The sequence below is a fragment of the Capra hircus genome, chromosome 14 (genome assembly GCF_001704415.2).
Source record: "Capra hircus breed San Clemente chromosome 14, ASM170441v1, whole genome shotgun sequence".
In the NCBI taxonomy this organism is placed as follows: Eukaryota; Metazoa; Chordata; class Mammalia; order Artiodactyla; family Bovidae; genus Capra; species Capra hircus.
Window position 1 is genome coordinate 16,802,912 of NC_030821.1, and position 1,153,433 is coordinate 17,956,344.

Below are 1,153,433 nucleotides of genomic sequence, written 5' to 3' on the forward strand. Positions count from 1 at the left end.
CAGATTCTTTACTGCTGAGCCAACAGGGAAACCCTATATAACCCATATCTTCACTACCCATGAAGATGTTTATGATTCATTTCTATATTCAATAAATTAAGTTTAAATAAAATAGGATCCATTTAAAATAATGATCCAATTTTTACACATTACATGACAACTATGCATGGCTCAATGGATGTTTGGTCTATATCTACATATTTGGCAGAAAAAAATAAGATTTAAAAGGCTTTACACTCAATACATGTGCTTGTGGACATGCCGCAGATCCTGTCCTCTTGTCCAGATTTAAAGAAGTCACTTCTGGGCCAGTCTTCCTCCAGGATCTGGAAATATCTAGTTCTTTTCCCCTCAGTAGCCCCAGAGCAGAGATCAAACATTCATAGGGGACGCTCATAGGTAGGAATGTTCTTCAATGAAATGGGCCCCACAGAAGGTCCCCAGGCATTTGGGGACAGTGGCAACGTGAGAAGAGTAAGCTTATGTCACCCAAGAGCCTCAATTCAGCTCCAGCTGATTGTTGTCACAATGGAGTCAGATTGAATGTTACCAAATCTTCTGATTTTTCAACACACATGAGAAATTCAGAATTTTTATATAAAATCTGTTTTAGAAAAACTGATCTTTAAAAATCCCTATTTTTAAAATGTGGGTTTCTAATTCAAATTCTCCTGAAACATTTTTTAGGCCAAATAAAACAGAAACTCAGGTCCCTAGGTTTCCATCTGTGATTCGGACCTTCATAAATAAAGGCCACCTGACTCTTCCCAGAGGGTAAAAGAAATCTAGGCCTCAGAACACAGCGCCTAGGTTCCTTCCTGGGAAGAGATACTGAAAAATTCCTCATTCTTTGCTGATCAGCCTACATCCTTGAATACAGATACAGTTAATACTGTAATCAAGTTGTTCCACCACATGAAATTTTTCATAAATTGCCCTGCTAAGTAAGCAGTGTGCCGGGCGTATGGTAAATGTACAATGAATAGTGCGTATATGCTAAGTTGCTTTAGTCGTGTCCAACTCTTTGCAATCCTATGGACTGTAGCCTGACAGGCTCCTCTGTCCATGGGATTCTCCAAGCAAGAATACCGGAGTGGATTGCCATGCCCTCCTCCAGGGGATCTTCCCGACCCAGGGATCGAACCTGTGTCTCTTGTGTCCTGCAGTGGCAGGCAGGTTCTTTACCACTAGCACCACCTGGGAAGCCCACAATGAATAGTAGCTATCATCTTTGATATGATGGGTACAAATATTGCCCTCCTCCCCTGGAGAACAATTTTCTTCACCTCCACCCAAGAATAGAGATGGTGTCAGATAAGTGGTACCCAGAAGATGGAAGCGCATCTATTCCTCAGGCCACCCCAGTTGCAGATACTTATGGCCCAGGCCTGCAGAATCTGTTCAAAGGCAAGTGGTCCTATTCATTCCATTACTCTCACTGCCAAGCAGCCATAAGAAATGTTCCTTGTGGCACAAAGGAAATAGCTTTTACTGGTGACTCTGGTCACTATTTTTGCTTCTCTCCATCCCCAGCAAAAGTCCTGCCCCTTCTGGAGCACAATTTGGGAGTAGCTGGCCCCCTTCATCCCTAGGGGCCCCTCTGTTTCTAGTACAACTCAGCTCTAATCCCTTTAGAAGCCTAAGGTTTGGAGGGTGGCAGGGGGGAGGAGGGTTGAATCCCCTCCAGGAACCAAAGCAGGCCCACTCCCCAGGCTGCTTGGAGGAGTGGGTCAAGGACCAAGGGAGAGAAATTCCTCTCTTTTTTTGGTTTTGCTTTGTTTTCTTTCTGCAGGAAACAACAGAAATTAACCTCAATGAATCAAGAAACCATTTTATCATACTAGGGAGAAATGCCCCTAAAATTCTTAGCAAAGCCAACAAGCCAAATGGTGCCTAGAAAGGGCCACAATAAACCAAAGACACAGACAAGAGAAATGGAGGCATTTAGGTTGGGAAGGACTACAGGAACACCCTCACCATGCTGCGCTGCTCAAAATTTTGGTCTCCAGGGTCTAGAGGAAACTCTCTTGGGCCAAAATATATAACTTCCAGATCTGGGATGATGACCTCCTCCTAGGGCTCAGCCAGGTTCGTTGCTCAACATCTCCAAGAAGTTGTGTGAATGAGAGAAACTCTCCACCTCTCTATTTCAGCTTCTTCTCTAACACAGGACTGACATCAGTAACCTTGTCTGCCACAGAGAATTTTTGTACAGACCAAAAGAAGAAAATACATGTTTTTTTTTTTTTTTAACACAGGCAATATGCTTGAAATCCTGCATTTTGAAAAGTTAGAAATGCCCTTGAGTCAACTGCCAAACTCCTCACAGAACAGATAAAGGAACTTTTATTCTGCCTGGAACGAAAAGATCCTGGCTATTCCATTAAAACTCTAACATAGCCTTGTAGTGTTATCTAAGAATTTGTTATGCATTTCGTAAACTTTGTTAGCTAGGATGACTCTGATTAGATAGATAACTGTGATTTAGGATTGTGGCATTTATTCCAAAAGATTTTTGAAACAATGTGCATTATCATGTATTATTACTAGAGGTTCAAAGCAAATGGTTCTTTTAAGGTTTATATAGGCTATGTAATGACCAGTCTGCCCATAATTAAATATAAAAGGGCATTTTGATAACAAAGCAGTATTAGGTCAGGGCTTCCAAGGTGGCACTAGAGGTAAAGAACTCACCTACCAATGCAGGAGACATAAGAGATGTGGGTTTGATCCCTGGGTCAGGAAGATCCCCTGGAGGAGGGCATGGCAACCCATTCCAGTATTCTTGTTTGGAGAATCCCATGGACAGAGGAGCCTGGCGGGCTACAGCCCATAGGGTCACAAAGAGTTGGACACAACTGAAGTGACTTACTTAGGATGTGTGCATGCATGTATGCACACACACACACCCGCACATACACACACACACACACACACACACACATTAGGTTAGCACTTACAGTGCAGTTATAATCTATCAACTATGGATCTGGAATTTAAAAATAATAGCCAGGCTGATATCCTCCATACTGTCTCTGTTCTAGCCCAGAAGATTGTACGGCCTGTTTTTCAAATTCTAGAGCTTAAGATGTTAAACTAATGCTCTCAACTGTTTTTTTAGACTTTTCATTCTTATGCTCACTTTTTAAGAATTTAGTGATGATACTATGTTGATAAATCTAGTCATTCCACATTTTACGAAAAAAATAACTTGAAAAGACTGTTTGGAATGACTACTACGTGCAATTTTTTAAATGTTTTCAACACACTTCTAAGACACAATAAAGAAAAGAATTATAGAGGCTGAGGAGACCTAAGCGAACTGATTGGTTCTCTGATTTTAGTGATAAAGAAACTGGGCTCAGAGATCTGGATGAACTGTCCTGTCCTTAATGGTGGTATTAATCATAGCCAAGCCTATTGCAAAATGTCTATTGATAGCGGATTCTTTTAAGAAGATGGGTGTTATAAGTTAGTATACTTGTGTAAATACACCCCTTCTCTACTGTCATAGAGTCTACATAATATAATTAAGGAACTTACAGATTCTGAGCCTATAATAGGTGAACTTGAAGGTCTGCTCCCTGAGTGTGTGAAGTAGAACAAATTAATTAGGGTGGGTCGATAGAGAAAATCAATTCCTAACAAATTTCCAGAAAGATCCTATTACAGCTGGTAATAGTTTGTTTTTAAGTTGAGGGACTAGACGTTCCAAGAGTTCACAGTGATCAAAGTTCATGAAAAAAGATAATGGAAACATCAAATTTCTGACTAAAGAAGATAGTAATGAAGTCGATGACAGAAGCTTGTGCAAAGAAGGCCAGCATTGGCTCAAAAAGGACATTGGTGGGAAGATCGAAAGGCCTTTAATCATATGTCGGTATCGTCACTGTAATAATGAATGACTATCCAAAATACAAATATGCTCTTTTGGCTGCAGTGGGTACACATGTGTTACTAAAACGTGAATCCTGAAATGAGAAGCAGTTCCTGGGACCAGAGTAAAATGAATTCTGTTGAAAAAGAATAAAACTAATATATTTGAAGTGCTCTACTTTATAGAAAGAAACAACGTGGAGATGCTTTTGTCTTGTCCAAATGAATACAAAAGTTTTCCCTTTGACCTATTTACTTATTCAATTATTTAGTTATATCAGTATAGAAGCATGAATTCTTATTTTATTCTATCCGCATAGAATAAATCCATTTCTATCATTATTTATTTGGATGTTCAAATTGTGCCAATTTGGCCACCAGTTGTTGTTCAGTCGCTAAGCCATGTCTGACTCTTTGCGACCCCATGGACTGCAGCATGCCAGGCTTCCCTGTCTTCCACCATCCCCCGGAGTTTGTTCAAACTCATGCCCATTGAGTCAATGATGCCATCCAACCTTCTTATCCTCTGTCACCCCTTTATCTGCCTGCCTTCAATCTTTCCCAGCATCAGGATCTTTTCCAATGAGTTGGCTCTTCGTAACAGGTGGTCAAAGTATTGGAGCTTCAGCGTCAGTATCAGTCCTTCCAATGAATATTCACTGAGAGTTCCTTCGAGTTCCTTCTGACATGTTCCTTTCATTTGCAAGGACTTCCTTTCCTTCTGGCACAAGAGATGTTCCAGCCTCAGCTTGTATTTTCCCTCTGTCAATCCTGAATGAAGGGATTCTTTGATTTTAGAAATTTATGTTCTTCAGTTCTGACAGGTTTTTTAAAATTACTTTTTGATAATTTCTTTTCTTTCTTCTGCTCTTACTCTCTTAAATTCCTATTAGTCAGATATTTGGCTTTCATCTGATCCTGCAATTTTCTTTCTCAGTAAAAAGTTTTATGATAGAAATTACAGAACTTAAAAAAAAAAAAAGCAGAGAGAACAGCCAAGCAAAATCTTATATGCTTATCACCCAGTATAATGATTAATATTTACCTTTTTGAAAAGGTATATTTTAGAGAATCCCCTGGTGTTTCAGTGGTTAGGACTCAGTGCTTTCACCACTAGAGCCCAAGTTCAATCCTTAGTGGGGAAATTAAGATCCTGCAAGCCACGTGATGTGACCAAAATATAAAGTTAAATTTTAAAATAAAGCAATGCCAGATATAATATCACTTTTCACCAATAAATATTTCAGAATATACCTCATTATCTTCACCAGTGGCTCAGTGGTAAAGAATCTGCTTGTAAAGCAGGAGGCTCAGGTTTGATCCCTGGGTTGGGAAGATCCCTTGGAGAAGGGAATGGCAACCCACTCTAGTATTCTTGCCTGGGAAGTCCCATGGACACAGGAGCCTGGCAGGCTACAGTCCATGGGGCTGCAAAAGATATAAACACAGCTGAGCAACAAAACAACAACAAATATATCTCAAATATATAGAAACTTTAAAAAAATAACTACCATATCATATTAACAATATTACTGTAATTTCTTAATATAATGTATTACTCAGTGCACATTCACATTTCTCTGATTATTTTTTAACGTGTCTTTTCACTATTGGCTTGAAGTTCAAGGCATGATTACATCAAGGCCCATGTTACATCTGGCTAACATATCCTCCACCACTCACCCCTTTCTATCTATATCATTTCTCTGTTGAAGAAAATGAGCCACGTGTGATCCATCAGTTTTCTTCTCTCTCTCCAATTTCTATCTCTATGTCTCTTTTTTTGATAAATTAATTTTTTCTTATTTTTATTGAGATATAAGTTTCAGGTGTGTGCTATGACTCAGTATCTATCTATATATTGTAAAATGATCATCACAATAAGTCTAGTTAACATCCATCATCATACATTGTTATAATTTTTTTTTCCTGTGATGAAAACTTTTAAGATCTACTCTCAGTCACTTTCAAATATACAATACAGTATTACTAGATATCATTCAGAGAAGGCAATGGCAACCCACTCCAGTACTCTTGCCTGGAAAATCCCATGGACCGAGGAGCCTGGTAGGCAGTCCATGGGGTCACCAAGAGTCGGACACAACTGAGCGACTTCACTTTCACTTTTCACTTTCATGCATTGGAGGAGGAGATGGCAACCCACTCCAGTGTTCTTGCCTGGAGAATGCCAGGGACGTGGGAGCCTGGTGGGCTGCCGTCTATGGGGTTGCACAGAGTCGGACACGACTGAAGCAACTTAGCAGCAGCAGCAGATATCATTCTTTCTCTCTTATTCTACTTGCTGGAGATTTCCTCAACTTATCTTCCAATCTTTCTATTGAATTTTTTTGGTAAAGAAATTTAAATCTTCAGTTCAGTTCAGTTCAGTCACTCAGTCGTGTCCAACTCTTTGTGACCCCATGAATCACAGCAGGCCAGGCCTCCCTGTCCGTCACCATCTCCCGGAGTTCACTCAGACTCACGTCCATCGAGTCCGTGATGCCATCCAGCCATCTCATCCTTAGTCGTCCCCTTCTTCTCCTGTCCCCAGTCCCTCCCAGCATCAGAGTCTTTTCCAATGAGTCAACTCTTCGCATGAGGTGGCCAAAGTACTGGAGTTTCAGCTTTAGTATCATTCCTTTCAAAGAAATCCCAGGGCTGATCTCCTTCAGAATGGACTGGTTGGATCTCCTTGCAGTCCAAGGGACTCTCAAGAGTCTTCTCCAACACCACAGTTCAAAAGCATCAATTCTTCAGTGCTCAGCCTTCTTCACAATCCAGCTCTCACATCCATACATGACCACTGGAAAAACCATAGCCTTGACTAGACGGACCTTAGTCGGCAAAGTAATGTCTCTGCTTTTGAATATGCTATCTAGGTTGGTCATAACTTTTCTTCCAAGGAGTAAGCATCTTTTAATTCCATGGCTGCAGTCACCATCTACAGTGATTTTGGAGCCCCAAAAAATAAAGTCTGACACTGTTTCCGCTGTTTCCCCATCTATTTCCCATGACGTGATGGGACCGGATGCCATGATCTTCGTTTTCTGAATGTCGAGCTTTAAGCCAAATTTTTCACTCTCCTCTTTCACTTTCATCAAGAGGCTTTTTAGTTCCTCTTCACTTTCTGCCATAAGGATGGTGTCATCTGCATATCTGAGGTGATTGATATTTCTCCCGGCAATCTTGATTCCAGCTTGTGTTTCTTCCAGTCCAGGGTTTCTCATGATGTACTCTGCATTGAAGTTAAATAAGCAGGTTGACAATATACAGCCTTGACGTACTCCTTTTCCTATTTGGAACCAGCCTGTTGTCCAGTTCTAACTGTTGCTTCCTGGCCTGCATACAGATTTCTCAAGAGGCAGGTTAGGTTTTCTCAATGTTTGTTTATTATAGGAAACTTTTCTTTTTTCATGATATGCTGTCATCTCTTATTTCTCCAAAGATACCTTTTTGTTAACTATTTTTCTGCCTTTCTGCATTATCCCTACTTCCTCTGTGGGTTTTTTTTTTACCCCTCATATATCTGCTTTCTTGTTAGCCTTTCTTGTTAAAGGCTTTCCTCAAATGTCTGTGATCCTTGACTATCTGTCCTTTATGTTTAGGAATGAGACTCTCAAAAGCATGGGCAGGGCATGTTGACTTGTGTGTTCACTGGAAAGTGAGTGGGCAGGAACCCAGCCTTTTTGGTTGAGGGACCCTCAAAGATCAGTTGCTCTAGGACTTTTCTATTGAGCCACTGAATTTCCCCAGAGAGAAAAACTCTCCGATCTCCTTTCTGTAATGTATAAGTTCAGCAGCAAGTGTTGCAAGCTATGTTACTGCCTGGTAGGCAGTTTGTACTACAGACTCTTTGTTTTCAGCATGCACCTCATCCCACCATATCTGTGTTTGGCCTCCATGGGACTAAAGCCTCTGCATTGACCCCTCCATCCGGTGACTATTCTACCTTCTGTTGGACACTGGGAGGAAGAGGCTGAGCACTGGCTTTGACAGTGAGGGAGGCCACGTGCACTTCTAAACTCTCTCCCACATATTTTCAATCCCACTGGTTTCAGGCCCTCCTTGACCCCTGCCTTTGGACGTCTGGTGTCTTCAATCTTTGAAATTTTCTGAAATTCAGTGGGATGAACCTACTTGCTCCTTATTGACTTTCTTCCCTGAAACCACTTAGGTTCTCTCTGGTCCATGTATTTTCCAGTTTCCAAATTGTTATAGTCATTTATTGCCTTTATGATCTCATACTACTATATGTACATGTGTGTGTGTACTTTTAGATTTTGTCTTTTTTATTTCTTTATTATCCATTTAGTGGGATTTCAGAAGGAAGTAAAGGCAAATAAGTATATTGAATGTGTGTTGTTTTAATAGAAATCCCTTGTATTGCTTTTTAAAAACTTTTAAGTTTTGAAGTAATTATAGATTCACAGGAAATTGCAGAAATAGTAAAGAGGTTTCATATGTATTTCTCCAGCTTCCCCTAAAGGTAAAATCTTACTTGACTTTAACACAGTATCAAAATCGGGAAATTGACATTGGTTCAGTCCACAAAACTTATTCAGATTTCACCAGTTTTATATGCAGTTACATGCATATATATGTATACAGTTCTATGCAATTTTATCACATGTGCAGATTCATGGAACTACCACAATCATGATATAAAAAAGTTCTATTATCACAAATCCTTCATGCTACCCCTTTATAATCATGCTCATCCCCCTTTCCTCATTGCCAAGCCCTGGAAATCACCAATCTGTTTTCCATGATTTTATCATTTAGGGAGTGTTGTATAAATAGAATCATACAATATGTAATATTTTTATATTGGCTTTCTTTCCCTCAGGATCATTCTCTTGCAATCCATCTAAGTTGCTGAATAGATCAACAAACCCATAATTTGTTCCTTTTATTGCTGGGTTATATTTCATGGTATGGATGTCAATTGGAGAAGGCAATGGCACCCCACTCCAGTACTCTTGCCTGGAAAATCCCATGGATGGAGGAGCCTGGTAGGCTGCAGTCCATGGGGTAGCCAAGAGTCAGACACGACTGAGTGACTTCACTTTCACTTTTCACCTTCATACATTGGAGAAGGAAATGGCAGCCCACTCCAGTGTTCTTGCTTGGAGAATCCCAGGGACGGGGGAGCCTGGTGGGCTGCCGTCTATAGGGTCGCACAGAGTCGGACATGACTGAAGTGACTTAGCAGCAGCAGTAGCATAGGTGTCAATAGTTTGTCTAACCTTTCACCCAATTGAAGAACATTTTAATTGTTTCCAATTTGGGGCATTACAAATAAATGCACTTCTTATCTAATAACTAAAAAAGCTAAATATAAAATTCAAGGAAGCACCACAAATGTTGAAGGCAACCCATCTTTACTCTTTTAAAAGAGGGAAAAGTTTGGCTTCACCATTACCTGTCACTGGTAAGTTCTTGTTCTAAAGTTCCTTTACTCACCAGTAAACATGAACCATGTCCATCTGTAATCAGAGCCCATCTGTGCTGGGGCAAAGAGGCAGGCCTAGTTTGGTTCAGTGAAATAGCTAGTGATTTTACACCCTTGGCAAGATCGGGCTCTTGTATATTATGAGAAGTTTATGAAAGTCCCTAAGGCCATTCTCCATAATGATGTGGTCAGTTACAACTGAGTTACAGGGATTTGTCCAACACGTTTCTCATTGTTAATAGGGCAGTTCAATTTCTGAGATTTATTTAAACCTCTTTTACAAAGCCATGCCCAACCACACAGGGAACTTGGTAGATGGTATTGCAGTATCCTCTGCAATTTTAGACAAAAATAATTTTTTTAAACAATGGTCCCCAGCATCACTAAAGTTTTCAAAAGAATTCATTCATTCGCTGAGCACATTATATGTGCTAGATACTATTTTAGATACCTAGAAAATAATGGTGAATGCCCCCAAAGGACATGGTTACTCATGAAGATTATATTCTAATGGCAGAGACAAGTTAATCAAATTATCACAGATTAAAGTGAAATTGTAACTGGGAGAAGTTCTACACAGGAGAGGTACACAGTGCTATGAAATTGTATAATGAGATTTTTGATCTAGTTGCTATAGGTTGTGGAAGCAGAAGGGGAGGTCAGGGAAGGCTTCCCCAAGTAAGTGAAAGTTGAGCTGAAATTGAAAGGCTAGATGAGTAATATATCAGTCAGGGCTCAGATAAGAAAACAGCCCATGGTCAGGGGGAGGGAAAAATTAGGAGCTTGGGATTAACATACACACACAGCTGTAACCAACAGGGATCTACTGTATAGCACTGGGAACTCCACTCAGTATTCTGTAATAACCTATATGGAAAAGGCATCTGAAAAATAATAAATATATATATGTGAACAATTGAATCACTTTGCTGCACACCTAAAACTAACATAACGTAACATGTAAATCAACTATACACCAGTAAAATGTTTTTGAAAAAAGAACTCATACCAGGCAGTTCACTAGAGGGGATTTAATTTAGGAGTTGAGTTATGAGTTACTGGGATGTGAAGAGCAAACAGGACAGGGATACTTTCAGAGATCATCAACAGCAGTAAGCTGCAGCCACCCCAGGGCTTGGGGTGATCTAGTATAGAGCCCAGGAACCAGAGCTAGAAGTGAGAGCTGAGAACACAGAGGAAGGGGCCACGTGCAGATGCTGAAGCCAGGAGGGTGATACAGGTACTGCTGGGAGAAGCGTTGCTAGTTGGGGGTGGTGGAGGCAGTTACCTGAGTTTCCACCTTCCCCTTGCCTTCTTAATTTCCTGCCAGGGCTTTCCATTGGCCAAACAGAACTAGAAGTCAAATGGAAAGGAAGTGTGGAAAATGGAGTTTGCATGGGTTGGTCCTTTACTATATCAAGCAGAAGACAGGTGGAAATGGATCTGAGCAAATGACTGGGGCAAGGTGGTGGGGGACACAGGTGAAGGGAGCAGACACGGGAAGGCACTCTAAGCAGAGGGGTGACATGTACAGAGGCCCAGGGGCTTGAGGGGACACTGCCCAGCTGAGAACGTGACAGAGGACAGAGAGCAAGCTGAAACTGAGAGGAGGCAGGATGGGACAGGGCAGGTACAACAAGCCACGTTAAATTTTGGACTTTAATGGAAAAGCAATGAGATGACCAAAAAAAAAGGGTTTTAAGGAAGTAGTTATTGAGGGGGACTTCCCTGGTGGGTCCAGGGGTTAAGTCTGCCTTCCAGTGCAGGGAGGTGGGTTCGTCTCTGGTCAGGGGAATAAGATCCCATATGTGTGCTGTGCTTAGTCACTCAGTCACTCTTTGCAACTCCATGAACTGCAGCCCACCAGGCTCCTCTGTTCATGGGGATTCTCCAGGCAAGAATCCCGGAGAGGGTTGCTATGCCCTTCTCCAGGGGATCTTCCCAACTCAGGGATCAAACCCAGGTCTCCTGCATTGCAGGGAGATTCCTTACCAGCTGAGCTACCAGGGAAGCCCATGCTCAGAAGCAAATAAGCCCATGCGCCACAACTACTGAGCCCGAGTGCTCTTGAGCCCATGTACCCACAACTGGAGAATCCACGCATCACAACAAAACAACCACACATTATGCTACGAAGATCCTGCATGATCCTTCATACCGCACCAAGACCCGACACAGCCAAACAAATAAGTAATTTTTTTTAAAAAAGAGAAAGTCGTTATCATAACTAGCAGCTGTACTTGAAATAAAAAATAATTATCAGCTGTTCTGTAGAGCTGAGGCTATCAAAAGGAAAATGCCGTGAACACTAAGACAAAGCAAAGCTCCAGTGAACCCGTGGATCACCGCGGTGGGAAATCCAACCCAACTGGCATATGGACAGAGAGTGGGAAACACAGAATACCATTCTCCAGACCTAACTGAAGGCCTCTACGACAGCGGTTCTAGCACTTTTGAGCACCTACTATGTTCTATGGAAGGCGCTGAGGGAAGACAGAAGAAAATATTTGTTTTAACGTTTGCAGATGCCTAAGTGATATTAGGAAATATGCATGCACAGATGTACACTCACATTGCCGTTTGAGTTTACAAGGATCCTATGAGATGGTATTATCACTTCTGGGTTACAGATGAGCAATCAGAGGCTCAGGAGTATGGATTCCCACCCCAAGGTTACAGGCGCAAGGCCCTGCATCAAGGTCATAGAAGTGGAGCCCAGAACCAAGGTCACCTTGGGAACTGACTGAGCCCCATTGTAACAGTTGCCAAAAACCCCCTGAGCCTTACCGGCCAGCTTCTGGACCTCAAATGAGGAAAACTACCCACCCTAACCAATCACCAAATGCCTCCCTTCCAGCAGGCATGTCCTTTGTCTTGAGGCTGTAAAAATTGGCTGCTAACCCACCAAAGGGGTTGGCTCTCCTTTGAGCAGCCTGCTTTTCTAACAGCTTCTGTCATCTCTCCCTGGTCTGTCAGGAGGTTGGCCCGCTGTGCTCACAGCGCCCACATTATCTCTGCTCTTTGTTCATAATAAACTCATTCCTTTTGGCAATACCCTGTACCTGGAAATTCTTGTGCAACCAGCACTCGGACTGCCACAACAAGGAGGAATGTTCTGGGCCATCAGCTAGGAAGCGAAGGAGACAGAATAAGAACTATAGTCCTCCTGATTTCAAAGCCTGACTTTTTGCTGTGAATGGTAAACTCACACCTCTAGTTTCTTCATCAATCGGTCAGTGGCACAGAGGAACCGTCCTAATGGCATCCAGGTGGAGGTGATGGAAGTGAGGTTTTCTTCATGGAAGCAGTGCTTCCTGATGTTCTGTTTCCCTGTACCGTCCGCGTGGTGGGCAATGACGAACGAGTGGCTGCCATTTCTTTATTTAAAATGGAACAATCACAAAAGTGATGGGAGTAAAACATTTGAAGGACTCAATGACTCAATTCTGGTAGAAGGCTGGCAATCAACCTACATTCTCTCAAAATGTAGTCACAGGGAATTCTCTGGCTGTCCAGTGGTTAGGACTTGGCACTTTCACTGCTGTGGGCCTAGGTTCCATTCCTAGTCAGGGAACTTAGGTTCCGCAAGCTGCACAGTATGGCAAAAAAATAAAAATGTAGTTCTAGAGATGAATTCAGGCAAGAAGCAGTGAGCTGGGGTGACTCCATTCTGGATAAAGGCACTAAGAAGAACACCATATTATGTAGGTCTGGACAAACCACAAAGCCAAGAAGTTATAGGGATGTTATGGCTCAAGAGCCCTCCCACCTAGATGCCAGACAGTAGGATACCAGAGGACGCGGGCAAGGTAGCCTCTAACAGGGCAAGAGACTCCACACGCTGGGGGAGGAGCAGAACAAGGGCTGCTGGAAGCAGAGGCGGGTTTGAAGTCTGAGCTTGTGGGCAAAGGCGAGTCGAGTGTACCAGGGATGGCAAAGGGTGGTCCCCAGGGCCTCCAGAGTTTGAGACTTGGTCTTCAGGCTAACAGGTGGACTGATTTGATTTAGAGGGCAAGGGTTGGGCTGGATACTGCTAGTCTAAACCAGTAGTTTTCAAACTTTTTAAAGCCGTGAAACATTTTCTCCAAAGGAAATCTTAACTGGAAGTGTAAACAACCAAAACAAATAAAGTGGATTTGCTCTAGTGGAAGCCAGTGGTGGGGATCCAAGGTCCTGCCAGGTTGGACCTGCTTTCCTCTTTTTAGGCCTCCTGATGGTCCTGAACCCAGATGCTGAAGCAAAGAGTTTTCACAAATGTAGTCATAATCATCTCTATTGAGAAGTCAGGTTGGAACTCCAACTTTCAAGTACGCAAATTAACTAGAAAGTCTCAGGTCTCCTTGAGATGGAACTCAGAAAGACAAACTTTGAATTAGTACACCAATAATCGTTTTCAGCCTGCTCTCCAAGCAGTCCCCTATGGCCCCTGTAATTTAGCTGGTTAAACCTTTTCCTCGGGGCCAAACAACTAAACTTGAGCCAGGTGGGCTTAAACGCATGAACCAATTCATAGTTTACTGTCCAAAGATGAAAGGGAAAAGTCTGCCAACATCTTCTGCTCGTCCACAGAAGATTCCCAAGAGCAGGACTCGGTCCTCACCCTCCCCTCCCCACACCCGCTGCAAATACACAGAGAGGCCAGCCCAATATAACTTCAAACAGAGCAGCCCTGCAGCCCCTCAGACAAATTACACTGAAACCAGCCAAAGTGAACGCAACTGTCTTTACCAGTTTCATAGAGGAATTGCCTGGGAACCATTCCTTTTCAGACCTAATTATAAAGTCAGTTTTGAATTACAGAACAAGATGGTATGAAAGCCAGTGTTTAACAAGCAGAACAAACAAACACGCAAAGATAAAATGCAGTGGGCTTTTACCCGAGGGCTGCTGCCAGCGACGGCAGAAATGGCCTCTTTCACCAAGTCTGGGGTGCCCTGGAAAACTTCATACCTTTCCAGGGAGACAGTCTCCAAACTTCCCCCAGCTCCTTTTACAAAGCAATCCGGTAATAAATAAATAAACTACATTTCCCAGAGTTCTCTTTGTGCATGCATGGGGCTATATTTTATATATATTTTTTGACTCTGTAATTGTCAAAAAAAAAAAAAACCACTTGAAATGTTTAAATGTGACAACGTTTTGACGTACAGAGTTGACTCAGTTCATTTCAGATCTCATCTTATCACTAGGGCCCTTGGGCATGTTTTCAAAGATAAAAATACCAAACTATTAGGCTATGCCAGGACCAGCAAAACATAACAGAAACAACAGTTGAGTGCTTTTTACCTCAGTGTATATATTACGCTTCATTCAAACATGAGCATGTGTCAGAATCACCTGAAGGCTTATTAAAACACGGGTTGCCAGACCCCACTCTCACAATCCCTGGGAGTTTGGCCAGAGGGGTAGGGGTCCCCAGAGCAGCCATTTCTAACAGGTTCCCAGGTTGCGTGTCCCAGACCTCATCTTAAAGAGCCCCTGACTTAGGTAATCTGCATCTGCCAAGTCTATGGGGAACGCAGACACACAGCTACTGATTTCTACTTACTCTCTGGGTCGGGAAGATCCCCTGGAGAAGGAAATGGCAATCTGTTCTTGCCTGGAGAATCCCATGGACAGAGGAGCCTGGTAGGCTACAGTCCACGGGGTCACAAAGAGTCAGACACGACTAAGCGACCTCACTTTCACTTTCTTTTCTTTCAGCCAGCAGTATGTGGCTGTGAGGAAGCCAGCCTTCCCTAGCAGGGTCAGGAAAGGTTAAGAGCAAAGCAATGAGTTCAGAAGGATCCAGAAACTGACACTACCTGGTCCAACACTTTCATCTTCCCAGTGAAGAAATTGAGGTTTAGAGAAAATCAGTTTGTGCAGAGTCTCCCAGCTAGTCTGTGGTTGTGCAAAGAACCCAGAGGTTGTGGCTCCCACTTCCCATTCTCCAAATGGGTCAAATGGACCTGACCAAAAAAAAAAAACAGGGAAGCCAACCTGATTGATTCCTACTGATTTGCCCCTAGGCTCTTTTTTCCCCTCATCATCGTCTCTGCACTGGCAGAGGCCAAGTTCCTCTGCTCACATCCCTAGCCCAGAACCTCCCTTCCTTTTTCATTTAGCTCCTCTGGGGCCCAAGACAGGCAGGCAGAATTGGGCAGGCAAATTGTCACAGCAGTCTTCAGTTACAATCTATAGGGGATACATGAATGAATATACAGCCATTTATTTGCTTTTCTATCTACTTTGTCTATGAGACAGCAAGTAATGATAGAATCTTCCCAAACAACCAACCAGAGCCTGTGTGTCAGTCAGCTTACTCTGTTATTCTAAAGCAATTAGCCTCTAAGAAAAATAGGTTAGGTGCCCCAATCACTCCCATCAGCCACCAGGGTCACATAAATAGAAGTTTTCACTAGACCTTTCTAAGTCACCAACCTACCCTCTTCCTCCAAAGGCCTTGGTGCAACACATAATTCAGCAACTAGAATCCCTTGAAGAAGAAAAAACAAACACCTATAAAACTAGTCTTTTTCTCATTTCAGAGACATGAAACCCTTTAGGAGTTTAGGCCAGAGTTCACAACGATCCATTATCTAAAAGCATAGATATACAGATAAACCATTACTTTGGTAAAGATACATCTTCTAAACACCACTCATCCAGGCATTGTGTTTGTCCTTGAATTGAAGAATGATCACATTTTATTGTCTTAGCCTTGAGCATGGTTATCAATGCCAGACACTGAGAGGCTTAATTTGAAAGATGGCCACACTGTCCAACTGGCAAATGCCTTTTATTCAGTTTACAGGGATGACTGAAAGCTTATACACTGTTGCACAAGCAAAAAATCTGACTTCCTAATAGTTCTTAAAGGTGCCAGCTAGGAGCCTCTGCGGGCTTCCCAGGTGGCACGGTGGTAAAGAGTCCGCCTGCCAATGCAGGAGACGTAAGAAATGTGGGTTCGATCCCTGGGTTGGGAAGATCCCCTGGAGGAGGAAACGGTAACCTGCTCTAGTATTCTTGCCTGGAAAATTCCATGGACAGAGGAGCCTGGCAGGCTGCAGTCCATGGGGTCACAAAGAGTAGTACACAACTGAGCGCAGACAGACAGACAGACAGACAGACAGACAGACAGACACACACACACACACACACACACACACACACACACACACACACAGGAGTCTCTACAGGCTAGTCTGCCAGGGCTGAAGCTGCAACCACAGCTCCGTGCTGAGCCTTTTCAGCTCAGCACCGCGCGGTGCAGCTGTTGTACTGGCCAAAAAATCCCTGGCAGCCCCAGGAGAAACAGAGACTTAATTCACTTACAGGAACTTTCCTGAAAGAGTCTTTTTTTAAATGCATTTAAGGCAGACCAGGTGCACTTATTTTCTTTTTAAACCTCATTGCTTTGTCAAATATTCTCATTTATGATCTTAATATTCTTTGTCTACCATATTAACCACGCTTTGTTGCATTACAAATCATAATAAGAATTTAGAATACATATTTAAGGATAATGATTTCTAGGTAGATTCCTTGAAATGCAGAACATCTGAATATCTGTACTACAGCCCTCACGATAGTTATACAGCCTGGGTTGCTATTTGGGTTGCCTGGAATTTTGTTAAAGATTTTGTAAATCATGCATATTTTTTAAAAATAAAGCCATTTGTGTGTGTGTGTGTGTGTGTGTGTGTGTACACAGTACTCAGATATAAACAGTAGTAAAAGCCAGTAGTAAAAGAAAGCTGATTCAATTCAATATGTCATGCTATTAAAAGACTTTCAGCTGTCAACTGCCTCCACTATAAACAGAAGATGGGAAGAATAGGCTCCAAAGGGGAAAGAGGTTGTATAAAGATGAAACTTCATAATGTGAGAGATGGGGTGGGGATTGGATTCAAGAGATCATTTAGGTGAAAACTGCCAATAACCTGACTAATTCTAAGAAATACCCTTTGTAGTCCTTCACTACACTTTGAAAGCACTCAGCCCACAGACACTCCCATCCTAGCACGACAAAAAGCCTCCCTATGCCAGTAAGTAAAAATGAGTGCCAGAGCCATCCTTAAAGGTAAATATTTGGGATAGGCAGCTGTTTGCATAATGTGATTTTAAGTGTGACAAGCATGCGCCCCACCCAAAAAATAACTATGCTTACAGACCCGGGTCACGGATGCCTTGCAATTCTGCCATTAAGGAGTATTTCCATCCCAGTCAGAAACTTAGGAATCATCCTCGGCTCCTCTTTCTCCTCTGACCCCATTCAATCAATCACAAGGTCCTCCTACAGAGCTCTTGGCTCTGTCCCTTCATCTTCATTCCTCTGACGGTGCCATAGTTCAGGTCTCTGCCAGTTCCTGCCAGGGCAACTGCAGTTCCCTCCCGACTTATCTCTGCGCCTTCAGTCTGTTCTCCACACCACAACTAATGGGATCTTTCTAAAATGCAAATCTGCTTAGGACAATCCTCAGCTTAAAACCATTAGCTGGTTCCTTAGGATGAAATCCGGGCTACTCGACAGTGTTCTCAAAGCCCTTGCGGTCTGGCTATTGCTGACTCCTCAGCCCTGACTCTCGCCACTGCCTCTCATCACCACACTCGCCTTTTCTTGGTCGCTCAGTCTTGCTTCCAGAGCTTGAACACATCATCCCCTTTGTTTAGAACACCCCCTCCCACTTTCTAACCTTCCCCCTCAAAGACTAAACTTAAATTTCAGTTCAGTTCAGTTCAGTTCATCTCAGTCGCTCAGTCGTGTCCGACTCTTTGCGACCCCATGGACTGCAGCATGCCAGGCTTCCCTGTCCATCACCAATGCCTGGAGCTTACTCAAACTCATGTCCATGGAGTCGGTGATGCCATCCAGCCATCTCATCCTCTGTCATCCCCTTCTCCTCCTGCCTTCAATCTATCCCAGCATCAGAGTCTTTTCCAATGAGCCAGTTCTTCGCATCAGGTGGCCACAGTATTGGAGTCCCAGGCAGAGGTGTGGGTCGGTGGTGGCCTGCTGCAGGGTCAGGGGCGCTGAGTGTAGCAGTGCAGGCATGGGACCTGTTGAAGGAGGCCTGAAGTCAAACAACAGGGAGGGAACACAGCCCCACCCGTCAGCAGAAAATTGGATTGAAGATTTACTGAGCATGGCCCTGCCCATCAGAACAAAACCCAGTTTCTCCCTCAGTCAGTCTCTCTCATCAGGAAGCTTCCATAAGCCTCTTATCCTTAACAGAACCAAAACCACAATCACAGAAAACTAACCAAACTGACCACATGGACCACAGCCTTGTCTAACTCAATGAAACTATGAGCCATGCCATGTAGGGCCACCCAAGATGGATGGGTCATGGTGGAGAGTTCTGACAAAACGTGGTTCACTGGAGAAGGGAATGGCAAACCGCTTCAGTATTCTTGCCTTGAGAACCCCATGAACAGCATGAAACTTAAATTTGTCCCTACTTTATTTATCATTATTATCATTATTTAATTTATGTATTTGTTATTATTTTTTGACTGCACCAGGTCTACAGTGCTGCGTGCAGGCTTTCTCTAGCTGTAGCAAGTGGGGGCTACTCTTTGTTGCACTGCTCTGGCTTCTCTTTGTGGGGGCTTCTCTTGTTGCAACGAGAGTCTGGGCTCTAGGGCACTCAGGTTCAGTAGGTGTGGCACACAGGCTTAGTTGTTCCAGGGCAAGTGGGATCTTACCAGACTAGGGATCCAACACATATCCCCTGCTTTGGCAGGTGGGTTCTTAACCACTGGACCCTAAGGAAGCCCAATTTATCCCTACCTTAGCACATTCTTTGGAGAAGGCGATGGCACCCCACTCTAGTACTCTTGCCTGGAAAATCCCATGGATGGAGGAGCCTGGTAGGCTGCAGTCCATGGGGTCGTGAAGAGTCGGACACGACTGAGCGACTTCACTTTCACTTTTCACTTTCATGCCTTGGAGAAGGAAATGGCAACCCACTCCAGTGTTCTTGCCTGGAGAATCCCAGGGACAGGGGAGCCTGGTGGGCTGCCATTTATGGGTGTGCACAGAGTCAGACACGACTGAAGTGACTTAGCAGCAGCAGCAATAGCACTTTCTTACTATGCCAGCTTTAACTATTTGACTCTCTTAATTGTTTCCCAACTGGGCTAGGTATTTCATGAACACCAGAAACTGTCACTTATCCACTGCTGTATTTCCAGGACCTAGTACAGTGCTTGTCACATAATACATATTTGTCCACTCAATGAACAAAGGAGTTCTAGTAAAGGCCATGTGCTGTGCGTATCCGACTCTTTACAACTCTATAGACTGTAGCCCACCAGGCTCCTCTGTCCAGGGGATTCCCCAGGCAAGAATATTGGAGTGGGTTGCCATTTCCTTCTCCAGGGGATCTTCCCACAGGGGTCTAACCCACGTCTCTTTTGTCTCCTGCATTGGCAGGTGGGTTCTTTTCCACTAGCTCCACCTGGGAAGCCCTAGCAATGGCTTACGGTCTACTAACTAGTAATATTGGGAATTCACACTTTAGTATGATTTTCTTACCACAGCTCTCTGAGAATATGTTTGAGAGTGTTAATGAAATTAAGGCAGAACTGGCTCTGGAGAACCAGAGTAGAGCAGAGAGGCAAAGCTCAGCCAAGAGAGGAAGGCGCTGGGAAGGAAGGAAAGAACGAGCACCCTTCATGGGTCCAAAGAAAATAATGACCAAGATTTGAGTTTCTTTCCTGTTCACCTCCCTGAGCTTACCACCAAGGAGAGGTCAGTTCCAAAACCTGGGCTGAACTTGAGGTACCTGGACTTGGCTCAGTGGCTTCAGTCAGACCTGGCCTGATGATTGCCTGCTAACCCTAGGCCTATGCTATGCAGAAGCTGAAAGGGCAAGGCAGAGGTTATAGGACAGACAGTTTCTTCCTGGCCAGTTGGACTGAACTTGTCTAGATACAGAAGGTTATGATTTTCTGCTTATCACAGCCTTTCAGAGACATATTAAAGCTCTACATCCCATACTCCCTATATTTCCCTTTCCATGTACATTCTTTTATCTATAATTAGGATAGAGGAAGAATAATATGGAAGACAAGTTTCTTTGTTTCACCACTGACCTCAGTGAAGGACTCAGTGATGTTTCAGGGCAAAGGAAAAATGTCTTCTTCCTTCAATCCTATGATTAGGGCCTTCACCAAGGTTTAGCCATGAGTTGCTCTTCCATATGGAGTCTGACCTGGGTGAACCAGTTGTAAAGTGTGGCTCTCACTTTTAGCTCTGGGCACGATACTAAGGTGAAGTCGCTCAATCGTGTCCGACTCTTTGTGACCCCATGTACTATAGCCTACCATGCTCTTCCGTCTATGAGATTTTCCTGGCAAGACTACTAGAGTGGGTTGCCATTTCCTTCTCCAGAGGATCTTCCTCACCCAGGGATCAAACCTGGGTCTCCCACATTGTAGGCAGATACTTTACCGTCTCAGCCACCATACTAATGATGGCTAAATCTAAAATATCCACCCTGATCTTACCAGCATACTCCAGGCCCACATTTTTCATTGTCAATAGGACATTTCCCTTTGAATATCTCACCAAGAGTTCTACCTCAACAAGTCCAAAATAACTCATAATCTTGCCTATCTTGCCTCCTCCCTTCAACAAGACCCACAGTTGCGATGTCCTTACTTCTCCCAGTGGTACCATCATTCCTTCAGTCACACTTCAGAATACTCCACTCTTCCCACTAGGACATAAACTGCCACCTCCTCAGTGAGGCCCATCTGGACTACTCCATTTAAAATTGCTACACCAAGGCCCCAGCAGTCTTGATTTACGCCCTCACTTGCTCCACATGTTTCACAGGACTTATCACTTTCTAATTGGTTGTTGTTGTTGTTCGGTCGCTAAGTCGTGTCCAACCCTTTGTGACCCCATGGACTGCAGCACGCCATCTATCCTCCTCTGTCCTTATCTCCTCTGTCCTTATCTCCCAGAGTTTACTCAAACTCATGTCCACTGAGTTGGTGATGCTATCTAACCATCTCCTCCTCTGCCACCCCCTTCTCCTTTTGCCTTCAATCTTTCCCAGCATCAGAATCTTTTCCAATGAATCAGCTCTTCACATCAGGTGGCCAAAATATTGGAGCTTGAGCTTCAGCATCAGTTCCTCCAGTGAATGAATATTCAGGGTTGGTTTCCTTTAGGATTGACTGGTTTGATCTCCTTGCAATCCAAGGAACTCTCAAGCATCTTCTCTAGCACCATAATTTGAAAGAATCAGTTCTTCAGCACTCGGCCTTCTTTATGGTCCAGCTCTCACATCTGTACATGATTACTGGAAAAACCATAGCTTTGTCTACATGGACCTTTGTGGGCAAAGTAATGTCTCTGCTTTTTAATACAACATCTAGGTTTGCCATAGCACTCCCCCCAAAGAGCAAGCATCTTTTAATTTCATGGCTGCAGTCAATATCAGCAGTGATTTTGAAGCCTAAGAAAATAAAGTCTGTCACTGTTTCCATTGTTTCCCTATCTATTTGCCATGATGGGTATGGGACTGGATGCCACGATCTTAGTTTTTTGAATGCTGAATTTTAAGCCAATTTTTCACGCTCTTCTATCACCCTCATCAAGAGACTCTTTATTTCCTCTTCACTTTCTGCCATTAGAGTGGTATCATCTGCTTTTCTGAGGTTGTTGGTATTTCTCCCAGAAATCTTGATTCCAGCTTGTGATTCATCCAGCCTGGCCTTTTGCATGATATATTCTGCATAGAATTTAAATAAGCCAGGTGACAATATACAACATTGTCATACTCCTTTTCCAATTTTGAACCAGTTATTTCATGTCTGGTTCTAACTGTTGCTTCTTGATCTGCATACAGTTTCTCCAGAGACAGGTAAGGTGGTCTGGTATTCCCATTTCTTTAAGAATTTTCCACATTTTTTTGTGATCCACACAAAGTCTTTAGCATAGTCAATGAAGCAGAGGTAGTTTTTTCTGGAATTTCCTTGCTTTTTCAATGATCCAATGGATGTTGGCAATTTGATCTCTGATTTCTCTGCCTTTCTTATATCCAGCTAGCACATCTAGAAGTTCTCAGTTCACATACTGCTGAAGCTAATTTGAAGGATTTTGAGCATAACCTTACTAACATGGGAAATGAACACAATTGTATGATAGTTTTCACATTCTTTGGCATTGCCCTTCTATGGGATTGGAGAAAACTGACCTTTTCCAGTCCTGTGGCCACTGCTGAGTCTTCCAAATTTGCTGACATATTGAGTGCAACACTTAAACAGCATTATCTTTTTTAAAAAATACTAATTAATTTATCTATTTACCATGGATCAGTCTCTCTGTGACTCCTACTAGAAGATAAAAAGCACTAAAGATAGGGATTTGTATCTGTTTTTATTCACTGATGTCCTACCAGTGCCTACAGCAGTGCCTAACACACAGTTCAGTTCAGTTCAGTTCAGTCGCTCAGTCGTGTCCAACTCTTTGAGACCCCGTGAATCGCAGCACACCAGGCCTCCCTGTCCATCACCACACACAGTAGTGTTCAATAAATATTTGTTGGATTAATTAATCCTTTCCACAAATATATATAACAAAGCATATATTTTAAAATACATCTCTCCTCTAGCTAGAACTTAAGCTTCATTAAGAAGGGAAATTTGTTCATTGTTGTGCCTCCAGGGATTACAGGAATTCAATAAAATCTGTTGAATAAATGAATGAATGGATGGAAACTCACTGAGTACCATTTATTTATGTATTTATTTATGACCATGATGTGCAGCTTGAAGGATTTTAGTTCTCCGACTAGGGATTGAACCCATGCCCTGTGCAATGGAAACACAGATTCTAAGATAATTTAAACAACTAACTACAAAACAATGAGATGAAGAGATATGATAGAGGTAGGAACAAAATGCCAGGAAGCTCAGGAGTGACAGCACCGAAGGTAATTCTTTACACCTGGTTTTGAAGAAGACGTAGTTGTTCATCTATTTTACAAGCCAGGCAAAGGTCCTAGAAAGAAAGTACACGGTGTAGGGCAATGCTTTCAAATGTTACTTATATGTATACGAATCACCTGGGGAATCTTGATAAAATGCAGACACCAGTTTAGGGACCTTTGCATGCTAAGTCGCTTCAGTCATGTCTGACTCTTTGCAATTCTATGGACTGTATGTAGCCCTGCAGGCTCCTCTGTCCATGGGATTCTCCAGACAAGAATCCTGGGCTGGGTTGCCATGCCCTCCACCAGGGGATCTTCCTGATCCAGGGATCAAACCCACGTCTCTTAGGTCTCCTGCAGGGCGCACGGGTTCTTTACCACCAGCGCCACCTGAAACCTGAGGTGAGCCCTAAGCTTTTATATTTTTAACAGGTCCCAGGTGATGTTGAGGCTGCTAGTCCTCAAACCACACATTGAATTTCAAGTGTACTCAACTCAGCACCCTTTCCCTCTTATGTTCTTTTAGCAAACTCCAACTTTGCTCACGTGTCAAATCTCCCTTCCCCAACACTCAGAGGAAATGATCCTCGCCCCAGCCTCAAGGTTAGACTGGGATGGAGCTCAAAGCCAATGAGTATAAGGCATTCTTCCAGCTGACGAGAATGGGGACAGGAACTGAGGATGTTTAGTCTATATTTAGGGGAGAGGTTTCTCTTTCCCTTCTACTGTCCTTCAACAGGAAGCCTGTGCCTTGATCACTGCAGGCAGCCATCCTGTAACTAGAGTAGCAGCACCTTAAGATGAAGCCAATGCCAGGGGTTTGAGTGAAAAGAGGGAGAGAACCTGGGTCATTAGTGACATCACTTAGCTGTTGATTGTGCTGAGCCTGGAACTTACTCTGTCTTTGATCTAATAAATATCCTTATTCTTTAAGCCAGTTTGAAATCAAAATTTCTCTTATTTGCAGCAGAAATCATCCTAATAGTTACATACCATCTTTTATTTTTTTTTTAGGGAATAAATATTTATTGAATATCTACTATGTCCCAGGTACTTTCCTGAGGAAACTAGACAGTCATAATCCCTACCCTCACAAAATTTATAGCCTCCAAGGTAAATTACTTTGAGTCCAAGTTAGTGAGATCAACAAAATTCAATTTGCTTTCTTTCTTGGATGGAGACTGCTTCCCCTTCCCTGACTCTGCCTCTGGAATGATTCTTATTACTTACATGCTGCCCTGGTTCAGCCTCCCTAATCCTAAATCAGAGCTCTGTCTCCTCACACTTGAAAATTGCAACAGTGCCCTGCTAGTCCTCTCAGATCCAGTCTACAAACTAGTACCCCATGAGTCTTTCTAAAGCATCAAATTCACGGAGAAAAACTTTAAACTTGTTTTTATTAAAATGAGGAACAGTTCTTCAAAGGTAAAAAAATTTTTACATGAAGTCCCAACACGTAAAATAGGTAAACCAGTGTTGTGCTATGGACACAGGGAAGGGTGAGGGGCAGACAGTCTCACTCACCCCACCCCAGCCCACTCCCCACCCCTACTTCACCCTCCCAACACACCTGAACCCTGAGGAGTTATGGAGCTTTCATTCACATTATGTCACACAATCAAACACTTCCACTTGTCATTCTTGTACTGCCCCCTTTCTTGATTCCCTTAATCAGTTTTCCCACAACCCTTCAAACACACGCACTCATTCTCAACTCTTTGCTCAGCCTGTTTCTTGCATCAGGAATGTTGTGTGTCCACCTTTACGTAAAACTGATCCACCTCCACAAGAAACATGACAACAACAAAATACAACACTCCCAGCATCCACAGAGCAGGCTTTACCAGGCAATCCCAACCCATCATGCATTCTTCTCTTTGAGTCTTTTCCTTTGAGTTCATGTCCTTTTCTATGCATCACATAGTCAAGCACTATCAACCTCCCAAAAGGCAAAAAAAAAGCAAAAACAATTCTAAGTCTTTTTTATCCCTTGTAATAACAGCTCATATTCTGTCATTCTACAGACTCACATTATTTTTACTTAATTATAAAATAGATTGATCTGTATGGTTCCTCGGACTCTAAATGACTGGAGGATACAGCCTGTATTTTCTTTTTCCCCTCAGTTTCTATAATAGCTCAGTTCTAGCCACTTAGCAGGTACACTGGAAAAAATATCCTCAAAAACAAATATTCTGAAACAAATATTATGAATGTATTCTGAAATATACTGAACAAATATTCAGGTAATATTAATTTGTGTGATGCTGGGAAAGATTGAAGGCAGGAGGAGAAGGGGACAACAGAGGATGAGATGGTTGGATGGCATCACCGACTCGATGGACATGCATGAGTCTGAGCAAGCTCTGGGTGTTGGTGATGGACAGGGAAGCCTGGCGTGCTGCAGTCCATGGGGTCCCAAAGAGTCAGACACGTCTGAGCAAGTGAACTGAACTGAAAGCACACTTATATGATCACCACGGACTATCAAAACATGAGGTAGCACCTCATGAGGCTTCATGAGGCAGCTGGAAGAACCATCTTAGAAATCAAGAAACCTAAGCTTCCCTCCCACGAGCACTGCTAATTGTTAATAACTATGTGGCTACTTTGTCTTCTAGGCCTTGGTATTTCTTACCTGTAAGAAGGGACTTAATTAAATTATTTCTGAGAGGGACTCTTCGAGTTCGCTTGGAGAAGCTGCACTCGGGTGACCAGATGGCCCTGTGGGAGTAGGGTCCCTTGGGAGAATATAGGGCAGCCTCCATTTCTGTCTCTGCATTCTGGGTTCCCAGACTTCTGTGGCCATGTGGGAAACTTGACGCAGAGTGTGACTGACCAGCTTTCTTTGTGTGAACTCCTCATCGGTTCATCCCTATCCAACCGACCCTGCTGGTCAGGCAGAGTTTCCCAGTCAACTCTGTCAAAGGCTGTTAACCTCCCACAAATACAGCTTACACTGATTGTCTCTGGGTCAGACAGAGCTGGTTCAATCAGCTGCGACCAAGACATCAGGGTTGGTTTCCCTCGAGGACCACTCTAGCAACTTTATTGTAGGAAGAACTAGTTTTCAGAAGAGGGGGTTGCGGGCACAGCGCAAACCTAGTGCTTCATGAACACTTCTCTCTCCTTTTCTAAAATGTTTTATGTTGTTGAACCAAATACATCCAATCTTCACAGAAAATATTAAGAAATGTGCATTATTATGTGTCATCTAATTCTGTTTTTCTAGAAAATAATTTTGTATGAAAACAGCCTATATGCTCTTTATCAGTTCAGTTCAGTCTCTCAGTTGTGTCCGACTCTTTGTGACCTGATGGACTGCAGCATGCCAGGCCTCCTTGTCCATCACCAACTCCTGGAGTTTACTCAATCTCATGTTCGTTGTGTCAGTGATGCCATCCAGCTATCTCATCCTCTGTCGTCCCCTTGTCCTCCCGCCCTCAATCTTTCCCAGCATCAGAGTCTTTTCCAATGAGTCAGTTCTTCACATCAAGTGGCCAAAGTATTGACGTTTCAGCTTCAGCATCAGTCCTTCCAATGAATATTCAGGATTGAATCCATATCATTGCTCTCCTTTATTGTGCTCATCTTTGCATGAGATGTTCCCTTGGTATCTTTAATTTTCTTGAAGAGATCTCCAGTCTTTCCCATCCTGTTGTTTTCCTCTATTTCTTTGCATTGATCATTAAGGAAGGCTTTCTTATCTCTCCTTGTTATTCTTTGGAACTCCGCATTCAAATGGTTATATCATTCCTTTTCTCCTTTGCCTTTAGCTTCTCTTCTTTTCTCAGCTATTTGTAAGGCCTCATCAGACAACCATTTTGCCTTTTTGCAGTTCTTTTTCTTGGAGATGGTCTTGACCACTGCCTCTAGTACAATGACGTGAACATCCATCTATCCACAGTTCTTTAGGCACTCTGTCTATCAGATCTAATCCCTTGAATCTATTTGTCACTTCCACTGTATAATCATAAGGGGTTTGATTTAGGTCATCAATGTTCTAGTGGTTTCCCCAACTTTCTTCAATTTAAGTCTGAATTTGGCAATAAGGACTTCATGATCTGAGCCACAGTCAACTCCCAGTCCTGTTTTTGCTGACTGTATAGATTTTCTCCATCTTTGGCTGCAAAGAATATAATCAATCTGATTTCTTTAACTGTATTCACCAATAAATTCCATCTCCTCAGCTATTTGTCTTATCAGTCCTCTCTGTCTCTATGTATCTCATTGTGTTAGCATTTTGAATTTTCCTAGTGATTATTAATGTCTATCATCTTTCCATGTGTTTACCAGCAATACACAGATCTTCTTTGCAAAGTGTTTGTTCAAATCTTTTATCCATCCTATATTGTGTTTTTCATTTTCTTATTATTGGGTTTTGAGATATCTTTAGATATTCCTGGCACAGAAGCTTTAACAGATATATGGTTTTCTCCAAGTCTGTTTCTTGTCTTTTCATCCTTATATCCCTGTCTTTGGAAGTGCACAATTTTAAAAATTCTAATGATATGTTGTATTTTAGGTATAATATCTTAGAAATCTTTGCCTAACTTCAGACATAAAAAATTTTTTTCCTATGTTTTCTTCTGAAAGTTTTACAAATAGTATAAATGAATGTATTTTTATTTTTTCATCATGAATTTGCTGCATATCTTGAAAAGATAAAGGCAATATGTATTTGTCTAATATATGATTCGAATAATAAAAAAAGAAATATGCTTTATAATGAAAGCTTATATAAATACCGTATTCACTCAGCAGTGACTTAATCTTTCTGCCCAATAGAAAAACACACAGGAAGCAGACCTAAAGAAGAGGGAAACTACCCAAATGCAAAAAATTCAATTCTTCTAAAGACATTCTGGGACACCAAAACCTTAAACATAATACAGTATTGCTTCAGTATTAAAAAAAAAATTTTTTTTTAAAGAGGACACCAAAGATGATAGGGTTTTATAAACTTCTAATGTGGAGCTAATTCAAGCACAGCATACCTAGTACAGGCTCAGTCACAGCCAATGACAAAATCTAACCCCTGTGGGCCCTTCCCCTCTCCCTTGTCCTGGGGTCTGCCGCCCTCCCCCACCCCACACACACAAAAGGGCTTTCCGTGAGGGATTGGAATGAGCTTACCCACACATCTCACTTACACAGAGGGACCAAAGGTTGACCCGTGAGCCCAAGGTCTTTGGCAATGGACACATTTCATGAAAAATAAACAAAAGCACCACACAATATGTGACTTTGTCGCTCAACTTATCATTTCAAAACAGGCTATAAAATCAGAGTGCCTTTTTTGTTGTAGTTCAAACAAGTTAAATTACTGGAATGCACAAATTTTTAAATACTTTAAATAAAAGTTTTAAAACCTGAAAAAAATAGTGCAGCTGAAAATGTTAGGATGTTAAACTGTCAGGCTTGGATGATGGGACAGAGGGTGCCGTAGGATGATCTCCGCAATAGCTTGTGAGGGGAGGAGCCTGGCTTTGCTCTCATACAGCCCTAGAAGTGACCATCTATTTTTCCTGTACTAGTTTGCTAAGCTTTTTGCAAGATGCTTAATATTAATAATAACTGTTCATCTAGTGCTTTATTTTGTGCCAAGGACATGATATGCATAATCACATTTACTCCTCCTAGGAACCCTGGAAGATGGAAATTATTGAGCCTCTGAGAGAGTAACTTTCCCAACCAGCCAGCTTCTAAGAGGGAGGCTGAGATACACAGCCAGACTGAAATCTCTCTACTGCCCTCCTGTCTACCTTCTCTGACTCTTCATTTCCTCAGCTGTAGAATCATCTCCCTTAGAGAATTATGAAGTGAAAATGCTACTCACTCAGTCGTGTCCGGCTCTTTGCGACCCCTTGGGCTGTGGCCCACCTGGCTCCTCTGTCCATGGGATTCTCCAGGCAAGAACACTAGAGTAGTAGCCATTCCCTTCTCCAGAAGATCATCCCAGCCCAGAAATCGAACTTGGGTCTACCGCATTGCAAGCAGATTCTTTACCGTCTGGGCCACCAGGAAAGCCCAGAGAATTATTTGTTGCATTTGTAAATGTGTGTGGACTATAGTAATCGTTCAATAAATGTGAACTAGTAATATCACAAGTCTACACATGAAACACTGGTGTCCAGAGAGCTAAGTCACAAGGAGACCAGGCTGGGCAAGCCTGGTTTCCTTGGTTTTTTTTCCAATCTGGAATGCTTTTCCTTTTTTTGTATTTTAAAGAAATGTCAATTTTAACATTCTCCACAGTGCAAAATACATACAGAACATAAAACCACCCAAAATTCCATTATATACACACATAGCTTTTTGTATATTTTCTGTTTGTTTTCCCATGTGTTGTTTTTACATTGTTAGAGTTGTATATTCTGCTTTTTTCACTTAACATTGTCATAAATACTATAAATAAGTCATAAGTAGTATGAATACTATGCTACTTACAATGTGTGCCATTTACAAACAGATGGAACATTTTTCTCTCACCCTCACTATCGTAAGGGCTTCCCAGGGGGCGCTAATGGTAAAGAACTTGCCTGTCAGTGCAGGAGACATAAGAGATGCAGGTTTACCTGGATCAGGAAGACCCCCTGGAGGAGGACACGGCACCCCACTCCAGTATTCTTGCCTGGAGAATCCCATGGACAGAGGAGCCTGGCGGGCTGCAGTCCACAGGGTCACACAGAGTCAGACACGAGTGAAGCGACTTAGCACGCCAGCTCGCACTGTCATGAGGGAGAGTAGCAAGGTGATGGAAAGTTTAGACTCCTTGTGAGCGAAACCTAGAATAGAATCCTCAGCTCCGCCATCTTATCACTGTGCAACTTTAGGGAAGTTTCTGAACGTTCAAAGCCTCTGTTTATTCATCTGTAAAATGGGGATAATAATTCCTACCTCAAAATATTATTGTGAGGACTAAGGGAGATCACATATATAAAACCCCCAGGCTTTTGTTATTCACTAAGTGTTGATTGTTAACTACAACTACCTGTAGTCCTTCCCAGGTGGAGCGAGTGGTAAAGAAGCCACCTGCCAGTGCAGGAGCATAAGAGACGTGAGTTTGATCCCTGGGTCGGGAAGATCTCCTGGAGGAGGGCATGGCAACGCACTCCAGTATTCCTGCCTGGAGAATCCCACGGACAGAGGAGCCTGGTGGGCTATAATCCATGGGGTCGCAGAGTCAGAATACGACTGAAGCGACCTAGCACTCCCAACTATGTGTTACTCTAAGCTTCCTCTCCTTCTCCATCCATGCGGCATTACTTCACATTTTTAGTTCCTCAGTGGCTTTACACAAATATGCTTAGAGATTACATAGGTTTAAGAGAGGAGGAGGAGAAAGGGAGAGAGAAGGAGAGGGGACGAGATGGTTGGTGGGAGGCCCTGCCCTGCCCTCCTCTGCTGCACATCACTCTCGGCTACCATCCGGCGGCTCAGCCGGAGCAGCGGGGGTCCCCAGGCTGAAATTCCATTCCCAGGTAGCTCACAGGGCAGATCTGGCCACGGCTGGGCCGTGTGGGCTGTGCCCACCTGCTCCCTCCCTGCAGCCTCATTCCACGCCGGTTCCCTTGGGATGCCCGAAGCCTCCGAGGCCGGGGATGGAGGCAGCTGGGGCGAGCAGGGCAGCTTTAGGCGTTCTCAGAGAGCTTCTCAGTTGTCTGAAATCCTCAGCTTTTCAAAGAAGGGCTGATCCCTACAGAGAAATGTGAAACTGCAGTGAGGCAAATAAATCATTAATAGGCAAGCTGGGAAAGAATGGGCAATAAAGAGGACAAGGGGTCAGCCTTAGGCCTTCTCAAAAGGACTGACTTCACATGTGGGCGCCACTTCCTGGTTCCAGTCACCCTCCTACTTGGACGATGAGTTCTGCTCCTCCACGGGAGCGCCTGGGGCTAGGCCAGGAAAACTCTGGTGCCCTCCCACCCAGCTGAGCCCTCGCTGCTTCTTAAAACTCTCCTCTCTTTCTCCTCCTGCTTCTCACCCTCCTCTGTCAGCAATATCTCTTCTACTTGACCTTTAGGCATCACTTGGGGGATGGCGCTAAGCCCTGGCCTCTTTTTGGGCTTTCCTTCTTCCTAGGTGACCTCACTCATTTGCATGATTTGAAACATCTACCTCCTAATGTGCTGTGCTGTACTTAATCACTCAGTGGTGTCCACTCTTTGTGACCCCATGGACTGTAGCCCGCCAGGCTCCTCAGTCCATCCGGATTCTCCAGGCCAGAATACTGGAGTTTGGGTTGCCATGCCCTTCTCCAAGGGATCTTCCCAACCCAGGGATTGAATCTAGTTCTCTGGCATTGCAGGTGGATTCTTTACTGTCTGAGCCACCAGGGAAGCCCACATCTTGGTGACTCCTACATTTTAATCTCCAGTTCAGATCTCTTTTCTGAGCTCTATACCAATACATCCAATACTCCGAACATACAAATCTTAAATTTGGATGACTCAGAAAGGTTCTGTAACTGAATAGGTCCAGAATGTGACTCCCTCAAATTGTCCCCTCATCCAGCATTCCTGTCTCAGTAACTCTCGGTCACTCCCATCTGCTCAGTAGTTCATCACCCCTGAAGACGTAAGAGTTATATCCCCTCCTCCTGCCTCTTCCCTCACCAGCCCCATTCCAGTTTAACACAAACCCCTCTCAATTCCTCCTCTGCAATATTTCTTGCATCCTCCCACTATCAACATCCTCGTCCAAGCCTTCTCTTCTGATAACCAGCTATCCAATCCCCGGAGCCGTCCATATAGCAACGGGGGGATCATTTAAAAACATGATAAATGGATTTTGTCACTATCCTACACAAAACACCTCAGTGACTTTCTGATGCACTTTAACTGCCAATGTATTAGAAATTGTGCAAAGAACCTTTCATTAAATTATCTCAACGAATCCTCACAACCTGGCGATTACCGTCCTGTTTAACAAATAAGGAAACTGAAGCTTGGAGAGATGAAGTAATTTGCCCAAAATAATAGAACTAGAATGAAGGAGAATTAGGATTTGAATTCAGTCAGTCTGAACCCCAAACCTAGGCTCTTCAATTATTGCTGTTCGGCCTTTCACCTAGTCTAAAATCTCTAATTCACCTAACAGGTTCTATGGGACCAAGACTCTATCCAGCTTTATGTCCATCATCTCCTTCATCCCCATTGCTCCTGTTTTCTAGTTAAAATATCCTTCTTTCAGTGACTCTAGAACCCTAAGCACTTTGCTGCCTCAGGGCATTTGCAGATACAGTTTACTCCATCAGTAACACTTTTCCCTATGTGTGGACTACTGTTCTAGATCCTTCAGGACTCAACTTTATTGGCATTTTCTCGCCAAGAGAACTTGTCCAAATTCCTTACCTAAATTATTCTCCTTCCACTTTCCAAACAGAAGACGCAAGTTCGATCTCTGGTCTGGGAGGATTCCTAACACCGTGGAGCAGCTAAGCCTGTGAGCTGCAACTACCGAGCCCACCTGCCTAGAGCCGGCACTCTGCATCTGAGAAGCCACCACCAGAATTCTGAGTGCCACAGCGAGAGACCCCAGCATGCGGCAAGAAGGTCCAGCGCAGCCAAAAATTAATAATAAATAAACTCTTAAATGAAAATAAGTTTCTTACATTATGCTTTCTCACGTCATCCATTCTTTCTTCTCTGTATCATTACAAAAATTAATTATATGTGTATACATAAAGTCGTTCAATGTTAACCTCTCCCATAAACATAAGCTCCATGACAGCAGAGATGATGACCACTTTTTTCACCACTGTCTCCCTGGAGACTAGACCGTAGTTGGATGCTAAATTAATATTGTTAAGTAAATAAATTTATCTTTATGGAATAAATAATACATGCACATTAATAAGAATACTACATTCCCCAGTAGATAGAAAGGTAAATGATACCAATAGACAATTAACAAAACTGGAATAAAATAAATAAAAAGGGGATATTTTATGTTATTAATAGCCAGGTAAATTGAAACAGAAATGAGATATACTTTTAAATTTATTTCAATAGCCACAATGAAAAAATAAATAAAACTTCTTAATGTTAATGATGAAACTGACCCTTTAATGTTTTGATGGTGAACATGTCAATGGGTTAAAAAAAAAATCTTATCAAAAATTTGACCTGTATGAAGAATATTAAAATATTTACATTCTTTATAATATAATTCTACTTCAGGAACTCTGTTGTAAGAAAATAAGATTAATGCAGAAATTGCTTTTGTATAATTATTTATAGTAGTGAAAAACAAGGTAGATCAAATGTCTTACAATAAATATTAGTATATCCACCACATTGTATGCAGCCTTTAAAATTATTTTTACTACAACTTCATAATAGCATGGAGAAATGGCTTGGCTATGACCTTGAAAACATTGAGTGAAAATGTATCAGTTCAGTTCAGTCACTCAGTCGTGTCCGACTCTTTGCAACCCCATGAATCACAGCATGCCAGGCCTCCCTGTCCATCACCAACTCCTGGAGTTCACTCAAACTCATGTCCATCGAGCTGGTGATGCCATCCAGCCATCTCATCCTCTGTTGTCCCCTTCTCCTCCTGCACCCAATCCCTCCCAGCATCAGAGTCTTTTCCAATGAGTCAACTCTTTGCATGAAAATGTGTAATCCCTTTATTATATATGCCTGGACATGTAAGCAACATTGAATATTACACAATCCCAAAACATCCTATTGAAAAATGTAAAACAATTGAGCTTTTAGGGGAAGGGGGCATGAAACTGGAATATGCAAGCTTTTTGTGATGAAGGTGAAATATTTATCTTCTTGCAATATATGATTTCTTCAGTTCAGTTCAGTAGGTCAGTCGTGTCCAACTCTTTGCAACCCCATGAACCATAGCACGTCAGGCCTCCCTGATCATCACCAACTTCCAGAGTCCACCCAAACCCATGTCCATCGAGTCAATGATGCCATCCAACCATCTCATCCTCTGTCGTCCCCTTCTCCTCCTGCCCTCAATCTTCCCCAGCAAAGAGTGAGTCAGTTCTTTGCATCAGGTGGCCAACGTATTGGAGTTTCAGCTTCAACATCAGTCCTTCCGATGAACACCCAGGACTGATCTCCTTTAGGATGGACTGGTTGGATCTCCTTGCAGTCCAAGGGACTCTCAAGAGTCTTCTCCAACACCACAGTTCAAAAGCATCAATTCTTTGGCACTCAGCTTTCTTTATAGTCCAACTCTCACATCCATACATGACCACTGGAAAAACCATAGCCTTGACTAGACGTACCTTTGTTGGCAAAGTAATGTCTCTGCCTTTTAATATGCTGTCTAGGTTGGTCATAGCTTTCCTTCTAAGGAGTAAGCGTCTTTAAATTTCATTGCTGCGATCACCATCTGTAGTGATTTTGGAGCCCCAAAAAATTAAGTCTGACACTGTTTCCACTGTTTCCCCATCTATCTGCCATGAAGTGATGGGACCAGATGCCATGATCTTAGTTTTCTGAATGTTGAGCTTTAAGCCAACTTTTTCACTCTCCTCTTTCACTTTCATCAAGAGGCTCTTAAGTTCTTCACTTTCTGCCATAAGGGTGGTGTCATCTGCGTATCTGAGGTGATTGATATTTCTCCCGGCAATCTTGATTCCAGCTTGTGCTTCCTCCAGCCCAGCGTTTCTCATGATGTACTCTGCATAGAAGTTAAATAAGCAGGGTGACAATATACAGCCTTGATGTACTCCTTTTCCTATTTGGAACCAGTCTGTTGTTCCATGTCCAATTCTAGCTGTTGCTTCCTGACCTGCATATAGGTTTCTCAAGAGGCAGGTCAGGTGGTCTGGTATGCCCATCTCTTTCAGAATTTTCCACAGTTTATTGTGAGCCACACAGTCAAAAGGCTTTGGCATAGTCAATAAAGCAGAAATAGATGTTTTTCTGGAACTCTCTTGCTTTTTCCATGATCCAGTAGATGTTGGCAATTTGATCTCTGGTTCCTCTGCCTTTTCTAAAACCAGCTTGAACATCTGGAAGTTCACGGTTCACGTATTGCTGAAGCCTGGCTTGGAGAATTTTAAACATTACTAGCCTGTGAGATGAGTGCAATTGTGCAGTAGTTTGAGCATTCTTTGGCATTGCCTTTCATTAATTTAGCTTAAAATACATATCCAGGGACTGCACTGGTGGTCCAGTGGCTATGACTCCACGTTCCCAACGTAGGGGACCCAGGTTTGATCCCTGGTCAAGGAAATAGATCCCACATGCCAAAACTAAGAGTTCATATGCCACACCTAAAGATCCCATGTGCCACAATTAAGACCTGGAGTAGCCAAAATAAAAAAATAAATAAAATACAGGGACTTCCCTGGTGCCAGTAGTTAAGAATTAGCTTTCCAATGCAGGGGACACGGGTTCGATTCCTGGTTGGGGAACTAAGATCCTACATGCTAAAGGGCAACTAAGCCCTTGTGAGGCAACTACAGAGCCACAGCTAGAGGGAAGCCCGTGTACCTAGAGAGGCCTGCACACTGCAGCGAAGATTCTGAGTGTTGCAACTAAGACCTGATGCAGCCATATAAATATCAATAATAAATAAGTTTAAAATAAAATACACATCCCAAATCACATGTATCAAAAGTATACTGTTAAAATTTTTTTCCATTCTCATATTTCATGGAAAAATTTTATTCACATTCTTCAGGGGCATGTTTGATATGTGTCTTCATCATCTCTAAAGAGATACCTACCAAATTTTCAGGGCTTCACGTCTTTCTAAACTGTTTGCAGCAGTGATACTTTCCTTAAAAAAGAAAAAAATTGCCATTACAGAAAGTTTTAAACATAAGCAGAAGTATATAGAAATCTCAGCAATTAACAACTCATGGCCAGTGTTTTGTTTCTATTCCCCCATCCCAGACATCACACCATTTTATCCAAAAATATTCCAATATGTATCCCTATGATAAACGCCTTTGAAAAATACAACTGCAACACCAATATAGCACATTGAAAAGTTGATTATTTCCTCACATTATGAAATATTTAGTAAGTATTTAAATTTCTCCATTGTCTCATAAAGTTGTTTAAATCCGGATGCAGACTAACTGCAGACATTTCATTTGGTCAATAGGCATTTTTATAGGCATATAATTTTATTTGCTTATTTAATTTTGGTTGTGCTGGGTCTTCTTCGCTGTGCGTATTTTCTCTAGTTGTAGCGAGCAGAGACTACCCTCTGGGCTTCTCATTGTGATGGCTTCTCTTGTTGCGGAGCAAGGGCTTTAGGATGCACAGGCCAGTAGTTGTGGCACTCGAGCTTAGTTGCTCTGCGGGATCGTCCGGGATCAGGGGTGGAACCGGTGTCTCCTGCATTGCAGGCGGATTCCTAACCACTGGACCACCAGCGAAGCCTGAGGCTTTTTAATTGTCATTAATCCATAGGTGTCATCCTTTCTCTTGCTCTTTCTTCCTTTTCATACAATGTATTCGTTGATGGGTCGTTTAGAGTTTCCCAAATCCGGAACTTTGCTCATTCCATCCCTGCAATATCACCTGACATGTTCCTCTGGTTCCTTCTATTTCTGGAAACTTGTAGTTAGCTCTAAAGACTTTATCACATTCGCATTCTATTTGTTCAGTGGCAAGAATATTTCATGGATGGTACTGAGTACTTTTTAAAAGATTTTTAAATATTTATTTTTATTTGGCTGTGCCAGGTCTAAGTTAGGGTTCAATCAAGTTAGAATTGAACCCTAACTTCCTGTATTGGGAGCATGCAGTCTTAGCCACTGGACCACCAGGGAAGTGTCCTGAGTACTTTCACTGAGAGACACGTAATGCTTTGTTGTCTTTCTTTTTGACATAATATAGCCATTGCATTGACCCACTATTGCATTAGGGGTGGAAAATGGTGATATTCTATCATTCCTTCCTCATTTATTAGCTGACATACTTCTATAAGGAAAAACTTTCTCTCATTAACTCTTGATTACCCTAAGATACAATATGCAGGAGAAGCAGGAGCAAACCAGTCAATCCTAAAGGAAACCAACCCTGAATATTCATTGAAAGGACTAATGCTGAAGCTGAAGCTCCAATACTTTGGCCTGATGTGAAGAGCCAACTCATTGGAAAAGACCCTGATGCTGGGAAAGGTTGAAGGCAAAAGGAGAAGGGGGTGACAGAGGACGAGATGGTTGGATAGCATCACTGACTCGATGGACATGAATTTGAGCAAACTCCAGGAGACAGTGAAAAACAAGGGAGCCTGGCGTGCTGCAGTCCACAGGGTTGCAAACAGTCGGACACGACTTGGTGAATGAACAACAACAGAGTGTATTTTATTGATAGATGATGTTGAATTATTCTTTGTTCACTTGATTTTCTTTTGATAGAGTCCTTGTAGCATGCAATTCGACACTATGCAATCCAGTGTTTTTCAGTATATTCACAGTTGTAGAACATTTTCATTAGCTCAAAGACAAATACCATAGTCTTTAATTGTCACCCCCCTCTATGTCCCTACCCTATCCCCCAACTTTAAGCAACCACTAATCTACTTTCTGTTCTATGGATATTTGTGTTCTGGACTTATACAAATGTAACCATGTAATATGTGGTCCTTTGTGACTGGCGTCTTTCACTTAGCATAATGGTTTCAAAACTCATCCATGCTATAGAATATATGAGTACTTTGTTTTTCTTTATGGTTGAATAATATTCTACTATGTGGTTATACAGCATCTCATTTATCCACTCACCAGTTGATAGACATTTGAGTTGTTTCCACCTTTAGGCTATTATGAATCATGCTTCCATAGACATTCATGTACAGCTTTCTGTGTGGACATATGTTTTCATTTTGCTTGGGTATATATCTAATTGTAGAATTGCTGGAATTCCAGGAATTGCTGGAAACTCAGTGTTTAATTGTTTGAGGAACTGTCAGACTGTTTTACAAAGCAGCCATACTGTAGTGTATGAAGATTCCAACTTCTCCATGTCCTCACTAACAGTTGCTGTCATCTGACTGTTTTATTCTAGCAAATCTGGTGAATGTGAAGTGATATCTCACTGTGTCTTTGATTTGCATTTCCCTGGTGACTGATCATACTGAGCACTTTTTCTTGTGTTTATCGGCCACTTGTATATCTTCCTCGGAAGATATCTTCGTTGGAAGAATGTTTATTTAGATCCTCTGCCAATTTTAATTGGGTTATTTGCTTTTTTTGGTTGAGTTTTAGGATAGTAGATTTGAGGGAAAAAAAATTTACTTGGCTGTGCCAGGCCTTAGTTGCAGCATGTGGGACCTAGTCCCCTGCCCAGGGATCCAACTCAGGCCCCCAGCATTGTGGATGTGGAGTTCCAGGATAGCTGATCTTTAAAATACACCATGTAGATGTATATTTGCAATAGTCTTTAATATAGCCACTTATACTTTTTAGAATTGACCTAGAAAAGGCTTACTTATAAACATAACCAGCACTTGCAATTGTGTAGTTATGACCTCAGTGTATTAGGGTTCTCCAGAGAAACAGAATCAATGGATATAAAAGGAGATTTATTATAAAGAATTAACTCACATGACTATGGAGACTGAAAAATCCTACCATCTGCAAGCTGGAGACCCAGAAAAGTCGGTGATGTAATTTAGTCAAAAGTCAGAAGGCCTGAGCACCAGGGGAGCTCGATCCTAATCTGAGGGCAGGAGAAGAGTTGTCCACAAGGGGATGAGTTGTCCCAATTCAGCAGAGTGGGTGGTGGGGGTGACAGGGCTGCGGTGGAAATTCTGTCTGCCTCCACTTTTTGTTCTGTTCAGGTCCTTACCTCAACGGAATCGATGGTGCCCACTACATGGGGGAGGGCAGTCTGCTTTTGAGTCCCCTGATTCCAACACAATCTCCTCCAGAAACATTCTCACAGACACACACAGAAACATTGCTTAATCCCAGCACCCCATGGCCAGTCAAATCACCATATAAAATCAACCATCACACTCAAGAAAGAATTAGTGACTTGGTATTAAGTTTCTTAATAAACTTGTAAAGATTCCAGCAAGTGGTCACAAGAAACATGGAAAAATGGAAAACTAGAACTGACTGAAGCTTCTTAAACTAAAATATCTTCCTGAATAACATATTGTTATTCAAAACAAATTAATCAACTTTCTATCATATGATAAACTTTATAAAGACTTGAACACATGGTGACTCTTTTCTGAGGAATTCTTTTCAGGAAACCTTGTCTTTCATTGAATTTTTGTAGCACAGGATTTACAACTGTTTTTAAATGATGTCCTATCCCCATGCAGCCAGCATTATTGCATGATTAATCATTAATCCCCCTCAGATGCTGCAGGGTTGTAGGAGATAGAGATATTAAATGATATTACACAGGAAGTGTTCCTGAAATCTGTGTTCTGCTTGTGAGGGTGTCCTTCTTTAACTCAGACTCCAGAGGAAATGAGTCTCTCCACGTCTTTAAGATGTCCTCCCCTTGGTTACAGTGGCCAAGAGAAAACTGACTGGACAGAGAGATCGCAGCCCCAGGGAGAGCACAGGTGCATAGCCTCCTGGGGAGAGCTTAGCAGCCAGCCACTGCACTCAGTAAGGGAAGCAGAGAGCTGAAGAGCTGCAGGAGAAGCAGAAGAGAATGGTCACATCCCAGGGCTCAGGAAAGCCCCTGGAATGGGCTGCTGAGTGAGGGTCTTTGGAAAGTGAGCCATAGTAAAGTGGTTTTTGTTGTTCAGTTGCTCAGTCGTATCTGACTCTGTGCGACCCCATGTACTGCAGCATAACAGGCTTCCCTGTCCTTCATCATCTTCTGGAATTTGCTCAAACTCATGTCCATTGAGTCAGTGATGCCACCCAACCATCTCATCCTCTGTCATCCCCTTCTTCTCCTGCCTTCAATCTTTCCCAGCATCAGGGTCTTTCCCAATGACTTGGCTTTTCCCATCAGGTGGACAAAGTATTGGAGCTTCAGCTTCAGCATCGTCCTTCCAATAAATATTCAGGACTGATTTCCTTTACGATGGACTGGTTGGATCTCCTTGCTGTTCAAGGGACTCTCAAGAGTCTTCCCCAACACCACTGTTCAAAAGCATCAAATTATTCAGCACTCAGCATTCTTTATTATTCAACTCTCACATCCATACATGACTACTGGAAAGACCACAGCTTTGACTATGGACCTTTGTCAGCAAAGTGATGTCTCCACTTTTTAATATGCTGTCTAGGTTTTTTACAGCTTTTCTTCCAAGAAGCAAGTGTCTTTCACTTTTTTTAGACAGAAATACATTCCATAGGATGAATGCAATGGCTCTCAGAAGGTGAGAGCAGAGTGTGGGGTTTGTAATTTTTATGGGCTGGATTCTTAACGAAATGGGAATACCAGACCACCTTACCTGCCTCCGGAGAAACCTGTATGCAAGTCAAGAAACAACAGTTAGAACTGGACATGGAACAATGGACTGGTTCAAACTTGGGAAAGGAGTATGTCAAGGCTGTATATTGTCACCCTGCTTATTTAATTTATATGCAGAGTATATCAAGCAAAATGCCAGGCTGGATGAAGCACAAGCTAAAATAAAGATTGTCAGGAGAAATATCAATAACCTCAGATTTGCAGATGACACTACACTTATAGAAGACAGTGAAGGGGAAATAAAGAGCTTCTTGATGAAGGTGGAAGAGGAGACTGAAAAAGCTGGCTTAAAACTCAACATTCAAAAAACTAAGATCATGGCATCCGGTCCCATCACTTCATGGAAAATAGATGGGGAAACAATGGAAACAGTGGCAAACTTTATCTTCTTGGGCTCCAAAATTACTGTAGATAGTGACCACAGCCATGAAATCAAAAGACCCTTGCTCCTTGGAAGGAAAATTATAACAAACCTAGACAGCATATTAAAAAGCAGAGATATCACTTTGCTGACAAAGGTCCATCTAGTCAAAGCCATAGTTTTCCAGTAATCATGTATGGATGTGAGAGTTGGACCATAAAGAAGGCTGAGCACTGGAGTACTGACACTTTCAAATTGTGGTGCTGGAGAAGCCTCTTGAGAGTCCCTTGGCCTGCAAGGAGATCAAACCAGTCAATATTAAAGGAAATCAATCCTGAATATTCATTGGAAGGACTGATGCTGAAGCTGAAGTTCCAGTACTTTGGCCACCTGATGGGAAGAGCCAAGTCATTGGGAAAGACCTTGATGCTGGGAAAGATTGAAGGCAGGAGGAGAAGGGTATGACCAAGGATAAGATGGTCGGATAGCATCACAGACTCAATGGACATGAGTCTGAGCAAACTCCAGAAGACAGTGAAGGACAGGGAAGCCTGCAGTCCATGGGGTTGCAAAGAGTCAGACACAACTGAGCGACTGAACAACAACAGCAGCAATTTCATACTTACCAGGAACACTGTAACTTTGTAAAGGAACACTATTTTAGAGGATGGGAGGGGCTTTCCAGGAATTGGGCCACTGCCCACTTCTGGCCTTTTATGGTCAGCCTCAGACTTATCATGGCACTGGTGGGTGTGTCCTTTAGCATATACTAATATATTATAATGAGTATATAGTGAGGCTCAGAGCCTGCTGGAAGGCGAATCTTCCACCATCTTGGGCCATGTTGGTTCTAACCAGTTTTTGTCCATATCCTGTTTTTCTCAACATCTGTGTCCCCCTCTTCTTTCTTTTGACATTTGTGCCTTTTCCTCTTCCTGTTTCAGAAATATGACCAGGCTCCTGAAAATGCCCACACACAGCAAGGTAGCAGGTCACCAGCAGTTTTGCAGACCGCAGAAGGAAGAACACACTGGAGAACGTTAGGACTTATTCTTTCTGAGGAAGAACTGGAGTTAGATGACACTGTTCAACTCTGTGTAGCTTATTGCATATAATCTTTAAGTAAACTCCAATTCTCTTTACCAAGAGTGGGTTTGCAGAAACAGAGTTACAGAAAACAAACTTCTGGTTACCAGGGGGTAAGGGGGGATGGATAAATTGAGAGACTGGTATTGATACATACACACTACTATACATAAACTAGATAAATAAGGACCTACTGTACAACACAAGGAACTTTACTCAATACTCTATAAAGACCAATATGGGAAAAGAATCTAAAAAAGAGTGCATATGTAGAACCGACTCACTTTGCTGTACATCTGAAACTAACACAACATTGTAAATCAATTATATTCTAATGAAATTTTTTTTTAAAAAGAGTGGGTTTAGGCCTTCTCAACAAATTATGTTGTTGTCATCCTGAAGTTCTAAGTTAAAGAAGCTCTCCCTAAGGACAGACACATTAGGTGGACTACATCTAATAGTTAGGTCAAAATTCTGCCCTTGGATATGATCAATAATATATATCAATAGCATATCACCTCCCTTACAAAATGACTAAGGCTGCTATAAGGATATATTAATTACTCATAGAAAATATTCTTAAAGTAAATATACTGAAACATTGGTTTCAGTATATTTTGAGTGTTGGTCTTATAAGAGTATTTATCCTACTTTCCCACCTTTTCCAAATTATGTTCAAAGGGAATGTATTTATTTTAAACATCATTTCTTTTTTTAATGCTTCATCCATCATTCATTTTTTAATGCTTATTTTTATTTATGTATTTATTTGGCTGCACAAGCCTTAGTTGTGGCACATGGGCTCTTCAGCTGTGGTATGTTAACACTTAGTTGCAGCATGTGGGATCTAGTTCTCTGACCAGGGATGGAACCTGGGCCCCCTGTACTGGGAGCATGGAATCTTAACTTCTTGACCACTAGGGAAGTCCCAAAGGGCATGCATTTTTAAATGAAAGAGAATAAAATAAAAAATGAAGATGAAGTTTAAACCTAAATGATTCATTCTTCTTATAGTTTATTGCTGTGCTATCCAACCTGGAAATATTGACCCAAAAATTACTCCTAGTCCAAAAAGATGAGTTAAGAATTTGTATATAGTTCAGAATTTGCCTACATAACATCATATCTGTTGATGCTTTAGATACAGTGAAAAGTGAAAGTGTTATTTGCTCAGTTGTGTCTAACTCTTTGGGACTGCATGGACTGTAGCCCACCAGTCTCCTCCCCTTGCCATGGGATTCCCCAGGCAAGAATACTGGAATGGGTAGCCATTCTCTTCTCCAGGGGATCTTCCCTACCCAGGGATCGAACCCAGATCTCCCACATTGAGGGCTGACTCTTTACCATCTGAGCCACCAGTGAATATTTTAGAGAATTGAGCCTTTTCCTCCCTTCTGAGTTTTAAAGGCAGAGACTGAGCGATAGACATGAGAGTTAGTTGATCAAAACTTTTGTCTTGTAAGGCTGGATTAGAGAATGTGGCTTTACATGTGTGACCACAGTGGACTTACAAAGAAAGAAAGTGAAAGTGAAGTCACTCAGTCATGTCTGACTCTTTGCGACCCCACGGACGGTAGCCTACCAGGCTCTGCCGTCCATGGGATTTTCCAGGCAAGAATACCAGAGTGGGCTGCCATTTCCTTCTCCAGCAGACCTTCCCAACCCAGGGATCGAGCCCAGGTCTCCTGCATTGCAGACAGACGCTTTACAGTCTGAGCCACCAGGGAAGCCCAACCCCATGGGCTGTAGCCTGCCAGTCTCCTCAGTCTATGGGGATTCTCTAGGCAAGAATACTGGAGTGGGTTGCCAGTTCCTTCTCCAGGGGATCTTCCCGACCCAGGAACCGAACCCAGGTCTCCTGCATTGCAGGCAGATTCTTTACCAACTGAGCTATGAGGGAAGCTGGACTTACATATTGCCCCCAAATTAAACTTACCTACCTGGTCACAGGAAGGGCTGGAAAACCAAAGGCTGTCCTGACAAGGATGGATGGGGCCCTGCAGCTATACTACATGGAGAGCAGACCAGAGGACGTGCTATCTGCAGATGGCTGGGCCCAAGAGGATATTGAAGTCCCAAAGGGCTGAGCCATGCAGGCCCAGTTCTTATTCCCAAACAAACCAAATGTAGAGGGCTAGAGAGAGCCCAGGAATGTTACTTTAAGGAAGCCTTCTATATGGAACTATGAGACTACGGGAAAAGAAGAATCCCAACACACCCGTGACTTGACAAATGGTAAAAACTCCATTCAGATGACTAAGGCTATGTGAGCCTAAGAAACAGTTTTGACTGTTTCCTAAACTAATAAAAATTTTGGTGTCAAGTCAATGCAAAAACACACAGAAACGGAAACAAAAAGTCATTGAACAGAAGCAGCTCTTGTGTTTTGAAAACAAATAAGAGCTTTCTTTTTCACACATGCAATAATAAGGATGTCTCTGGCAGTCCAGTTGGCACGAGTTCTATCCCTACTAGGGGAACTAAGATCCCACAAGGAAAAAAATAAAATACATAACAGTATGTGTAGTTGTCTTGTACTTCTTTCATATTCCACAAATGAAGTGTCTTGCCCATTAAAATTAGAAGAAGCATTGCCATGCCTAATAGAATTCTTGCTCTGTTCCCTAAAGACTACTCAGCCAGACACAAAGACATAAAAACGTCCTGAGAAGAGAGTAAAGAAACTGTTGTTTGTTTTTAAAAAGCTAATCCAGTGTTAAAACTAGTAAGGAAAGCCCAACCTCTTAGCTGGAGTTGCACAACCTTCAGTGAAGAGTCCCTGGAGAGTTATAACCAGGTATGTTGATTCAACACCCACACTTGCTGTGCAAGACTCCTGGCCTTCATCCAGGCTCCCTGGGACAAGGTGTCCACATGCATCTGAGTGCCGCGAAGGAAATACCGGGGAAGGAGCTTTTCACGTAGGGATTTCAGCATTCAAGCCCCTTGCACCACGTTTGCCCACTCAGGCATTAAACTAAATCCCTTTCCATACCACAGTGAGACTGAACCTGAGGAAAAGAGTCTTCCACATCAGCCACAAACAAATATCTCTACTTAGGAGCAAACAGAAGTCCAAGAATGAGAACAGAGTCCTCCACGGTCATCGCCATTGGCAGCCGCAGGCTGTTAGCTGGGGCCTCTCTTCACTGAAAGACCTTGAGTCTCTTTCAGGCTCTCCATCCTTAGCTCAGAAATACTGAGGCTGGATTCATCAGTCTGGAACTGTGTTGAAATTCTATGATTCTTGTTTCTTTCTATCCAAATATTCTAATGGAAATCCAGTAGATTAAGGTGAAAACTATGTCAGTGATAGATTGCTGTTAACACAAATTCAGAAAAGTATGCTTGTTCCTGGAGAAGGAAATCCACTGCAGTATTCTTGCCTGGAAAACCCCATGGATGGAGGAGCCTGGCGGGCTACAGTTAGGCTAAGAGTCGGACATGACTGAGCGACTAACACACACACAAGATAGGCTTGTGTGTATGAGTGTATACACACACACAGAGGAAGGAGCTTGAATTATTTCAACTGTTTGTTCACACAAGCCCAGATTACTCAACCTTGTACTTTGTGCTGCTGCCATTGACATGTTAATTGTACCAAGTTGTTTTTAGTTCTTTCAAACTGTCCTCATCTTTCTTTAACTGGAATAGATTTCTGAACACGGGTCCTCAAAACAGGATGTTTGAGCCAGCACTGCTCGCTCCGGGGCATGTAAGAGCTAAATGTACTGATACGCTGAGTATGTGCCTGAAAGACGGATGTGTGACACAGGACAATATAGTGGTTGACTGAAGGGAAAAGTGCTGAAAAATTAAAGACCCACATGTCTTTCATTAGATAGAATCACACTTTGTGTGTTATATGACAATTCCCTCATCAGGACTACATTTTTAAAAGAACGTTGGATTTAGGTCCCGATTTATTTCTGTCACTTACTGTGTAACTTTAGGCAAAGTCCTTAAGCCCTCTCTCTCAGTTTTAGCTTCTCCTTGGAATAGTGTAGATAAAACACCCATCTCAAAGGGGAGTTGTGAGCATTGAGTAAGAGACTGTATGCAAAAGTGCCTGACATATTATTTAATATACTCAAAAGTTTTCTGGATATTAAAATGATTATTTTATGATTGGAGAAATTTTTTGAAATGCAAATAATAATCATCACTGACTCTGTGTGTGTATATAATTTTAAAAACTGAATCTTATTTTAAAATGTCCCCAGGTAGGATATATTCATCATTCTGTCATACAGGGCAGAAAACATCCCCCCTCACACACACATACATATATACACTCAGTTCTTCTCCAATGAGCAGCACTCCCCCAATCCCAATGCCCCGATGATATCTCATACTGCCTTTTCCAGTGACAGAAATCAAGGATTATAGGGGCTATTTTACTCCTCCTATTTTAGGATAGTTTTTCCAGAAACCATTTAAAGTAGAAGACAATTCTTCCTGTTTCAAAGACCTACAACGGAGCAGCCAATTCAACATCTCCTGCTGGAAGTTCTACAGAGCTTTCATTCGCTGTTTCAAATATACTTTTTATTTCTCTGCTGTGGCACAAGCCTAAACAAGCTCCAGAGGGCAAGCTTCCCCCAGATAAACAGCTTCCGGCCTTGAGCTGGACATATAGGGAAAGATGCAAAGCAACTTCAAGAGGAAACAGGGAACACGCAGCAGGTGTAGAGTCAGTCTCCATAACTGAGGCTCAGCTTCTCACTTGTCATCATCAGTTCAGTCGCTCAGTCGTGTCCGACTCTTTGCAACCCCATGGACTGCAGCACGCCAGGCTTCTCTGTCCTTCACCAACTCCCGGAGCTTGCTTAAACTCATGTCCATCGAGTTGGTGATGCCATCCAACCATCTCATTCTGTACCGTAATTGCCTTCCCTGCCTACTCTGGTTGTTGGGAGGACCAGATGACTATGAGTGGCAGCTAAGCATTATCCAAATGGAATGACAATTATTAACTATCATGCATGCGACAAATATGAACTGAGATCACTGTCCTAGGCACAGAGGATTCAGCATTAAATCTGCCCCCAGGCCAGCTTCCTGTGTGCACGCTAAGTCGCTTTAGTCAGGTTTGACTCTTTGCGATCCTATGGACTATGGCCCCACCAGGCAAGAATACTGGAATGGGTTGGCATGCCCTCCCTCCAGGGGCTCTTCCTGACCCAGGGATGGAACGGTATCTCTTATATCTCCTGCATTAGCAGGGTGGGTTCTTTACCACTAATGCCACCTTCGAAGCCCAGCTTCCTCAGTAATTATAAAATAATTTCAGTTTGGGATTAGCACTAGGTGGGAAATAAACAGGGAAATGTAGTTAAAAAAAAAAGAAAAGAAAAAAGCAGAGGGGATATGGGAATGGCTCTCTGAGGATGGGGATTTTGGAGCTGAGTGAAAGGAAGGAGGCACCCACAAGAAGATCTAGGAGAGGAATTTTCCAGGCTGAGAAGAGCATCTGCAGGGGTCCTGAGATGGATGTGAGCTGCTGTGTCCGTGGGGTAGGAAGATGGCTAGTACCCGACATACTGCTGTAACTGGAACACAGGACGCAGGCCACAGATGAACAGAAGACAAAGTCAGAAAACAGATGGCAGCCAGGGCATGGAGGCCACGGTCAGGATTATTACAGAGGCCTGCTTAAACACACACGTTTTTGAGAACCTATTTCATTGCCTCAACACATAAAAGGCCCCTAGTAAATATTTATATTTATTGGATTTCCTGTGGGTATTGCCTTGACTACATCTGTGATTAACAGCCTAATTGACCAGGACTCTGAGCAACGGGCAGATGCGCAAGCAAAGCCTTTTTTAAGAGAACAGCATGAAGATATCTTTCCAGGGAGAAGAATCCAGAGGTGGTCTCTTCATCCATCTTAACAGAAGCCTCTCCTATCTCGCTGTAGATCCCAGATTCTACCAGCCCCTTGCCAAATACCAGGAACTGAGGTCAAGTTTAGCGCCATACCTTCTGGGTCCAAGGGCTCAGAAGCCATCCCTAGAGAGTAGGGTAGAGGAAAGATCACCTACTTCTTTACTCCTAACTAGCTAGGCAACCTTGAGTGAGTTAGTTACCTAAAAACAATATAAGAAACATTTATACAGTGCTTTCTGTGGGCCAGGCTCTGTTCTAAGGACCTTATTGTATTAACTCATTTAATTTTCTGTTCCACCATCTGTAAAGAAAGGATAATGATAGTACTTAGATCACAGTCTAAGATGTCAGCTACAACATTGAAATGCAATAAATGGTGTTCCCTTCTTTTCTTCTACAGACTAAAATGGATTACTTCAAAAGCACTAGTAGAAAGTATATAAAACAACAGGCCATAGTGAGAACTCAACGTGTTACAGCTATAATGATAGCAATGTCATCAATTCTCCCCAGTGAAGCGAGCCCTAGTTCGTTGGAACAGCCAAAGTCCTGCTGAACGATTTACAGAAGCCAGCTACTGGGGGTACCTTTTACTATAACTTATTCTAGAAGCTGATTGAGAGCCTGGCACATAACAGAAGCTCAGCACATTTTCCTTCCTCTCTGCTGAGGCATGGTTTCACCATCAGACCAGGAACTATGTTAAAAGATAGCTATTGTACCTCAGAGAAAACAACTTAATGTCAACTGTAGAAAAAAAAAATCCAAATCTTTGTTTTGGTGGCATTCTCCAATGTTCAAATCCATCCCTCAGAAGTTACAATTGGAGTGTAAGGAGGGCACCTGGGTGCCTTTCTGCCATGCCAGGATCCGCCTCGAGTAAAAGAGAGCAGCAGGGTTACAGCCAAATAGAAGAAAGGGTTAGGGGAGTTGGCTCTAACAGGTGGGCCCACAACAGTGAAACTAAACCCTAGTAATGACGGGAGGAACTAGAGAGTGTTCACAAGCAAAGATGTGCCTTGTATCAGTGTACAAACCCTGTATTCCTCCCTGGCTAGCACCACACACAATAGGCCCAAGGGAATAAGTGTTGTCTCTTCCAACCCAGCTGGCCACAAGACCTCACCTTAGAAGAAAGACCCTTTGGGTTTACCGTCTATATCACCAAAGACCTCTGTGAAAAGGCTAGACTTGACTTGAGAACATCAACAAATCCATCCATTGGCATGAACCAATGGATGGATGAAGGTCTATTGTCTCAGCAGATAAGCTAGCTCCTGTCTTAGGAAACAGAGAAGAGAGTTCAGCGATAGGACACAGATCAGAAAAATCTTTGTCAGTTCTAAAACAGGCCAAAAAAAACCCAAAAAAACCCACTAAGGTTTAAGAAAAAAAAATAGTTAATAGAACAATGGTTGCCTGGGGGGATTGAATGGGAAGGTACACCAGGGAACTTTCTGGGAACCTGGAAATTCTATACTGTGATGGGCTATAGCTTACATGGGTGGTGTATCCATTTGTCAAACTTGTACAGCTAAGAGCGGTGCATTTCAATACATATAAAGTTTACTTTAAAAGCTGTGAAAAAAACAATAATGGAGATGGGGGAGGAGAGGAGAGGTATACATAAGCTAAAAATGGCAGCATGTAACTGGTACAGGAGCGTTCTTTACACTATTTGATTTCCTTTGTATATGTTTAAAATTTTCCATAATAAAAAAAACAGAAGGGTTACAACCAGGGTCCAGGAAGGGGCTACATGGGATGAGAATCCACAGGGTCAAAGGGCAGCATGGGGAATGGACCAGAAGTGCCCGGGGAACGAGGGCCCTTTGTCACCTGCACATTTCTTGTCAAATTTAGTCCTCCATGTGGCATATTCTTTGTCTTATTGATCTGATCCTTTCCCTTGGTATTTTCTAACTGTAGAAGAGAAACTTAATACTATTTATGTATTTACAGATGCCCCTGTCTTAATAGTCACAAGCACTCTAAGGGGAGGGTAGAAGGTATAAATGCTGTTTAAATGAGTCCCAGGCCAGCCCTGCTCATACCCAGTAAGAGATGTTGGGGGAGAGGGGGCCACAAACCCAAATTGCTTGAGAAACCTCCATACGAAGATTGTATTCCCAGAAATGATTGTCATCAAACAAAACCTGGGGGGTGGGGACGGGTTAGTGAATAGCCTTCATGTGTAAATGGATTTCTCCACCAGAGATGGGGCTGACAGACCGAGGCCTGCAAACTCATGGAAATTAGCAGTAATGAGACATAAACAGTCAAACCTCAAAATAACATCTCTGGCCTTTAGAATCAACACAGCTCTCCTGTCAGCCTGCACCTGGCCCGTCCGGCTGGGTCCGGGAGCCAGTGGGGTTTTAGGCCCCTTTTAACAGCTGCCAAGAGCACATTACTCATGGCCGGGATGTCGGCCTTTTATGTTGCCACAAGTGGCCCAGCCGTTGTTCGGGCCTGGCGAGGTCCATTGACGATTTTTCCCAGGGCTGAGGCTTTGCTCTCTGATTTTTCCAGCAGCTCCAGTTTGTCCACATGTCACCAGCGTACACCAAGTAAGCCCCCCAGACTCCTGTGCTGGCCTGCAGCCACGCTCACTGCCGGCCCACACCCTCAGGTCACTGGAGAGACAGGCTGCAGTTAGCACAGCAAAGGGCAACGATTTCGCTCGACAAAACTTATCTGCCTTGTGAGTGCCTGGGTCTCTAAGACAGTGTCAACAACTGGGAGGTGCCAGTGGAATACAAACAGCCTGCAGAGAGCATGCCTGTGAAATTGCAGAGAGGCCTGATTGTAATTGTGTGGTAGTTTGAACATTCTTTGGCATTGCCTTTCTTTGGGATTGGAATGAAAATTGACCTTTCCGGTCCTGTGGCCACTGCTGAGTTTTCCAAATTTGCTGGCATATTGAGTGCAGCACTTTCATAGCATCATCTTTAGGATTTAAAATAGCTCAATTGGAATTCTATCACCTCCACTAGCTTTGTTCGTAGTGATGCTTCATAAGGCCCACTTAACTTCGCATTCCAGGATGTCTGGCTCTAGGTGAGCGATCACACCATCATGGTTATCTGAGTTACGAAGATCTTTTTTGCATAGTTCTTCTGTGTATCCTTGCCACCTCTTAATATTTCCTGCTTCTGTTAGGTCCATACCATTTCTGTCCTTTATTGTGCCCATGAAATGTTGCCTTCAGTTCAGTTCAGTTCAGTTCAGTCACTCAGTCGTGTCTGACTCTTTGAGACACCATGAACTGCAGCACACCAGGCCTCCCTGTCGATCAACAACTCCTGGAGTTTACTCAAACTCACGTCCATCGAGTCAGTGATGCCATCCAGCCATCTCATCCCCTGTCGTCCCCTTCTCCTCCTGCCCCCAATCCCTCCCAGCATCAGAGTCTTTTCCAATGAGTCAACTCTTCGCATGAGGTAGCCAAAGTACTGGAGTTTCAGCTTTAGCATCATTCCTTCCAAAGAACACCCAGGGCTGATCTCCTTTAGAATGAACTGGTTGGATCTCCTTGCAGTCCAAGGGACTCTCAAGAGTCTTCACCAACACCACAGTTCAAAAGCATCAATTCTTTAGCACTCAGCTTTCTTCACAGTCCAACTCTCACATCCATACATGACCACAGGAAAAACCATAGCCTTGACTAGACGGACCTTTGTATCTCTAATTTTCTTGAAGAGTTTTCTAGTCTTTCCCATTCTATTGTTTTCCTCTATTTCTTTGCACTGATCTTTGAGGAAAGCTTTCTTATCTCTCTTTGCTATTCTTTGGAACTCTGCATTCAAATGGGTATATCTTTCCTTTTCTCCTTTGCCTTTTGCTTTTCTTCTTTTCTCAGCTATTTTTAAGGCCTCGTCAGACAACCATTTTGCCTTTTTGCATTTCTTTTTCTTGGGGATGGTCTTGATCCCTGCTATCTGTACAATGTCACGAATGTCCGTCCATAGTTCTTCAGGAACTTTGTCTATCAGATCTAATCCCTTGAATCTATCTGTCACTTCCTGAATGGTATAATGGTTTTCCCTACTTTCTTCAATTTAAGTCTGAATTTGGCAATAAGGAGTTCATGATCTGAGCCACATTCAGCTCGAGTAAAGTAAAGCAGAGACATTACTTTGCCAACAAAGGTCTGTCTAGTCAAGGCTATGATTTTTCCAATAGTCATGTATGGATGTGAGAGTTGGACTATAAAGAAAGCTGAGCACTGAAGAGTTGATGCTTTTGAACTGTGGTGCTGGAGAAGACTCTTGAGAGTCCCTTGGACTGCAAGGAGATCCAACCGGTCCATCCTAAAGGAAATCAGTCCTGAATATTCATTGGAAGGACTGATGCTGAAGCTGAAACTCCAATACTTTGGCCACCTGATGAGAAGAACTGACTCATTGGAAAAGATCCTGATGCTGGGAAAGATTGAAGGCGAGAGGAGAAGGGGACAACAGAGGATGAGATGGTTGGATGACATCACCAACTCGATGGACATGAGTTTGAGTAAACTCCGGGAGTTGGTGATGAACAGGGAAGCCTGTTGTGCTGCAGTCCATGGGGTTGCAAAGAGTTAGACATGACTGAGCGACTGAACTGAACTGATTGTAATCCTTGTGTTTGAAACACACTCTTGAAATGGGTCAGTGGCTTGAGTGGATGGGTGTCTGTATCAGATGAAAAGAATCCCACCTATAGCAATTTGGTAAGGTCGTCTCTGGATCAGTGGGGCCTGGCAAGGTTGGATTTGGGGTTAAATCCTAATGGGGTCATTAGTAATTTTAAAAAATTATTTATTTGGCTGAGCTGGGCCTTAGTAGTGGCATGCAGGATCTTTCAGTTGTGATATATGGACTCTTAGCTACAGCATGTGGGATCCAGTTCCCTGAGCAGGGATTGAACCCAGGCCCCCTGCATTGGGAGTGAGGCATCCTAGCCACTGGAAAACTAGGGAAGTCCCGAGTCATTAGTGTCTGATGGTGATAAATTCATCATATCTATTCATCTATTCACAGATGACAAATTCGTCATCTATCTAGTTCATCATCTATTAATATTTTTCCTTCCATACTTTAAGTTCTCTAAGGAATTGTGTTTGTCTTCACAGCTCTATCATCATGATCCAGCCCAGAGAAAATCCTCAAAGTATTCTTTACTGAATGAAGGAATACATTGCATTTTGACTCTTGAAGTTGCCACAGTCCCTGGTAGAACTTCGTACGACCCCAGGTTCCTGCAGCAGTAGAAGTGTTAGCTGCGGATCTGGGAGCCCTTCTGGCGAACCAATACACTTCTCCTTTTCTCTCTCACTCTATGGAGGTTGGGAGGTCTTCTTTCCAGCTAGCGGTCTGACTAACGAAGGCTTAAGTGTGAGTCTGCTGGGGTACTTCTGGGACAAGATTTGATTCCTGATTTAAAAAAAAAAAAAAAAGACAAAAGAACTTGGAGAGCTTGCTGGTATTGCTCTTTCTCCCTTCTTTTTGCTCTGAAAAGCCAGATTCTATGACAGTCATCTTCACCGAGACACCGAATCACTGAATCATCCCTGGAACCACTGTTGTTGTTGTTATTCAGCCACTCAGTTGTGTCCAACTCTTTGCTACCCCATGGACTACAGCATGCCAGGCCTCCTTGTCCTTTGCCATTTCCCGGAGTTTGCTCACATTCATGTCCATTGAGTCGATGATGCCATCCAACCATCTCATCTTCTATTGCCTCTCTTCTCCTCCTGCCCTCAATGTTTCCCAGAGTCTTTTCCAACGAGTCGGCTCTTCACATTGGGTGGCCAAATGTGAAGGGTAGAGCTTCCTCTACCCTTCTTGTTAAGTGAGATGATATAAACATGTGTAATGTTTGCACTACAATTAGTCTATTTTCTATTCCCTACGAGCAAACACTTTGTAACTGGCATTTTCTAATTTTGACTTTAGATAGATGGCGAGAGACTGTTATTTATTCATCTTGTTATTTCCAAGCACATAGTTCTGAACCTGGTACATAGTAAGAGCTCAAAAATTACTGAATGAATGAAGAGTGAACAAGTCAAAAAATGAATAAGAAGGGATTCAGGAATTCATTTATTGACCTCCTGCTACATATAAGGCATTCCCTGTTGATGAGTGAGGGCTGTGGTTAGAATGTATTATTCAGCTGAATATTTTAGAAGAATAGTATTTATAAAATCTTGGTTGCAAACAATTGGGTTCGTGGTTCTCCCTCTTTGACTGATATAAATTATGGTTTAACAAAGTGCATGCTGTTTGCCTGTTTTCTTAATGCACACATACTCATTCGTTCTTAAAGTCTGAAGAAAAGTAACTGCTCCTCTATTATGGTTATTAGTAGAACTCTTTCTATGAAATATGGAAGCTATTTTTCATCTTTGAATTAGCGAAAATTGGTTCCGCTGAGGATTGACAAACTCTGGCTGTTTGCTGACATCATTTCATTTAGAGCACTAGGATCCGTACTATCCATGAGTTTTCAAAATGTTTGATGTTTGGAACTTTTAAATTAAAAAGAAATGTGGAGCCTTGATCAAATGGAAAGGTTTTAAATACATCTAATGCAAATTGTAATGAAGCAAAATTTATACTAGCTTACAATCAATGACCCATGTTAGAAGAAGGTCTAACATAACAAAAAGAACAGGAAAATGCAAATTTTATGTTAATAAGTCTGGGGATTAAGTTTGTGGGAATTATAATACATTTTCTCTTCCTTTTATGCTGATCTTCAGCAGAGCCCAAGTGAAACAAGTGTAATGAATTGTGCGTCAACAGCTGGCAACACTTGTATTGTTTGCTTTTTAGAGTGGGCCTTGATTACATTTCAGGACACTGAATGCACTGATAGCTAGACAATAGGATCGTTTTTAAAGCAACCACATCTAGAATTGACATCCTCAAACACAAAGTGAGAACTGTGACAGAAGAAATCATAGAAACAAACAAATAAGCTTAAAACCAAGCACACCCTACAAAAATGGCCCAGGAAACCGAGAGATATTTACTCAAACAAAGATTGATTCTCAACGGGCTGAAACTATCTAGAGTTCCATGATAGGCAAATGAATGGTCCTGTAGCCTAAGTCGGAACAAGATGGAATACCCTCCATTAAAAATTTTAAGTTTGGAGTATCAGCCAGGTCATGGAGATGTATATGTGGAATACAGTTAAGTGAAAAAAGCATAACATGAAATTGCGTGTATACACAGATCATAGCTTTGCAACAACACATGCGTGTGTTGACAGTGATGGAAGAGAATTTGGAGGCATGGTTAATGGTTTTATGTCACACTAACTAGTTCTTTTTCTTTACTTCCCTTTGGAAGTTGTTTAGATTCACGATATAAGAAAAAAGAAAAACCCTAGCACTAAAACCGTCCATGGTACCCTGTAAGATTTGTCAGACCTTCTTATGGGGCTCATGGAGATTGGAGAGCCCAAAGAGTTTGTGTCAAAAAAAAAAAAGGAAGCATGAAGACCAGGATGCTGGGTTTTTGTTGTTGTTGTTGTTGTTTTGTCTGTACTGGGTCTTCGTTGCTGGACGCAGGCTGTTTATCATTTCGGTGCTTCTCCCTGTGGAGGTTTCTCTTGTTGCAGAGCCTGGGCTCTAGAGCACAGGGGCTTCAGTAGTTGTGGCAAGCAGGCTTAGTTGCCCCAGATTGTGGAATCTTCCTGGGCCAGGGATCAAACCTGTGTCCCTCTGCATTGGCAGGTGAATTCTTAACCACTGGACCACCAGGGAAGTTCCAGAATGCTATTATTGCCCCTGAAAACTCCAGGGAGAGTGTTCCCCTCCCTCAGCAGGCCTCCCACCTCTTGCTTCCTCAGGCGGCAGTTTGGACATCAGGGAGAAGAACCCTTGTCTGTTTAATACATTAGGGAACAAAGGCTGATTGCTTCCCTTGTCAATAAACAAACATTATCTGCTTCTGTTTCTCTGCTAAATTGAATTTCTGCTTATGCTATCTGGTTATATAAAGACTTCATGTACACAGGAAAAAGAAATGACAAGGTTGTGTAAGCAGGCAGCCCTGGGTAGAGCTGTGAAGTTAGTACAGTTTATTTCTTGGGGATCCTTGCTTTTTTTATGCGTACTTTCTCCCCTTCCAAAAGCCCAGATGGCTCATGAAACCACTATTTTCATCTTTCAACAGTCTATTCAGGAACCAATGGGTTTCTTCACAAGATTCTTTAAAAAGAAAAAAGGGCTGGGTGGGGGTGGGGGCATGGTGGACAGACAAAGAACTGAATCACTACAGACTGAATCTGGGGCGTGGAGGGAGAGTTTATGTTGGGAGAAGAGAACTTTACTTCTTACTTTGTAGGCAGCAGTCCTTCTAAAAGTCAGAACTGAGGGGTAAAGAGTTTAAGTGACTGGCTCAGGGTCAAACGGTTGAAAAGAGGGAAGGTCAGGATTAGAAGTCAGGCCTGTAGAAAGCAGTAGGTGCAGTGAGAGGCTGTGAGAGTTCAAGAGAATGGGGGTGAACCCAGCTTTCTGTTCCCCCAGGGAAGTGGAAGCTGGGAGAGTTCCTTCCAAAAGATGGGCCTTGGGGCCATAACATGTCCCAGGATTGTTGCTAATGGGTGACATGATGTGACACCGCCTGGAAGGAAGAGGACAAAACCCTCTGGTCTTGACACAGTGGAGAGGGACAAAGAAGCGACCAGGAGACGCACTGCTCATAAAAGTCTTTCAAAGCTCGAGTCCGCTGGTAGGTAGTCCTGCAATGAGAACGGTGTTGCCAGGGTGTCCAAACATTCCAAACCTTCTCCAGGGTAGCCACCAGAAGGTCAGATTGGCCGGAGAGAGCAGGTAATCTTCAAAGACGTACCATCCATCAGATTCTTTTTTTTTTTTTAATATTTATTTAGTTGACTGAACCCGGTCCTAGGGGTGGCAACCCAGAATTTTTAGCTGAGGCATGAGAGCTCTTAGCTGTGGCATGTGGGATCTAATTCCTTGACCAGGGATGGAATCTGGGTCCCCTGCATTGGGAGCGTCAAGTCTTAGTCAGGGGACCACCTGGGAAGTCCCCACCCTTCAGATTCTGATTGCTATCTCTCCCTATGCACCAGACTGCCATGGCTTTTCTGACAATTCCCAAGACAAAGTTTTTATACATCTTTTGGCTCAATAATCCTAATTTTTCTGGCAGGCTTAAAGTTAGCAGTCATTTATCTTTCAGTTAAAAACAACAAAGTAAGGCGTCCAGACCTGCAGTATCACAAAACATAAGAAGACACATTGAAAATTTAAAGAGCAAAGTGTGAATATTCTGCAAAAAAATTCATAGCTCTCAAGATCAATAAGCAGATTAGTAGCAGAACAGCACTAAATGCTTCACACATTCATTTGTCTGAGAGACCCAAGTTTTGAAGAAATAGTGACATAAAATCCTTAGCATTTTATGCTGTAGAAGGCAGTCCCCATAGCATTCAATGTCAAAAATCTACACTCATTCCAATACCTCCTATTTTAAGGTTTTTTTTTTCAGTCCCCCTTTCCATCTGAAATTTGTATTGTTGTTGGCCCAAACACCATTTTTTGATTGCCCTTGGTGCTTGCTGAGAATGCAGTCTCTAAAGCACTCTGTTTAATCTTTGAATCAGCTCAGGAAGATGGAATTACCATCCCTGGAAAACTGCAGTTTCATTTCAAGGAAGGCACTGCAGCTGCAACAATAAGATGGAAATGCGACTGGTCCGGAGGAGGCGAGGATTAAAGGTGTGGGATTGAGAAAGCCTCGCTTGCCCCGGCGAACAGACCGATCACATAAATCACAGACTAACCTTGGCCCCACTCGGCTCGTGTTAGAGTGTGTAGTGTCACAGATTCCCCACAATTGGGGTTTGTCATCTTGAGCATCAGGATGGAGGCTGCAGATGCCAAAGAGGGGCCGGAGGGAGAACAGAGGAAGAGGAGGGAGTGAATTATTTTGGTGACTGTGACTACTATTTTGATAGGAACCAGAATGTCTGTAATATTTCAAGAATCATATATAAGGGTAAGAGCTGTTGGAAATGTGCCTTCCAACTTCAAAATGTGCCTGACCGTAAGAAAGCTGATAAGCGTTGGGGGGATAGCAGCTGGAACTCCGCAGGCTGCTTGTGTTTCCTTTCTTGATATTTATTCCAAGACCACATTTGCAGCTGCTTTTATCTGCTCTTTAGAAGTTCTTGTATTTGGGGAATCATTAATTGTAAAATAAATACCTACTCGCTGACAACGAAAATGTGATTTATTAGCGAGCTTCAGAACCAGTTGTCTGCTAATGCATGCATAGTGAATCTAGAACTTTCCACCCTACCCAAGAGGCCATTTATGGAGACTTAAGCTTATTGCACCTCCCATTTGCCTCCACATAACTGCCCTAGGCTAAGGCATTAAAAATGATGCTCTCTTCAAGAGAAAATATTTAAATTATGTTACCCAGTAAGATGGTTAGGGACATAAAAAGAGGTTTCTGAGCAACAGCCGGAGCCCTGAAAGAAGAGAAGAGACAGCATTGCAAGCATAGCCGTAGGAGCAAGGTCATTGAGAAACAAGGTGCAGCCTGATCTTGCCAAAATGGGGCCAACACATGTTGGGATTTGGGGCAACACAAGAAGAAATTCGGGGACAGAGGTGAAACCATGAGAAAACTGGCCCCAGGATATCCAAGACACAACATCTTAGGATGCAGCAAGCTGAGGTGTGCATACATGATAAGTTGCTTCAATCACGTCCGACTCTTCAAGACCCCGTGAACTGTAGTCCCCAGGCTCCTCTGTCAATGGGATTCTCCAGGCAAGAATACTGGAGTGGGTTGCCATGTTCTCCTCCAGGGGATCTTCCTGACCCAGGGGTCGAACCCATGTCTCTTACATTCCTGCATTGGCAAGTGGGTTCTTTACCACTGGCACCACTTGGAAAGCCCAAACTGAGGTGTGGTCAGTACCACTTCTCTAGCTGGCTAATAAATTACATGCCCATTCAGTGAGTACCGACCAAACCAGTAGGTAAGGCAAGGTGCCAAGGGGTTTCAGGCAGCAACAGTGGGTGGCAGTGTGGGTGATCCACAGGAGTCACTGGACCAGAATCCAGACCAGGCTGTGTAAGGGCCATGGCCAAGCAAAATGCTGTTCACAGCGTGTCCCAGGTGTATTCAGGACCAGGAGTTCAAGGCTGGGTAACCAAGCTGCTATCCAGCTGGAATCAAGACATCTAGATGGGTCCTGTTCTGAGACAGTGAGGGTGATGATGCTTCCACTCCGGGGCTACAGTAAGGCCCCAGGCTCCATTAAGATTGAATGTAAGTAATTCATGCTGGTAATTCAACTTCATTCCAAATCACACCGGAGATCAGGGCTGAGCCACCTGTCTCTTTCCTGTCCTAGTCAGGTCTGGACCAGGTGTTGGTCTGGCGTGGACACATGCCATTTGTCTGCCTACCAGTCCTTCCTTGGAAATGACTTCTCCATGACTCACTGTGATTTGGTTACTGCCCTCCCCAGGGCACAGGGGTGGAAACGTGACTCAGGTCTGGCCAATCAGACTGCTTCATTTGCTCTCCCGCACTGATTTCTCCAGAGATAGCAGATAAGATCAGCTTAGCCAACTCTTCTATTGAAGGTCCTCTCCAAATACTGGCATTTATTGAGTACATGCTCTGTGCCGGGAACTGCTCTAAATACTTCAGATGCATTTAATCCTCACATCAATTTAAAGATTAATACTATTATCTCCCCCCCCCCCCCCCCCCGCCACAGATAAAGGAGGGCTACCCTGATAGCTCAGCTGGTAAAGAATCCGCCTGCAATGTAGGAGACCTGGGTTTGATCCCTGGGTTGGGACAATCCCCTGAGAAGGGAAAGGCTACCCACTCCAATGTTCTGGCCTGGAGAATTCCATGGACTGTATAGTACATGGGGTCACAAAGAGTCAGACACGACTGAGCGACTTTCACTACAGATAAAGGAACTGAGATAGAGTAGTTTGTCTAAGACCATACAGCTAGGTGGTAGAGATAGACTATATAACTAGGCAGCTGAGTCCCAGAGTTTAGGCTACTGCTGTGCAAGGAAAGACGCACTTGCTTCCTCTGGGACTGTAAACTACAAGGATTATACAAACTGGAGATACAGGTAACCGTCTTCCCGGGCCTCATCATGGAAGTTTCCTGCTGTAGAGGAGAATGAGGCCTTACATTTTGAACAGGAGAGAGAAATAGAGAAAGAGGTTGAAAGAGACTTTCATCATATGGCTTGAATTCCTGGATCTAGGTGTGCCCAAAGCTGTTCAACCCATGAACTTTTCAGGGTCTAGGGACTAACTTTTCAGTTATAGGGACTAGGAAACACCCTTTATTGCTTAAGCTAGTTAGAGTTGTGCTTTTGTTATTTGCAAATGAGTCCTGATTAATACAGACTTGTCCTTGGGGTAACTTCATATGCACTGGTAGGGTTGGAGAAGATGAGTCAGGATGTTAAAACACACATGGCATCCTGTGTTTTGTACACATGACATGTGTACACTTGCTATGGCATTCCATAGCTCCAGTTGTCCTTACATCACCAGTGTGCCCTCCCTCAGGGATGCTCTGTAAACATACTGACTATTCCCCACCCCCACCGCCACCCTTAGATAGAGTCCACTGGCCCCTGGAGAGAGGTTTAAAGTTAAAGCAATACAAGGCTATCACCTCACGAGGAGGAAATGTTTGATCTGCCTTATCAATGCCTAGGTTTATAGCACACTGCAAATAACCTGTAGAAATCTGGTTGAATACAAAAAGGGCACACCTGTGAAACTGTGAAAAGCAAGATAATCACAATGGTTGTGCTTTGCAACACACTTACATGCCCCTTTTTAAAAAGTTAGAGGACTGGGGCTCGTTGATCCTTCAGGAAGAGGTAGTAGATTTTATACTTGTTTGGAGAAGGAAATGGCAATCCACTCCAGCACTCTTGCCTGGAAAATCCCATGGACGGAGGAGCCTGATAGGCTAGAGTCCATGGGGTTGCAAAGAGTCGGACACGACCGAGCGACTTCACTTCCACATTTGACTCATTAAACACGTCCTTCCTAGGCTCCTGGGCTCACAGAGAAGTGGGCCTTGGTGTGTCTGGCCTTGGGGCTAACACAAGTGAAACTCATACAACAGTGTCTGGCACATAGTAACTGCTCATTAATCTTTGGTTTTCCAACAACTTCAATATCTGGTATTACTTTTCTAATGAACAGATTCTGTGATGGAATAGTGGGAAAGCAATTAACAGCTGGATGAACGATTGAAAGAAAGTCTCTAATCAATACTCCCTCGATCCCCCACTGAGGACAAGTTTTAGAGCTGGAAAAGATTTTTAATTCGAAGATCAAAACTGGAGAAAGCGAGGTTAAGTGAAAGCCCAGGTCACACAGCTGATGAATAACAGCATGACAATTAAAAGTTTGGGTTCAGTTCAGTTCAGTCGCTCAGTCATGTCCGATTCTTTGCAACCCCATGAATCACAGCACGCCAGGCCTCCCTGTTCATCACCATCTCCCGGAGTTCACTCAGACTCACATCCATCGAGTCAGTGATGCCATCCAGCCATCTCATCCTTGGTTGTCCCCTTCTCCTCCTGCCCCCAGTCCCTCCCAGCATCAGGGTCTTTTCCAATGTCAACTCTTTGCATGAGGTGGCCAAAGTACTGGAGCTTCAGCTTTAGCATCATTCCTTCCAAAGAAATCCCAGGGTTGATGTCCTTCAGAATGGACTGGTTGGATCTCCTTGCAGTCCAAGAGACTCTCAAGAGTCTTCTCCAACACCACAGTTCAAAAGCATCAATTCTTCGGCACTGAGCCTTCTTCACAGTCCAACTCTCACATCCATACATGACCACAGGAAAAACCATAGCCTTGACTAGACGGACCTTTGTTGGCAAAGTAATGTCTCTGCTTTTGAATATACTATCTAGATTGGTCATAACTTTTCTTCCAAGGAGTAAGCGTCTTTTAATTTCATGGCTGCAGTCACCATCTGCAGTGATTTTGGAGCCCCCCAAAATAAAGTCTGACACTGTTTCCACTGTTTCCCCATCTATTTCCCATGAAGTGATGGGACCAGATGCCATGATCTTTGTTTTCTGAATGTTGAGCTTTAAGCCAACTTTTTCGCTCTCCTCTTTCACTTTCATCAAGAGGCTTTTCAGCTCCTCTTCACTTTCTGCCATAAGGGTGGTGTCATCTGCACATCTGAGGTGATTGATATTTCTCCCAGCAATCTTGATTCCAGCTTGTGTTTCTTCCAGTCCAGCGTTTCTCATGATGTGCTCTGCATATAAGTTAAATAAGCAGGGTGACAATATACAGCCTTGACGTACTCCTTTTCCTATTTGGAACCAGTCTGTTGTTCCATGTCCAGTTCTAACTGCTGCTTCCTGACCTGCATACAGATTTCTCAAGAGGCAGGTTAGGTGGTCTGGTATTCCCATCTCTTTCAGAATTTTCCACACTATACTGTGATCCACACAGTCAAAAGCTTTGGCATAGTCAATAAAGCAGAAATAGATGTTTTTCTGGAACTCTCTTGCTTTTTCCATGATCCAGCAGATGTTGGCAATTTGATCTCTGGTTCCTCTGCCTTTTCTAAAACCAGCTTGAACATCAGGGAGTTCACGGTTCACGTATTGCTGAAGCCTGGCTTGGAGAATTTTGAGCATTACTTCCCTAGCATGTGAGATGAGAGCAATTATGCGGTAGTTTGAGCATTCTTTTCCATTGCCTTTCTTTGGAATTGGAATGAAAACTGACCTTTTCCAGTCCTGTGGCCACTGCTGAGTTTTCCAGATTTGCTGGCATATTGAATGCAGCACTTTCACAGCATCATCTTTCAGGATTTGAAACAGCTCAACTGGAATTCCATCACCTCCACTAGCTTTGTGCGTAGTGATGCTTTCTAAGGCCCACTTGACTTCACATTCCAAGATGTCTGGCTCTAGATTAGTGATCACATCATCATGATTATCTGGGTCATGAGGATCTTTTTTGTACAGTTCTTCTGTGTATTCTTGCCATCTCTTCTTAATATCTTCTGCTTCTGTTAGGTCCATACCATTTCTGTCCTTTATTGTGCCCATCTTTGCATGAAATGTTCCCTTGGTATCTCTAATTTTCTTAAAGAGATCTCTAGTCTTTCCCATTCTGTTGTTTTTCTCTACTTCTTTGCATTGATCGCTGAAGAAGGCTTTCTTATCTCTTCTTGCTGTTCTTTGGAACTCTGCATTCAGATGCTTATATCTTTCCTTTTCTCCTTTGCTTTTCGCCTCTCTTCTTTTCACAGCTATTTGTAAGGCCTCCCCAGACAGCCATTTTGCTTTTTTGCATTTCTTTTCCATGGGGATGGTCTTGATCCCTGTCTCCTGTACAATGTCACGAACCTCATTCCATAGTTCATCAGACACTCTATCTATCAGATCTAGTCCCTTGAATCTATTTCTCACTTCCATGTATAATCATAAGGGATTTGATTTAGGTCATACCTGAATGGTCTAGCGGTTTTCCCTACTTTCTTCAATCTGAGTCTGAATTTGGTAATAAGGAGTTCATGATCTGAGCCATAGTCAGCTTCTGGTCTTGTTTTTGCTGACTGTATAGAGCTTCTCCATCTTTGGCTGCAAAGAATATAATCAATCTGATTTCGGTGTTGACCATCTGGTGATGTCCATGTGTAGAGTCTTCTCTTGTGTTGTTGGAAGAGGGTGTTTGCTATGAGCAGTGCATTTTCTTGGCAAAACTCTATTAGTCTTTGCCCTGCTTCATTCTGCATTCCAAGGGCAAATTTGCCTGTTACTCCAGGTATTTCTTGACTTCCTACTTTTGCATTCCAGTCCCCTATAATGAAAAGGACATCTTTTTTGGGGTGTTAGTTCTAAAAGGTCTTGTAGGTCTTCATAAAATCTTTCGACTTCAGTTTCTTCAGCATTACTGGTTGGGGCATAGACTTGGATAACTGTGATATTGAATGGTTTGCCTTGGAGACGAACAGTTCGGGTTACCACAATTAAATTATGACAGCCTGTCAGTTTACATGGACAATGGTTTAGTTGCTAAATCTTGTCTGACTCTAGCAACTCCATGGACTGTAGACTGCCAGGCTCCTCTGTCCATGGGATTCTCCAGGCAAGAATACCGGAACGGGTCACTATTTCCTTCTCCAATGAGAACAATTAAATCCCTCTAGTTTGAGTGTGGTATAATCCAATCTTTAAAATCTGAATTATCACAGTTTTCTCTGTCATTGAATGAAATAGTTTGGAAACCAGAAACTGCTTGGTCAGCAAGAACCTATAGAACTTCATAACTGAAAAATCGAAATAGAAATGGGAAGATGGGGTTAAACAGATGTCTGTCCTATAGGACCTCTCATAACCTTGGCTGCGCTAACATGACTTTTGATTGTCCAGCAGGGAATCTAGTATACATCTTTTTCAAGTTTATTTGACCATGAAATCGTTTTCCTCAGCAAAGTTATTGAAATTTTGAGGTGTCCTAAACACCACCTAGGAAAATGGGAGTGAATCTGTGGAGTCCCTGAGTAGGTGCACATTTTATTCTATAAATCCTCATTATTTTCCTGCTGGCTGGGGCCCAGACAGACAGAACCTTCATTTTCTGCTCTGTGCACCTCAATTCCCCTCACTACTGGGGTTTCTGCTGGGACCTCTAGATCCCTCCCATGCTTTCAGCATATGAGGGGAGAAGCCAGAAACTGCAGCTGCCACCCCAGGCCCCCAAACTCCGCTTCCCGCCGCAGCTTTGAATTCCCTCTGCGTGTAATTATAAAGTATGTGTTCAGTTATTTACTTTCCCTGTTCCATGCAGAGTGTGTTACTGAATAATACAGCTCACAAGTGAGCCCAGCTTTCCTGCTGCAAGGTCTGAATTAAAAAGATTACAACCCTGTATCATCCCAGTTTAAAAAGAAACCACTACTTATATAGTTTAAAAAAAAAAAAAAGAAACAAAGGTTCTCTGTCCTCTCAGAAATGCCAGCAAAATTGTAAAATTAAGACTTTTACATGGATTTTGTTGTTTCTGACAGCCCTAAATTGCCTCATTTAGAAAGGTAGAAAATAAAATGCCTATGTTTCTTGAATTTCCAGGAACCAAGTCTGGCAGCTGGTTCACTGTTGTCTTTTGGAGTTTGAAAGCAAGAAAAATTATAACCAAAGTGGTGTCAATTTGCTCTATTTATCTTGGGAATTAACTTTAAAGCTTAATTGTTGCAGACAGTGACCTCTATACTCAAGCAAATCCCCCGGGCATTACAAAAGCAGACTGAAGGGAATGTGAATGCCTTTGCGGTGAATGGCCTACATAGCGCCTGAAGGAAGACACTCACCTCACAAGGGAAGGAGTTGACCCCACAAGTTTGGTACTCACTTTCCAACACTCAGATCTGGTTCCTAACCCACTGCTTCTGTCTGACCTGTGTTTCTGTCCCTGAGCTGGTCACAGAATTGCCCGTGGATGCTCCTCATCACAGAGAGACACACACAGAGAGTCTTGACATGAGCTAAGCTGGGGTTCACCAAGGGACTCCATTCAGCTTCCAAAGGCCCTTGGGGAAACAGCGCAGTGGCTGGGGGCTGATTGGATGAAGCTCTGCTTACTTCAGAGGGTTCCTGGGAAGAGTTTTGGTCTGGAGACATGCCCTTTATCTGGCAGAATTTGGAACAAATGTTTGGCTGAAACCGTATACTATCAAATTGATAGAACAACTGAAGGATAGAGAACAATAAGTCAGAAAACAAAATGCAAGTGTACGACTCATAAAGTCTACTTTATGGAAGCAGCACAACACTGAAGAAGCTCACCATCCCCACCCTATCCTGCCCCAGCCTGATCGTCTTGCACACGAAAGTTGCTCAGTCGTATCTGACTCTTTGCAACCCCATGGACAGTCCATGGAATTCTCCAGACCAGAATACTGTGTGGGTAGCCGTTCCCTTCTCCAGGGGATCTTCCCAACTCAGGGACTGAACACAGGTCTCCCTGGTTGCAGGCAGACTCTACCAGCTGAACCACCAGGGAAGCCCAAGAATACTGGAGTGGGTAACCTATCCCTTTTCCAGTGAATCTTCCCGACCCAGGAATCGAAGCGGGGTCTCCTGCATTGCAGGTGGATTCTTTACCAGTTGAGCTATCAGGCACATATTTAACTTTAAAAAAAGAGAGACAGAGAGAGAAGGAGGAAGAGGAATAAATTATTTGAGCCAATAATACCCAGGCCTCTGCTGTGGTCAGTGTGAGCCCAAATACTCAGCAGATATTACTGGGGTAAAGGTGAACAGTCATGAGAGACAATGAGTTTTTGGCAAACAGTCTTTTATAAATATAAAATATGCTGCTGACTGGCCCTGCCCTAAACCGTTGCCTCTTAGGAGAGGAGCCCTTCAGAACAAAAACAATAACGGCAAACTAGATTATACTCTGGTATACACAACTGTCCCCTCTCCTGGAATCAGCTCAAATTCAGAGCTGGGAGCCATGGGTAAGCGCTTTCTTTCACTCTGAAAAATAGAGCTCATTAACTGGCATTTAACCTTGACTCGTTCTGGAAATGTTGTTCCCTCAGACCAAATCATAACCTCAGGAATGATGAGCTAGGGGGAGACTTGCATTTAGCGAACCAGATTAGTCAAATCAGTCCTGAGGATCCTTGGGAGAGCAGACAAGGCAGCCAGACCTTTCCGATGACTAGATCTCAGAATGGTCTAAATAGGCCTCTGGGATACTTAGTTCCCGATTAACCAGGGGGAAGTGGAAGAGGAAATTTAAGACTCCAGTTTATCTTCTCAAATCAGGATCAAGTGAGAAGCCGATGAAAGGGAAAGAAATAAGATAGAAAACAGACAGTAGAAAAACAGCTTTTGTAACCTGACTTCTGTGTTTCTCTGAGGAAAAAACACGGTAGCAGGGAGAAATGCTTGCTGCTTGCCCATGTTTCCCTGGGCTTCCCTTGTGGCTCAGCTGGAAAAGAATCCACCTGCAATGTGGGAGACCTGGGTTCAATCCTCTGGGAAGATCCCCTGGAGAAGGGAAAGGCTACCCATTTCAGTATTGTGGCCTGGAGAATTCCATGGACTGTATAGCCCATGGGGTCGCAAAGAGTCGGACACGACTGAGCGACTTTCACTCCCCAGGTTTCTAATCGTTGTTCAGTTGCGCAGTCGTGTCTGACTCTTTGTGACCCTGTAGACTGTAGCCTGCTGGGCTCCTCTGTCCATGGGATTTCCCAGGCAAGAATACTGGAGTGAATTGTCATGTCCTTCTTCAGGGGATCTTCCTGACTCAGGGATCGAATCAGCATCTCCTTCATGGGCAAGCAGATTCTTTACCACTGAGCCACAAGGAAAGCCTTCCCAGGTTTACCTATTCTAAATTATTCCAACACAACATCTTAGGTCAATTGTTCCCAAACTGCCAATTTAAGGACCCATGAAGGCTAGCCACAAGTGGACAGCTTGAAATATCTCAGTTTCCAGATCCACCTATGTAGTCTAACGTCAGATCAGGGTTCTTAACGCCTTAGAGGGAAGTGATTAAACAGGTCTTTTATGGAACAGTGTGGCAGTAGAGACACAAGCCTGGAGAGTTGCTGCTGAATTTAAATTACCCGGAGATCTAGTTAAAATGCAGATTCTCAATCAGTAGGTCTGGCTTCTAAGCAGCCCCCAAATCAGGCCAAAAGTGCTGGTCCTCCAACCACATTTTGAAAAGCTAAGTCCTGGAGGAGGGCTGAGGCTGGATTTCTGGTGCTCACAGGCTTGGTATGGCACAACAGGCTGCTGGGATCAGCTTTTTCCGGAGGAAAATTCCAGCTGCAGACTAGAGATTGTGAGGTATGATAGAAAGAGCCCCCTTTGAAATCAGGAGTCCTGGTTCTGGGCTGTGGAAAAGTCAGCAGCTTGAGAAAATTACTTTCCTCCTAAGCCTCTGTGATCACACAGGTAAAATGACAAGACTGAATTTTGTTGTTTCTGGAATACTTTCTCATTCCAGGGTCCTAAATCCTTTAACCCCAGAACACAGAATAGGCTCAAACCAACTTAGGTGGCCTTTTCTAACTTTGCAGGTTATTAGTTACTGTATTTTAAAAAAATCAACAAGAGTGTCATACATCCTTTTGGTATGTTTGCTGTAAAATGTGCATATCCTTCCTATACATTGATTGTATACATTACTATTTAGACATGTAGTTACACCCTAAAGGGGGGAAATACATTTGTATGTGGAGGGTTGATAAAAGAAAATGCTATTGTATACAGACTGAAAAACATTATACTTTATTTTTAAAATATTGTAAGGGCTGGTATAAACAAGTCATCGCTTACAGATGTGTATAAAAGCTGCACGAACTGTGCACATGTACTATTTGGAGGGGGAAAAAATCTGGTTTTTAAAAATTGTTTGGACTGTATGTTCTTTTCCTTTTTAGCAGGGTGGGGAGCCAAAGGAATTGAATTACAGGGTAGAATATAAAATACCTCCTTCAAGGAAATAAATGTGTACCAGGAATTATCTAGCCAGTTCTCAAGAATGGCAACCCCCTGGGCCTGTGTAAATGTGTGTAACTGTGTCCCCAGTGTCACGCCAGATGTTTCTGCAGGGGAGGGAGCCTCTTCCCCCTACATTGGCATTAACTCTGTGCGTGTCACCTCCATGCTCAGACTTGCCCCTGGCCAAGCAGCACCCTGACGGACCCCCCTAGATGAAACTGGGGATCCACAGGCCCTTCGCACCCACCTCTCTCTATACCTAGAAATTCACCTTTGTTGCAAGCATCCTCCTAGGCTAGGAGAAAGAATAAAGCCTGTATTAACCGAGGATAAGGCTCAGAAGCAAAGTTAACCAGGCAGAGAGGTCAGGCCAGGCCAACTTCACATGGTAATTAAGTCTCCCCACACTTATCTTTGGAGACTGTCCTTGGGCTCTAGCTGCGCAAGGCCTTCTCTGCTGTGTGGGGGGTCCGCTGGCAGCTTTGATTCTGCCCCTCAGGGCAACCTGAGCTGCACATTTTTTGCTGCAGCCTCAGGCTGCCAAGACTGTAGAAAGGCAGATCCTGGCTTCTGCAGTTGCCCCCCACACCTGCTTTACACAGTGACAGGGCTAGGAAGAATCCAGGACCTCCGCTTTTCCTCTAGTGTATTCTATCTCATTCCTCCTCTTACGTTTCAAGAGAAAAATGAAGTACTCCTGCAGAACGCCCATTTACATGGCCAGCCTATCACCCAGTGCCCATCCCACAAAGGGTGTTCTCCAGGATCGATGGATCCATCGTCCCCAGGCAGGCTCCCGACACCCCTCATTTCCCAGCCTCACCCACTTTAGTTCACACCTCCCCGCTCTAAGCAGAAAGTCATCACAAGTAGGAGTAAGCGGGCCAGGAGTCAAACCGGCATTCCTGTACGTTGCAAGGTGAATTATTAATCTTTAGACCACCAGGGAAATCCCGAAAGTCATTTCTTGAAGAGCTAGACACCACATTGACTCTGACTTGCCTATGTTTATGTGAGAGATAAAATAACTTCTTTGTGGCTTAAACTCTCATTATTTTGGATTTCCCGAAACTCACAGCTCAATTGTATTCTAACTGATACAATCTCTTGCCCCTTAAGACCACAGGAAATGTCAATGACATCTCAAAATTAATTGTATCATTGTTTCACTAATGAGTAGCATCCAAAATAATAGCTTTGAAGCCTAAAAAAAAATCTATTCTTCTTAGATCTACTCCACGAATTCTCCAATTGAATAAAATAGAATACCAAAAAATGTAATACACAGTACAGTATTCCTGTTTTTTAGTATCAACAGTAAAAATAACTCTTGATAAAAGTCTTACTGTCAAGGCAGATGACTTTTTCTCTAGAAATACTTGTTGCAATGACTTAATTCGTATACAATTGACCACTAGATACCAGATACCAGGTCAAATTTCTTCCCTTCAGTTTTCTTTCCAAATTCTTGGAGAGGTGACAAGAATAATTTTGTGTTGAAGAGGTCAGTTTATGTTAAGGGGTAAGAAAAAAATCATAACCTTTGCATTAATATGACTTCATATCATTTAACCCTCAGAATATTCTGAATTTGCAGATACAGAACTGAGACGCCAGTCAGTGGCATGACTTGCCCAAGATAATAAACTATTAACTGGTACCTTTGGATCCAGGCTTTCTAATTTATACTATATCATAGTTGTTTATTGACTTGTTTGTCTCTCCACGAGACCATAGCTCCTTATACACTGTTGTATCCCCAGCACTAGCACAGGGCCAGCCATGCTAAACATCCTCAATAAATACATGTTAAATGAATTAACAAGTATGAAATCTCACTTTGCCACTGCTGCCTTGTTCTGCAAGGGTTCTACAAGCCAACGCTTTTAATATATTCCAGGTCACTCCCAGGCCATATGGCCTGTCAAGTGAATGTGGTCAAGGATGAGACAGAGGGGAGCAGGCCTGGTGAACACACCCGTATGACACACTCGTGTTCTCCTCCACATTCTCCTGGGCCTGGGTGGGCCCACCACGTAGGGCATTTGGATGAGTGCCTCACAGCCTGGGAGACGACTTGCACTTTGTGTACTTTTCCAGGGAAAGGAAAAGGCAACCGTGGTCTAACATGTTAGAAACGCTGCTGCCTGCTGTCCTGACATCATAGCATCCACCCAGTCTGGTTCCTGGAGGCTGGCCCACTTGCCAGGCATGGGCCTGGGCAGGGGGAGGGGGGTTGGGGCTGGGGAGAGGTGTAGAGGAAAAGAATGTGGGAAAAGTGTTAAGCACCATAAAACGGAGTATGTGGCTAAGACATGCAGTGTGACCAGGTACTGCGACACAGTGCATGGAGTAAGGGTAGAATGATGTGTTTGTCTCCATATACATTGACACTAGCTGTGTCACTGCTCAGAGGCAAAGATAAAAGAGCTCACCATTTCTTGTAAGACCTGGATTCCCCGAAGCCAACTGGATCTGAGCTGCTTCTGCTCCAAGTTCTGCTGAGGAAGAGTGAGCATGGGGCCAACCTAACTGTCTGCCACTTCTTTTCCCCCTCCCTCCAGCAAGAGTGCCAAAGAAGGGTGTTTTTCTTTTCTGTGGCTCCTTACAGAGTCAGGAGGTGAAAACAGGCTTGAGTGAGCTATGGTCACCAGTCATAAGGAATCTACAGCTAAATTATCACCTGGCATGATGGAAATAACATTATTGTAAAATGCTGTCATGATATTAAGGCCTTCCAGTTGGAAAGCCAAAAGTTAAGCCTGTGCTGGCATTCGTTTTCCAATAAATGAGCTGGCTCAAACACTGACTTTCTCTCCTTGACTTGTAAAAGTGACCTAAAAATGTAAGAGAAAGTTCAATAAATGTTTTAAAGATTGCTATTAAGTACAAATACTTTAACAATTTAACAAAACCAGAGGAAAGCAACCTTAAAGTTCCACCTTCCTTTCCCTTGGTCCCACCCCAAGTCAGGATGAAAGCTCAGGGTCTCAAACAATAACACAATTGTCTTGTACCTGGTATGCAGTAGACACTCAAATATATTTGGTGACAAGGAATTCTATGCGCCTTATGAGTTGGCACCTCTCAGGCTTTTCAGAGAGTTTGATGACTTGGCATAGATTCAAGAATAGTGTATTAATCTTCTGGGGAATATTCACAGGCAAACAGCTACAGGGATATACATTTTCCTTTGTTAAAACTTGTATCTGCATTCAAATGCTGGCCTTGGCATTTCCTAAGTGCTGGCTGCTTTGAATGTTACTATGTCAGACCATCTGTACTGGAAAGCAAAATCCTGTTAAGAAATATGATCACAGGTTGTAAAAAGATTATCATGTTCCTGACCATTATATGTTTTATATTTTGAAAATCCCCATAAGAAAAGGTCATACTAAAATAGCAACTCTTTGTCAAAGTGAAGCTGAGTACTTTTAGACAATTTGTGACTAGGGCAATATGAAAATTCATTTTTGTTTGCGGGCATGATTTCAGTGGTTTTCCTGTACTGGCACACTCAAATCAAAACTTTTTTTCTGACTGAAAAGAGACAAGAGGTTTCCAGGTATTTAAGCAACTGGCCACTGACTAAGGGGCAAAGTGCCTTCCACTGTTCGTACTGCCTAACAATGAGAAAATCTCAGTGGGTAGCCAATGGTCCAGTGGAAGCGGCTCTTTGCCTGCCTGAGGACAGAAGTTCACGTCAAGGTCCTGGAGAGAAGGGACAAAGTGAAAGGTTAAGGGAGATTGATTTGGTATAAGAAAACCAGAAAGTGAGAGTTTCATCTGGAATTACAGAAACTCTGTGAGGGGGAACAACAAAATTTTGTACTATCAAGTGACAGATAAGGAGATTTGACGCAATCCTAAAGTGAGAAATCTGCAGGTTGAGGATCAGGATGTTAACATCTGGGTACTGCCCCCGCCCCCCTACCCCACCTCACCGCACCCCACCCCACCCCACCCCCACCCGCCCACCCGGTTTGGAAACTGGTCAGTTCAGGACAGCTGGATGCAAGATGGGAGCTAGTGCCCAAGGTCTGTGAGCCAGCATGTGTGTCAGTTTTAGTACTGAGATCTCCTTGAACAGCTTCAGGGAAATCCAAGGGCTCAGAGACTTTGAGCCCGGTCCAATCACGTTCCCACCCAGCGACTGTGACACTGCCACACCCCAGGTGCCAAGCACTCTGACCCAGTGCAGCAGGCAGGTAAGATGCGGGCAGTGTATGTCAAGGTGTATGTAGAAGTGTATGCAGCAGACACAGAATCCCTAGGATGTGATGAAAACCAGGAAAAAAATTAGCCTCAACCTGGATGAAGAAGGGAGTCAGAAACTTTAAAACGGGGTACATTGCTCCTATTCAGTCCCTAATAGGGCTATTTCCGGAAGTCACATCAAATCTAAAGAATCCGCCTGCCAATGCGGTTCCATTCCTGGGTGGAGAAGATTCCCTGGAGGAGGAGATGTCAACCCACTCCAGTATTCTTGCCTGGAGAATCCCATGGACAGAGGAGCCAGGCTGGCTACAGTCCACGAGGTGGGAAAGAGTCGGACACGACTGAGAGACTGAGTACACCCATTCTAATCCGTAGGGCTTTCCCTCCCTTGCTCTTCTGCAGGCGACCCGAGTCCTTGAAAGGAGGGGTCGCGCCTAGTTTACCTGGGGATCCTCTACAAGTCTCCAAGGACTTGGGAGGGGCCTCTGAAAAAGTCAGATGAATGAGTGAGGGGATGAATGAAGGAATGAACTAGCTGTCCTAAGCCAGACTAGGCGGGCATTCCCTGGAGAGAAAGGAAAGGAAGGGAAGGAGGGAGAAAATGAAGAAGGGAGGGAGAAAATTAGGGAGACAGCGCGAACCTGAAAGATTAATCGCGCCTAGGCGATGGCTCCCAAAAGTGAATTCCATCTAGGTCAGTGATTCTTAAACTTCAGCGTGTATCAGTATCACCTGGAGAGCTTGTTCAAACGCAGATCGCCCGCCCGCTCCCAGAGTGTCAGGTCCAGAGAATCTGCTTTTCTAACTAGTTCCGGAGGTGGCTGATGCTATTGGACCACACCTTACGACGGTAACTCTGGACCGATCCCAGAGTCCCAGAGAAAAGACCTCTGCAGCTAGAAACGGAAACTCCAAGGCAATCCCAGGCCCGGCATGTTAAAAACAGATCGCAGACCACAGCAGAACAGCTCGGCTCCGGCCAGCTCACTGCCGCGTTAAGGAGAGGGAGCGCGTTTGGAAATCAATATTTTCGTTAGAATGTTCCCACCGGATAAGGATTCGCAAGTAGTCGTTTGTGTGTGTGTGTAAGTGATAACCTAATAAAAATAGATTTGCAGACTGAGCCCTCGTCTTTTCTGAGGTGATCTTGCTCAGCTCGAGGGCTGGGCCTTGGCTCACAGGGGGCACATCTCCATCCCAGGGAGGCACCCGGGTCTTGTCCTCCCTCGGCTGCGGAAATCTCCTGTAAGCCCAGTCTTCAGAGTCACCGATGCCATCGGGCTCCGTTAGAAGAGCAGCTTGAACTGGAAGCTGCCCTTGGACACGGGAGCCTCCTAGGGAGTGACCTGGCTGTCTCCGGCGAGGCGAACTGCGGGAGACCCGCTTCCCTGCGGCGCTGAAGGCTAAAGCGCATGGTACCCCCGCACGTCCCGGGAGCCCGCCCCCAGCACGTGCCTGGGGACCGCGCTGGGACCTCCCGGAACGCCGGGCGGTGGGGGACGGCGCCGGGGCGCACTTGCGCTCGGGAGGGGCGGACAGATCGCCGGGCGGCCTCGAGTTGGCCTGGCTACGGCGGCGCCCGACCACCTCCCACCGGAGGAACCAAACTCGGACGGACCCCGGGCTCGCGGGAGGGTCTGCCCAACCGCGGCGTGGCCACGGAGCTAAGCCCTCCCACCCGGTCTTCCGCGTCTACAGGTAGCTCCGCTTTCCTGGCGACTCGGTGCGGCGCCAGCTGGTGGGCTGGAAGGGCGCCCCCCGAGGCCTCCCTCAGGTGGAGCGCAGCTGATCGAGGAGCGCGGGCACCAGCGCCCCCCGGCCCCCAGTCCCACCCCGGGAAGAGCCCTCGAGGTTCGGCCTTCCTCGGGTGCCTGAGGCTGTCCCGCCCGGCCGGACTCCCGAGGTGGCCGGAGTGGGGGTGGGGTGGGGTCGGGGCTGGGACGGCTGGAGGCGGCGGGTGGTCCTCAGGTCCCCAGGGCCCGGGAAGGCTCCCGCGCTCTTGGTGCACCTCGCTACGCGCATCGTTCAGTTCTCGGGCTTAAGGAGAGAGCACAGCCTGCCCAGGGATCCATTTCCGTTAGGGTTTCAAAAGCTGGGTGAGATGAGGCGTACGTCGCGGGGAGTGGGAGAGCCTTTCCAAATGCAGTCCTGCGCAATCTCTCTTGCCTCTCCCCGTGGACCACGTCCATGGCCTGGGACTCTGCTGGAATCTGAGCTGATCACCCGGCCGCAGCCAACTCCCCGAGAGACGGGAGGATGTCTTTCCCCTGCCCTGGGGAAGTCAGAGTCTCCCTGGGCAGCGACAAGAGTCTGTCTAGGTTCAACCGGCCAGGAGGGCAGTCTGTGCAATGCCACCGGGCGGAGATGCTCAGAAAGACCCCAGCGATGAGGGTAGAGCGGCTCCCTGGCTCTGACAACAGGCCAGGCCCTCTCCGCAGCGCCCGTGCCGCGCACGACTCTACACGCCCTCCCCCCCCTCCCCCACACACACACACCGGGCCAGGGGCCCAGGACGAGGTGAAAGGAGCCCAGCGGCGGGCAGGACCGCCGGCCGCCAGGCATTCACCCCCGGAGCCAGCCCGCCCGGGTGACCGCCCCCAGCGCCCGCGCCGCGTCGTGCTCGGCCCGCGCCTCCAGGGGGCGCTGCGGCTCTTCCCGCCGAGCTCCCGCCCGCGGCCGCGCTTTCCCAACCCTGTACCCTTTGTAGAGCGCAATAGCGAAAACTTTTTACAAGAGCAAACTCTCACGTCTTCCCGCCGTCACAACCCTCAGTTCCTGAGTCCAGAGCCCGCGACCGTCCTCTAGCTTTCCTCATGACTCTGGGGCTGGAGGGCACGCGCCCAGAGAAGAGCCGGGCTCGATGGAGACTCCAGACTCCTGGCGAAAAGTGACAAACAGTGCGGGAAGTTCAAATGCAAAAGGTGCCCCCCGCCCTCCCCAACACCACCACCCGGCCCTGGAGAGGCCAGGAAGGTGGGAGAGAAGGGGAGGCGAGTCCTCAGTCCTCAAAGGTCATGGCACCTGGGATCCCTGGGAAAACACGGGATGTCCATAATTTGTGACATCAAGGGCCAGAGTCTTTTTTTAGGATGTCCGCAGCGCGCGGGTCAGAGGGAGAGGCTCAGCGTCGACCTCAGGGAAGTGTGTCTGACACCTGTTCGTGGGGTTTAACTGGCGGAGCCTCCTGGGTGGGCCGGCGGGGCGGGTAGGGAGAGGTTGGGGGGAAGGGGCCTACCGCTGACGAACCCCCTCCTCCTCCCACTTGTACGCTGCCGTCCTCTCCCCTGCCTGCGCCCGGGGAGGTTCGGGTTTGGGCTGCAAGTGCTCGCGCTCCCCTTGTCAGTCTGTTAGCCCTTTCCCTGGAAGCGTCCTTGGTTGGTGTCGAAAGCCCAAGAGACGCGAGGACAGCAGACGATCAGTCGGCGGAAACTTCGGAGGGAACCGCAGCTCAGCTCGGGGAGGGAGCAGGCGGAGCTGGGACTCAGCCCCAGGGCGCGCACCCCCAGACCCCCAACCCCACCCGTCAACTCGCCGCGGGGCCCATCTTCCTTCCCAGGCGGGATCGCTCGGGGAGTCCCGCCGAGGAGGCTCCTCCTGGGTGGGCCTCCACGGACCGTGCGCTCTCGACGCCGGCGGGGTCAGGGTGCTTTGCCCTGGGGCAGAGCGTGGACCACCTCCAGGGCCCGGCCCTGGGTGGCCGCAGAGGTGGCCCCAGGGGACCCCCCCGAGCCGCCTCCAGTGGTTCTGCGCGTGGGGCGCACACCTGCGCGCGGCGATGGCCGGGCCTGCAGGCTGCCGACGCGCCATCCTGCCACGAGGCTTCTCCCCAAGGTCGCCGACGCTTCCCTACCTTTCCAACCGCCGCAGGGCTCTGGCCGGCTTGGCCCAGACGCCATTGTGGCACTTCGGAGCCTGGGGTGGGCGAGGTAAACACGGTTGTGGAAAAACCCGGGCTTAAGAGGTTTGCGGAAAAGAGGGAGCCGTTCTGGTTGGAAATTCTGTTTACCTCCCAGGAAGAGCAGGCGATGCGGCACACACACACACACACACACACACACACACGCACGCACGGTGGGAAGGTGTGAAGCCCACCCCTGGGGAGTTTACACACACACACACACACACACACACACACACACACACAGTGGGAAGGTGTGAAGCCCACCCCTGGGGAGTGGCCTCCACTTGCAGAAAAGGAAATATGAAGCGTAGGAACACTCTGCAGGTCACCACCCCGGGAGCTGTGTCCTGGGGGTCTGAAAGAAGAGAAAGTTCCCCTCCAAATCTTCCAAATTGAGAAAAGCTGCAGAAGGAATGAAGCGGTTAGAGAGAGGGGACCGCAGGCACCCCCGTGCCTGGGGCTCGGGACTGAGCGCTAAAATGAAAGCACCCCTATAGAATCCACTAGGGAAAACGTGTTTTTTGTTTTTTAAGTCCTAAACTCAGGCATTCCGTAATTCCACGCTGTTAGTTAAGTCTACTTTGAAGCAGTTAAATGTTGAAGGATATTAAACACTCTTCATTCCAAGCTCACTTTTTAACCTTTGCAAATTTGAAATTGGAAAGAAAAAAAAAATCTGTTATCTCTGAATTATGTTTTATCAAAGGAACGAAAAAATCTACGCACCTCTGCATAAATAAAATGGAAGAGATTATGTCCAAATAATAACCCGTAGTTTCTGCGTGGCTCCCCAATCACTGTTTGACCTTTTGACAGTTTTTAGTCTTCTGCTTATACGTGTCCACTTCCCCGCACAATTGAGATTATTTGGGGCGGCACATTCAAAACCATATTTTGGCGGAACACCTTTGAATTGTACTGCCTCTTGGTTTGAAGATCTGTGCCCCTCAAAGCGCCGACTTGCAGGGGGCTGATGTAAATCGCCTCTGGCGAACTCGTCTGGGACGAAGGGCGTTTTGTTCAGTGTTGCTCGGCAGATCTCATCTGCAAAGAGGCTGTTTAAAATGAGAGTATGTCATCCTCTTTCTGTCACTCGGTCACCCTACTTCCAGAGTAGCTGAAGTGCGTTCTGCAATTACACTCAGACACTACCAACTCTTTAGAAGAACCTGAAAAAATGTATCACTATACTTCAAATTCGATTAAGTTTCCTGGCGACTGAACAATGAACTTTTTTTTTTTTTTTTTGCTGGGAATGAAGATGTACAAGTTTGAGACGCTGGAATAGTATTTTCCTAAATATTTTAAATGATTGCTCTTCACCCATTCCAGATGGATTCTTTATTGTTTGCCAATGGGTTGCAGATGCCCACCCCTTTAACCAAGTTGGTTAACTGCTTATGAAATGTACACTGGCTGATTAAAGCTTAAATTTCGGGAGAAATTTCTCCTGGGATACTCCACATATGTCTTTAAGGTAATTACGAAATTAGTCAATTGTCACCTCTATAAACAAACTTCGTTTTGAAAACAGCAGGCGAAAACAGACTACCCATACAGTCATAATTGACCATAAGTATGTGCAAAACTGTATTTAAAATTGGGGGAAGGGTGATATATGCTGGAGAATACAATCTAAAAGTGACTGGTTTTACCTATGAAGAAGGTAGTTATGTTAAACGTGTTAAGATGTGGAAATTAACGCTGCGAGCGCGCCAAGTAAAGCTACAAAAATGCCCTTTGGGTTTCCCGGCGGGGGTCTTCGGAAGGCAGAAAGCCAATTGTGCAGCTTCTAACATTATAAGGAAAAGTGGCACCGAGAAGGAAGGGGCCGGGCGTTGTGTTTGTGTGTGAGTTTTGAACCGCGTCGCCTTGGCTCTGCCTCTGTAACAGGGAAACCTCGAGCAAACCTGTGCCTTTAAGACTCAGTTGCTATCCAAACACAAGTAAACAGAGGGGACCATTAGCGGGCGCCGGGCGCGGAGGCGGAGCCTGGGCGCAGGGGGCCCCGCGCGGCGGCGGGACGCCCGCCCGAAGGGGAGGCGGGGCCGCTACTAAAGCTGGAGTCTGCCGGCCGCGGGCAGCCTGGGGAGGGACGCGGGCGGGGACAGAGCTCGGCGCTCTCGCTGCTGCTGGAGGGTGATGGCCCTGCGAGGCTGCAGGCTCCGACCTTACCCGGAGTCGGCGGCGAGAGGTTCGCGGGGTCGCGAGGTTCCGGGCGAGCGCTGAGCGCGTTCTTCTACCATCCCCCGGTCCTTGCATATTCTACGTCCACAGACGAAGGCGAGGATCCGCTCTTGGTTTGGCTGCCCGTCATCCTCCAGATCATGTCCGCGGCTCCCAGGACTCCGCGCAGAAAAAGCAGTTTGGCCGGCGTGGAATCAATGACCTTTCCAAGCTGTGCGCCTCACTGCCTGGACCAGGTCTGAGTGGCGCTGCCCAGGCGGACCTTTCTGCTGGAGGTAAGTGTCCACTCTGGGAAGGGGGCTGCAGCCGCCCTAAGGAAGGCAGGCTGCAGCCGGGGCGCTCCGAGTCTCGGTCCGGCGTGCCACAAGTTCCGAACTCGGGTGAAATAAATCACATGGATGCATTCCCGGGGCATTGTATTTTTCACTTTATGAGATCCCAGGCTCGCCACTCCCAGATAACACGCAACAACACGCGCTTTCGCATACTGTTTTTAGTTTTGTTTTGCAACACTGAATCGAAGCCCTCAGCAAAGCTTCTTCTGAAAGCTGACCTACATACGTTGAGATAAAACCCCACAACACGCTCCCCCCACCCTCTTTTTCCCCCCCTCTTACACTGCCATAGTATTCCAGAGCAGGGGCAGCCGTCCCGGGGCAGCCGCGGCACCGCGGACGGGCCGGGACACACGGTGCCTGCCGAGCCAGCGCGTTTCAGGAGGAAACTAATAGTTCAGTCCTAGATAATTCTCCAACCTTGTGCCGGCCTTTTGATTTTCTTCCCACCCTCCAGTCCTGGCGGAGGCGGGCAGAAGGCAAATCCCCCTGGGGTTCAAACGCTGGGATTCTCCAGAAATAGCAACGGAGAATGGTATTGCATCTGTAGAATGAGGAGGGAGAAAAAGGTGTTTGTGGAGGGTGCGATGGCTCTGTCTGCCTACCTGTTAGCAGGGGAACAAAGAGGGCTGGAGTTTCCCGGAGCCAAACGGTGCAGACAGCTACTTTCTCTGCTAAACAAACTGCAGTCCCTAGCAGAACAAGAAAATTACTCATGCAGGGGGAGCGAGGGAGCAGAGAGAAACAGAACCCAGATTATGCGGAAGGCATCTTAATTTAATTAACTCCTTGGGAAGGCAGAGGCGCAGCGAAGGGGCAGGAACTTCGCGGTGGTTTCTCTCTGTTCACCTGACCCAGTCTGGCCATTTTTATTTTCTATTAAAAAAAAATGATTTCTTAAATCTACTTGGAGTATAGCTCTCTGATTAACGTAAAATTCTATTGTGGCTTGGGCTGAAATTCAGCGAGCCTATGGAGCCATCAGTCATTTCTCTCAGACACCAACCCACAGGTTTTAGCAGATGACCCCTGACTGTATATTTTTTTAGATAATTCAGTGTAATAACACATTACCAAAGAGCAGGACTCCTTATCGAATTACCATTTTTTCCCCTCCAATGTTTTGAAGGCTTCACTGCACTGAAATTAGTACCTACACCTCTCACTTGTTGACAGCCAGTGAGCTAAATTTTACAGAATTTCTGTACATGTCTGGAAATTCTTGTGAAGAAGACCGATGAAAGAAAACAAGCCTCAATTCCACCGTAATATTTATGTCTTTTCGTTGGTTTAAGTTTCTTTCCTTGCAAAATTAAAAGTAACCAATGTTCTGGAACGGGGTGGTGAAGAAGTGACAGCAGATGATGGCTGTTATTGCCTGAAGCTGAGTGTGAGAACTACATGCTCAGCTCTAGACAAAAACGAAAGTACTTTAGATCTCTGCATTGACTTAAAGTATCTTTTGACATATATTTCCAACTACTCAGCAGGAGAGTGAAAACCTAAACTCCTAATTACTTATGGATAAAATGTTTAATGAATATTTAGGATGGTTCTGTTTGTGAAGGACTTGCTTTTTGTCTTCTGTGAAGAAACTATTTGTCCTGCAAATCAAAACGAACACATACTATGAAACAGCACTTTTGTGCCACCATGAAGCTGAATTATAACAGAGGCAATAATTTGGGTTATAAACCATTCAGTGAAAAGGGAAGGAAGATGGCTCTCAAGTTTCTGTTGGCAAAATTAACATGTAACCTTTACGGCAGAGTTCACTTTATACATTTGGAATCATACTCACAAGTCATGCTATTCCTTCCGTCGACAACACACCCCACACACATGCACATACTTACCAGGAGAACGTGGTGGGAATTACACTTTGCCTCCTGTATTTATTTCTAAGAACTCCAGTCTGGGAATACACCCAAATAATAATTTGGGTTTCCTCTCTTATGTGGGGAGGCTACTTTTTAATACTAGGGGAAAAATAATATTTTGAATCTCTAGAAAATCCTCCTTATGCAAAAGGAAGGAAATAAAGGTATAACTTATTATTTTTAATGGAAGAGGAAAACAATCAGATTACCAGAGATGCTAGTAGAATCCTTTTTTTTCCCCCCTACCTCTCTAGGAGAGGGCTTGAGGGTTGCCACTGAAGAAAAATGAATTGTGATTTGTGGTGGGAAAGTTTATTACTAATGGAGGTTTACAGTTTCGGTTGAACGGTCTGACTGAGACCCCCTGACTGTTACACACCTCTCATTAACTCCCGACCTCAACTCCCAGACCGCATACCACCAGGCAGAAGCGGTTCGTTAATAAATCGCTGTCTCCCAGTCGTTTCAGAGGAGGGAGGGAAGGTGTGGGCCCTCGTGGAGGCCGCCAGCTTCTGCCTGGCCGGAGCGCTGTGTCATTAGCGCAGCCCCTTAAGCCTGCCCTCAGAAAGAGCCACAGGCAACTCTTCTCCAACACTAGAGAAGGACATTTAGGTGCAGAAAGGGCTAGTACGCAATGAAGTCTGAACAGACTCTCCCATCTTCCTGCTGGGTTCAAAAGCCGGGCGTAAAGCTTGATGGCTCAGATAGGCCTGCCTGCACTTCTCCAGGGAAAGCGCCTAGCTTGTGACGCCCGCACCTGGGGAGCCGCCTTCAGAGGCTGGTGCCGGGCCGCCGAGCTGGCATCCCGGGCTGCTAAAAAGGGGGCTGGCCGTGGGAGAAGGTGGGCCTGCCCTGAAAGCAGGTGAGGTGCCGCGGGAAACGGGGTCTGAAACCAGACCTCCGCGTTGCCGTTGGGGGCGCAGGGAAAGGCAAGCGCGTGCTCCTGGTATAGGCCCAAGGCCGACGACCCGGGCGGGCTTCCCAGGGGCAGAAGCAGCGTCGCCCTCTACTGCAGGCCGATAAACAAGCTTCCGTCGAACTGGCAGAACGGCTCCCCTGCTGCTCCTTCCCTTTTCCTCCCCAGGGAACCCCGTCTCCTCTTTTCCTGGGGCCTCCCGGGTGTAGGAGCCGCTCCGGGGGCCAGGTCGAGAGGCGCTCGGGTACTCCCGAGAGCTGGGCGCTGGGTCTGGGAGAACGGGCCCTGGCCTCAGCCACCCCCTTACCCCCCCTGTCTGAGCCCGAACCATCTGGAAGGGATCTTAGTGGGGGGTGGGAGGGGACGGCCCCTGGGAAGGAGGAGGGGGCGATTCCAGGCCTCACTGGCCCGAGGTGTCACTTTTCTTTCCTGTGGCCCGTCACCGCTGATAAATGGGACCAAGGCAGAGGAAGGAAAAAGAAAACCTCTGAGGTCAGCACCGGGCAAGGCGGCCCCTCCGAGGGCCAGGCAGCCCAGGAGCGCAAAGCGTCCCCGGGCTGCGCACCCACACCTCCGGCGCGGTCCTTGGCAAGCGCAGGAACTGCGGCCCGGCCGCGGTCTCGGGCTCGGCGGTAGGAGCCGTTCCGGCTGAGCCGGGCCCTCAAGCCCGGGTCCGACCCACGACGCACCGTCTCCTGGGACCTTGGAGGCTCGGTGCGACCGAGGCTCGGCCGGGCCCGGCGGGCGCTGGAACAGCGGGATGTCAGGGATGACCAAGCTTCGCCCCACTGGGTAGGGGGTGAGTGGGCCGGACTGGGTGCCGTCTGGAGCCCCCCGCCCGCCTTTCTTCCTCCCCGGCCCGAGTCTCCGGCTCCTGGAATCCGCGCGTGCCCGGAATCCGATCTTCCCACGGGCCACCCGCTCTCGCCGGCGACCACGCCTGACACCCTGGCCCTTGGGATTGAGCTTGAGCCTGGTGTCAACTCGCCCGGCAGGCGCGCCAAGGTCCCCTCACCGCTCCTTCTGGGGGAGCCTTGGGGTGGGTGGGGAGGGGGTCTTAGAAGGAAGGTGTGGAAGCCCACGCGGTGCTAAGGGACAGACCAAGCAGGCTTGGATAATAGTCACGACTTTCCCCTCTCTCCCCCAGCCATCTTTAGGATTCTCTCTGTGTGCCGTTGTCTGGGTTTTCGCCGGAGCCCCACGCCCATCCGCTTCTGAGTCCTGGAAAAAAGGGGTGGCTACCCCCGCCCTGCAACATCCCGGAAAATGGGGAGCAAGGCCCTGCCGGCGCCCATTCCGCTCCACCCGTCGCTGCAGCTCACCAATTACTCCTTCCTGCAGGCCGTGAACACCTTCCCCGCCGCGGTGGACCACCTGCAGGGCCTGTACGGTCTCAGCGCCGTGCAGACCATGCACATGAACCACTGGACTCTGGGGTACCCCAACGTGCACGAAATCACCCGCTCCACCATCACCGAGATGGCGGCGGCGCAGGGCCTTGTAGATGCCCGTTTCTCCTTCCCGGCTCTGCCCTTTACCACCCACCTCTTCCACCCCAAGCAGGGAGCCATTGCCCACGTCCTCCCGGCCCTGCACAAGGACCGGCCCCGTTTTGACTTTGCCAACTTGGCCGTGGCCGCCACGCAAGAGGATCCCCCTAAGATAGCAGACCTGAGCAAGCTGAGCCCGGGCTTGGGGAGCCCCATCTCTGGCCTCAGTAAATTGACTCCGGACAGAAAGCCCTCCCGAGGGAGGTTGCCCTCCAAAACGAAAAAAGAGTTTATCTGCAAGTTTTGCGGCAGACACTTTACCAAATCCTACAACCTGCTCATCCATGAGAGGACCCACACCGACGAGAGGCCATACACTTGTGACATCTGCCACAAGGCTTTCCGGAGGCAAGATCACTTGAGGGATCACAGGTAAGGTGCGGAGGAGGGTGGCCTGGGGATGGGAGGACAATTTATCCAGAATATTGAGTTGTGATAGACATTCCAAGTGTCACTAAAATCCTCTCGGAACTAGACTATATTCCCCACCAAATCCCTTCCCAACCAGCTGTAACCAACCCCCAACCTTTACCTTTTTCCTCAGCAGGGCCCCCTGCTGCAGTGTCTTGTTTGGGATGAGGGAGGGTCCTTCCATCCTTTGGTAATTAAAATCTGCCGGGTTGCTCTTGGTTTCGGAGCAGTTTTCCAGTTTCCACCAGGTGGACCTTAGGAGGTGGGACAGGTAGAGCCCTGGAGCCTGGAAAACCTTCTCTGGTGGTCCAGGTACCGCCTGCCCTAGGACCGTTTCTGTTAATCTATCGTGGCCACCTCCTCTTGGTTCCCTCCCTTTCCTTACTGGCCCCTAGGTGCACCCCAGAGCCTGCCATAGCAACCTTTCTTTTAAACTTATTTGTGGGGTTCTTGAGATTACAGAATTTAGGAACAGCTCCCCACATCCCCTCCATACTCTCAACTCCGCATTAATCAAAGGCAATTGAAGAAATACCATAATGTCAGTGTTTTCCTCGGGGAGGGGACATAGGGGGGAACTTCCCAGGAGTGGGGATGAAGGTATCTGTTCCCTGGACTCTACTTGCTGTTGTTACCCCAAAGTAGGACTTCTGTAGGGATCCTCTGCGGCTTCCAAGGGGTTCGCTAAAATCGGTCCCCCTTAAACTCATCCTTGCCTTACATCCTGATTTGACCAGTTTAAATCTCAGAGAGAGCCGCAGAGGCCAGAAAGAGCTCATTCCGCAGGGCTTCAAGCTCCAGGATACACCAGAGAGGGCGATCAAGTGTAGATAAAGCCGGCGACCGGGGAATGTTCTGAAGAGTCTGTTAGTTGAGATTAACCATAAACAGAATTACACAGGGGGGAAAAATGTAAAAACAAAAATAATGGAAATCCTTTTTCTGCCCCACCCCCACTCACAACTTCATTTAAAGCAATTGTCAAGAGAAACTCCTCACCGTGGTGGTAAAGCCATTTCAGTGAGACCTTATGTTGATTTTTCAGGTATATCCATTCCAAAGAGAAGCCCTTCAAATGTCAGGAGTGCGGGAAAGGATTTTGTCAGTCTAGAACTCTAGCTGTTCACAAAACTTTACATATGCAGGTGAGTTTGTTTTCTTGTTTTAAAGCAGTGACTGGTTCTGTTTTATCATTTTTGCTCTACAAAAGGTGTTCAATGGCAGGCTCTTTCTCATAAAAGGCTCTATTTAGATCAGTTTTCTAGGTGGAGAAAGCAACACTCTATTTTTTTATACATGAAATTAATTTTATTTAACATAAAACATGTATGTGTTTTTGTTAAAGAAGAGGCCACTCTCATTGTTCTAAATACTAATTTTAGAATTTTATTTCTTTTTTCACCTGATGTGCCCTGCATTTAAAGCTTTCGTGTTTAGGAGGAAATAAAGGTAATTTTGATAATGGAGGCATGGTGAAATCCCATACGCTCTCTCTCCCAGGAGCCTCATAATTCGTAGTTTTCAGAACATGGAGGAATAGTTTAATTTTGCACCAAAGAGGGGCATTATTACCCGGGAGAGTGTCGTTCCTTAAGAGAGGATTAGAGTTTTTCCTTCCCCCCTTTCCTGCCTATGACATGGTGATGAAATGTAAAGAGCTGGAAATCACAAAGCCCACAGCAGTGGCCACTGGCGGTTATCAGTGTGATCAGGCCCCTGTGTGTGCCCCTGCCTGTGTTTTCGCGATTGGAGGATTAGGAGCACAGCTTTGTTGCTGCAGGTCCCCTCTTTGTTGTACGCGTGTTCTGTTAACGCTTGTGATGCCGATAAGACAGAGACTGTTGAGAAGGGTGCCGTGTTGGTGTGAAGGATTAATCCTTTGCTTGCTTCACATCTGAACAGGAATCTCCACACAAATGTCCCACATGTGGAAGAACCTTTAATCAGAGAAGTAATCTGAAAACTCACCTTCTCACCCATACAGACATCAAGCCCTACAGCTGCGAGCAGTGCGGCAAAGTGTTCAGGCGAAACTGTGATCTGCGGCGGCACAGTCTGACTCACACCCCGCGGCAGGACTTCTAGAGAAGCCCCGGATCTGTCCGGGCAGCCGCCGCCCCCCTCCCCAGACACCTCTCCAGCCTCCCACCCGGGGGTGCCCGCCCCCAGCCCTTCACTGACCCCAGCTCTTCCCCGGCTGCAGCCACACCTGCAGCTTCAGGGGGTTAACTCTCCTTCCCCAGGACTGAGAACTGTAGAAAGCCACACAAGTACATCCTTTCACAAAGCGCATATGCTAGTTTCTTGTAGATATTCACAGCTCATTTTAGAGCTCTGTACATAATGTCGAGGGTCTCTGTTTCGTTTTGTTTTGTCTGTTTTTGTACCTTGTTGGATGCACCTAGGTATGGGAAATGGAAGCCAAATTTATCTTTAAAGACTGTATTTTCAAAATAAAAATGTTTTCTTGTTTGTTTCAACACTCCTGCAAAAGCGTCTTGCTATTTGACTTCTGTTTTTCCTCTGGATTCTGGAGGCGTGGTGTGTCTCTGAAATATTCCGTATTGAAGGGCTTTCTTTATCCTGAGGTTTTTTTTAAATAAGGCTTCTCACAACCCTTTTACGGAACCTTCATCTCTTCCCTTTTAGTGCTGTGGCATTTTGGAACTGGTCAACTGCGCTGTCATTCTGGCTTTCGAAGATATTAAAATTGATACCTCTGAGGTTTTTCTCCTTTTTTGTTTATTCTGATTCCTTGTGTATTATTCCTTTAGTAAAAGTATAATTATCACTGTTAATAACCAGCAACTTCAATAACTGAACCCACTTGAAAGCACAAGGTGGGAAGAAGCATAAGGAAAAAGAAGGGAGTTTCTCACCACTTCACTTTTAGAAGTCCTTGACCTATTGTCATAGTTTATGATGGGCAACTTCTCTTACCATTAGACTTTGAACACTATGATTTGGCTCTTAGAATTTACCCCGCCTTTGGGGGAGAAGTCTCAGATCCTCCTACAGAAGAATACAGGCAAGTACAAGCTTCAGAAGATGGGGGACAAGACGAGAAAAGAGAAACTACTTAGCTATATTTGCACAAACTATTTTTTCCGCAAGAGTGGAGATCTTTTCTTCTAGAAGGTTCAGATTTATCTGCAAAGCAAACTGACTGAGGTCACTAGCAAGGTTTCCATCACTAGTTGGCCTTTTGTCCCTGGGAAGATGCCAGAAGTACAGGTTGTTCTGTGTATAGCGCTCAGGGCAAATATGTAATCACCTTCTGAGGCACTTCAGTTCTTTTCCAAATGGTTCCTGGGGAATATGACACTAAGAATATGACAACCTCTTATAGGACCTGAGTGGAAGGCTTTGGATACAGACAAAATGCAGTACTACTGCAGAGACCAAAAGGGACATAATTGCACCTAAGAGGGAATATCAGAGGAACCTGGGCCCAGTGGCCGTATCCTCACAAACTTTAATACTGAGCAACAGGGTGAATTAAGTATCCTCAGATTTTTTTTTTCACTTGTGTATGTGTGTGGGCATGGCATATTTCATCTTCAGGGAGATGCCAGGCAAAATGCCCTAAGTTTCTACCTTAGAATCCTCCAGAAGATTAGGTAGGGATTTGACGACCAGACTCAAAATTTTTCACCTATGCCTTGTTCAAAACAACGTACAAGGAGGTCTCAAAAAGTTTTCCTGACTCACGGTTCACTTTGCACGGGTGCTGGTCAGAAGTCCCTTCTTATGGGAGATGAGTTCTCTCCCACAAAATGTCCACTGGCTAAGCCTGTGTGTCTAATGCTCACACAAATGCATTTCCCAACAAGGGATGGGCCCAAAGGGCGTTGTGGAGGAGAGGGGGCGGGGATGAGTGAGGGGGTGCATGTGTGTGTGGTATTCGGAGGAATGAAACTGTTTGTTTTCTTTTGTTTGTACAGAATTAACTCGGTGACCTCCCTACCCTTACTCCCTCAAGATCCTGCCCACCTTGGCACAGAAGATTTGAATACTTTAGGGCAGGGTTACACATTGACTGTCCCTGGAGCTCCCCTAATCCAGCAGGCTTTTTCCATGTAGTCAGTCTTGCTGCCCCACCCACCCCAACTGACTCCCAGCAGCACGATTCCATAGCACAGGGTTCAGTCGAATTATCAGAGGTTGACCCTTGCTCGTTACCAAGCTCAGGCATATCCTTGAAGTCCCTGTCACAAGGAAATACAGACAGGTGCAACCAGAATACTCTTCCTCTCCATTCATTTTTATTGAAAAAAAGGAGGGGGGAAGGTGGGAATCCATAGTGAATGAGGAAAAATAGAGAAGGTGGAGAAAGCAATTTCCGTTTCCATATACACACTATCAAAATTCAGGTAAATTCATTGAAAATGTACTTATGCAGTCATTTCCTTAACAAAAGTTTATTATGTGCTTTTCATGTGCCAAGCCCTGTGCTATTAACAGTTTCCAATGACTTTTATGATCAGTTTCTGCCCTTCTATATCTAGCAGCTCGTTTCTGGAATCCTTTGGGTTTTTTTTTTTTAAGATTTATTTATTTATTTATGTCTGTGGGTCTTGACTGCTGTGATCTTTTCTGTAGTTGGGGAGAGTAGGGGATGCCCTTCCACTGCGGTGCTCAGGCTGCTCATGCAGTAGCTTCATTTGTTGCCAAGCACAAGCTCCCAGGCGGCTGGGCTTCAGTGGTTTTGGTGTGTGGGCCCTAGAGCAGACTCAGTTGTCATGGTGTACGGGCTGAGTTGTCCCATGGCATGTGGGATCTTCCCAGATCAGGGATTGAACCTGCATCCCCTGCATTGGCAGGTGGATTCTCAGCCACTGGACCACCAGAGAGGTCCTCATTTTTGGAATCTGGACTACTTAGATAATTGTTAAAAATCTGTAATAGGGCTTAAATTAATGGTTCTCCTCAATCTGGACTCTTACATCCAGCATCCATCTAGATTTAGAAGGAAACAGCCTCAGTGTAGACTCTTTTCACATTCTGGTTGATGACAGGTGAACTTTTGAACAGTGTGTTCCTCCCTGCATTTGGAGTTTTGTTTTCTTCTTCTTTGCATGTTCCAGTATGCAGGAAATGATTCTTGCATGAGACAAACTTATGAGACCTCATAGGGGAAGTGATACCGTGTAGCTTATGAAATTGATTTGTTGGGTATTTTTTTTGGTTTGGGGAAAAAAAAGAGTCATTATTTGAGTTTTAGATTAGCCTGTGTTTTCCTTACACCCTCTACCATAGTCAACTCATGAATCAACACTCCTGGAGTGGGAAATGTCACGAGTCATAACCACAGTGCTGAAGAACTTTACGAACAACAGTGAAGTATTTAGTTGTGACTTTAGTCTCATTTTGTAATCTGTGTGTGGGATTTTAAATATAAGTTCTATAAATGAATTTCATGGTAATCAGTTGTTATATTCTGAATGTGTTATTGTTGCTAATATTGAAATGTAAGTCATTGTTTTTATTACTAGTGCTTGATAAATGCAGTGATTAAAATTGTTATTTTGCACAGGCATATCCTCTCTTACATGAGAAACCTTTCCAAAATTTCACTCTAAGACAACTAAATATTTAAGAAGTAAACAAATCTAAATTCTCAAGTTATAAATGGACCCAACCACTACTGGTGATGAAACCAGAGGCAGTTACTGGAGGTCTCTTCTACTGTTCATTTGTCAGATATTAGCATTGACATCTGAACTTCTTCACTTAAATCATTTCAGTTGGGGACTCTTGCGCCAGTTTTGATTCTGGAGGTACAGCCAACCCCTGGAAGGCCCAGCCAACCCCTGGAAGGCCCTTGGGAAACATTAGGTTTTGAATACTGTCAGTGAGAGAGACTAGATGCATTTAGATCAAACACTGTAGAATCTACGGCAAATTTTAACATGAGAATGGAATTACCACAGCAAAACAGGTTGCCTTTCTTATGACCAAGTAATTTTATTATGATAAAGAGAAAAAGTTCATACAGCCATGTAACATTACAAACAGGAATAGCTTTTCTATTTCAGAGGAGTATTTCTGTTCACCTTAATAGCGTGTTATGTTGAGATTGTACTTCCCAATTTTTCCTTCTGAAATGTAACTTGCCACTGATAACCACCTCTGCTGACAGCAATGAGCAATAAAGGGAGTGGAGATTCAGAGTGATTCAGCTTTGATGACCCGAGATATTTCAAGTTCATTCCTGTTTCTTTTCTTTACTGCCTGTTTTTTTTTTTTTTTTCCAACACAAATTACTATGTAAGCTATGTAACATTTTTTTCTTTGAAAAAACTGATAGTGAAAAATTGTAAGTAACACAAGTAGCCTAAAGAGGAAAATCGTTAGGAAATTATAATACTATACCTGTTAGGATGCTTTCTATTGCAAGAAACAGAAAACCCGACTTAAAGGGGTTTAAACTATAGGGGATTTATTTTCTGACCTAACAAGAAGTCTCAAGGTAGGGCCCAAGGCTGTGTGATTAATTGGAGTGACAAGATTTTCCAGAGCCCAGTTCTTTCTACTTCCCTCTTCTTCCACCTTCAGTGTGTAGCTGGCTCCCTTCCTGGCCACACGATGGCTGCAATAGCTCCAACTACCAGCTCCAGTGTTTCCTTCTCATACACATTCTATAGGCAGAAAAGGGGGTTACCTTTTCCTTGTTATCACTTTTTAAGAACTAAGAATCTCTCCCATAAACCCAACCTCTACACCTGCCCTCATACTTTATTGGCTGGAATTAGGTCACTTGTTCCTTCCCCAGGCAACCACTACCAAGGAGAATAGAATTACATCCTGGTTGATTTAGACCAAATAAAATTCACATTCTGCCCACCAAATGGAACCGGCCTTCTCTAAAGATCTTGACTGCCTGAAAAACCTAAGTTCTGTCAGTAAGGAAGAAAGAAGAGCTGACTATTGTGAATATTAAGCAGATGCTAAAAATGAAGTTTCCATTAATAACCTTATGTTAGGAGATGCTTATGTAATAAAAGCAGGATATTTAATGACATATACAGATATCCCCTGCTTTTACTTTACTCCGTTTTATTCTTCCCAAAGACATCACTATCTGTTTTCACTGACTAGAAAGAAATGCCAAGAGGATTTTCGCTTTTACATAAAAAGGTGAAAATAGCATTTAGCGTTTGTTTTGCAGGATCTATTATAGAGACGGTGCCACACGCTGAGCAGGGAGTATGGCACTGACAAGGTTCTTCTCTGAGAACTAGACTTGGCATCTCACCATCAAGCTTCCATAGCTTTGCACTGTGTCTCTGAGCATCTGTGCTTTATCTCACCTTATTCTGTGTATCCATTAGCAAGATGTGTGTTAAGGTAATCGCTTCTTTGGTTTACACCATTTCTTATGAAAGGTTTCTTGGGAGGCTCTACTTATGGATAGTGGGGTAAACTATAATAACCAAACAAAACCTTCCAGAAACTCAGCAGAAACAAAAGACTAACAGAAGATACACAGAAATGTTAACAGGAGCTATTTGCAACTAACAAACTAAGAGTCCATTTTTCTTCTTTTCTTATATTTCAACTCTTCCACAATAAGTATGTATTATTGCTATAAAGGAGAAAAATAATAAATGTTATTTTTAAAATGCAAGATAAAGCCTTCATTTCCTCAATATTTTTAGTTTTCATCTTGCTTTATTGCTTCCGATTAGTCACACCCACCTTCATGCTTCTTCTAAATCATTCCTTTAATTTAGTTACATCTTTTATTTCCTTTTCTTTCTTCCTTGATTTCTATTCAAATCTCTCTTTTCTATCTTTTCTCTTCTCTAGGTTTCTGTATCCTGATTCTTTGCTTTCTACCTTTTAAGAGTTCCAGTAATTCCAGTTCAGTGTTCCTCCAAGTGTGGTCATTCGAATTATCCAGGGTACTTATTTCTGGTGCTAGTCATTCAGTCATGTCCCACTCTTTGTGACCCCATGAAGTGTAGCCTGCCAAACTCCTCTATCCATGGAATTCTCCAGGGAAGAATACTGGAATGGGCAGCCATTCCCTTCTTCAGGGGGATCTTCCTGACCCAGGGATCTAACCCAGATCTCCTGCATTGCAGGCAGATTCTTTACAATCTTGAGTCACCAGGCCCTCCCTTATTCAATGGGTGAGTTGAATGGAATTCCTGGTGATAAAGACTCAGGACTCCACATTTTAAAGAAACACTTCAGGTAGTTCTTATGTGTATTAGAAACTAAGAACTGTTAGCCTTGACATCATCATCCCCTTTGTCTTATCCATCAGCCATTTACTATCTGCCTACAATAATAAATATAAAACAAATCTCAGATCATTAAACAACAACAACAACAACAACTCACTGTCCTTGAAGTTGTCATATTTTTCTCTGCCTTGATTCTTCCTACTCTACCATGGTCTCTTCATCTGCTTTTCTATTGCTTCTGTCCCCAAAACTTGATTTTTCCTTTTTTACATAAATAGGTATGTTTGGCTTCCATGTTTTATTTCTTTGCCCTTCTTTATTTGCTTAATCCAGCCACTAATTTAAAGAGGAAGGAGAAAAAAGAGAGTGTGATAATTAAGATGAGACAATCACAGAGAAGTAAAAATAATTCTTTTTTCAACTGGCATATTAAATATTGTAACCAGATGACCTGTTACTTCAGCTTCTGTATGAAGAACATTAATTTGCTATGAGTGATGCTTTAGGTATCGAGGTGTGGATGTATGCTGGTTGAAGATCAGACCTAAATTACATTGTTTTCCTTTTTTTGTTATTGTTGTTCTTTACATTATCACTACACTAATATTTCAGTGTAGGAAGCAGTTTTGTGATGGAAAGAGTCATGGATATGTAGTCAGAAGATTTAATTTTTTTTACGCTCTGGAACTGTTTACAGACAAGACATTTAACCTCTCTGAGACTCAGTTTCTCACCTATAAAATGAGAATTTACTCTGTATAATAAGGTCTTCTCTAGCTTGTGGGATGAATGGTTCTCATTGGGATAAGCATAAACACATTGTTAAGTAACTACTGTTGACTTCACAATAGCTAGAAAATATTAAGAAATTCCTTCACTTCACTCCCATAAAATATTTCATTAATTCAGTAAAAATAAATGTGGGTTTACAAATTAAGTTCTACTTGAAAATATTGTATCATTTGTTTTCCTAAAGCTCTTGAACTTTTAGAGACTCTTTAGAAGACTGTCCATTGAAAGTAATGTTTTTAAATTGAAAAATACATGTATCTTAAAATTATTTTTTAGACACAAAAGTCATGCTTATTATTAAAAAATAATTCAAATAATATGTGTGTGTGTGCACTTAGTCGCTCAGTCACATCTGATACTTTGCCACCCCATGGACTTTAGCCCGTCAGGCTCCTCTGTCCATGGGGATTCTCCAGGCAAGAATACTGGAGTGGACTGCTATGCCTTCCTCCAGGGGATCTTCCCAATTTAGGGATCTAACCCAGGTCTCCCGCATTGCAGGCAGATTCTTTACCATCTGAGCTACCAGGGAAGCAAAGTCTCTTATCTCTCCTTCCTTCAGCAATGACGCTGTTAATTCCATTCCCCAAAGGTAGCCATTATTAATATTTTTGGTATGTTTTTCTAGACATTTTGCTGTGGATATGCAAATGTAAGAACATACTTAAAAATATACAACACAAATATGATCACGTTATGTTGTTTTGCAACCTGTTCCCCCCAACCCCAACACATTTAACAATAAAAACAATCTATATTCCGTCTATTTTTCCATATTAGCACGAAATGGTATTCTTCTAAAATAGTGGGGGGAAAAAAACTCTAAGGATTTTTAAACCTGAGGATTAATTCTTTCATTATAATTTAATATGGAGAAATAGGAAAAAGCATTTTGTTACTGAAGTTATTTGTAAGATACCATCTTTAACTGACAACCTTTAGTCACATATCTTGATGACAGCAGCTGAGAGAGTGCCTGGGGGTTTTGAAGATTCTTCAAGGTGTGTCATATTATGGTTCACATCAATGCACACTGATATACCTCCCTGGCAAGAACTGAAAGATACAGTTCTTAAATCCCCTGGTGACCCATTATCCATGGATCATTGACAAGATAGAATGTAATAGCTCCTGTCTTTTTAGCAAGGTAAACTTCCCAGTGAAACTGTTCTGTTCATGCCCTACATCTTTTATCTAAACAAGAAAATTAATCTTTGAAAATGAAACTGCATTAAGTAGATAATACAAATGCTCTCAAATTCTTTAATATTTATTGAATGAGGGAATATCTACTGAAACATAGTAGCTGTTTAACTGTATAGACAGACTGAAAACTTTTCCTATATCCTATCTTTCCACATAGATCATCTGAAATTCAAGGCAAGATTAAAAATTTGGAATGTCAAGTTAACCTGAGATATTTTGCCTATTTAAGGACAAGGTTAAAACAGTGGTTTAATTGGTATTATGGCTCAGAGTTGAACACTTCCCATTATTTTGCTATTTGGTCTGAAAAGTTTCTGCTTCTCTGTCCTAAAAATTATTTCCTTATGAACTGGGTCATAGTCATATGCTTTCAGAGGGACTTTACTCATAGGCCTCTTCGATATTTACCATGTGGCACTGTTTTTACAACATTACATATTGACAGTGCTGTGTTGTAAATATCATTATGTGATGACAGGACATGGCCTTGTTTTTATGTGATTCTGATCTAGATACATCTGCATTTCCCTATTTTATGTTAATCTTGACTTTTCTAAGGTTTCTGCCCTATTTCTGTCTGGTTAGAGGTAGAAAGACTAGAAGTAAAAAGATGATGCTCTTGTCAACTTGATTAATATTTCCTTTCCTGCTCAGGTCAAAAGAAAAAATAAAAAGGAAATAACTTGATCAACTATCTTCATAAAAATATAGGCAAGTGAATCAGATATTGTAGTCTAGATTAGTGAATTTGAAGATTTTATCTATTCAGTTGATTCCACCACAGAAACTTAAGTGAGAATATTGTTCGAAATATTGTTTATAATCGAAAAAACTCAAAAGAACATAAATGTCTGCTAACAGGAAAATGGATAAATAAATAATGGAATAGAAGTTAAAATGGATTAGCATTACGTGTATCAGCATGGATTAATCTCAAGCACGTAGTATGTGAAAAAATAAGCAAGTTGTGGATTGACAAGCATATGTCATTCATGTAATGTTTGAAGACATGATATGTAGTTTATATATAGTAAAAGTGTAAAACATTCTTGGAAATAATAAACATAAAATTCTGGAAAATAGTTACCTCTGGGGAGAAAGAAGAAAGAAATTGGAAAATGGTATATGTGGAGGGGGATTCTAATTGTATTTATGATATTTGTTTCTTCAAAAAAAAAAAACCTGAAGCAAATGTAGATGTTAAGACTTGACAAAACTGAGTGATGCATGTAAGGGGTTTGTTGTATTAGTCTCTATACTTTTCTATATGCTTGGAAATATTCATAATAAACATTTTTTAATAAAATAATAAGATTTTAGAATTGAAGAGGACTTTAGGAATCATCTATTATGGGATATTTAATAAGCAGCTACTCTGTGAAACTAGAGATACGCTGATATACGAGAAAGATAAATTCTCTACACCCTTAAAGCTTATAGTTTACTGGAAAGAGGCCAAACTAAAAAAAAAAAAAAAAACACATGTAACTATACAAAAACAGGTATTATTAAGGACCACACAGAAGATTTTATTGATACTTCATTTGAGGATGAGGAAATTGAGGAAAAGAAAAGTGAAGTTATTTTCCTATGGTATAAGTCAGTTCTAGAACCTTGCCTTCCCATACACTTCTATTTTCTCCTCAGTCACCTACTAACTTATTCTAATTATTGATGGTGTTAGTCACAAACTCACTGACAATGGCTCATTTGTTTTGCAGCCATGTTCAACTGAAAATGTAAGGCAAAAGGGACAAATTTACCAGATGCTAAAACTTGGCTAAATAAGCTTTAAAACTATTGAAATATTTCTAACATGACATTAAATTTATACAACTTTCCTATTAGATCAGCTTTATCTTCATTTAATGGAATAAGAAAGAGATAAGCTTGGGAGTGGCAGTGGGGTGAAGTAAATTGCCTAAAGCTCTGCGGGAAATATTAATAGGAGTGACAGGTTCTGGATCAGAATTCAGAACTCTGACTAGTTCAAAATCATGAGTACCTTTCTCTCTGATCTTTCCTTTCAGGTTAATGTGTCTCACTTGACAAATTCCTATAAAGTCAACACTACTCTTGGGAATTTTAAGATGGACCAGAACACTAATATTTTCTCAGACAAATTGAGCATTTTTTCACCTCCAAAGTCTCAAATTTATTGATGAAAATGTTCCACGTAAATTTTTGTGTCCATCTAAGTGTGCAAATCCTTCTCTTCAGATGGCTCAAAGAATGTTCAGGAAAATGATTCCCCAGATTGCAACTATTCTGTTCAGAGCTCTGAAGACTGATTTTTATCCACCTTTAGCAAGTAAAGGGTGTGGAAGAACAGAATGATTATAGTGACCTATTCTACCTACGTGTGGTATTTAAACATCCATTCTACTTATAAAATTCCAGTCATATAATTTATATTATATTCCAGCAATATAGTTTCTATTATCTTTCATTATTGAAATAATTGTTTCAATATTATGACAGCCAAAGGGAACTGTTCCAGCTTCTTTTTCCTGTATTCATTTTTAAAAAACCTGTCACTTAGACAAATTAAGTCTTTCTGGGGAAAATTATTGAGCAGAATCAATATCCAACACCAGAAGGTAGTATAATCTAACTCTGTTGCTTCCCAGGAATCTACCAGCAGACTTTAGCCCTGTCACTTACACACTTCCCTACAAAGCTGATTATAGGTTGATGCTCTAAGTACTCAATATTGACTGATACAGGAACACTCCAGAATTACTTATTATCTTAATTTTCCAATGAATTCTTTCTTCCCTTGGCTGATGTGTGAAGCTAGGCTTCTAAGGATTTCTTCAGTGTCCTTATTAAGAACATCTGTAAAGAAAATGAGAATGAAGTGTTGAATTTCACCCATTTGGATTTCATTAAAGTGTCTATAGTTGTCAAGCATTTAGAAAGTCAAGACACTAGGAGTTTGGGGTTTGACCCAAAGGAAATTGGTCCTCATTTTAAGGCTAAACAGGAGGGATCACTGAGCCAAAGTTTTTTAGTGAGATTAAAAAAAAAAAATCCTTCCTTTCAGATACATGCCCCTAAAGAAGGAAAGCTTAAACAATCATACTTTCTAATGGTTAAGTTTTCTACTTTGCCAAAGCAAAGTGTGGGTTTATTGCAGAGGTTCTTAACCCAGAGTTCATGGACTTCTGGTGGGTCCATAGGCAGACCTCAGAGAGTCCATGAACTGTAAAATTTAAGCAAAACTTCATGCGCATATACACACATGTGCTTTTTTCTAGGAAGAGGAAGCTGCAGTTTTCATCAAATTTTCAGAGACATCTGTGATTCAGAAGCAGTTTTAAAATGTTGGTTTATTTTTTTACATATTAGGTATCTGAAAATTCTCAAAGTGTCTGAATGAGCAAAGTTTTCAATTTCTTTTTTACTAAGAGTACATAAATGTATGTAACTTTTAAAATGCTTCACAAGGTCAACTAATTTTTAAATTAACTAACGACCAGAATTTTGGTAATTTTGAAATCTCAATTATGACTAAATTCACCTACATATACACTCTGATTCAAACAGGTTTAACAAAAGTAACCTCACTGATTATTTGGAATATATAGCATAAAAAGAATAATTTGGTTGAAAAGCAAAAATATGTTGTATTGGTAGCACAAAGTGATTAAAATCTTAAAGAAGCTTGAAATTTTTTCATTATATTTAGTAATAATAATATTTGTTAGATTAATTAATTATGCTGTAATTAAAGTGGATGAATTAATTTATAATGTGACTGAAATCCACTTCGAGTAAAAACAGCAATTTCATTTCATAAGGAAGAGTAAGTACAATAAATTCTGATGTGAAAAATCCACTGAGTATAAGTTTGTAACATTTAAACAGAATACAAAATAATCTGATCACCATTACATTAATTATCACTACATATGTATTTGGAACAGTTGGTAAAATTTAAGAGGTCACTTTAAGCTCAAATACAATATATCATTTCTTCTCTCCATGTGATTCTTAAAAAGCATTAATTGGATCCTATAATTACATTTGGCTTTTAAAATAGATTAGTATATGGTAGACTAATGACTTTTTTTTTTAAGTGTGATTTTCCTGGTGAATCATCTACTTCAGATTGGACTCAAAACACAGAATGCAGAAACAGAATGAATCTTTAATTTATAGGCTATCTGCCACTCGTTCTCATTTTATATTGTAAAAATATATATACAAGTTATTTTTATCCCTTGAGTTAAACTTCAGACATCAGTCTATTTTGATTTATCTTTGCTCCTTGTGCAGCAAGCTTTCTTTGGCCACCTTCTTGAATTACCAATCGCTTATTATATGTGAAGCTGGCTTATTTCCAAATTAACTTGGTTAGTCTCTTAATCTTTCCCATCCTCTCTCAAAACCCCCTATCAGCTCACTAGATATTCACCAAACCAAACTTAGTTTCCAGACTCACTCCCTTGATATATATGCTTTATAATCAACTATTCCTTTCTTATGCTGTTTTTCAGATGCCTTTATTCTCTCCTCAAACTCATCTAATTTTGCCTCAAAATATTTTCTTCCTTTTAATCTGCCTTTAAAACATACTTAAATTTAAATATTAGTGAAACATGGAGTCTTAAAGAATTGCTCATTTTTTTTTTTAACAGTTAAGGCTTTTACTCTTTTATCTCTTACTGTTAAGGTTAATAATTAGTAAAGGTTATAGTATATGAATGCTACCTCAATAAAGTTACTAACAAAAAAACCCCAAAAACAGTAAAGCAGAGAAAAAAATCCCAACAAAGTAGTGTACAGTAAAGCACTTTAAAAGATAGAAACTGCAATGTGGACCCTAGATATTTATCATTATTGTAATTACTATTATATGCACTGAATTCCCTGAAGCTTTCCTATGAACTAATAATCTAAACTCCTCTGCTAACTCATTGCCCTACAACTATTTATCCAAATGCAAGCTATGTGAAAGTGTCTAGCACAATGGTTTGCATATGATGTGTCCAATATGTCTTGAAAAACAAACAAAAATTAAAGTACAATTGACAGAGTAAAATCATATATATTAGTATAAAGACTAGAAGAATTTAACCTATGCCTAAAATAGTTTGGAGCCAATTTAAAGTTATGTTTAAAATCTTATTCTTTGATATTAGAAATAATATATGCTGTAATATATATATATATATGGTTGGAAAACATCAGATTAAGAATCCATTTTTCAGGCCTTTCTTAGAAGACTGTTAGTAAATATTAGTTGAAAATTGATTTCATAGATGATTTCCAATATGATGATTAGGAATATGATTCCCAATCAACTTTCTTCTCATTATGGGGATCTCACAGTTCTGGTGAACAAAGAGTATTTATTCCAACAGGGTTCTTCCTTTTGGAAAGAGAGAGCAACTTTTAAATTTTCTATTAAAATATGTAACAAGTTGTTTTATTTGCTCAGCAGGTGTTTTGTTTTTTCAATCCCACCTCCCTTACCAGCGCTCAGCACCAGTGAAGAAGGAAACATTATTTATCACACAAGTTAAGGACCAGAGCTGATGGGCACTAATTTGCTCTTCAGGACAGCTAGCCTATGTTCAAGTGGTGGTCTTCATTCTGCTTCAAAAATTGAAATGTCTTTGAATTGGAAAGTACTTTAGAAATGTCTTTGTCCATCCCTCACATAGTATTACTAGTGGAAAGAGCACTCATTAGTTAAAGAAGTTGCAGATTCCATTGTTAAATAACACGGAATGAGAGAAAAGTCTTAGGCTCCATTCAAAATTCACCTCCTTGCACCTTCCAATGACTGGCCTCAATCCTGTCCTCTACTTTCCCTAATGGTTAGAGGAGGAAGGGGAAAGTGAGAGGGAGGAAAATTTCTCTTATATAAACAGATGAGATGTTTGAGTTGTGCTTTTTAAAATGTTTAGAATTGTTAGGGAATTGGGTCAGCACATCACTAGATCCTCAGAAAAATACATTGCTTATTCTTTTCTTTGCTTAGAGTCTGGATTAAGAAGTTTTCATCTCTTTCATCCAAATGTGTCTGAATTTAGCAAATTTTCAGTCTTCCTGGGAGATCTGTCAACAATTACCAATGATTCAATGTTAGCGCACCTTATAGGAGGAAGGAGAGGGAATTAGAAGCTTCATTGTTTTATTTCCTTCTCTGGTGGTATGGTAGGAAGGAGGATTAACTGGTTAGAGCTGAAACCTTACTGGTAAGAATCCTTTAAATCCTTGGCCCAGATTAACTGAATGATCCCAGCATTGAGCACACAGGCTATGGAGAGTACTTGTATCACACTCATTTGCCTAATAACGAAGCTGTTTGCAACCACCTACACCTTTAATGAGGAGATTCCATTGTCCTCCTCCTACAAGTTCTAACTTGCTATATTTGTATCTTTATTTAAAAGGGCCTGAATTGCATGATAGTAGCTCAAGCTGCCAAAGGCCACAATTTCTTCATTTAAAATAAGTAAAGAAAAAGAAAAAAAAAGATATTATTAGAGATCAGGCAGCAGGACTCTTAGAGTCTACACCTGGCTGGACCAGGTTTGGCTCTTCCTCATCTATTAATTCATCCAAATAATAACTTCCAAAAAAGAAAGAAAAAAAGAGTCACTCTGGTACCAACTTGAGATAATGTATATCAGCTTTGATCACATGCTCAGAGGTTTGGGGAAACGAATTATTATAAACTGGGTGTCATCCTCAGCTCTTCCCTGGAAACACTTTTCTTAAATGTTGCTTTTGATCATATTTTTAAGATGTAATTAAGGATTCCTTTTCACTAGTCATGTTTTTTTTCTTGAGTTAAAAGCCTTATGGAAACAATCCAATGGAATTATACAGCTATGGTTCCACTCACAGGAGCTCTTGGTAATGATTAAGTGTGCCTGGACAAAAGAATACGGAAGAGGTGTTTGCCTAGTGGGTGTACCATAGGGGGTGTCCTTTTTATTTTGATAAAAACCTGAGATACTATGAAATCCCTGAGATATATCTGTAACCAAGAAATTCCTTTGATTGAATTTATATTTTCTTCCAATAATTCCCATTCATTTGCTAGCCACTCAAAAAATATTTGCATATCTCCATGTGTCAGGTACCATATTAATCTAGAATGAGAGACAAATACAAGAAAAACATGAATAAATAAATAAATGTCATGATCCAAGTATATATTGGTGTCTGTGGCGGATATGTAGAAGTTTTCCTAGTCAGTGAGAGGGAAACGGAGGGGGGATAATGGATACTCCCTGGAGAAGGTAAATGTGATTTTAATAAAGAGAGAGCGTTCAAGTGACTTTCTCCAATGCAAGAAGCTATGCCAGTAAAGATCAAATAGTTATGGCAAATAACAGTTTCCTTAAAGCATAATCCATGACACAAAAGTCTCTTTAGACTCTCTGAGACAAAAGAATTTTGTAGTCAAATACATCTGAAACTTCACAATGTACATGAACAGTTCTAGGGATTGACACATATACACTGTTGATATTATGTATAGAATAGATAACCAATGAGAACAGACTGTACAGCCCAGGGAACTCTACTTAATGCACTGTGGTGACCTGAATGGGAAGCAAGTCCAAAAGCGAAAGGGATATACTGGGTTGGCCAAAAGGTTGGTTTGGTTTGAAAAACCTGAACGAACTTTTTGGCCAACTCAATATGTATACGTATAGCTGATTCATTTTGCTGTACAGTAGAAACTAACACTACATTGTAAGGCAAATATACTCGAATAAAAATTAATTAAAAAAAATAGTTAAGGTCTCAAAGAAGCCCAGTAGTAAAGAGATCTGACTAAGAGAGCATAACCCAGCATTTCCTGCACTGCCCTGACAATAACGCTCCTCTTTTTTTGTTGAGGGGAGATCTACTGTCATCATGACAGATTCCATTAAAAACTTTAACCTAAAGAGGATAATTTCCCATGAAAAATGGATGTTCTGGGTCAGTGAAATACATTTCAGCTTTTCTATGTTTCACAGGTAACTATTACCATAAAATGGTTAACGGAGATGACTTTTAGAATAGGCAAATTGGGCCACAACTTGGAGTCTTTTGCTGACTGAATTTCTGTGCTGACTACTCAAAAAGTCTGCATAGAATCCCTACCTTAGAGTAGAGGAAAACGGATTGGAGCCCTAGGGCAGACTATGTCTCCACATTCCTTGAAACAAGTGTGAAGAAACAAATAAAAGAACTGCCATTATGAATTGTACTAAAGCCATGATCAAAAGTCTCTATACTTTGAAATACCTAATCATATTATAGGATTAAAAGCACATGAGTGAACACTAACCAATAATTTATTCATTTCTATATCTACTTACATCTTTTAATTTTGAAAACATAAATTTATGGTTCTTTCTCAATTATACTGACAAAACCTTTTTTCTTACTCTCAATCTGGCAGGTCCCTTTTGCTATATGCTTGCAGTTGTACTTTGACTATAGTCAATTTCTGTATTCACGTTCAATTTTCATAGTGACTTTTGAGTAGAAAATGGGTTTTGAAAGAATAAGAAGAATTTGCAGAAGTCTCATCTTTTCTAGGAATTATGAAAAGGGTGTAACACTTGTATGAATGTTGCACTTATTTGATTATGTTCTAAGAAGGCTCTACTGTTGAGGCCATAGTATAAGGCCATACTCCTAGAGATAAAAATGATCCTCTTTGAGGAAAGTAAGCATCCCTATATCAATCATCTGGAAAGGGAATGTCCTCAGATCAGTATCAAGATCTTAGAAGGTAGGTCTTGGACTTGGGCAAGAACCCCTGACTCCCTGTGGGATCACACTCTTGCTGGACTTTTAGATATAATGACTATTTGATGATGCTCCCTAGAGGTACAGAAAAATGGCTTCTCCCATTTTTCTAGGGAGAGGGCAGCTAGGCAGGAAGGCAGCTAGGCTTCTAGTCAATGGCCTGAGACCTTTATATACATTATTTCCCTGAATTATTATGGCAACCCTAGAAGTTAGGTGTTATCAAACAGAAAAACTTAAGTTCTGAGTAGTTAAATGATTTGACTGGAGTATGTTCAACCTCTGGAGTCAGATGAAACCTCGATTGAAATCCTACTCCCTGGTAGCTATGGGATGTGGGGAAATTTGTAATCTCTCTGGGTCTCAATTTCCTCATCCATGTAGGATACAAATTGAACCTACTTCTGAGGATTGGGCTGGGCAGGAAGGCAACACCTTATAGGGGATATTAAGACGAAGTGATACACTTTCAGATTATCAAGCTCTATGTTGCTCTCTGTGTTCATTCTCATCTAGTTATGTGCAAGTCTTTAGCAAAGCCTTATGAGAGTTTAGCCTGGCTCAGGTCTCAGTTGTACACTAAGGACTTTAGGTGAGAATCTGGAGTACATTTTCAGCTCAAGGAGCTAAAAAGAAGAGACAGTAACCTGTTAACATAGTTCTGTGTGCTGTGTGTTAGTCACTCAGTTGTGTTGAACTCTATGCTACCCCAGGGACTGTGGCCCACCAGGATCCTCTGTCCGTGGGATTCTCCAGGCGAGAATCCTAGAGTGGGTTGCCATTTCCTTCTTCAGGGGATCTTCCAGACCCAGGGATTGAACTCTGCGTTACAGGCAGAGCCTTTGCCATCTGAGCCTCCAGGGAAGCCTGGTTATTATGCTTATTAATAAGAATAATAACTATCAGGTATCTAGTACCCACTTTGTGCCAAGCACTTTACATAGGCCTTCTCATCTAATCTTCACAACAGTTCTCAGAAGTAGGTTCTATTTGTGTCCTATGTGGATGAGGAAATCAAGACTCAGAGAGATTACAAATTTGTACACATCCCATAGGTACCAGGGGGTGGGATTTCAATCGAGGTTTCATCTGACTCCAGAGGTTGAACATATTCTAGTCAAATCACTTAACTTCTCAGAACTTAAGTTTTTCTGTTCCATACATCTAACTTCTAGGGTTGCCATAATAATTCAGGGAAATAATGTATATAAAGGTCTCAGGCCATTGACTAGAAGCCAATAGGTGTCCCCCAAAATGGGGTCGCACAGAGTCGAACACGACTGAAGTGACTTAGCAGCAGCAGCAGCAGCAGCAAAATGGTGCTTATCATTATGCTTTCCTTCTGTCTTTCTGGACAAACCTGCTTAATAGCTTTCAAGGCTTCCTCTTCTAACGGCCTGCTAAATTCATGTCCCCTAAATTTGTTTTCTATCTAAGCATTCTCCTTAACACAGGGCCTTCAGTTACCATTTTTATGCTGGTGACCTCTAAATCCTTACCTTTAGCCCTAATCCCTGCTGAACTCCAGACTCAGATATCCACTCATCTTTTCCACTTGCATGTCTTATAGACACACAAAATTCATTATGTCCCAAAGTGAACATGTCATCTTTCTATTCTCATTCTGACTTCTCTCTCAGTAAGTGGCATCATCAATTTTCCTGGTATCTAACCTAGCCTGGAACTCTTTCTCTACTCATCATTCTCACTCATCCCTCACACTCAATTAGTTATCAAGTTCTCCCAGTATCTTTTTTATTATCTCTTATGTCAGTCCCTCTGTCTCTCCCTGTCCTCCCTCAATTTCATTTCTACAGCCACCATCACTGCCTAAATTCAGACTCTCACCACCTCTATCAGGCAATACTGCAATCATCTTCTAACTGGTTTCCCTACACACTACTTAACCCCTCCTATGTGTACTCAACATTACTGACAAAATGATCTTTCTAAAAAGAAAATTGTGTCATCTGTTTCCCACTTGAAATCTTTTAAGAGCTTCCTGTAACTTTCAGGACAAAGTTCAAATTCAGCACATAAAGCCCTTCAAGATATAACTTCTTCCCACTTCTTAAGCTTTAGTTCCCACTATTCTTTTTTCATTTTACTCTTTGTATTTGCTTTAAAGAATTGCGTGAACCTCTCTTGTTTTGTTGCTGTTCAGTCCCTAAGTCATGTTCGCCTGTTTGAGACCCCATGGACTGCAGCACGCCAGGCTTCCCTATCCTTCATTATCTCCCAGAATTTGCTCAAATTCATGTCCATTGAGTCAGTGATGCCATCCAACCACCTCAGCCTCTGTCACCCCCTTCTCCTCCTGCCCTCCATCTTTCCCAGCATCAAGGTCTTTACTGATGAGTTGGCTCTTCACATCTGGTGGCCACAGTATTGGAGTTTCAGTTTCAGCATCAGTCCTTCCAATGAACCTCTCTAAAGGAAGCTATGTCTACCCTTGGGCCTTCAGGCATGTACTTTGGATGCTCATCCTTCCCTCCTTCCTCCCCCCTCTGCTGCCCCCTTGCCTAGCTGTCTCCTCTTCCAACTCTTTCCTTAATCTTGACTCTGGTATTTCTTCTTAATACACCCATGTATTGCTATGTCAGAGTGTGTTTCATACCACCCATCTTTTTCACTAGTTTGTAAACTGGATCCCCAGATTTGTCCAACATAGGGACCCTAGCACATAACCTGTAGCATCCAGTCCACAATGGATGCAGACAGACTCTTGGTTTATGAAGGAATGAGTTTAGGATGAGAGATTTCAACCTTTGGCTCTGTAAACCTAAGAAGCTAGAGAAAGTTTTTTGTTATTTTTTTTTTTTAAGACATTACATTGCTGGAGATTCCTTAAATCTCCTTTCTTCCCCACCCAGTCGTTTTTCCATTTTACTTATGGCCAGGTTCCACCACTCACCCTAGGAACATTAAGACAACAAACACCTTTTAGATACACTGGTGGCACTAGTGGAAAAGAATCTGCCTGCCAGTGGTGGAGACACAAGAGACATGTGTTTGATCCCTAGGTTGGGAAGACCCCCCTGGAGACGGGAATGGCAACCCACTCCAGTATTTTTGCCTAGAGAATCCCATGGACAGAGGAGCCTGGTGGGCTACAGTCCACAGAGTTCCAAAGAGTTGGACATGACTGAAGGGACTTATCGTGCAATGGAACAAGCAATTAAGATGCAAAGTATTCCATTTGATGGCCTAGAGAGATGAGATAGTGTGATTGGGACCCACCAAACCAACACACGCCCTGCCCTCTACAAACTTGACCTTCAGTGCCCCTTTGTAAACCTGAACCAGAGGGTTAGTCTTAAGCGGCTCTGTTTGGTTTTATTTTCACCCCCTAAATTAGGATACTTTAAAAATTATTGTTATTACATTAACCACTTTCTTTTTCTTTCTGCATTTTTTTGGTAACTTTTCTGAATGTTTTCCCTTTAAAAATTTTAAGCTATTTCTAACTTCTCTGAATGTAACAGAGATAAAAAGAAAATCAAAACCAACTAATTCAAAAGGTCATCAAATTCTTTAAAAACCTCTTAATGGGGGAGAGCCTCTGAGTTGAAAAAAGAGCATAGGAACCATATGGCTTACTCAACAACTTTATCTAGTAAACAGTGAAATGAAAGGAAAAAGGAGTTAGTGACTTGCCCAAAGACACTTAACCAGTTGAGCACAAGAGTTGTATTGGGTCCTAAGTCCCCCAAATGCCAGTCTTGGCAATCTCTTTTTCCTTGAAGATTCTCTACTTGTGCCCACAGCTAATACATTTCTGTTTATGGAGAAGGAAATGACAACCTACTTCAGTATTCTTGCCTGGGAAATCCCATGGACAGAGGAGCCTGGCTGGCTACTGTCCATGGGGTCACAAAAGAGTCAGACACCACTTAACCATTAAATAAAACCATGCTAAAAATAGTTTCAAGAATAAAGGGTATTTTCTTACCTCCATTGTTGGTTTAAAAAATAAAAATCATTAAAAAAGAGAAAGTTAGTATGCCCAAACATTGCTAATAAAAGACAAGCTAACTAAAAGTTATTTAATATTCAGGGCTTCTCTGGGAGAGAAACATCATGTACTGGTGTCTAATTTAGAATTGCTTTGAATTTTTAATTTTTCAAACTGTATATTAATTAAAAAATTTTAAGTTGTCTAATTTAAAATTGTTTTGATAAAATGATTTATCAAAAATCATTTGACTTTGGTTGGCCGTTTATAGTTCACGTCAAAGTTGATTTTCCTCAATTTTGTGATTTAGTTATTTCCCCACGGAGCAAGTAATAAATTTGAACTTTTAAAAAAGAATATATACATATATATGTCATATATACATAGTTAACTATAGTTAACACACTGGGCAGAAAGAAGCCACGTGGTCGACCACGCTCAGAACTCAGACATGGCTTCCGATGTGTTCCCCCGGGAAAGTAAGAAAGGTCGCCAAGGCACTCCAGGCTCGCGGATACCAGCAGCCCGGAGCTGGACAGAGCACTGTTCCTCTGGGGCTTTTCTTCAAAGAGTGAAATGATGCACAAAGGGAAAACCAGGGCCTTGCCTGCGCGGGGAGCAGGGCCTTCTACGAAACCCGGAGGCACGCCTGTCTCTGGCGCCTGGCGAGACAACTTCCAGGAACCGGTCCTTGGCAGGAGTCTTCGGAGAGTCGGCTTGGCCTGACCTTTGGGCGCCCGCTCTGAGCTTCGGGGCTGGGGCTGCGGCAGGGGGTCAGGGCGCTCCCACCGCCCGGATGCAGGCACCTGCCTGCGCGTCTGCCTCGAGGATGGGGCGTTTTAGGAGCCTGGACCCCCGGCCTCCAGTTTCTCACTGCCCCGCGCGACACCCGTAAGAGACAGCCCCGGTTCTGTCTGTCCTTGAGTCTCCGGAGTGTGGGCAGTGCCCTGGTCAGAGACGGATGGTCTTGAGTTACAACAAACATCAAACCCTCGGGTTTCACTGATGGAGAACACGGACCTTCGACTTTACCGAAGGAGGAAAACGGCGCATGGAGATCCATTTCCTTTTGAGAGTTATTTATAGATTATTGAGGCAGCTCCCCTTGTATACCAGAAACTCTATTATGTACTGTAGTTTAAAAAAGATGAAATTAGCCTCATATCCGGGGACAGTTTGCTTTTAGTAAACTTTTAGAAATATTAGCTTTTTAGATGTTGAGTGCCAAGTGAGGGGCGGACGCAGGCGAGAGGGGAAGTGGGGAAAAGAGGTGGGGAGAGGAGAGGGCTTCAGGGGGTTAGAAGGAGAGGGAAGAGAAAAGAGAGTGTTGGAGGGGAGGTGGGTGAGAGAGAGGGAGGGGAGATGGCGAAGGAGGAAGGAGAGGGAAAAGGGGGAGAAGGGTAAAAGCGCGGGGCGGGGGAAGGACCTAGAGAGCGCCTAGGAGCGGGTTCGAGGGGAGGTAGGTGGGGAGAGAGAGAGGCCTAACGTGTGGGCCTCTCCTCAGTGCCCTCTACCTCTAGGAAAAGTCTCTCAACTCCCCAGAGACGCTCCCGGGATGCCTCCCCGTCTTGCCAAGCGCCGTCCGGCCGTGTGACCGCGCTCACTCCGCGGCCAGCAGCGCGCCTGCCTCGCGCAGTCCAACCTACACGGAACAGGGGGCCCGACGCCTTCCGCCTGAACCAAGGGGTCGCTGCCTCGACGGCCGTCCTCCCGCGCGCAGGCCGGAAGCCAGGTGAGGGCGGCCCGAGCGAGGCCCCGAGCGAGGCCCCGCGCGCCCAGACCGTCGGTCCGGGAGGGAGGCTCCTGCGGTGCGGGCCCAGCTCCCGGAGAAAAGACGCGAAGCGGGAGGCTGGGGGCCCTCGAGGGACTCTCCTCGGTTGTCGCTCGTTTGTGCTACTCCTGCGCGTCTTACGCGCTGAGGAGCGCAGTGGGGGGCCGTGAGAAGGGAACGCGCCCGGCCGGACCCTCCAGGAGGTGGCTGGAAAGGAGAAGAACGGAGACTCGGGCGAGGATGGTGACTGCTCGCGGCAGCCAGGGCCCGCTCGCGCCTTACGCGGGGAGCCAGGGGCGGCCCGGAGCCGCCAGCCCAGATGGGAGGCTGGCGCGCGGCCCAGTCAGGATGGGAGCGCGGGGCCGGACGCGGACAGACTGACCCGGGTCCCGCGTCCGGGGCGTCCGGTGTGGCCCGCGTAGGGGCAAACCCTGGGCGGCGGCCTGACGTGGGCGCGCAGTCGAGGCCGCCGCATCCTGGAGACTCGCCCTAGACGGAGCCGAGGCCTGACGGGATCACTGGGACGCAGACCAGAGTTCGGGGCCCTGTTCCGTCTCCGGGTGGGCGCCCGCGTTTTCCTGCCTTCTGTGCGCAGCGGGGTCGGAGGGCTTGGGGCTGGCCGGCGGGAGGAGGGCGGCGGAGCCAGGGAGGCAGCCCGGCCCAGGGCCTCCACCCTCGCGGCCCTTCACGGCCGGCAGGAGGCGCTGTGCGGACGACGTAGAATTCAAAGATTTTCCGGATGGCGTTTTCGCATCTAGGACGGGAGTCCTGTAGTTGAGGGACCTGTCCAGACCAGTCCCGCCTTCATCCTCTTCCTCTCCTCTTTAAAGTGTGTGTGTGTGTGTGTGTGTGTGTGTGTGTGTGTGTGTGTGTGTGTGTGTGTGTTGGGAGGGACTTAGAAGAGTGAAATGTCAGCGAAAGAGATCTTAAGTAGAAAATCTTAATTCAGATTCGCTGACGGTTTTAAAGGAAGATGTAAGGCTGAAATTCTGATTCTTGACTATTTGCAAAGGGCTCGCCTATCACTGTCATTTGTTAAAGATCGACAAATGAATCAACACTTTTTTAAGACATACTCATTCGTAGGGTTTGGTTCAAATTTTTTTCTAGAAATAGGGGTTTGTTCAAAAACTATTTCTGCTTATTGCTATCTGTAAGCTCACAGTAACAGGAACAAGGAGAAGTAACTCTAATATATAATTAAAATTCCAATATGATTATAAAAATATTGTGTTTGGGATGGTCTTTATCAAACTGTAAGAATCCTATTATTTGCCAATGTGTCATGGTCTGTGAATCATTAGTGAATCCACTGGAACTGGAGCAGTTGTGCGAAAATGAAATGTGTTATTGAATTTATCATCATACTTACGTGTAGGACCAAATCATATCAGTGAGTAATCTTTGGAAAACTCCCATCAGAAATAAAAGGAAATTCCTGAACTCGTTGTGTTTATGGCCAATGTAAATTCTTGAGTTCTGTGTAGATGGTAGGGCTATGAAAAGATTGAATGGCACTACCTTAATCTGTGTATATTTTCAGTCTCATAGAGATCTGCCTGTTGGTAGATACTGGCACTCCTGAAATTTGGTTTTTGAAGTGATTTTATGCTGTTTGGGAAATTATTCAGCAGTGATTATAAATATAAAATGACTAAAATGTGCAGACTATAATGAGACATTTTATTCTGTTAATGACTAGTCTAATATATGGAATAACTAATTTCCAAACAACGCCTCTATTTTTAAAAAATTATCATTTATTTTACATAGTGTGATCTGAAAGTGAACCTGTTCTAGTAACTATTTCAGGACCTCGAGATATTAGATTTAAAACCTGCATGAATTTTTGGGAAAAGAAAGAGCTTATGGTTTAAACAGATGATAATTGAACTTGACCAGAAGGAACCCTTCTGGCTTCCCTGGTGGCTCAGTGATAATCCGACACTCCAGGAGACACCGGTTTGATCCCTGGGTTGGGAAGATCCCCTGAAGAAGGAAATGGCAACCCACTTCAGTATTCTTCTCTGGGAAAATCCCATGGTCAGAGAACCCTGGTGAGCTACAGTCCACGGGGTCACAAAAGAGTCAGACATGACTTAGCAACTAAACAACAACAAATCCTTCAAGCTTTTGCTTACAGTTTAGTTTCAACCTGATATGCAAGTTTCTGATAGTGTGATTCTATGTCTTCTTTGAATATGTATATAAAATAGTTGAATAGAATGGTTTATTTTTTATTTGATAAAGATTACCTTAGTTAAGTAGGTAGTAAAATTACATGGGAAGTTAAATATATATAATAACTACATTACCTTACCTTTGTGTAGTATTTTGTATCTTATAAAGTGCTTTACGTTATGTTTATCTCATTTGGTTTTCACAATAAGCCTTCTGAAGTAGATACCATTGTGTTGGTTCTGTCACTGGGGAATCAGGCAGACAGTGGTGACCTCAAGTTCACACAGCCAGTCTGTAGCAGAGGAAAGAGTCAAACTCCAGATATAGGTAGACATTTCTTTTTTATGTATATTTGCTTTTAAAATGGTAGATTTTAAACATATGTTTTTAGACTTTTAATCAAAGTTTCTTTCAAATTACTCAATCTAGATTACTGGATGATCTGTTTTACTCCAGTAAAGACAACATGGAGGTGCGAATGATTGAAATGTATCAAAAATTTTGCTTCCAACACTTAGGTTAACCAGCACCTAAATATGTTCTGTGTTAAATTGGCGCAATTATGCAATATGCCTCCTGCTATTTTTGTGTTTCATTGGTTTTATATGTCAGAATATTATTTTTGTTTATTATTTAGGATATATATCCCACTGGACTACAAATTTCATTCATGCAGAAAATGTATTTATCTATCTTGTTAATAGATGTATCCTTAGTACCTTACATGTGCTAGGAATATACTGGCTATAATAAATACACCATAAATAGTGTATTTATGTAATCCTCCACCTCATCTCTTTGGAAATTCAATCCATCCTTCAATTTCAGACAGGAAATTCAGCCTGTCAGATGCCTCTTCCTCTGTGAAGTTCTCTGATCACTCCCATCTGTAAATTCTCCTGGTGCTTTGTATTTCTCTCATTATTTACAGCTTTTATTTATTCCAGTTGCTTCCTGTTTGTGTACATTTTTTTAAATTTACCTCTTAGACTTTAAGCTTCTTGTGGGTAGAGACAACTTACCTAGCATGATGTCTTGTATTCCATTATTGTTAACTAAATGAATAAAACCAAAACTGTATACATGTGCTATTTAATATGAGCCTATGCAACTTGATTATAAATTTTTTGGTAAAATTTATAAGCAAATATATATTTGCCCTAACAAAATGAGTGGCATGCTCAGTATTGGTCATGATCATTTTTATTAGAGGTAGTTCCATCCTAAAGGAGATCAGTCCTGAGTGTTCATTGGAAGGACTGATGTTGAAGTTGAAACTCCAAAACTTTGGCCAGCTGATGTGAAGAGCTGACTCATTTGAAAAGACCCTGATGCTGGGAAAGATTGAGGGCAGGAGGAGAAGGGGATGACAGAGGATGAGATGGTTGGATGGCATCACTGACTCAATTTACATGAGTTTGGGTAGGCTCCAGGAGTTGGTGATAGACAGGGAGGCCTGGTGTGCTGCGGTTCATGGGGTCGCAAAGAGTCGGACACTACTGAGTGACTGAACTGAACAGTTTTTTTTAACCTTATGATATATTAATAGCATTATATTTACTGAAACTTTGAACATTAGCCTTATACTTAGAACAAAAGTTATAGGGATTTTCAGTATAGCTTTTTATGGCTAACAGAATTTATTTACCAAATTACATACTACTACTTCTCCAGACTGTAAGATATGTGATATAACAATACCCAATACCATTGCATATATTTTCCAGAGATGAAAGACTGATTAACATTCTGTGTTACTACAATTTTCTAGTTTTTTTTTAACACTAGGAAAAATTAGTACTTGAATGGCAAGTTTAAAAAAAAAACACCTGAATCATAAGCCACTATTCTTTATTCTTTTTACTCCTAGAACATGATTTGAGGCAAAAGGAGCTTCTTAAGTTTATTTATTTGGCTTCCAAAATTATAAATGATTTTGTCCCAATGGCAGAATAGGATTGGATCTCAGTGGAAAATTCTTGCTCCTCACTCCAGTAATTTCATATATGCAGTGCTACAAGAAGTGTGCTAGGGATAGATATACTTACTGACTGAAGTTTATGCCATACCCTTGCAGAATGAGCTGGCTCTTCTACACTTGATCTTAGCCAGAAGGCTGAGAAGCGATGCCATAGTATTCTATAGTAAATTTGTTGGGACATTTAATTCTTACATCTAATTCAATTAACTCCCCCATGCAACTTGAGTAATCAGCAACCAGTAATATCTTGATTTTCAAACTGTCCGTAACACTTGGTGTTCCTGAAGCAAATTAATGGATTTTGAGCAGAGAATGCAGAAGCAAAGTTGTGATATATATAGTTTTGAAGTGGAAGGTTGGTGGGGATGGGGAGGGGGGTTGATGGTTTTTCTAGTCTAAGTACAAATTGAGAATCCTTAAAAACTGTAATATGATATATTTAGCTTCCCAGGTGGCACTAATGGTAAAGAACCTACTGGCCAGTGCAGGAGACACAAGAGACACGGGTTCTATCCCTGGGTCAGAAAGATCCCCCTGGAGGATGGCATGGGAACCCACTCCAGTATTCTTGCCTGGAGAATTCTATGGACAGAGGAGCCTGGCAGGCTAGAGTCCACAGGGTTGCAAAGAGATGTACATGACTGAGATGACTTAGCACACATGTTTGTGGCTAAACTTGTACTGCTTTTTAAAAAACTGAAGTATGGTTGATTTGAATGTTGTGTTAGTTTCAGGTGTACAGCAAAGTGATTCAGTTATACATATATATCTATTTCAGGTTATTTTCCCTTATAGGTTATTACAAAATATTGAGTATAGTTCCCTGCCTTATTTGTTGGCACTTCTTTCTTTAAAAGAAAAAAAAAAAACAAACCCTATGCAGCTCAAAATTTAAAGTTGTAATCCTAAAATGTCTTTTATTTTGGTTAATTTAACTAAATGAAAGCAACTTTTAGAGGTTTTTACCTTAAACTTTGGAATGTAATATATTTTGGCCAGGTGATCTGAAATAGAAAACAGATAAAGATGACTTAGTGGTTAGTGAAACACCAGTCTGAAGCAGACAGCTTACTTCCCAGCCCCGCCCCCCCCCACCCGCCTCTTCATTTCCCCTGGACCAGCTGTTAATGTTTAACCTTCATTTACTACTTCAAGAGTCATATTTACACTTCTCCAGCAACTCTTTATCCATATGTTCCTTGGCCTTATACATTATATAAGGCCCTTTTAGGGCAACTTCCTAATCTTCTCATTAAGAAAATGTCACACTTACCCCAAATAACCCTATAGAAGATGTCAGATGGTATCACGACTAAAATGACCCCATGGAAGATGTCACCTGATATCAGTTACAGGATTCCTTTCATTTTTGCCAGTAACAGTCTGCTAGGTTGTTATCCCCAAATTTAGATAGCTTGAATATTTCCTTTTCTTTATTCAATTGATAGAAAAAAATCTTCTAAAAATACTTCACAATTCACCTGATACCAGATAATGAATTCAGCTTCTTTAAGAGGATCATGATACAAAGATAATTTTCCTTTGTCAAATCAATTGTCTTATTTGAAACAAGTGTTCATTATTTGGTTTGTAAATTTCAAACTGGAATGTTACTGCCTTAAGACTGTAGGGGATGTGACCAGAAAGAATGGAATGGACTTTACCTCTTATCTGATAACTTGCTTTTTCCTAGTTCTTCATTATGTGCCAGATATTGAAGAATTGACAAGTAAGGCTTGGGAAGTTGTTTTTTTTTTAATGAACAAATCATTTTTATTAGTTTGCCTTGGCCACTTAAGATGGTTATATATTGGAGAAGAAAATAGGTCAATAAATTTTCAAATGGTTCTGTCTAGATTTGGTTGTTGGTTATTAATAGTAATCAGCTCAGTGAAGTTGGACTAAGATTCTTATATTAAAAACTTTGCTGGGAGAAGTATCAATAACCTCAGATACACAGCTGACACCATTGTTATGGCAGAAAGCAAAGAAGAACTGAAGAGCCTCTTGATGAAAGTGAAAGAGGAGACTGAAAAAGTTGGTTTAAAACTCAGCATTTGGAAAACTAAGATCATGGCATCCAGTCCCATCACTTCATGGCAAATAGATGGAGGAACAATGGAAATAGTGAGAGACTTTATTTTTTTGGTCTCCAAAATCACTGCAGATGGTGATTGTAGCCATGAAATTAAAAGATCTTGCTCCTTGGAAGAAAAGTTATGACCAACCTAGACCGCATATTAAAAAGCAGAGACATTACTTTACCAACAAAGGTCCATCTAGTCAAAGCTATGGCTTTTCCAGTAGTCACGTATGGGTGTGAGAGTTGGACTGTAAAGAAAGCTGAGTGCCAAAGAACTGATGCTTTTGAACTGTTGGAGAAGACTCTTGAGAGTCCCTTGGAAAGCAAGATGATCAAACCAGTCAATCCTAAAGGAAGTCAACCCTGAATATTCATTGGAAGGACTGATGCTGAAGCTGAAACTCCAATACTTTGGCCACATGATGTGAAGACCTGACTCATTGGAAAAGACCCTGATGCTGGGAAAGATTGATAGTGGGAGGAGAAGGGGACAACAGAGGATGAGATGGTTGGATGGAATCACCGATGCGATGGACATGAGTTTGAGTAGGCTCTTGGAGTTGGTGATGGACAGGGAGGTCTGGTGTGCTGCAGTCCACGGGGTCACGGGGAGTCGGACATGACTGAGCGACTGAACTGAACTGAATAATGTACTGATTATCTAATTGAACTTTAGCCCTTCAGTATCACTAGGCTCAAGGGTTCATCTGTAAAATAGATACAATCATATTTGTCACCTTTGATGGTTCTTTAACATTTTGGTTTGAAAGATTCCAGATAAATTCTATCATAAAAATAAGTTTAATATATTACAACCAACATTAGATCACTGATATCTTTGGCATTGCTTACAGATTTACAAATGTGTGATCTGAGTGAATGTGTCTCATTCCTGTCTGATTTATTCTTGGCTCAAGAAACTACTGACTTTTACCAGAATCTACCACTCCTGCCTCTTGAGAAATCTGTATGCAGGTCAGGAAGCAGCAGTTAGAACTGGACATGGAACAACAGACTGGTTCCAAATAGGAAAAGGAGTACGTCAAGGCTGTATATTGTCACCCTGCTTATTTAACTTCTATGCAGGGTACATCATGAGAAATGCTGGACTGAAAGAAACACAAGCTGGAATCAACATTGCTGGGAGAAATATCAATAGCCTCAGATATGCAGATGACACCACCCTTATGGCAGAAAGTGAAGAGGAACTAAAATGCCTCTTGATGAAAGTGAAAGTGGAAAGTGAAAAAGTTGGCTTAAAGCTCAGCATTCAGAAAACGAGGATCATGGCATCTGGTCCCATCACTTCATGGGAAATAGATGGGGAAACAGTGGAAAGTGTCAGACTTTATTTTTGGGGGGCTCTAAAATCACTGCAGATGGTGACTGTAGCCATGAAATTAAAAGATGCTTACTCCTTGGAAGAAAAGTTGTGACCAACCTAGATAGCATATTCAAAAGCAGAGACATTACTTTGCCGACTAAGGTTCATCTAGTCAAGGCTATGGTTTTTCCAGTGGTCATGTATGGATGTGAGAGTTGGACTGTGAAGAAAGCTGAATGCCGAAGAATTGATGCTTTTGAACTGTGGTGTAGGAGAAGACTCTTGAGAGTCCCTTGGACTGCAAGGAGATCCAACCAATCCATTCTGAAGGAGATCAGCCCTGGGATTTCTTTGGAAGGACTGATGCTAAAGCTGAAACTCCAGTACTTTGGCCACCTCATGTGAAGAGTTGACTCACTGGAAAAGACTCTGATGGTGGGAGGGATTGGGGGAAGGAGGAGAAGGAGACGACCGAGGATGAGATGGCTGAATGGCATCACTGACTTGATGGACGTGAGTCTGAGTGAACTCCGGGAGTTGGTGATGGACAGGGAGGCCTGGCGTGCTGCGATTCATGGGGTCGCAAAGAGTCGGACACGGCTGAGCGACTGAACTGAACTGAACCACTCCTTTCGAAGTAGACCCAACTGACCAAGAAAAAGTTGAATTCAAACTTCATTTTGTCAAAAATAATTTCCTCTTTGCACAGGATTAGGCTGTCCCATCTAGGGGAGTTCTGTGTAGTGATATGGTGCTGATTCTCAGTTTTACTCATCTTCATTTTTAAGTCTGTAGAGTCATCCCTATGATTGTCTATTTCTGGCATCAGTGTGAATGAAACTTTGCCTGAAAATCCATATATCTGAAGCAAAAGTTACAGTGATTTTCTATCTAATCTTTTGTGACTAATAGAGTTCTCATACTAAATTACACGGTACTTCCTCTCCAGACTATAAATCATTTTGCCAACTTTGAAAGTTCAGAGATATTGACAGCTCTAGTTAAAATAAATTACAATCATCACATTTCAACTTACTGCTCTCAATTTTGACATCCTTATTGCCCGAATCAGTAATTTTGGCACCAATTCCAAGCTTGCATTTTAACATTTGTTTTATGCTTTGTTCTCACTGAGATTGTAATGCTTCTGAAGACGGGTTCTAGGTGTTATAAGATTTATTTTTTAATGCTTCACAACACTTGAGTATAGTTTCGGCATGTGGTATGCACTCGATGAAGATTTCTTCAAATAAACATGAACTGTTTTATTGAGCATTGTGTACTTTTCTAGAAGTACAAAGAATTAAAAGACACGATTTCTGCCTTTGTGATACCTACATTGATACTAAGGTTCACATAGTTTATTAGATTACAGTCTTTTATGTGTAATTCTGAAATCCCAGAAAACTTAAATTTTGTTATTTTCTGTATCATATTTGGCAGTAAAATCTAAGTCAAGATTAACTCATTTGGTTAATGGTTAATTCAAGTCAGAAAACCTGACTTGAACTGATGTGAAGCCTTTTTATATTCTTCATTTATTTCACTTGAGTAATATTCATAAAAAGAGGAATATTCTTATATTTAACTTCAGATATATTAATTATTTTAATTACATTGGGTATGTTTTACATAGTATATATGCTATATTTTTGAAATCTGAAAAATTCTGACTTCCAAAATGTATCTGACCTCAAGATTTTTGGGAATTGCAGATCTGTGTAACATACAAAAATTGGAACTTCCCTGGCAGTCCAGTAGTTAACTCTTTTCCTTCCAATGTCAGGGGCGTGGGTTCCATCCCTGATTGAGTATGCTAAGATCCCACATGCCTTGAGGTAAAAAAAAAAAAAAAAAAAGCATAAAATAAAAGCTCTATTGTAACAAACTTAATAGACTTTTAAAAAGTTTCACATCAAAAAAATTAAAAAAATACAAAAAGTTAAACGATAAAATATTTAAGTAACACTGATAATAGGAGAAATATCTCAAACTATTACTTGGAAAGATGCCTCAAACTTGGTGTCTTTCTTGGGTGTCCCTGCAAATGGGCAGGTACTCAGTCTTGGATCCTATGGGCCAGAGGCAGATGATGTGGGAGTGTTTTCCTGACATGTTCAGGCATAAGAAGAACCAGAGGATCTGTGCAAACCAAATTCTTTAGAAAGCAGTGATGATCGGAACCAGGAAAACAGAGTTCAGTCATCAAGCGAGTAAGAGATAGCCTGAAAAAAGGAGCCAGAAAGCCACTGGACTAGCAGGAGAAATAAAGGGTAAGGTCAGAGCCGTGGACAGTTGCAACAACCCAGGTGATAAAGCTGCACTTTTACACTGTGTAAGTGGATGGCTTTGATAGTTAGAGTTGGGATGGTCTGGTACAGACAATTGTTGCTTGGATCTGAAAGGGGCCTTCAAAGGTCGTTTACTCCTGTACCCTCTCCCTATTTGAAACACCAGTAACTGAAGCTGTACAATTATTTTTCAAACATCTAGTTAGTGGTTGAGCCACAACACAAAACCGGGCTTCATACTGCCTATCTTGTACTCTTACTACCAAAGAGAGATAATATTTCAATCTGAAGTGGTCACGAATGATTCTTTGGAGGATATGAGATTTAAATTGAATTACTATAGTAGTTTCAGTTCAGTTCAGTTCAGTTCAGTCGCTCAGTCGTGTCCAACTCTTTGCGACCCCATGAATCGCAGCATGCCAGGCCTCCCTGTCCATCACCAACTCCCGGAGTTCACTCAGACTCATGTCCATCGAGTCAGTGATGCCATCCAGACATCTCATCCTCTTGTCATCTCCTTCTCCTCCTTCCCCCAATCCCTCCCACCACCAGAGTCTTTTCCAGTGAGTCAACTCTTCGCATGAGGTGGCCAAAGTACTGGAGTTTCAGCTTTAGCATCATTCTTTCCAAAGAAATCCCAGGGTTGATCTCCTTCAGAATGGATTGGTTGGATCTCCTTGCAGTCCAAGGGACTCTCAAGAGTCTTCTCCAACACCACAGTTCAAAAGCATCAATTCTTCGGCGCTGAGCCTTCTTCACAGTCCAACTCTCACATCCATACATGATCACAGGAAAAACCATAGCCTTGACTAGATGAACCTTAGTCGGCAAAGTAATGTCTCTGCTTTTGAATATGCTATCTAGGTTGGTCATAACTTTTCTTCCAAGGAGTAAGCATCTTTTAATTTCATGGCTACAGTCACCATCTGCAGTGATTTTGGAGCCCCAAAAAATAAAGTCTGACACTGTTTCCACTGTTTCCCCATCTTTACTAAAACTTAATTCCGTGTAAATCTATGAATGTATTTTTGTGTATATTTTTATTTTTTAAAGTACCTTGATACCAGGGACTGTCTTAATTTTTTAAATCCTTAGATGACTTAGGAAGTATTTTCCACATAGAATAGAATTTTAAAAAAAAAGTGAAGTGGAGGCAGACTGAAAATAAGTGTGCATTACAGAGGAAAGAATACTGCTGGATACTGTAAGACCTGAGTCCTAGTCCAGCCCTGCACAGGTTATCTGCATAACCTCTCTGAGATCTTATTTTCCCCTTGAGAAAGGGTAAGATCAAGTGACCTTTACACACTCTTATTCTGTAATTTAAGTCTGTGTCTGTATTTGCTAAGACAAAATAATTGCTATAATGCATACTGGGTTTAATTGTTTAAGTATTCCAAAGGCATAGATCATATGGGTTTAGATTTTCTGGGAACTTTCAGTGGAGACAGATCTGTCAGTATATCTGGAACATCAGTTCAGTTGTTTTGGTAAAGTGAAAGTATAAAATAAATAACAACAATGCATTCAACAGTAGTCATTTAGCATTCACTATGTGTATGCAAAGCATTGAATAAGACGTGTTCTCTGACTTCAAGCTGTTTAGGATTTAGTCAGAGTTTACTTTAAATAAATTAAAAAAGTAAGTAAACGTAACAAGCTCAGTGAAGCTCAGATATGTTTAGCTGGAATGAATCAGCCTCTAAAAAGTGTGGTATGACTGGCCGGTCAACCTTTTGTTGGAACTGTTTAAATTACTTAGCATTTCATAATGTAAATATTTTGATACTGTGCACTCCTTGATTAATATGAAAGTGGTTTACCATGTTTGAGGAAACTTATAATTCTTAAAAATCAACTCAGAGTATAATGTTTCTGAGTATCATCAGGGATAATATAACTATATCCCCAACCCCCCTCTTCTTAGTCCCAAGCATGTTAGAGAAGTATCATATTCATTTCATTTTATGTTGTATTAACTAATGGTAAAAATATTTGGTTGGAACTGCATAGCATTGTGATTGACTGGGGAACATTTTAATAAAGGAGATCTAAATAAAGATAACATTTTTCAAAAGAAGGATATTGCTTGTGCTTGACTACCTCTTTGGTAAGACATTTATTCAGTCATGTCAGTTACTGTAGACTAGAACATTTGAAGTTACCAGCTCGCGAACATCTTTATGGGATGAACTATTTTGTGAAACTTTCTTGCAGATATTTTCCTAAACAAAGGTTTTTTTTTCCCACTCAAACTTTTGACAGTATGAAAAAATTTTACACTGTGGCTTAGTGCACACACATATGTAGGTAACTGAAACAAACCTTTCATGAAACAATACTTACCTTAGTATAGTGAGTTTTAAGATTCTGTTCTAATCATTGTATCCTTTTGAAATAGTTGGTCTGAAACCCACTAAATTGATTCAAAACTCCTGAAAGGTCATAATCTGCAGTTTGAAAGGCTTGAGCTAATCTCTGTTATGAGAGCAGTTGCTATGTTCTTTCTTTTTAACTTTGTTATTCCCCAGTGCCTAGATATGTGCTTAGCATATAGATGGTACACAAATAGTTTATTGAATGCTTTGTTCCCAATCTAGTTTCAGACATGTTACGGTATCAGTGAGGTTTGTCTGTAACAATTATATGGAATTGTTGAAAGAGAAGAAAATAATTAGTAATTAGAAGATGAAGGTAAAGCATATATGAGAAAAGGCAGAAGTCATCATTCACAAAAAAAAAAGATACTGCAATAACAATGTGTTAGTTCTCTTAGAAGTTATAGAATCAAGTCCTGACTTGTCTTTTTTTCATATGCCACTATTTTAAACTCAGTATTCATTCCGCACATAATTTTATCTTGAAATTATTCTCACAAGCATATAGTGACTTTCTCCTAACTGCTTTTATATGTCTGTGTGTGTGAAGTTTACCTTTGATTAGTTGTCTTATTTTTCTAAAAAATAAGATCTATATCTTATAAATTTGTTTAACTTATTTTTTATTGCTATTCTTCAAATAGTACTCTGAGCCAAATATTATTTGTGCGTACATCATGATTTTTTCTTTTTTTTGTCATCTAATAGTACAAAGTTTTTCTTCTCCAAGGTAATGTTTGCTTAAATTTATCTTGAGTATGGTCATTAATAATTTAAACTTTTCCATTCATACTCAATAACTTTTGAGAGGGGATTTTGACAAATATTTTGGTTTCTTATATATTCAACTGAAATTACATTCTATTATAACATATTGTTAGAACTAAAATTTCTGAAAAGATTGCCTGGTATATCATAGTTGTTAATTTTTTTTTCTTTGTAGCAATAATTTCTATATAGCATTTCTGTTTAGCAAAAGAGAATTAGTACAATAAAATTTTCTGAGATTTGATTAAACCAAATAAATAAAAAATATATAATTTGTTATCAGACTTGAGCAGGGTTAAATTACATCAGTAGATGAGGTATTTTCACAGTTATTTCGCACTGAATGATATATTATTTTATAATTATTCTAGAAATTAATGTGTCCTTCTCAGCCAAATATTAAGTTCTCCAATGGAATCTTCTCTTCCTCTCTTTTTTCAATTTTCCCTCTCTTTTTCTATTTCTTTTTATATCACACAAATACTTCTGTGTTTTATACAGTGTAGAAACTCAATGGACATTTGCTGATTATCTTTAAGCTATTTCCTAAATCATTTAGGAAGTCCTAAATCTAAGACTCTCTGATATTAATGTTATATAGTGAATAATGATTCAGGATTAGAAGGTAGACAACGAAATCCTTAATTCTGTTTTTTACTGACTCAGTGATTTTAATCTTTATGTCCTTTTATTTTCTTATCTGTAGTCTATTTAGAGCCAATAATTGCTTTTGCCTTTTGTCTAGTTCATAGCATAATGTGAAGATCATATGAGAAAATTATAGAATGTTTTTTGAAAATTTCAAAGTACTCTATATGTGTAGATGGTTCATGAGGTCCTTCATGCAAGGTTTTGATTAAATGAAATGATATAAAATGACCAGCACAATGCTTAACACAGAGTAAGCACTTAATAATAACAGCTGCAGTTGATATGATTTAACCTGTGTACTTTAAAATTTCAGTTATTTTATATTTCACAGTTTAAAATTTAATAAAGCCTAATAATAACTAATTTTTTGTAAATCTAATTTTCATGCTTTTCATTTTCTGTGGTTCTTTTAACTGGAATCTTCCTCCCTCCCCAAATCCAGTCTATTATTTTTCATACCTATTTGCCATTTTATAAATTTTACATATAAAATAATTAAAATTTATAACTGGATACTTGAAAATAAAAATTCAAAGTCATTGTTTAAATTGACAGCTAATTTATAAGACTGAATATTTTGAATTCTGTATTTTGTTTTAGACAATTTAAATTATTAATATGTAATCATGTAATAATGAGACATTTGAATAATGGCAGTTGCTTTGAATTATACAATTTTGGTTAATTATATTTTGACCTGTAGCAGATAAATAAAATTTCTATTGCATTATTTTTTGTAAGCTATAGATATTTTATCCAAAAGAGGAAGTTTTAGCTAGTTGAAGATAGGAAAGTACAAAAGCAATTTAAACTTAACAGTTTAGATCCCTTTCAGATGATTATATTTGACTTATTTTTATTTAAAATATCACCATAGATTCCTTCATTTTAAAAAAAATTATCATTTTTTAAAATTGTTTTCCTTACCAAAAAAAGTGATCCCTAATATGACTGGAGCCTTCTTTAAGCATTAAAGGTAATTCATGTTTTTTGAGATTCAGAGTTTTATAATTGTGAGTTATTCAAATGTTTAACTCTTCCTAAAAAGGGAAAAAAGTGGTTCCTGTGTGTGTGTGAGTGAGAGACTTAATTAAATTGAGTCTATTTTTTTTTTCCTTTCAGAAACCTTTCCCAAAATGTTAGAAGAGGCATAGGAAAACATTTACAGCTTTTGTTTCACTTGGTGAACGAGTCAGGAACTGTTTGCACACAATAATCCAACATCAGCTAAAGTTGGCTCTGTTTTTACAAGAGGGAGAAAAGATTTTGCTTCCAATTCATGCACACATTTCTTTGGGGAGGGGGTTGGTTGGATTTCCTATTCAGCACCACTTTACTTTCATTCTTTTGGTCACTAATCTGTTCATTTAGGAGGAATAAGTAATCAAAACAGTTTTGTAAAGTACTTGTGTGTGTGTGTGTGTATATGATATTTTGTTGGGGCATCTACAAAAGCAATAAAAGTACTTATTCAAACCCTCAAGATGCAGATGGTGTCATTAATGTTTTGAAGGCAGGAAACCATACAATCCTATTATAAGGAATTGTATTTATTTTAAAGTCAAATAAAAAGTTTTCCCTCCTCTTTAAAGTACCTGACTGGCAAGAGAATTTTATGGTATCCGTTTACAGAAATAAAAATTCTTCTAGTAGATTGAGGTTTGAATACCACATCTCTTGGCCATATAGAGATCTGGGGCTTACTTTGGAGTTAACTTTATGTTTTCATCTACTTACTTGCTGACTTCTTTAAAATGTGTTAATTTTCATCTGTTTTTCTATTTCTTCGGTATAATTACATCATCTCCTTAACCAGCAGAATTCCTGTCTACTCTTCAGCTCTGTATCGTTAATGAAGATCTTTACCTGTGTGTTGGGTTTTCTCAGTACAGGTTAGTACTTGACTTTTGATTTGCTCAGATTCATTATCAGGATTTTTCTGACTGTAACTATCAGTGCTTTATTTCTTTATTTTTCATGTGGTAGTTTATTTCTTAACATTTTTGTATTGTACTTTCTCCTTTCTATTCTCATTACTTTCTCTTTCATAGGAGTTCTAATAAAACCGACCAACCAAACAAAACAAAATACCCACAACGTTTCTGCTTCCTGAAAACCTTGACCCTCTCCCTTTTGAGTTTCCCTTTTATTCCTCCCTCAGTTATTACTGCTTTGCAAATTGCTTGGAACTTCTTTTAATTCCACCAGGCCATGCTCTCTTTATTCCTAACATTTCTCAAATCTGCACCTTCTATATTAGCGTCAATATAGTTTCCAGAGTCAAGAAAATGATCTCTCTAAATCACAAACATGAACAGATTACTTCTCCCTAGGAGAACATTTAATAACTCCCCATCACCTACAGAAGAAAATTAATCTTAGCATTCAATACAGTAATCTATCCCATGCCTATCTCTGTGACACTTATTTTGGAAATAAAAGACTACACATAATTCCTGGAATTCATTATGATGCTTTCTTGCCTCTGTGCTTAGCTCATGGTTTTCTTTTGTGTAAAATTTTTCTCACTCCTTGATTAGCTGGCTGGGAAGGAAGATTTTCATCTTTCAAGACTCTGCTTGGATAACGTGACTTTGAGGAACTCTTACTGGCAGGTCATGTGACACTTTCTTCTTTGATTTTCCATTGGAGTTCTTATGCATCTCTTGGATAGCACTTATCTGTTCATCTGTTGCTATCATTCATTATAAAATAAGCTTGTTGAAGGCAGGGGCCATACTGAAGTTGGTTTTTGTGACTGAAAGCATTGATAAAATATCTGTTGAACTTTTCTCCACTCTGTGTAAAAGAAGTTGAATGTGCTGTGAAAGGTGCTGGTAAAAGAGGAAACTGTCAAACACCAGATGTTCAAGCTGATTTTAGAAAATGCAGAGGAACCAGAGTTCAAATTGCCAACATCCGCTGGATCATCGAAAAAGCCAGAGAGTTCCAGAAAAACATCCATTTCTGCTTTATTGACTATGCCAAAGCCTTTGACTGTTATGGATCACAATAAACTGTGGAAAATTCTGAAAGAGAAGGAAATACCAGACCACCTGACCTGCCTCTTGAGAAACCTGTATGCAGGTCAGGAAGCAACAGTTAGAACTGGACATGGAACAACAGACTGGTTCCAAATAGGAAAAGGAGTACATCAAGGCTGTATATTGTCACCCTGCTTATTTAACTTCTATGCAGAGTACATCATGAGAAACGCTGGGCTGGAGGAAGCACAAGCTGGAATCAAGATTGCTGGGAGAAATATCAATCACCTCAGATATGCAGATGACACCACTCTTATGGCAGGAAGTGAAGAAGAACCAATAAGCCTCTTGAAACTGAAAGTAGATAGTGAAAAAGTTGGCTTAAAGCTCAACATTCAGAAAACGAAGATCATGGCATCCGGTCCCATCTCTTTATGGCAAATAGTTGGGGAAACAGTGGAAACAGTGTCAGACTTTTATTTTTCTGGGCTCCAAAATCACTGCAGATGGTGATTGCAGCCATGAAATTAAAAGACACTTTCTCCTTGGAAGGAAAGTTATGACCAACCTAGACAGCATATTAAAAAGCAGAGACATTACTTTGCCAACAAAGGTCCATCTAGTCAAGGCTGTGGTTTTTCCAGTAGTCATGTATGGATGTGAGAGTTGGACTATAAAGAAAGCTGAGCGCTGAAGAATTGATGCTTTTGAACTGTGATGTTGGAGAAGACTCTTGAGAGTCCCATGGACTGCAAGGAGATCCAACCAGATCAGTCCTGGGTGTTCAATGGTAGGACTGATGTTGAAGCTGAAACTCCAATACTTTGCCCACCTGATGTGAAGAGTTGACTCATTTGAAAAGACTCTGATGCTGGGAAAGATTGAGGGCAGGAGTAGAAGGGGACCACAGAGGATGAGATGGTTGGATGGCATCACCGACTCGATGGACATGGGTTTGGGTGAACTCTGGGAGTTGGTGATGGACAGGGAGGCCTGGTGTGCTGCAATTCATGGGGTCGCAAAGAGTTGGACATGACTGAGTGATTGAACTGAACTGAACTGATGCCAAACACAAAAGCACGTTATAGGTTTCTGATTGCTTTATTGAGAGAAGATAACTGATTCAATGGGGTTTTGCCAGTAATTCAGCTGGTAAAGAATCTGCCTGCAATGCAGGAGACCTGGGTTCGATCCCTGGGTTGTGAAGATCCGCTGGAGGAAGGCATGGCAACCCACTTTAGTATGCTTGCCTGGAGAATCCCAATGGACAGAGGAGCCTGACAGCTGCTGTTCATGGGGTCACAAAGAGTCTGACACAACTGAGTGACTAAGCACAGCACAACTGATTCAGTACCCTAGAATTCTAGGTTTTTCCTGTTCTGAATCCATGCATGGTGAGGCAGTGAGACACAGCATTACATCCTGAAAACTCTGGATCAAGGGAATTTTCTTTGTTTGCTTTGTGAAACTGTCTGACTTGGACAGTTTTTGGCAAGAGTAATAAGTTCTTAGATAATTTTAGAAATGATGAGCTCTGTGTAGCAAGGTGTCTTTCCCAGTGTAGGCTGACAACAGAAAGAAAAATACAGCTAACCAATTCCAGGTCCAAAACAGTCTCATCTGTAGCCATTCTCTGAAAGCCTTTGGCAGGAGATATATTGGAATGCTCTGTCCACATTCTTGCAAAGAGGGAAGTAGGGAAAAAGTTGCTTTCATCAGTATAGTTTTCTCCATGTCTGCAGTTCATGAAATTTAACCTCTCAAAGAACTTTAAAAGAAAATAGAATTAGGGACTTCCCTGGAGGTCCACTGGTTAAGACTCTGTGCTTCCCCAGCAGGGAGCACAGGTTCCATCCCCAGTTGGGGAGTGAAGATTCTGCGTGTTCCACAGTACAGCTGAAAAAAATAATAAAAATTAAATATAAATATAAAGGAAATAGAAGTTTAAAACATTTAAGAAAGCATGTGTATGCTAAGTTGCTTCAGTCGTGTCTGACTTATTGTGACCCCATGGACTATAGCCCACCAGACTCCTCTGTCCATGGGATTTCCCAGGCAAGAATACTGGAGTAGGTGGCCACGCCTACCTCTAGTGAATCTTTCCGACCCAGGGATCGAACCTGGGTCTCCATTGCAGGCGGATTCTTTTCTGACTGAGCCACTGGGAAAATCTCTGTTTCCACCCATTCTCATAGAACTTGATTCATTCTTCATTTATTTCTGGGAGAAGAATTGCCATAGAACTCATGGGAAATAAACTTTTAAAAACTGATCATATATATTTGAAAGGTACATGTGCACTTGTCAGTATATAACAGGAAGGATGAAAGTAAGAACTGTTTAATAGTTAATGTGAATTAAAACATTTCTCTTGCATTTGGTTAAATTGTTCAATTAACACATTTTTCAGCTACTTAATTAGGATTATATGATGTCATCTTATGACTGCTAAAAATAAGAGATAATCAGCTTTCTAGATATAATTAAAATTTGTTTATAACTGGCTGATAATTATACTGATTAGTGTCTGAGGCTATCTTTAATTTTTCTAGACCAGTGTTGTCCAATAAAGCTCCTTGCAATGATGTAGATGTTCTGTCTGTGCTGTCCAGGAGGGTAGCTAATAGCCACATGTGGCTACTGAGCATTTGAAATGTAGGTAGTGTGACTGAGGAACTGAATTTATAATTTAATTTTAATTAATTTTAATTCATGTGGTTAGTGGCTACCATGTTGGACAGATCTAGGCTATATACAGTATTATTAGTAAAATTCCGTTATTTACTGATCTGTAATCTATGAAAGTGTTAGTAACTCAGGCATATCCAACTCTTTGCGACCCCATGGACTGTCCATGGGATTCTCCAGGTAAGAATACTGGAGTGGGTTGCTATTTCCTTCTCCAGGGATCTTCCTAACCCAGGGATAGAACCCGGGTCTCCTGCATTGCAGGCAGATTTACCATATGAGGTACCAGGGAATGCTGATTTTATGTCTTATTACTAGAAAGATGCACATTCTTGTATCAAAAATGTTTTCATGGCCTGAAAAGCTTGTTGTATGTGGTATATTTAAGAGAACTAGGCATCTTATGTTAGGACTTACCTGTAGTTCAAATGGTAAAGAACCTGCCTGCGATGCAGGAGACCAGGGTTCGGTCCCTGGTTTGGGAAGTTCCTCTGGAGAAGGGAATGATAATCCACTCCAGTATTCTTGCCTGGAGAATTCCATGGACAGAGAAGTCTGGTGGGCTACAGTCCGTGGGGTTGCAAAGAATTGGACATGAGTGAGTGACAATATACACACACAGACATCTTAAAAGGATACTCTCTTGTTTCTCAAAGGATCTAGAATTTTGGTACAGAAAAGACAGTGGTGTTGACTCTGTGTTAAGAATTTTAGTATAGGAATTTCCCTGGTGGCAACTGCAGGAGGTAAGGGTTCTATCCCTAGTCAAAGAACTAAAGATTCCGCATGCTGTGATACATGGCCAAAAAAAAAAAAAGAAAAAGAATTTTAGCATAGACTAACAGGCACTTTTTATAAGGTTCTTTTCATTGTATTTTCTGAGAACCTTTAAAACCTTCCCTCGTGGCTCAAACAGTAAAGAATCTGCCTGCAATGCCTGAGACCTGGATTCAATCCCTGAGTTGGGAAGATCCTCCCAGAGAAGGGCGTGGCAACCGACTCTAGTATTCTTGCCTGGAGAATCCCATGGACTGAGAAGCCTGGCAGGCTACATACAATCCATGGGGTGGAAGAGTCGGACGTGACTAAGTGACTAACACTTTAAGACACTTAACATTTTTAGAAATCTAAAACCCAGAAATTTTACATACTAATCACTATCGAAGAGTTTCACCATTTTTATGAGGATGTAATCAAACACTTTGTTAATTGAAGTCTGTGCCTTGGAGTTCCTGGTAGAGGGAATTACCAAAGGGGGAAGTTGAAAAACAAGGACAAAGGAAGGAATGAGGCAGAGAAGCTAATTTGACCTAGGAACTCTGAACTGATCTAGAACATGTACACAGGTTTTTAACTCATCTCTGTTGAGATCCCCAATCATTTCAGAGTTCTGGGAAGATGGATATTATGAAAGTGAGAAGACAAGGGAAAATTGGCTGGAAGATATTCTTGCTGAGTGGAAGGAGATAAGATTAATGGTTAGCCAGAGCAGTCCAGAATACATCAGGCATGCAGTCTAACTCCTGTTATGCTTCTGTTACACTGGAATAAGATCATCTTTATTTCAACTGGTTGCTTTTTATCCTATTTTCTAAAGATGAGTGTCTTTAATTAAAGTATATGGTATATTTGCTATATAACATTTTAATGTTTCTTGGTTAGTGCCTAAAGAAATTTTGCTCTGTGAAAAGCCATTATTATTCCTTATCATTTTCCTCCACAAGGAGTCAAATACGGAAATCAATTACAGTGCATTTTCTACCACCTATTGAGGTGATGGGCTTCCCTGGTGGCTTGGGTGGTAAAGAATCTGCCCGCAGTGCTGGAAACCTGGGTTCGATTCCTGAGTTGGGAAGATCCCCTGGAGGAGGGCATGGCAACCCACTCCAGTATCCTTGCCTGGAGAATCTCCACGGACAGAGGAACCTGGCAAGCTGTAGTCCATGGGGTCGCAGAGTCAGACGTGACTGAGTGACTAAGCACATTGAGGTGATAGTTCCACCAATCTAAAACTAAGTTAGCCATTTAAAATAGTAAGAAAGCATTATTGCAGAGTAAATAAAAACCACTTCAGGTCTTTACTCTAAATTAAAATAAAATGAATCTAAGATTTGATTAAATTTCTCTTGGAATCATATTAAATCTTGGTGATATGCTTATACCTCTGAGCAGGCAGGTTCTTGAAAATTGAGATTTTCAAGCAGAAAATCCGAATAAAATGTCTCAAGACATTCTTGGCACACTTAAAAGCATGAAGTGCCAAAAACTTTCATGAGAAAAAGACAACTTGTTTTCTCAAGATTTCTAGTCCAGCTTGGGAAATGCAACAGAGAGGAGATTAACTCCTAGAACTATCTTTAGCTTGTGGAAGAGAAACCAAAGACCAGAAGTTAAGTAACAGAAAGCAGAATAATAAAAGGGTGTTGCCACCTGTGTCTACTTGATAGAAGGGAAAGATAAAGGGTGTGCATGTGTGTGAGCAAAGGTATAAAGTGCAGGCCTTCAGCGGCTCAAGGTCAGTGAAAATAATGAGTATTGAAGTTGATTTGCTTCCAGCTTTCAATTTGTTTCCGACTGTAAAAATACTTTAATGAATGTAATGTGCTTGGAATCATAACCTCCTTTTTTCTCATCAGCATCTTTCTCATTTATCTTTTTTAACAAACTACCAAGTCAAAAAAATCTGCAAATATTTTGAGTCCATATTTGATTTTTTAGCTTTAACATTCTTTTTTTTGGTTTTGTTTTCACATATTAGTCTACTTTTCTCATAAGCATTCCTTTCATTTTCATTCCTTTCAAGGCATATACTCATGAATGGCTTTGGTTTCTTTCATTTCTCTGTTTCATTGTTACATGTTATATCCGGACTTTTTACAAAAGTAACAATTTGTGAAGTGAAATTGGATCTTTCCTTCAGTTTTGTTTTTCTATTGTTGTTCAGTGGCTGAGTTGTGTCCTACTCTTTGTGACCCCTTGGACTGCAGCAGCCAGGCTTCCTTGTCCTTCACTCACTGTCTCCCGGAGTTTGCTCAAACTCATGTCCATTGAGTCAGTGATGCCATCCAGCCATCTCATCCTCTGTCTCCACCTTCTCCTCCTGCCCTCAGTCTTTCCCAGCATCAGAGTTTTCCAGTGAGTTGTCTCATCATATTAAGCAGCTGAAGTATTAGAGCTTCATTCAGCTTCAGAAACAATTCTTGTTTTTCTGTACATTCACTTTTTTTTTTCATTTCCATTTCCTTTCTCCCACCTTTGCCTCTCCCCACTTTTTATTCCATTTCTTCAGAAGGAAATACACATTTATTGTGTGCCAACTGTTTGTCAAGCTCTTTGCTTTTCACATTTACAGAGAACAAGTTGTGTACTTTGCCTAAGGTCACAGTGCTAAACAATGGATGAGTTGTTTTAAATCCATCATCTGCCTAACTCTAAAACCTTCTGTCTCCAGTATGCCCTGTTTATCCCTTTGAAGTCATTCTTCAACTGTGTTCATTCTTCCCACTCTTCTTCCCATCTCTTATTTCTTCTTTGGCAGAAATTTTTCTCTATGAGTTTCCCTCCCAACATATGCTTTTCCAGCTTTCTCTCATGGTCTCTCAAACTCTTTACCTCTTCTCCTCATCCGCAGAGTTGTTTTTCTTCTAGTGAGAAAGCAGAAGTGGCACCATTATTTATTTAGTTAGTTACGGCTTGCTGGTGTTGGTTGCCATGCCCGGGGCCTTCTCCGGTTGCGGTGAGTTGGAGCCACTCTCCAGCTGCGGTGCTCGGGTTTCTCCTGCAGTGGAGCACGGGCTCTGGAGCACTGGCTCTGTAGTTCTGGCGCGTGGGCTCAGCTGTCCCATGGCATGTGGGATCGTGCCAGACCAGAGATCGAACCCATGTCCCCTGCCTCGGCAGGTGGATTCCTTACCACTGAGCCACCAGGGAAGCCCCTGATTGTATTTTTTGGATTAAATATCTTAAAATTGTTTATATTTCCTGACCTTGTAATTCTACATTTAGTCTCAGGAAATCACAGAGATGTATGCAAAATGTGTATACAAGGAAGAAAACCCAAGCATTATTTGTAGTTTTAAAAAATTAAAATAATTTTAATGCTAACAGTGGGGTTAAATACAGGTTAAGTAAACCCTAGAAGACATATAATGTAATAATACTTAATGACATAGAAAAATGTTCATCATGTATTATTTTAAAAATTCATTGATTATGAAAACTCATTTATTATTGTTATCCTTCATACAAAAGAGAATTAAAATGTACCTATTTAATTTAAAGAAAAAATGAATACCTGTATCAACCACACACTTATTAAAATGAACATTACTAATTTGTTTAAATCCCCCATAAGACACTGTATGATAAGTATAAGAAGCAAAACAGCATCTTAGTATATAAAAGTGATAATAGTATGTTCAGTATAACTTAAGTTTAGTGAAAAAAATGTTAGCAGTTGTTACTAGGTTGATTTCTTTAGTAGGTGAATTTAATTTTTTTAATTTCTAATTTTTTATTTCTTTTTTTTTCAATGAGCACTTATCAGACTTATAAGTGTAATAAAATTTCACAACAAATACAATAAGATTTCACAAAAAATGTTTTATATATATATATATATAACTTTATTATCATTATCTTTTTTGGTGAAAAGGGTAGATTGAAAAGTCAAGAAAATACTTTCTTCTTTTGAGGCTGGGAAGACAATAATCAGAGACTGGAAAGTAAAATGATTATTTATGATTCATCATTAAACACAAATGTTTTTAAATATCATTCTTAGGATAACAATACTAATTTCTTTGAGGCGCAAGTTCTACTAGGTCACTTGAGTAACAGAAGCACAAGTGTGTAAGTGCTCCAGGTATTTGGTATAGATAGAGAAGGAGCTCCTCCCCACTTGCTGTGGTTAAAGAGCTTATCAAGAAGGAAGACTGTTTTTTGGACTTTAAAGGGTACAGAAGATTTAGATCAGCATGCCAAACTTTATAGTCTTGGGACTCCTTACTAATACTTTTCAAAATTATCGAAACATCACCCTGATACCAAAACCAAAGATATCACAAAAAAAGAAAATTACAGACCAGTATCACTGATAAACATAGACGCAAAAATCTTCAACAAAATACTAGCAAAGAGAATTCAACAACACATTATAAAGATCATACACCATGATAAAGTGGGATTTATTTATCCCAGGGAAGCAATAATTCTTCAACATATGCAAATTAGTATGATATGCCATATTAAAGTAAGGAATAAAAGCCAGATGACCATCTCAATAGACTCAGAAAAAGCTTTTGACAAAATTTGACACCCATTTATGAGAAAAACTCTCCAGAAAGTGGACATAAAAAGGAAACTTCCCTCCACATAATGAAGGCCATATACAACAAACCCACAGCAAGCATCATTCTCAGTGGTGAAAAATTGAAAGCATTTCCTCTAAGATCAGGAACAGGACAAGTATGTACACTCTTGCTACTATTATTCAACATAGTATTGAAAGTCCTAACCGCTGCAATCAGAGAAGAAAAAGTAATGAATACAAAGTAGAAAAGAAGAAGTAAAACTGTCATTATTTGCAAATGACATGATACGATACATAGAAAATCCTTCAAGATGCCACCAGAAAACTACTAGAACTAATCAGTGAATTTGGTAAGATTGCAGGATACAAAATTAATGCACAGAAATCTCTTGCACTGCTGTACATTATCAACAAAAATTGTTGAGGACCTCAAAGATATTTTGTTTATGTGAGTTATATCTATTCATATTTATCATGGTGGGGGTTTAGTCGCTAACCTCTTTCTGAATCTTGTGACCCCCATGGACTGTAGCCTGTCAGGCTCCTTTGTCCATGGGATTTTCCAGGCAAGAATACTGGAATAGGTTGCCATTCCCTTCTCCAGGGGATCTTCCTGACCCAGGGATTGAACCCTGGTCGTATGCATTGCAGGTGATTTCCTGCATTATAGGTGGATTCTTTACAGACTGATCCACCAGGACTATATATTTGTCATATTAGAAATTAAAATCAAGAAAATTTAAAATATTTGTCAATGTAATTTAAAATAAATTGCATGTTAAGGTAAATAATTTTATGAAAAATGTCTGTTTTCCAGAACAAAACCGTTTAGTCAGAAAAATGGTGTTGTTTTACATTTTGCATTTTTAAAATTTATTTACACTTGGTATTTTAATATTTGGCTTAAGAAAAGACAGCTGGATTCTGTCATCTGCTCTGTTGTGATATCACATGTCTTATGGCTTCTGGAAAACTCCCCTGTATACTTGTGAGAGAATGAGGTGAAAAAGTAAATGGTATCTTAGAGTACTATGAACATAGTGTTGATATCATGGCTTCCCCTGAGAACCATTTTGAGAATTACTAATTAAGATAGACTGAGGGCAAAATAGAGGAATGGCATAATCTCAGAGGTAGGAAAGCATAAAGCATTATCAGAGAGAGTGGACACCCCAATTTGGTTGTTCTGAAGGATTCATATCGGGGGGTGTGCAAGAGATACGGTTAGAAATGTAGTTGGGAAAATTATGTTATGTCAGTTAAAAAATACCAGTTTCCTTATTTAATACTGTAATTGCTAGCCTCTACTTTTGGCTTCAGAAAACTTCAGGAAAAGGGTGATAGAAGAGAAAAGTATAAGGTATGTGGCTGGCAGTATTCCTATTGATTCACTGATTGCTTTTTTCATTCAATTTGTTTAGGGTCTGCTACATTTGAAGCATCAAGACAAACACTAGTGATACAAAGATGATAATGACACAGTCCCTACCCTTTTAACAGCTCTTGATCAAGTGGGAGAGTCAGGATATTAAAAGGTAAGCGATTCATCTTTTAAACTGACTGACTTGGAAGTGTAATGAACATGTTGTGATATGGAAAGGAAGTCTTAAATATTGAAGCCCAAAATACCAACAGCCAGTCATATCGAACCTTGGTGAAAAATACTAGAAGTATGGGGTTGACAAATAAACAGAGCTAGAATTAATAGAGCACATCTGTGGGAGATGGTCAGATGGTGGTATAGGAGACTTTCCTGAATATATCTTCTCTTTTGGAAAGTACAAAATCTTTTGTACAAATGTACAAAATCCCTTTCTCCTAATCTCTACAGAATATTTCCACTGCCAGGCCTGGGAGACACCATCAGTTATCTTAAAACCCTGCTTCTCTTCATCTGCATCACCTCCTCTGTGACCCAGTAATTAGTGTGAAGAGGAGGAAGAAATTAAGATAATTACAACAGCTTTAAACCAGCACCGAGAACACCTTTGCTTGCCCATACAATTATGATTAAATAAGTAAATAAGTAAACTGTCTCCCAGCACCACCTGCAGGGGATGAAGAAGGCTGCAACAGGATTTAGTACTTCTCTGCCGGAGTATCTTCAAGCCAACATTCCTTTATTGAGCATCTATTAAGAGCCTGATTTTAGTAGCTGAGGAGAACACAAAAAGCTTAGTAAGAGATCGTCCACCCACATTCGAAGGAACTTCATTAGAACTTGCAGATTTTTGTGGTGGTTATCTTGGAAAGAACTAATTTCAAGAGAATCAGGTTTCTTTTGTGCAAATTCAGTAGTAAAGCAACTAGCGCATTGCCTTTTTTACACTCTCCACTGATGGAGAGCAAGAAAAAAAGGTGATTTCAAGTTTTAAGTAGTGAAGTAATGAAGTCTGTTTTTTGAATCCTCGTTGAGCTTGTAAATATGATGAGAAAGGCCTGTGTTGCACACTGTTTTATGCAGGCCAGTTAAGGTTGTTCATTTCTTAATTTAAGGCTATCCCCAGACAACTGTCTTATGGGATGGTTCTCTGCTGGTCATAGAGGAATCGGATGGAAGTAGATACATGGCTTAATAGAAATTCATAAGTACCCATCTGAAAGAAACTCAGAGTGTATACCAGTAAGAGCCTTTTACTTTCCTTATCAAGTCATGACCTAGAAGCTAGGAAGAATGAGGTTTCCCAAAGTCCCTAGCCTTTGAGAATCTTACAAACAAGTACAGAATGTCTTCCTGATTTCTGGCATTTAAAATAGAAGCAGAATACATCACATACAAAAGAGGCGATAGAGATGAAATGAGTGTTCATGACACATTTAGAGGAAAGAAAGACTTCTGCTGGGAGAGTGATGACTTCAGTCAGTCCAGTTGCTCAGTCGTGTCCAACTCTTTGCGACCCCATGGACTGCAGCATGCCAGCCTTCCCTGTCCATAACCAGCTCCCAGAGCTTACTCAAACTAATGTCCATTGAGTCGGTGATGTCTTCCAATCATCTCATCCTCTGTCATCCCCTTCTCCTCCTGCCTTCAATCTTTCCCAGCATCAGGGTCTTTTCTAATGTCAGCTCTTCACATCAGGTGGCCAAAGTACTGGTGCTTCATCATCAATGAATATTCAGGATTGATTTCCTTTAGGATTGACTGGTTTGTTCTCTTTGGGAGAACAAACCTTTATATATAGACAGGAGTTTTAGAGAAAGCAGCTGCAGCCAATCAGCTGTCACCTCTAAGACTCACCCCACAGCCCTAGAAAAATTACAGGATTTTGGGTAGTCATATTCTGGTGTTTTCAGCTTTTTTTTTTTTTTTTTTCTGACTAGGCATTTGAATGAGTGCAGATTAAGTCCTGAATCAACTCTCCCAATTATACCTCTTTCTAAAATCACACCACAGTTTATGAAAGCAATGACATGGGCTGGTAAGTGAAGTAACTGTCAGAGGTAAGGGGAATCTTGGTATCATGCAGTCCAGTATTTCTGAGTGTGGGTCCTTTATCTGCAGAAGAATTTCTTGCTCACTCCCAATGCAGATTTGGCCTCCACATCAGAACCTAATCAATTTCAGTCCTTAAGGGTGACATCCAAAAATCTGCATTTTTAACAAGCATCTTAAATTGATATGTGCATTAAGGTTTGGGAAGCACTCATCTAGTCAAACCACATTATATAACAGATGAGGAAATAATATCAGAGAAGTGAAGTGATTTAATGAAAGTGACACAGCCCGTCAAAGGCAGAAACTGTATTCAAACTCAAATCTTTTCATTCCCATGTTAGAAGTTTTTCAGCTATTGATACAAGCAGTTTGTATTTACTTGTAAATTCTCAATAGTCCTCAGTGAAAACAAAATTTATTTGAGTTCTTTGTTCTTTGACACCCCCAAGTTTAATACCAATAATTTACCATTAGTGAGTTCCCAGTACCTGCTAAGTAAGCTGTTGCCTTGAAATTTTCAGAACATCAATTATAGAAGCCTGTGGACAAAAGTATTTTGTTATTAATGTCTTGTTACCATTCCATTCTCCATCACTATAATCAAGCAAGATCATTTATCAGCAAGAACATATGCTCATTTTCCTGAAATCACCGGAGACAACAATAAAAAGTAAAGGGAAAAACCTGCTACTAGTGTTAAACAAGAATATCCCACCCTCTGTAACAACATACCATATGGTATTTCCCTACCTTGTTCAGTATTTAACCTAACAATTTATTGCTAGGTGTCTTGGCAGCAAGCTGTGCAAGTTGAAGTGGAATCTGATTGAGGTGAGTTAATTAATGTGGTGGCAGCTTGGAATGTTGTCCAGCTGCCAGTGAGAATTATGTTTGTTTGCCTTTGGCCCAAGTGTGAAATGGCTGGCTGTTGATTTCAGAAGTGTGAGTGTACATTTTTATATCTCACACGAATGAATACATTTTTTGTATCCTATACATTTGGGGAAATGCTGAAATTTATTGGGTAATGTTATTTACCACTTGTGTGGCAGAAAGAGAAAGGTGGGATTTTGCCCCAGAGGTTGACTTTGCATCTGTAAAAAAAGCAAAAGCAGGTGGCAAATAAATCTATAAGCAGGTAAATAAGCCATCTGAAATTAACTCATCTGGGCTAACGTTTTCAGAAATTACTTTAAAAAGGAGGTAAGCAAGATTTGAACCAGAAAAGAATAGCTCTTTGATGATGAAAGCAGAAAACACAATGTTAAACTTTCTTTGAAAGAAATGGTTTTTGGATTTACTATTGACTTACATTTAGACCTTTAATTTTCTCTTCACTGAACACAACCTCTGTTGAAGACATCTTCTCTCTGTGCAATCTTTCTTCCTATCAGTAACTGATGATAATGATTCCTGTGAAGTGTTTTTGATGTTAAAGGTACTGTGTAGCTTTGACTGGTTGTTGCTGATATGGGCAGGGGTTCTCCAGCTCAAGCAGTCAATAACTGACACTAAACTAACACAGTTCACGATGCATTCGAAGGGGTGTCAGATAGGATTGTTTCCCTACCGCTTTTTTATGTAAAAATACCATTAAGATAAAAGGCCTTGACAAAAGTTTACTTTAGTAGATTAAGGTAATGAATACTTAAAAATGTAATGTGTATACACATTTCTGTCTTTTATTCCACCATTTGAAGAAATTTAAAATACACTAAAACTAAAGGTGATGGCAGGCAGGAAATGTAAGAGCAAATAATATGAAGAAAAGTTTGCAAACCTAACAAAGCAAGTAATACCAGAACTCCTTTTGATGATTTCCTTAAATTTTGATGTTGTCATGAGAATATTAATAAAACTTAAAAGTGTTCACACTTTCGAAGATGCTAAATTAAACTGGTTTGCAGATAAAAATCTAGCAAAAATAGAATTTTAAAAATAGAAATAGAAAAAAATCCAATGCAGTTCTTACCTCCTAAAAGCTTTAAGAAAATATGATAGCTTTTGAAACTTTTATTCAGATAATTGAAATGTATTGGAGATTTGAACTTTACTTTATTGGAAGCTGAAGAAAGATAATTTTTTTGGTCACATGCTAAATAATAGAATATAATAATGTTTCCTCTTTCCCCAAGGGTATTTGATATCACATTATGATGATTTTTTTCTATACTGAACATTTTTAGTAATAGAAGAAGTTATAATTATGTATAAGCCTATAATTATCCCCTTGTTACTTAATTTTTTTCTTTATTGATATGGAAATTTCATATATGAGAAATACATTTTATGCCTATCTTTCACATAAAAAGTCAAAAAGAAAAGCTGATAAGTATTGCACTCTTCAGATTAGAGGGTTATCATATCCTTGACCTTTCAGGCTAAAGTAAGCCTCAGAGTCTTGTTTTAGATTATATTACTGTCAGAGTGAATAAGAAATCAAACATTTTAATCTAATGTACACCCTCTGGGCATCTCATAAGGTCAGACTTAATCACAGATAACTAGCCTGAGAATGAACTTTTATAAATTATTTAGTTATTGAAAAATTTTCAAAAAGTTTAGCTTGGCATAGATAAAATGTTTTTCCCTTAAAATTTTGTTATGTTTGTAGTATATTTACAAGTATGTAATGACTGTGAAAGATGCCCTTACACAAAATTTGATTATTTTTCTTACATAAACTTTACATTGACATAGTTAATGTGTTAAATACTTTTGGTGAAATGCTACATTTTTAAAATGTGGGGTGTTTAATATTTTAAAATTTTTATTTATTTATTTTTGTTATTTTTTAACATTACATTTTTATTTAGTTATTTTTTGGCCGTGCCATGCAGCATGCAAGATCTTAGTTTCCCGATGACCAGGGATTGAACTCATGCCCCCTTGCAGTGGAAGCGCAGAGTCTGAACCTCTATATGGCCAGGGAAGTCAATAAAATATAGGTTTAAAAAAAAAATCAGAATCATTTAATATTAATGAAAGATCCTCAAATAATTCTAACATCAGGAGATTAAAATAATACTACATTATGTATTCTCAAAATACTACAGAAAAAAAAATGCACCTTCTTTGTACAAAAGGATACATCAATGGAGGATGATATAAATTTAAACAAAATCTGTTCTGTAGCATGGTGAGGTAATTTATAAGAAGCTTTCACTGTCTCTAGGTAATGAGTCCTGCCTTTACTTCATACCACCTCGTAAGTTCTATGTGTTAACATTTGAGTTATTATAATGAAATAGATTTTAAAAATTATTTTAGTGAACTTGTTTTCTTAAGTTTTACAAAATCATTTGAATGTTTCTTCATTTTCCCAGGTGCTCTTTTCAGGTATAACTTAATTAGCACAGTAGTAGAATCAGGGTTTTTAGAACTTTAGACTTTAAAGAGACTAAAGGGCCCTCAGTCTGTAAAATATAAGGTGAGCAAACTCATGTCTAGAGATTTTAAGTGACTTCGCTGAAATCATGAAGCAAATCATGGGTAGAGGCTTGAGACTCAGACCTGTAAGTTCAATATGCTTCCATCTGCATTAATTATTGTCCAAAATAGGTATAAGACTATAACTATATATCTGTATACTTAAACATTCTTTATTGGAGTATAATTGCTTTACAACATTGTGTTATTTTCTGCTGTACAACAATGTGAATCAATTATACATATACATATATGTGTCAGTCACTCAGTTGTGTCCGACTCTTTGTGACTCTGCTGACTGTAGCTCTCCAGGCTCCTCTGTCTATGGACTTCTTCAGGCAAGAATACTGGAGTGGGTTGCCATTTCCATCTCCAGGGGATCTTCTTGACCCAGGTATCAAATCCAGACCTCCCTCACTGGGGGCAGATTCTTCACCGTCTGAGCCATGTGGGAATGTTCCCTCCCTTTGAACCTCAGTCCCACTGCCTGCCCCCCACCATCTTACACCTCTAGGTCATCACAGAGCACCAAGCTGAGCTCCCTGCGGTATACAGCTGCTTCCTACTTTTTAAGAACAATTTTAAATTTATAAGAAAATTCTGAATAGTGTTCAGAGAGTTCTCATACCTCATACTCAGAGTCTCCCTGTTATTAATATCATACAATAGTATGGTTACATTTGTTACAATCAATGAACCCTTATCAGTCAATTATCATTAATTAGAGTCCATACATTTTCAGATTGCCTTACTTTTTACCTGATGTCCTGTTTCTGTTTTAGGATCCTATCCAGGATTCCACATTACATTTGGTTGTCACATCTCCTAATGCTTTTCTTGGCAGTGAGTTTCTGAGATGTTCCGTGTTTCAATGACCTTAGACAGTTTTGAGGAGTATTGTCAGGTATTTCGGAGAAGGCAGTGGCACCCCACTCCAGTACTCTTGCCTGGAAAATCCCATGGACAGAGGAGCCTGGTAGGCTGCAGTCCATGGGGTCGCTACTAGTCGGACACGACTGAGCGACTTCACTTTCACGCATTGGAGAAGGAAATGGCAACCCACTCCAGTGTTCTTGCCTGGAGAATCCCAGGGATGGGGGAGCCTGGTGGGCCGCCGTCTATAGGGTCGCACAGAGTCGGACACGACTGAAGTGACTTAGCAGCAGCAGCAGTGAGATATTTAGTAGAATGCTCCTCAATTGCAGAGTCTTTACCAGCTAAGCTACCAGGGAAACCCTCCTCAGTTGAGATTTGTCTGATATTTTCTCATAATTAGATTGGTTATGGAGTTTTGGAAGAAAGACCACAGAGATAAAGTGCCATTTTCCTCAATCTTATCAAGGGTACGTACTATCAACATAACCTATCACTGTTGGTATTGACCTAAACCAGAGCTGGTAGTCTTGTCAGATTTTTCCTCCAGAGTTACTCTGCCCCTCCCTTTTTCACCTTTTCGTTCTGTACTCTTTGAAAGTATACACTATGTTCAGTCCCTGCTTAAAGACTGAGAAGTTATGCTCCATCTTCTTGGGTATATGCATAAATTGTTTGAAATTCTTCTGCAAATGAGATTTGTTTCCCTCATTAATTTACAAATTCATTCAATTATTTATTAAAATACCCTATGTTGAATAGGGTATTTATTTTATGCGTTATACAATTCTACTATTGTATTTAGATTTTTGCTCAAATTGTCCCAGATTCGGCCATTAGGAGCTCTTGCAGTCGGCTCCTGTGTTCTTTTGACATACCCCAGCACTCTGTATGGGCTTCCCAGGTGGCTCTAGTGGTAAAAGAATCTGCCTGTCAATGCAGCAGTTGCCAGAGATGCAGGTCCAATCCCTGGGTCAGGAAGATACCCTGGATAAGGAAAGGACAACCCACTCCAGTATTTGTGCCTGGAAAATTCCATGGACGCGCCTGGTATGCTACAGTCCACGGGGTCACAAAGAGTCAGACGCAACTGAGCGACTCAGCACACTTCACTCTGTATGTGTGTGTGTTGTGTGTGTATCACTTCCTTACTCTCTGGCACCACAGGATGCTCCCCGCTCATCTTAAATATTTCCTGCCAGAGTCCTAAAATTAGCCACATCTCCAAGGAGCTCTGGGTCCTTTTATTGGAGAATAGTTTTAGAGAATAGGAGGTAGGCACTGGGTATGAATGTTGCTACTGGTGTGTGCAGCTATAGCCTCTCAAGTGACAAAGCGTGGAAATAACTGTGCATGCACATACACATAGCTGTAAATATTTACATAACCAGCTGCATCTGTGTTAGGCCAAACATGGGTTCATGCTATATATTTTTAAAAGTTCTTTCTTTTGTTTTTTAAAATTAATTTTTTTAATTGAAGGATAATTGCTTTACAGAATTTTGCTGTTTTCTGTCAAACCTCAACATGAATTTTGTATTGTCAGTTCAGTTCAGTCATTCAGTCGTGTCTGACTCTTTGCGACACCATGAATCACAGCACGCCACACCTTCCTGTCCATCGCCAACTCCTGGAGCTTGCTCAAACTCACGTCCATTGAGTTGGTGATGCCATCCAACCATCACATCCTCTGTCATCCCCTTCTCCTCCTGCCTTCAGTCTTTCCCAGCATCAGGGTCTTTTCCAATGAGTCAGCTCTTCACATCAAGGTGGCCAAAGTATTGGAGCTTCAGCTTCAGCATCAGTTCTTCCAATGAATATTCAGGACTGATTTCCTTTAGGATTGACTGGTCTGATCTCCTTGCAGTCCAAGGGACTCTCAAGAGTCTTCAACACCACAGTTCAAAAGCATCGGTTCTTCGGTGTTCAGCCTTCTTTATGGTCCAACTCTTGCATCCATACATGACTACTGGAAAAACCATAGCTTAGATTGGACGGACTTTTGTTGGCAAAGTAACGTCTCTGCTTTTTAATATGCTAGGTTGGTCATAGCTTTTCTTCCAAGGAGCAAGCATCCTTTAATTTCACAGCTGCAGTCACCATCTGCAGTGATTTGGAGCCCAAGAAAATAAAGTCTGTCACTGTTTCCATTTATATTGTAAATATACAGTATATTCTTTTTTTGAGGTGAAGTTATTAATACCTAGCATAAAATTAATAATTTTATAGTGTACTATTTAGTGACAGTACCTTAACAGTCATGCAACCACCAACTCTATTCAGCAAGTTCTTCATTATCCTAAAAGAAAACCTCATACTCATTAAGCAGTCGCTTCTCATTCTTCTCTGTCTTAGCTCCTGACAAGATGTCTCTATGGTACCCATTCTTAATATTTCTTATAAACTAGACCATATAACATGTTATCTTTTGTGTTCTTTCACTTAGCATATTTCTGAGGTCCATTCATGTTGTAGCTTGTATCAGAACATCATTCTTTTTAATGACCGAATAATATTTCATTGTTTGTATATACCACATCTTATTTGTTCATATGTTGATGGGCATTTCGGTTGCTGCCATCTTTTAGCTATTGTGAGTAATACTTCTGTGAATGCGTGAGTGCCAAGTTACTTCCGTCATATCCAACTCTTTCTGGCCCTATGGACTGTAGCCTGCCAGGCTCCTTGAATGTATGTAGGTTACTAAAGTGTGATGATAGACTTTTAGTTTTAATTTTTTAGCTCTAAAAATCTATGTAAGCATTTTTTTTTGGTAATTTGCACTCTTAAGCAGCATTTTTAAAACAAGTAGTAGTTTAAAATCAGAAACTGTTGCTTTAGTTGATATCAAAATAAACCACTTTATTGACTATGCCAAAGCCTTTGACTGTGTGGACCACAATAAACTGTGGAAAATTCTGAAACAGATGGGAATACCAGACCACCTGACTTGCCTTTTGAGAAACCTATATGCCGGTCAGGAAGCAACAGTTAGAACTGGGCATGGAACACAAAACTGGTTCCAAATAGGAAAAGGAGTCCATCAAGGCTGTATATTGTCACCCTGCTTATTTAACTCCTATGCAGAGTACATCATGAGAAACACTGGACTGGGAGAAGCACAAGCTGGAATCAAGATTGCCGGGAGAAATATCAATAACCTCAGATATGCAGATGACACCACCCTAATGGCAGAAAGTGAAGAGGAGCTAAAAAGCCTCTTGATAAAAGTGAAAGAGGAGAGTGAAAAAGTTGGCTTAAAACTCAACATTCAGAAAACGAAGATCATAGCATCTGGTTCCATCACTTCATGGGAAATAGATGGGGAAATAGTGGAAACAGTGTCAGACTTTATGTTTTGGGGCTCCAAAATCACAGCAGATGGTGACTGCAGCCATGAAATTAAAAGACACTTACTCCTTGGGAGAAAAGTTATAACCAACCTAGATAGCATATTCAAAAGCAGAGACATTACTTTGCCAACAAAGGTCCATCTAGTCAAGGCTATGGTTTTTCCAGTGGTCATGTATGGATGTGAGAGTTGGACTGTGAAGAAAGCTGAACACAGAAGAATTGATGCTTTTGAACTGTGGTGTTGGAGAAGACTCTTGAGAGTCCCTTGCACTGCAAGGAGATCCAACCAGTCCATTCTAAAGGATATCAGCCCTGGGATTTCTTTGGAATGAATGATGCTAAAGCTGAAACTCCAGTACTTTGGCCACCTCATGCGAAGAGTTGACTCATTGGAAAAGACTCTGATGCTGGGAGGGATTGGGGGCAGGAGGAGAAGGAGACAACAAAGGATGAGAAGGCTGGATGGCATCACTGACTCTATGGACGTGGGTTTGAGTGAACTCCTGGAGATGGTGATGGACAGGGAGGCCTGGTGTGCTGCGATTCATGGGGTCGCAAAGAGTCGGACATGACTGAGCGACTGAACTGAACTGAATGTCAAAAAAATTCTTAAATACTGCTTTAGCAAAAGAAGACAATTCAGTTGAAGCTTTTAAACATTTTTCATTTGAAAATCTGAAATAAATGGAAAGGGTCTTGATTTTCCCGTATTTGTTTATATGTTAAGACCTTCACTATTTTGTGAGTTCAGAATCTAAGCTGTCTTCTTAATCACATTTTTAAAAAATTAGTAATTTTGTTTTAGTCTCTAAGCTTATCCAACTCTTATGACCCTATGGAATGTAGCCTGCCAGTCTCCACTGTCCATGGGATTTTCCAGGTAAGAATAGTAGAGTGGGTTGCAGTGCCCTCCTCCAGGGGATCTTCCTGACCCAGGGAGTGGTTCTTTACCACTTGTGCTACCTGAGAATACACATATATGTTTCTGTTTCAATCTCTGTTTTAAATACTTTGGAAGTATCTACTCAGGGGTGAAACTGATGAGTCTTGTGGTAATTCCATGTTCAATTTTTTGAAAAATTTACCATATTGTTTCCCACAGCAGCTGCACCAGTTTACAGTTCCAGTAGCGATGTACAAGGGTTTCGATTTTTCCATATCCTCGTCAATACTTGGAGAAGGCAATGGCACCCCACTCCAGTACTCTTGCCTGGAAAATCCCATGGACGGAGGGGTCTGGAAGGCTGCAGTCCATGGGGTTGCGACTGAGTGACTTCACTTTTACTTTTCACTTTCTTCCATTGGAGAAGGAAATGGCAACCCACTCCAGTGTTCTTGCCTAGAGAATCCCAGGGATGGGGGAGCCTGGGTAGGCTGCTGTCTATGGGGTCTCACAGAGTTGGACACGACTAATGTGACTTAGCAGCAGCAGCAGCAGCATCAATACTTGTTATTTTTTCTTTTTAAAATTATAGCTATACTAGTTGACGTTAAGTTGTATCTTGTTATGTTTTTGATTTACATTTCCCTAATGACTAATGATGCTGAGCATCTTTTCATGTGCTTATTGGCCTTTTGTATATTTTCTTTGGAGAAATGACTTTTCAAGTGCTTTATGCATTTAAAAATTGGGTTGTTGGTCTTTCTGTTGGGTTCTAAGAGTTCTTTGTATATTCTGGATTTTACATCCTATCAGATTTATTATTATTATTCTGTAGGTTTTCTTTTGACTCTTGATAGTGTTCTCTTACACACATTTTAAATTTTAATGAAGTTCCATTTCTGTACTTTTTTCTCTTTTTTTACCTGTGCCTGCCAAAAGTGTCCTTTAAGAAGCCAGTCAAATCCAAAGCTGTGTAGATTTGCCTCTGTACTTTCTTCTACGCGTTTTATAGTTTAGCTCTTAACTTTAAGTCTTTGATCCGTGATGTTGAGCATCTTTTCATGTGTTTGGTAGCCATCTGTATGTCTTCTTTGGAGAAATGTCTGTTTAGTTCTTTGGCCCATTTTTTGATTGGGTTGTTTATTTTTCTGGAATTGAGCTGCAGGAGGTGCTTGTATATTTTTGAGATTAGTTGTTTGTCAGTTGCTTCATTTGCTATTATTTTCTCCCATTCTGAAAGCTGTCTTTTCACCTTGCTTATAGTTTCCTTTGTTGTGCAGAAGTTTTAATTTTAATTAGATCCCATTTGTTTATTTTTGCTTTTATATGCAGTATTCTCGGAGGTGGGTCATAGAGGATCCTGCTGTGATTTATGTCGGAGAGTGTTTTGCCTATGTTCTCCTCTATGAGTTTTATAGTTTCTGGTCTTACATTTAGATCTTTAATCCATTTTGAGTTTATTTTTGTGTATGGTGTTAGATGCTCAACATCACTCATTATCAGAGAAATGCAAATCAAGACCACAATGAGGTACCATTTCACACCAGTCAGAATGGCTGCGATCCAAAAGTCTACAAGCAATAAATGCTGGAGAGGGTGTGGAGAAAAGGGAACCCTCTTACACTGTTGGTGGGAATGCAAACTAGTACAGCCACTATGGAGAACAATGTGGAGATTCCTTAAAAAACTGGAAATAGAACTGCCTTATGACCCAGCAATCCCACTGCTGGGCATACACACCGAGGAAACCAGAATGGAAAGAGGCACGTGTACCCCAATGTTCGTCACAGAACGGTTTGTAATAGCCAGGACATGGAAGCAACCTAGATGTCCGTCAGCAGATGAATGGATAAGAAAGCTGTGGTACATATACACAATGGAGTATTACTCAGCCATTAAAAAGAATACATTTGAATCAGTTCTAATGAGGTGGATGAAACTGGAGCCTATTATACAGAGTGAAGTAAGCCAGAAAGAAAAACACCAATAAAGTATACTAACACATATATATCGAATTAGAAAGATGATAACGATAACCCTGTATGCGAGACAGCAAAAGAGACACAGATGTATAGAACAGTCTTTTGGACTCTGTGGGAGAGGGAGAGGGTGGGATGATTTGGGAGAATGGCACTGAAACATGTATAATATCATGTAAGAAATGAATCGCCAGTCCAGGTTCGATGCAGGGTGCAGGATGCTTGGGGCTGGTGCACTGGAATGACCCAGAGGGATGGTGTCGGGAGGGAGGTGGGAGGGGGGTTCAGGACTGGGAACTCATGCACACCTGTGGTGAATTCACGTTGATGTATGGCAAAACCAATACAGTATTGTAAAGTAAAGTAAAAAATAAATAGAAGATATAATTTGATATTTCGGTCATTAAAAAAAAATAAATCTTTGATCCGTTTTGAGGTAATATTTGTATGTGGTATGAAATAAGGGTCTAAATCAAATCATTTGCACATGGATATTCAGTTTTCTCAGCATCATTTGCTGAAGGGATTATTCTTTCCTCGCTGAGTGGTCTTGGCTGGCTTGTCAAAAATCAGTTAGCCATAGAGTTTATTTCTGTGCTCTCCGGTCTATATGTCTGTCCTGATGCCAGTACCACATTGTTTTGATTACCTGTAGCTTTGTAATATATTTTGAAATCAGGAAGTGAGAGACCTACAACTTTATTTTTAAAGATTGTTTTGACCATTTGGGGTATCTTGAAGTTTCTTACTACCTTTAGAATGGGCTTTTCATTTCTGCAAAAATGCCGTTGTAATTTTGATAGGTATTACATTGAATCTGTATATTGTTTTCGGTGGTATTGTTTTCCTAACAGTATTAATAATATTAGGTCTTCCCATTTGTGAACACCTGCTTTTGCTTTTTTACAGGATGAAATTATTCTATCTTCTTAATCAATTGACCCTTGTAGCGATATATACTGTTCATCTTTGTCTTTTATCACAATCTTTAACTTAAAGTCTATCATGTCTGATGTTAGTATAGACATCTGAGATCTCTTTTAGTTACCATTTGCATGTAATATCTTTTTCCACTTTTTCATTTTTAGTCTATTTGTGTCTGTGGATCTAAATTGAGTTTCTTGTAGACAGCATATAGTTGGATCATGCTTTTCTTTTTAAAACTCATTCAGCCTATCTGTCTTTTAATCTGGGAATTTAATCTGTTTACATTTCAGGTAATAATGATAAGAATGGATTTATTTCTGTCATTTTGCTGTTCATTTCCTTTATGTTTTGTATATATTCTTTGCTCCTCAACACACAAATACTGCCTTAATTTATGCTTAATTGATATTGAGTTTTTCTATAATATCTTTTAATTCCTTTTTTCCATATATTTCTTGGTTATTTTCATACTAGTTATGTTGGAGCTTCCAGTTAACACCTAAATTTGTAACAATCTAGTTTCAATTTATACCAACTCAGGTTCAATAGGATAAAAAACTCTGCTACCATATAGCTTTGCCTCCCCATTTTATCTTGCTGTTGTCACAAATTGTATCATTATACTATTGCCTATTAACATATACTTGGAAATAGTATATAAACAAATGATTTTATGCATTTGTCTTTTAAATCATAAGAAACAAAAGAAGATTTACAAACCAAAAGTATTATAATTTTGGCTTTTCCCTTTACTTGTGTAGTTAACTCTGCTGGCATCTTTGCTTTGTTCATATGCCTTTCTGTGTTATTGTCTAAGGACATTTCATTTCCTTGATGTTAGACAATAACACAAAAAGCCATATGAACAAAGCATATGAATAAGCATGCTTTATTTATTAATATCATATGAATAAGTAAACACAATAACACAAGTAGCATTTCTTATAGTGCTTGTTTATTGGCAGTGAATTCCCTCAGCTTTTATCTACAATGTCTTAATTCTCCCTTATTTTTAGAAGAATAGATTTGCAGATATAAAATTTTAAGAGTCACAGTTTTTTTTTTTTTCCTTTGAGCATTTAAAATATGTTATCCCACTGACTTCTGGCTACCATGGTTTCTGATGAGAATAGGTTGTTAATCTTTTTAAGGAGCCTTTGTACATGTCACTTTTGGTGCTTGCTGGGTGTCTCAGCAATTTTTTGACAGTTTTATTATAATATGTCCTGGTGTAAATCTCTTTGACTTTATCCTCTTTCCTTTGTAGTTTGTTGAGCTTCTGTAACGTATGCTGCTGCTGCTAAGTCGCTTCAGTCGTGTCCAACTGTGTGCAACCCCATAGACAGCAGCCCACCAGGCTCCCGCATCCCTGGGATTCTCCAGGCAAGAACACTGGAGTGGGTTGCCATTTCTTTCTCTAGTGGAAGAAAATGAAAAGTGAAAGTGAAGTCGCTCAGTTGTGTCTGACTCTGCGACCCCATGGACCGCAGCCTACCAGGCTCCTCCGTCCATGGGATTTTCCAGGCAAAAGTATGTATAGATTCATGTTTTTCATTAAATTTGGGCAGTCCTTGGCCATTATTTCTTCAAATACTCTTTCTGTCCCTTTCTCTCCTGGGACTCCCACATAATGAGATAGTTAATGATGTCTCACAAGTTCCTTTGGTTCTTAAAATTTTTTTTTTCATTCTGCTCCACAGATGGGATAATTTCAGTTGTCATATCTTCAAGTTTGCTGATCTTTAGTCTGCCTGTTCCAGTCTGCTCTTAACCTTACCTCTAGTGAATTTCATTTTAGCTACTATACTTCTTAGCTCCAGAATTTCTATTTGGTTTCTTTTTATAATTTTTGATTATCATTGATAGTCTATATTCATATATTGCTCTCTTGCTTCTGTTTAGTTCTTTGCCCACGGTTTCTTTTAACTTTTGAGTATATTTAGGATAGCTGGCTTTAAGTCGCTGCCTAGTATGCCTAGGCTTCCTCAGTGAATGTTTCTGTTACTTTCTTTCCAAGGAATGGGCCATACTTTACTGTTCTGTATACCTTGTGGGTTTTTTTTTTTTTTTTTTTTGGTCAAAAACTGAACATTTTGATATTGTAACTCTGGAAAACAAATTTACCCTCCTCCCCAGAGTTCACTCTTGTGGCTTGTTGAAGGCTACAGTCATCCACTAGTTTAGTAACTTTCCCATACTCTTTTTGGAAAGATTGTATTTCTTATTTGTGTGTGGTTACTGAGTCTCTATTGCATTATCTTAGTGGTCAGTCAGTGACCTGAAAGAGATTTCCCTAAGTAGCTGGAGCCAAAAAGGGCATAAAAGCCATACACGCTCTCTCCTTATTTTTATAGACTAACTCTGAGCAGATTGACTGTAAGCAATCCTTCAGCCCTTACACAGTTCATCTAATTCTACCTTAGTTTTACTTTCTGCTCGTGTAGACCCAAAAGATCAGCCAGAGGTGCAAGCTTAGGGCTCACTCAGGTCTTCTCTGAGCAAGCATTGAGCTCTAGGCATGCATGGTGTTTATAGTAGTACTTCTTTTATTACTAAGTAGTATAACTTTTATTGCTAGATAATACTCAACTATATGGATATATCTTATTTTATTTATTTATCCATTTTTTGATAGACATCTGGATTGTTTCCACCATTCACGTGTTATGAAGAAGGCTGCTATGACGTGGACTTTTTCTAGGCTAGCTAGGTATGTCTAACTTATTTATATTTAAAAAACAGACTTGTTAGATATCACTGATGTACAATGCACCGCATATATTTAAAATTTATAATATGAATTCTAAAATATGTGTAAATCTATAAATTCATCACTGTAATTAAGAAAATAAACATTTTCATTTCAGAAGCTTCCACATGCTCTTCTGTTGTCCTATGCAACTCCACAACCCTGTCTGACTGCACCCACTGATCTAATTTCTGTCACTAAGCATTAGTTTACATTTTCTAGAATTTTATATTAGTGGAATAATACAGTGTTGCATTTTTTGTCTGGGTTATTTCACTCAGCATAATTACTTTGATTTTTTTTCCATGTTGTTGCATGCATTAATAGTTACTTAATTTAGTGTTGAATAGTATTCCATAGTATGTCTGTATCACAATTTGCTTCTCCATTACAATTAAAAATAATCATACAAATGATCTGAGATATTTCAGATGATCCTGTTTAAGCACTTTTGTACAAATCTTTTTGTAGACTAATTCTGTTATTTCTCTTTGGTAACTACTTAGAAGTAGAATGGCTGGGTTGTATCATTATTGTTCAGTTGCTCAGTCATGTCTGACTCTTTGCAACCCCATGGACTGTAGCATACTAGGCTTCCCTGTCTTTCATCATCACCCAGAGATTGCTGAAACTCACGTCCATTGAGTCAGTGATGCCATCCAACCATCTCGTCCTCTGTTGTCTGCTTCTCCTCCTGCCTTCAGTCTTTCCCAGCACCAGGGTCTTTTCCAATGAGTCAGTTCTTTGCATCAGGTGGCCAAAATATTGGAGCTTCAGCATCAGTCCTTCCAATGTATTCAGGGTTGGTTTCCTTTAGGAATGACTGGTTTGATCTCCTTGCTTTCCAAGGGACTCTCAAGAGTTTTCTCCAACAGCACAGTTCAAAAGCATCAATTCTTTGGCACTCAGCTTTCTTTATGGTTCAACTCTTACATCTGTACATGACTACTGGCAAAACCATAGCTTTGACTATTTGGACCTTTATGAGCAAAGTAACGTCTCTGCTTTTTAATACACTGTCTAGATATGTCATAGCTTTTCTTCCAAGCAGCAAGTGTCTTTTAATTTTATGACAGCAGTCACCATCTGCAATGATTTTGGAGACCAAGAAAATAAAGTCTGTCTCTGTTTTCATTGTTTCCCCATCTGTTTGCTATGAAGTGATGGGACTGGATGTCATGATCTTAGTCTTTTGGATGTTAAGTTTTAAGTCAGCTTTTTCACTATCCTCTTTCACCTTTATCAAGAGGCTCTTTAGTTCCTCTTCACTTTCTGCCGTAAGGGTGATGTCATCTGCATATCAGAGGTTATTGATATTTCTCCTGGCAGTCTTGATTCCAGCTTGTGCTTCATCCAACCTGGTATTTTGCATGATGTACTCTGCATGTAAGTTAAATAAGCATGGTGACAATATACAGCCTTGACGTATTTTATTCGGAAGGTGTGTCAATGTTTTAGTTGCCTGTTGTTGTGTAAGAAATTGCCCCCAAATCTAGCAGATTAAAATAATAAACATTTATTATCTCACAATTTCTGCTATGGTTTAGGAATTTAGGAGAGCCTAGCCTGGTCCTTCTCACTCAAGATCTCTCATGAAGTTGCAGTTAAGATGTCAGCAAGTGCTGTCATCTTAAGGCTGACTGTTGACAGAAAACCCCAATTTCACCCTTGCCTTTGGCAGAAGGCCTCAGTTTCTCACCATGTGAACGTCTCCCTAGTGAAGCTTGAGCATTCTCATGTCATGGTAGCTGGCTTCTCCCAGAGGAAGTAACGCAAAGGGCAAAAAGAGGAAGAAGTCACAATGCCTTTTTTGTTCTAATTTCAGAAATCACATATTGTTCCTTCTGCCTCCTCAAATGACTTAAAAGTGAGTCACTAAATACAACCCATACTCGAAGGGGAATTAGACTCCACCTTTAGAAGGGGGTACTATTAAAGAATTTGTGGACATTTTAAAAACCAGTGCAACCAACAAGGAAGTTAGTGCATAAAAAGATTTTAAGGATCTTTGATTTTGTTGATTTAGGAAAGGAAGTGTTAAGCCCATAATCAGGTTTCTGGATATAGCTTTCCTTTAAAATCACCACACCATATATATTTCCTCTCAAGTTTACTTCCTAACATATTGGAAGGAATGTTTCAATTATTTAATTATCATAAAATCCTGACATCATGGAGAGATAACCAGTCTTTCTCTGTAAAAGAGTCCCCATTGCCTTTCTGTCTTCAGTCTTTTGGCCTTTCAAGATAAGACTTTTAACTTATGTTCTGCTGGCTCAGGGTTAATCTTCCTGTTATATGAAGACTGTCTCCCTTGTCATTCTGACCTAGGGTATTAGTTTCCTGTCGTTGCTGTAACAAATTACTACAAACTAAGTGGTATAAAACAACACAATTTATTCTCTTGTAGTTCCAGAGGCAGAAGTCAAATGTCAAGGTGCCAGCAGGGTTGCAATCTCTCTGGAGGCTGTAGGGGAAGAATCTATTTCTACTTCTTTCATCTCTGGTGGTTCTTGGCATTCTTGACTCAGAGTTGCATCACTCCAGACTCTATAATCACATTGCCTTCTCCTTTTCTCTGTTATCTTCCTTTATCTTACTCTTATAAGGACACTTGTCACTGGATTTAAAACCCACTGTAAAATCTAGGAGAAAGCTCTTCTTCTCCAAATTCTTAATCACATATTTTGCTATATAAGGTAATATTCAATTTTTTAAATACTATACTATTAATATCAAGGTAATATTCACAGGTTCTGAGAATTAGGATGTGGTCATATCTTTTGTGGGGCCACCATGCAGCTCACTAGCCCTATTATCACTATTAATTAGCCTGGCAAAATAGGATATCCTTAAGATAGCCCCTAATATATGACTAAAACTTTTATTTCTTTAAAATTTAAATAAGATAATCAATGTCTGAAGATATATAATTTCTTAGAAAAAGTAAGCTTTATGATTTTTGAAGATACGATACAAAGTTGAGAAATATTGGTCTAATTGATTAATATTTTATTATAAAATATTTTGTGCATATATAAAAATACAAGTGCTGTACTCAATACGCAAGCAAATTTGGAAAACTCAGGAATGGCCACAGGGCTGGATAAGGTCAGTCCTTATCCAGTTCATTATAAGTCAGTCCTTATAAGTTCATTCCTGTCTCAAAGAAGGGCAATGCCAAAGAATGTTCAAACTACCATACCATTGCATTCATTTCATATGCTAGCAAGGTGATGCTTGAAATCTTTCAAGCTAGTCTTCAACAGTATGTGAACTGAGAACTTCCAGATGTAAAACTTGGGTTTAGAAAAGGCGGAAAAACCAGAGATCAAATTGCCAACATCCGCTGGATCATAGGAAAAGCAAGAGAATTCCAGAAAAACATCTATTTCTGCTTCACTGGCTACACTAAAGCCTTTGACTGTGTGGATCACAACAAACTGGAAAATTAAAGAGATGGGAATACCAGACCACCTCACCTACCTCCTGAGAAACCTTTATGCAGGTCAAGAAGCAACAGTTAAAACTGGACATGGAACAATGGACTGGTTCAAAATAGGGAAAGGAGTGTGACAAGGTTGTATACTGTTATCCTGCTTATTTAACTTATATGCAGAGTACACCATGTGAAATGCCATGTGAAATCAAGATTCCTGGGAGAAATAACAACCTCAGATATGCAGATGACACCACCCTAATGGCAGAAAGTGAAGAGAAACTAAAGAGCCTCTTGATGAAGGTGAAAGAGGAGATTGAAAAAGCTGGCTTAAAACTCAACATTTAAAAAACTAAGATGTAAGAATTAAAGATTTTAAAATTTAAAAAATAAAAAACTAAAAAAACAAAACAAAAAAAACCCAAAAAACTAAGATCATGGTATTAATCTGGCCCTATCACTTCATGGCAAATAGATGCAGAAAAATGGAAACAGTGGCAGATTTTATTTTCTTGGGCTCCAAAATCACTGTAGATGGTGACTGCAGCCACGAAATCAAAAGACACCTGCTCCTTAGAAGAAAAGGTACGACATACCTAGACAACGTACTAAAAAGCAGAGACATCACTTTGCCAACAAAGGTCCATATTGTCAAAGCTATGTTTTTTTTCAGTAGTCATGTACAGATGTAAGAGTTGGACCATAAAGAAGGCTGAGCATCAAAGAATTGGTGCTTTCGAACTGTGGTATTGGAGAAGACTCTAGAGATTCTTTTGGACTACAAGGAGATCAAACCAGTCAGTCCTAAAGGAAATCAACCCTGAATGTTCATTGGAAGGACTGATGCTAAAACTGAAGCTCCAATACTCTGGTCTCCTGATGTGATGAGCTGACTCATTGAAAAAAACCCTGATGTTGATTGAAGGCAGGAGAAGGGGGTGACAGAGGATGAGATGGTTGGATGGCATCACTGACTCAATGGACATGAGTTTAAGCAAACTCAGGGAGATAGTGAAGGACAGGGAAGCCTGTCATGCTGCAGTCCATGGGGTTGCAAAGAGTTGGACACAACTTAGCGACTGAACAGCAATAACAGAAAAATACAAAAATGTCTATGTACTTTCATCCTAACTCTCAAATATTAAATTTTGTATTATTAAAAAAATTACTGATACAGTTGAAATACTTTGTATTCCCTTCCTCTGCTTTATTCTTCCATCTCTTCTTCTTCAGAGATAATTACCATCCTTAATTTGGTATTTCTCTGTGTCATGAAAAGATTTAATACTATTTATAAATATTGGGTTGGTGAAAAGATTCATTCAGTTTTTCATAAGGTGACTCTAGTGGTGCTTAATTGTCTTTAACTTCATTCAAAACAATTTCGTTAGATTGTATTGTAAACAGCTATCATATCACCATGTGTTTAAAAAAAAAGTTATCAAAATTGGTAAATTTTTGTGTAGCCATTTTAATAATGATGATGGAGTAAAATAAACATTTTTGGGACTTTATGCTTTATTATTTCAAACAAATAATAAATGCAACAGAAGCACACTAAAAAAGATTTGTACAGTGTATTGAGAAGGTGCTGTGACTGACTGAATGTTTCAAAAGAGGTTTGTGGGCAGTGTAGTCAGTGGTCCCTCGGCTCTCTCTTGCTTCAACAGTGCTTGGATGGAACAGACCCAGGGATGCCCCTTGCTCCAGCCTCTGACCACCTTCCAACCTTTTCTCTGGTTGCAGTCTTTGGAATCAGCCACTGAGCTGTCTGCAAACATCAGGACCAGAAACACCATTTTTTGAGCTTAACTCCTTATGACCAACCATGAACTCCAAGATTCATCAGAATTGTTTCACTGAGGTGGAGGCAGCCATCAGCTGCCTGGTCAAAATGCATCTGTGGGCCTGCTATACATACTTGTCTCTGGGCTTGTATTTCAACCAGGACAATGTGGCTCTGGAGGGTGTGGGCCACTTTTTCCACGTATTGGCCAAGGAGACGCAGGAGGGTGCAGAATGTCTCTTGAAAATGCAAAACCAGCACAGTGGCCAATGTGCAGAAGCATTTCAAGAAGAGTAGGGTAAAAGTCAGGACTCTATGGAAGCTGCCCTTCTCAAGGAGAAGAACCTTAACCAGGCCCTTTTGGAACTTCATGGCCAGGGTCTACCCAAGCAGACCCCCACATCTGTGAATTTTTGGAGAGCCACTTCCTAAATGAGGAGGTGAAATTCATCAAGAAGATGGGTGACCGCCTGACCAACCTCTGCAGTCTGGCTGGTTCCCAGGTTGGGTTGGACAATATCTCTTTGAAAGGCTCACCATCAAGTATGACTCGGAACCTCTGGAGCCCAGTGACCTTTGAGGAGACCCCCTAATGTTAGGGCTTCTGCCTGAAGCCTCTCTTTGCTGACAGTAGGCAGCTTTATAACACTATGGAGCCCTCCTCCAAGCCTTGGACCAAATGGAAACCATAAAGCTTTCAGCAGCAAAACAAAACAAAACAATGTTTGTGAAGTTTTGTGCTGGAGATATCTGGCTGGACAATGCTCCACGGTCAGGTAGATGGTGTAGAATGTTTGAAGTTGATAGCGATCGAGTCCAGACATTAATTGTGAATAATCCATGTTACACCATGCAGCGACATACTCAAATATCCAGTGCAACAGCTTGGTTATGTTCATCACTTTGATTTTTGGGTTCCATATATGTTAAATGAAAAGAACCTTCTTGATTATATTTCTGCATGCAGTTCTATACTTAAGTGTAACAAAAATGTTCCATTTTTAAAACAAATTGTGACAGGTGATGATAAGTGGATACTGTACAATCGTGTGGAATGGAAGAGATTGTGGGGCAAGTGAAATGAATTAGCACCAACCACACCAAAACCTGACCTTCATTCAAAGAAGCTGATGTGTATATGGTGGGATTGGAAGGTTGTCCTCTATTAACAGTGTCTGGGAATCCAAACGATTAATTCCAACAAGTGCTACTCACAATTAGACCAACTGAAGGCAACACTTGACAAAAAGTGTCTGGAATTATTCAGCAGAAAACACATAATCTTCCATCAGAATACCCCAACAATGCATGTTTCTTTGATGACCAGGCAAAAAGTTGCCTGGGAAGTTCTGATTCATCCACTGTATTCACCAGAAATTGCAACTTTGGGTTTCCATTTTTTTCAGTTTTTACAAAATTCCTTTAATGGATAAAATTTCATTTCCTTGGAAGACTGCCAAAGGCATTGCCAAAAGAACAGTTTTTTTTATTCAAATGATAGAAAGTTTTGGGAAGATGGAATTATGAAGCTGCCTGAAAAATGGCAGAAGATAGTGAAGCAAAACGGAGTACATTGTTCAATAAAGTTCACGGTGAAAATGAAAAAAGTATCTTTTTTTTTCATTTTTTTATTGAAGGATAATTACTTTCTTTCATTTCTACTTAAAAACCAAAGGAACTTTTTGGCTAACTCAATATATATGTAGCTTTCATAATATATAGCCATATATTTCTTGGAATGCCACGTGTATGTATATGAATATATATATTATATATGTGATATGCTATATTTGTTATTTTCTCTATGTTTTATTTTTCAGATATTGGTAAATATTTAACTTTGTTCAGTTTTTTTTGGTAGACCAAGTTGCAAACCATTAGTTCAGTTCAGTTCAGTTCAGTTGCTCAGTCGTGTCTGACTCTTTGCGACCCCATGAACTGCAGCACGCCAGGCCTCCCTGTCCATCACTAACTCCCAGAGTTCACTCAGACTCACGTTCATCGAGTCTGTGAAGCCATCCAGCCATCTCATCCTCTGTCGTCCCCTTCTCATCCTGCCCCCAATCCCTCCCAGCATCAGTCTTTTCCAATGAGTCAGCTCTTCGCATGAGGTGGCCAAAGTACTGGAGTTTCAGCTTGAGCATCATTCCTTCCAAAGAAATCCCAGGGCTGATCTCCTTCAGAATGGACTGGCTGGATCTCCTTGCAGTCCAAGGGACTCTCAAGAGTCTTCTCCAACATCACAGTTCAAAAGCATCAATTCTTTGGCGCTCAGCTTTCTTCACAGTCCAACTCTCACATCCATATATGACCACAGGAAAAACCATAGCCTTGACTAGACGGACCTTAGTTGGCAAAGTAATGTCTCTGCTTTTGAATATGCTATCTAGGTTGGTCATAACTTTTCTTCCAAGGAGTAAGCATCTTTTAATTTCATGGCTGCAGTCACCATCTGTAGGTCATATTAATTTGGTAGGTCATGAACTATTTTAGAAAAAAGAAATAGAATAACAAAGAAAATAGAATACACCACATGTACTCAATTTTTAAGTATAGGTTTGTGAAAGTTCTCTTTATATATAAGCTGAGTCATGGTGTAAACTATATTTCTAACTGAATAAAACATTTGAAAGTCATAGCTCTATTTTCATCATTAATATTTCATTATATGAATATACCACATTTTTCATGTTGATACTTCAGTTGTTCGCACTGTTTTACTATTACAAATGTTGCTGCAAAATACTGTTAAGCTTGTCTCCTTGTTCACGTATGCAAGTCTTTCACTGTATTACTTACAAGTGAAAGTGCTAGACTAAATGAGTCTTCAACTCTGTGGGATATTGCAAAACTCCTCTTCGCTAAGGAATTTTTACTAGTATACAACATCCATAGGAAGTACAAGAGTGAACCCTAATGGAAACCATAGATGTTGAGTTATAATGGTATATCAATGTAGATTCATCAATGTCACTCTGGTGGGGGATGTCAATAATGGAGAAGGTTTTACGTGTGTGGGCGCAAAGATTATATGGGAACTTTCAGCTCAATTTTTTCATGAACCTGTAACTGCGCTAAAAAAATAAAGTTAATTAAAAAAAGCAAAAAATTTCACCTCACCCTGGAGAACTACTGCCTATATAGCCATCCTGCCTCAAAGGCTTATTAAGACTTAAAAATATTTTTTTAGGGAGGGAATATCTCTCAATTAAAAAAACATAACAGTAGGAGATCTGGGAAGTGCTGTTTATTTGACAAAAAAACAGCAATTATGGAAATATATTAGTGAAAAGGAATGAAATGTGTCTCGCCTGCTTATAAAACAGGGCACAGCAGAACAGGTTGAAAACCACTATTTTTTGATTCTTAAAACGAAAGGAAAAAAATCAGTGCCTAAATAATTTTTCCAAGGCAGGAATTTGGCAATTTTCTTTTGTTGGCTCCAAGAGAAAAATGGCATAATAAAACAAAAATGTTTAGTATTCCATAATTATTGTTTATACAGCACAGTAAAAATCTGTTAAAAATATCTGGCTAATTTATTTTAATACATTGGTCTGATTTGTTGGGGCTTCCCTGGTGGCTCAGAGGATAAAGCGTCTGCCTGCAATGCAAGAGACCCAGATTTGATCCCTGGGTTGGGAAGATCCCCTGGAGAAGGAAATGGCAACCCACTCCAGTATTCTTGCCTGGAGAATTCCATGGACAGAGGAGCCTGGTGGGCTACAGTCCACGGGGTCGCAAAGAGTCAGACACGACTGAGCTATTTTACTCACTGATGTGTTAAACTGCCACACAAATAAGACTAGGCCCTTTTTCTTTCCTTAGAAAAATAAGTAAGCTTGGAGCTCCTTCTCTAGACTTCCTAGGGGTTTCATACAATTAGTTGAACCATTTATATTAAAACTTCTGAGTCATGGCTTCAATCCCTTCACTTTTTTCAAGTGAAGCAGATAACTAAGATATTACTTGGATAATTTACTTGACTGGTTTAGTAGACTTTAATAAGATCCGAGTTACTTGGGTTTTTCGTGAAGGCTTTTTGTGAGGACAATTGCTCTGAGTTAGCATTAGCTGCTTCTTGTTCCCCCTTCTTCAACTCCCTCTCCCCGCCCCCCCGACCCCCCGACCCCCCCCCCCCCCCCCGCTCCTGTTCTTTCTTTTTGAAACTTAGTTCCTTATTTTCATTAACAAAACGGATCTAAACACCTTGGTATCCTCACTTGTGCCTCTCTCCTACTGCAGTTTCTGAAACTTTCAAGAAATCCTGACTTTCAGTAAAGAGTTTTTTAGGAACGTATTTACAAAGTCTTTTCAATGCAACGAGAACATGGGTGTATATTTTAATTACTTTATAAGGTTTAAATCTGTTTCCAATATGCAGTGGTGTCTTCAGAAGTTACTAAAAATAGTAAACGCTGGTCAAAAATTAGGCAGCGTGTCCTATGCTATCCCTTTAAGCCCAGTAATTTGGGTGTTTACCAGGTGTTAGGTGTTAGAGTTTGTTGCCTGTGTCAGCTTTCAAGGCACTAGAAGGAAAGGTAGTATTTTATACATTCATTTCAGCCTAATATAACCAGCACCGACTCTTTGAATTCATTCTCTTTCAGCTATTGCTTTTCGCTTTCTCTAAGTCTCATTTTCTTCCGTAGTCTCATTTCTGCCTTCTGCTATTCATACCCCTTTCTGCAGTTGCATGTATCAGCTGCAGTCCAATAGACCGCCACGATTTTCTTTATTTTCCCCCCGCACAAATGTAAGCATAACCACTTCTTCGCTCAAGTATTAAAAAGCACGCCAAAGCTGGTTTACACCTTTGGTCAAAACGCTCTCCCCTACACCATACCGTAATTCCTTCCATTTCTCCTTTCCTCCGGCAAAGCAGCTTTCGATCTAAATTGCTATTGCTCTGCCCACCGAACCCAAGTTCTCGCTAGCCCTTCCGTTTCCAGAGAGAAACGAAAACCACTTGGTTTTGAGGGCTTTCAAGACCACGACCCACTTTCTTCCTCCTCATCGGATCTCTGACCGTCTGCACTTCCTCATTCGGAATCCATCTCCACCTAAGCGGCTGTCTTCCCGCAGCGCCACTTCCGGATCTCCGGTGTCTCCATTTTACGGGTCCGCCCACCTCCCCCGTGCACTTCCTAGAGCTTGGTCCGACCACCAGTGGGGTCGGAGCGGAGGCGCGGGCTGGCCGAGCGAGCGCGAGGGGTCCTTTCCTAGAAGACGCAATGCACGGCGTCTAGGGTCTGAGAACCCCGGTCCTGCCTCGGAGTCGAGTGCAAGGACGGGGAGGAACAGTTCGTTCCGAGCACCGAGCGCCGCGCACCCGGAAGTGGCGCGGTACGGGCGCTGCGTCGCCTCCGGAGGCGGGTGCCAGGTACCGGGAGGTGGAGGAGACGCCACGGTACTCCTGGGCGTGAGTGTCAGCCGAGGGCGCAAGAGGCGGGAAGCCGGCCTGGTTCCGCGGCTGTACATGCGGCCGGGTTCCGGGGGCCGAGGGCCTCCGGGGCGGCTGGGCTGGCTAAAGGGCTGCCGTGGCCGAAGGCGAGCCCGCCTCCCTTCAGTTCCCACCGCCGGCACCGGCTTTCTTCAGGTCACCACCGCTTCCTCCTCCGGCTGCTCGCCGGGCGGGTTGAGGGGAGTTGTTCTAATGAGGAAGGCGTTGCTGTAGAGCCCACTTGAGTTTTCTCTGTTTCTGGGAGAAGGCGAGCGGCCGCTTTGGTGGTGGTGGTGGGGGGGTGGGGCTCTTGCTTTTTGGCCTCTACAACCCTTCCTGAGAAATGCTTTTTTTTCCTCAGGAATTGCACCACAGACTTAATTCCCTCTCCTGTTTCTCTCTTTACCTCCTTTCAGCTTCTGACTTTGTGACTCCTGTGTACCTTAAAAGATGCTGGAGTCGTATGTGACTCCCATTTTAATGAGCTATGTGAATCGCTACATCAAGAACTTAAAGCCTTCAGATCTACAGCTTTCGCTATGGGGTGGAGACGTGGTTCTCAGCAAGCTGGAGTTAAAATTGGATGTGCTGGAGCAGGTAAGCGGTGCAGCTGTCACGGATTGGAATCGTTTTCAGCCTGTTTAGAAGTAATCTGGTCTTTCCTGCACTTGGATTTTATGCTTTAAAACCTTCGTTTTTCTGCTATTGTATTTAGGGCTATCTTGAAATTAGAGACCCTCTTCTGAAGTTTTTTCTTTTACAGTTTGTTGCTAGTGATGGATTGTTAGAATCGTAATCCCCCAAGCTGCCGCAACCGAAAAACAATTTCATTGTTCTTGTCAGAATTCTTCCCCCATTTTACTCAGTTCTTAAACATTACCGAATATGCTAATTTACACTGCTAGGATTCTAAATGATGCTGGAAAATATTATATTCCTTTTTTCCCTTTTGGGTAATGAAGACAACAAGGTCAGATCTTGAGGAAAGTTCTCTTCGTAGGAAAGATGACATTACCCATGGAATTCTCAGAATATTGAGTAGACAGATAAAGATTGAAAATGCCAGCATAATTGAAAACTTCTTTCTTAATCACTTTTTAAATTTTCTTTTTAACGTTAGAATGGTCTGATGCAAATTAACTGTAACTTCAAAGTTTATATATTAGGTCACTTATTACATTTATTATTAACATATATCAGGTAATTCTATTAGGAGATTTAGATGCTATTTAGGAGATAAGGGAATTCACACCCATGGTGATGTTATTAATCATTTTTGGTTATATCCCACCGCTTTCTCTATTGTTGAATAATCTAGAGTTAACACTGAGAAATAATATTCTTGGTTTCTTCGTCCTCTCTCTAAGATTGATTATCTTAATATTTTCATTGTTTTTTAATGAGAAGAAATCCTAAGCATACAGCTTAATTTTTGCATACTGGTGACACCTTTGTAACCACTGTCCAGATCAAGAAATAAAATATTTCCGGCACTCAGAAAGGCTCTCCTTGCTTCCTTGTAATTAGCAGCCCCACCCCTAAGACAGGTGATTGCTGTTCTGACTTCTGTCAACAAACGTTTCTTAAACCTCTTCTTGAAACTTAAATAAATGGCAATCACTTGTGTTTGAATTCTTTTGTTAGCACTGAGGCTAAGATTGACTCAAGTTGTTGCATGAAAGATAGTTTATTCTTTGTATTGCCTTGTTGTATTCCATTGTATAAAGATTCATTTTGCCTATATTATGTATTTATTTTCCTTTTGATATACATTTGGATTTTTTTCTACTTTTGGCTATTATGAAGAAAGCTCTTATGAACATACTTGTATTGGACATAGGTGTTTATTTCCCTTAGAAGGCAGGCATATATTTAACTTTAATGGATACTGCCAAATAGTTTTCTGGTGTGTTGGTGGTTTACTTACGCTAAGTTGTATCCCACTCTTGCAACACCATGGACTGGAGCCTGCCAGGCTCCTCTTTCCATGGGATTCTCCAGACAAGAATACTGGAATGGGTTGTCATTTGCTTCTCCAGGGGATCTTCCCAACTTTACATTCTCACCAGTAATGTGTGGGAGTTTCAGTTACTTCTCATTTTTTGCTGTTAAACAATGAGTTTGTTATTTTTAGCCTTTCCATGTACTATGGACTGTTTGTATATCTTTTTTTGGCGAAATGTCTGTTCAAATCCTTTGCCCATTTAAAAATTTTTTGTACTTGTTACTGAGTTGTAGGAATTATTTATATATTTTGGGTATCAGTCCCATATCGGATACTATTTGCAAGTATTATCACCCACTGTGGGTTGACTTTTGACGCTATTGATAGTGTCCTTTGAAGAACTAAAGTTTTAAATTTTGACAAGTCCAGCTTACACATTTTTCTTTTGATGCCTGGGCTTTTGGTGTTATATCTAAGAAATCATTGCCAAATCCAGTATCATGAAGCTTTCCCCCTATATTTTCTTCTAAGAGTTTTATAGTTTTAGCTTTAACATTAGGTCTTTGATCACTTTGAGTTAATTTTTGCATATGATACAAGTATCCAAGTTCGTATGTTTTTGCATGTGGTTATTCAAGGGTTACTTAGAAGTGTGTTGCCTAATTTTCAGACATTTAGGGAATAGTTGGTTATCTTTCTGTTATTGATTTCTATTTTAATTCCAAATGTTCAGCATATTCTCTGTGATTTTGATCCATTATAATTTGACTCAGTATGTGGTCATGAATTTTTATTTTTGGAAATATTTCATTTGTAATTGATGAGAAATGTATCCTACAGTTTTTGCCTTTTTCTTCCATAAATGTCAGTTGCTTCAAATTGGTTACTTGAGTTCTTCAAATCTTATATATCCATATAGATTTTCATTGTCTGCTTGTTCTGTTAATTACAAAGAGAGATATCTTAATGGTAACATTTCCAACTATGATTGTGAATTTGTCTACTTCCTTTTTATAGTTTTGTCAACATTGACTTTATGTGTCTTGAAGTTACATTGCTAAGTACACACAGGTAATAGTATTTTGATATCTTATTTTTCAGTTCAGTTCATTTGCTCAGTCGTGTCTGACTCTTTGCGACACCGTGGACTGTATAGCACACCAGGCCTCCCTGTCTATCACCAACTCCCAGAGCTTACTCAAACTCATGTCCATTGAGTCAGTGATGCCATCCAGCCATCTCATCCTCTGTTGTCCCCTTTTCCTCCTGCCCCCAATCCCTCCCAGCATCAGGGTCTTTTCAAGTGAGTCAGTTCTTTGCATCAGGTGGCCAAAGTATAGGAGTTTCAGCTTCAACATCAGTCCTTCCAATGAACACCCAGGACTGATCTCCTTTAGAATGGGCTGGTTGGATCTCCTTGCAGTCCAAGGGACTCTCAAGAGTCTTCTCCAACACCACAGTTCAAAAGCATCAATTCTTCTGTGCTCAGCTTTCTTTACAGTCCAGCTCTCACATCCATACATGACTACTGGAAAACCCGTAGCTTTGATTAGACAGACTTTTGCTGACAAAGTAATGTCTCTGCTTTTGAATATGCTATCTAGGTTGGTCATAACTTTTCTTTCAAGGAGTAAGCATCTTTTAATTTCATGGCTGCATTCACCATCTGCAGTGATTTGGGAGCCCCCCCCAAATTAAGTCTGACACTGTTTCCACTGTTTCCCCATCTATTTCCCATGAAGTGATGGGACCGGATGCCATGATCTTCGTTTTCTGAATGTCAAGCTATAAGTCAACTTTTTCACTCTCCTCTTTCACTTTCATCAAGAGGCTTTTTAGTTCCTCTTCACTTCTGCCATAAGGGTGGTGTCATCTGCATATCTGAGGTTATTGATATTTCTCCCGGCAGTCTTGATTCCAGCTGGTGTTTCTCCCAGCCCAGCATTTCTCATGATGTACTCTGCCTAGAAGTTAAATAAGCAGGGTGACAATATACAGCCTTGATGTACTCCTTTTCCTATTTGGAACCAGTCTATTGTTCCATGTCCAGTTCTAACTGTTGCTTCCTGACCTGCATATAGGTTTCTCAAGAGGCAGGTCAGGTGGTCTGGTATTCCCATCTCTTTCAAGGTAGCATTCCCTCATTGCCCCTGAGATTTCTGTTGTTTTTTTTTAAATAACTTTGTCCAGTTTCTTCACTGCTTTTTGGGGAGAGAATTTGCCAGCCTTCTAACTTAGAATTCTAGAAGTCCTGTTTTAAATTTATGTTTATTTTGTGGTAAAAATGGATATAGCATAAAATTTACCATCTTAACCATTTTTAGGTGGGCAGTCGTGTTTACTATATATACATTACTATTCAACAGGTTTCTAGAACTTTCCATCTCCTGAAATGCCAGGGTCCAGCCCTGGTGGATCCAGGGTAATTCCAAGGGGAGATGGCATCGGTGAGGAGAGATTTATTTATTTAGAGATATAAAGAGAGATTAAGAAAGAATAGTGTAGTGAAAAAACAGAGGAGAAAAGAGGCTGTATTGCTTGGTTTACATAGAAAGCCTATAAAGCTCCGAGACAAGGGACTTGCACCATCTACATAGGCCGCAGGCACCCGCTTGAATAGTGGAGGGTGCCCCACCTTGGGCTCCTGCCGGGAGCCAGTGTGAGGAATCCCGCCCGTGACAAGGTCATGAGGAGGGAAGCTGACATCCACAAGGCATGCTCAGACTTCAGGGACCTCTCTGGAAATTCCTAAGCATGTACCCCAACAAAAATCTGCCGGTTTTTGTGCTCTGCTTTTCCACTCTTCTGACATTTTCTGGAAAAAGTCAATTCAGGGCTTTAGTCTTCTGCATTTGAAAGAGTGTTTCAATCCAAAAACCCCTCTGATGGCTTTCTAGCCTGCCTGCAGGACTCGTACAGCTGGGCATGTGATTGTTTGAGGCCTCCTGACCGCAGGAGGCACAGGAAGCTTAAAACATCCTAGGAATGTAGGAGCTTCCGAGGTGTCAAAATCTTCAGAATAGGACTGATTAAAAGTTTCATTTGTTGAGTCAATGCTTGCTGCCAAATTGTCATATCCTTTATTTTTAGATATAGTTGGTATATAGAAAAACAAGTAGTAGACCTGGTATTAGCAACATTAGATCTTTGAGTTAAGTACCTTCTTTGTTATAACCCATTGCGCCTTTGTTCTATAGAGATATAACTTTAGCGCTTTAAGGAGATGTAGATTAAAGAAAAACACTTCAGGGGAAACAAAAATAACATTCATTAAGGAAGAGAGCCAAAAAGTGTTAAGAAGCCTCTTGGCCAGAAGATAATGTAAATCACCTGAGACCTTTTGTATACAAAATGATATACGGAAAGAATCTGGGTTGCGAACGCTACATAATTTTGTGTTACCCATTGATCTCCATGTTTTATCAAAAGTATAAAAGGCCTTCTGAACAATAAAGGATGGAACCAGCTTCTCGGACCAGCGTCTCGGACCAGCTTCTGGGACCAGTTTCTTGAACTAGTCTCTCGGCCTGGTTTCTTGGGAATCTGGCTCCCCCTGTGTCTTTCTCTCTCTCTTCTTCTCTCCCTTTCCCTCTCTCTGCTCTTTACTTTAATTTCAGGCTGAATCTCCACCTGGGGCACGGAGGCTCGCCAGGTCTACTTACTTGCCCTGGCTGTTAAGACCCGCGCGAAAGGGAGCTTAAGGTGAGGCACCCTTAGATATTCAAGTGGGCGCCGGTGGCCCAACGTAGATGGTGCAAATTCCTTGTCTGGAATTTTATTGGTCTTCTGCGTAAACCAAGCTATTCAGCCCTCTTCCTCCACTTAATCTTCCTACTACACTATAGTTTCTTAATCTAATCTTATATAGATCAATAAACAAGTCTTTCCATTCCAACGCTGTCCACCCTTTGAATTCCCTGGATCCACTGGGGCTGGACCCCGGCAGGCTCCCTCTCACGTGGGTCTTAGAAGCCCAGGCAAATCAGTAGACACGGCGAGCCTCTATGCTCCAGGTGGGAATTCAGCCTGAAACGGGAGAATAAGAAAAGAACGACACGGGGGAGCCAAGCATCGGAGCAAGACCCACAACTTTATTTTCAAAGGCAGCTTATATACCCCAAGTTGTGCATAAAGAAGTAATGGAATATGCAGAGTTATGCAGGGGCAGCAGTCCTGACCCTTATTGAGACCAGGCTTATTTTGCATACCTTCCCATATATAAAAGGTCTCAGGTGATTTACATTATCTTCTGGCCAAGAGGCCTGTTAACATTTTTATGGCTCTTTTCCTAGATAAATGTCTATCAACCAGAAAACTCATTTTCCCTTGAAGTGTTTTTTCTTTAATCTGCATCACTCTCAAAGTACTAAATAAAGTTACATTCCTGTAGAACAAAGGTACAGGGGTTATAACAAAGTACTTAACTGAAAGATCTAATGTTGCTAATGTCAGGGTTCAGTTCAGTTCAGTCGCTCAGTCGTGTCCGACTCTTTGCGACCCCATGAATCGCAGCACGCCAGGCCTCCCTGTCCATCACCATCTCCCGGAGTTCACTCAGATTCACGTCCATCGAGTCCGTGATGCCATCCAGCCATCTCATCCTCGGTCGTTCCCTTCTCCTCCTGCCCCCAATCCCTCCCAGCATCAGAGTCTTTTCCAGTGAGTCAACTCTTCGCATGAGGTGGCCAAAGTACTGGAGTTTCAGCTTGAGCATCATTCCTTCCAAAGAAATCCCAGGGCTGATCTCCTTCAGAATGGACTGGTTGGATCTCCTTGCAGTCCAAGGGACTCTCAAGAGTCTTCTCCAACACCACATTTCAAAAGCATCAATTCTTCGGTGCTCAGCTTTCTTCACAGTCCAACTCTCACATCCATACATGACCACAGGAAAAACCATAGCCTTGACTAGATGGACCTTAGTCGGCAAAGTAATGTCTCTGCTTTTGAATATGCTGTCTAGGTTGGTCATAACTTGTCTCCCAAGGAGTAAGTGTCTTTTAATTTCATGGCTGCAGTCACCATCTGCAGTGATTTGGGAGCCCCCCAGAATTAAGTCTGACACTGTTTCCACTGTTTCCCCATCTATTTCCCATGAAGTGATGGGACCGGATGCCATGATCTTTGTTTTCTGAATGTTGAGCTTTAAGCCAACTTTTTCACTCTCCTCTTTCACTTTCATCAAGAGGCTTTTTAGCTCCTCTTCACTTTCTGCCATAAGGGTGGTGTCATCTGCATATCTGAGGTGATTGATATTTCTCCCGGCAATCTTGATTCCAGCTTGTGTTTCTTCCAGTCCAGTGTTTCTCATGATGTACTCTGCCTAGAAGTTAAATAAGCAGGGTGACAGTATACAGCCTTGATGCACTCCTTTTCCTATTTGGAACCAGTCTGTTGTTCCATGTCCAGTTCTAACTGTTGCTTCCTGAACTGCATACAGATTTCTCAAGAGGCAGGTTAGGTGGTCTGATATTCCCATTTCTTTCAGAATTTTCTGCAGTTTCTTGTGATCCACACAGTCAAAGGCTTTGGCATAGTCAGTAAAGCAGAAATAGATGTTCTTCTGGAACTCTCTTGCTTTTCCATGATCCAGTGGATGTTGGCAATTTGATCTCTGGTTCCTCTGCCTTTTCTAAAACCAGCTTGAACATCAGGGAGTTCACGGTTCACGTATTGCTGAAGCCTGGCTTGGAGAATTTTGAGCATTACTTCACTAGCATGTGAGATGAGAGCAATTATGCGGTAGTTTGAGCATTCTTTTCCATTGCCTTTCTTTGGAATTGGAATGAAAACTGACCTTTTCCAGTCCTGTGGCCACTGCTGAGTTTTCCAAATTTGCTGGCATATTGAGTGCAGCACTTTCACAGCATCATCTTTCAGGATTTGAAACAGCTCAACTGGAATTCTGTCACCTGCACTAGCTTTGTTTGTAGTGATGCTTTCTAAGGCCCACTTGACTTCACATTCCAAAATGTCTGGCTCTAGATTAGTGATCACGTCGTCATGATTATCTTGGTCATGAAGATCTTTTTTGTACAGTTCTTCTGTGTATTCTTGCCACTTCTTCTTAATATCTTCTGCTTCTGTTAGGTCCATACCATTTCTGTGCTTTATCGAGCCCATCTTTGCATGAAATGTTCCCTTGGTATCTCTAATTTTCTTGAAGAGATCTCTAGTCTTTCCCATTCTGTTCTTTTCCTCTATTTCTTTGCATTGATCGCTGAAGAAGGCTTTCTTATCTCTTCTTGCTGTTCTTTGGAACTCTGCATTCAGATGCTTATGTCTTTGCTTTTCTCCTTTGCTTTTCGCTTCTCTTCTTTTTACAGCTGTTTGTAAGGCCTCCTCAGACAGCCATTTTGCTTTTTTGCATTTCTTTTCCATGGTGATGGTCTTGATCCCTGTCTCCTGTAGAATGTCATGAACCTCATTCCATAGTTCATCAGGCATTCTATCTATCAGATCTAGGCCCTTAAACCTATTTCTCATTATGATTACTGTATAATCATAATGTCAGGGTTACTACCTGTTTTTTCTACATACCAACTATATCAACAAATAAAAGATATGAAAACTTGGCAGCATGTATTGGCTCAACAATGAAACCCTTAATTAGTTCTATTTTAATGATTTTGACTCCTCAGAAGGCCCTTCAGTTCAGTTCAGTTCAGTCGCTCAGTCGTGTCCGACTCTTTGCGACCCCATGAATCGCAGCACGCCAGGCCTCCCTGTCCATCACCATCTCCCGGAGTTCACTCAGATTCATGTCCATCGAGTCCGTGATGCCATCCAGCCATCTCTTACTCGGTTGTCCCTTTCTCCTCTGCCCCCAGTCCCTCCCAGCATCAGAGTCTTTTCCAATGAGTCAACTCTTCGCATGAGGTGGCCAAAGTACTGAAGCTTCAGCTTTGGCATCAATCCTTCCAAAGAAATCCCAGGGCTGATTTCCTTTAGAATGGACTGGTTGGATCTCCTTGCAGTCCAAGGGACTCTCGAGAGTCTTCTCCAACACCACAGTTCAAAACCATCAATTCTTCAGCGCTGAGCCTTCTTCACAGTCCAGCTCTCACATCCATACATGACCTCAGGAAAAACCATAGCCTTGACTAGATGGACCTTAGTCAGCAAAGTAATGTCTCTGCTTTTGAATATACTATCTAGGTTGGTCATAACTTTTCTCCCAAGCAATAAGTGTCCTTTAATTTCATGGCTGCAGTCACCGTCTGCAGTGATTTTGGAGCCCCCCAAAATAAAGTCTGATACTGTTTCCACTGTTTCCCCATCTATTTCCCATGAAGTGATGGGATCAGATGCCATGATCTTCATTTTCTGAATGTTGAGCTTTAAGCCAGCTTTTTCACTCTCCTCCTTCACTTTCCATTTCTAGAATTTTTTAAGCTTCCTGTGCCTGTCACGGTCGGGAGGCTGTAAACAATCACATGCGTAGCTGTAAGTGTCTGGATAAACCTGTCAGGCAGGCTAGAGAGTCATCAAAGTGGTTTTTGGATTGAAACACTCTTATTATGCCCATGAAACTTATTATCTAAAAGCTCTAAATTAACTTTTTCCAGAAAAAGGTGGTGGGTGGACAGCCTCCTGTTAATGTCAGAGGAGTTGGTGAAAGGCATAATATAGTAAGGCAGACAGATTCTGGTTTTGGGATAGATGCTTGAGTAGGTCCAGGGAGGTTCCCTCAAGATCTGACTGGCCTTTGCCTGTCGGGTCTCTTCCTCATGACCTTTGCCATGGGCGGGATTCCTCATACTGGCTCCGTGCACTGAAACTTATGCTCTGTACCCATGAAAGTACTGCTTCTCTTTTCTGTCTCCCCCTGGCCACCACTGTTCTTCTGTGTCTAGGAATTTGACTACTTTAGGTACGTTTTGTAAGTGAAGTTAGACAATATTTGTCTTTTTGTGACTGGCTTATTTAACTTACCACGATGACTTTGAGGTTCATTATATGTTATAGGCTATAACAGAATTTTCTTTTTAAAGACTAAGTCATATTTCATCGTATGTATATACCACATTTTCTTTATCCTTATCTTTCAGTGGACATCAGGTTTTAGTAACCTCTTGACTGTTGTGAATAATGCTGCAAAAAACATGGTTGTACAAGTATGTTTTCAAGATCCTGGTTTCGGTTTCTTTTTAGTGTGTGCTCAGAACTGAGATTGCTGGCTTAAATGGTAATTCTGTTTTTAATTGTTTGAATAACCTCCATACTGTTTTCTATAGTGCTTGCACTATTTTACCTTTTCAGCAACAGTGCACAAGGGTTATACATTCTTTATATACTTACCACACATTACTCTGTGGTGGTGGGGTTTTTTTGTTTGTTTTTGTTCTTGTTTAGTTTTTTTTTGATAGGGGCCCTGCTAACAGATGTGAGATGGTATGTCATTGTGGTTTTTAATTTAATTGATTTATGGCTGTGGTGGGTCTTCGTTGCTGAATGCTGCTTCCTCTAGTTGAGGCAAGAATAGTGGCGGCTGCTCTAGCTGCAGTGTGTGGGCTCTTCATTGGGGTGGCTTTTCTTTTTGCAGCACAGGAGCTCAGTAGTTGTGGTGCATGGGCTTAGTTTCACTGCAGCATGTGGAGTCTTCTTGAACCAGGCATGAAACTCCTGTCTCCTGCATTGGCAGGCAGATTTTTAACCATTGGACCACCAAGGAGATCTGCCATTGTGGGTTTAAAAAAAAATAATTTTATTTATTTGTTTTGTTTTTGCCTTTGCTGAGTCTGTGTTGCTACGCAGGCTTTTGTCTAGTTGGGGCGAGTGGAGGCTGCTCTTTAGTAGTGGTGTACAGCCTTCTCATTGCAGTGGCTTTTCTTGTTGCAGAGCACAAGGTTTACGGCACATGGGCTTCAGTAGTTGTGGCTCGTGGGTTTAGTTGCTTCTTGGTCTGTGACATCTTTCCGGACCAGGAATCAAACCCGTGTCTCCTGCATTGGCAGGCAGATTCTTTACCCCTGAATCACCAGGGAAGCCCTGTCATTCTGGTTTTGATTTGTATTTCTCTGATTAATGATGGTGAGCATTTTTTCCTTTTTGTTGGCCTTTTGTCTGTGTTCTTTTGAGAATTTCTATTCAAGTCAATTCTCCATTTTTAAAATTCAGTTATTGTTTTGTTGTTGTGTCTTGTTGTTGTTGTAGTTCTTTATGTCGTCTAGATTTTAAACCCTTATCAGATCCTTTCTGTTTCTCCCATGTGATTGCCTTTCTGTTTTGCTGAGTGTTTTCTTTGCTTTCTGGAGGTTTTTAGGTTTGATATAGTCCTATTCATCTATTTTTGCTTTTGTGCCCTGTTACATTCATTTTTAAAGTATCCCTTTTTTCCCTGTGAGGATATTTTGTAATAGCCTTTCTACAATGTGATTTATGAGAGCTATTCAGTTCCTTTGTGCAGCCATAGATATTCTGTTTTAGGGATGCATTGTTTTCCTGAGTAGTTCCAAGTAAATGAAATATTTTTAAGTTGTACAGTATATTTCAATAATGAAAAAGAATGAAAAGAAAATCATTTCTTTTGGTTACCTTAGGATGACCCACTTGTTTTAACAGTCAACATTTTCTTTTGCCTTTTATAAGGCGTAAATGTTTCTATTTGTTTATCACAGCAACTCTGAGATGAGGAAATGGAAATGATCTTGCTTACAGTGAGTTGATTTAAGTGAACTTCAGTTGGATTACCAGCAAGGGCCATGTGATTCAAAATTCCATGTTTTAATATAGAATATTGTCCCTTATGTTAATGTTCAATTAGTCATTCAGATAAGATTAGTAGTATTCTGGTGATAACAAGGTCTTGAGTTTGATTTAGGTGTCTTTTAACTTCTTCTAAGAAAATCCAATTTTGCCCATAGATTGCAAGTTTTGGTAGTCATTTCACAAACATATCATTGTTACACACTTCAGGGGTAGAGATGGAAATGTCATTGAAACATTATCCAGATAAATGTATAACCAGTGGAAATGTACTCGTTGCTCGTAAAGGAAGTTAGATGTAGTGTAGTTTTATTAAGAGCAAGGGCTCTGGTGTAATAATTTCCAGTTTCAGCTCTCTAAGATGAGTTATTTTGAAAGTTATTTGACCTTTCTGTGCCTCAGATTTTGGAAATGTCATTGAAACATTATCCAAATGAATGTATAACCAATGGAAGTGTACTCGCTGCTCATAAAGGAAGTTAGAAACAGTGTAGTTTTGTTAAGAGAAAGGGCTCTGGCATAATACTTTCTAGTTTTGAATCATGTCTCTCTCTAAGATGAGTTATTTTTGAAAGTTATTTGACCTTTCTGTGCCTCAGATTTTTTTTTTAAATCTATAAAGTGGGTATAATAGTATTTACTTTTTGGGGTTCCTACAAAGATTAAAGGTTGCATACACGTAAAGTACTTAAAACAGTGCCTGGTACACAGTAAGTGCTCATTAACATGGTATTCATTATAGACACTGACCAAAATATAATCTCTCCCATTGATCAATGCTTGGAGAAATTACTGCATCTTTAAAGTTAATGAAATATTGAGAACTGTTAAAATTGTGACATTGTTAGAATAGTAGAAATATCAATAGATTTTTAGTATTCTGCTCTTTGATAAGCTTGTTGAAGACATAAAAGAGGCTTTTACATTTGTAGTAATAAATAGTGTCTTTATATTGATGGCCTTTGAGGAAGACAGTGTCCTAAGCACTTTATATAAATTAATTGATTTAATCCCCAAACACACTATTATTATCCAGTTTTATGGATAAAGAAACTGAGATGCAGAGATGTGGTACAAGTTGCCTCTTGTCATTGTGCTAGTAGGTAGCAGGTGTAGGATTAAATCCCCTTGTGCTGGTTCCAGATTTATTGGTCTTAACCATTTTGCTGTACTGTCTATATATGTATGTTTAGCTACATTACTGCTGTGTTGCTAAACCGAGGTGGATACTTCTTGGATGAAGGAACAGCTTAATATTTATTTTAACTTTCACAAATAGAGTTACAATAATGTGACTGAAATACAGTCTAAATGCAATTTATTATTTTTTTGTTGTTGGTTTATGACATTTTATCTGAAGGTGAAATGATTTGGTATAAAGTGGTTGTGGTAACCTTTGTTTTCATTTCTAACCTTTTTAATCACGAAACAGTTATAAAACATTTAAAATTTATCATCATATAGTTTCTAGGTATGATCTTTAGGTAAAGTTCAGGACTTTTTTTTTTTCCAAAGTTGATCAGTGTTTATTTTGTCAGGTCATTCTCCTGTCTTTAATTCAGTTCCCCTCTTTCATCTTGCCTTAAAATCCTGTTCTGTTATCATTTCCATTTAGCAAAATAAGAAACAGAGACCTTGACAGGTTAAGTGCCTTATTAAATATAACTTGCACAATACGTTTTTGTAGCTCATCAGTAACTATAATTTAGCAAGTTATTTGATGCTGCTTTTTGATGAACAGTAATTCCCCGAATTTTGTTTTTGTTGTTGTTATATGATGAAATTTATTGCTTTTTATATTTTTTTAAATTGGAGGATAATTGCTTTATAATGTTGTGTTGGTTTCTGCTGTACAACAGTATAACCCAACTCTCAGTATATATCTGTATCCTCTCTGTCTGGAGTTGCTCTCCCACCCCATTGTATCCCCCAGCATCGTACCTCTCTAGGTCATCACAGCTCACCGAGCTGGGTTCCCAGCGCTGCTCAGTGGCCCCTGCCCCTGCCCCCCGCTTGCTAGCTGTTTTACAGATGGTAGTATATGTATGTCACTGCTACTCTCTCAATTCATACCACCCTCCCTAGAATATTTTTGTGTTGGAAATTTTGTTTCTCTTTTCAGAAAGTATTTTGGATATTAGAATGAAAAAAAAATATTAAGCTCTTACTAAATTTTATTTAATGTTTTGTGTTTTAAGGAATTGAAATTACCATTCACTTTTTTAAGTGGACATATTCATGAACTGAGGATCCACGTACCATGGACAAAACTGGGTTCAGAACCAGTGGTAATTACCATCAATACAATGGAATGCATTTTGAAACTTAAAGATGGAATACAGGTAAGAAATTATTGAACCTAGTTGTTTATGTTAACCAATTAAAATACTTTATTTTGGGGGGCCTGTTCTGGGTCTTCATTGCTGTGAGTCAGCTTTCTCTAGTTGTGGCGAGCTGCGGCTACTCTCTAGTTGTGGTGAACAGGCTTCTCATCGTGATGGACTTCTTTTGTTGTGGAGCCCAGGCCCTAGGGTGTGTGGCCTCCAGTAGTTGCAGCTCCTGGGCTCTAGAGCACAGGCTCAGTAGTTGTGGTGCGTGAACTTAGTTGCTCAGCTGCCTATGGGATCTTACTGGATCAGAGGTCGAAACTGTCTCCTGCATTGGCAGGCAGATTCCTTACCACTGAGCCACCAGAGAAGCCCCGACCAATTTAATAGTTATTAGTAATTGTTATTTCTTTAACTTTTGGAACAGGCCAGCTTTTACATAAACAAATCTTAGCTTATACACTTAACTTTTTTGTTTTTGTCTTCACTGGGTCTCTGTTGCAGGCTCAGTAGTTGTGCCATGTGGGCTTAGGTGTCCTGTGGCATGTGGATCTTAGTTCCCCTACCAGGGATTGAACATATGTCCCCCGTACTGGAAGGCAGACTCAATCACCAGGGAAGTTCCACACTTAATTTTTTTTTTTTAAACAGAACTATGAAAATAACAATTGCAAAAGAGTTTTCTTAAATTTGGATGAAACATCCTAACAGTTATTTTCATATTAATCTTACTTACTCTAGTCATAGCCTTAGTAGGGATTATGCTTATTGCTTATTACCTTTATCTATAAGAAATGGGGTCTGATTGTGTTCAGTTTTTAGGTGAAGGTTTTTGAATTTTCAGAGGATCTGTATGATTTTTATTTCCTTACATGACATTTCTAAATGAGATGAAATGTTTTAAAGTTATATTTTGAGAAGATGAAAATATATTGAATTTACCTTCATACCAAATTTCACTGTATCTTTGAAATTTTGTCATTAGAAACTGATGTTTTGGACTTAATTCCTCTTTGACCCATGTTATATTTCATTTCAGTGTTTTTTTTTTTTTTTTTTGTTAAGGTATAATACTGATTTTAAGGAGTTTGGTATAATACTGATTTTAAGGAGTTTGTATGAAAAATTTTCTAATTTAGGAAGCAAACAGGTTTGGACAGCAGCATGTTTTGATGGATTTTTCCACTTTTATCCTGTATAAAAGTAGTGTCTTAGTCTTTCATTTTAATGATTTATTCCTTAGCCCATTATTTAATTTTCAATTTTAAGGAAGCCTTTCTAGAACCAAGTGAATTGATGAGTATTGTTAAATTTTAATCTCTGTGAAATGAGTTAATGTAGGGAACAAGGTATAAAGAAGGTTGAGAAGTGCTTGCAAATGAGACTTTCAACCAGAGCTGAACATTCTTGCAAATGAGATGTTCAGCTAAGAAGCCTCTGTTTGTTCCCGTGGGAAAAGAACATTTCTTGCACACAAGGGTGTTTCTCTGATTCCTCAAAAGGAACAGACCCAGGGACAAAACGGATTCTAAGTTGATAAAGAAGTTCCCCCAAACAAAGTCTTAGCTGCAGTAACTAAGTTAAGGTAAAGGTTATCTCGCCCTGTACCTGCACACTGTATAGTCGCTGAATTATAGTGCTTGCCAACTTGCCCTGTAGATTGTTGTGCAAGGCATATAAAATAAAGCAGCTGTAAAAAACAAGGAGAAAAAGTAAAAAGATTCAAACCACTCTGCAGTGTTGGTGTTTCATTCCGTTGCTAACAAGTTAAGGCTATTTATAAATTGGTAAGATCATTTCCTTCTTGAAGTAGATAACTTTGAGTGTCATATGAAATCACTGGGCTCAAACTTTTTTTCTTTCTGTGAAATCCCTTAATTCTGAACCTTTATTTTCCATTTCAACTCAACTAGTGTAAATTCCTGGAAATGAGTGTATCAGTGCTGTACTCTCATTAAAATTTATTTTGTTAACTTTAAATATTTGAGATATTGATTTGGGAATCTGTAGATAGTTATGGGCAACAAAATTTTATTTTACATTTATATTTAGTAATACTTAAATGGTTCTTAATCATTATGTTTTTGAAATTTAATTTTTTTAAGAAGTCTGGACTTGGTTATACCACCCATGCAGTGTTCCATATTAAGTGGAAAAAAAAAAAATACAGACACTTAAGTATTTTTTCAGTGGGAAGGTGGAACTTTCAAGGCCAGATGTCCCATAAGAAACACATTTTAAAAGAGGCAAATTACAACTAATTATAGAGGTTTCAGTAAAAGATTTGTAACACATGACTCAGCGTAACCTAGAACTAATATTTGATATTGGACCATGCATATGGCTACTGCAGGAATGATCAGATTTCCTGCTTGTGTGGTATTTGAGACTTGAATTTTGTGGTGTGTACAGCAAAAGGTCAAGTGTCATGAGTGTAAACCACTCTCAAAACAAGTATTTTTTACAGATGTTTAAAATTTTGAGATTGAAAGGATTTTTGAAAATTGCAGTTGACATTTGGACAAATTATTCAGCAGTGTGCACCCCTGGAGAGTTATGCTTCAGTTTATACTGGTGATTAGAATTAAATTTTTTTTAACTGTGCCATGAAGTATGCAGGATCTTAGTTGCCCAACCAGGAATCGAACCCCGGTCATCTGCAGTGGAAACACAAGAGTCTTAACCACTGGACCACCAGGGAAGTCCCTGGTGTTAATTTTTTGGTGAAATTATTATAGAGGAAACATTTTAAAATAGTTTATTTTCCTACTTTAAGCTTTGATTAGTATAATAGGAAATTAAGTTAAAAAATCATATATGTACTAGTAAAATTGAGTAAGCCCATATTTGACTTATATTATTTCTAATTATTACAAATGCATAATGAAGAAAAGACTTACTTTCTAAATAAAATTAACATGGGATTGTAGGTAAAATGAAGGGGCCTTTAAGAGTTACAGATATGAATCTGCTGAAAATACTATTAATGTATGAGAAAGTAATAAAATTTGAAAGAAATCTGAGGTTTATTTAGAAATCATTATAAAAATATTGCTAAATTTCTTGATAAAAAGGCATGTGCAGTTTGTAAAGTTCAATTCTAACATTTGTTGATTTTATTTTAACGTGTCAGCGCACTGAAAAGCATTGCAAGATATGTAATTTCTGCAAACTACTTAGGAAAAAAGATTTATAATTGTGACTCCAATGATAATTATACTGCCTTAACATGTCTCTGATCATTTTTAATTATAGAGTTTTTTTTTATGTGAAGGTGACTAACTTGTGTGTTAGGTAAAGTCATCTTGATGTTCACTCTGAATTATTTTAATATATTGATATTCTAATTAGCATTGTATTCACACTGAGAGACAGGTCTGTGTTAGTTATACTCACCTTTAGATCCTGCAGATTTGTACTGTTTTTATTTTTATTTTTTGGACTCAAGACACAGAATTTGATTCATGACACATCATCACTAGTGATCCAGGTCTGATTTGTTTATTTATTTAGCTATTTTTGTCCACTCTAGTCTAGTCTAAAAAATACATGTGGAACCAGCATACAGCTCAAGGTTGAAAACCTTACCGGTAATTTACATTGAACTATAAGCTCCTCTTCTTTTGCATATTCTTGTTTATCTTCTATGGACCTCATCTGTAAAATAGGACAAGACTTTCTACATAGTTCTTTTATTTGATTGTGTATGCTTTCTCTGTTCATTGTGTTTATAATTAAAAAAAAACCTCCTTCAGTGTAAGGAGAGTAGTCAATTTTTATGTTTTTGTACAATATTTTTATTTTTCTTTTATTTTTAAATTTATTTATTTTAATTAGAGGCTAATTACAGTATTGTATTGATTTTGCCATACATCAGCATGAATCCACCACATGTGTACACGTGTTCCCAATCCTGAACCCCCCTCTCACCTCCCTCCCCATACCATCCCTCAGGGTCATCCCAGTGCACCAGGCACAAGCATCCTATATCCTGCATCAAACCTGGACTGGTGATTTGTTTCTTATATGATATTATCATGTTTGAATGCCATCCTCGCAAATCATCCCCCCCCCCGCCCCCCTGCCACAGAGTCCAAAAGACTGTTCTATACATCTGTGTCTCTTTTGCTGTCTCACATACAGGGTTATCGTTACCATCTTCCTAATTTGATATATATGTGTTAGTATACTGTATTGGTGTTTTTCTTTCTGGCTTACTCCACTCTGTATAATCAGCTCCATTTTCATCCACCTCATTAGAACTGATTCAAATGTATTCTTTTTAATGGCTGAGTAATACTCCATTGTGTATATGTACCACAGCTTTCTTATCCATTCATCTGCTGATGGACATCTAGGTTGCTTCCATGTCCTAAAACTATGTTGAATAGTAGTGGTGAACGTGGGCACCCTTGTCTTGTTTCTGATTTTAGGGGAAATGCTTTCAGTTTTTCACCATTGAGGATAATGTTTGCTGTGGGTTTGTCATATATAGCTTTTATTATGTTGAAGTATGTTCCTTCTATTCCTGCTTTCTGGAGAGTTTTTAATCATAAATGTATGTTGAATTTTGTCAAAGGCTTTCTCTGCATCTATTGAGATAATCATATGGCTTTTTCAATTTGTTAATGTGGTGTATTACATTGATTGATTTGTGGATATTAAAGAATCCTTGCATCCCTGGGATAAAGCCCACTTGGTCATGGTGTATGATCTTTTTAATGTGTTGTTGGATTCTGATTGCTAGAATTTTTGTTAAGGATTTTTGCATGTATGTTCATCAGTGATATTGGCCTGTAGTTTTCTTTTCTTGTGGCATCTTTGTCAGGATTTGGTATTAGGATGATGGTGGCCTCATAGAATGAGTTTGGAAGTTTCCCTTCCTCTGCAATTTTCTGGAAGAGTTTGAGTAGGATAGGTGTTAGCTCTTCTTGAAATTTTTGGTAGAATTCAGCTGTGAAGCCATCTGGACCTGGGCTTTTGTTTGCTGGAAGATTTCTGATTACAGTTTCAATTTCCGTGCTTGTGATGGGTCTGTTAAGATTTTCTATTTCTTCCTGGTTCAGTTTTGGAAAGTTGTACTTTTCTAAGAATTTGTCCATTTCTTCCACATTGTCCATTTTATTGGCATATAATTGCTGATAGTCTCTTATGATCCTTTGTATTTGTGTCTTGTCTGTTGTGATCTTTCCATTTTCATTTCTAATTTTGATTTGATTCTTCTCCTTTTGTTTCTTGATGAGTCTGGCTAATGGTTTGTCAGTTTTATTTATTCTTTCAAAGAACCAGCTTTTGGCTTTGTTGATTTTTGCTATGGTCTCCTTTGTTTCTTTTGCATTTATTCCTGCCCTAATTTTTAAGCTTTCTTTCTTTCCTTCTGCTAACCCTGGGGTTCTTCATTTCTTCCTTTTCTAGTTGCTTTAGGTGTAAAGTTAGGTTATTTATTTGGTTTTTTTCTTGTTTCTTGAGGTATGCCTTTATTGCTTTGAACTTTCCCCTTAGCACTGCTTTTACAGTGTCCCATAGGTTTCATTTTCATTCATTTCTATGCATATTTTGATTTCCTTTTTGATTTCTTCTGTGATTTTGTTGGTTATTCAGCAGTGTGTTTTTCAGCCTCCATATGTTGGAATTTTTAATAGTTTTTCCTCCTGTAATTGAGATCTAATCTTACTGCATTGTGGTCAGAAAAGAGGCTTGGGATGATTTCAGTTCTTTTGAATTTACCAAGGCTAGATTTGTGGCCCAGGATGTGATCTATCCTGGAGAAGTTTCCGTGTGCACTTGAGAAAAAGGTGAAGTTCATTGTTTTGGGGTGAAATGTCCTATAGCTATCAATTAGGTCTAACTGGTCTATTGTATCATTTAAAGTTTGTGTTTCTTTGTTAATTTTCTGTTTAGTTGATCTATCCATAAGTGTGAGTGGGGTATTAAGTCTCCCACTATTATGGTGTTATTGTTAATTTCCCCTTTCATACTTGTTAGCATTTGTCTTACATATTGCGGTGCTCCTATGTTGGGTGCATATATATTTATAATTGTTATATCTTCTTGGATTGATCCTTTGATCATTATGTAGTGTCCTTCTTTGTCTCTCTTCCCAGCCTTTGTTTTAAAGTCTGTTTTATCTGATATGAGTATTGCTACTCCTGCTTTCTTTTGATCTCTATTTGCATGGAATATCTTTTTCCACCCCTTCACTTCCAGTCTGTATGTGTCCCCTGTTTTGAGGTGGGTCTGTTGTAGACAACATATATAGGGGTCTTGTTTTTGTATCCATTCAGCCAGTCTTTGTCTTTTGTTTGGGGCATTCAAACCGTTTACGTTTAAGGTAATTATTGATAAGTATGATCCCATTGCCATTTACTTTATTGTTTTGGGTTCGAGTTTATGAACTGTTTTTGTGTTTCCTGTCTAGAGAATATCCTTTAGCATTTGTTGGAGAGCTGGTTTGGTGGTGCTGAATTCTCTCAGCTTTTGCTTGTCTGTAAAGCTTTTGATTTCTCCTTCATATTTGAATGAGATCCTTGCTGGGTACAGTAATCTGGGCTGTAGGTTAATTTCTTTCATCACTTTATGTCCTTGTTAAACCTTTTTTGCATTTTCTCAATCCTTGTCTCCAGGCTATTTATCTGTGATTCCATTTTTTTTCAAGATTTTGGATCATTTTCACTATCATCATTCAGAATTCTTTATCAGGTGGATTCCCTATCTCTTCCTCTGTTGTTTGGTTTGGTGGGCACTTATTCTGTTCCTTTACCTGCTGGGTATTCCTCTGTGTCTTCATCTTGTTTATATTGCTGAGTTTGGGGTAGCCTTTCTGTATTCTGGCAGTTTGTGGAGTTCTCTTTATTATGAAGTTTCCTTGCTGTGGGTGGGGTTGTATCCATGGCTTGTCAAGGTTTCTTGGTTAGGGAAGCTTGTGTTGGTGTTCTGGTGGGTGGAGCTGGATTTCTTCTCTCTGGAGTGCAATGAAGTGTCTATGAGAAGTCAATGGTTTTGGAGTAACTTTGGGCAGCCTGTATATTGAAGCTAAGGGCTGTGTTCCTGTGTTGCTGGAGAATTTGCATGGTATGTCTTGCTCTGGAACTTGTTGGTCTTTGGGTGGTGCTTGGTTTCAGTGTAGGTATGGAGGCGTTTGATGAGCTCCTATTGATTAATGTTCCCTGGAGTCAGGAGTTCTCTGATGTTCTCAGGATTTGGACTTAAGCTTCCTGCTTCTGGTTTTCAGTCTTATTTTTACAGTAGTCTCAAGACTTCTTCTTCTATGCAGCACTGTTGATAAAACATCTCGGTTAAAGACAAAAAGTTTCTCCACAGTGAGGGACACGTAGAGAGGTTCACAGAGTTACATGGAGAAGAGAAGAGGGTGGAGGGAGTTAGAGGTGACCCCAATGAGATGAGGTGGAATCAAAAGAGGTCAGAGCAAGCTAGCCAGTAATCACTTCCTTATGTGCGCTCCACAGTCTGGACTGCTCAGGGATGTTCATGGAGTTATACAGAGAAGAGAAGAGGGAGGAAGGAGACAGAGGTGGCCAGGAGGATAAAAGGGGGGAATGAAAAAGAGAGAGACAGATCTAGCCAGTAATCAGTTCCTTAAGTGTTCCTCACCATCTGGAACACACAGAGATTCATAGAGTTGGATAGAGAAGAGAATGGGGAGGGAGGAGACAGAGGTGACCTGTTGGAGAAAAAGGAGAGTCCAAAGTGGGAGAGAGCAGTCAAGCCAGTAATCTCGCTCCCAAGTAAAAATGGGTACTGAAGATTGGGTTCTTAAAGGTGCAAAATTGATAACAAATACCAAAAAGCAAAGATTAAAATTCTGGAGTAGAGGTTTGATTTTCAAAAATACAATATTAAGGAAAAGAAGAAAAAAAGTCACAAAAATTATTAAAAAAAATATATATGAAGTTTGCTTTAAAAAATAGTGTTTTTTTTGAAAAGTAATAGTAGCTTATAAAAATGAAAATTAAAGGAGTAATAGAGGACTTAAAAATTAAAGTTACAAAGAAAGGGATGATCGCAAAAATAGTAAAGATATATCTAGGACTCTCTCTGGTGGTGGTGTGGGCAGTGTGGGGTCAGTTCATTTTCGGATAGTTCCTTGGTCCGGCTCATATTTCTCAAGATCTATAGGCCCCTTCCTATGTAGTCGGTACTAACTACAGGGTTTTAATCTATTGCACCTGTCACTTCCAAGGTGGTTCCCTCTGTTTTAGCTTCTTCTGTTTGCTGGTCTCTTCAATGTCTGATTTCCGCCCTGACACAAGGAGGGCGGTGGTGGACACTTTTTTTTTAGGCTCACTTGTTCAGTCACGCTGTGGGGAGGGAGGGATGCTGCAAACAAATAACACTGGCGTGTGCTCACAGTGTCTCAGCCACACTGGGCCTACCCCCGCTCCCGGCAGGGGTGCGCTCCCTGCCCACACTGCTCAGGCTCTAGTTTGCTCCACTGGGAACCGTCCGAGGCCGGCCCTGGGCTGCATGCACCTCCCAGGTCTAAGCCTCTCAGGTTCAGGCACTCGGGTAGTCCTCAGAGGCGCAGACTTTATGCCTTTCCCAGGTCCAAGCAGCTTGGGTCATGAGCTGTTTGGCGAGCGCGGTCACTGCGACTTACCGCCTCTCCCGTCCCTGCTGCTTGGTTTTCTGGGTGTATAGCTGGCGCCCCTTCTCAGGCGGATGATGACTGTCCAGAACCCCAAGAAGTCTTGGTTAGCAAGAAGCCTGCTTGCAGTTTGGTAGATAATGTCTCTCTCGGGCTGCGATTGCCCCCTTCCGGCTCTGGCTGCCTGTCACCCGAGGTGGGTGGTCTGCAGCCGGCTGGTTCTGTTCAGCCCTTTGTTCTGTGAGCGGGCCTGGCGGTGTCTTAGGGCTTTTCGCGTGGTAGCTATCCCACAGTCTGGTTTGCTAGCCCAAGTTAGTTCGCTCTGATTACCCTCGGGGCATTCAGGCCCGGTCCTTACTCTAAGCAATGCAGCCCTCGCCTCCCTGCCCAGCCCCTGCTTGCTAGTGGTGGGTGCAGGGGTCTGCGCTGCTTCTCCGCTGGGGGAGTTACCGCTGGGCTTGTAATCTGTGGGTTTTAATTATTTACTTAATTTTTCTTCCCTATTATGTTGCCCTCTGTGATTCCAAGGCTCGCCACAGACTCGGCAGTGAGAGTGTTTCCTGGTGTTCAGAAACTTCTCTCTTTTTAAGACTCCCTGGGACAGAGCTCCGTCCCTACCTCTTTTGTCTCTTTTTTTATCTTTTATATTTTTCCTACCTCCTTTCAAAGACAATGGGCTGCTTTTCTGGGTGCCTGACGTCCTCTGCCAGTATTCAGAAGTTGTTTTGTGGAATTTACTCAGCGTTTAAATGTTCTTTTGATGAATTTGTAGGGGAGAAAGTGGTCTCCCCGTCCTATTCCTCCGCCATCTTAGGACCGCCCTATTTTTAAAGTACATCTTTATTCTGCTCTTTGTGCCACCTAGAAAGTAAAATCTCAAAGTCTTTTGACCTATTACATGTAACCATTTGTAAGGTGTTTATATAAGTCATACTTGCTATTCCTAAAATAAAAATATAAAAAAAAATCTTCTGAACCTAAATCAAAATTTTAAGATACCATTTAAAGCGAGATAAAGAACTAGGATTTTGGTTAATGTATATGCTTTTAAATCCTGGTTAGTGCTTGGAGTTACAGAGCAATCTTGCCTGTTCTCTTTCCTTGAATGTTTGATGCAGTGGAAATTGGTTATTGGCTTAGATAGTTGCTAAGAGAATAGAGGAGTATCATATCCTGTCCTTGAAGCCTGTGTACTATTAGGCTAGAGGAAGTTTTGGTAAGGCTGTTAACAATATTTATATGTCTTTTTTGTTTTTTAACACTGTAATTCTCTTATCTGAAGCTAGTTTAATCTGGTTGACTGCTGCCTTGGTTTGAATGTCCTCTCAAAATTCCTGTTCTGACATCCTAATCCCTAGAGATAGTGGTGTATTAAGAGGTAAGGCCTTTGAAAATCATGACAGTGGAGACCTCATTAATTCAGTTAGTGCTTTTTAAAAGAGAATTTAGAGAGATTGCTACCCCTTCTGCCTTATGAGGACACAGTGACAACCAGATAAAGGGCCCTCACCAGACCATGTTGGCACTTTGACCTTAGACTTCCTAGCCTATGAGAAGTATGAGGAATAAATTTCTGTTGTTTTTTAGCTACCCAGTCAGTGGTGTTCTGTTACAGTAGCCTAAATGGACTGAAACAGCTACCTTTTCAGAAATTAAGGAAAAACACAGAATTGCTGACTCAGGTTGTGGAATTTACCGTACTATTATGGATTCCCTCACTTGCGCTGCTATAGGATAGTGATGGTGGTGATGCTGATAGCAGATAGTGTAGTTTAGATTCTGTCTGTAGATTTCTTTCTATGAAAAATGAGGCAGAGTTCCCTATAAATGATGGGTAGCATCTTTACTTCCACTGGGGAATCCCTTTATGGTGGGTGTATAAATATTTACAAATGTTACATTTTCTTGTTGGATTGACCCCTTATCACTAGGTAATGCCCTTTTTTTCTAATTACTGCCTTTGTTTTAAAGTCTATTTTGTCTGATGAAAGCATAACTATCCCCGCTTTCTTTTTGTTTCCATTTACATGGAATAGCTTTTTCCACCCCTTCACTTTCAGTCTGTGTGTGTACATTTGAAGTGAATTTCTTGTAGGCAGCATATCATTCGGTCTTGTTTTTTTATCCTTTCAACACTATTTCTTGTGATTAGAGAATTTAGTCCATTTACATTTGAATGCCATTTTGTTAGTTTTTTTCTGGCTGTTTTGTAGTTTTTCCTTTTTTATTCCTCTTCTTTTGTGATTTGAAGACTTCCTTTATCTGCTATAGGTTTTTGCTTTGTGGTTGACTCATTGGAAAAGACTCTGATGCTGGGAGGGTTTGGGGGGTAGGTGGAGAAGGGGATGACAGAGGATGAGATGGCTGGATGGCATCACCGACTTGATGGATGTGAGTTTGAGTGAACTCCGGGAGTTGGTGATGGACAGGGAGGCCTGGCGTGCTACAGTTCATGGGGTTGCAAAGAGTCGGACACGACTGAGCGACTGAACTGAACTGAACTGAACTGAACTGAACCATGAGTCTTGTATATAACAGCATATAACAACCTGTTTTAAGTTGATGTGTTTGAATATGTTCTAAAGCACTACCTTTTACCCACCCTCATGTTAATGTTTTTGATGTCACATTTTACATCTTTTTATCTTGTGTATACCTCAACTTAATTATTGTAGTTATAGTTATCTTTTTACTACTTTAGTCTTTTGATCTTCACACATTATAGCTTTATAGGTAATTAATCCACTACATTTACTGCATTTATACTATAGTATATTTATACTGTACTATATTTACCTTTACCAGTGAGATTTATACTTTCATATGTATTTTTAATTTAATTATTTTTATTTGGACTATAACTTGCAGTATTAGTTTCAGATGAATAACATAGTGATTCACTATTTTTGTACATTACAAAAAGATCACAGGATGAGTCTCAACTATCTGTCACCATACAGAGTTGTTACAATATTGCTGGTTATATTCCTTATGCTGTTCATTATATCCCCTTGATTTATTTATTTTATAACTAGAAATCTATACTTCTTAGTCTATCTCACCTTCTTTCTTTCCCCCAAACCCCTCCCCTCTGGCAATCATTTGTTTGTTCTTTGTATTTATGCATCTGTTTCAGTTTTATTATATTTGTTAATTTGTTGTGTTTTTGGATTCCACATGTAAGTGAAATCGTATGGTGTTTATCTTTCTCTGATTTATTTCACTTAGCATAATGTCTTCTAGGTCTGTCCGTGTTGCATTTGGCAAGATTTCATTTTCTTTATGGCTGAATAATATTTCATTGTGTGTGTATGTATGTATATACTACATTTTCTATATCTGTTCATTTTTTTGATGGACACTTCAGTTTCTTCCATATCTTGGCTATTGGAAATAATGTTGCAGTGAACACAGGGGTGCATATATTGTTTCAAATTAGTGTTTTGTTTTCTTTGGAAAACTATTCTTCTTTGGAAGAGTGGACTTGCTGGATCATATGGTTAATTTTTTGAGGAACCCCCTTTTTGTTTTCTGTGATGGTTGTATCAGCTAACATTCACAACAGTCCATGAAGGTTCTCTTTTCTCCATATCCTCACTGACTCTTGTTACTTGTTGTCTTTTTGACCATAACCATTCTGACAGGTGTGAGGTGATATCTCATTGTGGATTTGCTAATTTTATTCCCCTGATAATTAGTGATGTGGAGCATTTGTTCGTGTCTGTTGGCAATCTTTATATCTTCTTTGAAAAATTTTCCAGGTCCTCTGCCTATTTTTTTTAAATTGGGTTGTTTGTTGTTTTTGATGTTGCTGCTGCTGCTGCTAAGTTGCTTCAGTCGTGTCTGACTCTGCGACCCCAGAGATGGCAGCCCACCAGGCTCTCCCGTCCCTGGGATTCTCCAGGCAAGAAGAATTTGTCTTCTTTGTCTGTGTCAGATATGTGATTTGCAAATAGTGTCTCTCAGTAATTTGTCTCTTCATGCTCTTATCAAGGTCTTTTGCAGAGTGAAAAGTTTTGGTTTTGATTAGGTCCAATTTATTAATTTTTCCTTTTATGCACTTTGGTTTCAGTGTCAGATCTAAGAATTCTTTCCCTAGCCCAATATCTTAAAGTTCTTATGTGGTTTTTCCTAGGAATTTTGTAGTTGTACTTTTAAATCTGTGATCCATTTTGAGTTAATTTTAATATAAAGTATGAAGTTTAGTTTGACATTCATCTTTTTGCCTGTGGATGTTCACTGGTTTCAGTACCATGTGTGAAAACATTGCACCTCCTCCGTTGAATTGTTTTTACCATTTTTGTCAAAAATCAGTTGGGTGTATTTGAGTCTATTTCTAGGTTTCCTACACTGTCCATATAATTAATATATCTATTCCTATGTCATTAACATACTCTCTTGATTACTGTAGGGTTAGTATTAGTAAGAGTGAGTCCTCCTACTTTTATTGTTCAGTTGCTAAGTTGTGTCTGACTCTTTGCGACCCTCTGGACTGAAGCATGCCAGGCTTCCCTGTCCTTCACTATCTCCCAGAGTTTGCTCAGATTCATGTCCCTTGAGTCACTGATGCTGTCTAACCTGTGCTGTCCCATTCTCCTTTTGCCTGCAATCTTTCCCAGGATCAGGGTCTTTTCCAGTGAGTGGGCTCTTCTCATCAGATGGCCAAAGTACTGAGGCTTCGGCTTTGGCGTCAGTCCTTCCAATGAATACTTAGGGTTCATTTCCTTTAGGATTGACTGGTTTGATCTTGCAGTCCAGTGGACTCTCAAGAGTCTTCTCCAGCACCAACAGTTCAAAAGCATCAGTTCTTTGGTGGTTAGCCTTCTTTATGGTCCACCTCTCACATCGGTACATGACTTCTGAAATACCATAAATTTGAGTAGACGGACCTTTGTTGGCAAACTGATGTCTCTGCTTTTTAATATGCTGTCTAGATTTGTCATAACTTTCCTTCCAAGCAGCAAGTGTCTTTTAATTTCGTGGCTGCAGTCATCATCCACAGTGATTTTGGAGCCCAAGAACATAAAATCTGTCACTGTTTCCACTTTTCCCCCATCTGTTTGCCATGAAGTGATGGGACCAGATGCCATGACCTTTGTTTTTGAATGTTGAGTTTTAAGCCAGTTTCTCACTCTCTTTCACCCTCATCAAGAGGCTTTTTAGTTCCTCTTCACTTTCTGCTATTAAAGTGGTATCATCTGCATATGTGAGGTTGTTGATATGTCTCCCAGCAATCTTGATTCCAGCTTGTGCTTCATCTAGCCTGGCATTTCACATGATATACTCTGCATATATTCTTTTTCAAAGTTGTTTCTGTCTATTAGAAAGAGTCTTTTCTTTCCAGATTTTAGAATAGGCTTGTAAGTTTGGCAGAAATTGCCTTAAATGTGCAGAACAGTTTGGGGAGAGTTGACATCTTTACCATGTTGTCTTCTAATCCATGAACACAGTATGTTTCTTCAGTTACTTAGGTTTTCTTTGATTTCTTTCATCAGCTTTGTTTTTCCAGCCTGCGGATCCTGTATATGTTTTCCTAGACTTATAGCTAAATATTTTATTTTCTTTGGAGTATTTATAAATCTTATTGTGGTTTTTATTTTCATTTCCAGTTATTTGTTGTTATGCAGTTGATTTTTCTTTGTTGATCTTGTGTTCTGCAACTTTGCTTCCTTTGTTAATTACAGGAGGGTTTTTTGTAGATTACTTGTAATTGTTTTCCAGATAATCATGTCAACTATTAATACAAATAGTTTTGTTTGTTTCCAATCTAGATGTTCTTCCATTCCTTTTTAACTTATGACTTAATATTTATACCTCTTCACTGAATCTGCCTCCATGATGCCATTATAAACATTTTGGCAGAGGTCATTAATAACATCATTGTTGCAAAATCTTTACTTTTTGGTCTCTTTTTGGAAACTTCACTTTTGTGGCTCTCTTGCTATCTCTCTCTACCCTTTCTCTGGCTCTTCTTGGGGCTTCATTTCTGCTACCCATCCCAGAGTTTTAATTGGAGTTTCTTAGGCTTTCATTATTTTAGTCCTTGCCTCTCCTTGGATTATTTTATTCCCTAGTAGATTTAATTATTATATGCTGTTTATTCATAAAATGCTATTTTAGGGTCTGGTCTCTTACCCCCCGACCCCTGAGCTCCAAGACCAAGAGCAAAATGGACCTTGACTTATATCTCCGTAGAATGTTTCAAACTGAATTTTATTTTAAACCTCAAATCCCTTCTTCCTTATATGTTTCCTATTTCAGTGAAAAATTCTACTTTTTACCTGTAATCCAGACTAGCACCCCTGAAGTCATGCTGAACTTTCTACATCCCTTATATCCAGTTATTTGTCCTACTCTGGACTCTACTGTTATCTCTTTTGCATATATCTATTTTAGTCCTCATTGATACTTCTCTCTGCGTATGATGTTTCCAAAATGTAAACTGAACTATATAACTACTGGGCTTAAAATTTCTTAATGGCTACCCTCCTTTTGTTTTCACAGTTCTCAATCTTTTCAGTCTTCCAGCCTCTGGGGTCACTTTGTTTTCTCTCAAATTTCAGCTTCCCTGAGTTATTTGTAGTTCCTCTGCTGCTGCTAAGTTGCTTCAGTCGTGTCCGACTCTGTGCAACCCCATAGACAGCAGCCCACTAGGCTCCTCTGTCCTTGGGATTCGCCAGGCAAGAACACTGGAGTGGTTTGCCGTTTCCTTCTCCACATTCATAATATCTTGATTACCATAGCATCTGAATAAATATGGTAAGCAGTTCATTCATGGACATGAGTAATAGGTGAGAATGATTTTTCTGAACACTGTTTTCATTATCTTACCGATAAAGTCTTGATGCTCAATTTTCATTAATATATTGGTTAACTGGAATATCCTTTACTTCAAACTTAGTGTAAGCAATATTTTATTTATATTTTAAATTAATGTTTTAATTGGAGGATCATTGCTTTACAATGTTCTGTTGGTTTCTGCCATACATCAACATGAATTAGCCATAGGTGTACACACATCCACCCTGCCTCCTGAACCTCCCTCCCTCCTACCCCACCCCAGGCAGTATTTTAAAATGTCTTTTGTCCTTATGAGAATACATACAACAATTCAATTTTGATATTTATATAGTTATCCACTGGTGGATGAATTGCACAAAATTTTATGTCTTATCTCTGGCTTTCTCATATTCTCTAGAGAACTTTGAATAAGCTTAATATTTGTATAAACAAATTTGTTGGTAGAGACACATCTACAAAAAATTTCAGATAAGGTAATCAGAAATTAAATGTAAATACTCTTAGTTTTCTATTGCATTTCAACACTGCTGTTCCTCTGCATTGATACATAGATGATCAAGAATTGTGTACAATAGATTAACATATTTTTTCCATGGTATTGGATTTTCCTTGTATTATATATGCAAAGATAAAAAGCGAATAATATATTTAACATTTACTTTATATGTAGAGTTGACATTTTTGCCAAACTGAAGTGTACTGACATTTTTGCATAGCTATATCTAATATAGTAAAAGGACATTTCATTTGTAAAGTAATAGCTATTTCTAAATGTTTATCCTGATTAGTTAAAAAGATTTGTGTCATTAAATACCACTGAAACTCTTGACATCTGTATAAATTATCTAGCTTGACATCATCATACTTTTTTGTTCTGCCTTCTAGCATACATAATTCCTATGATGCCAGGTACATCATAGGATTATAAAAAGGCAAATTAAATTTGCTGCTTCTTTCTTTCTGATGACAGTTAAATTTTCCTCTAATTGTTTTTTCTCAATAATCTCTCTGCCAAAACTGGAAAACTTTAAGGAAAATTTTTACTTTATTTCCACATATTGGACCTTGAATAAATATTGAAATGTGAATTGTTTTCATTTTTACTTGGGAGTAGAAAGAAGACCAGTAATTGGATTTGTAGAGCTGTAGTAAGGAAAAAGCAGAATAAATTACAAAGTCAGTGTTACTCTCAATAGATTATTTTTACATATTATTTATTTCAGATGATTTTTTTTTTTCAATTCAAAAAGTACCTCCAGGGGATCTTCCTCACCCGGGGATCTTCCTAACCCAGGGATCCAACCTGTGTTCTAGAGCACAGACTCAATAGTTGTGCTTGGGCTCAGCTGCTCTGAGGCATGTGAGATCTTCCTGGATCAGGAATTGAACCCATGTTTCCTGAATTGGCAGGTGGCTTCTTCACCACTGAGCCACCAGGGAAGCCCTCTTGAATGTTTTAAGGAAAAAATGTTATCTCATATGTAGCTTCTGATTTTAATTTTAGTATGGAAATACTGTCTGTAGTCTTAGAACAACCAGGTGGTAAAATACTTTGTTTTAAATTTAGATTTGTTTTTGAGGTGAAATAACTTGAATAATTTAAAAACATTATTGAAAAGGAAATAAAAAAACAAAAGCCATGAACATCCACAGATAACTTGTGGATGAATGAAAATGAAGATAAATATGTCTTAAACTCTATTCTGTGCCTTAAAAATTCAGAAATAGGAGAAATCATGTTTTCTTAAACTTCTACCTGTGTCTAAAGCTTCCTAATCAGAAGTGATAGAGAGAGGACTCCTTTTAGTTAGCTGTTTGGAAAAAACAACAGCTATGTGTTATAAAGATTTAGTTCTCTATATATATGTACATATATATGTGTGTATATATATATATATAAATAATAAAAGTGAAAGTTTTAGTTGTTCAGTTGTGTCTGACTTTTTGCAAAACCAGAGATTGTAGCCCAGGCTCCACTGTCCATGGAGTTCTCCAGGCAGAAATATTGGAGTGGGTAGCCATTCCCTTCTCCAGGGGATCTTCCCAACCCAGGGATTGAAGCTGGGTCTCCTGCATTGCAGGCAGATTCTTTACTGCCTGAGCCACGAGGGAAGACCATATTTTATATACATAGAGTAGAATTTTTTGTTACGTCATGTATAAGATTGAAATTTGTGCCGCATGAAAACCAGACTTGGTATAAGGTGGATTTTTGATTTGATAATTTTTTTAACATTAAGAAAGTTTTAATTTTTGCTTGCCACTTTAGGTGTTTTTTTTTTTTTTTGTGGGGGGGTTCTGTTGTATTTGTTTTATCCTTGGGAAGGCTTCTATTTACTTATTTTTTTCAGCTGTAGGAGCTGATCTCTTATAGCTCTTATATGTTAAGAAGAAAAATTGGGATTGAGATAAGAAAGGAAGGCTTTAGTTTTGTGAAGGACTTTCTAAGAATGTTATGAATGAAAATATGGGGTTGTAATAGAAGTGCCAGTACAACCCTAATTATAGTGTTCAATGCTGTGGACTCTATAATTTCTATGTCTGAATGTTGGGGGAAAAAAGAAGCTGGTATGAAACATTGCAGCTTGCTGGTGGTTGCAAGTTCTTTCTTCCCCTGTTGGCTTTAAGCCATCCCAGTGTGTTAGCTGGCAGTAAAGATAATGAAGAACACAGACTGCAGCTTCTAGTTTTTTATTTTGGTCTGGTTCACAAGGTCGTCTCTAGATTCCCTTTTTATTCGTAAAATGCAACAGTTGTCTGATTTTTGTTTTGTTAATTAGCTGCTGCTAATTTTCTTTTTTTTTTGGATTGGTTCATTTTTGCCTTGATTTTCTTTTTGAAACTTGTGGTATCATATCTTTAGAAACTGTACTGAGTCTATATATCTAAACTTAGCTTTCTCTAATTAGATTATAATTGGGTTTTACTAATCTGAATAAAAGTTCAGTGCAGTTTAGTTCAGTCACTCAGTCATGTCCGACTCTTTGCGACCCCATAAATCGCAGCACGCCAGGCCTCCCTGTCCATCACCAACTCCCGGAGTTCACCCAGACTCGCATCCATTGAGTCAGTGATGCCATCCAGCCATCTCATCCTCGGTCGTCCCCTTCTCCTCCTGCCCCCAATCCCTCCCAGCATCAGAGTCTTTTCCAATGAGTCAACTCTTCGCATGAGGTGGCCAAAGTACTGGAGTTTCAGCTTTAGCATCATTCCTTCCAAAGAAATCCCAGGGCTGATCTCCTTCAGAATGGACTGGTTGGATCTCCTTGCAGTCCAAGGGACTCTCAAGAATCTTCTCCAACACCACAGTTCAAAAGCATCAATTCTTCGGCGCTCAGCCTTCTTCATAGTCCACCTCTCACATCCATACATGACCACAGGAAAAACCATATCCTTGACTAGACGGACCTTAGTTGGCAAGTAATGTCTTTGCTTTTGAATATACTGTCTAGGTTGGTCATAACTTGTCTCCCAAGGAGTAAGTGTCTTTTAATTTCATGGCTGGAGTCACCATCTGCAGTGATTTTGGAATAACAGTTACTGTCTGTTAATTGTAGTGTGTTAGATTATTTATATTTTATATAATTTTCTGTATGTTTAGGTTTGTCTTTTTATTTATTTATAATTTGTCCCATCTAATTTTCCTTCCTTTTCTCCTGCTTCTTTTGAATTGAGTATATATTTTAGCATTCCATTTTATCTTCATTATTGTTTTATTTACTGTGTTCTTCATTTTCTTACTTACTGGTTGTTCAAGGGTTGACAAATAGGCATGCTTAACTTCTCATTGTCTGCTTTCGAATACTAATATACTGCCTAATGTATAATGTAAGTATTTTTTTTTAGTATTCTTTGCAATAGTGTGATTCTCTTTATTCCCTGTCATCATTTATACTAGTCTTGTTATAACTCTTATGTTTGTGTTACAGTCTCCAGGACTACATTGTCATCATCATTGTCTTTATCATCATCATAGTTATGATTGCTTTGAGCAGTTAATTAATTTTTAAGAAATTAAAAAGCATAAAGTGTCTGTTGTTTTTACCCACATAGTTACTTCTGACACTCTTCATTCCTTTATGTAGATCAAAGTTTTTAATCTAGCATCGTTTTTTTTTGTAGTGCACTTCATCCTGCTACAAATTCTTTGAGCTTTTGTTTGTTTGAAGAAGTCTTCTACTTTCTCTACTGAAAAATTCTTATTTCTGGATTTAACCTTTGGAATCATTTCTGTCTCATCTGCCTGTGGTTGGGCTTGTCTGGTAGCAGCTGTGTCTGTTTTGTTTTCAGAAGAGGATAATAGCAAGAGTTGGAATGAGAGAAAGGTGGTCAACAGAAGATGAAAAGATGTTAGTAGAAGCAATATAAATAGCTTCAAGTAATGGCTTCTTTTTATGAACTCTTTAAACACTTTGTTAACAAACTCTAATGTTATTTGTTGAAAAATTTTGAACTTTGTTTTTCTCATTTGTTAAATGGAAATAATATAGGATGTTTGTGATGATTATGAACAATGAATATAAAGCACTTGCATTGTTTATGACAGTAAATAATTAGTTACTTATTGTGTTATTTTGCAGTTTACGGATTATTTGATTTTAAAAATACTCCGTTATAAATAATATTCTGAAGATAAGGACTCTTTTCTTCCCCACTGTTAACAACTTTTGCCTCTGGCTTTGCACTGTGTATCCTGAATATAGCAGGTGCTTTTTTTTTTTTTTGTTTTTTTTTATCTTTTACCACCTTCATTCTACTTTATTATTTTCAGGCTCTAGACCTAATAGTCTTTTCCTGTCTCAAGTTACTCAGCATCCACTCATTTATTAACTCACGTAATATGGCTTCTTCCCTCACCACTATAAATGAATTATTCTTTCAAAGTTCTGTGGTCATTTATTAGTAATCGTAGTAAATCTTAAGTTTTGGTTTTCTAGTTTGTATGTACGTGCTCTCAGTTGTGTCCGACTCTTTGCGACCCCATGGACTGTAGCCCACCAGGCTTCTCTGTCCATGGAATTTTCCAGGCAAGAATACTGGAGTGGGTTGCCTTTTTTTCTCCAGGGTATCTTCCCAGGCTTTGAACCATGTCTCTTGTGTCTCTTTGATTGGTAGGCAGATTCTTTACCACTGTACCACCTGGGAAGCCAAAAGACTTACTAGTTTGAGATGATTGTTAATACTGTAGTAGTCAGATTTGCTATCTTATTGGTGAAGAATTAAATTTGCAACATTGTCCAGAAATGGAATAATTTTAGGGAGTGAATTTCATTTCCTGTTGATGGTTATTTTGTGTTGATGGTTATTTTGTACATTTGCCTACACAGAGGTCCTGATCTGCACTCCCTAGTTGTTGAACTTTTCCTGAAGGTTAGACTCTCACCTCCAACAGTATTGCAGTGTTTAGCTTAGGCATGCTTTACTGTTTGCCTCAGCTTGGCTGACTATACATCTCCTCATGTTAGATCTCATTCTCAAGTTTAGTTATCTTTTTTAGTAGAACCATTATTTATCTCTGATTTGTGTTTGTTTTATAGGAATATAGAAAGTATCATTGTTGACTGTAAGTAAAATGTTTCTAATATTTACCGTGTAAATGCAATGCCAAGAAAAAAGGGGAAAAATGTTATTTAGGATCCTATCACAGGCTAGCAAGGTTATGTTCAAAATCCTTCAAGCTAGGGTTCGGCAGTACATGAACTGAGAACTTACAGATGTAGAAGCTGAGTTTCAAAGAAGCAGAGGAACTAGAGATCAAATTGCCCATTGATTGGATTCATTGGATCATGGAGAAAGCAAAGGAGTTCCAGAAAAATACCTGCTTCATTGAGTACTTGAAAGCCTGTGGATCAGAAAAAACTGTGGAAAATTCTCAGTGAGATCGGAGTACCAGACCACCTTACTTGTCTTTTGAGAAACCTGTATGCAGGTCAAGAAGCAACAGTTAGAATTGGACATGAAACAATGGACTGGTTCAAAATCAGAAAGGAGTATGACATAAAGTGTCATCCTGCTTTTTTAACTTTTATGCAGAGTACATTATGCAAAATGCTGGGTTGGATGAATCCCAAGCTGGAATCAAGATTGCTGGGAGAAATCTCAACAACCACAGACATGCAGATGATATCATTCTAATGGCAGAAAGTGAAGACGAGCTAAAGAACCTCTTGATAGGGTGAAAGAGGAGAGTGAAAAGGCTGACTTGAAACCCAGCATTAAAAAAACCAAGATCATGGCATCTAGTCCCATTACTTCTTGGGAAACAAAAGGGGAAGAAATAGAAGCAGTGACAGATTTTCTTTTCTTGGGCTCCAAAATCATCGCTAGTCGAGACTACAGCCATGATATTAAAAGACGTTTCCTCCTTGAAAGTAAAACTCTGACACACCCAGACAGCATATTAAAAAGCAGAGACATCACTTTGCCAACAAAGGTCCATATAGTCAAAGCTGTGGTTTTTCCAGTAGTCATGTATGGATGTTAGAGTGCCAAAAAATTGATGCTTTTGAATTGTCGTGCTGCAGAAGACTCTTGGGCGTCTCTTGGAGTGTAAGGAGATCTAAGAAGTCAATCCTAAAGGAAATCAAACCTGAATATTCATTGAAGGACTTATGCTGAAGTTCCAATACTTTGGACACCTGATGGTAAAAGCCAACTCATGCTTCAGAAACACTGAAGGCAAAAGAAAAAGGTGGCAGAGGATGAGATGATTGAATGGCATCATCTACTCAATGGGCATGAGTTTGAACAAACTCCAGAAGGTAGTGAAGGACAGGAAAGCCTGGAGTGCTGCAGTTGATGGGGTCGCAGAGTCAGACAACTCACCGACTAACAGCAACAGTCTGATTAGCTGGATTTCCTTGTCCATCAAAGGAAAGTCAATAAGAGACTGGATATATGTTTAAGAAGCAAAATATTGTGATTCTTATTTTTCTAACCTGTTAAAGATTATATTATCTGAAAAATAAGATTATTTTATACATTAATTTTAAGTTCTTAATAGATAATATGTTGTTATTCTATAAGTTAAAGTATTAAGATCTAGTCTTAACCATTGTTGAAGGTATCTGTGAGTATGAATGGACACTCACGTATAGAATAATCTTATGGGATTTCAAATACAAAATAAACAGTTATCTCTTTAAACAGAGATATAGTAAACATTATGGCTCTTGAGGTTTTTTCCTTTTTATTTTTTTTAAAGCAGCAGCACACTCATACTATAGCTCTACCAGAATCCCCTTCATAGCAAAAATGAAATGAAGCATCATTGTCTGAGTACTTAGCTAATATAAAATTAAAAAATTTTTCTTATTATAGTGTATAATTTAAATCTTTTAACCTTTACTGCAGTTATGTAAAATCTTAATTGTCTTCATTAGTATTATTGAGATGTATTTATGGTATTATACTACTGAGAAAATTCTGTGTTTTACTGAAAATTTGTCTCAAAATGTATTCTTATGTACTCAGTGCTCCCTGGGTTGGAAATTGTATCCAGTTTTGTTTCCCTGCTCTTCTCTCTCTTTTTCTCCAAGTTAGTTTTACATTTTACTTTCTTTATCATGTTAGCCAAATTTTAACTTCTCCTTTTGCATATGTTTAGAATGCGCTTTTTTGATGTATTATTTTCTTCAGAAATGTTTTATTTTTCTTTTTCTTTGGGTCTGTAGAATTTTCTTCAGGCTATCTTCTTACTGAAAATTGCTTTTCTTTTTCTTAGTCAACATTTGTTGTTTTATTAGAAATTAGTTATAAAAGGGATAATGGTAGAAATGTCTTCTTAGCAGTACTGTAGCCAGGCAAAAAGTTTGTACTTTTCCCCCAGGATATTTTAAAGAGTCCCTCGTTAGTTAGACATATTGTATTAGTTAGATATATTGTAGTCTGTCTTTTTTTTTTTGTATTATATAATGAAAATACTGGATTCCAAAATAATTTCAGATTGAATTATTATTTATCCTATATTTTTTATTAAGGCAAGTGTTTTAAAGCAAGAGTAATTAAACTTTATGGCTCATGGGCCTACTGCCTGTTTTTATAAATAAGGATTTTTTGAAACACAGCAAGTATTGTCTATGGCTGCTTTCTTTTATTCATTTTTTAAATTGAAATATAATTGACATACATTATGTTAGTGTCAGGTGTACTACATAGTGATTTGACAGTTGTTTCCATTACAAAATGATCATCACTGTAAACTTAGTAATGATCTGTCTCCATATAAAGTTATTACATGACTCTTGGCCATAGTCTTTATGCTGTATGTTACATTCCCAAGGCTTATTTATTTTATGACTAGGGGTTGGTACCTCTTAATCCCCTTCACTTATTTTGCCCAACCCCTCACCTTCTTCCTCTTTGGCAACCAGTGATTTGTTCTCGGTACCTATGAGTCTGGTTTGGTTTTTTTTTTTGTTTCTAGATTCCACGTGTAAGTGAGATGATATGGTATTTGTTTTTCTTTATGTGAGTTATTTCAGTTAGCATTATACTGTCTGGATTCACCCATGTTATTGCAGATGACAAGATTTAATTTTTTATGGCTAATATTCCACAGTGTGTGTGTGTCCCACATCTGCTTTATCCATTCATCTATCAGTAGACACTTAGGTTGCTTCCGTATCTTGGCTGTTATTAATAGTGGTGTAGTGAATATTGGGGTGCATATATCTTTTCAAGTTAGTGTTTTTGTTTCCTTTAGGCAAATACCCTATATTGAAATTGCTAGATTATATGATAGTTTTGTTTTTAATTTTTTGAGCAACCTCCATACCGTTTTCTATTGTGACTGGACCAATTTACAATCCCATCAACAATGCAGGAGGACTCCCTTTTTACCCTGTCCTCACCAACACTTGTTATTTGTTGTCTTATTGATGATAGTCATTTTGACAGGTGTGAGATGCTGTCTCACTGTAGGTTTGATTTGTATTTCCCTGATGATTAGTGATGCTGAGCATCTTTTCATGTATCTGTTGGCCATTTGTATGTCTTTGGAAAAATATCTGCCCAGGTCCTTTACCTAATTTTTAATCTGATTATTTGTTTTTTTAATATTGAGTTTTGTGAATTCTTTGTATATTTTGGAAATTACCCCTTTCTTTATTACATGTATCTTTTGCAAGCATTTTCTCCCATGCAGTAGGTTGACTTTTCATTTTGTTGATAGTTTCCTTTGTTGTGTAAATGCTTTTTGGTTTGATGTCATACCATTTGTTTTTTGCTTTTGTTTCTCTTTCCTGAGGAGACAAATTGAAAACAAATATTGCCAAAACCTCTGTCAAAGAGTGTGTTGCCTATGTCGTCTTCTAGGAATTTTATGGTTTCAGATCTTACGTTTAAGTATTTAACTCATTTTGAGTTTATTTTTATATCTGGTGTGAGAAAGCCGTTCTGTTTGATTCTTTTGCATGAAGCTGTCCAGTTTTCCCAATACTATTTATTAAAGAGGCTGTTTTTCCTGATTTTATATTCTTGCCTCCTATGTCACAGATTGGTTGACCATATAAGAAGCATTGGTTTATTTTGTGTTCTCTATTCAATTGATGTATGTGTCTGTCTTTGGTCCAGCACCATACTGTTTTGATTACTGAAGCTTTGCAGTATAGCTTGCAAGCAGTGAGTGTGATACCTCCAGCTTTGTTCTGTCTCAAGGCCTTTTTGGCTATTTGTTTTTTTGTGTGCTTTTTTTTGTGTTTCCATACTAATTTTAGAGTTAGTTGTTCTGTGAGAAATGCAGTTGGTATTTTGATAGGGATTGCACTGAAAGACAGCACACACACAAAAATTTTGTCCCAGTATCACTGAATAACATGGTTGCAAAATCCCCAACAAATATCAGGCAGCCAAATTCAACAATACATTACATACACCATGACCAAGTGGGGTTTATATCAGGGGTGCAAGGATAGTTTGATATCCAGAAGTTCATCAGTGTGACATATCACATTAACAAATTGGAGAATAAAGACCATATGACCATGTCAGTGAAAGCAGAAAAAAGCTTTTGACAAAATTCAATGTTTGTTATTGATAAAAGCTCTCAACAAAGTGGCTATGGAAAGTGCATACCTCAATATAATAGAGGCATATGTGGCATACCCACAGCCAACACCAGTGGTGAAAACCAATACCCAGTGGTGAAAAGTTGAAAGCTTTTCCTTTAAGATCAAGAGAAGACAAAGATTCAGTCTAGTATTGGAAGTTCTCGTTACAGCAATTGGACAAGGAAAAGAAAAGGAATCCAAACTGGAAAGGAAGAAATATACCTGTCACTGTTTGCAGATGGCATGATATTATAGATAAAGAATTAAAGATGCCACCAGAGAATTAATAGAACTAATAAATAAATTCAGTAATGTTGCTGGTTACAAAATTGATAAACAAAAACCTGATTTGCTTCTATAGACTAATGATGAATTTTCATAGACATAAAGAAAACCCATTTACAGTCACAGCAAAAGGAATAAAATACCTAGGAGTAAATCTAACCAGGGATCTCTGTACTTGAAATTTTAAAAGCTCATTGTAGTCATTTTGCAAAATTATAACAGATACAACATCTTCCCAGGTGGTGCAATGGTATAGAGTCTGCCTGCCAGGGCAGGAAAAACAGACACGGCTTTGATCCTTGAATTGGGAAGATTCCCTGGAGTGGGAAATGGCAACCCACTTGCCTGGAAAATTCCATGGACAGAGGAGCCAGGGAGGCTACAGTCCTTAGGGTGTCAAAGAGTCAGACACTACTGAGTGACTGCACACAGAAGGAGTCTTAGGAGATTGAGAAAATAGTAGCTATGTTGACTCATTGACTGAATTGGAAAGGACTGTTTTTTTTTTTTTTTTTTTCCGAGGAATAGAGGTTAGGGGAAATAAGTCTGTTGCAGGATCCATGAGTTTTTAAAATGTTATTAGAATGATTGACATTTTAAAAGATAATTTTTGTTTATTTTTGGCTATGCTAGATCTTGTTGCTGCATGAGCTTTTCTCTAGTTGTGGCGAGTGCGGGGGCTGTTCTCTAGCTATGGTATGCGGGCTTCTCATTGCAGTGGCTTTTCCCACTGCAGAGTGAACTCTAGGGTTTGTGGGCTCAGTAGTTGTGGCTCCGGGGCTCTGGAGCATAGACACAAAAGTTGTGGTGCAGGGGCTTATTTGCTCCAAGACACCTGGGATCTTTCAGGACCAGGGATTGAATCCATGTCTCCAGCTTTGGCAGGTGGATTCTTTACCACTGAGCCACCAGGGAAGCTCCACAGATTTTGTTTTACCATTGAGTATGAGTTGCTAGCCTTTAAAAGAATTCTCATTGCTAATTTTCTGCATCATTTAATTTCTAAACTATTACAATGGCCTATTGTTGCTGTTGTTCAATTGTTCAGTTGTGTCCGAATCTATGGGACACCATGGACTGCAGCATGCCAGGCTTCCCTCCCCATCACCATTTCCTGGAGCTTGTTCAAAAACATGTCCATTGAGTCAGTGATGCCGTCCAACCATCTCATCCTGTTGCCCGCTTCTTCTCCTGCCTTCAGTCTTTCCCAGCATCAGGCTCTTTTTTAATGAGTCGACTCTTCACATCAGGTGACCAAAGTATTGGAGCTTCAGCTTCAGCATCAGTCCTTCCAGTGAATATTCAGGGTTGATTTCCTTTAGGATTGACTGGTTTGATTTCCTTGCAGTCCAAGGGACTCTCAAGAGTCTTCTCCAACACCACAGTTCAAAAGTATCAATTCTTCAGCGCTCAGCTTTCTTTATAGTCCAACTCACATTCATACACGACTACTGAAAAACCATAGCTTTGACTAGATGGACCTTTGTTGGCAAAGTAATGTCTCTGCTTTTTAATATGCTCTCTAGGTTTGTTGTAGCTTTTCTGCTTTTAATTTCATGGCTGCAGTCACCATATGCAGTACTTTTGGAGCTGAAGAAAATAAGGTCTGTCACTATTTCCATTGTTTCCGCATCTGTTTGCCATGAAATGATGGGACTGGATGCTATGATCTTTGTTTTTTGAATGTTGAGTTTTAAGCCAGCTTTTTCACTCTCCTCTTTCACTTTCATCAAGAGGCTCTTTAGTTCCTTGCTTTCTGCCATAAGGGTGGTGTTATCTGCATATCTGAGATTATTGATATTTCTCCTGGCTATCTTGATTCCAGCTTGTGGTTATCCAGCCTGGCATTTCGCATGATGTACTCTGCATAGAAGTGAAATAAGCAGGGTGACAGTATATAGCCTTTATGTACTCATTTCCCTGTTTGAAAACAGTTCATTGTTCTATATCCAGTTCTAACTGTTGCTTCTTGACCTGCAAACAGGCTTCGCAGGAGGCAGGTCAGGTGGTCTTCATCTCTTGAAGACTTTTCCATAGTTTGTTGTGATACACAGAGTCAGAGGCTTTGGTGTAATCAATAAAGCAGAAGCAGATGTTTTTTTTGGAATTCTCTTGCTTTTTCTATGATTCAACAGATATTGGCAATTTGATCTCTAGTTCCTCTTCATTTTCTACATACAGCTTGAACATCTGGAAATTCTCAGGTCATGTAGTACTGAAGCCTCATTTGGAGAATTTTGAGCATTAGGTTGCTAGCATGTGAAATGAGTGCAGTTGTGCTGTAGTTTGAACATTCTTTGGCATTGACTTTCTTTGGGGTTGGAATGAAAACTGACCTTTTCCAGTCCTGTGGCCATTGCTGAGTTTTCCAAATTTTCTGGCATATTTAGTGCAACACTTTCACAGCATCATCTTTTAGTATTTGAAGTAACTCAGCTGAAACTCCATGATCTCCACAAGCTTTGTTTGTAGTGATGCTTCCCAAGGCCCTCTTGAGTTCACATCCCAGAATGTTTGGCTCTAGGTGAGTGATCACACCATCGTGGTTATCTGGGTCATGAAGATCTTTTGTATAGTTCTTTTGTGTATTCCTGCCACCTCTTCTTAATATCTTCTGCTTTAGTTATGTCCTAGGTGTTTCTGTCCTTTATTGTGCCCATCTTTGCTTGAAGTGTTCCCTTGGTATCTCTTAATTTTCTTGAAGAGATCTCTAGTCTTTCCCATTCTGTTCTTTTCCTCTATTTCTTTGCATTGATCACTGAGGAAGGCTTTCTTACATCTCTTTGCTCTTCTTTGGAACTCTGCATTCACATGGGTATAGCTTTCCTTTTCTCCTTTGCCTTTTGCTTCTCTTCTTTTCTCAGCTATTTATCACGCCTCCTCAGACAACCGTTTTGCCTTTTTGCATTTCTTTTTCTTGGGGATGGGTTTGATTACCGCTTCCTGCATAATGTTACAAACTTCCATCCATAGGTCTTCAGGCACTCTTAATCCCTTTAATCTATTTGTCACTTCACCATATAATTTTAAGGCATTTAATTTAGGTCATGCTTGAATGGCCAAATGGTTTTCCCTACCTTTTTAGTCTTAATTTTGCAATAAGCAGTTCATGATCTAAGCCACAGTCAACTCCCCGTCTGACTAATAATAGCTTATTAATTTTTATTAATTGTTAGTATCTCTTCTTTTGTGCTTTGTCACGTTACCTGAAGATTCTTCTTCCTGAGTGAAGTACTTCATCTTGTTAGTCTCCTACTAATAAGTTTCATTGGCTCCTCAGTATGTAGAATAAAGCTTATATTTCTTGAACTGATATTCATATAGCCCGTTGCTGCTGCTGCTGCTGCTGTTGCTAAGTCGCTTCAGTTGTGTCCGACTCTGTGCAACTCCATAGATGGCAGCCCACCAAGCTCCTCTGTCCATGGAATTCTCTAGGCAAGAGTATGGGAGTGGGTTGCCATTTTCTTCTCCAGTAACCCACTGAAAACGCCATAAATAGACATTTTTTTCCTGTGTGTCTTTTTTCCTCTCTCTCTGCCATTCTTTTTTCTTCCCTTTCTCTTTGCTTTCCTGTCTTTTATCAGTAGCAATGGAAGGGGCTTTCTATCAGATGTATCTGGGTGTTCATCCTGGCTATTTTCCTTCATGTCTTTTTGACCTTAGAACCTCTTAAGCCCCAATTTCCTCATCCTTAAAATACTGGAGGTCTGGCACATATAAATGCTCAGTAAATTTTACTGTTATTTTTGCGTTTGTGTGTGAGACCTATGTAATAAATAGCTGATTAACTTGAATTGCTCTTAATCTTTTTATGCATATAAGTAAAGCTACCAGGATAAGTACCATCTATTTGTACTACCTGTTTTCTCTCAAAATGCCTAACAGAAAGAAAAAATCAAGTGGTTCTTGTTGAGGGAAGTTATACACGTAAGAAGACAAAGTGCAGTTTTATTAATCGGCTCACTCACTCAATCCCTACTGAATTTTGGTAAATATTAGACGGTGGAGTGTGGCTTAGGCTGGGATGTCTCTGTATGTACTTTTGTTCTCTCCTCCTTTAATTTCTGCCAATATCACATTCCAAATCTAAGGATGAGTCTAAGCACTTCAATTCAGTGATTTTTAAAAAGAGGGGAGAGGTTACCTATATGATATATACTGACTGATTCAAAGGAAAAAGGATGTCACAGGCAGTAATAAAGGACAGATTTTTTTCTAACATTATGCTGTTAACCAGTATAGTTTGATTGTTCTCTGGCAGGGGCAGTATCCTGGGAATGTGAAAAGAAGGCCAGAGGAGCTAGTTGTCGCGTCATGTGGGGAACGTGACTCTCAGGTAGAAGAGTGGCTCCACCACACAGGTGTTTATAGTTAGGACAGTGATCTCTTTCTCTGTTAAAATGTAGCCTAATATGTCTTAGTGTATGTTCAGTTTTGGCCTGTTAGGTTAGCTGTCCCTCCTTTTGGGAGGTTCCAGTAAAAGAATGCAGGGGAGCATCAGCTCTCTTTTCTTCTTTCCTAGCCTGTCACACCCTTGATTGCAGAGAAGAGGGAAGCAGCCTCTTGTGTGGGCCTAAGCTGATGTGTGAAGAGGCTGGGGTATACACACCTCCTTTACTGAGGTGGCTTGGCTTTTTTTTTTTTTTTAATGACTAAAGTTACATTTATTAATATTCTTGTCAGAGTAGAAGGGATCCAGAGATTCCCAATTTTAGCCCAGAAGGTAATATATATATATTTTTTCCTGGCTAGCTCTCATATTCTACAAGTGTCCCTCTGCATTGCTGACTTGCCTTGGCTCTCTGACTCTCCAAAGTACAGGCTTACCTTTTGAGATTCTTTCTGGCGACTCTTGTCTTTGCACTTGCTTCTGGAGGGGTTAGAGGTGAACTTAACCTACGGGCTTTGTAGCAGTTCATTTCCAAGACCCTCACACTCTCTTCAGGAGTGACTAGAGCTGCCAGGTGAGCCTTAGTCCTCTGCTTGCCAAGTCTGGTGCTGCAAGGCTGAAGAATGCAAGACACATCACTTCTTAATTGTGTCTTTTGGTCTCTCCTTCAACTCTTTCTTACTCTTAACCTTTTTCTAAAACAAGGACTTAGAATGATTCAGTCACTGGTTTTAAGTTTTGTCATCAATCTTACTCTACTGTTGTGAATCCGGGAGTTGATGGCTTTCCAGTTTTAATTGACCAGCCCTTCGAGGGCTAAGGTGAAAAGCATGCAACATGATCCCATGATCTGTCAGTGTGAAAGTAACAGATCTATTTAAATACAGGGTTTTGCCACATTTTCCCTCTGTTAGGAACTTTTGTAAGGAAATGACATTCTTGCTTGTTTCATGAGGAGCAAAGGGCAGTATTTTCAGAAATAGCTATGTGGTCCCCAAGAGACAACATTCTTTTGCCATGAAATATACTTAACTTGACATTTTGGAAAAATTGCAACCTAAATAAGAAAGATATAACTGTAATATGTTTGGGGTTAAAAATTATCTCAAAACATTTTAACTAGTATTTTTGAGAACAGAGTTTCTTTTATTAGAAGTTAGAGACTTTCAATGAATTAAAATGTGTAATAGCCCAAAGTGATACGTATTGGTTAAAAGCAGATGATGAATTCAAACTAATGATTCCAGTGTTAATAGTAAATATTATAATTGTTTTACTTTATTTTTATTTAAGTTAGTTGGTGCATGATTTGATTGGAAGCTCACTTATAATTGATGCAATTAAAATGTAATTGAAATGAAAACAAGTTGAAATTATCAAAAGGATTATTTTCTAATTATAATATATATGCACCCATGATTTCCTAAGCATAATTAAGAAAGAAGTGTTTACATATTTTGTAATGTTTGTTTCATTCCTATGGGTACCATGATTAATGCCCTTTTTTAAGGCACACTGAAATTTTAAGTTATTAAAATTTTTGTTTAAATAAAGTTAGTTTGTTTTTCTTTTAAATGATAAAAACGTGTAGTTTGTAGGGAAGCTTTATTCACTTTTTAAAAGACTTTTTGAAAACTTATACTTAATCTGTGCAGTTTACCCTTTTTTGCTGCTAATAACTTTAAAAATAAAATAACTTGTTCTTTCTTTTGCTTTAAGATATTTGTCATCTAGTGTATGCCAGATTTATTGGACTGCAGTAGTTTTAGTGCATTTTGGCTGGAATGTTTATTATGACATCACTGTAATCTATATACAGTATGTGATTTCAGATGGTTTCAGTGTTAAATATTTTCATAATTATGCTAGTTTTGGCAGTTCACTTGGAACTTTTTCACATCTCTTTAATGAATATGTTTTACTTCTGGGCTTTTGAGACAACCATATGTTTCAAAAATTAATAGTGTGCTTTTAATGTTAACATTGTGCAGAAGTGTATGACTACAGACATTTTTAAGGATCTAAGTTGAACTAAAAGTAATTACAGTGAGGTTTTATTCACAGTAGTAGTCTTTTAGTATTTAGAGACTATAACATTCCCCAAAATAACAGAAGATGTCATTATAAAGATTGAATAGTGAAGTTGTTTCGTGGAATGAAATGCTGTGAAGTTTGTTTTGCATTAATTTAAAATGAATATAAGTTCATGCAGAAATTTCCTTCATTGTTTATTATAGCAAATCTTTGAACTTTTTGCTTGGAACAAAGTTTCAGACAGAAATTTTTTCTTTTACTAATGTATGACTAGCATCTGAAGTCATGCCATATTGTAAAAGATTCATTTTTATTATTATATAATCCTGTTAGTGGTTGTAGTGAAGAACATTTTTTGTATCCTAAAGGAGGGCCTATCATTGTTCTTACTGCCTCTAGTATCCTATTAGAATGGTAAATTTATTAGTTAACCTTCTTTTAGTTCTTGAAATTTTCTCTTCAAATATATAAGAGAAAAACTAAATTCATGACCATTCTTTTAAGCATTATGAAATAGTTTTATTGTTGATTAATGAGTTAAATGATGCATAGTACACCCTCAGTTTCCCTTTGTGTTGGAGAGGTGTTTGATCTCTGTTTCCTCATATGCATCTCTCAAGCAGAATGTGCTAGTTTAACCTCCTGTGCTAGTTGAACCTCCCCAAAGGAATAAGGTGATGTCAGATGCTTTTATTTCATATTACTACCCCATCTATTTCCTCCTTGTAATACCTGTGTTTTTTGAAAGAGCAATCTATGCTTATTTTTTCCATCTTAACTTGTTATTCACCCTTTGATCTGCTCTTTTACCTCTCCCACTCCCTATACTGGATTACCAAACCTTTTTTTTTTTTTTTTTAATTGGCACCCTCCTCCTAGTTACCAAATCTTGAGTGTCAAATAGAATGAAGGTTGAGAACATCTCTATAGTTCTTTACATGACTGCGTTTTTATTGAACTAGACCTTTAGCTTTTGGTATTGTTCTCCCATCTTAAATGTTGTCTGTTGTGGCTTTTTTTTTCCTTTTGACCGATCACTATTCTTTATATGTGCTATTTATAGTTTTCCCCCCTATTTAACCTCTAGTGAAGTGAAGAGAAGTCGCTCAGTCGTGTCCGACTCTTTGTGACCACATGGACTGTAACCTATCAGGCTCCTCTGTCCATGGGATTTTCCAGGCAATAGCACTGGAGTGGATTGCCATTTCCCTCTCCAGCAGATCTTCCCGACCCAGGGATCGAACCCAGGTCTCCTGCATTGTAGACAGATGCTTTACCATCTGAGCCACCAGGGAAGTCCTCTAATGTTAACCTGAAACATTCACTCAGTTTTAATGACCTGATCTCTCTGGTTCTTCCAAATAGAATGACTCTTTGTGTTCCTAGTACTTAAATAAACAAAAAAGTACTCTTGTAGACTGGTTTTATATGTTTTAAATAGATTCTGAAATCTTTGAGGACAGTTGCTTTTGTAAATCTAGCAATTAACACATAAAAACATTTCATAGATGTTTGTTGAATCAAGTCAGGAAAAGAGTACTCATTCGTGTTGTGTAAATTTCAAAAATATGTGTATTTTGAAGTTTTTATGTTATCCATATTAGAAACTAGTTAAACCTCATATCTAATCTGAATAATAATAATTCAGTGAACATTGTTAAATGGGTGCCAAGAATTCTAAAGATGATTAATTTTAATCCTTAAAGGTGGGCTGGCTGATTCATATTGATGTTGGTAAAAACCAATGCAATACTGTAAAGGAATTATCCTTCAGTTAAAAAAAGAGCTTTAAGAAATAGACTTCAAAAAAACAAACAATAAATTATTACCAAGAAAAAAAGATGGGTTTCCCCTGTGGCTCAGTGGAAAAGAATCTGCCTGCAATGCAAGAGACTGGATTCTGTCCCTGGGTCCAGAAGATCTCCTGGAGAAGAGCAACCTGTTCAGGTATTCTTGCCTGGGAAATCCACAGTGGAGTCCTAAGAGTTGGATACAACTTAGAAACTAAAACAAACAAAATTACTAATTTTAAAAAAAATGTGATTAAGAAGACAGCTTGGATTCTCAACTCACAAAATAGTGAGGGTTTTTATATATACATGAAAATTAAAACCCGTTCCTTTTATTTCAGATTTTCAAATGGAAAATGTTTAAAGGCTTCAATTGAATTGTATTCTTTTGCTAAAGCCATATTTGACATTATCAAGTGGTTTGTTTTGATATCAACTAAAGAAACAGTTTCTAATTTTAAACTACTGCTTGTTTAAAAAATGCTGTTTAAGAGTGCAAAGTACAAAAATTTTGGTTACATAGGTTTTTATAGCTAAAAATATAAAGCTGGAAGAGTCTAACATCAATTTTAGTAACCTACATACATTCAAGAAAATTTTCTAAAATTTTTGAATGGTGATTGATACTTTGCTTTTCTTTCTTCCAAATAAAAATAGGATGACCACGAAAGCTGTGGTTCTAATTCTACCAACCGTAGTACTACTGAGAACACAAAAACATCAGCAAAACCCCGAAGAATTCAGCAGGCCGCTCCCACAGATCCTGATTTGCCACCAGGTAACTTCTAAGGGGATTGATAAAACCAAAATTTTGATTGTCATTGATCATTGTTGTAGCGCTTTGTAGGATATATATTTTCCATATTTTTTTACTGTCGTAAAGTATTTAAAGTATATGTACATTTGCTGCATAATGTCAGAACAGATTGAAAGACATTTGTGAGAGCTTTGGAATCATTCAAGGTTTGGTGCTCGTTTGCTCGAGATTATTCCTTAAGTTTCTTTCTTACATCCTCTCCAAGCAGTGATTTGCCTCTGAGTAATACTTATAGTCTCTTCATTCCTCTTGCTTCTTGATAAACAAAGGAATGACACTAAGTTGATCTCAGTTTCTGGAAACTGTAAAATTCACTAACAGAAATCACAGAGTTTTGTAACTGGGAGACCATCTCTCTTTTTAGTTCCTGAAATTTTTATTTATCTGGAAGAGTAGTGGCTTTCAAATAACAGTTTCTTGATAAATATTTAATGAAGGAAAAAAACCCCCAAAGCAGTGATTGTTCCATGATGGCTCTGTGGCCAAGGTGCATTGCTGCCTTTTTACAGTTAGCAGTTGTCAGTCACTTCTCTTTCATTTATCAGTTCCTTTTTTTTTTTTGAGGTATAGCTGACATTGGTATATACTTGTTTTCTGCCCCAAAGCTTTGTAAGCTCTCTGCTGGATTCAAACTAGTTATTTTTTGACCGTCTTCTGGCACCATCTACTTTACTTGTAAGAGGTTGACATTAGTTGCATCATTTCATAGCCCTCCTGTCTCAAATGTAGGTTCTAAATTACATTTGAATTGAGCGTATTTAACTAGTGTTATTGTGATGTTATTACTGATGCTTTGTGTTCTTAGGAACTTTACCTAACAGGTCTCACTATTCCCTCTGGCTTTAGAATAAATAGATTAATTGCTATGGCTGGAGAAAGTGCTAAAAGAAGTTATTTTAATTCTGAATGTTTCTAATTCTTCTTAGAGTAGTGTGATGTTTACAGCACTTGATAAATTTTTAACTTAATTATTAACTCCTTGGGAGAAATCCCTGTTGAATTTAATTAAACTGTAAATTAAATTAAGCTATAGCTTATTCTTATTTGTTAAATGAGCAACCCCTATGTCCCTCCAAATTTCTGACTACATATCCCTGTAAAACTTCTGAAGCCAACTCATTGTGTAGAACTCTCTCCATCAGTATCCTGGCAAAGAATCAGTTTTAGGTTTAACTGTTGAGTCTCATGACATTTTTTTTCTTTTAGGAAAGAACTTGTTGAAGAAAAATTTAAAGCTTTTGTCAGTTGTTGATTTCACTGATAAAAATCTTCTGTGGGCTAACTTACATGTACTTGAAACAGGTCCCATACTTTTAATGATTCTTAAGAGTCTGTGTTGGAATTTACACTGATACTTAGGATGAGAACTGATCTATTTTTAGAAGTATAAAACATAAAAACAGACGTAGCATAAAATGTCCTATTTTTAGTGTCAGAAAACAGAGCTGTTTTCTACTGAACTACTTGGGGTAGCTTTTGGGTTAATGTGCTTTTCTTCCTTACCTAATAGGAGGACTCAGCCCTTTTTCATGCTGACATAAATTACAGTTAAAGGAGTTGCTTTAGGAAGTAACTGAACTTGTTGGGCAGTTACTGGGAGGCAGAGCAACTAAACTTAATATTGCCAAAGGAAAGAAAGGGATAATTTGAGAATCCGGTTGGATAATGGTAAATCATTTTGCTTAAAGATTAACTCATGGTTATTTGTGGACTCATTTCTGTAATATTATCCTGCCTGGAAATTATATTAAAGTTCTTTCATGGTAGAAATGAATTCCTGTTCTCAAAATTTCTTGGGCAAAGTTATTCTTCCAGAATCTGTGGTTATAATTTTGGAATTCAAACATTTATATAGACTCAGAGTTGCTTTTTTGAGAAAAGTTTCGGTGTTGCCAATAATTGTTTTGTATCGTGAAGGCTGGGCACCTCTCCAATAGGAAAGGAACAGCAAGTCGATATCTCATTTTCTTTGCAATTTCTGATCTTGTTATCTGGAATAGTCTTTTTCAGATTATGCATCCTGACCAGTGAGTGTATTGTGAAAGCAGTTTAGTGGGTCATGGAAAGCATTTAAAAAATATATAGCATAGACGAGAAAACCTCAGTGTGTGTGGCATGTATTAAAGGTTAATCATATTTCAAGAGACTTACACATATGTGTGCTTATTCTGGGTTATGATGTAATATTTCTTGCTGGGAGAGAGGTCAAAAGAGTTTGAATCTGCCTGATTTGAACCATTCACATTTACTTTCAGTTAATATATAGGCCAGAAACTTGAATAACTGCTAATAATAACAAGTTGAGTTGTGGGCCTAAGACACTCAGTAAGATATATTGACAGTTCCTATTTAGAGGGAAGGTTTAAGGATGTTTCATTTCTTTCTTTCTTCATTCATGCTTTCCTCAGTAGTCTCTGCACTTTATCTAGCTTAGAAATGGGATCACTTCTAATTGATTCTGTAGTCCTATGCTTTCTAAAGTGTACAGCCTTTGGCTTTGTTGAAGGTCATTGTAAAAAGCCAGCCTTTCATGCACTGCCTCTACATTTTCTCTAAAACAGCTTTAAGGGTATTGTCCTTTAATTTATTCAGAGCTTCTTAATTAACTGATGTGTTTTTTCTGATTAAATATTTTTCCTGCTTATTTGGTCAAGAAGCTCAGATAAATTTTGTGTTCCAGTGCATAGTTCCTTTTTCTTTTGTCATATAATTGTCTCTTCTTTTCTCCTTACCTTTTTACTCAGAATATATATCTATATGTATGTATACATGTACAGGGTTTGATAGAAATATTTAGGGTATAGAGAAATTAAAAATCATACCCACTGGGTCTGAAGTGACCTAGATGTCTTTGATATTCATCATCTGTCATGGAGGTTAGCAGATATTTTCTGTGAAGACCCAGTTATTAAATATTTTAAGCTTTGCAAGCCACATATTTTCTGTTACAGCTATTCTACTTTTCTGTTGTACTGGTGAAATCAGTCATAAACTGTAAATAAACTAATGTTTGTGACTGTGTTCCAATAAAACTTTATAAAAACATGGCACGGCCTCATTTGGTCAGCCCCTGATCTAATACAATGTCTGATTCTTAATAGCCATTTGTGTATTTATTGCATTGCACAAAAACTCAACTGCACAAAATCAGAGAGTTTTCAGACTCTGATAATCAGGGTCATAGTGTCCTTGAAATGTAGAAGGAGAAGCTACTTCAGACATTTCTGGTTTAGCTAGCTATCTTTTTTGGGATGTGGACCTTTGAAAATCTTCTGAAATAGTTATAGACCCATGTATGCACATTTAAAATTTGCATGTCACTTTAGGATATTCACATACTCACTGAAATCTATTTATAAGCCCTAGCTAAGCCTCTGGTCTAGCTTTTGTTTTATGGATGGGAAAATGGCAACTTAGATATTTTGATGTAGATGACAAATACCTTATTATAGTTTGTAATACTTGTGGTATACGGCTTCCCAGGTGGCTCAGTGGTAAAGAATCTGCCTGCTAATTCAGGAGAAGTGGATTTGATCCCCGGATCAGGAAGATTCTTTAGAGGAGGAAATGGCAACTCACTCTAGTATTCTTGCCTGGAAGATCCCATGGACAGAGGAGCCTAGCGGGTTGCAGTCCATGGGGTCGCAGAGTCGGACATGATTTAGTGACTGAGCATGCACACACCTGTGGTATACGTGAGGTGTACCTTGTTAAATTAGTAGGTATTTAATCAAGGTTTTGTCTTTTGCAGAAAATACTGAATAGGAAATGGAAGCTGTGTTGTGTGTCTGTGTTTGCTTGCTTAATGCTTGTCACCTTAGGCTGGTTAGGGCTTGGTTTTCTGAAAAATAATCTCTTGTAGGGAGTTTAATAGTAGCTGGAGAATATATCAAATAATTTAAGAATATTTGTAATGTATCAACTGTTCAAGAGCTTGAACCCCAAACGGCAATGTATTATTCTAGAAGATAGCACAATCATTTCTTAACTACTTGCAGAAGCTCAGCAGTTTAAACTCTCATCACTGTGCCTTTCTGGAACATTTAAGAATATAGTACCTTGTTGTAAATGAAAAAGAAATGCATAGCTTATTTTACATTTTCTATTTTTATGCTTATATTATTGTAACATTTTTTAATTAACATTTTCAGGGAAAACTTAAAAGAAGTGACTAATTGTGTAAGTTAAGTTAATGTTAACCGGAGGACACATTAACATAAATTTCAGGGCATTAGCATGACAGAAATGTTATGTTTTCTTTATGTACCAGTTAAAGTCAGTGTATCAGAAGCCCAGACTCCCTTTATCCAGAGGCTCTGCTGTGCCCTACCTAGGTTTTGAATTGTACTGTTTTCAGCTTTTTCAAGAGGATGCTCTGGAGGAGACCTCTCCACTTTTTGCTACCCCCAGGTTGAAAGTGATGTATATTCTTCTCAAATTTCATTGAGGAAAATTATTTTTATTGATGTTACGTATGTCTTAGAGTCATATCTCAGTAACAGTTCTGTATTCTGAAAGGGGGAGCACAAATATTGATGGGTAGCTAGCCATTTCTGCCATACAGGTGTTCTTTCTCTTTAATATACTGAAAAGGACATTATGATTTTTGTCAATAACCTTTATGATATCTAACATTTATGTTTTGTTCATAACAGAAAAAAGTGATAACTGGAGAGTTTTTACTTCATTCTGACTACACTGAATTTCAAAATATTGTTTAGTGGAGGCAGGCTGTTCAGTTCCCTAAATCTGTATGCTGTATGCTGAAGCAACTAGTTGAAGGCTGTCTTTGCCCTCAGAATTAATGGCTCTATATAGGAGATATTGTAGACTACTAACTACAAGACTAGAGTAAAGAAGTAAGGAAACACAGTTAATGCTTTTGGGATATTAAAAGGAAGGAGCGATTTTGTCCAGGTGTGTGTGTCCTCTGACACACAAAGGTAAAATGGAGAGGTAAGAAAGACTGACAGTGAAAGGATGGGAAATGGCTTAGTAGACCAGTACTATCCAAAAATAAAATCAGCCAAAATAAAACTTAATGCAAAAACAGTGATGGCCAGATGCTGAGTTATATTAAAACGTACAGTTCTCCAGACAATATATGATGACTTTTCATGTCCTTAACAACCTACCTTTGAAATGTGGTAGATCAAGCAGACCCCCCTGCCCACCCCCCACCACCGCAAAAAAAAAAAAAAAAAAATCCCCAAACTGGATCTTTAAATACCAAAATTGACAGGATTATTTTATAGAAACATAAAACTCTGTTCCCCGCAGATAAGACAGTGTACGTTTTTTTGATATACACGTTTGGTATCTATAGACACTGAAAAAGACTTGGTTAAAAAGGTCCTGAAAAATTTCAGAGATTCGTTATCATAAAGACCATCCTCTCTGGCCACAATACAATTAAATTAGAATAACTACTGATATGTTTGAATTGATTGCTACAGTTTTATTATTTGTTTTTTCTTTGTAAGCTCTGATTTTCGTTTTTCTATTTCCCCTCTCATGCTAGTTGTTTACTTTTCAGTGTCTTGAAATAACTGCTCCATACTTTCTTTCTAGGTTTTGTGGCTATTTCAGTGAGAAAGAATGGAATATGCTTACTTGTATGTTACTTAGAACTGGAACCTGTTAACATTTTGATGTACAACCTTTTGAAGTCATTTTTTCTCTGTGTGTGTGCATGCATATACACATACACTTATACATTTTCTTTTGTAATTTGCATTTTTTAATGTTAGGAACATGTTTCAAGGACATTAATTTTTTCACAGTAAACAAAAAAATTTAACTGCACTGGGTCTTAGTTGTGACATGCAGGATCTAGTTCCCAGACCAGGGACTGAACCCTGTCTCCTGCATTGGGAACACAGAGTGCCAGCCACTGGATCACCTGGGAAGTTCCCTTTTTCTCATTGTTATTTTAATCATTAGCATGTATTTTACCGTGTTCCACAGTTTGTTTAATCAATCCCTTTTTGTTAGTTTTTTGGGTTATTTTATATTTTCAGTTTTGTAAAATTCTCTGACAAACATACTGGCATGTAAATCTTTGCACATACCTCTGTTTAGTCTATAGCATCAAAATTTGTGAATAATTTTAAGGTTTTGACCTGTATGACCAAATTATTCCCTGTGAAAAATGTAACAGTTTTTTCTTCCAAGCACAGTTTTGGTCCAATGCTGTTTTTTACTGTTGTATTTCTTTGAATCTTGTATAGATGGAAAATGCTGTTTATTTTTTATTACTAAGTGGAATTATCAATTTTTTTACCATGTTATTCTCCTGTCGTTTTGTGATGTAGGAAAGCTAACTTTTGCATTTTGTTAGCTGATTGATATTCAGTATTTTTCAGTTATATCTTTTGGATTTTCTGTATAAAAAACAGTCGTCTTCGTGTAATGATAATTTTGTGTTCTTCTTGTCAGTACTTACACTGATTTCTCTTTTGTACCCTAATTTAGTTGTTTATAACTTCTGTGACTATCTTAAATAATACTGATAAGTATCTTCAACTCATTGCTAGTTTCCTTAGCTCCTACAGTAGCTGCCCTAAGTTATCTTTTAGTTACCAAAGCTGATAGATTAAAAAAAATTATTGAACTTCTCTACTGTATTACCAATAGGAATTCTTATTCTTAACCTTCTAAAAAAAGTTTTATTTTGAAATAATTTCAGCCTTCCAAAAAAGGCAAGAACATTATAGAGAACTTACTTTTCCTTTTATTATTTGAGCATAAGTTGCTTATATGATGGCTACCCTGGTGGCTCAGAGGTTAAAGCGTCTGCCTGGAATGCGGGAGACCCAGGTTCGATCCCTAGGTCGGGAAGATCCCCTGGAGAAGGAAATGGCAACCCACTCCAGTACTCTTGCCTGGAGAATCCCATGGAGGGAGGAGCCTGGTAGGCTACAATCCATGGGGTCGCAAAGAGTTGAACACGACTGAGCGACTTCACTTTGCCTATATGATGCTTCAGTAACCCCAGCTAAATTTTACACCAAAAACTTGATCAGGAAGTTTTTAGGTACTGTAACCAAGTCATCAACCATGGAATTTCTGTTTCTGAGCAAGTTGGTTTCCTAGTGACCATGTTAGGGCAAATACTGTCTGTCTGTAAAGCGGGTTTGTAAAACAAGCTTTTTTGTTTATAGTCACTAAATTGTGTCTGACTCTATTGCGACCCCATAGACTGTAGCCCACCAGGCTCCTCTGTTCATGGAATTTTCCCGGCAAGAATACTGGAGTGAGTAGTAGCCATTCCCTTCAGTGGATCTTCCTGACCCAGAGATCGAACCTGGGTCTCCACCATTGCAGGCGGGTTTTATACTGTCTAAGAATCAGGGAAGCCCTCTTTTTAAATACTTGGTTATTTTACTGTGGTGAATTGGCCTATTCATCTCAGCTTGTATAATGGGAAACTGAGAGAAGGTATTGAAATGTAGGTGAAAAATCCATCAGTTTTTCTATCAGTTTCAATACATTTATAGTATTATGTTTCTGTTACTATTTTGCATTATATGTTTTCTGAGAGTCACTGCCCCCCGCTTCCTCCCCCCACAATAAAAACTCATGAACTCTTAAGTGGTTTTTAAGAGTTCTTTATTCATGACAGGTTTTCAGAAATAGGAAAATCAGTATTAGTCATGCTTCTTGACTTCTCAGAAGCTGTTTATTTTTAACATCTGTGTTGAATAGTGATAGCATGAGGGAAATATACTTTTTAAGGGTGAGCATTTTGAAAAAATTTAATTTTGAAGCTTAATTTATGTATCATTTTAGCATCTATCTTCCCTGGTACAATAATATCTGAAACCTTAATCTTACTGATATTTTGTGTGTTAATTTTATAGCATATGATAATTGGCACTTTAAAAGCTGCTAATATGAGAAAAACTTGAATTTAGTCATTGTACATTTCTTTTCTATTTGTATCCATTGGGAGTGAGTGAAGCAATTGGTTTTTGCAAGCATGTTATGGTTGAATAACTTTAAATAAGTTTTCTTGGAGCAGGCTTCAGTGTAGGTGTTAACAATGTCAGCTGCTGACAGAAGTTGATTCTGTTTTGTCCAGTAAACTTGTGGTTTAAAGAATATAAGCAGATAGTTATTTAATTATATAGCTAAATTTTAAATTAGTTTTTATATAGATTTTATAGTGGAAAATACATTTGAATAGTTTTTAATCTTTTTCTCCTATCTTTTTTTAATGCTATTTATGAAGGCAGTGGCACCCCACTCCACTACTCTTGCCTGCAAAATCCCATGGACAGAGGAGTCTGGTAGGCTCCAGTCCATGGGGTTGCTAAGAGTCGGACACGACTGAGCGACTTCACTTTCACTTTTCACTTTCATGCATTGGAGAAGGAAATGGCAACCCACTCCAGTGTTCTTGCCTGGAGAATCCCAGGGACGGGGGAGCCTGGTGAGCTGCCATCTAAGGGGTCACACAGAGTCGGACACGAGTGAAGCATGCTTAGTTTTATTTATATTTTCTATTAAATCCAGTAATATATCTGTATATGCTTATTGTGTGAAAAACTTTTGATATTATGAATTCCTGTTAGGCTTTTATCTGTTCTCTTTCTTCCCCTACTTTTCTCTTTTGTCTTCATCTTTGTGTTCTTTCCCTCTCTTTTAGTACTTTCTGTATTTCCTTCCTCAGTCATATTCTCCCTTTCCCGTTTCACTATTATACAATATAAGATTCATGAGAAGGCTGGATGGCATCACTGACTCGATCGACGTGAGTCTGAGTGAACTCTGGGAGGTGGTGATGGACAGAGAGGCCTGATGTGCTGCGATTCATGGGGTCGCAAAGAGTCAGACACGACTGAGCGACTGAACTGAACTGAGTCAAATTCCTTGTGATGGTCATGTTTCTTTTATCTTCCTTTCTCGAGCCCTAATTTTTGAGCATTTTAATAGCTATTTATAAGTAGGAAGAGAAGATGGTAGCTGAAAAAGTAACCTTAAAGAAGCTTTTCTTATATATTGTATAATCAGTATACAGTAACATTGTTTCATTTGAGAAAATGTTTATAAAATGGGCAGAAATCAAAGTACTTGTAGATTACATGGCCTTTGAATGAAATCTAGTATTATGTTGTTAAAAAGGTGTGGCTTCTATGATTTCTCTAGTACATGAAACTTCATGATACAGAACTTCTTTGCAGGGGTGTTTGTTGAGAAGGATCTGGTACTTATTAACTCTTTGGCAAGCCTATTTCCCTATCTGAATGTTGGTTTCATCTTTGCAAAAGATGCAGAATGATACTCATCGTTCATGTACATTAAGTTCAGTAACATTTTAAGAATAATTATTGATTTAACATCTAATTGAAATCTTTTTTCCCTTATTTTATAGGCTATGTACAGAGTCTGATCAGACGAGTTGTAAATAATGTAAATATTGTTATAAATAATCTGATACTGAAATATGTTGAAGATGATATTGTCCTTTCAGTAAACATCACATCCGCAGAATGCTATACAGTAGGTGAATTGTGGGATCGTGCATTCATGGATATTTCTGGTGAGTAAACGTCAAGATTATTAAAGCTTTTTCTTCTGTTGAAACATTTATCTTGGATTCTAAACCTTTTTTGGGCCACCAGGCTCTTTGCTAAGTCTACTGAAAGCTTTATATCTTTATCCGGAAAAAAATGCACATATATTAAATTTAGCATACAATTATAGGAGATTATTAGACCTTCAGATTAAGAAATCTGACTTGTTTTCTAATAGTCCTAATTTTTATTTTTATCTCATGCTTGTTTCAAATGTTAATGTCATATTTTACAGTAGTGTGGGTTGAAGGAATAAAAATTAAATAATAGTTAAAATTTTGAATGTTTTTGAAAGAGGAAAGGAAATGTGTTGTTTTTACATAGTTCAGTAATGGCAAAACTGTGTATCTGATGTATGTTTTAGATTTGTATACTGCAGAGCGTTTTTGGATAATCACAAAGCCTCCTTTATTATGTGCTGCATTTTCCTTCTGCTTATATTAAAAGAACTATTTAATAATGTATTTTTAATAACTACCAAATATACTTATATATTTTCAACATGGAAGGTAGGCATGCTGTGAAACCTTGAAAATACAGCTGTGAAAAAAGTGCTGCTGTTTTGCTAGAAGACATAATAGTTAAATAAGTCACAACACTTTTAGATACACGTTCTGATATTGTAGGGAGTGGATATTTTTGGAAAATATAGTAGGGAGACTATTGTGAAAGCCTTTTATCTGTGACTTGCCATTGTACATAATTGCTAAAGGTGCTGGCACTAAAGTTAGACTACCTGAGTTTGAATCTTGACTCTCCCAACTTCATAGAGATTGTATGATCTCGTGTGAGTTACTTTGTGGTTTCTTATTTTCCTCAAATACATACCATAGCATAAAAGTATTTGGTACATAGTAAGTGCTCAGAAGCTGCTGTTCTTATTTAAATTCATTTTCTCAGATTCTCATTACAATTCCGTAAAATGATATCCTTTCTCATTTGTTAGTTGTATATTCATTTATTTAAGTCCTAGTTACAAGAAAGCAAAGTGAAATTGAGTCTCAAGGTTTCCTAACTTGCCTTGTTAAGGCATACCAACAGGAAGTAGAAGAACTGAAATACAGTTGTTTTATGTGTTCTTTAAGGTTTGGCCTTCACATTTTAAAAATGAAAAATAATCCTGATATTGCAGCTCTCTTGTAAGGCATAAATAAGGGCATATGCAAAACCCCAAGCTTGTTTCTGAGATATTGTCAATGCCTCTAAAGGGGGAAGCAGTATCTACTTCAGAAGTTAAAGGATTAAAACAAAATAGTTAAGAAAGAATGGAGTCTTCATATATGGTAAAACATGAATGAATCTTGAAAACATTATACATGCATGTAAGCATTTCTTTAGGACATACATAGTACTTAGGAGTGGGTTTGTTAGGATATGCAAATGTTCACATTTTGAAACTAATGCAGAGTCTTTTTCTACAGTGCTTATTAGGTGAGCATAATTATTACCCTCATTTTATAGGTTGGATTGTAGCACATTATCTAAAAATACCAGAAGTAGAATTCATTTTGTATGTTTTTAAGATCGTTCTTAAGTGTTTAGGAAAGTATTTTTCAAAACTTAATCCTTTTCACTTTCACAGAAACGTTTTCTAGAATATCCTTGAAATATGATTACTTTAGCATAAAGTGATTTTTATAGTGTAATGGAGAAGAACATGTGCTCTGGAGTAAGGTTTTCAGAGTTTGAATTATAGCTCTGTTCTTTATAAACTGTCTGACAAGACAAATTATTTACCCTTATTGTGCCTTCATTCCACAGCTTTTAAACAGAGCCATATAAATATTATAAGAGAGAATGACTGCAAAAGATTTAGTGTAGTGTCTAATAGCAAATACTCAGTGAATTATGATTATTATAAAGAGAGGGAAGAAAGCATCTAGAGGGTTTCTTTCATTTCTTCTTATGATAATTTCCTATTTTGATAATTTCTTTAATTTGTGTACATGTATATAATAGTAACTAAATCATTTATATACTGTACAACATGAAATAATGTGGTTTGTATTTTTTTCAGGTAAAAAATTAAAAATTTATTTCCTTAATAAAACTTTACTATTTTCATACATGTACATATTCTTTATACATCTTAAAAACCTAAATCCAAAAGAAGAAAACAAAATTAAATGCTGAATTAATTAGAGGTTGCCAGGATGTTCTCAGAAATAGAATGGACTAAAATATAGTTTATTGTTTTGAAGATTGCCATGGCCATAGTGTATGGATAGTTGCCAACTTAAAATCACTGACTAGGTAGATTTGGGCCTGATATTTACCGAGGAATTATTGATAGTTAGGAATAAATTTTCTACAGGTTTTGTTCTCTAGTTTGATACTTTACCAGCAATTGTTTCCATTTTTATTCCATTGAAAACAAACTTTATAACTGGTAATTTGGTAATTTCTTCATTAGTCATTATTTAAAAACATGTTGGCCACTAGAATTTTCTGTGATGATGGAAATGTTTTACTTTTTACTGTCCAGTACCCTAGCCACTAACTGTATGTGGCTTTTGAGTACATGCAATGTGGCTAATGCAGTCAAGGACCTGAAATTTTATTTCCATAATTTTAATTAATTCATAGGTAAATTTAAATAACACTGTATTGATGGTGGCTACCATATTGAAGAGTGCAAGCTTTGAGAACAGCAGTAAGTTTTTCAGTGGAGAAATAAATGTTAAATAAGCGACTATTACTCAAATGTTTTTATAATGTAGTTTTTCAAGAATTTTATTGTTGTTTAATATTCCATTGCAGATAGTGAAATGTAGAAAAATTTTTATAAACTTTGTCTTAAATTTGTAGTTGAGAGTCAAGCAAATTGGGGACAGGCTGCTTCATTTCTTTGGCTTCTATTTGATTCTTCATACATTAAATGGGGATTATTGTGCCTATTTCATAATATTGTTGGAAGCTTTCAGTGATACGTTAAATGTGAAGTTCTGTTCATAGGTGCTGACAGTCCTATATTAAATGCTTTATTAATCTTATTTCTGCTATTATTTTTATTACTGTTGTACTAATAAAGAATTGCCTTTTTTTTCCTTCTAAGTTTACTTTTTACTTAAAATGTTTTTCTCTTCTTTTTTCTTTTAGCAACTGATCTGGTGTTGAGAAAGGTTATTAATTTTTCTGACTGTACAGTTTGTCTTGATAAACGAAATGCCAGTGGTAAAATAGAATTCTACCAGGATCCTTTATTGTACAAGTGTTCCTTCAGAACTCGCCTGCATTTTACATATGATAACCTAAATTCTAAGATGCCATCTGTTATAAAAGTAGGTGTTTCTTTTTCTAGTAATCAAGTTGCATGTTTCTGCTTTGTTTATTGATTGTTATACATACTAATCATTGTTAAAAAGCAATGAGGAAATTAACCTCAAATATGTAATGTAAAAAAGTTTTGTTTATAACTTTTATGTTATTTGTTATGTATTATAACTTTTTTTCATTTAGTGTTCTAACAGAGATATTTTGGGGACAACTTTTTTACCCTGTGACTTAGATTCCATTTTAGTTTTTCCAGCTGATTGTTAGTGTTTTTCTCTTCAATTAGATAGAGAAGATCATATCAAAAAGTGTATTTATACCCATGGTGGACTGAATATTAGTCTTTATTTCAATTCTTATAAATTTTTCATTTGATAATAATAGTTTCTGACCCTTGTTTTCCTTAGATAACTTCATGACTTAATTTGCATATCTATTAGTTTATTGGTTTAGGGAATTTTAGCTGTCTATGGTTTCAAAATGTGATTAAAATCTTAAGAATATGTGAATGTTTCAGTAATACTTTTTGATCCACGTGAAAATTTGTTCTCCAGGTATTGGCAAATATTTTTAGTGTATATAGTTATTCTGTAAGTGTAAATTTTGTGTTGTTTTATTGCATAAAAATGTTCTATATCTCTTATCTGTTTATCTGTCTTTGAGAAAGAAGTCACATAGTGACTTGTGATCTTGTTAACTAAGTTTTCACATGGAATAAATTTTTATTATTGAATTATAAGCTTTTATATTGTAATGAAAAAGCCAGTCCTAAGTCTGAACACTGGTATTGACCACTGTGCTTGTTTTGGCGTGGTTATTTAAATTATTTATTATTTTTACATTGTGCTTTTAAAACATAAGACATGTCATTTTATGTAGCTTTGTATTTATACATGAATTCCACCTACTTTTCTTTGGTAGTGCTCACTCTTGAGTATATTTTTTTCCTTACACTTTGTACAGGACATATTGTTTTCTTTAAATTCTGTTACTCTTTCCTTCTGTTTCTGAATTAGCTTCTTAGACAAATATAAGCATGGAATAGTGTTGATTGAATACTAATTGTATCCCTATCCCAGGAAAATGGACTTAAACATCCTTCTTTGACCTTGACTCTACCAGTGAAGTTGGGGAATGTTAAGAGTAAATTCAAGATATATTTTGAAAGCAAGTAATGGATATGGGGACACCTTACCATATAAAAAATTTTTTATTGATCTTTAATACAGATTTAATTGTACATTTTAGGATGTGGGTAAATTAGAGGAGAGTGGTACCATTTATGCTTACCTGAAATTAAATTTTTAGTTTTTTATTAATAGTACTATAAGATTTGGTGTTTTGAGTTAGAGCCATCATTGTTTCAGCGCTTAGTCCTAGGAAATAAGTATTAAATGGACATGGTTAAACTCATTGATCATATCAAAGACAGGGAATTCCCAAAAATGTTTGAGACGCTCATTATTTGTCTAAGGTTCTCATATATGTTTCATTAGGTGACTTTTGAATTTATTTGTATTTGGGTAAACTTTTTGTAATTTTCTACCTTTTGTGAGTAATAAATGTCTTAGAGATTATATATCTATGAGATACAGAGCATACAGATGTGTTATTGAATATTTCCCGTTAGTGAAAATTTACTTTTTCTTAACAGTTTTTCAGAGGAATGAAAGTCTACACATAAATCTTTGGCTACATCTCTGATTGATTCCTTAGGAATGATTTCTGTAATTGCAAATATCTTATTAATGGGTTTAAACTTTTCAGGCCTGTCATATGAACTACAAAATTGCTTCCAGAAATGTTTAACCAGTGTATATGCTCATGAACATTAAGGGAGATGCCTGTATTATACTCTACTATCCTTAAATATGATCATACTTATAAAAGCCAACTTGTTTAGCAAAAATAATGCAATTTAGTATTAATTTGATTATTAGCAAACTTAGATATTTGAAAATATGTTCAGTGGCCATAATTTTTTTTGAAAAATTCATTCAGGGTCTTTGTCAATTTTCCTATTGTTGGTTAGCTTTATTGATTTTAAAGATATTTATATGTATAATATATAAAATATCTTATATATTTTAAAGGTATGTATGTTTATAAGATTTTAAGTGCATACATATGTGCATACAGGATTGAGGTTGGTTTTGCTAAGACAGCTATCATTGGTGCTGTTGGTGCCATATGGTATTTAAAAGAATGTGGCAGATAAATGTCAGATTTCAGAAGAGCTTCGCAGGCCTGCATTGCACACCTGCACAACCCTTCCTCAATTTTCTTACCTCTTCATAGACTATTTGGTGTATGGTTTTTGTCAGTTTTTAAAACTTGTACTCATATTTGAGTATGGTATTTTATACCTCCCTGTATAACTTGCTTCCCTTCAAGTACAGTTTTTTTGTGCCTTTATCCCTAAAGATATGCTGATTGCCATTACTTTTTCAAGTTTCATAGACACTCAAATACCAGTTAGTTAAAATAAACCTTCCAAAAGACTTACTTTATGGCTTAATTGGTTTTATTCCATATTTATGTAGCAACAAGAAATTATTATATTGAGCTTGTCTTTATATTTTATTGATATATTGTTCTATAAGGAGAACTTTGATTGTTGACTTTGTGTCCTATTGATAGTAATTAGTCTTACTTCTTATAATTGATTCATGTTGTAAATTTTATACCATGTTTAATTCTCTTATTTAAAGTTTGTTTGAGAAATTTTCCTGGTCATGTTTTCACTTTGTTTTCTATATCTGAAAATTATTTTACCATATGCATACTTTCATAGTTATAGTGTTAGAAGTTTGCTCACTTAACGTATGTTTTTAGGATATGTTTGCATTCTTTTTGGTTAATAAAGCTGGAAAGGGTGGATTAACGACTTAAAAAATGACATTATGAAACTTTATTCTTATTTGTGACAGAGATCTTTATGGTTTTTGTTGGAGTACTGTTATACTCTTAATATTATAGGATGGGTATTTTGTTAAAAGATTTTTGGAAAAGTAATCTTGAAATCCATTGTGACTGTATCTTCTCATGTTTCTGTTTCCACTTAGTTGGGATTAACATTGCTTCTGTCTAAAGATAGTGATCATCATAGGAAAATTGGTTTAAATTTCTAAGATTTTAGAACTGTCATTTTGCCTTAAATATTAGAAACATTGAGACATTACACATTTTCCTATGGTACTCCATTTTAAGGCTTAACATTTCTGTACTTAACGTTTAAATGGTATTCTCTTTGAATATACTTTTGTTGATGCTTTTGTTTTTTCCAAAATACAGATTCATACCTTAGTAGAGAGTTTGAAACTTTCTATCACTGATCAACAGTTGCCTATGTTTATCCGTATAATGCAACTTGGGATTGCTCTTTACTATGGAGAAATAGGAAGTTTTAAAGATGGAGAAACAGAAGATTCTACTTGTCACAATAAAGATATGTTGGGAAATGTTACAGGTAAATACAACAAAGTTTTTATAATTGTTGTTCTTACAAGTGTTTTCACCATTGTGAAACTTGAAAAGCTACAACATTAGATTATGGTTTATATTATTCCAATATGATGGGATGATTTGCTTAACACTGATCTTTTTCTTTTCTACATTTTGCTTATTATTCTCACTTTCTTTTTTCTACATGCTAAAAATAACTTGACTATTTCTAGTAGGTATAAGTGTTCAGAATATACATTATATAAAAGGAGAGTCCAACCTTAAGATTTCCTAGTAAGTTATGGTACAGTTGACCCTTGAACACATGGGTTTGAACTGTGCAAGATCCAATTACACACAAATTTTTTTCAGTAAAACTGCATGATCCATGGTTGGTTGAATCCTCAGATATAGAACTGTAAATATGATGGTGAGTTGTCTATAAAGTTATACCTGGATTTTCATCTTGTACTCCTAACCACCTTGTTGTTCAGAAGCAGCTATATTGATAACTTTTATATAAAGTCTCACTGAGTTATTTTAACTAAGTTATTTATACTTAATTATCATATGTAATTATAATTAACTATGTGTGCTGTGCTTAGACGCTCAGTTGTGTCCGACTCTTTGTGACGCCATGGACTGCAGCCCTCTATGCTCCTCTGTCCATGGGGATTCTCCAGGCAACATTACTGGAGTGGGTTGCCATGCCCTCCCAGTGTTCTTCCTAATTCAGGGATCGAACCCAGCTCTCCTGCAGTGCAGGTGGATTCTTTACTGAGCGACCAGGATAGTCTATAATAAACTATAATTATACCTAATTAACTGTATGTTTTGGAGGATACCTAGTTCATTAATTGGAGCATTACTTCATTGAAAGATACTTAGTGGGTTAATTTCACTTATTCAGTTCATTATACTTTTACTAAAGCCTATTTGTGTGTAAGACATTATTGCTGGGAATGTAGGAGAATGCAGAGATAAAGAAATGTGGGAAAGTACAGAGACAGATTTAAAATCTTAATGTACTTTGGAGTGGACAGACGTGTGAACAGTTAGTTAAGCACTTAAACAGTTAAGTGGATGGCAGATGTTTGACTTACTAATATTAGAGGTATTAACGATTGGAAGTAGAAAAATGGTGAAAGGAGTGGTAGGCTTTGACTTGTGTTGGTCTGAGTCTCAGGAAAAATTTGGAAAAGGTGATTGACTTCCATAGTTAGAGCCTTTAGCTAAAGGGCATTTAAAACTTGGGAACAAATAACCCCGTTAAAAAGTGGGCAAAAGGCCTTTATAGAGCTGTTTCCAGAAAGAATATCGAGGTGGCCAACAAGCATGTGAAAATATGCTCAGTATCATTAGTCATGCAGGGTAATACAAGTCAAAACCACAGTGAGATAGTGCTTTATAGCTACTAACCAGTGTAGTTAAAATTAAAAACGACTCATAATAAGTGTTGGCAGGATGTAGGAAAATTGGAACCTTAAAGCATAGATGGTGGGAATGGTACACAATCTGGTTTGTCAAAAAGTTGTACATAGAGTTACAATATTATCCATCAGTTCTGTTCCTAGGGTTATATGACAGAACTGGTGGAACAAAAACTAGTTGAACAAAACCTAGCATATAGAAGCTGGTCAGTTCATTTTCTCCACCATGCTATTATGGTAAATTTCAAGTATTAATATATGGAAAATTGAAAGTATTATACAATCAACAGGCACTATGTGGTTGAGTAGATGTGTAGGATCTACTCATCTGGATTCTACAGTGAATATTTATCACATTTGCTTATCATGTATATGTTCATCTAACACCACTTTCCCTCCATCAATTCAACCAGTTTTTGCTGCATTTCATGGTTAAGTTATGGACATCAATGTACTTCACTAGATTTCAGCAGTATATCCCTATCTAGAGTTTATGTTTATTGACAGTTCTTTTTCTTTTTTTTTTAAAGGTTAAATTCATAAGGTGAAATGCATAAATGTTAATTTAAGTATGCTATTTAAGAAGTTTTGAGAAATTTGTATGCCTGTGTGATACGGGACACTTATCAAAATATGTGTCATTAATATCTCAAAAAGTTATCTCATGCCACTATTCAGTCACTTCCCTTGCTCCAACTGCCTGCCCACCCTCCCTTCCACTCAAGAAAACCCTGTTACGAATCTCTAAAAAGAAAGAAGCCATGCATTAGTTTTTGCTGATTCTGGAAAACATACAGTATAAATTCTTCTGTGAAAGGATTCTTTCCTTAAGCATAATATATATATATTTTTTACTTTTTATTTTTAAAAACTTTTTACGACTTAATTTTTTGAGCAATTTTAGATTGGCAACAAAATTGAAGGGTAGGTACAGAGATTTCCCATATACCCCTGCTCTCATACATGTATAACCTCCCCCATTATCAGCATCCCTCTACTTATCACAACTGATGAACCTACATCATTATCACCCAGAGTCAGTAGTTTAGTTAAAGTTCACTCTTGCTGATGTATATTCTGTGGGTTTGGACAAATGTATCCATCATTATGGTATCATTCATAGTATTTTCACTGCTCTAAAAGCATAGTATTTAGGGGTTCATCTGTATTGTTATATATATCAGCGTTTGTTTCCTTTTTATTGCTAAGTACATTGAATGACTGTGCCATATGAATGTAACATAGTTTATTTAGACATTACCCTGTTGATGAATGCTTGAGTTATTTCCAGTTTTGGTTATCATAAGTGAAGATGACCTGGACATTCTTCTGAAAGTCTCTTGAAGACATGTAGCTATTCTTTTTCTTGGTTTAATACCTAACAGAAGAATTATTACATACTTAAAAAAAAAATAAATTACCAGGCTTTTCCCCCAAAGTAATTGTGCCATTTTACATTCCCATCCCTGGTGGCTCAGAGGGTAAAGCGTCTGCCTGCAATGCAGGAGACCTGGGTTCGATCCCTGAGTCAGGAAGATCCCCGGAGAAGGAAATGGCAACCCACTCCAGTACTCTTGCCTGGAAAATATCATGGACAGAGGAGCCTGGTAGGCTACAGTCCATGGGGTCGCAAAGAGTCAGACACAACTGAGCGACTTCACTTCACATTCCCATCAACAATGTATGCCAGGTGCTCCACATCCTTGGCAACATTTGTTGTTGTCAGTCCTTTTTCACTTTTTGCCGTTCTGATGTATATGTTGTGGTTGCTCATTGTGGTTTTAATTTGCACTTCCCTGATCAATTATTTTGAACTTTTTTGGTGTGATTTTTGACAATTAATGTATCTGACTTTGTCCCATTTGTTAAATATTTGCCTATTTTTAAAACTTTTTTGTTTTTTGTTACTGATTGGTGACTTTTCCCTTAATCTTTTTTATTGAAGTATAGTTGATTTACAGTGTTAACGTTAGTTTCTGCTGTCCAGCAAAGTGAGTTGGCTATGTATAAAGATGGTTCTTTATATATTTTGAATTCAAGAATGACAATACATGTCAAATACCCCTAGGGAATATTTTTTTGCTGGTCTCTGACTTGCTTAATTCATTTTCTAATAGGTGTTTCTTGAGCAGTTTTAAATTTTGATTGAATGCAATTTTCAAAATTTTATGACTATTCCTTTATGTGTTCTAAGAAGATTAGGTTTGCTCTTTTTTTTTTAATAAAGAAAAAGGTTGCTTGCTTCCAAACACATCTGAATTGTTTTTTTCTTCCAGCTGTCTAAAGCAGAAATTCTTAACCTTCTATTGTGCATGTTACAGATTCTTTTGACACACTGGTAAAGCCAATGAACCTTTCCTTGGAAAGTTTTAAGCACCTTGATTTTAATGTCTTCGTGTCCTTTCTTCCTGTTATTTGTGCTTGGAGTACATTAAGGTTTTTGTATCTTTGAGTTTATAGTTTTCAGATATACTTAGAAAAATTGGGGGTATTATTTCAAATATCTGTTTCAATTCCCCTTTCTCCTCCTTTGGGGACTTGAATAACACATATATTGTGCTGCTTGAAGTTCCACAGAGCTCTCTGATGTTCTTTTCATAATGTTTTTCTTTTTCCTTTCATTTTTTTGGTTTCACTTTTGATAATTTGTATTTCTGTTCAAGATGACTAGTCTTGTGTAGCTATTCTGCTATTAATTCCATCTACTTTATGTTTCATCTCAGATACTGTATTTTTCATCTCTAGAGGTTCAGTTGGGATTATTAAAAATAATGTGCTTTTTTTAAATTTCATTTTATTTAGATAGCTGTTTTAATGTTTTCATTTATTAATGCTATGAAATATGTTACTACCAGGTCTTTTTCTGTGGACTAAATTTTATTTTTCCTCATTGTGATATCCTCCTGCTTTTTTGCACATCTGATAATTGGATGCTAGACATTGTGAATTTTATTTTGTTGTGTGTTGGATATTATTGTATTCTAGAAAACATTTTAAGTTATTTGGAAGCAATTTAATTCAGTTGTCTTGCCTTAAAGGTTTTTAGATGGAGTCTAAAACCTTTAGCAGCCATTAGCTTAAGCCCAATTTTATTCCATTATTGAGATAATTACCCCTTTGAGTACTGTACCTGGTCTTCTGTGAATTAGAGCTTTTCTCTTTCTTGGTGGTAGGAACACAGACTATTCACGGTTGTAAGCCTTGGGGAGTATTTTCTTTGCCCCTTTCTGGTTCTTTTAAAGGCCTTAGTTTCCTTACATGAAACTGATGAATACTCAGGTGAAGACTGGAGTGGGGCCCTCTGCAAGGCTCAGGAGCTCACTCTCTCTGAGCAGGTCCCCTTGTTTGGTGCTCTGTTCTGCAAACTCTAGACACCTTAGTCTGCCTACACTCAGTACTCTGTTTTCTTATCGATGAGACTCTGAGCTCTACTTGGATTCCCTCTTTCTTGTTGTAGCTTAGAAACTCATTCGACAGTAAGCTGGGCCAGTCAAACTCATTTCTCTTGTTTCTCTTCTCTCAGAACGTACTGTCCTTCGTTGCCTGAAGTCCAGTGTCTGAAAACTGTTATTTCATGTATTTTGTCTTTTTGTTGTTTTAAATATGTGCTTCAGTATTAACATGTTGAACAGTGAAGTATAGCAGAAAGTCTAATACCTATTATAGTTTCAAAGTACTGACATGTGTAAAGTGTTTTGAGATAGCTTCACCTGTGTTATTTGATATATTTATGATTTCTTTAGGTTTTAGAGTTGAAGGTACTAGTGGTGTAACTGTGATTTGTTACCTGCATTCATAATTAGAAGAATGCTTCATTTTAGTTAAGTACTGAATATATATTTTTTCATTGAAAGTTATGAAATTCCTGAATTCTGCCAATGGGTCCTATGTTAAGATGCACTGTTTCAAAGGCAAAGAATATTTTAAGAAATTCTGACCAGAGATCAAAGAGATGCTTTTTTCTTCTCCAGGTCCTAATTCATTCTTTTTTTCCCCCCTAGTTCATTCTTTTGACAAAGGAGTAAGCAAGGATTTGGAACTTCAAAAGCATCTTTCATAAAAAACCTCTCATTAATTAATAATAAGTGTGAATTATAGTGACTGATTTCTTAGAATTCTCTGAGTGATGTTTGTTTTGCTTCAGAAGAGCAAGCAGTGGGATACTCCTTCTGTTGAATGGTTTTGATAAGAGAGGTCCAGAGTTCAGCTCTGTGGACCCAGACTGGTCTTGGGTTGAGTTGGCCTGACTTTTTGTTTTATTACCAAGATGATATTCAGTGATGATGCCCTATTTGAGATCTTATTAGGGACAGTTAATAATAAGCTTTATTTATTCCTCAGTAGAAATTTATATGGTATTTATGGTTAAATAGCAAGATATGAAGATGGTATAAAACATTTTCTGGATTTGTAAGTTTTCTATTTTATGTTGAAGTAAAATGACTAACGTCTCTTGGTACTGTATTTTAGGTACTCTAGTTATTATTTATCAAGTTTTGTCCCAGCTGAAAGAGGTCTATAGGCATGTGTTGTGACTTAAAAGTCTATGATATTCCAAAAATCTCTTGTCATGAGGATTAAAAAAGTTGTTTTTCTTGCCAGAAAACCTAGAAGTGAGTCTGAATGAGGATGATGTTTAATTGAGTATGTGTATTTATAGATTTATCAGTGAAGAGTAGATATGAGTGAATCTGCTGGCGGCTGCTTATACCATGAATTTGTTTAAAAATAATTTCTCCCCTAAATTCCATGATGATCTGCCCCTTTTGTTTGTATGGTTAGAATAATGTTAAAGGACCTTGATGGATTTTATCTTTAAAAAGACAGAATAAGTTACAGTAGTTGGAATTTAAATCCTTAGTTTGCCAATTTATAACCAAATAAAAGTTCTTTGCTATGAATTTTCATCTGTAGAATAAGAAAGATGTTATTCACTAATTCAGTTCAGTTGCTCAGTGTGTCCAACTCTTTGTGACCCCCCTGGACTGCAGCAAAGCACCAGGTTTCCCTGTCCATCACCAACTCTTGGAGCTTGCTCAAACTCATATCCATTGAGTCAGTGATGCCATCCAACCATCTCATCCTTGTCACCCCCTTCTCCTGCCCTCAATCTTTCCCAGCATCAGAGTCTTTTCCAACGAGTGGGCCATCAGGTGGCCAAAGTATTGGAGCTTTAGCATCAGTCCTTCCAATGAATATTCAGGACTGATTTCCTTTCGGATGGACTGGTTTATCTCTTTGCAGTCCAAGGGACTCTAAAGGGTCTTGTTCGGTACCACAGTTCAAAAGCATCAATACTTTGGCTTTCGGCCTTCTTTATGGTCCAGCTCTCACATTCATACATCACTAGTGGAAAAACCATAGCTCTGAATACAGGAACCACTGTCAGCAAAGTAATGTCTCTGCTTTTTAATATGCTGTCTAGATTGGTCATAGCTTTTCTTACAAGGAGCAAGCATCTTTTAATTTCATGGCTGCAGTCACTATCTGCAGTGATTTTGAAGCCCCCCAAAATAAAATCTCTCACTGTTTCCACTGTTTCCCCATCTATTTGCCATGAATTGATGGGGCCAGATGCCATGATCTTAGTTTTTTGAATGTTGTGTTTTAAACCAACTTTTCCATTCTCCTCTTTCACTTTCATCCAGGGCCTCTTTAGTTCCTCTTCACTTTCTGCCATAATGGTGGTGTCATCTGCATATCTGAGGTTATTGATATTTTTCTTGACAATTTTGATTCCAGCTTGTGCTTCATCCAGCCCAGCATTTCTCATGATGTATTCTGCATATAAGTTGAATAAGTAGGGTGAAAATACACAGCCTTGATGACCTCCTTTCCCAATTTGGAACCAGTCTGTTGTTCCATGTCCAGTTCTAACCGCAGCTTCTTGACTTGCAGACAGGTTTCTCAGGAGGCAGGTCAGGTGATCTGGTGTTTGCATCTCTTGAAGAATTTTCCACAGTTTGTTGTGATCCACACAAAGGCTTTGGTATAGATAAAGCAGAAGTGGATGTTTTTCTGGGACTCTTTTTTTTTGATGATCCAGTGGATGTTAGCAGTTTTGTCTCTGGTTCCACTGCCTTTTCTGAATCCAGCTTGAACATCTGGAAGTTCACAGTTCACATCTGTTGAGTCTGGCTTGGAGAATTTTGAGCATGTGAGATGAGTGCAATTGTATGGCAATTTGAACATTCTTTGGCCTTGTCTTTCTTTGGTATTGGAATGAAAACTGATATTTTCTAGTCCTGTGGCCACTGCTGAGTTTTCCAAATTTGCTGACATATTGAATGCAACAGTTTCACAGCACCATCTTTTAGGACTTGAAATAGCTCAACTGGAATTCCATCATATCCACTAGCTTTGTTTGTAGTGATGCTTCCTAAGGCCCACTTGACTTTACATTCCAGGATGACTGGCTCTAGGTGTCTGTTATTCACTAATAAGAAAATCATTGATTTTTATTTTTCTTAATATCATATTAAGAATAATTTCATCATAATATTTACTTTCATCCTTGGGATAATCCTTTTTTTGGGAGAGGAGTACGTTCTGCCTAGGAACACTTGCCATTCTCTTTCTCTTTTGGGTGTATCAGGAAATCAAGAACTCTTCTTTGCTTTTTGTGATGTTTCTGAGAACAGTCATTTTTTCAGCACCTTAGCTTTATTTTTGGGAGGTAAGTATTATGTTGTTGTTGTTGTTGTTTAAATTAGTGAATGAAGTCCTAAAGAGTGAATTTATTCTTTGTATTTATCAAAATTTATCAAAAGTATATAATAAACTACTCACCGTGTAACACTGTATTAAAGGAGATTGATCCAGTATAATGCATAGAAACTTGAAAGTGGTAATGCTAAATTATTGGTTTCAAATAATAATAACCAGTATATAATTTGTTCATGCTTTATATGTAGAAAGAATCACGTGTGAGAAACGTTTTTATATTATTTAAATTCCTAATTGTTCTTTTGTTTTAATTCTCTTTGTTTACTACGACTTTACTTTGATAGGTGCTGAAGATGAAACACGAATAGATATGCAGTATTCTGCTCAGTACAAAGGCCAAGAGCTGTATTCACAGCAAGAGGACGACCAGCCACAGGGATGGGTATCATGGGCCTGGTCATTTGTCCCTGCCATTGTGAATTATGATGATGCCGAGGAAGACTACTTTGGGAATGATCCTACATCAACTACACATCAACAAAAAACACAGACTTTGAAGGATCCTATTGTTTCTATAGGATTTTATTGTACAAAGGCAACTGTGACTTTCAAAGTAGGTTTTCTTTTTCTTTTTTTTTAAATGTTTACTCTCAACTTTAATGCTTAAATTTTGGCTTCTAGTAAGAATCTAGCTTATTTTACATTTAGTAGATGTGAGATGGAGTCTAACTATCCTTGCTTCATAAAATTACATATCCCCTCATCTGAAATCCCATGGACAGAGGTGCTTAATGGGTTCCAGTCCATAGGGTCCCACAGAGTTGCAAACCACTGAGCATATGCACGTGAGAGGATTCGGCTTGTGATGAATTTCAGAAGTTTAGCTTTTGAGAAGTCAGTGAGGGATTCGGAAAATTAGTGACTACTGATCTAGATGGAAACCAATAGCGTGCCTGTCTGGAAACTAAGTGTCATAAATGTTCTATAATGGCCTGAGTAAGTCATCTGTGAGAATGAATTCATTAGATTTGTCAATGTGGAAATTATTGGTGATTTTGACCAGAATGGTGATTTGACACTGGTGGAATCTTAGTTGGAGTTATTTTAAAACAAATGGGAAGACTGCTGGAAATGTAACAGGGTGCAGTCACCATGGAAAATTGGCAGTTCCTCAAAAGTTTAAATAAAGAATTATCAGTGACCAAACAATTATACTCCTAGCTATATAGTAAAAAGAATTGAGTTCTTTTTAACTTTTGTCAAATTAGAAAATATGGAATAGTTTTAATAAGAAAAATCTTTGTTTGAACTCAAACAAGTAGTTGTACGTGAATCTTCATAAAAGCACTGTTTACAATGGCAAGAAAGTTGAAACAACTTAAATGTCCATTAGACAGATGAAGGAATACTAGTCTTTTCAGAAAATAGTGGCTATTCTCTTTTGATAGTACGCAAAACTTAGTAAGTAGTAACTTGAAAAAAGACTAGTTGTATCTCTAGCTCTCGGAAATTGTCTAGTTCATTGTCAGCATTGGTACATAGTCATCTTAGCAGCAGCAGCAGCAGCATCTATCCATCTACCCATCTGCTTATCTAACTTAGCATTTTTCTAAATTTTGGGATGCTCTTTTAGATTATTTTTCTTTGATTTTATTTGTCTTTGTGGATTTATTTTTTCTATGGATGCACTTTTCTGAAAAAGATAAACTCATGTGTCCAGCCTGTAGAAGTAGTAATACATGTACTGTTCCAGGCAACTGTTAGATACTGGAAATGTAGCAATGAAAAACCATTTCTGCTTTGATGTTTTAAATTTACTTTAGATTGTTTAACTGCTTGATATAAGCTTTTTCAATTAGTAGTAAAGCTGTATAATTTATAACTAGCAGATGGTAGATAAAAAATATTTTAAAATAAGTAGTGTTTGAAGATTTTTCTAATTAAAACTATTCCATATTTTCTCATTTGACAAAGGTCAAAAATGTAGAGAAATTTTCAACAGAAGTTTAGTCATGGCTTAATTAATTTAAAAGATTTTTTTTTGGAAGGGGGATAGTTTGGGAAAGAAATGATAAATAATGTAAACGTTACCTCTACTATTTTAACACTATTGTTTATTATTTCTGAATTTTATGAAACAAATTTTGCATCTGAAATTCACTGATTTAGCTTTGTTTAAATTAAAAGGATATGGGCCAATCTGAAAAAAATAAAAATGATAGAACAGACTCTTTAAAAATATAACAAAAAAAAACTGTTGCAAATTGTTGCTAGATGTCTTGCCAGTTTTAGATGATCCAAGTGCAGTTATTTTTATTTTAAGTTTATGAGTGAAGCCAAGGATTGGCTAGTAAAGTACTGTCTTTTCTGGTGACTTTTACATGTTTACTTTTAAATTTGAAATCATTCTGGTAATGTTTCTATTAACTTCACTGATGAGAAGAATTGTATTAAATCGAGTCAGTCAGAATAGACATTTTATATACAAAACTTCTATAGACTTTTCGGGTGTTATTTGTCATTAGTCAATATATCTTTAAAGCACTTTCGTTTCTCTAAGGGAAATATGTTGATATTTAGGAGGAAAACATTAGAATTCATTGTTCAGCTTGGGTTTGAAGAATGTATGGAATTAATCTGTGGTTCATAGTTTGGTCAGAAAATAAGGTCATGTTTCTGCATTAGCATTCTGAACAGTTGATATCAATCCAACAAAAATCATGCCAAATTAAACGTAGCATTTAAAAAATAATGTTGAAAATTGTTCTTGTAATGTTTGAGTTCTTTTAATCAATTAATTGCTTTTTTGCTACAATAACTGTAGACAGCTGAACGGCAATCAACTAAAATATTCAATTTTGCTTAAGCATTTTAGATTATAGAACTGTACTTTGAAACAGCAGCATCATGTATACCAGTTCTAGGAGCATCCAAGAAATAAAGTGTTATATAAAAACTTATTGTTGTGAAATTTGACAGTAATTTATTGATTCCTAAGGTTTTCAAGAGGTTATCATGCTTAGAATTGTAGCTTTTCAGTTCAATAAGTTCAATATGACATAAAGGTACTTTTAAAAAATGTTATCTTTGATTTTGTATTTAAGTTTGAAGAATATATCCATTTCATAAGAATAAAGGTGACTTTATTAGTCATTAGTAAGCATCAATTATTAGTAAACGTGAGCAGAATGTTCGTTTTTTTAAGTAATATCTTTATTTTGGAATAGTTTTAGATTTACAGGAAAATTCAGAGATGCTTAGTTCACATACATTCCTTGCCCAGTTTTCTGTATTATTAATATCTTACACTATCACAGTGCATTTGTCAAAACTAGGAAGCCAGTGTTGGTGTATTACCAGTAAGTTACAGACTTTAATTTCATGACTTTTTTTGTAACATGATCGAAAGCAGGGTACCACATGGTGTTTAGAAAAATTTCTTTTAACAATAATTTCAACTATGTAATTTTTTAGTATGTAGAAATAATATGCTGTGAGTTTCAGGGAAGTGAGCATGCATGCATATATATATATATATAGTTTTGTTAGCATTTAGATTAATCCTTGTTATGGAGCAGACACTCAGTAAATATTTGCATGCTTGAGTGAGTCCGTGGCACATACCATGAGATTACATACTTTGAAAGTAAAGCGCTTGGATCTGTTTCCCTCCTAGAACTAAAAAAGTTTTGTTGAATCTGTGTTTCTTCCCAGCTTTCTTTGAAAGTGCAGATTGGTAGAAATCTTAGAAATGATTGAACTAAAGCTGATTGAATAAATTAGTAAAGATAGAATGAGGTTAAAATATGCATAAATGTTTCACAGAATATATGAACCATTTTATGAGTATGGAACTATTATAGCTACGTAGCTTTTGCCTTTTTAAGCAATATTAACAAAAAGGAGTTAAATAAAAGTAAAGTATTTATATTCTCTGTATGATCTTAGTAGACTAGCGTATTCAACCTTTATACCATGGATAATCTGTTACAGCTGTTTTTGTTGCACCTGTTTTCCTGCTTAATAATTAAATTTCCCGAATCTTAAAATTGGCCTTATTTCCATCAATTCATCATAATAATGACAGTTTATTGCCATTTAATACTAATTTGACTTACTTAATCTTCTTATATTGTTTCATAGCTTACTGAAATGCAAGCCGAGAGTAGTTATTACAGCCCTCAAAAAGTAAAATCTAAAGAAGTATTATGTTGGGAACAAGAAGGAACTACCGTTGAGGTAATCCATCAACATTGAATGTACTTTCAGAAATCTTTGGAATGGTCTTTAAGGTTAATATTTAATAAATACAGGTTTTTAAAATCATAAATTGTATATTTAAAATTATATTTATAGCTTTGTATTTCTATTTTGGTGATCAGTACTATTGACTGAAAAAAATATTCTTTACTGAAGATTTTACTGGAATTTGCAACATTAGTTTATTCTTTCATTTTTTCATTTGACTTGTTTGTGCTCATAGCTATGTGTGGATTAATTTTCTTCAAGTGCCAGTCATTGAGGATACAAAGGTTTCAGGATACAGAGACAAATTAGATGCTTCTTTTTTTAATCAGGTTTGTAATCTGAGGAGAATAAATTTGGAAAGGTCATAATCCTAAAGATGTCTCAGCTGATTTAGAAATTCTACAAGGAAAGCCTGTAACATTTTTGTTGAAATTCAAGTTCATAATCCTTCTTTTCCTTCTATAGGCCCTTATGATGGGAGAGCCTTTCTTTGATTGCCAGATTGGTTTTGTAGGTTGCAGAGCCATGTGCCTTAAAGGAATTATGGGTGTTAAAGATTTTGAAGAGAATATGAATAGAAGTGAAACCGTAAGTCAAAATCTCCCCATTTCTCCATTTTTTTTTTTTTTTTTTTTTGGATAGAATGCAGGGATAATGAGGTGCTTATTGAAGTGTTTAAGTATACCAAAAAAATCTGTGAGGCTGCATATATCTGTGGCTTCAGAGGGGAACTTTACTGTTTTCCCCTGTAAGAAATTATAGCGCTCAGGGGAATTGAGAAAGTTGGTAGTACTTAACACCTGGACAGTAGTTCCAAATTCTTTCCAATTCATAAATGTTTCTTCTTTCTTGTTTATGGCAGCTACTTGGAGTTCCTCTTTGGTTTGTTAAAATGTTCTTTGCCAAAATAGGCAGTGAAGATGGAGACAGCATTCCTTGCCTTTTTACAGGACTTCAAGTTGTAATAATTTCTGTTGACTACTGAATTGGTGTTACAAAACCAACGTTTTATTTTCTTTAACAATTTTCCTCCTGTTCAAAAATTTTGCATTTTTTCAGGAAGCCTGTTTCTTCGTTTGTGGTGAAAATTTGAGTATAAAAGGTTTGACATACCTCACAAATTCACTGTTTGATTACCGAAGCCCAGAAAATAATGGTACTCGTGCAGAATTTATCTTGGATGCAGCTACTCATAAGGTCAGCGCATGTATTTTTGAGCTGAATTCTAGGTTGTGCTGGGGTGGAATCCTTGTGCTTGCCATGTTTCTTTCCCAGTAATCTGTTCTGAATGCTAGTTGTTTATTCAAACATCTAGAATATTTTTATACAGCTTCTGTATCTATTAGTTTATTTATCCATTCCTTACTGTTAAAATAGTCATGGCGGAAAGATGTATAATTATTTCTTTTCATTTCAGTTACTTTTGAAGTATGGGATTAATGAAAAGACGTGAATAATTTCACATTTTACTGTTTGTCTTAGTCTTATTTGAATTTTTCATAAAAGATTATATTAATGTACTTTTTATGAAATAAATTTAAAATTCAAAAAAGTACCAAGAACTAATGTAGTAATTACAGTTTCTACAGACTTAATTTTATAGTTGAAAGTAAAGTATTTAATTTTGACCTGCGTAATTAACATACATTTAAAGATATTTTAGTATTTTTTAGTGTTTGAACTGTTTCATATAAGTGTACTGAAATATTAACGATTGACTCTATTTGAGAGTATATATTAGACAGTTTTGTGATGGTGATAAAGGTTAAGACCATACTGCCCTGCTCCATTGTAGGTATTCATTAACCAGACATTGTTGACAAAGTGGTGAAATTGTCTAGTAGAATTATAGATGTCCTTTTGTGTGGTCTACAATAGAGGTAATACTGCCTTTTTTAGAAGTGAATTCTTTGGGTAACCGCTGTTCTTCTTTATGTTTTGGTAATCTTTTGAGTTGGTACATGTTCTCCATAAGGTGTATGTCTGATTCTTGACCTGTCAGGTTTTTAACCCAGTAGTCTGTTCTATACAATGTGTGTTCTGTTCGCTTTGCTTTGTTGGCAGGAGACATATACTGAGATAGCTGGAATGCAAAGGTTCGGGGCATTTTACATGGATTACCTGTATACAATGGAGAATACCACTGGCAAAGGTACTGGTTTCTTTCCTTTATGTTTGCCTTTGCTTGACCAACAGAAATAGGACTTCTTTAGCATCAATTGGTCCTGGACTAATTGCGCTCTGTAACATCAGAGTTATCTTTTGTTACTTTGGGGAATAATTTAATGTCATGTTAGAATTTTCATAGATTCTTAACATTTTTAGTCCTTTCTTTGTGCTGATTGAAAATACTATATTTTGTATTATTAACTAGAATTAGTTTTTAATATGTACCACATATTAAAAATTTCAATATATCAAATTTCATGTTGTCAAAGAGCATGAACATTTCCTTTTCTGTATTTAAGTACATTTTGGAGGTTAAATAGATCCTTTTATTAAAAAAAGAGCTTGTTGTTGCAAACAAAAGTAGAAATATCTTTTTCTAGAAATTATGGACACAGTCTTATTTTATTATGTTTCATTCATTATATTAACAATCAAATGATTTCAGAAATTTAACTGTACTATGTTGTGCTTATTATTCTGACTCTTTTTCATATTGAAAACTTAGTCGAAATAGGGTCACCATATTTTGTTAATTTTTCATATTTTAGTACATGATTTCTTTGTGTTAGATGATGAATTAGATATTATGAATGCAAAGAAGAGCAGTGCCTTTCTCAAGAAAGCAATAAGTAGTATTTATGCACTTAAATAAATGATTTGAATATAGCATGTTAGAGATAGTAATATAAACAGACAGCTAAAAGAGGTCCAGGTGAGAAGACTTTGTAGAGGAGTTGATCTTGAAGGATTGTTAAGTTTTGTTAGATAAAAACAGAAGGCAAGAGCAGTAATTTTCTGCTTCCTCTTTTCAAAATGGATTTCTAAATGTTGGTGTTCTCATTGGTCAGATCTTGGATTCACTTCTTTCCCTAAACTCTTCCTGAAGTAATCTGATTCTTTTTCATGGATTTGGGTACCTTCTATATGTTGTTGAAGCCCATATTTGTATTTTTGGTCCATACTTACTCTTTAAAATGTAGAATTAAATATATGCCATGCACAATTGACACTTTCACTTCTGTGTCTCATAAATATCTCAGCATTGAATGTCAAAATTGAATCCTTGATACCCTCATGTCCACAGTCAATGGGATTACGAGTTGGATGTGATTGAGTGACTAGCATACACACACACATCCACCTACTACTTTTCCCCTGTTTTCATGGTTCTGTTGCTCTTGCATGCTCAGTCGTGTCTGACTCTTTGTGACTGTATGGATTGTAGCCCTCCAGGCTCTGTCCGTGGAACTTTGCAGTCAAGAATACTGGAGTGGGTTGCCATTTCCTACACCAGGAGACCATCCCGACCCGGGGATTGAACCCACATCTCTTGTGTCCCCTGCATTGGCGGGCAGATTCTTTACCAGTGTGCCACCTGGGAAACCCATTTTCGTGGTTTTCTTATTAGAATATTTACCTGCTCTCTTTTAGTTGTGCAAGCCAGAAATCTGAGAATCATCCATCACACTTTCTCTCCTAACATCCAACCCTTCAGAACATTTCATCACATCTTATCTATAGAATCTCTCTTGAATCTATCTTTTCTTAAGTTCCACCATTAATGCTCTCTTCCATTCTTTTATCATCTCTAGATTCTAGCAGCTTTTTCACTGGCTTTCTCTTTCCACTCTTGCCCTCCTATGATCCATACTGCAGTCAGACTGGTTTAATTCTGTGCTTAAAATCCTCACTGCCTTCGCATTGGTTTATTTAAAAATAAAATTCAAATAGTTGACCCAGTTTGGTCTTGAGTTACTTGGTAGATAGTGATAATCATTACAGAAGATAGAGACAAAAAAGGAAGATATTTGGAGGAAAGGATGTGTTTTGAGGTACCCGTGGACATTGGTAGAGATGTTTCAGGTTTCTTCCACTACAGCATTGGTATGAAACCGCTGGTAGTCCGAAATGGTATAAAATGAAGAAGCAGTTACCTAACTGCAGACCTTGTTAATGGATGTACAGAATAAATGGAGATAAAGCTCAGATGCTCAGAGACACAGTTCACAGCTATGGTGGCTTGATACTGAGATTCTGAATGATGTAGTTCCTGGGGAAGGAGCTTGCTGGAGCCCCCTCTCCATGCTGGGGCTGCCTGTGAAATGCTTCACTGTGAGACAAATGGTGAATGCTATTTTCACCTTTTTATGTAGAAGTAAAAATTCTCTTCAGATTTCTTTTGATTAGGGGAACAGGTATTAATGTAGAACTTCTGTAAAAGAAAAATGGCCTAAAGCTAACTTTTGAAAAGCAAGGGATAATTGTATAAGAAAGTGCAATTCCAAAGTCTCTGTTCTAAGAGCTTGGCAAACTTTTATTGTATTGTAGTTGCCAAAAGTAAGCTGGTAGGTTTCTTCTTGTTTAGTGTGGTGTCTTCTGCAGGTGCTCTGTCTTTGGTATTATCTGAGGAGGCGAAGTTTGAGGTAGTCTGCCTTTCAAGTAAAGGAAACCTCACACTGAAAGTTTTATTTGTATATATTTGCTTCTAAAGTTTTTAAAAGATTGACACATGATTTTATATTTACTTAGGATGCACATTTATTTTCTGAGTGACATGCTGGTAGTTTGTTAACTTTTGAATTATTCATTTACTTCATTCCTGTGAATACTATGCATTGTTGTATATCTTTAACTTTTTAAACAAAATTTTAGATCATAACATACAAACAGAAAGGTTCTGTACGCTTGTGTACAGAATAGCAAAGAAATATAAGCACCTGTGTGTTTCCCGCATGAGCCGAGTAACAGGATGATGCCAGTGTTGCGAGCACCCTGTGTGTTCCTCTTCCACCAGGTCTTCTCCTTCCCTCACTGTAGGAAACCGCTGTTCTGAGATTTGTGGTCGTCGTTTTGGTTCACTGCTTACACACTTTCTTAGGTGTGTGAGCAGATAATATTTTTGAGAAAAAATAATAAAAATCCACTGTTAATTTAAATTGTGAATGTCACATGTACATTAAAAATATGTTCTTTCATTCACCCAACAATTTGTTCATTTATTTGTTGCCTGCTTTTTGGTAGCTGCTTTCATGTTTTTTTTTCTCATTGTGAATCTATATTCATTTATAATATAGTGATGGTGATAATAATAGCTAGTATTTGTTGAATGGTTTTAAATGGAAGGCACTCTTCTAGATGTTTTTACGTATATTAGTTTATTTAATCTTTGTAATAACCCTGTAAGGTAGATACCAATATCCCCATTTTCCAGATGAGGAAAAAGCCAGTCCTATACAGATTTCATAACTTGGCCAAGATCACACAGCATATATGTGGGATTTGAACCCAGCTAGTTTAACTCTACAGCTTGCATTTGTCCCTGCTCTGTTCAGATTTTCTTCTTTCTTGGATTACTTGAAACAGGAAATTTGTGGAATTTTTAGTATTTATAAACCTAAAGGAAAATATTTTGAATTCTCTAGAGGTTAATTTTGAATTCTTCAGAGAAATATTTTATCTAAATTCTTGATTTGTTGAGACTTGATATTAATTTGTTTCTGTAATTCAAATTTGGCTTCCCTTGTGGCTCAGATGGTAAAGAATCTGTCTGCAATGCAGGAGACCTGGGTTCAATCCTTGGGTTGGGAAGATCCCCTGGAGAAGGGAAAGGCTACCCATTCCAGCATTCTGGCCTGGAGAATTCCGTGAACTATAAGTCCACGGGGTCTCAGAGTCAGACACGACTAAGTGACTTTCACTTTCACACCTGAGATGAGAAGATGGAATAGAAGGACGTGTATTCATCTTCTCCTGCAAGAACTCCAAAATTACAACTCGCTGCTGAACAACCATTGACAGGAGAATGTTGTTGCTGCTGCTTAGTCGCTTCAGTCGTGTCCAACTCTGTGTGACCCCATAGACGGCAGCCCACCAGGCTCCCTCGTCCCTGGGATTTTCCAGGCAAGAACACTGGAGTGGGTTGCCATTTCCTTCTCCAGTGCATGAAAGTGAAAAATGAAAAGTTGCTCAGTCGTGTCCAACTCCTAGTGACCCCATAGACTGCAGCCTACCAGGCTCCTCTCTCCATGGGATTTTGCAGGCAAGAGTACTGGAGTAGGTTGCCATTGCCTTCTCTGAGGAGAATGTTGGATCCCACCAAAAAAATATACCCCACGTCCAAGGGCAAAGGAGAAGCCTCAACAAGGAGAGGTGAAATCGCATTTAGAATCAAACCCTATATCCACCAGAGATGATTGGAGGGCTCATACAAAATCTTATGTGCACTAGGAAACTGCACAGACACTGAGCCAGACCTGCCTTTGAGTGTTTGACTGTCTCCTGTGGAGGTATGGGTCAGCAGTGGCCTGCCCCAGGGGCAGGAGCCTGGGTGCAGCAGACCTGGGTATGGCATAAGCCCTCTTGGAGGAGGTCGCCATTAACCCCACCATAGAGCCACCAGAACTTATACAGGACTGGGGAAACAGACTCTTGGAGGACACAAACAAAACTTAGTGCACTCCAGGACCCAGGAGAAAGGAGCAGTGACCCCACAAGAGCCTGACCCAGACTTGCCCGTGAGGGTCCAGGAGTCTCTGGTGGAGGCGTGGCTTGGCCGTGGCCTGGTGCAGGGTCAGGGGCACTGAGTGCGCCAGTGCATGCATAGGACCTTTTGAAGGAGGTCTCATTATCTTCATTATTTCCATCATAGTTTGGCCAACACAGCCCCTGCCCATCAACAGAAACTTGGATTAAAGATTTACGCAGCATGGCCCTGCCCGTTGGAACAAGACCCAATTTTCTCCTCAGTCAGTGTCTCCCATCAGGAAGCTTCCATAAGCCTTTTAGCCTTAACAGAATGAAAATCACAATTGCAGAAAACTAATCAGATTGATCACATGGACCACAGCCTTGGCTAATTGAATGAAACCATGAGCCATGCTGTGTAGGGCCACCCAAGATGGAAGGGTCCTGATAGAGAGTTCTAATAAAATGTGGTCCACTGGAGAAGGGAATGGCAAACATTTTAGTATTCTTGCCTTGAGAACCCCATGAACAGTATGAAAAGACAAAAAGATCAGACACTGAAAGTGAACTCCCTAGGTCAGTAGGTGCCCAATATGCTATGGGAGATCAGTGGAGAAATAACTCCAGAGAAGAGACAGAGTCAAAGCAAAAACATCACCCAGCTGTGGATGTGACTGGTGATGGAAGTAAAGTTCAATGCTCTAAAGAACAATGTTGCATAGGAACCTGGAATGTTAGGTCCATGAATCAAGGCAAATTGGGAGTGGTCAAACAGGAGATGGCAAGAGTGAACCATCGACATTTTAGGAATGAAACTAAAATGGGCTGGAATGGGTGAATTTAACTCAGATGACCGTTATATCTACTACTGTAGCACAAATTTCTTCTCACTTTTGAAGAAATGAAGTAGCCCTTAGAGTCAACAAAAGAGTCTGAAATACAGTACTTGGGTGCAATCTCAAAAATGACAGAATGATCTCTGTTCACTTCCAAGGCAAACCATTCAATATCACAGTAACCCAGGTCTATGCCCCAACCAGTAATGCTGAAGAAGCTGAAGGTGAATGTTTCTATGAAAACCAACAAGACCGTCTAGAACTAACACCCCAAAAAGATGTCCTTTTCATTATAGGAGACTGGAATGCAAAAGTAGGAAGTCAAGAGATACCTGGAATAACAGGCAAATTTGGCCTTGGAGTACAGAATGCAGCAGGGCAAAGTCTAACAGAGTTTTGCTAAGAGAATCCACTGGTCATAGCAAACACCCTCTTCCAACAACACAAGAGAAGACTCTACACGTGGACATCACTAGATGGTCAATACCGAAATCTGATTATATTCTTTGCAGCCGAAGATGCAGAAGCTCTATACAGTCAGCAAAAACAAGACTGGGAGCTGACTGTGGCTCAGATCATGAACTCCTTATTGCCAAATTCAGACTTAAATTGAAGAAAGTAGGGAAAACCACTAGACCATTCAGGTATGACTTAAATCCCTTATGATTATACAGTGGAGGTGAGAAATAGATTCAAGGGATTAGATCTGATAGAGTACCTGAAGAACTATGGATGGAGGTTTGTGACATTGTACAGGAGGCAGTGATCAAGGCCATCCCTAAGAAAAAGAAATGGACAAAGGGAAAATTGTTGTCTGAGGAGGACTTACAAATAGCTGAGAAAAAGAAGCGAAAAACAAAGGAGAAAAGATAAGATTTACCCATCTGAATGCAGAGTTCCAAAGAAGAGCAAGGAGAGATAGGAAAGCCTTCCTCAGTGATTAGTGCAAAGAAATAGAGGAAAACAATAGAATGGGAAAGACTAGAGATCTCTTCAAGAAAATTTAGAGATACCAAAGGAATATTTCCTGCAAAGATGGGCACAATAAAGGACAGAAATGGTATGGACCTAGAACGGAAGCAGAAGATATTAAGAAGAGGTGGCAAGAATACACAGAAGAACTATGCAAAAAAGATCTACATGACCCAGATAACCACGATGGTGTGATAACTCACCTAGAGCCAGACATCCTGGGATGCGAAGTCAAGTGGGCCTTAGGAATCATCACTACATACAAAGCTAGTGGAGGTGATGAAATTCAGTTGAGCTATTTCAACCATAAAAGATGATGCTGTTAAAGTGCTGCACTCAATATGCCAGCCAATTTTTAAAACTCAGCAGTGGCTCCAGCACTGGAGAAGGTCAGTTTTCATTCCAATCTCAAAGAAAGGCAATGCCAAGGAATGTTCAAATTACCTCACAATTGGATTCATCTCATATGTTTGCAAAGTAATGCTCAAAATTCTCCATGGACAGACTGGCAAGTCCTCTATTATCCTTAGGCTAACTGGGTATTATCTTTACTCTTAACAAGAATACCAAACATTCAGGGGGCTGGAATTACCAAACATATCGAGGTGGGCATGAGTAAAATACCTTGCTGAAAAGATGCAGCTGAAAGTCAGTCACAGTTTTACCTTTTAGATAAGCGACTGGCATCTAAATTTAAACTGCATTGTAGTCAAGTTGCATTATCTGAAAAAAAAAAAAAAATCCTTTAGACTTCATTGTTTTAGAGACAATCTGATGTCTAAAAGAATGGTCTTCTTAAGAAGTGTCAGTTTTAAAAAGAAGCCTAGAAGCTCCTGCAGGACTCAAAAGCAGGATATTTGCCTTGTTTTAGATTATATTGATTTCCAACCAGAGTCCTTCTGATTATCTTCAAGTTGCCTCATCCTAACAGGTAACTCTGGAAATACCTGGTTTATCTATGGAAAGTGATTTCTTTTTTATGTTCATGATAATGTTATTTTCACCTAATATGTAATGTGATTCAATATTATTTATGTGTATCATAAAATATATTTTAAGATTAACTTCATTTGTTTATTTGTGACATTTCCATTTATATATAGTCATCTTGTTAAGAATGTATAAATAATAAATATTTTTTTTTTGTATTTGGTACTGAAACTAGAGACTGAGCTGGACTCCTTTTTTCTGAAATGAAGGAAATGTACTTTTTAAAAAGTTATTAAAAAGTATATGTGGATGGAGAATTTTTGTGTTTAACTAAAAGTAGTAAAATGCTAGAAAGTTTTGCTTTCCTATTTTTGTTTGAATAAACATAAGACTCAAGAATTGAAATTTACTGTATGTTATCACTTAAAATAGTGGATTTATATTTTATGTAAGTGTGGACATACTAGATAAAAGGAAATACCTATAGGTTGAGCCAAGATTTTCTTTAGAAAACAGCCTTGGTTCCTCTTTGATATATGGGCAGATAAGGGATTGAGGAAGTTGGCTTCCATCCTTGGAGCATGGCCATAGTGATTTTATTTTAGAAAAAGTTCAAAGTGGGTAATACCTGTTGTTTACTTCCATGGTCATTATAAAACTCTCAAGTCATCTTTGAACATGTAGTTTTAAACAATCAATTTTTCAGTGAAACTTCTAAGATAAAATAGTAGTAAAATGCAACTTCTTCCAGAATCTGACTTTCCAGTCAACATAATAGTTTTGTCTGCAGAATTACTGGGTATAGGCCAGTTAAATGTCTGAGAATAATTTTTCAAGAATTTTAGGCTCAGTCAGACGGGCGCGGAGACGCTTCTGGAAGTAACATCGCGATGGCTGCCCAAGGAGAACCCCAAGTTCAGTTCAAACTTGTTTTGGTTGGTGATGGTGGTACTGGAAAAACTACATTCGTGAAGCGTCATCTGACTGGTGAATTTGAGAAGAAGTATGTAGCTACCTTGGGTGTTGAGGTCCATCCTCTTGTGTTCCATACCAACAGAGGACCTATTAAGTTCAATGTATGGGATACAGCTGGTCAGGAGAAATTTGGTGGACTGAGAGATGGTTATTATATACAAGCTCAGTGTGCCATTATAATGTTTGACATAACATCAAGAGTTACTTACAAGAATGTGCCTAACTGGCATAGAGATCTGGTACGAGTGTGTGAGAACATCCCAATTGTGTTGTGTGGCAACAAAGTGGATATTAAGGACAGAAAGGTTAAGGCAAAGTCAATTGTCTTCCACCGAAAAAAGAATCTTCAGTACTATGACATTTCTGCCAAAAGTAACTACAACTTTGAAAAGCCCTTCCTCTGGCTTGCTAGAAAACTGATTGGAGACCCTAACTTGGAGTTTGTCGCCATGCCTGCTCTTGCCCCGCCAGAGGTGGTCATGGACCCAGCCTTGGCAGCACAGTACGAGCACGATTTAGAGGTTGCTCAGACAACTGCTCTCCCGGATGAAGATGATGACCTGTGAGAAAGTGAAGCTGGGGCCCAGCGTCAGAAGTCTAGTTTTATAGGCAACTGTCCTGTGATGTCAGTGGTACAGCGTGTTTGCCACTTTATTATATAGCTAAGCAGAACATGTGCTTAATCTTTGGATGCTGAAGGAGATGGATGGGCTTTGGAGTGAATGTGGCAGTTAAAAAAAAAAATACCTTCATTTTTTGGACCTGCATATTTAGGTGTTTTGGAACACAGTTGTTTCCTCCTTGAGTTTCAAATATAAGACTGCTATAGTCACATGACAATATTGAGAGGCGGAATCTTGTTTGTTACTGTCATTCCCATTCCTTTTCGTTTAGAATCAGAATAAAGTTGTATTTCAAATATCTAAAAAAAAAAAAGAATTTTAGTTTTATGGCAGATCTTATAACAGTAAATAGATAACAGGAATAATTGTTTTTTAAAGTAACTGGTTTCTTTGTTGATAACATCTCTTCTGCATAAAGAAAAATAGATCAGCAGGGTTCTATGTATCCACCTGATGTAGAATTTTCTTAAGGCAGGAAGCTCTAAGCTGAAAAGATAAGAGTAATGTTAAAATACATACTTGATATATCTGATTGATGCTTACAATATTAATATGAATTTTGGCTTCTTGTAGGTTCTGCAAATCAACAAGACTTTTCTTCAGGGAAGAGTGAAGATTTGGGAACAGTTCAGGAAAAGTCTACCAAAAGCCTTGTAATAGGTCCTCTTGATTTTCGCTTGGACAGCAGTGCAGTACACAGAATTTTAAAAATGGTTGTTTGTGCCTTGGAACATGAATATGAACCATATAGTAGACTAAAACCAGGTTTGTTTTGGCTTAATTTTGAATCTCTTGCAAGTTGATTTGAATGACACTTCCCTAGTAGCTAAGATGGTAAAGCATCTCACCTGCAATGTAGGAGACCTGGGTTTGATCCCTGGGTCCGGAAGATCCCCTGGAGAAGGAAATGGCAACCCACTCCAGTATTCCTGCCTGGGAAATTTCATGGACAGAGGAGGGTTGCAAAGACACGACTGAGCGACTAACACACACATGCAAATACAAATGATGTATTTAAAATAAGAGCTAATAGAACCTTCATCCAAAGATTTGTGATTTTACAAAATCACATAACACAGTGCCATAAATGCTTGGTATGTTCATGAATTCTTTTCTGGCAGCTTGTTTGAATGTGTGCTCCATGCCAATCATACTGATGAGTGCTAGGAATGATACCATTCAGTATCACAGTGATCGAAGTCTGACCCAACCACTCATCCTGAAGAAGCTGAAGTTGAACTGTTCTTTAAAGACCTATAAGACCTTTTAGAACTAACACCAAAAAAAGATGTCCTTTTCATCATAGGAAACTGTAATGCAAAAGTAGGAAGTCAAGAATTACCTGGAGTAAAGGCACGTTTGGTCTTGAAGTACAAAATGAAGCAGGGCAAAGACTAACAGTTTTGCCAAGAGAATGAACTAATCATAGGAAACACCCTTTTCCAATAACACAAGAGATGACTCTCCACATGGATATCACCAGATGGTCAGTACCGAAATCAGATTGATTATATTCTTTGCAGTGGAAGATGGAGATGCTGTATACAGTCAGCAAATGCAAGACCAGGAGCTGATTGTGGCTTAGATCATGAGCTCCTTATTGCCAAATTCAGACTTAAATTGAAGAAAGTAGGGAAAACCACTCGACCATTCAAGTATGACCTAAATCAAATCACGATTGTATTGTAATTTGTACAGTAGATTGTACAGTACGAAGTGACAAGGAGATTAAAGGGATTGGATCTGATAGAGTGCCTGAAGAACTGTGAATTGAGGTTCATAACATTGTACAGGAGGTGGTGATCAGAACCATCCCCAAGAAAAATGAATGCAAAAAGGCAAAATGGTTGTCTGAGGTGGCCTTACAGATAGCGGAGAAAAGTAGAAGAGCAAAAGGCAAAGGAGAAAAGGAAAGATATATCCATCTGAATGCAGAGTTCAAAGAATGGCAAGGAGTGATAAGAAAACCTTTCTAAGTGATCAGTGCAAAGAAACAGAGGAAAACAGTAGAATGGGAAAGACTAGAGATCTCTTCAAGAAAATTCGAGATACCAAGGGAACATTTCATGTAGAGATGGGCACAATAAAGGACAGAAATGGGATGAGCCTAACAGAAGCAGGAGATATTAAGAAAAGGTGTCAGGAATACACAGAACTATACGAAAGAAAGATCTTAATAACCCAGGTAACCATCATGGTGTGATCACTCATCTTGAGCCAGACACCTTTCAGTATGAAGTCAAGCGGGCCTTAGGAAGCATGACTATATACAAAGCTAGTGGAGGTGATAGCGTTCCAGCTGAGCTATTTAAAATCCTAAAATATGCTGTGAAAGTGCTGCACTCCATATGCCAGCAGATGTGGAAAACTCAGCAGTGGCCGCAGGACTGTAAAAGGTCAATTTTCATTCCAATTCCAGAAAAAGGCAGTGCCAAAGAATGTTCAAACTACTGCACAATTGCACTCATCTCACACTCAAAGTAATGCTCAAAATTCTCCAGACTGGGCTTCAATAGTACATACACAGAGAACTTCCAGATGTTCAAGCTGGAATTAGTAAAGGTAGAGGAACCAAAGATCAAATTGCCAGCATCCATTGGATGATAGAAAAGAAAATTCCAGGAAAGCATCTGCTTCATTGACTACACTGAAGGCTTTGACTGTTTGGATCACAACAAATTGTGGAAAATTCTTTAAGAGATGGGTATACCAGACCACCTTACTTGCCCCCTAAGAAATCACCAACTTGATGCACATGAGTTTGGGTGAACTCCGGGAGTTGGTGAACTCGGGAAGGGCTGGCGTGCTGCATTCATGGGGTTGCAAGGAGTTGGACACGACTGAGCGATTGAACTGAACTGAAATGAAGAAATCTGTATGCAGGTCAAGAAGCAACAGTTAGAATGGGACATGGAACAATGGACTGATTCCAAATTGCAAATGAGAATGTCTAAGCTGTGTATTTTCACCCTGTTTAAGTTCTTTGCAGAGTACATCATGTAAAATTCCAGGCTGGATGAAGCACAAGATGGAATCAAGATTGCTGGGAGAAATATCAATAACCTCAGATATGCAGATGACAGCATCCTTAGGGCAGAACGTGAAGAGGAGCTAAAGAGCCTCTTGATGAAAGTGAAAGAGGAGAGTGAAAAAGCTGGTTTAAAAGTCAACATTAAAAAAAACGAAGATCATGGCATCCGGTCCCATCACTTCATGGCAAGTTGGTGGGGAAACCATGGAAAGAATGACAGCCTTTATTTTCTTGGACTCCAAAATCAGATGCAGATGGTGATTGCAGCCATGAAATTAAAAGACACTTTCTCTTTTGAAGAAAAGCTATGACCAAACTAGACAGCATATTAAAAAGCAGAGACATTACTTTGCTGACAGTGTTCCCTGTGGTCAGAGCTATGGTTTTTCCACTAGTCATGTATGAATGTGAGAATTGGACCATAAAGAAGGCTGAATGCCAAAGTATTGATGCTTTTGGACTGTAGTGCTGGAGAAGACTCTTCAGAGTCCCTTGGACGGCAAAGAGATCAAACCAGTCTATCCTAAAAAAAAAAAAAACCCTAAATATTCATTGGAAGGACTGATGCTGAAGCTGAAGCTCCAATACTTTGGCCACCTGATGTGAAGAGCTGACTTATTAGAAAAGGCCCTAATGCTGGGAAAGATTGAAGGCAGGTGGAGAAGGGGATGACAGAGGATGAGATGGTTGGATGGCATCACTGCCTCGATGGACATGAGTTTGAGCAAGCTTCGGAAGCTGATTATGGACAGGGAAGCCTGGCGTACTGCAGTCCATGGGGTCTCAAAGAGCTGGACACTACTGAGCAACTGAACTGAGGATAGTATGTACAGAAAATGGTGTCAACACCAAATGTTGTGGAGGATGTGAAGAAGGCTAGATTACTGATTCATTACTGCTAAGAATGTAAAATGGTGCAGCCACTCCTAAGAACAGTTTGACAGATTTTTAAAAAACTTAACAAGCAGCTGCCATGTAGCCAGCAACTGCATTCCTGGGCATTTAACCTAGAGAAATGAAAACTAATGTTCACACAAAAAACAGTATATAATTAATTTTTATCATGTTAAAGCCAACACTGGTAGGTAATCCAGGAGACTAGGGTGACTGTTTGATGATGTTGTCTTAGACCCAGAATTCCTTCTATCTTGTTTTCCTGCCATCTGAGGTACACCTCTTCTGCATGCTCAATGTTGACCCAGCATTACAATGTCTGATTTTAATCTGTATCAAGTGGGGTAAGAGAAAATATTAGGTATGTAGTTTCATTTAATGACATGGCTCAGTCATCTCATTGACCCAGACTTAGTAGTTGTCCTTGTACCCTGCAGCCAGGGAGGTTGGAAAATATGTTCTCTAAAAGGAGTCCATCCACTTGATTTAAAACTCAGATTTTTTTTGTTGTTGTTAAAAAAAAGCCATTTGCAGTCTCTTCCACAGTTGGATTATGCTATTTACACACATACATACACATGTGCATATACGTGTTGATGTAAAATTAATTATTTGAAGGAGTTTATAATTTCAGAAATATGACCTATGTAAAGAAACTGCTGCTAATTGACTTTATACATGCAGTTCTCATTCTGAGTAAATTAGCAGTTCTCCTCCACTCTTTTTTTTAGTTATTTCATTTAAATGTAATATATGTACTGGAAAGCACACAAAATCTTAAGGGTAAAATTTTGTGGATGTTGTAAACTTAGGCACATCTATATGATTAACTGTTCAGGGTATGGAACCTTACCAGCACTGCAGAATACTCCTTGCCCTCTTTTGATTGTTACTCTGACCCCCAAGGGTAAATACTCTCCATACTTATCCTATATTTATTGTGGCATATTTTATTTAAAAAATAATTATTTTTTAATTAAAAAAATTTTTTTAAATTTATTTTTGACTTTACTGGGTCTGTATTGCTGCACGTTGGCTTTCTCTGCTTGCCGCAAGCAGGGCTACTCCTTGTTGTGGTGTGCGGGCATCTGACTGCAGTGGCCTCTCTGGTTGTGGAGCACAGGGTCTAGACATCCAGGCTTTAGTAGTTGTGGCACACTGGCTTAGTTGCTCTGTGTTGTGTGGGATTTTCCTGGACCAGAGATTCACCCCATGCTCCCTGCATTGGCAGGCAGATTCTTAACCCCTGGAGCATATCTTTTGGCACATTTTAGAACTCATGAATACCGTAGGCACACAGTGTGTACTCATTTGTCTGTGACTTTAGTTTACATTATGTTTGTGGTATTCATTCTCCTTTCCTTTCAGTATCCCCTTTTTTGAATATACCATGACTTACTTATCCATTTTACTGATGATGAATTTTTGGTTAGTTTTTAGTTTTTGGTTATTATGGTAGTGATGCTACCGAAATTCTAGTACATCCCTTCTGATAAACATATGTATTCATTTCTGTTGGGAATTTAAGAGTAGGATCACTTAGGTAAAGTGATTATGTATGTTACCTTTAGTATATATTTCCAGACCATTTTCCCAAGTGTATGTCTGTCAGTAGTGCCGGAGACGTTTAGTTGCTCTTGATCAGGGGTTTGGTCAGTTATGACTTACTGCCTCTTTTTGTACAGCTCATGAGTTGATAATGGGTTTTTCATTTCAAATATTGGAAAAAATACAAATAAGGTTGACATTTTGTGACACATGAAAACTATGAAATCTAATTTTCATTTTTTATAGATAAAATTTTATTGGAACATAGTCATACTCATTCAGTTAAGTCTGTGGCTGCTTTTGTAATTCTGTGGCAGAATTGAATAATTGTGACAAACTAACACACAAAACCTAAAGTATTTTCTTTGTGGCTCTTTATAGAAAAAGTTTGCTGGTCTTGATCTTCAACTTTGGAGAACTAATTAATTTTTTAGTTAACTGAGGAAATTATTTAAAAATAATTTTTCATTGAATTTTTATTATTTCATTTTAGATACTAAGGATGAAAGTGAAACAATGCTGAATCCTGAGGAAGTGGCCTGTTTAGAGGAATATATTCCTACTCGACATACAAGTGTTACTCTCCTCAAATGTACCTTCACAATTTTCATGGCTGAATTCAATTTGCTGGATCATTTGCTACCTGTTATTATGGGGGAAAAGGTATACTTTGTCATTCACTACTTGTTTTCTCATATATACGTATTGTTGGTCCTATGATACTGTAAGAGTAAGTTGTGTAAGAGAGTATCTTTTATATAGTTATCCATGATGATGTTAAGCAATGTAACTATGATTGTTAATTCTTAGTAAGATGAGATGGTTAGATAGCATCGGTGACCCAATGGACATGAATTTGAGCAAACGGTCAAGGACAGGGAACCCTGGTGTGCTGCATTCCATGACGTCACAAAGAGTTGGACATGACTTAGTGACTGAACAACAACATGTATAAATAATTAGATAGGTTAACGTCAAGCCAAAACTCTATGAAGAAATGGTGAAGCACATGGGTATAGATATCAGACCGTGTATAAGCTATGACACCTTTGAGACTTTGCTTTATATCTAATCTCTAACCCTTGTCTTCCTTTTCTGAGAAACAAAAGAAAATTATAAGTTTTCATTTAGGCTGATAGTCATCCAGTAAAGAAGCAAAAAGTCCCAGATAGATTCAGATAGTTAATTACTTAATGGACAGCAAAAGCAAGTCAGTAATTGTGTCAGCTCATCTTTTCCCTTTCGGGACAACCCTGAATCTAGGGTGCCACCTGAGCTCCAGCACACATGGTAGGGTACCTCGATGACAGGGATTTGGTTCCAATTACAGTGTACTCTGAAAGAGTAGATGGAAAACCCCCTGAATGAGGGATGCTAATGAGAAAATTTCCCATAGCAGCATTTCTCAAGATGAGAAATTGAGTGAGAAACGATCTTTTAGTAGTTCTATTTTCCCCTGTTTTGATAATATCACAGGATGCTCTGCCATTAGGTGTCTTGTGGTTTAAGCCTTACTTTGTGGTCTGCGTGGATTTTAAGATTGCCAGGGTACTGGCATTTAACATTTCCCCCAAAGTACCTAGCTCCTAGAATGATTTAGAATATTCAATGAGATAATGTGTCTAAACCATTTTGCACATATTAGGAACCCAGTGAATATGTTTGTTAACACTTATTAGATGATTAATATTTTAGGTCCATAACCAATGTATTGCTTTCTGAATCGGCTATATACATATAAGGTATTATGTGTTATTTTTAATTTATTACTTTGGGGGATATATTTCTTTTCATGGTGACACAATGATTATATAAATAAAAATTGTCCACACTTTAAATAAGAGCTTGTGGAGGTATGACAAAGAACTAAGATGCATTAATTTCATTTTGTGTATTTGTTCTCTGTCAGCCACTGGTAATTTATTCATTGTGTTGCTGGGTAAAGAGATCATCTGGTAAAATTTTAAAGGAGAAAAATTAAAATATGACAGTATAGACTTGGATTTTAAAGTAACCATGATTAATAAGTTGAAGAAAGAAACAAAAAAGTAGAAGCGTTCATAAGATTTCACTGCATTAAAAAAAGAACAAAATGAAATTCTGGAACTGAAAACAGTAACATAAGCTAGAAAAAAGAGGATAAAAAAAGATACACTATTTAATTGCCAATCAGAGGAAGGATAGAATGGCTATTTTAGAATCAGAAAATGTAGAGCTTAAGACAAGAGTTATGAGTAGAAATAAAAATAGTCATTCCATATGATATGTGTTGACTCAAAGAGTGAACATTAGATAATTATCAGATGATATGTTGAATGAAAGAAGCAGACATATGTATATACTTATGTGTGATTTTGTTCAAGTGAAGTTGACTAACAGACAGAACTAATCTGTGATGATCAAGGTGAGAACATTGGCTGCCCCTGGTGGGCCCTACCAGTGTGCTTGAAATGTGTGGTGATTACATACATGGAAATTTGTTGAGCTGTATGTTTAAGATTTGTATGCTTTACTGTATATTATATCTTCACTTCTGAAGGGAAGTAGCTCAGCCGTGTCCGCTTTTTTGTGACCCCATGGACTGTAGCCTGCCGGGCTCCTCCATCCATGGGATTCTCCAGGCAAGAATAGTGGAGTGGGCTGCCATTTCCTGCTCCAAGGGATCTTCCTGACCCAGGGATCAAACCCGGGTCTCTGACACTGCAGGCAGACTCCTTACTGTCTGAGCCACCAGGGGCTCCTGTATTTTAATAATCCAAAATAAAGTCCTTTAATATAGTAATTGCCCAATAAATGATGGTTTACAAATTATTTGTGAGTCAGAACAGAAGAATTGTATGTCCAGCTTAGTTTTAGGCACAGTGTTCCTCAATAATGGCACTATTGACCTTTTGGGCTAGAGAAGTGTCATGTAGCACTTACTTTCTTTAGCCAATGCCTGCTAAATGCCAGTATGGTTTCCCTGTTCTTGTGATGATGAAAGACGGACAAAATAATTAAATTGCCCTTCCCACATATTTTCACATACCTTTGGCTGGAGGGTCATACTGTTCCTCATTGAGAGTTACAGGTATGGAAATAAGTTCAAGGACCATAGTTGATGGCTTGCTAATGAATTTCATACCCTGGATGTGTGGAAATTTATCTGCATTTACTCTGAAGCTTAGAAAAATTCTGTTAACACTAAAAATACAAAGCCTATCTTGAGATTCTTAGGACTTTATGAGCCTTTTGCATGTTTGTTATTTGTTATTAGTAGATATAATATGGATCAGAAATTTTTCTATCCTACAAACTTTGCTTATTGTCAGTGTCTTTCAGATTGTCTAGAGTAGTCCACTTAGTCCTTTAGTCATCTAAATGTGAATAAAAGAAAGAAGATAAAGGCTTTGCAATATCTGGGATTTGGGGGGAAATTATCAAGTTAAGAAAATACTTTCAATGTACTGAGGCATGTCGTTAGAATATTCTAGTTGACTGAAAAAACAAAAAGCTCTAGCTAAAAGGGCATTGATAATTTTGCAGTAAATAGGCCTTCTTTGAAATCTTTTTTCTTTTTCTTAATTAAATATTGGCACAACTTGAGTACTTAAAAATAGAAGGTGTTTCTGTTTGGTTATGGTAAGAGAGTCTCATAGGAAAGCATCATTTCTAGGATAATTTGATGTCACTGCATTATTTGTCACTCTGAAGTGTCTCTAGAGGCCATGGCATACCAGTTATTTCTCCAGAAGTATAAAGTGATCATTATTATTTTCCAGAATTCAAGTAACTTCATGAATACTACAAACTTCCAGTCTCTCCGGCCTTTGCCTTCTGTTCAGATACTAGTGGATAAAATTAATCTGGAACATTCTGTGCCGATGTATGCTGAACAGTTGGTGCATGTGGTCAGCAGCCTTACTCAGCCTTCTGATAATCTGCTTCATTATTGCTATGCACATTGCTACCTTAAGGTATGAAAAGTGAATTTTCCTGTGTATTAGTATATGGTTGGCTTTGGGAGAATCAAATACATCTTTTTTTTTTCTGGAGTTGTAGTTTTACAGAATTAGTACCCCATTAGATGAGATTTAAATAAAATATATGTATATAGTCATTATTCAGTATAATTAACATAAAAATAAAGATGTCCCTATATTAAAGATTTCTTCAATTATTTGGTGTTAATAACTTGGTATTTATAAGATAACGGCAATTAAAACTTCTGAAGATTTTATGTATCATTGATTTTATTTTATTTTTTTGTATCATTGATTTTAAGCAATGAGAAATTTTAAAACTAAGGATGTTTTTAAAAATTCATAATTTCTTTCAAGGGAATATTTATGTGAGACAGTGTTTTGCAAAGTGGGCATAACATGTTTGTTTTTAGTCATTTTCCTCTTATTGAATCCATCTTAATTTCTTAATGCAAAGGAAAAGTTTATTACTTTAAGTCGTGAAAGTCGATCAGTCGTGTCTGCCTCTTTGTGACCCCATGGACTCTCCAGGCCAGAATACAGGAGTGGGCAGCCATTCCCTTCTCCAGGGGATCTTCCCAAGCCAGGGATTAAACCCAGGTCTCCCACATTTCAGGTGGATTGTTTACCGGCTAAGCCACCAGGGAAGCCCAAGAATACTTGAGTGGATAGCCTATCCTTTCTCCAGCGGATCTTCCTGACCCAGGAATTGAACTGGGGTCTCCTGCATTGCAGGTGGATTCTTTACCGGCTGAGCTACCAGAGAAGCCCCTTAGATCAAGTTTTGTAAAGTTAATTGTTGGAGACTTTGTTCAGCTCTTCCATCGCTCTCTCTCTTTTATTTTTAAATAAATAAGTAATACATTCCAGTATCAGTCAGTCAGTTCAGTTGCTCAGTCATGTCCAACTCTTTGCAACCCCATGAACTGCAGCATGCCAGGCCTCCCTGTCTATCACCAACTCCCAGAGTTTACCCAAACTCATGTCCATCGAGTTGGTGATGCCATTTAACCATCTCATCCTCTTTCGTGCCCTTCTCTTCCTGCCTTCAATCTTTCCCAACATTAGGGTCTTTTCAAATGAGTCAGCTCTTTGCATCAGGTGGCCAAAATATTGGAGTTTCAGCTTCAATATCAGTCCTTCCAATGAACACCCAGGGCTGACCTCCTTTAGGATGGACTGGTTAGATCTCCTTGCAGTCCAAGGGACTCTGAAGAGTCTTCTCCAACACCACAGTTCAAAAGCATCAATTCTTTGGCGCTCAGCATTCTTTATAGTCCAACTCTCACATCCATGCAGGACCACTGGAAAAACCATAGTCTTGACTAGACAGACCTTTGTTGGCAAAGTAATGTCTCTGCTTTTTAATATGCTGTTTAGGTTGGTCATAATTTTCCTTCCAAGGAGTACGCCTTTTAATTTCATGGTTGCAGTCACCATCTGCAGTGATTTTGGAGCCCAGAAAAATAAAGTCAGCCACTGTTTCCACTGTTTCCCCATCTATTTGCCATGAAGTGATGGGACTGGATGCCTTGATCTTAGTTTTCTGAATGTAGCGCTTTAAGCCAACTTTTTCACTCTCTTCTTTCTTTCATCAAGAGGCTTTTTAGTTCCTCTTCACTTTCTGCCATAAGGGTGGTGTCATCTGCATATCTGAGGTTATTGATTATTCTCCTGGGAATCTTGATTCCAGCTTGTGCTTCATCCAACCCAACGTTTCTCATGATGTACTCTGCATATAAGTTAAATAAGCAGGGTGACAATATACAGCTTTGACGTACTCCTTTTCCTATTTGGAACCAGTCAGTTCTAACTGTTGCTTCTTGACCTGCATGCAGATTTCTCAAGAGGCAGGACAGGTGGTCTGGTATTCCCATCTCTTTCAGAATTTTCCACAATTTTTTGTGATCCACATAGTCAAAGGCTTTGGCATAGTCAATACAGCAGAAATAGATGTTTTTCTGGAACTCTCTTGCTTTTTCGATGATCCAGCAGATGTTGACAATTTGATCTCTGGTTCCTCTGCTGTTTTTAAAACCAGCTTGAACATCTGGAAGTTCACAATTCATGTATTAGTGAAGCCTGGCTTTGAGAATTTTGAGCATTACTTTCATTGCTGTGGCCACTGCTGAGTTCCAAATTTGCTGACATATTGAGTGCAGCACTTTCACAGCATAGGTACTTACAAATAGGGAAACTCAGATTTTGAGTAATAAGTATTTTTACTAGGCAAACAGATATATGTAATGTAAGTAGAGAGTGTATATACCTAATTCTGTTTTATGGGCTAAAGGAAACTATGCCAAGCTGAATTCAAGAATAAGTACTAATGTAAAGTATGAAAATTAGAGGACTGCAGAAATGGACTTTTGACTTTATTGGTTCATGCTTGATAGTTTGATGTTTTAAAGTTCTTAAATATGTGTCTGTATAAAGAGAAACCAATTGAAAGATATTAGTTTTATATCACCTACAGGCATATTTAAATTTAAGACATCAAAATTTGACTGTTTTCAAACCATGCGTAATGGGAAAACACATTTTTTAGCTATCTATGCAAAGCTGATTTTTAAGATGATGGAGAAGGAAATTCTACTCCCTTGACGGAGGAGTTGACAATATTATGTTTCAAAGAGGTGTAGACACAGGATAGTATGATTCTTTAGGTGCCGTTGTTTTAATGATCTATTACAAGTGTTTTATGTCATATGGAGAGTGAAAGTTATATACATAGAGAATATATTACACTTGTACTTTTTAATTTATTCCCAAAATTAATACACTGAGGTGTATTGGCACAACTTGAATATCAGATTATATTTTTAAGAATATCTGCCCTGTTTTACCAAAGCAAGTCTAATTTTGGGCAGTTCTTTCCAAGGTATTATACTTACATGGGATCATTCATTTGGTAAATGCTGAGTTTTTTCTGTTTTGCAGATACTTTAGCATTAAAAATGAGTTAGGCATGCCCCATCCTTGAGGAAAATCATTACCAAAGCTATTGGTCACCAATATGATTGTCATTCATGCTGACATAAAAGTCATTGGTAATATATTAAATGCTCACTTGAACTTCCAGAGAACTGTAAAAGTTAAAGTGTAGTCCAGATAAAATTATGTTTTGGGAAAAGGTCTTCACTCCCTTTTTATCTAGTTGTTGTTTATATTTTAGTCAGACTCCAGCTGTAATGGAAAAGTTAAATGTCCCAGGAAGTTAGTGTTGGGCATAGTATATGTAGAAAAACTTTTCACTGATGTTAAGAATTTTGAATACTCTAAAAAATAAAGCCTTGAATCTTAATAATTTGATTGCATTTAAAAAAATTTAATTGCATTTCTAATGCTTCTTCAGTGAACTAGTACATTTTAAAACTTTAAGGATTTGGTAAAGGCTTTTAGTTTTGTGACTATTTGAAACTGGCTAAAAATACCAATTTGTTATAAAGTTTATAGCAGTTCATGTTACTTTGGGATGATTACTATAACCTTTGAAGACGTTTTCAAAGTTTAATTTCACTATTACAGTCTTAAAAAACTATAGTGAAGGATTTAAATGTCTATTTCATGTGTTTGGCATTTTAAACTCTAATTTTCAATTAAATACTCATGCTTAAGTTTTAATGTGTATATGTAAATGTGAATGTATTGACTATGTGACAGGATAGTAGATTCTTCCCCCTTCATGTAATGACATTTATTAATTGAGAGAGTTGGCATGGAAGGAAACATACAGATGGAACTTTCATATATCTTAACAAGTCCTCTTTATTTAACAAGTCCTCTTTATTTAAACGCTAAACCCATCTTTGAATATGTGTGGAATCAAGTAGCTAAGACATTGCAAGGCATCTGAGGTTTGAAGCATATAAAAAATACATTAGTGAAAGCATTCTGTAAATTATAGAAAAATAGATAAATTTAAGGCCTTGTCACATAGGGTGACAAAGAGTCGGACATAACTGAGTGACTAACACAGTGACTGATTTAAGGCCTTGTTACTCACAAGGATCAGCTATGGCAAATGCTTCAGAGAGATCAGGAAGGTTCTAGTAGGATTAAAACCCTGTGACTTTCTTGGACTTGTGAATATTTAACATCAATTAAAGAGCTCTCCCTGGAGAGTTCAAGGAATTGTGCTTTCATATATGGCTGGTGGATGTGGTATCATTTGGATTTTGAAGGATTTCATAAATTTGAAAACACAAACATTCCAGTTTTCAACATATATACTGTAGTAGAGGCCAGCTTTTCTTTGAAGGTTCAGATACTATTTTAGGCTTTGTGGGCGATGAGGCAAAATTTAGGATACCAAATAGGTACTTAAATAATAAGAGAACAAATTTCCATACATTTGAGTTGACAGAATTAAAAATGCAGGATAGGACACTATTTTTGTAATATAATTTTACTAATGAGGAGAATGAAATTCTTTTTTTGGGGATAGTTCAGTCACTGAGTCGTGTCCGATTCTTTGTGACGCCATGAACCACAGCATGCCAGGCCTCCCTGTCCATCACCAACTCCTGGAGTCCACCCAAACCCATAGCATTTACCCAACTGGAGTTTAAACTAACTTAGTGTTCCCAATCATCAAATCAGTTGTAAATGTACACGTATAAAACTTATTCTTAGCTTGTAGGTAGTACAAAAACAGTGCTTGGAATTTGACTTGTGTGCTGTAGTTAGTTGACCCATGTCTTAGAGAAATTTTTGCGTATACAGATATGTACAACTTGAGGTCTATAAATGCCCACATGAATAGTCCTCTGTAGCATAATTTTTGGTGGGAATATCAGGAAGCATAATAGTATGTATAATGTGATGCCATTTATGTAAATTAAGAAGATAAAATAGTGCTAAAGATTGTTCAGATATCAGTTCAGTTCAGTTGCTCAGTCGTGTCCGACTCTTTGCGACCCCATGAATCGCAGCATGCCAGGCCTCCCTGTCCATCACCAACTCCTGGAGTTCACTGAGATTCACGTCCATCGAGTCAGTGATGCCATCCAGCCATCTCATCCTCTGTCGTCCCCTTCTCCTCCTGCCCCCAATCCCTCCTAGCATCAGTCTTTTCCAATGAGTCAGCTCTTTGCATGACATGGCCAAAGTACTGGAGTTTCAGCTTTAGCATCATTCCTTCCAAAGATATCAAGGGTTTATAAATGTGTAATAAAAGAATGGAATGCATTCTGAACTCCTGAAAGATCGAGGCATGATGGGGGGTGGGGTTCATTGAGACTAGTGTGAGGGTTTACCTTTATTGAGGTAATATGAATACCATAAAGTCACTTTTTTTAAAGAATAGAAATTAGTGATTTTAGTCTTTTCACAGAGTTAAAGCAGCTGTCACCATTATCTAGTTCCAGAACATTTTCGTCACTCCCCAAAAAGAAAGCATTAGTATTTCCTCTCCATTTACTCCTCATACTTCTATAAACACTGATCTACTCTGTATGTATTTGCCTAGTCTGGATATTTTATGGGAATCATACCACGTACACTCTTTTGTGGTTGACTTCTTTTCACTTAGCATAAGGTTTTTCAGAGTTCATCCATGTTGTCTCATGTATCAGTACTTTATTCCATTTTTATGAGAGAATAATACATTGTGTGGATATGTGCTCTATTTTTTTATGCATTTATCTGATTGGTGGACACTGTTATTTCCAATATTTAGCTGATCTGAATAAGATAGCTATGAACATTTCTGTGTAGTTTTTGTGTAAACACAAGTTGCATTACTCTTGGGTATATACCTTGCTGTGCAGCTGTCTGTTCTTTAACATTTTTAGGAGCTGCCAAACTTTTTTTTCAAAGGGATTCTGCATTGTTTTACTGTCCCAGTAGTAGTGGCTCAGGGTTCTTCTCCACATCCTCACTGACACTTGTTACTGTCTTTTTGATTTTAATCATCTTAATGATTGTGAACTGGTGTCTTCATGTGGTTTTGATACATTTCCCTAGTGACTAATGATGTTGAGTTTTCTTTTTATGTGGTTCTTGGACATTTGTTTATATTCTTTGGAAAATATTAAAATCTTGCCCTTATGTATTCTGAAGGCTTTTATTTCATTAATGCTATAGGTGACAGCATGGCAATTAAGAAATCTGGGTGATGAAAAAATTTCTTATTACTTATTGTTTCCTAACTTAAATTTTGTTGGAAAAAAATTAGAAAATACTTGGTTTTTCTGTATAAGGTGTCAGTTTCAGTCCAAAGTTCATTTTTGTTTCAATGAATACCTGACTAGAAACTAGATTTAGAGGGCTTAAGGAATGAGTAGGCAATGAAAAAAATGTAGCATTTTACAGCCTACATTTTAAAGATTTTTGCTGATGCCAAATGAGAAATGGAATTTCACTAGTGGTTGGAGGGGAGAGGTAGTGGTAAGATTGTTTTTTTCCTTTAAGAGTAAGTGGAGAATCAACCATATATTTTTGGAAAGGGGAAGGAAGCGGTAGGGTGAGGAAGTAAGGCAGTGAAATTGTGAGCTAAAAGATGAGCTAAATCAAATGAACCATCGTATTGCTGTTCCAGCATTTTGGAGAAGCCCTTTGTGCTTTTTAGACTTCATTTTACCCTTATTTAAGAAGAGGTGATTTGGTTCAATTGTTCTCTAATAGAATTTTTTAAGAGATGGCAGTACATGTTTAACTTTTCATTTAACGTGATATATGTCATCTTTCTCAAGTTGGTATTTCCTTCAGCTGAGACTTCTGTTAGTAGTTGCACTTAATTGTTTCATACATCCTTTTTGCCTCAGACTATTGGTTTTCAGTGTTAAGTACTTTTATTGTATTTCTAAATTTATGAACAGTCCTGATGAAAACGACCTCAATTCATACAGTGCTGATTTCCCTTTTCTGGGTAAAGTATTTGTAATCTTGACCAAGTGTTGTTGAGAGGTTATTTGGTTATATAGGTATTGCAAATCTTCACGTCTTATTGCTGTTATTTGAAAGAGTTGAAAATTGGTTATTTTGAAATAATTATTTTTGATGTGGTAGATAGGCCCTTTTCCACTGTAGTTTATACTTGAATGTTACCTGGAGTCCTCTCTGGGTAGTTTGTAAATTTAGTAAAAGCTTAAAAAAATTACTGAATAATATGCAGGACTTTCTCCAAAGTCCTTTGCAGTTCTGAAAACAACCAGCAGGGGATCTCCTCAACACCCAGTTTCCATCTGAATACATTAATGATAGCATCTGTGATTATACTGTTGGGACATTTATAGACTATTAGAAAGTAGCTTGAGAGAGTTCTTAGTTGAACACAGATAATCTAGTTTGACAAAGTTTTACCCTGATTTGTACTTTAGAAATATTTGGAAGTTGGGCATTGTTTTAGTAATCATACTTTGTATCAAGTAGTATTGATAATTATAAGTTTCAGAAACCTTTAAATACTGGGTCTTTCAGAGGAAATGTGAGATTCTGAAACTGTACAGTTCCCAGAAGTTCTCTTTGCATATAGTGTTTTTTAGAGCAAGTCTTCAAAGAATGTGTGGAATGACTTAATTTTTAACGTTGACCAGTTAAATATTAGAAACATGCTTTTTTCTTCTCAGTACTTTCTTATATCTTGGTTAATAGTGGGATTTATAGGAATCAATAAGTATATCACTTTCATTTTTCTTGATAGCAATAAGTAGGTCTTTTGAAATTGTTTGAAAATGCGAAATTCTAATGCCTGTTTTCCAGAAAATTACTTTGTTTATTGCTAACTGACTTTACAGGAAAAGATTTGACATTGTCAACTTGATAAATGATAGCACAATAGCTTTTTGAGACTGTTTGAAAGTAGTTTAATACTGCTTTCTAAGAAATTGATTATTAGTTTTTATTGAAAATTGGTTATTGAGGTATTTTAAATATGTTTTTCTGTAGATTTTAGGAGCTAATATTAATCCTAGAGGTGAGAAAGTTAGTACTTTATAAACTGAAGGAATAAAAAATAATTATGAAAGATAAACTTTGGGCTTAAACTGCTTTTGCATGTTGTTCAAAATAGTAACTTCATTTTGTATCTCTCTGTGTTTCCAGTTTTAAACATTTACTTTATTGAAAATAGTGGAAGAAGAAATATCATATTCAGTTCTCTGCAGTGTTTCATGTAAAATGTGATATTACATGGATTCTTCCTATTAAGGCAATGTAGTGTTCAGGAATTTTAGGGAGTGTGATCTACTTGTTTTAAGTATAAACATATAAAAAGTAATTCATGCCATTTACCAAATTTCCTGAGGTGAAAAACTTCTTCCCTATCCTTTTCACAAAAGAAAGGGAAAAGATGTAACATTTTTTAGGATATATTTGGATATCCCTTTTGTGTGTGCATACTGTAAGTTGAAGGCAAAATACTTTTAAGATTGTTTTCGTTGTAGTTAATGTTCTTTGAGGCATAAAATGATATAACAGTAATTTATTAATGTTAATATCTGTGATGTGTACAATGTAATCAGTTGTCTTAACAGAATATGTACATTTTAGCAGACTGTAAAATGCTAAGTGAGAATTATGTATAGAGATAAAATATGAAACTTAAAATTGATCAAAAGAACAGTAATCTCTCAGGGGTATGAAAGAAATACTTTATATTTAAATTTCTTAATTCTGATTTAGTTAATGTCAAAGTGAATAAAAGAAAATGTTGATGTTTGGGAAGTGCAAAAAGACATTGGAACATATTTAGTGTGCAGCTGTTGTAGAGCAAATTGAAACTGACGTATTTCATCCTGTGCTTATTAAAACTTTGTCTCTGTGAACATTTGGGTCTTTTCTTTTTGTTGCAGATATTTGGTTTCCAGGCAGGACTGACATCTTTGGATTGTAGGGGATCTTACTGCTTACCTGTACCAATTGTTCCCTCTTTCAGCACTGCTCTTTATGGTAAACTTCTGAAACTACCCACATGCTGGTAAGTATTATGTTAAAGTGTGGTTTATGATAATTTTCAGTTACCTTAGAAGGGGAAAAAAACAATCATATCTGTCTTATGTCAATGTATTAGTTTTATATAAAACTTGAGAAAAATATGTGAAGTTAATACTTCATTTTTTTTTAAACTGTGATGTTAGGAATCTCTTTTAAATATCTGAAATCAATTAGTTTATAGTACTTGTGGTAGAGATAACTGTTGTTGGGGTAATAACTATCAATCCATGTTGCAGCTATAGTAAAATGTTGCTGTTTCACATTGTATAGGAACTGCAAGGGCAAGTTTTTTTTTTTAAATGAGAGAATACAAAAATTTTTTTTTAAGTTGCAAATTAATAATAAGACCAAGGTATTTCAACTAAATACCAATTTCATGTATATTCCTAACCACTGAGAAAAGTGGTTATGTCATTTATTCTTATGACATAAATCTAGTATTTTTGATGTGTCTGTGTACAGTCACTGCATTTGGGCAGAAACTGATTTTAGCCCTTACTTTCATTTAGTACTGGATTCCTTTATTTGGAGGTCGCTCTTCCTGAATTAAAAGAGATTTATAGAAAGAGAGTCAGTAGTTACTAATCATACCTTTTTTCCTTCATTCGGAAGCAGTGCTTTTAATGTTAAAGAAATGATTGTTTAACTGTATGAAATAAGATGAAAATATATGGAATTATATACTAGTGAAATATTTCTATATTTTAAAATTTGAATTACTTCAGTTATTTGAAATACATCTTTGCTTTTTTATCCTAATTAGCAAGCTTATTATTGTAGGATTTTATTTTCATTAGTTATTTATGAAAAGCAACATACCTTTCAAAAAATAGATTTAACTTCTTTAAAGTACTTGATTTGTTAAAGATATATTTCCTTGAATAATATATAACTTTTAAAATGAAATTTGTTAAGTAAATGATAACATTTTCAAAGGAATTTGCCTATTGATTCAGAAAATTGAAAAGATACAGAATGTAAAGTAAACTGAGTCTTGGAGCCAGTTTTTCTATAAATTAAATCAGTTAAATGATTTTATTCTTAATTTTTCTTGATAAGTTTAATTTTGTCCTTAGGCCTCATATGGCATATTATGTCTCATCCATATGCCTCATATGACACTTATTATATTGTGAGAGATTGCACTTTTCAACTTTGTATTGGTGTTTATATGTTGCATTTGAGCCAAGAATTATATATTCTGATCTATTACAAAATACCATGGGATATGTCCCAGTTGATATTAACTTTAATAGATTCTTGTATCTACTGATTTATTATTCATGACACTAAAATTTTATTAGATACAGTGCCGTATTTACTGTAGAAAATACTTGTTTTTAAAAATAAAGCAGCCAAAATTTCCAAAGTGAGTTATAGACTTTATATGAAAAAATGAATATTTAAATAGGTAAGGCTTATTTTAAGGATGTGTGCTGATTTTAAGGATTTTACTCTGAATATTGCCAAATTTGGTTTAAGATATATCTGCTGACATCTGAATGAAAATATTCCAATTAAATACTAAAAGCATGAGATCACAGAATGGTAATATTTATTTGGATGTGATTTGCTTTTGTGCAGTTAAGACCACTTCTCCGTTATTTCAGTGGTATTTTTTGCTATGCTTTACGAAAGTATGTTGTTTTGAAATAGTTTCTTTAAGTTGTTTTCCTTAGCAAATACAAAATAAACTATAATTTTTAGCAGCTCTAAATGTAAATTAATCAATACAAAAATCAGAGAGATATATCTTAGGTAAATAAAGCATATAAAGTACCAGATAAAATATATCATATAATACTTCTGTGGAATAGAAATCATAGGAGAACTGAGAATTTCGTTTAATGGTTGCAGGGAGTGAGGATTATGACAAGTCTGTCCCCATTCACAGTCTCTCCCTTCCTCAGATAATACAAGCTGTTTGGTTTTTTAAAATTCACATTCCAGAATTTCTTAAGGCATATTTATCATGCTCTATTTGTATTTCATGCAATAATGAGAAGAGCATATTCACTACAGACCATAGCTTTTGAAACAAAGGCATTTTATAGCACACTGAAAAATTTTTACTTGGTATGTTATTAATGTAAACCTAGATTTTATTTAAGTCAGCAAAATAGTTTATACTTTTAAAAATATTTCTAAATTGGGATGTTAATTTTATATGAATCTTGAAACTAATAATATTTAATCAGGTCTGATAATTTTAAAAATATGTGAATTAAGTAACATTGAAAAAAGGTTATCTTCCATTTAAATATTCATGGTAAAATATTTTAATCTCAGTGAGCAAGCTATTACAAAACTTTAGTTTGTTAGATTTTTTTTTCCAAGATATTTTGGTTATATTGTATCTTTCATTCTGTATTATGTAGTTTTCAAACATATAAAAATAAGCTTTTCAGAAAAGCTTTTTTATTATTTTGTATCAGGTAAACTTTAGTTGTTTTAGTTTCTTGGAACGGGATTGAAATGTGTAGGATGTAGTGACAAAAACAGTGACCAATAATATTTAATGGGATAAATTTTGAGCAGTTAATTTAAATTTTCACTTGATTCTTTTCAGTTATGAGTTTTTTAAAAAAGGGCAGTAAGCGATTGATTAAAGGGCAATAAAGTATGAGCATTGTTATTGCTAGCAGAATTAAGCATTGGTCTACTGTTCATACTTATTTTTAAAATTTCTACAGTGATGACGATTTTAGGCTTTTAGATGTATTCTTAGCACTGCCATTTTTCTCAAAACAGAGAAATGATATATATTTCAACTCTTTTAAATGTTTTGACTGAAATATTAATATCTTATAGAAAAGTACATATATTATGGTGTTTCATAACTGAAGTGAGTGCTTGGTAACCAGCTCAAGAAACAAAATATCAGCATCCCGAAAGCCTCTCTCTTCCATCTTCCTCCAGTATTAGCCATTATTCTGATTTCTAATAGCGTATATTCTTGGATTTAATGTAAATGGAATAATACTTAAAAATGTGAGGTTCATCTATCCTGTGTAATGTGACTTCAGACTATTGGCTTTTGTCAGTATACAGTGTTACATTACATGAACACTGACAATCTACACGTTCTTGATCTGCAGTTTTAATTTAAAAATAAGTACTTGAAGTTTGTGTCAATTTCTTTTTTATTCCTTTGCCATTTTTACCTTTCCTTAAGATGTTTCAGTTGTGTTAAGGGACATTTGATGACATTAAGTATTTTTCTGTGTTTTGATAGTCAGTATGCTAAGTGTTAGGATTGAGGAAATAGTAAATTATAATATAGTGAAGTTGAAAGATATCTCCTCACCATAAAAACTTAAAATCTAGTAGGGAAGGACACTAGACATATGTGCAAACAGTTGTCATTAAATTGCAAAATTGAGGCTTAAGCAGAATGTCTTGTTTAAAGAAATGAGAGAATTTCTCTAAGACCTCAGGAATAACTTCAGAGAAGAGACATTAGAATTGGGCTTTAATGGCTGAACCAGTCAGATATCCAATTCTTGAAAGGCTAGTTAGGGTGTAGAGGCTTTTAGGTGACAACATTGTCAAACAGTAAGGGTTATTAGTTCATTAAATCTGTGAATGAATACAGTGGGGGAAGAATTTGGAAAGTTACTTCAGGCTTGTACACAAGTGAGGATGTCTACGTTTTCCATATGAACATTTAAAAATAGTTATAGAGTTAATCAAATGTTTATTAGTCCTATTTCTTTATGATCCAGCTTATTAAACTGCAACCATAATACAGTTTTGAGTTCAGTTTCTCCTATAATTGTGGGTTCAAAAATGTGATCTTACTCATAAATAAATTTGTAAGTTCAGTGAAAAATTGGAATGGCTTAGAAAGTCATGGAGAAGGTAACTTTTAAGCAGGTTATTAAAGAATGGGTAGGAGTTGAAAGAGAATACTGTACTTTTTTATAGAGTGTTAGGTTATTAGTTTAATAACGCTTTCCTAACAACCCTGTGAGGTTGATGTTCCCTCGTATAAAACTAAAGCTCAGAGAGGTTACATAACTTGTCCAAAGTCACACAGTTCCTAGACAAGGATTCTCACGGAGGGTTATTTAATTCCAAAGTCCTTGATCCCTACCTTACCTGAAAGGAATGAAGGTTTACATTATCTTTTGTTAATTATCTTGCCTTATAGTTAATACAGATTTCCACATGTAGAGAGGCTAGTTATGATAGTATAGCTAATATGAATTTTCCTGGTAGCAATTAATGGTAAATAGATATTATTGTGCTGCTAATCTCAGAGAATTGGAGTTATTAGGGTTAGGTGACATATTAGGTATTACGTCAATTTCTGAGTCATATTTATGGCATAGCTTTGATTTATGGTCATCTATGATTGAACATTTTATGCACAGGGAGTTAGCTACTTTCTGAGGCAGCCATAGTCATTGTTGGGCAGCTCTAAAGCTCTTATATTGAATTGAAATCTGTTTTCTTGTTTCTTCTTTCTTCATAATTATTGCTTGCTGATTTATATCATGAGCCATTTTCATACTCATAGTAATGGGGGAAAACACATATTTCTTTACAAGTTTAGGGATTCCTCTAAGTATCCATTCTTAGTCCAATGCCAAAGGTATCATGGTTTTGGCTAGTGAAGTTGTTGAGCAGTTTATTTGTGGGAGGAAGATACTTCTGTGGAATCTGTGTTTAAGTTCAGTGTTAAATAGAAAATACAGGATTTGGTGCTAGCAGGTTCATGGTATCGATGAAGAGAGGTGGGGCAGATAACTGGTCATTTGCTTCCCTGAAATAGAAACTGCAGCAGCCATTTTTCTGCCGTATGAATTAGTGCTTTTAGCTCTAATGGAAGCTGGGCCCTTCAAGTATAACAAAAATGCCTGTTACACTTATTAGTAAACAGGGTAAGTAACCCATCCCACAGGGCTAAAAACAGTGTTTGCTCAACTACCCAGTTTGAGGCCACAGAAGACATTAGAGTTGGGTGTTTTTAATGTTACTCTAGATAGATCTTCTTTGTTCCTTTGTTTCCAAAGCTGTATTTATTATAATCTATCTGCTTTTGTGATTAACAATGTCTGTGACAGAATGTAAGATGTAACTGGTAAGATGTAACTGAGATGTTAACTCTCGTATTTCCATTTGAGTGGCAACAGCCTGATTTTCAGCTTTGGTTCTTCTGGTGTCTGGAATATTCTTTCATGAAACGTTTCTAACTGAAAAGAAATACCAATATCATCTACTACAGCCTTCTTATTTCAAAGATGAAAAACTGAATCTCAGCGAGGTCAAATTACTTAGTTATGAGCACACAGTTAATATCAGTACCTGAACTTGATTTTCATTTTCTTGATTCAGAGTTCTTTCAAGTGTATCACAACACCTTAAAAATTACTATTGTTTTAATTTCTATCATGGTGAAATATACCTAACATAGTTTATCATTTTATCCATTTGTAAGTGTGCAGTTCTGTGGCATTAAGTACATTCATATCATTGTGCTGCTGTTAACCACCATTCATATTACCACTCTCCACAAATGTTATATTCTGTACCCATTAAAACAGTAACTTCCAGTACTCCCTTCAGCTACTGGTAACTACTATTTTACTTTCTGTCCCTATGAATTTGACTATTTTAGATACCATATGTAAATGGGATTATTGAATATTTGTCCTTTTGTATTTGACCTACTTCATTTAGCATAAAGTTTTCAAGGTTCATCCATGCTGTAGCCTATATTTCTTCCCCTCCCCTCTTCCTCCCTCCTTTCGTTCCTTCTTTTCCTTCTTTTTCATTCCGTTTTTTCCCTCATAGTTCAGTTAAAGAATCTGCCTGCAATGCAGGAGACTGTGGTTCAATTCCTGGGTGGGGAAGATCCTCTGGAGAAGGAAATGGCTACTAACTCCAGTATTCTTGCCTGGAGAATCCTATGGATAGAGGAGCGTGGCAGGCCATAATCCATGGAGTCGCAAGAGTCGGACACGACTTAGCGACTAAAGAAAGAGAGAGAGAGGGCGCGGGAGAGAGAGAAGGCATTTCATTGTATGTAAATGTCAGATTTTGTTTATCTATTCATGCATCAATGGATATTTGGGTTATTTCTACCGTTTAGCTATTGTGAATAATGCTGCTATGAACATGAGTGTGCAAATTATCTGTTTGAGTCCATTCTTCCAGTTCTTTTGGGTATATACATAGGAGTAGAATTGTTGAATCATATGATAATTCTGTGTTTAATTTTTTGAGAAATTGGTATTCAGTGACTGCACCATCATATTCTCATTAGCAATGCACAAGGTTCCAGTTTCTCTATCATTACCGACTCTTATTATTTTCCATTTTTTTATAATCATCATATTGAATGTGCAATTTATCTCACTGTGGTTTTGATTAGCATTTCTCTAATGATTAGAGTTTTTTTTTGAAGTAATTTTGCATACAGTATTATATTACTTTCAGGTGTAAAACATAGTGATTCAACATTTAAATTATGAAAAGATCTTGATAAGTCTAGTAACCATCTGTTACCATATTAAGTTTTTACATTATTATTGATTGTATACCCTACACTGTATATACATCTCCATGACTTATTTATTTTATAACTGGAAGCTTGTACCTCTGAATCCCTTTTATCTGTTTCATGCAACCCCCTTACATGCCTCCATCTTTTCAAGTGTTTACTGGCCATTTATAATCATCTTTGGAGAAATATATGTTTAAGTCCTTTGCCCATGTTTAAATTGGACAGTTTTTATTGTTGAGTTGTAGGTGTTCCTTATATATTCTGTATATTAATCCCCTGTTATATAGATGTTCTTTTGTAAAGTTTTTCTCCAATTCTGTTGGACTCTTGCTTTTTAATGTTAAGTCGTCTCTACCTTAATCTAACTCCAAAGCCAGAAGCTGAGTTTATCTCTCTTTTATCATTTGCTTTTTGTTTGAAATTTTAACTTTCAGATTTGACACATATTTTCTTAAGAATTGGTATAGCTTAAGCAAGCAGAAGTGTTAATTTTGTTTCTTTAGAATAAGTCTACCTAATTTGGGGAAGAGAAGAAATAGCTGAATTTGTTAGGGTTGTTTACAAGTTTATCTTTTCAGTATTTTTTGCTTTTACTGTTTGTGAGATTATTACTTACAATTGTTTTTATGCAGAATGATTTTATACCTTTCTGTGATATAGGGAGATAGTTTTCTGTTTAATTTTCTCATTTTAAACATGTTTTAAAGATATATATTTGTTGAGTTCTTCAAAAGGTAGATATAGTGCTTGTCATAGAATTTACAAATCTTTAGATTATAGACAAGCTCAGTACTACAAAATAGAATCAAAATTAAAATAGATGAACAGTCAGTTAAATGACCATTCACCTGATTACTTTCTTTCATTTAGAATAGTCTTTAGGAGGACACAGAAGATTTTAAAAATAGTAAGAAGGTTGGGATCTTAGTACCTATTTTTAACATAAATTTATAAACACCTCATGGTTCCCATTCTGGGTTGACATATAAATATATGTCATATTTTGAAATCCATATACATATTTATATTGTCACCTTTTTGTTATTAGGAATAGGAGTTACTAATTATGGAAACTTTTTAAAAATAGGTAATGGTGCAGGAATCCAAATTATTTTGGGGAGTATTATTCATTAAAAAAATACTATCACAGGCCTACTGTTCATTGTTATTCAATTTGAAACTGAAGAGAATATTGAAATATAGCTCTTTCAGGCTTTATTAAATTGTAAGTTAGTTCAGCCAAGACACTTATTCTGATTACAAGATTATTTCTTTAGTGATAGAGATTAACACTGAGTTTAACGATCTGATGCTAGAGAATTTGTTTTAACAAATCCAAGCAGATACGAACACTGAGATGTGTGTGGTCACATAGCTAACTGTCTCAGGATAGACTGGGATTCATATGTTAGACTCTGAAAAGATCTAGCAGTGTTCGCTTTGTAGCTCTGTCCCATCCTCTTGAAATGGACATACATTGCTGATAACAGGTTTTTAATTCAAAGTGTACTTTCTTCATCAAAGTAAGATTCAAATTTATTGAAGTGTGTGAATGGCATCTGAAAGTGGTACTTTATTTCAAATAGCTATACAGTTCTTAAAAAATAATGGATCTTTTGAAGAAGCTTAGGGAGGTTTGAGAGTAAGACATACAGCAATCTTCATTTGTCTTGGCTCAATTCATAGATTGATTTTGAGTGTGAACTTTGAATTTCCTTAGAAAATTCTCTTTTTTGGGGGGGAGTCTACCTAAAATTTAGATTAGACACACAAGAATGTCGTATTTTGTGAGACCCTAAGCAAGGAGTAAGTCCACATTTTATAGATTTGAAGGAAACAAAATATGTGTGGTTTTTTAAAATCTCATTAGCCTACGCATTAGAGATCCTTAAGCATGATCACAATGAAAATAGTCCATCTGATCAATTTCTCCATTACATCATATGGTAAATTTGATTTGGAAAGTTCATAGTACAAACTGTTCTCATTATAGTTTTTTTTCTTTTGATTTGGGTAACTGGCTGAATTTTGTTCTTTTTTATTGTAATAACTTCCTTTGTAGCAAATGGTTAGGTCTTACTAATACTGTGTACTGAGGTGCTGTATTTTTATATGAACTGTAATCTCAGGTCAGGCGTACAGCAGTGGACTCATGCTGGATGCTCTGTGCATGATGTAACTTAATCTTCCATCTTATGGGAGTCTGTGTTGTGTGACTTGCCCTGTTTTGTTAATTCAGTCATCTTTTTATTATAAATCAAGCATTTCTTTGCATATTTCTTAGAATCTATTTTGTCTTGCTCATACTGTTTTTGTCTTCTACTAACTTAAAAAATGCTTAATTTTTCTTTTTTGTCTTTATTGAGTGATTAAAGCAGGGAAGGCTGACCAGATTAGACAGGATGTGTGTTTTACTCATTTTTTGAAGAGTATTCCCCAATTTGCTACAAGTTTTTAAAAACACCAATGAGGTTTTTCACTATGTTTATCTGCCTTTGTGCAAAGATTGTTTTTTATTTATTCATTCAGATCTATCCCGCAGATAAGGGATGGATGCCCATTGTGTGCCGTATGCATTGCAGGGCCCTGACTAGAGATGCACTAATAAACAAAATAGGCAAGATACTTACCTAATACAGCAGCAGAGAATACACAGTATGTCAAAGGAATCTTAAGGAGAGGAAAAACTGCTTTAAGAGGCAGTTACATTGTCTTATATATATATATATTATATAACTAAAATCTAGTTATAAAATTGTCCTTTTTTCTGTTTTGGGCCTTGGAAGGAGGTGCCTAATATTTTAACATTATTCAGTATTTTTCTGTATATGATTTATGTTTGAAATGAAAACCATCTAATTAGTAGTAAAGCAGATGGTGACTGGAACTGAAATATAGGTTCTCACAGATAAATGAGGACTAATTGAATTAATAAATTGAATCTATTGTTTTTCCATTTTCCAGCTTTTGAAAGCATTCTTCAGTTATTATTGAACGATTTGTAGAGTATATTTGATAATTATGGACTTAGTGTTAGCTTTTCTAAAAATTTGATTTCTCAGCAGTTGTTTTAACATGTATATAATCTCCAGTATTTATGGAGGTTAATTTATGTTAAGGCATTTAAGACCTATTTATAAGTATAGATACTTAATTACATTTTTACTTTATAGTCTTAATTCTACTTTTCTACATTATAATGTTTAGTGTAAATATATCTCAGCAATCTGTAAAGTCTTTCTGATTAAAATATTTTTTATTATAAAGTATTAAAATAAATGTGTTCATGTGAAGATACATTCTTTGATTACAAATTACTGAGGTTAATTTTTTGGGCAGGACTTTCAGAATATCATTACTTCATCACAGCTCATGCTAACAGTTGCTTTTTATATTCACTGGGAAGTACTTGTATTTCTAATTTGCATGTAAGGTGTATTTGAAAAACTCGTGTATGAAATTATTTTTCAACTTATGTGTCTGTGAGGAATTTGTGAGAGAACTTTAATAACACAGACTTAATAACAGCATATGTGTGCTAGGAGCAGTGCTGAGTCTTATATGCACTATCTCTTTAATCTTCATGTAACCTTCTGAGATAGATACTACTGTACACATTTTATACATATCTTTCTTTGCCTTAGCTTCTTAATGCTTATACAAATAAATAGTGAAGCTAGAATTCAGTTTTAGGTCTGTTTGAATCTAGTCCCCAAATTAGCAGTTCCTTCCACCAGTGATGAGTATATTGCAAGTTGGTGTTAAGATTGTGTCCTTAAACCTCCTTTTACGGAAATAACTTGGCAAACTTGTATTTAATTTATAAATAAAATAAAACAAAACTTTATTGAGGTATACTTCATATAGCATAAAATTCACGCTTTTTCAGTGTACAATCCAGTAATTTCTAGTAACTTTACCGAGTGGTGCAACTGTTAACATAAGTCAGTTTTAGAACACTTTCATCCCTCCAGTAAGATCCCTTATGTCCATTTGCATTTAATCCCCATCTCCAACCGTAGGTAATCACTAATCTACTTTCTTTTTCCATATATTTATCTTTACTGGCATGTAAATAGAATCATACAAAATGTGGTGTCCTATTTCTGGCTTCTTTTACTTACCATAATAGTTTTGAAGATCATCATTGACACACAGCATGTGTTAGCAACTAACTTATTTCTTATTCTACATCTCTGTGTGGCTTTCTTTACCTGAGTAAAATGTAGTCAGACTTACAAATAACTATCCTTACTATTATCCAGAGGTATTTAAATTCATAAGTTGGATGAGGAGTTTCACAACCTTGTTACAATTGCCGCTGTTAACTGTGATGTTCTAATGTTGTGTCATTAGCCTCTCTTCAATCTTATTAGACATAAACCTTTGCTGTAATTTTTGGGAAATTATAAAGGTGGGGATGGTGTTTGGACTCCTTCTTGCTCTGTGATTATCAGTATTAAAACTCACAAATATAGAATTTAATCTGTATCAGAGTTGTCGGTCTCAGGGAGATGAATAGCTGGTAGTGGGTAATTTTCTTTCTTTCTTTTTTTTTAATTGGGACTTCTCTGATAGCTCAGTTGGTAAAGAGACCCTGGTTTGATTCCTGGGTCAGGAAGATCTGCTGGAGAAGGGATAGGCTACCCACTCTAGTATTCTTGGGCTCCCCCCCCCACCTTTTTTTTTTAAAATTAGATATAGGTAAGTTAACTCACTTTGAAAATGCCTGGTCTTGTCATTATATATCATTTTTGCATCTTGACTGGTTTTACTTTTCACATCTGCATTTATATCCCAAGAGCATATAGCTGACTTTCAATAAATGCTCCTTAAAATGAGCCAAACTAGAATTTAATTAATTTTATAAATATTTTAAAATCAGTTGCCTTTTGAAGAGGATGGAAAAAAAACAGATGTGTTCAGTCTCACTAATGTTTAAGGAAGAGAAGGCAGGCAAACTACCTAAACTCAGTTTCCTTTTTTGTTCATCTTTAACTTTTTTAATAAGTGAAGCTGTGATATTCTAAAGCAATATTCTTTTAGAGTCTAGCATCTAAAGAGAAATATAAGTTAAATGTATCATTCTTTAATATCTTCAATTTTTATTCAGTCTGATAAATGCGAGCATTTAGATATGAGTACTCTTGGCGTTTCTCTCTTTAGATATTAGTCTTTTTTTTTTTTTTTTAGTTTCATGATGTTCTTTCTTTTAACTGATTTTGGGAAGAATAATGTTTGGTGAATGCTTAATTTTTAATACTTAATTTATTTCTCAAAGTATTGTTGTCTTATTCTCATAAACTTCCTGTAACTTAAAAAATTACAGAAATACTTAGGGGTCTGGTTACACCAAGAAATACTGTGTAACTATAGCAAGCTTTCATAGTACTTCAGAGCTACATGGAATGTGACTTATAAACTTCTCTTTAATGGTTTATAATATGAATTATACCAGTATTTTCAGCAACATTTTCATTTTAAAATTAGACTATAATTTAAATGCAACAAAGTTCAACAGTTTTATATGACAACAATTTAGTGATTTTCTACAGATACCTATAGTCATGTAGCCACCATCAAAATCAAGTTATGGAACCTTTCTGTCACCGCTCAAAAATCTCTCTTCTGTTCAGTCCCTCTTTCTTCCTCCTGGAGTTTGTCAGCTTTTGATGGGACAGTTAGCTCATGGTAAAGGTATGGCCTGTTTAGACTCTATTCTTGTAGGGGATGCCTGGCTGGCAGCTTGTTAGCTTGCAGCCCACTGTTTCTTGCTCTGCTGTTCCATCCTTCACTCAAACCTGTCAGGTGACTGGTTCTCTTCACTAGGGCTTCTGGGTTTCTCTAGCTCAAAAGGCTTCCAGAGACTGAGGCAAATAGCATTTTCAGTTACATAATAAAGGATTTTGAGGCTGGGTTTTATATACACACTTTCATGTATCTCCATTTGATTTCATTGAGCATTTTTTTATGTTTTAAAAAGATAATTTACAAAGAGTAATAAAAATAGGAAAAGAGAAATGTGATTTTAATGTGAGATATCATGAGACTCTAATGTATTTTGTGACAATAAGCATAGTAGTTTAACTCTGAAAAAAGATTAACCTAAAAAAAATTGTTTTACTGTTGTTCTGCATATTTGACTTAATTAGATGAATGTATTTACAACCTTATATTTCAAGTTAAAATTTTGACCAAAATTGCATTTGAAGTAACAGTTTGTTCATATCAGAAAGAATAGTGATACTATGTAAATCCATATGTTTATTTTTATTTATATTTCTTTTGGGGAGTTGAAAAATAATAGAAGTGAATCTAGGCTTTATTTTGATTAAAGATGTTTTCCTCCTAAATATGTCATTAATTCATCTATAATTTTGTTTTGACTGACTGATTTTTAAATAACATTTATGTTTTAAATTTTTAAATAATGTCTCAATTAGCTTTATATGGATATTAGTCCAGAATCTTAAATTTAACAGTTAATATAATTGATTCTGAACATGTTTTCATCTGATGTTTTATTTGTATCTTTCTTAGTACTGTTACTAGGGGCTTCCCTGGTGGCTCAGATGGTAAAGAATCTGCAGTGTGGGAGACTGGGGTTCAATCCTTGGGTCTGGAAGATCCCCTGGAGAAGGAAATGGCAACCTACTCCAGTATTCTTGCCTGGAAAATTCCATGGACAGAGGAGCCTGGAGGGCTACAGTCCATGGGGTCGCAAAGAGTCGGACATGACTGAGCGACTAACACTTCACCTTCTAGAACAATTGCTAACTTGTAAAATCTTTGTTTATTTTGATTTGCGATTTAGTTTGGTTACTTTCAACACTTTGCCAAATTTTAGGTATAAAAGATTCAATTATGAAATTATAAATATTGTCAATCATTGTATTACTAATGCTTTTATATTTAGCTTGTAGAATACATTTATTTAGAATATTAATGCATTATTGTTTAAAAAAACATTTCCTGGAAAGACCAATTTTTATGTGTTAATAGCCCTACCAGTTTTTTTGGATCATATTTTGATTCTGATTTTATAATATGTTTAAATAAATGACCAGTTGAAAAAGACTTACTTGTATAGTTTTTAAATGAGTGTGTATGAGTATGGAATTAAAAAGACATGAAAAACACAACTGTAGGTAAATATCATTTATCTTTGTACTAGTTAGGTTTTCCCCTTTGATCCTTTAAGCAGGGGCATGAAGAGCATGCAACATATCCCAGAAAGTATTGGTCCATTGAGAACAAAAAGTTTCTTTTAATTCTGCTTTTGGAAAATCTGGTGTTCAACAGGCAATTTTATGATTAGTTGGGTATGAAGTTGTATAGGTAATTATGATCTATCTCTTTCTCTTGTTAAACGTTTTAAACTTTGTAAAATTGTTTAGTGTTGCCAAGTGAACATTTATAATTTCTTCTTAGAGTATTGCCTTTAAATTTGATCTTTCAGCATTGGAGAATATTGCTTTAAGACTTACATCTCTTTCTATGAGAAGAATAATAATAAGCCTTTTCTCAGTGTTCAATTTTATCTAGGTACAGGAGTGGGAGACACTTTGTTCTGTCTCAACGTCAGTGTTTTCTGTGACAGCATCTTATTCTAGTGACAGTATCTTTTAAATACATCTGTGTTTCATTATTTCTTTGGAACTGAAACTTGAGTATATTGAAAATAATTCTAAGTTGTTATAGACAATGTCCTTATTAAAAGAGAAATATCTTGGTTAGAAAGCACTACATTTAGTTTAAAGGTTTTTCTTTTTTTTTTTTTTAGTAATTGCCTCTAAATTACTTTCTTGTGTTTGGTGATTTAATCTCTTTTAACACACTAACTTCAAATATAGGAACAAATAATCATTGGAGGTCCCTGTGTTCAAAAGATCATACAGTGCATAGTTTGTCATAGAAGAAAATCTCTTAAGAACAGCATCATAATACTCTTGTATAACATTTTGACTTAATTCCACTGCATACAGTGATTTCTTTGAGCCTCACAACCGACATTTGAAATAAACAAGTCAGTTATTTTTACCTCTTTTAATAACCACTTTTTCAGAAAACTAAGATCATGGCATCTGGTCCCATCACTTCATGGGAAATAGATGGGGAAACAGTGGAAACAGTGTCAGACTTTTATTTTTTTGGGCTCCAAAATCACTGCAGATGGTGACTGCAGCCATGAAATTAAAAGACGCTTACTCCTTGGAAGGAAAGTTATGACCAACCTAGATAGCATATTCAAAAGCAGAGACATTACTTTGCCAACAAAGGTCTGTCTAGTCAAGGCTTTGGTTTTTCCAGTAGACACGTAGGGATGTGAGATTTGGACTGTGAAGAAAGCTGAATGCCGAAGAATTGATGCTTTTGAACTGTGGTGTTGGCGAAGACTCTTGAGAGTCCCTTGGACTGCAAGGAGATCCAACCAGTCCATCCTAAAGGAGATCAGTCCTGGGTGTTCATTGGAAGGACTGATGATGAAGCTGAAACTCCAATACTTTGGCCACCTGATGCGAAGAGTTGACTCATTGGAAAAGACCTTGATGCTGGGAGGATTGGGGGCAGGAGGAGAAGGGGATGACTGAGGATGAGATGGCTGGATGGCATCACTGACTCGATGGACATGAGTTTGAGTGAACTCCAGGAGTTGGTGATGGACAGGGAGGCCTGGCGTGCTGCGATTTATGGGGTCGCAAAGAGTTGGACACTACTGAGCGACTGAACTGACTGACTGACTGAACTTTTATAGATATGGAAATGGATGATTAGGAGAGATGATGCAATGGATTTGAGAGAGATGAAATCTGCCGTATCTAGAAATCCACTTATTTTAGATGTTCTAGAGGTCTAGTTTAGTGTTGGTGATGGAGCCATTAATAGTAGTTGGTGATAACGAGTTTTTGATAATGACTTTGATTGTATTCTTCATTATAATTTATAACTTTAAAAATATTTCCATTTTCGTAGATGAATCTGTTAATTCTCAGCACTTTTTAAGTTTCAACTGTTTTTTTTTTTTTTTTTTTAAATTTTTTACTTGAGTCTTAGTTGCAGCACGTGTGGTCTAGTTCCTCAACCAGGGATCGAACCTAGGCCTGCTGCATTGAGTGTTCAGAGTCTTTGCCACTGGACCACCAGGGAAGTCCCATTCAGTTGCTTTAAAAATAATTTTTTGGTACCTGTCAAGTGCGAACTGTTGTGTTGTAGGCCTTTGAGTCCCAATATGAGTAAGATACGAATCTTTTCATTTTCTTTCTTGATTCTCTAAGTATTTAGAGAGGAGTTCTTAGTCCTTGGTGGCTCAGATGGTAAAGAATCTGCCTGCAGTGCAAGAGACCTGGGTTTGATCCTTGGGTTGGGAAGATCCCCGAGAGAAGGAAATGGCTGCCCACTCCAGTATTCTTGCCTGGAGAATTCCACAGACGGAGGAGCCCAGCCGGCTATAGTCCAAGAGGTCACAAAGAGTCAGACATGACTGCCTTCACTCACTCTCAGTTACCAGCTAATACATACATCTGAAGCCAAATATGTGTAATTTGTTTTTGGAAGAAAGTTCTCTTTATGTCGTTATCCTGCCTAAAAACACTTTGCTTCTCATAGCTTTTATTGTAAAGATTAGAACATTTAAAACTTTCAGTGATATCCTCTGTTGTCTGGCCCCTTCTTAACTGTCTGGATTCATCTGAGTATCTTCCTCTTTATCCCTTCCCAACTTCTTGCCTTTTTCAGTGTATTTTTTTTTTTAAGCCAAGTCTTTCACCATATTGTCTCAGTAGTCAGTAGCCTAAATAATTTTTACTCACTCCTCAGATACTGACTCAACTGGTATTTTCTCTGGATCATCCCCCTATTATATTTTTTAACAGATTATTTTTCCTGCTTTGCATTGTACTTTTCATAGGAGTGATTTTTACACTTTTTTTTGGGGGGGGTGATTATTTAATAGCTTTTTCCCTTTTTACATTAAGTTCAGTAAGGACCGTCTCTTTTTCTATGCAGGTCATTAATCTTCAAAATCTTGAAATTATGGTAAATATAAGTAAATACTTACTGACATGCAGTTGCTAATTTCTTCAGCCATTTTAGTGGTTTTTGATTTTTTGATCAAGATTTTAGTTTGTATGTTTTTTTTCTGATGATCAAATTTGTATCCTTTTTGCTTACATAATATATGTAAAATGTGCTCTGGCTGAACTAAAATTTTAGTGATTTTTTTCTTATCAGAATTCTCAAAATAATATTTGAATGTTTTTAATTACATATATAAGATATATTGCATGAACACACTTCTCTTTTTTCCCAAGTAAACATTTTTGCTAAAGTATGTGAACTGTCTATATTGAATTAACTTGTGTGAGAGATGATGAGATTATTGAAGAAACAGCATTTTGCTCTTTTGTATTTTGTTGGTTTGCTACCACCTGTAGTTCACTGTAAGATTTTGAACTTTATATGTTATAATAAAGCATTCATTAATTTTTAATTTTAGTGATAGACAACATTTACTTCTGATTTTCTCTGTCCATTTGTCATCTCATATTTAAGTTCCAAATATCATTTCAAAAATTTGGAAAATGATAAAATGTTCTCATATCTCAATAGAATATAATTTGTATTTTGAAGCTATGTGAAATTGCTCAAATGGTTGTAATTAAATAAATATAGCAGTTAATATTGTAGGGATATTGAGAAAGTGATACACTGGCTAATGAATGTAAATCTTGATTCAAACAACAGAATGTCAAGTATGCATTAAAAAGACCAATGTGGAAGAGTATGTAGTTATGTAAAAAGATCTTGATCACTGAGATATGTTGCTTAGTCATAAAAAGCAGGCTTATATAAATATATGTATATAAGACATATATATATGTATATCTTCATTAAAATTATAAATATGTCTATGAATCATAAAATAAAGAGACAGAGGCCTGTAGGTCTGTTTGCTGAATTCATAAAAAGTGATTATTGTGGGGAGTGGAGTGGGAAGGAGGAGGAAAGAGGAGCTTTATCCTTTCATTTTATCTACCATTTAGGTAAAAAAGTTTTCCTCATCCATGAGTGTTGATATATTGTGTAATTTAAAGAGTCATTTTGTGTTGAAATACAAATTTCTAGCTTTTTAAACTGCTTTCATTTCTCAGTTGAATTAGTGAGTTTTGTACTCATTTTATTTTGGAAAAAGTGATCTAATCTTATTTTACTGTACAGGATATGAGTAATAAAAAAAATACATTTTTGGAACCAATTTGTAGGTTCAGACCTTGCATTTGGGGACTCTGTATAAATCTTTAGATCCAGCTGTTGCTGAGGATATTCTTTCAGTTGCGTGAGGTGTGTTGATTTTAAAAGAATGGATGATTGTTCCTGAAGTGTACGTATGGCAAAAATTTTATAGTATTGCTATGAATGTGAGTGGATTGTTTAATTCCTTTGCATGAGTAGTTAAAGCCTTTCCATGTTTTTTATTTAAAATTTCGAAGAAAGAATTTTCTTTACAGAAATGTCAGATTGGTCCAAGAATTTTATCAGCTCTGTATTGTAATTTGTCAGGAAATGATACATACAAAATCTTTTAAAGTGTTTGTTAATTAGGGCATATTCATTTTCAGTCTTTGCTACTGCACAATCAAGACCTACTTGTTGCTGTTTCCTTAAATTTATCCTGGAGTTTGTCCAAGTTGAGTTTTAATGAGTTGTTTATCCCACTAGTTATATTAGGATTTATTTTTCCCTAGAGAGTAATGTTTGAATTGATAGTTTTAAACCCATTCTGTAAAATGAACATATGTTCTGACTTGGACTTCTGGATATGTGAAATAGGCATTTGTTAAATAAATTATTTTATTTTCACCAACTTAACTGTTAAAATGTAGGTTTAGTGATATTTCAAAAACATGAAGTAAATCCAGAAGTTGTTAGGTAATTCTAATGTAACTTTTATTGAGCTGTTTTATTTTAAGCAAAGTTTAAATAAATTTGCAGTGGTATAAATCACATGGAAGATTATACATTTATTGTTCATTTTCATTGACATTTTAATGAGCTCCCAAATTAGCCTGAAGTTATATAAAATCTGTTGATCTCTTTAAAAAAATAATTGAAGCAAATACAGTATGATGGTATGGTTTGATGAATTGTGTTTGATGACATGGATCCATGGATATTTCCTGTTTTCTATATTAACCTGTTAGAAATATCTCAAAGTTGAAAAAAACAAAAGAGAAAAAACCGTCTTCATTGATACTGTTACACCAACAGGTACATCCTATATTCTACCATCTGACAAATCACTTATAAATGATTTTAGTTCAGATGATACTGGAGTATTTAGCAGAAGTATAATAAAATGTACTTTTATTTGCAGTCAGTTACAGCTGGAAAATAAAACAAATCACAAAACATTCCCTATGTGTATGCTGTAATTTACTTGTTATTGAATTTTGGCTTTTGTACAAAGTAAAATTATTTACTTTGATGTTAAATTAAGTTGAACCTGAAGGAGAGCATTACCTTCTACCCTTGGGCAATATTAAAATGTAGAGTAAATTAATCTTTTTGAATTTGCATATGTTTAAGTTTTTATTCAAATCTATGTTATTCTTTGGGGAATCATTTTATGTGACATATGATGGCTTGCAAGTTACCATATACAGTAGCTGAATTTTTTATGAAATAGTAAAGGCCCACTTGTAAAAAGAATCCTGACTGTAATTTTGCCTTATAAATAATTATTGCTAGAGTTATAAGAACATGGCTCTGGCTACACCATAGGACTTCCTGAATACCACAGAATATCTGGCTAAAGATAGATATTATTAAGTTAATTATACATTTTTATATTGTAGGCTTCTAAATGTGTGTTCTGTTTACTTAGTATCATTACTGGTAAACTGTTGTATTTTTGTTTTTTTGTATAGAATTTTGAACAGAAATTTGAGAACATAGTAGAGAGAGAACCACCATTCAACTGTTAAACCCGTAATAACAGAAAAGAAAGTGACTTAAATAATGGGCACAATGTTAGAAAACCTAAAGAAACCAGCAAGAATAAATATAAATTTATGAATTAGATACTGTTTTTTTCTCCTCCTTCATTTGATCTCTATTATGTTGCCTGTGTGGTTTAAGGAATGTTTTATTTGGTACATTTTAAAATTTACTACATTTTTTGAAAACTTTTTGGCCCCATCACGTGGCATGTGGAATCTTAGTCCCTTGACCAGGGATTGAACCTCCACCCCTTGCAATGGAAGTGTGGAGCCTTAACCACTGGACTGCCAGACCTTTCAGAACATATCTATCTCCTTGTCTGTTTATTACAATCCTTTGATTTTTTTGGCAAAATGTGACCAGGTTTATTGAGTGAACAGCAAATGCAAATAGAGCCTTATATTATTATTATATATTTGAGAATTGTATGGACAGGGCTGTAGATGTCTTAATGTTTCGCTGTTTATTTAAATTATGTGACATTGGACTGGAAGAAACACAAGCTGAAATCAAGATTGCTGGGAGAAATATCAATAACCTCAGATATGCTGATGACACCACCCTTATGGCAGAAAGTGAAGAGGAGCTAAAAAGCCTCTTGATGAAAGTGAAAGAGGAGAGCGAAAAAGTTGGCTTAAAGCTGAACATTCAGAAAATGAAGATCATGGCATCTGGTCCCATCACTTCATGGGAAATAGATGGGGAAACAGTGTCAGACTTTATTTTTTTTGGGCTCCCAAATCACTGCAGATGGTGACTGCAGCCATGAAATTAAAAGACACTCCTTGGAAGAAAAGTTATGACCAACCTAGATAGCATATTCAAAAGCAGAGATATTACTTTGCCGACTAAGGTCCGTCTAGTCAAGGCTATGGTTTTTCCTGTGACCATGTATGTGAGAGTTGGACTGTGAAGAAGGCTGAGCGCCGAAGAATTGATGCTTTTGAACCGTGGTGTTGGAGAAGACTCTTGAGAGTCCCTTGGACTGCAAGGAGATCCAACCAGTCCATTCTGAAGGAGATCAGCCCTGGGATTTCTTTGGAAGGAATGATGCTGAAGCTGAAACTCCAGCACTTTGGCCACCTCATGCGAAGAGTTGACTCATTGGAAAAGACTCTGATGCTGGGAGGGATTGGGGGCAGGAGGAGAAGGGGACGACCGAGGATGAGATGGCTGGATGGCATAACGGACTCGAGGGACGTGAGTCTGAGTGAACTCCAGGAGATGGTGATGGACAGGGAGGCCTGGCGTGCTGTGATTCATGGGGTCGCAAAGAGTCAGACACGACTGAGCGATTGAACTGAACTGAACCCCTGGACCACTGGGAAGTCCCTCTGTGTGGTATTGATGTTGAATATTTTTTATTCATGTTGAATAATGTTGAACATTTTTTAAGTGCTTATTGGCCATTTTTGTAATTTCTTTAGAGAAATGACTGTCCATTTTTAATTGGGCTGTTTATCTTTTTTTGCTGTTGGGTTGTGGGAGTTCTTTGCACATTCCAGATACTAGACCTTCTTAGATATATGATTTGCAGATGTTTTCCCCCATTTTGTGTGTTGTGTTTTCAGGTTTTGGATATTTTACTTTGATACACAAAAGTTTTGAAATTTAATGAAGTCCTCATCTGTTTTTCCTTTTATTGCTTTCACTTTTGATATTGTATTTTAGAATTTGTTCTCTAATCCATGATTGTGATGAATTACACTTCTAGAAGTTTTATGGTTTTAGCTTTTTGATCAATTTTGAGTTAGTTTTCGTATATGGTGGGAAGTAGGGGTCCAAATTCATTCTCTGATATTTTGATATTTGATTGTTCTAAAACCGTTTGTTAAAAAGACTATTAATTCCCCACGGATTGGTCTTGACCTTTTATCAGAAGTCCATTGATCATAGATGTATGGGTTTATTTGTAGACTTTCAGTGCTAGTGCACTGATTTCTATGTATATGCATATTTGATAAGTGTACCTTGTAGTAAGTTTTGAAATGTGAGTCTTCCAACTTTCTTATTCTTTTTCAGGATTGTTTTGGTTATACATGGTTCCTTGTAAATCCATATGAATTTTAGGATTAGTTTAATCATTTATTCAAAATAGATAGGATTTTGATAGGGATCATATGGAATCTATTGAGTAATTTGGAGAGTACTGTCAGTTAACAGTATTAAATTTTCCAGTCCATAAATGTGAAATGTCTTTTCATTTATTTAGATTTCTGCTTGAATTTATTCAACAGTGCTTTGTAGTTTTCATTGTAAAAGTCTTACACTTCTTTGGTAAAATACTTATTCTTAAGTATTTATTCTTTTTGTTACTGTTATATATGGAATTATTTTAATTTCCTTTTCAGATTATTCATTTTAAATGTGTTATTGTTTAGTCACTTAGTTGTGTTCCGACTCTTCACGACCCCATGGACTATAGCCCACCAGGCTGCTCCATCCATGGAATTTCCCAGGCAAGAACACTGGAGTGGGTTGCCATTTTAAGTGTATATGGGTAGAATACTTGATTTCTGTATAGTTACCTCGTACCTTGCAATTTATTTTTATTTATTTATTTATTTTGTACCTTGCAATTTAGTTGAACTTGATTTTAGCTCCAGTAGTTGGTGTGTATGGGGATGGTTTTCATTGTATAAGATCATGTCATCTGTGATAGTTTTACTTTTATTTTTACAATCTGAATGTCTTCAAATTTTTTTCTTGCCTAGTTTGTGGCTGGAACCCTTACTGCAGTGTTGAATAGTTAGAATGACAGGTGAAAAATACTTGACTTCTTCCTCATCTTGGAGTGCAAGCTTTCAGACTTTCACCACTGTTAAGCTGTTAGTTGTGTGTTTTTCATAAATGTCCCATATCATGTAGAGGAATTTCTCTTTAGCATGTTGAATGTTTTGTATTATGAAAGAGTGTTGGATTTTGTCAGATACTTTTTTCCTCTGTCAGTTGTGATAGACGTGTTTTCGCCCCTCTTCTTTCTATAAGTATGTATTGCATTGAGTTCTTGAGCCATTCTTTTATTTCTGGGCTAAGGTTCAGTTGTTATGGCATATAATGTTTTTAATATTTTTCCAAATTTTATTTACTGGTATTTTACTGAAGTTTTTGCATTTATGGTCACAAGGGATATTAGTGTAGTTTTCTTGTCTTTGTCTGGCTGTGGTATCAGGGTATTACTGATGTTATAGAAAAAATTGGGAAGGATTCTCTCCTATTTTTTTCCCCCAAATTTGAAAAGGATAGATACTTTTTTCTTTGCATGTTGGTAGAATTCAGGAGTGAAGACTTTGGTCCTGGATTTTCCTTGGGCGATTTCTACTTCATTTTGAAGGATAGCTAAGTCAGAAATATAATTATTAACTAGCAGTTTTTTCTTTCAGCTCTGAGTATTTTGTGCCACTGCCCTCTAGCCTCCATGGTTTCTTGTGAGGAATGCCTTCGAAGCTCAACCAGGCAGTTTTCAACTCTGCCACTTTTTGTTGTGAAGACCCTGAAAGTCAACCAGAAGTGAGAGCTTAGGGCCTTTCTCTTGTCTTTCCTCTGCAGGTGCACAGCCTGAGCATGGTAGTGAAAGTCACTCAGTCGTGTCCGACTCTTTGTGACCCCGTGGACTATACAGTCCATGGAATTCTCCAGGCCAGGATACTGGAGTGGATAGCCGTTCTCTTCTCCAGGGGATCTTCCCAACCCAGGGATTGAACCCAGGTCTCCCACATTGCAGGCAGGTTCTTTACCAGCTGAGCCACCAGGGAAGCCCAAGAACATTGGAGTAGGTAGCCATTCCCTTCTCCAGCGGATTTTCCCAACCCAGGAATCGAACCGGGTTTCCTGCATTGTAGGTGGATTCTTTACCAATTGAGCTATCAAGGAAGCCAGAGCATGTGTATGGCCTTCCTTATTCCCAGAAAGGTGCCTGAGCTTTTCAATGTTTGTATTCCCAAAAGCATCATTTCCCTGGCTTGCTTTCTAAGATTTTGGCTAGTCTTTTTTTTTTTTTTTGGCCTTTTCTGTTATCAGTTATCCTAGGCAGCAAGGACTAGTGCAGTACAATTGCCTGTAAATGTTTTCTACAAATGCCCTTGGGTAGTTGCTTTAGTTTTGGGAGAGTTCTGAGTTAAGAGAGAGAAAGCAGGCTCTCTGCGTTAATCCTCTAGGTAAGCTACCAGACCGGTCAGAACAACCAACCACAGTTTCTTGTGTAAGATCTTTTTTTGCTTTGTTATCTGTTAACTGGGGATAAGAGCTATTTGGTATCACTGCAGAGCTGGGGACCAGAGGAGATAACATAGGTAAATAAAAATACCGCAGAACTTAACTGTTCCTACTGAAATTGAGTTGTTTAAAATTAAAGAAAAAATTTTTGATTATGTGATCTCCTGTTTGTTACAGGTTTTGTTAGTTTCTCGAGTTCTGAAAAAGTTGATTTTTGACAGTATTGCCAGCTTTTTTGTTGCTTCAGTTGGTAAATCATCTGCCTGCAATGCAGGAGACCTGGGTTCGATTCCTGGGTCAGGAAGATCCCCTGGAGAAGGAAATGGCTACCCACTCCAGTATCTTGCCTGGAGAATCCCATGGACAGAGGAGCTTGACAGGCTATAGTTCACGGGATTGCAGGAGTCAGACACAACTTAGCGACTAAACCACCACCACCAAACTTTTGGTGTACCTTACTCTACCATTTTTGTTTTTAATTGAGATACGGTTAATTTACAGTGGTTCAGGTGTATAGCACAATGATTCAGTTGCGTATGTATATCTATATATATTCTTTTTCAGATTTTTTTTCCATTATAGACTATTATAAGGTGTTGAATATTGTTCCCTGTGCTATGCAATAGTTCCTTGTTGTTTATCTGTCTTACATATAGAAGTATGTAACCTCAAATTCCCCATTTATCCCTCCTTCCCCTTTGGCAACCATGAATTTTTTGGTATGTCTGTGAGTTTGTTTCTATCTTGTAAATAAGTTTATTTGTATGACTTCTTTAGATTCCAGGTGTTAAGTGATATATCATATATTTGTCTTTCTCTATCTGACTTAAAAGTGAAGTTTGTGAGAAAGTAAGAAATTATCTGGTAATTCAGTGTTGAGTCACCGAGTGGAGATAGTTTGATACATTGGTAATGCTCATGTCTTACCCTGTCATTTTAAAAATGTTTAATGAAATTAATTCATTTTGATATAGTTTGTGATAGTCCATTCTTGAAGTATTGCAGTCAGAATTTTTTGAAAAAATAATGATATATGTTTCTCAAAGAACCAAGCAGAAGAATACAGATATTTACATAGGGAAAAGATCATGTAAAGTCATCCTCTGTTATCATCTCCCAAGAATGAACATTATCAATAGTTCTATGGAGAATTTTTTTCTTTCAACATATAAACAATGCAGACATATTTTTATGTGTGGGTAACCAACCACTTCCTGCTGTTACATGGAATCATAATGCAGCTATGTATGCTTTTGCGGTATTTCAGCATCTCCTTTCATTTCAGTAGTTTCATCTATCTCTCTCTCTCTTTTTTTTAACTATCTGAGAATTTTTGTAGCAATTAGTTTTGGCTGTACTGGGTCATCAGTTGCTGTGTGGGCTTTTCTCTGGCTGTGGCGAGCAGGGGCTCCTCTAGTTGCGGCGTGCAGACTTCTCATTGCAATGGCCTCTCTTGTTGAGGAGCATAGGCTCTAGGTGCACGGTCTTCAGTAGCTGCAGCACTGGGGCTCAGTAGTTGCAGTTCCTGGGCTCTGGAGCACAGGCTCAATATTTGTGGTGTGTGGGCTTAGTTGCTCCGAGGCAAATGGATCTACCCCGACCAACGATTGAACCCGTGTCTCCTCCATTGGCAGATGGATTCTTTATACCACTGAGCCACCAGCAAAACCCTATCTGAGTAGTTTTGCATCAAGTCATTGTATCAAAATTTGTTCAATGAGATTTTCTCAGGTTGAGGCTACGTAAATAAGCTGCTGACACTGTCATTATGTAAATATTATAGCAGACTCGTGAAAATTCTTTTCAGATAGATTCCTGAAAGGTGAATTAGAGGCTGGGAGGCTTGTTAGACCGATAGGTTAAAAGAATCATTTGTTGTTGGTTAGACGCTGAGTTGTATCTGAGTCTTTTGTGACCCATGGACTGTAGCCCACCAGGCTCTTCTGTCCATGGCATTTTCCAGGCACGAATACTGTGATGGATTGCCGTTTCCTTCTCCAGAGAATCTTCCCCTCCAGGGGTCATACCCATGTCTTCTGCATTGCAGGCAGATTGTTTACTGCTGAGCCACCAGGGAAGCCTGAAAGTCATACGTTGTCTTAATTTGAATTTCCCTTTTTACTGGTTAGGCTCAAGAATCTTTTCATGTTTATGGATCATTTCGGTTTTCACATTCTGTGAGTTTGTTGTTTATATCTTTGTACCATTTTTGAATTGAGGTATCTTTTTTTCTTTAATGAATTTATAATTTTTTCTCTTAAAATGATTCATATTTATTCTTCAGGATTCAAGTTAAATATAACTGCTGCACTTTTCCCTCAACCATTTTAGTGTATCTCACAGGAACTTGTTTTCAGCATTGTTATAGCATTTATTTTGTTAAATTCTAATTACTGGTTTATTGTCTCACACCTGGATTCTGAATTCTTTGTGTAAAGATAGTGCCTGTGTCTTCCATTACTAGCAGAGAACATTGTGTCTATTAAGCTTACAAAGTTGCTCATGACTGAGGGATAAAGCACATGATTGATTTTAACTATAGTTTCTGTGGTCGATTGGGCAGGGATGATTATGTTATTTTCATTGTGTAGTCACTAAGTCATGTCCAACTCTTTGTGACCCCATGGACTGTAGCCTGACAGGCTCCTCTGTCCATAGGATTCTACCTAAATCACTAATTCTGCCTAAATCACTCTCCAGAAATACCCACACAACTGTCACTTACCTTCTTCTAGTCTTGCTGAAGTTTTGCTTGGAATTAAACCTTTCCTTTTAATAAGATCTACACTGTGTGTGTGAAAGTCGCTCAGTCATGTCCGACTCTTTGTGACTGCATGGACTATACAGTCCATGGGATTCTCCAGGCCAGAATACTGGAGTGGTTAGCCTTTCCCTTCTCCAGGGGATCTTCCCAACCCAGAGATCAAACCCAGGTCTCCCGCATTGCAGGCAGATTCCTCACCAGCTGAACCACAACTACCCACTGTATATGAAATTGCTCCCTCTTCAGTAGTTCCTGTTCTGTGCTCTTCTTTTCCTATTTCTGAGGGCATTTGTCTTCTAACTTCCTTATATCATTTGTTTATGTTTATTGATTGATTTTTAAAATATATTTCCTATCCCCATTAAAATGAGGACCCTGGGATTTTATTTTATTGTTCTTTCTTTTGTTCATTGATGTTTTAAAATGGCTAGTACTAACTTGCCTCAGTCATGTCCTAGTCTTTGTGACTGCATGGACTGTAGTTCGACAGGCTCCTCTGTCAGTGTGATTCTCCAGGCAAGAATACTGGAGTGGGTTGCATTGCTCTTCTTCAGGGAATCTTCCCAACTGAGGGATCAAACCTGCGTCTCTTATGGCTCCTGCATTGTATGTGGGTTCTTTACCTCTAGCGCCACCTGGGATACTTCCTAAGTAGGTAGTGCCTGACTGCTATACATAGGCATTTAATAAATATATGTTGATTTTATAGATTTTTCTAGAGAACAGCTTTACCATGAAGCTTGAATACCAGCTAGGCTTAACATGAGACCTAAACAGTCAAAGTGATAGTAGCATTGTAGCTCTTTTTGTTTTTTTTTTTTTACAACGCTAGAACTGCAAAGTAAAAATCCAGTCTTAACTTTCAAGGATGTGAAGTTTATTATTAATAGCAAGATGGTTCTTAGCTGTAATACCAATGGCTAGAAAAGGAACCCATTGACTTTAAAGATGACTGAAATTAGAAGCATTTCTGGAAGTGTTCTTTGGTGGTCTTGTGGTTAAGAATCTGTGCTTTCAATGCAAGAGACATGGGTTTGATACCTGGTTGGGAAACCAAGGTGCCATATGCTGCACAGCGCAGCCAAAAAAACAAATAGAATAGTGTCTGCAGAGACTTCAAAAAAAAAGCCTGCCTGAAAAATGTAAAAGTAACCAATTAACATGAGACTGCCAGTGTCTCATCAGTATGGAGTATTGCTTAAAACCCCTTTATAGTCTTATGGTTAGGTAGCCCCCATACACTGATTGTTTTTACTAGTCTGTAGTGGACAGGTTAGGGAATTTTGTAGAAGGGAAGTTCTGGAGAAGTCCTGGTCCCTCCATGTTACTTTATTAAAATGAATGCCCATAGCGCTTTTTTCTCTATTCGTTGTTTTCTCTAAGAGTATCAGTTATGTATATTTTAGGTTATCCTTTTCAAACAGTCATATCAGTGTCCTTTTCTAAAATCATTTTATACTTTTGCAAAAGTTGTGTGTGACTTTCTCAATTTCATGTGCTCTATTCCTCAGTGTATTTTATGTTTTTAATATCTAAATATCTGAGGATTTAACAGATACTTTTATTAGTTTATAGTTTAATTCCAGTGTAATCTGCACATATGTTCTGTATGATTTCGTTCCTTTTAATTTTATTGAATTTGGTTTAGTAAATGTAAATTGGTGCAGCCGCTGTGGAAAACAGTATGGAGATTTCTCAAAAAGCTAAAAACAGAGCTATCATATGATCTAGCAGTTCAACTCCTGGGTAAATGTTAAAAAAAAATAGAAACACTAATTTGAAAAGATAATGTACTCTAGTGTTCATAAGCAGCATTATTTGCAGTTGCCAAGATATAGAAACAAGTGTCCATCTACAGAGGAATGGATAAAGAAGATGTGGTGTGTGTATATACACACAGTGGAATACTACTCAGCTGTGGAAAAGAATGAAATTTTGCCGTTTGCAACAATGTGGATAGACTTGAAAGATTTTATGCCAACTGAAATAAGTCAAAGACAAATGCTGTATGATATCATTTATATGTGGAATCTAAAAAAAATACAACAAACTAGTGAATGTAATAAGAAAGAAAAAGGAAAAAGAAGCAGACACACAGATACAGAGAACAAAGTAGTGGGTTTGAAGGGGAGAAGGGGAGACACAAACAGTGGGATGTAAAATAGGTTCAAGGATGTATTGTGCAACATGAGGAATGTAGCCAATATTTTGTAATAACTGTAAACGGAAAGTAAACTTTCCAAATTGTGCAGAAAGTAAATTTAAGAAAAGAGAATAAGGCAGATCTACTAGTAAATCCTATTTTAAGTATTAATTAGTATTATTTTCATTTTTGATGATTGACTTGATTAAAGTATAATGCTCGAGTAGTATATATGTGTGTGGACATTATTCTAGTTTGTATTTTTTATTATTGTTACAGGTTCTAAAATAAAGTTAGTAGAACTGCATTTCTCGTTGATGGAACTCTAATTAAAATAATGTCCCTGGATACCTTTTTTGTCTTGCATCTTTATTTTATATGTTGTTTTTTAATAAATATCACTTACTACATTGTTATGCTTTCTGTTTTCTTATGCAGGACCAAAAGATCTCAGATTGCTATAACTGAAGGCATTTTTGAGCTTCCAAATCTCACAATTCAAGCTACAAGAGCTCAGACACTTCTGCTTCAAGCGATATATCAAAGTTGGTCTCATAGTGGAAATGTCAGCTCTTTAGCAGTTAATGAAGCTTTGATGAATGAAGTTTTCCAGACTGTAGGTAAGAAAACCGTCTTCTTGACAAGTCTATGGAAAACACTTATTAGAAGTGACTAATATTTTATCGTTCAAATTCATTTGATAGCATGATCAACTTAAATTGAAGTGTATTTCTGTGAAAGCAGGTATTTATAGTTGTTGTGGAGAATCCAAGATATGAGTTAAGTCATTTGTTTTCTGCCATCAACTTGTAGATATACTTTGTAGTTGCAAGAGATTATTTTTTACCAAGTCCTTGTACAGATTCTTGGACAGCTTTTGAGGGGATCAGTGTGTATATTTGAAATGATTAAAGTCAATTATAAACATAATATATTTGATTATGCTGGTAGAGTGGAATAAAATTCCTTTTAAAATTTTATTTTAAATTTATTTTTTTTAACCGAAAGATAATTGCTTTACAGAACTGTGTTGGCTTCTGCCAGACATCAACGTGAATCAATCATAGGTATACATATGCCCCCTCCGTCTTGAACCTCCCTCTCACCTTCTTCCCCATCCCTCCCCACTAGGTTGTTATATTACAATATGTAATATTACAAATAGTGGCCATTTGCTGTATGATTCAGGGAACTGAAACAGAGGTGCTGGAAAAAAATTCTTAATTGTAGTTATTTTAGCATTTGGTAAACAAGTTATTTATTTTATTTATGTGAAAAACTTGAGTCTTACACCCTGAATGAATGAACTACTGAAAATTAAAAATTTACTTCGATGCCAGTGTATTATCTTCATTTTATCACTCACTTTGTATGTAAATAGGAAAACTTATAGAAGGCTTGCTTCTTTTACACTGTATCAGCTCAAATAATGTTACTTTTGTTGGTAACATAAAAGAAGGATGTATTTTTATTGTGTAGTTATGCTTAAAATGTTATTTTTATTTTATACATTATTTATTAAAATAAATTTGGTTTGTTGTTGTTATAGAATGCTTTTTAAGGTTTTAGGGTCAGACCTTACTATGGGAGTGTTTTAAATTCTTAAAAGATGCAGTTTAATTAGAGCCTTTTGAAAATTTGATATAGCCATTGCCTAATGCAAAGTTTTATGGTTGTTCTTTGTCAGGTTTTTAGTATTCTATAAAGAGATTATAGGACTGATGTTTCATTTGTTTAGAAGTTCTTAGCTTATGAAAGGGTTTTGAATTCTCTAAATCCCCTGAGATAGTGTACAGATCTTTTTATGTGCATGTACACCTATACACATATCCATATTTATGTTCTCTTTAATTTGATTCTTTTATTAAATGTAGTGACTCTGTTTCTTAGTCTTTTAAATTATATATTTTTATCATATTAAGATAGTTACAATTGTTTTATCTTTGGTTGGTTTTTGCTATACTTCTATTTTCATTATTTTACTTAAAACTTATATATATTTTTATGCTTTAGGTATATATTTGAAAATAGCATAAAACTAGATATTTATTTATTTATTTATTTTTTATTGGTTTTGCCATACATTGACATGAATCCACCACAGGTGGATCAAATTGTATAATCTGCCTTTTTGCTGGTAAATTCAATTCATTTATACTTGTGATTGTATTTTTTTGTCTTTGTTTCTATCATCTTACTGTTTCATTTCCTTTTATACTGTTTTAGTTACCCTACTGTTTTTTAAAAATGCTATTTTTCTCATTTGATTTTCCTCTGTATAATTGTTTGAAATTTGTATCCTCTTACTGAATTATTAACTTCCAAAATAACTGATACTGCTTTGAAAAACAATTTGTTCTTCAAAAAGTTAAATGTAGAGTTAATATGTGTGCATGCTAAGTTGCTTCAGTCGTGTCCGACTCAGTGCACCCCTATGGACTGTAATCCACCAGGCTCCTTTGTCCATGGAGATTCTCCAGGCAAGAATACTGAAGTGGGTTGCCATGCCCTCCTCCAGGGGATCTCCGGACTCAGGGATCAAACCCGGTCTCTTAGGTCTCCTGCATTGGCAGATGGGTTCTTTATCTCTAGCGCCATCTGGGATATAACCCAGCAGTTTTACTCCTAGCTGAGAATTGAAAACACATATTTACATAACATCTTATACATGAATTCATAGCATTATTCTCTTTTCCTTTTTTGCATGCAGAAGTGTTTATTGATTTGTTTTATTTTTATTAAAAATTAAAAAAATTATTTTTCTTTATGCTGCACAGTATGTGGAATCCTAGTTCCCCACCCAGGGATCGAACCCATGCCGATTGAAGTGAAAGCATAGAGTCTTAACCACTGGACCACCCAGGAAATCCCAAAAGTATTTATTTTTTAACTATTTTATATATTTAAGGTATGCAGCATGATTTTTTTACATATTTAGTGAAATGATTACCAGTCAAGCTAATTAACAAACCTTCTCACATAGATACCATTTTTTTTCCCTATGATGAGAGCACCTGAAATTTACTCTTAACAAATTTCCAGTATATGATATAGTATTATTAACTAAAATCATCATGCTGTACTTTAGATTTCTAGAATTTACTCATTGTATAGAACTGCATCTTTGTATTCTTTGATCAATATCTCTCATTTCCCCCACTTCCCTACTCCTGGTAAACAGTATTCTGCCCTCTGCTTCTATGAATTTGACCTTTTAAAATTCCACATGTAACGGAGATAACATAGCATTATTCTTAAGAGCCAAAAGGTGGAAACAGTACAAATGTCTCTTACTGATGAAAGGATAAGCAAAATATGTTATATCTTTACAATGAAATATTATTAGACATAAAAAGGAATGAGGTACTGATACTTCATTATCTTATGTGGATGAACCTTGAAAATATTAGCGCTAATTAGAAGAAGCCAGATGCAAAAAATCTCATTTTGATTCTAGTTTCATGAAATGCTTAGAATAGGTGGATCCACAGAAAGAAGTAGTAGATTAAAGGTTGCCAGAGCCTGGGGAAAGGAAGGATGGGGAATGACTTCATGAGTTTCTTCTGGATTGATGAAAATGTTCTTGAAGTAGATAGTGGTGAAGTTTTCACTTTGTGAATATGGTAAATTCCTCTTAATTGTACACTTTAAAAGGATGAATTTTATGTTACATGAATTTTATCTTGTTAAAAAATGTTTTAAATTGATGACTGTTTAACTGGCTTGAATTATGAGTTGTGGTCTGAATGTTTGTGTCCCACCAAAATTCATATGTTGAAATTCTAATGCCATTGTCATGGCCTTAGGAAGTGTGGAGCCTTTGGGGGTTGATTGGATCGTGAGAGTGTAGTTATGAGATCAGTGTCCATGTTAAAAGAGGCCAGAGAGTAGCTCCCTTAACCCTGCTGTCATCTGAGGACAGACGAAGAAGTAGGTGGTCTGGAGCAGGAGGTGGTTCTCACCAGACCCTGACCGTGCTGGCAGACTGATTTTGGACTTTCTGTCTCCAGAACTGAGAGAAATAAATTTCTGATAGCAGCCCTAAGGGACTAAAACATTTTGTCATTGCCATTCATATGACCATTATTTTATGTAGAGTTACTGTACAAGAGCTTTTCTTTCAGATTTGCACCTGAATCGTCTACAGTGAAGCCTTTCTTTGGCAGAAGCATTTATCAGTGTTTGAAATTAACTAATTCATTTTGTTGTTGTTGTTGTTTATCAAATTTCTATTTTCTGTGACATTCCTTCCAGAGTGTTTTGTTTGTTTTGGTTTTTGGTTGGGTATCTCATAGTGTTTGTTGTTTGATGTTCAGTTGCTAGGTCGTGTCTGACTCTTGGGACCTGTGGACGGCTACACCCCAGATTTCCCTGTCCTTCACTATCTCCTGGAGTTTGCTCAAATTCATGTTCATAGAGTTGGTGATACTGTCTAAATGGCTCATCCTCGGCCATAGTGTTTTCCTTTCGCCTTCAGTTTTTCCCAGAATCAGGGACTTTTCAGCATCAGTTCTTCCAGTGAATATTCAGAGTTGATTTCCTTTAGGATTGACTGGTTTGATCTCCTTGCAGTCCAAGAAACTATCAAGAGGCTTCTCCAGCACCAGGGTTTGAAAGCATCAATTCTTTGGTGTTCAGCTTTCTTTATGGTACAACTCTCACATCCGTACATCACTACATGAAAAAAACATGTTTGGACCTTTGTTGGCAAAGTGGAGTCTCTGCTTTTTAATATGCTCTTTAGGTTTGTCATAGCTTTTTAACAAGGAGTAAGCATCTTTTAATTTCATGACCATTGTCACCTTCTGCAGTGATTTTGGAATCCAAGAAAATAAAAGTCTGTCACTGTTTCCACTTTTTCCCCACCTATTTGCCATGAAGTGATGGGATCGTATTCCATGATCTTATTTTTCAGTGTTGAGTTTTAAGCCAGCTTTTTCACTCTCCTTTTTCACCCTCATCATAAGGCTCTTTAGTCATCTCATTGTATTAATCTACCTTTATTTAAAATTTTTGTTTTTGTTGCTTAGATAGCCTAAAACTTCTTACTAATTTTTGATCATACTTACTTTATAATATTCAGTCTGACAAATTAATTCCATATTTCCTTTTCTGAATTTACTGAATGGACTGTGCTATGTAAAAACATCTTATTTAAAATTTCTTACTCTAAAAACATTCCCTCCTGATAGGATTCTGCCATAGGTCTTAAAAAAATGGAATAGATAAGTAATCACAGGTTAAGTGGTTTATAACCTGATAATCTGGGACTAATTTTTTGGAGATTAAGGGAGTTGGGGAAAATGAAATGTGTTAGGAAATGTTTATCTCTTTTTTAAGATTTCTTATTTTTATCAAATGAAGCAGATTTAAAGTGTATCATTGAATTAATCAGCTAAAATATGTTTTAAAAGCCTGATTGCCACGTGTCTAGTTTTCTTTCTTTTTTTTGCTCCCATCCCCCCACCCCAAGTCTTACTCTGTTCATTTTATTCTTAGTACAGTGCTTCTGGTGTTTGCTCAGTCAGTTGTGTCTGACTCTTTGCGGCCCCATGGACTGTAGGACACCAGACCTCCCTGTCCTTCACTATCTCCTGGAGTTTGCTCAAACTCATGTCCATTGAGTCGATGATGCCATCCAACCATCTCATCCTCTGTCGTCCCCTTCTCCTCCTGCCCTCAATCTTCCCCAGCATCAGGGTCTTTTCAAATGAGTCAGTTCTTTGCATCAGGTGGCCAGAGTATTGGAGTGTCAGCTTCATCATCAGTCCTTCCCATGAATATTCAGGGTTGATTCACTTTAGGATTAACTGGTTTGATCTCCTTGCTGTCCAAGGGAGTCTCAGGAGTATTCTCCAGTACCATAATTCGACAGCATCAGTTCTATGGTGCTCAGCCTCCTTTATAAAGGTTCAACTCTCACATCCAGACATGACTCCTGGAAAAGCTGTAGTTTTGTCTGACCTTTGTTGATAAAGTAATGTCTCTGCTTTTTAATATGCTGTCTATGATTGCCATAGTTTTTCTTCCAAGGAGCAAGTATCTTGTTAATTTCATGACCATTGTCACCATCTGCAGTGATTTTGGAGCCCAAGAAAATAAAGTCTGTCACTGTTTCCACTTTCCCCCCAATCTGTTTGCAAAGAAATGATGGGACTGGATGCCATGGTGTTAGTTTTTTGAATGCTGAGTTTCAAGCCAGCTTTTTCACTCTCCTCTTTCACCTTCATCATCTTTAGTTCATCTTTGCTTTCTGCCATTAAAGTGGTGCCATCTGCATATCTTAGGTGTTGATATTTCTCTTGGCAATCTTGATTCCAGCTTGAGCTTTATCCAGCCCGACATTTCACATGATGTACTCTGCAGAGAATTTAAATAATTCGGGTGACAGTATACAGCCTTGATGTACTCCTTTCCCAATTTTGAACCAGTCCTTTGTTGCGTGCCAGGTTGTAACTGTTGTTTCTTGACTTGCATACAGGTTTCTCAGGAGGGAGAAAAGGTAGTTTTGTATTCTCATCTCTTTAAGAATTTTCCACAGTTGTTGAAATCCACACAGTCAAAGGTTTCAGCATAGTCAATGAAGCAGAAGTAGCTCTTTTTCTGGAATTCTCTTGCTTTTTCTTTTATTCAGTGGATGTTGGCAATTTGATCTCTGGTTCTTCTTCTTTTTCTAAATCCAGCTTCTACATCTGTAGGTTCTTGGTTCAGGTACTGCTGAATCCTACCTTGAAGGATTTTGAGGATTACCTTTTAGCAGTAGAGCAAGAATTGTAGTTCCTATGCAGCATTTTTATATAAAGAAAACTAAGCACAGAATAATAATCCTTTATTCTTGGTTTAAAGGTACAGAGTTATTTTACTATTTTATTCACCTCATTAGTGTCTTAAAAATACCTAATCTTAATTAATATTTTTTCTTTTAATAACTGAAGGTATTAAACATGTCTGTATATGTAAAATCAAGTAACTTTAGGTTGATAGATTTCATTGGGTCATAGAATATGCAACAGCTTTGTGCACTTGTCTTTAAATGCTAGATGATAATGGTGCTTCAGAAATGAAACATCAAATTTTGTTTCAAATCTCAAAACTGCAAATCCCTTTAAGGAAGAAAAGTCATTTTCTTTATAGCGTCTATATCACTTATTTATTATTTTAATAGACTCTGTGTTCTCTTTAAGTGAATATCTTTGTGAATATTGAATTATGCTACATGTTCTTAAAGCTACACTGGATTTTTCTTCTCAGCCTTTAAAAAAGAGAATAAAATGAACAATTATTAAAATAAATAGTAAAAACTTTCTGTGCTAATGCCTGTTAGAGATATAATTTTGTGCATTGTTCAGTTCAGTTCAGTTGCTCAGTCGTGTCCGACTCTTTGCGACCCCATGAATCACAGCACGCCAGGCCTCCCTGTCCATCACCATCTCCTGGAGTTCACTCAGACTCACGTCCATTGAGTCGGTGATGCCATCCAGCCATCTCATCGTCTGTCGTCCCCTTCTCCCCCTGCCCCCAATCCCTCCCAGCATCAGAGTCTTTTCCAATGAGTCAACTCTTCGCATGAGGTGGCCAAAGTACTGGAGTTTCAGCTTTACCATCATTCCCTCCAAAGAAATCCCAGGGCTGATCTCCTTCAGAATGGACTGGTTGGATGTCCTTGCAGTCCAAGGGACTCTCAAGAGTCTTCTCCAACACCATGATTCAAAAGCATCAGTTCTTCGGCGGTCAGCCTTCTTCATAGTCTAACTCTCACATCCATACATGACCACTGGAAAAACCATAGCCTTGACTAGACAGACCTTAGTCGGCAAAGTAATGTCTCTGCTTTTGAATATGCTATCTAGGTTGGTCATAACTTTTCTTCCAAGAAGTAAGCATCTTTTAATTTCATGGCTACAGTCACCATCTGCAGTGATTTTGGAGCCCCCCAAAATAAAGTCTGACACTGCTTCCCCATCTATTTCCCATGAAGTGATGGGACCGGATGCCATAATCGTATATTAATCTTTCTGTTACATATATATCCTGGTATAGTGACTGTCTTACTGTCTCTCTCAGATAATAAGAGTATTTTTACTTTTCAACTATTAAAATTTCCTGAATTATAGTATGGTCATCTATTTATGTCTAGACCAAGGGCAATTTGTTTCATTCTATTTCAGTTAACTTTTTTATTTAGAAAATGTGATAATATTTGTTGATCTACTCATAGAGTATTTGTGAAGTGCAATATGGTTTGTGAAGTGCATTTGTTGTCTTGTCCTGGCTGTAGGTTCCTGCTGGCATCATATACCTGGGGATATTGCTTATGAAAGTGGTTGTAAGGTGTGAGGTTCTTGGAGACCGAGATAATGACTGTCAGAATTGGAGTCTCATTGATCCAATATTTTAGCTGAGAAGATAATAGGGAAAAGGTAAATTCAAGAGTAAGGAAGACAGTAAATAGGATAACAAAGTAGTGAATTATATAAAAGAAGAACAAAATTCAAGATGTAGATAAGGTCTTGTTTGAGCTTATTGAAGAGACTGTACATTGTGCCTCTTTAATATAGTTGTTTACAAGAGGCTATACCAGGCTCTTGGTCACCTATGAAGAACCATATATTCTCTCTTCTGCTAGAGATTCCAAAGGAGAGTGGAGCAACAGAATATTGAAGTGCAGTGGGATGCTAGAATTATATGAAACCATGTCCTTTAATCTGCTTTTCACAGACTATACAGTTGTCTACCATGCATTTTTCCTTTATTGAGCTGCATTTTGCAGGGACTGGATGCCATAAGACTGACTTGAACAGTCTGAATTGACTCACCTTTTTTAGGCTGATGTTTCTCATGCATTAATTTGTTTATCTTACTTGTAATATTGATGTCAACAGGTTATGTATCCTCTGTTACATGGAGTGAAAATTTTTGCTTAGAACAATTCAGTGTATTTCTCATGTATCATCTCAGAGATATTCAGGAAGTAAGTTAGTTTTTGAAGCCAGGGCTTTGGATCTTTCTGTTATTATTTATTTTTGCTACATCAACCAAACTCTATGGTAAATAAGACCAGAAAAAAAGTAAGATAATCAAAGTTTTCTATTCCATAGAAATCATGTAATGAAAGAATAGAAAATATTGGGAATTTAGTTAAAATAATAAAAAATTATAAATAATGAAGCAGAGATATTAAGGTTGGAAGTAAGTATGTATTAGTAATTGAGATCTTGATTTACACATTTTTATTGTTTGCTTCTGATGGTACTCATATCATAGAGGTTATAAGCTTTGTCCTTTTGCTCAGGGTTAAAATACAAAGTCACACATGGCTTTTGTTTGGTCAGGGAAACGAAGACTTGTTACTTCTTTTTCTTTATTCAGATAGTTCATTGTTTTGTTGACAGTCTAGTTCTGGTCTTTGTTGGGAAATTACTTACAGACTTTAAAATCTATGTGCAAGGTGATCAAATGGACATTTGAATCTGTTATTTAAGTGATGTCTTAATGTTAAAATAAAAATCTACTTTCCAGAATGTAACTGTAAAAGTATTTTACGCAAGATTTCATGTGGGATACCTTAATGGTTGAATAATAAATTTTACCTCATAAAAATGAAATTCAATAATACAGTAGCTTTCTCAGCTCAGTAGCATCTGGTCTATTCTCATGAGAGCCAATATTTTCCAACTCATTAGGATCATGTCGTTCTGTATGTCGTCAACATTGACTTAGCCAAGCTACCTTTACTTACATAACCGCCAAACTATTAAATAGGTCTCTTGTGGAGTGAAGTCAAATATTCCTCTTACTTTACTTCTGCCTTAGAAGAGGGGAAGAAAATGTACATACTGTAACATTTAAACATCTGGCCTGAAACCACATCAGTGTAACTTTGAGGAAAGTTTCAGATTTGGTATTCTTCCCAGGTGTGCATATAAAAAGGGTTTTGGAGTTGCTGAACAGTTCTTTAACCATTTGGGAAAAAGATTGAGGTGCAGTGATACGCCTTTTCTATCCCTCACTACTTCCCTCAACGTGTATGTCCAGTGTGTTCTGAAATACGTATTTTGAACTGGGATAAAATTTTCTTTCTAGATAGAAGTACTGATTTTTAATTTATCCTTGGCTATAAATAAAAATACTTGAGTTAAATTTGCATTAAAATTACCAGTAAGACTTTTTGATGTTTAAATCAGAATAATAATTTAATAAGATAAATAGCAAAGACAGAAATGAAAAAGATACTCATGCTCATGGATTGGAGGAATCAGTGTTGTTAAAATATTCATGCAGCATAGTGACTTGCCTTTCACTTATTGGGAAATGATTGCCACAGTATTTAGTTACTATCCATTGCTTTGTATATTTAGAATAAAAAAAGAAAATATTTTTCCCCTTGCGATGAGAACTTACAGGATTTATTCTTTTAGCAACTTTCAAATATAATACACAGCGGTTAACTATAGTCATCATGTTGTACTTTACATTTCCAGTACTTATTTATTTTATATGTGTATGTGTTAGTCATTTAGTCATGTCTGGCTCTTTGTGACTCCATGGAATGTAGCCCACTAGGCTCCTGTTTATGGGATTCTCCAGGCAGGAATACTGGAGTGGACTGCCATTTCCTTCTCTAGGGGATCTTACTGACTCAGGGATTGAACCCAGGTCTCCTACTTTGCATGCAGATTCTTTATCATTTGAGCTATAGGGAAGTCCCTTATTTATTTTATAAGTGGAAGCATACACCCTTTGACTGTGCTGACTCATTCAGTGGTTTCCAACTCTGTGAGCCCATGGACTGTAACCTGTCAGGCTCCTGTGTCCATGGGGATTCTCCAGGCAAGAACACTGGAGCGGGTTGCCATGCCCTCCTCCAGAGAATCTTCCCAATCCAGGGACTGAGCCCAGGTCTCCTGCATTGTAGGTGGATTCTTTTCTGTCTGAGCCACCAGGGAAGCCCAGGAATACTGGAGTGGGTTGCCATGCCCTCCTTTAGGGAATCTTCCCAACCCAGGCCTCAAACTCAGGTCTCCCACATTGCAGTCAGATTCTTTACCAGCTGAACCACCAGGGAAGTCCAAGAATACTGGAGTGGGTAGCCTATCCCTTCTCCAGGGTAACTTCCTGATCCAGGAATTGAACCAGGGTCTCGTGCATTGTAGGTGGATTCTTTACCAGCTGAGCTACCTGGGGAGCCCACCTTTTGACTGCTTTTATCCAGTTTCTTTACCCACCTTTTGACTGCCTTTATCCAGTTTCTCTCTACCCTCTATACCTTGCCTGTTGTAATCACAAATCTGCTCTCTTTGTCTGTGAGGTCTCCTCTCCTCCTACTTTCAACATATATGTGAGATCAAACAGTATTTGTCTTTCTTGACTTACTTCACTTAAGATGGCCCTTAAGGACCGTCTTTTCGTGTGTGTGTGTGTGTGTGTGTGTGTGTGTGTTTGTGTGTGTGTGTGTGTAAGAAATGCCATAATTTCCTTTGTTTTTTTGACTGAATAATATTCCGTGGAATACTTTTGGAATACTCAGCAGTGGCCTCAGGACTGGAAAAGGTCTGTTTTCATTCCAGTCCCAAAGAAAGGCAATGCCAAAGAATGCTCAAACTACTGCACAATTGCGCTCATCTCACATGCTACCAAAGTAACTCTCAAAATTCTTCAAGTCAGGCTTCAACAGTACATGAACCGTGAAATTCCAGATGTTCAAGCTGGATTTAGAAAAAGAGGAACCAGAGATCAAACTGCCAACATCTGTTCAGTCATTGAAAAAGCAAGAGAGTTACAGAAAAACATCTACTTCTGCTTTATTGACTACACCAAAGCCTTTGACTGTGGATCACAACAATCTGTGGAAAATTCTGAAAGAGATGGGAATACCAGACCACCTGACCTGCCTCTTGAGAAATCTGTATGCAGTTCAAGAAGCAACAGTGAGAACTGAACATGGAACAACAGACTGGTTCCAAATAGGGAAATGAGTACATCAAGGCTGTATATTGTCACCCTGCTTATTTAACCTCTATACAGAGTACATCATGAGAAATGCTGGGCTGGATGAAGCAGAAGCTAGAATCAAGATTGCCAGGAGAAATATCTATAACCTCAAATACGCAGGTGACACCTCCCTCATGGCAGAAAGCAAAGAAGAACTAAAGAGCCTCTTAATGAAAGTGAAAGAGGAGAGTGAAAAAGTTGGCTTAAAACTTAACATTCAGAAAACTAAGATCATGGCATCTAGTCCCATCAATTCATGACAAATAGATGGGGAAACAGTGGAAGCAGTGAGAGACTTTATGTTTTTGGGCTCCAAAATCGCTGCAGATGGTGACTGCAGCCATGAAATTAAAAGACACTTGCTCCTTGGAAGAAAAGTTATGACCCACCTAGACAGCATATTAAAAAGCAGAGACAGTACTTTGCCAACAAAGGTCCATCTAGTCAAGGCTATGGTTTTTTCAGTAGTCACGTATGGATGTGAGACTTGGACTATAAAGAAAGCTGAAAGCTGAAGAATTGATGCTTTTGAACTGTGGTGTTGGAAAAGACTCTTGAGAGTCCCTTGGACTGCAAGGAGATAAAACCAGTCCATCCTAAAGGAAATCAGGCGGCCAAAGTATTGGCATTTCAGCTTCAGCATCAGTATTCAAGAGTCATTGGAAGGACTGATGCTGAAGCTGAAATGCCAGTACTTTGGCCGCCTGATGCGAAGAGCTGACTCATTTGAAAAGACCTTGATGCTGGGAAAGATTTAAGGCAGGAGGAGAAGGGGATGACAGAGAATGAGATGGTTGGATGGCATCACCAACTCAATGGACATGAGTTTGAGTAAACTCCGGGAGTTGGTGATGGACAGGGAGGTCTGGCGTGCTGCAGTCCATGGGGTTACAAAGAGTCGGGCACAACTGTGCAACTGAACTGGAGTACTCCATGTGTGTATGCAGCATATTTTCGTATTTTCTTTATCCATTCATCTGTTGATGACTTTGGTTGTTCTCATATCTTGGCTATATAAGTAATGCTGCAGTGATCATGAGAGTGCAGATGTGTCTTTCACATATGATTTTATTTCCTTTGGACATAGACCCAGAAGAAAATTTGCTGGATCATATGATAGTTCTATTTAAAAATTTTTTAGTAACTTGCATTCTGTTCTCCATTGTAGTCACGCCAGTTTACAATCCCAGCAGCACTGCTCAAAGGTTCTCTTTCGTCTACATCCTGGGCAGCATTTGTTATTTTTTCTCTCTCTTTTTTAATGATAGATAGTCTAACAAGTATGAGGTAATACCTCCTTGTGGTCTTGATTTGCATTTCCCTAATGATTAGTGATGCTGAGGACATTTTTGTGTACATGTTTGCTATTTGTATATTTTCTTTGGATAAATGTCTATTCAGGTCCTTTACCCATTTTTAAATTGTATTTTTTTTCCTGCTGTTGGTTTATATGAACTCTCTCTATATATTGAATATTAGCCTCTTAGCAGATAGATGATTTTGAATTTTTTTTTTCCCATTCCATAGATTTCATTTTCTTTTTGTGAATTTCTTTTGCTGTGTAGAAGTCTATTTTTTTGTTGTTAGTTTTGATGTACTCATTTATTTTTGGTTCTATTGCTTGTGTTCTTATTATATCCAGAATGGTGTGAGATAGGGATCTAATTTTATTCTTTTAACATGTGAATATCCAGTTTTCTCAGCCATCATTTATTGAAGATTTTGAGTGTTCTTTACTCTCTTATCAAATGTTAGTATGCTTGTGTTCATTTCTGCCTTCTTGATTCTGTTCCATTGTTCCATACAACTGGTTTTATGCCTTTTCCATAGTTTTTTGATTCCTGTTGCTTTTTAATATAGCCTGAAACTGGAAAGTGGATGCTTCCAGCTTTGCTTTTCTTTGTCAAGTTTGCTTTGACTGTTGAGGTTTCTGTCGTTTAATGTAAATTTTAGGGTTTTTTTTCCTATGTTTGGGAAAAAATACTGATATTGGAATCTTGATAGAAATTATGCTGAATTTGTAGTTGGCTTTGGGTAGCATAAACATTTTAACATGATTAATTCTTTAAGTCCATGAACATGGGCCATCTTTTCATTTATTTAGGTCTTCTGTCTTTTCATTATGAATGGGTTATAATTTTCACTGTTAAGATCTTTCACCTCCTTGATTAAATTTATTTGTAAAGGTTTCGTTGTTTTTGATGCTCTTGTAAATGGAACTATTTTCTTTATTTTTTCCACATAATTTGTCATTCTTATATAGGAAATGCCACTGATTTTTGTATGTCAGTTTTGTTTCCTGCCACTTCGGTGAATTTGTTCATGAGATTAATAGGTTTTTAGTGATGTCTTTAGTATTTTCTCTCTATAAAATAATGTTACCTGCAAATAGAGATGGTTTTAGTTCTTCCTTTCTAAGTATGGTTTTTGTGTCTTGACTGTTTGCTCTGGTTGGGCCTTCCCGTATTATGTTGAGTTGGATTGGTAAGAGTGGGTGCCCCTTTGTTGTTTCTGATCTTAGGGAAGTTTCCAACCTTTTGCCACTGAGGATGATGTTAGCTGTTTGCTTTTCTTTTATGGCCTTTATTTTGTTGTGTATGTTCCTTCTCCACCTAGTTTTTTTTGTGTATTTATTGTGAATGAAAGTTGAATTTTTCCAAATGCCTTTCCTGTGTCTTTCAAGATGATTGTATGATTTTTTTTTCTTCTTATTAGTGTGATTGTGTCACATTTATTGATTTGCATATTTTGAACCATCCTTTCATTCCAGGGATGTGTTTAGTAGCCTTATCTGGCTACCAAAGTACTGCTGGCCTCACTCTTCCCGAACAATGCATCAAAAAAGGAAGAGTAACCTCATCAGTCCATTTCTTAAGAATTATCAGTGACTCGCCATTGCTTTCAGGATAAACTTAAAACCCTTTAGGACCAGCATTCTATCGAGCCTCATACATCATCTCTGGTTGAATCAAATCCCGCATACCTTGCTCTTCAAATTCCTTGCCTTCATGCTCCACCACACCCCAAAAGAAGGGCTGATTTATTACCTCTTTTCTATTTTAAATATAACATTAATATTAATTTTCAGTATTAGTGTTACTGTTTCCTCTGCCAGTGCTTGGCAGAATTAATTATATTTTCTTTTGTGGTGGTCTTGTGGTTAATATATCAGCTCAGTTAAACAGTTGTTTATTATTACCCTAGTAACTGCTAGACTTGGACTCTGCTTCAAAGATGTATCAGTGTACCTGAGAAATATGTGATCTTTGATTGCACACATTATTCTTTATTGTTATTTTTGTCCTGAGGTTTTCTGATAAAACCTAATGTGCTGCAATAGATCATATTATTTAGATGATCATATAAATTATCTTTCAGTTATTACTTAATTTTAAGAACTAGATTATAAATATATTGAAAATATGCAAGTAATGTAAATTTAATAAGTCATTGGTTTTAAGTATCAAATATAATAACATTTACCCCAGATTTTATTGTCAGAAGTAAATAACAGATAGTCCTCTTACAAAAAATTTTATTGGTAAGTAACTAGATACAGCTTTCTTCTGTTTTATTGAAATTTAATTGATTATGAGTAGAAAGCATTAGAAAATCTCATGTGCTGTTAGATTAATATTATTTGTAAACTGGAAAGCAGAATTTATCAGTAAAAAAACTAATGATTTTTTCCATTGTCTGACTTGACCTGGTTTTGTTGATCTTTCCCCGTAAGTAGTAGTTACTATTTGTAATTCCTCATTTTTCTAAGAGCCTGCTTGATACTCTGCAACCACCTTACTTTTCTATATAGTCACATCCACTTGATCTCTGCTTGTTTTTTCATCTGTGCCTCACATCTGGGTTTGATTCTGTTGTTAATCTGGGAATGATTTAAGAAATACACATCCAGGTTGACTCAGGAGCATCTACTCAGCTGTGCAGTTAATCCTGCTCTGACTATGTGCCTTAGCTCTGTTGATTGAACTTCTCCTTGAGTTGTCCAAGCTTCCATGTTTAACTGCCATTTCAGTTCCTAGATGTCTGTTCTGCTGGGCCATTCCTTGTTTCATCAAAGACCAAGGTCATAAATTTCCCTTTACAGACTTCCATAGATTCTGGAGGCTTTTTCCTTTACTTCAGTCTTGTGTATGTGGTACTCTCCGCTAAATGTTACCAGACTGTTTTTGAAGGATATACCTGCAGACTGCCAATTTTACCTTTTTTCAAAGAAAGATAATTATTGATCATATTGCATATGCCTGCTGAAATGCTTACTGCCTTGCTTCTCATTGGCCAGGTATCTGATCTGACCACTTGGCTCAACTTTTGCATATTCTATGTGTTCTTTATCTAGATCGGGAGTTGGCAGCTCTAGCTCACTGCTTGTTTTTGTAAATAAAAATTTATTGGAAAATAACTCCCTTGTTCCTTTAAATATTGTCTTTGGTGTCTTATGTCCTACAGTGGCAGTGTTGAGTAATTGCAGCAGCGATCATATGGCTCAGAGTTCGAAAATTTTTACTTTCTGGTCCTGTACCAGAAACAATTTGCTGACCATTGGTATAGGTTGGTTTGCTTTTAAGTTTTATTTTATTATTTATTTGGCTGAGCTGGGTCTTTGTTGCTGGACATAGGTCTTCTCTAGTTATGGTGAGCAGGGGCTGTTCTTTGTTGTGGTGCATGAACTTCTCATTGTGGTGGCTTCTCTTGTTGTGGAGCACAGGCTCTAGGTGCGTGGGATTCAGTACTTGCAGTACTCAGGCTCAGTAGTTGTGGTGCATGGGCTTAGCTTCTCCTTGGCATGTGGAATCTTCCCTGACCATGACTGAAACCCAGGTCCCCTGCATTGGCAGGCAGATTCCTATTCACTGCACCCCCAGGGAAGTCCTGATATAGGTTTATAACCTTGTACTTTTTATTTGGTGCCTTTTTAAAACCTTGTATTTTTTTTTTTTGTAGGAATTTTGTGAGAAAATTAGTATATTTATTCATGAGACTTCCATGTAATTTTTAAAATCATTTATTCACATATTACACAGATGTCCTACACTTTAGATAATCCTTGTTGCTAACTTTTTCATTTCTAAAATTTTTATTATTATGATTTTTTAAATATAAATTTATTTATTTTAATTGGAGGCTAGTTACTTTACAATATTGTATTGGGTTTGCCATACATCAACATGAATCCGCCACAGGTGTACATGTGTTCCTCATCCTGACCCCCCACTCCCACCTCCTTCCCCGTACCATCCCTCTGGGTCATCCCAGTACACCAGCCCTGAGCATCCAGTATCATGCATCGAACCTGGACTTGCGATTCATTTCACATATGATATTATACATGTTTCAATGCCATTCTCCCAAATCATCCCAGCCTCTCCCTCTCACACAGAGTCCAAAGGACTGTTCTATACATCTGTGTCTCTTTGGCTGTCTCGCATACAGGGTTATTGTTACCATCTTTCTAAATTCCATATATATGCATTAGTACACTGTATTGGTGTTTTTCTTTCTGGTTTACTTCACTCTGTATAATCGGCTCCAGTTTAATCCACCTCATTAGAACTGATTCAAATGTATTCTTTTTAATGGCTGAGTGATACTCCATTGTGTATATGTACCACAGCTTTCTTATCCATTCATCTGCTGATGGACATCTAGGTTGCTTCCATGTCACGTTTTTCATTTTTAAACACCGTTTTGTTAAAGTGTTTCATGCTAAGTAGAATTATGCCGTTACAATAATTGATACTTTTTACCTTGTTTAATCATATACCCAGAGTAAATCAATCACCAAGGATTGTCAGATTTCTTTTCTAGGTACATTTATAATACATCTGTTTTGCTCCATTTTTACTTCTATTACTTTAGGGCAACTTCACCATTTCTTTTTCCTCTTCCAATCCATGGCTTACCATGTGCCTGAGTAAGCTTTGGAAAGTTCAGATTTGATTATAGCACTCAACCTTCAATGATTTCCTATTAATAGTATGAAAACTCAAATCTTGCTCTTAATATAGAGCAAGGTATATATAGAGGTTAATATACCTTTCAGTTTCTCAAAATAGCTCTGCTTCTTTTTGTCTTAGGGCTTTGCTCAAGCTTTTTCATCCTTCTGCAGTGTCCTTCTCCCTCTGTTTCACTTATTTATATCAACTTAACCTTCAGAGCCTGGCTCAGATGTCACTTGTTGAGAAGATTCTTTAAATAGAAAATAGGTTCCATGAGGCCAGATGCCATGTTTCAGTTTGTTCTGCTTTATCTCCAGAGGCTACTGATTTCTATTGAGAATGTCTAAAGATGTAAGTGTTCCTTTGAGTTTTTGAGTGAGTGTTCAGAATGTAAATAGTCTATAAATTATACCCATTTTTAAGGTCATCTCTCTTCCCTCCCCGCCCCCCCCCCAATTATCTATATAATGTTGTAGTGTAGATAGAGTAATGTGTGGTATAGTGTAGATAGGAGCTCGAGATCTCTCTTTGCTAGTGAATGAGAAAAGTCAACCACTTAAAGAATATGAAATTGAAAGTGTTAGTTACTCAGTCATGTCCAACTCTTTGTGACCGCATGGATTACAGCCCACCAGGAATTCTCTGTCCATGGAATTCTCCAGGCAAGAATACTGGAGTGGGTTGCTATTTACTTTTCCAATTGATCTTCCCAACGTAGGGATTGAACCCAGGTCTCCCACATTGCAGCAGACTCTACTGACTGAGCCACCAGGGAAGATACTTAAAGAATGTAATCATTGGTAAGTTATGGAAGATGATCGTTAGCAAGAGAATACTGCAGTTTAAATGAACTATGAATAATGATTAAAATAGAATTGAAATTCATACACAATCCTCCTTCTAAGCCCTCTGCCTACTGGGAAGGTACATTTGAACTGCTTTTCTCTACCAACAAAATATATACCAACATATGCACTGCTTCTCTCAGGGAAGCCTGTTAGTCATTCAGTGACCCAGATTTTTACTGGGTCTTTTCATACATGCAACCTCTTATCTAGCACATTACAAAATTCCAGACTCCCAGAAGGAAAGCAGGTGTTGAGATAAATTATTATTATTTTTTGTATAAAAGTCTTTTAAGTAGAGCAAACCATACTGATAACAGAGAATAAAGGTAATAAAGGTTCCCAGATGCTGTCAGTCAAGGACCAACATCCCAAGTAGGCCTTGCTAAAGTTAGCAGCCTTTAACTTGCTACTGTGAAAGTGTTTTATGCATAGTTCTTAAACAGTATTTATATTACCTGGCAACATCTGCTTTTTATTCTAGTTAGGGAGGAGAGTATTGAGTATTTTTAGCTAGATATGTTCCTACCCTGAGCAAAGTTGGGGAATGAGTTTTAAGTAGACAACTATTTATGACTTTATTCTAGTTTTTTTTTCATATTTCCTGTAGGGAAAGTTTGAATGCCTGATGGGGCAAATCATTTGCAACAGTTATCCTTGTACATTCTGTTTAAGTTGCATTGATCTTCATTCTGTTCTTCAGGTCTGTACTCTAAACCAGGGGACTGTCCCCAGCCCCTGGGCCACTGACCGGTATAGGTTGGTGGCCTGTTAGGAACCGGGCAGCACAGTAGGAGGTAAGTGGTGGGTGAACCAGAGAAGCTTCGTCTGTATTTACAGCTCCCCATCACTTGTACCACCTGAGCTCTGCCTTCTGTCAGATCAGTGGCGGCATTAGATTCTCACAGAAGCGTGAACTGCACATACAGGGGATCTAGGTTGAGAGCTCCTTATGGGGATCGTCCTGAAACCATCATCTCCCCAACCTGACCCCCACTTCCATGGAAAAATTGTCTTCCGTGATATTGGGCCCTGGTGCCAAAAAGGTTGGGACTGCTGCTCTAAACTCTTTTTGTTACAGGACTTTTTCCTTGTTGTTTTCTTTGCCTGTTGTGTCCTTCCCATTTTTGCTTAGCCTGACTTACCTTTGGTGTTTCAATTTAGACTTCATCTATCTGTATCTCTCTACCTTCTCCCTCAGATCTCTTAAAGGGAGCTTTCAGATCACTTTCCAATTGTATTAAGATTGTTTATTTGTCTTTTTCCATTTCCAGAGGAATATATTCTCAGCATATCACATGAATGAATGGATGAGTTTAAAATTTGGGTAAAGAGGGAAGAGGAGTGCTGGAGGAAGAGGAGGAGGGAGAAAGACTTAAATTTAACATTTTTGAGAATTATGTATTTAATAACTCAGAATTGTGATATCCAATATGATAGCTGTTACCCACATGGGACTAAGATGAACTGAGATGGCTGTAAGTGTAAAATACTTAATGGGTTCAACTTTTAGTAAAACAAAAGTATGTAAAAATAACAATTTTTTGCATTGATTATTAAATGATAATATTTTAGATAGTCTTAGACATATCTTAGATATATAATATATTAGATATATTAAATGATAATAACTTAGATATTTTAAAATGTTATTAAAATTAATTTCACCTACTTTTACTTTCTTAATGTAGTAAATACAAATTTTAAATTATATATTGATTGAGGAAAAGTAACCAACTGAAAAATAGCATATAAGTGCTTCTTGTATATTGTGTTGTAACTAATCTGTGGGCAAAAGTGACACAAAATTTGCTGTTTACTTCAAAAAATGTTGAGTAAATGGTCAGAACAAGTATAAGAGATTAGTTGGCAGGTTTATTAAAATGTAGTCTTTGTATACCCCTTCGAATAATAAATTAAAATAGTAATGATAATTGTTCATGTATAAGGGCTTATTGTATGTACCTTTCTAAGTGCTTTGTATGCATTAACCCATATATTACTTAGAAGCACTTTTCTTAGATAAACAGTTATTCTGTTTTTTCCACATGAGGAAATTGGAACATAAAGACATTACATAACATGTTTAGGGATACAGTATGTTTGAATTTTAATTCCCATGTCTAGTAATGATAGTATCTCAGAAGGTGATTTGGATGATTAAATGAGGTAATATAATTTCCAGTCTCTGGGTATGTGATTTGATTTACTACATACCAAGCATTTAATATTTTTAATTTGAATCAAATTAAGGCATAGTTTTTAGTTCAAACTGTTCAGATATGGTATATATGGTTGTTTTCGTGTCCTATAGTGTTGAATCTCAGAATACAAAACAGCATAAATATGAACCTTATAACCTTACTATTGTAAAAGGCATATGAGTTGACTCCTTTTTCTATGCAAGTCCTTCCAGGATAGAAATAGAGCTGGAAGAGTTATTACGCTTCCCCTTCCTTCTGTCATATAGAAAGAGAAAACCACCAGCAGCTTGACTTGCTCTGGGGCAAATCTGGTTGTACCCATTTGTTTTCTTACTGTTTGTGGCTGCTTTAGCACTCAAGTGCTGGATCTGAGTAATTGTAATAGAGAGCCTATGATTCACAGAAGTTAAAACACTGTTTGGTCCTTTTCATAAAATGTTTTTTGCTTAATAAACATATCAGTAAAATAAGAGAATCCAGGTCTCTGGGCCATAGTTAAATTTGAACCCTAGGTTTCCTTTGGCTGGGCTGCTACCTGGATGGTACACAAGTTAGGCTTGCTTGGGACTGCTGTCAGAGGAAAGTAAGGTACATCCTGCCTAGGAATGTTCAGAGTAGAATCCTGAAGTTTCCAATGTATATACCAGAGGTTGGTAAACTAAAGCCCCTGAATCAGATCTGGCTTGTGGCCTTCAATAAAAGAAGGTCTATAAACCGACAGTCATTGTTTTACAGTTTTTTAAAAGATTGGGGTTAAAAATAAAGACTAATGTGACAGAGATCGTATGTGGTTCACAAAGTCTGAATAATTACTTCTAGCCCTGGATTTGCTGAGCTCTGTTGTCTTTATAGTCCTCACTGCTTTTTTCCAGATTATTACCCTGGAGGTGGTCAAGAGGAGATGAACTTTGTGTTTGGACAGCTGCATTTGTTGACCATATTACTTTACTGAATTTTATGGACCTAAAGAAGGTGAAAGAGGTGGAGTCAGAAATCTTTCTTAGTTGAATTATCAGGAGGCCATTCCAGTGCTCAACAATATTAGATGCCTGGGGATTAGGTAGGGACATGGAATGTTCATCAAATATTCCAACTTTTGACCTGTTGTGTGGCCTTTATAATAGAAGTCACACCATTGTTAGCTGGTAAATGGTCTTGAACATAGAACAGCTTAGTTTTGATGGCGACATTGGTATGGCTGGTGTTAGCTGATCACACTGAGAATTAGGGTTAAAAAGTCTGATGTAGTGAATTTGCCAGGAGTAGGCTCGACAGGGAAGGGGTGGCCGCACCTTTGGCAGTGTTGACCTCCATCACGCCATTATAACCTTGTTGACTGTGCGGTCATGAGTTGATCATATTATGGTGACCTCTACATTAGGAACAGAATATTTTACTTTATGCCAAAAATCCATGATTATGAATATTTTGCCATCTCTTGCATAATGATGGATTCAGGCAGCAGTGGTGGCAGTCTGGATGGTGCACATTTATTCTAGTTGAGCTCATCAGTGAGAGAGTCTCTGCTGTAGGCATCAGTCTGAGTAACCCATATGATTTGATTATCTGTGATTTTTTTCCTATGGGTTTCCTTCCCATAGTGTCTTTTTTTCTATAATTTGTGGTCTCTAACCTTTAGTCTTTAATTCACCAGCCTCTAGTTTTCTGAGAGGCAGACAGATAGGTAGGCCATTGGCAAGAACCCAGGGGTCAGTAGTTGAATCCTGCTACTGAGCTAGTTTACACATTGCTGGAGCTGAGATTGAACAGCAGCAGAAGCATAGTGCACACCATTACATTTCAGTTTCATTGAACCATCAGTGAATCAGATTGAGGCATTTTGGGTAATCCCTGTGTATCAAATGTGTTAGTGTTAGTCGCTCAGTCGTGTCCAACTCTTTGTGACCCCATGGACTATAGCTCGCCAGGCTCCTCTGTCTGTGGAATTCTCCAGGGAAGAGTACTGGAGTGGGTTGTTCATGCCCTCCTCCAGGGGATCTTCCCTACTGAGAAATCAAACCTGGGTCTTCTGCATTGCGGGCAAATTCTTTACCCTCTAAGCCACCCCCCTACTGTAGCCTACAGCTTTCCTTCATTTGCAGGAGTGGAGGTTAAGGTTCCTAACAAGCGGTAATTGCCACTTTTTCATGTAAATCGAAATTGCTGGGAGGGCAAAGTCAGGTATGCTTTTTTTCTTTTTAAATTTTATTGGAGTATATTTGATTTACAGTGTTATGTTAGTTTCAGGTGCACAGCAAAGTGATTCAGTTATGCATTACATATGTTAATTTTTCTTTGATTTGTTTCCTATATAGGTTGTTACAGAATATTGTGTAGAGTTTCCTGTGATATACAGTAGGTCCTTGTTGGTTATCTATTTTTTATATAGTAGTGTGTGTTTATTAATCTCTTAATTTATTCCCTCCCCTGTGTTTTCTCTTTGGTAACTGTTTGTTTTTGAAATCTGTGAGTCTGTTTCTGTTTTGTGAATAAACTCAATATCATTTAAAAATGCTTTTGATTTGCTCTTTTGATGTAGGGATTGGCCATTTTACTGAGTCATTTAGGGTTCCTACTTGTTCAAAGTCCATAAGTTTCCAAGTCACACCAGTCAGAATCTTTTTTTCTGGGAGTTTGAGCTTGAAACCAGAGAAAATGAGATTAATTCTTTCCAGTAGTAGAAGACATAAAATGTAGGAGTTGGGAGTTATTATTTTTGTTAACTGCTTTGGTGCTGAAACATCACTGCAGAAAGGTAAAGTGATCTAAAGAGATCCAGGAGACAGACTTCTGGAGTCATTTGCGACTGTGGTACCAGTTGTTTCTGGGGCCTTGGCTTTTCTTATCACCACTGGGTTTCAGCCCTTCTCTATGTCCTGAAACCGATTAATCTCAGCTTTTGGGTTAAAGCTAGTTTAAGTTGGATTTCTGTTTCTGACCAATACGAATCCTAACAAATACCTATTGTTGTCTAATGCAGAATATAAATACTGATGGCTTGGCATCTTTATCAGAGATATATTAATTGGAATTTCACCTAGACCTATTTCTACTTACTTATATTGATGTTGTGGAAGAAGGAATAAAAAATACATGCACATTCAATAGGTATTATTTATAAATTGATCAGAATTACTTAAAGTGAATCTCTAAGACTGAGAAGAAATATAAAAGGTTAAAATGTACTTTGGATTAAAAGTAATAAAATTAATACTAATTTTGACATGTTTCATAATAATGTAAGATGTTAATAGGAGAAACTGGGTATAGGGTACGTGAGAACTCTTTGTACTGTCTTTGCAGTTTTTCTGTAAATCTAAAACTGTTCTAAAATGTAAATCTTGTTAAGATAATTTAAAAAATAAAAAATGTTATAAAATTAGATAGCAAAGATTTGACTGAAACAAGCAAGAAAAGTTATGGGCTATAATGGTTGCCTAAGGGAGTATAAAACCATAGCTTGAACATGAATTAGTACAGTGGTGAAAGAGCTAAAATGATTTTGGGTTGATTCCAAATAAAAATAATTCATGAGGAAGAACTGAGAAACTTCTTAATTTTATTCTTTAGTGATCAGAATTTTGAGTATTGCTCACTATACATTAGAAAATATTTTTTAAAAATACTGAACAGGTTTAAATGAACTATTTTGAAGAGGAAGAAAAATGAAAAAAGTCTAACAAAAGAATAATGTTACAGGTTTTTTTAAAAAAAATCACAGACTATTAATGACTATTCTGTAAAGAATAAATCTTTAAAACTTATTCTGTTATAGTGAAAACAAAACATATATCCAAATGGCTTGCTTTTCTAAGTGATTCTTTTGGTCTGTACTTTCCAATCCGTAGATACTGTTAGGTTCACAGATCTTGAAAACCTCTTTGAAATTGTTTTAGTAGCCAGTTTAGCAGACGTTTGAGGGAATTAATACCTTAGTTTTAAATACACACTTGCTTTTCTTTTAAAGACAGTGTCAGAGAAACAAAATATCATCTTGAATACATATCTAGTACCATGCCTGTGTTAGAAAATAAAGATTTGTTGAGATCCAGTGTCAACTTTACTCACTGTTCTTCACGCTGACCTGTATTTATTTCTTTCTTTCAGTATTCAGATTCATGCCTCAAATGAAAGGGTTTGTCATCACTGGGACAAGTCAGAAGGATGACTTGAAGGCCATAAATGTAGTTGTACCTAAGGAGTACCAGAAATGTTTTGATCATTGAAACGTTGGTGTAGTTAGATTCTTGGCTCTCTGCTAGTTCAGTATAGCATGGTCAGGACCTGCAGTTTAAATTCTCTCACCCAGCTCCTTCTTACCTAGTTCCGTTTACTAGTTGTGGAATCTTAGACATGTTGCTTTGATATTTAAAGTTTTAGTTTTTTCATTGTAAACTATGGATAATAGTACATTTTCATGGTTTTGTTGTGATAAATTGTACTCATCAATGTGTCTGGTGTAATAATTGGTAGCTACTATTATTAATTATTTGATAGTAATAATAAAATATGTCTTGGGTTGTTTTCTGAAAGTTTCAGGGTTTCCTAATTCGGTAAATGAAAGAAATAAGCAAAGAACTTGGAGGAATTTATCTTTATGGAAGGAAGAACCAGTGGGATTTTAAATCTCTAAAGTTGGAAGGGAACAGCAGGACAAGACTTCATGAAATGACATCACATTGCTTACTTGTTTTCTAATCCTTTCCTACAGAAATCATTGTGTGTTTCGCTTACAGCAGTTATCAGTGTGATAACAGTATGTCAGTTATTTAAATATCTCCATTTCCTTTAAATGGATTTTGTCCCTAAAAGCACAGTTTTTAATGTGTACTGCAAAAGATGGCCATTATTAGTTCAATATCACTGTTGGAATGAGAGATGGTTTCCAGTAGTGTTCAGTAGTATATTGGAAGCTTTTAATTTTTTTAAAGTCTTTTAAATTTAAATTTATTTATTTTTAATTGGAGGATAATTGCTTTACAATATTGTGTTGGTTTCTGCCATATGTCAACATGAATCAGCCATAGGTATGTGTATGTCCCCTCCCTCTTGAACCTCTCCCCTACCTCCCACCCCTTTAGTAGGTTGTCAGAGAGCACTGGGTTTGAGCTCCCGGCTTCATACAGCAAATTTCGACTGACTATCTAATTTTACATGTGGTAATGTATATGTTGGAATGGTAAAAATTATTTTTTTTGCTGCATATTAGGAAAAAATATATCCCCTATGTTAACTCATGATTTCAGATATTAAATGCTTAAGATAAAAGTGGAAAAAGAGTTTGCTCATGAAATAAATTTACCATGAAGTACACATAAAAAACTGTGGGTATTTTAAAAAGAAGATATTAACAACAGTATTAGTTAGTTACTTATTTTCTGTTTATTGTATGCCAGGTTCTCTTCTAAGAGCTTGTCATCTATTGACTCATTTAATTCTCAAAATAACCTTGAGAGGAAGGTACTGTGCAGATGAGACACTGAAGCTCAGAGAGATTGTCTTGCCCGTGGTTATAGATCACATGCGTGGCAAAGCTTGAGTATTAGTCCATGTGTTCTGACAGTTTTCAAGCTTTTAGCCACTGTGCAATACTGCTTCTTTGCTTTATTAAGTAACTAGTATTATAAATGACACATGGATAGGGTAGCAGTGGTATTGTTGGTATACAGATACATGAAATTCCAAGATAGTAGAATATGAAAACTCCAAATAGTAAAATATTTCTAATTTATAATGAATATATTTCCATATATACATATATGGGATCAAATAGAGATGTTTTCAACATATCTATTAAGGTTATTCTAAGTATTAAATGAAGCATTATCACTTTATCATTCCTTTAATAGAATGAAATAATGCTGTATTAAAAGGATCACAGTGTGGTGAGGTATAGTTTTTTTCACCTCTTCTGCACCTGTTTCTGTGAAAAGGAAATATTCATACTTTATAAGTGGGGAAAATGGGTTTTTTTTAGGTCATTCACAACTGTATTCCAGACTGTTTGATATTTTAGTTTTAGGATTTAACTTCCTAACAAAAGTCATGTGACATCAGCAGCGAGGTGCATTGAAAGCTCTCTCAGGAATACTTGTAATAGAAAGGAAGACTTTGGGTCTGTGAGGTTGTGTGGGCTTGAATGTGATTTTTATTTGATATATGAGCTGTGACATAACTATTGCATGACTGAGATGTACTTGTAAGTGCCGTACTATGCAGATGGGTTTTTTCTGAAACAAAGCCAGAAACGAAATCTTGAATGTGTTCATTTAGTGAGAGAAAGAATACTTCATAAAAACATATGGAAACATTTCGAAGTTTTTTTCATTAAATGAGGCTTTTACTTTCTAAGCATTTTTATGATTGTTTAAGTTAATATGTCATTTGCCTCATATTTTCCAAGTTTAGTGAGACACAGAAGTCTTATAGAACTGGGATGTTTTGAAACAACCAGATCACTTTTAGGAATGCACATTTTAGAATTAGATGATTATTAGAAAACTAGGATTGAATCATGGATATATTTTTCATTAAGTGATTAATCATAAAATATCCATCCCTCATTAATTATTTTAACATTATCATGGGATTTGGTGAGGAGATGTATAGAGTGTTATTCTCTTTTTTGCTCATTTTAAAATTGTAACAGCATAGGACAACATTAAAGGAAATCATAAAGAGAAAAATACCACAAGTAAAACATGACTGTTTTTAATTTTCCATTTTCCCTTCAAGCCCATGTCCCTCTATATAAAGTTTTACATGGTTCTGTTTATTATGTATATACCATTTTATGTTATGCTTTTCTTTTATAACATTATATTAAAAATTTTTTTTCTTTTTGGTGTTCACTTACTTTTGCTTTTTCCATTGTGAAAGCATAGAAAGAAAATTTCTTTAGATTGTGAACCCTCTCAACTTCTCATTTTATCTTCCTCTTCCTTTCACAGAGAAGTAGCTGAGAATGATACAGATGTTGCCATTCCACTCAGCTTTGATGCTGAATCCAGTGTATGTCTTGCAGTTTATATCTTCTTTTTACATATTTGACACACAGAACACTTTTTGATTTGTAGGTTTTTCTCTGTTGTCTTTCACCTTGACCTTGAGGAAGTGCTTGGAGTAATCTTTTTCTATATAACTTTGATTACTACCCATACACTGACGAGTGCTTTATTTAATTCTTTAGTCTAGAACTCTACCTTCTTTTATTCTTTTCCAATTCTTTCTATTGCAGTCTCAGTGATCTTTATAAATTAGAATTCTGACTGTGTACTTCGGTGGGTTTCCCATCTGTCTACATGATAAAATTGGAACTTGTTTGCATGTAACTCCAAGGTCATTTCATGATCTTTCAGACTCATCTCTGAAATCTTTCTTCAAGTCTCTTCCTTTAGCCATTTTGAACTACGAGGTGCCCAAATACACGTTCCCATACCTCTTTCGTTTAACAACTTTGTTACCCTCCTACCTATTTCTTCCTCTTCTCTGCTTAACCACTACTTTTCATTTAAGACTTAACTGAAGCTTCATAGCCTTCAGTTTGAGTTATGTATACTTCTTTTATATTCTCTGGGTAAGCTGTCTAACATGATGCCAGATATATAGTATATGCCTCAAAAATGTTTTTTAAATTGAATTATTGAATTTTATTCCCTTGAGTTAATGTTTTGGGAATTCATTAACACTTGAACACTCCAGTATTCTTGCTGGAGAATCCCATGGACAGAGGAGCCTGATGGGCTACAGTCCATGGGGTCACAAGAGTTGGACATGAGTTAGCAACGAAACCCCGCCCCCCCCAAAAAAACCAAAAAACTAAACACTTGAAATTTAAGTGATGAATTTACTAGATAAAGCATTTTGCATCTTTATACATATTAATATTTTTATAAGTTATTTTCCTGCAAAATATTCCAAGAAATATTGAATTAAAGGTTTAGGACACTTTGTGACTCTTGGAAATCATCCTTTGGATAATGATTCTTAATATCAATCTTGTCCAAAATATGTATTATAGAATGGGTATAGTGATTTTTAAAATCAAGAAATTGGTACTGGTAATATTTTCTTGATTTAAAGACTTTTTAAGAATCCTTACCAAAAAATAAAAAACTTTAGTATATTTATTAATTTTTGCATTTTGTAAACATTTGTGGGCGCCACTGTGTGTCACTCTTTGTGCCAGTCACTGGGAACACAAATATAGTAAGATTCATCTTCACCCTAATTCTTTTCTTAATCAAAGTGTATGCTCAGTCCTGTCTGACTCGTTTGCATGAGCATGGACTGTAGCCCACCAAATACCTCTGCCCATGGGATTTCCCAGGCAAGAACACTGGAGTGGGTTGCCATTTCCTCCTCCAGGGGATCTTCCTGAACCAGGGATTTAACCTGAGTCTCTTGCGTCTCCTGATTGGCAGGTGGTTTCTTTACCACTAGTGCCACCTGAGAAGCCCCAGTTATTTTCTTGGTTAGTTGCAAAATAGATTTCCTAAGAGCTTTGAACAGTAATTCATATGATATAATTCATGTACATTTATCCCACTAATTGGAACTGCCCGTTAAATAGGAAGACAAATCAATGTTAAACTATTAATGCCATAAAAATTTAACAATTTTTTTGTTATTTGTGTTTGAGGATGGATTCATACTTGTAAAACTGCCTTTTTTTAATATTAATGCGGTATTTTAATTTTTATCCATTATGATAGAGGAAGGTTGTTTAAGTTAGGATCAGATTTTAATGAGTAATAAAAATAAAGTAAATTTTTGTCAGAAAGTATAATTAGGAGATTGCTGAATGTTTTATATAACAGGTTGAACTAATAGTATTTATAATATAGTTTATCTGTGTTTATTTCTTTATTTAAAGTATTGTTCTGGTATGTTACATATTTCAATATTGAAAAATAAGCAGATGGTTATAGTATTTCTTTGTGCATGCTATCCATACAAGAACTCTTTGTACTGTTGGCAGTACTGTTACACAGTTCCTTACTATAGTAAGTAAATATATTACCTCAGCCTGTAATCAGCCTACCATTGCCACTGATGACCCAATGCTTAAGTTGTAACACTATGCTGCTGACCCAGACTCTGGGGGCTTATTTTATTTTATTTTTTTGATGCATTGCTGTAGGCAGTTTTAAGGGTGTGGAACGAAGCCATTTTCTCCCTTGGACTCATTTCCACTTTTATTTCCTATGGGAGGCTTAGCCTTCCTTTAAAATACTAGCATTTTTAAGTTGTTCACCTATTCTGTGATTACTGGGTAGATTAGTAATGCTGCTCGCTCATTTTAGCTCACTGAATTTAAAAAGAAAATTAGTGTGACTTAACCACTGGTGTTAAACAACTCTCAAAATTAAAATTTTCTCATTTATAAAGTGCTTTTCTATTAGACACTTTGTTCTTTTGTGTATATTTGTGTATTTCATGGTTTAGTATTTTTTTTATGTTTATATGCTAGGGATGTTTGGCCTGATTTTGTCTTGGGAGGGTGTAATTGAGAACTGATAGGTTATATGAAGTTGAAAAGAAATGAGTTATGAAAAATATCATTGCTTCATTTTTCCTTGGTAACTAATATGTTATTTGTAAGGAAGTGTCCTAAAAAGTGCAGAATGAATAGACCTCTAAATTGCATAATACCTTTCAATTTTTAACAATAACTGCCTGTTGAAAACACAGTGAAGTTTAGTCACTAAGAGGAATAAAGTTATTTTTAGAATGTATGGATGTTTGGGGCTTCAGTATGCTGACCACAATAACTTAAGCTTATAGATTAAATTTAAGTGAAAGTCATATGGTTTTAAAGGTTTATCTTTTAAAATTACTCTTATTTTAGTTCATTTAGTTCATTTCCTGTCTTCATCAAGAAATTTATAGAACACTGTACTTGAACCAGGTGCATTATATGGCACTGGGGTTACTTAGGTGAGGCAGGCACAGATTGAAAGCTTCATCTTTAATAGAGAAACATACATGAATAAGCAGATAATTATAATACAGTATAGTAGGTACTGCTGTATGTTGAAAAGAGAGACATAAAAAAAGGTCATTTAATTGGTTTTGAAGTCTTCATAGAAGAGGTAGCATTTAACTAAGACATGTAAGGTAAGAATCTGCTAAATGGCATGTGGCTATGAGTGTAAACATTAGTGTGGAATGAGGGTGGTGGGTAGTTATTTCATCAGGTGCTTGATACTAAATGAATGTTTTGTGCACCATTAAAAATGAACATTTTAATTTGTAGGCAGAAAGAAAGGTTTTTTGACATGGGAACTGTGCTTGTTGGATTCTCCAGGAAGCAGACATTGAGATGGAGTTAGGACTGCAATTTGTTTACTAGAGAGTGACACCTGTGAAAAGAAAAGAATGGGAGCAGGAGTGGTCAAACCAGCCTTCACGTTGTGAAGCTAACTTGACCAAGTCTCTACCAATCCAGTCAGGAACATTTGGAACAAAGTTAGAGGAGTCCTGCTGCACTGGGTGCAAAGTACTGCTTGATCTATGTGATGGTTGAGTCTGCAGATGTGGAAGTCATTGACAGGGAGGGTCGATTGTAAGGGCTTTGAACATCTGCGGATTTTGATATCTGTTGGGGCTGAGAGAGTGCAGGTTTTAGAACCAATGTTCCATTGATACCCGGGGAAGATTGTGCATCCTTCATTGGAGAGCTGAAGCAGACTCTAAAGAAGCCCAGCTGGAGGCTGTTGGCTAACCATACTCTGTACAGCTGGGCAGTGTGTCTTTGTTGGAGGGTCGCCTAAGGTGAGATACGTGTCTCCTACAAAGATGGCTTGGGTCTTGGAATGATATTAATCATTCATTCATTCAGTAACTACCCCTGGTGGCGATGGTGGTTTAGTCGCTAAGTCGTGTCCGACTCTTGCAACCACATGGACTGTAGCCTGCCAGCCTCTTCTGTCCGTGGGGATTCTCTAGGCAAGAATACTGGAGTGGGTTGCCAGTTCCTTCTCCAGGGGATCTTCCCGACCCAGGAATCAAACCTAGGTCTCCTGCATTGCAGGCAGGTTCTTTACCAACTCAGCTGTGAGGGAAGCCTCAACTACCACTGGACACATGTGCTAGGAGTAGTGCTAGACATGGGTCTGGTCAGTAAAGCAGTTATGTCACTGTTGTCATGTAGGGGAAAGATCTGGAAGAGCAGTATTCCAAACAAAAGGAACATTGGTTATAAAGCCCCTCTTAAGGGTAACACTTTGGCACAGAAGACAGAACGAAAGAAGGCCACTTTGGCTGCAAAGTTCTGAAAAAGAGAGGGAGACAGGGAGGGACAGGAAAGGAAGGGAAATGAGGTCAGAGTTGGAAGGCCTTGCAAGCCACAGTAAGGACTTTGGATTTTGTTCTAATTGCAATGGGAGGTCATTGGAGGGTTTTAAGCAGAGGAATGACACAATTTGACTTACGATTTGAAAGTTTATTTCTGCTTACCAGCTTCCACATTTAGTAGTAATGGTGCAAATACGTCTTGACTTTTGACTTTTGATACACCATGTAGTCAGTTGGAGGATTTTTTTACATTTACATTGGCAATGGTATAATATAATATCTGCTGAAAAGATACATACATACACACCCACATCCTTTAAAAACACATTATTTCCATGATCAGAGTCTGTTTTTACTGATTTCTTTTATTTCTATAGTAACCCATTAATCAATTCTTTTGTTTTTATGTGACTATTTGATACTCACTTACAAGTCATGTTAATTATAGTTTTTAGCTATGGATAGAACCTTTTTTTGTTGTTCCTTTTTGCCTATTCTTAGCTCCGGAAAAAACGCAAATAAACTTCTTTGTTGGAATTTTATTTAGGCATTTGAAACTCTGTGAGAATGTTCTGTGAGTCTTTAAAGTTTAACTAGTCCCTTACTGAATCCATACAGCTCTCTGGTGTAGTGCAGGACAGAAGTTAAAGATCCCAGGTTTCTTGCATATAGCAGAGACCTGCACATTGCTGGCTTCCAGAGCTGCTCTTATTTTTCTTGCTATCAGAAGTTTGCCCTCCTTCCACAGAAATTTTTAGGACTCTTATCTCCACTCAAATTATTGACTTGTCCAATATAGAATGATTTTAGTTATTTACGATTCTTATTTAAGGGTTTTTTTTTTTTTTTTTTTTTTGCTGAAAATCGTTTTAGTTCTTTCTGAAAAGTGTTTTCTCAGTACTAAAGTTTGAACCTTGGCCCCACCATTTGTTAACCACATGACCTAAATAAGTCTCTTTACCTCTTTAAGACTCAGTTTCCTTCTCTGTAGAATGGGGAAGACCAGTGTTACCTGTCTTTATAGGCCTATGGTGAAAAATAAGGGAAGTAATGCAAAATGTTTGGCATACCACCATCGTTCCATAAGTGTAAATTGTCACTCTTTTCACTCTTATTCTAAGCTCTAGGTTTTAGTTTATTAGGGTTGCATGGAAGTACAGATTCAGTTTGGTTTTCATCTAAAATCTGCTCTTCGGCTTTAGTTCTGGCCTCAGTCTTTGAAAGATTGAATAGCAGAATAGCCACTTCAGTGTCATTTTTGGCATTCTTGAAATTGTGTGTAAAAATTCTTGCAGCCTAACAGCATCAGTTTAATAAATGAGGCATGTCAGTTGGATTTATTATTAAGGTCTCAATTTTCACTTTCAATTACACGTAAAACATTCTCTGTATAACCGAGAATGAGCATTTCCTCGTTGGTTTTATGTGTCGAAACTCTGTCAGTGAGAAGTATAAATATTTATTATAAAAGAAAAATACTATAAGTACAAATGGTTTTAAACACTTAATTTTGTGTGTAACAGTAATTATTATTTTAAAAGTTCAATGATTAGGTGTAGAGATTCATAGGTAGCATAAATATTAATATACCTTATTTAGGTAACTTTATGAAGGTCTCTTCATTTTTCTAAGTTAAAAACTTTCTTAAAGATTTAATAAAAATAGAAGTTGGATTATACTGTCACTCTTTGTATAATCTATTTTTTTTTTAATGTGTTAGCATTAATAAAACTTAAAAATTTTCTTAATATTCTAGTTTTAGCAATAAGTCTCTCAAGATATGATCCTGTTTGGGAATTCACATCTTATAAGGTTGGATTAAACACAGAAATCAGAATATTTGAGGAGGGATAACTCAGAATGGTGCTAACTCATATCTAAGAAAATTATCTTTGATTATAATAGTGAAAAAATATAATGAGTGTGAAAAGAAGAAGGTATTAGAGAACAGTAAGATATCCAGAACACATTCTGTTTTCCCAATCAAAATTATAGACTTTTATAGGCATACTTTCTAGTCATTTCTGTGGAAGTTTAATTATTTTATGGATGTAAGAAAACTTAATGGCCCAGTGAAAAGATCAGCATCAACAGTGTTAGCCAAAGGAATCTTGTTCTCCCATCTGTAATTGAACATATATTTAGTACCGAGTGTGTGCAGACTAGAGACCACAGAAATAACCTAGCAGCTACAGCAAATGAGAAATTGTATACTATACTATCGATTAAAAGTCAGCTCTTAAAATGCTTAATAAAAATTATAGTGATAATCTTTACTGAAATAATTACTCATATTTCAGAAACTCATTCTGTTATGATGATATATGGCTTTGACTAGACCTGAGTAGTATGCATTTAAAAAAAAAAAAAAACAATATAGGAAAGTAGTAAACTTTTTCTTTTTCTCCTTCTACATACCTAAAGTATTAATCAGTTTACCAAGGGTATATAGAATATTGGATAATTTTAGAAGAAAGTTCTAACATCAAAATCTTGCATTTCCAATCTACAAATTTTCAGAGGCCAGTTTCTATTTTAATTAATAATTTAGTAGATTATATATTGCGCATGTTCAGTCATAACCATTGCCAGATGTTTTCCTTCTTACTACCTTACCTCCACATTTAAAAAAAAGTAATTGAAGTACCTTCTAACATAACTTCCATACAAAGAATAGTATCATGAAAACATTTTCTGTATATTATTTCATTTTCACCTTATATCAGTACTTATAATATCTGCTCTCAGGTCTTTGGTAAGATAGTCATTAAAGCACTAACGGAAATAGAGGAGGGTGATACATAAATAAATTTTGCTTTTTTGCTTTGGCTGCAGTGGAACATTCTGGTAACTGTTTATTGATTCCATTTCCAATAGATGCAACAGAGAAGGTGGGGATGGAGCTTTTATAGTTTAAAAGCAATTGTGTGGTATCCAAATAAGTAATACAAGGCATATTTTAACAATACAGGAACTGGTTTAATTTAATTAACTGAAGTCTAATATGGTGTGCCTCCCGCTTGTGCTAAGCCACAGTGGCATTTATATGCTGATGCTTCAAAAGCACTACTGTTTTATCAACCTTTATTGGCCAAGTGTACCATGGAGGCATTATCTAAGGCCCGGAAAACAGATCTCATGGATATTGCTTTAATGATAAGTCTAATATATTAATTATATTAATTAACATATTAATATAATTCATTTGTTGATGTCAATTTAGTGGAGTTTCTAAAATCTGTTTTTAATGACTTTTAAGTATGAAACTGATGGTTTTATCATGTTTCCTAAAGCAGAGAACAGATGAGTTACAAGAATTTGTTTCTAACTTGGTAAGCAATTATCATCATGACCTATTAAACATTCACCCTATAAAATAATGTATATTGCTAAAAAAAGGCAAGTAGAGAATGGAGAAGAAAGAATTGAAATTTTATGTGTAGAATATTTTGGAAACCCTTACCATTTCATGATGCTGTTTCAACTGTCTTATACATAAAGCACTTATATATATATATATAAAAATATAATAAATATAATAAATGCAAATATTTAGTGTTTGCTATTATAGATACTTTTTGGATTAGTTGATAAGAACTTGAAAATTTGCTATGAAATTAGAAGTAAATTCTAAAATTCTATCACAATTATTTTTCAATATGTTGCCAATGTAAGGGTAGTAATTAAAGTCTTATATAAAATGGTAGGAGCAAGTGACCAGAATAATAGGCTTATTTTAGTTAACAGATAACCAAGTCATAGAAATATATGGTCAGTAAGAAATGAATAAACATTAATAAAAAGTCATGATTAAAACAAAAACTGTAATGAATGTCTTTGGACAATAGGGACACCTTGTAGGTATATGGCATTAAAGGTTGTCAGTTAAGGATGGCATTGTGTAAGTAATTTCCGCAATAGAATGCTTTTTCCTATTTCTCCATATTAAATTCTAATGAAAGAATTAATCCTCGGATTTAAAAATCCTTAGAGGTTTTTTTTTTTCATTACCTTAGAAGAATACCTATTTGTGGTGATGTGTAAAAACAAACCCAATATAGATTGTTTTTATTGTTAAATGGGGGAAACAGTTTGCAAACGAATACTATAATGTGATCATATTTGTGTGTGTATATTTTAAAGTATATTCTTATATTTGCATATCCATAGCATAATGCCTAGAAAGATATACCAAAAACGTTAATAATGACTGCCTTTGGGGAATGGAATTAAGATTATTAGTGGAGGAGGGCAAAATAAGAGACTTTTACTTTATACCCTTCGATACTGTAGTGCCACCCAGGTGGCACTAGTGGTAAAGAACCTGCCTGCCAGTGCTAAAGATACAAGAGACACAGGTTTGATCCCTGGGTTGGAAAAATCCACGGGAGGAGGAAATAGCAACCCAGCCCAGTATTCTTGCCTAGAGAATCCCGTGGACATGTGAGTCTAGTGGGCTACAGTTCATAGGCTTGCAAAGAGCTGGGCATGACTGAAGTGACTTCGCACACTTGGACATAGGGATATGTGATTAATTTCTGTTACTTGATTACTACAGTAATGCAGTTTCAGTTCAGTTCATTTCAGTTGCTCAGTCGTGTCTGACTCTTGGCGACCCCATGAATCGCAGCATGCCAGGCCTCCCTGTCCATCACCAACTCCTGGAGTTTACCCAAACTCATGTCCATCGAGTCGGTGATGCCATCCAGCCATCTCATCCTCTGTCATACCCTTCTCTTCCTGCCCCCAATCCCTCCCAGCGTCAGAGTCGTTTCCAGTGAGTCAACTCTTCGCATGAGGTGGCCAAAGTACTGGAGTTTCAGCTTCAGCACCAGTCCTTCCAGTGAACACCCAGGACTGATCTACCTTAGAATGGACTGGTTGGATCTCCTTGCAGTCCAGGGGACTCTCAAGAGTCTTCTCCAACACCACAGTTCAAAAACATCAATTCTTCGGTGCTCTGTTTTCTTCACGGTCCAACTCTCACATCCAAACATGACCACTGGAAAAACCATAGCCTTGACTAGACGGACCTTTGTTGCCAAAGTAATGTTTCTGCTTTTGAATATGCTATCTAGGTTGGTCATAACTTTTCTTCCAAGGAGTAAGCGTCTTTTAATTTCATGGCTGCAGTCACCATCTGCAGTGATTTTGGAGCCCCCCAAAATAAGGTCTGACACTGTTTCCACTGTTTCCCCATCTATTTCCCATGATGTGATGGGACCGGCTGCCATGATCTTCATTTTCTGAATTTTGAGCTTTAAGCCAGCTTTTTCACTCTCCTCTTTCACTTCCCTCAAGAGGCTTTTTAGCTCCTCTTCACTTGCATATCTGAGGTTATTGATATTTCTCCCAGGAATCTTGATTCCAGCTTGTGCTTCTTTCAGCCCAGGGTTTCTCATGATGTACTCTGCATATAAGTTAAAGAAGCAGGGTGACAATATACAGCCTTGACATACTCCTTTTCCTATTTTAACTTTAGGCATAATCAAATATCTTACAAAACTCTTAATGGTTTTTCTTTATCCAGCTTTTATCTCATATCACTTTCAGCTCTACCCTCCAATGAGTTCCTCTCTAACTGAATGAACTTCAGTAGCTCTTGTGGACAGTAGCAGATCTTTCCTCAGGTTCCTGGCTAGTGCTTTTCCATTGCCTGCAGTACTCCAGTTCACTACCCTCATTCCTTTTTTCTGGTTTACTTGTCTTTATCTTTTAGTCATTTTTCTCTAGATCAGGTTAGGGGTCCCTTCCTATATAATTTAGCCTATATATTTCAAATTTGTGTTTTTATTTTTGTATAGATATATACACAGGGATGGAATTACTATTTCATATGGTAGTTCTTAGCTTTTTGCAAATCCTTTGGAATGTTTTCCACATTCCCATTAATAGTTTATGAGGGTTCTCTTGTCTTCAACATTCTCACCAGCATTTGCTATTTGAGTTCTTTCTGAAGTCCTTCTGACAGGTGTAAATGGTGATATTTCATTGTGGACTTCATTTGCATTTCCATGGTGATTATCTATGTTGAGCATTTTTTCATATGCCTCTTGACCATCTGCATTTCCTCCTTGGAAAAATATCTGTTCAAATCTTTCACCCATTTTTAAATTGAGTTGTTTGTTTTTATGTGATGTTGAGTGTATTAGCTATAAGTTTCGGATATGAACTTGTAGGTTATATCATTTGCGGATATTTTCTCCCATTTAGGTTGTCATTTCATTTTGTGAATGGTTTTCTTTGCTGTGCAGCAGCTTTAAAGTGTAATTAAACATTTATTGTTTGCTTTTATTTTTTGCTTTAGAGGATATATCCTAAAAGTTATTGCTGTGATTTATGTCAGTGTTCTGCCTGTTTTTTCCTCTAGAAGTTTTTTGATTTCTGGTCTTAATTCATTTTGAGTTCAAGTTCTGTATATGATGTTAGTGAACTGTCTTTATTCTTTTACATGTAGCTATCTAGTTTTCTCAGCTTTACTTATTGAAGGCTGTCCTTTCTCTCTCATATATTCTTGCCTCCTTCGTTATAAATTAATTGACCGAAAGTACTGGATTTATTTCTGGCTTTTCTGTTCTGTGCCATTGATGTGTGTGTGTTTTTGCCTCAGTACCATACTGTTTTGATTACCGTAGCTTTCTAGTATAGTATGAAAGAAGAATGATACCTCTAGCTCTGTTTTTCTTTTTCAAGATTGTTTGGCTATTTTGAGATCTTTGGTGTTTCCATGCTGATTTTAAAATTATTTGTTTTAGTTCCATGTAAAATTCCATTAGTTCCAAAAGTTCCATTTGAATGAATCCATCAGTTACCTTGGTTAGCATGGTCGTTTTAATAATAATAATTTTTCTAGTCCAAGAACATTGTATATCTTTCCATCTATTTGTGTTGTCTTTAGCTTTTTTCATCAGTTTTTTGTAGTTTTCTGAGTACTGGTCTTTGACCTCCTTGTATGTGTGTCTGTGTGCATGCGCGCGCGTGCTCAGTTTCTCAGTTGTCTCCAACTTTTTGCGACCCCATGGACTGTAGCCTGCCATGCTCCTCTGCCCATGGAGTTTTCCAGGCAAAAATACTGGTGTGGTGCCATTTCCTACTCCAGGGTATAAAGAGGTTCATTCCTAAGTATTTTCTTCTTTTTGATGCAGTGATAAATGGAATTTTTTTCCTTCATTTCTCTTTCTGATAGTTTGTTTTTTGTGTATAGAAATGCAACCAATTTCTGTATGTTAATTTTGTGTCCTGCAACTGTGTAGACTTTATTGATAAGCTCTAATAGTTTCCTAGTGATCTCCATAGAATTTTCTATGTATGGAAACATGCTATCTGCAGACAGTGACAGTTTCACTTCCTTTCCAACTTGAATTCCTTTTGTTTCTTTTTCTTGTCTGATTGCACTGGTAAGACTTGTAATACAAGTTGAATGAAAGTGGTGAGAAAGAGCACTAATTTGAAAAGATAGAAGCACCGCATGTTCACAGCAGTGTTATTTACAGTTACAAAGATATGGAAGCAACCAAAGTGTCCCACAGATAAATGATAAAGAATATGTGGTGTGTGTACACACACACACACACCCACACACACACACCCACCCGCCCCCCACCCACCCACCCACCCACATATATGGGTTTCCCTGATAGTTCAGATGGTAAAGAATCTGTTTACAATGCAGAGAGACCTGGATTCAATTCCTTGGTTGGTAAGACCCCGTGGGGAAGGGCATGGCAACCTACTCCAGTATTCTTGCCTGGAGAATCCCATGGACAGTGGAGCCTGGTGGGCTATAGCCCATGGGGTCGCAAAGAATCAGGCACAACTGAGTGACTAACATGACAAATACACACAAACACACAATAGAATAGTACTCAGTCATAAAAATAGAATAAAATTTTGCCATTTGCAGCAACATGGATTTGGAAGGTTCTATGTTAAATGAAATAAACCAGACAGAAAGAGACAAATACTTTATGGTATCACTTATTTGTGAAATCCAGAAAAAAGAGCCAATTAGTGAATATAACAAAAAAAGAAGCAGACTCAGATTTAGAGAATAAACTATGAGGAGAGATGGAAGGGGGCAGGGGATGTATAAAATATGTTACTAGGATATATTGTACAATACAAGAATATAGCCAGTATTTTAAAGTAACTGTTAATGTAGTGTAACATTTAAAAATTTTGAGTCAGTATATTATACACCTTTAATTTAGATATTACACTCCAATATATATCAATAAAAATTAAATATACCCTATATTTCTCCCATCATACTGTGTATCATATTTTACCATAATTCCTGGTCACTTCTGAGTTTTCGACAGTTTTTGTGGGAAAAGACAATGTCTGTGGCTAGCATGCATAAAATAAGTGTTTTAAATGAATGGATTCTGGTTCTAGTATTTATCAGCTTTTAAATTCAGGAAACACTTATTAAATACTTAAATATTACCTTACCTCTTTGTCCTGCTTGGTGAGAATGGGGGAGAACTAGTGGCCATGAGGCAATTAGGTGGAAAAATGATGCCTGTGTTGAGCTTTGTAAGATGGGTAAATCTGGATCTGGTAGCTAGTAAAACTAAATTTTATGATTAAAAAAATGTATTCTGAAACTATTTTAGTTGAGTAAAAAGGAAGTCAAGGGATACTTGCTTACAATAAGATTCGTATTCAAATCAGAAAAAATAAAACTTTTATAAGAAATTAATTTCACATGAAAAATCTAAAAGAACAGTTCAAAATGTGCAAATTCTTCATGTTAAGATTGACAGGTTTTGGCCAGCTTATCTTATTTCAGTTCATTTTAAAATGGACATAATTAAAAAAATAATTTTAAGCACTGAGATTAACTGCATGTTAAAGAATGAATAGCATTATGTTAAAAACACATAATATGCCTGACATGACTGAAGCGACTTAGCAGCAGCAGCAGTGAATGGTAAGAGTATGTTTTAGATATATCTTGGATTTCCAGAAACATCCAGTGGGTACATACCTTCCAGAATAAATTGTGTTATAAGCCTTTTTGTTTATTATTATAGTCTTTGGAAAAATAAGAATGAGCAATATTAATAGAAAAGTCTGAAATATTTAATAGTGTAAATAATTGTAATTTACATTTATTTACCTTGTACAGTTTACTTTGGTATTTCTGGCTTTCCACCAGTGACATATCCTGATAGTAAGAAAATCTTCATAATCTCTGGTAAACTGTCAATTTTTTTTTTGAAAAATAGTCAATTAAAAAAGTTGGAATATAGCACTATGTTTTTCTAACTGACTTTGTAAAAGAATAAGTTTGTTTTTAATCTTGGTTATTCTTTGATTCTATTTTATTCATAAGAGAAAGCTTAGGCATTTATATTTTTTTACTCTTAAGTTTTTTATTAAGTTAAAATTCATACTGGGCCAGTTCTTTGAATATAGATACAAAAGTCCTTAGCAAAATATGATTAAACCAAATCTAGCAATGTATAGAAAGGGTCATACACCATGATTATGTTGAATTCATTCCAGCGATGCAAGGATGGTTCAACATATGAAAGTCAGTCTTTGTGAGACACCACATTAACAAAGGGAAAGACAAAAACCACATGATTACCTCATGTGATGCAGAAAAACCATTTGACAAAATTAAGCATCCATTTATGATAAAATCTCATAAAATGGGTATGGAGGGAACATACCTCAACATAAATAAAGCCATTTATGGCAAAGTGAAAGTGAAAGTCACTCAGTTGTGTCCAACTCTTTGTAACCCCATGGACTATGCAGTCCGTGGAATTCTCCAGGCTAGAATACTGGAGTGGGGAGCATTTCCTTTTTCCAGGGGATTTTCCCAAGCCAGGTCTCCCGCACTGCAGGCTGATTCTTTACCAGCTGAGCCACAAGGAAGCCCATTTATGGCAAACCCACAACCAATATAATACTCAATTGTGAAGTCAGAAAGGCTTCCTGCTAAATTTAGGAACAATACAAGGATTGTTAGTCTCACTACTTCTGTTCAGCATAGTATTGGAAATCTTAGCCATAGCAGTCAAACAAACCAAAAAAAGTATCCAAATTGGAGAGGAAGAGGTACAGCTGTCACTGTTTGTAGATACCATGACTGTGTAGAGAACCCTAAAGTCTCTACCCCGAACCTATTAGAACTAACGAATGAATTCAGCAAGGTAGCAAGATGCAAGATTAATATTCAGAAATCTATTGCATTTCTTTACACTAATAGAAATATATCAGAAAGAGAAAATTTTAAAAATCCTGTTTAAAATCACATCCAAAAAATTAAATTCCTAGGAGTAAACTGAGCCAAGGAGATGAAAGACCTATATGCTGAAAACCATAAAACACAGGTAAAGGAAACAGAAGACGATTCAAAGCAATGGAAAGAGGTCCCCTGCTCTTGGATTGGAATAATTAATATGTTTAAATGACCATGGTATCCAAAGCATCTACAGATACAGTGCAATCCCACAAATACCCATATTTCTCACAGTGCTAGAAAAAAATAATTCTAAAATTTATATGGAATCACAGGAGATCTAGAATTGCCAAAGCAATCCTGAGGTAAAAGAACAAAGCTGACAGCATAACCCTTCCAAGCTTCACACTGTACTATAAAAACTATAGTAATTGAAAAAGCATGGTACAGCCACAAAAAGAAACAAATCAGTGGAACAGAACAGACAACCCATAGTAAATGGATGTACCTGTGGTCAGTTTATCCATGACAAAGGAGGCAGGAATATAAAATAGAGAAAAGGCAGTTTCTTGAACAAGTGGTGTTGGGAAAGCTGGACAGCTACATGTAAATCAGTGAAATTAGAACATTCCCTCACACCATATGCAAATAGAAACTCTTAATGGTTTAAAGACCTACATATACACCATAATGCATAACCATAAAACTTCTAGAGGTGAACAATGGTGAAATTATTTTTTCAAATTAATCGTAGCAATATTTTGTTAAATCGGTTTCCCAAGACAAATGAAATAAAAGCAAAAGTAAACAAATGGAACCTAATTAAGTTCACATGCTTTTACACAGCAAAAGAAACCATAAAACAAAACAAAAAGACAACATGTGGAATGAGAGAAAATATTTCCAAATGGTGATTCTGACAAGAGTTTATTATCCAAAATATATAGACAACTCATACAGCTCAGTATCAAGAGAAACCACAAACAACTCAATTAAATAATTAGCAGAAGACCTAAATAGATGTTTCTGCAAAGAAGACATGCAAATGGCCAACAGGCATATGAAAAGATGCTTAAAAACACTATTTGAGACATGTAAATAAAATCCACAATGAGATATCACCTCACACAGGTCAGAGTAGCCATCCATCATCAAAAGGTCTACAGATATTGGTCCACTGGAAAGGGTGTGGAAAAACAAAACTGTCCGACACTGTTGGTGCAGCTGTGGAAAACAGTATGGAATTTTCCTTAAAAACGAAAAATAGAGCTGCCTTATTATCCAGCAATCCCAGTTCTGGCTATATTTCCAGTAAAAATGAAAAACCCAATGTGAAAAGATACATGCACTCCCTTTTTCATAGCAGCACTATTTATTACATCCAAGATGTGAGAACACCCCAAATGCTTATGAACAGAAAATTTGCTTGTGTGATATACATACCTATATATAAATATGCACACACACAATGAAGTATTACTCAGCTATAAAAAAGAGTGTGATATTGTCATTTGCAGCAACATGGCTGGATGTAGAGAATATTATACTCAGTGAAGCAAGTGAGATAGAGAAAGACAGGTACTGTGTGATAACATTAATATGAAGAATCTGAAAAGTAATGCAGATGAATAAATATACAAAATAGAAATAGAGTCACAGAAAGCAAACTTACAATTACCAAAGTGGAGAAAGAGGGAGGGATAAATTAGGAGTATGAAGAGAGAAAAACACCACATTTGTAGGTTTGCAATGAGTATGTGTGTGTATTTCAGCAAAAGCGTATGCATATTCTGTAACCTGCACTTTACACTTAATACCATATTATGGTTTTTTTTCAGTATTATAGTAATATAACTTTTATTAAATATATTAATGCTGCTTTATAATATAGAACTACTATTATTTATTAAGTTGTTGCCCTCTTTATGAACATATATACTGTTTCCCCTTTTTTGCCACTAGTTGTATTGGTGCAGCATAACTTTGCATATATTGTGTGGATCACAGCAAACTGTGGAAAATTCTTACAGAGATGGGAATACTAGAGCACCTTACCTGCCTCCTGACAGATCTGTATGCAGGTCAAGAAGCAACAGTTAGAAATGGACATGAAACAACAGACTGATTCAAAAGTGGGAAAGGAGTACGTCAAGGCTTTATATTGCTTGTTTAACTTCTATGCAGAGTACATCATGAGAAATGCCCGGCTGGATGAAGCACAAGCTGGAATGAATCCAAATTTCAGGGAGAAATATCATAACCTCAGATATGCAGATGACACCACCCTCATGGCAGAAAGCAAAGAGGAGTAAAGAGCCTCTTGGTGAAAGTGAAAGAGGAGAGTGAAAAATTGGCTGAAAACTCAACATTCAGAAAACTAAAATCATGGCATCCGGTCCATCAATTAGTTCATGGCAAATAGATGGGGAAACAATGGGAACAGTGAGAGACTTTGTTTGGTTTTCAAAATCACTGCAGATGGTGACTGCAGCCATGAAATTAAAAGACGCTTGCTCCTTGGAAGAAAGTTATGACCAAGCCAGACAGCATATTAAAAAGCAGAGGCATTACTTTGCCAACAAAGGTCTATCTAGTCAAAGCTATGGTTTTTCCAGTAGTCATGTATGGATGTGAGAGTTGGACTATAAAGAAAACTGAACGCCAAAGAATTGATGCTTTTGAACTGTGGTGTTGGAGAAGACTCTTGAGAGTTCCTTGGTCTGCAAGGAAATCAAACCAGTCAGTCCTAAAGGAAATCAGTCCTGAATATTCATTGGAAGGACTGATGCTAAAGCTGAAACTCCAATACTTTGGCCATCTGATGCGAAGAACTGACACCTTGGAAAAGACCCTGATACTGGGAAAGACTGAAGGCAGGAGGAGAAGGGGATGTCAGAGGATCAGATGGTTGGATGGTATCACTGACTCGATGGCCATGAGTTTGAGCAAGCTCCGGGAGTTGGTGATGGACATGGAAGCCTGGCCTGCTGCAGTCCATGGGGTCTGAAAGAGTCAGACATGACTGTGTGATGGAATGGAATCTTGCATATAAAATCTCTACAGTTTTGATTTTCTTTCTATGAGATGAATTTAAAATATGAGATTGTAGGTCAAAGAGAATGTGAATTTCAGCTTAATGAATTTTCTTTTGAAGATATGTAACAGTTTACATTCCTTTTTTTAAAACAAAACTAGGTTATAGAACATAGGAATTACTATAAAATGTGAAATATGGAAATTACTATAAAACATAAAATGAAAAGTTACCCATAAATCTGTGACCAAAATGTCATCAATGTGATTGAATTGCAGCATAATTTTCCAATTATTTTGTCTTATTATCTGCTTTTTTCTAATTCATTGCATCAGTTGTGTTATAAGCAGCTAAAGTTTATTTTTACCTTTTGAGGGACATTTTGTAGTTATTTTAAGTTCATAATTTATAGTATTTTTTTTAAGCCCTTCAGTTTTAAAATGTAGGCTTGCCTTTGTTTTCCCTACTCCTTTTTTTGGAGAGAACAGCTGAAAACTTCCAATAAAATTCATAATACAATCTGGAAATTACACTTGTAAAATGCAAGGAAAAATAGCTGTGAATTAAGACGGAGAAAGCTTAAATTCTGAATGTGGTTTCTACTTGATTAGTCATGGAATTTTGGTGAAGTTACTTGACCTCTGAGAACCTCAGTTTCTTCCAGTGTTTCCAAGTGTTGAAAATGATGACTTAGTATTTTGAGAGTTATTTACTTGGAAGTGAAGAAAAAGAAGCGAAGATATCAAATGATTTGTTGATAAATGGTCTTGCTCTATGTTTTAGAACCAGAAATAATTTCAGAATTTTTCAGGCTCAGTAATAAGGAGTTTCTTTATGTTCCCTTGCAAATCATTCCTGATCACCTCTAGAGGCAGTTCTTGTTTAGATTTCTGTCACCATCGATTAGCTTTGCCTGTGTTTGAAGTTCATGTGAATGGAGTCATATAGCATACAGTCTTTCGTATCAGATTTCTTTCTCTCAATGGCATGTTTGTAATTCATCCATGTTATAGCAGAGTATTATAAAGGTAAGCTATGTAATATGTAGTGCTTTTTAACATTTAGTTCAGTTCAGTTCAGTCGCTCAGTCATGTCCGACTTTTTGCGACCCCATGAATTGCAGCACGCCAGGCCTCCCTGTCCATCACCAACTCCCGGAGTTCACCCAAACCCATGTCCATCGAGTCGGTGATGCCATCCAACCATCTCATCCTCTGTCGTCCCTTTCTCTTCCTGCCCTCAATCTTTCCCAGCATCAGGGTCTTTTCCAATGAGTCAGCTCTTCTCATCAGATGGCCAAAGTATTGGAGTTTCAGCTTCATCATCAGTTCTTCTAATGAACACCCAGGACTGATCTCCTTTAGGATGGACTGGTTGGATCTCCTTGCAGTCCAAGGGACTCTCAAGAGTCTTCTCCAACACCACAGTTCAAAAGCATCAATTCTTTGGTGCTCAGCTTTCTTTACAGTCTAACTCTCACATCCATACATGACCACTGGAAAAACCATAGCCTTGACTAGATGGACCTTTGTTGGCAAAGTAATGTCTCTGCTTTTGAATACGCTGTCTAGGTTGGTCATAACTTTCCTTCCACGGAGTAAGCGTCTTTTAATTTCATGGCTGCAGTCACTGTCTGCGGTGATTTTGGAGCCCAGAAAAATAGTCTTTGGATATTTGGATAGATTGGTTGATTGTAAGTAAAAAGTAATTTTCACACCAATATGTATAGCACCATGCCGTCTTTATTTTTAAGAAATTGGTGTGTGTACTTGCATGCATGGATGCATATGTGTGTATTACTGATGGATGGATAATAAGTACATATGTAGGTGGTTGATAGTTTTTTCTTCATATGAAACAAGTGCCAGTTGTTACTTCTTGGGCAAGTGGAGGATATGGGTGAGATGCAGGATGCAGTATTTTAGGCCTCCTTCTTTATAAACTTAAAAAAGCCATGTAATTATGGGAGAGTTTTGCCTTTTCATTGGTTTTTTTTTTTTTTAAGTATTTTTTAAATGGGGAGAGGGTAAAACATCACCGTACGGATTACATAAAAACTTGACCTATTCTCATTTCCCTTACTCTCCTCCTCATGTCATTCTGTTGTTTCCTGAAAATTCTAATTTTGGGGGTAACATTTCCTTTAATTTAGCTCTTAGCAGTTTAAGAATTGCTCTTAAACTCCCATAAACAGGACTACTATGCCCTTCGTGGTTTTTCTTGTGTGTTGTCTGTGTGTTTGTCTGTGTTCATTCTCGTGTAGATTCCTGGCTATTTGTCTGTTATGATTAACCCTCTTTCCGCAGACCCATATAAGGCCTCTCTTCAGTTCAGTTCAGTCGCACAGTCGTGTCTGACTCTTTGCGACCCCATGAATCGCAGCACGCCAGGCCTCCCTGTTCATCACCATCTCCCGGAGTTCACTCAGACTCACGTCCATCGAGTCCGTGATACCATCCTGACATCTCATCCTCTGTCATCCCTTTCTCCTCCTGCCCCAAATCCCTCCCAGCATCAGAGTCTTTTCCAGTGAGTCAGCTCTTCGCATGAGGTGGCCAAAGTACTGGAGTTTCAGCTTCAGCATCATTCCTTCCAAAGAAATCCCAGGGCTGATCTCCTTTACAATGGACTGGTTGGATCTCCTTGCAGTCCAAGGGACTCTCAAGAGTCTTCTCCAACACCACAGTTCAAAAGCATCAATTCTTCGGTGCTCAGCCTTCTTCACAGTCTAACTCTCACATCCATACATGACCACTGGAAAAACCATAGCCTTGACTAGACGGACCTTAGTCGCCAAAGTAATATTTCTGCGTTTGAATATGCTATCTAGGTTGGTCATAATTTTTCTTCCAAGGAGTAAGCGTCTTTTAATTTCATGGCTGCAATCACCATCTGCAGTGATTCTGGAGCCCCCAAAAATAAAGTCTGACACTGTTTCCACTGTTTTTCCCATCTATTTCCCATGAAGTGATGGGACCGGATGTCATGATCTTCGTTTTCTGAATGTTGAGCTTTAGGCCAACTTTTTCGCTCTCCTCTTTCACTTTCATCAAGAGGCTTTTTAGCTCCTCTTCACTTTCTGCCATAAGGGTTGTGTCATCGGCATATCTGAGGTTATTGACATTTCTCCCGGCAATCTTGATTCCAGCTTGTGTTTCTTCCAGTCCAGTGTTTCTCATGATGTACTCTGCATAGAAGTTAAATAAGCAGGGTGACAATATACAGCCTTGATGTACTCTTTTTCCTATTTGGAACCAGTCTGTTGTTCCATGTCCAGTTCTAACTGTTGCTTCCTGACCTGCATACAGATTTCTCAAGAGGCAGGTCAGGTGGTCCGGTATTCCCATCTCTTTCAGAATTTTCACAGTTTATTGTGATCCACACAGTCACAGGCTTTGGCATAGTCAATAAAGCAGAAATAGATGTTTTTCTGGAACTCTCTTGTTTTTTCCATGATCCAGCGGATGTCTTCAAAGTTCTAGTAATTAGTTACTAAGTATAGTACTTTTAAACAAGTGAGATATGATTTGTTTAGCTTAATGACCAACTTTTAAATAAAGATTGATCATTTTTTGTAACTGAGGAAAATTTCCAGTTTTTATATTTTGATTATTGAAAAATATAAACAGAAGTGGAATCAGTTTTGGGTATAGATTAAATCTCTGTGGAGTCAGGGAAAGCAACTTGAAATAAACATATATCATACCTTACTGTCTCTTAGTCACTCTATTTCATAATCAAGTCCATGCATATTGAAAGTGAAAGTGAAGTTGCTCAGTTGTGTCCGACTCTTTGCGACCCCATGGACTGTAGCCCACAGGCTCCTCTGTCCATGGGATTTTCCAGGCAAGAATACTGGAGTGGGTTGCCATTTCCTTCTCCAGGAGATCTTCCCGACCCACGGATTGAACCTGGGTCTCCCACGTTGTAGGCAGATGCTTTACCATCTGAGCCCCTGGGGAAGTCACTCTATTTTATAATCAAATCTGTACATATTAATATCATGTAATATCATTGTAAATAACAGAATAATTTAAAAATATTAACACTTTAGCAGATTGATAGCAAAAGAGGAATTAAATTTGTTAAATTTAATTTTTATTTTATATTGAAGTGTAGTTGATTAACAATGTTGTGTTAATTTCAGGTGTACAGTGTGATTCAGTTATACATATATTCATTGTTTTTCAGATTCTTTTAGAACAATTTTACTGCTATGATGTGTTTGCTGGTGTCCACATATGGCTATGAGCTATCATTCTAAGTTTCATTCTGTATGGTCATTCCTTTGAGTTCAGCCTAGCCCCATGATGCCTTTAACCAATAGATTGTGGCAAAAGTGGATACTGTAGACAGCTGAGACTAAGTAATAAGCTCTGCATTTTATGCCTGCATCACTTAGGGTGTTTGCTTTGAGCGAAGTCAGCTGTTACGTCAAAAGTCTGTTGTCCATGAGACTGTCATGTTGTGAAGAAGTCCAAGGTAGCCAACTGGATTCACTAATGTAGGGAAAGAGATGCCTGCCTGGTCCCCAGTTGTTTCAGTTGTTTTGACTGAGATGTCTGAGACATGAGTGATGAAACCATTTGCATCACTAGCTCAGTAGAGTCTTTAGATGATTCCAGTCCCAGCCACCATCTGACTTCAGCTGCATGAGAGCGAGACAGGCGAGATCCACCCAGATGAGTCCAGAAAATCCACAGAACTGTATGAGATAAAAATAGATTGTTGGTTTAAGCCACTGAGTTTTGGAATAGTTCCACAGCCATGAATAACTGGAATAGATACTGTTAACTAAAATTTGTTTTAAATGTATTTTATTGTGGACATTAAAGGCCAAGATACTTTATTCACTCTCATCATATGACACTTTTCTTGATGACAGTATTTTGAGCCAAGAGGTAGTGATGTAAATGTTTGAGATAGAATTGCTGAAAAAGAATTACGGTGTGGTTCAGAACCAAAATTCAGCTGGATCTAGCCTGGAGCATTTAAGGCTACTAGGAAGCTTTAAAGAGCTATGAATCACACCTCAGGGACCCATCAGTAATATTGGGATCCAGGTTGAATTTCAAGTATTTCCTATTTATAGTTTCAGAAAAGAATAAGATGTGAGATAATTTACTATAAAGCAATCTAATTAATTAATTAGAAACCTTTACATTTTTTCCACATTTACTGTCTCTTTTCATACTTTATTCATTTTTTAAAAAATATCACTTGTTAATAAAATATATTTGACACATTTATGTTTAAGGTATACAGCATATTGAATTAATGTGTTTATGTATTGCAGTATGACTGCCATTGTGACGTTATCTAGTACCTATGTCACCAGAGCTCATAGAAACAGTAAAATGGTGGTTAGTTGGGAAGTGAGAGGGATGCTGTTGAAGGGTACAAACTTGAAACTAGTCGATTAATACGTCCTGGAGAGCCAGTGTACAGTGTAGTGGTTCTAGACAACAATATTGTATTGTAAACATTGAACTTGCTAGGAGTGTAGATCTTATCAGGCACAGTGTTTTATATGTACATAGAAATACCCGTCAGCCTCAAGCCAGCCTGACTTATAAAACTGGGACAGTTTTCAAGTCTTTGCTGTTATTTTTCCTTCCAGTGTTATTGAGGTATAATTGACATACAGTATAGTATATTTAAGGTTTAGAGTATAATGATTTGACTTACATGCATCATGGTATGATTGCCACAGTAAGTTTACTGAACATTTCGTCATCTCAAATAGATGCAAGATAAAGGAAAACGGATTCCTTCATTGTGATGAGAACCCTTTACCTCTGTTCCTACATTCGATCCTGTTTTTGTGGCTCAGCTAAACTGTGATAGTACTTAATAACGTTAGGTTTCATGTTGAAGGGTTTAATTTGTATCAGACTAACGTAGTTTTTAATGTCCTGTTATACCTTCCAGATATAAGAAAATGTGAGTTCCTTCATGTCAGAGACTGCTAGTGTTCCTTGATTACTAACTCTCTGACCTCAAGTTCACTGAAGATTAGTATATTAGGCATAATGCATTCAAGCTCATTTTCTAAGTTATCTTTCATGTTTTGTCAACTGCCAGGTGGACTTGGAGCAGTTTGGGGGAAATGTGGTTAAAGTAGTCTTAATTATCAACTGCTTGAAGTGCTTACTTGGTATTTTAAAGAATATGAATAAGGTCACATTTAATTTTTGGGAGCTTTCTCCTGATTGCAAAATGATCATGTTTTATATTTTCATTTATTTCCCCTGCCATTTGTAGGTTCTTTCATATCATATTTGAGAAGTAAATATTTGTTTACAGTCTAATATTAAAACAGCATGTAACTTTTGACAGTTAAATGTCAAATGTAATTTTGGACACAGATAACTTGCATTGGCAATTTCATCTTAAATACATATGAATTGAAAAGTAGAATTATAAATATAAAAATATAGAACTGATAAGTGTTTTAAGATATAGTGATTATGATTTGTGAATAATTATTTCCAAGGCATTCAACTGCATTAACTGCCAAAAACTGAAACAAATTTGAAGATTTTTTTTCACGTTTTGCACTTAATAAGCTCATTTATAGATTATTGGTTAAGTTTAAAACTAAAAAACAAATTCCACTTTTTGCAGCCTTTCTAAGAAAAACCTAATAAGTAGACGTATCTTTAAAAATGACACAATCCACCAGTTATTTGGTAAGACTAGCATAATCATAAATTTCCTATCCATGCTTTTTCCAAAAATACTAACCCATATTGTTCTCCCTGGACCTGTTGTAGGGATGACTAATCCAACTGCTGAGGTTTCCCTTTATGTGTTTGATGGAACACTTGGCTTGCTGGACTACAGCTGTGTGTTTATGTGCAGTGCACACCTGCAGGGGCCTGACAAATAGCTGTAGTATGCAGAGGATACAAAATTACCCTGGCAGTGCTGCAAATAAGGAAGTTTCTGTTTTGAAGTCCATATGTGTGTGTGCTTGAGATGCCAGCTGGGGTATTTATGTTGCATGCACAGATGTAAAACTGCCAACTGATTTTATACCAAATAAAGTTTAATCTTTTTATATGTACTTTGTGTCAAAGTTATGAAGTGGTACATAAGAATGTTCTCATGACTTAAGTCTTTTAAAATAAAAAGTGCTCTTAAAATATGAACTCATGACACGATTAGGAAAGAGGATAGTAACATAGATTGCGTATCTTTGTGTAGAAGAATGTTACTGTTGCTATATCATTATATACATAAATAAGGCTTGATTTATTATAATCATTGGTATATATCTTTTGTAGCTAGAGTCAGTCAGGTCTGTGTTTAATTCAATTTATGAATACTGAAATGTGAAGGCCAAATTTATACAGTAACTTGAAGTCTTTGGTCTTTCTATTTCTTTATTATCCTCAAATCCTCAACAGTTGAAATGATTGTGTATTTTGGATGACATTTTTACCAATGTAATTAAATTTTTTTCTGCAGAAAACAAAAACAAAACAGTGTTTACAGGGATATTTTCCAACCCTATGGAAATTTAAACACCAATGTAAAAGTAGTTGAAAAGCCAGTTATTCCAAAGAATCTTTGAGAGAGTCTTTTTAAAAGAACATGTCCCCTCTAACAAAATGAAGAAATTCATTTTATTTAATATGTCCACCCTAAACAAGAATAATGATTTGATAGTTGGAAAATTGGTCTTTAATATTTGCAAATTAACATTCTTATATTTTTATTTAACTGCAGAATATTTTAGATTTGAAATTATTTTAGATTAGTGTTTGCTGGAGTCATTTTCTCTAAGAAATTTCATAGCTTACCAGCTAATAAATTTTTTCAAAGTTTGGTTTCTAGTATTAACGGACTCTTATTTTTCTCAAATGAACAATATTGAAATTATTGATTTTTACTAATTTCATTGTCTATAAATTAAGAATTTTAGATGTTGCACGAAAACTGGTCATCTGAATGGTTATATTTGTTTTTGCTTTGCCTATGATCTCTGAATAGGTTTATCTTGAATGTGACCTGTACTGGCTTATAACTGTTTGCAAATGGAGAAAAGGAGTTTAAATGCTTACCCAAAATCATATTAATTTTAATTAGACAAATGTGATGATGCTATACAAATGTTAGCCCATAATCTTCCATCTAACTTTGCATTTGAAACATACTAAATGTGTGTTTAACATTTGTACATTGAAGTATAGTGATACTAAGTGATTCTTCATTAATTGGTGTAGTTTATGTTTGTTCTGACTCTACAGAACTGCCTGTCAGACAGTGCCATATTTGATTATATTTGTGCTCATGTTTTGTATGTCTTTTTAATTATTCATTGTTATTGATGTCATCAAACTCATTAATATTTTAAATAATGCCTTTTTATTTAAGTAACACCTTAGTGGCATCATTTCTTTTTCTTCAGTAGTAGGCGTACGTTTATCACAAAAGGACATGCGTTTGCTATTTGTAGCATGATTTTACTTAAACTTTGGTTTTCAGGAAATATGACAAGGGTCTGAGCTTTTTGCATTATCCCTTACTGTTAAAAGCATGAATTTTGATTGAATCAGGCTTCTGAATTCATGAAGACAGCATGATTTGGAAAAAGTTTATATAATGAGACAGAAAGGTGAGAATAGAAATCACATCTACAAATAGCTAACCTGAGGGACAGAATGGTTCTGACAAAATGTACAATTGATCACACATCAGAAGTATATATCAGGAGACAGGAAGTCCACCTCCCCAGCCTTCCCACCCAGAAAAATAAAAAGGCAAAACAGGAAGGCAGCATAGTACAGTTGAATGAGCTGTTGATCAGGAGATAGACAATCCCTAGCTTTGTTACTCACAGTTTTGTGACATGAGGCTAGTTTCCTGGAACTTTACTTTTTCTACCAGAGAAAAGGAATAGTAATTCTGGTTTAATAGGGTTGGTGTGAGTGTTAATAAGGTAATAGATGTAAATCTCTTCCTAGGCTTAGGGTGTGGAGCCTGTAGTAGATATTCAATAAATGCTTGCCTTTTCTTTAGTAGCAATAGTAGTAGCAATTTGAAATAAGTAGGAAATTAGAGGTGTTTGTAAAATTAACTCAGAAAAGGATACAAATGGGAGGGATTCATTGTTGCCATATATTTTTTCTTAATATTTTAAAGAAAGGACCAGACCTCTAATTTGTATAGCTAAAAGACCAAATCTTTTATTACTCATTTGAGAGATTATGTTCCATACATCACTTGGTTATTTAGTGCCAGGGCCAACTTCTTTTTAGTAGGGTATCACTTCAAACACGGTTGCCGCCACCGCAGGTTGCAAGCACATGATTGAAGGCTTCTAGTTCTCAGCTCATGCCCAGATGTCTTTCAATAACTATAGCCAGTAATTTCTTCAAATTGCTCACTTTATCAGCAGCACATGTCATCAATCCTGAAGTGGTTGCTGAAGTCAAACTGCAGAATCTTTAGCCACAGACGCAGCTGCAAACAGGTGAACAGGCAGAAAGTAATTTGTGCAGCTTGGTGGCTGTCAGACGAAAGACAGACAATCTGTGTTTAAAACAGATTGCAGGCCCTGTTTGGGCCAGACAAAAGGGAATTCTCCAACTGCAAATAATTCCAAGGTTAACATATTTTCCTTTCTGCCATTAGGTGATTTGTTAAAATTGGAAACAATGAACATTATAAATCTACACAGAAACTGGAGACAAGATGAAAGGGAAAATCAGATCACTAAATAGGTTTACATTTGTCTTTCCAAAGAAATATAACTGGCATTCATATAAGCTATTTTCTCACAAATTAAGCCACGTAATAAAATAATTCTTTGAAACTTACAAGATTATAAATGTTTCAAGTTGCATTAAGAACTACTGATAGTAAACAGTGAAATATGAACCAGTATAGTTTTTATAATAAACTTTTTGACTTCTAGAGTTAATAGTTAATTCATGAATGTTAGAATTTGCTTTTCTAAAATATTAGTGTTTTCCTTGAAACTCTCTTAATGTAGATTTGTTACGTAGCATATTCCAGATGTATCATATTTTCAGCACATAAGAATCTATTTTAGAAACACAAGAATATTTCTTACAGAGAAAAAAATTCAAGGACTTAAACATTTAAAAATGTTATCCTCACATTGAAGCTGAAGCTCCAATACTTTGGCCACCTGATGGCAAAATGCTGATTCATTGGAAAAGACTCTGATGCTGGGAAATATTGAGGGCAAGAAGAGAAGGGGTTGACAGAGGATGAGGTGGTTGGCTGCCTTCACTGACTCAATGGACATGAGTTTGAGCAAACTCAGGAAGATAGTGATAGACAGAGAAGCCTGGCATGCTGCAGTTCATGGGGTTGCAAAGGCTGGAAGAAGCACAAACTGGAATCAAGATTGCTGGGAGAAATATCAGTAACCTCAGATATGCAGATGGCACCACGTTTATGGCAGAAAGTAAAGAGGAACTAAAAAGCCTCTTGATGAAAGTGAAAGAGGAGAGTGAAAAAGTTGGCGTACAGCTCAACGTTCAGAAAACGATCATGACATCTGGTCCCATCACTTCATGGGAAATAGATAGGGAAACAGTGGAAGCAGGGTCAGACTTTATTTTTGGGAGGCTCCAGAATCACTGCAGATGGTGATTGCAGCCATGAAATTAAAAGACACTTACTCCTTGGAAGAAAAGTTATGACCAACCTAGATAGCTTATTCAAAAGCAGAGACATTACTTTGTCAACAAAGGTCCGTCTAGTCAAGGCTGTGGTTTTTCCTGTGATCATGTATGGATGTGAGAGTTGGACTTTGAAGAAGGCTGAGCGCCGAAGAATTGATGCTTTTGAACTGTGGTCTTGGAGAAGACTCTTAAGAGTCCTTGGACTGCAAGGAGATCCAACCAGTTCATTCTGAAGGAGATCAGTCCTGGGTGTTCTTTGGAAGGACTGACGCTAAAGCTGAAACTCCAATACTCCGGTCACCTGATGCGAAGAGCTGACTCATTGGAAAAGACTGATGCTGGGAGGGATCGGGGGCAGGAGGAGAACGGGACGACAGAGGATGAGATGGCTGGATGGCATCACTGACTCGATGGATGTGAGTTTAAGTGAACTCCGGGAGTTGGTGGTGGACAGGGAGGCCTGGCATGCTGCAGTTCATGGGGTCGCAAAGAGTTGGACACAACTGAGCGAGTAAACTGATCTATTATTATTCTCCATGTTCTCTCATTTCATTGTGTTTTCTCTCATTTCACAATCCCTTTAGTGTTGTAAGTGTTTTTAATGGATAGTGAACATTTGTGAACATTTGTAACATAGTATTTAAGAACGTAATCTTCAATGTCAAACTGGATTCAAATCCCAGTTTGGTTATATTATGTGACCTTGGACTAGTTATTTAGCCTCTTAAATACTCAGTTTTTCTGCAACGACAGTACTTATTAGTCTAACTCATGTTCTTTTTGTATTATTTTAGAAAAATAATATAAAGCATTGTGCATTTTGTCTTGCACATATTTAAAGGTTCAATAAAACTTAGCTATTTTCACCTACAGTTTTAACATCTTGAGAAGAGGAAGAGTGTTTGTTTGTTTTGAGAGTGTTTGTCTTGCTCTTAGCTGCTTGCTAGGCATTTGCCACCTTTCCTTGAACTCTAAGTGCTCAATAGCTAATTAGAATGAATATATTATTGGTTCTGTAAGTTTCAATCTACTTTGCTGATTTTCTTTAGTGGTAACAGTCCTTCATTGCCAAGTACCTTGACTTAGGAATTAGAACAATTTTGATTTATTTTTTGAGTATGGACAAAATGAAGGGATATATGTATTTTAGTCTTTCTTATTTCTCTTTACCTAACACTAGTAACTTTTTATTTATTTCTGTTAAAGTATAATTGATGCACAATGTTACGTAAGTTACAGGTGTGCAATGTAGTAATTCATAATTTAAAAGATTATACTTCATATATACTGTATCTCTCATGTTGTCAATATTGCCTCATAGCTTATTTTATATATAACTTGATTGTGGTTATTTTTTGAATATGATTCATTTTTTTCAGCTTTATTGTGGTATAATTGACAAAATTGAAAGACTTGGTGTATTGCATATTTGAGAGTTATGATGATTTGATATACATATAGATTGTAAAAGGATGAACATATACATCATGTTTCACATGTTTACACACATGCACACATGTACGTATTTAATGTGGACATTTTCATTCTACTCTTAGCAAATTTCAGTTATTCAGTGTTATCAACTGTACTTACTGTATTGTACATTAGATCTGAGACTTTATTCATCTTGTAGCTGAAAGTTTGTATCCCTTTATAAACTTCTACATATTCCTCCTACTCTTCTGCCCCTGGCAGCCAATTTTTAGTCTATTAGTTTGGCTTTTTTTAAAAAAATAAGTTTCCACATATAATTGATAATATACAGTATTTCTCTTGGCCTGTCTGGCTTATTTCTCTAAATGTAATTCCTTCAAGGTCCATTCATGTTATTGCAAACATCAGTACTTCCTTTCTGATGGCAGAATGATAATTTCATTATCCACACATGCACACACATGTACACACACATGCATACACACATGCACCATACCTCTTTATCCATTCATCAGTTGATGGACACCTATTGTTTTAATGTCTTGATTATTGTGAATAATGCTTCAGTGGACATGGGAAAGCAGAGATTTCTTTGATAAAAATATACTTATTTTTAATGCCAGGTTATTTGTGAGTATAAGCCTCGTAATCTCTATAGGCTGTCACCTACCATTGTTCTTCTCTGTTCTTAGGTCAAAAATTGATGGGTGCAAGAACACAAATCTTTCAGTCTTGCATGATTCTCATATCAAAACTTTTAGTGGTAGCTGAAATTTCTAAAATATGCTGTTTAGTAGGCTGTACCAGACCTCTTATTATGGAGTTCTCTGAGGTTGGAGTTAGATCTTGATAATTAAAAAACACAAAAACTTTTTATGTCAATCCAATACAGATGGAAGGGTTGAGAACAACTGCTCAAAACAGCCCACAGGCCAAATCTAGCGCACTGCCTATTTTTCACTGGTACACACAGGGGTTGTTTAGTTCCTTGCTTACTTTTGGTCTGTGGCTCTATTCTGCTACAGTAACAAGTGTTGGATAAGTGCAACAGAGACCTTATTGCTCACAAAGGTTAAATATTTACTATTTGGACCTTTATAGAAAAAGTTTGCCAAATCTCGCTTCAGGTTTGAGCCTGATTATCACAGCTTTGCCAGTTTTCTAGACTTCATGTTAATACTTGAGGGAATTGGTGAATTGACCAAATTTTTTTTTTTAGCTTTTCATTTCTTGCCTAATGGATTGTGATCTATTGGAGATTAGATACCATATTTTATAGGCTTTGAATACCTCAACACTTACTATGGTTAAATTTTTGCATATGTGAGTCTAAGTAAATGTTCTTTAATTGATGCTGTTGACCTTAGGTTATTGCATGAGTGTACCAGCAAGGGGCAGTGAGGAGCTTTTGCCTTGGACACTTTCAATTCTTTATTTTTTACCTATTTATTTGTAATATTGCAACATGTAAAAACAGATTTGATAATAGTTTACAATATTGCCAAGCCATAATCTTACAGTTATTGCACATTTCTGGTACTTTTCCATTTCTGCAATTCCCTTCAGTCTTCATTATTCTTTTTATCCATTGTACTTGAGTTTTAAATCTATCTCAGATATAGAATGGCTTCACCAGTGACCAGGGGTAAAGAATCCTATTTCTGGGTCGGGAAGATCCGTTGGAGAAGGAAACAGCAACCCACCCCAGTATTCTTGCCTGGGAAGGCCCATGGACAGGAGCCTGGTGGGCTGCAGTTATTGGAGTTGCAAAAGAGTCAGACACAACTTAGTGAGTAAACAACAACAGCTACTAAATAGCATATGACATTTTTATTCTTGTTGCTCTTTTAAAAATATTCCTTCATTCATATTCAGCAAATTTTGACAATGATTGGGATATGTATGTCTTGAAAATGCTTTGGGGTCTGGCAGATATGCAAGTGATTCAGTTTTAATACCAGTTTAGCCCTATTTCCAGGCCTTTAATGGATCAAAATTAACTTAAGTTTTTAGTGTGGTTACAGTAATTTTAAAATTGTAGGTTGCTCAGGAAAAAAAGGAAAAAAAAAAAAAACCAAGAAGACATCCCATACAGGCTTCTGTTTTATTCCCCTGGATTGATGTATTCAACTAGTTTTCAGCTGTTACTTCACAAACTTTGTTCAAGTTTTGTGTCTCACCATTTGTATTCCAAATACAGTCAATTCACATACATGTGTTACGTATTTATTAAGAAAGTAAGATCACCATCTTAAAAAGATTTTTTCATTTGAGTTGTTGAATTAAGTGAGTATGTTATTTAGGGCAGGGGAAAAAAAAGCACTCAGGCAGGTTGCTGACTGCAGTCCAAATGGCTGATCAGAGAGTCTTTATATGCATTGGTAATGTGTTGTGCAATATAAGCTGAAATATATTCCACAAGGGAGGAAAACGGAATAGGTTACATACGCTGTTCCTAAGTGCAATGAATGTAAAACTCCATTACTCACTTTAGGCAGGTGCTTTTTATATGAGGCTTTAAAGAAATATAAAACTGCTGGTGAAATGATTGGTTTGTACTGACACCACTTAGCTTCTAGTGCTTTGACCAGATAAAGAGGCTCAAAGTATTCTTGCAAACATTTCTTGAATGAGTCAGGGAGTGAAGGTTAATATTCTCTTGGTGTAATAACCTGTCAGAAGTATTACATAGCATGTGAAATTTTTCTCTGACTTGCTTATGAAAAATTACTTTCAGGGACACATTGGAATAGTTCTGTAGTTTTTCTTTTTATCTAGTTAATGATAAAGAAACACCACTTAACAAACTTATTCTTAAAGGTAGGTGTATTTAAAAGTATTTTCAAAGAATTTCTTAAGTAATATTTCACTGCATTTTTAGTGTTCCTTCTTTAAGAACTGTAGAGTTTTATATGCATTAAAAATTTGATAAACCTTTGGAATGTAAAATAACTTTTTAGGATAGCTCTACAACAAACTGATGAACATCATGAGTGGTTAAAAAGTATATTGATTAGTCTGTAAAGATTTCTAGTGATTCCACCTACATACACAAATGCCTATGTTTCTCTTAACTTGTACTCTTAGAATAGGCACCTGTTAATAGTTTAAACAGTGAACATTCTTCCACAAATGAATTTTCATAAACATGAAGTAAAAGGGAGATGTAAAAGATCATAAATAGGTACTTTTCAAACTTCCTTTCAATTTTAAATATGTGAGCCAGTGGGTTTTCTTTTTCTTTTGATTGACTTTTCTCTTCTCTCTTTCTCTGTATTACCGAAGTGAAATTCATATAATACACAATTAACAATTTTAAGGTATATAGTTTAGTGATATTTAGTGTATCTACAATGTGGTGACCCTTTTCATCACTCTCTCAAAACATCTTTTCCCCTTTGAGTAATCACTTCACAGTCTCTCCTTTACCTCATTCCCTGATAATCTCTAATCTGCTTTCTGTTTCAGTGAATTTGCCTATTATGGACATACCATGAAAAAGGAATCATATAATATGTGATGTTTATCTACATTATTGTGTGTATAATTAGATAAGTCTTATTGCTGCATCATATTCCATGGTATGAGTTTATCACAGTTTGTTTTACCAGTTATCTATTGAAGGACATATGAGTCATTTTCAGTTTTTTCCTTTCTCATCTGTACCTCTTATTTTTCTTTCTTGTAATGCTCTAGATAGAACTTCTACCATTATGTTGAAAGACAGAGATGAGAGCTGACATCCTTGGCTTTGTACCAATCTTTGTGTGAAAACATTGAGTTTTGCGCTATTAAGTAATTTTAGTTGTTTTTGTGGATGTTCTTTCTAATGTTAAGAAAATTCTCTATTCTTGTTTCCTTGAAAATGTTTATCATGAGTGGGTGTTAAATTTTGTCAAATGTAATTTTATACATCAGTAGATATTATGATTTTTATTGTTTAGCCAGTTACTATGGGGGATAACATTAATATTTCCATATTGAACTAAAAACCCATTCCTGGAATAAATTCCACTTGGTCATGATTATTTATTTATATTTTTTATTTATAGTTATATACCCACAAACTTATCGCTGAATTCCTTTCGTAATGCTCTGTTGTGTATTTTCACATGTATATTAATGAGGAATAGTTGTATATAATATTCCTTTTCTTTTTTTTGCCATGTCTTTGTTTAGGAAGCAGGGTAATTCTAGCTTCGTTAAGTGTTTTCTCCTGTTCTTTATTTTAGAACAGATTGTTTTGAAGGGACATCAGTTCTTTGTCAAAGATTCGATAAACTTTCCATGTGTCCCGGATTTACCATTTGCTGTTTTTTGCATTTTTCTTGACTTACTGATCTGTATCATCAAAGCTGTCACATGCTGTATGCAGACTTGTTTGTAGCAGTTTTTCATTAACCTTTTGATGTTTGCAGTCTGTTGTGATAACCTTGTTTCATTTCTGATATTGGCAATTTATCATCCCTTTCTCTTTTTTTCCCCTTTTGCTAATTTTTTCAATTTCAATTATTTTTTAAAAAACAGTTATTTAAAAATCAACTTCATTGATTTCTGCTTCCTTTTTTTAAAAAAATTATAGCTTCCTCTGCTTTCAGCTTTTCATTCTCTCCTTTTTCTATGTTTTGAGTGAGAGCCTAGATTATTGACTTCAGACTTACTTACTTTTTCCAGTGTGTATATTTGCTGCTATAAAATTTCCTTTCTGCACTGCTTTAGTTGTGTTATATATATTTTGATATGTCATATTTTTACTCAGTTCTGTGTATATATTTAATTTTTCCTGAGTGTTCCTCTTTAAATTATGGAATATTTAGATCTGCTTAATTTCCAAGTAATTGGAGATTTCCCTATATTCTTTTCATATGATTTCTAATTTGAATCACTTGTGGTTAAAGAAGAAACTCTGACTTCACTTCTTTTAAATTTATTGAGCTTCTTTTATGGCTCAGGGTATTATGGTCTATTGAAGTGTATATTCTGTAGACACTTGAATATTTCTTCTTTTGTTTTGTGATATCACAGAGAGCTTATTGATTGGTAATACTTTTTTCCATCTTCTATATCTTTGTTGATATTGTAGTTTTTTCTTTCCATTGTTAAGGAACTGTTGAAGTGTTCAATTAGAAATGTGGATTTATTTTTCCTTTCATTAGCTGTGTGCAACAGTTTTTCAGCTATGTTAGTTTCATATGCATTTAGGTTTGCTGTGTATTTTGGGAGTATCTCCTATGTTATTGTTTTTTCAGCTCTTAAGTCTATTGTATCTGATGTTAAGCATTCTGCTTTTTAATTTTTTTTAATTGAGATTAAATTCACACACATTAATTCATACGCAGTATTTACCATTTACCCATTTTAAAATGCACAACTTAGAGGTATTTATTATATTCATAAAGTTGTGCAACCATCACCACTGTCTACTTTTAAGACATATTTTATCACGTGAAAAGAAACCCATATCTTTTTATTGATAACTCCCCATTCCACTTAACTCCAGCCCCCAGCAACCACTGATTTATGTGTCCTTATGGATTTATCTATTCTCAATATTTTCTATGAATGGAATCATGCAATATGTTACCTTTTCTATCTGACTTCTTTCACTTAGTGTGATGTTTTCAAGGGTCATCCGTATCTTGGCATTTATTTTTTGCTATTAAGAACAGTGCCATTATGGGAACATCCTTGGGTAAGCTTTTGCTTGAATGTGTGCTTTCAGTTCTCTTGCGTGCCACCTTGGAGTGGCATTGCTAGACCGTAAGTTACCTCTTTAACTTTCTGAGGAATTGCCAAATTGTTTTCCATAGCAGCTGCATCATTTTACATTCCCACTGGCAGTGTAAGTGTGTCAAAAATTTCTCTACTTCCTCACCAGTACTTTTGATTGTCTCTGTTTTTAGCCATCTAATTGTGTGAAATTATGTCTCACTGTGTTCTGTTCTGTTTAGATTAATATTTTGTGATCTACCCTTTTCTGTTCTTTTACTTTCAACACTCTTACCTCATCTTTGAAATGAGATTTCACAGATAGCATATGGTTGGATCGTGTTTAATCCAGTCGACCAATCTTGTCTTTTATTAGCTAGATTTCGACCATTTACATTTAAGGTAGCCTTTGGTTGATTAGGCCTTAAGTCTGCCGTTTTAGTTTTCAGGTTTGACTTTCTGTTTGATTACTGTTTCTAATGTCTTTGTTTTCTTGCCTTTTGTTACTTGAATGTTATTTAGAATGCCGTTTTGATTTATATGTAGTCATTTTGAGTGTACCCTGTGAAGCATTTTTGATAGTTGTTTTGGGTTTACATTTCAAATATCTAACTTATTGTAGTCTACTGGTATTGTCATTTTTCTAGTTCAACTGATGTGTAGAAAGCATACTTAACTTAGTTTCTTAACCCTCTCCTGGTTATAATACAGTTGTCTTGAATATTTCCTCTATGTATATTGAAAACCACATCAGATATGACTTTTGCTTCGACAGGAAACATTTTAGAAATCTCAAGAAATGAATAAAAGTCTGTTAATATATATCCTATTTTTATTTTATTCTTTTTTCCTAATATATCACAGCTTCTTATTTTAAATCCTTTTTGCTTGGAGAACTTAACTTTATTCTTTAGGAAAGGTCTACACGTTACAAGTTTTCCTACTTGCCCTTCATCTGAGAATGTCTGGTTTCTCCCTTCAATCCTGAAGTCTTTTTCAGCAGTTGAAAAATGTTGTGCCACTTCCCACTGTGGTTTCAAGTAAAAAAAAAAATTACTGTCATTTGAATTGTTTTTCCCCTGTAAGGTGTCACTTCTCCTTTACTCCTGTTAAGATTTTGTTTTCTTTGTCTTTAGTTTTTAGTAGTTTATCTTTGTGTTTTGATTTCTTTGATTACTCTGGGGTTAATGCAACTTCTTAATTTTCATCCTTATGTCTTTTGCTGAATTTGAGAAGTTTTTTTGCTGTTATTTCTTTATGTATTTTTTCAGCCCCACCTTTCTCCTTTACTTCTGGTACCCTGGTGACATGAATGTTAGATCTGTTATTATGATCCTGTAGGTACTTGAGATTCTGTTGTGTGGTGTTTTTTTTTTTTTTTTCCTCCTATTTTCTGTATGATTCAGAATGGATAATTGCTATTGTGTTGCTGCTAAGTCACTTCAGTTGTGTCCGACTCTGTGTGACCCCATAGACGGCAGCCCACCAGGCTCCCCCATCCCTGGGATTCTCCAGGCAAGAACACTGGAGTGGGTTGCCATTTCCTTTTCCAATGCATGAAAGTGAAAAGTGAAAGTGAAGTAGCTCATTCGTGTCCGACTCTTCACGACCCCATGGACTGCAGCCTACCAGGCTCCTCCGTCCATGGGATTTTCCAGGCAAGAGTACTGGAGTGGGGTGCCATTGCCTTTTCCGCTATCTTCTCCATTCTGATGTTGAACCCATTCATTGAGTTCCTTATTTCTGTTGCTGAATTTTCCAGTTCTAAAATTTCTTTTTGAATCTTTTTTCGTTACCATCCCTACCTGCTTTCCTTTGGTAAATTATCATTTTCATTTGTTCATGCATGCTTGTAATTGCTCATTGAAATACTTTTAGGATGCCTTTTAAAAAGCATTTGTCAGATCTAACATCTGTTGTCATCTCAGTGGCATATATTAATTGTCTTTTTCATTCACTTTGTGAACTTGTTTTTTGGTATGACAGTTGATTTTTGACTGAAACCTAAAAATTAGGAAATTGTTTTCTGAGACCCTGGATCTTATTTAAACTTTCTAGTTTCTACAGCTTCATCTGATAATGCTCCAACTGTGGAAGGGAACGTGCACCCTTGTTACTCACCAGTGGAGGTAGAAGTCCAGGTTTTCCATTTGACTTCCATTGGTATCTAAGGGTGGTGGAGTGGCCGGTAAGTTCTGGCCCAGGGTGGGAATTCTAGCTCTTATACAGAACTCCAGTTATAATTTTCTGGCTTGCAGTGGTTGGATCACAAGACCTCATTGCTGTTCTGCATGAGGTCTCTACTGATACCAAGGTGGTGGTAGTAGAGTAGCTCAGTATTGCTGGAGGTTGGTGAAAGTCCTAACTCTGCAAGGGCTTCTTTGATCTCACCCTGGAAAGCTGAGGGGTGCCTCCTTATTGCTGGGTTGGGTTGGAAGTCCATGTTCCCTATTAAGTCTCCTTCTGTACTACTCAAGTTGGGGCACTGGGTTTCCTTGTTAGGGCATGTTGAAAGTAGAAGTCTAGTAGACCTTTGCTAGTATGGTGGGAGTTGGGACAACAGTTTTTCTGTGGTGTTTACCTGGAGTAGAGCAGTTATTGTCTGTGAGATTTTTGTCTTGCTGCTGATGCTTTTTATTCAGTTCCTTTGGCTAGGGAGAGTGAAATTTTGTTAACATATTTTATGTCTGTACCTGTTGGCCCTCATGGGTTGCTGGCTTCTTCAGCTTCAAGTCTGGAATATGTGAGGCAAAAGCAAAGCTTATGCACCTCACCACTGTGATTGTCTTTGGATCCTGAGGTCCCTAACTGATGGGCCTCCTTCTTTCCATCTTTCAGAGTCTTATTTTTGTTTTATATATAATAATGGGATTTTAGTTGTCCTTTGCATGGGAAATAGGGGAAAATCTATTCTGTCTTCCTGTAAGTGGAACTAGTTTGTTTCTATAATGAACTGAGAACTATCTTTTAAAAAATCTTGATTATGTTTCTTTTTGGTTAGAATAAGGGTGAATGTGACTATGAGTCGATCCTATTATTTCTTAGCCTAAACATACCTAACTATCTGACAGAATATTTTACTCTGAATTTGGCAGTAGTAATGTTTGTTCTTTAGGGAAGTGGCCTGCACTGATTAATGAATAATTTAGAGCCCAATTTATGTATAGATTGGACTATCATTTCTGTTTCTCCTCTACTTGTATACTTTTTGTTTGTTTTTCATTAACAGTACAGTGTAAAGTAACTCATCTCACTCCTTTTCTTTTCTTTTTTATTACAGTTATATTAGTTTCAAGTATACAAAATAATGATTCAGTATTTCAGATTATACACCGTACTCGTGTATTTAAAAATGTTTTTCTTAGACTTTTGAGATCTTCATTTACTTAATTTTTATTGTATTTGGATTATTTATCGGAAAGCTTGGTGTTATTTGTAAATTTACATATTGACCTTTGTTTGTTGTCTTTCCTTTAATTTGTAATTTTGGATATAAATGCCAGAATTAGTAGAGGGATTTTTTTTGTCATCGTCTTCGGAGTCTATCTACAGTTGTTGTAGAGTATGATTTGTTTGTGATCTTTAATATGAACCCTTATTTATTATATGAAGGTATTAAAGCTTTGAAACTGATTAGTAGGTCAATTTTTAGATTATGTATGGAGTTTTATAAGATTTCCAATTTCTATTTTAATGCCAATTTCTATATAATTTCTAATATTTTTCCATGTGTGGTTTTCATTGTTGGAACCATGTTGCATGCACTGTATTATATTCTATTATTGTTTAACATTTCTTATAGATACATTTTGTATACTTTCACATAAACATCAAGTAACATAGGTTTTTTAAATTAATAATAAGATATTGTTGTTTCATAATACACTTAACTATTCCCCTCTTCTGAATTTAAAGTGTTTTCTGACTTTTGCTGCTGTAATTAATATTGCTATAAAGCATTTTCCCTTCTTTTTAATTATTTCTTTGAGATAAATTCCCAGGAGTGAATTACTTGGTTATAGATTATAAACCTTAGAAAATAATGTATTGCTCTCTCAAATTATTCCATGAATATGTAATGCCACTGGTAATGAAGGATAATGGTTGTTTTAATAAAACTCAACAACTTTAAATGCTGTTGCTTAAATTTTCAGTTTTCCTTTAACTCAGTTTTCTTTAGTTATAGCAAAATTGATCTTTTGTCATATTTCTTTTTATTGTTTGTATTTCCTATTAGGTGAATTTTCTTTTGTTTTCTTTATCATTCACTGATTCATGGATCTATTTACTCATTCAGCTAGATTGTAGATTTCATGAGAGATGAGCCTGAATTGGTCTTGTTTACCCCTGTAATCCTTGACTATGCATGGTGTATAGCAGTGTTTAGTAAAACATAGTGAATCAGTGAGTGAATGAGACATGAGAGTAGGTGCTAGTGTATGCCTGAAGAACCATTAGTAGATGATCTTCCTTAGGTGATGCAGACAAAAGCTTGCATCCTCAAGCCTGAGTGACTGTTTTTCACTGTGAGAAACGTCCAGAGGTCTACGTGGTAGGCGTTTGATTTTGCCCTTGGAGGTCAGTGATTGAAATAGCAAGAGTGACTCTTGGTTGTATGCAGTCAGAGTTCGTATAGTAAAAGAATGCTTGATAGAGTCAAGGTTTCATAGTGGTTGGATATTTGGCTGGGCACTTTTACTTGTGGTAGAATTGACAGTGCCTTCAGTTCAGTTCAGTCACTCAGTCGTGTCCGACTCTGTGACCCCATGAATCGTAGCACGCCAGGACTCCTTGTCCATCACCAGCTCCCGGAGTTCACTCAAACTCACGTCCATCGAGTTGGTGATGCCATCCAGCTGTCTCCCCTTTATGGAAGAATTAAACTAAGGAAAGAAGAATGATCTTGTCCTTAGGGACAAGAGGGAGTGAATGTTGTATTTATTTTCATATTGGTGTGCCCTTTACCACCTACCTCTATGTACACATACACATGCACAAACACACGTTTACTTAATTTAAAAGAGTGAAAAAATCCGCCTGAAATGCAGGAGGACCTGGGTTCGAGCCCCAGGGTCAGGAAGATCCCCTGGAGAAGAGAATGGCTTCCCACTCCAGTATCTTGCCTGGAGAATCCCATGGACAGAGGAGGCTGGCAGGCTACAGTCTATAGGGTTGCATCAAATTGGACATGACTGAGTGACTCACACTTTGCCCTTCACTGTGATGTCTTTTATTTTGCCAGATAGTAAGTTAGCATTCTTTTCCACAATTAAAATTTTTTTATTAAAAAATCTTTATGACTTTTACATAGTGGTCCTTCTTTAGATATTTCTACCAGTGGTTATTAATGAGAATTTATTTTCATGTATTTCCATCTCATATGTGTTATGAAATACCTAATTCAAGAAGCAGATATTTTTTTTTTAGGCATTTTACTCTATTATCCTAAGTGTTACTTTCTTTTTAAGTTTTTGTGTGGGTATTATTGGAGAAGGAAATGGCAACCCACGCCATTGTTATTGCCTGGAGAATCCCAGGGATGGGGGAGCCTGGTGGGCTGCTGTCTATGGGGTCGCACAGAGTCGGACATGACTGAAGCCACTTAGCAGCAGTAGCAGCAGCAGTGGGCATAATACTGAATGATCATAACAGTAATTATTACTTAATTATTCAAAGTAAGAACTTTTATGTATAGAATAACCAAATATAATAATGTACCACTTTATTATTTGTCTCATAAAGTAATAATTATTGTTCTTTATCTGACAGTATAGCTCTAGAGGCTGAGGGGAAATAGAAAATGTTTCAAAAGTTATTCTTGCAATATCAATGTGTAAATTGTATTTTTGAAAATTTTGTTTTTCTCGTTTTTCATTAAAGTTGCTGACATTACCTAGTTCATAGTTTTTCTATCATATATACTGAAACATACCAGTTCCATTTAGTGTAATTTTTCTTTGCCTTTAAAAAATGCTGATGGTATATGACAATATTGTTCCCATCTAAGGCCACTTTTCCTTTCCAGGTCCTGTTATACAGTCTTTAATTTCCTACACTGCAGCTAATCATTGGCTTTTAAAGCTTAAAGAAAGCTTAGTTATAATCAAATACAACCATTCTTTTTTTTTCAGATGAAGAAACTGAATCATAGAGACTTTAAACCCAAAATTATACAGCTATTTGATGGCAGAATTTGTACTAGAATAAAAGTGTAGTGATTAATGTATCATTTATTAAACTCACTCATTACTCCTTATGTATAAACTGAGCTTCCCCAATAAGATTTTATTGTTGGTAGTGATAGTAACAGTGAGAATATACAGGCTAATATTTATTGAATCCTAACATGCTGGATACTCTGCTATCATTTCTGCAAGGACTGTTCTATAAGGTAGCTAGTGAATTATACCCACTTTATAATTATGGAAACAAAATAGTTAAATTAGTACATTTTGGGATTTATAATGTGTTTTGTATCTCTGCATAACCTGTAGTGTTTAACCACAAAAACTACTTGTTGCTTCCTCATCTAGTGTGGGTGTAATCCTAGGAAGGAGAGCGTTCAATTATGATGTATATTTATTTAAGAAACATATGGCATAGTGTGATGTGACTTCTATGCCTGGTAGCATGGTATGATAATTACCTGAAATCCTTTCCTTTATGAACACCCATGCTGGAAAATGTATAACACATATAACTCTATTAGTAAGTAAACTGCTGAACCTGTGAGAAAGAAAGAAAAAAAATCCCCAAACAAGGAGGAAATGGAAAACTAGAGTGGGAAACAGGTATTCATGCTTTGACTATCCTAATGGGCTGTGGCAACTCAGTTACCAGTGGGCTTGGCCTTTAATCACCAGAAAAGGGTGGGGACCAGAAAGGAGGAATTGGGAAGTGATTTCCATTTCCCTGAGCTCATAACTTCTAAGAACTAGTAGAAAGATGGACTGTTTTAAAAATCTGTCCCACTCTCGTTTTAACAAAGAAACTTCTTTGTTTTGGCCTTGATGTGGAAGACAGTGGGTGTTTTCCCTGTGAATTTGTAACCACAGTCCTGTCAGTGCTCAGATCTTAATTTTTTCATGGTCTAGGAACCATCAAACCAACAAGTTTACTTAAAATGTGATCCTGGGTAGACTGGTTACATCTCTGGGTATTTAATAGTAAACACAAATATTAATATTTGCTTTGGCATATACCCTTAACTCTGGCAATGTTTTTTTAAAAAAAAAAGCCTTTAGAAATGTAAACCCAGAATCCCAAATTATTGGAGAAGGAAATGGCAACCCACTCCAGTGTTCTTGCCTGGAGAATCCCAGGGACGGCAGAGCTTGGTGGGCTGCTGTCTGTGGGGTCGCACAGAGTTGGACACGACTGAAGCGACTTAGCAGCAGCAGCAGCAGCTAGCTTTCTTGGTGACACCTATTTGTCCTTGCCTGCCCAGTCACTCTTGTTGAGACTTCTACTTTCCTCTCATGTAATAAATCTGCCTCTCATCTTGCTTTCTCCTTTTATTCTTCCCCTGAAATGTTAATGCTTAGTTTTTATTACACTATCAACCATTTAGAAGCTCTTCGCTATTGTAAAATGTTCTCTAATAACTTTGCTAAGATGACTATTCTTTCAATGTGCATTTTAAAAGAATTTGCCTTTTCCCTCTATAGAAACTTTTACTGTTGGTTCACTATCTTGTGATTGTTTTTCTTTTTGTGTGTCTGGAATGAGTCCTGCCTGCTTGAGTGACCTTTTGCTTTATTTTATTAAATTATCATTTTTTAAGGCCTGTAACAAAAAGGGCAGTTCTGTGGGTCCTTAAAATCTCCACTGTTTTTTTTAGAGGCAATCATTTGTGGCTTATTCTTAGTTCAGTTCAGTCGCTCAGTCATGTTCCACTCTTTGCGACTCCATGAATCACAGCACGCCAGGCTCCCTGTCCATCACCAACTCCTGGAGATGACCCAAATTCATGTCCATCGAGTCGGTGATGCCATCCAGCCATCTCATCGTCTGTCGTCCCCTTCTCCTCCTGCCCCCCAATCCCTCCCAGCATCAGAGTCTTTTCCACTGAGTCAACTCTTCGCATGAGGTGACCAAAGTACTGGAGTTTCAGCTTTAGCATCATTCCTCCCAAAGAAATCCCAGGGTTGATCTCCTTCAGAATGGACTGGTTGGATCTCCTTGCAGTCCAAGGGACTCTCAAGAGTCTTCTCCAACACCACAGTTCAAAAGCATCAATTCTTTGGCACTCAGCCTTCTTCACAGTCCAATTCTCACATCCATATATGACCACTGGAAAAACCATAGCCTTGACTAGATGGACCTTTGTTTGCAAAGTAATGTTTCTGCTTTTGAATATGCTATCTACGTTGGTCATAACTTTCCTTCCAAGGAGTAAGCGTCTTTTAATTTCATGGCTGCAGTCACCATCTGCAGTGATTTTGGAGCAGAAAAATAAAGTCTGACACTGTTTCCACTGTTTCCCCATCTATTTCCCATGAAGTGATGGGACCAGATGTCATGATCTTCATTTTCTGAATGTTGAGCTTTAAGCCAACTTTTTCACTCTCCTCTTTCACTTTCATCAAGAGGTTTTTTAGTTCCTCTTCACTTTCTGCCATAAACGTGGTGTCATCTGCATATCTGAGGTTACTGATATTTCTCCCAGCAATCTTGATTCCAGTTTGTGCTTCTTCCAGCCTTTGCAACCCCATGAACTGCAGCATGCCAGGCTTCTCTATCACTATCTTCCTGAGTTTGCTCAAACTCATGTCCACTGAGTCAGTGAAGGCAGCCAACCACCTCATCCTCTGTCCCTCATATTGTAGAATAAATTTTAAATAGCTAAAACTTGGAAAATAACTAAATTAGAAACCTGTTTGTGAGGTTGAAGCTTACTGAATGGCAGATGTCATTGTAGGAGAATTGGACACTTATTCATGTTTTCAGAGGTGAGGGGATAATGTGTTATCAGTATCTCTGGTTCACTTTTCTTGGACTGGCTAGTTTACTCAGAAATCCTTCCATTTCCTTGCTGCAGGTTTTAACTCTGGCATTCAGGGTTCTTAGAGAGTAAAAGAAAATATTTCATTATTCAGTACATCTATTTTATATTCATTTTTAGACAATCTCCCATTTTTAGTATGCACCCCTTTCCTTGGGGTGTCCCTTAGTTCATTTTCCTTCTGGTTCAACTTCTCCATTGTTGTTGGGATGAGAGTGGGATACTTGCATTGCTGCATGGATTAAGGCAAAGGATCTGTGCTCATTAGACAGACTTTCAGTCAGTGCTCATCTTTTTAGCCTCATCTTCATTCCTGCCCTCTGAACTACCTGGCTTCTTTAATTCTTACCTTTCCAGGGCTTATTGCTGATCAATGTACTTCTTCATATGGTAACTCACAGGCTCTTTTCTCTAAGTCATCCTGTTGCTACTTGTTCATCAATATCTATCTTCTGAAATTTTGATGACAGTGCTTGCCTCTTTGAGAGTTGTACTTTTAGCTCCTATCTTTCCATTTTCATTTCTTTGTTGGTATTTGGCCCTAAAAATTAAGTCAGAAACAGAAATAAACTTATGTATCACTTGATCCTTAATCTTTTACTTCCACTCAGATAAATCTTTTACTTCCACTCAGATATACAGGTTATTCTCATTAGTTTATCTTTTAATTTATAGGAATGATCATACTGAACACTGAGGGGCTAACATGTCTGTGAGGTTAGGAGAATTATGTTGGATAAAAAAGATATGGGCACTACTATTCAACATAATTTTGAAAGTTTTAGCCACTGCAATCAGAGAAGAAAAAGAAATAGAAGGAATCCAGATTGGAAAAGAAGAAACAAAACTCTCACTGTTTGCAGATGACATGATCCTCTACATAGAAAGCCCTAAAGACACCATGAGAAAATTACTGGAGCTAATTAATGAATATAGTCAAGTTACAGGATATAAAATTAACACACAGAAGTCCCTTGCATTCCTATACACTAACAATGAAAAACCAGAGAAATTAAGGAAACAATTCCGTTCATCATTGCAGTGAAAAGAATAAAATACTTAGGAATAAATCTACCTAAAGAAAGAAAAGACCTGTATATAGAAAACTATAACACATTGATGAAGGAAATCAAAGATGACACAAATAGATGGAGAAATATACCATGTTCATGAATCAGAAGAGTCAATATAGTGAAAATGAGTGTACTACCCAAGCTACCAATGGTATTTTTCATAGGACTAGAACAAATAAGTTCACAATTTGTATGGAAATACAAAAAACTTCAAATAGCCAAAAGCAATCTTGAGAAACAAGAAGATGGAACTGGAGGAGTCAACCTGTCTGACTTCAGACTATACTACAAAGCTACAAGACAGTATGGTTCTGGCACAAAGACAGAAATATAGATCAGTGGAACAAAATAGGAAGCTCAGATAAATCCATATACCTTATCTTTGACAAAGGAGAAAAGACTATCTCTTTAAAAAGTGGTGGTGGGAAAACTGGTCAGCCACTTGTAAAAGAATGAAACTAGAACACTTTCTAACACTATACAGAAAAATAAACTCAAAATTGATTAAAGATCTAAATGTAAGACCAGAAACTATAAAACTCCTAGAGGAAAATGTAGGCAGAACACTCTCTGACATAAATCACAGCAGGATCTTCTATGACCTACCTCCCATAGTAATGGGAATAAATGCAAAAATTAACAAATTGGACCTAATTCAACTTAAAAGCTTTTGCACAATGAAGGAAACTATAAGCAAGGTGAAAAGACAGTCTTCAGAATGGTAGAAAATAGCAAACGAAGCAACTGACAAAGAATTAATCTCAAAAATATGCAAGCAGCTCATGCAACTCAATACCAGAAAAATACATGACCTAATCAAAAAATGGGTGGAAAAACTAAACAGACATTTCTTCAAAGAAGACTTACAGTTGGCTAACAAAGACATGAAAAGATGCTCAGCATCACTCATTATCAGAGAAATGCAAATCAAAACTACAGTGAGGTACCATCTCACCCTGGTCAGAATGGCTGCTATCAAAAAGTCTTCAATAAATGCTGTATACGGTGTGGAGGAAAGGAACCCTGTTGGTGGGAATGCAAACTAGTACAGCCCTATGGAGAACAGTGTGGAGATTCGTTAAAAAAGTGGAAATAGAACTGCCTTATGACCCAGCAATCCCACTGCTGGGCACACACACTGAGGAAACCAGAATTGAAAGAGACATGTGTACCCGTGTTCATCGCAGCACTGTTTACAATGGCTAGGACACGGAAACAACCTAGATGCCCGTCGGCAGACGAATGGATAAAAAAGCTGTGGTACATATACACAATGGAATATTTCTCAGCTATTAAAAAGAACTCATTTGATTCAGTTCTGATGAGGTGGATGAAACTGGAGCCTATTACACTTAGTGAAGGAAGTCAGAAAGAAAAACACCAATACAGTATGTTAACGCATATATAGAGAATTTGGAAAGATGGTAATGATAACCCTATATGCAAGACAGCAGAAGAGACACAGAGATAAAGAACAGACTTTGGGACCCTGTAGAAGGTAAGGGTGGGATGATTTGAGAGAATAGCTTTGAAACATGTATGTTAGCATATGTGAAATAGATCGCCAGTTCAGGTTCGATGCATGAGACAGAGCACTCAGGGCCGGTGCACTGGGATTACCTTGAGGGATGGGATGGGGAGGAAGATGGGAGAGGGTTTCAGGATGGGGGTCACATGTACACCATGGCTGATTCATGTCAATGTATGGCAAAAAGCACTACAATATTGTAAAGTAATTAGCCTCCATTAAAATAATTAATTAAAAAAAGGAGAAAGATGGTGGGAAGAGAATCTGAATTAATGGTGTACCACAGGACTGAGAGTATGTGTTGAGTTAATATTCAGAAAAATACTAAAAGGACAAGAAATAACAGTGTATTATTTTATACTAAGTATTATGAAAATTCAGTATTTTTAGGTTATTCTATTGATAGTATATACCATGTGAAATCCCTAAGGAATAGGGATTCCTTCTTCCCTTCCTCTGGTAGATTTTGATAGCAATATTTGAGTAAATGCATATGACAGTGCTTTGTGAGGTCATTATTTCAACTATAAGATACTGTCACTGTCTATAATTGTTCTGTTGACTCATATCAGATGACTATACAACTGTCCAAAATTTTGCACCTCTTCCCTAAATTCAGATTTCTCAGAGTTAAATACCTTAAACAATAACTGCTGTCTTTGGCCTCCACGTGAAACAGTAATTAATAGTGGCTTGCCTTAAGCCATATAACTACTAAATACATAATACTGTAGCCTTGATTTTTCAGTTTCAGAGTTTTTAGTCTTTTTGTTTCAGCATTTCGTGTTCCTAAGAGGAAGATTTCCTTTCACAATTTTAGGAAACAGCATTCATGTAGCTTGACAACAGTGTGAGGGGTGCCATGAATTGTTCAGTGCCAAGACTTTGTTCCTTTATCTCTTCCTAGTACATGTATTTGGGGTATTTTACAAATTTTGGTTTGATGGTAGAGTGGAAAGAAGCCAAGTTTATTTTTAAATTAGTTTTATGAATACGATTTCTTGTTTAGAGTAATTTTAGGTTCACAGCAAAATTGAAGGGAAGGTCTGAAGTTTTCAATACAGCTTGTGCCTCCGTACCGGTTTACATAGCCTCCCTTGATATTGACATCCCTCACCAGAGTGGTCCAGTTTACATAGCCTCCCCCAGTATTGACATCCCTCACCAGGGTGGTATATTTGTTACAACTGATGAACCATATTGACACATCATATCACTTAAGGTTCATAATTTATATTACTAAGGTTATTTTTCTGTTAGCAGCTTTTCTCCATTGTTGAAGTGTATCAAGAGATGACTATAATTATCTGTTAAAAATTCTGAGGTTAAGCAATTAAAAAAAAATTACTTTAGGAAAAAAATTTTCTTAAGGAGAAACTATGCAGGATGTTTCAGTTTATAAAACATTTTAAAATACCTGAGAAATTTAATGATAATAAAAAAGTGAAGTAAATTCTTGATAGTTGTAATCTAAAATAAGATGCTTTATACATATATGTCATTCTTTTGTTTTCATGTATGTCATTCTTATCAGAAGAGATTTCAGGCAAGTTCTTTTCAAGTTATTTTTTATTGAAATATAGTTGATTTACAGTGTTATTTCAGGTATATAGCACAGTGATGCAGATATATATATTATTTTCTATTATTATAATATAGATTATTAGATTATTATAATATCAAGTATAATTCCCTGTGTTATACATTACAGCTCTTCTGATAAGACTTCAGAATCTTATCAATATATACAGCACACAATAGATATTAACAAAGACTTAGACCTTTCATTTGAGAGTCAAGGTAGAGCCCTAAACTTGGTGTAAACTTTGTGAAAGAAGCAGTTTATAAAGTAATTTTTTTAAAGCCATGTTTGTCTATCCATGTATTTTTAGTTTTGCAGCCAACTGAACTCTTTCAATTCTAACCCTTGAGAGAATCTTTCATTAGCTCTTGCCTCCTGATTATTATCTAGATTCTTCAAGTTTTTTTTTTCCCCCAAAAAACTGGTATAGAATGAGTCTGACTGTGGGTGCTTGAGTTAGAATAAGGTATTACTACATTTTGTATCTTTCTCATCACTGAACATAATGATTGGAGCGGGGTAAATTATCACTGACTATAACTTGTGCATCCACAGTAGATGTTAAATATGCTGAGATAGCTTAGCTTCCTTTCTTATGAGCAGAAATGTGATCCAAGCCTCCTCACTTTCTGACTTGAGCGTGGGCAAAATCCTTCCTTCTCTAAACTTTGGTTTTCCTGAATATGAGATAGAATAGTAATAGCTAGGTCTTTTTTTTTTTCTTTTGATATGAGTAAAAATAGCAAATTAAATGTAGTGCATGGCACTTTAAGTGCTCAGTGTGTTAGGTGCTATAATTAGCACTACTGCTGCTGCTGTTATTACTATTATTACTGTTACTACTATGTTTATGTCATATTGTAGGCATTGTTTAACTTTCTGAAATACAGCTTCTTAAGTTTGTTGGGTTATAGATTTGGAGACTTTGATAAAAGCTGATAAAATCATAGAAAAGATCTAAGTACACAGCATTTAGACTCCTGCTATGAGGATAATAGGTTCAAATGGTGAATACTGAGAAATAGCAACCAATTGTTACATGTTCTTGTAACAGTCAAATAGAAATGAGCAAATTTAGAGGTTCTTCTGAAGCAAAGATTAGTATATGAGAGATGTTTCTCAAGATGATGTCCTTTAACTAGTGGATAACCATGTAGTGTTTTAGTTAAATTGCAGGCTTCCTGGGCCACATCTCACAAAGACTGTATAGGGCTTCTTGAACACACGGGAGTTTGAAATCAAAGATTTTGGTATGTTTAATATATCTGTCATAAAAGTTCATAGTTTTCTTAATTCTTCATACTTAGTTCTGCTTCATGAAGTTTCACATGTGAAGGATGATACATATTCGATTGGAATGTGGAATGGGGAAAAGAAAGCCTCTTTTCATGAGTATTGGTGAAATGAGGGATGAAGTTTTCTGTGATAAGATCAAATTGTGTCAGCTCTTCCTCTGCTGCAGGACTGTGCAGAGAGAAAATTACTGACTGAACTCCTCTAATCCATTGTATCCCAATTTGTAAAAATGAGAGAATGACATTTTTATTACCACCCTGTTTTGAGGATAGAATAAAATGTGTGGATAACACACAGTAAGTCCTTTGGTATATGTTAATGGATTAGAGTTCTTCACATTATCATCATTTTTTTATGGTTTACAATAATGTTAGTGTAACGTTCTTAAGGTTTCTCTGCCTTTTGAATTCTTACCTAGGCTTCAGGGCCAAAATGAGTTTCTCCTCTTTGAATTACGTTTTCCCTACTAGTTATGTCATGGTAATTGTTTGCTTCTGTGCTTTATGTCCTTCAGCAAGTAGCATACAGTAGAAAAGATAATGCTCACTTTTTTTTGTTAATTGGTATAGAATCACTTTGGTTTCTTTTGGCTACAGCTGGCATATCGATTTTGCTTATAAGCTATTGTATTTTAACTTAGGAGCTGTTTTGAGCTATCTTGTTTCTCTCTTTGCATCCTACCTAACCAAGATATTTTGGAGTCTGTTTATATAGGTAATTTCATGCTTAAATTAATGCGTCTGCATAAGTGAAAGTCAGTTTATAAGTTAAATTTGTTTCAAAGTGAACATCTTAATCTGTATTCTAAAACCAAATGTGATTTTTTTTCAGTATCCATATTTTTAAACAACTGTTTGTTTAAAATTTGCATAAGTATAGTTTTAAGAGTTCAACCTGTTTGTTTTAAAGTTGCATCATTTTACCTCCGAAACACTAAACTGTGAAGCCTAACACAAATACTGTAAGAACATCTGAGGTAGATAATTAAAGTATAATTAAGTTTAAATGCCTCGGTGAAGGAGTATAAAAATTATTTAAATTCAATCGGCTAGTACATTTGCAGTTTTCTTTTATTAGGTGTGAAATCTAAGAATCCCCTGCCAACTCTTGAGGGCTCAATCCAGAATGTTGAATTGAAGTACTGCAGCACATCATTGGTCAAATGTGCCTCTGGGACCGTGGGATCAATAAAAATTTGTGCCAAAGCCCCAGGTATGTGCAGCTGGACCGTGTAAAACTTTATTGCCTGTATAGGAGAATTGGCCTTGCATTTTACAAGGAGCGTTACTGAAACAAGAATTTACTCATTGTTCCTGTGAATCAGAGGTTTTAAATATTTTTATTTTACTTGAAAAAAATTGTTAATTGTGCCAGGATAATACTTCTTGACATTAATAAATTAATTTTTACTTAAGAAAAAAATATTGCGTAGTTTTAAGAATGGTTATGAGGGAAGAAAAATTAAAGGAAAGTTTAGTCTTATACTTTTTGGGGTGGAATAGGAGATATAGATGTATATGACACTTAAAAATTAAATTAAAATGTTGCTAGTATAATGAAATTAAACAGAAACCCCAGCTGTTTTTCAACTTAAGGTTGTAATTGACTTTGCTTTCCTTCCAATACTTGATTTCATAGTATTTTCCTTAAACTATTTGTTATTTAATTTTTTCCAATGTGGATTAAATGTCTAGATAAGTTTAAAGAGGTACAGATTCCCTTTAATATTTACAATACAGTGTGTTCATGTTGTTTTATTTTACATGCTTTTCTGAATGTGTTCTACATTTATCAACTAAATACTAAAACATTTTAAGAGTTAAAAACGCATTTAATTTTTATCAGTCATACTTTTAGAATATAACTAAATGTACTGCTAAAATTACCAGGTGTAAATAGAAATTTTATATTGTTAGTATACTTTAAAATCAAGCATCTGCAGGCTACTCCTATATATTTTTTTTGATAACCTTCTTTTTCATACATCTGTCTATTCAGGTGACAGTGGAAAAGAGAAGTTGATTCCATTGCTTCAGGGTCCTTCTGACACTAAAGACCTTCATAGCAGCAAGTGGCTCAATGAGAGCAGAAAGCCAGAATCTCTTTTAGCTCCAGATTTGATAGCCTTCACAGTCCAGGTTCCACAGTGTATGGACTACTGCCACAGTTCTGGTAAGTACACCAGTATTCACTTGTTTTGAATTTTCTTTTCCAGCAAGACTTTTAAAAAGGCACTTTCTTTCTTTCCTTCTCTCCTTTCCTTACCTCCCCTTCCCTCACTCCTCATTTTCGTCCATTCTTCCTCTTTTTTTCATTTGTGTCCATTGGGATACACCCTGCAGTTATCCTCTTTGAAAATTCAAATGAAGTATTTTGTATCATTTTTGAAAAATGATGTGTTTACAAACAATAATGATTTTATCCTGTTTTATTAAGAGATAATTTCTTTTTATGTATAACAGTTAACCTTCAGGTTCAGCTACTGCCAGTACTAAATCCAACTGAGTTTTAAAATATATTATGTAATACATAGAAAGGAGTAAAAGAAATTTAAAACATTGCAAAGAGAAAATATTTTTCTTGGGATAGTAGTACTTTGTGACCCATAGTTTGCCATGTTGAAATAGTGGATTCAGCGTTCTGTGTATTTACAGGAGGGAAAAGATATTGATGGTATAACAAAGGAAAAAACGCAGGAGAAGCTCCTTGCCTCTGTTTCATTTTATTTCATGTCATATTATCTATTTCATTTTATTCACTACCGTAATAGCAGATCCACACCTCTCATGTTGAGAGGAGATATTAGAAGGATCAGTGAAGCCTGGGGATAAAGAGGTGTGGTAAGGAGAGCCTGACGTCAGCAGTGAGTTCAGTAAAGCCAAGACAATGATACTGGAAATAAGATAGCTAGATAGATGTTCTTAAAGATATTCTTCAGCCCCCATTCAGTGGGCTGAATTTTTTCTTTAGAATTAATTGGCCAGTGAGGTGATTTCAAATAGCTCCGTAAGAGTAGAGCTCAATTAACAATATGTAACAAATACTGTAGCTTATAGGAAATGCATTAAACATGAGTTCAAAGTAAGTTCACTTTGACTAAGTTCAAAGTAGAAACCATGAAAAGATTTGTAATTAGCTAGACAGAGATTGGGTGAACTCTGGGAGTTGGTGATGGACAGGGAGGCTTGGTGTGCTACGATTCCTGGGGTCGCGGAGAGTCGAACACGACTGAGTGACTGAACTGAACTGAAGACAGATTATATGGAGTGAATATTTGAAGCAATGTACATATGCAGTGATGCAAGACCATTTGAAAGCAGAATTTGATATGAGCAACATTTGTAGCTGAATGGCATTCACACTAGAAACTGGAAATTAGTATTTGAAAGGTGAGTCTGAGAACCCCTGAATCAACATTCTTTTGAAGAGATCTCCTCACAAAGACATTTTCATCTTGATGAGGCTGAGTGTGGAACCCTAAGGGAAAAAAATGTAAGGATGAGGCCACTACCTATCCCTTATGGGTAGAAGACTTTACCAGTAGTTTAAGGTAGGGCTTGGTAAACATTTTACTAACATTTTGGGCGTTATGGGCCATATGGGCTTTGTTTCCATTGTGCTGTTTTAGCACACAAAAAAAGCTGTGAAAAAGTGGAAGTGTTAGTTGCTTAGTCCTGTCTGACTCTTTGCAACCCCAAGGACTGCAGCATTAGGCTCCTTTGTCCATGGGCTTTTCTAGACTAGAATACTAGAGTGGGTAGCCATTCCCTTCTCCAGGGGATCTTCTCAACCTGGAGACTAAAGTTGGGTCTCCTATACTACAGGCAGATTCTTTTTACTGAGCCACCAAGGAAGACCAAAAATAGCCATAGGTAAATGAATGGGTGTGACTGTGTTCCAGTAAAACTTCATTCACAAAACAGGAGGTGGGCAAGATTTAGCCTTTGTGGATCACCTACCCCTGCATCGGGCAAAATGATTGGTGGTTAAATCATGCTTTTTTTAAATACCTATTTAATCATATTCTTTGAATATGCTTTTGGAGAATCTCCTTTTTATAATTGTCCAAATAGTAGTTTTTGGTAGGTTTTGTTTTCAAATCATTAAAATGTTATTAGAATGACCAGACCATCTGGTTAGAATTTTTATACCTAAGAAGGGACTAAGCTTACTAGAATCTATTGCATATGCTTTTTGTTTAACAGTTTATAAAAATAAAAATAAATTATTTATTTGCATGTGTGGATCTTAGTTGAGGCATGCAGGAGCTTTGTTGCGTCACGCGGGATCTTTCATTGTGGCTCATGGGCTTAGTGGCTCTGTAGCATGTGAGATCTTAGTTCCCCAACCAGTTTGAAGCTGTGTCTCCTGCATTGCAAGGTGGATTCTTAACTACCAGACCACCATGGAAGTCCTTACTGCATATTCCTACACAGGATAGGGGCTCTTCATTTTTTTTGTTTTGCCATGTGTACCACTAGAATGAACCGAGTCAAGCATATTTAGATAATACTCTGATCTTTCTCATAACTGTATTTGTATTATTCTTTGTAATCTAAATGCATATTCAGGATCTCAGTATATATATTTGCATTTTGAACCTTTATATAAAAGTAAAGTACTGTAAAAATTATACATATGATTGTTCTAAGATAAAATTTTATATTTTTCTACTGTTAAGGAGATTCATCTAATGTTCAACATTAGTGTTACATTTAGTGATATGTTTATGGATTTGCATGTAAAATTTTAATATGACCATGCATTTGGTTCTTTGAAGATATTCCTTGGGTGTGTTTTAATCCTAAAATGTAATGTGTTTTTAGTTAAACTACATTCATATACTTTATTTAGGGTATTTTTAAATTTAAATTTTCCATCCATCTTGGGAACTGCCACCCACATTCATGGCTTAGGTATTTATGATATGGTAATGAGAGAGCTCATAAGTATTTTTTTTAAAAGCTATTTCTAAAACAATATTAATCTTATGTTCCGGTAATAAAAGTTTAGAGGGTGTGTGTTTATCAGTGTGTGTGTGTGTGTGTGTGTGTGTGTGTATGTGTGTGTGTGTGTGTATGACTGATGGTATAAACAAGTTGTAAATAAATTTTAAATGAAGAAATAATTTATTAATAATCCTTTACAAGTTTATTGAAATATAACCCTTTTAGCAAGTTCTTTCCTAGCCACTGTATATAAAAACATTTTTCTCTCTTGTTTGCATATATGTGCATACTCAGTGGTAAAAATCTGCCTGCCAATGCAGGGGACAAGGGTTCGATCCCTGGGTCAGAAAGATCCCCTGGAGAAGGAAATGGCAACCTACTCCAGTATTCTTGCCTGAAAAATTCCATGGACAGAGGAACATGGCAGACTGTAGTCCATCAGGTTGCAAAAGAGTCTCACAGGACTTAGCAACTAAACACACATTGACACTAACACATTTTGTTTTCTTACTATTCTAAAGTTTCTCGTATCATACTCTGTGATAGTATATATATTACTGATTTGTCTTGTTGAGTTTTTTTTTTCCTGCTATTAGAATTTAATGTTTTATTATGGCTGGAATTTTTTGTTTTTCTTGATCACAGATGTATTCCTAATGTCTAGAACAATATCCCACACATAGTAGGCTATCAACAAATATTTGCTGAATGAATGAGCAAGTAAGTGATGATTGTATTTGCTTTTCTTTGGTTTTTGAGGCTGGAGCACCCAATGAGTCATTACTGATGTTTGCTTCAGGGGGGAGAAAAAGATTCTGGATAGAATTCTGAACTCTTCTAGATGAACGATTAAGGGAAGCACAAGTAATCCCTGCTGTCTTTTTTAGAGACAGACCATCCAAAGGAGGTTGTTAATGTGCTTTTCCCATTGATTTATATAATTTGAATGAGAGGTTTTGGAATGTGGCAAATGGTGTATTTTAGAGGAGTTTGGTGATCATTCTAATTGGCTTCTGATTATCACGGCATCCTGTATGGAAGACAACTGCTTTTGTGCATATGTTTCTAAATTGAAGTGGGTTATTGAAATTGGGAAGCAGATCATGTTGTGAATATTATTGAATATATTAGGAAGTGAGTTTTGAGAGAAGCTCACTCAGGATAAAGAGGCAGAGTTTTTCGGCAGTGACTTTAGAAAGTGAGAAAATAGACAGCTTTTTAAATGGGATTAAATATAATTGACTAAAATAAGTATTAACAGTATTAATAAAACTTATTATGGACACAATGTTTTGCAACTTATAAATCACTTGCATGTAAGTTTTTCAGTTTGTTTACAGAACAAGACTGTTTTCAGCACAACAAATTTAGTTTGTCTAACAGAGGAGGAAATTGAGGCTCAGAAATTGTCCAAATGTTTAACAAGTCAGACTTTAAATCTGAATATGGGTCTTCTAACTGTATAATATTTTTCCACTGTCTCAGGTTATTTATTATTGTGTCTTTTATTCTTAACATCCATATTGTAAACATTGTACCACCCAGCCTTATACATTCTTAACTTTGAGAATCTCCTTCTTTACTTCATATTTATTGTTGTTTAGTTACAAGAAGTTGTGTCCAACTCCTTGTGGCCCTATGGACTGTAGCCTGCCAGGCTCCTCTGTCCATGGGAATTCCCAGGTAAGATTACTGGAGTGGGTTGCCACTTACTTGTCTAGGGGATCTTCCCGGCCCAGGGATTGATCCCCTGTCTCCTGCACTGGCAGGTGGATTCTCTATGGCTTAGTCACTTGGGAAGCCCTGACTTCATCTTAAATACTATCAAAAGAGCCACACTTCCATGGTGTCACAGGATTGCTTTGTGTTTGAAGTCTTAGCAACTCCATTTTCTCTTTTCCTTCTCCCCCCTTGATCACTTTCTCTACTTGACTGGTGCTGATTCCAGCAAAGGAGCTAAAAGCTCCTTGGGAGTCCAGTGCAGCCCACCTTCCGAATTCATTGCTATTATTCACAGGAATCAGTGGCATTTCTGTTACTTAATGTTTGTATAGATAAATAGAGAGACTAGATTCTTCTTCACTTCCTTCAGAAGTAGAAGCACTTGGTGACTATAAGTCGTGTATGTAAAATATTTAAAAATAGGTTCTCAGCATTTTTTCTTTTCTTTTTTTTAAATATAAACTTTAGCTCTTCTTTATATGCTATATTTTGCCTATGATTTATAGCAGGTTCTGCTTGTTAAAAAGTTCTTTCTTAGTCTTTGTTAATCTGATACTAATGTATAAATAAATTTTTGAGTGCCTGCTATTTAGGAATATAAAATGATTATAAAATACTATTAGCTTGGGATCAAAGGGAACTTACAGGACAATCATTCCAATTTATGAGTCAGTGTTAGGAGTCTTTTTGATATGTCCCTGTTTTTCTCTGTGCTTCAGATCTCTTGGCCTTCTTTAAATTTCTCAGTGGTGATTATGATTTTGCATATTCTGTTTTTTTTGCCTGTCTGGGATTCTTACAACTGTCCATACCGCTTTAACTTATCCCTCTTCGAGTTTCAGCTTCGTGTTGAGGTCCTAGCTCATTTACTATATCTTCAAGTAAGCCCGAAGGCTGCTTTTTCCCTTCTCACCTTCCCAGTTTGATTAAGTATTTCTGTTACATTCATTTTCATAATTCACTGTATATTTCTTTCATAGCACTTAATGACAGTAGTATTTATGTAGCTGTGTGACTTGAATGCTGTCTGTTTTCAACATTGGACAGTGATTTCTGAGAGGACAGAGTTAGTCACTGGCTGCTTATCATTTTATCTCCAGTACCTAAAATTTGCTGACATATAGGGAATTCTTAGAAAATCTTTTATGGAATGAATGAATAAATGGATTATTATGACAGAGGGTCAAGGGTATGAATGCATTTGACAGATAAATAGTAACTTCTTAATGTAATACATGTTAACCATCTACCCTCTTCTCTCCCTGTTTCTTCCTCTTCCTCCTTTTCCAGGCACACACACACCTACCCACACACCCACATCCACACACATCCCCTAACCCCCACTGGAGAGAATACCTACCAATATCTTTCTTTATTAAACAGATGTGATTAGTATTAGGTCCTCAGTTTGTTGGGCTGAAGCTTCCATTCCTTAGTCGTATAAGTGACATGAAATAATGTGTGTGTGTAATATGTGCATGCACACGTGTGTGTGTATATGTGCATGCACATGTGTGCTCAGTGGTGTCTGACTCTTTGCAACCCCATTGACTATAGCCTGCCCAACAGGCTCCTCCATCCATAGAATTTTCCAGGCAAGAATACTGGAGCAGGTTGCCATTTCCTTCTTCAGGGGATCTTCCCAACTCAGTTGTCAAACTGTGTCTCTTGCATCTCTTGCATCAGCAGGCGGATTCTTTACCATTGAGCCACCTGGGAATCAACCCTATATATACATGACAAAACTTATTATCTTATGTTTCATTGGCATTTATGTATGATCATACCTTTTCCATTGAAACCTTCATCTCTCTTTCTCTCTTGGCCCTCAGGAGTTATAACACCTGATATCTTTTGCTGTTTTGTACATACTGTGAATGGCAACAATGACTGCTCTTTATTCTGAACTAGCTTTTAAAGGATATTTGTATAGTGAACAGTTCTGGCAGATAGATCCAGTATCTCTCTGGAGCCAATGGAGTGCCTGCTTACTGCCCATTATAAAAGATCTGGTTCCTCAACACAGGGTTAATTTCTCCTTTTTTATTTGAAGTACTGTTGATTTACAGTGTTGAATTAGTTTCAGGTACAGGATTCATTTCTTATAATGCATTCCACTGCATGTGCAGTCATCTACCCGGATACATCTTTGTTTTTTTCTCTGTGAAACTTGAGGGCAAAAGGAACTGATATAAATACATATGTTGGTACTCATGCTGCTTGCTGGGCCATGAGTAATATAGACCTTTGTTTGACTCAGGAGTCTCCTGTCTTCTACATCATTCATTACAGCTCAGAATTCTTGACACTAGCGCAGTATAGTCTGTTGGTTCTCCTTACTGAACCATCTTCATTTCCTTCCTCAAATGCATTTCTTTCCTTTGTATCTTAAGTATATGTTGTTTCTGATAATGTGACCAGTCCTCTTCTGTTTATTTGATTTAACCAACAGTGTGTGTATGTGTGTGTGTGTGTTTAGCAACCACCCCTCTGTGTATTTATCTGTGTGTCCATTTATTTTCTCTTGAGAGCCAAACTCCAAATTTCAGCCACCTCTTGACCATTGCCCAATGGATATTTTACTGTTGCCTAACATGTTTAAAGCAAAACTCAGTGTAGTTTCCCTCATCCCACCTGATGCTCCATCATTCAATTTCAGTTAATGGCACTGATGCTGCTGCTGCTGCTGCGTCACTTCAGTCGTGTCCGACTCTGTGCAACCCCATGGACAGCAAGCAGCCCACCAGGCTTCCCCATCCCTGGGATTCTCCAGGCAAGAACACTGGAGTGGGTTGCCGTTTCCTTCTCCAATGCTTGAAAGTGAAAAGTAAAAGTGAAGTCACTCATTCGTGTCTGACTCTTAGCGACCCCATGGACTGCAGCCTACCAGGCTCCTCCGTCCATGGGATTTTCCAGGCAAGAGTACTGGAGTGGGGTGCCATTGCCTTCTCCGGTTAATGGTGCTATTTACCTCTTAATGGTGAAAATTTTAGCACTAGGTTAATTGCACCTTCTTTCTCCCCTGCATATCGTAGATGTTCCACAGAACTTTTTTTTTTTTAACTGAGTAGTCCAGGATAAACAATAAATTTATTTTACTCACTTCCATGTGATTTGCCTACATGATTCCATGACATGTCTGAAAAAGTCTCTTTTAAAATTTAATACAATCCTTCACATAGCACAAATTATGGTGTATTTTCCAGGTATATATAGTGAACTTCTATTTAGTTACTACTTGTCTTGAACTTTTGTGCCGCTGGAAATTAGAGTTTTTCACACAAGCTACTGTTAAGACACTGTTTTGTATTTTGTAATTTTAATGAATTTATGAATTTACATGCAGAATGTTACATTTATTCCTAGAAAATTTCATCTAATTGATTTTGTTCACCATTAAGGAAGATGATAATCTTTTAAAATCAGGCTGTAGTTACTTGTGCAAGTAAGATGAACATGGTGTATTTGCTTTTGACATATAAAACTCAAAACAACTATTTCTTTCTAATACTAGAAAAATAGAATTTAATGATTTTGAGGATATATAAAAATTATTTAAAACAACTGTACCTTAAAATGTAATTTAAGTTATAAGATAGTTTAAGCTGAACTTTCTATTCCCTGGTTTTAATCAGTTTCAGAAATTGTTTTAACTTTACTAGATTGGCCTGTATTAAAAGTTATTTTACATTTTGCCCATGAAATATGTACTTTTGATTGTAGTTTTTGGGAAAGACAGTCACAGTTCTGTTCTCTGGAAACTCATATTTAAATTGGGGAGATAGTTTTCTTTCCTGATTAAAGTATACCAGCAAACACACACACTCTTCTTTCACCATTTTTAGTTGGTTGGTTAGGATTGTTAAGTAATCTTTAAAATGAAGACAGTATATTTTGGATTGTAAATTTTAATTTGGAAGAAATGTTTTTTGTTGTTGTTCAAAAAAATTCTTCTCATAATGTAGAATTAAGTAAATTGCCTTGAAGTTATATTTTTAGTATTTTTGACAGGATACATGAGTCAGAATGCTTATATATTGTAGCAATTAAAGACAATTCACATTTGTGGTTTGGGCATAAACGTGTAAAAATTATACCCATCTATCTTGTTACATTTCCTCTCTGCTCCCCGAGGACTTTACTATGTACTTTATCTGTGATTGCTGCCAGTTTTCTATCATGTTCCCACTGGGCTTCTGGTGCAAAAAATCTTATCCTCTTGATGACAGAGCTTGCCTGAATGATTTCATGCTCCTAGCATTTTTGTTCACGGGAATTAGGGGCAAAATGTAACTACAGCTGAACAGAGCGTCTATTTTTGTAATTTTGGAGTTTAGGCTCTGTTATTGGAACTAAATGAAGAGATGCAGGTGTTCTCCAGTCCAAGCCCTTTGGGAGTTTTGATGGTAGATGCTTGAAAAGAAAATGCATGTGTTTCCAGAGTCAAACAGCAGCTGTGAGACAAGGATTTATGTTTTTCTCAGAACTTTGGGATTTCAAAATGTTACATTTAATCACAAGCACAGAAAGGGGAGCAAATGTTAAAGATGTTACGCATAAAAGTAAGTTTACTGATTTCTTTACCATATGAACTATTTGTGGGAATATAGGAGCACAGTGATTTTTAATCAGAATATAAACAATTTCTAAAGGATTATGATAGTTACCAGGACATAGGCTTTTGAGAATGTTGCATTTGTAGCACAGAGAATTTTTTATCATACTAAGGATTATGCATTTTTCCCCCCATTTAGACAGATATACAGATATACACACAAATACAATGAAAGGTTTGATAAAATTTTTGCCAAATGTGTTTTCATTATAACTTTCGGGGCAAAAGTGTAAAAAAACATTTTATATTAACACAGCCCAAGGTTTTTAAGTATAAGAAAAGAAATTCTATCTAGCATAGCATAGTAAGGGAATTTTGCATGTATATAAAGCATACGTTTATCTGTATTAAAGCGGATATACACTTAAAACTTTTTCAAATCATGAAGTTTGTCTTATGGTTGATTCATCTTTAGCTAAGGAAAACTCTGCCGTATTTCTTTGCTACTCTCATTTTATGTTTTATTTTTTTAAGTAAAATTATTCACTCATTCAACACATTTTTTGCAAGTTTTCTGCATATAGAAATAAAATGGTGCATCAAAATCTCTAAAGAAATTTATGATATATTGAGGAGAGATAGGCATATAAACACCAAGATTAAATCAATGAATAAATGAATGAATGACTTACTAAAACAACTTATATTTTGAGTGTAGCTTTACCCATTGTAAGCTATATTATTTTGAGCAAGTTAAACTCCTGAGTATTGCTTTCTCATCTGTAAAATGAGTGTATTTTTATCCAATTGTTAGGATTGTTATGTACATTAAATTACACGCTCTGTCTTCAAGTCCATTGTAATTGTAAAACATAATGGAAACTCTAAGTATTAACTTTATTCTGGCCAAAGTAGTAATCTTTGTTAATCATTATTTTTATTGAAGGCTCATGGTTTTTCTCTTGAATCCTTTTCCTTCCTATCATGTTCTCTGTATGTTAGCTGATCCCTGTCCACTTTAAAATTTCCTCCAAGTTAACTGTGTAAACCTGTGTTTCTGAAGCTACGAGCAAATCCTTTACCCAATCCCAGAATTCTACCTTCTTCCAGATTGAAATGTCTGCTGGATGGCATAATGGTAGGAGTCAGAAACAGTTCAATAGCAACAGGAAATTACTTTGCTTGCTTCTTTGAAAGGTCCCATATTCTGGAAGAAAGGCAATGCAAGAAATCTCCTGAGCCTTGTGGGTGACCAGTTGTTTTCCTTATTTATAGCACAAATTCAAAAGTTTGTATTTTTTTACTGCTTGTGTAGTAAAAAGAAACTGGTATTCTGAGTAAGTGATAGCTTCATTTGTAAATAGTAAATTATTATATAAGAAGTATTTTACATTGTAATGAGCTTTAAGTGAACTTCAGTATAAAATATATAATGTTTTGTGTATTTTCAATGGATCAAAAAGCTAACATTATTCAGTTTATTTTTATATTTTAGATAATGATGTCTTCAAAACGAGTTTTTATTTTTACATTTTCTGTTTAGACTTTGAAGTTAGCTGAGTAGTAGCTGTCATATTGGTCAAATGAGACATAGAAGCCTTAGTGAACCACTGTGAGTTGATTTACAAAACAGGAGTAAATTTCCTGTCAGTTTTTGCTACTTGCTTCTTCCCCTAATTGTTGTATCCCTTCTAGAAGAAACCTGATTCCAGAGATAGCTTTTACATCTGTTCTGTCAGCACAGTATTCACAGCAATCATCCTTATGCAATTAATTCATTTTGTAAATAAATGATGAAAGTTAGTTGTCCATTAATGTGTAAGAATTTAATCACTTTTCTAAGATTGTTTTGTTTTAATTTCACCTTCTTTTAACTTTTATCCTTCCTCCTCCTCCTCCTCCTCTTTCTTCTCTCTCTCTCTTCGTCCTTCCTAATTAATAACCCCCTTCTAAGCAGCACCATATCACAGTGCAAACAGTCATAACTCTTTATAGGATTCTTTCCACATGAAACTGGTCAGGATCATAACAAGTACATGTTAAGTATTTGGTAAATACAGACTTGTCCTAAGGAAATGATTTTTGCCTTTTGATATAATCTTTTTGTCTACAGGCCCACATCATTTTATTTCTAAGTTGATCTGTGGGGGGAAAATGTAGTCTGGCTTCAGCCTGTTAAAGAATGTTTTTTAAAAGTGAAATCTTATCTCACATATATATATATATAAATAAATAAAATAGACAAATGTTAAAGATTATTATCTCATATAGGTATAAAATGAATGAATTTTAAAGTATTAACATCATTGTCAATCAGAGAACCAGTCAGATGTTACAAGTAGATCAAAGGGGAGTTTATAAAAAGACAGTTCTAGATCAGTACTACTGTAAAAAATTTGGAAATGTATACAAAACAGGCTCTTTCTCCAGTGAGGAAGGGAGGTCATTTGTATTTCTACCTGACAGAATTTATTTGCATCTATAGTGAATAATTATTTTGCATTGCTATCGGTATCTATCATTTAGAGATTTGTAAGAGAACTCAAAGGCAATGATAGGTACAGAGTCCCTCTAGAATCAGACTCAGATAACCTCTGAAGGTGTACTCTGAACAATGTAGAGCTCTTCATTGAAACACAATTTTTTCCCTGTAAGTCTTATGGAATTCCAGATGGTTAGGCTATTTTTAGCTGAGACAGTTTAAATATAGAGGCAGGTCAGAAGTAATTTTGTGAAGCAAATATTCAGTACATGGAAGACAAATTAAAGGAAAATAATACCACCGGCAGAGGGCAGTGATGAAGTTAACAGTTTCCTCTCATCAAAGGATACATTGATTGTTGAAGAACTCTGGGCTAATTCTGTAGACCTTAATTTGAATTTAACTTTTGAAATCTTGTCATATAAAGTTCCCTACAACCAGGTGCTTTGTTAGTATCTGCAACTAAAAAAGGCCTTATGTTTATTTATTTTGTTAATATATAAGATATGTTGACCTGGTTTTAAAGTAAATAATGTGTTCTAACTTATTAAAAGGCTTTCCTGGTGAAAGTGTTCGTACAACAAAAATTTGAATACCTTCTCTATCTCATACTGCTTTAAGTATTGAGAAAGATGATTTCACACACACACACACACACACACGAAAGAGGAGTTGTTGAACCTCACAGAAGTAACCTTTGCTTGATTATGATGTTTTTATTTTACTGGATAATTGTATTTTTTCTTTGAGAATTAAATGTCTTATACAGTGTTATCTAAATTATAAAAGCCTTTCTTCAAATGTGAAAATTACATCTTATCTGATATTTTCCACTGAAGAGATAGAATTCTGAAATATTGTGAAAGTATTTGTAAGAATATAGTAGACAGAGTTGTGCAGAACTCAGTTATAAATAAATAGCAATAAAGAAAATAAAAAATGCATCACAGGAAGATGGCATTTCATTTCATTTTCATTTAAATGATGACATTTCATTTTCACTTAAATTAAAATGTGGTGGGACTATTAATTTTTGCAAACTCTTCAGAAATCAATTTAGCAAAACTTATTAAGGACTTTAAAAGTGGTAATCAGTCATAATTCTATTTTAAAGACTATATCATTAAAGGAGTAATCCCAGATGCACTTAGACTTGTATTTAAAATGTAAGCATAATCATATCAGCTTACTTATAATAATCACAAATTTTCCTTGTTGTCCAATAGTAGGGAAATTATAAAGATAAATTTAAAGAAGAGCATCTTTGAAATCAAGCAATAGAAAGTATATATCATAAAAAATCTTTATAATAAAAGCTTGTGTGGAAAAATGTTAAGCCTATATATAATAAAATTTGGGTTTTTAAAAATTTCTCTTAACATGTATATACATATATATTTACATGTATTAGAAAAATTAATTTTTAATAATGATTATCAGTGTTTTATGGGATTATGAGTCATTTCTCATTAATATTTATATTCAGAGGAAGAGTATTTGGTATTTTCTGCCAACAGTATGCTTAAATATTTCTTTTTTAAAATGCTTATTTTCAACTATTTTATGGATTTTATGGTTATCTTGCTCACAATTAAGCATTCTTGCACACTAAATCATATACAATCTTTGATATTTAAATAGAATTTCACTTTGAAAACAACATGTGTGTTCTAAAATCCAGAGTTTACAGCTTAGTTTTCATAGATACTTTGGGGGGTGTTAGTGTATAGCTGAATAAAATAACAGATTTTAAGAGGGCATAATTTCCATTTCTCCTTAAATAGTTTCAGTCTTGTGATTAAAATGTTTAAAATGATTTTATTTTTCACTTAACTTGTTTTGTATTTATAAAGTGTCTTCCTATTCAGCTATCTGGGATCATTCTACACAAAAACGCTGCAGTGAAATTTGATTTACGCTTGTACTTATGAATTAGCTCTTTGAATATTTGAATGGTTAGGATATTTGAATATAGATTTTGAACACATAAGATCAAAGAATTGTCATAGTTAAAATTCAAGGCCAACTCAATAAATTTCTTCTTAAATTCACAGTGAAGTTGAAATACTCTTAAGTTTTTAGTGAAAACTAGTAGAAATGAGTACTCTGAAAATAGTACTTTAATGGAAGAATAAATTAAAAAATCTTCATATCTATAATTGTTCTGTTTCAGGTAAAAGACTTATGTAAATAGAATTCTAAAAGATACTTTTTAGACAGACGGTTAAAGATATTCACTGGCATTTCACGGACATTAGAGGTTGATAACAATGTTGCTTTTTGTTGTTTTTACTGTCATTTCCACATAGTTAATTTTATTCTTCATTCAAGCATAATTTATGATTATTAGACATGATTAAGTTTACTTCTAAGGACTCCTAGGTGGCTCAGTGGTGAAAGAATTCACCTGCCACTGCAAGGAATGCAGAAGAGGTGGGTTTAGTCCCTGGGTCGAGAAGATTCTCTGGAATAGGAAACGGCAAACCGCTCCACTATTCTTGCCTGGGAAATCCTATAGACGGAGGAGCCTGGTGAGCTAGAGTCCATGGGGTCTCAAAGAGTCAGACACGACTGGTAATTTTCTGAAGTTATGAGTTCTAATTGATAAAAGGCAGACAGAGCTTTGTGAACTGTCTTTGGGAAAAAGGGAAATTGATGGGCCTGAAACTTTCTAATATGGTAATGAGCAGTCACTGAATGGAGAGGAGGAAGGAAGGAAGAGTAGACAGCAGTAAACAAGCAGTTATTAGGTAAGAGTTTAAAACAATTGATTTTATATTCTTAAATCATTGTCAGTTACCCTTAAAATAAGATTTTGTTATAATCAGTAATGCAGGGTAGAATAATACATGTTTTTAATATATTTTATTTATTTTTAAAAATATATATATATTATTGAAGTATAGTTGACTTACAATGTTTCAGGTGCACAGCAAGGTGATTTGGTTATACAAATACACTATATTATTTTCAAAATGATTTTCCATCATAGTTTATTACAAGATACTGCCTGTAGTTGCCTGTGCTATAGAGTAAACCTTTTGTTGCTTGCTGCATATCTGTTTTTTAATTTGAAATCTAGCATTCTATTTATATTAAATCAAACAAGTGGAATCAAAATGTCATAATTTTTTTAGTTAGGCAAACATTTTTAAGTTTTCTGAAATATATATATACATATTTATATATAAGTTTTTGTACTACACTTGATAAAGGCTTGAGAAAGAACAACAACAAAAATAGATGGAGAAATTGGAGAAAATAAACTTAATGAAATGGGAGCACTGAATATGAAATAGAAAAAGTGAAACACAATAGATAAAAGATCATCATATAGCCTTTTTTTTTTAAACATGACTGCTTTCTCTGATAATGAGTGATGTTGAGCATCTTTTCATGTTTTTGTTAGCCATCTGTATGTCTCCTTTGGAGAAATGTCTGTTTAATTCTTTGGCCCATTTTTTGATTGAGTGGCTTATTTTTCTGGAATTGAGCTGCAGGAGTTGCTTGTATATTTTTGAGATTAATTCTTTGTCAGTTGCTTCATTTGCTAATATTTTCTCCCAGTTTGAAGGCTATTTTCTCCCATTTTGAAGGCTGTCTTTTCACCTTGCTTATAGTTTCCTTTGTTGTGCAGAAGCTTTTAAGTTGAATTAGGTCCCATTTGTTTATCTTTGCTTTTATTTCCAATATTCTGGGAGATGGGTCATAGAGGATCCTGCTGTGATGTCTGTCGGAGAGTGTTTTGCCTATGTTCTCCTCTAGGAGTTTTATAGTTTCTGGTCTTAAGTTTAGATCTTTAATCCATTTTGAGTTTATTTTTGTGTATGGTGTTAGAAACTGTTCTAGTTTCATTCCTTTACAAGTGGTCGACCAGTTTTCCCACCACAACTTGTTAAAGAGATTGTCTTTTCTACTTGTATATTCTTACCTTCTTTGTCAAAGATAAGGTGTCCATAGGTGTGAGGATTTATCTCTGCGCTTTCTGTTTTGTTCCATCGATCTATATTTCTGTCTTTGTGCCAGTACCATACTGTCTTGATGACTGTGGCTTTGTAGTAGAGCCTGAAGTCAGGCAGGTTGATTCCTCCAGTTCCATTCTTCTTTCTCAAGACTGCTTTGGCTATTCGAGGTTTTTTTGTATTTCCATACAAATTGTGAAATTATTTGTTCTAGCTCTGTGAAAAATACCATTGGTAGCTTGATAGGATTGCATTGAATCTATAGATTGCTTTGGGTAGTATACTCATTTTCGCTATATTGATTCTTCCGATCCATGAGCATGGTATATTTCTTCATCTATTAATGTCTCCTTTGATTTCTTTCACCAGTGTTTTATAGTTTTCTATATATAGGTCTTTTGTTTCATTAGATAGGTATATTCCTAAGCATTTTATTCTTTTTGTTGCAATGGTGAGTGGAATTGTTTCCTTAATTTCTCTTTCTGTTTTCTCATTATTAGTGTATAGGAATGCAAGGGATTTCTGTGTGTTGACTTTATATCCTGCAACTTTACTATATTCGTTCATTAGCTTTAGTAATTTTCTGGTGGAGTCTTTAGGGTTTTCTGTGTAGAGGATCATGTCATTTGCAAACAGTGAGAGTTCTATTTCTTCTTTTCCAATTTGGATTGCTTTTATTTCTTTTTCTGCTCTGATTGCTGTGGCCAAAACTTCCACAACTATGTTGAACAGTAGCGGTGAGAGTGGGCACCCTTGTTTTGTTCCTGACTTTAGGGGAAATGCTTTCAATTTTTCACCATTGAGGATAATGTTTGCTGTGGGTTTGTCATAAATAGCTTTTATTATGTTGAGGTATGTTCCTTCTATTTCTGCTTTCTGGAGGGTTTTTATCATAAATGGATGTTGAATTTTGTCAAAGATTTTCTCTGCATCTACTGAGATAATCATATGGTTTTTATTTTTCCATTTGTTAATATGGTGTATTACATTGATTTGTGGATATTGAAGAATCCTTGCATCCCTGGGAAAAAGCCCACTTGGTCATGATGTATGATCTTTTTAATGTGTTGTTGGATTCTGTTTGTTAGTCATTATCAGAGAAATGCAAATCAAAACCACACTGAGGTACCATTTCACGCCAGTCAGAATGGCTGCTATCCAAAAGTCTACAAGCAATAAATGCTGGAGAGGATGTGGAGAAAAGGGAACCCTGTTACACTGTTGGTGGGAATGCAAACTAGTACAGCCACTATAAAAACTAGCATGGAGATTCCTTAAAAAATTGGATATAGAACTGCCATACGACTCAGCAATCCCACTGCTGGGCATACACACTGAGGAAACCAGAATTGAAAGAGACACGTGTGCCCCAGTGTTCATCTCAGCACTGTTTATAATAGCCAGGACATGGAAGCAACCTAGATGTCCATCAGCAGACGAATGGATAAGAAAGCTGTGTTACAAATACACAATGGAGTATTACCTGGCCATTAAAAAGAATACATTTGAATCAGTTCTAATGAGGTGGATGAAACTGGAGCCTATTATACAGAGTGAAGTAAGCCAGAAAGATAAACACCAATACAATATGCTAATGCATATATATGGAATTTAAAAAGATGGCAATGATAACCCTGTATGCGAGATAGCCAATGAGACACAGATGTATAGAACAGTCTTTTGGACTCTGTGGGAGAGGGTGAGGATGGGATGATTTGGGAGAATGGCATTGAAACATGTATATTATCATACGTGAAATGAATTGCCAGTCCAAGTTCAATGCAGGATATAGGATGCTTGGGGCTGATGCACTGGGATGACCCAGAGGGATGGCACAGGGAGGGAGGTGGCAGCAGGGTTCAGGATTGGGAACACATGTATACCCGTGGTGGATACATGTCAGTTCAGTTCAGTCGCTCAGTCGTGTCCAACTCTTTGCGACCCCATGGATTGCAGCACGCCAGGCCTCCCTGTCCATCACCAATTCCCGGAGTTCACCCAGACTCACGTTGATCGATTCGTGATGCCATCCAGCCATCTCATCCTCAGTCATCCCCTTCTCCTCCTGCCCCCAGTCCCTCCCAGTATCAGAGTCTTTTCCAATGGGTCAACTCTTCGCATGAGGTGGCCAAAGTATTGGAGCTTCAGCTTTAGCATCATTCCTTCCAAAGAAATCCCAGGGCTGATCTCCTTCAGAATGGACTGGTTGGACCTCCTTCCAGTTCCAGGGACTCTCAAGAGTCTTCTCCAACACCACAGTTCAAAAGCATCAATTCTTTGGTGCTCAGCCTTCTTCACAGTCCAACTCTCACATCCATACATGACCACAGGAAAAACCATAGCCTTGACTAGACAGACCTTAGTCGGCAAAGTAATGTCTCTGCTTTTGAATACGCTATCTAGGTTGGTCATAACTTTTCTTCCAAGGACTAAGCGTCTTTTAATTTCATGGCTGCAGTCACTATCCGCAGTGATTTTGGAGCCCCCCCAAAAAAAGTCTAACACTGTTTCCACTGTTTCCCCATCTATTCCCAAAAGTCATGGACCGGTGCCGTGATTTTCGTTTTCTGAATGTTGAACTTTAAAAAGCCAACTTTTACCCTCTCCTCTTTCACTTCCATCAAGAGGCTTTTTAGCTCCTCTTCACTTTCTGCCATAAGGGTGGTGTCGTCTGCACATCTGAGGTTATTGATATTTCTCCCAGCAATCTTGATTCCAGCTTGTGTTTCTTCCAGTCCAGCGTTTCTCATGATGTACTCTGCATATAAGTTAAATAAGCTGGGTGACAATATACAGCCTTGACGCACTCCTTATCCTATTTGGAACCAGTCTGTTGTTCCATGTCCAGTTCTAAGTGTTGCTTCCTGACCTGCATACAGATCTCTCAAGAGGCAGGTCAGGTGGTCTGGTATTCCCATCTCTCTCAGAATTTTCCACAGTTTATTGTGATCTACACAATCAAAGGCTTTGGCATAGTCAAGAAAGCAGAAAGAGATGTTTTTCTGAAACTGTCTTGCTTTTTCCGTGATCCAGCGGATGTTGGCAATTTGATCTCTGGTTCCTCTGCCTTTACTAAAACCAGCTTGAACATCAGGGAGTTCACGGTTCACGTACTGCTGAAGCCTGGCTGGGAGAATTTTGAGCATTACTTTACTAGCATGTGAGATGAGTGCAATTGTGCAGTAGTTTGAGCATTCTTTGGCATTGCTTTCTTTGGGATTGGAATGAAAACTGACCTTTTCCAGTCCTGTGGCCACTGCTGAGTTTTCCAAATTTGCTGGCATATTAAGTGCAGCACTTTCACAGCATCATCTTTCAGGATTTGAAACAGCTCAACTGGAATTCCATCACCTCCACTAGCTTTGTTCGTAGTGATGCTTTCTAAGGCCCACTTGACTTCACATTCCAAAATGTCTGGCTCTAGATTAGTGATCACATCATCATGATTATCTGGGTCGTGAAGATCTTTTTCGTACAGTTCTTCTGTGTATTCTTGCCACTTCTTCTTAATATCTTCTGCTTCTGTTAGGTCCATACCATTTCTGTCTTTTATCGAGCCCATCGTTGCATGAAATGTTCCCTTGGTATCTCTAATTTTCTTGAAGAGATCTCTAGTCTTTCCCCTTCTGTTCTTTTCCTCTCTTTCTTTGCATTGATCGCTGAAGAAGGCTTTCTTATCTCTTCTTGCTGTTCTTTGGAACTCTGCATTCAGATGCTTATATCTTTGCTTTTCTCCTTTGCTTTTCACCTCTCTTCTTTTCACAGCTATTTGTAAGGCCTCCCCAGACAGCCATTTTGCTTTTTTGCATTTCTTTTCCATGGGGATGGTCTTGATCCCTGTCTCCTGTACCATGTCACAAACCTCATTCCATAGTTCATCAGGCACTCTATCTATCAGATCTAGGCCCTTAAATCTGTTTCTCACTTCCACTGTATAATCATAAGGGATTTGATTTAGGTCATACCTGAATGGTCTAGGGGTTTTCCCTACTTTCTTCAATCTGAGTCTGAATTTGGTAATAAGGAGTTCATGATCTGAGCCACAGTCAGCTCCTGGTCTTGTTTTTGCTGACTGTATAAATCTTCTCCATCTTTGGCTGCAAAGAATATAATCAGTCTGATTTCGGTGTTGACCATCTGGTGATGTCCCTGTGTAGAGTCTTCTCTTGTGTTGTTGGAAGAGGGTGTTTGCTATGACCAGTCCGTTCCTTGGCAAAACTCTATGAGTCTTTGCCCTGCTTCATTCCTCATTCCAAAGCCAAATTTGCCTGTTACTCCAGGTGTTTCTTGACTTCCTACTTTTGCATTCCAGTCCCCTGTAATGAAAAGGACATCTTTTTTGGGTGTTAGTTCTAAAAGGTCTTGTTGGTCTTCATAAAATCATTCAACTTCTTCTTCTTCAGCATTACTGGTTGAGGCATAGACTTGGATAACTGTGATATTGAATGGTTTGCCCTGGAGACGAACAGAGATCATTCTGTCATTTTTGAGATTGCATCCAAGTACTGCATTTTGGACTCTTTTTTTGACCATGATGGCTACTCCATTTCTTCTGAGGGATTCCTGCCCGCCGTAGTAGATATAATGGTCATCTGAGTTTAATTCACCCATTCCAGTCCATTTTAGTTCGCTGATTCCTAGAATGTCGACGTTCACTCTTTCCATCTCTTGTTTGACCACTTCCAATTTGCCTTGATTCATGGACCTGACATTCCAGGTTCCTATGCAATATTGCTCTTTACAGCATTGGATCTTGCTTCTATCACCAGTCACATCCACAACTGGGTATTGTTTTTGCTTTGGCTCCATCCCTTCATTCATTCTGGAGTTATTTCTTCACTGATCTCCAGTAGCTAATTGGGTACCTAATGACCTGGGGAATTCCTCTTTTGGTGTCCTGTCATTTTGCCTTTTCATACTGTTCATGGGGTTCTCCAGGCAAGAATATTGAAGTGGTTTGCCATTCCCTTCTCCAGTGGACCACATTCTGTCAGACCTGTCCACCATGACCTGCCCATCTTGGGTTGCCCCGCAGGCATGGCTTGGTTTCATTGAGTTAGACAAGGCTGTGGTCCTAGTGTGATTAGATTGACTAGTTTCTTGTGAGTGTGGTTTCAGTGTATCTATCCTCTGATGCCCTCTTGCAACACCTACCATCTTACTTGCATTTCTCTTACCTTGGGTGTGGGGTATCTCTTTATGGCTACTCCAGCAAAGCACAGCCGCTGCTCCTTAGCTTGGACGAGGGGTATCTCCTTACCGCCGCCCTTCCTGATCTTCAACGTGGGATAGCAAGAGATCCAGGTTCAGTCCTTGGGTTGGGAAGATTGATCCCTGGGGTAGGAAATGGCAAGCTACTGTAGTATTTTTGTCTGGAGAATTCCATGGACAGAGGAACCTGGCAGGCTACAGTCCTTGGAGTCGCAAAGAGTCAGACACTACTGAGCGAATAACACACACATACACACACAGACAGTTGGTATTATAGTAATATTTTTCTGGTTCTTCTCATGCACCAGGTATTTCAGTTAGCATTTTAAGTAGAACCGAAGCAGTCCATCTGTAGAACTCATACACTTACCCATTACACTAAGAGCAAAGAGTAGGGAAGAATGCAGATCCCCCAAAATTGATTAATCAGCTCATTTCATTCTGCTTAATTTCATTTATTGGCTGTTAGGTACATACATAATACTGCTAAAGGGTGGTATAAAAATGTATTAGATATATTAGATACCAGTCCCCATTGAGTAATACACCCCTACAACTAATTCTACAAAATAAGCTTAACAGATACTGTAATTGATTGGGAGAAAACTACATCTATCTGAAAATAGATGGCAGAAATTAAGTTGAATGGGAAGAGAGGATTGGATGATACTTGGAAAGTTTTCTTAAATAAGGATAGATACTGAAACCTGGAATGATAGAAGATTACATATGAGTTGAAAATTCTTACTGTTTAAACATTGCAAATACTTTCAGTTTCTGACATTGTTTTACTTTAAATGTTTGGTAATATTGTGAGTCAGCTTCTCCAGTGGCTCAGGGATAAAGAATCTGCCTGTCAATGCAGGAGACTTGGGTTTGATCCTTGTGTTGGGAAGATTCCCTGGAAAAGGAAATGGCTTCCCACTTCAGTATTCTTGCCTGCAAAACCCCGTGGACAGAGGAACTTGGCAGGCTACAGTCCATGGGGGTCACAAAAAGGGATGGACTACTTAGTGATGGAATGACAATTTTTATGAGTACAAATTCATATTTTTATAAAGTTTAAAAGTATAGTTTTTTTAAAGTTTAATTATTTAAAAGTGTATGGTTTATATTTATAGTAATGGAGTTTTTCTTCTAAAGTGTTTCAGTATATTCAGATAACTATAATCAAAGTTGTATTTAAAATTTTCAAATTTTACAGTGTGATTATACAATATGAAATATTTGTAATACTTGCTATTACTGCTTTTGTTTCCTAAAGACACTTTTTAAAAGTTAAATATTTGGATCATTAGATTGTATTTATATGGCCTTGCTTGAAGTTAATTATTAATATTAAGTGGAACTTGATTTTTAGCTTTAGAAAAAGAAATAGAGGAAGTTAATAATTTTTTAAATTGTATGCATTGTTAACAAGCCATATCGTAAGTAAGCCTCAGTCAGCCTGTGAAAGGGGTGACTTAACACAACTGTTGATGCATTTGGACTGAAACATCTTTATCAAGTTAATACAAGAAGCAGTCATGCCCTACTTGAATTACTCATTTATAATAGCTGAACAGCAGCCTGCATGTGGACTTTGAAATCCTGGGAAGATAAGATGCCTGCATATATCCAAATGCTGAAAGCCCTACTCTCAGCAGCTGGAAGATGTTGAGCTCCATTGTCATCTACTAGGTTTTGGTTTTCATGGCGATGTGATCAGTGTAATTGCTGACCAGCTTTATGCATTGCTTTTAATACTGATAGCCTCTGATGTCAACCTCTGAAGTTTGTAACTTAAAAGATCGTGTTTAAATACAGTGTATTTAAAATTTAAAGAAATCTAACACACAGATGATTTTACTTTGCTCAAGCTTATCACATATACTCCGATTACTAAATATCTTAAGTATTTTAGATGACACGATAGATATTACTTGTCTACTTTAAATGAATCCTGCAATGTTTTTGTCTCCATCATTCACAAAATATGCTCAACGTTTTGCTGTTCTGGGTAAGTTTTTATATAATCGATCCATTCATGTGCAAAATTTTTATATATTTCCTATAATGCAGGCTGAGGCTCTATTTTAAATCAGAACTACTTATAAACAAAGCAACTAACTATTAGTACTTCTCATTTGTCATGTTTTTACTCCCATCTGATGTCTAGTCGGGAGAAGAATTTTAGAAAACATGGAATGATAAAGGATAGTCTAAGACGAGATTGTTATATGAAGGAAGAAATGGATCTGTAACTTTGAAGCTGTTTCTTGCATTTTAATTGTGGAACCTTATCTTTGTATAAATCACATGATAACAATTTGAATGTGTCTTAATCCATTACATGATTGCAACACCAGTCACTGAATAGTTTTCTGTGGACTGTCCACTGTACAGAGACATCCCTTTAAAGGGGTCATCGTTCATGTCATAAACCAAGTGTATTTGCTAATTAATATTATTTTTATTATTCATTTCACGATTTTCAGACAGAGGACAGTAAAATTATTACTCTTACAAACTTAGCATGTTATGACACTATTGAACAGATGGAAGTAAAATTAAGTAAGGTACCATGTGACTGGTTAATAAGCTACAGATAATATTGATGTCGCCATGTTTGACCAGTTTCTTTTTTAAGTTGGTCTGTTAAAAATATTTCTCACCCTTAAAAAGTGTTTATATAAGATATCATCCTCATTGACTAACAATTGATGATCCTATACTTACAGGTATTATGCCAGTGACATAATGAGAAAATTTTACACATACTCATAGTAACTATCATTATATCGATATTTAAAAAAAATCAATCTGTAGTTAACATGAGCTAAGTAGTTTGCTTTGCTTTTTTTAAAAAATTCATTAATTTTTGGCTGTGGTCATCGTGGCCACAAGGTGGCTTTCTCTAGTCCTGGGGAGGAGGGCCTCCTCTCCGTTGTGGTTAGCAGGCTTCTCGTTACGGTGGCTTCTCTTGTTGTGGAGCACAGGCTCTAGAGCTACCTGGGCTTTAGTAGTTGTAGCCCATAGACTTAGTTGCTCCATGGCATGTGGGATCTTCCCAGGCCAGGGATCTGAACCCATGTCCCCTGCATTGGCAGGCGGATTCTTAACCACTGGACCACCAGGGAGATGCTGCTTTGCTCTGTTTCAAGACATGCTCCTGTAACTGTATCCTACTTGTCTGGAAGCAGCACATGCCTCAAAGAAAAGTTTTATCTACAAAATCAGAGTTGTATGTTTTTCTGAATCTTTGAATCTTCTTTTAAACATATCTTAATATCTTTCTCTGTGACTGTTTTTTATTTAGACCCCTTTTAACAAACCTGTATTTGTGTGCATATATGTGTTTAGCCAAAGGTGAGCAGTTATTTGTTTTGTGTGTGTGTGTGTGTGTGTGTGTTTTTGCTTTTGGCCACACTGCACAGCATGCGGGATCTTAGTTCCCTGACTAGGGATCAAACCTGCACTTCCTGCATTGGAAGTGCAGTCTTAATCATTGGACCACCAGGAAAGTCCCAAGAGGGAGCAGTTTTGCAGCACTGCCCCCAGCATGGTATCAGTTCATATACTGTTTTTTGTTTCCTATGCCCTTCTCTTATTTCCAGTTCTGAAGTAGTTCCTGGGCTTTATCTTTGGTTATACCTAAGTGAATAACACATGCAGCATTCATTTGTTCTTTGATAAATAGAAGGTTGCTTATTCTAAATAATTTTATGTCAACATTTGAAAAATAACTTGTCAGTTTAGAAAAAAAAAACTTCTAAGCAAAGTGTTGGTGGTAGAGTAAATACTGAAATAGTATGCAGCTGGAGCATGGTAAGGTTGCTGTGTGGGTTGTCTTCTGTATTCTAAAAAACAAAACACAAACACTCTTTGAAATCTATTTAAATCTTTCTTAACTCAGTGAGTTGTAGCTTAAATTTGTTGCTATACCCCCTGATCGGTCTGTTTGGTTAAGAGTACAGTATAGGTTTCTAGATCATTATTGGTTTGTTTCTACCAGTGTTGGTGTTAATTATGAAAGGGCTTTTACTGGGAAATATGATGGGGTCTTTTCTGTGTTCTCTTACTTATATTTCTTTTACTTTACTTAACCTATTCAAGAGAGATTGCTTGTGTTATTCTAGAGCTGGGTTCCCGTCTCAGCTGTGTCTTTATTGGGTGTTTATCGCTTATACAGGGCCTTCTAGATTTTTTGCTACACTAAGACTGCTATCTAGTCATCATCCGAGGGTTTCAAGATAATGAATTTTCTGTCTATTCCTAGACTCATTTGGCCATTACTTTATTCTCTATAGCCAGGTTACTAGGGCAATCTCTAGTAATCTGTAGGACTTCAGATTAGCATATCAATATTGATATTTTAATGCTGAATACCAGTAAAATATGCTAATTAACATTATGAAAAGGTCTTTCTTTGTTATTTGAAACCAGTTGAGAAAGAGAAGACCTAAAGCATCATTATTTTGTAAAATCGATGCTTGAGACAGTGGGCCCATATTTCTGACAAGGTGAAGATTACCCCATAATTCATACTATGTTTTAACTTTATAATTACATGTTTTTTTCTATAGTGATGCCACCATTGTAGGAATTGAGGTGGCATTAGGAATGAAGTCTGTTTCAAGTATTTTAAAGGCTAGTGCATTCCAGGGTCAGTGAATCCAAAAGCGAAATTCCAGTAGTAGAAGGATTTCGAAGAAGCTGCAGAATTCTGTGCATGCCGTGGAGCTTTAGAGTGCTTGTTTCTTGTTTGCGACCACTTTAGTGCTGAGTTTGTCTCAGTGCCTGAAACGAAATTTATACTACAGATGTCTCACTAAGGAGAGCTGCTTTTCCATTTACACTCAAATCTACTTATTTGTGGTCTATCTGTAATTCTCTACAACTTCTGAATAAATTTTGATGTTTCCATGATCCTAATTTATTAGAGTAATTTATGACAGCATACATGATAGATTGTATAGTAGTTAAAAGCATGGGCTTTGAATTCAGACTGATTTCTGACCCTATTGCATACCATCTCTGTGATCGTGAGCAAGTTTTTGGATTCTTCAGTAACTTTGTTTTCTCATTGGTAATATGGAGATAATAATAGTGTCCGTGTTACAGGATTATTACAAGATTAAGTGATTTCATGTGGGGAAACTATTTTAGAGTAAGATTTGTCACATACAAACCTCAGTAGTTATCATTGTCATGGTAAAAGTTTGTGACTAGAATTTCCCAAACAGAAATAAACTAGTATTTATTTTCTAGTTAATCAGAAATTACTTTCCTGTGAAAAGATATTTAGGTATAAGAAGGAAATTTTTAATTAAGTTCAGTTTTTTTTTTTTTTTTTTTTTTGTGGAATAAAACTTTGTATCCAGTGTGTAAAATGAATCGATAGTATGTATCTAGCATTAGATAATTCTAATCATTTCTGTAAAGTTAACTCTTAAATTTATGCTGCTCCCTATTGTTTGGAGTACCAACATTTTCCCTGATCAGCAGATGAATTTTTGGTTATCTGTGAAACGTTTTCTCTTGAATAGTTCACAAGCACATTATACTCAGCCCTTAAATTCACCATTTTACTCCAGCCCTGCACCTTAACCAGTGAATGGTAGTATTACCAGTCCAGTCAGAAACCTAGTAATTGCCCTGAACTTTTCCCTTCCATTTCCCTTGTTTCCTGTTTGGGTAGTAATCAGTTTTTCAAGACTTTTCTATAAATCTTTTCTGTAAAACATATCTGATCCTTTCCCTTATTTTTAAAATACCCTTCAGTGATTTTCTCATATCTTTCTGGATAAAGGACAGACTTCTTAGCCAAATATATGAATTTGTTCTTAGGTAATGTTTTCACTACACTGTGTGGAACTATTTTGAATTCCATGAATATGCCGTTCTCCCTTACCGTCTTCATTTGTGCGTACAATTTTCAGGGCATAGGAAGCACCCTGGTTTGCTCCTCTCCACTCTACAGTTAAAGCATTACTACCATTAAAAATTCATTCCCAGGTTTACCTTCCAAGACAAGTGAGGTGCCCTTTCATGTTTGCTTACCCCCACCCCCACATTCTGTAACCCTTTAGGCAATTTTGTTAAACCATTTATCAAAAATTATGATGATTAATTTTTGTCAGCATTTTCCATTGAATTATAATAACTCAAATACAAGGACTGTTTCTTAATATCTGTGAATGCTTAATGCTTAGTTTTAGGCAAATGGTTAGTGGTCAATAAAAGTTTGTTGAATTAATAAATGAATTTGAATGAGAACAAAGTCCTTGGTAACATTTACATGGTAAACTTGTCTTTAATGGAAGATAATGAGATTAATTCCTAGTAATTATTCTCAGGAGGCAAAAATGGACTGAACTCCACGCTTTTGCCCCTTTGAAATTAGTCATTCTGTTAGTTTGTCTTATTTATTTACCACTTTGGCTATAACTATTTGGTGTTACCATTTTTCTTGTTAATACTAGTCACTCTGTCAAAAAGTATCTTTCATAGTCACTCTGTCAAAAAGTACCTTTCATCTACTTATAATTTATAACTTTTAATTAATGTTGTTTATTTTTATTTTATTAGATGACCAAAAGTACACATTTCCCCCATAGTTTACATATTTATTATCATAAATGTGAAGTGGGTTCATTGAGCTATTTAAGGGAGTCTGACAGATTGGTTAGGAAGACTTGCCCTTGGAGGGCATGAAACATGGATCTGTTATTTATAGGATAAGAAGTCAGAGAACTGTGTGGCCAGGCTAAATTTATGTCAGTTAGGGAGTTTTTAGGAGGTCAGCACTATGGGGATAGGAGGTAAAAGTGATATCTCGAGTGCCAGAAAGGCCAACATGTTAGGGGTTTATATGTCTTAATTATTATTTAGGGGTATCTGGCTTTTAAGTGCAAGGAAAATGCTGTTTGAAGGAGACTGGTTGTGAGTAGCAGTGAATTTCCATCAGAAGTTGTAAAGCATATAAACAGTGGAGCACCTGGACTCTGAAAGTGGGATAGCATTTATGTTTATTGTACTGACACTACTAGGTACAAAACTATTTATTTTTGAGTATGAATAGGAATAACCTAGTTCAACCTGCCCTTAACAAAAAGCTAGAGACTAATGTTGATACCTGTTTAGTGAACAAATCTGAGTGGTTTTCTGTGCCCTTGGTGGAACAAATTAAACTTTCACTGGTTCAGTGCTTATACCCACACGGTATAGTGTGGGAGGATTATCAGCTAGTTTGTCTTATTGGCTTTTGGGCAGCAGAAAACGCTTAAACTGAGTTTTCCCATGAAAGAGGTGTCTTTCTTGAAATCCCACAACTTTTACTAAAATAATTTATGAAGTGGGATGACAGTAAATTACTGAAGAATCATCAAAGCAAGTATGTTATTAATTGACAATTTATTGACTTCATCCCCTGAGCCAGTTTAAAGAAAAGGGAGGGTGGGTTAGATTTCAAGCTACACTTTGAATGCTGTGTGAGGTCTGTCTGAGATATTTTGGTTAGGCTGTGATTAATTAACTCAATTAAACAAGTACATGAGTCAAAGTACACTCTCTTATGGATCTGTCAAGTTGGTAATAATGGGTTCAGTACTGATAAAATTGTGAATCTAAATCTGATTAGCACTAAAAGGCACACAAAAATTCACCTGTCACTAATCTTCTGTGACAAAAAATGGCAATAATTTAGGGTTTCATGTATGTTTTCAGTATCTTTATATATGTATATACATACATATATATGTATCCTTATATGTGTGTGTGTGTGTGTTTGTAGATGTTTATATAGACAGTAAAGAATCTAACTGTAATGCAGGAGACCCAGTTTTGATCCCTGGGTTGGGAAGATCCCCTGGAGAAGGAAGTGGCTACCCTTCCAGTATCTTGCCCAGAGAATCCCATGGAAAGAGGAACCTGGCTGGCTACAGTCTGTGGGGTTGCGAAGAGTTGGACATGACTGAGTGACTTTCACATATGCTTATTTAACTTCAGAGATAATGGGATTAAGCTCTAAACTTCCTTTTTAATTGTGTTTTAAAAGATTAACTTTTCAGTTAGTTGTGTTCTTTTAAAAACTGTTACAGATTACTTACTGTCCTTGGGCTTTGTAGCTTATGTAGTTAATATAATTTTACTGACGGGTGTAAAAGCAAAGAGAGGTTTGAGACCTCTTTTTTGTTGTAAATACTCCTTAAGAAAGAGGTGCTTTCAGTATGATTCTTTTAAAATATAAATATTTTCCTTATCATTAAAAAAAAGGTGCTTTCAGCGAATTTTGAGATAGATAGTTCCTTTTGTTCTGTTTCCTAAATATAATTTCATTTTCATTAATTCTGAAAGCATCTGTGTGCTATCTCATTGATTATTAGTTTTGTGGTTTTTCATATTTTAACATCTATGAAATTAGGAGTCCTTATATAGTTAATGATATCTGACAGTTGGTCATAGCCTGAGTTGAGGTCAAAGGCTGTCAGAGAAATTATTTGCTTGCTTCTGCTACCCATGTAGGGGCACTGCAACTTGAGAGAACTACAAGTTAAATTATCTGCTTGTGAATTTTCTGGACTTTCTTGATAGTGTGAGTCCATGCTGCAAATCTATGTGAGTATCAGTTCATGGTTCAAATTCCTTAAGGTTTATATTTGTCTGAGATCTCTTTGAAAATTGTCCCAGATCTGGCAGTTTATTAGTGCTGTACCTTGCAAGATTATTTAGTGAGCAGCCCTTGATCTGAAATTTAGTAAAAGGTCTAGAGAAGCTGGGCCATTCAATTATTATTTAACCAGTGGCATCCCATTCTTATTTTTGAGGTAAGAGATATTGGAGGATTTGTTTACTATTAATAAAGATTTGCAATAGGGCAAGAATTATTCAACTTATTCTTTTAAAATTTTGTCATGAATTTAGGTGTATGCACCAAAGTCATCTCTCTAAAGTCCATAGCTAGTAGAGGATATCTGTTTCCTGTAGATTAATATATATTTCCAAACAACTATTTGTGTTAGAAAAGTATGGGATCCTTGGAAAACCTTAATTCACAGTTAACATTTTAAACCTTGACTTTAAAAAAAAAAATTCAAGTAGTAAGCCAGTTCCATTGTATGCTTTCTCTAATGTACTACCTCTGCAAACTGAGCATTCTTTTTGTGAATTTTTATATTCAGTTGAGTTCAGTCGCTCAGTCGTGTCCGACTCTTTGCAACCCCATGAATTGCAGCACACCAGGCCTCCCTGTCCATCACCAATTCCCAGAGTTCACTCAGACTCACGTCCATCGAGTCTGTGATGCCATGCAGCCATCTCATCCTCTGTTGTCCCCTTCTCCTCCTGCCCCCAATCCCTCCCAGCATCAGAGTCTTTTCCAATGAGTCAACTCTTCGCATGAGGTGGCCAAAGTACTGGAGTTTCAGCTTTAGCATCATTCCTTCCAAAGAAATCCCAGGGCTAATCTCCTTTAGAATGGACTGGTTGGGTCTCCTTGCAGTCCAAGGGACTCTCAAGAGTCTTCTCCAACGCCACGGTTCGAAAGCATCAATTCTTTGGCGCTGAGCCTTCTTCACAGTCCAACTCTCACATCCATACTTGACCACAGGAAAAACCGTAGCCTTGACTAGACGGACCTTTGTTGGCAAAGTAATGTCTCTGCTTTTCAATATGTTCTCTAGGTTGGTCATAACTTTTCTTCCAAGGACTAAGCGTCTTTTAATTTCATGGCTTCAGTCACCATCTGCTGTGATTTTGGAGCCCCCAAAGATAAAGTCTGACACTATTTCCACTGTTTCCCCATCTATTTCCCATGAAGTGATGGGACCGGATGCTATGATCTTAGTTTTCTGAATGTTGAGCTTTAAGCCAACTTTCTCACTCTCCTCTTTCACTTTCACTTTTATATTGGATGGGAGTAATATTTGCACCTCTATACTCAATAAAAATTTATTGTGAGTAGAAAGCATTTATACAGTGGTTGATTGATTATTCAGTTCATGATATACTGTATTGAATAGGAATACTGTGGAATTACCATTCTGTGAATAGATAGTCTTTGAACACATACTGGGAAATATGGTAAATGAAAGAGAGAGACTGATAAACACATTTCACTGATAAAATATAGCTGCTATATGGTGCTTTTATTGAGCTATTCTTGTCCTACCCAGATCTTATAACAGAGAAAATAGTAAATATATTTAAATGATAGAATAAGGTACTTCAGTTCAATACAAGAAAACATTCTGCCATTGAGAATAACTTGTGTGAAAGTCTTCATGAGTAGAGGTGAATCGTATAATTAAGGTGGTTTCAATTGTATTATTTTTAGGCCAAGGATATGGCACAGTTAGTATCACTGTTAGGGGCACAATGATAGTAGTGGTTCTCAGCAGCGAAATCTCATGCTTCTTTTGATAGCATGTATTTTCTGATGCCTCTTTACTATGTTGATATAAAGTTCATAGTTAAGGTACATTTTTAAGCTGATAACTTATGGAGAGATCAATATAATGCCATAGTTGTAGGAATGGGAAAATAAGAGGAAGTACTCCATTCAGTATTTAGAGTGTAACTAGACTAGAAGGCACAAATTGCTCAGGTTAAGACACTTAGCCTGCCACATGTGTTACATCAGCACAGTTATACACTTTGCTTGACCGTATGTTGATAAATTGCTAGTGCAGATTGTCCAGTGGGATAGCCATGGGTGAAGTGATTTTTCTGAAATGGTAAACGCTTCTTGGTCAAATTCTCAATGATATAATTTTTCTTCTGTATTCCTGATAGTTAAATTACTGGAGCTTTCAGATTCATTACAGTAGGTGTGAAAGCTACTGTATGTTTAAATGTAAAAGAGATTCTAGGTTCAAATAATTATGACTGGATTTTTTCACTCACATGAATGTCAGGATACTTTAAAACTGTTACGGAATGTGAGATCATTTTTTGTTGTACAAGAGACTGTTTTGAGTGTTCAACAACTTTGATGTCTTGATTGATGCCAAATGTCAGGTAGTGTCTCCTAATCATTGTGACAACCAGGAGCATTAATTTCCAAAAATGCCCCTAGAGGATGTTTATTGTTGTTCATTCACTGAAAGTAAAAGTGAAGTCGCTCAGTCATGTCCGACTCTTTGCAACCCCACAAACAGTAGCCTACCAAGCTCTGCAGTCCATGGGATTTTCTAGGCAAGAATACTGGAGTGGGCTGCCATTTCCTTCTCCAGCAGACCTTCCCAACCCAGGGAACGAACCTGGGTCTCCTGCATTGCAGACAGATGCTTTACTGTCTGAGTTACTAGGTGTGTCCAGCTCTTTGTGACCCTGTGTGCTCTAGCATGCCAGGCCACCCTGTCCTTCACCGTCTCTGGGCATTTCCCGTAATTCATGTCCATTGCCATCCAACCATATCATCCTCTGTTGCCCTCTTCTCCTTCTGCCTTCAATCTTTCCCAGCATCAGGGTCTTTTCCAATGATTTGGCTGTTAGCATCAGGTGTCCAAAGTATAAGAGCTTCAGCTGTCAGTCCTTCCAGTAAATCTCCAGGGTTGATTTCTTTTAAGATTGACCAGTTTGATCTCCTTGCTGTCCAAGGGACTCTCCTCCAGCACCACAGTTCAGAAGCATCAATTCTTCGGCATTCTGCCTTCTTTCTGGTCCAACTCTCACATCCATACATGACTACTAGAAAAACCATAGCTTTGACTAGACAGACCTTTGTTGGTAAAGTGATGTCTTTGCTTTATAATACATTGTCTGGGTTTGTCATAGCTTCCCTGCCAAGAAGCAAGCATCTTTTAATTTCATGACTGCAGTCACCTTCTGCAGTGATTTTAGAGCCCCAAGGAAGAAATCTGTCACAACTTCCATCTTTTACCCTTTTGTTTCCCTTGAAGTGGTGGGACTGGATGCTTTGATCTTAGTATTTTTTTATTTTGAGTTTTTAGCCGGCTTTTCCACAACCCTCATAAAGAATCTACTGAATGTGGAACAAAGATCATGGGTTACAGATGGGAGTCACAGACTTGGATTTCATTCTAAACCCTTCTTCTTCTTTGGACTTTGTTTTTTGGGCCAGTTAGTTAGCCTCTCATAGTCTCAGATTCCTTTCTAAAATACTGGGAAGATAATATCTTATGGAGTTATTAAGAGCTTATAACAATATATTTTAGATACCCGACCTGTGCTTCATGTGGTATGCGATTGTTTCTGTCTGACTTACCATGTTACTTTCCAATACTAGTCAGTCAGTTCAGTCACTCGCTCATGTCCGACTCCTTGCAGCCCCATGGACTGCAGCACGCCAGGCTTCCCTGTCCATTACCAACTCCTGGAGCCTACTCAAACACATGTCCATCGCATTGGTCATGCCATCCAACCATCTCATCCTCTGTTGTCCCCTTTTCCTCCCACCTTCAATCTTTCCCAGCCTCAGGGTCTTTTCCAGTGAGTCGGTTTTTCGCATCAGTTGGCCAAAAATTGCCAATACTAGTAGGCATTTAATAAATATTTGCTTACTATTACTTAACTCTTATATGTCACACTGTATTCCAGTATTAAAAACATGTGAGGGAGGGGTGGCTTATAATAGGCCCTAGGGCTATCATGTGTGTCTCTACTCTTGTGTTTTGGAACTTTGTGAATTTTAGTTGAGAATGCTAGCTCTTTGGATTATAGCCTCTGGTTTCCAAGAGAGTATTAAATTAGAAATGTAGTGGTTTGCTTTCTGTTTGAAAGAGACCTATACAGGAAGTCTATCTCAGTACATTAATTTTCCAGAATACTAATGTCTTTTTAATTTATGTTGTTTTGCTAATGTCAAAGTGTTAGTGGGAGATGTGGTAAGAGTGTAAGGACTTTTAGCTCCTTGTAATCCTGATCTTTGTTACACAGATTCTTAAAATATAGCATCAACAATTTCCCATTTTCATCTTTTTTCTTCCTGTCATTATGACCAATTGAAGTTTACACATTGTATTTTTTCAGTAAATATTTTGTAACTTTGTCCAGTTATTTGACTTGTTTATCTTTCATCTCGGTCAGTTCAAACCATTTACTAGCAGACTGCAATTGAATAGCTGCTTCTGGCTATTTTAATGAGGCTAATTACATTGAAAATGTCATAAGTGGTCGTCTGGAACGCAGTTGTTCCATCCCCACCATGAACTGCACATCCCAGCCCTTTTTCCCTGGTGCCCACAACATGGTCCCCCCAGCCTGTAAGATGCTCAAGGAGGAGCACGAGGTGGCTGTGCTGGAGGCTTCCCAGAGCCCAGCACCTGCAATGACCACAGTGGTCAGCATCTGCAGTGAGGCCTTCGTGCCTGACCACATCATCTGATCCCTGTTCAACAGAATCTTCATGAACTGGTGCTGCTTGGGCTTCATAACAGTCATCCATTCCATGAAGTCTAGCGACTGGAAGATGGTGGGCAACATCACTGGGGCCTAGAGCTACGCCTTCACTGCCAAGTGCCTGAACATCTGCACCCTGATTCTGGGCCTCCTCTTGATTATCACCTACGTCATCATTTTGTCCACTGGCTTCCTGATGATTATTCAAGCCGTTTACGAGCTCATAAAGGACTGTGGAGGCTACAAGTCCCTGCCCGCAGCCTGGGGCAGTCATCCCTTTTCCCTGCACCCAATACACGCATCTGTTCACCATGAAATAAAATGAAGCATTTGCTAAAAAAGGAAAAGAAAGAAAATGTTAGAAGAGACCCTTGTCTTCCTTTTAAAATTGCCATACAATTTAAGAGAGGAAGCATTTAATTTGTAAATGCTGTTCTACACTTAATAAAATGGTGAACCTTGTGAGTATTGAAGTCTATGAGTATTGAAGTTCTCCTTAAATGTTTATTAAAATTTACCTCCCACAAATATTTGATGATCATTATGAATATGAGTTTTTTAAACAGTCACCGTGCTTTGATGTTTATAGCATGAAAAAAAAGTAAATTTTTCTGTTTTCATTTTATTCCTCCAGGTCACCTTTGGGTCAGCACTGCTGATTTTGCAAATAAGCTTACCCTTGACCTTTAGTTACTCAGAATTTAAGTTTGGTTCTGAGCAAGTGAGTGCTTAAATCTATAAAACTAAACAAATGTTTAGTATTTGTTGGTTTTAACCATTTGTCTTTAAACATTCAGTTAATTCCTCACAAAGAGTAGCTATTGCCAGTTCCAGATTCTATTATCAAATTCTAAGCATGGAGCATGCTGTAAGTTACTGAAAACTTACCTGATTAAATTCAGATTGGTTCAGATGGTTATAGGCTATTTTAAAATCTGAAGATCTTTTTATGCACAGTTTTATAACTCTGCTTACATAATTAAGGGATATAACGATATTGGGTAATGACCCTTTCTTTTTCCTATAAAAAGTTGAAAAGTTGTTTAATTTGTTCTGTTATCACACTTATATCAGATGAGCTTTTTGTTCCTTTCTGGTTCTGTGTTGGATAATTTTAAATTTGTATTTGAATAGCATTTATAGTTTCATGTTACTTCCAAATAACATTATTTTTTCTTAGTAAGCTTAATGGACCATTTATTTAAGTCCTGCCATACAAGGAATGTGATATGAGATATCCAGCAGATTAAGACTTAGTCATAATAAATAATTTATTCAGTCTTATTTCTATTTCTTTGAAATACGGGGATTGTGGACTGCACAGATATCTTTTATATATGCAAGAAAGAAGGTGGGACTTTCATGTTGTTAGAGTTACTGATCAAATTGTAAATTTCTAGGAAGGCTTTTTTTTGTCTTCTGTGATGCAATTGTTCTTGGAAGGCAAACAGACTTTTCTCAGGTATTAGGCCCTGGTTTTATTGTGTTCCCTTTTTGCCTGTGTCCAGAGAGTGTTTTCTCCTTTAGTTGTATCATTTTGATGAGATCCTTGATTTTTGGTTTTCTTGCTTTTGTCTTTGTGACTTTGTTCTTTTCTTAGAGCTCTTTGTTATTGACTGGCTTTTACTGAGAGTGTGGAGCAGAAGAGCCATCTTTTTCAGTGAGATACTTGAGATCTCTACATCACTAAAATATATAAGGCTCTATTAAAATGTATTCAGTTATTAGTAAGATTAAATTATTAGATATAGGGTCTTACTAGATCGTTGACATTTTCTGGATAGCTCACCGACTCAGTGGACATGAGTTTGAGCAAACTCTGAGAGATAGTGAAGGACAGGGAAGCCTGGCGTGCTGCAGTTCACGAGGTCACAAAGAGTTAAACACAACTTAGCAGCTGCACCTGAACAAAAACAATAATGTTTTCTGAGATTTGGGAGACCCAAGATTATGCTGCCTCTCTTTATGTTGTATTAGATGTACAAATATAAATTTGCATATTAAAAAATCTGAGCTGAACATGGAACACCCAGACTGGTTCCAAATAGGAAAAGGAGTATGTCAAGGCTGTATATTGTCACCCTGCTTATTTAACTTCTAAGCAGAGTACATCTTGAGAAACGCTGGGCTGGAGGAAGTACACCTTGGAATCAAGATTGCCGGGAGAAATATCAATAACCTCAGATATGCAGATGACACTACCCTAATGGCAGAAAGTGAAGAAGAACTAAAGAGCCTCTTGATGAAAGTGAAAGAGGAGAGTGAAAAAGTTGGCTTAAAGCTCAACATTCAGAAAACGAAGATCATGGCATCCGGTCCCATCTCTTCCTGGGAAATAGATGGAGAAACAGTGGCTGACTTTATTTTTCTTGCTTCCAAAATCACTGCAGATGGTGATTGCAACCATGAATTTAAAAGATGCTTACTGCTTGGAAGGAAGGTTATGACCAACCTAGACAGCATATTAAAAAGCAGAGACATTACTTTGCCAACAAAGGTCTGTCTAGTCAAGGCTATGGTTTCTCCTGTGGTCATGTATGGATGTGAGAGTTGGACTATAAAGAAAGCTGAGCACCGAGGAATTGATGCTTTTGAACTGTGTTGTTGGAGAAGACTCTTGAGAGTCCCTTGGACTGCAAGGAGATCCAACCAGTCCATCCTAGAGGAGATCAGTCCTGAGTGTTCATTGGAAGGGCTGATGCTGAAGCTGAAACTCCAATACTTTGGCCACCTGCTGTAAAGAGCTGACTCATTTGAAAAGACCCTGATGCTGGCAAAGATTGAAGGCAGGAGGAGAAGGGGACGACAGAGGATGAGATGGCTGGATGGCATCATTGACTCAATGGACATGGGTTTGGGTGGACTCCGGGAGTTGGTGATGGACAGGGCGGCCTGGTGTGCTGCGGTTCATGGGGTCGCAAAGAGTCGGATACGACTGAGCAACTGAACTGAATCCTAAAAGAACATTTGAGGAAAATAGAAGTAAAATTTTAATTTGAGGATTGGTTTTGGTTTTTAATCATATGAGTCTAATGTGAACAGTGATTATAGTGTTTAATCTGAATTGTTAATATTAACCAATTTTCTTTTAGATTTACTTTACTTATGAGATAGAGAACATGAATGCTCATTTAACTTTTTGAATTAAGAGTTTAATAGGAATGCAGTCCACATGTCAGTTGGAAGGATTTATGTTTTTTTTTTTTTGGAAGTGGAAAGCATAAATATGCAAGGATTTAGCTATTGCAAGAGTCCTCTATGTTGGTTCCTATTCTGTTTTGTTATCTGCATTTACAAAGGGACTTGAAGAAATTGAAATGGATTCAAAGAAAAGAAATACTATTTATTACTAGGATAGTAATGAGAACATGTGAAAGTCATGCAGTTATGATTCTTAAATATTTTTGCCATGATTTATTGATAGTTGACTGATACATGTTATCCTCTGCACTTTTTACTTACAAAGGTCATTAACATTAGAATAATTTTTGTCTGTTAAGTATAGAACAGAATCAGAGTGTGAATTACTTTCCTTTGGGAAATTAATGTTGGACAGTATGAATTTTACCTGCTTTCATGTCAGTTCCCTATACTATACAGTTACTCATTATATGATTTGAGTATAATCATACTTCACCTTTTCTATTCATTTTCTTGGTAGAAACAGTTTCAGACCTGAAAAAGTGGTCATCCTTTCCAGATCCTGATGATAGTTCTGAGAAAGCTGTAATGCCTGGTAGTTAATAGTTGTCTAATAAATATTTAATGAGGGAGCTCTCAGGCAATTAATTTCAACCCAGAATAGAATGTAGGTTTCAGATTTCACTGGGATTAATTTCTGTCCATTTAGGCAGTCTCAAACTAAAGTCCACCATAAAGAGTCTGCAGCTTGGTCAACCAGAGAGTGTAAAGATTTATTTAAGCTGGGGCTGTTCTGCTTAAAGATACTTGCTTTGAAGGTTGCTATCCAACGTGGTTTAATAATATAATAGTCATGACAGCCAAATACTAGCAATGACAGGGATCATCAACTTAGAGAGTGGGTGCACAGGGTTAGCCAGTTTATATTCTCTCATTCCTATTGAACGAAGGAGAAAAGAGTGTAGACATATGTGTTTATGGGTGTATTTTCCCTTACAGGTACGCCTAAAAGTGTTCCTTTCGCTTTCTTTTTCCCTTTCATACTTATTGTGACTTTCTTGACTCCCTGACTGCAGATACAGAGATAAGATTTCTTGGTTGTGGTATCCTCAGAGCTTGTAGAGAGCTTGAACAGTAAATCTCACTCAGGTTGGCAGTTTTCATCTCTACAGTGGATAGAGGGCAGAAAACTAACAAATACTGAACATTTACTGTTATTACCATTATTAAACATGTTATTATGGCTGTTATGTGCTATGCTTAGTGCTTTTACCTGACAGCTGTTTAAATCAGAATAACTCAATGAAGAAAATTATTTTCTTCATGTTTACATGGAAAAAACAAGGTTTAAGGAGATAAGACACACAGTTAACAAGTGGTGAACCAGGAATGGACCCAACACGTTCATGTCTCCAAAACTCTCTACTGCCTATCAAACTTTCTGAAGTCAGGTATCTGAATGATTGGAAATTGGTTATAATAGAGAGTCAAGTATATCTGTGTAACTGTAAACCCAATTAAAAACTGAGGTTACCAGTATGATTCAAGCATACTTGAATCACACTGCTTGACTCTTCTTTCCCCAAAGGTTTTAGTTCTAAATAATCAGCTTGTGTTCTGATTAGTCTTTATTGTACTCTGATGCAATTTTACCTTTATTTGACTTGCAACCTGCTTTATAGAGTTAGTGATTTATTGAATATCTTGGAAGCAAGTGCTTGGCAGGCAGTATTTTAAGGTGAAATTGCTGTGTGAGGATTTTGTTAACCTGACATTTTGTGGTTTCGCCTCATAAAACTAGCAAAGGACTCCCAGCGTGGAATGTTAATGGGGTGAAGTAATGAATGCAGGCTGGGACACCAGCAACTAGGCGTGAGGCCTCCTATAGTTCATAGCCCATGATTCTTGGGGGAGGTCTTTGGAGATGGTAGCTTTGCTCAAAGATAAAAGCAGTAGGAGAGCTTTTTAACTCAGCAGTTGATCAAACTCTTTCTGAAATTTAGATTTAGAAGCCAAGCAGTGGAATGAACATGGGAAAGTAATTAAAGTTAAGCAAGTGCAATCTCTCATGATAATTTTCACTTTCTCAAAGTATTGAAGTAAATTGCTGAGTACTTATTTCCTCTAACCAAATATTAGCCTTTTTAGTCCATTCAGCTTTCAAGGACTGCTTATTTCACTTGTATATCTCAGTCTGTCAATAAGATAACTAATTTGATTTTAGTTTTGTGTAGGTTTTATTCCACTGGACAAAGTGACATGTAGTGTTTTCTTTTCCATTTAATTTTATTTTAAAACTTGCACTCTACAGAGTCCAGGATTTCTTAGAGTTGACATTGGGTAAGGCTCTAGACCTGTATTTCTAGATTCTATAAAAGTAACTGATTTTTTTCTGATTAGTTTGTTGGACTACTATTTAAGATTTTGTTTGAGTACAGAATTCTGCTGCTAAGAAAGTTTTAAAGACTCATATTTAGCTGCTGTAGGGAAAGAGTAAATTAGCCAAATGCTCTCTTGCCCCACGTTTTGTGAATGATTATGTACTTACAATAATTCCCTGGGTTCGGAAGATACCCTGGAGAAGAAAAGGCTACGGACTCCAGTATTCTGGCCTGGAGAATTCATTGGCATGACAGTCCGTGGGGGGTCACAAAAAGTCGGACAGGACTGAGTGACTTTCACATGTACTTATAGCACTGCTCATGCGCGTCACAAGGTACTTGCTTGGCCACAGGCTACTTTTGTTATGTAAGCATATATACGATCCACCTGGAAAAGTCCTGAAGGAATGCTGTGTTGTGTTGTGTACGGCTGCATTATGGTGGTGAGGCTGTGTTAACGGCTGTGATCGCTGGGTTAACCACCAGAGGAAAGAATATAGTGTGTCTGCTGCTACTGCTGCTGTGCCAGTCAGGAGAGAATAAATGTGTTTGCAGTTCCTACAGCCCCTTAAGTTTCTTCTAGCTTCCCTGGCTCGCCTTGCCTATCCTGGGTTCAGCAAATAGGATATTAATCCTAAAATGTATTTTCAAAATTTTTGTGATTGCAGTTCAAGTAATAGAGCACTCGTTATATGCAGATTACCTTGAATCCTGTATTCTAAAGGAGAGAAATGATTGTTTATAGGTTGAGGGGAACTTTTTAGATTTGTTACTTTAATCAGCTTCATAGAATTATCTTTAGTTGCAGAGATTAGAATTATTTTTAAAATAATTGTTTTTTATGTTTTAATACTTTTAATTGAAATGCCTTTTCCTCTCACTGGATAAACTATTAAGATATCTTTTAGGTAAAATCTGAGGTTTTAGTAATCATCCGTATTTTCATTTAGGTTCTGAATATGTAAACTGGTATTGTTACTCTGAAAAGCACACTCTCAAAAGAGCACATTTTAATCTGTGCTCTTCTTTACTGTTTATTGAGTTAGTCAGCAGGTCTTAAGGGTTTTTTTTCTGTAGGATTCTTTCAACTTTACCTTGTTTTTTATTCTTATTTCCCATAATTTAAACTAGATTGGCAGCATTAATCACAGAATAGTTTGGATAGTTTGTTTTCTTTCTAATTTTGCTTCTTCATTCATTCTTCATAAATTGTCAACTGATTTTATCACTTGAAAACCACACAGTGACTCCTTATTAGCTATCTGGTGAAATCCATTGTTTCAACCTTTTCAACTGCTCATGTATTATCTAACATAGTGAAACAAGCCAGTTTAATTTTATGCCTCAGTTTTTCTTCAAAATATAACTCTCTAGGCTAAAAGGTATTGACACTTCAGTCTACTTCTCAAAGACAGTTTTGTAAAATTTATTGCTAAGAATAGTTATAGCAGAGTAATTCTAACCTGTTTATGTATGGTTTAGGTTAAAATCTCAATCAACATAAATCTGATATCTCAGGGGAAAGTTATGATCATGTTCTCTTAAGAGCGTTATTTTACAAGATTGACAAGGACCTTAGTCAAGATATTAGTTCCTTGTAGAAAAAAGAACAATTTTCGTAGGATACAGTGTCTGAACTTTCAAGTTATCAGCCTGTTTTTCTGGGGTGATCTTTATACAAGTGCCTATCATTCTTATGATACTTTCTATATTATCCCTTTGTGTCTACCTTCCAAATAGTTAAATTACACATTTGTTTCAAGGTCTTTTCTATTTTAAAGAAAATAATCTTTTTTCCTTTGGATTTTTCCTCCTCATTAAATTATATGTTGCCCATAGGAAGTGGCTTTGGGGACTGTTCTCCCATGTTCCTATAGTGTACTTTAATGACTGGGTTACTTATCTTTTCCACTAATTTTATTGAAAGAAAAAATATATCTTAATCATCACCTTTCCTTTTCATCTATTCTCTACTGGATTCCCTTCTGTGCATATGTGTATCATACCTGGAAATATTGAGAAGATAATGTCTCAAATAATTTTCTATCTTTTATGGTTCAGATGAGAAGCCCTGGTTGAAAACACTTACATGTTCCATGACATACATACAACAGGTACTCAGTATATATATTGAGTGAATAAACTTGTGTTATTCACATATGAGCTTTGAGATGTATAACCTGTTTTCAGTTTGCTTCTAAACTTCATGAGAGCAAAGACTGTGTTTTCTCTGATATGTGAATGTTTCCAGTTGTTGAGTAAGTAAATAGTTTATGAAAAGCCTAAATAATTAGGAATAAGGCAGAATTTCTTCCTACCCAGTTGGTTGAAAGCAGATTCGTCTGGGAAAGTGATTTTGCTTAAAATGGAAATTTTCAGTTTGACAAACCAAGGTATTACTTGTAAGAGTTGAAAATGAACTTGAAATTAAAATTTTCTAATAAGAAATAAATTCTGATTAGAGAATATCTAGAAAATATAATACAGTTAAATGATATCAGAATCTTATAGTTACAAAGAGAAGAACATGTAGGATAAAACTCAGCTGCTTTTAGCCATATGTTAGTTCAAGATGGTTAAAAAGAAGACTTGAGTGAATGCATGTTAGAAATTAATCTATTTTGAAATGGTTGTTTTGCTGAAAATAGATGGTGAGAATGACTTCAGCAGCAGCCAGATTTAAAACTACATGTTGCAGTAACTGAAAGTATTTCCATAGGCCCCCATATTTGTAATTAATTTTCATGTATTTGCCTGTTATAGATGTATCATTTATCACACATAATTCATACCATAATCATCAAGTTTGAGTTACTTTTGAGATATACCCCCCCAGATTTTAGCATTTCTTAAAATAAGTGGTCTTTTATTATTAAATCCCTTGTTCTCAGTTGAAGTCTAGTTCCTGTAAAGAGAGTTTGCTTTTGCATCTTCCAGTGATCTCAGACATCATCAACCTGAGACCACTTTATATTAGTTATTTCTTAGGTGATGTTTGAATTTCATTGTGAGTATGAACTCAGAATGCCTTCACAGTGTGAGTATTGTTTTGTGGTTTAAATTTTTTTCCAGAGATTGTGTCCCTTATCCTTCACTCAGAGTAAAGGCTATTTCATGAATTTTGTTCCTTTTTCTATAAACTAAGAGGGTTTATTTAAGTCTTATACAAAGATGTACTCCTGGGGTGCTTCAGTATGGATGTATGAAACAATAGTATATCATAATTGGTGGTGTTTGATAAGAAGAAATACAGCATTATAACCAACATAAATGAGTAAAAACAGTAGCAGTATAGAATTGAGTCAGCCCAGTTCAGTTTGAATCAATGACTAAATGAAAATAGTTGGGATTTTTCTTTCAAGATGGAAATTGCACTAGTAGATTATTTAGCCTTAATGTGTTAACTATATCCATAGTTTTGAAAAGTATTATTTTCCCAAATTTGCAATGGCTCATATTTTGCAGATAGGTTTCTCTTTAGTAGCTTCAATCCTTTCTTTATTTTTATTTTTTTTACAAAATTTTAATTCTTTGGAATTAAATTTAATTCTTAGAATTACAAAATTCTAATTTTAATGGTTCCAAGAACCATTACCTTGAATATAAGAAACTTTTGCTAATTTAAATTAACATTATACTTGTGCTAGATAGACAGTGAGAGACTTTTTTACCCACCTGTGGAATAAAAACCTCTTCTTTCATTCAATGTGATTGGGTCGACTTCAGCCACATGCCCACGTTTAAACCAGTAATTGCCATGGAATACCATGTGTTGATCAGCTTTAGTTCAGGTTCTTCAAAACCTGTAAAGGGGGATGGAATGGCTGTGACAAGCTGAGACCTAGAGTGGAGGTAGCATTCAGTTCTGGGTTCTTGCATAAAGTTTGGGATTCTGTTCAGAAGGAAGAGAAGCATGGCTGCTGGAGAGGAGCCAACAGCATCTCCTTCAGGGCATAATACCTATATAAATCCTTTGTTTCACTCCCTTAAATATCTTGGATGAAATTACTCATTTCCAGATTGTATTAAAAGCTCTTAATTGGTATTGACTTTTTGTGTGTGTCCCCTGCTACAGCACAATATCAGTACTGAACTTCTCTACTTTAATTTTGTCCATCCTAATATGTGTTAAGCTTCACATAAATCAAGAGGGAGTTGATATAAATATGTTTTAAATATCAGCTCACAAATTATATCTTCCCTAATAGTAATAGATCCTTGGAAGAAATAAGAATCAAAATATGAAGTTTTTTTCAGATTTTCTCAATATGAAAAGAACCATATTGAGCATCTTAAGGAAAAAAAAACAAACTTGGTGGTTAGACTTTTTTAAGTAGGGTCTTACAGTGTGTAGTTGTCTTTTCTTAAAACATCAGGTTAACAAAATCCTTGCACACCTATTTACTTTGTTCTAAATATTCAATAAAGTCTGTGAAGCAGGTTACAAGTCAAATAAAGGTAAAATATTGCATCAGAACACTATCAGGATTAATTAGAACACAAATGAGAAGCAAAAGGCTAGATAGAGATAAGTTGGTCAGCATGCACAGGTAAAAATGTAAGCGGGACAGTCCACACTGCTTGCGTCCTGTATCCTGTGGCATGCAGCGTTTATGTGTTTTCTCTCTCCCCCTCCCTAACAGATTGCTAATTTGCTACCTATATTTAACATATTTTGCAAATTTTGTTTCAGTAGCTTCTTGCTTCCTCACATATTTTATGAGTTCTGCTTGTATCTCATAAGATATTTTAAAATTTACTATCCAAATGGTTAATGTTTCTTCGGAGTTTTATACATCTTATTTTCCTGGACTTATACTGTAATTGAATGTTCTTGAACAAGATAAAGGGCACCTTGCAGAAATCCTCTGTTAGTCAAGGTTTAATCAGAGAAGCAGACGACTAGAGATACACATTTGAAGGATTTATTATAAAGACTTCTCCACACTCAGTTTTGGGAGCTGTTTAAACAGTTTGTGGGGGTGGTCCTTCTATGTTGGTGCTGTTACCCAAAGTCATCAAGGCAGAAAGTCAATAAAGGAATGTTGACACGAAGTAAAGGGAAGCAAGGACAAAAGGGAACCTGTGAGGATTACTGCAAACTGCCCTCTCACTCTTTCCTGGTTTGATGAATATAGTTATCTTGTGAGAGAATATCACATCCTTCTTCTCGTAGCTCACAATGAATAATGCTCCTGGCCCAGGAGTCAGAGAAGTTGAAAGAGGAGGTTTGGTAAAAGCTGGAGTTAAGGGGCAGCTGCTGCTTGTGCCAAATAGATGAGCCAGCAGATAAGCAACAACGTGCATGAATAACAGTATCACCTTCTGAGTGTGAAAAATACACGGCTGCCGCTTCACTTCCAGTTTTCAGATCTTGCTAAAAATATCAATGTAGCCAACATTATCTTTGAGCTATCTAGAGAAGAAAATTTTAAGAATGGCTTACCTTTAATTAGGTATATAATTAGGAGGAAAGACCCTCCTTTGAGAAGTTTAGCTTGGGATGACTTCTAAATTTTCATTCGTTTTGGTTGTTCTTGGATTAGAGGACTTTTCTCCTTGGGCAGTATTATCTTACCAGTTTTATGTGAAACATATTGAGGGAAAATTTCAATCTTCTGACATTTTTTTTAGCATTCTAAACCCTATAATTTAGTTTGGGGCATATTGTTTTAAATATCATTCATTTTAATAAATACTACTTAAGCAGCTACTGTGATTAGATTCTATACTACTAGTAAAATAAATGACTAATTTTGAAAACATATATTTTTAAGTAACAGATCTATATTTCTTGCTTGCTTGACAAAATCACCTTAGGGAATGCTGATCTAAATTTTATGTCTACATTTTTTGCTTTGATATCCAATGCATGTTGTTAATGGTTCAAGGAAATCCATCTGCATTAAGGGGAAAAGCCCTGTTAGTTCCAGATTATAAATAAAATTGATATTTTTGCTGTGTTACTGCCAGTTTAAGTTTTGAAGCCATGTATTTCTTTTTGAGCCATCAGCTGTAGTGGATTATATTAAATTTGACCACTAAGTTTTCTCAGTGATCTTTAGCTTCCTGTTCTGTGCTATGACAATATTTCCTACGGGATTTCACTAAATAATATCTCTCATCATTGTGACTAATCTAATGACATACCGCAGCACAGAGATTCTGTCAGTAAATAATTTACTAACCATCAGTGTTCTTTTAGAGCAAGATAATTTTTGACAGTGGTTCTGTGGACATTTTGGACCAGGTGATTCTTTATTGCTGGGGACTGTCTCATGCCATTTAGTATGTTTTGCAGCATCCCTTGGAGAAGGCGATGGCACCCCACTCCAGTACTCTTGCCTGGAAAATCCCATGGACAGAGGAGCCTGGTAGACTGCGGTCCATGGGGTCGCAAAGAGTTGGACACAACTGAGCGACTTCCCTTTCATTTTTCACTTTCATGCATTGGAGAAGGAAATGGCAACCCACTCCAGTGTTCTTGCCTGGGGAATCCCAGGGATGGGGGATCCTGGTGGGCTGCCGTCTGTGGGGTCACACAAAGTAGGACACGACTAAAGTGACTTAGCAGCAGCAGCAGCATCCCTAGTCTTTACCAACTAGGTACCAGACATACCTTCCAAATTGCGACAACCCAAAATATTTAAGAATCACTGCTTCAGCATGTGTGTTTTATTTTGTAATTTATGTTAACTTACTAGAGATGCCTATTTAAAAGTATTTCCCTAGGATTTTAGAAAGGGGTTTAAAATATGGACATATTATTTGGAATAGTTATATTGGGGCTACTGTTTCAGAATGTAACTGTGCTGGAATTGTTTTTTAAAAGTAAAAGTATCCCATATTAAAACCTTTAGATCACACATATAATGCCAAACAGTGATAGTACTGTCTGCATTGTTATATTTTTATGGTCATACATAGAGAATATCAAGTACTAGTCAGCACCGAGTGATGGAATTTGTGTGTGTTTAATTAGTTATCTTATTTGAAGGATGGGGCTTTACAAGAGAAAGGAGAATTAAATCTTGGGAATTTATTATATAAACAAGTGTATATGTGGCATTTCTTTGCCTTCTCTGATTGAAAATCAGTATTTATTTGGTCCTCCTGAATGTGAACTCCATGAACACCAAAATTATCAATTTGCTTCACTGTTGTATCCCATAATTACTGTACTCAGTAATTATTTGTTGAGCAAACTGTCCTATACGTCCTTTCCATTATCTGACTTAAGCTTCAAAACAACACTGTGCTCAGTTGTGTCCAACTCTTCGCGGCCCCATGGACTATAGCCCACCAGTTTCCTCTGCCATGGGAATTTGCAGGCAAGAATACTGGAGTGGGTTGCCATTTCCTACTCCAGGGGATCTTCCTGACCCAGGGATCAAACCCACGTCTCTTGAGTGTCCTGCATTGGGATCAGGTTCTTTACCATTGTGCCAGCTGGGAAGCCCAAAACAACGCAGGGAAGTAGGTATTTTATTCATTTTACTGACACTCAGAAGGATAAAGTGCTTTTCCCAAAGTCTCAAGTATTGAGTAGATGGAATCAGAACAGTATTGATTTTTTATTTATTTAATAGGTGCACTGGGATCTTCCAGTTGCAACATATGGGATCTCTAGTTGCAGCATGCAAACTCTTAGTTGCAGCATGTGGCATCCAGTTCCCTGACCAGGGATCAAACACGTCCCTGCTGCATCAAGAGCCCCTGGACTACCGGGGAAGTCCCACGATTGATCTTTCTTAGTGGCACTCGAGATCCTTATTTCTTCCCCCTTGGCACAAGCTCCTGCATTATTTCTCCTGTTGTCATCTCCTTTTTCTTCCCTTACTCCTATCCTCAGTCTGAATTAATTGTATTTCCTGAATGTTACCTGCTTTATTCCTTCATTTTAAATATTCAACTATTATCACCTGTATTTTGATTTTTGATTGTCTCCTAACATCTAAGTTGTGGGAAAATGGAGTGCTGTGTTGAAAAGAAAAGGAGTTAGAAGGAAATCATAGTGGTACAAGCTGCTGCCATAATATTAATTATCCTAGTCATTGTCTCTAAACAGAACAGAAACCATCAATATTTTTTCTTTCAGTGGCTTTTAAGAGAAAACTTAAAGGAAAAAAAAAGGAATCTCCAAGTTCCCGTGGTAACTGACTAAAAGCCAGTAGTCAGAAATTTCTTTTTCCTTCCCTTGCCTTAAGAAGCAATTTAGGACTATTTCAGTCCTCTTTTCAGTTATGTCATTAGATGAAGTTCAGTGTCTTAAAGAAAATTTATATTATTCCTGATGAGAATTGTTCCTTCACTTTTCTTTTTAAAACATTAAAAACGCTTTCATTTACTGTCTTTAATCATAGATAATGTTATTGTACATCTGTTGAACTTCTAATTTTTTATATCCTTTTCAGAATAAGGATATTTACTCATTTATCTGGTTTGGGACAGGAAATGATAAAGCTTCAGTTCAGTTCAGTCGCTCAGTCGTGTCTGACTCTTTGCAACCCCATGCATCACAGCACGCCAGGCCTCCCTGTCCATCACCAATTCCCAGAGGTCACTCAAACACATGTCCATCGAGTTGGTGATGCCATCCAGCCATCTCATCCTCTATTGTCCCCTTCTCCTCCTGCCCCCAATCCCTCCCAGCATCAGAGTCTTTTCCAATGAGTCAACTCTTCGCATGAGGTGGCTAAAGTATTGGAGTTTCAGCTTTAGCATTGGTCCTTCCAAAGAACACCCAGGGCTGATCTCCTTCAGAATGGACTGATTGGATCTCCTTTCAGTCCAAGGGACTCTCAAGAGTCTTCTCCAACACCACAGTTCAAAAGCATCAAATCTTCAGCGCTCTAAGGCTTATAGAAGAAAAGTTAAGTGCAAAGTACTGACAGTTTGCTTAGCTACTGTTTGTTTTATCATGGATTGGTCCTATAAAGTATTTAAAAAGCCTTGTTTTGGGGATCAACATTGTTCATATTTCCCCCTTTTTTTGGATAAATAATTTATATCACTGTATAAGTCTGAGTACAGCATGATTGAGCATATGTTGTGAAATGATTGCCACAGTAGGATTTTAGCTGAGCCTATTTGTAATCAGCATTGTAGCAACATTATTTGAATATTACAGTTTATCGCTTTAGGGCAGCTAAGACTCCTTTGTGAGGAACTTCTTTGTTTTAATAGACTGTGATGTTCTCATAAGCATAAATGACACTAGTAGTTACATTGGAGTAACTGGAGAGCATGCCTGTCAGTTTCACACCAGTCACCTGGGGAACTTCAGTGGACTTCCACATGTGCCATCCATAGCTCCAGCACCACCACTTCCAGTGCAGACATCCCACCGGTCACCACTGTTGGGCACATGGGAGTAAGTGCCAGTCAGAAGAATCCCAGGGTATGTGATTTTCCCAAATGATACAGTGAGTAATTCTGGATCCAGGCCACCAGAGGCCTGTACTGTATATACTTGGAAGCCGTGGTTGCCAGGAATATGTAGTCTTCCTGATTTATGTCCTTAGCCTGGTGTGGATCTTTGTCTCCGCTTAGCTGGCCTTGATCAGTTGGTCACAGTGAATGGCAGATGGTGATAATTTGGGGCACCCCACTGCTGATGAATCATATGGGCCATGGCATTTCTGCCTGGCTGTGCGTTTGGGCTGTAGCCATAGATACAGCTTACCCAGCTCAAGTCTAGTGGTTGGCTAGGCCGGTTTCCATATGCAATCTTCTTGAGAGGATCAAGGATTGGTTCAGTCAGTGTAAACAGTGTTTTTCTCTAGCAGGTCAGAGTGGATGTACTCATTGGTCTCAGACTGGCATATGTTCCCCTTGGCCGATTGTTTGATGCCACATGATAATGCTGCACACCTTAGGGCTTTCTGCACCTGGGTCAATAATAGGCATTATTTTCTGGACTAACAAAATGAGATCATATCATACGTTTTGAAAAATTTAGGTTTTCATGGTCCAGAAAAATCTGTATTTGGACTTGAACTGAAGTTTTATTGAACTTGTCTGTTTTTTATCTAATGTTTATGACACATGTGAGTGAGTTTATGGTTGGTTGTCTAAGTGAAGAGGAACTAAAAACCTCTTGATGAAAGTAAAAGTGGAGAGTGGAAAAGTTGGCTTAAAGCTCAACATTCAGAAAACGAAGGTAATGGCATCTGGTCCCATCACTTCATGGGAAATAGATGGGGAAACAGTGGAAACAGTGTCAGACTTTATTTTTTGGGGCTCCAGAATCACTGCAGATGGTGACTGCAACCATGAATTTAAAAGATGCTTCCTCCTTGAAAGAAAAGTTATGACCAACCTAGATCGTATATTCAAAAGCAGAGACATTACTTTGCCGACTAAGGTCCGTCTAGTCAAGGCTATGGTTTTTCCTGTGGTCATGTATGGCTGTGAGAGTTGGACTGTGAAGAAGGCTGAGTGCCGAAGAATTGATGCTTTTGAACTGTGTTGTTGGAGAAGACTCTTGAGAGTCCCTTGGACTGCAGGGAGATCCAACCAGTCCATTCTGAAGGAGATCAGCCCTGGGATTTCTTTGGAAGGAATGATGCTGAAGCTGAAACTCCAGTACTTTAGCCACCTCATGTGAAGAGTTGACTCAGTGGAAAAGACTCTGATGCTGGGAGGGATTGGGGGCAGGAGGAGAAGGGGACAGCCGAGGATGAGATGGCTGGATGGCATCACGGACTCGATGGACGTGAATCTGAGTGAACTCCGAGAGTTGGTGATGGACAGGGAGGCCTGGCATGCTGTGATTCATGGGTTCACAAAGAGTCGGACATGACTGAGCGACTGAACTGAACTGATGCATATAATTTTAGTATCTTTTATTTCTTATTTGTATTTTAATCACTGTCTAGGCTTCAGCATTGGAAGTGGTAGTCAGCATCTTCTTTTCATGATTTTTAAAAGAACCCTAATACTTTCCCATTTAGTGTGATGCTCAGTCATGTCCAATTCTTTGGAGCCACATGGACTGTAGCCCTCGAGGCTCCTCTGTCCAGGGAATTTTCCAGGAAAGAATACTGGAGTGAATTGCCACTTCCTACTCCAGGGGATCTTCCTGACCCAGGGATCAAACCCACATCTCTTGTCTCCTGCATTAGCCGGTGGATTCTTTACCACTAGCACCACCTGGGAATCCCCGTGTGTGATATATAACTGTATTAAATATGATGATATAAATATATATATCTTGCTGATATCTTAATCAGGTAGTGAAATTTCCATTACTAAACTATATTTGCAGTCCTACAACAAACCCATCTTCGTCATGATTTATTTTTATTTTAACGCTGGACTGGAAGAAACACAAGCTGGAATCAAGATTGCTGGAAGAAATATCAGTAACCTCAGATATGCAGATGACACCACCCTTATGGCAGAAAGTGAAGAGGAGCTAAAAAGCCTCTTGATGAAAGTGAAAGAGGAGAGTGAAAAAGTTGGCTTAAAGCTCAACATTCAGAAAACAAAGATCATGGCATCCGGTCCCATCACTTCATGGGAAATAGATGGGGAAACGGTGGAAACAGTGTCAGACTTTATTTTTCTGGGCTCCAAAATCACTGCAGATCGTGACTGAAGCTGTGAAATTAAAAGACGCTTCCTCCTTGGAAGAAAAGTTATGACCAACCTAGATAGCATATTGAAAAGCAGAGACATTACTTTGCCGACTGAGGTCCGTCTAGTCAAGGCTACGGTTTTTCCTTTGGTCATGTATGGCTGTGAGAGTTGGACTGTGAAGAAGGCTGAGCGCTGAAGAATTGATGCTTTTGAACTGTGGTGTTGGAGAAGACTCTTGAGAGTCCCTTGGACTGCAGGGAGATCCAACCAGTCCATTCTGAAGGAGATCAGCCCTGGGATTTCTTTGGAAGGAATGATGCTAAAGCTGAAACTCCAGTACTTTAGCCACCTCATGCGAAGAGTTGACTCATTGGAAAAGACTCTGATGCTGGGAGGGATTGAGGGGCAGGAGGAGAAGGTGACGACTGAGGATGAGATGGCTGGATGGCATCAGTGACTCTATGGACGTGAGTCTGAGTGAACTCTGGGAGCTGGTGATGGTTAGGGAGGCCTGGCATGCTGCGATTCATGGGGTCGCAAAGATTCGGACACGACTGAGCGACTGAACTGAACTGAACTGAAATGATAAATAATGTATGTCAAATGTTGTGAGAGATAGCTAATGCAGTACCTAGAACTTTATTGTATACACTTGAATAATTAAAACTTTATTTTTTAAAATTTAAATTTATTTATTTTAATTGTAGGCTAATTACTTTACAACATTGTATTGGTTTTGCCATACATCAACATGAATCGGCCACAGGTGTACATGTGTTCCCCATCCTGAGCCTGCCTCCCTCCTCCCTCCCCATGCCGTCCCTCTGGGTCATCCAGTGCACCAGCCCCAAGCATCCTGTATCCTGCATTGAACCTAGACTGGTGATTCGTTTCTTACATGACATTATACATGTTTCAATGCCATTCTCCCAAATCATCCCACCCTTTCCCTCTCCCACAGAGTCCAAAAGACTATTCTATACATCTGTGTCTCTTTTGCTGTCTCGCATACAGGGTTATCGTTACCATCTTTCTAAATTCCATATATATGCGTTAGTATACTGTATTAGTGTTTTTCTTTCTGGCTTACTTCACTCTGTATAATTGGCTCCAGTTTCATTAAGTAAAACTTTAAAGTTTGGTTTTTAGAAAGATTTTGTAAAAGATTGGAATGGCCTTTAAAAGTTTGGTGGAATTTTCCTTAGAACTCTTCAGTCCTCCCTCCCACTTTTCTTCTCATCCATCTTACCTCCCCTCCCTTTTTCCTTGTCTTTTTTTTTTCTTTGTGTTTTTGTCTTTCTACTGTTATAACCCCTTTTCCATACCCTTCCTCCTTTCCTTCCTCTTTTTTCTCCTCTTCTTTGTTCTATTAAAAATAATTTTAGACTACTGTTTCAATTGCTGTGGAAGGTTTGTGTGTGTGTATGTGTTAGTCACTGAGTCATGTCTGACTCTTTGCAGCCCCATGGACTGTAGTCTGCTAGACTGCTCTATCCATGGAATTCTGTAGGCAAGAATACTGGGGTGGGTTGCCATTTCCTTCTCCAGGGGATCTTCCTGACCCAGGGATTGAACCCAGGTATCCTGCATTGCAGGCAAATTCTTTACCATCTGAGCCACCAGGGAAACCTATAGAAGGTTCAGTATTCATATTTCCTCCTGCTGCTGCTGCTGCTAAGTCACTTCAGTCGTGTCCGACTCTGTGGGACCCCATAGACGGCAGCCCACCAGGCTCCGCCATCCCTGGGATTCTCCAGGCAAGAACACTGGAGTGGGTTGCCATTTCCTTCTCCATCATATTTCCTACTTCTGTTGAATTACTTTTGGTAAGTTTTTTTTTTCTAAGAAGTCACCCAGAAAATTTTGCTGTGTTTAATTTATCACTATTTTAGATTTGAATGTTAGTTTATATGGTTACAGAATTTTGCCTTGATAATTACTTTCTTTTTTCGTTTGAGAAGCTTGTTGTTAATCTGATCGTTATTCCTTTTTAGGTAATGTGTCTATTCTTTTTACTTCATTTCCTATCTTGCGGTTACCGTTATTTCATGTAATCTAAACCTAGTTCATTTAGCTGTGGTTTTCACTTTATCTTACTTGGGAATCATTTTGCTTTCTGAATCTGAAATTTTGTCTTTCAGCAATGCTGGTAAATTCTCTGTTGTTATTTCCTTAAGTATTGCTTTCCCCCACTTTTCTCTTTCTGCAATTTTGATAAAACATATGCTGGATACTATTCTGTCATTCTTGTCTCTATATCCCTCCTTTATATTTTTAATGTTTTGTAATTTGTGTCATGTTCTCAGTGATTTCTCTTGATAACTTTTCAGGGTATGAATTCTTTCTAATTTGTATGATCTGCTGTTTTAACTTATCCTCTGTGTTTTAGTTTCAGTGAAGGCAGTGTTTTAAGAATTCATTTTGAACTTCTTTCAGCTCTCTAGTCTTTTTGATTATAATTGATTCTTAAATTTTCCACTCCATCATTTTGTTCTTTAATTCAAACATTATTATACTGTCATCTGCACTTAATAATGCTGTTATTTAAAGTTTTCTCAGGTCTGTTTTTGTTGTTGTTTCCTTTTGATCATGGATCATGATAGTTCTTTTTCTCATTTTTGTAATTTTGAATTATTGGCCCTTATTTGATACTGAATTGTCTAAGGGGGTATTTTGTAACCTGTGTTGAGCATCTATATCTTTTAACAGCTTTTATTTCTAAACAGATTTTATCAGTCTGTTTTAATGTCTTTGTGGTTTTTTTGATTATGCAGATTATGGAAAATTGATCCTCTAATTCACTGAGCTTTTAAAAAACTATGCCAGATTTTATTTTGCAGTCTGTATTTAGTAATATGTATTGATGAATCTTTATAAGTCCCTTAATTTATAGGAATTTCCTTTAACTTAAGCATGCTAAAAGGTGTAATAGTTTATTTTTTAAGAATATTCATAAACCCTTCTTTTAGCTAATCCAGGGAAAAACTATAAAGTTAGGTAAAGCTCCCTCTTTATTTTTCCCTTTCTCATTTCCCTTCTCCAGCCAAGAGTAGTCACTGTCTTGAACCTGGCATTCAGTGTTACTGTACATACATCCATACTTTTGGTATGCTTGTGTGTGTGCATGTGCCATTCAGCAGTACAGAATATTCTTTTGTGTAATATTGTGCAAGTGATATCGTGGTAAATTATAAAGCTTGATACAAATTTCTCTCATCCCTGTTATTCTTGCAAGTTGTCACATTGTAGATCCTTCCATAAAGTGGAAGGATCATCTCTTTAATTTGGCTGGTGCATATCACTTGCTTTGGCCGAAAGGATGTTAGCAAACATGACAAAGAGATTTGAAAAACATTTGCATTTTGAAGCTTGCTTTTCTGCTACATTTGGAGCCCTGAGACCCCTATGTGAAAAAGTTTGAACAAGAATATGAGAGACCATGTTGAGGAAAGGTAAGGTGCTGTACTCTGCAGGAAGTCAGCGTCTTTCTAACCTGGCAACTGATCACAGATGTCAGAATCAGCCTCAACTGAGATCCATCAAGGCTTCCAGGTGGACTTTCCAGTTGGGGCCACCCTTAGTGGGTGATCTGCAGAATAAGAGGCCAAATAAATGTTCATTGTTTTAACATTCTTCAGTTTTGGGGTGGCATGTTACTGAGCAAACGTTAGCTGCCACACATATCATTCCATTTATATTCTTTCTCCAGCTTCATTTTCTTACTCACCTTATATATAACTATAGTTCATTCATTTTTTCTCTTACTATATTAATCCAGTATATGAATGTGTACCACTTTTTTTTTTTCATTTTTCAGTAATTTTCTGTTGCCCTAAATTACAAGTCATGCTGCCATGAATATTCTTGTACATGTATCCGTATTTACTCATGCAAGACTTTTCAATAATCTTTTAAGTTTTAGGTCTAACTTTAAGTCTAACTGTTTATCCTGTTAAAAAAAAAACCCTCAATTTATGTTAAGAAATGTTGTTCAGATCATTATATAACTTGCCCCTGTTCATTTCGGTAAGGTTGGATCGACTGAACTGGTATTATTGCCTATACCTGAGAATTATCATTTTATTTTTATAATCTGCTGACTGACTGTGATCAAACTTGAACCAGTAATACCTCTGAAGTACATGTCATAAGATTTCTCCATGTGGTGCTAAGATTAATTTTGTGTCTTATAGTGTTGTTTTTTTCCCCTTCAGCTTTTTTGAGGTATAATTAACAAATAGTCATGTTTTAAAGTATCTAACAAAATAAACTCTATTTATAGCCCATGTTTATCACATTTCTGATCATAGATGAAATCATGATTGCTAAATAAAGTGATTATGGAGATAAATATTTTTAGATGACATGCAAAAGTTATTTGTTTTACCTCTGCAATGCTAAACACCGTGGACATAATTAGATGATGCTGTTTCTCCTGTGGAACCATTTAAAACAACTCTATTCTAAATGTCAAGGTGATTTTGATTAGAGAACGAGGCTTGGTATTAACATTTTGAAATTTGGTTTAAATGATGTAAGAATGGTCATATCATTTCATCTTCATAGAATAATGAAGTTCAGTCATGATTCATTACTTGTGAGGAAGCTTTTTTAAAGGCTTTATTTTTCACTTATTCATAGAATGATTTGAATGTTTTATTTTTAAGTATAAATTATTTTTATTTATCCTGTAAATTTAATGATAAAATGTGATATATAGTTTATATATTTGAAATACATACAAAGTTGAGTTACAGGAGTCTTTTCACACCACGAAAAGTTTCTGCCGAATGCCCATCTTTGAGTGTTAACTTTGAGAAAATTTGCAACTCTCAGCAGGCTTCCAGTTTTTCATACTTAAAATAGACCATTTCTGTCTCATGGAAAGGAAAATGGAAGTTTATTTTTAAGGAATGTAGAATGCTTTACATATTTGAAAATAATGAGCTTTTTTCTTCCTATTTAATTTTATAGTTCCTTATTGGAGGTATAATCAGTATGATTAAAGTTGTTAGATAAATGTAGGATATCAATTTGAGCTTCAGATAAACAACAAATAATATTTGTTACATACTTGTATGATAAAAAATTCATTGTTCATCTGAAATTGAATTTAGCTGAGCAACCTGTATTTCTATTTGCTAAATATGGCAACTCTCAATGTGATTCAGTTGTTATAAAAAGTATAATTTTTAGATATATACTTTACTATAATTCTTGAGAAAAGTCTTGAAAAATACAGAATAGAATAGTAATGGTTGTTATTTCTGGTGATTAGAGAGGAGGAGGGAAGATTTTGCATTCTTTCTGTATACTCTATATTGCTTTAATACATTGCAGCATGGTTATATTTTTTCATGTTTAAGAAATTTTGATATAAATGGTAAAGATACTTTGGATTATAAAAAATGTTTGATGGGTACTGTCATAGAGCTTATAAGTTGGTGGAAGAAGTAATCACACAAGTAAATAGAAAATAGAAATTACAGTAGTCTCACAAAAGAAAGATTATAATGTTATGAGATTATACAACAGGAAAATTGACTTGATTTGAAAAATTAGTGAAAGCTTTATTGAAGTGAAGTTTGAATTTCAGTGTGAAAGAGTTAGTTTGGGCATTAACACGGTGAAGAGATTAGCCTTTCTGACAGAATGATAAGTGAGAAGTACCTTGGTGAGTGGGAGAAACCGAAGGGGAGAGAGCAGGAGGGAGAATAGCACAAGATGAAGTTGGAGAGAAAGAAAGGGGCTACGTTCTGCTGAGACCTGTGTTCCCTGCTTTCCTCCTTAATGCAGTGTGAAGCCATTGAAGGGTATGATGCAGGTGGTGCTGACAGGATCTATTTGTGTTTAAAAAAAATCATTTTTGCTGCAATGTGGAGAACTGCTGTGATCAGTGGGTGCTGCCATGAGAGAGGATGTTGGTAGACCAGTAGAGAGATGATATGGTAGAAATTCTTATGAGAGATAAGTAGGAATTGATCTTGGTAGGGAGGCTGGAGATGGAGAGGAGTAGAAGATTTGAGGATTATTTAGGAGGTTAATTTTTTGGTATTTAATGATGATGTATGGCTGTCATCAAGAGAGAAGTGGTTTTCAGGATAACATCTGACTTGCACAGTAAATGCAATTAAAAGTAATAACAAAGCTAATGAAAATTTAAAAGAGTTCTCTAGAGAGGAAGGTTAGCAATTAAAATGAAATGATGTGGGGAATTTTTGAAATTATATATGATAGTAGGAGGTGCGTGGATCTGCACCTTCATATATATCATGAATATTATTTCATATGTAATATGAAAGTATTTTAAAATACTACTTACCTTGAAATTAAGTTTGGTCATTTAGTACTAGCTCATGTTCATATACATGGAGTTGAAATGATTTTGAAGTCGTTTAATTTTCAGTATTTGTGACAAAACAATTATGATAATGATAATTATAAAATAAAAAGTAGCAGTTCCTTTCTTAGCTTTTCTTAGGGAGATATTCAGTACTTTAAAAAAAATAAATCTATAGTTTTATTAAGAGAAAAACTGACAGTGTTGATATGAAGTTTACATTTAAACAGAAGTTTTCACAGAAACCTAACAGGTGCTTAAAAGTTACAGTGGGGTTCTAGATTCAGGTCTCGATGATGTCAGAACTGATGGCTCTCATGATTCAAGATAGTGTTTGGGTTTTAGTTAATTCTTATGATTAAAAATTTTATTTTATTTTAAAGTGAACCACTGCCCCAGTAAGAAAATTAAATCTTCTCCTGAGACCAGGGCTTTTGAAATCGTTCTACTCTTGAACTTGTACTGTCAGTAACTGAACTGTGCCCCAATAGTTTCAAAGTTCAAAAACAGAGGCTCCAAAAGTTTCCACCCTATGAGCACTGGCCCTTGTCTTTCTCTACTCACCTACCTCCTTTACCACCCTATTGAGCTTCTCCTTAGTCTCTCAGCCATGCCCGACTCCTTGCAACCCCATGGATTGCAGACCGCCAGGCTCGTCTGTCCATGGGATTCTCTAGGGAAGAATCCTGGAGTGGGTTGCTATGCCCTCCTCAAGGGGATCTTCCCACCCAGGGATTGAACCAAGGACTCCAGCATTGCAGTCAGATTCTTTACTGTCTGAGCCACCAGACAAGCCCATACCACTCTCTGCCCTTCCCAAAATATTTCATCCAGTGGCTTGGATGGAGAAGCTGATATTTGTAACTTTCAGTTCAGTTCAGTTCAGTCGCTCAGTCATGTCCGACTCTTTGTGACGCCATGAATCGCAGCATGCCAGGCCTCCCTGTTCATCACCATCTTCCGGAGTTCACTCAACTCATGTCCATCGAGTTCATGATGCCATCCAGCCATCTCATCCTCTGTCATCCCCTTCTCCTCCTGCCCCCAATCCCTCTTAGCATCAGAGTCTTTTCCAGTGAGTCAACTCTTCACATGAGGTGGCTAAAGTACTGGAGTTTCAGCTTTAGCATCATTCCCTCCAAAGAAATCCCAGGACTGATCTCCTTTAGAATGAACTGGTTGGATCTCCTTGCAGTCCAAGGGACTCTCAAGAGTCTTCTCCAACAACACAGTTCAAAAGCATCAATTCTTCGGCACTCAGCCTTCTTCAAAGTCCAACTCTCACATCGATACATGACCACAGGACAAACCATAGCCTTGACTAGACGGACCTTAGTCGGCAAAGTAATGTCTCTGCTTTTGAATATACTATCTAGGTTGGTCATAACTTTTCTTCCAAGGAGTAAGCGTCTTTTAATTTCATGGCTGCAGTTACCATCTGCAGTGATTTTGGAGCCCAAAAAAATAAAGTCTGACACTGTTTCCACTGTTTCCCCATCTATTTCCCATGAAGTGATGGGACCAGATGCCATGATCTTCGTTTTCTGAATGTTGAGCTTTAAGCCAACTTTTTCACTCTCTACTTTCACTTTCATCAAGAGGCTTTTTAGCTCCTCTTTACTCTCTGCCATAAGGGTGGTGTCATCTGCATATCTGAGGTGATTGATATTTCTCCCGGCAATCCTGATTCCAGCTTGTGTTTCTTCCAGTCCAGCGTTTCTCATGATGTACTCTGCATATAAGTTAAATAAGCACAGTGACAATATACAGCCTTGACGTACTCCTTTTCCTATTTGGAACCAGTCTGTTGTTCCATGTCCAGTTCTAACTGTTGCTTCCTGGCCTGCATACAGATTTCTCAAGAGGCAGGTCAGGTGGTCTGGTATTCCCATCTCTCTCAGAATTTTCCACAGTTTATTGTGATCCACACAGTCAAAGGTTTTGGCATAGTCAAGAAAGCAGAAATAGATGTTTTTTTTGAAACTCTCTTGCTTTTTCCATGATCTAGCAGATGTTGGCAATTTGATCTCTGGTTCCTCTGCCTTTTCTAAAATCAGCTTGAATATCTGGAAGTTCACGGTTCACGTATTGCTGAAGCCTGGCTTGGAGAATTTTGAGCTTTACTTTACTAGCATGTGAGATGAGTACAATTGTGCAGTAGTTTGAGCATTCTTTGGCATTGCCTTTCTTTGGGATTGGAATGAAAACTGACCTTTTCCAGTCCTGTGGCCACTGCTGAGTTTTCCAAATTTGCTGGCATATTGAGTGCAGCACTTTCACAGCATCATCTTTCAGCACTTGAAACAGCTCAACTGGAATGCCATCACCTCCACTAGCTTTGTTCGTAGTGATGCTTTCTAAGGCCCACTTGACTTCACATTCCAAGATGTCTGGCTCTAGATTAGTGATCACGTCATCATAATTATCTGGGTCGTGAAGATCTTTTTTGTACAGTTCTTCTGTGTATTCTTGCCACCTCTTCTTAATATCTTCTGCTTCTGTTAGGTCCATACCATCTGTGCTTTATCGAGCCCATCTTTGCATGAAATGTTCCCTTGATATCTCTAATTTTCTTGAAGAGATCTCTAGTCTTTCCCATTCTGTTGTTTTCCTCTGTTTCTTTGAATTGATCGCTGAAGAAGGCTTTCTTATCTCTTCTTGCTATTCTTTGAACTCTGCATTCAGATGCTTATATCTTTGCTTTTCTCCTTTGCTTTTCACCTCTCTTCTTTTCATAGCTATTTGTAAGGCCTCCCCAGACAGCCATTTTGCTTTTTTGCATTTCTTTTCCACGGGGATGTTCTTGATCCCTGTCTCCCGTACAGTGTCACGAACCTCATTCCATAGTTCATCAGGCACTCTATCTATCAGATCTAGGCTCTTAAATCTATTTCTCACTTCCACTGTATAATCATAAGGGATTTGATTTAGGTCATACCTGAATGGTCTAGTGGTTTTCCCTACTTTCTTCAATTTAACTTTATAATTGGAAAAGAAAGGGTCTTCTTGTCAGTTCCAAGAATGAACACCTCTAAGACAAAATGATCTGCCAACGTTCACAAGACTTTACCTCCACAACCAGTTTCCATCTCCCAAGGGGCAACATTGGTAACTTCTTAACTGGCTTAGTCCATTGTTGGGAACAGCATTAAGCTCAGGCTGGGGACACTATGGCTTCAGTGTTTCAGGCATTCGTAGCTTTTAAACAGTCTCTCACTATCCTCATTCAGGTTGCCAATGACATTTTTTGAAAAGCTGCAGTACTGGACAGAATCCAATCATCATTAGTGGTTCTTCCCTTTGTTTCACTGTTTCCCCAAATGTTAACAAAAGTGATCCTAACCTATCTCCCTTCTTTCGCACCCCATCCTACCCACCCCAAATAATACACTAATAATAACACACTAGCCAAAAACTGTACACATGCTTTGCTGTAAGAATCGCAGAGTTCACACTATTGGGCAGAAGGCTGTGGGCTGTTGAATTGCTCTTTTAAGTGTCTGTACAGTGTTTCCTAGTCCCCCAAATCCCATCCTGCAAGTTTTGTCCTTCATAGAAGGGCCTTTGCTCTTCTTAACAAAGTTCAGAATCGGTTGCCTTGAAACACTGACCCTCCTTTCCCTCCACTGGGATGGGTGTGCAAACTATGTAGCATGGAACAGCTTTAAAGCACTTGGGCTGCTGTAGATCACAGAAACTGGACTGGCTCGTCAAGGGACATCTTCTCAAGCCATCTTTATGGTGTCAAGACAAGTAGAACTCCTCCTTTCCCCCACTTGAAACCCACAGTCAGATGTGAGAGGGGCTGGTACTCAGCAGAGTTAATTCTTGTCATTGTTTTTGTCATCATCCTCTGAGGGGTAGGGATGCCACGTTAGCCTTTCCTCATAGAGGTGTATGACTATCTGTGGACACTTGACCTTGGCTTCCTTGTCAGGGACCAAGTCAGTGGCATCAGAGTTTTTCCAGTTCATTTGAAGCATGAGTTCTTCACTGGAGTTTGTCACTCCAGTAGCCTGTTCCAGTTCCAATCCCTGGGCAGAGGTTTTGTGACTCTTGTTTTTTCTTGTTTGGTTTGCTCTCTTCCACCTTGTTTTCCGAATCAGAATCAGAATCAGCTTTGCACTTGCCTCCCTCTGATTTATTTGTCCTGTGTGCTTTCTTCTGTAAATGCAGAAACTCGACAATGAGGCCAGGGCATTCCAGGTTCTCTTCTGCTCTATGCATTGTCCTCTGAGAACCCCTTCCACTTCAGAAGGTGCTCCACTTTGCCGTGTACCACTGGGCAGTCTGGAACTTTTCCCACCACACACTTTCTTCCTCTTCTTCCAGCATGCCCCTCCACTTTCATCTGGTTTTCTTTTTCCCCATAGTGCCAACTTGCTGGTATAAAGGGTGACACTGCTCACAGCAGTGCTCAGAAGCACGAGAGGAACGGCTGCCACACTGCTGGCGAGTCTTGTCCGGCCAGCCAGGGGAGTGGCGGCCAGAAAAGCAGCAAGCCCAGTGACCTTGGTCGAACCTCCTCCCTGAAGTGTACCTGGCCCAGGCCAGCTGCCCTCCCCTCAGGCGAACAAAAGGGCCTCACACTCTTGCAGTACTTTCAATAATTTATTCTATTGGAAAAATAGATTCTTGATTTGAAAATACCATTCTGAAATAAGGTGACTTGCCAACCATGAGTTCTTAAATGTATTCATGCTGTTACTGTTTCTAATGTTTATTCCACAGTATTTGTAGCCTTTTTTTAGGTTTCTCTGTCATTGGTTGATCAATCCGTTTCACTTATTTATCCATCTTCCCACAGAAGTTCTGATCAGTAACTCTTTTGCCTTAAAACTTTCTATGAAGCCTAATTGCCCACAGGATTTTAGTCTAAATTTAATTAACTTGAGTGATATCACCTGTTTACTTTCACTCTCTTGACTGGCTTAGATTCATTGCTTTTCTTGGTCCTGAACCATAAATGTGTGTATGTGTGTGTATGTGTTAATACCTCAGTATCTTATTTTATTATTATTATTTGGTCATAGTGTGTGGCTTCTGGAATCTTAGTTCCCTGACCAGGGAGTCAGCCTGGGCCCTAAGTAGTGAGAATGTGGAGTCCTGACCATTGAACCACAAGGAAATTCACCTTACTGAACTTTTTAGATCCAGATCAGACATTAGCGCCTCTAAAATGCATCCACTCTCTGGAGAAACTGAGTGGTTTCCTCTATCATATTTCTCTAAATTTGTATTGCATCTTATTTATATATTTACTACATAATATCACATGTACTTTATTTAAATATCTATTCACATTAAATGTGCGTGTTCAAGAGAACTAGCATGTGATGGTCAATAAACTTTTCTTATGAGTCCTGTTGCAATAGTAGTGATTGAAAAGTCTTCGACTATCTTAATATCCAGAGAGAAAAATACATGTCTTATTACAAATCACTGTAGTAGTATTATACGGGTTGAAAGTGTTCTTGGAAGAATGGTCATTTCTGACTGGGGGATCAATTTTTTTTAATAGAGGAGCTCAGCTGCTCTTAACACATTTTAGTATAAGGTTATAATCCATCATTCTTATGTCAGATGGATTTTTTTAATTAAAAAAATTTTAAATTAGAAATTAATTGCTTTACAATGTTGTGTTGGTTTCTGCTGTATAACAGTGCTAGTCAGCCATAAGTATATGTGTATCCCCTTGCTCTTGAAGCTCTCCCCACGGCCCCCACCCCCCTACCCCGGGTCATTACAGCACCAGGTAGAGCTCCCTGTGTTATATAGCAGCTTCTTATTAGCTATCCGTTTTACACACGGTAGTGTATATATGTCAGTGCTCTTTTCTCAGTCTGTCCTACCCTCTTCTTCCCCCACTGTGCCCACAAGTCCATTCTCTAGGTCTGAGTCGTTACGCCTGCCCTGCAAATAGGTTCATTGCACCATTTTCCTAGATTCCCCATTTATGTGTCAATATATGATATTTGTTTTCCTCTTTCTGACTTGCTTTACTCTGTATAAGACGCCAGATGAGTTTTTCTTTCCTGCCATCTTCATTGTGGATGCCATCTTAGCATTCTCAAACATTTATAAATGAAACATGGTAGAAGTAACTAAAATAAATCTACCTCTGTTGTTTAAAACATCTGATTTCAAAGCTATCCCAGTAGATTATAGGCAGCCTTTCCCTTAAGTGATTTTATTTCCAGTAATTTCAGATGTTTAGGTGCTGACAGCTTATGCCATCTTGTTGTTCCTCTGTTACTGTTAGAAGGCAGGGCTCACACAAATAAAATTACCTCGTACAGTGTCTTGTGTCTTTTCTGAAGAGTTTCATCAACTTATTTTCAGCCTTAGTTTGTTTCTGCAGCCTTCCTGTAGAAATAGGGACCTCTTGGTTTACAAATAGCTTTTTAGAGTAATTAGAAAAAATAGGGAGTTATAAGAAAGAAGCTAAATTTTAAAAAGATAAAAATTATATATGACTGAGAAACCTTGACCTTGCTTTGGCTAACAAGTAAAAGAAATAACTTTTTATGTATTTGAAGAATAGATTTTTCTTCTAAGAAATTCCAAAAGGCAGATTCTAAAAATTTTCTGCAAAGGCTTCCTTGACAGTCTGGTGGTTAAGATGTCACCTTCTCATGCAGGGGGTGTGCGTTCCATCCCTGGTCAGGGAGCTAAGATCCACATGCCTCATGGCCAAAAACCCAGAATGTAAATGACAGAAGCAATAGTGTAACAAATTTAGTAAAGGCTTTAAAAGTGGTCCACATTAAAAACAAAACAAAACAAAAAACAACACAACACTATTATGCAGTGAGAGCATAATCTGATATATTTAGTTAAAAGCAAAAAACAAAAATACTTCTGTTCTTGATAGTCACACATGTATCAGTACTGCAAAAAAACTCATTAAAAAGGAAAAGCAGTCTTAATATTCTAAAGGAAAATTGAATGACAACCTTATAATAAAAGATTTAATCATATGAAACTAGGAGAAATAGCCTTTAGTATTTTAGTTCTTTGACATTATATAGCAGCATATAATGAAGAGGTTAAAGGAAAATGATTAATTTTATGATAAATAAAGATTAGTTCATTGATTTTCAAGGCAGACCTGCCTACCTAAGATTTAAGTTGAAGAACTTGTTTTGAGGAGACACAGTCTCACTATAGCAAACATCTTTGAAAACATCAGAATACACAGTACTCCTTTGCTAATGTTATCGCTTATTAAGAAAAGATAGCACTAAAGGCATTCCTGAATCTGTTTCTTGTCATTTCATTTACATGACCCGAGTCTCTCCCAAAGTCTTTCTTTTGAAAATGATTGAAAATATTTCCCAAAAAGTCCTGGATTCCATATTTTTGTGGAAGGCTCCTTAGTGATTTGTGGCAGTTAAAATAACTATGAAGAACAAGAAAAGATCTTTGAAATGTACACTATGTTATTATATAATATTATGTTTGATTTTTTGTGATTTTTTTAATTCGAAAAAGTTTTATAGTATATAGGTATGTCACTTACAATTGATTAAATGATTATATTGATTTCCAAAATGATCAGTTTCATGATCACAAGAAAATACCTGTTATTTTAACATTGTTTGTATGAGAAAATGAGATTTGACTTAAGTCATTTCAGCCCATAGTTTAGTTTCCTAATGAACATGCCAAAACAATAAAGAATTTTTGTTTAGAGGAATAGATATAGCAACACAGATTGCTTTCTAAGAATTAGTGTTAGGAAACGTTTGGTTAAGCTGAAAAATGAGTTTTAATTTTTACTGTTAGTAAATGAGAACTTACAATTTTGGGGTAAAATCATTTTTGTGAGCTTGCTACTTCTCTTCATTTTATATTTCAAAGTCTGTGCTTTCTGCTGCTGCTGCTGCTAAGTTGCTTCAATCGTGTCCGACTCCGTGCGACCCCATAGACGGCAGCCCACCAGGCTCCCCCGTCCCTGGGATTCTCCAGGCAAGAACACTGCAGTGGGTTGCCATTTCCTTCTCCAATGCATGAAAGTGAAAAGTGACAGTGAAGTCGTTCAGTTGTGTCCGACTCTTAGCGACCTACCAGGTTTCTCCATCCATGGGATTTTCTAAGCAAGAGTACTGGAGTGGGGTGCCATTGCCTTCTCCCCTGTGCTTTCTAAACAATAGCAAAGAAATATCTTAGGAGTCAAATAAATGAAACAAACTAAAATTGGATATTTAATCAGATTCCAGAGAGTGGTTTTAATTTTCATAGATGTTTTTATTGTGTTCATATGCTAGGAATTTGAATTTCATCTTTAAATATTTATTTTGAAACTGGATAAAAATTTGCCTGCATCCAGAAAACATGTCAAAATTGAATTTTTTACATGAAAATTGCCTATTATAGTCTACATTATCTTTAGAGTTTTCTTATATAAGACATTAGAAATCTGTTTGTGGAGATGTCTTTTTAGTTGCCTCTGTCCAGAATCAGAACTTTATTAAAGTACCAAGAATGTCGAATTCAGGTAATTTCAGTGGTCTTTTGAGACAAAAATCTAATTCTGATGGAGTAGTATCCAAAGTGGACTTTTAGGCTAGGCAGAGGATAAGAACGGAACAAAGAAAGGAGAAAATGTCCAGTCATGAGAGAAGGGAAGTTGAGAGTAACAGTGGATAATGCTACTTACCTACACTACCTACTCTAGTCCTTAGAGTAGATCCTCTGAAAGAGAGCAAGTGGTTTTATCAGCATTTCTTCTCCACTGCTGCTGTTTGTTGGGGTGTGTAATTTCCTTCAGGTATTTGGGATGGGGAAAAGGTTAAGAGCTCCTAGACTACTGTAACTCTACTTGGTGTGTCTGCTTCCAAGTTTGTTCCTCTGTATTCTTTATACAAAACTGATATTTTTCCCCTCTTTAATATATATAAATTCATGTTATTCTCTACCCTCTTTTATCATATTGAGAATAGAAAATTCCAACTGCTTTTTCTAACGTAAAAATCCCCTACCTACCTCTCATCAGATCTGTAACTCTGCTTCTTTTTCACTCTGTTTTGGCTACACTGCCTTTATATTTCTGTTTAGGGCTGTTCTAGTTGTGCATTCTGTTTGGAATGGTGGTCTTCCTGCTTTGTAGTTGGCTGCCTCTGTGTCCGCTTACGGGTCAGTTTCATAGAAAGGTATTCCATGACCACTCAGTATTAAGGAGTCACCCATTTTCCCCTATAACTTTATTATAATTCTCTGAATTATACTTATCACTATATGATATTTTCCTGTTTTTGTTTATTTCTCTACTAACTACTATATCTCTAGTGTCTACAGTGGGGGTTGGCAGATAGATGACACCTAATACTTACCTGTTGCATGGAAGATTGTATCAGTCACTGCTTTGGGGCTAGATGTGCTATCCATGTAATACTAGTGTATTTTGTCCAAGTGGTACTGTTTATAATTTTTAGAAACTCCACTTGCTTGCCCTATAAGTTTTATTGTAATGAAATTAGAAAGCAAATGGCAACAGTGAAATTGTATTTTCAGACTGAAGTCTGTAAAACTAGCTTTGAATCAGCATTTTCAGCTTTAATATATATTAGGTTTAGTCGCTATACTTCATTGACTGTGTTCCTTCTTCTGTAAAGTAACTTCTCATAGGGTCTAAGGTTTAAATGAAATAGTATGTTTAGGAGTTTCTTGTGAAGTACCACATTGATTATTTAATAAATTCTCCATTATCCTCTCTCTGCCACAAAGATATCAGATAACATTACCTACTTTTAATGATAAAGTAATTTAAAAATATGAATTTAATGTTATAATTGTATTACATGTTCTATATGAAGCTATGACTTAAAAATAAAATTAAATACCTTAGAGAATCTCTAATGCAGCTTTTCAGTATTTTATGAATGGCAAATTGGTTGACTTAATAATTTCTTTCAGGTTTTCCCCATTAGTTTTTTCATTTCTGTCTGTCTTTCTTTCCTTTCTGTTCCAGTCAGCCAATTTTTATTTTGATTGGGTTTTCATATAATTTGTAATAGTTTTTTAATGCTTTCTGATGTATTTATTATAGAATATGTTTTTAACTAGCTAGAAACATGGATATGTTTCCAGGCTTTGAGGACTATTTGAAGAAGAGTAAAGCCCATTCAGCTTTTCTCTGTTAACATTTTCTATGAAAATCTCTACTCCTGAATACAGTTTTCACTTTCCTTTGTCCATACTTTCACTTTTATATTAAAATACTCAGGATGTCCTTTATTCCTCCTTCTTCCCTGTCCAAACCTCTCTGTCCATAAAGAATCGGGTAAAATCTACCTTTTCTCTAGTGATTGTCCCAGTCTGCTGTATCTGAAGTGATTGCTATTTTTAAAAAAACTTCATGTCAGCTATTGTTTGTAATTAATCATGCTTTACCCTTTCTGATATCTTTTATTGTTTTTTTAGTCATTTTAGTTTTCTTTAGTCATTGGTAATTAACCAGTTTACTTTTTTACTATCTTATTTTGTGGTTTTTAAGTGTTATTATGTTTTTCAAGCTAATGAATTGTATGTTCCTATTGCAGTTTCATGCTCTTCTATGACCCTGTCCATAGGGTCTGTTGTAGCATTGTTTTTTTAAATCTTTTTATGTGCTTAATAAAAGTTTTTTTTTTTCTTTTACTCCTCATTAAATAGCCATTTATTTTATTCCCAAAGGAAATAGTTTGGTATTTTATGAGTGGCAATATTGTGAAGTGGGTAAGTGGCAGACTTATTATAGCCACATTGCTTGGATTCCAATCCTAGCTTTACCATTTAATAGTGGTAGGACCTTGGGAAAGTCACTCAACCTCTCTGTGCTGTAGTTTTCTAATCTGTAATATAGAAAATAGTAATACCTTTTAGGATTATTGTGGCTTAACTGAGAAACATAAAATGCTTAACACATAGCTTGGCACATAGTTGCTACTTTGTTGCTACTTTTTGGCTACTTTGTTTGCTACTTTGTTGCTATACTAACTGTCCTCACTGAAATTAGCATGATTATTTTATGGAATAATGAAAAAGAGTCTTTGAAGTCTGATAGTCCTTTTATGATCTTGGGCAGCTTTCTTCTCTAACACCCATTTGGACAGTGGGCATTATTTCAGTTCATTTTGGTTCAGTCACTCAGTAGTGTACGACTCTTTGTGACCCAGTGGACTGCAGCACACCAGGCTTCCCTGTCCATCACCAACTCCCAGAGCTTATTCAAAGTCATGTCCATTGAGTCGGTGATGCCATCCAACCGTCTCATCCTCTGTCATCCCCTTCTCCTCCTGCCTTCAGTCTTTCCCAGCATCAGGGTCTTTTCCAATGAGTCAGCTCTTTGCATCAGGGGTCCAAAGTATTGGAGTTTCAGCGTCAGCATCAGTTCTTCCAATGAATATTCAGGACTGATTTCCTTTAGGATGGACTGGTTGGATCTCCTTGCAGTCCAAGGGACTCTCAAGACTCTCCTCCAACACCACAGTTCAAAAGCATTCATTCTTTGGCTCTCAGCTTTCTTTATAGTCCAACTCTCACATCCATACATGACTACTGGAAAAACCATAGCTTTGACTAGATTGGCCTTTGTTGGCAAAGCAATATCTCTGCTTTTTAGTATGCTATCTAGGTTGGTCATAGCTTTTCTTCCAAGGAGCAAGCATTTTTTAATTTCATGGCTGTAGTCACCATTTGCTGTGATTTTGGAGCCCCCCAAAATAAAGTCTCTCACTGTTTGTTTATTTTGTATATATAATGCTTCATATACATGCCTAGTACAGCACATATATTTATGTTATGTGAACTCTCTCTAGCAACTCTTTCTCTATTCTGAATTGCAGTTGTATTTCTGGAGCCAGCCTATTGCTTTCCTCCCTTCTCTTACCCTTCAGTGTTTTTCCTTCCCTCCCTCGCACCTTCTACCCTTCTTTCATCCTTTCATCCTCCCTTCCATCTTGCCATCCATCTGTGTGTTTGTCTGACTAAAGGCAATTCAAGTAAGGAAGACTTTAGCAATTGGTTTAGTGTTTTTAGAACCTACATTGTGGGAAACTGTTTTTCTAAGAATCCATTACATTAAGCTGAGTATGTGTACAGAAATGAGGGAAAGTGCTGATTTGGGAGCCAGATTTTGGCAATTATGAATATCGGTTTTAACTGTTTTGTTGTCACTTGTGCTGGTGTCCCACCTAAGAAGCTTATTGATAAAGTTACTAATGATAAAGTACTAATTTTATCTGATAATAGTGTAAAATCAGTGCATGCTTTGGGGCTTCTCTTGTGGCTCAGCGGTCAGAATCTGCCTGCCAGTGCAGGAGATCCAGGCTCAATCCCTGGGTCAGGAAAATCCCCTGGAGAAGGAAATGACTACACACTTCAGTCTCCTTGCCTGGAAAATCCCATGGACGAAGGGGCCTGGTAGCCTACAATTCGTGGGATCAAAAAGTCAGATACAACATAGTGACTAAACAGCAATTGTAAAGGGAGTTGCTCATAGACTTATGTTCTTTTCATGTAATATATTGTAACTAAATGGGAAAAATGTCCAGATGTTAAGTCTAGAGGATTATAAATTCAATTTTTGTTCTACAACAAATAATAAAAACCATGTGAATTGTTAATGATTTGCTTTTTCTCTTAGACCAGAGAATGTTGTGGTTGGGTATCCATCTTGTGGGTTGCAGAGCATCACCTTAGCCCACAACTGAAGACTAGCAGAAGTGGTCTATCCAGCCAGTTATGAGAGGATATTAGCACCACCTTGTGGTGCTTGCTATACTCTGCCATTTACTATTAGTGTCCTGTCATTACACACATCTTGATAATCAGGAGAGGATAAGCAAGGAAGACATCAGTTTGGCAGTTATCTTTCCAAAGCAAATACACATTCTCATCATTGGATACTTACTGTCTAATCTTTAGCATCCCAGTAAAATTTTTAATTTGAGATCTTTTCAGTTGTGGTAATAATAGATAAAAGTACTTCAAATTCTTGGCCATATGTAACAAAATAGTTTTTATAATATGTAGTAATAATATTTGAGATTACCCTGGTAGATAATACTTTTTCTCTGGATTATTTAATATTATTATGAAATAAGTCATATCTTTAGAAATAAGTATTTAAGTATGGTGTATTTGTTGAATTTTGTCTTGATTACTCTTGTAACATGTAGAATATAAACTCACTTTTAAAATATAGTTCTTTGCAAATTAAAATATTTTTGCTATTTCTTGAATAAAATTTTATAATCATGAAATAACACTGACTTTTTAAAGTAACATATTCTTAAAAGCTAGAATATTTTCTCCCAATGATTTACTTTATACTTTTTAAATTTTGAACAGCTGGATCCTTAATATTTTTCTCTATTAAAATATATCTAGGTTTTTCTAATTTGGCTGTAAAGTGAATATATCAGTTATATTCAGTGTAATTCCTTAAAAAAAAAAAAAAAGCCGTGCTAATGATGATGGATAAATATAAAGGATAAGAAGCACAAGAACGTGGGTATCATAATGAAGGTATACTAGAAATACGGAGTCCTATGGGTAATTTTAAAATGTACACTTATTTTTTAAATGTAAATTACCAAAGTTGACTGTTGCTCAACAGTGAGTATTTGTAATAGAAATAAAGAATAAGTATAGAGTTAAATAGAATGTCTCTAGTTTAATATATGGGTTAACCACTTAGCAGTGTGCTCATTCTAATTGAAAAGCTGGGCTTCTTGGTTATGAATCAATGTGCAATCAAAGTCACACATTAGTATTACTTGCCTGCAAGGAAAAGCCACTGTTTTATTCTTTCAAAACGTTATTTTGTAAACTTGAAGATATTATAACTAAGACAATGAAGACTTCTTACTATAAGTTTATATTGCTTTCTTTTTTTTGATACCAAGTTTCTTAACTTTTTCAAATAAGAAAAAATTAAAGTTACTATTTAAAATCTCCTTCAATCAGAAATCAAAATGTGAAAACGCTAATATTTTAAGAATCGGAAGTGTATAATTTGAGAATAAAGATATATATTCTTTTCTGATAATCTTTTTCTCCTAGATTTATGACTACTTGGGTAAGATCTACTGGTAAGAGTGAAAGGTGGTGTAAGTAGTCTGTTATATTACTTAGAAAATTGGCAGAATTGTGGTATCACTGACAGAAACAAGGCAACAAACAATGAGAGCCAGTTTTGTTTGTTCTTTCGAAAGGTTTTGTTGTTATTGTCCCTTCCTCTCAGGGACATTGGTTTTATTTTCCATAGAGTATTCATTATTTCATCATTTTCCACATCATTGTGGAAAATTATTTTGTTTTGAGGCAGATCATTACTTCCAATTTTTTTTTTTTTTTTAACTCTCTGTACTCTTATTTCAGGCAGTTGTTTATGCCTACAGGTAATAATACTAGGATTGATTTACTATCTGTAGTTAACTTGAACAAGTTACCACCACTCATACAGTTTCCTCATTCATATAATGAAAATGATAATACCTGGCATATAGTAGTAAATGCTTGGCAGATGGCTATTACCTGGTATTATTATCGGAAGTGGACTTCAGAGTGATCTTACCAACAGTCTTACTATGAAATCCATTGGACACTCACTGCATTATAAGGAATGGATAGGCATTCAGTGCCTCTCAGTGTCGTGGTTTGGAGCCATACCTCTCATTCATTGTCTCACATCAGGGGTTGGCAGACTCTTTACAAAAGGCCACATAATAAACATTTTAGATTTTGCAGACCATAGGTCTCTGTTTCAGTTACTTGATTTTGCTGCTGTAACAAGAAAGCAGCTGGAGACAGCATGTAAATGAATGAATGTGCTGTGTTCCAGTCAAACTCTATTATAGACACCACAATTTGAATTTAGTATAATTTTCATACAATATTATTCTTCTGAACTTTTTCAACTTTAAAAAAAATGTTAAAGTCTTTCTTAGTTTATCTGTACTAAAGAAGATACACTGAATTTGGCTTGTAGACTATATTTGCTGACCCCTTAGAATAGAAACACAGGGTCGGGAGGGTAGGATTACAGGCAGTCTCTATAGCAGAATATCAGAACCGCATCTCCCATGAAGGAGGGAAATCAGAGTTGTGCTTCTGGAGGAAGTGTTGACCCATACTGATCCTAATTAAGACAGCTTTTGGATAATAATATCCAGGATTGTCAGTCTTTCCCATCCTCGGCTTATTAGATAAGTGAGGTTTGTGCACCCTGGTTTCCTAATGTGCAGAATTGGCCTATTCAGATTTAGGGACAATTGATAGAGTAATTAGAGTAATTCTCTGTGAACTATCATGAAGACATACATTGAATACAAGGGGATGAAAAGGTGCGCTATTTGGTATGGCTGTCTTTGAAAGTGAAAGTGTTAGTCGCTCAGTCATGTCCAACTCTTTGCAACCCCATGGACTGTGGCCCACCAGGATCCTCTGTTTATGAAATTCTCTAGGCAAGAATGCTGGAGTGGGTTGCCATTTCCTACACCAGGAAATCTTCCTGACCCAGAAATCAAACCCGGGCAGGTTCTTTGCTGTCTGAGCCACCAGGGAAGCTGCCTTTGGACATATGTAGATATTGGTGTTCTCCAGGCCCTCCTATAAAGACTGGTTTGATTAAGGAACTCCTCACTATTTGTAATTTTGATTCTACAGGATTTTCATTTCTTGAATGTACCTATCAGCACTGTATCCCCACCCCACCCCAACCCCCAAGATGCTGAATTTTTCTTCCTGTACATCTGTTTCTTAGAAGACCTTTTGTAGGATTTGTTACCTTAACCCAGTAATTCAAGAAGCTTTTGTTGCTGGCAAATGACATGTCTAGTTCTGCAAAATCTAAAGACAGAACTATTTTTAGTACTTCATCTCATTTCATCCCTAAGCTGTGGTTTTGATGACAGTAATGATAATGATTGCAGTAACTGTCACTTTTTAGTTTCTGTGTACCAGTCATTTTATCAACAGTGTCTCATTCAGTCTTCAGAACAGCCCTATACATTATGCAGTGTTAATCCCATTTTACATTAAGAAAATATATGCAGAGAAATGATAAGATCAGGAACTTACAGTTGGTGTCAATGCCTGATTCAGTCCTACACCTTTGGCTTCAAAGCTTTCTGCACCTCTTTGTTCTTTCTCATTAAACTTTTTACATTCTTGGGCATTACTCTTCTTCGTTTACTCCAGTTTCTCTACTAAACATTGGTTAGGGCAGTGATTCTGTTTTACATATGTCTTTGTAACTTCAGCTCCTATTGTAGAGCCTGATGAATGCTGATTGAATTGGTGATTGAAGACAGTTATGCGGTCTAATGGTAAAATAAGGGAGGAATGGTCACATATAAATTAGGAAGTCCCTGTTAATCATGTAGGATGAGTAAAGAGAGTCATTTAATGTAGAGTGAGTCTTTCCTAAGAACCATTTGATGGTTCTCATGCCATTATATATGGTTATTATTTGTTGAGACTATATGTTATCTAATCATTAGATATATACAGTTATCATTTTAGGTGATTTTTAAAATTTCATATCCTTTTGAAATACTAACTCATGTCAGGCCTAGAATAGTGACAGATACATAGTAAGTGTCTGCTGTCTTTCTCTCCCTATCGCCTTCCCCTTTCTTACTCTTTTTTTCTCTCTCTGCATTTACATATACACATGTTGTACACATATGCATATATATATGCATATGTGTGTATATATTTAAGATTACAAGTAGTAATTCGGAGTTAATAAATCCTGATTTTTGAAATGGGAAATAAATTGAAAATTTATGAGAGGATCCTGCAAATAGTATTACACATATACATTTGCATGCGTGTGTGTATGTATATGGTTGTAAAGGCATTCATTCTATAGCAGAACCATTTCTGCCATAATGCCATACACTCATTCCTAAAGAAATCTTCCATTTGGCATATATGTTTAAAAGGGCTTTTAGGGAAAATTGGAGTAGAAGCAGTTATATACATGTGCATATGCGTATGTACATGTATATAGAACTTTATAACCAGAGTACTGGTTACTCTGGTAACCAGAGTTACCAAACTAAAAGTTTGGTGAGAATACCATAGTTAAGTCTCCTCTGGCAGTTGTAATCAGCGTCATTGTGAAAGTAGCCTTAAATTTGGGGTCTCATGATTTGTTTGAGATATAAACTTTTGAGAAAATTTGCATTTAAGAGTGACCATTCTCCTCAAAATGAAAAACGCTGAATCAGTATATAGACTTGTATTTTTTTATGCTTAGGATAAATGTCTTAGCATCTTTATCTGCACTCCCATCTTCAGATAGCTTAACATATGGAAGATCTAGTGATCAGGAAGACTCTGAATTACTCACTCTCTGTGTGGGAGAAGAGCTCTTCCATGGGATTATCAGCCTTTTCACATCATATGTTGCTAAGGCTTTCTCATTCATGGTGAGAAAGCTGATAGCTTTGAAATGTGCTGAGAAAAGTCATGTATGAGTCAATATAACCTTTTGATTATGTGTCCTGATCTCATTACCCTATTTACCAATCATAGTTTAGTTGAGTAGCTTTAAAGAAACATAAATTATAGTTTAACAGACTGTTTATAAATAAGGCTTTTAGCTCAAAATAGATACAGACTTATACTTTAACTCCAAAATAGGATGTCTTTTCACTATCGTTTAAAAATATTTACTGTAATTAGTAAACAGTCTAGTCATAGCCTATTGCATAACACTAGAAAATGGAAAATAATGTGAACAAACATACAGTTAAAAAAGACAGAAGCTAGAGGAGGTTTCAGTAAAATGTTAAGTGTACATGGAAGAAACAATATGACTTAAAACAAGTGTTATGGGGAGAATAGGCTATTTAGTTGAATTATATATTTTATAAAAAACCCATTAGTGGATACTTGGAAGAGATGACCTCTTTGAGAAGTATTATAGATCCGAGATTATAATTGTGGGGCTCTATGGTCAAATAGATCTGGTTTTAAATCCAATCTTCTGAGCTTAATTGCTTCTATGATCCTCATGATATGTTTTTTTAGGACTCAATTTTAACATCTGTAAAATGAGTTTAGTGTATCACTTATTTCCTTGGGTTGTTGTTAAAATTAAGGAGGAAAAGCCTTAAAGGTTTTTAGAGTAGTACCTAGTACATGAAAAGTGCTGTTATTTTTATTTTGCTACCTGAAAGTTAAGAATCACAACTTACCCTTTTTTACGTTTATATATAATGAAAACAACAGCCATTTAAAGTGAGATTTTTTTGTTGTTGTTGTTCCAGGTAACAACTCTTTGAAATCAGAAAAATACATAGTCATTGTATGTAAGACAGTTGACTGTCTTACTATAATTTTGTGATCACTATTCTAAAAGCGGGCTTCCCAGGTGACTCAGTGGGTAAAGAGTCTGCCTGCCCTGTAGGAGACCCAGGTTCAGTCCCTGGGTGGGGAAGATCTCCTGGAGAAGGAAATAGCTACCCACTCCAGTATTCTTGCCTGGGAAATCCCATGGATAGAGGAGCCTGGAGGGCTGCAGGCCATGGGGTGGCAAAGAGTTGCCCACAACTCAGTGACTAAACAGCAGCAGCATCCTAAAAGCAGGATCTTACTGCTGCTTTGTAGTCATTCCTTTTCCCCCACTAGTCTCGTTATCCTGTGCTCTCCTGTTCTTCTTATATTAGCATCATATGGGGGCTTGTTAGAACTTCACCATCTCAGGCTACACACTAGATCCATAGAATCATAACCTGCATGTTAATACAGTTCCCCAGGTGACTTTTAAGCACGTTCAAATTTGAGAAGCACTGTCCTTAAACCACTGTTTCTCATTTTATACTCCCCTCAAACCCTTCTCCATCCATGACACTCAGCTCCTTGAAATCCCTTTCATGGATAATGACTTTGCTTCCTGCTTCTCTGGGGAAAAAAAAATGAAGCTATGAGAAGAAGCTGTCATACACACACTGGAGCACAACCATCTTAACTTACCTTGCAGTATCTTTGCAGTGCTCTGCTTTCAAGTTACTATAGATGAAATAACCATGCTATGATCTGATGGTGAGTCACTAGATACCATTGCTTCTCCCTATTCAAGAGTATCACTGCAGTAAATCTGTACTCATTCACTGTATCATTCACTTTTTCCCTCTCTGCTGGATCATTTCTTCTCAGGCTGTAAACATGCTATCTCTTGTCTTAGGAAAACAAACAAACAAAACTTTCCTTGGATCCCACTTTCTTCTCAACAGCTATCATTATATTTATTTGCCCTCTGCAATAAAATTTCTCAAAAGAATGGTCTTATACCTGTCATCTCCATTTCTTCTCTTCCTGTTTCTGAATGCATTTCATTCAGTCTTTTGCTCCCCCTACTCCACTGAAACTGAGCTTGTCCAAATTACTGGTAATCTAAATACTGTTACATTCAGCTGGCGGTTCACAATCCTTATTTTTTTTAACTTGGCAGCAATAATTTAAATGTTGATCACTATTCCTTGAAATACTTTCTTCCCTGTGCCACTTCTCTGGGTTTCTCTTTTTTCTCTGTTTCTTGTTCTTATTGTCTGGTTCCTCTTCATTTCCCACTTGAATTATGTGACCTATTTGACCTGGCTTCTTCCACATGGCACGCTTTCAAGGTTCATCCACATTACAGCATGTGTGTATGTGTGTGCTCAGTATTGTCCAGCTCTTTGCAACCTCATAAACTGCAGCCCACCAGACTCCTATCGCCATGGAATTTTCCAGAAAAGAATACTGGAGTAGGTTGCCATTTCTTTCTCCACGTTATAGCATATGTCAGTACTTTCTTCTTTTTTTGTGGTCAAATAATATTCCGTTGTGTCTATATATTATTATTTGTTTATCCATTCATCCTTTATAAACATCTGAATTATTTCCACATTTTGGAAATTATGAATAAGTGCTGCTATGAACATATGTATATATATTTAGAATATATGACTACATATGTTGGTTTGAGTACTTGATTTTCCTTATTTTGTGAATATATCTAGGAGTTGAATTGCTGGGTCATATGATAAGTCTATGTTTATATTATTGAGGAACCTCCAGATTGTTGTCACATTAGCTGAACCATTTTTATTTCTACTAGCAATGTACTAAATGATTCCTGTTTTTCTACATCCTTGTCAGTATTTGTTGTTTTTGATTTTTTTTTGAGTATTGTCTTCCTAGTGGGTTTATGATGTTGAACAGCTTTTAATGTGATTATTGAGCATTTACATATCCATACCTATTTCTTTTTTCTGTTGAATTCTTGAGAAGATCCTTTGAAGTTCTATGGAGTCGTCTCTCTGTGCAGCTCTGTCCTCTTTGGTACACTTTCCTGAGAGCTTTAGGCACTCTGATCTCTGTGTATTCTCAGCTCTGTCTCTTAGAGAGAGTGCCAAGCTTTGTTTGGTTGCTCTCTCTGCACTAGATCCTGGAAGTTCTCTCAAGACAGTCAGCTGAGATAATTTGCAGTATTCCCCTTGTTTTTTGTGTGGTAGGGTCCACAGTCCTCTGTTGCCTGATTTCTTGTGTCTTGCATACCTTCACTTCATATATTTCCCCCCACTAATATTTTGATTGTTTCACACGAGAGGGTAAATCTGGTCCTGTAACTTAGCCTGATGTGGAATCCTTTCATCTTTAAAATGGAGAAAATAAGACTCAAGAGTATGCCAAATTCATATTAACTCTGCTGAGATTCCTGTGAAGAATTCATATCATCTTTCCATGTACCCTCACTATCTCGGATGTCAAACATTTGTGCTTTGGCAGTCTACTGGCTGGACTTGGCAGACTTTTGCAGGGGTGCAGTATATAATCAATTGGTTTACTTTGTCAGGGGTTGTAGACATTGATTATTATTCACCTGGGAGTGGAGAACTTTGTAAATGAAATTTGAATCTCTTCTATGACTACTGGCAAGAACTGAAAAATTCTCAGTAATGAAAATCACATGTTTTAAAAGAAATGGACCGAGGAATACATTGTTTTAGTGATGTTGCATTTTCTCTTTATTTGTAATGGAAATATCTTTTCTTTCCAGGAATATTAAGAGACTTGTGACACAGACCTCTTTTTTTGCTGTTGTTAAATTAAGGAGCTTTCAGTATTAGGAAAGATTTAAAAAATTTTCACAATATTTATTCGAAAATGCAACATTTATGTAAGAACATGTCCTTGTCCTTAATAAATAGACACTGGCATATTTAGAGGTATATGGGCACCATGTATCCAGTATACTCTAAAATTGATCATAAAGAGTTTTATGCATATACTGAGACACACATATGCAGATATGTTGGTATATGAGTCCAAATTTACAAAATTGGAGGATTTGCTTGAAAGATATTTTGAACTTCCTTGTACTATTCTTGTAGCACTGAAGCTTGGAATTATATTAAAGCTATCACATTTTTTTAAAGAACTACAATATTATGATCACTTCTAGGTGTGAAGTGTGACATTTCCTTCATTTTAGCCTTTTCGGTATTCATTTCCTCCCTGTCTGATATTTGCAAGCTATATAGCTCAAGGGGGATTGATCTCACAGGGTAGTTCCGGGACTGAACATGGGACCTGTGCCTCAAAATCCAGTTCTGTTCCTTTATTGAGATGATTGGTTCAGGGATGATCAAATAAGGCAAGCCAACACAGGGAGATTCATTTCTAAGATTTCTGTTGAAATTATTGTGAAAGAGAAACTACCATCATGTTTCCAAGTGAGTAGGTTATAATCGTGAACCTAATTGTAGTCACTTGCCTTTATTTATAACACTTTACCTGAAAACAGTGAAATCAATTTAGAGGAAAGAGAACCAGCAAGCTTCAGTAAGAAAATTGTTGTTATATATAAATTAAGCTTGATTTAATTAGCATTTGGTGCTTTGGACCATTCCCTTGGAAATACTGAGGAAAAAGAGAGAAGATGTTTAATATCTTGATTTTTTTTTTTGTATTCTGATTCCATCTTTCTAAGCATTCTTTAATTTTCTTTTTTCATTTCTCCATAGTCATCTCATTTCCTTAATGAATGGAAACTTGAGGTTTTTTTTTTCTTTTGATTACTCTGGTTTTAGCTGTGTTTATTTACATGTATATATAATATTTATACATAATACATTTTAATATATAATGACTATACTATTTATATGTGTGCATTACTTTCATTGTTTATTATGTTGTAGCATATTTAAATTTGTGTCTATCTTAATTTTACCTTATGGTTGTTAATTAAATATAACTCCTTATTTCCATGGTTACGCTTTTAGGCCAAGGTATAATGTTTCCATAAATAATATTGGCCTATGTATTACAACTGCTGATAAATATCTTTACCTTGGTATCCCATCCAGTCCCAAAGAATGTTCAAACTACCACACAATTGCACTCATCTCACACACTAGTAGAGTTATGCTCAAAATTCTCCAAGCCAGGCTTCAGTAATACATGAACTCTGAACTTCCAGAAGATCAAGCTGGTTTTTGAAAAGGCAGAAGAAACAGAGATCAAATTGTCAACATCCGTTGGATCATCGAAAAAGCAAGAGAGTTCCAGAAAAACATTTATTGACTACGACAAAGCCTTTGACTGTGCATCACAAAAAACTGTGGAAAATTCTGAAAGAGATGGGAATACCAGACCACCTGACTTGCCTCTTGAGAAACCTATATGCAGGTCAGGAAGCAATAGTTAGAACTGGACATGGAACAACAGACTGGTCCCAAATAGGAAAAGGAGTACATCAAGGCTGTATATTGTCCCCGTGCTTATTTGACTTCTGTGCAGAGTACATGAGAAACGCTGGGCTGGATGAAGCACCAGCTGGAATCAAGATTGCTGAGAGAAATATCAATCACCTCAGATATGCAGATGACACCACCCTTATGGCAGAAAGCAAAGAGGAACTAAAGAGCCTTATGATGAAAGTGAAAGAGGAGAGTGAAAAAGTTGGCTTAAAGCTCAACATTGAGAAAACTAAGATCATGGCATTTGGTCCCATCACTTCATGGCGAATAGATGGGGAAACAGTGTCAGACTTTATTTTTTGGGGGGCTCCAAAATCACCATGGATGGTGATTGCAGCCATGAAATTAAAAGACACTTACTCCTTGGAAGAAAAGTTATGACCAACCTAGACAGCATTTTAAAAAGCAGAGACATTACGTTGTCAACAAAGGTCCGTCTAGTCAAGGCTATGGTTTTTCCAGTAGTCATGTATGGATGTGTTAATGGGCTTCCCTGGTGGCTCAGAGGTTAAAGTGTCTGCCTGGAATGCAGGAGACCCAGGTTCGATCCCTGAGTCAGGAAGATCCCCTGGAGAAGGAAATGGCAGCCCACTCCAGTACTCTTGCCTGGAGAATCCCATGGAGGGAGGAGCCTGGTAGGCTACAGTCCATGGGGTCGAAAAGAGTCAGACATGACTGAGTGACTTCACTTCGCTTCATGTATGGATGTGAGAGTTGGACTATAAAGAAAGCTGAGTGCCAAAGAATTGATGCTTTTGAACTGTGATGTTGGAGAAGACTCTTGAGAGTCCCTTGGACTGCAAGGAGATCCAACCAGTCCATCCTAAAGGAGATCAGTCCTGAGTGTTCATTGGAAGGATTGATGTAGAGGCTGAAACTCCAATACTTTGGCCATCTGATGCGAAGAGCTGACTCATTTGAAAAGACTCTGATGCTGGGAAAGATTGAAGGTGAGAGGAGAAGGGGATGACAGAGGATGAGATGGTTGGATGGCATCACCGATTCAATGGACCTGAGTTTGAGTAAACTCTGAGAGTTGGTAATGGACAAGGAGGCCTCACATGCTGCATTCCATTTGGTTTCAAAGAGTCAAACACAACTGATTGAACTGAACTGAACTGGTATCTCATAGACACCCTGAATTCCCCATTTTTCAAATTGCTGTCTTTACTTTTCTCTTCAAACCTCTTTCTTATTTTAGTCCATTTAATTAATAATTGTATCTTCTCAGTGACTTAAGCAATTCTTTCATATAATCCCATTAAACTGTATGTGATTTCAGGGGAGGGACTGTGATAATTCCCCAAAGGGAACTTGAGTGCTTTACCAGAAGAGACGAGATTTGTAGGGGTTTCTCAGATAGGAAAGCCTAAGAGAAAGGCTTATGTACTCCTGTTATTATGGATTATAGTTGAGGATTAACATTATGAGTCAGCAGAGGGAGACCTATTTGGGTGTATAATCTAATTAGTCACAAGTTTCTTGAACCGTTCTTCCTCGGAGATTTTTTTTCCCCACTTGCTTACATACTCCATTGTTCAAGGGTCTACTCCTCAGGACACTGCCTTTGCTGCTCATCTAGCTTCTGTGTATATTTATGGGCACCAAGTGAAGAGCTGCATTGCTCTGTATTATAGGAGTACACTGCAAGCTCTGAGTTCAGAGGCAAGAGACATATTGGATGGACACAGGCTTTGTCAGTTTTTCCTGTGTGGAGTTGCTTAGGAAGCCGTGTAGAGCTGTTTACCACTGCAACTGCTAGAATGATTTAGGGTCAGGTGGAGAATTAGAGGTATCTGAGACAAGGGAATGGAATGCTAGAGAGTAAAAAATAATAATAAAAAGGAAAATGTTCATCATAACACATGTATTTTTTTAAGCATCATAAAACATACAGAAAAAATGTATTATAGAATGTGATGCCTATTATATCTTTAAAAAATATATTTGTTTCCAGATACCAGCTTCATGTGGCTGCAGTGTAGCCATAGATGTTGAAAAGCTGGAGTTCAATCCTCAAATATTAGGAGTCTGATCTACAACCAAATGTTAATATTGATTAAAAATATTTTCTTCCTAGTTTTGTGGACCGTGACAAATCTCCACATAGTCTGTATTACTTTTATAATTAGGTTAAAGGCTTAATACAGCATAGATGAAAGTGTATAACATTGGAATATTGGAAAACAGGCTGGAGAATTGTTATCAGTAATCAAAGTGTGTCTTATATTAAGTAATATTTGGAGTATTCTTTGGTTTGAAGCACATTTTAAAATAATTACTTCTGGATGAAATGAAGCTGTGCCTGCATGATCAGTCACTCAGTTATGTCTAACTCTTTGTGATCCAGTGTACTGTAGCCCTCCAGGCCCCTCTGTCCATGGGATCTGTCAGGTAAGAATAATGCGGGTGGGTCATCATTTCCTCCTCCAGAAATGAAGCTATACTTAGTAATAAAGTATTTGAAAGGTTAAAGGTAAATGTAAAATTTAATTTACATATTCATCCATTAAATGCAGTATTTTTAAAGTGTGGAACCTTTGCTTGACATTGGTTATATATGGACAGTGGAGATAGTCACTGATTTCATGAGCTTATATTGTATCTGAGGAGGTAGACAATGAGTAAGGAAAAAATTATATAATCACAAATATTAAAGATATTAGATGAAAACTTAATTTGCTAGAGTGTTTAGAGACAGGCCTCCGTGAAGGATATAAGAAGTGACTGAACAAGTAGCAAAGCATTTGGCATGTGCAAGGGTAGCTGGAGTATAGTCACCAGGGGAGAGTGTCAGAGATGAGATTTCAGAGAGATGTGAGTCATCTGGCGTGGCTTCATAGGGTATGATGAGAAGTTTACATTTAATGCAAAGGGAATTGGGAAGACAGTGTTTAAGCAGAGGAATAACAGAGTCTGATTTATCATCTAAACACATGAAGTCTTTAGATGTTTACGTACATTGTTTCAAGTTTTTATGATGAAAGTAATTGTATCTTTAGTAATTAAAATTTGGAAAGTTAGAAAATCCAGGAAGCAGGAAAAAAAATTAACTCATCAATCAGTCACAAGCCATTGAAATTTCTCTTACATATGGCCTGCTAGAGTTCCCCCTGCTATTTATTTACCTTGCATTTAATTTGAGTTTGAATAGCTTACAGAGTGAAAGTTACTCAATCGGTGTCCAACTCTTTGCAACCCCGTGGATAGTCCATGGAATTCTCCAGGCCAGAATACTGGAGTGGGGAGCCTTTCCCTTCTCCAGAGGGTCTTCCCAAATCAGGGATTGAACCCAGGTCTCCCGCACTGCAGGCGGTTTCTTTACCAGCTGAGCCACCAGGGAAGCCCTGTCTTGTTTTAGATTGTATTTAAAATTTTCCTTTATGTCCTAAGAATTTTCTGTTTATTGCATAGACTTTGAAACCATCATTTAAATGATCATGTACTAGTTTGTCACTTGAGTACATCAGTTTGCTTAATCAGCCTTCATTTTTGGAAATTTAGATTATTTCAAGTATTTTCTATAATATATAACTATAAATGAAATTCCTAATATTAATTCCCACATTTCATTAGCATAGATTTCTGGAAATTAATTAGTTAAAAGGTGTTAACTTTTTGTTACCAAATTCATATGCAAAACTGTTATAGTATACTCCTACCAGCAGTGTGTTAACAGGGATTAGCAAATTTTTTTCTTATGGGGTCATATACTACAAATTTTAGGCTTGTGAGCTGTATAGTCTCTCTAGCAGCTGCTGTTTAGTACAAAATTGACCGTAGACTATTCATAAACAAATGGGTGTGGCTGTGTTCCAAGTTAAAATAATTTCAGTAAAATATCCCAAAGTCTGTGGATTACAGTCTATGTTACACTATCAGGTATACCATACCTTGCTAGTATCTTTTTAAACTTTGAAAATTGTGTGTCTCAGAGTTTTGGAATTACATTTGACAAACTTTTAAAAATAGTTTTAAATCCCATGTCACTCAAAGTTTCATTGTTATTTTTTAAAGTAATAAGGTAATATGAAGTTAGTTCAGTTCAGTTCAGTCGCTCAGTCATGTCCGACTCTTTGCGACCCCATGAATCGCAGCACGCCAAGCCTCCCTGTCCATCACCAACTCCCGGAGTTCACTCAGATTCACGTCCATCGAGTCAGTGATGCCATCCAGCCATCTCATCCTCTTTTGTCCTATGAAGTTAATATACTTTTTAATTGTGAATTGTGGTTGGTTTTAATCACTGCAGCTATTCCTTGTGTCCTGTGTTTTATATGTGTGTGCTCAGTTGTTTCAGTTGTGTCCGACTCTTTGAGATTCCATGGATTGTATACATTTGCTCTGTATTAACCTTTGATGTTACAAAAGACTGTAATCCAATTTAAACTTCAGAAATATTAATGACTTAATTGTTTTAATGGTTGGCAGCCATGAATTTGAACCAATACAATATTGTAAAGTAATTAACCTCCAATTAAAATAGATAAATTAATTTTTTTAAAAAGAAGCAAAAAAATACTATAATGCTGTGCAGAAGTCAGAAATATGAATTTTAAAGTTTATAATTTTGTCAACTAATCCTCACACCTATCTAAGGTTTGTAATCTTAGTTCTTGAGAATGCTATATAAAGCTAAAGTTGCCTTCTCTTCAAACTTATGTGTATCTTGTAGTGTTTTATGTCTGAGTTATAAAGGAAAGATGTCAAAACTTAAACCTTTGTCAAGTAGAATAAAACATTGGCATATTTCAGAGACTTGCTGTTCTTTTTATGGTGGTCTGTATGGTATAGAGTTAAATTCCAGATAACCTTCAAGTACTGTATTAAATATTTTTGGAAAATAGAAATAGGATAGATTAAACATGCACATTTTTTTTTCAGCTATCATTTTCCCCCCAGAAGCAAGTCATTTTGGGGGAAAAATCATTATAGTTTCAGGGTGCTTGGTGAAAAAGATAAATATTGGAATTTTGTTTGTGTTGTTACATGTGAATAAGAGATTCTCTAAAAAAATTTTTTTTACTGATGTTTGCAAAGTGGTAACCCTAAGGTTCTTATATTTTAAAAAGCACCCTGTTAGAAAGTGATCTAGTTTCATTGTTTTACAAGGGGTTGACCAGTTTTCCCAGCACCACTTGTTAAAGAGATTGTCTTTACTCCATTGTATATTCTTGCCTCCTTTGTCAAAGATAAGGTGTCCATATGTGTGTGGATTTATCTCTGGGCTTTCTATTTTGTTCCATTGATCTATATGTCTGTCTTTGTGCCAGTACCATACTGTCTTGATGACTGTGGCTTTGTAGTAGAGCCTGAAGTCAGGCAAGTTGATTCCTCCAGTTCCATTCTTCTTTCTCAAGATTGCTTTGGCTATTCGAGGTTTTTTGTATTTCCATACAAATCTTGAAATTATTTTTTCTAGTTCTGTGAAAAATGTGGCTGGTAGCTTGACAGGGATTGCATTGAATTTGTAAATTGCTTTGGGTAGTATACTCATTTTCACTATATTGATTCTTCCGATCCATGAACATGGTATATTTCTCCATCTATTAGTGTCCTCTTTGATTTCTTTCATCAGTGTTTTATAGTTTTCTATATATAGGTCTTTAGTTTCTTTAGGTAGATATATTCCTAAGTATTTTATTCTTTTCGTTGCAATGGTGAATGGAATTGTTTCCTTAATTTCTTTTTCTACTTTCTCATTATTCGTGTATAGGAATGCAAGGGATTTCTGAGTGTTGATTTTATATCCTGCAACTTTACTATATTCATTGATTAGCTCTAGTAATTTTCTGGTGGAGTCTTTAGGGTTTTCCATGTAGAGGATCATGTCATCTGCAAACAGTGAGAGTTTTACACTGTTTATAATAGCCAGGACATGGAAACAACCTAGATGTCCATCAGCAGATGAATGGATAAGAAAGCTGTGGTACATATACACAATGGAGTATTACTCAGCCGTTAAAAAGAATTCATTTGAATCAGTTCTGATGAGATGGATGAAACTGGAGCCAATTATACAGAGTGAAGTAAGCCAGAAAGAAAAACACCAATACAGTATACTAACACATATATATGGAATTTAGGAAGATGGCAATGACGACCCTGTATGCAAGACAGGAAAAAAGACACAGATGTGTATAACGGACTTTTGGACTCAGAGGGAGAGGGAGAGGGTGGGATGATTTGGGAGAATGGGAATTCTAACATGTATACTGTCATGTAAGAATTGAATCGCCAGTCCATGTCTGACGTAGGGTGCAGCTTGCTTGGGGCAGGTGCATGGGGATGACCCAGAGAGATGTTGTGGGGAGGGAGGTGGGAGGGGGGTTCATGTTTGGGAACGCATGTAAGAATTAAAGATTTTAAAATTTAAAAAATAAAAAAAAATAAAAAAAATAAAAATAAATAAATTATGACCTCTTCTGAAAAAAAAAATAAAAAAAAATAAAAAAGCACCCTTAATTTCTGAAAAAACTGAGAGAAATAACTAGGCTTGGGAAGGATGACTGATGGAATGGAGGGAAGTGTCCTGGACTTAGGAATGCTAAGAAGTCTATCCTGTGATTTATGCCATACAATTTTAGATGAAATGAGAAGTAATGGTATTAAGTATCAGAAAATACATGCTTATCTGGTTTCAGTCAGAACAACATTGCTTTTAGTTTCCAAGTTAAGATTTATTATTATTATTAATACATGCTTAATATTTAAAGCCTTCATAATTAAATCAAAATGTATATTCTGTCTTCTAGTTAGTTTGCTGAATATTATCATAATTTTGAAAGAGACCTTTCCAACCAGAGCTGGTCCGTGGAATTTTAAACTGTAGACATGGTCTAATGTGGATGACTTTGAAGATCCTTCTTCTAGTTGATTTTAAGTTGTAATTAAAAAAATTGTTTTCTGCTAGTATCTATTTAAAGAGATACATGCCTATGATCCTTAATTCTGTGTGCTTAAAATTTAAGCCAGATGTAGCTTCATAGAGTCAATAAGATTAAAATGCTAAGTCACTTCATGATTAATTATTTCGAATTAAACATGATCCGAGATTATCAGTGTTGGCTTTAAAAAACGTAAACCAAACTGAATACTGCTTTATACCTTAATTCATATTTTATGTCTCATTATTTCAAAAGGTAATTGTTTGCAGTGCTTATAGCCTTAGGTTATTTAATATATGCCAATATGAGTAAGATATACTTTCGAGTTTTGGGCCTATATGTAAAAGAGATACAGAAATATTTGAAATGAAAAAAACTGTCATAATACTAGCAATAAAGAAGATTTTATGGATGTATATGAGTTAATGATAATACATTTTATAATGATTATGTATTAATTTATAATCTATATTTTGATTATGTTTTCCTGTAAAAGAAAATCCAGTTTTGTTTATTTGATTGATTGATTTAATTCTATTGAATATAGTTGATTTTTTGATTTACAGTGTTAATTAGACCAGAGATCTCTTCAAGAAAATTAGAGATACCAAGGTAACATTTCATGCAAAGATGGGGTCAGTAAAGGACAGAAATGGTACGGACCTAACAGAAACAGAAGATATTAAGAAGAGCTGGCAAGAATACACAGAAGAACTGTACAAAAAACATCTTCACGACCCAGATAATCAAAATAGTGTGATCAGTCACCTAGAGCCAGACATCCTGGAATGCGAAGTCAAGTGGGCCTTAGGAAGCATCACTACGAACAGAGCTAGTGGAGGTGATGGAATTCCAGTTGAACTCTTTGAAATCCTAAAAGATGATGCTGTGAAAGTGCTGCACTCAGTATGCCAGCAAATTTGGAAAACTCAGCAGTGGCCACAGGACTGGAAAAGGTCAGTTTTCATTCCAGTGCCTAAGAAAGGCAACACCATAGAATGCTCAAACTACTGCACAGTTGCACTCATCTCACACACTAGGAAAGTAATGCTCAAAATTCTCCAAGCAGGCTTCAACAATATGTGAATCGTGAACTTCCAGATATTCAAACTGGTTTTAGAAAAGGCAGAGGAACCAGAGATCAAATTGCCAACATCCGCAGGATCATCAAAACGCAAGAGAGTTCCAGAAAAACATTTATTCTGCTTTATTGACTATGCCAAAGCCTTTGACTGTGTGGATCACAATAAACTGGAAAATTCTGAAAGAGATGGTAATACCAGACCACCTGACTTGCCTCTTGAGAAATCTGTTAGCAGGTCAGGAAGTAACAGTTAGAACTGGACATGGAACAACAGACTGGTTCCAAATAGGAAAAGGAGTACATCAAGGCTGTATATTGTCACTGTGCTTATTTAACTTATACGCAGAGTACATCATGAGAAACGCTGGGTTGGATGAAGCACCAGCTGGAATCAAGATTGCCGGGAGAAATATCAATCACCTCAGATATGCAGATGATACCACCTTTATGGCAGAAAGCAAAGAGGAACTAAAGAGCCTCATGATGAAAGTGAAAGAAGAGAGTGAAAAAGTTGGCTTAATGCTCAACATTGAGAAAACTAAGATCATGGCATTTGGTCCCATCACTTCATGGGAAATAGATGGGGAAACACAGGAATCAGTGGCTGACTTTATATTTCTTGGCCCCAAAATCATTCCAGAAGGTGACTGAAGCCATGAAATTAAAAGATGCTTACTCCTTGGAAGAAAAGTTATGACCAACCTAGACAGCATTTTAAAAAGCAGAGACATTACGTTGTCAACAAAGGTCCGTCTAGTCAAGGCTATGGTTTTTCCAGTAGTCACATATGAGTTGGACTATAAAGAAACCTGAGTGTCAAAGAATTGATGCTTTTGAACTGTGATGTTGGAGAAGACTCTTGAGAACCCCTTGGACTGCAAGGAGATCCAACCAGTGCATCCTAAAGGAGATCAGTCCTGAATGTTCATTGGAGGCTGATGTCAAAGCTGAGACTCCAATACTTTGGCCACCTGATGCGAATAGCTGACTCATTTGAAAAGAGCCTGATGCTAGAAAAGATTGAAATTGGGAGGAGAAGTGGATGACAGAGGATGAGATGGTTGGATGGCATCACTGACTCAATGGACATGAGTTTGAGTGAACTCTGGGAGTTGGTGATGGACAGGTAGGCCTGGCATGCTGCAGTCCATGGAGTCGCAAAGAGTCGGACATGACTGAGCGACTGAATTGAACAGTGTTAATTACTGCTCTGCGGCAAAGTGATTCTGTCATACATATACATATGTACATTTTTAATATAATCTTTTCCATTATAGTTTGTTATTGGGTATTGAATATAATTCTGTTTGCTATACAGTGGAAACTTTTTTATCTATTATATGTTTTAAAGGTTACCTCTGCTAACCCCAACCTCCTAAACCATTACTTTTCTTGCCCCTCCCCCAAGGAACCTCCAGTTTCTTCTTAATATCTGTCATTGTTTTTCTGTTCCATAGATAGGTTCAGTTGTGTCTTTTTTTATTTTATTTTTTTAATAATTTGTTTATTTATTTTTATTTTTCATTGCACTGGGTCTTTGTTGCTTCCTGCAGGTTTTCTCTAGTTGCAGAGAGCAGGGGCTCCTCTTTGTTGCGTTGCATAGATTTTTCATTGTTGTAATGGTGCAGAGAAGTGTTGAAGTGGCTTCTCTTGTTGAAAAGCACAGACTCGAGGCCCACACGCTCTAGGTGCACAGGCTTCAGCAGTTCCAGCTAGCAGGGTCAGTAGTTCTGACTTGAAGGCCCTAGAACGTGCAGGCTTCGCTAATTGAGGTTCATTGGCTCTAGAGGGCAGGCTCAGTAGCTGTGGCACATGAACCTGGGTATTCTGTGGCTTGTGGAATCTTCGTGGACCAGGGATTGAACCCATGTTGTATGCATTGTCAGGCAAACTCCTCCCCACTGTACCAGCAAGAAAGTCCTGTGTCATATTTTAGATTCCACATATGTGATGTTATATGGTATTTGTCTTTCTGACTTACTTCACTTATTAATAGTATGATAATCTGTACTTGCATGCACATTGCTGTGTATTCCTGTGTGTGTGTGTACCACAAATTGTTTAGCCACTCATCTGTCGATGAATGTTTCGGTTGCTTCCATGTCTTGGCTGTCATAAACATAGAGATGTATGTATCTTTTTGAATTATAGTTTTGTTTTGATACATGCCCAGAAGTGGGATTGGGGGATCATATAGTTGTTCTGTAAAATCCAGTTTAAAATGAAGAATTGGTTAAGAAAATTTTTTTTTTAGTTCTAGAATCCTGTGTTTGTTTATATTGATTTGGTGCAGGATACTGGGATGGCTTTCTGAATGAAGAAAATCCTGAATAAAGAATAATGACACACTGAAGATAAATAAGAGAGAGACTTTTATGAGACCTGTTAATTTTTAAAATGGTATTTATTTGGTATCAATCAAATTTATGCTTTTTTCTTATATCAACTGAAGTTTCCATTGAAATTCAAAACTTTGATCAGGAAAAATGCAGATATAGTTTCATAGTTTTAGACTATAATTAATATATTATTTTTATGACATGAAATGATATGTTTGTTCTACCTTGGTTTATATATAGCTTGATTAATATACTTGCAGATCTGTTTTTTAAAATAATATATCACATATATTCACCTACAGACACCTTGACATATCACTATTTTATGCTTAAATATTATATATAAACATATGCTTATATATATATTTGTCTATAATGCCTGGAAAATCTATGCTTACAGAGGAATCTGTTTCTATTTTCTTCTCCTAGTGCTGATTTTTTAAAAATTAATTTTTATTGGAGTATAGTTGCTTTACAATGTTGTGTTTCAGGTGTAGAGCAAGTGAATCAGTTATACATATATCTGCCGTTTCTTAGAGTGTTTTTCCACATAGGTCATTACAGAGTTTTCAATTGAGTTCTCTATATATTAGGTCTCATTAATTGTCTGTTTTATAGATATAGAGTACATATGTTGATCTTCATTTCCCATTCATCTCACTCCTCCTACCCCCTTGGTTATCTGTACAGGTTTCTTTCTACGTTTGTGTCTTATTCTGCTTTGCAAATAAATTCATCTGTATCATTTTTCTAGATTCCACATTTATGTGATACTATTCAGTATTTCTTTTTGTTTTTCTGACTTCACTCTGTTTAACAGTCTCTTGGAGCATCCACATCTCTGCAAATATCATTATGTCATTCTTTTTTTATGTTTGAGTAATACTCCATTGTATCTATGTTCCAGGGCTTCCTGAGTGGCACTAGTGGTAAAGAATCTGCCTGCCAATGCAGGAGATGTAAGAGACGTGGGTTCAATTCCTGAGTCGGGAAGATTCCCTACAGAAGGGCATGACAACCCACTCCAGTATTCTTGCCTGGAGAATCACATGGACAGAGGAGCCTGGTGGGCTGTAGTCCATAGGATTGCACAGAGTTGGACATGACTGCAATGATTTAGCACACTTTGATGTATCTTTGTATCACATTTTCTTTATCCTTTCCTCTGTTGATGGGCATTTAGGTTGCTTGCCTGTCCTGGTTATTGTAAATAATGCTGCAGTGAACATTGGATTGCATGTATCTTTTCAAATCATGGTTTTCTCTGGGTATATGCCCAGAAATAGAAATGCTGTGTCATGTGGTGGTTCTATTTTTAGAGTTTTAAGGAACCTCCATACTGTTCTCCATAGTGACTATATCAATTTACATTCTCACCAACAGTGTAAAAGGGTCCCCTTTTCTCCACACCCTCTTCAGCATTTATTGTTTGTAGATTTTTTGATGGCCATTCTGAGCAGTGTGAGGTGATACCTCATTGTAGTTTTGATTAGCATTTCTCTAATAATTAGCGGTGGTAAACATCTCTTCATGTACCTCTTGGCATTCTGTTTGTCTTCTTGGAGAGAAGTGTATTTGTTTGCTTTTGTTTTTATATTTGTTGCTCTAGGACGTGGATCCAAAAAGATCTTGCTGTGATTTATGTCACAGAGTGTTCTACATTTTCTTCTAAAAGGTTTATAGTATCCAGCCTTACATATAGGTCTTTACTGTCATCCATTTTGAGTTTATTTTTGTGTGTATTGTAAGGGAGTGTTATAATTTCATTCTTTTGTATGTAACTGTCCAGATTTCTCAGCACCACTTATTGAAGAGACTGTCTTTTCTCCATTGTATATTCTTGCCTCCTTTGTTATACTTTGTGACCATAGATGCATAGGTTTATCTCTGGACTTTCTATCCAGTTCCGTTAATCTGTCTTTTTGTTTTTGTGTCAGTACCATTGTTTTGTAGCATAGTCTGATATCAGGGAGCCTGCTCTGTTTTTCTTTCTCAAGATTGCTTTGGCTGTTTGGGGTGTTCTGTGTTTCTAGACAACTTGTAAAATTTTTTGTTCTAATTCTGTGAAAAATGCCATTGGTAATTTGGTAGAGATTGCATTGAATTTGTAGATTGCTTTGATTAGTATAGCTGTTTTCACAATACTGATTCCTCCAATCCAAGAACATCGTATATCTCTCCATCTGTTTATGTTGTCTTTGATTTCTTTCATCAGTATCTTCTAGTTTTCTGAGTGTAGGTCTTTTGCTTCATAAGGTAGGTTTATTACTAGATATTTTATTGTTTTGTTGCAATGACAAATGGAATTGTTCCTTTAATTTCTCTTTTTGGTCTTTCATTGTTAGTGTATAGGAATGAAAGAGGTTTTTGTGCATTAATTTTGTATCCTGCAACTTAATCGAATTCATCAATGAACTCTAGTTTTCTGGTGGCGTTTTTAGAATTTTTCACATATAGTTTGATGTTATCTGCAAACATGACAGTTTTACTTCTTTTCCAGTTTGGATTCTTTTTATTTATTTATTTTGTCTTCTCTGATTGCCATGTCTAGGACTTCCAAAACTATGTTGAATAATAGTAGAAAGTGTGGACATCCTTGCCTAGTTTCTGTTCTTAGAAGAAATGCTTTCAGTTTTTTACCATTGAAAATGATGTTTGCTGTGGGTCTTATAAGGCATTTATTATGTTGAGATAGGTTCCCTCTATACTCACTTTCTGGAGAGTTTTTATCATAAATCACTGTTGAATTCTATCAAAAGTTTTTTCTGCTTCTATTGAGATGATCATATGGCTTTTGTTCATCAGTTTGTTAATGTATATCTTATTGATTGATTGATTTATATATATTGAAAAATCCTTGCATCCTTGATATAAATCCAGCTTGATCATGGTGTATGATCTTTTTAATGTGTTGGATTCTAGTATTTGCTAGTATTTTGTTGAGGACTTAAACATATATATTCATTAATGATATTGGCCTATAGTTTTCTTTTATTTTTATATCTTTGTCTTGTTTTGGTATCAAAGGGATGGTAGACTTGTAGGGTGACTTTGAGAGTGTTCCTCTCTCTACAGTTTCCTTAAAGAGTTTGAGAAGTATAGGTGTTAGCTCTTCTCTACATGTTTGATAGACTTCACCTGTGAAGTCATCCAGTCCTGGACTTTTGTTTGTTGGAAAATTTTTAGTCAGTTTCAATTTCAGTACTTGTGATTGGTCTGTTCATATTTTCTATTTCTTTTCAGTTCAGTTTTGGAACGTTGTAGCTTTCTAAGAATTTGTCCATTTCTTCCAAGTTGTTCATTTTATTGGCATATAGTTACCTATAGTAGTCTCCTATCATCTTTTGGATTTCTGTGGTGTCAGTTATAACTTCTCCTTTTTCATTTGTAATTTATTGATTTGAGTCCTCTTCCTTTTTTTCTTGATGAGTCTGTGTAAAAGTTTATGAATTTTGTTTATCTTCCCAAAGAAGAGCTTTTAATTTCATTGATTTTTGCTGTTGTTTGCTTCCTTTCTGTTTCATTTATTTCTGTCCTGATCTTCATGATTTCTTTCTTTCTACTAACTGTGAGGCTTTTGTTCTTTCTCTGGTTGCTCTAGATATAAGAATATGAGGATATCCTTAGATGTAAGGATAGGTGGTTTATTTGTGATTTTTCTTGTTTCTTGAGGTAGAATTGTATTCCTATAAACTTCCTGCTTATAACTACTTTTGGGTTATCTCATAGGTTTTGGGTCATTGTGTTTTCATTGTCATTTGTTTCTCTCTCTCTCTCTTTTTTTTAATTTCAGTTTCGTCTTTGATTTCTTCAGTGATCTATTGGTTATTTAGTAGCGTATTCAGTCTCCATGTCTTTTTGTTTTTCACACTTTTTTTCTTGTAATTGATTTTTAATCTTATAGCATTGTAATCAGAAAAGATGCTTGATACAATTTCAGTTTTATTAAATTTACCTAGGCTTGATTTGTGAGCCAATATGTGATCTCTTCTGAAAAATGTTCCTTGTGCACTTCAGAGGAAGTGTGTTCTGTTGCTTTCAGAGAGAATGTCCTGTAAATGTCAATTAAATCTCTCTGGTCAAATGTGTTATTTAAGGGTTGTGTTTCCTTGTCAATTTTCTGTCTGGATGATCTGTCCATTGGTGTTGGTAGGGAGGCAGTCCTGCACTTTCATTGTGTTACTGTTAATTTCTCCTGTATGGCTTTTAGCATGTGCCTTATGTATTGAGGTGCTCCTATGTTAGGTGCGTAAATATTTACAGTTGTTATCTTTTTATTGGGTTGATTCCCTTGATGATTATGTGGTGTTCTTCCTTGTCTCTTATCATAGCCTTTATTTTAAAGTCTATTTTGTCTGATATGAGTATTGCTACTCCAGTTTTCTATGAATTTCCATTGGCATGGAGTATCTTTTTCCATCCTCACATTTTCAGCCTGCCTGTGTTTTGAGGTCTAAAGTAGGTCTCTTGTAGACAGCATATATACAGGTCTTATTTTTGTATCCATTTAGTCAGTCAGTGTCTTTTGGTTGGTGCATTTAATCCATTTACATTTAAGGTAATTATTGGTATGTATGTTCCTGTTACCATTTTCTTAGTTGTTTTGGGTTTGTTTTTGTAGGTCATTTTCTTCTCAAATGTTTCCCACCTAGAGAAGTTCCTTTAACATTTGCTGTAAAGTTGGTTTGTTGGTTTGGTGGTGATGAAGTCCCTAGCTTTTTCTTGTCTGTAAAGCTTTTGATTTCTCCATTGAATCTGAATGAGATCCTCACTGGGTAGAGTAATGATGGTTGTAGGTTCTTCCCATTTAGCACTTTAAAAAAAAAAAATCCTGCCACTCTGTTCTGGCCTACAGAGTTTCTGTTGAAAAATCAGCTGATAACCTTACAGAGATTTCCTTGTATGTTTTTTGTTGCTTTTCCCTTGCTGCTTTTAATATTTTTTCTTTGTGTTTAATTTTTGTCAATTTAATTAACATGTGTTTTGGTGTCTTTCTCCTTGGGTTTATCTTATATGGGATTCTCTGTGTTTCTTGGACTTAGGTAACTATTTCTTTTCACATTTTAGGCAAGGTTGTGACTATAATCTCTTCAAATATTTTCTCAGACCTTTTCTCTTGTTCACCTTCTTCTTCTGGTTCCCCTGTAATTTGAATATTGGTGGATTTAATTTGTCCCAGAAATCCCTGAGAATGTCCTTATTTCTTTTCATTCCTTTTTTCTTTATTCTACTCCATAGAAGTTATTTGTGCCATTCTGTCTTCCATGCCATTTATCTGTTCTTCTGCCTCAGTTATTCTGCTATTGATTCCCTTTTGTACTTTTCATATGTGATTGTGTTAGTCATCACTGTTCATTTGTTTTTTAGTTCTTTCGTGTCATTATTAAACATTTCTTATGTCTTCTTGATCATGCATACATCCTATTTCCATCTTTACTGTCATCACTCTGAATTTTTTTTCAGGTACATTGCCTGTGTACATGTGTGCTAAGTCGCTTCAGTCATGTCTGACTCTTTCCCCGTGGACTATAGGCTGCCAGGTTTCTCTGTCCATGGACTTTCCCAAGCAGGAATACTGGAGTGGGTTGCCCTACCCTTCTGCAGGGAATTTTCCCAACCCAGAGATCAAACCCATGTCTTCATGTCTCCTGCATTGGCAGGTGGGTTCTTTATCACTAGCACCTCCTAGGAAGCCTGCATAGATTGCCTGCTTCCTCTGTTTCTTTTGTCTTGTGTTTTTACCTTGCTCCTTCTACAGAGACATATTTCTCTGTTGCCTCATTTTGTCTAGCTTAGTATGTTTATCGTCCCTTTTCCACAGACTGCAAGGCCATAGTTCCTTGTGCTTCTGCTGTCTGCTCCCTGGTGGGTGAGGTTTGTCCTGGGGCTTGTGTTGACTTCGTGGTGGGTAGGGACTGGTGCCTGCTCTCAAAGATTGGCCAGAGGGTCCTCTCCTCTTCCAAATATTCTCTATAAATTCAGCATTCATGTTACCAGATGCAAGCCTGAGAAACCCCTGTTGGGAGGTATCTTCATTTCTTCTAGCACAGATTGCCCTGCTTGGTTCTCCCTGAAATATTTAGAGTGGCTGGAAGATTTCTCTGAGTTTTCCTTCTTTGCCCTGACTTCCTCAGGCTCCATGCACCTGAATCTCTGTGGGATCTTTCTTATCTCTCAAGTTCCGTCCCATTTTTCTTATTAGCATTTGATGGAGGCTTATTGAAAAAGGGTGGCATTTGGGTAGATTACTCGTTTCTACTGTTTTCATAGATCCTAAAGTGTCAGTCTGTCTCAAACTAGCTCTTTATATATTTGTTAAAAGTTCACTTGTTTCCTTCTTTTCTTCTCCTCCTATTGCCTTCTCAAGTATAAAAGCCATTATTCATTCCTTTTGCCCTATGAGGGGGGCCTTTTACTTTTATGATTTCTTTTCATAAAAATCTGTCTAGTGAATGTTACAAAGCTTTGATAGGTTACCTGGCTTCCTCTTATTGTTACAGTGAGATAAAATTCTCTTGTGATTTTTGTATCCTATGAGAAAGGGAAATAATTATTAAGTAACATGAGCTACCATACACACACCTAAAATTCTTACGATTCATTTACACTAAGTATGACGGTTATCTTGGATAAGGTTGCCAGTAGTTGGCAGCTCATTTCTGCTTTGTTGTTTTTTAGTGTCTGATTCTCTCTTGCCTTTATTCCCTACCCTTGTTTTTGAAGTAGTTATTCTTCACTTATTGTTTACTTAATTATGTAGTCAAAGTTTTTAAATTACTGTTAGAAATCAGGGTAACAATTTCTTAAGAGCCATATTAATCTGAAATGGTCTTTATTACTGTTGTTCAGTTTCTAAGTCATGTCTGAGTTTGTGACCCAATGAACTGCGGCACGCCAGGCTCCCCTGTCCTTCACTCTCTCCCAGAGTTTGCTCAAATTCATGTCCATTGAGTCAGTGATGAGTTTCATGAGGAAAAAAAAATAGTAAGTTTTAGCTACTTAAACTTTGATGAAGATTAATATGTCTGTGTTTTTGTCTCATTCATTGGTTCATGATAAATGTAAAGTACTTTTTCCTGTTAATAACTTGATATTTTGCAAGACAGTCTCATTGGTTGGCAAGGTTTCTGTTACTGATAAGCATGTATGTTTAATTTCATGCTGTGCAACTTTGGTCTCTAACCCTTATTTCAGTTCTCATTTTTAGCTTAGGATGTAACTGAAAATGACACTGGTGCCTTGGTTTAACTAATTGGTGAAGCTTGAATGGAATGTGTATAAGTGAGCCATTTGGGCTGTGAACAGAGGAGTAAAGCACACTTTTCTCATTAGTTGTCTCCCAGGCTAAAATTAAACAGAATAATATATTGCCAAGTTTTAGTGATGTGTGGGGCATCTGTTCTGAGTCAACTCAGTATCAGACTAATTGTCTGCACACTTATATGCAAAACTTGTGTTTTATTTTTAAAGGTCTTGTCTCATAAATTGAATATAATATAAAAATATCCCTTTAAATGTAAAAGAATGTTATCTCTATAGTTTCAGCAAAATTGTTGTTAAATTAATAGGTTGTTCTCTTTTATTACGTGTTTAGCACTCATGAAGTCGAAGCCTGGCTCTTTGTCATTTAGTCATTTTTGGTATAATGTAGTTGTGTACCATGTGAATATTTGTGGGTGAAGTATTTAATTTTTTCAGTATAATATAGTAAGACCTTCAAAATTAATTGTCCACGTGAAAATATTTATCTATTTTCATTTGTTTTCCTTTCCCTTTCTCTACCATTCCCATTTTAAAGATGTGCTAATAACTTACTGGGAAAGTTCTTAAACATTTACTCAACCTGTTCAGTTTTTGGAGCATATGAAAAGACTATTAAAATAACTTGCCTAATAAGGAGAATTCTATAATTCCTTAATTTACTTTTGTCTTCTTAAGTTTGTATACTTTTAAATTTATAACTGCTTTGTTTATATAGATTTTTCCCTGTATTTTCATCATAATTTTGAAAAAGTTTGTACATGGCTTGTACTTGAGATGGATAGTATTTCGTTGTTGTTTGGTTGCTCAGTCATGTCTGATTCTTTGCGACCCCCATGGACTGCAGCACACTAGACTTCCCTGTCCTTCACTATCTCCTGGAGTTTGCTCTGACTCACATCCATTGAGTTGTTGATGCCATCCAGCCATCTAATCCTCTGTTGTCCCCTTCTCCTCCTGCCCTCAGTCTTTCCCAGCATCAGGGTCTTTTTCAATTAGTTTGCTCTTCACATCAGGTGGTAAAAGTATGATATTAGAATAAAACTTTCCTGAATTCTTTTCTGGTTAGTGGCTCAAGGTGACCTCTACAAATGATATGCTATTCCGCTTACCCCAGAAAACCGCCCTAATCATGCAAATCAAGAGGTGCAAATCTTCAAGTTCACTTTAAGAACACTCGTGAAACTACTCAGGCCATTAAGGGTATGCATATCTGAGAAGCCACCAAGTGTCTGAAGGATGTCACTTTAAAGAAGCCATGTGTGCCGTTCCTTCTGTTGCCTGTTCTCATTCCTTGGTTCTTCTCTCTGGGATTTAATTAGATGTATGAGTGTTCTTCTTACTCCATTCTCTTATATCTTAACACCATTTTGATTGCTTTATGTTTTCTATTTCAGATACATTCTAAATTATCTTACTGTATTTCTTCTATTTTATGAATTTTGTCTTCACCTATAGCTAATCTGCTACTTGATCTGTCCAATGAGTTTTCCTTAGAGTTGGTAGGTGTGCACAGGCCAAACAGTGGGTCTGGACACAGGGTTGGTGACCCAAAAAGAGTACTAAATTTTTACGGCCTTTGCTTAAAAATTCAGGCAGTAATGCTGATCTTAAAGGCTTAGATGTAGATTCTCTGGTCATTGAGCACATCCAGGTGAACACAGCCCCAAAGATACAGGCCCAGGACTTACAGAGCTCATGGTCAGATCCACCCATACATGAGCTCTCCTTTCCACATTGAGGTGATCCTTACTGAGAAAGATCAGATTGTTTCTAAACCAGAAGAGAAGGTTTCACAGAAAAAAAAGATATCCCAGAAGAAACTGAAGAAACGAAAACTTATGGCCCAGAAATAAATGCTGCAAAAAATAAATGCAAATAAAAGCAGAAAAAAAAAAAGACTTATTTACATCTAAAAGTCAGTTTATTCTTTTTTTTCTTTATCATCTTGTATTTGTAACACTTGGTATGCATGAATTTGTTTTGAAGTAAAATATAATCAATACATTGAATATTTGCTGAGAAGTTGAATCAGTTTATTTGCTTTTTTACCCCTCAGGAGATCTTTCTATTTAGGATTCTTTTCTGATCTTCTTTTTTCTTTAGTGTTTTGTTTCTTCTTTGTTTGTTTAATGTAGGTTTATTGATTATCCGGTCTGGGTTCATTGGACTTCTTAGGTGTGAGTTATAATATGTCTTGGAAGCTATGTAAGATTCTCAGTAATTAATTTTTATTGGTATTGGCTCTTCTCATCTTTTGGTTACTCTGGAATTTAATTAGATATATGCTTGTTCTTACTCAGTTTTCTTATCTCTTAATATCATTTTGTTTCCTTTTATTTTTCTATTTCTGATATGTTATAAATTATTGTATTTCTTCTATTTTATGAATTTTCTCTTCACATATCTAATCTGCTATTTAACCTGTTCAATGAGTTTTAGGGAGCTTTTCTGGTAGATCAGCTAGGAGACCTTGGTTCAATTCCTGGATTGGGGAGATGCCCTAGAGAAGGGATAGGCTACCCACTCTAGTATTCTTGGGCTTCCTTGGTGGCTCAGCTAATAAAGAATCTGCCTGCGGTGCAGGAGACCTGAGTTTGAGTTTGATCCCTGGGTTGGGAAGATCCCCTGGAGAAGGGAACAGCTACCCACTCCAGTATTCTGGCCTGGAGAATCCCATGAAGTTTTAGGGGGCTTCCCTGGTGGCTCAGTGGTAAAGAATCCACCTGCCAATGCAGGAGATGAAGATTCATTCCTCGTGTGGGAAAAATCCCCTGGAGAAAAAATGGCAACCCATTCCAGTATTCCAGACTTCCATGGACTGAGGAGCCTGGGGGCTGCAATCCATGGGTTTGCAAAGAGTTGGACAGGACTTAGTGACTAAACACCAAAACCCACAGTAACGAGTTTTTTACTTCAACAACTAAATCTGTCATTTCTCTACTTTCCATTTTTCTTTAAAATATGTTCTTTGCTAATGCTTTCTCATAGTTCTTCATCATGATTCCATACTTTAGTATTTTAAACATTTTCAACATCACTTTTTCAACATGGACTTTTTTCAACTAACCTATCTACCATTTATTGTGATTTCTTTTTTCAGCTCCTACCATGAGGCAGGTACTTTTTTTAGATGTTGGAGATACAGTTGAGGGCAAAACTGACATATTCTTTCCTTCATATTCTGTTCATCCTAATGGAACTAATACTATTTTTATAAAAAAAATATGTAAAGAAATTTACTATGTTATTTACAGATATACATGACCTGCCCCACATATATTAAGAATGGGACATTCTGGTTTAGTTAAGTTTATGTGAGCTACTTTTATCAGAGAAGGACAAAAATGTTTTAGTTAGTAGGATAGAAACTTGTTACACTGCAGCTTTGTGTTTTATGTCAGAATGTTAGTCTGCATTTCATCTAGACGGCTCTCTCTCTTTGCTTCTGAACATTTAAAGCTGTAATTTACAGTGATTTACTAAGTGGTTATAATGATGCTTCCTTTAGTTCTATAATATAAACAAAAAAAGGAGGTAATATTCCATTCTCATGGCCAATATAGACACTGCTGTTTGCCTAGAAAATAGTTTATAATTTTATAATAAAAAACTTTGATAAAATAGTTTATTATATTTTTAATGACAAATACCCAGTTAATAAGCTACAATTCACATTCCATAAAGTACATTATTTTAAAGTACATAATTTAGTGGTTTTTGGTGCATTTGCAAATTGTGCAGCAATCACCATTTTCTGATTAGAATGTTTTCATCACTCCCCAGGGAACCACCTTTCTATTAGCATTTGTTTCCCTTTGTTTTCTCCTCCAGCCCTGGCATGCATTGATTTATGGTTTTCCCTGTTCTGGTCATTTCATGTAAGCGCAGTTGTGTAATATGTGACTTTTTGTAACTGGCTTATTTCACTTAGCATGTTTTCAGGGCTTATTCATGTTACAACATGTATCAGTACTTCATTCCATTTTGTGGTTAAATAGTTTTCCATTCTGTGGTTCTACTACATTTTGTTTATCCATTCAGCAATTCTTGGACATTCATCTTTTCCCATTTTTTGGTTGTTGTGAATAATGCGGCTGTGAAAATTTGTGGACAGGTTTTTCATGGATATTTGATTGGCTGATATACCTAGGAATATGATTGTTGGGTCATATTGTAACTTTATGGGCTTCTGTGAGTGGATTAGATTTTAAAGAATATGCCTGCAATGCAAGAGACCCAGGTTCTATCCCCGGTTTGGGAAGATCCCCTGGAGAAGGGAATGGTGACCCACTTCAGTATTCTTGCCTGGAGAATTCTATGGACAGAGGAGCTTGGTGAGCTACAGTCCATGGGGTCACAAAGAGTTAGACAGGATTGAGCTACTGTCACACACATACACACACTCTGTAACTGTTTATTTTGCTTTTTGAGGAAATACCAATCTGTTTTCCAAATGGTCTGCACTATTTTTTGTTCCCACCAACTATGTATGAAGGTATAATTCCTCCACATCCTTTGCAACACTTATTGTTTGTCTTTTTATTATGGCTATCTGTAATAGGTGTAAAATGATGTCAAGCTTATTATTTTTAAGAGGAATATAATAATTTAAAAATCTTGCATTTTAGGTGCCGTACTCCTTTGTAATGTCCAAGGACTAGCAATTAATATTGACCCTATCTTATACACCTGGCTCATTTATCAACCTCAGAAGCGAAGCAGTAAACATATGCAGCAGGTGAGAAGTTTTTATAATTCTCCAAATACCTTTTTCTTATTTAATGAAGTTACATATTTCTTAGCTTGATTTTGTTTATGGAGGTACCAGAATCCTTCTGTTCCCTACTCTACCTGTTTCAAGCAGTTTGGCTCTTTAATTTCTATAGAAGAAATTACAGCTCAGAATAAACTTGCTTGATTGTTAAAGGGACTTGCTCTACAATTGCTTGGAAAGGAGTTAACTTTAGAGAGAGCAGGTTAGGTAGGCCTGTTTTACTGACTCATTCTCAACTAAAGTTTATCAGCAGAGGCAAAGAACACGGAGTAACTTGGCAAGAAAGGAGCCTTCAGTGTTTCCAGGCATGAGCCAGGTGTTCTTATAGAGAGTAGCAGAAATTGAAAGCCAATTCATAAAATATTTTATTTTAATGGTAAATGTTTGGTTTATTTGTAAACTAGAAATTTAAATGGTTAATTTGTAATGGTAAAACTTTATCTTGAAGGGTACAGATGAAGTATAGGAAACTAATATAGACTTAGATTTTAGAAAGTTTGACAAAATACAAAGTATGAGTAATGGAGAAATTAAGAATAATGACAGGGATGATTTGAGAAAAATTTGTAAATGTTTTTCTTATTGAGGTATAATTGACATATTATATTAATTTCAGATAGCAACAAAATTCATTATTTGCATATATTACAAAATGATCACCACAGTGAGTCTAGTTAACATCCATCACCACACATAGTTAACATTTTTTTCCCTTGTGATGAGATTTACTCTGTTAGTAACTTGCAAATATACAGTGCATATCATTAACTCTCTGAGAAGGAAGTGGCAACCCACTCAAGTATTCTTGAGTGGGATAATTCTGGATAATTCCATGGACATTGGAGCCTAGCGAGCTGCAGTTCATGGGGTTACAAAGAGGTGACATGAATGAGTCACTAGTGTGTGCACGCACACACATGCATTAACTATAGTCCTCATATTGTTCATTATGTTTTATAACTGAAAGTTAGTACTTTGGACTGCCTTTACTCATTATAACCCCTTCTCCCCAACTCCCATGTCTCTTGCAACCACCTTCTCTTTTCTGTATGTATGAATTACATGTTTTGGGTTTTTTTTGTATTGTCTTGTTTTATTTTGTTTAGATTCCACATATAAATGTGGTTATTTGCCTTTCTTTATCTGACTTAGCAAAATGGCCTCAGGGTCCATCCCTGTTGTCACAAATACGAAGACTCTTATTTTTCAGGTCTGAATAATATTTCATTGTATTATAAATTTTTCATTGGTTGTCTTATAACTGATGTGATTATCTCCGGTTCACCATAGATATGCATGATTGCCAGGTATTGTTCTAGCAGCTTAAATAAACTAATGTTTGTTTGATTGATACCAAGCACCTTTAAAGATTTTTGTTTTATTTTTATTACTGTGTTTTATAAGTAGATTTTAGTTAAATATTCCCTGGTGGCTCAGTTGGTAAAGAATTTGCCTGCAATTCTTTGATACCTGGGTTTGATCCTTGGGTTGGGAAGTTCCCCTGGAGAAGGGAACGGCTACCTACTCCAGTATTCTGGCCTGAAGAATTCCATGAATGAAGGAGCCTGGCAGCCCACATAGTCCATGGGGTCACAAAGAGTTGGACACAACTGAGAGACTTTTACTCAATTATAAATAAATAAATATATATATATTTTAATTTCAATAATATTGCATTTCATTTAAAACTACAAATATCCAGTCCTCATTCACAGATACAAATAATATTGAGATAAACATTTCTATATTTGCATTTTTCTTTAATTATTCACTTAGAATATATTTTTAGAAATGTAGTAGTTTCAGGCATGTGGTTTAGCATATTTTAATGCTTTTGTTATACTGCCAGTTTGATTCCAGAATTGGTGTACAATCTGTTTTCATCAGCACTACTATAAAGTGCCGATGAAAACAGATAGAAAAGGCAGAGGAACCGGAGATCAAATTGCCAACATCTGCTGGGTCATGGAAAAAGCAAGAGAGTTCCAGAAAAACATCTATTTCTGCTTTCTTGACTATGCCAAAGCCTTTGACTGTGTGGATCACAATAAACTGTGGAAAATTCTGAAAGAGATGGGAATACCAGACCACCTGACCTGCCTCTTGAGAAATCTGTATGCAGGTCAGGAAGCAACAGTTAGAACTGGACATGGAACAACAGACTGGTTCCAAATAGGAAAAGGAGTACATCAAGGCTGTATATTGTCACCCTGCTTATTTAACTTCTATGCAGAGTACATCATAAGAAACGCTGGACTGGAAGAAACACAAGCTGGAATCAGGATTGCTGGGAGAAATATCAATAACCTCAGATATGCAGATGACACCACCCTTATGGCAGAAAGTAAAGAGGAACTAAAAAACCTCTTGATGAAAGTGAAAGAAGAGAGTGAAAAAGCTGGCTCAGCATTCAGAAAACGAAGATCATGGCATCTGGTCCCATCACTTCATGGGAAATAGATGGGGAAACAGTGGAAACAGTGTCAGAGTTTAGTTTTTTGGGCTCCCAAATCACTGCAGATGGTGAATGCAGCCATGAAATTAAAAGACGCTTACTCCTTGGAAGAAAAGTTATGACCAACCTAGATAGCATATTCAAAAGCAGAGACATTACTTTGCCGACTAAGGTCCATCTAGTCAAGGCTATGGTTTTCTCAGTGGTCATATGTGGATGTGAGAGTTGGACTGTGAAGAAGGTTGAGCACCGAAGAATTGATGCTTTTGAAATATAGTGTTGGAGAAGACTCTTGAGAGCCCCTTGGACTGCAAGGAGATCCAACCAGTCCATTCTGAAGGAGATCAGCCCTGGGATTTCTTTGGAAGGAATGATGCTAAAGCTGAAAGTCCAGTACTTTGGCCACCTCATGCGAAGAGTTGACTCATTGGAAAAGACTCTGATGCTGGGAGGGATTGGGGGCAGGAGGAGAAGGGGACGACAGACGATGAGATGGCTGGATGGCATCATTGACTCGATGGACGTGAGTCTTAGTGAACTCCGAGAGTTGGTGATGGACCGGGAGGCCTGGCGTGCTGCGATTCATGGGGTCACAAACAGTCAGACACGACTGAACAACTGAACTGAACTGAACTGACCCTGCATATATATATTATATATTACATATTTTATATACTGTATGTAATCTGTCGAACCCCTGTCTCCGGCATTGGCGGGCAAAGTCTTTACCACTGAGCCATCAGGGAAGCTTGCACCCAGAGTGTGAACCACGAACATAAAGATTTTGTTGTTGTTGTTCGGTATTTACAATACCGTAGCTTCCGTTAGTATCATCTTCAACTGTTGTGCATGAGTTAAATATCAGACTATATAGCACATAATTTTTCTCATATATTAATTTTGATTCTAAACTTAATTGTAACTTCTTAGAGTGCTTCATCATATTCCATGCTTATAAATGATGGCGAGGAAATTCAAAGGATTATGAAATCACTAAATGTTAGAGCATAAAGAGATTTTCTAGTAGACATCTCCACCCCCTTATTTTGTAGATGAATAAGTTTAAATTAGACTCACTGTTTCTTATCCAGGTGTTAAATACTATCTCCTATTTAGATTTGTATAAATATTATCAGTTTCACTAAATACTTAACAGGAAAGTAGATATTCTGTGTTGTGATGTTTCTCACAATGCATGTAATTTTTTCATTTTCTGTTTATCAGTTGTCTTGTCCTTTTAATCAAAGTAATAGTTTGTAACATGATTTGGCTTTTTCCTGTTATATCATATGGTTATATAATGTGCATATGTTCTCATTGAAATATTAATTTATAATTTAAGCAATATTAAATAAGCATCAAGTTGGTGAGGCTTGAAGTTGGATCTGTAAAAGTGTGGATGTTGTAGTGTTGAGTGTAACATTAGATCGTACTGCTGCCTAACAGCCCCCTCCAGATTCATCATCTGATGCAGCTGTATCACAGTTATCATCTGTTGTTTCCCCAACTGCAATTTCCTTCTCAATTTGTGGCTGAAACCCAACATTTGATGATTGTTTTCCACTCAGTTCAACATTGATCTTTGATCCTACAGCAAACTTAAAAATACCTTTTTTTTTTTTTTTTTTGCCAAAAATCTGACAAGATTGTATTGGGCGTCATCAGCTGTAACATCAGACTTTATTTCAGTGAATAAAGATGAAACAGCTGCTTTATTGTCGAGATCAGCACTCAGGCATTCAATATAAGATCATAATGTTTTCCAGCTTTCTCTAACTATAGATGTTTTTCTGTGCTTTCTAAATATGCTGTGGATATCACTTTGTCAGAAAAAAGAGAATTTTAGCAGTTCTCCCCAAAGTTGGACTGTCTTTATTAATAGTGGACATAATCAGTTTATAGAAGTATTTCCCTGAATATCATTTTATAAGGATAATTTTTCATTTTCTAGTGATCGTAATTTTCAAAGTTAATTTTAGTTTCAATTTGCTTCTGCCATGTTATCTTTATACTACTTGCTAAAATTTACATGAAATTTTAATTATTTCCAAGTGCTCTTGGTTTTTGTGCAGAATTCTGATTGAGATTGAAATTGTTAAGCGTCCCTGTGGGTATATGTGAGAGAAACAGTGATAAAAAGGGAGGGCAAGAGTAATTGATTGATTGATTTAAAATGATAAAGCCCCATGTATATAGCATGGAGTATGTAGTCAATTATGTCAGAGTATCTTTGTATGGTGACAGATGGATAACTAGACATATCACGATGATCATTTTGTAATGTACAGAAATATTAACTGCTGTCTTGTGCACATAAAGTAACATAAAGATGTATCTCAATTATACTTCAGTTGAAAACAAAATATGTGGACATAGAGGGGAAATAGCTAATAATGGTTATCTCTGAAGGTGGAGATTATGGATGGTTATTAATTTAAAAAATAATACTAAATAGTAAAGCATTGACCCCAACATGTGAAGGACTTTCTTCAGTGATGCTATGTTTATACTTAAGAAATAGTAAATAATTCAGTTTTTCATTTGACTCTCTCCAGCAGCCTGTAATTGCTGTTCCTCTTGTTATGCCAGTTAGCAGAAGGAAAGAGGATGAGGTGTCTGTTGGAAGTGCACCCTTGGCAAAGCAACAGTCATATCAGGCATCTGAATATGCCAGCAGCCCTGTAAAAACAAAAACCGTAACAGGTATGTGTCAAAACTCTAAAGGATCTGTGATTTCACCTTCCCTCCTAGCTAAGGAGTAATCCAGGCCACATTTTCATGAAGCTGACCAAGACACAAGACTCCTGGAACAGAGACAAAAGACTTTATTATCTATAGCATTAGCAGTTTTACCAAAGTATTAGCATTTGTGTGTGTGTGTGTGTGTGTGTGTGTGTGTGTGTCCCTGCCCTAAGCCTTATTCCCACAGGGTGGCACAAAGAGGGCTAAGAGATACCTGTATATAGTGGATTATGTTACAGGAGAGAAACCTCAAGCTTTAAATGGGTAAAAGCTATGCCTCCATTTTCTCTGGGGGAGGAAGGCTCCATATGCGTCTTGCAAGACTGTAAGCAAATCTGCTGTTTGCTCAGGTGAAAGACAATATGTTTGTTTTCTGAGGCTGTACACTGTACAGATATCCTTGAAAATACCACTGGAAACAAAGGTACTCTCTGCCTCTACTTGTAAGACAGGCAAAAACAAGAGACCCTTGGAGAATCACCTCCCAGTAGTACGTTTCTTCTTAAAGTGAATCCTTGCAGTCCACCCTACATCTCAATCCTCTTTCCTCCCCCTTTGCTTACTTTGTTAGCTATATGAGCTGTGCAAATATAAAGCATAAATATTCTTCCATAAAATATTATCTTTTATTTCCTTTTATGTAATTTATAAAAACCACTTGGTGATTTCAAGTAGTGTTTTAAGTTTCTAATATTATCCCTTAGATATTCAGCTTTATTCCATATAACACATATATCCCCAACCATATAAAAAAAGATTTTATATTTTTAATAATCAAAAAACACTTATTGAGTATTTATAATGGGCCAGACTCTGTTGTAAGTAATTTTGTGGGTAGAAATATTAATAAGACATGATTGATGACCTTGAGGAATTTAAAATATATTTAAATACACAAGAAGGTTCATGCTAGTGTTTGTTTACAGGAAAAGTTAGTTTCCTTACCATATTTAAAAACAACAATGTTAAAAGTACTAACATACATTTTTTTGTGGAGTTTTATTCATATCTATTATTTTGTGTTCTGTTTCTTAAAATATTATGTTATGTCTGTTTTATGGAATCATTCAACTTCCACCTGTCAGTATCCACAGGCCTTTTGCTCCGTTGAGACTTTTTTTTACCATTTGATAAAAAAATGACTATGCTTATTTTTTGTATCATAGGAAGATGGTCTGTAACTTGAATTGATTTTTTAATATAAAATTAGACATTTCCTTTAGATAGCATGCTAAGTTTTATACTTTAAATTGCTTGATCTGGTAATTTACATAATGGTTTATAAATATCAGCTCTTAGTAAATGTTCATTAAGTATCAATTGATAAGTTTAATTTTATATGCACATTAACCTCCTGCTTTACTATATTTAGTCCAGTTCTTTAAACCACATAATAATTAAAGTAATTGTTAAGGATGAGTAAAGATGACAGAAAATACTTCTTTAAATGAAATTGTATGACATAGAACTATATAGAAAATATTTACTATGCATGGAGAAGTTTTATAGGTAAATTCACATTTCATCAGTTGTCTATCAATTCATGAATGATATTAATATCTGAGGTTTATTTTGCTCTCTTGTGGGTGCTGAGTTGCTTCAGTTGTGTCTGACTCTTTGCCATCCCATGGACTGTAGCCCACTAGGCTTCTCTGTCCATGGGATTTTCCAGGCAAGATTGCTGGAGTGGGTTGCTATGCCCTTCTCCAGGGGATCTTTCCCAACCCAGGGATTGAACCTGTGTCTCTGAAGTCCTCTGCATTGGCAGGCATGTTCTTTTACCACTGGTGCCACCTGGGAAGCCCCATTTTTCCTTTCTTACACTTTCCCGTTTAATTACAAGAAATTAATATTTTAAGAAAAACCTTGAACATAATCTCTCATCAGTAATTATTACTCTTTAGAATCTGAAAACATAAACAGCACGTTATTCTTTTAAAAAATTAATGCATTTATTTTAAAATTTTTATTGAAGCATAACTGATTTACAGTGTTAGTTTCAGATGTACTAAATAGTGATTCAATTATACGTATACACATAATCATTCTTTTTCAGACTCTTTTGCCATACAGGTTATTTACAGAATATTGATTACAATTCCATGTGCTATATATAGTAGGTCCTTGTGGGTGTCTATTGTATATGTAGTAGTGTATGTGTGTTAATCCCAAACACCTAGTTTATCCTTTTCCTACACGTTGCCCCTTTGCGGAGGCATAAACTTGTTTTCAAAATGTGTGTCTATTTCTGTTTTATAAATAAATCCATTTGTCTCATTTTTAAAAAATTCTGTTCCATTCCACATGTAAGTGATATCATACAATATTTGTCTTTCTCTGTCTTACTTAACACTAATGATGATAATCTCCGGGTCCACCTGCATTGCTGCAGATGGCATTATTTTCTTCTTTCTTATGGCTTTCTTCTTTCTTTCTTCTTTCATTATTCATCTTCGTTACCCATTTTTCTGTCAGTAGACGTTTAGATTGCTCTCATGTCTTGGCTATTGTAAATATGCTGCAGTGAACATTGGAGTGCATTATCTTTTTGAATTATGCCCTGGATATATGCCAAAGAGTGGGATTACTGGATCATATGATATTACCTCACACTGGTCAGATTGGCCACCTTGAAAAAGTCTACAAAACAGTACATGCTGAGGAGGGTGTGGAGAAAAGGGATCCCTCCTACCCTGTTGGTAGGAATGAAAATTGTTGCAACCACTATGGAGAACAGTATGGAGGGTCCTTAAAAGGCTAACAATAACACTACCATGTGATCAGGCAAATACAATATTCTTTATTTCAAATTACAAATATGAACTTTTGCATTTGAGTTGTGGTTCTTTGCATTTGAGTTGTGGATATGGATATTTGCATTTCCTTTCTTTAGTGTTCCCTCATCTCTGGAACCCTTAATTTCCGTATCCTGTAGATATTCTCATTACAGTTAATGATGTCTGTATTTCCAGCTACTCAAGCTAGCATAAAAATTGTGTGTGTGCATATGTGTGTTTAGTCATAGCTGACTCTCCAACTTCACGAACTGTAGCCCACTAACTTTCTCTGCCCATGAAATTTTTTCTAGGCAGGAATACCAGAGTGGGTTGCCAGTTCTTACTGCAGGTAATCTTCCTGACCCAGGGATCAAACCCAACATCTCTTGCATTGGCAGGCAGATTCTTTACCACTATGCCACCTGGGAAGCCGTACAATTAGCAGTTATCAAACTAATGCCTGTTCTTGCCTTGTTTATGGACTATTGGCATGTATAGATGGTAAAAAGCTCTGGATATAACCTTTCTAGTTTATGACCAATGTATTGTGCTCTTTGGATGCCCACCATTATCAGTTCTCAGGAAACCTTGTTGATATTCTCTTTGTTGTTGAGTGCTCAGTATTAATCATTTTCTTTGCTTAGAATTATGTCTCAAAATTTTCTGTTTTCTAGAAAGAGACTCATAGACTTAGAGAATGAACTTATGTTTGCTGCGGGGAGGGTTGGGGGAAGGGATATTTACAGAGTTTAGAATGGACGCATGCACACTGCTATGTAAAATGGATAACCAACAAGGCCCTAGGATATAGCACATGGCACTGTGCCAAATGTTATGTAGCAGCCTGGATGGGGGAGTATGGTGGAGATTGGATACATGTTTATGTATGGCTGAGTCCCTTTGCTGTTCACCTGAAACTATCACAACATTTTAAACTGGCTATATCCCAATACAAAATAAAAATAATAATAATTTTCTATTTTATTTTTAATTAGAGTAGACAATTCCTATATTGCTTTTAATTTAAAAATTGAGTCCTTTAAATGTGCCAGTTAGTCAGTACAGTTGCTCAGTCGTGTCCAACTCTTTGCAACCCCATGAATTGCAGCACGCCAGGCCTCCCTGTCCATCACCAACTCCCGGAGTTCAACCAAACTCATGTCCATTGAGTCGGTGATGCCATCCAGCCATCTCATCCTCGGTCGTCCCCTTCTCCTCCTGCCCGCAATCCCTCCCAGCATCAGAGTCTTTTCCAAAGAGTCAACTCTTTGCATGAGGTGGCCAAAGTACTGGAGTTTCAGCTTTAGCATCAGTCCTTCCAATGAACACCTAGGACTGATCTCCTTTAGGATAGACCAGTTGGTTCCACTTGCAGTCCAAGGGACTCTCAAGTCTTCTCCAACAACACAGTTCAAAAGCATCAATTCTTCGGCACTCAGCCTTCTTCACAGTCCAACTCTCACATCCATACACGACCACTGGAAAAACCATAGCCTTGACTAGACGAACCTTAGTTGGCAAAGTAATGTCTCTGCTTTTGAATACACTATCTAGGTTGGTGATAACTTTTCTTCCAAGGACTAAGCGTCTTTTAATTTCATAGCTGCAGTCACCATCTGCAGTGATTTTGGAGCCCCCCAAAATAAAGTCTGACACTGTTTCCACTGTTTTCCCATCTATTTCCCATGAAGTGATGGGACCAGATGCCATGATCGTCGTTTTCTGAATGTTGAGCTTTAAGCCAACTTTTTCGCTCTCCTCTTTCACTTTCATCAAGAGGCTTTTTAGCTCCTCTTCACTTTCTGCCATAAGGGTGGTGTCATCTGCATATCTGAGGTGACTGATATTTCTCCCGGCAATCTTGATTCCAGCTTGTGTTTCTTCCAACCTGCGTTTCTCATGATGTACTCTGCATAGAAGTTAAAGAAGCTGGGTGACAATATACAGCCTTGACGTACTCCTTTTCCTATTTGGAACCAGTCTGTTGTTCCATGTCCAGTTCTAACTGTTGCTTCCTGACCTGCATACAGATTTCTCAAGAGGCAGGTCAGGTGGCCTGGTATTCCCATCTCTCTCAGAATTTTCCACAGTTTATTGTGATCCACACAGTCAAAGGCTTTGGCATAGTCAAGAAAGCAGAAATAGATGTTTTTCTGGAATGCTCTTGCTTTTTCCATGATCCAGCAGATGTTGGCAATTTGATCTCTGGTTCCTCTGCCTTTTCTAAAACCAGCTTGAACATCAGGGAGTTCACGGTTCACGTATTGCTGTAGCCTGGCTTGGAGAATTTTGAGCATTACTTTACTAGCATGTGAGATGAGTGCAGTTGTGTGGTAGTTTGAGCATTCTTTTGCATTTCCTTTCTTTGGGATTGGATGAAAACTGACCTTTTCCAGTCTTGTGGCCACTGCTGAGTTTTCCAAATTTGCTGCATATTGAGTGCAGCACTTTCACAGCATCATCTTTCAGGATTTGAAAGAGCTCAACTGGAATGCCATCACCTCCACTAGCTTTGTTCGTAGTGATGCTTTCTAAGGCCCACTTGACTTTACATTACACGATGTCTGGCTCTAGATGAGTGGTCACACCATCGTGATTATCTGGGTCATGAAGATCTTTTTTTGTACAGTTCTTCTGTGTATTCTTGTTACCTCTTCTTAATATTTTCTGCTTCTGTTAGATCCATACCATTTCTGTCCTTTATCGAGCCCATCTTTGCATGAAGTGTTCCCTTGGTATCTCTAATTTTCTTGAAGAGATCTCTAGTCTTTCCCATTCTGTTGTTTTCTTCTATTTCTTTGCATTGATCGCTGAAGAAGGCTTTCTTATCTCTTCTTGCTATTCTTTGGAACTCTGCATTCAGATGCTTATATCTTTCCTTTTCTCCTTTGCTTTTCATCTCTCTTCTTTTCACAGCTATTTGTAGTTACCACTATTTTAATTATTATTTACATTGTGTCAAAAGCTATAGTGAATTTGTTAAGTTTTTCATATGGTTTTACAAACCTTTTTTCTTATCATTTTTGTTTTCCTTTTACCATCTTAATTTTAACCTTTTTAAGTGTACAGTTCAGTTGTGTTAAGTACAGAGATGGTACCCTACTCATAATAGTTTTTGACTTAAGGTTTTTCGACTTTATGATACTGTGAAAGCCGTATGCATTCTGTAGAAGCTGTAGTTTGAATCTGAATTTTGATCTTTTTTGAGACTAGCAATATGAGATAGAATTCTGTGGTAATGCTGGGCAGGGGTAGTGAGCCACACCTGTTAGTCAGCCCTGTAACTGCCAGAGTAAAGAACAATAGACTCACAGCCATACAACTATTTTGGTTTTTACTCTCAGTACACTGTTTAATAAGTTACATGAGATATTCAACAGTTTAGAATCAAATAGGCTCTGTGTTAGATAATTTTTCCTAACTGTAGGCTAATAGAAGTCTTTTGGGCACATTTAAGATAGGCTAGGCTAAGCTCTCGGAGAAGGCAATGGCACCCCACTCCAGTACTCTTGCCTGGAAAATCCCATGGATGGAGGAGCCTGGTGGGCTGCAGCCCGTGGGGTTGCTAACAGTTGGGCATCCCTGAGTGACTTCACTTTCACTTTTCACTTTCATGCATTTGAGAAGGAAATGGTAACCCACTCCAGTGTTCTTGCCTGGAGAATCCCAGGGACAGGGGAGCCTGGTAGGCTGCTGTCTGTGGGGTCGCACAGTCGGACACGACTGAAGTAACTTAGCAGCAGCAGCAGGCTAAGCTCTGAAGTTCAGTAAGTTAGGTATATTAAATGCATTTTAAACGTAAGATATTTTCACTTTATGATGGGTTTATCAAGACATAACCCCATCATATGTTGAGGAGAATGTGTATTCACAGTGTTGTGAAATGCACATTTTAATTATTTAACTGAATTTTACAGGTAGCTCTGTCTGTGAATTTATGCCTGAATTCTTATTAAAATAATCTTTTTGTTTTTGTATTTGCAACCTAAGGTCCAAAGTTGGTCTTAAGTTCATCCCCAAGTTATGAGTGCTTCCCAGGTAGTGCTAGTGGTAAAGAACCCACCTGCCAACACAGGAGATGTAAGAAATGTGTGTTCGATTCTTGGGTCAGGAACATCCCCTGGAGAAGAAAATGACAACCCTCTCCTGTATCCTTGCCTGGGGAATCCCATGGACAGAGGCGCCTGGCAGACAGTCCATTTGGTCACAAAGAGTCAGACACGACTGAAGCGACTTAGCACACACACAGCACACACATAATGTAGCAGTTCAGGCATGTGAACACCAAGGTTTGGTGATACTGCACCGGGTTTGATTTTGCTTTGTAATTATTCATCAAGAAGCACACATCCTCTTCCAGTCTCAGTGAAACTGACTTAAGTAGTTGGCTGCAGGGGGAACACGTACTTGATGGCTGGAAATGTGTTGACAGCAGAACAGCTCTATTGCAGTGACATAGGCACGTAGGGCAGGCCAAGTCAGAGTGAAAGCATGTTTCACATGAAGATATTATCACAGAATTCGAAATAATCTTCTAGAGAATCTGTGTATCCTTCAAAACAAAGTAGCCATTCAAAGTTATGACATCTGTCTATCCTATGTTTTGGAAACGTTATGAGTGTTAATTTGGAACTCTTGATGAAATTGTCTGATGTCTGTAATGGAGATGAAAACTTTAAAAAACAGTATCCTTCATAAATGATAGCTCTTTAAAAAATACTACCCATTTTCATCTTACATGTTTATGTACCTCTAAAGTACTGTAAGTACTTTAAAATAATAGAAGGACTTTTAATTTGACTCCTTAAATACTACCAAGAACAATGAAGGTGAAAAACTAATTGGCCAATGTCTGTTGGCCAGAGGAGCTTTAGTTTTTAGCGAATGAATGGAAGTTGAATATGTAGAGACAGCCTCTGTATACCATTCTTTCATGAAATTTGACTGTACTGAAACTTGGGTGTGTCAATAATTATAGTGAGGCAAGTGGGAAAGAAGGAAAAATTAGAGCTACAGTAAAGCTTATAATTTATACAGTGAGACTACAGATAAAGTAGAATATAAGATCTTACAAGCAGGTATAAGATTTAACAGAGAATTGCCACTTTGAGGAAAATGTAAGAAGATAAAGTATATATCATTATATGTCAGTTTAGTTAATTGTCTCTCTGCAAATAAGTATTGATGCAGGATAAGTACTGATTTCCTTGCATTGCTTCAGAGAATGTAAGAGATTAGTAAATATATAGTTTTTTAAGGCAAGCTCCTTGGTTTTCACATGGAAGTAATATGCTCCTTATAAGAAAATAAAACATGATATTACACTTTGCCAAGTATTTTTTATTAGTTTATCAGTTTAACACTTTACTCTAAGCTTGAAATACCTTCATCTAAAAAATCATTCTATCCAAGGCAGTATAACTTATAGGATGGTTTTAAGGAGGTACATTTCTAATTTTTGCTAATACTAGTTGCTCCTGAAGGTGCTGATATATTCTGGATTCTAATTTTGTAATAATTTTTGATTGTAAGTAAAATGGGGCATACCAATATAGTTATTCATCTAAATCTGCTTAAGTGAAGTGAAGTCGTTCAGTCGTGCCTGATACTTTGCAATCCCATGGACAGTAGCCTGCACCAAGCTCCTCCGTCCATGGGATTTTTTAGGCAAGAGTACTGGAGTGGGTTGCCATTTCCTTAAGTCATTGTTACTATGAGTAAGCTTAAATGTTGAGCAGATATGTTCCTAATTATAGTGTGGAATTAGTATTCATGTACAAGAAATATATTTTTGTGGATTTACGTATATTAGAAGTTGCTCACTTTAATCATGTAATTTAGCATAAAATTCCATTCTTTTGTGATTATTTAGTTTCATAGGAAAATATTAAAGTGTGAGAGTACACACTAATGTATAATGTGTAATTGATTTTATTGTCTCAGGGGTAAAATGTAGATCTCAAAAATTTTCCCCTTATAGAATAAAGAAAGGTTTAAAATAAAATGAAGTTTATCTAATGAAGTATGTTTAAAATAAAAGAAATTAAAAATATTATTCAGAAAGTAATCAGAGACCTTAATGAAATATAGATTTATTAAAGTGTTCTTTTCCCTTTTTTACTTTGTAAGAGAATTTATTTGTAAACCTAAAACTTGTGGGAAAAACTATTATCAGTCTATAGATTTAAAAGTTCTACTTAATATTCACATTAACTTATACATTGTTTCTGTGCTACCTTGGGTAATAAACTATTCTGTGCTATTCTGGGCAGTAATTTATAATGAGACAATTGGTAAGCTTACTTTGCTAAAGGATTCCAATAGTTGCCAGATGATCATATGATATTTTAGCCATCATCCAGATGGCTCTAACTATAGACTAGTTTTTTAACATTTAATTTTTATGTTACATGAACATCCCTGGATCACTTGATGATGATCTTTTATGGACATGTCTGATAATTGCACTACTCGCTTGGCACGACTGCATACCTGAATTTCTGGCACTGCTAGTGTTCATATGAGGAGTCCTCAAGTAAATCATAGGCTCTGTTAAAAAATGTAATTTATACCTTTGTTAGTGTGTCCTATGTGTCCAGAAGAATGCTTCTAATGTTTGCTGATTCATTTCAAGAATGTGTTAAGTTTGTTAAACAAACTAGGTTTATTAATTTTTATATGTAAATATACTACAGTTTGTATAGCACGCTCATAATGCCTTTTCTTCTTGAAGCCTCAGTTTTCAAGAATTAGACCAGTCATTATTTCATATTTAATTTAAAAAATACTTGTTTCCTTACCTCCTTGGCCTTTTTTTTTTTTTTTAATTTTTCTGAGACAGTAAGAAGAAATTGATGTATGGTTTCTTTTAATATGTCCAAGTTTAACTCTCATTTTTACTTTGAAAGGAGAATATAGACTTCACTGAATTTTGTCAGAGGAGATACCTTTTTAAAAATTTCTTTTTAAATGGAGGATAATTCCTTTACAATATTGTATTAGTTTCTGCTATACAACAGTGTGAATCAGCCATAAATATACATAGATCCCCCCACCCTTGAGCTTCCCTTCCGCCCTCCACGCCCATCTCACCCCTCTAGGGTGAGACCACCGAGGACCTGGTTGAGCTCCCTGTGGAACTTCCCACTAGATATCTGTTTTATACACGGCATTGTATACATTTCAATGCTATGTTCCAGAGAAGATAGATGGTAAATCATTTAAATATTGAGAAGGTACTTTTACATTCTCCATCGTATTGGAGTTAGTTTATTCACTAACTCACTAATTATAGTCCTCACTACCTTACTCCTTTGCCTTTTAAATGTCCTAACCCAAGTGTAGAACGAAACAGGATAAAGTAGAAAAAACTAACAAAACTACTATTTTTAGTTTCCTTGAACACAACTGATACAGGCTCACATTTTGATTACAGTAGTAAGAGAATGAGTTAAAACAAGTACAGAGAACACAAACTATTTGAAATAGTTTATCTTTAGAGTATTATCCTTCAAACTTTTTTCTTAGTACTTTTCTATGAGTAAAAAATCTCAGGTAAGCATTCACGAGTCATTTGAGTCATGCATTAAATATGTTTAACACTATATTAATATAGAGCATGTAAGATAATTTTAATTTAAACATTTGAATCTTATTATTTTGATAGAATTTTAGTAATACATCAATAATATTGTAGTGAGAGTAATACTCTGCTTCATTGAAAAAATAGTTTAATACTTCATTGTAATAACAACTTAAAGATTTAATTCTTGATTCAGATTATTACAGTAGTGGCTGACATAACTGAAAATCTCCCTCACTGAGAGATTCATTGACCTGAGCCTGGGAATGTCTTTAATGATGCACACAGGACACTTATTTTTCATTCTCATCCATTTTGAAAAGGTTTAGTACCTTTCTGTCTTGCTTGTATAAATAAGATATTCTTCTAAATTAGTGGAAAGATGTTGCCTTATTCTTTTAAATAAGTTAGTGGCATCTTTATTTGTTAATGTTTTTGTTCGTGGTATCTTTAACTCATATGTTTGGCCCTTTGTGTTTTACAGGAATCTTTTAAAATTGAGGAATAATTTATAATCACTATATTTTAAATATTTAGATTATTATTTATAATTTATTAATTATTATTTATACTTTATAATAAAGTAGATAATTTATTTTCCCTAAATGTAGATAATAAAATTTATCAATTTGATTAAATGTGTATACGTAAATTATAATATGCATCAGTTAACTGAAATAGAAGAGTGCTGGTTCCTTCTGTTACTGAGTGTCTTCTCTTCCTTCAGTATATTTAATGTAGTGTTACGTGCTTTCTTCTGTCATGGGAAAGATACACAGTGCTTTTCCACTTTACTAAATATTAACGGTATGTCCTTATTTTTGAGTAAAAGTAAGTATGAGTGACTATTCTCATATATATCCCCTGTAGCTCAGTAGATGGTCTTGTAGTTTTATGCAGCACATTTGGGGACACTGCTGTATTGGGATCCAAAACACAAACAGAGAGAGTCTGTCATATGTGGTCCAGGTGGGAGGGTCTCAAGGAGCCAAGTTAAACTGAACAAAGTATTGGGTAATGTAGTTCAAGAATTCTGGATGGAGAAATGATTAAAAGAATAAAAAATCAATAACGTCTCCACAAACATGCAGCTTAGGCAGAAAGTCATTGGTATAATGACCAGTAATGTGGAAATGGAAGGAGCGAGAGCCAGATAAGCTAGGCTGGGCATGAAGGTGAGTAGTTCTTGAGGAAGTAAGCCCAATGGTATGTTTAAATCATGTTGTAGCACTTTGCAGCCTATGTAGGCTATGCAGTGTTACTACAAGGTCTGTGCAGGTACAACTACTAACATTGCCTCGTTTTCTCCTAACTAATAGGAGATTGCCTTACTGGAGAAGGAATTTACATTTCTATATTAGGAAGGACTCTCTGATAGCAAGAGAGGAAAACTGTATTCAAATAATTTTAAGTTAAAAGAAAAGGGGAGGGGGGAAATTGATTGATTCTGATAACCAAAATGGTAAGAAAGACAAATACAGTACAAATCTTGTCTTTGGAATGACTTTGAATCTGATTCCACTCTGTGAGGATTCTTGTGTTTTCATTTTGGTTTATCTCTCTCTTATTATGTGAATGTGTGTGTATTTGACCTAGCATGGCTGTGGTACCTCTGGACTCGAATGCTTAGCTCTGATCAAAGAGACAATGATATGGTCCAGTACCTGTTGAAAAAATATTGGAAGCAGTTTTCTTTGGGCTTTCTTGGCTAATGTGCACACGTCTTGGACAATCACTGTGGTCAAGGAGGTTAGTCATTATGACTTGGCCAGTGGCAGCCCAGCTTGGGTCAAGTGTCCAACCTCTGTGTTCAAGGGTGTGAGATATGGATACCAGAAAATGTAGGGATAGCAGAAACATGGCTCCTGGGGATAATTTTTGAAAGGCAATCATCTATCTCAATTCATGTCTACTAATTTTTCATTTTATGCTTAATCACAGCAGTTTTAAAACACAAAATGTTGATTGCATAACATATAGACTAAGTCACACTTATTCATTTCTGTTTTGATAGGAATAACATACGTGAATTTTGAAGGTATTGTATGCGTGAATGGAGGGCAGGGTGAAAAATAATTTAGAAGACCAAGACATGGGATGCATAAGATTGCAAACTTTATAGCAGGTGTTCATTTGTTTTGTTTCTCAACCTATAGTTTATTCATGTGGGGAAAAGGAATTAGGAGGTGTTCTGTTATATATAGTTTTGAAAATAAAGTTCTACCTTGCAGAATTTATTAATTTTGAAACTTTCATTATGAACAGTTTTAAGCAGATTCATTAATTAGAATTATAACAGAATTTAAAATTTGTCAGTTAATTTTGAAGTTTTTTGAGAATATATGGTGATATTAAGTACATGGAAAGGTTTTCAAATGTATGGTCTTCTTTGGAAATGAGTTATTCTAATATTTTATACAAACTGGCAAGAATTCAGCAAAAATTCAACCAAATTGTTTTGTATGCAGTCTTTTTTCCCTTCTTTTGCAGTCAGAACAAGATTATAGTTTCCAGATGAAATTCTGAATGTCACATAGTGATGACATATATTTTCCTGGTTGGCTCGGCATGAGATGCAATTTTGCATGCCATGTCACGCTGACTTGCAGAATCCAAAAGCCATTATTTCCCAAGGGGCTTTCAGGAGTGATAGTATCAAATGTAGTTTGTATTTTAATGAAAAGTCTCAGGCATCATTGCAGTTCTTATGGCAAGTTGCTTAAAGGTTTATACATTATCCAAACTCCAGAAATTTTAAAATAACATTACTATGTAAAGGTCACTTTTTCTTTAGGTTATTTAATTTTATATTGCCAAACAGTGAGTGAGTGAATGTCGTTTGGTCATGTCCAACTCTTTGTGACCCCATGGACTATACAGTCCATGGAATTCTCCGGGCCAGAATACTGGAGTGGGTAGCCTTTCCCTTCTCCAGGGAGTCTACTCAACCCAGGAATCTATCCTATGTCTTTCACATTGCAGGTGGATTCTTTGCCAACTGAGCCACCAGGGAAGCCCATGAATACTGGAGTGGGTAGCCTATCCCTTCTCTAACATATCTTCCCAACCCAGGAATTGAACTGGGGTCTTCTTCATTACAGGCAGATTCTTTACCAGCTGAGCCACCAGGCAATCCCATTGCCAAATAGTGTTGCCTAAAACCATGATCAGTGTGAAGTATAGATCAGTAATTATTAAGGTATAGTAGGAAAACTAGTAGGTTAGTGACAGAAATAAACGGTTTTAACCCAGTTCCCCTCCCATGTTAAGCTAACCTCAGATAGCCGCAATTTATTCATTTATAATATGGTAATAAGTGTACCCAACTATCTCACAGTTTTAAGTCTTAAGTAAGATATGTGAAAGTTCTGTATATGTGTATGGTAAAATGCAATTCAGATAAAACATATGATCACATCTTTTATGTTTGCATTTTAAGAGGAAAGGTACAGACTTCAAGCAAAGTGAAGCTTATTTTATTTATTAGGTTTTGACACTGCAGTGTAGTTTTATTTTTTCTTGTTTATTTGATCATAATCATTCTAAAGCTGACTTAAAACCCAGTATTTCCATTTATGTCTATATAATAACATTTATTTCATACTGATGATCTTTCTATTTTACATTTGTTTTAACTTACTTGCTTTATTGCTTCTTTTCTTCTATTTCCTTCTTTTTTTCTTTTAAGGTGTCTCAGGTTCAGTTCCCTGGACAGCTCTGTTTGGATATCTTACAGGCAGGTCCTTAAAGCCAAACTGTATCAAATGTGTACAGCTCTGTACCTACCCTTAACACCATTGCCCATGTTGCGCAAGGCTGAAACCCAGGACTCATCTTTAGTATCTCCTTGCCCTATCTGTTCTGCCTCCAAGTTATTCTTAGTGTTTTTATTTCAGTCTGTTTGTATGCTGCTTCTTAGTCAGAACTGTATAATTCTTATATAGGATAATGTAAGGGTATCCTGATTAGTCTCCCTAGTGTCATTTCCAGATTATTTTATCATCTGTTGTCTAGATGATAGCAAGAGTCATCTTATTAAAAATCTAAATTGGATCATTTTATTCCCTACTTGAAATGCTTTTGTGACTTCCTGTTACGCTTAAGGTAGAATCCAAACTCCTTACTGAGGCTGACAAGAGTTCGACCTGATCCTCTCTCTGTAGGCTTCTTTAATTTCATCTTTTGTCATTTTGTGTTACATTGATCATATTTCACTTCTTCAAACACTGCATGCTTTTTCTTGCCTGGGATCTTTTGCATGTTCTGTTTCTATTGCTTCCATTGCTGTTTTCATAACTATTTTTTATTTAAATGTTACCCTCTCAATAAAGAAACTTTTCCCTTTCAGTCTTTCTAAAATAGGTCTGTGCCATTCTTCCAAGCTTCCCTACCTTAGGACCTCTTTTTTGTCCTCATAATGCTTATCATACTGTATCTGACTTACTCACATTTGTATTCCCAGAATCTAACAGCTATTTCTAGCATTGAGCAAATTAAGTAAATAATTGCTTCATGAATGAATAAATTCTATTTCTTTAGTTATTTTTATTTAGGGACATAGTAATCACATTCCTTAGCCTTATTTATCTTCCATCCTTTATTGATTTAAACTGACATCCTGCAACTTTTCAAGTTTGCTCCCACATTCCCCAGGGATATTTCTCAAATATTTGGGAGAGGTAGCAGCTTGTATTTTTCTTATCTTTGGCAAGAAGTATATTTCTTTCCAGTGACATCAAAGTCATTATTAGGATTATGAGTGAGTTAACAACTTCTTTTCTGTAGCTATGTGTTTGTGGTGCACGCTCAGTCACTAAGTCATGTCTGACTCTGTGACCCCAAGGACTGTAGCCCACCAGGCTCCTGTCCATGGAATTCTTCAAGTAAGAATACTGGAGTGGGTTGCCAATTTCCTTCTCCGCATAATGATAAAATTTTCTAAAACAGGTCTGTGCTACCTACCCATTTAGTAAGTTTGTTATTCATTCATTTCTGTCTTTCCAGTGTAAGCTCCTCAAAGACATGATCTCCGTCTTTATGCTTCTTTGTTTCTGAAGGTCCTAGCAAATCTAGGCAATCAGTAATACTTATTGAATTGAACTAAGCAACTTTCCATAGCTCATAAGTCTTGGAAGGGGATAGCATTTTCCTTTGTCGCATTTTCAACTGTTTTCTAAGCCACACTAATGCAATGGAAGAATAGCAATATAAGAAGATAACACAAATCTGCCTCTATTTCTGTTGTGTTGTGATTCCCTAAATCCTTATGAGATCTCCTTCAGAGTAAGGAATTGGGGGATTGAGAGACAGGTGGTGTGATTCCTCTTCTGCTGTGTTCTTCAATCCATCATTTTTTTCCAGTAGTCTTGCCTTCAGGAAATAGTAAGGAGGACAGTCTGACTGAAGCAGAAAGTCCCGGGACCCGGGATTGAAGGGGAAGTCAAAAGGACAGTAGGGATCCTGATCCTGTAGGAATTTATGAGCCATTTTAAGGACTTGGGCCAGTAAATTTAAGAGTAAATACATGACTGAACAACTTGATTTCCCAGTAACATACAGGAGAAATTAAAGATTGATACAGTTTTTTTTCTTGGTGATTATTGAAAACTTTAAATAAAATGAAACTATAAATCATAAATATGTACCTCACACAAAAGTACGTTTTGAAAACAATGTTAATACACTACTAGGGAAAGATTTATTTAAAGAAGATGCACATATAATTTTTTCCTCTTTAAAATATTAATGATTGATTTCAACTAATGCTTACTGAGCAAGGCATTATTATTTCATGGTGCTACATGAAATGAATATAGGAAACATGGATTGTCCTTGCAGTGAAATGAATACTGTCTTGGTTTTAGCACTACGAAAACTGAATTGCATTTTACTGAATAAAGTACATAATTATATAAATTGGTGGTTAGAAGTCTTAATGTTTAAAAGAAAAATTGCTATAGGAATTTTTTTTTCTTAATTTCCCATTAGAAGTCCTCCTTCCTTATTGACCAAAAACCAAAGTTGGCCTACTTTTGTTACAGCACCTCTCTAAGACTCTTACGCAACAGATGATAGAAGCTTGGAACAGAAATGGCTTAATTTTGAGAAACAGTTACTCTGGGAGCTGAATTCTACTGTCATTGAACAAATGTTTTTTGATTCCTTAGTATCATTAAGTAACCTTGTTATGATGAGAATCTTGAACTTCAGGAACATAAACCATTTGGTATCAAATGTCATTATTTGGTGCCATTGTTCTAGACATACTATAGGATACTCAGAGTTACCATTTAACCATTGATACCATTACTTAAATCCTCAAAATAAGAACAGAGGTTTTGGACGTACATTGTTACCAGGTTCCAGTTCAGCCATGAGAAGGTAAAAGGATGTTCTGATGTAAATCATTGACTGACATACAGAGGCAAAAAATATAGACATTTACTTCTGTGGCTTGGAGTTTCAGGCTTTATGCTTTTTCAGCCAATTTTATCTAGCTGGTGTTAGATTAATAAATATATACATAAAGATCCTTTCTCATTGAAAGAGTAAGAATAGTGGGGAGGGGCAGGCAGAATATATCTTTGAAGTCCAACTATTAACCACTGCATTTATTGCTGTACAGTATTACTGTGCTCTTCTGCTTCCTTTGGAGAAACAAATACTGAAACTTTTGCATTATACCATGAAGAATTAAATATATTATACAGAATTATGTCAGAATTCTATGAGATTATAGAGGAAGGGCCAAATCTAATTTGGGGAATTCAGTGACTGTTTCTCAGGAAATGATGTTTAAGGTAGAACTAAAACATTGTGAATAAAAAAGGAAAGTCACTTTGTTTCAGATCTGGTAGTCTTCAAGTTTTTTCTATATCTTCTGTATCTTGTCTCATATCAGTTAATTTTTAATTATTATTCTCTGTATTTAAAGTAATTTAATGAACTTCTTATTACACAATGCAACATTTAACATGAGTAGTATTCTTGACTTTAGATGTACTTATTATTAACTTCTGACGTTAGATTAGTCCCCAGCATGTAGTAGATGTTATAGACATTTTGGTTAAATAAAATATGGTTCAAAATTGGCAGTATTATAGAGTATGCCTGTGCTACCTTTAAAATGTACATAATTACAGAAAAAATTATCTTTTGAAAATACAAGCTTGTCTTCCTATTCTGTTGTCTTTTAGATAATATGATGGATTGAAAATTAGTGTATCTAAAATAGGAGCTTTTACACTTCTAATAGCCTGATCATTCTACTTAAAGAGATTTTTAAACTGATTATATTTTTCATAGCTTTTTGGAAAACACTTTTAAGCCACATAGAGATTTCAACACCTTGTATAACTTCTTAAATCATAATATCAGCAAATACAGCTTTTGGTGTGTAATGACTTGAAATATCACTTAATAGTCAGGTAATGATGTCCAACCTGCTTGATAATATTAACATTTATTAGATGGTTTTATTTTCCAATTGTAATAACATTATTTATACAACACTAATATTCTCTGACACTGTTTCTACTGTTTCCCCATCTATTTCCCATGAAGTGATGGGACCAGAATCCATGATCTTTGTTTTCTGAATGTTGAGCTTTAAGCCAGCTTTTTTGCTCTCCTCTTTCACTTTTATCAAGAGGCTTTTTAGTTCCTCTTCACTTTCTGCCATAAGGGTGGTGTCATCTGCATATCTGAGGTTATTGATATTTCTCCCGGCAATCATGATTCCAGCTTGTGTTTCTTCCAGTCCAGCGTTTCTCATGATGTACTCTGCATAGAAGTTAAATAAGCAGGGTGACAATACACTTTCAGAATTTTCTACAAATTGCAACCATGAAATTAACAGATGCTTACTCCTTGGAAGAAAAGTTATGATCAACCTAGATAGTATATTCAAAAACAGAGACATTACTTTGCCGACTAAGGTCTGTCTAGTCAAGGCTATGGTTTTTCCTGTGGTCATGTATGGCTGTGAGAGTTGGACTGTGAAGAAGGCTGAGCGCTGAAGAATTGATGCTTTTGAACTGTGTTGTTGGAGAAGACTCTTGAGAGTCCCTTGGACTGCAAGGAGATCCAACCAGTCCATTCTGAAGGAGATCAGCCCTGGGATTTCTTTGGAAGGAATGATGCTGAAGCTGAAGCTCCAGTACTTTGGCCACCTTGTGCGAAGAGCTGACTCATTGGAAAAGACTGATGCTGGGAGGGATTGGGGGCAGGAGGAGAAGGGGACGACAGAGGATGAAATGGCTGGATGGCATCACAGACTCGATGGACGTGAGTCTGAGTGAACTACGGGAGATGGTGATGGACAGGGAGGCTTGGCATGCTATGATTCATGGGGTTGCAAAGAGTTGGACACGACTGAGCGACTGAACTGAACTGAATATTCTCTATCAGTAGATTTTAAAAATTTGACCGTAAGCAGCTTTTGTGGAAACCTTTGGTATCCTTGGTTTCAAGGAGTTTTAAAATTTGGCCTGCATTTTTAAAAATTATTTATATTTTTAGAATTTATTTTCTTAGAGCAGTTTTAGGCTCGCATTTAAAGTGAGGGGAAGGTTCAGAGATTTCTCACGTATCTACTGCCCCACACATGTGTAGTCACCCGCATTATCAAAAACCCCACCAAAGTGGTATGTTATTACACTTGATGCATTTATACTGATCCATCATTATTATCCAAAATCCTTATTTCTCAATAGGGATCACTCATGGTGTAATATATTCTTCTGTTTGAACAAATGTATAGCAACATATATCCTCTAATATAGTGATATACAGAGTAATTTCAATGTCCCCAACATTCTTTGCTCTGCCTGTTGCTCTTCTCTCCTTAACTTCTGTGCTAATGTTTTTATTATTTCCATAGTTATGCTTTTTCCAGATTGTCACATAGTTGGAAGCATTCAGTATGTAGCCTTTTCAGATGGGCTTCTTTCACTTAGAAATATGTATTTAAATTTACTCCATGTGTTTTTATGGTTCATTTCTATTAATGAATAATAATCCATTTTCTAAGTGCACCACAGTTTATCTAGCAGGTCACTTTCTAAAGGGCATCTTGGTTGCTTCCAGGTTTTGATAGTTTTGAATAAAGCTTCTGTAAACATCTGTGTGCATGTTTGGATATGGTTGGTCTACATGTAATTTAGTTATTTAAATTGGCAGAGTTCTACAATAAGTTTATGTCGCCATATTCTTCTCATACCTGCTAAGATATGTAAGAATAACTGTAAGGTCCAGGTGAGTTGATGTAAATTAAGGTGTGTTTTATTTTAAAATGGGGCTTCCCTGGTAACTCAGGTGCTAAAGAATCCACTTGCCATGTGGGAGGACCCTGGTTTAATTCCTGGGTTGGGAAGATCTCCTGGGGAAGGGTTAGGTTACCCATTCTAGCATTCTTGGGCTTCCCTTGTGGCTCAGATGCTCAAGAATCCATCTGCAATGCAGGAGACCTCGGTTCTGACCCTGGGTTGGGAAGATCCCCTGAAGGAGGGCATGGCAACCCACTCCAGTATTCTTGCCTGGAGAATCTCATTAACAGAGGAGCCTGGCAGGCTACAGTCCATGGGGTCGCAAAGAGTCGGACATGATTTACTGTTGTAAAACATTAATTCTGAAATATATAGTAAAAAGTTAAAAACCTCCTTCCCTCATACAATTCCATTTTACTGTCTTCACTGGTAACCTCTGTGAAGGGTTTGTATTTTACCTCTCTGTAGCTCTGTGTTAATGAGATAAATAAACACATGCTCAACCTCACATACTGTTTTAAAAACATATGGATTAAACTACAGAAATGCATATATTTTTATATCACAGTGTATAAAAAATGATTTCTGTCATATGTTGAACTGTTCCTCATTTTTAAATGATTGAATTATAATCCTTATCACAAATATTCCAAAGTTAATTCAGCCATATCTTTTTTGATGAATAGATTAATTGCTTACCATTTTCTTCTTCTCCTTTCTCCTCCTTCCTTCTCTCCCTTTTTTTCACTATTTCAAATAATACTGCTGATACTAAACATTTTTCAAATTATTGATATGAATCTCACATGTCATATGTTTTAATATTTCTGTAGCATAGGTTTTTAGAAATGGAATTACTTTGTAGAAAAACTTGCATGTTTAAATATCCTGTCTTGTAATTTCACTCTGCAAGCTATCCTTATAGTCCCAGTATATGAAACATTCTAACAAAGGGCTTCAACAATGTCAGATGTTTTTAAAAATACAAATTAACTGATTAAAATGTTTGCCAAGATGACAATTGAAAAGAATATCTGATTGTTGCCTTAATTTTTATTTTATTATTAAGGAAAGTTGATCATATCTTAGTAAGTTTTTTGGGCAAATTATGTTTTATATGAATTATTTGTTCATATTTTTTCCATTTTTTGTTGTTTATCCATATAACACTTTGATATCTTCATTTGAACTTGTAATGGAAATCTTAGCCTGATAGGTATAAAACTATATTTCCTTTTCCTCTCCCCTCTAGTGCCATTCTTCCAGGTGATCAAATATAAAACCTTGGAGTTATCCTTGCTTTACTTTTCTCTCTTATTGTAATATTAATCCATCAGTAAATTTGTTGGCTGCATCTTTGAAAACAATACAGAAATTCCCCATTCTTGTTAGCTCTATTGCTACTACCACCTCTCACAGCTTGTCTTCTTGTTTTAATATTTATGTAGACCGTTGTCTACATAGTAGCCAGAAAAATTCTCTCAAAATATGTCCATTAATTTCAAGACTGTTTAGAGTCATATCCTGTCTCCCTCAAAATAAAACCCAACCTCCTTACCATGGCCTGTGTAAGCCCTGTATGATTTGGCCCCTGTTGGTACCTCTGACCTCATCTCTTGCTTCTCTCGTTCTTACTCTGTTCTAACCATCCTCGCTTTTGTGTGGTTTCTTGAAAATCCTAAGTACACTCCCATCTTGGTGCTTTGCAGTGTTGTTCCCATCTGCCTAGAATGCTCTAACTCTATGGATCTCTCTCCAACTGTTTTTTTTTGACAAGCATTTTTTGAATGTTTCTAATGTGTATAATGTGGTAGGCTATGGTATTATTAGTATGAGAATAAAAGGTTTATGTTCCATGCCCTTAAGATACTTTGAATCTACTATAAATGCAAATATGTGAACCAAATAGAGGGGAAAGGGAAAGTATGAGTAGATAATAGCACTTGTCATTCTCATAGTGATGAAGTGGTAGCACTTACTTTGTAGACTGTCCAATGATTATCAAATTTAGCTTAGTAAAAGTCTTGAAAACCAAGATCTGAGTCATTTATTTTATGGCATTTAAAATAGCACCCTATCAATTATATGTATGCAGTACATAAAAATGTAACATGCATATAGACATGTCCACATATATTGTTATAAATTATTATTTGATTTCTGAAATTTTCATTATAAGAATTATTGAAGTTCTCTAAGTTTCTTGATTTAGATGAAGAAAATTCTTGTATCATCTACCTGGCTTTTATGTGATCAGTTCTTTTGAAAGTGAAAATGAAAGTGTTAGTTGCTCAGTCGTGTCCAAATCTTTGTGACCCCCATGGACTATAGCCCATCAGGCTCCTCTCTTCATGGAATTCTCCAGACAAGAATACTGTAGTGGGGTAGCCATTCCCTTCTCCAGGGAATCTGCCCAACCCAGGGATCAAACCTGGGTCTCCTGCATTGCAGGCAGATTCTTCACTGTCTGAGCCACTGAGGAAGCCCAGTGCTTCTTTTGCTTACTGTCAAAACCAGTGTTTTAAGTAGAGAGATACTATGAGTAAGCTTTTATTCTCAGGAAAATTCACATTTGGGAAGACACATTTTCTATTAATTCTGGATGAAGGAAGTTCAGTTTTCTATTTCAATAAGATTTTTATTTATGTTTTAACTTCATACTGAGAAATGAACAGATTGTTAGGTTATAATTAAGTAAATTTTCACAATGTAAACACATCCATGTATTCAAAATAGAGCATTACTCTATTTTGGTTTACTCCATAAACCAACATCCCAGTCATCAATCTCTGAAAAACAGTCATTTTCACTCTCTTAACTATTAACAGATTTTTTTTTTTCGATTTGGAATAATTGTAAAAATGAGTAATTCTTTCAGTAAATATGATCTAATATATTTTATAATCTCGTATATTTAAAAATTTTAAACACAGGAAGAAGTAATAGTGGAAATATTTTCTGTATATTTTTGTGAAACTTACTGGTACATTTCTATTAAATCATCCTACCTGTTCTTATTCTTAGAATCCAGACCATTGTCAGTTCCTGTGAAAGCTGTGCTGACTATAACTGAAGGCTGTAGAAGTCCTGAAGAAAGAATGAAAGAGTTTATTGGAGTAGTATGGAATGCAGTTAAGAGTCTAACACTGCAGGTAAAATGAAAATTAGAAATACCATGGTTTAATTTCTCTGTTGCCATTTAATTTTCAGTGTTTTTAAGATCAATAAAAATTTTCTCACTGGTGACACTCATGTATACAACCTCACTTTCACAATTTAAATAAAAATTATTGGTGCTTTTTGCAGATTAATAACAAAATGATATGAAACACATATGCTCTTCCTGATAAAGTTACAAAATTATGCAAATTTTGAAATGTTATTTGAATTTTTAAAAATTCATTTTTTGTTTCTTTTAAGCATTATTTGAAATATTTTAAATAGTCAATATACCAATAGCATACCTATTTCAGTACTGAAATAAAAGCTTAAATTGAATTAAAAGGATTACCTAATTATTTTTCCTAGCTACATATTAAATATGAAAATATTAAGTATAACTATTCTTACTAAATTTTCATACCACTTTTTACTTTTAAATATACAGAATTTAATTTTACTGAATTACACATCTTCCAGATCATGTTTTAACTGATAGAAATACACAATTAAATCCTTATCTCCATTTAATAGGAACTGGGTAAGGGTACCACAACCATTTTTAAGTTTTCATATAGACTATTTTTTCTTGAGATAAGATATGACAGATTGATAACAGAGGCATCTTTATAGAATTTTATGTGTACCAGACAGTAATATCTAAGTTTTGGGACCTTCCACTTCTGTTTGAGATGTTGACAATTGCAGAAGAATATTGCTCCCACCTTATGAACAAGAAAGAGCAAGGTAGATCTGCAAAATTATACCAGGATGCTTCACCCACATAAACTGGAAGACAATATATATGTGCAGTTCTTAGCTGCTCAGTTTGTGGTAATTTGTTATGCTGTGTAGAAAAGTGATCCAAACATCTATGTCTAGCTATAGTACAGTTTAATAAGTATAATGAAAACTTTTAAAATCACTTTTTAGAAATAACATCTAAAAACATATCCAATTCCTTGGTATCAGTATGTGAACATGATTAATTCACATGGTGACCCTTGAATGACATGGGTTTGAATAGTACAGGTCTATTTATACATGAATTTTTTTTTTTTTGATACTTCAGTACTTCGTGATCTGTGGTTGATTAAACCCGTGGATTCAGAACAGTGAATACAAAGGGTAGACTGTAAAGTTATATATGGAGTTTCTGCTGCGAGAGGTCAGTGCTATTCTAGGGTCTACTGTATTTAAAGTACTATTTAATACAAGAGCCGGTGACCTGCGTTTTGGCAATCTATTACAGCCTCTCTTTTTTGAGCATGATACTTAAATAAAATTAAGAGAAGAGGGGGAGAGAAAGTATGTTTTGTTATTCTTTTGTTGTTGTTTCAACTCTCAGCTGAAAGGGAAAATGACTTTGTCCACAGGTATCAGCTGTGTCCTACAATCTCTGCCAGCATGAGGCCTTATGCTATTAATATTATCCTAGTGACTCACTTTGTTGACTTACTTGTATTCCTCTCTAGTGGTTCCTCTGATGCATTGATGGCATCAGATGAGACAGGAAGGTGAGACTCCATGAATGCAGGAGATATTGAGTGCCTTTACATTGACTTCCCTGGTGGCTCAGATGGTAAAGCGTCTGCTTACAATGTGGGAGACTAGGTTTCAGTCCCTGGATTGGGAAGATCTCCTTGAGAAGGAAATGGCAACCAACTCCATTGTTCTTGCCTAGAAAATCCCATGGACGGAGAAGCCTGGTAGACTACAGTCCGTGGGGTTGCAAAGAGTCGGACATGACTGAGAGACTTCACTTACATTGATTGAGATTGATTATAGAAGCAGAAAATAGACAGTACTCCTAAGATGTTGCTGAATGTTTATAGTCAATGTTACTTTCTTTAGTCTATAGTAAAAGACTGTATCCTTATGTTCTCTTTCATTGTATATCACCCTGTCCTTGTATTAACATTTAACCATGGCGCATGATAGAGCAAACTAGACTAGGTGTGGTTTTGCTTCTGATGACTATATTTATTCACTTAACTATATGTCGCTTTTCTTATGATAAAATCTTTAATCTCAGGGGAGATACATTGCTGATGGGAATGAGGGAGATACCTGGGCAGTTGTATCTCAGTTTTATTCATTTTTTCTGAAGTTGGTCAACCCCAATCTGTATTCTTAGCTTACTCTGTGGTCACAAGAAAATAAACTTAAGTTTTTTATTTCTTCTCTTTCTGTATAATGCCTTACTAACCGTTCTGTGCTCCTCTAATTTTACTGATTGAATAACACATTATTTCTACTATTTAAATGACCTATGAAATATATGCTTTTTTCCCTGATGAGTAATACCCATCATCTGTTTATGTGTTATTTTGTAATCTTCTGAAAAGAGTAATCTATGGTATATTTTGTTGTTGTTCAGTTGCTAAGTTGTATACAACTCTTTGTGTCTCCAGGGCCTGCAGCATGCCAGGCTTCTCTGTCTTTCACTGTCTCTTGGAGTATGCTCACATTCATGTCCATTGAGTCAGTGATGCCATCCACCACTGCATCCCGTCTTACCCTCCTCCTCTTGCGTTTGTTTAATCTTTCCCATTAGGGTCTTTTCCTATGAGTCGGCTCTTTGCGTCAGGTGGCCAAAGTTTTGGGACTTCAGCTTCAGCATCAGTCCTTCCAATGAACATTCAAGGTTGAGTTTCTTTAGGATTGACTGGTTTGATCTTGTTGTCTAAGGGACTGTCAAGAGTCTTTAGCACCAGAATTCGAAAGCATCAGTTTTTCGGCATTCAGCCTTATTTATGGTCCAACTATCGCATCTGTACATGACTACTGGGAAAAAACAGTTTTGATTACTATGGACGTTTGTTAGCAAAGTGATGGCTCTGCTTTTTAATATGCTGTCTATTTGTCAAGGCTTTTCTTCCAAAGAGTAAGCATCATTTAATTTTTTGTCTGCAGTCACCATTGACTGATTTTGGAGCCCAAGAAAATAAAATCTGTCACTGTTTCCACTTTTTCTCTATTTGCCCTGAAGTAATGGGACCAGATGCCATAATCTTAGTTTTTTGAATGTTGAGTTTTAAGCCAGCTTTTTTACTCTCCTCTTTGACCTTCATCAAAAGGCTCTTAAGATCCTCTTCACTATCTGCTATTAGGTGGTATCATCTGCCTGTCTGAGGTTATTGATACTTCTCCCAGCAATCTTGATTCCAGCCTGGCATTCGCATGATGTACTCTGCATATAAGTTAAATAAGCACGGTGACAGTACATAGGCTTGACATACTCCTTACTTAATTTTTGAATGAGTCTGTTGTTCCACTTCCGATTCTAACTATTGCATTTGGCCTGCATACAGGATTCTCAGAAGACATATAAGGTGGTCTGTTATTCCCATCTATTTAAGAATTTTCCAGTTTATTGTGTGGTAGTCAATAAATGTAAATACTGAAGTGATTAGTAACTTAAGATGAGTAACTAATTTGAGCACACATATTTCTACTATAATTTATATATATATATAACTGAACTTATTTACTTATAGCTCCATATGAGGTTCTAAATTATAGTATGATGCAAATAATACTTCATGTAAAAAAGGAATAATCCTAATATTATTAGATCTCTTTCTAGCATTTTATCTTTCATATCATATTTTTCTTTAGTACCGTACCTTAAGTCATTTGTACTCAGGAGTTAGTTGTATTTTGATTTCATTAAACTGGGACTAAAAACTATGGTTAGAAAGGTATGTTTTTTAGTTTCTTTTCTGAGACTCAGTGTATAATAGGTTTTCAAGGCCATCTCTTAATATTTTACTTCTTGTTTTTAAAAATTTTTTTAAATGATGAAAGTATAAGAACACATTTATAGGAGACTTGGAAAATACAGAACAAGATTACATACAGTTCCACTATATATTACAGTTTTTTAGTAGGTAAATTAAGACTTTATATGGAATTTCAATATCACACTGGCAAAAATTAATAGGATGAATATTCAGAGAAGTAGAATGATATTGTAGACCTGAAAAGCAGTGTGATACAGTTCAAAATAATTCAGATTTATATAATTTTAACACCATAGTAAGACATAAATTCTCTTCAAGTTCCCATAGACTGTAAATTAGTTTAGTTCAGTTCAGTTTCTCAGTCGTGTTCGACTCTTTGCGACCCCATGAATTTTAGGTCGCCAGCTTCCCTGTCCATCACCAACTCCTGGAGTTGACTCAGACTCACGTCCATCGAGTCAGTGATGCCATCCAGCCATCTCATCCTCTGTCGTTCCCTTCTCCTCCTGCTCCCAATTCCTCCCAGCATCAGAGTCTCCTCCAATGAGTCAACTCTTCGCATGAGGAGGCCAAAGTACTGGAGTTTCAGCTTTAGCATCATTCCTTCCAAAGAACACCCAGGAATGATTTCCTTCAGAATGGACGGGTCAGATCTCCTTGCAGTCCAAGGGACTCTCAAGAGTCTTCTCCAACACCACAGTTCAAAAGCATCAATTCTTTGGCACTCAGCTTTCTTCACAGTCCAACTCTCACATCCATACATGACCACAGGAAAAACCATCGCCTTGACTAGACGGACCTTTGTTTGCAAAATAATGTTTCTGCTTTTGAATATGCTATCTAGGTTGGTCATAACTTTTCTTCCAAGGAGGAAGCGTCTTTTAATTTCATGGCTGCAATCACCATCTGCAGTGATTTTGGAGCCTCAAAAAATAAAGTCTGACACTTTTTCCACTGTTTCCCCATCTATTTCCCATGAAGTGATGGGACCAGATGCCATGATCTTCGTTTTCTGAATGTTGAGCTTTAAGCCAACTTTTTCACTCTCCATTTTCACTTTCACCAAGGGCCTTTTTAGTTCCTCTTCACTTTCTGCCATAAGGGTGGTGTCATCTGCATATCTGAGGTTATTGATATTTCTCCTGAGAATCTTGATTCTAGCTTGTGCTTCTTCCAGCCCAGCATTTCTCGTGATGTACTCTGCATATAAGTTAAATAAGCAAGTTGAATGGTTCTATGAAGACCTACAAGACCTTGTAGAACTAACACCCCAAAAATATGTCCTTTTCATTATAGGGGACTGGAATGCAAAAGTAGGAAGTCAAGAAACACCTGGAGTAACAGGCAAATTTGGCCTTAGAATGGAATGAAGCAGGGCAAAGACTAATAGAGTTTTGCCAAGAAAATGCACTGGCCATAGCAAACACCTTTTTCCAACAGCACAAGAGAAGACTCTACACATGGACATCACCAGATGGTCAACACCGAAATCAGACTGATTATATTCTTTGCAGCCAAAGATGGAGAAGCTCTATACAGTCAACAAAAACAAGACCAGGAGCTGACTGTGGCTCAGATCATGAACTCCTTATTGCCAAAATCAGACTTAATTGCAGAAAGTAGGGAAAACCACTAGACCATTCAGGAATGACCTAAATCAAATCGCTTATGATTCTACAGTGGAAATGAGAAATAGATTTAAGGGCCTAGATCTGATAGATAGAGTGCCTGATGAACTATGGAATGAGGTTCATGACATTGTACAGGAGACAGGGATCAAGACCATCCCCATGGAAAAGAAATGCAAAAAAGCAAAATGGCTGTCTGAGGAGGCCTTACAAATAGCTGTGACAAGAAGAGAAGCAAAAAGCAAAGGGGGAAAGGAAAGATGTAAGCATCTGAATGCAGAGTTCCAAAAAATAGCATGGAGAGATAAGAAAGGCTTCCTCAGTGATCAGTGCAAAGAAATAGAGGAAAAGAACAGAATGGGAAAGACTAGAGATCTCTTCAAGAAATTTAGAGATACCAAGGGAACATTTCATGCAAAGATGGGCTCTATAATGGACAGAAGTGGTATGGACCTAACAGAAGCAGAAGATATTAAGAAGAGGTGGAAATAATACACAGAAGAACTGTACAAAAAAGATCTTCATGACCCAGATAATCATGATGGTGTGACCACTCACCTAGAGCCAGACATCCTGGAATGTGAAGTCAAGTGGGCCTTAGAAAGCATCACTACGCACAAAGCTAGTGGAGGTGATGGCATTCCAGTTGAGCTGTTTCAAATCCTGAAAGATGATGCTGTGAAAGTGCTGCACTCAATATGCCAGCAAATTTGGAAAACTCAGCAGTGGCCACAGGACTGGAAAAGTTCAGTTTCCATTCCAATCCCAAAGAAAGGCAATGCCAAAGAATGCTCAAACTACCACACAATTGCACTCATCTCACACGCTAGTAAAGTAATGCTCAAAATTCTCCAAGCCAGGCTTCAGCAATACATGAACCGTGAACTTCCAGATGTTCAAGCCGGTTTTAGAAAAGGCAGAGGAACCAGAGATCAAATTGCCAACATCCGCTGCATCATGGGAAAAGCAAGAGAGTTCCAGAAAAACATCTATTTCTGCTTTCTTGACTATGCCAAAGCCTTTAACTGTGTGGATCACAATAAACTGTGGAAAATTCTGAAAGAGATGGGCATACCAGACCACCTGACCTGCCTCTTGAGAAACCTATATGCAGGTCAGGAAGCAACAGTTAGAACTGGACATAGAACAACCAACTGGTTCCAAATAGGAAAAGGAGTATGTCAAAGCTGTAAATTAGGAGACACTGAAAACATATCCAGGGGCATAAAACAAACTGCAAAAGTTTTGTAGTTTAAAGGTTTTTAAATTAGACAGTCTGTTCTCTTTTCACCATCAGATAATGTTAAATATCAATACAAACATTTTTAAATAACCTTCATATTTTCTAGTGCAATGTGACATTTACCGAGAGGTCTTTGACTTAGCCATCGAAACCCTCAATAAAGTTAAACTGAAAAAAACACCTAGGGTGATTGCAGATAAGAAAGATACAGTATTATTAAGTAAAGTAGATATTTTATTAAAATTCCATAAAATTTTTTGCTAGTGTCCCTTTTATTAGTTTTTATATGTTATTCAAAACTCCATATTATATTTAATTGCATCAAGCAACTTCAGCTGCATGCAGCAAATTCTGTTAAATTCTCTTTTTCATTTCTATTATGACATATTTTCTAATTTTCCTTGTTATGCCTTCTTAGGTACACCTGTCACTTAAAAATGGACACTTAAAACATGGGATTTGTTTAAAGTACCTTTAATATTAATTTCTCATTTTGATATTGATTTCTCTCAACTTTTGATATTTATCCTAATAGAAAAAATTTGTTCCATTTCGACTCTTAACTGCAGCTTTCTCTTCCTGGCAACACAACTCCTTTGTTTTTGCTCAGTTTTCCTTCTCTATTCTAGTGAGAATGCTTTGATACCAAAATAAGCTTATATTGTAATCATTTCTTATGTATGAAATATATATATGCAGTATGTTTGTATATAAATAAAAGTTTAATGTAGTGGGACTTAGGTTTCCTTTTAAAATTAGGTACTTCGTACTTTTTTCAGAAATGGCACTAGAGTTGATGAACAGGTGTAACATTATTTGAGGATTAGCTCCAAGGCCCTATTGCTCTTTAATATGTCCTCCTTTACTTTTTGAGAAAAAAAGTACATAGTTAAAAAAGTACATACATAGTTTCTGATAAACATTGTATTTCTAAAATTTTCCTGTTGCATATAAGTATTTATTTAACATTCAGAGGCATGTTAACATATTAGTACCCCAGTATAAGGTTGTTTGTTTATTTTTTTAAATATCTAGTTGCCTAGTAATACATTACAGAATGTTCTCTTTCCCTCCATTTATTATTCTTTCATTCATTATCACATTCAGCACTCAATTTTATTATATATTATGATAGATCCTGAGTAAACAAAAGAAGTATAGTAGTTCTCTTGGTCTAGCAGGGAAAAGACAAATATCCATTGTATCAAAGCATCTTGTGGGGCATGTCTCTTAGACAGATCCCTTATAAAACTCGTGCCATCCAAAAGAGACATGGAGTTTTCAGGGTAAATGTCACCTATTGAAAGGATATCTAGGGCATGCTCTGCCAGGTTTGTGATGAATTTGAATACTATCTCAGATTAATATTTATTGATCTTTAGAATTAGATGACATAATAGCATTCTCCAGATTATAATAGTGATAAAAATTGTATAGCTGTTTGAGGTTTAATTTGGTCCTAAATATTATTTCATGATTATATAAGTAATTGTAATAAAGATAACCTCATCCTCTCTTAGCCATTCCACTAGAAAACCGTTGGCTTCTCTGGTGGCTCCGAGAATAAAGAATCTGCCTGCAGTGCCGGAGACCCGGGGTTATCCCTGGGTTGGGAAGATGAAAGGAATGGCAACCCACTCCAGTATTCTTGCCTGGAGAATTCCATGGACAGGGAAGCTGGCAGGGTATGATCCATGGGTTCACAAAGAGTAGGTCATGTCTAGCGAGCGACTCAGATACTATAGAAAGGTGGACTAGTTTAGTGTATCCTTTTTTGATCCCATTTTGAGAAGTTACTGTAAAGGGTGCTAAAAAATATAGTATTAAGGGTTACCTGATTATTTGATGGCTCTAAGAAAATCTTCCAGGTAAAATTCCAAGTGTAAGAAATCTTTATAAAATTTGTAAGCCATTAAGTAGATACATGGACATGAACTTGGGTGAGTTTCGGGATGGTGAGGGACAGGGAGGCCTGGTGTGTTGCAGTCCACGGAGTCGAAAAGCGTCATCCAAGACTGGGCAACTGAATGACAAAAAGTAGATACATGCAAGCTCCACAACGTAAGATATTCTGGAAAACATACTCCTCTTCCCAGGATGAAGTTACGGGAACTGGATTTATTTTGCTACTTCAAACAACGAAAAAAGAAATGGGCAAATTTTATTCAACAGTGGTTTCAAAACACTAGACAATAAGAAAAGTTAGACAGCAAACCCTGAGAGACCTAAGGTAAAAATCACCAGAAACCAGTGACTTATGCACTTGGAGAATAAAAGGAGGGAATCTAATTGGTGTTCCAGCTTCTGGTTTGGGTAGATAGCGATGCGATTATATGATAGGAGCAGCATCCTTTCAGGTTAGTGGCAAATTGAGAGTTTGACTTTACATGTGTATTTGAAATGTGTATGAGATATCCAGTTATCTCTTAAACTGAATATTCATAATTGAGTTTAAGGAAGAGATCCACCATATAAATATAATTTTAGAAATCATCTACAGATGGTTAAAACTAGGAGAATTAAAAAAAGTATAGTAAGTTGAAAGAGCAATGGGCCAAGTGAATACCATTTCTAAAGTAGTCAGTAGAAGAGAAAGTCTCCTTGAAGAAAACCCTAAACGAGAAAAGATCAGAAATGTTGGAGGAAAGGTCAGAGAGTTCAAGGAGCCATTGTCAACAGCATCAGATTCTTAATGTTAGCTGTGGGCTTTACTTTGCATATTTGCAATATGAAATGGTTAAATTAAGTAATGTTTAAGGTATTCACTATTCTCATGTTCTTATATGATTCTTTTAGTTCTTAGGCTTGTTTCGTAATGATGCAGTGCCTTCATTAGCTTTACAAACAGTGAACTTAATCTGGTGTGTCATTCTGAATTAGTTACAAGTAAAGATACTGATGTTTCTCTTTTTCTCTTTCTTTTGGTTTTGATTTTGTCTAAATACATGTATACCATTTACCTTCTTAACCATGTTTAAGTGTACAGTTTAGTCTGATCTTCCTTGTTGACTAAGCTTTTTGTGTATAAATTAACATTTAATTAAAGGAGTACTAAATGATTTACATTTGTATAGATTATTTTGAAAATGATCAAGGCACCTTTCTTACCTCACTCCTAGTCCCAGTCCTGTCTTATACATACCATATACTTAGACATTTTCAACTGTTTGTATATTCTGAAAAAGTTCAGAATAAAACTAGGTTCTAATTCAGTGATAAAAATTTAGGCCCTAAAACTGAGTTTTTAAAAGAGTTGTGTCCACTCTCCAAGACGTTTTATGAGCCAAATATAAAAAAGAAAACCCTGAAGTTGTCATCAGATTAAATAAAACACCATAACTTAAAGTCATCAAAGGATTATTCTTTTAATGGAAGTTTGAACAAGTAAATGTGCTTGGAATCAGAGTTTCTGGAAAGTTGATTTTGGAGCCAAAGTTGGTATTTGCTAAATTCATGTACTTTATTATTTTAGAAAGATGTACATTGGATTAAGACATCAGCAGTATTTATGATAACCTATTTATTTTTCAATGGGAAAAAGAATTTCATACTTTATTATAATTCAGTTGTTTTATAGTACTAAATGTAGTCTTGAACCGTTTTTAAAATGAACTTGGATTGGAGGGCCTTTTCAAGATAGATTAGCATAAACTCATTGTTTTTTGTAGTTTTCCTCTGTTCACCTACCAGCACAGTTTCTGTCTGTTACGTTTTTTGTTCCAGAATGACATAATTGGCAATGGCATGCGGTTGACAAAATAGAAGTACTCTGGCCTAGGATTCACTAATGAAGGAGAACATTACTCTGGTGTTTGCCAAAATCAGTCTTCTTCACTTTTACATTGAAGATTGTGTTGCTGTCCTATGGCATTTCCTGGAAGTTTTGTCTAGTTTCTGACAATGGACAGCATGGTATCGTGGACACTTTATTTTCTATTTGAAAGATCCTGAGCTCTTTCTTTTGCTAATAATGTTTTATTCCTTTTAGGAGACAGCTTCCCACATTCTGTAAGATTTTAGTATGAGTGTCAAAGTCAGATAAGCTAGAACAGTTGAATTTTTTTCTCCCATAAAGTTATATATGTATAAGAAGAGATGTATAAGTAATGTATAAGTAATCATGTTACATGATACACCTAATGTTCTCAAGTCCAGTGAACTTTCTGGCTTATCTGCAGGATTAAGTAAGAGTAGATACTAGACATATCAGTTGTCAGTCACATTAATGTTAAAAGTAATCAATTACATTTAATGCTTAAAATTTTCATAGAAGGCTATAGTTTTATTTATAGACATTGAGAAAGTGACATCAGTTGCACGATAGTTTGTTAGAAAGAGGACGTCCTTATTACAGTCTAGGAATTTTTTTCTTGTTTCCCCTTGACAAGTATTTATGAGAAAAGTATGGAGATTTATAACATTTCACTGTGGAAAGAAGATAACCAAGGTGCGCTTTTGAGGTTTTTAGCTAATGTCCTGAACTGTGTATATTTAAATTTGTACTAAATAAATAGAATATTCCAAATAGTTTCATAATGTATTGTGAATTTATAGAATAGGAAAAGGTTTGGGCAATAGTTTATTTATGTTTCATAGTGCAAATATAATACTACTTATTTTGGTGGTCTCTATATGCATAAATAGCTAAACCATAAGCCAATAGCATTTTATTTATTTTTTTTTTCATTTATTTTTTTTTTATTTTTATTTTTTTTAATTTTTATTTTTTTATTTTTTTTTAAATTTTAAAATCTTTAATTCTTACATGCGTTCCCAAACATGAACCCCCCTCCCACCTCCCTCCCCACAACATCTCTCTGGGTCATCCCCATGCACCTGCCCCAAGCAAGCTGCACCCTACGTCAGACATAAAATAGAAGGATTGTGAGCATCTTTTACAAATCCTTGAGAATTAATATATAGATCTGGCATGTAGTAGATACTTATTGTATGTTCATTGACTTTATTTAGCAAACATTTTGGTGACAGTTAATATGTTAACCTTTATTTCAAAGATGATTTCCCCCCATTTACAGATGAGGAAGCTGAAGTCATGAAAAGATTAAATAGCTTGTCAAAGGTTCCACAGCTAGAGTTGAACCCGTCTGGCTGACAAGTCAGTTTTATTAATCACTCTACTAGGTGTCTGTGAAATGAAATGGTGAACAACATGCATTAAACAACTATTTTAATTAACATAATTATCTGGTGCTAATCAAAATAATTTTGTTCCCTTCTTTAACAATTATTTAGTACCTCTTTCATACTAGGTGCAGTACTGTGTACTGAGACTGTAGCGTGAACAGAATAGGCACAGTGTCTGACATTATAGATTATATGCTCTAGTGAAAATTATGTAAAGCTGTTACTATTTTTAAATGCTGGAACTATGTCCTTTCTCTATAGTCCTGACTTCGAGCTCAGTAAATGGTGGCTGTTAAAGAATTCATGAATAAAAGAAAGAAAAAGTGAATGAAAATACAAACTGCATAGTTTCTTCATTCTTATTTTTTATTTGAAACTGTGTCCTGAGGAGTAAATACATTCATTCAGAGAACATTTTATTCTGTATAAATTTTCTAAATACAATTATCAGTAGATTTTCAAGTTTTGAAGAAAGGAAAACATTTGGGAAATAGTATTATTTTAAAGGGCAGAAAATATGGTATAACATTGTAAAGCATTTATATAAAGTTAGTCTATATGATGGACAGTTTGCTAATTAAAATGCTTTTTAGGTTAATGCATAAATGAAGCCTGTCTTAGTTTCTTCTTTTTAACTGAGTTGTGATCACAGTTATAGAGGGCACACATTAGAAAAATCAAAGGTTACCAAACAGTACTTGTAGAGGATGGGGGGTACACAATGGCATATATCTTTTTAAGCAGCACTTGAAATTTCAGGAAAAAACAGAACTTGGAACTTCAGAAAAATTGCATGATAATCATTTCACTTATTGAAATAATACCAAATAATTTCTACTTTAGTGGTTTATCCTCAGGATGTGATACTTAGCTATGTAGCCCTTGACCTAATAGGAATCAAAATAGAGGTGGTTCTACTTCAAGAATTTGTAATAATCCCTTCACTTTAACACATGAATGTGTTCAATATTGGCTAAAGAACATGTTGCTACCAAAACTGAAATAAGATCCTTGAAACAGAAAGGATGTTGCCATGGAAAAATGAAGTAACACTCAGTGCAGCTGTGATGCATTAATGAATAGGATATTTTTTTAAAAGATCATTTGTGTTTGGTGTGGCTCAGAGGGTCCCATCCAGATGGTTTCCATGAACATGATCTGACCCCCGGTTTGAGGACTTCTTACTGGCAGATTACTTCATTTTCTTTCCCTTGGATTGTCAGATCCTTACATTAATGCAAAATTTACTGCTGCAGATTTATATTCACTTACATAAATCACTCAACATTTTACATTAAAACCAAAATTTTAGACATACAGTTTAACAGTTATTTTAAAAGTGTAAAAAGATTTATGTGTTAGCTTTAGTATATATAATAGATGTAACATTATAACAAGTTTGAGCAATTTGGATTATATGTTTTAGTTCTTATCATTAAAAGAATCCCCACAACATATATCATTTTTTAGAAAGTTTATTTTTTAATGTTGTTATGTGTATCAGGTTAATATGCTATTGATTTTATATGCATTTTTCAGGTTGTTTTGATTTGATTAAATAATTTATTTCTGAATTAGTAGAAACTTAGAATATATTGTGCTTATGGAAATTTTGGCACAATTTAAATTTGTTTCTCAAGACATCTATGTATAGAATTGTATACAGTGACGTATTAAACTAATTACCTCACATTGTTGAAAGCATTTGTCAACATAGCATCAGTATCTAAAATAAAATGTTAAATACTGACCCGTTATTATTTGAGCTTATAACCATAATTAATATAGGAGAATATGCTGTCAGTGGGCCACTCTAATTTGTGTACTTTAGCATCACTAATGAATTATGTTATATATTTGAAACAAAATGTAACATATTTGAGACAATATACACTTCTATTTCAGAAGTTATAAATGTTGTGATCTTAAGTCAGTGATGAACTACTTAACATATACATTTAAAAATCATGTAATACAAGATTAAATTCTAGAACTAAAAATTTTCATACTGTATGAACTAATGTACTTACTTTTGTAAATTTTTACTTGTATTTTTCTTCACTGAATTCATTGGTTTATCCATGCACAGAAATACTGAAGGAAAAATGAGTAAGTGCACTTATAAGACTGGCAAATTATTTATCATATCAAGGAATGCAGACCTGTTACATACCATGATCTCACTAAGGAATATATTAACCCCAAGAATACGTCTGTGACTGTAGTCTTAGTTATCTTTTGTAAAATATAGTCTCTTTGTTATTTTAAATTGCTAGACTATCCAAATATTTATCAAGCAAACACATTTTAGTTTTTATTAGATAATAAGTTCAGGTAGTTGCTTTATATGCCAATTATTTTATAAAAATTAGCAGGTTACATTTTGTATCTTATTAAAAATAATTCAAGTATGCTAGGCAGTTGGGGCTGTTTACTAGCCAGGTACAGAATATTACCTTGTAATAGAGTCAGCTTAGACTAATAGGCTTTAACTTAAGCATACCTTTTGAATTAAGTACTCATGATGTATTCAGTTTTTTATTTGGTCTTGCTTAGTCTTACTTTAACTCTGTTGCTAAGTCGCTTCAGTCGTGTCTGACTCTGTGCGACCCCATAGACAGCAGCTCACTAGGCTCTGCCATCCCTGGGATTCTCCAGGCAAGAACACTGGAGTGGGTTGCCATTAACTCTGTTAGGGGCTGGCAACCTAAGTAAGTACACTGGGGATAAGGAAGCATAAAAATTTCACATGAAATCACAATTTAGGTAATAAATCAACATATGATAAAAGTAAGGAATAGCGCTCTGATTTTTAAGTCTCCTGAATTTTCCTCATTACTATGTTACTAACGTGTTCTCCTTTAATGTTTATCTAGAGATACCATCTGAGCATATAAAGTATTTTTTCTTAAATTTCTATCTGTAAAATGAAGGACAAAGGGACAAATTCACATAGAAATAGATGTTTGTGGTTTTTTTATTTTTTAAAGTAAGCAGTAAAATGATAGTCAGCTCTAACGCCTTAGTTGGTGTTAACAAAATGTAATGAACTGCAAAAAAAGGAGGATTTTCTCACCTTTTTTTGCCAGCACATTTTCTAACTCAATCATGTTTCTTAGAAAGAACTGTGGAAAGGCAGCTATGTGTTCATTTCATGTCATTGTGCTCTTTTGATCAAATTTGTAGCAAGAAACAATACCGTTTCCAGCGTTTGTCATATTGTTTAGTAAAATCAACTCATAAAGACATAAGTATGGGACATTTTCTTGTTTGAGCTTGCCTGTGTATTCTGGTAAATATATTAGGTGATTGAGATTTATTTATTCTCAAACTTAATCTGATCCAAATATTTTTATTCTCTTTTTCTTTTCTAGCTTGAAGTACAGTCTTGTTGTGTGTTTATCCCAAATGATAGTTTGCCTTCTCCTAGTACAATTGTATCTGGTGACATTCCTGGAACAGTAAGAAGTTGGTACCATGGACAAACCAGCATGCCAGGAACACTTGTCCTCTGTCTGCCTCAAATAAAGATTGTTAGTGCTGGCCACAAGTATATGGACCCTCTCCAGGAGATTCCGTTTGTCATCCCACGACCCATCCTTGAAGAAGGTACATTTTTATTTTAAAGTCTTCCTGTGGTTATTATATTTTATACTGATATTTTTAGTTTTACCGTTTTTTTTCTTTAATTATCCCAGTGCATCTCTAAATCAGTCTTCTCATTGAAAGAACTTAATGGAAATGAACTAAGTGATCTACAAAGTAGTTCTGAAAAGACAAATAAATGTACAAAGTAAATGAACTAAGTGATGCTGTTTATTGATAGCCACACCTTTTATTATATGTAGATGAAGATAAGACACATATATATATTTAGACAGAGACTATCTGCCAAAGATTATATGGCATATAGTATAATCACTGAAATGCTAAGCACAAATAAAGAGAAGAAAATTGGTTTCGGATGTTTGCATTAAGCTAAACTAAGAATTATAAGTAGGTTTATTTTAATTTAAGCCACTTGACTTACGAATAGATGTATCATAAATACAGAAATTGTATATTTATTATTTACACCATTTATATCAAGCTTGATATATTCCTAGATTACTCATTTATTTAAATAAAGTAGATAATTGTGTGATGATTGGAGCCATGGCTTTTTCTTTAATAAATACTTGATTTCTGATGTTGCAGTGTTTTCAGTTGCAGGTTCATACCCTTTTGAACTTAGATGCGTTCATTTCAAACTGTGTGAACCTGGAAAAGTTTTGAGTCACAAAGTCAATAGTGTGAATCTATATTTTAATAACAAGCCTCAAATTTTTGACAGTGCTAAATAGGTCAACACCTTGTTCATATTATTAGGATGTAAGTGTCTGAATCCGGACATCGTTCAGATTACCACATACTGTTACTGAAAAGTTAGTAAAGTCTTCAATTTTTTTACTTTGACTTAAGGTTGATTTCTGTCGCCCTTTCTCTGTTGTGATTTCCATTGAAATCTAATTTTGTTAGGTTTATGTAAGCATGATTTTATCCAGAAATTAAGGTTGGTACTTAATGATGTGAATACTATTATCATAAAATCATAGAATTCTAGTAGGTAGAAGGAACTTAAGAGTTCTTGTGAAGTGCTCTTTGTCTTTATTCTTTCTCTAGCATATTGGGCATAGCTGTTATTTGCTATTCATTTTTGGTTACAGGAAATTCCTTATTATCATGATAGGTGTTATGTGTCCTATTAAGGATATGCTAGCTTCATAAAGTGAGCTGGGGAGTGCTTCCTCTTAAAAAAAAAAAGTTAACTCTGGAATGATTTTTTTTAAATGGATTTGTATGTTGATTTTTGTTAAAATTCATTGCTAAAATTCACATATTATAAAATTCCTCCTTTTACAGTATATAATTAGATGATTTTTAGTATATTTACAGTTTTTATGCCACCATCACCATCTAATTTTAGAATAGTTTTGTCACTGTAAAAATAATTGGTACATCATTAGCACTTAGTCCTCTACTCCCATCCTGCAAGACCACTAGGAACTGTCTTGCTATGAATTTGCTTGTTTTAGACATTTCATGATTGGAATAAAAAAACCTGTGGTCTTTTCTGACTGGCTTCTTTGACTTACCATAAATTTCAAGGTTGATTCATGTTGTAGTATATATGTCTTCATTCCTTTTTATAGCTGAATACAAATTCATTTTATGAATATACCACATTTATTCATTGATTATTTGATGGACATTTGTGTTGTTTCTACTTTTTAGTAATTATAAATAATGCTGCTATGATGTTTTAATTTCTATTCAATTCTATTCAATTCAGTCACTAAATTGTGTCCAACTCTTTGCAACCCCATGGACTGCAGCACGCCAGGCTTGCCTGTCCATCACCAGCTCCTGGAGCTTGCTCAAACTCATGTCCATCAAGTCCATGATGGCATCCAACTGTCTTATCCTTTGTCATCCCCTTCTCTTCCTGTGTTCATTCTTTCCCAGCATCAGGGTCTTTTCCAGTGAGTCAGTTCTTCACATCAGGTGGCCAGAGTATTGGATTTTCAGCTTCAGCATCATTTCTTTTAGATGCATATAGTAGAATTGTTGGGTCATTTGGTAACTCTGTCCTTATCTTTGAAACTGATAAACTATTTATCAAAATGTCTGTTCCATTTTAGAACCCCACATCAGAGAATGGAGGTTCTAATTTTTTATACTGAAGTGCAGTTGATTTACAACATTAATTTATCCGTATCTGTGTTACCACTTATTATTGCTGTATTGTTACTGTTTTGTTGTTTCCAGCCATCCCAGTTACCGTGACGTGTTATCTTGTGGTTTTGATTTTCATTTCCCTAATGTCTGATGATATTGAGCATCTTTTCATATACTTATTGGCCATTTGTAGATCTTGTTTTGTATTTTCTTCTTATATTCAAATTCTTTGCCCACTTTTTAGTTATTTTTCTCTTTATTGTTGAGTTATAAGAGTTCTTTATATATTCTGATATCAGACCCTTAATATGTGACTTGCAAATATTTTCTCCCATCCTCCCAGTCTTTTCATTATCTTAATTAATTGTTTGAATTTAATTATGTAAATAAAAATTTGCTTCCTTTATACTGTTATATATGTTTATTGTAATTCATTTATCCCCTGCTGTTTTGGAGATTATCCCTTAACTATTCTTTTTTTTTTTTAATATTAGAAATTAGCACTCTTTGATTAAAGTCAACTCTAGGTCTAGAAATCTTAAGTTGCATATTTATTAAATTATGCATTAAATCAAGCTATTTACTGTGCTTCTGAACACACACAGGTCTGAAAATACTTTAATTCATTCATCCTATCTGGATTAATAGGCTATCATTTAAAGAATAATTGCTTGTATTTATTGTGAGTATATAATCAGGACAGGGTTTGGAACACCTACTTGGTGAAGAAAAGTGTTAGTCGCTCAGTTGTGTCCGACTCTGCAACCCCATGGACTGTAACCACCCAGTCTCCTCTGTTCATGGAACTCTCCAGGCAAGAATACTGGAGTGGATAGCCATTCTGTTTTCTGGGGCATTTTCCCTACGCAGGGATTGAACCTGGGCTTTCTGCATTGCAGGCAGTTTCTTTACTGTCTGAGCCACCAGGGAATCAAGAACCAGATAGTAAATGTTTTCAGTTTTATCCATTTCTTGGTCTTGTTACCACTTCTGAACCCTCCTTTGGCATGAAGAAACAGCCATAGACAATAAGTCAATGAATTGACATGACTGTGTATCTGTTCGGAGAAGGCAATGGCACCCCACTCCAGTACTCTTGCCTGGAAAATCCCATGGATGAAGGAGCCTCGTGGGCTGCAGTCCATGGGCTGCTGAGAGTTGGACATGACTCAGTGACTTCACTTTCACTTTTCACTTTCATGCATTGGAGAAGGAAATGGCAACCCACTCCAGTGTTCTTGCCTGGAGAATCCCAGGGATGGCGGAGCCTGGTGAGCTGCCGTCTATGGGATCGCACAGAGTCGGACATGACTGAGTGACTTAGCAGGAGTGTATCTGTGAAGCTTTATTTACAAAATCTGATAGATTCGGTCATGGGCTGTGTTTGCTGACTCTTAAACTAGTGCCTTTCTAGACGTGCCTTCTTACAATTCAGTCCTCTATCCATGGCAGATCATTTTCCTTTTCCCTTTTTGTGATGATATGTGATTAGCAAACTGAATTTTACTTGTTTGAATATTTATTTCGCTAGATATATAATTTATATATCCAGATTTATTGCTAGTTATATAATTTCTCATTATTTTAGTCTGGCCTATTAAAGATACAGAGGCTTTCATTGTAGCTCAGTTGGTAAAGAATCTGCCTGCAATGCAGAAGACCTGCGTTCGATCCCTGGGTCAGGAGATTTCCTGGACAAGGAAATGGCAACCCACTCCAGTATTCTTGCCGGGAGAATCCCATGGACAGAGGAGCCTGGCGAGCTACAGTTCATGGGGTTGCAAGAGTCGAACACGACTTAGCAACTAAACCACCACCAATTAAAGATACTATTGTGCTGACTTTTGCTTTTCATTGTCCTATTGAGAGATCCACTTGCAGTTTATGTTTCCTTGCGATATTTTGTCCTTCCTCTCTGGCTGCTTTAAGAATTTTAACAATCTTTGTGTTTTAAAGTTTTTATGTTGGTGTCTATAAAAGACATAAAGATTTCTCCAAGTTTTCTGGCATGATTTATTCAGATATACAGTTCAGTTCAGTTCAGTTGCTCAGTTGTGTCTGACTCTTTGTGACCCCATGAATCTCAGCATGCCAGGCCTCCCTGTCCATCACCAACTCCTGGAGTTCACCCAAACTCCTGTCCATCAAGTCAGTCATACCATCCAGCCATCTCATCCTCTGTCGTCCCCTTCTCCTCCTGCCCCCAATCCCTCCCAGCATCAAAGTCTCTTCCAATGAGTCAACTCTTCGCATGAGGTGGCCAAAATATTGGAGTTTCAGCTTTAGCATCATTCCCTCCAAAGAACACCCAGGACTGATCTCCTTTAGAATGGACTGCTTGGATCTCCTTGCAGTCCAAGGGACTCTCAAGAGTCTTCTCCAACACCACAGTTCAGAAGCATCAATTCTTCGGCGCTCAGCCTTCTTCACAGTCCAGCTTTCACATCCATACACGACCACTGGAAAAACCATAGCCTTGACTAGATGGACCTTTGTTGGCAAAGTAATGTCTTGGCTTTTGAATATTCTGTCTAGGTTGGTCATAACTTTTCTTCCAAGGAGTAAGCATCTTTTAATTTCATGGCTGCAGTCACCATCTGCACTGATTTTGGAGTCCAAAAAAATAAAGTCTGACAGTTTCCACTGTTTCCCCATCTATTTGCCATGAAGTGATGGGACCAGATGTCATGATCTTCGTTTTCTGAATGTTGAGCTTTAAGCCAACTTTTTCACTCTCCTCTTTCACTTTCATCAAGAGGCTTTTTAGTTCCTCTTCGCTTTCTGCCATAAGGGTGGTGTCATCTGCATATCTGAGGTTATTGATAATTCTCCTGGCAGTCTTGATTCCAGCTTGTGCTTCTTCCAGCCCAGAGTTTCTCATGATGTACTCTGCATAGAAATTAAATAAGCAGGGTGACGATATTCAGCCTTGACGTACTCCTTTTCCTATTTGGAACCAGTCTGTTGTTCCATGTCCAGTTCTAACTGTTGCTTCCTGACCTGCGTATTACCTGTGTCTTATTCTTTCTATATATATTTTAGAATTTTCCACTTTTTTTGCAGCATCATTCTTGTCTCTTCTTTGTACTTCTATGATTTTTCTCTTTGACTTCATGACCTGAATTCTCAGTAATTTCTTTAATCTGATCCTTCATTTCATTAGTTTTTTGAAGTTGTGTCTGATATGCTGTTACCGTTGTTCATTGTATCATTGTTCAACTGTATCATATAGAAAACTGTACAATTCTTAGTACACTGCTTGGTACATTTTATACTAAAGCTGCTCATGTTTATTTAGTGTACGTACTTGTGTGTGTTTGTGTTAACAGATATAAGTTTTAATCATGGTATGTGTGGTATAGAAACATTTTATAAATACATTGATTTTCATTTGTTTTTAGTGCAAAAGTCATTCAGGGCACAAAATCTGCCATTGTTTCTGGAAGTAGAATCCCCCAGTAATTTAAAGATGTTATGACAATATTATAGCTGCCCCCGCAGTAGATTTTATGAAAGGAGTAATATATATATCCTACCGTATTATTTGGTATCTCTTCAATGCTCATTTATAATCCTTTTTATTTCTGTAACACTACTGCCAACTTCAACTGTTTGTCCTTTTTATTTAATAAATTGTTTTATTCTTATCTTGTTTTTCCAATATACTATGAATGAGTTAAGAACTACAGAAATCTCCCTTTTTAAAGCATATGATGTTATTATATTCTGTGATTTTTTTTTTCTAGAATCTTAGTTTATTTTCAACTTAAAAAAAATCGTTTACCAGATGGAGAGAACTAGAATCAAATAGAAACTTCTAAAGTCTATTTTTCATACTCCCTAGGAGACTACAGAGTGACTACATAATCAACATGGAAACCTAAAGTAGAAACAATTTTTTAACCACCTGGTTATTGCATTGGCCAAACCTATCCTGAAGGAAGGAGATTATTTCAAGATATTTAAAACTTTTCCAGACATTAGAAAATTATAGATACCAACTTCTTATGAAATACCATAAATATGCTTTTTTCATTTTAAAAGTTGTTTGTAGAAATGTTTGCATAGAACCCTTTGATGTGTATGTATAAAGAGTACTTTACTTTGTATCTTTGTATCTGTGCATAGATGGAGAAAGAATCTGGAGGTCTGTTCATTTTCAGTTTTCAACTAGTCCTGGTTTCAGTGTCACTCTGCATTGTCTTTTTTCCAACATATCTGAGTATAGAACCTGTTGAATGATGGATGTCATGAATCAGATTGAACCTTTATAGTTTATTTCTCTGTGCCTCAGTCACTTGCTATAAGTTTAAAAAAAAATCGATGTTACACATCTGCTGTTTTGTCTTCTGTTCTCATCCTCATTTTGATTTACAATGCTATTTTTCTCTTTCACTGTCATTTTCCTGGTTTCAGAATGTAGATAAATATTTTCAGTCATTCATGTTCAACCACACACGGAATGTGTCTAAATCTATATACCACCCTCCAAATATACTCCTTTCTAGTCTCTTCCTCTGTTACTGTTTGTTTCATGTTCATTTTTGTTCAGGCTTCCCTGGTGGCTCAAACAGTAAAGTATCCGCCTGCAATGAGGGAGACCTGGGTTTGATCCCTGGGTCAGGAAGACCCCCTGGAGAAGGGCATGGCAGCCCACTCTGGTATTCTTGCCTGGAGAATCCCCATGGACAGAGGAGCCTGGCAGGCTACAGCCCATGGAGGGGTCACAAAGAGTCGGACACAACTGAGTGACTGAGCACAATATTTTTTTTTAATAAATGCTTTTTGATAAATGTAGGCAGTGGATTTGGTGAGGGTCTGGGGGACGTGGCGCAGGGGAAGATAAGAAAACTGGGGGCAAGGAGATTAGATATTGCAGCTAGCTATGATAGTTGTATAAAAACATGACTGTCTAAACCAGAATGGTGGTACTAGGAATGGATAAAATGGGAAAGAATAAAGACATATTTGAGATTAACAAAAAGTTGGCTAAACTTTGTGACTGTATTAGTTATAGATAGTGAAAGAGAAGTAAGTATGTAGAATAACTCCATGGTTCCTAGCCTGGATATCTATGTAGAAGTTTATATGGTCAATATGATTATAAATAAAAAGATTTAGTTTTGGGTGTGGAAGATGGGAATGATGAATTTAGCTTGGTGCATATTGTGAAGTGTTTGTGGGACATTCAAGTAAGTTTATCTAATAAGCCATTGCATATTTAGGTCTAGAGTTCAAAAGAGGAATCATTGTTAGAGATATATAATGTGATAGCAGGGAAAATGATGAAAAAAGATGTCATCACCTAAAGTCACTTATATAGAAACAAATGTATAATCCATATAGAAAAAGCAGGAGAATACTAATGTTGACTGAAAAGGAAGAAGAAGACCGAAATTCTCCAGGCAAGAATACTGGAGTGGGTTGCCATGTCTTCCTCCAGGGGATCTTCCCAAACAGGGCATCAAACCAGCTCTCCCACATTGCAGGTGGATTCTTTACCTCCTGAGCCGCCAGGGAATTCCAAGATGAGGATTAAAAGATGTGAAAGGAATTTGACAGTTCTGGGTGATTGGTTTCTCTTACCATCATACTTTCAGAGGAATAGTGTTAATGCAAGTCAGGTGATAGTGCCCTAAGGACTAAATGGAAAGTGAAAAACTGTTAGGACAAAAATTTATAGTGTCTTTTAAAAAATATTTGAGAAAGAGGTTTATGTATACCTTGATACTCGTTGGTTGTAAACAACAGAAACCAAATCAGGGTAATCTAAGCAAAAATGAAACATTGATTCATTGCCTATATCCCGCTGTAGAAAGCAACTTCGGATATTTAGTTAAAATTTTGATATTTCATCACCATTTTACTTATGAAGACCATGGTCTTTGTAAGTTCTTCATTAAGAAGAACTTTTATTTCTTAATCTTTTTTTTTTTTTTAACTTGTAGCTCCTGCACAGTTATTTTTCTCTCGCTCTTTGTCTTTGGTGTTCCTTGGTTATCATTCTGGAGTGCTAAATTTCAGTTAAAAATTTTATTTTTGAAACTAGTGTTTAGATTCAAAATACAGTGATCTAGTCATTAATGATAGAGTAGATCATGCAAACATAATGATCATATGAACATAATGAAAAAAACTCTTTTAGCATTACAGTAAAAGATGATCAATAGAATGAACAGAAGGGTTCTCATTATATAGATTTGAGCCTTCTTCTGTACTGAATTTAGACTTCTAAAGTTCAGAATGTGAAACTGTTTGTTGAAATGTGTCATCTGATTTCAATTGCCATGGAAGGGAGAGATGGTTACTAATATAGCCAGATCCAATCTGTGTAGGGTGTTTGGGTCAAAATCAACATCTTGGGTTTCATTAGAGAGCATTTGCAGTGAGGCTTGCAGATGTAATTTGCTACATCCAGCTCACACCTCTGAGCAGATGGGTTTCTACCCTGTGCCTAGCAGAAGTTTGTGTTTCCTTCTTTGAAAGAGTTGCCTGTGACTTTATTAAAATATTTTGACAGACTTGGAATATTGAGATCATTTATAAATTAAAACTCTGCCGTTGTTGGATTTAGTGAGTTGTAATAAAAACTGATATGAAAATCGTTGAACAACTATGGAAAACATGAGAGCTATTTTTCTGTGTAATTCTGGTCACCTCAGTAGTTCATATGTATTGTTACAATATAGATTTTTTTTTAATGTCATAGTTTGATTATTGTAATTTCCACTTATTCTGAAAGATGGTGATGTACTGTTACAATAGTTTTTTTCGTTTAGTTTTTTGCAATAGTTTTTAAGAATTAAAGTAATTTTAATTCTTAAACCTTATGTAAATGAGATGGCCTGGGGAAAAGAGAAAGCCCAGAAAAGAGCTAAAGATTTGTTCTTGAGGATGTTGTTTTTAAATAAATTTCTTGGAAGACATCCTATAGGTATAACAAATGAAGTTAAGCTGTTGAGCTGCCTAAACATATTTAATATAATAGCTACATACATTGTTCTCTTCTCAGTAGCTCACATTCATCAGTAACTCACATTCATCCTGCTCAATCATTTGTTTACCTGTGGATTCTGTGACTTTTAAAGGCCAGACAAGGAACCTTACTTTATTTGCTGTTAATTTTGCATTTCTACCCACACAAATATTTATTTTAAAAACAAAAGCCAGTATGGCAGATCTAATATCCTGCTCACCTTTTAAAAATAAACTGTATAATTTACAGCCTTAAGATCTTAAAAATATGGTTTTTGAGTGATACCAAGGTAACATTCTAATTAAAGGGAATTTTAAAATTGAGATACAGTTGACATATAAAATTATGTAAGTTTAAGGTATTCAGCATGCTGATTTGATATATATTGCAATATGATTATCACTGTGGCATTAACTAACATTTCTATCAGGGCATATAATTATTTCTTTTTTGGTGAAAATACATAAGATCTAATCTCTTAGCAACTTTGAAATGTGTAATGTAGTAATGTTGACTGCAATGTTAAGTGCTAGGCCTTAAATCTTCAAATCTTCTATTTGCAAGTTTGCACCCTTTAATTCTTCAATATCTCTCCAACCCCAGGTAACCACCATTCTTTTTTTTATGAGTTCACGTTTGTAGATTCCATATGCAAGTGATATACAGTATTTATCTTACTTTGTCTGGCTTATCTAACAGCATAATGCACTCATTACAGGAAATTTGGAAAGGTAATAACATATAAGTGAAAATTAAAAAATAAACTAAAATCACTTGATAATTACTTTTAACAGTTTAGTTTCAGTTTCTTCCCATTGTCGGTTTTTTCTTTCAACTTTTGTGATATATACATATATAATATTCATTATGTATAATGAAGGGCAGTGTAGTTTCAATTTCTTCCCATTGTCGGTTTTTTCTTTCAGCTTTTGTGATATATACACATATAATATTCATTATGTATAATGAAGGGCAGTATTAAAGGATGTTCAAACCACCAGACAATTGCATTCATCCCCCATGCTAATAAGACTATGTTCAAAATCCTGCATGCTAGGCTTCAGCATTATGTGAATTGAAAACTTCCAGATGTTTAAGTTGGTTATAGAAAAGGCAGAGGAACCAGAGATCAAATTGCCAACATTTGCTGGATCATAGAGAAAGCAAGAGAATTCAGAAAAGTTTCATTGACTACCTTATAGCCTTTGTGTGGATCATGACAAACTGTGGAAAACTCTTAAAGAGATGGGAATACCAGACCATCTACCTGTCTCCTGATAAACCTGTATGTGGGTCAAGAAGCAACAGTTAGAGCCTCGTATGGATCAACTGACTGGTTCAGGATTGAGAAAGAGGTACCGCAAGGCTGTTTTTTGTCACCCTGTTTATTTAACTTATATGCAGAGCACATCATGCAAAATACCGTGCTGGATGAGTTACAAGCTGGAGTCCGTATTGCTGGGAGCAACCTCAAATATGGTGATCAGTTCAGTTCAGTCGCTCAGTCGTGTCTGACTCTTTGCGACCCCATGAATCGCAGCACGCCAGGCCTCCCTGTCCATCACCAACTCCGGAGTTCACTCAGACTCGCGTCCATCGAGTCAGTGATGCCATCCAGCCATCTCATCCTCGGTTGTCCCCTTCTCCTCCTGCCCCTAATCCCTCCCGGCATCAAAGTCTTTTCAAATGAGTCAACTCTTCGGATGAGGTGGTCAAAGTACTGGAGTTTCAGCTTTAGCATCATTCCTTCCAAAGAAATCCCAGGGTTGATCTCTGTCAGAATGGACTGGTTGGATCTCCTTGCAGTCCAAGGGACTCTCAAGAGTCTTCTCCAACACCACAGTTCAAAAGCATCAATTCTTCAGTGTTCAGCCTTCTTCACAGTCCAACTCTCACATCCATACATGACCACAGAAAAAACCATAGGCTTGATTAGACGGACCTTAGTCAGCAAAGTAATGTCTCTGCTTTTGAATATGCTACCTAGGTTGGTCATAACTTTTCTTCCAAGTAGTAAGCATCTTTTAATTTCATGGCTGCAGTCACTATCTGCTGTGACTTTGGAGCCTCAAAAAATAAAGTCTGACACTGTTTCCACTGTTTCCCCATCTATTTCCCATGGAGTAATGGGACCAGATGCCATGATCTTCGTTTTCTGAATGTTGAGCTTTAAGCCAACTTTTTCACTCTCCTCTTTTACTTTCATCAAGAGGCTTTTTAGTTCCTCTTTGCTTTCTGCCATAAGGGTGGTGTCATCTGCATATCTGAGGTGATTGATATTTCTCCTGGCAATCTTGATTCCAGCGGCAGAAAGCGAAGAGGAACTAAAAAAACACTTGATGAGGATGGAGAAGAAGAGTGAAAAAGCCAGCTTAAAATTCAATGTTTAAAAACAAACAAACAAAGATCATAGCATCCAGTGCCTTCACTTCATTGCAAATAGAAGGGGAAAAGGTGGAAACAGTGACATATTTCCCCTTTTGGGGCTCTAAAATCACTGTGGATGGTGACTGCAGCTATGAAATTAGAAGATGATTGCTTTTTCACAGGAAAACTATGACAAACCTAGACAGTATGTTAAACAAAGAAAACAATCACTTTGCCAACAAAGGTTCCTATAGTCGAGGCTATGATTTTTCCAGTATTCATGTATGGGTGTGAGAGCTGGACCATAAGGAATGCAGAGTCCCGAAGAATTGATGCTTTCGAACTCTGGTGCTTAGGAAGAGTCTTGAGATACCCTTGGACAGTAAGAAGATCAAACCAGTCAATATTAAAAGAAGCCAACCCTGAATGCTAATTGGAAGGACTGATGCTTAAGCTGATGCTCCAGTACTTTGGCTACCTGATGAGAACAGACAACTCATTAGAAGAGACTCTGATACTTAGAAAAATTGAAGGAAGGAGAAGAGGGTGACAGAAGATGAGATGGATGGATGGCATCACTGATTCCATGGACATGAACTTGGGCAAACTATCGGAGACAGTGAAGAACAGGAAAGACTGGAGTGCTACAGTCCATGGGATCACAACGAGTCGGACATGACTTGGCGATTGAACAAACAAACATAATTATTATATTTATTATACAATTAAGATAATAATGCCTGAGAAAAATATTCAGTCATGTTTTTTCTTTTACTGTTTTATCATGAGCATTTTATATGAACTTAACATTTTTAATCTATTAAAAGTAAGAGAGTTTAGACTTTAGAATTTCACCATTAAGTATGATGGTAGCTGTGAATCTTTTAAGACTATTTATTTATTTATTTGGTTGCTCCAGGTATTAGTTGCGGCATGCAGTATCTTCAGTCTTTCTTGAGGCACATGGGATCTGTAGTTGTGGCATATGGCATCTAGTTCCTTGACCAGGGATCGAACCTGGACCCCCTGCATTGGGAGCTCAGAGTTGCAGCAACCACTGGGCTGCCAGGAAAGTCTCTAGCTGTGGATTTCATAGATGCCCTTCATCAGGTTGAAAAGAATCATTTTCTTCTCAGTTTTTGAGACTTTTTATCATGAGGTAGTTTGGAGTTTTATCAAATATTTTTATGAATCTAATGAGATGATGTGTCTTCCCCCCCTTTATGCTATAATGTGATATATTTCATTAATCAGTTTTGCATAACTAATTGATTAAACTAATCTTGTATTTGGGGATATAGACCATGTGGCTATGGTGTGTCATCTCTTCATACGATGGCAAACATAGTTTGCCTTTTAATTTTTTTAATCTATATTCACAAAGGATTCTAGTCTACAGTTTTCTGTCAGTGTCTTTGGTTTTTGTATGGGGTAATACTGGTCTCATTGACACACAGTGAAGTGAAAGTCACTCAGTTGTTTCTGACTCTTTGCGACCCCATGGACTATACAGTCCATGGAGTTCTCCAGGCCTGAATACTGGAGTGGACGGCCTTTCCCTTCTCCAGGGGATTTTCCCAATCCAGGGATTGAACCCAGGTCTTCCGCACTGCAGGCGGATTTTTTTACCAGTTGAGAGACGGTAAAGCATCTGCCTACAATGCAGAAGACCCAGGTTCGATCCCTGGGTTGGGAAGATCCCCTGGAGAAGGGAATGGCAACCCACTCCAGTATTCTTGCCTGGAAAATCCCATGGATGGAAGAGCCTGGTGGGCTACAGTCCATGGGGTCAAAAAGAGTTAGACACTTCACTAATACTGCTCTCATAGAATTAGTTGGGAAGTTGTTTCTCTACCTATATTTCTGAAATATATTTCCTTTGTGGAGGATTGGCATCATTTATTTAAATATTTGATGGAATTCACCAGTGAAGCCGTGTAGAATCGGTGAACAATTTTTTTAGTAGAAAAACTTTTAATTTTTGAATGCAGTGTGTTTTCCTTTTAAATAGAATTTAGTTAGGTTTTGATTTTTTTGTGTAGTCTGATAATCTCTTATTTTTAAGTAGGATGATTTGATCATCAATATTTCATGTAATGATGTATTTTAATTAAATTGGTCATTTGCTATTTGTTGATTGTTTCTTTTGTATTTTTGTTCCTCTGTTTGTTTTTTATACCGTCTTTGTTTTAAATGGGTATTGTAGTATACCATTTCATTTCCACCATTGATTTTTTTTTACTATGTATTAAATAATGATGGATCTAAGAATTATTTTGTGCATTTGAATTTATCACACTCAACCTCAGATATATTTTAACTTAATTCTGCTAAATTATAAAATAATTATTTGAACATAGTTCTGTTCTCTCTTCCTTTCTGTTCATATAAATATTATGTCTCTATGTGTCGTAACCCAGTAGTATAGTTTTATTTTCATTGTTCTATGTGATTAACTGCTTTTCTTTGCCAGTCTCCAGTTTGTTTTCAGTGAGAGCTGCTCCACTTGTAGATGTATTTTTGATGTTTGTTAGGGAAGGTGAGTTCAGTGTCCTTTACTCTTCCATCATGTTTGATATCCTCCTCAAATACCACATTTTTTAATTCATCTGTTGATAGACCTAAGCTTTCTTCTATATGTTGGATATTGTGAATAATGCTCCTCTGAACATTGGGGTACACATATCTTTTTCTAGTGGTCTTGTTGTTTTCATTGGATCAATACCCTGAAGTGGAATAGCTAAATTGTGTGGTGGTTCTGTTTTTAATTTTTTGAGGAGCTTTCATACTATTTTCCATAGTGTTTGTACCAATTTACATTCTCATCAACAGTGCACAAAGGGTTCCCTTTTGTCTGCATCCTCCCCAGTACTTGTTATATATTGTCTTTTTGATAATAGCCGTTCTGACAGGTGTGAGATGTCATCTCGTTGTACTTTGATTTGCGTTTCCCTGATGGTTAGTTTTGTTGAGCATCTTTTCCTGTGTCTGTTGGCCATCTGTATGTCTCCTTTGGAAAAATGTCTACGCAGGTCCTCTGCCCATTTTTTAAAATTAGATTGCTTTTATGATAGAGTTACTTGAGTTGTTCATGTATTTTGGATGCTGTGGATTCTCAGTTTCTTGGAAGGAATGTAGCCTTGGATTGTTCCAACTGTTTGACATTTAAGCTTCTTTACTGAAGTTCTTGACAGTGTGTTTGGGTTTTTTTTTAAATGACTTCTAGCCCTCATTGATAACTTTGTAAACTTTTACTGATTCCTTTAATGCCTTTCCACTCCCTATAAAAGCTGTTAGAGACCAGTTTCCCTCCTGGCTCAGATGTTAAAGAATCTGCCTGCAGTGCCAGAGACCTGGGCTTAATCCCTGGATTGGGAAGATCCCCTGGAGAAGGGGAAGGCAACCCACTCCAGTATTCTTGCCTGGAGAATTACATGGACAGAGGAGCCTGGCGGGCTACGGTCTGTGGGGTCACAGAGAGTCCGACAAGACTGAGTGCCTAACACTTTCACTTTCATGGTTTTCTCAAGGTTATCTGATTATTTCCCCTACCCAGCATATAGACTCTTCATTACGTTAATGAAAGCATTTACCACTTCCCATCCAAACAGGTTCCTGATGCAGGACCTTAATACTTAGTATTCACCTTGTAGAATATATATTTTTCTAAGTAACTTCATGCCTTTTGTCTCTATGGAATGTCATTTTTTTCTGAGTGCCTTTTCTGGACTATCCTGTCTTAAAGTGGCAGCACTCCATTCTATTATCCTGCTTAATTGTTTGCAGAACATCTACAACTATCAAAATACTGTATTTCATTAAGATATTAGTTTATTATTCTTTCCACAGCTAGAATGCAAGCTCCATGAGAATAGTGAGGCTATATTGTTCACTGCTCTCTCCCTAGATCCTTGAATAATGTCTATTTTTACATTTAAAGTTGCTTAGCCGTGTCCGACTCTTTGTGACTCCATGGACTATATAGTCCCTGGAATTCTCCAGGCCAGAATATAGGAGTGGGTAGCCTTTCCCTTCTCCAAGGGAGCTTCCCAACCCAGGGATCAAACTCAGGTCTCCTGCATTGCAGGCAGATTCTTTACCAGCTGAGCCATAAGGGAAGCCCAAGAATACTGGAGTGGGTAGCCTGTCCCTTCTCCAGGGGATCTACCTGACCCAGGGATCGAACCTGGGTCTCCTGAATAACAGCTGCTGCTGCTGCTTCTGCTAAGTCACTTCAGTCATGTCTGACTCTGTGCGACCCCATAGACGGCAGCCAACCAGGCTTCTCTGTCCCTGGGTTTCTCCAGGCAAGAATACTAGAGTGGGTTGCCATTTCCTTCTCCAATGAACACATGCATGCTAAGTCGCTTCAGTCGTGTCCGACTCTGTGCGACCCCATGGACAGCAGCCCACCAGGCTCCTCTGTCCACAGGATTCTCTAGGCAAGAGTACTGGAGTGGGTTGCCATTTCCTTCTCCAGAATAACATCTAGTACATATTTATTTCAGTAAATAACTTGTTTAACAAGTGAATCTACCTTACCTGAAATAAGTCTTTAGTCTGCTCTCATTGCTTAGGACCAACCCATTTTTTATCCATTTCTGTCCATCCATACCTCCCTCCCTTTCTCTTTTCCTTCCTAACTTCTTTCCCTCCTTCCTTCATAAAGTAAATATTTATTGAGTGCATACTATATTCTATGCACTATGTTTTTAAGTAACTTGCTTCAGAAATAAGTTTCTTACTTAAATGCTTGTCATATAAAAATTCTAACATTTCTTTCAGCTTAGTTAACAGAATAAACCTGTTACATGGAAATCCAATGAAAGATTTTTAACCCTTGATATTCTTTGTTTCATTTTTGAAATTCTTTCTTGACTTTTGGAATAACCACTTGCCTTGATTCATTTTCTGTGAATAATTGCTGCTTTTTTTTAATCTCTTTTGTGGGTTCTTTTCTCTATATACTTTGTTCTTCACATGTATAGTTTTACTAGATATTCTCATCTAGATCTATACTTAACCTATCACCTTTTCACTGATGGTTTACAAGTCTATAAGATTTTCAAATATCTGACTTCTTTGTTTCTTTTTTATATCCTTAGGTATCTATTTGACCTAGATTGTCCATCAGCTGGCAGTGAAAACATTATAGAATATTGTGTTAGAGAGTAACAGCTATTTTCAGTACCAAACATTGCTCTATTCATCAATTCATAGCTAAGTCCCTGATCACACCTGTCAGCTTTAGCATGCTTTTAAAGGGGTTCACCTGAGCTCCAGAGAATGGAGCCATATTTGAGGTGCCAAGTTATGGAGAAACATGAACTGCAGGGCTCAGGTTTTCCTCCATACTGTTCCCTTCATTTTGAGATTCTTCACAAATTCATTGATTCAGACTCTTCATTTAGAATTTGGAATAGTTGTTTGAACTGAAAGAGTATGTCATCCATGAACTTCTACCTTTCAAAAAAAGTATTTAAATAGTAATACTAAATAATAAAAGGAGTGAAATTTATCAAGGCTTTACTTTTTATATTTTTACAAAATACTTTTTTCCCATTACTTTACTCATTAGTCTTGTCTTTCCTTTTGTCACTAAGTTCATTTTTTTACTATAGTGAAGTAGTCCTCTCAATTCCTGTGAACGGAAATGGCATGGGTTGGCTTAGTGCTTCATGCAGAAACAGGAAAGGATTTAGGAATTAGAATTTCTCCTCTAAACAAGAAGGGGTAGTTAGAGCGCTCACTCTTACTGAAGTCTGGTGCGAAATCCAGCTCATTCTTCTGTGCAGGAAGAATTGCAGGTAGTATTATCATGTTCTGTTGCACTCAAGAAACCAGTTTATCAACTTAAGTAGATTGATATGGCTACTGTTAAGTCAGTAATGTAAAATGAACACACACATGTGTATCATTTGTCCCTAACAAATACTTATTTATTAGGAGAGTTAACATAGCAAATCTCTTATATATTAGTCAGTCTCGGTTTTCATCTAATAGCAGCAAACAGTTCTTTTGTAGAAGTCTTCGGAAGGTACTAGATTTAGCTCAAATTGACTAAAATGACTATGTGTACTATGTGTTGTGTTAAGGAAAATGATAAATGTATTCACTATTTAGAATGTCAGTTGTAAATCTTTTAAGTATTTTCATTATTGTTGTAAATATAATGTATGTATCTGAAAATGTTTTGAAAAATGAATCATGTCTTAAGCATGTCTTAAGATTGAGAGTACAGTGTTGGTAAAATACATATTCAATTGAATAGCTTAATAAAGGATAATTGACTATTCAGTTATTTAAGAAAAAGCTAACATAGAAAACAACCAGCTAACCATAGAAAATAATACCCTATATTTATTTTTAAGTTATAATCCATATATCACTGAGTGTTGAGACCAAAGAAATATTTTATGATAATGCTTCCTTAATTATGTAGTTGTCTTTGTATAATAATAAGTGAGGTGAGGCTTGCCATTAGTTAGTGGTAAATCGCTTTAGAAAATACATAGAATTGTAATATCTCTTGACAACCTGTATAAACTGAGGGTATATCTTGTTAGTTGACCATATGACCTTAAATAAACAGAACATTGCTATAATTTTGACATTTCTTTTTAAACTGTTAAGTAGTTACTAATATATTAATTGCTGGAAGGACAGTGTGAAGCTATGAGATTGTTTTAATTTTTTAAAAGCAATAATTGTTCTGGTTTTGCATTGTTTATAATTGCAATCTTAGGTTTTAAAGACTTAAAAAACAACAAGTATTATATGTCTTTATATAGTAATGTAATGTTGATGGTTAACTTATTATTAAATCAGTAATAATTTTCAGAAATGAATAGTACTTAGCATTTTATGCTTGGGTTTCTAGATGTAAAGAAAATATCTATCAAATTTGAAATGAATTATCTATTTTTTCATTATTTAATAATCATGAGGTTTTTTTTCTTTTCTTTTCTTTTTAAAAATTTTTATTTTTACTTTATTTTACTTTACAATACTGTATTGGTTTTGCCATACATTGACATGAATCCACCCTGGGTGTACATGCGTTCCCAAACATGAACCCCCCTCCCACCTCCCTCCCCATAACCTCTCTGGGTCATCCCCGTGCACCAGCCCCAAGCATCCTGTATCCTGCATCAGACATAGACTGGTGATTTGTTTCTTACATGATAGTATACATGTTTCAATGCCATTCTCCCAAATCATCCACCCTCAGCCTCTCCTTCTGAGTCCAGAAGTCCGCTCTACACATCTGTGTCTCTTTTGCTGTCTTGCATACAGGGTCATCATTGCCATCTTTCTAAATTTCATATATATGTGTTAGTATACTGTATTGGTGTTTTTCTTTCTGGCTTACTTCACTCTGTATAATCAGCTCCAGTTTCATCCATCTCATCAGAACTGATTCAAATGAATTCTTTTTAACGGCTGAGTAATACTCCATTGTGTATATGTACCACAGCTTTCTTATCCATTCATCTGCTGATGGACATCTAGGTTGTTTCCATGTCCTGGCTATTACAAACAGTGCTGTGATGAACATTGGGGTACATGTGTCTCTTTCAATTCTGGTTTCCTCGGTGTGTATGCCCAGCAGTGGGATTGCTGGGTCATAAGGCAGTTCTATTTGCAATTTTTTAAGGAATCTCCACACTGTTCTCCATAGTGGCTGTACTAGTTTGCATTCCCACCAACAGTGTAGGAGGGTTCCCTTTTCTCCACACCCTCTCCAGCATTTATTGCTTGCAGATTTTTGGATCGCAGCCATTCTGACTGGTGTGAAGTGGTACCTCATTGTGGTTTTGATTTGCATTTCTCTAATAATGAGTGATGTTGAGCATCTTTTCATGTGTTTGTTAGCCATCCATATGTCTTCTTTGGAGAAATGTCTATTTAGTTAATCATGAGGTTTTAAATATAAATTTTATATTTTTAACTTGCATTAGTTTATACATGCAGTACATTTCACATTTTCTAATAGAAAGCAATATTTTCTTCTAAATGTAGAAATTTGGTTACAGAGCAAATAAAATTATACATTGCCCATTTTTATTTCCTTTTCTTCCAGGCATTTCAGCAGTTCCCTTCTGCCAGGAGAATTGATTAAGTTTTCTATTTTTTAAATGCCTTCATTACTCAGACATTCCCAATGTTTAAATTAACATCGTGTAGAATTAAAGAAAGTCTTTTATCTCAACTGTCTTTAAATCAATTTAATGCTAAGTGATTTGGGGAAAAAGTGTCAGCAGTTCTGGCTTATTTATATTTGTAGAAAACAGTGTATCCATTTCCAAATTGTTAACCTTTGCAATTAGCAATAAGATATTCCTGATTCCACTAATCATATTTGAAATAAAAATCTACCTGAGTCATACTGTATTGTTGGACATGGGGAAAAGACATAAGGAGTAGAGGAAGGCACTCCTCTTGTTGTTTTTGTTTCTAAAGATACTTGATGAAGGTTACGAGAGGAAAGAAAAATGAGAGAAACTTTGAGAATATTTGTCTCAAATATTAACCAACTTTCTTCATTTTCCATATTGATTTTATAAGATTATTTACCTGGGCACAAAGTATATACACTTTTTCGTCTGTATAACTAGTCACTGTTTGGTGATGCCAGCATTGATAAGAAGATTGTCGAAATGTACATATGTAGGTTTTTCTTCTTCTTTTTGTTTTGCTCTAGATAGTGCTTTCTTTTGTTATCCAAATTCAGTTCAGTTCAGTTCATTCACTCAGTCGTGTCCAAATCTTTGCGACTCCATGAATCGCAGCACACCAGACCTCCCTGTCCATTACCAATTCCCAGAGTTCACTCAGATTCACGTTCATCGAGTCAGTGATACCATCCAGCCATCTCACTGTGGGTCGTCCCCTTCTCCTCATGCCCCCAGTCCCTCCCAGCATCAAACTCTTTTCCAGTGAGTCAACTCCTCGCATGAGGTGGCCAAAGTACTGGAGCTTCAGCATTAGCATCATTCCTTCCAAAGAAATCCCAGGGTTGATCTCCTTTAGAATGGACTGGTTGGATCTGCTTGCAGTCCAAGGGACTCTCGAGAGTCTTTTCTAACACCACAGTTCAAAAGCATCAATTCTTCGGCGTTCAGCTTTCTTCACAGTCCAGCTCTCACATCCATACATGACTACTGGAAAAACCATAGCCTTGACTAGATGGACCTTAGTCGGCAAAGTAATGTCTCTGCTTTTGAATATGCTATCTAGATTGGTCAAAACTTTTCTTCCAAGTAGTAAACATCTTTTAATTTCATGGCTGCAGTCACCATCTGCTGTGATTTTGGAGCCCCCAAAAATAAAGTCTGACACTGTTGACTGGATGCCACGATCTTTGTTTTCTGAATGTTGAGCTTTAAGCCAACTTTTTCACTCTCCTCTTTCACATTCATCAAGAGGCTTTTTAGTTCCTCTTCACTTTCTGCCATAAGGGTGATGTCATCTGCATATCTGAGGTTATTGATATTTCTCCTGAGAATCTTGATTCCAGCTTGTGCTTCCTCCAGCCCAGGGTTTCTCATGATGTACTCTGCATAGAAGTTAAATAAGCAGGGAGACGATATTCAGCCTTGACGTACTCCTTTTCATGTTTGGAACCAGTCTGTTGTTCCATGTCCAGTTCTAACTGTTGCTTCCTTACCTGCATACAGATTTCTCAAGAGGCAGGTCAGGTGGTCTGGTATTCCCATCTCTCTCAGAATTTTCCACAGTTTATTGTGATCCACACAGTTATCCAAATCGGTTCTTTATTTTATGCTTTGTGTTGTGCAAAATCAGCAATGTGTGATACTATGTAAGAAATCCGTACCATGTAATATTTATAATTTCACTTAGATTTAAGTTACTGTTATGTAATCAAGTCCCCCTTCCCAGTTGTTGACATGTATCACATAGTCTTACATTGAATTTTATTTATTAATTTTCTCCTAAAGCTTTGTCATATTCACTCTCTTTTACATTATTTTGTACAAAGTAGTTCAGTATTTGATTATCATTTTTCTGAGAATTAATTTATCACTAGTCTTTTCTCTGTTGATAATATAGACGTTTTACAAATTCTCACGGAAATGGAATTTTCAGCCTTCTTTCTTTTTCTTGTTCTTTAGACATTTTGTTAGACATTTTCTGAATTCTGCCAGCAATAAATAGTTTTTCTGAAATAATCTTGAAGGCCTCAGAATAGTATATGGTCCTCGTCTATCATGGTGTGTCATATTCTAACAACTCCTCATACAGTATATTGCCAGTGTTGTAAATAGATGAGGTGCTTTTATTTATTTATTTTGTGTGTGTGTGTGTTTAAAAGGAATATTTGTGCAATAATGATGTGTTATATTTTGGTAATTTTTTCATAGTGATTAATTGTGAGAATGTTTGTCATTACACATTAAGATCTTCTAGGTAAAATGTGCTTTTTAAAATAGATTATCTGCTTGCCAAATAGATGAATGTAAAGTATGACATTAAAAGGCTCTGTTTAAAACTTAGGAAATGATATACCAAATTTCAACTTATGGTCTGATTCCAAAGAAGAAGCAGACACATATCTAAGATAGTACCAGTGTCATTTGGAATCCTTTTTTTCAGTTTCATGAATTTAAATGTGGTGTTTTTTTAATCCAACATAATCATCATTTAGCATTTCTTGGATAACATGAAATTTGAAAGACTATATATAGCTCTCTACCAATTTTAAAATATGTAGCCTGAAATAATTCCAAAATATTTTAAGACAAATTTGGCAAAGCGTTTATTTTGTAAATCGCATGGAAACTTGTGTAGATTTTTAAGCAATTTCAGAATTAGTTACAGATGATTTAAAGTTGGTCATTCTTCTTGAGGGCAAAATATTTTAAGTCTTAAGAGAGGCGGAGTACCACAGTGCTAACCACACATTATTATGCAGTTTTCATCGTTTCCAGTCAAATTATTGTGGACTGCTGTGTAGCTACAATTATATTATTATTCAAGTCTCAACTTCAAAGTTTCCAGGTTTAATATTATTAGCTTCTTGATTAAGACATTTTGAATGTTCAAACCTACGAGAATCTATCTTGTAATACCCCTTCAATATCACCATTCACAATTCAAATGCATATTTATATTTTTAATATATATATCTAGAACATGATCTACTTAATTATTCATTTAATCTTTTCTTTTTCCTTACCAAAAGAATAATATGAACCTAAAAGTACAGTGTGATCCTAGTTTCAACTCTCTGTATGCATGGCCAACACTATAAGGGAGGAAAAAAAGGAAATAGAACAATGGTAATAGTGTATATTCCTGGGAGTAGCAAGATGGAAGGTGAATTATGGCTGGTTTTTATTTTTTTTCCTTTATATATTTTCTAAGTTATTTTCAGTGAGGTACTAGTACCTCTCTAATTAGAAGATAAATTTGTTTTGAAACAATCCAGATACTTAAAGTCTATATTATCCTATCTCTGTTGACAAGTCTTGTTTAACTGTGCTAAAGCCTTTGACTGTGTGTATCACAACAAACTGTCGAGAATTCTTAAAGAGGTGAGAATACCAGCTCACCTTACCTGTCTCCTAAGAAACCTGTATGCAGGTCAAGAAGCAACAGTTAGAACTGGACATGGAACAACAGACGAGTTCAGAATTGAGAAAGAAGTACATCAAGGCTGTATACTATCACCCTGCTTATTTAACTTGTATACACAGTACATCATGGGAAATGCCAGGTTGGATGGAGCACAAGCTGGAATCTAGATCGCCAGGAATATCAACAGCCTCAGATAGGTACATGATACCACTCTAATGGCAGAAAGTGAAGAGGAACTAAAGATTCTCTTGATGAGAGTGGAAGAGGAGAGTGAAAAAGCTGACTTAAAACTCAGCTTTCAAAAAACTAAGATCATGATATCTTGTCACATCGCTTCATGTCAAATAGGGGAAAATGTGGAAACAGTGACAGACTTTATTTTTTTGGGCCCCAGTATCACTGCAAATGGTGACTACAGCAATGAAATTAAAAGACGCTTACTCCTTGGAAGGAAAGCTATGACTAAAAGGAGAGACATCACTTTGCTGACAAACATCCATATAGTCAAAGCTGTGGTTTTTTCAGTAGTCATGTATGGATATGAAAGTTGGAGCATAAAGAAGGCTGAGTGCCAAAGAATTGGTGCTTTTGAACTGTGGTACTGGAGAAGACTCTTTGAGTTCCTCCAACAGCAAGGAGATCAAACCAGTCAATCCTGAAAGAAATCAATCCTGAATATTCATTGGAAGGACTGGTGATGAAATGGAAACTCTAATGCTTTGGCCACCTGATGCCACCTGACTCATTGGAAAATACCCTGATTATGGGAAAGATTGAGAGCAGGAGCAGAAGCAGGCAACAGAGGATGAGATGGTTAAATAGACTCACTGACTCAGTGGACATGAGTTTCAGCAAGCTCCAGGAGATAGTGAAGGATAGAGGAGCCTGGGAGGCTACAGTTCATGGGGTCACAAAGAGTTACTACTTAGCAACTCAACAACAACAACATACTAACAAGTTTTTCAGAGTCAAAAAGACAGTCATATGAACATATTTTCCATCAAATTGCCATCCTAGTACTCAGTTCAGTTCAGTCGCTCAGTCGTGTCCAAATCTTTGCGACCCCATGAATCGCAGCACACCAGGCCTCCCTGTCTATCACCAACTCCCGGAGTTCACTCAGACTCAAGTCCATCAAGTCAGTGATGCCATCCAGCCATCTCATCTTCTGTCGTCCCCTTCCCTGCCCCCAATCCCTCCCAGCATCAGAGTCTTTTCCAATGAGTCAACTCCTTGCATGATGTGGGCAAAGTACTAGAGTTTCAGCTTTAGCATTGTTCCTTCCAAAGAAATCCCAGGGCTGACCTCCTTCAGAATGGACTGGTTGGATCTCCCTGCAGTCCAAGGGACTCTCAAGAGTCTTCTCCAACACCACAGTTCAAAAGCATCAATTCTTCGGGTCTCAGCTTTCTTCACAGTCCAACTCTCACATCCATACATGACCACAGGAAAAACCATAGCCTTGACTAGACCGACCTTTGTAGGCAAAGTAATGTCTCTGCTTTTGAATATGCTATCTAGGTTGGTCACAAGTTTTCTTCCAAGGAGTAAGCATCTTTTAATTTCATGGCTGAAGTCACCATCTGCAGTGATTTTGGAGCCCCCAAAAATGTCTGACACTCTTCCCACTGTTTCCCCATCTATTTCCCATGAAGTGATGGGACCAATGTATATAAATATTCTAATACAAGTATGCTTTTAAATTCTATTTCATGAAGCACTTTACTGGTAGCCACAATTGTAAAAACGATGGTTTTGTCTCATTAATTTATACTGGCAGTTCTTTTCTCTGATAAATTTTTAAGAGAAAAAAGTTTAAAACAACAAAATATTGCTCTTAACCTTGAAATGTATGAGTACTTATTTTTTAAAATCAAATATATACGTGTGTGTGTATATATATATATATGTATGTATGTATATATCCTCTTATACATATGTAAGGGTATTCAACTGAAGATGTAGATATGCATCCTGAGTTTTAACCTGCAGAGACTTCTGATTAAGTAGGTCTGAAGTGGAAACCAGGAATCTATATTTTATATCAGCATCTGCATGATTCTGATGCAGACATTCCAACAGAGCATAGTAAATTGTTTATTTATTTATTTTTCATTATTCTGCAGTCAGATCATGGGCCACGTTTAGTCCCTTTTCTTAATTTAACACATGTTTTATGGTCTCCAAGGTACATACATCCCAGGAGTTACACTGTGCAACCCACTAGTAAACCAGTAAGGGAATACAAAGTTAGAACTTCACTTCAGTTCAGTTCAGTCGCTCAGTTGTGTCCCACTCTTTGCGACCCCGTGAATCTCAGCATGCCAGGCCTCTCTGTCCATCACCATCTCCCGGAGTTCACTCAGACTCACGTCCATCGAGTCTGTGATGCCATCCAGCCATCTCATCCTGGATCATCCCCTTCTCCTCCTGCCCCCAATCTCTCCCAGCATCAGAGTCTTTTCCAATGAGTCAACTCTTCGCATGAGGTGGCCAAAGTACTGGAGTTTCAGCTTTAGCATCATTCCTTCCAAAGAAATCCCAGGGCTGATCTCCTTCAGAATGGACTGGTTGGATCTGCTTGCAGTCCAAGGGACTCTCGAGAGTCTTCTCTAACACCACAGTTCAAAAGCATCAATTCTTCAGCGCTCAGCCTTCTTCACAGTCCAACTCTCACATCCATACATGATCACAGGAATAACCATAGCCTTGACTAGATGGACCTTAGTCGGCAAAGTAATGTCTCTGCTTTTGAATATGCTATCTAGGTTGGTCATAACTTTTCTTCCAAGGAGTAACCATCTTTTAGTTTCATGGCTGCATTCACCATCTGCAGTGATTTTGAAGCCCCCCAAAATAAAGTCTGACACTGTTTCCACTGTTTCCCCATCTATTTCCCATGAAGTGATGGGACCGGATGCCATGATCTTAGTTTTCTGAATGTTGTGCTTTAAGCCAACTTTTTCACTCTCTTCTTTCACTTTTATCAAGAGGCTTTTTAGCTCCTCTTCACTTTCTGCCATAAGGGCTTGTGTTTATATTTTTATCGCCTTCCTTAATTTCTATTTTTTTTCTTTTATAATGTAACTTAATTATTGATATAGTAGTATGTGTAATAAATACAAATATTAAGAAGTAACCCTTCGATAGCATGTGAACTATTTAACATGTTGGTCTGTGATACAGTGTATGTTTTTTATGATGTCATATTAAGTGTTTTCTATTTTAAATATTGATAGTACATAATATTTGATAGTAGATAATATTGATAGTAGACACCTTAATATCAAATGACAGTTAACTATATTTTTGTATGTCTGCCTCCCTCACCCCTTTTGTCCCTATTATCAGGTGATGCTTTTCCTTGGACAATCAGCTTGCATCATTTCAGCATATACACCCTTTTTGGAAAACAAGTGACACTTTGCCTAGTGGAACCCATGGGTTGTACCTCTACACTAGCTGTTACATCCCCAAAATTGCTTGCTACAGGACCTGATATGAGGCATTCATTTGTTGTCTGTCTGCATGTTGACCTAGAGTCACTTGAGATAAAATGCTCAAACCCCCAGGTAGGTACATTTGATTTATGAAAGAAAATTTAAAATAACGTGATTTAAGAACAATTGTTACCCATTTTGTTGAAGGGTTTCTTTTCTGTTAAGTGTCCTAAATTATTTTTAACAAGGCCATCAAGATCAGAATGGTTAGATTAAGTATTGCTTTGAAGTTCTCTCAAGTTTTGTAATTTAAACTCTTCTGAAAATGTAATGGTGGCAGCATAAATGCATTTTTTTGGCTGATGGAATGAAATCAGTTGCAGATGTAAGGTTTTTGAACAGTGAAGAACTACTTTACTGTCAGATTGGAAGAGTCTGTTGAAGTGATCACGTGTAATTTCTAATCAGATTCTCACTCAGAGCTTCATTTGCTCAACATGTAGTATTTTTATTTTAAATCACTGTTGATTGTTTAAAAAAGGCATTTTGTTAATCATTTAACATTCCAGTTGGAATAGGGCAAACACATATATTTGACAGTTTTATAATTTAGTATGAGCTCAGGTCTCCTGAGTTTGTACAAATTATTAATTGCATACAATTTAATACTTGTTTATTTGACCTAAGCAAACGCTAGTATAATTTCTACTCAGATTGTCAATGCTGAATAATATTTGAAATTATATTTTTAAAACAATACTTTAAAAAATTTTATTGAATTTGACAGATCAGTGTTTATAAATCTTTGTTTATCCCAGCATTAGTAGTTACAAGCCAGTTTTAAAAGTGTCTTTCTTTTAAATTAATTAATTAATTTTTTAAAAAAACTTTACAATATTATATTGGTTTTGCCATACATTGACAGGAATCCACCATGGGTGTACAGGTGTTCCCCATCCTGAACCCCCCTGCCACCTTCCTCCCCATCCCATCACTCTGGGTCATCAAAAAAATAAAAGTGTCTTTTAAAGTCGATTCAAATATTATTCTGTATTTTATATAGCCTTATTACTGATACCATTCTCCTTCTTTCTCCTCTTCTCTTTGTCTCACTCCACATACTGTATATTAAACATTTTGGCTTAATTTTTATATATATTTGTGCATTTTGACAAAATCAGACCTGCTAATATCTTGGTGATGACCTTATAAAAATGCATATCGTTAGAATTATGATAAAGCAGATATATTAAACTAATAGCTTATCCAATATTACAAGACTAATTTCTTTTATAATCAGAGAGGCCTGGCGTGCTGCAATTCATGGGGTCGCAAAGAGTCGGATACGACTGAGCCACTGAACTGAATAAATTTCTTTGAACATTAGTAAATACACCAGTTTAATAGCCATTTGCCATTCTATTATGACTCATAGTGGAATAAAAGAGAATAATTATGAAATGACTTACCCTCTCAAATTATTCTTTTAATGCTGCTTCTGATGGTTTTGGAAACTCACTTCCTAGCAGAAGGAAAACTTCTTGGTTGAGTTTTGTCCCCCATAAAATATATGTTGAATTCCTAACATCTAGTATCTCATTGTTGTGACTTTATCTGTTCATTGGATAGAGGTAATCAAGTTAAGGCAGAAGTAAATGGAGAAGGAAATGGCATTCTACTCCAGTGTTCTTGCCTGGAGAATCCCAGGGACGGGGGAGCCTCGTGGGCTTCCGTCTGTGGGGTCGCACAGAGTTGGACATGACTGAAACGACTTAGCAGCAGCAGTCAAGTTACAATGAAGTCCTTAGGGTGAGCCCTCATCCACTGTGATTGATATCCTTATAAAAAGGGGAAAATTAGAATTAGATAAACAGAGGGAGTTGATGTGAAGATACAGAGGGAGAGTGCCTTGTGAATGGAGACAGAGATTGGACTGATCCAGCTGCAACCCAAAGAACAGCAGAATTGCTAGCTACAATCAGGAGAACAAGAGGCATGAAGGAATCTGCTGAGTCTCAGATCATGGTCCTGCTGATAGATTGTATAGGGATTCTCTATATCTCCAAAACCATGAAACTATAAATTTCTGTTGTTTTAAGCCACTCACTTCTTGATACTTTCATATGCCAGCTCTAGCAAGCAGATTGTTGAGAGACAGGTTCACTTTTGTTAGATCCTTTATCATAGAAGGTGTTAAATAGGGAAAAATAGATTTAGCTTAGTTCTATCATAGTAACAGAAGCCCACCTTGGCCTATCTATCCTATTAATTATTTTTGTATATTCCAGGGGAAAAAAAGCAAAAACTTAACAATATAAATTGATGTTTCCAATTTATTTTTAAAATAATTGTATTACAAAAAGGACTTAAAAACAGTTATTGAAATTTTCTTCATGAGGTGTAAAGGAAAGAAACACTGAATGAAAGAGGTAAGAATTCATAATGGAGAAGTAAAGTATAAAAACAAATTGGATTTGAGAATTGAAAATACAATATATGAAAAAAAAATACCGTCTAAGGTTACAGGTGGTCTGCATGGGACAGAAGAGTCACTGAACTTGAACACAGAGCATAGAAAGTATTGAATTTGAAAAACAGAAAAAAAAAGATACTTTAAAGAAGATCAAAGCTTAGTGAATGTGGGACAAAACGTTCAAATACATATGTAATTGGAATTCCAGAAGGTAAGGAGAAAAAGCTGGAACCAGAAAAATATTAACAAATAATTGTCCAAAATTTCAGAAAGAGGTAGGCTTTTACATATTCAGAAAGTTCACTTAGTCTCAAGTTTATCTTTGAGGATAAAGTCAAAGGAAAACCTGTTTGGAGACATTGTGATTAAAATACTGAACCAAGAAAGATATAGTTTTTAAAAAATCTTGAAAGCAGCTACAAGAAGATACATATATATATACTTTAACAATGATTTGAATGACTGCAAATTTCTCATTAAAAATGATAGACAACAGAAGACATTGGAACAATATATTTAAAATGCTTACAGAAAAGCACTTTCAAGCCAGTGTGTGTCCACAGAAACAAAAGTGAAATAAAGACACTGTAGATGAAGAAAAACTAAGAAAATTTGTTACCAGCAGCTCTGCTTTACAAGAAATACTGAAGGAAGTTCTATTATGTTAAAAGGGAATGATACTAGATGAAACCTTGAGTCTTCAGAAATAAAGAAAACCACCGAAATAATAAATAGATTGATAAATCTTTTTAAAAAGCTGCTTTAAAAAAATACGTATGGCTGTTGAAAGCAAACATATAACACTGACTGCTAGAGCTTTCAATGTATGTAGATATAATATACAAGAAAATTTCATCATTAAGGGAACTTATAGTGGTTTTTAGATTTCTAAATATGTCATGAAGTGTTACAGTGTAACTTTAGATTGTGAAAGTTTTTATGTATATATTTTAGTTTCTTAGTGAAGTGAAAGTCGCTCAGTCGTGTCCAACTCTGCGACCCCATGGACTATACACAGTCCACGGAATTCTCCAGGCCAGAATACTGGAGTGGGTATCCTTTCCCTTCTGCAGGGGGTCTTCCCAACTCAGGGATTAAACCCAGGTCTCCCACATTGCAGGTGGATTCTTAACCAGCTGAGCCTAAAAAAAAGTAAAAATACAGAGATATAGCCAAACACCAATAAATAAATTAAAATGAAATACTAAAAAAAATTCAAATAATCTAAAGAAAAGAAGACATGATAACAGAGTTACGTAACACAGGGTGGAAATAGTAAACAGAAAAATAAAATTACAGGGCTGAACCCAGTTTAACAAGTGTTATTTTAAAGGTTATGATCTTAACTGGTAGAGTGTTTGACCAGGATTCAGCAGATTAAGGCCTGCAGGCAAATTAGACTACACCCACATTTTTATGTGTTGTCAAAGAATGCCATCATACTGTGTGTGCATACTAAGTTGCTTCAGTGGTGTCTGACTCTTTGCGACCCTTTGGATCATAGCCCACCAGGCTCCTCTGTGCATGGGATTCTCCACACCAGCAGTACTAAAGTGAGTTGCCATGCTCTCCTCCAGGGGATCTTCTGGATCCAGGGATCGAACCCATGTCTCTTACATCGCCTGCATTGGCAGGTGGTACCACTACAGCCACAGAATGAAGTAACAGCAAGGGAGAACACTATGGCTTAAGAAATATAGAATGTTTACTATTTGACCATTTACAGAAAATTTGCTGATCCCTGGTCTAGCTGCTCCTAATAGAGTAGTAATAAAGCAGGACTCTACTACACATTGCATAACAGAGAAACACTTGAAATATTAAGAAACAGAATATAAATACATGCATAGGAAAACATACACACAGTATAAGAAAGATGGATTTGTTCATTTTAATATCAAATAAAATAGACATAAAGGAGTGTTCTCAGAGATAAACAAAATGAAAGAAAAATAGACAATTAAAGGAAAAAATAGGCAATTCTATTCAGTCATATTAGAAAATTATTATCCCATCTCTCTCAGTGATTGTTAAAGAATTAGATGAAAAATAAATAACTGGAGATAAAGAAGATATGAAAAATACTTGTGAACCCACTTTCATCTAATTGACATTTATAGAACACTATATTCAACAACCATGGAATTCATAATATTTTCATATATGCATGGTCTCATTGTATGAAGAGAATTAAAATCAGTATATTAACCATAGTCGAATTATATTAGATATCAATAATTAAGAAAACTGTAAATATCTGGACATTAAACAATAGCTCATAAAGGAAAAATATGAGAAACCACAGTTCAGTTCAGTTGCTCAGTCGTGTCTGACTCTTTGCGACCCCATGAATTGCAGCACGCTAGGCCTCCCTGTCCATCACCAACTCCCCGAGTTCACTCAAACTCAAGTCCATCGAGCCGGTGAAACAACATGCAACACTTTAATTGCAAAATGTTGTTTTCCACTAAGATCAAGAAAAACACTGGATGCCCTCTTTCATCACCTCTATGTCATACTGACCATCTTAGCCATGGCAGTTAAAAGGAAAGAAATACCCAAGCAAAAGAAATAATAAGACTGAAGATGAAAGAAGTAAAACTCTCCCTTCTTTCATATGATCAAATATGTTATAGAAATTCCCCAAGTAAAAAAAAAAAAGAAATTCCCCAAGTAATTAAGAAGCTATTACTAGAACTAATAAACTTATTATGGTTGTAGAAGACAAAATTAATGTCTAAAAACCAATTGTATTTTTCCGTACTAGGAGCCAAAAATTGGAAAATGGAATAATGAATCAGTTCTGTTTAAATTGATGCCAATAAATATACACAAATGAATTTAACAAAACATGTCCAAGATCTCTACCTTAAAAACCACAAAACATTGCTGAGAGAAGTTGAACATCTAACTGGAGAGAGATACCTGTTTGTAGATTAGAAGACAACATTGTTAGGATGGCAGCTATCCTGAAATTGACCTAGCTATTGGGTATAATCACGTTTACAAATCTGGAATGTCAGGCCCATGAATCAAGGCAAATTGGAAGTGGTCAAACAAGAGATGGCAAGAGTGAACATCGACATTCTAGGAATCAGCAAACTAAAATGGACTGGAATGGGTGAGTTTAACTCAGATGACCATTATATTTACTACTGCAGGCAGGAATCCCTTAGAAGAAATGGAGTAGCCATCACGGTCTACAAAAGAGTCCGAAATGCAATACTTAGATGCAATCTCAAAAACGACAGAATGATCTCTGTTTGTTTCCAAGGCAATACATTCAATATCACAGTAATCCAAGCCTATGCCCCAACCAGTAACGCTGAAAAAGCTGAAGTTGAACAGTGCTATGAAGACCTACAAGACCTTTTAGAAGTAACACCCAAAAGAGATGTCCTTTTCATTATAGGGGACTGGAATGCAAAAGTAGGAAGTCAAGAAACACCTGGAGTAACAGGCAAATTTGGCCTTGGAATGCAGAATGAAACAGGGCAAAGACTAATAGAGTTTTGCCAAGAAAATGCACTGGTCATAGCAAACACCCTCTTCCAACAACACAAGGGAAGACCCTACACATGGACATCACCCGATGGTCAACACCGAAATCAGATTGTTTATATTCTTTGCAGCCAAAGATGGAGAAGCTCTATACAGTCAACAAAACTGTGGCTCAGATCATGAACTCCTTTTTGCCGAATTCAGACTTAAATTGAAGAAAGTAGAGAAAACGACTCGACCATTCAGGTATGACCTAAATCAAATCCCTTATGATTATATGGTAGAAGTGAGAAATAGATTTAAGGGCCTAGATCTGATAGATAGAGTGCCTGATGAACTGTGGACTGAGGTTCGTGACATTGTACAGGATACAGGGATCAAGACCATCCCCGTGGAAAAGAAATGCAAAAAAGCAGATTGGCTGTCTGGGGAGTGACTATTTGTATTCACTTACAAATAGCAGTGAAAAGAGAAGGGAAAAGCAGAGGAGAAAAGGAAAGATACAAGCATCTGAATGCAGAGTTCCAAAGAATAGCAAGAAGAGATAAGAAAGCCTTCCTCAGTGATCAATGCAAAGAAACAGGAAAACAACAGGATGGGAAAGACTAGAGATCTCTTCAAGAAAATTAGAGATACCAAGGGAACATATCATGCAAAGATGGGCTCGATAAAGGACAGAAATGGTATGGACCTAACAGAAGCAGAAGATACTATGAAGAGGTAGCAAGAATACACAGGAGAACTGTACAAAGAGATCTTCATGACCCAGATAATCACAATGGTGTGATCACTAATCTAGAGCCAGACATCTGGAATGTGAAGTCAAGTGGGCTTTAGAAAGCATCACTACGAACAAAGCTAGTGGAGGTGATGGAATTCCAGTTGAGCTATTTCAAATCCTGAAAAATGATGCTGTGAAAGTGCTGCACTCAATATGCCAGCAAATTTGGAAAACTCAGCAGTGGCCACAGGACTGGAAAAGGTCAGTTTTTATTCCAATCCCAAAGAAATGCAATGCCAAAAACTGCTCACACTACTTGCACAGTTGCACTCATCCCAGAAGCTAGTAAAGTAATGCTCAAAATTCTCCAAGCCAGGCTTCAGCAATACGTGAACCGTGAACTTCCAGATATTCAAGCTGATTTCAGAAAAGGCAGAGGAAGCAGAGATCAAATTGCCAACATCCGCTGGATCATGGAAAAAGCAAGAGAGTTCCAGAAAACATCTATTTCTGCTTTCTTGACTATGCCAAAGCCTTTGACTGTGTGGATCACAATAAACTGTGGAAAATTCTGAAAGAGATGGGAATACCAGACCACCTAACCTGCCTCTTGAGAAACCTATATGCAGGTCAGGAAGCAACAGTTAAAACTGGACATGGAACAACAGATTGGTTCCAAATAGGATAAGGAGTACGTCAAGGCTGTATATTGTCACCCTGCTTATTTAACTTATATGCAGGAGTGCATCATGAGAAATGCTGGGCTGGAAGAAGCACAAGCTGGAATCAAGATTGCCGGGAGAAATATCAATCACCTCAGATACGCAGATGACACCACCCTTATGGCAGAAAGCAGAGAGGAACTAAAAAGCCACTTGATGAAAGTAAAAGAAGGAGAGTGAAAAAGTTGGCTTAAAGCTCAGCATTCAGAAAACGAAGGTCATGGCATCTGGCTGAAAGAACCTCATGCCCTGAGAATCCCTCTGTACCCAAAATGTAATGAACTTTATCTATGCATTTAATTCCGCTTTTCTTTCTTGATGAGTCCTAATAAACCAACTTCTGTTAAACTGCTACCAACTGCTATATCCAAAATTGATCACAAGATTGTTGGGAACTTTAAGTGAGATATTTATGAAAATAACTTTGCAAGTTGTGAAATGCTATATAAATGACATTTTGATAGTTTAGATTGACTCTGATATAAAATTTGAGATCCTCTATGTAAATTATCTTGAATATCCCTGATGGAATATGGCAGTATTCCTGAAGGGACTAGAAGCTACAAAACCACACAGCACTTTGAAAAATCAAGTACTCAAAGATTTGTTGCTGATTTTTGTAGTTCAGTTGCTAAGTCCTATCTGACTCTTTTGTGACCCCATAGCTTTTCTGTTGGTGACGTTGCCCAGGCAAGAATAGTGCAGTGGATTGCCATTTCCTTCTCCAGGAGATCTTCTGACCTAGGAATAGAACTTGTGTTTCCTGCTTGGCGGGCAGACTCTACCACTGACTGAGCCACTTAGGGAAGCCCGATTAAACAGACATCTGCATAATAAATAGATAAGCTAGATAAGGGAGGTTTTGGGGTTTTTTTTTTTTCTTTCCAATTTTAACAAGTCTTTGACTTAAAATTTTAAACCACAGTATCAAACATGTGTTGAGAGGATAAAGCAATACAACACTGGTTAATACACTGAACCAATGGTACAAGTTTGAATTTGAGACTTTACATGTAGTTTGTAAGTATCCATATAGCCTATTATATCTCCATATCTCTGGAAATTGCTTCATTAGGAATCTATGAAGGCAAACGCATTATGTCTAATCGCTGAAGGATTTACTTGAAAACTCTTTTCAGAAATGGGCTCCCCTGGTGGCTCAGATAGTAAAGAATCTGGCTGCAGTGCAGGAGACCTGGGTTTGATCCCTGGGTTGGGAAGATCCCCTGGAGAAGGGAATGGCCACCCCCACCAGTATTCTTGCCTGGAGAATTCCATGGACAGAGGATCCTGGCGGGCTGTAGTAGATGGGGTCACAAAGAGTCAGACACTACTGAGCCACTAACAGTTTGAGTTTTCAGAAATAAATGTACTAAGGAAATATAATTTTATTAACAATTATTTATTTTATTATTTTATAAATACTCAAAATCTTTGCAAATACTATTTGATATCCTTGTGTGCCAGATTAACCTAAATTTTAATGGTAAAACATGAGACTCCAAATAAACCTCTTTTTGTGAGTGATTGCTTTAGCCTGTATTCCAGACTCCCTCTGGATTCTGTCAAAATTACAGATGATGACTTGATTTTTTTTCCATTTAGCAGTGCATTTAGCATTTAGCAGATATTTATTGAGTGCTACATATAGGCCAGAAATGAGGGGGAAAGATTAGTAAGATAAACACATGAAGAAGGCCATGCCTATGCACATCATAATCCAGCTGTTGAAAGCCACAGATAAAGAACATATCTTGAAAGTATTAGAAAAAGAGAAAAAATGACACATTACATGCAAGAGGACTGAATTTTTATTGTTCGCTTACTTCTTATAGGAAACTGTAGGAATCAAAAGATCAACATCATTAAATTATGAAAAATTTTTATAAAGCCTCTCAACTCAAAATTCTAAATAAAAAATATGTAACATTTATGAATGAAGACAAAATAAAAGGAGTTTTTGTATGAAAGAATCTATCACCAGTAGAACTACACTGTAAGAAATCCTAAAGAAAATCCTTCATGCTGAAGGGAAATGAAACCAGATGTTTGAGCAACTTTTCAAATGTTTATTGGCCATTGAGTTTGCTCTTTTATAAACTGACAGTTCATTTTGTTTACATTAATTTGTATTTTCCTAATTATTAATGCAGATGGACATATTTTCATTGTTTCTTGGCCACTTAATTTGCTCTTTTTATGAGTTATTTCATATCATTTACTTAATTTTTCTGTTAAATTTCTTAGCAGTTTGAAGAGCCTCCTTATATTCTATAAATGCAGACCCTGTAATACAGTTATTTGCTTTAATATTTATGGCATTTTTGGCCAAAAATCTTTAATCTTTCTTAGTGAAGTATACCTATAAAACTTTTTTTGGAGGGAGGTGTCCTGGCTTATAAAGTGTTGCGGGCCCTAAAATACAAACACGTGTTTGTATTATAATAATATGTGTAAGATCCCTAAAATTTATTTTACTCTTTTTATTTTAAGATTAATGACCCTAAATAAACATCTTTCTTATGAGAGGTTTCTCACTAGCTAATCTGGGTTTTTTTTGTTTGTTTCCCATTTATGTTTTTTTTGAAGTACTACTTATCCTTTTTTGTGCTATGGACTTCTTTGAGAATCTTATAAAAGCCTTTCCCCCAGAACAGTGTATATGTCTACTAAATTTTACATACACTGTCAGAAACTTTGTGGACTTTGGATTATAGCCCAGTGTATACTCTTCTTGATTCTGTTCAATTCCTACTTCCATACCTTTTTTTATTAGAATGACATCAGAAGTGTTTGTACATACACATTAATTAATTTGGTTCATTATTGCTTAGAGCTCTCAAGTAGTGTATATACTTTAAAATATAGTGCAATCTCTATATGTAGGGCACACCTAAAACAGATTTATTGTAATGTCTGAATTTGTTGTAGATCCTTGCATCAGCTGCAGAGACCTAAACTGCCGTGTCAGTTCCTAGAACTTATTCATTGCCAGTCAAAGCCTTGGACACTATAAATATTTAACCTGGTTGAATCAGAGTATTTGTTCGTAGGAGTGATTTCCATCAACCTTGACTTTCATCTGAAATATTTTACCAGTTACCCCATTTCCTTTAATGTCTTTAGGAACTAGTCTCTCAAACCTTAAACTCTGTGTTTATTCAAAAATTAAGTGAATTCTCTTTAATATAGAATCTTCTTTAACATAATAAAATTTCAGTTTTCTCTCTACCAATAATTAAGTATGGGAAACTAGAGAAAGAATAGATTTTATACTCCTTTCCTATCCATTTATTCAGGTTTTTTTTGCTCTAAGTTCAGTTTTCACCACAATATTGGAATTTGGCATTACTGTCTAAGAACACAATCACTGAGTTCAGACAAAACTGGATTTGTATTCTTGTACCAATCATTTTTTAATTTCTCTATGCTTCTGATTTTCAGTTTTATTTTATAAACAAATAGTGTGACTAAGTGTAATGCTCTGTATGAACAGAGTGTTGTTTGTTTTTTGAGTTTTTTTGGCAGAAACTTTCTTTTGAAACTGAATTTTAATGTTTAGTAACAGTCCGTATGCTAAACAAAATAGCCTTTCTAAATATTCACTTAAAGCTCTTTCTTGTTCCACATGGATCAGGCATTGCTTGCTGGAGTTCCATTCCTACTTGGTTTCCATTGACAGTTTATCTATGAATTTTCTTCTTCCTGTTTACCTTTCTGTTTACTCTTCTATCTGACCTTCCTAATATACTTCAAAACTTCTCATGGCCTCCATATTATGTCTTTTTTATTTTATGCACTTAGCTGTTGCTCTTGCTGTTCTTATGACTGGAATGATTCTTCACACCCACTGAAATCCTGTCTGTTCTTCAAGAGTATATTTTCGTGAGCCTTGTCTTTGCCTTTCCAGCCCAGTTAAGTCTTGTTTCTGATTGGTTATAAACTTAAATGAAAAATATATGTGCAGTTAATTTTTAAAGAATGTAATGTTACATTTTATGGTTAATATCTTGCATATATGCAAAATATTACTGATATTTAATCACCTTCATACATACCCAATATAAAGTTGCCTCCTGTGGTGCTCATTTTTTAGAGAATTTTAAAAAAGTTTTTTTGGGATTTACATAAATACAGGGCTTCCCTTGTAACTCAGTGGTAAAGAATCCACCTGCCAATGCAGGATATGTGGGTTCGATCCCTGTGTGGGGAATATCTGCTGGAGATAGAAATGACAACCCATTCCATATTTTTGCCCAGGAAATCCCATGCACAGAGATAACCTGGCAGGCCCTCCATGGGGTTGCAAAAGATTTGGACATGACTGAAACCACTAAATTATAACAGCATAAATACAATAAATTGCGCATGTTTAGGTTATCTAATTTGATAACATTTGGCTAATGTACCCATGAAATCACCTTCACAGTTGAGATAATGCATCATCCTCAAAAGTTTCTTTGTGCCCCTTTGTTATTCTCCCTTTCACTCCTCCCCTAGTTCCAGATAATCACTGATACTGTTACTGATTAATTTTCATTTGCTAGAATTCTGTATAAATGGAATCATACAGTTGTGTTGTCTTGCTCTCTCTTGCCTAACTTCCTTGATTCAGCATTGTGATTTTGAGATTAATCCATGTTTTTCCATGAATCTATAATTTATTTCTTTTTATTGCTAAGTATTCTGTTGTTCTGTTGTTTAACTTACTAGTTAACATTTAAGATTTTTCCTAGGTTCAGGCTCTTAGATATAAAACTGCTATGGATAGTTTTTTATAGGTCTTTGTGTGGACATAGATTTTAATTTTTCTTGGGGAAACACTTAGGAAATGGTTCATACATATGGTAGATATGTCTTTTTCAGAAACTGACAAACTGTATTCTAAATTTTGTTTTTTGTCACAGTAAATGAGAATTTTAGCTGCTCTACATCTTCACTGATACTTGGTCTCGTTATACTTTTTTAATTTCGGATGTCTTAATAGGTCGTTAGTAGTAGCTCATTGTGGCTTTTGTGGATATATTTTTCAGTACAGCTTGAAGGGTATGAGTTGAACATTTATCTTCAGAATTTTTGCCTTATTATTTTAAACCTCTGGATTGAAGAAGCCTGGATTCCATGATAGTAACTTTCCTCTTTGAAAATAATGATACTTTTCAAGTTTATATCATTGCTTATTTGACATGCTGAATACACAGTATACTTGGTGACATTCATATACAATTATTTAATGGTTAGAGTTAAAGGAAATCAGAAGTAGTGACAATAAAGGCAGCATCATTTCTCTTAAGTAAATATACTTTATGCCCAGAAAAGTATTTAGAAACTGTTTATACTTTCTTTATGCATCAGTTCTATTATTTAAGAAAAAGTAAAATACTCTTTTTAAAAATTTGGTTTGGAACAAAACGATTTCTTTTTAGAGAGTACTAATGATTATGAAAGCCAAAAGGAATTAAACTTAAAATTTTCTAACTGCTTTTTTCTAGGAATTCTAGCCATTAGATTTAAAAAAAAAAAAAAAAAAGAGCTATACCCTGAGATTTGAGACTTCCCCACACAAAAAGCAAGAAAAAACTGTAACCCATGTACTGTTTTATATCAAATAAGGATTGACAACACTGTTTTTAGGCATCTGTTCTGCCCACATAAGAAGCCAGCTTTATCATCTGGATGTGTCCTGCGGCTGAAACTTCTTATAAATATGAGAATTTCTTTCTTTCTTTTTTTAATGGCAAGCAGAATATGGTATCCAGCTGTGGATTTGCTTATATATTGTGTTTGCATTTTCCCCCCTAGGCTTCTTTTATACAGTATATGGCAATATGTTGTCATACAAATTCCATGATTAATGCTTATTTATGAAATCTTATGTAAATATCTTAGAACTTAGTCAAACAACGTGCAAGTTAAACAGTTTTTTTTTCTGGATATTGGAATGACAAATCTGAAGGGAATAGTAGGTTGGATAGTTTATGTTCTTTACCTGTAGAAAAGTCTCATATAACATTTTACTTTTACTATTCTCTGTTATATCTTTTGTTTTTTACTGTATTTGCTGGGTAAGAAATCCACTTTCAGATTTATTCTTCAGAAAATAGAGAAAATTTAAACTGTAAATAATTAAAAACTAAGAATGGCAATTATATATTATTAAATAGTCATATATACTAGGATATATTTGATTTCTAATTTTTGATCCTGAGGGCTCTGTTTAAGAGGCATTTATTTGTGATTCTGTTAGTCATTTATTGAAAGAAATCTGTCTAATCATAAGCTGTTGTATTAGCATTTAATTTTATTAGTATGATTTTCCTACAAAAATGCTAACTTGCTATAAAATATCGAGTTATAAATATGGGACCAATTTTAGGTATGATTAAATTTATTTGTCTCAAATCCAATTCATGGTTAAATGTTTAATATTGTATATTTGAATTATTTGTCTCTATATCATCAGAATGATGGTATCATAATAATATGTATATAATAATTAGAGTATATATTATAGATCATGATAGAGTACTATGATAAATGATTTACTAGTAGATTTTTATTTCATGTATTCTTATTTCTGTGGACTTAGTTTTAAGTTTCTCACGTTGAGTATTTTAGTCAGTTTTGACCAGGAGTTAAAAGATTTGTTTTTGCTTTTTATTTTTTTCCTTCTGCTTAGGTGCAGCTCTTATATGAGTTAACAGGTATCATGAATAAAGTCTGGAATAAGATTCAGAAGAGAGGCAATCTCAGTTCTTCTTCAGCTTACCCGGAATCCATGGTGGGGCCTTTCCCTAGCTCTCCAGTTAGAAGCAGTATAGGCACAGCTCCTCTAGATAACAGCACATGTAGCCCATCTGCTGACATTGGAACTACTACTGAGGTAAGTGTTTCTGAAAAATTGTGTTAGTAAATGAAGGGTGATAGATACACCACAGAGTTCTATGTCAGGATTGAGAATGAAGATGACCTTACCTCTGTGGAAGCTGATGAGTTTAGAGGCTCATGAAGTGCTATGGTAGGTATGGCTGTGTGTTACTGTTTTTCTTAGGTTCAAGGATTTTCATCACTTTCAGTAGTTAGTGGGATAGTTCAGGAAAGTAGAGGTTCTGTGAAATGGCAAAAACTAAGGCACAGTAAATGTATGGCTTCTCAGAAGTATGGAAACTTAGAAGCTGACTGCAAAAGAGGCTCAGAACCAGAGTGTCTTTATTATCTTTAGATTGTGATTTTCAATCTTGACCAATGCAAAGTTCTCTCCTTCTGATCATAGAAACTTCCTTTTCATTTTTCACATTGTGACGTCACCCAATATATCTGTGCCCTTTTTATGACAAATATTTTCAAAGCCCCTCCTTTTCTTTCCTAAAATGAAAATAAACATAACCTGCATATACATATGTTTTCAAAAATAATATTCTGAATAAAATATAAAGAATTAAAGGAAAGTAAAGTATAGTAAATTATTATTATAATATGTAAATACTCAGGCATGGTTACATTAGAAGTTGTAATGCAGTTGCCAGGTACATATAATTACTGTGAATGTATCTGATGCAAACATACTTTTACAGGACTGTATTAAATGCTGCAAGCGGGACCATTGTTGGCGTGATTTTCTGAAATAATGCAAACTTGATAAAATTTCAAAGAAAATAAATTTTTTGTTCTTTTCAGTAGTTGCATTTCTGGAGCTCTTAATATATATTAAATGTCAGTCACTTAGTCTTGTCTGACTCTTTGCGACCCCATGGACCATAGCCTACCAGACTCCTCTAGTCCATGGGATTCTCCAGGCAAGAATACTGGAGTGGGTTGCCATTTCCTTCTCCAATATATACTAAAATCATGCATAAATACAAAAAATACTGTTTTTAGATTTAGAACAGGATTTAATGCTCAAATATTTACTTATAAACAGGATTTTCACCTACTTCAATTACTGTCAGATAATCTCCATTTTGGCTGATTTTGGTATTGACCATCTGGTGATGTCCTTGTGTAGATTTGTCTCTTGAGTTGTTGGAAAAGGATGTTGCATGACCAATGTGCTCTCTTGACAAAATTCTGTTAGCCTTTGCCCTACTTCATTTTGTACTCCAAAGCCAAACTTGCTGTTATTCCAGGTATCTCTTAAGTTCCTACTTTTGCATTCTGATCCCCTATGATGAAAAGGACATGTTAGTTTTTGGTGTTAGTTTTAGGTCTTGTAGGTCTTCATAGAACCAATCAACTTCAGCTTCTTAGGCATCAGTGGTTGGGGCAGACTTGGATTCCTGTGATGTTGAACAGTTTCCCTTGTAAGTGAACTGAGACCATTCTATCATTTTTGAGATTGCACCCAAGTACTGCATGTTGGAGTAGTACTATTGATATTTGACCCTTGCATAAGCAACTTCTCTATCCTCTATTCCTGCTTATTCAAATCTTAAGAATCACAATGACCTAAGTGACAGAAGTACTTTTTTTTTCTCCCCAAATGAAAATCTAAAACTGTTTGGGATATGGAGTCAATGGGACATACCCTTTTGGGATAAAAACATTGACTTCCTTCTGGAAATTGCAGGGCATGTTCATCTGTATTAGATCTCATAATCAGGGTTACCATGTCCTTCTGTTTAGCTTGGACACAGCACATTTCTAGAAAGTACCATTTAAATTGTACTTTGTGTGAATGGCAGGTCCTAGATGTATGACCAGCAGGTGTTCATTCCAGATGAGCCCTGTCTTTTCTTAGCTTGCAATGTTTTTTAAATATTTCTTTCTAAAAGGCTGCTCCCAAAATACATGCTTCCTCATGCTCATCTTAACATTGTTTAATACAGTACTTAGTAAACAGTTGTTTAGTGGGACACTCTCCTTTCTACCAGTGAAGTGCCCAGAGTATTTAACTTCTTTTATCAGTTTCACTTGTATTATCCTTGTCTATCAATGTATCACCGTAAGCTTTTGATTACCAAAGTTTTTCACAAAATGTATTTTGTGCAATGTCAACATATTGGCTGTGAAAAAAGAAGTCTTTGGTTAAATAAGTTTGAAAAATACTACATTAAAGAAAGTTGAAGTTCTTGATTTTTCAAAACCATATTATATCTGTCTTTGTTTGACTTGCTTAATACAGTAATCTCTTGGTCTCAAGAGCTTTTGCATTGTAAGAACACTATGCATTGTAAGAACTTTACTGCAAGAGCTTTTGGTATCTCTTATATGTGGAATCTAAAAAATGATAGAAATGAACTTATTTACAAAACAGAAATAGACTCACAGACATAGATAACAAACTGGTTACCAGAAGTGGTAGTGTGTGGGGGTGGAGACAAATTAGGAGTTTCGAGTTAACATATACCATTACAATATATAAAATAGTAAACAGCAAGAACCTGCTGTATAGCACAGGGAACTATATTCAGTATCTTGTAGTAAGGTATAATGAAAAAGAATCTGAAAAATATATTTGTGTGTGTGTGAATATATGTATATAAAACTGAATCACCATGCTCTACACCAGAAACTAACACAACATTGTAACTAACTATAAAAATACATATATAGTATATATATTTTTGTGGTTAGTTACAGTAGTGCTTCCCTACCATTTTCATGTCATTACATATATAGAAGATGATGTTTGCATCGGGAGTAATCAAAAGAATCTCTCAGTCATTGAAAGCTCCATTCACTCTAGGCTCTACTCTAAAACCTTGAGGGCCAAGAGTTCCATGTCCCAGCAAAGTTTTGACACATCCTGTGGTGTCTCTTAGTTAGTAAACTCTGAGTAGTAGTATTACTTTGATAAATATATTTTTAATATTTTTATTATTGCCTCAGTAAAAGGGTGTTGATGTTGATGAATTTAATTGTCACATTGAAATTATCCTATAGTTATATTCTATCCCTTCCCCATTGTAACAAAATTGTTTTATAACAGCATAGTGCTACTATGGTATACCATTTGATAAGTTCAACAAAGTCTTCTTCATGTAGTCAGTGCTAAGAAGAAAATTTAAAGTTTTGTGTGTTCCTAGAGGTGACATGATTTCCCTGGTGGCTCAGTTGGTAAAGCATCTGCCTACAATGCGGGAAACCTGGGTTCGATCCGTGGGTCGGAAAGATCCTCTGGAGTAGGAAATGCCAACCCACTCCAGTATTTTGCCTGGAAAATCCCATGGATGGAAGAGCCTGGTAGGACAGAGTCAGACATGACTGAGTGACCTCACTCACTCACTTAGAGGTGGCATGTTAAATATTTAGAAGATTTCTGTGAGTAGAGCTGGCGTGAGCTGGCATGGCTGGCCCTACCTCATGCCTGATCAAGGCTTGTCTTGCCTTCCTGGTGGTGTCTCTGCCCTTTGCTCTAATATGGCTCTGATGGAGGTGTTCTTGCCAGGTAGGGCACATAAGAGAGAAGGCAACTGCCCACAGCTCTGTTACCATGGGGTAGCCCAGAAGCAAGTACCATCTTCAAGCAGAGGTCACAATCTTTTGCAGTAGAGAGCCAGACAGTAAACGCTGTATTTGCATGCCATGCTATCTCTGTTGCAATCATTCAACTCTGAGCACTTTGCAAGCATTGTTTCTATTTATTCTGAAACCTATATTATGAGTTGGGTAGAATTGTTTCCCTTTTACAATGAAGAATTTGTAACTACAGAGGTTAAGTGACTTGGTTGAGATCATATAGGTAAGTGGCAAAGCTGAAATGAAAACTTCTGCCTTGTAACTCCAGGGTCCCTAATGTGTGTTATCGTATGAATTCTAGAACTTGATTCACTGATAAATTTTTATTTTAAAAGTAAATCGTTGCCACCAAGTGTAGGTGTGTTCTCCTTTTTCCTGCTCAGCACTTGAGGTTTTGTGGAATATTTTTATTCAGTTCTAAAAAATTCTCAGACAACAGCAGGAAGATTCTTCTACAATCCCATTATTTTCTAGAACTTCTTATGTTCTCTCTCTTTGTCTGTGAACCACTATTTGTTAGTTGATTTTTATTTGTTTTCTTTTTTTCTCTACTGTCATTAGTGCTTTGTTTTCATTCCAAGGCATTTTTTCAATTCCTTTTTTAATTCCACTTTACCAAGTATCCCTTTAACTATGTCTAATCCACCTAGTTTCAATTAGTGATGCAAGCAAGGATTTGGAAGGTGAGAGAAGAGAGAGGTTGGTGTTTTTCTTTCTTGTTCCGTCCCCATTTTGGTGCCCCATATGGAAAACATTCATGACACTTCTATAATTCATTGAAGCCTCATGTGAATCATCTGTTTTACTGAAAAAGCAGCTGGTTTTTTGGATCCAGGCTTTATGTAAATGGTTCCAGCGTAGACTCCAGTTTGCCCTGAGTGAGAATTAAAATGACATTGCTCAAACCTCTAGATCCTTACATGAGTTTGATACCTCCATTTACCACCACAGACTCAGTTCCCGTTTGTTACCCAGATTTGTGTTTCCTCTTCATTTCTGACATCTTGAGATTTCCTTTTATTTGTTTCAAGTTTCACTATTTTATTAGTCAGAGGAAAGTGACATTCTCATAAGGACAAAGGTGTTGACTAGGAAGGGAAACCACCGGAGATAGTATAGTACCTGGAGCTAGTAACACTAGGATGTTATTGCTATAAATAGGCTTAAAGGCATGGAAAACAGGGACTAATACTCTGACTTCATATTTTTTCTTCCTTCCTGTCTCCTGCTGCAGTTCCACAGAACAACTAGAAAGCAGAGGACAAGAATATTTGTACATATTGTTCACATAGGTTAGCCTCCCAGATAAACAGTGTATTAATGATTGAAAAAGAATAGATGAAAGAAAAGACAAAATTCTTGTGTTTTATCTAGAATTTCAGTGCTTTCGTGGTAGAAATGGAAAACATTCATTTCAACTTTATCTGCCATGTTACTTGACTTTAAATTTCTATAACATCTTTGAGTACTGAGAACCGGTCTTTGGAATCTTTGTTTTCCTCATTCTGTCTTGTATGTGTTATGTTAGATTCTCAAAATCAATGGTTAACTTTTTTTTGCTGAATATTTTTATTGTGGTAAAATATAAGTAACATTATTTACCATTTTCACCATTTTTATATTTATATTTAAGTGGCATTATTAAATGATATTCAGTGCCCCAGCCATAACAACTATCCATTTTCAAAACTATTTCATCATTTCAAACAAAAAGTCTTCTCCCATGAAACAGTGACTCCCCATTTTCCCATTGCCATCCTTGATAACCATTATTAATATTTTCTGTCTCTGTGAATTCATCTATTCTGGGAACCTCATATAAGACAAATTGTAAGTATTTGTTTAGCTTATTTTACGTTGTGTAATCTTTTAGAGATTTATTCACATAGTAACATGTGTAAGAATTTCATTCCCTTCTATGGCTGATATTCCATTTGTTTATATAGCATATTTTATTTATCCATTGATCTGTTGATGGACATCTGGGTTATTTCCACCTTTTAGCTATTATGAATAAAGCTGTATGAACACAGATATATAATGGTTGGTTAATTCTTAATGAAGTTATTTTGTTTGAAGATACTGTATGCATTTTATATGGCCTGTGCCTGACAATCCATTTCAAAACTAATACTAGAAATGCTATTTTAATTTTTCTTTACCTATTGAAATATGTTGATAACTGAGTTATTTATTACATAAGGAGTAGAGGAAAGTGAATGTAGAATCATTCAATATACTTTATTTAGTACTGATTTTCTTAATCAAAAGAGCACATTTCTGTCATTTTAATGATTTGCTTACTATCAATATGGATGGTATAGAATTAAGACAGCACTTAATATTATCCCTGAATGAATTCAAGCATATTTCAAATTCTGCCAAAAAATGTAGTACCAAAGAGAAAAGAAGTGAAAATTCAAAGTCATTTACTTAGTTTCCATAGTAACTTTGCAAACATAAAAATAGAATGTTGGTAATTTATTTTCTCTAAGGTGTGTTTTTTTTTCTCGTGAGGAAAACCAGCTAATTGTGTCTGCTACTTCCCCACTTTTTGTCATAGACTCTACTTTGTCAGCTTTAAGGATTGCCTCCCTCTAATTTGGGATAATAATTTTGCAGAGCTTGAGAAGTGAACAAAGATATTTTTCTTAATTCCATCAGTTTACAGTTATTCTATTGAAAGGGATTGTTGGAAATCTCATTTACTAGAAAACTGAAATGCAGTGAATTTCGGCTAGTGACACACAAACCAGGGACTAGGCCGACTCATCCAAGTGTGATTCTAAGTTAATGGAATCTATAGAAAACACTTTGGAATCAGACAACTTGAGTTTTTATCTCTAATGTTTATGATCACATTGTGTTTAGTCACTTCAGTTGTGTCCAACTCTGCAACACATGGACTGTAGCCCACCAGGCTCCTCTGTCCATGGGATTCTCCAGGCAAGAATATAGGAGTAAGTTGCCATGCTTTCCTCCAGGGTATCTTCCTGACCCAGGGATCAAACCTGCATCTCCTGAATGCAGGCAGATTCTTTACCACTGAGCCACCTGGGAAGCCCTGTGATCACATTCTTTAACCTCTGCTCTTTAGTTTCATTATCTCTAAAAGTGGAGATTATATTCATCTCAATGTATTAGTACAAATATTAATTGAGTATCTATGAATATGGTATGTTCCTCTATTTGTATTTTCCTTAATTTCAGTAAGATTTTGGTTTTCTTTTTAGAAATCATCCCCATTTTATTATAGAAATATTCTTTGGTATTTGGAACTTTTGTTCAGTTGATATGGTTATATACTAGTTTCTTCCTCTTCCTTTAAGGAACTAGTAACTGGTTGATTGTCTTTCTTTTTAAAAATTTTTAATTTATTTTTGGCTGTGCTGGATCTTCACTGCTCTGCAAGCTTTTCTCTAGTTGTGGTGAACGGGGGCTACTCTCAAAATGTGGTTCTCAGGCTTCTCGTTGCAGTGGCTTCTCTTTTTGTGGAGCACGGGCTGTAGGGCACACAGGCTTCAGTAGCTCCCAGGCTCTAGAGCACAGGCTCAATAGTTGTTGCACAGGCTTAGTTGCTCTGCAGCATGTGGGATCTTCCTAGATCAGGGATCAAACCCGTGAATCCTGCATTCACAGACAGCTTTACCACTGAACCACCAGGGAGGCCCCTGATTTTCAAATACTAAGCTGATCTTGTGTCTGGAACAAACCCAAGTTGGCTGCGGTATAGTTTCTTTTTTATATCTTGATGGATCGTGTTTGTTAATATTTTATTTAGGGTTTGGGTTTGTATAGTCATCAGTGATACGGACCTTTAACTTTTCTTTTACATGAAAACTTTGTTGCATTTTGGTGTCATGACTGTGCTTTCTCATAAAATGATATGGGAAGTGTTCCCTCTTGTTTTACTTATCTACAGAAAATTTGTTTTGTGTAGAAATTCCACAGTCACTGTATGATAATCAACAAGGTAGTCAACAAGGTAATCCTACTTGAAAAGGCACTTGGGTACAACTCACCCCTTATCTAAACTGGGTCTTGCTGCTGCTGCTGCTAAGTCGCTTCAGTCATGTCCAACTCTGTGTGACCCCATGGACGGCAGCCCACTAGGCTCCTCTGTCCCTGGGATTCTCCAGGCTTAGTTAGGCATTATTTGCATATAGAAGAAGTTTTAGCTTAGAAGACTATTAGGAAAGAGGTAAGGACTGGATAGACAAAGGACGCTAATATCCTTAAAGGGAGTGAAAGTGAAAGTTGCTCAGTCGTGTCTGACTCTTTGTGACCCCATGGACCCAGGTCTCCCACATTGCAGGTGGATTCTTTACCAGCTGAGCCACAAGGGAAACCCAAGAACACTGGCGTGAGTAGCCTATCTCTTCTACAGCAGATTTTCCTGTCCTAGGAATCAAACCAGGGTCTCCTGCATTGCAGGCAGATTCTTTACCAGCTGAGCTATCAGGAAAGCCTTAAAGGGAGTATAGGTGCACATCTTGTTCCAGGTTTCCAACTCCAACAATGATACTGTTGTGTTCATAGAAAATTAATTTTATTTTGCTCATTGATAAAGTAATATTTAATGATCAAATATTTTTTATGCCACTCTAGTAACCCAGTCTGTATAAAATAAAACTAATGAACATATGTTCTACAAATGCTAAACAAATACACTGGTATTTTTTGATACTATGAGATTATGATTTTACGTCCCAGTTAAGATTTTTACATCACACTTTTTCTCTGGTAAAATATACAATGCAAAATTATCTTTTAAACCATTTTTAAGTGTACTGTTGTGTGACATTGAGTACATTCAGGTTGCTGTGCCACCATCACCATCAACCGTATCCAAAACTTAAAAAAAAATTTTCCCAACTGAAATGTGGTACCTGTCAAACAACAACTGTTCATTTTAACATTAAGTCTTTTGATTCATAAACATGGAACATTTATATGTGCATTTTAAAAATATTTTTTATTTCTTTTAGCAATACTTCGTACTCTTTCACTTCCTGGTTTATTCCTAAGTAGTTTACTCTTCTTGATGCTATTATAAATAGAGTTGTTTTATTCCCTTTCTGATACTCATTGTTATTCTATAAAAACACAGCTGACTTGTATGTTTGAGTTTGTATCTTGATGAGTATTAGTTTTAACAGTTTTTTTGTGGAGTTTTTAGGATTTTATACATACAAGGTCATGTTAATCAACAGAAATAATTCTGCTATTTCCTATCCAGTTTTGTTGCCTTTTACTTCTTTTTCATGCCTAATTACTCTGGCTAGGATTTTCAGTAATATATTGAATAAATATTTCACCTAACTTTTTCAATATTAGGTAATATTTTTTAAGTTGAACATAATTTTCTCTGTTGATAGTAATTTTGTGTGAAGGAAAACTTCTAGCAGGCTTCAGCTCTAAACACATTTTCTTCAAATAGCAAGAGATGTAATGAAAATTTGACACTTGTTTTTTCTATTTCTGTGTTGTGCATTTTATGCTATTTTTTTCGTCTGAAATAAATGTTAAGTCAAACATTATGAGCTAGAGGTAATTTACTTCTCCCTGAGAGGCTTACATTAACTGAGAAGAAACAATGTTAAATGATGATTATATTGTTTCAATACCATCCATACTTGATGTGGAGTATAAACTTTGCACTATCACTCTATTACCTATTGTCTTTGTTATCATAGCATGACCCTAATTTAAGCAACCAGTACCAACTTTGTACCCGTGGTATAGAGTAGCTTTGAAACTACTTAAAAGCTACTTAAAAGGTTCTTTAATATGTGGATGTTAAATGATTTACAAAATCAACTCATTTTGACTAAATGAAATCTGATTTATTATGATACAGGGCATAGAGATGTGTATATTCATTGTCACTATAAATATATTTTTATATAAATTCATAAAACAATATAATGAATTCATCTTTTCAGTTTTTTCTTTTGTTTTGAACATAATTCTTTTATCAGTTCAGTTCAGTAGCTCAGTTGTGTCCAACTCTTTGCGACGTCATGGACTGCAGCACGCCGGGCTTCCCTGTCTATCACCAACTTCTGGAGCTTACTCAAACTCATGTCCATCGAATCGCAGATGCCATCCAGCCATCTCATCTCCTGTCGCCCCCTTCTCCTCCTGCCTTCAATCTTTCCCAGCATCAGGGCCTTTTCAAATGAATCAGTTCTTCTCATCAGGGGGCCAAAGTATTGAAGTTTCACCTTCAGCATCCGTCCTTCCAGTGAATATTCAGGACTGATTTCATTTAGAATTGACGGGTTGGATCTCCGTGCTGTCCAAGGGTCTCTCGAGAGTCTTCTCCAACACTGCAGTTCAAAAGCATCCATTCTTCGGCGCTCAGCTTTCTTTATAGTCCAACTCTCACATCCATACAAGACTACTAGAAAAACGGTAGCTTTGACTAGACAGACCTTTGTTGGCAAAGTAATGCCTCTGCTTTTTAACATGCTGTCTAGGTTGGTCATAGCTTTTCTTCCAAGGAGCAAGCATCTTTTAATCTCATGGCTGCAGTCACCGTCTGCAGTGATTTGGGAGCCCAGAAAAATAGTCTCTCACTGTTTCCACTGTTTCCCTATCTATTTGCTATGAAATGATGGGACCAGATGCCATGATCTTAGTTTTCTGAATGTTGAGTTTTAAGCCAGGTTTTTCACTCTCCTCTTTCACTTTCGTCAAGAGGCTCTTTAGTTTTTCTTTGCTTTCTGCCATAAGGGTGGTGTCATCTGCATATCTGAGGTTATTGATATTTCTCCCAGCAATCTTGATTCCAGCTTGTGCTTCATCCAGTCCAGCATTTCGCATGATGTACTCTGCATATAAGTTAAATAAGCAGGGTGACAATATACAGCCTTGATGTACTCGTTTCCTGATTTGGAACCAGTCTGTTCCACGTCCAGTAAAATTCTTTTATATTATTTATCAAATCTGTTATCTGAATCTTGATAGGTTAATCGTACTGTTACATTTGTAACTCTTGCTGTTAGACTGTTTCTCTATGTGTTACGAGCTCTTCTATTCAGAGTTCTTCCACTAGTGGGACTTTAGGAAACTCTTTCATAGTGTTTGAGGGCCTGTTCCCCAATAGGGATTTCATGTCTTTCCTTCTCTGAGGGACTCCAAAGGCCATCACTAACCTGAGACCCTTTAATTATTAACTTCTTAGCTGGATGTTTTTTGAAACTTTTTTGTAGTATGAAGTCAAGCCCTCAAACCTATGTGTAACCCTGAGTTGTGTTTAAAGTCTCAAAGGTAACTTTTTTCCTACTACTTAGGCTAAGACAGATACTGCTGTTTGGGGGGAGGGGGTTCATTCTGTTTTTTCTAATTTCTTAAATTGGGTACTTAGCTTAATTTGCTGTTATTTAGTTGCTAAGTCCTGTCCATCTCTTTTTATGACTCACAGACTATAGCTTGCCATCCTCCTCTATCCATGGAATTTTCCAGGGAAGAATATACTGGAGTGGGTTGCATTTCCTTTTCCATTATATCTTCTCGACCCAGGGATCAAACTCATGTCTCCTGTATTGTCAGTTGGACTCTACCACTGAGCCACCAGGGAAGCCCCAAAGCATGCATTGACCTTTACTAGCAGATGAAATTAGTACTTTACCAATTAGTATTGATAATTTTTTTTTCATCAACAGGGTTCTTATGTGGCACACTGGTATAAGTAATAATGAAGCAGTCTGATTTTTTAAGCTCATATTCAGAATTGGCAAAGTTCGTTTCCCAGATTAGCACTTTAACTCACTTCTTTATACTTACTCATTTTAATGTAATGGACTCTCAGAAAAACATGGTTTCTCATAATTCAAGTTCTAAAAATACTAAACCAGCTGCTAAAGTCTTTCTTCCTTGAGTTGCCTTTTGTCAGAGAAACACGCAAATGGCAAGATGGAAAGGAGAATGGAAGAATGAAAGGAAGGGTTAGAGGGAGGGAATGAGGGAAGGAAAAGAGACGGAAGGGTAGGAGAAAGGGAGGAAAGCAACAGGCTGGCTCCAGAAATACAACTGCAGTTCAGAATAGAGAAAGAGAGTTGCTAGAGGGAGTTCACATAACATAAATATACATGCTATAATGGGCACGTATATGAAGTTTTATATATATAAAATAATGCCCACTGTTCAAACTGGTTTTAGAAAAGAAAGTTGTCCAAGGTCATAAAAGGGCTATCATACTTCAGTACCTTTTTTTTCATTATTCCATAAAATGATCATGCTAATATAGATGCGGATACTTAATAGCGTTCAGCATTTTTTCAAAAGTAAGCATTTAAGACTCAAGTTGTTTATCCTTAAAGAACTTTATAATATTGAATATTTAAATTGGAGGATGAATATGTACATAGTCATAATACATAGGTGGACTGGGAAATTTAGCCCATAACTTCATTACTGCTTCCCAGAGAAAATTCCTTATTACACAGAAGGGGGAGCAAATATTTGCTATATAACAAGATGTCCCTGGGACAGTAATTGTTACCATGGACCCAAAGTAAGACTTCACTTGTGTACTGGAAGAACGTACTTCAGTGTATTTCAGCTGGTTTAGGTTGTCAAAAATTTGTGTTCAGGAAGATGTTCAAAAACTATATAATCTGAAATATTATGCCATTTACGTTGCAAAATCAGTTCTGTTCAGTCACTCAGTCATGTCGGACTCTTTGAAGCCCCATGGACTGCAACACACCAGGCTTCCCTGTACATCACCAACTCCCAGAGCTTGCTTAAACTCATGTCCATCGAGTCAGTGATGTCATCCAACCATCTCATTATCTGTTGTCCCCTTCTCCTCCTGCCTTCAGTCTTTCCCAGCATCAGGGTCTTTTCCAATGAGTCAGTTCTTCACATCAGGTGGCCAAAGTATTGGAATTTCAGCTTCAGGATCAGTCCTTCCAATGCATATTCATGACTGATTTCCTTTAGGATTGACTGGTTGGATCTTCTTGCAGTCCAAGGGACTCTCAAGAGACTTCTCCAACACCCCAATAGTAAAAAGTGCCTTTAAAAGTGCTAGTATTTTGATAATTTGCTTTTAATGACAACCAGGCAGCACTGTGGTAAAGAGTCCTCCTGCTAACATCTCCAGGAGACACGGGGCATGCAGATTTGATCCCTGGATTAGAAAGATCTTCTGTGGAAGGAAATGGCAACCCACTCCAGTATTCCTGCCTGGAAAATCCCATGGGTAGAAAAGCCTGGTAGCCTACAGTCCATTGAGCCGCCAAGAGTTGGGCGCTACTGAGCGCGCACACACACGCACATACACACAAAGCAAATATACATGCAGTACACAAATACATATTCACATATTTCCCTTATAGAGTAAATACATAAACTATATTGGAAGGTGTCCTAATTATATAAAATGTTAATTTTGAATCTGACTTTTCAGGTTTTTCCGTGAAAGTGTAATAGGAAGGACAGCTATTATGATTAGGTATAGTTGGGAAGATCTTCTAGAGAAGGAAAAGGCAACCCACGCAGTATTCTTGCCTGGAAATCCCATGGACAGAGGCACCTGATAGGCTAGTCCATCAGGTTGCAAAAGAGTAGAACACAACTTAGCAACTAAACGACAACAAACATTGTGTTGATGAAATTAAATCTCTCCAATTAAGTTGTGATATTAGGCAAACCATTAAGCATTTTTAAAGAAACAATTTTGAAGCTTTAGAAAAATATGGAATGCTGAATAAATGCTAGACTATTGATTTTAGAGTTCAACAAAGGTAAAAATTGACAGATAAACAACTAATGTTGAAATCTTAGGGTCATATAAAAATTTGAATTGCATGTTTTAATTGATTCTGGAATTAAAATTACTTCAGCAGCCTAGTTCTTGAAAAAAATCCAGCATGATCTATATTGTATACCATGGTATATAGCCAATAAGTCAATATTTTATAATAACTTTAAATGGTGTATAATCTATAAAATATTGAATCACTATATTGTATATCTGAAAATAATATAGTATTATAAATCAACTGTACTTCAATTTTTTATATATATATATATATATATTTCCAGAAAAAAATCCATCATGAAGTGATCCATAGACTCCAGTAATTATTTAAAATGCATTTATTGTCAGTTAAATCCAAAGTGAAAATTTGGGCTGGGGGCACAAAATGATTGATGGTGATCTAAAGGTACAAATTTCCAGTTATAAAATAAATAAGCTATAGTGATGTAATGTACACTGTGGTAACTGTATTTAATAATACTGTATTGAATATTTGAAAGTTATAGATCATAAAAGTTCTCATCACAAGAAAAATAATTCATGACTGTGAAAATGGATTATAACAGGATTTACTGTAGTCATTTCACAGTGTATATATAAACATAGAATCATTATGTTGTATACCTGAAAATTTTATTATTATATGTCAGTGTATCTCCAAAAAACAAAAAGAGAGAGAAGTTGTTTGGTATCAACTAATACAGCGAAACTATTGTCAGTTTTTCAGTTATTTAAGTGCAGGTAACATAAGCAGTAATCTACCTCCAACTACTATTTTTGACAAACTTTTAGAAAGGAAATTTAGTTTGAACATTTTTACTCAAGTACTATTTTAAGAATGTCTCGTAGTTTTAAATTTCTTCCTCATAATAAACTTATTTCATTAAATGTTTGTCTTTAAATGATTTTATCTTCACATTAGGATGAAAATGTTATTTAAAATGTAGGAATTCTAGCATTTTTAATGTCATCTAATTAATTGAATAAGGCAATACATATAGCAGGTTATTGTTCAGCCTTCGCATGTAAATCAGCACAATAGTTTGTTGTTAATGCTTTTGTCGTTTCAAAATAATCATGCCAGAAGATGTCGCTAGCTCTTGCTGTCCTGTCTGACTCTTTGTGACCCCATAGACTGTAGCCTGCAAGGCTCCTCCATCCATAAGATTTTCCAAGCAAGAATACTGGAATGGGTTGCCATTTCCTCCTCCAGGGGATCTTCCTGACCCAGGGATCGAACCCATATCTTCTGCATTGCAGGTGGATTCTTTACCACTGAGTTACGGGAAGTCCTAGAAGATGTCTCTAAGTTTTCAATTGTTGGCTTATTTTTTAAAATTAAAATAGTTTTCTTTTATATATATAACCTATTAATCTGAGGTCACCTTATATTTGTTGTGCTTATTTATAATATATATCTGTATATTTACATTTCTAATTAATTATTTGCATTCCAAAAATGTATAAAGTTTAAAAAACACTAAGGTATTTCTGTCTCAGTTCAGTTCAGTTCAGTTCAGTTGCTCAGTCGTGTCCGACTGTTTGTGACCCCATGAATCGCAGCATGCCAGGCCTCCCTGTCCATCACCATCTCCCGGAGTTCACTCAGACTCACGTCCATCGAGTCCGTGATGCCATCCAGCCATCTCATCTTGGGTCGTCCCCTTCTCCTCCTGCCCCCAGTCCCTCCCAGCATCAGAGTCTTTTCCAGTGAGTCAACTCTTCGCATGAGGTGGCCAAAGTACTGGAGTTTCAGCTTTAGCATCATTCCTTTCAAAGAAATCCCAGGGTTGATCTCCTTCAGAATGGATTGGTTGGATCTCCTTGCAGTCCAGGGGACTCTCAAGAGTCTTCTCCAACAACACAGTTCAAATGCATCTAAGTAGGGTCAAAACTACTATTATTTTTAAATTATTTTGACTGTAAAGAATTCACTATAAATGAATCAGGCTTAAAAAAGCTCACTCCTAACAATTGTTTGTATTAAGTAGAAGAGAAGTATTTGATTGTATGATCCTGTGATGACTTATACGTTAAACACTGAGCCGTTCTTTTTATGGTGAAACATTGATAATGAGCAATATACTTTTCAGTGGATATAGTCCTAGCCTCCTGAATCCTGATCTGAATGCTAGTGGAGGAACAAATGCGAGTGACAGGCTTAAGTACTGAGCTTAAGACAGTTAATGTTTCCTACCCTTCTCGTTGGAATGATGAGAGCCTAAGTAGTGGAAACCACAGCAGGCCACTCTGTACCCTTGACTTAAGTACAACCAACAGTGGAAGTGTTTAGCCCTTTGGGAAGTTTTGTGACTGAACACAAATGCTGGAGTTATTTTGATAAGAGAGCCGCAGTGTAGCCAAAAGTCTGATCATCCCTGAGCTCTGAAACAGGCCAAGGATGAAGAGCTGAAGCGTTTGCTCTTCCAGATGAACAAAGATAAATTCAGCTAGCAAAATAAACTCAGTATTTTGGTCAATTTGCAACAAAATGGTGAAAGTATTGAACTGTATATTTTAAACCTTGGCATAAAGACCTGTGGGAAAATAGTCAGCATCTCCAATTCTGGCTCAGTTTTTGCTGTACATTTAGAAATTGAGCAGAAAATGAATGCATAGACATATTAACAATACCACACAAAATGTTGTAAATCCAAAATGAAAACTGAAACTACATGAAGAAGAAACTCTCTCTTAGGAGCGCTTGCTTATTGAATTTGAAGCCACAGTTTTCTTAGCGTTCCTGCTCAATATACTTAGTAGTGTTAAAAATTAAGGTCTTGTTGATTTGAGATGTTTTTATTCCCCCTATAATTTCCATTCTTGAGGTTATAATGTTCTTCTGAGTGTTGGAGGGAGAATTTAATCTGTGAGTTCCGCTTAAAGAACCAATTCATAGAGAAAGGCATAGTGACTACATTATGTAGTCTTTTACTGAATTTGACTTTGTAAAATGTATCTTTGGGATTAGTTTGCGCTTTTCATTAGATGTTGTGTTACTTTAGACAGCTAATGAAAAATCTGCGTTTGTGTATAGCTTCTCAAATTCTAGAAATTTCAGTTTTAGTAGATTTAGGACCACTTATTTTGGGGAAAATGTTTAGATGAAAACATCACCAGCAATGAGCAGTTTGCTTTTCTTGGTGTAATTGTACAAATAATGATTATAATGTCTTCAGATGTTAAGACTATAATTTTCTGTCACACTAAATCACAAGACACTATTGCTTTGCTGTGCTTGGTGCCTGGTAAACATTTGCCTGTTGTTTTGTGAAAATCTTCTCTATTTGATCTCCTTTCAGAGATTCAAGGAAATTGAATTTTCTTCTGATTGAAAGTTGTTGTAGAACTGAGGTCAAGGGAAAAACTTTATATAGGTGGTCACTATACCTGCATAGAGGTCATGTCTGTGGTAACAAACATAGGGTCATTGGTTTTTTAAGTTTTACTTGTCTCTTCTCTTAGGGGCTGTCTAATGCCTTGGCTAAGAGATTAGTGGCTTCTGCTCCAAAAAACTACCCATAAAAAGAAGTGTTTTTGTATTGTCTTCTATTAAACGTTAAGGGATGTTTTGTGCTGATAGTTCACTACTGGTCATGAATCGTTAGCATTGGAAGTGAGTATTTTTTTGAGACACTCGAAGCATCAACTAAGTATTATAGATTGAATGTTTATGGCAAAGGAAATGTGCTGAAGTTATAAATGTGACAGAATGAGAAGGGCAAGAAGGTATAGCATACCAAATTCTAGAGGATTGTATCAGTTTCTAAAGTGGTCCACTTGATGGTGATAATCGTACATGCTATTTGTGAATTATGCATTATGTGTAATCACTTTTCCTTCATGTTCTTATTTAATCATAACTGAGAGATAAATATCATTCTAATAACCATTTTGAAGTGGTGGATAACGAATTCTGAGAGGTCAAATTACATGACTAGTGTCCAAAGTCCTTATCCTAGTGCATCATGTTGCCTGCCAAACTAAGCTTAAGTGCATATAATGAGTATTTAAATATATATACATCTTTAAGCAAGCATGCTATGGTGTATTTGATCAGTTCACAGAGAATGGGTTTAGCTTATCAAGTTGTTTTGAATGTTTTCAATGGACAGCAAGGTTGGGATTTAAAAAACCTAAATCCTTAATTAGGTAATCCATGAGTAATCGCTGTCTCAGGCACTGTCTCTTCCTACCTTTGAGACTGAACCTGTTTATCTTCAAACAAGGATTTATTTTCATCTGTTGAAAAGATTAAAAAAAAAATACCACCCAACAGACCTTTTTCAGAAAGTTTGTTAGTACCAAATTTAGGACCTTATACATAACTGGAATTCATTATGTATTTGTTGAATTGAATAAGCTTATGTTCTCTACCTCTAATTAAGAGCCTTCTAACCACATCAGTCATTTAAAAAATCTGGCATTGAATCTGCTAACTTTTAAAACTCCTCTTACTACTAAACTATGTGAGGCATGATGCATGCTTTGCTGTTTTTTAAATCATGCTAATTATGCTATATTTTTCTATGATTGTCATAGATTCATACATAAATGCGCCATAGTAGGGGTAGACAGACATTTTAATGGCAAGATAGTAAATATTGTAGGCTTTGCGGATCATAGCATCTCTAAAGCAACTACATGTCTCTGCTAAACAGTAGTCATAGGCAATAGATAAATGAGTGATGTGACTGTGAGGTAGTTAAACTTTATTTCCAAAAATAGAGCCAGATTTGGCCCTTGGCTATAGCTATTCTATAAGAAAATATTCATTAGTATGATCCTAACTTGTTTAGAGGAATCTGGAATGGCATGCATGTACACTGAAACTATGAAAATGATATGATTAGTCTATGTTTGTATTATTGGCATTATATATAAGCACTTAGATGATTTGCATTATCATATAAATTATAAGGAATAATTACAGATGGTAAATTTTTATTTATTTATATTTATATAAATATTTATTATTTATACACTTTAACATTTAATATTATATAAATATTTATGTTTATATCAATATAAATATAAACATTATTGTTTATTTATGTGTATATTTATTTATATTTACTTAAATGGTAAATTTTTTCTTATATTTAGTCAAGTTAAAAACTATTGTTGTTGTTATTTCTTATCCCAGGGAGATTCTGTACAAGCTGTTGATGATTCACCATTCTCAGATTCTGTTACCTTGGAACAGACGACAAGTAACATCGGTGGATCCAGTGGTCGTGTTAGTCTGTGGATGCAGTGGGTGCTCCCCAAGATTACTATAAAGCTCTTTGCTCCAGATCCTGACAATAAAGGCATAGGTATAGGGTTACTTTTCTACTCTACAGATAAAATATTAAACACCGTTTTTAGAAGAAATTGGAGAACTTGTTTTATTTAATCATTGTCATTTAAATCAAACATCATTAGATCTAATTCAAGTGATTTCTATTAGCAGTACTAACGTGGTGCCTATCTTACCTCAATTCTGTCTTGTTTGTATTAAAATTCACTCCAAAAGCCATGAGGTAATTTTTTTTTTTAATTGTGGTAAAAGTCACCAATATAAAACATATTATTTTAACCGTATTTGTACTTTCTTCAGTGGTCATATCACTGAAAATATTGCAGAGATTGTTGACTGATACTAGATGTAATACTTCATGCATTAACTAGTATTTCCCTTATTTTGAAATAAGTATCCTATCTTTATTTTGATGCATATATTAATATTAATTTTGCTAGTTATTATAAAATTTTATGTGGTTAATGAACAGAAACTGTCAGTCCCTCTGTACATGTCAAGGATATATATGGCAACGTTAAATGTAAAATTGAAAGTTTTTATGTTGATTGTGAGCCCTATACTAATTTAGTATTTGCTTCCTCTTGCAGAACTTTGTATGGTCAGTGAACTAGAAGATCTCAGTGCTTCAATAGATGTCCAGGATGTGTACACCAAAGTGAAATGTAAAATAGAAAGTTTCAATATTGATCACTATAGAAGCAAGTAAGTAATAAATAATGAATATGGGAAAAACTATTTTCTTTGACCAAAGTCTATGAAAGAATTTTAAAATTTTTATTTGATTAGTTATTTTAAAAAATATTGTAGATGTTCCCAAAGATGGTTCTTAACAGGTATATTAATTTTACTTAGTATCATTCATATATGGAATATAATAAAGTTTTATTTTATAAGAGGGCAAATCTGTTCCTAAATATCCACCTTGTCATATTAAATGAAATAAGCTGCTTTCACTAATCACTTCACAGTTTGTTGTGCGTGTTGTATATTTGCTAAGATGCCTAGGACACAGCTAATGGCTTTGGTTTTTGCTGTGCACTCCTCACCCACTCCCTATACCATTATAGAAGTGGAGCAGCTTCTCACGTTCCTTACAACTCTGAGGACTTCTTAACTCACAGAAGATTAATATACCTGTGGTATCAATAGATGTTCCTATAACCATATTTTTCCTTCCTAATAAATTTCTACCAAAAGGAGATTAAGTATGATTTTTTTTATAATATTGAATGATGGTAGTAAAAAAATAAAGTTTTAGATATTTCCATAAAGATATATATATAACAGTTTATCATCAATTTTTCCCAAATAAAAATACAGATGCCTTTGGGGTTTTTTTGGTTTACAATACTACCCTGGAATTTTTTTTTTAATAATTGAAATATGATTCATACACTGTAAAACTCACATGTAGTTTTTAAAAAATGTTTTCTAAACAACATCATATATTCATTTTCATAGTATTTTGGAAAAGAAGCAGCCTTAAAGTCCTTTTTTCCCCTGGATTCTTATTTATTCACCAACAATTAGTGTCTGCAAAAGTACACATGTTTCTGTACCTTTATCGATACATTATATACTCTAAAAACCAAAGTCTTTTTAAAGAGATTTCTAATTCTACATTTAAAACATTTGATTTTTCATTCTTTATTATGTATATCATTTATGTAAATAACTATCAACTCTGTCAAAGCCAAAAATTGTGTCAAAATTGTGATGGTCAAAATATTTTGCTGGGTATATATTAAGACCTGTTATAATAGTATTATTTTCCCAAGTATATGATAATTGTTTCTGTTGGAGTAACAGTGAATCAGTGATAGATTTTCGATAATGGGGTGGTTCAGTTCCTTTTGAATGGTATATCTCCATATCAAAATGATCCTAGCAAATATATGTGAATTTTATTTTATTGCTGAAATAATTTCTTATGTGAATATTACCATTTATGTTATAGATTATCAATGATTTTGCTGTTAATTTTATGTAAGTTTTAAATATTTAGTTTATTCATTTTAATCAAAATGTTTATTAAGTGTGTATTATATCCCAAGCACTATACTAAGCACTAGGGATATAGTGCTCAGCAATAATAGGCATAAAACATACCCTTATGGACCTTAGAGTCACATGTGCTCATGCTCAGTTGCTCAGTCATGTCCAACTCTGCGACACCATGATCTGTAGTCCACTAGGCTCCTCTGTCCATGGGATTCTCCAGGCAAGAATAATGGAGTCTAAGCCACAAGGGGAGCCCAGAGTCACATGAATGAGATAGAAAAATAACCTTGGTAAATATATAATTTACCATTAAGACAGGTGCTCTCTGCAGAACTACCAGGGTGTGGTGCTAATGTGAATTGTTCTATTGATTGCTTTGTCAGTTTCACGTTTTAGTTCAGTGTAGTACTGTTTACATCATTATGACTTGAAATAGTTATATATGCTCAATGTCTTAACTCAGAAAAATTGAAGAGAACAGATAAGGTGAACTTATGTTTTCCAGGCCAGGGGAAGGTTGGCAGTCAGGACATTTTGAAGGAGTATTTCTACAGTGCAAAGAAAAACCTGTGGTGAGACTCATTTAGTAATTATGACTTTTTAAAAATATATTATAAACTGTTTATCTTTGTTCTTTCATGCAGTAGGACTAATGGTTATAAGAATTAGAGCTCAGCAAATTCTTTTTGACCTATTCTTACAAAATTACATTACAAAGTAAAACTATTCCTTTAAGTTGCTTATGTTTTGTAACCATTTTCCTGTTACAGCAATTAAGTAAATTTTTAATAAGGTCAAGGTAGGATTGCTTTTATTAATATACTTTGTCATTAGTGTATTAGTATGTTGATTTTCTAGAAGTTTTTCCTAAGTTTTTCCATAAGTGAGTTCATGTTGGATTGTCCTTTATTATAAATTAAAAGTAGTCATTTACACTAAAAGCAACAATTTTTTGTTTACTTCCATTAACAATGCTTTTGCAGAAGATGGTGCAGACAGAGGCCATACCTAGCAGTGGCTCAAACCTAAACCTTTGCAAACTTGAGCAAAATTAAAACTGTCCAGATTTTTTTTTTTGCTTATGGCTTTTATTGCTTTTTGTCTTTTCACCTTCTTTGCTCCTGTCCATCACCTCAAGCCTTGGGGAAGAGTGTTGGTCTCTGGGGCAATGTGGAGGTGTCTTCCTTTCCTGTACTGACAAGCTGAACAGACGCACCTTGTTGGTTCGACCCATCAGCAAGCAGGACCCTTTCAGTAATTGCTCTGGCTTCTTTCCTTCTGTAAGAAATCATTTTTAAATTATGCTACAGAACTCCCATTAACAGGAACCCAGAGAAGGAATAGAACTATCCATAGAGTCAACTCTTGATTTTTATCTTCCTCTGTGTCTTTTGCTCTGTAAATGAACTATTATGTATTCTTAAATCATAGACTGTTTTCACTATAATCCAGTTTGTTTCTGGGTTACTTGAATATGCTTTTTGTCATTCTGGTTTACTGAATATAAACTAATTTTATCATCATCATTGGAAAATCAAAGTGGGATGTTATGTATGCTTGTTAAATTGTACATATACTGACTGATCAAGAGTTGACCATACTGCTTTTGTCATTCCTTTTATGATTCTTCCTTGCACTGCTTTTTCCCCTGTTATTATGCCGTTTCCTTCTCAGAACTAACTCCAAGTGCCTTATTTATTTGGTGCCTCTTAAATCTGGACAAGGTTGTACATCTGTCAATTACTAGATGAAAGAGGAACACTAGTCTGTACACCAGTGGGTTTTAGAAGTTTAGAACTTTTTTCCCACTGGTGGTACAAAATATCTGAATATATTATTAAGCTAGTTCTTTTAAATGGTATTTTTAAGTCAATAAAAATACATGTAAATTTTAAATATTAAGAGTAGATTTTCACAATGGTAATAGAAATCCTCTTAAGAAACTGTTAAATAAGTGCAAATGTTATTAAATATTTTCTCAGCATCTGAAAACTAGTATTCATTTCCCCTTTTTTGTAACTTAAAAGGTATTTAGACATATACGTTTAAAAATAAAGTGTAAAAATTAGCCAAATATTTAAAATAATGGTGTTCTTAGATTTAGTGTTTAACACTGTAATTGCATAGCAAATACTAGTTTCTGATTTGATTTTTGAATTTTTTGTAGTCTAGTCTGGATAAAAATTGTCCCTAAATGTGGCCTTTGTATTAATGGACATTCTGTTTAGATTTATTTTCTTCTCTTTAATGTTCATTAGCATCCATGAGAAGCTTTCTTAACAATTTTAACATGTATTCATGAAAGCAAACCAAAATTATTATTAATGTGTTTTAGAATTTTATCAATTTTTCTAAATTTTGAATTTTCTTAACATTTTAATAATTATCATTGGTCTGACTTTCATTTTAAGTAGTATAAAATATTATTATAACTGTATGAAAAGTAATACTTATCTCAATTCCAGCTAGTATTTATCCATTCTTTTAAGTTTTTTCCCTCATCTTACTAGCGCAGTTAGGAATGCAGCACTTCAGCACACTTGCCCTCATGGGTATTTACCTTTTAAGAATACCTACAGTCAACATGTTTAAAGGTATCTTTACCAAATCAAAACATTTATACTGTCAAACACTTTTTATACCGTTTCCAGGATTCAGATGTTGCCATTCGTTAAGCTTTGGGGTGATTTATGTAGATTCGGGGTTGGTTCTACCCCTCCACACCCTCATCCCAGTTGAGACCTAGAGACAGTGTTGCTGTGGCCTCTCCTGTTGCGTCCAGCCGCAGCACCCTTGTCCATCTACACTTGCCCGCCTCCAATCATAGTGATGAGATTGCAATCTCTTTTTCTTGTTTTACTGTATTTCCTTTTGTTTTGAGTGTAGAAAGCCAAAAGAGAGGGAAATAAGATAAAATGCAGTGAGAAAGTTGGACAAAGTAAAAATGTTCTGAGGGCAGGACAATTATATGAAGTTATTATATTGCATATCTATTTAATGCTTACTTTACAAGCTCTTTTTAATGGTCAAAAAATTGATTTTGAGATACTTTTGCAAAGGTAAATTTTATCTTGTCTTTCTTCACTATAAAATCCAAATTTAAAACAAAATTAACAGAGCACTGAGTTTCATACTATTTTCTTCTCGTGTGATAGGCAGCAAAATGAGAGGCAGAAAATAGAAGAGGTTTACTGATGATAGAATAATGTAGGCTCTGACATATTGTTGCTTTGCTCCTTCTCACTTTTTTCTTGTTTATGTGAATGTATTTCCTTCTTTTTCATTCTTCCTCAGTTCACTTCCTCTCTTAACATCTTTAAACTCCAATAACTAAAAATCTTCATCAAGCCTTGGGAAGAGGGGTTGTATTTTGAGTAATTATATTTTGATTAATTTGCAAAATAGAATTTTATGTACACTAATTGGTTCAGGAAAACTTTTCTCAAAACTATCCTTTTTATATGTTGAGAAATTCAAATTACATGTTTTACTTTACCCTTAAAAGTATGCTCTTATACTATAATTTTAGTGTTCGATTTGAATATAAGTTTATTGGACAAGTTTTGTCACAAGTACTGAAGTTGTTATGATATAGTTTTCAGTCTCAATCAGATGTTTATACGTCTTAATATGGTATAAACCCAGGGAATATGAGTTGAAAGAGAGTTGTTAGGTAGATTTTATAAACAATATGATAGTCCCGGAAAATAGACAAGTTCTAAAAGAGAGCTATTTTTGTCTTGTGATACCATTTTCTCTTTATATGCATTAAATGGTTAATTCAGTTATCAGTGTGATAGCAGTGATGCTTGTCTTATGGGCTCTTCATATATATTAGTGAGATTACAGAAGAAAAACTTTGTTTTTATAAATGTGAAGTCAATCAACTTTTCACATTGTTGATCACAAATGAAAATACATAACATGGTTATTTAAATTTTTCTTTCATAAACAAACCCTGTCTGACCCAAATTATGACAGCATATTGCTACTCTTAATGAAAAATTATCAAGAATGGAAAGATAAATCTATATATGAACTGTCCCAAATTCTGAATGTTGTAGAAAATGTAGAAATTATCGAAAGAGGTACAAAGAGGTTAATTACCTCTCTCAGGACCTAGAACTACAACCCAGGATTCCTAAACTGAGTTCAGTCATTCTGAGTCTTAAAGGCTTTTGCCCTGTCTATAGAATTGATCAGTAATGTGCTCGTTAAGAAGTGTGTTTTTATTTTTTTATTTATATTAAACATTGATCAATCATGGGGAAAAAATATGGACATAACAAAAGATTATAGTACCGACCTAGATTGTTTTCTGCTTTCAAATTTTTTTTTCTTTTTGAATAAAATATGTATTGTGATTTCCTCTTTCTGGAACAGACAACTGCAAAGCTTCTAGATGGCTCTCAGCAGCAGCATGGATTTCTGTCTTTGACATACACAAAAGCTGTAACAAAAAATGTTCGCCACAAGTTAACATCAAGAAATGAGCGAAGAAGTTTTCATAAGTTATCTGAAGGTTTAACAGATGGTTCCCCTCATTTTCTTCATGAAATACTTCTTTCAGCACAAGCCTTTGATATTGTCCTTTGTTTTCCTTTACTTAATGCCATTGCAAGTATATTTCAAGCAAAACTATCAAGAACCCAAAAAGAGAAAAGAAAATCTCCTGGTCAGCCCATGAGGACCCATACAGTGACTTCACGCAATTTACCTTTGATTTATATCAACACAAGCGTAATCAGAATTTTTGTTCCGAAAACAGAAGAAATGCAGCCAAGTATTGAAGGTATTCTCTTCAGAATTTTTTTTCCAGTCTTATTTTAAATAACTTTTAAATACTGTGTGTGTTTCTGACTCTGCTGATTGATTACTAGAGTAAGAAATAGATGTTTTTCTTTAGGTCTTTTGCTAATAAAGCTTATACTTTCTGTCATTTGTTTTGTTGACCTCCAATATTCTGTTCTATATACCTAAGATAACTAAAAATTGCTTTAAAAAATCAGCCAACACTCCACATACTGCATTAATGGAATAAATTATATTGGCAATCTTGTGTAGCCATTCCCACTTTCTATCTCCAAAATGTTTTCATCACCCCAAGCAGTAACTCTGTACCTTACAGATTGAAGAATAACTCCCCCTTGCTTACTTTCTGTCTCTCTGAATTTGCCTGTTGTAGGTATTTCATATGAGTTGAATCAGAGAATATTTGTCCTTTTTTGTCTGGCGTATTTCGCTTAGCATAATGTTCTCAGGGTTCATTCACGTTGTATACCATGCATCATAATTTCATTTATTTGTATGGCAGAATAGTATCTATTGTATGGATATACCCCTCTTTTTTAATCCATTCTTCCATCAGACACTTGGATTGTTTCCACTGATATTGTGAGTAATGCTGCTATATACTTGTCTGTTCAAGCTGATTTTGATTCTTTTGAGTATGTACCTCGGGGTTAAATTGCTGGCTTATATGGCAGTTCTTTATTGAGAATTCCATGGTCTTGATTAACCACCAGTCTGCTTTGAAGCTCTTTTGACAAGGGCAGGATTTGTAGCAGTTTCTGAGTGATAGTGTTGAGTCAACAGGAAGCGTGGAGGGTGTTGCCTCTTAGTAAAGGTGGTGGGTGTGCTGAGCACCTTCACAGTAGACAGAGGTCAGGAGCTTCATTGGTTGACCCCTGCCTCATTTTTCTGTCATACTCAGTGGTGTTTTATCGAAACAGGTTCTGTGCTTCATTGATTTGTATAGATGTCCAAAGGGATACTCATCTGGCTATTTGAGAAAAGGGAGGGAAAGGAAAAGCTTTATCTCTTTTGTGCGTATATTTGTTTTGTTTGTTGGCTTATTGTTTTATGAACATTTAAATTTTGTGATGAATACTGTGTATCACACAGTTTTGTTGATACTGCTTTAAATTTCCCATTTCTTTGCTGTAAGTAGGAAAATCTTCCATTGTTTGTAATTACAGAAGGTTTCTAGATTCTTCCTAGTTTATTTTTCAAGCTCCTTTGTTCTTTTTTGGTGCTGCTTGTGGTGGAATTTTTAAGGTATAATTTCAGAATTCTGATCCTGAAGTACCTGCTAAGTAATTAACCTTGAATAAGAGCATATGAGGTGGAAGTTAGGGAAGGGGCCTTGTTGTTACAGCCATCTTTGGAAAATACTGTCTGCCGCATGTCTCTGTGGACTTTTGGTTAATTTTGATCCTTTGCTTATATGAACACTCTGTGTAATATACACCTTTTGCTGGTATTTTTCATGACTTGGGTGAGTATATATAGAATAAATTTCTAGCAAAAAGATTGCTAGATCAAAGGGTATCTACCTTAAAAATATTAAGGGATGTCAAAATGCCCTCCTATAAATTGCCTGACCAGTTTATACTGTTTCCTTGCTGTCTTTGTAATAGAGATCTGTCATACTTTTTGGTCTTTTGTCAGTCTCATTAATGAAAAGTATACTTTTTTCCCTAAAGAGTTGCTCATCCGTTCTTCGTCATTTATTAAGAAGTCTGTGTGTGAAGCCTGTTGTTTGACCTGCAATGTATTGTACACGTGTTTTCTTTTTTTTTTGCAATTTGACTCTGTGTGTGTGTGTGTCTGTGTGTGTGTCTGTGTCTGTGTACACCTGTATTTATATCAGCATGTATATCTTTGCTTATACCTGTTCTCATGTCTGTATCTGAGATACTGTGAATTGCCAAAACATGTGCCTATCCACAAAATATATATGAATATAAATGTTTGTCAAAAATTCCATTGTCTTGACATATTATGTTAAATTTTGGGGACACTTTATCTTTCTTCATTACTGCTGTAATTCAGATGAGCATAATATTTTTATTCAGATTAATTAAACTGAATGTAAATTATGTCTTACTGAGTGTGATAGCATACTGAAATGTTGCTATTTCATACTTCTTAGCAGAAACTATAAAACTATTTCCAAGAAGTTTGTGTCTGTCTGTCAGAGATGATTGGCAAACTGGATGTGACTGTATTTCCCATTAATGTACATAATCACTGGGTTACATAGTATTGAACCTTCATTGTATCTTCAGCTGAAAATATATCAATAACTAATAGTACCTTTTGTTGATAGCTTTATGTGAGGTTGTCATTATAGTTGTGGCTTTATAGAAGTTTAACATTGCAATGGCAAGTTCAAATACCTTTGAGACTTTAAATGTTTTATTATATAGAGTTTATACTGAGAATCTTAAAGGAAAATTGAAGTCTCTAAAATGTTTTTATTTCATATTGAATTTTTTAAAAACTTAGTTATGAACAACAATCTGATATTGTCTGACAATTTCATGAAGATTCTGCTCTTTTAAGCTTTTGGTTACTTAATCAAACTCATAATTTCAGATTTGTTCTTAGCCTTTTCATTTTCAATACATACTCTCTTGCCTCAAGAAAAGATAAAGTCTTTCAGACATATGTTTCATTTTACATGAAATGTACAAGTTTCTAATAGTTCATCTGTAAAATTCAATTAATAATAAAAATATATTTAACTTTCTAATATTTAAAGAAGTTATATTAAAGTCTGGTTTTCAACTTGAATATTGCTTGGTTTATGTGCAATTATTATCAAGATTGTGAATCTACAGGTGTTTGACTTCCAGCTTAAGCTATTTATTTCATAACAGAGGGCTGTTTTTTGGATCTGGTATGAGTCTTCTAGAGTGAGTAGTTCCTCATGAGGCTCAATTTTTAAAAATACAGTTACAGCAAAGAAGGAAGGCATTCATTTTCATGTTGAAAATGCTTCTAGAGGGAATATTTCCTCATTTGGTCCAACTATTAAATGCAGGTGAAATAAACCAAAAAAGGAAAGCTTGTTTTGTTTTTTTTTCCCCTAGCTATCAAATAACTAAAGACATGACCCAAGGCGCTTTCTTATATAAATACCTATTTTTACTAGTTTTTCTTATATCTCTGGATACATTTTGATAAGCTGAATACTTTCTATAATAAAATTGATTATTTTAAGTTAGTTCGTGAATGATATACATTAAATGGTTTTTATTATTATTATGTAACTTTGTAGTCAGTTTAATCTAGTGAGAATACTTTTGGCTCTAACAGAAACAGAATTCTGTTCTTGGATCTGGCTTTGTATGTAACACTAAGGACATCATTTTTCTTCCATGTGTACCTCATTTACTGCAGTGTTTCTATTACATTTTAGACTTTCCTATGGTGGGTAGTATCTGTAGCCTGGAAGAACAGTTAGCAAGTACACTAATTGCACTTTTGTGGTATGGTCTATTCTCCAGGCTTACTATTTATTGATTTAATTGATGCCTTCTGCTTAATCAGAGGTTTTACCCACATGAAACTATTTGATAAGCCTGACATAAAATGCAGGATCTGTGAAATGTAAACAGTTTTCATAGTATAAGGACCTATAATCAAGCCAGACCTCTAGTCATTTGAAAATAGTGTAACTTCATGAGAAGTAGTGTTTAATTTGATCTTTTTTGCTGTGGACATTCAAAAATATCATCTGTGTTGCAGCATCCACATGCTGATGTTTATTATGATAGCTCATCTCTTTCTTCCCTCTATGCTGTCTTACCCCTTCCCCTGCCATTTTGCCTCTCCCTTATGTACATCTTATTCTGGTTCCTTCTTTTCCTCACCGAATATCTTTCTTCTTATTTTTTCTGATTTTCCTAATTCTGACTTTCTTTTTTAGACTAATCTAAGTCAGACCATACCAAGTGTTTTGTCAAAGCAGCTGGAAATAATCTCTTAGCTTTTGCATTCTTTGGGCACCACAGTTTGGGAAATATGGATTGTATGCCTTTGTAGGCATGTTCTGTTCAGGATATTCCTGAGGTCTTGCAGCCAGTCCTTTTCTGTTCCATTTGTGGCAGATGATAGTTCTTTGAAACAAATTATGAATTTTACTATATGTTTTCTTCAAAACCCAGAAAATTATATATTGTTAACAATTTTTAAACAGTTTTGAACAGCTACTGCAGTAGACTCATCTGTGGCAAAAGAGGGAATAAATTTAATGTAAATTAATGAGGGCATCCAAAAAAGTTCTTTATTCCAAATAATTTTTTAAAAAGACATTGAATTAGCCGATGGCTTAGAATTGTTTAGCTTTGTAACATGAGAACATGTGATAAATTTTTTTTAATTCAGTTTAAAGAATCAGAATTAATACACCCTTTTACCTTTTCTTGTTTTCTGAGAATACTTACCTTAGTTTTAGGTTCCATTAGGAAATAGGACTTTTACACAGGTGTGAAATTACTATTTCTCAAGCAGTTCCACGGTAGAAATTATTAACATAAAAAAATACCTAGAATAGCAAGTTGAAATGTCCTTATATATTAATCAGTTACTTGGTTTTTCTTTCTTTACTGTTGCAGCCATTCAGCTGACATGTTACACCTTAAAGTGCTCTTGTGTGTTTGTATGTATATGTGTGTTGTATTAGTACAATTATGTAAATTCAAACAACTTGGAGAATTTGTTACTGACTTTCTGATATCCTTTAATGTATTTGTAAACAACAGTACAGTGTTGAAAACTCAGGGTTGAAAATCACTTGGGAGAAAAATGTAGTAGTATCACATCATGAAATTAGATAAATATACTACTCAGTATTACTTATATATAATTAATATTGCATGTTTTTGTGTTGGGTGAATTTTTTTATTGCCATTTTTAATTGTCTGTGCAGAGAAGTACTTATTGGGATATAAAAGAAACAATGGACAGAGCAGTAAATATTTCTATTTTAAGCAAATTTTTTCTTGTCCTCATTTATGGTCTTATCTTAATGTGTGTCTATCCCATTCTTCAAAAATTTCTCCCTATACATGAGGTTGCACACAGATCTGCTGTTTCCTCATGAATCTATTTTTTTCGTTACAGTTAATCAGACAGCAAAGGAAGATACCATGGTTCTGAAGATTGGCTCTGTTGCTATGGCTCCCCAGGCTGACAATCCCCTTGGCAGATCCGTCCTCAGGAAAGATATTTACCAGTAAGTTTATTTTTTTATGTCCAATTTTGCAACATTTTCATACTGCAAAGAAATACACTGATCAATAAAACTTGTGTAGTGTGGCCTGCAGAAATACTTTTCATTCAGGATCTTTTGATATTTAAAACCAGGTTTTTCTGATTTTCTTCAGTTGTGGGTTTTTAAATTCATTCAGACAAATCAAGTATTTCTGTGAAGTGTTGATGAATAACAGAATGTAAGTACCAAGTCACTGTAAAACTGAAGAAGCGCAGTTTGGAAAATTTTAGCAGACTTTAAATTTGACCAAATCTCTAATCACATGAGAAAATGAGGTCCTTCCTAGAACTACCACATCTTAGTGTAGTCATATTGTGTCACACTGAAGCATTTTCTTAATTTAACTATAAGCCATTATTTGAAATTTAGGACTGTGCATGTCATATGGATCAAAGCTGTAAAGAAAAGCAAACTTCTAAGGAGAAATTTCACAGTAAACACTTTCTGTGAAAATGCCATGCTCTGGATTTTGTCACTGAGTATTTGCAAACCACACCAAGCATATATGGACAACTAAACTGGTGAACACATGTAATCAACATGATAAAAATAATATATCATTCGTACTGAAGTTGGCACAGCTGCCAGACACAAAAGTACAGTTGCAAATAATACCAAGTGAGAAAAGTCACAGAAATACAGATGAACAAGTGTCTTATTTTTCCTGCTGGTCTGTTTTTCAGATGTTATATTCTTGTACTCTTACAAGAAATACATTTCTACTGTTCTCCAATAAATGTTACTGCTAGGAAAGATTGTGATTTTTATAATGCATTTACCACCTAGAGGATGACAGCTATTTTTTCTTTAAGTGGACCTACGGATTTTGTTTTCTCAATTTTTTCTGTTATTAGAGTTGATTTGTTGTTGTTGTTGTTTGCCTTTGAATTCTATATCTTGGTTACTTTCTTATGTTACTTTTTTTTCTGGTAGCTTATAGTAGGCTTTAAGCAGGCTTTATGAATCATCTAATATGGTTTCTTTATTTATAGATTAGGACACTGAGGAGCCAAAAGAATCATTGTCCCTAGTCAAGTAATGACAGAGCCAATATCACCACTCATGCTTTGACTTCCTCAGTATCTAGAGAAAGGATTACAGTAGAATCCTTTGTGGGTGAAAGCAATTTAATTTTCTAACATTTGGAAATTCTATCAGGTATATTTATCTTTTCTTTTCCACTTCAGAAGTAAGTGGTCCTCAAAGAGTTTTCTGCTTTACTTTTGGTGAAAGAAATATGTTTCTTATTAAAAGACCCTGTCACCATCAATAAAGTGAGTCACTAAAGGTATTAACTTCCTCTCCTCCTCTACCCTTTCTCCTTTCTGGCTCTCCAGCCGTCATTTATGAAGATGTGACTCCCCTCTTCATGATTCGTTGCTTCCTCCCCTTTGTCCTTCTTGAATGTTCTTTTCCCTTCAGTCTCTCGCCTTACTCACTTCTTGATTTTTTTATTTTGAGACCTAACTTTTCATTCCCTTTCTGTATTTTTCTTCATTCTTTACCTTTCTTCCCTTTTCACATTTTTTCTTTATTTACTTTCTGCCTTCTTTCACTATATCTCACTTCCTTCCCTGTTTCACTATGTTAATAGTCTGACTTATTTTATAGGATACAGAATTACAATGCCAAAAAGTGAATTAAGTCTGAAAATGTACATTATCTCTTTAGATCTTCAGTGCCTCACATCCTGCCTCACAGAAAATATGTAAAAATATGTACACAGAAAGTACATAATGGCTGTTATATGTTTCTAGAGTAAATGCCCTTACTTTCTTTTTCTAATTGACAAAAGCCAAGGCACATAGAATTTTATGTATTTTTCCAAAAGCATATGCTTCAGTGGCAGAGCATTTCAGAATCTATCTTAGAATCCTCTTCAGTTATTTTAAATTCATACTTCTATCATTGAGTCCCTCCCTTGATGATGTGATTTAGCGATTTCATTCTCCTGCTCCCTTCCCATGTGTTTTTACTTCCTCTTTCTTTTAATCTGCCTTTTGTGTTTCTTCTTTCTGTCTTGTTTTTTCTAACTTCCTCAATGTGATAAATGGCTTCTGTAAAAAACCCCACAGCTATTATAACTCATAATCAAAAACTGGGTGCTCTCCCCTTAATATCAGGAGCAAGACATCACTTCTGTGTAGCATTGAATTAGAGGTTGAAGCCAGGGAAGTTAGGTAGGAAAATGAAATAAAAAGCATCCAGATGGTAAGAAAGAAAAAAAACTGTATCTTTTTGCCGATGACATGATCTTATATATGGAAAATCCTAAGGCAGCCTCTGGAAAACTTTTGGGCAAATAAACTAGTTCAAGAAAGTTGCAAGATTAAAAAAAAAAAAAATCAGTATATAGTTAACTCTTGAGCAATAGGTTCAAAATATGTGGATTTTTTTTTCTAATAGTAAATACATTACCACGCAGCTCATGGTTGGTTGAATCTGAGATACAGAACCATGGATGTGAAGGGCTGACTAATGGACTTGGATGTCTCTGGATTTTGGTATTCCCAGCGGGTCTTAAAATCAGTCCTGCACAAGTACCAAGGAACGACTGTGTAAATACCAGTTCACAATAGCAATAAGCAAAGAACTATCCAAAAGTGAAAGTAAGAAAACAATTCCATTCATAATATCATCAAAAAGAATTAAATCCTTACAAATAAATTTACCAGAAGAATCAGAAAACTTATACTCTGAAAACTACAGGACATTGTTGAAAGAAACTAAAGAAAATCTAAATACACAGAATTATAGCCCAAGTACATTGATCAAAACACTTAATACTGTTAGATGTCAATCCTTCTTAAACTGATCTGCAGATTCAGTATGATCCACATCAGAATTCCAGCTAGCTTCTTTGTAGAAATTGGTAAAGTTTCTACAACCTATAAGGAAATTATTCATATGGAATTTCAAGGGACTCCAAATAGCCAAAACAGTCTTCGAAAAGAACAAAGTTGAAGGACTCTCACTGCTGAATTTCAAAACTTATGACAAAACAACAGTAATCAAGCTAGTGGAGTACTGGTATGAAAGTAGGATATCTAGACCAATGAACAGAATTGAGAGTCCAGAAATAAACCATCCACCACATTTACCGTCAGTTGGTTTTTGATAAAGGAGCCAAGACAACTCAGTGGTAAAGAATACTTTTTTCAACAAATGGTACTTAGATATCTGAATATCGACATGAAGTTATATCCTTACCTGACACTGTGTATAAAAATTAAGCCAAAAGGACCAGAAATGTAAAATTAAGAGCTAAAATTCTGAAACTTACAGGGGGAAGGATAAGAGTAAGTCTTTGTGACCTTTGATTAGATAATGGTTTCTTTAAAATGACATCAAAAGCATAAGGGAAAAAAGAAAAAAAATAAAATGAGCTCTACCAAAATTATAAATTTCTGTGGTGCAGAGGACTCTGTCAAGAATGTGATAATTCACAGAATGGGAGAAAATGTTTAAAAATCACGAGACTTGTGTTCAGAATATATAAAGAACTCTTAGAGCTCAATAATTGAAAACTATTTTCCCACTGTTTTTTAAAATCCTTTTTTCAGTGTGACTGCCAGCATTTTTAAATTTAGATTGGTGTCTCCAATTGTGGTTTGCATTATGTTTCTGTTGAACAGTGCAACACTGTAGGAGGCCCATAAGAAATACAGGACATGTCACCTTTGAGACATTTCAAATGGAAGATGAATTGAGTTTAGTTGGAGTTGCAAACCAACCCCCAAAACTGGGCAGAAATGATCCACTCCTTATCCACGCTACCTTATGGGAAAAGATGTGCCTTCTCTCAGCAAAAATAACGTTGACTTCTGTTTCCATAGTCTTTATACATGGTATCTGATATGTATTAAAAAAGAAAAAAGATACTAAAAAAGCAGGAAGATTTGACCCATTATTAGGAGAAAATTTAACTAGTAGAAAAAGACCCACAAATGACTGAGATTTGGAGTAAGTAGACAGAAGTTTGAAATAATTGTTATTAATACTATAAAGAGACATGTTGAAAAGGTGGAAGATTTCATAGAAATGAGCTCTATTTAAAGTAAATCCAAAACTGAACAATACAGTATCTGAAATTAAGGACTCCTTAGATAGCCATAATACCAGATGGACAAAGTAAAATAAAGGATTAGTAAACATGGAGATAGTTTCAGACAAATTATCCAAACTGAAGGAGAGAGAGAGAGAGGAGGGACAACATAGAAAAGAAGACAAGAACATAAAAGAGAACAAAAGGAAAACCATGTGGAGTAGTCAGATGGTCTAACATATGTGTAAAGAGAGTACAAGAAGTAAAAGAAAGTAGAAGAAAGAGTGAATGGAATAAAATAATTAAAGAGATAGACCTCATGACTCCTCCAAATTTGTCAAGAATCATTAACCAGCAGGCCCAAGAAGGCTATCCTCAATCCAAGCAAAAATAAATGCAAAGAAAACTACACTTAGAAGCATGTTCAAATGACTGAAAATCAAAGAGACAAGATAGAGAGACCCCTGCCTGATGGACTGAGACAGGGTACTGAGCAAGAAGAGAGAGAATGCAACAATGTCTTTCTTTCCCAACAGATTTCAGGGCCTAACACAGATTGCAGGAGAGATGAGATGCCTTTGTCTTTTGTGAAGTTTGAGAAAATCTTTAATTCAGCCAGTAAAATATATATTCATAGATAAAAAGACGTGTTACCTTTGAAGGAAACAGTAATACTGAAATAAAGGAAGGTCTTAAATTTGAAGATGAGAAAACTAGTGGCCATGGTGTCAGTCTTCAATAACTTGGCCTATTTGTGTCATTCCTTCTGAAGCTAAGAATAGACCTACAATGATTAAATTAGTTGATATAATAATGACACTAACTGCAGCTCAGTGTTATTAAGATCTTTCAAATTATATGTCTAATAATGAATGGGACTTCCCTGGTGACACAGACAGTATAGAATCTGCCTGCAGTGCAGGAAACCCGGGGACTGTTTGTTCACAAGCCATTAGCAACCCACTCCAGTACTCTTGCCTGGAAAATCCCATGAAGAGGGGAGCCTGATAGGCTACAGCCCACCGGGTCACAAAGAGTCGGACGTGACTGAGGGACTCAATTTTCATTTTCACTTTTCATTATCTAATAAATGTTTTATTAGGAGCCTGCTGCACATCAGGCACTATTCTGGGTATTGAGTATAAATCAGTGTGGAAGACAAAGAAAAATCCCTGCTACTAAATTTAATGAAGGAGAGAGACAGTTAGTTGTTTGGTTGCTAAGTCATGTGTGACTATTGCACCACCAGGGAAGCCCAGAGAGACAGCTAAAAATAAATAAATATTCAGGTATATTAACTATAAGAAGCGCTTACTGAGGCAGTCTAACAAGGAAGAAGATAGGAAGGAGGAAACTGGAGCTGGACAGCATGGCCCTGGTCAGAGGCCACTCCCTAAGAAAGCGCGGGGCCCTGAAAACGGAGTGCACGGGAGAAGCCAGTGGCAGCTGTAGCAGTGTGTGCCTGGGAACACGCTAGGCTGGGAGCCTCCTAGGCCACTGTGGTGGCTTTGGCCATTATGTTGAGTGAGATGTAGTTGTGGGGGGAAATAGTTCACACATGCACAGTTTTAAAATACTTACTTTTATTGTTTTCCAAGTATCAACCTATTAAAAGAAATGAAGAGCTCACCAGCAGGGAATAAACATATACAAAAGAGGTGAAATCTGTATTCAAAAACAGAGTCAGGTTCAAAAAAGCAAATGGGAGTTTGATATTTATCTCTGAAGAAGTTATGTTAAGGATTATTTCTGTTATTTGACTCAAATTTATGTGTGATATGGAGTTCTTTTGATTATTAAAGTTGATTTTTTTCATCACATGAGAACCTTCAGAGGGTTTGAGCAAAGAAGTAGTGTGATTCAGTTTATATTTAGGCACATAATTCAGGTCAACATATGAAGATTAGACTGTAGCCAGGGAAGGGCAAGGTTCTGTGACTGTTGCAGTAATCTTGGCAGGACATTATGGTGGTTTGGCCCATGGTTGTGGCTGTGGAGGTGGTGCAAAGTGGTCAGATTTTGGAAATATTTTAGAGGTAGAGCCAAAAGCATTTGCAAATGGATTACACATGGGGTTGGAGACAGGAGATAAGGATAATTCAGTTGTATGGCGTAAGCAACTATGAAGGATAAAATTAGCCAAGGGAAGGAAAACTGAGGGAGGATTTACTTTGGGAGGCTGGGCAGGTGGAGATCAAGAATTTATTTTTGAAAATGTTAACTGTCTCAGGGTGTTCTAAGCTACCCATTGCTGATCAACTACATGAAAGGTTGAGAGGGGGTTGTGATTTATGTTGAGTTAAATTTAAATGTGCATATAGATTACCTGGAGATCTTGTTAAAACACAGGTTTTGACTTCAGAGATATTGAATGAGGCCTGAAATTCGACATTTATATCAAGAGTGATTGGGGAAGACACTGATACCGCCTCATGCTAATGTACTGCTTTAAGGACCACACCTTGTGGCCCAACAATTTCCAAAAAGTTTTTAAAAAAGAGGATTTTTTAAAAATACAGATTTAAGAAATGTTAATCATTTTACTGCTAAAAATTCAAACAACCACAAAAGCTGAGTATCCTCCACTCCCATGCTTTCCTACCCATTCCCTAACAATCACTCAGTGGACTCTGTTTTTAATTTCATAATTTATATAAACTTTCAGTTGATAGTGTAAAATAAAACTTCTATTAAGTTACCAACACCCTATATGAATTCATACTTTATTCTTTTTCTTAAAAGCATCTGATCCACTAGAAAACAGCAGAGCATACATGTTATTTCTTCAGTGTTCAAGCCAAGCTGTGTATAGTCTTGAGCTCCTTTCTTTACTGTCTGTGCTCTTTACCTGCTTCCTCCTGGCCTGCTTGCAGCTGCTTGTTCCTGGACAAGCCAATCTCCCAGTCCTTTGAACTCAACCTGAGATTTTCTTTATTTTTTAATTTATTTATTTTTAATTGAAGGATAATTGCTCCACAGCATTGTATTCGTTTCTGCCATACATCAACATGAATCAGCCATAGGTATACATATGTTCCCTCCCTCTTGAACCTCTCCCACCTGCCACACTGTCTCACCGCTCTAGGTTCTTAAGAGCCCCGGTTTGAGTTCCCTGAGTCAAATTCCCATTGGCTATCTGTTTTACATATGGAGTGTGTATGTTTCCACTTTACCCTCTCCTTTGCCCCCACCCCCGTTTCCACAGGTCTGTTGTCTATGTCTGCACCTCCATTGCTGCCCTTCTAATAGGTTTATCAGTACCAGTGAGATTTTCTTATTCTGTGTAATGTTCAACCATTTCCTTGACTTAACACAGAAGTTCTGAATCACAGACAATCTGGCCTGACATTAAGATTTTTCCTTTATCTTGCCCAGCCTCTTTCCCCGAGACGTAATTCAAGTTCTTGTCTCAGGCTAAAAGAGAAACAGAGAAACAATTAAGGATGAGATTTTAAAGGCAGACTTTTAAAAAATTTACCTATGCTGGCAGTGTTCCTTCAAGGACTGACTTAAGGAAATTAAAATAAAATAGGGATAAAAAGAAGTATAATTAAAATGCCTAAATGTTTTGTGACTTTAAATATATTAAGAATTAATAAAAAAGATTTTAAAAGAATTTAATAAATTTGCTTACTCTTGTATAAATGGTTTATGTATATATTTTTAGAAACTTTTTGTTCTACAAATGCTGATATATCATCTAAGCTCATTAATTATAGTGGTTTTGGTTGTTTAGTAAAAAAATGAAAATAGGTCTCAGTCAGGATCTTAAGCCATCTTATAGTATAACTGCTATAAAAAAAATTACATTGGATTTATATTATTCTCTTCCTAAGACTTCTCTAAAAATTTGACTGTGATCTTGAATACTCTGTGAGTAGCTGATGTGAGCTTTGTTTTAAATAATTTTTCAAAAATAGCTTTCTGTGTCAGAAGTAGAATAAACAGCTGTACAGAGTCATTAGTATAGTAGGGATCCTTGAGACATTTATGCCATTTCATTACATGACTGCATGCATGAATTCAATCATTAATTCATTTATTTATTAAATATACATTGATTAATTCAGTTATTTAACAGATATTTATTGAGTGCCAACAGTGTATTTGACTCTAGTGATAAATACATATTTTTGAGTAGAGCTATGGTCCCTCCCTCCATGGAGCTTAAAACCTCAACCATGTCATTTGAGTCAGTGAAATTACACTGTAAAGCTCTGATAGATTTGATAACATTAATAATTTATACTTTTTCTATAACATTTTCCACAATGCCTAAATTGATGACATAAGCAATATCAGAAGTTATGAATTTGTGCCCTAAACTTTTCTTCATGGTCCCATTTTTATCGTAAGTGTCCTTACGTGTTCTGTCCTGAGCCTTCTGTAAATTAGTGTGTGTGGAAAGAATGACTCCAGAAGTTCCATCTAGTTTTGCAGTTTTCATAGGAAAGAATAGAGAATAGTGTTCTTCAATTCTATTTAAATATTTTTTTCTTTTTAAAAGTAGCCAAGAGAATAGAAACTGTAACGTTAATTATTCATGAGGCCCTGTAAGTAAAATATGTCACTCTTCAGTACATTCTAAGTATCTTTAAAAACTTTATATTCCTAGTTTTAAAAAAATATTGTTTATAATTTAGTTTATCATTATTTGGTCATCTTGTTATCAAATTAAATTATAAGAGGTTAATATATGATTAAAAATAATTTATAAGTCAACTGGTAGAATGACTTTTTAATATCAAATCTACCTTTATCTTAATCTATTGATAAACTAGTACTAGTAAGTTTTTAAAATAAAAGTGTAATAGTGTTTATATTTTCAAAGTAAATAATACCAAAGTGTGTGCATGGAAAATGGAATTCCAAGGCTTATTCTGACTGTTCCTTTTCTCTATTGCCATTGTTAATGGTTAGGTCGACACTCTTTTAGGCCATTTGTGTGTGTGTGTTGTGTGTGTGTATGACTGTCTCTGTCTTAATAATGGGTTTGTACTCTGCAGTTTGTTATGCAACTTGCTTGTGGGTAGCCTTTACTGTCATCGTATTCAGAAACATGTGTCTGTTTTTGAACTAACTGTTTTAGATGACATAGATCAAAAGACTCTTTAAAGACTGCTTTTTTGTCTCTAACCAACAAAATATTCTCCATAATTATAAAGCTCCATGAAAACTTAACTTTTGTAGAACATATTGTGACCAAGACTTCCCAGACTTCAAAACCTTATTATACCTGAGAAAATGTGAAAGGAAAAGTGTTTTTTCCTTCAGTGAAATAGCTGCTAGGGTGGTCCTTGAAGAACAAATCAGTACCAGAAGGAAACAGAAATTAGTATAGCCTAAGTATTCTCTGTTACCATTTGAATCACAAAGGCTAAGTGATTCACAATTCAGCACTACTGTGTAAATTAAAATGTTCTAGGCTTTTTTGGCTTTAGCATGCCACTTTGAAACATTATTTTACTATAGCAGCTCTGTTAACATGTGTCAACAGTGCTCAATTTTTAACATGACAGAATCCCTATTAACCGAATATGCATCTTCTTTGGTGATTTGACCTCAGCTTAGACTTCAAATCTTACCACTAATTGCTTTCTTACATAAGACATTTGTTCAAGTTAAATATTTTATTTTTCCCAGTAATGCTTAGTAATGCTTTTCTATGGCCCTTGTTTCTGTATGAATTTTCAACTTTGTTGAAATAAAGCTTTCTTACAGCTTAGCCTTTGAAAGAGTTTTTGTTATGAAACTTTTCATTGGTGAGGTTACAGATACTTTAAAAATCTTTTTTCTCTGTTCAGCATTGTTCATTTTTTTTTTTTTAAGAATCACATCTGTCTTTTCATGTGTCATTTAAATCCTGCTCTCTTTTTTAAACATTTTATGATGGCTCTACTTAGAAGTAAACTGGCCTTCTTTACCAGTGTCTGACCTACCTTCTATAATTGTAACATAATAGTAACAACAGTAGCAGAAGTGGTAGTGGTAGCAACAGTAATACCTAACCATAATATATTTTGTGTGTGTGTCGAAGATTCTGCTTGATGCATTCAGTGCAGTGCTTCTGCATCACAATAACCTTTAGAGTCAAGTATTAGGATTGGCTGTATTTTAAAGACAAAAAACTGAGTCTGTAGGTATTAAATAATTTATCTTGAGCCACACATAAAGTGAAGACCAAAACCAGTTCCCATTCCCATTGTATATTGCCAAAATACATCTTGCTGCCTGTAACTGAATTTAAGACAGACTGGCTTTGATTTAACTAACTCTAGTTAACCAGTGTAAGTTTGAGGGTTGACTTTTTTTGAAGTTTCACATTCATATTCCGTTAAATTTTATTGCTGTTTACATGGTAGAGTTTTTTTTTTTTTCCTGACATAATTCTTGTTATTGGTGAATAAACTGGTACCAAGTTGAATTTTTAGTGCATTTTCTTTAGGTTCTATAAAATATTCCAAATTGGGATGGATTTAATATTATAGATATTAGAGCCATGATTTATTTATGGTGAAAATTCTTATAACCCTAGTGTTTTGAGGTCTTCAGTCTTAAGGCTACTTGGAAATTAAAAGAATTCTCATTAGGTTGTACTTAATACTCATTTGCTCTTCAGAAAATAGCTCCCAGTAGCTCCCTAGGTATCTAGCTAATGATTTTGATCATTAGCTTTTTCTCACATCATTTATAAGCTCTGAAGTAAACCATGACCTGATACAAATATTAACATAGATTTGCTGAATAATAAACTCAGTATATTTTTGTGATTTTTATTTCCTAAGAAATATCTTTTTCTCTTTGCTTCAGTATAATTTAGTGATTACTCTGGTTCTGTCCCAAAGTTATGAAAGAAAAAGAGATAAGTTAAAACTATTTTTCTTTGTTTTAATTCTGTCTTCTACCCAGAGTATTCTTGCACATTATTATTTTTCTCTTAATTATATTGGAAAAAATACTGATTTTATTATTTTAAAGCAACTACACAGTGTGTGTTCACAGGTATTTTTCATTCACCAAAATTATGTCAAAGTTGAATAAGTATGTCATGGAGTTTCTCAAAATTGGGTTTTTTCTCTCTGATCCTATACAGTTGAGAAATATAGTGTTTAAGCTGGAAATAGGGTTTATAGAATTAGATATATAAATTTGGAAGCCATTTAAGATTATATGTTGTCTTCCTTGTGAACTGCTCTGTCACACTGTCTAAAGTTCAGTCTTTTAATACCTATGCTAAAAGACTTAAAAAATAAACTAGTGATTTTAACAAATAATTTAATTTATGCTTTTTTCCCAAAATATTCTGTACATTAAAATAATTTTAAAATGCAAAAAAGCAGAACTCTTTGTTTTTATAGTATATTTAATTACAAAGTTTCTAAACTTCACGTTTTACTTGAGGGACTATATCCTTCTTCTAATTGGACGTTTGTGAACTTCTGCATACAGCTTTTGGTTCATGCCATAAATATTTGTGGGTCTTCTGATGTCCCTTATCAAATTTTATCTGTGACTAATTTATCCCATAGCTCTTTAAAAACTTTGTCAGTTGTTGGATTTTTCAACCACTTCTTTTTTGTAGACATTTGCTAATCCTTTTTACTGCTTTCAGTACTTAATAGATTTGAATCTAATATTGGGTTTCAGCTTTTCTCCACAGAGAATTTCATTCTCTTAAAAATTGCCCACAAGCATCATTATATGAAAAAATCCATGGTGATTTTGGCAAATGTTTTAAAGACACCTTTTATAAATGAGTCTTCTGACAGGTGTACCCTGGGTGTAGCTGTTTAAGTCATGGAATTTTACCTTCAAAGAAATATAAAGGTTAGGGGATATGATTCATTTTTACATTTATAAGACTTGTATTAGTAGAGTTCTTCAAGCATTATATGTACAATTTGTTTTCTGTGTCTTTATTGCTTTTTTATGGTCAACTTTCACAACAGTGGTTAATCTCCATTTCTCACTGTGAACCTGATTTGATGCCACAACACAGAAAGAATGGAAAAACATGCTTGCTTTCTATCTAGTTGATGAGAAAAGTTTACTTTCTTTATGAAAACTAACTTTATGACTAATATTTCAGAAGTATAAACATTCAACAGACAAAAAAATGCATATTTCCTAAATAGAAGCTTTACTGGAAGCTTGTTAAAACTAAGCAGATTGTTCTTTAACTACTACAAATTGTCTTCTGATTTTTTATTGACTTTGATGTATAATCACTATACTAAGATTTTTTTAAAATCATAATTTACTAAAACTCAAGAATTAAGTACCTTGTTAAAAGTTTTAAATAAATAGACCTTGATGCAATTCAGAAAGTAGATTTGTAAGTTACACAGTTCCTTCACACAAAACTTTGACAATATTGTTTAATATTGTGGGTGTTATGATTTATGGGTGTCTTGATTTCTCAAAGGGTTAATATTCCCAACATGAACTAACATTAAATTGATAGAACCAGTGAAATTCATGGTTGAGATTGACTTAATTTTTAAATTTTGTTTTCCAAGTGTACTACAACAATTTATATAGGCCTGGACAATTGACAGTTGAAGCATATGACCTACAGAAATTCATATGTGAGATTAACATCCTTCCGATAAGCTTAGCATCATTAACAGTTGTACATTATGCTTTGAAAAATTATCTTTATTTCAAAACAGAAAAAAAATGTGCTTTTCTGGAAATATTAATAATAGCCCTTCTTTATTCCTGATGAATGTGTAGTTTAGGATGAGATATTGCTCTACGATATGTTTTTACAGTTTCTCTTAAAACCTGTCTTATCATCTACTTTAACACTGAACTGTAGTTCCAAAATACATTGCAGAGATTAAATTCTACAAAACCACACCCTCCCCCAATGATTAATTTCTTCCTAATTTTCTTTCTATATAAATGTTCTCAAAATAACCATTGTGTTGGCTTTTGGCAAGGTATGTTTCATATCTCATGATGTTAGGTTCCTAATCCTATAATGCATAGTGTTGGTTTCAAATAACTCCCTTTTAGCAAATCAGGGAGATTGGGATAGTAGGTATTTAGAGTAGCTTGCCTGAAAGCTTTGTTTGAAAATACTGTTGGCAGACTTTTAGTCCCTGTCGTGTTCTTTAGCTGATCTAGTGTGAAGGCTTTGGATTTGGATTTGGCCTTCACCAAAGTAACTGTGTCTTTTGTGGCTTCCTGTAGCAGGATGTAGGTTTCTATGAATGTGTTTCTATTTGCTGCCAAAAGCTACCTCAATAACAGTGTTGAAAATGACTGTAAGTTCTACTGTCATACATTTCAGAATGTTATATTAAATATATTTAACCCTTTATTGATATTTTTGATGTTTTCCTATAGAAATTCATGTTGAAAAAAATGCTATAGAATAATAGAATTTTGGGGGGTTTACATCATAATTTTTTATTGTGAACTTAGAAAGTCTATCTTATTTTAAGTACATTCTGGTTATATAAGGTACACTGGATATATAATATCTTATGTACATTCCTGATTATGTGTTTTAATTGAGGCACTAACATCATCATGTGAAATTAAACACTAATTTAAACACTAAACACTTCTCGGCTTAAAGACAGGTGAGTTTCTGGGATATGATGAATGCTCACTAGAACCACCGACATATAAGACAGCTCTTTAAAAAACAGTAAAACATTGTGCTAAGTGTTATTATAACTAAAAAGTAATCTGAATGTTTATTTATTTATTTATTGTTGTACTGGAGTATGGCCGCTTAGCAATGTTGTGATAGTTTCAGGTTAACAGCAAAGGAATTTAGCCATACGTACACATGTATCCATTCTCCCCCAAACTCCCCTCCCACCTAGGCTATTGCATAACATTGAGCAGAATTCCATATGCCATATACTAGGTCCTCGTTGGCTATCCGTTTTAAATATAGCCGTAAGTACAGGTCCATCCCGAACTTCCTAACTATCGTGTCCTCCCATCCCATCCCCCCAGAAAGCATCATATGCTTATTATAATTATTCAAGTATACCCTGCTCAGCATCCTAAATGGATTAAACGTGAGAGCTAAGATGATTGATTGATTGATAAAAGTCTTTGCTCAGCTTTGAGTTTAAGAATATTGTAAAGGGTACTGCAATGGTGGCTTTGTAACTGCAATCTGAGGAAGACCCATTTTACCCTTTCATGACTAGTGTCTGTTTTCAGCCAATACCTTCCAGTCCCCTCCACAAATACAGAAGCTAATTAGAAAGCAAGGTAGGAAGCAAGCATCTATGCATTCATTTAATATATAGAACTAATAATAAATTACATGCTGTATAAGAGAACTTGCTAACCAATAATGAGATGATTCTGCCCGAAAATCCTTGTCATTTTAACATGAGAACAAAGAAGCTATTATTTTCTAAAGTGCCAATTTAAACAATAGCTATTAATACATGCATTTATCTTTATATCTTATTTTATTCTGTGTCTACTAGCTCACTGCCGTGAAGTAAACTATAATTGTAACTGTTTTGTATGCTAGAAATACTTGCTGTCTGTTTGGAAACTCTGCATCCTCTGCTGGGAAGAAAGGTATTTCTTCAATGTGAAATACTTTTCTTGTACGTCATTTCTCACATTGAGCTGTGAACAAAAACTTACTTGAAAATCATTCCACATTGACAAGGGTAATGAAAAATACAAATGTTGATTGTAAAAATAGATACAAAATAGATCAGTGCAAAGCTAATTTTTTAGCTTTCAAGGCTGGTTTGAACTTTTTTCCATATCTTTTTATTTTTTATTGAGTTGCAACTTATAGTCAGGAAAGTACATTAATTATTTGTATACAGCATGAGGGACTTTCGCATACGTGTGTAGCCATGTTCCAGCCACCCAACTCCCTAGGAGCTTTCCTCTTCCTGGCCCATCCAGTATCCTGCACTCCGTAGATAACCACTGTTCTTACCTCTATAGCCATTGAACAGTTTTGACGTAACTAAATGTTAAAATGAATTAAGTTGTAAAAAATACTTTCTCAGCATAACTTATCATATGTAAACCTACTCAACATAGTCAAGTCAGTGTCAAATCACAGTTCAAAATATGTCATTTCGATCAGAATTAAAAAACAATTTTTAACCTCAGTTTGTCATATCTTGTTTGATTATATATTCATCCACTATGATATTTTCCATATAAGTCACTAATGAATATAAGGAAAAAATAAGTGTCTGGTGTGAATATTTAAATTTTTATTAATATGTACCTCTATTCATTGGACATATTCCAAGGATATAGCTTAATAACTCTGGTTATAATTGAGGTTTTGAACCAATTTATGAATTTTATTTATTGTAACAGTTATTTACTACAGATTGTCATATACATTATACATGTCTGTGGTATTTGTACATTAAAGAATATACTGCTTCTCAAAAAGAAATAATTATTTGTATTCCAGGACTTTATTGTCCTCTAACTGAATTGAATGTCATCCACGTATGGGTTTGATAAACTGACACAACAGTGAAAAGAGTCCCTGTCCCATGTCAGCTTATCAAACACACTGTGGACAGCACGTCTTGGGCACTGAAAAGATCCGGTCATTTAAGTTCTGGATAGAAGTCACGGAGCTCATGTTCAGTGAAACACAACCTCAGTATTTCCAGGTGATTTTAAATAACACCTGATAAAACTGAGGTATAGTCCCACTAAACTTTAAGAATTATCCAAAAACTAGGAAAAAGAATAATATGCATAGCTATAAATTACAATGTCATTGGTTTAGTTAGCTGACAGAATGGATATTGATGAAATATACAGTAATTACCTAACATCCTGTCATTCTAGTAAACAGCATTTTGTTAGGCTGTAAACATACTTATGCTGTAGAAAAATAATAAAATTAAATTCTTTTTTTTTCCTATCCTAGTTCTTTTAACAACAGATATCCTTGTGGGAAAGTTATCCTTCAATCTGAATTGGACACTACTTTTTTCCAACTTCATATAATTATTTTATTTGAAACTGTTTATTCTCAGAAACTTAGCAACCATCATTTTGAATAGTGTAACTGAATCATTTGTACATTTTCCAGTTAAGTATAGGCATCTTAATATATTCTTTTAAAATTTATTAGTACCGTAAATATATTCTGGTAAAAATCTCTAACTTATAAGGTGATGTAGTTCAAAACATATTTTCTTGTATATTAACTTTATTTACATATAGCTATAACAAAATAGTTCAAGCCGTAACATTTGTGGGTCAACTTGCCTGATACTATATCATATAAAATGTGAAAAAATACCTTTCCAAGTTTATTTTCTATGCTTCTAACCCTTCGAAGAAGAAATTAGATGATGCGGTTACAGTACCTCATCAGTGGAGCTCCATCTCTGTGCTGCAGGTAGAAATGTCGTGCATCAGTGCTGAGCAGAAGCTGCTCTTCCCTTTGGAGAAAATTGCAGTATCCGAGAGCTTTTTTAACAAGGGACCACTTTTAAATGTGTATGGTCACCTCAAAGGATATGTAGAGCATTTCCTGCCAGCAGGATTAGAGGAAGGAAGCGCCAGGCCAAAATGTTTGATGTGTGATGTACTGTAATTCCTTTCATGTGTTTGGTGGCTTTTATATGTTGATCAATGTTCTGCTACCAATTGTGACCTTGGTGTGGTCCAGGTCATTAAAATTTGACCTTCCTCAGTGTATGGGGTCATTAACTATACCTAGCAGCATTATTATAATTAAGGATGCCGTTTTCTTTTAAATAACCACCTCTCATTTTCATTAAAGTATTTATTTTTCATAATTGGATAACCCTCCTAGAGACTGATTTTCATGAAAGAGATGATTCAGTGTTTGAGACTGCCAATACTAACAAAATGTAGCTGAATGCTCGTTAGGGTTCCTTACTTTATCTTGTATACCTGCTGTTTAAATCAGCATTTTCTTCCCATAGTTTCCTATGAGCATGTAAAGTTCACGATGGGGACTAGCTTTTTTATTTTTTTTAATTTGAAAAATAAATGTTTTCTTCCAGTTTTATTGAGATATAACTTACATACAGCTTTGTATAAGTTTAAGGTGTGCAGCATAATGATTTGACTTACACACACCATGAAGTGATTACACAAAAATTTTAGTGAACCTCCATCGTTTCATATAGACAGAAAAGGAGAAAAAATTATTTTTTCCTTTTGATGAGAATTCAGAATTTATTTAAAAAACTTTCATATATAACATATAGTAGTATTAATTTTATTAATCATGTCGTGCATTACATCTAGTTTTATAGTATAGTTTTCCTGGGAGTGTGAGTCTTACAAACAATAAGTATTGACAAAATCACTGTCAGCAATATTATATACTTTTAATAAAAGAAAGTTTGTTCTTTACTTTTTTAAGATTACATGTTCAAAAGCAGTTGAGTGCTAATTGGCTGTAGATTTAGGCTGTGTTTTCAACATAAGAAAACATAAATGAGCAACAGGGGCTAATTAATATAGTGTAATGGCAAAGATTTGATAACAATCTAAATGCTTACTATAGAGGATTGGTTAATAGAATAATAATATACTCATGCAGTGAAATTAGAAATAACCATCACAAAGGATGTATGGGTACCTATTTATTGACATGAAATGTAGTTTAGGTATTTGTTAAGTGAAACAAACTTTTAAAAATTGCATGTATAATATGGTCTTATCTGTATATATGTTTACATGTGAACAGAAGATAGCCTGAATGGTTACACACCAAATTGTCAAAGGTTACCTGTGATTACTAGTATATGAACAATTGTTTTTCTTGATATTTTCCTGATTTATAGACAAATTTCAACTGTAATTAATTACTATCTTAAAAAGTAGGGAAAATGGCAGTTTTATACTCATTGTGTCTTTAAATCTTAAAGTACTGTTTTACATTTTTAGGGTTTTTTGCTATTCATTCAGTGTAAACTATACGAAAATAGGTGTTTTATTCTTTCATACTCATCCTCTCTATAACCTCTATATTTGCTTTTTGGGTGTTTTAAACTTTATTTTTACTATGATACTATATAGTCCATGGGCTTGTAAAGAGTCCGACATGACTGAGCAACTTTCACTTTCAATATTAGCTTACCCATTCGTCATTGACCACTTGACCGCGGTGATTCTGAAGAAATACATGCTTTATTCTGGATGGGTGGGTGGGTGGGTAGGTGAGTGAATGAGTGTATATGAAAGGTTATTTTGTTTATTTATTTGAGTAACTAGTTTAATCTTTTCCCCACATAAGAGCGTCCAAATATTTTCTGTAGTTGCCTTTTCTCTCCCAGTGCTGGTGCTGGATGCATCGTTAGTACACAGTCTACTAGGTGCCAAAGAGGTGGTTTCTAAAATATAGAAATGATAAAGTTGTTGTTTTTGTTACATAATAAATACAAAATAAATCAGTTTTATTATGTCATTTATTTTCTCAAAAATGTTTATGAGTGCTTACCATTTACTAAACACTTCCTAGATATACTACTTCTACAAAGTAATAATAAAATATCCACAGTCTTTACTTCATGGAACATAGTTTAACCATCTTTATAATTATGCTTAAAGTGTATCAGCTGACTGATTTTTTAAATCATCACTTTTTGATAAATAAATGGTACATTTACAATATAAAGGAAGAACTCAGTTAATTTTTTAATATTCTTAGTGTATATTACTGTAGCATCTTCATTATTTTATCTTATAAGAAATGCTTCACTGGTTTTGAAATTTAAAATCTTAATTGTAACAAGTCACTTTCAGGCCATGGCTTATGATGTTAATATTCAAGATCATAATAAACATGGTTAAATTTTAAGCATAATAGTGTACAAAGTTTAAAAAATTAGGTAACTATGAACTTTCACCAATAATTTATGGACAATTACTCAGTTGACCTTTTTAAGAAAGGTACAGTAATTTGCTGCAATTCTTTTGTATTTTTCTGAAATATATTAAGATAATGGTATAAAACGTGTATAATTCAAAAACATGTTAATGTTGAATAAGAATTCTGTATTTTAATATCAGTGTGAATTTATGCACACACAATATGAATAGCAGATTTTGTGAATATTTGGGAAATGAAGTATTTTTACATAATAAAGCTGATATGAATGTGTCATAGGTAATTGTTAGGTAAATTGTTGATAGAAAAGATGCTTAGAAGTAAGTATAATAATGTCTCCTCTTTTTGGAAGCAGCTACTCTGAGAGTTGGTATAATCACGTCTTTTTGATACACTAAATCTGAAAATATATTTTCTGTATAAGCAGTTATATATAACCTGTTGTATGTTAAAGGAATACTTTACAGTGTATGTAAGAAAAGAGATTTAAAATTCATCACCAGCTATGTTGGGAGTCATTTTTGTAGCATCTCTTTAACAGCTGTTTGACCTCATTGTTTCTCAATTCATAAATTTTAGTTTGAATGCTTGTGCCTCAAAACACATACTAAGGTGTGAAAAACATCTTTTTTTCCCACCTCTTTCATTTCTCAATTTTATTGGTAATTTCCTAGCTCTTCTCCTGCTTCTGACCATGTCTTTTTCAGAAGTAAAATTTTGAATTTGAATTCACAGGTAAAAAAGAAATTTTATCTTACCTAGATCAGTTTCTTTTGTATTCCTTTTGAAAGATAAAAAAGCATTTTGTTTTTGCATTTATTTTTTAACCAAAATCTGAAAGTTTCATAATTGTTCTCTGAATTTTTACTGTGGTCTTGAGCCCCTGTTTTGAGTAATTGTACTTTCATGTTTTAAATGTTTATCTTTGGTATTTTTCAACATTTTCTATTACAAGGCTATTTTCTTAAAATGTCATGGTATAGAATCAAAACTTCTGAAGGTTAAATTTTTTTGTAGTCATTATTCTGTTTATAAAAAATTGCCAAATGTACATTATTAGGTTGTTCATATGTTGCCCTAGTTCACCCTTTTCCTTTTCTGTTTTAATTATAGCTTGGAATATGTCTAAGGGCCATATATTTAGAAACTATTCTGTAGAGTAATTAAATTATAATTTAAAATTATAAAAGAAAATTTTTCTCTGGTATCAATTAAAGCTTATATAAAATATATTCTTAATCAGTATGACTTAAATATTTTCATCAGATAGCTCATATTTTGTTGACTCAAGTCAACACTGCATGTTATGACATGATACTTAATCAACAAAAATCAATCCATTTTTAAATTTCTTCCCATGTTAAGAAATTTATGCTCAAAGTAAATAAAAATATCTCTGTACTTTGGAGGATGAGATAGGGCAGAATATTTTTATGTTATTTTCCTGAAGAAAAAAATTCTTCATATTAGTAGTGGCATGATAGTGTTTCCCTTCCTGAGTGAACTAGGTAGTGATTTATTTTCAGATTCATTATACTGCCTGCAGGGATAAAATACTTTATGTGGTGTTCTAGTAGTATATAATGTTTTAAATTCTTAAATTATTTCTGTTTAAATCTAGATAGTGTTCAATCATTAGAAAAATTAACTCAAACTAGAGTTAATGGAAATCTTTCTAAAATCTCATTTCCTGAGGTTCAGTTTCTATAGGGAAATTTTTTCAGAACAAGAAAATTCTAATCCAAAACCTTGGAAAGCCGCTACCACATGCCTTGACAGTTTATCCATTTATTGCTAATAGGAATGTCTTCAAATTTTCCTTGCTGTAGCATTGCTGTTTTACTGTCACATAGTATCCTAATCAGATTGGTGTAATTAATGACATTTTCATTATAGATGGTAAGTTAGGGAGATTTTCTCATAGAGAAACCTTGTGATGCTGTGATAACCAGAGGGAATCTCCATGGAACTGTTAGAACTAGGTAAGACACCCTTGAAGGATGTACTGAATTGCAGCAAATATATCAGGTAGAAGGAAAAACGGGTCAAAGAAGAGAGAGAGAGGTACAATTAGAGACCTCAGCAGGCTTCTCTCGGTATCCAAGGATTGGTTTTAGGGGCATAGCGAGAGAGAGGCGGGAAGAAGCAATTGAGGTCAGACTGTAGAAGCTTTGAATTTCAAGTTAAAGATTATGCTTCACTGCCTGGGTGAACTGGGGAGGTCCTGAGTTATTTCATTCAGGTTTGTACTATATTTGGAAGATCAAACACAGTGCTAAGGACATAATAGGTACTTAAAGAGCACAGTTTATGATACCAGACTGCCTGCATTCAAGTCTGAGCTTTTCCACTCGCTTGCCAACTGCCCTTGGCCAGCGTAAGGTACTTAGCTGCCTCAGTTTCCTTTCTATAATGTAGGGCTAATACTACTTACCTTTTAAGGTTGTTGTGAAAGTGAAGTCACCCAGTTGGGTCTGACTCTTTGAGACCCCATGGACTGTAGCCTACCAGGCTCCTCTGTCCATGGGATTTTCCAGGCAAGAGTACGGGAGTTGGTTGCCATTTCCTTCTCCAGATCTTCCCAACCCAGGGATCGAACCTGGGTCTCCTGCATTGCCGGCCACCAGGGAAGGGTTGTTGTGAGGATTATATAAATTAATGCATACAAAGCATGTAGAATTTGACTGGCATATAGTAAGTATTCAAAAATATTTACTGAATACTTATTTGTATTAGTTGTCATAAGTTTTATAACTGATGGAATATTTTTGAAATAATTACTTCATCTGGCCATACTGTTCTGATTAAATTGTGAAATGATTCCACCTCTAGCCCTTGCTTATGCAAGATGAAATAAATATCACTGACAAACTAAGAAATTGTAATTTTTTATGTGCCACATAAAAACACATCCCACCTAATCCTACCTACTCAAGGGATTTGTGTCAGTTTAAAATTCCCAGATAATTTTCAGTTTGTAGTTTTATGCCCTACTTAATACTAGCTATTTTTTTCATAGCATTTTATAGTTTACAGAATACTTTCATATATTTTACCTCCTTTACTTTTCACTGCAGCCCTTAGCAATTTTTAGCACTATGAATTGCATTTTGCAGTGGAGAAAAACCAAGCTCATGGTTGCCCACGTTCACACAGCCAGCTTGAGCTCTTAACCCCACTACTTTATAATTCTTCTTGGCCTTGATTTTGAAAACAACTACATCAGAATAATACAGAGGATGAGAAAATGGATTCTATACCTACCACCTACCTCTGTTCTATAACTTGCTTTTTTAACTGTACCTTATACATATTATGGGCTTCCCTGATGGCTCAGATGGTAAAGCATCTGCCTGCAATGTGGGAGACCTGGGTTCGATTCCTGGGTCAGGAAGATCCCCTGCAGAAGGAAACGGCAATCCACTCCAGCACTCTTGCCTGGAAAATCCCATGGATGGAGGAGCCTGACGGGCTACAGTCTATGGGGTCCCAGAGTCAGACACGACTGAGCAACTTCTCTACACTTATACATATTAGAATCATCACTTAGGTATTCATAATCTCATTCATTTAGATTTTGATTGTTATTTAACAGTCCATTGCATGAATATTCCAGATTGTTAATCTTTCCTTCTACTAATGGACATTAGCATTTAAAATTTTTTTCTATCACATACAGTGTTAAAATGAATATTTTTCACTCTTCTCCTAGAAGATGTGGTTTGTCTAGAGGAATGCCTTCCCTCAGTGATGGAAGTGTTCTGTATCTGCCCTGTCCAATACAGTAGCCACTGGACAGACGGGCTGTTGCATACCTAAATGTGACTACTGTGACTAAGGAACTAAATCTTTAAAGTTGTACTGAATTTTAGGTAATTTAATTTTCAGTAAACACATGCAGCTAGTGGCTGTTGTACTGGACAACATGTCTCTAAGTTATATAGATAGGAGTGGAATCAAGGCACAGGTGAAGCACAGCTTCAGTGCTGCCGTATTGTTTTTCAAAGTGATTTTATCAGATTTACATTCCCAGGGGCTGAGGTGAGAGCTGCTGTTGCTCTACGTTCTGGCAGACATTTGCCATTAATACTGTTATATTAGACGCTACAAACAGGACTGTCTTGGGACTAGATGTAAGTGGAAGACTCTTAGAGAAGAATATTTGCTCTCTACAACTGGAAGCAATGCTGTGATTTCCTAATAAGATTAGATGCAGATGTGTCCCCTCTAATGTACGGTGATAGAAGGGTACTAGCCTGCCATACAACAGGGATACCAGATTTTTAAGTCAAATATGAGACTGTACTTACTGCTGACTAGAAGACTCTTGATTGGCACCTCTTCCTAAAACACTTTTATTCTGATTATTTTGCATGTTGAGATATTCATGGTTTGATGTCATATATTAAGATATTTTCTGAACTATTCCTGCTTTTTTAAAAACTACTAATTTTGCTTTACAAATATCAGAGTTGCTTAATGATTATTGTATGTAAATCTGAGACTCTCTAGTTCTTGCTCCTATTTTTCTTTGACCACTTCTGTAACATTTGTGGGTCTGAAGCAACTCAGTGCAGCATAAACTATATAAGATAATGTGGCAACATGTTTTTAAGGAAATTGCTTTGTTATATACCAAATCTAAACATTGCTTATCCAGCTCTAACCCCAAACTCTTTCTGTCTACTCTAATCAATTGTCTTGGAATTATTAAGTTTATTTTGGCATCTCAATTGTTTACCCAACTATATCACACATATATACACATATATGTACATATCACACTATTTTAATGAAATATAATCTTACATTTTATTTTGAAAACCAGTTCCCGTATTAAGTATAGAAAGGAGGTAAGAGAGAGGACTAAATTTGCAATCAGAAGGTGTGGTTTCCAGTATAGACTCTGCTGTCCGTCTCCTTACATAAGTCATCAGCATCTATAAAATAGAGTCTACCTGTCGACCAACCTTGTGGTTGGTAATTTACTTGAGATGATATTGAAAAGCCCTTACCAAACCATTTGACTGTATATAAACTTTAAAGTATTATTAATGTTGCCATATAATGTGTATATTTTTGTATTTTGCATGATGAAGCACTTTATAGTTTGGTAAGAAGATGGGAATAATGTAGAGTAATAAGAATGAAATTAAAGAAAAGAAGGTTTAAATGATAGAATAAGAAGCATACTAATAAAAATGAATTTGGTAAGAGATAAAGAAAGATATATTTCTTAACATTTTTTCTTAGAGACTTCCCACACAATTTAGAATTAGAAAATCTTATAATCCAAATAATTCACCTACAGTGTGCTTTATATAAATGCTTGTTAGGGTTATAGGAATGTTTTCTTATTGTAGAAGATTTAGAAAATTAAAATAACTTGTTTCCTATTTAATAATACATATGAACATTTCTTTCTCTATGTAATTAAATAGTCATTCAAAACCTCATTTCTAATTACTCACCAGTGTCTTTAAATATCATTATTATTGCTGACAGTCTTTAGCTGAGATTTTGAATAAAGGGGAACCAGTTCTGAATCTTGATTTAAATGGTGATTTTTTGGAAGTATTCTTTGTAAAAATAATTTAGGAGTAGGAGATATTAGGTAATGATTGATTAGTAGAGAAAAAGAGAATGTTATACATGAGACTTGCATAGAAATTTTAAAATAAGAATATCAAATTGGATTTGGAAATAAATCGAAATCTGGTTAACTATGAAAACCAATTGTTCTAAGTAAATGAAATGAAAAAAAATGGAATAAGATAGGAAGAAAATATCAGAATGAGAAAGGATGCTAACACAGTTGAATAAAGTCTGGGTGGTTCATGATTTATATAATAGGAATTGACTTGCAGAAGATTTAATAGAAGCATCCTAAATCAGGAATGTTGCCAAAGATGTGTTGCAGAAACATTAGAAGCAAGTAGGAGGTCTGACTATCTTTTAATGAGGACACATTATAAATTTGTTCTATTTTATTACCATCTTTAGAAACCTAAAGCATTGAAATCTGAGGAAACTTATAGAATGCAGAGGTTTTACTAAATTTATAGTTAGCCTTTCAAAGTCACCTATGTGGAAATTGCATTAAACTTCATTGCTCAGTAAGACCCTTCTGGACTCTAAATATATAAAAGAAGTTAACTTTTATGCCAAGAACTTGCACGTTTTAAACGTCCATGAAGATTTTATGTAAACACACCTGTAATATATTATTATGACATTCTGGAAAAAGCTTTCTGATTTCATATTGTCAATGAATGATTATGTATTATTATTATTTGAAATGAAGTAATGCAAATAAAAATTCATTCTAAGATTTAATGTTTGAATATTAATGAAAAATAGCATTTTAAGAATTGCATTATTTTATTAGTATAAGAAGGAAGAGATTGCCTAATCTCTGTGAAGTTTTACAGTATGTGTGTGGTGTATGTTAGGCTGTAAAAATTAAAAGGCTAGAATGACATTTGACGATGCTTTTGTTCTTTTTTTTTTTCTTTCTCATAAACCAGCCTAACTTTTCTAGGCTTTCTTTTATTGTTGTCCTTTATTTTCTAAAGTGTTGTCAAGTCCTTCATGTATTGTACATATAGAACTGGCTATTTGAACCTGTATGTAGAGTTTTGCGTTTGTTCCTGTTAAATTTCATCCTATTAGTTTGACTCTGTTCCAGTATTTTGAGATGTTTTAGAACCTTGATTCTCTCATTCACTGTGTTAGCTATACTTCCCAACTTTGTCATTTGAAAATTTGATAAGACAGATTTATATGAATTCATTAAAATTATTGAAGGATAAAAGTTATTGAGCCAAATCCTCTGGCATGTTACTAGAGACATGACTCCAAATAGATATTATTTGGATCAGTTATTAAACCAGCTCTAAATCCGTTTTATTACGTTGTCATCAAGTCCATATTTCTTTCTTACATTAAAAAATTATCTTAACTCAGTTACACATCTTTATAACATCAAGTTCCATAATACTGATGCTTATTTCTCACTTACCATGGTGTTTTGGAAATAGGTTTGGTTTGGCTTGATTTATTCTTACTTAATTCAGGTAACTTCTAATATATACCACTTTCTATTCCAAGTGCTCAAAACCCTTCTGATGAATGAATTATCAATTTTGTTGAAGATAAACATCATAATTAAGTTATTTTATAAAGCTGAAGTAGCATTTCCATTTCTATATATTCTAGTAAGTCTCCTTACTAGTCTTTTCTCTGAGGTCACACATTGTTTCTTTGATCACATCAACAAACTTTTCAATGCAGTGCGTGTTCATTTAGTACATTTCTGTAGAACATGTTTCTAATGAGATGAGAATCATTTGGTATAGTTTGATATACTTTTCACATCTGTCATACATTGTACATCTTACAGCTTTTTAAATCATCTTATAAATATACCCCATCTATAACATGAGTGAACAAATGAGGACTGATCAGTACAAATCTGTACCTGAAAAAAAACTTCAAAACTCATGTTTCCCTGAAGATAGATTATGAAAATCAAGTTTCTTATTTGCTTATTGATGAGAATATTTTGAGACTCATCAAGAGAAAGAAATAAATATTTCATATTCTAATGAAGTTGCATATTAATATGGCCATCAAAAGGAAAATAATTGGTAAAGCCTGCTGTCATGTCATTTTTACTTTATACTTGTGTTATGTGGATTTGTAAACATAAATCATTTAAAATGTGTGTTACTCCATTAGAAAATGTGAAATTGCTTGTCTATGAAAAAGTTTACTTAAAAATTAATTTTAGTTTCTGAAAGGTATGAAATTCTTAGAAAATGATTTAATAACTGAATTACTCTGTTTTTGCTCCTTTACGTTTATAACTCCCTTCTTTTAAGAATATGAAATACATGATTAATTTATCATTTAGATTAGAAATGTAGAGACAGTATTTTCTTACCTAATATTCTGTTTCAGCTCAAGGAATTATTTTAGGGCCAATTTGCTTAAGTTAAAGTCTCTGCATCTTGAGTGTACTTTTGGATTTTATAATACAGAGTAAGTGAGATCAATGGATTCAGTCCAAAATCAGGCCAACCAACTTCTTTCTTCTCCATTGTAGTAATAACAATAACCAGGTGGCATTTATAATATACTAAGCATATTACAGTTATGCATTTACTCCCAAAGGAAGCCTGTATAGCTAGGAATGATTATCTCCTTATAGAGGAATCTGATATTCACTGACTTAGTTTCCTTCTCCAAGGATAAATGTATAGTCTGTAAGTAGTAGAATCAGAATTTGAATATAATTGTGACATTAAAATGCATGCTTTTAATACAGTATCATTCTACTGCAGTTTCTTTGACCATGAACCCTAATGGTAGTGAACTGCCTTACAGATGTATACCAGTCATCATAGAATGGACTGGACCAGAAGATATAAAGGGAATCCTGAGAAACCTATCTTCTTCTTTGGAGATATAATTGAGAAGTACATGTTCTGGCATTTGTGAGTCAGTTGTGCTAGTGAATGCATATAAAGCATAAAATAAAACTGAAGATAGCATCCTGGTGATCACCAATAATTGAAGGGGCAAGCAGAAGAAAAGAATCTAGTAAAGGAGATTAAGGAAGGACAGTTGAGGGAGTATGAAACCATAGAAACTCATGAGGGAAATTTCAAGAATAAGCAAGACTGTATGAATAGCTTTATGTATATTAGTTATTTGGTAGCTCAGCTGATAAAAAAAAAAATCTGCCTACCAGTGCAGGAGGTAGAAGAGACATGTGTTCGAAACCTGAGTCAGGAAGATTCCCTGGAGGAGGAAATGGCAATATTCTTGCCTGGAAAATTCCATGGACAGAGGAGCCTGGCTGGCTACAGTCCATGCAGTTGCAAAGAGTCAGACACACACACCTAACTCATTTGACTCCTCAATGACTTCACTTTTCAGATGAATAAAATGAAGCACTGAAACTTTAATTTACCGAAAGGCACCCATTGGTAGCTGGCAGAGCTGGAATTATGAATCCAGGCATGCGAACTATGCCGTCTGCTTTTCACCAGCATGCTGTGCTGCCATTTTGAATGGGGAAGCTCATGACCGAAAATCATTCACTGGCTCTGGTAATTAGAAAATCTAAAAGTTGAGAATCTTCTCCAGGAAAATCTCAAAGGGAGAATAAGGATGGCACCTGATTGCTTTTGGTTAGAGGAGAAAATAAATAGTAAGGGAATAGAAATACTGAGAGAAAAATAAATTTGTATTTAAAAGGGAATGTGACAAGGTGGTAGCCAGAGGGGTATACAGAAGAGAGTTTCTCTCTTACAAGGAGAAAAACTTGAATATATTTTAGCTTGAATGGTAAAGTTGCAGGTGAGAAAAAGAAAAAAAAAGTTGAGTAAAGTCTCCAAGGGAAGTGAAGGGAATAAAGAAGAGTATTTTTTATTTTCAACTTTGATACATGAAAAGCCTACCGTGTACCAAGTTGTAGGGCTGAGTACAAGCTGCTGAGAAAACAGACACTGACCTAGACTTCAAGAGTAAAGTGAACTAACAGAGATCTTGGCCTTGAAGAGAAGAGATGCTTCTCCTGAACAGTTTGGTGAATGAGGCAGCACAAATACAAATTTATCTGTTCTGTAAGTAAAGTGGCCTGAGATTTACTGGTCCTTGTCCTTGCTCCTTTCCGTTCTTGGAGCATAGATAGGCTGTTCCAAGAGATATGATGCTCTAAGTATCAGAAAGTGGTTTTTGGAATCAATAAGAATGCTGATTTAGGTTGTTTAAAAAAAAGATTAAGAGAGCAGACATATTCCTCAGCCCTAGTCCAGACCTGCCGAATCAAAATTTCTATAGATGTGGAAACTTAACTTTTGTAACAAACTCTGGGTTATTCTTTTGCATGCTGAAGATGAGAACCCCTGCCCTAAGTCACTAGCAGTCGGTCTCACCTTGATGGTCAGCCATTTATACCCCCTGCCTTATACGCTCTTAAGATTACTGTCACTTATGGAGACTTGATGATAAAAATGTAAGCATTTATTTTAATCAAGACATATAAATTTTACTTCTTTTTACATTCCTATTTTCTAGCATGTTTAACATTTTGTAGATCTCAGCTGAGCTGTAAGTAATGAATTTTGCTTCTTTACAGTGAGTTCCCAAGATATGCCTATTCAGCAGTAAGCAGTAAATGGTTCAACATGAGCTGTTTCTTATGTAAACATACAAAAGGCCTGACCCAGACTAAATCAATTTAAAAAGGAAAACATTAAAGCTATGTTTCCTGTTATATACTTAAAGTCTTCTTTGGTTCCTTATGATTATACCATTGACCAACTATTTCAGACTTGAGTTTATCCTCCTACACCACCTGCTGAATGGTTCAAAATGGTATGGGAGATGAGTTTCGGAAGGGCAAAGCAATTACAATTATAACTCCTACATTTTAGCTAATAAAGCAGCTTTTTGTGTTAAGGGTAAGGAAGTTATGGGCATCTTGACTCACTCCCTTTCCTGATTTGAATTGCTAAAAGGTTTTAAAGACTGCAATAAGGAGGGAGAGCAAAGTTCATAGAGCTTTTAGAGGGATGTGAAGTTGAGACAAGAAAATTTGGTTCTTGTTTATGATGTCAAGTATTTCTAGGAAGACGTTGGCTAGGAAATAATATGCAGCTTTTCTTATCAAGAATTGTGACTGTATTTTTTGAGGCAAATATTGTTAATATTAAGCATTCTGGTCCTCACCAAAGTCATAAAGTTCTTTTCCTATGATTGCTTCCCTAGTGAAGTAGCTTTCTATTAGAATTCTTAAATAATTTTGCAACTGTTTCTTGTGAAAATGTGATACAATAAATCAAAGCTCTGTTGAATAAAATATACTTTAATTTTTGGCTTTGCAGTCAAATTGTTTTTTACTTTTAGGCTATTTTTAGTTATAAAGTCCTCACTTAGGGACAATAGCATTTTAAAAGTTGTACAATGATTTCTAGTCTTTGAAAAAAATTAAATTATTTCAAATCTTATGTCTGTAACTGTTATATTTATATTTAAATATCTAGTGTACCATGAGATGTGAAATATATCTTCCCTAAGACATCTTATTCTAATATTGCTTGATGAAAGTGCATAATATTTAAATGAAATCATTTTGAGTATGTTTTCTTAATTTAGTACTGAAAAACATAGTACTTTGAATATTCTATATTTTAATTACTGAAATTGGTTTTAAGTATGCATACAACAAAGTGGGAATATCTTATACTTTAAAGAATAAAAATTAGTGATTATTTCAAGTTAAGGGAAAAAATCAAATGCTTTTTTGGATAATGAAGTAAATCAATGCACCTCTGTGTATTTTCTGACTATAAAGAATTAAAAATAATATGGATCATGTAATAAGAAAGAAAAATTAGATTTTATTATCTAAATTTGAAATGTTTATCCTTTATTTTTATCAGAGCAAAATCAAACTATCAAACTAAACTTGTACAGTTTGTAAATAGTAGCTATTGCTTTGAAATATATTTAATCTTTATATTAAACTGATGTCAAATGGCCTACCTTTATTATTTATAATAATAATTTAAATTTTTATACTTGGAAAACTCTGCAGAGGAGATACATTATTTATTGCATTTGATCTCTCAGGAGGCTAAAAATTTGTTGGGAAAGTGATTTTTTTTTTAAAGATACAACTGTATTTTTATTTTTTTATTTATTTATTTATTTTTAGTTTTTTATTTTTTAAATTTTAAAACCTTTAATTCTTACATGCATTCCCAATTTAATTGGCCTAGATTTTCCCTGGTAAAATGTTTTTTGTCTTAAGGGTTTTATTACATACTGATGAGCATGCTATTAATGTTAAAATATTCTTAGATTGATGAAATAAATTAAATGTAGGTAGAATTTATTCAGTTGGATTAATTAAATTCTAGCTCCATGGTACTCTGTTTTCTCAAGAATTTGTTTTTCAGAATCTTAATATGTGCTTTGTCTGGGACAAGTCTCTCTTGTTCTCACTTTCCAGGCAATTCATTTCTATTTGACATGTTTTGTAAAGGCTTAGGAGAGAATAAGAGTGGATGGTTTTTTCGCTAACACTGAGGTTTCTATGGTGTGTCTAGTTTTGTGCTAGGCTCTCTGTATATTATCTCATTTAATTTTTATAATCAAGACAGAAACCCACTTCTTACTCTGCTACTGCATAATTTCTATAAGCTTTTTGACAGAGGAGAAAATGCCATCTTGTTAGGCAAGCCTAACCTGTGAGCCATACCTCTTTATCCACAAAGCAGGCTGGTACAGGTCCCTCACACTTTGTGAAGAATGGCCTGTCTTTGGCTTAAAGCCTCTCCAGCCTTATGGCTTTACAGCCGTTTAGAGCCTCTTCAGGGTTTCTGGATGGATTGCTCTCTTACAATTTTGAACCTGTCGTTTCTGCTCCTAAGTACTTTCTTCTTTGTGGTAAATGAGATTGGGCTTTTTGAGCTCCTTTTAATACTGCTTCCTCTTTCCTGGGCTCCTCAGATCTGGGTCAGGTGTCCCTCCTGTGTGTTTCCAAATGCATTCTCTACCTACCCTTGTTTAACACTGACAATTTTGTAATTGCCTCTGTCTGTAAGAGAGTAAGAGACCACTATCCTCAGGCCCTGTCAGAGGACCTAGCAGGCAGCCCACTAAATAATCTTTATATGAACAAATGCAACTTAGCTCATTGGAGACAGGCCTATTTAGGTAGGAGGATGCACTTTTGATAGTCTTGACTGACTGAGACCAAAAAAATAAGGGGCGGGGGGGGGAAGACCTTGGTTGTTTTTCACCAGTTACTATATTGCCAGTAGTTTTATACTATCAGGATATAGGTTTTAAATGATCAGTTTTGTCTAGAAAAAGAGCTATATTAGAAATAACATTATATTTGGTGGAAGAAATGAGAGGACAGTGTTTATGTTCATCCCTTTGGGGAAAGGGATAAGAAATTGCCTTCCAGGGACAGTGATAAGTCGGATAGATTTTTTTTCCAAAACAAGTTGTAAAATCTTTATTGCTTCAAATCTTCCTAATCTCTTATTATCTGTTTAATCTCCAGAACATCATAGTTATGTTTCCTTTTTTATTGCAAATATAATTTATTGGACTTCATTCTTTATTTCTTTTTTTCCCCCCTTGAATGCTAAGTTTGTCTATTTTTGGTTCTGTTGATTTTCTCTGCCTTTTTTGTTTCATGTATTTCTGCTCTTTTTTTTCCTCCCTCCCCCGCTTTTAGTTTATTTTGGCTTTTTATATTTAACTCATTAATTTTGAGCCTTTCTTTTTTTGTTAAAACAACATCTTAGACAATAAATTTCCCTCAAAGTGCCGCTTTAACTGCATCCTACAACCTTTAATGCACATTTTGTTTTTAAGTATTTCTAATTTTTTTTTTGGCCCAGGGATTGACTTAACATAGAAGTGTGTCTTTAAATCTAAAAATACATTCAATTTTCCAAATCCTTTCTTTAAAATAAAATGTCTAACTTAATTGTTTTATGCCCAGATATTTAGTCTGTGTGATACTAACCTACTGAAATGTGTTGAGGCTGGTTTTATTGCCTCCCAGGTACTTGGTTTCAAAAAATGTTCCTATGGGCTTGACAAAAATTATTATTCTACATTTGTTGGATACAGTGCTGTATAAATGTCCATTTCATCAGATTTATTTAATTGTATTTTTAAAATTTTCTGTATTTCACTTTTTTCATAATGTGCTTAGTCTGTTCATTACTGAGAGAGGTAGGTTAAAATTTTCCACCACGAGTGAATACATTTGTCAGTTTCTCTTTGTGGATGTGTCTGTTTTTCTATGTGTCAAGTTTATATCATTCCAAATAAATTTAAAACTGTCTTAACTTCTAGGCATTGGATCTTAAGCCTATCATAATTTTTTTCCTTAAATTTTATGTTGTCAGATGTCAGTATAACTACTCTGTCTTTCTTTTGGCCTCCATATATTTTTTTCCATTTATTGACTTAATTTTCCTGTCCACTTAGGTTTGAGGTGTATTTCATTAAAAACAGAATAAAACTGTAGTTTGTTAAAACCAAGCTGAAGTTTTATCTTTTAATTGGACAGCTTAAATCATTTATGTTTACTCTGACGGTAGTTATTTTTGGATTTATTCTTATTATGAGATATTTATCCAACTTTCTCTGCTGTTTTTCTTTTCTTACATTCTGATCTCTACCCCACTTATTTTAAAGTTATACGTTCCATGTCTATTATTTTCGTTATTACTCTGGCTATTTTAGCAGATGTGCTTAACAAAGTCTGAAGTTAAATATCTTTGTCTTTATCCCCCTCCCTCTCAAATGCAAGGAATTTGGAATACTTTACTTCAAATTAAAGTGTCTGCCTGCCAATGCAAGAGATACAAGAGACACAGGTTTAATCCCTGGGTTGGGAGGATCCTTCTGAAGTAGAAAATGTCAGCCTGCTCCAGTGTCCTTGCCTAGAAAATTCTGTGGACAGAGGAGCCTGGCAGACTATAGTCCATGGGGTCATAAAGAGTGGGACACAACTGAGCACATGTACCTCAAATTACCTGATCCCCTGGTTTATACACTATCATTGTCCAGAGTCTTATTTTTAGCTTAATTTTGCCTCATAATTTGGGCATTATTTAATATTTTAAAGATACTGTTTCTTTAGTTTTACCCATATATTTACCAGTTTCTTATTATTTCTGGGGCTTCCCTGGGCTGCTTCTTAAGGTTTGGCATTTTTCAGCAATTGTAGAAGAATGGTATCTCTGCAAGTAGTACCTCCATGAGTGGGCATTCACTGTGTTATCTCCCTGTGTGCTCAGTCGTATCCAGCTCTTTATGACCCCATGGACTATAGCCTGCCAGGCTCCTCTGCCCATGGAATTTTCCAGGCAATAATACTGGAGTGGGTTGCAGTTTCCTACTCCAGTTGATCTTCCTGACCTAGGAATCAAACCCACGTTATCTTGTGTGTCCTGCTCTGGCAGCCAGGTTCTTTACCACTAACAACACCTTTTGGTTGTGGACACATTTATGATAAGACATGTATCCATCATTATAGTATCACATAGACTATTTTCACTGCCCTCAAACTCCTCCCACTGACCAACCCCTTTCAGCAATTGATCATTTTATTGTTACCATAGTTTCACTTTTTCCAAAATGACATATACTTGAAATTATTCAGTATATAGCCTTTTCAGATTAGCTTCTTTCACTTAGTAATATGTCTTTAATGATCCTTATGTTGTCTTTTTCTTGGCTTGATAGCTCATTTCCTTTTTGCATTGAATAATAGGATTTACCACAATTTATTTCCACATCCATGTACTAAAGAACATCTTTTGTGATATACCTTAGTCGTGTCCGACTCTTTGCTACCCCATGAACTGTGGCCCACCAGACTCCTCTGTCCGTGGAATTTTCCAGGCAAGAATACTGGAGTGGATTGCCATTTCTTACCCCAGGGGATCTTCCTGACCCAGGGATCAAAACTGGGTCTCCTGCACTGCAAACAGATTCTCTACTGTCTGAGCCACCAGTGTGTTAGTTGCTCAGTCGCATCTGACTCTTTGAGACCCCCTAGGCTGTATCCCACCAGGCTCCTCTGTCCATGGGATTCTCTAGGCAAGAATACTGGAGTGGATTGTCAGGTCCGTCTCCAAAAGGAAATCTTGGTTGCTTCCAGTTTTGATAATTATGAAGAAAACTGCACTAAACATTGATGTGCACCTGTATGTATAGACATGTTCTCAACTCCTTTGTGTAGAAACCAAGGAGTACAGTTATTGGCTCATATAGTGAGAGTATATTTAGTTTTCTAAGAAACTGCCAAACTATCTTCCAAAGTGGCTATCCCATTTTGCATGCCTACCGATAGTGTATGAGATTTCCAGTTGCTTCACGTCCTCACCAGCACCTGGTGTTGTCAGTCTTCTGGATTTTGGCCATTCTAATAGGTGTATAATGGTGTCTTTTTGTTTTAATTTGCTTCTTCCTGACAATGTACCACATGGAGCATCTTTTCATTATGCCTATCTGCCATCTGTATATCTTCGTGAGCTTGTTCATACTTTGAAAACCATTCTTCTTCTTTATAAACAGTTATATTTCATGTCTACTAATCCAGTTTGTGAAGTCTTTGAGTGTCTTGTTTCTTCTGCCCAGTTAGTATCTCATTTCACTTGGAGTAAATCTGTGAAAATTCTTTGAGTTGAGATTGAGTTCATCTTAAGAGAATTTGCTTTTACCTGTCATCTGCTAGCACTATCTACCTGGGACAAGCTTCTCCAAATTAAAATTGTTTCATGCCACATTAGCAACTCAAACCACAAGGTGCTGTCTTATGATGGCAAAGTCTTAGAGGGAATTTTTTTTCATCTTGTGCTAATGCTAAGGTCAAGATGGGTAAGTTGATAAGTTACCTTGTCTTTTTTAACATGGACTTTAGCAGGGCTTTTATCCATTTTTAAAATCTTTTAAAGATGTAAATACAAATTTCCACCAAGTTGTAAATACATCTTCTGTGTCCTCTTTAACTAGTTCCCTTCAGTGTACACTTTTCCCCAGCTTCTTTGCAGTATGATTGACAAATAAAATTGTAAGATATTCAAAGTGTACACTTTATGATTTGGTATGTATACATTGTGAAAGGACTCCCTCATTGAGTTAGCATATCCATCACCTGGCATACTTACCCTTTTTTGTGTCTGAAGAACATTTAAGTACTACTCTCTTAGCAAATTCCAGTTTTATGATAGTGTTGTCAACTGTAGTCACGGATGTGATACATTAGATCCTCAATCTTATTCATTTTATAACTGAAAATTTGTGCCCCTTTACCAACCTCTTCCTAATTCCCCAACACCTTAGCCCATAGAAACCACTTTTCTGTTCTGTTTCTATGAATTTGACTTTTTAAAAATTTCCATATGTAAGTGATACTATTCAATATTTGTTTTTCTCTGGTTTATTTCACACAGCATAATATAAATAAGATGTAGATTAAAACATAGAAATTCACAAATGATGGAAATTTTTAAGGCTGAATAAAAGTTCATTGTATATTTTGTTGACCCATCAACACTGTGTCATGGATCCACTCATACACTCTTTTTCAATAATAAATATTGTGAATGTACAATCACTGATAAGGAGGAACTGTGGCTATAGAATAGAGAGTTGGTGCCACTAAACCCCAAATTGTTCAAGGGTCAACTGCATCTGCTCTATTTTCTTGATCTGTTTATTCATTCATTGAGGGACAGTCAGGTTGTTTCCATTCAAAATATGGAAGAGGCTTTTAAGCAATGCTGCTATGAACGTGGAAGTACAGATAGCTCCTTGAAATTAATGATTTCTTCATATATATATATATTTGGATATATACCCAGAAATGAGATTGCTGGGCCATATGCTGATTCTGCTTTTAATTTCTTGAGGAACCTCTGTTCTGTTTTACATAGGGGTTGTTTGAGTTTACATTCCAAACAACGATGTACAAGGGTTTCCGTTTTTCCATATCCTTCCCACATTTATTACACCTTGTCTTATTGCTAATGGATGCCCTAACAGTTATGAGGTGAAAATCTCATTATGGTTTGGATTTGCATTTTTCCTGATAACTAGTGAGGACCTTTTCATGTACCTTTTAGCCAATTACATCTCTTTGGAAAAATATCTATTCAGATCCTTTCCCAACTTTTTAATTGTTTACTTTTTTCCTCTCTATGGATTTATATGAATTCCTCTTATATTTTGGATATAACCTCTTACCAGACATTTAATTTGGAAATATTTTCATTCTGGAGGTTGCCTTTTCATTTTGTTGATAGTTTTCTTTGCTGAGTAGATTTTTAGTTTCATGTAATCACACTTGTTTATTTTTACTTTTGTTATCTTTGTTTTTCGTGTCAAATCCAAAAAAATCATTGCCAAGACCAATGTCATAGAGCATACACCCCTTTGTTTACTTCTAGGAGTTTTATGGTTTTAGATCTTGCATGACTTCTTGCATAACTATAGTAATAGTGCATGCATGCTCAGTTGTGTCCAACTCTTTGCAACCCCATGGATTTCTTCAGTCAAGAATACTGGCGTGTGTTGCCATTTCCTACTCTAGGGGATCTTCCTGACCCAGGGTTCGAACCCATATCTCTTGCATTGACAGATGGATTCTTTACCACTGCCTGCCACCTAGAAAGCATTCTGTATAGTACAATATCAAAACCAGGATATTGAATCAGTACAATCCACAGTTGTATTCAGATTTCACCAGCATTTTTTTTTTCCTGTTTTTTGTTTGTTTCTTCTTTGGATTTTTGGCCATAACAGATGGCATATGGGTTGTTATCCCCAACCGGGAGTCAAACCTGTGCTCCCTGTATTGGGAGCTCAGAGCCTTAATCCCTGGACCACCAGGAAATTCCCTCACCAGTTGTATTCTTAACCATTTGTATCTATGTCTATATGTGTGTTTTATCACATATGTACGTTCATATAACTACCATCGCAAGACGCAGAACTGTTCTGTCACAGGTTGTCCTAGGAGAGCTATTTTTAAATCACCCTTTCAAGACCTTCATAACCCCAGCTTTCTATGCAGTCTCCTATTAAGTAGATTCATCCATCTCCTTAGGTGGGCTTTGAGCTTTTTCACTTCCTATGCACTTAGCAGAAAATCACTGTAGGATTCAGCAGAAATCCTAAGAGGAAAAGCTGGCTTTGGCAGGTGCTCATTTTTTACTGTTCCTGTTCTCACATTTTTTGTGATGACTTTGCACCTTCTATTCTCTGGCCAGCCCTGAAATGTATTTTAAAAGATTTTAAATTGTCTTCAAGCATGTTAGTTATTTCACTCAAAAGATTCACTCAGATTTTCTAATATGCCATATTTTGGATACAGGTAACCATGGAAATATTAAAGAGCATCTATCTTTATAGTTTTCATTAATAGTTCTTTCATAATTAGAAAAGTTGACTTTGTTCTCTCTTGGTGCCTGTGCATCTATGATTAGCTGGTGGTCAGCTCAAACTACCGCACAATTGCACTCATCTCACATGCTAGTAAAGTAATGCTCAAAATTCTCCAAGGCAGGCTACAGCAGTTCGAGAACTGTGAACTTCCTGATGTTCAAGCTGGTTTTAGAAAAGGCAGAGGAACCAGAGATCAAATTGCCAACATCCGCTGGATCATGGAAAAAGCAAGAGAGTTCCAGAAAAACATCTATTTCTGCTTTCTGGACTATGCCAAAGCCTTTGACTGTGTGGATCACAATAAACTGTGGAAAATTCTGGGAGAGATGGGAATACCAGACCACCTAACCTGCCTCTTGAGAAACCTGTATGCAGGTCAGGAAGCAGCAGTTAGAACTGGACATGAAACAACAGACTGGTTCCAAATAGGAAAAAGAGTACGTCAAGGCTGTATATATATTGTCACCCAGCTTATTTAACTTCTGTGCAGAGTACATCATGAGAAACGCTGGACTGGAAGAAACACAAGCTGGAATCATGATTGCCGGGAGAAATATCAATAACCTCAGATATGCAGATGACACCACCCTAATGGCAGAAAATGAAGAGGAACTAAAAAGCCTCTTGATGAAAGTGAAGGTGGAGGGTGAGAAAGTTGGCTTAAAGCTCAACATTCAGAAAACGAAGATCATGGCATCCGGTCCCATCACTTCATGGGAAATAGATGGGGAAACAGTGGAAACAGTGTCAGACTTTATTTTTTTGGGCTCCAAAATCACTGCAGATGGTGACTGCAGCCATGAAATTAAAAGATGCTTACTCCTTAGAAGAAAAGTTATGACCAACCTAGATAACATATTCAAAAGCAGAGACATTACTTTGCCAACTAAGGTCCGTCTAGTCAAGGCTATGGTTTTTCCTGTGGTCATGTATGGATGTGAGAGTTGGACTGTGAAGAAAGCTGAGCACTGAAGAATTGATGTTTTTGAACTGTGGTGTTGGAGAAGACTCTTGAGAGTCCCTTGGACTGCAAGGAGATCCAACCAGTCCTTTCTGAAGGAGATCAGCCCTGGGATTTCTTTGGAAGGAATGATGCTAAAGCTGAAACTCCAGTACTTTGGCCACCTCATGCGAAGAGTTGACTCATTGGAAAAGACTCTGATGCTGGGAGGGATTGGGGGCAGGAGGAGAAGGGGATGACAGAGGATGAGATGGCTGGATGGCATCACCGACTCGATGGACGTGAGTCCGAGTGAACTCCTGGAGATGGTGATGGACAGGGAGGCCTGGCGTTCAGCGATTCATGGGGTCGCAAAGAGTCGGACACGACTGAGCAGCTGAACTGAACTGAGGTATATTTTTCATTTAGAACCATATAAGATAATGTACTCCAGGAATGGTCATTAAATTTATAATTGACCTCTTTATGAATGATTTGGGCTTGCCTGGTGGCTCAGATGGTAAAGAATCCACCTTCAATGCAGGAGACCCTGGTTCAAAGCCGCGGTTGGGAAGATCCCCTAGAGAAGGGATAGGCTACCCACTCCAGTATTCATGGGCTTCCCTGGTGGCTCAGACAGTAGAGAATCTGCCTGGAATGCAGGAGACCTGCGTTCAATCCCTGGGTTAGGAAGATCCCCCGGAGGAGCGCATGGTAACCCATTCCAGTATTCTTGCCTAGAGAATCCCCAGCTGAGTGACTAAGCACATGAATGGTTTAATTTTAAGTCATGCATTTTATTTATTTCTATAATAGTTTTAACATTGATGTAATTAAAACAGAGAAGGTAAATAATTTCTCCAAGCTCATGATCATTGAAAAATTTGAGACCAGAGTTCATATGAGTCATTTGCTTATCCTATTTTCTATGTCTCAAATTTAAGTGGTTTTGCAATTAACTTTTAAGTTAGATTTATATACCCAGATATTGTACATTTCTCTGAAATTTCAAATCAGGTTAAAATGACATATATTTTAATTTTAAAGGACAACAAAAAGAGAAAAATGTAAAATCTCAAATCCTGATTCTTAAAATTTTGAAATTGGCATGTTAAAAGTATTAAGCTATTGTTCAATATATAGTCCATTTTTGTGTTGAGAAGGAGAACCTGTGGAAAGTCATGTTTTCCACAGATAGATGATAAGAAGAAAATAGCTTGATTTAAGGTCAAGGCTAAATATGGGATATTTTAAGCATAGGTGAAAACTTTAATGAAATTCAGTGTTTTTCTGATTTTTATCTCATGATTTTGCAGTTTCCCCATGTGCCAAGAGAAATAGAAAGGCTGATGTTAATGCTGGGCTAGGTTGCTTTGGTTATCTTTTAATATAGCACTAATTTTATTTCCAAGCATACCTTTTCTTTCTAAAAAGGGATTTTTAAAAGTATTTTGGTTTTCTTTAAAAGTAGGCTTAGGAAATTTATTGTAAAATGTAGAAAGTATGGGGTCTTCCCTGATGGCTCAGTGGTAAAGAATCTGCCTGCTAATGCAGGAGACATGAGTTTGATCCCTGGGTCTGAAAGGTCCCCTGGAAAAGGAAATGGCAACCCATTCCACTATCCTTGCCTAGAAAATTCCATGGACAGAGGAGCCTGGCGAGCTACAGTCTGTGGGGTCAGAAAAGAGTCGGACATGACTGAGCAACTAGGCAACAACAGAAAGCACTGGCTAGTTTGAGTAAATGTAATTTTTATATGGGAATAATAATCTAGGGAAATAAGCTAGGCTGCTGCTGCTGCTAAGTCACTTCAGTCGTGTCTGACTCTGTGTGACCTCATAGATGGCAGCCCACCAGGCTTCCTCGTCCCTGGGATTCTCCAGGCAAGAACACTGGAGTGGTAAGCTAGGCTGCTGCTAAGTTGCTTCAGTTGTGTCCGCCTCTTTGTGAACCCAGAGATGGCAGCCTACCAGGCTCTTCTGTCCCTGGGATTCTCCAGGCAAGAACACTGGAGTGGTAAGCTAGGCTACCAAGTGCCAAAGACATTTGCTCTATGTCAGAGTCTGTGTGGCTGTACTGCAGAAGTTTACTGTGTAAAGACTGGGTGTTCTTGTTGCTGTAGACATATACTGTTTCCAGTTGAGACTTGCAAAGATTTGTTTCAGTTTGAATCAGTGACTTGAAACAACATTTACTAATCAGTTGATAAGAGATGTAGATTCTAACTTCAAGAAATTTACACTATTTTGAGAAAGACTGACAGGTGATTGTGATGTTCTTGTACTTCTAAGTTTAGAAAAACCCTAAGAGCACAGATTTAAGGAAAAGGGAGTTTGAAGAAAGGGTGGTCAAGAAAGGCTTCTTAGAAAGTGAAGTTTGAGGGACTAACTTGGTGGTCCCATGGTTAAGAATCCACCTGCCACTGCAAGGGACACGAGTTCGATCTTGGTCCAAGAAGATCCCACATGCTGTGGGGCAACTAAGCCCATGAGCCACAGCTACTTAAGCCCATGTGCTCTAGAGCCCTTGCTCTGCAACAGAAGCCACACAATGATTGAGAAGCACATGTACCACAACTAAGGAGATGCCTCAGTTGCTGCCAGCATGTAGCAACAAAGACCCCAAAATAGAGAAATACAATTGTTAAAATAGTGAAGTTTGAGATGGGTCTTTAGAATTAATAGAATTACACCAGTATTCAAATGAAAGAACATTCTGCCAAAATAGGGGGACTCAAAAGGTTACTCCCCCCACAACCTGCACCTGCATTCACTCTCTTTTTCTTTACCTTCATTAAGGCAAAATGAAAATGTTCATGACCCATTTTATGGGTTCATGTAAAACTTTAGGCTGCCTTTCTTTGCGTGCTCTTTCCTAGATAGAACTTTTCTAAGTTAGAAAAAAGATGAAAATTAGATTCAACACTCACCTTAGGATAATACTGAGACTCCATCCATCTGTGTTTCTCTGCCTCACGTTATGACTTCTTGACCAACGCCTGTTTCTTTCCTGTTTCCTTATTGTAACACCGTGTTATATTAATATTTCCCTACCTGAGCTATCTGATCGTTCATTTGCAGTCCTCTCCCTCCTCTTCTCTTGATTTGAATTCATTATTCTCAGCCGTCACGTTGTCTGGCCTGATGCATGCCATCTCCATTCCTATGTATCTGGGGACACCTGCTATCTAGGGTCTCAGTAGTCATCCACCTTCCATCAGTATTTGACCAACTTCTGGACATGGTCTGACCCTCACTGTTTACTTAGCCAAGACATAGTCTTGATCATATTCATACTGTCTTTAATTTTCACACTAAGACTCAAGTGATTTCTTCCCTCTCCCTCCACTACTTTGTTTCATTAGTGTTCAATTGGTATAACTAATTGTATTTTTTCTAATCTCTACAGTTGTGTCTATATTTGTAACAACTGTTTTTACCCTCTATGTAATTTCAATTATTTATTGATTGAAACTTTCTTGGAGGAAAAATGTTACTTTCCTTTTGGTTACTCATTTTAAAGAATTTATGAACCAACATAACCAAAAAATTCCCAACTCTTACAAACTTAAACTTATCTGGCTTGCAATTCCCAAACCCTATTCTTCTTATCCTGTCACAGTGCCTTACTATTTCATTCTAAAACCTTCATGAAAAATTTGACCATTTACTTTCTCTAATCTAGCTTTAAGCTGCTGATGATTTTATTCATTTGCTTAGCCTTGGGTCCAATAAGATGAAAGTTCCAACTCTATATCAGCCAGTAATCCTTACTGTATTTCTACATCAGTAAACAATGAAGTTCTGTCAATAATTTAGTCTATGTGGTAGTGGGTTATATAAGGGACTAAAGGCAAAGGGTAGGGGAATTAAGTAAATTCACAAAGCTTCAACACTTTTTCTAACAAGACATCAAAGTGCTGAGGAAAAAAAGTAGATGTTTAACATTGGAAAGAAGACAGGGTTTTGAAGCAAAACTTGGATTTAACTTGGAGTTTTGGCCACATACTAACTCAGTTAACTTTGGCTAAGTCTTTCAACAACTCTGTATTATTTTCTCTTTAGTAAAAAAGGAGGTATTACAACCTCACGACAGCTCAAGGATTTAAATCATATATGTAAAAGTATTTATTTAGAAAAATAACAGTGCTGAGAATAACATAAGAACTTATTATAAAGTAGATACACTAAGTACTAACTTTCTGATACATTTTAAAATCATTAGTATGTGGTAAGTTTATAATACCTGCTTCATAGATTTCATTAACTTAGTAATCCAACGTGGGGAAAAATGGTAATAGCAAGATGTTAGTGAGCAAAATAAGCATAGAATACTTATTTTATCTGATTACTTTTCTTCACTGCCTTTACAGAAGAGCCTTGAATTTAGGAATTCTTCGAGACCCTGGGTCAGAGATTGAAGACCGACAATACCAAATAGATCTGCAGTCGATCAATATTGGTACTGCTCAGTGGGATCAACTGAAACCAGAAAAGGAAAATGGCACAGGAGGGGTGCTAACAGAGACTGAAAGAAATTCTCAGAATCCAGCCCTTGAGTGGAATATGGCCAGCAGGTAGGAAATGCTTGAGAAACTTTTTCCACATTCTAATATTTCATTGCCAGAAGAACAGTTAATGCGCTTTTTAGCATGCCAAACCTAAGTGTTTCGGTATTGTTTCTGCATTTCATAAAATGTATTTTGTAACTGTAGCTGATGCTGTTGCTTGGACTCCTGTGAGTTCTACCGCTGTTACACTGCAATTATTACAAATTTATGGTCAATGTCAGAATTTTTTTTAAGCTTGTTATTTGATGAAAAATTCCACTTCAGGCTAAGGATTCATTCACACTTCCCTTAAAATCCATTATATTCCAAGTCAAAAAAATATTAACTCTTTCCTTATCAGATTCTTGTGCTTATTGGCTTTGTAGATCTTCTATTAAAAAATGTTTATTCAAGTCTTTTGCCCATTTTTAAATTGAGAGGTCCTTTTGTTGATGATTTGTAGTTCTTTTTTTATTTAATTTTTTGAATTAAAAAAATTTTTATTTAAGTATAATTGAATCACAGTTGAGTTAATTTCTCGTGTACAACAGAGTGATTCAATTACACGTGTACATACATATTCTTTTTCATATTCTTTTCCATTAGGATTTATTGCAAGATAGTGAGTTTAGTTCTCTGTGCTATGCAGTAGAACCTTGTTTGTTTTAAATGTAGTAGCTTGTATCTGTTAATCCTACTTTATCCTTCCCCTTCCCCATTTCCCCTTTGGTAACTGTAAGTTTTTTTTCTATGTTAGTGAGTCAATTTCTGTTTAGTAAATAAGTTAATTTGTACATATTTTTAGATTCCACATGTAAGTGATATCATATGGTATTTGTCTTAGTCCAGGTTACCTCACTTAGTATGGCAGTCTCTAGGTCCATCCATGTTGCTGCAAATGGCATGATTTCATTCTTTTTAATGGCTGGGTGATTTTCCATTGTATGTATGTACCTCATCTTCTTTATCCATTGATCTGGTCGATGGATATTTAGGTTGGTTCATAATTGCATTGTAACTAGTGCTGCTGTGAACATGGAGGGGTGGGTGCATGTGTCTTTCTGAATTAGTTTTGTCCAGATATAAGCCTAGGAGTGGGATTGCTGAATCATATGGCAACTGTTTTGTTAGTTTTTTAAGGAACCTCCATACTGTTTTACATAGTGGCTGCACCAGTTTACATTCCCACCAGCTATATAGCAAGGTTCCCTTTTCTCAACACCTACTTCAGCATTTTTGAGGGCAGAGGAGAGGTGCCAGTTATTTTATTCTTTTCATATAGAACAAACTTACAAGAATTTACACAATTTAGAAATAGATTCCAATTGCACCATTACTCCTAGTACACATATAACTAATAAGACAACTGATCAGTTTCACTTTTCTTTTGAAAGTCATAATCACAGAACATCGCAATAATTTGTAAGTCTTAAAGTCTTGTGAGGGGCTTTGTTCAAATCGTACTTTCAAGTATAGATTTATCTATTAGCAATAGATGTAAATTTTCATACAAGTTTTCCTGTGACACAAGAAAATAAAAAGATTGTTGTGAAAAGTCTCAAGATTTTATCAAATCAGATTCTCTGTACTAAATTTAGGATGCAAAACGTCATTTCTCCTAAACAGATGTGGGAAAAAAGAAATATATTCTTTACTCTTTTTTGTATAGACTTTTTAATGATCGCCATTGTGACAGGTATGAAGTGATACCTCATTATAGTTTTGATTTGCAATTCTCTAATAGTTAGCAGCGTTGAGCCTCTTTTCATGTGCCTGTTGTCCATCTGTATGTCTTATTTGGAGAAATGTCTATTTAGGTTTTCTGCCCAGTATTTGATTAGGTTGTTTGTTCTGTTAATTTGTTGTATGAGCTGTTTGTCTTATTTTTTAAATTAAGCCCTTGGTTACATCATTTGTAAATATTTCTCCTGGTCTTTAGGTTGTCTTTTCATTTTGTTCATGCTTTCCTTTACTTTCATTGAATCCTTTATTTTTGCCTTTATTTCTATTGCCGTGGGAGATTGACCTAAGAAAATATTGAAACATTAGTACAAACTGTGTCAGAGAATGTTTTGCCTGTGTTTGCTTCTAGGCGTTCTTTTGTGTCATGTTTTATGTTTAAGTCTCTAAGCCATTTTGAATTTATTTTTGTGTAGGGTGTGAGGGTATTCTACTCATTGACTTACATGCATCTGTCCAACTTTTACAACACCTCTTGCTAAAGAGACTTTCTTTTCTCCGTTGTGTATTCTTGCCTCCTTTGTCAAAGATTAATTGGCCGTAGATGTGTGGGTTTATTTCTGTGCTTTCTATTCTGTTCTGCTGATCCATATATCTGGTTTTAGTGCCAGTGCCACACTGTTTTGATTACTGTAGCTTTGTAGTATTGTCTGAAGTTTGGGAGGGTTATGCCTCTGTTGTTTTCTTTTCCCTCAATATTGGTTTAACAGTGCTGGGACTTAGCGTATATAAATCTTTCACCTCCTTGGTGAGGTTTATTTCTAAGTTTTTTAATGCAGTCTTGAAAGAGATTGTTTTCTGCTTTCCCTCTCTGATATATCATTGTTAGCATTCAGAAATGCATCCAATTTCTTTATGTTATTTTGTGTATTTCTACGTTGCTGAATTTATCAGTGCTGTTTTTGTGTAGTTTTTACAGTTTTCGCTATAGTATTATGTCATCTGTATATAATGACAGTTTTACCTCTTCCCTTCCAATTTGGCTAACTTTTATTTATTTTTCTTCCCTGATTGCTGCGGCTAGGACTTCCAATACTGTGTTAAATACAAGGGGTAGCAGTGGGCATCCTTCTCTTGTTCCAGATTTTACTGGGAAGATTTTCAGCTTTTCACCATTGAGCATTATGTTGTTTTAACCCTGTTATGTGGGTTTGTCATAAATAGCTCTTATTATGTTGAAATTTGTTCCCTCTGTAGCCACTTTGGTGAGCATTTTTATCATGAGTGGGTGTTGAATTTTGTCAAATACTGATCCTGGATGTATTAAGATGATCATGTGGTTTTCTTCTTTTCTTTATTTGCTTGTATTGATTGACTTGCATATGATGAACTATCCTTGTGACCTTGGGATGAATCCAACCTAATCATGGTGTAGGATCTTTTTTATATGTTGTCGCATTCAGTTTGCTAATGATTTATTGAGGATTTTTGTATCTATTTTCATCAAAAATATTTCCTTGTAATTTTCTTTTTTGGTACTCTCTTTTTCTGGATTTGATATCAGGGTGATGTTGGCTTGATAGAATGACTTTAGAAGTGTTTCTTCCTCTTTAGTCTTTTGGAAAAATTTGAGGATTGGCTTAAGTTGTTCTTTGTATGTTTGGTAGAATTTCTCAGTGAAAACATCTAGTCCTGGACTTTCATTTGCAAGAATGTTTTTTATTAGTAGTATTATTACAGATTCTGTTTCACTTCTATTGATCAGTCTGTTCCAATTATCTGTTTCTTATGTGATTGAGGTTTGGTGGGCTGTATGTATCTACAAACCTGTCCCATTTCTCCTAGGTTGTCCAACTTACTCTTGTAATTATTCACAGTATGCTCTTCAGGCTTTTTGTATTTCTGTGGTATAGGTTATTATCTCTCCTCTTTCATTTCTTATTTTGTTTATTTGGGTCTTCTCTTCTTGATGAGTCTGGCCAGGGCTCTGTTAATTTGTTTACGCTTTCAAAGAACCAGTTTTTGGTTTCATTCATAATTTTTTTCCTGTTTTTTAAAATCTCCATTATATTTATTTCCTCCCTGATATTTATTATTTCCTCCCTTTTGCTGACTTTAGGTTTTGTTTGCCCTTTTTTAAACTGTTTTAGGTGATAGATTGGGTTATTTATTTGAGATATTCTTGTTTTTGAAGAAGGCACATATGAGCTTTCCTTTTAGAACTGGTTTTCTACATCCTGTAGATTTTGACGGGCTTCCCAGGTGGCATTAGTGGTAAAGAACCTGCCTGCCAGTGCAGGAGACATAAGAGACGTGGGTTTGATCCTTGGGCTAGGAAGATCCCTTGTAGGAGAGCATGGCAACCCACTCCAGTATTCTTGCCTGGAGAATCCCATGGACAGAGAGCCTGGCTTGCTATGGTTCGTAGGGTTGCACAGAGTTGGACACAACTGAAGCAACTTAGCAAGCAAGCATAGATTTTGAATGGCTGTGTTTTCATTGTCATTTGTCTCAAGGTATTTTTAAAAATTTCCTTTTTCTTTTCATCATTGACCATTAGTTTTTTAGTGGTGTGTTGTTTAGTCTCCTTATAGTCATTTCTTTCTTGTTTCTCTTTGCCTGGTTGATTTCTAGTTTCACACCCGTGAGGAGAGAAAAAGTACTTGAAATAGTTTTCTGTTCCCTATAATTTGTGTCCTACTGTGTGGTCCATCCTACAGAATGTTTCATGTGCACTTGAAAATAATGTATATTCTGAGGTTTTTTGGATGTAATTTCCTGAAAATATCAATTAAGTCTACCTGTACTGTTGTGTCATTTGTAACCTCTGTTGCCTTATTGATTCTTGTGTCTGGAAGATCTGTCCATTAATGTCAGTGGGATGTTAAGTTCTCCTGTTACTGTATTCTTATTAATTTCTTTTTTATGTCTATTAATACTTGTTTTATGTATCTAGGTGCTCCTTTATTGGGTGTGTGTATGTTACAAGTATGTATCCACTACTTGTATTGATTCTTTTATCATTGTGTGCTGTCCTTTTTTATCTTTCTCTATGGCCTTTGTTTTAAAGTCTGTTTGGTCTGATATGAGTATAGCTACCCTTGCTTTCCTGTGATTTCCACTTTTGTGAAACTTCTTTTTTTACTCCATCACTTTCACTCTGTGTGTGTCCTTCACCTTAAATTGGGTCTCTTTTAGGTGGCATGTTGTAGGCTCTTGTTTCATTATCCAGTCTAGCTCTCTGTGTCTTTTGATTGAAGGATTTAGTCCATTGACATCTGAGGTAATGATTGATAGATATATATTTGTGGCATGTTTAACCTTGTTTTCTAGCTGATTTTATATTTATTCTTTGTTCCTTTCTTTTTGTTTTTCCTTTTGCAGTTTGATGATTTTCTTTTGAACTATGCTTATATTCTCTTCCTTTTGGTTTTTGTGAATCAGTTGTATGTTTTTGATTTGTGATTTCCCAGTTTTTCAGGTATGTTAAAGTATTACTATAATTTTATAGTATATAGTTTGCTTTAGACTGATATTCATAGACTCAAACACATTCTGAAAAAAAAATCTACATTTTCCTACTCTATTCTCCCACATTTTATGATTTTATTATCGTCTTTTACATCTTCATGTTTATCCTTTGGCTGTTCATTGTAGTTGTCACTTGCTCAAGTTTGTTTTGTTTTGTTTTTCAAATCTGTATATTGGCTTATTTAGGCGATTTACTTTCCAATTGTGATTTTCTCTGTCCTATAGATTATTGTTTATTTTGTATTTAGAGAAAACTTTTCAATATTTCTTCTAGAATAGGTTTAATATTGCTCTATTCTTTTCACTTTTGCTTGTCTGAGAAATTCTTTCTCTCTCCTTCTATTCTAAATGATAATTTTGCTGGGTGAAGTATTCTTGGTTGTAAGTTTCTTCCTTTGAGAAGTTTGAATACATCTTATGACTCCCTCCTGGCCTGCAGCATTTCTGTAGGAAATTAGCTAATAGTCTTATGGAGGTTCCCTTGGAACTAACTCTTCTTTTTTTCTCTTGTTGCATTTAGAATTCTCTGTATAACTTTTGCCATTTTAATTATGATATGTCTTGGTGTGGATCTGTTCAGGTTCCCTTATTTGGGACCTGAATATCTGTTTACTTCCCCAGGTTTGGGAATTTTTCACCCATAATTTTTTCAAATACATGCTTGATTCCCTTCTCTCTCCCTTTTCTTTTTGGAACCCCTATTATGCATGAATTGGCACGCTTTATATTACCTCATAGATTTCATATGTTGCTTTCATTTTTTCTTGCCTTGTCTTTCTATCTGCAATTCTGATTGAGTGATTTGTATTATTCTGTCTCTTTCAGATAACTTAATCATTTTTCTGTATCATTTAGTTTGCTATTCATTGCTCGTAGATTGGGTTTTATCCGCAGCCACTAGAGTGCTATTAATCCCCTTGGGTATAGTGCAGGCATTGCACTCTCAAAGCCACCAGTGGAGTAAATCCCCTGAAATAATGCAACCCCTGGGAATCAGCTCAGATTTAAGCCCTGCCTCCATGTGTGGGCCACCCCTGGCACTTGCCTGCTCCCAGGGCTTACAGAGGCATAGCTGTGCCTGCTGTGAGCATTCCAAGAATGAGGATGCTATGATGGAGCCCTGCCCTCTCTTTGGAGGGTACTGTAGCAATGACAGACCTAGGATGTTGCACCTTCAACCACACTCCAGCCCCTCAGGCTGTCTCTGTCCAGCCAACTCCAATCTTTTCTCCAGTCTGTCTTCTGAAGCTAGAGTTTCAGCTCCCTAGTCCACACACACACACACCAGCAGGCACACGTCTGAGGCTTAGGAGTGGATCAAGGTAGCCACGACCATCTGTGCTGGTCTCTTTCTCTTGTACCTGTGCCGTTCTGGCTGCTACACTCTCTCTTCTGAGCCTCTTAGGCTACCTTTCTGTCCTAGCTGATTCCTAGGCAATGCAGGAGGTTCCCATGGTGATGAGAAATTTTCTCTTTCACAGCTCCCTTCCAGGAGTGCAGATCCTGTCCTGATTCTTTTATTTTTCCTTTGTGCTTCCTGGTTACATAGTGATCTGTCCTGCAGCTTTGCTTTTATGAGATCTTTGGCCAGCATTCAGTAGGTATTCTGTGAGAGTTGTTTCACATGTAGAAGTATTGTTGATGTATTTGTGAGAAGAGGTGAGCTCTACATCCTTCTATTCTGCCATCTTGATTTGGGCCAGGTCATGAAGATTTATGCCTATATTATACTACGAGTTTTATGGGTTTAATGCTTATAATTGGGTTATTGAGTTATTTTAATGTTGTTGTTTTTTATAGAGTATGTGATAGAGTATAAAGTTATTCATTTGCATGTTGGCTCTCCAGTTGTTCCAGCACCATTTGTTGAGGAGATTGTTCTTTCCCCATGAATGGTCTTTGCACCTTTGTCAGAAATTAAAGACTGTTTTAATATCAAGTATACACCATGGAATATCTTTTACACTAAAGATACAAAGTAGAATAACTTATGATATGTGCCCATCCCTTACAGAGCTCATCTCCCAGTCAAAAAGACAGACTGGTTAATTAAATATTCAAGTACAGTGTGGAAACCATTCTGATAGACATAAATAAAGGATACTTAGGATTAAAATAAGGCACATAAAAATTGAGATAAACACATTTCATGTACATAAGACATCTTCAGTTCAGTTCAGTCGCTCAGTCGTGTCCGACTCTTTCCAACCCCATGAATCACAGCACGCCAGGCCTCCCTGTCCATCACCAACTCCCGGAGTTCACTCAAACTCATGTCCCCATCGAGTCGGTGATGCCATCCAGCCATCTCATCCTCTGTCATCCCCTTCTCCTCCTGTCCCCAATTCCTCCCAGCATCAGAGTCTTTTCCAATGAGTCAACTCTTCGCATGAGGTGGCCAAAGTACTGGAGTTTCAGCTTTAGCATCATTCCTTCCAAAGAAATCCCAGGGCTGATCTCCTTCAGAATAAGACATCTTAGGCAGATAGATGTGACATAACACATAAATAGAATGATAAATGTCTCTAAAATTGATGTAAGTACAAACAGAAAATTAAAGAAAGAAACTCTATGTGTGGGTTTTCAGGGAACGTTTCACAATGTGTATGATTTCAATTTTTTTCCACAAAGTAGGAATGGCAGGAGAGGGAAGGGAGCAATTTGAACTAAGAAAGATACTCCAGTTTAAAAACCTGCCCTGTTTTTTCCACTTCTAAATACCAATCACAGAGTATCATGCTTGGCCCATAATATGAAGTTAGTGAAGATTTGAGTGAACTGAGAAATTGAATGACAAGATGATTAAGTAGAGCTAGCAAATCAGGTGACTGAATGTGAGTGTTTCTGAGAGACACTCATTCAAATAAAGACAAGAAATGTTATATTTGATGTTGTTTAGTTGTGCTGATTAATCTTGACAGAAATATAATACAGAGCTTTAATATCATTACATTTTTTGTTTTTCAATAAGTATTACCAGTAGAATCCGAAAGATACACAGTGAAGAATAATTTACTCCCCCCCACCCATTATTAAATGACAGTCTTTATAATGATTTATTTTTCCTGACTCATTCCTCCTGACATGTTGCTCACATTTTGTCTTTAATCATAATGTGTTTCTGTGTGTATGATGGGGAGAAAGAAACAGGGTAGTTAAGCATAAAGAATCATCAGATTTTAAAATTTGTAGATATTTTGTTCTTAAAACCTCAATTTTTAGCTGACAGAATATATCAGGGTTCAGTCAGGTCAGAACAACAACTGTAAGTGTTGTAACAGAGGGGATTTATTTTAGGAATAAGAACTTATCCATTTGTAGAATAAGGTGGGTAACCTGGATAAAAAATCTGTTGCACTCTAGGAAACCTGGGAAGCCAGCTTTGTCTAGTGGCTAGAGGGACCACCGAAGGCTGCTAGACAGGTCTGTGGGAGGCTGTTACTCGTGCTTCTGGAGTTGAGCCTGCAGTTGTTATTGTCCAGCAGAGCCGGAAGTCAGGAAAACGTCATGAAGGTGGAAAGAGTGAGGACAGGCTGGAATCTGTTGGCACTTCTGCATCATGTTTTCTCTACTGTTTAAAACAGTGTAACTTTCAGAGAATATTGTCCATTATCTATTTCTCTTCTACATTCCAACTCTCATGTAGACTTCTTTCTAAACTCTGAACTATTCTTAGCACATTATAGAACAAAAGCACTACAGAAAACTAAGTTTGAGGAGATTCTTCACTTGTCCAATGTCACTTAAAATACAGCTAAGTGTGGAACCCTGGTTTGCTTCCTCTTAGCCAGCTACTTTTCTTGTACTCAATTCTCTGACCCCTTACACTTATGCTAAAGTTCATTGTTAGTAAATTGCTTTTTTTCTTTTTCTTTTAGCAACGATTTTTACTACATCTGGGCTTATTTTATAATCTGAGAAAATGAAGTGCTGAGAACTAAAATAGCCCATACTGATGCTTGCCATGTGCGGGTTACACAGTAAAATCACTGGTGCTGTTGTTCATGATGATTAGAACTTTGAGGGTATCTGGAGTCGGGGTGGAGTGAGGGTAGGGGGATGGCATAGAAAGTTTATCTTGTAATTTCCTGAAAATGTCAGTAAGCTTTAATCCTCCAAGTGAGTCTGATTTTCTTGTTTATAATACTTAAAGATATAATTTGAACAGACTTGAAAGCTGCAATTAAAAAAAAATAAATCATTTATACCAAATACTTTTATTTGGCCCTCTCACTGTCTGTATTTTATTTCCTTGAGTAATTTATCTTTCTGACTTTATTGTGAGGAAATAGAACATATTTATTTGTTTGAGTATTTTTATAAACGTATCAAATTACATGTATTGCCCTTTGGACTGCTTCCCCCACACATTGGATTAAAAAAATTTTTTTGTTTTAATTCTTAGCAGGCTGAATTTGAATTTGACACATTCTTAAACTCAGTTCTATGATTCACAAGATTAGTAGCACTGACTGTGGAAGTATAGCTTTGTGTTGATGTTAAAGTACCTGAAGCATAAATAATTGGCCTTAATTCTGAGAGATCATGACTGTTCTGTCTGTATTTTGATCTCTTACGTTTTTATTTTTTTAAGTGATTACCCACATGTTCATAGGAGCCTTTGCGTATTTTGATTTATGATTGATCAAACAGATTTTTCCCAAAATTGTTCCTGTGAAATTATAAACAGGAATGTGGAAAGAAAGCATTTTCTTTTATTTTGCTCTTCACCTTGAAAACCATCACTTGTGTCTTTATTTGTGAGGATATCAAGCTAATGCCTAAGCAAATTTATAGGCTAGAAGTTAGTCTGATTCCCATAGTTTATAGGCTAATGCCTGGGATCACCTAAACCTTCTTGAATTGTGTGATTTTATAATAATTCCGTTAAACTTTTTCATGACTTTATGTGAGAGGATGTTTTCTCCTGCTGCTTAAAGTACCCGGGAACTGAATGTGAAGGGAAAAGGGATCCTGGTGCAGCAGGAAGAAGCAGCCGGTTTATACTTCCCAGCAGCCAGCAAATATTTCCTACCTGAAGATATCCTTGGCAACTTGAAAAGGTGGCACAGAGATTAAAAGACGTAGATCTGTCTTTTCAGCCTGACTCTTCTGTAGTTACTGGTATCAACTTGCACTGCAGGTCCAGTTGTGGAACCTTTGTTCCAACTGAGTGGCCTTAGCCCAGTCCCTGAAACTCATCTCCTCAGAGGTGATTTGGGGCTAATAATGGAGAAGGCGATGGCACCGCACTCCAGTACTCTTGCCTGGAAAATCCCATGGATGGCGGAGCCTGGTAGGCTGCAGTCCATGGGGTCGCTAAGGGTTGGACACAACTGAGCAACTTCACTTTTAAGCATTGGAGAAGGAAATGGCAACCCACTCCAGTGTTCTTGCCTGGAGAATCCCAGGGACCGGGGGAGCCTGGTGGGCTTCCAACTATGGGGTCGCATAGTGTCGGACATAACTGAAGCAACTTAGCAGCAGCAGCAGCATGGTCCTTACTTCACATACAGGGTTGCAGTGAAGAATTCAGTATCTAAGTCATAAAAGGCATTTCACAAACTAAAGGCTGTCATAGGGTTTCCCATGTGGCACAGTGGTAAAGAATCCATCTGCCAGTACAGGAGATGGAAGAGACGTGGGTTTGATTCCTGGGTCAGGAAGATCCCCTAGAGTAGGAAATGGAAACACATTCCAGTATTTTTGCCTGGAAAATTCCATGGACAGAGGAGCCTAGCAGGTTGCAGTCCATGGGGTCACAAAGAGTTGGACACAACTGAGCAACTGAGCATAGACACAAGCATAATTACTAACAGGCAGTAGGTACTCAAAAAGTCAGAAAATATTTAAGTTGAATATAATCATCATAGTAATATACCATCTAATTTTATCTTAATTGCATTAGAAATTCAACAGAAAATGTTACTCTTGGAAGGAAAAAAAAACACCACACGCACTAAAATAGACTTCAACTCTTAACTAGTATTTATCAAATGACTTATCCTTGTGACTCTCTAAAAATGAGAGGAATCTGTATAAATAGGTACAGTTAATCAAATTATAATGAATAATTTCTCCAAAAGTATGTTATATATATTTATTGTTTATAATAAATGTGTGCAAATATTACTGTTTTTCATATTCAGGAATATCTACTGAAATGGATTATCTCTGTTGATTGCCATAAGTCTTAAGTATTTTCTGGTCTATCTTTCTCTGTCGTATTTCTAGTTTACTAATTTGTAAATTTATATCTAAAATTCTATTTACCATCTATCATATATTTAATTTTAGTAACTATATTTTTATTTCTGAATGTTCTATTTGATTGTTTTTCAAATCTGCTTTGCCTTCTTTTATGGTATTAACACTTTGGGTTTTTTCCTCATGTAGTTCATTCCATCCTATATGTCTTTAATGATTTTAAAGAAATTTATTATATTGTCGACATGTGGAAATTCCATTAACAGAAGTTCTTGATCGTGAATTTGATAATGGGGTTGAATTCTGTTCTTGCTAATAGAAAAATGATTTTGGAGTGTATATGAAATCTGTATTTAGGAGTTTATCTTCAGTGGTCTTTTTTCCTTAGAATCCTTTTTGTCAGTTTGAAAGCATGTTTCCGAAAGAGACTTGTATCTATTTCTGACTGATGCCCTGGGGTTATCAAAGGTCTGATGCCACTTTATATAAATAACTTAATATTGGTATTCCTGGACCAACACACATAATATAAATTACAGCTTCCAAACACACATGGGATATTTCCCATTATTTTTTTCATTTTCTAATTATTTTTATTTTTAAGTTGAAAAAAGAGAAAGATCTCTGTTTTTTCAATAAACTCTCTTGCCAAAACAGGCAGACTTCCTTGTTCTTTTCTATTTCTAATTGGAAGTTATTTTTCTGGCCTTTTAAGGGCCCCAGATCTAAGTTGATCTCTCATCTCAAAATCTTTGCCTGTCAGGGATGTAAGGATTAGCCTGTTGTCTCCATATGGCCATTAAAAATCTATTTCTGAGGTGGGAGTTGGGGGCGGGGGGGAATCTATTCCCTTGGCTTACTGAGAGTAGCTAAGACCCTAAAGTCATTAACGATGTCAGTTAATACTTTGAGTTTTACTTCCCTCTTGTTATTTTAAACCCTAGACTATTGTCTAGTAAAGTATTGGCAGAATATAATTCTTGTTGCACTTATTTCTGCAGTGTTTATTTTTTCCTTCTTTTGAATTCATCCTTGAAAATATTTGAATCTATAAAAAAAGTTTTATGATTTAAAAAATATGTATCCTTAAATATTTACCAGAGATAATACAAAAGAAAAGTTAGCATTCTATATACCAGTAAAGTTCTAGTTTTATGACCATTGACTTATTAAACCTTTTTTAAAATTTCTAACATCATAGGTCTTTCATATGTTGTGTTCCTGATTTAATTCACACAATGGGAAATGATTAGAATATGAAGAAGTACTTTTTTCTCCCCCCATCAGTGCTTCAGTTAAAGTTTGCCCTCATTTCATTCCCTGCTGCCTTTTCCATTTTCAGGTGTTTTTAATATATCTTATATTTTAGCATTCCCCTATGAGAGCACAGCAGATGTTACATGTGTCTCACATTGGACATTTTATGGAATTTGAGCTATTAAGCTATAATTGTGTTGTCTCTCAGGATCTCAACTCTTCCTCTGTGTTCAGATTTTAATACTGCTTCCTGCTACCTTCTATTCACCAGATCTCTTAATTCTTTAAAATTGACTTTCTTGAAATTCAGTACTTACGTGTCACAGAACCAGATGATCTGATTGTTTTTTTGGCAAAGAGCATATAAAGCTCTGCCCGTTGCCCAGTTCAATAAAAGATGCAAGTACTCTCTAGACTACTCTGGTAGAAAAAGATGTAACAGACTTGAGTTTTATCTGTGCTTTTTCATGAGATAACTTATGCCAATTCTCTGATCTCACCTTGATTATTTTATAATAATAGAGACTAATAGCAGAGAAGGCAGTGGCACCCCACTCCAGTACTCTTGCCTGGAAAATCCCATGGACGGAGGAGCCTGGTAGGCTGCAGTCCATGGGATCGCTCACTAGAAGTCGGACACAAATGAGCAACTTCACTTTCACTTTTCACTTTCATGCATTGGAGAAGGAAATGGCAACCCACTCCAGTGTTCTTGCCTGGAGAATCCCAGGGACGGCGGAGCCTGGTGGGCTGCCGTCTATGGGCTCTCAACAGAGTCAGACGTGACTGAAGCACCTTAGTGGCAGCAGCAGCAGCAGAGACTAATAGGGACATATTTATAAGGAATATAACATTAATGGTTCCAGTAACTTTTGAGGTATGACTTGCTAGTAAAACATGGAACTGTGTTATCTCATAAAATGATAACTAAGAATATGAATAAATAACTTGAAAAACTTCAATAAACTTGAAAATCTTCAATAAACTTGAAAATCTGTACTAGCACAAGTTTTGATTTCATAATAATATTTAAAATCACTAGCAATTAGCAATTTTGAGTGTAGTATAGAAATAGTGTGCTAGATAACTGTTCAAAAGATAAGAATGTGTAAAGAAAAATTAAGATAGAGGTCAAATGCTGCTCTGGTATCAACTTGCCCTGCAGCCCTATAATTGTGGAACCTTTGTTCCAATAGGTGATGTAGAGCTAATAGTGGTCCTTACTTCACATACAGGGTTGCTGTGAGGAAGAATTCAGTATCAAAGTCCCAAAGGCATTTCACACACTGTAAAGGCTTTCATAGGGCTTCCCAGGTGGTGCAGTGAGAAAGAATCTGCCTGCCAGTGCAGGAGGCACAGAAGATGTGTTCGATCCCTGAGTCAGGAAGATCCTCTAGAGTAGGAAATGGCACCCGACTCCAGTGTTCTTGCCTGGAAAATTCCATGGACAGAGTAGCCTGGTGAGCTGCAGTCTATAGGGTTGCAAAGAGTTGGAGACATCTGAGCGCGCACGCACACACACACACACACACACACACAGAAAGTTATAATCTATGAACTCAGATGGTTCTTAGAGTTTAAAAAAGAAAAGAGAAGTCAGAGATTAAATGAACATGCTTGTGGAAACTAAAGAAATTGAAAAGGAGGCAGCTGTCAAATAGAATGTCAGAAATATTAAAACTAGGAAATTAAAAATGATCACAAAAGAGTAAGATTTTTTTTAACAAAAGAGTACTAAACTTTTTGTAGAAACCAAAGGAATTAAAAATAGAAAAAGCAATTTATTGAAAGGTCCTAGAATACTACTAGCTTTCCTGACTGCCAATGCAGGAGACATAAGAGACACAGGTGCTGTCCCTGTGTCAGGAAGATCTCCTGGAGGAGGGCATGGCAGCCCACTCCAGTATTCTTGCTTGCATAATCCCATGGACAGAGAGCCTGGCAGGCTACAGTCCACAGGGTTGCAAAGAGCTGGACACACCTGAAGCGACTTAGCATGCACATGCGCAGGAGAGTACTAATGTGAAATTAATTAATTACATCTGAATTTTTTGATTAGTTTTTTTTCCTTTTATGACTCTGAAGTTAGAAATTGACTTTACAAAACTAAGACTATAAAACACACAAATAGACACACTCAAAATAATGAAATTTTGTCATACATGTTTGTAGTACAGAGACTTGTACAAATTTAATGAAAATTATCGTTAAAAATGGCTAATTATTTTTTACTGTATCTTTTAGCATACGGCGGCATCAAGAAAGAAGAGCAATTTTGACTCCCATTTTAACAGATTTTTCTGTTCGAATAACTGGAGCACCTGCCATCATTTTCACCAAAATAATTTCTCCAGAAAATATGCACACTGAGGTTAGAACTTAATTTAGGTTTTATTTTAGTCTGAATAATGGAGCAGCTTTTCTTTGTGTGTTTGGAGTTTTCATAATTTCCGTGCACAGTATATCAAATTAGCTTATTATTAATGTTATTATTGTGTCTAATAATTATTGAGCACATTTTGTACTGTTTAGGGCTTCCCTGATAACTCAGTTGGTAAAAAAATCCATCTGCAATGCAGGAGACCCCAGTTAGATTCCTGGATCAGGAAGATTCCCTGGAGAAGGGATAGGCTACCCATGCCAGTATTCTTGGACTTCTCTTATGGCTCAGCTGGTAAAGAATTCGCCTTCAATGCAGGAATGGGTTCATTCCCTGGGTTGGGAAGATCCTCTGGAGATGGGAAAGGCTACCCACTCCAGTATCCTGGCCTAGAGAATTCCATGGACTGTATAGTCCATGGGATCAAAAAGAGTCAGACACGACTAAACGACTTTCATTTTATAGTACTGTTTATGTATTGCTTTCATGTAATATTTGGGCTTCCCTGTTGGCTCAGACGGTAAAGAGTCTGCCTACAGTGCAGGAGACCAGAGTCCTATCCCTGAGTCAGGAAGATCCCCTGGAGAAGGAAGTGGCTACCCACTCCAGGATTCCTGCCTGGAGAATTCCATGGATAGAGGAGCCTGGAGGCCTACAGTCCAAGTGTCGCAAGAGTCTGGACATGACTGAGCAGCTTTAACTTTTATTTTCTTTTTTCATGTAATAACTCATTGAGCTGTCATAGTAATCCTATTAGCATCTCTTACTGTCCTCATTTTGTAGATGAGGAAACTAAAGCATGGAGAGTTAACCTGTCTAAATTTTCACAAGAAGTTAGAAGCAGAACATGGTATGCACCCAACTGGTCTGGTTCCCAGCCATATACTCTTGATCTGCACACCCTCTTTCTAATAAAAGTAGCAACAATACTGACAGATTACTTAGCATTCTCACATGGATTACCTTACAAGGAGAGCTATACACATATTACCTGATTTACTCCTCTCAGCATCCATTAGTTAGATATTATGAGTATACATATTTTATAGATGAGGAAACTGAGATCAAAAGAAATTAAGTAATTTAACCAACATTACTAACCAGTTACTAATGGATCCAGGTTTGAAGTCTAATCACTATGCTATATTTTGCTCTATGCCTAAAATAGAAATACAATAATAATGGCATTCTTTATGTTTAATGTTATGTTTTTATGTTATGTTAATTTATAACATAATTTATGTTATGCTGAAAACTTTATAAATTTTTGATCATTCATAGAGTTATAAGCAGTTGTTATGAAAACTTTGGAAATATTATGTACAAATTAAATGTATTGCTATTTTAAGGTGACAAAAGTTTACATCCTTCTCTGAGTTTTTAAAGAACGGTATTTTGTGTTATCTTATTTGATCTTTGTACTAACCCTGATAAGGGAAGCCAGTGGCTCAGAGTTAGAGAATCCTCCTGCAATGCAGGAGACACAAGAGATGCTGGTTCGATCCCTGGGTCTGGAAGATCTCCTGGAGAAGGGAATATAACCCACTCCAGTATTCTTGATGGGAAAATCCCATGGAGTAGGAGTCTAGCAGGCACCAAAGTCCATAGGGTCACAAAGAGTCGGACATGACTGAGCCTGCTAGGGCAAGTTAGGTTAGACAGGCTATCTTTATATCCACAAAAATTGTATAAAAATTAAGTAAGTCTACTAATATCTTTCAGTTACTTAGTAACACAATTTGTTTAAAATACACAAGTGTATTGCTTTCATCATTACTTAAGGAATAAAATAAGAATTCTAACTATAATGAATAAAATCTGGAAACTTTTGGAGAGAAAGTTTATTTAACTAAAAAAAAGGGGGGGAGATCATTTCCGACATGCTGTTCTTTATGGCTTTATTAAAAGCTGCTCTAAGCTGTGTAGTTTGTATTTGGACCCATCATAAGTCTCCTTAAATCCGTTCTCTTGGATGACACTAATAAAGAGAAGGTTTGTTGGACATTTCCAAGCATTTGAACATTGTCCACATGCACTTCATGACAAGAGGCAGGGCTTCTGCTTATTAAAGTGAGACTTCTGAATTGTTTTTCATTTCGGTTTTCTTTTGCTGAGTGGTTTTCCAACAGTGGATGTTCAAGTGACTCTGTTACGCAGAACAGCATCAATTAAGTAGTAGACATCTACCTAATACTGCCAAGATTTTAGCAGTTTAAAGAAGTGAAATTAATTAGTCTAGCTGTCTTTGGCTTCAGCACTCCATTTTGTTATGAATCATTTGGAATGGATCCTTTGGAGAATACTCAGACCATACCACCTGTGACTGTAATTGGTGCCTATAATTGCCTGTCTGCCCACCTAGATTGTAATCTTCTCAAAGGCAGATTGCCCTTCAAGACTAATCTCACCCTCTCTGATGTTCCTAGCACTCTAATATGCTGCATGGTTCTTATGAAATGCTAAATATCTGTCTGTTTGAGAGGATGAACAAGATTATGCTGAAGAATTAGATATATCACTGCCTACATTTTGAAATAATGATAGTAGTTTGAGGTGTGAAAAGCCAAATGCATATGAAATGGTGAAAAATTCTTATTATAGTGGGTTTCCTTGTAACTAGCACATGGCCTGCTGCACAACAGGCCCTCATAAATGTTTATTAATTTAATCCACTAAACTGTGTCAAGTAACTGTGCTCACCATATCTGCTCTTCTCATTAACATATAAACTTGAGTCCCAGGAGAATTCATCAACATTCATAAAGCTCAAATAAGTAGAAATGATAAATTATCATATAATGCTATCATGCTTCTTTATCTATATTCAACTTTTTTTTCCTTCAGGAGATTTTAGTGTGTGGCCATTCCTTGGAAGTGAATATAACCACAAACCTGGACTTCTTCCTAAGTGTGGCTCAAGTTCAGCTCTTACATCAGTTAATAGTAGCAAATATGACTGGACTGGAACCATCAAACAAAGCCACAGAGGTAACTCTTACCTGATTTTGATTAGGCTTACTGCATTTGTGCCAACTTTACATTGATAATAGCAAAAAAATAATTAAATGTTTTCTGCTAATTATTCTATATTTAAGTTTATTCAAAATATGTATATAAATCATTTGGGATTGGTATTCTTTATTTTTGAAATTTGCTTGGTCTCTTTTCCCATAATTCATCATGCACCTTTACAAAATCGCTGTGGCCCAGGCCCAGAAAAGTCACTGTTAAAAGCATGATTTTATTGCCCTGCTGCAGTTTTTAAAGTACAGTGCACAAAACCTGGTATAGCTTTCCCTTACTCAGATCCATTACAGGGACGGGGCCCCTTTTGGAAATGAACTTTGTAAGAGTACAATGGGAATAGCTTCAAAAAACAGCTTCTAAAGCATTTGTTTCCCATGCTCAGTGAAGAATGGACATAATCAAAAAACTTGAATGCCTGCCTAGAATTTTAATTTTGATCCAGTGTTCATTGGAAGCCTGCATTGTAACCACAAAGTATGTCAACATGAAACAAAGAAAGCTGCTTGTTAGATGCTTCTCAAGATACTGTGTCTTTGCTTTTTGTTTCCCTACTGCTATAATCATATCTGTACTTACAGTAATTAATTATTTTATAAAATCTGTAATGAAGAACCTGTTTATCTATGAAAATGACATTGCTTATATTTTTGTCACGAGTTAGATGGAGAAGTCTCTTAAGTGTTGTTTATTAAGAAGGAAGGGAAGGAGGAGGTGTTCCCTGAGAGCCTCTTGATACTAAGCAAGTGTGCCAGGTATTTTCATGTAAGTTAACTTGTGTGTCTTCAAGCATGTTATTAACAACCACTCTGTGAGCCAGATGTGAGCATTATCACCATCTTACAGATTAAGACATTGGGGCTCAGAGACAGTACGGGACCTGCCTGACAGCATACACACATCACTAAAAAATGGTGAATCAGAGTATTTAAATCTTGCAAGTCAGTACTTTATTCATTCTACCGCAGTTGCTGTGCTATAACTGTTACCTTAGTCCCAGTCACCTTTTTAAAAAATTATTTAAAAATGATAAAAGCTGTTAACTTTCATAAAGATTCTCTTAACTACATCATCTTTAACCCCCCGATTTGTTTGCTCAGTATCTTTTAAAAGGACTATAAAGCTATATATTCTTCAAAATATTGACTTTTTCCCCCAATATATTTTAGACCATCCATAAGAATATAAATATATGATATGAAAGTAAGCAGAGCAACAAATTTTCCCCATGACATTTGAAGCAACTTAGGTTGGAAACAAACTGTTACATTATTTGTGCCAATTTTATGAACCCGTCATAACAGAATCTGTCATGTGAAACCTAACTCATGGATTTCTCATGTGTTTTAGGAATTTATAGAATTTAGCAATTGGTTGCTAACTATTTACCTACCTATTTCTAATATCTATTGGTAGGATCTGATGTTAGTAAATAAGGCCCACTCAGAGTTAGACTACTAACAACTCTTTCCTGAATGTCAAGTCTTTTCTCACAGTTCCATAAACAAGCTAGGATTGGTTTTGCTGTTTTAAAAATATGTCTTTGGCCGTTTATTCCTTCTTGGAGATGATATTAAAAGTACAGACAGTATACTGAAATACAGTATAAGCAGTACACTGCAAAATTATTAGTATGGTAAAATTTATTTTATGTGTGTTCTACCACAATTGGAAAAAAAAGAAGTACAAACTCCAATCAGGAAAGACAGTTTATTCCTTTCCACCGCCTCAGTAAGGTATGTCTGTGAAATTTCAGTATTAAAAAAAAGATCTTCCATGAACTAGAATATTTTTCTATTCATAAATGAGTATCATAACTCATATCTGATACATAAAGATACTGTAAAGAATTGGTATAATTTCTTCCTTAAATGTCTGATAGAATTCACCAGTGACCCATCTAGACCCCTGAAGCTTTCTGTTTGTGAAGTTGATTAATTATTGATTGAACTTCTTTAATACTTGTAGGCCTAATCAGATCCTCTGTTGCTTCTTATATGAGTTTTGTTAGAGTCTGTCTTTCAAGGAGTTGGTTTGTTTTCTTCAAATGGTATGGGCTGGACATAGTATTTCTTTATTATTCTTTCAGTTTATGTAGGAACTGTAGTTATGTAGTTATGCATTTCTGATGTTCGTAATTTGATTCCTCTCTTTGGGTTTTTTGTTTGTTTTCTAGTTTTTGGTGTTTTGGTTAGCCTGGCTTAGAAGGTTGTCAATGTTACTGATCTTTCTAAAGAATTAACTCTTGGTTTTATTTATTTTCTTTTTTGGATTTCCAGTTTTCAATTTCATTGATTTATGCTCTAATTATTATTTCATTTTCCCTGCTTACTTTTAATGGTGTTAATATTTTCAAAAAATGTTTTATAAGGTTTCATTTGAAACATTAGTTTTAAAAACTATTCAGGAGCATGAAAAGGTGATTTTGTTACTAGAGGAAACATATCTACAGTATAAACAAAGAGGAAGAAAGATGGATAGGTCTTTGAAAATCGAAAGGAAAACTGAACCAATCTAAGGATTATTGCTAGAACCAAGATTTAATATTATGTTTACTTACATAGATAACTAACATATAATAAAACTTTTAAGTATATAGCTAAAAGAGAAGCCTTTCAGGTAATAAAATGACCAGCTGATTACAATCCAGTATTTTTGCTCTAAAAGTGTACATACTGCCTAGTGATCAAACACTATATATTTGTACACTTTCATATTCAGTGTTTCCTTCAAATGTTATGACTTCCATGATTTCTAGTTCCCAGAATATGCAGTTTCTTCATTGTAAATTAACCTTTTCTTATTTTTCTATGCATATATGACAGGCTGAGAAAATATGCAAGAAAAATAAACATGTAGTAATCAAAAGTGAAAGTCACTCAGTTGTGTCCAACTCTTTGTGACCCCATGGACTAAACAGCCTTTTCCTTCTCCAGGGGATCTTCCCAACCCAGGGATCAAACCCAGGTCTTCCACAGGTGGATTCTTTACCAGCTGAGCCACAAGGGAAGCCCAAGAATACTGGAGTGGGTAGCCTATGCTTTCTCCAGCAGATCTTCCCAACCCAGGAATCAAACCGGGGTCTCCTGCATGGCAGGCGGCTTCTTTACTAATTGAACTATCAGGGAAGCCATTATTCAAAAAGCCACAATTAATTCCATATTACAAAGTACATGTCATTCTACATTCTGTAGTTCGTGTCTCTATGATAACATCTGGCTCTATAGCACTAGTACAATAGGAATGTTATCTGGTTTCTTATATCTTAGTTCACTGTCAGTCACATGAGGTTGGAAGTTCACCTCCAAGATAACTTCATAATCAAATCTAAATGTACAGTTCTAATTTTTCTCCAAAAACAGAGCTCTACGACTCATCCATGGTTTCTTTAATGTTTAGCAGGGCAAAATTGGTTTACTCTTTAGAAGATTCTTTACCGTTTTATAAGGTAGTCTAGGTCCCATAAAGGTCCAATTGTATAAAAGTGGTTATTAGTAATATAATCATAACATTTATGAAAGAATAATTAACAAGGAAGCTACTTTAACTCCTTGTACCAATGTCAGGAAACTTTTGAAGGAGATAATGACTAAACAAAGAGTTAACTTTAATTTGTGCAGGTCTGTTTATAGGCTAGTAATGCAGACCATTTTTATATGATAATAAAAGGAAACTAAACATCATCTTAAGTATTCCTAAAGCTGTTGGTATTCAGGACATTATAAGGAGTTGATAAAAAATAAAACAAAAAAATCTACTTTTTTTAGGGCTTCCCTGCTGGCTCAGCAGTTAAAGAATCTGCCTGCAATGCAGGAGACCTCAGTCGATTCCTGGGTCGTGAAAATCCTCTGGAGAAGGGATAGGCTACCCATTCCAGAATTCTTGGGCTTCCCTAGTGGCTCAGCTGGTAAAGAATCTGCCTGCAATACAGGAGACCTGGGTTTGATCCCTGGGTTGGAAAGATCCCCTGGAGAAGGGAAAGGCTACCAACTCCAGTATTCTGGCCCGGATAATACTTTTTAAACATTTTATTCCAGTTGCAGTCACACACACACACACTCACAAAAAAATACACCATAAAAAAGATAATTTGTACAGAATTTCAAGTATTACGTGATTTAAACTGAGATGAAAGCTGAATAATCTGAAGTCTATAGAATTATAAACAGTATAGATAAGATACTAAAACTAGTCTGTTTACTTGAAATGGTTAATTTTTTAATGAAATGCTAATTTTTTCTCAAAGTAGTGCATGAATTTTAACAACAAAATGTGGCTAAACTAAATATATCATGATAGTGTCAGTACGTTAGCATCCCCTTAGCCTTTCTTAACTCTCTAAGCTTTTCCTTCTGGTATTTATTTCCATCTTTCTGAAGAAAATGAATAGACTAACATCTCTTGGGCTTCCCTCAGCTCAGTCGGTAAAGAATCTGCCTGCAATGCAGGAGACCTGGGTTCTATTCCTGAGTTCGGAAGATCCCCTGGAGAATGAAATAGCAATCCACTCTAGTATTCTTGCCTGGAAAATCCCATGGACAGAGGAGCCTGGTGGGCTACAGTCCATGGGGTCACAAGAGTTGGACACAACTTAGCGACTAAACCACCACCACCACATCTCTTAATTTACTTATTTTAGTATTACCTATTCATTTTATTTTACTGTAGGTGAAGATTCTGTCTCTTTTACACTTCTCTTTCACTCCTGCATTTTCCAATATTTTTATATTATGTTTTTAAAGTCATTATGAATTGTTTTCTTCATAAAGACTATAATATGATTATATTTCCTCTCCTATATTCTTCTGTTTTCCCTAAAGTTAATCACTGCCACATTCTTTTTATTTGCTCAGGTTTTTTATTGTTGCTAAATCTCTATGTCTTCTCTCTCTCTACCCCGATCCCAGCTCTCACCAATACCTAATACCTGGTATATAATTTAATTTTTTACACTTTGTGACTTATAATGTCACCTCTGCTTTTCCTTTAAAACCATTTTTCCTAAAGTTTTACTTCTACCTTCTTCCTGGACCAGTAGTCCTCTCAACTTGCTGCATACTTGACACAACTGATTCAGATGAGAGAAGGTTGTGATATTTTAAGGTAATAGTAGAATGTTGGGAGATTATAGGTAATCAAGTAAGTAATATTTTTTCTGTGAATATAAATTAATAAAATCACCAGTATCTTTATCTCACCATTCTAAAATATTAGATATTTTCAGTCCTCTATAGAAATAATGATGGTATAGAAAAATATTGTAATATGACTTATTCAGTTCAGTTCAGTCACTCAGTCATGTCCGACTCTTTACAACCCCATGAACTGCAGCACGCCAGGCCTCCCTATCCATCACCAACTCCCAGAGTTCACTCAAACTCACGTCCATCGAGTCAGTGATGCCAACCAGCCATCTTATCCTCTGTCATCCCCTTTTCCTCCTGCCCCCAGTCCCTCCCAGCATCAGGGTCTTTTCCAATGAGTCAACTCTTCACATGAGGTGGCCAAAGTACTGGAGTTTCAGCTTTAGCATCATTCCTTCCAAAGAACACCCAGGACTGATCTCCTTTAGAATGGACTGCTTGGATCTCTTGCAGTCCAAGAGACTCTCAAGAGTCTTCTCCAACACCACAGTTCAAAAGCATCATTTCTTCGGCACTCAGCTTTCTTCACAGTCCAACTCTCACATCCATACATGACTACTGGGAAAACCATAGCGTTGACTAGACGGACCCTTGTTGGCAAAGTAATGTCTCTGCTTTTGAATATGCTATCTAGGTTGGTCATAACTTTCCTTCCAAGGAGTAAGTGTCTTTTAATTTCATGCCTGCAATCACCATCTATGTTACACATGCCTAATATAGTTTATGTGGGTGTTTTTACAGTTTGCCATAAAATAGGATGTAATAGGTTGGACTTTTTTGAGCAGTGATTGAGTATATACCCTAGGAGTGGTGACATAGGTTGTTTTTTGGTATTATTATCATTATTATTTTAGGTTGGAAATCATCTGCTTTGGAGTTGATTCATTTTAGGAATGGAAATTCTGAAATTTTTAGTCAACAGTGTAAAATTCTTACAAGACATACTTGACTAACCTAAGGATTGCTGGAGGTCATTAGAACTTGAAACTTAGAAATAAAGAAGAGGAGAATCGACTTTGAGTGGTGATGTAGTAGCAGGTGTTTTCTGGAGTAGACCTTTAGTCAAGATGAGCAAAACAAAGGCAAATATACCTTGAGAACACAGGTGATTGGAGGTAGGGTTTGAAAGCAGGAACTAAGGCTGGTTTGGGAGAGGATGTTGATGTTCTGGGTCTGTCTCAGTGCTTCCTGTCTTGAGGTGGACATGAATGGGAGAGGCCATTTCAGAGTTCACGTATCTGTAACTTTTCTCATTAGAAAAGGACATAGGGGTTTTGGATAACATGCTTGTGGTGTCTTTCTATTAGCATTACTATGCTGAGTATTTGTTTCCCTTCAGAGGCATCTGGATGAACCACTTGTAACCAGGCAATAAACCCAAGCCCCAGTAAAATATGGATTCAAGCAGAGCCTTAAATGGACATGAGGCCTGGGAGGAAATAACTTGAATTTCTTCAACTGTAGACCTGGGAATAATACTAAGTATATTACTACCTATTCTCTCCAAGGGAAGGACTTCTTAGGTCCACTGAGCAATCACACCTGTTTCAATAAGTTAGACCTTGTCAGTGTTAAAAATAGTATAGTTTTCTCCTGATAAATAAGCTTATTCTTAGAAACACACTGTAGTTACTAAAAGGTAGATCGTAAACATCAAAAAAGCAAGAAAAAATGTAATTTTCCAGCCATTCTGATATTTATCCCATGTAGATTTCCTGCCCAGAAGACCAGTGAATGTGCCAAATTTTCCTGAGGCACTATTGAACTATTATCCTAGTCTTTTTCAGCAGTATTCATTGAGGGATTACTCTATACCAGACATACTGGCTACAAACAGATAGAGGTGTGAAAAATAAACATACCGTGGCCCCTGCCCTCTAGGATTTTATAATATTCATGTAAAATAAAGCATAAATTTATAACTAAGAACTCAGAACAGTAAACAAAAAGTGTCAAATAAGCTCTATTTAAAACTAGTGCTGTAATAACTACTCAGAATAAGGAAAAAACTAGGTAGTCAGAGATCTGGCTTCATAGAGAAGTTGGGTTTAAATAGAGAAGAGTGACCTGCCTTGTGTACTCAGTAAATATTGAACCCTTCCTTTGTGTCAAATGCTGTTATGGGTACTAGGGTAACAGCATTAAAGAAAAGAGGTTAAGTTTCTGATTTCATGTTCTAGTGCTCATATATTCAGAGGTGAAGAATAATTGGTACTAGATCAATATATATTGACACCTATATAACTAGTAATATATGACTGTATATATAAACATACATATATACATGCATGTATACATACGTACAGACTCATCCATGCACATAACTAGTTGCATTCATTACCTGCCATTTGCCCAAAATTAGTCATGTGGTCACACCTGGCTGCAAGAGAGGCTGGAAATGTAGTCTTTCTAATACAAGACCATATGCCCTGCTTAAAAAGCATTTTATCATGAAAGAAGATAATAAATATTGGGGTACAACTGACAGCCTAAGCCACAGAGACTTCAGGGTCACCTGATATTCAAAGTTAGCATAGTCCTCAGAAAGCAACCTTTGCTCTCCTCAGTACTTTAAACATATCCTAAAAAGTTCTACACCTTATAATTTTGCAGATCATTCAGTGCTGTTATAGGGGACAAGTGTTGTCTTTACTCAGCATTTCTAACTCTCTTCTGCTAATAGAACTCCCCTTCCTTTGGCTAAACAACATTCTCCTAGTAATACTTTATGTGGTTTTGATAGGAATTCCCGTTTCAGGCTAGACAGGAGACAAAGGCCTGATTAGTTATCATATCAATCTCCCGCCTGATTAGTTATCATATCAATCTCCCTGACCCAGTTATTGGTCCACATATGGGCAGTTTACTCCAGCAAGTGCAGTGTTGCATATGAAGACACTGGGAAGAATAAGTCCTCTCTGCTAGGGATCATTAAGTTCAGATGTTGTCATATTGGAGCCTTCTTTGACCACTGTCCCACTCTTCTTCTCTACTGTCACATGAAGAAAACCTGTGTCAGAAAAGAGGTGTTGAACTTACAGAAATGAACAAAACTGAGCGAAAGAGAAAATCTTTGACATCATCTGACTCCCTTGACACAGTTCTAGTCAATGAGTTACAGGAGAGAAGTAGTCTACTTATTTCTAGGAAAGTCTCCACATTCTTTTTACTCCTTGAAATAACAGCGTGGAAGTGACATGCTACTTATTACCATGTGGTGACAAACACTGGGACAAAAGCTACACACTGAGGTTAGCACAGTGTGGTAGTGGGTAGTGTAATCCTAAAATGTAAGTGACATCATGGAGCCACTGCAATCAGCCCTAGACTTTGTTTTATGTTAAAGTAAACAAACTATTAAGCCACTACTATTTGGCTATCTGTTACATAAGGCCAAACCCACTACTCACTGATGCAGACAATATTGCAGTGTTCTGAGGTGGAGATACTGAGAAAGTACTGAGGGAAAGTGCTGAGCACAGAATAGAATTTGATGCTGAATAAATGCTTGTAGTATAATTAGTAAATGAATTCCTTAATTCACAGGAAGTCCTATTTCTGTTCATAGAAATAGCAAAGATAAGATGTATGCCGCATACAGGACTTCCCAGGCGGTGCTAGTAGTAAAGAACCCGCCTGTCAGTGCAGGAGATGAAAAAGACGCGGGTTTGATCCCTGGGTTAGGAAGATCCCCTGGAGGAGGGCTTGGCAATTCACTCCAGTATTCTTGCCTGGAGAATCACATGAACAGAGGAGCCTGGCAGGCTACAGTCCATGGGGTCACATAGTTGGAGACGATTGAAGGGACTTAGCACAGAACATGACACATATATATCAAAAAAACTAGAAGAAATTGATGATTAACTGTATGTTTGATGGAGACAGGCTGGGTATATATTGAAAGGTTTCAATACTAGACTGTAATGTTTTAAGTAATTTAGGCAGTAGAGAGTAATTGAAAATAGCTAAGCTAGAGATTAACTCTGAACAGGTGTGCTTTGAAGCTCAGATCCATTTTAGACTGAACCTATAAACTGTACTCACATACTGATAGGAGGTATGTGATCTTCAAACACAAATGTTATAGTTACATTTATATTTTCTTTTATTCTAACATAACAGAATATACTGTATTCTGTTACAGTATCAGTTTATTTCAGTTAGGATTTGAAATTGCTGTAGCATATAATATCACCTATTGTTTCCAGAAGCTACAATTCTTATATATAGATATATAATTAAAATTTTTTTAAAAAGGACACACTTTTAAAATGGACTAAATAGAAGGGTGAGAGGGCTAAGATTGCCCTAGGTTGTGTTCATATGGCTGCAGTAATTACTCCGTTATTCCTGAATAGCAAGTAATCATCTTATTAAGCCTACTTACAGAGGGAGTGTATGTAAGGAGTAACACATGCTCATTTTCAAATCAGTGTTTTAGAGTAAATAAAACTTTTGTAGCAAAATAAAAACCATATTTTTAGGGGTAAAGAATGGAACCACATCACTGGGGATCTGAAGGTGGAGGTTCTTTGATCCACACACTGCAGATCCTGGCGAGGAGTGTAGACAGCTTCTAAGACTAATTGAGCATTTCTTCCTTTGCCTTCTCGCCTTCCTCCTCTTCCTCCTCCACTTAACCACTTGGTTTTAGGCACTTCCTTAGCTCTTCTTTCTTTTCAGTCTCCAGCAATGACTCACTTAGTAACCTGTTCCATGCCTGCTTTGGTACCTTTTCTTATACTCTGACAGCTCTAAAAAAAATTTTTTAAAGAAAAATATTATTTACCCAAAAATTTAACTTTAATGATCATAAAATAAACAGTACTTAGTCTATATTTCTTCAGATTTCTAAAATAATGGAGATTTCTACCAAAATAAGGTTACTGTTCACCAAGAAGATTTCCTCTCATTTGTTGTATTTGACTCCTGCATACCTATTTAAGGAATTAAGAACCCCATAAAGCAGTGTATCCAGCTGTCCAAGAAGCATGATAAAATTACAGTTAAAAAAAAAGTTAAAATCAAACTGGTCAGATAAGATGCAGGTCCCTTAGCTACAGCTCTGTCTAAAGACTTCTATTCCCTCTCATCTGTGCTTCTACCTAGGCCTCCTTGTCTGTTCTATGTTTATATTTCTTCCTGTCTGTGCTAAGTTATATGCCTTCTCTGTGATCTTGAAATCTCTCTCTTTCTTACATATGTCTCGTGAATTTCCAACACTGTCTTTTAATACCTTATTCCTCATGGTATTCATCTGTAAGGTGAAAGAAAGCTCTAGGAAAATAGGTTATAGCTAATTATTATCTCTTCTGAGTCAAAATATGATAAAAAGAGCTAGCTATTCAATATAACTGAGAGTCAGTGATTTGCTTAGTTTCATATCTGACAGTCTGTACTTTTCTAACAAGCACACTTTTGGACTTTCAATTACTTTTACATGGAAGAGTCGACTTAAAAAAAAATTAACATCAGAGCCATGGGAATGTATATAATTCTCATCTAAGATTTCATACATTTTAAAATTGCTCATTTCTAGACCTTTGGCTTTTCATCAAAGGTTTTCTATAGAAAATGACTAAAAACCCTCTCACAGAGTATAGAGATACATAAAATAAACACCAAGACCTAAATCAAATAATCTTCCTTCTACCCTTTTTTAAGATTCCTGGACTTCAGCAAATGTGCCATAGGTGCCTTTATACCTTTCTTTATAAAAATTGTCCCATTCAGTAATGCACCATTGGAAGACACAAAAGTGCACTGGGAAGACTGAAGTACTCTGTTTCTTGATTGTGGCAGTTGTTACACAACTGTAGACACTCATCAAAGACCATTAACTGTTATATTTTTAAAAGTGACTTTTATTACCAGCAAATTACATGCCAGTAAACCTGACTTAAGAACATTTGACCGCTTAGTAACACAGCTTTGGAAGACACAAAAATCCACTAGCAACAGTGATCCCTATTAGTGACAGAGTGTCTGTTACTGAAGTAGTAAAGTGGCTGCCCAGTGTCTGTAACACCAGCTAACACTGGGTGCTCACCATGTGCTAAGGAGTCTAAGCGTTATAGGTAGTTTAACTCCTTTAGTCCTTCAGTAACCCTGTGAGTTTGGGGCTCTTTCTTAAACTATATTGGTATGGAAACTGAGTGTCAAGAAAGCCCTATGATTTGCACCAGATTGTATAACTAATCAGTATCAGAACCAAACTATTCCCCCTACCCCCTGCTTGAGAACATAGCGGTTAAAAGTGCTGTTAATTCAGTGACCTAACTGGTATGAATATGAGTGTTTCAACAGGGAGATTAAGCAAAAACTTGTTTATACAGGCCTTATTTGTTCTTATATAAAATTCACCTTTTATTGTATTAAAATAGTAAGCCCCTAAAGGATCTAAAACAAGAGCATGACTTCATCAGAGTATACTGGGAGGTGGATTGGCTGGGAGACCAGTGGCAGCTCCAGACGATGAGAATCCAAAACTGAAGCACTGATTTAGGGAAGAGGAGGAAGGCCACTATTGGGCTAACTGCATTTGCTTGAAAGGACGTACAGAAGGAGGAAAGTCCTAGGAAAATAGGTTCTCACTAATTCAGTATTATTCTTTGAAAATAAAACTATGATAAATGGGCTGGTTTGTCTCAGCACATGTTTTAGAGGAAAGATAGGGCTCTAGATCGTTTTTTCCCCAGCTCTTCTAAATTGTATGACAAAAGGCAGTGACTCTCCTGCTACATGTTTGCTTATAGGTGTCAGCTCTACTTGAATTCAAAGACCACAGTTTGGAATCTCCCTGTACTTTGCACCTACTTGAACTCTCAAATACTCAGCACACTATTTCATATATGCCCCCAAATAAAAATGTTGAACTGTTGTCATTTTAGAAGTTGAAGAGAGGGCTCTTACTTGTGCTTTTTGGTTCTATTTTTAAGTATGGAAAAGACAAGTATGTTTAAATGTCAGTGAGAAAGATTCAGTTGAAAGAAAGGTTGAAATATGTTGTGATGAGAAGGGAAAATCAATAGTGTAACATTCCTAAAATAACAAGAAAATAACATCTCATGAGAAAAAGGTAGAGGAGTTGACACCTCTTCTAATGTAGCAGAAGGAAAGATAGAATGGATGGTCACATATGTAAGAAGATTTAAAAGTTTAATAATACGGATTTGGGAGTTGAGGAGGTGCTCATTTGGTATTTTACTCCATGAAATAGAGTGTAAGGACATCCACTGGGGCTTCCCTGGTGGGTCAGTGGTAAAGAATTTGCCTGCCAAGCAGGAAACATAGATTCGATCCCTGGATCGGGAAGATCCCCTGGAGAAGGAAATGGCAACCCACTCCACTATTCTTGCCTGGGAAGTCCTCACAGGAGCCTGGTGGGCTACAGTCTGTGGGGTCGCAAAGAGTCAGATTCAACTGAGAGACTGAACAGGCATAATGAAAGGACATCTAAGGAATGGTGCAGGGTTCAGAAATTTGAGATGGGGGCCCAGAAGCTACGTATTCTTTTGAAACTTTAATTTTTAAATGTAAATCAGGATCTTTAAAAATGCGTACAAATAATAGTGAAATATGAAGATTTCTTAAAGTAAGACCAGAGAAACAAAAACACAACATGAATTTGAGCCACAAGGACTGAACCTCGGATTGCGCTCTTAATTTCCTGGCAGCCAAAACAGAAAAAATCAGATACTAATAAATTGCTTAAAAGTTTTACTGATTTTTGGAATGTATAGATCTTTAAAAATAATTTTTATATTTTAAAATAGTTTTAGATGTACAAAACAGTTGCAAATATAGTTTCCGTATACCCTGTACTAAATTTCTCTATTTTCAACAAAAAATGTCCCTATTATGGACATTTGTCACAGCTTATGAACCAGTATTTAAACGTAATTATTAACTAAAGGCTATTCTTTACTCAGATTTCCTTATTTTTCACTAAGAAGATTTTACTAATGTCTTATTTCTGTTCCTGGCATCCATCAAGGATACCACAGTACATTTAGTTATGTGTCCAAAGACTCCTTAGACTATGACAGTTTCTCATATTTTACTTGTTTTTGATGACCTGTCTTGAGGAGCAGTAGTCAGGAATAGAATGTCCTTTAATTTGGATTTGTCTAATGTTGATGAGGTTATATCCACATAAATCATTTGGGAATTCTTTGTACTGGAGATTGTCTATTCACCCACTGAAAATTTGGAAAAATCAATTAAATAGTATAGATTGCAACTGTAGTTAATCCCTTATAAGCTGGCATTTCTTTATTCTCTTAGAATTTTAGTATCTCCATCTGCAGAATGAGAGGTTTAGACTATGCAATTGACCTTCACCTCCCTTTCTTGTCTTTCATTGATGTCTTTGTTGACCTGGGGAAAAGCCCAAGGCTGACCTCCAGTGGTAACCCATACTGCTCTGTGAGAAATAAATGCCTGTTAATTGAGATGAGTTGAAACAGATAGTAAAAGCAACACTCACAAGCAAGACAGTTGCTAGTTTTTTTCTTCACTTAGTAGTAGCTGATTGCAAGTCTCAATTTCTCTATGATATGACTAATTTCTGTCTAAAAGTGACCCAGAAATGTCTTTTCCTGTTCTTTTGGAATTCCAGCCATTTGGAAAGAAATAGTCTGAACTCTTTTTGTCAACATATAGGTAACTCTGATTCTGTATATAATCACTTCAAAACATCACTTCTGCTGTAATGATTTTTCTTGCAATAATTTAGTAGTTTTTTCAGTCATTCATTTAGTTTTCCTAAGCTGTTTTTCTGGTTAACTTGCCATCTTTTTCATTTTTTTCCCCACATAGCTTCTCTCTTCTCTTGGAACACATATTCATATGAACTCTAGTTTGCCTTTTCCCCAAATAATCTTAGAATATATTGTGAACCTGTTTAATTTGAATATATTTCTAATGGGGACGTTCCTCTAATATTGTCTTTACCATTCTTCAAGGGGAGCATATAGGTTTCTGGGGATCTGAATTTGGCCCTTTTTAGAAAGAACAAATTACAAATATAAAATTAGGTTTAATATCTTACACAGGCAAAAGTACTTGAAGCTGAAACTTTCTATTAACTTTATGCTAAATCTCTCTCAACCAATTGTGGATGAGAAATGACATTACCACTGTATTAGTTTTCTATTGCTCCTGTAATGTTCGGTTCAGTTCAGTTCAGTCACTTAGTCGTGTCCGACTCTTTGTGACCCCATGAATCACAGCATGCCAGGCCTCCCTGTCCATCGCCAACTCCCAGAGTTCACCCAAACTCATGTGCATCAAGTCGGTGATGCCATCCAGCCATCTTATCCTCTGCCATCCCCTTCTCCTCCTGCCCCTAATTCCTCCCAGCATCAGGGTCTTTTCCAATGAGTCAACTCTTCGCATGAGGTGGCCAAAGTATTGGAGTTTCACCCTCAGCATCAGTCCTTCCAATGAACACCCAGGACTGGTCTCCTTTAGGATGGACTGGTTGGATCTCCTTGCAGTCCAAGGGACTCTCAAGAGTCTTCTCCAGCACCACAGTTCAAAAGCATCAATTCTTCGGCGCTCAGCTTTCTTCACAGTCCAACCCTCACATCCATACATGACCACTGGAAAAACCATAGCCTTGACTAGACGGACCTTTGTTGGCAAAGTACTGTCTCTTCTTTTTAATATGCTGTCTAGGTGGGTAATAGCTTTTCTTCCAAGGAGCAAATGTCTTTTAATTTCATGGCTGCAATCACTGTCTGCAGTGATTTGGGAGCCCCCAAAAATGAAGTCTCTCACTGTTTCCACTGTTTCCCCATCTATTTGCCATGAATTGATGGGACCAGATGCCATGATCTTCATTTTCTGAATGTTGAGCTTTAAGCCAGATCTGACTCTGGGCCAGATAAAAGATCTGATGCCTGGCATATCTCTGGCATGATGTTCTAACCCATCATAAGTCGGTCCAGTAGATTACATAGTGATTCTCATGGTATCCCTCAAGACAGAGCTCACTGGGTAGTCCCTGGGACAGCTTCTAGAAGCACTGTAGGAGCCCATGTGCATGAACTGTATGCATGCTGTTCAGTCGCTCAGTTGTGTCCAACTCTTTGCCACCCCATGGACTTGGAGCACGCCGGGCTTCCCTGTCCTACACTATCTGTTGGAGTTTGCTCAAACTCATGTCCCCTGAGTTGGTGATGCCATTTAGAATAACTTGAGCCCTAAAATGCATATTTTTAAGTGTTACTACTGATCTCATTAGAAAAGTCTAAATGTTGGGAAGTGCTACCAGTTCATGATAGCAAATACAGGTTTCTCAAACTGCTGATTTTTCTTGAAAGTTTAAATTTCCTTATTGGCAATTAATTCTTTCAGTTGTTTCCTTTAAGGAACAGTTTACTTTAGAGAAAATATTTGTGAAATGCCCAGTTCTTAATAACCATAGCTCTGTCAATCACTCTTTCAAATAAAAAAATTTTGTGGAGAAAAAAATTCTATGGAGAAATCAGCTAGTTGTAAAACATGCAATTCAGCTGTGTATCTGCTTTCCCTCAAGACAGCTAGCATTCTTTTGTATGTAGCACAGGTGCTTGGTGGACAATTCCCATTTCATCATACTGCATGTTAAACAGATACCTATTTACTGGTCAAGATTTAATAAAATGAATAATTTTTGCTGTTTCATCCAGAACATTCTTAAGTGGAACTGTTTCTTGATTCATTTTTTACTCTGTAACTGTATGGTGGAGCACTGTAGTTGTATTCCTGCTAAAGTACCCCCATTACTTTTACACTATCAGTCAATTGTCAACATAGTGAAAAAGACAAATTATGTCTTAGCTTTATTGCAATGTTAGTGTTGACTTTAAGGTCACACTGTTAGGTACCTGTCTCACTGATAGGGTCTCTGGAACTTAAGGAGTCCATAGCCCATGCTTTGAGAAATACTGTCCAGACACTAAGCTTTGTTTTTCCTTCTTTAAAAATTATATTTCCCAGAAGCTTAATGAAAAGCCATATGCCATTTTTATAGAAACAAATATGTTTTGTTATTTTGGAGTATACTTTTAAAAATCTTATTTCTTCTATCTGCACTGCTTTTGGTAGTTCCATAATCTAAAGGTATTTTGAAAGTAAACAATGTCCACCATTTGAAAATGAAAAATAGTGGAAATGAACCTTTATTTGTCTCAAGTTAACTGACTAACTTGCTGTACATTTTAAGTTGCAACCCAAGCGTTCTGATTCTTAACTACAGTACTGCAGCTTCTTAAAGGCTGTTTCACTATAAAATCTATGTAAAATATCATGATGTCTTAAAAGTAAAAAAGCAATAGTCCAAAGTGTATGCTTAATTTGTTATGTTTCATAATCTTCAAATAACCATTTTTCAAGCTTCAAAAGCAATGATGTTCTTTTAGAAAGGAGTAGAGGGGAATGGGTGCTGGTGGTCCAAGAGTTCAAACTTCTAGTCATAGGTGAACAAGTTCTGGAGATCTGATATGCTGTAGTTAACATTGTATGCTTGAAAGTTACCAAGAAAGTAAATTTTAAATGTCCTCAACTACACACACAGAAATTGTTAATATGTGAGAGGAAGAATATGGTAACTACTCTTACTGATGATAGTTGTTTCACAGTGTGTATATATTTAATATATATTAAATCATGACGTTGTACAACTTGAACTTACACAATGTTATGTGTCAATTTTATCTTCTTAAAGTTGTAAAAAATACTCCTGGATTACAAACTGATTATAAATTATGCTGACACTCTGACACTCTCATGGTGAATTCCCCTGTATACTGTTCTCTGGAAATGAAACCATTTAAACTGATGCTAAAGCTGAAACTCCAATACTTTGGCCACCTCATGTGAAGAGATGACTCATTGGAAAAGACTCTGATTCTGGGAGGGATTGGGGGCAGGAGGAGAAGGGGACTACTGAGGATGAGATGGCTGGATGGCATCACTGACTCGATGGCCATGAGTTTGAGCAAACTCCGGGAGTTGGTGATAGACAGGGAAGCCTGGCGTGCTGCGATTCATGGAGTCGCAAAGAGTCGGACACAACTGAGCAACTGAACTGAACTGAACTGAAACAAATTAAAGAAATATTTTTTAAATGAAATGTGTCTTTAGTTATAAAACTTATTATTGCTAGAGATATACATAAGGCTTGTGCAATAAACTGAATGAATTAGGTCTATAGAATTCTACAAGTTAACTTTCTGTATAAAATATAATAAACATCAAATAAATATAGATATTTTATTAGCTGATTGATTTTTGTTAGTACTTTATTTGTGATACAGTTTTAGCAGAAATCATATAATTGAGAAGACATTTAAAATGAATATTTATCTTAAAATTCTCAAGAATCAGATGTTCCCAGTAGTGATACTGATGATGACAGTAGATAATAGGCATTAACTGCTTACCATGTGGCAGATGCTATCCTGTGTTACTATATTCATTATCTCATTTAATTCTTAAATAGCTAAGTTAGAAAGTTACTGATATCACTAAGAATTAAGACACAAAAGAACAAACAAAAACAAGGCTTTGGGTTCAGCAATCAGTGACATGTATTTATTTGTCATAGGAATAATTTGACTGACCTAAAACAACTCTGTAAGCGGTCTTCCATGTAATCTTCTATTTCTGAGCAGGAATTGTTTTGTGGTGGATGTTTTGTTTTGTTTCTGAGTCAGTTTCTTAGCATAATGTGACTTTAGTTTCTATTTTTTAACACTAATAAAATGGATTGAAGGGTCTCCTAGTCATTCTGTAAGTTAAAGAATATTTCCAGAAATAGTGTTCTTATAGGTTTGATTGAATTTTTTCATAGAAAACACAGATCGAGGAAGGATACCAGATAATGTATAAGAATTCTAGGACTTCATACCTAAGGACTCAAAATGATAATGATGATGACCACAGCAACAGGCATTTATTGTATATTTATTGTTAGCTAGGTATGGTAAGTACCGTATGAGCATTATCTCAGTTCTTTCTAAAGCCCATAAAATACAAAATCTATTACTACTCCTGTTTTTCAAAGGGACAAACCTGAAGCATGGGTTTTTTTAAAGTTATTTTCCCAGGATCATATAATTGATAAGTGACAAAGCCAAGATTGCAATCCAGATTGTATGTCCTTCATTTGCATTAGTCTAACAGTCAGGATTCCTGATTCTGACATTTCCACTTATTAATCTTGTCCTTATTTCTTATTTCTTCTTTGCACTTCAATGTACTTATCTAAAAAATGGGATTAAGAGTAGAGGTTCTTTGCTTTTCATAACTTTTTTAAGGTCACAGAAAGTTTGGGAGGCTTTTTAGGCTTGTGAGGATAAATGAGAAAGTAGAGCACTCAGCACAATTCTTGGTCCACAAAAGTGCTGAGTAGATGAAAAAGTATGGCAGTGAAATAATGAAATAAAGTTTCTCTTGCTGAGTGCCTCATTTCCACCCATGGCTCTTAGCACTGTCTATCAGTATTCTCCTACCTCACTTTACCTTCTATCTAAATTTAAACCAGTCCAACAGACATAGCTGCTGCTGCTAAGTCACTTCAGTCATGTCCAACTCTGTGTGACCCCATAGACGGCAGGCCACCAGTCTCCCTTGTCCCTGGGATTCTCCAGGCAAGAACACTGGAGTGGGTTGCCATTTCCTTCTCCAATGCATGAAAGTAAAAAGTGAAAGTGAAGTTGCTCAGTCATGTCCGACTCCTGGTGACCCCATGGACTGCAGCCTACCAGGCTTCTCCACCCATGGGATTTTCCAGGCCAAGAGTACTGGAGTGGCTTGCCATTGCCTTCTCCAATAGACATAGCAGCCAGGGGTAATTATACAAAAGTTTATTTAGGGCCATATCATTCCTTTGTTCAAAACCTTCAATGCTTTTTCTTTGGCTAGTGAATTAAGTAAGAACTATGGCTGATACTGAGGATTCCAGCTTCTCTCTCCTACATAAAAACTTGAGTAGTTCTCATTTGGGATGGGAATAGAATTGCTCAGAAGTATCTTAGAAGGTTGTCGAAGTTACCGTGGAGCCACAACCTAAGTGTTGAGGTGAGGAATGCCCCAAGTCCTTTCGTGAGTGTGACAGTCTCACGCAGATGGTCCCACCCAAGTGTGGGGAGTACATTTCTTCTTCCTGTTTCTCCTTCTACATACTCCCTGTTTCTCCTCCTACACACTCCCTGTTTTCCTATCATTCTTCCTTTATCCTGCTGTTTATTTGAATTTGTCTACCTCTCCTAAATCCATGGCTGTTGTCACTTAACCCTTAGCTTAACCCTCTTACATTCCCAGATCCCTCCACTTCGTACCTGAACCACCCTTGGACTTTTAAATGTTTACTTCTTGAGGCTCTTTACTCTTTACACTGGGCTGGATTTTTTTTTAATTGAAGAAGATATTTCACTACCTTGAATTCTTTTTGAAGATAGGCTCAAAGTCTGATTGATCTTTGAGTGTTCCAAGATATATAGCAGAGGTGTTACACCTTGCAACTATTTCTGAAGAGTAGAGACCCTATTTTAAATATTGGTTCTGTCACTTACAGGTTCATAAATTTTCTCCTGTATAAATGAGGAGATAATTCTACTACTTATCACCCAGAATTCTTGTGAAGTTGATATAAGATAATATGTTTAAAGCACTTGAAATAGTTCCAACAATAAGCACTCAGTCATTGTTAGCTTCTGCCATTATTATTATTGTTCTGTTGTTTACTCAGGATTCTAAGGGCCATGATTAGATTAGAGATGGCAAGAAAAGAGAATAATATAGAATAGATTTTCAAGGACTTGGTGGTATCTTAAATACATGAGGGTTGATAGACATAGATGAATCCAAAAAGATTACCAGATTTTTAAATTTGAGTGTAAGCAAAGCGTATTAGCTCATGTTTTTGTGTTGCATAGAATCACACCTATACACCTATCACTGTCTCAGAGAAAAATTCATTAGACTAATTTAAGTATTAGAACCACTCTGAAATTACTGTTATTCTTAAAATCTTAGAATTGAAAGAGCTCTTAAATATTATTTAACAATGCTCTCTTTATAGGTGAAGACATCAACACTTAGAGAGATTACAGATTATTACAGCTACTGAGTGAAAGATGCAGAACTGGATTCTAGAGGTTCTGAGTCCAACCAGCACTTTTCTCTAAGCAAAAAGAACCTAACATTAGAAAAATAGACAAATAATATGATCAGTGGTTAATAATAATCTTTATGGATTATCCACATTACTCTAAACATCTACCATAATCCAAATAGATAAACAGACAAAAGATATGCAAAAGCAAGAGAAATAAAAATAAGTGAAATCACATAGTATTCCTTTTTCTGACTTATTAGCGTGCTATTCTCTAGGTCCATCATGTTATTGGTATTGGCAAGATTTCATTCTTCTTACGGTTGAGTGATATTCCATTGTGTGTGTGTGTGTGTGTGTGTGTGTGTGTGTGTGTGTGTGTGTGTATGTATATATACACACCGTATCTTCTTTATCTGTTCATCTACTGATGTGCAGTTAGGTTGCTTCCCTAGGCAGAAGCTTTTTAGTTTGATGTACTCATACTTGTTTTTGCTGTTGCTTCCCTTGCCTGAGGAGACAGACCCAAAAAAATCCTATGGAGACCAAGCTCAAAGAGCATATGCCTAGGTTTCTTTTCATCTCATTCAGCAAAGCTTCAAAGCAGAAACTAAAGGATCCAACTCTTTTCAAGTAATGCATCTTAGAGCAGACATTTAAAGGGACATTAAAGAAAATAAAGCTATTAAGGGAGTATAAAAGTACCTTCAATTTAAGTCTGAATTTGGCAATAAGGAGTTCATGATCTGAGCCACAGTCAGCTCCTGGTCTTGTTTTTGCTGACTGTATAGAGCTTCTCCATCTTTGGCTGCAAAGAATATAATCAATCTGATTTTGGTGTTGACCATCTGATGATGTCCATGTGTAGAGTCTTCTCTTGTGTTGTTGGAAAACGGTGTTTGCTATGACCAGTGCGTTCTCTTGGCAAAACTCTATTAGCCTTTGCCCTGCTTCATTCTGTACTCCAAGGCCAAATTTGCCTGTTACTCCAGGTGGTTCTTCACTTCCTACTTTTGCATTCCAGTCTCCTATAATGAAATGGACATCTTTTTGGGGTGTTACTTCTAAAAGGTCTTGTAGGTTTTCATATAACCGTTCAACTTCAGCTTCTCCAGCATTACTGGTTGGGGCATAGGCTTAGATCACCATGATGTTGAATGGTTTGCCTTGGAAACAAACAGAGATCATTCTGTCATTTTTGAGACTGCATCCAAGTACTGCATTTCTAACTCTGTTGTTGACCGTGATGGCTACTCCATTTCTTCTAAGGGATTCCTGCCCACAGAAGTAGATATAATGGTCATCTAAGGTAAATTCACCCATTCCAGTCCATTTTAGCTTGCTGGTTCCTAGAATGTTGACGTTCACTCTTGCCATCTCCTGTTTGACCACTTCAGTGTGCCTTGATTCATGGACCTAAATTTCGTGGAAGTGAGAAATAGATTTAATGGACTAGATCTGATAGACAGAGTACCTGATGAACTATGGACAGAGGTTCGTGACATTGTACAGGAGACAGGGATCAAGACCATCCCCATGGAAAAGAAAGGCAAAAAAGCAAAATGGCTGTCTGAGGAGGCCTTACAAATAGCTGTGAAAAGAAGAGAAGTGGAAAGCAAAGGAGAAAAGGAAAGATATTCCCATTTGAATGCAGAGTTCCAAAGAATAGCAAAGAGAGATAAGAAAGCCTTCTTCAGCGATCAATGCAAAGAAATAGAGGAAAACAACCGAATGGGAAAGACTAGAGATCTCTTCAAGAAAATTAGAGATACCAAGGGAACGTTTCATGCAAAGATGGGCTCAATAAAGGACAGAAATGGTATGGACCTAACAGAAGCAGAAGATATTAAGAAAAGGTAGCAAGAATACACAGAAGAACTGTAGAAAAAAAGATCTTCACAACCCAGATAATCACGATGGTGTGATCAGTCACCTGTCCTGGAATGTAAAGTCAAGTAGGCCTTAGAAAGCATCACTACGCACAAAGCTAGTGGAGGTGATGGAATTCCAGTTGAGCTGTTTCAAATCCTGAAAGATGATGCTGTGAAAGTGCTGCACTCAATATGCCAGCAAATTTGGAAAACTCAGCAGTGGCCACAGGACTGGAAAAGCTCAGTTTTCATTCCAATCCCAAAGAATGCTCAAACTACCGCACAGTTGCACTCATCTCACGTGCTAGTAAAGTAATGCTCAAAATTCTCCAAGCCAGGCTTCAGCAATACGTGAACCGTGAACTCCCTGATGTTCAAGCTGGTTTTAGAAAAGGCAGAGGAACCAGAGTTCAAATTGCCAACATCCGCTGGGAAAAAACAAGAGAGTTCCAGAAAAACATCTATTTCTGCTTTATTGACTATGCCAATGCCTTTGACTGTGTGGATCACAATAAACTGTGGAAAATTCTTAAAGAGATCAGAATACCAGATCACCTGACCTGCCTCTTGAGAAACTTGTATGTAGGTCAGGAAGCAACAGTTAGAACTGGACATGAAACAACAGACTGGTTCCAAATAGGAAAAGGAGTATGTCAAGGCTGTTGTCACCCTGCTTATTTAACTTATATGCAGAGTACATCATGAGCAACACTGGGCTGGAAGAAGCACAAGCTGGAATCAAGATTGCTGGGAGAAGTATCAATAACCTCAGATATGCAGATGACACCACCCTTATGGCAGAAAGTGAAGAGGAACTAAAGAGCCTCTTGATGAAAGTGAAAGAGGACAGTGAAAAAGTTGACTTAAAGCTCAGCATTCAGAAAACGAAGATCATGGCATCTGGTCCCATCAATTCATGGCAAATAGATGTGGAAACAGTGTCAGACTTTATTTTTGGGGGCTCCAAAATCACTGCAGATGGTGATTGCAGCCATGAAATTAAAAGACATTTACTCCTTGGAAGGAAAGTTATGACCAACCTAGATAGCATATTAAAAAGAAGAGACAGTACTTTGTCAACAAAGGTCCGTCTAGTCAAGGTTATGGTTTTTCCAGTGGTCATGTATGGATGTGAGGGTTGGACTGTGAAGAAAGCTGAACACCGGAGAATTGATGGTTTTGAACTGTGGTGTTGGAGAAGACTCTTGAGAGTCCCTTGGACTGCAAGGAGATCCAACCAGTCCATCCTAAAGGATATCAGTCCTGGGTGTTCATTGGAATGACTGATGTTAAAGCTGAAATTCCAATCCTTTGGCCACCTCATGCAAAGAGCTGACTCATTTGACAAGTCCCTGATGCTGGGAAAGATTGAGGGCAGGAGGAGAAGGGGATGACAGAGGAAAAGATGGATGGATGGCATCACCAACTCGATGCACATGAGTTTGGGTGAACTCCGGGAGTTGGTGATAGACAGGGAGGCTTGGCGTACTGTGATTCATGGGGTTACAAAGAGCTGGACACGACTGAGCGACTGAAGTGAAAAATACCTTGATTCAGAGAAAGTGAAATTCATGATGTCTGGCATCCAGTAAAAACTGGAAAGAAAAGAAGCAAGAAAACGTGACCCACATGACCCAGAAATGGCAAAGATGATAGAATTATTATACAAGGTCATTAAAACAGTGATTATAAATCATGTCCTCTGTACACGACAGTAAACCAGGAACATATTGAGGAACAACTTGAAAGATATTTTAAAATTGAACTTCTATAGAAGTACAGTATCTAAGATTAAAAACAATTGAGTGGAATTCTCAGCAGATTTGACAGTTATCAGTGATCTTTAAGACATAGCAATAGAAACTGGTCAAAATAAAACATACAGAAGAAAATATGGAGGTTAAGTGGAACAGAGAGCATCAGTAAGCTGTTGAGAGAGACTTCAGTCAGCCTAGTGGGTGTATGGTCATGGCACTGAAAGGAGAGGAGAGGCAGAGACAGGAAAACTTTTTTGAAAAAATAATGGCTGAACAGTTTTCAAAGTTGATGAAAACTATAAACCTCAGAGATCCAAGAAGAACCCTGAGCACCAGACACAGGAAGAAAACTGTACCAATGTCGAGTTGTTTACAGCCACTTTTGATAAAGACACAATCTTAACAGTAATCCGAGGAAAAAATGAGACAAAGATAAATTAACTGCAGCTGACCTCCTGTTGGACATGCAAGCAAAAGAGTGTGAAGCAGCATCTTTGAGGTACAGAACAACAGAACATCTCAACCTGTAATTCTATATCCAAACAAAAGCTGAGGCAAAGGAATGATTTTTTTTTCAGACAAAACTGAAATAATCCATCACCAGTAGACCTACATTGCAAAGAATATTAAGTGAAGTTCTTTAGAAAGATGGAAAATGATACTAGATGAAAATCTGTCTCTATCCAGAAGAACAAAATCAATGAGGATGATAGTTATGTGGGTAACTGTAAAGGACTCCCGCCCCCCGCTTTTTAAATCTCTCCCAATGACTGTTGACTGTACAAACTAAAATAATAACTGTAACTGGGACTTTATAACATATGTGAAAGTGTAATATATGACAGTACTAATACAAAAGCTAAGAGAAGAGGAATTGAAGTAAACTGTTAAAAGATTCTTAGACTATATGCAAAGTGGTAAAATATTTTAGTGTTTGAAGGCAAATTATGATGTTAAATTTTTAAAAGTTATTTTAACACAGATAGGCACAAACAACCCTTGAAAAGTCATAATATTTGGTAACTCAGACAAGTTAATCAATTTGGAGTTAAGAATTACACCTCTCCTATATCTCAAAAGTAATTCTTTACATGTTTGTTAGATCTAATTTAACACTGAAAACTAAATTTGATGGTCTGAGATATTTACAAATAACAGTGTTTTGAATAGTAGGACCTAGATTTTTTTTTGTTTGTTTAACACATAACCTGCTTTGGATAGAGTTGGGTGTAACTCTTATAAGAAATGAGGACAGTATGAGCCTGGACTTAGACATCCATCACACTGAAAGATTTATAAACAACTTTCTACTCTCATTTCTTCTAGGCTTGGTTGTTTTAAGAAGGCAAAGTAAATAAATAGTGTTAGTCCCAACTCAGGGAAAACTGTCATGCAGAAGAAATATGTTTTCCTTTCCCTCTCTTCTGCCATTTTTGTTTGTTACCAACTGTATACTCAGCCCTGGCAACTGATAGTTTCTCAGCCGTTATTGTTGTTCAGTTGCTAAGTTGTGTCCTAATCTTTGAGACCCCGTGGACTGCAGCATGCCAAGCTTCCCTGTCCTTCACTGTCTCCCAGAGTTTGCTCAAACTCATGTCCATTGGGTTACCCCCTCCTAAGGGAAGTCTAATTTTTCACAAAACCCTCCTTCCATTTGTCCATTGAGAAGGTGATGCCATCCAGCTATAACATCCTCTGTCACCCTCTCCTCCCCTCAGTCTTTCCCATCATCTGGGTCTTTTCCAATGAGTCAGTTCTTCGCTTTAGATGACCAGAGTATTGGAGCTTCAGGTTCAGCGTTAGTCCTTCCAGTGAATATTCAGGGATGACTTTGTTTAAGATGGACTGGTTGGATCTTGCAGTCCAAGGAACTCTCAGGAGTCTTCTCCAACACCACAGTTTGCAAGCATCAATTCTTCAGCACTCAGCCTTCTTTTCTGATACTTTGTTCTCCCTAAAATGTCCTCATCTGGTAAGCTGCCCTTTACTTTCCAATGTAGTAAATATTAACAGTGACGTTAATGACATAACTCCTTAGAGAACTACATTGTTCCATGAGCACCAACCATCTGGGAAAGAGAAGACGAAAAGGGCAAATAATCTACTACTTTTTCTAGATAACATTTTGGTGATTTTCTTAGCATGATTTATAATTTGATAGTTACTGATAAAAAGCCCTATACTAATGAGCAATAGCTAACATACTATATATGTCCTTAATAATAATTTCTCATGTTTGTGTTTCACAAATAGTCTATCAGTAACTCCTGAGAATAACCCTAGGACTTTCCTGCTTGGAAATATAATCCTAGAAAACGATGATAAGAGTAGTTGATGGGAGTCTGAATTAGAACCTAGCTCTGCAGACGCCTAGTTATTGCAGTGTCAAAAGTGGAATGAAGAGTTTGGGGCCTGGGTGATAACCTGGTTGCCTGTGGGGATGAGAACTCATCTAGACTTTTAAAGCTTGGCTAGAATCCATTCCTTTGTGATCTTTTATGGAAATATAAATACCGTTCTTCAAGGAAGGCCTCAGGGTTCCGTGTGTGAAAAGTCTCAGGAAGCTACTGCTACTATTGCTGAACCCTCCCTGGAAATGAAATTCCATAGAACGCCTACCATTCACTGCAGCCTCTTCCCTCATGAATAAATCCCTTCCACTGTGTTCTCTTCTAGCTATCACATTTTTCTTTAAAGTATTTTTGGGAGTGGTTTTCCCTATCATCTGTGAGGTCTGTAACTAGAAATATTATAACAAAAAACCCAAAGCATATTTTACAGTAAGGAAATGTATTGCCAGCTACAGCCTGAACTCCACAAGTAGGAGAGACTTCAGAGTTATTTCAGTCCAATCGTTTCTTTTCTCTTGACTCCCACTGCCTTGTTCTCATTGATATGTTGGCTCCATCCTGAAATTGCTTTCCCCATGGTGGCACCATGACTGTCATAGTTCCTGGCTCCATGTCTGCACTTCATGGCATCGAGTTGTTCCCAAAGCTACCTTCTAGGGGCGAGGAAGCTTTTCCCCAGTAGCCCTGAGAAAACTTTTTCCTGTGAATTGGTAAACCAACTTAGGTTACATGCTCATTCTTTTAGCAAGCCTTGTGATTTAGGCAGTTTCCTATCTCATTGGATTCAGAGTGAATTTCTGAACCAGTCAAAGGAAAGGGACCCACATCCCTGGGAACTGGGGGGTATGCTTAACTATCTTGGAGACATTGAGGGTAGGGATGATGATTTTGTGAAAAATTAATTTCCCGTAGGATGAGGGGAAATTTAAGTGAGTGATAAGCAGGTAGCCAATAATGCCTCTTTCAATTGTTTTTTTTTCCCCTCCTTTGCCTTTTAGGATCAGAATAGAATATTAAAGAGTGTGAGGTTTAGTGTTAAGTCTAGCTTCCAGAGACCTGCCCTGGGACTTGGCCAAGTTTCTTAATCCTCTAAACTTCAGTTTCCCTGTAGGAATTTTCTAAGGATTAAAAGTAGTGTAGGCAAGGCACACAAAGATGCAATAAATAACTATGGTTGTTATTAACAGTTTTGTTGATTTCTTAAATCATAGGCAATAAGTAAAATTAAACTGCCTTTTATTATAAGACCCATTTCATCCCTAGATAGTTATTGAAACAAGTAAATAAGAAAATATTCACTAGATAATCGAGGTGGTAAGTATACAGATGCTTACTATAAAACACTTTACCTTTTTTGTGCATTTGAATATTTTCATGATGGCTTGTTTTATTTATTTTTTTTAAAGGAGTTTCCTAGAATGATGGTATTGAAATAAAAAATCACTAAAGGTGACTCAGAAGATCTAGAAGCCAAAATTATTCTTCTCAAGATATCACTAGTGGAGCCTAGGTGATGATTTAGATGAATTGCTGAAATATTGTCCCTTTATGTTGCAAGCATTTCACTGTGAGCAAATGCATGGTCTGAAATTTTGGGTTTCCTGCCTTGAAATTGCTCCTCTTTGACGGTTTTATATGAGCAGCTTTTGACACAAAAGGATAATGAAGTATATATGAAAGTTCACTGAGAGAGCTCTGGAGTTAGCAATTCGGAAATAGAAGATTGGGGAGGGAAAGCAGTATGCAGAAGGGGAATCAGGAAAGTGACTTTTATTGACTTTGTGTTATGTTTGTGCCAGAGGCTGTTTTACAAGGATGGATAAAATATCTTCCCACCCTTGAGGGAGCTCATACCTTGTGTCAGTAGATCCCCATCAGTAAATAATTATGTTACTCAAACCCAGTAATAGAAGTGCCTTAATAAAATTGAGTGTGAGAGCATGGTGGAGAAAGAATTACTAAAGAATCCTCCTGGGTCTTCCAAACTCCTTCAGTCAGTTAGGGGAAAGCTGTTAAAGCTTGACATTATTTCCCACAGGGTTTTGTTGTTTATTCCTTGGTTTGTTTAAGAACACAGGACCCTGTCTGTTCTAATGCTAATTCGCTAAGATTCATAAGAAAACTAGACTCCTCCTCTAAAAACCGGGCACTTACCTTCCTTTGTCAATAGAAATCCCAGTCTGTCTGCATATAGTGATATAGTTGAGAAAGATTACCTGCATGCCTTCACTTCTTCAAATAATAAGAATGGAGGGGCATCAAGGGCAGGCCAAAGTTCTTACAAACTAAACTGACAGTAGTTAGGGCCAGCCCCTTAATAGTTAATCTCTACTGCCATCTCTTTTTCCTCTCCTGCATTATGTCATCATTCTCATCTTCTACAGATTATGTCTAAAGAGTCTGCTCTGTTCCTACCCCAGCACTTTTGAACAGTCCAGTAGACTTTTCCTTTAATGTATAATAACATGGCCCACTTTTCAGTGCTGTTTCTGCTTTACCGTGCTGCTTTCTATTACTTTACCATGCTGCTTTCTATTACTTTACCAGGGTTTTTTTGTCCTTTCAGTTAAATGTTTTCTTGCAGAATTCATTGTAATGGAATCAGACCGATGTAAGATAAGTCATTTTTATAACCATTGTCTAGGCAGCTCTTTGAAGGGTGTGAGATGAAAATGGTGAAGAAACCCGCTCAAAGTTTCTCAGAGGTCTTCTACCAGTTTAAGAGAGAATTTGAAGAACTTTATCCAAATTCATTCTTTTTTATAAGATGATAGGATGCATGAATGAATAAATGAACAACTAAAGGCAGTAAAAAAGCTATGGCAAGCTATGGATAATAATATTAATAGCTTCTAACAGTATAACTCTTTAGTATATACTTCTATATTATATATAGTATATATATATTTAGTATATACTTCTATATTGTATATTATATAGTATATACTTCTATATTGCTAAAGCAGTGCTATTACTTTAGTAATAGCTTCTAACATTAGTATAACATGAAACTTCTTCACTTACATCATTTAATCTCACACCATCCTTGTAAAGTAGGTGTTTTATCCATTTTATGTTGTCATCAATAAATCTAAAGATGTTAAGGTCCCATCATAGATAAGTGGAAGAACCAATATTTGACCTACAGTGAGTGAAATGTTGGCTTTAATGGATAAAAGTTATTTTTTGTAAGGTCTTCAACATAGTTCTAGTACCTAAAGCTATCTAGTACATAGGTCAAGTACCTAAAGAATAAAAGGGCAAAGATTTATTGTTAATCTACACATAAGTGTATGCTAAGGAGAATGAACTGGGGTTGCAAAGTGAGGATTATGCCATTTCACTCTATAAGGTTAGCATCTTCAGAATGGAACAGATCTTTCCTTCCTCTGCACATACTCCACCCATCATCTTTTTTCATATCAGTCATTGACAACTCCCATTTTTCCAGTTGCTGAAGCCAGAATTTATGAAGTCATACTCACCTCCTCTTTTTCTATTACACATCACATCTTATCTGTCAGGAAGCCCTGTTCGCTCTGCCTTTAAAATATATCCAGAATTCAGCTTCTTTTCACCACCTTCCCTGTTCTGCCCAGTCCAGGCCACCGTTATCTCTCAGCTAAATCACTAGGTAGACTCCTGACCCATCTCCTTTTTCCATCCTATTCTCCTTATTTCATATTCTCAACACCCCAGGAAGAATGACCCTTTTAAAAACCTAAGCTAAATGACTCTGTTGACCCCTCAAAGTGTTTTCACTGGCTCATGTTTCTCTCAGAGAGAAGTCCAGGTGTTTACAGTGATGGCTTCCCAGGCTTTCTATGCTGTGGCCCCTGCCTTACCATCTGATCTGCTCTCTTACTGCACTGCAGTCACAGTGGCCTCCTTGCTGTTCCTTGAAATGCCCGGCATAATTTACAGGGGTTCTTTCCTAGGGGCTCCTCAAGTCCTTACTCAGAGATCTCCTCCTTAACGAGACCTGCCATGACCACGCCATTCACAATTGCAGTCCTTTCTCAGAACTTCTCTTCTCCTTTACCCTGTTCTTGTTTTTCTCATACCACACTTAATTAACTAACATACTATGTCATTTACTTTCTTGTTACATTTTTTTTTCTTCTCTTCCTCCTCAGGCTATAGGCCCCACAAGGACAGATTTGGGAATTGGTTTTGGCTTAATTTTTTTGTTCACTGATGTTAACCCTAGTGCCTAAAATTACTGGGCACATAGTACAAGTTCAATATGAGTTTGTTAAATGCATGATGGTTGTATTTAATGAAAGCCTCTGAGCAAAGATTGTACAGTTGCTGAGGAGGTAATACTATGCTGGTTCCAAAGGCAGTTAACCGATATAAAGCCCCACGTGTTAATACTACTGATAGCGGTAACAGAAGTGAGAGAGATCTGTAGGGCTGAACAGTTAGTCTAATTACAAATCTAAAGAGTAGCTTTTGCTTTTAAAAGGGAAAGAGAATGTATAATGAAATTGCCTGTGGCTTCCTAAATATTACTTTTAACAGTTGACGTGGTATGGTTGGTATGGTTTTCCCAGATCTGCAAGATATCAGATATTTTTTATTCATTCATTCAAACAAGTGTTTTTTCAATATAACTATTATGTGCCAGGCACTAGGTAACTAATTTCAGATTGAAACTTGTAGCAACTGCAAGGCATATGTTTTAGCGTATCTGTATTTTAATGTAGAAAAATGAAAATTTCACTGGTTTGTGAGATTGGCTTGCCAGCATTGCTTGTATGCTTCCCTTCAACTTTTTGAAAATTAGATGCTCTGTGCATACAGAGACAATGCTAGTTACCTGTCATCAGTAGGCCATGTACTTGGTTTTGAAATTGTTTTTTATAATGATAATGTGAATAGTGGCTCACATTTGTAAAAGTATTAGCCAGAACTAGGAGTATAGGGTATGTCTGTGAAACACAATTTTTTTCCCTGTATGAATATAAGTTAACTAACCCAATACTAAATGAACTAAAGCCTTCCTAGACAGTCCATTTATGAGGTCTTGTGAGATACAGAGAATGGAAAAGGTCACTAACGGGTATGTCTGTCATTTGGCCGGCCAGTGGATGTTTGATCCTAGCAGTGTTTTTCTGATGTTCTGGCCAGTCTGGTTCTCTTGGTTTAAAGTACTATTTCTCTTTTCATGTAGTAAGCACTTTTTTCCCTATAAAAGAGGCCATTCCTTGGAACGGAAACAGCACAGGGTCTTTGTAACTTGGGTAGCTTTTTAGCACTAGATTGTTTAGTTTGTGAAAATATTTGATTTAGACTGAGCTTGTGGCCCGATGATGTTTAGAAGAGTGCCAGAGTGTAACTCATAGGAGATGACAGTAAAAACCGTAGCTGGAAGAGGTGAATAATGATTGTGTCATTTTCCTGGTAGGTGTAACCAGGCCTGAAACTTCATCACTGCAATTTTTAAATGTGTTCCTAAGAATAAAGTCAACTGGTATTCTGTGAACTACATTAGGTCTCAAAATAAAATGTCTGACAGTGCTTTGAGTCACTGTCCCACTGTCTTTACATTGTTCAGGAAGCTTTGTTTCATCATTGTGTTTTACTGCCAAAAACAGCAGTAATATTTTTCTCTGACTTTTAATGAGCATTTTTGTTCCACTGAAAACCCTGAACATACCAGATTTTTCATTGTGATTTAACTTTGATATCAAGCAAATTCTTATTAACAAACAAGTTCTTGTAAAATATTATAAAACTGCAATTCCTAAAATATCCTCTCTTAAAAGACCAGTTTCTTCCCCCAGCTGGGGGAAGAAAGCACATTGGGTTAAAATAAAATGAAATTTTGTGAGTAACATGGAGTAGTCAGGCCAACAGAGCAGATCAGATTTCTAGATTAATAAACTACAAAGAAATAATTTTAGGATTCGAACAACATATGTTAAAATGTGTTAGTGCACAGTGCTTCTATAAATGGTGAAAGTACAATTGCCTGACTTCTGTTGTAAATGAACTATACCCAGTAATTGATAAAATGCCTTCAACTGTATTAGTAGGAAATTCGTGATGCTGAGGTAGATAGAATCACAGAACCGTCTTCTCCCTTGAGAGTATGGGTCCAAGGCAGGGTGGGAATGGACAGATAGAATGAAAATGAATTCTTGACATCTGATAGATGTGGGTATACTGATTATGGTGTGGGAGGCAGGTGGTGAAACAGGGTAGTGTGATCCCTATGATTTCTTAAGCACTTTCAACCTGGAACCTGTCTTTCAAGGAAGGGATATCACTTCCCTTTTAGAAGGGTGTCACTGTACTGGGTCATGCCGTCTCCCATTAAGGAAGAGCGTGTACACAGGCATAGCTGGAGAATAGAGTACAGGGCCTGGCTCCATGGGAAAGTCAGGCTGCTTTATCCACAGCAGTCCTTGGGAATATTTCCCTGTGACCTTAACCACAGTGTATACTTGTTTATAAAAGAATAAAAAGAACAGAGTAAGAGAGAGAGACAAGTGAAAACTAACTCTTTTAACTCTTTTACTTATTTTTTTTCTTAGTTGGCAAGCATTCTCAGAAGCCTTTTTTTTTAATTCCTGCTGATCTGACTGCAAGTGTGTTTCTTTGATCAGATGTTTATATTGTCCTTATTTTAATTTCTTACTTTATTTTATGCCTGAGTCCAGGACTACAAGGAACACTCAAACAGATAGGGGCTAGAAGGAAGGTAGAACCTGGAGGAAGTCCAGTTTCAGACCAGGGTTCATGGTAGAGTGACCGTATAACTTGCCATTTGATCAGGAAAATTTTGAGAATTGCAGTGGACACTATTAATAAAGAAGATAATAGGTGTGAAATAGTACTGCCTTGGGCATCCCTGATGTGTGGTCATTTGAATAAAGGGATGGGTAGGAAGCTACTGTTCCTTCAGCCCAAACTCTTCCCTCTCTACAAAGTTTCTGTAAAATAACAAGGGGAGTTTGGAAAAAAATAGACAAAATCAACAGAACCAAAACTTCTAATTGGAGGCTATTTACTTTACAATATTGTGTTTTGGGTTTTTTTTTTTTTTGCCATACATGACATGAATCAGCCATGTGTGTACATGTGTTTCCCATCCTGATCCTCCCTCCCACCTCCCTACCCATCCCATCCCTCAGGGTCATCCCAGTGCACTGGCCCTGAGCACCCTGCCTCATGCATCAAACCTGGACTGGCGATCTATTTCACATACAATAATAAACATGTTTCAATGCTATTCTCTCAAATCATCCCACCCTTGCCCTCTCCCACAGAGTCCAACAGTCTGTTCTTTACATCTGCGTCTCTTTTGCTGTCTCACATATAGGGTCATTGTTACCATCTTTCTAAATTCCATATATATGCGTTAATATACTGTATTGGTGTTTTTCTTTCTGACTTACTTCACTCTGTATAATAGGCTCCAGTTTCATCCACCTCATTAGAACTGATTCAAATGCATTCTTTTTAAGAGCTGAATAGTATGCCATTGTGTATATGTACCACAACTTTCTTATCCATTCGTCTGCTGATGGACATCTAGGTTGCTTCCACGTCCTGGCTATCGTAAACAGTGCTGTGATGAACATTGGGGTACACATGTCTCTTTCAGTTCTGGTTTCCTCGGTGTGTATGCCCAGCAGTGGGATTGCTGGGTCGTGTGGCAGTTCTATTTCCAGTTTTTTAAGGAATCTCCACACTGTTCTCCATAGTGGCTGTACTAGTTTGCATTCCCACCAACAGTGTAAGAGGGTTCCTTTTTGGTAAGAGACTTATCTAGAATTTTTTTTTTTTTTAAGCCTTCCATGTTAAAAATAAAAAGGCAGCCAATTTAAAAATGGACAAAGTATTTGAGTAGTCATTCCTCCAAAGAAGATGTACAAATGATGAGTGAATCATGAAAAAACTATCAAATATCATTAGCCATCAGTAAAATGCACATCAACCCCACCATGAGGCACCCCTTCACACTCAGTAGGATGGCTACATTGATAAAGATAATAACAAGTATTGTTGAAGGTGTGGAGAAACTGGAACCTTCATATATTTGGTGGGACTATATTAATAAAATGTTGAAGCTGTTTGGAAGATTGGCAGTTCCTCAAAAGATTAAACATACAGTTACTGTATATTTAACCCAGCAATTCCACTCCTAGTTATATTCAGTTCAGTTCAGTCGTGTCCGACTCTTTGTGACCCCATGAATCACAGCACGCCAGGCCTCCCTGTCCATCACCAACTCCCGGAGTTCACTCAGACTCACATCCATCGAGTCAGTGATGCCATCTCATCCTCTGTCGTCCCCTTCTCCTCAGTTATATAACCAAGTGAAATGAAAATATAGGTCAACACAAAAACTTGAATATTATATTAAACTGATATAGCTTAATTCATACTACCTAGAAAGTAGAAGCAACCCATGTCTGTCAACTAATGAATGAAGAAGTAAAATGTACTGATTTTGTGCAGTGAACTATTAGCCACTTAAAGGAATGCAGTACTGACACGTACCACATCAGGGTTGAAACCTTGTAAAGTGGTGCAAAGTGAAAGAAGCAGTCACAAAAGATTCCATTTATATGTAGTGTTTAAAACAGGAAAATCTATAGAGACAGAAAACAGATTGGCAGTTCCCAGGCGCTGGTGGGGGAGAAATGAGGTTATGAAGAAAAGTGACCGCTAATGGGTATGGGGTTTCTTTTGATAGTGACAAAAATATGAAAAAAATAATTGTTGTGTTTGACAGCTACACATATATCAAAAAACATAGTATACTTTACATAGATTCATTATGTAGTATGTGAACAGTTGTCAAGCATATATTTAAAAATGACATCAAGGGCTAGTTGACCTGTAGCAGATTGGAGCTTTGTGGTCCTCAGATCACAAGTACATTTATGACACCACCATCCTGGGCAGCTTTGCTGTTATGTTTTGCATATTGTGCATCCATCCTCCCCTACCTGCCTTTTACTGCCCCATTGCCCTGTAAGATTTCCTGTGGACTATGCCTAAAAGTAGCCTGAAGAGCTCTGGAAACAATGAACTCCAGAACCTTTTCCAGCTCTAGGAAGCCATTATTTCGATACACCAAACTGAGAATTTGAATTTGGCCTAGATTACCCCATTTTAGCTCCATGTCAACAAATGGAAAGTTGTGAACAAAGACAGTTTTCCCCCACATAGCGGCACACAGGTGTGACTTAGTGGAAACTGTGGAACTCAGCCAGGTCTTCAGTTCCCTAGTGTAGTGCTCTATCTCTGAGCTCTGCTTCCTGTTCTTGAATACAGTGATTTGCTAAAGTAGAGGCACCTGGTCCCAGCACCTTGCAAGATGGATTTTTTTTCTTTCAACCTTTCAAAATAAATTTATATATTGATGAAGCCTTTGTCTGGGAAGCCATCTGTCTGAAATCTGCTGCAATAAAAAACTTCCCTAGACCTTATATATTCACAGTGGTGTCTGTTGCTTCACTCCTCTAATCCTTTCTCCTCCTTCCTTATTTTTTCATTCATTCATTTATTTATTTACAAAGCTTATATTTATGAAGCATCTGCTCTGGACCCAGCACTAGGTACTCAGAACTGAACAAAATGCTACCATTATAGATCTTGCCATCTACTAGAGAGAAATATATTTGCAACATAAAAAGTTTTAAAATTTCATTATCATAAGATCTTGCCATCTACTAGAGAGAAATATATTTGCAACATAAAAAGTTTTAAAATTTCATTATCATAAGGTCTATGAAAGAAAGGAAGGAAGTTCTGGGGTCGAAACTATGTAGGTTATGATTTTAAAAGGAGCTCTGGAATCGTATTGCCAATGTTCAAATCCCAGCTTCACCACTTACTAGCTATGTGATTTTGAGCAAATTAAGTTGCCTGGGCCTCAATGTCTTTATCTTAATAAAGAGATAATAATAGTACCTAGAGTTCTGAGAACTAAGTGAGTTGATATAGAATAATGCCTAATATATACTAAGGGCACATAGGAAAGTGCCTGACACATTCTAAGCATCTGGTAAGTGTTATCTGCGTGTTGGTTGTGTTGCCTTTCACAACATTAGGTCGTCAACTAGTTAGGTTATCACCACTGCTATATTAACTACCTTCATCGCTGTCATCTACATATACTTATCTCATCATATATACATGCACAGGATTTACAAAATTGGAATGTGGTGTGCTTCTGAAATCAAGAATCCTACAATCTAGTTAAGAGAGTGTAAGAATTAAGAGAAAATAGCAAATGCTAAGTACCATATAAAAGATCAAGTATATCCTATAGGACTGAAGGAAAGAGAACAGTCATTATGGGTTCATAAAGGAGAGGGCTTTATAGAGGAAATAGACCCTTAAGAAAGAGGGCATTCCAGGCTGGCATGAGTGAAGATGTAGAGGCAAGAAGGTGAATGTGAAGTTCCAGAATGGAGAATTTGAATAGAGGAATAACGAGGGGTGGCTTAAGAGAAGAGGCCTCAGAATATTGGTTAAATATTCAGTAGGCAGTGGTTGCCATGACTGGATTCTGAGCTGGAGTGATCAAATAAAACTTCTCTCCTTTGTCTCCTGAGAGCCACTGCTTCATGTGTTACTTTCTTTCACATCAATATCATCATCATCTAGTCAATTGCTTTCTAATTGGTGGTGCTACCTACAATCTCTCTGCCCTCCAATCTGCTACTCCCACTGCACATTTCAGCGACATTAATTTTTCTCAAGCTTCCTTTTGTCACTTATTTGCTTAGAATGTTCTTAGTTTCCCATTTGTCTTTTTATCACTTGTGATTTTATCACAAGTGCAATTCGCCTCTCACCTTCAGGTAGGATACTTCTGGAATGGGGCCTGAGAATCTGTTCAAACCCTAGGGGATTCTGATTCAGGTGATCAAGTGGCTCTGCTTTGAGGAAGACTGGCATAAAACTAAGAGTCCAGGTTTCTTAACCTGCCACCTAGAATCTTGTTTCATCCAACCTCACTTTTCTCTGTTCTCATTAATACATCTTTAGTTTCAGCAAAAGGAGACATTTCCTTTTCTCTACACTTACGCGTAACCTGTTTTTGTCTTCTCTGTCTTTTTTTGTTTATGTGGTTTCCTCAGCCTCGGTATCCTTACTGCCATTTCAACAAGTCCAGATTGTGGCTTCTTTCAGTCTTGGTTCAGATATGTCCTAAAAACATCTTTAAGTATCTTTAACCTAGAAGGCAGAGTTCAAGTTTAACTGATTTTATATCTACTCCCCCATGCAGGGGCCTAAATGAGCACTTTTCAAATGATTCAGTTCATTTATTCTTTTCTTAATTAATGAAATATTTATTGAATGCTTACTGTGTATTAAGTGCTAGTGATAAAGCAGAAAAATAAACACCCTAAAAGTCTCTGTTTTCATGGACCTTTCCTTCTAGTGGGTCAAACATTTTAAAGTAAATATTGAAGGTATTTTGAGAAGAGTTGTCTGTCAGTGCTATATGGAATACTTTAGGAAAGAGACCAGTGAAAGAAACTAATTAAGGAACTCTAGTAATTGGCCAGTGTAGAGTGGGAACGGTCAGTGAGAATAGAAGATACAGAGGAGATAGCAAGGTTAATCAATGAAATGAAGGGATGACTTGGTCGGGGCCAGGAAAGAATATTTAATATTTGGGCCTTTTGAGAAAGAACAAATAAGTAAAAAGTTAAGATGTAGAGGTAGTATTTGGGGAAGGGGTATTTTTAAATGTTATGGTGATCTTTTGGATGTATGATATTAATAATGGGACATCTGAATAAAAATGCTCAGTACCAACTACAAATATGGGGATCTTTGAAGAGCCCAATCCTTTCTCCTTTTTCCCTTCTTCAGCTCAACTCATCAATGTTTTCTTCAATCCCAGCAGTTTCAGAATCTACCCAAGAGATAGTCTGTGTCTCATTTAACTTTCTGAAGATGTGGCATGGCTCCATGTGTTGGCCCCATTTCCCTGTCTGCAAGTGTCTGTCTAGAATGACGCCTCAGCCCAACTCCAAAAGTTCATCTCTAATTGTGCCCTTTCTTGAAATGGTTCTTAACTGATGGGGGACTTAGCTAGCTTGAGGAACTTGAAAGACATAGTAATTGAACCACAGAGTCTTTTAAAATTGGGTAACTGCTTTACACAATTTTGCTGTTTTCTGTCAAACTTCAACATAAATCCTTCAATAAAAATAAATTTTAAAAAATTGGGTATGGTAGTGTATCATCTCCCTATGCGACAGTGACGGCAGTCATTTATGGTTTTTGGGAAAACAGGCTAAGTTTGGAGAGGCAGATTTTTAATCATTGGCATAACAAGTAAACTGATTGGGAAGCTGCCTGGGTAGCCTGGAAAATCATCTTTCTGAATTCTTGTAGTTGACTGGCCAAAAAACAAATCATTTTAGACTCCTGCCTTTCTCTCATAATACACAACATCCTGTCCATCAGCAAGCAGGGGTTGTGAGTGTGTGTGGTATCATATAAATTTTTACTACCTGACTTCCCCACTAGAATGTAAACTCCATGAAGGTAAGGACTTCCTTTCTGCTATATCCCCAGCCAGTGTCTAGAACATGATAGATGTTTGGTAAGAATTTAAGTGAATCGATAATGTGAAATAAAATTATTATTCCACGTTTTGCTCAGTAATTTTAACTTTGGCTCTGTGTTGAGGAAACTCAAGAAATATTTTATCCCAATAAAATTATTATAGCTAAAGTCCAAACATTAACCATACTTGATTGAATAATGTTACCTTAAAAATACAGTTGACTCTTGAACAGTGCAAGGGTTAATCTGTGTCGGTGGACCCTCTGTATCCAGGCTTCCTCTGTATCCATGGGTTCAACAAACTACAGACCATGTAGTACTGTAGTATTTACCGTTGAAAAATATTTGCATATAAGAAGACCTGCACAGTTTAAACTCATTGAAGAGTTAAATATATTTTTAATAGAAATTTTATTCCTTAGCTAGTTTAGAGAGATGTACTTTTTTTCCAGACTTGGTTACTACTTAAATGTTTGTAGAGATGATGCTTGATATTTGGGAGGGAGTAATGTACATTTTCTAACTTTTATTTAAGCAGCCCCATGTGACTGGGAATATCCTTAAGGTAATAAGTTGAATTACCGTCATTAATGTACAGGAAGTTTTTCTTTTAAAACTGCAAGAATTACTAGGAAAGTGTCAGCATTTGAAAGTTAACCAATGTTGTAGGCCTAGCTGACCAGAGCTAAAGTTAGGAATATTTACCTGATTTAGAGAATACTTCACATTTCTAAGGTTTGAAGTGAGAAGTTAATATGATCAAAGCAGTTTGTGTGGAAGGTCATTTTGGCCTAGTGATGATTTTTATGGAGTAGCAGAGAAGAACAAAGTTATTCTAATGGAAAAGAAGAAATGGCTGCAGGGCATAAATGTTTCTCTCTAACATCTTGACTATTTTGCATCTCACGTCTGTTGCATCATTAAGGTATTGATAACATATGACACAGAATCAATATGTAGCTTTAGTTCAATTTAGATTTAATCTGCCATCATGAAGTTTAAGGGTAGCCAATAAAAATTTGTAAATGACCCTGTATTCTATAATGTCTTGATGTACTTCAATAAAATCAGATACAGTGTAGAGAATACTGATATTTGAAGAAATACTGATACAGAATACTGATACTTTGAAGAAAATCTGCAGTTAACTAAACCAGGTTTGTTCAGATCTAGTAAATAAAATATATAATAATAAAAATCAGCTTAATATTTTTGTTAAATAACTATATTCTGTTTGGCAATGAAAATCAGCTACTGGTTATTAAAGTCAATTATGGATGTACTTAAACCATTTCCATTACTTTTCAACTGGTACTGAATGTTAGAGGAAATTTTTAACACATGCTTTTGCTTCGTTTCTATAATCTCTGCATAGTTTCTTTAAAAGGGCATATGTGATTTGAGGGATAAAATAGTCAAGGATTTGTATAGCTTTTTATCAATGGAAATTTCTCCAAAGTCAACTCTAGTTTTCTTATCAGAAACACAATTGCAAGGCAAAAGCCTACTCGAATAGTTAATAAGCATATTCTCCTTCTACATTGCTGCAGAAACGAAATGCAAGCTTCTCTGTGACTCTTACAGAGAAAGCCTAGGCTGGGTAAACTTTCATCTGCTTCAGGGTCAGGGCTGATTCAATCTTACTGCAAGTTTATGAGAGTGGCTGATGTGATACAGTTGTTTCTAGTAAAATCGGACTAGCTCTAAGGAGCCAATCTAAGTCAGTCTCTAAGTAAAATTCTATGAGAAACAGACTCCAACTCAGACACAATTGTAAACCCTGATATAATGAGGACTTGCAGCTGATTTAATCCTATTGAAAATCTTTAAGCAGCCATGGGACAAAATAGTTTCCACATTGACATCTGTGGAATGAACCTTGGATTTCATCGGTATGAAGAGTTGCTACCTTGTACACGTAGTAGCCACTTTTTAAGAGTTAACATCATGGCCATTTCAAAGCAGGTTGTTTCTGATGTAGAGGCATCTACTTAGATTAAGATCCAGGTTCCCAGAATGTATCAGGTTTTATTAAAAAACAAAATAAAACTAAATTCATTATAAAAAGCAAACAAGTCAAACTTAAACTCAGGAGTTAGAATAAATCAGTTAGATCTAGTTTCCTTGAACAAAAATGACCAACCCATTCCAATTATGTATGTGGGAGATGTAGAGAAAGAGAGGGAGAGAGAATCAGGACTGTTTCTGAGTTAAGAAGTCATATGTGAAGTCTTGCCTGGAATTGATTTTTTCTTTTCATGAATTTAAAAGCCCCTGAAAATAAGCATATGCTGTGAAATCATATATGTTTGAATGGGCAGACAGGCACAAAAGGCTTCAGGGTCAGCTGTGTTGATGAAATCTCAGTATGTAGGATTTGAACTTGCGTGGATAGATTGGTGTGTAAATTTTTTTTTGGTTGCGGGGGAGTTGTTTGGTTTATCATATTGAAATGGACACTGATAATGATTCTAGGCATTATAGTCAGCTTAGCACAATAATTGGTTCCTTTTCATAATTTACAACTTAAATTAAGACAATAAACCAAACACAACTACCGTAAAACACAACCTTGCCTGAACTGTCTCCAAGCTTCTTTTCTTGCAGTTAGCAGTGGTTTGAAATGTGAATATTTGAAATGATACTTAGCAGGCAGTAGTGGCCAGATACTGTTACTTCAAAGAGCCGGAAAAGTAACTCCACGAAAGGAGTATTGAAACTACAGTACTCTTTAGCGTTCTATCTGTTAAGCAGTGATGGGTATCATTAGTTCTGCTCTTTTGCATAATTACTGCAGTATTGTGAAAAGTTTTTGCCATCCAACTGGGAACAATTATATCCTGTGGGCTCTTGTGTAACGTTTGGCTTAGAGAAATAAAATATTAAAAACCCCTTGTTTTCTAGCACTCTGTAGTACCCAAGTACATACAAGGTTTGTTCAAGTTTTATTAGTGAAAAATAACATGGATTGGTAACATTGAAGGAGGCATTTCATATCAAAGTCAATTTATTCTTTATAATGTTTTTTAATTTAATATGCTTAGATAAATTTTATCTGGTGTATCACTGAGTTGCAATGGCATTTTGTCTGTAAAATGATAAAAGTTCGTGAAGTGCAATGTTGATATTGCTGAAAACTTGAGACTTAAAAATATACTTTTATTGTTCACTTGACTAAGTTAATCAAGTTGAAGTATCTCTGCTTGGTACGATTTGCTGTTTGTCTAAAGCTCTGTGTTAAAGGCATAAAACAGCCTTTCCCAGCAGAACCATTCTACCCTATCCTCAAAACCAAACCCTTTCTTGATACAGCTAGAAGGGTATATTTGCAAATATTTAGACAATGAGGCACATAATTCTGTTAAGTTTCTTAAAATTCTCCTTTTTAATTCCAGTATCTGAAACCATTAAAATACTGTAACCAAGTTTTGTTTTGTTTTGTTTTATATCATAGGCAGCACGTTTACTTCTTTGAAAACGTGACTACATTTTTTTGCAAGGGCAACAAAAATATAATAAATGTCACAGTGATGTGAGGAAGTGACTGTCACTTTGATTTTGTGGTTTCACACTTGACTCTATCATAATTTATAAGATGTGAAAAGTGAGCTCATGACTGGCAAAAGATATATTGATCAAGGTCAAAGTGTAGCTGCTGCTGATATATAACCATAATTTTGATGAGAAGGTGCAAAATATGTGGATATGTTTGGTTTTGGTGTGTAAAGATTCCTTAAAAAAACAAGTTAAAAGAAATAGTGTGAGTTAAAATACAGGAATAGGTGCTGAATTATCCTTTCTTGGCAGCCATCAAAATAGAAATTATATTTGTTTTAGTCTTTGTTAATTCTCAAAGTTGATTTCCACATAGTTTTCTTTAAAATTTTAAATGTCCACTTATTTGCAGCATTCTTATTAATATGGCTAACTTCCGAATATGCCTGTAAAAATGTTCGTATGGCCAAACAAGAAATTTCAATCCATCAAGCTTATCTTTCTTCACTCCAGAGTTCTACTGCAGAACATCTAATTAATATCATTTGAAATTATTTTAATGCATTCTTTGGTATTGTTGCCTACTCAAGTGTGATTGTAGCCACTACTCCTGAGATACTGTGGCTGTTACTAGACTGCAGGGTGAACGAGTAAACTTACCTATCTCAATCCATTAAACGGAGGAATTAGCTTCAGTTCCCCTCGCTACTAGTCAGCTTTCAGCACCTTTTCCATGGTGGCTAATAACTGTACCACGTATAGCTGTGAAAGGATGGGGAGATGCGCTGAAATGATCTAAGAAGTAAACTATCAACTTGACATGTTTCCCTAGCTATTGAAAACCTTCTCATATTGAAACCCATTGATAGTGAAACGAGAATTCCTCTGATTTAAGTACCATCTGGTTGTGCTCAAGGCTTTAAAGCTGTTATCTCTGCATAAAATTTCAGAGTCCTATATTTTTTTCTTCACCAAACTATCCATTTTTAAGCCACAAATATTTTTCCAGCTCTTTCAGATTTTATCTGAAAGTATATTTTAACAGTATTTAAATAGTTCTTAAACAATAACAATTTATCTTGATAGATGGCATGCTGTGTTTTTTCATTTTATTTTAATTAGCCATTGTGGAACCAAATTCCCTTTTGTTTTAGTCTTTTGAATATTGTTTAATTATAGTTATCATGCCAGATATCTTAAAGGTTATTTTACCAATAGAGTTTCATTTAACATAACCCATATGGAATCAATAGCCCAGTTTCCTAAAGTGAATGCTTGGAAAATCTTACATTCATATGTTAAGAGTACACATCCTTTCCTCATTAGTTGGAAAGTACAGGGATTTTGGCACAGGTTCTGTGTGGAAGCATTGTGCAGCTTTTATATGGATTTTGTTTTTAGCCTTTGATGACACTGTTTAGAATAGGAAGTATCTAATAAGTAAAGCATTTTGTCTCAAGTGCTGCCAGTGTGTTTAATATATGCCTGGAGGTCTGAAACATTATCTTCTTCTCTGCAGTAATATGCATTTAATTCTCTGAAAGCAGAAGGTCGAACTTTTAAAAGGGACGCAAAGTACATTTTCAAACAGAATAATTCAAAACATATGGAAGAGGGGACCAGAGTAATGTACAGTTGGTTTTTATGGTTTAATCATGATCATGTTAATGCACACCAGTAGCTAATTAAAGAAAACTTTTATTGTTCATTTTAAATGAGTTAGGTAAAGAGTGGGAGAGCTGATGTAATAGCACTGCCCAGAGATACATGTTTTCTACTGCCCTCACTAACAGCAAGCAGATATTGCTATTTTTGACAACTTAAATTATTACTCCCCTTGGACAATAATAAAGGAAAAGTTATTTTCAGAGTTATTACATTGTGAACTTTTCTTTCTCCACAAAGGAATAGTAAATTGATGCCTAAGTTTCGAGCTGAGCACACATAATTATAAAACTTCCTTGATAGGCCAGATGGTCTTCAATATAATAGATAAATCTGTAGTGGACTGGTGACAAACCTATGGATTTTTAAATATGTCTCAAAATCATCAGCTTATTTATTTCAGTTCTACATAATAGTGCGGAAACTGAGACAAATGAAGGAAATCTTGGCTTTTAACCCATTTTTAAGAATTTAGTCTTCTAAAACTGGGAAAGTTGTACTTTTTTTCCCTTCCAATGAGAGTCAGAGTCTTTCATCTCTGGGTCATTGGTTCAAATTCCTTTCTGCTCAGTAGTGACTAGAATTAGTTACCATCTGACTTCTGTTCACTAACCCGTGTGACCTGAGCTGATAGCTGCCATCCTGCCCCTGCTGGTTATTTATATTGCAAGATCATGCCAGTTGACATTCGCTAGAGTCTAATGTGGCAATGGTAATAGGGCTGGACACTACATTTATTTACCTTTACCTGTAAGTGGCTTATTTATCATGTTAACATTGATAGGGAACACTTTAAAGAAAGAGAAGCTAGATTTTTAAATGCAAATCTGTACGTCAGGAGAAGAAAATATAAGGCTCTGTGCATAGAAGGTATAGACTCATGTAGTTGATTATGATTGCCTTTCCTGATTGAGAGAATAAAAACAGTTGAGTTCTTGATTTGAGTTTCTTGTGCAACTTAGAGGATTTTTTTACAATTATGCTACACAGATATATTTAGTTTGCACAGTAGATCCTAGATTACTTATGTAAATTATTTTATTATCTTTTCACATATTATTTGAGAATTCCTAGCTCATACTAGATTTGGAGGTATATTTGAAATTCTTATAATAAGTAACTAAAATCTTTCCAATTTAATTATCCCTTTGATAATTGTCATATTTTTATTTTACTGAATTTTAAAATTAAATATGTTCATTAATTTGTTTGGTCAGCACACACTTCTTGAACTTTAACATTGTTTAAAGCAATGTGGTGTATGCTACAAATACTAACGGTGTTCTCTCCTCATTGCCTACTAGCTGTCTGACCTTGGACCTATTGATTAATCTCTTTCAGCCTCAGTGTCCTCAGCTGTAAAAATGGGATAACAGTACCCTCTTAAAGGGTTGTAACAATTAGTAAAGAAGACATATGTAATATGCTGCCAGTGTTTGGTGTGGTATGGTGTGTGCGTGGTCAGTCATGTCTGACTCTTTAAGACCCCATGGACTGTAGCCTACCAAGCTCCTCTGTTCATGGAATTTTCCAGGCAAGAAATACTGGAGCAGGTTGCCATGTCCTCCTCCAGAGGATCTTCCCAACCCAAGGATCGAACCTGTGTCTGCCTGCATCTCTTGCATTGCAAGCAGATTGTTTACCCACTGAGCCACCTGGAAAGCCCTAGTAAACATACTCAATGGTATCTGATTTCTTATCTTCCATTGCTCCCAATCTCTGAGACAAACCAGTGTTTGAAAAGTGCTATGAAAATGTTAGTTTGTTATGAAAGCACAGAAGCTAAAAATGCAAGCACCATCTAGAAAGATTGAGAAAGTCTTCATAAGGAAGGTGACTTCTTTTTTTTAAATTACCCTTTATTGAATGCCTGCTACATGTGGTCAGTACATTAGCTCATGGTCCTGCAGCAACTTTGTCAGTTGGGTATTAGTGTCCCCAGTGTGAGGACGAGCATCTGTTAGAGACAGAGGACTGCTTGAAGTGTGACCAGCACACAGTATGGAGGATGCCGATAAGGAAAGTTCATGAATATATCTGGACAGACCTTAAAGAGTACAGTGTACATATATATTTACATATTAACAATTAAATATTTGTCTGCAGAGCAGTTTTTTTTTTCATTTAATATTGTATCAGAAACTGACATCTCATCGAACTTTTATGGATCCTCTCTTCAGTGTGCTAGTCACTGATAAGATACTCCTTGGTGATAGACAGAAACAAAACAATATGGCACAGGCCTTCCAGCAGTCCTTCAACAGCTGCCCATTAGTGGGTATCTACTGTATGCCAGGCAACGCACTGACCTCTCTAGGTACATTAATTCATTGAATCCTTATGCTAACCCCTTGAGATTGGGTTTATTATTCCCATTTTACAGATGAGATTATGTAGCCTTAAAGAGGATTGTAATTTATCCAATAGCACACAATCAGAAAATGTTGCACTTAACCCTGCTTCTGTCTGACTCCAAGACCTTTAGATTGTTTTAACACGATCTGAATCTGCCACCACAGAATATTCTAGACTACTCTAGAATATTCTAGTAGAAAATAAAAGATCTAGTAGAAAATAATAAATCCTAAAGTGAAGGAATGGGAAAGCTGGTGTGCTGCAGTCCATGGGGTTGCAAAGAGTCAGACACAACTGAGCAACTGAACAGCAACAAAAATAGAAGTATGAATTAAGTACTAGGAACACCAAGAAGGAAAAAAATTAAAAGCGCAACTCCCAGACAGGTGTCATTGTTCTGAGTCTTCATGGAGAGCTAAGTGTTGGCGTGCTACAGCAGTTTCAGAAGGGGCTCCAGGCAGGGAAGCAGCATGGTATACAGAGAAGGATTTAAAAGAATGGGGTGTCTTCAGAGAAAAGGGATTAGCTATTTTTGTTTCAAATACAATATTTTTTAATAACATTGTGCCCTTCTCCACAAAATTAAAATAAATTAACAAAAAATTATTTGAAAAATTTTAATGACTGTTACATCATTGTCTTGAATTAACTGTCCTTAAACATTTTCACAAGCAACTTAAAATGTGGAAAAGTGATTGACCAAATTAAGGAAGAGCCTACAAAATGAAGCTCATTAGCCAATACTGTGGGGAATGTTTTCTCACTGCTGATGGGAATACAGATTGCTGCTAAGTCACTTAAGTCGTGTCCAATTCTGTGCAATCCCATAGACGGCAGCCCACCAGGCTTCCCCGTCCCTGGGATTCTCCAGGCAAGAACACTGGAGTGGGTTGCCATTTCCTTCTCCAGTGCATGAAAGTGAAAGGGGAATACAGATTAGTGCACCCTTTTTGGAAAGGTGCTGGCAATATTTGATAACCTTAAACTTTTTCATACCATTTACCTAGTAATTCTACTTCTAGAATCCTGTCTTAAGAAAATCTTATTTAGATGTTTGTCATAGATGTTTGTTGGCAAAACTTGAATACCTAATTGTCCAGCTATATGGGAATAGTTGAACAAAGTGCTCCTAACACTGAATGAAATATTATGCAGCTTTTAAAAAATGACATTTATGTAGAGTATATTAATATGTTAAAAAATTTTATTACCAATTTGTCTCTGCAATATTATTATAACCCTAAAGGGTAGGGGTGAGGAGAACCTACACACAAGTAGGGACAAAAGACAAAAGGAAATACACTAAAAGATTGCCATTGGTTGTGTTTGGTAGTAAGAAGGGGCTTCCCTTGTTGCTCAGCTGGTAAAGAATCCACCTGCAATGCAGGAGATCTGGGTTAGATCCCTGGGTTGGGAAGATCCCCTGGGGAAGGGAAAGGCTACCCACTCCAGTAGAAAAGACTTCCCTGGTGGCTCAGACAGTAAAGCATCTGGTAGTAAGAAGGGAATTGGGAGGATTTTGTTTTTCTCTCAGATTTTCCATGAGTTCTTCCGTTATGAGTGAAAGTCACTCAGTCGTGTCCAGCTCTTCGTAACCCCATGGGCTATACAGTCCGTGGAATTCTCCAGGCCAGAATACTGGAGTGGGTTGCTATTTCCTTTCCAGGGAATCTTCCCAACCCAGGGATCAAACCCAGGTCTCCCGCACTGCAGGTGGATTCTTTACCAACTGAGCCACCAGGGAAGCCCAAGTTCTTTAATGAGTTCTTTAATGAATCTGAATTAATTCAGTGAAAAAGCAAGTGAGTATCTAGGACTCAATAGTGTATTAGAAACTAATTAATGGTTGGGGGGCTAAGAAAGGGAACCAAAGAATCAAACTGGAGGTCTTACAGTTGTGCTGACAAAATAGTCATAACTGCTGCTGCCACCATGTTGCTTTTTGTTCTCTACGTAGGCAGTTGTTGGTGGAAGTATTTGAGAAAGTACGGATACATTTAGTGCACAAAGGGAAAATCCACATTCAAAGGTTTTAATTACTTACATTTTGCTTGATCACTTACATTTATCCTTGTTTCAAGTCCTATTGTAGTAGAGGAAAATAAACATCATTTTGAATGGCACACATTTATTTTAGTTTACTTTTCTTTGTCTTTCATAATTTAGGACTACTGACTTTTCCCTCTCCTACTATCCAAAATCCTGTAAATCAGTTTTACAATGATAGAGTAAACAGTATAATCTACTCCTGCCTAAAATTAATTTCAACCAATAGTAATCATGATTTGAAAACAGTTTATTGTGCTACTTGGAAAATCACCATAAAGGATACTAACTGAGGCATTATATGTAAACACACACTATTTGTGTTAGTCCAAAGAAAGTAAAGTCTGACATTGAAAAGTATATTTTATTTTATTTATTTTTTCTTTCGGCTGAGCCACGTGGCTGTTGGGATCTTAGCTCCCCAACCAGGGGTTGAACCCTCACCCCCTCACCTTTGGCAGTGAAAGCACCAAGTTCTGACCACTGGCCTGCCAGAGAATTCCCCTGAAAAGTATCTTTTAATGATTGAAATGCACATGTAATGTTTCTCTCAAAGATTGTCTTGGCATTCTAATATGCATAATTTCTTGAAAGGGTACCTACTTTATTTTTATGATTACTATTATACTAGACCCAGTTTTAGTGTTTCTATAACATTTACATAGTAACACTTGGAATATAATTAGTTTAAAATATTTTATCATTTTTCCTTGCAGATCGCTAAGCAAGAACAGAAAAAAATGGATACATATGATGGAAGCGTGGCTGATAGCTCATCTCGGTACAGTGGTGCCCAGGACAGTGGAATCGGCAGTGACAGCGTTAAAATCAGAATAGTACAGATAGAGCAGCACAGTGGTGCCAGTCAGCACCGCATCGCCCGTCCCTCACGCCAGTCGTCAATTGTAAAAAATCTAAATTTTATTCCTTTTGACATATTTATTACTGCAAGTAGAATCTCACTAATGACCTATTCCTGTACAGCCTTACCCAAATCGAAATCGCAAGAACAAAAGGATAATGAAAAAACAGGCAAGAGTTCATTAAACCTGCCAGAAGTCGATTCAGAGGTTGCAAAGCCCAGCCAGGCATGTATTTCCATGGTAACAGCAGAAGATCTCTTAAGCAGCAACGTATCTTTTCCTTCAGGGAAAAAAATAGGGGTCATCTCTCTCGAAAGTCTGCATGCATCCACGAGGTCATCTGCTAGACAAGCCCTCGGCATAACTATCGTTCGGCAGCCTGGAAGAAGAGGAACCGGTGACTTACGACTAGAACCTTTCTTGTACTTTATTGTATCCCAGCCTTCTTTGCTTCTGAGCTGTCACCACAGGAAGCAACGAGTGGAAATATCCATTTTCGATGCTGTGCTTAAAGGGGTTGCCTCTGATTACAAATGTACAGGTAAGAGCCTTCAAATTTACTAGGGTGCTAATAACCACTAGTACCTATTAAGTTTTATTCCAAAGTTTTAAGGATGATCAAACAGGAAACAGCTGGCAAACCAGACAAAACTTCTTTTCTCTACCAAATATGTAAATACGTAAAGTTCATGTCCCACAGCTAAATCATGTTTAAGTAAATGTTTGAAAAGTAACAGGATTTAGCCTTGGTGTTCTTACTGTGCCTCTGAATTTTTTTTCCAGGAGCTGAATAAAACAGGGGCTCTTTCTGGGCTATTGAAATGCTTAACAATTTCCAATAATTAAGAAGCAAAGTGGGTTTTTTTTCATATTAATGGCCCTTAGGTTTGCTTTCCATGTCAGTGCTGCTAAGGTTAAAAAAAGAAAAACTTTAGAAAATGAAGTTTATTGTTTTGGTATTCTTTTGCCATAATCATCTTGCTGCAACAGCTTGATATTAAATGTATTTGATTTTATATCCTGCAACTTTACTATATTCATTGATGAGCTCTAGTGATTTTCTGGTGGAGTCTTTAGGGTTTTCCATGTAGAGGATCATGTCATCTGCAAACAGTGAGAGTTTTACTTCTTCTTTTCCAATTTGGATTCCTTTTATTTCTTTTTCTGCTCTGATTGCTGTGGCCAAAACTTCCAGAACTATGTTGAATAGTAGCGGTGAAAGAGGACACCCTTGTCTTGTTCCTGACTTTAGGGGAAATGCTTTCAATTTTTCACCATTGAGGATAATGTTTGCTGTGGGTTTGTCATATATTGCTTTTATTATGTTGAGGTATGTTCCTTCTATTCCTGCTTTCTGGAGAGTTTTTATCATAAATGGATGTTGAATTTTGTCAAAGGCCTTCTCTGCATCTATTGAGATAATCATATGGTTTTTATTTTTCAATTTGTTAATGTGGTGAATTACATTGATTGATTTGCGGATATTGAAGAATCCTTGCATCCCTGGGATAAAGCCCACTTGGTCATGGTGTATGATCTTTTTAATGTGTTGTTGGATTCTGATTGCTAGAATTTTGTTGAGGATTTTTGCATCTATGTTCATCAGTGATATTGGCCTGTAGTTTTCCTTTTTTGTGACATCTTTGTCAGGTTTTGGTATTAGGGTGATGGTGGCCTCATAGAATGAGTTTGGAAGTTTACCTTCCTCTGCAATTTTCTGGAAGAGTTTGAGGAGGATAGGTGTTAGCTCTTCTCGAAATTTTTGGTAGAATTCAACTGTGAAGCCGTCTGGACCTGGGCTTTTGTTTGCTGGAAGATTTCTGATTACCGTTTCAATTTCTGTGCTTGTGATGGGTCTGTTAAGATTTTCTATTTCTTCCTGGTTCAGTTTTGGAAAATTGTACTTTTCTAAGAATTTGTCCATTTCTTCCACGTTGTCCATTTTATTGTCATACAACTGCTGATAGTAGTCTCTTATAATCCTTTGTATTTCTGTGTTGTCTGTTGTGATCTCTCCATTTTCATTTCTAATTTTATTGATTTGATTTTTCTCTCTTTGCTTCTTGATGAGTCTGGCTAATGGTTTGTCAATTTTATTTATCCTTTCAAAGAACCAGCTTTTGGCTTTGTTAATTTTTGCTATGGTCTCTTTTGTTTCTTTTGCATTTATTTCTGCCCTAATTTTTAAGATTTCTTTCCTTCTACTAACTCTGGGGTTCTCCAACTCTTCCTTTTCTAGTTGCTTTAGTTGCAGAGTTAGGTTATTTATTTGACTTTTTTCTTGTTTCTTGAGGTATGCCTGTATTGCTATGAACTTTCCTCTTAGCACTGCTTTTATAGTGTCCCACAGGTTTTGGGTTGTTGTGTTTTCATTTTCATTAGTTTCTATGCATATTTTGATTTCTTTTTTGATTTCTTCTGTGATTTGTTGGTTATTCAGAAGTGTGTTGTTCAACCTCCATATGTTGGGATTTTTAATAGTTTTTCTCCTGTAATTGAGATCTAATCTTAATGCATTATGGTCAGAAAAGATGCTTGGAATGATTTCGATTTTTTTGAATTTATCAAGTTTAGATTTATGGCCCAGGATGTGATCTATCCTGGAGAAGGTTCCATGAGCACTTGAAAAAAAAAGTGAAATTCATTGTTTTGGGGTGAAATGTCCTATAGATATCAATTAGGTCTAACTGATCTAATGTATCATTTAAAGTTTGCGTTTCTTTGTTAAAAGTTTGCGTTTCTTTGTTAAAATCAACACACAGAAATCCCTTGCATTCCTATACACGAATAATGAGAAAGTAGAAAAAGAAATTAAGGAAACAATTCCATTCACCATTGCAACGAAAAGAATAAAATACTTAGGAATATATCTACCTAAAGAAACTAAAGACCTATATATAGAAAACTATAAAACACTGATGAAAGAAATCAAAGAGGACACTAATAGATGGAGAAATATACCATGTTCATGGATCGGAAGAATCAATATAGTGAAAATGAGTATACTACCCAAAGCAATTTACAAATTTAATGCAATCCCTGTCAAGCTACCAGCCACATTTTTCACAGAACTAGAACAAATAATTTCAAGATTTGTATGGAAACACAAAAAACCTCGAATAGCCAAAGCAATCTTGAGAAAGAAGAATGGAACTGGAGGAATCAACTTGCCTGACTTCAGGCTCTACTACAAAGCCACAGTCATCAAGACAGTATGGTACTGGCACAAAGACAGACATATAGATCAATGGAACAAAATAGAAAGCCCAGAGATAAATCCACACACATATGGACACCTTATCTTTGACAAAGGAGGCAAGAATATACAATGGAGTAAAGACAATCTCTTTAACAAGTGGTGCTGGGAAAACTGGTCAACCACTTGTAAAAGAATGAAACTAGATCACTTTCTAACACCGCACACAAAAATAAACTCAAAATGGATTAAAGATCTAAATGTAAGATCAGAAACTATAAAACTCCTAGAGGAGAACATAGGCAAAACACTCTCAGACATAAATCACAGCAGGATCCTCTATGATCCACCTCCCAGAATTCTGGAAATAAAAGCAAAAATAAACAAATGGGATCTAATTAAAATTAAAAGCTTCTGTACAACAAAGGAAAATATAAGCAAGGTGAAAAGACAGCCTTCTGAATGGGAGAAAATAATAGCAAATGAAACAACTGACAAACAACTAATCTCAAAAATATACAAGCAACTTCTGCAGCTCAATTCCAGAAAAATAAACGACCCAATCAAAAAATGGGCCAAAGAACTAAATAGACATTTCTCCAAAGAAGACATACGGATGGCTAACAAACACATGAAAAGATGCTCAACATCACTCATTATTAGAGAAATGCAAATCAAAACCACAATGAGGTACCACTTCACACCAGTCAGAATGGCTGCGATCCAAAAATCTGCAAGCAATAAATGCTGGAGAGGGTGTGGAGAAAAGGGAACCCTCCTACACTGTTGGTGGGAATGCAAACTAGTACAGCCACTATGGAGAACAGTGTGGAGATTCCTTAAAAAATTGCAAATAGAACTACCTTATGACCCAGCAATCCCACTTCTGGGCATACACACGGAGGAAACCAGAATTGAAAGAGACACATGTACCCCAATGTTCATCGCAGCACTGTTTATAATAGCCAGGACATGGAAACAACCTAGATGTCCATCAGCAGATGAATGGATAAGAAAGCTGTGGTACATATACACAATGGAGTATTACTCAGCCGTTAAAAAGAATTCATTTGAATCAGTTCTGATGAGATGGATGAAACTGGAGCCAATTATACAGAGTGAAGTAAACCAGAAAGAAAAACACCAATACAGTATACTAACACATATATATGGAATTTAGGAAGATGGCAATGACGACCCTGTATGCAAGACAGGAAAAAAGACACAGATGTGTATAACGGACTTTTGGACTCAGAGGGAGAGGGAGAGGGTGGGATGATTTGGGAGAATGGGAATTCTAACTTGTATACTGTCATGTAAGAATTGAATTGCCAGTCCATGTCTGACGTAGGGTGCAGCTTGCTTGGGGCAGGTGCATGGGGATGACCCAGAGAGATGTTGTGGGGAGGGAGGTGGGAGGGGGGTTCATGTTTGGGAACGCATGTAAGAATTAAAGATTTTAAAATTAAAAAAAAAAATAAAAAAAATTAAAAAAACAAAAAAAAAAATAAATGTATTTGAGAAGGTTTATTAGCAAAGTAAGATGACAACAATTTTACACATCTACAACAAGCATATTTACTAGTGGGTGTTGGCCAACTGCTTCTTGTTGCCCCATCCAGGCTTGCCTAAAACCAGAGAGCACCATATATTATTATAATAATTACATTGAACGTCTGAAGCTTGTTGCATGTTGAGACTAGGAAAGTGATCAGGGATTCAGATTTAAGACATATGTGCTGTTAAGTAATAAGAGCTAATGAAAACAGGGCCAGACCAGGTACAGAGACCTTCTCCCAGAGTTAATGCAGAATTCGGAGAAGGCACTGGCACCCCACTCCAGTACTCTTGCCTGGAAAATCCCATGGACAAAGGAGCCTGGTGGGCTGCAGTCCATGGGGTCGCGAAGAGTCGGACACGACTGAGCGACTTCACTTTCACTTTTCACTTTCGTGCATTGGAGAAGGAAATGGCAACCCACTCCAGTGTTCTTGCCTGGAGAATTCCAGGGACGGCAGAGCCTGGTGGGCTGCCATCTCTGGGGTTGCACAGAGTCGAACACGACTGAAGCGACTTAGCAGCAATGCAGAATTAGAGATTTGTCAGGAAACACTTCCCAGAAAGGGTAGCGGGATCATCTAAGATCTGGTATTGGAAGAGGGCCCTCACAAGCTCAGGTATAACGCAGGCATTTTATTGTTCTCAGGTGGTCCCATCTATCAGATGAACATCAGCAGTAAGGCATTTGGATAATTTGTCCATTCTGGAAGTCAGGCTGGTTCGTTCTTGGCGCTAAGGAGAGTTGTTTTATACAGCAGGCTCCTGAGGAGTAGATAGGAGTCCCAGGAAGTAAGTCAGAGGAGCCCTGGGCTCTTGCTGAGGAATAGTTCAAGTCCTTGACTTTAGAAAGTGGTAACTGACCAGTTGCTAAGGAGGAATAGCCTAGGGTTACGTTCTAGACTGCTTGCTAGCCGTCTCTCCGTTAGTGCTTGTGCTGGATCATACTGGCTCAGAAGAGCTCATTGTTAAATTTTTAGGAACTTTGAAAGACAGTTGTTAAACCACTGCTAGTTTAAATCACCATAGTGAGAGTATTTACAAAACAGATATTGGCAAATGCTGTCAATCAGCTCTCCTACTCTGAGAGCCAGTGTTAAACATTTATCAGTAACCACTGCCTCCCTTCTTCAAACAAGCTTTCATTTACTGAGCACCTGTAATATAATGGCTACTTCTGTTCAATGGAGATGAGAGAGGTGCTGAGGTAGTTTATGTTATATTATTCAAGGACTCATGTCTATAGACCTGATACCTGTTTGGGTATCTGCTTAGCATTAACAAAAACTAGATGTACGACTGGGAGAACAAAAGTTCTTTCCACATCCCTCCCTAACGGCTTTCATCTGTGGTTGCTCTATGGGTGGGTGGCTTCAGCAGCTTCTGCTAAAAGATATTGATAACTGAGTTCAGCTGAGTTATCATAGTAAAGGTATACACTGGAATTATAATAGGTTCCTAGCTTGAAATGATAAATTATCTTTAAAAAAAAAACTTTCTTGTGCATAGACCAATGTGGAACCCAGTTTCAGCAGACGAAGTTTAGAAGGTTATATACCAGATTGAGTATAGGGGATTTATGTGTGGGAGGAAAAGTCTTACTACCTCCTAAGGAGCCTTCTTTACATAATATTCTTGTGGATACCTTGCTTTATACAAAAAGCATCTCCTTGGATATTTACACTGTCCAAATAGAGTCATCAATATAAGTCATCATATTTCCTTAAAATGAATTTAGTGACATTTGTCAGAAACAAGTAGTTAAATTTAACAGCTAAAAAAAATGACTAGCAATTATTGTGTACTCAGTCTGTGCCAGGCATTATAATAACTGCTTTAAATGCATTATCTCTTTTAATCCTCCCAACAGCTCTATGGGAAATATGTTCCCATCTTATATGTAAAGAAACTGAAGTTTGGAGAAATCACTTCTCCAAGATGACAAATAAACAGAGCTGAAATACAAAACCAAGATTTTCTGGACTTTCTGAGTTTGGTCTCTCAACCTGTATGGATCCTTACAGTGGAGAGAAAAATATGAATCTCAGTTTTCAGTCAACCTCCATTGTCCTTCTCCAGACCATGCAAATGGTTCCTTTTCTTTGTTTTAACTGGTGAATTTGTATGTATGTGTCCAGGTGACTACAGAGTACAGCCTCTCTTGGTACTATGACAACCTGAGCTGAAATTCTAACTCTCACTTAGGAGACGTGTACCCATCCATCTCATAGGGCGATTATGAAATTGAAAAGAGATCATTAGTGAAAGTGTTGCAGGAAGGGGCCCCTTCCAGGGCCCAAAACTGGGCTCTTGGCTAACCTCGGAAATGAATTGTCCGAGGAGACACATGTGCTGACAAAGCAAGAGATTTTACTGGGAAAGGGCACCCAAGTAGAGAGCAGTAGGGTAAGGGAACCCAGGAGAACTGCTCTGCCATGTGGCTCGCAGTCTCGGGTTTTATGGTGATGGGATTAGTTTCCAGGTGGTCTTTGGCCAATCATTCTAATTCAGAGTCTTTCTTGGTGGCGCGTGCATCGCTCACCAAAGATGTGTGCTAGTGAGAGGGATTCTGGGAATTGCACGGACCACCGGTGTCTCCTTTCGACCTTTCCCGAGTTCTTCTGGTTGGTGGTGGCTTATTAGTTCCATATTCCTTATCAGGATCTCCTGTCATAAAACAACTCATGCAAATGGTTACTATGGTGCCTGGCCAGGGTGGGCGGTTTCAGTGTGCTTCCCCTAACAGGCTATGCAAGTACTGCACCCTCACAAACTCACAAATGTTTGCTGCTACTGTTTTAGTTATTAATATATAGTAGAAAGATTACTGGGATTCCCAGGTGGCTCATTGGTAAAGAATCCGGAGACCTGGGATTGATCCCACGGCCGGGAAGATCCCCTGGAGAAGGAAATTACAAAGTAGAAAGCCTGGAATTTAATTGGCCCTGTTATTTATTAGCAGAGTGATCTTAGCCAAGCATTTCACTTCTTTGGGTTTCTGCTTCCTTTTGTAGAAAACGTAATTATTATAATAGATACCAACAAGGCTCATTCCAGGTGTGGAGTTTTCTCATTCTGTAATTTGGAATTCATCTCCGTACACTTACCTTTCTAAAAATATTTAAACTAGCTTTGGCCTCAGAGAGTTGACATCTGTAAGCCACTACTGTATCAGATTACAGTATATTTCAATTTGTTTTAAAGATGCATATTTATATGCATATTTGATATTTTAGTGAACCATTCATTAGTTTATTCAATACTTAAATACATAAATTTTTAAAATATTAATGAAGTTCTTTTTCAAAAACTGATGTGAGGAATTTCTGTTATAAATTGGTCCACTTGAATGAGCTATCCAAGTCCCATTACCAATTTAGCTATCCAGAAACACTTCATGTAGCACTTTTTTATTCCTGAGGAAAGCAATGTTCCATGTCCAGGATTCTTTTGAAGCCTTGAAATAGTAACCATGTGGGTAAGAAAACAGAGAAAATATGAATAACCATAGTATTAACATTCATAGGGAAGAGAAGCAGTAAGGTAAAGGTGACCAGTTGCATTCCTGGATTCTGAAGTGAAGGACTATTTACAGTGTCTTAATTGGAGGGACAAAAAAGGGTGTCACCAGGTAACTTTCTAAGAAATTAGGTCAAAGAAAAGTTAAAGGCATCATAAGTTACAAATTAAAGAAGTAATATGTCTTTCTGTAGTGTTCATGTTTTCTCAATACTAAAATTAATCCTTTTTAATAAGGTAACTCAAGTGGCAGCCAGCCCTAAGCAGTTTTAGCATATATATGAATTTCAGTGATTGCCCAATTTTAGCATTTCAGAAATGCCGGAAGTTGTTATGGATCTAATGTGTTTTCTTCTTTAGGAAGACAAAAACATTTGATTTTTAAAAATTTAAAACACAACAACTTGTAATTGTTTACTGTTTTATGTGAAAGTCATAAACCATTGTTACATGTGCTAATGTTCCTTTGTATGGAAATCATATAGAATTTAAAGTAAACAAAGAATTTTGTTTCACTCTTTAATAACATATCATGTTCAGAGGATAATTTTTCAAAAAGTCATAATTCTTATATAAATATAAAATGAAGATGTCAGAGATTTTACTTAGTTCATTAATTAATGAGGGAACCAATAAGAATGTTACCAAAATTCATATACAGGAGACCTATAGGCCCTGATCCTCTCAGATTTTGATTCTCTTATTCAGTAGGGTCATAAAAATGATGAGTCACTTGATCATTGACTTGGGAAGCCCCAAGAAAAGCCCCCATGATCTTGGGAAGCCCCAAGGAAAGCTTAGTATCATTTGAATGGGATGATTTAATGAAAACTGCTTGAATTTTGAGGAATGAAATAAGAGTACTCTTTTTTTTTTTCATAGTAGTAGATTTTTCTCTGAGTTTCCCTGGTGGGTCAGTGGTAAACAATCCACCCAGCAATGCAGGAGATGAAGGTTGGATCGCTGAATCAGGAAGATCCCCTGGAGAAGGAAATAGTAACCCATTCCAGTATTCTTGCCTGGGGTATTCCATGGGCAGAGGAGCCTGGCAGGCTACAGTCTATGGGCTCACAAAAGAGTGGGATACCACAACTGAGTGACTTAAACAAAAACAACACCAGGGTTTCTCTCTAGCTACAATTCAGAATCATTTTTAGTATTCTGATTAATTTACCTGCCTGCTTCTTGTCTGTGTTTCTTTGTAATGTTTGTGGTTGCTCTGAGGTTTCCAGTGTACATACTGCATCTTTCACAGTCAATCTTTTGCTCGATTTTCAGTCTCTAAGTCGTCTCTAACTCTTGTGACCCCATTGACTGCAGCTTGCCAGGCTTCCCTGTCCTTTACTATATCCTGGAGTTTGCTCAAACTCATGTCCATTGAGTTGATGATGCCATCCAACCTTCTAATCCTCTGTATCCCCCTCTTCCTGCCCTCAATCCTTCCCAGCATCAGAGTCTTTTACAGTGAATCAGACTTTGCATCAGGTGGCTGAAGTATTGGAGCTTCAGCTTCAGCAGCAGCTTTTCCAATGAATATTCAGGGTTGAGTCTTTGAGGATTGACTGGTTTGATCTCCTTACTGTCCAAGGGACTCTCAAGAGTCTTTTCCAGCACCACAGTTCAAAAGTATCAATTCTTCAGTGCTCAGCTTTCTTTATATCTGTCCAACTCTCATATCTGTACGTGACTACTGGAAAAACCATAGCTTTGACTATACAGACCTTTGCTAGCAAAGTGATGTCTCTGCTTTTTAATACATTGTCTAGTTTTGTAATAGTTTTTCATCCAAGGAGTTAGCATCTTTTCATACTTAATCTTTCACAGTCTATTTAGTAGTAATATTTTATCACTTCAGGAAAATATAGAAACCTCATAATCATAAAGGTCCCTTTCCTCTTCCCCATTTATGTTATAGTTATCATATATATTACTTTCGCACCTACTGAAAATCCTACCAGGTACGATTTTGACCTTTGTGTCAGTAATCTTACATACTTTAAAGAACTAAAGAAAAAACTAGTATATTTTATAAATATTTCCCAGGTATTTACCATGTCCAGAGATCTTCCTTCTTTCCTAAAGTTCTGAGTTTTTCTCTGGTGCATTTTCCTTCATCATTAAGAACTTCTTTAGCGTTTCTTTGAGAGCAGGCCTACTAGTAACAAATTCTCTGAGTTTTCTGTCATCTGGGAATATTTGTTTCCGCTCATTCCTGAAGGATATTTTTGCTGGATATAGAATTCTAGGTTGATATTTCTTTCTGTACTTCAGAGATATTGTTCCACTGTCTTCTATCCTTTCTGCTTTCTTATGAGAAATGCATGATAATTCCAACCCTTGCTTCCATAAATGTAGTGTGTTGGTTTTCTCTAGCTGTCTTTAAGATTCTTTTTGTTTACCTTTGATTTCCTGAGTTTTATTATGTGATGTTTCTGGTCTAGATTTCTTTAAATTTATCCTGTTTGAGGTTCTCTGAGTTTCTTGACTCTATAAATATTGAAAAATTAAATTTAGGAACTTTTTAGCTATTATTTCTTTCTGTACCAATCTTTCTCCTCTTCTTTTAGGACTCCACGGTTAAACTTTTTTATATTATTCTACAGATTCCTGAGACTCCATTCATGGTTCATCTTTTCCCCCCTCTCTGTTCTTCATATTAAATAATTTCTATTGGACTTTTCTGTTGTAATATTTCCATTTGATTGTTTTTTATAGTTTCTTCTTCACTTCTGAGAACCTCTGTATTTCCATTCATTTCAAGCATGGTTACCTGTATCTCGTGAAACATAGTACCTCCATAAGTGTCACTGCCACCGTAGCACAGCCACTGCACTACTTCACACACCCACACACATGCACCCTACCCTAGGGGGAAAACCAGAAGAGAGAAAAAGAAAAAGCAGCTGGTTTCCCCATCAGTCTTGAAAACCACATGAGCCTTATCTGCCAGATGAGGTTTCTGTTGGACTTTTGACTGTTCTTGCCATCACTGTGCACCACAACTTAGAACTCAATCTCAAATCAGAGTCATAAGGAAAAAGACGAAAAACAAATGGAAAATTCACCACCGTAGGATCATATCTGCAAATTTAACTCCCCTCCCCCATCTGTATTGTTCTTGTTTACTTTTCAGAGTTGTCAGGTATTTGTGTTTTGTCCTTTTTCTTGAGTTAATTTAAGCAGCATGGGGATTGGACTGTAGTAAGCGTATTCCAGTTTTGGCTGGCACCAGAAATCCTGCAATTTTAAGATAATGAAAATATTTTCTGGTCCATTAGCAGAGGCATGGTTTTCTAAGAAACTTAATACAGGATTTCCTCTAAAAGTGATACTTTAATATCTTTACATCTATGAGCACAGATCAGTTAAATATATTGTAGTGAATAATAACTGCTCCCAGGGAGTTGTCAGCATTAACTTGATCCTGCCCATGTCACCATTAAGCAAAGAACATACCCCAATACTCAAAGGATGGTAGTAGTGTTCTTTCAATGTGTTTCTTAGGGATATTCTTTCATATATTATAAAATCAAGTTAAAAGAGGAAATGCTGTAAAAACTCATTGTTCCTTATGTCAGTCTGCCTTCTCAGCAGATGTGGCTATGTATATACACATATATGTGTGTCATATATACTTTATGCACATATATTTAAAAACCTAATTATATATGAGATGCCAGCCAGAATAAAATGGAATCTACATGTATACCTGTATCTGCATTTGTTTGAGAAAACTGAAGTGAAATAAGAGTGATGATAATTGCTTATGATTTTGAACGTGTCGTTAATAAAATACAATCCCCATTCTGCATAATTTAGTGATCTTGAGTAGCATGCATGCTAAGTTGCCTTGGTCATGTCCATCTCTTTCAACCCTATGGACTGTAGTCTGCCAGGTTTTAAATTATGCCAGTTATACCTGAAAGTATACATATAGTGTTTTGTGTTATTCTCCATAATTTTTAAAAAATGGAAAATTATTTGAAGTATAAATTATCAACTTAAATTTCTTTTATAAATATTGGTACTAATAATCTATGAATGATTGCCCATCTAGTCCAAGTAGATAGTACATCTATGAGTCAACAGGTTTCTTTTTAAAATATTAAAATATGGCCTTTCTCCTTGCCCCTGTAACTTAGAGCAACCTCTAACAGAAATGAGATCTTCTGCCAGCACCTTTACATGTAGCAGCTGTATTATTGGCAATTCTCATTTAAATAAAGATGTACGTAGTTGTTTTAACATAATCATATTAGTTGTGTTTATAAATATTTAAAAGTTGGTATTTGTTTTGTTTAAGGTAATGGAGTCCAGATTGGAAATTGCCTCATATCTTGACTATGCAGCCCAAGGCAGCCTCAAAAAGTCATTTTTCTTCTTGTTTGTTTGGGGCTTTTTGTTTGTTTTTGAAGAAATGACTCTGCCATCTGGTCAATTGTGAAGAGCTTGAACCATTCTGAGGGAACTTCACTATTCCTGCCCCACCCCCACTATACTTCCTCAGTATGCAGTCATTCGAGGATCTTATTACTCATTTATGGGTGCTAGAAACTAACAAAGTAGTTTGAAAACGTTACTTTCATCCTCTTGCAACCTTTTTATCTTAACATCATTTTTCAGGCATTAGCCAAACTAAAATACAGAAATTACAGTTGATTAGAACTTATCTTGGGGCTTCCCAGGTGGCTCAGAATCTGCCTGCCAAGCAGGAGACATGGGTTTGATCCCTTGGTCAAAAAGATCCCCTGGAGGAAGAAATGGCAACCCACTCCAAGTGTTCTTGCCTAGGAAATCCCATGGTCAGAGGAGCCTAGTGGGCTACAGTTGAGGGATGTCACAAGGAGTTGGACACAACTTAGAGACTAAACAACAACAAAGAACTTATCCTACTGAAAAAGCAGGTTATAACACAACTCTTGTGTAAAACCTAGCGGGTAATAACACAACTCTTGTGTAAAATTCATGTCATAATACCTCTAGTAATGGGCCCTTTCTTCATTGTAAGGTTTTATAACATTACAGATATGACTTTAGGTTCAGTTAAGAGGCAGACATGGAATAGTTTATTAAGCAGTCAAGATTTGGAGTTAGTTAGTTCTGAGTTCTTTTTTTTTTTTTTAGTGATTTTATTTTTAAAATATTTTTCTTTTTTTAATTTTAATTGAAGGATAATTGCTTTATAATATTGTGTTGGTTCTGTCATACACCAACATGAATCAGCCATGGGTATACATATGTCCCCTCCCTCTAGAACCTCCCTCCCACCTCCCACCTCATCCATCCCCTCTCGGTTGTCATAGCACCCTGGTTTGAGTTCTCTAAGTCATATAGCAAATTCCCACTGGTGATCTTTTTTGCTTATGGTAGTGTATATGTTTCCATGTTACTTTCTCCATTTGTCTCACTCTCTCCTTCCCCTGCTCCCACCCTCCATATCCATGTCTGCTCTCTATGTCTGCATCTCCACTGTAGTACATATATACAATTTAATACTGCTGCTAAGTCGCTTCAGTCATGTCCGACTCTCTGCGACCCCATAGACGGCAGCCCACTAGGCTCCCCTGTCCCTGGGATTCTCCAGGCAAGAACACTGGAGTGGGTTGCCATTTCGTTCTCCAATAGTTCTGAGTTCTGATCCCAGCTCTACTGCATACAACTGTGTAACCTTGGGCAAGTCATTTAACCTCTCTAAACTTCAGTTCCTTATCTTTACTGGTAGCGACCTCCTGGGGTTGCTGTAAAGATTAAACGATATATATGAAGCTTTTAGCTAAATGTGTAGCACAGAACTCAGTGGATGTTAATGTTAAGGTTGTTGTTGCTTTTTTCATCACAGCTAGTATCTTTAAGCTGATTTTAAAACAGTGGTTGTAACTGGCTAAAAAAAAACCTTCCCATCATTTCAGTTCAATTATAGCTATTGTATAGTTTGAAGATTTTTAGTTATAATAATTGGCTTTGTACTCTTTCATGGGTAGGTCTGCAGAAAATGTGCCAAAGACATTTGAGTAAACCAACAGTTAGAAAATCATAAACTGGCTTGTAACACCTCATAAATCATATCTTGATTTCATTTAGTTCTTGTGAGTTTAAGAGAAGGCTTGAATTACATGTCTCTTTAGAATTAACAGTGTTGCTAATATCCCTGGAAAGGCTTAGAATTAACCTGTGACTTAAATGTCATAACGATCACAACTTGAACATTTATCTGAAAATTTAGCTGCTAGGAAAATTTTTCGCTGGCCAGTAATGTGAAATGAAATTATTGCTTTGACAGGACTCAACAAGTAAGTTGGTCTTTTAAATGGGAGGCACTCTTGTATGTCACTCAGGGAGAGTTGTAGTGAGAAAGTTAAGTAAAGAAGTGACCCAGCCAGTGGGAGGATTTATGTATGGTGAAGAGTTTGGGAATGGAAATCAGAAGCTTAGACTTCTAGTCAGGGCTCTAATGCCAAAGCTCTTTCATGCAGATAACTGAGCTTCTTGGTGCTTTAATTTCCTTTTCTCTAAGATAGGTACAGAAATACCTCAGAGATACTGTGACTTTGGTTGTAGAACCACTGCAGTAAAGCAAATATTGCAGTAAAACAAGTCACAACTTTTTGGTTTCCCAGTGCATATAAAAATTATGTTCACACTGTATAGTATAGTCCCTTACGTGTGCAATAGTGATATATCTAAAACACAATGAACATGCCTTACTTTAAAAATACTTCATTGCTAAAAATGCTAACCATCATCAGAACCTTCAGTGAGTCCTAATCTTCTTGCAGGTATAGTGTCTTGCCTCTTTGTTGTTCAGGATGGTGATTACTGAAAGTTTGGGTGGCTGGGGCAGCATCTTAAAATAACATAACAGCCAAGTTTGCCATGTTGATTGACTCTTCATTTCATGAGTGATTTCTCCGTAGCATGCAGTGCTGCTTGATAGCATTTTACCCATGTAGAACTTCTTCCAAAACTGGAGTTAATCCTCTCAAAACCTGCCGCTACCTTATAACTAAGTTTATGTAATATTCTAAGCCCTTTGTTGTCATTTCAACAATCTTCATGCATCTCCTTTTTTGCTCATCCATAAGAAAAAATCCCTCATCCGTTAAAGCTTTATCATGAGATTGCGTCAGTTTAGTCACATGTTCAGGCTTCGCTTCAAATTCTTGTTCTCTTTCTGTTTCCATCACATCTGCAGTTACTTTCTCCACTGAAGTCTTGAACCCCTCAGAGTCATTCATGAGAATTGGAATCAGCGTCTTCCCATTGTTGATATTTTGACCTCTTCCCACGAATCACAAATGTTCTCAATGGCATCTAGAATGGTGTACCCTTCCCAGGAGGTTTTAATTTACTTTACCAGATTCATCAGAGAAATCACTATCTATGGCAGTTAGAGCTTCACAAAATGTATTTTTTTAATAGTAAAGCTTGAAAGTTGAAATTACTCCTGATCTATGGGCTGCAGAATGGATGTTGTGTTAGCAGACATGAAAACAACATTGATCTTGTTAAATATCTCCATCAGAACTCCTGGGTAACCAGGTGCATTGTCAATGTTTTGAAAGGAATCTTTTCTTCCCTAAGCAATAGATCTCAACAGTGGGCTTAAAATATCCAGGGAACCATGTTGTAAACAGATGTGCTGTCATCCAGGTTTTGTTCCATTTATAAAGCACAGACAGAGTAGGTTTAGCTTAATTCCTAAAGGCCCTAGAATTTTCAGATTGGTAAATGAGCATTGGCTTCAAGTCACCAGCTGCACTGACCCCTAATAAGAGAATCAGCCTTTGAAGCTTTGAAGCCAGGAATTGACTTCTCCTCTTAAACTATGAGAGTCCTAGATGGCATCTTCTTCCAATATAAGGCTGTTTTGACTACATTGAAAATCTGTTGTTTTGTGTAGCCACCTTCATTAATTATCTTAGCTTCTGGGTCTTGATATCAGATCTTCTAGATAACTTGCTACAGCTTCTGAATTAGCATTTGCTGCTTCACCCTGTACTTTTATGTTACAGAGTTGGCCTCTTTCTTTAAATCTCATGAACTAACCTCTGCTAGCTTCACACTTTTCTCTGCAGCTTCCTTATCTCCTTCAGCCTTTATAGAATTGAAGAGAATTAAGACCTTTCTCTGGATTAGGCTTTGGCTTAAGAAAGTGTTGTGACTAGTTTGATCATCTATCCAGACCACTAAAACTTTCTCCTATCAGCAATAAAGTTGTTTTATTTTCTTATTATTTACATGTTCACTGAAGTAGCACTTTTAATTTCCCTCCAGAACTTTTCCTTTGCATTCACAACTGGGCTAACTGGTCCAAGAAGCCAAGCTTTTGGCGTGTCTGGGCTTTCAGTGTGCCTTCCTAAGCTTTATCATTTCTAGTTTTTGATTTAAAGTGAGAGATGTACAACACTTCCTTTCATTTGAATATTCAGAGTCCACTGTAGGGTTGTTAATTGATTTAATTTCTGTATTGTTGTATCTCAGGGAATGGGGCTACTCCGATGGCTTAGCAGGTAAAAGAACCCACCTGCAGTGCATGAGACAGATGAGATGCGGTTTCGATCCCTGGGTCGGGAAGACCCCCTGGAGGAAGAAATGGCAATCCACTCCAGTGTTCTTGCTTGGGAAATCCCATGGACAGAGGAGCCTGGCGGGCTACAGTCCGTGAGGTCACAAGAGTCAGACACCAGTTAGCGACTACACCACCACCACCAGTGTTCTTGCCTGAGATATTCCTCCATGGACAGAGGAGCCTGGCAGTCTACCTCCATCGGGTCACAAAGAGGCGGACATGATAGTAGTGGCTGAGCACAGAGAACAGGGGGGCCAAGGGAGAGAGAGAGAGATGGGGGAATGACCAGTCAGTTGCACAGTCAGAGCACATACAACACTGCATTATCTTACATGGGCGTGTTTTGTGGTGCCCTAATACAATTGCTGAGCCCACATGCTCTACTATTAGAATAGTAACATCAATGATCATTGATCACAGATCACCATAACAAATATAATAATGAAAAAAATTGAAATATTGGAAACTTACCAACATGTGATGACACAAAGACACAAAATAAGATGATGCTTTTGGAAAAATGGCACCAATTAACTTGCTTGAGGGAGTTGCCACAAACCTTCAATTTCTAAAAGAGTCAATATCTACAAAGCACAATAAAACAAGGTATACCTTTATAATAATATGTGTTTTTTGTAGTTTGATGGTTTAGTCTGACCTCCAAATGAGATAATATTTGTGAAATACCTTGAAACTATGAAATAATCAACTTTAAATTGGGACTTCTGTAGTTATTAGCATTAGAAAGGAGAGCTTAATGGTAATAAAACTTTCCTTTTTAGACACGATAAAGAGATTAGTGTCCTGGCCCTTTTTAACACCAATTGTAATCATCAGCATATATTCATAGTGAAGGAAAAATGAGAAGAATCATTTATAGTCACTGGATTTGCCTTCAGTGTTACAGAACCCAAACTTAGAGCGGAGCTGAGGCTTGCAGTTCAGATTAATTTGAGCTTCCATGAATTTATATGACTACATTTTTTGACTAAACAGCTTCCTCTGTGTCCTTGCTCTGAATTTTAATCAGATGTCATATAAAGTGTCTGAAACCAACATTAGAATTTATTTATTTATTTTTGGCTGCTCTGGGTCTTCATTGCTGCCTGCAAGCTTCTTTTAGTTGTGGCAAGCAGAGGCTATTCTTTCATTGTGGTACACGGACTTCTCATTGTAGCTTCCCTTGTTGCAGACCATGAGCCCTAGTGTGCATGGGCTTCCGTAGTTGGAGCTCATGGACTCAAGTATAGGCTTAGTAGTTGCGGCTTAGTTGCCCCAAGGCATGTGGAATCTTCCCATACCAGCGATCCAACACTGTCCCCTGCATTGGCAGGCAAATTCTTAACCACTGGGCCACCAGGAAGTCACCAACATTAGAATTCAACATTAAAATAACAAAAAAATAGTAAATGGATCAAGCACAACACGAAACAGTGTAGAAAATTAAAGGAATTAATTGAGATGATGTTTCACATGTTATCTGCTGATTAGCATCATTAAGTGGAAAGAATGCGCTTTCAGGGTATGAAAAGTTTGGTTCAAGAAATATGAACCGGTAGACCCTGGTGATCACATACGCCAATAACCATTTTAATTTTTTCTTCTTTTCCTTCCTATGGGCTCCAGGTTTGAAATTTCAAACCTGGAAATCTCCTTTTCCCCTTCCTGTCACATCTTATGAAGTGAAAAAAATGCTTAGAGTTAGTCAAAAATGGTTAGAGTTAGTTAAATGCCTAAATATTGACAAGGAAATGGTGCCACTGACCATTTATATAGCAATTTAGAATTGAATTTTTGGTTGATTTTGCTGTTTTTTTCATTGAATTGTTACTGTATTTTATGGATCTAGGTTCCTTCATGATTTAGTTTTCAGGTATTGTAAAAGTCTCGTGGACTAGATTTGCTTCTGTGGCTACATTTAAAAAAAGAAAAATAATAAGATAGCCTTTAAGCTAAGGAGCAAAAAATAAATATAAAAAAATATAAGCAACTCAGTAAACCTATAGCTTTGCCTTTTGCATATCCAGTGGTTGGAAGGTGACTATTCTGATAGTAATCACTGGTTGAAAGGAGTTACACTTCCAATCATTTTTGAGCATACCAAAACTAAGTATAACCATGGCTTCTGAAGGAGGCCCTTGGGAGCTCTAACCATATGAATTTCGTACATAGAGGCAAATTGATCACATATAGTAGATTGTCCCAAAATGCTTTCCTTGACATTTTATTCCTTTTATGTTAAGGGAAACTTTTGTGTATTTTTGACTGGTAATAAAAGGATTCCACTAAAGAACCATCTAGGAACATGTATTCGATAAAGCCAGAGAGAGGAAAGGAGAGTAGGAACTCTCAAAGCCCTTGCCTGTTAGTTACCCTGAGTCCTCTTTAGGTATTTCCTCCCACCCTCCCTCCTCTGGCTAGTTATGAACTCTTCTTGTTCTTCCTTAAAAATAAAGCCCTGTGAAATTGAAATCCTTATGGACTCACTATATTTACTTATAAATTATTTTAAAGTGTCATTTCAGTCTCCTTTGTATAAGGTTGATATACCCAGCCACCTTTGTAAAAGGAGTCTCTAACTTCTAGTTAAACAAAAAGGAATCAACTTTGGCTTGCAAATTGCATATCCTTGACTCACTTGTAGGCCAAGCATTCCTAAAGGATGAGAAAGGAGCTGAGAATACAGTTTTGATAACTATTAGAACCAAAATGCGAAGAAATTGTCAGGTCTATAATTTCTCCTTAGCAAAGATTATTTTATATGGAAGTAAAATATGTTGACTCATATTTCAGACTTCAATAATTATTATTTGAAAAGTTAAATATTAAGAATTTAGTAGCTTTTAAGGTTAAAATTGGGCATGTGAAGTGACAGTCGCTCAGTCGTGTCTGACTCTTTGCTGTCCCATGAACTGTAGCCTGCCAGGCTTCTCTGTCTATGGTATTCTCCAGGCAAGAAAACTGGAGTGTGTTGCCGTTCCCTTCCCCAGGGAATCTTCCTGACCCAGAGATCGAACCTGAGTCTCCAGCATTGCAGGCGGATTCTTTACCATCTGAGCCACAGGGGAAGCCCAAAATTGAGTATAATTTCCACTATTTTTTTACCTTTTACATTATATTCCTCTTATTTTATATAAGCAGTAAAGATTTTTCAAAATTAAAAAAAAAAACTAAGAAGAATGATATTTGAAAGATATACCACACATATACTCCTATTTTGTTTAGAGTTTGTGTTTAAGAAACAAAATAGTGACTGTTTATTGAACATCTACCATAACATGTCCATACAAACCACAGTACATATATTATCTATATAATATTCTCAACATCCCCATAATTTAGTTTATTATCCCCATTTTGAAAACAATCGGGGACTCAGGGAAGTCAAAATTAAATTTACCCAGTTTAAGGAGTCAGGATTTATATCCAGATCTATGTACCTCCAGGGCTTCCCAGGTGGCTCAGGTGGTAAAGAATCTGCTTGCAATGTGGGAGATCCCAGTTTGATCCCTGGCTTGGGAAGATCCCCTGGAGGAGGGCATGGCAACCCACTTCAGTATTCTTGCCTGAAGAATTCCATGGACAGAGGAGCCTGGCAGACTACAATCCAAGGAGTCACAAAGAGTCAGACACACTGAGCAACTAACACTTTCACTTCACTATGTATCTTCTGAATTCATGTTCTTTCATCACCCTACACACTTTTTTTCCTATTACAAACTGAGTCCCTGATGGTGTCCCGGGCCCAGTGACCTTCTTGGGCTTCCCTAGTGGCTTAGCTGGTAAAGAATCCGCTGACAAAATGGGAGACCTGGGTTCGATCCCTGGGGTGAGAAGGGAAAGGCTACCCACTCCAGTATTCTGGCCTGGAGAATTTCATGGACGGCATAGTCCACAGGGTCGCAAAGATTCGGACATGACTGAGCAGCTTTCACTTCAAACTGATAGAAACTCTTCTTTAAGAACATGTTAGAAAGCTCCATGGAAGAAAGGCTGTTTTCAGTAAGTCCTGGGTCAATGATAAACTATTTCACAAACCTCTTTCATGTGACAGTATCGTATCACTTATCAGTTGGCCCTCGAGAGTTCATCAAAAGTCACTTAACATGCTCTTTCATAAACATGAGGCTTCCCTCATAGCTCAGTTGGTAAAGAATCTTAAAGAATCTGCCTGCAATGCTGGAGACTTCAGTTTGATTCCTGGGTCAGGAAGATCTGCTGGAGAAGGGACAGGCTACCCATCCAGTATTCTTGGGTTTCCCTTGTGGCCCAGCTGGTAAAGAATCTGCCTGCAATGCAGGAGACCTAGGTTCGATCCCTGGGTTGGGAAGATCTCCTGGAGATGAGAAAGGTTACCCACTTCAGCCTGGAAAATTCTCACCTGGAGAATTCCATGGACTATATAGGCCACGGGGTCACAAAGAGTCGGAAACAATTGAGCAACTTTCATTTCACTTCACTTCATAAACATGATGGCTCTGGATACCTCAGGCCAAAGAGAACCAGTCTCCGTAAACAGTCATAGAAGCCACTTTAGTTCTGTGGCATCCTGGGATATGCCTGGGTTTAGTACCTACAGCAGACTTCAGCATGCTTGTGACGTAATAACGGGTGGCTTTAAAGTGAATAAAATATATATCTGGTTTTCCTTTTTAAAAACCAAATAGTAGATCTTTCAAGACTTTCTAGAATTAGTAAAATGGAGACAAGTAAAATCTTGAGGCTATTTGAAGTGCTACATCATACAAATATTTGTGTTGTGCTGCTGAGAAATTTGTGATGTTTTCATGATGTGCTCTATCAGAAAATTCAGGGTGGGTGGGAGAAAGGAAGGAAAACTCAGTGCGATATGAAATCAAAGCCAAAAGTTGCTGAAATTTTAATCTACAGTAACAGTTTAGGGAACACATTAATTTTAATTATATATCATCAGTAAGCATCAGTAGGATTGAAAAAGCATGATACAATTTCAAAAGTATTTGATAATACTGAGCAAGATTTTGTTAGGATTACAAACAGCAACAGGATTACATTAGTACAGCAAGAAGCTAATATAGAAAATAAGATGACAGATTATTTGCTTACTGTAGAAAACATGCTTAAAGTGAGGCACACCAAAACCCAACTAATCATATTTATTTTTTAAGGTTTATCCCCCAAATTTCAATTAATAATATTTTTTCTGGTAACATAAGTTTAGAGGAACTCTCTATCACAGGAAAATTTGATTCCCTTGACCTTGCTCCCTATAACTTAGCATTCATTTTCCACAGAATGTAAAAGACAAGGGTATCACATGAGAAAATTGAATCAAAGAGTCAGAAACATTATGGTGACTGTAGTTACTTGCATCTTCCTCCAAAACTTTGCCTGGAACTTTCAGGGAAAATAACCAATGGACTAATTTCTCTTTCTGCCCTTCTTTAACCAGTTCAGTTGTGAGAGGTGTTCTTGAGCACAAAAGTAGTACTCATGGCAAAAAAAAACAAAAACAAAAACAGTTTTTGTCTCTCTGAAGTATCTGGTATAAAAGTAAATGGACTTCATTATATATTCAGCATTATATCAATCTTAAAATGAGGAAATTCTCACTGAAATCTGTGGGAAAATATATCCTCATTGGGACCTTACTGAAAATTCTGCTTAGTTATGAAAAAGAAATATCCTGCCACATAGTATTAATAAAACAAAACCGAGAAACTGTGAAGCTTACAAAGTCTGCAGCACTCTGCTGTTCTATATGAGCATGGAAAATAAGTTTTTTGTAAGTAGAAGATTGCAAAGAAAATAAATTCATTTCTAAAGTTTCATTGTGAGCTGAACACATGAGTCATGGTATATTTTATGTAATTCAAATGTTAAGCAAAGACATACTTAACTCTGTGAACATCTGCTAAGGGTCAAAAAATAACAATAATGAGCAGCACTAGAAAGATGACTTTATCAGAATCAGAGAAAAACCTCCTAAGCAGTTAAATAAAATGTAGGTTTTGTGAAGAAGACAAAGTAATCTATAAGCACAAAGAATATAATCTGAATCAAGCTCTATAAAAGCCAACAGTACCTTGGTCCATCTGGGAATGGACTTTAAGCTCTGAATCTTCCCTTTAGTGTTCTTTGTGACATAATATGATGAAGTATTTTGTTTTGAAGTCCAGGTCAACCTAGAAGAAAAACAAATATTATAACTTTGTCAATACCAGTGTCTCATGGAAGTGAATGCTAACTGACTTTGAACAAGATTTATGGCTGTGAGCAGTTTATCGTGTGTTTCTGACCCGTTTCCCACAGTCTGTTACTCATAATAAGATATGGCTTTCTCCTGTTTCTTTGGCCTAGGGACAACAGTGTAAATGTAAACATGCTCATTAACATCAGCAGGGGCTTATTCTTTTTGAGAGCTTCCTGTACTTAAATAAATAGGTGTTAGCTGAGTATGAAGAAGAAAGCTGGCAAAGTCTAACAGAGCTTCCAGTATGATAAAGTCATCCCTATTTGTTACTCCGTTTGTATCATATTCACAGGCTCCTTTAATCTTGGTTTTTCTGGTGCGTTTCCAGCTATATATTAACCCCAAGGAATGTGTAATATGAATCCTGTTTTCTAGACCTGATGATGTAATTAAGGAGAAGCTAAATTGAAGACACTTCAGGAAGTCTAGAAGTCATCCCCCACATCATCTAGCCATGAGAGCCAAAGGGACTAAATAGTGATTTACACACCTGAGCTATCTACCCTCTGGGATTCTCATACACCTTTCTGCTACTGCTGCTGCTTCATCTCACCACAGTGACTATAGGCATATCCAGAGTAGAGGTTTTAGCCAAAACTCAGAGTAGCCACCAGCCCTATCATACATTCAGTATTCATCAACCATGAACCTACGTTTTCCTGAATGTTCTTAATTTCAGTTATTCTGTTCTTATATCAGCCGTCTGAATGCAGCTATACATTTTAAACCAGGGATGTAATATGTGGCTTCCCAGGTGGCACTAGGAGGAAAGAATCTACCCGCCAGTGCAGGATATGTAAGAGAGGGGAATTCAATCCCTGGGTCAGGAAAATCCGCAGAGAAGGAAATGGCAACCCATTCCAGTGTTCTTGCCTGGGAGATCCCATGGACAGAGGAGCCTAATGGGCAAGAGTTGGACATGACTGAGCAACTAACACACTCTTACCTATGATACATGGTATCAATATCAATTTTTCTTCCTCCCCCACACAAGATATTATACATTTTAAGTTTTTGTTTATCTGTCAAGTGAAAAAAATTTGTTTCTTGTTTTAAATAAGCTTAATTAATAGTGGACATGAGTTTGGGTAGGCTCCAAGAGTTGGGGATGGACAGGGAGGCCTGGCATGCTGCAGTTCATGGGGTCACAAAGAGTCGGACATGACTGAGAGACTGAACTGAACTTAATTAATAGTGAGACTGAGGAGTTTTTTTCCTCTTTCATAAAACAGTGTTCTCCAGAAGGATTAAATAGCTAAAGGTAAAAACAGATCTTAGAAATGCTTCAATAGACTATGGGAAAATATATACTCTACATAGGGATAAATCCGTAAGATATGTTAATCATTTTTTACCTCATCTATTCCAAAGTATGCATGTAAAAAGCATCAGGATATAACTATAAGGCAACTAACATACCAGGAAATAACATTTGCTACACATGGCAAACAAAGCATTAACACCCGTAATATATAAGGAGTTTCTACAAATCAGTAAGAAAAAAAACCCAATAGAAAAATGAGTATTTATTTTTAGAAGAAGAATCCTACATGGCCAATAAATGAAAAAATATTCTACCTTTGTTATTTCCTACTAGCATAAAATGTTTGTCTTATTATGTCAATACATATAAATCTTGATTCTTCTAAACATTGTATGGGTTATTGGTTTTTATTTAAATATTAGTCCATTGATGGATGTCTTAGTTCTTTTCTACTTTTTGCTATGATAAACAGTTATACAATGAATTTGTATGTGTGTGTGTTATGTTTGTTCGGTCGCTAAGTCGTGTCCAACTCTTTGGGACCCCAGGGACTGCTGCACACCAGGCTTCCCTGTCCTTCACTATCTCCCAGAGTTTGATCAAACTCATGTCCATTGAGTCGATGATGCCATTCAGCCATCTCATTCTCTGTCACCCGCTTCTCCTCCTGCCCTCTATCTTTCCCAGCATCACTGTCTTTTGAGTTGGCTCGTCACTTCAGGTAGTGAAAGTATTGGAGCCTTAGCTCCAGCATCAGTCCTTCCAATGACTATTCAGGGTTGATATCCTTTAGGATTGACTGGCTTGATCTCCTTATTGTCCAAGGTCGTCTGTAAAGTCTTCTCCAGCACCACAGTTCTAAAGCATCAATTCTTTGGTGTTTGGCCTTCTGTATGGTCCAGCTCTCACATCTGTACATGACTACTGGAAAAACCATAATTTTGACTATGTGGACTTTTGTTGGCAAAGTAATGTTTCTGCTGTTTAATTTAATACGCTGTCTAGGTTTGTTATAGCTTTTCTTTCAAGGAGCAAGCGTCTTTTGATTTCATGACTGCAGTCACCGTCCACAGTGATTTTGGAGCCCAAGAAAATAAAATCTGTCACTGTTTCCATTTTTACCCCATCTGTTTGCCATGAAGTAATGGGACCGGATGCCATGGATCTTAGTTTTTTGAATGCTGAGTTTTAAGCCAGCTTTTTCACTCTCTTCTTGCATAGACATTATCAGTTTTTTTAGTCTTGGTAGGTAGAAAACTCGACTTATTTTAAAAAGGTTTTTTTTTTCCTTTAATTATTTCTAAGATGTAGTATCTCTTAATGTTTATATTTTAACTGCTTTATACCATTTGTTTTCCTTCATTTATTACTTGTTTATTTTCTTCATAAATAAGTGCTTTTTCTACCCTTTACCCATTTTTCTGTTAGTGTCTGTATTAATTATACAAACTATATAGTCACGATATCCCTTTTCTGCCATACAAGTTTAAATATGTGGTTTTTATACCTTGTTATACTTATCATCCTCATTTTTACTTGCCAAGTTTTTACACATCATATTAATTTTTCTACATCAGTTTAATTCATTCCTGTGCATTATTTATCCAGCAACATCATTTATCTTTTTTTTCCTTCAGATCATTGTTTTCTCTCTAGATTGTATCATCTGTAAAATCAAGAATTATGTCTCCTCATATAGGTCTGGCACAGTATCACTTACTTGATAATAATGATTTCTTCTTAATGATGGCTACGTAGGTGAGACCTAGAAAGAGAAGCTCAGGTCCTGACAGGCTACATAGAGCCTACAGACTGATTATAGACCTACCAGCAATAGACGTTTGCCATCCTTTCACCAGACTTTACCGTTATGTTTGAACAACAGAATAGTATAGTGTTACTGTGTAATAGATCTACTATGCATATTCTCACTGCTTTAAATTCACTGATTATATAAAAAGAGAAGAATGCACTAGTTTAGTGTTTGATCTTTACCACATAGATCTAACGTCACAATCAGTTGCTTTCAGTATTTTCTTTGAAATCACATAAAGGTTCATATGTGCCAAGTTTCATAAGGATCACATGATAAGGTCAAGAAATACAAATTCCAAGGCAGAATTTATATGCCCAGTTCACATATGACAGTAATACTGTATAACCATATGTTGAATATAATACACAGTATGTAAATGCTCTTCTTGAATGCAATCCAATCAATAAAACCTAAAATAAATAACACTTTAATAACACATTTCAAATCAACTGAAAATGGAATAGATGGACTCTATGGCAAGAACATCCCTGTAAAATTGACATTGAAAGGCCATTAAAACACAGAGAGTAAAACAATCTTGAAACTAAAGAAAAACTGTGAATATTTAGAAGTTTTTAAAAAGCCTACTACATTGCATGCCAAGATATAGCAGTCGTTTTTATTTAAAGAGCTATTTCAATAAAAACTGGATTGCCAAGCATTAAAAAGTAAATTCCATTTACCTTCACCAATAACTGAAAGAAACTTTAAAAAAATATACAATATCAACCTTAAAAAACTTAAAATGCACAATATTTAATAGAAAAATCAAAACTGAAAAAGTCCACTGTTAGTCATAATTGGAACTGTTGAAAGATTGACCTATTTTATCATTAAAAAAGGTTATGGGAAAGCTACTGAAGTTAACTTCAAAAGCCTAGCAGTAAAAGTGATTGTAATGTCAGTAAAACTGAAACAGATCGAATAACCCCTAAGTAGTACTAATCCACTGCATCTTTGAACATGTATATGCCTCTTTTTAAGCTGGAAAGGTTGCCCTTTTTTTTCTCTTGTTTCCAACATCCCTTTAAAAAAGAAATCTATCTATTCAACTGTTAACAGTCAGCAGCTCAGTACAAAAGCTGCCTTTACTCAATGGTGATATGAGCTAAGATTTGAAATGTTTTTTCCTCTTTGGCCTGGTTCTGGAAAACATAGTTTCCTCAGTCTACCTTGTACAGAGAGGGCTTCTCTTTAAGTATGTATGTACTGAATGTATACAAACAAATGCATTAATGAAAGTGACATACAATATTTTAACTTTTTTCTCTTGGTTATCAGCTCAAACTCTCTTACACCAGAATTGATGTTTGTGTTGTAATTGACATTTTCAGCTTTAATTTTGTCTCTTCAGATCCTGGGAAGACTTTGCCTGAAGCCCTTGATTATTGCACAGTTTGGCTGCAGACGGTACCTGGAGAAATAGACAGCAAAAGTGGTATTCCACCTTCACTTGTAACGCTACAAATTAAAGATTTTCTTAACGGACCAGGTAAGAAAGTCATAATTCAAACTTTTTTTTCCTGTGAGTCTCTCAATGTGTACATGGAGTCTGCTAGTAATCTTGATGTTCTTTTCCAACCGTGAGTAATTTGTTTTCCAGACGTGTACTTTTCTCAGGCTACCTATTTTAGAGATCAAAAGGCTAATATTAATATGCATTAAAAATTACCCATTAGTTGACAAAAAGTAGTTATCAATTTAAAAAGTAGTTGTTTTATTTCTGCCTTTTCTCCTAATTAAATGTGGGACCTTAGGCCATTGTCTACTCTCCTGTGCCTCAGTTTCTTTACCTGTAAATGAAGAGATAAAATAGGTAATAATGGATGGATAGATGGGTGGGAGCATGAATGGATAGATAGGTGGATAAGATACATGAATACATACACAAGATAATACACATAGGTAGATTGGATTAGGTAAATACACATTTGAAATGCTTAGCAAAGCGCTTGGGACATGTTAACACTCAATTTTCAATAGATATAGATATCAAAAGCTGTTAAGTGCTTATTATGTCCCAGGTACTAGGTACTTTATATACTTGTATAAAGCCAAGGTGTAGGCTCTTTAATTATTCCCATTTTACAAATACAGAAGCTAAGACTTAGAAAAATGAAGTCGATTGCCTGAGATCACGGTAGCAAAGCAGCCATTCAAACTCAAGTCTTTATGACTCCAAAGACCTAGGTCATTTCTATACTGTGCCAATTTTAGTATAATTAAAGGTTTTTTCTTTCTTGTCTCTTTCCTCCTCATGCTCTTTCTTTTTGCTGCTCTATTTCTTCCTCCTTCATCTCATTTAATTAATTTTTTTCATTTTTAATTGGAGGATAATTCCTCTTCTTTTCTTTGTTACTCTTATATCATCTCTGAGATCTGACCTGTTTATTTAAAAAAAAATTACTACAGTTAAGTTTTCCTTTTGTTATACGCACAGTGCTCCAGAACATGTTAGTCATTAAAAGAATACCAGTTTCTTCATTAGGAGTTTAAAACTGTGGTGTTATACTGTCTTAAGATCTCTAGCAATATACTGCAAGGCATGAATTTTGGTGATTGAAAGCTATCCCTATGTAGACCTGATTAAGTTTGTGTGCCACAACATGCCAGTAAATTATGATTCATGACTACAAATAGAGAAAGTGGCCCACCATCAGGACTAGAGTAGAAATCACCTCGGTTGGCCCCTTCACTGGGGCTCAGTTCTTCTTATACATGTTTATCTGATGCTTGGATTTAAAACATATAGATATATGAAGAATTAGTTCTAATTTTTAGTATCTAGATTGACTATATAGGTGTGGTTTTAAAGAGTTGAAGGAAGGGAAGAAGCTGATGATGAAATCTAAAGGATTCATGAAAGATGGAAGCATCCTTTAGAATGCTGGACGGTTGAACAAGAGTTTGAGTCCTTGGCTAGTGAGTGTGAAGTACCGTATTTCATGGAATTCAAGCAACCGTCAATGTAGGAAAAAACATTTTATAAACTACTAAGAAAAAAAGAAAAAAATACTTGCTACTTAAGCTATTTTATATATATATATATATATATATAAAATATACATGTATATGATGTTTCACTGATGGTTCAGGTGGTAAAGAATCCACCTGCAACTTGGAAAAGGAAATGGCAACCCACTCCAGTATTCTTGCCAGAGAAATCCCATGGACAGAGGAGCCTGGCAGACTACAGTCCATAGGGAGGCAGAGAGTCGGTAGCTTTCTTACTTCATCAGTTGCAGGACAAAAGACTGAATATGCCAGAATGAATGAAATAGGGTAAGAACGTGAGTAGTTCATGGAGAAGTGATAGAGAAACTTGCATTTACTTCCTTTTTCTCTCTTTTGGTTTCAGATTTTTTTTGCTTTTAGGCACAGTCTTTCACCTTTTGGCTAGAAAGTTCCCTTCTAGTTTACATTGATTTGTTTCTAAAAGGGATGGGATCTTCAAGTCAACGGTAAATTGTGTACCATATTTTTGTGGCTCCCATATAATTTGAGTTTTGAGAAATATCAATGAGCAAATTAAAACTTACATTTTTATTATGTCATTCAATTTGACTGTGTATGACTTTTACAACAGTTGTACTTTGTGTTTATTATATTTTTTAAAATTGGAAACTGCATATTTGCCGTTTCTGATTTTATGCCCATTCAGTAATAAGATTGCCTATCTGGGGGTTCAAACTTTTAAATTAATGAATTGAAATAGTTATTTTACAACAGTGCTTCTCAAACTGCAGTGTGTGTTTGAACATCTCTGGAGTTGTAGTTAAATGCAAATGTGGTTTAATAGTGATGAAATTCTATGTTTCTAATAAGCTCACAGGTAAAATGAACATTATGGATCTGGAGACTATACTTTTTGTACCAAGATTTTATATGAGTCATACATTAATAATATATGTTTATATATGATTTACTTGCCAACAGTACAATTACTGAGACTCAAACTGCAGATATTTGGGGGCATAGGAGAGCGGGAAATGATACAAAGAATGACTGTTTTTTAATTTTATTTATTTATTTTGGCTACTCTGGGTCTTCACTGCTTGTGCTGGCTTCTCTAGTTGCAGGGTGTAGGCCCACCAGGGAGGCCCTGAGTGTTTTTTTAAATGATATTTTATTATGAGAAATCAAATACAGTATCCAGTATAAAATGGTTTAACTTCTCCAAAGTCTAAAACATTTTTTAACCAAGAGTACTTTTCTATCATAAATTATTTGAGGGGAGATTAGTTTGAATGATATGTCAGTTGTGTGGGATTCCACTAGAACATTAAGCTAACAGCCTTGAACTTCTCCAGAATTTGCCACCTTAAGAGAAAATTTCCTTATTATAAATAGTTTGTCATGTAAAGTATGTACATAAGTGTTATTAAATAAAAATTGTTATCTCTCTGTAAACAGCTACTGTACATTAATTTAGAGAGCAATAGGAGTAATGAGACATAATAAAGCATTTTTTGCTGTTGAGTTCAGTTGCTAGGTCATGTCCAATTCTTTGCAACCCCATAAACCATAGGACACCAGGCCTCCCTGTCCATCACCAACTCCGGGAGTTTACTCAGACTCATGTCCATTGAGTCGTTAATGCCATCCAGCTATTTCATCCCCTCTCCTCCTGCGTTCAGTCTTTCCCAACATCAGGGTCTTTTCAAATGAATCAGTTATTTGCATCAGGTGGCCAAATTATTGGAGTTTCAGCTTCAACATCAGTCCTTCCAGTGAACACCCAGGACTGATTTCCTTTAGGATGGACTGGTTGGATCTCCTTGCAGTCCAAGGGACTCTCAAGACTTGTCTTCTCCAACACCACAGTTCAAAAGCATCAATTCTTCTGTGCTCAGCTTTCTTTATAGTCCAACTCTCACATCTATACATGACCACTGGAAAAACCATAGCCTTGATAAGATGGACCTTTGTTGGCAAAGTAATGTCTCTGCTTTTTAATATGCTATCTAGGTTGGTCATAACTTTCCTTCCAAGGAGTAAGCATCTTTTAATTTCCTGGCTGCAATCACCATCTGCAGTGATTTTGGAGCCCAAAAAAATAAAGTCTGACACTGTTTCCACTCTTTCCCCATCTATTTGACATGAAGTGATGGGACCAGATGCCATGATCTTAGTTTTCTGAATATTGAGCTTTAAGCCAACTTTTTCACTCTCCTCTTTCACTTTCATCAAGAGGCTGTTTAGTTCCTCTTCACTTTCTGCCATAACGGTGGTGTCATGTGCATATCTGAGGTTATTGATATTTCTCCCAGCAATCTTGATTCCAGCTTGTATTTCCTCCAGCCCAGCGTTTCTCATGATGTACTCTGCATATAAGTTAAATAAGCAGGGTGACAATATACAGCCTTGATGTACTCCTTTTCCCATTTGGAACCAGTCTGTTGTTCCATGTCCAGTTCTAACTGTTGCTTCCTGACGTGCATACAGGTTTCTCAAGAGGCAGGTTAGGTGGTCTGGTATTCTGATCTCTTTGAGAATTTTCCACAGATTATTGTGATCCACACAGTCAAAGGCTTTGGCATAGTCAATAAAGCAGAAATAGATGTTTTTCTGGAACTCTTCTTGCTTTTTTGATGATCCAGCGGATGTTGGCAACTTGATCTCTTGTTCCTCTGCCTTTTCTAAATCCATCTTGAATATCTGGAAGTTCACAGTTCACGTATTGCTGAAGCCTGGCTTGGAGAATTTTGAGAATTACTTTACTAGCGTGTGAGATGAGTGCAGTTGTGCAGTAGTTTGAGCATTCTTTGGCATTGCCTTTCTTTGGGATTGGAGTGAAAACTGACCTTTTTCCAGTCCTGTGACCACTGCTGAGTATTCCAAATTTGCTGGCATATTGAGTGCAGCACTTTGACAGCATCATCTTTTAGGATTTGAAATAGCTCAGCTGGAATTCTGTCACCTCCACTAGCTTTGTTCATAGTGATCATTCCTAAGGCCCACTTGAGTTCATATTCCAGGATGTCTGGCTCTAGGTTATGTATTATTTTATATATTTTTGGCAACTCAAAAAAAATATTTTTTCAGATTTTAGGAAATAGTATGTTAAGAGCAGTATTATTTATGCTGACTGGAGGAACAAAATTCAGTTTTATAATATTCCCCAGTACCATTCTCTTCCCTTGAAAAATAAAAAGCCCCTTTTTTTTAGTGTTGCAAAGAATGCTTCTAAGTATTATGCAGTATTATCATTAAGAATCTTTTGATAGCATTAGTTTAACCTGTATGCACATCTTGTTTAAGTATCATTCCCAAAGAATGCTTTATATTACAACTCTAAAATAGTGTATTTTCATTTACTCCTTTCTTGCTCTTGAATTAAAGTTTCAGTAGCAATAAAAGTTATGGCCCTGAAGAGTAGAGGAAATGCCAACTATAACTACCTAACCTTAAATTTTCTTTCTAAGGTGCAAACTTAACAGCTTTTGAATTCAGCCTTTCAGATTTTTTTTTAGGGATTATTTTATCTAAACAAGGTGATGCATATGCTGCTCCTTAGCATTTATTTTGGGAGAATAACTCAGTGTGTTGAGTATCCCCTGATTTCCTCAGTTCACTTAATAGTACCTTAGAGCAAATGGTAGGTCCCAACTTGTACATCAAAAACCCCTTCAAAGCTCTCTCAACCCCCACCTCCTTCCTTCAGAGGCAACAATTGTACCCATTAGCAAGGTCACTGGCTTGGAGAAACCTGGAAAACAGCAGCTACCAGAAACCCACTAGAATAATATATCCAGCAGGTGATAGATTAGTTGGAACAAATTGGAACCATTGCAGTCCAGCAATCCTGGTTTCTTTCAAGCTGTTTTTAAAATGTCGTCATTTTAATACACAATCTAAGCCCCGCGGAACAGTCCACAGCAGGTTAATTTGAATCATATGATGTGTCACTGCCCTCAGCTGACATGAGCTCTATTCCATGTGTGAAGCCATAATAAATCCATTCCCAACCGAGGAAAATTCCCCATGAGAAGGTGAACTAATCCAGGCCTCACACTGGCATGCTAGCCCTCCGTAATTGAAAGCAGGGCCACCTGTTCCCAGCACAGTTAGCCTATAGAGAAGAAATTACTGTTAGATACTTCTTACATTGAAAACTCATTCATACTTCTTGCAGATTCAAATTCAGCTATGAACTGCTTCATATGACATCATACAGAAACTTAGGAATGTGCCCCCTTGATCCCAGTTTAAAAGTTTGTTAACTATAGGATTTCTTAACTTTGAAATGAAATTTTTTTTTTTTAATTTAATGAGAGCTGACACTTGAGAAGAAGAACTGGGAAGGGTGCAGATTTTTCTAATTAACTTAAGGTCATTTACAGACATATTTGAACTCCCTGGTATTTTTTTCATTGTTTCTTTGCAGAATGTATTTGAATACTGTCACTATAGCCACTAAATGACACTTAGAAGATAGGAAAGAAAAACTTGCCAAGTTGGGAGAACATTCCCACATGTATGTTTTATTATAAATAATTAGCATATCACAATTTTCATATAATTTTAGGCAACATGGTTATATCAAAGTTATGACTATAATTTCCTGTTTCTTTTATTTTAATATATGTGGTGTCACTTGCTGAAACACATAGCCACTGATAGTTTTTCTCATAATAAAATCATTTATTTACTCTCTCCTTAACTAACTTGTTAATTCATTTATCTGTGTCATTTTCAGTTTTTCTGATTTCATTCAAGCTTTGGATTGGTTTTATTTAATTTTTATATTAAGATATTATTTGACTTTTAATTTTTTGTAGTTCATTTTAAAAAATATAAATTTATTTATTTTATTTGGAGGTGTAGTCCATTTTTTATAAATTTAGTGTTTTATAGGTTGCAAGGATTTTAATTTTCACTTAAAAAAAAATCCTAACCACCCTACAATTTCCTGTCCTCACAGCCTCTTTGATTTGAATGAAAATACATACTGGAATAATGTGAAATACTACTTTAAAAGCTTCTCAGATATAGTAACACACCATTCAAATAGGTTTGTTTATAATGAATATAAAGTAGAAATGCTAAGTTGTTTACTGCCAATTTTGTGTATTTTTAAAATGTGCTTACTTTTCATGATGATATCTGTTTTTATGTTCTGTTATTACAGAATTCATTACTATTGGGAATTAATCCAGACATAGGTAGAAGATGACTGACTCAGGGAAATTAAGATAACCTGAAAAAACACAAATAGCCTCCTGACATTTTCTGGAGTAGAAAATAAAGAATAGGTAATATGATTTTTTATACAAGAAGATACAAAGTAAAAGGAAGCATCTTGAATAGCTAATTTTAATTAATTTAGTCGTCTTCTTGTGACTCTGATAGTTAACCCCTTGTTCTTTTCTCTTTCCAGAAATAGGGCCAAGGTCCCCACCTTGGTCACTGGAGTCCTATCTCTATTTTAGTTTTACAACCATACTAGCAAGCTATCTTCTACATTTAAGAAATGTAAACTAGTTAATAAAACTGTGAGAACCTTGACTTTTACATTTCCTAGGTGTTACGGGTTTCAGTTTGCAGCGTCAGCATTGTATTATCATCGTTTATTTTCCCTATGATTTATCAAAATAAAACAATAAACTTGAAGTCAGAATGTCAAATAGAGAGTAGATAAAGAATTTTATTTTATTGCTGAATTTTTTTAATTGAAGTAGTTGATTTACAGTATAGTGTTAATTATAGGTATACAGCATAGTGATTCAGCATTTTTTCAGCAGACCATTGTCAGTTATTGTATTTCCTGTGCTATACACTATATCCTTGTTGCTTATCCATTTTATGTACAGTAGTTTGTATCTGTTAACCCCATACTTCTAATTTGCATGGACTCTGTAGTTGTGGCATGTGGGCTCCAGAGCATGCAGTCTTCAGTTGTTGTGTCAGAAAGGGCTCTCTGGTTGTGGCACACAGGCTTAGTTGCTCATCAGCATGTGTGATGTTAATTCTCTGACCAGGGATTGAACCTGTGTCCCCTGCATTGCAAGGCAAATTCTGAACCACCAGGAAAGTCCCTGTTTGTATATTTTAGATACTAACCCTTAATTAGTTACATTGTCTGCAAATATTTTCTCCCATTCCATAGGTTGTCTTTTCACTTTGTTCCTTTGCTGTGAAAAATAGTTTTTAAGTTTGATTAGGTCTCATTTATTTTTTTTTTTTTTGCTCTTATTTATTTTGCCTCAGGAAACTGATCTAAGAAATAGTATACAACCTAATAGTACCAAAAGTAGTATACAACCTAATAGTACAAAAAGTAATTGCAGTTTTCGACTGTGAATATTAAATCATTATCACTAGGCTCATGTTTATTAATCAAAATAGGAATCATTACAATCAATATAATTTTGCCAATGAGAGGTAGTTTGTTTATTCCTGTAGCGTAAAAATCCATGCTTCAGGATTCAACAAACTCTTGGAAAGCATTTTCTGCCTCCCACTGGTTGTGGAAGCATTTTCCCTGCAGAATGTTGTCAAGATGGTGGAAGAAGTGATAGTCGGTTGATGAGAGGTCAGGTGAATATGGCAGATGAAGCAAAACTTCCTAGCCCAACTCGTTTAACTATTGAAGCTTTGGTTGTGTAATGGGCGATCAGGGGTTGTGGTAGAGAATTCGGCCCTTTCTGTTGGTCAGTGCTGGCTGCAGGCATTGCAGTTTTTAGTACATCTCATCAATTTGTTGAGCATAATTCTCAGAGGTAATGGTTTCATGAGGATTCAGAAAGCTGTAGTGGATCAGAAGGGCAGCAGACCACCAAGCAGTGACTGTGACCTTTTTTTAGTGCAAGTTTGGTTTTGGGAAGTGCTTTGGAGCTTCTTCTCAGTCCAGCCATTGAGCTGAAAGTGAAAAGTGAAAGTCGCTCAGTCATGTCCCAACTCTGTGTGACCCCATGGACTATACTGTCCATGGAATTCTCCAGGCCAGAATACTGGAGTGAGTGGCCTTTCCCTTCTCCAGAGGATTTTCCCAACCAACGGATCAAACCCAGGTCTCCCACGTTGCAGGCAGATTCGTTACCACCTGAGCCACAAGGGAAACCCAAGAATACTGGAGTTGGTAACCTGTCCTTTCTCCAGCGAATCTTCTCAACCCAGGAATCAAACCAGGATATCTTGCATTGCAGGCGGATTTTTTACCAACTGAGCTATCAAGAAAGCCCAACCATTGAGCTAGTCAGGCGTAAAATCCACTTTTTGTTGCACGTCACAATCTGATTGAAAAATGGTTCATTGTTTCATAAAATAAGAGAAGACAATGCTTCAAAACAATTTTTTGATTTTCAGTCAGCTCAGAAGGCACCCACTTGTCAAGTTTTTTCACCTTTCCAATTTGCTTCAAATGTCAAATGACCACAGAATGGTCAATGTTGAGTTCTTCGGCAGCTTCTCATGTAGTCATAAGAGGATCAGCTTTGATGATGGCTCTTAATTGGTCATTGTCAACTTCTGATGGTCAGCCACCACTTTCATCATCTTCAAGGCTCTCTTGTCTCCTTTGCAAAACTTCTTGAATTACCAGTGCACTGTACATTCGTTAGCATTACCTGGGCCAGATGCATCATTGATGTTGCAAGTTGTCTCTGCTGCTTTACAACCCATTTTGAACTCAAATTTAAAAATCTCTCAAATTTGCTTTTTGTCTAACATCATTTCTATAGTCTAAAATAAATATAAAATAAACAGCAAGTAATGTCATTAGCCAAGAAAACATAAAGTGAGAAATCCACATTAAAATGATGTATAACATAACCACATTTGTTTAAGAATGTATTCTAATATCAAATGTCAAAGTTCAACAATGCAAAGCTGCAATTACTTTTGCACCAACCTAATATGATTTATCCACTCTTTCCCCATCTGTTTCCCGTGATAGATGGGGAAAGAGTGGAAACAGTGTCAGACTTTATTTTTTTGGGCTCCAGAATCACTGCAGATGGTGATTGCAGCCATGAAATTAAAAGACACTTACTCCTTGGAGTAAGGAAAGTTATGACCAACCTAGATAGCATATTCAAAAGCAGAGACATTACTTTGCCAACAAAGGTCCGTCTAGTCAAGGCTATGGTTTTTCCAGTAGTCATGTATGGATGTGAGAGTTGGACTGTGAAGAAAGCTGAGCACCGAAGAATTGATGCTTTTGAACTGTGGTGTTGGAGAAGACTCTTGAGAGTCCCTTGGACTGCAAGGAGATCCAACCAGTCCATTCTGAAGGAGATCAACCCTGGGATTTCTTTGGAAGGAATGATGCTAAAGCTGAAACTCCAGTACTTTGGCCACCTCATGCGAAGAGTTGACTCATTAGAAAAGACCCTGATGCTGGGAGGGATTGGGGGCAGGAGGAGAAGGGGACGACAGAGGATGAGATGGCTGGATGGCATCACTGACTCGATGGACGTGAGTCTGAGTGAACTCCGGGAGTTGGTGATGGTCAGGGAGGCCTGGCATGCTGCGATTCATGGGGTCACAAAAAGTTGGACACGACTGAGGGACTGAACTGAACTGAACTGAATATGATTTATGTCAAAAAATGTTTTGTCTGTATTCTCTTCTAGGAGTTTTATGGTGTTATGTCTTATATTCATGTTTTTAAAACATTTTGAGTTTATTTTTGTATATAGTGTGAGAAAATGTTCTAATTTCATTGTTTTACATGAAGCTGACCACCTTTCCCAGAAATGCTTGTTTAAGAGATTTTCTGCATTGTATATTTTTGCCTCCTTTGTCATAAATTAGTTGACTATAGATGTGTGGGTTTTTTTCTGGGCTCTCCATTACATTGATCTCTGTGTCTGTTTTTGTTCCAGTACCATGTTGTTTGATTACTATAGATTCGTAGTATAACCTGAAATCTAGAAGAGTTATACTTCCAGCTCTGTTCTTTTTTCTCAGGATTATTTTGGAGATTTTTGAGTCTTTTGTGGCTCTAAATAAATTTTAGGATTATTTATTCTAGTTCTATGAAAAATATCATGGGTGATATTTATAAGGATGGCATTATGTCTGTAGATTGCTTTGGGTAGTGTGGCCATTTTAACAATATTAGTTTTTCCAATCCAAGAGCATGAGATGTCTTCCCATTTCTTTGAATCATCTTTAATTTTCTTCATCAGTGTTTTATAATTTTCAGTGTATGGGTCTTTCACCTCCTGGTTAAGTTTATTCCTGGGTAATCGGGCTGTTTTTTTGTTTGTTTGGAGGGGGAAAGGGGATGCAGTTTTAAATAGGATTTTTTTTTAACTTTATCTTTCTGATATTTCATTATGACTATATAGGTTTTTGTACATCAGTCTTGTATCCTACAATGTTGCGGAATTCATTTACTAGTTCTAACAGTTTTTGGGTGGAGACTTAACAGTTCTCTTTACAGAGCATCATGTCATCTGCAGATAGTGACAGTTTTACCTCCTCCCTTCCAATTTGAATGCCTCTTTTTCTTTTCTTATTGCTTTGGCTAGGACTTCCAATACTATGTTAAGTAGAAGCAATGAGAGTGGACGCCCTTGTGTTCTTCTAGAATTTAGCAGGAAGACTTTCAGCTTTCCATCACTGAGTATTATGTTGACTGTGGGTTTGTCGTGCGTGCATGAGTGCTAAGTCGCTTCAGTCATGTCTGACTCTTTGTGACCCTGTGGACTGTAGCCTGCCAGGCTGCTCTGTCCATGGAATTCTCCAGGCAAGAATACTGGAGTGGGTTGCCATGCCCTCCTCCAGGGGATCTTCCCGACCCACAGATCAAACCTACGTCTCCTGTGTCTCCTGCATTGCAGGTGGATTCTTTACCACTGAGCCACTGGGGAAGTCCCGTTGGTTTGTCATAAATGTACTTTATTATGTTGAGATGTGTTCCCTTTATACCCACTTTGAGTGTTTTTATCATGAAGTTGTTGAATTTTGTCTTCAGTCTTCTGTTCTTTGTACAGAAAATAACCTCAGCTATCTCTTCTATGCCTACAACCTCCAATGCCTATTTCTAATTTTGATTCATTATCCACCTTCAGCACTATTTCTTCATCTCCCTGTGAGATGCATTTAGTTATTTAAAATACCCGGGTTCAATCCGCGGGTCAGAAAGATCCCCTAGAGAAGGAAATGGCAACCTACTCCAGTACTTTTGCCTAGAAAATTCCACGGATGAAGGAGCCTGGTGTCCATGGAGTCGCAAAGAATCGGACACAACTGAGCGACTTCACTTTCACTATTAAGTCAAAAATTGTTTCTTTTTCTTATTGGCTCCATCTCTTAGTACAGTCTTCAAATGTCTTCACATTTGCTAGTGATGGCAGCAGTGTTCCATTCAGGTCTTCTCACAGTTTTACTGCCACCTTCAAGTCGTCCCTTTTTCATTCAAGCCTTTTTAGTTTTTCCTTTGAAATGGTTCTCCATTATACCTGCCACCTACCTGTGCCCTTATTACTTCTTTGGTCTATTTACTGGTGACCCTCATTTCAGATTTTTCTTTTACTCAATCATTTTTCTCTCCTCTGCAAACTAATGTGAATCTTGACCACCCACCTCCCTCAGTTAATCAAATCATAACTGTCCTCAGACCTCGGGAATCTAACCTGGTGTCATCTGGACAATCCAGGCTTACTGTCACTACGAAAGTAATTCTAAGTGAGATCATTTTTCTTCTTTGAACCCCAGTATTTTCTTCTGTATCATACGAGAGTTGTCCTGAGATTCCTGCAAATTCTAAAATGATGTCTGTAATCCCCAATGGAACTCTTCATTTATTTTTCACAACAAGTGTTTATGAGCAATTATGATATTCCAAGTAATCTTCTAAGCCTTGGAATTACAGTGGTAAGCAAAAGATACACAGTAATTTCTCTCAGGAAATGCATACATCTAGTAGAAAGGACAGGATTTGATTAGCAAGTAGTCACCCAGAGTATTTATTATATAATTATAAGCTAATATAAGTGTCATAAACTTTTCTGGATTTGTAAAAGATTAGAGATTTAGGGAAGCTTGTCTGAGCTGAGTTCAGACGCTTGTATAAAAGGGAGTTAACCAAAGACATGGAGGGAACAGCAATCTTCTGACAGAATGTATGCAAAAGACCCTGTGAGGAAGGGGATTGTGGCACACCGAAGGAAATGAAAACAAGTCAGAGAGAGGGAACAGTCGCAGGAGGTGAGGCTATAGAGAAAGGTATGGGCCAGGCCTTCTAGGCCACAATAAAGGATTTGGGGATTTTTATCTTTAGAGCACTGGGAAACCACTGAAGAATTTTAAGTAGGACATATATATGATGATGAAAGAAGAGATATGAGTGTTTATTGATATGGTTATATTTGCATTTTGAAAAATTATTCTAGTTGCAGGATAAAGAATAGATAAAAAGCTCTAGAGTAGAGGCAGACAACAAATTAGCAGAATATTGCAGTAGTACTGGTGAGAGATAATAGGTTGGGTCATGGAATGGTAATAGAAATGGAGAAAAGTAAACGATTTGGTAGATAAGTATGGAGGCAGAATCCATAGACTGGTATTGGAGTAGAGGGGATGTTGTATAAGAGAGGTTTAAGGATGACTTAAGGGTTCCTGACTGATCTAACTGAAGGAATATTGTGTTGTGGACTGAATTGTGTCCCACACAAAATTAATATGTTGAAGCTCTAGTCCCTGCTGTGCTGGGCCTTTAGGAGGTAATTAGATTTAGATGAGGTAATGAGGGTCAGGCCCTTGTGGTGGGGATTAGTACACCAGACAACTTGCTGTCATTCTGTCTCTCCCTGCCATGTGAGGACACAGTAATAATACAGCCAGGCAAGCCCAGAAGTCAGCCTTCACCAGAAACCAACCTGCGTTCACTCCCTGATCTCAGAATTCCAGCTCTAGAACTATGAGAAAATAAGTTTCTGTTGTCTAATCTCACAGTTTGTGGTGTTTTAGTATGGCATCCCAAACTGGTGTCCTGTTGACTGATATGTTATAGAAAATGCTTGGGAAAAGGTATATTTTGTTTGTCATGTTTGTGTATGAGAGTAGGGAGAGATCATGAGTTCTGTGTTGGTAATTGTGCATGCATATCTGCTGCTCACACAAAAGTCTGACTAGTGGTAAAGGATTAAATGTTTTGAAAGTTTGGGGGAATATGGGTGCTGATTGAGGGCACAGACCTGGATGAGATTATTACTCAGAAGGGAAAAGAGGAAGAAAGAAAAGAGAGGAAGTAGGAAAAAAGAGTCTTTAAGACTTCATACTGAAGAAGTCAAATCAGTAATTACTGGCCAGGAGGAGAAGGAGGAACTGTAAAAGAAAGTAGAGCTAAGAGGAAAATCTGGAGAGTGCTATGTCAAAGAAGCCAAGAGAAAAATGTGTAGAAGTACTGGACAGTGTCAGGTAATGATACAAGCTACAGAAAAATGAGAAATCTTGAAAAATCTGTATGCAGGTCAGGAAGCAACAGTTAGAACTAGACATGGAACAACAGACTGGTTCCAAATAGGAAAAGGAGTACGTCAAGGCTGTATATTGTCACCCTGCTTATTTAACTTATATGCAGAGTACATCATGAGAAACGCTGGGCTGGAAGAAGCACAAGCTGGAATCAAGATTGCCTGGAGAAATATCAATAACCTCAAATATGGCGATGACACCACCGTTATGGTAGAAGTGCAGAGGAACTAAAAAGCCTCTTGATGAAAGTGAAAGTGGAGAGTGAAAAAGTTGGCTTAAAGCTCAACATTCAGAAAACAATGATCATGGCATCTGGTCCCATCACTTCATGGGAAATAGATGGAGAAACAGTGGAAACAGTGTCAGACTTTATTTTTGGGGGCTCCAGAATCACTGCAGATGGTGACTGCAGCCATGAAATTAAAAGACGCTTACTCCTTGGAAGAAAGTTATGACCAACCTAGATAGCATATTCAAAAGCAGAGACATTACTTTGCCGACTAAGGTCCATCTAGTCAAGGCTATGGTTTTTCCTGTGGTCATGTATGGATGTGAGAGTTGGACTGTGAAGAAGGCTGAGTGCTGAAAAATTGATGCTTTTGAACTGTGGTGTTGGAGAAGACTCTTGAGAGTCCCTTGGACTGCAAGGAGATCCAACCAGTCCATTCTGAAACAGATTAGCCCTGGGATTTCTTTGGAAGGAATGATGCTAAAGTTGGAACTCCAGTACTTTGGCCACCTCATGCAAAGAGTTGACTCATTGGAAAAGACCCTGATGCTGGGAGGGATTGGGGGCAGGAGGAGAAGGGGACGACAGAGGATGAGATGGCTGGATGGCATCACTGACTCGATGGTCGTGAGTCTGAGTGAACTCCGGGAGTTGGTGATGGACAGGGAGGCCTGGCATGCTGCGATTCATGGGGTCGCAATGAGTCAGACACGACTGAGCGACTGAACTAAACTGAGCTGAATGGATTTATAGACACCGTGGCTAAAAATATTACCCCCTCACCCCACTGGATTAACCTGGATTGACTAGTGTATAGTGCATTGAGGAGTAAGCAGGAGGAAAATAAATGGAAGCAGAGAGTATAACTCTTTCAAGAAGTCTGTGAAGAAGAATATGAAGTAGTGTTTTGTTTTGGTTTTTCCTTCCATTTTTTTAATTGAAGTATAGTTGATACACAATATTATATAAGTTACAGATGTACAAATAGTGGCAATATAGTGATTCACAGTTTTTAAAGGTTGTACTCCATTTATAGTTATTATAACTGAAAGGGCATTTTGTATTGTGGTTTTAGGCTCTAATTTTATGATGAAAGAGACCTGAATTTTTTCATGTTTAAATATCAGCCAGAAGAATCCAGTTGAGAGAAGAACTGGATAAAATAAAAAAGAGAAAAGATAAAGGTGGGTTCCTTAGACAAAGTGAAGAAGAATCCAACATACATGTGAAAGAACCAGTGTTGCCTTAACAAATTAAGGAAGCAAAGGAAAATGGCACATAGAAGTATTTTTTCAGTTTGGTAGGAGGAAACCAAGAGAAATTGAATGAGTTTCTCTTTCTCCTTGAAACTGGAAGCAGAGTCACTGATTGACCCTGAAGAGAGGAGTTTGGAGGCAAATGGTTTGAAATCATCCTCCAATATGACTTCTTCTTATGCTGTACTCGTTCTCATCTCTATGCCTTTTAAAAACTATTTATTATGGAAAATATTATATACAAATACAGCCTGGATGGGAGGAGAGTTTTGGGGAAAATGGATACATGTGTATGTATGACTGAGTCCTTTTGCTGTTCACCTAAAACTGTCACAATTGTTAATCAGCTGTACTCCAATACAAAATATAAAGCTTAAAAAATAAAAAATTTTAAAGTAGACTGAATAGAATATAGAAACTCTTGCCTACAATTGTCAACTTATGGCCAATATATTCGTTCTTATATAACGCTATCCATATCCTCACCTTCTGTATTATTTTGAAGCGAATCCCATGCATCATATTATATCACCTATAATATTTCAATTTGTATCTCTAAAGATAAGAACTTTTTAAAACATAAGCACAATATTATTATCAAACCTAGAGAGAATAATTCTTCAGCATCATCTGTCATCTCATATCTAGTCAGTATTCAAATTTCTAATTATCTCATGAATGTCATAGTGTATGTCAGTGTTTGTAGGCATGTATGGTTATTGTTTGTTTGTTTTCTTAACCTAGAGCCTACTCATCACTACTGGTTATGCCTTTCGAATTTCTTTTGTAAAAAAGAAATTTCTTTCAAAATCAATAGTTTTCCCCCTCTCTTTTTTCATTTCTTTTTTTTTTTTTTTTTTTTTTTTTTTAAATTTTAAAATCTTTAATTCTTACATGCGTTCCCAAATATGAACCCCCCTCCCACCTCCCTCCCCACAACATCTCTCTGGGTCATCCCCATGCACCAGCCCCAAGCAAGCTGCACCCTACGTCAGACATGGACTGGCGATTCAATTCTTACATGACAGTATACATGTTAGAATTCCCATTCTCCCAAATCATCCCACCCTCTCCCTCTCCCTCTGAGTCCAAAAGTCTGGTATACACATCTGTGTCTTTTTTCCTGTCTTGCATACAGGGTCGTCATTGCCATCTTCCTAAATTCCATATATATGTGTTAGTATACTGTATTGGTGTTTTTCTTTCTGGCTTATTCTTATTAAAGTATAGTTGATTTACAGTGATTCAGATATACAGCAAAGTGATTCAACTCTCTATATTTTTAATATATTCTTTTTCAGATTCTTTTCATTATAGGTTATTACAAGATACTGAATATAGTACTGTGTGCTATACAATATGCCCTTGTTTATCTATTTTGTATAATGTGTGTAGTGTGTATCATTTAAACCAAATTCATTGCAGATGGTGACTGCAGCCATGAAATTAAAAGATGGTTGGTCCTTGGAAGGAAAGTTATGACCAAGCTATTCAGCATATTAAAAAGCAGATACATTACTTTGCCAACAAAGGTCCATCTAGTCAAGGCTATGGTTTTTCCAGTAGTCATGTATGGATGTTAAGAGTTGGACTATAAAGAAAGCTGAGTGCCAGAGAATTGATGGTTTTGAACTGTGGTGTTGGAGAAGACTCTTGAGAGTCCCTTGGATGGCAAGGAGATCCAACCAGTTCATCCTAGAGGAAATCAGTCCTGAATATTCATTGGAAGGACTGATGTTGAAGTTGAGACTCCAATACTTTGGCCATCTGATGCGAAGATCTGACTCATTTGAAAAGACCCAGATGCTGGGAAAGATTGAAGGCAGGAAGAGAAGGAGATGACAGGGCATGAGATGGTTGGATGGCATCATTGACTCAATGGACATGAGTTTGAGTAAACTCCAGGAGTTGGTGATGGACAGGGAAGCCTGACATGCAGCAGTCCATGGGGTCACAAAGAGTCAAACATGACTGAGCCACTGAACTGAACTGAACTGACTGAACTCACTCCAGTATTCTTGCCTGGAGAATTCCAAGGATGAAAGAGCCTGGTTGGCTTTGGGATTGCAACTAACCACTGAGCTACTGAGTAACAGCAACTGACTGAGTTACTAATCCTTTTAAATTAAAGTTTCATGGTGCAGCTAGACCAACTATCTGGCCACCATGGCCTGGCTGAATTGACCATGAAATTCACCACCACAGTTAGGTGTTGGTGTATTTCCACTTAATTTAATAATTGACACATTATTTAACATTTTTTAATGGGCAGATCCAGGATCAGAGATTCAGGAAGAATCATCAGTGGGTGAATGTCAATAAATTTGTAGCACACAGCCTACATTTAATTAGAAAGGTTAATAAAGCCCACTTTCAAACAGCAGTATATATCAGGTTAATCAAAAAAGTTCCTTTGCATTTTTCTGAAAGATGATATGGAAAATCCTGAACAAACATTTTGGCTAACCCCATATGTTCGAGTGTCCTACAGTTAATTTGTGGCAGAGTTCATCCTTCCCATCTCTCATGAGATTGCTCTCAGTCATTTCTCTCTCATAGGAAATGTCAACCCACTACAGTATTCTTACCTGGGAGACTCCATGGGCAGAGGAGCCTGGTAGGCTACAGTCCACTGGGTTGGAAAGAGTAGAACAAAACTGAGCAACTGAGTATACACATACATTCTATAATTACCTAATTACTATTAATGCTTTCTTCCAGCCATTATTTTTTGTAAGAGTCCAGAATTGTTTTTAAAGGAAATAATTGAATTGTTTAAATAAAAGCAGTTAACAGTGATGCCTAAAAAAAAATAAATAAATAAAAATAAACCAAATTACCCATATATCCCCCCACTAATTTCCCCTTTGGTAATTAAGTTTATTTTCTGTGTCTGTGAGTCTATTTCTGTTTTGTAAATAAATTCATTTGCATCATTTTTTTAGATTTCACATATAAATGATATCATATGGTATTTGTCTGACTTCACTTAGTATGATCATCTCTGGGTCTATCCATGTTGCTGCTAATAGCATTATTTCATTCTTTTTATGGCTGAATAATATTCCACTATATATCTATATCACATCTGCTTTATCCATCTGTTAATGGACATTTAGTTTGCTTTATGCCATGGTTATTGTAAATAGTGCTGCTATGGGTGCATGTGTCTTTTTGAATTAGAATTTTCATCTTTTCCAGATATGGGATTGCTGGATCATATGGTAACTCTATTTTTAGTTTTTTAAGGAGCCTCCATCCTCTTCTCCATAGTGTCTACACAAGTTTACCTTCCTACCAACAATGTCAGAAGGTCCCCCTTTCTCCACACCCTCTCTAGACTTTTTGGTGATGACCATACTGAGTGGTGTGAGGTGGTGTCTGTTGTAGTTTTTGCTTTACATTTCTCTAATAATTAGCAATATTGAGCATCTTATCATATACTTATCAGCCATCTGTCTTCTTTGGAGAAATGTCTATTTAGGTATTCCTATTTTTTGATTGGGTTGCTTGTTTTTTCAACATGAGTCGTATGAGCTGTTTGTATGTTTTGGAAGTTACACCCTTATTGATTACTTCATTTGCAAATATTGTCTCCCATTTGTAGGTTGTTTTGTTTTGTTTATCCTTTCCTTTCATGTGTAAAAGCTTTTAAGTTAACTAGGTCCCATTTGTTAATTTTTGCCTTTGTTTCTGTTTTTCTTGGAAACAGATCCAAAAAAATATTGCTATTATTTATGTAAAAGAGTGTTCTGGCTATGTTTCCCTCTAAGATTTTATACTGCCCAGTCTCATATTTAGGTCTTTAATTCCAGTTGAGCTATTTCAAATCCTAAAAGATGATGCTGTGAAAGTACTGCACTCAATATGCCAGCAAATTTGGAAAACTCACCAGTGGCCACAGGACTGGAAAAGGTTGGTTTTCATTCCAATCCCAAAGAGAGGCAATGCCAAAGAATGCTCAAACTACTGCACAATTGCACTCATCTCACACGCAAGTAAAGTAATGCTCAAACTTCTCCAAGCGAGGCGTCAGCAATACGTGAACCATGAACTTCCAGATGTTCAAGCTGGTTTTAGAAAAGGCAGAGGAACCAGAGATCAAATTGCCAACATCTGCTGGATCATGGAAAAAACAAGAGAGTTACAGAAAAACATCTATTTCTGCTTTCTTGACTATGCCAAAGCCTTTGACTGCATGGATCACAATAAACTGTGGAAAATTCTGAGAGAGATGGGAATACCAGACCCCCTGACCTGCCTCTTGAGAAACCTGTATGCAGGTCAGGAAGCAACAGTTAGAACTGGACATGGAACAATAGAGTGGTTCCAAATATGAAAAGGAGTACGTCAAGGCTGCATATTATCACACTGCTTAATTTAACTTTAATGCAGAGTACATCATGAGAAACACTAGGCTGGAGGAAGCATAAGCTGGAATCAAGATTGCCAGGAGAAATATCAATAACCTCAAATATGCAGATGACACCAGAAAGTGAAGAAAGTGAAGTGCAGAAGTGCAGAAAGCAGTGAAGAAAGTGAAGAGGAACCAAAAAGCCTCTTGATGAGAGTGAAAGAGGAGAGTGAAAAAGTTGTCTTAAAACTTAACATTCAGAAAACTAAGATCATGGCATCTGTCCCATCACTTCATGGGAAATAAATGGGGAACAGTGTCAGACTTCATTTTTGGGGGCTCCCAAATCACTGCAGATGGTGATTGCAGCCATGAAATTAAAAAACGCTTACTCCTTGGAAAGAAAGTTATGACCAACCTAGAGAGTATATTCAAAAGCAGAGACATTACTTTGCCAACAAAGGTCCATCTAGTCAAGGCTATGGTTTTTCCAGTAGTCATGTATGGATGTGAGAGTTGGACTGTGAAGAAAGCTGAGTGCTGAAGAATTGATGCTTTTGAACTGTGGTGTTGGAGAAGACTCTCGAGAATCCCTTGGACTGCAAGGAGGTCCAACCAGTCCATGCTAAAGGAGATCAGTCCTGGGTGTTCGTCAGAAGGACTGACGCTAAAGCTGAAACTCCAGTACTTGGCCACCTCATGTGAAGAGTTGGCTCATTGGAAAAGACTGATGCTGGGAGGGATTGGGGGCAGGAGGAGAAGGGGACGACAGAGACTGAGATGACTGGATGGCATCACCAACTCGATGGACATGAGTCTGAGTGAACTCCGGGAGTTGGTGATGGATGGGCAGGCCTGGCGTGCTACATTCATGCGGTCAAAAGAGTCGGACACGACTGGGCGACTGAACTGAACTGAATCCATTTTGAGTTTATTTTTATATATAGTGTTAGAAAGTGTTCTAATTTCATTCTTTTCCATAGCTGTGCACTTTTCCCAGACTGTCTTTTCTCCATAGTATATGTTCTTACCTCCTTTATCTTAAATTGACCATAAATGCATAGGTTTACCTCTGAGCTTTCTATCCTGTTCCGTTGATCTTTGTGTCTCTTTTTGGGTCAGTACCATACTGTTTTGATTACTGTAGCTTTGTACTATAGTCCGAAGTCAGGGAGCATGATTCAAATATATTAAAGAAACCAGGTCAGTTATCATGTGAATTTTACAGTTTGAATTTTGCCTGTCCCTATTCTGTGTATTTCCCGCATATAAACTCGTAGATGGCTCAATCTGATTCAGGTTGTTTATTTTATTTATTTTTAGCAAGACTGTTTTATAAAAGGTTTTATTTTGTTCCATCAGGAGGCACATAATGTCTAAAGGTTCTTCTTGTGATGTTAATAGTTATTGATACTAAATACATAAAGTCATTGGAGGTTGCAAACAGTAACATTTTAATTCAATTTCTTAGTAGAATTGTTTACCTAAGAAAGGTAGGATAAATGCTTACTTCTTTCCCTTTCTTTACCCATTAGAAAAATAAATTTGATTTTCCGGATGGGGAGGAACTTTTTTGCAGTGTATAGTCTATATCAGTCATCATAGTGTACAGATTAAATATCTTACAATTTTATTTGTCAATCATATATCAGTAAAACTGGGGAGAAATGAGTTAATTTTCTAACTATTCCTTTGTTGGCCATTTATCAATAGTTGTTATTTGGTCTTATTCTGAATTTGTTATTTTTAGTAATGCTCAAATTGTCTCCTCATTGGCAGTTGTAGTCTCTATAAATTGAATTGTCTATGTTTTTAATCTTTCCTCAGTCTGGAATCCTTGCTTCCTTGTCTCAAAACATTTGGCTGTTCCTAAAAATCAGATAAAAATCAGATATGCTGTCTCCAAGGATGAGTATATGCCATCATTGAAAACAGGAAGAAAAGAAAAGGAAATGAGTACCAAAAACACTGCCACAGTGATTCGAGTAGTGGAATGTACTTAGTGTTCTATGATAGCTACTTAGATGGAGAGAAGCTCATTTAGATGAGCTCAGTTTGATAAATTCATTTTAGAAAACCCATTCATTTACCCTTTAATCAGAACTTTTGTGTTGTGATTATGGGGGTAGGACAGTGTAGTCAAAATAAAGTCATTGCTTGATGATAAGAATATGTCCATGAGCAGTTATGCTAGTAAACATGATGCCCAGTTTGCAGTGATAAGCACAATGAGCTGCTGCTGGCTGACCCAAGGGCATGTGTCAGTCATGTCTCTGAGCCTCCTCAGTGGCGCATGGGTCAGCCTACAACCAGTTCTATCTGGTGTACCACTGTTAACTGACATACTTACGTCTGCCACCACTGAGATCTTTACACTTCACACCTTCAGTGAAAACATGTTGATCTTGTTGTCAGGGGCAGCTTTCCAAGTTTTCTAGCTCTCACACCTGTGAATACTGAGTCTCCATTGTCCGTTATCATCATGAATACCTTTACTTGGACACTGTAACAAAAATCTGAACTTGAATTGCTGAATAAGAAAAAGAAATGTACTATGAACCATGACCTAATAATAAAAAATATTTAGAGTTACAATAACACATAAAGTCAAGTTTGATTAAATATTTGTTCTTTGATTTGTATTTACTGTGGTGGAGGGGGGCCGTCATTCCTGTGTCTTTACATAGCCACCATGGCCACTGACTTGTTTTCCTAACAAGCCCAACTTGTCTATAAAAAAAAAAATTGTCTTTTACAAATAAAATTCCAAAGGAAGAAGCACTTAACAAAGAATTTTTTCTTTCATAAATGTTATGATTTGGGTATAACAAGCCATATTGAATCCATTGGGTTTTGGGTAATAGATTTCAAAATACATCATAAATGTAAGTAATATGATGACTAATGGGTCAAGTAAAGTTGGAACATTTTAAATGAGAAAATAGCTGGAACAGTTTTCAGGAAACTTTTCCAGTTGATGTTTGGTCCCCCACAAGGTGTGCGTTAACATAAACTTAGGGGAATCACCTCTGGGGCTTGAATTCCCTCTCTGATTTCATTATTATAATATGATTCTTTTCCTTTCCCTATTAAGTCATCTCCTAGGGTGATGGAAGCATAAAATAAGTATAATTTATTTGTATTTGTCTAATCTCCTTTTAACTCAATAATCATTCCATCATTCTGTTTCCTGGTAGTTTTAGGAAAGTTTTGAAGGGTAATTAGAGTCTAATAATTGACAGGCATGGGTTTACTTGGTAACTTAAAGATATAGAATGTGTTCTGGAGATGGTGAGAAATTAGATCTGGCAGAGAAATGGATGACTCAGCTGGGAAATTCACTATTGCTACACATTCTTAAAAGCTAAACATTGAAAATAATCCATTTATTAAAGTTCATTGAGGATTACCAAAAAAAAAATTCTAAACCCTTTAAAACAAGAATCTGATAATAATTGGATAAATGTGGAATAAAATTCACGTTAACAATCTATGCCTGGTTCTTTATCCAGTTATATTTCCAGTTCTTGTAAATCATCATTTTCTATAGTTCCAACTGTGTCTGTTGAATAAAACTTTTATAGTCCATTTCTTTAATGTTTTCATCTTAATAGTGAAGTTAATGTTTTTTATCACTTTAAAAAATATAAAAGAAGATAAGAAAATCATTGCTCAATTTTTTAAAATACCAGATTTTTTTTGCATAGTTTTCCCATTTGTAAAAATAAGTTTTCCTACCATTATGAAACTACAAATATTTATAATAATGACAGTAATTTTCTACCCCCCAAAATACCTGACTAGTTAAAGGATGTCAAAGTCTTATTTTATACTAGGAAATAGAAGTAACAGTACATATTTGTTTAATTATCAGATGTGATAGTGAGCTTGTGATTTTAGTTGAAGGAGTTACACATGTTGATGGACTTTACAAGCAATAAAGAATGCTGTTGCATTTGTGGTGTTTCTCATTCTGGTACATGCTACAGATCTCTTCATGGACCAGGTACTTTGAAAAGAATAGCCTCATTGTAAGCTCTGCTTTTGGGGCTCTTCACCTGCAATATTGTCTGACTTGTCCAATGGGTGGGACTGCCCTAGTCCCTCTGTTTATACATAGAACAGGCTGTGTTTTGCAAAGAATGTGGCTCAACACTCCAGCTCTAGAGAGCTGAGAGTGGGGGTCTTTGTGGGCCAGCGGAGGGCAATCATGCACAAAGGTTGGTTGCACTGTATGCAGACAGACATACAGAAACCATCTAAAATGGAAATTATTTAAATCTTTTAAATATCTAGTCATCTCTTACAAAAAGTTAACGTAACACTTGTCTTGTGCTTTCTGTATAGACTGTGGTTTGTATGTAGCTTCTCCGGTGGCTCAGTGATAAAGAATCCACCTGCAGTGCAGAAGATGCAGGAGACAGCGCAAAAAGCTTAACCCATTTTGAGCTGTTAAACTCGTACTGAATAAATATTGTGAGCTGTTATTGATGTTGCTTCGGGAAATTGATCTTTCTTTTTTTAACTTTTTAAAGTTCATATTTGGTAGAGTAAGGTTGATAATGTAACTCAAATAGATTCATAGTTGAAATTCACAAATATGATTAGCTTGTATTACACATTTCTTTTTCTGAATTATCAGCATTTGACTTCTACTGATAAAAAAGAACCTTCTTTTAAAACTTATTTTGTAATATGAGCCAAGACCTAGGAAGGACTATATTGTCTTTCCTAATTAAACTAGTTGAGATGGTGCCAAACTGACCTGTGCTTTTCAGTTTTACCAGTTTAACTAATTCTAGTCTAGCTATTTAATTAAAGCCTCTAATTTTCATGTGCCACAGTATTTGGTGTCAGTAAGGTTAGAAATTATCCTGTGGCTTCTGTAACATTTAGAAGTAGCATTCTGTCTTTTTCACCTTCTGCAGAAAGGGCACCCTCATCTCACCATTAAAGGTGTTAGTTGAAGTGTTCTGCTACAATGTTGGAAGGGACATGGAGAATCGAAAGTAAACCTGAAAAACTGGCCCAGTACAGAGTTGGTTAACACTTAGGTCTAAAGTGGGCTTCCCCTAGACATAAGGGCACACACAGTCCAGCCGTTACATGTGAGGGTGAAAAGTAAAGGGGGTGGAAAAAACTGTCCTGTCATGCATATGACAAAGTCATTGAAAGAATTTTGTTTCTTTTTTATTTTTTAAATAAAAGAGAAAAAATTAAACTGTCCTTCATTGGTACATAGTTCTGTGAATTCTAATACATGAATAGATTAATGTAACTACTACCACAGTCAAGATACAGAACATTTCTGCCACCTTGAATTCTCACGGTAGTCCTTTGTAATCACACTTGCCCCTAAGCCCTAATCTCTGATAATTACTGCTCTCCATCATCATTTTTGTCTTGTCTTTTTGAGAATGTCATGCAAATCTAATCATACAGCATGTAACCTTTTCAGACTAGTTTCTTTAGCTCATATGCTGTCCTTGAGATTTGTTGCATTTGTCATTAGTACATTCCTTTTCATTGCTGAGTAGTGTTCCATTTCATAGATGTGCCATATAAGAATTCATCCATTGAAGGGCATATAAGTTGTTTCTGATTTTGCTGATTATGAATAGCTACTTTAAACATTTGTGTATAAGTAGTTATGTGATTATAAGTTTCATTCCTCTATGATAAATACCTAGGCGTGGAATTGGTGGGTCATATAAGTCATAAGAAGGGGCTTCTCTGGTGGCTCAGACAGTAAAGAATCTGCCTGCAATACAGAAGACCTGGGTTTGATCCCAGGGTCGGGAAGATTACCTGGAGAGGGGAATGGCTACCCACTCCAGTATTCTTGCCTGGAGAATTCCATGGACAGAGGAGCTTGGCAGGCTACTATCCATGGGGGTCACAAAAAGGTGGACACGACTGAGTGATTAACACACACACACACACACACGCACACACAAGAAAATACTAAAATCTTTCCAAATTGCCTGTATCATTTCACATTACGCCAGCAGTGTATGAGGGTCCCACCAGTTCCATATCATCTCCAGCAGCTTATACTGTCAGTGTTGTTTTTTTTTTATTTTAGCCATTCTAATAGATGTCTCATTGTCATTTTTATTTGTACTTTTCTAATTCCTAATGATGATGTATGTGGACTGTTCTTGATAATGCTTTGGGAAATTAATGGGTACTATACCAGTCTGTCAGAGAGGGCAGTGGCACCCCACTCCAGTACTCTTGCCTGGAAAATCCCATGGACGGAGGAGCCTGGTAGGCTGCAGTCCATGGGTTCGCTAAGAGTCGGACACGACTGAGCAACTTCACTTTCACTTTTCACTTTCATGCATTGGAGAAGGAAATGGCAACCCACTCCAGTGCTCTTGCTTGGAGAATCCCAGGGACGGGGGAGCCTGGTGGGAGGCTGTCTATGGGGTCGCACAGCGTCAGACATGACTGAAGCAACTTAGCAGCAGCATACTAGTCTGCAGTTGTCTTTTGTTATCTTTGTCTGGTTTTGGTACCGGTAATGATGGTTTCATAAAATGGATTTAAGTATATTGTCTCCTATTTTCTGTGGTACAAGAATAAGAAGGAAAAAATGAGGGATCTTCGTAGTCCCTATGGGCGTTAGGAATTCCCTTCCCATTACTGAAGCCAGAAATAGAGGCTTTTTCGGACTACTCCCTCTATCCACACCTGATGCCCACCTTCAGGTTTTTGGCTGCCCCAGACTATAGAATATTGCCAGAAAAAAAAGAAAAATTCACTACCATTTTGGTGGTATTTTGAAATTTAGTCATCTTCCCCAATCTACCTGTTACGATTTACCTTTCAGAGTCTTCAAATAGCTGCTCTTTGTAGGTTTTTTGTTTTTGTTTTTGTTTTTGTTTTTTAAGCTGTAATATCTCCAGATGTTATAGTTCCATCTTTCCTGGAACCCTGAAGTAATATTTAAAGAAAAAGAGTTGGCAACTAACAAAGAGAAAAAGCAAACTATATTAGAATTTTTTGCTTTGGAGGGAAAAGGTAAAAGAAGCTAGGGCAAACATTCCTAGGCCTTGAAACTTTATTTATAATCACATTAGAAACTGGAAATACTCCATATTAGCATATGGAATTTGTATTGGTTCTCTATTGATGAATTACCACAAATATAATGGCGTGTAGCAATGCAAATTTATTGTCTCAATCCTCTAGGTCAGAAGTCCATTTGGATTTAGCTGTATTCTCTGCTCAGAATCTCACAAAACCAAAATCAAGATGTCAGTTGGGCTGGGCTTTAATCTAGAAGCTCTGTGGAAGATTCCAGTTCCAAACTCATTCCATCTCTTGCATAATCCACTTCCTGTAGTTGTAGGACTCAGGTCCCTAATTCCTTGTTAGTGATTGCCCAGTGCCTCCAATCCCTCACCTCTAGAGTATCCTTTCCTTCTCACATGATCCCTACCATTCTCAAACTTGTAATGACAGATCGTAGACCCATTTCAAATCTCTCTTGATTTCCCCTTCTGCCTCTTCCTTGTACTTTGTAAAAGGCTCAAGTAATAGATCAGCCTACCAGGTAATCTTGGGCTTAAATTCAGTTTACCTAGAATTTTTATCACACCTATAAAACCCCTTCCAGCACAGCAGTACCTGGCTTAGTGTTTGAATCAATAACCAGGGGACAGGAATCTTGGGAAAAGGGGGTCATCTTCAGAATTCTGCCTCCCACAGAACCAGATTAGAGAGTTCTGGCGTGCTGCAACACAAAGTGACCAAATAAGTGCTTCATGCTGAGTTTGAGGCCCAACACTAGGTATTACAGATGAAAAATGTATACTCAAGGATCTTCTTTATTGGTGGGAGACATAATCTCACAAAAGATACTCATGCAGGACCAGCTTTGTGGAACTACTTGGAGAAAATGTTGAGCATTTTCCTGGAGATTAGGCATTAGGCAAAGAAAGGGTACATTAGACCAAGGAGCAATGTGATCAAAGGCCTAATGGTATGACATCGCACAGGCTGGGGGATGTAGGCTCTGTAAACTCTTTGATATTTCTGGAGCTTTAATATTTGAGGCAGGCAATGGCTGTGGATAAGAAAAGGCAGGATCTTTTTTTTTTTCCATTCTAAGGAGCTTCATCTTCTATCCCATAGGTAAAAGCCATTACACAGTTTTCAGCAATAGTGAACCAGTCGGGATCACATTTGAAACAAATCATTTGGAAATTACTCCGGAACCTGGATTAACAGGAATTGGTCTAGACAGAGAAACCTTTTAGGAGGCTTTATATTAACTGAAGAATATCAAAGGCATGAAGGGGAAAAAATGGGGAGTGGTTGGAATGCTGAAGAGAAAGAGATTGGATTCAGGCAATTATTTTGGACATAAAATTGACAGAACTTAATCATTGAGTAGATTTGGACCAAAAAAAGAGGGAATGAAATGAGTAAAAAAAAGTCAGATTTTTTAATTTGAGCCAGTTGGTAGATTAGAGTTATTAACTGAGACAGAGAACATAGCATGTGTGAGAGGAAATCCCATGGACAGAGGAGCCTGGAGGGCTGTCGTCCACTGGGTCACAAAAGAGTTGGACACAACTTAGTGAGTAAACAACAACAAGAACCAACAATGAGAAGAGGTGATGGATTGTTCTGGATGAATTGACTTGATGAGCCTGTGGGAGTTAAGTAGCAAGAAAAAATCCATTCCTTTTTTTCCCCCTTCATTACATCATTAAATATCCATTTTGTACTTGTGCATGCATGCTAAGTCACTTCAGTCATGTCCAGTTCTATGTGACCCCATGGACTGTAGCCTGCCAGGCTCCTCTGTACATGGGATTTTCCAGGCAAGAATACTGAAGTGGGTTGCTGTGTGCCCTCCTCAAGGGGATCTTCCCTACCCAGGGATTGAACCCGCATCTTTTACATCTCCTGCACTGTCAGGTGGGTTCTTTACCACTAGCACCACCTAGGCACTCAGAATATTAAGATATAGAATAGTCCTTATTTTTCAGGAGCTCATAGTTATCTGGACTCTAAGCCGTAGCTATAAAAATAATATAAGTAGATACCTGATGATGATACAATCAGAATATTCTGGAAGCAATGAATGAGAGGCACCTCAGTCAGCCACAGTGATCAAGAAAGGCTTTTCGGGAAGAAATGACTGAAAGAGTTTCAAAGGACAAGTTACGCAAATAACCAAAGATAAAGAGTTTGGGTTTTCTTGTATTTTCTTGTGCCCCTGGGACCACCATATCTGAGATACAAGAATCCATATTGAGATAGCACTCAGCAGCTCTCATGCATACCATTCTAGGGATTTTTGCCAATCTACAGTCAGGGAAAGTGGATCCCTTAGGCTCAGCAGTTGGTATAGGTAGATATTTGGGCAAATTCCTGAGTAGGTCAGTAAATTGTTCTATGGCTACTTCTGGCGCTTAGTTTAAATCTCATGAATCCAGGCAAAAGCAGATAGCTTCTGGCCCCAGTATCTGAGTCTTCTTTCCAATGTAGCTTTGTTTAGTTTTTCTGTTGCTGCTATCATCTGTTAAGATTGCTCATTTTCTTCACTGTGGTAAAAGGTGGTATTATTATCTGTGAGGTCACAAAATTTAGAAGCCCACATAAAACACTTTGCAGGTAGAGCAGGACAATGTATGAGTCATTTGAATCATGCAGTACCCTAAAATATTTTGCCCACCAACACGTTCTGCAAGTCAAAAATAAGGCCTTTCAAAAATGATGCTGGTGTAACTGGATTTCCCTATGCAAAAAAAATTTAAGTTGAACCCCTACCTCACACAAAACACAAAAGTCAATTTGAGAGGAATTATAGACTTAAATGTAAGAAGGTAAAACTATAACTTGTAAAAGAAAGCATAACTGTGAATCTTTATCACCTTGGATAAAGCAATGATTTTTTGATGTCACCAAAAGCTCAAACAGAATAATCTGTTGGACTTCACAGAAATTAAAATCTTTTGTGCTGCAAATGACTTAATCACAGAAACTGAAAAGACAGTTTACAGAATGGGAGAAAAATATTTGCAAATCCTATATCTGATAGGGACTTGTATCTGGAATATATCAATGTAAAAGACTCATACTGTTTAATAAGAAGACAACCCAATTTAAAAATGAACAAAGGTGATAGACATTTTTCTAAGAATATATACACATCACCAATAAGCGTATGAAAAAATGCTCAACATCATTAATCATTAAGAAAATACAAATCAAAATCACAATGGGATACCACTTCACACCCACTAGGATTGCTATAATCAAATATAACCCAGCAATTTCACTTCTTGGTAGATACCTTAAAGAATTGAAAACATATTTATATAAAAATTTTCATATTAACATTCATAGCAGTATTATCCATGTGTGCTAAGTCACTTCAGTCGTGTCTGACTCTGTGTGACCCTATGGACTGGAGCCCACCAGGCTCCTCTGTCCATTGGATTCTCCACTGGAGTGGGTTCCCATGCCCTACTCCAGGGGATCTTCTCCACCCAGGGATCGAACCTGTGTCTCTTATGTTGGTCTACCTGCATCAGCAGGCGGGTTCTTTACCCCTAGCACCACTTGGGAAGCCCCAGCAATATCATCCATTAATAACCAAAAAGTAGAGACAACCCAAGTGTCCACAAACAGATAATGAATAAGCAGTATACTATAGTATATCCACACAGTGGAGTATTAGTCAGTCATGAAAAAAGGCATAATGTACTGATGACATATGATTCAACACAAATGAACCTTAAAATTTTTTATTATGTTAACTGAAAGAAACCAGACACAAAAAGTAGGATTTTATGTGATTCAGTTTATATGAAATGTCCAGAATAGGCAATCTATAGAGACAGAAATTAGCTTATTGGTTGCCTGAGGGTGGGAAGTGGGGAATGAGCAGGGACTGCTAAATGGCATGGGAATTTCTTCCCCTAGTGGTGGTGATAATGTTCTGGAATTAGATAGTGGTGATTAGTACACAATCTTGTGAATATAATAAGAACTATTGAATTGTACACTTTAAATATGTGAGTTAATATGTCAATAAAGATGTTAAAAAATAATTTCTTTAAATTAGGATGTTTTTTCCTGCTTAAAGAAATATAAGGAACAGAGAACATTTTAATATTGCAGAAGGTTGACTCAACTGTCTGACCCTTTCCAGTGGATAATTAGCTAGAAGCAGTGCTCTCAGAATTTTGCTTAGTCTGATTAAAGAAACCCAAAGAAAGGCACACAAGAGGAATGGTACCTGGAGCAAGCCTGGGTAGCCAGGAGGAAACTCTTAAGGTGCTGAAATCTGAAGAAGATGAGCAGAGGTCGTCCTGTTGAAAACAGAATATGAGCTTTGTCTGCTTGATAATTTGCTATTCCTAACTTCATCTATGGGCTTCCCTGGTGGCTCAGAGGTTAAAGCATCTGCCTGGAATGTGGGAGACCCGGGTTCGATCCCTGGGTCTGGAAGATCCCCTGGAGAAGGAAATGGCAACCCACTCCAGTACTCTTGCCTGGAGAATCCCATGGAGGGAGGAGCCTGATAGGCTACAGTCCATGGGGTCGCAAAGAGTCGGACATGACTGAGCGGCTTCACTTTCATTATATCAGGCTCCAGTGAAAAGAATACTTAATTTGGTTCAGTTAAACTCAACCATTTACTGACCACATACATATGAGAAACACACTGTGCCAGGCACTGGGTATAAAGATGAGTGCCATACTCTGCTTTCACGACCCTTATAGTCTTACATCTTGTTGATGACAAAAACGGAAGTGAGAACACAGAAACAGAAACATCTTAATGTCAGGTGATTAAGTGACAAATAAGGACAACATCTGGTGTGTGATACATGTAAAATGGAGTTTAAGAGATCTCAGTCTACCCAGGTTACACTGGATGAGATATTTGAAACTTATTCAACACAGAATACAGGGAAAGATGTAGGGACTTTTCTGGGTTTTAGCGGGTTGCAGAGGAGAAACAAACGTTTTGTGTATATACTTTATCAGACAGTGGTGGGGAGGCTACTTCTGTTAATTAGTTGGACAGATTATTTCTTAATACCAGTATTTGTGTCAAACATTGTGCTGGGTACTAAGAGAGGTCCTTTTAACCGTAGAAGGAAGAATGTCAGTCCAGTAACAAACTGGAAAGGCTGCTCAACTTTGCCTCCAAGTAGAGGGTAGAGGGTAGATGTCCATGTGTGGCCTTCGGTCTGTCAGGAACAGACAGACAGTCTGTTTGGATTGGAATAGGAATGTAGGCAAGAGAGTAGTGCAGGAAAAGTGTTCCTTCAAGTAACTACATGGAAAGAATAGGTGGTAAGTAAAAGTATTATAACATCTGGCATCCTAATGAGTCCACAGTACAGGTGTTGGGAAACTGAAATAGGAGTTTGACAGGGATGTAAAGACTTATTTGCAATAAGAGAGCTTCAATAATTTTCTTACCCTTTTCACTTCTACAGCAGACATCAACTTGGATATATCAAAGCCTTTGAAAGCAAACCTGAGTTTTACAAAGTTGGATCAAATAAACCATTTTCTGAAGAAGATAAAAAATGTACACAGCAAAGTGTCCTCAGCCCCGTCAGACACCGTGCTGAATAAGGATGCATTTCCAGCCTCCAAATGTTACCGTGGAAAGTTATCTAAGCTTAAAGTTCATGGTGATGGAGCACAAAAGATTCCATTTCAAGAAAACATATGGAGAACAATTTCCTGCTTTCAAAAAATTTCTGTTCATACTACTCAGATTGTGGTCTCCATGGAAACTGTCCCCCATCCTAATAAACCATGCCTGTTGGCATCTTTATCCACCCTCAATGGAAGCCTTAATGTCAAAGCAGCGCAGAAAGTACCTGGTAAGTCACAGTAAAGGGGCAAGAGAGATGCCAATGACTTGTTAACATCTAAAACTGCATAATGTTGAAGGTTTGTATTATGTAGAGGCAAAAAGTTTCAAGCACCATTAGAGATGGGCATATTTCTGGTTTGTTGCCTTATTTCAAAGAGTGTGACAACAAATTATTTAAGCCTAAGTATTTTATGCCCTAAAGTGTTCCTGTCTGCCTCTTCAGGTGTGTTCCTACAGACGTCTTTATAATTGTTCATTCCTAAATTTGTTTTTACCTAACATAGCTGTAGTGGAAGAACAGAGTAAGCCTCAGGTTTTGCAAGCCATCCGAGTAGTAGCTTTCAAAGTGTAGTTTTGGAATCAGCAGCATCTGGGAGCTTGTTAGAAACGCAAATTCTGACTCTATTCCTGACGTACTGAATCAGAAACTCTGGGCATGGCGCCCAGAAAAACATCTTCCAAAAAACCCTACAGGTGATTCCGATGTGCTCCATTAAGTCATTGGTAACAATTTATTTTTTTTTTAAATTGCTCTGGTGGCAGAAATGCTACACCAAAAGTAATAGAAGCCAAGGTTCAACTTGGCAGAGACAGTGCCACTGAAGATTCTCAGACAGCAGCACCTGCAAGGAAAGGCTCTGCTTCAGTGCCCAGCTGAGCAGAGGAGCCTGGACCTGGCAACTGAATGTCCTTGATGAGTGGAGAGGTGAGAAGTTAATGGGCAGTGACATCTACATTTTCCTCTTTTGTTACCATGCCTAAATTGTTCGGTGCTTTTTCACACTGAATCAAAAAGAGTAGGTAGAAGGAATGTGAGGAAGGGAAGAGAAAAAACAAGCTACAAGTGGGGAATAACCATTTTCAATCACAGAAACTGCTACTGTTAAAGGTCAATGCACTGAAGCCAGAAACTGCCCTGAAAGTAAAAGTAGCAAAAGGAAAACTTTTTTTTCCACTTTATTTTTTATTTTTTTTTTAATTTTTTATTTTTTTTTAAATTTTAAAATCTTTAATTCTTACATGCGTTCCCAAACATGAACCCCCCTCCCACCTCCCTCCCCACAACATCTCTCTGGGTCATCCCCATGCACCAGCCCCAAGCAGGCTGCACCCTACGTCAGACATGGACTAATTTGGAGGGAAGAAGTGGGGCTAGAGGGGTAGTACAGGGGATAAAGTAAATCTTGAAACTGTATGCAACTCAGTTGCTTATTAAAATGTGGCAGCTGGGACTAATTGTATAGTCAATTTGGGCACAGTAGTTGACGAGATAAAGAAGGAGTTTTGTAGTTGAGAAGTATGAATTTTAGGCCAAAAAGTAAATGATTTATTTCTTTCTCACCAGAAATATTTGTGACCAAGCCAGTATTGGTCACACTGTATTTTTTTATTGTCTTAAAAGTTAGAAATGTAAAAGCACTGTATTTTTTTATTGTCTTAAAAGTTAGAAATGAAAAATGTAAGGTTCATGGTACATGAAAGACTATGAAGTACTGAAGGCTACAGTGTCTGATTTATCCACAAATAAAAAATTACAACCCAGACCACACTGGGACCGTTCCCACGTCTTTCCAGTTGTACCTGAGTCATAGCAAGGAAAGGTTAGGACTGAAGTAGAATGAAAGCATTTAATATATACTGTGCTCAGTCATCCTCATTTCTTGTTTCATTCATTTGCTATTCATATTTAATAGTGTCTGTTCTCAGTAAGTTTCTCTAAAATATAATTAAAATCTTCTCACTGATCTTTTCGAAGTAGTAGATGCATTCTGGTTGTGTAACTTGTTTTTCCCTTTAGTACCCCATTCTTTTTACAGTTATAACTCTAAAATCTAGTTAAATGCAGTAGAAACTATACCCTTGACTATGAAATACTTTATACAACTATAATGTGTAGTGTCCAGCAAATGTTCTCGAGTAGTTATTTGCATCAACAAATCAAATCAGATTGAAGTTAGCCACTTAATTAATATGGATAGAAATAGTTTTAGTATGAGTGTAACAAACACCAAATCTGTTTTATCTACATTTCTGCTTGATGTGATGGCATGCTCAAAAAAAAGAAAACAATGTTGGCAAAATAATAATAAATTATGATTAAGTGAAGTGAGATTGAAAGCTCTAGTTATTGCTGTAGGTTGATTTCTAGGAAATTATAATTAAGAGATGACTATGTATTTTTCAGACATTGATTTTCTACCAAGGAAAATTTTTAAGAAATAAAATATAATTTAAGTTCTGCACATTCATTTAATTGTATATTTACCTATCTTAAAAATTCATGCTTTGCAACTTGGATGAAATATATGCAAATATATATTCAAGGTTTATTTTTGGTAAGTTGTAAAAAGTATTTTCCAGCCAAAGAAAACAAAAAATGTCCTACCAGTAGTCGTATTTCTTTTTGTATTTTCCAGTGACATCGTCTGTACGCAACCAAAAGTTTTTATAGTGTATCTTTGAGCCCAATGGAGTTAATGTCAGATTTTTATAGTTTGAATCTAATACAGAAATACTTAACTGTGTCTTTGATTTTACAGTTTATATAACTATTGTGACCATCTGCAGCAGCTGCACTTTTCAAATTATTTGCTGAACCAAATTGAGCACAGTGACAAAAGTAGTCATCTCAGATGTACTATTAAACAGAGAAAGAAAAAGGAGCATTGCCTTGGTACAGCATAGCCATCTGCTGTACAGATGTTATTGTATAGAATGACTTAAGATAAAATAATTGTAGAAAATTTTCATTAAAACCTCAACAATTTGCACTTGTTTATGCGAATCTGCATAACTCCCCAATGAGACAACACACTTGGGGTTTCTTTGGTTCTCACTCACTTTCTCTTTGATCCTTTTTGATGTGCTGACTTTAATAAACACAGTCAAAAACACTGTGCAAAAACATCATGGAAAAAACTACAAAGGAACAATTATAGCAGCAGAAACTACTCTAATCCCTAACTTACGCAAGCTATATTTAGTGAAATATTTTTTTTAACACTCTTTATGTGACAATGTTATATAAACAGGGTAAAACAGTCCTTTCCAGATGAGTTTTAATTTAGGAGCTGAAATAGATTTGTAATGCTAGAGGAATCTTACATTCTAAGTAATATTTAGAGAAACACAATTGGGAATGTGTCTTAGGCATGTTTCTTCACTTGTGAAAGTACAAAAAATATTTGAGTTTGCCTAATGATTATATTTTTTATCATCTAAACCATCATAAGCTTATGGGAAGTGTGTGCAGAAAGGAAATAATAAAAGAATGAGAGAGAAAAGTTAATGTTCTCCCCACGACATTCTCAGTACATTTAAATCTGAAATGCTTTTATGTTCATTTACTGGTTTTTACAACAAAATATGTACAGATTATTCACTGAAATGTTTTCATCATTTGAAACAGAATGAAATGGTTAAATATTTTCCACTTTAAAAGAAAGTCTGTGAGTTCTTCTTAGCCTTCTGTACTATTCCGTGGCCCTAAACTATCCGAGTTTCAAGGGACATGGGTTTTTTAAAATTCCATTCTACAGATGCTAGTGTAGCAGTGACTTATAATAACCCAACTCATATTTCTGCTAGAATACTTATATTTTCCCATGTGTCTTTGGTAAAATGGCCCTAAAGTTCTGATTTTAGAACTTTACATACAAGATGTAATGCTTGTATTTTTTTTAATTGGTGTATAATCCCCAAAATTTCTATGCTTGTGTATAATGCTGCAAAATTTTCTATGGTTATGTTATTGATAACAAAATTAATCTTGCTTAAAATTTTTATCTTATTTTCTGAAACATTTTAAAAGGCAGACGTTTCTTTTACTGTCCATTAAATCTGGCCCATTCTGTAGTATGTTCTTCTTAAAAAACGTTAACAACCCCCCCCACCCCCATACACAGACATACATCCCGTCTTTTTTGCCATTTGAAGTATGGCGTTTTGGAGAAACCTTAAGTATGTAGCTATAAATTCTGAACCAGCAGTGTAGCACTTTGCACAGGCAGGGTGGAGAGTGAGCTGCAGACTTTAGCTCTCCTTGTCAGAGTAAATTATGGCTCTATTAGGGCGGCACTTCTTAGATTTCGGCAAACAAGGGTACACAATTCAGGCTGTGAAATAGCTGGCTTTAAGCTGCCTTGCTCTTTCTTAGGGGCACGTCTATTAGCAAGCTCCCTGTAGATGAGGAAAAGGGAGAATAGGGTATGAACAAGTTAGGTGGCACAGAGGACTGGGAAAGAGCCTGAGTGAGGCCATCTTGGCTGGCATGTTAGTCTGAATCAGGGAAAAATTGCAAGAATCCCCTTTCCATAGGGACTTAGGGGACTTTTATCCGTGCAGAAAGCAATAAGTTGAATTCCTAGTCAAAGAACTGTGGTTTAAATAACTTTCACTACCCCAGCCTCTGTCATCCATATGTACTTATCTTTGTGTATAAACAAAAATAGAAAGCAAGCAAGCATAACCACATTATTCTTCATGGATACAAATGCCTCTTCTCATGTTCACTGCATTCAGGACCAATAAAAATGTAAAGAACTAAAGCTCCTTTTCATGTCCTGAAAAGTGAAACTAGGTCATTAATTGATACAGAGCGGAGCTCCAGCTTTTCATTCCAGAGTCGACTCACTCTCCTGAGGACAATCTCCTAAGGCGTTGTCATAGCCAGTGGATGCTGCAGAAATGCAAGTAAGCCTGAGGGGAAATAAAACATTAAATTAAATATGACTACCTAAAATAATATATTGCAATAACAAGCCATTTACAACACCCCAAAGATTTTTGTTACTTTTAGAAAGAAATAGCGTCTTTTTCCAATGCCTGAACAATAGGAAATGAATTCTTCAACAGTTAAGGCCAGAGGACACACTTAACTTTTAAACAGCCACTGAGGATTGAAGTGGAAGTACAGCTTGTAGACAGCTATACAAATCACTAACAAACCTTAATGAATATTGGGTGTGGGCATCAGGGTCCTGTCATATTTGACACCATGTCCCAAGTAGCTTAAACCCAACACTCAAGGAAAGGTGGAAACCTCATTGGGTCTGTAACATCTGGGGTTTTATTTGTCATTTTGGCATACCCAGCAAGCGCAAAAGAAAGAGTAAAAGGGGATTATGTTGACAATGAAATGAGTTACTGAATCTTGTGATAATGAAAAGCAGAAGAATTCTAATGCCTCTCTATAGTCCCTGAGGTAGAGGTACGTTTATAGTTTTGCAGAAGTAAAATGTAGGCAGGCAGAACAGATGGCCTAGAGTCTGTGAAACCTGACACCCCTCATCCCAGCACTGAGGACCACTATTAATCCTGGTCAGATTCCCTCCTATTACTTTATAACAAGGTTCAAAGTTGCTACTGATGAACTGGCCTGTCCTCCTTTTTTTGCTCTTAAATTACCTGTGAATTATTTTTTTTTTTCAATGATGATTTTTCTGTGCATAATGGTGAACTACTGAGACATTCACAAACCATAGGATGTTCTAAAAATGGAATGAGAAATAGGTGGAAAAAGTAAAGTTCTCATAACTTATTTTTTCCAAATAATGTCCCATTATTTTTTCCTCTAATACAGTGGGAAATAAAAAAGGTAAATGCCTAAGTCTCTTGGTGAGTAATTTTCTTGTCCTCTCTCTTAGAAATTATATGCAATGGAAAAGAAATCCCAACATACAGATTTTATCCTCTTGGCTGTGATTGTTATCAATAATATATGATTAGATAGAATTTTGGACAATAATAAATAATGTTAGTACTGCTATCTTAGAAATTATCTTTTTTCACCCCCTCAAAAAACAGAGGCAAAAAAAATTAATGTTTGATATTAAAAAAAAAACTTACTAGTAGATATATGATGTTCAGGCATATTTCTGTGGTCATATTTTTTTTATTTTGCTTAACCAAATTATATTAAGTCTTGACATCTTTCATTTGGAATATTTAAAATTTTTGTGCTAAAGGGTTTATGTGTTTCTTTTTTTATTGTTGTGTGATTTTTCTTATTCATGTACACTTTTTTTTAGTGCTGTGAGGTTACTAAGTTTACTGCTTTGGATTTTAATGGGAAGCCTTTAAATACCTTAGGATAGTAACTTCAGAAATTTAGAAGAAAACCACTGGGTGAAATTTCTGATGTGTTCATTTCCAGGCTGCCTGAAAAGTAAAATTCATCCCATAAGCAGCCATCTTCAGATGTCCGAGCATGCTCATGGTCTGTGGAGCAATGAACACCATGTACCTGCCCAGCCTTTCATAGACGGAGATGAGCTCATCTCAGACAGATAGCCATCTCCGACTTTTTCTTCTGATTAATCGCCGACCTGAACTCCATTTGAACCTTGTTAGACAAAAAAAACAAGCAGAATTCCTGGCCCAAACTATAAAATATAATTAAGCCCTTTTGAAATGATGTGTAAAAGAACATTGCTATACCCCCACTTATAACCACTACCACCACCACAACCAATAAAGTTAAATCAAGCACTGCCTGTAATGGATTAAAATAATAAATGTTCCTGGATTTCCGTGTTTGAAGTACTTGAAGAAAACAGGCTCCCAGCAGCCCGGGTAGCTGAATGCAGGAGAGACATTTATTAATGACGAGTTCAAGGATTTGGCCTGTTTAGGATCATTACTTTGTGTTTACCGTGGGTTACACATCTCTTATATTTTTACACAGCCCACATGTGTCCGCATGCAATAAGGAGAGCTTTTTTTTTTTCAACAAAAGAATTGTTAATTGTGTAAATATGGTTTTCTTGGGGAATGTGAAGTCTTCCTAAGGCTCTGCTCCCTTCTAATGAGAAATCTGGCATAATTATTATACTCTTCCAAATAGGTTCGCTTTCAAATCTTGTCTCCAGGTAGTAGTCTTCCTCCCTATTGTTTTCAGTTACCAAATCCCAAACTTAATCTAGATTGCTAGAAAATTGTTGGCCTCGGGTTATATATTTTAGAAGTGTGTCCCATCGTACTAAACTTCGTGCGTCTTATGTACTATAGAAAAAAAAATGCTTTTTTAAAAAACACTGCTTTTTATTTCTTCTCCTAGCTTTAACAAAGATATGATAAAGAACCATTCTTCTAGATTTAGATATATTTGAGGGGATAAAGGGGACAACTAATAAAAATTTCTCATGGACACATATTAAAACAGTGTTTCTTGGACAGGAGGGAAAAGGGTATTTGAGACAACAAAAATTCTGTTAATTAACAGGAAGATAGCTCACTGTGCAAATGCTATTGGAGAAGAAAGTTTCCAGTCCTAGCAATTAAATATTAGACATCTCTTTCTTAATAGTGTCTCCTTTGCATCCTAACAGTGGCACCTTATAAGTTAGTATTAGGTGAAATGGACCAGAATTATTGTCGCCCATAGCACTGAAACTGGGAAAAGAAGACGGTTAGAAGTTACTCTTCTCCCACTCCACTGAATTTGTGACAGTATTTAGTTTTGCCTGTGGTCACAGCAAATTGCCTTCTCATCCACATAAGCCAGAAGGCTGTTTGCTAGGAAAGTTTTTGGCAAAGCAGCCCTGCCAGCGATGAGTGACTGAAGACACATCTTAGATGTTCTTTTGCTCTCTGGCTGGGCCCCTGGACCTGTAGGCTATGTTGGCCTAAGGTACCGAGACTGAGCAAGAAAGAGGGGACAGGAAAAAGCATTTATTCCCAACCCTGTTACCAGTTGGAAAAATGAAATTACTAAGAGCTAACTAACAGCCGTTTTTATAAAGCAACATGGTGCTGGAAAGAGGCAGACACTCTTAATCCCAGCCCTGCTACTTGCTGGCAGTTGATCCTGGTAAAAGTTACAACACAGCTCATTTCCAAAATAAAGGCAAAAACACTTAATCCACAGGGCTGTTGAGCGGATTAAGTGAGATAATGTATACACAGTACTCCACACATTCCTTGGCACAAATTTATTAAATTCCTCAATAAATATTTGTGTTTTTTGTATCTTCCTCCCCTTCACTCTCCCATCTCAGTCATACCCCATGAATGCTGAGGTTGTAGAGCATTTAATTTTAGAGCTGAAAACTGTCTCAGAGATCATCCTCTCCTTTATCAGGAACACTTTTTATCCAGCTCCATCATCCACACATGCTGTATTTAGGATAAAATAGCTAACTTGACTGTACCAACTTGATATGACTGTAGCCAAGCCGTGTCTCCAACAAATTCATTTAAGTTTCTTCCAGGATTTTTGAAATACTGAACATACCTCATGGACCAGCATTACTATATGGGATTCCTTGCGTATCAGAGAACCCTAGGTTGAGGCCCGTTGAGCTAGTCTGAACTCCCTTACTTAAGGATGCCGAGATTAAGTGATTTGTCCAGGGGTACTCCAGGGTGCAGGGGGAGCAATAACACATGTCTCCTAGCCTCTGGTTTCTATTAAACCAGTCTAAAAACCTGGATCACGTAGATGAATATCGGTTTCTAAGCCATTGCAGTGAATCGCTTAGGAAGCCATTTTGTTTTCAACAGTGTTTTGATACCAGTTATTCTGTTCATGTGACTGACTTAAAAAAAATTAATCCACCAGCAGTTTCCTCATTAGGTTAACTAGCTACTATGTTCATCCAAGAATCTTTCAAAGTATATATTTACAGTTATTCTTTCCTCTGTAAGCAGATTGTTACACTTTCCAGTATGCACAGATTTCTTAGTCTGCTTTTTTTAAATATAGCTGCATGATCCAGTCAAGTTTTACTTTCCTAATAAACTGACACAACTGTAAAAACAGTAAGCATGGTGGCAGATTGGAGGGGAAGAAAGAGGCAAAGCATATCCACCATCTCCCTTTGGCATGTTCAGTTTAGTTTTTCTAGGATCTGAGAGTTCTAAAACATTTCTCCAAACAATACCTTTTCCAGACAAGTGAAGGTCAAAGTCATGTCTGATTCTTTGAGACCCCATGGACTATAAATAAAGTCCATGGAATTCTCCAGGCCAGAATACTAGAGTGGGTAGCCTTTCCCAGGCCAAGTATAAATAGCCTTTCTGCCTTTCTTTATATGAAAAAAAAAAAATCTTTTCCTGCTGCTTATCATTTTCTCATGTCCAGAGAATAGGTTTGGATTAGACTAGAAGTTCCAGCTTTTACTTATCGATGAGGCCTAGATGAGAGTTCCTGGAAATCTCACTGATGGAAAATCATCAGGTGCTTCAGAGAAGGGACCTGTGTTAGCAGGCTGACTACCCAACCGGACTCTCATTTTGAGAGCTAGACTTTTTAGTAACTTTGTTGGAAAGAACATCCCTGTCAGCTTAAACAGTGGTGTTCATGTAGTTCTCTAACAGTTTTGTTATATTTTGTTTCATACCTTAATCTTATCCTATATTACAAATTTAATAACATACAGATACAGGCATATTACAAAATAGGATGTAATTAAATAAGATCTGAACCACTTACATATTCTGATCAAAAGGGGAAAAACCAGCTATTTTCATGATTAGAATACCCAAGTGCAAGGATTTCCCTGGCAGTCCAGTGGCTAAGACTCTGTGCTTCCATTGCAGGGTGCACAGGTTTGATCCCTGGTCAGGGAACTAAGATGTCGCATGGCACACCCCCCAAAAAAATAAATATACTCAAGTGCCTTTTTTTTCTTTATGCTTCAACATAATTAGTTGAAGGAATTAGAAACGAAAAGATTTCTAATCATCTCTTTCGTGGACCAGACTTAAACAGAATTTTTTTTCTTCTAGTCATCTAATCACTTACAGTCATCTCTTTACATACCATACTCTTAAAATTTTTCCTTTCTCACTTTCTGAGTAATCCTCATGCTTCACTAGTATGCAAATTGACTTCTGGATGTATCTAACAATGCTTGCTGATTTTCTAGTAACCGTAGATTATTTCCAGCTAGATAGAAATACCTGGATATGCTTTGCTAGCACATGTCATCACTGAGTACTCTTTCTGTTGATGTATAGAAGCCTGATGTAGCCCGCACTTTGCACAGTCAGCAGGTAGATAGTAGGCTCCTTGCTAAAGATCTAGCAGAGATTGACGAGGTAGGGCTGGCAGCATTTTGTAAACATTCTCCAAAACAAGTGGTTTGCATTTATTAGTCTTCTGAAGGAGTATTTTAAAGGTCAGGTAACTATTTGTTCCTTGAACTGAATTTTTACACTCAATGAAAAGTATGTCAATATGCAAACAAACCAAGATTATTTCTGTTTATCATACCAATTGTTTCTGAAATTAACTTCTCCATGTTGATACACCTCATTTTCTTTAATTAAGTATCTGCCATTAGTTTCTTACAACTGAAATTAAATATATAAATACAGATCTTTGGACGAGGCCAGTGGAAGAGTCAGGCAGAGAAGCAGTCTATTGAATGTAAGGAGGTAGAGAGAAGAGGGGATATGTTTGGTCAAAAATGACCTGATCCCACAGTTGCAGAAAGCAAGACAGGATCCTGGGTTGTATCCTGGGACAAGAAAAGGACATGAAGGGAGAAACTGGTAAAATTTATATAAGGTTTATTAGTAGTGTTGTATCAATATTAATTTTCTGGCTTCTGAGAATAGTACTATAGTTTATATGAGTTGTTAACAGTAAGGGAAACTAAATGAAAGACATCAATTTTGTGGAAAGCTTGAAATTATTTCAAAATTAAATTTTACAAAATGACCTGATCAGTGATTGCATAAATAGCTTTAATAATATCCATGTCTTTTAAAATATTCGGGCTTTTAAATTTTGTGATTATTCTAAATCTTATAATTTTGCAGCATATTTCTTTATTTTCTTTTCTCATTATTTTTGGAAATTTAGGGGGAAATTAAAAGTATAGAAAATGTAAAGATAACACATCAAATGCCTATATACTCTTGAGCTAGAACAGATGTAAGCATCTTATCCTATTTGCTATATGTGAACACACAGGTGCAGGGGAGTGGTAAAACTTCAAAATTTATTCAACTTTTTCCAGTGTTTCAATGCTAAGAAGTTTGGTGGGTTTGTTATCATTTTTACTTGTAGTCATTTTGTCCCACCTTAGTCCATTAGGAAGAAGATTAACACATTGCCTTTAACTCACTTTCTGTTGCCATTTATTCCAGATTTTGAATGGATAAGTATCCATCTTAAATGAACTCTGAGTATTCTCTGTGGCTTTGGGTTTATATGTGTGGTGATATATAAAATAAGATTCATTTCATCCCAAAGAAGATATTTAGTATGTTTCCTAATGGGAAAAAAAAACAAAGAAAACAAAAAGGAAGGGATGATGTCCCATAGGCCAGCTTCTCACAGAGTAAAAGAAAGGGGAAAGGAGAATTAATAACCCTGTCTTTAGTCCCAGGGATTATTTTCATATTTTGTGGTAAAAGTGTGAACTTTGGTTTACCATTTATAAATGACTCTGAAATTTATCACCACTCTTTCTTATGAAGTGATCACCATAATCTCTTATTACTAGTCATTTACACTAAGATTAAAACCACTTGAACTAATATATTTTTCTCTTATTTTATTGTAGCTTTTTAAAAATGTAGCAGGAAATGTTCAGAAGGAAATGGAGGCTCTATTTTAAACTTAAAAACCGGTACTTGTGGGTTAACCTTTCTGTGATCCCACAAGTAACTGGATCTCCTCATCGAGGAGCAAAGCCACAGCTTTGGTGTGTGTAGCAGGTGTAGTGGACAGGTAGGCACGTGGGGATAAGTTAAATTACTTGCTTAAGTCTCAGGAGTAAGCCACACCTAATTTGCTTGTAGGTGTAAGACATGAAAGAGAAGAAAGGAGACAGAAGGGACCCGGTAGGGCACATTTATGTCTACAGGTCATGTGTTTGCATAATGGCTTTAGGCAATGCCTGTTCCTACATCCTCACTGGCAACATTAGTTTCTTAATTCTCCGTATCCTCTGTGAGTTCAAACTCATGATCAGTGCTGGTAGACTTGAGAAATAGGCTGGAGGGGCCTCCCAGGTGGTGCTTCTGGAGAAGAACCCACCTGCCAATGCAGGAGAATTAAGAGATGCAGGTTCAATCCGTAAGTCAGGAAGATCTCCTGGAGGAGGACATGGCAACCCACTCCAGTATTCTTACCTGGAGAATCCCATGCACAGAGAAGCCTGGCGGGCTGCAGTCCATAGGGTAGCAAAGAGTCGGAAATGACTGAAATGACTTAGTATGTATGTATGTAAGGATTAGAAAAAGTAAGAATAGAGGGAGGGGTAGGCTATTAGGGAAGTGAAGAGGAAAAGAAAATAACAGGGCCTTACAGAAAAGGTGTTCAATTACATATTTGATTTAGAGTGAAAGAACAGACAGCAGATAAAATGAATAAAAAGCAAAAACAAAGATTTGTATGATAATAGAGTCAATATTGCTTAACAGAGTCAATATTATACATATTGTTGGTTGTCTTTTTTTTTCCCTCTCATATTTAGTGAGATCTCAGAACTTGAAGCTGACAAATTGAGGCTTGAGGCTAACAAATGGCAAAATCTTGTGATGTAGAAGAGAATGGCAAAGCATTCACTTTATCTTTGTGTATACTCCACCATATGGTAGATAACCAGTAAATTTTGGTTCAATGACGAATACATGCCTGATACATAAATATCAAGTTAGAAGTTTTCCAGGATATCCAAATTCTTTATAGACAAGTTAGAAGCATGGGAGTAGCACTTATTTAAGAAATGAGGCATAGTTATGAATAATGTCCTAAGAAATTATCCTTAAAGCCATGATAGTAAAGAAGTTCACTGAAAAGGTGGCTGCCAGCAGCCTTCATTTTCTTGACTTCAAAACCGGAAAGCAACGGTTTCTTTCCCCAAAGTAGTATTGTGCCTCACTGTGTGTGTGTGTGTGTGTGTGTGTGTGTGATTTGTGCCTCACTCTGTGTGTGTGTGTGATTTGTGCCTCACTGTGTGTGTGTGTGTGTGTGTGTGTGTGTGTGTGGTTTCTTTCCCCAAAGTACTACTGTGCCTCACTCTGTGTGTGGGGGGGGGGGATTTGTGCCTCACTCTGTGTGTGTGTGTGTGTGTGTGTGTGTGTGTGTGTGTGATTTGTGCCTCTGTGTGTGTGTGTGTATGATTTGTGCCTCACTCTGTGTGTGGGGGGGGGATTTGTGCCTCACTCTGTGTGTGTGTGTGTGTGTGATTTGTGCCTCACTCTGTGTGTATGTGTGGTTTCTTTCCCCAAAGTATTTCTGTGCCTCACTCTGTGTGTGTGCGCATGTGTGTGTGTGTGCGCATGCGCGTGCACACGCACCTCTAGTCCATCAGCTGGAGTGGGTTGCCATTTCCCCCTCCAAGGGATCTTCCCAACCCGGGGACTGAACCCGCATCTCCCTTGTCTGCTGTGTTGCGGGCAGATTCTTTACCAGCTGAGCCTCACTGTTTTTCATTAAATCTCATGTTCATTCTTGAACCAGATCAAACTCCAGTGAGAATCAAAGCTGAAAATCTAGAAAGTTCAGCAGGTTCCTAGCCCTATGAGTCTACTTTGTAGAAAACTAGTTATCAAATTCTGCTATTACTAAAATACAGCTGTAGCTGGGTCAGCACCTGACTCAACTGCAAGGTCTCTTGAGTTTCAGTCGTAGTGTGTCTCTTCTTGCCTTCCTCAGTGCGCTCCAGAGTCTGATCCCCCTTTCTCCCTGTTTCAGGCTCCCAGATGTTTGCCTGACCATTCATTCACTGTATCTGGGCCATTTTCCCAAGATCTCAGTCCCTACCGTTATCTTTACTTGCCCAGGAGTTCTAGGTGTCTTTTTCTCTCTACCTGAGCAAAAACGAATAGAATTTGTATGACAGTAGGAAGATGTTCATGTGTTGAGCAGTGTATACAGTAACACAAAGGCTGTCAACATTTCAATTTTTTTAATGTAAAAATGCAAGTCTAGAATTTTTTCTTACATCCCCTCCTCACTCTAGTAATAAATACTTCTAGCTGTGTAATGTTAGGGAGTTAAGAAAAACCTTCCACCAAAACAGCGTTCTTTGAGAAGTAAGCACTTTCTGAGGAATACATAGTAAATTTTGTCATTCCAGTTCTTCTCTTTTTTTTAAGGCAAAACCACAGAAACTAATTTAGACAGTATAGGATCAGTATTTTGAGGTCATTGCTGCATATTAGAAATGACTAATAAGGTTCAAATTCTGTATGTATGTATGAAGTTACGTTGACAAAGAAAATTTTATGTGCTTACAAATATCTTTGTATAAATGAAAAGTGCTATAGAGAGAGTGAGAAAGGTAATGTTCATATGTATGCTCCAGACAAAATGTTGTCAAGCCTGTTCTTAGTGAGACTTTCAGGAATAAATATCAGCCCTTTCTTTTGATAGTTTTTTTTTTTTTTTTTTGGTAGATGATTACCTTTGCTTTAATAAAGTTGTCCTTTATGTCTGTCTTAGTTCTTTTGCTTTAATTTTGACCATTCTCTCCAAGTGATGTTTTGGGGATGATTAGAAATGAGTACATCTGAAGGAATACTCTGTAGGTTTCTCACTATCATAGGAAGAGATTACAAATAAGAAAAGGGACTATGCATTTAAAGTGGATAACCAACAAGGATGTACTGAACAGCATAGGACCTCTACTCAATTTTATGTGGCAACCTGGATGTTTGAGGGAAAATGGATACACGTGTATATGTATGACCGAGTCCTGTTGTTGTTCCCGTGAAACCATCACAACATTGTTTGTAATTGACTACACACTAATGCAAAATAGAGAGTTAAAAAAAGAGAGAATAGGCTAGAAACCAAATTCTTTGGTTTGGGATTAGAACTAGAGGTATCAGTATGAATTCATTTAATGTACTTACTGATACAGAAATATTGATGTGTGTGTGTACATGTCCAGTAAACACACATGTACTTCTTAGCCCACTCTGCTGAGAGGCTCTAGGAGCAGTGACACCCTAGCAGCAGTGAGCATACCTACCACCCAGATTTTGGTTTCTAGCTACCGTTCTTTAGCAAAAGAAGTCAAAGCTCTGCAGAAATGACTAATGCTAGAGATGGGATGGGGAAAAAAATACTATTGAGCCTGAAACATCTTGTGGCCAGAAAATAAAGAAGTTATCAAAAAATAATAGGGATATATCAGAATGACATGGAAATCAACTTGAAGGGATTCCCAATGGCCAAAAATTTAAGCAACAAAGTAAAATAATGAAAGTATTAGATTAGTGCTCATAAAATTGATATCCATGAGTCCATACTGGTATAAATAAATAATTGAACTAATAAAGAGGGTAGAAGGGACAGTTCTTTTTACTGTAGAATGAAAGTGAAAGTGAAGTCGCTCAGTCGTGTCTGATTCTTTGCAACCCCATGGACTGTGTAGCCTACCTGGCTCCTCCGTCCATGGGATTTTCAGGCAAGAATACTGGAGTGGCTTGCTATTTCCTTCTCCAGGAGATGTTCCCAACCCAGGGATTGAACCTGGGTCTCCCGCATTGCAGGCAGACACTTTACCATCTGAGCCACCAGGGAATTAGCTAATAAATGTAGAAGAATAAGAGAAATTGAAGATTAACATTACCAGACACCACAGTGATAACTGTTGCAAGCAAGAACCATTGATGAATGCTACTAACTTAGTGACTGAAAGTTTGATGTAAAAGAGGATACATGGATAATCCCCAGATACCTCTCCACAAGATAACTATTATTTACATATGGAAAAATGACAGTGGTGAAAGCTGATAGATACCACTTTACCTATGTTATGAAGATTAATATTACCAGCAGTTAGTAAAACATCAGTATCACTCCACTATGATGCACTGAAGAAGATATCACTTCTCTGGTATTCTTACCAAAAATGCATAACCTCATTCTAATGAGAAAACACCAGATAAATCCAATTTGAGAGATTCTGCAAGATGATGGCCTGGACTGTTTAAGAGAATCAAGGTCATGAAAGACAAAAAAAAAAAAAAAACCTAGAGGATCTGTCACTAATTAAAGAAAGCTAAGGATTCTAGATTGGATCCTGGGTCAGAAGAAGGACTTTAGTGAGGGAAATGGCAAAATTTAAATAAGATCTGTAGGGTACTTAATAGTGTTATGCCATTGTGAATTTCCTGATATCAGTATTTGTTTTATAGTTACATAGCTGGGTGAAAGATATATGAGGACTCTGTATATTTTTGAAACTTTTTAGTAAAGTGAAACAAAGTGAAAGTGAAAGTGAAGTCGTGTCCGACTCTTTGTGACCCCATGGACCGTAGCCTACCAGGCTCCTCAGTCCATGGAAATTTTCCAGACAAGAGTATGGAAGTGGAGTACCATTTCCTTCTCCAGGGGATCTTCCCGACCCAGGGATTGAACCCAGGTCTCCCGCATTGCTGGCAGGTGCTTTACTGACTGAGCCACCATGGAAGTCTACTTTTTAGTAGGTCTCACATTATTTCAAAACAAAAAGGGTTTTGTGTGTGGTTTTCTTTTTAAGAGGAAGTGACTTGGAAAGATGGTTTCTAAGGTCTCTTCCACCCAGCCTTTCTATTACATGATATAATTAATACAAAAGGAAGAATGGCAGAGAGGTAAGCACTTTTCTTTCTTGTCTGTCAATTAAATATATCGCGACAGCTGAAAATAAGATCAGATTCTAAACTGTCAATTTAGTACAGTGGGATCTGTCCTGAATAACTATCATTGTGCCTAGTCCTGTACTGCAGGAGATGGTCCTTGCCTCTGGGATGCTCAGAGTCTGCTGGTAAAGTAGATGTGGTCTTTCCTTTCAGTCTTAGATTAGCAAGGTCTCTCTCCTTTGGTGTTTTAAAAGAATAGAGTTAGATAGAATGATATAGAAATTGATAAGTGTTAGAAATGTATCTAAGAGTGAGCCCTCAAAATGGGCCCCAGATTTATCCAATCCGGGTGCCTGATGAGAATGATAAACACTAAATAAGATTTTAAAACCTAGAAGACCTTTAACACTTCCTGTGTGAAGGACTAATCGGGCATTCACATTAAGATTGTTGTTGTTAGTTGCTCAGTTGTGTCCGACTCTTTGTGACGACCCCCTGGACTGTAGTCTGCCAGGCTCCTCTGTCCATGGAATTCTCCACCAGATAATGGGGTATTTCATTGTAGGGTAGTATGAAGATGCATGTATTCATATTTGAGAATAATGGGTATTGTAATTCTGACATTTCTTTAATGCTCATTTGCTAGATGATTGTACTCAATTAAGCCCTACCTTTATAATCCCATTATGACAAATTTCTGAATAAGGAATTGATATGTTTCATTTAGCAAGTACTTACTGTTGAGAATTAAACATTTTAGGAAATATAATGCAGGTAAGTCAGAAGTCATTCTATCTCTCCGTTAATAAAGATGATTGTTGATTCTTGTGTATTTGAGGGCTTATTCTGAATTTTTTAATTTACTGTTCTTTTTTTTTAAGCGAAGTGTAGAAAATTATGTAAGTGAAACGGAAGTCTTATTGCCACAATACATTTGATGAACAAGTTTAAGAAGTTGATTTCCACCGTCACGATTTTTAACAAAAGTCTTTAACCCTAGCATTCTTGTGAATGTGATTATCTTCCATGGAAGGTTAGAAGTTGCATGGTGTGTCTTATTTCTAAAGTAGGAACATACAACATACATGCAGTTTTCAAGTCTCCACAGAATTTAAAAAGCCAACGTGGTTATCGTACTTTGAAACATGTATACTGTGGGTCTAAGGTGTTTTTTAATCTTTCATCTCTTTTAAGGATCAAATATCATTAGAAAAATAAGCCATGGACATTACAAATGTGGTCTGGTGAAATTCAATATTCACAATGACAATTCAGAATATGAACTCCTTAGGGGAAAGTTAACCCACCACTCTGACTTTTCATCCAAATATCTTAAAGTGTGCCATTGGTTTTATGAAAAGGTTTTGATCTACACTTCTAGTTTAAGTTCAAAAGAAAAGCTCCATTTTAAAGTGTATTCCTTTTCTGGATATATTTACTTTGAACTATAGCATATAGTTTTTCCCATAAATCTAACCTGCCACTATCTGTTTTTAAAACTTTGTAAACTTCAAGTGGTTATGATGTGTGAAGTTTGGATTAAACTAAATTTTTTAGAAAACACATGTTATATATTTTGATTGTTTTGAATTTTAACATGAGCCAGTCAAAAACTTGAGTGTCTAGCAAAGTAATATACTGTACTCTGTTACTCTAAGAAATCACAGAAAATTGCCCTCTCCCATCATGTTAACAATAGACAAATGAAGCAGCTGTTCTCATTCTTAATGTAGTTGTTTGAAAAACTTGCGCAGTTTAATGAAAATGTCTCTACTCATAAAACTTAAAATGCTCACACATGGAAAAAGTCATAATGTTTTGGCAAATATTGCTTTGTTAGGAATGTGAATAAGGTATACCTGCTTCATAGCTAGAATTCTAAATAAATGGCATGAAACTGTGGGGAAAAGCCAACTGAAAAGAAAACTGACAAAGGATGAATTGACACTCTTAAAAAATACAGATAATTCTTGCCCAATCGTACACTCTTTTTCTTGACAAGGAAGACTTATATTATCTACCTCTCTCCATCTCTTCTTTTTTTTTTTTTAACCCCCTAGGTGTGATTCTTGGTTCATCTTTTCTACTCAGCGTAAATGATTTTCTCCTTAAAACGTGTCTCAAAGAAAGAAGTCGGATTCTAATAGGACCGTGTTGTGCTACTGCCAATTTGGAAGCTAAATGGTGTAAACACAGTGGCGATCCAGGCCCAGAACAGTCCATACCAAAAATATCCATTGATTTAAGAGGAGGTCTGCTACAGGTCTGTGGGGATTGGCCCTATTTTTCCCACAAGTTTTAAACTAGCCTTTGTTCATTTTTTTGAACTGTTTCATTAAATTTTAAACTTAGTGTGGTAAGAAAGGGTATTATTGGATTGGTGATTTGCTAAACTTGTTTAACAGCTTTATTGAGACATAATTCACAAACCATACAATTCACCTAATTAGAGTATACAATTCAGTGATTTTGTTAATATATTCACAGAGTCATGTGGTCATCACAACAATCCATTTTAAAATATTCTCACACACCTACCTCCAAAACCCTTCAACCATTCACACTCCCCATCATCCTCTGATCCCCTCCCCAGAACTAGGAGATCACTACTTTCTATCTCTGACTCTTCTGAACATTTCATATAAATGGAATTATATGAAATGCGGTCTTTTGTGAAGAGCTGCTTTCACTTAGCATGTTTTCAAGGTTCATTCATGTTTCTGCAGGTACCAGTACTTTATTCCTTTTTACAACCAAATAATACTCCACTGTATTGATGTACCTCATTTTATTTATCCATTCAGCAGTTGATGGATGTTTAGATTCCATCCACTTTTGGCTATTATGAATAATGCTGCTATGAATATTTGTACATAAGTATTGTGAGGACATGTTTGGAATTGCTGAATCAGTAAACTTTTTCCTAATGCGTAGACTTTTCTACTCTAAAGTAGTCAGTCTGTCTCAGGCAGTATCATCAGTAATATATGAGCCATTTCCTAATGACATGTTGTTTAGCTGTTATGCTGTCTGATGACTAACATGACATACAACTTCACACTGCAATGTTTTATGCATTTGATTTGCAGCCAAGTGTAGAATGTGTGAGGTTATCCAATTTATTTCTTGATAATTTTCTATTTGGATAGAATTTGAAGGGTTTTTTCGTATGATTTGATGTCCCCCAAATGTGACACAAATCTAAAAAGCTTGAGAAATTCAGAGTTATAGAAAGTGGAAATGACTAATTTGTTAATAGTTGAGGCATATTAAATATGAATTTCTTGTTTTCATCTAAAAGCTGTCTTGCCTCCACTGTTTCACCAGTTTTCTTACTGACACAGAGCTCGATGTGGGCAGAACCCATTAACTTACTGCTTTATATTGGTCTGGAAATTTTTAGTATCTGTTATAAATCTTCATATATTTACTAAGCTTGTGATTATGTGGTTTTGTCAAGAATATTAATTGCATTACCATTTTTCCAAGGAAGCAAAGTAACTCCACATTAAAAGAAGAATAAAAGCAAAACAAAGTATATAATCTCTGCATTATAAAGCCTCTTGACATTTTAAAAGCTGGAGCATGGTATTTTACTCGCCAACTTGACTTTTCACCCATCACTGTTTTTTTGGGATTCAATACAAATAAGATTGATGAGGAAAAAACAGACTTAGTATCCTATCTCTTACCTTCATTTCTGAGATGCCTTAATTCCAGAGGTAGGACTTAAACTTAGGGTTTAAAACTTGCCCACGAAGCATAGGCTTATTCTTTTCTACCTTTGTATGTTCTTTTCTTCTTTTCTGTATTACCTGATTCTATTGGAAATTACGGTTGTAATGCTTTCACCCAAAATGTTCGGAGAAATTCAACGTTATTAAATGCTTGAGTCCTCTGACATTAATCACTATTCCCCACTGGTCATCCTTCTGTTATAGACTAAGTCTTCACCTGCAGAAAAAGGGAAGGTGATCCTCTCTGGTAGATGAAGTAGCAAGAGTTTGTTCTGAAACTCTACTGAAGCTCCTGTGCAGTTGGTTCTCAAGGGCTGTGCTGGTTGGTACTTTCTCACTAAACACTGAAGTTGGGAGCCTTTTAAGTTCAAGCTCATTGAGCATCTTCCTTCTCTTTTTGTCTGAAGAGTGAAAAGTACGAAGAAAGGAACCCTAATAGCAGGATGTGTTCATGTAATCTCATGACAAAATAAAAGCTATTCTACAAACCTATTATTATTAACATTTTGACCTGAAAGGATCTCCATTGCTTCTCTCATACTGTATTCAGTGTTCTTTTCCCACTTAACTAAGTTAATTCATAAATATTACCTCTGATCTACATAATTTTATTATCAATTCAGCATTTAAAATTGATTGCTACCCACACATTACAGGATTTGCTTGATTTTCTTGTTTCTATGTATTTGCCCAAGAATAGAATTTCATCCCAAAGGTCAGTTGCTTCTCAAAAATTACAGGTTGATTATTATCAGTAATTAAAATAAATGTAATTATCGTCTCGAACTAGTTCAAATATAATTGTACCTAATTATCCTCATGAGATATCTGTATTTAAAGCCAGTAAAATTTTTCATATGATTTTAAAGGTTTTCTGGGGTCAAGAACATTTGAATTGCTTAGTTCTTCTACACGAACTACTCAGTGGATACCTTAACGAGGAGGGAAATTTTGAAGCACAAGTTTCTGAAGCAGTTCCACAAATGCCTTCTCCTTTGGAAAAAAATCAGATATTTAAAAGTGAACAAAGTTCAGATGACCTACGGACAGGTCTATTTCAATATATACGGGATGCTGGTAAGTAGCGATAGCCTCACTATGATTGTGTGTTTACATCCATATTAAGTAAATGATAACAGTTCAGCATCACTTGAAAACTAAGTGCATAGAATACCTGTCGTACCTTTCAGTCTCTCTTAAGGGAAGATTCTTGATTTGTTCCTCTCTTAAACCATTTAAACATGATCAGCTAGCTTCTTTATATTCTTTTCTTTTATATTCATAATTTGTTCTTGCTTTAATAAACCAACATGACCACTTCAGAAGCATACAATTAATTATACTTTCATTTAACAGAACCTTTGAAAATGCCTGGTGTCTATGAAGTCTTGTTTTACAATGAAACTGAAGATAGCCCAGGGATGATGCTATGGAGATACCCAGAACCTAGAGTGCTCACCCTTGTACGCATAACTCCCGTGCCCTTCAACACCACCGAAGATCCAGACATTAGCACAGCAGACCTTGGTGACATGCTGCAGGTTTGGAATGACTCTTCATTTCAAAATAAAAACACTGTGGGAAGGCGCTGATTAGATAATTGGAAAAATATTGGGAGCATACCTATCTTTTCCGCCAGTTGTCTCAGAGAGAAATGTACATGTATGTGCACACAAAAACATACATATGTACACATACATACACACAGGACAGACTATAAATTTTATAAGAGGGGGATGAAGTCATTCAGATTCATGGTACCCAGCAGTTTTGAGAGCTCTTGGCTCCCCTCTTTGACCTGTAGCCTACGTGGCCTCCAGCTGTAATGGGGCAAGCAGTGCCACTGAGTTCACTACACAGTTTCTTTGTCTTTTATTTTAAGGTTTATTCATTTTCGGCTGGGGTGGATCTTCACTGTGGCCCGGGCTTTTCTCTTGTTGCGGTGCCTGGGGGCTGCTCTTCGTTGCAGTGTGCAGGCGTCTCATTGCGGTGGCTCTTCCTGTTGCAGAGCACGTATAGAGCCCAGGGGCTAAGTAGTTGTGGTTCCCAGGCTCTAGAGCACTGACTCAGTAGTTGTGGCACTCAGGTTTAGTTGCCCCATGGCATGTGGGATTTTCCCAGACCAGGGATCAAAGCCGTGTCCCCTGCACTGGAAGTCAGATTCCTTACCACTGATCCACCAAGGAAGCCCCCGCCACACATCTTCCGAATAACCTGCCATGTGCTCACACCCTTCAGCATGTTTAGAGCTGTTCTATGAAATAAGATATGTCCCCATAAGGCCGGAAAGGGTGACTTAATTTTCATTTCATTTCCAAAGTTGAAAATGGTCCTGGACCGGTGGTAGGCTTATAGGAAAGCCAAATAATGAGTGATTATATTCCCTGTGATTTTATGCAAAGTTGGTTGTCCATCATTTCCTCGACTGCAGATATAACTGTACTATTATTCTACTTATTAATTCTACAGATCTGAATTTCTCCTAAAATTTGTTTTTCTCCTAGTTTTCCAGCTATTGCTCAATCACACAGTCATTCACTTGAAGGCATTCCTGATTGCTCTTTTTCTCTAACTTCCCACATCTAATTTATCAACATGTCCTGTCAGCGCTACATCCAAACATGTCCCTATTCCATCTACTTCTCTGTGTTTCTACTGGTACAATTTGAGTCCAAGCCACTGTCTTCTATTCCCTACTACAGTAGCTTCCTAATTGGTCTCTGTGAATCCATCCTTCACTCCCTGAAATGTGCTTTGCAAATAGCAACCAGAGTGATCTTTTAAAAATGTAGATGAGATTACCTCACTCCCCTAACTTGAAACCTTCCTCTGATACTGAGAACAGAATTCAGTATCTTACTCTGGCCCACAAGGACCTATGGTCTCTGCACTGCCCAGCTCTCTGGTATGTCTTGATCACTTATCTCCAGCCCCTCATAAATAAATATAAACCAGTTTGGTTTTTTTTTAATGACTGATTTATATTTAAGTCAGAATAATAATACAAATCAGAGGAGTCCACACTACCTATAAACATAGGTATTATTATAGGCTTATTTAATTCTTATTTCGATTCTTGATTGTAATATAGTCAGATGTTCACCTTCTGAATTGATAACAATGAAATGTGTCATTTTGTCAAATAAACCAGAGTGTGCAGAACTATCCAATTTGCCACAATGTCAACTGTCTCTACTTTCATTTTTTTTCCCTTGTGACGAAGACTTCTAAGATCTATCCTCGTAGCAACTCTGCTTTGATTTTTAAATGTTCACATTTGCTTCCCTGTCTGTCAAAGTCATATTCATGATTATCTTCTCTACCAGTATTCTTGGATTATTTTTGCTGAACAAAGTGGCATTGTCTTTGAATCCTACTGTCTTGTTAGACTAGCCTAAATGCAGAACATCTGTAGTATCTTCAGTCACAATGAAAATACTCATATATCAACGTTTCAGCATCATGTAAAGGGCTTTTTTTGTAACTGATTTTAGGATTCAGATTTATAGTTAAAAATTATCCTAAGCCTGATAAGCATTGGTAGCAGTATTACGCCAGTTGTATTAAACAGAGCATTTAAGTTAGAAAGTACATTCACTAATGACATGTTCTTCATCTTCTCACTGCCACTGGAGAGGCAGGAGAGCAGAGTGGTTATGGGAATGAACTCTAGCCAGAATGCCTGGGCTCAGATTCTGGCTTTGCCATTCACAAGCTGTGTCGCCTTAGACAAGTAAAGTAATCTCTCGACCTCAGGTTTTCTGTTTTGCTTTTCTTTCATCAATAAAATGAGGCTATTAATAATGTAATGCCTATAGGAATGAATATTTATAAGACACATAGAACAATGCCTGGCACATAGTAAATGCTATGTAAGTATGGGTACTACCAGTACTATTACAATGATTATTGCCAAAAGTCTTTTCATCACGCGGAAGCACAGGCTAGACCAGAAAGAGCTGGGGTCTAATGACTCTCCAGACCAGCAGAAGTAGTCTAGGCAATCTGGAACAGTCTGGGGACCTTTACAGTAGACTTGGCACATAAGCACCACGTAAGGGAAGCCTGGCAGGTTTCAAAAAGACGAGAGTCGGTATCAGAGAAGTCCTGCTATATTTCATATCTTCTTGGAGAGAGAGGAACTGATGTGTGGCAGAGTTCAGAGATAAAGCTGCTGGTCTAAGAAGCAAGACAGGGTTGTACCTACTGTAAGCTGAAGTGGAAGGCTAGATCCCAATGCTAAGCGAGAACACCCAGAGCTAACAGCTGAGACAGAAGAACAGAGAAGATGGGCAGAAAGTCTCCATGCTACTGAGCTCCTGGCCTAGCCTTATATTCACCTGGTGAGGAGCAAAATTCATCCCAGGGGTTGGGGTGACCTCATCTGTGAAAGTATGACAGCTTTTTTCTTGAGCCCTGGCAGTGCCAGACCCTGGGCATACTCCTGAGGGGGATCACAGATGGATGAGACACTGTCCAGTCATTAGACGCTGTCTGTGCAGCAGGCAGGTTTCTGTGGTTGTTTGGGGCAGAAGAGTTTCTGTAATTTCAGTATTCAAGCATTCAGCGTTAAATCTCTGTGTTGTCAGAATCCTTCTCCCAGTCTATGTAAATATCTCTAGATCTGTACCAGAGACACAGCTAAAATATTGAGTTCCCAATCCTGAATAGCAGGGAACCTCTGAAAAGAAATCTTTTTATCAGCCTGGTCTAGTATAGGTAACCTGGACATTAAAGTCTCAGCTGCTGACTCCTGTCCCCTCCCGCTTTGTGTTTTACTAATTCAGTGACCTTAGGCAAACTGCTCATCTTTTGGAGCCTTAATTTCCTCAACCAGACACCTGAGTTAACACTATTTACCTTTCAGAGTTTTTTCCATGAGATTTAAGTGAAATATTAAAGCTAAAACAAATGCCTTACACAAAATGAGCTCTTAATAAATGTTAGTTTCCTTCCCTCCACTTCTTCATATTCAAATGCCTGGACCAAAATAAAGCCTCCTAAATGGAATTTCAGCCTTCAATCACTTCTTCCAACCTGCCCTACTGAGTTCTTAAAGGAACAGGTGGATTGTGTCATTCCCTAAGGAAAACCTTCAGGGGTCCTGTCACTCTGCTAGCCTGACTGAAGTAGTGAGTGAAGTTGCTCATTCGTGTCTGACTCTGCAACCCCATGGACTGTAGCCTCCCAGGCTCCTCTGTCCATGCAATTTTCCGGGCAAGAGTACTGGAGTGGGTTGCCATTTCCTTCTCTAGGAGGAAAACCTTCAGTGGTCCTGTCACTCCGCTAGACCAGCCTTGAGGGCCCTACTAAACCTCCAGGCCCAGTTTTGCCTTTCCTTCCCTTATATACAATCTCTGCTCTGGTCAAAGGGGCCAATGGCCTCCCAAGTCTGGACCACTCCCTCTGCCTGGGCATCTCTCCCTTTTTGCTGAAATCCAGTCCACGCTTCCAGACAGCTCCAGTGCCATCTGGAAGCCTTTCCTGGATACCCTCTCCACCCATGATGCTGCCTTTCTCTGACATCCTGTAACACTTCATGGCATCACGTTTATGCTGTTTCTCACCTGGTCTTCACGTTTTAGTCATCCATATCTTGTCTCCCACCTAGATTGTAAGTTTCCAAAGGAAATGGTCACGTGTGATTTGTCATTATGTTCCTTATAGTACCCAGTGCTGCAGAGATGCTCAGTATATTGAATGGGTGGATAAGTACATGGATATCTATGTTCCTAGTCTGTGTAATTCAGACATATTCCATTGTTTGCCATTATTTTATGGGGCTATTGAATGCATTTGGTTTTACAAACTGAATTATGTCAGGATGCATTGTGTTTTATGCTTCAGTGGTATTACCTACTATAAATACACAGTCTAATGTCATTATGTTACATGGGCTCTTGGTGAGATCATTGAATATTCTGCCAAGCCCACTGCCCCCTAGGCAGGGGCTAGTTCTTAAGTACAAAAATAAGTTAATCTCCTTGGTTTTAGTCCTAAAAACAAAATCGAGTTTGGATTTTTTTTTTTCCTTCAGTACTGTTTGGTTCATAAAAAAACTGACCTTACATAGACTCCTTAAATGTATTTGTTTATATGTCTTTCCATGATTAATATTGGAATTTATAAACCAAGCTCCTCATATGACTTTATGGAATTTATTTTGTGATTGTACTGAAAAATATGGAAAACAGTTCTATAATGTTAAACTAGCCATAGGTTCAGAATAAAGACCCTGAAATTAATGTTCACAAAAAGCAAAAGGAGCATATTTAGCATTCAATTTTATCATGTTAAATTGTAAGTGTTAGTAATGTGTTTGCGCTCGGTTGCTCAGTCGTGTCTGACTCTCTGCATTTCCGTGAACTGTAACCCCCAGGCTGCTCTGTCCATGGGATTTCCCAGGCAGAAATACTGGAGTGAGTTGCCATTTCCTACTCCAGGGGATCTTCCCAACCTAGGGATCAAACCTGCCTCTCTTGAATCTCCTGTGTTGGTGGGCAGGTTCTTTGCCACTAGCGCCACCTTAAGGTAGAGTAATACCATCAACCTAGAATAGATGTTGGAGAAGGCAATGGCACCCCACTCCAGTACTCTTGCCTGGAAAATCCCATGAACAGAGGAGTCTGGTGGGCTGCAGTCCATGGGGTCGCTACTAGTCGGACACGACTGAACGACTTCACGTTCACTTTTCACTTTCATGCATTGGAGAAGGAAATGGCAACCCACTCCAGTGTTCTTGCCTGGAGAATCCCAGGGGCGGGGGAGCCTGGTGGGCTGCCGTCTGTGGGGTCGCACAGAGTCGGACACCACTGAAGCGACTTAGCAGCAGCAGCAGCAGAATAGATGTGCTATTGAAGTGAGCTGAAATATAAGAAATTTCTGGCACTGTGTCTGGCATATACTGTAGATTTTCCTCTCTCCTCATCCTGTTGTGTATACTGCCTACTGAGGTTTCCATTTTGGAAATACCCATGTTCTCAGATTGTAAAATTTTAGTCCATACTTTGTAGTGGAATTGGTAATGGGGATTTTAATCGTCACATAGATCAGTCATGGTGCTTGTTCTTGTTCTCTCAGTACTGTATTACTCTGGTTTTAATATTTATTTTCATTTATATATTGTACTAAGTGTTTAGATATCTTCATTAGGTATGTGATAGTAGCCCAAACTAAATAGTCATCTTTCCCCAAGGATCTCAAGAGTATAAAGCTTGAATATTACAATTCAAGATAAACATTCAGTATTGGGCTGGGATCACTGGAGAAATATAAGCAGATGTGAAGTAAAGTTAAAGAAGTAAAATAAAGGATAACATACTGTATGGATTAAAAGTAAAGACATAAGAGCTAAAGTCAGAAGTTTCTCTTAATGTAGGAAGTATGTAGGGTATACATAAGATTACTGGTGTTAAAGTCAGATAAAAGGGAAAGAAAATGTTTAATTTAGAGAAAAAATGAACACAGGTTCATAAAACCTTACATTACAAAAATGAAATAGACATTTAAAATCAGATGTATACCTTCAGAAAATGTGCATATAATTAACAGATGAGAAGATAAACATATATATCTGTTACTTTTATTTCCACATTGTAGCATTTATCATCAATAAAAGTTGAATACCTTTTCAGTATAGCGTATGACAGCGAAGATAGGAAGAAACAATATCTACCTCTGCTCTTGTAGGGGTTATAATCTAATTGAAAAGAAAGGCCATAATTACATATGCAAATGCAGGAGATAGAGTAGCTGAATATATATTAGGATAGACACATTTATATAGGAGAAACCATGTAATTTGGGGAATTATGACATTTAAAAGAGTAAACTGAATTAATTGGCAAAAAAAGAATAAGTTTGTTACTAAAGCTCTATAATTTCATAGCACTTTCACAGTTAAGGCATTTTCAAGCTTCAGAATTAGGTGCAAATCTCTTACATGAAAAAAAAAAATGACCAGTGTTCATAAAAGATATCTTCTCTAGGATAACAGGAAGAAAAAGACAAAAAGCAGACTGTGTCATATGTTTATTTCTGGTGGAGAAAGAGAATGGTAAGCCAAAGAAATCAGTGTACTCATGCCCAATTCATTTTTATTTATCCAACTCAAAAGTCAGGGAAATTAGTTTTTAAAGTAACACTAATATGATTATAAAAATCAAAGTGAAACCACATTGGGAGAATAACAAACAAAACAATGCATAGTTAGAAGCCAAGGAGAATCTAAATGGTTGCGATCTATGTTATTTTTGCTGAAAAGTGTTACGATCATCTTTGTTTTTTACACCCAGCTCTGTGCCAGGTGTTTCGAGTACATAACCTCATTAAATCTCATTTTTGCTGTGAGGGGGTGGGCAGTATCCCCATTTTATAAGTGGGGAAACTGAGGCCATGAGAAATTAACTGGTCTTGAATCATTAAACTGAAAAATGGAAGAGCCAGAATTTCATCCCAGGTCTTTCTGACTCCAAAACTTATGTTCTTTACCGTATTTGTAAAACAATTCAGTATTCATATTATAAATGACACATATGAGTGATAGTTAGGAACTCTGTTGAGAAATATGGAAAGAAAATAAAATTATTCTTTTGCTTCAGACTGTTCAATCATGAAATAATGAGTCAGACCAAAATGCAGAATAACCTTAAATAAATAAAATGACTCCCAGACACAGAAGACTGGGTATTCGGATATCTAAATAAAGAACCTTTCCTTCAGAAGGAGAACTGGTCAGTTCTAGAAGCCTAGGATGGTTATGGAAGCATTTGTTGGAAGAAGCCTCCTGGCAGCATCCAAAGAAATGGTGCCTAAGTGTCTGGTTCACCTGGTAGCTTAAATCCCCTTTATGGAGATGAATGTAGCAGCTGTCAGATCTCTGGGTCTAACATCCAAATCATCTAACCACCCAAATATCCTTCTAATAGTTTGACTCCTGATGCAGTATGTCTACAGAGAGTTCTCAGGCCAGCATCAGTATCCAGGCTGCTTGGCAGTGATACATCTCATGGTAAATTAATAACTTGGCATCTGGTTTATATATCAGTCTCTAGTGAACTTGGTTACATGATTCAGCATTCTTAAATCTAGCCAGTCCTGGGACACCATGGGCATTTTTTGAGACGGCAAGACCCATGGCCAGGTCGTAAATCATGATGAATCTGTCATGCTAAGTACCCTCCCGTGGCACCTGCCTTTCCAGCACGTTGGCCCCTCCCGGATGACGTCTCTATTGTACAGTGTGTCATAAACCTTTCCAAACAAAACCCTACTCTTAACTACCTTGAAGAGTTGGGAGGAAGAAAGACAATTTATGTTAAGCTCCAGGCATGGCTTCCCTGATAGCTTAGTTGGTAAAGAATCCGCCTGTTATGTGGGAGACGCTGGTTCAATCCCTGGGTCAGGAAGAACCCCTGGAGAAGGGATAGGATGCCCACTCCAGTATTCTGGCCTGGGGAATTCCATAGACTGACTCTATGGTCCATGGGGTTGCAAAGAGCCGGACACGGCCGAGCGCCTTTCACTCACGCACTGTGATGTCATACACAGTTAAAGGCTCAGTAGGTTGTTACGGCACTCAGTAACTGCTGTCATTCTCACATCGCCATCCTCATCACTGTCCCCTCAACTGATCAGAGGCCCTCAGCTCTACTGGGACAGACCAAGAAAGCCCTATTTTCTGAGAAAGACACTTTTCTGGTTGTAGTCTGTCATAGTACTTATTGAGAATGATGGCTCTGCATGTAATTAATGAAATGCTTTCACTGACTGAGAATGGCTGTTAGATGAGGTGCCACCTTCCCCCAGTTATACCATCAGTGCCTGCAGGGTAGCTGGTCAGCAGATAGCAGAAACCCCCTCAAGCCGGCCTAGCGAAAAACAGAGGCGACAGCTTGGGTCAAGAGACAGTCGGGGAGTCCTAGAGGGCAAGGGCGAGATGCGTCTGGGCCTTTAGTAAAGGACGGGGCCAAGAATGGAAAACAGGAATCCAGGGGAGTATTGACCCGCTGGTCCTCTCTCTGCTTCTTTCCTCATATTTGCTTTACTCTTTTTCAGCAGACTAGCTTCTTTTTTGCCGTTTCTCAGGCCACCTGGTAGTCTCCCCACAACTCCCAGGGCTCTCAAAGTCACATCTACAAGTCCAGCCTCTGGTCCAGTTCCACATTCTTGATGGGCCTCATTTGGTGTCAAGAGCTCTTGGCCCGTTCAGCTAAGGGGTGGAATCAAATTCCCCAGCATGGCTGTGAATTAAGGGTCATTTGTGAGCTTTGCAGGTACCCGCAGAGCGAGTTATCCTATGTCATAGCTCTAACTATTCTCATTCGCCACCCTGGCTAGCCTGGCCCAGCTCATGGTCAGTACTGGCCTCCTGCTGTCGGCTGCTTCTTTCCTGTCTGACCACCTCTGAAGATCTTCACAGTGTATTCTGCTCTTGCAAGAGGGAACCCTTTTATATGTGGCCTGTAGTGTTGGAGAAGAGTCGCCACTGCCAGTAGGGTCTCAAGAAAGACTGCCTCACTAAAAGAAGTTTACTTCTTTTTGCTATGGTTTCTCCAGCTTTTCCTTTTGCAAATATCTGGCAAAGCTGTTTCTCTCTATACATCATAAGCTTTTTAAATCTTCTCATTTTCCTCCCCAGCTGTCTTCCCAAAAGATAGATTAAGCAAGTTTTTATGTCTTACAGATACATAAGAGATACTTTCTTTTCCCCAAGTATCTATCTTGATCAGTGCTTCCTTTTTAAATGCAATGACTGTGTAACACATTAGGAACTTCACAGATTCTATAAATACTCTCTCAGTTCTAGTATGTATGAGAGCTTTACCTATAAAATAATTTTCTGTTTGAAACTGAGTTTACATTGTGATGCCTAATGTCTGTATCTTGGTGATTTGTTTGGTTTTTCTAATGACGTCTTACTTACTTATTCACAGCTTGAATTGAAGCTTCCTTAAACCTTACGGTTGTGTGGATTTTATTCTTTTTTTTTAATTACATGAAAAAATGTTCCAAGTCAGAGAGTAATACTCAGTATTACCCAATAAATTAAAAACTAGACTTTTGCTGCTTTAAACTTGACTTTATAATCTTCCTATGATTCTAAAGCACATGGACCTGATAGGTAAAGGTTATGATATTAGCACATGGTGACACTAGGGGAAAAGAATCCTTCAGAGAGTTACTTGCAATCTAATATGATTTGCCTCTTCCACGCACAACTTAAAAAGAATAAAAGGAAGTGTTCTTGGGTGTTTCTTTTCAACTGTGTTGGGCTGTTCACTTATAGCTCCACATATGTTCCCAGAATCCCGAGTCTTTTTATTTTATAAGCACCTCCTGCCCACTGGCAGCTGTGCTAATGTGTCCCAGAAGGCCTTGCTCCTATCCATCATCTTTAGGAGGGGTGCTCAAAGCCAGATACGAGATTCATTGTTGCTGAAATACAGAAAAGAAAAAGAAGCCTTGCGGGCTTTGAGGAAGTAAGAGGCAGAGCCAGACTCTTAGAAAATAAAGGAAAGGAAAAAGTCCTGCATACTCAGTGGACACAAAAATAAATGGTTTTGAATGATGGGTAACAGTGCTGGATCGACTACTAAGTGTTCTGCATCCAGAAGCCATTGCCTCCTTTTTTGGACAATGAAAGGAACCTAAAATAGAGTATTCCCTGGATACGCTTTAATCATCCTGTCTTCATGGTGTTGTAAAAGTATTTAAAAAAAAAAAAAAAAGGATCTAGGAATACATTAAAAAGAGCTCCGCCTGAGAACTTTGAGATTTAATTCAGTAAATACAGATAAAAAGATCTGAGCTAGGGCCATTAAATATGCAGAGGAGGAGAGGGCTCTAGTTCTGCTGTCAAGGCACCTCTAGTCTTTAGGAGGGATAACAAGCACACAGAATAAGGCAAGACAGAACTGTGATTTGATATGGGAGACACCTGGAGAACATGGCCTTAAAGCAAGGAGAGTTTATATCTGGCAACACCAGGAAAAGCCTCCATGGAGGAGATGGCAATTGATGGCAATCCTTAAAGGCCAAATAGGACTTCAACATATAAAATGAGGGGAAAAGGGTATAGGAAGAAAAGATGAGCCTGAGCAAAATTTCAAAATTGAGTAAAAGAATACAGAATTTATGCTTGGGGGTTTTCAAATAATCTGGTTTGACCAGCACAAATTATGAAAGTAACAGATTAGTGGATAAGGGATAAGCCTTAGACTTGGGTTTTTAGTCTATGACCATTCCATGCAGAGAAAGAAAGTCACATATTTACTGAGCATCTAGTATGTACCAGGCACCAAACTTGTCCTTTTACATGTCATATCTCGTGTATCCTCTCTGTAACCCTGTGTAGCTGGTCCTGTTATCTCTAGAGCTAGGGTTACTTAGGTTCTGAGAAGTTACCTAGTCTTTCCAAGATCATAAAGCAAGTAAGGAGGTAAAACTGAGACTCAAATCTAGGTTTTTATTAATCAGAAGTTCTTCTGTGTTGTACAGCTTGACTACTTTTAGAGTATGGAGTTTGTATTTTGTTTGATGGTCATTGGAAAACCATTGGCAGTCCAGGACCTTAGGTAAATTAATCTGATAGCCTGGTAGAGAGTAGAATGGAGTGAGAAGAGACCAAAAATGAGAAGACCTGGGAATTCTCTGGTAATCCAGTGGTTAGGACTTGGTGCTTTCACTGCCAGGGCCTTATACTGCAGAGTTCAATTCCTGGTGGGGGAACTAAGATCCTACAAGGTATGTGACATAGCCACACACACAAAAATAATTAATTTTTTAACAAAGTAGAAGACCTGTTAGGGGTCTCAGAGAAGAGATGGCAAAAGCTATAACTGGAGGGATAGGGTGTGAGGAGATGGGGGATAATACCTGGTATGGAGAAAAAGAAATGAATGCAGGAGACGTAGAGAAATAATCTGTGTTCTTGACAACCAGTGTCGCAGTTTAATGAGAGTGAGTAAGAGAAGTCATAGCATAGATGTCAGTTAGACTTCAGCTTCATAGGAAATACAATAAGACTGTTCACAAAATTTGGGAATAAGAAGAGTATCTCTCATGTTAGGCACTCTTCACCATGCTACTCACTGTATGCAGTTTATATCTGCTCCTGAAGTCAACTGCAGAAGTGAGTGATGTTCTTCCCTTCTTACAGATAAGAAAGTTGAGGATCTGAAAAGTTAAGTGAGTTGCTGTGAGCCTCTTTTCCCTGAAAAGTGCATGAATGCACACATGACTTCACATATAGTTTCAAAAAGTTTATGGGTGCCTGTAAAATGTATGAATCTTTGATGAAGAATCCCAACAAGGAATCCTGCCAGAGCTACTGGACCTCTGTGCCCTTTAGGATTAGGTTTAGATGTGAGTGACAGAAAGTACAAAACAGTAACAGCTTAGGCAAAACCAGCTTCTTTTCCAGTCATACATGAAAATAACCTGAAGGCAGATGGTCTAGGGCTATACATGTCTCTACAAAGTCGTGAAGGCCCAGATATCTTCTTGCTTCCTGCTGCTCTGCTGTCCCCAGCACTTGCTCTTCCTTCATGGTCCAAGATGGCCGCATAAGCGTGAAGCCTCTTGTCCCCAGTCCAGCCAGAGGAAGAGGAGGGAACCAAAGAGCAGAGAAAAGGCTGTTCCTGGGAAGCCACACCCTGCACGCCGTGCTGCCAGCATTCCAGAGTCCAGAACTGTATCACGTGGCTACTCCTAAGGGCTACCTGGGACTCATTTGCTGAGGAGGAAGGGAAGGAGAGAGGTCTTGGGAGACACCAGAAGTGCCTGCTGGCGTCACAGCTGTAACCCCCCAGGGATCTAGGTCCATGCTATCTGCTGTGCTAGCCAGCCTGTGACCTGCTTCTGCCTCTGGCCTGCTTGTGAAACTCATTCATCACTCAGTCTGCGGTGCAGTAAGAGAACTCGCTTTCTAGCCCATGAGTAAATAGTTTGCCGAGGCAGAATTTGTGGAGAAAACTTAAAAAGCAAATGAGATTTTTGAAATAAAATATATAAATAAGTAGTTGAAATGCTAGCATTCTTTGCGCTTCAAAAGAATAAGAGGTGGAGAAGGAATCTGTCAGTAAGACGTGCTTTTAAAGCAAATGGAAAACATTTGCAAACTGCAAGAATACTGAAGTCATTTTTGTCCTGTCACTTTATTTGGTGGTAGAAATTTTATTAGCCTATTTCTCTTTTCCTATTAAATACTCCTGCATTTAAAAAGGAGGGAGGGGAAGTTTTTTATTTTTTCCTGGAAGCAAAGAACTATGCCTAGCAATAAGCATGTTTGATGTTTATTGGTCAGTATTAAAAAATGTTTGAGGTATAAAAAAATGAAAGGACAGTAAATATGAGCTGATGGTGTATGATCGTCTTTTTATGAATTATTCTTCCCTAAATAGAAGTACTTCTCCCTATGAGAGTCATAGTAAAAACCATTGTTTAAAAACTTTGAGTTGTTTCCTGGAATCTACATTGTTGAGACAGTAACGAACAGAAAGAGAAAAGTAAGGTCCAAAGAAGTAATATAGCCTAGTTGCTAAGAACAAAGAGTCTGGGGATTCTTTAATGGTCCAGTGCTTAGGGGGCTTCCCAGCTGACTCAGTGGTAGAGAATCTGTCTGCCAGTGCAGGAGATTCAGGTTTGATCCCTGGGTTGGGAAGATACCCTGGAGAAGAAAATGGCAACCCCTTCCAGTAGCCTTGCCGGGGAAATCTCATGGACAGAGGAGCCTGGTGGACCACAGTTCATAGGGTTGCAAAGAGTCAGGCACAACTTAGTGACTGAGCATGAAAACACACACTTACATCCATTTGTTTGTATACACATGCACACATATAATAAAGCAAGGGTAAAAGGAAGGATACAGGAACTTCTATAAGATCCCCTGGAGGGGGCTTAATTGCTCTGCATCCTGTGTAATCCTCCCACATGAGGAATCGAAGTCGTGCCTCCTGCTTTGGCAGGCAGATTCAGCTCCTGTAGCAACATTTTAAATGCAACATCAAAGTCAAGAATTTTGATTCTCTTTAACTGTTAGAACATTTTTTAGCAACTTGTTTGAGATACAATTATTAAACTATTCAATTCATGCATTTAAAGGGTACGGTTCAGTGGTTCTTAGTATTTTCTACAGTTTAGTCGCTTAGTCCTGTCTAACTCTGCGACCCCATGGACTGCAGCACACCAGGCTTCCCTGTCTATCACCAACGCCCGGAGTTTACTCAAACTCATGTCCATCGCGTAAGTGATGCCATCCAAACATCTCATCCTCTGTCGTCCCCTTCTTCTCCTGCCTTCATTCTTTCCCAGCATAAGAGTCTTTTCCAGTGAGTCAGTTCTTCACATCAGGTGGCCAGAGTATTGAAGTTTCACCTTCAGCATCAGTCCTTCCAATGAATATTCAGGGTTGATTTCCTTTAGGATGGACTGGTTGGATCTCCTTGCAGTCCAAGGGACTCTCAAGAGTCTTCTCCAACATCACAGTTCAAAAGCATCAATTCTTCAGTGCTCAGCTTTCTTCATAGTCCAACTCTCACATCCATACATGACTACTGGAAAAACCATAGCTTTGACTACATGGACCTTTGTTGGCAAAGTAATGTCTCTGCTTTTCAATCTGCTGTCTAGGTTTGGCCACCTCATGTGAAGTGTTGACTCATTGGAAAAGACTCTGATGGTGGGGGGGGTTGGGGTCAGGAGGAAAAGGGGACGACAGAGGTTGAGATGGCTGGATGGCATCACCGACTCGATGGATGTGAGTTTGAGTGAACTCTGGGAGTTGGTGATGGACAGGGAGGCCTGGTGTGCTGTGATTCATGGGGTCACAAAGAGTCGGACACAACTGAGTGACTGAACTGAACTGAAGGTTGGTCGCAGCTTTTCTTTGAAGAAGCGTCTTTTAATTTCATGGCTGTAGTCACCATCTGCAGTGATTTTGGAGCCCCCCAAAATAGTCTTTTACTGTTTCCTTTGTTTCCCCATCTGTTTGCCATGAAGTGATGGGACTGGATGTCATGATCTTAGTTTTCTGAGTGTTAAGCTTTAAGCCAACTTTTTCACTCTCCTCTTTCACTTTCATCAGGAGGCTGTTTAGTTCTTTGCTTTCTGCCGTAAGGGTGGTGTCATGTGCGTATCTGAGGTTACTGATATTTCTCCAGGCATTCTTGATTTCAGCTTGTGCTTAATCCAGCCTGACATTTCTCATGATATACTCTGCATAGAAGTTAAATAAGCAGGGTGACAATATACAGCCTTGATGTATTCCTTTTCCTATTTGTAACGAGTCTGTTGTTCCATGTCCAGTTCTAACTGTTTCATCTTGACCTGCATACATATTTTTCAGGAGGCAGGTCAGGTGGTCTGGTATTCCCATCCCTTTAAGAATTTTCCACAGTTTATTGTGATCCACACAGTCAAAGGCTTTGGCATAGTTAGTAAAGCAAAAGTAGATGATTTTATGGAACTCTCTTGCTTTTTCGATGATCCAGCGGATGTTAGCAGTTTTCATGGAGTTGTACAGTTATCTCCGCTGTCTATTTCAGAATATTTTCATCATCTTGGAAAGAAATCTGGTACCCTTCAGCTATCTTCTAGTCTTCCCTCTCTTCCGGCCCCTAAGTGAAGTCACTCAGTTGTATCCAGCTCTTTTCGACCCCATAGACTATAGCTTACCATGCTCTTCTTTTCATGGGATTTTCCAGGCAAGAGTACTGGGTTGCCATTTCCTTCTCCAGAGTATTTTCCCAACCCAGGGATCAAACCTGGGTCTCCCGCATTGTAGGCAGACGCTTACTGTCTGAGCCACCAGAGAAGTCCTTGCCAACCACTAATTTACTTTCTGTCTCTGTATATTTACCTGTTCTGGACATTGTAGGTGAACGGGATTGTATAATTTGTGATTTTTGTGTGTGACTGGTTTCTGTCATTTAGCATATTATTTTCAAAGTCCACCCATTTAAATCATGAATCAGTGTTTCAATACTTTCTGTTACCAAATAGAAATATATTTGGGGGATTTACCACATTTTCCTTACTTAGCATGCATCAGTTGTTGAACATTTGGATGTTAGCACCTTTTCTTTTTGAAACCAAAAAACTCTTTATTGCAGAGGTACAGAAAGGTAGTGGCAGAGATATACAGCAATAAATTAGGTGTGGTCGGGAAGGGACAGGCAGATGTGGGCCACACGTCAACAAGAATAGTGCCCACGACAGGGTCTCTTGCTGGATAACTCATACTGTAATAAAAGTAGAGTATTAGCACATTTTGAATTCTTATTCACTTAGTCTCTGTACTGTCCAGTGGACTTGAGGGAAAGGACCAAAAAGTAGTGACAACGATTAATACTATTTACAGGATGCTCTTATAAGCATTATCTCTAAGATTGTACAATCCAGGCTTCATGAAACAAACACATAAGCAACTATCACCCAGTGTTATACACTATGTGTTAATGGGTGTACAGGGAAAGAAGTTCATATAGTAGTTGATGAGCTTGAAAAATAGGCTTAAAGCCAGGTAGTGGAGGATTTTAAAGGCTATGCTGAGACATTCGGGCTTATTCCACAAGCACTTTGTTCTGTGAGGTAGTCATTAAGGTTATCAAGCTGAGCAACGACCATGGCTGATTACAGAGGGAAAGACAAGTTGGAGGATACTACAGATATGCCTTGTTTTTACTGTGTTTCACTTTATTGCATATCACAGGTTTGCAGTTTTTATAAATTGCGGGTTTGTAGCAATCCTGCTTCAAGCGAGTTTATCAGCACCATTTTTCCAACAGCATTTGCTGACTTTTTGTCCCTGTGTCACTGTGTGGTAATTCTCACAGTATTGCAGACTTTTTCATTATGATTATATTTGTTATGGTGATCTGTGGTCTTTGATGTTACTATTGCAAAAAGATTACAACTTGTTAAAGGCTTAGATTATGGTTAGCAATTTTTAGCAATACAGTATTTTATAAATGAAGGACTCTTGAGAGCCCCTTGGACAGCAAGGAGATCCAACCAGTCAATCCTAAAGGAAATCAACCCTGAATATTCACTGGAAGGACTGATGCTGAAGAATAAGGTTTCAATGCTTTGGCCACCTGATGCAAAAAGCTGATTCATTGGACAGGACCCTGATGCTGGGAGAGTGAAGGCAGTAGGAGAGGAGGGTAACAGAGGATGAGATGGTTGGATGCCATCACTGACTCAATGGACATGAGTTTGAGTAAATTCCGAGGGTTGGTGATGGACAGGGAGGCCTGGCGTGCTGCGGTTCATGGGGTCGCAAAGAGTCGGACACGACTGAGCAACTGAACTGAACTGAATTCTGTGGAGGAAGCTATTGGTTGGAGGACTTAGAAGTAGAGAGTTTTTGAATGATAAGTTTCATTCCTTGGAGATAGAAGAAATTAGAGGCAAGATGTCAGGTTTTCAAGGTTGTAAGATGAAAATGACAAGGCATAAATGCAGGTTTGGTCAGTATCTATATGCTTTTGTGTACTAGCCAACAATCCTTGATAGATATTATTTATCAAAATAAATATATATCGATTGATAGAAGTATCAATATTTGTAGTATTCCAAGGACTGAAAACTAACTTGGAAAAAGACCCTAAGGTTTCCGGATTGGAAAAGGTAGTTTTTACTTTTTTCCCCCTCATTCTTTGTTCATTTATTGTTTTCTTATTTAGCACCAGCCATTGCTAAGAGCATTGTATGATTGTTGTTGTTTAGTCAGTCATGGCCAACTCTTTGCAACCCCATGGACTGTAGCCCCCCAGGCTATATCCTGTCCATGCGATTTTTCCAGCAGGAATACGGGAATGGGTTGCCAGTTCCTTCTACAGGGGATCCTCCCAACCCATGGATCAAACCCGCATCACTGCATCGCAGGCAAATTCTTTACCCCTGAGCCATATGGGAAACCACCTCGCTTAATTCTCACAACATTTCAAAAGCCGTTATTCATAGTTTACTAAGGAAACTACAGCTCAGAGAGCCATAACCTGCTGAAGATAATCTGCTAAAAGATACCCTTTGTAAAACATACTTTTACATGACATCATTGTTTCTTACATTTTGGCATCCATGGGATGGTCCAAAGGAGCCTCCTTCAAACACAGACTTGAAATTAACTCTTACTTTGTAACCAAATTCTATATTCTACTCTACAGTGCATTTTTATTAGTTTTACTATTATTATAAAAGGATATTCTGTCTGTCATTATCTGTACAACTAGTTACTGAGAGAGACCCTCTTACATTTTATAAAACTGAAACCAAAGTATATGTCAGACAGTTTTATCTATCTTGGTGTTGCAGTGTTTTAAAAACCTAGACTTAAATAAGTCACTGCAGATGGCAGTTCTTTTTTCACTGCCTTATCAGCCATATAATAATGAATCACCGAGAGGGATGCCCAGAATGCTTCCAAAACAGCTAAGTAATATGTCAGTTTTAGGCTTCTATTACAAGGAATTTTGATAAGTTTTTTTCTTGATAATAGTTCTTATATCATATATTGGACTGGAGTGGTTGCTTTTTCAGTGTGCAAGGGGACACCCTCTAAATAATACTCATCAAAGGCCTATTTCAGTGAAGAGACAACAATATAGTTGTTGTTTACTTTTGTGGGTCTTGCTATTTATAAACAGAACCAGGATTCTCAATGGACTCATTTTCACTACAACCAGTTTTCTTAACACAACTCTCAAAACTTCATTTCAGTGCAATTATCTTGAAATATATATAATGTTGCATTCACAGTTTTATCTTACATTTGTTGACTGGAAAATATTTAGCCTTAGAAATATATTTGCTATATAAGCCAACTTTGAACCATTCTTTGAAAGTTAACAGTGATTTCATTAATCTTACCCATATTTTGACTCCCCTATTGTGACATCTCTTTTTTACTCCATGAGGAAAAGTGTTTTCCAAACATTGACCAATATCTTTTTCTTTTTAGCTACGTATGTGTGAAGTAGCAAGCTTTCAGATTTCAGCAAGCTTCATATGTCATTAAAAATTTGTCTTAAAAAAATGAGTCCTCAGATTATTGAATTTTTTATCAGTTGAAAAATGTTCTGTTGAGCACATTAAGAAAATCCAAAGTTTAACTTTGAGGTAAGGTAATCTCAGTGATTATTGTAGTGTATTTTAGTATATTGAGAATTGTAAAGTGATCTTGAAGAATTAGGTTTCTTGTAATTTTCTACTGTATATTTGGCTCCATCTAGATATACAGCCCTACTTTTTTTCCACAAATATTACCTTGATCTGTTTAAAATTTATATACTATGTTGAAAATCTCCACTAGATACTTTACCATCAAGTATAAAGTAGACCTTCATAAAATACCATATCATTGATATAGCCAACATAGACCAATAAAATAGCCAAATCACTAAAGTCAGTTCTGTCATTTAGTGGTAGGATAAAGAACCTCAGTTGATGAGGCAATTTCTCAAGTATGTATGGAATACACTAAAATTTATCATTTGATACTATCTATTGGTGATGGCATTTTTTAAATTGGGGTATAATTTATAGATAACATTAGTTTCAGGTATACAACATAATGTGGTTTCCCAGATGGCTCAGTGGTAAAGAACCTACCTGTCAATGCAGGAGATACAGGAGACGTGGGTTTGATCCCTGGGTCAGGAAGATCCCTTGGAGGAGGAAATGGAAACCTAGTCTGGTATTCTTGCCTGGAAAATCCCATGGACAGAGGAGCTTGGCGGGCTGCAGTCCATGGGGTCGCCAAGAGTCGGACATAACTGAGCACACAGGCACACATACAATGTAATGATTAGATACTTATATATATTTTGCAAAATGTTCCCCAAAATGTCTGGTCAACATCTGTCACCATACATAGTTATACAGTTTTTTTTCTTGTGATAAGAACTAAGATCTCCTCTCTTAGCAATTGTCAACTGTACAATACAGTATCAGTTATAGTCACCCTGCTATACATTACATCCATATGACTTTTTTTGTAATTGGAAGTTTGTAACTTTCGACTCCCTTCACTCATTTCCCAAGGACTTCCCTGGTGGCTCAGACGGTAAAGTGTCTGCCCTCAATGTGGGAGACCTGGGTTCGATCCCGGGGTCGGGAAGATCTTGAGAAGGAAATGGCAACCCACTCCAGTACTCTTGCCTGGAAAATTCCATGAACTGAGGCGCTTGATAGGCTATAGTCCGTGGGGTCACAAAGAGTCAGACAGGACTGAGCTGCTTCACTTTGCACTTTCACTCATTTTCCCCACCCCTCCGCCCCTGCCTCTGACAGCAGCCAGTCTATTCTCTGTATCTGTGAATTTGGTTTTGTGTTTTAGATTTTAGATTTTTGGATTCCACATACAAGTGAGGTCATACAGTGTTTATATTTCTCTGTCCAGCTTATTTCATTTAGCACCAGGGATACTCATGTTGTCACAGATGGCAAGGTTTCCTTCTTATGTAAAGCTGAATAATATTCAACTGTGTATATAGACGCCACATTTTCTTTATCTTTTCATCTATCGATGAACACTTATGTTGTTTCCATTTCTTGGCTATTATAAATATTGTATCAATGAATGTGGGAGTGCATATATCTTTCTGTCTTTTAATTTTCTTCAGATAAAATGCTTAGAAATGGAATTGCTGAATCATATGATAATTTCTGTTTTTAATTTTTTAAGGAACCTCCATAGTGGCTAGACCGATTTACCTTCCCACCAGTAGTGCCCAGGGGTTCTCTTTTCTTATCAACACTTGCTGTTTCTTATCTTTTTTATAATAACCATTCTAACAAAGACATGAGGCAGTATCTCACTGTGGTCTTGATTTGCTTTTCCCTGACGATTAATAATGTTGACTACCTCGTCATTTGCCTATTGGCCCTCTGTTTGCCTTCTTTGGGAAAAAATGCCTACTTAGATCTTCTGCCCACTTTTTAATCAGATTTCTTTTTTTTTTTGCTATTAAGTGGTATGAGTTTTTTATATATTGTATTTTAGGTATTACCCTCTTGTCAGATACATAATTTACAAATATCTTCTCTGACGATGGCACTTTTTTAACTCTCTTTTTCTCCCCTTTTCTTTTTTCTTTTTTTGGATTGAGTACAAATATGGCCTTTTGTGAGATATGTACATGCTTTCATCAGAATTTCTTGTTTTATGAACTCTGCCTTCTAAAATGATTCTTAAACTGATATTGAAGGAAGTTTCAAGCAATATGTAAATTTTTATTGATTGATCCTATATTATTCCTAACAAAGACATCTATTGTTATGTAAGTTTTAGGTGAGGGGAAAAAAATCTGATGATGTCCCTTGAAAAAAGTTCTAAGATTTCATCATGAAAACTTTACATACACAAAAGTAAAGAGACCTGTATAACAAACTCTGTGTGTCTTTCACACATCTTTAGTAATTATTGATGTCCTGTTATCCTTGTTAGATCTGTTCCTCTCACGACTTTTTGTTTATCCTCATTGTTTTTCTAGAGTATTTCAAAGGAAGTCCAGACATCCTTTTATTTCACCCATTCAGTTCAGTTCAGTTGCTCAGTCGTGTCCTACTCTTTGCGACCCCATGAATCGCAGCACGCCAGGCCTCCCTGTCCATCACCAGCTGCCGGAGTTCACTCAGACTCATGTCCATCGAGTCCGTGATGCCATCCAGCCATCTCATCCTCTGTCGTCCCCTTCTCCTCCTGCCCCCAATCCCTCCCAGCATAGAGTCTTTTCTAATGAGTCAACTCTTCGCATCAGGTGGCCAAAGTATTAGAGTTTCAGCTCTAGCATCAGTCCTTCCAAAGAACACCCAGGGCTGACCTCCTTCCATTAATAGTTCAGTAAACATTGCTATGGCTTCCCCAGTGGCTCAGGGGTAAAGATCCACTTGCAATGCAGGAGACTTAGAGACATGGGTTCAATCCCTGGATCTGGAGGATCCCCTGGAGGAAGAAGTGGCAACCCACTCCATCATTCTTGCCGGGAAGATACCATGGACAGAGGAGCGTGGCGGGCTACAGCCCATAGGGTTGCAAAGAGTTGGACTTGACTGAGTGACTGAATACACACACATATGTACAAGCATTGCCAACAAGTAAATATTTTTAAACGTAAGTTTAATATCTTTATCACAGTCAACAAAATGAACAAAAATTCCTTACTATCATATAATAGTCTATATTTAATTCTTCCTATTTTCTCAAAATTACTCTTTTAGAGTTGGTTTGTTTGAATCAGGAGCACACTGAGGTCCACATGTACACTTGATTAAGACGGTTCTTAACTCTCTTTTAGTCTGTAACAGTCCCCTCTCTCCTTTTTCTCCCCTATGTCATTTATCTGATGAAGAAATTAGATCATTTGACCTATAGAATTTCCTATATTCTGGCTCACTTTATCCTTAAAATGTTGTTTAACATTATCCTCTATCCTCCATATTTTCTGTAATGTAGTAAGTAGTTGTTATGGAAGCTTGATTAGATTTTAGTTGCTTTTTTCTTTCTTGTAAAGAAGGCTTCCAAAGTGACATGGTATCCTTCCTGTGATATCAGTGGGAGGCACATGACATCTGCTTATTTCACTTTGAGCAGTGTTTACACGGATCGGGTCATCATCCTCAAGTTCCCCTTTTACACACTGGTTTTAGCATTCATTGATTTGAACAGTTTGTCAGCAAGGTCCTCAGTGCACAGAAATTAAATTCAGTGATTTATTTTTCACTAAGAGGGAAGAGGCCCCTTTCATTTACTGAGCAATTTCTATGTGCCAGAAATTCTGCTTGGCAGTTTTCCTACACTCTTTGATTTGTCGTTTCCCAAATTTTGTGCATTCTGTTATCATTCTAGTTTAATAGAGAAGTGTTTTGTTAGTTGCTCCATTGTGTCCAACTCTTTGTGACCCCATGGACTGTATCCCACCAGTCTCCTCTGTCCATGGAATTCTCCAGGCAAGAAATACTGGAGTGAGTTGTCATTCCTTCTCCAGGGGATCTTCTCGATCCAGGGATTGAACCTGAGTCTCCCGCTTTACAGGCAGGTTATTTACCATCTAAGCTCCTGCAAATAGAGAAGTCATATAGCTAATAAATGACCTAGTTGAACTGGTTTTAGGAAGAATTTTTACAGAAAAAATTAATTCTTATATATATTAAGAAAATATTAGTTCTTATTTACATTAAGAAGTAGATAAGATAGATCAGGGCTTCCCTGGTGGCTCAGACGGTAAAGAATCCGCCTGCAGTGTGGAAGACCTGGATTCAATCCTTGGGTCAGGAAGATCCCTTGGAGGAGGGCATGACAACCCACTCCCGTATTCTTGCCTGGAGAATCTGCATGGACAGAGGAACCTACTGGGCTATAGTCCATGATGTTGCACAGAGTTAGACACGACTGAAGTGACTAAGCAGCAACAAGATAGATTAAATATAAAGACCAAATTGAATGAGAATGAAAACATCTATAGCATTTGTATTACTATTAGTAAATGATGTCAGTGTCACATAAGCTAGGTACCTCCTTTGTCCCAGTTATGGTCCATTGGAGTCCAACAAATAATTTATTTCAGTCTTAAATATCCCTTTAATGGACTAAAAATGTAAGCTATATGGTACTTCATTTTATAGAAAGTCTTGCTGTCTGCCAAATAACATTTTTATAAAATGAAAACTATATCATAAAACATTTTCTAATAGTTAAGCATGCAAAACACTGCAATGTTGATGAGAGAAATCTTGAAATTTCGTCTACAAGTCTTTAAACATCATCTGTCTTCCTCGTTTGGAGTTAGTCTTGTCCAGAGCAAGTTGATGTCTATATGACCTCCCAAAGTCCTTTCTAGTCCTGTGATTCTCACACTAATGAATTCAAACAGAGAAGGATTATTAGGCCAAAACTCGAGTATCTTCAGAGCCAGCATGTAGGAAAAGTTACAAAATACAGATGTCTGTCAGGGATGAGGTCCAAAGGGAGAAAGAAGCAGGCCAAGAGTCAGAAATAGATATGTTGTTGTACTCCCCCCCACCATACACACACACATACACACAAACGTTTTGAATTTGGCCTTTAGCCAAAAGAATTTTTTTTTTTTTGGATACTTAAATCAAACTATTAGGCCATAATATTCAGTTGAGGTACAGCACAGTCCTGTGGTTGAGGATATGTAGTTGGGAAAAAATTATAGTTCATTCCATTCAAGGAAATGCAGACCAACTCTCAGTTCCTCAGACCTATGCCAGATTGTACTTTTTAGAGAATCTGTAATCCTGTGTTTTTCCTTCAAGAGTAAAATCATTCTGATGGTCTTTGGAATTAGCAGTATTTGCACATCGAGAATTACAAATCAAAATCAAAATCTTTAAAATATTGTTTAACTATATAACATATGACAGAAATGTTTATGCTGTTTAACCCTGCAAGTAAGCTGTTCTTTGTCTTATATGGAAACATTTCTAAAATTACTACCATTTATTTTAATTGCTTACTGAATTTTTAAGAAGTGGTTGTGTTGGGGAATATAAAAGAATTTGTTCTTTGTGGTTTTTTTTCTTTTTTGAGAGTGACGTGTTCCAAAAATCCTTCTTTCCCTTGGGCAGCAGGGTCGGAGGAAGAGGATCCTGTAGGGAACACCCAAGAAGGCGCTTGGTCGTTCTGTGTGGATGGAAAAACTGTTCTGTGGGCACAGCTTGTTGCTGGGTTGTTGTTGTTTTTCTTTTTAATCCCACCCATACTGTTTGTTCATTTTCTGTTTTACATTTTTTTTCTTTCCATGAATCTCAAGAGAAAAATTTGTCCCATGAAGTATGCGATGTACCCCTAAGCAACAAATTAGGTGTCTGTGGCTTTTATTCTAGTCTATGATGTGTTATGAATGTAACTAAATTGTCTAAAAAGCATTCCCCAAACTCATCTTTTCCACATTGCATTCTTTCTACATGATGATTCGCTTAACAGGACATAGGTCACCACCAAATAACGGTGGTCAGTACAGCCAGAAATTCTATCTGCAGATTTATGAAGAAAGAGCCAGTCATTCCAGCCCAGGAAATTTGCCTCTCCGTAGATTTTCTGAGATGATTTTGCAAGACTTAGAAAATTATAGATAACTATGAGAGCCTTCTTTGTTCCCTTAGCCACCTGAAACCTGAAAACAAACCAGCTGAACAGAGCTGTGGTTTGATATGTTCAGTTGGTATGTAAATAGACATATTTTCTAACACCCTCTAGCTGTTCTAAATGGTAAATCGGAAAAGTATAAAGTTAAGAGTGATTGGCACTGAACTACTGTAAGTCGTCATTTCAGGCAAATTTGACATGACGTGAAATAAGGAAAGAATCACAGTCAGTGTCAAAGCCAGTCATGTTTCCTTGTAAGGGTATAAATCACCTGTGTGCCTGATCGCTTTCCTTTGGCATGTATGTCACTTTGGGACTGTAGTTTTGAGGTGGCCATTGCCCCAGGAAGCTGTACAGTTTACTCATTTTTGCTGCATCAGATTTGAACATATATTTGAAATTCCAAATAGTCTTATGTGTTGTGAACAAAATTTAACTGTATACCTAATGATAAAAAAAGAATTAATGCTTGCTGATTTTCAAGTTTATAGTTAAATCTTACCCATTTAAAAAAATGATTTCTGCCAGTGACCTGTCATCTCTTGTCAACTAGATTTTATGTATGTTTGAAATATGACAGTGCACATTTTGTTTACTGATATGTGTTTTGTATTCAGTCGTAATATAATATTTCCCAGGTACAGAAGACTTTAAATGGAATCCTGAAAAGATGAAAGATATCTTGTATATATGTGAATTTTTATTATTTTTATATTTATAGTGACCTTTTATACATTGTTCATTTCTTGACCTCCAGGGGGTATACTCTATCTCCATCCAGGATGGGAAAGTTGACCTTCTTTAGGACACCTTGGGCCTGTTTTTATTACTGACTCCTTCCTTCACATTGCGCTTCTTGAGGGCATTTATATGATGTTTATCTTTGCTCTCCAGTGCCTAACGTAGTACTTAGTAAAAGTTGACTGTGACTGAGTGAAAACTTAAAATGAAATAGAGTAAGCTTAGCTTAATGTATTGAGACAGTCTCCTGAAGGTAGTTGCCAAAGTAAGGCCCTGCCTGCATATTTGTTGTAGTCTGGGCTCTATATGCTGTTGTCGTGATTGGTTTGGTAGATCTGTAAAGCCTCCTGAATGAGCAGGCTGAAGACAAGGAGACCCTTGTAATATTTCTGCTAAGAGGATTGAACAGAGTATAGAAGCTGGTGAAAGTGTTAGTCACTCATTCATGTCCGACTCTTTGCAACCCCATGGACTGTAGACTGCCAGGCTCTGTCCATGGAATTCTCCAGATAAGAAGACTGAAATGGGGAGCCTATCCCTTTTCCAGGGGAACTTCCGAACCCAGGGATCGAACCCAGGTCTTCCGAATTGCAGGCAGATTCTTTACAGCCTAAGCCTGCACAGAGGAGTCAGGGATTTACAGAGGTACACAAGCTGGAGTTGTATACACACAGATATACACAGATAACTACAAGAAAAAGTACTGTTGTTAAGTGCCAGTAACAAGAGTTTAAGTTGTGTGTCTTTGGGGAATTCTGAAGAGAAATCACTTCTTACTTTGATTATTAGAGAAGAGTTTTTTGTTTGTTTTGTTTCTCTAGGAAAAAGACAAAAAGTTTTTAAAGATGAATGAGATTTCAAAAAGCACTGATGGAGACAAACTAATGACAGCTAAGGTGATATGTAGTATAAACGTAGGAGGTTAGGATGAGGAGAGAGGAAAGGGCCAGAATTGGGGCATAATTCTTTAGGAATGTTAATGGAATTTGTGCAGAGTTTCATTTTTACCACATTGAGATTTCTTTCCTTAGAACATTTAATCCAGAATACCAGAGCTCAACCAAGGTTACTGTTTTGAAAACTGTATTGTACAGCCTGCCCTTTATTCAGGGCTTGATTATATACAGGCTTGTTTTTTTTTAATTCTTTATACTTTTTCTTCTTTTTTCTTCCGGCTATCTGCCTACAAATAATTCTTCTTCCCATCCTACCTCCATGCAGAGTTAAAATCGCGAGTCACTCTTGAATATTTATTAGCAGTTCTATAAAAGATCTGGTGAAAAGATAGCATGGAGTTATGGACTTATGCTTTGAGAAGATAAACTCTCCCATGGATAAATAGTTAAACCACATTAATTTGGACTGTAAAGATTGGTTAAAATTTACCAGGAAAGTATGGAGTAATACTGTGAAAAAATTTTTTTCTTAATCATACTTTAAATCTTTTCTGGCAATACCAGGTACTTAACTATTTATGTATTACTTGTTTGTAAGTTCCGTGAAGTCACGAACCACATCTCTCTCTCTTTCTGGCCAGTTGATCCCTGACTTCCCCTTAATATAGAAACAATACATGTTTGGTGAATAAATTAAGAATCAATCAGTTCAGTTCAGTCACTCACTCATGTCCGACTCTTTGCGACCCCATGAACCACAGCACACGAGACCTCCCTGTCCATCACCAACTCCCGGAGTTCACTCAAACTCACTTCCATTATGTCAGTGATGCCATCCAACCATCTCATCCTCTGTCATCCCCTTCTCCTCCTGCCCTCAATCTTTCTCAGCATCAGAGTCTTTTCCAATGAGTCAGCTCTCCACATCAGGTGGCCAAAGTATTGGAGTTTCAGCTTCAGCATCAGTCCTTCCAATGAACACTCAGGACTGATCTCCTTTAGGATGGACTGGTTGGATCTCCTTGCAGTCCAAGGGACTCTCAAGAGTCTTCTCCAACACCACAGTTCAAAAGTATCTATTCTTTGGCACTCAGCTTTCTTTATAGTCCAGCTCTCACACCCATACATGACCACTGGAAAAACTATAGCCTTGACTAGACAGACCTTTGTTGGCAAAGTAATGTCTCTGCTTTTGAATATGATGTCTAGGTTGGTCATAACTTTCCTTCCAAGGAGTAAGTGTCTTAATTTCATGGCCGCAGTCACCATCTGCAATGATTGTGGAGCCCAAAAAAATAAAGTCTGTCACTGTTTCCACTGTTTCCCCATCTATTTCCCGTGAAGTGATGGGACCGGATGCCATGATCTTTGTTTTCTGAATGTTGAGCTTTAAGCCAGCTTTTTCACTCTCCACTTTCACTTTCCTCAAGAGGCTTTTTAGTTCCTCTTCACTTTCTCCCATAAGAGTGGTGTCATCTGCATACCTGAGGTTATTGATATTTCTCCCGGCAGTCTTGATTCCAGCTTGTGCTTCTTCCAGCCCAGCGTTTCTCATGATATACTCTGCATAGAAGTTAAATAAGCGGGGTGACAATATACAGCCTTGACATTCTCCTTTTTCTATTTTTTGGAAAAATAGAAACTAGTCCATTGTTCCATGTCGTTCTAACTGTTGCTTCCTGACCTGCATACAGGTTTCTCAAAGAGGCAGGTCAGGTGGTCTGGTATTCCCATCTCTTTCAGAATTTTCCACAGTTTATTGTGATCCACACCGTCAAAGGCTTTGGCATAGTCAATAAAGCAGAAGTAGATGTTTTTCTGGAATTCTCTTGCTTTTTCGATGATCCATTGGATGTTGGCAATTTGATCTCTAGTTCCTCTGCCTTTTCTAAAATTAAGAATACTTATAAGCTAATTAATCTCACTTTTACACATCCATTTAAATATATGCATGATATGTGTGGTACATGTGAAACTGTATACTAAATAAAGTATGTGAGTGAGTGAGTGAAAGTTGTTCAGTCCTTTGAAAGTTGCAAAAAGTCACTGACTCTTTGCAACTCCATGGACTGTAGCCTGCCAGGCTCCTCTGTCCATGGAATTCTTGAGGCCAGAATACTGGAGTGGGTAGCTGTTCCTTGTCCAGATCTTCCCAACCCAGGGATCGAACCCACATCTCCCACACTGCAGGCAGATTCTTTACTGTCTGAGCCAAAAATACTGGAGTGGGTAGTCAATCCCTTCTCTAGGGGATCTTCTTGACCCAGGAATTGAACGTCGGTCCCTTGTGTTGCAGATGGAGTTTCTACCAGCTGAGCTACCAGGGAAGCCCTAAATAAACTATAAATACAGTCAGAAATTGTGAAGGTTTTGAGCTCTACCCCCATTTGCAAGTTAACAGCTTAGCCTGCCAGAGTCTCTTGGATGCTTATAGAACATATGGGAGTGCTGGATCAGAGATGAAGGACAGTTTATTACCTACAACAGTATGTCTGCGTATGTGCCAGCTCTCCAAGCCTCTGTTCCCTTAAGGGTGATGAAGAGAGCCAGGTGATGCTTAAACACATAGTCAGTTACATTACAAGACTGGAACCTTGAACTTGGGGAAACTGAGTCTTTTGAAATGGGAGATTAGCATGCCTGCCCTTTGTAGAGAGACACTGTCTCTGTCTTCCATAGCTGTTTGCTATGCATATGAACTTGAAAAGAAATCTTGAGCAAAGATAATGCCTTTTTTCTAAGATACGTGGGAATGTGATAGACCTATGGAGGAGTATTTCCTAAGAGACATATACTTTTAAAGGGCCTCTATGAGGGCAACACTTTTCATCTAATCAAGGAATCAACAAACTACAGCCTGCCCATCAAATGCGGCCTACCACCTGATTTTGTAAATAAAAATTTATTGGAACACAGACATACTCATTTAGATATTATTTACATACTGCAATGTTGTTCAGTTGCTAAATCATACCTGACTCTTTGCAACCCCATGGACTGCAGCACACCAGGCCTCCCTGCCATCACCAATTCCCAGAGCTTGCTCAAACTCATGTCCATAGAGTCATTGATGTCATCCAACCATCTCATCCTCTTTCATCCCCTTCTCCTTCTGCCTTCAATCACGGTCTTTTCCAGTGAGTTTGCTCTTCGCATCAGGTGGCCAAAGTATTGGAGTTTCTGCTTCAATATCAGTCCGTCCAATGAATATTCAGGGTTGGTTTCCTTTAGGATTGACTTATTTGATCTCCTTGCTGTCCAGAGTCTTCTCCAGCACCACAATTTGAAAGCATCAATTCTTTGGTGCTCATCTTTTTTATGGTATCCGTACATGACTATCAGGAAAACCATAATTTTGATTGTACAGATCTCTGTCAGCAAAGTGATGTCTCTACTTTTTAATATGCTGTCTAGGTTGGTCATAGCTTTTCTTCCAAGGAGCAAGCATCTTTTAATTTCATGGCTGCAGTCACTGTCTGCAATAATTTTGGAACCCAAGAAAAGGAAGTCTGTCAGAGTTTCCTTTCTTCCCCCATCTATTTGCCATGAAGTGATGCGATCCTACTAGTTTTTTGAATTTTGAGTTTTAAGCCAACTTTTTCACTCTTCTTTCACCTTCATCAAGAGGCTCTTTAGTACCTCTTTGCTTTCTGCCATTAGAGTGGTATCATCTGCATATCTGAGGTTATTGATACTTCTCCCGGAAATCTTGATGCCAGCTTGTGATTCATCCAGCCCCGCATTTCACATGATGTACTCTACATATAAGTTAAATAAGCAGGGTGACAGTATACAGCCTTGACCTACTCCTTTCCCAATTTTAAACCAGTCTGTTGTTCTTTATCTGGTTCTAACTCTTGCTTATTGACCTACGTACAGGCTTCTCAAGAGGCAGGTAAGGTGGTCTGTTATTCCCGTTTCTTTAAGAATTTTCCACAGTTTGTCGTGATCCACGTGCTGCAGTAGGCAGTCAAGTAGTTGCAACACAGAATATACAATGCAGAAAGCCTCCAGTGTTTGCCATCATCTGTTTAGCCTTTTATAGAACAGTTTTGTTGACCTCTTGATCTAAACGTTTAACTTTATGACAAGCCTTCATAAGACATTTCAGGCTTGTTTTTGGTTCTAAACTATTTGCATTTTTTTTTCAGTTATTCTGTGATCCCAATTGACTTCTTCCCAATTATTAAAGATTATTGTCTCTGTTGGAAAAGGAAATGGCAACCCAGTCCAGTATTCTTGCTGAGAAAATCCCACAGACAAAGCAGCCTGGTGGCCTATAGTTCATGAGGTTGCAAAGAGTCAGACATGACTGAATGAGCACACTCTGCACTATAGTTTTTCTTATTACAAAGGGCTGTTAAGAACAATTATCAATAATTACTGTATTCTTAACTCTTTTAGTTTTAAAAACAGTCTTATAGCAGAGTATCACTGTACAGGTTTGTAAGCATTGCTTATTTGTCAGGTTGCATACTTTTGAACCTCTGACACAACCAGGTGACTAACATATGGGAATTAGTGTAAAGAAGTAAATGAGCTCCCTGGGTTCTAGAATCCTACACTCCCAGCTCTGTACCTTTTGATTGAGAACCTTAGCAAGTTGTTCAACCCTTCATTTTCCTCATCTGTAAAATGGGTATACTCTTCTAACTTAATTACCATTCAGATTGAATGAAATAATGAAAATCTTGGCACACAGTATGCACTTTAAAATATAAACTCTCTTCCTAAAATGTAAAGTAAAAAATCAAGTCCTATATTTATATATCACTTTAGAATTTTAAAGAGCTAGAGTAGTCTTATTCTTCATTCCTCCTTATTCCAAATCTTCCGAATTTGTTACCAGTAAGATTATTGAGGCTCAGATTAGTTATGTTACTTCAACTCAAGGTGACAGAACTAGTTTGCAACCAAATTTAGGTTAGAAATAAGTCCCCCTGAGTCTAGCTAGTCTGTTTCTTGGTTTTCTGTTCTTTACAGCCAATTAAGCTGACTGTGCTCTTTTCCCCATGGGGGCCCAGTGTGCAATGGCAGCAAACAGGAGCCTCCTTGGTAGTGTATGCAACCTGTTGCCTGTATGTGTTGCCCTAAGGGACCTTGGAAACAACTCTTTCTAGTGGGCATTCATGACTGGCCTGCTGTCCCCAGTCTATCCCTGGGTTGGGAAGATCCCTTGGAGAAGGAAATGGCAACCCACTCCAGTACCCTTGCCTGGAAAATCTCATGGACAAAGGAGCCTGGTAGGCTACAGTCCATGGGGTCGCAAAGACTCGGATACGACTGAGAAACCACTTTCAGAAGGTCAGAGTCCCAATTAATGTTTTTTATAATAGACCATGTACATTTGACTATTCCATACAGTGAGTGAAGTACCTGAACAATTAGAGCTGAGACTAGAACACAATAGTGAGTTTACAGTTTGTAGCCTCATTAAAAGAAAACCATAAAACAGTAAAGTTGCCCTTGGTCCAACCTTAGTTTTGACTCAGAAGTTCTTAATATATTTTTATTATTTGTCTTTGTGGAAAATGTTTTATTGAAAAATGTCATATTGCACACCTGCATTTGCTTGAAACTTGGTAGCTTGATAAATTGATAAGATAACTGGGTCATATGTTAAGTTTTTTGAAAAACCAACCCAAACATAGATCCTAATAAAAGAATGTTACACATTTCCTTTTAAAGGCTAAAAAAGTATTTCTCAGGACTCTTAAATTACCATATTCTGATACCAAGGGAAAATAAAATCTGGACTGAGAGTCTTGTTTGTACTTAGAGGGTTTTCCGGACAGGAAGGTAGTCTTGATGCAATGCAGTAAGCCAGAATACCAGTGGGGCATTACAGGTGAAAAATCTGCAGCTGTACCCCTTCACCACAATGTATTACAACTGTATGCTGGAATATTTCCTGTACAGAAATGGGGTTTGGTTAACTTTGTTTCCCAAGAGTAGATCACATTAAAATGTTATAAAATCATGATTTCCTGCATTTGAATACTTGTGGTTTCTCAACTGGTTCCAATATTTTAAGGTTTTCTTTTTTTGGGGGTATGACTTCTATTAGTTGAAAATGTATAGAAGCTTTTCTTTTCCTTCTTCAAAATCAACTAAATAGCAGATACATATAAAAACTGGTATTATAAGCTAAAAAATTTTTATATTACATGTGTATTTGTATTTTATGTCATTATTAAATGGTAGGTTTCTATGTTGAAGTAGAAGCACAAAAAACTGACATACCATTATCAGGATACATTTTATTTGTAACTCAATTTTATTTTAATTAACTATTGAAAAGTATCTCTACTCAGGTGCTTTTGATTTGTGTAATGAATATGTTTCTCTTCTATGAATAATCGATTGTAGAGTGTTCTTCATGTTTAAAAGGACAGTTAAGTCCAGTAATAATCATAAATAGAAACCACTTCAGTATTTATAGAGGCAAGGCTGGTTTTTTCGCTTGCTACGGTTTTAATGTTTATATTGCTATTTATTTATCCTAATTTCTATAATAATATGTTCAGTTCAGTTCAGTTCAGTTGCTCAGTTGTGTCCAACTCTTTGTGACCCCATGAATCGCAGCATGCCAGGCCTCCCTGTCCATCACCATCTCCCGGAGTTCACTCAGACTCACGTCCATCGAGTCCGTGATGCCATCCAGCCATCTCATCCTCTGTCGTCCCCTTCTCCTCCTGCCCCCAATCCCTCCCACCATCAGGGTCTTTTCCAATGAGTCAACTCTTCGCATGAGGTGGCCAAAGTACTGGAGCTTCAGCTTTAGCATCATTCCTTCCAAAGAAATCCCAGGGTTGATCTCCTTCAGAATGGACTGGTTGGATCTCAGATGTCCATTTATCCTAATTTCTAAAATATATAAAAGTTATTCTAATTTATGTAATAATACAATGTTTTATACATTGTCTCTTTCAATCACCCATCAATCCACTTTTTTTTTTTTTCTTTTTCCCTTTTTTTTGGTTCTGGTTCAATCCACTGTTTTATCCTTTGGCCTCTCAGTCTCTGTTTTAACTGTCCACTTACCTATACTCTAGTCATCAGTTTAAAACTCTTTAATCTCTCTGCCCCTAATTTTTCTAGTGCATCCACACTGGGGAATATATTTGGTCTTATCACCAAATATATTGACCTTGTGATAAATGTAGTGTATCCTTTTATTTGCTTAGTGAGATAAGATAACTTTCTGTTAAAAAATAAGGGTTTCACAACAATTAACTGTTTCAAAAGTTATCAACCATGAATGTTCCAGTTTGAAAAGCCCTTTTCCCACCCAGGGGTGTAGGTCAGAAAGAAAGTAATGCTCAAAATTCTCCAAGCCAGGCTTCAGCAATATGTGAACCATGAACTACCAGATGTTCAAGCTGGTTTTAGAAAAGGCAGAGGAGCCAGAGATCAAATTGCCAACATCCACTGGATCATGGAAAAAGCAAGAGAGTTCCAGAAAAACATCTATTTCTGCTTTCTTGACTATGCCAAAGCCTTTGACTGTGTGGATCACAATAAACTGTGGAAAATTCTGAAAGAGATGGGAATACCAGACCACCTGACCTGCCTCTTGAGAAACCTATAAGCAGGTCAGGAAGCAACAGTTAGAACTGGACATGGAACAACAGACTGGCTCCAAATAGGAAAAGGAGTATGTCAAGGCTGTATATTGTCACCCTGCTTATTTAACTTCTATGCAGAGTATATCATGAGAAACGCTGGGCTGGAAGAAGCACAAGCTGGAATCAAGCTTGCTAGGAAAAATATCAGTAACCTCAGATGACACCACCCTTATGGCAGAAAGTGAAGAGGAACTTAAAAGCCTCTTGATAAAAGTGAAAGAGGAGAGTGAAAAAGTTGGCTTAAAGCTCAACATTCAGAAAAAGAAGATCATGGCATCTGGTCCCATCACTCCATGTCAAGTAGATGGGAAAACAGTGGAAACAGTGGCTGACTTTATTTTGGGGGGCTCCAAAATCACTGCAGATAGTGATTGCAGCCATAAAATTAAAAGACGCTTACTCCTTGGAAGGAAAGTTATGACCAACCTAGACATCGTATTGAAAAGCAGAGACATTACTTTGCCAACAAAGGTCCGTCTAGTCAAGGCTGTGGTTTTTCCAGTAGTCATGTATGGATGTGAGAGTTGGACTGTGAAGAAAGCTGAGTGCCGAAGAATGGATGTTTTTGAGCTGTGGTGCTGGAGAAGACTCTTGAGAGTCCCTTGGACTGCAGCGAGTTCCAAACAGTCCATCCTAAAGGAGATCAGGCCTGGGTGTTCATTGGAAGGACTGATGCTGAAGCTGAAACTCCAATACTTTGGCCACCTCATGCGATGAGTTGACTCATTGGAAAAGACTCTGATGGTGGGAGGGATTTGGGGCAGGAGGAGAAGAGGACAACCGAGGATGAGATGTCTGGTTGGCATCACCGACTCGATGGATGTGAGTCTGAGTGAACTCTAGGAGTTGGTGATGGACAGGGAGGCCTGGCATGCTGTGATTCATGGGGTTGCAAAGAGTCAGACATGACTGAGCAACTGAACTGAACTGATACTTGAGGCAGTAGATAACAGAAAACTTGTAAGCTAAACAAAAGGCTCAACAGAAAGAACCAGGGGATGAGATGTCCACACAGACTTCAAAAGTTCCAGCAGATTCCTGGGAAACTAGGAGGATTTGTCTAAGCCCAGGTTTATGCACTTAACCCAGGCTCTGCACATGCCAAGAATGACCTAAGAAGGCCTGTGCTCTCACCTCTGGATGCCCTTAAGGCTCTGTATAAGCAGGAAGGGAAGTTCATGGCAGAGTTGAAAGCATGCCTTAACAGGCACACAGAGCCACTTGGAAGAGACTAGATGTGGTTATTGTTTCCAGGCCTTTAAGGAAGTCTCTGTCTAATCACTAACTGATCATTAAGCTCATCAAGTAGAGATTTCAGTGGCCACATGACAAACAGACTTTTTAGAATTAATTCATAGATGTTAGTAACAACAACAACAAAATAAGTACAAATAATGACAAGCCCTGGAGGAAGAGAATCTGATTTCCACAGTTGCCATTATTTATTAAGAATATAATAATAGTAAAATAGTTAATAATATTCATTGATATAATAAAATTTTCTATCATTTAAAATGCCGAGTTTCCAACAAAGAAGTATGCACTCTGCAAAGAAACGAGAAAGTATGCCCCATATACAGAGGAAGAAAGCAACCAGTAGTAACTGTTCCTCAGACACCCAGATGTCGTCCTTACTAGACAGAGACTTGAACTGTCTATTTTGAGCATGTTCAAAAAAGCCTAAAGAAAGCCTTGTATAAAGGACTAAAGAGAAATATGAGAATGATGTGTCCCCAAATAGAAAGTGTCAATTTTAAAAGAAAAGATAGAAATTATAAAGAAAAAAAATGAAATCCCTGAGTTGAAAAGTGTAAGTGAAATTAAAAATTTGCTGGAGGTGCTCAATAACAGATTTGAACAGGTAGAAGAAAGAAGGAGTAAGTTTAAAGATAAGTCCACTGAGATGATGAGTGTAGAGAACAGAAAGAAAAAAGGATGAAAACAAATGACCAGAGCCTTAGAGACTGTGGAATGCCATCAAGTTTATCAATATGTGCATCATGGGAGGCCTGGAAGGAAAGGAGAGAAAGGAGAATAAAGACAGTTTGAAAATCTAATGGCCAAACACTTCCCAGATTTAATTTAAAACATCAGTCTGCACATCCAGGAAGTTTAGTGAACTTAGACAAAACTCAAAGATTTCTGTACCAAACAAACCTTGACTGCAACTGGAGAGAAGTGACTTATCACATATAAGGGATCTCACTAAGAGTAACAGCTGATTTCTCATCAGCAACCATGGAGACCAGAGGAAGAGAGAGAACATATTCAAAGTGCTGAAAGAAAAAGGCTGCTAAAGAGAAAATGATTGCCAAGTTAAGTGACTATAAACAGTGGGATAAATTGTAAGGGCCAAGATGTATTCTGCATTCAGATTTCTTTCTAAGAATCCACTGTAAAGACAGTGCAACTGGAAATTATAAATGATTCACTATAGGGCTGTTTTTCTTCTTTAACCTAAAGGTAGTTAGTTTAAAGAGCAAAGGATTTATAGGCAAAAGGTCTGCCACTTACTAAGTATGTAACCTTGAACATATTACCTAACTTCTCTAAGCTACAGTTCACTTACCTGTAAAATGGGAATAATGTATTCCTCGCTAAGATAATGTACAAAAAGAAAAAAACTTTGTAAATTGTAAAAGATTATTTTTCTACCACAGCTTCCATCAGTATTTTTATTACTGGGGCTTCCCTGGTAGCACAGACAATAAAGAATCTGCCCACAATGCAGGAGACCTAAGTTTGATCCCTGTGTTGGAAAGATCCCCTGGAGAAGGAAATGGCAACCTACTCCAGTATTCTTACCTGGAAAATTCTATGAACGGAGGAGTCTGGAGGGCTGCATTCCATTGGGTCACAGAATTGGACATGACTGAGCAACTAACATACGACCAAAATCATGAGTAATGATGGGAAAAGCAAACTGTTTTAGCCCTACTATGCTTTCCTGTTAATTGGTATCCCAGGAAATCTGGATATGTGGTGGAAGGAATGATAAAGATGGTATCCTCTGTTGTAACCAAGCCTTAATAACTTACTCCTGAATGGCAGTTCCAGCTTTGTGCTCACTAACCACCCTACACAGTCAGCTAAGCTCTCTATCTTGTCATAAGAAAATGGAGAGGACAGTTGAATCAGACTGATAGATTATTTCACTTGCTAATACTACCATCTCTTTAATATGTACATAATTACAGGGAATGCACTTCCTCTGTATCCTTTTCTTAGGTTGATTGGTGGCACTGAGTGGGCAAAGGGGCAATGAATGGGTCCAGCTTTAGCAACCCCTGCACAAAGAATTCAGAACTGTTTATCTATGAGGACAGATGGGCAGTTGCTACCCTGCTAATAGTCTTGGCAGTACTATTAACTAATAAAAAACAAATTAAGTGCCAAAATATTCTTTGTACCAAAAATATTTTTAAATGGCCAACACACATGCAAATCTTCCCAAGTTAGCCATCAAATGGAAACAAATTGTGGAATCATATTTTAAATGCAAGAATACATGTGCTTTTACCAACTGGCAGATATACAACCTAAAATATATTTCTATGCAAAGACCACATATGCTTAGAGTACAGTTTATTATGTATGGCTGGCTAATTTTTTAGGTCCTGTCAAATAATGGATAGGAAAACAAAATGTAATAAAAATATATATAATCTTGACAGTCATTTGAAATGTACCATGTGTTACATGTGCAGTGTTTTCCAGTGAAACCAATTTACTCGTTCCCACTTCCCATGACTCAGTACTAGATATTTAGGCTCTCTAAATTATTTTTTGGCAACCAAACATTCTTGGAATAGTCATCTTTCCTTCAAGTTATTCAGTGCAAGCATTAATAATAAATCCTCAGTTTTGATATGTAACTAAAGATCGTTCACATCATCTCTTTCAAAGCTAAAAACACAAAATAAAGCTATTTTAAATAGATCACACAAAATAGACCACAGATTTATTCCTGAGAATAGTTGTTGTTTAGTCACTTAAGTTGTGTCCAACTTTTTTGCAACCCTATGGACTGTATACTTTCCAGGCTCCTCTGTCCATGGGAGTTTCCAGGCAAGAATATAAGAGTGGGTTGCCATTTCCTTCTCCAGGAGATCTTCTCAACCCAGGGATTGAATCCTCCTCTCCTACATTGGCAGGCAGGTTCTTTACCCCTGAGCCACCAGGGAATAATTGCTGCCATATGAAGCACAGTGTGACCACATTAGATTTTTAGTTTAATTATGTTACTTCCAACCTGGAGATTAGCAATGTCTACTTCCAGCTGAATGGTAAAGGAAGATTAGTAAGCAAATGAAAAGTTTGGTAAAATTGAATGTGATCAGAAAATAATTTGAAGGGAGAGCTCAATATGTAAAATAAGACCTTTTTAGAGTAGAAAACTGTAAACAAAAAAAGATTGTTGTTTTTTCAGCACCTATCTTCATTTGTAAATTTTTAAATTATTTATTGAGTATATACCATGTGCAGACTCTGTGCCGTGAGTTTATTGGAGAAATAGCTACCAGGCCTCAGGAAGGAGCAATAAGCTACTCCTGAAGTCATAACCATTGTCCCTGCCTCCTAAATGAGATCTCAGCAAACTCATGCCTCACTTCTCTCTGTCCTACTCACTCCCTGAACTGAGATTTCTCACCTGCTTGTCTGGATTCTTGTCAAGAAGCCCTTAGAAGAAATAGAGTAGCCATCATAGTCAACAAAAGAGTCCGAAATGCAGTACTTGGATGCAGTCTCAAAAACAACAGAATGATCTCTGTTCTTTTCCAAGGCAAACCATTCAATATCACAGTAACCCAAGTCTATGCTCCAAGCAGTAATGCTGAAGAAGCTGAAGTTGAACAGTTCTATGAAGACCTACAAGACCTTCTAGAATTAACACCCCCAAAAGATGTCCTTTTTGTTACAGGGTACTGGAATGCAAAAGTAGGAAGTGAAGAACCTCCTGGAGTAACAGGCAAATTTGGCCTTGGAGTACAGAATGAAGCAGGGCAAAATAGAGTTCTGCCAAGGAACACACTGGTCATAGCAAACCCCTCTTCCAAAAACATAAGAGAAGACTCTACACATGGGCATCACCAGATGGCCAACACCGAAATCAGATTGATTATATTCTTTGCAGCCAAAGATAGAGAAACTCTATACAGTCAGCAAAAACAAGACTGGGAGCTGACTGTGAAACAGATCATGAATTCCTTATTGCCAAATTCAGACTTAAATTGAAGAAAGTAGGGAAAACCACTAGACCATTCAGGTATGACCTAAATCAAATCCCTAACAATTATACAGTGGAAATGAAAAATAGATTTAAGGGACTAGATCTAATAGATGGAGTGCCTGATGAACTATGAGTGGAGGTTCATGACATTGTACAGGAGACAGGGAGCAAGACCATCCCCAAGAAAAAGAAATGCAAAAAAGCAAAATGGCTGTCTGAGGAGACCTTACAAATAGCTGTGAAAAGAAGAGAAGCAAAAAGCAAAGGAGAAAAGGAAAGATATACCCATTTGAATGCAGAGTTCCAAAGAATAGCAAGGAGAAATAAGAAAGCCTTCCTCAGTGATCAGTGCAAAGAAATAGAGGAAAACAATAGAATCGGAAAGCCTAGAGATCTCTTCAAGAAAATTAAAGATACCAAGGGAATATTTCATGCAAAGATGGGCTCGATAAAGGACAGAAATGGTATGGACCTAAAAGAAGCAGAAGATATTAAGAAGAGGTGGCAAGAATACATAGAAGAACTGTACAAAAAAGATCTTCCTGACCAAGATAATCACAATGGTGTGATCAGTCACCTAGAGCCAGACATCCTGGAATGTGAGGTCAAATGGGCCTTAGGAAGGATCACTAAGAACAAAGCTAGTGGAGGTGATGGAATTCCAGTTGAGCTATTTCAAATCCTGAAAGATGATGCTGTGAAGGTGCTGCACTCAATATGCCAACAAATTTGGAAAACTCGGCAGTGGCCACAGGACTGGAAAAAGTCAGTTTTCATTCCAATCCCAAAGAAAGGCAATGCCAGAGAATGCTCAAACTACTGCATAATTGCACTCATCTCACATGCTAGTAAAGTAATGCTCAAAAATTCTCCAAGGCCGGCTTTAACAATACATGAACCATGAACTTCCAGGTGTTCAAGCTGGTTTTAGAAAAGGCAGAGGAGCCAGAGATCAAATTGCCAACATCCGCTGGATCATGGAAAAAGCAAGAGAGTTCCAGAAAAACATCTATTTCTGCTTTCTTGACTATGCCAAAGCCTTTGACTGTGTGGATCACAATAAACTGGAAAATTCTGAAAGAGATGGGAATACCAGACCACCTGACCTGCCTCTTGAGAAACCTGTATGCAGGTCAGGAAGCAACAGTTAGAACTGGACATGGAGCAACGGACTGGTTCCAAATATGAAAAGGAGTACGTCAAGGCTGTATACTGTCACCCTGCTTATTTAACTTCTATACAGAGTACATCATGAGAAATGCTGGACTGGAAGAAGTATAAGCTGGAATCAAGATTACAGAGAGAAATATCAATAACCTCAGATATGCAGATAACACCACCCTTATGGCAGAAAGTGAAGAAGTAAAGAGCCTCTTGATGAAATTGAAAGAGGAGAGTGAAAAAGTTGGCTTAAAGCTCAACATTCAGAAAACTAAGATCATGGCATCTGGTCCCATCACTTCATGGCAAATAGATGGAGAAACAGTAGAAACAGTGGCAGGCTATTTGGGGGGGCTCCAAAATCACTGCTTTTGAGCTGTGGTGTTGGAGAAGACTCTTGAGAGTCCCTTGGACTGCAGGGAGATCCAACCAGTCTATTCTAAAGTAGATCAGCCCTGGGTGTTCTTTGGAAGGAATGATGCTAAAGCTGAAACTGCAGTACTTTGGCCACCTCATGTGAAGAGTTGACTCATTGGAAAAGACTCTGATGGTGGGGGGGATTGGGGGCAGGAGGAGAAGGGGACGACAGAGGATGAGATGGCTGGATGGCATCACCGACTCGATGGACGTGAGTCTGAGTGAACTCTGGGAATTGGTGATGGACAGGGAGGCTTGGCGTGCTGCAATTCATGGGTTCGCAAAGAGTTGGACACGACTGAGCGACTGAACTGAACTGACTATCTGGAGACTGATCTGTATGCCTTTTTTCCTGCTCTTCCCAAACCTCTTTCCTCCTCTGCTTCCCAGACTTTTCCATTGAGCCTTCTGGAACACTTGCTCAATGACTAGTGAACTTTGATAAACCTCAGCCTCCTCTTCAAGAATTTCCTCTCCTCCTTCTTAAATGAAATTCTTCTGTCCTTTGGAACTCTGTACAGCACTGTAACCCACTGAGGTGTGAGCAGTTTATTCTCCACATCACTTTGCCTCGGGCTTAGGAGATAAAGTGATCTGCTCTTCACCTGTGCCACATGCCTGCACTCTTCTCCCCTCCTGTAAAAACCTCCTGCTTCTTGGATACTTGTCGCACCCGATTGTATCCCCCTCACCCCTCTCTGTTGTTGCCACCTGCTGACTATTTGCTCATTCTCCCTCATCCTCAGAAGTCTTCAGCCTGTGGCGTCTGGCCTTTTTCTTCACAGCTGTCAGCATCCATGTGAAAGAGCCAGCCAGACCCCAGCTTGAGCTCCTCACTCTAGTGCTCTCCTCCTCTGCTCCATCTAAGTACTCACTCCCACACACCAGCCCTGGAACTTGTCAACATCCCAAACTGCCCCTTCTCCTAAATCATTCATTCCAGCATCCTAATCTTACTAGCAATCTTTCCGTCTCTCCAGTCTGCTCACTCAGCAAGCCCCACTACCATCATTCATTAAACTTTTATGTATAGAAACTTAACAGTTCTCTGCTTTCTCGCTATCCATCAGCTTGCTCTGTTCTCACATCCCTTTCTAAACAGTTTATATTCTTAATTCATTTAAAACACCTTCTTGAGAATAAGTACTATAAGTTTCTTTGCTGTCTTTCCATTGCATTCTCTTGATGAAAGAGGTTAAGGCTGGTTGAATCTACAGGTATGTATCAACACAGTTAACTCCCTCTCCCACATTCTAGAAGAGCCAACTCCATACTCAGGATTTCCACTTAGATGGCTCATTGATGTCTCCAACTCAACTTGTCCAAAAATGAACTTAGGTTCTCCCCTCCTCTACCCAATACGGACCACAAACCCACTCCCCAACAGGATGCATCAGTCTTACTCATACCAGTAAATGACATCAGCACCCATGCAGTTGCTTGGTCCAGAAGCCTGGGAGTCATCCTTAACTCTTCCTTCTCTAGTATCTAATCAGTCAACAAATTTTTATGTCTCAAGAATCTCCCACATACCACCAACCATACCATAAGCCATCTAGTTTGTAGCATAGACCACTGTCCTAACCTCGTAATTATCTGTTCATATTCTTGCTCATCTCATTCTCTTCTAACACATTCTCTACACAGTATCCAAAAGCTTTTAAAAATATAAATTTGACTTTAAGCATTATTCCTTTGCTTAAAACCCTTCAAAGTTATCTCAGGCATTAAGATAAAGTCTAGAATCCTTATCATGGACTAAAATAATTTGTTTTTATTTCTTACTTTTCACCAATGAGGGAACTCGGACTCAGTGTCATTAAATAAGGTGCTCAAGGTCTCAGAGTGGTGATTAAGGGTCATGGCCAGAATTTTATCCAATGAAATACCAAGATTTTTTTTCTTTTTATGATGAAGAAATTTAAAAAATAAAGATTATATTTATATGGTTTATAAATTTGTGGCTTAATATGTATTTTAGTAGACAGATGACTAAAATTACCTTTAAAATGTTTAATTGTACTAAGTGTTGTTGTCAGCTTTTCTTTTGAGGTTTTCAAGACAAAACTGTTCTAAAATGGTGGAAAGGAGTCATATATGACTTTTGTAAATGCACTTATAGGCACACAATTTTAAATATTTTCAACAGCGTTTCATTTGGAAGTTTCATTTATCAACACCCCTTTATTAACCAAGGAAAATAGGGGGTATAAAGAAAAATCCTGATGAACACACAGCACAGATTTTAGGATGTATGTCTATAGTAGTTCTCTACTGTTTTCTAATTTTGAGAGTCGCCTGGAATGTTGCGATTGAAGTATGTAACCACAGAGCCAGCCTCACACAAAATTGTGAACAAAATAAAATTTTTCTTTGGCTTTCTTCCAAATCTCTCTTTTTGAACTTTCACAATTTCTCCTTCCCTAAGCCCCAATGTTGGTACAGTTCACTTTCATTCCCCTTAAATTACCTAATGGCTTCCCACAATGGTTCCCAGCTTGGTTTGCCTTTTATTATGGATCTATTCCAACTCCCTCCTATACATCAAAACTTAGTAGTACTTTTCTCTTAATGTCTCACTCTGCTTTCCAGTGTGACAGCCAATTTTCATAAGTTATTATACATTAATTTTAATGGGGAACTTCTGGAGACAATACCAGAAACAAGTCTTTTTTCCATCCCATCCCATTTGGTATGTAACCTTACTATCAAGAAGATGATTTTTGAACTTTACATTCTGTTAATTTACTACTAATAAAAAACAATAAGTATGTTAAATATGTTTTTTCATTTGCCCTCTCCCAGGAGATTCTTATGTGTCTCACATCACTTCCCACATCTTATCCATAACTGATTAAGGACTGACTTACTGGCAGTCTAGAAAGGAGTTCAGCAAGGAGATATTCCTTTATCTCTCAAATAATAGCCATCATTCAGGAACACATCTTAATAGATATGTAGCAGAAAACCATATTGAACTATGATTGCAAGCTTCCTGAACATCCAGATTCAAGGTTTATTCTTTCCACAAGTCCAACCCATTGTTGAGAAATCTAACAAACAGGACTCTTATTCACAACCTACCTGATTCTTTTAACAATGCCCAAGCTTCTAAGTTTTGATGCATAGGAGAGAGTTGGAATAGATCCATAATAAAAGAAGTGTTCTTTGCGCATGAGAAGGATAAATACTTAGTAACTAACATTTCTTAAGCTTTTATTATGTGCTATTAAATAGAATGTTTATCTCTTTTAATCCTCACAACAATTCATGAGCCAATTCTGTTATTATCCTCTTTTTAGGGATATGAGTACTGATGTTAGGAAAATTAATTTGCCCAATAACCCATAGCTAATGGAGCTAGGAATTGAATCCCATTAGATGTAACTCCAAAGTCTGTGCTTTAATCTTCTATACTTCTCTGTGGGGAATTTTTAGTGTGCCAGAGATGGACTGAATCACTCAGAATGTGTTTATTTGTTCATTCATTCATGAATTATTCATTCATTTATTCAGCAACTTTTTTGAACATACACTGTATACAGTTTGCCAAGTGCTGTGAAAATCCAGAGCTTAGCCAAATGGAAATCATTCCCTCAAAGAATGTGTCTATCAGGGAAAATGTCATGTATAGAAATAACTGTAACATGAGGTGTATAGTGATAAGAGCTATGAAACAGATTCCCATTTTAAAAAAACTATTGGAGTTCAGAAAAGGGAAAGCATTTCTCCATCTGGGAGGTGAAAAGGCTCAAAGAAAGGTGGTATTTCATTTGGACCCTGATAAATGGGAAAGATTTAAACATTAGACAATGAGAAACCAAAGATGCTATAGGTATTTCAGACAGAGAGAGAATATAGGAACAAAGACCCAGTGAGAAGAAAGTTAGAAAAATGTGTGTGTCTTGGAAAGCAAGAAGAAGGAGAATTTCAAGAAATGGTGACTGAAAGTAGAATTTATTGATATGTCACTTGTCCTTATCACCAACGAAAACATGCTGCATTTCCTCACTCTTAGACATATCCATTTCGTGCCCCTTTCTTCCATTTATCTCCTCTCCATACATGGATGCTCAAGTCACTGTTTAAGGAAAAGAAACTATTGTAGGTGGAGGTAAAATTTATTCCCGTTCAAAGATTAAGAACTGCTTTATTTAAGAAAGAAAGATTAAAGAGAAGTCTGTTCATTCAGAAAGCATCTACTAAATATACTGTTATGTCCCCCACACTGTTAGATGCTAATAAAGGACCACAGGGTCAGCTAAAGGAGACAAACACGAATAAGGAATTGCAAAGTATAATGACCTCTGTGGTAGAACAGTGTGGTAGATAAGGAAGTGACACAAGAAAGGTAGTGATCAGCTCTAAGAATGGTCATAATTAGGAAATTCCTTGTTCATTTTAATGGTTGTACAGATTCCATTCTATAGATCTACATGTTATATTTAATCTCATATTGGCAGATATTTTAATGTTTCCACTTTCTTATTCATATAGTACTGAAGTAAATCCACACACATACACACATCATTGCATTGGAATATCTGTAAAACAAATCCTTAGATGTGTCCCTCCAAGCGTTTAATATATATTGCCAAATTATTCTCCAAAGATACTGGGTAGAAATGCTTTTTTTTTCCTATACCTGTACAGAACTGTCAGTCTTTTCAAACTGCCACATTAATAAATAAAAATATCACATTATTGGTTTAATTTGAATTTCTGTAAGTATTAATGAAATTGAATATCTTTTCATGTTTACTGACTTGTTATATCTTTTCTTCTGTGAATTAATTGCTGTCCAAATCTGGGATTTTACCTTATCCAGACTAATAGCCTGTTAACGTTATATGAATGCTTACAGAAGATATAGACTTTGGTCAGAAACAAAGAATATCATTGCTTGTGGCACAGCAGACAGCATGAACATCATCTTTGTATTGGTTCCTCTTGCCCCCAAGTCCCACAGGGGCCATGCAGAAAGGCCCCCAGGGTTTTCTCAGCATGCAGTAGATAAATGGCACAGCGTGGAACGTGGAGCTTGTCAAATCCACCCATTTTAGAGCAAGTCTGCTCTTTGTCCTGGAAAGAAACTTTACCTCATCGCTCAAGGATGCTTTCTACAAACACAACCTGAGAAATGGCCCCAGTTAATAGCTTTCAGGGCCTCTCATCCTTTGCGTACCTGGCAAGAAGATGCAGGGATTTTCAGGGCCTCTTCCAACAACTGCCTTTGCTTACTTTTCTATATGCTTACTTGTCACTTTCTCATTGATTTATAAGAGTTCTCTGCTATCACAACAGGGACCCTAGATCTGTCATTAAATACTACCTGTTTTTATCCTAGCTTGCTTTTTATTAATTTTGATGTTACCGGTTGTGAGGTTTGTCTTACCATCCTTGGGTTTCATGCCACACACAGAAAAGTTTACCTATTTAGATATAAATATTAACTGATTTTTTTTCCCTTATGCTCTCAGTTTTTAGCCTAGTCTTAACATTTTGATCCTTTTGGAATTTACTTTGATATAGGAATCATGTAGGGACCCACTTTGTTTTACCAGGCTAACCAGTCCTTGCAACCTCATTTCCGGTCTCTCCTCAACTTGTTTGAAATAGTACCTTCATTATATACTAAAATTTATCTGTACTTATATTTTATTATTCTTTCTTTTCTTTTATATGTATGTTACTATTCCAACCTTATCTTTAGCTTTAATGAGTATAGCTTTGTAACACATTTAACATCTGGTAGAATTAATTCCCCATTCTTTCTCCTTTATTTAAAAACTTTTTGACTGTTTCCACATATTATTCTTGAATGGGCCTTTTAAAGTAAAGTAGGTAAACAGGATGAATATAACTATGAAAAGAAATCCTAAATTACTGTCCTTTATACTTATTCCCCCTTTTAAGTTGTAACTTTTATGAAGATTCGAGTTGCATGTCAACAAATACAAAAGCATAGTTTCTCTTTGCAACTTCTAAAATCTTCTTTCTTTTAATATAGATTCCTTGTAGTTTGGAATACTGGGATGAACTCCAGAAGGTTTTTGTTGCATTTCGAGAATTTAGTCTGTCTGAAAGCAAAGTTTGTGAACTGCAATTGCCAGATATCAATCTTGTGAATGACCAGAAGAAACTGGTATCCTCGGATCTTTGGAGAATTGTCTTGAACAGCAGCCAAAACGGAGCTGACGACCAAAGGTAACTCTGAAAAAAATGAAACATGAAATAGTGGCGTTGTACTAGGAAGTCATAGTCAAATCATCTTGTCTAGTGGCCCCACCTTTAGCGCTCTAGCAGCTGCATCTGTCGGAACTATGCATGAGAACCAGGAAGCAAGGTAGAAGCTGATGTTTCAAAGTGCGTGTATTAAAATTCCTGTTTTACTGTGAGCTCTCTCAGAGTGCTTGTTCCTTAGATATAAAAGGAAAAGCAAGCAGAAGGCAAACTACAAAGATCCATTTATCCTGAACTGAAAACTATAGATGAAAAGAGCCATACACGCTTCAGTAGACTGTTAATGACAGTCATCAGTATATGTAAATGATTAACCATGAGGCGTTAAAAGAGAGTTTAAGTAAATAATTGTCTCCTTCTGAAAAGATAAATTTTGGAAATATTTCCTTCTTACATGGTTTTAAAAGAAAAAATCTTTAAAAGACAGACCTCCAGACATTAGGAAAACTTGGCTAACCAAAATAATTTATACTGAAAGGATTTCAGATAGCCAGAGCTTTATGCAGCTCTTGAATCTATCTGTCTGTAATGTATCTTGAAATCTATAGACTTCAGGTATTCTGAATCATGTCCCTAGAACTTCCTATTCCACACCTCCTGCAGGATATCTGGTTAGTGACAAAACAGAGACAAATTGTTCCCACTTTCAATGTTTGCTTGCTTAATACATCCACTAAATTAGAGAAAAAATGGCTTCAGCAATGTGTTCTTCAGCGCTCCTTCTAGATTACATATCTGTTATATCTTTCTGTTCATGCTCTCATAATGATAAGAAAAAGACACTGAATCACCATAAGTGGAACAGTTTCTTGAGTCATATGATATGTGTGCTGTGGACCCACATTGATATTGCTGCCCATCACTTTCAATGTCCTACCTTTGAATTCTCCTGATGGATTTGCTTTAGCGTCATCTTATTCCTCATATTTAATCCCTCCCTCCCTTTCTTTCCCAAGCACCATTTTGACACTAACAGAGAGAAAAAAAAATCCTCTATTTCAACTCCTTGCAGCTGAACTGTTTTTTCTTTACCTTTATTTTTGCCATCATTGTATGCCTTTACAGGGTCATAATTATAGCATACCATTTTGTATTCTGATTCCTATTTTATAGATAGTTGTGAATACTTTCTCTTTTGTAATTATTAATAATATGTGCTCCTTGAAGAACATTTGGGAAATAAAGAAAATAATACCACTACCCATCATCATATCACACAGTACAAACCTCTGTTCGCATTTTAGTCTGTAGCCTCAGTCATTTTTTCATTGATTACTTTGTTTGCTTAATAATAATATGTCTTATACTTTACATACTCTATTTCTAGGTCATTTGGGCTCTTTAAAAAATAACTATCTTCCTAGTATATTACCTACTAAAGTATGACTGGTGAAAATATGTTAGAGGAATGGGGTGTTGACTTTACATGTATGAAATGCAACTGTGAAAAAAACACCCTCCTGTGAGGAGTTAGCACGTGGATAGAAAGATTGCCTCTTCTAAGCATAAATTACCTAGTCAGAAACCAGGAAATCTCAGAAAACAGAGCTATTGGTAATGAAATTGATGGAAAAACAAAGAACTGTTTTATTATTAGTATCAAGTTAGACATCATTTCTTGATTCTAATAATGAAAGAATACATTTTCATCAGTTGAACAGGTTAAGTCCTTTGAATCTGAAACATTCATAAAAATCTAGCACTGCAGAAATGTGGAATCTTTAGGGAATGGAAATTTATGCAGTCAAATTTAGGCAATTTTTCACCAGGCTTTTGATATTGTAATCACAGGTCTTTTGTCCTCACCTGGGATTTTTTCATCTTGCCTAATATTTCATAATTGATCTTGCTTTAAATTGCTTGACATAAATTTTTCAGGTAGAAATTGATAATAGTGAAATTAAATTTAAAGAGCTGGTTTAAAAGTCAACATAATAAAACACCAACATTAAGACATTTTTCAAAAAGGACAGTAAATAAATTTCATTCAGTTTCTTGAAGGAAAACATCAGTGCTTTGATAATATTGAACATTTTATGTAGAGATAAAACTGCTATAATTAGATCCAATATATTCTGTCATGAGAGATCTAAAACTGAGTGAAAACCTGACACTTTCATGATTAGAATTTGTCTTATCTTAAATAATATTTATGGTTTGAGATGGATATGCATCAGACCATTGTACATTACTAGAAGAAAGTTCATAAAAATAAGTCCCATGAAGCTTAATCTAAAAAAAGAAAGGTATCCTGCCCATAATTGTCAAAACATGCAACAGTGTAGGACACTTAGTGGTATCACTGCTGCTGCTGCTTCTAAGTCGCTTCAGTCGTGTCCGACTCTGTGCAACCCCGTGGACAGCAGCCCACCAGGCTCCCCCATCCTTGGGATTCTCCAGGCAAGAACACTGGAGTGGGTTGCCAGTTCCTTCTCCAATGCATGAAAGTGAGAAGTGAAAGTGAAGTCGCTCAGTCGTGTCCGACTCCTAGCGACCCCATGGACTGCAGCCCACCAGGCTCCTCTGTCCATGGGATTTTCCAGGCAAGAGTACTGGAGTAGGGTGCCATTGCCTTCTCCGAGTGGCATCACTATGTGTATGTAAACAGAAGCACTGTTTATTAGAGAATTTCAAGTCAGGAGACCCTGTTTAAGTCCTGGCTCCATCCCCAACTAGCTCTTTCGCCCCAAGAACCTGATTTCTGAGCTGAAGGCTTAGGAAGGGGTAGGAGCTAACCAGTCTGAAGGGTGGCAGGTAGCCTTCAGTACATAGGACTGGAGGAAAAATATTCAGTATCTTAAACCTTGGTCTGTGTATCCCATACAGGCATATATTCTTTAATTCAGTCCCCATGTATTTGTAATACTTATTTTCTACTGTCTTTTATTAATGGTTTGCTTGGTCATATGAAAATGAATATTGGGTAATGGTTAGTCTTAGTTTCCACAAACTAAGTACTGACCTTTATGAGACTTCTTCTATTTGTGGTGCACTGGACTGAAACAGCAGATACAGTCTTTAAGGCCTGACCTGGAGGGTACCTGGTGGCTCAGATGGTAAAGAATCTTCCTGCTATGCAGGGTTCGATCCCTGGGTTGGGAAGATCCCCTGGAGGAGGGCATGGAAACCCACTCCAGTATTCTTGCCTGTAAAATCCTATGGACAGAGGAGCCTGGCAGACTGTAGTCCTTGCAGTCACAAAGAGTCGGACACAACTGAGTGAGTAAAACTTTCACTTTCAGGATAGCCATTTTAGCTATTTATTCTGAATCTCATCATGTATATGTTTGTCCATCCCCATTACCCACTGCTGAAGTTTAAATAAACCCCTTTTACCAGTTAGGTCCTGACAAGAAATAGCCAGCACACTCAAACAGATTACCTGAGGAGAGTTTAATGTAAAGACTGTTTCCAAAGTGCTGGCAAGGTTAAGGGATAGGACAGTACCCTGAGGCTAGAAACCATGAGGAACCATCCCATTCTTAGTCCTGGAAGAGCCAGATGATACAGCCATTACTGAAACTAACCCAGAACATGTGATTGTAGCTGTTTTTGCAGCAGCAGTATGAGGAAGTGTGACTTAAGAAGGAGCCAGGGGAATGGAGGCTGTCCCCCTAGTCTCTTCCCATCTTCTGATCTCCTGTGGGCACCTTCCATTGGCTGAACCAAAAGACACGCTGAGAACACAGTGGCTCATTGATACAGTCAGGGGCAGAAAATAGGACAGGGAAGGGTAGAAAGTGGATCTCAAGGGCAAACATGATGGCTAGCGAGCACATGCTGTATTTGGAATTTATGGTTTCTTACCCAGTGATGGACCTGGGAGGAAAGATGAGAAATGAACTAGTGGACCCAGGTCTCAGGCTTTGGGCTATTCTGCTAGGTTCCCTGAGTTTGGTATCAACCAGATGTCTTCGGATGGACCAAACCAACTCTCTGCTTGGTTTCACCCCTACTTTTCACCCCACATGGCTAACTCTGGAAGTATATGACTATATAAAGTCACAAGTTTCAGGCAATTGTTGTGTTACACACAATAACTGTGAAGATCTTGGTATATATATCCAGTTAATTTTATAACAAGGTGTTTGATGATAATGCTAAACTCTGTACCAAACCACCTACCTGCCTCCAGGAAACCTGTGTGGAGGTCAAGAAGCAACAGTTAGATCTGAATATGGAACAACAGACTGGTTCAAAATTGGGAAAGGAGTGCGTCAAGGCTGTATATTGTCACCTTGCTTATTTAACTTATATGCAGAGAACATTATGTGAAATACCAGCCTGGAATCAGTCACAAGCTGGAATCAAGATTGCTGGAAGAAATATCAGTAACCTCAGATATGCAGATGATACCACCATTATGGCAGAAAACAAAGAGAACTAAAGAGCCCCTTGATGAAGATGAAAGAGGAGAGTGAAAAAGCTGGCTTAAAACTCAACATTCAGAAAACTAAGATCATGGCATCCAGTCCCATCACTTCATGGCATATAGATGGGTAAACAATGGAAATAGTGAAAGACTTTATTTTCTTGGGCTCCAAAATCACTGCAGATGGTGACTGCAGCCATGAAATTACAAGACACTTGCTCCTTGGAAGAAAAGCTATGCCAGACCTAAACAGCATATTAAAAAGCAGAGATATTATTCTGCTGACAGAGGTCCCTCCAGTCAGAGCTTTGATTTTCCCAGTAGTCATGTAGGGATGTGAGAATTGGACCATAAAGAGGGCTGAGCACCAAAGAATTGATGCTTTCAAACTATGGTGCTGGAGAAGACTCTTGAGAGTCCCTTGGACAGCAAGGAGATCAAAGCAGTCAATCCTAAAGGAAATCAACCTTAAATATTTATTGGAAGGACTGATGCTGAAGTGGAAGCTCCGATACTTTGGCCACCTGATACAAAGAGCCAACTTATTGGAAAAGACCCTGATGCTAGGGCAAGATAGAAGGCAGGAGGAGAAGGGGACGACAGAGAAGATGATTGGATGGCATCACTGACTCAATGGATATGAGTTTGAGCAAGCTCTGGGAGATGGTGAAGGACAGGGAAGCCTGGCATGCTACAGTCCATGGGGTCGCAAAGAGTCAGACACAACTGAGTGACTGAACAACAGCAAAAACTCTGTTCACCTGTGCCAAGTCTTTGGTGTTTTTTCCCATATTACATGGTCACTTTCTCACAGTGTTAAAACATGTGAGAGTAGATTACTGACAAGAACTTTGTCCCCACCCCAAAAATGCAGGTTCATAGAGGAATCCCCCCCCAAAAAATGCAAGTTCGTAGAGGAAGGCATCCTGGAAAGAGAAGTGGCTTAAGGAGTGTGTGATTCTGTCTTCATGCAATGAACATCAAAACTCTGTTGAGTTTTTAGAGTACAAATAATAATAATATTTTTCTCCCACTCCCTGAAGATCTTGTAAAAGAAGTCACTGTCAGCTCGTACTCAGTGTACTTTAGGACAGTGGTCCATAACTTTGTGTGTGTGTGTGTGTGTGAGAGAGAGAGAGAGAGAGATGCTCTTCATTTCCCCAGCCTTCTTTCTTGTATGTAAAGGTAGTCCAGGAGTCAGAGAAAGAGCGTTGTGATGGCAGAGTCCCTGGATCATTTCCTTTCTTCTCACTGTTTGACTTTCTACCAGAAGATCACTGTGGCCACTAGATAACCATTCCCCTCCATTTGGCTACGTAGAGCTGTACTTTTAGATGTACCTAAATTTGCTGGGTGGAGAAGGAAATGGCAACCCACTCCGGTATTCTTGCCTGGAGAATCCTATGGACAGAGGAGCCTGGCAGGCTACAGCCCATAGGGCTGCAAAGAGTCAGTCACAACTGAGTGTCTGGGCATAAATTTCCTGGGTACCATTTTTTTTAACCTTTTGACTTTAATAAACCATTCAGACAATAATCTTGGTTGGAACTGCTTTGCTGCTTATTTTTTCTCCCACAATGATGTAATCCAGGATATCCAGAAAGTTCTTTCCTAGGGCTAAATGTGAGGTTTTGTCTTCTGCCCCTTGCGTGAGGAATGCTTGTATTCTTCCCCAATTATCTTTTTGAATTCTTTTACTGTTTTCTTTTAGTTGGTAATGAAACTCAATATAACAACTCCTTACCCCTCTGTCAGGGAGTTGCACTTTGCCAGGCAGTCCTTCCCATCTTTTTAAAACTGCATATGTAGTTTTAATCCATTAGTGGGTCATGGAATCTACATAGCAGGTTGCAGGTGAAATTTTTTAACCAATTCTTAAAAATTGAAGTATAGTTAATTCATAGTGTTGTATCAGTTTCACATGTACAGCCAAATGCTTGAGATATATTCTTTTTCAGATTCTTTTCCGTCATAGTTGGTAACAAGCTATTGATTAGTTCTCTGTGCTGTAAAGTAGGTCCTTGTTTATCTATTTTATATATAGTAGTTTGTATCAGCTAATCCCAAACTCCTAAAATTTATCCCTTTCTCATGACATTCCCCCCACTATCTCCTTCAGTAACCCTAAGTTTGTTTTCTATTTCTGTGAGTCTATTTCTGTTTTGTAAGTTAAATTCATTTGTATCACTTTTTTAGATTCCACATATAAGCAATATCATACAGTATTTATCTGACTTCTTTCACTTAATATGATAATCTCTAGCTCCATCCATGTCATATAGAATCTCAGTTTGGGAAGATGAAAAAGTTCTGAAGATAGATGCTGTTGATAATTGCACAGCAATGTGAACATACTTAATGCCACTGAACTGTAAACTGTTAGATGGTTAAAACAGTGAAATTCACATTATGTACGTTTTACCACAACTTTAAAAAATCAGAGAGTATCATATTTTGAGTAATCCCCCCTCCCATTTTATGTGTGTACTAGGTTACAGCAGAAGTGTATTTTTTATTTTGGGTCTGAATTAAGACATTCTCCCCCCAAAAGACAGTTCTAGAGAGAACACGCTGTAGCAGGCACCCACACTGTCCCATCTTCTCTCATCCATTCAGTGCTCTCCCAGAGTGGACAGGGCAGTGTTTTTGCAGTAGGCAAGAGAGAGTTTAGGTGAACCAGTGTTGAGAAATAGTGCTGCACTGGGACGAATGACAGCATGATGAGTTCTCTCGAGAAGGGGTAGGCTACCCACTCCAGTATTCTTGGGCTTCCCTCATGGCTCAGCTGTAGAGAGTCCGCCTGCAATGCGGGAGACCTGGGTTCAGTCCCTGGGTTGGTAAGATCCCCTGGAGAGAGGAACCCACTCCAGTATTCTGGCCTGGAGAGTTCCATGGACTATATCATCCATGGGGGTCACAAAGAGTTGGACAGGACTGAGTGACTTTCACTTTCACTTGGGAACTGAGGGTAATCACCAGCAATTAACATTAAACTAAGGAGCCAATATGGTACCCTGTTTGCCAATCAGGAAAAGAGGGATAGGCTTTTTTTTTTTTTTTCCTATTATGGAGTGATAGACCTTATGCCAAGCAGTTCGTATGTAGTACTTCCTTTGATACTCAAAAGCAAGTCCAATTACTATACTCACTTTATAGATAAGAAAACTGAGATTCAGCAAGGTGAAATTATTTGCCCACGATTACAATATAAGTGGTGGGGCTTCCCTGGTGACTCAGATGGTAAAGAATCTGCCTGCAATGTGGGAGACCCAGGTTCAATCCCTGGGTTGGGAAGATCCCCTGGAGAAAGGAGTGACAACCCACTCCAGTATTCTTGCCTGGAGAATTAGATGGACAGAAGAGCCTGGTGAGCTACAGCCCATGGGATCACAAAGAGTCCTGCATGACTGAGCAACTAACACTTTCACTTTCACAATATAGGTGGTAGCAGTTCAAGCATTTTCATCTAGGTTTTCTTACATCAGTCATTCTCTGCTTAATCTCTATGCTGTATTATAAAACTCTTATTACCACAGAGGGATCCAGAAAAAAGCTCAAGGCTTTTCCAGTCAAGTCAGATTGTTGTTGGATACCTGCAGAGCTATTGTTGGATACCTAGAGTGACATACAGGAGTGAATTTTTAAGGATTATGCTTGGGTCCCTGCAGTACCTATGGATCAATCAAGATCCAGACTTACTAAAACATAAAACACTCCTTGTTTAAAGGAATTGATTCCCATCTATGGATCACCTAGTACAGCCTATAAGTTTCTTTGGCTATAATGAAGGTATGGATATGTAAAACTCCTGCCATACTTTCTACTTTTTAGAATATTTCCTTTGTTTTAAAAATTAGAATTTCTGTTAGGAACTAACTGATTATTTGAACTATTGAATCTTAAGTTCTATGTATTACCATTTGAGAAGTTTTGCTCCTTAGAGCCGTTTTTGTTTTTCTATTTCTGATTATTACATATCTCATAAGTTACGTTTTTCCTTTTGATATCTGGATCAGATCAAACTCCATCATACTTAATTAAGCAAATGAAGCTGCTATAAATGTCCCCAGCACCATCACTGTTCTCATCTTTGACTGTTTAGCTTTATTATACATAGATATTTTTAATGCTTATAAAAAAGGTAACCATACAGATGCTACTTTTATAGTGTATGTGCGTTCATGTGTGCTAAGTCGCTTCAGTCATGTCTGATTCTGTGTGACCCTATGGACTGCAGCCCACCAGGCTCCTCTGTCCATGGGGATTCTCCAGGCAAGAATACTGGAGTGGGTTGCCATTTCCTTCTCCAAGGGATCTTCCTGACCCTGGATTTCTAGGGGATCTGCCTGACCCTGACCCAGGATCAAGCCCGCATCTCTTATGTCTCTTGCATTGGTAGGCATGTTGTTTACCACTAGCACCACCTGGGAAGCCCTTTATAGTGTATTCAGTTCAGTTCAGTTCAGTTGCTCAGTCGTGTCCGACTCTTTGCGACCCCATGAATCACAGCACGCCAGGCCTCCCTGTCCATCACCAACTCCCAGACTTCACTCAAACTCATGTGCATCGAGTCGGTGATGCCATCCAGCCATCTCATCCTCTGTCATCCCCTTCTCCTCCTGCCCCCAATCCCCGCCAGCATCAGAGTCTTTTCCAATGAGTCAACTCTTTGCATGAGGTGGCCAAAGTACTGGAGTTTCAGCTTCAGTATCAGTCCTTCCAATGAACACCCAGGACTGATCTCCTTCAGAATGGACTGGTTGGATCTCCTTGCAGTCCAAGGGACTCTCAAGAGTCTTCTCCAACACCACAGTTCAAAAACATCAATTCTTCAGTGCTCAGCTTTCTTCACAGTCCAACTCTCACATCCATACATGACCACTGGAAAAACCATAGCCTTGACTAGACGGACCTTTGTTGGCAAAGTAATGTCTCTGCTTTTGAATATGCTATCTAGGTTGGTCATAACTTTCCATCCAAGGAGTAAGTGTCTTTTAATTTCATGGCTGCAGTAACCATGTGCAGTGATTTTGGAGCCAAAAAAAAAAAAAAGTCTGACACTGTTTCCACTGTTTCCCCATCTATTTCCCATGAAGTGATGGGACCAGATGCCATGATCTTAATTTTCTGATTAGTGATGATCAGATTAAGGTGAACATCAAAAAACTTCAAATTTATTGATTCAAAACATAAAGCATATTCATATTACATGTGCCATATTAATTTTATGTTTAAGACATTTTAATTTTATTATAACTCAAGTTTTTAAATATAGATTAGTAACATTTTAGAAGGATTTGAAGATTGAAAGAGTACTGATTGTTTGAATATATATGTTAGGAGTTGCTATAAGACCTAAAAATATTGTTTTAACCATTGATTTGTACATTTAATTTAGGAAAAGTAAAAAGTCAATCAACTTGTTATAAATAAAGATTGTGATACCTTAGCAACTTTTTCAACTTATTACAGTATTTGCTACTCTCAGGAGAGAGAAAAGTAAATTTTGGAAAATATCAAGAGTGTCAAAAATGGCAGTTGGCAAAAAGAATTCTTCAGATAAACACCTCAAATTGTGTGCTTACAGTTTTAGAACTAATCTCAAAGTACTCTCACCTGGATTTTTAATAATATTTTGACTAACACTATACCCTATTTTTAACAACTTATTAAGGGAGAGAGTTCATATGGGTAAAATACATGTATTAATACAACTAATACAGTTTGGCCTTTTTGAATAAATATAAATGTTAATTTTACCTTACCAGTGAGATCTTTTTACCTGTGATTTTTTTTTCAGTGAAGTGGTTGATTTACAGTGTTATGTCAGTTTCTGGTATATAGGAAAGTGAGTCAGTTACATATGTATAATGTATATTATATATATGTTTTCATATTCTTTTCTGTTATAGGTTATTACAAGATATTGAATATAGTTCCCTGTGCTATATACAGTGAGGCCTTATTGTTTATTTTAAATGAGATCTTCATTTATAACTCCATAAATCAATTCCTAGAAAGCTGTTTGGATTAGTATGCCCATTTATAGAAGTGTTAAGAGTATACCTAGCTGCATTTTCATGCATAACATTTCATCAGAAACATATTGGCCCAGAGCTGTGTTTTCTTTGTATACAATGGAATTTTGCATACAGAGTCATAGCATTGCAGTAAATACCACCACACTGTAAACTCCTTGAAGTTAAACACTCACTAAACCTAGCTTTCTTTTCACCAGCATTTTCCCCATTTCTTTCAAAACCCAGCTGAAGATTCACACTCTTGAGAACCCCATGTGATCCACCCCACGCCGTTCTGAGTTCCTCTTAGGTCTCTGCTCTGGCCACACTTCCAACTTTCCTAGTCCTCGGTGGTTGTTCCATCTTATACTGTTTGTAAATGTCTACATATTTTATACCACCAATTAGACTGTGACTTCATTGAAAATCTAGGATTTATTTCTTTAGTTTTTCCTGTCATAGCTCTCCTGAGGAAACTATAAGCCAGTGCTTCTTCTCTAAGCTCCTCATGGATGTGGGAGCCAGGCTCCACCACAGCTATAAGCAAATTTCAGATTTGGCAAGAAAAGTGTGGAAGACGGTGAGGGGGACTGGAGCTGCATCTGTGAGCCACAGTTGCCAGAATGCACCCTGGCATCTCCCAGTCCCCAGCTTGTTTCTACGAGCAAACTGATGCGAGGTAACGAGGCTGCGTATTTCCCATGCATACCAGCAGCCACTTTAAAAAAATGTATTCCCTCCTACAGATGCCTTCACTCTTTATTTTAATCAAATTTTTCTGGTATAAAATGTGTTAGGGGGATGGACAAATAAAGAGAGGACCCAATATATATATTGAGTATATGTGTACTCAGTATTCATGCAGTATAATTGTCCAGGAGACCTTGGTTCTTCTGAACATAGTCATAACTTTTATGGCACCTAGTACAGTATTCAGTGGATATTCAGTAAATAGTATTGACTAACTTATATGGGAATATGGATATGGACAATCTGGAGAAGTAAAACAGAAGATTTATGATGCTGAAAACATTTGGTCTTTTGAACAGCAGAGGCATACTCTGTATTGTGTTGGTCTTTAATATGAGAACAAGTTGTCTGTAAGTCATGTGAAATGTGGATGGAAGAAAATTGGGTTGGCGGTCAATATGGTCTGAGGTTTCAGGAATCTTATGCAACTTTTCTGCTAATAGCTCATAGAGAATAATCAACAAGAACTTAATTTTTAAAAGAAACTCATTTATGTGAACAAATATGGAAGATTTGATAATATACTGACTATAGGATTATGGGAGCTAGTTTTCAAAACCTTTATAGAAAGATGTTTCATTTATATGATGTTGGAAATTTTAGGTTACTAAACTTTTATTAATTATTTCCCACAGCTCTGCAAGTGAATCTGGTTCTCAAAGCACTTGTGACCAACTTGTAACTCCAACAGCCCTGGCTGCCTGTACCAGAGTTGACTCCTGTTTTACCCCATGGTTTGTCCCGTCTCTTTGCGTTTCCTTCCAGTTTGCTTACCTGGAGTTCCATCTCTGTCATCACCTTGATCAGCTTGGCACAGGTACTCTTTATTTTAGCATCAGAATAACATCCACTTAATAGTTACTGTTTTGTCCCTGCACAAAACTCCTTCCCAAATGACCACCACTCACATGGGGAAAGAGGACATTTTTAGAAGCAGCATTTATTTCCTTCGACAATGAGCACCAGCAAAGTTATTCTGAAGTATTTTTATTTCATATAATTGTCCCCCTTATGTTTGAACCATCTCATTTACTTATTATATAGGTTACCAGTTATATTGAATTACCATGATTTAGTACATTTCCTAATGAGAATTTTCAAGGAAGTTACAAAAATTGCAGGTTTTTACTATTACTCCAATTATGAATTTTTTGAAAGAAGTACATCTGTTTTTGTTTTATATTCTGAGCCATTACATTAATGGCAAATAGTTTCCAAAAGTACTTGATATTGCTTTATCTCGGTAAGTATAAATACCTTCCACCAAAAATGGACAAATTCTCTAATATTTTAAAAGACTAGCATTTTTATAAGTTTATAAGGTAGAAGAGTAAGTTTTTCCACATACCAAAAGTTACCTTTTACAAATTTGCTCATGTTCATGAATAATTATTCCTAAAAGTCTGTACCAAATCTTTTCTCCTTAATACATTTTGATTCTGGTATTAGGTTTTCAACCTACATGTAATGGAAAAAGGAAAAAAAATCAGATTAAAACTAAACACAGCTGCTGTTAAGCATCTTGCCTTTTCAGCAAAAATGGAGCTTAACCTGTATTTTCTAATTCGGGGTCATGTTTTTGGTTTTCAGATTTGGTGGGTAGATACAGAGCACTTCTGTGAAACACGCCTTAAATATTTACCTCCTCTTCATTTTATTTTTATCTGCAACAGTAACCTTTGGAAAAAGACCTGCTGTTTGAACAAAACAGTTTTTTGTCAGTTTTGTTTGTTACTTTATTTTTGTTGGTTTGTTTTTCCTTTTTTTTTAATTTATTTTTTTTGTTTTGTCTTTTTGAACAAAAGTGTTGTTTACAAATACCAAATGGTAATTCAAATGTTATATTATCTTCAAAAGAATGTTTGAATTTATTAACCAGCAACTATTACATTCAATAACCAAGAAGTGAGTAACATAAATGTCATCTCTATATTTCCATAACGTGTTGGCTCATCTCAACTGCTGTATTTCTTGTTTGTTTTTCTCAACAGCTCCACCAAAATACCTACAGCCATTTATTTCTGATAAAAATGTGCCATCTGAACTAGAATACATGGTTATTTCCTTCAAAGAACCACACATGTATCTTCGACAGTGGAACAATAGTTCTGTCTGTCAGGAGATCCAGTTCTCAGCTCAAGCAGACTGTAAACTTCTAGAGTGCAGAAATGTGACAATGCAAAGCTTGGTGAAACCCTTCAGCATCTTTGGACAGACTGCAATTTCCAGCAATGCAGTAGAAAAGCTGATTGATTGCTCCATCATCATTGACTCAATATTTGTAAACTTTGGGCAACATGTAGTTCATTCTCTCAACACTGCAGTACAAGCTTGGCAACAGGTATGCACATTCTAGAACAGTTTACAGTTTGTCCGTGTGTGATCTTTTACTAGACACTCTGTGTTATCACTTCTAATAATAAATTAAGCACAAACAAAAATGTGAGAGAATGAAGAATCTGACGGGCATCATTATATTTGGGGCCTCTTCTGTTTTGGCAAAGCGATGCATGTTATTTTTAAAACCTTTGGAGAATATGGGTTCTCTACACATGCATCAGAGATCATGCCCACATTTTTGTGACTAATGTACCACATCTGTGTGGAAAGTAACATATTCCCAGAAATTTTTTCCAAGTATTATGGCTTTAGTTTGCCAAAGCTTCAACTTGGTATGTATCAAATTGTCTAAGCAGCCATTGCAGAAATGAAGAACCTGTGTGAGTCTTTCTGATAAAAGCATTTCATCTTTCAAAGCAAAAAGGCAGTGAGAGGAAATATGTGAGCACGATATAATCTTAGCTTTTCTCCCATTATTCTGCCATTTTGATTCACTAAAAAAAGCACTCAGTATTAGATTTTTTAACCAGCTAAAGACTATTGATGAGTAATGTTTTACTTTTATCTTTTGTTTAGAAATTAGCTGTATTAGAAAAGAAATAGAATATAAGTCTGTTTTGAATGACCTTTAAAATGGGGAACCTGCCTGTGTTTACTATCATAAATATAATTTCACAAAATATTTGGATCATAATATGCTCAGTGATTTAATAACATTATTTCTGCTTCCCTTACTGATTTTCAGTATAACATTGCATTTTCATAAAGCCTGTGTTGTTATTTAAGCTGAGACGTTTCCCCACATTTTCTATGTTACATGCATTTGTGCAGACTAACTCCCCAAGAGAAATGGTCCTTCACTCCACCCTGACCTCGTGTAGGGATGGGACAGTGGAATTGGGGGGAGGCTGTGTTCTCTAATTTAAGAATTTTTATGGGAATGAACTCTTTTCTTTATATGCATGAAAACCTATACAAGACTAAGGAATTAATTACCTAACATGGCACTACAATAGCAAAGGGAAAGAAGATAACACATCTGTTTCATATTTTAAAATTCTTTTTTAAGGGCATTCCATGGTTTTCTTGTTGCAGAGGACATGCGTAAAATAAGAGCTAGTGTGATCTAAATCTTTGCAGCTGGTTCGAATAGCGATGTGAAAAAAACCTCCGTGGCTCCAATTTCTGTTTTTTGTCATATTTTGAACAATGCATTTAATAAAAAACAAACCTAGAGAATACAAGAGAGTCATTGATAGAGCATTTAAACCCAGGATATTTTTGTCTTAGTATCAGTACCATTATAAAAGGACTCATGTGTAGCAACTACTGCAAAATGGCCCTCAGAAATATCAGTTTCCTCCCAGGGTAAAAATATTCTCTTAGACACAGCTATACATATAAATAAAACATGGTGCATAAATATTTAAATGTTTTAAACCACATCAGAGTGTGAATGACTGACTGGCTAACACAGTGCCTTGAAGGAATATTCTGAGTTTTTTTAAAAAATGGAATTGTATATTTGATTAAGCAGAGCCATATGTCACGTAGCATATTGCTGACAGGTACATTCTATGAATAGTTGGTTCTGATTTATACAGAGATTTGGCAGTGTTAACATGAGCCACAAGAGGATATACTTCTGTAATTGTTGCTGTAATTTTCTTGTTTCCTCCCATGTCAAGGGTACTTGCCACCAAGTTTTAATGTGGTAGGCATCTAGCCCTGTGTATTCTAAAGTAAATACAAAAATGCACTACTTTGAAATTATAGGACATTTGACATTGAAATGATCTTATAGAGGGGTTATTAAGTTCATTGTTGCTAAGATGTTCTGAATGTGGTTTATCCCCTTTAGAAGGGAAGCTTAGCTTCCCAAGCTTGGATTTTATTGTGTATATAATGCTCATATACAGTGTAATTATTACCAATGAGAAATGTGAATTTAATAAGCAGGATATGTTATTTGAGTTCTCCACATACTTTATCAGATTTGTATCGGAGACAAGTCATTTGTATCCAGTGTGGATGAACCAGACAGTTGAAGCATGAAACAATTTGACCTTTCACCTTTAGGTCACAAGTTCAAGATTAACAGAAGCCTTCATCAGTGTCTGATTTCTCTGGCTGTAGATTTTTTTTCTCTCTTTTGTGAATGATTAATGTTTTGTGAAACCAGATTAAGGACCCAAAATGCCACTTGCAGTTTGCTTTATATTTCTATGTCACATTCCCACATTTGGACCAAATAGCATTATAAAGGAGATTTTTATTTAAACGTTAAGATAATGCTCATGTGTCTTATCTTAGACCATAAGGATATCCCTCTTTAAATGCCTAACACTCCCGCACAAATCTTAAATGTAAATAAGCCATCTTTTAATTACAAAAGTGTTCTGAGGTTTTGCTTTTATATGATGTCATATACAATATGTACCAATTTTTTATAATACACTAGAATTTAAGCATTGTAAGAAATGCTTAAACTTATTACAGTTATAATGAACCCCACAGATGAAGGAGCACTAGAGAAACAGTTCCCTCAGGACTTTGAATATTCTTTAGAAAAATGTAAACAACCCTCTTGTATTCTTTCATTTACATTTTTCCCCAAAACCTTCATCATTTATTAAAGGTCAGTTTTTAGAGATGAGGAAAGTGATATGACTATTTTTTTCCTACTCAGTCACCATCTGGTAACTTAACCTTTGTCTAACCAGCAAATTGATCCCAATTCATTAAGAAAATTGAATTTCAGTCTCAGGTTGACTATCTTAAGTGGGACATTGGAATCATATCCCTTTCTTCATGTTTGTTCTCTTGGACCTAAAGGAGAAAAATGTTTACAAGGAGAGCAGTTTATGTTGATTATATAATGCTAAATGGAAAAATCTCATCAAACTAATTATACACTGTGACTCCAGTTTAATGAAAGGTTTACAAACCTTTAAATATATAAGATATATAAGATAGGATTGGTCTGTTTTACATATAACCATTTCCTTAGCATCCTCTTAGCAACCCTTTTCTGAGGAATAGGAATCCAGCTGGTCTTTTGATTCTTGAGTTTCATTAGTAAAGCTGTATATTTTCACTATTTAAAAAAGATACATAAGATAGGATTGGATAGGATAGATCAGAATGGGAACAAGCAGGATACCAGAAGTGAAAAATTGCTGGAAAAAAATTCTCCAGAATGTTAATAGCAGTTATCTCTGAGTGTAAAATTAGAGATTTTTTCATAAAAAGAAAATCAGTGCTTCCAGTATTTTCTTTCTACTGGAACCTGTGTTACATTTATAATATTAAATTTGCTCACTTATTTGTTTCATGAGTATTTGTTGAGTACTTACGTGTCATGCATGATACTGAGAACAGGAGATGAAGTTGTAAATAACACCAAACTGGATCCTGCCCTTATGCAGCATAGAGTCTAATGATGGAGACAACAGTGACCTAAAATCATGCAAGTAATTACTCAGTCCTGGGGCTCAGATGGTAAAGAATCTGCCTGCAATGCTGGAGACTTGCATTCAATACCTGGATCAGGAAGATCCCCTGGAGGAAGACATGGCAACCCACTCCAGTATTCTTGCCTGGAGAATCCCAAGGACTGAGGAGACTGGCAGGCTACAGTCCTTAGGGTCACAAAGAGTCAGACACAACTGAACGACTGAGCATAGCACAGGGATCAGTATGGTTAAGGCAAAATACAGTATTGTGTAAGCATAAAATAGGTGGACCTGGGACTTCCTTGGTGGTCCAGTGGCTAAGGCTCCATGCTCCCAATGCAGGGGGCCCAGGGTTCGATCCCTGCTCAGGGAAATAGAGCCCACATGCTGCAACTAAGACCCTGCCCAGTCAAATAAATAAATAAAAATAAATATTATTAAAAAAAAAAAAATAGGTGGACCTAAGGTGATCTTGGAAGATCTCAGGAGGCTGCTTACTCTGAGAGCGTGACCTGAAGACAGGAACCTGAAAACTGAGTCGGGACAAATTAATTGAGCAAGGAGGAATAAAGGTCCAACCAAAAGAATGGCACTGAAACAGGAAGGAGTTTGACATGTTGGATGAATTGAGAGGTGGCCTGTGGTGTTGGAGGAGCTGAAAGGGGCTGGTGGAGCTGGGGTCTAGAGGAGAGTGGTTCAAGATGCGGCGGGGGCCAGACCAGGCAGAATGCCTGAAACCCGCCGGCAGTCCAGTTTTGAAATCACAGCTCATGATTAAAAGCCACAGCAAAAAGGAGTATGGGTAGACAGCAGGTAATTATTGGTTATAACTGCTTCAGTCTCACTTACCCAGAGACTCTTTATGATTAGTGTGGTTGTCAGGCAAGGTTCCACTCCATGAGAACAGAGAGGGTTGGTGAGAATAAGCAGATGATAGAGTGAGCACTTAGAAGTGCCTCAAGGATGTCTCTAGAAGAAGGCAATATTTCAAGGCCTCTTCACTCACTGCAGCTGTGGAGCTCTGTCTGCGCACTTGGGGGACCTTCTGGTTGATTAGGAGGTGCTTGTACCGCCAGGATAACTGTTCTCACAAGGTTCTAGATCAGGTCTTGGTCCAGGCTGGATTCCAGTACATTCGTCCATAAACTCCTAGGCTTCAGGCCACATAGTCACTTAAATCTCCATGCTCAAGATGATATAGCCCTTTTTACTCTCCCTCCCCTTAGTAAAATGGCAAATGATGGAGTGTGGCTTTATTACATTACTTAGAGCCACAACCGGGAAATAGAAGCCAACTGGAGAAATCGGCTCAAGGATCAAACCCGGGTCTCCTGCATTGCAGGAAGATTCTTTACCATCTGAGCCACAGGGAAGCCCTTATCAGTGACATATTACCTCCCATTATCTGAAAAATCATTGGCTAATTAAGATTTTTTTTCTTGCATTCTCAAGTTAGCCATTTATTTAGCTATTCTGTTTGCCAAAGGTATGTTGATTGTTTTTAAGCCATAACCTAGTCAGGGTGATAAAAAGAATAAACACAGAAATGCTCTGTGACTCAGCCAGTGCTTTGATGTAACAGCAACCAGTGGAGAAGAAGGTATCCACATATTAGGAGCATATTACTAATTTGCTGAGCCTCAGTAGATTAATGAAAGACATTTGCTGATTGATTATTAGCTGAAATAGACACCAGCAAGTGGTTTTCAACTAACATTTTCTCTTGAAAACTGCAGCTTGGCTTACACAGACTCTGAAGTTGATCTGTTTTGTGTGTTCAGCCTGTTAACAATAGAGGGAAAGTTACGGTTTTATTTACATCTCTCCCTGAGCAGATTTACACAGACACACACACACAGAGACACACACACAGACACAGGCCACCCTCCCCCTTAAGGGAACTGGGGATGTATTACCTAAATGATCCTTGCTTTCTGTAGGGTACAAACTGTGGCTTTGGTAATTGGTCTTGATTGTCAAGTTTAGAAGGCCGGGAACATGGTAATTCTAGCCTCTGGTACTATGCTCAAAAACGTGCACTACCCAGTACAGCATTCTTTGTAGCATGTTAATCCATTTTAAAACATTAAACGTTAGAGGGATCTCATTGTTCTTTTTCCTCTTCTGTGTATATGATTTATTTTGCAGGAATATAAATCAAAACATATTCTTGGAACATTTAAGATCTCTTTAAGGTATTTTTTGGTGCTTCTCCTGGAAGTATAGAATACTTTGTATACCAGAGCTAATGACAACAGATCTTTTAGTATTTCTGTGTTGTAACAATCGCCACTGGGCAGACAGCTGCCAAACATCTTGCAATTAATCTGATGCACGTTGGCTTTCGTATTCTTTTTCTTTCAGAACAAATGCCCTGAGGTAGAAGAGTTGGTCTTCAGCCATTTTGTGATCTGTAATGACACACAGGAGACACTGCGGTTTGGCCAGGTGGATACTGATGAAAATATCCTGCTGGCCAGTCTCTGCAGTCACCAGTACAGCTGGCGCTCTCACAAATCCCCACAGGTACTTGAGAAACAGCTTTACAAACACAGCAATTGTTAAGGTTGGGGATGCCTTTCTTCTGCATTTATATGCCTGTGTCCAGTTATTTCCCTTTTTAAGTCTCCCAAGGGGCCACATAGTATATATAGCTCCATCTGACGGAAACCCAGAAATGTTTAGAGATGGGAGCGCAGCGTACCCGTGCTCCTCTTGGAGTGGACATTCTCGTGTTCACGTGGGCACCATGGAGGGTAGTGTGGTGACAATGATGTTGAACTCCAGAGCCAGGTATGGAGACTTGGCTCCTGGCTCTGGATTACCTCTCTTTGCTTTCGTGCTTCAGTTTTCTTATATGTAAATTGGGGCTAATAATAGTACCTGATTCATAGGATTGTGAGGTCTGAATAAGTGAATACATAAAAGGTACTAAAAGAGTGCTTGATATACTGTAAACATTGTATATTGGGAGTTATTTTCCATTTGTGTATTTGGATTCTTACTCTGTGTATAGTTCCTGCCAGTCATGTATAGGCACTGGAGATTCAAAGGTAAAAAAGTCCTCACCCTCCAAAGACAGCTCACAGTCGGCGACAGAGTGACTGCAGTGACAGACTGTACCCAAGGGAGCACTGAGAAAAGATACACCAAAGGATGTCTATTTTCCAAGGAGTGTAATTCCATTTTCCTGTCGCTTTAGATGGGAATAATTAGAGGGATGTGCCCTGCAGGGATAACTGAGGACGAATTAAATACAAAGATGTGGTCTTAAATGAGTAAAAGAAATCCTAGGAAGTACTCTCAAGAATAATGTATTTCTAAAACCCTGGGTAATAAGGAAACTACTGTCTGCTTATGATTAAAAGAAAGTCATTAGATTACAGAACAAGTTTTCCCATCTGGTCTATAGGCCAGCTTTAGGATATGTTATATCTTCAGGCTCCCTCTTGCTGTTTTTTTTCCAGTAGCTAGATTCTGATTTCTTTCTTGCTTTTTTTTTTTTATCATATTGCCACACTATTATTATCAAATTTGGCAAAGCAGATACAGTGAAATTCTTCTTAAGTCTATGTATTTAATTCTGGTTAATCTAACAGGATGGTAAAACACCATATATCCTTTTTTAATAAGAGTTCTTTCAGAAATGTGTATGGTATGATATTGCACTTGTATTTTTAGAATGAATGGCATGCCCTTATTTTTCTAATTCTCCTTTTGAGAAATGTGCATGTTAGAGAGTTTTTTAAGTTGTTTGGTTGTTTGCTCCTTGTAATATCATTAAAGCACACTTGGTCAGTTGTTTCATTTAAAAATTAAGTAGTTATTTTTCTCCTGTTAATTGCAAAAGTAAGAATATAGACCAGATATATAAACCAAAAGAGAGAGAGAGAAGACAACATGTAATTCCAACCACCCAGAGACAATCCATGTTAAGACCTTCAAAAGACTTCGATGACCATTGCATTCCCAGAAATGAACTGGTAGTGACAGGAAAGAAACCTCTGAGAAGGTGTGTTAATGTGTGGTCATACATTGTACCTGTAGCCACTTTACCCATTCATACATGCAAGCTGCAGGCCTCAGCCAATAGAAAGCAAAGCAGAGAAAGCTCATTTTCCTTCAAAGTCATTTCAAGCTGCATAGACTATCATGACCCTCCCTGACTGAAGATTCTCTGGATGCTGGAGCCAGGATGGGAAGGATGATGCTAAGAACAGTGGGCTCAGGGGTGTGGAGTAACAGGTGTCTTCGTGTTGTAGATGTACAGTTTCTGAATGGAAAGGACATGAACAGGAAAAAGAATGGCCGACCACTGCCATACTATACCTTTCATATATAAACTCTTCTGTACTTTTTCAAGGTCTTTTTGTATTTATTACTAGTCTTATTTTCATAGTATCCCTGTGTGATTTGTATTTTTGTTATGCACATTTTATAGATAAGGAGACAGAAATGTTAAGCTAAGATAGTGGTAGAGTTGGGACTGAATCCCATGTCTTTTCATTTTCAATATACTATTATTTCCACAACATTGTTAAACTCTCCTAGGTTTTGGCAGCAGGATTTGTCTGCTAGAAGAGCCAAACTGTGAGGTTTTAAGAGAAGGGCTGAGAAATCACTGCTATAATACTCCACATTTAAAGTTAGAGTAACATGGCATTCTTAGTACAATATGAACCCTTGCAGAGCTTTAAGAACAAAAAAAAAAACAATAAGAACCTTTTAGTGTCAAACTGGAAACATAAGACAGGTATCTATTAAACTTTTTTCTCTTTTTAATTTGTAACTGCATCTTCTGGATACAAACGTTAAGATGAGCTATAGTCATCATAATCTTTAGACTAAAACTTAGATCGTATTCATAAAAGGTGTCCCTTTAGTACAGCTACGTATGCTGAAGGAAGTGTGTTTTAGGACCCTTTGAAGCCAGCTAGGTCTTAATGGGCCCAGGGGTCTTCATGGAATTCCTTACGTCCGTAGTTACAGATTCTGCTGTGTTCTAATGAGAGGTTACATCTGAGGATCAGAAAAACTAGCCACTTAGCTTCAGACTGCACCTGGAGGTAGTCACAGACACAGGAGTAAGCAAACTGTTCCCTTTCTCCAGACTCCAAGTCATATCCTGCGCTGCCCAGCAGGCTTGGTTTTAGGAACATTTGTGTCTGAATGTTTATGCTACCTTGGGTGTTAGTCAATTCATAGTCTCAGGGAGGATTTCTAAAGTTCAGAGAATTTAACTCCACTAAACAATGTAGCTTATATTGCAGAGATCAAGAAAGTAGCAATGACACCTGGAAAGGTTTCAAAGAGGTCAGCATGTCTTAGAACCACACAGGAGGTTGCTAACAACAGTAAGTCCCAAAAGGATAAGGGAAAACATGGACACAACCAACTCCAGAAATCCAAAGCTGAAAAACCTTTTTAAAGTTGAAAAGTTGTAAACTCTCCCTATAGTTTCTAACACACACTCTGAGGCAGAATCACTTGAAAATGTTGGCTATCCTACAACATTTGCTTGCCTAAACAAACAAAGAAAGAACAAAACAATTTCCTAGGGGATAACTGAATATATTCTGCTGCACAGCCATATATGCCACCTCAAAGAGCCCTTAAATATCCCACTCCAGGAGACTTTACTTCAGTTGGACAAGAACAGTAACCAGCAAAGGAATGGTCTACAGAGAAGTGCTTCACAGTATATGGAATTGAATCTAAGGACTGCATGTGTGAGTTTATGGAATCTTTCCCCAGAATATGGACAGTCTGTGCAGCTCAGAGTCAAGAGGAGCTCTGTTTAATTTAACCAAACTGGATATAGTGACACGTCCATCATAGTAGGATTTTTGTGTAGGCTGTTCAAGTTAACTTCCTGTTCTGGTTAAGAGAGAGCACTGTTGGCTAATTAAACTGCTTGAAACAAGTATGCCTCTAACTTTATGTAAAGAATTACATTTGCTTTACCCTTGAAACACGCACAATTTATAGATTGTGCTTTCTTTTTTTTTTTTTTTAAAGGTTTGCAGAATTCCAACTACCAATAACGTAATTTGGTAACCAAACCATCAGTCAAGGTGAAAATCGGCTTCAGACAGAGCTGTAGAAAATAAAAGATTGCTCCAAATGGATGTAATAGGAAGTTTTATCAGCTTGTGAAAATGGCAGATAGTTAAAAATGAGAAAGGCAACAAGAGTCAGTTTGGAAGAGTGGCAGAGCATCTGGGAAATAGTCATCAAAGTAAACAGATTTAGGAAAGAAAACATAAATCAGGCATTAATTTCAGGCAGAGTTTGGCAGACTTTTTTGAGTAGGGCCTGACAGTGACTGTTTTAGGCTTTCAGGGCCTTAGAGCCTCCCTCATAGCCATTTAGCTTTGCACAAAAGCAGCCATAACAAATGAGTTTGACTGTGTGCCAATAAAACTTTATTTATAGAAAAGAAAATTTGAATTCCAATAATTTGCACACATCACAAAGTAGTATTTTTCTTTTTTTTTCAATTATCTGAAAATGTTAAAGACACTCCTAACTCACTGGCTTTATAGAAATAGGCAGCGCACCAAATGACCCAGAGGTCGTACCTAATTTGTCAACCCCTGCTTTCAGATCCCTCAGTTGACAAAATTCAGTAGACTAAAGATTTGACAGAAAATTGTCTTTGCTCTGCTCTAAATGATATTCCCATCACTTGGGAACTTGGTGACATGTTTCAGAAATTATGAAATGACAGGTAATGTATTAAATCGAACACATAAATCAACCTGTGCTTACCACATAACAGTGTTGTTATTGTTGAGTCCCTAAGTTGTGTCCAGCTCTGAGACCCCGTAGACTGCAGCATACCACATAATAGTAAAATATTTGTATTGTTCTTGTTCTCGCCCATATAGACAGAAAGCTCTGCTGTTCTTTCTTCAGATGTGAAAATATTAAAAAGTGAGATCTGATAATTTTTCCTCTTGTCTAAAGAAAAAGTAATGGGTTTTTGAGTGTCTAGCTATCTTATGGTAATTCCAGTCAGTTGTCAGTTTTATTAGATTGTAATTTCTTATTCAGTTACCACTCTCTCCATATCCCTTTATATAATGTATCTGTACACATATATCTAAAGAATGAGCACATTCTTGTTGCAACTGTCACAATTTTAAAAATTTAAAATCAGACTTAGGGAGGCTGGCAACGATTGAGGGCAGGAGAAGAAGGGGGTGACAGAGGATGAGATGGCTGGATGTCATTGCCGACTTGATGGACATGAGTTTGAGCAAGCTCCGGCAGTTGATGATGGACAGGGAGGCCTGGTGTGCTGCAGTCCATGGGGTTGCAAAGAGTTGGACATGATTGAGCGACTGAACTGAACTGAACGAGGGAGGCAGGTGAATGTTCTATGTTGGCAAACTGTTCTCACTGATAAATTTTCAAGTGTTGGCCTCTGCTATTATATGGCACACGGTATGCATATGAGAGTTTGTTAGAAAGGGCAAATGAACAGACATTTTTACACCCAGAAGGTACAAATGGGATTGATATTTCCTTTCTAGAAAGCAATTTGATAAGAAGCATCATAGCTATTAAAATGATCATAGCCTTTGACCTAGTAATTCTCTTACTAGTGATCAACTCTCAGGGAGCAGTCCAAATTAATACAAAGGTGTATACACAAAAATGTTTATCAGTTTTATTCATACTATCAAATTTTAAAAATCAAAAAACTCCATTTTAAAGAAATAGGTAAGAGAAATCTGGCATACCTATGAGATGAACTATTATGGGACCTTTACATTCTTACATAGGAAGGCAGAGTGCTACCATATCATTGTTCAGTCACTCAGCCATGTTGATGACTCTTTGCGACCCTGTGGACTGCAGCACACCAGGCCTCCCTGTCCTTCAGTATCTCCCGGAGCTTGCTCAAACTCATGTCCATTGAGTCGGTGATGCCATCCACCCATCTAGTCCTCTGTCATCCCCTTCTCCTCCTGCCCTCAATCTTTCCCAGCATCAGGGTCTTTTCCAGTGGGTCGACTCTTTGCATCAGGTGGCCAAAGTATTGGAGCTTATCATATCAGTCAGAAAAGCAAAATATAAAACTCTGTACATACCATATGATCTTAACCATTTAAGTATAAATGCATAGAAAAATACTGAAACGAGATATGTCAAAATGTTGCCTCTGAATGTTATATTTTTTAAGGTGATTTTTTTCCAATGTATTACATTTTTATATACTTCTCACCGTTTTAAAATGAATACAGATTATTAAGTCAGAAAGAATAAAAACTCTGAAAATATTTATTTAGACGGAGGAATTTCAAAAGCTAATTAGAACAGTGGCAAGTATAATACTATCTCAAGAATGGTTCTCTGTGAACTATTGAAATAGTGTTTTTCAGTTATTCCCTTAGTTACATCTTTGCCCCACTTCAGTCTGCTTTGCAAACTACAATTCAAATAAGTTTCCTAAATGATGTTTTGATACTTTCTTGTCCAAAAGTCTTTACAACCATCATCTATTAAATATACCCAAATTATCTGGCATCTAAGACCTGACTCATTATTTCCGTCTAGATGCTTATTATATCCCATTGATATGACCTGTTGTGTGTTTGTAAATGTGTACATTCTTCTAAGAAACATGTTGTCTGATGAGGGAGTCAGAAAGGAAACAAATTAGAGACATGATCATTATCTATGAGGATTTTGTGGCAGTAGTTGCAGACAGGGAGACATGATGGGTAACTGAGTTAAAATACCAGCCATAGGAAGAAAAGCAAGAGGACCAGAAAGTAAAATCACCTGCCTCTGAATATGGACAAGGTCTTAATGGAGACTCAAAGGAAATGTTTCCTAACATGAGGAGGGAAATCTGCCAAGGCTTCCTGGTAGAAGTCATATTTATATTGAATTTTCATGTTTCAGTAAGTGCTAGGTCAGTGAAGTGGGGTGGGAAAGGGGTGTGTTCCCAAGTAAAGGAACCAACGTGTGTGAAAGCCACAGAGGCAAGAAAGAACATGGCAAGGTAGCACTCGACTGATTTGACTACAATGTAGAGTACATGTGTGGAATTGCAAGACCGTAAAGTCAGTGAAGGCCCTGAGGGCCCTTGTATGCTGTGCACATGAGGCAGAACCAGGGGACGGACGGACAGGCAGGCAGCTTGTCAGCTTCAAGGGAATTCAGGTTTTGTTCAGAATAAACACAGGCATTAAAACTGCAGGCCTTGCTGAGGAGATGTGTGCTAGGAAACTGGCTCTTTGATGGTGATAAGAAAACTAGTTTGTAGAGTTGGTCAACTTTCATGGTGTAAGGACTCCCACCATAGCTGATTTTAGGCTGCTGCTGCTGCTGCTAAGTCGCTTCAGTCGTGTCTGACTCTGTGCGACCCCATAGACGGCAGCCCACCAGGCTCCCCCGTCCCTGGGATTCTCCAGGCAGGAACACTGGAGTGGGTTGCCATTTCCTTCTCCAATGCATGAAAGTGAAAAATGACAGTGAAGTCGCTCAGTCGTGTCCGACTCTTCGCGACCCCATGGACTGCAGCCTACCAGGCTCTTCCATCCTTGGGATTTTCCAGGCACGAGTACTGGAGTGGGGTACCATTGCCTTCTCCGGATTTTAGGCTACCAATGATTTAACAACCAGCTCACTAGATTCCTGAATATTTAGCAATACTTTCTCACAAACAAGTATGACCCACCTCCAGAGCACTGCTATTTGGAGGAGTTATGTTCTGAAGAGCATTTTGAGGAGATATACCTGTATGTGACAGGCAGCTTTTGTCTACCGAAGGGTTTTAAGTAGAATCATCACAGGGTCACAGTTGCATTTTTGAAAGGTTCCTGCCCTGCAGTTGTGTAAACAGTCTAGAGGAGGCTGAGAATGCATGCGGTTGTGTGGACACCACTGCATAACCAGGAGTGAGAGATTACAGTAACTGAGCCAAGACAGAGCAGAAGTCAGAGACTGGTATAAATACCTAACAGACTGATCTTCCTGTGAATGACAGCTATAAATTCTGAGCAAAACACAAAACATCTACCTCTAGAGATGAACAGAGGCAGACAGATTTTGGAGGGGAATGGGATCTTTGAGCCAGTAAACTGCACAGTGATTCACCCATTTGTTGTGGCTTTGGTTTGAGGTCAACTACAGTTGTAGCCGTGTGAGGGGGGCCCAGTGTCTTTCTGGCACAAGGTACCAGGTGAAAGAACTCAGGCAGCCAAGGTCACTAGAGGGTGAAGAGAAAATCTTGGAAAGGGAAATCCAGAGAACAGGGAAATATGTTTAAATGTGGCCCACCTAACTGCTTCCTGCTGAAGCACACATGCATGGGCCAGACTGAAAGCAGATTGTATGCAGCCTTAAAGAACTGAATTAGTCTGCACTGCCACTCACCCAGGTTTAAGAGTTTTTATGCTGTGCCAAGTCGCATCAGTCATATCCAATTCTGTGCAGCCCTGTGGACTGCAGCATGCCAGGCTCCTCTGTCGATGGGATTCTCCAGGCGAGAATACTGGAGTGGATTGTCATGCCCTCCTCCAGGGGATCTTCCCGACACAGGAATCAAACCTGTGTGTGTACGTCTAACCTGTGTTAAACAGGCAGGCGGGTTCTTTACCACTACTTTGAGTCCAAACTGGTTAATTACCTATTGGAAATATTAACACTCTGGAAGAATTATGAGAGAATTCAGTCTTCACCACAGAGCATTTATAGTGTCCACACTATGACCCAAAATTACTTGACAGGTCTCAAAAAATCTAAAAAAAAAAAAAAAGAATTACTCAATTTCAAGGGAGAGATGATTAACAGATGCCAATGTCAAGATGACCCAGAGGTTAAAATTATGATGCATATACTTTAAAGCCACTGTGGCAACAGAAAAGGGATTTTACAGGTATAATTAATTCCTAAATTAGTTTGATTTTTAACATTCTTTAACTATTTAATTGAAGTAAATAGTTGATTTACAATATATGTTTCAGGCATACAACATAGTGATTCAAAATTTTTATAGATTAGACTTCATTTTAAGTTATTACAAAATATTGAATTGACTATATTTCCTATGCTATACAATATATCCTTGTTGCTTATTTATTTTTTACACAGTAGTTTGTACTTCCTAGCCCCCTACTCCTATCGAGTCCTTTCCCCCTTCCCTTTACCCACTGGTGATCACTAGTTCTCTATATCCGTTAGTTGTCTTTTAGTTAATCAAAACAGGGCGATTCTAGATGGCCTGATTTAATCAGATAAAAGCCCTAAAAGAGGAACTGGACCCTTTTGTCAGGAGAGAGAGATAGATAACATACATTCCTGCTGGCCTGAAAGAAGCAAATTACCATGTTATAGCTGCCTATGAAGAGGGCCATGGGGCAGGGAGGTGTGAGAAGCCACGGAGATGTACAGATGGCTGCCAGTGCTAGTCATTAAGTCAGAACCCTCCTCACATGCCTCCTCATAGACAGGCATGCATGCGTGCTAAGTCACTTCAGTCATGTCTGATTCTATGCGACCGTATGGACCGTAGCCTGCCAGGGTCCTCTGTGCATGGGATTCTCCAGGCAAGAATACTGGAGTAGGTTGCCATGCCCTCCTCCAGGGGAATCTTCTGACCCAGGGATCAAACTTAGGTCTCTTACATCTCCTGCATTAGCAGGCGGATTCTTTACCCTTAGCGCCACCTAGGAAGCCCCCTCATATAGGCACCAGGGAATAAATTCTGCTACCCAAGTGATCTTGAAAGAGGATTCTTCCCAAGTCAAGCCTCTAGATAAGAATGCAGCCCTTGTTGTGTGGCAGAAACCAACACGACATTGTAAAGCAATTATCCTCCAATTAAAAACAAAAACAAAAAAAAAGAATTCAGCCCAGCTGACACCTCAGTTGAAGATGGATCAGTAGAAATCCATCCAATCAAAAGGTCTAATATATGAATAACTGTAATCAAAGAATGACAGGAGAGAGAATAGGGCTCCCCCCACCATTAAGAAATAATCTCAGAAAATGTCCCAGACTTTGTGAAAGACAGAAATTTACAGACCCGGGAAACTCAGAGAACTCCAAACAGGCATTTGAAAGAAATCCACACCCAGACACTAATACTTCCAAGTTCTTCTGGTTTTTGCCCACTTCTTGCTCCAAAGCACCCACACACACACATCGTAGGCTTCTGTTATAGTCGCACCCACGTACACATACCATACCCTGTATTATTACAGACTGCTGTTTAACAGCTAGCCCACAACTTAAGTAAACAAAACATTATTTCTCAGTTTCATTAGCCAAAAATTTCAGGAGTAGTTTACCTGGGTGATTCTAGCTCAGATTCTCTGACAAGTCAAGATTCGTGTAGTCAAGGCATTAGCTGGAACCCCAGTCATCACAAGTCCCTGCAGTTCTGTTCATTTTGTTTGAATCTTCTTTTTCCGCCCACCTCTCTTCTTCAGATTGCCCTAAGGAGATTTGAGTGAAGCAATAACTGAAGAGACCACTGTATGGGCAATGGGGAGTTCATTGATAGCCCAAGGAAAGAGTTTTCTGTGGCTAGATAGTAATAGAAATCAGATTGAGTGGGTTGAAAAATGAAAGGGAGGTGAGGAAGTGGGGAAAATGAGCATGATTTTTTAAAAAAAAATCCTGATTGGGTGTTAGCTCAAGAAAGCTGAAGGGTCAGGTGAGGGTTTTTGACTGTGTGGATCACAATAAACTATGGAAAATTCTGAAAGAGATGGGAATACCAGACCACCTGACCTGCCTCTTGAGAAACCTGTATGCAGGTCAGGAAGCAACAGTTAGAACTGGACATGGAACAACAGACTGGTTCCAAAAAGAAAAGGAGTACATTAAGGCTGTATGTTGTCGCCCTACTTATTTAACTTCTATGCAGAGTACATCATGAGAAACGCTGGGCTGGATGAAGCACAAGCTGGAATCAAGATTGCCTGGAGAAATATCAATAACCTCCAATATGCAGATGACACCACCCTTATGGCAGAAAGTGAAGAGAAACTAAAAAGCCTCTTGAGGAAAGTGAAAGTAGAGAGTGAAAAAGTTGGCTTAAAGCTCAACATTCAGAAAGCTAAGATCATGGCATCTGGTCCCATCACTTCATGGGAAATAGATGGGGAAACAGTGGAAACAGTGGCTGACTTTATTTTTGGGGGCTCCAAAATCACTGCAGATGGTGACTGCAGCCAGGAAATTAAAAGATGCTTACTCCTTGGAAGAAAAGTTATGACCAACCTAGATAGCATATTCAAAAGCAGAGACATTACTTTGCCAACAAAGGTCCATCTAGTCAAGGCTGTGGTTTTTCCAGTAGTCATGTATGGATGTGAGAGTTGAACTGTGAAGAAAGCTGAGCCCCAAAGAATTGATGCTTTTGAACTGTGGTGTTGGAGAAGACTCTTGAGAGTCCCCTGGACTGCAAGGAGATCCAACCAGTCCATCATAAAGGAGATCAGTCGTGAATGTTCATTGGAAGGACTGATGCTGAAGCTGAAACTCCAATACTTTGGCCACCTGATGCAAAGAGCTGACTCACTTGAAAAGATCATGATTCTGGGGAAGATTGAGGGCAGAAGGAGAAGGGGACAACAGAGGATGAGATGGTTGGATGGCATCACCGACTCAATGGACATGTGTTTGGGTGGACTCTGGGAGTTGGTGATGGACAGGGAGGCCTGGTGTGCTGTGGTTCATGGTTCATGTCACACAGAGTCGGACGTGACTGAACTGAACTGAATTAGGCATGTTCATATGTGAAAAGGAGTAAATAGCAGATAGGTTGATGATGCAGAAGACAGGAAGAGTGATTAACTGCATAAGGTCCCAGAAGAAGAGAAGAAGAATGCATCCAGATTACAGGTAGAAGAATGGACCCAGGGTGGAATTATCCCAGTTATCCACTGCTATTTACAAACCACCACAAAACTTCTATTTTAAAGTTTTATTAGCTCATAAGTGTGTTGGTCAGAAATCTAGGTGCACTTAGTTAAGAGGGTCTTCTCCTAGTCTCAGCTGGGCTCACTCATAAGGCTGCAGTCACCTGGTCGGCCAGCTGCGGCTGAGTGGTCCATAATGGCCCTGCCCACACATTTGGTACTTGGCAGACCACTGGCCAGGGTTCTCTTCCATGTGATCCTTCCAAAAGTCTCACCTAGACAGGAGAACAAGAGCAAAGACTGCAAAACCTATTGAGCCTAAGCTCAGAACCCTCATAGAATCTGCTGCCCACATTCTGCTAGGTGGAGCAAGTCACAAGGTGAGGCCAGATCCAGAGGATAAGAAGCAAGATCGTAACCTCTTGATGTGAGCTGCTGAGAGAATTGGGGACCATTTTTAACTTAGCACAAAAGCCTCCTCCTGCTTTGAGACAGGAGAGAGAACTGAGGTTGACTATAAATGTTGAGGTGGTTGTAGTGGGTATTTGCTTAAAGTGAAAAGAGGGAAGGAAAGTGGGAGGCTTTTTAAAACATGATTTTCCACAATATCTAATCCTGTATCCGGCTCAAAATTGGCCTTTGATAAGTGTACACTGAGTAAAAATGTTCAGATTTCTCATAACATCTGACATTTCTCAAGAATATAGATTTAAAAGCTTATTTTAACAATATGACCACTGTAGACAGTATGGGTCATATTGGATGCTTTTCTTTGTGTTGTACAGGCACACAAAAAGAGGTCCTCTGAGCTTAAAATACATGCTTTTGTATGCTGTCTGTGTAACTGGACTCGTAATCAAGAGTAGCCGCTTGTCTCTGCCACCTCTGCCCCCTTGGCCTCCCAGTGGCCTCTGATGGGAACTGTTATGAAACAGGGAGATGCTGCAGGAGAGGACTAGCAGTATACTTCAAAGGAGACCAGCTTTCAGGTCCACGTGCACGTCCAACTCTGCCTGCTTTTGTTTAACTCTGAAAAAATTGTATTATTTATCATAAGCTGAAAGTATGTTGTACAGTTACAAAATAGTATTGATTTAAAGTAGACGTTATTTCAAGTTAAATTTGCCTTATATTTTCTCTTTCTCTAATCATGGAAATAGATTCCCGGAAACTACATTATCGCCCTTACTGTTGCGTAGCACACAGCTGTCCACAACGAGCAGTTCTGTTTGGGGTGGAAGGACTGTGTGCCTTTGCTCCCCAGTGGCAGTAACAAGCTTCTTTTTATTGTTGCTGACATTAAGATAGCTAAAATCAACAGTGAGGTAAACAGTTCTTGGGACCATCTGGCAAGGATTTTGATCCAAAATATTCTGTAAACACTAACTCCATTTGAGTACCCGGGACCTACTGTCCAGTCACCATCAACTGCTTTTTTATTTTAGTTCTAAGCAGTCATTGAAACAGCAAAATAGTAAGACTTGTAGACTCTGTCTCTTCACCTTTCTCTCGTCAAATATTTTCCGTTTCCTGAGAGGTTCCAAGAAACTTATGTCCTCTGAGGAAGGTTATAGGGCCTTGTTGAAGTCACGGGTAAATGGGACCCTGGCAGTTTTGGTCATTAAATATCTAGTGGATAGAGGTGTTTGGAATTTCTTCGTTTTCTGTTGGTAAATACATTTACTCTATTTAAATGAGAGGAAGAAGTTTGGGGTCTTTTTTTTTTTTCCTGTATATTTCAAAATCACTATGTAAAAATGGTTTGCAGTGTGACGTTGTTAAGACTTGTAAAGTCTTCCACAAGAAAGTAGCAAAGATAGTTTGTGATAAGACACTTTATCCAGTCCCAGGACTGATTTCTAGAGTTTTCTACAAGCCTGCACAAAAGGGCACAACTGGGGATTATTTCAACTGTGGAGCACCCAGAGGAGTGACTGCTGGTGCTGCTAATGGTCTCACCATCCCTTCTCTGGCAATAAATTTTCGATATTGAAATATAGCTTTGGAGAAAAATGTACTGAGGATCCCTTAAGCTTTTTACGAGACACTCAAAGGCTTTTCACAAGCTAGTGCTCTGCAAATGTGAATTCTTGATGTCTAAACATAAAGGTCCTTGACTGAACTAATTTTAAATGTGAATTTTAATACAGAGTGCTTGGAGAAAGGGAATGCAGCTGGACCATTAAAGCATGGTATTTTGCCATTTGTAAGTAATGGGAAATACTGATTAAGAATGTTATAAAGATTTCAGCATTCAGAATGTGATTGCGGTTAATCATAACCTATTACCACAAGCCTGTGTAACAAAAGCATTAACTCTGTTAAAGACAATGGCATACCTATTATACTGTGGCACTTTTTAATTATTTCCATGCTGAGCAGGATATTGAAGAGCTTATTATCTAAAGGTCAGAATAATGCCCAAGACATGGCCAAGCCCAATGAGTGTCAGATGCATGGAATGTTGGATGACTTCATAGTTATGAAATTATTTCATTTCTCATGATAATTCCTGACTTGCCAAGTTAGTGAATTTTAAGAACTCTGAGAGCAGATTTTAAGATAAATGTGAAATAATCCATACTTTTGGAGTCAGGGACTTCCCTTCAGGCATTAGTTCATATTTGACTTGCTTGACTTACACTTGGGGATAAAATGAGTTAGGACAAGGTCTTAGATACCACATTCCCTTACTGGGAAAGAAAACCAACTTGCACAACTTTGGCTGGCTCATGTTTCTTGTTATACAGGCACTAAGAAGCAGCGGTTGCCATGAAATACTTTATTTAACCTTTACAAAAATGTTTTCTTAGTATGGCAAGGCAGTTTAGCTAAATGAAAATAAATAACTGTAAAACTTTTGGATGTCTTTTATATCCCATCTTTTGACTTCTTTTTTTCTAATTAAAAATTAGGCATACCAATTTTAATTGTCTAAATGGCCATGATCACTGAAAATAAGTTACAGATTGCATAGAACTACCTGATCTTTTCTTAGGACACATGTTGTCATGTCTTCTATTTTACATTCAACTAAATTTTGCTAAATGATGAATGAACATTTTAAAAGAAAATTTAAAAGAACAATTTTATTCAAACTTTTGTTAGATTTCCTCCATGGTTTATATTTGTATTTAGTCAAAATTGATTTTCAAGCAAACAAGAACTGACAATCTGGCTCACAAGCTCAGAACATTTATCCAAGTCTGAATGACTATCAAACAGTGTCTCCAGTTTACCTTATTGGCTTCTGTTTCTCGGCTTACCTTAAGTATTCTTTATTGTTTCGATCCAGCTTACCCTTATCCCTTCCACTGAGGAGCTAGGTTCAACCATGAGCATGACAGCCATTCACTATCATTCTGTCAAGTGTGTCTACCCAGCACCAAAATCTTCTGACTGTTAGTGTCACTCAGTTAAGCAAGTATTGTTTGTATTTATTTTATTTAATTTTTTAAGTGTAAATTATTTCATATTTTATAGACAGACCACCCTTTTCTGTATAGACACACAAGCATACATGTAAAATTTGTCTGAATTTTCACTTTGCAGCCCCTTATGGTAGCATTAAGGATGAACAGCCTCAAAGACTATCACACAGTTCTAGACTTAAGGCAGCTATTAGTATCACAGCTCCTGTTTTTTCAGTTGTATGTCATTTAAATATAGGGAAGCCCATGCGCTTTAGAAACATGAAAACAACAGATATGTGTAATGTTGAAACGACCTTTTTAAAACAAGCCTATATATCATTTCATGCTTTTTTTTTTAACTGTGTACGCTTATATCTGATTTCACGATTAATAGGTTCCCCAAAAGTTTACATAGCATTGTATTTTAACTAATGAGAAAATTTGCTCCTTAAATATTTTTGAAAAAAAAAATTTGTGAAGTGAATTATTTTTCTCTAATTTAGATAATTTCTATTTAGGTAGCTTTTTAGCAAGCAATACTCATTAAGCATCATAGTTTTGTAGATAATATATGAAAGTACCACTACTCTTCACCTGACTTTTTCTTTTTTTTTTAATTTATTTTTCTCTCTAGTATGTAAATGTCAGTCATATGCTTTTTCCTTTGCTTTGCAGTATCTTTTCAAAGGTCTCATGGCTTATTTTTATGTCCTCTTGCTATTTATTAATGACTATATCATATTATGGATTGCCCTTTGTTATACTATATTATTTGTGGAATGGTGATTTTTATTCTCCGGCTTCAAGGGCAGATAATAAAGTCAACTCCTTTTCTACTTCCCATTTTCCAGCTGGCATTTCCTAATATTCTCAACTATACACAGATGAAAGTTTCTACATCCTCCCATGCTTCTTTGTTATTGTGAATTGTCAAAAATCATGCAAAGCTACAGTTTGCTTCATTCACGCAACTGTTTTTTTGTTTATTTTTTCCTGATTTTCCTTCATCAGTGTTTGCCTTGTGATAACCATTCATAAAAATAAACACTGGGGTGCTGCTAGAATCTGTTGTTGCCTGGTAGCTACTATTTCTGAATATATATAGAAAGACCAGCCACATAGTGAATAGCATAATTTCAAACAGCCAAATGACTATCAGTTACTATGTTTCAGTACCTTTAATGCTTCACTCTCTGGTGTTCATTGATGACTGGTGCTCTGAAAATAAGTGGCAATTCCTGATGTAAGAGTTCATTGCCTCTTCAGCCTCCCTTTCTGTACCATCCTCTCTTAGGCAGGTCCTCTCCCTAACTCTCACCTCTCTTCATCCCCAAGAATCTGCACACATGGCTGCTTTGAGAGCAAGATCTGACCTGAAACAATGACTTTTGTTCCAGTTTGACTCTTTCCTTTCCAGGATCAAAATCCCATGGGTTATGGGATCTATCTGGGTTATGGTCAATTAGAAGCTATTAGAAGAATCTAAGCCAATGAGTCCATAATATAAAGTTAATTTTCCACATTATATTGACAGTAAGTTGTTTGCACAAAGATTTAAAGCTGTCAGTTAGTTCCGTTCAGTTCAGTCGCTCAGTCGTGTCCGACTCTTTGCAACCCCATGAATCGAAGCACGCCAGGCCTCCCTGTCCATCACCAACTCCCGGAGTTCACTCAAACTCATGTCCATTGAGTCAGTGATGCCATGCAGCCATCTCATCCTCTGTTGTCCCCTTCTCCTCCTGCCCCCAATCCCTCCCACCATCAGAGTCTTTTCCAATGAGGCAACTCTTCGCGTGAGGTGGCCAAAGTATTGGAGTTTCAGCTTTAGCATCAGTCCTTCCAATGAACACCCAGGATTGGTCTCCTTTAGGATGGACTGGTTGGATCTCCTTGCAGTCCAAGGGACTCTCAAGAGTCTTCTCCAGCACCACAGCTCAAAAGCATCACTTCTTTGGCGCTCAACTTTCTTCACAGTCCAACTCTCACATCCATACCTGACCACTGGAAAAACCATAGCCTTGACTAGACAGACCTTTGTTGGCAAAGTAATGTCTCTGCTTTTGAATATACTATCTAGGTTGGTCATAACTTTTCTTCCAAGGAGTAAGCGTCTTTTAATTTCATGGCTGCAGTTACCATCTGCAGTGATTTTGGAGCCCCCAAAAATAAAGTCTGACACTGTTTCTACTGTTTCCCCATCTGTTTCCCATGAAGTGATGGGACCAGATGCCATGATCTTCTTTTTCTGAATGTTGAGCTTTAAGCCAACTTTTTCACTGTCCTTTTTTACTTTCCTCAAGAGGCTTTTTAGTTCCTCTTCACTTTCTGCCATAAGGGTGGTGTCATCTGCATATCTGAGGTTATTGATATTTCTCCCAGGAATCTTGATTCCAGCTGGTGCTTCTTCCAGCCCAGCGTTTCTCATGATATACTCTGCATATAAGTTAAATTACAATATACAGGGTGACAATATACAGCCTTGACATACTCCGTTTCCTATTTGGAACCAGCCTGTTGTTCCATGTCCAGTTCTAACTGTTGCTTCCTGACCTGCATATAGGTTTCTCAAGAGGCAGGTCAGGTGGTCTGGTATTCCCATCTCTTTCAGAATTTTCCACAGTTTATTGTGATCCACACAGTCAAAGGCTTTGGCATAGTCAGTAAAGCAGAAATAGATGTTTTTCTGGAACTCTCTTGCTTTTTCCATGATCCAGCGGATGTTGGCAATTTGATCTCTGGTTCCTCTGCCTTTTCTAAAACCAGCTTGAACCAGGAACTTCATGGTTCACGTATTGCTGAAGCCTGGCTTGGAGAATTTTGAGCATTACTTTACTAGCGTGTGAGATGAGTGCAATTGTGCGGTAGTTTGAGCATTCTTTGGCATTGCCTTTCTTTGGGATTAGAATGAAAACTGACCTTTTCCAGTCCTGTGGCCATTGCTGAATTTTCCAAATTTGCTGGCATATTGAGTGCAGCACTTTGACAGCATCATCTTTCAGGATTTGAAGTAGCTCAACTGGAATGCCATCACCTCCACTAGCTTTGTTTGTAATGATCCTTCCTAAGGCCCACTTGTCCTCACATTCCAGGATGTCTGGCTCTAGATGAGTGATCACACCATCGTGATTATCTGGGTTGTGAAGCTCTTTTTTGTACAGTTCTTCTGTGTATTCTTGCCACCTCTTCTTAATATCTTCTGCTTCTGCTAGGTGCATACCGTTTCTGTCCTTTATTGAGCCCATCTTTGCATGAAATGTTCCCTTGGTATCTCTAATTTTCTTGAAGAGATCTCTAGTCTTTCCCATTCTGTTGTCTTTATTTCTTTGCATTGATCGCTGAGGGAAGCTTTCTTATCTCTTCTTGCTATTCTTTGGAACTCTGCATTCAGATGCTTGTATCTTTCCTTTTCTCCTTTACTTTTCACTTCTCTTCTTTTCACAGCTATTTGTAAGGTCTCCTCAGACAGCCATTTTGCTTTTTTGCATTTTTCATCGGGATGGTCTTGATCCCTGTCTCATGTACAATGTAATGAACCTCTGTCCATAGTTCATCAGGCATTCTATCAGATCTAGTCCCTTAAATCTATTTTCACTTCCACTGTATAATCATAAGGGATTTGATTTAGGTCATACCTGAATGGTCTAATGGTTTTCCCTACTTAAAGCTATTCAGTTCAGTTCAGTTCAGTTGCTCAGTCGTGTCTGACTCTTTGCGACCCCATGAATCACAGCACGCCAGGCCTCCCTGTCCATCACCATCTCCCGGAGTTCATTCAGACTCAAGTCAATCGAGTCCGTGATGCCATCCAGCCATCTCATCCTGGGTCGTCCCCTTCTCCTCCTGCCCCCAATCTCTCCCAGCATCAGTCTTTTCCTATGAGTCAACTCTTCGCATGAGGTGTCCAAAGTACTGGAGCTTCAGCTTTAGCATCATTCCTTCCAAAGAAATCCCAAGGTTGATCTCCTTCAGAATGGACTGGTTGGATCTCCTTGCAGTCCAAGGGACCCTCAAGAGTCTTCTCCAACACCACAGTTCAAACGCATCAATTCTTCGGCGCTCAGCTTTCTTCACAGTCCAACTCTCACATCCTTACATGACCACTGAAAAAACCATAGCCTTGACTAGATGGACCTTAGTTGGCAAAGTAATGTCTCTGCTTTTGAATATACTATCTAGGTTGGTCATAACTTTTCTTCCAAGGAGTAAGCGTCTTTTAATTTCATGGCTGCAGTCACCATCTGCAGTGATTTTGGAGCCCCCCAAAATAAAGTCTGACACTGTTTCCACTGTTTCCCCATCTATTTCCCATGAAGTGATGGGACCAGATGCCATGATCTTCTTTTTCTGAATGTTGAGCTTTAAGCCACCTTTTTCACTCTCCTCTTTCACTGTCATCAAGAGGCTTTTTAGTTTCTCTTCACTTTCTGCCATAAGAGTGGTGTCATCTGCATATCTGAGGTGATTGATATTTCTCCCGGCAATCTTGATTCCAGCTTGTGTTTCTTCCAGTCCAGCGTTTCTCATGATGTATTCTGCATAGAAGTTAAATAAGCAGGGTGACAATATACAGCCTTGACGTACTCCTTTTCCTATTTGGAGCCAGTCTATTGTTCCATGTCCAGTTCTAACTGTTGCTTCCTGACCTGCATACAGGTTTCTCAAGAGGCAGGTTAAGTGGTCTGGTATTCCCATCTCAAAAGCTATAGTTTGCTACTTTTATGACTTGTTTGTAATGGAATCAGTGTGGGTTTTTTAGACATGAATTTTATCCAGGAAAAACCAATCCAAGTTTGGCTGTCACCTGCTTTTGTTTATGAGAAATAACAAAAATATCTTTTATTCTATTCCAGAGTCTTTTTTCATGTTATTTCCTTGGATAAGTAAAATATATCAATCTCTGGTCACACGTTTTAACTTCTCCAAGCATAATAAGGCTTCCCAGGTGGCGCTAGTAGTAAAGAACACACATGCCAGTGCAAGAGACATGAGTCAAGAGTTTGATCCCTGGGTCGGGAAGGTCCCCTGGAGGAGGGTGTGGCAACCCACTCCTGTATTCTTGGCTGGAGAATCCCATGGACAGAGGAGCCTGATGGGCTGCAGTCCATGGGGTCACAAAGAGTCAGACACAACTGAAGCAACTTAGCACACACGCAAGCATAGTTCCTCTAGAGTCCTACAATGTTCTTCTTCCTCTCGTAAACTTTACACTATGCTGCTTCTTGTTGAACCTCTCCCACTACGCTGTGAGGGTTTCAGTGTGCATCTCATTCGTCTCTGTCTCCACCATGTGGGCTTCCCTGGTGGCTCAATGGGAAAGAAGCTGCCTGCCAATGCGGGAGACATGGGTTCAGCACCTGGGTCAGCAAGATTCCCTGGAGAAGGAAATGGCAAGTCCCTCCAGTACTCCTGCCTGGGAAATCCCATGGACAGAGGAGCCTAGCGGGCTACAGTCCATGGGGTCGCAAAACAGGCAGACACGACTTAGCGAGTAAACCACCACCACGTGTAGTACAGTTAGTTGACTTATGGTGAGCATTTAGTAGATGTGAATCCTGAAAATATTTGCTAAACTGGGGGGAAGAACGTTTTGCCTTAGGGGGAAAAAAACCCTCAAATAATTTCATTAAACTGCCCCAGGAATCATATGAGTAAGTAATACAGCAAGACAGACCTTGTGTGAAGAGCAGTGATGGAGGCCTCAGAAATGAACTGAGTCTCATGTCTTCCTTTCGGCAGAATGCCAGCAGAGCAAATGGGAAATCTGCGACACTGACCAGGACAGGTGGGGAGACTTCATGGAGGAAGCTGATTTTGAGTTTTTAAAATAGAAATGTCTAATTTCTTTTTACTTGAAGGCTCTGTATGCTTTCTGTTGAACTTTTTTGATTTTAATAACATTAATTTTTATCTGATTGCAAAGTAATACATATTTATAGTGTGAAATTTGGAAATTACATAAAAGCACACAAAATACACACATAAAAAGGAAAGTCACATCCCCAAGATAACCACTATTAACATTCTGGTATATTTTCTAGCCATTTTTCTCCCTTTAGGAATAGACATGTATACTTTTTGTTCATTTTACAAAAATGGAGTATATATTGCACATATCTTTTTGTAATGCGATTTTTTCTGGTTAATCTTTGGCTAAGTATAACTGTTCATGTTTTTTTCATGCTGTGATTTTTTTTTTCAATAGTCAGAGGATTCTATAGTATAAGTATGATTAAGAAAAGAGATTCTTAGTAAGCACACTTCAGTTCAAATCTTACACCTTGCCCTCTTGAGCACTGTGGCCTCTCTGTAGCTCAGCTTGCTTTTTCATTCATAAAATAAAAGTATCTCCCACCTAAGATTATTTTAAGGAATAAATAAGAGCATATATAAAAAGCACTTAGCCCACTGCTTGATACGTGGAAGTGAAAGAAAAAGTGAGTGTTGGTCTCTCAGTCATCATTCTAGCTCTTTGCAACCCCATGGATTTGTAGCCCACCAGGCTTCTCTGTCCATGGAATTCTCCATGCAAGAATACTGGAGTGAGTCGCCATTCCCTTCTCTAGAGGCTCTTCTGACCCAGGGTTCGAACCCAGGTCTCCTGCATTGCAGGCAGATTCTTTACTGTTTGAGCCACCAGGAAAGCCCAAAGTATGTGTCTAATAACTGATAGCTATTATTGTTTTTCTATATTTTATTTGACTAATGTCCTAGTAATGCCATATTTTCATTATTAAAACAGTGCTGGAATAAACATACATCTAGGTAAATCTTTGCACATGTCTGTAATTATTCTATCAAGATAAATTCCTATTTAGAATTTATGAGTCCAGTGAGTATCTGAAGCTTAGATTTTTTTATAGAAAGATTACTCTCCAGGTACAATTTTCGTTCTAACCATTGTTTGAGTGTGCCAGGTTTCCCTTCTCCTGTAAAAGGTTGCTTTACGCAGTTGCACAGAATTTGTAGCTTTCATGTAATTCAAGCAGTCTTGAGAGAAAACCTGCATGTAAGCTCTCATCTTTTGTGTCATTGATACTTGCGTGATGACAGTGACCATTATATCACCCCCTGGAAGGTTGATTTGAAAATCTTTTTCTTTCTCCTCTTTCTTCCAAAATACACTGCATCAAAGAATCCAAGTTGTCCACTAGAAAATAATTCAAATTGCTTTATTTCTACCTTATCATTCATTTAAGTTGTACTCTATAAATATAAAAAGGAGATATAGAGTCTTAAGAGTTCTAATATTGACTCAGAGTGACACCAAGGATTGGCAACTACCTAGATATTTTCTAGCATTATTTCAGATACTCTGAACATCCTGAAATTCAACTGCCTTAAAAAAGCAATAACGAGCAACATATTTCATTTTGTTTTCATGTAAGTTTATTGATGTGCAATGTACTGTCAGTTCCACTTATGCATTCTAAACAAGCAATCTAGCTTTGATCTATTTAATTTGATCTGTAACTTTTTAGATGTTATTTTGGATAGACAAGAATTTGTTCATATTTAACTTAATTTTCATTTGTCATGCTTACCTGGTATATATCATTTAGGGTCTTCTTTATGCTTTAGTATCATGTTGCAGTGTCTGAATTACAGATTTTAGGGATTTCACTGATGTGTAACTTAATCTAGTATTGTTATCCACGTAAACCAAATCTATAAATCTATATTGAAAGGTCACTCAAAATAGAAATTGTTTCTGAATATTTTGATTCTCATTTTATGATATTTTATGCCCAAGTATCACCACTAAAATTTTTTGATATCTCCTTTAGGTTATTTTGGTTATTTTTCAAAAATCCTGATTTTTTATTCAGCAGATATTTTATTCAGTGCCTACTGTGCACTAGGCTCTTGGGATATAGATATGAGTTTAGAAGTTAAAAAAACAAATATGATGCTTAAGCTTTTATATATATTAATATATATTATATACTATATATTTACTACAAGCATATATTCAGTAGTTTCTTTCACTTGCATGTCACATAACTTTTTCAGAACTAAAATTTCTGTCGAGAATAAAATATATTGGAGAAATACGTTTACATTATTTAGATTTTCAGTTTCTTTTTGGAACATTGCATATTACTGTACAATAAATTAATATAAAGTATAAAAAATATGCAAATGACTCTGAAGACAAATTTTCCATTTCTGACTAGGTAGAAAGCATCTTGATAACAGTTTTTAAATGAACAGTGAAATAAAGTTCACAGAAAAGTATCTAGTACTTTCATTTATATTTCAGATATCATTTAAAGGTTTTTCTTAACAGCCCTCCTCTTTCTCTTCCTTGGTGTACCCTGTTATCCTAGATTTCATTTTGTTTTTCTTTCCTCTGTAATCTGTCGACTCAGGAATTCTCCCTTTGGATGTGACTATGGGTGGTCCTGAGAGCTGATCCCCAAGCCCCTGAACAGTAATTCAGTTTTAAGTTTTATTTTTTATTGAAAAAAATGAATGGAAAGTTCTATGCTCCCATTTGAGGTCTTCAGTGGAATTTGATCTTGCTGCCAGTGTGGCCCTGGAATAGGGCAGTCTGCTAGAAAAAAAATGTCAGTGTAGCCCCTTGAGGCCTTCCATTGAGTGTGGCTACTGTACAACCTGCCTTATACTTCATTTCATTTCCCACTGAAAAGTTCAAACAAGAGTGGTTCCTATTTGACTGTTTTTCCTCCCAATGGAAAAAATTAGACACTAGCTAAGTAGGCCACAGAGAGTGAAAAACCTGAATGGAAAAGAAAGATGGTAAAGGAAGTGAATCTGAAAGGGAAACTTAATGGAAACAAGGGGAAAGAAAATTTCCAAATTGTTAAGAGAATGTTAAAGACACCATGGGCTCTAGGCAGAATGGATAGTGATATTTTGTTAAGCCCGATCCTTCCTCTCTCCTGTTTCTGGCCCACATTGCTCTCATTCTGTTGCAGTTGTCCAGACCCCTCCACACTCTGCTCTCAACATTCTTTCAACACATCGCTCATCTGCACACAAGGCTAATTCCTGAATAAAGCACAAATTCCTTAGCTCAGCAAATCATCAGGGCTGGCCACCATCTAGATCTGCTTCTCAGACCTTATCCTCTCTCTTTTTTTGACATGTTGCTTCTTCTCCAACCAATAGAGACTATGAATTTTGCCCCAAGCAAACCTTCTGACTTCATCTCTCAGATTGTTCCCCTTGGCCAGTGACTGTCATCTTTACCAACTGAAGTCCTACCCAAACTCTCAGGCTCAAATGCTTTAGGAAGCTCTCATAATCACAGCAACCTGAACAAGCCCTCTCTCCTCCAGACTCCTGTATCAGTGTGTACCTCTCTTAATGCGTCTTGTGGGTTAGTTATAAAGTTGCCTTACTTTTCCTGTAAAATCTTAAGCTCCTTGTGGGATAAAGACTAAAGCTCTTTTTTATGTCCTCCATAGTCTTTCACATATTGCCTTCCTTATAGTATCTGACTAATAAAAATGTATTGGATCAATAATAGAAACAAGTCTCATTAGGATTAGGCAATTTAATACAAATTTCACATTTTTATGCCTGATTTTATAGTTTCTTTGCTATAGAAATAAAAATAGACATATGGGTATTTGTTATTAAATGGAGACTTCTCAGTACCTATAACAGTGAAATTTAGTGAATCAGTCCAACAAGTACAGGATTTTCCACCCTCATTTGATGTCCAGGGGTACCTGAGCACCCTGCCAGTGCCGTGGGAAGTACTGGGCACTGTACTGAAGTACTGCTGAAGTACTGGGGTACTAGGGCTGAAGTACTGCCAGGCCTCCTGAATTCCTTTCTGTAGATTTTTCTCTCTGAGGAATGTCATTCCTTCCCTATTAAATTATATATACATGTAGTTGCCAGTGGTATTTAAGTGTTTTCTAACTGCAGGCCAGACATTACAAATATTCTGTTGGTCATACAGGTGGGAAGAAATGTCATGTTTTTCTCCCACCTAACTTTTCTGTGTGCACTAACTCCAAACATATCTGAATTTTCATAATTCAAAGACAATATATGTGATATATGTGCCAACATTTTGAGAACAAATAGCTGCCAAGCAAAAACCCGACAGCATATTCCTTGGTGACATTCCGTCATTAAAAGCTGTGCACACAGAGTGAACAGCTACCTAAGATTGAGCTCATATGCAAATGTGAACACTCCTCAATTAAAATTATGCTGTGTACATTAAAACTTTCTTTAGAAGCTATGGAATTTTCAAGAAAAATACAGCTGAGCTTGACCTTAAGTACCTTGCCTCATTATTTTTTGTCATTTCCAGCTACTAGTCCCTCCAAAGAAAACAACTTTCTTTGTTTCTTTTAGTTTTGTGTGTACCCTGAGCTTTATTCCCAGTTGCTGCTACAAAAAACTGAAATGGTTCCAAACACCACTATTGTTTTTCTTTTTTTTCCCCCTGTAACTAATATTTAAACATCAAAGATACTCTGGTACTTTTATGTTGAAGACTGTATATAAAACCAAATTTTCCCTAAAGGTATTTTATTTGCTGTCCAGGATTTTTTTATTTTTTTATTCTTTTGCTGTTAGACTTCTTTTTTTAGAAATCATCTGACTGGTAGCCTTTTGATTTCACAAGATCACTGGCAGTTGTATGGAGGAAGAACTGAGTGGGGCCATATTAAAAGCAGGGAGATGAGTTACGAGATTTTTTTAAAGTATTTTAAGATATTTAAAAACAAAACAAAAAATCTCTGAATTTTCCACCAAACGTTACATTAAGATGAACAGTGACCTTGGGAAATTTTCAAGTTTAAGCACTTTATAAGGGTTCCTCTTAATGTTTAAACTAAAAAATAATGTTGCTAATCAAAAGACTTCATTATTATGGCAATTCTCATGAAGTCCTTAATGTATTTAAGAACCCATTGTGATAGCTCTTATGTAATATTTTCAAAGTTTTATTTATTCTGTTAATTGGAAAATGTTTCATGTGATTAACCTTTGGTTAGCTCTTTTAAACATTATGTATGATATGAAGGGAAATGTTGTTTGTATATTATCTAAACCTTCTTCCTAAAATGTCAGTGTTATTTCTGTATGGCATCATTGACTCAATGGACATAAGTGGGAGATAGTGAAGGACGGGGAAGCCTCCATGCTGCAGTCCATGAGGTCGCAAAGCGTTGGACACGACTTAGTGACTGAACAACAGGAACATTGTTTATTTTCATTTAAACATGTATCCTAAAGAACAGTCATTGTTGTTTTGGAATACTTTTTCAGTTAGTGGACTTAAGTTTGGAATACTTAATTGCAGTTAATAGGTAGCAGTAGAAATAGAAAGTATTTGATGTCCATGAAAGAAATCTAAGTATTACTAAAAGTGGCAGTACTATGTGGATAAACGTGAATGTGGATCAGGGACTCAACTGGTAAAAATTACAATAAATACATACTAAGAAAAGGAATAGAACAGGCATTCAAAATGTTAAAGGTATTTCTAATATGATATATGTGATCTCATAAGGAGAATGAATATATTAAATGAATTGCATTCTCAAATTGCTATTTTGTTCTTTATCAAAAGGAAAAATAAAGAATGGCAATTTAGGGTCAAAAATAATGCTACAAACCAAATTTAGCTTTAATTACTGTCTAGCCAGAGGAAGGAATAAACTATCAGCCAAGACCATGATTCTTTGATCTCACGTTTCAGCCTTCTTGTCCTCCAGATGAATGAAACAGTCTTTCCTCAAATGTTCAACAGGCCCTTTTACCATTTGATAGGACAATTATTTTTAAGGTTTAAAATGTGATCTGGAAAACCGCATTGACTCTATGTGGCATATTTGCTATTCTTAGCCTGGTTGAATAAGCTGGAAGTGGATGAATAATGCAGGTTAGAAAGAAAACAGATGCTAAGTATTACAAATAGGAAGGTTTTCCAGCAATGAGACTTTCATTTTAGGACTAGATTTTTGTTGGCACTTTTGGCATTATGACGATTATTGTTTCTCTCTCCAGCTGTTACACATCTGTATTGAAGGTTGGGGCAATTGGCGTTGGTCAGAGCCCTTCAGTGTGGACCATGCGGGGACATTTATTAGAACTATTCAGTACAAGGGTCGAACTGCTTCACTCATCATCAAGGCTCAGCAAGTCAGCGGCGTGCAAAAACAGGTAAGTTCTTGTGTGTCCATGGCCCAGACGACTCTGAATCATTGGATGTTATAATGGAATGGAAACTTAATGAGATGCAAATAATAATCGTAAAAAAAATCGCAGAGCTCTCCTAGCTGTGCCTGCTCCAGCCATGCGCATGCACACTCACTAAGTGTTTGTTGTTGATCCTGATGATGCTGATGGCTTCGTACCCTTGTCCCGGGTCTTTTACAAGAGCTGCTAACGAGCAGTAAAATTTACTGATTTTCATTTCACCTCTTCTCCCTGTCACCACCTACCTTCTGGTGGAGGTGCTAATGAGCTGTGAAATGGCCAAAGGGTCTTTATTGAGAAGGAAAAGAAGCCAAGGATGGTGGGGACCCTGGATAATCCAGCAGTGGATAACCAAGAGTTGATTCTCAGGCATGCAAGAGTAACCTGCAAGAAAGTGTCAAGGTTCTTTCCCATGGCAGAATGGGCCTGAGTCTCCAGCAAGCGTTCTTTTCCTAGGAGTTAATATTAACTGCAGTAAAAATTCACTGCAGTCTAACTCTTGGCTTATAAAACCTCAGCTCTCAGCACATATTTTTACGTATTTTATAAAACTTCCTTTTGGCTGTTTTTGAAGTTCTAAGACTGCAAAGGGGGAAAAGAAAGTATCTGACACTTTTTTGTGTTCTTAAGATGTGAAAATGTGGTTTTTAAAAGATGTTTTTCAAGCATGGAGCACATGACAAGAGTAGAAAGAAAAAAAGGAAGTATTAAAATCTGAAAACTGGCTTCACTGCACACATAATAATTGGATTTGTCATAAGAGTTTTAACATATACATCTGCATCTGGATTGTAACAATCTTTCCAAAGCTTATGAGAACTGAAGACGTGATAGACACAGCACCAGTCCCTGGAAAAGGAAAAAGGGAGCTTTCTGTATTGAGCACCTGGGGCCCCTTCACTGCTGTGTGCCCAGGGGGCAAGCAGGAGGCAACCGGTAAGGTGAACAGTAGGACCCGTCCCGTGTGCATTCTTGGTCTGCACCTAATCAGGGAGCTGGACTTCGTGCTCTCATTATTGAGAGCAACAAGTGAGAAGAGTATGGTAGCAGCAGGGTCTCAGAAAAAAGCATAGAAGAGTGTTCCCCGTCAACTGACCATTCCCCCAGGTACTTGTTGATTGTCTCCTATAGAACAGGGTAAAATGGAAGACTCGAAGTATGTGACACAACCTTTGCTCTCAAAGTGTAAATTTAGATAAATTTATGTAAACCCAACAATGTGTATGGCTGACAGTAAGTGTGAAGGGAATTTAGAGGTTTCACTAAGAAGATTTGACCTGAACTGGGCTTTACAAAGCATGTCGAATTGAGATTAAGAGAGGGCATTCCCACTCAGCAGTATAGGATAAACAAAGATGCAAATACGGGACAAATGGATCTTACCCAAGGACTCAGGAGGAGACCAGCATGGCTAGAGTGGGCTTTGAGCTGGAAAGTCTTAAAAACAAGAATCGTTTCTTCCATCTGCCCTCAGAGCTTGCTTTCATGGATGTGCTCTCAACAAACATCTGCCCAGCACCCACTGGTTTTCTGATTCCGTCACTCACGCTCTCTCAAGAATGCCTGGTCTGCCTTCCCATTCACCGGCGTGCCTGAGAAATGGTCATACAGCGTTTGTTGGATACTCTGAACGACGAGAGGCTCATTCTCTCACATGGCAGCTTCCAGCTGTCGGTCACTTCCAGCTATTAATGAAATAAATTCTTTCCTAATTTTTAATGAAATAAATTCTTTCCTAATTTTGAGCCAAGATCTGTTACCATTTAGCCAGTTTTTTACCATTCCTCAGAACTTGAGAGGCATACACAGAAAACACGCAACTTGTTGCCTCTCCTCTATATTAAGCCTTCCAAAAACATGAGGAATTAGCATATTTCCCCTTAATTTTTCTCCCTCTAGGCTAGTGGTTTTCAACTTGAGTATGTTTCTGAATCCCTTGGAGGGTTTGTTGAATGAAGCACAGGTTGCTGGATTCCCACCCCTAGAGTTCCAGGTTCAGTAGTTCTTGGGTATAGCATGAGAATTTGTATTTCTAACAAGTTCTCAGATGCTTTGACTACCATAGCTCTGGTCTGAAGTTTTCCAGTTCGTTCAGCTCTGTTCAGAGTTTAGAGGACATTTACCAATCAGTGGAGTGGCAGGGTCCTTCTGTGGAGAAATGTTTTAAAGATATGTCCTGGTGATTAAAATCACAGGCACCCTGCTAGCTGCTATTTACCGCTGTGAATCACTTTTCTCATCTGTAAAATGGGAATAATAATAGTGCCTTCCTCGTGAAGTAGGTGTGAGAATTACAGAAGTTTGTATATGTATAGTGCTTACACTAGTGCCTGGCCTACTGTCATAACCCAGTGAACTTCAATTATTATTATAATAATGAAATATTTCCGGGCATGAGCAGCACTCATGTGTTTTTGTGTTGCTACATATAGACACCTCATTCTTGCCATATATATTATTACTTTCAAGAACTGATATTAAATTTCAGGATAAATTAGAATATACACTGTACCTGAGTAGATACTATTGCAACAGTATATACCATAAGTCAAAAAAATTTGTCATGAAAAATATATTTTTTAATTCTCACAAAATTTTACCTTCCTTTTTTCTGATTGTAAAAGATCTCTCAGCCCTTGTACTTATTACCTATATGATCTTAAGCAAATTTCTTAACTGTTTTATGCTTCATATTTCTTTTATAATAGAAAACACCCAATAAATACTAGTTCACACTGTTATTTTTATGTTAACTATTATAAAATATATCTAGAAACACAAAAAAGCCTCATGAAGAAAATTAAACTTACTCATAAATCTACCAACCAAAAAATATATTCTATTATTACTTTGGTAAGTTTTTTTCTACTTTTTTTCTTTGAAACAACTCAAAATCTGACTTTGTATACTTAGTCGCTCAGTTGTATCTGACTCTTTGCAACCCTGTAGACTGTAGTCCACCAGACTCCTCTGTCCATGGGGATTCTCCAGGCAAGAATACTGGAGTGGGTTGCCATGCCCTCCTCCAGGGGATCTTCCCAACCCAGGGATCGAACCCAGGTCCTCCCGCATTGCAGGCAGATTCCTTACCATCTGAGTGAAATTGAACTGTAATCACAATTTTCCAACTTGTTTCTTCTTCTAACTTTATGTAATGTTTATTTTCTCCTGTTATTTAAAATTCCTGAAGTTATCCCTTTAATGGTTGCCTAGTCATTTGCCATATGGTATATGGAAACACACCTAGACATTTCCTTGTTGTTGAACATTCAGTTAATGTCCAGTTGGTCACTGTAATAGATCCTGCAATAAATATCTTTTGTATAAATATATGGCCACATTTCTGTATCTGTCCTTCAAATAATTGCTATAAAATTTAAATTACATGCCCAAAGGATATGAATATTTTTGTAATGCTTGATACATATTTCCAAATTAAAAAGATGTACTTTATTTCTTAGACAAAATTCACTGTTTTGACTTACCAGAGTCTTATTGCTACTACGCTAATCTTTTAAATAACTAAATATATATTTTTCCTAAAACATCTGCTGACTTCATGAGTTTTTCAAACTATTAGCATTTTTTAAACCTTAAATATTTAAGAAGGGTTCAAATCAGAACTAAAAACATTTTCCGTGCATTGAGAGTTTAAGGAATTCTTTTAATCACTCTCTCTGTTAATGCCAAATATAGATTTTAAGGCATCTGGTGCCAAATCACATTTCAGGACTTTTCCAAATGTTATTTGTACTGTTAAATGTTAATAATCCTTTTCTGGGTATTGGGGGGAGAATGCCTTTCACACTTTTCTCTGCTTCTACCCATTTATAATAAATACTCTTTAAAAAAAAAAAAAAAAGGTCAAGTCTAGCCAAACAGGAGAGGGGTATGTGGAAAGAAATAATGGGAGTGTAAGTAGCCCCACATGGCATTTACCTTTCTGAGAAGAAGTGTCTTCTTCTCCCACATTAACTGGGAAAGTCCATTTTACATTCCCACTATCATGGGAGGCCTTACACACATAACTTATTTTCAGTTTTAACATTTCTTATCACCATCATATGAGACTGTGCTCTATATTAGAGCCATTTTTAAAAACTCAGCAGAGCAGGGAAAAGTGAAACACAAAAACAACCATTCGTTAACCTAAAATTGAAGCAAATGGGAAGTGGTTTATACTGAACCTGGGTATAACGAAGTTCAGCAGACCACCATGGCAACCTCAGACGTAACACTGCATGTATCCGAGTTGTAAAAAAAACTTCCCAGTCAGTGTCTTTCAGCCTTTCTTCTCTTTCTCTCTCTCTCTCCCCACTTCTCTGTCTGTCCCTGTCTGTCTGTCTGTCTGTCTCTCTGTCTACCCCCTCTCCCCTCCACACCCCACCCCCCAACACACACAAAGTATTACTTCCTTTTACATTGGATTTTTTTCCCCTATGGTCAGGGTAGATTAACTAACATTCAGATTAGCTCTAGTTAAAGTACAGCAGAGACACAGGATTCTGCAGGCGGCCAGGTTAGGAAGGAAGGTAGGAGCCCAGCTTCCAGAAGAGCGTGGTGGGCTCCTGCCTCCCTCTCGTCTTGGCTTCTTTCCTTCTATCCCACCTGGGCCTGGAAAGTTACAAGAAACCGCAGCTGCCTAATTACCACACCTCGTTTGGGGAGGTGAGTGTGTGTAGCTCCCTGATGTACCCTAACCGTGTACCATACCTCTGAACAGTCGAGAATTGGCTAAAGCTTGTTGGAACAATGATGTTTAGTTGCCTGTACCCTGCCTTTCCTAGACCCTTCTCATTTCTCCAATTCAATAAAAATTGACCACACATAACATTTCCCAGGAACTTTGTATATTATACAACTACTTATGTACACATATTTGCTTCTGTGTTTTCCATCTCTTAATTGAGGAAAGCTTTACGGCTCTAAAAGTTTTAATGTACATATATGAATATATGTATATATATTTGTATCTTTATACATACACTTTTAATCATGGTTAAGATATCATTTTCCCGTGCATCTGGTGCTCTGGAATTATTCTTTTAATATTGCTATTCTTCTTGGCACTGATCTAATAAGAGTTCAGAAACCTGCTAAGTAAAATCATATGTAGAAATCTTCAATACACATCTTTGTGGCTTTGGAGAAAAAGGGGAAGTGGTGCGAAACCTGGAAATGTGTACTAAAGAGAAACCCTACATTAAAAAAATTAAGTAGCTGTCTTCAACTGATAAATTAATCTTGAGATTCTAACCATAATTTTCAAAATATCAGTGCTGTAAGTGTTGCCACTTTGAAGGAACGCAGGCATGGCTGCCGCTGAACCCTGCGAGGGAGCAGCCATGTAGAGCACAGTTCCAAGGCTCAGCCATTTTGGATTTCCTTTCATCTTAGTGGCCTTTCCTCCCTGGCCACTATTAAGGATTTTCTTTTTATCAAATTTGAAGCCTATTTAACAGGCTTTTTGGTTGAAAATGAAACTATAAAAACCCACCAAGAGGATCTTTGTCTTTAGACAAAGTGAGTCCCAGATGGTTGCAGAGATTCTGTGGTTTCTGTGAGAGACAGCCAAATTCTCTCCTAAATCTCATGGGGCCCAAAGGTTCTGAAGAAAGAGCACTGAACACACATTGCCAGGCCCGGACACATCCAGAAGAGGAACAGAGTTAACTACTGCCTCAGAGCTTCCACATGTTTATTCAAAATTAGGCAATGCTGTGGCATCATAAGGCTTATCATAAGTGTCTAGTAACCCCTACATGTGCTACAGTAAATCTTGTGTGCTGATTTAGGACTCATAGTTCAGTTGACTTGTGTGTGTTTTGTTATTTTGAAAATATTGTTTTAAAAGATTACAATGGCCAGAGTATCTAGGGGGAATATAACAGTTGAGCATAGCCTGGTTTTTGCAGACGTGTCCCTACAAAAGAAGATTCTAAGGAATAGACTGTTGGTAAATAAATGTTCAAGAAATTGCTAAACCTCACTATTCAAGTAATGCAAGTTGAAGCAACAGTGACTTTAATTTTTGGTCTATCAATCTAGCAGATTTGTCCGGGATAAATAATAGTTCATAAATAATTGTTAATATATTTATAAGTAACAGTTTTTTTTTAATGGTGGTTACAAAGTGCTCCTAATGACATAGGAAAATGTATCAATTAGGATGCTTTCACCATGACATTACAAAAATAGGCTTTTTAATCTTCATAGCAAATTAATGAAGCAGATACTATTGTTCGTATTTTAAGGCAGGTTCAGTGTTGAGTAGTTACTTAGGCGCTCAGTACTCTATCTGCTTCTCTGTTGTCCTCTTGAGTTTGCCTTCCTGGCCTCAAGATAGCTGCAAAATCTATATCCTTTCCTAATATCTTCCATGGCAGAAAAAAAGGAGGGTTTTCTCTTCTCAAATTGTCTCCCTTATTATCAAAGAGTAAAATCTTTCCCAGAAACTTTTAGCAGCCTTCCTTTTTGTATTATTTGCCAAAACAGAGCCCCATGTTCACCACTAATCATTAGCAGTGGGGGAATGGAGTTACCAGGTTTAGCATGTACCAACTGTGATACAGCCTTTAGGGGTCTTGAGAGGTGTCCACCTTCCCTGAGGACTGGGCTGCTTTTTGAGGCCTAAACCAAATCAGTGATTTTGACAGCAAAAGAAATGGAAAGACTAACAAAGGAAAAGAAGTTATTTGGAATGGAACCACTGGTTTCTGCTATAATACATTATCTCATGATGAGCAACCTTAATTCTCTTTATATTGTTTCTGTTTTCTTAATAGGTAGGTACTGATTTTATGAGATACAGACTATCATGGTAGTGATCAACACAGACTCTGGACCAGACAGTCGGGGTAACATCAGGCCAATTATTCAACATCTCTCTGCCTCTGTTTTCTCCTTGTTAATATGAGGACTCTTTATAGCACCTGTTTTATGTAGTTATTTTGAAAATAAGAGATAATTTGTGAAAATACTTATTAGGTTCTCCAAAAAGGAAAAAAATAGAACAAATAGGGTGTGTCTTTGTGTTTGTGTGTGTACACACACATATACTTGTATGTATGTATATACATACACACATAGAGAAGGGGAAAGAGAGAGTTACTATAAGTTGGCTCACATGATTATGGAGGCTGAGAAGTCCTAAGATTCGCAGTCTGCAGGTTGGAAGACCAGAAGAACTGATGTGTAGTTCCAGTCTGAAAGCCAGCAGGCTAGCATACCAAGAAGAGCTGATGTTTCAGTTGTTTCCAAAGGCTGGAATAGACCAGCGTCCAGCTCAAGCATGAGGCAGGAAGAGTTGCCTCCTGACCCAGGCTCTCCGTTTTTTCAGGTGTTCAGCTGCTAGGATGAGGCCCACCAGTTACGGAGAGCAATCTGCTTTAGAACGTCTACCAATTCGAATATTAATCTCATCTAGAAACACCACACACACACACCCGGCGTAATGTGTGGCCAAAATATCTGTGTACCCATGGCCCATTCAAGTTGACACATAAAATTAGACCTTAGAGCTAGATCATATCCTTAGACTTTAAAATATGGCATATATGTATTACTTATTATATATTTTGTAACCTGGAAAAATATTACAAATAAGGAAAACTATATCTGAATGTCCTGTCTTCCTCAACCATGGTGAAAACTCATATTACACAGGGATTTGCTTTCTAAAAGTATTTACTGCATCAGTTTCCAGCAAAAGAGATATTAATATTTCTTAATGCCTGCACTGAATTATATGCTTAACTGGATGAAAAGTTAAATAATTCTCAGGATTAATGGATAATTCTGTGTGTTTTATAAAGATAAATGCTTCTACACTATAAGAAAAATGTGAATAAGATAAAATATAATTCAGCATATAAGTGAAAAGTTGTTTGTATTATCAGTTTATACAGAGATCTTGTATTGCATAAGAGTGCAATTTATCACACTCTTTATTAAGATATTTGCTTTATTGTGGGTGGTCGGAAACCAAACCTGCAATATCTCCCAAGTTTGCTTTATTTCCAGTTCATGGAGTCTGAATTGATGGAAGTCTTATTGATTGAGCAGTTGATTGATTGTTTTTTGTTTGTTTTTAGATTATCATCTGTGGAAGACAGATCATCTGTAGTTACTTGTCTCAAAGCATAGAGTTAAAAGTGGTTCAGCATTACATTGGTCAAGATGGACAAGCTGTAGTTCGAGAACATTTTGACTGCCTCACAGCCAAACAGAAATTGCCTTCGTACATACTAGAAAACAGCGAACTGACTGAGTTGTGTGTGAAGGCCAAAGGAGATGAAGACTGGTCGAGAGACGTGTGCCTGGAATCCAAGGCCCCTGAGTATAGCGTCGTCATTCAGGTGTGAGAAGTAGCACAATCCAGAACAGAGCAACTTTAAAATTTTAAAGTTCTCATTATGTTCTTCATTCAGTGTAGCACTTAATTTATTAGTAAATGATAGGTACAAAAGAGGGGAGGCCTGAAATAATATGCAAAGACTTTGAATATTACTTCTCAAACTTTTTCCTCCCCATCCCACGACGACACATTTGTATCAGTTCCAGTAGTTCCTGTAGCCAAGACTCTACCCTTCCAGATGGAGATGAGTTATTATCTTGAAAAAGATTCTGATGCTCTAGGGCTTTGAAGGGATGGGAGGGAAAAAAGAGTGTCCTCCCCACTTGAGAAGCTTTATGATGACCTGATACTTTTTTTATCTCTTTCTCAATCTCCACCATCATCACTTCCATTCCCACGAAGCACAAATCTCTCTTTCAGTCTCCCACTCACTTTCAGTCACTCCACATACAAATCCCTTCATCTTTATGGAAATAATTGGCCCCATTGACTCACTGCACGATCACTTTATGCCATAGTGAAGTCTGTTTTTGCTTAGGTATTCTTTTTTTTAATGGCTTTTTTCAATAACTTAAAATTTTTTATCATTCAAACTGATATTATATCTATGCCTTATTTTGATTAACTAGTAAACTGTTCAGTGTTTAATAGAACTCTTCTGTCTCTCATGTGCAGGTGCCATCTTCAAACAGCTCCATTATTTATGTCTGGTGCACAGTTTTGACTTTAGAACCCAGCTCTCAAGTGCAGCAGCGAATGGTGAGTGCTTTCAGATCCTAAAATATGGCATACGACTTTGACCTTTCCTGTTCTGAAATAAATTAAGGTCAGAGTGACCCAGGGAAGAGATTTATTACAAGTTTGTCTCAGCATCAAACAGCTGGAATACTGCAACAAAGCAAATATGAAAGTTGTTCTGTCCTTTTATTTTTATAGATTGTGTTCAGCCCTCTTTTTATCATGAGGAGTCATCTTCCAGACCCCATTATCATACATTTGGAGAAAAGGAGTCTGGGATTGAGTGAAACACAAATTATTCCAGGAAAAGGACAGGAAAAACCACTGCAAAACATAGAACCTGACCTTGTACATCACCTAACATTTCAAGCAAGGTACTGGGAAAATCCTTAACTTTTTCCTCAAATTCAGAAGAAAAGGTACCTTGTCCTGTCAAGGGGGGCAAGAAAGGATAGAGTTTTTTGTGTGATTTCTTATGAGAATGTTATTTTTAAATTGCCTTGCCTAGTGTTCTCCTGTTCTCTTCTGTAGTTGAAGATAAAATTCAGCCGCGTTCAAAATGAAAAAGAGGGATGATCAGAAAATCTAATTGACAACATAATTTCTGTAGAGGAACGAGAGAGCTCCACCCTAGCACTGGGGAGGAAAGTCCCAGATCATTCCCCAAACTGTTTCATCATCCCTGAAGCACCAAAAATTGACTTGCTCTCACCAAAAAAAAAAAAAAAAAAACACACACACATTGGTTTATAATACATCTGATAATCATTCTCGTTTTTCCTTTCCATTTCCTAGAGAAGAGGATGACCCTTCACACTGTGCTGTTCCCATCTCAACATCCCTCATTAAGCAGATAGCCACTAAGATACACCCCGAAGGCACAGTCACTCAGATACTTGATGAGTTCTACGGGCCAGAGAAGTTCCTTCAACCCACATGGCCCTATAATAAAAAGGACTCTGACAGGTAAGGGGCTTCCCTGATAGCTCAGTTGGTAAAGAATCTGCCTGCAATGCAGGAGACCCTGGTTTGATTCCTGGGTCAGGAAGATCCCTTGGAGAAGGGAAATGCTACCCACTCCAGTATTCTGGGATTCTCTTGTGGCTCAGCTGGTAAAGAATCTGCCTGCAATGCAGGAGACCTAGGTTCAATCCCTGGGTTGGGAAGATCCCTTGGAGAAGGGAAATGCTACCCACTCCAGTATTCTGGCCTGGAGAATGCCATGAACTGTATAGTCCATGGGGTCACAAAAAAGTCGGACATGACTGAACAACTTTCATTTAAACTTTTCACTTTCTGACTGTTTTTCCATGAACATTTCTCAATATTAAAGGAATGAACGTTCACAAAAATGTTAGATTCCCCAGAAAACATTTTAAAAAAGAAAATGTTTGCATCTATCTGTCACATTCTGACCTTTTATCTCCTAGTAGATGTATTCTGTAAATTGCTTCATTCTTAATCTAGAACATAATTCCATGAAAAGTTTCTTCCTCCTGGATGCAAATTTGGCATTTCATGACTCTGATGTGAAGAGGTACCATAGGAGCGTTGTATGTCTGGAATTCTTAAACACATTTCATGAGTCCTGAAGTCATCATGTTTCATTGAGTCTTTTGGATGTGGTATTTGGCACAGGAATGAGCAACTGAGCCAGTGGGACAGCCCAATGCGAGTGAAGCTGTCAGCCTGGAAGCCATATGTGAGGACCTTATTGATAGAATTGCTACCGTGGGCCCTGCTTATCAATCAGTCCAAGTGGGACCTCTGGCTGTTTGAGGGAGAGAAGATTGTTCTACAGGTTCCTGCTGGCAAAATTATTATCCCTCCTAATTTTCAGGTACTATAACTCTTTTTTTAAACTAGTAGGAATTCTTTTCTTTCAACAACCATCTTTTATTCTGAGGTTACATTTATGTTCTTAACAGACTCAATCAGTTGTGGAAAACTGTCCTCCTAGATGCATATGTAAGGGGTATGGAATGTTCTTTGATATTCAAAGACATCTCAGATGTCTTTTTTTTTTTCCCCCACCCATCAGCAGTATTCACGCTTGAGTTATCATTAAATTCGATAACTTGTACTAGTTGCATTCTCATTTCCATTCCTCAACAGGATGTTTGACAAGTATTAGGACTGCTCTACTCAGGATATGTTAAGAAAATAGAGCTGTATGCTGTGCTAAGCTACCCTCTAGATGTTTTTGTAGTTTTTATAGAAACTCTCATAGACTTGCAAGATGAATAAGAAGATTTCTGAACAGCCTTTTTTGTCAGGCCCCTTTTCCTTTATAAGTGGACTTGCCTGTCCATAATCTTGGATGCCCACCTGTTATTGATAACAACATAGAATCATTACTAACAAGGGGGAAAAAAATCTGGTTGTAAAACAGAACTTCATAGGAAGATTTTATATTTCATCACAAGAGAACTTTCTTGATAAGGCTAGCCCAGTTCCAAGAAAGCATATAAATCTGTAAGAGAATAGGGTACATGGAATTCCTAAATAAAATGTTTTTCTGATATGGAAGAATTTGAGAGTCCTTTTCTTTTAGCTCCAGTTTATAAACATCTTTATTCAATTGCATTTTTTCTTTTTTAAAAAAATAATCATATGATGTTACCTTATGGCATCGGAATGTTGACCTCCATGTACCTAATATTGCATATTATTCTTTTATCAAATAAAATGAAACCTTCAGTTTCTAAGCCTTTGGTATTTATAGGGTAGTCCCAGTTTGGGTTGATGTTTTTTCCCTCCTTCCATAAATACAAATTCCACTGTGATTCAAAGAAGGCATTGGGAAGTGAAATAAAAGGTATGTTGCCATTACCAAAAAAAAGTAAAAAGGGTGTGGTTGCCTAGGTAGACCTATAATAGAAAAAATTCCTATGAATTGAGGTAAAAATATCAAAGTTAAGAAAACTTTTATAATTGAAGCATTATTTTTCCAGGAAGCTTTTCAAATTGGAATATACTGGGCAAATACGAACACTGTGCACAAGTCAGTAGCCATTAAACTGGCCCACAACCTGACCTCTCCAAAGTGGAAAGACGGAGGCAATGGTGAAGTTGTGTCTTTGGACGAAGAAGGGTTTGTTCATGCTGAAATAAGACTTGGTGCTTTCCCAGGACATCAGAAGGTAGGGTCAAAGCCTCTCAAAGTCTGCTTGGCTCTTGGCTGGGATGGGGAGTAGTAGGGGGTCAGGGTGGAGCTGGGAATAACATGCCATCCCCTCAACTTGTTTAAAATGAGCCTTCCTTTTTCTTTTCTAATCCCTTTTTAGTATTATATGTTCCAAACAGTTTATAATAGTGCAACACATGATTTCTTAGACCTTTCTGTTTTACAAGGTTTCTTTTTTCCTTTCCTTTACCAGTGATAAAAGCTGTGTCACATAATTTATCCAATAACCACTCTATTTCAGAACACTCAGCAGTCACTTGATTTATCGTATGTGGAGGGAAAAAAGAACTTATTCCAAAATATCCACAAATTGTACTTGGCCTCCTCATTTTAGAGCAGGAAGTAGAGTTGCTAACATTCTGGGTTTTGAGTGAAAGGACAGAGGCTCCTGCAAGAAAGGTTATATTTCTGGAAAGGGTATCCTGAGTGAAAGGATGTAGGTTGATCTGATTCTCCCATAGAACCAACGTTTTAAGAGGGAGTTGATTCTTTACATACATACATACTTATAAAGATGCTAATGCTGGAAAAGACGGAAGGCAAAAGGTGAAGGGAGTGGTAGAGGATGAGATGGTTAGATAGCATCACTGACTCAATGGACCTGAACTTAAGCAAACTCCGGGAGATAGTAGAGGACAGAGGAGCCTGATGTGCTGCAGTCCATGGAGTCACAAAGAGTCAAAAATGATTTCGTGACTGTACAACAACAATTTATTTATTTTTGGATGTCCTAGGTGTTCGTTGCTGAGCGAGCTTTTCTCTTGTTGCAGCAAGCCGGGGCTGCTCTCTCGTTGTGGTGCAGGGACTTCTCATTGTGGTGGCTTCTCTTGTTGAGGAGCATGGGTTCTAGGGTGCTCAGGCTTCAGTAGTTGCAGCACATGGCTCAGGAGTTGTGGCTCCCCACCTCTGGAGCACAGGCTCAACAGTTGGGCACAAGCCTAGTTGCTCCGAGGCATGTGGGATCTTCCCAGACCAGAGATCAAACCAGTGTGTCTTCAGACCAGAGATCAAACCAGTGTGTCTTGCATTGGCAGACAGATTCTTTACCACTGAGCCATGAGAAAAGCTCTGGGAGTAGTGTTCTTGAACAGGGATCTGGTACCCATGTTTATGAAGATAAACGCCAAAAAAAGATGCATAAATCAGTTACTTAAATATAAGTGGTATGTGCTTTCAACATGAATCTTTTCTAAGTAGTATATGAAGGCCAGTTAAGCTGAATAATAGACTAACGAATCACATTAAACTGCAGCACCATAGTATACCATCTAGAAATCTCATGCTGTGCTTAATGGTATCTTCGTCATTGTGGCTGTCCCAAGTCAGAAAAAGAAAGGGCACTCTATCAGAGTTGTGTAATTCAGAGTGCTCTTTCTCTGAGGAGAAGTCAGATTTTGACAGGCATCTTTGAAGAGCCTCTTAAAAAAGGTTAGGGTCATTTGGTGACTTCTTAAAAATAAATTTCTCTGATACAAAGAAGTTGATCTTCAGTATTCAAGGCTGGTATCCATTTCCTCAAAGTTGTCTGGGCAACATATGTTTATCCTCTGCCGGCCAAAATTCTGTAACATGGGTGTGAATGGCAAAGGGCTGTAAGCATGAATCACCCAAAATTGAATAGTTGTAAGTTGAGAACTACCATCAAAACCTGGAAAGTTATGATTCACAGTCAAACACCCAGTACCTCCAGAAGTGGCCACATAAATACAGATAAATGTTCGTGCATGAATGAATGAATGAGCTGTTGGAAAATATATCATTATATCTCTTTTTTCTTCAGTAGTGATTCTCAAGCTTCTTAGTCTTTAGACCCCTTTATACTCTTAAAAATACTGAGGACCCCCAAAACACTTTTGTTTGTGTGGGTTATATCTATTTGATTTTTGTCAAATTAGAAATTAAAATATAAAAAATTTTAAGCATGAGAATTCACAAATATTTCTTTAGCCATAAGAATGATGACATCATCCTATGATGACATATCTGTGATGATGTCATAGAACCTCTGGAAAACTCCACTGTATGCTTATGTGAAACAGTGAAAAAGACAAATGGCATCTTAGTATTATTTTTAAAGTAGTTTTGACCTTGGGGCCTCCTGAAAGGTCAAAGACCACAGCCCGAAGTGTTCCCAGACCATACTTGGAGAACGTTACCACTTACTAGATGGATATCTTTAGGCAAGTAATGTCTTCTCTGAGCATCGGTTCCTCATACAATGTGGTGGGACAGTGAGATGAGACACACGGTGGCTAAGGGCAGCACCAGGGAACCAGTCTACATGGCTTCTAATTCCAACCCCTAGACCCTCTTTATCTTTGTGACCTAGGGCAAGTTGCTTACCTTTGTGTCTCATTCTTTCTCTTATGTAAAATGAGAATAATAGTAGCTACCCCATAGAGGTGTAGTAAGGATTCTGTGAGTTAATATGCATAAAATACTTTAAACAGGAGCACAAGAATGCAGTATATAAGGGGTATTGTTACTGTTTGCTTCATTGTTGTCCTCATCATTAAAGTGCTCAGAACTCCCCTTGGCCCTTGTACACATTCAGTGAGTTAGCTGCTACCATGGGTGTGAGACGGAATACTGGACTGAGTGCTTTAGTGGCATCTGACTAGTGGCATCTGTTTATGTGTAAGCGCTTTTTATAAATAAATATTTTGTGAGGAGATAGGTTAAATAACTCGAAAACAAGTCTCTGTCACTCTTAAGGCAGAGGTAACCAGCGTGCTAAAGCACCCTATTGAAGAGTAGTGATCCCTTCTAGTGACCAAGACAATTTTGAGACTGAAAGGGAACTCTACTAAATACTCTGGAACAAAAGATAAAATTGATACTGTCCTGGGCAAACCGGTAGATAAAATGACCTTTAAAAAATGTTATTATCATGATAGTGTGTACCATCGAGATGTCTAGACAGTACTTCATACATAGTTAAATGTGATTCCTTACTCTATTATTTTAACTGGCGTCCATATACTACTTAGAAAAGACTCATGCTGAAAAGCACATACCACTTATATTTAGTTAAATAACTGATTTAAGTATGTTTTTTGCATTTATCTTCATAAACATGGGTACCAGATCCGTATAATTCACTCTGAATTGCACTACTCTGATGAAATACCCCTTCTTTTTCTGACTTGGGACAGCCAAAATGATGAGGTGGCCACATAAATATATATTAAAAAAAAGAAGTTTTTATATACCATATGATAGTTAAAGAATTACTCTTTGCTTAATTGTTCTGCAGTTGTGCCAGTTCTGCATTTCCTCCATGGTACAGCAAGGCATACAGATTATTCAGATTGAAGATAAGACTACAATAATCAATAACACACCGTATCAGATATTTTATAAGCCACAATTAACTGCCACCAAACCCCACTCTGGAAAGGAGGTAAGCCATGAATTTGTTTAATCTATAAGTTTTCTTAAATCAGTAATGGTAAGGATCAACTTTTTTTTTAACCCAGAACAGAGCAAAATCTAACACCAAATATAGGTGAAGGATTCATTTCTTTGTACTTTCATTAAAACCATGGTGTCATGATAAGCGCTTCCAAGGTCATTAACAAGGAGACAGGCTCCCAAGCAGCAGATCCGGACGCCCTGGCGGCTGCAGGCTGCCAGCACATCTGCCAGCGCTCCTAACGCCCTGGCGGGAAGCTGGCCTCAGGGCTGGCTGCGAGGCTGCAGAAAAGAACATCTGCCTCGCAGAGAAGCCGTGTGTGCAGAAGGCTTAGCCCCAACAGAGCCCCAGATCTGGGAGCACTGAGCTCTGTCCAGGAGGAGAGGAAATGTGAAAATGTACCAGCTCATTTATGTTAGCATCTCTGTGGCAGAATATGCAGAAAATGAATCCAAGAAGGATTTTTTTTTCTTTTTACTCTATGCTTTATACAGTTCAGATGAACAGTTTTATTTTAAGAGAGTAGGAGATATTTTAAAAGGATTTACAAACAGAATATGCTAAGTGGTATGCTATTGTTTTATGCTGTTGAAACTGTCACGCAGAAAAGTATTATTTTTCTTTACTTTCATCCTCATTTATTGTTAGCCCGTACTTGCAGCTCCTAAAAATTACATTAGAACAATACACTAGGATGAAAGTCTAACTCTTCTAAGCCTGCAGTGCATTATAGGATTTATAAAAATGGCAGATTAATAGAATTTCATCTTGGTTCATTGAAGTATTGATTTAAAATACATAGGTGACCAGAAGCCCCATGTTGGGAAATAGAGGTCAACAGTAATTGCATGGTAGGTGAGGATTTGAGGGAAAAAACCAGCGTGTGCCCTGAAAATTTTCCCAGTTCTCCCCACCCTAGGGGCTTCCCAAAGCACTGGGTCAGCGCCCTCCACACTGGCACTGCCTCCTCTGAAAAGCGGCATAATTTTGCATTCCTTGCAGGGTCTGGGTGAAGGTTCAGTGAGATAATCTGAGGAAAAAAAGTCCGGGCACTCAGTAAAAGAGAGTTGCCGGCAGCCATCTCCACACCAGCATCCCAGTGGGCTCCTCGTGAGAAGGGGAGGGCCTTCATCCTTTCTGCAGCTGAGGGGCCCCCATTTTTCAGCCCTGACCCAGCTTCGGGCAGGTGTGGGAATTGTTTGAGACAGGGTCATCCCTCCCCTCTCAGGGAGACGGTCTGGAACAATGGGAGACACAGCAGAGAGGAAAGGAGGCAGCCTGGCTTCCGGCCAGGCTTTGCCACACACTTCACACACTCGCTCTGTGATGCCACACGCCATCATCTGCTCTCTGGGAAGCAGCTTCCTCAGCTGTGAACAGGGAGCTTCAGATAAATTATCCCTCCAGGTCCTCTCTAAGTCCTAAGTCCTGAAACTCTCTCATGTGCCAGAAAGCATGTGGAACTCCAGCTGAGGGCGGGAGGTCAGGGTCTCCTACTCCTTCAGGATGAGCCTTCGGAAACATCTGTCTTCCAAGCTCCCGGTTTCCCCTTGTTCATCTTATTCCGATCGCTTCTGCCCACGGTCCCCCTGGGGTGCCACCCTTTCAGTCCAGCCATACCCTCTCCACAACGACTCCCTTCCCAACACACAGCATTTCTGCCCCGTGGCATCTGGCTATTTTGCAGTACCTGGGGGAGATGGAAAACTTGGCACCCCCACCCCTTCAGATCACATCAGCTTTATCATTTTCCTTATGCCTAGAGAAGCAGACTCTGCTCTTGCTGCTTGTAATTGTCTCATTCGGGCTTCCTCATGGGAACAGGATATCTAATATTCCCATGTTCCCCGCCGCTCCTGAGAATATGTGTCATGGTTTCTTAGAAGCAGTGCTTTGGAGAAGCTTAGCTTCTGTGTCGGACTGTGTAACTGTGCTCTCTCCGCCTTGTCTTGTCTTTCTTCAGTATTTTCGCGTTCCAGACAGTGCTACTTTCAGCATTTGCCCGGGGGGCGAGCAGCCTGCTGTGAGATCCAGCTCCCTTCCTTGCTGGGACCTAATGCCCGACCTCGGCCAGTCCGCGCTGGACGCATCCCTGCTGCAGAAGCAGGTCTTGCTGGCCTTTTCTCCCACCGCCGTCACCGACAGCTCCCAGTGCTGGAGCCTGCCAGCTCTAGTTAGACAGGAGTTTCCCAGACAGAGCGTGGCAGTGCCCTTGGGGAACTACAGGGAAAATGGATTCTGTACCAGGTATTTTACATTTCTGTGAATGCTCTTCTTTGCTTCATCCATGTGCTGGGAGAGACAGGAGAATAGTTGGCAGTGCTCACCACATATAAACTTAACTTTTGCTTTTATTTTTCATGGCTTCTGTGTTTTGCATACAACTGGACAAATGTGAGCATCACACATGGGTTGTCCCAGTGAACTACGGATGAGATTTTTCCCTTATGTGGCTTTTATTAGGGGGAAATGGTGTTTGTACCATAGAGTAGCCACAGTCTATCATAATGAAAAGATTCCCTTCTCCTATGGCTTCCTAGCCTCTGTCAGGTGATAAGAAATAAGGGGTAAAATATGAGAGAGTCAAGCTGGAAAACCTTTTTCTTTTCCCGTATTTTACTTCTGTTTCAAAATGGAATTTTTCTCAAGTCATTAAGAGAGATAACTTAGATAAACACAAGTCACAGAAGACTCTGTTCTGTGGTTGTTCCTGCACGCAAGTTACTCCAATTACCAATTACCAATTATGCAAATAACAACCACAGAATCAAGCCAGAGACATGTAATGGTTCGTTCATACTGGACTTTTATTTTGTGGTTGTTTGGCATGCAGTACATCCTTTCTGTAGCTGTCGGGAATAGCTTACTTATGGTATATATAAAAAAGTACAAAAGAAAGCATATTGTAACCTTATGAGAGGTACCTTTTTTGTGATTATGAATTTATAGACTAAGATTTTAGCCATCTTAACTTTGATGTATATAGAGATTTCTAGTAGTAATATTTTAAAAGATAACTTCCTAACTCAAGTTGTCCTTAATAGTTAAGGCTCTGTTCCCTACACACATCCCTTCTTTCACAACATTCACAAGCATCCATGATTTTATAATCACTTTCCATCCCCAACTCAAGAGGAGTGATTGTCCTTGTATCCTGATTGGAGAAGTATGGTAAGTTGTTGTTGTTACTAAAACAAGTTTATTGTTATCAAAGGGGAAAGAGGGGTGGGGAGGGATAAATGAGGAGGCCAGGGTTAACATATACGCTTCTGTGTATAAAATAGTCAATAAGAACCTACTGTATAGCATAGGGAATTATGCTCAGTACCCTGTAATAACATATTAGGGAAAAGAACATATGTCTTAAAAGAATATATATAACTGAATCACTGAGCTCTATACTTACACAGTATTATACATCAATTTTTAAAAATGTTTTCTAAGAGTTATTTTTAGATAATCTTAGATTCACATGCAGTTATAGGAAGTAATTCAGAGAGGTCCCCTGGATCCCTTACTCTGTTCCCCCAGTTGAAACATCTTGCAAAACATCTTACAAACCTAGTATCACATCTAGGATGTTGGTGTTGATACAGTTAGTGTATACAACATTTCCAGGGTAAGTTTCAGGAAGTATTTTGAAAGCAATGTGAACCTATGTAAGGAAAACAAACTTATTTTTAAAACTAAAACACAAAATTTATAATAAACACTTAGAGTTTATGTTTAAAATTCTAAGATGTTGTTAATTTAATGTAAATGTTTATTGTAAATGTAAATAACTGTTGAGCTAGCTATTAGATTGAAAGTGACAAGTGAAAGCATTAGTCAGTCATGTCTGACCCTTTGCGACCCCAGGGACTGTTGCCTGCCAGGCTCCTCTGTCCATGCAATTTTCCAGGCAAGAATACTGGAGTGGGTTGTCATTTCCTTCTCCAGGGAATCTTCCTGACCCAGGGATTGAACCTGGGTCTCCTGCATTGCAGGCAGATTCTTTACCGTCTGAGCTACTATGGAAGCCCAGTTATGATATTCATTCATTCATTCAGTCGCTCAGTCATGTCCAGCTCTTTGTGACCCCATGAATCGCAGCACGCCAGGCCTCCCTGTCCATCACCAACTCCCGGAGTTCACTCAGACTCATGTCCATAGAGTCAGTGATGCCATCCAGCCATCTCATCCTCTGTCGTCCCCTTCTCCTCCTGCCCCCAATCCCTCCCACCATCCGAGTCTTTACCAGTGAGTCAACTCTTCGCATGAGGTGGCCAAAGTACTGGAGTTTCAGCTTTAGCATCATTCCTTCCAAAGAAATCCCAGGGCTGATCTCCTTCAGAATGGACTGGTTGGATCTCCTTGCAGTCCAAGGGACTCTCAAGAGTCTTCTCCAACACCACAGTTCAAAAGCATCACTTCTTCGGCGCTCAGCTTTCATCACAGTCCAACTCTCACATCCATACATGACCACTGGAAAAACCATAGCCTTGACTAGACGGACCTTTGTTGACAAAGTAATGTCTCTGCTTTTGAATATGCTGTCTAGGTTGGTCATAACTTTTCTTCCAAGGAGTAAGCGTCTTTTAATTTCATGGCTGCAAAAGTACCATATTTTATTCCTGACTGCAGCTCTCTTGGTTATCAATAAGACATTCTCTGTGGTCAGCTTGCCTGGCTCTTCCAGAATTAGGCTGGGAGAAGATCCGAAGACTATACTGTGAAAGTGTTTCTTCTCCTCTCCTCAATCCTACAGTGCACATATGATGGTGTTATTAATGTGATTTTCCCAAATCAACAGTTCACCGTGGCATTTCAGACAAATGCAGTCTTTGGGAAGAACTCACACTGGCGAACAGAATAGATAGTGAATGGGAAACTCTTTAGTGTGTTACTGACCGCTTATAATCAGTGTAAACTGAGGACCACATTTGGCAAATAATCTGATTTCTTTGATTAATTTGAACAACCAGTCCATGTAATTTAAACTTCAGAGAGATATTTTTTCCTGATTTGATATGAAATGTTTTTTGATAGTCTCTCAGTCTAAATTGGAGCCTTTTCTCTGTCCATTGCAGAGAGCAGCCTATGCCCACACAGCAGTTTCTCTGAGGCCAAATAGAAAATACAGCTTTGCTCTTGATAGCCAAAATGGAGATCCTATAAAGTACGGTGATTTGTGAAAATTGACAGCAAACATACTGAACCTGCCTACCTTGAGAATTAAAAATAGCAAGTACACAGATTCTCCAGTCATCCTTCTAGAAACACATCGGCTCCTCCTTTACCAAAACTTACCAAGCACTTTTGAGGAGGAAGGCACCCCATCTCTAGAGATTAAGACACATGTATGTAGAGGGAAAAAGAACGGAAGGAAAAGCTAGCACAAGGCTATCTGTGATTCTCTCTGAGTACTACAAGTTATGGGTTTCCTTTTAATTTTATTTTATGTTTGTAATTCTTTTTATATTGGAGCATGCTTGATTAACAGTGTTGTGTTAGTTTCGGGTATATAGCAAAGTGATTCAGTTATACATACACATGTAGCTATTCTTTCTCAAATTCTTTTCCCTTTTAGGTTGTTTATGGAACATTGAGCAGACTTCCCTGTGCTATACAGTAGTTTACATATCTTTTGAATATTTTATGATAAAAAATGTTACTGCTGTCAGAAAAAAATTAGTAAACCTATCATTAGTGTCTGGCACGTAATAGAGGAGCGGATGGCCTCCATTGTCTGGAAAACATTTTCTCTGATGTGTAAGAGGGAGGGTGTTACAGAGGTTCTGAATATTGCACATCTAAATAAATATGTACCAGGAGAAAAATCATGCATTTTTTTCTAAGCTATTTCTGTTATTTGATCTGATTCTATTCTAGGGCAATAGCACTAACGTATCAAGAACACCTTGGAGTGACTTATTTAACCCTCTCAGAAGACCCTAGTCCTCGAATAATTTTCCACAACAGATGTCCAGTGACAATACTTATAAAGGAAAATACTAAAGGTATATGTTATAGTATTGAATTTAAATAATATAAAACCTATATTCTGTCTGGAGGTTTTTGACTTAGTATTTGCCTGTGATCCTTAAGTAAAAGTGAACTTATTTGAGAAGTTTCTCTTGCCACATTACATTTAATATCCCCAAGTCTTTGTCTTCAAGGCCTAAGTCTGAATGTGCCCTTTTTTTTTTTTTAATTTTAGATATTCCGAAGTTTGAGATTTATTGCAGAAAAATTCCTCCTGAGTGCTCAATTCATCATGAGCTGTATCATCAGATTTCCAGTTATCCAGACTGCAAGACCAGAGACCTCCTTCCTAGCCTCCTTTTGAGAGTGGAATTGCTGGAGGAAATGACAGCCGAGTGGAGTGACCCCATCGACATCAACAATCAGGGGACACAGGTCAGCGACCCACACGTCCTGCCAAAGCCTGGAGAAAAGGTCCCTTTTCTAAGGTTTTGGTGATTGTCTGCTTCTAAACACTGACTGTCTTGTCTCTGTGTGAGGACACATGTGTACCTACGTTTACACCCTCATGGGCTATAAATTCTCAAACACAAGTATGTATCCCCAAAGTACGCTGCTGCTGCTCAGTCACGTCAGGCGTGCCCAACCTCTTGGTGACCGCATGGAAGGTAGCCCATCAGGCCCCTCTGTCCACGGGATTCTCCAGGCAAGAATACTGGAATGGGTTGCCGTGCCCTCCTCCAGGGAATCTTCCCAACCCAAGAATCCAGCCTGCATCTCTTAGGCCTCCTGCATTGGCAGGCAGGTTCTCTGCCACTAGCACCGCATGGGAAGTACATCCCCACAGTATACTATACAACTGTGTATGAACGGGGAACACTTGGTTAAACAGGCCCATCTTGGGTCTAAACCCAGGTGAAAAATGAAATAGAAGTGTTAATCTTCTTCATGTAAAAGGTAATCCAGCTGTCCAGATTTTAAGACAATCATAATATCAACCCTGGATTCATTACCTCATTTGAAAATATACTAATTTTGAAATATATATTATTCCTAGCAGTACATGAAACTTTGCAAATGTAAGTACAGTTTTAAAACCCTGAACAGATCAGATGTTCTGATTTGTCCCTGTCTTGCTCAAGATGTTAGAGATAATATTTTTGTTGAAAATTGCTCAGAGGCCTAGAATTCCCTTTCTGCTCTACTTAAAATTTACCATTTTTCAGTACAATTCAGTGGCAATAAATAGATTCACAGTGTTGTAAAACCATAACCCCCATCCGTTTCCAGAAATGTTTCATCATCCTGAGCCGATACTATAAACCTGTAACTCCTCAATCCCCCCTCTCCCCAGCCCACAGTAACCTCTCCTGTGCTTTCTCACCCTACCTACTGCAGGCATCTCATGTAAGGAGAAGCACACAACACTCATCCTTTTGCATCTGGCCTATTTCCCTTAGCATGATATCGTCAAGATTCACCCATGTTGTAGCATGTGTCAGAACATCTTTCCCTTTTATGGCTGAATAATACTGTGCTGTACTTTTTAAAAGTCCCTTCACATCTGTTAGTTCATTTGATCTTCACAACTAGCTTATGAAGTAGGTCCTATTGTAATGGTAATAAAACACATATTAAAATTAAAAATGTGTTTACAGTAATAATAATGGTTATCCCTTAATAAGCACTTACAGTATGCCAGGCATTGTGCTAAGCACTTTATATTCATTCTTCTCTAATCTGTGCAACAGGCAGACAAGATAGGGACTGTCATGTCCATGTTACAGAACTGAAAACTTGAAATCTCCGAAGAAACATGGTCTAATTCCCACATGTTACGAGGGAAGGGATGAGGATTTTATCCAGACATACCTGACTCCACGGCATGTGCTCTGAACTGCTGTGCTGTGAATGCTACTCCCTTACCTGAAGTTCCTTAACTCCCCTACTTTCCCAGTCCTGCTGGCACATTTTTCTCATCTCTCAAGAGGTTCTCTCCCTACACCCCTGTGAAGTCCCTACCCATCCCAGGACCCTCTGCATACTCATATAACATTTTTAACATTTAATCACATTTACTTCTGTAAATGATTTCCTACCAAGTCAAGATTCCTGGCAGTCAGACCTCTGCCTTATTCATGCACAGCCTATGGCAGAATGCCTGCCAACACAGTAAGATCTGAAGACATATCAAATGAATCAATGAATGAAAGAGAAGATGAGGCTACCAAGAGAGGTCTTGTCAAGGAGGAGAAGAGGGTGCCAGGCCTGACTTTGGGAACCTCTGCCGTGTGAGTTGATGTAGGAGCAGAAGGAGCTGGAGAGTGGCCGGAGGAGGGGCTGGGCAGGGCGGAGACAGGAAGCCCCTGAGAGAGAGAGAGGTTGCAGGATGGAAGATGGCGGGCAGCGGGCAGGCGAGATCACATCAGCAGTTACAGTCCAGAGGGAGTGCAAGGACAGTGGAGAACAAACAAATGAGATCCCTGGAGAGGAAGCCTTTTATATGCTTCAGGAGAGGAGTCAGTGGAGGAGATGTGAGAACATGTGCAAGGAATCGCCGGAGAGACAGGTTCAAAGCACGGGGAATATAATTCTCCTTGAACAGGAGGGCCACGCCCTCTTCTCTGATGGTAGGAAAGAGGTGGGGATGGGCACAGGGGTAGGTAGAGATCTCTGGAGCGGGAACAGAGTGAAGTGATACCCAGTGGCCCTAAGTTTATCAGGGAACGTAGAGCACAACATCTGCTGAGAGAGAGAGGGAAAGGGTGGGGGCCTGGGGAGAGCGTGGCTGGGGAAACAGTGAAGGACATGGCCGTGGGCAGGTGCAGGAGGGGCCCCGCTCACCTGGGAGACCTGCACTTGTGGTGCCCCAAACTGCAGAGGGGTGTGATGTCCACCCCGCAGCACTCAGGTGATGACCAGGGAAAATCCACAGGGGTGGCACGACCTCTGGAGACATTCCCAGTCTCCGTCCATTATAGAATAAGCATCACCAGCTTCTCGAAGGCCCCTGAACTGCCCTGCATCCGTGCGAAGGTGTCTGAAGCCTTGCTTATGTGTGTCTAGGGAATGCTTTACAATAGGCAGTCTGCCTGCCAAACCTTATTTTGGGAGTTCCCATTCACTCTAATTTCCTCAAACCTTTGTAGTCGGGGATACTTCAAAGCTGAGAGGAGGTATTCTTTCCAACACCCATATCACCCCCGGTCCGAGAACCCAGCAGAATTTCGTGTTCCCATTAATCTTGGAGGAGCTGTAAGCCATATGTCCTGCAGACCATGGCTCACTTCCTATTCTGGAGGAAGATTCGTTTCAGACCCTTGCTGACGTCTCCCTGGGAACACACCAGGGTGTATAAATCACTGGGGGAGGGGGGTGTGGGGAGCCGTGTCCTCTGATGAAAGGAAGCAGCCCTTCTGTAGGAGGAAGCTTGTCTTCCAGGAGCCTTGCCTCAGCCCTGGGTGTTGGGCTCATGATGTGGATTTCAAAGCTGACCTAACAAAGGCAGAATTAAAGCCCCCAAAAGTCACCATTATGCCCCAGAGAAGAAAACTCCTCTAGCTTTTGTCCATCACAGAGATGCCCCCTCGGTTCCTCCCCGGTTTTGTAAATCAGACCATGTCATGTATAATTTTGAGGTGGAATATGAGAGGAAATGTGCAGAGAATAACTTTATAGTTACACAAAGAAGTGTTTTGTGGATCAAGAGTTACTGAGAAGACCTAAGAATTCTGATGGGTGTGGGTTTTCTGGGGCTGTGTCCCTGGCTCACACCTGGGTGGGGACAGAGGCCCCGCAGTGACAGCTGGGGCTCTTATCCATAATGACAGTGCGGGAAGCCTGACAACAGGGGAGGAAAATAAGAAAAGTGTTAGTCACTCACCGACTCTTTTGTGACCCCATGGACTGTAGCCCGCCAGGCTCCTCTGTCCGTGGACTTCTTTAGGCAAGAATACTGGAATGAGTAGCCATTCCCTTCTCCAGGGGATCTTTTTGACCCAGGGATCGAACCTGGGTCTCCTGCGTTGCAGTCAGATTCTTTACTGTCTCAGCCACTATGTTGATCATTTAAGTCATAATTTTGATCCTGTGAGGGAAATACTTTAGAATCCTGTCATAGTGTACGGGCTTCCAATTGCTGACAGTCCAAAACCTTATTCTTGTCAAAGCTAGACAACATTCTTTTGAAAAATTCAAGACAGATAAGGTATACAGAAAACACAGTATTTACCATTTAACTAATATAAACACAGTGAAGTATGCTTCCGTCATTCAATCAACAAATACATACTGAGTTTCTAATATGTGCCACTTGTTATATTATAACCTGGAGCTCGGATTACATAAAATACAGTGAACAAAAATGGAACATGGCCCTTTCCCTCAAGGAGATTTCCTGTGGAGGAGGTAGATGATAAGCAGTCCCAGGTGGTTGTGCTGTTATGAACTCTGATCACAGTTTTGAAGGAGAGGTGGGTACAGGTATGCTGTGATACGGTGGACGATTAATAGTTTGAGAGGCTGTGTCCCTGCGTACGGAGAAGGCAATGGCACCCCACTCCAGTACTCTTGCCTGGAAAATCCCATGGACGGAGGAGCCTGGTAGGCAGCAGTCCATGGGGTTGCTAAGAGTCGGGCACGACTGAGTGACTTCACTTTCACTTTTCACTCTCATGCATTGGAGAAGGAAATGGCAACCCTCTCCAGTGTTCTTGCCTGGAGAATCCCAGGGACAGCGGAGCCTGGTGGGCTGCCGTCTCTGGGGTCGCACAGAGTCGGACACGACTGAAGCGACTTAGCAGCAGCAGCAGCAGTCCCTGCGTATGAGCCCTGAAGCGGAACAGGCAATAACTAGACAAGAGAATGGGAGACTTTCTCAGCAGACTGAGCAGGTTCAAAGTTTTGGTGCTCAGAGAGGGAGCTCAGAGGGATGGCTTCCAGCGACCTAAATGCCAGTGTGGCCAGAGGAGGAAAGGGGGCCCAGGGAGGAGGCTAGTGAGGCGGTTCAAGGCCCAACCTGGCAGGATCCTGTAGCTCCAACAAGGATTTGGGTTTTTAAGAACCACAGGAAGTGATTGAGTTGTCTATAGAAAGCAATTTCTGAGCCAAAGAACAATAGTTTAAACCCCAAAAGGCTGGTTAAAATTATCCCTTTGCAGGTAAATTCTACAAAGATCCAGTAAATTCTCATGATCTTTGAGTCTTAACAGAAGTGTTCAGTGGGGCCAGCATCATCGCCGTGTTCTTCTCCGATAAACTCTGGACCTTTACAAAGTGCTTTCCCCTCCAGACTTTAGTCTTCCATCCATTTATCCAGCAAACTCTCACTGAGGACCTATCTAGGGCCAAACCCTGTGCTCTGAATGTGTTTAATTCCCACGTTCAAGGCACCTGGGGTAACTAAATTAATGCAGTCAAGTGTAGTAAATCCTAAGATAGAGCCTTTGATCACTGCAAAAGCTCCAAGGTAGTCAGGGCAGTAATTTTGATGTTTATGTTACTGATGAGAGGATTCAGGCTTAAAGAGTAATCTGCTAGGTGGTTTATAATTAAGCAGCATCAGGCTGAAACCTGGGTCTGCTCACATGTGGCCTAGTCATTTTTGCTCTACCAAGCTAGGGTCACTGTCTGTCCTTTGGAGTCCAGCCCTGTCTACAAACATTGCCAACTGAAAGTCAGTGAAAGCACAGGTGAGAAGAGGTTTTCTAATTCCCGCTTTTACCTAGAGCAAGAGCCCCTTCTGTGGCATCCCACCCTAGAAAACTACCCGTGTCATTGTTGGTCAGTTGCTCAGTCATGTCCGACTCTTTGTGACCCCGTGGACTGCAGCACGCCTGGCTTCTCTGTCCTTCACCATCTCTTGGAGTTTGCTCAAATTCATGTCCACTGAGTCGATGATGCCATCCAACCACCTCATTCTCCAACCATCTCATCCTGTCCTCTTCTCTTGCCTTCAGTCTTTCCCAGCATCAGGGTCTTTTCCCAAAGAGTCAGCTCTTTGCATCAGGTAACCAAAGTATTGGAGCTTCAGCTTCAGCATCAGTTGTTCCAATGAATATTCAGAGTTGATTTCACAGTCATGGCTTATTCCAGCAATGATTATGAGAAAGTCTTGGCTGTGTCAAGCTACACTCTGTCCCATCCATTTATCCACCCTTGTTTAACCCCCTGAGGCATCACAGAGTATTTACTTCCCCTTTAATACAGCAACACTGCAATTATTTGAAGGCAGCTTCAGCATCTTCTCTAACTGTTCCCTTATCCAGGCCAAATATTTCTGGTTCCTTGAATCATTCCTTCAGTAAATGTGATTTCCAGACCCATCACCACAGTTACCCTGGTCTGAACGCACTAGTGTGTTATGTTCCTTTTTAAAAGTCTGGCAGCCAGAATTACACATACTATTCCAAATGTGGTCTAACCAGCTATTACCTCCCTATGCTTCCATTAATAAAGTAGAAGATTGAGTTAGCTTTTTATTAATGAGTTCAGACTGTTTGTTATTATTGAACTTGTGGTCAACCACATCCTCCAGGTCTTTATCATACGACTTGCTGTACAGTTGACTTTTTGAACCCAGTGACAGGACTTTACATTTATCCCCAATAAATTAAATCTTGTTGCTATTGGCCTAGTCTACTTGTTGAAATCACTTTTTAAAAATTGTGATGCTGTCATCCACCCTATTAAGTATCCCTAGTAGCTTTAGGTCATCTGTAGATGTGGTGAACCTGCATTCTATGTGTTCATCCAAGTTATTAATAAATATGTTGAACGGGACAAGTCCAAGGTCTACGTGCTGTGGTGAATCACGAGACACTTCCTTAATGCGTGGGTTCAGCCAGCCAGTAACACTCTAGACTGTACTTTCATCTAGCCCATATTTCTTCGATAAGAAAATGCATCTATAAAAGCACTTTTAAACTATACTGTGTAAGATACTTCTTATCTTGCTTACAAGAATATCATGAGACACTTTGGTAAATGCCCTGATGAGCCAGGACTCAAATGTGTGATTAGCCCATTTGGTGCTGATCAGACCGGAGGTAACGCTGAGCACTAATGCTCAAAGAGCATGTGATCCTCTTTAGAGACTTCATAAGCCTCCAGCCCCAACTTTTTACATAGAGAAGTGGTTGTCGATGCAAGGGACTATCTGACTTATAATATGTGTGGGGCAGATGTTTTGGCTTCTTGCTTACTTCCGTCACCTTCCCCATCCCCTTTGCATTATCAGGGCCAGAAGAGATATCAGCAGATTGGCATCCACTTCTGACATCTGCCAAGTATCCTGGTCAAGAGTCTTCTATGTGTTTACAGTTTGTTCTAGTTGAATCACCGTTTCTTCCAAAGATACTTGGTAGAAAGGATATCTCTAAAGTATTTTTTAGTAATAGAGAAAGAAATCAAACCAGTCAATCTTAAAGGAAATCAACCCTGAATACTCATTGGAAGGACTGATGCTGAAGCTCCAATACTTTGACCACCTGATGCGAAGTGCTGACCCACTGGAAAAGACCCTGATGCTGAGAAAGATTGAAAGCAAAAAGAAAGGAGGGCAACAGAGGATGAGATGGTTGGGTAGCATTACTGACTCAGTGGACCTGAACTTGGGCAAACCCCGGGAGATAGTGAGGGATGGGGAGGCCTGGTATGCTAGCAGCCCATGGGGTCACAAAGAGTTGGACACAGCTTAGCAACTGAACAATAACAACAACGTACAGAAGCAAGACTTCAGTCAGTCAGTTCAGTTGCTCAGTCGTGTCCGACTCTGACCTCACGGACTGCAGCACGCCAGGCCTCCCGGTCCATCACCAACTCCTGGAGCTTACTCAAACTCATGTCCATCGCATCGGTGATGCCATCCAACCATCTTATCCTCTACAGTCCCTTTCTCCTCCCCCCTTCAACCTTCCCCAGCCTCAGGGTCTTTTCTAGTGAGTCGGTTCTTCACATCAGGTGGCCAAAGTATTGGAGCTTCAGCTTCAGCATCAGTCCTTCCAATGGATATTCAGGACTGATTTCCTGTAGGATTGACTGGTTGGATTTCCTTGCAGTCCAAGCGACTCTCAAGAGTCTTCTCCAACACCATAGTTCAAAAGCATCAATTCTTCAGCACTCAGCTTTATAGTCCAACTCTCACATCCACACATGACTGCTAGAAAAACCATAGCTTTGACTAGACAGACCTTTTTGGACTAGACTTACACCCAGAATATCTGTTATTTCCTTCTTCTCCTCCTCCAGTCTTTTCTACCTTGATTGTCTTGGAAATTCTTCCCCCTTCTTTTCCTCTCTCAGAGAGCTACTTCATCTCCAAGCTTTAGCTCCCATCATCCAGTCACTCCCAGATATCTCATCTCTGGCCACGTCATCCTTCCCAAGCCTCAACTCTGTGTTTCTAGCTACCCACCAGACATCTCTGCCCAAAAGACCTACAGACACTTCAAACCGCCATCATCATCTGAAACCAGAGGGCTCATTTTCTGTTCCCTCAAACCAGCTTCTCCTGGAGTCTCTGCTTTAATTAATATCACCCCCATTTTTTTAGTGTTAAAACCTTCAGTAACACTGATATGAACTCGTATTGAATACCTGCTTTATGTCAAGCATTCTACACAAATACTGTCATTAGTCTGCACAGGTAGATGGTACGCGAAACTCAGAGAGGTTAACTTGCATAGAGCATGTGGGCCTGGGACTCCATCCCAGGACTGTCTGACTTCCAAGCCCGTCTTTTCCTGCAGCATCCCAGTACTTTCCTATCCCTCACTTCCCCCACAAGTTCTGGCATAAATTCCTAAGAAGGATCTCTGTATCTTCCCCTTCTTTTTGTGACTAGGGTCCACTTCAAGTCTTTTATTCATCACCCCTTGGTCAGATTTTAGCAACAGCCACTTAAAGAGTCTCTCCATTGTCAAGCTTCCTACCCTCAAACCTGCCTCCACAACTGCCACCACAGTGGTGAGTAAAACAGAGTCCAGCCAGAAAAGTCTCTCCAGGCCACTTGGCTGCTAAAGACAAATCACTGCCTGCAACCAAGTATACCACATCTCACTTCCTTATTCCCTCTGTGGGTCAGTGTTCAGTCCCATAGCATGTATGGAAATCTCTTCTTCCCTCAAGTCTTGAATTCTTCTATTCCAGGGTTTTCCTTCTTATGATACTCTTTTACAAACTATTTGATCTGGGTGGTGGTGGTTTAGTTGCTGAGTCGTGTCCGACTCTTGGCGACCCTATGGACTGTAGCCCACCAGGCTCCTCTGTCCATGGAATTCTCCAGGCAAGAATACTGGAGTGGGTTGCCATTTCCTTCTCCAGCAGATCTTGCCAACCCAGGAATCGAACCTGGATCTCTTGCATTGCAGGCTTATTCTTTACCAACTGAGCTACAGGGAAGCCTTTTATTAATTTTAGTTTAATTTCATAAAATTAGTAAAATTTATATTTATTTCTCCCCAAAATAGAGGGTGAAATGTCTTACGAATTTTTGCCAGAGATCAGCAGAACAAATACAATGCCTGATTTATCACCTCTTTAGATCAGTTCATGCTAAGACATCCCCCAGTCTGCCATAGATGAGCCAGAGACCCAGGAGAACCATGGTGTAGATTCCAGTCCAAGGGCAGGAAAAGATGCAATGAAATGTCCCAGCTCTAGCACGTAGGCAGGAAAGGGGGGCAAGTTCCTTCTTCCTCCACCGTTTGTTCTGTTCAGACCCTCAGTGGACTGGACGATGCCCACCCACACTGGGGAAAGCAGTCTGCAGAGTCCACTGAGTCAAATGCTCATCTCATCTGGAAACACCCTCACTGACACATCCAGAAATAATGTTTTCATCTGGGTACCCAGTGGTCAGTCAAGCTGACACAAAGTTGACCATCCAAAAAGAAGTGAACATGTGAGGTGGGGCAAAATGAATCAGGTAAAAGAAAGAGGATTGAAGAGGGATGAAGCCCAGCAAGTATACCATGATCGGGACTGGAGCCCAGTGACAGGGAATTAGTACAAATCATAGGAGGGGTGACTTAAGGACTTTTAATAACAGGAATGTCTGTTATTTAACTGAACTGAAGTGCTGGGATGCCGTGTAACTCCCTCTTGACTATCCCTGGTTTATTGCACATAGCCTGTCAGGAGAAGAAAAGAGAGAGAGAATGGGAGAGAAAGAACAAGAGACAGACTTCCAAGAATACTTTCAGTTATTTCCCAGGTGTCACCTTATAACCTAATTACTCAGTAAAGTAAAAATTAAAATGTTTGTTGGATATAAATATAGTCAGATATAGATACAGTGGTCATCTGAGTTAAATTCACCCATTCCAGTCCTAAATTTTAGTTCACTGATTCCTAAAATGTTGACGTTCACTCTTGCCATCTCCTGTTTGACCACTTCCAATTTGCCTTGATTCATGGAACCAGGTTCCTATGGAATATCGCTCTTTATAGCATCGGACCTTGCTTCCATCACCAGTCACATCCACCACTGGGTGGTGTTTTTGCTTTGACTCTGTCTCTTCATCCTTTCTGGAGTTATTTCTCCACTGATCTCTAGTAGCAATAAATATAGTAAATAAATTTAATATTTATAAAAGTAACTGAATGTATAAAAAGCACAGGTTATATTACCCTGTTCCTTTATTTGTAATTGTAGGGAAAGATAAGGTACTAAGTGGGCGGCAGACCTAGGCCTCAGTGGTTTTCTAAAGTCATACTGATCTGGGTGCGCTAACAGAGACAAGAGTGACAGAACACAGACCATTCCCCAGATGTGTTGTGGTCAAAGCAGCAAGTCGCTATTTGTTGCCTATAACCTTCCACACACACACCCACACTACCAATATGAGGTGAAGAAAGTCAAAAATAACTAAATGACAGCACTGAATAGGACTCAGTAGCTTCTTCTGCAATAATAATTAAAAATATCCCCTTTGCCATCAATCACTTAATTCATTCTCCACCACTACCCCACCTCCATCCTAAAGGAAATCAGTCCTGAATATTTATTGGAAGGACTGATGCTGAAGCTGAAATTCCAGTACTTTGGCCACCTCATGCAAAGACCTGACTCATTGGAAAAGACCCTGATGCTGGGAAAGCTTGAGGGCAGGAGGAGAAGAGGCTGACAGAGGAGGATATGGTTGGATGGCATCACTGACTCAATGGACATGAGTTTGGGTAAACTCCGGGAGTTGGTGATGGACAGGGAGGCCTGGCATGCTACAGTCCACGGGATCACAAAGAGTCGGACACGACTGAGCGACTGAACTGAACTGAACCCCACCTCCAACCTCTGCCTAGAATAACTCTCCTCCCCAGGTTGCTAACCAGTCTCCACACCCCAGTGGAAATCCAGTATTTCTCAGTGATGCTTTCTTAGTGTGTATATGGCTCCTTTTCGTCTAGAGACCTGTAAGCTCACTGGCTTCCCTCACCGTGCCAAATTGTAGGACAGAAAATAGTAAGAACTCCTCCAGATTGGAAAGAGGAAGAACGAGACATGTGCACATGCTCTCACCCATAACAGTTCCAAAATTTTTTTAAGCACATATCTTGGGGATTGTAATCTCAGAAGCAAGGAATAATCTCTAAGCTGTGTCTCTGCAAATGGAAGAGCTCCTTCACCATCATCCTTCTAGTCCCTGGGTCCATGCTCAGAGACCCTCCTTGGCTACATCTGGAGTCACATTGAGTCTCGAATAATCAATCACAGACTCTTTTAGTCTAGGCTCAAGAGTTTATCAGGCAGTATTAATTTCTCAGAAACTCAGTGGGCTTCTCATCTGTTTGATTCCAGAGAATCCCATGTACTAATAACCAGATCCTTGGTCCTTTTAATGACATATTTCTGTACTATTTTGCTTCCTTACCTCTCTCTGAATTTAAGGGAGCTTCTGTGGCAATGGTAAACAGTCATTCTAAAATTTTTTCTGAGTAACTTTAACAATAAAAAATTTCAACAGTGACTTCTGATGCCTATGTGTAGCCCTAAGTCTAAGTATTAATCTGTCTTCATGTTCAAAGATTAAATTTTAAAAAGCATTACTGCCTTTGCGAAGCTCTGGATTTCTGGAATCTCTTTATTCTCTTTAATTTATCTTTGCAAACCAGCCAGTTCTTTCCTGAGCTCATCTCTTCTTCATAGTACATTGCCAGGTGCAGTCAGCAGCAGCCAACACACACTGCTAATGTTTTGTTTTCAAACCTCATCTTCTAGAGCTACAAATCTATTAGGTTTATAATCTGCCTCCCAAGTAATCTTAGACAACAGTTTCACTCAGTGTCTTGCCACTCACAACATAAATTCCCATTTTTGTAGCTTTCAATATCAATTTCTACTGCTACCGTTAAGCCAGAATTCTGTGGTGGCTCAGCAGTAAAGAATTCACCTGCAACGCAGGAGACTTAGGCAGCTCGGGTTCGACCCCTGGATCGAGAAGATCCCCTGGAAAAGGGCATGGCAACTCACTCCAGTATACTTGCCTGGAGAATTCCATGGACAGAGGAGCCTGGCAGGCTACAGTCCCTAGAGTCGCAGAGTCAGACACGACTAAAGTGACTGAACACGTACACAGCATTAAGCAGACTCCCGTTTTAGGTTTGGCTGGAACTGATATCTCCCTCCATTAGTTTAGGTTACACTATGCTGTCTATCACAGTCCTAGCACTGATTTTTTGCTCGTGCTATATCCCAGTGTTTGTCATCAAGGGCTTTGTCCTCGTGGTAAGTCAGGGACCCAGGTTGACAGAGGCTTCACTATCTTCTGTCTACCCCGTTGTAACAACCAGGCCAAAGCCTGGAGGCTTGAAACAGCAGTGATCTGGAGGGTTTGGTTGGGTGGTGTTTTTGCAGGATGAGCCCATGCAGCTGCATTTGGCTGGAGGGTTGGCAGGGGAGGAGTTCATCCAGGAAGCCTGGGTAGCTCTCTTACCACGTGGTCTTTCCTCCATAGGAAGGTTAAGTCAGGCTTCCTCACATGGTTGCCAAGGGGGAAAATCCCCCAAAGCAAGCTTTTTTTCACACTTCTTGGCTCATGCTTGCGGACATCCCATTATCTGAAGAAAGTCACAAAGCCAAGCTTCATATCAGTATAGGAAGGGATTAAACAAAGGCATAGACCCTGGGATGTGCAATTCCCTAATGGAGAATAATCTACCATAACCACCACCTGGAACAGGAATCAACAGACTTTTTCTTTGAGGTCTAAATAGTAAATATTTTAGGCTTTCAAAGCATATAGTCTCTATCAACCAGTTTTCAACTCTGTTGTTAGATGGAGTCAATATGTAAATAAGTTCCAGTAAAACTGTGTTTAAAAGAACAGTCATGTACATACTGTTATATTTAAAATGGATAACCAACAAAGACCTGCTGTATACACAGGTAATTCTGCTCAATGACGTGTGGCAGCCTGGGTAGGAGGGGAGTTTGAGGGAGATTGGATACATGTATATGTATGGCTGAGCCCCTTTCAGTTCCACCTGAAACTGTCACAACCTTGTTAATCGGCTGTGCCCCAATACAAAATAAAGTTTACCAAAAAACAAGCATCCAGGTGGATATGGCCAACCACTAATGTGGAACATAAAGCTTTTGTTCAGTCTCTGCAGCGCAGGGAAAAGTCTTGCCCTTTTACCCTTTGGCTTGAAACTAACACCTGTCAATACTGCCTTTAGCTTGTTGGCCAAAGCTGGTCTCATTGCCTGGTCTCACTGCAAGGGGCTAACGGGTGTAAGCCTGCTCTGCGCCTAGAAGGAGAGGGCAGCTGGGCATGGGTGAACACTAGAAATCTCTACCACGAGAGCCACCTTGAGCTGACGCCCATTCAGCTCTTTACTGAGTGCTGGTTGTAAAGACTGAAGAAAATGCACACAAAAGTGCTGCCCTCATGACCGTGGTGGATAATGCTCTAAGATGGAAAAATATACACTGCTGTCCTGGAACTTTTAGCTCTTATCTCATTATCCGTGTACTTGGCTTTTTCACCAACCAAACTAGGAGCAACCGAGGGTGTGATTTTATCTTCTCAGTGCCTGCTGCAGTGAGGAGCTCTTTGTGGGTTCACCTTAAATATCCGATCATTGATTTAATTAATGATGAAATGATCAAACCACCAGACCAAGACAAGGATTTGTTTTAATTTCTAGGGTATAGGTGCCTAATTCTTCTGGCACTGACGTTCCTAACTCTCTAGTCCTTAGAACTCACTTTGTACCAAATGCTTGATGTTGCGAGTGGTTTCTCTTCATGTGAAAGGAGGCAAGAGTAGGCTCCAAGAATTAAAGTCTGCATTCCTTCCATTCTAGTGATGACTAAAAGGGACACCCAGCAGAATTTCTCTCCCAAGTCCAAGGTTTTGGCCAGAAGAAATACCTTAAAGGTTTAGGTTAATTTGCTTGCATTCAGAGTCTCCTGGGAAGTTAATGGAAACCCTCAGCTTCTTTATCTTTACTATCTTGGGAAGTAAATAAACCCTCATTTCATAAGGCCTGCAGACTGCTTTGAGAATGAGCTGAACAATAAGTATTTTCCTCTTCTGGTCCCCTCCTTCCCTACTTTGAGCAGTGGTAGTTTTGGTTTTTAACACTCTCTGCTAAAACCCTAAGGTATCCTCTGAAGTTAGGACAGTCCTTGAGAGGAAGGATTGGAGATGGGAGCGTTAAGACCTTTAAAAGGCTTGTGGCAAATGAATAATCCCATGTCTGTAAACCTAGTAACAAAGCAGTTGACTTACTCTACATATCATATAAAATAATAGCTTTTATAAATGTGACTGGCTCTCAAAGAATGTCTGTTTTGTTTTAGATTCGTGAGCTGAGCCATTTTTTAGGTTGGCTGCCTTCCACATTTTATCATTGTCAAGTTCAGTTCTTATCTTGGAACAGAAAGGGCAAATTCAGGATACAGTCTTTTGAAACAGATGTTTTTGCAAAATGATCCATTTGGGAAACATGTCCATAGAGAATACAAACTAACTCCACTCCTGCCCTCAAAAAGTTGACAATCTAGTGATTGAGTCTATGATAAAAACCGGTGACAGTAATACAAACAATAAGATTGGTGATGAAACCGAAGTATAGTTAATGTGCTTTTGGAATGTAGCTGTAGGTATCAATCTGAGGAAAAGAACAGAAAAAACAGAATATCTTCCTTGAATAGGGTGTCCCTGATGAGGGTGAAAGAGGAGGGTGAAAAAGCTGCCTTGAAACTCAACATTAAAAACTAAGATCATGGCATCCAGTCCCTCTGTGAAAAGTGAAAGTGTTAGTTGCTCAGTCACATCTGACTCTTTGGACTGTGGCTCTCCAGGCTCCTCTGTCCATGGAATTCTCCAGGCAAGAATACTAGAGTGGGTAGCCATTCTCTTCTCCAGGGGATCTTCCCAACCCAGGGATCAAACCTGGGTCTCCCACATTGCAGGTGGTCCCATTACTTCATGCCAAATAGAAAGAGGAAACGTGGCAGCAGTGACAGATTTTATTTTCTTGGTCTCCAAAATCACTGCGGATAGTGAACAACTGCAGCCATGAAATTAAAAGACACTTGCTCCTTGGAAAGAGCTATGACAAACATAGACAGTGTATTAAAAAGTAGAGACATCACTTTGCTGACGATAGTTTTTCCAGTATAACTTTTCAAAGCTATAGTTTTTCTAGTAGTCATGTATGGATGTGAGAGTTGGCCCATAAAGAAGGCTGAGAGCCACACAATTGATGCTTTCAAACTGTGACGCTGGAGAAGACTCTCGAGAGTCCCTTGGACTGCAAGGTGATTGAACAAGTCAATCCTAAAGGAAATCAACCCTGAATATTCATTGGAAGGACTAATGCTAAAGCTGAAGCTCTAATACTTTGGTCATCTGATGCAAAAATTGACTCACTGGAAAAGACCCTCATGCTGGGAAAGATTGAAGGCAGGAGGAAAAGGAGGCTACAGAGGCAGAGATGGTGAGATAGAATCACCGACTCAATGGACATGAATCTGAGTAAACTCCAGGAGATAGCGGAGAACAAAGGAGCCTGGCTTGCTATAGTGCATGGGGTTGCAAAGAGTGTTGGATTCACTTAGTGACTGAGTAACAACACCCTGTATGTGCAGAGATACACAGGATTTGGAAAGGATTTGCATAGAGGGACAGTGCTTTCTCTGCACAGATGGTGCTGAGGAGCGGACAAGGGTCTGAACTAGAGCAGTAGCCATAGAATTAGAACGAAGGCTATTGCAGGAGTTGGCGGAGCAGGAGATGAAAACGGGGAGGCAGAGATGACCTCCAGATGCCCTGGATATTGAAGACGATCAGGATTTCTGAAGGAGGGGCCATAGTATAAGAAAGAAGCCCAGTGACCTTGAAGTCACATCCAAGGGTGAGAATCACAGACTCTTGTGGTTCTGTGTACATTCTTTCAGGTACCTCTTCTTTTGGTCAAAATTAGAACATATTCATCCCATGCCAAGCAGACACCTAGCTTTGTTCCTTCATCCAGGAATTTTCAGTCTGTCTTCTTTTTATTTGCTGTTCTAATAATAAAAAGGGCCCAGGCGTGGACTGAATTGATAATATACATCATCAGCATCAGTGTTCCCAAACAGGAGGAGGTTCTTGCCCTTACCCTCAGGTAATGCTGGCTGTGAACATGATGTTCTTGGAGTTATTTTTCAAATAGTTCTGTTTTCAAATATTTATCCATTTAAGCAACATTGGTATTTAATGCTGAAAGGACATCTGTTCTGCTAGCCTGGCACCTGACTTCTGAGATGGAACTCTTTTTTAAGTCTAAGTCCACCTCATGGAAGAAAAATCAATTTTTACTCCAAGCAAACGAAGTTACCTGACATTCTTGTTCCAATTTATGCAAGGGACCTTGAGGAGATTATAACATGTCTTGTTGGTGGGTTTTCAGGTATGTTTTGGTGTCCACAGCACAGAAGGGCATCATTATGGTAGCTAAGTCAAAACTCAAAAGCCTGAAAGGTTTTGCACATCGCATTTCAATTCAGGGATTTTTTTCCCCCACAGAGATTCATATGCGCACATAAAGCTGGTCCATGGCTAGTCTCCAGCCCATGCAGAATTATTTGCCAATTCCAGAGAAGGAGAGAATGAAGACACTCATGCCCTGTCATCCATCATTTTTTTCCTATGAACCTTACAGCTGGATATTGAAAATCTGGATTTGATTTTTTTTTTCAAGTCAGCTGAATAGCCTATACACGTGGATACCAGCAAGTGTTTGTGGTATTGAGTCAGAACTGAAGATATTTGAAGCCTTTTCAACAGTGTTTTGTATTGCTTCCCAGCCTGATTTTGAATTTCTTTTCACAGGTTGTGTTTCTGACTGGCTTTGGATATGTATATGTGGACACCGTCCATCACTGTGGCACAGTCTTCATCAACGTGGCCCCAGAAGGAAAAGCTGGGCCTGTCGTAACTAATACCAACAGGTAGGCTTAACTAGTATCCAAGTAGCAGTAGGGTAAGTGTCAATTTATAAAGTTGTAAACCTACTGGTCACCATTTTTTGTTATCCATATATATATATGTGTGTGTATAAAGCTTTTGGTTAATTATTCTGTAATTGATAAGGATATGGTTATTAGCATTTAACTGTACCCATAAAAAGAAGCAATATATCATCTTTCCAGTTCTTCTCTGGTAAGTTTAACGAACTGATTTATAGACTGAGACATGCATCTTAGAATTACACATTATCGTTAGTGTGAAATACAGATTAATGCCTCTCTGTCCACATGACCACCTAGTAATCAGTAATTAGACTGAGCAATGAGAGCTACAGCAAAAGTAAAGTCACATTTCCCCGCTTCGACCTGAATGTTGCCATCAGGTTTTGTAAATATGAACCAGAGTTAATATCCTTAACTTAAAAGAATTCTTATAATTCAGTAGGAATAATATGAAGATAGTCCCTCCTTCCAAAAATTCAGTTCAGTTCAGTTCAGTCATGTCCGACTCTTTGCGACCCCATGAATCACTGCACGCCAGGCCTCCCTGTCCATCACCAACCCCCGGAGTTCACTCAGACTCACATCCATCGAGTCAGTGATGCCATCCAGCCATCTCATCCTCTGTCGTCCCCTTCTCCTCCTGCCCCTAATCCCTCCCACCATCAGAGCCTTTTCCAGTGAATCAACTCTTTGCATGAAGTGGCCAAAGTACTGGAGCTTTAGCATCATTCCCTCCAAAGAACACCCAGGGGTGATCTCCTTCAGAATGGACTGGTTGGATCTCCTTGCAGTCTAAGGGACTCTCAAGAGTCTTCTCCAACAACACAGTTCAAACGCATCAATTCTTCGGCGCTCAGCTTTCTTCACAGTCCAACTCTCACATCCATGCATGACCACTGGAAACACCATAGCCTTGACTAGATGGACCCTTGTTGGCAAAGTAATGTCTCTGCTTTTGAATATGCTATCTAGGTTAGTCATAACTTTTCTTCCAAGGAGTAAGCGTCTTTTAATTTCATGGCTGCAGTCACCATCTGCAGTGATTTTGGAGCCCCCAAAAATAAAGTCTGACACCATTTCCACTGTTTCCCCATCATTTTCCATGAAATGATGGGACCGGATGCCATGATCTTCGTTTTCTGAATGTTGAGCTTTAAGCCAACTTTTTCACTCTCCTCTTTCACTTTCCTCAAGAGGCTTTTTAGTTCCTCTTCACTTTCTGCCATAAGGATGGTGTCATCTGCATATCTGAGGTGATTGATATTTCTCCCAGGAATCTTGATTCCAGCTGGTGCTTCTTCTAGCCCAGTATTTCTCATGATGTACTCTGCATATAAGTTAAATAAGCAGGGTGACAATATACCGCCTTGACGTACTCCTTTTCCTATTTGGAACCAGTCTGTTGTTCCATGTCCAGTTCTAACTGTTGCTTCCTGACCTGCATATAGGTTTCTCAAGAGGCAGGTCAGGTGGTCTGGTATTCCCATCTCTTTCAGAATTTTCCACAGTTTATTGTGATCCACACAGTCAAAGGTTTTGGCATAGTCAATAAAGCAGAAATAGATGTTTTACTGGAACTCTCTTTTTCGATGATCCAGCAGATGTTGGCAATTTGATCTCTGGTTCCTCTGCCTTTTCTAGAACTAAATAAGGGTGAAAAACACAGAGGGAAAATTCTGGGAAGTGGAAACACAAATAACCAAAGAAATGCAAACTTTAAATAAGACATTACATATTGAATTAACAGTGATGTTCCATCGTATACCTGGAGAAGGGAATGGCAACCCACTCCAATATTCTTGCCTGGAGAATTCCATGGACAGAGGAGCCTGGCAGGCTACAGTCCACGGGGTTGCAAAGAGTCAGACATGACTGAGTGATGAAAACACACATATCCATCATATACAGTCCTACTAAAAGTGTAAATTGTGACTATTTTCTAGAAAGCACTTTAATAATATATATTAAGAGCTTTAAAATCCCTTTGGCTTGGAAATTCTACTTTTAAGAGTTTTAAGAACTTAAGAGTTAAAGCAATAATTAGAGAAGTAGGCAAAGATATACAGAGAGATTTGATCACATTACTAATTATAATGGCAAAATATTCAGAGTACAGATCCTGTCAGCAGGGAAATAGATGATACATAGTTGTACAAAAAATGGTATATCCCCAGAATATACCATTATAGGATTTTAGTGGGATACAAAAATACATGTGATGAATCTAAAATAAAGCAAACAGAATATAAATTTGAATATAAAAATATATTCTAATTATGTACACACACACACATATTCACACTTAAGTACATATATGCACACACATTCTCATACATACAGAAAACATTCCTAGAAATAACACTGGAAAGAAAAGAATCAAAGTTGTTAATAGATGTACAGTTATAAGTGATTACTTAATGATTTTCTATTTATTAATTTCTATAAGAACATATTTTATAATCAGAGTTAATTTATTTAAATTTTAATTTAAAATATAAAATAGTGTCATCAACTTTTATACATTTGTTTAAGCTCTTTTTTTTCTAAATCCCTTGCTTTTCATATATGGTTAAAAACTCATTAATTTGGACCTTGCCATATCATGATTAATTTGAATTTATAATATTGCAAATAGGTTGGGTAGACGGTTTCCTTTGACCAGAAGTTTGTAAAAACAAATAATAGTGTAATAGAACCGAAGACTAAATTTTGAATTGCATAAGCCAGGATTTCAAGCCCACACAACTTCAGGAATGTTTTATATAGGGCATTAGTAGGGCATTGTTTGTGACAGTAGCAACAAACCATGCATTCAGTGGTAGAAATAAGAAAGATCTAAGCATTTACTTGTCTTTCCTTAATTCATCTGTTCAGCAAGTATTTCTCAAGTGCTCACTAGATGCCAGTGCTATTCTCACCTGTGACCTAACAGTCCCAAGTCCCTGCTCCCAAGGAGATCACATTCTCATAGGTGTGCAATGGGAGGACAGAACGAACATAATAAAAAAGGAAATTTTATGGTTTAGTGGAAGGTTGGAGTTCTGCAGCAATAAAAACAAAGCCTGGTCAGGACCAGGAATTACCCGGCTGTAGGAACAGAAAGAGGATAGTTTTGAAAAACTGGTATAGGTAAGCCTCACCAAGAAGCTGACATTTAAGCAAAGACTTGAAAACAGCCAGGGGATATTAATAACATGATTATCTGGGGAGAACTCTCCAGACAAAGGGCACAGCCAGTTCAGAAGTCAGAAGCAGTACACCGGCATATTGGAGGAGCAGGGATTAGGCCAGGGCGGGCCAAGTGCAGTGAGTGAGCTAGGAGGAACCAGGGCCCGGGGCCAGGCAGGCAGTGGCTGGAAGGAGGGCACGCGTTGCACAGGGCTTCGTTTTCTTCTGAGTGAAACGGGGAAGTCAATGGATCTGTTTGAACGAAGAAGTTACCTGATTTGACATAAATTTTTAGAAGACCATGACTCCTTTTCTTTTGTTCTAAGTTCATTGAAGTATAGTTTATGTATATATATATTTCACATATATTCTTTTTCACATTGTTTTCCATTATGGTTTGTCACAGAATATTGAATATAGTTCCCTATGCTTTTGAAGTAAACTGCAGAGAAGTATTGGCACCCCACTCCAGCACTCTTGCCTGGAAAATTCCATGGATGGAGGAACCTGGTGGGCTGCAGTCCATGGGGTTGTTAAGAGTCAGACACAACAGAGTGACTTCCCTTTCACTTTTCACTTTCGTGCATTGGAGAAGGAAATGGCAACCCACTCCAGTGTTCTTGCCTGGAGAATCCCAGGGATGGGGGAGTCTGGCGGGCTGCCGTCTGTGGGGTCGCACAGGGTTGGACACGACTGAAGCGATTTAGCAGCAGCAGCAGCCTAGAGAGGTAAAGGAGGAAGCAAGGAGACCGGTTAGGTGACTGTTACAGTTATTCACACTAGAGGTGTTGATGGCTTAGGCCACACTATCAGGGAAAGTGGTAAGAAATGGTCAGATTCGTGATGCAGTTTAAGAAGAAACCAATGAAATTTTCCTTGATGCATTGGATGTGGGTTGAAAATAGAGGCATCAAGAACTCTCAAAGTTTTGGTCTGAGCAACTGGTAGGATGTAGTCATCATAAACTAAGGTGAGTAACAACTGTTCTGTGCGTTTGGGGGTAAGATCATGAGTATGACCACACACATGACCCTTGAGACGTCTGAGACCTGTAAGTGACTCCTGTGTGGATGGGCAGTTAGAAACGCAAGATCCGCGCTCACAGGGAGTTCTAGGCTGAATGTGTGACTGTAGAAGTCATCAGCATATAGATGCCAAGCCTCGGGCCCAGATGAAGCCCTCCAAGGGGAGTGAGTGGAGGCATATAGATGCCAAGCCTCGGGCCCAGATGAAGCCCTCCAAGGGGAGTGAGTGGAGATGGGGAGAGAAGAGGGCCAGGGGCTGAAGCTTGAGCACTTGACCTTTAAGAGGAGGGAGTCCCATAGGTGATGAGTGATGAGACATACAAGAGCTGAGAGCAGACGGGCCAAGAAGGGATTCCCAGAAGGAGGGAGTTATCCACTCGAATGCCACAGTAGGGGGCGTGAGTCACAGACTTCAAGCCCATTTTTCAATTTAGCAACAAGGAAGTCCCTTGGGGTCCCTGATGGGAGTTGCTCTGGTGGAGGAGGTGGGACAGAGCCTGCCTGGAGCAAGGCTAAGAGAAAATGGAAAGTGAGGAACAGGAGATGAGGTGTATGTGCTTTGGGGTGTTTATGTGAAGGGGATCAGAAAAAGGGTAGCTAGAGGAGGAGTTAGTTAACGAGAGGGATTTTTTAAGAGAAATAATAGCATGTTTATAAGCTGCTGGTAAGGAAGAAGAAATGGTGTAGGAGGGAGTGAGTTGCTGGAGTGATGACTTTGAAGAGGGTGAGAGCACGGTGGCTTAGCTCAGGACAGAGAGATTCGTGGAGCAGCTCGGGCTGCTCAGCTCTAAATGTGACAGGGAGAGCAGAGCACGCGCCCTGAGATGCTGACCACTGGGCTGTGCCGGGGGTTCATGGGAAGTTTTCTCTTGCTTGCTCTTACTTTTCCCAATATAAGGCATCTTGGTTATTTTATTATGACCTTTCACCTCATGATGATCACAACAGAGAATTAGTGCACGAAGAACTCCGAGGATTTGGGAGTAAAAATCTGGTGTTGATGAGGGGAACACGATAGAGCAGTGTGACGAGAGCTTGTAACGGTCCCTTTGGGAACATCTCCCGGGGCTGCTGGAGTGTGCCCGGCTGTCCAGACACGATGTACTGCAAGTTCAGTTCTTAATTTGTTTCTTATGAGAATCTGATGGGACATCAGGAGGTTTCTAAGAAGGCTCCGTCATTGAAAATCTACTAAGACATTAAGGAAGGGAGGGAGGGAGGAAAAGAAAAGTGGAGGAGAGATGCTCATGTTCTCTTCCCTTTCTCCTCCAGAACTCTGGAGAAGATCGTGACATTCAAAATGTTTGTCACTCAGTTGAGCCTGGCGGTGTTTGATGACCTCACCCACCACAGAGCGTCATCCGAGCTTCTGAGACTCACACTGGACCACGTTTTCCTCCAGATGGCCCCCGTGGCTGGCCACCTCCCTGGGGAAGAGATGGCCGCCGCCCCCTTTCACATCTACTCGGTGGAGGTCTGCTGCGGGGACCTGCAGCTAGACAACCAGCTGTACAACAAGTCCAATTTCCACTTCGCTGTCTTGGTCTGCCAGGGGGAGAAAACAGAATCTCCTCAGTGCTCCAAGATGCAGAGCCTCCTCGTATCCAGTGAAGATTTGGAAGAATACAAGAAAAACTGTTTTATCAAACTCTGCCTCACCTTAACCGAGGGCAAGGACGTCCCGTTCGATGTGAACGAGTTCAGTTTTGAATTGAAACCTGCCCGATTATATGTGGAAGACACGTTTGTCTACTACATCAAAACTCTGTTTGAGACCTACCTGCCCAGCAGCAGCCCGGGCGCTCAGCCCACAGCCCTCGCAGGTGGCAGACAGGTGCTGCCCATGCAGGTGAGGCAGCACGCCAGGGCCTTGGTGCATCCCGTGAAGCTGCGGAAGCTGGTGATACAGCCGGTGAACCTCCTCGTCAGCATCCACGCGTCCCTCAAGCTATACATCGCCTCTGACCACACTCCGCTGTCCTTCTCGGTGTTTGAAAGAGGCCCCATCTTCACCACAGCCAGGCAGCTCGTCCACGCCCTGGCCATGCACTACGCCGCGGGGGCCCTCTTCAGAGCAGGTGAGGACACGGCAGAGGGAGCCTGAGCGAGAAACAAAGGCTCTGGGTGGTCCTGACTCCAAGACACCTGGAAGCAGCATGGGAGTGTGGGGAGCAGTTAGATAGCAGTGGGTTGGAATCCAGACCCTGCCACTGCTGGCTGGGAGGCTGGGGGCAAGTTACTGAACCTCCCCCATCTCAGTTTCCTCACCCATAAGGTGGGTTTTAAGATTTCTGACAAGAAAACAATGAAAGTATGTGAAGTCCCCTGAATTTAGGGTGGCCCTTAATGAACCCTTAAGCAGTAGCAGCCGTTAAATTTGCTGTTATGTAACAGAATTTTGATTCCCATTTAGCAAGCACCTTTTCGGCTCCTTGAAGACACAAGGCTCTATATCAGGGAGCTAGTGCCGCCAGGAAAACCAGCCCAGGCCCTCTCAGCCCCTTGGCCTAAAGGAAATGTAGTTCTGGGCTGTTAACTTGCTTCATTACGGCCCATGAATAGCTCTAGGTGAGAAATTCAGAGGATTTGTGTGCTCGTCAGATGCATAAAGAGCCTTCTACCTACCCAGTGCAGCCTTGCCTGTCTAGACAGATGGCAAAGAGAAGGCTGTAGGTGTCTCAGCCTCTCCACAGACCTGAGCGGGAAGAGTGTGCGGGGGGTGCTTGGCTGTGTGTACAGAGTGTGATGTGGGGAGTACTGTGAGCTGAAGGTTGTTTTGGAGGCCAGGTTGTCTCCGGATTCCCTATGGTAATGGGCGTCAGAGCTCACCTTCCTGACCTAAATTCACTCTCAAACGGTTTCAGTCTGATAATCGGGCTCCTCACGTTGCTATGAACTCCAGGCGACCAACACCAACCAACCGGACCTGGTCTCGCAGCCCCTTCTGGTAAAACACAGGGAGGTCTTACTTTCTAAAACTAATGCAGGACAGAACGTGGTAACACTGTCCTTGGTGAGTGCATTCCAGATAAGACAACATTGTAGCAGTGGCCGACCGACCCATGTTGTTGCCATACTGGTAAGATTATATTTTTTCCAGAACGAAATCCATCGCTACCCAGAACTCTGGATGGCCAGATCAGAGGAGGTCCTGCCCTGAAACTGTTGTTCTCATAGCCTGTACCACAAGAAAGAAAAGATTTCCCGCTTGCTAAGAAATTATCTTAAAACAAGTAGCTACCATTTCAAATTTAATAGACAGGTATATGAAAAGCTTTACTCTTTCAGGCAGTTTTTGCTTTTCCCATGAGAAGCAGGCAGGTAGGTTACTGAGCTCTGGTCTGGAGCCTAGGAAGGAGTAAGCTTCCCGTCCACCCAGTCATCACCTTGGGCGAAGGTGTGGGAGCACCCGTCAGAGTAGTGAGCTGGCAGGGAAACTCCAGCTGTGACCACCGCCAGGGAACCATGTCCTGCAGCCTCTGTGCTAAAAGTGACCTCTCTCATTTTTCATGAGCTTTCACAGGAACACTCTGTTTGGATTTTTTGGTAATCTACCTAAAAGTTCTCCAAGCTGCTGTCCCAGTCTCATTATTTGCTGAAACAAGAAACTCTACACTAGAGAGCCAAGTTTTTAGGCCTGTTGGGAGTTCTGTCACTAAAGGCCTTACAGACAGTCTGAAGATTATCTGGAGGAAAGCAGTGGGAATGGGAAGAGGATAGGTTACCCCTGGGAAGAAGCGTCTCAGAGAGAATGTGCTAGCCTTCTTGGGAAAGGAAGGGCTGGCCTGGGAGTGGGCAAGTTGCATCACTTGGGTCAGGATTCACCCATTGGACTTGATTAAATGGCTGAAATACCCTGACCTCATTTCTAGGGACGTCCTTATAGAGGTTTTAACAATAAAGTGATTAGAAATGAGTGACCACTGACCCTATTTGAAGGAGAGACTGTGTGGACTCTAATTTCCCGGGCTCCCTCTCTATTTCCAAGGCTTGGCTCTATGGGCAGCCAGACAGTTACGTTTTTTCAATAAAATCTCCAAACCCAGTAAGCAAGACGATACATTTGCTTTTGGAGAGAAATAAAGGCAGAATGCCCTCGGGTGCTCTGGTCCTTCTCTGGCCAGCTTGGGGCCTTGAGAAGTAGCTCTGGTCCGTACCTGGACTCCCCATCCACAGTGGCCTGATCCAGGACTGTCTGCCTCACCTTCCTGTGGCCGGGCTGTGGGCTGGAAGGTGGGGCTGGCTGCCTGCCATGCGCCCTGTGCTCCGCTGCGCCGGCCTGACCAGGCCCCTCGGACAGTGCGTGCTCTCTGCTTGGCGGTAGCTAACTCTCCTTTCTTCATCTCGGTATGGAAGCTTTGGAGAGAAGGGCAGTTGTTTCAAGTCCAATCTCTTGCCTCCAAGTGAACCTTCCAGCTCTTCCAGGCTAAAGGAAATCTGTTGTTTCTTTACATCCGGAGAAGGCCCTCTGAGGAAGAATATTCCACAACCTTCCATGGTAGCCTGCCTACTCAGTTAGGCCTGGGCTCACAGGAAGAGGGAGGGTGGGCTTTGGAATTGGGTAAGCCTGGCCTTGAAGCCCTGCCATGTGTCTCTAAGCTCCAGGGAGATGGGGAGAATCGAGCCACAGTCCCCTCCTTGTCCTGCCCGCCCTCAAGACGCTGGCGACAGAGCGACACGACGTCACACGAGGCCCTGTCCCCCGAGCCTGGCATGGTCCCTTCGCCTGGGGAGAGGCTCAGTCCTTAGCTAAATCTAAATTTACCTGAAGGCAGGTACTAAGGCTTGCAGAGTGACTGGGCGAAGTAAGTGAGGTGAATGCCTGGCCACCCAGAGGCCCTTCCATTTATAATCCTCAAATTCTGGAAATAATTCCCTCTTTTCACCTAAACCCTGATGTTGTCTTCTAATGTTCCAGAGGAGAGAAGGGGGTTCCAGATGTAAGGATGTTCCTCTCCAAAGTGCTGGGCCTGGGGACCCTTCAGGGCTGTGGCTTGGCTCTTGCCCCGACATGTTCACAACCCTCTGGGGTTGGTGACTTGACTGGGGGGCTCTCTGTCCCAGGCCCGGCCTCCCAGGACCTGCCGCAGGGGACACAGGATCGGCTCCCACTCGGGTCCTGCCCAGCAGCCTCCCCTTAAAGCCCTCTCAGCCCCAGGCTGGGGAGGTCAGCATGTTCCCCAAAGACACTGTATGTGTGGACTCATACTCTCCTGAGCCCCCGGCCTTTGCCTGCCTCTTGAATCCTCTGAGTGAGAGCCCCAAGCCCCGACCCAGGAGCGAAGGCGGGGAGCCACTCCGGGGTCCACACTCAGCCACGTTCCCACAGGGCCAAGCGCTCCACAGTCAGTCCGCCAAGCGGGCCAGCTCCCGGCAAGCCTCAGCTTTAATAGGAAACCAGATCCCAAGCTCCCCGCCTGGGACCCTCAGGGAACACGCCCCTCTCGCTAAGCTAATCAGTATGTCCCTGTCACCAGAGTTTACACAACTGAAGCCGGGGTGGAAGGGGAGACATTTCTCTGGCTCCAGCTCCACTCCAAAGGGAAGCGCTCAGCTTGGTAGGATTGGGAAAGATTAAAAATAACTCCTCCGTCCCTGTCAGAGCTGCGCGTCCTCTTTGCAGCACCCCATTTAGCATCTGGCCTCCCCGGCGTCCCAGCCCCTCACTGCACCAAGGAGCTTTAAGGAGAACTCCCGAGCCTGCGGACACCTGCCGCCCCAGGGGCCGCCTTGGCTTGGAGGGGGTGGGAGCGTCATCCCCCTGCATATGGGTCCCTTTTAGCAGGAATACGGGAGGCAGGGAAGTCATATTAAAGCTATTTGTGAGGCTGCCAAAAGGATCACTTTGATTTATAAAGTATGAAAGTTTGCCATTTATGAATTCACAGTGAATGAGTTATTTCCCATATTTTGCTCCAAAGGAGCTTATTACATTCTCAATTCTAGTGTGAAAAATGAATTGCAGGGAAAATGGGTCACTTTTCCCAAATGTTGAAAGTGCTGCATTTAAGGTTTCAGTCACCCCTTCCCTCCGGTCTCCCTCGCAGGCTGGGTGGTTGGATCCCTGGAAATCCTTGGCAGCCCGGCGAGTCTGGTGCGAAGCATCGGGAACGGCATCGCTGACTTCTTCAGGCTTCCGTACGAGGGGCTGACCCGAGGCCCAGGAGCCTTCGTGAGTGGGGTTTCCAGAGGGACTACATCGTTTGTGAAGCACATTTCCAAAGGTAGCTCTTCGGGTTCCTGGTAATGAGGCCTGATTTTCATTCCTTCCCTGTCTTACTTTTTAGAGAACGTGTTAAACATTCTCCGTGAATTAATATTGCCTCTAGCTTTGTTTGACTTGTTAGCTGGCAGTGAGACGTTGGATTTGTAACAAAGCTCATATATAACGTCTTATGTTTTAAACAGATCACTGCTTGCCTGTAGTTGTGTGAAAATGTTTCAGAAACTTCAGAATTTGAAACCTCCCATTGGGAAAACAAGGATTGGCTCAACTGTTACTCCATGTGATAAATGCAGAAATATTAAAGGTGTTCAGGACTTCTGCTAAACATCAGAAATCCTACACTGTGTTGCCTCATCATATATATATATATATATATATATATTTTAATGTAGATACAGTTGTCATAACGTTCTTAAGGAGCAGGATACATTTTGACAGTGGAAGCCGGTGGGGAGGTGAGCGGGCCAGCTTTCCCCCGGCTCGCCACGTACACAGCGCCACCTTGTGGCCCAGACGCGTCATCGGGCACAGGAGCCAAACTGCAGTCGGCCACCCCTACTCCCCACCTCGGGAAAGAGCGTGCTGCCCTTTCATCCGTGTTTGTTTGCCCATATTTTGGTCAAGTTGGCAGTAACTCGGGAACTAACAAGGTCCATCTGAGTCCCCGTTTCTTCTCAGCGGGAGGCAGGGGAAACAGGGCAAAGGCCTTCTCCCCGCGTCTGGTAAAAGGCCTTTTACAGTCAACAGTACTGCAACTCTTATGAGTGGGCAGGTTATAGAAGTCTCTAGAAGGCCTCAAACAAGACTTGAGCTTGAAATACGAGAACCCATGATCCATAGAAGGGGGACTGGCAAGAGAACAGCAAGAGCAATAAACCAAATTCCATGGACAGTGACAGGGCCACTCCCCCCGGGGCCCCTGGTCATCCAGGAGGCCTGTGAGCTGAGCCGCAGGAACCCACGGGTGAGTCACTGCAGATTTCTCACTCCTGACACTTGAATCTTTGTGGTTCTGTTGTTTTTATTTTAGAATAAGACAACCAACACCTGCTAAATCGAACTCCAGCGGTAATTTTAGCGTAGTGACTCACTGAATTTTTTTTACACTTGTTCTTTCCTCTTAGCAAAATCTGTTTGGTTTGTCTGTGTGTGTGTGTGTGCGTGGATTTTTTTTTTTTTTCTTTTCAGATGACTGGTAAAGATGCAGCTGCAAAAACATCTTCCATTTCTTCTTGAACCTAGACATCCAATAACAGATGAACTAATTCGTTAGCTTCAGGATATGTCCGCTGATGTCTTTCAGTTTTGCTCACGGAGACCTATGCAGACTTGCTGGAGGGGATTATGACTGTCTTGAGCAAGACGCAGAAATAGCCTTTCTTGGGAAAACCAGACAGAATCCTGGCTTTCACATGCCTTACTCTCTTTATTGTCTTCAATTTTTTTTTTTCCAGCTCACAGCCTGAATATCAAAATCACACATATTCTCTGTGGCATAATAATTATTTCCTGACTGTCAAATGATAAAGTTGAGTGTCTTCCTTTACTATGGCTAGAGTAATGGGGAAGAATAGATCTTACTTCTAAAGTGGAAACATTCCTTTACAATCTGTTTAAAATTCAGCAACATAACCTTACCCCTTCAAATGAGAGCAGGCAAATTGCAACCTTCAAAAAACCGGGCCTCCCTGAGGACTTCAAAACTAACTATTGTAGCCAAGCCCTGGTGGTCAGATGAGTGCATGATAGCTCCGTGTGAGGCTGCAGGCATTCTTCTGGTGAGGGAGGGTCTGATCCTATCCTCTGTGAGGGCTGAGTGGATCACCTTTCCTCAGCAAGTGTTCACCTCACCTCATTTTCCGAAGGCCGCGGCCTCACCCCGCCCAGGGGGAAGCCGCCCTCACTGTCCGCGGGCAAGGCCAGAAGGCCGCTGTGGACTCCGCTCGCCCGCAGCGCTCCGGGGACCCCTCCCCTGGGGCCGGCATCCATGTGACCAGGACCCCAAACCCACGTGCCTCTGTGTCCTCAGGTACCCTCACGTCCATCACCAACCTGGCCACGAGCCTGGCCCGGAACATGGACCGGCTGTCGCTGGACGAGGAGCACTACAACCGGCAGGAGGAGTGGCGGCGGCAGCTCCCGGAGAGCCTGGGCGAGGGGCTCCGGCAGGGCCTGTCCCGGCTGGGCATCAGTCTGCTCGGTAAGGGGCCGGGGGCGCTCGGGCGTCTGCTAGTGGCCCTAGCGCGGCCGGGTAGGGGGGGTGGCCCTTCCGGCTTCCTGCAGACGAAGCTGAGGCTGAGACGAGGCCCGCAGCCTGGTCCCCACGCCGATCCTGGTTTGGCTGCGCAGGGCCATCCTGCGGCCTGGGCCCCGCCCTTCCGCGCGCTGGTGGGAGTCGCCTCTCCCGCCGCCTCCTCTCTGCCTCCTCGTGGCATCCTTTAGGCGTCATTCACCCAGGAGGGTCCCGCTCGGGGCATCAACTGGAGAATGTCAGCTCACAGCCGCCTGCTTGCCAGCCTCCTGAAGCCTTACCGCCTGTCGGCCTCAGGGCAATCAGCAAGCGAATCGCCTGCTTTTGTTTGAGAAACACTTGAGCCATGTGCAAATGTCATGTAAACTTCAGTGAGGAGCCCACTCTTTCCTTTTATTTTTTCCGAGTGCCGTTTGTCCAGCAGCCAGATGGTACAGGGAGAGGGGAAGACTGCTCTGGGTATTTCCAAATATTACAAACGTTTGAAAAACAAGTTGCTCTGGAAAAAAAAATCTATAAAAAAAGGAAGATTCAGAGCTGAAATTTTGCAGAGCAGGATTTTCAAGGGTATCTTCTGTTTATTTGTTTGCAAAGGAATTTAAAACTGTGTTGCTTGGCCGCCTGCCCGCCGAGCATCTGAAGGAGTTTGCATCTCTGGGAGATCAAAGAGGCCCAAAGCAGGGAGAGCAAAGGTCAGAAACGAGGAGCTTGAAAGGACCTGCCCTCTCTCCAGGCTGCATTTCTGTACACAAGCCCTCCTCTCACAGAGGCCAGCTGAGTGAGGCTCTGACAGGAAGCAGTGAGATGTTTCAAGTTCAGGTGCAGTTACCAGAAATTGTTTAAGTCCTAACGAACCTGCAGGGATGTGGGGCATGGCCGGGTGATAACGTGTGGGAATGGGGACCTGGGGTGGAGCAGCTGCTTAAGAAGCAATCCCCTCGCTGCTGGCGTGGCTGCTTTGGTGTAGGGGGGGGGGACGGGATGGGGGAGGGGGGCATGGTCCTCAGGAGTCAGCAACCCCCAGGCTCGGGTTCCAGGTCCCTATCTTTGTGACCTCAGGGCTTCTCTTTTGTAAATGTGGGCTGGAAATGACTCTGCTGTTACTAGAAGTAGTGGTGGTCTGTTGCACACCAGACGCAGCGTCCATGTTTGGTCAGCAGCACCTTCATTATATTATGGTAGCAAGGGAACGAGAAGGGCCGTCTGGTTTCAGCGAGTGTCCCAGCAGAGAGAGCCATCTGACCAGTGGCTGGGGCGTCTTGGCTTTAGCTTTAGTCCGGTTGCTGTGACCATAGGAAGTGACTGTGAGGTTACCGTGGAGGCCTCGGGTCGTTGTCTGGCAACCATGGGACCTCTTTCTGCTAAGAACTGTGACCTTGCATGCCCTCTGCTGTGGGCAGGAGTGCTTCCTCCCCGCTGTCCAGGATCTTCTTGGACGGAGGCACTCAGCAGAGGAGACCTGAGCTGGCTGGCATGTGGCTGTTTCCATCTTGGCTGATCTGGGCTCTTCCCACCCAGAAACGCCCACAACCAGTCCCCATTTTCCATTATCTGAGACTGTGCCGGGTGGTAGAAATCACTTACGTGGGGAGCTGTGATTCTGCCTTTGTGACGTCACCCTTTGGAGCATAGCTCCTATTATTAACCCTGGTTAATAATAGACAATCCCAAACCTTTGAACTTTACTATAGTCATCATATTTTGTACACACTCCTCCATGCAAGGGAATCATTTAGGCTGTCTATGGAAATTGCAGTAGGCTCATGGAGTCTTTCAGAATCTAATTTCCGCAAACCGAGGAGTTCTGGGAATGATGTGAACCTGATTGCACCCACCAGCAGTGGCCTGACCCCGGGCCCCCAGGAGCTCCGCTCCCAGCAGCACGCCATGAGCAATGTGTCCATTTCTGTGCTCTTTAGACTAAGGTTGAGCCAACCAGCTTCCTTTCTTGGAAGAGTTCAGTAACTGTATCTCACATGATCACTGGGTCATCTCAAAACATCTGGTCCTTGATGTATGGCAGGAAGAAAAAAGGGAGGCTAGAACCAATCTATACTTTCCTCCTCTGGGAAAGTATGGATTTGTCGCCACGCAATACATTCCCAGAAATGGTGTATAAAACTGCCGCATGCCAGTAAGTGCCCAGCTGACGTTAGAGCTGTTTATGTATAATAGCCACGCTTAGTGAAATAAAAAAGCTAGTTCCTCAGTTTCTTGCTTTATAAGACATAAACATAAATGACCTAGTTAGTAAAAAATATATTTAAACAACATTTCAGGGTTGTCAGAGCACTTCCGCATGAGTCATCTTGTCTGGGCTTCAAACCCTAGATGTGGATGAGGTTAGGTGACTTGCCCAGGTCATGCATCCAGGCGGGACAAGAGCCTGTGTCTTTCCACATGTCACCCACCCTGAAGGGCTCCACACCTGGAAACAATCAGGATGTGGGGAGACTGAACAACTGAAAGTTGCAGAGTAGGAAAAACACATTTCCCCCAAATGTTTATGAGTTTGATGGGCCTTCTTGACTCAGCTCAGCCCTCATGAGGACACTGTGGAGTGTTATGAGGCTCCTGAAAAAATCCAAGGACACCTATAGCTCCTGGCCAGGCCCATCGCCCCGGGTCAGCGAGGAAGTGATGGCCTAGAGAGGGATGCCACCGAAGCTCCTGGAGGAGGTCTACAACTGTTTTCAGAAAGCAGTGGCTTTTGGAAGAGCTCTGTCCAGCCTGCAGAGTTGGCGTCAGGCTTGCCCGCACTTACCAGCTCTGTTCCCCAGAGAGCCCGACTTTCTACTATGGCCTGGAGCCTGCTGAGAGGGGATATGAGCTCCGTGTGGCACTTACAGGCACATTACCTCCCAGATGGGACTTCTCTCTCATGAATACCAAAGGCAGGCTGTCAGAACTCCCTTCTCTGACTTAAGATGAGTTAGTTGCTGGATTTCCCAGCAGCCACGCCCCGTCTCCACGGCCACTCTCGGGATGACGTTCGGAATCCCGGCCATACGCCTCCACCAGGTGAGTCAGGACGTGGGCGCCCAGAAGGCGCTGGCCACGGTCCCCCTGGTGCCGCCCTCAGCCATCAGCACCCTGTGTTCCAGTTAGAAGGGAGTTTCGGAACAATGAGCGTGCTTCCCTCTCGGTTTGCTGATCTGTTCTGGTCAAAAACAAGCGAGCCTCAAGCTGGGATGCCCAATACACTCTGTGGGGCTTGTTTGTCCCTGGAACGGTGAGCTTTGGAGCGGTGTCACAGCCTGTGCCTCCACCATCGTGATTAAAAACAAAAAAGCCCAAAACAAAATTACAGCATGCAACACGGCAGCACTGGGACAGCCACACAGGCAGGACGTCGATAGATAGTGACCCAGCCTAAAGCTGAGCGAGTCACAGAAGGGGTGAGGAGAGCCTTTTCGTTCCCTTGCTTCACAGAGCAAGCCCCCCTCTTCCAGCGAAGGAAGGGCAGGAAAGGAAACAGGTCTGGAACCGGTGGTCCGGTGGTTAGGCCTCTGCCTATCCCTCCCACGTGAGGGCATGAGTTCGATCCTTGGTTGGAGAACAGGTCCCACAGGCATGGCAATGAAAGAAAAGGAGAAAGCAAAGCCAGGCCAGCCGGCACAGAAAGGGTCCCCGGAAACCCCCTCCCCTCCCCGCTTCACCTCGTCACATCACAGCCAGCTCCACGTGGCTGCCCTCCATGGCCTGATGCCAGTGGACAAGTTTTGGGATCCATTTCCACTACCTAAAGCCTCAGAGCAGAGTTGGTGTATACGGCAATAATTTACCGGTGGTGGGATTTGGCTGGATTAGGCTTACCGAGAGAGCCCTCTGCCTCTTTGAGAGCTGCTTTGCTGGCGGGGCTAGTGTTCCACCCGGGCCCCTGGGCCCCTGCAGCTCCTCCTCTGCCTCTTAGGATCTAACACCTGTCAGTGTTCAGGCTTCCCACTTCGGAGGCAGCCGGAAGAGTTTATCTATCAAAGTCCTGGTAACTGAGCCTTCACTGCGGCCGGTGGCTGGAGAAAGTGGAGGATCAGAGGGGAGCCTCACTGTGGTTGCTGTCTGTACTTAGGCAGGTGGAGGTCAGAGCCCGGGCTGGGTGCTGCCCCAGGCACAGGCCTGGCATGTTAAAGGAAAATGGGAGATTTTCACCTGTCCCCCTCCTAACTCAGTTTTAATAGTCTTAATGGAAATCTGCACCTGAGAAAAGACATTTCTACCAGAAAAGTGCAGAAAGGCAATTAATTTAATAGTGAATTTGTTATTATTTACCCCACCTTTTCTGCTCTCAGCATGGGCATCTTTCAAAGAAATCAGGAAGTGATATCGCAAAGGCTATATTCTTTGATATGATGCTTTTCGCTTTGAACTGCCTGCTGTGAGATGATGTGAAGAGAAGACCCCAGGGTTCTTGCCCCTCCCAGTGTAGCCGGTTCCGTTAATACTTCCCAGCTGCCCTGACTCCTGACCTCATAGATGGGGAACAGAACCTCAGATTCCTCAGACTGAAGACGCGGGGCGAGCTCCCAGCCCAGGCCCCGAGACCGGCTGTCGTAGGGTGCCTGAGACCGCCAGGGTGGCCCAGGCCAACCGTGAGCAGCCTCCTCTGCTTCCAGCCTCGTGTGTATAAGAGGTTTGGGAAGCCATGGTCTAGGCTGGGAAACAGACCCTTCGCTTCAGGTCACTGTTAATCTGTCAATACATAAACCTAAATGGTGCTGTCAAAATTTAGAAGGGTGGAATCCATGAAGAATGTTCCCTGTACAACTGACGCAAAGGAACTGGCCTCTTTGTTTCGCTGGACTTTGTTCAGTGGAACATGACTTGAAATTAGCAGGTCATTAACTGAGACCTGGAAATCTCCTTTTACCCAGGAGACTCTGAACTAGTGGCATTTGGAATAATGGGATTTGACACGAGCTAAAATTTCCACCCGGGAACGGTGCATTTTCATTAATGCTAGCAGGTTTGAGTTGAAAACGGAATTCTGTCAAGAATTGTAATGAAATTTTTACCTCTTGCTGGAGTAGGGAACCCTTCACTCTGTTGTGGCAGAAAAATCTGGACTTTTGAGGCCTTTACTCAAACTCACCACTGGTCCCTCAGAGTGAGAGGAGCAAGGAGGGGACCCACAGAGGCCAAGGGATTCACACGCCAGCTCCACACCTGGCCCGGCTGCCCCCTGGGAAAGCTGCCAGAGCAGACAGCCGTGAGCTCTGGGCTTCTAGCTGTTCTCAAGCAGAGATAAGTGGCCAACCCTCAGTTGAAGTGAGAGAAAAGGAGATTTTTCCAAGACTGGTCAAGGAGAGAAGCTTGTTTTATAAACAGGATCAGTGACTAGCTTGGTGGTTAAGAATGAAGCTGTGACTCTGACCCTCTAGACTCAAATCCTGGCGCAAGCACGGGACAGCTGTGTGACCTTGGGAAAATTCCTTAACCTCCCTGTGCTTCGGCAGCCTTGTCTAGGAGCTGAGGATAAAAACCGTGACTCTTGAGGATTGTGAGAATTAATGATCTCCTACAAGTAAGCCCTTAGCATATAGTAAGCCCTTGAGACAGATTTACTGTAATAGAAATAATTACTATATCAATAATTACTCTTATTATATAATTAATATATTAATATTGTTATATTAAACGGGCTTCCCCGGTGGCTCAGAGGGTAAAGCGCCTGCCTGCAATGCAGGAGACCCGGGTTCAATCCCCTGGGCCGGGAAGTTCCCCTGGAGAAGGAAATGGCAACCCACTCCAGTATTCTTGCCTGGAGAATCCCATGGATGGGAAGAGCCTGGTGGGCTACAGTCCATGGGGTCGCAAAGAGTCAGACACGACTGAGCGAGCTCACTTCACTATATTAAACAATTGCTCTTATTCTTACTAAAAGAGCAAACAAGAAAGAGGCTTGCCCTTTTCAGTTTTTTCATCCCCAGATTCAGTGAAAATGTATTTGGCTCACTCTCCTAAGGAATTGTTCGTGCTTTTCTCTAAACTGTGTTGCTTGATTTCTGGAGAAAGGTGTATGGGTGCGCTTGGAAATAGTCCGGCATGTTTATTAAATTCTAAACTGAACTTCATAGATCCTGGCTGTGCTGGGGCAAACCTAGTCAGAACATCGTGTTTTGATGAAGATACTGAAATAATAAATGTCTAATAGCCTCAGTGTCCTTAGATAAAGGGTAAATGAACGCATGGTAGAGAGCTTTATAATGAGGGTGGAGTTTCATTTTCAATCCAAACAAAACTGTTCCAGATTGAAAGCTTTCACGTTCTCAGGATTTCATGCCTCAGTCCTTACCCAGGCTTTCGTTATTTTTCAGGTGCAATTGCTGGTATAGTTGATCAGCCAATGCAGAACTTCCAGAAAACATCGGAGGCTCAAGCTTCAGCAGGACACAAGGCCAAGGGTGTTATCTCCGGTGTGGGGAAAGGAATCATGGGGGTGTTCACGAAGCCCATCGGAGGGGCTGCTGAGCTGGTGTCACAGACTGGCTATGGTGAGTCCTGGAGAACTGGCCAACTCGGACATCACTGGTTACTTTGCGTTACTATACCAAGGTTTCCCTAAGATAATCTAGCCCCTCACATGACCAAGGAGTGAAAAATAAAATAGATAAAGCTATAAATAATAGTTCTTTCCCTCACCTCCCTAGGCTTATCTACATGAAGTGTAAAATTGGACTATTACTAATAAATTATGATAAAATTATAGAGCTAGGAAATCAATTAGTAATTTCAGTGTATATGTGTCACAGAATCTTTTCATAGTCATTTAACAAAGCAGGCTTTAATGAAAAATAACGACTGAGAGGTTGAGGACAGAAAGTTGAATATATCAAAGCAGAGAGTAGACTGACTTTTTCTGGTGAGCAACTTGAAAGAAAAAAATAGGTCCTAAAGCAGGAAGGTTATCTTTAAAAAACAATGCCTGTGAATTTGGAGAATGAAAGAGCACGCGTGTGTTGGTGGATGCATGCACACTGCCCGTGCAGCTTGGCCTCAGGCGTGGCTTTCTTGCCATCAGACTCTGTTGCTATTGTAGCCAGGCCCGGTCTCCCGGCCAAGGTCAGCAAAGGCGCATCATCTGCCACTGAAACCCATTCCCAGAGCAGACTGGTGCAGAGAACCGGGCTCGTGGAACTACCGCCTTAGGATGGTGCCAGGGCTCTCCACAAAGCCGTGCGCACACAGTGGGGGTGTGGGAGAGGGAGCGCCTCTTCCTGTGCTAATTTTCTGCATTCTGGGCAGAGGACATTAACTGACTTTACATGAATAGTTGTTCCGTCACTAAGTCACGTCTGACTCTTTGTGACCCCATGGACTGCAGCACGCCAGGCTCCTCTGTCCTCCACCATCTCCAGAGTTTGCTCAAATTCATGTCCATTGAGTTGGTGATGCTATCTAACCATCCAATATTAAAAAAAGAAGTCTTTTAAAAATGAATTAAATGCATAGATACTACAATAAATATGGTACTTTACCTTGAAGACACTTTGGCATTTGCTTGTGAAAATGAGTGTCAGCAGGTCTGCAGTGTGAGTTAGTGCAAAGTGGTGACGGTCAGTCAATCAGTTCAGTCACTCAGTCGTGTCCAACTCTGCGAGGCCTCCCTGTCCATCACCAACTGCCAGTTTACTCAAACTCATGTCCATTGAGTCGTGATGCTATCCAACCATCTCATCCTCTGTCGTCCCCTTCTCCTCAAATAGGTAACTGGAATTACTTCTTTTTTTTTGCCTCACCACAAGGCTTATAGTGGAGAAGGCAATGGCACCCCACTCCAGTACTCTTGTCTGGAAAATCCCATGGACAGAGGAACCTGGTAGGCTGCCGTCCATGGGGTCGCGAACAGTCGGACATGACTGACTTCCCTTTCACTTTTCACTTTCACCCATTGGAGAAGGAAATGGCAACCCACTCCAGTGTTCTTGCCTGGAGAATCCCAGGGACGGGGGAGCCTGATGGGCTGCCGTCTATGGAGTCACACAGAGTTGGACAAGACTGAAGTGATTTAGCAGCAGCAGCAGCAAGGCTTATGGAATCTTCCTTAGTTCCCCAACCAGGGATTGAACACTTGCCCTTGCAGTGAAAGCACAGAGTCCTAACAACAGGACCACCAGGGACTCTGGAATTGTTACCTTTGTGCCTAAAATCGGTATCATTCTGGTCATGAAGTGGTGGCTGGCTGGCAGCACAAATGATGGGCAGGCGCTCTGCACGTGTAACTGCATCTGGCCGTAGAGTCCGCGGGGTACATTTGACTGCGGCTCTGCGCCTCGCTAGATCTGACAAGAGGCAGCCAGATTAGGGCATAAAACCCGTGTCTGAGAGGAAGGGAGCGGGAAGAATGCCCGCGCTCAGGCAGCCTTCCGGAGCGGCTCCTTTAGGAGACCACACAGACAGGAACATGTGTTCCCTCCCCTTCCCCTCGCCGCCTCCCCCTCATGCCTGCCTCTCTCTCCTTACATGAATGACATTTTCACTCACAGGGAAACTGACAAAAAGTACTGCCACAACTCATAACTGGACAAAGTTAAACGCTCCCTTATCAAATACTTACACATTCACAGAAACAGTATTCCTTTTGCCATGGACGGCAGCAAGATAAAGTCAACTTAGACTTCATAAATTCCTCTGGTCTTGAAAGCGCCTTTGTCCCTCACTGCGTGTTTCCCAAGGCTGTGGGGCTTCTCCCTTATGTAAGAGCATCTCAGAGCAGAGCTTCACATGGCCTCGTTGGTTTCCATCATTCTTGTAAAAGTTTTATTACCGCTCTGAAGGTTTTACAAACCACTAACTCTTGGTCTAATGACTGTGCCTCGTTTATAAACATTTACAAGCCTTCAGAAAGCACACAGGCTGTACCATCTCTGGTTCCGGAGCGTCTCTGGAGAACTGCGTGGTGCCCTCGTTCGGTGCTGGCACCAGGGAGAGCGTGTAATAAACCAGAGGCCCCACGAGCGCTCATAAATATATATGGATTCATGTCTAACAGCTGGACTGTCATTTAAATACTGTATCTAGGCAAACCACACGCCTTCGTGTGCATCTCTGTGCGTTGTTTTTTGTTTGACAGCCACACCGCAGATACAGACATTACAGACATACTGTGATACTAAGCAAGGAAGTCAGCTAACAGTCTTGACTTTTGCGTCACATCAGCTGTAAACGATGTGTAAGCTATTGCTCAGGCCTGACTATTCCCAGGAGCATTATGCTTCCTCTAATTGCCCGCCTGTACTTGGACTGTAGCTCATTCATATTTCAGCTTGCAACTAATATAAGATCACTCGGGTTAAGAGCATTGCAATGTTTAACGATTATCTATACACTTACTTCCAGAGATGTGACATCATTTTGGAACTGTAGCGTTTTATAGATGGCTCTGAGCAAATGACATCACTGTAGCATGAAGCTGTTTTCCAGAAAACAACTAGTAAAACCCCCTTACTTCTCTTACTACAGGTATTTTACATGGAGCTGGACTTTCTCAGCTTCCCAAACAGCGCTATCAGCCAAGTGATCTGCACGCTGACCAGGCTCCAAACAGCCACGTCAAATACGTCTGGTAAGATTATCTGGAGGCTGGTTCAGCTGCACACGTGCATCGTTATGTTAACAGGGCCTGGCTTCCTCTCAAGCTAACGGGCCACCCTTCCAGGGGAGCCCACGAGGAGCAGCTGTTTTCAGGGGAGGCTGCTGGTCCACAGCTCTGGGCTGGCAGCAGAACACCTGTCCCCATGTCCCACTCAGGGCAGGATGTCCATTGGCAGAGGTGCCAGGGCCCACGATAGGCCTGAGGTTATCTGTGTCCTCATTAGGGGTGACATTTCTAACGGGGGTGGGGGGGGGAGGACTCACCAAACCAAGGGGTATCTTTGTCTTCAGGAGGAGCTGGGTTCGAATGACCAGAATCAGAATTAAAGTGACAGTTACACATTTCAAGATGACATGATGAGATTGGTGAGGGCCCTCGCTTTGGTTCAAACCGTGAGCCCTGAGAGGTGAGCATCTCTCCCAAGCTGGCTGTGGCCTCACCTTTCTCCTCTGACACAGGAAGATGCTCCAGTCTCTGGGCAGACCGGAAGTGCACATGGCCCTGGAGGTCGTTCTGGTGAGGGGCTCAGGCCAGGAGCACGAGGGCTGCCTGCTGCTGACGTCAGACGTGCTCTTCGTGGTGAGCGTCAGCGAGGACACCCAGCAGCAGGCCTTCCCGGTCACGGAGATCGACTGCGCACAGGACCGCGAGCAGAGCGGCCTGCTCGTCGTGCAGCTCAAGCAGCCCAGAGTGGCCTGTGACACAGAGGTAACTTTCGACAGCAGGGTGCCTGGGGTTAGCAGCCGGCAGCGTTGAGACCCGGGGTGACCGCAGGTACTGGGTGTCTGTGAGCCGGCAGCCTCTGCGGTGGGCGCCAGAGACCAGAAAGGCTGCCAGGGCCAGGGGAGGCAGGAGGCCAGTGGACTCACCGCTGGGGCTCAGCCACCCGAGAGTCCAAGGTCAGTCGTGTGGGGCTGGGGTGCGGGAGCTCCAGAGTGAGACTGTCTGAGGTCCACAGGGCAGGCCCGAGTCTGTGCGTGGCCTGGGAGTGCTGCAGCCGGTCCCTCCAGCAGGGCCGACAGAGAAAGTGCCACCCAGGAGCGACGGGCGTCACGCGTGGGACAAGCACAGGCACCGCCTCCCTCAGCCCCAGCTCGTGAGAGCTTGGGCTCAAACTTTTTGTCTCCAGCTCCCTCCCACCCCCTGCTCTGTCTTCCGTGCGGCTGTGTCCCCTTCCCCATGGGACATTTCCCACCCCCTGAGCAGTACACGGTACCTCCTGGGGACACTGCCCAGGCTCCAGGGGCAGGCTCCTTGGCCACACGACAGCTGGGAGGGGGTCCATTCTGGGTGTTGGGGGTCAGAGATGATCGCGGGCTTCCTGCCGTCCAGACCAGGGTGAGCACGTGCACCCACTGGAACCCTGCCCTGCCCCTGCCCCCTGCCTCTGCCTCCCTGCTGACGGCCTGATCCTTGGGGCCCCGAGAGTTGACCTCGGAAATGGACATCTTTTCCCACACAGCTAGACTGGGGTTGGATCAGAGGTTAAGAGGAACCTGCCTGTCCTAACTTAGGGTCTAAGTAGGTCCCAGAAAGGCCAGCAAACCTTGCCTCTGGCAGGTCCTGCCTGATTCCTTCATTATGTTCTTCCTGGTATGGGAGCCTGCGTCTCCCTCACACCACTGTTTGGGTAAAATTATCTGAGAAGATGGAAGGCAGCCAACCACAACAACTCTGAGATTTCTCTAGTTTCTTGGATCATAATCAGTCAGGCTTTAAGCAGGGGCTTGGCACTAAGACTACATTGCTGGTTCAAGTTGATGACTTTCTGGGAATAAACAGAGGTCAGATGTCCAGCCTGACTTTATTAGATCTGCCAAAATCTTCTGATCCAGTTGACAATAAAGCAGCAATAATCTGGCTACAGGCCTTGGCAGGGGATAGTATCATTATCTTCAAGTCCCTGGTCCTTAACGAGAAACTTCCAAAGCCCTGAGGAGGATCTGTGACCATCGTTATTCCTCAGTTGCTTGGGAACTATTTCAGATCTTAAACTATTGAGACTAGAGAATCAGCATTTGCTGTGACTCTTCTCTTTGGCTTTTCTGCTTGAGGAGGGTACTGTGGGGAATTGTAGCTGGAGGGGAACACACCTCAGCTTCCCTGGGGGTTACTGAGATGGTTGGTGGAGTCACCACTCGTTTCCCAAGGGTGCTCAGGATGAAGGGGTCAGAGGCAGGAAGAGATGACTGGGAGCAGGAACACTGCAGGACAGCTTACACAGCAGCAGGAGGCACTGGGCAGACCAGCAGATTTGCAACCCTTCAGCCTCCAAATTCCACTTTCTCACCCTTTACCTCTAACCCCAACTCCTTATTAACAAACAAAAAGTAACTGCCCCGTTAATCCTGTGTCCAAACCCTCCCCTCCCCGACTCACTCCAATGGAGACCCAGGCTACAGAACAAAAATGCCCCCCAAAATGTTTTGGAGACAGTAGACGCTTCGTTACTAATGCTCTAATCCAGTCTTTCCAAAATGGGAGTGGGGGTCACTCAGCAGTGCTGCCTGACAGTGCCTTTTCCTCAGTGGCCACGCCCAACCTAAGCCTCGGGCTTAAAGCCGGGCTGGGAAGCCTACCCACTGTCTTCCAGTGAAAACTAAAGAATAGTGTTTTAAAATCTTTACATGAAATGGTTTTTCTGGGATTTTGCTCTAGATGCTAGCAAACATAGCTCCTTTGGATTTTGGAAGCAATTAATTTGTAGATGACATCATTCAGTATATTCAAATACGGCAGGATTTTTTTTTTTTTTTAATCAGCATTTGCTTTTCTTAGTTAAATGCAGCCATTTTTAGGGTAATAATTGCTTAATATGCCTGGCACATTATTGAAATCCCTTATGAGAGGCTCACAATGAGTCAGAAGGTCAATTTATTCCTTGGCCATGTTCCTTTCACAACACGGGTTTTCCTGTGCTGCTGTTCAGGAGGAGCAATTAAGACTCTTGTGTATTCGAAGCTTTCCAGCTGAATCCTGACCCCATCAAATGATATCATCAGAGTTCTGGCTTTTGCCTGGTGGTGCACAGCTTTCATCTGTCAGTGAATCTTTGGGGGCCTTTATTTTCTTTCCCAAACTTAAAAATATGAGACTGAACTCTGATGGACGCCCTCCTTATTATTTTTCTGGCAGGCAGCCCTCTTTACCACCCCACTGGCTTTCTGCCACCTGTAAGACATCCTTGACTGCACTGTCTCTGTGCCCTGCACAGAAACATATACCTTCTTTACTATTTCAAGAACTCAGAAGTCCTCATTAAAATGTTTATAAGTAAGTCTTCCAGAGTAGTCTTGCCAACGTTTGGTAGGTATAGGCCATGGAGAGGTCAGCGGCTACCTGATTCCCAGAGACCAGTGGCTTACTGGAAACGTCCCACTCCACTTGATTTACACAGTAGACAGCTACAGAATTCCAGGATGGGAGGCATTTATAGCTCCACTCACCTCTGATGGGTACTTCCTGAGAAACTCTCTCTCAAGAGTTTGGGAAGCGCATCAGTTCTTCTATTTGAGCTCCACAGAAGACACGCCAGACCCTGACAGACCATGAATGCGCTTTGCAGCCTCCCCTTCTCCATAAAAACTTCCCCTTCCTCTGCCCAGTTTTTTTTCATTTTCTCTGGCTTTAAATCCTAATATTTATAAAGCAGAAAATGTTACAGTTCAAAAGGTATTTGTTTTCTTAATACTCGGTCCAAAGCCACTGGTTTGAAAGAGGTAAAGAGGTTCTGTCTGGAGAGGTTTCCAGAGACAAGCAGAGCTTTTATCTCAGGGTTTAATGTTGATTAGATTGAAACAGGAAAGATACTCCTTTGTTCCTGGACTAGGCTGGCAGAGAGCAGTGACAGATGTTTTTAAGAGTTAAGAGTAAAATATTCCCAAATCGTCAAACATGGGACTTTTACACAACACCAAATGCTTATTCAGTGGCTTTATTAGATAACCTAAAAGGCACAACATCCAGTGTATCAAGGCAAGAGAAGGAATAATCTTGTTATGGAAGTGTCCTTAAGAGGGTTTGGCAACTGAAAACTTCTTTTGGGTCGCAGGTGGATGGAGTTCGAGAGAGACTGTCAGAGCAACAGTATAACAGACTTGTGGACTACATCACAAAGACCTCTTGTCACCTGGGCCCCGGCTGCTCCTCCGTGCAGACTTCATGCCCTGTGGTGGCTGTGGAACCGCTCCCCTCCACTGTGAAAACCTACCATTACATGGTTGATCCACATTTTGCGCAAGTTTTCATTAGTAAATTTACCATGGTGAAAAATAAAGCCCTGAGGAAAGGGTTCCCTTGAGTCCCCTCCAAGGTGTTGATTGCTGCTTGTGCAATTTATTTTTGAAAAACCTAATGAGCTTTTAACATCTATTGTGGACACAAAACCACTGTTCAACTCAAATTCTTCCTTTTTCCTACAACTAAGATACTTCAAAATTGAGTGATTAAAAAAACTTACTCCTTCCTGTTTGGGTCTTATCATGTACTGAATAGACATTCCTTTTTGCTCTTTTTGCTAAAATTTCTACTTTAATTAAGATCGTCAACTCTGTAGTCAGGCATTGGAAACAGATGTAAACTTCATCTCCTGCTGCCTCTCTTTTTAGGATGAGACATCATCTTTGCCTAACACCCTTCTCTGCAGAAGTTAAGCTTTCAATGAAATTCAATGCTTAGGATCTTACTGTTTAACTTGCTAATGTTATTTAAACGTGATGCCATTTTAAGTGAAAGCAGCCATGTACATTCCTACTCTATGAAATTTTACTGATGACTTATCCAGGTACATTTTGGAAAAATGTCTATTTGTTTTGCTAGGCAAGCAAATCTTTTTTTGTCTACTGTTAAAAACAGATCCAGGGTGCTCAGGTGAGTTTCTTCAGTTCCATAAGCAACGCACTACTGGGGAACTCCCACTACAGGATACTTTTATGGACGGACTCACCCTGATGCCTTAGCCAAGTCAAGGACCCCAACATTAACCTTAACAGTAGTCCGTTTTGATGACTTAGCTTGATCCAGCATAAAGATATTCCCATGATTTTCTTTGTTTTTAAAAAATGGATTTGGCTCAAGATCCTGGGTCACCACGTACACCTTGAGCATTCAGTAAAAATTTGATACTCCAACTAAAACACATTCTTACTCATTACATCCAAACTTCGGCCTACAACCTGATAACCTCCAATTGTGAGATGCTAAGGAATTTCAATTTCAAATGTGTGCTTTAACTTAAGCCTCACATGTTACTGGGCACAAGAAAGAGATCACTGCATAGTTGTTTACTGTTAATGGACAATTTAGGCTGAATATGAAAACAGTGGTTCCACCATTACTTTGCTGTATCATACTCATTTAGGAAAGTGACAGTTTTGTCAAGCACAAGAGTAACTATTTTTAAGCTTGTAAATATGTATTAAGTCTTGTATCTTTTATGATAATTTTGCATACTACTTCTAATTGTTATATGAAATTGTTTAAAATAAAATTCTTGAATTACTGATCATATATAAACGTGGGTTCTTAAAATGCAGGTTTTCGCTGATAGCTGGGTTTATTACAGCTTACATTATTGGACTCAAATTCTGCACAAGAAAATTTGTTAACCCAATGAAAGAACTGGGGATTCAATTACTGGGGATTCAGTTAGTTTTCACTAAAATGACACAATTCTTAAAGCTCTTTTGATCACAACAAAAACAATTACTAAAGGAGAGAAAGGTCCTAAGACCTCCTCTGAAAAATGTTACCACACTCTCAATAAGCAAATATTACTCAACCTCAATTCCAATTAAATAACAATTTTTTGTGTGTGTATTCCATATTGTACATGCATACGTTAGGCCTTCAATAAAGTGATAACTGAATAAAGAGCCTTAAATGTCCATCTGTCCAGTGGCTGGATCCAGCAGGGCAATCCGATAACAATGAAGTCCAAAGACATTTTATTGGAAAGACAGTCTGTTCCTTTTAAGAGCCCACAATATATATAGTCATGTAGGTTCATGCAGACCCTTTAAACCCATGGCCCAGGCAGTATCTCAGTGAAATGGACAAAATGTGAGAAGAGTCAAAAATGTCCTAGAACAGTAAAAATTTTAATCAATATTTAAAGTTACCTTCATAAGACTCATAAAATTAAAAATCCCTGACCAATTCTAATCCAAGTACCCCAAACTCTACATGTCGGTAAGAATAACTGAACAAAGACTTAAGTGTCCACAGTATTTGTTAATTGTTTATTTATTGAGAGACTATTTCTCACCCCAGAGAGTCACAGTTTCATAGTTCAGGAGCACAGCAAAGTGACAAACTTCCAAGGAACTCAACCCAAAGAGATTCTGTGGAGAAAAACAGAGTGACCAAGTTAACGACAGTCACTCTCTTAATAGCTCGCCACGCTGGGCCCCCCGAGCGCTCCCGCCACCGACGCGGGCCACGTTTCGCTCCCCCCAACCCTTAGTCCAGGAGCGGCCCCGTGCAGGCTGCCTGGGCTCCAGGTCCATTCTCCCCACGCTCCCCAACCTCCCTGTCCAACCTCTTTTCCATGTGCAGGCTGCCTGGGCTCCAGGTCCATTCTCCCCACGCTCCCCAACCTCCCTGTCCAACCTCTTTTCCATGTGGGGCGTTCACATCTTTTTCTGAGGTTTCCTGCTTTCACGTACCAAATTCTACCTTTTTTTCTCCAAGTCCACCCCATCCGTTCCCGTCTCAGACCCATACTGTTCTTAAAAAGCAGCAGTCCATTTGTTCTAAAGTTTTGTATTCTTGTCTCCAAATCTGCTCCTCTTTTTATTGTTTTTTAAGCAATCAACTTCTTATAAGTAAAAGGTTAAAAAAAAAAGTATTTAAAAAAATCAGTCTGTTAACATCTGATTTATGAAAAGCATAACCACTGTGAAAGTTTTGAAAATTTCAAAGGTACAAGAAAACAGCAGTGTTAAGACTCCACACCCAAAAAACTAGTATTTTCTTCATCTTTTTACCTTCAGCCTTTTTTCTTATTCACTTTTAACACAGATCACCCTTTACATAAAACATTCTTAGTTTTCTATTTTAGTAATTCCTGTTACTTTGTGATTATCAATTCTAACAGACATAACAGTCCATGATGGAAATTACAATTCCTATCAGTTTTCCAACCACTGGGAATAAACTTGTTTTTCTACTATTATGTATTACATATATTAAACCATGGCTACTTAATACATGTATCGATCTGTGAAAGCAACTACAGAAATGCAATGTAACAGAATTGAATCTAACACTAGGCAAAAGTTATTTATATTCAAAATTATCCTTAAATTTTAGACACAGAACCTTAATTCACACTGTCCATGAGGCAGTGGACCTTGACTATCTAAACCAGAATCTCTAGAAAGCCACCAAGTCACCTGTGGACATCCAAATAACCAACCATAAAAGGATTCAAATACTTCAGGGAAGAAGGAAAAGAGCAGACCTTGCACACAATGTTCTGGGTTGTCTGAGGGCCTCCCAAGGGACTATTTCTGTCTTTATCTTGGAACACTGGTGACAGTGGTGACTGCGTTTAAGGGACTTCCGAGACACCATCAAAAAGACCAACATTTGTATTGTGGAGGTGCATGAAGGGACAGAGAGTTTATTTGAAGAAATAATGGCCAAAAACTTCCCAAATCTGAGGAAAGAAATGTATATACAAATATGTTACTTGGAAGTAAGATGAACCCAAAGTCTCCTAACATCAAGACACATTATAATCCAACTGTCAAAACCAAAGACAATAAATCCTGGAAGCAATGAGAAGATTCACCGTCTATAACAGAGCTTCTGTAAGATTATCAGTGGACTTCTCAGGAAAATGTCCTTCGAAAATCAGGAAGAAATTAAGACACTCCCAGATAAACAAAAGCTAAAGGATAAGGAGTTCATTACTACTAGATCTGCTAGGAGAACTGTTCAATTTGAAACAAAACTACACTAGACAATCACTCAAAGCCATACTGAAATATAAAGTTCCCTGGCAAAGGTAAATATATGAATAAATATAAAGCCAGTGTTAATCATGTTTCATACCCCCACTTTTAATTTTGTAGTATTTAAAAGGCAAAGGCACTAAAAGACAGACATCTGTGTTAATGGGCACAATATCTAAAAATGCCATTTGTGACATTAATAACAAAGTAGGGGAACAGGGTTGTAAAAGAGAATTTTTGTATGTGATTAAATTTTTGTATGTGCGTTATCAGCAATTCAAAATAGATTATAACAATAGGTTGGTTTAAATGTCCCAACCAACAGTCATGGATCTGAGGAATGGATACAAAACAAGGTCCAACTACAAGCTATCTACAAAAGATTCACTTTAGATCCAAAGATACACATACTTTTGAAGTTAAGGATGAAAAGAGACTCCATACAGACAGCAATCTAAAAAGCAAGAGTGGCTATACTGTTAGCAGACAAAACAGACTAAATCAAAAAATGCTACAGACACAAAGGACATTTTATAATGGCAGGGTCGGTTCACCAAGAAGGCAGATTATATACACACCAAGCATGAGAGCCGGGAAATACATGAAGCAAACACTAACAGAATTGAAGGAAGAAACAGACAGCTCTACGTAACAGCAGGTGACTTAGAATGTAAAATCTTATAGAAAACCTAAACAAACTCTTTGGCAAACCCAATACTTTCAATAATGGCTATAACTGAAATGACCAGACAGATCATAAAGAAAATAAGAGGACTTGAACACTACAGACCAATCAAATCTCATTCTACCCAACATCAGAATATATATACTTTTTCTTAAGTGCATATGGATTAATTTCCATGTTAGGTCATAGAACAACAGATTTTAAGACTGAAATCACATAAAGTATCTTTGCTGGTCACAATGGATGAAACTAGAAATCCTAACAGAAGAAATAGATACACCAAGGGAACATTTCATGCAAAGATGGGCTCAATAAAGGACAGAAATGGTATGCACCTAAACTAGAAGAGGAGGATATTAAGAGATCGCAAGCATATACAGAAGAACTATGCAAAAAAGATCTTAACAACCCTGGTAACCACGATGCTGTGATCACTCACCTAGAGCCAGATATCCTGGAATGCAAAGTCAAGTGGGCCTTAGGAAGCATCACTATGAACAAAGCTAGTGGAGGTGATGGAATTCCACCTGAGCTATTTCAAATTCTAAAACATGATGCTGTGAAAGTGCTGCACCCAATATGCCAGCAAATTTGGAAAACTCAGCAGTGGACACAAAACTGGAAAAGGTCAGTTTTCATTCCAATCCCAAAGAAAGGCAATGCAAAAGAATGCTCTAACTACCACACAAATGCACTCAACTCACACACTAGTAAAGTAATGCTCAAAATTCTCCAAGCCAGGCTTCAAGGGTACATGAACTGTGAACTTCCAGATGCTCAAGCTGGTTTTAGAAAAGGCAGAGGAACCAGAGATCAAATTGCCAACATCTACTGAGTCATCGAAAAAGCAAAAGAGTTCCAGAAAAACATCTATTTCTGCTTTATTGACTATGCCAAGGCCAAGACTGTGTGGATCACAACAAACTGGAAAATTCTGAAAAAGATGGGAATACCAGACCACCTAACCTGCCTCTTGAGAAATCTGCATGCAGGTCAGGAAGCAACAGTTGTAATTGGACATGGAACAACAGACCGTTTCCAAACTGGGAAAGGAGTACGTCAAGGCTGTATATTGTCACCCTGCTTATTTAACTTATATGCAGAGTACATCATGAGAAATGCTGGGTTGGATGAAGCTCAAGCTGGAAATCAAAGATTGCCAAGAGAAGCATCAATAACCTCAGATAGGCAGATGACACCACCCTTATGGCAGAAAGTGAAGAAAAACTAAAGAGCCTCTTGATTAAAGTGAAAGAGGAGGGTGAAAAAGCTGGCTTAAAGCTCAACATTCACAAAACTAAGATCATGGCATCTGGTCCCATCACTTCATGGCAAATAGATGAGGAAACAGTAGAAAAAGTGACAGACTTTATTTTGGGGGGCTCCAAAATCACTGCAGATGGTGATCGCAGCCATGAAATTAAAAGACGCTTACTCCTTGGAAGAAAAGCTATGACCAACCTAGACAGCATATTGAAAAGCAGAGATATTACTTTGCCAACAAAGGTCCATCTAGTCAAGGTTATGGTTTTTCCAGTGGTCATGTATGGATGTGAAAGTTGGACTAGAAAGAAAGCTGACTGCTGAAGAATTGATGCTTTTGAACTGTGGTGTAGAAGACTCTTTAGAGTCCTTCGACTGCAAGGAGATCCAACCAGCCCATCCTAAAGGAAATCAGTCCTAAATACTCACTGGAAGGACTGATGCTGAAGCTGAAACGCCAATATTTTGGCCACCTTATGCGAAGAACTGACTCACTGGAAAAGACCCTGATGCTGGGAAAGATTGAAGGCAAGAGAAGGGGACAGCAGAGGATGAGATAGTTGGATGGCATCACCGACTCGATGGACATGAGTTTGAGTAAATTTGGGCAGTTGGTGATGGACAGGGAGGCCTACTGCGCTGCAGTCCATGGGGTCGCAAAGAGTCAGACGCAACTGAACTGAAGGAAAATAGAAAAATCCACAAATAAGTTGAGATTAAACAACATACTCTCCAACCACCAATGGGTCAAAGTAGGTTTAAGAAGAGAAGTTTAAAAAGATCAAATCAACAACCTAAGTTTACCCCTTAAAAGGTAGAAAAAGAAAAGCAAGCTAAACCAAAGCCACAGAAAATAAAGATTATAAAAAACACACCAAGAAACAGACTTTAACTAAGAAAGAATATTAAATCCACAATCAAAAAACACTCAACAAACAAAAGCCTAGGATAAGATGGCTTCACAGGTAAATTCTACCAAACATTTAAAAAAGTTAACCCCAATCTTCCTCAAGCTCTTCCAAAAAACTGGAGAGGGGAACACTTTCAAATTCACTCCATGTGTTTTTTAACTTTCTATAACATTAAAGACATCTTAAACGTGTATGCGGGAGAGACTGCCCTTCCATGTTTTCCTGTGTCTCTCACATGTCTCGTGGCCACTTCTGACTCACCACCTTATTTAAAAATACAAAACATTTGGGGCTTCCCTGGTGGCTCAGTGGTAAAGAATCCACCTGCGAATGAAGAGACACAGGTTTCATCCCTAATCCAGGAAGATCCCACATGCTGCAAAGCAACTAAGCCCGTGCACCGCAACCACTGAGCCGGTGCTCCAGAGCCTGGGAGCTGCCATGACTGAGCCCATGAGCCACAGCTACTGAAGCCTGTGGCCCAAGAGCCTGTGCTCTGCCAACAAGAGGAGCCCCTGCAAAGAAAAGCCCCCGCTCACAGCAACTAGAGAAAAGCCCACTTAGCAACAAAGACCTAGCACAGCCAAAAATAAAAGTAAAAAAAAAACAAAACACATTCTATAAGACCATCAAATATATTAAAGACAAATTACAGAGCAATAGCCCAAATACAGATGCTAAATCCTCATAAAATACTAGCCAACAATTCAAGTTCATTAAAAGGATTATACACCATGAACAAGGATGATTCAACATATGAAAAATACACCGCAGAAGGACAAAAAGTCACATGATCATTTCAACTGATTCAAGAAAGCATTTGAAAAATTTAATACCTTTCCATGATTAAAAAAAAAATTCAAATAAAGAATAGGAAGAAAAACTACCTCAACATATAAAGGTGATATATGAGAAACCCACAGCTAATATACTCAATGGTAAAAGACTTAAAAAGTTTCTCCTCTAAGGTCGGGGTTGGCGGGGACAAGGATGCACATTTTTGCCGCTTCTCTTCAACACAGTACTGGATATCCTAGCCAGGGCAATTAGGGAAGAAAAGAAATGACATCCAAATTGGAAAGGAAGAAGTAAAGCTATCTGCAGATGATCTGATCTTATATGCAGAAAACCCTCAAAGATTGATCGATCTCTCACACACACAGAACTGTTAGAATAACTCAGCAAAGCTACAGGATATATAATCACACAAAATCAGTAGTGTTTCTATACACTAACAATGAATAATCAGAAAAGCAAATTAAAACAATCTCAATTATATTAGCATTAAACTACAATTCTTAGGAATAAACTTCAACAAGGAGGCAAGACTTAATCTACTGAAAAGTATAAAACATTGCTGAAATTAAAGAAACAAATAAATAGAAACACATCTTGTGTTCATGACCTAGAATACTTGTAACTGTCAAGATGTTCGCACTACCCAAAGTGATCTATATAATGCAATTCCTATCAAAACCCCAACAGCGTTTGAGAAATAGGAAAATCCATCCTAAAGTTCATGTGGATTATCAATAAGATCATGAACAGCCAAAACAATCTTGAAAAAGACAACTCTGGAGGACTAACACTTCCTGATTTCAAAACCTACTATAAAGGTATTGTAATCAAGAGTGTAGTATCAGCATAAAGATGGAAATATAAACTAATGCAATAGACTAGAGTACTGAAATAAACCCATCCAGATAGAGAAGAACACCAACGGTACTAAGACTAATGGGAAAAGGAAAATTTTTTCAACAGATGGTGTTCGGAAAACTGGATATTCACATGCAAAAGAATGAAGCAAACCATTTCCTTAACATCATATCCAAAAATTAACTCAAAATAGATCAAAGACCTAAAGGTAAGAGCTAATAAAACTATAAAACTTCAGGAAAAAAGTAATACTTTATCACAGTGAATTTGTCAATGATTTCTTAAATATGACACCAGAAGTACAGGCAAAAAAATAAATCAGAAAACATCAGAATTTCAAATGTCTGTTCACCAAAAGACACAATTAATAGATTGAAAAGGCAATTACAGAACGGGAGAAAATATCTAAATCATAGCTGATAGGGGCTTTTAAATAACTCCTACAACTCAACAAAAAACTATCCAATTAAAAATGGGCAAAAGACTTGCATAGACATTTCTCCAAAGAAGATATACAAACAGCTAACAAGCATGGGAAAAGAGGCTCAACATCATTAACCATTAGGGAAATAGAAACGAAGACCAAAAGAAAACAATACCTAACACTCATTAGGATGGCTACTATCAAAAAACCAGAAAATAAGTGTCAGCAAGGACGTGGAAAGATCCTTGCACACAAAAGTTGGTGAAGTGTAAAATAGTGCAGCCACTATTTAAGAGTATGGTGGTTCCTTAAAAATTTAAAACCAGAACATCATATGATTTAGCAACTCCACTTCTGAATATACACTCAAAATAGAATTAAAAGCAGGGTATCAAAGAGACATGCACACAGAACACCAGCATTATTCACAAGAGCCAAAAGCTGTATAAAGAATCTTTAACAGATTGTAAGGATTTAATGATTATAAGCAATCATTAACAGATGAATGATTAAACAAAATGTGGTATACAGATAAAATGGATTACTTAGCCTTAACAAGGAAGAAAATTCTCACACAGCTGTAATGAGTAAACCTTGAGGATATTACATGAGGTACCCAGACAGAAGCATGGTGACTGCCCGGGGAAGGGGGAAATATTTCATGGGTACAGATGGATACCCATTTGCAAGATGGGTTGTGCAACAATGTAAAGGTACTTGACAATACTGAACTGTATGTAATTAAGATTGTATATTTTATGTATACCCACAACTGAAAGATTTTAAACAGTAACTTAAAATAACCATATTACCTTTATATTCCAAATCACTTTGCACTCTGAAAGATACCAGCCTTCCTCATCTCCTCAAAATCTTTCATGGAATCATAATTTCTGTAGAAGTCTGCATATGCCTTCTTTCTTTTTTCAGCCACAGCAAACTAAAAGGTAACAATCACATTCAGGGTTTATTTTTTAGGTTATTAGAAACAGTATCTAAAGACAACATAAATCACCAAGTTTGCGTTCACCTTGAAGCCCATTATTTTAGTAAGGCCCTTAAATAAGTAATTAGGGCTTCCCTAGTGGCTGGGTAGTCAGCAGTTCACCAGGGTTCAATCCCTGGGCCCAGAAGAGCCCCTGGAGAGGGAAAGAGCAATGCACTCCAGTATTCCAGTATTCCTATCTGTGAAATCCCATGGACAGAGGAGCCTGGCGGGCTACAGTCCATGGGGCCACATAAGTTGGACATGACTTAGCAACTAAACAACAAAAAAGTAGTAAGTTAAAATGAACTTTTTAGGATGGATCTTAATTTGACTAGCATCCTTATAGGAGGAAAAAATTCAGACAGAAACATACTAACACATATAGGACCATGTGATGAGAGGGAGAAAACAGACATGTTCTACAAAGTCAAGCAGAGAGGCAGCAGAAGAAATCAACCCCAAAGTTTTTTTGGTTTTTTGGGGGGCACTGGTGGCAGGTGGGATCTTAGTTCCCCAACCAGGGATAGAACCCATGCCCCCTGCACTGGAAGCTTGGAGTCTTAACCACTGGATGGTCAGGTAAGTCCCCCACAGCCATCCTGATCTTGGATTTTTAGCCTCAAAAATTTTTTTCTATTGTGGAAGCCACCCACTTTGTGGTATTTTGTTATGGCAGCCCTACCAAATTAAGCTTCATTTAAAGATGGAAGACAAGCCGTCTGGAGAATGAGATACTGCTCCCATCACACTGAGGTGGGTGGAGAAAGGTAAGAGCAAGGGAGCACCCTACAAAAGGAATTTCTTTAAAAGACTCTAAGAACTATGTATGAAAATGAAATACATTTTCAAACTGAAAACATTTTTGGACCGCGAGCACAAAGTAAAAATAAAACATACATACCTTATAGAAAGTTGCAAACCCCAGGGAGACCATGAATGCTCCAACAATATGAAATCGCAGACGTTTGGCCAGGAGGCCACGCATCTGGGGTTTTGCCAAAGCAGTGGACATGGCAGTTTTTCTTCTCGACGGCTAGAATGAAGAGAGAGCTCTTAGAACTCTTCTGCATAATACATTTTAGTACCTAGAGACACAAGCAGGACAGTGGACCAACTCCTCTACCAAAACTTAAGCTCTTTAGGGACTTAGTGACTTCATCTTTTTCCCTTTCACACACTGAACGACCACCCTAAATAAGCAAGCCGATTGCGGCCCAACAGTAACCGGGGTACAAGAAAGACACGGACCTCTCCGAATTACAGGAAAGATCAGCAGTGGCTCTAGACTGATAGCACAAGTGCGAACGACTCTACCACCAACTCATTTAATCCTGTGAGCAGGTGTTTTCCCGTTTTACTGACAAAAACCGTGACGCACTAAGGTCAGGGGACCATTTCAAGGTCGCGCAGTCAGGACTAACACCCGGGCGGGACCCCAGCAGGTCCCCCGGGCCCCCGGCGAGCGCCGCCCGCGCGGGGCGAGAAGACCGTGCGCGCGCGGAGGGGGCTGCAGGAGGGAGGCCCGCCCCCGCCCTCCAGCCTCCCAACCCCAACCCCGAACGCCACCACAAAGCCACGGCCACCGAGCGCCACGGAGCCCCGAGGAGGAAACCACTCCCTTCCTGCAGGTGAAAACACCGGGACCGGACAGGTCAAAGGACGCCGCCAAGGTCACGCTCGACGCGGTGAGATACGCAGCGGTCCCCGGGGCCGGGCCGGCTGCCTCAGAAGCCTGGCGGTTTCTCGAGGCCCCTCTCACGCCCCTCAGCAAACCCGGGGTCCCCGGGAGACCCTCCCCGAAGAGACCGCAACGCCGGGAAGCTGGGGTCGACACGGGTCAGAGGTCCGAGGTTTCCCGACCCCAGAGATGCAGAGTAACGGCTAAACAGGCAGACCCGCTGCGGGAGGCTGCAGGTGGGGGAATCCAAACAAGGGAGGCAGTAGGCGCACGACTCACCTTAACCGCGACGTCCTCTCAGGCTGATGGAGAAATGGACGGCGTTCCCGCAGCGCGCAGGCGCATAAATAGAGGGAGGGGAGAGAGGACCCGGCTACGGTGGCCGAAAGAGTCCAAAAGGCCTCCGGCGTGCCTCCCGCCGTCACAGCTGACGTTAACCAGGGTGTTCAGTCTCTTCCCCGGGTAACCTTGGATTTATTTAGACTGTGACCTTCTGCGTCAGTTTCCTTAGTAAATTGGAGATACTGATCTTCCTCATACACAGAGTTGATATGAACTGATTAAGGAATTCAAAGATTTTAAATGTGTGAATTTAAATAAATATATACCCTACAAATAGAGCAAAAATCTTCCTGGACATGGATTGCTCCGACCATGTGCACAAACCAGCATTTTCATTATGACTATCCTTATGCATATAGCCACTTGTTTGGGTAAACAGTGAACCAGACAGCCAAGTTCCAGAAGCTCACAGCCCAGCAAATGAGACAGACATAAACAGAGTAATATCATGAATCCCAACCAATGGATGCTGTAGCAGACAGCTGACCTAGCTGTTGCAGAAGCAATTACCTGCTTAGCAGAGTTGAACAAATTTTGATGGAAGTACTTGTCTGGACTTTTAGTAAGACACGGGTGTTTTTAAAGGAAGACATCTGGAAGTTTATGGAAAGCAGTCTAAGACTTGTGCCTTAGGGGTGTCAGACTTGGTTTTTATTGAAATAACCTGACTTGGTACTGCACTATTGAAGTCAACTCAGCAAGTGCTGTGAAGGATTTATGGGCTACATGATATTGATTCAACATATATGGATTGATACCAGGCTCTGCTATTAGTCAGGCAGATCATCAAGCAGGTCGCGGAGTCTTTGTCCTCAGAGACTTGTTAACAGAGTGAAACCTTTCAGTCATAAATGGTGGTAACTGAAAGTCAAAGTAGATTTGTACCTCAGCAACATTTTTCAGGCTACTTATTGTTGTCCCAAGACACAGACTAAACAAACTGAAATGTCAGAGTTTAGAGCAGAGAAAGGTTTATGGGCTTCCCAGATGGTGCAGTGGTATAGAATCCGTCTGCCAGTGCAGGAGACGCAGGAGACACGGCTTTAATCCCTGCATCAGGAAGATCCTCTGGAGTAGGAAATGGCAACCCGTTCCAGCATTCTTGCCTGGAAAATTCCATGGACAGAGGAGCCTGGCAGGCTACAGTCCATGGGGTAGCAAAAAGTCAGACACAACTGAGCGACTAAGCGGACACACACACAAGCAGAACAGGCCAGCCATCCTCAAAAGACCTGAATTCCCTGCTGGCTGGGGGGAAGAGTTTTTAAACACAAACTTTAGGGTGAGGGCTAGAGATTGTGTGACTTTCTTGCAGTTGGCTGGAGGTGAAGAAACCAAGCGGTGTCCAGGACTCGTGCTCAGCCTCGCGTTACCATCCTCCACCTGGGTGGGTGAGGGCCTTCGTTCTGCAGAACTCAAAGACATGCTGTTATATATCTAGGAGGTGAGTAATCTGGAAGGTGAGTCTTAGAGAGTAAATACAGACCTTAACTAACAGAACTAGAATTTAATAGCCATTGAAATATAACCTTTTTCTCTCCAAAATTACCCTCAATTTTACCACATACAACTAAATTGAGACTAATTTGCTTACAAATTAAGTCCGGTTAACTGATTACATAGGGTTTTTATGCTAGCTATATCGAAACTTTTCATAAGGAGTCTCAGACTGAACTGTTCATAGGCCTGTCAAGGCCAGGAAAGCCATGCCAAGGGCTGGATGAATTTCTTTCTTCTAGAGGTCCCCCAAATATCTAGATTCCTGCACCTGCCAGGAAGCAGCCTTTCTTGTTTGCCTGATAAGGCTGTTCAGAACCTAAGAGCTTCAGATTTCTGGATAAATCAGGTAGAAAGAAAAGGTAAGTGTTTCAATTCTACTCATAGAGACATAATTTATCAAACTGCTTTTAAATCATAATTAGCATGAGGGGAAGGGTTTCCTTATATCTGGAAAACACAGATCAAAACCAATAATATTCCAGACAAAAAAGCATGAAAATTAATATAACCATATCTACCAGTTCACTCAACAAGCAATTCTTTTGTTAATAGTTTTATGACACCATCAGATTTTCCATTAGGATTCTTTCATTTCTTACCAAATTCAGCAGTATGATCTGAAAGTTATCAGAAACATGTACTTGTCCCAAAGTCCTTACTATAAATCTTCTGGAAGATGAAGCACTTTTGCAAAAGCATCAGAATACAATAATAACTGTCTGTACACGACAAAGGACTTTAAAATGCACAATTAAATACCTGACAAAGTAACTGACAAAGAAAATTTTTTACTGCTGTGACACACATTTTAAGATAATAACTAGACTAACGACTGATAATATTAGCGGATAGGGTAAGGGGTCCCTGGAGAAAAAAAAGAATCAGCTATAGCTTTTCAATTATTATTATTTTTAAATTCTGTATTTGTCATTTTTGCCTGCATCAGCCTTTAGTTTCAGTAGGCGTGATCTTTTGTTGTGGTGCTAGGGGCTCCTGGCTGCAGTGAGCAGGCTTTTCTCTAGTTCAGGCATGCGGGCCCAGCAGCTGCGGTGTGCAGGCCCAGTTGCCTGAGGCATGTGGGATCCTAATTTCTCCAATTATGGGAACACATACTGGCTATTTATGAAATTAAGAAATTATTGTAAAATCTCTTCTTTGGAATGAAAGTGATCTTACGGTTTAGAAGTACATACTGAACTATTTCTCAATCAAGCGGCTTGATGATTATTTCCTTCAATATAATACAAGTGGGGCTGGCAGGCAGATAGAGAAATGTGGCAGGGGTGTTGATTAGGGGAGAAATAATCAGAGGTTAGCAAATGGTTTCTATGAAGAGCCAGGTAGTGGCTGTGGGCCAATGTCTTTGTTGACAGTATCCAACTATCCTGTTAAGTCGCTCAGTCGTGTCCGACTCTTTGTGACCCCGTAGACTGTAGCCTAACCAGGTTCCTCCATCCATGGGATTTTCCAGGCAAGAATACTGGAGTGGGTTGCCATTTCCTTCTCCAGGAGATCTTCCCGACCCAGGGAGTGAACCCAGGTCTCCCGCATTGTAGGCAGACGCTTTACCGTCTGAGCCACCAGGGAAGATCCAATGTGAATGCAGCCACAGACAAAATATTAATATAAAGGAATGAATTTGACTGTGTTCCAATAAAACTTTATCTATAAAAAAACTAGTGGGCTGGGCTTGGCCCTTAGGCCAGAACTTGCTGACCCCCTAGTCAAATAGGAATTATTGTGGCTGGATCATGGTTACACAGTATTTCATCATACTATTCTGTCTACTTTTGCACGTTTGATGTTTTTCCTCAATAAAATATTTGCAACAAATGAATATCTTCAGCATTATTTACAAGCTTCAGCCTTCTTGGTATTATCCTTGGAGGTGATTCATACCTTTTATTTTCCTTTTTGTATATAGGCTTTTAAATGCCAACCTCATCTGAAAGCCATTTGGCCTTTATTTTCTGCCATATTGAGATTATCCATAACTACATTTTAATTTTTAAATTTAACTTTCAATTTCTGGTCCTCTCATTCCTCTTAAGTAATTTTTTTTTTGGCTGTGCTGGGTCTTTGCTGCCTTGTGGTCGTTTCTCTAGTTGCAGAGAGTGGAGGCTACTCTTCATTCTGGTGGGCAGGCTTCTCACTGCTGCGGCTTCTCTTGTTGCAAAGTACCGGCTCTAGGCACACGGGCTTCAGCAGTTGCAACATGTGGGCTCAGCAGTTGCCGTTCCAGGGCTCTAGGGCACAGGCTCAGCAGTTGTGGTGCACGGGCTTAGTTGCTCTGCAGCATGTGGGATCTTCCTGAACCAGGGATCGAACCTGTGTCTCCTGCGCTGGCAGGCGGATTCCTTACCACTGAGCCAGCAGGGAAGCCCAAGCTATCCTATTTTAAGTGGAATCAGACCACAACTAGCATTTCCCTAAATAAATTAAGAAATATAAAAATTCTACTCCCTCTCAGTCTAAGGGACTCATTTTATAAACGTTTACTGAGGTTACTCTGGGCCATACTTCACAGCAGTTTTTGTGGAAGCAAACGTGACCATGAGTCAGTCTCAAACTTTGGCGAGCTCCCAGAGTCCTACTTCCTCCTTCTAAACTCCAAGACACTGCCTTCTAAGCTTTCCATCTCTTTCATACCACCAGCTATTCTCATTATTGATAGAATTAAGCTCATGTATCAATTTTCTGTGCTTTTCTCCTTGCCTTCTAGAGACAGAGTGACTCAGGACAAGTAAAGGTGAATGCAGCCCCAGGAGACAGGATCTTAGTGTGCCTGCAGCCTAACCCAAAGTTTCCAAGCTTTGCTTACCTGCACACCCCTATATTATTACTCATTAACATTCTTCCTTAAATTGACTTGTTTTTTAAAAATCAGTGTAGCTATTAGTATTTGGAGATGTTAACCTGGGCTTTCCCATTGACCATACTGCCACCATTCCCCTGGGAGGAAAAACATTCTACATGCACTGACCTAAGGGTAGTCAGGTAGCACAGTGGTAAAGAATCTGCCTGCCAATGCAGGAGAGGCAAGAGACACAGGTTCGATCCCTGGGTCAGGAAGATCCCCTGGAGAAGGAAATGGCCACCCACTCCAGTATTCTTACCTCCAGTATTCTTGCTGCAGTCCGTGGGGTCACAAAGAGTCAGACACGATTGAGAGACTGAATTGACTGACTGACACGTGTAAGTAGAATCACATGGTGTTTCATTCATGCAGAATTGCCTTTCTATTTAAGGCCATTGTATATATATGCCACACTTTGTTTATATGCTCTTGGGCGTGTCAGTGTCATGGAAGTTGAGGCTGTTTTCACCTTTGGCTATTGTGTATAATGGTGTTAGGAACATGGGTTGTAGATATCAGTTTGAGACCCTAATTTCAATTCTTTTGTTTTATGGCATCTCTCGTTCTCATTTTCACTCTCAGCTATAGATATATCTGAAGATACCAACTGTAAACTTTTTAAAGTTTTTTTTTCCCCATGAACCAACTCCTAGGGAGTTCAGTTCAGTTGCTCAGTCGTGTCCGACTCTTTGTGACCCTATGAATCGCAGCACGCCAGGCCTCCCTGTCCATCACCAACTCCCAGAGTTCACTCAGACTCATGTCCATCGAGCCCATCATGCCATGCAGCCATCTCATCCTCTGTTGTCCCCTTCTCCTCCTGTCCCCAATCCCTCCCAGCATCAGAGTCTTTTCCAATGAGTCAACTCTTCACATGAGGTGGCCAAAGTACTGGAGTTTCAGCAAAAATCCCAGGGCTGATCTCCTTCTGAATGGACTGGTTGGATCTCCTTGCAGTCCAAGGGACTCTCAAGAGCCTTCTCCAACACCACAGTTCAAAAGCATCAATTCTTCGGCGCTCAGTTTTCATCACAGTCCAACTCTCACATCCATATGTGACCACTGGAAAAACCATAGCCTTGACTAGACGGAGGATAACTGCTTCACAATACTGTGTTTGTTTCTGCTACACATCAACATGAAGCAGCCATAGGTAACATATGTCCCCTCCCTCTTGAGCCGCCTTTCCACCTCCCACCCCATCCTGCCTCTCTAGACTGTCACAGGTAACCAGGTTTGCATTGAGCTCCCTGTGGCATACAGCAGCTTCCTGTTTTGCATATGGTAAAGTCCATGCTTCAGTGCCACTCTCTCAGTTTGTCCCGCCCTCTCCTCCCCACTGTGTCCACAGGTCTGTCGTCTGTGTCTTCATCTCCATTGCTGCCCTAGGGAGTCAGTTTTGCTTTGTACTTTTTTAATGTTGCACATTTCTCTCTGAAGATGTTTGGTTGCCCATGCATACTTAAGAATAAAGCGATATAAAAGCTCATCTCCAGCTCTGTGTCCATGGCAGGGTCTGTCAACTGGCAGATGTCAGTTTAGGTGAGGAGACAGGGAGCAAGCATTGAGGTTTTAGACCTCATAGGGCTTCCCCGGTGGCTCAGTGGTAAAGAATTCACCTTAGTATAGGAGATGCGGGCTTGATCCTTGGCTTGGGGAGATCTCTTGGAGAAGGAAATGGCAACCCACTTCAGTATGCTTGCCTGGGAAATCCCATGGACAGAGGGGCCTGGCAGGATACAGCCCATGAGGTTGCAAAGGATTCGGACGTGACTTAGTGACTAAACAGCAGCAACAAAAATGAAATGAGGAGGCACATGTGCTGATCAAGACACCAACTCACGTGTTCACTGACCAATCTCTCACCAGACAATTCATTTCTTTTGTTTTATTGGTATTTGGTTTTAGGTCTTATGAATTTGTTTTAATTTCTTTCCCCTCAACTTTATTGAGGTATGATTGACAAAAGTTGTATAAATTTAGGTTATACAATGCAATTTTTTTTTGTTCTCATTAAAGTGTGCAATGTGATGCTTTAATGTATACGTACACTGTGAGATTATATATAATGGAATATTATTCAGACATAAAGAAGGAAATCCTCCCATTTGCAACAATATGGATAAACCTGCAGGGCATTATGCTAGGGGAAATAAACCAGACACAGAAAGACAAATATTGTATGATCTCATTCCTATGTGAAAAAAAAACGTCAAACTCACAGAATCAGAGAGAAGACTGGTGGTTTCCAGGGACTGCAGGGTGGAGGAAATGGGGTTGTTGTCTAGTTGCTAAGTCGTGTCTGACTCTTTCTGACCCCATGCACTGTAGCCTGTCAGGGTTTACTGTCCATGGGAGCTACTATCTAATGGTTATAAACTTTCAGTTTGTACTAAGAGGAATCAGTTCTGAGGATGTAAGGTACCGCATGGCAACTATAGTTAACAATACTGTATTATATTCTTAAAATTTACTAGGAGACTGGATCTTAAGTGTTTTCAGCACACATATAAAAGAAACAAATGGTATCTTTCCATTTCTTTTAAAATGAAATCAATCAGTCTTTCCTTCTTACCCTTGCCTTCTCTGCCTCTCTTCCTCTGCTTGGGGAGAATGGGACATTCTTTACAGAGATACGTGTATATTAATTTTGCCTACAAACTTTCTAGTAACTCCTCTATTTTAAGCCTATTTTGCTGTCTCAGAAGACCTAGCACATCTGAGTGCTCAGCCTCTCCAGGTTTATGGGATGTAGTTGAGAGACTCAATTCCTAGGCAGGCTGATAAGAAGTCTGGGTCCCCCAAGGAGGAGAAAGGGGTCTGAGGCTCTGGAGGAGGAGACAGGGCTCTGGAGTTCTCAAGGAGGAAAAAAGGATAAACGTTTTTTTCTACATTGCTTTGTCTTAGTCGATATAGCAATGTGTCCTGCTTGAGGACATGTTTCTCCTTCTTGAGAACCTTCTGACTAATCCTATTATCTTAAAATATATATTGTGGGAGTGGCTCTGGTAAGATCTTTACAACCTCGAGACATTCTTTTGATTTACTGCAATAACCAATTGAGAAAGTATATAGCTCCCTTGCTGAGACTAGCGGGGGGCGGGGGTGGGGGGTACTCTCCGCCCCCTTCTGATGTCTATGTAAGAAGCTTTCTCTGTCCCTTTTCACTGTAATAAAACTTCTGCCACACAAGAGCCCTGAGTGGTCAAGCCTGGTCGCTGGTCCCAAAGGTTAATCTTCTTTGGAGATTGTGAATCCAGCATCGTTCATAAGCTATCATAGTTGTACCACCTGCTCAACTGCAATGACCCACCCTGCCTTCTTTCAAGTGCAGTTTCTCCTCTCTGCCTCACTAAGTACTCACTCCATCACCCACCTTCCGTCTTCAGAAATTTATTGAAACCTCTGATAAACTGAAGCCCTCTCTTTATTTCTGCAGGTTTATAACTATATCCTTTACAGTAATTTTTAGGGGTTTGGAATAAGAGGAGCTAAGCACATATGGTTAGTCCACTATATAGAATTACAAGCCTGAAGGTGTAGTTTAGAAATATTACTATTTCCAGGGCTTTCTCCCTTCCTGCAAATGCAGACTCCCATTTGGGATCATTTCTATTCAGCCCTGGGAACTTCGAATTTCCTGCCCTGCAGGTCTAGTGCCAATAAATTTCTGTAGCTTTTGTTTTTCTGAAAATGTCTACATTTAGCCATCATTTTCCTATTTTTATCTTTAAGCTTATGGAAAATTACAAGAATAATACAAAGAACTCCCAAGTACTCTTCTTAACTGGTAACATTTAATTTTTAACATTTTGCCACATTTGCTTAGTTATTCTGTCTTCCTGTCTCTCTCTGTCCCTATGTCTCTCTATATGTATATGTATATACTTATACTTGACTTTTGATATTTATACATAATATAATTTTTAACCAGTTGAAAGTAACCTGTAGATATAATGAATGACCCAGGTTCAGGGAGTTAACACTGAAACCATACTACCGTCTAACCCACAGATCTCACTCAAATTTCACTGACTGTCCTAAGAATGTTCTTTATAAGTCTACAGTCCAATCTAGGATCACATATCGCATTTAGTTATCATGTCCCTTGAATTTCCTTCAATCTGGAAGATTGCCTCTTTTTGTCTTTCATGCCCTTGACATTTTTTTAGAAAAGTATATGCCAATTGTTTTGAAAAACGTCACTAAGTTTGAGTTTGTTTGATATATCCTCATTTCTCAAGTTTGGCAGGAATAACACAGAAGTGACACTACTTAGCACGTGCGTCCTCAGGAAGCGCTCAATGCCAGCTTCCTCATTCCTTGTAATGTTAACATTTTACGACTTGGTTAAGGTAGTGTGTGTCTGTAAATAGCCAAACAAACTTGAAAAAGAAGGACAAAGTTGGAGGACTCATGCTTCCCAATTACAAAAAATGTGGTACTTGTATAAAAACAAACATAGATCAATCAATGGACTAGAGACCCCTTCCAGCCACCCCAAACCCCTTACATATACAGTGAAATGACTTTCCATAAGGATGTCAAGGCCATTCAGTTTGGAAGGGACAATCTTTTAACAAATGGTGTTGGGAAACATGTGGATGAATGAATTTGGACCCTTTTTTTACACATTATATACAAAAACTAACTCAGATTGAATCAAAGACCCAAAGGTAAGAGCTAAAACTATAAGACTCAGAAGAAAACAAAAGAGAAGCTTCATGACATTGGATTTGGCAATGTTTTCTTAGATATTACATCAAAAACACAAGGAACAAAAGATAAATCAGATAAAGTAAACTACATCAAAATTTAAAACTTTCGTGCATCAAAAGAATCAGAGTATAAAGGCAACCTACAGAACAGGAGAAAATATCTGCAAATCCTATGTCTGATAAGTGGTTAGTATTCAGAATACACACAGAACTCCTACAACTTAACAACAACAAAAACAAATTCAAAAATGGGCGTTGGACTTGAATAGACATAGAAGATATTGAAATGGTCAATTACATTTCAATATCACTAATCATTAGTGAAATTCGAATCAAATCAAAATGAGATACCATCTCACACCCATCAGGATGGATTTTTTTTTTTTAATAGAAAATAACCAGCACTGGCAAGGATGTGGGGAATTCGGACCTCTTGTGCCCTGTTGGTAAGTGTATAAAATGTTGTAGCCACTATGGAAAACAATCTGACATTTCTTTGAAAAAAATAAGCATAGAATTACCATATGATACAGCAATTGCTCTTCTGGGTTAATACCCAAAAGAATTTAAAGCAAGATATCAAAGAGATATTTATACATCCATGTTCATAACTGTGTTATTCCCAGTATCTAAAACGTGGAAGCAACCCAAGTGCCTATTGATAAACAAACTGTGATATATATATATATATGTATATATATATACACACATATATATAAATAATTATATTACAATATATAATTATATTAATTACAGGCCATTAATATTACTCAGCTTTAAAAAGAAATTCTGACACATGCTTCTGCATTGATGAACCTTGAAGACATCATGCTAAGTGAAACAAGCCAGGTGTGAAAAGACAAATACTGTATGATTCCACTCATAGGAGATACCCAGAATCATAGCAAGTTGAATGGTGGTTGCCTGGGGCTGTAGGATGGCAGGGGGAGGGGTGACAATGGGAGTGTTATTCTTTAGTGGGTGCAGCCTTTTACTTTGGGAAGGTGAAAAGCTTCTGGAAATAGTGATGATTGCACAAAAATGTGAACAGACTCTTGGGTTTACATGGCGCACATATAGGAAGCACCAAAGCTGTGAGTTAAAGATTTCCCAGAATTGAAGCTGATGACACCTTGATGAGACAGCTTTTCCAAGACTTGAAACCTTTGATGATGACACAACACTTCAGATAGTCTCCAGTGTCTGTGATCTTGATAACAGGACTTTAGATAAAAAGTGCCTGAGAGTCCTCCCTCCCACTTCTTCTTGCTACTCAAATGTGATCTCAATAGGTTTCCAATCTGTGTACTTTCCCTCTGATGTGAGACACTACACCCAGGAAAGGTCTTTCCTGGCAATGAGGGATGAGAAGCCACTGAAACTGAAAACCTGATTGCTGATCCGTGATGTTTTCAGAGAAAGATCTTGAATAAAAGGGGGAAATGTAGGCATCAACAGTATGTGAACCAAGAACTTCGAGATGTACAAGCTGGATTTTAAAAAGGCAGAGGAACCAGGATCAAATTGCCAACTTCCACTGGATCATAGAAAAAGCAAGAAAAGTCAAGAAAAACATCTACTTCTGCTTCACTGACTACACCAAAGCCTTTGACTGTGTGGATCACAATAAACTGTGGAAAATTCTTAAAGAGATGGGAATATCGGACCACCTTACTTGCCTCCTGAGAAACCTGTATGCAGGTCAAGAAGCAACAGTTAGAACTAGACATGGAACAAAAAATTGGGTCAAAATTGGGAAAGGAGCTCATTAAGGGTGCATACTGTCACTCTGCTTATTTAACTTGTATGCAGAGTACATCATGAGAAATGCTGGGCTGGATGAAGCTCAAGCTGGAATCAAGATTGTCAGGAGAAAGAGCAACAATTGCAGGTATGCAGATGACACCATCCTAATGGCAGAAAGAGAAGAGGAACTAAAGAGCCTTTTGATGAAGGTGAAAGAGGAGAGTGAAAAAGCTGGCTTAAAACTCAACATTCAAAAAGCTAAGATCATGGCACTCAGTCCCATCATTTCATGGCAAATAGATGGGGGAAAATTGGAAACAGTGACAGATTTTATTTTCTTGGGCTCCAAAATCACTGTGGATGGTGACTGAAGCCATGAAATTAAAAGACGCTTGCTCCTTGGAAGAAAAGCTATGACAAACCTAGACAGTGTATTAAAAAGCAGAGACATCACTTTGCCAACAAAGGACCATATAGTCAAAGCTGTGGTTTTTCCAGTCATGTATGGACTGAGCGAATGGATGTGAGAGTTGGACCATAAAGAAGGCTGAGAGTTGAAGAACTGATGCTTTAGAACTGTGATGCTTTAGAAGGCTCTTGAGAGTCCCTTGTACTGCAAGATCAAACCAGTCACTCCTAAAGGAAACAACCGTGAATATTCATTGGAAGGACTGATGTTGAGGCTAAAGCTCCAATACTTTGGCCGCTTGATGCAAAGAACTGACTCATTGGAAAAGACCCTGATTCTGGGAAAGATTGAGGGTAAGAGGAGACAGGGGTGACAGAGGATAAGATGGTTGGATGGCCTCATCGACTCAATGGAGATGAGTTTGAGCAAACTTCAGGAGATAGTGAAGGACAGGGAAGCCTGGTGTGCTGCAGCTCACAGGGTCGTGGAGTCAGACGCAACTGAGTGAACAATAACAACAAATAACAAAACCCTCAGTTAAATAGAACCAAGAGGCCAGAAGGGGGCGCTGCCATACACTGACAATAGCAGAGACCAATGGGAAGAAGACTCCTGTGGCAATAACTCAGCTTTTGAGAAGTCATAGACTGTTTACTATAGTCTACAGTAAGCTCCTTTTCCGAGCTCCTTTTCCCTCTGTAAAGGAAGTCTCCTTCCCCTACTGTGCATGTGGCTTATCATGACTGCAGACCCCAAATTGTAATTCTCTGCTGATCCTCAACACAACTATCCCCCACAAAACCCCCTTCTTATTTTTTTGCTGGAGAAACAACTGGCAGTCTATTTGTTTAGGTCAAAAGATGAATCATTGTTTATGACAAAAGGGGAGGTCTGATACTAGTTACTTCATCATGTCCAGTGCCACAAGTTCACAAATATTTCTTAAGTTTTCATAGATCAATCTTATATTTATACAATAAGAAATTCAAGGTAAGTAAACCTATATTATGTGATTTCCAGTTCTGTACAGGCTTGGAGACATGGGCAATCCTTATCTGTGTGCTTCCTATGACTTTAGTAATCTCAGCTTGCACTGAGGATCCAGAAAGGATGATTTACAAACTCATAAAAACACAGCTAAAACATCAAGAATCCACCTAAGTCTTACTAGAGTACCATTCAGTGTTTTTATTTTAAGTCACTTAGATTTCGGGGTTTGCTATAATAGTATGGCCTGGCCTAGCTTGACCAGTGTTCCCATCAAAAAATATCATAAAACTATTTTTAATAAATAAAAGGAAGTCATAGAGCATCCATATTGTTAACATCCATGAACAATAGCATCAAGAGCATATGCATTAGCATTTAGATGAAAACTTATAAGTTCAGTTCATTTCAGTCGCTCAGTCGTGTCCGACTCTTTGCGACCCCGTGAATCGCAGCACACCAGGCCTCCCTGTCCATCACCAACTCCCAGAGTTCACTCAGACTCATATCCATTGAGTCGGTGATGCCATCCAGCCATCTCATCCTCTGTTGTCCCCTTCTCCTCCTGCCCTCAATCCCTCCCAGCATCAGAGTCTTTTCCAATGAGTCAGCTCTTCGCATCAGGTGGCCAAAGTACTGGAGTTTCAGCTTTAGCCTCATTCCTTCCAAAGAACACCCAGGACTGATCTCCTTTAGAATGGACTGGTTGGATCTCCCATACACACACACATATAAACATTTAAGTTGCCATACCATAAAGTACATCTCAGAGATCATTCAACAAGTAACTTCCACATCTTTGGGGGGAAAAAAGTATTTTCTTACTTCATCTGTTGAGAGTTCAAGTGATTAATCAATTCTTATATGACCAAAAATGCAAAAGTACAATCTAAGAATTATACTATCAAAATATATTGTATCAATGTTAGTATCTTTAGGTCATGTATTAGAGTCTAAATTAACCAAAGCCAAGCATCACATTTTAGAAAATTCAAACACTTCTAAAGAGGTTATTCTACCCATCTGCCCAGAGTGATGAGATCAGCCTTTACTGCTTAAACATATATTTCATTTCTAGGAAATAAGCACTGTTATTATTAATATCAAATGAGAAGACTAATTTGCTTCATATAGAGCTTGGACTTTAATTCTCCCTTGACACTGAGGCAAGGTGTCAGAATGATACAAAACTGGCTATGCTAAAAAGGGAATTAAGGCTGAAAGTCAGCATGATTTAATGATATAAACTGTTAGCATAGCCACGTGTAAATTATCCTGTTTGTGCCCCAGTTATCTCATCTGTAAAATAATCACTTTTAGTGATGGTTCTGTTCTTGTAAGGAATGTAGAACAAGCCAGTAATGAATCACCATTTAATAAATGATAGCAAATATCATCATGATCACAATCATCATCACTATAGTAAGGAAATTCAGTGCTGACCACAACTTTGTCATTCATTTTGTACAAGGATGTGAATAAGAAGCAATAGATTTTTATCATTTGGGGGCTTTCTTTTTACCTCCCTTAATAAAATAGGATTATTACTATAAACGGCATACAGAGATTGTGATAGTTTTAAAAGTAGAAGTCAAGGAATACATTTCTGAACTAGGTTTCTTTATACTTCAAAAGAAACTTTCAGTTAAATGTCAAAAAATCAGAACATGCCATCTTTGAAGAGATATTTTTAAATTGTGAGGAAAACAGCCTTAAGCAAGCCACATACAGGCTTATTCCTCATACATTTTTAAACTGTTGTTTTGGAACCAGCTTGTCATTCCTTTGTGTTTGCGCACACACACATTAGATGGAACACAGCGGCTCTGTTAACACAAACACTACCATCAGAGCTCAAGGTAAATGCATTATAAATTATCTTTTCATTATTTAATCTTGGATCCCCAGGTTCTTGGAAGTATGGTGGAATCACATTCATCAGAATGTCTCAAGAGACACATAAAGCTTTCAAATACGTGAAGATTTGGAGAAGGTAACCAGGCAAGCAGAGGTTGAACTTGGCAGTGTAAGTTGCTACATCTACAGCACAGATTCACGAAATCTCCCTTCCTTCTCCCTGGGTTTATAGATGCCAACTGACATGGCCAAGTCAACCCACTGAACAAGGGTGTTATGTTCCAGGCACACTGGAGTTTCAAAAGTAGCTTGTTTTTCCTCTTTACCAGCTAGCTAGAGTTGGAGAAATCCAGAAATTGAAATTATTTATCTACTTATTTTAAGGTCACATTGTCTTTTACCAAAAACTGAAAACGTAACTATAACTTCAGGAGCTATAAAACATGGTGCTTATAAAACCATTCAACTATTTATTCTAACATTTTAAACCTACTAAAAGCCTGGCCCCTACCTGCTGCTCAAAATAACACTGAAAAAAAACCAAAACACTGAATGGATGTGTACTGATACTCTCACAAGATGGCATGCAGATAAAATGACCCTAATTAGACTCAATCAAAAATATACAGCACCTTTGGATCTGTTAAAATCATAGCAGGCATATTAACACAAGTATTTTTAACTTTATTCAGTTCCAGCTAAAATATGATGGATACGCCATAGTATTAACCAAAAATTTTTTAAGAAGTTGGTCACCAGAAAACTCTCTTCAAGCATAAAGCTGCAAATCTGAGCTTGGTTGCCTGTACAGGATTCTCAGGCTGGCCGACCTTTGGAGCTGGAATTTGTCCCTTAAATTGGTAATGCTTAATGCATTCATGAGAGATTTACAAAGCCCATGGAATTGTCCATTTTATAAAGCTGAAATGCTGCTGGCTTAAGCATTACTTGGGATTTCAAAAATATCATAACTTGTTTTTACTTTATTGTTTTTTTCTTGAAAAAATCTAATTAGGAAAAAGTAGATCTCATATTTCTGTTGCATTGAAAGGTTTGAGCTTCATGATTAATAGTATTGGCAGCAGATAGTGTAAACAGTCCTCTTTAAATGCATTTTGATTAAACGCATTTAGAGTTCCACTTAAGATGCATTTTGCCATGTTCAGTATGGTAATAGACATGGGGTGGAAAAACGACAGATATTTTTCCCAAGCAGGAGGGATGAGATTGCTAAAATCCTCAGCCTACACCACAACATTAATTAGTGTGTTTCACCAACCAAAGTTGTAAGATTTGTAAATGAAATTCTAGAAGGGGCATCAAGCTAAAACAGGATATGGAAGCCAAATGGAAAACATGAAGCAATAAAAGAAAAAAGCTAAACTAGCTAAAAGTCTAAGTTTAGTCTTTGAAGTCAGTTCAAGTCCTGCATGCTTTAATTCTGATGTAATCTTAAGATGGTGGGTACAAATAAGAACTCAGAAACAGCTTTTGTAACTTTTGGACCAACTGCACATGAATCAGTGTGTTGATGGCTATAATGATTACACAGTGGTCTTTGCTGAATTACATCTGAATTAAAACCGTCATTCTGCTTAGGGTGAAATATAATAATGAATATATATCAACAAGGATAGCCATCCTCCAAACACACACAACCCCTGACACTTATAAACATTTTTATATATTTTGTCGATATATCACATTATTTGTCTTAACAACAGTAATGCATAAGCTGTTACACGCTAGCACATTCTTCCTGTATGACAATGTGTTTGCTCCTTGTTTGCCCTGTCGTTTGTCTCATTTCACATTCTAGTTAATGAGATGATTGTATTTCTGTGTGCAAGAATATTTTTCTGAGAAGAAATAATTCTCTTGATTTGAAAAAAATTATATTTCTGGCAAGATGGAAACTTCAAACACATATGGCATAAAAGATCCTTGCCCATAATAGTCTTACTGGACAAAAAAAAATTCTTCAAGTAGAATCACAATTGGATTAAGTGCATTTTTTTGGTCTGCTGACAGCCTTAAAAATGAACAGTATACAAAATGAAAAAACGCACACTGATTTAACAATTCACTTAAAATCCTCCGATGGAGTGTTATCACTGTTATAAAGTATCTTTCATATGAGCCAAATTAATTATTCTTTGAAAGAAATGTAAGTTATTTTCTTCTTTTAGTGATAAATGGAAAAAGTAGGGAAGATCCACTGGAGAAGGGAATGGCAACTCATTCCAGTACTCTTGCCTGGAGAATTTCATGGACAGAGGAGCCTGGCAGTCTACAGTGCATGGGGTCACATGAAGTTGGACACGACTGAGAGACTAACAGTACATACATGTTATTTTAACTTAAAAAAAGGGCTTTTTGATGAGAAGTTTAATTAAAAATACTATGCATAATTTCAGTACTCTTATGATGGGAACTGTAATAGATGGGTTTACATTTATTTATGGGAATTCCCTGGTGGCTCAGATCGTAAAGAATCTGCCTGCAATGCAGGAGACCCAGGTTCAATCCCTGTGTGGAGAAGAACTCCTGAAGGAAATGGCCACCAAGTCCATTAGTCTTGCCTGGAGAATTCCATGGCTAGAGGAGCCTGGTGGGCTACAGTCCATGGAGTCACATTCGGTATGTGAATAATTAATGAATAGGGCTCCCAAATAAGTTGTGTTCAGTTATTTTGACTCTATGCATTTTATTACTTTTAACTGAAGTAAGTTGATTTACATTGTTATGCCAATCTCTGCTGTATAGCAAAGTGACTCAGTTTGACACATACATTCTTTTTTTTAAAAAAAATTTTGGCTACACCCCAAGGCATGTCAGATCTTAGTTCCCCAGGGATCAAACCTGTACCCACTGCGGGGAAAGGCAGAGTTTCAACCACTGGATCACCAGGGAAGTCCCTAGACATTCTGTTTTTTAAATATTCTTTTCCATTGTGGGTTATCACAGGGTATTGCATATAGTTCCAGTGCTATACAGTAGGACCTTGTTGTTTATCCATCCTATATATAATAGTCTATATCTGCTAATTCCAAACTCCCTTGGCAACTGTAAGTCTGTTCTCTCTGAGTCTGTTTCTGTTTTGTAGATAGGTTCATTTGTGCCATATTTTAGATTCCACATAATATCATAAGGTATCTGGCTTTCTCTTTCTGACACAGCCTGAAAGAGAAAGGCTTTCTCTTTCTCTTTCTGACTATAGCCATATAGCATGGCTTTCTCTTTCTGACTTACTTCACTTAGTATGACAATCTCTAGGCTCATCCATGTTGCTGCAAATGGCATTATTTCTTTCTTTCATATGGCTGAGTAGTATTCCATTGTGGGCTTCCCAGATGGCTCAGTGGTAAAGAATCCACCTGCCAATACAGGAACCACAGGGAATGCAGGTTTGCTCCCTGAGTTGGGAAGATCCCCACAGGAGGAAATAGCAACCCACTCCACTGTTCTTGCTGGGGTAGTCCCACGGACAGAGGAACCTGGTAGGCTACAGTCCATTGGGTCGCAGAGTTGGACACGCCTGAGCATGCAACGCATGCAGTGTCCCATTGTGTTCATGCACCGCATTCTTTGAGGAGGGCACAGGAACCCACTCCAGTACTCCTGCCTGGAGAATCCCACGGACAGAGGAGCAGGCTGCCGTCCATAGGTCGCAAAGAGTTGGACAAGACTGAAGTGACTTAGCACACACCACATTTTCCATTCATCTATTGATGGGCATTTAGGTTGTCTCCATGCTTTGGCTATTGTGAACAGTGCTGCTATGAACACAGGGGTGCATGTGTCTCTTTGAATCCTAGTTTTGTTTAGGTATATGCTCAGGAGTGGGATTGCTGGATCATATGGTAATTCTGTTTTTAGTTTTCTGAGGATCCTCCAACACTGTTTTTCCATAGTGGCTGCACCACCTTACATTCCCACAACCAGTACAGGAGGGTTCCCTTTTCTGCACAGCCTCTCTAGCATTTGCTCTTTGTAGACTTTTTATTGACGGCCATTCTGACTGGTGTGAGGTAGTACCTCACTGTAGTTTGGATTTGCACTTCTCTAATAATAAGCGATGTTGAGCATCTTTTCATGTGCCTGTATTTTTCATGGCTATCTGTATTCTTTGGAGAAATGTTTACTTAGATCTTCTGCTCACTTTTAGAATGGGTTGTCTGTTTGTTTTTCTGTTGTTGTTGAGTTGTATGATTGTTTGTATATTTGGGGAATTAATCCCTTGTCAGTCACTTCTTTTGCACATATTTTCTCCCATTCCAAAGGCTGTCTTTTTGTTTTATGGTTTCCTTTGTTGTACAAAAGCTTTTCAGTTTGATTAGGTCCCATTTGTTTATTTTTGTTTTTATTTCTGTTGCCTTGGGAGAAAAACCTAAGAAAACGTTGGTGAGATTTATATCAGAGAATGTTTTGACCTTGATCTCTTCTAGGAGTTTTATGATGTCATGTCTTAGTTAAGTCTTTAAGCCATTTTGAGTTTATTTATGTGTATGGTATGAGGGCGTGTTCTAACTTCATTGATTTACGTGTGACTGTCCAAATTTCCCAACTTCACTTTCTGAAGACATTGCCTTTTTCTCCTTGTATATTCTTGCCTCCTTTGTCAAAAATTAATTGACCATAGGTGTGGGGGTTTATTTCTGGGCTCTCTATACCACACCATTTTGATTATTGTAGCTTTATAGCATTGTCTGAAGTCTGGGAAGGTTATGCCTCCTGCTTTGTTTTCTTCAGGATTGTTCTGGAATTCTGTTTGTTTATTGTTTCATATAAATTTTAGGTTTGCTCTAGTTCTGTGAAAAGTGTAATTTGATACGGATTGTATTAAATCTGTATATTGCTTTGGGTAGTATGGCCATTATAATGATATTAATTTTTACAGTCCAAGAGAATAGGATATCTTTCCATTTCTTTGAATCATCTTCAGTTTCCTTTATTAATGTTTTATACTTTTGAACGTTTCACCTCTTTGGAGCGGTTTATTCCTAAGTATTTTATTTTGGGGGCTGTGATTTTAAAAGGTATTACTTTTAAAAATTTCTTTTCTGATATTTCATTGTTGGTGTAAAGAAACGCAACAGATTTCTATAGGTTAATCTTGTAAACTGCTACCTTGCTGAATTCATTCATCAGTTCTAATGGTTTTTGTGTGGTCTTTGTGGGTTTTTATATATCATTTATATATATCATGTTATCTGCATGTTACCTTCCCTTCCAATTCGGATACCTTTTTCTTTCTTTTTCTTGTAGTATTGCTGTGGCTAGGACTTCCAATACTATGTTGAATAGAAGTGGTAAGAGCAGGCCTCTTTGCCATATTTCAGGCTTTAGCAGGAAGCCTTTCATCTTTTCACAATTGATTATTATATTGGCTGTGGGTTTGTCATAAATAGTTTTTATTATTTTGAGATATGTACCCATTTTTATACTGAATGGATTTTTATAATGAAAGAATTTGGTCAAATACTTTTTCTGCATCTATTGAGATGATCATGTGATTTTTGTCTTTTGTTGATGTGGTATATCACATTGATTTGCATATGTTGAATCATCCTTGTGAACTTGGAATGAATCCCACTTGGTCATGATGTATCAACTTTTTATGTGCTGTTGGCTTCAGTTTGCTAATATTTTGGTTGAGAATTTTTGCATTTATATTAGTCAAAGATATTGGCCTGTAATTTTCTTTTTTGGCTATATCTTTGTCTGGTTTTGGGAGCAGGATAATGATGGCTTCATAGCATTTGATCATAAGTGTTTTTGCTTGTAGACATTTTGGCGTCAAAAGTGTCACCACATTATAACTGGGCAATTTTGTTGTGAAAGATAAAATAATGAAAAATAAGAGAATCATTAAAAAGGATATATTGAAACATGAGAAATGACAATTAAAAAGTATTGTGAAGTACAAAATATTTGAATACCTTTAAAATGTATGTAGATTCATGGCAATACTGCTCAATTAACGGATTTTATTTTGTGAATCGTACCTAAGCACGTATCTTCCAGTCTTCCATAGTACTACACATTTTGTTTGTCTGTTGATTTGTCTCCTCTTTGGGCATCACACTTTTTCTTTTTCACTAAAGGTTCTTCCTTTGTCAAGAGAGGCGTCAGTTTCCAAATACTAGGATGCAAATCTGTAACTGAGCTTTGCATTGTGTTTTGAAAGCCTCCTATACCATTTGTTGTTGGTGTATCATCACATGTGTGTTAACAGACCTTCCAAAGTTTTATGAGAAATGTGGGTTCCATGATACGTCTTCAAATCACTGAAGGATTTTCAAACTGATGTTATCATTGTCTAGTATAGATGGATGCAGTCTGGCTTTACACTGTCTTACTTCACACTTCCAGGAGGTTTTATCACCATGTCATCTATTAAGTTGATATATGTAGTTATCATTCACTATTTTAAGACCACCACGTCTACTCATCATTGTATAGACCATTACCAGGGCTAAGATTTATGTAATATAAAAATGGGAGTACTGCATCAATAGAGAAATTAAACTGCCACACCAAACTGTCAACCAGTTATTTTTTTTTATATTCAAAGTGGCTTAAGGAAAATTAGTTATGTGGTAAAAATGCTTGCAGCCAAGATGCTTACAGCATCTAATAATGGTATGAATAAAACATATTGTAAACAAAAATGCAACACAATTGATAGGTACTATAGCAAGATATCATGGTTTCCCCAGTAGCTCAGTGGTAAAGCATTCACCTGTAGTGCAGGAGACACAGGAGACGCAGGTTTGATCCCTGGATCAGGAAGATCCCCTGGAGAAGGAAATGGCAACCCACTCCAGTATTCCTGCCTGGAGAATCCCCATGGACAGAGGAGCCTGGCGGGCTACAGTCCACAGGGTGGCAAGAGTTGGACACCAGTGAAGTGACTTAGCATGCAGGCACGCATAGCAAGATATGTGTAAGACAAAAGAGGCAAAGAGCAACTCAGATGGGGTAGAAAAGGATCGGGGAGAACTTTGAGGAGAGAATGTTTGAATTGGGCCTGTGAAATGCGAATTGGGGCAGTGCAGGTAGAAGAGGAAAGGGATTCCCAGGCAGAGGGAACAAATATGAAGCAGTTACAACTTAGATGTCAGCTATAAGTAATTTGTTCAGTGGTCTCTTTCAGGAGGTCTGTGAGGTAAAGGCAGTTTTCATACTGCTACTAAGATGTCATGTGCCTTTTTCACTGTGTTGATATTTGTGCTGATAATGCTAATGTGATCGTAGGTAAAACTGTTGGCACCTTTATATGTATCAAGGTGGCGTGCTCAGTCACTTCAGTGTGTCAGCTCTTTGCAACCCCATGGACTGTAGCCCTCCAGGCTCCTCTGCTCATGGAATTTTCCTGGCAAGAATACTGGAAAAGGTTGCCACACCCTCCTCCAGGGGATCTTCCTGACCCAGGGATTGAACCCATGTCTCCTGCACTGCAGGCAGATTCTTTACTGCTGAGACAGCAGGGAAGCCCTCAGTGGCACTGAAACAACTGAATTCATTTATAGGAAAAAAAGAAAGAGTTTTGCTTAAGAATGCCTGAAGTATTAACTTTATTAATATTGATTGCTGAGCACACACCATTATAATATTCTAATTGATGAAATGGGAAGTAAACAGGAAGCATGCCTGTCACATACCAAAGTATAATGGTTATCTCCAGAAAAAGCACTTGTGTAATTGCTTGAGTTGCTAACTGACCCAGTCACTCTTCTCACAGAGCACCATTTCACTTGGTAAGACTGGGATACAAATTATAGTTATTCAGACTTGGGTATTTAGAAAATGTATATTCAAAAATGTACAAAGTCTGTTACCTCAAGGAAAACGACAGTATTTTTTCCATTGATGCTAATTCATTGTATGCAAGTTCAACATTTTGTTTATACACTCACCAGTCAATTGGTATTTGTATAGTATTCACACTTTGGCTACTACGAATAAGGCTGCTATGAATGTTAGCATACAAATGGTTTGTGTGGAAATGTCTTCATTTTTCTCAGGTAGATTCCTAGGAGTGGAATTGCTGAGCAGTACAGTAACCATTTGGCAGTTTTTCAGGAACTGCCAAATTTCTCCAAAGTGTCAGTTACATTCCCACCATCAATCTATATGTTTTGAGTTTCTCCACATCCTTGTAAAACATTTGCTTGTTATTGTTCAGTCGCTAAGTTGTGTCCGACTCTTTGTGACCCCATGGACTGCAACATTCCAGGCTTCCCTTGTTCTTCACTATTTCCCAGAGTTTGCTTAATGTCATGTCCATTGAATCAGTGATGCCATCCAACCATTTCATCCTCTGTCGTCCCCTTTTCCTCCCACTCTCAATCTTTCCCAGCATCAGGGTCTTTTCCAGTGCATTAGCTCTTCACATCAGGTGGCCAAAGTACTGGAGCTTCAGCTTCAGCATCAGTCCTTCCAGTGAAGATTCAGGATTGATTGGTTTGATCTCCTTGCTGTCCAAGGGACTCTTAAAAGTCTTCTCTAAAACCACAACTCAAAAGCATCAATCCTTCAGCCCTCAGTCTTCTTTATGGTCCAACTCTTTGTCATTGTCTGTATTTCTGATAACAGACATTCTAGAGAGTATGAGTTGGTATCTTATTGTGGTTTTCATTTATTTCCCCAATGACTAATGATGTTAAACAGCTTTCCATGTGCTTATTGGCTATTCATATATTTTTCTCTGCTGAATGGTTTATTCTAATATTTTGCTCATTTTAAAACTGGGTTATTATTGGAGTTTAGGAGTTCTTCATGTGCTCTAAATATAAATCCTTTGGCAGATGTATAATTTGCAAATATTTTCTTCCAGTCCTTTGTTATCTTTCATTTTTTACTGGGATCTTTTAAAAACTTTTATTATTATTGATAATTTTATTTTTTGGTTGCCCCAGGTCTTGGTTGCTGCACGTGGGCTCTCTCTAGTTGTGGCGAGAGAGAACTACTCTGCATTGTGTTGCATGGGCACCTCGCTGTGGTGGCTTGACTTGTTGCAGAGCACTGTCTCTAGGGCACATGGGCTTCAACAGTTGCTGAACATGGCTCAGCAGTTGTGGCTCACGGACTTAGGTGCCCTGTGGCATGTAGAATCTTCCCAGACCAAGGAGCAAATTTGTGTCCCCTGCGCTGGCAGGCGAATTCTTTAAGCAGTGGACCACCGGGTAAGTCCTAATGGCATCTTCTGAAGCACAAAGTTTTAAAATGTTATACAGTGCCATTTATCTACTTTTTCTTTTATAGAGCCATGCGGAAAAGTCTTTGACTAACTCAAGGTCATAACGATATTTCTCCTGCCTCCTTTCAAGGGTTTCTGTTTTGTTGCTTAATACAGATCTATTATCAATTTTGAGTGAGATAATTTCTCACTGAATTGCCCTGATACCTTCACTGAAAATTAACTGATGATAAATATATGGATTTATTTCTGGATTCTCAATTCTATCACATTGATCTCTGTCTCAGTCAGACTATGAGACTGGCCTTCCTGGATGTTTGCTCTTGTTCTTGGATTGTTCCATCGTATTGACAAAACTCCTGGGAATGAGTTTTTTCCCCCACATTCTAATCGAAATCAAATCAGTCCCCTTTGGCAACAAGGTTACCGGTCCTTAGGGCTGTCTTACTTTGGTAGAACTACTCCACTATGGAACAGGATTGGGGGAATGGAAGCAGGCCTAGACCAAGATTCCATAAACTCCCAACTATTTCTATTAAGGTTCAGTAGTTTTTCCTGAATAAATGTTTCTCAATTTATTATATGTCTTTTTTCAGTCTCTGGAATTCTAAAGTAGTTGTTTTGAGAATTCTGTCTGGTTTTGTTGTTCCTTTTTGGTGACGCGATTTGCTAAACTTCTCATTCAGTCATTCTACAAGTCCCACCCTACTTAACAATTCAGTGATTTTTTTTAAGTTGCTAAAGGCACCACATTTGATATGTCAAAACTAAGCATATGCTTTCTAACATTTCTTTCTGAAAAACCTACAGATGTGATAGTAAAGAAGCTCAAAGAGAATAAATATATAACAGCATTGAAGATTGGAAAGGAATTCATCAGAGGATCAGAGGTTTTAACGATATCTGTAAGGGAGAAAATTTTCCCTAGTGGCTCAGACGGTAAAGTGTCTGTCTGACCTGAATTCGATCCTGGGTTGGGAAGATCCCCTGGAGAAGGAAATGGTAGCCCACTCCAGTATTGAGCTTCCCTGGTGGCTCAGAGGTTAAAGCGTCTGCCTGCAATGCGGGAGACCTGGGTTCAATCCCTGGGTCGGGAAGATCCCCTGGAGAAGGACATGGCAACCCACTCCAGTTCTTGCCTGGAGAATCCCATGGGCAGAGGAGCCGGGTGGGCTACAGTCCACGGGGTCACAAAGAGTCGGACACGACGGAGCAACTTCCTACTGGATCATATTGACATATAAACCAGGGTGGAAAAAAGAAACAATTATGATGGTTTGAAAGGACAAAACATAGTAGTCACATTTCATCTTCTTGGTTAGAACTGTGAAGATACCTTTTTACAATGAACTGGGTATTTATGGCCTCCCAAAATTCATACTTTGAAATCCTAATTCCCAGTGTGATGTTACAGGATGTAGGGTCTTTAGGAGGTTATTAGGTCATGAGGGTAGAGTCCTAACGAATGGAATTAGTGCCTTTATCATACAGACCCCCAAGTTCCCTTCTCCTTTCTGCCATATGCACACACACAGCAAGAAGACCGTCATCTATAAACCAAAGAGGCTTCTCACCAGGATACTGAAACTACAGACAACATGATTTTGGACTCTCAGCCTCCAGAACTGGGAGAAATAAATTTGTTGTTTATAAGCTATCCAGTCAATAGTATTCTCTTATAGAACCTTGAACTAAGACACTTTGTTAGATTCTGGTGCTACTGTATGGGAGAAACACCATTGTCCCTTATGCTCTGGGGCTCCTGACTTTGCCTTCTGAGACGAGCTTCCTTATCTATTATCCTCTAAGCCACGTCTGAAGTTGGAATTGGAAAGTGGGCCTCTTTGGAGGTTGAATAATTTCACAGCCTGCTTTCTGATGATGATGTAAGTTTGGTAGCTGGTGGTTGTTTTACAGGCTGAAAAATTACAGGCATTTTCAGGCCAGGTTTGTGGTTTTGTTGTGAATGTAATTGCATCAAAAGTTAGTAAGTTTTCAATCTATTTCAATCTATTTATTGGTTCCATGTCAAAATTTCTTCTTGTCATGATTCCTAAGCCTGCCAACTCTTATGTATTCACTTCTGTGCTTAGCACATTTCACTCTGTTATTTTAATGGTGGCTATTTTATGGTCATCTAAAACAGTAGGCTGGATTTTGACCTTTGTAATAGGGCCACCACTGTCCACATGAAAACTCTTAATGAGCAAGTTTTGAAAAGGGCACTGAACAAAGGCTTTGTTTTATGAGGCATAGTAGCAGTTGACATTCCCAGCTTTGCAGGCCCGAACTATCAGATTTTACCTCCATTTTAATTGCAAGCCACACTCACAGAATGTGACTCCCTTAGCTTTCCTTTTTAATTGAAAATCAGGGTAATTCTTGCCCGATATATCTCTCATGATACCTTGATAAAAGTGTAACAAATAAACAGCCACCAACACATAAACAGACACCAATATTCTTTTGTGGGAGAATACTTCCTTAAAAAGCTATGAGCAGAGACTTCCCTGGCAGTCCAGTGGTTAAGAATCTGCACGCCAGTGCTGGGGACGTGGGTTCAGTCCCTGGTCTGGGAAGATCTCACATGCCTCAGAGAAACTAAGCCTGTGGGTCACAAATACTGAGCCCACATTCTAGAGCCCTCGAGCTACAACTATTGGGCCCACATGTCACAACTACTGAAGCCTCCGTGCCTAGAGCCCATGCTTTTCAACAGGAGAAACCACCAGAGTGAGAAGCCCTCATACTGCAACTAGAGAGCAGACCACTCACCACAGCTAAAGAAAGCCATGTACAGCAGTGAAGACCCAGCACAGCCAAAAATAAAGAAATAAAATTTAAATTTTAAAAGTTCATTTGATGAAAAAAAGAAAAGTGTGGGCACAGCAAGCACTGTTCTGCCTTCTAAGCTGTCAGAAGTAACATGGGATTCTCCAGGCAGGAATACTGGAATGGGCTACCATTTCCTTCTCCAAGGGCTCTTCCTGACCCAGGAATCAAACCCACATCTCTTATGTCTCTTGCACGGGCAAGCAGGTTCTTTACCACTAGCGCTACCTGGGAAGCTCAGGTAGTCATGGGCACAGCTAAAACTTGGAGATTTCATGACTAAAAGGAATGTGTTGGATAGACGCTGGGAAACAGCAACCTCTATTGCAATAGGTTTGAGAAGGCTGATTATCTCTTAAAAGTAACATGCTGTTGAATTAAAAAAAAACCTAGTTTTATAATAATTACATTAAAGAAAAAGTCTCTAACAACTATTTCAGGATAGGCCTATATATACACTAAGTATTTGACTCTGGAAAACAAAACAGTATAGAATTTTTTAATCTTTTAAAAACTATATGAGTCAGATGTACAGAATTATACTTCAGAACTGATATATACTACAAAGTGATCACCATCACAGATCTAGTTGCCATCCATCACGATGCAGTTGATCCCCTTCACCCATGTTGCCCACCTCCCAATCCCTTTCCCATCTGGTAACTGCTAATTTGTTCTCTATGAGGGTTCTTTTGTTTGTTCATTGCTTTCTTTTAGATTCCACATATGAGTGAAATCATATGGTATCTGTCTTTGCCTGACTTATTTCACTTAATATCTCCAAGGTCCATTATGTTGTCTCAAATGGCAGGATTTCCTTCATTTATGGTTGAATACTATTGTGTTATCCCATTGTATGTCTCATACATATAAGATGTGTCAACATCTTATATACAGACGTGTGTGTGTGTGTGTGTGTGTGTGTGTGAGCATCTTTATCCATCCATTCCATTGATTGACACATAGGTTCTTTCCATATCTTGGCTATTGCAAATAATGCTGCAGTGAACATAGGGAATGTATTTTTTCAAATTAGTGTGTTCATTTTCTTCAGATATATACCTGGAAGTGCAATAGTGGGATCATATGATAGTTATAGTCATAATCTTTTAAGGAATCTCCATACTGTTTTCCATAGTAGCTGTACCAATTTATAGTCCCACCAACAGTGTATGAGAATTCCCTTTTCTGCACATCCTCACCAACATTTGCTATTTCTTGTCTTTTTAATAACAGTTATTCTACTGGTATGGGGTGATATTTTATTATGGGTTTGATTTGCATTTCCCTAATAATTAGTAATGCTGAACACTTTTCCATGTATCCATTGGTCATCTGTATGCCTTCATTGGAAAAATGTCTATTCAGGTCCTCTGCTTATTTTAAAATCAGGGTGTTTTTTTTTAATTCTATGAATTCTTTGTATATTTTTAATATTAACCTCCTGTCAAATATATGATTTGCAAATATCTTCTCTCATTAAGTTGGAAAACCTACTCCACTATTCTTGCCTGGAGAATCCTATGGACAGAGGAGCCTTGCAGGCTACAGTCCATGGGGTCACAAAGAGTCACACATGACTAAGTGACTGACACATACACTTTCTCTCGTTAAGTATCCACAAAAACATTGCTAAGACTGGTGTCAATGAAGATATTGCTTGTTTTCTTCCAGGAATTTTATGGTTTCAGGTCTTACACCAAGACTTTAATTCATTTTGAGTTAATTCTTGTATGTGGTATAAGACAGTGATCTAGTTTTTCCAACACTATTTATTGGAAAGGCTGTCTTTTCTCCATTGTATATTTTTACTTCCTTGTTGTAAATTAATTGTCCATAGATGTGTGGGTTTATATCTGGACTTTCTATTCTGTTCCACTGATCTGTGTGTTTGTATTTGTGCCGGTACCATACTGTTTTGATTATTGTAGCTTTGTAGTATAGCTTGAAATCAGGGAGCATGATGCCTCCTGTTTTGTTCTTCATTCTTGATTGTTTTGGTTCTTTGGGTCTTTTGTGATTCCACACAAGTTTTAGAATTATTTGTTCTACTTCTGTGAAATATGCCATTGAAATTTTGATACGGATTTCACTGAATCTGTAGATTGCTTTAAACACTACGTTAGGACATTTTAACAATATTAATTCTTCCAATGCATGAACACAGAATACTTTTCCACTTATTTGTGTCTTCTCCATTCCTTTCATCAGTGTCTTATAAGTTTTTAATGAACATGTTTTTACCTCCTTGATTAAATTTATTCCTGGTATTTTATTATTATGGATACAACTTTAAGAGGAATTGTTTTCTTAATTTCTCTTTCTGAAAGTTCTTTATTAGTTTATAGAAAAGTCACAGATTTCTGTGTATTAATATTGTATCCCGTTACTAATTAGTTACAAAATTTTTTTTAGTGGACTGTTTAGGGTTTTCTGTATATAGATAGTATCATGCCATCAGCAAAGAATGATCATTTTACTTCTTTCTTTCCACTGTGATTCCTTAATTTCCTTCTCTTACCTAGCTGTTATGGCTAGTTCCAATACCATGTTGAATAAAACTGGTGATAGTGGATACCCTTGTCTTGGTCCTGACCTTTGAGGAAATGCTTTCAGCTTTTCACAGTTGAGTATATTGGCTGTGGATCTGTCACATATGGTCTTCATTATGCCGAGGAATGTTCCCTTTATACTCTCTTTGTTGAGTGTTTTTATCATAGACGACTGTACTCTTTTATTAGGTTTGGGTTTTTGGTTTTTTTTGTGTGTGTGTGTGTGTGTGTGTGTGTCTGGTCACACTGGGCAGTATGTGGGATGCGGTTCCCCACCCAGTTCCACAGTGGAAGCACGGAGTCCTAACCACTGGACCTCCAGGGAAGCCCCTCTTTTAGGTTTCGATTGTAAAATTCTTTCTCTCTCTTTTAAATCTAAATGAAAACTTTGCTAGCATATACTTTGCTGTAGATTTTTTGCCTTTCACCACTTTAAATATCACGCATCTCCCTTATTGCCAGCAAACTTCTTGCTGAAAAGTCAGCTAAGAGTCTTGTGGGAGTTCCTTATTTGTAACTAGTTACATCTTTCCTTATTGTTAAAAAAAAATTCTTTTTCATTTTTGCCATTTTGACTACAATTTGTCTTGGTTTGGATTTTTTTGGCCTCACTTTGTTTGAAATTTTTGGTGCTTCCTGAACCTAGATGTCTGTTTCCTTCCCCAGGTTAAGGAAGTTTTCCATTATTATATCTTCATAAAAGTTCTCTACCCCTTTCTCTCTATTCTTTTTCTCTACCCTTATAATGCAAACATTAGTACTCTTGATGTTATCCCTGAGGTCTTTTACACTATCCTCATTTTTAAAAATTATTTTTTCCTTTCTGCTGTTCAGCTTGGTGATCTCCACTACTCTGTCTTCCAGCTTGATGATTCATTCTTCTGTATCATCTAATACAGACGCTGATTTCTTCTACTGTATCTTTTCGGTTAGCATATTTTTTGGTTTTGTCAGATTCTTCTTCTTATTTCTGAAAAATCTCACTGTATTTTCCATACTTTTTTGAAGTTTGGTGGGCATATTTATGATTTTTACCTTGAACTCTACATTGGGTGGATTGCTTAGCAGCACCTCATTTAGTTCTTCCTCTGAAGTTATGTCTTCTTCCTTCTTTTAGAAGATATTCCTCTGTCTCCTCATTTTGCCCAGTACTGTTTATTTCTAGACAGAGGTCAATCGGTTGTATTTACTGATGTTAGAGAATTATCTTATATGGGTGATGCCATATGAGGCTCAGCAAAATGCTCCCCTCTGGTCATCAGAGGTACTTGCTCTAGAAGTGCCCCTTACACGGCTGTGTATATTTCCTTAGGTTGCGGCAGGGCTGGCTATACAGGGTGCCCTGATAGGCAGGTCTGGACCCTGAATCGGTTAAATCCATGTCTTCTTCAGAGGCTGTCGCCTACAGAAGTCAGAACCTGGTCTTCATGCAGCTGCCTGTATGGCCTGAGGGGACTGGAGGCTGGTACTAGCCTACTGGTGGGTAGTGCTGGGTCCCTGTATGGCTGACTGCTTGACCTGGGGGGACCTGATGCTGGAGCCATCCTGCTGGTGGGCATATCAGCACCCGGTGCTAGTAGGCTAGAGGGATTATTCCAAAGTGGCAGGTGCCATCACCATTTTTACTGAAGTAAAATGACTTCCCCAAATGGCTGCTGCCATGTCTCCATCCCTAAGGGAAGTCCCAGCTGACTCCTGCATCTCCAGGATGTTCTCCAAGATCAATAAACAGGTTGGACACTGGCTCCTTTCAAACTACTGCCTCTGTGGTGGAACTCAGACCATGTGAAATTTTGTGTGTACTTTAAAGACTAGAGATCTCTTCAAGAAAATTAGAGATACCAAGGAAACATTTCATACAAAGATGGGCACAATAAAGGACAGAAACAGTATGGACCTAACAGAAGCAGAGGATATTATGAAGAGATGGTAAGAACACACAGAAGAACTATACAAAAAAGATTTTAACAACCCAGATAACCACGATGCTGTGATCACTCACTTAGAGCCAGACATCCTGGAATGCAAAGTCAAGTGGGCCTTAGGAAGCATCACTATGAACAAAGCTAGTGGAGGTGATGGAATTCCAGCTGAGCTATTTCAAATCCTAAAAGAGGATGCTGTGAAAGTGCTGCACTCAATATGCCAGCAAATTTGGAAAACTCAGCAGTGGCCGCAGGACTGGAAAAGGTGTTTTCATTCCAATCCCAAAGAAAGGCAATGCCAAAGAACACTCAAACTACTGCATAATTGCACTCATTTCACACACTAGCAAAGTAATGCTCAAAATTGTCCAAGTGAGGCTTCAACAGTACATGAACCAAGAACTTTCAGATGTTCAAGCTGGATTTTGAAAAGACAGAGAAACCAGAGGTCAAATTGCCAACATCTGTTGGATCATAGAAAAAGCAAAGAGAGTTCCAGAAAAACATCTACTTCTGCTTTATTGACTATGCCAAAGCTTTGACTGTGTGGATCACAATAAACTGTGAAAAACTCTTCAAGAGATGGGAATACCAGACCACCTGACCTGCCTCTTGAGAAACCTGTATGCAGGTCAAGAAGCAACAGTAAGAACTGGACATGGAACAACAGACTGGTTCCAATTTGGGAAAGGAGTATAGCAAAGCTGTATATTGTCACCCTGCTTATTTAACTCATATGCAGAGCACATCATGAGAAACGCTGGGCTGGATGAAGCACAAGCTGGAATCAAGATTCCCAGGAGAAATATCAATAACCTCAGATATGCAGATGACACTACCCTTATGGCAGAAAGTGAAGAGGAACTAAAAAGCCTCTTGATGAAAGTGAAAGAGGAGAATGAAAAAGCTGGCTTAAAACATTCAAAAAACGAAGATCATAGCATCCAGTCCCATCACTTCATGGCAAATAGATGGGGAAACAATGCAAACAGTGACAGACTTTATTTCCTTGGGCTCCAAAATCACTGCAGAAGGTGACTGCAGCCATGAAATAAAGACGCTTGCTCCTAGGAAGAAAAACTATGACCAACCTAGACAGCACACTAAAAAGCAGACATTACTTTGCCAACAAAGGTCCATCTAGTTAAAGCTATGGTTTTTCCAGTAGTCATGTATGGATGTGAAAGTTGGACCATAAAGAAAGCTGAGCACCAAAGAACTGATGCTTTTGAAGTGTGGTGTTTGAGAAGACTCTTGAGAGTCCCTTGGACTGCAAGGAGATCCAACCAGTCCATTCTAAAGGAAATCAGTCCTGATTATTCATTGGAAGGACTGATGCTGAAGCGGAAACTCTAATACTCTGGCCACCTGATGTGAAGAACTGACTCTTTGGAAAAGACCCTGATGCTGGGAAAGATTGAAGGCAGGAAGAGAAGGGGACAACAGAGGATGAGATGGTTGGATGGCATCACCGACTCGATGGACATGAGTTTGAGCAAGCTCCAAGAGTTGGTGATGGACAGGGAAGCCTGGCATGCTGTAGTCCACGGGGTCGCAAAGAGTTGGGACACAACTAAGCAATGAACTGAAGAATAGCGTCCCTTCCTGAGAAAGAAAAATGGAGCTGGAGGAATCAGGCTCCCTGATTTCAGACTATACTACAATAAATCGCAGCAGTATCTTTGTGGATCCACTTCCTAGAGGTGGTGCCCACCAGTACTGCCATTAGCAAGGTAGCCTCAGATTGCATAAATAGTTCCTGCCTGTGACTCAGTCCTCAAGGAGTAACCCAACTGATTTTTGCCTCTCTAAAAAGATGCTTCAAGATAGTACATTTTTCCTATGGTTAATGAACTCTTCCAACTGGTGTTTCTGTGATGGTTTTCAGGTCAAGTAAGTCTATGTATAAATTCTTTAAGAATAGGTTTCCCATTTCTTGGTTCTATAGTTTTCCTGTGCATATTCCCAATTGGGTTTTCAAAGCCAGGTATTTGGGTGCTTATCTCTCTTTTACAGTATCTAGAAGCTTGTGTACCTGATGTGGCATTTGAATCCTTCATTCATCTAGAAGAAAGGTCTGTACCTTTGAAATCCCTCTCAATTGTGAATTACTGTATCTGGAGTGTGGGTTTTTCCTTGGTGAGCCTGTACCTCCATCTTCCCTACTGGTCTCACTGGTGTTCTTTTAACCTTTTTTGTGGAAGTTTTATTCACCCAGCTTTCAGGTTCCTTTCTCATGGAGTTATTTCATATGCAATTGTAGATCTGTTGAGTGTGTCTGTGTGAGGAGGTGAGTTCAGGATCTTCCTGCACTGTCATCTTGAACCCTCCCCGACTTCATCTTTTGACCTAAGTCTAATTTAAAATACAGAAATAACTGCTCATTGAGGAATACACTAAAACTCTATATACAGTTATAGAGTAAAAAGTCTCCAATATCATAAACTCACAGAATTACATATTAGTGCTAAAAAAGGACCCTTTGTTTCTTATACATAAGTAAACTGAGACCCAAAAAGGCAAAAATAAGCGGCTCTATGTCAGAAAGACAGTAACAGGTTCAAGATTAGAACAAATTTCTACTGAATCTTTGGATATACACCAACTGAGATACTTTTTGAAGTAAAAAGGTTACTGTAATTTTTTAAAAGGTTATGTCAATTAAGAAACAAATTATTCACAGATTCAGTTCAGTTCAGTTCAGTCACTCAGTTGTGTCTGACTCTTTGCAACTGCATGAACCTCAGCACGCCAGGCTTCCCTGTCCATCACCAACTCCCAGAGTTTACCCAAACTCATGTCCATTGAGTCAGTGATACCCTCACTAAATTCTATAATTTCAATTATGTAATAAATTATAAACATACACATTTAAGAAATGTAACATTAATTAGGTTATGCCTTTAAAACTAAATTTTTTATGAAAAAAATAATATCCACAATCTGAATCTGACTCAACTGGCCACATTACTGAGATTACTGCACTCTTGTATTTATTTCAAAATAGTTATTCACTGCAAACAATAATATAAAGAAAGTATAAGCACAATTTCCCCATGTATTGAAGGGTGTAAGCTGACATAGTTTACAGAGTAATTTGTGTGTTTTTAAAATGTAAGACTTCTAAAAGCAACTTATGTTTTTTCTTTATGAGGACTTATAAAATCGAGAAGCATATCAGATGTAAACATGTAACTCAGTTAGAATTTATTTATTTATTTGTACAAATCCAATGCAGATTTAAGGGCACTTTTAAGATTACCTAAAATATAGTGTATGTCACTGACATTAAATCTAAGTAAGAAATTTATTTTATGTTCTATTAATTCAATAAACATTGGTTGAGCATCTCCTTTAGGCATTATACTTCCAAAGATGATATAAAAGAAGAAATAATTCAAGTGACTGTAAAACAGATACCACTAAAACAAGTAAGCTATCTTTAGTTAGAAGGCACTCTTGGCAGTGTTACAGAGATAGCAGGTGTGATACTTTAAAAAAAATGATATGCTAGATAAGTATAATTTGAAGACTCCATTGTAATTAGGGATTTCAAAAAGTAACACATAAAAATGTTCCAAAGTCTAAAGTAATAGTTCTCAATTAGGGATGATTTGGCAACGTCTGGAGGTATTCTGGGTTGTGATAACTGAGGAGGTGCTACCAACACACAGTGTAGAAGCCAGGTATATTTTTAAACATTCAACATTGCATAGGAGAGTCCTTCACAACAGAGAACTAGCTGGCCAAAAATGTCAACAGTGCCAAGATTGAGAAATCCAAGCCTAAAGTGATTTAAGTGATCGAATGTGATTTAATAAGTATTAATTTATTCTCTGAAAGCCACAATGACACATAGATCTAATGTCATAAACATGAAAAATGATGTAGTTACAACAAAGATTATTAAATATACTTTATATAAAACTAGCCACTTTGCTGTGCATTTCTAATTACAAAAAACACCAATGGAAAACATTATTTGAATAGCATTTTACTGACTTTCTTCAATGAGCAGTAACTTTTTACTTTCCAGAGATTTTACAGTGCAGATATTTCTTTCATTTCAGCAAATCCTTAAAGAGCATCTATTTTACAGATGTTCTACGTAAGATACTGAAAGTCAAATGACAGCTTTAACCAGGAAATTAAATTATAATCAATGTAACTATTATAGAGTAATGAACAAGCTACAGTGTTAGGACAGAAGAGTGAGTGATAACTCATGCAGCTGTTTAGAAATCTGCAGTGAGATAAGAATATCAAAGATAGCATCCCAGAGGAACGAATGTCTGATCTGAATCACTGTTTACATCAGAAGACAGGAGGGCCTTATATATATGTCATGCTAAATAAACAACGTCTATTTTAGAGATACTAATTAAAATTCATATCCAAGGTGGTAAGAATCTGAAATAAGGCAGTCATCCACTGGGGGGTGAGTGAAGGAGAAAACGCACTGAAGGCATGTTAAGAAATCAGTAGAACTAATGAGAAGATTCTTCCTGAGCACTAATATAAGGAAACTGACTCTAGTGGCAAAAGTTGAGACTAACTCATGCTGTGAGATGCCTTCAGTGTAGGCCAAAAATGAACATGTAAATATTTATAATATAAAAACTTCCATCAGAGAAAACTCCCCTCTCCTGCTTCTGGTAGGGGGAAGGACAGAGTAACAATTTTGGAATATATCCTTTTTTTCCTAACAATGCCTGCCCTCTACAGAAACTATTCTGCCACAGCCTAACAGACTGTGGTTTTTACCAAAGCCTAACTGGCTATGGTTTTTCCTGTGGTCATGTATGGATGTGAGAGTTGGACTGTGAAGAAGGCTGAGCGCCGAACAATCGATGCTTTTGAACTGTGGTGTTGGAGAAGACTCTTGAGAGTCCCTTGGACTGCAAGGAGATCCAACCAGTCCATTCTGAAGGAGACCAGCCCTGGGATTTCTTTGGAAGGAATGATGCTAAAGCTGAAACTCCAGTACTTTGGCCACCTCGTAAGAAGAGTTGACTCATTGGAAAAGACTCTGATGCTGGGAGGGATTAGGGGCAGGAGGAGAAGGGGACGACAGAGGATGAGATGGCTGGATGGCATCACTGACTCGATGGACGTGAGTCTGAGTGAACTCTGGGAGTTGGTGATGGACAGGGAGGCCTGGCATGCTGTGATTCATGGGGTTGCAAAGAGTCAGACACAACTGAGCGACTGAACTGAACTGAACTGACATGGGAGGGGGGAAATACCCAACTCAGGCTCACTAAAAGAAAGAAATCTAATCATGGGACTATATAATACTTCTCCTCCTCCCACATTCTATCACCACATCAATAGCACTCCTATATAATGTCAGTAACTACAGATAAAAGAACTGCAAGCCTCAGACCCTATTAAGGGATCTCTAAGAAAACCCAAAAGCACAGGAAGAAAATAATAAGGACATAGAGGAAATTTCAGTCACTAACACCACAGATACAGCAAACATGAAATACAGCCTGACTCCTAGTCAGATAAATACAGAATCTCACACACTAAAGGTCCATATACCTCAGTTCCTTTTACCTGATGCCTCGTATCTGACTTGCAAAAAATATTACAAAGCATGTTAAAAGGCATAAAAACATATCTGAAGAGACAAAAAGCAAGCATCAAATCATAATCAGTATGACAGAGACTTCAAATGATCAGACCAAAAACTTAAAATGACTACGATTCATATGTTAAGAGATTTAATAGAAAGAAGTATACAACATGCAAGAACATCTGAGTAAAATAAGCAGAGAGACAGAAATTCAAACAAAGAATCAAAAGAAAATGCTAGTAACTGAAAGCACTGAAACAAAACTGAAGAATGTCTTGGATGAGTTTATCAACAGACTAAATACAGCTGAGGAAAGAATCAGTGAGCTTAGAGAGAAGTCAACAGAAAATTCCAAAACTGAAATGCAAAGAGGAAAAAAAAAAAAGCAATGAAAAAGAAAAGAATATCCAAGAACTATGAGACTATTACAAAAGGTGTGCCATGTACATAATGAAATACCAGGGAAAAAAGGAACAGAACACTTGAAGTAATAATGACGGAATTTTCAAAAATTAATGAGAGACACAAAACTACTGATCCAAAAAGCTCAGCGATCACAAGCAGGACATATATACAGAAATCTACGCCTATCATGTTTGAATTGCAGAAAGTCAAAGATGAAGAGAAAATCTTGAAGGAATCTGAGAGTCAAGAAAAGAATTGCATTTGCCTTCTCTTCAGAAACCATGCAAAAAGAGAGTGAAGCATTTGAATCATTGAAAGGAAAAAGAAATACTTGGAATTTTGTATCCAGTGAAATTACCCTTCAAAAGTAAAGGAGAAATAAAGATGTTTTAAGGCAAACAATAGACCTTCCTTAAAAGAAATATTAAAAGAAGTTCTTCAGAGGGAAGGGAAATGGTATAGGTCAGAAACTCAGATCTACACCAAGAATGAAAGAGTATTAGGGGAATAAATGAAGGTAAAATAATACCTTTTATTTCCTTATTCTGAGTTGACCTAGGAGAAAACAGTTGTTAAAAATAATAACATCAACAATGCATTCAGCAATTATAGCTTATGGATAAGTGAAATTAATTGACAGCAATATGATAAGAGATAGGAGGGAGGGAATTGGAAAATTCTGTTAAAAGGTATTATACTTGCATTACCCATGAAGCAGTCATGAAGCAGCAGAGTATTATTTGAATGTAGACTTTTACTAGCTGTAAATGTATATTGCAAATTCTAGGGCAACTAACTAGACAACTTTAAAAAGAAGTATAATTGATACACTAAGAGAGAAAATGGAATCACAGAAAATGCTTGCTGCTGCGGCTAAGTCGCTTCAGTCGTGTCCAACTCTGAGACCCAGTAGATGGCAGCCCACCAGGCTCCCCCGTCCCTGGGATTCTCCAGGCAAGAACACTGGAGTGGGTTGCCATTTCCTTCTCGAATACATGAAAGTGAAAAGTGAAAGTGAAGTTGCTCAGTCGGGTCAGACTCTTAGTGACCCCATGAATTGCAGCCTACCAGGCTCCTCCGTCCATAGGATTTTCCAGGCTCAAGAGTACTGGAGTGGCTTAGTTAAAATCAAAAGGCAGAAAATGAATGGAATAAAAACAAGGCAATGAATGGAAAACAGATACAAACTTCTTGACTAATATAGGGTATAGGGGAGTACGGGAACAGAGGAAACTACAGGGTTCTGATACTTAAAAAAAAAAAAAGGTGTCCAAACCCACTGCTTTAGAAAACAAGTGGGATATCTGAAGTCTTTCTCCTGATGCTCTTCCCCCTATACAATGCTTAACTCTTTAAACAATTAGGAATGGTAGTTTCTACTTTGAATATACTTTCTGGGATGGTAGTAAAGTGGAAGTCTAATGCTTCCAATCTGATAACCCAGGTCACAGTCCTTGGAGTTTCTGAGTCCCAAGGCAAACAGATGATGAAGGTTCATCCTCCCAGATAATTTCTTACAGATTCTCCTTTCCCTCTAGGAAAGAAGATACATAGATCTATGTCTTGAGTTTTCTCTGCTACAAGTGTGCATGTCAGTTGCTCAGTCGTGTCCGACTCTTTGCAACCCCATGGTCTGTAGCCTACCAGGCTCCTCTGTCCATGGAATTCTCCAGGCAAGAACACTGGAGTGGGTTGCCATGCCCTTCTCCAGGGGATCTTCCCGACCCAGGGATCAAACCCAGGTCTCCCACATTGCAGGCAGATTTGTTACTGTCTCTAGTTAATAAGGGGGCTTTTGCCTTTTAAAATTCTTCTCTTGCTACCCTAACAGTTTATTACACGGACAACTAGGATGTCCATTAAAGAGGGGGCTTCCTGAGTTCTGTCCAAGAACTACTGAATCAAACTCTCAGAGAATGAGCCCAGGAATCTGCATTGCTAGCAAATGTTACAGTGAGTCTTATGCACACTGAACTTTGAGAACCACACAGATTTAATATACAGCTTCTTTAGAATTGGGAATAGGGAGAGGGACAAAATGAGGAAGGCTCTTCCCTCTATATTTTGGGTCAATTTATTGCTAGGAATATCCCTATCCACTTGCTGAATGTATCTGCCAACCAAATACAGCTGACCCTTGAACAACACAGAGGTTAGGGGCACTGAACCCTCCCTGCATAAAGCTGAAATTCTCTGTATAACTTAGAGTAGGTCCCTGTATCCATGGCTCCTCCATATACGCAGTTCTGCATCTGTGGATTCAACCAGCCATAGATCTGGGAGTATTGTAATGCTTACTATTGAAAAATATCTGCATATAAGCAGAACTGTATAGTTCAAATCCATGTTGTGCAAGGGTCAACTGTATACTGAATGCTCAAGGAACATTTTTGTTAAAAGACTATTTAAGGAGCAAAACATGGTTCCTTCAGGTCTGTGATAAAACATTTTGATTCTTCTGAGATGGAATCTGTTTTATCCTAAATGAGTTAAAGTTTTTTTTTTAATAGTCTTTTATGTTATGTGTTCCATCCTAGCTCAGTAGATAAAGAATCTACCTGCAATGCAGGAGACCTGGGTTTGATTCCTGGGTTCGATTCCTGGGTCGGGAAGATCCCTTGGAGAAGGAAATGGCAACCCACTCTAGTATTCTTGCCTGGAAAATCCCATGGACAGAGGAGCCTGGCGGGCTACAGTCCATGGGGTCGCAAGAGTCGGACACAACTTAGCAACTAAACCACCACCACCACCATGTTATGTGTACAGAAAAGCTGTAATTTTTAAACTATGGAAGTAAAGCCAAACTTTATTTAGATGACAGGCTTGCTCTAAAGCAGACCATCAAAAAATCACTTGTGCTTCCATGTTAGTGAAAACTTGGTTTAAACAATTCCTGCAAAGAAAAAAGAAGAAATGACTGAAACATAATCAATAAGAGAAAATTTAAATCCAAAACAACAACAAAAACTTAGAGTTGTAAGAAGGATCTAAAAAGTTAGCGAATGAGTCAGCACACCCTAATGCTGGAGGCACCGTGATGTTCGTCTAAGGGGTAAGGGAACTGACAGGAGCACAGTGGTTAAGGACAAATCTGAAAAGAAGAGAGATGAGCAGGCTAAGAACATAAAGGCCTGATCATCATATCCTCCCAAGAACCAGAAAACTAAGGATTTTGAGAAACAAAAATCTAAGCTACAAAATAGAAGAGAAATGGGACTTTTACTGGGTCCTTTGAGTTTTAGTTCAATGGGTTGCACATATATTACATTACACTAGTAATACTACTTTCTAAGGGCATTGTTAAAAACTCTAACATTAGTATCTGATCAAAACTGTATAAACACATCAGTATCTGTATGAGAGAAGGACCCCAGCTTGGTTTTCAGTTATTAATTATCAGTTCCTTCTTGTATTCCCATCTTGGGAAGATGGGACTTAGAAAAACTCAGCTTGCAAAACCTTGGAAAACTGAGCCCATTCTTCTATAAATGTTCTCTGCGGAAGAGAAAACTAGATAAGGAGTAGACAGAAGCAATAAATGATCATTCCCCAGGGGCCTTCCTATGCAGGAGACTGTGCCGTTCAAAAGGGAGGCAAGTTACTCCTGCCTGTTAATTTGTTAGTGGAGAGTGTAAGTAGGTGTGTGCGTGCACATTGTGCAGATGTCCATGTGCATTAGCGTGTGAGTCAGAGGGACATGGATGGGACTGATCAATTCAGTCTATGGACTTCTGCTGCACCTAGCAGCAGGATATACACTCCCATGAGTGCTGTCAGTCTGGAAACGGTATGCGGTGCTGCGTGTATGTCATAGTCTTTCCTCCTCAGCAAAAGAGAAGAAAACAGACACAAAGAGATGGGACACCTACACTCTGAAACTCTCCCAACTTGGGGGTCGGAGCCGTTGGGAGGGAGTCAGTCCTCATCCCTTTCTGCCCTCTCCAGGTGGCCAGGGGAGAGGCAGAGTTCTGACAGGAAGGTCAGACTGCCGCCTGATACTCACTCTGGATGTTGTGGGAGGACACGGTCTTTTTCAGAGACAGGGTGGAAGCAGCAGACTTGAAATTTGTGAACGATGGTGTGGCTGCCCGGAAACAAGAGGAACAGTGAAGGGATCATCAGCAAAGCCCTCCAGAACCAGTCTGTGATGGAAGACCACAGAGCAGCCCTGGAAACAACGAGCCAAACGTACCTGCAAACAGCTTTCTTTCCAGCTCCTCCTGAATTTTAAGAAGAATCCGTTCCTGTTCTAAGGCTTCTATGTACTTTGAGTAGCACCAGGTTGGCTACAAAAACAATTCGCAAAATTAATTTTAGAGATATTTGCCCCAGGAAATAAACTGAAGGTAAGACAGCTTATATCAGCCCCTTCCTTTAAAGGCCTTTTAATGTCAAAGAACAGAATACAGAAAACATGCACGTCATAAATTTATATGAATTTTCACAGAGCTTACCAATTTAACCTCGGTACGACTAATTGTCATCGATCTACATTTATATAGATATATTTATGATGAAGTAAAGGTATTTCTCTTTAGCCTTGATCTAAATTTTAATAATTTCATTTTTCTTCTAGTTTTACTAAGATATAATCAACATATAGCACTGTTTAAGCTAAAGGTGTATAATAATAATGATTTGACTTATACACATCATGAAAGGATCACAAGAGGTTTAAAAAACACCTTTCATCACATATAGATGGAACATTAAAGAAATAGAAAAAATTATTCCTTGTGAGGGATGAGAAGTCTCAGATTTTCTCTCTTAACAGTTTTCAGTTGTAACATATTATATTTATATAATATATATTAAAAATTAACAAAATAGTAAAAATATAAAGATATTTAAATATATATTACAGTATATGTATATTTTAATATATATTTAAAATATAAATTTATCTGTCCCTTCTCCCCAACCTTCCCCCCAGCCACCATAAGCTCATTCTTGGAGTCTCTAAGTCTGCTTCTGCTTTGCACATACGTTTGTTCGTATCCTGTCTTTTTAGATCCCACATGTAAGGGGTGTCATGCGACACTTCACCTTCTCTGTCTGGCTTCACTCAGTGTGACATTCTCCAGTCCATCCATGTTGCTGCAAATGGCATTATTTCGATCTTTTTAGTGGCTGAGTGATACTCCTTTGTAAATACACACCACATCTTCCTTATCCATTCCTCTGCTGTGGACATTTAGATTGCTTCCATGTCTGTCTTACTGTAAACAGTGCTGCAATGCACATTCGGATGCATGAAGCATTTCAGACCGTGTTTTTCTCCAGATACCTGTCCAGCAGTGGGACTGTAGGACCATATGGTAGCTCTATCTTTAGTTTTTTAAGGAACCTTCATACTTTTCTCCACAGTGGCTGTATCAATTTACATTCCCACAAATGGTGCAGGAAGGTTCGCTTCTCTCCACACCCTCTCCAGCATTTATTGTTTGTGGACTTTTTGGTAATACCTACTCTCGCAGGTATGAGGTGATATCTTATTGTACTTTTGATTTGCACTTCATTATAATTAGCAACGTTGGACATCTTTTCATGTGCCTAACGGCCATCCGGTGGTCATGTATGGATGTGAGAGGTGGACTGTGAAGAAGGCTGAGCGCCAAAGAATTGATGCTTTTGAACTGTGGTGTTGGAGAAGACTCTTGAGAGTCCCTTGGACTGCAAGGAGATCCAACCAGTCCATTCTAAAGGAGATCAGTGCTGGGTGTTCTTTGGAAGGACTGATGCTAAAGCTGAAACTCCAATACGCTGGCCACCTCATGCAAAGAGTTGACTCATTGGAAAAAACTCTGATGCTGGGAGAGATTGGGAGCAGGAGGAGAAGGGGACGACAGAGGATGAGATGGCTGGATGGCATCATTGACTCGATGGACATGAGTTTGAGTGAACTCTGGGAGTTGGTGATGGACAGAGAGGCCTGGTGTGCTGCGATTCATGGGGTCGCAAAGAGTCAGACACGACTGAGAGACTGAACTGAACTGAACTGAATGGCCATCTGTATATCTTCTTTGGAGAAATGTCTACTTAGCTCTTCTGCCCATCTCTTTTGAGTGGGCTGTTTGTTTTGATGCTGTCAAGCATGTGTTGTTGTTGTTCAGTCACTAAGTCATGTCTGACTCCTTCAACCCCGTGAGCTGCAGCATGCCAGGCTTCCCTGTTCTTCACTATCTGCTGGAGTTTGCTCAAACTTATGTCCATTGAGCTGGTGATGCCATCTAACCATCTCATCCTCTATTGCCCCCTTCTCCTCCTGCCCTCAATCTTTCCCAGCATCAGGGTCTTTTCCATGAGTCAGCTCTTCACATTAGGAGGTCAGAATACTGGAGCTTCAGCTTCAGCATCAGTCCTTCCAATGAACATTCAGAGTTGATTTCCTTTAGGATTGACTGGTTTGATCTCCTTGCAGTCCAAAGGACTCTCAAGAGTCTTCTCCAGCACAATTCAAAAGCATCAGTTCTTCATAACTCAGGCTTTTTTGTATAGTTCTTCTGTGTATTCTTGCCACCTCTTCTTAATTGCTTGTGCTTCTGTCCATTGCTGTCCTTTATCATGCCCATCCTCACATGAAATGTCCCCTTGATATCTCCAATTGTCTTGAAGAGATATCTAGTCTTTCCCATTCTATTATTTTTCCTGTTTCTTTGCATTGTTCACTTAAGGCTTTCTTATCTCTCCTTGCTATTCTCCGGAATTCTACATTCAGTTGGGTATATCTTTCCCTTTCTCCTTTGCCTTTTGCTTCTCTTCTTTTCTCAGTTATTTGTAAGGCCTCCTCAGACAACCCTTTGCCTTCTTGCATTTCTTTTCTTGGGGATGGTTTTGGTCACCACCTCCTGTACAACGTTACAAACTTCTGTCCATAATTCTTCAGGCATTCGGTCTACCAGATCTGATCTCCTGAATCTATTTGTCACCTCCACTGTATAATCATAAGGGATTTGATATAGGTCACACCTGAATGATCTAGTGGTTTTCCTACTTTTTTCAACTTAAGCTGGAATTTTGCAATAAGAAGCTCATGATCTAAGCCACAGTCAGCTCCAGATCTTGTTCTTGCTGACTGTATAGAGCTTCTCCATCTTCGTCTGCAAAGAATGTAATTAATCTGATTTCTATGTTGACCATCTGGTGATGTCTGTAGAGTCTTCTCTTATGTTGTTGAAAAAGGGTGTCTGCTATGACCAAGGCGTTCTCTTGGCAAAACTCTGTTAGCCTCTCCCCTGCTTCATCTCGTACTTCGAGGCCAAGCTTATCTGCTACTTCAGGTACCTGCTGACCTCCTATTTTGCATTCCAGTTCCCTATGATGAAAAGGACATCTTTGGTGTGAGTGCTGGAAGGTCTTGTAGGTCTTCCTGGAACCGTTCAACTTCAGTTTCTTCAGCATTTAGTGGTTGGGGCATAGACTTGGATTACTGTGATACTGAGCAGTTCACGAGCTGTTTGTAAACTTTGGAGACTAATCCCTTATCGGGAGAAGGCGATGGCACCCCATTCCAGTACTCTTGCCTGGAAAATCCTATGGACAGAGGAGCCTGGTAGGCTGCCGTCCATGGGGTCACTAAGAGTCGGACACGACTGAGCGACTTCACTTTCACTTTTCACTTTCATGCACTGGAGAAGGAAACGGCAACCCACTCCAGTGTTCTTGCCTGGAGAATCCCAGGGACGGGGAAGCCTGGTGGGCTGCGTCTATGGGGTCGCACAGAGTCAGACACGACTGAAGCGACTTAGCAGCAGCAGCAGCAATCCCTTATCAGTCACATCATTTGCGCATATTTTCTCCCAATCTGTGGGTTGTCTTTTCACTTTGCTTATTGTTCCCTTTATTCTGCAAAAGCTTTGGAGTTTAAGTAGGTCCCATTTGTTTATTTTTGTTTTTATTTCCCTTATTCTGGGAGATAGACCAAAAAAGATATTGCTATGATTTATGTCAAGAGTTTTCTGCTTATGTTTTCCTCTAGGAATCTTATAGTGTTTGGCCTCACATTTAGGTCTTTAATCCATTTTGAGCTTATTTTTGTGTGTGGAGTTGAAGAATGATCTAATTTCTTTTCTTTTTTTTTCACATGTAGTTATCCCATTTGCCCAGCAACATTTGTGGAAGAGACTTCCTCTCCCCTTATTTTTACACTGTGTTTCTGAAACTTAATGCTAGTCATTTGCTAATAAATGTTATTCTAAGTGGCATTAGGTATCACACACTTTTAAATATATATTTTTCAATATATGGCTTCACAAAATTGGACATTTATCTCAATAATAGTTTCATAATCTATCAGTTCAGCTGGGAGGCTGAACACATTTGACATTTTGATTACCAGAAAGATTGTTTCTTAAGCTAGTATTAGCCTATGATATAAACACTTTTAATATCAGTCTTTAAAAATGTATATAACTTATAAAATTTCTGGGATACTATATTAATATGTTATAAATATAAACATAAAAATTGTACATATATTAGTTGCTGATCATGTATTATCAAAAAGATATATTAGCTATTGATCATATATGTACATATATTCATTTTTGATCAATTTTATGACCACTTCAAATAATTTAAAAAATTGATACTAGCATTTGAAATTCTTCTTTCTTCTCTTGACCTAAGACTATATCAACCTACATATATTCTTATATATATGATTATCTCTTTTCCAATAAGATAGTTATCTCAACTTCTGCCACTAAAATCTTCTTTGTATGTATCCAGAAATTATTTTCTCTAATTACGTTTTTCAGGATCAGCCGAAATTGTAATGTTCTCTGAAGACTCAAGGAAACTCTATTCCAGTCTCTCCTCATGGAATTTTAGCCTCAATTTCAAACAAACATATATCTATTACTTTAAAAATAACTCAGCTACTCCATTACACTATCCAATACTCTAGAGAAGAAGTGATATCTTTCCTGCTTACCTGTCGGCCGTACGCTTGCATGCCTAAGCCTGGGTCACTCGTTAAAGTAGCTGTTTTGAGAACAGATCCTGAAGTACTTGAATATTGTTTGATTCCATCCTGTAAAATTATATTAAATTCAATTATTCTAAAAGGGGGTTATTAAGGACACTTACTACAACAATAAGGTAATATCTTTATGACACGTAGTGTGCTTCACATACTATATTTAATTCTACTCTGTTATATGAGTTCTCTTACTATTTCCATCTCATAGGGAAAAAATGAGGTTTTGGGAAGTGAAGTGGCTTCCCTGAGGTATTAGAACTGATCAATGGTAAGGCCAGGATTCAAAACTAGGTAGACTCACTCTAGAAACTGCACTCTTATCTACTATACTGTACCGCCTTGGATCAATAATACCTTACAATTATATAGTTGAATACCCTACAAGTTCTTTTATTCATATCATTTCAATTAATCCATCTCACATCGTATGAGGTTAATATTATCACTATCAGTTGATGGATAAATTTGAGGTTAAGAGGGTTAAGAGTCATGCCTATGGTTACCTAGGTAAACCCAATGCTTTTCATAGTAAGTGATTTTTTTCAGAAGATATATTTTCATGTTACAAAAAAATCATGAGTTTCCCATATTCACTTTTCCAATATTTTCTCATATGTCTTCATTGACTATAGCATCTTGGAACAAACTTATACTCTGTTGGTCTTCTTTACTTCATACTTTCTGTGTTAAAATAAATGCATGTGAGAAATCTGTTGTTACTAGTTCAGTTCAGTTCAGTCACTGAGTTGTGTCTGACTCTTTGTGACCCCATGAACCACAGCACACCAGGCCTCCCTGTCCATCACCAGCTCCCAGAGTCCACCCAAACCCGTGTCCATTGAGTCGGTGATACCATCTAACCATCTCATTCTCTGTCATCCCCTTTTCCTCCTGCCCTGAATCTTTCCCAGCATCAGGGCCTTTTCAAATGAGTCAGCTCTTCACATCAGGTGGCCAAAGTACTGGAGTTTCAGCTTCAATATCAGTACTTCCAATGAACACCCAGGACTGATCTCCTTTAGGATGGACTGGTTGGATCTCCTTGCAGTCCAAGGGACTCTCAAGAGTCTTCTCCAACACCACAGTTCAAAAGCATCAATTCTTCAGCGCTCAGCTTTCTTTATAGTCCAACTCTCACATCCATACATGACCACTGAAAAAACCATAGCCTTAACTAGATGGACCTTTGCTGACAAAGTACTGTCTCTTCTTTTTAATATTCTGTCTAGGTTGGTCATAACTTTCCTTCCAAGGAGCCAGCGTCTTTTAATTTCATGGCTGCAATCACTAGTAAGTGATGGCAATACATTTACTGTATATAGTACAAATATTTAAATTAAAATTCCTATGTTTTCTTTAGGATTATTTACTCTACAAAATGATTGTCAATATTTGTACCTAACCATGTTATCATTTACTAGTTGACAGATACAGACAGATCAGAATATCACTTCTGGACACTTGCATTTCCATAACCAAAATGTAATATGGATGATACAAACGTACATTCTGGATTTTCTGGAGAGATAGTAATTTAAGATTTTCTCTACTCTCATTCACACTATATGTTCCAACTTTTGTGTCAGACAATTTATTTACCAAAGCAAACTTTGGTAAAGAAAATACTTGGGATGACACTTAAAGAGCTGTGAAGTTCTTCCTAAGAATTTGAGATACAGTAAGAGATCTTCTTTATATCCTCCTTACTTCTATAACCTTTATTCAATAAGTGTACATTTGAGAACTTCCCAAGTGGTATGGTGGTAAAGAATCTGCCTGCCAGCCAATGCAGGAGACACAGGAGATGGGGGTTCAATCCCTGGGTGGGGAAGATTCCCTGGAAGAGGAAATGGCAACCCACTCCAGGATTCTTGCCTGGAAAATTCCATCGACAGAGGAGCCTGGTGGGCTACAGTCCTCAGGGTCGCAACAAGTCAGATACGACTGAGTGGGCATACATGCATACATTTAGAACTATTTGTTGAATAGTTGGTAAAGAATCCGCCTGTAATGCAGGAGACCCTGGTTTGATTCCTGGGTTGGGAAGATCTGCTGGAGAAGGGATAGGCTACCCACTCCAGTACTCTTGGGCTTCCCTTGTGGCTCAGCTGCTAAAGAATCTGCCTGCAATGCGGTAGACCCGAATAGAGCTTACTATTTAACTCAAATTTACCTTTTCTTTGAGATCCTTTACTTTCCCCCCACAAATAATTAATTACTAAATTTCTGGGATTTCAGTTTTTCGTTTATATTCTTTTCAGTTAAGTATATATGTGTGTGTGTTTCTATCCTTACACTACATGTAAATTCTATATTCATGTTCCTAGCATATATAAAAGGGATAAATAGATCATCAATAAAATTCTATGTAGTAGATGATCAATAAAAGTCTGGTGAAATAAGGAAGAAAGGGATTAGGAGAGGGAGCTCTTTTTGAGAGACTATTTAGGCCACATTAGTAAAAAATGCAGCAGGCTCACATAGGACTCATCTGATTGGTGAAGTTATTTACATGTCACAGATGTAATCAGAAAAAAGCTCCAAACGTACTTAAGTTAGACAACATTCTATTTTTTCCTCCCTAAATGAACCCTTCAAATATATTTTCTTCCTGAGCCTACCAAATTAGTATCACATTCATGTGGCTCAGTCAGACACGTACTTGCCTCAAGGGTCTGAAGAAGGTAAATATGAGGGTTTTTATTTAGTGAACTCTGTTTCTCATCAGATTATATAGATTGGGCCAGATGCACAGCTGGTTTGAGGGAGAAATCAGCTTTTGTATTATATGATCTGTCACTTATTACCCAAACCAATGGAAGGGAAATAACTGCAGAAATTTTTAAAATAAATAATCTAAAACTAATTATATTTAAGTGTAATAACATTTCATTTCTATACATGAGCTATGTGCTCAGTCATTCAGTCGTGTCTGACTCTTTGTGACCCCATGGACTGCAGCCCACCAGGCTCCCCTGTCCATGGGATTTTCCAGGCAAGAATCCTGGAGTGGGTTGCCATTTCTTCTACCAGATCTTCTCAACACAGGGATCGAACCCATGTCTCCTGAGTCTCCTGCATCAGCAGGTGGATTCTTTACCACCAGCACCACCTGGGAAGATATAAGTCACTCATAAGCTGTATATGAGTAAATATTTGCCCTATGATTAAAGAACTTTTAATACATCAACAAAAATATGTGAAGTCATATTGTGAAGAACTGATTCAGTGGAAGCAAGATTTTACAGACACCTCTTCCTATTTTCTTGCTCTTAGGCCTTTCCCGATTCCCACTCTATACTGGAAATACCCTCAACCTCCCGATGATAGGAAACATCAACCAAAGAGAAGCTTTTGAAAATCTGGTAATTTTTTGCAGTATCATTCATCTAAAAATGTTATTATATATTAAATGCTTATTAAAATATTTCTAACAATAGGATATGAATAATAACAATACCACCAAAGCTTAAGAGACACCACGTTTCCAGCACCTCTGCTCCCTCTTGTGTCGCCTGCCCAATCACATCATCTGTCTCCACCCAACCTATAAAGGTAACCACTGTACTGAACTTTGTGTTTATCATTCCTTCTTTTTGTAGTTTATCACATTTGTATTGATTCGTTTTATCTGAATTTTAACTTTATATAAGCGGAGTTGACATCACATTTTTGCAACTTTCCCAGCCAACAGCACATCCCCAATGTGTGTCTATTGTAGGATCGTTTATTTGCTTTCCATCACAGCAAGTATTCTACTACTTGAATTTATTTTTAACAATCTCCTGTTAATAGATATTTGGATAGCTTCTGATTTTTTTGCTTTTGAAAACATGGGTGCTATAAACCATGTGCATATCACCTGATATCTGTGTCCATAAATTACTCTAGGATATATGTATTTACAAGTAGATCTGATAAATTGAAGGCTAAGTGCATCTTTTAATTTTACCAGATAAAGTAAAATTGTTTTCTAAAGTTCAATCTACACTCCCATCCATAGTGTATTAAACTTCTGACTACTCCCTATTATTGGGTGGTTGAGAAAAATATAAGACATTTTAAAATGAGCAGAAAGTAACAGGTGTATCCCATAAAACCATTGCAAGAATAACACAAAATGAGAAGTCCAATATTTTAGTTGATAACAGTACTCTCCAAGAAATCCAATCATGAATCATAAAACTCTAACATAGGAGCTCAAAATGGATAAAATATTCCTATACAAACATTTGCATATATGACATAAAACTCCTAATCCTAAATGCAGAAACTCAGAACAGAAACAGATCAAAACATTTTAAAAGGAAAATGTAAAATGACTGTTTACTGAACTTAAAAAAGATTGAAGAAACCAAAAATCTCTCAGAAATGAAGTACCCAAGGTATCATGAATATGGATCATAAAGAAAGTGCATATATACATATATATACACAAATATATGTAGCATTAATATAAATCCCCCTCTTCCAAACTTGGCAAAAGATATAAATATGCAGACTCAAGAACTTGAGCAATCCTCAAACAGAAACAACCCAAAGAAATCTGCATAAGACATATCATATTCAAAATTCTGAAAACTAAACACAAAGAATCTTGAAAGCAGTGAGAAATAATACCTTACATAAAGGAAAAAGAAAGAACAAAACAAATCTTGGAACATCAAAAAAGAAGAAAAATAGAGCAAGAGGAGGGGTAAATACAAAGGACTTTTCACTTTGAGTTTCCTGATTTATGTTTAACAGTTGAAGCAGAAATTATAAAATTGTCTGATGGGATTCTCAATATATGTTGAGAAGTATTTAAGATAACTGTAAACAGGTGAGGGGAAAGAGACTTAAAGGGAGGTAGTTTTGAGACCCAAACTGGTAAAATGTCAACACCAATAAATTGAGAAGTTATGCTTGTATAAGGTGATATCTAAAGTAACTGCTGAAACATCTAAACAGAGATACACCAAAGTGAGATTCTAAGAGACGTACAAGTAATACACAGGAATATAAGACAAGGAAATAGAAGAAAGAAGAGAGGGAATAAGCAAAACAGAAAGTACGATGACAGATTTAAAACCTAACATATCAATAACTATGCTAAAGATGCACAGACTAAACATGCCAATCAAAAGGAAGAGATTGGTAGAGCAGATTAAAACCAAAAACCAAACACCACCATGACCCAACTATATGCTGTCTATAGGAAACTTAATTCAAATATAATGATACAGGTAGTAATGTAAACAGATGGAAAAAGATACCACGTGAAAATCAATATACCGAGATGATACTATAGCTTTAGAGAAGTTTGGCAATTCCTCAAAAGGAGCCAATAATTCAACTTCTAGGTCCCAAGAAAAATTAAAACATGTCTATATATATAAGGTTGCATAAGAATGTTCACAGCAGCATTATTAATGAAAGCCAAAAAGTGGAAACAACCCAATACATCAACTGATGAATGGATAAGCAAAATGCATTATAACCATTCAGTGTAATATCAGTCATAAGAGTAACTGATAGATTAGAGTTACTGATAGATCACACGTTACAAGATAGATGAACCTCGAGAATGCCATGTTAAGTGAAAGGAGCCAGTCATACAACCACATACTGTATTTTTTCATTTATATGAAATGTCCAGATACAGAAAGTAGATCAGTGGTTTCCAGGGGCTAGGGAGGAAGGAGGAAAGGGGAGTGATTGCTACTGGGTATACAGTTTCTTTTGGGGGTGATGAAAATGTTCTACAGTTAAGTAGCAGTGATAGTCACATAGCTCTGCAAATATACTAAAGCCACAAAATTGTGCACTTTAACAGTGTAAATTTTATGGTATGAGAATTAAATTTCAATAAAGCTGTTATAAAATAAAAGCATTCAAATAAGAAGAAGGAGGAGGAGGAGGAGACAGCAGTGGGAGTGACACGTAACATTTTATTGTAATAGCCCCAAACAGGAACTAGGCAAATGTGAGTGAATGGCTAAACTGTGGAACAATGTACTGCAGAACACTACTCAGCAATAAAGAGGATGAACTACAGACACACATGAAAACGTGGACTGATCTCCAGGGTATTCATGTTGAGTGAAAAATGCCAGTCTCAGAAAGTCACATATTGTATGATTCCATTTATAAAACATTCTCAAAAATGACAAAATTATATAAATGGGGAAAAGACTGATGGCTAACATATCAGGATAATTGGTTGGAGATGACTTACAGTCACAAGGAACATCTTTGTGGTGCATCTTGAATAGAGTGTTGGTTACTTGAATCTACACATGTGACAAAATGGCACAGAACTATACACACACCTTGTATCAATATCAATTTCCTGATTTTACTATTGTAATAGCAAAGCGTAGCCACTGGGGGAAACTGGGTGGAAGGTACATGAGACCTCTCTACTATTTTTGCTATTTCCTCTTGAGAGTCCCTTGGACTGCAAAGAGATCCAACCAGTCCATTCTGAAGGAGATCAGCCCTGGGATTTCTTTGGAAGGAATGATGCTAAAGCTGAAACTCCAGTACTTTGGCCACCGCATGAGAAGAGTTGACTCATTGGAAAAGACTCTGATGCTGGGAGGGATTGGGGGCAGGAGGAGAAGGGGATGACAGAAGATGAGATGGCTGGATGGTATCACTGACTCGATGGACGTGAGTCTGAGTGAACTCCGGGAGTTGGTGATGGACAGGGAGGCCTGGCGTGTTGTGATTCATGGGGTCGCAAAGAGTCGGACACGACTGAGCGACTGAACTGAACTGAGGAATGTTAATTATCTCAAAATAAAAATTTTTTTCTAAAAAAATTAGAATTTGAGATTTAAAAAAATAGCAATAACATTATCTTGAATATGAAATACTTCGGAATAAATTTCACAAAATATATTCAAGATGTCACAGAAAATGCAAAATCATTGATAAAAGAAATTAAAGAAGAACTAAACAGAAATAAACTGTGTTCATGGATTAGAAAACAAAATGCTTTCTAAATTTATGACATAAACTCTCAAATTGAACTATAGGCTTACTACAATCCTGATATAATATCTCAATAGTTAACATGTGAAAAATTGTTCCATCTTATTAATAATTGCATGCATGCTCAGCCGCTCAGTCATGTCCAACTCTTTATGACCCCATGGACTGTAGCCCACCAGGTTCCTCTATCCATGGGATTATCCCAGCAAGAATCCTGGAGAGGGTTGCCATTTTTTCCTTCAGGGGATCTTCCTGACCCAGGAATCCAACCCGTCTCCTGTGGCTCCTGTATTGGCAGGCAGATTCCTTACCACTGAGCCACCTGGGAAGCCCTTACTAATAATTAGGAGGATAGAAATGAATGCATTAGTATGAAGACATACCATTTGTCATCAACAGATGGACAAAAATTTGGAAGTCTGAACATACCAGATGAGGAGAAATAAGAACACAGACTGACACACATTCATACCCTATTACTTAACCATTCCCAAAACATTTTAATCACGTGAATATGGAGGCATTTACAGGAATGCCTCCATATATAAATTGAAAAAATACAATAAAGAAATAGTTAAATAGTATATTTATGCATATGATGGGAATGCAGCAATTAAGCTGAATAAATGAGATCTATCTAAGTAGAGCAGTGTGGGTAGAATTAAAAACAACACTAAATTTAAAATGCAAGATGTAGAAAGCACAATATGTGCTATGAAAGAACTATGTCTCTCCCAAATTCGTATGTTGATGTCCTAACTTTCACTGTGACTGTATCATGAGGTAGGGTCTTTAAGAGGTTGCTGTTGTTCATTTCCTAAGTCAGGTCTGACTCTTTGTGACCCCACGGACTGCAGCATGCCAGGTTCCTCTGTCCTCCACTATCTCCTGGAGTTCATTCAAATTCATGTCTATTGAATCAGTAATGCTATCTAACCATCTTGTCCTCTGCAGCCCCCTTTTCCTTTTGCCTTCAATCTTTCCTAGCATCAGCAGGGTCTTTTCCATTAAATCAGCTCTTTGCATCAAGTGGCCAAAGTACTGGAGCTTCAGTCTCAACATCAATCCTTCCAATAAATATTCAGGGTTGATTACCTTTAGGATTAACTGGTTTGATCTTCTTGCAGCCCAAGGGACTCTCAAGAGTCTTCTCTAGCATCATAATTTGAAAGCATCAATTGTTTGGCACTCAGCCTTCTTTATGGACCAACTCTCACATGTATACATGACTACCGGAAAAACCATAGTTTTGACTATCTGGACATTTGTTGGCAAGTGATGTCTGCTTTTTAATATGCTGTTTAGGTTTGTTGTAGCTTTTCTTCCAAGGAGCAAGCATCTTTTAATTTCATGACTGCAGATACTGTCCTTAGTTACTTTGGAACCCAAGAAAATCTGTCACTGCTTCTACTCTTTCCCCTTCTATCTGCCATTAAGTGATGGGACCAGATGCCATGATCTAGTTTTCTGAATGTTGAGTTTCAAGCCAGTTTTTTTCACTCTCCTCTTTCACTCTCATCATGAGGCTCTTTAGTTCCTCTTCACTTTCTGCCATTAAAGTGGTATCATTTGGGTATCTGAAGCTATTGGTATTTTTCCTGGCAATCTTGATTCCAGCTTGTGATACATTCAGCCTGGCATTTTGCAGGATGTATTCTGCATATTTGGAGAAGGAAATGGCAACCCACTCCAGTATTCTTGCCCAGAAAATCCTGTTGGATGAAGGAGCCTGGCAGGCAATATAGTCCATAGGGTAGTAGAGTCAGACACAACTGAGCAACTACACTTTTCATTCTGCATATAAATTAAATAAACAGGGTGACAATATATAGCCTTGTCATACTCCTTTCCCAATTTGGAACCGGTCTGTTGTTCCATGTCTGGTTCTAACTGTTGCTGAATACAGGTTTCTCGGGAGACAGGTAAGGTAGTCTGGTATTCCCAGCTCTTTAAGAATTTTCCACAGTGTGTTGTGGTCCACATAGGCTTCCTCATAGTCAGTGAGGCAAAGTAGATATTTTTCTGGAATTCCCTTGCTTCTCTATGATCCACTGGATGCTGGCAATTTGATCTCTGGTTCCCCTGCCTTTCTAAACCCAGCTTATACCTCTGGAAGTTCTAGGTTCAAATACTGTTGAAGCCTGGCTTGAAGGATTTTGAGCATAACCTTACTAGCATGCGAAATAAGTGCATGTGTATGGTAGTTTGAACATTCTTTGGCATTGCCTTTCTTTGGGATTGGAATGAAAATTGACCTTTTCCAGTCCTGTGGCCACTGCTGAGTTTTCCAAATTTGCTGACATATTGAGTGCAGCACTTTAACAACATAATCTTTTAGGATTTTTAAGTAGCTCAGCTGGAATCCCATCACTTCTACTAGCTTTGTTCATAGTAATGCTTCCTAAGGTCCACTTGACTTCACACTCTAGGATGTCTGGCTCTAGGTGAGTGATCACACCACTGTGCTTATCTGGGTCATTAAGACCTTTTTTACACAGTTCTGTGTATTCTTGCCACCTCTTCTTAATCTCTTCTGCTCCTCTTAGGTCCTCACCGTTGCTGTCCTTTATTGTACCCCATATTTGCATGAAATATTCCTTTGATATCTCTAATTTTCTTGAAGAGATCTCTAGTCTTTCCCGTTCTATTGTTTTCTCTATTTCTTTGCATTGGTCCTTTAAGAAGGCTTTCTTGTCTCTCCTTGCTATTTATTCTCTGGAACTCTGCATTCAGTTGGGTATATTTTTCCCCTTTCTCCCTTGCCTTTTGCTTCTCTTCTTTCCTCAGCTATTTGTAAAGCCACCTCAGACGACCACTTTGTCTTCTTGCATTTCGTTTTCTTTGGGATGGTTTTGGTCACTGCCTCCTGTACAGTGTTACAAACTCTGTCCATAGTTCTTCAGGCACTCTGTCTACCAGATCTAATCTCTTGAATCTATTTGTCACCTCCACTGTATAATCATAAGGGATTTGATTCAGGTCATACCTGAATGGCCTATTGGGGCTTCCCTGATGGCTCAGGTGTGGGAGATCTGGGTTCAATCCCTGTGTTGGGAAGAACCCCAGGTTTAATCCCTAGGTTGGGAAGATCACCTGGAGAAGAGAATGGTTACCCACTCCAGTATTCTGCCTTGGAGAATTCTATGGACAGAGGAGCCTGGCAAGCCTCAGTCCATGGGGTCACAAAGAGTCAGACATGACTGAGCAACTTTCACTTTCACTTTGAATGGCGTATTGGTTTTTCCCTACTTTCTTCAGTTTAAGTCTGAAATTTGCAATAAATAAGGAGCTGATGATCTGAGTCACAGTCAGCTCCAGGTCTTGTTTTTTTCTGGCTGTATAGAGCGTCTCTGTCTTTGGCTCCTCTCCTCCCCCTTCATAGATCATAGTCTTGTCGTGATGAAGGGGCCTGCAAAACTCAGTGAAGCTATCAGCGAGGCCATGCAGGGTCACCCAAGACAGACCAGTCATTATGAAGAGTTCTGACAAAACGTGGCCCACTGGAGGGGGAAACAGCAATACACTCCAGTATTCTTGCTGCAAGAACTTCATAAACAGTTTGAAAAGGCAAAAAGATATGATACCAGAAGATGAGCGTCCCCAAGGCCAATACACTACTCGGGAAGAGCAGAGGACAATTACTAATAGCTCCAGAAAGAATGAAGAGGTTGGGCCAAAGTGGAAAAGATGCTCAGTTGTGGATGTGTTTGGTGGTGAAAGTAAAGTCCAATGCTGTAAAGAACAATATTGCATAGGAACCTGGAATGTTAGGTCCATGAATCAAGGCAAATTGGATGTGATCAAGCAGGAGATGCAAGATTGAACATCAATATCTTAGGAATCAGCGAACTAAAATGGATGAGAATGGGAGACTTTAATTCAGATGACCATTATACCTACTACTGTGGGCAAGTATCCCTTAGAAGAAATGCAGTAGCCCTCATAGTCAACAAAAGAGTCCGAAATACAGTACTTGGGTGCACCTTCAAAAATGACAAAATGATCTTGGTTCATTTCCAAGGCAAACCATTCAACATCACAGTAATCCAAGTCTGTGCCCCAACCACTGATGCCGAAGAAGTTGACATTGACCGATTCTATGAAGATCTACAAGACCTTCTAGAGCTAACACCAAATAAAGGTGTCCTTTAAGAGGTATTTAGGGTTAAATGAGGTCATAAGGGTAGGGTCATAATCCAAAGGAACTGTGGCTTTACAAGAAGAGAAAGGATGAGAGCTCTCTTTCTCTCCCCAACTTGTGAGGACACAAGAAGGTGGCCTGGTACATGCCAGGAGAGGTCTCACCAAGAATCCTATTAGCTGGCACCTTGAGCTGGGACTTCTAGTCTCCTGAACTATGAGAAAGTTAATTTCTGTTGTTTAAGCCATCTATTCTGTAATATTTTGGTATAGTAGCCTGAGCAGACTAATAAAATATGGCACTATTTATGTAAGTTAAAGTACATACAAAATAGTCCTCTGTATCATTTATGAATCCAGATACCCATATAAAACATTATCTTAAAAAGGAGTTGTTGAGAACATATGCAAAACTTAATGGTTGCTCTTGGAAGTGGGGAAGGTAATAGAATTCAGGGTTGGGGGCTTTCCTGGTGGCTCGGTGGTAAAGAATCCACCTGCCATGCAGGTGACGTGGGTTTGATTCCTGGTCCAGGGAGGTCTGACATACTGTGGAGCAACGGAGCCCGTGCGCCACAACTGCTGAGCCTGCGCTCTAGAGCCTGGGAGCCACACCGAGAGGAGCCACCACACTGTGACCAGAGGCAAGTCCATGCAGCAACGAAGACCCAGCACGGCCAAACAGGTAAATGAGTAAAACTATGCAGTAAAAATAAGAAAGAGCTCAAGACTGGGCTGAAGAGGGCACAGTGTTCTGCACTATTTCACTTACAAAGGAAAAATGAAGAAAAATGTAGACTATGTTAACAGTGTTTATGTTGACCTGGGGAAATGTGAGGGTTATAATTATATTACCTTTATATCTTTAGATATATTTTAAATTTCTTTTAAAAAAGAGAATAGGGGTGAAGCTTATAAATAAGATGAAATATGTTACTTGTTACCCCTTCTCAAGTAAAACAATAGATAAAGAGATAGATAAATTGATAACTTAACGGACAGACAAAGAGGCAGCCTGGCCAACTTACGACTCATAAGTTTCACAGTCAGTGTATCATTCTCTAATTTTAATATTGAAAATGCTGTCCCAAGTACATAATACTATCTCATTCATTCCCAGATTTATCTGGTAAATAATGATTAACAATTGAACATGTGCTGGATATTGGTGGAAGTATTTAATAAGACAGATGGTATCTTTGAGGATCTCAGTTCAGTGAGAAAGACAGATACAAAAACTTACTCATAAGACAAATATAAAGTGCTCTCCAAGAGAGGTACATAGATGAGATGATATTTGAGATTTTTTTTTTAACTTCAAAACAAGTCTGAAACTTCTGAAACCTTCTGATGGCAGGAAAGAAGAATTAACACATCCCCTGCCTAAGGCTTGCCATTGTAGGAGATGTTTGCAAGATTAATGGCCTTTTTCACTTTGCTTCCTTGTCTCCCCCAATCTCTGATCTATAAAAATCTGGCATCCAGACCTCAATAAGATGGTTATTTTGAGGCACTAGTCTGCTATCTTCTGGGTCAGCTGGCTCCCTGATTAATAATGTCTCTTCCTTTCCTCAACCCCTCAGATTCATTGGCCTGTCGTGCAGCAAGCAGAGACAGCTTGGACTCAGTAATAATATCACATACCTTTTAAAAGTCTGATTAAACCCCAAATGATTCCTGTCTCACCTTTACAAATTTTTCATCTTCTATGACTGCCATTTTCTTTTTCTGCTTACTATATTCTTGTCTTCTCTCCAAAACACTCATAATTTTTTCATCAGTTAAGTTCTTCCTAAACTCACAGAACTGAGGCCAAAATTTAAACAGAACTCCAAAAACTGTCATCTGTATAAAAAACAAAGTATGTCTCAGATTACAATTTTATACAAATGTACCAATTTAAACTGTAATTCACCATAATAATGGATTAACTATTCTATCTTTAATATACAGCATGTTTCCTCCAACTTATTGTCTCCAGACATCTTGGTATAATTTAGCTCGGCACATGCTTATCATCAATGTTTTTACTACCAACGAGAGAAGTCTTTCTTTTAAAAAAACATACACTTAAATACAGTTAAAAGTCACTTTATACTTTATGTTTCCCTAACCAATTGATTGTATTAATAAAGAATCCATTAGGTCTTTTTAAATAAGAAATATATGTTTTCTTTTAAAACTTACACCAGTTGATCTGCCACACACTCGGCTGTTTTATGCAAGTATTCCAAATATTCAGTTCATCAAGGGGGACTCCTCTCCACCCCTCCTTTCCCTTCTTTTAGAGAAAGGAAATACCATTTTGCCTCTGGAAAAGCTCTTAAACAAAGCTGCAGATCTAAGAATAAATCTTGAGTAACTTTTAAATGATACAATCTCTCTTTTATGTGAGAGCAAGAAAAGTAACATTTAAAAAGCAGAGTGGTATCCTGGACAAATGCTTTCTATGAGGATACTCTACATTAAGTGATTAATTGTGATATTTATAGAGATAAGAATTGTTGCTCATATTTTCATGCCAAGTTTTTCCATCAGTTCCAGAGGCATACGTTACTTCCAAGAAGGTAGGGCTTGCCACATCAGATCAAGTCCAACATCTTGTTGCTGGGAATGGACTTTATCTAATGCCCTGGAGAAAAATGAACCATCCCATTAGGATCTAAGCCAACTTTTCAGGAGGAAAGTGGAGTGTTTAGAAAGTAAATGCTGCAGTCATCAACAGAGTCCTGAACATCATGATACATTTCATCACTCCTCCTTTCTGTACATGAATATCATTAGTGATTCTATAATTATTTACTCCCTTTAAGATACCATCTTGTCACTGAATTCTGTAGCCTCTTGGGATTGTGAACACAAAAGCTAAAGATGATACTTTATTTGACGAAGTGTAGGCTTTAAAAACGGAGAAGGCAATGGCACCCTACTCCAGTACTCTTGCCTGGAAAATCCCATAGGTGGAGAAGCCTGGTAGGCTGCAGTCCATGGGGTCGCTGAGGGTCGGACACGACTGAGCGACTTCACTTTGACTTTTCACTTTCGTGCACTGGAGAAGGAAATGGCAACCTACTCCAGTGTTCTTGCCTGGAGAATCCCAGGGGCGGGGGAGCCTGGTAGGCTGCCGTCTATGGGGTCGCACAGAGTCAGACACGACTGAAGTGACTTAGCAGTAGAAGCAGCAAGCTTTAAAAAAGTTTTCATCTACCATGGATTTTGGGGCTGTCCAGGTAGCATTAGTGGTAAAGAACCCGCCTGCTAATACAGGAGACATAAGAGGTGCAGGTTCGATCCCTGGGTCTGGAAGATACCCTAGATGAGGAAATGGCAACCCATTCCAGTATTCTTGCCTGGAGAATTCCTTGGCAGGCTACGGTCTACAGGGTCACAAAGAATCGGATATGACTGAAGCAATGTAGCATGCACGCCATGCTTTTACGTAATCCCCTGCTCCAATGTTAAAGGATCATGGTAGTTTTTATATAAATTTCTTAAACACTCCTCTTCCACCTCCATTTACCAACTATTGGCCCTACTTCTCAGTTCTCTCTCCAAAACCTGAGTCACTTCCAGCTCTCAAATGTATTTGTCACCTAGAAGGCTTCCCAGTAAAAGTTACCCTATTAGGGTACACTATTTTGAGGCAGACATAAAGTTTCTCTATTTCTGGGAATCCTTGAAGGTTCAGTGGTTAGGGGTCCCCACTTGCAGTGCAGGGGGCATGGGTCTGATCCCTGGTTGGGAAACTAAGATCCTGCATGTAGAACAGGGTGCCTGAAAAAAATTGCTCTATTTCTGAAAGTTGCAGTTAATAACATTCATGTTATTTATGAAAATTACCCTGTACCTCCAGAACCTTAAAAGACAACCAGACTGTTAGAAACATTTTTTAATAAATATGGAGCTACTTCCCACATTGCCAGTGGATAGGCAGTGGCTGCAGCATGAGTGAAGAGCGTCAGTGAAAATATGGCTGAGTGACGAAAACTTTCAAGCTATTAGGAATGCAGGTGGGGGAAAGGCAGATGTTATAAGTGAAAGCGATACTAAAACAGGCAATCGATTTTTGTTTACTCTTCAGTCCTTTAATGCAACGTTGTTCTATTTCCAATTTGAGCTATTTCTCTCATGACTGATCTCTTCTCACATCATTCAGTCATGTTTTCAAAAATGATAGTGTCTATTCTGTGCTAGGCATGCAGACCACAGCAGCAAATAAGAAACAGTTCCTATTCTCAAAGACCTTACAGTCCAGTGGGAAAGTCAGGCATGAGAACAGCTATTTTCAATTTTGTGTGATAAGTGTTCTGACAGGGACAAACACAGGATATCACAGAAGCATAAAGGAGAGAAGATGAGACTGTGAAAAGCTCTGGAGGGAAGAAAGTAAGGCCTCTCTGCTGCTGCTGCTGCTAAGTCGCATCAGTCATGTCCAACTCTTAGTGACCCCATGGACTGTAGCCTACCAGGCTCCTCTGTCCATGGGATTCCCCTGGCAAGAGTACTGGAGTAGGTTGCCATTGCCTTCTCTGGTGAAATGCCTGCTGATGCTACTGCCAAGTCGCTTCAGTCATGTCCGACTCTGTGCGACCCCATAGATGGCAGACTACCAGGCTCCCTCGTCCCTGGGATTCTCCAGGCAAGAACACTGGAGTGGGTTGCCATTTCCATCTCCAGTGCGTCAAAGTGAAAAGTGAAAGTGAAGTCGCTCAGTTGTGTCTGACGCTTAGCGACCCCATGGACTGCAGCCCACCAGGCTCCTCCATCCATGGGATATTCCAGGCAAGAGTGCTGGAGTGGGGTACCATTGCCTTTCTATGGAAATACAAGTATTTCAGTGGGCCTTCCCTGGTGGTCCCATAATTAAGACACCACACTTCCACTGTAGGGAGCGTGAGTTTGATCCCTGACTGGGGAACTAAGATCCTGAATGCTGTGTGGCCAAAATAAAGCAAAAAAAAAAAAAAAAAATTTAAAATCAATGCAGGGGTGCACGTTCAATCCTTGGTCAAGGAATGAAGATCCCACATGCTGTGCAGCCAAAATAAATAAACAAATAAAAGTAAAAAATCTAATATTTCAGTAAGACAGAGATAGATGGCAGCGAGTGGAAAGGCATCTGCTTAGAGAGATACCGATGAAGGAATATGGTCTCCAGTCTGAGGACGATGGGAGTAGTCGAAATTGAAAGCAGAGAAGTGACATGATCAAATACACATTTTGAAAAAGATGGCTCCATCTGCGGTAAGTTAAATGGTTTTGAGAGAGTCTAGGGGCAGGGAATTTTGGTAATCAATGTGAGACACTGCAGACGTAAACTGAGGCATGGAGTTGGAGAAAAGTAGATAGAATAACAGATAAGGAGACAAATGGATACATGTTAGTGACTGAAGATCACCAAAGGTCAGGGAACAAAGGAGAGAGAAGACGTGAAGATGGCAACCAGATCTCCGGCTTGCACACCTGGGTAGGAGCTATGTCATTCTCTGAGCTTCCTTAGGGAATACAGAAACAATAGATTTGGTGAGGTGAGGCCCCTAAATATTCTCTTGTTCTCTGATACCCTAAAGATTATATTTAAGATATATCTGGGACTCTGTTTTGGGAAATGAGACAGAAGGCATAAACTAAAGGACTCCAGTAAAGTTCCCTGGCTGCGCTCCCTGGACAGCGTAGCGGAACCAACCAACATAAGCAGCTCAAGACATTTACCATCAGCCTCGAGGCTGTGATCTGGATGGGCAGGCCTTGGCCTGGCCATCAGGAGACCTAGGCTAGGCTAAGTGATCTTTTCATTAACAGATGCTACAATTCTGACACCATGTTTTCTATTTCTCCCTAGCAGATCATCAATCATCTCTCTATATTTTTGCCTATTTTAATGCATAATTTGGATGGTGAGTCTGCTTTTGGTTCCTTTTAGGATTTAGAACACAGCTGGCTTGCAAATGAAAATGTTAAGGAATAATGGTCTGTTTCCATGCTCAAGGGCATTCATACCCTAAATCTCTGTTTCATATCACTTAAATCATGACAGGGCCTTCCCTATTACCCCTATTATAATTTATTTTTCTTAATCATTTTTCAGGAACAACATCACTAAAAGGCTTTTCAAAATGCAAATAAACTATGTTAAGCAAATCACTGTTTTCTATTATTTATCTTAAAGAGAAGTAACTTGAGCAGGTTAACAGGCATGATTTTCCTTTCATGAGCTTGTGTACTTTATGTTGGTTGGGTACTTAAATCTCCTCTCACTTACTTTATGAGCTATGTGAATATTCCAACTTTTAAAAATACACAAATCTTGGGACACACATAATTTACACATTTTTTGTGGTAGCAGATATTTTAAAAGGAAATATGAATGGTGGGAAAGGAAGGAGAAATTAGTTGGGGATTTATAAATTAGAAATAAAATGATAACCATGCAAAGTCAAAATATAGAATTTTAAAAATTATATTTGCTGTGTATTACCATCAGCAAAATAGCAAGTTACTAGTTTCTATGTTATGTGGCATTGGCAACATTTTTCTAATGAAGTAGAATAAATCCCAGGATTAGGAGGAGTCAAACCTTGCCAAATATGAATAATACAAAAACTTTAAAAGAATATCTAGACTACTAATCTGTTTTAAAGTATGCTTACTACATGCTCTGATTTCTTACCTGTGCCTCTCTGAATACATACGGTCCCAACTCCTTCCTGTGTTCAATAATCTTCTGGGCTTGCTCTACTGGAATGTCAATTTGTAAAGCTGGGGGGATGCTGGAGTTAATAAAGCAGTTGATAATAGTCATAATCTTCTTGTGTATGACAGACTCATCACAATGAGAATGGCACAAGTCCTAAACAAGGAGGAAAGATAGATCAATACATGATTAATGCATTAACAGAACACTTTATAGAATACATCAGTATGTCTTTCAGTTAATATAACTTCAGGTCAAGAGAGTACTGGGACATGTCAAGACTATCTTAAAAATCATAGATTTTATTTTTCTTGGATTTGAAGAACCTAAGCCTTATTTTTTCTTTTTTGCTCCTAGCCTGTGTCTTCATGTCTGTGTGTGTCATGTTCTGCCACCCATTTGGTCAATCTTTGCCTTTTAAAGGAACCTAAGACTTTGACACATATACCTTAAGTAAACACAGATTTCATTTTAATCCTGGTTGCTTCTTCTCCTGGCAAAGGAACAGCTTTAGTGTCTGCTTTGACTCATTTAACAAATTCATATTAAGTATCTGCAAAATGCCAGACCTTGAGGTGAGCCCCAAGACACAGTACCTGTCCTTTAAAGGCTCAATATCTACAGGATGAGAAGCATGAAAACACATGATTCCAATCTGAGATAGCTAATAAGTGGCACAATGGAGAACAAGCACCTAACTCAAGTACAAGCGGACACAAAAGCTTTTTCCACCATAACTGCTTCTACGCCAAGGTGATTTAGACTCAAAAATGCTAGCATATAAATGGGAATGCTATATTTAATAGGTGTATTATTACGCATCTCAGTATCTATATTTTTTCAGATAACCTATTACATTATCATCTTTACAGCTAAAGAATTTAAATACAGTAATGATATATGTAATAATAAAAGACCCAGTTTTATGTCAGAGATGTAAGGCTATCACTTTTTAAGACAAAGAGGTAGCTGAGCTTGAATTATGACATTTCCTTGCTAAAGATATTGTTCTCTAAATCACTAGAAAACATAAAAGTTTGGAAACTTGTAATTCTAGGCCAGGAATTAGCCAACATTTATTAAGTGCTCACTATATGACAGGCATTGTAATAACTGTCTTAAGGACAATTAAAGAAAGAAAATTTCTAGTGTTTGCCACATAAAACATTACATAAATTTTAAGTTTGGCATAAACTATATGTGAAAAATCTTGATATAAATGTTACACTGAGACAACAGTTAGCATTTTTATGCAATTTAGTACTCCCTCAGAAAATGCCTATTTATAACACATGCTTGCTATGTTACCCAAAATTAAATTTTTTGCTGTTACTAGTGAAATTATTATATATCTGGTGAGCCAGGTTAATTATTATTTTTTAAATTAATTTTTATTGGAGTATAGTTGCTTTACAATGATCTTGGTTTTTTATTATTATGGAAATATAAGGATTGTGAAATAAAAACAAATTTGTGAAATTATACAATGTTAATTTTGAGAGTGTAGAGTCAGAATTTAGACAGAATCCAACCTGGCATTTTTTCTGGGTTTTATGCCCTACTCTACCATTAGCTGAGTTCACTTTTACTTATTGTTAAGGTTTCAGTTTAAGCACACAGTCGACCCTTGAACACTGGTGGGGGGTGGCCGGTGCTTAGGGGCACCAACCCCGCCCCTGCAGTTGAAAATCCATGCATAACTTTACAGTTGGCCGTCTGTATCTGTGTTTCCACACCTGTGGATTCAAACAGCAGTGGACTGTGAAGTACTGGGGTCTGAATTTGTTGAAAAAAATTCAGATATGAGTGGACCTCGCAGTTCAAACCCTTGTTGTTCAAGGGTCAACTGTACTGTTCTCTGCTAAACATTCTGTGTCTGCCTCGGTCGAGGCGACGGCCAGCTTCGGTGCCTCACTGCACCCTGTGCGCCTCCCACCCGTCGCACTGCTCACACTCGCATAGCCACCTGCTCTGTAACTTGTCTGTCCCCCCCTCTGACACTGCAAACCCTGAGAGGAGAGACTGGGTCACAGTTGTAGCCTCAGGTTTTAGCCTGGCCCTGTAGATGCTCAAAAAGTGTTTGTGGGATGTATATATCCTTCCAGTCTTTTCTCTTTGGGGATACACACACACGCACACACACACACACATACACACTTTATATTAAATCATACTGCTTTCTAGTAGCTAGGTTTCAAAAAATCAGTAAGATGAATATATTTTTCCCATCACTGATTAATCTTCCAACAGCAAATTTTTAGTGCCTTCAGAGTGTTCTAATGCATAGATTATAATTAAAGTAAGCAATGTCCGCTGTTGAACATCATAGTTCTTTCCAGCTTTTCACAATTCAGAACTATGTCTGATTAAGATCATAGGAGCCATCCCTTTGCATATTATTACAGTCATCCCCAGGAGGGAGTATAACTTAGTGGTTAAGGCCACAAGCTGTAGCAATAGAACGTCTTGGCTCAAATTCCAGCTCTGCTACTTACTTAGCTGTATGAGGCACAGAAGTTTAACTTTTCTGTGCCTTAGTTTCTTCATCTGTAGAATGGTGAGAATTAACAGCTTTGACCTAGGATTCTTACAAAGGATAAGGTAGTTTTCACGTGAAAGGCATTAAGATAATATCTGACAGACACAAACACTTACTATGAGTAAGCCATATAAAAATGAGCTCAGTTAAGACATGCTAGGTTTCTTTCTGGCAAACTTCCTCATGACCTAATTCAAGTATCATCACTTCTCTTTTTTTGAAAAATTTTTCTTGGGAGTAGAGTTTACAATGTTATGTTATGTTTCAGGAGCACAGCAAAGTGAATCAGTTTTACATATACATATAACCACTTTTTTTTAGATTCTTTTCCTACACAAGTCATTACAGAGGACTGAGTAGAGTCCTTTGTAAGAATCATCACTTCTGCTGAGACCTCCCTGACCTACCACCCTCCCTGAATCATCCCCTCCTCTGTATCAAAATTATAACCAGTTAGAATATGTATTATAATCAACGTTATTTCATCATATTTTGTTTTCATGGATGATTCCCCTCCTCGAGGGAAGACAATGTATTGTATCCATTTTTTTTATTCCTGCCATCTAGAATTTAGTAAATACTTACTGAATAAACACATTCACTTAAATAGCATGGTTTTTAATAGCTATATAGGATTATATGTCCCCCATTCTACACCACAGAAAAGATATTTAAATGAAGACCAAGGGCAGCTTTGGAGGAGTGACAGTCACAAAGCGTTGACTATGTATGAGTCTCTGTTTTTTTTTTTTAATGCTTATTTTGCACAGTTTATCTCCTTACCTTTTGTCCTAACAGGGTTGGACCTACTCATATTCATTTTAGCTTAAAGACCATAATAATTTCCTGTTCTGGAAAAGAGATCTTACCCCCTTTTTAATTTTCAAAAAATTATTTTATCATTATTTATCTTGTGATAGATTTTGAAAGAACTTATATCTCAAAATACTTTTTTTTTCCTTGGAGAAATTTTTGTGTTGAGAAAGGTACAAAAACTGTGGATAACAGAAAAGAGTAGAAAACAGTTTCATGGAATGCTGCAGAAAGTCTGGAAGCAAAATGGTATTGAGCAACTACTAACTATATAGAATAAACATGGTGCAGAGTATTAGTGCCACATATCCCTGCCTGGAGAAGGGAATGGCAACCCACTCCAGTATTCTTGCCTGGAGAACCCCACGGCCAGAGGAGCCTGGTGGGCTACAGTCCACAGGGTTGCACAGAATCGGACACGACTAAAGTGACTTACCACACAATCTAAGCAATCCGTGCTTAGATCATAGTTCAATTGAAAGCCTTATCCTCTTGAATTCCAGTTTTATTTTTACTCCCTACTTTTATAAAAAATGGGATTAAACAGGCTGATTGCAAGGTAATGAGCCTGCTTACCTTAGGAGCAGGGATGTCTACTCTTACATATTTCGAGACAATATTTCTGTTTTCAAGTCTAGGTTATATAACCTAGAGAGTCCTTTCCTTCTCTCTTCAATGCAGAGATTCTATATGATTTCATCAAATAATTAAACCTGATAATAAACTGCTTTGATAGCTAACAGCTTGCTCTTTCATTTATTTTGTTAAGCATTTGCCATTCTGATAGAGAAGCCTCTTTCATTTCTGATGGTTTATTTCTCTGTAATCCATTATCTTTGAACACTATTGCTGCAAATATGGTTAGGAGGAATTTTTGTAAAGAAGCCTTGGTTAAAGTGCTGAATATGAATATCTTCAGGAAAAAATGTACATTTATAGATAAGTAATATGCAAAAACATAGTTAAAACTTTTCAGGAAAATTCTCATTAGAATATATGTGAAACCCTGAAAAATCTAATACCATCATTTCAAGACTAACTCTTACTCTTCAGTATATAATAATAAATATATCTAATATAGACAATAAATATCTCAGTATTTACATATTGGTATCACTGCAGATGGTGACTGCAGCCATGAAATTAAGACGCTTACTCCTTGGAAGAAAAGTTATGACCAATCTAGACAGCATATTCAAAAGCAGAGACATTACTTTACCGACTAAGGTCCGTCTAGTCAAGGCTATGGTTTTTCCTATGGTCATGTATGGATGTGAGAGGTGGACTGTGAAGAAGGCTGAGTGCCGAAGAATTGATGCTTTTGAACTGTGGTGTTGGAGAAGACTCTTGAGAGTCCCTTGGACTGCAAGGAGATCCAACCAGTCCATTCTGAAGGAGATCAACCCTGGGTGTTCTTTGGAAGGAATGATGCTAAAGCTGAAACTCCAGTACTTTGGCCACCTCATGCGAAGAGTTGACTCACTGGAAAAGACTCTGATGCTGGGAGGGATTTGGGGCAGGAGGAGAAGGGGATGATAGAGGATGAGAAGGCTGGATGGCATCACTGACTCGATGGACGTGAGTCTGAGTGAACTCTGGGAGTTGGTGATGGACAGGGAGGCCTGGCGTGCTGTGATTCATGGGGTCGCAGAGTCGGACACGACTGAGAGACTGAACTGAACTGAACTGATGAAGACATCAAGTTGGGATACAAATCTTGTCCATATAGTTAGGAATCTGATATGTTAATGCATTTCCTCCTTAAAAAGAGGTGGTTTTCTCCAGCTTCTAATACAATACCTTATATTTTTGTACTTCTTGCCAAAAGAGCACCCCATTTTCCAATAAATCTCCTTTTAGAGCCACAAAGCGTTGAAATTGTCTTGCAGTAACTGGATTCAATAAAGCTTTACGAAAAGCAATGATTTCACAAGATGAAGATATCCACTTACTCTCCACAGGCTGTCCAAATCAGAGAATACATAAAATTAGCTGTGTTCTAAAAATTAATAATAAAGTCATTTATTAGGCTAAAAATTACCAACTTCTATCTCCTTTGTTTTGGGCTGTTGAAATTTATAGCATGGATAAAGAGAATTTGGCAACTTCCCCTCTCTTTTCTTCTCCCTTTTGTCTCCTTTATATTTTTATGGCATCATTTTTTTAAGAGATGGGGAGAAAATGAAATGATTGGATGACTTAGAATCTATGATTATATTACAGAGGACTGAGAATGTTAATAATCATTAGAGTTTGAGAGATGGTGAAAAACTATACTTGGGTATATAGTATGAATTCTTCATGATGTTATGCTTATATATTATTATTTTATACTATGTTGTATATTAATATATAATTTTCCTGACTTTCAAAAAGTAAAAGCAGTTGAACATTTAAGATATTTTTTTAAAAACTGTAGGAAAAATTACCAATTCATCCTATTATAATTTAAATAGGAAATTTACTGTGGAGCTTCACTATAATTCTATCCTAGAAAGATAGTGGCGTTTTCTTGTCTTTGTTTTTGGTTTTGGATTTTGGCTGTGGGCTTGCAGGATCTTAGTTTCCTGACTAGGGATCGAACCTGGGGCATCGCCATGAAAACGCTGAGTCCTCACCATTGGACTACCAGGGGATTCCCAAAAGGCCAAGTTTTTAAGGTGGGGCATCTTTATGTTATTTTAATAATAAGTTACTATTAATAATTAATAACAAGAAGAAATTAAACTATTATTGCATATTTTTGACGATATACTTTCTCCGACCCAGGATTCACTTTACACAACAGAAAAGACATACTATTTTACTATAAAGGCCTCACTTTTATAAAGGCATTACTTATTTTATATCCTCTCAGTTTTGAAGTATATGAGGTCTGCTTGTCTTGATATGCCCTTCTTTGTCTCTTTCCTTCTTTCTGGCTGTGCTGGTCTCAGCTGCTGTGAGTGGGGCTGCTCTCCAGCTATGGTGCGATGGCGTCTCACTGCGGTGGTTTCTCTTGCTGTGGAGCATGGGCTCTAGAGTGTGCAGGCTCGGTAGTTGTGGCACAGGGGGTTAGTCGCCCACAACATGTGTAATCTTTCCAGACCAGGGATCAAACCTGAGTCCTCTGTGTTGGCAGGTGGATGCTTAACTGATAAACCACCAGGGAAGTCCTATTATGTCTACTTTTTTTTACCTTGACCATTTTAGGCCACATATTCACCCCCTCCACCCCCCGCCTTTAGCCTCTCAGATTAAAGAACATAATAGATTTTATTCAATTTACTGAATAGATTTTTTACATTTGATAAATTTATTGACGTTCCCAAAATCTGAGGTTAGCCTACAACCATGCCAGGAAGCATCATTCTAAAGGCAATTTTTTTGGATAAACTTAGGAATTATAGTAAAATCAATGACAAATATCCATTATACATAATAAATATCCATTACTGACAATGCGTAAGCTACGTTTCTTGAAACAAATCATGTGACTGACGATAAAAGTGTTTAAGAGAGCTATGTAAAAGGTCTATGGGAACACAAAGGAAGGAGTAACTAATTTTGCCTGGGGGAGCAGGGGCTTTGCAGAGAAAGACTTTGAGGGTGACTGCTGAGGTGGAAACTGCGAAGTGAAGGCAACTCCAGGCAGTCTAGATGAATGGGGGTGCCTTCATCGCAGATAAAGTGAATAGATGTCTATCACAATTTTAGTGAGGCACATGTGGAGTTTCAAGGACAAAGAGTTAAGACCCTCACCAGATGGTCCATATTAAAATTACAGCCCTATAAATAGGAACAACTATGTATTAGACTGGGATGTTTATTTAAAACCCACTCAACAAATAATGTTTTAAGACCTGCTTCTTAAGATACTAAAACTTAGTAATTTAACTAAAACCTATAATTTAACTAAACAGAAAATAATATAATATATAATGCATAATAATATGAAATATAAGGCCATTCTATTTAGCATTTTTTAAAATACATAAAAGGGACAAATATAAGAATATTTCCTTTCGAGAAGAAAACACAGAAAAAAAAGATCCTAACTGATACATATACTCCTCTAATAGTCTAACAGATTTTTATCTTTGCTAGATTGTGGACGTTCACCTGGGTCTAGTCTGACATTTTATCAAGACCTACAGAAGGATGAATACAAATAAATTTGTAGGCTCCAAAAGAAGACTGTGTTTATCATTCTTGTTAAGAAGAAAAATAGGCAATTTCTAAGAAGGTACCATATTATAGTCGTTTAAATAATCACCAAAATGACAGTTATCTTAATTCTTTTAAAGTTAAAATATACTTCTAAATAAAGAGGATATGTAAGATAATTTAAGTTACTGATTCTGCTGCATACTCCTCATTCTTTTTGAGTAATCTACTCCCAGTAATAAATAAACTATCACATGCTGGAAAAACAGCCTGTCTCAATAAATCCATCACAAGCAAAATAATTAAAAATATATATTTAAAATCCAATCACACACTTCCAGAGTTGAGCAGGTCAAGGAAATCTTTAAGAAGAGGGCTCTAGTAGAATTACACTTTCCCTGAGAGTCCTTCAGCCAGTTAAGAATAGTGTCAGCATCTGCTGGCTTAGAAAGCATTATCTACAATGAATATCTTTGTATAGGAAGGGGAAGAAAAATACTTTGACAGTTGGGACTTACAAAAGGAAGAATATAACAAATACTACTTGCCTTCCAGACTCCAATTTTCCTTTCACGCTTCTGTAGTAAAAGCTCTTCAGCTATATCTTTTATCTGTACCTAGAAGCAAAACCAATGATTTTATCCAGTTATTCAGAATGTCCACAGTGTTGAAATCACTTACTGATTCAACAGCTTTAAAAAATGCAGTAAAGGTCAGTGTGGGGGACTTCTCTTAGTCCAATGGTTAAGAATCCGCCTTTGAATGCAGGGGACATGGGTTTGATCCTTGGTTGGGGAACTAGGATCCCACATGCCACGGGGCAATTAACCCCGCATGCTACCGTAACTACTAAGCCCATACCACAACAAAAGATGCTGCATGTGAGGCAATCAAAAATAATTTTTTTTAAAGGTCAGTGTGGATAAGAAAGAGAGCAGGAGAAAGAAGATTAAGACTTAGAAATGGAAGCCCTGCCCAGGTCCACTCAAATTCTCTGAAGTTTCCTCATCTTCAAAATGGAATGATACCTGAGTGTACTGCCCCAAAGCTAGACAACTCTGAGTCACATGGAAACTGAAGCTGGAAAGATAATTAAGACTTCCCAGATTTTTGTGCTATTCTCCAGCCACAACTAATGGATAGCTGGTGAGAAGCTGGGGCTCTGTGATGACCGGGAAGGATGGGATGGCAGGAGGGGAGGGAGGCTAGGAAGGGAGGGCAGATATGTATAATTCTGGCTGATTTGTGTTGTTGTATGGCAAAACCCAACACAACACTGTAAAAATTTTAATAGAAAGATTCATGTTGGACTAAAAAAGAAAAAAAGTACAAAAGTTACTCAATACAGTGAGGGAACACAGTAGACATTTCTTGAGGTTATTGCCTGCCCACAGTATTTTCCATTTGGGAGATCCACCCTTGCCAAGTTTGTGCTCAGTGACTCTCCTCAACAGCAAGTAGATCCAGGAGCTGACCTAGAGAGACAGGGACTGGAATCACTGCTGCTGAGTCTCTTGGTAGCTACATGGTGGAGAAAAGATCTCAGAAGTTTTTTTGCTGAGTTCCCAGGGATGTCCTGGCCCCTGGCCAGCTTTAGAAATAAAGCTTGGGTGTCAACTCTTCCTCTGAGTGTGTGAGATGCTCCAGCATAATTTTATTACAAATTCTTGATCTCCCTTCCCCTTTGTCTTTGCTTAAGGCTGCCAGAATCAGTGTATGCTGTTGGCCACCCAAAGAATTGCTAAGTCAGGAAGGAGCTGTAAATTAGAATAAATAGTACTGTGGTAATCATAGTGAGAAAACATGGTAAACAAGATTAGTAAGCCAAATATCTTTTTACTTGGCTTTGGATAGACAATTAGTTTGCTGAAGAAAGGAAATGAGGAAATCTGAATTGTTCCAAAGCTTATTTCCATGAACTTTCTGCTTAAAACAAGTCAGGTCATCTCCCCCATACTGTCAGTTCAGTTCAGTCGCTCAGTTGTGTCTGACTCTTTGCGACCCCATGAACCGCAGCATGCCAGGCCTCCCTGTCCATCACCAATTCCCGGAGTCCACCCAAACCCATGTCCATTGAGTCAGTGATGCCATCCAGCCATCTCATCCTCTGTCGTCCCCTTCTCCTGCCCTCAATCTTTCCCAGCATCAGGGTCTTTTTCCAATGAGTCAACTCTTCACATGAGGTAACCAAAGTATTGGAGTTTCAGATTCAACATCAGTCCTTCCAGTGAATACCCAGGACTGATCTCCTTTAGGATGGACTGGTTGGATCTCCTTGCAGTCCAAGGGACTCTCAAGAGTCTTCTCCAACACCACACTTTAAAAGCATCAATTCTTCGGTGCTCAGCCTTCTCCACAGTCCAGCTGTCACATCCATACACGACCACTGGAAAAACCACAGCCTTGACTAGACTGTGAGGTCTATGTTTCCAGCTGTAATGTGTTTTCCATAACTTAAAGTGCTGAGAAGACTAAGGATCTTTCCAGATAAGTAAGACTCAAAGTGTTTGATAAATTAACTATGGAAGGCAGGTTTTTAACATCCTTCCTGGTCAATACTAATAGCATGTGCTTTGCACGCTAAACTCCAGAAGTACATGTTCTGTACTCCTTGTGTTCATTTTGTAAAGATCAGGTTTGCCTGTTTTTAGATGTGATAATGACATCTAAAATTATCAAAGCAATACCTGCTTCTTATAAAATACAAACTAAACAAAGTAAAGCAACAACAAAAACCCTACTTTACAAAGTACAAATCTTTCTCACTCCCCATACCCATTCCCAGGAGATAGATCCTTTTTTGATCTTTGCTTATAAACATAAATAGAGATAGAGAGGAGAGAGAAATGCATAGACGTATATAGAGATATAAGCATATATAATGGGATTGTCATCTACATATTGGTCTGATCCTGCTTGTTTCACTCAATAAATAACATGTTTCATCATCAATATTTGTAGAAATCTCATTTTTATAATCTCATTTTATATGAAAATCTGCATACTTTTCCATTATCATTATCATTATTCATTATCATTATCATTATTCATTTGATTATTCCCATTCATATACCCTTGCCTATTTATATGAAGACTCAATAATAATATAAAAAATAGTAACTATATTAAGACAATATGTGAGTGTTTGCTGTGTGCCAGGCACCATTCTAAGAAACCACACATATATCATTTCCTTTTCATAACAATCTTATGAAGCTATTACTCTTATTAACTCCATTTTTTTCCAAATGAGAAAACTAAGGTTTATAAAATGTAGTGTTGCACAATTAATATGTGGCAGTGTTGAAATTAAAACTCGAGAAGTCTGGCTCTCAGCTGTTAACCACTATGCATAGTAGTACAATAGCTGAGTCAACAAGTATGCACATTTAATGTTTTGAGAGGTGCTGTCAATTGCTATCCCAAATTTATATTAACTTAGATACCTTTATCTTTTGACGTGCTGCAAACTGTTCACTTGCAAGAAACAACGGCAACCAAACATTTTCTAGTCTATTTAGGACATGCTTCTGAATTTCAATTAGAACAGCTGCATCAAGTTGCTCATGAAGAATCTTTCCCCAGCCACCACTTAAATTCATTATCTAAGAAAGGAAAAATGAAACAAACTTCTGTATAAGCAAAGAAATACTAATGGTCATTAATTTATTCATTCACCCCAAAATGATATGCTGAGCCCATGATAGGTGCCAAAATTTTCATTTTCTATAAAATAGCTCCTGGCTATATTGTGTATAGCAAAGACAGATAACTCCCCTATTATCAGAGAATTGTGGTTTATGTGATGGTTGTTTTAGAGGTATGATTTTGCTAATTTAGTCGTTTCAAAGGACACAGGGATTTGTATCCTGTGTGACAACTGCAAGGCCATTTTTTTTTCTCTATGGCTTCAATTTCCTCAACTGTAAAATAAGGCCATTAGTCTTTTAGTTTTCTAAGTTCTCTTCCAGGTCAAATATTCTATGAATCTCTGATTCTACTCAAATGGACTTCTTTGAGGAGGCATTTTCTTTTGTTTGAGAAAAATAAGGCATTACTTCATCAAGAGACAAACGACTCAGGTATTATAAATGTGCACATCACCAATAAACACTGGGTTGGAGACAGTGGAATGACGGTGGTGGTGGCAAGGTAGGGCTGTTCCAACAACTTCAAAGAAGAAAACAGAGATGACAGGAAGCAGAAAAAGGCGAGATGCACAGATAACAGTTGCTGGCTTGCATCAGTAGCCCTTTTATAAGACACAATTTCTCTGTAGCTAAAATCATCTTTTACAAAATTGCTGGTTTCAAAAATACTAATGGCCATAAAATTAATTAATTAAAAAATACTAATGGCCATTTCCTACTAGAAATCATTGTGGGTTTTACCTGTTTCTGTGTACATATCACTCAAAACTGGTGAGTTGTTTGCACAGAGGAAGAAAAATTGGACTCCTCATTGGAAAAATTATCTCTTCTTAGCTCTCCTTTTATTAATAAGATTAAATCCTAAATATAATATTGTTTTATATAAAAACAAAAGAGAAACTCTACCATCTTTTAATAATATTTATCAAATAGTATAAACAATAATATGGTTTCTGTATTAAAATAAGAAGAAAAGAGAATAAAAGACTACTTTGCTAATCAAACTGCAAACTGGCCACACAACTAAAATTAGAACTAGCATGGTCTATATAAAACAAAGTGATACAGGTATCCTTAAGTATAAAATAGGCAAATAAAATGAAAGACAAAGGTGAGGAAGAAGGGGCATTTGGAAAACTCTTCTGTAATAAGCCCAACCATTTGCTATGACAGCAATGGATGACTTTTTCCATTGCATTTTTAATTCTCAGCAAGTTTTACTATGGAAGGTTCACACAGTAGCATCAGATACCATGAAACCTCATGCAATGCAGCACAAGCCAAATAGAAAACAAACACTTTCCATGTGTTTATTTCATACTTTTGCTTATTGAGATACTCCCAGCCACTTTTGCTAATACATCCCAGATTTGTATCTCAGGGAACCAAACGCAAGACATTTTTCTTAAGGTTGCTTAATTCTAGAATTTCTTTTCTCACTTACTCCCAAGAACTTTTGTTTATTTTCCCCTCAACGATCTAGATTTTAAACTTGGTATGCCCTACTTATGAATACCTCTGAATTTTTCCTTAATTTACTGAATTAATCTGAGATTCATTTTTTTTTTCCTTAACAAATGTGTGCCATTATGCTTGTGATCCACACAGTCAAAGGCTTTGGCATAGTCAATAGAGCAGAAGTAGATGTTTTTCTGTAACTCTCTTGCTTTTTCTGTGATCCAATGGATGTTGGCAATTTGATCTCTGGTTCCTCTGCCTTTTCTAAATCCAGCTTGAACATTTGGAAGTTCACGGTTCACGTACTGTTGAAGCCTGGCTTGGAGAATTTTGAGCATTACTTTACTACCATGTGAGATGAGTGCAATTGGGCAGTAGTTTGAGCACTCTTTGGTTTTCCCTTTCTTTGGGATTGGAATGAAGACTGACCTTTTCCAGTCCTGTGGCCACTGCTGAGTTTTCCAAATTTGCTGGCATATTGAGTGTAGCACTTTCACAGCATCATTTTTTAAGATTTGAAATAGCTCAACTGGAATGCCATCACTTTCACATTAGCTTTGTTCGTAGTGATGCTTTCTAAGGCCCACTTGACTTCACATTCCAGGATGTCTGGCTCGAGGTGAGTGATCACACCATCATCATTATCTGGGTCATGAAGATCTTTTTTGTATAGTTCTTCTGTGTATTCTTGCCACCTCTTCTTAGTATCTTCAGCTTGTGTTAGGTCCATACCATTTCAGTCCTTTATTGTGCACATTTTTGTATGAAATATTCCCTTGGTATCTCTAATTTTCTTGAAGAGATCTCTACTCTTTCCCATTCTATTGTCTTCCTCTATTTCTTTGCATTAATCACGGAGGAAGGCTTTCTTATCTCTCCTTGCTATTCTTTGGAAGTCTGCATTCAAATGGGTTTATCTTTCCTTTTCTCCTTTGCCTTTAGCTTCTCTTCTTTTTACAGCTATTTGTAAGGCCTCCTCAGACAACCATTTTGCCTTTTGGCATTTCTTTTCTTGGGGATGGTCTTGATCCCTGCCTCCTGTACAGCGTCACAAACATCTGTCCATAGTTCTTTAGGCACTCTGTCTAACAGATCTAATTCCTTAAATCTATTTCTCACTTCTACTGTAAGGAATTTGATTTAGGTCATACCTGAATGGTCCAATGGTTTTCCCTACCTTCTTCAATTTAAGTCTGAATTTGGCAATAAGGAGTTCATGATCTGAGCCACAGTCAGCTCCCAGTCTTGTTTTTGCTGACTGTATAGAGCTTCTCCATCTTTGGCTGCAAAGAATATAATCAATCTGATTTCAGTGTTGACCATCTGGTGATGTCCATGTGTAGAGTCTTCTCTTGTGTTGTTGGAAAAGGGTGTTTGCTATGACCAGTGCATTCTCTTGGCAAAATTCTACTAGCCTTTGCCCTGCTTCATTCTGTACTCCAAGGCCAAATTTGCCTGTTACTACAGGTATTAACTTCCTACTTTTGCAATCCAGTCCCCTATAATGAAAAGGACATCTTTTTTGGGTGTTAGTTCTAGAAGATCTTGTAGGTCTTCATAGAACCATTCACCTTCAGCTTTTTCAGCATTACTGGTTGGGGCATAGACTTGGATTACTGTGATATTGAATGGTTTGCCTTGGAAACGAATAGAGATCATTCTGTGGTTTTTGAGATTGCATCCAAGTACTGCATTTTGGACTCTTTTGACTGTGTGGATCACTACAAACTGGAAAATTCTGAAAGAGATGGGAATACCAGACCACCTGACCTGCCTCTTGAGAAATCTGTATGCAGGTCAAGAAGCAACAGTTAGAACTGGACATGGAATAACAGACTGGTTCCAAAGAAGGAAAGGAGTACATCAAGGCTGTATATCATTACCCTGCTTATTTAACTTATATGCAGAATACATCATGAGAAACCCTGGGCTGGATGAAGCACAAGCTGGAATCAAGATTGCCGGGAGAATAACCTCAGATATGCAGATGACACCACCCTTATGGCAGAAAGCGAAGAAGAACTAAAGAGTCTCTTGATGAAAGTGAAAGAGGAGAGTGAAAGAATTGGCTTAAAACTCAACATTCAGAAAACTAAGATCATGGCATCTGGTCCCATCACTTCATGGCAAATAGATGGGGAAACAGTGGAAACAGTGGCTGACTTTATTTTTGGGGGCTGCAAAATCACTGCAGATGGTGACTGCAGCCATCAAATAAAAAGACGCTTGCTCCTTGGAAGAAAAGTTATGACCAATCTAGACAGCATGTTAAAAAGCAGAGACATTACTTTGCCAACAAAGGTCCATCTAGTCAAAGCTATGGTTTTTCCAGTAGTCATGTACGGATGTAAGAGTTGGACTATAAAGAAAGCTGAGCACCAAAGAATTGATGCTTTTAATTGTGGTGTTGGAGAAGACTCTTGAGAGTCTCTTGGACTGCAAGGAGATCCAACCAGTCAATCCTAAAGGGAATCAGTCCTGAATATTCATTGGAAGGACTGATGCTGAAGCTGAAACTCCAGTTCTTTGGCTACATGATGCGAAGAACTGACTCACTTGAAAAGACGCTGATGCTAGGAAACATTGAAGGCATGAGGAAAAGGGGATGACAGAGGATGAGATTGTTGGATAGCATCACCGACTCAATGACATGAGTTTGAGTAAACTTCGGGAGTTGGTAATAGACAGGGAAGCCTGGTGTACTACAGTCCATGGCATCACAAAGAGTCAGATACAACTGAGCGACTGAACTGAACTGATGCCATTATGATATAGGGCTTCCCTGATAGCTCAGTTGGTAAAGAATCCACCTGCAATGCAGGAGACCCTGGGTTATTCCTGGGTCAGGAAGATCTGCTGGAGAAGGGATAAGCTACCCACTCCAGTATTCTTGGACTTCCCTGGTGGCTCAGCTGGTAAAGAATCTGCCTGCAATATGGGAAACCTGTGTTGGATCCCTGGGAAGCCAGGATCTTAATTAATTATGAAAAATGTATTATGGTATGCATTGTTTTAAACTATGAAAATAAAGAAATCAAATGCTATACATTTGATCTAGCAAACTTCTAGTACTAGCAAAGTTCAAGTTAAATAAATTATAACACAATTTTATATTTCAAAGTCATTAAAATTGAGCCATATCTCATGTATCAATTACATGAACACTCAAATCCACTGCTGAATCCCAACCTAACATTTTTACTGTAAATAATGACACTGTACACTTATTAATAAGTTGTGATTAAGGCCTTATGATTTTGGCTCAACAAAATGGCAAATCTATGTTCCTGGTCAATAGAAATAGTTTTGGAAGACAATTCAATGGCAAACAGGATTTTTCAAAGATTGATTATGTTTCGAGCAATTTCAGTTAAGAGAAGAACAGAAAAGAGGGAGAGATGAGGCTTAACAGCTAATAATGGCTGTTTTTCTACCTACTGAAAGGTGCAAGGACTTTGTTCACCTTGTTTACCATTTATCCTGGGCACCTAGAACAGTATCTGGCATATCACAGGCACCCATATTTGCTGAATGAATGGGTGAGTAGATGAACAATAGTTATTTTTATTCAATAAATCACCTTAATAAATAACAAAGTTTTAATAATATATAATACTTTAGTATTAAAGGATCTCCCACATTGCAGACATTTGTAGATTATTATGAATACCTAAAAAAAGATATCAGAAGTATCTAACTGATAAGTCATAAAAGCAAAAGAAAAAAGATGACTTTCAGGTTGTTAGCAAAAAGAAAGAAATTACTAGTTTTCATACTTAAAATGTAAAAATATGCTTCCATGTTAATACCTGGTCCTGTTGATACACAGAAGCTGGACTGTTGGGCCCAAAGAAATATTTTTTATTAAGGTATTTATTTTTAATATATATAGATTTTGCCTCCCTTTGCTTTCGATCTCTGTAAGTTATTCTTCGGAACTGTTCAATGTCTGTCCAGCACATAAGGTCCATGCTAAAATGAAAACAAAGTGCAGCCCATCTTATTTCTTTCTTTCAATTATGTTAAACACCAAACAAGCAGTTGATCTGACAGAATTTAGAAAGTGCTGTGTTGAGTAGTTAACACAACTGATTAGACCATGGAATCAATGCGTACAATATTGTGTCCTGTCCTGGCTAAATATATATATGAATACAAGGAATACTGGGATCAGGAAAGAACCTACCACCATACTGGTAAGGTCTCAGAGTTTTTCCATTAATGATGGACTAGTATTACCAATTTCAAAGATGGAAAAATTCCCACCTATTGCATGTCTATTTGGTAACATGTTAAATTTAGAATAATTATCATCACAAAAAAGGGAAACTATATATGTGAAATTTGGCTCCCAGGTCTAGCCAGTTTTTTTTAGCTTGGGAGAAAATTATTGGAGAAAAATATGATGAATACTTCACTTTATATTAGATAAATGTGTCATAAGGTACCAAGATTCTATGCAGAACTACAATGCTTCATTTGTGTATTAACTAACAAAAGCCACAAAACAGTACAGTCATTTTAATAGCTTAGTGAAATACAAAAGAGAAGCTTCTCAGAACTAGTAATCAGAGCACTTGTCTAGAAAAACACAAAAGAAACATCAGAATAGGGAAAAATGAAACATACTGGTGTTTTAGTTTAGCCAACGCTAAAAGTATCAACAACAAAAAAAACATAATAGAATAAAAGTATCAACAAATATTGTTTGACCATTCAAAGTAACATTCTGGAGGCTGCTATTATCAAAATGCAATTCCCAACAAAAAGTTAACCATATAGGTTTCAGATAACTATGCTCATTAATTTTTACTGAAATGAGTAAAACCAAGCATCATATCATTTTTATCATATGTTGAATCAAAACAAGCAGCTTAAAAAATAAGTAGCTTAGGAAATTGTTTTAAGCGAGAAATTACAAAATGGTTATGTTTCTCACCTTGAAAAATGAGCTTCAAGAAACTGGCGGAAATGTTCAAACTCCAGTTTGTTGTTAAGCAGTTCATTAAAATTAAAATGCCTATATTCTTCAGGAACCATATTCCAGTATTCTGTTTTTTTAGAGACATGAGGAAGTGGTGAAATACCAGTTCCAATTTCACAAGTAGTGTCCTAGTGAAATAATACTTTTCATAAAAATCTCTTAAATACAACAAATTACTTTCCAAAGTTAAAGATAAACAAATAAAAATTAATTATCATGCCAATGGCATTTACCAATTCAATGGTAGAACTGGGTAAAGAATCTAGAATGTGATTCTAACACATCAAATTCTGTTCTGGTCCTTTCTATTCTATTCTCTTCTTTTCAGGAACATTAGTAAACATTTAGTATACGCTTGCTTATAAAATATTAATCTTAGTATTTTTGTTGGTATAGAAGTAGTATGTCTTTTGTAATAAAAAGAAAACAAAAAGCATACACAGTACTACATTCGGAGATCACCACCACAAACATTTTTATGTGTATCCATTTGGTCTTCTTTTTACACATAATTTATTAAATATGGAAATAGGACTATACAACTATGTGTGGTTTGGTAACTTGGTTCTTTTCCTTAATAATAGATCATGAACATAAAACACTATTTTATCTATAAAATTTTTTAAGTTATAGAGTAATACAAGATACTTTAGATGTAATCACCCTCAGAACAGTCAATTGTAAGGTATTTTTAAGACCTCTGATGCTTCATGAACAGTTTATAAGCCCTTCATGGCAAAAAGCTAGAGAAGTTTATTCTTTATAAATCCTTCCTATATAACTTGCTGAATAATTAATTCACCTTCCTACTTGTTTTTGAAAAACATCAGACCATGAGATAAACTCCTATATTTAAAATTTTTTGATAGGTAGAAGTATTATGAACAATATCATAAGTTAAAAAAAATAAAGATATAACTTTATAACATACTATCCTTATGAATTTTTATGTATCCTTTCCAGATATTAATTAGTAGAATTTCAAATAAAGAATTTCTGTATTTATAAGGTAAAATCATGAATACACTTAAAAAATAACTTTACTGTCTGTGTAAAAGTTTAAAAGAATAAAGATTTCGGATAGGTATAAAGTAGAAAGTAAAAAGTCATCTGAAACCTTGTCACTCAGAGCTAACTATCTTTAACATTTTGATGAACATTTTTCCAGATAGCTCTCTTTGTATATATGTATACAAGTAGAAATGCATGTATAATTTTATATGAATAGGATTACATCATACCAGTATTTGTTCCCCACATATTTATATAATAACATGTCCTCAGCATTTTCCATGTCAATAAATATGAATCTAAACTGTCATTTTTACACAGATACACACATTTAATCGTATGTCCTTATGGATCTATTGTGGCTTACTTAGATAATCACAAATTTGTAAATTTATATATTAAAATAACACCTGACTACCACAGTCAATCCTATGATCTTTTTATTGACTCCGTTAAAGCCTTTCCATATTTTTCTTTCTTGTTTTTCTTACTGCTGTCACACAACACTTCCTTTTCTGTTTGGAAAACTCAAGTCAATCCATACAGAAAATAGCCAGTAACATCCAAAGGAATATAACGTGGCTTGAAGACTCTAAGACAAACGAGTATCTTGGCTCCCTACACGATTTCATCTGCTTTCTTTTTCTGGCTTTGTTGTTAAATAACGCGTCAATAAAATGTTATACCTGTCATATGCAGCATGTTAGGCAAAGCAACAGCAGAAAATGGAACTGCCTGCCCCCTACTTTATCATATATGATCTCCTCAATAAATGATCCCTATTCCCACATACCACCAATACATGCAGTGATAATCCTCTCCAGGTTAAAATGTTTGTTTTTCTAAGTAGAGAGTTTCTTACCTCAGCTTTCTTGAAAACTGTCTCTTTATGCAAAGCCTGTAGCTTTCTCAAGTATGTGGAATCTAGCTGTCTAGTTTCTTCCACCAGCTCCACCTATAATAAAACAATAATAAAGTTTGTAACATCAAAAGAATGTGCATTATGAAAAAGTGGGGAAAGAATGCACAATTTGCCAATAACAGTGGCCTAAAAAACAAATACACTTGCCAATAAAGTAAGTTAGTTTGGAGGCAAAAGCAGGAAGACCTACACAGTGAAAAACATTAGTTACAGCAAAGTCAGACTACAAACGCACAAGATAAAACAAAAGCTGCATACATTTCTGTGTAATGATATAATGCCACCAAAGATCATTCCTCCTTTCTGGATACCCCGTGTGAAATGACAGACAATGCAAACACATTGGGTGGGTCACATTCCCAGCTTCTATTCATTATAATAGGATAATAGTCATGAAAACCGGAGAAGGCAACGGCAACCCACTCCAGTGCTCTTGCCTGGAAAATCTCATGGACGGAGAAACCTGGTAGGCTGCAGTCCATGGGGTCACCAAGAGTCGGACATGACTGAGCGACTTCACATGAAGATAGGCACTGCTAGCTTTTGGGGACCAAATAATCCACAGTAGAACAAAAAAATGATGGGACTCTACTCAATCATGAAATTAAACCTCACAGTAGGACTCAGCCTTCAGTCTGTGTACTGCACTGCTTTAAACAGTCAGGAGAACAAGATCGTTTTCCATTTCTCTACAGCCGGCAAGAATCAGTTTGGCTGACGGAGAACTTCCTGTATTTAATATTTAATTTTGGTTAAACCTCCTCGCTCATTCTTTTTCGGAAAGGGTCCGCATAATCCAGTCAGCCGAACTTTTACAGAGGTCCTTTGGGCAGAATTTAAGAAGCTTGTAGAATTAAGAGAAATTTACTTTTCCTTAAAAAAAAAGAGCATATAATTTGTCCCAGGCATTTCATAAGAATCATGGCTAATGCCGAAACTTCTTGGTATTAGGGAAGTTAGCTATAATTCTAAATTACTTTTGTCATCGTGGGGCCATATCTCAGATTCATTTTGCTCTATATCATGACTGGAGAGAATTTTTCAAAAATTCCATATGATATCCCAATATTCCTAGTGTAAAATATGCATTTCTGTGGTAGAAAGGATGCGAATGTTAATGTTTCAGGACAAAAAGAAATCAGGAATGAAATTTTCATTATTTTGGTCAATGAATTTAATAAGCCATCATGTTGTATTGGTTATAATTCAATAAGGTAAGGGTACATGCAGTAACTTAATATTAAAAATACCCCAAAATGGCTTTCATTTGTGATTCAAATTAAACATTTAAAGAAATTTCTTCCACCCATCAATAAGAATAGCGAAAATATTCAAGCACCTAGACTTAAAATCAGCTCTTTTGGAATGAAAAAAGGTGTGTTGGCACTTTTCTCAAATCAAGCAGTCTGACCTGATGAACATCTGAGAGTGCTTTAAGTCACAGAATGTGTTTTCCACAATACATATGGAATGTTTACATTTTCCATGGGTGTAGTATTTACTGTAACTCATCCAGAATAAAAATACACAGGCTCCTTCCATTAATCAAAATTATTTAAAGCCGCTGCTGAGAAATGGCAAGAAATGACAAAACTAGTATATTATCATGGCACATTTTACTGGTTCACAAGAATCCAAAACTCAGATTTTTCTCTGCTGACATATTTGTAGACAGAATTAAAAATGACATCAATTTTTGTCTTTTGTTAGGAGACAACAGGGAAATGGGGAAAAACTAAGTTAATCAGTGCTTTCCCTGCCCTAAATTTGTGTCTGCCCAAATCTTAACTCTGAGTTCCTGGCCCACATGAGCCCTTTCCCAGCTTTTCTCTCCTGCAGGTTCGCAATGTTGCCTGCCATCAGTTTTGCAGTAAACCTGAGTGGTTTACACATAGCTGATCAGTGCCACTGTACCTTTCCATAAGCAACTTGGTCTGACTTTATCATCTTTGTCCAAGGCTCAAGAAGGAGGAGGAGGATATATTCTTCTGCTGCATCAAAAAGGTCTTCAAATGGTGGTTGTATTTTCATATAAATTTCTCTTTTCTTTTCCTGTTGAAGTCCAATGTCAAGAGTGGCTGAAGGAGCAATGTATGTGGCAAAAAGATACTAAGGGAGAAGGGGGAGAAAGAAGAGAATATTGGAAGAAACCATATGGTTAGTAGATTCTTCAGCAAGGGCATTTTACAAAAGGTAAGAGAAAGCAAACTAGCTCAAGTAATTTCTTTCTTGAAAAGATGTGTAAAACTACTTAAGACAAAGCAAAGACTTTGCTTTACATTTTCTTTTCCTATTTCTTTGTTGGCAACTAGTGAACCAGTCAGTGGATCTTGTATAAGAGTACATGGCTTGAATATTCCATTTTTTTTCTCAGGTTACTACTATGTGTTATTATGATTGATTTCGGGTTATGCCTCTCCTATTTCCCCCTATGTTCATGACATTTCTAATACATTTGTGCTACTTTTCAAAGGAGTTTGAAATACCGTTTTGGAAAAAAGAGGCAAGAATACACCAGGGCTGAAAACTGGCCATCAGTCTTCTCGCTCTAGAGACCCAACAGACTACCTGCCTCACCCAGCTGAGCTGCACTCTCCATTTGGTGTCCAGTGCTGTTGGACATATTGTTCTTTCAGTCTTACATATTTCCTCTAACCCATGCACCTTTTTTGCTTGATAAACTCTGAATTATTCTTTAAAAACTGATATGGATTTCTCCTCTTCTAGGAACACTTCATTCATATCCTTCTCTCAAGATCATACTTTCTACTAGGACACCTATCACACTACAATGTCATTATATAATTATGTGTCTTCTCTTCTAGAACAAGGTCCTTGAGGGCAAATATTGCAGCTTAGTTTTCTGTGATTCTCCAACTCCTAAAACTGTTCTTGGTAGAGAGTAGATGCTATAAATGTACTGATTCCACAGAAAAGACTAATCATTTTTGTCTTGGAATAGGGAAGGAAATGGTTCAGAAACCCTTCCAAGAAAAAAACAAGCTTCTTCCTTAATCTTTAATATGAATCTTTAAGATGAGTTGGAGTAAGTCAGACAAGGGAGTTGATGATGGATAATTCTAGAAGAAGAAAAACATGGCCCAAGGCACGGAGATCTGAGGAAGTTTTATAACCTATGGAGAGAATCGAGGCTTCAAGTAGATAACCGGCTAGAAGAAAGAGGAGGAGAAGGGGCAACAGAGGATGAGATGATTGGATGACATCACCGACTCAATGGACATGAGTTTGAACAAACTGCGAGAGTTGGTAAAGGACAGGGAAGCCTGGTGTGCTAGTCCATGGCGTCGCACAGAGTTGGACATGGCTTAGTGAATGAACAACAACAAACGGAAGAGGCAGAATAAGAGAGGATGCTATAAAGGGAGACAGGCTCCAGAGCGTGGATGTGATCTGTTATCTTTTGCTACTTTGAATTTTTACCTGAAGATATAAAATGAGGAATCTCTGAGGAGTGACATTATTAGGTACGAATTGTAGAAACAAATCACTGTGATATCATATGGATGAAATGGTTTGAGTAGATCAAAATTTAAGGCAGCTTAAAAGTTAAAAATTTTACTAGCCAGACAAAAAATTATAGGCCACCTTCATCTCTTACTTGCTTTTTTGCAATAGCCTCCTAACTTGTCCTCTCAGGTTCTGCTCTGCTTGCTTATGGTCTTTTCTGACCACAGCAAACAGAGAAATTCTTTTGTGTATCACTCCTCCATTCAGACTTTTCAGTGACTTCCCATCTCACAAGTACAGCAGCCGAAGTCCTTCTAAGTACCTATAATTAGAGTTTGGGGACGTTTCTCAGTGCTGAGAAGACAGGGATTATAGTTCAGGACCTGCCAGTGGGGAAGCCCCTGTAAACACTGCAGGCTCTCAAAACATTCTAAGAGCAGGGGTGGGCCAGATACACACTCTGGCCTAGAGTCTTTAAAGTGCCAAGTGAAAATAACTGCTAACCTGTAATTCTATACCTAAGAAAAAGTACCTTTCTAAAATGAAAAGAAAATAAAGATGTCATAAGTCAATAAACAAAACCAGAATTCATCACCAGCAGACATGCACTAAATAAAATTCAATAAATTAATTAAAGGGAGGCCCTGGACAAAAGCAGGATGGAACAGAGAACAGAAGAAAACATAAATATTTAGGGAAATACCAATGCATATTGATTGTAAAATGTAATAAAAATGAATAAGGTCAGAGGAAATAGTAAAAGAGCCTACGAAAAAGAAGTCAGAATTGAAGGTTCAGAATTCAAGTGCAATTGAAATGACCAACCATGATGCTCACTACAGGCAGAAAAGCAAATGAGGTTAGAGTCAGGGTGGTAATACAATAATAAGCAGGCAGAATATCAAAGAACTAGAAGCAAAAATAAAGGAAGAGCACGTGCAAATGGTTAAAAGGGAGGACTACAAAGTTCAGTATATAATAGGCATTCAATAAATACTTGCCAAATAAATGAATGGAAGATAGTGGTCTCAACTGAAATTACAATCTGAAAGGGAAATTTCAGAGTTCAAAAATTTTAAGCTGGAGTACTTCCAAATTATCATGAATTCTAGTATATGGCAATCCCTATTGTAAGCTTAGAAGAAATGGAGATAAAAGACATTAAGACTGGGTAAGTTAAGGAACACTCTAGCATACACATTATAAGGATTATTTGTATGGATGTTGAAAAAGCTTCAAAATGAGAAAAGAGAAAAAGTAGGGATAAATTTCATGAGTCATGTATTGAAATTTTCTAGGAAGATAAAGAGAACTTAAAAGATCTTTAGATAATATTAATGAGGTTAAGGGAGGGGAAATGAGAAGACAATAGACTTCAAAATTCTTGGAAGTTATTAAAAGATGAGACCAGAACCATAGCAGAGAACATCTTTTTCTTCCTAAGTGTTGTGAAAGACAGGAGAAGGGGCATACTTAAGAGTCATTCTGGATATTCTATTTAGTTAGATATATTAAATTAAATTTGCAATCTGGAAAATCCCTTCCCTAAAACATAGGTTCCTAGCCTGCTGGATTTAATAGTTCAAAGTGAACCATACTATTCCAAATAATTCTAAAATATTCAAAATGAAAATTTCTTCATACATACACAACAATTTTTTTCTAACCTTGGGAGTCGTTTAGAAGAATGTCCTAACTCTAACTTGTTTAATAAGCTAAGACTGTATCAGATTCAAATCTACTCTTAAACTTTTCTAAATTAGAAGTTTTAAAAAGTGTACTAATTGAAATAATGTCTATACTAAGGTTGGAGAAGGAAATGGCAACCCACTCCAGTATTCCTGACTGGGAAATTCTATGGACAGAGGAGCCTGACAGGCTATGTCCATGGGATCACAGTCAGACAGGACTGAGCAACTGAGCACATACTAAGGTAAGCTAAGAAACTAAGACCAACTTGATCAAATTAACAACATTAAAAATATCTCCAGAATTTGTTTCAGTAATTTCAGATTTACCCAAAGGAAAGTAAACTTGACTCCCCAAATTACATAAGTTAAAATCAGTTCTTGGGGACGTCCCTGGGTGGTCTAGTGGTTAAGAATCCATCTTCCAATGCAGGAGACAAGGGTTCATCCCTGGTCAGGGAACTTGGGAACGAGATCCCACATGCCCTGGGGCAAATAAGCCTGTGCACTGCAACTAGTAACCCACGCACCTTGGACCCCAAGCTCCACAGCTGGAAATAAGCCTGTGCGCCACAACTAAGATCTGATGCAGCCAAATACATAAGTATCAAAACAAAATAAAATCACTCCCTATTTGGCAAAAAAAGGAAAAAAAGTTTTTATTATTGGCACACGAATATCTTCTAATGACAAAATAAAGCAACTTCTTTGTCACTGGGTCAGCTACATTCAAAACTGTAGTTTTAGAAGACTGACATGCCACATACTAAACTCTTTGTATAGACATCAGAGTGATCCCTTTGATTTAAAAGCATTAACAGTGAAGGGGGTAAAGTACAAAAGCAGCTGAAACGGTGACTCCAGTAGCAGTGACAGAAGTGCCTGTCAGCTTCTGGAAGACATCCAAATCACTTCCTTTCCATTCCCAGTCTTGCCTTCACTCCTGGTGTCTTTTAAGATCTATGACTACCCACAGTCCTATAAGAGACTCTATATGTCATTTATATACTCTATCATACCTTCTGGAATTTTGACTTATGATTTTCTTCAGAATGACCTTGACTTCTCCTTGTTGTTCAGTTGCTAAGTCATGTCCGTCCGACTCTTCATTACTCCATGGATGCTGGGCTCCTCTGTCTTCCACTGTCTCCTAGAATTTACTCAAATTCATTTCCATTGAGTCAGTGATGCTATCTAATCATCTAATCCTCTGCCGCCCTCTTCTCCTTTTGCCTTCAATCTTTCCCAGCATCAGGGTCTTTTCCAATAAATCAGCTCTTTGCATCAGGTGGCCAAAATACTGGAGCTTCAGCTTCAGTTTCAGTCCTTCCAATGAATATTCACGGTTGATTTCCTTTAAGATTGACTCGTTTGATCTCCTTTCTGTCCAAGGGACTCTCAAGAGTCTTCTCCAGCACCACAAAACAAAAGCATCAATTCTTAGGTGCTCAGCCTTCTTTATGGACCAGCACTCACATCCATATGTGACTAGGGGAAAAACCATAGCTTTGACTATATGGACTTTGTTGGCAAAGTGATGTCTCTGCTTTTTAATATGCTGTCTAGGTTTGTCATAGTTTTCCTTACAATGAGCAAGTGTCTTTTAATATCATGGTTTTTTGAATGTTATGTTTCACGCCAGTTTTTTTTCACTCTTCTCTTTCATCAAGAGACTCTTCACTTTCTTCCATTAGAAGAGACTCTTCACTTTCTTCCATTAGAGTGGTATCACCTGCATATCTGAGGTTGTTGATATTTCTCCTGGCAATCTTGATTCCAGGGCTTCCCCGGTGGCTCAACAGTAAAGAATCTGTCTGCAATGCCGGAGACGTGGCAGGAGACGTGGCACGAGCTGCAGGTTCAATCCCTGGGTTGGGAAGATCCCCTGGAGAAGGAAATGACAACCCATTCCAGTATTCCTGCCTGGAAAATCTCATGGACGGAGAAGCCTGGTAGGCTGCAGTCCATGGGTCGCAGAAGAATCAGACATGAGTCAGACACAACTTAACTAAACAACAATAACAAAGCTTGATTCCAGCTTGTGATTCATCCAGACCAGCATTTCCCATGATGTACTCTGCATGTAAGTTAAATAAGCAGAGTGACAATATATAGTCTTATCATACTCCTTTCCCAATTTGGACCCAGTCAGTTATGTCCAGGTCTAACTGCTGCTTCTTGATCCACATACAGGAGACAGGTTAGGTGGTCTGGTACTTCCACCTCTTTAAGAATTTTCCATAGACTGTTGTGATCCACACAGTCAAAGGCTTTAGCATACTCAATGAAACAGAAGTAGATGTTTTTCTGGAATTCCCTTGCTTTTTCCATGATCCAATGAATCTTGGCAATTTGATCTCTGGTTCCTTTGCCTCTTCAAAACCCAGCTTGTACATCTGGAAGTTCTCTGTTCACATACTGCTGAAGCCTAGCTTGAAGGATTTTTAGCATAACCTTGCTAGCATGTGAAATGAGTGCAATTGTATGGTAGTCTGAACATTATTTGGCACTGTCCTTCTTTGGGATTGGAATGAAAACTGACCTTTTCCAGTTCTGTGGCCACTGCTGAGTTTTTCACTTTACCATTTACTGTGTTAATAGCACAGCTTCCTCTCTGACCATTATTCACCAAGCTCTGCTTTACTTTTAGCACAATCTGCAGCTTCTTCTTGTCTTCTAAACAAATTGTGCACCACCACGCTTTCTTATGTAGCTGGAACTGAAGACTGGCCATCATTTCCCCTACACTCTTAAAATACCCTCAATTCCTCCCACCTCAATCTTCTGCTTTGTCAAGGCTCAATTCTGCGTCAGCCTAATAATTTATTCATTTTTCCAATTCTATCCTCAAGAACCCAATAAAATCGGTGATAACTGATTCCATTATAAATAGACTTTAAAAAACAAAAGCAACAACAAAACCTCAGCTGTGACTGTAGAGCTTGGCAGAATTTTATTTCTCAACTTTGCCATGCTCTTTAAAACTCTCAACTGTACCCTTATGTTTCTCAGTGTTCAGTGGACTTTGTCTTCCACTTAACTGGGAAAACCACTGGTATGAATGTCCTCAACTTTCCTCTCAAGAGCTTTCTTTGAAATCTTTCTCTTTCCTCTGATTTCAACGGACTTCTTTCCAAGGCTAAATTACTCATTCGTGCTCTTGACTCCACTTTCACAGAACTGCAACACCAATTACACCCTTAACCTACCTTTCTATTGATATCTCTTTCCAAATGCTTCAAAGGTTTTCAAGCAAAGCAACTCTCCTCTTCTAAAATATTTTCCCTATTTTGTCCACAAATATCACCCCCTTTCTCTCTTTCCCTTTCCTACAAAACTTCATCATTCCTTTTCTCTCATTCCTCAAACTATTGCAGTCTGGTTCTCATGCTAATAAAACTGATGCCCAAGTTCTCAAAGACCTACGTAACTGCCAGTTCAATAGTTTCCCTCCTTAATCTTCACCCTACTTGATTCCTTACACAGCTTTAACACTATTGACTCTCCTTTGCCTTCAACACTTTCTCCAAATTCTCTGCCAATCTCCATTCTTAGGCTCCTGTGTTGATTCCTCTTTATCCATATCTCTGCCCCCCGCAAAGAAGTCATTCTTTAAAGTCCTATGTTCAACTTTTAATATATTTTCTTCTTAAAGCACATTCTCTCCGTTTCTGACACATGCCAGGCCCTCTCTCAAAGGACTTAGGTGCTCTATGACTTCTCTGTACTCCACCCTCACCTTCTCTTCCCCTTTGCTGAGCTTCTGTTAAATATTTATCCTAAGGGACTGGGTCTTCCTTGGCTCCTGAAGCCTGGCTTAGGTATGATTCTTATGTGTGCTCGTAGGACCGTATCTGTATGTTTCTCCCACTGCACTATAAACTCTGTGAAGACATATTTGATCTCCTTTATTACTGTATCCCTAGCAGCTACCATAATGCTAAATTTAGAATGAATGAAAGACTTCATCCATTCTCATAGACTTAATCAACTCTACGTGGAAGAAACCCAAATATATACAACTTTAGACCTGATTTCCTTCCTGAACTGAAAACCTTGACTAAGAGCTGCCTACTTGTTATAACTACATGGATAGCCTACGGACCCTCAAACTCAATGACTCAGTAATATAACTCATTATCTATTCTCCCAAGCCTCTCTGGGTTTCGAGTATTCATTACTAACATATCATTCACAAAACAGTCTTTGACCTTGTCCCACTTTCCTCTCCTCCTTCTCATATGCCAGTCTTATAAATTTAATTCTCTACACTAAAACAATGAGAAACTGACAAGTATAAAACTATAAGGAGGAAATAAGGGGCAGCAGTTCCATCCCACCAGAAACAATCAAATGCTGTCTCTGGTCAAGCTCAATCAGACCCTTTTCAGGTCACTTCCTGCCTCCTGACCTCACACTCATATTGTGCTCTATAAAGCCACAGGCGTCCATGTACACTTGCTATTGTCTTTCGTCTATTTTGTTCCAGTTTTACTGGGATATAATTGACCCATAGCACTGTAAAAATTTAAGCTGTATGGCATAATGATTTGAGTTACATGTATCATGAAACAGTAAGTTAACATCCATCATCTCAAAAACAAAAATAAAAGGAATTTTTTCCTTGTGATGAGAACTATTAGTGTCTACTCTCTTATTTTCATATACATTATATAGCAACATTAACTATAGTCACCATGTTGTATATTACATCCCTAGAACTTATTTATCTCACAACTGGAAGTTTGTTCCTTTTGTCCACCCTCATCCAATTTCCCCTCCCCATACCACCCACTTCTGATGACCACAAATCTGATCTCTTTCTATGAGTCTCTTTTTTTCACAAATGATTTAACTGCATATCTCAGTGCCTCAAGGAGCTACAATTAGGGTGCCATGTGACTTCATTCTAGTTTAAGCCTACTGTCCTGGCATAATTATTACTAGTTTCCTTTTTATTTTCAAAAGAATCCTGGTTTAGATGATAAATTATATGGTGTCTCCATATTTAACTGCCAACAGTTTTATAAAATTAAAGTTTCTCTGAAACAAGATTCCCAGAAGTGCTGAGCACTTATTTAAAGCTAAAAATAAAGGAAAGAAAGGTAGAATATTCCTTTCTATGAAACATGCATATGTCTAATTTGCAATCATATGAATTGAATAGCTGAAGCTATTGAAGCTATGAATTGAATATCAAAAACCAAAATCCCCAAACTGGTATATTTTATGTGAAAGTTGGATTGAAGCTTTACAGACTTCCCTATTAAGAATAAATGCTCTAAATGAAAATCTTAAAAGGAATTTTAAAACATTTCCCCTCTCTGATCATACCTAAACCTAGGTATTTGCCCTCCCACTTTTTGTTCTTTTCTTGCAGCTAGTTTATCAGAACATTATTCATTATCACCTAAATAACTTTTCTTTGATCAAGTATCAACCCCTGCTATGATAATCCTAGCTAGCATAATGATATCCCCTAGCATATGATAATCCCCTGCTAGCATAATCCTGACGAGTAATACACGCCCCTCACCTTCTAGATTCTTCACCAGTTTCATTATAAAATCACAGAGCTGGAAGCCTTAGGAAGGGGTTGGAGGTCTACACTGGGTACGTTTATTGGCTTCCTTTGAGGCTTGGTCTCTTGTCTCTCCCTCTTCCTCACCTCCCAAGGTGGGTGGGGACAAAGATGGTTAAGGGGGTAAAGAGAAGAAAACTGATCTGTCAGTCTTTAATAAGGCCAAACAATAAGTCTATAGTACATTCAGCTTAAATTTTCCATTAAAATCTGAGAATGTCTTTCTGTGTTTCTAATAATCCAGAGATAATCTTTAGGTGGATAACTGACCAACTGATAATATATAACAAACACAAGGGATACAATCATATATATGAAACAAAATTAAAAAGTTAACACCTTTTGCTGTTGTTTAGTTGCTAAGTCCTATCCGACTCTTTGTGACCCCATGGACTGTAGCCCCCAGGCTCCTTTGTCCATGGAATTCTCCAGACAAGAACACTGGAGTGGGAAGCCATTTCCTTCTCCAGGGGATCTTCCCCAACCAGGGATCAAACCCATGTCTCCTGCATTGGCAGGCAAAGTCTTTACTGCTGAGCCACCAGAGAAGCCAACAGCACCTTTAAGATCTCTATAAAGATGGTGGAAATCATTTTTAAGTTGATGTAAACTGACTTTAAAATGGAATATAAAGATTATGCTTTATTATACCTAATAAACAATATGGACTTCCCTGGTGGCTCAGACGGTAAAGTGTCTGTCTACAATGCGGGAGACCTGGGTTCAATCCCTGAGTCGGGAAGACTCCCTGGAGAAGGAAATGGCAACCCACTCCAGTACTCTTGCCTAGAAAACCCCGCAGACGGAGGAGCCTGGTGTCCATGGGGTCGCAAAGAGTCAGACACGACTGAGTGACTTCACTTCACTTCAATGAACAATATAGTCTATGGGTTAGAAGAGGCTTCCCTGGTGGCTTAGATGGTAAGCAATCTGCCTGCAATGCAAGAGACCTGGGTTTGATTGCTGCATAAGAAAGATGCCCTGGAGAAGGGAATGGCAACCCACTCCAGTATTCTTGTCTAGAGAATTCCATGGACAGAGGAGCCTGGTGGGCTATAGCCCACGGGGTCGCAAAGAGTCCAGCACAACTGAGTGACTAACACACATATGGGTTAGAAACTCACTGTTTAAGTATTCTGGATCACTTGCTTTTTTATTGGCCACCCAGTTTGTCCTTTCTAGCCACTGAGGAAATAACAATGTAGCTAATGTTGGAGGAGAAAAAGCTCCCTTCATATCAGAGTCAGCTACTCTGATTCACATTAAAGCCGAGATTCACTCAAGGCACAGCTGTGGCCTACATGATTCCAATTTAAACACTAACCTATGATGCTTTAACAACCCACAGGGAAATTTTTGAGAAGGGATACAAGCACTGCCTGTCTGTGATCAGACTGCCTGGCACTGCACTCAGCATGGCTCTCTCTAGACCTCATCTCTCCTGGAGACACTCAAAGGTTATGTAATCAGGAAATGCACCACGGGCGGCTTGCCCAGCCCTGCTCTACACCTGTGTCTGTGACTCACTCTCTTGGCATCTGAATCGGATACGGGAAAAAAAATCAACGCCTCCCCCTGAAACATGTCTTAGGATCTTGAAATTCTGGAAGTTAATTTTGTTTAGCTAAACTCTCAAGCCTATGATGAAAAAATAGATGGAGGATAGATATCTTGGAGACAGGAGGAAGAATGGAATTGGAGAGTGGAATGGTGAAACAAACTGGGAGAAAAGGAGAGAGAAAGAGAGGGAGGAAGGGGAGGGAGGGAAACATTTTGATAAATGTTTGTCTTCTAAAGGATAGTGAGATGACAAACAGATTTACTCTGAATACACATTAGCTTGTTGGAATTATAGGGGAAAATACAAAAATGTTTCTATTTGCCTCTTCAAGGAAATCTCAGATGCTTCATTACTTAGAGCTAATATCCTGAACACAACAGCTGTATTGCACTACATAGGAGATGGCTCAAATTAAAATATGACATTTCCCGTTGCAATTTATATTTTTTCCAATGCTAAGATATTTTCTGTACAAGATTTCAGAATTGCCACTTAATAGTTTTCAAAATCAAGCATGTTATGAGCATATTCTTGGATGAAAGTGGACCCCAATCTCCTTTTAAATATATCACAATGCATTCCAGGCTTGGTATTCCAATATTTTATTGATTCTCATAGACCCTGGAACATATTGATGCTTTCTTACTGCATCATAAAGTCTAGATGAACATACTTGCGGAAGGAGAATTTGGGGTTTATTGAGTTTATTCTTGTTTTTTACAGTGTAAAAAGAAAAAAAAAATGAAACAACATCCAAAACTATCTGTGCTATTTGGATTTCTCTTTGTACCAAAGGCTAAATGATGACAGCTCTGGGGTTAGATTCCAATTATCATGCTGTAGAAGCACCCAGCAAAGTACTCTGGCTGTGCCAAAGGTGAGCACAGTCTTTGGGAAAGCATCTTTTCCATAAGTAGGGGCCATTTGATGAGCTGCAGCTTGACACTCATCTGTGTTCCAATGAAAATAAGAACGATGTCTGCGTAGCCTTAAAAGGCAAAGTCAAGACTAACACCAAATGTTGCAGCACATGTGTTGATTTGCTATGTTACATTTCAGCTGTTAGTTATGTTAATGGAACAGTTTCACATAATTCGTCTTGATGTATTTACTTTAATGATCGTATATATGTATCTCTCCCTGATTGCCTGGTAACACTGATCGCATGATGTTCTGCTGTCACCACCAGGCCAGGGCTGGAAGTAAGAAAAAAGAGAAATGTAAAATTTCAACTGCAGAACTGTATGACGTAAAATGAGTCCCTCAGTACACTAGGTACAAGAAGTGTAAAACCCTATATGCTGCGAGATCTTAACACCTGACTACAGGACAACGAGCAGAGCATACCATCAGGTTAATAAAACCAGGGACATCTAAAAAGCAGATTTTCAAAACAACCTATTAAAGTATTTCAAAAATTAGGAGGAAACAATCAGGCTTCAGCATTCAGCGTCATTAGCAAGTCCTTTTTTCTTAGATCCATGACTCCACTGCAGTGGTAAAAGAAGGAAATCTAATCGCGTAAAGCTACAAAGATATGTATCTTTCACTGTCTTCTGTTAATAGTAAGTGTCCAACATGCCCACCAAGAGAGTGGAGGAGCTGTAAAGCTGTCTGCTGTTGCTATTTCCTTCGACTTACTGGGAGGTACCATTAGGGTCCTGCCAGATGGACTCACAGGGTGGTATCAAAGACCTCGCTAGCCCCTGGGAAGAAGAAATAGCCCATAAAACCCATGGCACTATTTGATACACACAAAAGACAAAAGCAACTTTAGCTACTGAAATATACAAAGACTTTCCGTTCCCCCAGTTTATACTAAAGAAATTGTGCGGGCTCTGGAGAGTCTAGAACAAAGATAATGCTCTCTCTTTGGTAGGTACAGGCGACGGGTTCGTAGGCATTCTCTAACGGGTAGAGGAAATTATTTGACGGTGAAAGGTCAGGGTCTCCAGGAATAACATTAGAGAAACATAAGGCTGAGAGGATTAGAGTGATCCTTTCCCCTGTCATTATCTCTTCCTCCACTGTATGCTGTGACCAACTCACAAAAGCTAATTCATGAATTTTCAGGTATTTGCTGAATAGGGTTGTTAAATTCAATCACTATCAAAAATTGTATAAACTTACAATTAAATAAATTATATTAAAAACAAAGAGAACAAATACTCAAAACCCATTACTTCCTCATGATTTCACTGTCTTAGGACTGTCCATGCTCTTGAGGTTATTCACCTCTACTCTGGCGAAAATACTACATACTGGCGGGCTGCTGTGCCTCTCCTCCCAACTCTGGGCTCAGTAATGCCTCTTGGGAGCTTGAAATCAACCACATGGACAGTATTCACACCCAGAGATCAGCAAATGCTACAAATCAGGGCTGCTTCGCTGCCACTCAGAGAGGCGGTTATTAAACATTTATCATCATACCACTGATTATAAGACAAAGACATTTCTCTTTTCCTGTCAGGATTACTAAAGAAAGAGAAATAAAGTTGAAAAAAGCAAATGACACCAACTAATTCAAATGCTTGCTGGAGGCAAAGCTACATACCAGAATATACTAATTCAGGCCAGAATGTGCCAATTTATAACACAGTTTACTTCAATAATGTTTAACTGGCATCCATCTGTAAAAATAAGGCTACAGTAAAGTTCTTTTTCATAGTTAAAAGTCAAACTACAAGAGCAGGACAAGTAAGTTTTTCTTTTAAACTGTTTACATTCTGAACAGTCTTTATTTAGAAAATGGCAAAGTTAAGCTTCAAATGTTAAATTTAACTTCAGTCTGATTAGTAAATCAGAACAGGTAAGGGTTTAGTTGGGAAGAGCTTGTTAATGTGTCCTCATGAGAAAGTACTAGGAGCAGCTACAAAGAAGAACCTTTAAAACATAATGAGAAGTAAACCAGTACTAATGGATCTTGATGTAGTGTCTGGACCCTGAAGAGACCAAGATCACTTCACAGATAATCTTGAACACAACAGAAGAGATGTCCACTACATTGTAATAACAACAAAAAACCGTATTACTGTACTTGAAGGCAAACAGCAAGTAACGTGGGATCTTCTCAACTGAGCTCAGTAATTCCATCCCTGGAATTCATATTAAAAAAATGAAATGAAACTGTGCTCCAAAAAGCTAAAGGCAAAGAGTCCCTGGAGGGGTTTATAAAAGGAATGTAAATGCCTTGATATGGGACACTTTCAGAAATCACAAAATATTTACTTCAACAAAAAGAAGTCTGTTTTCATAACTTCACAGCTCTAGCAGCATAGAACATCATTATCTGAGTTCATATGAGGCAGAAAAAAGAAAATAATGAGCAAGTTCAAGCAATCCAATTTTTTTTTTCTGTAAAAGGAGGAAAAAATGATGATTTTTAATGACCTCTCATATCCCACAAGAAACTCAAAAACATTACTGAGGAGCTATGCCGAGAGGGAATAAATTACAGATGGAGCTTTCCACAAATGGATTTTTATGTGAAGGACACTGGGTTTTTCAATTAGGAATCTTAAAGATGAGATCTAGAGATTGCAACATCCTGATACTGAGGCAAACTACTGCAGAGATCAACATGAGATGGAGCTGCACAAAAATGATAATGTGATGACAATCAAACAGAGAATTTCTGGCAAGTACTCTGACTCTGCTAAGTAGAATTCAGCGCAGAAGAGAACCTAAGAAAACGCCAATAGGATAAAAGTGTAAAGCAAACTTGAATCATTTTGGACAGAAAGAAAAACCAAAAGGAAAAACAACATGTTAAGTAAAGCCAAGAGCAAACCACAAGCTCAAGGGACAAAACAGACTAGGCTTAAGACTGATTTGGGCCATTGCTTAAGGTATTTTAAGCAAAACTGATTAAGTATATGATGGAATAAAATCACAAAAAGAGTTATTACTAAGGCATTTAGGAAACCTAAGCAACAAGTAAGGATTTTACTTTCTATAATTTTTGAATTCAATTAAAAAATTTTAACAGACAAAAGCTATATCTATCTATATATATATATATTTAAACTAATGGAATTATTTAGTCTTTAATAAAAATAATTCCTTGAAAAATGAATAGAGAATACTTCAATGAGAAAAGTATGATATATTAACATTTTTGGCCTAAAAATCCTGCCTCACAGAGAAGCTAATCCATGCCAACAAAGTATAAAAAACTGATACTAAAACCAACATACTGAAGAATTACTTTACAATGAGAAAATCAACCACCAAACAGGTGGGATATTGACATTCACCAGCACAGCACCTTGGAAAGCAAGCTCAAGTGCAGCAGGTTGCTCTGAGTCAGAATAAGTGAGGTTAACTATGCTTCTGTGAATTTCTCTCTTTCCGGAGCTATCACGCTGACACCGTGCTCACAGGAGCAGCTGGTTGAGTGCAGCACTTCAACCGCAAGGTCAGGGACTAGTCTGTGACACCTCCCTTTTTGGATGCTGCTGCTGACCAAAGCCTGTTCTTACCTGGGACTCTTTTCCTTTAGATGTACGGGTACATTCACTACAAGTCTTAAGACCTATGAAGCCATTCTGTCTCTAGACAACTGCTCATATCCCTTCTGAATTAGTACACACTGATTTAACAGTATAAGTTTTAGAAAGAAACCTTGTTTCTGAGTTCAGTGAGGAGGGAGGAGACAGGGGGATTTCACTGTTGCTCCAGTGAAGCTTGTAAAAAGCTCCTTATTTACAGCACTCTTTTAGACTATAAACATAGCATGTCTGGAAAGTCAGAATTTTGATCACTGTTGAAGCTGGGTGATGGTACATGGGGCTCATTAAGTTATTTTATCAACATTTAAAAAAAAATTTAAAAACATCTGGCTGGTAGTCATTTATAAATAATCAATTATTATTTATAATTAGGTTCATACTAATAATATATTGCTAAGAATATAAGCCTGCCAATGACTTCATTCAGTCCTTCAAAAAATACTATAGCACCTTTTAGATGCAGCTTCAGTTCTGAATATACAAGGTAAAAAAAGCAGACTCTCTTCTTAGAACTTATAGTCCAGTGGCAGAAAATGAAATTCAATATTCAATATTGACAATATTTTAAGATATCAAAGTGAAAAGTTAAACATGGTAACCACCAGTGGTAAAGAATCTGCCTGCAATGCGGGAGACTCAGGTTTGATCCCTGGAGAAGGGAATGGCAATCCACTCCAGTATTCTTGCCTGGAGAATTCCATGGACAGAGGAGCCTGGTGAGCTACAGTCCATGGGATCACAAAGAGTCGGACATGACTTACCAACCAACACTTTCACGTTCACACTTTTAATAGATTTGTTCAATAAATAAACAGAGACTTCTTAGTATAGAGTCTGGAGTCAAACCTCAGTTCTAATTCGAAGTTCACTAACCGCCAAACGGAAAGTATTGCCTTAGGAAATTACTCAGCTTCTCTAACAAGTCTATAAAGTGGACGAACACTAATATCTACCTCTTAGAACTGTCCAAGAATTAAATAAAATTATCCATGTAAAGTGACTTCCATAGAACCTGACAGTAAACATTAAATAAAGGTCAGGTATACTGATAATTATGGTTTAGAGAAGTTCAGGTGTTGATTTTTCTGGAAACAAAAGGATCGAAAGAGGATGTTTTTTGGCCCATAATCCTGTAATATTCAAACTCTTAGGACTGAACACAGGTAGCTGGTATCAACATCAGGAACAGGTGAAACAAATGAATAACTGTAAGTCAGAAAGCTGGCTGCTACACGTGTTCTTCCTGAGTCCACTAGCAAGTGCCGCAAAATGGGAAGCAAGATGAGAACCCTGCGGATTCCGCGCTCAGTGATTCATAGAGCTCAAAGAGTCCAAGCCCGGCTGCTGCTTGAGACATCATCTCTCTGGTAACAAAAACAAATAATGTAACAACGCCTGAATAACAACAGCCCTGACACTCACAAACAACCTAATTATAAAGACACTGAAATTAAAGAAGTGCATGATTTTCCACATTTAATCATCGCCCCAACCTTCCCCCTCACACATGCCCATTCATCTTTCAAGAAACACAGCTTGATTCTTCATACTGCTGCTGTATGAAGAAATAATGATCTCTGTTAGTGCACCTGAAAATACACCATCAGGCGAGAGAAGGAGCACTTAGCTCATAGCACTTAAATGAAAATGTCAGGACCACCCTGAAGTATTTAACTCCTGCAAATGCCAGGCAAAGAGAGGAGCTAAACAATTAAGGTAATGGATGACAGCAAGCAAAGGAAAAACTAAGCTGATTATCAAAAAAAAAAAAAAAATCTTCAACACTGCCTCTCTTATGCCATAAAATTTTTTTCAAGGAATCTGTGGTAACACCCAGGGTTTTGGTTACCTAAAATTAGCTCAGGCTTCATTGGAAAACATTGTCAGGATAATGAAAATTTTATAGAGAAAAAGCTACAGTCTCTTCTTTCTCAATCTTTCTAGGACTCTCCGGAAAAACAGGCAAAAAAAGAGCACATTCTTGAACTTCGACAGCATTTGGGTGATAGCACCTGTATGGGCTTTGTTTCCAAAGTGCTCTCAGCATGGATCAGAGCCTTATGTATAGAGCTGTTTGATAAATGCTTGTGGAAATATCTAGAATGTTTTTAGGCTAGAGCAAATGTGCCTGTAATTGCTGGTCTAAGTGCTATGCAGTTTACATTTATTGTTTCTACAGTAATAGAAAACGGAGCAGGAACAAAGGGGTCAAATACATGGACATTCCTACAGAATCCTGAGGTAGGGCACAACTTGGAATGAATTTCATTTGGATCCACACTGTGCCTAAGATCACCTAATGGAAAAGTTAAATGATTGGGGGCCAGAGAGGATGAGAAGGATAGTAGTAAATAATTGTTAAATGAATATATTAATGAATTCTGCATTATTATTATATTGTAGCTTATGGCTTCCTAAAAATATCAACCGACAGTATGGGTCTGATGACATTAACTTAGTTTTTTGGTTTCCTTTCTCTAAATGTAAGAGCCAACCCTTATAGACCCTGGGCACGTAGGGGTAGTTACTCAGATGGACTTATTTGCCCTGGGACCAATCAGCTGATTGCTTCGTAGGGACACAGAGGCACAAGAGTCAAGCATCAGTTACTAGAAGCATTACGCCAGAATATTTCCAAGCTGCCAAATTACTGGGAGGTGATGCCAGGAATGGAACTTGTAAATGTCAAGATTTCATGTAGCTATGATTAAAGATGATGGAAAGATATGAGATTTTGTCCAAAGTTATTGATATAAATAAAACTGGACAGTATAAGTTTTTTGTTTGAAGAGTTGTCACCCAAAAAACAGATTTATTTTGTATTGCTTCACAGGGTAGGAATATGACCAAAGGATAAGTTTTTGACTCAAAAATGAAAAAAAAAAAAAAAGTAAATAGCTCCTTCCCTTCAAGTATCTGAAAAGAAGTTGATTATTATTTTTTAATGATAACCAATATTTATCTGCTGGTAAAGAGAGAACTTAAACAATTTTCACTTAAGATGCCATTTCCTGGAGAAGGAAATAGCTACCCACTCCAGTATTCTTGCCTTGAGAATTCCATGGACAGAGGAGCCTGGCAGGCTACATTCCGGGGGCGGGGGGGGGGGGGTGGTTCGAAAAGAGTCAGACACAGCTGAGTGACTGTCACTTCCCCTAAGATGCCACTGTCTAGTTTTATTTTAAATCTGGCTGACATACCTCCATTTGTAATTATCTCTCTCCCCTACTACAGAGTAAGTTCTGAGAGTAAGCTGAGAATTTTGTCCTAATCATATCTGTATTCACAGAACATTACTTAGTACATAGCAGGCTCTCTGCTAATTAATTAAGTAACAATATTATAAAATATAGTTTAAAAGGTTGTAGTTCCATGAAGCATGTTTTGATTTAAGTGATATTTTGAATCTCAGAATAAGTTATAGTATTTAGTTGAACGAATAGCTATTCGTTTAGGAATTGCTGTTTTTCCATCTTATTTGCTTCAGTTTCTTCAAATTCCTGTCTTCCTTTCCCATTAACCAGATTGAATAGAACTTTCAACTGATAGAACTTTAAGTTCAGTTCAGTTCAGTCGCTCAGTCGTGTCCAACTCTTCGTGACCCCATGAACTGCAGCATGCCAGGCCTCCCTGTCCATCACCAACTCCTGGAGTTTACCCAAACTTATGTCCGTTGAGTCAGTGATGCCATCCAACCATCTCATCCTCTGTTGTCCCCTTCTCCTCCTGCCTTCAATATTTTCCAACATCAGGGTCTCCTTCAAATGAGTCAGCTTTCCGCATCAGGTAGCTAAAATATTGCAGTTTCAGCTTCAACATCAGTCCTTCCGATGAACACCCAGGACTGATTTCCTTTAGGATGGACCGGTTGGATCTCCTTGCAGTCCAAGGGACCCTCAAGAGCCTTCTCCAACAACACAGTTCAAAAGCATCAATTCTTCGGTGCTCAGCTTTCTTTATAGTCCAACTCTCACATCCATACATGACGACTGGAAAAACCATAGCCTTGAATAGACGGACCTTTGTTGGCAAAGTAATATGTCTCTGCTTCTTAATATGCTGTCTAGGTTGGTCATAACTTTCCTTCCAAGGAGCCAGTGTCTTTTAATTTCCTGGCTGCAATCACCATCTGCAGTGATTTTGGAGCCCCTCAAAATAAAGTCAGCCACCGTTTCTATTGTTTCCCCATCTATTTGCCATGAAGTGATGGGACCAGATGCCATGATGTTTGTTTTCTGAATGTTGAGCTTTCAGCCTACTTTTTCACTCTCCTCTTTCACTTTCATCAAGAGGCTCTTTAGTTCTTCTTCACTTTCTGTCATAAGGGTGGTGGCATCTGCATATCTGAGGTTAACATTAAGAAGTGACTCTAATAATATCTACTTACTTCAGAGTGCTCTGCATTAAACTACAGAATATTTTCACCTACATTATCTAATGCAGACCTTACCAAGTCCTCTGAGATAGACATGAGTTTTTATACATAGAGCAGGGAATACAAAGTATAGCACTGAAGTAGGTTTTGTACCTCAAGTTTGAACTTAATTTTGCTCCCAGCTATGAAATACTGGCAAGGTTAATATTTCAGAGATCTAGATTCTTCTTTATCTATAAAAACAGGATACAAATGCTTCACATCCTAGGGCTTCCCTGATGGCTCAGATGGTAAAGAATCTGCCTGCAATGCAAGAGACCTGGGTTCATTCCCTGGGTTAGGAAGATCCCCGGGAGAAGTGAATGGCTACCCACTCCAGTACTCTTGCCTGGAAAATTCCATGGACAGAGGAGCCTGGCTGGCTACAGTCTGCGGGGTCTCACAGAGTTGGACACGACTGAGCAACTAACATTTTCACTTCTTATGGGTATTAAGTTAGAAAATACATGACCACCTCTTGCAGAGACTCAAAAAACATACCTTTTTTGGTATGTTGCCAGGTTAGATTACTTGAAAATTTTTTCTCTATAAACTGCCTAGAAATATTGGTAAAGTATAACTAATATCCTATTAAATGCATAGCTGGGGTAGTAAGGGAAATTACCATGGGTCAAAATTAAGGAGTGTACTGAAAACCAGGGTGCTAAACATGAGCTAATGATGAGACAACTACAGGATGTGAATTAAGGATGTGGGTGATAAGAGCCACAGGGTACAGGAGGCAAAGCCTTGGACCCTCACAAAGTGAAAACGTGACACTGACACCCATACACACACTATGGTCCTTGAAGGGTACACACAAAGTGAAGTGGAGAGTGGGGGAAAATGTACGTATATACACCTACCAAGCCTAAGAAACAAAAACGAAGCTTGCTTGTCTTGGCTTATAGAGTGCGTGTGTGTGTGTGTGCGTGTGTGTGCGTGTGTGTGTGTGTGTGTGTGCAAGATTACACTTGTCAAATGAAGAAACTCCAAGATGACAAACTGGCATTAAAAATGTGCCTAGCAGAAGCACCACAGACAAAAATCTCACTAAAGAGCTCATAAGTCAAAATTACAAAACACACAAAGAAAGAATCCACCATGTCAGCAGAAATAATAAATAGAAGAATCAGTTCTCCCAAGAATTACAAATTGTGGAATTCCTGGATACCATAGCAGCCGGGCTCTAGGGTGGCTCCCATAAACACAGTGTCACCCAGCGTCATTCCCTCTCCTAACTCTCTCCCCCGAAGTGCGGGCATCACATATGGCTTGCTTCTTACCAACAGAATAAAGCAACAGTGGTGAGATTTATGTGCTTACGAGTACATGATTACATTACACGCTGGTATGTTACTTAATCCCAATTTTACTAAGAAACTCTCATCTTTGCTGTTTTTTGAGAAATGAGCTGCCACACTGTGATCTGCCATGTGGAGAGCACCACATGTCAGACAGCTGAAGCTAACAGCCAGCAAAAACCTGAGTCCTTATTCTGGTGACCTGCAAGGAGCTGAATGCTGCTACCCACCATGTGAGTACCGAAGCAGACCTTTCCCCAGCTGAGCCCCAGATGAGCAACCAGTGCTGGTCAATATCCTGATTTACAGCCTTGTGGAGGACCCAGCAAACCTGTGTCCAGATTCCTACCTGTATTAACTGCGAGGTAATAAATGTGTGCTGTTTAAGCCACAAAGTTATATTAATACTCTTACGCAGGAATAGATAACACAGCTACAGACTATGACACATGTTTAAAATGCTTCGAGATATAAAAGGAGAAATAAAAACATGAAGAAAAAGAAGACAAAAAGATAAAACAACAGGAAGGTTTAAAAACACAAGTAGAATGTCTAATTTGAAAAAAAAAAAAGCAGTTCCTTAAATGATTTAACTCAATGGATGGGTTAAACAGCAAATTGAAATCTGCTGAAGAAATAATACATGAACCAGACTACAGATCAAAGAAAATTGATCTAGTTTGGTTTATAACATATAACAGAGATGCTATAAGATGGAAAGACTTGAGAGATTAAGAGAGATATAGGATAGGCTGAAAAACACCACAATTGACCAAAGAATCCAGAGAACACATTGATCAGAGAACCCAGAAAAATGAAGTAGAAAGACTGAGAGAAATAATGGCCGAGAATTTTTCAGAATTGATGAAAGATACGATTCCTCAGATTCTAGAAATAACTTAGACTCAGGAAGGATAATCGTAGTAAATACATTGAGATAACATGTAGAACTCCCCAAGGTCAAAGGGAAGATTATAAAAGCAATGATAAAAAATCCTCCCTCAGAGGAGCAACAGCAAACTCTTCAATAATAGCAATAGAAAAACCATGACACAGAATAATATCTGCAAATTGCTAAGAGAAAACTGCCCACCTAGAAGTCTATATTCAGCTAAATGATCAATGAGAGAATAGACATTTTCAGACAAACAAAACCTGAGAGATATTTTACCACTAGGAAATCCTAACAAAAAACCTACTAAAAGCTATTGTTCAGAAATCAAACCCAAACGAAGGAATGTGACGCAAAAAACAAAAGTAAGCAAGAGATCTGTGTGTGAATAAATCTACACAGCATTGGCTGTAATCAAAAATATAGTCAAGACTACTTGGTGGGTATAAGACAAATTAATATATAATATTCTGATCACTTTGCTATATACCTGAAATATCATAAACTATACTTCAATAAAAAATGTGTTACCCTGGTGTTCAATTCAAGACAAAAATCTCACATTGCTGCAAGAATATCTTTATATTAAATAGTACTGTGTGGTAAAAGTGCTGTGGATTTACCTAGCAATCCTCTTATTCATCACTTCCATTTCATTCTTATCTACTCTCTTTACTCATTAGTTCCTACAATTTCCAAATAACTTTTCTCCTATGCTTTTTACTGTTTTTTCTCTCTTCATCCTTCCCATTGATTTTTAATTTTGAACATGTTTGTGTGTGTGTATGTGTAAACATTTATAATACTTCTGCATCATACAAGTTTACTAAATTTTTAAAAATCTCAATGTATATGCTATGGAAAGTGGTAATTTTTAAGCGTGTAGTTTTTGTTAGGACACGGTTTCTTTTAAAGAGTTCTACAAAGATGGAAGAAGCTACAAAAGACAGCGGAGCTGAGATCCACTTTATTCTATCGTAGTGGTCTGTCACCGAAGCAAGTTGTTGTCATTTAGTCACTTACAAGTCATGTCTGACTCATCTGCAACCCCATGGATTGTAGCCTGCCAGGCTGCTCTGTCCACAGGATTTCCCAGGCAAGAATACTGGAATGGGTTGCCATTTCCTTCTCCAAGGGATCTTCCAGACCCGGAGATTAAACCCGAGTCTCCTGCGTTGCAGGTGGATTCTTTACTGCAGAGGCCCAAGGGAAGCCCTACTGAAGCAAGCATGCGATGTTAAAGAAAGCTGTAGGATTACTGGTGGCAGCAATCTGGGCTCCAAACCTTGGCAGCGACAGACGGTCCCCTGGAAAGTTGTTGCTGGGATCAAAGACTGTATCTCTGAATCCTTGTAGTGATTCCCATCCCTCTTGCCAAGATCATTTCATTCGGTTTCTAACTGAACTATGCTATCTTGAAGCTGTGCTGCAATGAAACCTTCAGGATGTGCCCAAGACTGTAGTTCAAACTCTTGGACCATAGCTAGTCATGCTAAATCACTGTCACTGACCTCCCATCTAGTTTGCCTACAGATATTTCTCCAATACTTCTTGAGGTAATAAAATTTCAAGGTAAGTAATTTGCTGATCAGCAAACAGAAAAGCATGTAAGTCTTTTATAATCAACTCTTGGTCTCTTACTATACAGTTTGTCAGATGTATAAAAACCAAATTCACAGCAACTTTAACACGGTGCCAACTATTCTGCCATTGGCATGATCAATCCAAAGATCTGTATTGTAAATGTACCCTGAAGGAAGTTATACAGCATTTTTATTTTTGAATAGAAAGAAACAAATGCTGTTTCATATTGTGAAACAAATCTATATAGGGTTATGGTATTAGAAGCAATTCTTACATCTGGAGACACAGAAATCTTGGATAATTAAAACCTAAACCAATTTAGACAGCTGCTCCACTAACAGAAAAATAAAATAGCCACAGATGAAAAAAAGCAAGCAAGTCAAAAAGATCACATGATTTGCTCCTTTTATTTCTCCCAATTAAACTAAAACCAATGTCTCCATCACTCTCCTCCACCCACTCTGTTTTGGTTCCTCAAAAGAGACGCTAGAGAAGGATAAAAAGTTTACTTGCGCCTTGATCCCCAAACAGAGTAACCCAATCTCAGAATAACCAAAATTTGAGTGTATCTTGTTTCACAATCATTTATAGCTGGTTGAATACCATTACAAAGAATTAACATCTACCAAACTGAAACAGAACTTCCACTCAGACAAGTATATGGAAATACTGTGATTACAACAGCAACAGAAAAACCTCCTCACCTGAGCAGCTGATGATTTTTGGAAGAGCAAGTTTTGTAGTAGTGAAAACATAATAAAAATAACAGGTGGCACTTTAACTGTCAGGGCAATAGGTTAGGGGAAGAAGGATAAGCAGAGAGTTACAGGTGAAGCATTAACAAGCAGAAGAGCCAACTGTGTGGTCCCAGAAAATGGTGCTGGCGAATTAGAGAGAGAATTTCATGATGTCATGGGGCCAGGTCTGGGCCGCGTAGGAACTGAAGCCCTTATTCTTGTGGTAAAAAAGTACAAAGCTCTGTCAGCTGATGTATAAAACATCATTGTTAATGCCAAAGTCAGGATGGTGGCGGTAACAACAAATTCCTAGCAGTACTCTCTGATGTTCTGAACAGGATTATAGTAAGATAATAAACAATGTGACAAAGCTAATCTCCTCAGCATTGTTCAGAGAAAGTTCCTCTATAATAAGGTTATTTCAGAATTAGAAGAATCGCTTAAGTGGAAATCAGACATAGAAGAGATTAGCAGTTTTCTAGGCTTGATGACCTCTCTCCATAAAGGATCAGGAGAGCCTAAGAATAAAAACTGAAAAGACAAGTTCGCTTAGGTCATAATTTTATTCCCTTTCCTTTCGCCCCAAAAAAGTGGCTATTGTTTCTCTCTCTCTGCAGAGAATCCTGTTCTTCATCCTCTATTTTGCTTTCAAGAGGTCTAATGATGCTCTTTTCTCCAGCTCTGAGTCTCTGTCTTATATGGTGTGTAGCACAGAGGCCCAGGTAATGACAGGGCTGTGATGACACAAGGAGTCAATTGACATCCCTTCCCCCTCATTAGACAGGCCAACAGCCTAAGTGTCTCCAACAGCTGACTGCTGCAGGAACCTCACAGAGTAGCTTCAGGTAACGCCTCTGCTCCCAGTCACTTCAATAATTCATTACAAGTCCCCTCTCGGGGTTCTCTTTTAAGTCACTCACAACCAAAGCAAAAAGACATACTTTAGAAAAAAAGATAACATGTTATTTACTGGAAGAACAATTAATCGGCAGCAAAGAGAAAATAAGGCAAACCAAATAAAATATTGATAGATAAAACTGAGAGTCTACAAATCTGACTATAAAACAATATTCTGCTGATATTTAAATAAAGTAATTCAATGGAAACAATTTAACCACTGCCTTTTCGCCCTCACTCCTAGATTTCTCTTATTTGAGGCTGGATGAAACTTTTCATTTCTGTGCTCTGGGAATGTCACATTGAAGCAACATTATTTACTACTTACTTGAGCTTGCTTGCATACTTTAAAAGGGTGAAGGGTTTCTTGGTAGAAAAGCTGATGATAAGCTTGTAGGTCAAACCAAAAGTACACACAGTTCTTCCACAACTGCAGATGGAAAAGGTACATAAATTATTACCACCATTATTAAAACTCTAAAAAGCCCTAATTTCAAATACAAGTAATCATTTAGCTCTTTGCTGTTACTATAAATCAGGTTCAGTTTAAGATGTTTCATCTTCTATCACAAACAGGCAACACACAAAATATGAGTCCTGTCACTAAATTATATTTTTGCATATATGCTTCTCACGTAATTGGTCATTTAAAAAGTTAAGTGTTCTAGTAAATAAAGAGTAATCACATATCTCCAGCATGAAACTAAAATCTGAAAGCATCTTTATATACATGGCAAATGTATATCATATCAGAAGTAAAAGCTACTCTAATAACTTAGCTAATGAAATACTTATCATCTGAACAAAATAAAGGCTGTTGTGATGACTAAGAAACAAAACAAAAAGCCTTGAAATAAGTTTCTCACTATTCACTGCAACTGTAATTGCTAGAGTTACTAAAAATAAAAATTGAGGGACTGATAGAAATTAGCTCTAAAGTTAACATATATTACATTGAAATAAAGTTACATGAAAGTAATCAATTGTTAATAATGCAGGTCAATCCTTATCTATCTGTACTTTTCTTTGTAATTTTAGTAGGATAGTGAACCAAAGAGAATTATAGCTAAGATATTTACATTTTTACTAGATAATTTAGCATGAAATTTCTTACAAGAAGAAATGGGAATTTTAAAATGAAATATAATTACTTGACATTAAATTATTTCAATCTCTCATTTTAAATAAAAGTAGAAAATCAGATTTAAAATAACTATTTTCTACCTTGTTCCCTGAGTTCTCACAGAATTTAGTAAAGAAGAATCCAGCTCTATTTTCTACATACAAAGATTGCAACAAATTCTCCATGTCAAATCCTCCCAAGGCACCATCGCCCATGGTTTTAATCTAGATAACAAAACAGAAGTGAATTATTCACCCAGAAACATTGTAATTTTTTTATGACATTGTACAACAACAGAGTTTCACAAATTCTGCCAGGCTGTCATTTCCCCACTGGACTATTTTATTTTTGTACCATATATGTAATTAATGCAGTATGTTGCATCTGACTGTCACACAAAATTTGTTTACAGAGCCAACTCTAGCTGCAGAGCTCATTCTATTATAAACCAATCTGATTTCAAACTTAATGTTAAACTGACTTCCCAACCTCAACTATTTTCATATTTCAGGCACAGTGATACCATTTTAGGAGTCTTCCAAATCTCCGTTGGTGGCCTCTTTCCTACATGTTTACTGTTATTTTGGCCTTGAGTTGCTGCTAAGAGAGTTATAAAAAGAAATATCTTCAAGGCCTCTCAGGGCTACCCATTAACTGTCCTTATGAGGTCCCTCTCTGGACAGTCTCACCCCGTAAGGTCATGGCCTTCAAGTGGAAAGGCAGTATAAATTCTCATAAAACTTTGCTATTTATGGGCTTCTCTGCCAACAATGCTGGCAAGCCTAACACCGTTTCTGAAACATAGGAAACTGGCTATTTCTCCAAGCACAAGAGTAATTCTAAAATAAGAAAGGGTATCCAGTATTCACATGAGCTCTTTGCTATTTGTTGTGTGAAACTCGCACTTCCTTATAATAAGACAACTGTGGCATGGGTGATTTAGGGTTTAAGTCGGGTTCTTGCTCTTGCTTTATAATCTCCCTATATTCCCCTACATTACAAATTCTGAGGTAAAAATTTAATGATTTTATGATGTTTAACCATTGGCATTCCAAAACTAAAAAGTCATTATTTGGGTAAGAAAAATACTAAATAGAAGAAAAGAAGACTTGTTTGCTTAGAATAAAATAAATAGTACAAAATTATATGTAAGTGTTCAGACAATATTAGGACTACCAAGGTTTCTACCTAAAGTGTAACTGTTAGAGAATGTAAAATTTTCATTTAGAACTGGTGTGTTAAATCCACATTGTCAAGGTAACTATAGTCTGGAAATATTGAGCTTTATAAAAATTTTAAGCTTCTAAAATATAACATGAAATTTCCTAGAGGTTCTTATTTTGTATCTGAGGTGTGATTATACCAAAACAAGAACATGACTATTTTTGAAAACAGTAATCAATGGAGTATATAGGAACATGGTACTACAAAAGGAAATAGGAAGTTTTTGTATAAGAATGTGATGTTTGGTAGAAACCAACACAATACTGTAAAGTAATTATCCTTCAATTAAAAATAAATAAGTTTTAAAAAAGAAACTTTTTGTATAAAAATCCTTTTGGAAGTAAAAAATAAATTTTTGTTCAATAAAGAAAAAATTATTATGGTAAATAAATAAAAATTCTCTAGAGTCAGGGGACATTGATTAGGTAAAATGAAGAGTCAAATTAGTCCTCCAATTACTTACCAAAGGTTCTTCTGTATAGGTATATCTTCTATCCAGCTGGGGCTTCAGACATTCAGAAATGTCAGTAAAAGATGTTAAACGAATAACTTTGCTGCTTTCTGACATGTGCCTTGACCTAAATTATAGGGATGAGAGCTAATTAGTCAATCAACAAATACTTTAAGCACCTTTGGTATACTTGTCCTAAATCTTAGGAGTGCTTCTAAGCATTGTGGGAACTAGTAAAAAAAAAAAAATGTATATATATATATATATATATATATATATATAAGCATCAAGTCCAGCCCTCAAGAGAAAGTTGAGAAAATGAGGTATAGTCATACAGAAAAATGACTCTCAATAAGATAAATGCTGGTTGAATGGGTTTGTGAATGTATCACAGATGCCAAATGTCTGGGATGGATAATAAAACTATGGGCGTGTAAGAATGAGAAGGCCCTTGGAGCTATGTTAGTAATTAAAGAAAGGAGATTTTTTTCCTGAATAACTAGTGGAAGATACATTCTCTCTGTGTGTAAAGGGGTTCTTCAGATGGGGAGAATAGTGAGCAACATATGAAGGTAAACAGAGAAAGTCTTGTTTAAAACGCAGAAAGTTGACTAATTTTCTTAGGGCAAGAGGACACTAAAAGCTAAACTACATACCAAACACTGTGCCAGAAATAATTCATATGAATATATTTAATCCTCATAACAGGTGGGTCTCATAAGGGTTTATATGTGGTAGCTTGAGATGAGATAACGGAAGACTCTGGAGTTAGACTAATGACTTTGGACCTTATCTTTTTATATTTTCTCATCCAGTTCCCTCTCCCACAGGCCAATGCAATCATTCCAAACCTCACTTTCCAGTTCCATAAAACATGCTTCTTCCAACTCATCAATCTCCCTCAACTCTAACCCACCAGCAGGTTACTTTGCAGTTTCTTCTCAGACAAAATGTAGGTACAACATGCTTCAGTTTCCCCTCCCTCATGTAGCAGACACTATTAATCGACCAGCTAACTCAACACGCATGTCCAGCAACATGATTCTATCACAAGCACCATGAGATACTAAAAAAGCTAAATATTCACTTAAAAAGATGCCAGGGAAGGACAAGTGGTTGTATAACCCAGCTGTGACTAATGAGATAAAAAATTAAGTCTGCTGGGGAGTTTCTATGAAAGCCTGCTTTCCCTACTACAGGGAGAGAATTAATAGATACTGCCCCCTTCCCTCTTTATGATTTGAAAGCCTGATGTCAGGATCTGTGACTCTACTGACTGCAAAGGAATGGCCAAGAGCATTACAAAGATTTAAGCCTTAATACTCCTGATCTGGTGAATCGACACTGGCAGTTGCTTACACTCAGATTTCTTGTTCTGTGAAAAAAAAATTAGTCAAAGTTTTCTAAGCCACTGTTGATCAACTTTTCTGTTATCTGCAGCTAAAAGCATTTCAAATTTATCTATCAACAAATATATCCATCAATACCCATCCTTGACTTCCCTGGTAGCTCAGATGGTAAAAGCGTCTGCCTACAACGCGGGAGACCCGGGTTCAATCCCTAGGTTGGGAAGATCCTCTGGAGAAGGAAATGGCAACCCACTCCAGTACTCTGGCCTGGAAAATCCCATGGATGGAGAAGCGTGGTAGGCTACAGTCCACGGGGTCGCAAAGAGTCGGACACGGCTGAGCTACGTCACTTTCACTTTCATACCCATCCTTATTTCCATTCTGACTCAGGAAGAACTGTCCTATTTCGCCGCCAAAGTAGCCTCACTGCCTTGGTATCTAAGCCCCTCTCTCTGCTGGCCTTGGAAAAGAGAGGCACAGAGCGTAGATGAGGGATCGCCCGGCGTTGGGGGAGGGGAGAATGGCTGCTAGTGACACGGAGCTGCTTTTTCAGGAGATGAGTTGTTTTGCAATTATATAGTAATGATAGTTTTATAACCATGTAAACATAACTAAAAACCACTGAATTTTATACCTGAACGTGATTAAAATGGTGAATTTTACAACAGGTAAATTTTCTCTCAATAAAAAAGAGTAAACGTGAGGTAATAAATCACTAAACAAAGAACTATCCACCAGCAGACCCCACACCAAAGTTAATACCAAAGGGTATATTTTCAGGCTGAAGGAAAAGAATTCCATTTGAAATAAAGAACAATGAAAAGGGCAAATAGATGGGCAACTCTAAATGAATTTTTAAAGTATACTATGTTAAATAAGCAGAATATTATTAGGAGTATTTTGAGTTCTCATATTTGAGAAATATTACTAGTCTCAAGAGTTCTGCTCTTAATTTAGAGTATGCATAGGAGTATAACTCTAATATCTCTCCCTGAAATATAAGAACCCATGTGAAAAAAGAAAAGTATTCATTTTCAATTTCTATTTAATCTTTAAATCCTTCAAACATCTTACCATTGCAGAAAAGCACTGGGACACAGAAAGCCACACTTACCCTTTCTCAATCACATCCTTAGAAGAAACTGGATTCGAAGACTCACTCTTCCAAGGTTTATAAACTGCTGTCTTTACTCTAGGTGATTTCTTGGGAGATTTAGGAAGTTGTAGTAAACTGGATTCTTCTTTCTAAAAAGTAGTAAGTTGATGAACAAAGTGAAAAATGGGCCAAGTGGGGGAAAATGGACAGAGAATAAAGCACATTCTCCATAGATACCTCAAATTTATTCTGATCACTAGAGGACTTCTTCCCTCACTCTATCACCTACTATGCTATGTTTAAGAAGGAGAATGAAAATATTTTTATTTTTAATTCTTAACTATTAAATATTCTTATTCCTCCCTCAAACTCCAACTTTAAAACAGCTAGCAGGCTGAAATCTCTAGACCTATTTAGAGCATTTTAAAAGACCAAAGGTCCCCCACTATTGTGAAAGACTCTTTCCTGGAGGAAGAACTGAGTGCTGTGTGTATGTGTACATGTGTGTATATGTGTGTTTGTGTGTGTGTGTGAGCAAATGTATGTGTTGTGGAGTGGGGAATGCAGGTAGCAGGCTGGGAAAAGACTTGTGGAAACCATTGGTCCATAAGAGGCTCTATCTTAGACTAGTTCCTTCCGTTTTTGGACATTTTATTTTTATGGGTATCATTCCCATTCTTAAATGGTTTTTGTAGTAAAAGTTAATTATTTAAATCTAGAACATGAGAAGCTACACACATGATGCAAAAAAGCAGAAACACCTAAATGTCCAGAGAGGAGAAAGAAACAATTATATACATGCATGGATGCATATTTTCATATGTATAAATGTAATGTTATATACTATTTTAAAGTAAGGATTACCAAAATTATAACACCTGGAAAAATACTAATGAAGATGTTACATTACCAGAATCCAAAAATATAAAGGTATTAAAATCAAAAATTCACAAAAACCTAAGAGAAAATAAGTTAACAATTGTCTAGAAGTAGATGAGATCACAGTGACTTGTCTCTTTGTTTCAAAACTTGTCTAAGTTTCCAAATTTACAGCTTTATTATTTTTAATGCAATGCTTTTATTTATTTAATATTTATTTATTTGACCACATTGGGTCTTAGTTGTGGCATGCACGATTTTTGATCTTCATTGCAGCATGCAGGATCTTTAGCTGCAACATGCAAATTCTTGTCTGCAGCATGTGGGATCTAGTTCCATGACCAGGGACCAAACCTGTGTCCCCTGCATTGGGAGTGTGGCATCTTAGCCACTAGACCACCAGGTAAATACCAAGTTTTACTATTTTTATAATTTGAAAAACAAAACCAAAAAAAATCACTTCCTATATGTCAGCTTCAATTAGAATGTAATATATGCTGCTGGAAAGCAAGAAATATATTTGTGATGCTTTACTATCCAGAACAAACAATAAAATCTTATATGCATTCCAGCTACTAATAATTTTTAAAGAATTCTATAAACAAAATTAATTACTTATGTGCAGAATACATCATGCAAAATGCTGCGCTGGATGAAGTACAAGCTGGAATTAAGATTGCCGGGAGAAATATCAATAACCTCAGATACACAGATGACACCACCCTTATGGCAGAAGGCAAAGAAGAATTAAAGAGCCTCTTGATGAAAGTGAAAGAGGAGAGTGAAAAACCTGGCTTAAAACTCAACATTCAGAAAACTAAGATCATGGCACCCGGTCACCATCACTTCATGGCAAATAGAAGGGGAAACAGTGAGAGACTTTATTTTGGGGGGCTCCAAAATCACTGCAGATAGTGACTGCAGCCATGAAATTTAAAGACGCTTGCTCCTTGGAAGAAAAGCTATGACCAACGTAGACAGCATATTAAAAAGCAGAGACATTACTTTGCCAACAAAGGTCTGTCTAGTCAAAGCTATGGTTTTTCCAGCCGTCATGTATGGATGTTTGAGAGCTGGACTATAAAGAAAGCTGAGTACTGAGAAGGCTGAGCGCCGAAGAATTGATGCTTTTGAACTGTGGTGTTGGAGAAGACTCTTGAGAGTCTCTTGGATTGCAAGGAGATCCAACCAGTCCATCCTGAAGGAGATCAGCCCTGGGATTTCTTTGGAAGGAATGATGCTAAAGCTGAAACTCCAGTACTTTGGGCCACCTCATGCGAAGAGTTGACTCACTGGAAAAGACTCTGATGCTGGGAGGGATTGGGGGCAGGAGAAGAAGGGGACGACAGAGGATGAGATGGCTAGATGGCATCACTGACTCGATGGACGTGAATCTGAGTGAACTCCAGGAGTTGGTGATGGACAGGGAGGCCTGGCGTGCTGCGATTCATGGGGTCACAAAGAGTCGAACACTACTGAGCGACTGAACTGAACTGAACTGTGGGGTTGGAGAAGACTCTTGAGAGTCCCTTGGACTGCAAAGAGATCCAACCAGTCCATCCTAGAGGAAATCAGTCCTGAATATTCATTGGAAGGACTGATGCTGAAGGTGAAACTCCCAATATTTTGGCTACTTGATGCGAAGAATGGACTCATTGGAAAAGACCCTGATGCTGGGAAAGATTGAATGTGGGAGGAGAAGGGGATGACAGATGAGATGGTTGGATGGCATCACCAACTCTATGGACATGGGTTTGAGTAAGCTCTGGGAGTTGGTGATGGACAGGCAAGCCTGGCACACTGGAGTCCATGGGGTCGCAAAGAGTCAGACACGACTGACCAACTGACCTGAGACTGATATTTTGCATATAATGTCCTAGGTATCAGGGCTCACATCTGTTTTAGTAATTTGGAACACAGCATGACATTAAGCAACACTCTGTAAATAAGTGGAACCACAGGAGACTGGGCTTATTAAAAGTGTATCATACAAAAGTGGTCAAATTCACAGACACAAAGTAGAATGGTGGTTACCAGGGGATGCAAGAGGGGTTGATGAATGGTTATATAGTTTCAAACTTGCAAGGTAAAATAGTTCTGAAGATCTGTTACACAACAATACAAATATATTACTACTGCAATGTACACTTGAAAATGGTTAAGATGATAAATTTTGTCATGTGCTTTTTGTTATTGTTGTTCAGTCCTTCAATTCTGTCCAACTCTTTGTGACGCCATGGACTGCAGCATGCTAGGGTTCCCTGTCCTTCACCAATTCTCAGAGCTTGCTCAAACTCATGTCCCTTGAGTCAGTGATGATCCAACCATCTCATCCTCTGTCGTCCCCTTCTCCTCCTGCCTTCAATCATTCCCAGCATCAGGGTCTTTTCAAATGAGTCAGCTCTTTGCATCAGGTGGCCAAAGTATTGGAGTTTCGGCCTCAACATCAGTCCTTCCAATGAACACCCAGGACTGATTTCCTTTCGGATGGACTGGTTGGATCTCCTTGCAGTCCAAAGGACCCTCAAGAGTCTTCTCCAACACCACAGTTCAAAAGGATAAATTCTTCAGTGCTCAGCTTTCTTTATGGTCCAACTCTCACATCCATACATGACTACTGGAAAAACCATAGCTTTGACTAGATGGATTTTTGTTAGCAAAGTATTGCCATTATGCTCTGCTTATTAATACACTGTCTAGGTTTGTCTAGGTTTGTCACAACTTTTCTTCCAAGGAGCAAGCGTCTTTTAATTTTATGGCTGCAGTCACCATCTGAAGTGATTTTAGAGCCCCAAAAATAAAGTCTGTCACTGTCTCCATTTTTTCCCCATGAACCAGATGCCATGATCTCTGTTTTTTGAATGTTGAGTTTTAAGCCAGCTTTTCACTCTCCTCTTTCACTTTTATCAAGAGCCTCTTTAGTTCCTCTTTGCTTACTGCCATTAGAGTGGAATCCTCTGCATATCTGAGGTTACTGATATTTCTCCCAGCAATCTTGATTCTAGCTTGTGCTTCATCCAGCATGGCATTTCACATGATGTACTCTGCCTATAAGTTAAATAAGCAGGGTGACAATATAAGACTTGATGTACTCCTTTCCCAATTTGGAACCAGTCTGTTGTTCCATGTCTGGTTCTAATTCTCGTTTCTTGACTTGCATACAGATTTCTCAGGAGGCAGGTAAGGTGGTCTCGTGTTCCCATCTCTTTAAGAATTTTCCACAGTTTGTTGTGATCCACACAGTCAAAGGTTTTCACATAGTCAATAAAGCAGTAGTAGATGTTTTCCTGGAACTCTCTTGCTTTTTCGATGATCCAACGGATGTTGGCAATTTGATCTCTGGTTCCTCTGCCTTTTCTAAATCCAGCTTGAACATCTGGAAGTTCTCGGTTCACATACTGTTGAAGCCTTGCTTGGAGAATTTTAAGTATTACTTTGCTACTGTGTGAGATGAGTGCAATTGTGCGGTGGTATGAACATTCTTTGGCATTGCCTTTCTTTGGGATTGGAATGAAAACTGACCTTTTCCAGTCCTGTGGCCACTGCTGAGTTTTCCAAATTTGCTGGCATATTGAGTGCAGCACTTTCACAGCATCCTCTTTCAGGATTTGAAATAGCTCAGCTGGAATTCTATCACTTCCACTAGCTTTATTCATAGTAATGCTTCCTAAGGCCCAATTGACTTCACACTCCAGGATGTCTGGCTCTAGGTGAGTGATCACACCATCATAGTTATCTGGGTCATGAAGATCTTTTTTGTGTACTTCTTCTGTGCATTCTTGCCACCTCTTCTTAATCTCATCTGCTTCTGTTAGATCCATACCGTTTCTGTCCTTTACTGTGCATAACTTCACGTGAAATGTTCCCTTGGTATCTCTAATTTTCTTGAGGAGATCTCTAGTCTTTCCCATTCTATTGTTTTCCTCTATTTCTTTGCATCTCTATTTCACTTAGGAAGTCTTTCTTATCTCTCCTTGCTATTCTTTGGAACTCTGCATTTAATTGGGTATATCTTTCCTTTTCTCCTTTGCCTTCCACTTCTCTTTTCTCAGCTCTTTGTAAGGCCTCCTCAGACAACCATTTTGCCTTTTTGCATTTCTTTTTCTTGGGGATGGTTTTGGTCACAGTCTCCTGTACAATGTTAAGAACCTCTGTACACAATTCTTCAGGCACTCTGTCTATGCGATCTAAACCCTTGAATCTATTTGTCACTTCTACGGTACAATCCTAAGGGATTTTATTTAGGTCATACTTAATGGCACACTGGTTTTCCCTATGTTCTTCAATTTAAGTCTGAATTTGGCAATAAGGAGTTCATGATCTGAGTCACAGTCAGCTCCCAGTCTTGTTTTTGCTGACTGTATAGAGCTTCTCCATCTAAATCAATATGATTTTGGTATTGACCATCTGGTGATGTCCATGTGTAGAGTTGTTTCTTTTGTGGCTGGAAGAGGGTGTTTGCTATGACCAGTGCGTTCTCTTGGTAAAACTCTGTTAGCCTTTGCCCTGCTTCTTTTTGCATTTCAAGGTCAAACTTGCCTGTTACTCGAGGTATCTCTTGACTTCCTATTTTTGTATTCCAGTCCCCTATGATGAAAAGGACATCTTTCTGTGGGGGTTTTTTTTTTTTTTTTGGTGTTAGTTCTAGGAAGTCTTATAGGTCTTCATAGAACCATGCAACTTCAGCTTCTTTGGCATTAGTTGTAGAGGCATAGAGTTGGATTACTGTGATTACTGAATGGTTTGCCTTGGAAATGAACAGAGATCATTCTGTCATTTTGAGATTGCACCCAAGTACTGCATTTTGGACTCTTTTGTTGACTATGAGAGCTACTCCATTTCTTTTAAGGGATTCTTGCCCACAGTAGTAGCTATAAAGGTCATCTGAATTAAATTTGCCCATTCCCATCCATTTTAGTTCACTGATTCCTAAAACGTCAACATTCACTCCTGCCATCTCCTGTTTGACCACTTCCAATTTGCCTTGATTCACGGACCTAACATTCCAGGTTTCTATGCAATATTGCTCTTTACAGCACCAGACTTTACTTTCACCACCAGACACATCCACAACTGGGCGCTGTTTCCACTTTGACTCAGCCTCTTCACTCCTTCTGGAACTATTTCTCCACTCTTCTCCAGTTCCATATCTGGTCACCTTCCAACCTGGGGAATTCATCTTTCAGTGTCATATCTTCTTGCCTTTTTACATTGTTCATGAGGTTCTCAAGACAAGAATGCTGAAGTGGTTTGCCAATCCCTTATGCAGTGGAGCACGTTTTGTCAGAACTCTCCACCATGATCCATCCGTTTGGGTGGCCCTACACGGCATGGCTCATAGTTTCTTTGAGTTAGACAAGGCTGTGATCCATGTGCTTTTACCACTATAAAAAGCTTTCTAAATATAAAAAAAAAATTTTAAGTGTATTATACTTAAAATTAAAGGATGGCCCAAGTTAGTATTTTTGAGCTTTCTGGCTTGGGAGAAAGCTAGAAAAGTAGCCTGAAAGAAAAAAAAAAATCTTTTCTTTTGATAGAAAAAAAATACTGTCAAAAGGGCATAGTAGAACTGGGGGCGGGTAAAGGAGCTGTTCCATATCATGACTGAGATGGTAGATACACAATGTATATATTTGTCAAAAATTTCAGAACAAAAAGGTGAATTTTACTTTGTATAAAAGATATTCTAACTTTTAAAATAGGAAAAATATAGAAAATAGAATCAAGTTCCTTTGCTTACACTGTTTTCTGCCAAGGAGAAACAGAATGAGATCAAAATGAGTTACCCAACTAGAAAACACTGATGGTAACCTGTGTGGTGATGGCACTCAGAAAGCCAAGTGTGCTCACTACACTAGTCTCTAAGATTTGTATTAACCTGGTGACTGAGTCACAAAGTCACAGGGGCTAACAAGGAAGCTCGGTTGATCAGTTAAGTGACACACAAAAAGGCCCTGGGGGCAAAGAGGTCAGAAAAGTGTCTACATAATGGCTAAGAAACCATTAGTTCACTATAATGACACTAACTCAAGGTGTGGACCACAGGCCAGCAGGAAGAGCATCACCTGGGAGCAAGCTTGTTAGACATGCAAATCCTTGGGCCCCACCCCAGACCTACTGAATCTTGATCTTTAGGAGGAGCCCTGAAGAACAAGTTCTAACAAGTTCTTCAGGTGACTCACTGAAGCTTGAGAAGCACTAACTTGTAGTGGTGCTTTGCAGCAAATCACCTAGGAATCTTATTAAAATATAGGTTCTAAAATGTGACTCTAGGGACTTCCCTGGTGAGCCAGTGGTTAAAAATCCACCTTCCAATGCAGGGGACATGGGTTAGCTCCCTTGTCAGGGAACTGAGATACCGCATGCCACACGATGAGGCCAAAAATAATAATGTTCAGGCAGGATGAGAACCTCAATTTTAAGCCAAACTCCAGATTTTAGAGAGTGACTCTCACCTGGTCTGGTGATGGACAGGGAATCCTGGTGTGCTGCAGCCCACGGGGTTGGAAAGAATTGGACACAGCTTAGCGACTGAACTAAATGTACTCAGCCTGTATCAATTAAATCTGACTCTCTGAAGGTGGGACCCAGGCATCAGTATGTCTAAAAGCTCTCTGTGATTCTAGAATGCATACAGGGTTAAGAAACCACTGACAGAAAAACTGTAAGGTATTTGCAGGTCTAAAGCACTACTTGTAGAAGCAGAATTTTAAAAGTCACATTATACATCTTCCTGACTTTTAAAAATAAGATATCTTAATCACAAAGTAATCATTTTTGAAGGGGTCGTGTGTGACTATGGTCAATAACACAACATTCTGTGACACCTTTAAAGGCTAGAAAGATTAAGAAGGCTCTTTACGTCTGAAATGTATGTCTTAGCTACATTTATTACATCTCTGTGCCAAAGCACATAGGGTTATTTACTTCTTCTCCGTAAATTTGGTTTTCTTCTCTTTGTGGACTTTTCCTATTTTTTGTCCTATCTTATTCTTCCCTATTGTGAAAATAATGCTCACCATTTCTAATTTTGCCGTTGCTATTTTTCACTCGTTTGTTCAGTTTATACTTATTAAGCGCCAGGCACTATTCCAGGCACTGAGAGAAAGCAGTTAACAAAGAAAAGTCCCTTATATTCTGGTAGGAGGTGAAAGACAATAAACATAAATCAGCATGGTCTTGAGTATGATGAGGCAAAATAAGGTAGAGCAGACAGCTTGGATAGTAATCTGTGCTGGCCTGCACAGCGTGCTTACGTGGAAGAATCAAGGGCAGCCTCTCTGACTAAGTGATACCAGGGCAGACACCGAGGTGTGTGAGGGGCGACCACACACGTATCTGGAGGAAGAGTGCTCCAGTTGAAGGGAAAGAGCAAGTGCAACACTCTCAGGTGTCTGTTTGGTGTGTTCCAGGAACAGCATGGAGTGGTGCAAGCTAGAGAAGAATGCTAGGAAATAAGGCCAGGAAGCTAGCAGGGCCATGGACAGCTGCATAAAGACTCTAGCCTGTATTCTGACTGAAAGAGGAGGCCACTACGGAGTTTTGAGCAAGTAAGCGACATGATCGTGCATGTTCAAAAATCACATTGGCAGACTGGTAAAGAACGAACCATAGATTTTCTTATTTCCTAATTGCTGCAGCATGTACATGAACAAAAACCAGAGAAAAAAAAAATTAAAAGCTTATGATAAAACTTCAGGGCAAGTGTACAAAACCCAAGCATCGACAAGTTTTAGTACAAACTTAAGAGATCAAAGTATTGCTGGACAACCTACCTGCATCTCAGATAACTGTGGAATGCAAGATTTGGGTCTTAACGGCAAGAGGGTTGCCATTTGTGGGAAAGGGTCAACATCCTTCCTTGGTTGCTCTTGACGAAGGTGCCAGAATTTCAGTTCAGCACTAGCATGTTTTGTTGAGGAGGTATGAGTAACACAGAATCTTGGTGCCCTAGTTAGAGGAAAAAAAAATTTAAGATTAATCTAGGCAATAAGCCTCAAAAATCAGAACATATAATATGTGTTCACAATGATCAGTCTTGCCACATCCCTTTTCTAATAATTTCTTCTTCTTTTCCTGCTCCCTATCCTCTCCCCGCAATGTTATGTGTGTGTACGTGTGTGTTATCTATCATATCTATCCATCTATCTATGTATCTCTCAAAAGAAAAGTGGGCAAAGAAGATACACAGGGAACTTATGAAAGCTGAAATCCAAATGACCACTAAATATTGAAAAGTTATCAACATCAACAATAATCAGGGAAATGCAAATTAAAAACACCAAACACCAATGACATACCAAATACACAGCCAAAAATTTAAGAATCTCACACTATCAAATGTTATCATGAATTTGTAATAATAAGTACTCTCATATTCTATTGGTGTGAGTGCAGTTGGTACAACTATTTTGGAAAAGGGGGTATGCGTACAGCATTGCTTGTAATTGTAAAAAGAGAAAATGACACAAATTTTTTTAAACAATAAATAATCTATGGTATGTTGATGCAGTGGAATACTGTATACAACAGCGAAAATTGATAAAACTCTCAATACAGTTACAGTTAGATCAGTCATGTCTGACTCTTTGTGATGCCATGGACTACAGCCCACCAGTCTCCTCTGTCCAAGGAATTTTCTAGGCAAGAATACTGGAGTGGGTAGCCATTTCCTTCTCCAGGGGATCTTCCTGACCCAGGGACCAAATCTAGGTCTCCCACACTGCAGGCAGATTCTTTACGGTCTGAGCCACAAGGGAAGCCTGTAATGTTGACAGAAGACACAAAAGAAGGCAGGCAACACGATTCCATTTTTATAAAGCTGTAGAGCAGGAAGATAAAAATACATGTTTAGGGATTTATTTGCATACATGGTTGGTAAAACTGCAATGAAAAGTAAGGTGGTAATCACAAGTCCAGAAAGTGACTACCTCCAAGTGCATGGAGGATGGGGTAACCAGCAAGGCACCTTCAGGGGTCTTCACAATGCTTTATTTCCCAACCAACATGGTGGGAAATACATGAGTATTTGTTTATACTTAGGTTTTTAATTTTAAAGAATACACAGGATTTAGCTAGATCAAGAAAAAAGGTAAGAAAGGATTCTGGGAAAATGGCAATGTCAGCAATATTGTTTTTCTACATCTCTGAATCCCTTCATAAAATCAGACAGCATGACTAGATAGCAAAACCAAAAACTCATGGACAATGTTTAGAATAACACGTGTTAATGTGACGAGGTATCCCACAACCCCAATATACAGGCAGTGGGTACAAAAGATCAGCCACAAGACCTGTATGACATCGGTGTGTGGGCCACAAGAGGAAGGAAGTGCCTGATGCTGGCCCTAAGAATGGAGGGGCACCAAAAGAGCCAGAAGGCACAGGCGGCCTGTTTGAGGTTAGCAGTTGAGATGGAAGGGTTTCTGCTCTCTCCAGCCTGAGCTGAGTGCACACACATGTCCATCACATTTCTACTTACCAACAATGAACAACTGGAAAGTCAAAATAACAAAATGGATGAACTACAATAGGTGCAACAATTTGGATGCATTTATGCTTCAGTGGCAGTGTGCTGACCAACAGAAGTCAGGCTCAAAAAGTTAATCCTGTATAATTACATGGCATTCTAAAAAAAGACAAAAATACAGCGACAAACAACAGATCAGTGGTTGCCAGGGGTGAAGAGAGGAGGAAGAGTCTGATGACAAAAGGGCTCTGAGAGTCTCCTAAAGTGATGTTTGCGTGCTGACTGTCATGTGCATCTGTACAGTTTGCTTTACTGTATGTTAATGTAAAATATAGAAAAGAAGAGGAAAAACAGCCTTTTCAATAGATGAATCGATATCCATAAGAAAAAAATAAACCAAAACTGAACCTTGACCTAAACCTCACACCCTATATAAAAATTAACTCAAAATAGGCTATGGATCTAAATTAAAACATAGAATTGTAAGATTTTTAAAGAACAGCACAGGAGAAAATCTTCCAAATATAGCACTGGGCAAAGAGTTCTCAGGCTTGACACCATAGGCATCATCCATGAAAGTGAAAGTGTTAGTCCCTTAGTCGCGTCCAACTCTTTGTGACCCCATGGGCTGTAGGCCGCCAGGCTCCTCTGTCCATAGAATTCTCTAGAGAAGAATGCTGGAGTGGGCAGCCATGCCCTGGTTTCCCTAGTGGCTCACACAGTAAAGAACCTGCCTGAAATGCAGGAGACCCAGGTCTGATCCCTGGGTTGAGAAGATCCCCTGGAGAAGGGAATGGCAACCCACGCCAGTATTCTTGCCTGGAGAATTCCACAGACAGAGGAACCTGTCAGGCTACGGTCTATGGGTCATAAAGAGTCATTCAGACAGGACTGAGCCACTAACACTATAAAAACTAAAAACAGATTATATGACCCACTAATCTCATTCCTGGACTTTAATTCCAGAGAAAGGAAGATTTATGTTCATGCAGAAATCTGTACATGAATGTTCACAGCAGCTTTGTTAGTAACATCAAAAGACTGAAAACAATCCTTATGTCCCTCAATGGGAGACTGAATGTGTAACATCCACACAACAGAATACTACTCAGTAATGAAGAACAAAACAACTTGGATGCATCTCAAAGGAATTATCCTGAATGAAAAAATAATCCCCAAAGATTACATATTATATTATTTCATTTATATAATAGATGAGTAGTTTTCCAGTAATTATGAGAAAGGGGGAGGGTAAGAGGCAGACATGGTTATAAGAGAGCAATACAAAGGGATGCATGTGGTAATATAACTGCTCTGTATCTTGACTGTAATGGCAAGTGCATGTGACAAAACTGTATACAGAGAAATAAATTATGAGAAACTGGCAAAATATGAAAAAAGATTGTTAAGCTTTATCAACGTCAATTCCATCACTGCAGTACTGCACTACAGTTAAGCAAGATGTTACCACTGGGGCGGGGCTGGCAGGGAACTGGGTAACAGGTATACAGGATCTTTGTGTAATTCCTTACAACTTCATATGAATCTATCATTCTCTCAAAACAAAAAAGTTAAAATAAGAAAAGGAAAGCTTCTACTATATTTTTTGTAATGCTTTTTAAGCTAGGTGGTGTGTATATAGGTGCATATTATAATTTATACCTTTCTGCCCTTCTTAAATATTTAAGAACAGAAATTTATACAGAGAAAAACAACATTCTCCCTCTATATGGGAAAATACAAAGTATACAAGTAATCTGCAATACCTAGATGGGAGATAATCGAGAGACAGAGGCAAGGGGCAAATCATGATGACCTCATTTGTTAACTTAAGGAATTTGAACCTCACACTGAAAGCTTGGGGGTAACTAGTGAAAGCCTTAAAGCAGGGAAGTGACATCATCAGATCGATCACGGCCACAGTGGACAGCTCCCTGATCCTCAGATAGCACGCATTTCCTTCACGAGGCCCATGCTCTTCTCCATGCTTCTCGAGTCCCTCGAGTCCCAGGTGAAATACTACCTCTTCTCCGTGTCCTGCGCGTCTACCACACTTGCCTTCAGTACACTCATTTCACACGTAGGTTCCTCCCACTGGTCTAGGACCACTAGACTTGACTATGTTTTACCCTTGTACCCTTAGCACAGCACTTGGCTCACAGGAAGTGTTCATGGAATGTTTACTGAGAGGATAAATCTAACTTGAGCTATTGTACATGTATGCACATGCACACAAACACACACACATCAATTTGAAGAGATACTGAGCATAAGAGGTGAAGTGTAGGAGAATACATTCACAAAGTTAACATGGAGTTAAAACCCATCTTGTAACAGAGAAATATCAATAACCTCAGATATGCAGATGACACCACCCTTATGTTAGAAAGTGAAGAAGAACTAAAGAGCCTCTTGATGAAAGTGAAAGAGGAAAATGAAAAAGTTGGCTTACAACTCAACATTCAGAAAACTAAGATCATGGCATCTGGTCACCATTACTTCATGGCAAATAGATGGGGAAACAATGGAAACAGTGAGAGACTTTATTTTTGGGGCTCCAAAATCACTGCAGATGGTGACTGCAGCCATGAAATTAAAAGACGCTTGCTCCTTGGAAGAAAAGCTATGACCAACCTAGACAGCATATTCAAAAGCAGAGATATTACTTCGCCAACAAAGGTCCGTCTAGTCAAGGCTATAGTTTTTCCAGTGGTCATGTATGGATATGAGAGTTGGACTATTAAGAAAGCTGAGCACCCGAGAATTGATGCTTTTGAAATATAGGGTTGGAGAAGACTTTTTAGAGTCCCTTGGACTGCAAGGAGATCCAACCAGTCCATCCTAAAGGAAATCATTCCTGAATATTCATTGGAAGGACTGACACTGAAGCTGAAACTCCAAGACTTTGGCCACCTGATGCAAAGAACCAACTCACTGGAAAAGACCCTGATGCTGGGAAAGATTGAGGGCAGGAGAAGGGGACGACAGAGGATTATATGGTTGGATGGCATCACCGACTGGATGGACATGAGTTTAAGTACGCTCTGGGAGTTGGTGATGGACAGGGAAGCCTGGCGTGCTGCAGTTCATGAGGTTGCAAAGAGTCGACACGACTGAGCAACTGAACTGAACTGCAAGTCCCTCAAACACCAACATTATCTAAAGGATAGGTACTTTAAAGAAGGCCGAAGATAATATAATAATCTTGTCATTTAAAATTCCCATAAGTCATATATCCTTAAGACAACAAATATAACCTGTAACTAGCTTAGTAAAAGTGAAAGCAAATAACTTTGATTCTCATTATTTTTCTTACCAATAAAGAAGTAAAGGTTTTACAACCTCAGTCTGAATTTTTTTTAAGTGTTCTTCATTCCACTGAGATCCATCTAGTAGTTTAAATTTTGATAAGACTTCTGCAGAAAGGTAGTAATCTCCACTGCTCACTAAAAAGCATTTTTTCATCTTCTCAATATGTCTGAAATAAAACACATACACAAATGGGCACACACATACATGGTGACACAATATTCAACTAGCCAAATATTTTCACTTCCAAACTGTTTCAAGCAACTAATGAACTATCTTAGAACCAAAAGTGGGGTCACAAAGAGGAGGACCACGACTGAGCAACTGAACAAAGAACCAAAAGTGAGTTACAGGAGTACCATTGTGAAGATAAAAATAGATCCCACAGGTATGGGAATGGGAAGGATAGTTTTGGTGAGCTGAACAATGGCCTTGCTAAGATGTCCACACCCTCATCTCCAGAACCTAAGAATGCGATCTTACATGACAGAAGGGACTCTTGCAGAGGTGATTAGGGTTTTGAGGAGATTATCCTGAGCTATCTAGCTGGTGCTAATGTAATCATTAACAATCCTTCTAGGAAGGAGGCAGGAGGGTAACAGTCATAGAGTAAAGATGGGAGGACAGAAGCAGAGGTCAGAGAGGAGAAAAGATGTCATGCCACTGGCTCTGAAGACGGAGGAAGGGGCCCTGAACCAAGGAAAGCAGATAGCCTCAGAAGTGGGAAAAGGCAAGGAAATGGATTCTCCCCTGGAGTGCCAGAAGGAATGCAGGCCTGCAGACCCATTTAGACTTCTGACCTTTTAAGCGGAAGAAAATTAATTTATGCTGCTTCAAGCCACTGAGTCTGTGGCAATTAATGACAGCAACAATAGGGACTAATAGAGTATTAACTCTGAAGAACCTATGTAGGTTGACTGTATATCCTTTCCCTAACATGTCTTAGAAAGTGGTAGCAGCCTTCCATCCCAGGGTCAATTAGGTCATGCTTCATAATCAACCATTTGGTAACCTCTGCTCTTATAACTATGTACAAGAATGAGCTTTGTGATCTGAATGCCTCCAAGTAACTGGAACAACCCAGTCTCTAGTATTTACTCAGTCAAACCTTTAATGGGGATCACAGTCTACTTCAGAGCAGATCAGGAGAACACAGACAAGAGAAGGACATAAAGCAGAGTCCTCCAAGGTTCATAAGACTTATAGTGATCTAACACAGATGGAGCAGCTAAACAAAGGCCCATGCCCCATCGGACCTAAGAGGCTCTCTCCAGCAGATCGTATCCAGCAGATATCTCATTCAGATATGTCTAAGTGGCATCTGGCTAAAGACCGCAGAATTTGTTAACTGAGCAGGCTGTCAGGAACAGCCAGCCCTTTACACTGGCATAAGGTACCTTTTCTGTAAATCAATTGTATTATAATAAAATAAATCTTATTATTCATTCTTCTAAAAGTATAAATTACATTTATATATTTATTCCAGGCCTTCTGTCTGTGCTTAGATGACCCAAACTAATATTTTATAATTTGATTTTAAAACAATTAAAAAAAAATAGAAATACCTTTGATGTCTTCCAGGATTCTTAAGAACTTTTAACCTCTCAATATCCATCCATAGCCACCAATATTTCTCCCCTAAGGTACCTTTTAAAAATTTCTTAAATCTTTCAAACTCCTTTCTATTGCCAATGTCATAAGTTTTGTGAGAAATACACCAATCAGCCCTGCTGTCGAGTCCAACGCTGTCAGGTTTTGAAACTGCTTGTTCTAACACGTTTTCCGACTTTTCCCTTAGCATTTCATCGAACAAAACATTCTTGCTAGAGGTAGGCCCCCCAATGTCATCAAATACCACTTCTGTTACGTTTCTGAAATTTACGTAATCTGGGCTTTCTCTAAGTGTTGCTCCAAGAATTTGATGAATTGCCACTCTCAAAATAAAGGAGACGTAAGATCTTAAAAACTCTTCACATGTTGAGAAGTGCAGTGTCAGGCTTTTATCAACATTCTGTTGCTTTTCAAGGTATATCCTCAGAAGAGCTTGAGAAGGAGTGTCCTGTAGAGATACAGACCCATCTTCTTCAAATTCGGAGATTAATCTAGTGGTTTTTAATAGGCCCTTTTTCGTCCTGGGGTGAACTCCATCATCAAAGATAAAACTCTCTGTATTAAATCATAAAAGGCTATTAGATTAGATATTAATGTAAAAGTTTTCTTTTAACTGTTAACTAGATGTTATAAATCACTGCAGATGGTGATTGCAGCCATGAAATTAAGACGCTTACTCCTTGGAAGGAATTATGACCAACCTAGACAGCACATTAAAAAGCAGAGACATTACTCTGTCAACAAAGGTCCGTCTAGTCAAGGCTATGGTTTTTCCAGTAGTCAGGTATGGATGTCAGAGTTGGACTATAAAGAAAGCTGAGCACCGAAGAATTGATGCTTTTGAACTGTGGTGTTGGAGAAGACTCTTGAGAGTCCCTTGGACTGCAAGGAGATCCAACCAGTCCATCCTAAAGGAGATCAGTCCTGGCTGTTCATTGGAAGGAATGATGTTGAAACTGAAACTCCAATACTTTGGCCACCTGATGCAAAGAGCTGACTCATTTGAAAAGACCCTGATGCTGGGAAAGACTGAGGGTAGGAGGAGAAGGGGACAACAGAGGATGAGATGGTTGGATGGCATCACCAACTCAATAGACATGAGTTTGGGTAAACTCTGGGAGTTGGTGGTGGACAGGGAGGCCTGGCGTGCTGCGGTTCATGGGGTAGCAAAGAGTCGGACACAACTGAGTGACTGAACTGAACTGAGAGAAAAGAAGTGCCAACAGGGATTGGCCATATTTTCCCTGGACCTGAAGAGGATACTGGTGGCAGATGAACTAAATATTTGCTATCCTCAATAAAGAGGAGCTTCAAAAAGACATGACACACTTTTAAAATGTAATATTTCAGGCTGATAATGTCAACATGCAAAGGCCAAGTCTATTAAAGAATTAGAATGTGTATACCAAATGATTGTGTGTACTTTAATGTTTCATGTTGCATGGTAAAATAAAATTAGCTACCATAGATGATGAGATGATAGATGAACAGACCAGAATTGGAGTCGTATTAGCAATTTTTAAATTGACTATTTTATGAGAAAAATTCAATTACTACTATACTTACAACCTATCATTAAAATTAAAAAATTGCATAAAGTCCTTGTGAAGACTTACAAATACAAATGGACTACATTTACACTTTTTCTAAAGATGTTCTCTAGCCTTTTTTTTTTTTTTAGTATTTCAGTTATCAGTGAAATATCTGATGTCTGTGCTTTGTTTCACATAGCGAATCTACTGCTCACAAAGCCAGCGATCAGGAAAACCCTGATCCATGTGTCCCAACCTCAATTTTCTCAGTAATAGATTTCAAATCTCAATAAACTGAAAACTTTTCATAATTTTAATTGAAAATATGTATAATAAATTTCCCTAAAATTGAGATTAGACTTTTGTAGACCTGTGAAAGGATAGTGGGTATACACTTAACCCCACAAACATGGAGAGAGAGTACAAGCCTGGCACTTCTGCTCACTGCCTTCCTGGTATCCTTTCTTTCTCTGTTCACTAACTTCACTCTCCAATTTTCTACTTCACTATTTGGAGGCAACAGTAAGAAATCTATAAATTCCATAATTTCCAATTAGAAAGATGATTTTCCTCTTTACCTAGATTTAGGTTCAATTCTAGAGACTCCAGATTTATCACCCTCAGAGGTTTCTGGTACTTATCAAAGGAACTATGCAATAATTTAGTGAATTGTGGGATTCCCTTCCTGAATCACATTGCTAGATTTTTTTTTTCCTCAAGCAATATCATATATTAATTAGTACTGTTTCTGGAGGTAAGGTAAGGTAAGGTAAAGTCGCTCAGCCGTATCCAACTCTTTGCAAACCCACGGACTGTAGCTTACCAGGCTCCTCCGTCCATGGGATTTTCCAGGCAAGAGTACTGGAGTGGGTTGCCATTTCCTTCTCCAATGCATGAAAGTGAAAAGTGAAAGTGAAGTCACTCAGTCGTGTCAGACTCTTTGTGACCCTGTGGACTGTAGCCCACCATGCTCCTCTGTCCATGGGATTTTCCAGGCAAGAGTACTGGAGTGCGTTGCCATTTCCTTCTCCAGAGGATCTTCCCGACCCTGGGATCAAACCCAGGTCTCCCGCATTGTAGGCAGATGCTTTACCATCTGAGCCACCACAGAAGTCCTTTCTGGACCATTTCTGGAAGGTCCCCTTTATTTATGAAAAGTTTCTGTCACCCACCAAAATTCACCCACCCACAGCAGACATTTATCTGCTTTTCAAGGTGAAAAATCGTCTGAACTTAAAAACAGTAGGATAACTCAAGTTCCATTAATCACTATTTACTTTTGGGAAGAGAGAAAGGTTGTACCCACTTCATTTCAAATTCTTAATAATAAGAATTTGTAAACTGCAATAGGAAATAATGATAAAGCAAATATTTATTTACTGTCTATCAGGTACCAAGCACTAAACATTTTATATATTCAGTATATATGCATCATTAGTTTAATCTTACAGATGACAAAAGCAAAGTTACCAGAAGTGGAAAATTTGCAGAAGTCACAAACTAATAAGTATCAGAGTTGGGTTCTAAACCCCTCTTCTTTTCACTATACCAGGCTGTCTCTTAGAAAACAGTAGAAAGTAGAGTTGCAGGAGATACCGTTTTTTTCCCTATTCACTAAGTGTTGTATTGTTGAAGTTTAGAATAACAACAACAAAAGATGTAAAAAGGAGTTCTGGGATCATTCTTATCCTTGTCCTTTTCTGCTTACCAGAAACAGATGAAACAATTGGTGACTCCGTTTTGTCGTGGAAAACACAAGATGGTAATGAAAAGGTTGGTACTGTTTGCTGACATTGTTTTGCTAAGGCAAACCAATCTTTTGTTTGAGTATAGGAGGCCTAGGAAGAAAGGAGCACATTTGTTTAACCAATATTAGCAGTATTCTTCCAATCATGAATCTGGATAAATCATTATGATAATACTCAATTTGTATAGTTGTAAAGGAAAAATTATGCTGTGAAAGCAAAGAATATTGTACACAGAAAAATTCATTAGCTGAGAATAATGGTAAGGAAATTTCAATTCAGATTATTTTCATATTAGATGATCAAAGGAAAAAAAAGGAGCTCAATACCCATCAAATTTTTCACTCCTCCACCAGAAACACGCAACCTTATTTCCTGAATTCACTCAAAATTCCCACCATCTAAGTTAACATGGCAGTCTCCATAGCTCATCACTCTGGATGCATCTTTTGCCAGCTGCTCCCATTTACAACTTTCTCAATGATTTCATGCCCCTAGTTCCATCTGGTCAGGCTCAGTGTTTTTAACAACTCCTTAAAGCAAAATGGCTGTCTGGGGAGGCCTTACAAATAGCTGTGAAAAGAAGAAAGGCCAAAAGCAAAGGAGAAAAGGAAAGATAGAAGCATCTGAATGCAGAGTTCCAAAGAACAGCAAGAAGATATAAGAAAGCCTTCTTTAGCGAAAAATGCAAAGAAATAGAGGAAAACAACAGAATGGGAAAGACTAGAGATCTCTTCAAGAAAATTAGAGATACCAAGGGAACATTTCATGCAAAGATGGGCACAATAAAGGACAGAAATGGTATGGACCTAACAGAAGCAGAAGATATTAAGAAGAGGTGGCAAGAATACATGGAAGAACTGTACAAAAAAGATCTTCATGACCCAGATAATCATGATGATGTGATCACTCATCTAGAGCCAGACATCTTGGAATGTGAAGTCAAGTGGGCCTTAGAAAGCATCACTACGAACAAAGCTAGTGGAGGTGATGGAATTCCGGTTGAGCTGTTTCAAATCCTGAAAGATGATGCTGTGAAAGTGCTGCACTCAATATGCCAGCAAATTTGGAAAACTCAGCAGTAGCCACAGGACGGGAAAAGTTCAGTTTTCATTCCAATTCCAAAGAAAGGCAATGCCAAAGAATGCTCAAACTACCACACAATTGCACTCATCTCACATGCTAGTAAAGTAATGCTCAAAATTCTCCAAGCCAGGCTTCAGAAATATGTGAACCGTGAACTCCCTGATATTCAAGCTGGTTTTAGAAAAGGCAGAGGAACCAGAGATCAAATTGCCAGCATCTGCTGGATCATGGAAAAAGCAAGAGAGTTCCAGAAAAACATCTATTTCTGCTTTCTTGACTATGCCAAAGCCTTTGACTGTGTGGATCACAATAAACTGTGGAAAATTCTGAAAGAGATGGGAATACCAGACCACCTAACCTGCCTCTTGAGAAATCTGTATGCAGGTCAGGAAGCAACAGTTAGAACTGGACATGGACCAACAGACTGGCTCCAAATAGGAAAAGGAGTACGTCAAGGCTGTATATTGTCACCCTGCTTATTTAACTTATATGCACAGTACATCATGAGAAACGCTGGACTGGAAGAAACACAAGCTGGAATCAAGACTGCCAGGAGAAATATCAATAACCTCAGATATGCAGATGACACCACCCTTATGGCAGAAAGTGAAGAGGAGCTAAATAGCCTCTTGATGAAAGTGAAAGAGAAGAGTGAAAAAGTTGGCTTAAAGTTCAACATTCAGAAAACGAAGATCACGGCATCTGGTCCCATCACTTCATGGGAAATAGATGGGGAAACAGTAGAAACAGTGTCAGACTTTATTTTGGGGGGCTCCAAAATCACTGCAGATGGTGACTGCAGCCATGAAGTTAAAAGACGCTTACTCCTTGGAAGAAAAGTTATGACCAACATAGATAGCATATTCAAAAGCAGAGACATTACTTTGCCGACTAAGGTCTGTCTAGTCAAGGCTATGGTTTTTCCTGTGGTCATGTATGGATGTGAGAGTTGGACTGTGAAGAAGGCTGAGTGCTGAAGAATTGATGCGTTTGAACTGTGGTATTGGAGAAGACTCTTGAGAATCCCTTGGACTGCAAGGAGATCAACCCTGGGATTTCTTTGGAAGGAATGATGTTAAAGCTGAAGCTCCAGTACTCTGGACACCTCATGCAAAGAGTTGACTCCTTGGAAAACACTCTGATGCTGGGAGAGATTGGGGGCAGGAGGAGAAGGGGACGACCCAGAATGAGATGGCTGGATGGCATCATGGACTCGATGAACGTGAGTCTGAATGAACTCCGGGAGATGGTGATGGACAGGGAGGCCTGGCGTGCTGCGATTCATGGGGTCGCAAAGAGTCGGACACAACCGAGCGACTGAACTGAACTGAAATAACATGACAAAAACTTACTCTCAGGAGCACTGGAAACCTCTCCACGTTCAACTTCCCCTTTACCTTAGATTTTATTTTCGCAACTTTGCTTGGATGGGATGCTTCCTGAAGGATGATTTCTGACTCACCTGCCTCTGGATGGAGTCTTCAGTTTTTCCTTTCTTTTATGTACTCCTGAATCAGCTAATCCAATTCTCAACCTGACATGCAGCTTCAAACGCCCCAGTCCTAAGACACTGCATCTCAGATGCTCTGGGAAGATTCTTCTTCCCACTTCTCTTAGAAATGTCCTCACCTACTTTTCTAGGATAATCCAACTTGTTCAACAGAAGCAGAGAAGGAAGTGTCCAGCATTACTCTCACTTTTCCTTTTTCCAACTAAGTCATCTTAGCCTAAGGAACACTTACAGAGGAGGCAAGGCTCAAATGGAATTATGGAAAATTAGTTGGGCAAGTCAGGCTACATAACAAGACCAAAGGCAAGAGAGAGAAATACCAGGTGCCACTGGTGTAGTACTATCCCTTTTAGAAGTAAGGTAGATAGTAGCTTTGAATCTAATTTCCCTTTGTTTCCTCTTTTTCTTTCTCTAAAACAAAATCATTTACTACTAATTATATTCATTCAAAATACTTATTAAATGACTACTCTGTTCCAAGTTCTATCCTAAGCACTGAGAGGAGACCAAAATAATTAAGGAATTATCAAGGAATTAAGACCAACATACAAGAGTCATTAAATTAACTACACAAAAAGATAAGAGAGCAGAAGATAGAGGAGAAAGAAGTAGTTAGCCAGATATAAAAACAGTTAACTACTCTACTTTATATTCTTAAAAGATGGGTTAATTGTTTGTGTTTAGATGGTATAACTGAAGACAAAGAAGTATTACTAATTATCATAAGGATTAATACCTATCTATAGCCATGGTTCGGAGAAGGCAATGGCACCCCACGCCAGTACTCTTGCCTGGAAAATTCCATGGACGGAGGAGCCTATTGGGCTGCAGTCCATGGGGTTGCTAAGAGTCAGGCATGACTGGGCGACTTCACTTTCGCTTTTCACTTTCATGCATTGGAGAAGGAAATGGCAACCCACTCCAGTGTTCTTGCCTGGAGAATCCCAGAGACAGAGAAGCCTAGTGGGCTGCTGTCTATGGGGTCGCACAGAGTCGGACACGATTGAAGCGACTTAGCAGCAGCAGCACAGTCATGGTTTAATGATTTAACGGCCCCAAAAATTGAACACTCAAGTTCAAAGGCTATTAAAAAGAAATATATAATTCAAGTATTACTCAAGTTGACAGAAATGAGTTTTTTTCCATCACAGAAAATAGTAAAAGTAAAGTAGCTTGGATTTTTATTTTCTTATATCTGATTCAATTTACATTTAAGGAATCAGAACTTATTCTCCTAGATTGATTCTTTCCTTAGTATGTTTATGGACCTCTACTATTAGTACATTTTTGACATTCCTAACATTATTAGAACACATATGTTAAGAGAAAAAATAAATACTGAAAAATAAATATAAGAGAAAAGAAAAATGTGACTTTAGTACATTCCTGAGCATTATTCAGAGGAAATAATGGGACTGGCACACATTTTTTTTAACATTTTTGCCAAATATTGCTGATAGAACTGTCAAACCACAAAATTATATAGGAGCTTACACATGAAAAAAAAATGTTCAAAAAGATAGGGAAAGGATATCCATTCCAACAGAGATGTTTTCCTCTTGAATGACATCTTTGATCAATTGGAAGTGCCTGCCTAGGGGGCTGTGTTGAAAAGAATTTAGAGCCAAGTCCTAGCTCAGCAGGAAAACTGCCATGATTGATTAGCAATATCTGCCATGAATGGAAACTAGGACAATAGCAACACATGGGTAACATATTTGCAGTTCCTGGTTTTGCAAAGAATTGTATATTGGAAACCTGTTTCCAGAGAGAAGATTTATAATTAGAAGGTGAAGAGAAGCAGGATAGTGACCCCAAAATATGCCATGACCTGGATTATTGTGAGCCAAAGGAGACCTCGACCCAGCAGACTCAAGAAAAACATCTACCTCTCCTTTAACTAGCTTAAAGAATTTAGTTACAGGGCCAGGCTCAGAGAGAGCCAGTACCAGAGATAACTTTCGTGTGAATGACTACCTACCTCTATGGCAGGCAAACATCTAATTAGCAAACATCTGGTCTTCTTACAGTCCTGTGACTTACCCTATTCCCCTCTGAAGCCCCAGGCCCCTATCCCATTCCCAAGCTCAGGAGAGCTCAACTGCCCAACTTGTTTCGGGTCTCATGTTCTTAAAGGGCAACTGTACGTAACTAAATTACCTTTTTTTTGCCTAAAACTGTCGTATGTCAATATTTTTTATTAGACCAGTCAAAGAACCTACAAGTGTAGAAGGAAAAGGTTCCCTCCCTGATAAAGCCAAAGATCTAACAATAATTTTCACTATACTATGGAGAAGGCAATGGCACCCCACTCCAGTACTCTTGCCTGGAAAATCCCATGGACAGAGGAGCCTGGTGGGCTGCAGTCCATGGGGTCATGAAGAGTCAGACACGACTGAGTGACCTCACTTTCACTTTTCACTTTCATGCACTGGAGAAGGAAATGGCAACCCACTCCAGTGTTCCTGCCTGAAGACTCCCAGGGACAGCGGAGCCTGGTGGGCTGCTGTCTATGGGGTCACACAGAGTCGGACACGACTGAAGCGACTTAGCAGCAGCAGCATACTATGGTTCTCCAAAAGGACATCTGATTCTGGGTTAGATTTCTTCATACGTACTTATACTACCCAACAATCTCCAATTGTGGAGGGCAAATTTATACCTGGTAACAGTTAAACAGTAATGCATTTAATTACTAAAGAATAATCTTGACAATAGGGAGGAGAAGATCCAATTTATCATTGCTTTGTACAAATATTATAGATTCTAAATAATAAAAAAATTGGAATGAACAATGAAAGCCTTACTTCCCACGTGACAGTGGGCATGCTCTTCAATTTTCCATTTTCCTTTGTACACATGACAATAATAATTCTAATTACATTTCAGGTGAAAGAGTGTAGGGCAAATAAGTCAGCATAAATCCAAAAGAATTTCTGCTAAATCTACTTTGGAATTATTTGAAAACATTTTCTTATTCAAATGAACATCATGTCTCTAAAAAGACAAGTTTCACCAAAGTGCCAAGTCACAAAGAAACACTCAAACTTTTACCTCGCCCAGAGAAATGTAGAACTTTTTCATAATTATAACATCATCTTCTTCAACAGGAGGAGGTGGTGGACTGGGTGGTTTTTTCGGGACCCAGGGTGAAAACTCTGTACCTAATATGATATTCATGCCTGATTCACTCCATCTTACTTGTGAAATCAATTTGGCTAACCTGTATTTCAGAAATCATACAAATTGAAATAAATTTCAAATATGGTAGAATTCAGAATAAAGACTAAAATTTTATTTTATGTATTCAAATCAATCTCCCCTCCTAGCTTTGCAGGATGATTCTCTTAGGAGCTGCTAAAATTAATGGCTTATTCATAGGATCACTAATTAATTAATAATTATTCTGTTTTATTGTATTTTAGAAAATAGTTATTCTAAGAAAGGGTCAAATTTTATTAAAATTTCAGAGTGTTTAAGAACTTAAACTTTAAAAGTCAGGGAGCATAAAAGAAAAATTTGGCCCTGTGCTAGAACATTCTGTCTTTTTTATGACATTCATATTCATTTTTTATCACCCTGTACACAAATACTTTACAGAAGTAGGAAAAAATTTAAATATAATGATTAAAGAAGCAGAATTAAAGTACATTTATTAGGTACTGTTTCTATGAAATCTCTTTGGAAATGTTAAGCAATTTTTATCAATGCTCTATGTTATACTACATAGTAACCAAAATACAAACTCCAGTGGGGCTAAAGGTACACAATTTTATTAAGAAAGTAAAGAAAAATGATTTTTGGTGAAAAAATCATTTAAAATATATGTATATTAATGAGATTACAATACCTGTATTCAAAGTAACAATCACTTTCCAGAAATGTTGGAAGTCTTTCTTTTTTGACCCAGTGAATACCTTGTTCACGATTGAGACACTGTTAGAAGACAAGTGAAAAAGAAAATATCACAGAAAATCACCTGTTAGGACAATGATGGTCTAATCACTAGAGCAATGTTACCTCTAGCTCTTATAGGGAGCCTGCCTCTACCTTCTATTTGGACAGGAGAAAGAATCCCGAGTCTCAAGTTTGAAGCCACTCTGTCTGCTGGTACACTTCATTAATTCTCTCAACAAACCTATATCAGCTATTATCTACATGTCACAGACTACCAAACTGAATCCAGAAAACTTAAGTAACTTAGTGAAAGAGGAAAAATGACCAAAAAAAATTAATCAGTCTCAGTATTTTCACAGTTATAAAACAGGTTAAAAATAATCACACAGAGGGGACTTCCCTGGTGGTCTAGTGGCTAAGACCCTGAGCTCCCAATGGAGGATGAGATGGTTGGGTGACATTATCGGCTCAATGGACATGAGTCTGAGCAAAGTCTGGGAGATAGATAGTGAAGAACAGGGAAGCCTGCCGTGCTCTAGACCATGGGGTTGCAAAGACTCAGACATGACTTAGCAAGTGAACAAGTGCCAGAAGTTCACGATTCTGTTGGAGGCCACAGAGGCATGAAAACCAACAAGGTTTCCACAGAATGTGATTGAGATGGGGATGGAGTCAAGAAGGCAGAATAGAAGGATGTGGAGTTCACCTCTCCCCACAAGTACATCAAGAATACATCTACAAATGGAGCAGTTCTCACAGGGTGCCTGCTGTACACTAGCAGAGGACCTTGGACACCTAAAGGGACAGGAAAAATCACACAACTGGGTAGGACTTAAGGAAGAAGAAAAGAAAAAGAGAGACAGAATGGTACCTGCACCCCTGGTGGGGAGCTGAAGGATAGAAGAGGTTCCTGCACTCAGGGAAGCCCCCTCACCATTGGGCAGATCAGCTGGGACAGAAGGGGAGCTTCAGGAGCTTGGAGGAAAGCACAGCAACTGGTCTGTGACAGGTAGGACAGATTAAGACCTACATGGATATTCCACTCTGCAGCCCTGCATGCTCCAGCCTGTGCTGTTGCCTGTTGATGTGGAGAGGGGCTGGGTGCTGGAACGTGGGGTTTGGAGAGTGGACACAAGGAGAGACAGTTGTTGGCTGTGAAGAGACAGCCTGCAAGGATGGGAGTAAGGAGCTCCACAACTGGGAATGTTCCTGGAAGAAGCCCGGGCCCCCAAAGAAGCAGGATACCATTGCTGAGTGACCCAAAGGAGGGGGACTGCCATTTCAGTCCCCTTCCTCAAGCACCCGTCTCTATGGATACTAGGAGGGGTACCTCCCAGAGCAGGCTCGCATGCCCTGCCCATCATCACCTCTGCCCCTGCCTAGCTGGGCAGGGCAGATGTGCTCTGGGGCAGCCTTTGGAGGAACATGTGCAGAGGTGGGGCTGAAACCACAGCTGAGCCCCAGGGGCCATGCAACTAAAACAAGAGAGCTGAAATCTCTCCTCATGGCTACAGGAGCTACAGATTCACAGTACACCCTCACCGTCAGTGCTGTGAACTCAGCGCCTGCGGAATGTCCGAATAGATGAGCGCTCACACAATTCTGACGGGTCTAGTTTCAGCAGCTGTGGGCTTTGTGGGCACGTACACACAGAGACTGGGCCAGGTCAGAATCTGAGCTGCCTCCATAGCTGGCTACCACAGAGGGTCCAGGTACACAACTGCTGCAATCCTGGGACCTGACTTTGGTGGATTCACACAGGCGGCCTGGTGAAAACGCAGGAGAAACACCAGGGCCAATTGCTGGCAAACCAACAGGTAAGTTGGGGGGCAGGGCGCTAAGAGCAGTTCCAACAACAGTGTCATCTGTGAGCCAGCACGACAGGTGAAAAGTAACACAATACAGCGCACTCACAGGTGAGCAACTGCAGAGGAGGAAAGCTCAGGGGCTTCCCTCACAGAGGGAGCGCTCCAATCTCACCTGCTATGCACCACAATAGAAAAATGAAGCCCGAAGTCAGGGCAAGGAAGAAAATAATAAATACCAAAGCAGAAATATATGAAATAGAGACTAAAAAAACGAGTAATGAAGAGCAAGTTCTTTGAAAAGATCGAACTGATAAACCTTTATTCAAACTCATCAATAAATAAGAGGCTCCAAATAAATAAAACCAGAAAAGAGAAGTTACAACCAATATCACAGAAACAGAATCATAAGAGACTAGTATGAACAATTATTTGTCAACAACTGAACAATCTAGAAGAGATGGATAAATCCCTAAAAACAAAAAAATCTTCTAAGACTCAATCATGAAGTAATAGAAAATCAATTACAGTGATAAAAAAAAAAAAAAAAACTCCCAAAAAACAAAAGTGCAAGGTCAGAAGCCTTCACAGGGGAATTCTACCAAACATTTAAAAAAAAGTTAACACCTATCCTTCTCAAACTGTTTCAGAAAATTGAAGAGGAACACTTCCAAACTCACCCTATAAGGCCAGCATTACCCTGATACCAAAACCAAGAAGAAAGAAAGATAGATAATTACAGACCAATATACCTGATAACAAAAGATGCGAACAGATCCAGTAAAACATAATGGCTGGGACTTCCATGGTGATAAAATGGCTAGAAATTTGCCTTCCAATGCAGTGGACCTAAGTTTGATCCCTGGTCTGAGAGGATTCCACATTTTGCAGAGCAACTAAGCCTGTGCCCCACAACTACAGAGCCTGCACTCTAGGGCCCACATGCCAAAACTATTGAGCTCACATGGTACAGCTACCGAAGCCTGCATGCCTAGAGCCTGTGCCCTGCAACAAGAGAAACCACCGTATGAGAAGTCCACACATCTCAACGCACAGTAGTCCTGCTCCACAGCAAACAGAGAACGGCCGCATGTAGCAACAAAGACCCAGTGCAGCCAAAAATAAATAAAAACATAACGGCTGAATTCAACAGCACATTAAAAGAATAATAAATCAGATCAAGTGGGATTTATTCCAGAGATGCAAGGATGATTCAATATTGACAAATCAGTGTGATACACCATATTAAAAAAATAAAAGCCTGGTAAGCTGCAGTCCATGGGGTCACAAAGAGTCAGACATGACTGAGTACAAAGACTACCAAAAATTATTAAAACAAATGAATTTGGTAAAGTTGCAGGATATAAAATAAATATACAGAAATATGTTGCATTTCTATACTCTAATAATGAATCACCAGAAAGAAAAATTAAGAAAACAATCACATTTATGACTGCATCAAAAAGAATAATATACATAAGAATAAATTTTTTTAATTTAAATTTATTTATTTTAATTGGAGGCTAATTACTTTACAATATTATATTGGTTTTGCCATACATCAACATGAATCCGCCACAGGTATATATGTAAATTTAACTAAGGAGATGAAAGATCTATAGCCTGAAAACTATAAGATATTGATGAAAGAAATTAAAGATAAACAAATAAATGGAAAGATACATGCTTGTGGCTGGGAAGAATTATTATCGTTAAAATGTACATTCTACAAATTATTCTAAAGATTCAATACAATCCCTAGCAAAACACTCATGGCATTTTCTCCAGAACTAGAATAACCCTACAATTTGTATGCCAATGCAGGAGATGTAAGTTTGATCCCTGGGGAGGGAAGATCCCCTGGAGTAGGAAATGGCAACCAGCTCCAGTATGCTTGCCTGGGAAACTCCACGGACAGAGGAGACTAGCTACAGACCATGGGATCGCAAACAGCCAGACATTACTGTGTGACTGAGCACACACACACACGCACGCACACACACAGAGTTTATATAAAACCACAAAAGACCCCAAATATCCAAAGCAATCTTAAGAAAGAACAACAAAGCAGGAGGTATTATGTTCCCTGATTTCAAACCATACTATAAACCTATATTAATTAAGGCAGGATGCTACTGCAAGCCCTGAGGGGCTCTCACTTCTGGCACCTAGCACCCAGCCACATGCTGGCTGGGTGTGACCTTCTCCAGGCACATGGGGAGTTTGACTGGGGTGGTACACCTGTCAAACTGTAACACGGGTGTCCTAAGGCGAGCTCAGAGAGGACAGAAACCTCCCATGGAGCAGAAGGGTAAAGCTCACTTGATCTTGATTTTTAATACGAATACAGACGATGAAAGCAGGGCCTCATGATTCTTCTGACCTTCAGGATTTTGAGCAGGAGGTCTCAGAAAACTTACCACAGGGATAACTGGTTTGTGGCAGCCAAGCATTCATAAGGAGATAGTGTTTTGATTCTTCAATGTCAACTCTTCTTATCATTGTCATTGTCAAAATAAGACACAGACATACAGATCAACAGAACAGAACAGGGAGCCCAGAAATAAATCCAGAGTTCTGCGGTCAATTAATCTATGACAAAAGAGACAGGACTATACGATGGGGGAAAGACAGTCTCTTCAATAAATGGTGCTTAAAAAACTGGACAGCTATATGCAAAAGAATAAAACTAGACCACTTTCCTACAGCATATACAAAAATAAACTCAAATAGATTAAAGACTTAAATGTGAGACCTGAATCCATAAAACTCCTAAAAGAAAACACAGGCAATATGCTCTCTGAAACTGATCTTAGCAACATTTTTACTTTGGATCTGTCTCCTCAGACAAGGGCAACAGGTAAGCAAACGGGACTACATCAAACTAAAAAGTCTTGTACAGCAAAAGAAACCATCAACAAAACAAAAAGGCAACTTCCTGAATCAAAGAAGCCATGTGCAAATGATACACCTGATAAGGGGTTAATATCCAAAATATATGAAGAACTCATACAACAGCAAAAAAAAAAAATCCAATTTTAAAAATTGGTTAAGGAACTTAACACACATTTTTCCAGATAAGACATATAGATGGCCAACAGACACATGAAAAGATGCTTAAGATCACTAATTGTAAGGGAAATAAAAATCAAAACCACAATGAGATATCATCTCACACCTGTCAGAATGGCTATTTTCAAAAAGACAACAAAGTATTGGTGAGGATATGGAGAAAAGGGAACTCTTGTGCACTGCTGGTGGTAATGTAAATGGGTACAACCAACTGTGAAAAATAGCATGGAGTTTCCTCAAAAATTACAACCAGAACTACTATATGATCCAGCAATTCCACCTCTGGGTATCTGAAGAAAAGAAAAACTCAAATTAAAAAAGATATAGGTATCCCAAGTTCACTGTATCATTATTTACAATAACCAAAATAGGAAAGCAACCTAAATATCCATTGATAGATGAATGGATAGAGAAGATGAGGCATTACTCAGCCACAAATAAGAATGAAATCTTGCCATTTGCAACAATCATGGATGGATCTAAAGGGTATATTATGCTAAGTGAAATTTAAACAGAGAAAGACATATGTGATATGATTTCACTTATATGTGGAATCAAAAAAACAACAAACTAATACTACAGAAACAGAATCATAGAGAACAAACCAGTGGCTGCAGAGGGGAGGGGATGGGGGAATGGGCAAGACAGGTGAAGGGAATTAAGCGGTGCAATCTCCGAGTTATAAAACAAGTCTCAGGGATGCAATGCACAGTGTAGGGAACATAGTCAGTAACACTGTGATAACTTTGTAATAGTGACAGATGGTAAGTAGACTTCCTGCGGTTCTCATTTCACAATGCGTAAAAATAGCAAATCACTATGCTGTACACCAGAAACTAACATAAGAAATAAAAAATAGAAACCTCAATTCCCAACTGCTCGATAGAACTCACATGAAATAAGCCCACTGTACAGGCATAACTTATTTCATTGTGCTTTGCTTTATTGTGCCTCACAGATACTTTGTTCTTTACCAACTGAAGGTTTAGGGGCATCCCAGTGGCAAGCAAGTCTATCTGCACCATTTTTTCCACAGCATTTGCTCACTTCACGTCTCTGTGTCACATTTGGGTAAACTATGATCTTTCGAAGTTTTTCATTATTATTACATCTGTTATGGTGATCTGTGATCAGTTATTTTTGATGTTACTACAAAGACTTGTTGAAAGCTCAGATGATGGTTAGTATTTTTTAGCAATGAAGTATTTTTTAATTAAGGTATGTATATTGTTTCCTAAGACACAATGCTATGGTACACTTAATAGGCTACAGTGTAGTGCAAACATAATTTTTATAGCACTGGGAAACCAAAATAATCGTGTGACTTGCTTTATCACAATATTCACTTTATTGTAGTGGTCTGGAGCCAACCTGCAATATATCCAAGATATGTCTATATACTCATACTTTCTAGAATGCATCTAAACTATAAAGGATATATATTTATTTATTTATTTATTTATTTATACTACCCAAAATTAACTGTACTTTATAAATATTCAAAGTAAATTACATGAACCTTCTCATACTGATAACCAAATATCAAGAAACTGCTAAACTGGTCATTTCATATGAATAAGATGATACAGTTACTGACAAATACTTTGTATATAAGTACAATAAAATTTAATAAATACAGTTACACTTTAGAAAGGGATGCCCAAGGAATCTGATGATAATTTCATTTAATGCTTTATTTATCCAGCAAGATGTAACCCAAATATACTTTCTTACCATGATATTGTAGTTGACATTAATGGTCTCATCTTCGTGAGGGGCGTTCACTTGAACAGGTTTAACATCACTCTTTCCTTTCCTTACAACATCATAGATAGGATTTCGAGGTCGCTGGTTTAGTAGAATTTTTTTCAACTGCTTTTCCAGAAGTTGTGGAGCATTGTTAACTACTTCAAAAACTCCATAGACCACATTAAATCTAACTGCCTCTGAAAAGGTCTGCAAAATAAATTTGCAGAAATGTCTTAAAAACCAGAAACTCACTGCTCCAAGAAGACTTGATACTTACAGGTATGCATATATACTTACACAAAGTTCTGTATTCTTAATAGTTAAATCTTTCCTCTTAGGAGCTTGGAAACTTTTGACTACAGGTAAGGGAACCCATTGAACCCTTCCTTCCAAATGTACTTATGCCATAAGTGTCAGGATATATTATGGCAGAAATTTCCTTTGCATACACCTCTTATCTCTAGAAAAGACTGAGGGTAGGAGGAGAAGGGGCAACAGAGGATAAGATGGCTGGATGACATCATCGACTCAATGGACATGAGTTTCAGCAAACTCCAGGAGATGGTGAAGGACAGGGAAGCCTGGCATGCTGCAGTCCATGGGGTCACATAGAGTCAGACACGACTGAACAACTGAACAACAACGACTTATCTCTGTGCTTCTTCGGAACTAGAAAGAAATACACCCTGGTCTCTGTGAAGCAATGTTACTCTCTTAGAAGGGGGTAGATTACTAGGGAAGAATGAATCAGAGAAGATATAACACTCCTGTCGTCTCTTTCATCCCCAGGAGCCATGAAAGCTAGGTCTCTCTCGCCCAAAAAGAGAAAATTAAATACAATCTGTTCTTCATTTAAGACTATTTCAACACCATTCCATTCACTGTGACAAAGAGAGAGAGAGAGAGAGTGAAAGACAACATTTCTGAGCTTTTCTCTGTAATTACTAAATGCTGCCAACTTTTATTTAAAGTCAGTCAGTTACAGTCAGGAGTCTTGAGTTTTAACACCAGCTTGCCAGTAAGTAGCTCTGTGACTTTGGGTAAATCACTCCATAGGAAGCATATGGTGGATTGCCTGTTTCTTTTCTCATTTTGCCCTCCAAATCTAGAATCAGGTCCCTTTTTCAGAACATTAATTTATTTTAGGACACCTTCAATGAACTGCATACTCATGTAGTAAGTGTACTGAGGAGAGCATCAATTCTTCCAAGTTTTACTAGGAGATTGCTAGATACACTATTAGTTAAAATTTAATAAATAGCAGGATGTTATATGTTATAAAATTGGAGTTACAAATATATATGTATATGTACAAATACCTACTATGTGTTTGTATGTATGTGTGTGTATATATATACACACACACACATACATATATGTATATGAGTAACCTTCCTGGTGGCTCAGAGCTAAAGAATCTGCCTGTAATGCATGAGATACAGGTTCAATCCCTGGGTCAGGAAGATCCCGTGGAGAAGGAAATGGCAACTCACTCCAGTATTCTTGCCTGGGAAATCCCATGGACAGAAGAGCCTGACAGGCTACTGCCCATGGGGTCGTGAAAGAGTCACACATGACTGAGTGACTTAACAACAACAATACATATGTGTATCTATATGTGCTGTGCTGTGCTTAGTCACTCAGTCGTGTCCAACCCTTTGTGACCCCATGGACTGTAGCCTGCCAGCTCCTCTGTCCACGGGGATTCTCCAGAGAAGAATATTGGAATGGGTTGCCATGCCCTTCTCCAGGGGATCTTCCCAACCCAGGGATAGAACCAGGCTTACTGCACTGCAGGTGGATTCTTAACCACCTGAGCCACCAGGGAAGCCCAAGCATACTGGAGTGGGTAGCCTATCCCTTCTCCAGGGGCACTTCCCGACCCAGGAATTGAACTGGGATCTCCTGCATTGCAGGCGGATTCTTTACCAGCTGAGCCACCAGGGAAGCCTGTGTATATATATACACAGACATATTTTTTAATGAAAACTCATCCTACAGTCAGACGGCATCTTAGGAAGATCCTAAAGATGCCTCCTCTGATGGACACACTGAGTCCGCAGCTACATATAGAAAAATTTCCTTGTAAAGAAGCGTAAAAAAAAAAAAAAAAGGCAAAAAAAAAAAGCCTAAAAGCTGGCTGAGTGTGACTATATATTGGTCAAACAAGATGAAAACCACATCAAACAGGAGAAGCTGGGACACAAACTCACCATCAACCCCACCCCTGGAGCAGTCATCCCTGTAACTCAAAATCCAGAGCAGCCCCATGAGGAGCAGAGGGTTCAGCAGAGGGTCCCACATCAGGCACCCAACTTTTAAGACCTGCACCTGAGAAACGAGCCCAATTTTTAAAATCAAAGAGCTCACATCTCAACTAAAATGAGAGACAAGAGAGAGGGGTCCTACAGTCAGTCCATAATGTGAAATCATATTTAATTAAACCTAGCCCTTGAATTCCTTGAAAACTGTCATAAAGTATAGTGTTGTCCTAACTTCCAAGTTAGCACTGGACACGGATTAACAGACTGGTTCCAAATAAGGAAAGGAGTACTTCAAGGCTGTATATTGTCACCCGGCTTATTTAACTTATATGCAGAGTACATCATGAGAAACGCTGGGCTACATGAAGCACAAGCTAGAATCAAGATTGCCGGGAGAAATATCAATAACCTCAGATATGTAGATGACACCACCCTTATGGCAGAAAGTGAAGAACTAAAGAGCCTCTTGATGAAACTGAAAGAGGAGAGTGAAAAAGTTGGCTTAAAGCTCAACATTCAGAAAACTAAGATCATGGCATCTGATCCCATCACTTCATGGGAAATAGATGGGAAAACAGTGGAAACAGTGTCAGACTTTATTCTGGGGGGCTCCAAAATCACTGCAGATGGTGACTGCAGCCATGAAATTAAAAGACGCTTAATCCTTGGAAGAAAATTTATGACCAACCTAGACAGCATGATGCTGTGAAAGTGCTACACTCAATATGCCAGCAAATTTGGAAAACTCAGCAGTGGCCACAGGACTGGAAAAGGTCAGTTTTCATTCCAATCCCAAAGAAAGGCAATGCCAAAGAATGCTCAAACTACCACACAATTGCACTCATCTCACACGCTAGTAAAGTAATACTCAAAATTCTCCAAGCCAGGCTTCAGCAATACATGAACCATGAACTTCCTGATGTCCAAGCCGGTTTTAGAAAAGGCAGAGGAATCAGGGATCAAATTGCCAACATCCGCTGGATCATGGAGAAACCAAGAGAGTTCCAGAAAAACATCTATTTCTGCTTTATTGACTATGCCAAAGCCTTTGACTGTGTGGATCACAATAAACTGTGGAAAATTCTTAAAGAGATAGGAATACCAGACCACCTAACCTGCCTATTGAGAAATCTGTATGGAGGTCAGGAAGCAACAGTTAGAAATGGACATGGAACAACAGACTGGCTCCAAACAGGAAAAGGAGTACGTCAAGGCTGTATATTGTCACCCTGCTTATTTAACTTATATGCACAGTACATCATGAGAAACGCTGGACTGGAAGAAACATAAGCTGGAATCAAGATTGCCGGGAGAAATATCAATAACCTCAGATATGCAGATGATACCACCCTTATGGCAGAAAGTGAAGAGGAACTAAAAAGCCTCTTGATGAAAGTGAAAGAAGAGAGTGAAAAAGTTGGCTTAAAGCTCAACATTCAGAAAACGAAGATCATGGCATCCGGTTCCATCACTCCATAGGAAATAGAGAAACAGTGGAAACAGTGTCAGACTTTATTTTGGGGGGGCTCCAAAATCACTGCAGATGGTGATTGCAGCCATGAAATTAAAAGACACTTACTCCTTGGAAGAAAAGTTATGACCAACCTGGATAGCATATTCAAAAGCAGACTTTACTTTGCCCACTAAGGTCCATCTAGTCAAGGCTATGGTTTTTCCAGTTGTCATGTATGGATATGAAAGTTGGACTGCGAAGAAGGCTGAGCGCTGAAGAATTGATGCTTTTAAACTGTGGTGTTGGAGAAGACTCTTGAGAGTCCCTTGGACTGTAAGGAGATCCAACCAGTCCATTCTGAAGGAGATCAACCCTGGGATTTCTTTGGAAGGAATGATGCTAAAGCTGAAACTCCAGTACTTCAGCCACCTCATGCAAAGAGTTGACTCATTGGAAAAGACTTTGATGCTGGGAGGGATTGGGGGCAGGAGGAGAAGGGGACGATAGAGGATGAGATGGCTGGATGGCATCACTGACTCGATGAACACGAGTCTGAGTGAACTCCGGGAGTTGGTGATGGACAGGGAGGCCTGGTGTGCTGCAATTCATGGGGTCACAAAGAGTCGGACATGACTGAGCGACTGAACTGAAATGAGACAGCATATTAAAAAGCAGAGACATTACTTTGCCAACAAAGGTCCATCTAGTCAAGGCTATGGTTTTTCCTATAGTCATGTATGGATGTGAAAGTTGGATGGTAAAGAAAGCTGAGCGCTGAAGATCTGATGCTTTTGAACTGTGGTGTTGGAGAAGACTCTTGAAAGTCCCTTGGACTGCAAGGAGATCCAACCAGTCCATCCTAAAGGAGATCAGTCCTGAATATTCATCAGAAGGACTGATGCTGAAGCTGAAATCCAGTACTTTGGCTACATGATGCGAAGAACTGAGTCATTTGAAAAGACCCTGACGCTGGGAAAAGATTGAGGGTAGGAGAAGAAGGGGACAACAGAGGATGAGATGGTTGGATGGCATCACCGACTCAGTGGACATGAGTTTGAGTAAGCTCCAGGAGTTGGTGATGGACAGGGAGGCCTGGTGTGCTGTAGTCCATGGGGTCGCAAAGAGTTGGACATGACTGAGCAACTGAACTGAACCGAACTTTCAAGAAGGTCATCATTGTGAATTTTTCCTCTGACATTAAAATGTCATTAATTCTTCAGTTAGGGACCAGATAAAGTAGTGGGCTTGTGTTTAAAGCTCACGTTATACAAAAGTATGTATGTTTGACACTAGGATCACCCTCAGCATGAGACGACAGCTAGGCAGCAAGGTCAGAGTCACTGAGGGAATCGTAGAGTCTCCTCCTCCATCTCAGACCCCTCTAGGATGTTCACAGACTGGTCTATGTGTGTTTGTAAATGGCTACACAGACAAAGTCACCCTCACTCTTTAAATCACCCTCGCTCACTCTGCAGAGCACAAATAATTCATTTTGAGTGACAACGCCTGTGTAAGTCTACTACAACAGAAGTATTTATAAAGTGGACTGATGGCACAGGGGGATTTGTCAAGAATCTTTAGGAAATTAAGGAAGTTGACCCTCCTGAGACCCCCAGAGTCCTTGAGGAGAGGCAGCCTGATGCTTTGGTTATCAGAGACCGCCTTAGAGAAGAGCCCAAGGTTGGCCCTGAAAAGACAGTGGGCTGAACTGTCCACAGCTCAGTGTGACCTCCTGCACCCTCTGTCCTTCCCTGGTGGCTCAGACAAGAAAGAATTTGCCTGCAGTGCGGGAGACCTGGGTTGGGAAGATCTCTTGGAGAAGGACATGGCAACCCACTCCAGTGTTTTTGCCTGGAGAATCCCCATGGACAGAGGAGCCTGGTGGGCTACAGTCCATGGGGTTGCAAAGAAATTGGACACAACGGATCGAGTAAGCACAGCAGCACCACATAAAGAAAGCTGAGTCTGGAAGAATAAACAGGCATTCATATTGGGCAGACAAGGGAGAGGAGGGAACTCAGCAAGAAAAACAGTGAGTGTATCAAGATATTTGCACAAACAATAGGTGAGGAGTGCCAGACAACAGGGCACTTGTGAGGACCTGCAAGCAGTTTGCCGCTGCTGAAGCAGAATACCCAAGGCGAGAATAACAGGACGGAAACCTGGAGACAAAGGCAGAGGACGAGATCACCAAGAACCTTCTATGTATGCCATAACTCTCTACATCGTCTCCCAAATCGGTGATTCCTGGAGTGTGTCCCTGGACCAGCAGCATCAGCATCACCTAGGAACCTGTTAGAAATGCAGATTCTAGGGTTCTCACTTCATAATCAGAAATTCTGGGGGTGGGTCCCAATATTCTGTGTTTAACCAGCTCACAGATGATTCTGATGCATGCTCAAGTGTGAGAACCATTGCTTTAGAATGATGGGGAGCCACTGGAGAGGTTTCAGCTGGGGGGTGGGGCGGGCGGGGTATAGGGTGAGACAGAATCCAGGTTAAGCAAACTTCAAAGCCCACGTGCTGTTTGCTGCTTCATGCTGACTTCCATGTGTGCTCACAGACATGGAGGGGCTGGCCATCGAGGATCTACACGTAGGAGAAAGAACCCTGGGCTGTATTCCCCGAAGTCCTGTTTGCTCAAAAGGAATCTTTCTCACATATCATGTCCTCTGTTGTTACCATTTCTCAGCTTATCTACGAAATTCCACAAGTTAGTTTAGCATGTGACAATGAAAGACATGCAAAGTGGGGGGACAGAAATGAATGATGGAGGGAAGACTTGTTCCCAGAAAGCTGAGTAGGCTGATTTAGAGAAAACTCAGCTTTTAATCATATGACAGGAAAAAATCTTCAGTTTTAGCCTCAAACTCAATCCTCTGCAAGCTGTTATGGACTGCTCTTTTCCTTACTTAATTTTCTTATTTCAAGAGTATCATTTTCCAAATGTTCTAAAACGAATTGACCTGAAGGTGGTGAAAGCTAACTTTGTAGTACCAGTCATCCATGTGCGAAAAATATTTTCACAGAAAAAGCAAGTGCATGAAAATATTTTTACCACAATAAATTGCTGGTTCCACATTTCTTTAAAAAGAGGAGGGGGAAAAAAAAAAACCTGTGAATAATTAGTGACGTGCTTAAACTGCCAGCCAAGCACCACTGAAACTTACCGGGTGCCAAATTATTTAGCTGAACAGTATTTAAATTAAAAACTAATGACTAGGTTAATTTAATACATGTTCATCTCTGCTCCAACTCTGTCTCTACTAATTGAGATCCAAAGCTATATTTAAAACATGCATCTTAGTCAGTGAATGAGAAACATCTGACTGCTTGAATGTAACAAGTCAGTTACCAATAACAACTTCTTTTAATCTAAGTTTTATTGTCATTTTAGATGTTTAACCATAAACTATTTACTGGACACATTCACCAGTGGGAGGGAATGAATCATGTGCCACATAAAATGCATAGAAAATGTCCTTAGTTAATAAAATGAGTTGCATTATGTAATTTGAGTGCTTTATGTTTGAGCTACAAGGCTTATCAAAACATCCATTGGAACAAATGCTGAACTAAGCAGTACTATCTAGGGCTCCATCAACACCTTGAAAAATCAGTCTCTGAGTATTTGAATTTTGGCAGAGGAAGACCCAAGTTATTCATCTCTCCTTCATCACACTCATTTCCCAAATCCATTGTCTCTTTCTTTCTCTCCTTTTACTCAACCATCTAACATATAGTTCCTTCATAAAGCTGCAAGAAATTATAATAGCTTACAGATTTTAAAGAAGTGTGGAGAATCATTCCAAAAAAAGAAGTTATGGTAAAATTCCAAAGGCACATAGCTAAGCATGGTCTGGCAAACACATGACATACCTATCCTTGCTAGGAGGGTATAGAACAGGCCACCCCTTCAGCTTCTGCAAACCATAAATGTCACAAACATTCTCAACCACCCACAGAGGCCCAGCCTAAATCTGTATGTGGGCTCATCTACTCAATCCCACAACAGTCACTGAGCATAAAACACACAAAATAAAACCAAAAAGGGGGGAAAAGAGTGTTTTCACACTATAGCATAGAAGAAAATTTAATAAGCAAACACTTGTCCATAAAGAGTTGACAGCAAAAAAAAAAAAAAAAAACCTTCCCAGACACTAAATGAAAACAATATCTGAATGTGATCCTGGCACCAGAACAAACAGAATGAAGTTATGAAAGCTAGGATTTGGAGAGTGCCACACTCATTTATAATAGCAGCAACTGTCCTGGATTCCCCTCATCAAAAAATAACATGGAGGCAGGATACCAGCCATCAGTTTCTGGATCTTACAATGTGTCCCAAGGGTGTAATGGTGTAATGGAAAGAGACGGTGTAGGAGACAGAGAGCCTCATTCCAAGGCCCATTTGTGCCACAATCCACTTATGGGACCATGGGCATTTCACCATAAATGTGGAGAAGGTCTCAGAAATCTAGATGACCTAAGAGCTCTCTTAGCTCGAGAATGTGGTTATATGTATCTATACTGTCAGGCTGAGACTGTTGGGTTTTTGTTTTGGGTTTTTTTTTTTGTTTTTTTTTTTGAGGGTGGAGGTGGTAGAGGAGGAGAGGCAGAAGAAGATTAGAAGGTTTATTTAGTTTAAGGATCTTACGCGGAAGGTGTAAAAATTAAAAAAAAAAAAAAATCGTCCTCAAGAAGTTTTGGGAGATACAGAAGAAAGGGATCTATCCTGGCCCCAGAAAATTGACAGTGTAATTTCTAGGATTAAGAAAAAAAACAAAACAAAAAACAGAGTAGAAGAAATAAATCAAATTTTCTTTACCTGAAAAAGTCTATTCTCCCACCCAATACGTACATCCCCTATAAAATATTTCCCCAAATAATTACCTATACCTGAATATCTGAATCACAGAGAGTTTAGTCCTTCACTAGCCAGCCCATTCTATGGTTAGAAAACCATCTTTAAACATCTTTCTTCTAGTGAGTGAAAATCAATTTCCTCATAAATGCTGGCCCTGGTTCTGCCCTCGAGCTTCACAGAAACTCTTAACCCTTCTTCCTCAAGAAACTCTTAACCATTCTTCCTCAATCACATCTTCAAATATTTAGAAAGAGCTGCTTCATTACAACATTTCTACTCATTCCCAAACCAGGTCCAATACTCACTCATCTTCCACCCCTCACTCATTTGACGTAGTTTCCATAGCATTCATTAACCAAGTCTCCCTGAGTCTGGTTTAGTGGAGCAACTCAACATATGGCACCAAGAACACAACACAATATTCCACATGTGGTCTGACGATTCAATCCAATGCAAAAAAAAAACACACAAACATTAATGAGTGCCTTCTAGGCTCCAGACTAATATTGTTCTCGATCTTAACTATAATTCTATTAATGCGCCCTAAAAACACATTAGCTTTACTTATTTTAGCCCATATTCCAGGCTGCTGCTGCTGCTGCTAAATCGCTTCAGTCGTGTCCGACTCTGTGCGACGTCATAGACGGCAGCCCAGCAGGCTCCCCTGTCCCTGGGATTCTCCAGGCAAGAACACTGGAGTGGGTTGCCATTTCCTTCTCCAATGCATGAAAGTGAAAAGTGAAAGTGAAGTCGCTCGCGTGTCCGACTCTTCGCAACCCCATGGACTGCAGCCCACCAGGCTCCTCCGTCCACGGGATTTTCCAGGCAAGAGTACTGGAGTGGGGTGCCATTGCCTTCTCCGATATTCCAGACTACCATGACCAAAATGAGACTAAATTCTGTTATCCAAACTGTCAGTCTACTCCTCTCCTGCCATTTCTATAGTCACTACAGTGCAGTAGGACAAGTTTTCGAGCCATGTGGGCCTGGGTGGACCCTGTCACTCACCAGCTGAGTAAGCTGGAAAAACATCAGTTCACTTGCAATGTTTCATCCAAGTCTCTGATACATAATAATTTTTAAAAGTCAAAGCCAATGACAGGTTTGTGTGGAACAGATTATTCTCTAGAATGACAATAATCCATCAATCCAACTAAAGCATGACTGTCCCTCATGTCGCAGGAATGGAAGACAAGACAGGCTGGTTAGTGAAGGAAAAGGAGAGAGCAGCACTAAATCTGTGCCAGGTACGTAACACATATTACCTCATTTTGTAACAGTCTTGCAAGACGGTTCTACTGTGTCCTTAGAGAAAGGTATTGAGGAACTCAGTAATTAAGGAATATACCTGAGATCACATGGCCAATGAGTGAAGCAGCTGAGGTCACACAGTCCTGTTTCTCTGCTCTTCCAGCCATTACACTGGAGATGAGCACAGGAACAATGCACGCGGCCAAGGTAGGCGAGGGCGGCTAGGGACGGGAGGATGACATAAGGATGAAGCTACAGATAAAGCTAGAAAGAGTCCGTATTAAGGAGTTTGGACTTGCAAGCTGGACTATTAAGAGTCAACGCCTACTGGCTATGATTAGCGAAATATCTGAGAATAAATTTCACAGATGATGATAGGGCTCTGAAGACAAACACAGCAGCCTAAGTGGAGCATGTATTGTTTAGACAGGGTTGGGAGGGAAGGCTTTCTGGACGGAGTGATTTAAATCAGAGAGAAAGTGATACAAATATCTCGGGGGAGAGCCCTCCAGGCTGAGAGGCCCTGAGTACAGTTAGCATACTCACGTTTGAGAAACATAAAAGGCCAAGTTTTCCAGCTAGGCTGGAAAAGGATTAACAAGCAAAAGAGGCATAGGAAATAAAGCCCAAGAGATGGCAAGAGCCAGATTATACAGGATTTTATTCTTAGTGTATTTTATTCTTAGTGTAACAAGGAGCCACTAGACAAAGTTTTGAGCAGGAAGTAAGATGGCTCAATTTATTATCATTATTGTCACTCACTGAAATCATAATACATTAACTTTACAGTTCCCTAAAGTACCGATTCATAACTATCCAAAAGAAAGAAGGGTGAAAATAAAAAAGACAGAGAGCGTGAGATTAGTTTGGCTCACTAATTCTCAGTAAGCCCATGCTGGCTTCTAATTCTTAGTTAAGCGCTCATAAACCAAACATTACTAATCTGTTTTAGAATCTTGCCAGTAACTTGGTCTGGGAATCCATTATTCCTTCTCCTCCCTGCCCCCAATTGCTTTTTGAAAACCTGTGATATTTCCCCTTCTCCCATCTTGGGCATGAAGCGTGAGTAGTTAATATGTAGAATGTACAGTACCCAATGTAAACGCAAAGGGATGAGACAGATGGAGAGAGACAGAAAGACAGTGAATATAATATAAAAGCAGAGGATTTGGAGAGACAGAAAAGAAGGATAAGTGGCCCAGGTGGGCTGCATGGGACATGTGAAGGGGTCAAACTGCCTGAAGGATGAAAAACATTATTGCATAGAGTTCAAAAGAAACCACACTAAGTCAATTTCAACTAAAGCCTTGAAACAAATGTATATGAAAAGGTTATGTCTCTTCTAACTGGATGGCAGGATATGGGCTGAACTCTTCTTAAACTTGAAGTTAATTTCCTATACTATTGTTATATTTCTTCTATAATTTAAGATTGATCTTTTTTTAATAATGAAGAAAATTAGGTGGCGGGGGGGGGTGTATTTTCTAGGCCAAGTAAAAGTCTATATAATCATAAATCTCGAGACAATGAAATGTATATTTTGAGAAACTGAAATCAGACCCAACAGAAAGATTTTTTTTTCTAAAACTTCACTAAAATGTATTTTTTTGGTTTTTTTGGAAGAAGAATGGAGAATGCAGAGCCTAGAGGAAAGACTGCATAATCCAGAAGAATAAAATTCTGACAATAATTTTGTGGCTCTGCTGGGTATTTTATAACACACACTTGGACGATGAAAGGTGAAGAGTCAGACCACAGAGGAAGTTGTCGAAGTGTCCTGTAACATGGCTAAAGCCTGTTGCTGGAAAGGGAGAGCGTGGCTTAGTGTCTCAACCTGACCCCCATGATGGTTTCAGAGACCCAGCATGCCCCATGGAGGAGAAAACACAAATTCTTTTTGAAAAAAAGGAAACAAAACAAATAAACATGTGAGCATAGTACATACATATGCACAAGAATTCATCTAGGCAAAAAAAAAAAAATACATCTAGTACTTTCCCTTCAAAACACATTTTCTGTAGTTAGGCTTTAAGACATTGCTCGTTTTAGGGCCCAATCCCTTTAAAATTACCTGAGACTTTTTTATATTTCAGATTTTCCCTAATAGTATTTGAATGAAACAGTTTCCATTTAAAATAATACAAATCTTTTATCTTTCTTTCATCTGACATTCCTGATGAACTCTGTTTCTACACAACAGTATCAGTGTTTTTATGCATCCCCATTTCATTTTTCCTAAACCCCTCAGTACTTACTCTGTCACTGCTAAGACCAAAAATCTCTTATCTAGTATCTACCTATGATACACCACCAGCAGTGTCCCCCATCTTATTTACTATTGATATAAAATGCTAGTTGCCTTAAACATAAATTTCACTTTAATATCTGTCCAAGAGGATACCAATAATTGCCCAGAGGCAAGAAATTTAGTTTCTTAAATGGTTTTATATTATCTCCTCATTGCCTCTGTTCAAAGACTAAAATAATACCCAAATACAACTGTACAAGATTTTGTACAGAATGCTTTTGATGGTTAGAAAAATGCCAGCTTCCCTTTTTTCTTTTATTTACTTTTATTGTAATATAACTGATCCAGCTTTCTTCAATAATAATAATTCCTAAATATGATTCAAACCCAAATGATTAACTCCATAAAAGACACAACTTTATCTTGTAAGAAAGATATGGTCTTTTCTACCAAAGAAGAAGTTGTAAGAAATAAAGAAGCATTTAGAATAGTTGAACAGAAAGGTATATAGCTGGCTTGTGAATAAGATTTCCTAAAATGGTGGCTAATTACCAAACCTTTGTTCTCTCCACCTTTTGATTCTCTTTCCTCATAAGGATATTTTAGTGGGCCTTATCCTGGACATGTTCAAAAAACTAAAAAGGTGGGGAAAATAGTTACCAATTGTCCAATAAAAACTTAGGCGACAGCCGGGAAAGACTGTAACTCTGTGGTCCTCAACCTATGAGGAGCCAGGGGAGGAAACCTGCATCTTTGGGCTAAAAACCCAGCAAACTTCCCATCTGATGTGCTTGCTCCCAGACCTCTGTCTGTAAGGCACCCTTCTGGAGAAGTAAAGACTATCTTGCTGAGCCATTTTCGATTGCCTGTTTCATTCCTGAAGCTGGCACCGTTTGAGAGCATTTCCAACAATCTAAATGCTTTAATTAGTATTTTTTAAAAAATATTATTCCTGATAAATCTGTCTCACAAGATAACCCAGTGTGTACAATATTTTGCTTTGATAATATATTCCATGGAACATAATAATACACTCACTGGAAGGCTTAGGAATTCATTAAAGTAGTCCACAAGGAAACCATCTGTCGCCAAAGAATCTTCCTGCAAAAATATAAGAGCATAATATTAATAAGCATATACCAAGATGTTTTAAAACACGCAAATATTATTCTCTAATTCTGCTATCAATAGATTATAATATAGAGCTTTCAATCTGTTTCAGTTAGTCGACAGTGAACCATCCCTATAAATAGAACACAGTGTTACAATCTCTGGAAGGAAGAAAAACAAAAGCGTCCTCTTAAAAGGCCTTGCTGCTATACTTGGCTGGGAACAGAACACATGAGAAATACAGCATGACAGGCAAACAAACATCAACAAGGACAAAATAGTACACATAGTAAATTTCCCATGGATTTATCACAAATATTTATCTTACAAAAATAAAGGCAGAATCAATAAAGATAGAACCAGTGTTTGGGGTTAAGGTGAAATTCAGAATGAAAAACTCCATAAATTGCCTAATGAAAGTAATAAACTAAGTGAAAAAAATAACCCACTGACTGCTTAGAATGAGAGCTTTAATAATCTGGGTCATGCTTCACTTTTGCAAGCAACTTTGACAACACATGTGTTCTAAGCATAAAGATTGTATACACTTTTTTCCATGACTATCTCATCCACCAACACAGTTGCTTTTATAGTTGGCAAAATTGGAAAGCCACTGTCAATAACAAAGTCTCTCTTCCAAATAAAGCACCTTATTTTATTAGCAATTGTTTCCATTGTGTCAAAAGCATATCCTCGCGTACCCTGTTGTATAGTATGTGTGTTTTTATTATTCATAATTATATTTCAGTTTCCCAAATCTAACATGAAAGTTGACACTATGACACAATGTTATTATTTCCATATGGCTGATTATTTTCTTCTTATACTGGCCAATCTTAAAAAACTGATTGAAGTATAATGTGAAAGTATAAGCAAGATATGACACTATATTAATACCTACTTCAGAAGTAGATTTTCATGGTAATTTCTTTAAGTAATTGCAGTATCAGAATAGAATTATAAACAATCACTTATATGATTTATCTCAAAGAACTTAGTAAATTCTGAACTGGCTAAGACAACAACTAAGGATTTAGTTTACTAAAAGTCTCTGATTTAAACAACAAATTCAGGATCTCACAAAGCTACTACCCTCACAGCAATACTTTAGTAATACATGCTCAAACAAAATTCTCACCGGCAAAGGTCAAACAAAGCAGAGCAAGGCAGATAACATTTGGTGGAGGCTAAAAGAGTAACTTATATGCAGAGTACATCATGCAAAATGCCAGGCTGGCTGAAGCACAAGGTGGAATCAAGATCGCCAGGAGAAATATCAATAACCTCAGATATGCAGACACCACCACCCTTACGGCAGAAAGTGAGAGGAAACAGAGGTTCTTAATGAAAGTGAAAGAGGAGAGTGAAAAAGTTGGCTTAAAACTCAACATTCAGAAAACTAGGATCATGGCATTTGGTCCCACCACTTCATGGCAAATAGATGGGGAAACAATGGAAACAGTGATAGACTTTATTTTCTTGGGCTCCAAAATCACTGCAGATGGTGACTGCAGACATGAAATTAAAAGATGCTTGTTCCTTGGAAGAAAATCTATGACCAACCTAGACAGCATATTAAAAAGCAGCGACATTACTTTGCCAACAAAGGTCCGTCTAGTCAAGGCTATGGTTTTTACAGTAGTCATGTATGGATGTGAGAGGTGGAACATAAAGAATGCTGATCGCCAAAGAATTGATGCTTTTGAACTATGGTTTTGGAGAAGACTCTTGAGAGTCCCTTGGACTCCAAGGAGATCTAACCAGTCCATCCTAAAGGAAATCAGTCCTGAATATTCATGGGAATGACTGATGCTGAAGCTGAAACTCCAATACTTTGGCCACCTGATGTAAAGAAGTGACTCATTAGAAAAGACCCTGGTGCTGGGAAAGATTGAAGGCAGGAGGAGAAGGGGACAACAGAGGATGAGATGGTTGGATATCATCACCAACGTGATGGACATGAGTTTGAGTAGTCTCTGGGAGTTGGTGATGGTAAGGGAAGCCTGGCATGCTGCAGTCCATAGGGTCGCACACATAGATGCCGAGAAAGCCTTTAACAAAATTCAACATCCATTTATGATAAAAACTCTCCAGAAAGCAGGAATAGAAGGAACATACCTTAACATAATAAAAGCTATATATGACAAACCCACAGCAAACATTATCCTCAATGGTGAAAAGGTGAAAGCATTTCCCCTAAAGTCAGGAACAAGACAAGGGTGCCCACTTTCACCACTGATATTCAACATAGTTTTGGAAGTTTTGGCCACAGCAGTCAGAGCAGAAAAAGAAATAAAAGGAACCCAAATTGGAAAAGAAGAAGTAAAACTCTCACTGTTTGCAGATGACATGATCCTCTACATGGAAAACCCTAAAGACTCCACCAGAAAATTACTAGAGCTAATCAATGAATATAGTAAAGTTGCAGGATATAAAATCAACACACAGAAATCCCTTGCATTCCTATACAGTAACAATGAGAAAATAGAGAAATTAAGGAAACAATTCCATTCACCATCACAACGAAAAGAATAAAATACTTGGGAATATATCTACATAGGGTCGCACAGAGTCAGACACAACTGAGTGACTGAACTGTTTCTGTTACTGATACTGCTGCTACTGCTAAGTCACTTCAGTCATGCCTGACTCTGTGCGACCCCAGAGATGGCAGCCTACCAGGCTCCTCTGTCCCTGGGATTCTCCAGGCAAGAACACTAGAGTGGGTTGCCATTTCCTTCTCCAATGCATGAGAGTGAAAAGTGAAAGTGAAGTTGCTCAGTCGTGTCCAACTCTTTATAACCTCATGGACTGCAGCTCACCAGGCTCCTCGGTCCATGGGATTTTCTAGGCAAGAGTACTGGAGTGTGGTGCCAAAAGGGTAATTATCTTTTGACTTTAACCTTTCAGAGTTACTTCAATTTTCGGGACTTCATTTAGCAAACTAATAAACAATTCAACAAATATTTTTAGGATTTCCTGGGTAAATTTCCTAGGTAAAGGCATTATGCTACAACAAGGGTGGCCAAGTTTTACACTACTGGGCTCATGATCAAAAATCCACAGGTGGGAAGGGTGAGAATTTTAAATTAGTTAACTGTAATGGAGCATGGTTCCTATTTTGCTAAACTAGCCATTTTGTTTTTAAATTTTAGTTGTAAAACAAAAAGTGTATTTCATAAATACACATGGACCTAAATACCACCTAGTCAGTTACATAACCAGAAATTTCTAGAGAATCCTCAAATTCATATAGTCATTTCCAGATGCCTCACAACTCTAAGAGACTCTAACTCAATGCTTTCCAAACCACCTGTGATGAAAACACCTGTTTTGTTTTCTCCCCCTAATCAATTTCAGACAGATATTTTTGGTAAAATACAGTAAGAATGAATTATTAGAAAGCAAAATAAAAATATACATAATACAAGCCCAACTATTTTACTAATTATCGGGCTTCCCAGGAGGCACAGTGGTAAAGAATCCGCCTGCCAATGCTGAAGATGCAAAAGATTTAGGTTCACTCCCTGGGTTGAGAAGATCCCCTGGAGGAGGAAATGGCAACCCACTCCAGTATTCTTGCCTAGAAAATTCCATGGACAGAAGAGCCTGGCAGGCTACATTCCATGGGGTTGCAAAGAGTCGGACATGACTGAGTACATACGCACATTTTATTATTAAAGTCAATACTCTCGGGACTTCCCTGGTGGTCCAGGAGTTAAGAATCCGCCTTGCAATGCAGGGGATGCAGGTTTGATCGCTGGTCAGAGAACTAAGATCTCACATGCTGAAGAGCAACTACGCCTGCACATGGCAACAACTGACCGCATGCCCTACAACTTGAGAGTCCACGAGTCGCAGCAAAAGATTCTGCACGACACGTCGAAGCTTCTGTGAACCGCAACTAAGACCCAAGGTAGTCAAATAAGTGAATAAATAAATAGGTTAAAGTAAATAGGAACTAAAATCGATACTCAGTCAGATTGCCATAAGGCTTCCAAAGGTTTACTCTCGATTTCTGAACTCATCTCTAAATGGACAGACAGTTCTCTGGCAGCATCAGTCTGCACACCCAACTCCAGCAGCACAGCCCTGACCCTTTGGGAGCAGTGTGCTCTCAGCCCCTCAGGTCCCCTTGAGGGACCACAGGAAAGGTCATTTCCTGGGCATTCAGTTACATCCTCCATTTGCACTTAACAAGCATGGACACTTAATGTATTATTCAAATACATCAAAATCTGCATTTCTTTTCTGAAGCTGTATCTTAATTTCTACCAATATTAAACATAAAGGTTTCTGCTGGTATCAGGGCAGTTAGCTCCACAAGGGAAATAAGTGTGGCCTTCAAGTGCCATCCGCTCAGTCCTCGCGTCACACTTGAATGGAAAGGCCTGCGGGTCTCTCAATAAATGAACGTATTTTCCCATCGCCGTTTGTAGTTCAGTGTGTTCAAGTATCTTGTCACATCAGTAACAAAGTCCTATGAACCTATGAGGATATGATAAACCCTTTACTTTCCAAACCCTTTAGATTTGGAGAAGCAACTCAATTACTCTCAAAAGATTTCCACAGTCCAGTCACTTGGCTGCAGTAAAATGAACTAAGTCTCCATTATCCAGGTTTAACATCTTCCAAATAACCAATAGACCCTATGGTTAGTGGTACAATCAAGAAGAAAACTGAGTTACAATCAATTCCTCCATTACATCATTCCATGAACCTGACTACAAAATTTGCAGCACAGATTCTCTGCTGAGTGACGCAATGGAAGGCAGGAACACTTTTCAGAGTTGAATGCACCCTTGAAGTCTGTTTCTTCATGTATTACAGGTGTGCCATCTGTGAAAGTGAAGTCAGCTTTTCCATTTTTAGTCCAAATTGCTCAAAACTTCTTCCTGAAAGCGGGTTACACAAAATAAGTTTGTATGTGTATGCTAATAGATAAAATATTTTTATTGATTAAAAAATCATTTTGCTGGACCCTCAAATGACATAAACTACAACTTCTTCACAATGCTAAAAGATGCAAGATATACAAAGAAGGTCTTCTAATGAAGGGAAAACTAGATAAATACAGACCAAAAAATGTAGTCCAAAAAAGAATATAGTACCTTCCAAAGAAAATTACCACATAAAATGTTTCCTCCAAAAGGAGGGAAAGATGTTATTTGGTAGGGGGAATCAGAAAAGACTCAAGAAGGGAAAATGGCATTTGAATTATATTTCAAATAACTTCAACGTCTGTATCTAAAAAGATACACAAGAGAGGCAATAATGCAGAGAAAAGACAGACATGCATGAGGAAAGACATGGTGGAAAGCAAAACATTATAAAGGCAATCAGTTAGCTAATGGCACAAACAGAAAAATAACCCAAGCTTCCAACCTCCCTTTAAGCCATCCACATACTAGCCAAAACCATTCATCTAATTTCTAAGGTAGAATCCTAAACTGACACAGTTTAGACTGGGAATGCTATCAGCCATCAGGAGATAGGCATAAACCATATTTCCAGAATTATACTTATCAGGAGGGACCTATTTTGCTTCTTCTTCCTAAAATACGTATAGATTCTTCCTTTCCTCTTTTCTAAACAAGCCAATCACGAGACTAGAGCCTGCAACCCAGCATGGCCATGACAGGCCACAGTGTACAGACAATGGCCTTCGTGGTCAAGTGAAAGTAGGCCTCTTCAGATCGCAGGACAACCAGGAACAGTCAGGGATGGCCGGTGCTCCCAGGATGGAGACCTCTGGCTATGAGCAATCTTGTTTGGGACTCCTCATCCAACTCGCTTCCCTGGAGACGGTGATTTACGAGCCATATCCCACACCCAGACACTGAGTATAGCCAAAGAGTTGCTCAAGCTGGTGGACATGGATTTATTAGCCAGCTGTAGCACACACCACTGTTCTATGAAGCTGCTGGAGGAGTTTCTGTTTGAGATGTCCAAAAAGACAGTTCACAGCCAAAGGTGCTGACAACTTGGAGGAAAGAGGGGGAGGAGATCTTTGGAAGGAAAATGGCCCCAAGTCTTTGCCTTCACATACAACAGATATTTCTGTCTGCTGGCAACTGATGTATCCTTGTAGTAGTATACAAGGCAATCACTTGAAAAATATATGCATATACTGCTGTAGAGTTTCATCATTATTTTGAAATAACTGAAACACTTTATTGACTTCTAAATTTGTTTATCCTAAGAATTTTTAACATTATATTTGTAATGAAAAGAGGGGATACTATTAAGTTTAAATTTCATTTTTAACTTCTGCAGTTTTGAATGGCTGTTTAAAAAGCCTAAAAAATTTTAATACCTATTGGGAGATACAGTTTCTCACCAATTGAGACTATACAAGAATAGTAAAAGATAGAACATTAAAAGTCTTGATTAGAAATTACATATAGTTATTTCAAGCATAAGACCTAATATTAAAAAGTTATGTACTTTCAACAAGGAAATTAACAATTCCATTTACAATAGTAAGGAAAATAATGACAACCAAGAAGGGAAAGACTTGTACACTGAACTAAAAAACTGCCAAAAGAAATTAGAGAAGATATAAATAAAAGGAAATACATGCCATGTTCAAGGATTGAAAAACCATATTGCTAAATGACAATATTACCCAAAGCAATCTACAAATTTTAATACATTCTCCATCAAAATCCCAATGCCTTTTTTTTTTTTTTGCAGAAATGAAAAATTCATCCTAAAATTCACAAGGAATTTCAAGGGACCCGGAATAACCAAAATAAGATTGAAAAAGAACAAAAACTGAAGGATCCATATATCCTAATTTCAAAACTTATGACAAAATTACAGTAATGAAAACAAAGTGGTACTGGCATAAAGACAGACATACAGACCATTGGAATAGAATAGAGTCCAGAAATAAATCCTCTCTTAAATGGTCAAATAATTTTCCACAAGGGTGCCAAGACAATTCAGCAGAGAAAGGACATTCTTTTCAACAAATGGTGCTAGGAAAACTGGATATCCACATGCCAAAAAATGAGGTTGGATCTTCTCTTTATAACATATACAAAAATTAACTCAAAATGGATCAAAGACCTAAAACATAAACACTAAAACTATAAAATACTTAGAGAAGACATAAGGATAAATCTTCATGACTTTGGATTTGGCAATGGATTCTTAAACAGGACATCTAAAGCATAAGCCAAAAAGAAAAAAATAAATAAATGATTTTTCATGAAAATTAAAAACTTGTGAATCAAAGGACCCTACTAGGAAAGTGAAAGATAACCTACAGAATGTGAGAAAATATTTGCAAAGCATATATCTGATAAGCATTTAACATTCAAATATATATATAAAGAATTCTAAAAACTCAGAAAGAAAAATGTAAACAACCTCAAGTGTTTTAAACAGGTGAAAAACTTTAACATTTCTCCAGAGAAGATATACAAATGGTCAATAAGCACATGAAAAGATACTCAACATCAGCAGCAACAAGATATCACTTCACATCTACTAGGATGGCTACAATTTAAAAAAAAAAAAGAAAGATAACAAGTGCTGGTGAGAATGCATAGGAATTGGAATCCTTGTACATCGTGAAATGGTACAGCCACCATCCCTCAAAAAGTCAAACATATGTAATTACCATTATAATCCAGCAATACATTTCTGGGTATATACCCAAAAAAACAGAAAGCAGGATTCAAACAGGTATTTGTTGTACACCTGTGTGCATGGTACCGTTATTCACAACTGCCAAAAGATGGAGACAACTCAAATGCCTATTGGTACATGAAAGGATAAACAAAATACGGTATGTACATATAATGGAATATTATTCAGCCTTGAAAAGGAATGAAATTCTGATACATGAAACAACATGAATGATCCCTGAAAATGTCATGCTAAATGAAATAACCCAAACACTAAAGGACAAATATTGCATTATTCCACTTATATGAATTACCTAGATTAGTCAAGGGCTTCCCAGGTGGCCCTAGTGGTAAAGCCTACCTACTAATGTGGGAGGACATGAGGCGTGGGTTCAATCCCTGGATTGGGAAGATCCCCTAGAAGTGGGCCTGGCAACTCACTCCAATACTGTAGCCTGGAGAATCCCATGGACAGAGGAGCCTGATGGGCTACACCCCACAGTGTCACAGTCAGACATGACTGAAGCAACTTAGCCTGCACACACAGAACAGTCAAATCCATAAAGACAGAAAGTAGAACAATGGTAACTGAAGGCTGGAAGAGGAGTAACAGGAAGTCACTATTTAATGGGTTCAGTTCAGTTCAGTTCAGTCGCTGAGTCATGTCCAACTCTTTGTGACCCCATGAACTGAAGCACGCCAGGCTTCCCTGTCCATCACCAGTTCCGGGAGCCTCTTCAAACTCATGTTCATTGAGTCGGTGATGCCATCCAACCATCTCATCCTCTGTCATCCCCTTCTCCTCCTGCCTTCAATCTTTCCCAGCATCAAGGTCTTTCCAAATGAGTCACTTCTTCACATCAGGTGGCCAAAGTACTGGAGTGTCAGCTTCAGCATCAGTAATTCCAATGAATATTCAGGATTGATTTCCTTTAGGATGGACTGGTTTCATCTCATTGCTGTCCAAGGGACTCTCAAAAGTCTTCTCCAACACCACAGTTCACAAGCATCAATTCTTCAGTGCTCAGCTTTCTTTATAGTCCAATTCTCAAATCCATACATGACTGCTCGAAAAAACCAAAGCTTTGACTAGATGGACCTTTGTTGGCAAAGTAATGTCTCTGCTTTTTAATACGCTGTCTAGATTGGTCAGAGCTTTCTTCCAAGGAGCAAATGTCTTTTTATTTCATGGCTGCAGTCACCATCTGCAGTGATTTCGGAGCCCAAAAATATAAAGTCTCTCACTGTTTCCATTGTTTCCTTGTCTATTTGCCATAAAGTGATGGGACCAAATGCCATGATCTTAGTTTTCTGAATGTTGAGCTTTAAGCCAATTATTTCACTCTCCTCTTTCACTTTCATCAAGAGGCTCTTTAGCTCTTCTTTGCCTTCTGCCATAAGGATGGTGTCATCTGCATATCTAATGTTATTGATTTTTTCTCCCAGCAATCTTGATTCCAGCTCATTCTTCATCCAGCCCAGCATTTCACATGATGTACTCTACATATAAGTTAAATAAGAAGGGTGACAATATACAGCCTGGATGCACTCCTTTCCCACTTTGGAACCAGTCTGTTGTTCCATGTCCTGTCCTAACTGTTGCTTCTTGACCTGCATACAGATCTCTCAGGAGGCAGGTCAGGTGGTCTGGTATTCCCATCTCTAAGAATTTTCCACAGTTTGTTGTGATCCACACAGTCAAAGGCTTTGGCATACTCAATAAAGCAGGAGTAGATATTTTTCTGGAACTCTCTTGCCTTTTCAACGATCCAATAGATATTGGCAATTCGATCTCTGGCTCCCCTGCCTTTTCAATTTGGGATGATGAAAAAGTTCTGGAGATGGATAGTGGTGACGGATGCACAAGGTGAATGTGCTTAATGCCACTGAAATCATACACTTAAAAATGGTTAAAATGGTAAGTTTATGTACATTTTCCACAATAAAAAATTTAGAAAGTGTTAGCTGCTCAGTTGTTTCCAACTCTTTGTGATCCCATGGACTGCAGCCCGCCAGGCTCCTCTATCCATGGAATTTTCTAAGCAATAATACCAGAGTGGGTAGCCACTCCTTTCCCCAGGAGATCTTCCCAACCCAAGGACTGAACCTGGATCTCCTGCATTGGCAGGAAGATTCATCACCATCTGAGCCACCAGAGAAGCCAAAGTTAAATATATGCCAGAATCATGCAACAACATGGAGAATCTCAAAATCACCATGCTGAGCAAACACAGCTTTACACAAGAGAAAACCAACTGTATGATTCCATTTATATGAATTTAAATCTATAATCTATGTTACTAATCCATGGTGAAAACCAGGACAGTAGTCTTTGGGGAATGTAGGAAGAATCAACTGGAAAGAGACTTGAAAGGGCTTTTTAAGATTATGGAAATGTTCTATATTTGATTGAGGTTTGGATTACACAAGTGTATACACTTATTAAAATTTTTCAAATGGGACTCAAGTTTTCCATTTCACTGTGCATAAATTTTACATACAAAAGAACCATAAACTAATACTGAACACTAATTTTAGGGGTGATATGTATCTCATCAATGTCTACAGCTTATACTCTGAAATGTACAAAAATAAAACAGATTGACAGATGAATGGTGAGATGGACAGAACAAGAAACATGAAAAAGTAAATGTAGCAAAATACTAATGACTGTGAAATCTTGCTGATGGGTATATAGGTGTTTACCACACAGTTTTTTTTCCCCCTCTCTTGGCCACACAGCATGTGGAATCTCAGCTCCCCGACCAGGGATCGAACTCACATCCCTTGCCATCAGAAGCATGGAGTCTTAACTACTGGATTGCCAGGGAAGTCCCACCACATAGCTCTTTTAACTTTCCTATGTGTTTAAATGTATGCATTAAAAAATGCTTTGATGAGGGGACTTATGTATAAGGAAATGATATCATGTTTCTCTGCAGCTGTGGAGCTTTCCTAGCCTCCTGCACACTAAAGGACAGATCACAAATCACTATCATCACATCTAGAATAAATCCCTGGTCATCTGACAATCTTTTGACCACTATCCTGAGATCCCATGCACTACCAGTCAGACCCCTCCAGGACCTCTGCTTCACCCTCCTGTCCATAATGTGCTAAACCTCATCTTCCTACCTCTCCTTACCCCATTACAGTATGGATCAGTCTTCCCAGCAACACCACAATCAATACAAGAGTTCCACTTGTCTTCTAATCTCCCAGCTTTTTCTAACACAAGAAAGGGTTTTGGATGAATGCAATTTGGATCCTGCCCAGCTGTCCAGCCTCATCTCATATTACCACACTCTAGCCATTGCAATTTTTTTTTAATAGTTCTGCACCTTTGTGCATCAGAGAAGGCAATGGCACCCCACTCCAGTACTCTTGCCTGGAAAATGGAGGAGCCTGGTAGGCTGCAGTCCATGGGGTCGCGAAGAGTCGGACACAACTGAGCGACTTCACTTTCACTTTTCACTCTCATGCATTGGAGAAGGAAATGGCTACCCACTCCAGTGTTGTTGCCTGGAGAATCCCAGGGACGGGGGAGCCTGGTGGGCTGCCATCTTTGGGGTTGCAGAGTCAGACATGACTGAAGCGACTTAGCAGCAGCAGAAGCAACACCTTCGTGCATGCTGATTATTCAACTGTGAAAATCTTTTCTCCTCTTATCTATCTACCCACCCCTTTTCTTCTCCAAAAGTTACAGCTAGGTTTCCCCTATCATTGCTTTCAATACTTCAGACTCTAATTTTCTGTTTAGTCTCACACTCTGGGCTGTAAATTTCTGGAAGAAAAAGACTGCTTCTTATTCATTTAAAAAATTTCCAATGCTAAAAGAATCTGAAAAATAATACACACAAACACACACTCACACACCCACAAATATACATATACTGAGGCCCACGTGGCTCAGTGGTGAAGAATCCACCTGCCAATGCAGGAGAATGAATTTGATCTCTGGGTTGGGAAGATTTCCTAGAGGAGGAAATGACAACCCACTCCAGCACTCTTGCTTGAAAAACCCCATGGACAGAGAAGCCAGGTGGGCTACAGTCTATGAGGCTGCAAAGAGTCGGACACAACTGAGAGGCTGAGCATGGAGGTATACATATGTATAATCTGAGAGTCATTTTGCTGTACTCCTAAAGCTGACATAATATTCTGAATCAACCATACTTCAATTAAAAAATTTCCCAGTGCTTTATATAATAGATACTTACATTATTGTTAAGTAAATGTTGAATGACTATACCAAAGACATGAAACCTAAAGAGAAAAGACTAATAACCTAAGACTCTAATAAAACAACACTAGGGAGAGCCCCTGGAGAAGGAAACAGCAACCCACTTCAGTATTCTTGCCTGGAAAATCCCATGGACAGAGGAGCCTGACGGGCTACAGTCCATGTGATCATAAGAGTGAGACATGACTTAGTGACTAAATCACCACCTCCAATAAAATAAAAAGGAGAGATGTTGCCAAAAAAGGAAAACAAAAAAAGAGAACACAAGGGGAAACAAATGCCACAAAGTGGTTTGTTGAAAGTATATATTACACAGATCAAAGGCATTTCAGGAACTTAAGAGCTGAAAGTCCATTTATCAGATCCTCACTGGACTGCAAAACTGCATATGGTATTATTAATATAGTATATGAAGCAGGAAGCAAGTCAGAGTGGCTCATGCAATGAAGAGCAAAAGTATGAAACTCCTTTTAGTATGGAGAGTTATCATCACATATTACAATCAGCATCTACTGAGCAGTCCTTTTCCATTTGGTTTCTATTCTCACTCTCTTTCCTGGAGGAAACTCTGAAAGGCCTGGGGAATATACAGGAAGCTGTCAATTCCCTTTTTATCCAATCACACAGTGCTTCACGCTGGGCTGGACACAGCACAAGCTGGAATCAAGATTACTGGGAGAAAAATCAATAACCTCAGATACGCAGATGACCCCATGCTTCTGGCAGAAAGTGAAGAGGAACTAAAGAGCCTCTTGATGAAAGTAAAGAGGAGAGTGAAATAATTGGCTTAAAACTCAACATTCAGAAAACTAAAATCATGGCATTCGGTCCCATTGCTTCATGGCAAATAGATGGGGAAACAATGGAAACAGTGATAGACTTTATTTTTAGGGGGCTCCAAAATTACTGCAGATGGTGACTGCGGCCATGAAATTAAAATATGCTTGCTCCTTGGAAGAAAACCTATGACCAACCTAGATAGCATATTAAAAAGCAGAGACATTACTTTGTCAACAAAGGTCCATCTAGTCAAAGCTATGGTTTTTCCAGTAGTCATGTATGGATGTGAGAGTTGGACTATAAAGAAAGCTGAGTGCCAAAGAACTGATTATTTGAACTGTGGTGTTGGAGAAGACTCTTGAGAGTCCCTTGGACAACAATGAGATGAAACCAGTCCATCCTAAAGGAAATCAGTCCTGAATATTCATTGGAATGACTGATGCTAAAGCTGAAACTCCAATACTTTGGCCACCTGATGCAAGGAGGCAACTCATTGGAAAAGACCCTGATGCTGGGAAAGATTAAAGGCGGGAGGAGAAGGGGATGACAGAGGATGAGATGGTTGGATGGCATCATCCACTTGATTGACAGGAGGTTGAGCAAGCTCCAGGAGTTGGTTGAGCAAGCTCCAGGAGTTGGTGATATACAGGGAGGCCTGGCGTGCTACAGTCCATGGGGTCACAGAGTTGGACACAACTTAGTGACTGAACTCAACTGTCTAAAAAGCCAAGCAGGACTTTTTCAGTGAATTCACTGGCTTGGGTTCAGTCAATTCATCTGGCCAAACACCCTATGGCTTTCCTCATGTACTAAAGTCCTGGATACAACACGTTATCCTAATGTAAAAAAGTGTATTTTACACTCTTTATCATCTTTCCTCCCATGCTACACCTTATGACTGAGTGGCTAAGTACAGTATACACCTTACCTATGATTAAAAGTTTCTCTTAATCTTAATGTACTTTTTGTTCAAAATGCACACAAACATAAACTGCTTATCCTTATATTGTTTCATATTAAGGTCACTTCTCCAAATAGAAGGTATACAATTTTGGGGAACAGTGATGGACAGCGTGTGTCCCCAGTAGTGCCTAATACAATGATAAATGCAATTAGTTGCTTAACAATATACTTGTTAACTAATGTATTGATGGAACTTCTAAAGCAGTTTCTGCGGTTTCAAAAAGCATTAGAGAATTTGGTTCCAACCAGAGAACTGGACTCTGCAGAGATGGAAGAATTCCAAACAGCCTAACACTCTCCAAAGGACCTCCAGGACCATCTGGGTTTCCAAATGACTTGTTGGAGACACTTCTGGTACCTCACTTGGCACCCTCCAACCACCTGCTCCTGTCCTCCACCACCTCCACAGACTGGCAACCAGCGTGCCACCCAAGTGTGCTCTCACAGTTCCCCCAACCCCACTGATGTGCAATCAACTCTATTCACAATCTGAAAAGGTAAACACCATGTGGTCATTAATGTTCATATAATTAGACACTGTTGCTCACAAGGACTGGAGCATATGCGTCTTTTTTGCATATTACATGAAAATAATGAGAATATCCTTAGGCTTGGTAAATGCTCTGTGTTTATAATAAACTCATTCACTCTATACAAATAACAGAAAATGAATCTGAACAGCCTAAAGATTAGCTAAAAGTCAATACTACTTTTAACAACTAAAATATAAAAAATATCACATGAAACTACAGTGTCTCTTAATTTTATTCACTATATAGAATATGCAGGTGTACTGAATCACAATATGAGCTCTATAGAAGCTCACAAATTTGTTAAGAAATTGCAAAATTTACAAAGTTAAAATACATGCAAACCAATGTCTGACAAGAAAAAAATTGTTCTAAATGTTATTCTCTCCACTGAAGACAGAGGCCTCATGTAAAGGTTAAAATATTTTGCAGACATACTTAACAGCATCATCGACTGAGAAAACGCAGTAAGAATAAAGTTCCTGCAAATATGGACGCTCTTTATTTTAGTATAGGACTCTGCTGCCAATAATGGAAAACCAAAATAATACTATTTAAATAACACAGAGGTTTATGTCTCTCGTGTAATTATAAGCAGTGCAGAACTGGCACAGTGGCGTCCCAACCTATCAGGAGCCCAGGTCTCTTGGGTCTTGTGGCTCTGCCATTCTCAACACACCACTTTTGCCTCATGATCCAAGATGATTGCTTCAGCTCCAGGGTCACACCCTCCTTCCAGCCAGCAAGAAAGACGACAAAGGGCATATTCTTTCCCTTTACATTTGTCTGAGTGTCAGAGTCAGAATGACCCAGGTTCTAGCTGTGGTCTGACCGGTTTTACCAGCTGTGTGACCCAGGGGTTGGTTATTCCATCTCTGTAAACATCAGCTTTCCAGAAGCAGGACACAGTGCTTCTGCTTAAACTTCATTAATCAAAACTTGGTTATAAAACTTGGTTCTGGCAAGGGAAGCCAGAAAACGTTGTTAATTATTTTGGAGAGTAATATGTCTTGTAGGTACCGTGGAAAATGGCGGAATGGGAAATCAGAGATCTCAGTCACACAATTCCTTTCCAAAAATATTAATGAGAAAAAACACTCTTACACTTTGGTGAAAGAGAGAGAAATATTATGTGCAAGACATATGGATTCTTTCATGTATAGATAATGCTTGGTGAGCCGATGAATTTGAGGATCTGGTTACAAACTGGTCATGACTGAAAGCTGCACAGGGCTCAGAGGCAATCTGGATGATTTTAGGCTGGCAAGGTTTCATGGAGATGAGCTGGACCTGGAAGAATGCCCAAGATTGTGAAATGGATGAGCGAGAACAACTGAGACAAAACTCAACAGTAAAGCCAAGGAGGCAAGCAGCGCAGTTTGGCTGGAGCAGAGGGCGTGTGGAAGCACTTTATAAACCAAAGACACTTTGAACACTGTCTTCATCACACAGATAATATTGGGAGATAAGGTTAAAGAAGGTTGAAAAGTTGCAGAAAAGATTCCGCATGCTAAAGGGAGGCTTCTGACATTCCAGCTCTGCCAGTTACTAGAAGTGTGGTCCCAAGCCAAGTCAGTGAGCCTCTGTGAACACCGACATCCTCATCTGTGAGAGGTGTGTGTTAGTCACTACCTAACAGGGTTGTTCTGAGGTTTAAATACCACCATGCAGTCAGCATTCAACAAACACTAGGTTTAAAACAAGCTCTTAACAATTGAGTAACATGGCAATTTCTTATAGAGTTAATAGCAGTTTGACAGCCAAGGTAGCGGAGATGGGAGAAGGAAAATTCCTAAAGGTAGAGCAAAGTCATAGCAAGCAATTCAGGTTGCACACAAGAGTCTGCTCTTTGTGCCTCAGGCAAAGAAAAACTGCAGTTGGCAGAGGGAACACTGAAGGCAGTGATACGAGCTAGGAATACTGCCAAAGTCCATGCTCAGGGATGAGGGCCTGAATAAGACAGTAGCTGTGAGGATGGAGAAAAAGATTTGGCTATGAAAGGAACTTGGGAAATGACTACAGGTGGGAGGTGAAGAAAAGGGAAGAAAGGTTCTGACTTGAGTGTTTGAATGGCCAGTGGCACCATTAACTGAAATAAGAAAGAGGGGAAAAGACAGAATAGGTGGTGATTAGTTCACTTCACACTACTGAAGTGATGCAGGGACATCTAGGTAATGAAGTCACCCAGTAACCCAGTAGATATAGAGTTCTGACATCATAAGAGGAGTGCAGACTAGAGGTGTATGGATTTGGGAGCCCTGTGAAACAAGGGTAGCGGAAGCCATAGGCGAACAGGAGTTCTCCCAGAGAATCCTGAAGAAGGTCTATACTTTGATGGGTAAGAAAAAAGAGAAGCCAGGAAGGGAGGACATGAGAGATGGGAGAACTGGGAGACAGTGGAATTTTAAAAAAAAATCAAGAGAAAGAGGAATGGCTAATAGAATTTTCAAAGTGGCCTCATTAAATTGCCATAAGCTGGGGAAAGGTGTGGAGAGGTCAGCAGGCAATTCAAATGTTAAAAGAGTAACTAACGCCTATGAGAGACTGTGCTGGAGTCGTAGGGGAAAAGGTTATCTCGAAAAAATGCTTACCTCTTGCCTGCGTGAAGAACAGTTCAGAGAGCAGCTTAAAGAAATTTGCTACTACCCAGAGTGATGCCAAGGCAACAGGAAGATTGTTGGAGTTTCTGGCACACTATTTGTGCCTCTGTTTTGGTCTCCCTCAGTGATGGACCAAAGATCTGGAAAGCGCTAGCAGAGGCAAGGTAGCAGAGAGCCTCTACTCTCAGCCCCTACTAGACTATCAACTTTTTGAGACTTATCCTCAGCATTTAGCACCACACTTGAATATAGAAGCACTCCTGTTTACTCGCTGAGTAAAAAGCCTAAAACAAATATTGACCAACAAGAGAAATGAGTGCTGTAGGACATAAGCAAATAACGTAGAGAAGTTGTTAGAACTCTTGGGAATCAAGCCTCTGTATGTAGACAAGTCGTTAGAACTCTTAGAATCAAGCCTCTGTACTAATGAGGCTTTGCTGCCTCCTATCTTAATGCATTCATTACCTGGGACAAGTTCCTTAAATACACCGAATCACAGTAGAACCCACTACTCCAGAAACAGCACTCACCTAAATGACAACATATATAATGTACTTGGCCAAGTAGTTATTATCGCTCAACTCTCCAGAAGTCTGAGCCGAGACTATCTAGCACATTTTCAAAAGAATTATAACTGTAAATAGACCTTGTGTTAATCAATGCCACCTACTAAAGTTTACTGTAACCAGGAACTGCTCAGCCCCAACACAATAAAACCATGGAGATGAATCTACTCTCATGGAGTCATCAACAAACTTAGCAAAGTTGAATGAGGCCATTTATATAAAAGAACTTTTAACAATGAACAGCATCCACCATGAAAAATCAGTTGGCCCCGTCTTAAAATGTACCTGTTGAAAAATAAATTCTTGAATCCAGCACCATTGTTATGAAACCAAAGCTTATATTATAACTCGTTTGGCAAAAAGAAAGGAAAAGAAACATCATTTCTAAAAAGTGATCTACGATTCGCTATTTTTAAAAAGCCAAGGGGGAAAAAAGAAGTAGCCCTCCAAATTCTACTTACAAATCCTTCTTCTGTAATAGTTGGTGGCTCTGAAACAAAATAAAATATTACATTATCTCACTCAAATCTGATTTCCTTTTAAAGTAAATGAAACAATTTGAGGCTGTACTCAGCCCTGCATTATATGTGGGCAAGCTCAGTAAAACGTTTGGCCCTCTGTTCGCTCTCTGCACATGGATTGAATTTGAAGTTGGAATTCAAGGTGGAAGTGGGGAGAAAAGGCCTCTGGAATCCAGCTTGGTCACTAATCGACTGCGACCCCCAGAGTCAACCTTAATAAATGGAGGCCTCCATGACTCCCGCTGCAAAACGGAGAATTAAGCAAGATAAAATAAGACGGTGCCAACGAGGCACTGGAAAAGGGGTATGGCGGGTTAAATTTCTTACAAAATGCGGTGAGAGGCCTCTGGGGTCTGTGCGACCAAGGTTAGGAAGAGGGGTCGCCCGGGGGGCAAATAGAAGCCCAGAGGCGGTGCGCGGTGGGGCCGCCCCGCGCGCCCCGGCCCCGACCCCAGCCGCCCCACCTACCGACGCTGAGCCGCCTCTCGGGCATGCCGCCGCCCGCGCCCCGCGCCCCCGGCACCCGCGCGGGCCGTCAAGACGCCACCGGCGCGGGCCGTCGGGTCTCGGGAACGGACGCCGACGCGGAGCGGCGCGCGCGGCCCCGGGCGGCGTGGCCGCTGTGGCCCTAGCGCGGCTCGAGTTGCTATGGAGCTGAGACAATGCGGGCGCCGAGCAGCGGCCCGTCACGCGCCTTTCGGGGGGTGGGGGGTGCTCCCCGGGCCGAGGAAGGGACGCGGGCCACCCCGGTCCGTCCTCCTCCGGGCCAGGGCCCTGCGCCGCCGCCAACGGCTTACGGGACGACGCGCCCCCGGACCCCGCCACCCCGGGGCCCTGGAGACGCGTCGCCCTGCGAACTCAAACCTGCCGGGGCCTCGTTACTATGGCGACCGCGGCTCAGGCTGGTTCTCCCCGCTCGGTCTACAGTAAGACAAGACCCGCTTCGAGCGGGTGTCGGACGTGGAGGCCCTACGGGCCGGTCCTGAAAAGAGGAGGAAGACGAGCTTTCCTGGTACTAAAGGAGCTCTTGAGCGCATTCACAGTTAATATGAATGCCTGTGTAAAAAGTTAAGTGTTCCCATACTTTTAGGAACCGGATCTTCCCCCAAACTTTTGCTCCGGTTAGGGCAGCCCAGTTCTCAAGATAGCTATTAAGATAGATTTTTACAGTTACCAGAGGAGACATGAAAAGGGGACAGTAAACTGAGGGTGCCCAGAGTGTGTGTGCCCGGAAAAGTTATGACAGAGGAGTTTAAGAATGAAGTTTGCAAACAAGAACAGTATTTATAATTAGGGGGAAATGAGAGTTTTTCTCAATGTCGTGGCTCAAAGTTCCTTCCCAGACCTCTCCCCCTGGATATGCCCAAATCAAAATGTCCAAAAGGAAATTCACATTATCCCCCATATCTTGTTTTCGAATTCCATCTTCCTCCATAAATTCTATACTCAGTAAGTGGTACCTTCATCCACTAAGTGACTCAAAGCCAGAAACACCACATTCACTCAGGCACTGGGTTGTGCCAAGGACACCTTAAAGTGTTTCAGGAATCCAGAATCTCTTCTGTCTTGTAACAACCAGAGTCCTAGCACAGCCTGCCATTCGGACTGTTGTGAAAACTTCCTAACTTGTTTCTCAGCCATTGCTTCCAGCGAAGTTCCCTTTAAATCCATTCTCTGAGATGAAAGCAAAATTATCCAAATGCAAATTTGACCTCCTTGAATCCTGTGGCTCCATTTTTGCCTCCTAGGGCCTGCAGGTGTGTGAGTGCTTAAGCAAACAAGAGTGACAATGGGTGCTAGTCCTGCAAGAAACTGTAACACCTGCTTAGTCATATTTATTGCCTTTTCAATAGGACAGGGAAAGGACAAAAAAAAAAAGCAATAAATCACTAACTTGGCCAAACAAAATCAGCAGGCCAGATGAAGTCAAGGGAGTAAAGGGGAATGGAAAGGGGACATGTGAGGGGCAAATCACCAAGGGCTTTCTCAGCCCTCGTAAGAGCTCTGGCATTCCTTCTGAGTAAAATCCCAACTATAGGAGTTTTGAATAAAGAAGTACACAAGTTTACTTTTATTTGGAAATGATCATTCTGAGTGCCATGCAGAGAATGCGGATGGGCCAAGCAGTAGCAGGCAAGAGCAGGTGGCTCAGAGCAGGACCACAGCAGTAACACGTCTGAGATGGACTCAGATTCGGTATATATTTTGACAGTAGGGCGAAGAGGATTCCCTGACAAAGTGGATGTGGGAATGAAAGTAGCTGAGAATAACTTGAAGGTTTTTGCCATGAGCAGCCGAGAGGATGGAGCTGCTGTGCGTGGACCACAGGTGGGAGAGAGGTTAAGAAGCCTATTAACCATCCAAGCAAAGATTTTGAGTTTGCAGTTGATACAAAAGCCTGGACTTTGGGAGATATAAGTTGGAAAGTTGACATACAAACAGGCTTGTCAGGCATTTGCTTGCACTGATTGTTTTGTCATCAGGGAAGTCCTTCTGCTTTTATCAGGCTCAATTTTCTCATTCTTTAATATCTTTCTGTGAGTTCCTTTCATTGGCCTCTCCTCTCCTATTTAGTACAAAGTCATGTCTTAAAGGGACACCAGCTACTCTCAGCGCCACTCACCAGGAAGTGAACTCCTGGGGATGAAGGTGATTCGTGTTCTTTTAACAGCCTCCCCACCCAGCACCCACTACTGAGTGCTGCTGTGCTCGGTACATATTTGTTGAAATAGCTTTTCTTTATTGCAGTTACTCTTCACTGTGCCCTGCTCATAGACAAGATTTGTTAATTCCTGTTTTAGACAGCTATACTGATGAGAAGCCAATAATTTGTTTTAATATTAAGGGTGACTAACACAGTGCACACACTGTGAGCCTTTAACAGTAACCACAAGAGATTGATATTGTCTTCAACAATTTAAGAAACTGGGACTTGGAGAGACATAAAATTTGCTCAAAGACAAACAAAGCTTGCAAGTGTTGAATCCACCAGCTGATCCAAGCCTGTCTAATTCAAAGCCTCTACCAGGTTTTGCAGCCTCACTAAAAATAATCTTGTCAGATTTTAAAAACAGCCTAAGAATCATAAAAACAGTAACTTGAACCCAAATACTTAGGTTATAAGCTATTCTAATGTTTTGATGATTTTTTATAACAATTTTGAGATGTGATTCACATATAATATTCACCTATTAAACTGTATGATTCAGTGGTTTTTAGGATATTCAGTTGTGCAACTGAAGAGGGAATTCATAGGGCCTGGACCCCATCTTAGGCCTGTTCATGTTGATCATGCTTGGCCACCTCTCCAATGGACTCTGAGCTCTGTGTTTAGTGCCTATGGAAACGACAACAGAAGGATAAGACCCCTCCAGACAGGCCATAAATTTTTCCGTACCTATCGGAGTGTAACCTCAGGCTTATTGATTATTGGCCAATTGTTTAACTGTTTGAGCACATAACACATGAATGATGGGGTTATTGGGATTGTATTTACCGTTCCTTTGTTTATGTAATTCTCAAGGAATTTGGAGTGGTGGGTTCAGATACATACACATGGGGTATAAAAGATTTTCACAAATGCCGGTCAGAGTCCTTGGCTAAAAGGAGACTCTGCCTTGGGCCCGCCAGTGTAATAAACTGCACTCTACTATCTGCATTGTCCTTCTGAGTTTGTTTCCCGGAACACGTGGCTACAACACAACCATCACCACAATCAATTTTAGAACATTTTTATCACCTCATATCCTTTACCTCATACCCCTATTATCCCATCCCCACCCAAACCCTATGTGCCCACTACCTTCTGTCTCTATGTATTAATAATTATATATTCTGGACATTTCATATAAATGGAATCACAGAACACACCACATGCTAGTCTTTTGTGACTGGTTTCTTTCACTTTGCATAATCATGTTTCTAAGATACATCTATGTTGTGCCATGAACCGGTTCTTCATTCCTTTGAGTTGCTGAATAATATTCAGTTGTATGGAGGTACCGCAATTTGTCCATTCCATCAGTTGATAGACATTTGGATTGTTTGTTTTTTTAGCTATTATAAATAACGCTGCTGTGAGCATTTGTGTACAAGTTTTTGTGTGGACATATGTCTTCATTCCTCTTGGATATATACCTAGGAGTGGAATTGCTGGTAATATGGTAATTCTGTTTGGCAACTCTAATTTTTAAGGAACTACAAGTCTTCCAAACTGACTGTACCATCTTATATTACCACCAGCAGTGGATGAGATTTCTGATTTACCACATCTTAGCACTAACATTGTTATCATCTGTCTTTTTGAGTTAGCCATCCTACTGGGTGTGGAGAAGGCAATGGCACCCCACTCTAGTGCTCTTGCCTGGAAAATCCCATGGACAGGGGGAGCCTGGTGGGCTGCAGTCCATGGGGTTGCTAAGAGTCGGACACGACTGAGCAACTTCACTTTCACTTTTCACTTTCATGCATTGGAGAAGGAAATGGCAACCCACTCCAGTGTTGTTGCCTGGAGAATCCCAGGGACAGGAGAGCCTAGTGGGCTGCCATCTATGGGGTCACACAGAGCTGGACAAAACTGAAGCGACTTAGCAGCAGCAGCATCCTACTGGGTGGGCTTCCCTGGTGGCTCAGTAGTAAAGAATCTGCCTGCCAATGCAGGAGACATAGGCTGGATCCCTGAATCAGGAAGATCTCCTGGAGAAGGAAATGGCAACCCCCTCCAGTATTCCCCCCTGGCAGGCTACAATCCATGGGGTCCTGGGAGAGTCGGACACAGTTTGGCAAGTAAATAACAATCCTACCGGGTTTGAAGTGGTATCTCATTGTGGTTTTGATTTGTATTTCTCTGATTATTATATTTTACCTACTTTTAACACATTTTATTATGTTTCTGGCCCCCTAAACTAGCTAGATTTTCCAAAAAGGGCTTTTTCTATGACTAATCTATATGATTGTTGAAAACCAAGGCAGTTCAAAATCACAAGTTTATAATAAGTACTGTATCTACATAAATGGATTGTTTTTGTTTTATTCCCTTCTGATTCTGAACATATTCTAAGAGAATTAGAAGGGTGCGTTTGAGATAAATTTACTAAAACAGACTCTGTAGTACACAGTACTCTTGCCTGGAAAATCCCATGGATGGAGGAGCCTGGTAGGCTGCAGTCCATGGGGTCGCTAGGAGTCGGACATGACTGAGTGACTTCACTTTCAGTTTTTACTTTCATGCATTGGAGAAAGAAATGGCAACCCACTCCAGTGTTCTTGCCTGGAGAATCCCAGGGACGGGGGAGCCTGCTGGGCTGCCGTCTCTGGGGTCGCACAGAGTCAAACACAACTGAAGTGACTTAGCAGCAGCAGCAGCAGTACACACCTAAAGGCAGTTTGGGGAAACCTCGGAAAGCATCTCAGACAGTCTCCCTGCAAAAGAGCTAAAACTGTGATACAACTGTGGAACAGAACAGACGTGATATCATGTTAAAGTGCTGTAGACCAAAAAAAAATAAAAATGATGAGCTTTCCAAATATGAAGCCCAAACCAAATGTCATGAGGGCTGATCTGAACTGCAAGGATTCATTTGCTCAGAGTGAGAAACGACAGGGATTTACCCAGTGATTCTCACAAGTACTGCTGGAGAGCCTGGAGTGTATGTGTGTGTGTATACATCTCCTTGACAATCAACAGCAGATTTTTCAGGCATCCTACCTGTTTGGTGCCTGTTTACACATATTGATCCTACCTTGGGTTTGGTGTGGTAGGGTCAAACTTAAGCCTAGTCCAGATCTTTCTAAATGTGAACAGGAATAGCATCAAAGAATGAAATTCATATTATTATTGTGATTTTAATTTTTGATAGTAATGGAATATTTAATAGAGAGTCTGAATGTACAAATGGACCATGGCCAGATCATATATGACAACAGAACTCTTAAAACCTCTGAAGTAACCAGCCTGGGAAGCCAAGCCACAACTTCTGCAGCAGTTAGGTCCCACGTGGTCAGGACTTCATGGCTAATGGCCAATTTCTCTTATTTTTACCCCCAATTCCAACTCAGAACCAACCAGGGAAAACCAAATGTGCTTCCCTAACTAGTAACATAGTGTACCTGCTGGATCCTAGATAGCCCGCTTCCAGCTCCCCCTCCCAACAACCTCCAATCAGAGCATACCTGAAGTCCTCCCCTTCTTTCACTACACTGCTTTCCCACTCTCTTGCCTGCCTTTGAGCCACTGCCACATGCAAGTGATGGTGGCTGACTCCTTGGAGGCAACAGGCTCGGAATGAATAGCCTTTGTTTGTTCTCATTTGGGTTGTTTTCATGTATTTCCGCAGAGCGAAACTATATCCTTAATTTTCACATGAATCATTTTTATTCCTAAATAAATGGATCAGAATGACAGGATAATGCAAGTAGAATTGTTTTTCCTAGGAGCTGGATGGCAACTCAACACCCAATGATATGTGACACCAGCTCCAATCCCGGAAGTAACTGCGGTTGTGGCAAAGAGATCAGAAACACAGGTTATAAAATTTACGTAGTCTCTTTCCATTCTCTTTTTGATAACCACTGATTCTTTCCTTTTTGTGAAATTACATATCTTGTCTGTACTGGCTAACAACCCACTCCATACCACATTTAACTAGAAAACAGCACTCTTTTTTTCTATTTCCTCACTTAACAGTTCATAATTTTTTGAAGAAGGAACATATTTAGTTCAATACAGTCATTAGGCAATTTCTTAACTTATCCAAGATAACTACCATCTGGACCTGCTGGTTTAGATTTATTCTAATTGTCAATATATTCCATTACATGACTTTGTTTCTTTCACAAACTGATGAGATAATTCAATTTTTTAACCCTCTCCTAAAGTTTGAAAACTAATATTGCTCTAGGATTTTGTAATTTTTACAGATAAAGAATACATTACTTTTACTTTTTCTCCTCCTTTTTCTCCCCTCCTCTACTTTTCTTTAAAAATAAATTTGTTTGAGCTCCAAGGTATTTTTTGACCTAGTGAGCCTCTCCTGTAGGCCCAGAACCTAGAACAAAGCCTGCCATGGTACAGTAAATGCTCAATAAATATGTGTTAGATTAGCAAATTACATTTAATGAAGAAGTAATATTATTGGAAGTTATAAAAAAATGAGATACCACCACATCTCATAAAAACGCAGCCCACCAGGCTTCGCTGTCCCTGGGATTCTCCAGGCAAGAACACTGGAATGGGTTGCCATTTCCTTCTCCAATGCATGAAAGTGAAAAGTGAAAGTGAAGTCACGAGTCGTGTCCAACTCTCAGTGACCCCATGGACTGCAGCCCACCAGGCTCCTCCATCCATGGGATTTTCCAGGCAAGAGTACTGGAGTGGGGTGCCATTGCCTTCTCCCATAAAAACACAGACAACACCAAATGCTGGAGAGGATGTGGAGCAACAGGAACTAACTGCAAAATTGCTGGTGAGGTAGCAAAATGTTATAGCCACTTTGGGAGACTGTTTGGTGGTTTCTTATAAAACTAAACATACTCTTACCATATGACCCAACAACTGTGCTCCCTAGTATTTACCCTAAGGAGGTGAAAACTTGTATCCACACAAAAACCTTCACATGGATGTTTATAGCAGCATTATTCATAACTGGGAAAACTTGGAACCAACTAAGATGCCCTTCAGTAGATAAACAGATGAATTCTGATGCATCCAGATAGTGGAATATTATTGAGTGTTAAAAAGAAATGCAAATTGCAAAAAATTGCAAAGAGTCAGACACAACTGAGCGACTAACACTGCTACTAAAAAGAAATGAGCTATCAAGCCACAAAGACATGTTACTAAGTAAAAACCCAATCTGAAAAAGGTTACAGACCGTATGATTGCAATCATAGGATGTTCTAGAAAAGTCAAAACTATGGAGATAGTAAAAAGATCGGTGGCTGCTAGAGATCAGTGGCGAGAGAGATGAACAGGCAGAGCACAGAGGACCTTTAGGGCAGTGACAATACTCTGTATGACATTATAATGGTGGATACAAGTCATTACACATTTGTCCAAATGCACAGACTATACAATACCAACAGAGTACCCTAAGATACAATATCAACTTTGGGTGATCATAAAGTGGGCTTCCCTGGTGGCTCAGAGGTTAAAGCGTCTGCCTGCAATGCAGGAGACCTGGGTTCAATCCCTGGGTCGGGAAGATCCCCTGGAGAAGGAAATGGCAACCCATGCCAGTATTCTTGCTTGGAGAATCCCATGGATGGAGGAGCCTTGTGGGCTACAGTCCACGGGGTCGCAAAGAGTCAGACACAACTGAGTGACTTCACTTTCACTTTCACTTTCAAAGTGTATATATAGGTTCATCAGTTACAACAAATGAACCACTCTGGTGGGGATGTGGATAAATGGGGTGGCTATGAAGGTGTAGGGACAGGGAGTCTATGGGAAATCTCTGTACTTCCTCTTAATTTTGCTGTAAACCTAAAACTGCTCTTAAAAAAAAGTCTGTTAAAAACAGTTGTAAAGAACTTTGGTCAAAATAAAAGATCTCTTCATTTTTTTTTTAATTGAAGTATAGTTAATTGACAATATCAATATAATACTCGGCTTCCTGGGTGGCTCAGATGGTAAAGAATCCTCCTGCAATGCGGGAGACCTGGGTTCTATGCCTGGGTTGAGAAAATCCCCTGGAGGGCATGGCAACCCACTCCAGTATTCTTGCCTGGAGAATCCCCATGGACAGAGGAGCCTGGTGGGCTACAGTCCATGGGGTCACAAAGAGTTGGACACGACTGAGCAACTAAGCACAAGCACAGTTAATTTATACTATCATATTAGTTTCAGGTACACAGCAAAGTGATTCAGTCATACACATATATGTGTATGTGTGCATTCAGTCATGTCCGACTCTTCGCAACCGTTTGGACTATAGCCCACCAGGCTCCTCTGTCCTTGGGATTTTCCAGGCAAGAAGACTGGATTTGGTTGCCGTTTCCTTCTCCAGGGGATCTTCCCAACTCAGGGATCTAACCTGTGTCTCCTTCATTGCAGGTGATTTCTTTACTTCTTGAGCATTGAGCCTCCCTATATGTACATGTATCTGTTTTTAATTCTTTTCTATTTGAGCGTATATTAAAATGTTATATATTATTATAAATAATATTATACCATATGTATTATATTAGAATAGTTCTTTGTGCTATCTAGTAAATCCTTATTGCTAATTTTATGTGTGGTAGTGTGCATTTGTTAATCCCCTACTCCCAACTTATCCCTCCCCTGCCCTTCCCTTTTGATAACCATGAGTATGGTTTCTTTTTTTTTCTAAAAATATTAACTGTTTTGGCTGCACTGGGTCTTAGTTGTGGCATGCAGGATCTTCAAACTTCATTGCAGCATGCAAACTCTTAGTTGCAGCATGTGGGATCTAGTACCGGGATAAGAGGTTGAACCTGACCCCCCTGCATTGGGAGTATGGAGTCTTAGCCACTGAACCACCAGAGAAGAACCTCCTGAGTAAGTTTTCTTTGTCTGTGAGCCTATTTCTGTTTTGTAAATAAGTTCATTTATATTCCACATATAAGTGATATATATTATCTTTCTCCACTTCATTTAGCATGACAACCTCTAGGTACATTCATGTGTGTATGTGCAGTCACTTAGGCGTGTCCCACTCTTTGCGACCCCATGGACTGTAGCCCACCAGGCTCCTCTGTCCATGAGATTTTCCAGGCAAGAATGCTGGAGTAGGTTGCCATTCTCTTCTCCAGGGGATCTTCCCGACCCCGGGATTGAACTTGTATCTCCTGTGGTCTCTGCATTGGCATGCAAACTCTTTACCACTATGCTACCTGGGAAGCCCCTAGGTCCATCCATGCTGCTGCAGATGGCATTATTTCATTATTTTTTATGGCTGCATAATATTCCATTTGAAGAAGGAAATGGCAACCCACTCCAGTATTCTTGCCAAGAGAATCCCATGGACAAAGGAGTCTGGCGGACTACAGTCCATAAGGTTGCAAGAGTTGGACATGACTTAGTGATTAAACCACCAATATTTCATTAGTGTGTATGTGTGTACATATATTATTTTGTACTCCCGACAAAGGTCCATCTAGTCAAATGGATGGTTTTTCCAGTAGTCATGTATGGATGTGAGAGTTGGACCATAAAGAAAACTGAGCACTGAAGAATTGATGCTTTTGAACTGTGGTGCTGGAGAAGGCTCTTGAGAGTCCCTTGGACTACAAGGAGATCCATCCAGTCCATCCTAAAGGAGATCAACCCTGAATATCTATTGGAAGGACTGATGCTGAAGCTGAAGCTCCAATACTTCGGCCGCTTGATAAGAGCTGACTCATTAGAAAAGACCCTGATGCAGGGAAAGATTGAAGACAGGAGGAGAAGGGGATGACAGAGGATGAGATGGTTGGATGGCATCACTGACTCAATGACATGAGTTTGACCAAACTCTGGGAGATGGTGAAGGACAGGGAAGCCTGGCGAGCTGCAGTCTGTGGGGTCGCAAAGCGTGGAGACTGAGCGGCAACAGCTATAAACGCGCACACACACCACACCTTTCCACATTCTTCTCTTGATGACGCCTTGGCTTCCACGATGATGTTTGCTTCCATTTCTTGGCTATTGTAAACAGTGCCTCCATGAGCACCGGGGTGCATTATTTTTCAAATTAGAGCTTCCATCTTTTTAGGATATGTACTCAGGAGTGGGATTACTGGAAGATCTTAATTTTCAATCTGCCAATCAGGTATAGGGCTTCCCTGGTGGCTCAGTGGTAAAGAATCTCCTTCCAGTGCAGGAGACATGGGTTCAATCCCTGGGTCAGGAAGACCCCTTGGAGAAGGAAATGGCAACCCACTCCAGTATTCTTGCCTGGGAAATTCCATGAACAGAGGAGCCTGGCAGGCTGCAGTCCATGGGGTCGCAAAAGAGTTGATACAACTTGGCGACTAAACAACAAAACAATCAGTGATCAGGGAAAATAAAAAGTCCATTAGCTTGAATTTCATATCTCCTTACCTTAAGCCAAACCGACAGCAAGTGATTCTCTAATAATCAGGGAGCAGGAGAACCAAAGTTTTGCTGCCATGGGAGAGAGCTACTACTCAGGTTAGCACGAGCAGGTAGAAAGCCTGTAGTCAAACAGCCACCATTTTAGCCTCAGCCCTAAATTCACTAGTGGGGATGAACACACTTTTAAACTCCTCTAAGCCTTAGCTGAAAGGGGGTCGGGGGGAGCAAGTATAATGGTACCACTCTCATAGCTTTGCTCTTAATATAATGAGATAATGTCTGTAAGATACATGGTTCACTTCCTGGCCAAATTAAAAATTAGCCACCAACAATAAAGATCTATAAATATTATAAATTGAGGTCACTGTCTCAGGAGTCCAGAGCCCATTTAGTCAACATTTGCTGTGTCTCTGATTATACTAGTAAACACTAGAGCACTAGAGAGTGCTAAGAAAGAACAGCCCCTGCCCTTGGGATATTTACACTCCTCAGGAAACAATTCAAAAGCACTTACAAAGTAACTTGAAAATGACTGCAGATTATCCTCTGTATCAGTACAAAAAGAGAGAGGCAGCAGTGGACATTTTCCTGGCAGCCGAGAATAAGGGGAAAGGAGGCCTCCCATGAGGGCAGCCTTGACAGCGCCTTATTTTCAACAGTGACATGGAATGCCCTCTCTCCGCGCCCCAGGGCAGCCCATGTATATACCTAACCCAGGGTGAGCATGGGAAAGGTGGAGGGAAGCCTTCTGGCAAACGGTGATCTTCTATTCAATGCTTCGGTACTAGACTGAGTAGTGGGGACTCAGACACGGGTCAGAGGACTTCACTGTCTAACGAGGAAAGCACAGACCTGCTGATGAATGCTGTGAGAACACATTGGTCTCTGGAGACTGACATAGCCAGCCTGGGGGTCAGGGAAGGTGATCAGCTCTGGTGTCCACTGAGCAGAGGTTTAAGAAGCAAACAGGAGTGAGGCAGAGGGGAAGGGAGAAGACAGCAATCAGAAGGAGAAAGCAACACAGGCAAACTCTCAGTGACGGGAGGGTCGGAGCAAAGGGAGCATTCGTCCTCCACTTAGGCAGTGACTCGATTTTAGCTCTTTCAAAAGCAAACAACTACATCTGAAGTTCCCTAGGTTATCAGCTGAAAAAGTAAAGAAAACTGAGTTGGACAACATTTATCTCATATTAGGAATTGCTCAATTATTAATTCAGCAATTAAGATTTTAAACAAATGACTCAGATTTCTACTTCAATAAGATCAGATTTGTACTCAAACCAGACCATAACTGTTTTGTTCTTAACCCATGACTGTATTATTATGAGTTATTTTAAATATTTAAGGTTATTCAGCTTTTTTCAGGTGACATCCAAACTTATTCAAGTCATTAATATTTACCAAAATGCATGAAAACATCCAAGAGATAAAATAACATTCAGTTATCAGCTTAACCAGTTCTGGGGTTTTAATGTGCAGCATGGTGATTATAGCTAATCATACTGTATTATGTACTTGAAGATGCTAAGAGAGTAAATGTTCCCACCATACACGCAAGCTGCTGCTAAGTCGCTTCAGTCGTGTCTGACTCTGTGCGACCCCATAGACGGCAGCCCACCAGGCTTCCCCATCTCTGGGATTCTCCAGGCAAGAACCCTGGAGTGGGTTGCCATTTCCTTTTCCAACGCATGAAAGTGAAAAGTGAAAGTGAAGTCACTCACTCGTGTCCAACTCTTCGCGACCCCATGGACTGCGGCCTACCAGGCTCCTCCATCTGTGGGATTTTCCAGGCAAGTGTACTGAAGTGGGGTGCCATTGCCTTCTCGGATACACACAAGAAGAAACAGCAATTAGGAGATGGGATGGAAGAAACAGCAATTATGTGATGGGATGGAAATTGTAGCTAATACAAGAATGGAAATCATTTTGCAATAATATATGTGCATCGAGTCAACATGTACACAGTAAACTTAAACAGTCTTATGTCAGTTCTACCTCAGTAAAGCTAGGGGAAAAATAAAATACTTTTCCTTTAATACAAATCCTAAGTTTTGAACACGTATTTCCCTCTTTCGAATACCAACACACAAAAAAAATAAGTACCTTTGCCACCCTAGCACATAAAAATTTGAATGTTGTTTACTTTCTGCATGCAGTTCTATGCCACTTAAAGTGATACATATTTCACCTCTAAAGGCCAAAATTCTCTGCCCTGAAACTCCTAACATTATGTATGTATATACACATACATGCATGCATATCTTAATTTTCATTCATAACAGTATATTTTATATTATATTATCATATCATATGATAATCATTATTTATTCAGCAATTAATACTTGCTGCACCATCTATCATGCACAAGACGTCCTGCTCTCAGAGACAGAGCGGTGGATAAAACAATTCTGCTATTAAGGAACTTGCTAAGGGCAGAAGAATTTGTATTGATACAAATAAGACATGCCAGAATTACCACAAGAAAGGTATAAATGAACAGTAGATTCAAAGAAGGTAAGAATTTCATCTTGTTGGAGAGATCAGAAAATGATTCATAGAAATAAACTAAGGGTTAGCTGGATCTGATGGGATTTAGTGTGGCAAGGGAGAGAGGAAGCGGGAGACGGCACTGGGGACCTTTAGAAAACAGTAAGTCTGGTTTGGCTGGAACAAAGTATGCAGAGCGGAACGGTGGGAGAGATTGCTAGAAAGTTAGGACCATTAGGAGATCCTAAATTCTGCTACATCTTTAATAGGAAGCAACATAATTGGAGCCACATTTTAGTACAAATAACCTGGCAATGGACACTGAGGACAGAGTCAGACAGGGGGAAAGCAGAAGCAGAGAGACCTGTGAGGAGGCACTGAGCAGGATCTAGGCAGGATGGGAGTAGGGCCTGAGCCAGCACCTCCTTTCTGCAGAAATGAGAATTCCAAAAGGAAAAAATCGGCAGCAGGCCACCACCATTCACAATTAGCACTCACCTCCATGTTTCTACTGCTCCTTCCATTCTTCTGGCCCCACAGTCTGTGATGAGGGAGCCAGGATGGCAAGCCATTGGGCAAGGGGAAAAAAGATGGCCCAGCTACAGACCCAACTGCCAACAAGGTATTCTGTTGAAAGTCATTCCGGAAAACAGTACACTCTTGCAAGCCAGCTAAAATATTTTAATTACCAACTCTGAGTAATAACTACTACAAACATTTATTCTATATACATTTTAAAAGTTAAGTCAAGGAATATTTCCCATATCTGGCAATGTCACATCACATCGATGTCAAGTATATAAAAGCTAAATTTACTTTTTTGAAGGAAAGTCAAAATCACTATAAGTGAGTCTTTGGCGGCCCCTTGTGGAATATTTAGTGTGAACTTTGAAATAGTTACTCTCCTCCACAGCACAGGGTTTCCCTTATGGCTCAGCTGGTAAAGAATCCACCCTGAATGCCGGGGAAACCTGAATTCGATCCCTGGGTTGGGAAGATCCCCTGAAGAAGGGAACGGCTACCCACTCCAGTATTCTGGCCTGGAGAATTCCATGGACTGTATAGTCCATTGGGTCACAAAGAGTCAGACAGGACTGAGCAACTTTGACTTCCACAGCACAACATACATGGAAACAATAATGGGCATTTCCATCTTTAATATATTACATTATTTTTAAGAGATGCAATTTAAAATAAATCCACATGAATAACTTAATACAAACCAGGAACATAAGAGATCGGATGTAAAAAATGTTCAGTAAATTTTTGCGTCATAAGTTTATGATGGTTTTGCTTTGTGTCATAAATTAAGCAAAGATAACAAGAAGTCAAAAAACTTAGCTTTATATGGTGCTAAGTACATATAAAAATTTTTTCTCAATAATACTTCTACCCTTAAATTATTACTAAGAATTCTTTAAAACTTTATTAAGTCTTTAAATAGCTGGAATAAATTTTAACATATATTATTTTGCTCACAGAAATGCCAGAATAAAATGATTAGATAGCTCTTAAGTGTCACTTTCCTTTATATGACTTAAGGCAAGTTTATCACCATTTTTTCCAAATTAGAGTGTCAGGAAGTCTCTATCCTTCCCCCGGAATCAAGTTGAGGTCAAATAGAATATTACTGCCCATTAGCGAGCAAGGCTCGCTAGGAGGGGCACACCTTAGGGGGAAGAGATAGATTGCTATCCTAAATCAGGAGAAGGTAAAATATTTATTGGTTGTTCCCATTTTTTTCCTAATGTCTTCATTAGAAGTGAAACAAAATAGAAGAATATAAAGTGCCAAATTAATCATCCCTCAATATATGATTGGTGAGCTTTTTTCTTACTGCTTTCTCCCACCTAGTAGTCAGTACCTGTAAGAATGTAGTCATTACTAGAATGTGGTAATATTTATTTTTGTCTTCATGCAATGAAGATGTAAAGACCTTGGGTTGGAAGCAGTGGCCTTTCTTCGGAACTGAACTCTCAAGATAATTGTATCCATGCAACTCATTTAGCTCATCAAATGAGATAGTTGTTTAAGCCACTAACACACTAAGGAGCTACTCTATTCAGGCAGAATTATTCTAAATTAGAATTTTTTTCCTGGTATACCAATAGGTTTTTCTTAAATGGCAAAACAATCTTCCATTTAAGACATGGTAATCATATGCATCTTGAATTTATCAGCAAGAGCTGTGCAAAGAGTTTTGTCATATACAAGTGGCTGACTATCTCTGCTAGACCCCACACTTGCTATCTGTGTTATCTTAGATTATTTAACCTGATTCCTGGTTTCCTGATATAAAACAGGAATGATAATAACTGCATTAAAGAGTCACTTAGAGTCCCTCTGAGTCATGTAAAGGACTTAGGACAGTGCCTGTACATAGCAAATACTCAGTTAACGCTTTGCTGAAAAAATTTTTCAGTCAGACAGTTTTCACAAGCAGGCTAGAGGCTGACTTCACAGTTTCATTCAGCATAGTACTAATAATATCAAGATCATATGCTGTATAGCCATAACTGTTGTTTCATTTTATTGTATTTATATATACCCAAATGTGTAGTTACACTGATTGGTATCATAAATTAAGAGTAATTTCACAATACATTATTTCATTTAATTTCCCTTATTTAAAGAAACATACTTGGAATCAGTAAGTGACTTGTACAAGGGCACAGTTAGTAAGAAGTTCAGGATACCAACCCCAGCTTTTTGATTTGTGGCCTAGTGTTCCTTCCAGAAAACCAAGATCATGGCATCTGCTCCCATCACTTCATGGCAAATAGATGGGGAAACAGTGGAAACAGTGACAGACTTTATTATTTTGGGCTCCAAAATCACTGCAGATGGTGACTGCAGCCATGAAATTAAAATATGCTTACTCCTAGGAAGAAAAATTATGACCAACCTAGACAGCATATTAAAAAGCAGACACATTGCTTTGTCAACAAAGGTCCATCTAGTTAAAGCTTTGGTTTTTTCCAGTAGTCATGTATGGCTGGGAGAGTTGGACTATAAAGAAAGCTGAGCACCAAAGAATTGATACTTTTGAACTGTGGTGTTGGAGAAGACTCTTGAGAGTCCCTTGGACTGCAAGGAGATGAAACCAGTCCATCCTAAAAGAAGTCAGTCCTGAATATTCATTGGAAGGACTGATGCTGAAGCTGAAACTCTAATACTTTGGCCACCTGTTGCAATGAACTGACTCATTTGAAAAGACCCTGATGCTGGGAAAGATTGAAGGCAGGAGGAGAAGGGGATGACAGAGGATGAGATGGTTGGATGGCATCACCAACTCAATGGACATGAATTTAAGTAAACTCTGGGAGTTGGTGATGGACAGGAAGGCCTGAAATGCTGCAGTCCATGAGGTCACAAAGAGTCAGACATGACTGAGCAACTGAACTGAACTGAACTGTTTCTTCCATTACACCCTAACTAGTTATAAGAAAAATCAGCTAAGAGAATGAGTAGGCCAAAAAATTGATTACATATTTTAAGGCAATTTAAGAAATCATTTATTATTAAGAAATTATTCTTATTATTACTATTGAGAGACTATTTTAAAGCAATTTAAGAAATCTGACTGTGGCTCAGATCATGAACTCCTTATTACAAAATTCAGACTTAAATTGAAGAAAGTAGGGGAAACCACTAGACCATTCAGGTATGACCTAAATCAAATCCTTTATGATTATAGAGAGGAAGTCACAAATAGATTCAAGGGATTAGATCTGACAGATAGACTGCCTAAAGAACTATGGATGGAGGTTCGTAACATTGTACAGGAGGAGGAGATCAAAACCATCCATAAGAAGAAGTGCAAAAAGGCAAAATGGTTGTCTGAGGAGGCCTTACAAATAGCTAAGAAAAGAAGAGAAACAAAAGGCAAAGGAGAAAAGGAAAAATATACCTCCTTTGAATTAAGAAAATTCCAAAGAATAGCAAGGAGAGATTATTAATAAAGTCTTCCTAAGTGAACAATGCAAAGAAACAGAGAAAAACAATAGAATAGGAAAGATTAGAGATCTCTTTAAAAAAATTAGAGATACCAAGGGAACATTTCAGGTAAAAATGGGCACAAAAAAGGACAGAAATGGTATGGATCTAACAGAAGCAGAGGATATTAAGAAGAGGTGGCAAGAATACACTGAAGAACTATACAAAAAAAAGATCTTAATGATCCAGATAACCATGATAGTGTGATCGCTCACCTAGAGCCAGACATGTTGGAGTGCAAAGTCAAACAGGGCTTAGGAAGCATCACTACGAACAAAGTTAGTGGAGGTGATGAAATTCCAGCTGAGTTATTTCAAATTCTAAAACATGATGTTGTGAAAGTGCTCCACTCAATATGCCAGCAAATTTGAAAAACAATGACCACAGGACTGGGAAATGTCAGTTTTCATTCCAATCCCAAAGAAAGGCAATGCCAAAGAATGCTCAAACTACTGCACAGTTGCATTCATCTCACACACTAGCAAAGTAGTGCTCAAAATTCTCTAAGCTAGGGCTTCAGCAATATGTGAACCGAGAACTTCCAGATGTTCAAGCTGGATTTAGAAAAGGCAGAGGAACCAAAGATCAAATTGCCAACATCTGCTGGATCAACGAAAAAGCAAAGGAATTCCAGAAAAACATCTACTTCTGCTTCATTGACTACACAAAAGCCTTTTGACTGTGTGGATAATAAACTGTGGAAAATTCTGAGAGAGATGGGACTA

The 1,153,433-nt window shown here is 38.1% G+C and overlaps 5 protein-coding genes, 1 long non-coding RNA gene, 2 other non-coding genes and 2 pseudogenes across 22 annotated transcripts; 7 read left to right on the forward strand and 3 right to left on the reverse strand.

The window, feature by feature from the left end:
• On the forward strand, window positions 78,564-86,417 carry OSR2 (odd-skipped related transciption factor 2). Of its 2 annotated transcripts, none has more exons than XM_005689204.2 (4): window positions 78,564-79,107; window positions 83,111-83,885; window positions 84,970-85,069; window positions 85,827-86,417. In XM_005689204.2, the coding sequence occupies exons 2-4, from the start codon at window positions 83,230-83,232 to the stop codon at window positions 86,007-86,009; spliced, it is 939 nt and encodes a 312-aa protein (XP_005689261.1). In that variant the 5' UTR covers window positions 78,564-79,107; window positions 83,111-83,229; the 3' UTR covers window positions 86,010-86,417. The 2 variants fall into 2 exon arrangements, with proteins under 2 accessions (XP_005689261.1, XP_005689263.1); XM_005689206.2 differs by having other exon boundaries at window positions 85,909-86,417.
• On the forward strand, window positions 155,883-157,698 carry LOC108637491 (annotated as a pseudogene).
• On the forward strand, window positions 161,421-948,117 carry VPS13B (vacuolar protein sorting 13 homolog B). Of its 10 annotated transcripts, none has more exons than XM_018058289.1 (62): window positions 161,421-161,532; window positions 161,970-162,150; window positions 175,402-175,545; window positions 210,142-210,262; window positions 219,678-219,845; window positions 222,979-223,160; window positions 226,447-226,621; window positions 235,037-235,305; window positions 238,836-238,931; window positions 239,406-239,528; window positions 240,000-240,137; window positions 241,005-241,092; window positions 250,483-250,674; window positions 255,876-256,045; window positions 259,144-259,338; window positions 268,140-268,264; window positions 297,352-297,533; window positions 375,805-375,939; window positions 376,726-376,899; window positions 479,341-479,450; window positions 484,497-484,644; window positions 507,333-507,460; window positions 522,604-522,838; window positions 549,243-549,463; window positions 563,428-563,631; window positions 582,128-582,299; window positions 582,874-582,988; window positions 584,793-584,859; window positions 588,671-589,079; window positions 594,200-594,311; window positions 637,555-637,758; window positions 652,651-652,777; window positions 655,631-655,774; window positions 704,869-705,556; window positions 732,523-732,660; window positions 764,913-765,308; window positions 783,895-784,097; window positions 786,441-786,648; window positions 786,928-787,112; window positions 833,771-833,967; window positions 845,781-845,962; window positions 847,137-847,486; window positions 853,305-853,466; window positions 880,240-880,395; window positions 888,525-888,788; window positions 889,463-889,546; window positions 889,724-889,899; window positions 890,321-890,491; window positions 891,164-891,365; window positions 892,480-892,668; window positions 895,969-896,115; window positions 898,091-898,374; window positions 901,999-902,126; window positions 902,327-902,526; window positions 919,416-919,534; window positions 925,021-925,826; window positions 929,796-929,972; window positions 932,004-932,174; window positions 938,540-938,716; window positions 941,685-941,787; window positions 942,276-942,525; window positions 945,869-948,117. In XM_018058289.1, exons 2-62 carry the CDS (start codon window positions 162,004-162,006, stop codon window positions 946,115-946,117), a joined length of 11,982 nt encoding a protein of 3,993 aa, XP_017913778.1. In that variant the 5' UTR covers window positions 161,421-161,532; window positions 161,970-162,003; the 3' UTR covers window positions 946,118-948,117. The 10 variants fall into 10 exon arrangements, 9 of the variants coding, with proteins under 9 accessions (XP_017913778.1, XP_017913775.1, XP_017913777.1 ...); XM_018058286.1 differs by lacking the exon at window positions 584,793-584,859 and adding an exon at window positions 585,426-585,567; XM_018058288.1 differs by lacking the exon at window positions 584,793-584,859 and adding an exon at window positions 585,426-585,567 and having other exon boundaries at window positions 484,500-484,644.
• LOC108637516 (GTP-binding nuclear protein Ran-like) lies at window positions 249,139-250,222 on the forward strand. The gene has a single exon (XM_018058295.1). The coding sequence runs from the start codon at window positions 249,202-249,204 to the stop codon at window positions 249,850-249,852; it is 651 nt and encodes a 216-aa protein (XP_017913784.1). The 5' UTR covers window positions 249,139-249,201; the 3' UTR covers window positions 249,853-250,222.
• Window positions 437,431-439,443, reverse strand: LOC108637517 (annotated as a pseudogene).
• TRNAS-GGA lies at window positions 457,630-457,702 on the forward strand. Its single transcript has one exon. It is a non-coding gene; the product is annotated as a tRNA-Ser (tRNA).
• On the forward strand, window positions 937,867-937,940 carry TRNAC-GCA. The gene has a single exon. It is a non-coding gene; the product is annotated as a tRNA-Cys (tRNA).
• On the reverse strand, window positions 948,029-959,147 carry LOC108637473. Its single transcript, XM_018058082.1, has 5 exons — window positions 958,955-959,147; window positions 957,660-957,807; window positions 956,604-956,735; window positions 955,527-955,654; window positions 948,029-948,158 (listed from the first exon to the last, which is right to left on the reverse strand). The coding sequence occupies exons 1-4, from the start codon at window positions 959,145-959,147 to the stop codon at window positions 955,591-955,593; spliced, it is 537 nt and encodes a 178-aa protein (XP_017913571.1). The 3' UTR covers window positions 948,029-948,158; window positions 955,527-955,590.
• Window positions 997,074-1,135,767, reverse strand: RGS22 (regulator of G-protein signaling 22). Of its 5 annotated transcripts, none has more exons than XM_018058297.1 (26): window positions 1,135,660-1,135,767; window positions 1,135,132-1,135,160; window positions 1,117,280-1,117,342; window positions 1,097,486-1,097,571; window positions 1,096,690-1,096,858; window positions 1,091,003-1,091,132; window positions 1,087,717-1,088,317; window positions 1,086,159-1,086,320; window positions 1,081,149-1,081,323; window positions 1,072,513-1,072,643; window positions 1,070,062-1,070,176; window positions 1,068,476-1,068,598; window positions 1,067,580-1,067,681; window positions 1,042,529-1,042,723; window positions 1,040,555-1,040,647; window positions 1,038,637-1,038,809; window positions 1,037,507-1,037,669; window positions 1,032,036-1,032,194; window positions 1,029,138-1,029,206; window positions 1,026,244-1,026,405; window positions 1,021,068-1,021,247; window positions 1,016,084-1,016,242; window positions 1,003,232-1,003,330; window positions 998,489-998,582; window positions 998,300-998,380; window positions 997,074-997,189 (listed from the first exon to the last, which is right to left on the reverse strand). In XM_018058297.1, the coding sequence occupies exons 1-26, from the start codon at window positions 1,135,682-1,135,684 to the stop codon at window positions 997,179-997,181; spliced, it is 3,549 nt and encodes a 1,182-aa protein (XP_017913786.1). In that variant the 5' UTR covers window positions 1,135,685-1,135,767; the 3' UTR covers window positions 997,074-997,178. The 5 variants fall into 5 exon arrangements, with proteins under 5 accessions (XP_017913786.1, XP_017913789.1, XP_017913785.1 ...); XM_018058300.1 differs by lacking the exon at window positions 997,074-997,189 and adding an exon at window positions 1,104,144-1,104,365 and having other exon boundaries at window positions 997,280-998,380; XM_018058296.1 differs by lacking the exon at window positions 997,074-997,189 and having other exon boundaries at window positions 997,280-998,380.
• On the forward strand, window positions 1,006,559-1,014,926 carry LOC106502865. Its single transcript, XR_001296529.2, has 3 exons — window positions 1,006,559-1,006,644; window positions 1,006,720-1,006,834; window positions 1,014,906-1,014,926. It is a non-coding gene; the product is annotated as an uncharacterized LOC106502865 (long non-coding RNA).

Bases quoted from the DNA above. Each gene is read 5' to 3' on its own strand.
- OSR2 (XM_005689204.2), top strand. From the start codon at position 83,230: ATGGGGAGCAAGGCCCTGCCGGCGCCCATTCCGCTCCACCCGTCGCTG. The intron at 83,886-84,969 runs GTAAGGTGCGGA...TTGATTTTTCAG, and splicing joins GATCACTTGAGGGATCACAG to GTATATCCATTCCAAAGAGA. The intron at 85,070-85,826 runs GTGAGTTTGTTT...ACATCTGAACAG, and splicing joins ACAAAACTTTACATATGCAG to GAATCTCCACACAAATGTCC.
- VPS13B (XM_018058286.1), top strand. From the start codon at position 162,004: ATGCTGGAGTCGTATGTGACTCCCATTTTAATGAGCTATGTGAATCGC. The intron at 235,306-238,835 runs GTAGGTTTTCTT...ATTGTTTCATAG, and splicing joins AGGCAACTGTGACTTTCAAA to CTTACTGAAATGCAAGCCGA. The intron at 268,265-297,351 runs GTAAGTATTATG...TTTCTTATGCAG, and splicing joins CTGAAACTACCCACATGCTG to GACCAAAAGATCTCAGATTG.
- LOC108637516 (XM_018058295.1), top strand. From the start codon at position 249,202: ATGGCTGCCCAAGGAGAACCCCAAGTTCAGTTCAAACTTGTTTTGGTT.
- LOC108637473 (XM_018058082.1), bottom strand. From the start codon at position 959,147: ATGTCTTTGAGTTCTGCAGAACGAAGGCCCTCACCCACCCAGGTGGAG. The intron at 956,736-957,659 runs GTGAGTCGTGCG...TCTTCATTCTAG, and splicing joins GAGAGGACGTCGCGGTTAAG to CCGTCGAGAAGAAAAACTGC. The intron at 955,655-956,603 runs GTATGTATGTTT...GTTACCTTTTAG, and splicing joins GGTTTGCAACTTTCTATAAG to TTTGCTGTGGCTGAAAAAAG.
- RGS22 (XM_018058300.1), bottom strand. From the start codon at position 1,135,684: ATGCCCGAGAGGCGGCTCAGCGTCG. The intron at 1,096,859-1,097,485 runs GTATTGTAATCT...TCTGAAATACAG, and splicing joins GATTGTTACTTTGAATACAG to GTTAGCCAAATTGATTTCAC. The intron at 1,081,324-1,086,158 runs GTAAGAAAAATA...TCCTCTAACTAG, and splicing joins AAACCTTTACTTCTTTATTG to GGCACCAAGATTCTGTGTTA.